This window comes from Ranitomeya variabilis, chromosome 3 (assembly GCF_051348905.1).
Source record: "Ranitomeya variabilis isolate aRanVar5 chromosome 3, aRanVar5.hap1, whole genome shotgun sequence".
Classification (NCBI taxonomy): domain Eukaryota; kingdom Metazoa; phylum Chordata; class Amphibia; order Anura; family Dendrobatidae; genus Ranitomeya; species Ranitomeya variabilis.
Genome location: NC_135234.1, coordinates 541,561,070 through 542,714,502, shown reverse-complemented (window position 1 = coordinate 542,714,502; position 1,153,433 = coordinate 541,561,070). Strand labels below are relative to the sequence as shown.

Below are 1,153,433 nucleotides of genomic sequence, written 5' to 3'. Positions count from 1 at the left end.
CTACTGCGCGGCTCTGCGCTGTGTACTGCTCGGCTCTGCGCTGTGTACTGCGCGGCTCTCCGCTTTATACTGCGCGGCTCTGCGCGGCTTTGCGCTGTGTACTGCATGGCTCTGCGCTGTGTACTGCGCGGCTCTGCGCTGTGTACTGCACGGCTCTGCGCTGTGTACTGCACGGCTCTGCGCTGTGTACTGCACGGCTCTGCGCTTTATACTGCGCGGCTCTGCGCTGTGTACTGCACGGCTCTGCGCTGTGTACTGCGCGGCTCTGCGCTGTGTACTGCACGGCTCTGCGCTTTATACTGCGCGGCTCTGCGCTGTGTACTGCACGGCTCTGCGCTGTGTACTGCGCGGCTCTGCGCTGTGTACTGCGCGGCTCTGCGCTTTATACTGCGTGGCTCTGCGCTTTATACTGCGCGGCTCTGCGCTGTGTACTGCGCGGCTCTGCGCTGTGTACTGCGCGGCTCTGCGCTGTGTACTGCACGGCTCTGCGCTTTATACTGCGCGGCTCTGCGCTGTGTACTGCACGGCTCTGCGCTGTGTACTGCACGGCTCTGCGCTTTAAACTGCGCGGCTCTGCGCTGTGTACTGCACGGCTCTGCGCTGTGTACTGCGCGGCTCTGCGCTGTGTACTGCGCGGCTCTGCGCTTTATACTGCGTGGCTCTGCGCTTTATACTGCGCGGCTCTGCGCTGTGTACTGCGCGGCTCTGCGCTGTGTACTGCGCGGCTCTGCGCTGTGTACTGCACGGCTCTGCGCTTTATACTGCGCGGCTCTGCGCTGTGTACTGCACGGCTCTGCGCTGTGTACTGCACGGCTCTGCGCTTTAAACTGCGCGGCTCTGCGCTGTGTACTGCACGGCTCTGCGCTGTGTACTGCGCGGCTCTGCGCTGTGTACTGCGCGGCTCTGCGCTTTATACTGCGCGGCTCTGCGCTGTGTACTGCGCGGCTCTGCGCTGTGTACTGCGCGGCTCTGCGCTGTGTACTGCACGGCTCTGCGCTTTGTACTGCGCGGCTCTGCGCTGTGTACTGCACGGCTCTGCGCTGTGTACTGCGCGGCTCTGCGCTGTGTACTGCGCGGCTCTGCGCTGTGTACTGCGCGGCTCTGCGCTGTGTACTGCACGGCTCTGCACTGTATACTGCGTGGCTGTGCAATATACTACGTGGACATACATATTCTAGAATACCCGATGAGTTAGAATCGGGCCACAGTCTAATAATCATAAGACTACGGATAGTGGTTTGGAATTGTGCTGTACTGTCACTTTAAGAGCTGATATTATCTGACAAAACTTGTGACCTGGTGAGCTGATGTAGACTTCATAGGCGTTGGCATAGTAACTGTGTCTGACTGCGCATATCAATGAGCTAATCAGCCAGGTGGCAGTTATTTTTAGAAATTGCCTCAGAAACCAGCCCATTATAAACGTATAGGAAAATTTCTCCATTGAAACGCATTGAAAGACTTTTTTCAAACACAAATTGCGCAAAAACTACAAATCCGATCGACACGAAAAATACTTAGCACACCTCTTGGGGACGCTGGCTTCGAAATGACACCTCACTGGAGTCTGTGAGTTTAGCGGTTCGGGCCGCATTACGTGCGGACTGAATAATAAGAATAAGAAGAAGTTTACCACGGTGGAATAACAGTATAGTGCTTTGTTCCAAAGCACTATAATAATAAGAAGAAGAAGTTATCCACGGTGGAATAACAGTATAGTGCTTTGTTCCAAAGCACTATAATAATAAGAAGAAGTTTACCACGATGGAATAACAATATAGTGCTTTGTGCCAAAGCACTATAATAAGAAGTTATCCACGATGGAATAACAGTATAGTGCTTTGTTCCAAAGCACTATAATTAATGAGCTGGTGGCAATCAAAATACACCACTCTGCCCACGCATGCGGTCCCTGAGAATCTGCTCGGGGGCCTCATAAAAGGTCATCGAGGGCCGTAAATGGCTGTGGGGCCTGAGGTTCCCCACCCCTGCCTTATATAGAGGACACTTAAGGGAAAGGGATACATTTATTATTCCTTGAACAGCAGATTTCTGTTTTTGCAATTTTTTTTCACTTCATCATTGACCCAGGACTTTTTTCTAAAAAGTTAGTAGAATTTAGCACAAAGGTTATGATCTATCACTGCACAAAAAAGTACTATAATGTACACCAAAAAGCTAGAGCTGGTGCAGATGTTGTGCAACCCAAGATAGAGGGAACATTTATTAAGAGACATACAGCACTCCGGCACTTTGCCTACAAGACTGGTGTGAGAAGTCAGTCGTGATGTATTCTGGCACCATAGTACACCGATAAATTATTGACTTGAGTATTGAAAGCATTGCCCGTAACCCTCTAATAACGCTACAACTACTAATAGTAATTCATGTGGATCTACCTGATTGGAAATCACGCAGTCAAGTACTGTACGAGAAGCTTCTAATTACCGGCTCGATTTTCAACTTCCATTTAGAAAACTGCGCATTTTATCCTGATTAGATTATCCCTCTGTGTTAACTACGTAATATGAGCAGAAAGCCACACAGTCTGATGTTCTGCGAGCGTGACATATATTACGTGAGACTGTCAGATTTCAGAGAGGAAACACTGGGAAAGGTGTGTGCAGTGAACCACTTCTGTCAGGGCATCCATACACATTGTGAATAAATGTCAAATTAGATCTGGGCAACCATTTTATAGATGCTTTCATACTATGTTGTTTGTACTTAAAAGTAGGTAAAAAAAATTATCTGAAGACACAATGCGATGCTGCTATTACAAAAGTAAAAGATATGATAAGAAATGCAAAAAAAAAGCTTAAGCGGACTCTACAGCGACTATGTAAAATTTACAAAATGGGAATAGAACTAAAACATATTTTAAAAAATGCCTATGATAAAGACAATAGTAGTATCTATGTGGTGACTGACAACTTAAAACAGACTTTTCAAGATGTCAGATACTAACTTTCAGAGAGGTCACCACTAGGTAGCACTGGCGAGACAACGGTTTTCAGTTTCTTGTTTACTGGGATACGACCTACTGAACAGAGGGGGCCTCCTTTATTGAGCTTGCAGGCACATTGCTTATCCTTATGTGCCAGTCTGCCTTGTATTGCAGATAAGCCCCATTCTTCTTAGACTGAATTCACAGATTTCGCGAAGGCGCAGTAAATCTGACCACCGCCATCTTTGTGCAGACAGATAGCGGCGGTCACATTAAAACTGCGCATGCGCTCCTCCTGTACAAAGATGGTGGCGGTCAGTGAATCATTCAGCTGGTCCCGGTGGCGGCGTGCTTGCGATGGTGTTCCGCTGGTGGTACCGTGCAAGAGGCTGCGTACGGCATATAAAATGGGTGTGTGTGTGGTGTGTTCGGCATATACAGTGTGTGTGTGTGTGTGTGTGTGTGTGTGTGTGTGTGTGTGTGTGTGTGTGTGTGGTGCGTATGGCGTATACAGTGTTTGTGTGTGTGTGTGGTGTGTACGGCGTATACAGTGTGTGTGTGTGAGTGTGTGTGGTGCGACGGTGTTCCGCTGGTGGTACCGCGCAAGAGGCTGGTACCATATTGAGTCCCATCACTTGGGTGTCCCTATATGGAGGTCGGTGAACTGCCGCTACTTGGAATTCTGGGATCTGGACACATCTGGACGGAACAGGATCTGAAGACATTACAAGGTAAGTATATATTAAGATAATGCACGTTACAGGGATTATCCAGCCATGTTTATTTTTCAAGCTACTTAAATATTATGTGGCGATTGCACTGTCTACATTAAATGAAATCTGAAATCTTTACCTTTATCTGTAGAGATCATTTTTCAGCAGTCATTAGATAATCCCATAGTGGTGGTCAGAAAATTGAAAAAATTTAATATCAGAACATAAAAACAAATTATAAAGAAGGAAATATAATGCTTCAATGTTTGGTTTTAATAAGAAATAAGCGAATGGCACAAAGATACATATTTTCCATTACTTGCATCAGATTATATCAAGAAGTGTCTTTTCACACTAATGAGTCCAGTGGTGTGGTCTTTCTGTTTTTTTCAATCAGGTTGGCTTTTGGAACAGAAGTCTGTATACATATTATAGAATAGACAACTCATCTGTTAAAGGGCATGACCAGGTTTTTTTTTAATAATACTTTAAATATTAGGTGACCATGGCATAAATATTACTATCTATTGAAAATGCAAATATTATTTAATTAATCTAAAGAAACTAATATCACAAAAACATATTTTCCAGACATGCACCAGATTTTATCAAGTAGCGTCTTTGCACACAAGACAAGTTAGTTCAACAGTTCTAGGTAAAGCATGGATTTCAGCAAGGGATTTAGAGATGGAAAAGAGAGTTTGGTATGCGAGAGGAGAGCAGAATTTTATATAACATACAAGGAGAATAGATAAAAGAGAGTGGCACCTGCACTTAATATATTCCTGGAAGAATTTTGCATTTGAGTCATTGTCAAAGTGAGTTAAGTACCATTATTATACAAGTACCAAGCAGAATGCAAGTGCAGTCCCTGATATATGGACTCTGTACAGTTCATTTACTTATTTATCATGCATTGCTTATACAACGCCATCATATTCCGCAGCGCTTTGCAGACATTATTGGCACTGTCCCCATTGGGGATCACAATCTAAATTCCCTATCAGTATGTCTTTGGAATGTGGGAGGAAACCGGAGAACCCGAAGGAAACCCACGCAAACACGGGAGAACATACAAATTCCTTGCAGATGTTGTCCTTCAATTCTTTTTATATGACAGTTTATTATAGCAGTTGCTGCACTGCCATGTTTTTACATTATAGGAAAGAAAGGAAACTATTGACATCAGATTTTGCAATTTTAAAATGACAAAATGTGTCAAAATGAAAATATTCCCTCAGGCATTTTACTCTTCGCAATTCCAATATACATGCATTCTTTTCGTTAACAAAAGTTAGGTTTTGTCGCCTATTTTTGCAGCTGTCTCTCCAAGCAAATGTCACAGCTCATTGGCCTTGTACATAGTGTACGACGTGGTCCAGGCCCTCAGCAGATAAGAGTGCATTATTCTACATTTCAGGTGGAAGGAAAAGCTAAGTCCATGTTTTTGGGATCCTGAAATGTCATATTTTGTGGTATGGTATAAGTCCAGCCTCTGGCTAAATTAATTTTCCTTTCAATCTAGTGAGTAAATGTCTTTGAGTCATTTCTTCAGAGCCTACTTGAAAATATTTGCTTTGAAAGAATTATGGGACAAGCTGTACAATCCTTTAGCTCCAAATTGAGTCATTTGTCCAATTAAAACCCTACAATTGGGCAAGTAACAACTGTTATTTTCTTAAGAAAGATTTATCTTCACCTTGAAGGGAAATAAAAGCATTTTAGTTGCAGGACTATTCGGACGCTTTCATATCATTGCAAATTTTAGCTTGGACAATGTCCCTGTTTCCAGAATCCACAACCAAGTCAGCCCTGCGTAAACACTATCCTAGTCCATCTTTTGGGGCAAGGTGGGTCATTTTGCTCTAATTTCACTGAAAGTTGTTGTAAGACAGTGAATATGCGGAGTGACCCTCCTTAGAACAAATCCACCTTGTCAGTCTCTGTTCCCTCCGAGACCAGCACTATGAATACATTAGTTACCGTTCCCATGCTATGAGCTGTTTTTGAACTCCCTGATAAAATAACGTTGCTTCCAAGTCTATCTGTCACTAGAATATGCTGTCATATAAAAGGGCAACATATTAGAGTTATAGATCTTCCCCATAATTAGCCCAAATGGTGCAAAAATAATCTGCTATTTGCTCAATATAGCCTAACCCAGGGGGGAACTTTTCTTCCGCCTTTCCGAGCCTCCTAATATCCCCTCACTATGACTAATGCTTGAATGTGCTCTGCTGTAGGCATCAAAAACAATTCTTCTTATAGACAGTTTTGATAAATGAGGCACCATAGGTTATTTCCGTTAGTAAATAGGGTCATTATCGCAATTATGTTGTCAGATTTCCGTGTATTCTGCCCCTTTGCTGTTTAACGTAAGTGTGATTTAGAGAACTATGGAATATATTATACATTTGTAGCACTCACACCTGATTTGCATTGGTATGATCATTTATTGCTTATTGCTCAAGGTAATTATACTAATTTACTAATTTAAGCCTAAGCACTTTCTATACAATACTTATACTGTATGTTAAAAAATTTAAAGCAATATTAATATTTAAATAACCTCTCTGACATTTTTTTTTCATTTCACCTCTAGAGTGGTGCCACTATTGTATATTCCCTGCCTGTAATACAATACTTACCAGCCACCATCTTCTGTTATTCTCGGCACTGCTATGGTCCTGTTCTGCTACTTGTGACCTAGAGGATCACTCCAGTATTTGCTGGCTGGACCGAAAGTCACTTCTCAATGTAAGTCTATGAGAGCCAGAACGAGGCCAGAACGAAGCACATAGACTTACATTGAGAGCTAATGACCATTAGCTCTAAATTGTGGTCAGTCAGGAACTGTGGTGAAAAGACGGCGGAATAGGACCAGAGCGGCATCAGGAAGAGCAGATGACAGTGGCTGGTAAGTATTTTAATAGGGGCAGGGAATAGACACTGGTGTTACCACTCCGATGAAAAAAGTGAAAAAATATGATGCTTTAAGTTTGCCACATCTGGATTCAAGGGTTTCAGTTTGTTAATAGATTTATTTATTCAGATATCTACCACTGATTTACATAGAGATTACAAATCTTGTTAACATAATAATTTGTTTTGTTTTCTGTGTTTGTTACATTCCAACATATTTTTCATTTTTTTTATTACTTTTTATTAGCAAAGGAAAAACAGCTGTTGTTACATTATTTTTTAGATTTTCATATGTCATTCACTGTGCTGGATATATAATTTGTTAATTTGATAGAATAGGTCATTATGTATGCAACAATACCAATTATGTTTATTTTTTATTCTGTGTCATACAAATGTAGTATTCCACAAAGAAGTTTATTTGTTTTCTTACTTTTCTAAACACTGTATTTGATTCTTTGTCTATTGCTTTTATTAATCACACTTTTGGATTTTATTGGTCCCCAGGCAGCATGTATCAGACATTGGCAGAATGATTTCACTCATATATGTTAACTAGTGTTGAGCATTCCGATACTGCAAGTATCGGGTATCGGCCGATACTTGCTGTATCGGAATTTCCGATACCGAGATCCGATACTTTTGTGGTATCGGGTATCGGGTATCGCAACAACATTAATGTAATAATGTGTAAAAAAGAGAATTAAAATAAAAAATATCGCTATACTCACCTGTCCGACGCAGCCGGGACCTCAGCGAGGGAACCGGCAGCGTTGTTTGTTTAAATTTCGCGCTTTTACTTGGTTACGTGAAGTCCCGGCTTGTGATTGGTCAGGGCGGCCATGTTGCCGGGACGCGGACCAATCACAGCAAGCCGTGACGAAATTACGTCACGGCTTGCTGTGATTGGTCCGCGTCCCGGCAACATGGCCGCCATTAACCAATCACAAGCCGTGACGTCACGGGAGGCTGGACATGCGCGTATTTTGAAAAGCGCGCGTGTCCAGCCTCCAGTGACGTCCCGGCAACATGGCCGCCATTAACCAATCACAAGCCGGGACGTCACGGGAGGCTGGACATGCGCGTATTTTGAAAAGCGCGCGTGTCCAGCCTCCAGTGACGTCCCGGCAACATGGCCGCCATTAACCAATCACAAGCCGGGACGTCACGGGAGGCTGGACATGCGCGTATTTTGAAAAGCGCGCGTGTCCAGCCTCCAGTGACGTCCCGGCAACATGGCCGCCATTAACCAATCACAAGCCGGGACGTCACGGGAGGCTGGACATGCGCGTATTTTGAAAAGCGCGCGTGTCCAGCCTCCAGTGACGTCCCGGCAACATGGCCGCCATTAACCAATCACAAGCCGGGACGTCACGGGAGGCTGGACATGCGCGTATTTTGAAAAGCGCGCGTGTCCAGCCTCCCGTGACGTCACGGCTTGTGATTGGTTAATGGCGGCCATGTTGCCGGGACGCGGACCAATCACAGCAAGCCGTGACGTAATTTCGTCACGGCTTGCTGTGATTGGTCCGCGTCCCGGCAACATGGCGCCGTGACCAATCATAAGCCGGGACGTCACTGGAGGCTGGACACGCGCGCTTTTCAAAATACGCGCATGTCCAGCCTCCCGTGACGTCACGGCTTGTGATTGGTTAATGGCGGCCATGTTGCCGGGACGCGGACCAATCACAGCAAGCCGTGACGTAATTTCGTCACGGCTTGCTGTGATTGGTCCGCGTCCCAGCAACATGGCCGCCCTGACCAATCACAAGCCGGGACCTCACGTAACCAAGTAAAAGCGCGAATTTTAAACAAACAACGCTGCCGGTTCCCTCGCTGAGGTCCCGGCTGCGTCGGACAGGTGAGTATAGCAATATTTTTTATTTTAATTCTTTCTTTTACACATTAATATGGTTCCCAGGGCCTGAAGGAGAGTTTCCTCTCCTTCAGACCCTGGGAACCATCAGGAATACCGTCCGATACCTGAGTCCCATTGACTTGTATTGGTATCGGGTATCGGTATCGGATTGGATCCGATACTTTGCCGGTATCGGCCGATACTTTCCGATACCGATACTTTCAAGTATCGGACGGTATCGCTCAACACTAATGTTAACACTAAAACGCTATGGCATTTCAGAATGAAATGCAGTTTACTAGCCACCGAAGACTGAGCCGCACAGGAAACTAGGCAGACAGGTTGGTCCCCGCCAGCTTCTCCCTGATCGCTCTCCATGAGTGATAGGTCTTTCCCTAAACATGCATGTATGGAAGGACCTGTCACTCCAGGGCAGTGGGTGGAGAGAAGCCAGCAAGAAACTGCCTGTCTGACTAGTCTTCCATGTGGCTTGGTTCCCAGTGGCTATTAAACTATGTTTTTCTCTGAAATGCTGCAGTGTTTCAGGATTAAACATATTTGGCTGAAATCATGCTGCAAGTGTCTGATACATGCTGCCTGTGGATCAGGCAGCATGTATCAGCTACCAGGTTCTCTTCAACCCCTTCACAACCTTGGACATATGGATACCTCATAGCAATTTTGCGAACACAGAAGCTGACACCAGGCACTCACTGCCAGGAATGGTGCCCACACTGCTCCCAGCGGTTTAATCCCCAAAATGCTGCAATTGATATTGATCACAGCATTTATAAGGCAGGCGGAGGGAGGGGGTCCTCTCCGCCCTTTGATTGGCGCCCCGTAATGTAATCGCAAGGGCACAATCGTTCCCATCTTGACCTGTTGTCATCATGATGACAGCCGGGTCACCACGCTCTAGCAAGTTAGTTAGATCATGTGCAGTGCATGATCTAACTTTTGCCAGTGCAGCACTGACAGTTGCAAAGCATAGCAATGCTCCTGCAAATGTGTGAAAAATTTAACATTTTGTGGTAAAATTGTATTTATTTTTTGCTCACAGCCCAATGGTATAAATTCTGTAACACACCCGTACAGTGATGTGTAAATTAATTGGGACAAAGCAAAAATAAAATGTTATAATGACACCCATAGACCATTCCATCAATGTCTGCATTTCAAATAATCACTCCTTCCTGCACAGCAGAGCTCAGAAACGGTAGTTTTGCCCTACATATGGAAGAACTCAATGTACCCAGGATAAATTGCACAACAAATCTTGTGTTCCATTTTCTCCTGTCACCCTTGTAAAAATAAAAAATTGGGGCTAAAATAACATTTTTGTGGGAAAAATTTGATTTTTTTATTTTCACGGCTCAACATTATAAACTTCTGTGAAGCACCTGGGGGTTTAAGGTGCTCTGCAGACATCTAGATACATTACTTAAGGGGTCTAGTTTCCAAAATGGTGTAGCTTGGGGTAGTTTCCACTGTTTAAGCATGTCAGGAGCTCTCCAAATGGGACATGGCATCCACTAATGATTCAAGCAAATTTTCATTTCAAAAAGTGAAATGGCGCACCTTCCCTTCCGAGCCCTGCCGTGTGCCAAAACAGTAGATTTTTGCCAAATCACTGATTTTTACAAATAAACACAATTCATATTGAACAAATTTTACCACTTTCATGAAGTACAATATGGCATGAAAAAGACAATCTCAGTATCAGTGGAATCCATTGACCTGTTACAATTATTTCCACATTAAGTGAAGCTGGTCAGAATTGTAAAATTTGGCCTGGTCATGAAGGTGAAAACAGGCTTGGGTGGTAAAGGGCTTGAAGAGTTAGAAAGTAATGGTCTTCCCGCTTCCTGTTTCTCACCAGAGTCTATGCCACCATTCCTGCCTAACTATATACCGTATAACTGCCGCGTTCTTATTTAACAGGATTTCCTCATGTGCATGTGTCACTAGACATTTGTGATACAATGTAAGAATCATTTAATATTTTAAAATAAATTTTAGAAATTGCATCCGCCGGACTGTGTTAACACTAAAAGTGCATTACTGTGATCGTTAATACAAAAGGAAGCTTTACAATTCTTTCTGGATAAAAGGATACACAAAGAGGTGTAAGGTATTTTTCAGACTAAATACATGGCTCAACACGAAAAGTACTATTTTGGATGTACTTTCTCATGCTTGAAAACATCTACCTCTGGCTAAGGCACAAAAAATGAGTTTAGGCTAGAAGCGATAAAGTAAAGGATTTTGCATGCCTTCCTAAAGTCTCTAGCCTTGCTTCCTGTGAAGTAGCAGTAATAAAGGGTACAGTCCTTAATAAATTATATTACAGCGCCTTTTGATGTCGGCATAAACTTCTTGATGGAGAATCCGAGAGTATATAAAGATTTAATTTCACAGTTGTTACTCGCTGCCAGAAGCATTGTAGCTAAACAGCACAAGGAGCCGCCATACTAATACATGGAACTCAAAAAATACAATCATCCTAATTAACTTTGCTTTTGTTGATCTGCATGTAGCCATTGGCCCATTGCAATTCTTTTTATATATATGATACATGAAAAGTGTTTTGTTTGATTATAACATTATTTTAAGTTAATTTTGCATTTTGATATGAGGATATGTCTGTGTTGGTTTATTATTGGGAGAGTTGTGTTACTGTCTATATGTCAGAATGGAATGTTATGTAGAACTTGTACGGAACTGTTCTAAATGTTTCATACTATTGATTATGCCCGACCTTCCAAAAATATTCCTTCGAATCAGAATAAAATGTGTCTTGTTTTTTATATGTATCATTTGAAGAATAAATTTATCATCATAATATATAATGATGAACATCAATACTTAAAACTAGCAGCAAAGCATGTTATCTGAAAGGACGTAAGCTAATTAAATTGCTCTAAGTATACCTATGAAAAACTGTGTCCTGAAGTTCTTCGTACTTTTATTGATTCAGAAACAGTGAGGACAAAGAGACACACTGACTTCTGCAAACATGTCCGTGTGTTAATTTAATGATGAAAGTAAACGGATCTGTTCATCTTCCTTTCAGATTCACCAACTGACTTAAAGGGAACCTGTCACCAGTTTTTTTGCCTATCAACTTAAAATATCATCTAATAGAGTGTGAGCTATACATTTCCCAACTACTTGTGAAACCCCCCGACTCCCCATGAATCCACCATAAGAACCTTTTATATTGCTCCCGCGCTGTATGGAAATATCCTCGGTCCAGTCCGATGGGCGTTGGTTCTGGCCCCTCTCCCCACCCCAAATCAGCGTGCTGTATGCATTCCGTTCTGTGAATAGCGTTGTTCGTATACACGTCCCGCACGTGCGCCTTCAAATTGCCTTCTGTGCATGCGCAGTATGCTGTGCCCAACTGCGGGCAAAGCCGAAAAGCATTAGTGCGCATGCTCCGGAAGTACTATGTCCCTGAAGTCTTTCGCTGTGTTCCGGGACGTAGTTTACCGGTGCATGCGCACTAATGCTTTTCGGCTTTGCCCGCAGTTGGGCAAAGCATACTGCGCACGTGCAGAAGGCAATTTGAAGGCGCCCGCACGGGACCTGTATGCGAACAATGCTATTCACAGAATGGAATGCGTACAGCACGCCGATTTGGGGTGGGGAGAGGGGCCAGAACCAACGCCCATCGGACCGGACCTAGGATATTTCCATACAGCGCGGGAGCAATATAAAAGGTTCTTATGGGGGATTCATGGGGAGTCGGGGGGTTTCACAAGTAGTTGGGGAATGTATAGCTCACACTCTATTAGATGATATTTTTAGTTGATAGGCAAAAAAACTGGTGACAGGATCCCTTTAAGAGCCAAATTTTACTCAAAGCTAAAGGCAAGGACTTTTCATCAATGATTGTTTTTCCCCATCTTTAATTACATCTCTAGGGATTACTATCTAGATTAACTATTGGTAATGTTCTGCAAAATCTGCGACTTTTTAACCCCTTCGTGCCAGAGCCCATTTTCGTTTTTGCGTTTCTGTTTTTCGCTCCCTTTCTTCCCAGAGACATAACTTTTTTATTTTTTGGTCAATATGGCCACGTGTGGGCTTGTTTTTTGCGGGCCACTTGTACTTTTGAATGACACTATTGGTCTTACTATATTGTGTATTCAAAAACAGGAAAAAAATTCCAACTGCGGTGAAATTGCAAAAAAAAGTACAATCCCACACGTTTTTTTTTTCACCATGTTCACTAAATACTAAAACTGACCTGCCATTGTGATTCTCCAGGTCATTATGAGTTCATAGACATCAAACATGTCTAGGTTCTTTTTTTGTCTAAGTGATAAAAAAAAAGCCAAACTTCGTTAAAAAAAATGATTTCGCCATTTTCTGATACCCGTAGCATCTCCATTTTTCATGATCTTGGGTTGGGTGAAGGCTTATTTTTTGCATTCCGAGCTGACATTTTTAATAATACCATTTTATGCAGATATGATCTTTTGATCACCAGTTATTGCATTTTAATGCAATGTCACGGTGACCAAAAAACGTAATTCTGGTGTTTTTACTTTTTTTCTCACTACGCCACTTACCGATCAGGTTAATCCTTTTTTTATTGATAGATTGAGCAATTCTGAATGCGGCGATGCCAAATATGTGTGTTTGATTTTTTTTATTGTTTTATTTTGAATGGGGCGAAAGGGGAGTGATTTGAACTTTTGAATTTTTTTAAGATTTTTAAAAACTTTTCTTTTTTTACTTTTGGCATGCATTATAGTATCCATGGGAGACTGGAAGCTGCCATCACCCATTTGCATCTGCTACATATAGGCGATGATCAGATCGCCTATATGTAGCTGAATTACTCACTTGCTATTAGCGCCGACCACTGGGTGGCGCTCACAGCAAGGTGGCAGTGACAACCATAGAGGTCTCCAGGAGACCTCCAGTTGTTATGCCAACCCACTGGTGACCCGCGATCACGTGATGGAGGTTACTGGCGGGTGGACTTCCGGCCCGATGGCCAGAAATGCACGGTAAATGCCGCTGTCAGAGTTTGACTGCAGCACTTAATGGGTTAATAACCGCGGGTGGATCGCGATTCCACTCTTGGCTATTCCGGGCACATGTCAGCTGTTCAAAACAACTGATATGTCCCGGGAAAGATGTGGGCTCACCGCCAGAGCCCACATTAAAGGGAGAGAAATGACATGCGCAATACTAGTACAGTGCAAAGTGGTTAAAAACTAGTTTAGGCGAATAACGCATGACAAACAAACCATGCTGACATATTCCTTTCCTTCTTCCCACTGAAAAATACATGTATTGTTAGGTTTTGTGATTTATGCTCTGAGCCTGGTTAACAAATGAGCAATAAAAATCTGCTCTAATAAATCTACTGGGACATATTTATCAAAATAAAAGGTACCAGTTTTCTGAAATGTGAATTATAATTACGGTACTACTATGGGCTCAAATAGACAAAAAAAACGATGACAACATTAGTGAATGCATTCACAGACCATTACTGCATCCTCCAATTTAGTAATCCATTTGTACTGTATCTAGGCAAAGTTGACTAATATTGATAATTGCAGCATTCGAAGACTTATACCTGAGATCTTGGAACACTAATTCATTTAAACGGTGGTTATATCTTGGCTTAAATTGGTGATACAATATAAGTTTATGTATTGTGATTTTTGTAATAGAATCTTGAACCCACAATATATACAGTATGGTCAGTATATTATAGATTAACACAGCTTAGTATCATTCTTGTAAAGTCTGTCTGAGGCCTTGCCTTCAAGAAGGCCACCTCAGATACACATAGTACTAGCCACTCCATCTAGCAGGTCCATGTGATCCCTAGCCTTCACCCTTTAACCCCTATGCAGAGAGCTGAACTTACAATGGGACCTCCTGGATTGAATCCACGAAGAGGGTTCTGGTTCAAAGAGGGAGTCTAGGTCAGTAACTGGAAGAACAGAACCGGAAACTGAACTGGGAAACAAAACTCTTGTCAGAAAAATAACAGGTATAAAAAATACTGGAAATCAGCACAGAAATAGGACCAGAGATGAATAGAACTATCAAATGATAATTGGCAACTCCAAGCAGACTACATAGAGTTTAAATAAGGAGTGGTGCTGCCTAATTGGTTCCATCAGGGAGCTGATTACACATGCTGAGCAGCTGTACAGCCATTTTACATATAGTGATTATGTTACTACTTATTATAATACTTGCATAAACCAGTGGCCCTTGTTGGCATCTTCACTCTCTTTTCTACCGTTCTATTCAAAACAATGTACCAAAAATAGCAAATACAATGTATATCAGTATAAATAAACAGCATTCCATACCTCAGATTTGTGAAGAAAGAACAAGTGCAGACAGTACAATTGAAAGCCCTGGCAGCAGAAATGGATCCTATCACCCATCTGGGCCACTGCACTGTTGCACAGTTGCTCATACTGCAGTCTAGTCCCCAACAAAGGTTGTAATAATCTTTTAAACTTGTTTCCAATTCAGATAAAACTAAACCTTGTAGTACAGAATCTTAATTTATCTGTTCAAAGCATGTGGGATTTGTGGCTCTGAAGTTCATCCCTAGTAGATATTTTCCTAAGATGAACAGATATTCATGGATCAATGACTTTCAAATCCACTTTTGCACAAATTAATTCTGTAGGGATTGCAATGCAATTTATGGTACTAAAATTAGATGTAAAACATGAAAATAAAATTATATTTACGGTAATTATGTTTTTTATGTGCATCAAAGGAGAAGCAATTCAATAAAAGAATGGTATGTGAGATTTGTACAACTTTCCAAAGGAATCTTTAACAATGAATGTGAAGTATAAAACCGTAATATTCATATAAACTTCAAAGGGGTTGTTAAGTGAAGAAAAAAACACACTAGAAAAAAAAAAGAAGAATCAATATTCTCATCGATCTCCCACAGCTCACATTCAGGGACTCACCATGTGTTTGCTAGTCTATTTTTTCTAGAAATGGTGAGAAGTGTCCTTTCAGCCAATCAATGGCTGTAGAAATGTCACGTTAGCCAATGGTTGGCTGAGCAGGCATCTCTTGCCATTTTTGGTGTGTGTCAGGAATGGAACCAGGAAGCACAGATGACCAGAGACCACGTGAGTGCCAAAATATGAGTTGAAGAAAAGAGCGAGTATTTATTCTTTGTTTCTTTTTCTAGGTATTGATATCAGACATTTCAGCAATAACTTATATAGGCCCCGATTCATCATCGCTTTTCCTCATGTTTTTTGTCTAGTTTTGTATGTTTTGCGCTTTTTTTTCACCCAAACCATTATTCTTTTTGAGTCTGTTTTAAAGTCTATTTTATATGTGCAGGCCAGTGTTTTTTAAAATTCCTTTGTGTACAGAGTCTAGCAATTCTAGCCATATTCAGTATTGCAAATACACCAAAATGCTGGCATAATTTTTGCAACTTTTGGTGCCAACATGGCACCTTTGGTATCAAAAGTGAAAAAGAAAAAAATAGCTCAAGACAAGAAGAAAGCCCATTTTTTAATTTGTGCAAATTCATGAATTGCATGAGTCATTATGATGAATTTGGCACTAAAAATGGCAACTAATACCACAACACAAAAAAAGAAGTGACCTAAAAAATCACACAAATTATGAATCGGGGCCATAGTGCCCACTATTTAAACAAACCCTTTAATAATCTAAAGAACTGCTAAACTTGCGTTCATAATATTTTTTCTTTTGATTGCAACATAGCATTAGACAGGGACTCAAGCAATGCAATACATTTGAAAGGCTGCATCAAGGATGAACTGGATCTTCTGGTGTTGATCTGATTAGAACCAGATCAGACAGTCCGGTTTACTAGGGACCGTTCATGTCAGACTAATTGGATCAGCTTCTATGAAGAGGTAAGTTCCGGACTGGACCAAGGGAACCCAGTGGATGTAGTGTATATGGACTTTTCAAAAGCTTTTGATACGGTGCCACATAAAAGGTTGATACATAAAATGAGAATAATGGGGATAGGGGAAAATATGTGCAAGTGGGTTGAGAGCTGGCTCAGGGATAGGAAACAAAGGGTGGTTATTAATGGAGCACACTCAGACTGGGTCACGGTTAGTAGTGGGGTACCACAGGGGTCAGTATTGGGTCCTCTTCTTTTTAACATATTTATTAATGACCTTGTAGGGGGCATTCAGAGTAGAATTTCAATATTTGCAGATGACACTAAACTCTGCAGGGTAATCAATACAGAGGAGGACAATTTTATATTACAGGATGATTTATGTAAACTAGAAGCTTGGGCTGATAAATGGCAAATGAGCTTTAATGGGGATAAATGTAAGGTCATGCACTTGGGTAGAAGTAATAAGATGTATAACTATGTGCTTAATTCTAAAACTCTGGGCAAAACCGTCAATTAAAAAGACCTGGGTGGATGGGTGGATGACAAACTCATATTCAGTGGCCAGTGTCAGGCAGCTGCTACAAAGGCAAATAAAATAATGGGATGCATTAAAAGAGGCATAGATGCTCATGAGGAGAACATAATTTTACCTCTATACAAGTCACTAGTGCGACCACACTTAGAATACTGTGCACAGTTCTGGTCTCCGGTGTATAAGAAAGACATAGCTGAACTGGAGCGGGTGCAGAGAAGAGCGACCAAGGTTATTAGAGGACTGGGGGGTCTGCAATACCAAGATAGGTTATTACACTTGGGGCTATTTAGTTTGGAAAAACGAAGGCTAAGGGGTGATCTTATGTTAATGTATAAATATATGAGGGGACAGTACAAAGACCTTTCTGATGATCTTTTTAATCATAGACCGGTGACAGGGACAAGGGGGCATCCTCTACGTCTGGAGGAAAAAAGGTTTAAGCATAATAATAGACGCGGATTCTTTACTGTAAGAGCAGTGAGACTATGGAACTCTCTGCCGTATAATGTTGTAATGAGTGATTCATTACTTAAATTTAAGAGGGGACTGGATACCTTTCTGGAAAAGTATAATGTTACAGGGTATATACACTAGATTCCTTGATAAGGTGTTGATCCAGGGAACTAGTCTGATTGCCGTATGTGGGGTCGGGAAGGAATTTTTTTCCCCATGGTGGAGCTTACTCTTACCACATGGGTTTTTTTTGCCTTCCCCTGGATCAACATGTTAGGGCATGTTAGGCTATGGGTTGAACTAGATGGACTTAAAGTCTTCCTTCAACCTTAATAACTATTAACAGAGGTTGCAATTCACTGTACAGACATTAAAGGGAACCCATCATGTAAAAAATGTTATTAACCTGCATCTACAGATTAATAGAATTCTGAAGCTGCTCTGCACCTGCACTGAGAGCACCACTGCTGAGAGAAAATGACCTTTATTCCACCTGGCAGCCTCAGGCTTTTAGTCATAGGTGTGGCACTGGCATGGGTTCAATCACCGTTCTGTGTATAGAGAGCAGCAGGTGTAACAATGCCCTGGCACTGACTGACAGCCAGCTCAGCATGGTTAACAGTTAGTGATGAGCGAATATACTCGTTACTCAAGATTTCCCGAGCATGCTCGGGGGTTCTCAGAGTATTTTTTTAGTGCTCGGAGATTTAGTTTTTCTTGCCGCAGCTGAATGATTTACATCTGTTAGCCAGCATAAGTACATGTGGGGATTCCCTAGCAACCAGGCAACCCCCACATGTACTAACTAAATGTGGCTAACAAATGTAAATCATTCAGCTGCGGCGCTAAAAACTAAATCTCCGAGCACTAAAAAATACTCGGAGGACCCCCGAGCATGCTGGAGAAATCTCGAGTAACGAGTATATTCGCTCATCACTATTAACAGTGGTTTTTTTACATGACAGGTTCTCTTTAAGAAAAGGTGAGAAATGTGTGCCCTGCACTAAACACTTTTCTAACTAATATGTGTAAAAGGGCTACAAGCTTGACTCTCAAATGACTATTTCTTGTTGTGCAAATTGCCTCTTCAGAGAGGATGAGGACTTGAATGCTATAGCGCCAGCTGTTGAAGCAAGCAATCGTACGAGTCACTATCGACCCTTTAACGAGTTTTGCAATATGACTTAGGATAAAAGCCAAATCAGAATCTCAATTTGCAGAAACGGTGTTTCGGGGTATTGGCCCTCATCAGTGCAAATTATGAGAACTGATTTGACTACTTGAGAGGCTCTGGACTGAGGTCTAAGGCATAACATTTCTCCTTGTGGAGAGTGACATACCGGCTCTGGCTTGCCAAGGTAGGGAGGCTTATTCACACACTGAATAAGCTTCTCTACCTTGCCATGCCAGAGCTGGTATGTCACTCTCCACAAGGAAAAACATTACCTCTTAGAACTCAGTCCAGAGCCTCTCACCTAGCCAAATCAGTTCTCATACTTTGCTCTAATGAGTACCAATAGCCTTAAATACAGTGTTTGCAAATTGAGATTGTGATTTGGCTCTTATCCTAAGTCATATTGCAAGACTCGTTAAAGGGTCAATAGTGACTTCTAGGATCGCTCCTTCCAACAAGTGGCACTATAGGGTTCAAATCCTCATCCTCTCTGAAGAGACAATTTGCATAATAAAATTACGAGGAGTATTGCACAGTGTATAAGCCTCCTTACCTTGGCATGCCAGAGCCAGTATGGCACTCTCCACAAGGAGAAACATTACCCCTTAGACCTATTTCTTGTTGGTTTTTATAGCAAAGAACATGAGTTAATTTAATCCATAGTACTATTTTTTAAAATGTTAAAATGCTCTTTACCATAAAAATCCGTTTAAGGACTTTATTGGATACATTTTATTTTAGTATTGTTTCTGCAAATATAACAGTAACAGAGTTGGGATTTTATGACTTAAGCCTATATTATCATATTATTATACGTAGTGCGGTATTCTACGTTATCCAACTGTTTCTGTTTTAGTGACAGAGTAGGCACAGTATCTGTCTATTATACCGGCAGCACTTGTGTGTTCTTTATCTCTAATCACAGCGCCAGTGTATTTTATTTATTTTATATTATCTATGTGTTGCAGACATTGTTCTAAATATATTTTATGTGATTACTTTAGCAGAAAATGAGAAAGCTGAATATTGACAGGTGAACGACCCATTAGATATTGGCTACCTAGCACATACTTCCTTTACACTAGTTTTCCGCATAGCATGTTATGCTCCCATAAATGTGTAATTTCCCTGATTTTCTCATTTGCACACCAAATTTGCAGATTACACAAAGGTGTACAGCTGCATGCAAATTTACTCCCTCGCTTACAGTGGATATCCACGTAAGCATTTTATGGGCTTTTAGGTATGCAAATTCATGTAAAAATGGCTTACCTGAGATTCATGAACAGCTCTCTCTGCTTGCTTCCTTAACCATCACTAATTTCCAATTCCAAAGCATGTTGAGGCATATTATCTAGTTCTATTCCCAATACAGCAGCCCTTTATTAAATATATTGCTTGTGTGTACATTTCTGCTGATGGTTCCTGGAGTTACTGCAGCTGTATGCATAGTGCTATTACAGTATATAGCATAGTATAACAATGAACTCAATGCTTTTCCCAGTTCATGTGTGACACTGTGTTTAGTTTTACAATTGTATCTATCATGTGCATTCCTCCCATCACAACATCCCTTCAGCAGTGCTAACAGTTTACCAGAGTATATTATGATTTTTTGTAATCACGGACTAACCTGGTTAGCTAGGTTCGTATTGTGTTAACAGCAGCCTGTTCAACACATGCGTTAACGGGCTGCTTATAACGCAAGTGCCGATATATCATATCGCTAGCACTGATAGAGCTAGCAGGTGCGCTATCTGCGCTAGCAGTGACGGACCCGGAAACGCTGCAGCCCGCATCCCAGGGTCCATCACTCAATGACGGCACATCGCTAGCGCATGCCCATTTTGGGCGTGCGCCCAAAATAGAGCTAAATGGCAGCGTTAACAGACTGCATTACACCGCATTATGCCGTGGTGTAATGCAGTCCGTCTAACGGACTGCTAAAACACAAGCTGAACCTAGCCTTACTTAACTATAGAAGGTTTTTCACCCTGTAGTATTTTAAAAAGTATCAGTCATCAGTGATGCGATTAGCATGCTTGAAGCCTATCAATCATTCTGTATACATTGAAAGGGTGGTCGACCTGTTTATACAGGCTATTAATTGATCAATGGTCACCAAAAACGTAGCCGATCAATGGTTCTTTAATGCCACAAGTCGGCTTGTGTAAACCCAGCCTTAGCACTTGTTTAAAAGGTTGATACTTGTTCAAGAGGTTGGGTAGATAATAGTTCTCTGGATGCATCTATTTGTGCCTAGAAATGTATTTAAGTCATAAATAAATAGAAGAAAACAATGGTGTGAGGTCCCCCGAAATTTCAATAATTTGGGGAAGCCGACAGCTGGGGGTTGATGTTTATAGCCAGGGAAGGGGGTAATAAACATGGAACTTCCCAGGCTATTAATATCAGCTTACAGCTGTATACTTAGCCTTTACTGGTTATGAAAATGGGGGAACCCCCTCAAATATGTGGGGCCCCCTTATAATTACTAACCAGCAAAGACTAGGCAGACAGCTGCGGGTTGATATTAATCGGCTAGGAATGGGCCATGGATGTTGGACCGCACCCAACAAACTAAAAATATCCATTTAGTTTTAAAAATTAAAAATAGAAAAACAAATTTGAACTCACATGTCCGACGAGAAGATAATCCATTTGTCCCTTGATGACCACTACTACATCTCGATGGTATTCTTGAACATTGGCATGATGTGAGCGTTCAGCTTGCCATTCAGCAGAGACACTGAGCTGCGTGTGATAGCACATTAGTGTGTTTCAAGGTGACTTGAATAAGGTGAGCGGAGTTCATAGCGATGAACTCCGTTCAGCTCACTGATGTCACCGCTACCGTGAAAAATTTCTTACGACCTAGCAGTGATGTCAATGTGGTGAACACACAAAAACACACTTATAGTTTTACCTTACTATGAAAGGCCACTAGCATGAATGTCTGAGATAGTGAAATTAGATTGAAAGTCTCAAGGTCCATTTACTTTGCAATATTATCATGAATGATTGTTCTTAGGAAGATCAGTATTCTTGGCAGCACATCGTCCTGTATTGTGTAAACAGGACTCCCTCTGCTGAAATCAATGGTTGCCTATGCACTGACCGATCTATTACAGAACACTCAATGTGCATCTGAAGAGGAGTTGTACACAGGGTATTAAACAACCGATGATTGGTAAATGCTTACAGATCATTGGTCGCTTAACACCGTGAACTGGAGTGATTTAAATGCACCCCCAGATCATTTACATTTCTGAACAGAGATTGACATTATACACACAAGTCTCTGCTGTGAAGCTGACCTCTTGTATGGAGTATTCAGAGGTTTTGTCCATATGCAGCCAGAGTGGGACATTGGAGTAAGATTGTGGGAGATAACACCACGTCCCATGCTGTGAAGGCCTCTAGGTGACATTACATATAAGCCTAGAGTTTAGACATCTCAAGGTACTAAATGAATCACCTGTTTATCCATACTTTATATCTGTATATGAACAGTAGGCACACAAGAGGAATATTTGGAATAACTGGCATTTTGGTAACGGCTTATGTAAGAAGCATAAAACCTAGTATTAGCTTTTCTACCTTCCTTTTTTTGGAAAGTATCTATTTCAGTAACACTAATTAGCCAACCGCATGTTTCCTGTTTACCAGTTTATCAGAGCGCCTCCATCTGTGTATTTTTCCAACTTTCCACTCACGGCTTCTTTAATTTAAGCCTTGTATAGCTGCACTTGCCAAGGTGTTTCTTTTTCTTAATTATATTGTCACCATTAGTGATGCATTCAGTTTTAACTGCGACAATTATAATGAAGCCAAAATGGAAACATTAACAGCGTAAATGAATAGAAGGAATAAAACTCTGTACCTCCTATAAATACCCTGTGCAGTAGGTATATTATCATCACAATGCACGACACGCTACAGCCAAATGTATCACCTTTACAGCTATGTGTTAGAAAATGGCCACAATTCCATCTTTCTAAATGAAATCAGCTGCAGGTATATCACAAAAATATAAAATATTTCACAATTTTTACATTCAATACTATCTTTTATTGTCAACCTCAACATTTTTTAACTCTTCAGCTAACAATGGACAATGTACCATGATGAGGGTTAGTCATGAGTGATGGAAATGTGAAGAGATAGGAGGAAGGATATAGTAGGTTTGACTTGGATGCACTTTTTAGGAACCAAACAAAACAGGTGAATGCCAGGTTGATCTTTTATTTTTGCACTTTGTTTTTTTCATCCCATATAGCCATACTAGGGCTTGTCTTTTGCAGGAAAAGTTGTAGTTTTGAATGACATTATTTACTTTACCAAATAATGTAAGAAAAAATAGAAAATAAATCAACGTTGGGTAAAATGAGGAAAAAAAATCATTGAATTAGTAATGAAGTGCCTCTAACAGCCACGAGTGGATCCGTGATACACTTTTGGCTGTTAACCAGTTAAATGCCGCTGTCAATCGCTGATAGCACCATTTAAAAAGCGCCGTCTAGAAACATGTCACCAATCTTGCCAATTGGTGACCTTGTCATGTGATCGCAGAGTGTGATGTATTGTCATGATGTCTGGGGGTTCTGCTGAAGACCCCGATGCTTGTTATCGATAATCCTCCTGTGAACGCCGGCCCATGGCCGTCGTTCAAAGTAGATCGAATTTTTGCTTTACATAGCAGTGCTGAAGCCCTGTACGGCACAAGCGATGAGACGAATGCAGCTTCAAGGGGACGATTAAAAAAGTAAAAAGTAAAAAAAAAATATTTTCAAAAATATTCAAAAAATAAAAAAACAAGTTCAAGTCACCCCCCTTTTGCCCAATTAAAAAAAAAATGATTAGAAGAAAGTAAAAAATACACATATTTGGTATCGTTGTGTTCAGAAATGTCCGATCTATCTATGAAAATATAAAATAAATTAATCAGATCGATAAATGGCGTCATGAGAAAAAAAAATTCCAGAATTACATTTTTTTGTTTGTCACAATATTGCAATAAAAGGCAATGAAAACATCATAATTTCCCCAAAATAGTACAAATAGAAACATCAGCTCAGGGAGCAAAATATAAGCCATCACCCAGCCCCAGATCCTGAAAAATAGAGATTCTACAGGTCTCAGAAAATGGTGACAAATGCAAAAACTTTTTTCATACAAATGTCTTCATTTTTTCACCCTTTAAATAAAAACTAAACTATACATATCTATGTACTCATACTGACCTGGACATTCATATTGCCAAGTTAGTTTTAATATGTAGTGAACATGGTAAATAAAAAAAACCCCAAAAACAATTGTGGAATTGCGCATTCAGAATTTCTTTCCCATTCTCCTGTACACTATATGGTAAAAATCAATGATGTAATTCAAAAGCACAACTTGTATCATGAAAAACAAGCCATCACACGGCCATATTGAGAGAAAAAAGTTATGACTCTTGGAAGAAGATGGGAGGGAATGAAAACAGAAAACTGTGCTGGGGTGAAGGGGTTAAAATGGTGTTCTGTAATGGTAACAGATATTATATTGAATGTATGTATGTAATATTGAATTTTTAAAAAATGTTTTCATCATTTGCATGTCATTAGCATGGCTATTGATGCCCTGATCTCTATAATTCGATGGCCTTTCCTTCTTGGTGTTGTAATTTCAATCTTGAGGAGTGTATGCTATAAACTAGCCATGTTAGCCAATCACAGGAAAGCTTTCATTTTGGGCCAGCACGGTGGATAAGTGGTTAGTACTGTAGCTGTGCAGCGCTGGGGTCCTGGGTCCAAATCCCACCAAGGACAACATCTGTAAGGAGTTTGTATGTTATAACCTATAGGGAATTTACAGTGTGAGCCCATAGGGGACAGTAATAATGATATTTGTAAAACGTTGCAGAATGTGATTACGCTATATAAGAGAGTAAAATAAATGCATATTGCCAGAAAAGGCTAACAAAATAAAGCTGGGCATTGACATATGGATAACATAGCCTAGCTTACTGGGTTTATTTAATACAGAGTTTATTGTATGTTAAAACATATATCTTCTAATATGACATACTATCAGGAAAGCTACCGTAACAGATCTTAAGACCAAGGAACGGCATCATAAATGCCGAAAATAAAGTTTTATCGCATAGAGTGGATCAGGTGCAGTAGCACAACCCTAAGACCCGTAGAAATGATAAGTACAGGAACAGCTGTATGTAGGAAATTGCTTTGAGCAAGGATGACACTACATTAGAAGACAAATATGAGCAGGATTGACACTGCATTATAAGGAACTCCCTCCAGCTATATGAAAAAACCCACTCTATTATGGGTCACTAACTGCATCGAAGATATTCCTCAGGGTGTCAAAGAGAAATTGGCTAAGAACATTTCCAGCTAATCCAGATGTGGTCTTATGTGCTATGACATTTACAATTACAGCTGCTGCAAGAAGATAGCAATATCCAGAATGACCAACAGGTGATATTAAAAAGATGATAAATACGGCGTGATAATAAAGGCAGCTGCAATTATCCTCCTGTGTTCGGTGTGCAACTGAGCTTGAAAAATCCTCCTTACTGAGTTCCACATCAACAGCATGGCCGGGCCGTCCATCGTTCACACTCATTCATTATTTGGCCACGTCTCTGTCAAAGATGGATGGGAGATGGATATCAAAGTCACAGGGGGACAATTTTTGCTCTTTAAAAAAAAAAGGAGTCATTATCAGTCCAACATCAATGTGTTATCCTCCTGCACTCCATTTTTCTACATTTTGATGTATCAGTTTTTTCTCCATGCAAAGTGTGAAGAAAATAAATAAAATAGATTTATCCCAGATGGTTACATGAGAAATCTCAGAAGTGTTTGAATGTTTCTATCATCCAATGACTACAGGTATTGTTCTTGCTTTCTTTCACTGATTGAAAAGACTGGGAGTCTATGTAAAATGGAACTTTTAGTTCCTTACAAAAAATATGAGAATCTCAGATTGCTAATTAAAATAAGAACTTGAAAATTAATTTCCTTTTGATGGTAGATTGAGGTGTTCCAAGTAATTATGAATACATCATATGATTAATTCTTTCTCATTTGATTAGACCAAACAATTCAAGTGTCTAAAAATATCTGTTCATCAATCAGAGATTTCAGGAACATAAAGGAAGCAGATTTAATACCGATAGTATGGTGTGAATTTAGCTTAATTTCTTGTCTACTTTATATAAGACAACTGTAAACTGTGCTTTAGCTGATTCTGTATAAGCTTGTGATATATTTAAAGGTTTATTCTTGACTTTGCCTTTCATAACAAAGATGGAAATAAATGCTTCTAGGTTCTGGCCACAAGAGGCAGTATTGTGAAAATTGAAGTAAGGGGGCTAACCTAAAAAGTAAAATGGGAAATGGGTAAGAGGGACCACTTGGTAAAGTGGCTATCTTAAAAACAGTTGACTAGTTTCTATTTTTAATGCGATCAAATACCCTCAACAGTAGTCGGTTAGAAATCTTTTTTCCAGTTGGGGTTGCCAACGTCACTTTTTATTTTTTTCAGGAAAGCTTATCAAAAAATCACAGACAGACAATGTTTTTATGGACACATTGGAAAACCATAATAATTATCATTATTTGATATTTTTTCAATGGCTTTTGGCTCGATTTCGAGCTATGACGAATTGATGGATGAACGATCTGTAGGAAGTTTGATCTTGTGCAATCCTAGATAGGTCCACCAGGGTCCTCTCCTCGGTTATCTTGATAGTATCAATCCATCGAGTTGCTGGTCTTCGCCTTGTTCCTTCAGTTCTTTTGATGGTGTCTTCCTCTAGTGATTGCTGTCTTCATATGATGTGTCCAATGTAGGCAAGTTGTAGCTTGATGATCCTTGCTATGAGTGACATGTCTTGCTTGATTTGCTCCAAAATTAATTTATTTGTAATTTGTAATTCATATTATGTCAGGGGAGAGGAAGAACTGGCCTTGAAATTTCCCTGACTGATCCTATTCTGCAGGGAGATGAGCTGTTGCCAGATGATTATCATTGTTTGGCATATAGGTATATAATGGTATGGGGGGCTTACCAATTAGTGATGCTTTTAGTTCATAAAATTAAGATGTAGACTTCAGTCTTGTTAAAAGTTATTTTAAAAAAAGCCAAGAAGTATGGTTTCTCCTTGCGGAGAGTGACATGTTAAGCATGTCGAGGTGAGGAGACTTAAAGCAGCAATGCTCCTCTGAAAAATATGCAAATTGTCTCTTCAGAGAGGAAGAGGACTAGAACTCTAGTGCCATCTATTGGAAGTAGCAATCCTAACAGTCAATTTCGACCCTTTAATGAGCCCTGTCACATGACTTAGGATAAAAGCCAAACCAGAATCTCAATTAATTGAGAATCTGGTTTGGCTTTTATCCTAAGTCATGTGACAGGGCTCATTAAAGGGTCGACATTGACTGTTAGGATTGCTACTTCCAATAGATGGCACTAGAGTTCTAGTCCTCTTCCTCTTTGAAGAGACAATTTGCAAAAAAAAAGCCAGTAATAAATAATTTTCTATACATTTAAATAATAATAATAATATAATAATAATAATAATGGCTTTCATATGAGTTTGCAAATAATGCAATAACCCTTACAGCTTACCTAATGATATATTGGTCTCTGTTGCATTTTCCTCTCAACATAAAAAGTAATGCTACTAAATTGTGGAGCATTTTTACCAACATAAAACTCATCAGTCATACTGCCCTCAGCATTGTCACCAGTAACATATTGTCAGTACAGCAGCAAGTAATAGCGTTTGACTTTGACAATCTATATTTTCCAGTGTATATTAGATTTGTGACATGATATATCATAAACACACAATCTCAGATAACATCTTTCTTACCTTTCTTACATCTGGTGTCATTTTAATAGCATATTTAGAAATCAGTACTTTGATGGATCAGGGATATATAAATAAACCTATACCAAACATGATTTGGAAAGGACATCATGACATCAATAGGGCACTATCTGCTCAGAAAGGTGCGCCATAATTGGCTTATTACTTTACCTCTTCTTTGTTGCTATTAGAATTTCACCACCATGAAGCTTGATTGCTTTTGCTATCTCCTGGATATTAAAAGCTACTTATTTATTTTTTGTATAGATGCAATGGACTGTGACATAGCATTGACAGACTAGCGTATTAAAGACTGTCTGAATAAGCTGTTGATACAGTAATACTGATGCACAGAAATATCCCACTGAGAGGAGAAATACAAGCTTAGATGAAATGAATGTAGTATAAGTAAGAATTTAACATGTTTTGGTTGATAGACTCTCATTCACCCAGAAGAAAAAATGTATCTAGATCCATCATATATTTTCTTTCCCATTAAAACATCAGACTGTGTATTTATCACATAACTGCAACACGTACGGACTGAAATAACCAATATTCTTCTTGATCAATATTAGCCATTTTAGGTGGCCAAATTGAAAAAAAAGAAGAATTGGTTCCCTTCTGGCTTCACTGCATTTAGTAATGACTGCTTACACACTCATATATCATATCACACATTTTTACAAAGCTATTTTTCACACTACATTAGACTTCATTTTTTATTATTATCTTAACCCATGTATGCAGATGAATTGACCCATACTAAATTACAAAATCATTTTTTTAGAAGTCCAGCTATTAAAAAAAGCTAAGTATTCCATTATCTGATACAGATATTTTGTAGCAAAATTTAATTTTCAGAAAAAAACAAAGACTAGCACTCTATACTTACACAATTACTCATGAACATTATAAATATATTGTATCTATGTTTACAGATAACAATAAGTCAATGTTTAATTACTTCTAGATCACCTGTAGACAATAAACCTGCGGACGGTCCTTGTTCTACTCTGCAGTGACGTTCTAAAACATCAAGCACCTCCTCTGATTGGCATCCATTCTGTCGCTACACCTAATTTATCTCTAAATCCTCAAGGCCAGTATGTGCTTATTCAGATACTAGATGGAGGCCACATGCTATCGCATTGGGAGGGCGCTAATGTCACGATGGGAGCAGGCTTTGCAGCATTGAGAATCCCCCCAATATGCTCACCCACCTATCCACGCTCTCTTTCCCCATGTGCTGACTTCTCCCGTCTGTGCTCTCTTCTTTGACCTGTCTACCCCATGTGCTATCCCCCCTTGTCTGCTGTCTCTATCAGACCACTGCTATCTTTGTGCAGACAGATAGCAGCGGTCACATTAAAACTGCACATGTGCTCCTCCTGTACAAAGATGGCGGTGGTCAGTGAATCATTCGGCTGATCCCGGCAGCAGTGTGTTCGTGATGGTGTTCTGCTGGTGGTACTGTGCAAGAGGCTGTGTACGGCGTATGCAGTGTGTGTGTGGTGCGTACTGCATATACCGTGTGTTTGTGTGTGGTGCATACGGCATATACAGTGTCTGTGTGGTGCGTCGGTGTTCCTTTGGTGATACCGCGCAAGCGGTTGGTACAACCAGCAGTTTCCATATTAAGACACCCATCACTTGGGTGTCCCAATACGGAGTTTGGTGAACTTCCACCGCTTGGAATTCTGGGATCTGGACACATCTGGACGGAACAGGATGTGAAGACATTACAAGGTAAGTATATATTAAGATTATCTTCTGTGTGAGGTTACTCACAAAAGTCACCATCTGGAGACCTGCTTTTCAAAGCCGTTTGCTAGACCTGGTGCTAATTCACCAAGATGGCAGTCACGAGCCACACATCATGTGGCTCCCAAAGCCACAGATTGGGGACACCTGATCCAAATCATAGTTACTACCCTGTCAAAAAAAATATATCTGATATATAAAGATAATTGTTACAGAAAAAAGAACACAGTGGTCCTAAATGGTTAATATAAATATATATTCATATTTGTGAAAAACAGACGTGTTTCTTTTATTTTCACACCAATATTGGCAAAAACATAACATAACAATAACATAAAAATTAAACCTCTTCTTGCATGTCCGAACAAGATAGAAAATGTATAGCTCTTTAAAATGCATGTATAAAGAAACAAAACAAATGAAAATTTGCCACGTCAGGTATGGGGTTAAATGTCCCAATTCTGAACTGTTTAACAAATGTTTTTTAAGGTTGTTTGAAAATAAATTATGTAAAATTAGAACTAAGTGTTATTATAATATCAGAATTCTGATATATTGTATGGGCAGACTTTTTTGTTCCTTTCTCTCTGAAAATTCACAATATACTTCTCCTCAGTTGGTCATGTGATCTCATGGCGTTCGTTGGGAATTGTATGACTGTATGATCTCTGATGATTGGCACCATCTAGACCAGAACAACTTCCAATGTGATGAAATTACGTTGACTTTCAAACTCAAGTTCTCTATATGGGTGAAATAGGGTGAGAATAAGGCCACGTTCACACTTTCATTATTTGGTCAGTGTTTTGCATCAGTATTTGTAAGCCAAAAACAGGAATGGGTGATAAATACAGAAGTGGTGACGTGTCTCTATTATTCTTTTCCTCTGATTGTTCCACTCCTGATTTTGGCTTACAAATACTGATGTAAAATGCAGACAAAATACTGAACGTGTGCCCAGGAGGAATAGAGGGAAGGAGTGGTGGTCCATTGTTTCCACTTTTTCATATATATACATGTACATTCTGAACTTGTTGGCATGTCCAGCTTTTGTCAAATAAGGTGGTCCCTGAAGAAGACTTATTTTTGAGAAAGGCTGGTTCCAACTTACAGATTGAATTTTCAACATGTCAGAAATATACAGTCCAATCATGACCCACTTTCTATTGCTAACCAGTAAAAAATCTTTATATAGGAGCTCATAGCAAAATGAGACATTTCTGAGCCTATGCATAAAGTTGTGTCCGTTAAATATGTAAGTCAGTCGGTTTCTTTAAATTAGCTTGATGTGCATTCTCATATTATTCTTGATGGCATCCAGCCAATGCACCCTTGGTTTTTCCGGTTTCCCTTTACTTATGCCACTAATCTTTCCAAAGAAAAACTCAAAATATTGTGCATTGATCCTTAATTACATCTGGAATCTCATAGCTTCTGTAGATACTTGCGAATTCAAGAGACTTCTTTCACAATGTCAATGGCTTGGTATAAAACTTCTCAATTTTTCAATTGTAACCAAGTGTGGTATAAAAATTGCCCACCTTCCATACAATTGTTTCAAGTAGATATAGTTTACAGCGTTGAAAAAATGGATGTCTGGGAGCTTGTGATCAGAACGAAATGCCTTCATATTTAGAAGCCTTGTCATGAATTTGTCGTCTTAAACAGCCTCAATAGCGTTAGAATGTGAGTAGAGCAAGAACATTCCGTAGTGTTAGGATTAGTTGAGGAGGATTTTCTTGTGTGTCACGGGGTAAATCACTTGGTATACAGCAGAGCACAACTTCAATCCTATTACATTGTTGTCATTGATTGATTAAAACTGTCTCATGTTTATAGCCCAAATAATATGCACCAATTTTAGAAGATAATGACTAGTTGCTGGATAATTAACTTCAGTACAATCTAACGGGCTACCTTTAATAAATATACAAGGATGTGGTGAATATTGAAGTCTGTCATGCTGGTTTAATATGCCCAGACTAATTTATATGATAAATATAATAAAATAATATATGCCAAGGTGACAAAAAATATTTTCTATTAGATGGCCATTAGACTTCAGATTATTCATAAATGAAAGTGAACATATCACTGATCCAACTGGTGTGCCACCATGGTTCTACTGAATATTACAGCCCCATAAAAAGGCAAAAGGGGAGAACGTCCACAAGAATGTACATCCTACTGTGTTTTTTCTATATCTTTTAGATTGCCACTTCATTTTTATGTATAGAGTAAAACATATTTAATGATATGTCTCTGAGACATTTATATTATAAATTCCACAATTGAGGTCTTAGAATTAAAGCAGTGGATACCAATGACCACTATATTGCATGTATCCTTTTAATCTGCATGCATTTCTCATCTTGCTAAATTAATTATTTTTACTTCCCATACAAATTACAATCATGTGACCTAATTAGGAACAACTAGTTTACTGAACTAGTTGCCATAACATTAAAATCCAACTGCTTCATTTGGCACAAAAGGGCAGGTAATAGAATATGCAAACTGCTATGTGCAGTATAAATACTTATTGAAATTGATGTAGCAGAGCTGAATTCAACATTTTTCATACTTGGTCATGATATTATATTATTATTTAAATTCTTAAAGGGGCTATCCTTACTATATTGATGACCTAGTCTTAGAATGATAGGTCATCAATGTAAGATTTGTGGGGGTCTGACACTTGGAACACCAAACAATTAGCTGTTGTGGTGGTGGCCAAATGTAAACAGTGAATTTATTGCTTAAAGTGGTTGTCTAGGACTTTAACATTGATGGCCTATCATTAGGATAGGTCATCAATGTCTGATCGGTGTTGTTGTGACACTCGACGCCCACCGATCAAATGTTCCTGGTGTTGGCGGTTCTCAGTTACAAAACTGCACAGCACAGCTCTGTGAACTGTATAGTGGCCGTGGCTGGGTACTACACATCCACTCCGTATTCAAAGAGGATGTGCAGTACTTGGCCGCGGCCACTATTCCGTTGACGGAACTGTGCTGTGCAGCTCCGTAACTGAGCAGTTCTGGCCACCACTGGGAACAGCTGATCCGTGGGGCTGACAGGTGTAACATCCTCACCGATCAGACATTGATGCCCTATCATAAAGATAGGTCTTTAATATTCAAATCCTGGACAAATCTTTTAAAACTAACATAAATGACAGATATAATATTATTATTATTATTATTATTATTAGTCTAATTTAGGTAAATGTTTGTAAGGAGAAATCCTCTATATATTTTCAGCTCCTGATCCTTCTTTTTCCACAAAAGTATTGAAAAATTGTAATCCTGTTGCTATCACTTTAGAAATATGAGCAATATGGCTGATATGTTTTACCTTTCTGCTTTCCTAGGAACTTTTTACATTGGAATGCAAGTTTAAAGAGTCTGTTTTTGAGAACTATTATGTCATCTACTCATCTATGATATACAGACAACAAGAATCTGGTAGGGCCTGGTTCTTAGGGCTTAACAAAGAAGGCCAAGTTATGAAAGGTAATAGAGTCAAGAAAACAAAGCCAGCAGCTCATTTTCTACCCAAGCCATTGGAAGGTAAGTGCATTATGTATACATTAATGTGCTACATAATGTGACATGTATGGTTACATGTAATTGATTTAGAGTGGGTGGATCATTTTCTTTCATCTTTGTTTCTTAAAGATCAAGGACTCATCTTAATCTCCACTAGCAATAATTACATGTGCAGCCATTTATTCACCCACATGACAACCTTCCCTATTTATAAAAAAGCAACAAAAAAGTAATGACAAAATAGAAGCAATGTGCGTGTTGCTGATGACATACAGGCCTTATGTATTTCATTAATCTATTATCTCTTGCTTCATGTCATGTTTTTTCCTAATATAATATACATATAAAAATAAGTACCTAAACTTGCACTTTCATCGAGTGGATGTGTGCCAACATTTTTGGGCAGCCTTACTTCTAAAAACTCTCTAGGACTGTACTGAAAAGAATGGCAGGCACTCTTTTACAAAAAAAAATTGAAAAAAAAGTATATATAGAAGAAGTTTTCTCTTTAGGGAATAGGACATTGTTAAGTTTTGTCACATATAGGGGGTCCTGAGTGGGAAACACTCTCTATAATCACTATTTGCCCTAGTAGGTAAGGTAGGTAAAAGGATGTTACAGATATATAGGAATTAGCTGTGTAGGGAGAATGGTAGAGAATTTTATAATAAAGCTAATTATAAAAGTGGTTATGGTGCAAAGGTAGATATTTACAAAGGACATTTTAGCTCTTGGACAACCCCTTTTAATGTCTTGATTTATTGTCAGCCAAAGTTTAGTTGTGTACCATACAGTTGCCAAATTTTAAAACTGGTATGAAAAAGTTAAAAATGTGTAATGTTTTCAAATTATAAATGTGCATTATGTATGCAATTCAAGACAGACTCAATGATGTTGATATCAGGGTGCTGTGGGGCCATATAGTCATTTCCTGGATTTCTTGTTCTTTTTGGCTGTTTAGGGTCATTAAATTTGGAGCAAATTAGTACCTTTTTTGTAAACACTTTTATCTCACTCCCCCAACAAAAACAAACAAACCAAGAATGCTACATTAGGCTACGTTCACATTTGCGGTCAGCGCCGCAGCGTCGGGCGCCGCAGCGGCGCCGCATGCGTCATGCGCCCCTATACTTAACATGGGGGCGCATGGACATGCGTTGTGCTGCGTTTTGCGCCGCATGGCCGCAAGCGTTGGACGCAAGAAACGCTTCAAGTTGCATTTTTTTTGCGTCCAACTTGCGGCCAAAAACGACGCATGCGGCGCAAAACACAGCGTTTTAGCGTGCGTTTTGCCGCGTTTTTGTTTGCGTTGTGCGCTGCGGCGCCGACGCTGCGGCGCACAACGCAAATGTGAACGTAGCCTTAGAGAAATACAGGCACATATGTCTCCATCATCCAATATCATGAGGGAGGCATCTAACTGGCTCCAAATGTAATGACTCCAAATATACAGCCAATAAGGACAAGAAATCCTAGAACTGATGCTGTTGCTCTATGAAGCCCTGATTTCAACATGAATTACATGAAGAGGCAGAAGAATTTGCATTTGCCTACATGTACCTAGATGCTTTCATGGTGTTTTGAAGGCAAAGGGTGGGTAAGACAAACTATTTATTTTATATTTCTTCTTTGTTCATTCAATTTCCATTTTGTTAATTGATAAAACATTAAATGTTAACGCTTCCTTTTTTTAAAGAATTCTTATCTGCTTATTTTTTTTTTAATGATAACAAAATCAGGCAACATATTAGATACACACGGAGGGGGGAGAGAGACTATAAGCACTAAATAGTGCAAGGAAGCCCCCCACCGAAAAAGGAAACCAACTCCATGATAGTCAATAATAAAAGGAGAAAAATAGGAGCATGCGGATATTTTTAATTAGAAAAGGCTTTATTAGTAGATGTGTAATTAACACGCTTAGTAGCAAAATACAAAAAGACACACAAAGCACACTTAAGTATATGATTTATGCAAGGATGTTTTTAAAAGAGAAGTGGATAAACCCCCGGTGTGCACATGCCAGTAAGCTTATTTATGCATGCCTATGCTACATACAGGCAGCTGCTGCGGACAGCTATATTGCTACAACAATAAGACACATGCCATGTGGCGTAAAATTAAGAGTCTGAAAAGGCAGCGCTTACCCGTGAGAGGCACCAGGCTGGGTACACCGGTTAGGGTCCACAGAACGCGACCCCCGACGCGCGTTTCGCCCGCCAACAAAGGGCTTTTTCAAGGGAAGGTGGCAGTGAAGACATCTGTAGTCCTTATATAGCACCAGTAACAGGGCATATGATTAAACATCTGGTACGTGTCAGCAGGTAATTGCGGGTTAATCGGCGCATGCGCGCGCGACAGGCCGGGCCCGGCGTCACAGACCGCGTCATGTCAGGCGCGCGCGCCCGGGGGAGCCAAACCCCAGAGCGCACGCGCCGGGCGTTAGAGACGCGCTGGGACAGCGGGCCAGGCGAATCGCGCAGCGCAGGCGCACCGCCGCATACCAGGTGAATGTCGGCCAGTGTCTGCAGGGTAAAAGGGCGCATGCGCGCACCACCAGCCGGGCCAAGTGTCACAGCCAGCGTCAGGCATCGCGGGGGCGCCCGGGAGGTGAGTCCAGGGCGCACGCGCGAAGCAAAGAAAAGACTTTCTTTTCCCTTGAAAAAGCCCTTTGTTGGCGGGCGAAATGCGCGTCGGGGGTCGCGTTCTGTGGACCCTAACCGGTGTACCCAGCCTGGTGCCTCTCACGGGTAAGCGCTGCCTTTTCAGACTCTTAATTTTACGCCACATGGCATGTGTCTTATTGTTGTAGCAATATAGCTGTCCGCAGCAGCTGCCTGTATGTAGCATAGGCATGCATAAATAAGCTTACTGGCATGTGCACACCGGGGGTTTATCCACTTCTCTTTTAAAAACATCCTTGCATAAATCATATACTTACGTGTGCTTTGTGTGTCTTTTTGTATTTTGCTACTAAGCGTGTTAATTACACATCTACTAATAAAGCCTTTTCTAATTAAAAATATCCGCATGCTCCTATTTTTCTCCTTTTATTATTATTTTTTTTTTAACCAGACCATAAGATGTGACCCAAATTTTTGTAAGGAAAATAGTAAACTTTTTTTTTTTTTAAATAAAATGGTGGTGCATCTCATAGTCAGATTTTATGGTAGCTTACTGGGCGTGGGCGGCTGCCGTGAACCAGAATCACAGGAGACAGGTCCTGGAAATTCCTAAAATGTCACCAGAGAGCGAGTCCCCTTCCCATTGATATCCCTGTGGTAGGTTTCAGGGAAGGGGCTGCCAGAGGTGGTGCATCTCAGTTGGTTCATGCGCTGCCTCCGGTGTTCATTTTCCCAAAGCCTACCACAGAGAATTCAATGGGAAGGGGACTCCGCTCACTGGTGACATTTTATTAAAGCCTAAAAGATGCAACCTCACACTTCCGCAACACCCCCTCCACCAAGCCTAGGGCCCGCAATATTGCCCCTCTCCTGTCACTGCTGGCCTCCTGCAGCAGCGATCCTGCCTCCTGTGACCCCGCTCCACAGCAGCCAGTGGTCGTGGTAGTGGTCAACTACTATAAAGGCTTTCTCCCGAATAAAAAACGGAATTATGAAGTGCCCTGGCATTACGGATATGTGTTCGCGTCACCACTCTATTTATTGTCTGTGGTACAACTGTTTTTCACTTGGAAGAGGCTGATGGAAAGTTTAGTCACGTGCCTCATCAGCAGCCATTTGGACAATAGTAGACCTGTGAGGAAACGGCTGCATTTTACAAAGCAGGAGAACATGTAATGCTTTTATAATGGTAAATGCCACAAAACCATGTTTCCAACATGTTTGTTAAAATAAAGGTAAACTTGCCAACCCCATTAAATTCTGTCATTATGCAAATGTATTTTTGATTCAATAATGATTAGAATACATTGAGTGAATTGACAGATTATGTAGGGAGTATGTACAGTATACGCTATATACTGTATATATACCTCTATAACCTGGTCTTCATTGGAGATTCCATCTTTAATAAAACATGCACTATATATTTTTTGGGATAAAGTGACAGACACCATGAAGTTAATGAGGTCCTTCAGGCGACAATTGTATCCATCATTAGACTGATTTGTCCCCTGAATGAATTTAGTTTTTCTATTCTTATAACAGAAAATGAAAAATACATTCTAAATTGCATGTAGACTCAACCTACATATAGGCGAACTGGATAGAATCTGGTAACCCTGAAAAGACACATAATGTCTGGGCTGACACTTTAGCTGTTTAGGGGGGAAAAATCCATTAAAATTGACAATCTACAGGGAACACTGATATTGACAATGGTCATTTGTCCAAATTACATGTAAAAGCCAGAGAGCAGAGTGTGCAACCTGGATTTTGAGCTTATCTGTCTAATCTGATAATTAAGACTGAAGTATTTCTTACTAAAGAATGATGTGCCAATGGGCACAACCAAACAATACTAGAAATTAAAAATGTAGTGGATATACACAAATAGTTTAATTCAAGGATATCATCATTCAACTCCATATCACCAAAGATAGGCAGTTCTGGAATAATGGTACATGACTAAGTGCATAATGTAAAAAGCTTTCCTCCCAAAAAGATAGAACTTAGGTTCTAGTAACACCTATAGGCCATCACTAGCTTTAAGTACTTCTTGCACTTGGCCAGTTTAGTGCACCTTCTCAACCACTTGTTATTCATCTATGAACCCCTTTCTTGATCCTTCTCTTCTATACCTCTTCTTTGATTGACAGCACAGGAGTTAAAGGAGGGTTTAAATAGATGGAAAACAAGTAGGTACATTGAAAAATTTGGCATGGTCAAGGGCCTATAAAGTGCCCGTGCTTGGTTTGAACGGACACTTTGCACTGATAGACTCCTTCCAAAATAGCGATAAAAATGAGACAATAACTGTGCAATGGCAAACTGAACAATGATTTATCAGCTATAGGAAATCACCCCATACATATGAACAATACATTCCTCAAAATTTTAATTGCAACACCAGGAAAGAAAAAGCATTGGCATTTTGGTAATCACAGAATTGATTGCTTAGCATTAGGCCACATTCACACATTCAGTATTTGGTCCACTCCTGACTGTTCCACTCCTGATTTTGGCTTGCAAATACTGATATAAAATTCTGACCAAATACTGAACGTGTCAACGTGGCCTAATAGCCGGCTGTCAGTAAGTGCCGGGACATGGTTACACTGACAAGTGACTGAAGCCTCTATGACCGAAAACTCGAGGTCGCCAGAGGAATAAAGGTAACTTCCCCCCCAGCAGCGGGGCCCTCAGTGCAGGCACAAGGCGGCTTGAGAACGCTATTAAACTGCAGACTAACCCTAAATCTGAAGGTTAACAGTATTTTTTTACGTAACCAATTCCCTTTAAAATACATCCTTTTGTCCCACAACCAATGAGGAAAAATATTCTAAAAAGTGTTGTAGCTTGGACGCCTGACCATACCCATTATGACTACATAATACAATACTGGTGATATGGTTACAGGGTTGTCTACAAATCTGGACATTATTTCCTATGTGTTTCTAATTATCACTACATGACTTGGGCATCACTCTGTTATGAAACGTAATTTAATTTTGTGAATTCAGAGGGGATAACGCTCTTTGCTATCTGTTACTAATATCTATATTCCAGAGCCTAATCTGAAAATGGTGTTTTGATTATTAGATTTTGGTATCTGATAATAAGATATCTTATTGCCTGAAGGAAACCCTGTTTAGTTTTCACTATAATGCAAATCAGATCTTAAAAATTGCATTCCATTTATTATGAAAGACAAAAGAGTAGTTATTTTTCAAAGAAATGTACACATATTGAATATCTATCAACAAAAAAGAAAAAAGCAGCATCAGCCCACTCTGTATTTCGGTGCCAAGCCTCCTAGACAGATGCCAAGCCTTCTAATTGCTAGAAAAAATGGAGGCTGCACTTCAATATAAAATGCAAAGGACTTTATTAACCCATGTGGCAATATTTTGGATCAAAACCTTCTTCATGCAGTACTACACTATATTAACATTGTATATATTGGACTATATTAACATTGTACTACTTTAGAAGGGTTCAGACAAGGGGAAAGCACAGGCAAAGGGGTTCCCTGTGGGGCAGTCACTCAATGGGCCCTTTCCAGTCCAATAGTTCACTGTAAACCACCTGTTTATGTGTCTGTGACATGCTGACGTAGAGGTGAAAATAAGCCCTCTTACCACCCAGGCCTAGATTGCACCAATGATATGTCTGCCCCTACTTTATAGTAGGAATCAAAATGTCACCACATGAGTAATAAAGTCCTATAACTTTACACTTTATTTTTGGAATGCTGCCCTCATTTTTCTTGTATGTATCTATCTAGGCATCCATTTGCGAGTCTATTTTAACCTTGGTTTCCTTTTTTTTGCAGTTGCCATGTATAGAGAACCGTCTTTGCATGATGTTGGAGAGACAGTGCCAAAGGCCCGTGTGACACCAAGTAAAAGCACAAGTGCATCTGCAATAATGAATGGGGGCAAACCAGTCACTAAGAGTAAGACATCATAGCCAGACCCGCCCAAGGTTGTTGTGACTTACTGAGCCCTTGGCACACTTGAGCATTTATCCACACCAGACTGTCCACTCTCCAGTGTTTGTAGGCAAAAAGTAAACTACGCACTGGCTCTTTTGCTTTTTCAGAACCAACGTGTTGCAGATGGATAAAACTCAGTGTGTATCTCCTCCCTCCACAAGAAGACACCTGGGGAACCAGCGAAACTTAGACCATGGAATGCCCTACCAGATATGGAATGCCTTTTTAATATCTTATCTGTGACTGTGACACTTCATGTGAATGACATACTTCACAAGTACACTTGATACCTTGCCTGCTGCCAATTACCCTTACCCTCTTTTGAGTCCAATTACAGCGAAATCCATGTTTTAAGTTCTATTTTGTAGCACACAAATATTAAGTAATTTCTAGTTAGACGCTGTAAAACTGCGCTATAATGGATTTCTCTAACCTTTTTTATGAGGCTGCTTGCAACAATGTCTGTGACCTTTTGCAGGGATTGCGTTCCTCTAGAACTTGAATGTTTCAGGTGGCTTAGTTCTGAAAGCAATCAGGGAATCAGGAAGCCTTCAAAAAGCTCTTCTAAACCACGTCTATAATGAGTAGGACATATTAACTGGTCAAGTGTGGCAACAGGTTTTGTGCTCCGCAGGTTGGCGTTATATACTAGAGGGAAATATGTCAAACACACTCAGTGGGAAGTAGGCTGCGACTAGTGTTTGACACTCCCTATACTTTCCTTTTTGTGTGTGTTTTATACATATCACAGGCTTGCTGGTAATGGTAACATTTGCCTTAGCCAGTAAGCAAGACCCACTTGTTTTTTAAGATGGTGGGTCCATAGAACTCTGTAGGCCTTGTAGGCCTGAATTAAGGCTCATTTTTCATCTATAGTTCCTCATGATAAAACAGATATATATATATATATATATATATATATATATATATATATATATATATCAATTCAATTAACAAATGTTCTGCTACCTACAGTAATTCTCTTTTGAAAAATGTAGCCCTTCCTGTTTTTAATAAGCTCAGATTAAATTGCACCTGTAGCCCACTCGCAATGGAGGCAGATATTTCATGGGCTAAGCCGATACCTGAGGTTTGAGCCTATTAATTCACTAGGTGCCTCAACTGCAAGTTGCTAGTGACTTTATAGGCTAAATACTGGTTCAGCTCACCAAATGACTGTCTCATGTTTAAGGTCATTCCCATCTCTGGCAGTTCCTGCAGTTTTATTTTGCTTAGCATGGGCACGTTGTTTGTTGTGTCCCTTTTTTGCAACAGCAATGCAAGTTCTGTACTAACTTATAATAATTTCATATTCCTGTTTGATAAGACTGGACACCAGTAAATTAAATATGTTAGGTAAGCATGCAAGGTCCAGTCATGTTAATTTCCATACCAAATCTGACATATTCCTAATACCTTCAGGAACCAGAATTTACACGATAAAGGTGCCTTGCTTAGGTTGTGGCATATTTTACACTAAACCACTTTATGTGGAACTAGAATTTTCAAACGAACCAGAAGTCATAAGGTGCCTAATGTATGTCTGTCATGTGAAGTGTTTTTCACAATGGCATTTGGTTCCTCACATATGACAGTTACTACACCTAGTAGACTGTCCATCTGATCTGAGATATCAGCAAGGTCATTCTGTAGCATAGGTAGGACATGCTTGTGTGAGAATTGTGTACAGGACCAAAATGGCCTTCACACCTGGATGTCTTCGGTGGAGCAAATTTACTAATCTGTTTTTCTTTCCTAATTGGCATAAACGGGTATACTTTGCTTTATTTCTCAAACCCCTTTGCACTGTGTCTGCAAGAAACGCTGTATTATAAATTCTTGCCATTTTTTTTCTTTGCTCATGATGTCCTCTACCTGTTTATGGAACCAACATATTTGGCTTATGAAAGATTTATCATGTCCTTTGTCGAATTCTTAAATATTCACAATGATTTAAAAGAGAGCTGCTCCGACTGTTCAGAAGAAATTTGCTGTGCTGCTAGTCACAATACACCAAGCCTAATTACCACTTTTACATCATTTCATGTCGTAAGAAATGCTTGTCCCCGTCATGATAGTAAAGCACATTAGCAGAAATCCTCTCCTATGTTCTTACTTAGCAACATGAGTAAAATTGCACAACATATTTCAATATAACCTGTGTGGGGCTGGTGTCCCGACGTCAGACACACATTCCTAGTTCATTGTCATTCAAAGAAAACTATACATGATGGGCCGTGCGCCCAGAAAACCAGTTGACTGGTTAAAATCAAGGCTGAATTTATTTTTGTAAATGACTAATATGTTATGTGTGTACTTCTGTTCTTTTCCTTGTTCATTATGTTTATACGAGTTGCGTAAGAGATTTTTTTTTCCTGAACGACTGTCCTATTTGTTGTCTGTGTGTTTATTTGTTACCTAATTTAATGTCTCATCTGTTGCATGGAAGAGGGTGATGATGAACTGCATGTAGTAAGCTATGTGTATTAAGAAACGTCGGTATGTATTACTAAATTTACATACATACAGTATATGCAAAGCGTTTGTCTGCATTGTACAGTTTGTGTTTATTATCATTTGTTGTATACACAATTGCAACATATTTAATAAAATGATTTATACAAAGATGGAACAAACCAATTCACCAATTTTCAGACAGTAGAATAGTCATAAAGGGCTTGCACCGGACACAATTAAAAGCTTATGACAGGCAAGTCATATATATATTATAAATACTGTTTCCCAAAGCATACCAAAGAGTGTAGTAAAACGATGTTTATCCCTCATGTTATGTGTCATTGAGAAGATGTCATTGCAGGTGAGAAGACTTTGACCACAATTGGAAATACAAAGAAACTGCAAAATGTATTGTGTATCAAGTGCTAAGTAGTAGAATTCTATTGTTCATTTTGTAATTACATATGGTACCTTACATCCTTCCAAACATGCATGTCAGTGCACACTCCTGAATGCACTTACTTTTTGTCATGTATGATTCTAACTGTATTGTTTTTAAAACCCTGACTCATTGCACCAGAAGCCTAAATTTCCCTGGCAAAGATGTTAGAATGTGATAACCGGGTATAGCTGAGGAATTGAAATGTTTAACAATGGAATGTTATCATTATACATCAATAATTATTTTCTTATTAAAGTTTTTTTTTTCTCATACATCCGTTCACATTTAGAATACTTTATTCAGTTATTGACCACATTGTTGCCTGATACCAGGAAACAACATGCTTTTTTTCACTTCTACAGCCTTCATTTGGTAATGTTGCTCAGCTATATTCATCTAAGTATGGCTGAGCTACAATACCTGGCACAGTCCAAGAGAAGAGTTGAGTGAATTTGTTCGGATTTGGTTTCGTTTATGATCGGTGGCAAATATTGTTTTGCAATATTCATCTGACACAGTCGAACGTCATTAGAGTCCATGGGAGTAGAAATTACCGAATATGTTTGGAACCGATCATCAAACATAAATTCAGCACGAATAGGGTTCGAATATGGCAAATTCAGATTCGGTGACCAAATCCAAACAAATTCGCTCAACTCTACCCAAGAGTAAGAATGATGTTTTTTCTCTGAAATCAATAAGAGCAGACCTTTTCCAATGTCAATCTACCATTTTATTTAGTCTTTTTTTTCGCAAAGGAAACTAGCATGTCCATTTAGTGTTTGCTCTGCTCATTTCTTTTTCCTACATTTAAAGCATTATCTGCCGCTGCCTATGCTCTGAGGAGGGCGCTAGTATTCATATCTTCCTTCTGCGGATGGGAAACATGTTTCCATCATACATTATTAACAGGTGTTCACCAGGTGGCTACCAGGATGGTTTTGTCATGCCCCCAAAATAAAGGGGTTGACTAGTCAGAAGACCTTTTTACAGTTCTCTATTAGGGAGTGAAAAATAAAGGGTCCCCATCCAGCACCTTCATATACGGAGGAAAAAAAACATAAAAAGCACCTAATGCTGTGGAAGGCATGGCATAGCTATAGCAGGTGCACTCTGGCCCTGGTACTTGAATGAGTTACAAAACCCCTCTACCATATTGGAAGAAACTAATATTATAAAGATGCATAAATGGGGCCCTCTTACATATTTTGCAGATCATGCCTTTAGCTATAGCCCATTGATGTCATTGTGAACTGTGTAATGCTTACTTTTTGCTGTGATGTCGCTGTAGGGTAAATGAACTTCTTCTGTAATCTATGGGTGAACCCAAGTACCAAACGCTGGGGGCCATACAAAAGAACACCCTATAATCCGCTTGACATAAAGGGGACCCTTTAAGAAAAAAAGGTTTATTTGATGTAGGCAACCCCTTTAATTAAAGGTCTAGGCATATCGGATCTAAATATACAGCTGAGACAGGTTTACACTAAATTTAGAGTGTACATAGAAAATAAATATATAAAAAATGGAAACAAGTACAAAAAAACATAAGAAAACAATATTGGTTACACAATTTTCATTTTTTAGTTATTTTACAATTTGTAGTCACATTAGTGGCCTTGTGTAAATTGTTGTCACATTGTAGAAGAAACTATTCAAGAAAATTCTTAGTTTGCAATAGAAGAAATACAAATATCAGTTTAATATATTTTTTAAAAAATATGTATTTGTTAAGAGCCCTATTTAAGAGACAGACAATATATATTGATTCATTAAATAATTATAAAAACTTACAAAATGAATAAATAAATTTAGCCATAATTTTCATTTTTTTTATAATGGATTAAAAAAATCCCCTTAATATCTAAGATTAGCCAATGGTAATTTATAAAGCTATATTATAAGCCCTTTTCTATATTATTACATTATTTAAAGGCAATGATATAACATATTTATGACTATAAATAAGTAAAATATAACACAATCAATAACGTAATCAACTCTGAAGTGAATTTGCTTCCACTTTGGTGAAATGATATTCACCTTCTCTTACCTTTCGGCATATTGTGACTGATGATTGGCATCAGGCATAGTTTTTATGTTTATCTACATTGCACGTAATTGACTTCACGTTCGTTTCCGGTTCCTCTGGCTATGTCATCTCTGGTGGGGCTAGCTTTCCTCACTGAATGATGAAACACTGCAGTGAAGTTAGCCCATCTCATCATTGATTTATTGTGAGGATCGCTCCCCTTTCTCACTGCCTATACACCAAAAAGTTAACTTAGGGTTTACGCTTACTTGAACAATAATGTCTATCTACATGAAATAAGTGATTCATCACTGCAGTTATCATATTTTCTGACATATGGGGGTCACACAGGCTATACTAAAACATTGAACGAGAAAGTATGTCTTTCTACAACCTACTATGAATCTGTATGTTGCCACCGGTAGAACGTAACCAAAAAAAAATAGATATAATTTACTGCCAGGCCAAGATAAGCAGCTGTCACACTGATAATCGTGGCACAGTAGAGGCAGTAGTAGAGACGTGTGAAGATGACTTGTGGTCAAGGGCTCCCTTACTCATTAGACTAAAGTCTGCCAAACTCACTAATATTGGCAGGATCGGCTGTCAGTCCGGGGGGGCGTTCTGATGGTTTCTCAATAAATGATGTCATGTAGAAAAGTATCTGGCCTGCTGAATTTCAGCTACAGATTTTTATTTTGTTCTCCAGGAGATAAACTACTGTTTGAAGAGTCTGTCATCGTCTCTCTTAGGCCGTGATCACACATACACGAGAAACGGCCGAGTCTCCCAGGTGAAAACCCAGCTCTGGCGCCGGCACTCCGGAGCGGAGCATGCAGCTCCATGTATTGCTGTGCGGCTGCACGCTCCGCTCCGGAGTGCCGGTGCCAGAGCTGGGTTTTCACCTGCGAGACTCGCACGTATCTTGCGTATGTGTGATCCTGGCCTTATACAGAGCACAGAAATGCTCAGTTGGGGAGATAGCTGTCTGATGATTGATCATTTGACTGACCGTTATATAATGTTTATGGGGACCTTAACTTACTGACCATCTCAACTACTACACTGTGTTAACTCTCCCATGATATAAACAACTATCTCATGCTACTACAGGAAATGTGTTACCAGTTTTTTGTAACCTAATTGGAGACTAGCATAATGTAGAGATAGAGATCCTGATTCCAGCGATGTGTCATTTACTAGGCTGCTTACTGTAGTTTTGATAAAATCATTATCACTAGAGCACATGAAAATTTGCTGCCAAGTAGTCAAGTAAATTCATGAGCTCTATACAACCCCACCCACACTTATGGTTGGCAACTTTCTGCCTATGCACAGTGTAAACAGGAAGCTTTCAGTAACTAGAGTGGGCGGAGTTTTATAGAGCTCAGCATTCAGAGAACTGCTAGGTCTGCAGCAGATAAAACAGTGATTTTTATCACAAAGACAGCATGCAAACCAGTAAGTGATACATTGCTGAGATCAGGGTCTCTGCCCCTAGATTATGCTGCTCTCTGATTAGATTGCAAAAACCTGTTGACAGATTCCCTTTAATGGTGAACAGTAAGCAATTGTATATGGAACTGCCTCTTAGAAATGTATAAACATAATACAAAATCAAAATTGACTCAATCATTGAATTAATTAAATACTACTCCAAGTACTACATTTTAAGAAAGGACAGTGTCTTTTTTTCTTTAAGGGTACGTTCACACAGGACTTTTTTGCTGCTTTTTTTTGCTGCTTTTTTTTATGCTAATTTAGGTGCGTTTTTTTGGTGCGTTTTTGGTGCGTTTTTTGGGTACGTTCACACAGGACTTTTTTGCTGCAGATTTTTGCTGCAGATTTTTGCTGCTTTTTTTATGCCAATTTTCAGCTGCTAGGACACCTGGCAATGGCTCTTCACACCTTACTACCAGGAACTCCCTCACAATAGATCACAATCAGGACACCTCACAATGGCTCTTCACACCTCACAATGGCTCACAATGGCTCTTCACACCTCACTTACAGGAACTCCCTCACAATAGATCACAATCAGGACACCTCACAATGGCTCACAATGGCTCTTCACACCTCACTACCAGGAACTCCCTCACAATAGATCACAAACAGGACACCTCACAATGGCTCTTCACACCTCACAATGGCTCACAATGGCTCTTCACACCTCACTAACCACACCCCTAAGCTCTTGGCTGTGAGATCCCTTCCTGCTGGCCATGATTTTCTGCACAAAAAACGCAGCAAATAATGCTACATGCGTTTTTTCAGCGTTTTTGCAGCGTTTTTTTCATCACCCATTCAAGTCAATGGGTGAAAAAACGCTGCAAAAACGCTGCAAAAACGCTGAAAGAAGTGACATGCCCTATGTCCAAAAAAAGCAGCAAAGCAGAAAAAACTGATCAAACAAAAAACCAACGTGTGTGCATGAGATTTCTGAAATCTCATAGGCTTTACTGGTACTGTAAAAAGCAGCTGAAAATTAGCATAAAAAAAAGCAGCAAAAAAAAGCAGCAAAAAAGTCCTGTGTGAACGTACCCTAAGATTCTACATTAAAAGTACGTTATTTCACTGAAGTTAAAAACAATGCAAATACTCACATACATTGCAAACTGCAAATACTGACATAGTAATAGACATTGGAAAATTACTTTATTTTCAAGTAAAATTCAATTACATTACACATTCATCTTTTCTCTGTTTGGGGCACCCATTACTAACAACAGGGACCCTTTAGTACTTTAGGTCACATGTGGTGGTGCTGCACAGAGATTTGTCTCCATGGTCTGCCAGCGAATTATTGCTGATCTCTGTGGATACCTTCCAACAGGAGAACGTCATGTGTTCTGCTTATTTTCTTTGTACACGTCTAAAAAAAACCATTGTCAACAATATGCACCTCCTCCTGCATTCATATTGTTAGTTTGCATGCATAATAAATAGTTCTGCCATCATAATTAGCTCATAGATTGTTTTTGTCAATATTTTTTATGCTTAGAAAGGCATCTAAAAGCAAATGTGGAACAGAGCTGAATGTCAGGAAACAATGCCTCTGGCTTCCTTGTATGTGACAGTGCCACTTATTTATCCAGACAATGGTATTTGCTATAGAACGCACACTTTACAAAATATAACTCAAGGAGAAAAACAGTAATGTCAAGGAAAACAAACACAGGAGAACCACACGAATGAAAAGATTTGTGTTATATTTTTGTGTTTCTGAAATATCCAACAAGAAATCCAACATGGAAGAGACTTACCTAGAGATCTCCAGTTTTATCCTCTACTTTTATTGATATATGAATTTTTGCCACCAGTTTGATCCTTTGGCCCAGGAGGCTGCATCAGTTAATCTTAATACAGGTGCAGCTCACAAAATTAGAATATCATCAAAAAGTTAATTTATTTCAGTTCTTCAGTACAAAAAATGAAACTCATATATTATATAGAGGCATTACAAACAGAGTGATCTATTTCAAGTGTTTATTTCTGTTAATGTTGACGATTATGACTTACAGCCAATGAAAACCCAAAAGTCATTATCTCCGTAAATTAGAATACTTTGTAACACCAGCTTGAAAAATGATTTTAAAATCTGTTGGCCTACTGAACTGTATGTTCAGTAAATGCATTCAATACTTAGTCGGGGCTCCTTTGCAGAGTGGCATGGAGGCAATCAGCCTGTGGCACTGCTGAGGTGTTATGGAAGCCTAGGTTACTTTGATAGCAGTTTTCAGATCGTCTGCATTGTTGGAACTGATGTCTCTCATCTTCCTCTTGACAATACCCCATAGATTCTCTATGGGGTTAATGTCAGGTGAGTTTGCTGGCCAATCAAGCACAGTGATACTGTTGTTTTTAAACCAGGTATTGGTACTTTTGGCAGTGTGGACAGGTGCCAAGTCCTGCTGGAGAATGAAATTTTCATCTCCAAAAAGCTTGTCTGCAGAGGGAAGTATGAAGTGAAATCAAAAACAATTGGTGTGGGGACGATTGAAAACCAGTTTTGCACATATAATCCCCTTTTAAAACTTAGCTTTTAATATTAGCAGAATAAACCCTGACCCAAAACAAACCTTGGTTAAATAACCAAAAAATATATATAAAATACCACCAATCGGTAACCTGTTGAGGTGCTACAATACAACCTACTGCTCACCCCTGCCTTGCTGTGGAGGTTGGCACCCTAAGAAACGATTTTCTGGCGCCCCCACTCAACGTAGGCTGTCCCTAAATTCCCTATATAGTCCCTATCAATGTAGGTGGGAAAACAATATAGTGGAGAGCAGTGGTGAAAAAAAGAAAACAATAAAACCCCAACAAATCTTAACAAACATCCCCACTTAGGATAATAATAATGATACTGCAGCACATCGCTCAATAGCGAACCGTGTCACAACAATATACTCGGTCAAAAGATAACCGTATCAGTCCCCTGTTTGTCATGGACATACATTGATTACATATACAGATCCAATAGGGACCGACATAACAGACCAGAGAATTGTGATAAGGAATGACAAGAGATCACTTAGCGTGTGCTGACATCACCCCGACGCGTTTCCCCGTTTATACGGTTCATCAGGAGGAGATAATGTGGTGACCGATGCTGCCGCATGCCATAAAGATGAATCTTTATGGCATGCGGCAGCATCGGTCACCACATTATCTCCTCCTGATGAACCGTATAAACGGGGAAACGCGTCGGGGTGATGTCAGCACACGCTAAGTGATCTCTTGTCATTCCTTATCACAATTCTCTGGTCTGTTATGTCGGTCCCTATTGGATCTGTATATGTAATCAATGTATGTCCATGACAAACAGGGGACTGATACGGTTATCTTTTGACCGAGTATATTGTTGTGACACGGTTCGCTATTGAGCGATGTGCTGCAGTATCATTATTATTATCCTAAGTGGGGATGTTTGTTAAGATTTGTTGGGGTTTTATTGTTTTCTTTTTTTCACCACTGCTCTCCACTATATTGTTTTCCCACCTACATTGATAGGGACTATATAGGGAATTTAGGGACAGCCTACGTTGAGTGGGGGCGCCAGAAAATCGTTTCTTAGGGTGCCAACCTCCACAGCAAGGCAGGGGTGAGCAGTAGGTTGTATTGTAGCACCTCAACAGGTTACCTATTGGTGGTATTTTATATATATTTTTTGGTTATTTAACCAAGGTTTGTTTTGGGTCAGGGTTTTATTCTGCTAATATTAAAAGCTAAGTTTTAAAAGGAAGTATGAAGTGCTCTAAAATTTCCTGGTAGATGGCTGCGCTGACTTTGGTCTTGATAAGACACAGTGGACCTACACCAGCAGCTGACATGGCTCCCCAAACCATCACTGATAGTGGAAACTTCACACTAGACCTCAAGCAGCTTGGATTCTGTGCCTCTGCACTCTTGCTCCAGATTCTGGGACTTTGATTTCCAAATGAAATGCAAAATTTATTTAATCTGAAAACACCATGGACCACTGAGCAACAGTCCAGTTCTTTTTCTCCTTGGCCCAGGTAAGACGCTTCTGGCATTGTCTATTGGTCATGAGTGGCTTGACACAAGGAATGCGACACTTGTAGCCCATGTCCTGGATACCTCTGTGTGTGGTGGCTCTTGAAGCAATGACTCCAGCAGCAGTCCACTCCTTGTGAATCTCCCTCAAATTTTTGAATGGCCTTTTCTTATCAATCCTTTAAAGGCTGTGGTTACCCTGGTGGCTTGTGCACCTTTTTCTACCACATTTTTTTCTTCCACTCAACTTTCCATTAATATGCTTGTATACAGCACTCTGTGAACAGCCAGCATCTGGAGAAGTAACCTTTTGTGGCTTACCTTCCTTGTGGAGTGTGTCAATGACTGCTTTCTGGACATCTGTCAAGTTAGCAGTCTTCCCCATGATTGTGGAACCTACGGAAACAGACTACGGGACCCTTTTAAACTCTTAGGAAGCCGTTGCAGGTTTTTTTGTTAATTATTCTAATTTACTGAGATAATGACTTTTGGGTTTTCATTGGCTGCCTGTAAGCCATAATAATCAAAATTAACAGAAATAAACACTTGAAATAGATCACTCTGTTTGTAATGACTCTATATAATAAATGAGTTTCACTTTAGGCATTGAAGAACTGAAATAAATTATATTTTTGATGATATTGTAATTTTGTGAGAAGCACCTGTATATTGTCCAATATTCTGAAATACATTGATCCCAGCATAATTTTAATGTCTGCATATCTGTAAATGTAGGCTGTCATCTGGAAACTATGCTGGTTGGCATTCAGAAATACTACAATACAGTTAAATAATTCTGGAGAATCAGGGCTTAAATTGAACAAAGTGATGTATTCTAATGGATGCTGTTCTATTTCCAAAATAGGCGTGTAATGTCGAAAAAGTAAAAAAAAATAAAAATAAATAGAAAGTATTAGTGTGTAGAGTGGAGCCACTGAGAACTGTTATTGTATCAGCACATGAGTATAGTTGTCCTGCAATATAGTCACATTGCATTATTCATCATTTAGTTTCCACTCTTACCTCCCCCATGAACATGCCTGCTCTGATCAGCCAATAGTCCATGTTTATTCAACAAACTGCCTCAGAATATGTTATGTGCTCTATTGGATCCCTCTGAAAATATGTTATTTGCATGGTTAGTTTTAACATGATATTAAAATATGTGAGGTAGAGGTGAAACATGGCGGGAGTTTCTTTTTTTCATTCCTTTTATGTTGACATTTGTACATTGCACTTCAGGCTGGTTTGTCAAAGACTCTGTGCACACTGCGTCTGCTCCTGGCTTTCCTACACAGCAGGTCAGTGTAAAAAGTACGGTATACCATATTTTAAAAAAATATATATAGCCTGTCGGCAACATATAGCACTGTACGGCTATTCCATGACAAATATCCCAGCCTTCCCTCTAAGGCATATTTTGGCATATTTTCCTCATGTGTGTACCTATGACAAAAAGCTAGGATGCAGTTGGTGCCAAATCACTATGAAGCTTGATGGAAGCTCGACCAAATGATCTTTATGAAGACCAACCCCCAAAATAGAAGGGATATTTATAATAAGATTCAGCTTACAGCTATGTTCTAACTTGCACTTTAACAAATGGCCTCTGTGATCTGCATATAATGCATATAATGTGCAAATAGTAACCCCCAAGATGTCAGTCAAATGTATGGAATTTACGTTCAGTAGGTTGTCTGTAATTGTAGAAAATTGAACGTGGAAATGGTTCTATACCAATCTAGAACACAGAAAAGAATTTCCAAAGGTTTGTCACTTATGTCCATTACCATATATATATAAAGCTGTATCTCAAGACACACTACTAGCAACTGCACATGATAATCCTCTGTGTCAAGTTTCATAGAAATGGTCGGAGGGCGGAATTTAGAGCTTTCTTCAAAATGGAAAATACTTTTCTTTACTGACATCTAACATGTTTTGTTCATGTACTGTCATTTGTTTGAAATGTTGTCATGTTTTAGAATTCAATAAACCTTCTTTTTTCTACTGAAGTCACTTTTCGAATGAATGGTGGTATATTGCATGCACACATCAAGAAGACATTCTAATAATGATAAGTTAAAAAAAAAGTAACAATCAGGTATTGGTCATATATTATGTAAAACATATGTTCAATTGTGCAAAATTTTCTGTATGAACTTGCATACAGATGGAGATGGGCCATGGAATTACAATATATGGATACGATTTAGGAAAATACGATAGATAAAGCTTAAAGAGGTTATCCACTACTTGGACAACCCTTTCTCCATTACTATGTTCCCAAATGTAAAATAAAAACAGCCCGTACTCACCTACGTTGAAGTTGTCATTCCAACGATGTCGGGGCAAGGTCTCCTGGGGCTTGAGTACTCCCCTCTGGTGATGTAGTCATTCCAACGATGTCGGATCAAATTCTCCTGGGGATTGAGTACTCCCCTCTGGTGATCTAGTTATTCCAACGATGTTGGGTCAAGGTCTCCTGGGGCTTGAGTACTCATCTCCATTGACATCACCGTTCCAACGATGTTGGGGCAAGGTCACCTGGGGCTTGCATAATGTTATGCCACGGCTCAAGGGACATAACATCACCCAAATACTGTGCGATCTGGTGTTGACTATGCTGAAACAGAACAGGGTGATTTATTTTACATGGGGGAATATAGTCCTTAATAAGATGTTGTCCAACTAGTGGACAACCCCTTTAAGGTATAGACTTAAACATCATGCACACAGCCATATTATGGCTCTTTACAAGTTGAGAGTTGCATGGAGTTGTGATATGGAAACTATAGAAGTCTATGGCCTAATGCAGTACGTCACGATTTCATACTAAGTAGTACAAGGATTTCCAACTTGCATAAGTATGGTTTCTAGTATATAATACCGCAGTGGTATAACTCTGTATGGAGGCACTAAATGAGGGCATCTGGTGTACATACAGCTTTGTGCTACAGAACTGTATGGACTTCATTTGAAGCCAATGGCTTATTTATTTCCAGTGTTAGAAGGTGAAATGAGTAAAAGAAAAGATGTGAAAATGTTTCCCTCATTCCTTTTTATTGAGAAACAGGCAAACAGTTCTGCCTAGTCTAACGCCATGTGCTCACATTGAGTATCGTATACGATCAGTATTTTACATCAGTATTTGTAAGTCAAAGGCAGGAGTGGGACAGTCAGAGGAAAAGTATAATAGAAACACGTCTGCATTTTTCAACCACTCCTGATTTTGGCTTACAAATACTGAGGTAAAAAAATGATCAAGTGCTGAAAGTGTGCACGTGGTCTTGACGTTTGGATATGGGATGGACCCCACTCCATCTTAAAACCACCATAACTACTGTAAACCTAGGCACTAAAATAATTACACAAAAAATGTTATTTTGGTTGTCAAAATGGCCACAGCTTTTATTTACAGGATTAAATAATCATAGTAGGAGTCAGGTGGAGTGCTAGTACATTGGAATTCACAAGTACTGTGATATCCCCAGCTGTCTGACATACAGCACCAGGACAGACAGCCATAAATGGGTGGCACGCAGTGGCTTGCCATTCAAGCAGAGCCAGTAAACTTTCAGGGCACCAATGACTATATCCTCACTCCTGTGCTTAACCACTGTGCCCGCCTGATTCATGGCCACCAAAGCCGAGCCTGCTCACCACCATGAGGTTTTACATCCTCTATTAGTTAAAATGAGTCCACCTTAACTTGTCTGCAACTTCCACTTGACTCCTAAACCACCACCAGCGAGGCCATTTGTCACCTTGAATGGACTCGACCCGCATCAACCATGCCTAATAAAGCCATCAACTAGTTCCACACGTTATGGAAAGACTGTACATAAGAGTAGGTATAACCAAACAGGACTGAAAAAAACCCTTTAAAATATAACTTTTAATATTCAGAGTAAAAATTACCCAAATTTATGGGTCAGGAGACAGTAACACCTTAATCTATACAATCTAATGAAAGGATAGAGACTAAAACGGTGGGGGGGGGCGTGATCTGATCCCTTACTCACCCTACCTCACAGCGGAGGTTGGCACCCTAAGTTCGACATGGCGCCCCCACTCGTCGACGGCTCTCCCTTATGACCCTATAGGATCTTAACAAACCCTGGTTACGGATGAGATCAAGAGAATTAAACCAAAATTTGGTGTATCTGAACCCAATCTAGAGAAGCATGAATGGGAGGCCCTTAGTTCCCTAGAAAAGGATCACGAGATAGTGGTCAAACCGTCTGATAAGGGGGGCAATGTGGTGATCCTAGATAGATCACAATATTTGATTATGTGTAAAAATATTCTATCTGACTTAACAACCTATGAGATTTTAAAAAAGGATCCCACATTGCCCTACCAAGCAGAACTGAGAGTAATGCTGACAGAAGCCTTGGAGGACGGTCTCCTGTCCAAGGGTGAATTTGATTTCATGTACCCAAAATATCCTACATTGGCGACCTTTTATGCCCTACCCAAGACCCACAAGGGACTTGACCCACTGAAGGGGCGTCCGATTGTGGCGGGTATAGATGCTTTATGTCAAAATTCGAGCGTTTATCTTGACCAGGTTTTACGTCCCTTTGTGTATTCTCTACCATCATTTATCAGAGATACCTCTGACTTACTGACTAAGTTGGATGGTATTTATCTCGACCCGGGCACTATTCTGGCATCAATAGATGTTGAAACCTTATACAGCAGTATACCACATGGCAGTGGTTTGGAGGCTGCCGAGTACTATCTTAGGGCAAGGGGAAACCATTGCCTCCGCCATAATGACTTTCTGCTGAGACTTCTTCATTATGTGTTAACACACAATTTTTTTTCTCTTTGATGGGAAATTCTACCACCAGCTCAGGGGCACAGCGATGGGGAGTCCATGTGCCCCAACTTACGCTAATCTGCTCCTGGGCTGGTGGGAGGAAACCGTAGTGTTCAGGGATGATGATGAGAAATGGTGCCCCCATATTGTTTTTTGGGGGCGCTTTATCGATGATATTCTGATCATCTGGTCTGGGGACGGCGGATCATTTAAGGAATTTGTTGAACATCTGAATATAAATGATTTGGGACTTAGGTTCACTTATGAAGTAGGGGGTGACAGCATCTCTTTTTTGGATGTACGGCTGTGGAGAGGAGAATCTGGGGTCATCAACAGTACCATCTACCGTAAAAAAACGGCAACTAATAGTCTCCTTCGATGGGAGAGTTACCATCCCACAAGCTTGAAGAGAGGGATCCCTAAGGGGCAGTTTTTTAGACTTCGCCGAAACTGTTCTTCATTACAGGATTTTGATCACCAAGCTCACATCCTAAAAAGACGGTTTAGGGACAGAGGATACCCTGAACATGTTATAGAGAAAGGATATGAGATTGCACGGAATTCAAACCGTATACAACTACTCACTCCTAAACCGAAGAAGGAAGGAGGAGATGTAACTAGATTGATTGGGACATATGATGACCAAAACTTCAAACTGATGGGTATTCTTAAACGATACTGGAATGTTTTGAGGGCAGATCCCGATATAGTGGATCACATACCAAAGACCCCGTCAGTGACTTATAGGAGGGGTAAGTCAATACGTGATCATGTGGTCCATAGTCACCTTTGCCCCCTTAAAAAGGGAGGAACATGGCTGGAACAAAGAGGTGTAGGCACCTTTAAATGTAGAGGATGTAATGTGTGTAAATTGGTGAAGCAGTCAACTACCTTTACTAGTGTGGCCACTGGACGGGTTTTTAAAAATAGGGATTTTGCCAGTTGTGGAACTTCAGGGGTAGTCTACTTGTGTACATGTAGTTGCCCCTTAAATTATGTCGGAAAAACTAAGAGGCAGCTAAAAACAAGGATAAGCGAACATGTAGGTGACATTAAACACAAGAGAGATACCCCTTTGGCACGGCATATGGTGGAGAATCACAAAGGTGACCTTGCATCCTTTTCCTTTCAAGTGATAGAGACCGTCCCCCAATCCGTTAGGCTAGGTGATTGGGACCGTAAAATACTGCAGCGTGAGACCCGGTGGATTTATCTTCTGGAGTCTATGTCCCCTTTAGGACTTAATGAGCAGCTTAGTTTTACTAGCTTTATCTAAATTGGTGTTCACTATGGTCTATATGACATTAACTGCTTTATGTATAGGTCTTTCAGATGACCACATATTTGTTTATCACTAAACAGTGTAAACAGCATTAATGGGTTCTTTGTAATGAAATTTCATTAACCTCACATGGCATTCTCATTTTATGTTGTGGCTGCACGGTCATTTACATTATTATTCTCTTTCCCTAAAAAACTCCCCCGCAGCTTATGCCTCTGGTGCCCTTTTAGCCTTTTTTATTATATGATTACTTTGGCATTAATCTGTGCACTTGGATGAGCGCTGTGCTTTTTTCAGCAAGTTAGTATGCTTATACTTGCTGGCACCGCCCCCAAATGTTAGGTTTCATTACGTGGAGCGCTGTGCATTCCATAAACCGGAAACTCTATGGCGCTATGCATTATGCGTTATTTCCGGTTATTTTCGGCACTCCATGATGGCGGCGGGAGAAATAAGAAGCGGTATGTGGTGAGACACGTGCAGCCCTTCATTGTGAGCGGTCATTCCGAGACGCAGCGCATTATAGCTGCCTCGGATCTTGTACAGTGGTCATTCCGAGACGCAGCTTATTATAGCTTCCTCGGACTGTGCAAAGCCCCACTTCCTCCCCTGATGAACCCTGGCGTATTGTCCTAGGGGGAAACGCGTCGGGATGGGCGGCATCATATGAATGAGTACATCCTATATATATTTTTTTTCTTGACCATTCTTTTGTGCCATTTATGTCTGTGATTTAATCTTCTGAGGTGCTAGTGTGTGGCAGGGGGTTGTCATTATGCTGATATATCTGACAAGTTCGACATGGCGCCCCCACTCGTCGACGGCTCTCCCTTATGACCCTATAGGATCTTAACAAGATGAAACTTCCACCACACCAAAACCTTATATAAAGTGCAATAGTGCTTTAAAAGGTGCAATAAAAGCTGTAGAAATCTTTTTTGTGGATAAGTTTCCACAAGAGAAGGGAGTATGATTTTGTTTCCCTTCTATTAATCTTATATATATGGAAGTGCAAGGTGTCTACAATACAAGATAAATCAAAGCATCTGCAATATATGGCAACAGTAGTCCTGCCTACAGTCACAGAACATGCCTGACACCTATGATATTATTAAATACCTGAGTTATATACACAAGATATGAAAAAAATGTATATACGTGTAGGCAGAGATATACAAAGTCACAATGCTATGTCAGATATATCAGCATAATGACAACCCCCTGCCACACACTAGCACCTCAGAAGATTAAATCACAGACATAAATGGCACAAAAGAATGGTCAAGAAAAAAAATATATATAGGATGTACTCATCCATATGATGCCGCCCATCCCGACGCGTTTCCCCCTAGGACAATACGCCAGGGTTCATCAGGGGAGGAAGTGGGGCTTTGCACAGTCCGAGGAAGCTATAATAAGCTGCGTCTCGGAATGACCACTGTACAAGATCCGAGGCAGCTATAATGCGCTGCGTCTCGGAATGACCGCTCACAATGAAGGGCTGCACGTGTCTCACCACATACCGCTTCTTATTTCTCCCGCCGCCATCATGGAGTGCCGAAAATAACCGGAAATAACGCATAATGCATAGCGCCATAGAGTTTCCGGTTTATGGAATGCACAGCGCTCCACGTAATGAAACCTAACATTTGGGGGCGGTGCCAGCAAGTATAAGCATACTAACTTGCTGAAAAAAGCACAGCGCTCATCCAAGTGCACAGATTAATGCCAAAGTAATCATATAATAAAAAAGGCTAAAAGGGCACCAGAGGCATAAGCTGCGGGGGAGTTTTTTAGGGAAAGAGAATAATAATGTAAATGACCGTGCAGCCACAACATAAAATGAGAATGCCATGTGAGGTTAATGAAATTTCATTACAAAGAACCCATTAATGCTGTTTACACTGTTTAGTGATAAACAAATATGTGGTCATCTGAAAGACCTATACATAAAGCAGTTAATGTCATATAGACCATAGTGAACACCAATTTAGATAAAGCTAGTAAAACTAAGCTGCTCATTAAGTCCTAAAGGGGACATAGACTCCAGAAGATAAATCCACCGGGTCTCACGCTGCAGTATTTTACGGTCCCAATCACCTAGCCTAACGGATTGGGGGACGGTCTCTATCACTTGAAAGGAAAAGGATGCAAGGTCACCTTTGTGATTCTCCACCATATGCCGTGCCAAAGGGGTATCTCTCTTGTGTTTAATGTCACCTACATGTTCGCTTATCCTTGTTTTTAGCTGCCTCTTAGTTTTTCCGACATAATTTAAGGGGCAACTACATGTACACAAGTAGACTACCCCTGAAGTTCCACAACTGGCAAAATCCCTATTTTTAAAAACCCGTCCAGTGGCCACACTAGTAAAGGTAGTTGACTGCTTCACCAATTTACACACATTACATCCTCTACATTTAAAGGTGCCTACACCTCTTTGTTCCAGCCATGTTCCTCCCTTTTTAAGGGGGCAAAGGTGACTATGGACCACATGATCACGTATTGACTTACCCCTCCTATAAGTCACTGACGGGGTCTTTGGTATGTGATCCACTATATCGGGATCTGCCCTCAAAACATTCCAGTATCGTTTAAGAATACCCATCAGTTTGAAGTTTTGGTCATCATATGTCCCAATCAATCTAGTTACATCTCCTCCTTCCTTCTTCGGTTTAGGAGTGAGTAGTTGTATACGGTTTGAATTCCGTGCAATCTCATATCCTTTCTCTATAACATGTTCAGGGTATCCTCTGTCCCTAAACCGTCTTTTTAGGATGTGAGCTTGGTGATCAAAATCCTGTAATGAAGAACAGTTTCGGCGAAGTCTAAAAAACTGCCCCTTAGGGATCCCTCTCTTCAAGCTTGTGGGATGGTAACTCTCCCATCGAAGGAGACTATTAGTTGCCGTTTTTTTACGGTAGATGGTACTGTTGATGACCCCAGATTCTCCTCTCCACAGCCGTACATCCAAAAAAGAGATGCTGTCACCCCCTACTTCATAAGTGAACCTAAGTCCCAAATCATTTATATTCAGATGTTCAACAAATTCCTTAAATGATCCGCCGTCCCCAGACCAGATGATCAGAATATCATCGATAAAGCGCCCCCAAAAAACAATATGGGGGCACCATTTCTCATCATCTTCCCTGAACACTACGGTTTCCTCCCACCAGCCCAGGAGCAGATTAGCGTAAGTTGGGGCACATGGACTCCCCATCGCTGTGCCCCTGAGCTGGTGGTAGAATTTCCCATCAAAGAGAAAAAAATTGTGTGTTAACACATAATGAAGAAGTCTCAGCAGAAAGTCATTATGGCGGAGGCAATGGTTTCCCCTTGCCCTAAGATAGTACTCGGCAGCCTCCAAACCACTGCCATGTGGTATACTGCTGTATAAGGTTTCAACATCTATTGATGCCAGAATAGTGCCCGGGTCGAGATAAATACCATCCAACTTAGTCAGTAAGTCAGAGGTATCTCTGATAAATGATGGTAGAGAATACACAAAGGGACGTAAAACCTGGTCAAGATAAACGCTCGAATTTTGACATAAAGCATCTATACCCGCCACAATCGGACGCCCCTTCAGTGGGTCAAGTCCCTTGTGGGTCTTGGGTAGGGCATAAAAGGTCGCCAATGTAGGATATTTTGGGTACATGAAATCAAATTCACCCTTGGACAGGAGACTGTCCTCCAAGGCTTCTGTCAGCATTACTCTCAGTTCTGCTTGGTAGGGCAATGTGGGATCCTTTTTTAAAATCTCATAGGTTGTTAAGTCAGATAGAATATTTTTACACATAATCAAATATTGTGATCTATCTAGGATCACCACATTGCCCCCCTTATCAGACGGTTTGACCACTATCTCGTGATCCTTTTCTAGGGAACTAAGGGCCTCCCATTCATGCTTCTCTAGATTGGGTTCAGATACACCAAATTTTGGTTTAATTCTCTTGATCTCATCCGTAACCAGAGTTAGAAACATATCAATATTCCCATAATTGCCAATAGGAGGTGCTTTTTTACTCTTTGGTTTGAGCTCCGAATATGGGCCCTCCCCAATCTGCCGTCCCCCTTCATCGGCCAAACCAGCCAGCAATCTGACATCATCCAATGAATCAGATGATATGCCTAATTGTTGGCATTGTATTCTGTCTTTTTGAGAAAAGAATTTTTTCCACTTTAATTTTCTAATAAATAGATTAATATCTTTGATCCATAGAAATGGATCAAACTTTGTCGTAGGGACAAATGATAAACCATGGCTCAGTACCTTTATTTCTGAAAGAGAAAGAGAATGAGAGGAAAGATTGATGACACGTTCAGCTCCTCCATCCTCACAGTTAGTAATTATCTTCTCTGACCCTGAGGGAACCGTGTGCGTAAAGCATAAGGAAGCATTTCTCTCTGCTCTAAAAAAGAGGAGGAGGAAGAGGAGGAAGAGGATGCTGAGCTGTTTGATGGACCAGCTCCAGGGGCCATCTGATGGCGCTGTCCTTGTTTCCCCTTTTGGCCACCCTTTGGCCATTTTCTATGTGTTCCTTTCTTGTTAAACTGCCCCCTTCCCCTCCCACTATCTTGGTAATATTGTTGTCTCGTCTCAGTGTCCGATAAATCGATATCTGATGACGAAATCTCCTCAATAGGGGCGGAGCTACCTCCTAAAAATGCATACGCTTGCTTATCTTTAAAATCTGCAAGGTCCCTTATAAACCGTTTGTGTTTCCTCTCTTTTAGAATGTTTTGATAACGTTCCACTGTTGTTTTTAAAGTAGATTCCTTATTAGAAAAATCGGGATCCGTTTTAAATTTAAGGGCTTCCCCTATTAATTCTTCAAGTCTCTTAGTAGTATGTTCCAATGTGACTTTTTCCTCCTCTAATAATAATTTCATAAATCGTATCGAGGAGGCAATGGACTCTTTTTCCCACTTAGTAAGTAATGCGGGTGTCTGACATCTTATCGCAGGGACTAATGGGATTCTAAGACCCCTAGGTACAATATTCTGCTTAATGTAATGTTCTATAGACTGCACTTCCCACCACGACTTAATGTTGTTTTTATATGCTAGCGATAGGTCAGAAAACACAGATTTAATTGTTGGTTTGTCCGTTATCAAATTAGCAGAGGGGACTTCAGAAAAAACCTCTTGAGCGTCACTTAGCCATTGGGTAGTGTTCACCGGTCCAGACAAAAAACTGGCCATATCAAATCAAGTAATCACCAGAAAAAAATATATATATTCAGGGTATAAATTAGGTATAACCAAACAGGACTGAAAAAAACCCTTTAAAATATAACTTTTAATATTCAGAGTAAAAATTACCCAAATTTATGGGTCAGGAGACAGTAACACCTTAATCTATACAATCTAATGAAAGGATAGAGACTAAAACGGTGGGGGGGGGCGTGATCTGATCCCTTACTCACCCTACCTCACAGCGGAGGTTGGCACCCTAAGTTCGACATGGCGCCCCCACTCGTCGACGGCTCTCCCTTATGACCCTATAGGATCTTAACAAAATGAAACTTCCACCACACCAAAACCTTATATAAAGTGCAATAGTGCTTTAAAAGGTGCAATAAAAGCTGTAGAAATCTTTTTTGTGGATAAGTTTCCACAAGAGAAGGGAGTATGATTTTGTTTCCCTTCTATTAATCTTATATATATGGAAGTGCAAGGTGTCTACAATACAAGATAAATCAAAGCATCTGCAATATATGGCAACAGTAGTCCTGCCTACAGTCACAGAACATGCCTGACACCTATGATATTATTAAATACCTGAGTTATATACACAAGATATGAAAAAAATGTATATACGTGTAGGCAGAGATATACAAAGTCACAATGCTATGTCAGATATATCAGCATAATGACAACCCCCTGCCACACACTAGCACCTCAGAAGATTAAATCACAGACATAAATGGCACAAAAGAATGGTCAAGAAAAAATATATATATAGGATGTACTCATCCATATGATGCCGCCCATCCCGACGCGTTTCCCCCTAGGACAATACGCCAGGGTTCATCAGGGGAGGAAGTGGGGCTTTGCACAGTCCGAGGAAGCTATAATAAGCTGCGTCTCGGAATGACCACTGTACAAGATCCGAGGCAGCTATAATGCGCTGCGTCTCGGAATGACCGCTCACAATGAAGGGCTGCACGTGTCTCACCACATACCGCTTCTTATTTCTCCCGCCGCCATCATGGAGTGCCGAAAATAACCGGAAATAACGCATAATGCATAGCGCCATAGAGTTTCCGGTTTATGGAATGCACAGCGCTCCACGTAATGAAACCTAACATTTGGGGGCGGTGCCAGCAAGTATAAGCATACTAACTTGCTGAAAAAAGCACAGCGCTCATCCAAGTGCACAGATTAATGCCAAAGTAATCATATAATAAAAAAGGCTAAAAGGGCACCAGAGGCATAAGCTGCGGGGGAGTTTTTTAGGGAAAGAGAATAATAATGTAAATGACCGTGCAGCCACAACATAAAATGAGAATGCCATGTGAGGTTAATGAAATTTCATTACAAAGAACCCATTAATGCTGTTTACACTGTTTAGTGATAAACAAATATGTGGTCATCTGAAAGACCTATACATAAAGCAGTTAATGTCATATAGACCATAGTGAACACCAATTTAGATAAAGCTAGTAAAACTAAGCTGCTCATTAAGTCCTAAAGGGGACATAGACTCCAGAAGATAAATCCACCGGGTCTCACGCTGCAGTATTTTACGGTCCCAATCACCTAGCCTAACGGATTGGGGGACGGTCTCTATCACTTGAAAGGAAAAGGATGCAAGGTCACCTTTGTGATTCTCCACCATATGCCGTGCCAAAGGGGTATCTCTCTTGTGTTTAATGTCACCTACATGTTCGCTTATCCTTGTTTTTAGCTGCCTCTTAGTTTTTCCGACATAATTTAAGGGGCAACTACATGTACACAAGTAGACTACCCCTGAAGTTCCACAACTGGCAAAATCCCTATTTTTAAAAACCCGTCCAGTGGCCACACTAGTAAAGGTAGTTGACTGCTTCACCAATTTACACACATTACATCCTCTACATTTAAAGGTGCCTACACCTCTTTGTTCCAGCCATGTTCCTCCCTTTTTAAGGGGGCAAAGGTGACTATGGACCACATGATCACGTATTGACTTACCCCTCCTATAAGTCACTGACGGGGTCTTTGGTATGTGATCCACTATATCGGGATCTGCCCTCAAAACATTCCAGTATCGTTTAAGAATACCCATCAGTTTGAAGTTTTGGTCATCATATGTCCCAATCAATCTAGTTACATCTCCTCCTTCCTTCTTCGGTTTAGGAGTGAGTAGTTGTATACGGTTTGAATTCCGTGCAATCTCATATCCTTTCTCTATAACATGTTCAGGGTATCCTCTGTCCCTAAACCGTCTTTTTAGGATGTGAGCTTGGTGATCAAAATCCTGTAATGAAGAACAGTTTCGGCGAAGTCTAAAAAACTGCCCCTTAGGGATCCCTCTCTTCAAGCTTGTGGGATGGTAACTCTCCCATCGAAGGAGACTATTAGTTGCCGTTTTTTTACGGTAGATGGTACTGTTGATGACCCCAGATTCTCCTCTCCACAGCCGTACATCCAAAAAAGAGATGCTGTCACCCCCTACTTCATAAGTGAACCTAAGTCCCAAATCATTTATATTCAGATGTTCAACAAATTCCTTAAATGATCCGCCGTCCCCAGACCAGATGATCAGAATATCATCGATAAAGCGCCCCCAAAAAACAATATGGGGGCACCATTTCTCATCATCTTCCCTGAACACTACGGTTTCCTCCCACCAGCCCAGGAGCAGATTAGCGTAAGTTGGGGCACATGGACTCCCCATCGCTGTGCCCCTGAGCTGGTGGTAGAATTTCCCATCAAAGAGAAAAAAATTGTGTGTTAACACATAATGAAGAAGTCTCAGCAGAAAGTCATTATGGCGGAGGCAATGGTTTCCCCTTGCCCTAAGATAGTACTCGGCAGCCTCCAAACCACTGCCATGTGGTATACTGCTGTATAAGGTTTCAACATCTATTGATGCCAGAATAGTGCCCGGGTCGAGATAAATACCATCCAACTTAGTCAGTAAGTCAGAGGTATCTCTGATAAATGATGGTAGAGAATACACAAAGGGACGTAAAACCTGGTCAAGATAAACGCTCGAATTTTGACATAAAGCATCTATACCCGCCACAATCGGACGCCCCTTCAGTGGGTCAAGTCCCTTGTGGGTCTTGGGTAGGGCATAAAAGGTCGCCAATGTAGGATATTTTGGGTACATGAAATCAAATTCACCCTTGGACAGGAGACTGTCCTCCAAGGCTTCTGTCAGCATTACTCTCAGTTCTGCTTGGTAGGGCAATGTGGGATCCTTTTTTAAAATCTCATAGGTTGTTAAGTCAGATAGAATATTTTTACACATAATCAAATATTGTGATCTATCTAGGATCACCACATTGCCCCCCTTATCAGACGGTTTGACCACTATCTCGTGATCCTTTTCTAGGGAACTAAGGGCCTCCCATTCATGCTTCTCTAGATTGGGTTCAGATACACCAAATTTTGGTTTAATTCTCTTGATCTCATCCGTAACCAGAGTTAGAAACATATCAATATTCCCATAATTGCCAATAGGAGGTGCTTTTTTACTCTTTGGTTTGAGCTCCGAATATGGGCCCTCCCCAATCTGCCGTCCCCCTTCATCGGCCAAACCAGCCAGCAATCTGACATCATCCAATGAATCAGATGATATGCCTAATGGTTGGCATTGTATTCTGTCTTTTTGAGAAAAGAATTTTTTCCACTTTAATTTTCTAATAAATAGATTAATATCTTTGATCCATAGAAATGGATCAAACTTTGTCGTAGGGACAAATGATAAACCATGGCTCAGTACCTTTATTTCTGAAAGAGAAAGAGAATGAGAGGAAAGATTGATGACACGTTCAGCTCCTCCATCCTCACAGTTAGTAATTATCTTCTCTGACCCTGAGGGAATCGTGTGCGTAAAGCATAAGGAAGCATTTCTCTCTGCTCTAAAAAAGAGGAGGAGGAAGAGGAGGAAGAGGATGCTGAGCTGTTTGATGGACCAGCTCCAGGGGCCATCTGATGGCGCTGTCCTTGTTTCCCCTTTTGGCCACCCTTTGGCCATTTTCTATGTGTTCCTTTCTTGTTAAACTGCCCCCTTCCCCTCCCACTATCTTGGTAATATTGTTGTCTCGTCTCAGTGTCCGATAAATCGATATCTGATGACGAAATCTCCTCAATAGGGGCGGAGCTACCTCCTAAAAATGCATACGCTTGCTTATCTTTAAAATCTGCAAGGTCCCTTATAAACCGTTTGTGTTTCCTCTCTTTTAGAATGTTTTGATAACGTTCCACTGTTGTTTTTAAAGTAGATTCCTTATTAGAAAAATCGGGATCCGTTTTAAATTTAAGGGCTTCCCCTATTAATTCTTCAAGTCTCTTAGTAGTATGTTCCAATGTGACTTTTTCCTCCTCTAATAATAATTTCATAAATCGTATCGAGGAGGCAATGGACTCTTTTTCCCACTTAGTAAGTAATGCGGGTGTCTGACATCTTATCGCAGGGACTAATGGGATTCTAAGACCCCTAGGTACAATATTCTGCTTAATGTAATGTTCTATAGACTGCACTTCCCACCACGACTTAATGTTGTTTTTATATGCTAGCGATAGGTCAGAAAACACAGATTTAATTGTTGGTTTGTCCGTTATCAAATTAGCAGAGGGGACTTCAGAAAAAACCTCTTGAGCGTCACTTAGCCATTGGGTAGTGTTCACCGGTCCAGACAAAAAACTGGCCATATCAAATCAAGTAATCACCAGAAAAAAATATATATATTCAGGGTATAAATTAGGTATAACCAAACAGGACTGAAAAAAACCCTTTAAAATATAACTTTTAATATTCAGAGTAAAAATTACCCAAATTTATGGGTCAGGAGACAGTAACACCTTAATCTATACAATCTAATGAAAGGATAGAGACTAAAACGGTGGGGGGGGGCGTGATCTGATCCCTTACTCACCCTACCTCACAGCGGAGGTTGGCACCCTAAGTTCGACATGGCGCCCCCACTCGTCGACGGCTCTCCCTTATGACCCTATAGGATCTTAACAAAATGAAACTTCCACCACACCAAAACCTTATATAAAGTGCAATAGTGCTTTAAAAGGTGCAATAAAAGCTGTAGAAATCTTTTTTGTGGATAAGTTTCCACAAGAGAAGGGAGTATGATTTTGTTTCCCTTCTATTAATCTTATATATATGGAAGTGCAAGGTGTCTACAATACAAGATAAATCAAAGCATCTGCAATATATGGCAACAGTAGTCCTGCCTACAGTCACAGAACATGCCTGACACCTATGATATTATTAAATACCTGAGTTATATACACAAGATATGAAAAAAATGTATATACGTGTAGGCAGAGATATACAAAGTCACAATGCTATGTCAGATATATCAGCATAATGACAACCCCCTGCCACACACTAGCACCTCAGAAGATTAAATCACAGACATAAATGGCACAAAAGAATGGTCAAGAAAAAAAATATATATAGGATGTACTCATTCATATGATGCCGCCCATCCCGACGCGTTTCCCCCTAGGACAATACGCCAGGGTTCATCAGGGGAGGAAGTGGGGCTTTGCACAGTCCGAGGAAGCTATAATAAGCTGCGTCTCGGAATGACCACTGTACAAGATCCGAGGCAGCTATAATGCGCTGCGTCTCGGAATGACCGCTCACAATGAAGGGCTGCACGTGTCTCACCACATACCGCTTCTTATTTCTCCCGCCGCCATCATGGAGTGCCGAAAATAACCGGAAATAACGCATAATGCATAGCGCCATAGAGTTTCCGGTTTATGGAATGCACAGCGCTCCACGTAATGAAACCTAACATTTGGGGGCGGTGCCAGCAAGTATAAGCATACTAACTTGCTGAAAAAAGCACAGCGCTCATCCAAGTGCACAGATTAATGCCAAAGTAATCATATAATAAAAAAGGCTAAAAGGGCACCAGAGGCATAAGCTGCGGGGGAGTTTTTTAGGGAAAGAGAATAATAATGTAAATGACCGTGCAGCCACAACATAAAATGAGAATGCCATGTGAGGTTAATGAAATTTCATTACAAAGAACCCATTAATGCTGTTTACACTGTTTAGTGATAAACAAATATGTGGTCATCTGAAAGACCTATACATAAAGCAGTTAATGTCATATAGACCATAGTGAACACCAATTTAGATAAAGCTAGTAAAACTAAGCTGCTCATTAAGTCCTAAAGGGGACATAGACTCCAGAAGATAAATCCACCGGGTCTCACGCTGCAGTATTTTACGGTCCCAATCACCTAGCCTAACGGATTGGGGGACGGTCTCTATCACTTGAAAGGAAAAGGATGCAAGGTCACCTTTGTGATTCTCCACCATATGCCGTGCCAAAGGGGTATCTCTCTTGTGTTTAATGTCACCTACATGTTCGCTTATCCTTGTTTTTAGCTGCCTCTTAGTTTTTCCGACATAATTTAAGGGGCAACTACATGTACACAAGTAGACTACCCCTGAAGTTCCACAACTGGCAAAATCCCTATTTTTAAAAACCCGTCCAGTGGCCACACTAGTAAAGGTAGTTGACTGCTTCACCAATTTACACACATTACATCCTCTACATTTAAAGGTGCCTACACCTCTTTGTTCCAGCCATGTTCCTCCCTTTTTAAGGGGGCAAAGGTGACTATGGACCACATGATCACGTATTGACTTACCCCTCCTATAAGTCACTGACGGGGTCTTTGGTATGTGATCCACTATATCGGGATCTGCCCTCAAAACATTCCAGTATCGTTTAAGAATACCCATCAGTTTGAAGTTTTGGTCATCATATGTCCCAATCAATCTAGTTACATCTCCTCCTTCCTTCTTCGGTTTAGGAGTGAGTAGTTGTATACGGTTTGAATTCCGTGCAATCTCATATCCTTTCTCTATAACATGTTCAGGGTATCCTCTGTCCCTAAACCGTCTTTTTAGGATGTGAGCTTGGTGATCAAAATCCTGTAATGAAGAACAGTTTCGGCGAAGTCTAAAAAACTGCCCCTTAGGGATCCCTCTCTTCAAGCTTGTGGGATGGTAACTCTCCCATCGAAGGAGACTATTAGTTGCCGTTTTTTTACGGTAGATGGTACTGTTGATGACCCCAGATTCTCCTCTCCACAGCCGTACATCCAAAAAAGAGATGCTGTCACCCCCTACTTCATAAGTGAACCTAAGTCCCAAATCATTTATATTCAGATGTTCAACAAATTCCTTAAATGATCCGCCGTCCCCAGACCAGATCATCAGAATATCATCGATAAAGCGCCCCCAAAAAACAATATGGGGGCACCATTTCTCATCATCATCCCTGAACACTACGGTTTCCTCCCACCAGCCCAGGAGCAGATTAGCGTAAGTTGGGGCACATGGACTCCCCATCGCTGTGCCCCTGAGCTGGTGGTAGAATTTCCCATCAAAGAGAAAAAAAATTGTGTGTTAACACATAATGAAGAAGTCTCAGCAGAAAGTCATTATGGCGGAGGCAATGGTTTCCCCTTGCCCTAAGATAGTACTCGGCAGCCTCCAAACCACTGCCATGTGGTATACTGCTGTATAAGGTTTCAACATCTATTGATGCCAGAATAGTGCCCGGGTCGAGATAAATACCATCCAACTTAGTCAGTAAGTCAGAGGTATCTCTGATAAATGATGGTAGAGAATACACAAAGGGACGTAAAACCTGGTCAAGATAAACGCTCGAATTTTGACATAAAGCATCTATACCCGCCACAATCGGACGCCCCTTCAGTGGGTCAAGTCCCTTGTGGGTCTTGGGTAGGGCATAAAAGGTCGCCAATGTAGGATATTTTGGGTACATGAAATCAAATTCACCCTTGGACAGGAGACCGTCCTCCAAGGCTTCTGTCAGCATTACTCTCAGTTCTGCTTGGTAGGGCAATGTGGGATCCTTTTTTAAAATCTCATAGGTTGTTAAGTCAGATAGAATATTTTTACACATAATCAAATATTGTGATCTATCTAGGATCACCACATTGCCCCCCTTATCAGACGGTTTGACCACTATCTCGTGATCCTTTTCTAGGGAACTAAGGGCCTCCCATTCATGCTTCTCTAGATTGGGTTCAGATACACCAAATTTTGGTTTAATTCTCTTGATCTCATCCGTAACCAGGGTTTGTTAAGATCCTATAGGGTCATAAGGGAGAGCCGTCGACGAGTGGGGGCGCCATGTCGAACTTAGGGTGCCAACCTCCGCTGTGAGGTAGGGTGAGTAAGGGATCAGATCACGCCCCCCCCCACCGTTTTAGTCTCTATCCTTTCATTAGATTGTATAGATTAAGGTGTTACTGTCTCCTGACCCATAAATTTGGGTAATTTTTACTCTGAATATTAAAAGTTATATTTTAAAGGGTTTTTTTCAGTCCTGTTTGGTTATACCTAATTTATACCCTGAATATATATATTTTTTTCTGGTGATTACTTGATTTGATATGGCCAGTTTTTTGTCTGGACCGGTGAACACTACCCAATGGCTAAGTGACGCTCAAGAGGTTTTTTCTGAAGTCCCCTCTGCTAATTTGATAACGGACAAACCAACAATTAAATCTGTGTTTTCTGACCTATCGCTAGCATATAAAAACAACATTAAGTCGTGGTGGGAAGTGCAGTCTATAGAACATTACATTAAGCAGAATATTGTACCTAGGGGTCTTAGAATCCCATTAGTCCCTGCGATAAGATGTCAGACACCCGCATTACTTACTAAGTGGGAAAAAGAGTCCATTGCCTCCTCGATACGATTTATGAAATTATTATTAGAGGAGGAAAAAGTCACATTGGAACATACTACTAAGAGACTTGAAGAATTAATAGGGGAAGCCCTTAAATTTAAAACGGATCCCGATTTTTCTAATAAGGAATCTACTTTAAAAACAACAGTGGAACGTTATCAAAACATTCTAAAAGAGAGGAAACACAAACGGTTTATAAGGGACCTTGCAGATTTTAAAGATAAGCAAGCGTATGCATTTTTAGGAGGTAGCTCCGCCCCTATTGAGGAGATTTCGTCATCAGATATCGATTTATCGGACACTGAGACGAGACAACAATATTACCAAGATAGTGGGAGGGGAAGGGGGCAGTTTAACAAGAAAGGAACACATAGAAAATGGCCAAAGGGTGGCCAAAAGGGGAAACAAGGACAGCGCCATCAGATGGCCCCTGGAGCTGGTCCATCAAACAGCTCAGCATCCTCTTCCTCCTCTTCCTCCTCCTCTTTTTTAGAGCAGAGAGAAATGCTTCCTTATGCTTTACGCACACGGTTCCCTCAGGGTCAGAGAAGATAATTACTAACTGTGAGGATGGAGGAGCTGAACGTGTCATCAATCTTTCCTCTCATTCTCTTTCTCTTTCAGAAATAAAGGTACTGAGCCATGGTTTATCATTTGTCCCTACGACAAAGTTTGATCCATTTCTATGGATCAAAGATATTAATCTATTTATTAGAAAATTAAAGTGGAAAAAATTATTTTCTCAAAAAGACAGAATACAATGCCAACAATTAGGCATATCATCTGATTCATTGGATGATGTCAGATTGCTGGCTGGTTTGGCCGATGAAGGGGGACGGCAGATTGGGGAGGGCCCATATTTGGAGCTCAAACCAAAGAGTAAAAAAGCACCTCCTATTGGCAATTATGGGAATATTGATATGTTTCTAACTCTGGTTACGGATGAGATCAAGAGAATTAAACCAAAATTTGGTGTATCTGAACCCAATCTAGAGAAGCATGAATGGGAGGCCCTTAGTTCCCTAGAAAAGGATCACGAGATAGTGGTCAAACCGTCTGATAAGGGGGGCAATGTGGTGATCCTAGATAGATCACAATATTTGATTATGTGTAAAAATATTCTATCTGACTTAACAACCTATGAGATTTTAAAAAAGGATCCCACATTGCCCTACCAAGCAGAACTGAGAGTAATGCTGACAGAAGCCTTGGAGGACAGTCTCCTGTCCAAGGGTGAATTTGATTTCATGTACCCAAAATATCCTACATTGGCGACCTTTTATGCCCTACCCAAGACCCACAAGGGACTTGACCCACTGAAGGGGCGTCCGATTGTGGCGGGTATAGATGCTTTATGTCAAAATTCGAGCGTTTATCTTGACCAGGTTTTACGTCCCTTTGTGTATTCTCTACCATCATTTATCAGAGATACCTCTGACTTACTGACTAAGTTGGATGGTATTTATCTCGACCCGGGCACTATTCTGGCATCAATAGATGTTGAAACCTTATACAGCAGTATACCACATGGCAGTGGTTTGGAGACTGCCGAGTACTATCTTAGGGCAAGGGGAAACCATTGCCTCCGCCATAATGACTTTCTGCTGAGACTTCTTCATTATGTGTTAACACACAATTTTTTTCTCTTTGATGGGAAATTCTACCACCAGCTCAGGGGCACAGCGATGGGGAGTCCATGTGCCCCAACTTACGCTAATCTGCTCCTGGGCTGGTGGGAGGAAACCGTAGTGTTCAGGGATGATGATGAGAAATGGTGCCCCCATATTGTTTTTTGGGGGCGCTTTATCGATGATATTCTGATCATCTGGTCTGGGGACGGCGGATCATTTAAGGAATTTGTTGAACATCTGAATATAAATGATTTGGGACTTAGGTTCACTTATGAAGTAGGGGGTGACAGCATCTCTTTTTTGGATGTACGGCTGTGGAGAGGAGAATCTGGGGTCATCAACAGTACCATCTACCGTAAAAAACGGCAACTAATAGTCTCCTTCGATGGGAGAGTTACCATCCCACAAGCTTGAAGAGAGGGATCCCTAAGGGGCAGTTTTTTAGACTTCGCCGAAACTGTTCTTCATTACAGGATTTTGATCACCAAGCTCACATCCTAAAAAGACGGTTTAGGGACAGAGGATACCCTGAACATGTTATAGAGAAAGGATATGAGATTGCACGGAATTCAAACCGTATACAACTACTCACTCCTAAACCGAAGAAGGAAGGAGGAGATGTAACTAGATTGATTGGGACATATGATGACCAAAACTTCAAACTGATGGGTATTCTTAAACGATACTGGAATGTTTTGAGGGCAGATCCCGATATAGTGGATCACATACCAAAGACCCCGTCAGTGACTTATAGGAGGGGTAAGTCAATACGTGATCATGTGGTCCATAGTCACCTTTGCCCCCTTAAAAAGGGAGGAACATGGCTGGAACAAAGAGGTGTAGGCACCTTTAAATGTAGAGGATGTAATGTGTGTAAATTGGTGAAGCAGTCAACTACCTTTACTAGTGTGGCCACTGGACGGGTTTTTAAAAATAGGGATTTTGCCAGTTGTGGAACTTCAGGGGTAGTCTACTTGTGTACATGTAGTTGCCCCTTAAATTATGTCGGAAAAACTAAGAGGCAGCTAAAAACAAGGATAAGCGAACATGTAGGTGACATTAAACACAAGAGAGATACCCCTTTGGCACGGCATATGGTGGAGAATCACAAAGGTGACCTTGCATCCTTTTCCTTTCAAGTGATAGAGACCGTCCCCCAATCCGTTAGGCTAGGTGATTGGGACCGTAAAATACTGCAGCGTGAGACCCGGTGGATTTATCTTCTGGAGTCTATGTCCCCTTTAGGACTTAATGAGCAGCTTAGTTTTACTAGCTTTATCTAAATTGGTGTTCACTATGGTCTATATGACATTAACTGCTTTATGTATAGGTCTTTCAGATGACCACATATTTGTTTATCACTAAACAGTGTAAACAGCATTAATGGGTTCTTTGTAATGAAATTTCATTAACCTCACATGGCATTCTCATTTTATGTTGTGGCTGCACGGTCATTTACATTATTATTCTCTTTCCCTAAAAAACTCCCCCGCAGCTTATGCCTCTGGTGCCCTTTTAGCCTTTTTTATTATATGATTACTTTGGCATTAATCTGTGCACTTGGATGAGCGCTGTGCTTTTTTCAGCAAGTTAGTATGCTTATACTTGCTGGCACCGCCCCCAAATGTTAGGTTTCATTACGTGGAGCGCTGTGCATTCCATAAACCGGAAACTCTATGGCGCTATGCATTATGCGTTATTTCCGGTTATTTTCGGCACTCCATGATGGCGGCGGGAGAAATAAGAAGCGGTATGTGGTGAGACACGTGCAGCCCTTCATTGTGAGCGGTCATTCCGAGACGCAGCGCATTATAGCTGCCTCGGATCTTGTACAGTGGTCATTCCGAGACGCAGCTTATTATAGCTTCCTCGGACTGTGCAAAGCCCCACTTCCTCCCCTGATGAACCCTGGCGTATTGTCCTAGGGGGAAACGCGTCGGGATGGGCGGCATCATATGGATGAGTACATCCTATATATATTTTTTTTCTTGACCATTCTTTTGTGCCATTTATGTCTGTGATTTAATCTTCTGAGGTGCTAGTGTGTGGCAGGGGGTTGTCATTATGCTGATATATCTGACATAGCATTGTGACTTTGTATATCTCTGCCTACACGTATATACATTTTTTTCATATCTTGTGTATATAACTCAGGTATTTAATAATATCATAGGTGTCAGGCATGTTCTGTGACTGTAGGCAGGACTACTGTTGCCATATATTGCAGATGCTTTGATTTATCTTGTATTGTAGACACCTTGCACTTCCATATATATAAGATTAATAGAAGGGAAACAAAATCATACTCCCTTCTCTTGTGGAAACTTATCCACAAAAAAGATTTCTACAGCTTTTATTGCACCTTTTAAAGCACTATTGCACTTTATATAAGGTTTTGGTGTGGTGGAAGTTTCATTTTGTTAAGATCCTATAGGGTCATAAGGGAGAGCCGTCGACGAGTGGGGGCGCCATGTCGAACTTAGGGTGCCAACCTCCGCTGTGAGGTAGGGTGAGTAAGGGATCAGATCACGCCCCCCCCCACCGTTTTAGTCTCTATCCTTTCATTAGATTGTATAGATTAAGGTGTTACTGTCTCCTGACCCATAAATTTGGGTAATTTTTACTCTGAATATTAAAAGTTATATTTTAAAGGGTTTTTTTCAGTCCTGTTTGGTTATACCTAATTTATACCCTGAATATATATTTTTTTTTCTGGTGATTACTTGTACATAAGAGTAACAAAATTCCAGGCCTACGACAGATTACCAACACTACCAAATTATGATCGATAATACAGTAACTGCAGCAAAATAACAGCCGCTAAACATCCTGCAATGAGGATCCTATAATGGGGAATGCGGAAAGTAAACCATAATAAAGGGGGTAGCCAGAGTCTGAATAACCTGTATAATGACATCTGCCATGCCCCAAAAAACTATTATACTGCATGTATTGTAGCCAGCCCTAATAATTCACCAACTCCCATATTTTAGTTCTAGAAACCACCACGTACAGTAGCTGGACTGTGCAGTACTAAATTCTTAAACCCACTTACTACTACTACCATAAAAATGATGAGTATATAGAAACAGAAAATGCTATAAGTAAGGAGTAATTAAAAGCCATACACAAATTAATATCGACATTATAATCGACCATTAAATAACTTCCGTAATATTTGGATATAGTAAATTAAATCAACCTATAGCAGAAAAGTCTACAAAGGCATTAATAATAACCCTGCCACACCATTGTTAATTGCTTTTCAGGCACTTCATAACATATACCATTAAAGCGCTCCAACTGGGACAAAGGCATTGGGAATAGGCATATTGCCCTTCATGTTAATGCGCTTGATTAGTTCACCCTTAGCCGCTCCCACTGGCTCAAGGGCATTGGGATGCACTTTATTACTTTTCCCTTAGTTGTTCTGACTCCAGGGCACCCTGATTAGGTACATTGCTCTCCAGGCTAATGCCCCAGATTACTGCATTGTCCAGACAACAACCTTGAATGAAACAGGAGTTGGTCAATACAGTCAAAATCCGTGCCTCAGCATTCTCAAGTCACATGAACAAGAGAGGGTCCCTGAAGCAACAGATTGCATTGAAAAGCATGCCTAACTTTTTTTTTTATTTTTTCCTCCGGCCACTGTTCCTGCCTCCTAAGACCCAATTTATTCTGTAGGCATGCAAAATCTGATTTCCATGACCCCAGGGACTTTACCCTAACAGGGTCTTGTAAGATATAAATGCTTCTGGAGACCAGGGGGCCATACCGTGATGGTCACTCCTCCACACAAGGGGGGCATACCTAAGATGTTTACCCCTCCATACCAGGGGATCATACTGTGATGTTCACCCCTCCATCCAGGGGGCCATTCCTGAGTTGTTTACCCCACCACACAAGGGGGCATACCAGGGATGTTATACCTCCAAACCAGGGGTCATACTGAACACCCCCGTAAACCAGGGGTCCATAACTGAGATAGTTAACCCTACTGATCAAATTATAAGAAGCTTCAAGGACCCACTACAAAGGAAATCAAATAACTGCTTTTTTTCTCTTTTCCTTGTTTGTTTTTTTAAATTCACGCCTTAATTAAAACAAACATTCAATAACCCAGAGGTGTCAAACTGCATTCCTGGAGGGCCGCCAACAGGTCATGTTTTCAGGATTTCCTTGTATTGCACAGGTGATAATTTAATCACCTGCACAGAATGATTCCAGCACCTTGTGGAATGCTAAGGAAATCCTGAAAACATGACCTGTTGGCAGCCCTCGAGGAATGCAGTTTGACACCTCTGCAATAACCTATCAAAGCATAAATAACATTAACTCGCTGGGACGAGTCCTTGAAGCTACTAAAATCTGGTGATTACCAAAGTTAACAGAAAACATACCAACAATTTACCCCCAGTGGTTACCCCACTGGCTCAGGAGCACCATAACCACAGAGTTCCAATGTTCACTTGAACTTCCTGAGGATCTGACAAACCATTGCCGAAACTCCCCTCCACAATTTACCAGATCCAGAACCATATTAAATACCAAAAGGAGGAATCCATATCCCAATGGATCCCCCAGACCAATTTATAACCAACTTCAAGGACCCCCCAACTGTCCGGCTCCAGGTAATCCACTCAGTCTGTGCTATCCACCATCTTAGGTAGTATTATTATTATTTATTATTATAGCGCCATTTATTCCATGGCGCTTTACATGTGAGGAGGGGTATACATAATAAAAACAGGTACAATAATTTTGAACAATACAAGTCACAACTGGTACAGGAGGAGAGAGGACCCTGCCCGCGAGGGCTCACAATCTACAACGGATGGGTGAGGATACAGTAGGTGAGGATAGAGCTGGTCGTGCAGTGGTTTGGTCGATCGGTGGTTACTGCAGGTTGTAGGCTTGCCGGAAGAGGTAGGTCTTCAGGTTCTTTTTGAAGGTTTCAATGGTAGGTGAGAGTCTGATATGTTGTGGTAGAGAGTTCCAGAGTGGGGGTGATGCGCTAGAGAAATCTTGTATGCGATTGTGGGAAGAGGAGATAAGAGGGGAGTAGAGAAGGAGATCTTGTGAGGATTGGAGGTTGCGTGCAGGAAAGTACCGGGAGATGCGGTCACAGATGTATGGAGGAGTGTTATGATCCGGTGACCTTGGAGCCGCATGAAAACTTTCTCTGGAGTCGGTGGAACCTGTACTGACCGCAAATCCTGAACTAACACCGCAACTAGAAGTAGCCGTGGGGTGTGCCTAACAAACCCTAGACACCTCGACACAGCCGGAGGACTAAATACCCCTATAGATGGAAATAGGAATGCTATCTTGCCTCAGAGCAGACCCCAAAGGATAGGCAGCCCCCCACAAATAATGACTGTGAGTAGAAGAAGAATAGACACATGCAGTTAGAAAACAGGATATAGCAAAAGAGGGCACTCTAGCTAAATAGGAAAGGATAGGACAGATTACTAGGCGGCCAGTATTAAAACCCTTCCAAAAATATCCACAACAGATAATACAAAAAGTTTCACAATCTAACTAAAGACATGGAATGTATATCTGCCACTCCAGAGAATCCAGCAAGACTGGGAAAATACTGACACAATCTAAGCTGGACAAGAAAACACAAAGAATAGCACTGAATTGTGAAGCACACAGCATGTGTGCCACAGGAAAAAAAAAACAGACACTTATCTTTGCTGATTTGGCAGAATGACAGGAGGAACCAGGCAGAGGTCCAACACCTCCCAACAACAATTGACAACTGGCAAGGACTAATGAATCCTGCACACCTAAATACCCCAGTCAGAACTGCAATCAGCAGACACACCTGACCAGGACTGCAACCCAGGGACAACTGCATTACCACCTACTACCACCGGAGGGAACCCAAAAGCAGAATTTACAACAGTACCCTCCCCTTGAGGAGGGGTCACCGAACCCTCCCCAGCGCCCCCAGGCCGATCAGGACGAGCCAGATGAAAGGCACGGACCAGATCAGCAGCATGGACATCAGAAGCAAAAACTCAAGAATTATCCTCCTGGCCATAACCCTTCCATTTGACAAGGTACTGAAGCCTCCGCCTCGAAAAACGAGAATCCAAAATCTTCTCAACCACATACTCCAACTCCCCATCAACCAACACAGGGGCCGGAGGATCAACAGAGGGAACAACGGGCACCACATATTTCCGCAATAAAGATCTATGGAAGACATTATGGATAGCAAAAGAGGCCGGAAGCGCCAATCGAAAAGACACCGGATTAATAATCTCAGAAATCCTATAAGGACCAATAAACCGAGGCTTAAACTTAGGGGAAGAGACCTTCATAGGAACATGACGGGAAGACAACCAAACCAAATCCCCAACCCGAAGCCGGGAACCAACACACCGACGACGGTTAGCAAAACGTTGAGCCTCCTCCTGAGACAACACCAAATTGTCCACCACATGAGCCCAAATCTGCTGCAACCTGTCAACCACAGAATCCACACCAGGACAGTCAGAAGGCTCAACCTGCCCAGAAGAAAAACGAGGATGAAAACCAAAATTACAAAAAAAAGGCGAAACCAAAGTAGCCGAACTAGCCCGATTATTAAGGGCAAACTCGGCCAATGGCAAAAAGGCCACCCAATCATCCTGATCGGCAGACACAAAGCATCTCAAATAAGTCTCCAAAGTCTGATTAGTTCGCTCGGTCTGGCCATTTGTCTGAGGATGAAATGCAGAAGAAAAAGACAAATCAATGCCCAGCCTAGCACAAAAGGCCCGCCAAAACCTAGAAACAAACTGGGAACCTCTGTTGGACACAATATTCTCCGGAATACCATGCAAACGAACCATATGCTGAAAAAACAACAGAACCAACTCTGAAGAGGAAGGCAATTTAGGCAATGGCACCAAATGAACCATCTTAGAAAACCGGTCACAAACAACCCAGATAACCGACATCCTCTGGGAAACCGGAAGATCAGAAATAAAATCCATAGAAATATGCGTCCAGGGCCTCTCAGGGACCGGCAATGGCAAAAGTAACCCACTAGCACGGGAACAACAAGGCTTGGCCCGCGCACAAGTCCCACAGGACTGCACAAAAGAACGCACATCACGTGACAACGAAGGCCACCAAAAGGACCTACCAACCAAATCTCTGGTACCAAAAATACCAGGATGACCAGCCAACACAGAACAGTGAACTTCAGAAATCACTCTACTAGTCCATCTGTCAGGAACAAACAATTTCCCCACAGGACAGCGGTCAGGTCTATCAGCCTGAAATTCCTGAAGAACCCACCGTAAATCAGGGGAAATGGCAGAAAGGACCACCCCTTCTTTCAGAATGCCGACCGGTTCAAGGACCTCAGGAGAATCAGGCAAAAAACTCCTAGAAAGGGCATCAGCCTTAATATTCTTAGAACCCGGAAGATACGAAACCACGAAATCAAAACGGGAAAAAAACAAGGACCATCGAGCCTGTCTAGGACTCAGCCGCTTGGCAGACTCGAGGTAAATCAAATTCTTATGATCGGTCAGGACCACAATACGGTGCTTAGCTCCCTCAAGCCAATGTCGCCACTCCTCAAATGCCCACTTCATAGCCAACAACTCCCGATTGCCGACATCATAATTGCGTTCAGCAGGCGAAAACTTGCGGGAGAAGAAGGCACACGGTTTCATCAAAGAACCAACAGAATCCCTCTGAGACAAAACGGCCCCTGCCCCAATCTCAGAAGCATCAATCTCAACCTGAAACGGAAGAGAAACATCTGGTTGGCGCAACACCGGAGCAGAAGTAAATCGGCGTTTAAGCTCCTGAAAGGCAGAGACAGCCGCAGAGGACCAATTCGCCACATCAGCGCCTTTTTCGTCAAATCAGTCAAGGGTTTAACCACGCTGGAGAAGTTATATAGAATTAAAGCAACATACAATAAAACATCAAAGCATAAAGAACATTAACACGATGGGAGGAGTCCTTGAAGCTCATAAAATCTGGTGATTTCCAAACATAAGTGAACATAAGTGAACATAAAATGTACCAACTATTACTCCCAGTCGTTACCCCACTGGCTCGAGAGCACCCCCATAACCACAGAGTTCCAAGGTCCACTTGAACTTCCTGAGGATTCGACGAACCCTTGCCGAAAATACCCTCTACATTTCACCAGATCAAGAACCATATTACATTCCAAAACGAGGAAGCAATATCCCAATGGTTCCCCCAGAACAATTTATAACCAACTTCAAGGACAGCCCCCCAACCGCACAAGATGTGGGATAAGTGAAGATGAAAACCCCATGTAAGTTTGCAACCAAGGTATACTACAGGCTGATACTGGAAAATTTCCCATCATAAGTTCAGATAAATTCAGTGATGGGCAATGCTGTGTTATATGCTGTAACAATAAGGCTACGTTCACATTTGCATTGTTGGGCGCAGAGTCGCCGACGGATACCGACCCATGCGTCATGCGCCCCTATCTTTAACCCCTTCATGACCCAGCCTATTTTGACCTTAATGACCTGGCCATTTTTTGCAATTCTGACCAGTGTCCCTTTATGAGGTAATAGCTCAGGAACGCTTCAACGGTTCCTAGCGGTTGTGAGATTGTTTTTTGTGACATATTGGGCTTCATGTTAGTGGTAAATTTAGGTCAATAATTTCTGCGTTTATTTGTGAAAAAAACGGAAATTTGGCGAAAATTTTGAAAATTTAGCAATTTTCACATTTTGAATTTTTATTCTGTTAAACCAGGGAGTTATGTGACACAAAATAGTTAATAAATAACATTTCCCACATGTCTACTTTACATCAGCACAATTTTGGAAACAAAATTTTTTTTTGCTAGGAAGTTATAAGGGTTAAAATTTGACCAGTGATTTCTCATTTTTACAACAAAATTAACAAAACCATTTTTTTTAGGGACCACCTCACATTTGAAGTCAGTTTGAGGGGTATATATGGCTGAAAATACCCAAAAGTGACACCATTCTAAAAACTGCACCCCTCAAGGTGCTCAAAACCACATTCAAGAAGTTTATTAACCCTTCAGGTGTCTCACAGCAGCAGAAGCAACATGGAAGGAAAAAATGAACATTTAACTTTTTAGTCACAAAAATGATCTTTTAGCAACCACGAACGTTGTTGTCCAATTTGTCCTGAGTACGCTGATACCTCATATGTGGGGCTAAACCACTGTTTGGGCGCACGGCAGGGCTTGGAAGGGAAGGAGCGCCATTTGACTTTTTGAATGAAAAATTGGCTCCAATCTTTAGCGGACACCATGTCGCGTTTGGAGAGCCCCCGTGTGCCTAAACATTGGAGCTCCCCACAAGTGACCCCATTTTGGAAACTAGATGCCCCAAGGAACTTATCTAGATGCATAGTGAGCACTTTAAACCCCCAGGTGCTTCACAAATCCGTAACAATGAAAAAGTACTTTTTTTTTACAAAAAAAATTCTTTTTGCCTCAATTTTTTCATTTTCACATGGGAAACAGGATAAAATGGATCCTGAAATTTGTTGGGCAATTTCTCCTGAGTATGCCGATACCTTACATGTGGGGGTAAACCACTGTTTGGGCGCACGGCAAGGCTCGGAAAGGAAGGCGCGCCATTTGACTTTTTGAATGGAAAATTAGCTCCAATCGTTAGCGGACACCATGTCGCATTTGGAGAGCCCCTGTGTGCCTAAACATTGGAGCTCCCCCACAAGTGACCCCATTTTGGAAACTAGACCGCCCAAGGAACTTATCTAGATGCATAGTGAGCACTTTAAACCGCCAGGTGCTTCACAGAAGTTTATAACGCAGAGACATGAAAATAAAAAATAATTTTTCTTTCCTCAAAAATGATTTTTTAGCCCGGAATTTTTTATTTTCCCAAGGGTAACAGGAGAAATTGGACCGCAAATGTTGTTTTCCAGTTTGTTCTGAGTGTGGGGATACTCCATATGTGGGGGTAAACCACTGTTTGGGCGCACGGCAGGGCTCGGAAGGGAAGGCACGCCATTTGGCTTTTTGCATGGAAAATTAGCTCCAATCATTAGCGGACACCATGTCGCCTTTGGAGAGCCCCTGTGTGCCTAAATATTAGAGCTCCCCCACAAGTGACCCCATTTTGGAAACTAGACCTCCCAATGAACTAATCTAGATGTGTAGTGAGCACTTTGAACCCCCAAGTGCTTCACAGAAGTTTATAACGCAGAGACATGAAAATAAAAAATAATTTTTCTTTCCTCAAAAATAATTTTTAGCCCGCAATTTTTTATTTTCCCAAGGGTTACAGGAGAAATTTGACCCCAATTGTTGTTGTCCAGTTTCTCCTGAGTACGCTGATACCCCATATGTGGGGGTAAACCACTGTTTGGGCACATGCTGGAGCTCGGAAGTGAAGTAGTGACGTTTTGAAATGCAGACTTTGATGGAATGCTCTACGGGCATCACGTTGCGTTTGCAGAGCCCCTGATGTGCCTAAACAGTAGAAACTCCCCACAAGTGACCCCATTTTGGAAACTAGACCCCCAAAGGAACTTATCTAGATGTGTGGTGAGCACTTTGAACCCCGAAGTGCTTCACAGAAGTTTATAACGCAGAGCCGTGAAAATAAAAAATAATTTTTCTTTCCTCAAAAAATTTTTTTAAGCCCGCAATTTTTTATTTTCCCAAGGGTTACAGGAGAAATTGGACCCCAAAAGTTGTTATCCAGTTTCTCCTGAGTATGCTGGTACCCCATATGTGGGGGTAAACCACTGTTTGGGCACACGTCGGGACTCGGAAGGGAGAGAGCACCATTTGACTTTTTCAACGCAAGATTGGCTGGAATTAATGGTGGCACCATGTCGCGTTTGGCGACCCCCTGATGTGCCTAAACAGTGGAAACCCCTCAATTCTAACTCCAACACTAACCCCAACACACCCCTAACCCTAATCCCAACCCTAACCACAACCCTAACCCCAACACACCCCTAACCCTAGTCTTAACCCTAATTCCAACCCTAACCCTAAGGCTATGTGGCCACGTTGCGAATTTGTGTGCGGGTTTTTCACACCGTTTTTGAAAAATCTGCAAGTAAAACGCACTGCGCTTTACCTGCGGATTTACCGTGGATTTCCAGTGTTTTTTGTGTGGATTTCACCTGCGGATTCCTATTATGGAGCAGGTGTAAAACGCTGCGGAATCCGCACAAAGAATTGACATGCTGCGGAAAATACAACGCAGCGTTTCCGTGCTGTTTTTCCGCACCATGGGCACAGCGGATTTGGTTTTCCATAGGTTTACGTGGTACTGTAAACGTGATGGAAAACTGCTACGTATCCGCAGCGACCAATCCGCTGTGGATCCGCAGCCAAATCCGCACCATGTGCACATAGCCTAATTCTAACCCTAACCCTAATTGCAACCCTAACCCTAATTCTAACCCTAATTCTAACCCTAGCCCTAAGTGCAACCCTAGCCCTAAGTGCATCCCTAGCACTAAGTGCAACCCTAGCCCTAAGTGCAACCCTATCCCTAAGTGCAACCCCAACCCTAAGTGCAACCCTAAGTGCAACCCTAACCCTAAGTGCAACCCAAACCCTGAGTGCAACCCTAACTCTAAGTGCAACCCTAAGTGCAACCCTAAGTGCAACCCTATCCCTAAGTGCAACCCTAAGTGCAACCCTATCCCTAAGTGCAACCCTAAGTGCAACCCTATCCCTAAGTGCAACCCTAAGTACAACCCTAACCCTAAGTGCAACCCTAACCCTAAGTGCAACCTAACCCTAAGTGCAACCCTAAGTGCAACCCTATCCCTAAGTGCAACCCTAAGTGCAACCCTAACCCTAAGTGCAACCCTATCCCTAAGTGCAACCCTAAGTGCAACCCTATCCCTAAGTGCAACCCTAAGTGCAACCCTATCCCTAAGTGCAACCCTAACCCTAAGTGCAACCCTAAGTGCAACCCTAGCCCTAAGTGCAACCCTAACCCTAAGTGCAACCCTAAGTGCAACCCTAACCCTAAGTGCAACCCTAAGTGCAACACTAACCCTAAGTGCAACCCTAACCCTAAATGCAACCCTAACCCTACCCCTAACCCTACCCCTAACCCTACCCCTACCCCTAACCCTACCCCTACCCCTAATGGAAAAACAAAAATAAATATAATTTCTGTATTTTATTATTGTCCCTACCAATGGGGGTGATAAAGGGGGGGTTTATTTACAATTTTTTAAATTTTGATCGCTGTGATAGAACCTGTCACAGCGATCAAAATGTTCCTGGAAAGAATCTGCCGGCCGGCAGATTCGGCGGGTGCACTGCGCATGCGCCCGCCATTTTGGAAGATGGCGGCGCCCATGGAGAAGACCGAGGACACCGGGTGGGACATCGGAGCTCGGTAAGTATGGGGGGGTGCGATCGGAGCACGGGGGGGGGATCGGAGCACAGGGGGAGCAGACAGGAGGACAGGGGAGCGGACAGGAGGACGGAGGGGAGCATGGGACATGACAGGACGGAGAGGAGCAGATCGGTGGCGGTGGGGGGGGGCAGATCGGGGTCTCCAGCCGTGGCAGATGCTATTGCAGCATCGGCCATGGCTGGATTGTAATATTTCACCAATTTTTATAGGTGAAATATTACAGATTGCTCTGATTGGCTGTTTCACTTTCAACAGCCAATCAGAGCGATCGTAGCCACGGGGGGGCGAAGCCACCCCCCCTGGGCTGAAGTACCACTCCCCCTGTCCGTGTAGGTCGGGTGAAATTGGAGTTAACCCTTTCACCCGGCCTGCAGGGACGCGATCATTCTGTGACACAGCATATGCGTCACAGGTCGGATTGGCACTGACTTTCATGACGCATACGCTGTGTCACAGGTCGGGAAGGGGTTATCATGGGGGGCGCATGGGCATGCGCCGGTATGCATTGTCTAGCGTTGTCTGACGCATGCGTCATTTGGGCGCAACAGTCCGGGCGCAGCCTACGCTACATGATGCAGTTTTTCTGCGGCCAAAATTCATGTAAACGTTGAACGCATGCGTCAAAAAACGCTGCGTTGTGTATGCGTTTTGCGTTGCGTCGGCGACGCTGCGCCCAACAACGCAAATATGAACGTTACCTAAAGGAGAAGAAGCCGCCTGCTCCTCTACAGCAGTTACAGACAGGCTCTCTAATCACCAACTGCACATACATCATAAGAAAATATAATATGTAGGTCTAGTATAAGATTCCTGCAGCCATAAGTGTATGTGCAGAAAACTGCAAGGTCTGTGTCCCCAGTCAGTCAGGCTACCTACATACAATAGACAAGAGACAGGGCTGAAAACTGGGCCCATGATGTGTTCTCCAGAGCAAGGTGCAGCATCACACTAGGAGTGCCCACTCACTGCCCTGCAATGTGCAGTTATTAGTACCCACTCACTGCCTGCCATGTGCTGAGTTATTAGTGCCCACTCACTGCCCTGCAATGTGCAGTTATTAGTGCCCACTCACTGCCCGCCATGTGCTGAATTATTAGTGCCCACTCACTGCCCGCCATGTGCTGAGTTATTAGTGCTCACTCACCGCCCTGCCATGAGTGGAGTTATTAGTGCCCACGCACTGCCCGCCATGTGCTGAGTTATTAGTACCCAATTATTGCCTGTCATATACTGCGTTAGTAGTGCCCCACTCACTGCCCCGCCATGTGCTGAATTACTCCCCGAATATTTAATCGACATCTGATAAAATATATATATAGTAAGGCTCCAGGTAACCCACTCACGCCTGTGCTATTCACCATCTTAGGTAATCTAAAATAAGCGCTCGGTGGGTATAACCCGATCCTGCAAACATATGTGGGGGACAATATAAAGAAACAGGATGGATATATCAGGCAGGACAGTTTGTAATATAAGAGGACTAAAGGCTGCCATAACTGCAGAACTAAAGCACTAAACTGGAAGCCATGCACAGATTATATGTGCAGCAAGGAAAATAACCTGTACACACAGGATCTTTATACACAGCATGATCTGCATATAGCAGAGTGAGGAGTGATAACATGTACCCCAGGTCTGTATCCATGGTAAGTATACTGCACAGGGATAGAGCCTTTACTGAGATACCACATATAGGGCTCATACCCATTTGCGAGAAAAAAAAACGGTCCGTAATCTGGACCGAAATGGACGAGTGCCATGCGAGTGTCATGCCAGTACAATGTGATTTTTCTCACATAGCATTTTTTTTCTCTGCTACTATTTTTACATTTACAGGACCATTTACAGTGTTCTATGCCACAGAATGGTAAGGTATCTTTAAAAAAACCGACGGTATACGGATGGTCGATTTTTTTCTCGCACCCATTGACTTGCATTGATGAGTCTCAACCGAGATATGCAGCAAATTGCAGCATGCTGCGATTTTTTCTCAGTCCGATTTCAGCTGAGAAAAAAATCGCAGATGAGATGTAACCCATTGAATAACATTGGTCAGAGTGCAATCTGATTTTTTATCGGATTGCACTCGTCCGTTTGAGTATCAGCCCTTATAGTGAGAGTAACCTGATTATGCTGGGTACACCCAGCATTATCAGTGTGTAGCAGAGATGAAGTCACAGACAGGTCACCAGACTCCATAAATGGGAAGGGAGGAACCAGCACACAGCAGCATACAATGCACAGACATGGAGTGCAGCCTCTTACCATCATATATATACCATCCCGTTACTGCTCCCCCTCACCAGTTTCTAATACCTGTAATGCTGCCCAGCTCCACGCTAGCAATAGCAGAAACTGTGTGTCAATGCTCTGACCTATCATACATACTGTAAACCCAGAATTCATGAAGACTCTGTATAATGCAGCAGAGCAGAAATGTGATCCAACAGCCACATGCCTCCCAACTTTTGAAGATGGGAAAGAGGGACAAAGTTTGCGGCGCCCAAAGCGCGCCGTGGCAAATTTTAGGCCACGCCTCTGACCACGCCCATTCATAATTAGTCACACCCATATCCACGTCCCAACCACACCCATTTAGCACTGCCGATCACACTGTTTCATATACAATAGTTATAAACAAAAAAATATGGCCACACAGTGCTCCATACTGTATAATGACCACACATGATGCCCCATACTGTATAATGGCCACACATGACGCTCCATACTGTATAATGAACACACATGATGCCCCATACTGTATAATGACCGCACATGATGCTCCATACTGTATAATGACCGCATGCATACTGTATAATGGCCACACATGATGCTCCATACTGTATAATGAATGCACATGATGCTCCATACTGTATAATGACCGCACATGATGCTCCATATTGTATAATGACCGCTCATGATGCTCCATACTGTATAATGACCGCACATGATGATCCATACTGTATACTGGCTGCACATGATGCTCCATATTGTATAATGACCGCACATGATGCTCCATACTGTATAATGACCGCACATGATGCTCCATACTGTATAATGGCCGCATATGATGCTCCATACTGTATAATGACCACACATGATGCCCCATACTGTATAATGGCCACACATGACGCTCCATACTGTATAATGAACACACATGACGCTCCATACTGTATAATGACCGCATGCATACCGTATAATGGCCGCACATGATGCTCCATACTGTATAATGACTGCACATGATGCTCCATACTGTATACTGGCCGCACATGATGCTCCATACTGTATAATGACCGCACATGATGCTCCATACTGTATAATGACCGCACATGATGCTCCATACTGTATAATGACCGCACATGATGCCCCATACTGTGTAATGGCCACACATGACGCTCCATACTGTATAATCAACACACATGATGTTCCATACTGTATAATGACCGCATGCATACTGTATAATGGCCGCACATGATGCTCCATACTGTATAATGAGCGCACATGATGCTCCATACTGTATACTGGCTGCACATGATGCTCCATATTGTATAATAACCGCACATGATGCCCCATACTGTATAATGGCCGCACATGACGCTCCATACTGTATAATGACCACATGACGCTCCATACTGTATAATGACCGCATGCATACCGTATAATGGCCGCACATGATGCTCCATACTGTATAATGACTGCACATGATGCTCCATACTGTATAATGGCCGCACATGATGCTCCATACTGTATAATGACTGCACATGATGCTCCATACTGTATACTGGCCGCTAGGGTTGAGCGAAACGGGTCGATCATTTTCAAAAGTCGCCGACTTTTGGCTAAGTCGGCGTCTCATGAAACCCGATCCGACCCCTGTGCTTGTCGGCCATGCGGTACGCGACTTTCGCGCCAAAGTCGCGTTTCAATGACGCGAAAAGCGCCATTTCTCAGCCAATGAAGGTGAACGCAGAGTGTGGGCAGCGTGATGACATAGATCCTGGTCCCCACCATCTTAGAGAAGGGCATTGCAGTGATTGGCTTGCTGTCTGCGGCGTCACAGGGGCTATAAAGGGGCGTTCCCGCCGACCGCCATCTTACTGCTGCTGATCTGAGCTTAGGGACAGGTTGCTGCCGCTTCGTCAGAAGCAGGGAGAGCGTTAGGCAGGGTCCACTAACCACCAAACCGCTTGTGCTGCAGCGATTTCCACTGTCCAACACCACCTTCGGTGTGCAGGGACTGTGGAAGCTATTTTTTTTTTTTTTTCCCCTCAGCGCTGTAGCTCATTGGGCTGCCCTAGAAGGCTCCGTGATAGCTGTATTGCTGTGTGTACGCCACTGTGGAAACCAACTGCTTTTTTCAAAGCACATATCCTCTTGTTCCTTCCTTTCTGCACAGCTATCTTTTTTGTTTGTCCACACTTTTTATTTAATTTGTGCATCAGTCCACTCCTATTGCTGCCTGCCATACCTGGCTTACATTACTGCAGGGAGATAGTAATTGTAGGACAGTCCCTGTTTTTTTTTTTTTTTTTTTGTGGGAGATTAAGATTGGCATTTCTGCTACAGTGCCATCCCTGTGTGTGCCATCTCTCACTGAGTGGGCCATAGAAAGCCTATTTATTTTTTCCGTGATTTGTGTTCTAAATTCTACCTCAACACAAAAACACTACATCAATCAGTGGGAGAAAAATATTGGCCTCAGTCAGGGCTTGTGTGCCACTGCTGTGTGTGCTATCTCTCATTCAGTGGGCTATAGCAAGCCTTTTTTTTTTTTTTTTTTTTTTTTTTTAATATTATTTGGTTTCTAAAGTCTCCCTGAAAAAAAAAAAAATACCTAAAAAAACAGTGGGAGAGTAATATTGCCCTTTCAGCTTGTGCCAGTCTTGACTCCTGGGTGTGCCACCTCTCTCCCTCTCATTCAGTGGGCCATAGAAAGCCTATTTATTTATTTTTTTTAAATATTATTGGGTTTCTAAAGTCTCCCTTAAAAAACAAAAAATACATAAAAAAACAGTGGGAGAGTAATATTGCCCTTTCAGCTTGTGTGCCAGGCTTGACTCCTGGGTGTGCCACCTCTCTCCCTCTCATTCAGTGGGCCATAGAAAGCCTATTTATTTATTTTTTAAAATATTATTGGGTTTCTAAAGTCTCCCTTAAAAAACAAAAAATACATAAAAAAACAGTGGGAGAGTAATATTGCCCTTTCAGCTTGTGTGCCAGTCTTGACTCCTGGGTGTGCCACCTCTCTCCCTCTCATTCAGTGGGCCATAGAAAGCCTATTTATTTTTTTAAAAAAATATTATTGGGTTTCTAAAGTCTCCCTTAAAAAACAAAAAATACATAAAAAAACAGTGGGAGAGTAATATTGCCCTTTCAGCTTGTGTGCCAGTCTTGACTCCTGGGTGTGCCACCTCTCTCCCTCTCATTCAGTGGGCCATAGAAAGCCTATTTATTTTTTTTTTTAAATATTATTGGGTTTCTAAAGTCTCCCTTAAAAAACAAAAAATACATAAAAAAACAGTGGGAGAGTAATATTGCCCTTTCAGCTTGTGTGCCAGTCTTGACTCCTGGGTGTGCCACCTCTCTCCCTCTCATTCAGTGGGCCATAGAAAGCCTATTTATTTTTTTTTTTAAATATTATTGGGTTTCTAAAGTCTCCCTTAAAAAAAAAAAAAAACATAAAAAAACAGTGGGAGAGTAATATTGCCCTTTCAGCTTGTGTGCCAGTCTTGACTCCTGGGTGTGCCACCTCTCTCTCATTCAGTGGGCCATAGAAAGCATTTTTTTTTTTTTTTCCTTGATTTGTGTTCTAAAATCTACCTCAACACAAAAACACTACATCAATCAGTGGGAGAAAAATATTGGCCTCAGTCAGGGCTTGTGTGCCACTGCTGTGTGTGCTATCTCTCATTCAGTGGGCTATAGAAAGCCTATTTATTTATTTATTTTTTTTCTTATTATTTGGTTTCTAAAGTCTCCCTGAAAAAAAAAAACAAAAACATAAAAAAACAGTGGGAGAGTAATATTGCCCTTTCAGCTTGTGTGCCAGTCTTGACTCCTGGGTGTGCCACCTCTCTCCCTCTCATTCAGTGGGCCATAGAAAGCCTATTTATTTTTTTTTAAAATATTATTGGGTTTCTAAAGTCTCCCTTAAAAAAAAAAAAATACCTAAAAAAACAGTGGGAGAGTAATATTGCCCTTTCAGCTTGTGTGCCAGTCTTGACTCCTGGGTGTGCCACCTCTCTCCCTCTCATTCAGTGGGCCATAGAAAGCCTATTTATTTTTTTTTAAAATATTATTGGGTTTCTAAAGTCTCCCTTAAAAAACAAAAAATACATAAAAAAACAGTGGGAGAGTAATATTGCCCTTTCAGCTTGTGTGCCAGGCTTGACTCCTGGGTGTGCCACCTCTCTCCCTCTCATTCAGTGGGCCATAGAAAGCCTATTTATTTTTTTTTTTAAATATTATTGGGTTTCTAAAGTCTCCCTTAAAAAACAAAAAATACATAAAAAAACAGTGGGAGAGTAATATTGCCCTTTCAGCTTGTGTGCCAGTCTTGACTCCTGGGTGTGCCACCTCTCTCCCTCTCATTCAGTGGGCCATAGAAAGCCTATTTATTTTTTTTTTTAAATATTATTGGGTTTCTAAAGTCTCCCTTAAAAAACAAAAAATACATAAAAAAACAGTGGGAGAGTAATATTGCCCTTTCAGCTTGTGTGCCAGGCTTGACTCCTGGGTGTGCCACCTCTCTCCCTCTCATTCAGTGGGCCATAGAAAGCCTATTTATTTATTTTTTTAAATATTATTGGGTTTCTAAAGTCTCCCTGAAAAAAAAAAAAAATACATAAAAAAACAGTGGGAGAGTAATATTGCCCTTTCAGCTTGTGTGCCAGTCTTGACTCCTGGGTGTGCCACCTCTCTCCCTCTCATTCAGTGGGCCATAGAAAGCCTATTTATTTTTTTTTTTAAATATTATTGGGTTTCTAAAGTCTCCCTTAAAAAACAAAAAATACATAAAAAAACAGTGGGAGAGTAATATTGCCCTTTCAGCTTGTGTGCCAGTCTTGACTCCTGGGTGTGCCACCTCTCTCCCTCTCATTCAGTGGGCCATAGAAAGCCTATTTATTTATTTTTTTAAATATTATTGGGTTTCTAAAGTCTCCCTGAAAAAAAAAAAAAACATAAAAAAACAGTGGGAGAGTAATATTGCCCTTTCAGCTTGTGTGCCAGTCTTGACTCCTGGGTGTGCCACCTCTCTCCCTCTCATTCAGTGGGCCATAGAAAGCCTATTTATTTTTTTTTTTAAATATTATTGGGTTTCTAAAGTCTCCCTTAAAAAACAAAAAATACATAAAAAAACAGTGGGAGAGTAATATTGCCCTTTCAGCTTGTGTGCCAGTCTTGACTCCTGGGTGTGCCACCTCTCTCTCTCATTCAGTGGGCTATAGAAAGCCTATTTTTTTTTTTTTTTTTTTTTTTTATATTATTTGGTTTCTAAAGTCTCCCTGAAATAAAAAAAAAACTTAAAAAAACAGTGGGAGAGTAATATTGCCCTTTCAGCTTGTGCGCCAGTCTTGACTCCTGGGTGTGCCACCTCTCTCTCTCTAATTGTGGGCCATAGAAAGCCTTTTTTTTTTTTTTTTTTTTAATATTATTTGGTTTCTAAAGTCTCCCTGAGAAAAAAAAATAAATAAATTAGGTGGGAGATTAATATTGACATTAGTGCTTGAGTGACAGTCCTGCGTGTGTGTCATCTCTGTGATTTTGTGCCACAGAAAACAGAGTGTGTAACATTGTGCCTGATTTTCCTTGTGGTCTCACCAACCTGTTAAGGGATATTGAAATCATACTGAAGTTATAGCTCACCGTGTAAGTTGTTTGACAGCAACAAATAAAGTTACTTTGGTTAAGATTTTAAAACAATGAGGAAGTCTGGTGCAAGAGGTCGTCGTGGGCGTTCATTGTCAGCTGGTAATGATGGTAGTGGTAGTGGAGCATCAGGTGGTCGTGGGGATAAAAATATTCCACCTAAGTCTGGAGCTGTGGAGCCAGTTTCGTCGTCAGGCTACACAAGGCCTCGAACGCTCTCTTTTCTGGGAGTAGGAAAACCGCTTTTAAAGGCGGAGCAGCAACAGCAAGTTTTGGCTTACATTGCAGACTCAGCCTCTAGCTCTTTTGCCTCCTCTTCCGAAACTGGTAAATGTAAAAGCAGCGCGTCGCTTGTGGATGTTCACGGTCAGGGACAAGTCGCTTCCTTGTCCTCCTCAGCAAAAACTACAACAAGAGAGAAGGATGCAGCAGGCGACACAACGGGTCACTCCATGGAGCTCTTTACACATACCGTCCCTGGCTTAGAAAGTGAAACATTTAACAGGCCATGCCCATTACAAGTATATTCTGACATGGAGTGCACTGATGCACAGCCACAGCCAGAGTACTATGCTGCTCCTTTGACTCAGACCACCACATTGCCCTCTCAGGGTACAGATCCACAATCAGACCCTGATGAGACTATGTTGCCCCGCCACGAACGCTATACCACCGACCGACACAGTGACACAGACGAAGTTGCACACGAGCTCGAAGAGGAGGTAATAGATGACCCAGTTATTGACCCCGATTGGCAGCCATTGGGGGAACAGGGTGCAGGCGGCAGTAGTTCAGAAGCGGAGGTGGAGGAGGGGCCGCAGCAGGCATCAACATCGCAACAGGTTCCATCTGCCGGGCCCGTATCTGGCCCAAAACGCGTGTCAAAGCCAAAACCTGTTGGAGCACAGCGTTGCCATCCGGTTAAAGCTCAGTCTGCAATCCCTGAAAAGGGATCCGAGTCTAGGAAGAGTGCAGTCTGGCATTTTTTTAAACAACATCCAACTGATCAGCGCAAAGTCATCTGTCAAAAATGTTCAACTAGCTTAAGCAGAGGTCAGAATCTGAAAAGTCTAAATACTAGTTGCATGCATAGACACTTAACCACCATGCATTTTCAAGCCTGGACTAACTACCAAACGTCCCTCAAGGTTGTAGCACCCTCGGCCAATGAAGCTAGTCAGCAACGCAACATCCCTTCCGTCACTGTAAGGCCACCATTTTCCGCACCACCGGCAGTATCTGTGCAGGTTTCTTTGCCAGCCAAAAGCAGTCAGGGTCAGGGAATCACCAGTTTTGTAGGAGGAAATATTGCATCTAGGGCACCGGCGGAAACAATACCGTCTCCAACCGTCTCTCAGTCTGCCATGTACACCGGCACACCCGAAAGTTCCACGATCTCCAGCTCTCCAGTCCAGCTCACCCTACATGAGACTCTGGTTAGAAAAAGGAAGTACTTATCCTCGCATCCGCGTACACAGTGTTTTAACGCCCACATAGCTAGACTAATCTCGTTAGAGATGATGCCCTACCGGTTAGTTGAAAGCGAAGCTTTCAAAGCCCTGATGGAGTACGCTGAACCACGATACGAGCTACCCAGTCGACACTTTTTTTCCAGAAAAGCCATCCCAGCCCTGCACCAGCATGTTAAACAGCGCATCGTCCATGCACTCAGGCAATCTGTGAGTACAAAGGTGCACCTGACTACAGATGCATGGACCAGTAGGCATGGCCAGGGACGTTATGTGTCCATCACGGCACACTGGGTGAATGTGGTGGATGCAGGGTCCACAGGCGACATCAATTTAGGGACAGTTGTGCCTAGCCCACGGTCTAGGAAACAGTTGGCTGTAGGCGTTTGCACCCCCTCCTCCTCCTCCTCCTCGTCCTCCTGCAGAAGCTACAGCTCTTCCACAGAACGCAGTCTGCCAACCACTCCATCGGCAGATGACACTGTTGCACACCAGTTGTCCCATTATGGGCCAGCTACTGCCAAGCGTCAGCAGGCTGTATTGGCTATGAAGTGCTTGGGCGACAACAGACACACCGCGGAAGTTCTGTCCGAGTTCTTGCAACAAGAAACACAGTCGTGGCTGGGCACAGTAGATCTTGAGGCAGGCAAGGTAGTGAGTGATAACGGAAGGAATTTCATGGCTGCCATCTCCCTTTCCCAACTGAAACACATTCCTTGCCTGGCTCACACCTTAAACCTGGTGGTGCAGTGCTTATTGAAAACTTATCCTGGGTTCTCCGACCTGCTCCTCAAAGTGCGTGCACTTTGCTCACATATCCGACGTTCGCCTGTACACGCCAGCCGTATGCAGACCTATCAGCGGTCTTTGAACCTTCCCCAGCATCGCCTAATCATAGACGTTGCAACAAGGTGGAACTCAACACTGCACATGCTTCAGAGACTGTGCGAACAGAGGCGTGCTGTTATTTATTTGTGGGAGGATACACGGGCAGGCAGTAGGATGGCAGACATGGAGTTGTCAGGTGTGCAGTGGTCTAAGATACAAGACATGTGTCAAGTCCTTCAGTGTTTTGAGGAATGCACACGGCTGGTTAGTGCAGACAACGCCGTAATAAGCATGAGCATCCCCCTAATGCGTCTGCTGATGCAAAGTTTGACGCACATAAAGGAGCAGGCGTCTGCACCAGAGGAAGAGGAAAGCCTTGATGACAGTCAGCCATTGTCTGGTCAGGGCAGTGTACAGGACGAGGTAGCGGGCGAAGAGGAGGTGGAGGACGAGGAGGATGATGGGGATGAGTATATTTTTAATGCCGAACCTTTCCCGGGGGCACAGGAAATTGGTTGCGTGTCACGGCCGGGTTCTGGTTTTTTGAGGGACACAAGTGACGTAGATTTGCCTGCAACTGCCCCTCAACCAATCACAACCGGAGATTTTACAACTGGAACTTTGGCCCACATGGCGGATTATGCCTTACGTATCCTAAAAAGGGACACACGCATTACGAAAATGATGAACGATGACGATTACTGGTTGGCCTGCCTCCTTGATCCACGCTATAAAGGCAAATTGCAAAATATTATGCCACATGAGAACTTGGAACTAATATTAGCAACCAAACAATCAACTCTTGTTGACCGTTTGCTTCAGGCATTCCCAGCACACAGCGCACGTGATCGTTCTCACACGAGCTCCAGGGGGCAGCAGACTAGGAGTGTTAGGGGTGCACACATCAGAAGTGGCGTTGGACAGAGGGGTTTTCTGACCAGGTTGTGGAGTGATTTTGCTATGACCGCAGACAGGACAGGTACTGCTGCATCAATTGAAAGTGACAGGAGACACATTTGTCCAGTATGGTTACTAACTATTTTTCATCCCTTATCGATGTTCTCCCTCAACCGTCATTCCCCTTTGATTACTGGGCCTCCAAATTAGACACCTGGCCAGAATTGGCAGAATATGCATTGCAGGAGCTTGCTTGCCCGGCAGCAAGTGTCCTATCAGAAAGAGTATTCAGTGCTGCAGGTTCAATATTAACCGAAAAAAGGACTCGTCTGGCTACCCAAAATGTTGACGATCTAACATTCATTAAAATGAACCACAACTGGATTTCGAAATCTTTTGCCCCACCTTGCCCGGCCGACACCTAGCTTTCCTATGAAAGGCTCTTGCCTGTGAATTACTTTTCTAATGTCTAATTTGCTGCAGCTGATTGTACAGCATACGACATGTTTACACCTCCCTAAATGGCCAAACTCCCCACACGGGGCCGTGGTATCGCGACTTGGCGCAAGCACCCGTGAGACTGCTGTTTGTCTGAAGAGGTGGGTGTTCTCGCTTTTGGTTGACGGCATTGCTACTGGGTCCCTCATAGTACAATGTAGTGTCTCTGGCGGTGGTGGTGCACACCCAACGTCAGACACACCGTTGTAACATGAGGGGCCCTGGGGCGGTCCCGCCGGCCTCTAGAGAGTTCCCCCCTACCCCAGCTCAAAATGTGCTCTACCACATGCAAAATTATGTCGCACAGCTCCACCAATCTTTAGTCTATTCGCTGACATCATTCAATGTCTGGCACTGACAATACAAATTTGTAGACATCTACGATGCAACTTAAAGTAGTCTGTGTCTGTGTCCTATATTGGCACCATTAAATAGTTACTGCCAAATTACTATGTCAGAAACTCAGCAGATGAGCCCACCCCTGTACCTAAGTATGCCACCTTTTTTTTTGTTTTGGTTGTTTTGCGAGACATTAACATCTATTTATATTTTGGGAGTACTGGGACAGACACTCCTTGCACTACTCCTCCACTCACCACCAAGCTGCCCGTGTATCCATGTAACCGCTGTAAAACTGCCATGAGCCTATTGTTTGTTATTTTAGGCCTTTGAAGCCTGTCTGCGGTCCCTCCTTCCACTAGTCCTCCACTGACCAGACCACTGCTGCCCGTGTACCCCTGGAACCAATTATAAAGTGCCTACAGCCAGCCCATTTTTTTATGTTAGGCCTTTGAAGCCTGTCTGCGGTCCCTCCTTCCACTAGTCCTCCACTGGCCAGACCACTGCTGCCCGTGTACCCCTGGAACCAATTATAAAGTGCCTACAGCCAGCCCATTTTTTTATGTTAGGCCTTTGAAGCCTGTCTGCGGTCCCTCCTTCCACTAGTCCTCCACTGACCAGACCACTGCTGCCCGTGTACCCCTGGAACCAATTATAAAGTGCCTACAGCCAGCCCATTTTCTTATGTTAGGCCTTTGAAGCCTGTCTGCGGTCCCTACTTTAAATACTCCTCCACTGACCACCAAGCTGCCTGCCCGTGTATCCATGTAACCGCTGTAAAACTGCCATGAGCCTATTGTTTGTTATTTTAGGCCTTTGAAGCCTGTCTGCGGTCCCTCCTTCCACTAGTCCTCCACTGACCAGACCACTGCTGCCCGTGTACCCCTGGAACCAATTATAAAGTGCCTACAGCCAGCCCATTTTTTTATGTTAGGCCTTTGAAGCCTGTCTGCGGTCCCTCCTTCCACTAGTCCTCCACTGGCCAGACCACTGCTGCCCGTGTACCCCTGGAACCAATTATAAAGTGCCTACAGCCAGCCCATTTTTTTATGTTAGGCCTTTGAAGCCTGTCTGCGGTCCCTCCTTCCACTAGTCCTCCACTGACCAGACCACTGCTGCCCGTGTACCCCTGGAACCAATTCTAAAGTGCCTACAGCCAGCCCATTTTCTTATGTTAGGCCTTTGAAGCCTGTCTGCGGTCCCTACTTTAAATACTCCTCCACTGACCACCAAGCTGCCTGCCCGTGTATCCATGTAACCGCTGTAAAACTGCCATGAGCCTATTGTTTGTTATTTTAGGCCTTTGAAGCCTGTCTGCGGTCCCTCCTTCCACTAGTCCTCCACTGACCAGACCACTGCTGCCCGTGTACCCCTGGAACCAATTATAAAGTGCCTACAGCCAGCCCATTTTTTTATGTTAGGCCTTTGAAGCCTGTCTGCGGTCCCTCCTTCCACTAGTCCTCCACTGGCCAGACCACTGCTGCCCGTGTACCCCTGGAACCAATTATAAAGTGCCTACAGCCAGCCCATTTTTTTATGTTAGGCCTTTGAAGCCTGTCTGCGGTCCCTCCTTCCACTAGTCCTCCACTGACCAGACCACTGCTGCCCGTGTACCCCTGGAACCAATTAAGTGCCTACAGCCAGCCCATTTTCTTATGTTAGGCCTTTGAAGCCTGTCTGCGGTCCCTACTTTAAATACTCCTCCACTGACCACCAAGCTGCCTGCCCGTGTATCCATGTAACCGCTGTAAAACTGCCATGAGCCTATTGTTTGTTATTTTAGGCCTTTGAAGCCTGTCTGCGGTCCCTCCTTCCACTAGTCCTCCACTGACCAGACCACTGCTGCCCGTGTACCCCTGGAACCAATTATAAAGTGCCTACAGCCAGCCCATTTTTTTATGTTAGGCCTTTGAAGCCTGTCTGCGGTCCCTCCTTCCACTAGTCCTCCACTGGCCAGACCACTGCTGCCCGTGTACCCCTGGAACCAATTATAAAGTGCCTACAGCCAGCCCATTTTCTTATGTTAGGCCTTTGAAGCCTGTCTGCGGTCCCTACTTTAAATACTCCTCCACTGACCACCAAGCTGCCTGCCCGTGTATCCATGTAACCACTATAAAACTGCCATGAGCCTATTGTTGTTATGTTAGGCCTTTGAAGCCTGTCTGCGGTCCCTACTTTAAATACTCCTCCACTGACCACCAAGCTGCCTGCCCGTGTATCCATGTAACCGCTGTAAAACTGCCATGAGCCTATTGTTTGTTATTTTAGGCCTTTGAAGCCTGTCTGCGGTCCCTCCTTCCACTAGTCCTCCACTGACCAGACCACTGCTGCCCGTGTACCCCTGGAACCAATTATAAAGTGCCTACAGCCAGCCCATTTTTTTATGTTAGGCCTTTGAAGCCTGTCTGCGGTCCCTCCTTCCACTAGTCCTCCACTGACCAGACCACTGCTGCCCGTGTACCCCTGGAACCAATTATAAAGTGCCTACAGCCAGCCCATTTTCTTATGTTAGGCCTTTGAAGCCTGTCTGCGGTCCCTACTTTAAATACTCCTCCACTGACCACCAAGCTGCCTGCCCGTGTATCCATGTAACCGCTGTAAAACTGCCATGAGCCTATTGTTTGTTATTTTAGGCCTTTGAAGCCTGTCTGCGGTCCCTCCTTCCACTAGTCCTCCACTGACCAGACCACTGCTGCCCGTGTACCCCTGGAACCAATTATAAAGTGCCTACAGCCAGCCCATTTTCTTATGTTAGGCCTTTGAAGCCTGTCTGCGGTCCCTACTTTAAATACTCCTCCACTGACCACCAAGCTGCCTGCCCGTGTATCCATGTAACCGCTGTAAAACTGCCATGAGCCTATTGTTTGTTATGTTAGGCCTTTGATAGCCTGTCTGCGGTCCCTACTTTAAATACTCCTCCACTCACCACCAAGCTGCCTGCCCGTCTATCCATGTAACCGCTGTAAAACTGCAATGAGCCTATTGTTTGTTATTTTAGGCCTTTGATAGCCTGTCTGCGGCCCCTACTTGCAATACTCCTCCACTGACCACAATGCTGCCTGGAGTGCCTGCCTGTGTATCCATGTAACCGATGTAAAACTGCCATGACTGCCTACTGTTTGTTATTTTAGGCCTTTGATAGCCTGTCTGCAGCCCCTACTTGCAATACTCCTCCACTGACCACACCAATGCTGCCCGTGTACCCCTGGAACCTATTTAAAAGTTCATAGAGCCTAGTTATATATTTTATTTACTATTAATAAGGCCATGATGGACTACGCTGTACCACGCTACAAGCTAACCAGTCGACACTTCTTTTGCGAGAAAAGCCATCCCAACCCTCCACCAGCATGTAGAAGACCGCATTGTCCATGCACTCTGGCAATCTGTGAGTACAAAGGTGCACCTGACAACAGACGCATGGACCTGTAGGCATGGCCACGGAAGATTACGTGTCCATTACGGCGCAATGGGTTAATGTGGTGGATGCATGGTCCACAGGGGACAGCCTACTAAGTCTGTCTGCAGTCCCTAATTCAAATTGTCCTCCACTGTCTAAATCGGAGCTTCCACCTTCTGGCTTTCGGCCTATAGTATCAGAAATTAAACTGCATTTGGCCTTCAACTTTGGTTAGGGCCTACTAACGGCTTCTGCCCCTCCCTGGTGTTGCCCTCAACTAAATAAAGCTGAGCTTCAACCTTCCGGCTCTCATTAAGTGGTTTTAAAAAAAAAAAATGGTGGTTAGGGCCTACTAACGGCTTCTGCCCCTCCCTGGTGTTGCCCTCAACCAAATAAAGCTGAGCTTCAACCTTCTGCTCCAAATTACCATTTTAAAAAATGCAATAGGCTTTTCCGGCCTACTAAAGGTGTCTGTCTGTGTGCCCCTGCCTGGTGTTGTCCTCAACTAAATAAAGCTGAGCTTCAACCTTCTGCTCCAAATTACCATTTTAAAAAATGCAATAGGCTTTTCCGGCCTACTAAAGGTGTCTGTCTGTGTGCCCCTGCCTGGTGTTGTCCTCAACTAAATAAAGCTGAGCTTCAACCTTCCGGCTCTCATTAAGTGGTTTTAAAAAAAAAAAATGGTGGTTAGGGCCTACTAACGGCTTCTGCCCCTCCCTGGTGTTGCCCTCAACTAAATAAAGCTGAGCTTCAACCTTCTGCTCCAAATTACCATTTTAAAAAATGCAATAGGCTTTTCCGGCCTACTAAAGGTGTCTGTCTGTGTGCCCCTGCCTGGTGTTGTCCTCAACTAAATAAAGCTGAGCTTCAACCTTCTGCTCCAAATTACCATTTTAAAAAATGCAATAGGCTTTTCCGGCCTACTAAAGGTGTCTGTCTGTGTGCCCCTGCCTGGTGTTGTCCTCAACTAAATAAAGCTGAGCTTCAACCTTCTGCTCCAAATTACCATTTTAAAAAATGCAATAGGCTTTTCCGGCCTACTAAAGGTGTCTGTCTGTGTGCCCCTGCCTGGTGTTGTCCTCAACTAAATAAAGCTGAGCTTCAACCTTCTGCTCCAAATTACCATTTTAAAAAATGCAATAGGCTTTTCCGGCCTACTAAAGGTGTCTGTCTGTGTGCCCCTGCCTGGTGTTGTCCTCAACTAAATAAAGCTGAGCTTCAACCTTCTGCTCCAAATTACCATTTTAAAAAATGCAATAGGCTTTTCCGGCCTACTAAAGGTGTCTGTCTGTGTGCCCCTGCCTGGTGTTGTCCTCAACTAAATAAAGCTGAGCTTCAACCTTCTGCTCCAAATTACCATTTTAAAAAATGCAATAGGCTTTTCCGGCCTACTAAAGGTGTCTGTCTGTGTGCCCCTGCCTGGTGTTGTCCTCAACTAAATAAAGCTGAGCTTCAACCTTCCGGCTCTCATTAAGTGGTTTTAAAAAAAAAAAATGGTGGTTAGGGCCTACTAACGGCTTCTGCCCCTCCCTGGTGTTGCCCTCAACTAAATAAAGCTGAGCTTCAACCTTCTGCTCCAAATTACCATTTTAAAAAATGCAATAGGCTTTTCCGGCCTACTAAAGGTGTCTGTCTGTGTGCCCCTGCCTGGTGTTGTCCTCAACTAAATAAAGCTGAGCTTCAACCTTCTGCTCCAAATTACCATTTAAAAAAATGCAATAGGCTTTTCCGGCCTACTAAAGGTGTCTGTCTGCGTGCCCCTGCCTGGTGTTGTCCTCAACTAAATAAAGCTGAGCTTCAACCTTCTGCTCCAAATTACCATTTTAAAAAATGCAATAGGCTTTTCCGGCCTACTAAAGGTGTCTGTCTGTGTGCCCCTGCCTGGTGTTGTCCTCAACTAAATAAAGCTGAGCTTCAACCTTCTGCTCCAAATTACCATTTTGAAAAATGCAATAGGCTTTTCCGGCCTACTAAAGGTGTCTGTCTGTGTGCCCCTGCCTGGTGTTGTCCTCAACTAAATAAAGCTGAGCTTCAACCTTCTGCTCCAAATTACCATTTTAAAAAATGCAATAGGCTTTTCCGGCCTACTAAAGGTGTCTGTCTGTGTGCCCCTGCCTGGTGTTGTCCTCAACTAAATAAAGCTGAGCTTCAACCTTCTGCTCCAAATTACCATTTTAAAAAATGCAATAGGCTTTTCCGGCCTACTAAAGGTGTCTGTCTGTGTGCCCCTGCCTGGTGTTGTCCTCAACTAAATAAAGCTGAGCTTCAACCTTCTGCTCCAAATTACCATTTTAAAAAATGCAATAGGCTTTTCCGGCCTACTAAAGGTGTCTGTCTGTGTGCCCCTGCCTGGTGTTGTCCTCAACTAAATAAAGCTGAGCTTCAACCTTCTGCTCCAAATTACCATTTTAAAAAATGCAATAGGCTTTTCCGGCCTACTAAAGGTGTCTGTCTGTGTGCCCCTGCCTGGTGTTGTCCTCAACTAAATAAAGCTGAGCTTCAACCTTCTGCTCCAAATTACCATTTTAAAAAATGCAATAGGCTTTTCCGGCCTACTAAAGGTGTCTGTCTGTGTGCCCCTGCCTGGTGTTGTCCTCAACTAAATAAAGCTGAGCTTCAACCTTCCGGCTCTCATTAAGTGGTTTTAAAAAAAAAAAATGGTGGTTAGGGCCTACTAACGGCTTCTGCCCCTCCCTGGTGTTGCCCTCAACTAAATAAAGCTGAGCTTCAACCTTCTGCTCCAAATTACCATTTTAAAAAATGCAATAGGCTTTTCCGGCCTACTAAAGGTGTCTGTCTGTGTGCCCCTGCCTGGTGTTGTCCTCAACTAAATAAAGCTGAGCTTCAACCTTCTGCTCCAAATTACCATTTTAAAAAATGCAATAGGCTTTTCCGGCCTACTAAAGGTGTCTGTCTGTGTGCCCCTGCCTGGTGTTGTCCTCAACTAAATAAAGCTGAGCTTCAACCTTCTGCTCCAAATTACCATTTTAAAAAATGCAATAGGCTTTTCCGGCCTACTAAAGGTGTCTGTCTGTGTGCCCCTGCCTGGTGTTGTCCTCAACTAAATAAAGCTGAGCTTCAACCTTCCGGCTCTCATTAAGTGGTTTTAAAAAAAAAAAATGGTGGTTAGGGCCTACTAACGGCTTCTGCCCCTCCCTGGTGTTGCCCTCAACTAAATAAAGCTGAGCTTCAACCTTTTGCTCCAAATTACCATTTTAAAAAATGCAATAGGCTTTTCCGGCCTACTAAAGGTGTCTGCCCCTCCCTGGTGTTGTCCTCAACTGAACAAAGCTGAGCTTCCACATTCTGGCTTTCGCCCTATACTATCAGATATTAAACTGCATTTGGCCTACTAGTGTGGTTAGGCCCTTGAAACAGTGTCTGCTGCTCTTGGGTTTGCTACTCCACTGAACAAAGCAATGCCGCCTGTTTAGTCCTGTTACCAATTTTGAACTGCATGTAGCCTACTTTATTCTTTGGCCCTATATCTGTTTCCTCCTCATCCTGCCCATTGCCCAGCCACTGCTAAATGAGTCTGCTGGTACATTGACCTAGAACACTACATTCCCCTTGTACTCTACACAGCCAGAATCTGACCCTGCTGAAAGTAAGGTTCCCCTTCCCGCATGTTATACCACCTTACACAGGGACAAAGAGGAAGGTGCAGATGAAAGTGCAGGTTCCTTCATCAGGTGGGGGGGCATACTCGTTGGCGACGTCACTGGCACAGGGCCCCTCAGAGTACGCAAAAGTGTCGCTGCTGGTGGGAGGCGCCCCCGCCATGCAAACACACCGCCGTACTTTGAGGGGCCCTGTGCCAGTGGCAATGCGAACGAGTGGGCCCCCCCCTGCTTGCTCAGGATCACAGCACTTGCAACTTTTAAATACTTACCTTTCCCTGCAACACCGCCGTGACGTAGTCCGCATTTCCTGGGCCCACGAAAAACTTGAGCCAGCCCTACTCCCCCCACAACTTTCCCCCAATTCCCTATGCCCAACTATTATTATACAGTTAATTAAGATTGGCAAGCTTCAGAAACAAGAATGGATGTTTTTGGCATTAAAATGGGCACTGTAGGTGTTTTCCTGGCCTCCACTCACTGCCGACTATGCTTCCCCATTGACTTGCATTGGGTTTCGTGTTTCGGTCGATCCCCGACTTTTAGCGATAATCGGCCGACTGCACTCGACTCGACTCTGGACAAAATCGGGTTTCCCAAAACCCTACTCGATCTTAAAAAAATGAAAGTCGCTCAACCCTACTGGCCGCACATGATGCTCCATACTGTATAATGACCGCACATGATGCTCCATACTGTATGCTGGCTGCACATGATGCTGCATACTGTATAATGACCGCACATGATGCTCCATACTGTATAATGACCGCACATGATGCTCCATACTGTATAATGGCCACAGTTCTCCATACTGTATAATGACATACAGGCACGCAGCTCACACACACGCTCACACACCCACACGCACACAGCTCACACACACGGCTCACACACACGCAGCACACACAGCTCACACACGCATGCAGCTCACACACATGCAGCATCACACACACAGTATCTCACATACACACGCAGCATCACAAATGCAGCTCACAAACACATGCAGCTTTGACACAAATGCATCACACACGCAGCCATCACACACACACACACACAGCCATCACACACACGCAGTCATCACACACACGCAGTCATCACACACACACACACACACACGCAGCCATCACACACATGCAGCCATCACACACACACGCAGCCATCACACACACACACGCAGCCATCACACACACACGCAGCCATCACACACACACAGCCATCACACACACACACACGCAGCCATCACACACACACACACGCAGCCATCACACACACACACGCAGCCATCACACACACACCCAGCCATCACACACACACAGCCATCACACACACACCCAGCCATCACACACACACACCCAGCCATCACACACACACCCAGCCATCACACACACACCCAGCCATCACACACACCAGATACCTCATACACACATGACACACACACAAATGCAGCATCACACACACACAATGACACACACATGCAGCATCAGACACACACACACATCTCACACACACACACACACACACACACATCACACACACACACACATCACACACACACATCACACACACATCACACACAAACACACATCTCACACACACACATCACACACACACATCTCACACACACACATCACACACACACAATCTCCTCTGTGGTGCAGGGGCGGCTGATCTGTCCATGTGCAGCTCTTCAGTTTCTCCGGCTGCTCACAGCTCTGCACTGTCCCGGCACCTACCCCCGTCTCTCCTTCTCATTCGGCCGTGATTCTTACTAGTTTTTTGATATCCTTTCTACATCTACATACCTCCATTCTTTTGAATATGTGAAAGAGGGACAAAGTTTGCAGCGTGCAGCGCGCACCGTGGCAAATTTTAGGCCACACCTTGGACCACACCCATTCATAACTAGTCACACCCATATCCACGTCCCAACCACACCCATTTAGCACTGCTGATCACACTGTTTCATAAAGAATAATTATAAACAAAAAAATATGGCCACACAGTGCTCCATACTGTATAATGGCCACACATGATGCTCAATACTGTATAATGGCCACCACACATGATGCTCCATACTGTATAATGGCCACGCATGATGCTCCATACTGTATAATGGCCACACATGATGCTCCATACTGTCTAATGGCCCCACATGATGCTCCGTACTGTATAATGACCGCACATGATGCTCCATACTGTATAATGGCCACACATAATGCTCCATACTGTATAATGACTGCACATGATGCTCCATACTGTATAATGACTGCGCATGATCCATACTGTATATTGGCTGCACATGATGCTCCATACTGTATAATGACCGCACATGATGCTCCATACTGTATAATGGCCACACATGATGATCCATACTGTATAATGGCCACACATGATGCTCCATACTGTATAATGACCGCACATGATGCTCCATACTGTATAATGACCACACATGATGCTCCATACTGTATATTGGCTGCACATGATGCTCTATACTGTATAATGGCCACACATAATGCTCCATACTGTATAATGACTGCACATGATGCTCCATACTGTATAATGACTGCGCATGATCCATACTGTATAATGGCCACACATGATGCTCCATACTGTATAATGACCGCACATGATGCTCCATACTGTATAATGACCACACATGATGCTCCATACTGTATATTGGCTGCACATGATGCTCTATACTGTATAATGACCGCACATGATGCTCTACACTGTATAATGACCACACATGATGCTCCATACTGTATATTGGCCGCACATGATACTTCGTACCGTATAATAGCCACACATAGCTACTCCTACACACGCGGCTCTGCTCCGTACACCTCGTACACATTCAGCTCCGCTCCATACACCTCGTACACGTTCAGCTCCGCTCCATACACCTCGAACACATTTAGCTCCGCTCCATACACCTCATACACACACGGCTCCACTCTGTACACCTCGTACACATTCAGCTCCACTCATATACCCCTCGTACACATTCAGCTCCGCTCCCTACACCTCGTACACATTTAGCTCTGCTCCATACACCTCATACACACACGGCTCCGCTCCATACATCTCATACACACACGGCTCCGCTCCGTACACCTCGTACATATTCAGCTCCGCTCCATACACCTCGTACACACACGGCTCCGCTCCATACACCTCATACACATTCAACTCCGCTCCATACACCTCATACACACACGGTTCTGCTCCATACACCTCGTACACACATGGCTCTGCTACATCCACACTGAAAACACCTCCTGACCCCACAAATAAAGCAGCTTACTTACCTCATCCAGCAGCACCATGGTAAGTTGACAACCAGCGCAGCCGAATCCTACAATCCACGGAGGTCCCGATCATGTGAGCCCTGACTCCTTCCCTCCTGTGACCTCATCACAGGTCCCGTGCGCACAGAGCAGCCAATATGTGGTGTAAGGCTCTGTGGGTACAGGGATGACCAGCTGATACATTGCACACCTCCCAAACAGTGCAGGACATACTTGTCCCGGCCGTGACAGCAGAGGAGACTGTCAAAATCATGACAGTCCCGCTGGATCCGGGACGGTTGGGAGGTATGCATCTATATACGGTAGTTTCCTGATCGTACCCTTTTTGTACTAGAGTGTAAATATACCCGATTTTTATATTTTACATTGTTTTAATTAATCTGTGATTTCCCGTGATTATACTCCTCCTATTGTTATAATTATGACATAATAAAAAGTGTTTTTATTGGACTTTCTGGTCGGTTAGTGGTGCTTTTCTTTTTGGTTTTATTGATTTTGTCCGACTGTCCATGGTAGAATACATTAGTTCTTCACGTGGTGGAAGCACTTACATGTTATAGTAACTCTTCCATACAGGCAAATATTTTTATTACCAAGTGTCTTGTCCTGCAAAAATCAGTTGGTGATACAGCTCCATCAGGGAAAAAATTTAAAAAGTTATAGCTCTCAGAATAAAGCGATGCAAAAATAATATTTTTTTTCTATAAAATAGTTTTTACTGTGCAAAAGCATCAAAACATAAAAAACTATATAAATGAGGTATTGCTGTAATCATACTGACCCAAAGAATAAAGCTGCCTTATCAATATTACAACATAACCCCCAGCCCCAAACCCCCACAAAAGAAATTCCTGAATTGTTGGTTTTTGTTCATTCTGCCTCCCAAAAATCGGAATAGAAAGCAATTAAAAAATGTCACGTGCCCCAAAATGGTACCAATAAAAATATCAACTCGTCCCACAAAAAACAAACCATCACATGACTCTGTGGGCCAAAATATGGAAAAATTGTAGCTCTCAAAATGTGGTGATGCAAAAACTATCTTTTGCAATAAAAAGTGTCTTTTAGTGTGTGAGAGCAGCCAAACAAAGAAACCTGATATAAATCTGGTATCACTGTAATCGCACCGACCAGAAGAATAAAGTCGCCTAGTCACTTCTGCCAGCGTAAAAAATAAATAAAACCAATTCATCACTTGCTCTTTATTTTTCATTCTGCCTCCCAAAGATCGTAGTAAGGCTCGGCACACATTTACCCTGAGCACTTGAACCAAGGTTTCCATGTAAATCTCTGAAATACGTGATTTAAATGGAACCTCTGGCGGAATATTCCCTATAATGAGGCAAATGTCGGTACTGTGGACACCGTCGGACCTGTGATCCGGCGGTGTCCGTCTTTTTAGGATTGCATAAAAGTGCTGTCGGCCACAGTTTTGTGCACTTCTGAAAAGAAGGACACCGCTGAATAGGGGCCAGAGAGAGTCCAGCTTAACTCTGCAGCCTCATTATAGTGAATGGATCCCTCGGGGGTGTCATCTGAATCACGTCACTCAGAGATTTAGATGGAAACCCCAAAGTAAGTAAGTGCTCAGCATAGAGCACCAGATAAATGTGATCCCAAACATTATGTAAATTGTTCCCAATAAGAGCTTCAACTCAATCCACAAAAAATGGAAAAGCAAAATGGCTCCTCACCCTCCAAAAGAAATTCAGCAAATTCTACACTCCCAAATCCAAATATCTCCCTTCTGAGCCCCACAGTATATCTAAACCACATATAGCTTCCACGTTTTCTGAAGCGATGAGAGCCCGCCTAACTTTCAGGTGCATGCCTCCAGAAGCACTGGCTGGGCATAACGTACTGGTGACTACATAGTTCTGGTCACTACAGCGTACTGATCACTACAACAGCAATTTGCAATTTTCACTCGGTAACATTCATTGCTGCTTGCTTCTGGATAATACCCATGGAGTCAAAATCGTCACTACACCTGTAAATAAATTCCCCAAGAGGTATAGTTTCCAAAATAGGGTCACTTGAGGGAGGATTCTGCTCTTCTAGCAATTAGGGGCTCTGTATATGGAGTCCCCAAACTGTTCTAGAACATCTGCGTTCCAGGAGGCAAATAGCTTTCTGTTCCTCCAGAGTCTCTCCGTGTGGCTAAGTAGTACAGCCACATATGGGGTATTGCCACGTACACTGGAAGTTATAGAAACAAATTTTGGTGCAATTTTTACCCACTTCTTGTGTGAAAATATAAAATCTAGGGCTAAAACTAAATTTTGGTTGGTAAAAATGTAGTAATTTTTTCTTCACTGCCCAATGGTATAAAATTTCGTGACACACACATGGTGTTAATATGATCACTGCACCTTAGGCCGGTTTCACACGTCAGTGGCTCCGGTACGTGAGGTGACAGTTTCCTCACGTACCGGAGACACTGACACACGTAGACCCATAAAAATCAATGCATCTGTTCAGATGTCATTGATTTTTTGCGGACCGTGTCTCCGTGTGCCAAACACGGAGACATGTCAGTGTTCGTGGGAGCGCACGTTTTACACGGACCCAATAGAGTCAATGGGTCCGCGTAAAACACGGACCTCACACGGACATTCTCCGTCTGGGGTCCGTGTGCGTGCAGGAGACAGCGCTACAGTAAGCGCTGTCCCCCCCACATGGTGCTGAACCCGCGATTCATATGTTCCCTGCAGCAGCGTTTGCTATAGAGAAAATATGAAGAATAGTGTTAAAAATAAAGATCCATGTGTCCGCCGCCCCCCCACCCCCTGTGCGCCCCCCCCCCGCTGTTCTGAAAATACTTACTCGCTCCTTCCTGGTCTGGCCGCGCCTCCTACTGTATGCGGTCACGTGGGGCCGATCATTTACAATCATGAATAGTCAGCTCCGCCCCTATGGGAGGTGGAGCCACATATTCATGACTGTAAATGATCGGGCCCACGTGACCGCATGCAGGAGAAGCCGCGGCCAGACCAGGAAGCAGCGAGGGAGGCGGGTAAGTATTTTCTGACCAGCGGGGGGGCGCACAGGGGGTGGGGGGGCGGCGGACACCTAAATCTTTATTTTTAACACTATTCTTCATATTTTCTCTGCAGCAAACGCTACTGCAGAGAGGATATGAATCGCAGCTTCAGCAGCTTCAGCACCATGCAGAGTGGGTACCACACGCTCCGTGTGGTACCCACTCGCCATACGGGCGGCACACGTGTGCCGCACGTATGGCCTCCGTGAGTTCCCAGGCACACGGACACGGATAACTCCGGTACCGATTTATTCCGGTACCGGAATTATCTGGACGTGTGGGACAGCCCTTAGAGGAATTCATTGAGAGGTGTAGTTTGTAATATGGTGTTACTTATGGTTTTTTTTTGCTGTTCTTGCACCTCAGGGACTCTGCCAATGTGATATGGCACCATCAAACTTTTTCAGCAAAATCTGAACTCCAATATGGCGCCTCTTCTCTTTTAAGCTTTGCACTGTGCCTCAAAAGTAGTATTCCCCCACGTATGAGATATCGGCGTACTCAGGAAAAATTGCACAACAAATTGCATGGTGTAATTTTTCCTGTTTCCCTTATGAAAATGCATTTTGGGGCTAAAATATAATTTTTGTTGGGAAAATTTTAGTTTTTTTCTTTTCGTGGCTCAACATTATAAACTTATCTATGCATACACCAACACCATTGCAATTTCCTGAAGCCCACCACAGCTAGATTAATGTGCGCAGTAGGGACACCACTCCAGCTTAACACTGCCGATACAGCCCTTCCTCTCAGCCGAGGGCTTGCAACACTGCCAGACTCCTGCTGCTGCCTGCTTCCTGAAGCAGAGACCCTGCGTCCTGTGACCCTGCTCCACCACCACCTATATAAGACGCACCACCCCACCCCAAATTTTTTTGGGAAAAAAGTGCACATTACAGTTCCAAAAATTTGGTACACAAATTATTTTGACAGTAATTATCGTTACAGCTACATGGGTTATTGGCATACTCAGGAGAAATTGCATAACAAATTTTGGAGTCCATTTTCTCCTGTTACCTTTGTTAAAATAAAACTGTAAAAATGTTATTTTTTGTTTTCACAACTCTACTTATAAACTTCTGTGAAGCACCTGGGGGATCAAGGTGCTCACCACACATCTAATTACACTCCTTAAGCTGTCTAGTTTCCAAAATGGGGTTATAACTGTTTATCGGCATCAGAGGTTCTCCAAATGCGACATGGCATCTGCCAATTGTTCCAGCAAATTTTGCATTCTTATGTCGCTCCTTCGCTTACGAGCTCTGCCGTGCACCCAAACAGTGGTTTTCTCCCTCATATGGGGTATTGGTGTACTCAGGAGAAATTGAACACCCAGAGAGGTGAATATTGATTTCTCTTAAGTAATGGCACACGTGACCGCCCTACAGCTGCAGGAAGGCTCCGGCTGACACTGAGCGCAGAGAGCAGTGAGTATTCATTGTTCTTCAGTAGCGCGCACAGTCCTGGCATGCAGAGTTGTGAGTATTCTGGCAGTTACCCTTCGGCTTGGAAACAGCGCATGATGTCTCTGCCATGCGCTGCTTACAAGCATAAAGCAGCTGCTGGCATCAGAACAAGGTGCTGCAAGGGAGCGCCTGGAAGATAAGTGTAATATTTTTTTTTTATGTTTTCTGATGGGGCAATGCATACCAGAATGGGGGTGGGGGCCAATTATACTAGGATAAGGATGGGACCATGCATACCAGGACCGGGATGGAGGCCAATCATACCAGATTATGGGATGGGGCCATGCATACTAGGACGAGATGGAGTCCCTGAATACTAGGATAAGGATGGGGCCATGCATACTAGGACGAGAGGGGGAGCTGCACACTAAGACGAGATGGGGGCCCTGCATACCAGGATAGGGATGGGCCATGCCCAGGGGCTGGCTGGCACTTTCCAGCCTGGGGGGCAATCACAAGGCAGTGGCCCTCTAGTTGCGGTGGCCCTCCTTTTCCCTGCTTACCTCTGGCCATTACATTAAAGCAGCAGAGATAACAGGCTTTAAAAACAGGCTGGTACATAGATATGCGAACAGAACAGAGCTTGCTGCATAGATATGGGAGCAGAACTGTTGTGAATTAGACTTTTTGGCTCCCTCTTGTGGTTACTAGTGATATGACTCTGGGATTGTCTTTCCTCAGTTTGGCACCCACCTGGCTCGTTAGTCCAGGGGTGTTGCTATATAAGCTTCCTGGATCCTTAGTCCAGTGCCTGGCATCGTTGTAATCAGATCCTTTCTGTTTGCTCCTGTCTGCTGGTCCGGGTTCGTGCAAAATTAAGCTAAGTTCTGCTTCTTTGTTTTTTTGGTTATTTGCTTGCTCTCATTTTTGTCCAGCTTGTACTAAATGTGATTCCTGACCTTGCTGGAAGCTCTAGGGGGCTGGTGTTCTCCCCCCGGGCCGTTAGACGGTTCGGGGGTTCTTGAATATCCAGCGTGGATATTTTGATAGGGTTTTTGCTGACCATATAAGTCATCTTACTATATTCTGCTATTAGCTAGTGGGCCTCTCTTTGCTAAATACCTAGATCATTCTTACGTTTGTCTTTTCCTCTTACCTCACCGTTATTATTTGTTGGGGGCTTGTATCCAACTTTTGGGGTCTTTTCTCTGGAGGCAAGAAAGGTCTTTCTTTTCCCTTCTAGGGTTAGTTAGTTCTCCGGCTGGCGCGAGACGTCTAGAACCAACGTAGGCACGTTCCCCGGCTGCTGCTATTTGTGGTGCTAGGATTAGATATATGGTCAGCTCAGTTACCACTGCCCTATGAGCTGGTTTTTTGTGTTTGCAGACTTAGTAATTATTTCTGAGACCCTCTGCCATTGGGGTCATAACAGTATGCCAGGCCAACATTGAATGTTTAATGTATTGCAGAAGTGGGATTACAGGTCCTTCTCAAAAAATTAGCATATAGTGTTAAATTTCATTATTTACCATAATGTAATGATTACAATTAAACTTTCATATATTATAGATTCATTATCCACCAACTGAAATTTGTCAGGTCTTTTATTGTTTTAATACTGATGATTTTGGCATACAACTCCTGATAACCCAAAAAACCTGTCTCAATAAATTAGCATATTTCACCGGTCCAATCAAATAAAAGTGTTTTTTAATAACAAACCAAAAAACCATCAAATAATAATGTTCAGTTATGCACTCAATACTTGGTCGGGAATCCTTTGGCAGAAATGACTGCTTCAATGCGGCGTGGCATGGAGGCAATCAGCCTGTGACACTGCTGAGATGTTATGGAGGCCCAGGATGCTTCAATAGCGGCCTTAAGCTCATCCAGAGTGTTGGGTCTTGCATCTCTCAACTTTCTCTTCACAATATCCCACAGATTCTCTATGGGGTTCAGGTCAGGAGAGTTGGCAGGCCAATTGAGCACAGTAATACCATGGTCAGTAAACCATTTACCAGTGGTTTTGGCACTGTGAGCAGGTGCCAGGTTGTGCTGAAAAATGAAATCTTCATCTCCATAAAGCATTTCAGCCGATGGAAGCATGAAGTGCTCCAAAATCTCCTGATAGCTAGCTGCATTGACCCTGCCCTTGATGAAACACAGTGGACCAACACCAGCAGCTGACATGGCACCCCACACCATCACTGACTGTGGGTACTTGACACTGGACTTCAGGCATTTTGGCATTTCCTTCTCCCCAGTCTTCCTCCAGACTCTGGCACCTTGATTTCCGAATGACATGCAAAATTTGCTTTCATCAGAAAAAAGTACTTGGGACCACTTAGCAACAGTCCAGTGCTGCTTCTCTGTAGCCCAGGTCAGGCGCTTCTGCCGCTGTTTATGGTTCAAAAGTGGCTTTACCTGGGGAATGCGGCACCTGTAGCCCATTTCCTGCACACGCCTGTGCACGGTGGCTCTGGATGTTTCCACACCAGACTCAGTCCACTGCTTCCTCAGGTTCCCCAAGGTCTGGAATCAGTCCTTCTCCACAATCTTCCTCAGGGTCCGGTCACCTCTTCTCGTTGTACAGCGTTTTCTGCCACATTTTTGCCTTCCAACAGACTTACCATTGAGGTGCCTTGATACAGCACTCTGGGAACAGCCTATTTGTTGAGAAATTTCTTTCTGGGTCTTACCCTCTTGCTTGAGGGTGTCAATGATGGCCTTCTTGACATCTGTCAGGTCGCTAGTCTTACCCATGATGGGGGTTTTGAGTAATGAACCAGGCAGGGAGTTTTTAAAAGCCTCAGGTATCTTTTGCATGTGTTTAGAGTTAATTAGTTGATTCAGAAGATTAGGGTAATAGGTAGTGTTGAGCGATACCGTCCGATACTTGAAAGTATCGGTATCGGAAAGTATCGGCCGATACCGGCAAAGTATCGGATCCAATCCGATACCGATACCCGATACCAATACAAGTCAATGGGACTCAAGTATCGGACGGTATTCCTGATGGTTCCCAGGGTCTGAAGGAGAGGAAACTCTCCTTCAGGCCCTGGGAACCATATTAATGTGTAAAAGAAAGAATTAAAATAAAAAATATTGCTATACTCACCTGTCCGACGCAGCCGGGACCTCAGTGAGGGAACCGGCAGCGTTGTTTGTTTAAAATTCGCGCTTTTACTTGGTTACGTGAGGTCCCGGCTTGTGATTGGTCAGGGCGGCCATGTTGCCGGGACGCGGACCAATCACAGCAAGCCGTGACGAAATTACGTCACGGCTTGCTGTGATTGGTCCGCGTCCCGGCAACATGGCCGCCATTAACCAATCACAAGCCGTGACGTCACGGGAGGCTGGACATGCGCGTATTTTGAAAAGCGCGCGTGTCCAGCCTCCAGTGACGTCCCGGCTTATGATTGGTCACGGCGCCATGTTGCCGGGACGCGGACCAATCACAGCAAGCCGTGACGAAATTACGTCACGGCTTGCTGTGATTGATCCGCGTCCCGGCAACATGGCCGCCATTAACCAATCACAAGCCGTGACGTCACGGGAGGCTGGACACGCGCATATTTTAAAAAGCGCGCGTGTCCAGCCTCCAGTGACGTCCCGGCTTGTGATTGGTTAATGGCGGCCATGTTGCCGGGACGTCACTGGAGGCTGGACACGCGCGCTTTTCAAAATACGCGCATGTCCAGCCTCCCGTGACATCCCGGCTTGTGATTGGTTAATGGCGGCCATGTTGCCGGGACGTCACTGGAGGCTGGACACGCGCGCTTTTCAAAATACGCGCATGTCCAGCCTCCCGTGACGTCCCGGCTTGTGATTGGTTAATGGCGGCCATGTTGCCGGGACGTCACTGGAGGCTGGACACGCGCGCTTTTCAAAATACGCGCATGTCCAGCCTCCCGTGACGTCACGGCTTGTGATTGGTTAATGGCGGCCATGTTGCCGGGACGCGGACCAATCACAGCAAGCCGTGACGTAATTTCGTCACGGCTTGCTGTGATTGGTCCGCGTCCCGGCAACATGGCCGCCCTGACCAATCACAAGCCGGGACTTCACGTAACCAAGTAAAAGCGCGAAATTTAAACAAACAACGCTGCCGGTTCCCTCGCTGAGGTCCCGGCTGCGTCGGACAGGTGAGTATAGCGATATTTTTTATTTTAATTCTCTTTTTTACACATTATTACATTAATGTTGTTGCGATACCCGATACCCGATACCACAAAAGTATCGGATCTCGGTATCGGAAATTCCGATACAGCAAGTATCGGCCGATACCCGATACTTGCAGTATCGGAATGCTCAACACTAGTAATAGGTCGTTTAGAGAACCTTTTCTTGATATGCTAATTTATTGAGACAGGTTTTTTGGGTTATCAGGAGTTGTATGCCAAAATCATCAGTATTAAAACAATAAAAGACCTGACAAATTTCAGTTGGTGGATAATGAATCTATAATATATGAAAGTTTAATTGTAATCATTACATTATGGTAAATAATGAAATTTAACACTATATGCTAATTTTTTGAGAAGGACCTGTATAAGAAAGGAAATTCTGAGTTTTTTGGTTTTTTTTTTTCCTCTCTTCCTCCCCTTTACCTCTGAGTGGCTTGTACTTGCTGCAGACATGAATGTCCAGACCTTGATTACAAGTGTAGACCAGCTTGCTGCTCGTGTGCAGGGCATACAAGATTTTGTTACCAGTAGTCCTATGTCTGAACCTAAAATACCTATTCCTGAACTGTTTTCTGGAGACCGATTTAAGTTTAGGAATTTCAGGAATAATTGTAAATTGTTTCTATCTCTGAGACCCCGTTCATCTGGAGATTCAGCTCAGCAAGTTAAAATTGTTATCTCTTTTTTACGGGGCGACCCTCAGGATTGGGCTTTCTAGCGCCAGGAGATCCGGCATTGGCAAATATTGATGCGTTTTTTCTGGCACTCGGATTGCTTTACGAGGAACCCAATCTTGAAGTTCAGGCAGAAAAAGCCTTGCTGGCTATTTCTCAGGGCCAGGATGAAGCTGAAGTGTATTGCCAAAAATTTCGGAAATGGTCCGTGCTTACTCAGTGGAATGAGTGTGCTCTGGCCGCAAATTTCAGAAATGGCCTTTCTGAAGCCATTAAGAATGTGATGGTGGGTTTCCCCATTCCTACAAGTCTGAACGATTCCATGGCGCTGGCTATTCAAATTGACCGGCGTGTGCGGGAGCGCAAAACCGCTAATCCTCTGGTGGTGTTGTCTGAACAAACACCTGATTTAATGCAATATGATAGAATTCAGACTAGAAATGAGCGGAAAAATCATAGACGTCAGAATGGGTTGTGTTTTTACTGTGGTGATTCTACACATGTTATATCAGCATGCTCTAAACGCCTAACAAGGGTTGTTAGTCCTGTCGCCATTGGTAATTTGCAACCTAAATTTATTTTGTCTGTGACTTTAATTTGCTCATTGTCCTCCTACCCTGTTATCGCGTTTGTGGATTCAGGTGCTGCCCTGAGTCTTATGGATCTGTCATTTGCCAGGCGCTGTGGTTTTGTTCTTGAGCCATTGGTAAATCCTATCCCTCTTAGAGGTATTGATGCTACGCCATTGGCGGAAAATAAACCGCAGTTTTGGACACAGGTAACCATGTGTATGACTCCTGAACATCGGGAGGTGATTCGTTTTCTTGTTCTGCATAAAATGCATGATTTGGTCATTTTGGGTCTGCCATGGTTACAGACCCATAATCCAGTCTTGGATTGGAAGGCAATGTCTGTGTCAAGTTGGGGCTGTCAGGGAGTTCATGCTGATTCTCCGCCGGTGTCTATTGCTTCCTCTACTCCTTCGGAAGTTCCTGAGTATTTGTCTGATTATCAGGATGTATTCAGCGAGTCCAGGTCCAGTGCTCTGCCTCCTCATAGGGACTGTGACTGCGCCATAGATTTGATTCCAGGTAGTAAATTTCCTAAGGGAAGACTATTTAATCTGTCTGTACCTGAGCATGCCGCAATGCGTTCGTATATCAAGGAGTCTCTGGAGAAGGGGCATATCCGTCCATCCTCTTCCCCTCTTGGTGCGGGATTCTTTTTTGTGGCCAAGAAGGACGGATCTTTGAGACCTTGTATTGACTATCGGCTTCTGAATAAAATCACTGTTAAATTTCAGTATCCTTTGCCTCTGTTGTCGGACTTGTTTGCCCGGATTAAAGGTGCCAAGTGGTTCACCAAGATAGATCTTCATGGTGCGTACAACCTTGTGCGCATTAAGCAAGGAGATGAATGGAAGACTGCATTTAATACGCCCGAAGGTCATTTTGAGTACTTGGTGATGCCTTTTGGGCTCTCTAATGCTCCCTCAGTGTTTCAGTCCTTTATGCATGATATTTTCCGGAAGTATCTGGATAAATTTATGATTGTTTATCTGGATGATATTCTGGTTTTCTCTGAAGATTGGGACTCACATGTGGAGCAGGTCAGGATGGTGTTTCAGGTTTTGCGTGAGAATGCTTTGTTTGTTAAGGGCTCAAAGTGTCTCTTTGGAGTACAGAAGGTTCCCTTTTTGGGGTTTATTTTTTCCCCTTCTGCTGTGGAGATGGACCCAGTCAAGGTCCGAGCTATTCATGATTGGACTCAACCCACGTCAGTTAAGAGTCTTCAGAAGTTCTTGGGTTTTGCTAACTTCTACCGTCGTTTTATCGCTAATTTTTCTAGCGTTGTTAAACCTTTGACGGATATGACCAAGAAAGGTTCTGATGTTGCTAACTGGGCTCCTGCAGCCGTGGAGGCGTTCCAAGAGTTGAAGCGCCGGTTTACTTCGGCGCCTGTTTTGTGCCAGCCTGATGTCTCACTTCCCTTTCAGGTCGAAATGGACGCTTCTGAGATTGGGGCAGGGGCCGTTTTGTCGCAGAGAGGCCCTGGTTGCTCGGTAATGAGACCATGTGCTTTCTTCTCTAGGAAGTTTTCGCCTGCTGAGTGGAATTATGATGTTGGCAATCGGGAGTTGCTGGCCATGAAGTGGGCATTTGAGGAGTGGCGTCATTGGCTCGAGGGTGCTAAGCATCATGTGGTGGTCTTGACTGATCACAAAAATTTGATGTATCTCGAGTCTGCTAAACGCCTGAATCCTAGACCGGCCCGCTGGTCATTGTTTTTCTCCCGTTTTGACTTTGTGGTCTCGTATTTACCAGGTTCAAAGAATGTGAAGGCTGATGCTCTTTCAAGGAGCTTTGTGCCTGACTCTCCTGGAGTCGCAGAACCAGTTGGTATTCTTAAAGAGGGAGTTATCTTGTCAGCCATTTCTCCTGATTTGCGACGTGTGTTGCAGAGATTTCAGGCTGGTAGACCTGACTCTTGTCCACCTGACAGACTGTTTGTTCCTGATAAGTGGACTAGCAGAGTCATTTCCGAGGTTCATTCCTCGGTGTTGGCAGGGCATCCGGGAATTTTTGGCACCAGAGATCTGGTGGCTAGGTCCTTTTGGTGGCCTTCCTTGTCACGGGATGTGCGGTCATTTGTGCAGTCCTGTGGGACTTGTGCTCGAGCTAAGCCTTGCTGTTCTCATGCCAGCGGGTTGCTCTTGCCCTTGCCTGTCCCGAAGAGGCCTTGGACACACATTTCCATGGATTTCATTTCAGATCTCCCGGTGTCTCAGGGCATGTCTGTCATCTGGGTGGTATGTGATCGCTTTTCTAAAATGGTCCATTTGGTGCCTTTGCCTAAGCTGCCTTCCTCTTCCGATCTGGTTCCTGTGTTCTTTCAGAATGTGGTTCGTTTACACGGCATTCCTGAGAATATTGTGTCTGACAGAGGATCCCAGTTTGTTTCCAGGTTCTGGCGATCCTTTTGTGCTAGGATGGGCATTGATTTGTCGTTTTCGTCTGCCTTTCATCCTCAGACTAATGGACAAACGGAGCGAACTAATCAGACTCTGGAGGCTTATTTGAGGTGTTTTGTTTTGGCAGATCAGGATGATTGGGTGACCTTCTTGCCGTTGGCTGAGTTTGCCCTTAATAATCGGGCTAGTTCCGCTACTTTGGTTTCGCCATTTATCTGCAACTCTGGTTTCCACCCTCGTTTTTCCTCGGGACATGTGGAGCCTTCTGACTGTCCTGGGGTAGATTCTGTGGTGGATAGGTTGCAGCAGATCTGGAATCATGTGGTGGACAACTTAAAGTTGTCACAGGAGAAGGCTCAGCGTTTTGCCAACCGCCGCCGCGGTGTGGGTCCCCGACTTCGTGTTGGGGATTTGGTATGGCTGTCTTCTCGATTTGTTCCGATGAAGGTCTCCTCTCCTAAATTTAAGCCTCACTTCATCGGTCCTTACAAGATATTGGAAATCCTTAATCCTGTGTCCTTTCGCTTGGATCTTCCGGTGTCGTTTGCCATTCACGTGTTCCATAGGTCTTTGTTGCGGCGGTACGTTGTACCTGTGGTTCCTTCTATTGAGCCTCCTGCTCCGGTGTTGGTTGAGGGCGAGTTGGAGTACGTGGTGGAGAAGATCTTGGATTCTCGTCTCTCCAGACGGAGGCTTCAGTATCTGGTCAAGTGGAAAGGCTATGGTCAGGAGGATAATTCCTGGGTGGTTGCCTCTGATGTGCATGCGGCCGATTTAGTTCGTGCCTTTCACGCTGCTCATCCTGATCGCCCTGGTGGTCTTGGTGAGGGTTCCGTGACCCCTCCTTAAGGGGGGGGTACTGTTGTGAATTAGACTTTTTGGCTCCCTCTTGTGGTTACTAGTGATATGACTCTGGGATTGTCTTTCCTCAGTTTGGCACCCACCTGGGTCGTTAGTCCAGGGGTGTTGCTATATAAGCTTCCTGGATCCTTAGTCCAGTGCCTGGCATCGTTGTAATCAGATCCTTTCTGTTTGCTCCTGTCTGCTGGTCCGGGTTCGTGCAAAATTAAGCTAAGTCCTGCTTCTTTGTTTTTTTTGGTTATTTGCTTGCTCTCATTTTTGTCCAGCTTGTACTAAATGTGATTCCTGACCTTGCTGGAAGCTCTAGGGGGCTGGTGTTCTCCCCCCGGGCCGTTAGACGGTTCGGGGGTTCTTGAATATCCAGCGTGGATATTTTGATAGGGTTTTTGCTGACCATATAAGTCATCTTACTATATTCTGCTATTAGCTAGTGGGCCTCTCTTTGCTAAATACCTAGCTCATTCTTACGTTTGTCTTTTCCTCTTACCTCACCGTTATTATTTGTTGGGGGCTTGTATCCAACTTTTGGGGTCTTTTCTCTGGAGGCAAGAAAGGTCTTTCTTTTCCCTTCTAGGGTTAGTTAGTTCTCCGGCTGGCGCGAGACGTCTAGAACCAACGTAGGCACGTTCCCCGGCTGCTGCTATTTGTGGTGCTAGGATTAGATATATGGTCAGCTCAGTTACCACTGCCCTATGAGCTGTTTTTTTGTGTTTGCAGACTTAGTAATTATTTCTGAGACCCTCTGCCATTGGGGTCATAACACAGAACCAAGCTTAGTCCAGAGATATGGGAGCAGAATCGAGCTTACTCCAGAGATGTGGGAGCAGAACCGAGCTTTCTACAGAGCAGTGGCGTAACTACAAAGTTATGGGCCCCGGTGAATTAGAAATGGCGACACGCGCAAACGTCATCTGCGTTAGTAATACATGCACCATTACAGAATTAGTTGTAGGCTGGGTTCATAAGAGTGAAGTTCACTCCTGTAAACCCAGCCTGACAGGGACAACCCCTTATAAATGGAAGTGTGCCCCTCTAAACCCTGCAATCACCTGGTGGGGAAAGTCACATCCTAACAATACTGCCAATTCTCCAACCATAAGTTGTGCATTTGTAGAGCTGGGAAATGGGAGTTCAATACTAGATCACGTCAACTATGGTTCCCGTCCCGCCTCAAGGAAGTATGGCAGACAGGTGTGATAAGACTATCAGAAAAACTACTGCCATACACAAGGCTGTACATACTGGTGGAAGTGTGAGGTCATTAGTGCCTGTGTATGGACATGTCAGAGGCTAGAGAGAAGAAAGTTTCGTCCCTCTTAGCTTCTGGCAATGTTTTACCTCAGCTCACATTTGGGCCATACCATTGTAAAACAGGTAGACACATTTATCCACTGACCTTACTATTCATAAGGAACTGCTGTCTACACTTGAGTTGCCCACTGTATATAGTCAGTGTGGGGATGTGGGCTACAGAACAACACAGGGCGATGACACTGCTACCTAAACCCTTCAGCTGCCCTACAATATGCAGGGAGTAAAACCAGTACAAAGTATGGCAGCCTCTCTGCAGAGCTGTCCAGGACCGGACTGAGACAAAAAGGCAGTCTACATACTATAGCACACCCAATCAGTGGATTTTTCTACACTGTGTTGTGGCCTTCAACAGTCCTCTTAAAGACGCTATTTGAAGAGCAATGTGTGAATGCCGCCGCAGTGCGCATGATCGACCAGTTCTTTAGAGCACTGGTTCTCGGGATCATGGGGGTCCCAGCGGTCGGACCCCAGCAACTACAAAGTTCTCGGGAAAGGGGATTACTTGGCATAATCCATTTAAATGGGTTTTCCAATATATACATATTTTATTTTCCCATAGTATTCCTGAAAATAATAAATCAATATTAACTCTCCCAAAGACCAATGTCGCCTCTCCGAGAACAGGACAGGAGAAGTGGTACTGTACAGTGTATATATACAGGACAGGAGGGGAGTGGTACTGTGCAGTGTATATATACAGGACAGGAGGAGTGGTACTGTGCAGTGTATATATACAGGAGGAGTGGTTCTGTGAAGCGTATATATTCAGGACATGAGAAGTGGTACTGTGCAGTGTATATATACAGGACATGAGGAGTGTTACTGTGAAGTGTATATATACAGGACAGGTGATACTGTGCAGTGTATATATAGAGGACAGAAGGAGTGGAACTGTGCAGTGTATATACAAAGGACAGGAGAAGTGGTACTGTGCAGTGTATATATATATATATATATATATATATATATATATATATATATATATATAGGACAGGAGGAGTGGTGCTGTGCAGTGTATATATACAGGACAGGAGAAGTGGTACTGTGCAGTTTATATATACAGGACAGGAAAAATGGTACTATGCAGTGTATATACAAAGGACAGGAGAAGTGGTACTGTGCAGTATATATATACAGGACAGGAGGAGTGGTGCTGTGCAGTGTATATATTCAGGACAGGAGGAGTGATACTGTGCTGTGTATGTATACAGATACTTAGATTTACACCACGCAGGCAATATATATACAGTACAGACCAAAAGTTTGGACACACCTTCTCATTTAAAGATTTTTCTGTATTTTCATGACTATGAAAATTGTAAATTCACACTGAAGGCATCAAAACTATGAATTAACACATGTGGAATTATATACTTAGCAAAAAAGTGTGAAACAACTGGAAATATGTCTTACATTCTAGGTTCCTCAAAGTAGCCACCTTTTGCTCCTTTTGCTTTGATGACTGCTTTGCACACTCTTGGCATTCTCTTGATGAGCTTCAAGAGGTAGTCACGGGAAATGGTTTTCACTTCACAGGTGTGCCCTGTCAGGTTTAATAAGTGGGAAATCTTGCCTTATAAATGGGGTTGGGACCATCAGTTGTGTTGTGCAGAAGTCTGGTGGATACACAGCTGATAGTCCTACTGAATAGACTGTTAGAATTTGTATTATGGCAAGAAAAAAGCAGCTAAGTAAAAAAAAAGGAGTGGCCATCATTACTTTATCAAATGAAGGTCAGTCAGTCTGAAAAATTGGGAAAACTTGTGTCCCCAAGTGCAGTGGCAAAAACCATCAAGCACTACAAAGAAACTGGCTCATATGAGGACCGCCCCAGGAAAGGAAGACCAAGAGTCACCTCTGCCTCTGAGGATAAGTTTATCTGAGTCACCAGACTCAGAAATCGCAGGTTAACAGCATCTCAGATTAGAGACCAAGTCAATGACACACAGAGTTCTACCAGCAGACACATCTCTACAACAACTGTTAAGAGGAGACTTTGTGCAGCAGGCCTTCATGGTAAAATAGCTGCTGGAAAACAACTGCTAAGGACAGGCAACAAGCAGAAGAGACTTGTTTGGGCTAAAGAACACAAGGAATGGACATTAGACCAGTGGAAATCTGTGCTTTGGTCTGATGAGTCCAAATTTGAGATCTTTGGTTCCAACCACCGTGTCTTTGTGTGACGCAGAAAAGGTGAACGGATGGACTCTACATGCCTGGTTCCCACCGTGAAGCATGGAGGAGGAGGTGTGATGGTGTGCTGGTGACACTGTTGGGGATTTATTCAAAATTGAAGGCATACTGAACCAGCATGGCTACCACAGCATCTTGCAGCGCCATGCTATTCCATCCGGTTTGCGTTTAGTTGGACCATCATTTATTTTTCAACAGGGCAATGACCCCAAACACACCTCCAGGCTGTGTAAGGGCTATTTGATTAAGAAGGAGAGTGATGGGGTGCTACGCTAGATGACCTGGCCTCCACAGTCACCAGACCTGAACCCAATCGAGATGGTTTGGGGTGAGCTGGACCGCAGAGTGAAGGCAAAAGTGCCAACAAGAGCTAAGCATCTCTGGGAACTCCTTCAAGATTGTTGGAAGTCCATTCCCGGTGACTACCTCTTGAAGCTCATCAAGAGAATGCCAAGAGTGTGCAAAGCAGTCATCAAAGCAAAAGGTGGCTACTTTGAAGAACCTAGAATATACGACATATTTTCAGTTGTTTCACACTTTTTTATTAAGTATATAAATCCACATGTGTTAATTCATAGTTTTGATGCCTTCAGTGTGAATGTACAATTTTCATAGTCATGAAAATACAGAAAAATCTTTAAATGAGAAGGTGTGTCCAAACGTTTGGTCTGTACTGTATATATCATAACTGAGCAGCACCAAATCTTTAGGGGTTGTCCACTACTAGGACAACCCTTAATTGTTCGGCCCCAATAAAATAATAAAGCCTATACTCATCTCCTGTCCAGTGCTGTTCCCACAGTGGCTGTGATGTGGTGTTGTGACACGTGATGCCCAGCATCAATCAGCGCTGGTGTCACTGTCTCAATCTTCGAACAAACTGAACATAAAGAGAAAGTCCAGGATCAAGCAGCTCATCCTGGACTTACTCTTCGTGTTGATAAAATCCCACATCCTAGATATCACTGAATGAAATATTCCAGTTGTAAATCTTTATTCATTACATATTGGAATGTGTTGAGAACAATAAAACCTAAAAATGATCACCGTAAATCACAACTAATATCCTACGGAGGTCTGGAGCTGGAATGATACTGAAAATCAAAATGGAAAATTAAGTTACAGGCTGATCCAACTTCAGTGGAAATGCCTCAAGACAAGGAAATGATGCTCAGTAGTGTGTGTGGCCTCCACGTGCCTGTATGACCTCCCTACAATGCCTGGGCATGCTCCTGATGAGGCTGCAGATGGTCTCCTGAGGGATCTCCTCCCAGACCTGGACTAAGGCATCCGCCAACTCCTGGACAGTCTATGGTGCAACGTGATGTTGGTGGATGGTGCGAGACATGATGTCCCAGATGTGTTCAATTGGATTCAGGTCTGGGGAATGGGCAGGCCAGTCTATAGCTTCAATGCCTTCATCTTGCAGGAACTGCTGACACACTCCAGCCACATGAGGTCTGGCATTGTCCTGCATTAGGAGGAACCCAGGGCCAACCGCACCACCATATGGTCTCACAAGGGGTCTGAGGCTCTCATCTCGTTACCTAATGGCAGTTAGGCTACCTCTGGCGAGCACACTGAGGGCTGTGCGGCCCTCCAAAAAAATGCCACCCCACATCATTACTGACCCACTGCCAAAGTGGTCAAGTGGAAGGATGTTGCAGGCAGTAGATCGCTCTCCATGGCGTCTCCAGACTCTGTCACGTCTGTCACATGTGCTCAGTGTGAACCTACTTTCATCTGTGAAGAGCACAGGGCGCCAGTGGCAAATTTGCCAATCCTGGTGTACTGTGGCAAATGTCAAGCATCCTGCACTGTGTTGGGCTGTGAGCACAACCCCCATCTGTGGACATCGGGCACTCAGACCATCCTTTTATAACCGTTTGTGCATACACATGCACATTTGTTGCCTGCTGGAGGTCATTTTGCATGGCTCTGGCAGTGCTCCTCCTGTTCCTCCTTGCACAAAGGCTGAGGTGGCGGTCCTGCTGCTGGGTTGTTGCCATCCTACGGCCTCCTCCACATCTCCTGATGTACTGGCCTGTCTCCTGGTAGTGCCTCCAGCCTCTGGACACTACGCTGACAGACAGCAAACCTTCTGTCACAGCTCACATTGATGTTCCATCCTGAATGAGCTGCACTACCTGAGCCACTTGTGTGGGTTGTAGAGTCCGTCTCATGCTACCACGAGTGTGAAAGCACAACCAACATTCAAAAGTGACCAAAACATTAGCCAGAAAGCATTGGTACTGAGATGTGGTCTGTGGTCCCCACCTGCAGAACCACTCCTTTATTGAGTGTGTCTTGATAATTGCCAATAATTTCCATCAGTTGTCTATTCCATTTGCACAACAGCATGTGAAATTGATTGTCAAACAGTGTTGCTTCCTAAGTGGACAGTTTGATTTCACAGAAGTTTGATTTACTTGGAGTTATATTCTATTGTTTAAGTGTTCGCTTTATTTTTTTGAGCAGTGTATATACACACACATATACACTGCGGCTGGCCTATATGGGCTATACACAGCGGTCGCAGTATATTAAACACAGTGGTATAACCTATATAAGGTGCATAGTCGCAGTTTCACCTATATAATGTACATAGACTGCTGTACATACATTATATAGGTGATACTGCTACTGCAGTATATACAGTGGGGCAAAAAAGTATTTAGTCAGTCAGCAATAGTGCAAGTTCCACCACTTAAAAAGATGAGAGGCGTCTGTAATTTACATCATAGGTAGACCTCAACTATGGGAGACAAACTGAGAAAAAAAAATCCAGAAAATCACATTTTCTGTTTTTTTATCATTTTATTTGCATATTATGGTGGAAAATAAGTATTTGGTAAGAAACAAAATTTCATCTCAATACTTTGTAATATATCCTTTGTTGGCAATGACAGAGGTCAAACGTTTTCTGTAAGTCTTCACAAGGTTGCCACACACTGTTGTTGGTATGTTGGCCCATTCCTCCATGCAGATCTCCTCTAGAGCAGTGATGTTTTTGGCTTTTCGCTTGGCAACACGGACTTTCAACTCCCTCCAAAGGTTTTCTATAGGGTTGAGATCTGGAGACTGGCTAGGCCACTCCAGGACCTTGAAATGCTTCTTACGAAGCCACTACTTCGTTGCCCTGGCGGTGTGCTTTGGATCATTGTCATGTTGAAAGACCCAGCCAAGTTTCATCTTCAATGCCCTTGCTGATGGAAGGAGGTTTGCACTCAAAATCTCACGATACATGGCCCCATTCATTCTTTCATGTACCCGGATCAGTCGTCCTGGCCCCTTTGCAGAGAAACAGCCCCAAAGCATGATGTTTCCACCACTATGCTTTACAGTAGGTATGGTGTTGGATGGATGCAACTCAGTATTCTTTTTCCTCCAAACACAACAAGTTGTGTTTCTACCAAACAGTTCCAGTTTGGTTTCATCAGACCATAGGACATTCTCCCAAAACTCCTCTGGATCATCCAAATGCTCTCTAGCAAACTTCAGACGGGCCCGGACATGTACTGGCTTAAGCAGTGGGACACGTCTGGCACTGCAGGATCTGAGTCCATGGTGGCGTAGTGTGTTACTTATGGTAGGCCTTGTTACATTGGTCCCAGCTCTCTGCAGTTCATTCACTAGGTCCCCCCGCGTGGTTCTGGGATTTTTGCTCACCGTTCTTGTGATCATTCTGACCCCACGGGGTGGGATTTTGCGTGGAGCCCCAGATCGAGGGAGATTATCAGTGGTCTTGAATGTCTTCCATTTTCTAATTATTGCTCCCACTGTTGATTTCTTCACTCCAAGCTGGTTGGCTATTGCAGATTCAGTCTTCCCAGCCTGGTGCAGGGCTACAATTTTGTTTCTGGTGTCCTTTGACAGCTCTTTGGTCTTCACCATAGTGGAGTTTGGAGTCAGACTGTTTGAGGGTGTGCACAGGTGTCTTTTTATACTGATAACAAGTTTAAACAGGTGCCATTACTACAGGTAATGAGTGGAGGAAAGAGGAGACTCTTAAAGAAGAAGCTACAGGTCTGTGAGAGCCAGAAATCTTGATTGTTTTTTTCTGACCAAATATTTATTTTCCACCATAATATGCAAATAAAATGATAAAAAAACAGACAATGTGATTTTCTGGATTTTTTTTCTCAGTTTGTCTCCCATAGTTGAGGTCTACCTATGATGTAAATTACAGACGCCTCTCATCTTTTTAAGTGGTGGAACTTGCACTATTGCTGACTGACTAAATACTTTTTTGCCCCACTGTAATTACAGTATCACTTATATATTGTATATATTGTATATACAACAGTCAATATACATTAGACAGGTCAAACTGCAAATGCTGCATATAGATAAAAAAGCTTTAATCTTGGTACTCACCTGAGATGGAGGAGGATGAGGTGGCTCCACTGTCCAGCCAGCATCGGAGGTGCTGAGGACTTGGAGCGGATGCCGGCCGTTGATTGGTGAAGAGAGTGCTGTTCTCTGACACTTGTTCTGGCCAGCGTCAGACAGAGTGAGGCTCAGGCGCACGGTGGTGGCCTTTTCAAACTTCTGCACAGGCCCTGGTGCGTGTGCTCTTCTGTTTGCCCTCACTAACAAAGGCCGCAGCCACGCACGCAGGCACGAACGAGGGCTGCGCTCACATGGGCTGCCACGGCCTTGCTCAGCGCGTGCACCGAGAGAGCGCGCACCAGGGCCTGTGGAGAGGATTTAAGGGGCCAATGGCCTATTTTATAGCTCAGACTGCTTAGGGGCCCGCCCAGTCTTTGCTAGACTGAGAGGGCCCCTAAGCACTCCGGGCCCCGTGGGAGCTGTGACCGCTGCGACCTCTGTAGTTATGCCCCTGATAGTAGTATACTATGGGCACAGATATACAATGTTATATACACTGGATGGATCAATCCTGCACCTGCCGCAGGGCATACATGCACAGTATATATACAGGGCCATGTATATAGCATGGCATGTCTAGTCACCAGGTTCAGGCTTGATCACTCCAGTGCTGGATTCTGTGTAGAGTCTCTGGTCACTGTCAGTATAGGGAGATTTATTGCAGCAGACTGAACTTTCCTGCAGTCTAGTGACCCTAGGGCAGGGCCGGCTTCAGGACCTGGTTCACCCAGGCAAGTGCCGGGGCCCTGGCGAGACGGGGGGCCCATTGACAGTACGGTACACTGAGGCTCTGGAGGGCCCCTGCAGGCAGGGCCAGGGTTAGGGGCAGGCAGCTGCATAGGGCCCCCACTCCATCAGGGGCCCTCAGCTAGCAGCACATCATGCAGCCACTTTGGGGCCCCTGTGAGGCAGGGGGGCCCGCCTGTTGCCAGCGCCGACTCCCCCACCGCATTGAACTATACCTGTACAGTTCAAAGTAATGATGGAGGAGAGAACGTCAGCTGACCCTCCCTCTCCCATCATTCCCCGCTCTGCCTCTGACACTGCGGGTGCGCGATGATGTCATTGCGCACTCACTGTGCTAGGCAATGCAGCTGCTGAGACAGGAGCAGGGAGCAGTGCGGCACGGGCACAAGGAGAGGTGAGGAGTGTATTTTTTTACTATAACAGTGAGTACTGGACCGTACTCGGGGGGAGATGCGGGCTGTGCTATATACTACATGGCTGTGCTATATACTACGTGGGCTGTGTTATATACTATGTGGCTGTGTTTTATACTGCGTGGCTGTGCTATATACTACATGGCTGTGTTATATACTACGTGGCTGTGCTATATACTACGTGGCTGTGCTAGACACTATGTGGCTGTGTTATATACTACGTGGGCTATGTTATATGCTACGTGGGCTGTGTTTCTATACTGTGGGGGCTGTGTTATGATCCTAGTGGTAGAGGATCTCTGGTATTCTGGCTAAGTCTGCAAAAACATAGGAACTGCTCTAGGGAGGTCGAAACTGGGCTAACCGCATAACTGATCCTAACACACAACTAGAAGTAGCCGGTGAACGTGCCTACGTTGTTTCTAGACGTCTCGAGCCAGCCGGAGAACTGACTACCCCTAGAGGGAAAATAAGACCTCACTTGCCTCCAGAGAAATTAACCCCAAAGATATAGAAAGCCCCCAACAAATAATAACGGTGAGGCAAGAGGAAAACACAAACGTAGAGATGAACTAGATTCAGCAAAGTGAGGCCCACTAATCTAGATAGGCAGAAAATAGAAAGTGAACTATGCGGTCAGCAAAAAACCCTGCAAAAACATCCACGCTGAATATTCAAGAACCCCCGCACCGACTGACGGTGTGAGGGGAGAATATCAGCACCCTAGAGCTTCCAGCGAGCTAGAAAATCACATTTTGAGCAAGCTGGACAAAAAACACTGATAATGCAAATGATCCAAAGTATGCAAACAGAACTTAGCTTTTCTTGCATGAGACAGAAGGCAAGGAATCAGGAGGAGACCAAATTGGACTGAATACATCGATACCAGGCAAGAGACTGAGTCCTAAGGAGGACTAAATAGGGAACACCCACAGCTTAATGAAACAGCTGAAGCCCAGGCCTGCAGAAGACATGACTCATACAATACCATTAGTGTTGTGATCCGCTTTTTGGGCTCCCCTAGTGGTGGCTGGTGGTACTGGAGACTTGTGTGTTCTTTTCTGCCTCAGCTCACCTGCTTCCATCAGTTTTGGGAGTTCCCTATTTAGCCTTGCTCTCCAGTCACTTCCTTGCCGGTCATCATTGTAACCTGAGTCTTTCAGTTGCATGTTCCTGCTACCTGTCTGCTGATCAGCTAAGTGGACTCTTGTCCTTTTTGTTTTGTATTTTTTGTCCAGTTTACAGTTTGTCATTTCCTGTTACTGGAAGCTCTTGTGGACTGAAATTGCCACTCCTGTGTCATGAGTTGACACAGGAGTCTTAAAGTAATTTCAGGATGGGTTTTTGAAAGGGTTTTTCAGCTGACCGTGAAGTCCTCTTTTGTATCCTTCCTCTATCTAGTAAGTGGACCTCGCTTTGCTAAATCTACCTTCATACTGTGTATGTCTTTTCCTCTGAACTCACCGTTAATATATGTGGGGGCTACTATCATCTTTGGGGAATTTCACTAGAGGTAAGCCAGGTCTGTTCCTTCCTCTTCCAGGCGTAGTTAGTTCTCCGGCTGGCGCATGGCATCTAGGCAGCCGTAGGAATGCTTCCTGGCTACTGTTAGTTGTGTGGTAGATTTAGGTCACGGTCAGCTTGAGTTTCCATCACCCGAGGGCTAGTCTGTTATTTTGTGTTTCTGATGTTCCCATGCCATTGGGGAATCATGACAGTATGACCGGCCACTGTTAAAGTAATTGGCAGAAGAAAGGAGAGTAATAGAAGTCTGTAGATTTTTTTTTTTTTTTTTTTCCTCACATGTTTGCTACTTAGTTGGCTCAGTTGTATTTCTGCTCTATTTACAGCCTTGCCTTTCTCTCCTTCTAATCCTTGAATGGCTCTGATCTCTCCGGTTTAAGGATGGACTCTCAGAGTTTGGCTGCAGGTTTAAATAATCTTGCTACGAAGGTTCAGAATTTACAAGATTATGTTATACGTACCCCTATTTCTGAACCTAAGATTCCTACACCAGAGGTATTTTCCGGAGATAGATCTCGGTTTCAGAATTTCAAATGTAATTGTAAATTATTCATTTCTCTCAGACCTCACTCCTCTGGAGATCCTGTTCAGCAGGTTAAGATTGTGATTTCTTTGCTGCGAGGTGACCCTCAAAATTGGGCATTTTCATTGACACCAGGGGATCCTGCGTTGCTCAATGTGGATGCGTTTTTTCTGGCTTTAGGGTTGCTGTATGAGGAACCTAATTTGGAGATTCAAGCTGAAAAAGATTTAATAGCCCTGTCTCAAGGGCAAGATGAAGCTGAGATATACTGCCAAAAATTTCGTAAATGGTCTGTGCTTACTCAGTGGAATGAGTGTGCCCTAGCGGCAATTTTCAGAGAAGGCCTTTCTGATGCCGTTAAGGATGTCATGGTGGGGTTTCCTACGCCCACAGGTCTGAATGAGTCCATTACAATGGCGATTCAGATTGATCGGCGTTTGCGGGAGCGCAAATCCGTGCACCATTTGGCGGTATCTTCTGAAGGGATGCCAGAGAAAATGCAATGTGACAGAATTCTGTCAAGAAGCGAGCGGCAGAATTATAGGCGCAAAAATGGCTTGTGCTTCTACTGTGGTGATTCCGCGCATGTTATATCAGCATGCTCAAAACGTACTAGGAAGGTTGACAAGTCTGTTTCTATTGGCACTTTACAGTCTAAATTTCTTCTGTCTGTAACTCTGATTTGTTCATTATCAGTTATTACCGTGGATGCCTATGTGGACTCTGGCGCCGCTCTGAGTCTCATGGATTGGTCCTTCGCCAGGCGCTGTGGGTTTGATTTGGAGCCTCTGGAAGTTCCTATACCTCTGAAGGGTATTGATTCTACACCTCTGGCTTGTAATAGACCACAGTTCTGGACGCAAGTGACTATGCGTATGACTCCAGACCATCAGGAGATGATTCGCTTCCTCGTGTTGCATAATTTACATGATGTGTTAGTGCTTGGATTACCATGGTTGCAATCTCATAACCCAGTACTGGACTGGAAAACTATATCTGTGTTAAGCTGGGGATGTCGGGGGGCTCATGGGGACATACCTTTGGTTTCTATCTCGTCATCTATTCCCTCTGAGGTTCCGGCATTTTTGTCGGATTTTGGGGATATTTTTGAAGAGCCTAAAATTGGTTCTCTCCCTCCCCACAGAGAGTGTGATTGCGCCATAGATCTGATTCCAGGCAGTAAATTTCCAAAGGGTCGTTTGTTTAACCTATCTGTACCTGAGCATGCTGCCATGCGAGAGTATGTTAAGGAGTCCCTGGAAAAGGGACATATTCGTCCTTCTTCATCACCTTTAGGAGCTGGGTTTTTCTTTGTCTCTAAAAAGGATGGCTCGCTGAGGCCTTGTATTGATTATCGACTCCTGAATAAAATTACTGTCAAATATCAGTATCCGTTGCCGCTGCTTACTGATTTGTTTGCTCGCATAAGGGGGGCTAAGTGGTTCTCCAAGATTGATCTCCGTGGGGCGTATAATTTGGTGCGAATTAAGCAAGGGGATGAGTGGAAAACTGCATTTAATACGCCTGAGGGCCACTTTGAGTATTTAGTAATGCCTTTCGGCCTTTCTAATGCACCTTCAGTTTTTCAGTCCTTTATGCATGATATTTTCCGTGAATATCTGGATAAATTTATCATTGTGTATTTGGACGATATTTTGATTTTTTCTGAGGACTGGGAGTCTCATGTTCAGCAGGTCAGGAGGGTTTTTCAGGTCTTGCGGGAGAATTCTCTGTGTGTAAAGGGTTCTAAGTGTGTTTTTGGGGTTCAAAAGATTTCCTTTTTAGGGTACATTTTTTCCCCTTCTTCTGTTGAGATGGACCCAGTCAAGGTTCGGGCTATTTGTGACTGGACGCAGCCTACTTCTCTAAAGGGTCTTCAGAAGTTCTTGGGCTTTGCTAATTTTTATCGTCGATTTATAACTGGTTTTTCTGGTGTTGCTAAGCCTCTTACGGATTTGACTAAGAAGGGTGCTGATGTTGCCAATTGGTCCTCTGCCGCTGTGGAGGCCTTTCGGGAACTTAAGCGCCGCTTTTCGTCTGCCCCGGTGTTGCGCCAGCCTGATGTCTCTCTCCCCTTTCAGGTTGAGGTCGATGCTTCCGAGATCGGAGCGGGGGCGGTTTTGTCGCAGAAAAGTTCCGATTGCTCAGTGATGAGACCTTGTGCGTTCTTTTCTCGAAAATTTTCTGCCGCCGAAAGAAATTATGATGTCGGTAATCGGGAGCTTTTGGCCATGAAGTGGGCATTTGAGGAGTGGCGTCATTGGCTTGAGGGTGCTAAACATCAGGTGGTGGTTTTGACTGATCACAAGAATCTGATTTATCTTGAGTCTGCCAGGCGCCTGAATCCTAGACAGGCGCGCTGGTCGTTGTTTTTCTCTCGGTTTAATTTTGTGGTCTCATATCTACCAGGTTCTAAGAATGTGAAGGCAGATGCCCTTTCTAGGAGTTTTGAGCCTGATTCCCCTGGTGATTTGGAACCTACAGGTATCCTTAAGGATGGGGTGATATTATCCGCTATTTCCCCAGATCTGCGACGTGCTTTGCAAGAGTTTCAGGCGGATAGACCTGATCGCTGCCCACCTGGTAGATTGTTTGTTCCTGATGATTGGACCAGTAGAGTCATCTCGGAGGTTCATTCTTCTACGCTGGCGGGTCATCCTGGAATTTTTGGTACCAGGGATTTGGTGGCTAGATCCTTCTGGTGGCCATCTCTGTCTTGAGATGTGCGTGTTTTTGTGCAGTCTTGTGATGTGTGTGCTCGGGCCAAGCCTTGTTGTTCTAGGGCTAGCGGGTTGTTGTTGCCCTTGCCTATTCCGAAGAGGCCTTGGACGCACATCTCGATGGACTTTATTTCTGATCTTCCTGTCTCTCAGAGGATGTCTGTTATCTGGGTGGTGTATGACCGTTTTTCTAAGATGGTTCATTTGGTGCCATTGCCGAAGTTGCCTTCCTCGTCTGAGTTGGTTCCTTTGTTTTTTCAAAATGTGGTTCGCTTGCATGGTATTCCTGAAAATATCATTTCTGATAGGGGTACCCAGTTCGTTTCTAGATTTTGGCGGGCATTCTGTGCCAGGTTGGGCATTGATTTGTCTTTTTCGTCTGCCTTCCATCCTCAGACTAATGGCCAGACGGAGCGAACTAATCAGACTTTGGAGACGTATTTGAAGTGTTTTGTTTCTGCGGATCAGGATGATTGGGTTGCCTTTTTGCCGTTGGCGGAGTTTGCTCTTAATAATCGGGCTAGTTCGGCCACTTTGGTTTCCCCTTTCTTTTGTAATTCGGGGTTTCATCCCCGTTTTTCTTCTGGTCAGGCGGAGTCTTCGGATTGTCCTGGAGTAGATGCTGTGGTGGATCGGTTGTATCGGATTTGGGAATAAGTGGTGGACAATTTGAATTTGTCCCAGGAGAGGACTCAGCGGTTTGCTAACCGCCAGCGTCGGGTTGGTCCTCGCCTTCGTGTTGGGGACTTGGTGTGGTTGTCTTCCCGTTTTGTCCCAATGAGAGTTTCTTCTCCTAAATTTAAGCCTCGGTTCATCGGTCCCTATAGGATTTTGGAGATTATTAACCCTGTTTCCTTTCGTTTGGACCTCCCGGCATCTTTCGCTATCCATAATGTGTTCCATCGGTCGTTGTTGCGGAGATACGAGGTGCCGGTGGTTCCTTCTGCTGAGCCTCCTGCTCCTGTGCTGGTTGAGGGTGAATTGGAGTACGTTATAGAGAAGATCTTGGACTCCCGTATTTCCAGGCGGAGACTCCAGTATCTGGTTAAATGGAAGGGCTATGGTCAGGAAGATAATTCTTGGGTAACTGCCTCTGATGTTCATGCCTCGGATTTGGTTCGTGCCTTTCATAGGGCTCATCCAGGTCACCCTGGCGGTTCTTGTGAGGGTTCGGTGCCCCCTCCTTAAGGGGGGGGTACTGTTGTGATCCGCTTTTTGGGCTCCCCTAGTGGTGGCTGGTGGTACTGGAGACTTGTGTGTTCTTTTCTGCCTCAGCTCACCTGCTTCCATCAGTTTTGGGAGTTCCCTATTTAGCCTTGCTCTCCAGTCACTTCCTTGCCGGTCATCATTGTAACCTGAGTCTTTCAGTTGCATGTTCCTGCTACCTGTCTGCTGATCAGCTAAGTGGACTCTTGTCCTTTTTGTTTTGTATTTTTTGTCCAGTTTACAGTTTGTCATTTCCTGTTACTGGAAGCTCTTGTGGACTGAAATTGCCACTCCTGTGTCATGAGTTGACACAGGAGTCTTAAAGTAATTTCAGGATGGGTTTTTGAAAGGGTTTTTCAGCTGACCGTGAAGTCCTCTTTTGTATCCTTCCTCTATCTAGTAAGTGGACCTCGCTTTGCTAAATCTAACCTCATACTGTGTATGTCTTTTCCTCTGAACTCACCGTTAATATATATGGGGGCTACTATCATCTTTGGGGAATTTCACTAGAGGTAAGCCAGGTCTGTTCCTTCCTCTTCCAGGCGTAGTTAGTTCTCCGGCTGGCGCATGGCATCTAGGCAGCCGTAGGAATGCTTCCAGGCTACTGTTAGTTGTGTGGTAGATTTAGGTCACGGTCAGCTTGAGTTTCCATCACCCGAGGGCTAGTCTGTTATTTTGTGTTTCTGATGTTCCCATGCCATTGGGGAATCATGACACATTAGTGACCACAAGAGGGAGCCCAGAAACACAGTTCACAACAGTACCCCCCCCCTTGAGGAGGGGTCACCGAACCCTCACCAAGACCCCCAGGACGATCAGGATGAGCAGCGTGAAAGGCATGAACCAAATCAGCCGCATGAACATCAGAGGCGACAACCCAGGAATTATCCTCCTGACCATAGCCCTTCCACTTAACCAAATACTGAAGTCTACGTCTAGAGATACGAGAATCCAAGATCTTCTCCACTACGTACTCCAACTCGCCCTCAACCAAAACTGGGGCAGGAGGCTCAACAGCAGGAACCACAGGCACCACGTACCGCCGCAACAAGGACCTATGGAACACATTATGAATAACAAATGACGCTGGAAGGTCCAAACGAAAAGACACCGGGTTAAGGATTTCCAAAATCTTATAAGGACCGATAAAGCGAGGCTTGAACTTAGGAGAGGAGACCTTCAAAGGAACATGCCGAGAAGACAACCAAACCAAATCCCCAACATGAAGTCGGGGACCCACACCGCGGCGGCGGTTGGCAAAACGCTGAGCCTTCTCCTGTGACAATTTCAAATTGTCCACCACATGGTTCCAAAACCGCTGCAACCTATCCACCACAGAATCAACCCCAGGACAGTCAGAAGGTTCAACCTGACCCGAGGAAAAACGAGGATGAAAACCAAAATTGCAGAAAAAGGGCGAAACCAAAGTGGCAGAACTAGCCCTATTATTAAGGGCAAACTCGGCCAGTGGCAAAAAGGTCACCCAATCATCCTGATCAGCAGAAACAAAACATCTTAAATAAGTTTCCAACATCTGATTAGTTTGCTCGGTTTGGCCATTAGTCTGAGGATGAAAAGCCGATGAGAACGACAAGTCAATACCCATCTTAGCACAAAAGGATCGCCAGAATCTGGACACAAACTGGGATCCTCTGTCAGACACAATATTCTCAGGGATGCCGTGCAAACGAACCACATTCTGAAAGAACAAAGGAACCAAATCGGAGGAGGAAGGCAACTTAGGTAAGGGCACCAAATGGACCATTTTAGAAAAACGATCACACACCACCCAGATGACAGACATCTTCTGAGATACTGGAAGATCCGAAATGAAATCCATGGAAATGTGCGTCCAAGGCCTCTTCGGGATAGGCAAGGGCAAAAGCAACCCGCTGGCACGAGAACAGCAAGGCTTAGCCCGAGCACAAATCCCACAGGACTGCACAAAGGAACGCACATCCCGCGACAAGGAAGGCCACCAAAAGGACCTAGCCACCAAATCTCTGGTACCAAAAATCCCAGGATGCCCCGCCAACACCGAAGAATGAACCTCAGAAAAAACTCTGCTGGTCCATCTATCAGGGACAAACAGTCTCTCTGGTGGGCAACGATCAGGTCTATCAGCCTGAAATTTCTGCAGCACTCGTCGCAAATCTGGGGAAATGGCAGACAAAATCACTCCCTCTCTGAGAATACCAGCCGGTTCTGAGACTCCCGGAGAGTCAGGCACAAAACTCCTAGAAAGCGCATCAGCCTTCACGTTCTTCGAACCAGGCAGGTATGAGACCACAAAGTCAAAACGGGAGAAAAACAATGACCAACGAGCCTGTCTAGGATTCAGACGCTTGGCAGACTCGAGATAAATCAGATTTTTATGATCAGTCAAGACCACCACACGATGCTTAGCTCCCTCGAGCCAATGTCGCCACTCCTCAAATGCCCACTTCATAGCCAACAACTCCCGATTACCAACATCATAGTTCCGCTCAGCAGGCGAAAATTTTCTGGAAAAGAAAGCACATGGCTTCATCACAGAGCCATCAGAGCTTCTCTGCGACAAAACGGCCCCCGCACCAATCTCAGAAGCATCAACTTCAACCTGGAAGGGAAGAGAGACATCCGGCTGGCACAAGACTGGCGCTGAAGTAAACCGGCGCTTCATGTCATGAATCCCCAATGGCTAGGGATAGCACAGGACAAGCAGAGTACAAATAAATAACGGACGAGCTCTAGGGTGATGGAACCTGGGCTGACCGCTGCCCTACGCCTGACAAACGCAACTAGAGATAGCCAGGGAGCGTGCCTACGTTGGTTCTAGACGCCACGCACCAGCCTAAGAGCTAACTAGTACTGCAGAGAAAATAAAGACCTCACTTGCCTCCAGAGGAATGAACCCCAAAAGATATAGTTGCCCCCTCACATGTATTGACGGTGAAATGAGAGGAAGGCACACACATAGAGATGATATATATAGTTTTAGCAAATTGAGGCCCGCTGTAAACTAGAAAGCAGAGCGATACAAAAGGGGACTGAGCGGTCAGCAAAAAACCCTAATCAAAAAACCATCCTGAGATTACAAGAACCCATGTGCCAACTCATGGCACATGGGGAGAACCTCAGTCCACTAGAGCTACCAGCTAGCATAGAGACATAATAAGCAAGCTGGACAAAAAACCAAACAACTGAAAATCAGCACTTAGCTTATCCTGAGAGATCTGGGAGCAGGTAGGCAGGAACCAAACAGAGCACATCTGAATACATTGATAGCCGGCAAGGGAATGACAGAAAGGCCAGGTAAAATAGGAAACACCCAGCCTCTGATGGACAGGTGGAAACCAAAGGCCGCAAACCACCAAAGTCACCCAGTACCAGCAGTAACCACCAGAGGGAGCCCACAAACAGAATCCACAACAGTACCCCCCCCTTGAGGAGGGGTCACCGAACCCTCACGAGAACCCCCAGGGCGATCAGGGTGAGCTCTATGGAAGGCGCGGACCAAATCAGTCGCATGAACATCAGAGGCGACCACCCAGGAATTATCCTCCTGACCATAACCCTTCCACTTAACCAAATACTGGAGTTTGCGTCTGGAAACACGAGAATCCAAGATCTTCTCAACAACATACTCCAATTCTCCCTCCACCAGCACCGGAGCAGGAGGCTCAACCGAAGGAACAACGGGCACCTCATACCTCCGCAACAACGACCGATGGAACACATTATGAATAGCAAACGATGCTGGGAGATCCAAACGAAAAGATACAGGGTTAAGAATCTCCGAGATCCTATAAGGACCGATGAACCGAGGCTTGAACTTAGGAGAAGAGACCTTCATAGGGACAAAACGAGAAGACAACCACACCAAATCCCCAACAAGAAGTCGGGGACCCACGCGGCGACGGCGATTAGCAAACTGCTGAGTCTTCTCCTGAGATAACTTCAAATTGTCCACCACCTGATTCCAAATCTGATGTAGCCTGTCCACCACCACGTCCACTCCAGGACAATCCGAAGACTCCACCTGACCAGAGGAAAAACGAGGATGAAACCCCGAATTACAAAAAAAAGGAGAGACCAACGTGGCAGAACTAGCCCGATTATTAAGAGCAAATTCGGCCAGTGGCAAAAAAGCAACCCAGTCATCTTGATCAGCAGAAACAAAACACCTCAAATAAGTTTCCAAGGTCTGATTAGTTCGCTCCGTCTGGCCATTCGTCTGAGGATGGAATGCAGACGAGAAAGACAAATCAATGCCCATCTTGGCACAAAACGTCCGCCAAAATCTAGACACAAACTGGGATCCCCTGTCAGAAACGATATTTTCCGGAATCCCATGCAAACGAACCACGTTCTGAAAAAATAAAGGGACCAACTCAGAGGAGGAGGGCAACTTAGGCAAGGGCACCAAATGAACCATCTTAGAAAAGCGGTCACACACAACCCAGATAACGGACATTTTCTGTGAAACCGGGAGATCAGAAATAAAATCCATGGAAATGTGCGTCCAAGGCCTCTTCGGGATGGGCAAGGATAACAACAACCCACTGGCCCGAGAACAGCAAGGTTTAGCTCGAGCACACACTTCACAAGACTGCACAAAGGTACGCACATCCCTAGACAAGGAAGGCCACCAAAAAGACCTGGCCACCAAGTCTCTAGTACCAAATATTCCAGGATGACCAGCCAACACAGAAGAATGGACCTCGGAGATGACTCTACTGGTCCAATCATCCGGGACAAACAGTCTTTCTGGTGGACAACGATCCGGTTTATCCACCTGAAACTCCTGCAATGCACGTCGCAAGTCTGAGGATACGGCGGACAATATTACCCCATCCCTAAGGATACCAGTAGGCCCAGAGTCTCCAGGAGAGTCAGGCACAAAACTCCTGGAAAGAGCATCTGCCTTCACATTCTTTGAACCTGGCAGGTATGAAACCACAAAATTGAAACGAGAAAAAAACAGCGACCAACGAGCCTGTCTAGGATTCAAACGCCTGGCAGACTCAAGGTAAATGAGATTCTTGTGATCAGTCAAGACCACCACACGATGTTTAGCACCCTCAAGCCAATGACGCCACTCCTCAAATGCCCACTTCATGGCCAAAAGCTCCCGATTACCCACATCATAATTACGCTCGGCGGGCGAGAATTTTCTAGAGAAGAATGCACATGGCTTCATCACCGAGCAATTAGAACTTCTCTGTGACAAAACCGCCCCCGCTCCAATCTCGGAAGCATCAACCTCAACCTGAAAAGGAAGTGAAACATCTGGTTGACACAACACAGGAGCAGAAGAAAACCGGCGCTTAAGTTCCTGAAAGGCCTCCACGGCCGCAGGAGACCAATCAGCAACATCAGCACCCTTTTTAGTCAAATCAGTCAAAGGTTTAACAATACTGGAAAAATTAGCAATGAACCGACGATAAAAATTAGCAAACCCCAAGAACTTCTGAAGGCTCTTAACAGATGTAGGTTGTGTCCAGTCACAAATAGCCTGAACCTTGACGGGATCCATCTCAATAGTAGAAGGAGAAAAAATGTACCCCAAAAAAGAAATCTTCGGGACTCCGAAGAGACACTTTGAGCCCTTCACAAACAGAGAATTGGCCCGCAGAACCTGAAACACCTTCCTGACCTGTAGAACATGAGACTCCCAGTCATCAGAAAACACCAAAATATCATCCAAATACACAATCATAAACTTATCCAGATATTCACGGAAAATATTGTGCATAAAGGACTGAAAGACTGACGGAGCATTGGAGAGTCCAAAAGGCATTACCAAATACTCAAAATGGCCCTCAGGCGTATTAAATGCGGTTTTCCACTCATCACCCTGTTTTATCCGCACCAGATTATACGCACCACGAAGATCTATTTTAGTGAACCACCTAGCCCCCTTAATGCGAGCAAACAAATCAGTTAATAATGGCAATGGATACTGATATTTGACTGTAATCTTATTCAGAAGGCGATAATCTATACAAGGCCTCAGGGAACCATCTTTTTTTGCCACGAAAAAAAAACCTGCTCCCAGAGGGGACGAAGATGGACGAATATGTCCCTTTTCCAAGGACTCCTTAATATAATTCCGCATAGCAGTATGCTCTGGCAGTGACAGATTAAATAAACGACCCTTAGGGAACTTACTGCCAGGAATCAATTCTATAGCACAGTCACACTCTCTATGAGGAGGGAGCGAATTGAGCTTAGGCTCCTCAAAAACATCCCTATAGTCAGACAAAAAACGCAGGAATCTCAGAAGGAGTAGATGAAGCGATTGAAATCGGAGGTGCATCATCATGAACCCCCTGACATCCCCAGCTTAACACAGACATTGTTTTCCAGTCCAGGACAGGATTATGAGTTTGTAACCATGGCAGACCAAGCACTAGTACATCATGTAAATTATACAGTACAAGGAAGCGAATCACCTCCTGATGAACGGGAGTCATGCGCATGGTCACTTGTGTCCAGTACTGCGGTTTATTCATAGCCAATGGTGTAGAGTCAATTCCCTTCAGAGGAATAGGAACTTCCAGAGGCTCCAGACTAAAACCGCAGCGTTTAGCAAATGACCAATCCATAAGACTCAGGGCAGCGCCCGAATCCACATAGGCATCGACGGAAATGGAAGACAGTGAAAAAATCAGAGTCACAGACAAAATGAACTTAGGCTGCAGAGTACCAATGGCAAAAGATTTATCAACCCTTTTTGTGCGTTTAGAGCATGCTGATATAACATGAGCTGAATCACCACAATAAAAACACAATCCATTTTTCCGCCTATAATTTTGCCGTTCACTTCTGGACTGAATTCTATCACATTGCATAGTCTCAGGTGCCTGTTCAGAAGACACCGCCAACTGGTGCACGGGTTTGCGCTCCCGTAAACGCCGATCAATCTGAATGGCCATAGCCATAGACTCATTCAGACCTGTAGGCGTAGGGAACCCCACCATAATATCCTTAATGGCCTCAGAAAGACCATTTCTGAAGTTTGCAGCCAGGGCGCACTCATTCCACTGAGTAAGCACCGACCATTTCCGAAATTTTTGACAATATATTTCTGCTTCATCATGCCCCTGAGAGAGGGCTAATAAAGCCTTTTCAGCCTGAATCTCCAGGTTAGGTTCCTCATAGAGCAATCCCAATGCCAGAAAAAACGCATCCACACTGAGCAATGCAGGATCCCCTGGTGCCAATGCAAATGCCCAATTCTGAGGGTCGCCCCGCAGGAAAGATATTACAATCTTGACCTGTTGAGCAGGGTCTCCAGAGGAGCGAGATTTTAAAGAAAGAAACAATTTACAATTGTTCCTGAAATTCAGGAAGGTAGATCTATCTCCAGAAAAGAACTCTGGAATAGGAATTCTAGGTTCAGACATGGGAGTGTGAACAACAAAATCCTGTATGTTTTGAACTTTTGCCGTGAGATTACTCAGGCTGGAAGCCAAACTCTGGACATCCATGTTAAACAGCTAAGATCAGAGCCATTCAAGGGTTAAGAGGAGGTAAGAAGCAGCTAGACAGCAATTAAGGGCTAGGCAGCAAAACTCTGAAGGGAAAAAAAAAAAAAAATTTCCCTTAAACACTTCTTTTTCTCCTGCTTCAGCCCAAACAATTAACACTTTGTGGGCCGGCTATACTGTCATGAATCCCCAATGGCTAGGGATAGCACAGGACAAGCAGAGTACAAATAAATAACGGACGAGCTCTAGGGTGATGGAACCTGGGCTGACCGCTGCCCTACGCCTGACAAACGCAACTAGAGATAGCCAGGGAGCGTGTCTACGTTGGTTCTAGACGCCACGCACCAGCCTAAGAGCTAACTAGTACTGCAGAGAAAATAAAGACCTCACTTGCCTCCAGAGGAATGAACCCCAAAAGATATAGTTGCCCCCTCACATGTATTGACGGTGAAATGAGAGGAAGGCACACACATAGAGATGATATATATAGTTTTAGCAAATTGAGGCCCGCTGTAAACTAGAAAGCAGAGCGATACAAAAGGGGACTGAGCGGTCAGCAAAAAACCCTAATCAAAAAAACCATCCTGAGATTACAAGAACCCATGTGCCAACTCATGGCACATGGGGAGAACCTCAGTCCACTAGAGCTACCAGCAAGCATAGAGACATAATAAGCAAGCTGGACAAAAAACCAAACAACTGAAAATCAGCACTTAGCTTATCCTGAAAGATCTGGGAGCAGGTAGGCAGGAACCAAACAGAGCACATCTGAATACATTGATAGCCGGCAAGGGAATGACAGAAAGGCCAGGTAAAATAGGAAACACCCAGCCTCTGATGGACAGGTGGAAACCAAAGGCCGCAACCCACCAAAGTCACCCAGTACCAGCAGTTACCACCAGAGGGAGCCCACAAACAGAATCCACAACAGCTTCAGCTCCCGAAAGGCCTCCACGGCCGCAGGAGACCAATTAGCAACATCAGAACCTTTCTTGGTCATATCCGTCAAAGGTTTAACAATGCTAGAAAAATTAGCGATAAAACGACGGTAAAAGTTAGCAAAGCCCAAGAACTTCTGAAGGCTCTTAACAGACGTGGGCTGAGTCCAGTCATGAATGGCACGGACCTTGACTGGGTCCATCTCCACAGTAGAAAGGGAAAAAATAAAACCCAAAAAAGAAACCTTCTGTACTCCAAAGAGACACTTTGAGCCCTTCACAAACAAAGCATTATCACGCAGAACCTGAAACACCATCCTGACCTGGTTCACATGGGACTCCCAATCATCAGAAAAAACCAAAATATCATCCAGATAAACAATCATAAATTTATCCAGATATTTCCGGAAGATATCATGCATGAAGGACTGAAACACAGAAGGAGCATTAGAGAGTCCAAAAGGAATCACCAAGTACTCAAAATGACCCTCGGGCGTATTAAATGCTGTTTTCCATTCATCTCCCTGCTTAATACGCACAAGGTTATACGCACCACGAAGATCTATCTTGGTGAACCAACTGGCACCCTTAATCCGAGCAAACAAATCAGACAACAATGGCAAAGGATACTGAAATTTGACCGTGATCTTATTCAGAAGACGATAATCTATACAAGGTCTCAAAGACCCGTCCTTCTTGGCCACAAAAAAGAATCCTGCACCAAGAGGAGAAGAGGATGGGTGAATATGTCCCTTCTCCAAAGACTCCTTTATATAACTCCGCATCATGGCATGCTCTGGTACAGATAAATTAAAGAGTCGACCCTTAGGAAATTTACTACCAGGAATCAAATTTATAGCACAATCACAGTCCCTATGAGGATGAGGAGGAAGGGCACTGGACCTGGGCTCACTAAATACATCCTGGTAATCTGACAAAAACTCAGGGGTCTCAGAAGGAGTGGAAGAAGCAATAGACACCAACGGAGTATTGCCATGAATCCCCCGACAACCCCAACTTGACACAGTCATAGCTTTCCAATCCAAAACTGGATTATGGGTCTGTAGCCATGGCAGACCCAAAACGACAACATCATGCAAATCATGCAGAACAAGGAAGCGAATCACCTCCTGATGTACAGGAGTCATGCACATGGTCACCTGCGTCCAATACTGAGGTTTATTCTCCGCCAATGGCGTAGCATCAATTCCTCTAAGAGGAATAGGAAATTCCAATGGCTCCAGGACAAAACCACAGCGCCTGGCAAACGACAAATCCATCAGACTCAGAGCAGCACCAGAATCCACAAAAGCCATGACCGAGTAAGAAGATAATGAACAAATTAAGGTCACAGACAAAATAAATTTAGGCTGTAAAGTACTAATGGCGACAGGATTAACAACTCTTTTCAAGCGCTTAGAGCATGCTGAGATAACATGCATTGAATCACCACAGTAAAAACACAACCCATTTTGACGTCTATGATTTTGCCGTTCGGCTCTGGTCAGAATTCTGTCACATTGCATAGGGTCAGGTGTCCGTTCAGACAGCACCGCCAAAGGATTAGCAGATTTGCGCTCCCGCAAACGCCGATCAATTTGAATGGCCAGAGCCATTGAATCATTCAGACTTGTAGGGATAGGAAACCCCACCATCACATTCTTAATGGCTTCAGAAAGACCATTTCTGAAATTTGCGGCCAGGGCACACTCATTCCATTGAGTAAGCACGGACCATTTCCGAAATTTTTGACAATACACCTCAGCTTCGTCCTGACCTTGAGAGATAGCTAGCAACGCCTTTTCGGCCTGATTTTCAAGATTAGGCTCCTCATAAAGCAAACCAAGCGCCAGAAAAAACGCATCAACATTCACCAATGCAGGATCTCCTGGCGCCAGAGAGAAGGCCCAATCTTGAGGGTCGCCACGCAAGAAGGAGATAACATTTTTAACTTGCTGAGTGGAATCCCCAGAGGAACGAGGTCTCAGAGACAGAAACAATTTACAATTATTCCTAAAATTCAGGAACTTAGATCTATCTCCAAAAAACAGCTCAGGGATAGGTATTTTTGGTTCAGACATAGGACTATGAGTGACAAAATCCTGAATGCTTTGCACCCTTGCAGCAAGCTGATCCACACTAGAAGTCAGAGTCTGAAAATTCATGTCTGCAGCAGAGCTCAAAGCCACTCAGAGAATAAGGGGATGAAAGAAGCTAGACAGACTGCAGCAAGAAAAAACAACACAAAAAAACAACAAAAAAAAACACTCAGAACTTCTTTTTAATCCCGCTTCTGCGATGCATTAAACATTTCCTGTGTGGCCTGGTATACTGTTATGATCCTAGTGGTAGAGGATCTCTGGTATTCTGGCTAAGTCTGCAAAAACATAGGAACTGCTCTAGGGAGGTGGAAACTGGGCTAACCGCATAACTGATCCTAACACACAACTAGAAGTAGCCGGTGAACGTGCCTACGTTGTTTCTAGACGTCTCGAGCCAGCCGGAGAACTGACTACCCCTAGAGGGAAAATAAGACCTCACTTGCCTCCAGAGAAATTAACCCCAAAGATATAGAAAGCCCCCAACAAATAATAACGGTGAGGCAAGAGGAAAACACAAACGTAGAGATGAACTAGATTCAGCAATGTGAGGCCCACTAATCTAGATAGGCAGAAAATAGAAAGTGAACTATGCGGTCAGCAAAAAACCCTGCAAAAACATCCACGCTGAATATTCAAGAACCCCCGCACCGACTGACGGTGTGAGGGGAGAATATCAGCACCCTAGAGCTTCCAGCGAGCTAGAAAATCACATTTTGAGCAAGCTGGACAAAAAACACTGATAATGCAAATGATCCAAAGTATGCAAACAGAACTTAGCTTTTCTTGCATGAGACAGATGGCAAGGAATCAGGAGGAGACCAAATTGGACTGAATACATCGATACCAGGCAAGAGACTGAGTCCTAAGGAGGACTAAATAGGGAACACCCACAGCTTAATGAAACAGCTGAAGCCCAGGCCTGCAGAAGACATGACTCATACAATACCATTAGTGACCACAAGAGGGAGCCCAGAAACAGTTCACAACAGGGCTGTGTTATATACTTGGTGGCTGTGCTATATACTACGTGGGCTGTGCTATATACTACGTGGCTGGGTTATATGCTATGTGGGCTGTATTATATGCTACATGGGCTTTGTCATATACTACATGGCTGTGCTATATACTATGTGGCTGTGCTATATACTACGTGGCTGTGTTATATACTACGTGGGCTATGTTATATGCTACGTGGCTGTGCTATATACTACGTGGCTGTGTTATATACACTACTTGGGCTGTGTTATATGCTATGTGGCTGTGCTATATACTATGTGGTTGTGCTATATACTATGCGTGCTGTGTTATATGCTACATGAGCTGTGCTATATACTAAGTGGGTGTACTATATGCTACGTGGGCTGTGTTATATGCTACATGGGCTGTGTTATATACTACGTGGGCTGTGTTATATACGATGTGGCTGTGTTATATACTATGTGGCTGTGCTATATACTATGTGGGCTGTGTTATATACTACATGGCTGTGTTTTATACTACGTGGCTGTGCTATATTCTACATGGCTGTGCTATATGCTATGTGGACTGTGTTATATACTACGTTGCTGTGCTATATACTATGTGGGCTGTGTTATATACTACGTAGCTGTGTTTTATACTGTGTGGCTGTGCTATATGCTACATGGCTGTGCTATATGCTACGTGGGCTGTGTTTCTATACTATGTGGGCTGTGTTATATGTTATATGGCTGTGCTATATACTATGTGGGCTGTGTTATATGCTACATGGGCTGTGTTATATACTATGTGGCTGTGCTATATACTACGTGGGCTGTGTTATATAGTACGTTGCTGTGTTTTATACTATGTGGCTGTGCTATATACTACATGGCTGTGCTATATGCTACGTAGGCTGTGTTATATACTACATGGCTGTGTTATATACTATGTGGCTGTGTTATATACTACGTGGCAGTGCTGTATACTACATGGCTGTGCTATATGCTACGTGGGCTGTGTTATATAATATGTGGGCTATGTTATATGCTATGTAGCTGTGCTATATACTACATAGGCTGTGCTATATGCTACGTGGGCTGTTTTATATACTATGTGGCTGTGCTATATACTACGTGGGCTGTGCTATATACTACGTGGCTGTGTTATATACTACGTGGCTGTGCTATATACTACATGGCTGTGTTATATACTATGTGGCTGTGTTATATACTATTTGTCCAAAGGCAAAAAAACAAGAGGATAATGCGCACTCTCGGGTCCAGTGCTAAATGTCCTTTATTAAAACATGGAGACAAGGATATGCGGGGAAGAACGTGCAAAGAAAAGGACAACAGCTGTTTCGCGCGGCTGCGCTTCTACAGGTCCCAATGGACCTGTAGAAGCGCAGCCGCGCGAAACAGCTGTTGTCCTCTTCTTTGCACGTTCTTCCCCGCATATCCTTGTCTCCATGTTTTAATAAAGGACATTTAGCACTGGACCTGAGAGTGCGCATTATCCTCTTGTTTTTTTGCCTTTGGACAATCACAATTTTTCCCGGATGCAGCACCTGAAGTGGCCAGAATACGAGGCAATGGAATAACAGCATGATGGCAATAACGCTAACACACGAGGGGTAAGTCAGCTGTAGCGGTGCTGAGTTTTCTTTTTTTTCTCTTATTTGATTGTGTTATATACTATGTGGGCTATGTTAAATGTTACGTGGCTGTGCTATATACACTACTCAGGCTGTGTTATATGCTATGTGGCTGTGTTATATACTACGTGTGCTGTGCTATATACTATTCGTGCTGTGTTATATGCTTCGTGGGCTGTGTTATATACTAAGTGGATGTGCTATATTCTATGTGGGCTGTGTTATATGCTATGTAGGCTGTGTTATATACTACGTGGCTGTGTTATATACTATGTGGCTGTGTTGTATGCTAAGTGGCTGTACTATATACTACATGGCCTGTGCTATATACTATGTGGGCTGTGTTATATACTATGTGGCTGTGCTATATACTATGTGGGCTGTGTTATATGCTACGTGGGCTGTGTTATATACTACGTGGGCTGTTATATACTACGTGGGCTGTGTTATATGCTACGTGTGCTGTGCTATATACTACGTGGCTGTGGTATATACTACGTGGGCTGTGTTATATACTATGTGGCTCTGCTATATACTACGTGGCTGTGCTATATACTACGTGGGATGTGTTATATACTACGTGGCTGTGCTATATACTACATGGGCTGTGTTATATACTACATGGCTGTGCTATATGCTACCCATTTTGCACTTTTACAAATGTTCTACGTTAATACTTATAATACTCCAAATGCGACATGGTGACCGCTAACGATTGGCGCTAATTTTTCCTTCAAAAAGTCAAATGGCGCTCCTTCACTTCCGAGCCTTGCCGTGTGCCGAAACAGTGGTTTACCCCCACATGTAAGGTATCGGTGTACTCAGGAGAAATTGCCCAACACATTTAATATCAATTTTATCCTGTAGCCCATGAGAAAATGAAAAAATTGACGCTAAAGGAATTTTTTTGTGAAAAAAAAGTACTTTTTTATTTTTATGGATCAATTTGTGAAGCACCTGGGGGTTCAAAGTGCTCACTATGCATCTAGATAAGTTCCTTGGGGGGTCTAGTTTCCAAAATGGGGTCACTTGTGGGGGAGCTCCAATGTTTAGGCACACAGGGGCTCTCCAAACACGGCATGGTGTCTGCTAACAACTGGAGCTAATTTTTCATTCAAAAATTCAAATGGTGCGCCTTCTCTTCCAAGCCTTGCCGTGTGCCCAAACAGTGGTTTACCCCCACATATGAGGTATCGGTGTACTCAGGAGAAATTGCCCAACAAATTTTAGGATCCATTTTATCCTGTTACCCATGTGAAAACAAAAGAATTGAGGCTAAAATAATTTTTTTCTGAAAAAAAAGTACTTTTTCATTTTTACCGATCAATTTGTGAAGCACCTGGGTGCTGAAAGTGCTCACTATGCATCTAGATAAGTTCCTTGGGGGGTCTAGTTTCCAAAATGGGATCACTTGTGGGGGAGCTCCAATCTTTAGGCACACAGGGGCTCTCCAAACGTGACATGGTGTCCGCTAAAGATTGGAGCCAATTTTTCATTCAAAAAGTAAAATGGCGCTCCTTCCCTTCCGAGCCCTGTTGTGCGCCCAAACAGTGATTCCCCCCCACATATGGGGTCTCAGCGTACTCAGGACAAATTGTACAACAACTTTCGGGGTCCAGTTTATCCTTTTACCTGTGGGAAAATAAAAAAATTGTTGCTAAAAGTTCATTTTTGTGACTAAAAAGTTAAATGTTAATTTTTTCCTTCCATGTTGCTTTTGCTGCTGTGAAACACCTGAAGGGTTAATAATCTTCTTGGATGTGGTTTTTGAGCACCTTTAGGGGTGCAGTTTTTAGAATGGTGTAACTTTTGGGTATTTTCAGCCATATAGACCCCTCAAAGTAATTTCAAATGTGAGGTGGTCCCTAAAAAAAATGGTTTTGTAAATTTTGTTGTAAAAATGAGAAATCGCTGGTCAAATTTTAACCCTTATACCTTCCTAGCAAAAAAAAAATTGTTTCCAAAATTATGCTGATGTAAAGTAGACATGTGGGAAATGTTATTTATTAACTAGTTTGTGTCACATAACTCTCTGGTTCAACAGAATAAAAATTCAAAATTTAAAAATTGCAAAATTTTCAAAATTTTCGCCAAATTTCTGTTTTTTTCACAAATAAACACAAAAATTATTGACCTAAATTTATCACTAACATGAAGCTTATTGTGTCACGAAAAAACAATCTCAGAATCGCTAGGACCCGTTGAAGCGTTCTTGAGTTATTGCCTCATAAAGGGACACTGGTCAGAATTGCAAAAAAATGGCCAGGTCATTAACCCCTTTACCCCCAAGGGTGGTTTGCACGTTAATGACCGGGCCAAATTTTTACAATTCTGACCACTGTCCCTTTATGAGGTTATAACTCTGGAACGCTTCAATGGATCTTGGCGATTCTGACACTGTTTTCTCGTGACATATTGTACTTCATGATAGTGGTAACATTTATTCGATATAACTTGCGTTTATTTGTTTATAAATTTCACAATTTTCCAACTTTGAATTTTTATGCCCTTAAATCACAGAGATATGTCACACAAAACACTTAATAGGTAACATTTCCCACATGTTTACTTTACATCAGAATGATTTAGGAACCAAAATTTTTTTTTGTTAGGGAGTTATAAGGGTTAAAAGTTGACCAGCAATTTCTCATTTTTACAACACCATTTTTTTTTAGGGACCACATCTCATTTGAAGTCATTTTGAGGAGTCTATATGATAGAAAATACCCAAGTGTGACACCATTCTAAAAACTGCACCCCTCAAGGTGCTCAAAACCACATTCAAGAAATGTATTAACCCTTCAGGTGTTTCACAGGAATTTATGGAATGTTTAAATAAAAATTAACATTTACATTTTTTTTACATAAAATTTATTTCAGCTCCAATTTGTTTTATTTTACCAAGGGTAACAGGACAAAATGGACCCCAAAAGTTGTTGTACAATTTGTGCTGAATATGCTGATACCCCATATGTGGGGGTAAACCACTGTTTGGGCGCATAGCAGAGCTCGGAAGGGAAGGAGCGCCATTTGACTTTTCAATGCAAAATTGACTGGAATTAAGATGGGACGCCATGTTGCGTTTGGAGAGCCCCTGATGTGCCTAAACATTGAAACCCCCCACAAGTGACACCATTTTGGAAAGTAGACCCCTTAAGGAACTTATCTAGATGTGTGGTGAGCACTTTGACCCAACAAGTGCTTCACAGAAGTTAATAATGCAGAGCCGTAAAAATAAAAAATCATATTTTTTCACAAAAATTATCTTTTTGCCCCCAATTTTTTATTTTCCCAACGGTAAGAGAAGAAATTAGACCACAAACATTGTTGTGCAATTTGTCCCGAGTACGCCGATACCCCATATGTGGGGGTAAACGACTGTTTGGGCACATGGCAGAGCTCGGAAGGGAAGGAGAGCCATTTGACTTTTCAATGCAAAATTGACTGGAATTAAGATGGGACGCCATGTCGCGTTTGGAGAGCCCCTGATGTGCCTAAACATTAAACCCCCCCCCACAAGTGACACCAGTTTGTAAAGTAGACCCCCCTAAGGAACTTATCTAGATGTGTTTTGAGAGCTTTGATCCCCGAAGTGTTTCACTACAGTTTATAACACAGAGCCGTGAAAATAAAAATTCTTTTTTTTTTCACAAAAATGATTTTTTAGCCCCCAGTTTTGTAATTTCACAAGGGTAACAGGATAAATTGGACCCCAAAAGTTGTTGTCCAATTTGTCCTGAGTACGCTGATACCCCATATGTGGGGGGAACCACTGTTTGGGCGCATGGCAGAGCTCGGGAGGGAAGGAGCGCCATTTGGAATGCAGACTTAGATGGATTAGTCTGCAGGCGTCACGTTGCATTTGCAGAGCCCCTGATGTACCCAAACAGTAGAAACCCCCAAAAGTGACCCCATATTGGAAACTAGACCTCCCAAGGAACTTATCTAGATGTGTTGTGAGAACTTTGAACCCCCAAGTGTTTCACTACAGTTTACAACGCAGAGCCGTGAAAATAAAAAATCCTTTTTTTTCCCACAAAAATGATTTTTAGCCCCCCAAATTTATATTTTCCCAAGGGTAACAAGAGAACTTGGACCCCTAAAGTTGTTGTCCAATTTGTCCTGAGTACGCTGATGCCTCATATGTTAGGGTAAACCCCTGTTTGGGCGCACGGGAAAGCTCGGAAGGGAAGGAGCACTTTTTTACTTTTTCAATGCAGAATTGGCTGGAATTGAGATCGGACGCCATGTCGTGTTTGGAGAGCCCCTGATGTGCCTAAACAGTGGAAACTCCCCAATTCTAACTGAAACCCTAATCCAAACACACCCCTAACCCTAATCCCAACAGTAACCCTAACCACACCCCTAACCCTGACACACCCCTAACTCTAATGCCAACCCTAATCCCAACCGTAAATGTAATCCAAACCCTATCCCTAACTTTAGCCCCAACCCTAACCCTAACTTTAGCCCCAACCCTAAGGCTAGGTTCCCATTGCGTTAGGGCAATCCGTTTAGCGCTAAGCACTAGCGGACTGTGCTAACGCAATGTCTTTTAAGGGGTCGCGTTAAACATCCCCGCTAGCGCAGATCCCCGATCTGCGAGAGCGGGGAATGGACCTCGGGTGCTCCACGGACGCTGCAAGCAGCGTCCGAGGCGCGCTACAAAAGAACGGCACATCGCTAGCGCATGCCGAAAATGACACGCGCTAGCAATGCGCTTTAACATTGCCGGCAATGGGAGCGCTAACGGACGCGTTGCACGGCGTTAATTTCGCCGTGCAACTCTGTCCGTTAGCGCTCACACTAAAACGCAATGGGAACCTAGCCTTACCCTAACTTTAGCTCCAACCCTAGCCCCAACCCTAACCCTAACCCTAATCCTAGCCCTAACCCTAACCCTAACCCTAGCCCTAACCCTAGCCCTAACCCTAACCCTAATGGGAAAATGGAAATAAATACATTTTTTTTATTTTATTATTTTTCCCTAACTAAAGGGGTGATGAAGGGGGGTTTGATTTACTTTTATAGTATTTTTTATAGCGAATTTTTATGATTGGCAGCCGTCACACACTAAAAGACGCTTTTTATAGCAAAAAAGTTTTTGCGTCTACACATTTTGAGAGCTATGATTTTTCCATATTTTGGTCCACAGAGTGATGTGAGGTCTTGTTTTTTGCGGATCGAGTTGACGTTTTTATTAGCAACATTTTCGGACACATGACAGTTTTTGATCGCTTTTTATTCCGATTTTTGTGAGGCAGAATGACAAAAAAAACAGCTATTCATGAATTTCTTTTGGCGGAGGCGTTTATACCGTTCCACGTTTGGTAAAATTGATAAAGCAGTTTTATTCTTCGGGTCAGTATGATTACAGAGATATCTCATTTATATCATTTTTTTATGCTTTGGCGCTTTTATACGATAAAAACTATTTTATAGAATAAATAATTATTTTGGCATCACTTTATTCTGAGGACTATAACTTTTTTATTTTTTCTTTGATGACGCTGTATGGTGGCTCGTTTTTTGCGGGACAAGATGATGTTTTCAGCGGTACCATGGTTATTTATATCCGTCTTTCTGATCGCGTGTTATTCCACTTTTTGTTCGGCGGTATGATAATAAAGCGTTGTTTTTTGCCTCGTGTTTTTTTTTTTCCTACGGTGTTCACTGAAGGGGTTAACTAGTGATATAGTTTTATAGGTGGGGTCGTTACGGACGTGGCGATACTAAATATGTGTACTTTTACTGTTTGTTTTTTTTAAATTTAGATAAAGAAATGTATTTATGGGAATAATATTTTTTTTTTCCTTTATTTAGGAATTTTTTTTTTTTTTTTACTCATGTGGAAATTTTTTTTTTAACTTTTTTACTTTGTTCCAGGGGGGGACATCACAGATCTCTGATCTGACAGTTTGCACAGCACTCTGTCAGATCACCGATCTGACTTACAGCACTGCAGGCTTACCAAGCGCCTGCTCTGAGCAGGCACTTGGTAAGCTACCTCCCTCCCTGCAGGACCCGGATGCCGCAGCCATCTTGGATCCGGGCACCTGCAGCAAGGAGGAGGTAAGAGACCCTCGCAGCAATGCGATCACATCGCGTTGCTCCGGGGGTCTCAGAGAAGCCCGCAGGGAGCCCCCTCCCTGCGCGATGCTTCCCTGTACCGCCGGCACACAGCGATCATGTTTGATCGCGGTGTGCCGGGGGTTAATGTGCCGGGGGCGGTCCGTGACCACTCCTGGCACATAGTGCCGGATGTCAGCTGCGATAGTCAGCTGACACCCGGCCGCGATCGGCCGCGCTCCCCCCGTGAGCGCCGCCGATCGCGCTGGACGTACTATCCCGTCGGTGGTCATTCGGGCCCACCCCACCTCGACGGGATAGTACGTCCAATGTCAGAAAGGGGTTAAGGTCAAAATAGGCTGGGTCATGAAGGGGTTAAGGGCATGAAAATTCAAAGTTGTAAAATTAAGAAATTGTCAAATATTTCAACAAATTTCAGTTTTTTTCACAAGTAAATACAAGTCATATCAAATAAATTTTACCACTATCATGAAGTGCAATACAGTATGTCACGAAAACAAAAAAAAAACTCAGAATCACCGGGATCTGTTGAAGCATTCCAGAGTTATTACCTCATAAAGTGACACTGGCCAGAATTGTAAAAATTGGCCTCGTCATTAATTTGCAAACCAACATCCGGGGTAAAGGAGTTAAATTTTATGGAGAGCCATGGGGAGTGCATTATATTCCATAAAGGACCATGGGAAGTGCATTATAATCTTTAGAGGACCATGGGGAGGGCATTATAATATATGGAGGACCATGGGTGGAGGACCATGGGGAGAGCATTACATTCTATGAAAGACCATGGGGAGAGCATTAGGTTTTATGGAGGACCATAAGGAGAGCATATTATTATCGGGAGGACCATGGGGAGTGCATATTATATTCTATGGAGTACCATGGGAAAAGCATTATATTTTAAGGAGGACCATGGAGAGTGCATTATACTCTATTAGGAACCATAGAGAGAGAAATTTATTCTATAGAGGACCATGGGGGGTGCATTATATTCAATGGAGGACAATGTGTATAGCATTATATTCTATAGAGGACCATAGGGAGTGCATTATATTATATGGAGGACCATGGGGAGTGCAATATATTCTAGGGAGAACCATAGAGAGAGCATTTTATTCTATAGAGGACCGGGGGTGTGCATTATATTCTTTGGAGGACAATGTGGAGAGTATTATATTCTATAGAGGACCATAGGGAGTGCATTATATTCTATGGAGGACCATGGAGATTGCATTACATTTTATTGGGGCAAAGGAGGAAAGCATTACATTATTTTGAGTACCATCGAGAGTGCATTATATTCTGTGGAGGACCATAAGGAGAGTATTATATTCTATGGAAGACCATGGGGAGTGCATTATATTATATAGAGGACCATGAGCAGTGCATTATATTTTATGGAGGACCATGGGAACACATTATGCTTTTTGGAGGACCATAGGGAGTGCATTATATTATATGGAGGACCATGGAAAGAGCATTGTATTCTTTAGAGGACCATGGTGAGTGCATTATATTCAATGGAGGACCATGGGGAGAGCATTACATTTTATAGAGGGCCATGGGCAGTGCATAATGTTATATGGAGGACGATGGGGAATGCATTATATTTTATGGAAGACCATGGGGAGATGATTATATTCTATGGAGGGCCATGGGTAGTGCATTATATTTTATGGAGAACCTTGGGGAGCACATTATATTCTATAAAGGACCATGGGAAGAGTATTATATTCTATGGAGGTCCATGGGGAGAGCAATATATTCTATGTAAGAACATGTGGAGTGCATTATATTATATAGAGTACCATGGGGCGTGCATTATATTTTAGGGAGGATCATGGGGGAGCATTGTATTCTATAAAAGACCATGGGGAGTGCATTATGTTATATAATAGGACCATGGAGAGAGCATTATATTTTATGGAGAACCATGGGGAGTGCATTATATTTAATAAAGGACCATGGGGAGTGCATTAAGCTCTATGGAGAGCCAAGGAGATAGTATTATATATGGAAGACCATGAAGAGAGCATTATATCATATAGATGATCATGGGCAAAGCATTATATTATTTGGAGGACCATGGGGATAGCATTATATTATAAGAAGGACTATGAGGAGTATGAGTAGTGCATTGTACTATGTGGAGTACCATGAGGAATGCTTTATACTATATGGAGGACCATGGGGAGTTAATCATACCATATGGAAGACCTTTGGGACTTCATTTTGCCATATGGAGGACTATAAGGTGTGCATTATACTATCTGGAAGACTATGGGGAGTGCATTATACCATATGAAGTACTATGGGGAGTGTATTATATTTTATGGAGGACCATGGGGAATGTATTATATTTTCTGGAGGACCATGAGGAGTGCTTTATATTCTATAGAAGACCATGGGAAGTGTATTATATTCTTTGGAGGATCATGGAGAGAGCATTGTATTATACGAGGAACCATGGGGAGTGCATTGTGTTCTATGGAGGATCATGAGGAAAGCATTATATTCTATGGATAACTATGGAGAGAGCATTATATTCTAGGAGTGTATTATATTATATGGAGGACAATCAGAGTTCATTTTATTTTATGGAGGACCATAGGGAGTGCATTATAGTTTATGGAGGGCCATGGGTAGTGCATTATATTTTATGGAGGACCATGAGGAGTGCATCATATTTTATGGAGGACCATGGGGAGTGCATTATATTCTATAGAGGACCATGATGAGTGTATTATATTATTTGGAGGACCATGGGGAGTACATTGTATTATGTTGAGAACCATGGCGAGAGCATTATATTATATGGAGGTCCATGGGGACCATGGGGAGCTCATTATGTTCTATGGAGGATCATGAGGAAAGCATTATGTTCTTTGGAGAACTATGGAGAGAGCATTATGTTCTATAGATGACCATGAGGAATGCATTATATTATATGGAAGACAATTGGGAGCTCATTATATTTTATAGAGGACCGGCTGGAAATCATCCCTGCCAGCCAGAGAGCCGCGGTTCCCACGCTGTCAAAAGACAGCGTGAGTGCTCAGCTGCAATCGGAGGTATACAGTTTACCTCCAATTACTGGTATCAGCTGATGGGAGCAGTGGTTCATCTGAAACCTGCTGCCACTAATAACAGGGAGAGCAGGAGCAGCGGATGAGAGTATTCATCTGCCGCTCCTGCGCTGAAAATAAATAATAAAAAAAAAAAAAACAGCGTGGGTTCCCCTGCATTTTTGTTAACCAGCCAGTCAAAACTCACAGCTGGGGGCTGCAATCCTCAGCTGTCAGCTTCAGCAAGGCTAGTTATCAAGAATAGAGGGGTCCCCACGCTGTATTTTTAAATTATTTAAATAAATAATTTTAAAAAATGGCATGAGGTCCCCCCCATTTTTGAAAACCAACCTTGCTAAAGCAGAAAGCTGGGGGCTGATATTCTCAGGCTGGCAAGGGACCATGGATATTGGTCCCCCAGCCTGAAAATAGCAGCTCGCAGCTGCCCAGAAAAGGCACATCTATTAGATGCGCCACTTCTGGTGCTTTGCCTGGCTCTTCCCACTTGCCCTGCAGTGGTGGCAAGTGGGGTTCATATTTGTGGGGTTGATGTCACCTTTGTATTGTCAGGTGATATCAAGCCCACAGCTTAGTAATGGAGAGACACCTATAAGACACCTATCCATTACTAATCCTATAGTTGTATTATAAATAAAGACACAGCCAGAATAAAGTCCTTTAACCCCTTAACCCCCGGAGCTTTTTTTTGTTTTGCGTTTTAGTTTTTCACTCCCCTCCTTCCCAGAGCCATAACTTTTTTATTTTTCCGTCAATATGGCCATTTGAGGGCTTATTTTTTGTTGAACAAGTTGTACTTTTGAACCACATCATTGGTTTTACCATGTCGTGTACTTGAAAACAGGAAAAAAAATTCCAAGTGCAGTGAAATTGCAAAAAAAGTGCAATCCCACACTTGTTTTTTGTTTGGTTTTTTTGCTAGGTTCACTAAATGCTAAAACTGACCTGCCATTATGATTCTCCGGGTCATTACGAGGTCACAGATACCAAACATGTCTAACATATTTTTTATCTAATTCCAAACTTTGCTAAAAAAAATTGTGCAATTTTCCGAGACCTATAGCACCTCCATTTTTCGTGATCTCGGGTTGGGTAAGGCTACTTTCACACTAGTCCGTCGGTACGGGCCGTCGCAAACCATCGGCCCAACGTACTGACGGACAGTTTGCTAATTAATCACAACATGGGACGCGGATGCAGTCTTACGACGCATCCGCTGCCCAGTGTGATGAGCGGGGAGGAGGGGGCGGAGTTTCAGCCGCAAATGCGCGGTCGAAAATGGTGGACTCGACGCACAAAAAAACATTACATGTAACTTTTTTTGTGCCGACGGATGCGACGTGTGGCCATACGTCGCAATGCGTCGCTAATGTAAGTCTATGGGGAAAAAACGCATCCTGCAGACAACTTTGCAGGATGCGTTTTTTCTCCTAAACGATGCATTGCGACGTATGCAAAACGACGCTAGTGTGAAAGTAACCTAAGGGATTATTTTTTGCGTGCCAAGCTGTCGTTTTTAATGACGCAATTTCAGTGCAGAATCATTCTTTTGATCGCCCGTTATTGCATTTTAATGCAATGTCGTGGGGATCAAACAAATGTAATCCTGGCATTTTTAATTTTTTCTCGCTACGCCGTTTAGCGTTCAGGTTAATTCTTTTTTTTTATTGATAGATCGGGTGAGTCTGAACGCGGTGATACCAAATATGCGTAGGTTTGACTTTTTTTTACTGTTTTATTTTGAATGGGGCGAAAGAGGGGTGAGTTAAACTTTTATATTTTTTTCATATTTTTAAAAACTTTTTACATTTGCCATGCTTAAATAGCTTCCATGGGAGGCTAGAAGCTGGCATAGCCTGATCGGCTCTGCTACATAGGGGTGATGCTCAGATCACCCCTATGTAGCTCAATTACAGCATTGCTATGAGCGCCGACCACAGGGTGGCGCTCACAGCAATCTGGCATCAACAACCATAGAGGTCTGCAGGAGACCTCTGATTGTGTTGTTATGCCCACCCACTACTGACCCCCAATCACGTGATGGGGTCAGCGGTGCTCACATTTCTGGCTGGAAGTGCTTGTTAAATGCCACTGTCAGAGTTTGACAACGGCATTTAACTAGTTAATAGACACGGGCGGATCGCGATTCTGCCTGCGTCTATTGTGGACACATGTCAGCTGTTCAAAACAACTGACATGTCCCGGTTTTGATGCGGATTCACTGCTGGAGCCCGCATCAAAGCAGAGGTTCTGCCTTCAGACGAACTATTCTGTCCGATGGCAAAAAGGGGTTAATTGAAGAAAATAACACAGACTTCTTTAATAATCTCAATTAAACCATACTTACGACCTCGCCTAATCCCACCAAAGCCCTCAATCTCCTGTAATAAACCAAAAATAATAAAACAACAATATACCATACCTGTCAGTCGTTCTGTCCTACACCGTATTCCATGTCTGGGGGAGAAATAGTTTTCAACCTGGACGGTGCCAATATGCGACCATCCAGGCTGAGAACCACTGGGGAATGAACTCCTGCGAGTGCAGCCTCAGTGACTGGAGGTGATGTCATCGAGGTTACCTCTGGTAAATGAGGCTCCGTTCCCAGCCAGGCTGAACTGCCGTGACCTCGGTGAGATCACAGATTTTTTTTCCACTGGTCTAAAAATTACAGAACCTGCAAAGTGTATCGGATTTATAGAAATCTGCAACATGTCAATCCCTCTTGCAGTAAATATTCATTTTAGTTGTGGATTATCCTCACAGACTTTCGTGTGATGAGAAAAATCCGTAGATAAATAAAGCATATGCACTAAAAGTGCATGTAATTCATACATGACTTTATCAAAAAAGTTTTTATCAAAGCAAAGTAACAGGAGGAATCCAAAAGAAAGTAGTTTTATTTAAAACATGACATACCAAAAAGAGTCAAAAACCTCAGCTTCAACAACACAATAAAAATTAATTAAAAACCGTAAGTAATCTAGTTTAGTTAATAGGTGCAGACATTTTTCAACATCAAAAACTTACCAAATACTCATGTTAGGAACTTAACTATATGGTACTTATTGTACACAAGTAAAGAACATCCAACATGATGGTTGTGTAGGAGCCTTATGTTGAAGTGGGTGATAATGATGTACACCTACACAGCGACAAGTAGCGTCCAAAGTGCACTTAGGGGAAAATGGAGATATGCCAATACTTAGTAAGTGGATAACATTGTTCTTCAACTGTGTGATTACTACTTGTCCAAAAAGCTTTAGAAAAAAAAAGTTAATTACTGATCTTAATTATAGACTTTTACAGTAACTAGTCCACCGACACAAAGCCATTGCCAGGCTTATTTTCCTTGTTGTGTACATTGCAGCATTGCATTGTTTGACTTTAATGCTGTAATGCTCATATTGTAAGTGAATGTTTGTTTCTAAATACTTGCACTTTAGAGTTTTAGCAAATTCAGTCATGATGAGCATGATTCATTGAAGCTTATGATTTTAGTAGAGAGCAGCTGACATCTCAGCTATAATGTTCTCCCTGAAGCAGATTTGCATTGTAAACAAAGCTCAATTATATCTATCATGCACGAAAAATATGAGTACAGTCTAAACCCTGACCTGGACCATACATAGTAAGTAATAAATATAACACTAGTTTGTGGCATAAACCCAAGATATATCACCAATAATGCCCCATTTTATAAACCATATAATACAATGGAACCTGCCATTGTAGTGTCCCAGTACCTCGTCCTATCTGTTGAAAAATATAATATGTCCTGTAATGTGGTTTATTCGATAAATTGGCCTATTAAAGCCAAAAGTCAGCTACCTGGGCCACGTAGCCAGTGCTGAATCTTTAAAACAGCCTGATGCTGAAAAGCTTGCTGCTGTGCAGAATTGGCCAACTCCAACAACTGTCAAAGAAGTCAGAAGTAGTGTTGAGCGATACCTTCCGATATCGGGAAATATCGGATCGGATTGGATCGGACCGATACCGCCAAAATATTGGATATCGCCGATTCCGATACCGGAAACCAATGCAAGTCAATGGGACTCAAATATTGGAATGAAAATAAACCCTTTCTTTCCTTGTCGGTTAATTCTACATGAAGGAAAACAACTAAGAATAATGTAGAATGTATTGGGGGAGGTGGAGGAGACATTAAAGGCATAGAGGTTTAGCCCAATCAAATGGAATAGCAGGAATTAATTTTTTTTAAGACGTTCGGAGTTACAAAGATATTGACTATGTTAAGTTGTTTTATATTTTGTCAGATATTTATGTTTCACTACTTCCATGCTCTTCACCTTCTTTTTTACTTCTCCCGCACTTTCTCCTTCATCATCCTCAGCAGCAGCATCTTTTTCATCAACTTCTTCTTCACCTTCTTCATCTTCTTCTTCTTCACCTTCTTCCTATTATTCTTTTTTTTTACATTCTTCATATTCTTCTTATTCAACTATTATTCTTCTTCATATTCTACTTCTTCATCTTCTTCATATTCTTCTTCTTCATCATATTCTTATTTGTGACAGGCATTCCTGTAGTTGTTATCTATAAAAGTTTGAAGATTACACCTTCCGTTCTGCCTGTTACAAAAGATTTACAGCAGGATTTGTCCGCGTTCAGTTTTGCCTGCAGCATCAGGTATTTTCCGGGGCACCACGAGGAGGAACGGACTCACCCCCATACACTGCTTAGTCTTCTTCTGCTTATAATTTAGATAATATCTTTTGCTCTGATTTTTAGTCTTATGCTTAACTAGATGGTAGCCCGATTCTAACGCATCGGGTATTCTAGAATATATATGTAGTTTATTTATGAAGATTTTAGAATAATATATTGAATACACAGGATTCGGCCGGGCGTGACCAGTTAGCGAAGCGTGGTTCAAATCCCGCGCCAATTCGTGGCCTGTCTCTGATTGTTCGTGACTGGCCACGTAGTATATAGCACAGCCACGTAGTAAATAACAGCCCACGTAGTAAATAGCACAGCCACGTAGTATATAGCACAGCCACGTAGTATATTGCACAGCCACGTAGTATATTGCCCAGCCCACGTAGTATATTGCACAGCCACATAGTATATTGCACAGCCACGTAGAATATTACCCAGCCCACGTAGTATATTGCCCAGCCCACGTAGTATATTGCCCAGCCACATAGTATATTACACAGCTACGTAGTATATTGCACAGCCACGTAGTATATTGCACAGCCATGTAGTATATTGGCCAGCCCACATAGTATATTGCACAGCCCACGTAGTATATTGCACAGCCCACGTAGTATATCGCACAGCCCACATAGTATATTGCACAGCCCACGTAGTATATTGCACAGCCCACGTAGTATATTGCACAGCCACGTAGGATATAGCACAGCCGCATAGTATATAGCACAGCCACGCAGTATATTGCGCAGCCACGTAGTATATTGCACAGCCACGTAGTATATTGCACAGCCATGCAGTATATTGCACAGCCACGTAGTATATTGCACAGCCACGCAGTATATTGCACAGCCACATAGTATATTGCACAGCCCACATAGTATATAGCACAGTCACGCAGTGTATAACAGCCCACGTAGTATATTGCACAGCCACCTAGTATATTGCACAGCCCACATAGTATGTTGCACAGCCACGTAGTATATTGCACAGCCCACGTAGTATATAGCACAGTCACACAGTATATTGCACAGCCCATGTAGTATATAGCACAGCCCACATAGTATATAGCAATGTGGGCATCATATACCTGTTAAAAAAAGAATTAAAATAAAAAAATAGTTCTACACTCACCCTCCGTTGGCCCCCGTATCCAAGTGAGGCCTTTACCGATGCTCCTCGCGCGCTCCGGTCCAAAGAGTACATTGCGGTCTTGCGAGATGATGACATAGCTGTCTCGCGAGACCGCTACGTCATCATCTCGCGAGATCGCAATGCATGGAGCGGTCACCGGAGAGTCGCGAGGAGTGGGAAAGGCCTGTTCCTGATCCGGGGGGCCGACGGACCGTGAGTATATAACTATTTTTTATTTTTTTAATTATTTTTAACATTAGATCTTTTTACTATTGATGCTGCATAGGCAGCATCAATAGTAAAAAGTTGGTCACACAGGGTTAATAGCAGCGTTAACGGACTGTGTTACACCGCGGCATAACGCGGTCCGTTAACTCTGCCATTAACCCTGTGTGAGCGCTGACTGGAGGGGAGTATGGAGTGGGCACTGACTTGCGGCCGTGACCAATCAGCGACGCAGGATTTCCGGGAAGGACAGACAGACAGACAGACGGAAATGACCCTTAGACAATTATATAGTAGATGTTCTTCTGCTTTTTTGTTCTGCAGCTTCTTGTTCTTCTGCTTCTAAGTCTTCTGTCTCTTGTTCTTCTGTATCTTGGTGGTTGTCTTCTTGTTCTTTGTCCTTTTGGTCATCTTCAGGGTCATTTTCTTGGTCTTCTTCAGGGTGGTCTTCAGGGTCGTCATCTTCGGAGTCGTCGTTTTCGGGGTCGTCGTCTTCTTCGGGGTGGTCTTCAGGGTAGTCATCTTTAGGGTTGTCGTCAGGGAGATCCAGAGTGATTACAAAAAAACATTTCAAAAAGCTTGAACTTGGAAATGTAGCAGAAGGTACAAGAAGGCTGAGGAACTGCCGAGAACCAGCTGATGGTACTGGAACCCGGATGGGTAGCAGAAGGTACAAGAGCCAATGGAACTACCGAGGACCAGCTGATGGTACTGGAACCTGGTTACTAAGCAGGAGGTACCCATGCCAGAAAGCACTTCCAAGGACCAGCAGACGGTGGAACTCGGATACCGAGAATGAGGCACCTAAGCCTGGAACCATCTGACGTTACTGGAACCCAGGGGGACATATTTAACATTGACTTCCAAAGAACCAGCTAATGGTACTGGAACTCAGATAGGCAGCAGAAGGTACACATGAAAAAAAAAGTTGCAAGGCCGTGAGCCGGCCGGAGTTACCGAAACCCACAGTCCTACAGGGGGAGCTTGTCCTATTGGCACTACGGAACCAGCCTTCATTGCCAGAGCCCGCAGCCCACATAGGAAGCACCTACACTGCAGGCACCATAGAGTCGGCTAACCCGACAGCAACCCAAGAGGACAACGTATTGGAGGCAAAGTGACATTGACACTACCCGGAAACAGTGGCGTGCTGGAACCAGGCAAGACAAGAGGAAGAACCTGTGCCAAAGACACTTCTGAGCAGCAACTGGCGGTGTTGGAGCCCAGGGTAAATACTAGAAACAGAGTGTAGCCAGAGGCCTATTTGGAGAAAGTTTAAAATCAGTAGTAGTGTGAATATGGACAGAGCAGGAGAGATTGCCGGACACACGGCTGGGGATCAGCTCACGTTACTGAACCCCAATAACAATGGAGCATGTGTTGACTGTGCAGACGGCACTTCTGAGCAGCAACTGGTGGTGTTGGAGCCCAGGGTAAATACTAGTAACAGAGTGGAGGCAGAGGCGTAATTGGAGCAAGTTTAAAATCTGTAGTACTGTGAATGTGGACAGTGCAGGAGAAATTGTCGGACACACAGCAGGGGATCACCTGACATTACTGAACCCCAATAACACAGGAGCAAGTGTTGACTGTGCAGACGGCACTTCTGAGCAGCAACTGGCGGTGTTGGAGCCCAGGGTAAATACTAGAAACAGAGTGGAGGCAGAGGCGTAATTGGAGCAAGTTTAAAATCTGTAGTAGTGTGAAAGTGGACAGAACAGGAGAAATTGCCGGACACAGCTGAGGATCAGCTGATGTTACTGAACCCCAATAACCAGAGGCGTAGCTAGGGTTTTGGTCCAGGGGGGGCGAAGCTTCTGAGTGGGCCCCTAACCAGGTAACCTTCATTACAATTCGGTGATGCGCCCTAATAGTGGAGGAGAACCTCAGCAGATGACCGCGCTGTTACTGAAAATAATCTCCATATAAAGACCAACACTGATATTACCGCCATATGGTCAGTGGTAGATACCAGTCCTACAGAACATATAACAGATCACTGCACAGTTACAGATAATGACTTACCTTTGACGTTCTTTCTGATAGAATTGTTCATTTTTCCCGTCTTTTCCATCTGGCCCAGACCGACATGACAACATCTTCCAGCTACAACTCATCTGCAGAGAATACAACAAAGACACATTTCACTTCTCATATTCCAGCCCCATCACATCACCATCTATTCCCAACCTGCACAAACTCCTCATTCTGCTGATACCCCAATACAGAGCCGCTGCTGCCGTATGTGTCCCTATTACTGCCCCTGATACCCCAATACTGAGCCGCTGCTGCCGTATGTGTCCCTATTACTGCACCTGATACCCCAATCCTGAGCCGCTGCTGCCGTATGTGTCCCTATTACTGCCCCTGAAACCCCAATACTGAGCCGCTGCTGGCGTATGTGTCCCTACTACTGCACCTGATACCCCAATACTGAGCCGCTGCTGCCGTATGTGTCCCTATTACTGCACCTGATACCCGAATACTGAGCCGCTGCTGCCGTATGTGTCCCTATTACTGACCCCGATACCCCAATACTGAGCCACTGCTGCCGTATGTGTCCCTATTACTGCACCTGCTGTGTGGTTCTCTGTGCCCTCTAAATTCTAAAGCACCCCTCTATAATATAGTAATGCCAGGTGCAAGTGCCCTAGAAAACAGTGCCCACATTTTGTCCCCTAGAAAGTAATAATGACCTCTGTGTGTGACCCTTTGATAGTCACAGTAACCTGAGTTCCCCTGTAAGAATAAGTGCCCACTTTACATTTAATAAAGTCCCGAGTCTCCCCCACTGTACAGCTCCCCTATACACAGTATGATGCCCCCTCACTGTATATACTGACCCGTTAATATCCCCCAAACTGGCTCCAACACTGTATGATGGCCCCGTCGCTGTAATCTCCACACTGAATGATGGCCCTCTAGATAGCCTCCATATAGCATAATACACCAGATAGTCCTCAATAAGGTATAATACATTCCCCATAGGCCTCCATATAGTATCATGCACTCCCCATAGGCAGACTCTATAGTATAATGCCCTTCACATAGGAAGACTATATAGTATAATGCAGCTCCCATAGGCAGCCTCTATAAGGAAGGCTGTAAATGTGTCCCCAATCCCCTCCGCAAGGCATAAAAATGACCTCTCATTATACTCACCAATGGCTCTCACCAAGGCATCGCTGGTCTTGACTTAAGATCGCCATCCTCCATTACTGCTTCATCTGTATGACACATTCTACGTCATCCACACCGTGTCACCCATCGCGCTCCTGTGCAGGCACACTTCTGTCTGCGCTGCTGAAAGCAGAGCCAAGTACTGTAGTGCGTATGTGCTGGGAAAGGCCAAAGGGCGCTGATAACCTGGAAATAAAGCTGGCGCATGCGCACTACAATACTGTGCTCTGACTTCAGCAGGGCAAAGAGAAGTCCACCTGCATGGGAGTGCGATAGAGGACACTGAATGCATGATGTAGGACGCATCTTCCACATGAAGAGGGACAGCGATCACAGGAAGAGGGTCGGCGCCGGATCAAGACTGTGACGCCGGGACTGCGCCATCCGTGATTATAATAAAAGCTCTTTTTTGTGCCTTGCATAGAGGATTGGGGACATAGAGAGCATTCTAGAACACTATGTGAGGGCGTACAGATGCTGGCCGGACCTTATATGGTGACAGGCTCCCACATGTAAAAGCCGTCCTGCAAGATTCCAGCCACTCGCAAACTTAAGAAAATAATCATTCTCCTTCTCATAAGCTAATCAGCAGTAAATACATTATGTGCAAGACACTTATCGATCACATGTCAGTGTTCAGTGTCTGTCCAGATTGCAGGATAAACAAGACGTACAAGTTTAAAGGGAACCTGTCACCCCGTTTTTTAAAGATGAGATAAAAATAGCGTTAAATAGGGGCAGAGCTGTGCTTTACATTAGTGTCTTTTTTGTGCCTTTATTCCCCAGCTATGCTGCCGAAATACCTTTGTAAAGTCACCATTTTGGGCTGTCACTCACGCTGGTCTGGACAAATGGGCGTGGTGACAGCACTGTTTCTTCCCCCAGATCTTGCTTATCTGTCCGTTGGTGGCGTAGTGGTGTGCGCATGTCCAGCTGCCGAATCCACTGCGCAGGTGAAGGAAAAGAGCGCGATCTGCGCTATTCCCCTGGTGATCGGTGGGGGTGGCCATCTTCCTGAGGCCGCACGTGCGCAGATGGAGTGCACGGCTTCCCGGGGCTTCAGGAAAATGGCCGCCGCGATCTCCATCTGCGCACGCGCGGCATCCCGCGGCCATTTTCCTGAAGCCCCGTGCAGCAAAGCACTCCATCTGCGCACGTGCGGCCTCAGGAAGATGGCCGCCCCCACCGATCACCAGGGTAACAGCGCAGATCGCGCTCTTTTCCTTCACCTGCGCAGTGGATTCGGCAGCTGGACATGCGCACACCACTACGCCACCAACGGACAGATAAGCAAGATCTGGGGGAAGAAACAGCGATGTCACCACGCCCATTTGACCAGACCAGCGTGAGTGACAGCCCAAAATGGTGACTTTACAAAGATATTTCGGCAGCATAGCTGGGGAATAAAGGCACAAAAAAGACACTAATGTAAAGCACAGCTCTGCCCCTATTTAACGCTATTTTTATCTCATCTTTAAAAAACGGGGTGACAGGTTCCCTTTAAGAACCTTCATTGCTTTATATACTGTGCCTGCATGTATGTATTCAAGGCAACAGATCAGACATATCAAATAGCAAATGACATGTGCCAAGATACTCATCATGCTGTGTGGAGAGTGTCCTCTGGTCCTGGGGGCTGCTCCTTCCAGTCAGATGCTGCAGACAACATGTGTAGGCAGTGAGCTCAGGTCACAGTCACAGGCAGAGACCCCCTGCGCCCCCGGCTGCTGCTGCTGCTGGAGCTGATCACTTCTCTGCAGCACAGGAGCTTTGAGCAGAGCGCGCTCAGCCGGGATTGGGTGAGCGGTGAGTGACCTCCCTTCCCCCTCTCCTCCACAGACTGCAGAAGAGCGATCACATGACTCACTCCCTGCACTCTGATTGGAGGCCTTCTCTTCTCTCTGCTGACTCCCTGTGAGTGTTTGTACCGTGCATGTTACTTTAGCTACATACACAGTACAAACGCAGGGGAAATGAAAGATAATCATTGACCGGACTAGGCAGGGGCCCGTAACGCCGGCCCTGACAGTAGCGTAGCTCCGGGTGGGCCCCCTCAGAGCACAGGGCCCGGGGCGACCGCCCCCTCTGCCCCCCTGGTAGCTACGCTACTGCCAATAACACAGGATCAAGTGTTGACTGTGCAGACGGCACTTCTGAGCAGCAATTGGCGGTGTTGGAGCCCAGGGTAAATACTAGAAACAGAGTGGAGGCAGAGGCATAATTGGAGCAAGTTTAAAATCTGTAGTAGTGTGAAAGTGGACAGTGCAGGAGAAATTGCCGGACACACAGCTTGGGATCAGCTGACGTTACTGAGCAGCAATTGGCGGTGTTGGAGCCCAGGGTAAATACTAGAAACAGAGTGGAGGCAGAGGCATAATTGGAGCAAGTTTAAAATCTGTAGTAGTGTGAAAGTGGACAGTGCAGGAGAAATTGCCGGACACACAGCTTGGGATCAGCTGACGTTACTGAACCCCAATAACACAGGAGCAAGTGTTGACTGTGCAAACGGCACTTCTGAGCAGCAACTGGTGGTGTTGGAGCCCAGGGTAAATACTAGAAACAGTGTGGAGGCAGAGGCGTAATTGGAGCAAGTTTAAAATCTGTAGTAATGTGAATGTGAGTAGAAGACACAGAGATGACACCTGTATAGAAATTATATATTACCAAGGTAAAAGTGATATCAGAAGATTATAGTCAATAGGTCACCCCGTGTGTCAAAATTATAGTGTAAGACCACTACCTAGAAGAGAAGAACTGCACCGAAGCAGAAAGTTGGACCAATAAGAAAGTGCAGGGAATAATTATCATATAATTAGTTTTTATTTGGTAACAATAGTGACAAACATCAAAAATTAATATTAAAAATATATATATTATATAATGATATAGTACAATGCAAAGTTGTACACAGATTGAGCCGCTTTATGATAAGGCAAGCCAATTTATATATAGATAGGGGGCAATCAATGGCATATTTTATCCAGAAATAATGTGCAGGACAACAGTCAAATTTAATACAAATACAAAAACAGTGTAAATAATCCGTAACAATAAATAAAAATAGTATAAAATGTGCTATGTGTAAAAACCAATATCCACCACTAGGTGGTGCAAGAGACCCAGTCCTAAAAAAGATGTGGTAGAAGTAAAAAAGTGCTATGTGCAATGACTGCTGACCGACACAAGGGGCCTCTTGGTTCAGAGACCAAGAGAAAGTGCTCCGTGCTATATAAATAAATGCCAGATTACTTACAAATTATCAGGGATGATTACAGGGCTGCCAGCGGCTCAATGTGCACCCCGACGCGCGTTTCGGACCTCCAGTCCTTCGTCAGGGGGTGGACAGAGCAGGAAAAATTGCCGGACACACAGCAGGGGATCAGCTGACGTTACTGAAACCCAATAACACTGGAGCATGTGTTGACTGTGCAGATGGCACTTCTGAGCAGCAACTGGCATTGTTGGAGCCCAGGGATTACAGGAGAAACAGAGTGTAGCCAGAGGCCTAATTGGAGCAAGTTTAATATCTGTAGTAATGTGAATGTGGACAGAGCAGGAGAAATTGCTGGACACACAGCAGGGGATCAGCTGACGTTACTGAAACCCAATAACACTGGAGCATGTGTTGACTATGCAGACGGCACTTCTGAGCAGCAACTGGCATTGTTGGAGCCCAGGGATTACAGGAGAAACAGAGTGTAGCCAGAGGCCTAATTGGAGCAAGTTTAATATCTGTAGTAGTGTGAATGTGGACAGAGCAGGAGAAATTGCTGGACACACAGCAGGGGATCAGCTGACGATACTGAAACCCAATAACACTGGAGCATGTGTTGACTGTGCAGATGGCACTTCTGAGCAGCAACTGGTGGTCTTGGAGCCCAGGGATTACAGTTCAGGTGGTAGAAACATGAACACAACAGGAGACCTGGATACTGTTGCCAACCAATTATTTAATCTGGAAGAGGACTGGCAAATTCCTGCAAGATCCAGGCCTTGTTCATTTTCAGAAAAGTAAGCCGGTCAACGTTATTGGAGGATAGTCGCATGCGACGGTCTGTTAGTACACCACCTGCGTCACTAAAGACGCGTTCCGATAATACACTAGCAGCAGGGCAAGCCAGCACCTCCAATGCATACTGGCTAAGCTCTGGCCATGTATCCAGCTTAGAGACCCAAAACGTGAAGGGGGAAGAGCTGTGTGGGAGAACACTGAGAGGGCAAGACATGTAGTCTGTCACCATCTGACTGAAACGTTGCCTCCTGCTGACTGCAGCATCTGTGATGGTGTAGACATTTGTGGTGGGGACACAAAACTTTGCCACATTTGGGCCATGCTGGTCTTGCCTTGTGCTGAGGCGCTGCTTCTGCTCCCTCTTTGTGCAGAGCTTCCTCCACTGCCTCGATGCACTGAGCTGCCTTGTAAAGCACTAGCAGCACTGCTCTCGGGTGGAATGGAGAACATGATGGAATGCACCAGTGTGTCTTGGTACTCCCGCATTTTACACTCCCGGTTCAATGGTGTTGTGAGGCTTTGTAAGTTGTCCCGGTAGCGAAGATCTAGGAGGGTGTACACCCAATAATCAGCCATGTTGAGAATGTGGGCGATGCGGCGGTCGTTTCTCAGGCACTGCAGCATGAAATCAACCATGTGCTGAAGACTGCCTACTGGCCAAGAAACGCTGTCCCCTGCTTGAGGCGTCATCTCTGCCTGCTCTGCATCACCCCACCCTCGCTCTACATACTGACTACTAAAGCATTGTGTACCTCCCTCCTCTGGACAGATGTCTTCCTCCTCCATTGACTCCTCATCCTCCTCAAAAAGTGCCCCCTGCCTAGGCCTTTGTGAGGAACCACGTTGTGCAGACTGTCCAGAAGCAGATGGCATTTGTGACTCCTCATCCTCCACCTCTTCCACCTCCTCCTCCCTTAGTGCTTGCAGTGTTTTTTCAAGCAGGCAGATAAGGGGGATAGTCATGCTGACTAGTGCATCATCTGCACTCGCCATCCGCGTGGAATCATCGAAGGCACACAAAAAGTGGCAGATGTCCTTCATAGAGGCCCACTGAGTGGTGGTGAAGTGTGAACGGCACGCAGTGTGACTTGTTTGCACCTGATGCAGCTGGTACTCTATTACTGCTGCCTGCTGCTCACACAACCTCTCCAACATATGTAACGTTGAATTCCACCTAGTGGGTAGGTCACATATGATGCGATGTTCTGGAAGGCGGAATCGGCGCTGAAGAGCTGCAATGCGCGATCTTGCAATGCTGGAACGCCGCAAGTGAGTGCACTCTATGCGGACCTTGTGCAGCTGTGCATCACGATCCAGATAGTCCCTCAAAAAACTCTGCACGACCAAGTTGAGCAAATGTGCCAGACATGGGATGTGAGTGAGGTTGCCTAGGTCCAGAGCTGCCACCAGATTTCGGCCATTGTCACACACTACCATGCCTGGCTGGAGATTCGCTGGCACAAACCACACGTCGCTCTCATGCTTGATGGCATTCCAGAGCTCCTGCGCTGTGTGGCTTCGATTCCCCAAAGAAATTAATTTCAATACGGCCTGTTGATGTTTGGCCACGGCTTTGCTCATATCGGTAGTAAGAGTTCACGGGTCCATGTGGAGGTAGACTGTGACGGCTCCTGCATCGCTGATTCAGAGGAACTGGAGTATGAGGAGGAGTCAATGTGTACAGATTGATTTCTTGCAATCCTTGGAGTTGGCAGAACACGTACAGCGCCACTCTCAAGATCTGTACCCGGCTCCACAACATTTACCCAATGGGCAGTGAGGGAAAGATATCGTCCCGGTCCATGCATCTGTGGTCAGGAGCACCTTGCTACTGATGGCGTTTAGTAGCACGTTTAATTTTTCCCTCCACAGGGCAGGAACGGCTTGCCTGCTGAAATAAAAGAGGCTGGGCACGTTGTATTGTGGGACTGCCAATGCCATGAAGTTACGGAAGGTGTCAGTCTCCACCAGCCTAAATGAGAGCATTTCAAGGGACAGTAGTTTTGCAATGCCATTCAGAGCCTGTGTGTGTTAGTATGGGCGCCTTTTCTCCCATGCCTGTGCTACCGATGGCTGTAGACTGGCCTGGGAGTGTGAGGATAACAGGGAATGTGGTGCTGTGGGTGGAATGACACTGTGTGTCTGTACAACAGTGCCAGAGGTTCTTCCATGGCAATCCTGTGAGGATGCCGAAGCAGCTGTGTGTGAGCTGGAGGAAGAGGCTATAACATGAGCTGAAGAGGCAGTAGGTGGCGATGTAGGTTGGCCTAGGTCTTCAGTGTGTTTTTGTAACTCCACCACGTGCTTGGTCCGCACATGTTTCCACATATTTGTGGTATTGAGGTTGCTGACACTTTTCCCTCTTTTCACTTTCTGATTACACAGCTTGCATTTGACAAAGCAAATGTCATCTGCCAACTGTGTTAAAAAAGGACCAGGCCCTGCAAGTCTTGGGAGCGCCCGTTTTGGGTTTTGGAAGAGGCATGCTCCTAATGGGTGCCGAAGTGGAGGCTACAAGCAACAGAGTCTGCCCCCTCCCTCTCCCTCCTTTTTTGGCTGTTCGGGGAATCTCTTCCTCAGAGCTGCTCCCACCACTTCCTGTACCTCACGCCATGATGGGTCAAGGACCTCATCATCTACATTACCCTCTTCAAATGACTGCTTTTCCTGGGTAGTCTCGACAGCACAGTATGCACCAGAAAATGGCACCTGAGTCTCATCATCAGATGCGTACTGAGGTGTGCCTCTTCAGATTCAGAGACAAAGCTGTTGCGCATCACTGCATACTACCTCTTCTTCAAATTCTCGAATGCTGCTTGGCTGGCCCCCTCTTTCCAAGCCAACAGATTCAGAGAACAGAAGTAGAGATGGCTCCTGTCCAAGGCTCTCTGACTGCCTGGGCAATTTGGCAGGTGGTGAAGAGACAGATGGGTGCTCTTCAGTGCTCTGGACCTGAGAGGATCTGGAACTAATTGAAGTCGATGCGTTAGCTGCCATCCATCCGACAACGGCTTCAATTTGTTCATCCCGCAGCAGTGGGGTACGGCGAGCTCCTCCAAAGCTGCGCATAAAGGACTGTTCCCTGGTAAAACTGGGAGATGCTGAGTCACTGGTGCCCACAGCAGGCACAGAATCCCCACGTCCTCTCCCTCCAGAAACTCCACGCCCACGACCATGTGCTTTACTCCCTGCCTTCTTCATCTTGGTAGACTGATAAAGATAGGCAGAAAAGTACTAAGGGCTTAGTGTGCTTATTCCTGAACAGCTGCTAACAGGTATAAGAAACACTAATTTTATAAAGTGTGGACTAGACTTTAATATGAGCTAATGTGGCCTACACAACTGTAAAGTGGAGTGTTTGGTGAACTCTATTAACTTTTTGTTTTTTTCACAAAAAGACACTGGATGTGCCCAAAGATGTAAAACCGATAGTATCACAAACTTTTTGTAGCTATTACAATGCAGGAAGATAACCTACAATGCAATAGATGAGGCTCCAAAAAATAGTCTAATACTAATCTGGCTGGGGCTGCAGGGCACAAGCCAGCAGAAAGGCTCCTCTATCTACTCCTATATAGTGTTTTCAAGCAATCTAGCTGGATACGGATGGAACTAATATGAGAAATCAGGAGAAACACTAATAGGAGAAATCAGGAAAAATGAGCTGCACTAATGCAAAAAAGGACAATGTATGAGGCAGTGACACACGCTGATCGGACTACAACCGAAGGTGACTGCAGAACACAACTACAGTGTAAGCTGCACTCACACACACAGACCACGCAGACAGCCATGAACAGCGCTGCAAGGCTGCAGAAAAGCTCTATCTACTCCTATATAGTGTTTTCAAGCAATCTAGCTGGATATGGATGGAACCACACTAATAGGAGAAATCAGGAATAATGAGCTGCACTAATGCAAAAAAAGGACAATGTATGAGGCAGTGACGCACGCTGAGTGGACTGCAACCGGAGGTGGCTGCAGAACACAACTACAGCGTGAGCTGCACTCACACACACAGACCTCGCAGACAGCCGTGAACAGCGCTGCAAGGCTGCAGAAAAGCTCCTCTATCTACTCCTATATAGTGTTTTCAAGCAATCTAGCTGGATACGGATGGAATCACACTAATAGGAGAAATCAGGAAAAATTAGCTGCACTAATGCAAAAAAGGTGACATAGCCTCCCGAGGAAGCGATCAACGGGAAACGTGCGTCGGGGCTTCATCTTTGTAGACACTCTGCATGGAAGATAGCACACATGGGTAAGCTCTGCTTATGGTTCATGGCTTAGCCATATTATATATTATTCTCTCCGGGCATTTTGCAATAGTTTCGGTGGTGTTGGTTACTAGGGCTTCCCCTCTATATGAGGTGGATTGGTCATTGTACCATATACTCCCCTGTTCCCTCTTTACATATCCCTGCACTCTGCACTTTATTGCCCGGCTACTAGGGTTAATATATATAGCAACTGTAGTGTTACTACTACACCCTTGGTATACTTTCATGTGCTTACTTCTATATGTCTATATACGTCTTATGAGTCATACACCTTGTCCTCAAATCACCAATGTTATTTTCTTTGTATTGTACCAATAAATTTACAATTTTTGCATAACTTTTTTATTATACTTTGTATTCTTTGCCTTAGAGCATTATGCTCTCTTGTATTTATTTAGTCCACTAATGCAAAAAAGGACAATGTATGAGGCAGTGACGCACTCGGAGCGGACTACAACCGGAGGTGGCTGCAGAACACAACTACAGCGTGAGCTGCACTCACACACACAGACCTCGCAGACCGCCATGAACAGTGCTGCAAGGCAAAAGAAAGCTTCTCAATTCTCACATAGCAGTTGCTAAAGTAGCCTGGGTAAAGCACAATAAAGCAAATCACTAGCTCAAACTGTCCCTCAGAGTCAGAACAGCAGCGTCCTGTCCCTAAGTAAATTCACAGCAGAGTGAACCCAAAATAGCAGCGGCTGCTTTTATAGTGCGTCAGGACATCATTTCAGCAGCCAATCACAGCCATGCCATTAGTTAACATGCCTAACATGCATAACAGGATGTGCCCACACTTCTTAGGATTCCTCATTGGCTGAATAAAATCAAACTGTCTCATTGCATTATGGGAACTTCCGATTCCGGTATTCGATATTGTAAAAGTATCGGAACTCAGTATCGGAACTCCGATACGGCGAATATCGGCCGATACCTGATATTGCAGTATCGGAATGCTCAACACTAGTCAGAAGTTTTCTTGGTTTTGCCAGCTATTATCACTGCTTCATTCCCACTTTGCACAAGTGGCTGAACCATTGACAGAACTCTTAGGATATGTTTCCACGGTCAGTAACCGCTGCGGGTTTGATGCTGCGTTCATCCGCAGCATCAAACCCGCAACGTCCAGATGTATAGCATAGTGGATGGGAATTCTATGCATTAAAAGACATCTGTGACTCCCTACATAAATGGACATGTGGCATGTCTTTCCAGACTGCAGCATGTCTATTTAGGTTGCGGAGACGCTCAGTTTCCGCAGCATAAATTTCCCATAGAATATCATTAGATGTGTTAAAACCGCATCATCTTTATAGTCACATGCATACTAAGTGCAGAAACGCAGCTTACTACACATGTGTATTAATTTAAATAATGTCTCACCTTGTTTCAGCTGGAAGTTCGCGTCCACTGCAGTTCTCGCGATGAGATCAGCTGACCGTGAGAACTGCCGTGCACGTGACCGCTGGGGTTATCTCCGGTCACTAGCAAAGTTCTCATGGTCAGCTGATCAGCTGATCATGATAACTGCAGTGCAGATGACCGCCAGAGACTGAGTTATCTCCAGTGGTCATCTTCAAGCTCTGCTATGTCAGGCTGGATGGTGGCATATTGCCACTGTTCAGCCAAAGGTATCCAGATGTAGCAGAGCTGGACTTGTCGTGGGACACTCGGTAATTGGACTACGTTGGACAGGGAGTATTTGTGTTGGTTTATTATTTTATTTTTTGCAGGAGATCGAGGGCGTCGGGGATTAAGCAATGCAGTAAGTATGGTTAATTAAGATTATTAAAGGATTTCATTCTGGCTGTCTTTATTGACCATATAACTGTAGGATTAGAAATGGATAGGTGTCTCATAGATGCTTCTCCATTACTAATCCAGAGGCTTGATGTCACCAGACAATACACAGGTGACATCAACCTCACAAATAGTGGGAAGAGCTGATTGTGGGGCAGCTGTGGGCTGCTATTTTTAGGCTGGTAAAGGACAAAATCCATGGGCCTCACCAGCCTGAGAATACAAGGCCGCAGCTGTCTGCTTTTTCCTTGGCTGGTTAACAAAAATAGGGGGACCCCACACCATTTTTTGGGGAGAGGATCCCACTATTGTTGCTACCCATTCAAGGTAAGCAGACTGCTGAGGCCTGGTATTATCAGGCTGCTAAGGTTCATTGATATTGGATCCTTACCAGCCTGAAATACCAGCCTCAGTAGTCTGCTTTACTCTGGCTGGTTAACAAATATAGGGGGACCCCACGCCATTTTTTTATTATTATTTATTTATTAAAGAGGGGGCCTCTGTGCTTTCCTCCACTTCCTTTGTCGTGTATGTCCGGCTGTGCCACAAGATTCACCATTATTTAAATTCATACACATGCATAGTAAGCTGCGTTCCCGCACTTAATATGCATGTGACTAGGAAGATAATTCAGTTTTACCGCATTTAATGAAAGTATGTTTCCACGGTTAGTAAACGCAGCGGGTTTGATGGGTTCATCCACAGTGTCCAACGTGCAGCGGCCAGATCTTACAGCATAGTGGATGGGATTTCAAGAAATACCATGCCCACTATGTGTGCATGGACGCCTCCAGCTTCCCTGAGGAGACCAACATGCGGCGAGACTGCAGCATGTCAATTTATCTTGCGGAGATGCTTCGTCTACGCAAGATAAATTTCCTGTCCAATGGATTGAGCGCCGTGTTTCCGTACGGTTCAGTGAACACATGTGGAATTACCTGCGTTCAAAGGCCGGCAGCTCTTTGGACGCAGCAGACATGTGCTGCTTCCAAAGCGCTGCCAGTTCCTGACTGAGCGTCTCCACTACATAAATAGACATGTTGCTGTCTGGAAAGACGTGCTGCATGTCTGTGTCTGTAGGTGATCTGCGGGCATCGGTGCATGCATAGTGGGCATGGCATTTCTTCAAATCCCATCCACTATGCTGTAACATCTGGCCGCTGCGGGATGGGCACTGCAGATGTACGCAGCGCCCAACCCGTAGCGTTTACTGACCATGGGAACATACCCTGAAAACAGGAAATCACATTTACCTTTTTTTTCCTTCCCAGAAGCCAACTTTCAATTAGCTTTATTTCAAGTGACAAAAAATGCAATGAAAAAATACGTGCGGAAAACACACATCAAAAATGCCCCAATGAGAACTGTCATCAAAGACTTCCTATTGACTGGTCCAAAAGACAAGCGACAGCATTCCAGAAGCTGAAGTAATTGCTGACTTAACCCCCAATTCTGTTCGTGATGCCAAGGGAGGTTGCAGTGCCCAGGGTTCAATCAAATCTTTCTGAAGCCTTCCTTCAGCCATTGGTTAAAGCAGCAAGAAGTATTGTTATAGTCTCCAATGGTAAGGTTCCAGTACATCTTGTAAACCTTAGTGATGCATCAGTAGAATTGCACAAGTTCCCCCCTGTTGCACAGCTATACCAAATAGGTGCCTTAGAACAAAGATGCATGTCCTATTCCATGCATCAAAGAGCCTCTTACAGCTCTCAGTTCTCAATTAGCAATGCGGGATTTCCGTTACGGAAGTAAGTTACAGACAGACAGACAAACGGATGGAAGTACCCCTTAGACAATGATCTATAGAGATAACACTATGTAGTAACTCTAGTTTCACCCACACCTTCAAGTGGCCACTTTTCAAGGTTGGATGAAACTGAGATATCATGGAGTCATCAGACGAGGGGCCATAAACCCCTAGAAAATAAAAGCCGCAAGGATTTAGATCAAATCACCACCAGCATAGTTTCAGTAAACCTTAATGTTTTACAATGACAAACAGCAATTATATAGAGGCTTAGAACTGTTTGTGAAGTGAATAAACAAACATTTATCAAAATTGTGTCACTATGAGCGTTCTCTGTCACATCTCTAAATGTTTTACAAGAAATGCAGCTATGTGATTGTCTGAATGCATTCGGTATACAGTATTTCAATCTTGTTTGCAAATCGCCATTTGAACTACTGAGGCAAAGTAATAGCATTGCTTTATCAAATTTATATGAAGTGTATTGTGTCCAATGTTAGCAACCAGGCAACACAAAAAGGAGCTTTTGCTTTTCAAGTGAGCTTTTTAAGGTACATAAATGTTATGACATAGTTTTCCAACAAGGATGTGGTTTCACCAATGGGTGGTACCTTTTGTAAAAATAGACTAGTGCCATCACAGCCCCCTTTGACCAAACTTCACCGGCCTATAACAGTACAAAGCACGTTCACCCTGGTGATCTAGTGGCAGTTAAACAAGAGACATTGCAGGAGACAGAGTTAAGAAGTAGGCCCAATGGAATGCCATGCCGAATTCCCCAATGTGGGGTCCTTTTTGAACTGATTAAAATAGTGTCATCACAGCCCCCTAGACCTAAATGCCCCATACAGACCACGTTCACCCTGGTGATCTAATGGCAGGAACTGGACAGATTGCAGGAGACAGAGTTAAAGGGAACCTGTCACCCCCTCAGGCAATTGTAACTAAAAGAGCCATCTTGTGCAGCACTAATACTGCATTCTGACAAGGTGTCCTTTTAGTTACAAACGCCTGCACACGCTGAAATAAACACTTATAAAATGTGCCCCCACATACCCTCAAATTGTCCTGGGGCGGGACTTTCCTTCCTAATTAGACGCAGCACAGCCGTCACTCCGGAGCTGTGCACGCCGGGCACCGCCTCCTCTTGCTGCATTATCGTCCCCTGCACTTGCGCTGTAAGTTTTTATTCCAGGCATGCGCAATTGCGCTGCCCTTTGTACTTACAGTGCAGGCGCTGGGACGATAATGCTGCAAGAGGAGGCAGTGCAACAAACTCTGACATCTGCTGCCAGCGTTCTCACATGGGCATTTTCTAAGTATTTCCGCTAAAAGGGCCCTGTGGTACTGCAACATTTTAGTACACCTCTCTGCCTCAGGCAGAAGAGATTGAAAGTTCTCCTTGTAGCGTGAGTCTAGAAGTGTAAACAAGCAGTAATGAGTGTCACCCAAAATTTTATAATCTGAGGGTCACGTGAAATACAGCGCAAAATAAAGTCAGCCATGCATGCCAGACTGCCAACAGGCAAGACTTCCGTGTCCTCACCAACAGGACGACTGACCATGCTGTCCTCCTCCTTCTCATCCTCACCCTCCTCCTCCCTGTCCTCAGGCCATCCCCACTGAACAGAAGCTAATACAGATGTGTTTGTAGTACCATCTGTTGTGTATCCGTTTTTTGGGCTCCCCTGGTGGTTGCTGGTGGTACTGGTGACTTGTTTGCACTTTGCTTCTTCTGTTCACCTGCTTCCATCAGTGTTTGGGAGTTTCCTATTTAGCCTTGCTCTCCAGTCATTTCCTTGCCGGTCATCATTGTAACCAGAGCCTTCGGTTGCATGTTCCTGCTACTAGTCTGCTGATCAGCTAAGTGGACTTTGTCCTTTTGTTTTGTATCTTTTGTCCAGTTTGCAGTTTTTGTTATTCTCTGTAGCTGGAAGCTCTTGCGGGCTGAAATTGCCACTCCTGTGTCATGAGTTGACACAGGAGTCTTAAAGTAATTTCAGGATGGTTTTTGAAAGGGTTTTCAGTTGACCGTGAAGTCCTCTTTTGTATCCTTCTGCTATCTAGTAAGTGGACCTCTCTTTGCTAAATCTACTTTCATACTGTGTATGTCTCTTCCTCTTAATTCACCGTTATTAGATGTGGGGGGCTGCTATCATCTTTTGGGGTATTTCCCTAGAGGTAAGCCAGGTCTGTTTCTTCCTCTACCAGGCGTAGTTAGTCCTCCGGCTGGCGCGTGGCATATAGGAAGCCGTAGGTATGTGTTATGGTTTCCAATGGCAAGGAAACATCAGAAGCATAGAATAAACGGACAAGCTCTCGGGTGATGGAAACTAGAGCTGACCGCGATGCTAAACCTACACACCACACTAGAAGTAGCCAGGGGGCATTCCTGCGTTGTCTCTAGATGCCGCGCGCCAGCCGGAGAACTAACTACCCCTGGTAGAAGAAAGCACAGTCCTGGCTTGCCTCCAGAGAATGTCCCCACAGGAGATAGCAGCCCCCCACATATAATAACGGTGAGAGCAGATGAAAAGACACACGTAGTATGAAAGCAGATTTAGCACAGAGAGGCCCGCTAACTAAATAGCAGAAAGATACAACAGAGGACTTCGCGGTCAGCTGCAAAACCCTTCAAAACACCATCCTGAAATTACCTTAACTCATGTGACAACTCATGCCACTGGAGTGGTAATTTCAGCCCAACAAGAGCTTCCAGCTGCAGAGATTCACATAAGTGCAAACTGGACAAAACATACAAAAATAGACTTAAGGACTAAAGTGTCCAACTTAGCTGAGCAGAAAACTGGGAGCAGGAACATGCAACAGAATCACTCTGGATACATTGATGGCCAGCATTAGAATGACTGAGGAGCAAGGTTAAATAGGATACTCCCACATCCTGATAGGAACAGGTGAACTGAGAAGGCAAAGCTTGCAGGACACCAGAAACCACAAGAGACCACCGGGGGAGCCCACGAACCGAATCACAACAGTACCCCCCCCTTAAGGAGGGGGCACCGAACCCTCACAAGAACCACCAGGGCGATCTGGATGAGCGCTATGAAAGGCACGGACCAAATCAGAAGCATGAACATCAGAAGCTGTAACCCAAGAATTATCCTCTTGACCGTAGCTCTTCCATTTCACCAGATATTGAAGTCTCCGTCTGGAAACACGGGAGTCCAAGATTTTCTCCACCACGTACTCCAATTCACACTCAACCAGCACAGGAGCAGGAGGCTCAACAGAAGGCACAAGTGGTACCTCATACCTCCGCAATAATGACCGATGGAAGACATTATGGATAGCAAAGGATGCTGGGAGGTCCAAACGAAAAGACACAGGGTTAAGAATTTCCAAAATCTTATAAGGACCGATGAACCGAGGCTTAAACTTAGAAGAAGAGACCCTCATAGGGACAAAACGGGACGACAACCACACCAAGTCCCCAACACGAAGACGAGGACCAACACAACGATGGCGATTAGCAAAACGTTGAGTCCTCTCCTGGGACAACTCCAAATTGTCCACCACCTGCCCCCAAATACGATGCAACCTATCCACCATGGTATCCACTCCAGGACAATCCGAAGACTCCACCTGACCAGATGAAAAACGAGGATGGAACCCTGAATTGCAAAAGAAAGGGGAGACCAAAGTGGCAGAACTGGCCCGATCACAAACATCACAAGACTGCACAAAAGTACGCACGTCCCGAGACAGGGAAGGCCACCAGAAGGACCTAGCCACCAAATCTCTGGTACCAAAAATTCCCGGATGACCTGCCAACGCAGAAGAATGAACCTCCGAGATGACTCTATTGGTCCACTCATCCGGCACAAACAATCTACCAGGCGGACAACGATCAGGCCGATCCGCCTGAAACTCTTGTAAAGCACGTCGCAGGTCTGGGAAGACAGCAGACAATATCACCCCATCCTTAAGTATACCCGTAGGTTTAGAATCACCAGGGGAATCAGGTTCAAAACTCCTAGAAAGGGCATCCGCCTTCACATTCTTAGTACCTGGCAGATACGAAACCACAAAATTAAACCGGGAGAAAAACAACGACCAGCGCGCCTGTCTAGGATTCAGACGTCTGGCCGACTCAAGATAAATCAAATTTTTGTGATCAGTCAAGACCACCACCTGATGTTTAGCACCCTCAAGCCAATGACGCCACTCCTCGAATGCCCACTTCATCGCCAAAAGCTCCCGATTACCGACGTCATAATTTCGCTCGGCGGGCGAAAATTTTCGAGAAAAGAACGCACAAGGTCTCATCACTGAACAATCTGAACTTTTCTGCGACAAAACCGCCCCCGCTCCGATCTCGGAAGCATCAACTTCCACCTGAAAAGGAAGAGAAACATCAGGCTGGCACAACACCGGAGCAGAAGAAAAACGGTGCTTAAGCTCCCGAAAGGCCTCCACAGCAGCAGGAGACCAATCTGCAACATCAGCACCCTTTTTAGTCAAATCAGTCAAAGGCCTGACAACGCTAGAAAAACCAGTTATGAATCGACGATAAAAGTTAGCAAAGCCCAAAAATTTCTGAAGGCCCTTAAGAGAAGTCGGTTGCGTCCAGTCACAAATAGCCCGAACCTTCACAGGATCCATCTCAATAGAAGAGGGGGAAAAATGTACCCCAAAAAAGAAATCTTCTGAACCCCAAAAACACACTTTGAACCTTTAACAAACAGAGAATTGGTCCGCAAAACCTGAAAAACCCTCCTAACTTGTTGAACATGAGATTCCCAGTCATCCGAAAAAATCAAGATATCGTCCAAATACACAATCATAAATTTATCCAGATATTCACGGAAAATATTGTGCATAAAAGACTGAAAGACCGAAGGGGCATTTGACAGACCAAAAGGCATCACCAAATACTCAAAATGGCCCTCGGGCGTATTAAATGCGGTTTTCCACTCATCCCCCTGCTTAATTCGCACCAAATTATACGCACCGCGAAGATCAATCTTAGAGAACCACTTCGCCCCCTCAATGCGAGCAAATAAATCTGTCAGCAATGGCAAAGGATACTGATACTTGACTGTGATCTTATTCAAGAGTCTATAATCAATACAAGGTCTCAAAGAACCATCGCTTTTAGCTACGAAAAAGAACCCCGCTCCAAGAGGAGACGAAGAAGGACGAATATGTCCCTTTTCCAAGGACTCCCTAATATACTCTCGCATGGCAGCATGTTCAGGTACAGACAGATTGAATAGACGACCCTTAGGAAATTTACTGCCAGGGATCAAATCTATGGCGCAATCGCAATCTCTGTGAGGAGGAAGAGAATTAAGAGTAGATTCCTCAAAAACCTCACGATAATCAGACAAAAACTCAGGAATTTCAGAGGGAATAGATGAAGCAATGGAGACCAAAGATGTGTCCCCATGATTTCCCTGACATCCCCAGCTTAGTACAGACATTGTTTTCCAGTCAAGGACTGGGTTATGAGTTTGCAACCATGGCAATCCCAGCACCAACACATCATGTAGATTATACAGTACAAGGAAGCGAATCACCTCTTGATGGTCTGGAGTCATACGCATAGTCACTTGTGTCCAGTATTGTGGTTTATTACTAGCCAATGGTGTAGAATCAATACCCTTTAAAGGTATAGGAACTTCCAGAGGCTCTAGATCAAACCCACAGCGCCTGGCAAAGGACCAATGCATAAGACTCAAAGCGGCGCCAGAATCCACATACGCATCCGCAACAATAGAAGATAACGAACAAATTAGAGTTACAGACAAAATAAACTTGGACTGCAAAGTGCCAATAGCAGAGGATTTATCAACTTTCTTTGTTCGTTTAGAGCATGCTGATATAACATGAGTAGAATTTCCACAATAGAAGCACAAATGATTTTTGCGCCTATAAATCTGTCGTTCGCTTCTGGACAGAAAGCTATCACATTGCATACTCTGTGGTGCCTCTTCAGAAGACACCGCCAACTGGTGCACAGGTTTGCGTTCCCGTAAACGCCGATCAATCTGAATTGCCATTGTCATGGACTCATTCAGACCAGTAGGCGCAGGAAACCCCACCATGACGTCTTTTACAGCATCAGAGAGACCTTCTCTGAAAATTGCCGCCAGAGCGCACTCATTCCACTGAGTAAGCACAGACCATTTTCGAAATTTTTGGCAATATATTTCGGCTTCATCTTGCCCCTGAGAGAGGGCTATTAGGGCTTTCTCAGCCTGAATCTCCAAATTTGGTTCCTCATAAAGCAACCCCAAAGCCAGAAAAAACGCATCCACATTGAGCAACGCAGGATCCCCTGGTGCCAATGAAAATGCCCAATTTTGGGGGTCACCCCGCAGTAAAGAAATAACAATTTTTACTTGCTGGGCAGGATCTCCAGCAGAATGAGATCTCAGCGAAAGAAACAATTTACAAATGTATTTAAAATTTAGAAAACAAGATCGATCTCCAGAAAAAAACTCCGGTATAGGAATTTTAGGTTCAGACCGAGGAGCATGTAACAAAAAATCTTGTATATTCTGAACTTTAGAGGCAAGATTATTCAAATTGGTAGCCAGACTCTGGGGATCCATATTTCAACAGATAAAGTCTGAGCCATTCAGGGGTTAAGAGGAGAGGAAAACAGGAGACTGCAATTAGAGCTGGAGTGCAACTTCAGAGGAAGGAAAAAAAAAAAAAGGTTTCACATAGTTCCTTTTCTCTCCTGCTTCAGCCTATAGATTAAACATTTGGGCTGGCCATACTGTTATGGTTTCCAATGGCAAGGAAACATCAGAAGCATAGAATAAACGGACAAGCTCTCGGGTGATGGAAACTAGAGCTGACCGCGATGCTAAACCTACACACCACACTAGAAGTAGCCAGGGGGCATTCCTGCGTTGTCTCTAGATGCCGCGCGCCAGCCGGAGAACTAACTACCCCTGGTAGAAGAAAACACAGTCCTGGCTTGCCTCCAGAGAATGTCCCCACAGGAGATAGCAGCCCCCCACATATAATAACGGTGAGAGCAGATGAAAAGACACACGTAGTATGAAAGCAGATTTAGCACAGAGAGGCCCGCTAACTAAATAGCAGAAAGATACAACAGAGGACTTCGCGGTCAGCTGCAAAACCCTTCAAAACACCATCCTGAAATTACCTTAACTCATGTGACAACTCATGCCACTGGAGTGGTAATTTCAGCCCAACAAGAGCTTCCAGCTGCAGAGATTCACATAAGTGCAAACTGGACAAAACATACAAAAATAGACTTAAGGACTAAAGTGTCCAACTTAGCTGAGCAGAAAACTGGGAGCAGGAACATGCAACAGAATCACTCTGGATACATTGATGGCCAGCATTAGAATGACTGAGGAGCAAGGTTAAATAGGATACTCCCACATCCTGATAGGAACAGGTGAACTGAGAAGGCAAAGCTTGCAGGACACCAGTACCACAAGAGACCACCGGGGGAGCCCACGAACCGAATCACAACAGGTATGCTCCCTGGCTACTGTTAGTTGTGTGGTAGATTTAGCTCACGGTCAACTCGAGTTTCCATCACCCGAGAGCTCGTTCGTTACTTATATGTTTCTTACGTTCCCTTGCCATTGGGAACCATGACAACCATCTATAGCGCATGAAAGTAGCTCCTGTTCTTCCTCCTCCTCCTCCTCATTGCCTACCAATCCACATTGAGAAGACATGAGACTGGGCTGAGTGTAATCCCCCTGTATGCTTCCTTGCTCCATGTCCTCGTGCTCCGACTGCAATGCATCCTCTTTGATTGTGAGCAGAAAGTTTTTCAGAATGCTGAGAAGCGGGATGGTGATGCTAATTTTTGGAGGATGTTACATATGTCTGACATCCATGTCCACTCCTGAGGTCTAATGTGTGGAGTCTGACCTCCTTCGACTGCCTTGTTGATGATGATAGTCAGCAACCGCCCTCTTCTGCTCACAAATCCTTTGCAACATATGCAGCGTAGAGTTCCAACGCGTGGGCACATCACACAACAGTCGGTGAGCTGGAAGCTGAAACCGCTGCTGAAGCACGGCAAGGGCAGCTGAAGATGTAGCTGACTTTCTAAAATGGGCAGACAGATGACGAGGTTAAGCACATGGGCCAAGCAAGGTACGTGTGTGAGCTCACCTTGTCTCAGAGCCGCCACCAGGTTACGGCCATTGTCACACATGACCATACCTGGCTGTAGGTTCAGCGGTGTCAACCAAACATCTGACTGCTCTTTCAGCACTGTCCACAACTCTTCTGCATTGTGCTGTTTGTCACCTATGCAGATTAGCTTCAACACAGCCTGTTGCCGCTTGGTTGAGGCAGTGCTGCAGTGCTTCCAGCTTCTGACTGATGTGTTGATTTCAGACATGGAGGATGAAGAGGAGAAGGAGGTACAGGAGCTGTAGACTGTGGGGGCAACCCTGATTGACGTAGGGCCAGCAATCCTCGGCGTGGGGAGCATGTGTTCCATCCCAAGGTGGAATATATAAAAATGCATATAAAAATCCCCCCTTTTTTATATGTATATGTATTTTTTATAGATTTTTTCTAATAAAGATGAAATTTTAAATGGCAGTAAATAATACCAGGTTTTATACAGATATAGGAAGGAATGGGAGAAAGGAATCTATATGGTTTTTAGACATATATATATATATATACACTCACTGGCCACTTTATTAGGTACACTTGTCCAACTTCTTGTTAACACTTAATTTCTAATCAGCCAATCACATGGCGGCAACTCAGTGCATTTAGGCATGTAGACATGGTCAAGACAATCTCCTGCAGTTCAAACCGAGCATCAGTATGGGGAAGAAAGGTGATTTGAGTGCCTTTGAACGTGGCATGGTTGTTGGTGCCAGAAGGGCTGGTCTGAGTATTTCAGAAACTGCTGATCTACTGGGATTTTCACGCACAACCATCTCTAGGGTTTACAGAGAATGGTCCGAAAAAGAAAAAAAATCCAGTGAGCGGCAGTTCTGTGGGCGGAAATGCCTTGTTGATGCCAGAGGTCAGAGGAGAATGGGCAGACTGGTTCGAGCTGATAGAAAGGCAACAGTGACTCAAATCGCCACCCGTTACAACCAAGGTAGGCCTAAGAGCATCTCTGAATGCACAGTGCGTCGAACTTTGAGGCAGATGGGCTACAGCAGCAGAAGACCACACCGGGTACCACTCCTTTCAGCTAAGAACAGGAAACTGAGGCTACAATTTGTACAAGCTCATCGAAATTGGACAGTAGAAGATTGGAAAAACGTTGCTTGGTCTGATGAGTCTCGATTTCTGCTGCGACATTCGGATGGTAGGGTCAGAATTTGGCGTAAACAACATGAAATCTTTGGGATGTGGTGGAACGGGAGATTCGCATCAGGGATGTGCAGCCGACAAATCTGCGGCAACTGTGTGATGCCATCATGTCAATATGGACCAAAATCTCTGAGGAATGCTTCCAGCACCTTGTTGAATCTATGCCACGAAGAATTGAGGCAGTTCTGAAGGCAAAAGGGGGTCCAACCCGTTACTAGCATGGTGTACCTAATAAAGTGGCCAGTGAGTGTATATATACAGTATATATTTATATATACGCTGAACAGTTAATACACCAAAGCTCCATCTAAATTATTCCCACAGATTGATCCTGTACTTGGGAGATAGGGAGGATTAAGGTAGGATAAGTGAGAGCTCATTGAGGAGTTTCTGGTGCAGTGTACCAACGTTAGTTAGGTGGAGCGAATAGGGAGGCGTGCACAGTAGAGTTGAGCGACTTTCACTTTTTTCAGATCGAGTCGGGTTTCGCGAAACCCGACTTTGTCAAAAGTCGGGTCGGGTGAAATCGGCTGATTATTGCGAAAAGTCAGGGACCGACTGAAACACGAAACCTAATGCAAGTCAATGGGGAATCAAAGTCGGCAGTGAGTGGAGGACAGGAAAACACCTACAGTGCCCATTTTAATGCCAAAAACATCAATTCTTATTACTGAAGCTTGTCAATCTTAATTTACTTTATAATAATAGTTAGGCATTGAAAACTGGGGGTCATTTGGCTAAAGTTGAGGGGGGGTAGGGCTGGCTCAAGATTTTCGTGGGCCCAGGAAACGCGGAATACGTCACGGCGGTGGAGCAGGGAGAGGTAAGTATTTCAACTTTGGAAGTGCTGTGATCCTGAGCAAGCAGTGGGGGCCCACTCGTTGGCATTGGCACTGGCACAGGGCCCCTCATAGTACGGCGGTGTGTTTGACGGCGGGTGACGCCTCCCACCGGCAGAGACACTTTTGCGTACTATGAGGGGCCCTGTGCCAGTGACGTCGCCAACGAGTATGCCTCCCACCTGATGAAGGAACCTGCACTTTCATCTGCACCTTCCTCTTTGTCCCCGTGTAATGTGGTATAGTATGCGGGAAGGGGAACCTGACTTTCAGCAGGGTCAGATTCTGGCTGTGTAGAGTGCAAGGGGAATGTAGTGGTCTTGGTCAATGTACCAGCAGACTCATCTAGCAGTGGCTGGGCAATGGGCAGGATGAGGAGGAAACACAGATATAGGCCCAAATAATAAAATGGGCTAAATGCAGTTCAAAATTGGTAACAGGAATAACCAGGCGGCATTGCTTGGTTCAGCGGAGGACAATTGTAAGGAGTGGCTGACACAGTGAGTAGGCCCAAATAAGTAAGTAGGCTAAATGCAGTTCAAAATTGGTAACAGGAATAACCAGGCGGCATTGCTTGGATCAGCGGAGGACAATTGTAAGGAGTAGCTGACACAGTGAGTAGGCCCAAATAAGTAAGTGGGCTAAATGCAGTTCAAAATTGGTAACAGGAATAACCAGGCGGCATTGCTTGGTTCAGCGGAGGACAATTGTAAGGAGTGGCTGACACAGTGAGTAGGCCCAAATAAGTAAGTAGGCTAAATGCAGTTCAAAATTGGTAACAGGAATAACGAGGCGGCATTGCTTGGTTCAGCGGAGGACAATTGTAAGGAGTGGCTGACACAGTGAGTAGGCCCAAATAAGAAAGTGGGCTAAATGCCGTTCAAAATTGGTAACAGGACTAAACTGGCGGCTTTGCTTTGTTCAGCGGAGGACAATTGTAAGGAGTGGCTGACACAGTGAGTAGGCCCAAATAAGTAAGTAGGCTAAATGTCTGCCAAAATTTTTTTCAGAAATAACCAGGTGGCATAGCTAGGTACAGGGGTGGGCTCCTCTGCTGAGTAGCAGACAGTGGTAGTAGGCGCAATGTATTAACTGGTCTAAATGGAGGCCAGGGCCCCTGTATATTTTAACTATCATCTATCATTTCAACAAATTTGTATTGGCAGTGCCATTGAAAGATTTAACAGCACAGACTACACAGTGGTGGAGCAGGGAGAAGTAAGTATTGCAAGTGGTAGAGCACTGTTCCAGCTGGGGGGAACACTCTCTCGTGGGCTGCGGTACTGGCACAGGGCCCCTCATATTACTACGGTGTGTCTGACGTTGGTTGTGCACTTCATTGTACTATGAAGGACCCTGTGCCAGTGCCGTCGCCCAAGAGTGGGCACACCCACCTGTCCAGGCAAATGGCACTCGCACGGGTGCTTGCGCCAGGTGGTGACCATGGCCCTGTGGGGGGACTCAGCCCATTTAGGGAGGTATAAAAATGGCCTATGGTGGACATTCAGCAGCTGCAAATGGAGGAATTGGAGAAGTCAGCAAGAGGAGGCCAAAAGCAAGACCTTTTTCAGGCAAGCTACGTGTCAGCAGGGGAAGGTGGGGCCAAATAATTTGAAATCCATGACTGGTTCATTTTAATGAAGGTTAGATCATCAACATTTCGGGTAGCCAGACGTGTCCTTTTTTCAGTCAGTATTGAACCAGCAGCACTGAATACTCTTTCTGATAGCACACTAGCAGCAGGGAATGCGAGCTCCTGCAATGCATATTCTGCCAATTCAGGCCAGGTGTCTATTTTAGATGCCCAGTAATCAAAGGGGAATGACCTGTGAGGGAGAACATCGATAAGGGCGGAAAAGTAGTTCGTAACCATACTGGAAAAATGCTGTCTCCTGTCACTTTGAATCTATGCAGCAGTACATGTCGTGTCAGCGGTCGTTGCGAAATCACTCCACAACCTGGTCATAAAACCCCTCTGTCCAATGCCACTTTGGATTTGTGCACCTCTAACACCTCTGCCATGTTGCCCACTACGGCTCGTGTGAGAACCATCATCGCCGCTGTGTGCTGGAAATGCCAGAACTAAATGGTCTACAAGAGTTGCTTGTTTGGTAGCCAATATTTGCTCAAGGTTCTCATGTGGCATGATATTTTGTAATTTTCCTTTATATCGTGGATCCAGGAGGCAGGCCAACCAGTAATCGTCATCCGTCATCATTTTGATAATGCGGGGGTCCCTTTTTAGGATACTCAAGGCATACTCAGCCATGTGGGCCAATGTTCCAGGTGTCAATTCACTGCTTGTGCTGGGTTGAGGAGCACTTTCTTGCAAATCAACATCACTTGTGTCCCGCAAAAACCCTGTACCTGACCTTGCAATGCCACCAGTTTCTATTGCCCCCTGAGAAGCATCCTCCTCCCATAAATATTCATCCCCATCATCCTCCTCCTCTTCGTCCGCCACCTTGTCCAGGAGAGTTCCCTGAGCAGACAATGTCTGACTGTCATCAAGGCTTCCGTCCTCCTCGGCTGCAGATGCCTGCTCCTTAATGTGCGTCAAACTTTGCATCAGCAGACGCATTAGTGGGATGCTCATGCTTATGATGGTGTCGTCTGCACTTACCAGCCGTGTGCATTCCTCAAAACACTGAAGGACTTGACAGAGGTCTTGTAGCTTCGTCCACTGCACACCAGTCAACTCCATGTCTGCCATCCAAATGCCTGCCCGTGTATGTGTATCCTCCCACAAATAAATTACAGCACGCCTCTGTTCGCACAGCCTCTGAAGCATGTGCAGTGTGGAGTTCCACCTTGTAGCAACGTCGATTATTAGGTGGTGCTGGGGAAGATTCAGTGATCGCTGATAGTTCAGCATACGGCTGGAGTGTACGGGCGACCGGTGGATGTGCGAGCAAAGTCTTCACACCTTCAGGAGCAGTGCTGGTAACCCCGGATAATTTTTCAGGAAGCACTGCACCACCAGGTTCAAGGTGTGAGCCAGGCAAGGTATGTGTTTCAGTTCTGAAAGGGCTATGGCAGCCATAAAATTCCTTCCGTTATCACTGACTACCTTGCCTGCCTCAAGATGTACACTGCCCAGCTATGACTGAGTTTCTTGCTGCAAGTACTCAGCCAGTACTTCCGCGGTGTGTCTGTTGTCGCCAAACATTTCATTTGTAACACAGCCTGCTGACGCTTACCACTAGCTGTTCGATAATGGGACACCTCATGTGCAACACTGGCAGCTGCGGATGGAGTGGTTGTGTGACTGCGCTCTGTGGACGAGCTTTTGCTTATGGAGGAGGAGGGGTGGCGAACGCCTACAGCCAATTGTTTCCTAGACCGTGGGCTAGGCAGAACTGTCCCACTATGGCTGTCCCCAGTGGACCCTGCATCCACCACATTAACCCAGTGTGCCGTGATGGACACGTAACATCCCTGGCCATGCCTACTGGTCCATGCATCTGTTGTGAGGTGCATTTTTCCACTGACTGATTGCCTCAGTGCATGGACAATGCAGTCTTTGACATGCTGGTGGAGGGCTGGGATGGCTTTTCTCGCAAAGAAGTATCGACTGGGTAGGTCATAGCGTGGTACTGCATAGGCCATCAGGGGTTTGAAAGCTTTGCTTTCAACCAACCGGTAGGGCATCATCTCTAACGAGATTAGTCTAGCAATGTGGGCGTTCAAACCCTGTGTATGCGGATGAGAGGATGAGTACTTTCTTTTCCTAACGAGAGTCTCTTGTAGGGTGAGCTGGACTGGAGAGCTGCATATGGTGGAACTAGCGGTGGTGGTGGTGGTGGACATGGCAGATTGAGAGAGGGTTGGTGATGGTATTCTTGATGTTGGCCTACATACAGTGTTTCCTACCAATAACCTTGTGATTCCCTGACTGCTTTGGCCTTGCGACGATACCTCCACATTTGCTTCTGGTGGTGTCCTAACCGGTGGGCTTACAGTGAGGGAAGCAATGTAGCGTTGCTGACTATGTTCATTCTGAGCAGGTGCACCAACGGTACGTGACGTTTGGTAGTTAGTCCAGGCTTGCAAGTGCATGCTGGTTAAATGTCTACGCATGCACGTTGTATTTAAATTTTGAAGATTCTTCCCTCTGCTAAAGGTCTTTGAGCATTTCTTACAGATAACTTTGCACTGATCATTTGGATCTTGGCTAAAAAATTGCCACACTGCGCTCTTTCTACTATCGAATACCTTTTCAGGCATTGCACGCTATGCTACTTTCACCAGATGGCCACGCTGTCCTAAAACTGTTTTTGTTTTTGACACACATTTTTGGCCTGATACGGGCCTGCCAAATGACAGCTGTAGCGATGTAGATGGCTGCTGCGGATCATTCTCCTCCGCTTCTGAGCTACTGGCAGCGGCACCCTCTTCCCCCAATGGCTGCCAATCTGGGTCAACAACTGGTCATCTATCACCTCCTCTTCAATGTCATGTGCACCTTCCTCTGTGTCACTGTGTAAGGTGCTTAGCGTTCGGGACGGGGCACCATAGTCTCCTCAGGGTCAGATTCTGGCTCAGTACACTGCGAGGGCAATGTAGTGATCTGAGTCAATGGAACAGCACAATAATCTAGCTGTGGCTGTGCATCAATGCACTCCATGTCCGATTCATCTTGTAATGGGCAGTTAACAATTTCCCTTTCTAACCCAGGCATGGTATGTGTAAAGAGCTCCATGGAGTAACCTGTAGTGTCGCCTGACGCATCCTTCACTTTTGGTTTGGGTGAAGGACACAAGGAAACGTCTTGTTCCTGACCGGGAGCATCCACTGACGACTCACTGCTTTTATATTTGGAACTTTCTGAAGACGAGGCGAAAGAGCTAGAGGCTGAGTCAGCAAGGAAAGCCAAAACTTTTTCCTGCTGCTCTGGCTTTAAAACTTGTTTTCCTACTGCCTGATAAGGGAGCCTTCGAGGCCTTGTGTAGCCAGACGATGACGCTGGCTCAACACCTCCAGCCTTAGGTGCTATTTTGCTTTTCCTATTACCACCAGATGCTCCACCACCACCACCATCAGTACCAGCTGGCAACGACCACCCACAGCCTCTTCCACCAGACTTCCTCATTTTTGGGAAAATGTAACCAAAATAGCAACCGTTATATGGTACTGTAAAACAAGGTAGAGGGTGTATATAAACTTGTTGAGAATTTAAATCTCCCTTTTTATTTTGGGGAGACTGAACCCAAACTCAGGCCCAGTGTATAAAACAACGCAATGTGAGTGGCAGCAAGTGGCTGGCTGATATACGACAAACCAAGAGGACTGAGGTATATCCACTTTGTGAGAATTTAAATCTCCCTTTTTATTTTGGGGAGACTGAACCCAAACTCAGGCCCAGTGTATAAAACAATGCAATGTGAGTGGCAGCAAGTGGCTGGCTGATAGACGACAAACTAACAGGACTGAAGTATATCCACTTTGTGAGAATTTAAATCTCTCTTTTTTTGGGGGAGACTGAACCAAAACTCAGGCCCTGTGCATAAAACAACACAATGTAAGTGGCAGAAAGTGGCTGGCTGATATACGACAAACTAAGAGGACTGAGGTATATCCACTTTGTGAGAATTTAAATCTCACTTTTTTTGGGGGGGAGACTGAACCCAAACTCAGGCACAGTGTATAAAACAACGCAATGTGAGTGGCAGCAAGTGGCTGGAAGATATGTGAAAAAATACAAGGACTGTAGTACAATTTCAATCGCCCTACAATGATCTCAGGACAAGTATGGCAGCAATAAAAAGGACTGCTGCACACAAAAGTGTGGACAAATAAACAAGATAACTGTGCAGAAAGGAGCAACAGGATTTTTGCTTTTAAAAATGCAGTTGGTTTGCAACAGCAATGCAGCTATCAGGGAGCCTTATAAGGCAGCCTAATAAGCTACAGAGCTGATGCACAAAGATATAGCCTCCATTGTCCCTGCAAAAAAAGGTGGTGTAGGACAGTGGAAATCGCTACAGCACAAGCGGTTTGGGGGTTAATCTTCCCTCCCTAACTATGTCCCTTCTTCTGATGAAGCTGCAGCAACCTCTCCCTATGCTAAGATCGGCAGAAGTAAGATGGTGGTCGGCGTGCACGCCCCTTTATAGCCCCTGTGACGCCGCAGAAAGCAAGCCAATCACTGTCATGTCCTTCTCTAAGATGGTGGGGACCGAGACCTATGTCATCACGCTGCCCACACTCTGCGTCCTCCTTCATTGGCTGAGAAATCGCGCTGAACGCGTCATACGAAACGCGACTTTTGCGCGAAGATCGCCGACCGCATGGCCGATCCCACACTAGGATCGGGTCGGGTTTCATGAAACCTGACTTTGCCGAAAGTCGACGATTTTTGATTTTGTCCGATCCATTTCGCTCAACCCTAGTGCACAGTTATAAAAGCACAACGGATTTGCAGGAAGCCATACCTTGAGAAAGAGGGACGATTCCCTCAAAACACGTCGGGATTGGCCCCTGCATGTGTCCATTACAAATGGACAGGTGACGTCACCATTTCAGCCACGCCCCCCGCTCACCACGCGTATTCACAGCGGCGCCATCGGCCGAGGCTTACCGCTGCATTTCTCAGCGCTACAACGCAGTGGGAGGACGCTCTCCAGCATCTGAAAATCAGCTGCAAGAGATCACCCGAGTCTCACCACTCCTCTTAGAACCATATCGCACACTTTCCAGCCAGCCAATAAGTAAGTGACCTAACCAGGAACCACTCAGAGTATGCATTTACCTGTGCACTATATTACTGCAAAGTGCCATTTAAGTAAGTACTAATGATGAGCGAACGTGCTCGCCACTACTCGTTACTCGCCTGAGTATCGCTATGCTCGGCGTACTCAGCGAGCAGTGAGCATTTCCGGGATTATTCGGCGGTAACTGCAGTCTCCACCCAGCAGTTTTGGCGGACTTTAGAGACCCAATCACGGTGCAGAGATTGTCTGCCAGGCCATGAAACACCGCAGCCATCTTTGTTGTGGTCGTGCAGTGACTGGCTGGGCCGCACAGCATCATCCCGAGTATAAGAGACATGGCGCCGTCCTGCTCGCCGCATTCTGTTCCTGTTTCAGCGAGAGTAGGGAGAGTTGCTGCCGAGATAGGGTCAGAATCGTGGTTTTAGAGTTAGTGTAGGTTTGCAACTCTTAGGCCGGCCTCACACTCAGCGTATGTAAATACGGTCCGTTTTTTACAGCCGTAATACGCAGAAAAGTCCCCAAAATAGTGATCCGTATGTCATCCGTAGGCAGGGTGTGTCAGCGTATTTTGCGCATGGCATCCTCCGTATGTAATCCGTATGGCATCCGTACTGCGATATTTTCTCGCAGGCTTGCAAAACCGACATCTAATGGATTTATGTGCTCAAATGTTCGTTAAAACATATGTACAGTATATATATATATATATATATATATATACAGTGGGGCAAAAAAGTATTTAGTCAGTCAGCAATAGTGCAAGTTCCACCACTTAAAAAGATGAGAGGCGTCTGTAATTTACATCATAGGTAGACCTCAACTATGGGAGACAAACTGAGAAAAAAAAATCCAGAAAATCACATTGTCTGTTTTTTTATCATTTTATTTGCATATTATGGTGGAAAATAAGTATTTGGTCAGAAACAAAATTTCATCTCAATACTTTGTAATATATCCTTTGTTGGCAATGACAGAGGTCAAACGTTTTCTGTAAGTCTTCACAAGGTTGCCACACACTGTTGTTGGTATGTTGGCCCATTCCTCCATGCAGATCTCCTCTAGAGCAGTGATGTTTTTGGCTTTTCGCTTGGCAACACGGACTTTCAACTCCCTCCAAAGGTTTTCTATAGGGTTGAGATCTGGAGACTGGCTAGGCCACTCCAGGACCTTGAAATGCTTCTTACGAAGCCACTCCTTCGTTGCCCTGGCGGTGTGCTTTGGATCATTGTCATGTTGAAAGACCCAGCCACGTTTCATCTTCAATGCCCTTGCTGATGGAAGGAGGTTTGCACTCAAAATCTCACGATACATGGCCCCATTCATTCTTTCATGTACCCGGATCAGTCGTCCTGGCCCCTTTGCAGAGAAACAGCCCCAAAGCATGATGTTTCCACCACCATGCTTTACAGTAGGTATGGTGTTTGATGGATGCAACTCAGTATTCTTTTTCCTCCAAACACGACAAGTTGTGTTTCTATCAAACAGTTCCAGTTTGGTTTCATCAGACCATAGGACATTCTCCCAAAACTCTTCTGGATCATCCAAATGCTCTCTAGCAAACTTCAGACGGGCCCGGACATGTACTGGCTTAAGCAGTGGGACACGTCTGGCACTGCAGGATCTGAGTCCATGGTGGCGTAGTGTGTTACTTATGGTAGGCCTTGTTACATTGGTCCCAGCTCTCTGCAGTTCATGCAATAGGTCCCCCCGCGTGGTTCTGGGATTTTTGCTCACCGTTCTTGTGATCATTCTGACCCCACGGGGTGGGATTTTGCGTGGAGCCCCAGATCAAGGGAGATTATCAGTGGTCTTGAATGTCTTCCATTTTCTAATTATTGCTCCCACTGTTGATTTCTTCACTCCAAGCTGGTTGGCTATTGCAGATTCAGTCTTCCCAGCCTGGTGCAGGGCTACAATTTTGTTTCTGGTGTCCTTTGACAGCTCTTTGGTCTTCACCATAGTGGAGTTTGAAGTCAGACTGTTTGAGGGTGTGCACAGGTGTCTTTTTATACTGATAACAAGTTTAAACAGGTGCCATTACTACAGGTAATGAGTGGAGGAAAGAGGAGACTCTTAAAGAAGAAGTTACAGGTCTGTGAGAGCCAGAAATCTTGATTGTTTGTTTCTGACCAAATACTTATTTTCCACCATAATATGCAAATAAAATGATAAAAAAACAGACAATGTGATTTTCTGGATTTTTTTTTCACAGTTTGTCTCCCATAGTTGAGGTCTACCTATGATGTAAATTACAGACGCCTCTCATCTTTTTAAGTGGTGGAACTTGCACTATTGCTGACTGACTAAATACTTTTTTGCCCCACTGTATATATATGTCATTGAGACACATATATATATATTCTGTATTTAGATTTAATTCAGCAATTCAGCGCGATATATGTGAAAAGCCGGTAATTCAATTGTCGGCTTTTCATTTCTCCTTCCCAAACCCGACAGGATATGAGACATGGTTTACATACAGTAAACCATCTCATATCCCCTTTTTTTTGCATATTCCACACTACTAATGTTAGTAGTGTGTATGTGCAAAATTTGGGCGCTGTAGCTGCTAAAATAAAGGGTTAAATGGCGGAAAAAATTGGCGTGGGCTCCCGCGCAATTTTCTCCACCAGAGTGGTAAAGCCAGTGACTGAGGGCACATATTAATAGCCTAGAGAGGGTCCATGGTTATTGTCCCCCCCCGGCTACAAACATCTGCCCCCAGCCACCCCAGAAAAGGCACATCTGGAAGATGCGCCTATTCTGGCACTTGGCCACTCTCTTCCCACTCCCGTGTAGCAGTGGGATGTGGGGTAATGAAGGGTTAATGTCACCTTGCTATTGTAAGGTGACATTAAGCCAGATTAATAATGGAGAGGTGTCAATTATGACACCTATACATTATTAATCCAATTGTATGAAAGGGTTAAAAAAACACACACACATTATTAAAAAGTATTTTAATGAAATAAACACACAGGTTGTTTTAATATTTTATTGCTCTCTCAATCCACCTGAAGACCCTCGCTCTGAAAAATAATAAACCAACAATATACATACCTTCAGATGATCTGTCACATCCCACGAAGTAAATCCATCTGAAGGGGTTAAATCATTTTACAGCCAGGAGCTGTGCTAAAGCACTCGCTCGTGCCTGTAAACCCCGGGTACTGAAAGGAAAGCAGGTTGATCTGTACTTACCTTGAGTTGCGGTGATGCGCCCTCTGCTGGATGTCCTCATGAACTGGAGCCTTGGAAAAGTTCCCACGCTCGAGTTCATATGAGGACATCCAGCAGAGGGCGCATCACCGCGACTCAAGGTAAGTACAGATCACCCAGCTTTCCTTTCAGTACCTGGGGGTTTACAGGCACGAGCGAGTGCATTAGCGCAGCTCCTGGCTGTAAAATGATTTAACCCCTTCAGATGGATTTACTTCGTGGGACGTGACAGATCATCTGAAGGTATGTATATTGTTGGTTTATTATTTTTCAGAGCGAGGGTCTTCAGGTGGATTGAGAGAGCAATAAAATATTAAAACAACCTGTGTGTTTATTTCATTAAAATACTTTTTAATAATGTGTGTGTGTTTTTTTAACCCTTTCATACAATTGGATTAATAATGGATAGGTGTCATAATTGACGCCTCTCCATTATTAATCTGGCTTAATGTCACCTTACAATAGCAAGGTGACATTAACCTTTCATTACCCCATATCCCACCGCTACACGGGAGTGGGAAGAGAGTGGCCAAGTGCCAGAATAGGCGCATCTTCCAGATGCGCCTTTTCTGGGGTGGCTGGGGGCAGATGTTTGTACCCAGGGTGTTGTGATTTTGCTTTTTGCTCCCTCTAGTGGTCATTAGTGATTTGACTCTGGAGCTTCTGTCTTTTCCTATATCCTCACCTGGGCCGTTAGTTCAGGGGCGTTGCTATATAAGCTCCCTGGACCTTCAGTTCAATGCCTGGCATCGTTGAAATCAGAGCTAATCTGTTGTGCTCTTGTCCTATGATCCTGGTTCCTGTATTTCAAGCTAAGTCTGCTTCCTTGCTTTTTGCTTTTGTTTTGTTTGGTATTTTTGTCCAGCTTGTTCCAATCTGTATCCTGACCTTTGCTGGAAGCTCTAGGGGGCTGGTGTTCTCCCCCTGGACCGTTAGACGGTTCGGGGGTTCTTGAATCTCCAGCGTGGATTTTTATAGGGTTTTTGTTGACCAGATAAGTTATCTTGCTATATTCTGCTATTAGTAAGCTGGCCTCTCTTTGCTGAACCTGGTTCATTTCTGTGTTTGTCATTTCCTCTTACCTCACCGTTATTATTTGTGGGGGGCTTGTATCTTGCTTTGGGGTCCCTTTCTCTGGAGGCAAGAGAGGTCTTAGTTTTCTTCTCCTAGGGGTAGTTAGATTCTCCGGCTGGCGCGAGTCATCTAGCGATCACCGTAGGCATGATCCCCGGCTACTTCTAGTGTTGGCGTTAGGAGTAGCTATTTGGTCAACCCAGTTACCACAGCCCTATGAGCTGGATTTTTGAATCTCGCAGACTTACACGTTCCTCTGAGACCCTGTCCACTGGGGTCATAACAGTATGCCAGGCCAATATTAAATGTTTAATGCATTGCAGAAGTGGGATTATAAGAAAGAAAATTTTGAGTTTTTTTTTTCCCTCTCTCATTTTTTTCTTTTCTTTTCCCCTTTACCTCAGAGTGGCTTAAGCTTGCTGCAGACATGAATGTCCAGACCTTGATTACAAGTGTGGACCAGCTTGCCGCTCGTGTGCAGGGTATACAAGATTATGTTACCAGAAATCCTAGGTCTGAACCCAAGATTCCGATTCCTGAACTGTTTTCAGGAGACCGATTTAAGTTTAGGAATTTCAGGAATAATTGTAAATTGTTTTTGTCCCTGAAACCTTGTTCGTCTGGAGACTCTGCTCAACAAGTAAAAATTGTTATTTCATTCTTACGGGGTGACCCTCAAGATTGGGCTTTTTCGTTGGCGCCAGGAGATCCGGCATTGGCTGATATTGATGCGTTTTTTCTGGCGCTCGGTTTACTTTATGAGGAACCCAATCTTGAGATTCAGGCAGAGAAAGCCTTGCTGGCTATGTCTCAGGGCCAGGACGAGGCTGAGGTGTATTGCCAAAAATTTCGGAAATGGTCCGTGCTGACACATTGGAACGAGTGTGCACTGGCCGCTAATTTTAGAAATGGCCTTTCTGAGGCCATTAAGAATGTTATGGTGGGTTTTCCCATTCCCACAGGTCTGAATGATACCATGTGCATGACTCCTGAACACCGCGAGGTGATACGTTTTCTCGTTCTACATAAAATGCATGATTTGGTTGTTTTGGGGCTGCCATGGTTACAGACCCATAATCCAGTCCTTGACTGGAAGGCTATGTCAGTGTCTAGTTGGGGCTGTCGTGGTATTCATGAGGATTCCCTGCCTGTGTCTATTGCTTCTTCTACGCCTTCGGAAGTTCCGGAGTATTTGTCTGATTATCAGGATGTCTTTAGCGAGTCCAGGTCCAGTGCATTGCCTCCTCATAGGGAATGTGACTGTGCAATAGATTTGATTCCAGGCAGCAAATTTCCTAAGGGAAGACTGTTTAATCTGTCGATACCTGAACATACCGCTATGCGTTCATATATCAAGGAGTCTCTGGAGAAAGGACACATCCGTCCGTCTTCTTCCCCTCTTGGTGCGGGATTCTTTTTTGTGGCTAAAAAGGACGGATCTTTGAGGCCTTGTATTGACTATCGGCTTTTAAATAAGATCACTGTCAAATTTCAGTATCCTTTGCCACTGTTGTCTGACTTGTTTGCCCGGATTAAAGGTGCCAAGTGGTTTACCAAGATAGACCTTCGTGGTGCGTACAACCTTGTGCGCATTAAGCAAGGGGATGAATGGAAAACCGCATTCAATACGCCCGAAGGTCATTTTGAGTACTTGGTGATGCCTTTTGGGCTCTCTAATGCCCCTTCAGTTTTTCAGTCCTTTATGCATGACATTTTCCGGAACTATCTGGATAAATTTTTGATCGTTTATCTGGATGATATTCTGGTTTTTTCTGATAATTGGGACTCGCATGTGGAGCAGGTCAGGATGGTCTTTAAAATTTTGCGTGAAAATTCTTTGTTTGTCAAGGGCTCAAACTGTCTTTTTGGTGTACAGAAGGTTCCCTTTTTGGGGTTCATTTTTTCCCCTTCTGCTGTGGAGATGGACCCAGTCAAGGTCCGAGCTATTCTTGATTGGACTCAGCCCTCGTCAGTTAAGAGTCTTCAGAAGTTCTTGGGTTTCGCTAACTTCTATCGTCGTTTTATCGCTAACTTTTCTAGCATTGTGAAACCTTTGACGGATATGACCAAGAAGGGCTCCGATGTGGTTAATTGGGCTCCTGCTGCCGTGGAGGCTTTCCAGGAGTTGAAACGTCGGTTTACTTTGGCGCCTGTTTTGTGCCAGCCTGATGTCTCGCTTCCCTTTCAGGTTGAGGTGGATGCTTCAGAGATTGGAGCAGGGGCCGTTTTGTCGCAGAGAGGCCCTGGTTGCTCTGTTATGAGACCTTGCGCCTTTTTCTCTAGGAAGTTTTCGCCTGCGGAGCGAAATTATGATGTGGGCAATCGGGAGTTGTTGGCCATGAAATGGGCATTTGAGGAGTGGCGTCATTGGCTCGAGGGTGCTAAGCATCGTGTGGTGGTCTTGACTGATCACAAAAATCTGATGTATCTCGAGTCTGCTAAACGCCTGAATCCTAGACAGGCCCGCTGGTCATTGTTTTTCTCCCGTTTTGACTTTGTTGTCTCGTATTTACCAGGTTCAAAAAATGTGAAGGCCGATGCTCTTTCCAGGAGCTTTGTGCCTGATGCTCCTGGAGTCGCTGAACCTGTTGGTATTCTTAAGGATGGTATTATCTTGTCAGCTATTTCTCCAGATCTGCGACGTGTGTTGCAGAGATTTCAGGCTGATAGGCCTGATTCTTGTCCACCTGACAGACTGTTTGTGCCTGATAAGTGGACCAGCAGAGTCATTTCCGAGGTTCATTCCTCGGTGTTGGCAGGTCACCCAGGAATTTTTGGCACCAGAGATCTGGTGGCCAGATCCTTTTGGTGGCCTTGCTTGTCTAGGGATGTGCGGTCATTTGTACAGTCCTGTGGGACTTGTGCTCGAGCTAAGCCTTGCTGTTCTCGTGCCAGCGGGTTGCTCTTGCCCTTGCCTGTCCCTAAGAGACCTTGGACACATATCTCCATGGATTTCATTTCTGATCTTCCGGTGTCTCAAGGCATGTCTGTTATCTGGGTGATATGTGATCGCTTCTCCAAGATGGTCCATTTGGTTCCTTTGCCTAAGCTGCCTTCCTCTTCCGATCTGGTTCCCGTGTTTTTCCAGAACGTGGTTCGTTTGCACGGCATCCCTGAGAATATTGTGTCAGACAGAGGATGCCAGTTCGTTTCCAGATTCTGGCGATCCTTTGGTAGTAGGATGGGCATTGACTTGTCGTTTTCGTCTGCTTTGCATCCTCAGACTAATGGACAGACGGAGCGAACTAATCAGACTTTGGAGGCTTATTTGAGGTGTTTTGTCTCTGCTGATCAGGACGATTGGGTGACCTTCTTGCCGTTGGCTGAGTTTGCCCTTAATAATCGGGCTAGTTCCGCCACCTTGGTTTCGCTGTTTTTCTGCAACTCTGGTTTCCACCCTCGTTTTTCTTCGGGTCATGTGGAACCTTCTGACTGCCCTGGGGTGGATTCTGTGGTGGATAGGTTGCAGCGGATCTGGAATCTTGTGGTGGACAACTTGAAGTTGTCACAGGAGAGGGCTCAGCGCTTTGCCAACCGCCGCCGCGGTGTGGGTCCCCGACTACGTGTTGGGGATTTGGTGTGGCTTTCTTCCCGCTTTGTTCCTATGAAGGTTTCCTCTCCCAAATTTAAACCTCGTTTTATTGGTCCTTACAAGATATTGGAAATCCTTAATCCTGTATCCTTTCGCCTGGATCTTCCTGTGTCGTTTGCTATCCACAACGTGTTTCATAGGTCCTTGTTGCGGCGGTACGTTGTGCCTGTGGTTCCTTCTGCTGAGCCTCCTGCTCCGGTGTTGGTTGAGGGCGAGTTGGAGTACGTGGTGGAGAAGATCTTGGATTCTCGTCTCTCCAGGCGGAGGCTTCAGTACCTGGTCAAGTGGAAGGGCTATGGTCAGGAAGATAATTCCTGGGTGGTCGCCTCTGATGTTCATGCGGCCGATTTAGTTCGTGCCTTTCACGCCGCTCGTCCTGATCGCCCTGGTGGTCGTGGTGAGGGTTCGGTGACCCCTCACTAAGGGGGGGGTACTGTTGTGATTTTGCTTTTTGCTCCCTCTAGTGGTCATTAGTGATTTGACTCTGGAGCTTCTGTCTTTTCCTATATCCTCACCTGGGCCGTTAGTTCAGGGGCGTTGCTATATAAGCTCCCTGGACCTTCAGTTCAATGCCTGGCATCGTTGAAATCAGAGCTAATCTGTTGTGCTCTTGTCCTATGATCCTGGTTCCTGTATTTCAAGCTAAGTCTGCTTCCTTGCTTTTTGCTTTTGTTTTGTTTGGTATTTTTGTCCAGCTTGTTCCAATCTGTATCCTGACCTTTGCTGGAAGCTCTAGGGGGCTGGTGTTCTCCCCCCGGACCGTTAGACGGTTCGGGGGTTCTTGAATCTCCAGCGTGGATTTTTATAGGGTTTTTGTTGACCAGATAAGTTATCTTGCTATATTCTGCTATTAGTAAGCTGGCCTCTCTTTGCTGAACCTGGTTCATTTCTGTGTTTGTCATTTCCTCTTACCTCACCGTTATTATTTGTGGGGGGCTTGTATCTTGCTTTGGGGTCCCTTTCTCTGGAGGCAAGAGAGGTCTTTGTTTTCTTCTCCTAGGGGTAGTTAGATTCTCCGGCTGGCGCGAGTCATCTAGCGATCACCGTAGGCATGATCCCCGGCTACTTCTAGTGTTGGCGTTAGGAGTAGCTATTTGGTCAACCCAGTTACCACAGCCCTATGAGCTGGATTTTTGAATCTCGCAGACTTACACGTTCCTCTGAGACCCTGTCCACTGGGGTCATAACAGTATGCCAGGCCAATATTAAATGTTTAATGCATTGCAGAAGTGGGATTATAAGAAAGAAAATTTTGAGTTTTTTTTTTCCCTCTCTCATTTTTTTCTTTTCTTTTCCCCTTTACCTCAGAGTGGCTTAAGCTTGCTGCAGACATGAATGTCCAGACCTTGATTACAAGTGTGGACCAGCTTGCCGCTCGTGTGCAGGGTATACAAGATTATGTTACCAGAAATCCTAGGTCTGAACCCAAGATTCCGATTCCTGAACTGTTTTCAGGAGACCGATTTAAGTTTAGGAATTTCAGGAATAATTGTAAATTGTTTTTGTCCCTGAAACCTTGTTCGTCTGGAGACTCTGCTCAACAAGTAAAAATTGTTATTTCATTCTTACGGGGTGACCCTCAAGATTGGGCTTTTTCGTTGGCGCCAGGAGATCCGGCATTGGCTGATATTGATGCGTTTTTTCTGGCGCTCGGTTTACTTTATGAGGAACCCAATCTTGAGATTCAGGCAGAGAAAGCCTTGCTGGCTATGTCTCAGGGCCAGGACGAGGCTGAGGTGTATTGCCAAAAATTTCGGAAATGGTCCGTGCTGACACATTGGAACGAGTGTGCACTGGCCGCTAATTTTAGAAATGGCCTTTCTGAGGCCATTAAGAATGTTATGGTGGGTTTTCCCATTCCCACAGGTCTGAATGATACCATGTGCATGACTCCTGAACACCGCGAGGTGATACGTTTTCTCGTTCTACATAAAATGCATGATTTGGTTGTTTTGGGGCTGCCATGGTTACAGACCCATAATCCAGTCCTTGACTGGAAGGCTATGTCAGTGTCTAGTTGGGGCTGTCGTGGTATTCATGAGGATTCCCTGCCTGTGTCTATTGCTTCTTCTACGCCTTCGGAAGTTCCGGAGTATTTGTCTGATTATCAGGATGTCTTTAGCGAGTCCAGGTCCAGTGCATTGCCTCCTCATAGGGAATGTGACTGTGCAATAGATTTGATTCCAGGCAGCAAATTTCCTAAGGGAAGACTGTTTAATCTGTCGATACCTGAACATACCGCTATGCGTTCATATATCAAGGAGTCTCTGGAGAAAGGACACATCCGTCCGTCTTCTTCCCCTCTTGGTGCGGGATTCTTTTTTGTGGCTAAAAAGGACGGATCTTTGAGGCCTTGTATTGACTATCGGCTTTTAAATAAGATCACTGTCAAATTTCAGTATCCTTTGCCACTGTTGTCTGACTTGTTTGCCCGGATTAAAGGTGCCAAGTGGTTTACCAAGATAGACCTTCGTGGTGCGTACAACCTTGTGCGCATTAAGCAAGGGGATGAATGGAAAACCGCATTCAATACGCCCGAAGGTCATTTTGAGTACTTGGTGATGCCTTTTGGGCTCTCTAATGCCCCTTCAGTTTTTCAGTCCTTTATGCATGACATTTTCCGGAACTATCTGGATAAATTTTTGATCGTTTATCTGGATGATATTCTGGTTTTTTCTGATAATTGGGACTCGCATGTGGAGCAGGTCAGGATGGTCTTTAAAATTTTGCGTGAAAATTCTTTGTTTGTCAAGGGCTCAAACTGTCTTTTTGGTGTACAGAAGGTTCCCTTTTTGGGGTTCATTTTTTCCCCTTCTGCTGTGGAGATGGACCCAGTCAAGGTCCGAGCTATTCTTGATTGGACTCAGCCCTCGTCAGTTAAGAGTCTTCAGAAGTTCTTGGGTTTCGCTAACTTCTACCGTCGTTTTATCGCTAACTTTTCTAGCATTGTGAAACCTTTGACGGATATGACCAAGAAGGGCTCCGATGTGGTTAATTGGGCTCCTGCTGCCGTGGAGGCTTTCCAGGAGTTGAAACGTCGGTTTACTTTGGCGCCTGTTTTGTGCCAGCCTGATGTCTCGCTTCCCTTTCAGGTTGAGGTGGATGCTTCAGAGATTGGAGCAGGGGCCGTTTTGTCGCAGAGAGGCCCTGGTTGCTCTGTTATGAGACCTTGCGCCTTTTTCTCTAGGAAGTTTTCGCCTGCGGAGCGAAATTATGATGTGGGCAATCGGGAGTTGTTGGCCATGAAATGGGCATTTGAGGAGTGGCGTCATTGGCTCGAGGGTGCTAAGCATCGTGTGGTGGTCTTGACTGATCACAAAAATCTGATGTATCTCGAGTCTGCTAAACGCAGACTTTTGGTGGCCTTGCTTGTCTAGGGATGTGCGGTCATTTGTACAGTCCTGTGGGACTTGTGCTCGAGCTAAGCCTTGCTGTTCTCGTGCCAGCGGGTTGCTCTTGCCCTTGCCTGTCCCTAAGAGACCTTGGACACATATCTCCATGGATTTCATTTCTGATCTTCCGGTGTCTCAAGGCATGTCTGTTATCTGGGTGATATGTGATCGCTTCTCCAAGATGGTCCATTTGGTTCCTTTGCCTAAGCTGCCTTCCTCTTCCGATCTGGTTCCCGTGTTTTTCCAGAACGTGGTTCGTTTGCACGGCATCCCTGAGAATATTGTGTCAGACAGAGGATGCCAGTTCGTTTCCAGATTCTGGCGATCCTTTGGTAGTAGGATGGGCATTGACTTGTCGTTTTCGTCTGCTTTGCATCCTCAGACTAATGGACAGACGGAGCGAACTAATCAGACTTTGGAGGCTTATTTGAGGTGTTTTGTCTCTGCTGATCAGGACGATTGGGTGACCTTCTTGCCGTTGGCTGAGTTTGCCCTTAATAATCGGGCTAGTTCCGCCACCTTGGTTTCGCTGTTTTTCTGCAACTCTGGTTTCCACCCTCGTTTTTCTTCGGGTCATGTGGAACCTTCTGACTGCCCTGGGGTGGATTCTGTGGTGGATAGGTTGCAGCGGATCTGGAATCTTGTGGTGGACAACTTGAAGTTGTCACAGGAGAGGGCTCAGCGCTTTGCCAACCGCCGCCGCGGTGTGGGTCCCCGACTACGTGTTGGGGATTTGGTGTGGCTTTCTTCCCGCTTTGTTCCTATGAAGGTTTCCTCTCCCAAATTTAAACCTCGTTTTATTGGTCCTTACAAGATATTGGAAATCCTTAATCCTGTATCCTTTCGCCTGGATCTTCCTGTGTCGTTTGCTATCCACAACGTGTTTCATAGGTCCTTGTTGCGGCGGTACGTTGTGCCTGTGGTTCCTTCTGCTGAGCCTCCTGCTCCGGTGTTGGTTGAGGGCGAGTTGGAGTACGTGGTGGAGAAGATCTTGGATTCTCGTCTCTCCAGGCGGAGGCTTCAGTACCTGGTCAAGTGGAAGGGCTATGGTCAGGAAGATAATTCCTGGGTGGTCGCCTCTGATGTTCATGCGGCCGATTTAGTTCGTGCCTTTCACGCCGCTCGTCCTGATCGCCCTGGTGGTCGTGGTGAGGGTTCGGTGACCCCTCACTAAGGGGGGGGTACTGTTGTGATTTTGCTTTTTGCTCCCTCTAGTGGTCATTAGTGATTTGACTCTGGAGCTTCTGTCTTTTCCTATATCCTCACCTGGGCCGTTAGTTCAGGGGCGTTGCTATATAAGCTCCCTGGACCTTCAGTTCAATGCCTGGCATCGTTGAAATCAGAGCTAATCTGTTGTGCTCTTGTCCTATGATCCTGGTTCCTGTATTTCAAGCTAAGTCTGCTTCCTTGCTTTTTGCTTTTGTTTTGTTTGGTATTTTTGTCCAGCTTGTTCCAATCTGTATCCTGACCTTTGCTGGAAGCTCTAGGGGGCTGGTGTTCTCCCCCTGGACCGTTAGACGGTTCGGGGGTTCTTGAATCTCCAGCGTGGATTTTTATAGGGTTTTTGTTGACCAGATAAGTTATCTTGCTATATTCTGCTATTAGTAAGCTGGCCTCTCTTTGCTGAACCTGGTTCATTTCTGTGTTTGTCATTTCCTCTTACCTCACCGTTATTATTTGTGGGGGGCTTGTATCTTGCTTTGGGGTCCCTTTCTCTGGAGGCAAGAGAGGTCTTTGTTTTCTTCTCCTAGGGGTAGTTAGATTCTCCGGCTGGCGCGAGTCATCTAGCGATCACCGTAGGCATGATCCCCGGCTACTTCTAGTGTTGGCGTTAGGAGTAGCTATTTGGTCAACCCAGTTACCACAGCCCTATGAGCTGGATTTTTGAATCTCGCAGACTTACACGTTCCTCTGAGACCCTGTCCACTGGGGTCATAACAGTATGCCAGGCCAATATTAAATGTTTAATGCATTGCAGAAGTGGGATTATAAGAAAGAAAATTTTGAGTTTTTTTTTTCCCTCTCTCATTTTTTTCTTTTCTTTTCCCCTTTACCTCAGAGTGGCTTAAGCTTGCTGCAGACATGAATGTCCAGACCTTGATTACAAGTGTGGACCAGCTTGCCGCTCGTGTGCAGGGTATACAAGATTATGTTACCAGAAATCCTAGGTCTGAACCCAAGATTCCGATTCCTGAACTGTTTTCAGGAGACCGATTTAAGTTTAGGAATTTCAGGAATAATTGTAAATTGTTTTTGTCCCTGAAACCTTGTTCGTCTGGAGACTCTGCTCAACAAGTAAAAATTGTTATTTCATTCTTACGGGGTGACCCTCAAGATTGGGCTTTTTCGTTGGCGCCAGGAGATCCGGCATTGGCTGATATTGATGCGTTTTTTCTGGCGCTCGGTTTACTTTATGAGGAACCCAATCTTGAGATTCAGGCAGAGAAAGCCTTGCTGGCTATGTCTCAGGGCCAGGACGAGGCTGAGGTGTATTGCCAAAAATTTCGGAAATGGTCCGTGCTGACACATTGGAACGAGTGTGCACTGGCCGCTAATTTTAGAAATGGCCTTTCTGAGGCCATTAAGAATGTTATGGTGGGTTTTCCCATTCCCACAGGTCTGAATGATACCATGTGCATGACTCCTGAACACCGCGAGGTGATACGTTTTCTCGTTCTACATAAAATGCATGATTTGGTTGTTTTGGGGCTGCCATGGTTACAGACCCATAATCCAGTCCTTGACTGGAAGGCTATGTCAGTGTCTAGTTGGGGCTGTCGTGGTATTCATGAGGATTCCCTGCCTGTGTCTATTGCTTCTTCTACGCCTTCGGAAGTTCCGGAGTATTTGTCTGATTATCAGGATGTCTTTAGCGAGTCCAGGTCCAGTGCATTGCCTCCTCATAGGGAATGTGACTGTGCAATAGATTTGATTCCAGGCAGCAAATTTCCTAAGGGAAGACTGTTTAATCTGTCGATACCTGAACATACCGCTATGCGTTCATATATCAAGGAGTCTCTGGAGAAAGGACACATCCGTCCGTCTTCTTCCCCTCTTGGTGCGGGATTCTTTTTTGTGGCTAAAAAGGACGGATCTTTGAGGCCTTGTATTGACTATCGGCTTTTAAATAAGATCACTGTCAAATTTCAGTATCCTTTGCCACTGTAGTCTGACTTGTTTGCCCAGATTAAAGGTGCCAAGTGGTTTACCAAGATAGACCTTCGTGGTGCGTACAACCTTGTGCGCATTAAGCAAGGGGATGAATGGAAAACCGCATTCAATACGCCCGAAGGTCATTTTGAGTACTTGGTGATGCCTTTTGGGCTCTCTAATGCCCCTTCAGTTTTTCAGTCCTTTATGCATGACATTTTCCGGAACTATCTGGATAAATTTTTGATCGTTTATCTGGATGATATTCTGGTTTTTTCTGATAATTGGGACTCGCATGTGGAGCAGGTCAGGATGGTCTTTAAAATTTTGCGTGAAAATTATTTGTTTGTCAAGGGCTCAAACTGTCTTTTTGGTGTACAGAAGGTTCCCTTTTTGGGGTTCATTTTTTCCCCTTCTGCTGTGGAGATGGACCCAGTCAAGGTCCGAGCTATTCTTGATTGGACTCAGCCCTCGTCAGTTAAGAGTCTTCAGAAGTTCTTGGGTTTCGCTAACTTCTACCGTCGTTTTATCGCTAACTTTTCTAGCATTGTGAAACCTTTGACGGATATGACCAAGAAGGGCTCCGATGTGGTTAATTGGGCTCCTGCTGCCGTGGAGGCTTTCCAGGAGTTGAAACGTCGGTTTACTTTGGCGCCTGTTTTGTGCCAGCCTGATGTCTCGCTTCCCTTTCAGGTTGAGGTGGATGCTTCAGAGATTGGAGCAGGGGCCGTTTTGTCGCAGAGAGGCCCTGGTTGCTCTGTTATGAGACCTTGCGCCTTTTTCTCTAGGAAGTTTTCGCCTGCGGAGCGAAATTATGATGTGGGCAATCGGGAGTTGTTGGCCATGAAATGGGCATTTGAGGAGTGGCGTCATTGGCTCGAGGGTGCTAAGCATCGTGTGGTGGTCTTGACTGATCACAAAAATCTGATGTATCTCGAGTCTGCTAAACGCCTGAATCCTAGACAGGCCCGCTGGTCATTGTTTTTCTCCCGTTTTGACTTTGTTGTCTCGTATTTACCAGGTTCAAAAAATGTGAAGGCCGATGCTCTTTCCAGGAGCTTTGTGCCTGATGCTCCTGGAGTCGCTGAACCTGTTGGTATTCTTAAGGATGGTATTATCTTGTCAGCTATTTCTCCAGATCTGCGACGTGTGTTGCAGAGATTTCAGGCTGATAGGCCTGATTCTTGTCCACCTGACAGACTGTTTGTGCCTGATAAGTGGACCAGCAGAGTCATTTCCGAGGTTCATTCCTCGGTGTTGGCAGGTCACCCAGGAATTTTTGGCACCAGAGATCTGGTGGCCAGATCCTTTTGGTGGCCTTGCTTGTCTAGGGATGTGCGGTCATTTGTACAGTCCTGTGGGACTTGTGCTCGAGCTAAGCCTTGCTGTTCTCGTGCCAGCGGGTTGCTCTTGCCCTTGCCTGTCCCTAAGAGACCTTGGACACATATCTCCATGGATTTCATTTCTGATCTTCCGGTGTCTCAAGGCATGTCTGTTATCTGGGTGATATGTGATCGCTTCTCCAAGATGGTCCATTTGGTTCCTTTGCCTAAGCTGCCTTCCTCTTCCGATCTGGTTCCCGTGTTTTTCCAGAACGTGGTTCGTTTGCACGGCATCCCTGAGAATATTGTGTCAGACAGAGGATGCCAGTTCGTTTCCAGATTCTGGCGATCCTTTGGTAGTAGGATGGGCATTGACTTGTCGTTTTCGTCTGCTTTGCATCCTCAGACTAATGGACAGACGGAGCGAACTAATCAGACTTTGGAGGCTTATTTGAGGTGTTTTGTCTCTGCTGATCAGGACGATTGGGTGACCTTCTTGCCGTTGGCTGAGTTTGCCCTTAATAATCGGGCTAGTTCCGCCACCTTGGTTTCGCTGTTTTTCTGCAACTCTGGTTTCCACCCTCGTTTTTCTTCGGGTCATGTGGAACCTTCTGACTGCCCTGGGGTGGATTCTGTGGTGGATAGGTTGCAGCGGATCTGGAATCTTGTGGTGGACAACTTGAAGTTGTCACAGGAGAGGGCTCAGCGCTTTGCCAACCGCCGCCGCGGTGTGGGTCCCCGACTACGTGTTGGGGATTTGGTGTGGCTTTCTTCCCGCTTTGTTCCTATGAAGGTTTCCTCTCCCAAATTTAAACCTCGTTTTATTGGTCCTTACAAGATATTGGAAATCCTTAATCCTGTATCCTTTCGCCTGGATCTTCCTGTGTCGTTTGCTATCCACAACGTGTTTCATAGGTCCTTGTTGCGGCGGTACGTTGTGCCTGTGGTTCCTTCTGCTGAGCCTCCTGCTCCGGTGTTGGTTGAGGGCGAGTTGGAGTACGTGGTGGAGAAGATCTTGGATTCTCGTCTCTCCAGGCGGAGGCTTCAGTACCTGGTCAAGTGGAAGGGCTATGGTCAGGAAGATAATTCCTGGGTGGTCGCCTCTGATGTTCATGCGGCCGATTTAGTTCGTGCCTTTCACGCCGCTCGTCCTGATCGCCCTGGTGGTCGTGGTGAGGGTTCGGTGACCCCTCACTAAGGGGGGGGGTACTGTTGTGATTTTGCTTTTTGCTCCCTCTAGTGGTCATTAGTGATTTGACTCTGGAGCTTCTGTCTTTTCCTATATCCTCACCTGGGCCGTTAGTTCAGGGGCGTTGCTATATAAGCTCCCTGGACCTTCAGTTCAATGCCTGGCATCGTTGAAATCAGAGCTAATCTGTTGTGCTCTTGTCCTATGATCCTGGTTCCTGTATTTCAAGCTAAGTCTGCTTCCTTGCTTTTTGCTTTTGTTTTGTTTGGTATTTTTGTCCAGCTTGTTCCAATCTGTATCCTGACCTTTGCTGGAAGCTCTAGGGGGCTGGTGTTCTCCCCCTGGACCGTTAGACGGTTCGGGGGTTCTTGAATCTCCAGCGTGGATTTTTATAGGGTTTTTGTTGACCAGATAAGTTATCTTGCTATATTCTGCTATTAGTAAGCTGGCCTCTCTTTGCTGAACCTGGTTCATTTCTGTGTTTGTCATTTCCTCTTACCTCACCGTTATTATTTGTGGGGGGCTTGTATCTTGCTTTGGGGTCCCTTTCTCTGGAGGCAAGAGAGGTCTTTGTTTTCTTCTCCTAGGGGTAGTTAGATTCTCCGGCTGGCGCGAGTCATCTAGCGATCACCGTAGGCATGATCCCCGGCTACTTCTAGTGTTGGCGTTAGGAGTAGCTATTTGGTCAACCCAGTTACCACAGCCCTATGAGCTGGATTTTTGAATCTCGCAGACTTACACGTTCCTCTGAGACCCTGTCCACTGGGGTCATAACAGTATGCCAGGCCAATATTAAATGTTTAATGCATTGCAGAAGTGGGATTATAAGAAAGAAAATTTTGAGTTTTTTTTTTCCCTCTCTCATTTTTTTCTTTTCTTTTCCCCTTTACCTCAGAGTGGCTTAAGCTTGCTGCAGACATGAATGTCCAGACCTTGATTACAAGTGTGGACCAGCTTGCCGCTCGTGTGCAGGGTATACAAGATTATGTTACCAGAAATCCTAGGTCTGAACCCAAGATTCCGATTCCTGAACTGTTTTCAGGAGACCGATTTAAGTTTAGGAATTTCAGGAATAATTGTAAATTGTTTTTGTCCCTGAAACCTTGTTCGTCTGGAGACTCTGCTCAACAAGTAAAAATTGTTATTTCATTCTTACGGGGTGACCCTCAAGATTGGGCTTTTTCGTTGGCGCCAGGAGATCCGGCATTGGCTGATATTGATGCGTTTTTTCTGGCGCTCGGTTTACTTTATGAGGAACCCAATCTTGAGATTCAGGCAGAGAAAGCCTTGCTGGCTATGTCTCAGGGCCAGGACGAGGCTGAGGTGTATTGCCAAAAATTTCGGAAATGGTCCGTGCTGACACATTGGAACGAGTGTGCACTGGCCGCTAATTTTAGAAATGGCCTTTCTGAGGCCATTAAGAATGTTATGGTGGGTTTTCCCATTCCCACAGGTCTGAATGATACCATGTGCATGACTCCTGAACACCGCGAGGTGATACGTTTTCTCGTTCTACATAAAATGCATGATTTGGTTGTTTTGGGGCTGCCATGGTTACAGACCCATAATCCAGTCCTTGACTGGAAGGCTATGTCAGTGTCTAGTTGGGGCTGTCGTGGTATTCATGAGGATTCCCTGCCTGTGTCTATTGCTTCTTCTACGCCTTCGGAAGTTCCGGAGTATTTGTCTGATTATCAGGATGTCTTTAGCGAGTCCAGGTCCAGTGCATTGCCTCCTCATAGGGAATGTGACTGTGCAATAGATTTGATTCCAGGCAGCAAATTTCCTAAGGGAAGACTGTTTAATCTGTCGATACCTGAACATACCGCTATGCGTTCATATATCAAGGAGTCTCTGGAGAAAGGACACATCCGTCCGTCTTCTTCCCCTCTTGGTGCGGGATTCTTTTTTGTGGCTAAAAAGGACGGATCTTTGAGGCCTTGTATTGACTATCGGCTTTTAAATAAGATCACTGTCAAATTTCAGTATCCTTTGCCACTGTTGTCTGACTTGTTTGCCCGGATTAAAGGTGCCAAGTGGTTTACCAAGATAGACCTTCGTGGTGCGTACAACCTTGTGCGCATTAAGCAAGGGGATGAATGGAAAACCGCATTCAATACGCCCGAAGGTCATTTTGAGTACTTGGTGATGCCTTTTGGGCTCTCTAATGCCCCTTCAGTTTTTCAGTCCTTTATGCATGACATTTTCCGGAACTATCTGGATAAATTTTTGATCGTTTATCTGGATGATATTCTGGTTTTTTCTGATAATTGGGACTCGCATGTGGAGCAGGTCAGGATGGTCTTTAAAATTTTGCGTGAAAATTCTTTGTTTGTCAAGGGCTCAAACTGTCTTTTTGGTGTACAGAAGGTTCCCTTTTTGGGGTTCATTTTTTCCCCTTCTGCTGTGGAGATGGACCCAGTCAAGGTCCGAGCTATTCTTGATTGGACTCAGCCCTCGTCAGTTAAGAGTCTTCAGAAGTTCTTGGGTTTCGCTAACTTCTACCGTCGTTTTATCGCTAACTTTTCTAGCATTGTGAAACCTTTGACGGATATGACCAAGAAGGGCTCCGATGTGGTTAATTGGGCTCCTGCTGCCGTGGAGGCTTTCCAGGAGTTGAAACGTCGGTTTACTTTGGCGCCTGTTTTGTGCCAGCCTGATGTCTCGCTTCCCTTTCAGGTTGAGGTGGATGCTTCAGAGATTGGAGCAGGGGCCGTTTTGTCGCAGAGAGGCCCTGGTTGCTCTGTTATGAGACCTTGCGCCTTTTTCTCTAGGAAGTTTTCGCCTGCGGAGCGAAATTATGATGTGGGCAATCGGGAGTTGTTGGCCATGAAATGGGCATTTGAGGAGTGGCGTCATTGGCTCGAGGGTGCTAAGCATCGTGTGGTGGTCTTGACTGATCACAAAAATCTGATGTATCTCGAGTCTGCTAAACGCCTGAATCCTAGACAGGCCCGCTGGTCATTGTTTTTCTCCCGTTTTGACTTTGTTGTCTCGTATTTACCAGGTTCAAAAAATGTGAAGGCCGATGCTCTTTCCAGGAGCTTTGTGCCTGATGCTCCTGGAGTCGCTGAACCTGTTGGTATTCTTAAGGATGGTATTATCTTGTCAGCTATTTCTCCAGATCTGCGACGTGTGTTGCAGAGATTTCAGGCTGATAGGCCTGATTCTTGTCCACCTGACAGACTGTTTGTGCCTGATAAGTGGACCAGCAGAGTCATTTCCGAGGTTCATTCCTCGGTGTTGGCAGGTCACCCAGGAATTTTTGGCACCAGAGATCTGGTGGCCAGATCCTTTTGGTGGCCTTGCTTGTCTAGGGATGTGCGGTCATTTGTACAGTCCTGTGGGACTTGTGCTCGAGCTAAGCCTTGCTGTTCTCGTGCCAGCGGGTTGCTCTTGCCCTTGCCTGTCCCTAAGAGACCTTGGACACATATCTCCATGGATTTCATTTCTGATCTTCCGGTGTCTCAAGGCATGTCTGTTATCTGGGTGATATGTGATCGCTTCTCCAAGATGGTCCATTTGGTTCCTTTGCCTAAGCTGCCTTCCTCTTCCGATCTGGTTCCCGTGTTTTTCCAGAACGTGGTTCGTTTGCACGGCATCCCTGAGAATATTGTGTCAGACAGAGGATGCCAGTTCGTTTCCAGATTCTGGCGATCCTTTGGTAGTAGGATGGGCATTGACTTGTCGTTTTCGTCTGCTTTGCATCCTCAGACTAATGGACAGACGGAGCGAACTAATCAGACTTTGGAGGCTTATTTGAGGTGTTTTGTCTCTGCTGATCAGGACGATTGGGTGACCTTCTTGCCGTTGGCTGAGTTTGCCCTTAATAATCGGGCTAGTTCCGCCACCTTGGTTTCGCTGTTTTTCTGCAACTCTGGTTTCCACCCTCGTTTTTCTTCGGGTCATGTGGAACCTTCTGACTGCCCTGGGGTGGATTCTGTGGTGGATAGGTTGCAGCGGATCTGGAATCTTGTGGTGGACAACTTGAAGTTGTCACAGGAGAGGGCTCAGCGCTTTGCCAACCGCCGCCGCGGTGTGGGTCCCCGACTACGTGTTGGGGATTTGGTGTGGCTTTCTTCCCGCTTTGTTCCTATGAAGGTTTCCTCTCCCAAATTTAAACCTCGTTTTATTGGTCCTTACAAGATATTGGAAATCCTTAATCCTGTATCCTTTCGCCTGGATCTTCCTGTGTCGTTTGCTATCCACAACGTGTTTCATAGGTCCTTGTTGCGGCGGTACGTTGTGCCTGTGGTTCCTTCTGCTGAGCCTCCTGCTCCGGTGTTGGTTGAGGGCGAGTTGGAGTACGTGGTGGAGAAGATCTTGGATTCTCGTCTCTCCAGGCGGAGGCTTCAGTACCTGGTCAAGTGGAAGGGCTATGGTCAGGAAGATAATTCCTGGGTGGTCGCCTCTGATGTTCATGCGGCCGATTTAGTTCGTGCCTTTCACGCCGCTCGTCCTGATCGCCCTGGTGGTCGTGGTGAGGGTTCGGTGACCCCTCACTAAGGGGGGGGTACTGTTGTGATTTTGCTTTTTGCTCCCTCTAGTGGTCATTAGTGATTTGACTCTGGAGCTTCTGTCTTTTCCTATATCCTCACCTGGGCCGTTAGTTCAGGGGCGTTGCTATATAAGCTCCCTGGACCTTCAGTTCAATGCCTGGCATCGTTGAAATCAGAGCTAATCTGTTGTGCTCTTGTCCTATGATCCTGGTTCCTGTATTTCAAGCTAAGTCTGCTTCCTTGCTTTTTGCTTTTGTTTTGTTTGGTATTTTTGTCCAGCTTGTTCCAATCTGTATCCTGACCTTTGCTGGAAGCTCTAGGGGGCTGGTGTTCTCCCCCCGGACCGTTAGACGGTTCGGGGGTTCTTGAATCTCCAGCGTGGATTTTTATAGGGTTTTTGTTGACCAGATAAGTTATCTTGCTATATTCTGCTATTAGTAAGCTGGCCTCTCTTTGCTGAACCTGGTTCATTTCTGTGTTTGTCATTTCCTCTTACCTCACCGTTATTATTTGTGGGGGGCTTGTATCTTGCTTTGGGGTCCCTTTCTCTGGAGGCAAGAGAGGTCTTTGTTTTCTTCTCCTAGGGGTAGTTAGATTCTCCGGCTGGCGCGAGTCATCTAGCGATCACCGTAGGCATGATCCCCGGCTACTTCTAGTGTTGGCGTTAGGAGTAGCTATTTGGTCAACCCAGTTACCACAGCCCTATGAGCTGGATTTTTGAATCTCGCAGACTTACACGTTCCTCTGAGACCCTGTCCACTGGGGTCATAACAGTATGCCAGGCCAATATTAAATGTTTAATGCATTGCAGAAGTGGGATTATAAGAAAGAAAATTTTGAGTTTTTTTTTTCCCTCTCTCATTTTTTTCTTTTCTTTTCCCCTTTACCTCAGAGTGGCTTAAGCTTGCTGCAGACATGAATGTCCAGACCTTGATTACAAGTGTGGACCAGCTTGCCGCTCGTGTGCAGGGTATACAAGATTATGTTACCAGAAATCCTAGGTCTGAACCCAAGATTCCGATTCCTGAACTGTTTTCAGGAGACCGATTTAAGTTTAGGAATTTCAGGAATAATTGTAAATTGTTTTTGTCCCTGAAACCTTGTTCGTCTGGAGACTCTGCTCAACAAGTAAAAATTGTTATTTCATTCTTACGGGGTGACCCTCAAGATTGGGCTTTTTCGTTGGCGCCAGGAGATCCGGCATTGGCTGATATTGATGCGTTTTTTCTGGCGCTCGGTTTACTTTATGAGGAACCCAATCTTGAGATTCAGGCAGAGAAAGCCTTGCTGGCTATGTCTCAGGGCCAGGACGAGGCTGAGGTGTATTGCCAAAAATTTCGGAAATGGTCCGTGCTGACACATTGGAACGAGTGTGCACTGGCCGCTAATTTTAGAAATGGCCTTTCTGAGGCCATTAAGAATGTTATGGTGGGTTTTCCCATTCCCACAGGTCTGAATGATACCATGTGCATGACTCCTGAACACCGCGAGGTGATACGTTTTCTCGTTCTACATAAAATGCATGATTTGGTTGTTTTGGGGCTGCCATGGTTACAGACCCATAATCCAGTCCTTGACTGGAAGGCTATGTCAGTGTCTAGTTGGGGCTGTCGTGGTATTCATGAGGATTCCCTGCCTGTGTCTATTGCTTCTTCTACGCCTTCGGAAGTTCCGGAGTATTTGTCTGATTATCAGGATGTCTTTAGCGAGTCCAGGTCCAGTGCATTGCCTCCTCATAGGGAATGTGACTGTGCAATAGATTTGATTCCAGGCAGTAAATTTCCTAAGGGAAGACTGTTTAATCTGTCGATACCTGAACATACCGCTATGCGTTCATATATCAAGGAGTCTCTGGAGAAAGGACACATCCGTCCGTCTTCTTCCCCTCTTGGTGCGGGATTCTTTTTTGTGGCTAAAAAGGACGGATCTTTGAGGCCTTGTATTGACTATCGGCTTTTAAATAAGATCACTGTCAAATTTCAGTATCCTTTGCCACTGTTGTCTGACTTGTTTGCCCGGACTAAAGGTGCCAAGTGGTTTACCAAGATAGACCTTCGTGGTGCGTACAACCTTGTGCGCATTAAGCAAGGGGATGAATGGAAAACCGCATTCAATACGCCCGAAGGTCATTTTGAGTACTTGGTGATGCCTTTTGGGCTCTCTAATGCCCCTTCAGTTTTTCAGTCCTTTATGCATGACATTTTCCGGAACTATCTGGATAAATTTTTGATCGTTTATCTGGATGATATTCTGGTTTTTTCTGATAATTGGGACTCGCATGTGGAGCAGGTCAGGATGGTCTTTAAAATTTTGCGTGAAAATTCTTTGTTTGTCAAGGGCTCAAAGTGTCTTTTTGGTGTACAGAAGGTTCCCTTTTTGGGGTTTATTTTTTCCCCTTCTGCTGTGGAGATGGACCCAGTCAAGGTCCGAGCTATTCTTGATTGGACTCAGCCCTCGTCAGTTAAGAGTCTTCAGAAGTTCTTGGGTTTCGCTAACTTCTACCGTCGTTTTATCGCTAACTTTTCTAGCATTGTGAAACCTTTGACGGATATGACCAAGAAGGGCTCCGATGTGGTTAATTGGGCTCCTGCTGCCGTGGAGGCTTTCCAGGAGTTGAAACGTCGGTTTACTTTGGCGCCTGTTTTGTGCCAGCCTGATGTCTCGCTTCCCTTTCAGGTTGAGGTGGATGCTTCAGAGATTGGAGCAGGGGCCGTTTTGTCGCAGAGAGGCCCTGGTTGCTCTGTTATGAGACCTTGCGCCTTTTTCTCTAGGAAGTTTTCGCCTGCGGAGCGAAATTATGATGTGGGCAATCGGGAGTTGTTGGCCATGAAATGGGCATTTGAGGAGTGGCGTCATTGGCTCGAGGGTGCTAAGCATCGTGTGGTGGTCTTGACTGATCACAAAAATCTGATGTATCTCGAGTCTGCTAAACGCCTGAATCCTAGACAGGCCCGCTGGTCATTGTTTTTCTCCCGTTTTGACTTTGTTGTCTCGTATTTACCAGGTTCAAAAAATGTGAAGGCCGATGCTCTTTCCAGGAGCTTTGTGCCTGATGCTCCTGGAGTCGCTGAACCTGTTGGTATTCTTAAGGATGGTATTATCTTGTCAGCTATTTCTCCAGATCTGCGACGTGTGTTGCAGAGATTTCAGGCTGATAGGCCTGATTCTTGTCCACCTGACAGACTGTTTGTGCCTGATAAGTGGACCAGCAGAGTCATTTCCGAGGTTCATTCCTCGGTGTTGGCAGGTCACCCAGGAATTTTTGGCACCAGAGATCTGGTGGCCAGATCCTTTTGGTGGCCTTCCTTGTCTAGGGATGTGCGGTCATTTGTACAGTCCTGTGGGACTTGTGCTCGAGCTAAGCCTTGCTGTTCTCGTGCCAGCGGGTTGCTCTTGCCCTTGCCTGTCCCTAAGAGACCTTGGACACATATCTCCATGGATTTCATTTCTGATCTTCCGGTGTCTCAAGGCATGTCTGTTATCTGGGTGATATGTGATCGCTTCTCCAAGATGGTCCATTTGGTTCCTTTGCCTAAGCTGCCTTCCTCTTCCGATCTGGTTCCTGTGTTTTTCCAGAACGTGGTTCGTTTGCACGGCATCCCTGAGAATATTGTGTCAGACAGAGGATGCCAGTTCGTTTCCAGATTCTGGCGATCCTTTGGTAGTAGGATGGGCATTGACTTGTCGTTTTCGTCTGCTTTGCATCCTCAGACTAATGGACAGACGGAGCGAACTAATCAGACTTTGGAGGCTTATTTGAGGTGTTTTGTCTCTGCTGATCAGGACGATTGGGTGACCTTCTTGCCGTTGGCTGAGTTTGCCCTTAATAATCGGGCTAGTTCCGCCACCTTGGTTTCGCTGTTTTTCTGCAACTCTGGTTTCCACCCTCGTTTTTCTTCGGGTCATGTGGAACCTTCTGACTGCCCTGGGGTGGATTCTGTGGTGGATAGGTTGCAGCGGATCTGGAATCTTGTGGTGGACAACTTGAAGTTGTCACAGGAGAGGGCTCAGCGCTTTGCCAACCGCCGCCGCGGTGTGGGTCCCCGACTACGTGTTGGGGATTTGGTGTGGCTTTCTTCCCGCTTTGTTCCTATGAAGGTTTCCTCTCCCAAATTTAAACCTCGTTTTATTGGTCCTTACAAGATATTGGAAATCCTTAATCCTGTATCCTTTCGCCTGGATCTTCCTGTGTCGTTTGCTATCCACAACGTGTTTCATAGGTCCTTGTTGCGGCGGTACGTTGTGCCTGTGGTTCCTTCTGCTGAGCCTCCTGCTCCGGTGTTGGTTGAGGGCGAGTTGGAGTACGTGGTGGAGAAGATCTTGGATTCTCGTCTCTCCAGGCGGAGGCTTCAGTACCTGGTCAAGTGGAAGGGCTATGGTCAGGAAGATAATTCCTGGGTGGTCGCCTCTGATGTTCATGCGGCCGATTTAGTTCGTGCCTTTCACGCCGCTCGTCCTGATCGCCCTGGTGGTCGTGGTGAGGGTTCGGTGACCCCTCACTAAGGGGGGGGTACTGTTGTGATTTTGCTTTTTGCTCCCTCTAGTGGTCATTAGTGATTTGACTCTGGAGCTTCTGTCTTTTCCTATATCCTCACCTGGGCCGTTAGTTCAGGGGCGTTGCTATATAAGCTCCCTGGACCTTCAGTTCAATGCCTGGCATCGTTGAAATCAGAGCTAATCTGTTGTGCTCTTGTCCTATGATCCTGGTTCCTGTATTTCAAGCTAAGTCTGCTTCCTTGCTTTTTGCTTTTGTTTTGTTTGGTATTTTTGTCCAGCTTGTTCCAATCTGTATCCTGACCTTTGCTGGAAGCTCTAGGGGGCTGGTGTTCTCCCCCCGGACCGTTAGACGGTTCGGGGGTTCTTGAATCTCCAGCGTGGATTTTTATAGGGTTTTTGTTGACCAGATAAGTTATCTTGCTATATTCTGCTATTAGTAAGCTGGCCTCTCTTTGCTGAACCTGGTTCATTTCTGTGTTTGTCATTTCCTCTTACCTCACCGTTATTATTTGTGGGGGGCTTGTATCTTGCTTTGGGGTCCCTTTCTCTGGAGGCAAGAGAGGTCTTTGTTTTCTTCTCCTAGGGGTAGTTAGATTCTCCGGCTGGCGCGAGTCATCTAGCGATCACCGTAGGCATGATCCCCGGCTACTTCTAGTGTTGGCGTTAGGAGTAGCTATTTGGTCAACCCAGTTACCACAGCCCTATGAGCTGGATTTTTGAATCTCGCAGACTTACACGTTCCTCTGAGACCCTGTCCACTGGGGTCATAACAGTATGCCAGGCCAATATTAAATGTTTAATGCATTGCAGAAGTGGGATTATAAGAAAGAAAATTTTGAGTTTTTTTTTTCCCTCTCTCATTTTTTTCTTTTCTTTTCCCCTTTACCTCAGAGTGGCTTAAGCTTGCTGCAGACATGAATGTCCAGACCTTGATTACAAGTGTGGACCAGCTTGCCGCTCGTGTGCAGGGTATACAAGATTATGTTACCAGAAATCCTAGGTCTGAACCCAAGATTCCGATTCCTGAACTGTTTTCAGGAGACCGATTTAAGTTTAGGAATTTCAGGAATAATTGTAAATTGTTTTTGTCCCTGAAACCTTGTTCGTCTGGAGACTCTGCTCAACAAGTAAAAATTGTTATTTCATTCTTACGGGGTGACCCTCAAGATTGGGCTTTTTCGTTGGCGCCAGGAGATCCGGCATTGGCTGATATTGATGCGTTTTTTCTGGCGCTCGGTTTACTTTATGAGGAACCCAATCTTGAGATTCAGGCAGAGAAAGCCTTGCTGGCTATGTCTCAGGGCCAGGACGAGGCTGAGGTGTATTGCCAAAAATTTCGGAAATGGTCCGTGCTGACACATTGGAACGAGTGTGCACTGGCCGCTAATTTTAGAAATGGCCTTTCTGAGGCCATTAAGAATGTTATGGTGGGTTTTCCCATTCCCACAGGTCTGAATGATACCATGTGCATGACTCCTGAACACCGCGAGGTGATACGTTTTCTCGTTCTACATAAAATGCATGATTTGGTTGTTTTGGGGCTGCCATGGTTACAGACCCATAATCCAGTCCTTGACTGGAAGGCTATGTCAGTGTCTAGTTGGGGCTGTCGTGGTATTCATGAGGATTCCCTGCCTGTGTCTATTGCTTCTTCTACGCCTTCGGAAGTTCCGGAGTATTTGTCTGATTATCAGGATGTCTTTAGCGAGTCCAGGTCCAGTGCATTGCCTCCTCATAGGGAATGTGACTGTGCAATAGATTTGATTCCAGGCAGCAAATTTCCTAAGGGAAGACTGTTTAATCTGTCGATACCTGAACATACCGCTATGCGTTCATATATCAAGGAGTCTCTGGAGAAAGGACACATCCGTCCGTCTTCTTCCCCTCTTGGTGCGGGATTCTTTTTTGTGGCTAAAAAGGACGGATCTTTGAGGCCTTGTATTGACTATCGGCTTTTAAATAAGATCACTGTCAAATTTCAGTATCCTTTGCCACTGTTGTCTGACTTGTTTGCCCGGATTAAAGGTGCCAAGTGGTTTACCAAGATAGACCTTCGTGGTGCGTACAACCTTGTGCGCATTAAGCAAGGGGATGAATGGAAAACCGCATTCAATACGCCCGAAGGTCATTTTGAGTACTTGGTGATGCCTTTTGGGCTCTCTAATGCCCCTTCAGTTTTTCAGTCCTTTATGCATGACATTTTCCGGAACTATCTGGATAAATTTTTGATCGTTTATCTGGATGATATTCTGGTTTTTTCTGATAATTGGGACTCGCATGTGGAGCAGGTCAGGATGGTCTTTAAAATTTTGCGTGAAAATTCTTTGTTTGTCAAGGGCTCAAACTGTCTTTTTGGTGTACAGAAGGTTCCCTTTTTGGGGTTCATTTTTTCCCCTTCTGCTGTGGAGATGGACCCAGTCAAGGTCCGAGCTATTCTTGATTGGACTCAGCCCTCGTCAGTTAAGAGTCTTCAGAAGTTCTTGGGTTTCGCTAACTTCTACCGTCGTTTTATCGCTAACTTTTCTAGCATTGTGAAACCTTTGACGGATATGACCAAGAAGGGCTCCGATGTGGTTAATTGGGCTCCTGCTGCCGTGGAGGCTTTCCAGGAGTTGAAACGTCGGTTTACTTTGGCGCCTGTTTTGTGCCAGCCTGATGTCTCGCTTCCCTTTCAGGTTGAGGTGGATGCTTCAGAGATTGGAGCAGGGGCCGTTTTGTCGCAGAGAGGCCCTGGTTGCTCTGTTATGAGACCTTGCGCCTTTTTCTCTAGGAAGTTTTCGCCTGCGGAGCGAAATTATGATGTGGGCAATCGGGAGTTGTTGGCCATGAAATGGGCATTTGAGGAGTGGCGTCATTGGCTCGAGGGTGCTAAGCATCGTGTGGTGGTCTTGACTGATCACAAAAATCTGATGTATCTCGAGTCTGCTAAACGCCTGAATCCTAGACAGGCCCGCTGGTCATTGTTTTTCTCCCGTTTTGACTTTGTTGTCTCGTATTTACCAGGTTCAAAAAATGTGAAGGCCGATGCTCTTTCCAGGAGCTTTGTGCCTGATGCTCCTGGAGTCGCTGAACCTGTTGGTATTCTTAAGGATGGTATTATCTTGTCAGCTATTTCTCCAGATCTGCGACGTGTGTTGCAGAGATTTCAGGCTGATAGGCCTGATTCTTGTCCACCTGACAGACTGTTTGTGCCTGATAAGTGGACCAGCAGAGTCATTTCCGAGGTTCATTCCTCGGTGTTGGCAGGTCACCCAGGAATTTTTGGCACCAGAGATCTGGTGGCCAGATCCTTTTGGTGGCCTTGCTTGTCTAGGGATGTGCGGTCATTTGTACAGTCCTGTGGGACTTGTGCTCGAGCTAAGCCTTGCTGTTCTCGTGCCAGCGGGTTGCTCTTGCCCTTGCCTGTCCCTAAGAGACCTTGGACACATATCTCCATGGATTTCATTTCTGATCTTCCGGTGTCTCAAGGCATGTCTGTTATCTGGGTGATATGTGATCGCTTCTCCAAGATGGTCCATTTGGTTCCTTTGCCTAAGCTGCCTTCCTCTTCCGATCTGGTTCCCGTGTTTTTCCAGAACGTGGTTCGTTTGCACGGCATCCCTGAGAATATTGTGTCAGACAGAGGATGCCAGTTCGTTTCCAGATTCTGGCGATCCTTTGGTAGTAGGATGGGCATTGACTTGTCGTTTTCGTCTGCTTTGCATCCTCAGACTAATGGACAGACGGAGCGAACTAATCAGACTTTGGAGGCTTATTTGAGGTGTTTTGTCTCTGCTGATCAGGACGATTGGGTGACCTTCTTGCCGTTGGCTGAGTTTGCCCTTAATAATCGGGCTAGTTCCGCCACCTTGGTTTCGCTGTTTTTCTGCAACTCTGGTTTCCACCCTCGTTTTTCTTCGGGTCATGTGGAACCTTCTGACTGCCCTGGGGTGGATTCTGTGGTGGATAGGTTGCAGCGGATCTGGAATCTTGTGGTGGACAACTTGAAGTTGTCACAGGAGAGGGCTCAGCGCTTTGCCAACCGCCGCCGCGGTGTGGGTCCCCGACTACGTGTTGGGGATTTGGTGTGGCTTTCTTCCCGCTTTGTTCCTATGAAGGTTTCCTCTCCCAAATTTAAACCTCGTTTTATTGGTCCTTACAAGATATTGGAAATCCTTAATCCTGTATCCTTTCGCCTGGATCTTCCTGTGTCGTTTGCTATCCACAACGTGTTTCATAGGTCCTTGTTGCGGCGGTACGTTGTGCCTGTGGTTCCTTCTGCTGAGCCTCCTGCTCCGGTGTTGGTTGAGGGCGAGTTGGAGTACGTGGTGGAGAAGATCTTGGATTCTCGTCTCTCCAGGCGGAGGCTTCAGTACCTGGTCAAGTGGAAGGGCTATGGTCAGGAAGATAATTCCTGGGTGGTCGCCTCTGATGTTCATGCGGCCGATTTAGTTCGTGCCTTTCACGCCGCTCGTCCTGATCGCCCTGGTGGTCGTGGTGAGGGTTCGGTGACCCCTCACTAAGGGGGGGGTACTGTTGTGATTTTGCTTTTTGCTCCCTCTAGTGGTCATTAGTGATTTGACTCTGGAGCTTCTGTCTTTTCCTATATCCTCACCTGGGCCGTTAGTTCAGGGGCGTTGCTATATAAGCTCCCTGGACCTTCAGTTCAATGCCTGGCATCGTTGAAATCAGAGCTAATCTGTTGTGCTCTTGTCCTATGATCCTGGTTCCTGTATTTCAAGCTAAGTCTGCTTCCTTGCTTTTTGCTTTTGTTTTGTTTGGTATTTTTGTCCAGCTTGTTCCAATCTGTATCCTGACCTTTGCTGGAAGCTCTAGGGGGCTGGTGTTCTCCCCCCGGACCGTTAGACGGTTCGGGGGTTCTTGAATCTCCAGCGTGGATTTTTATAGGGTTTTTGTTGACCAGATAAGTTATCTTGCTATATTCTGCTATTAGTAAGCTGGCCTCTCTTTGCTGAACCTGGTTCATTTCTGTGTTTGTCATTTCCTCTTACCTCACCGTTATTATTTGTGGGGGGCTTGTATCTTGCTTTGGGGTCCCTTTCTCTGGAGGCAAGAGAGGTCTTTGTTTTCTTCTCCTAGGGGTAGTTAGATTCTCCGGCTGGCGCGAGTCATCTAGCGATCACCGTAGGCATGATCCCCGGCTACTTCTAGTGTTGGCGTTAGGAGTAGCTATTTGGTCAACCCAGTTACCACAGCCCTATGAGCTGGATTTTTGAATCTCGCAGACTTACACGTTCCTCTGAGACCCTGTCCACTGGGGTCATAACAGTATGCCAGGCCAATATTAAATGTTTAATGCATTGCAGAAGTGGGATTATAAGAAAGAAAATTTTGAGTTTTTTTTTTCCCTCTCTCATTTTTTTCTTTTCTTTTCCCCTTTACCTCAGAGTGGCTTAAGCTTGCTGCAGACATGAATGTCCAGACCTTGATTACAAGTGTGGACCAGCTTGCCGCTCGTGTGCAGGGTATACAAGATTATGTTACCAGAAATCCTAGGTCTGAACCCAAGATTCCGATTCCTGAACTGTTTTCAGGAGACCGATTTAAGTTTAGGAATTTCAGGAATAATTGTAAATTGTTTTTGTCCCTGAAACCTTGTTCGTCTGGAGACTCTGCTCAACAAGTAAAAATTGTTATTTCATTCTTACGGGGTGACCCTCAAGATTGGGCTTTTTCGTTGGCGCCAGGAGATCCGGCATTGGCTGATATTGATGCGTTTTTTCTGGCGCTCGGTTTACTTTATGAGGAACCCAATCTTGAGATTCAGGCAGAGAAAGCCTTGCTGGCTATGTCTCAGGGCCAGGACGAGGCTGAGGTGTATTGCCAAAAATTTCGGAAATGGTCCGTGCTGACACATTGGAACGAGTGTGCACTGGCCGCTAATTTTAGAAATGGCCTTTCTGAGGCCATTAAGAATGTTATGGTGGGTTTTCCCATTCCCACAGGTCTGAATGATACCATGTGCATGACTCCTGAACACCGCGAGGTGATACGTTTTCTCGTTCTACATAAAATGCATGATTTGGTTGTTTTGGGGCTGCCATGGTTACAGACCCATAATCCAGTCCTTGACTGGAAGGCTATGTCAGTGTCTAGTTGGGGCTGTCGTGGTATTCATGAGGATTCCCTGCCTGTGTCTATTGCTTCTTCTACGCCTTCGGAAGTTCCGGAGTATTTGTCTGATTATCAGGATGTCTTTAGCGAGTCCAGGTCCAGTGCATTGCCTCCTCATAGGGAATGTGACTGTGCAATAGATTTGATTCCAGGCAGCAAATTTCCTAAGGGAAGACTGTTTAATCTGTCGATACCTGAACATACCGCTATGCGTTCATATATCAAGGAGTCTCTGGAGAAAGGACACATCCGTCCGTCTTCTTCCCCTCTTGGTGCGGGATTCTTTTTTGTGGCTAAAAAGGACGGATCTTTGAGGCCTTGTATTGACTATCGGCTTTTAAATAAGATCACTGTCAAATTTCAGTATCCTTTGCCACTGTTGTCTGACTTGTTTGCCCGGATTAAAGGTGCCAAGTGGTTTACCAAGATAGACCTTCGTGGTGCGTACAACCTTGTGCGCATTAAGCAAGGGGATGAATGGAAAACCGCATTCAATACGCCCGAAGGTCATTTTGAGTACTTGGTGATGCCTTTTGGGCTCTCTAATGCCCCTTCAGTTTTTCAGTCCTTTATGCATGACATTTTCCGGAACTATCTGGATAAATTTTTGATCGTTTATCTGGATGATATTCTGGTTTTTTCTGATAATTGGGACTCGCATGTGGAGCAGGTCAGGATGGTCTTTAAAATTTTGCGTGAAAATTCTTTGTTTGTCAAGGGCTCAAACTGTCTTTTTGGTGTACAGAAGGTTCCCTTTTTGGGGTTCATTTTTTCCCCTTCTGCTGTGGAGATGGACCCAGTCAAGGTCCGAGCTATTCTTGATTGGACTCAGCCCTCGTCAGTTAAGAGTCTTCAGAAGTTCTTGGGTTTCGCTAACTTCTACCGTCGTTTTATCGCTAACTTTTCTAGCATTGTGAAACCTTTGACGGATATGACCAAGAAGGGCTCCGATGTGGTTAATTGGGCTCCTGCTGCCGTGGAGGCTTTCCAGGAGTTGAAACGTCGGTTTACTTTGGCGCCTGTTTTGTGCCAGCCTGATGTCTCGCTTCCCTTTCAGGTTGAGGTGGATGCTTCAGAGATTGGAGCAGGGGCCGTTTTGTCGCAGAGAGGCCCTGGTTGCTCTGTTATGAGACCTTGCGCCTTTTTCTCTAGGAAGTTTTCGCCTGCGGAGCGAAATTATGATGTGGGCAATCGGGAGTTGTTGGCCATGAAATGGGCATTTGAGGAGTGGCGTCATTGGCTCGAGGGTGCTAAGCATCGTGTGGTGGTCTTGACTGATCACAAAAATCTGATGTATCTCGAGTCTGCTAAACGCCTGAATCCTAGACAGGCCCGCTGGTCATTGTTTTTCTCCCGTTTTGACTTTGTTGTCTCGTATTTACCAGGTTCAAAAAATGTGAAGGCCGATGCTCTTTCCAGGAGCTTTGTGCCTGATGCTCCTGGAGTCGCTGAACCTGTTGGTATTCTTAAGGATGGTATTATCTTGTCAGCTATTTCTCCAGATCTGCGACGTGTGTTGCAGAGATTTCAGGCTGATAGGCCTGATTCTTGTCCACCTGACAGACTGTTTGTGCCTGATAAGTGGACCAGCAGAGTCATTTCCGAGGTTCATTCCTCGGTGTTGGCAGGTCACCCAGGAATTTTTGGCACCAGAGATCTGGTGGCCAGATCCTTTTGGTGGCCTTGCTTGTCTAGGGATGTGCGGTCATTTGTACAGTCCTGTGGGACTTGTGCTCGAGCTAAGCCTTGCTGTTCTCGTGCCAGCGGGTTGCTCTTGCCCTTGCCTGTCCCTAAGAGACCTTGGACACATATCTCCATGGATTTCATTTCTGATCTTCCGGTGTCTCAAGGCATGTCTGTTATCTGGGTGATATGTGATCGCTTCTCCAAGATGGTCCATTTGGTTCCTTTGCCTAAGCTGCCTTCCTCTTCCGATCTGGTTCCCGTGTTTTTCCAGAACGTGGTTCGTTTGCACGGCATCCCTGAGAATATTGTGTCAGACAGAGGATGCCAGTTCGTTTCCAGATTCTGGCGATCCTTTGGTAGTAGGATGGGCATTGACTTGTCGTTTTCGTCTGCTTTGCATCCTCAGACTAATGGACAGACGGAGCGAACTAATCAGACTTTGGAGGCTTATTTGAGGTGTTTTGTCTCTGCTGATCAGGACGATTGGGTGACCTTCTTGCCGTTGGCTGAGTTTGCCCTTAATAATCGGGCTAGTTCCGCCACCTTGGTTTCGCTGTTTTTCTGCAACTCTGGTTTCCACCCTCGTTTTTCTTCGGGTCATGTGGAACCTTCTGACTGCCCTGGGGTGGATTCTGTGGTGGATAGGTTGCAGCGGATCTGGAATCTTGTGGTGGACAACTTGAAGTTGTCACAGGAGAGGGCTCAGCGCTTTGCCAACCGCCGCCGCGGTGTGGGTCCCCGACTACGTGTTGGGGATTTGGTGTGGCTTTCTTCCCGCTTTGTTCCTATGAAGGTTTCCTCTCCCAAATTTAAACCTCGTTTTATTGGTCCTTACAAGATATTGGAAATCCTTAATCCTGTATCCTTTCGCCTGGATCTTCCTGTGTCGTTTGCTATCCACAACGTGTTTCATAGGTCCTTGTTGCGGCGGTACGTTGTGCCTGTGGTTCCTTCTGCTGAGCCTCCTGCTCCGGTGTTGGTTGAGGGCGAGTTGGAGTACGTGGTGGAGAAGATCTTGGATTCTCGTCTCTCCAGGCGGAGGCTTCAGTACCTGGTCAAGTGGAAGGGCTATGGTCAGGAAGATAATTCCTGGGTGGTCGCCTCTGATGTTCATGCGGCCGATTTAGTTCGTGCCTTTCACGCCGCTCGTCCTGATCGCCCTGGTGGTCGTGGTGAGGGTTCGGTGACCCCTCACTAAGGGGGGGGTACTGTTGTGATTTTGCTTTTTGCTCCCTCTAGTGGTCATTAGTGATTTGACTCTGGAGCTTCTGTCTTTTCCTATATCCTCACCTGGGCCGTTAGTTCAGGGGCGTTGCTATATAAGCTCCCTGGACCTTCAGTTCAATGCCTGGCATCGTTGAAATCAGAGCTAATCTGTTGTGCTCTTGTCCTATGATCCTGGTTCCTGTATTTCAAGCTAAGTCTGCTTCCTTGCTTTTTGCTTTTGTTTTGTTTGGTATTTTTGTCCAGCTTGTTCCAATCTGTATCCTGACCTTTGCTGGAAGCTCTAGGGGGCTGGTGTTCTCCCCCCGGACCGTTAGACGGTTCGGGGGTTCTTGAATCTCCAGCGTGGATTTTTATAGGGTTTTTGTTGACCAGATAAGTTATCTTGCTATATTCTGCTATTAGTAAGCTGGCCTCTCTTTGCTGAACCTGGTTCATTTCTGTGTTTGTCATTTCCTCTTACCTCACCGTTATTATTTGTGGGGGGCTTGTATCTTGCTTTGGGGTCCCTTTCTCTGGAGGCAAGAGAGGTCTTTGTTTTCTTCTCCTAGGGGTAGTTAGATTCTCCGGCTGGCGCGAGTCATCTAGCGATCACCGTAGGCATGATCCCCGGCTACTTCTAGTGTTGGCGTTAGGAGTAGCTATTTGGTCAACCCAGTTACCACAGCCCTATGAGCTGGATTTTTGAATCTCGCAGACTTACACGTTCCTCTGAGACCCTGTCCACTGGGGTCATAACAGTATGCCAGGCCAATATTAAATGTTTAATGCATTGCAGAAGTGGGATTATAAGAAAGAAAATTTTGAGTTTTTTTTTTCCCTCTCTCATTTTTTTCTTTTCTTTTCCCCTTTACCTCAGAGTGGCTTAAGCTTGCTGCAGACATGAATGTCCAGACCTTGATTACAAGTGTGGACCAGCTTGCCGCTCGTGTGCAGGGTATACAAGATTATGTTACCAGAAATCCTAGGTCTGAACCCAAGATTCCGATTCCTGAACTGTTTTCAGGAGACCGATTTAAGTTTAGGAATTTCAGGAATAATTGTAAATTGTTTTTGTCCCTGAAACCTTGTTCGTCTGGAGACTCTGCTCAACAAGTAAAAATTGTTATTTCATTCTTACGGGGTGACCCTCAAGATTGGGCTTTTTCGTTGGCGCCAGGAGATCCGGCATTGGCTGATATTGATGCGTTTTTTCTGGCGCTCGGTTTACTTTATGAGGAACCCAATCTTGAGATTCAGGCAGAGAAAGCCTTGCTGGCTATGTCTCAGGGCCAGGACGAGGCTGAGGTGTATTGCCAAAAATTTCGGAAATGGTCCGTGCTGACACATTGGAACGAGTGTGCACTGGCCGCTAATTTTAGAAATGGCCTTTCTGAGGCCATTAAGAATGTTATGGTGGGTTTTCCCATTCCCACAGGTCTGAATGATACCATGTGCATGACTCCTGAACACCGCGAGGTGATACGTTTTCTCGTTCTACATAAAATGCATGATTTGGTTGTTTTGGGGCTGCCATGGTTACAGACCCATAATCCAGTCCTTGACTGGAAGGCTATGTCAGTGTCTAGTTGGGGCTGTCGTGGTATTCATGAGGATTCCCTGCCTGTGTCTATTGCTTCTTCTACGCCTTCGGAAGTTCCGGAGTATTTGTCTGATTATCAGGATGTCTTTAGCGAGTCCAGGTCCAGTGCATTGCCTCCTCATAGGGAATGTGACTGTGCAATAGATTTGATTCCAGGCAGTAAATTTCCTAAGGGAAGACTGTTTAATCTGTCGATACCTGAACATACCGCTATGCGTTCATATATCAAGGAGTCTCTGGAGAAAGGACACATCCGTCCGTCTTCTTCCCCTCTTGGTGCGGGATTCTTTTTTGTGGCTAAAAAGGACGGATCTTTGAGGCCTTGTATTGACTATCGGCTTTTAAATAAGATCACTGTCAAATTTCAGTATCCTTTGCCACTGTTGTCTGACTTGTTTGCCCGGACTAAAGGTGCCAAGTGGTTTACCAAGATAGACCTTCGTGGTGCGTACAACCTTGTGCGCATTAAGCAAGGGGATGAATGGAAAACCGCATTCAATACGCCCGAAGGTCATTTTGAGTACTTGGTGATGCCTTTTGGGCTCTCTAATGCCCCTTCAGTTTTTCAGTCCTTTATGCATGACATTTTCCGGAACTATCTGGATAAATTTTTGATCGTTTATCTGGATGATATTCTGGTTTTTTCTGATAATTGGGACTCGCATGTGGAGCAGGTCAGGATGGTCTTTAAAATTTTGCGTGAAAATTCTTTGTTTGTCAAGGGCTCAAAGTGTCTTTTTGGTGTACAGAAGGTTCCCTTTTTGGGGTTCATTTTTTCCCCTTCTGCTGTGGAGATGGACCCAGTCAAGGTCCGAGCTATTCTTGATTGGACTCAGCCCTCGTCAGTTAAGAGTCTTCAGAAGTTCTTGGGTTTCGCTAACTTCTACCGTCGTTTTATCGCTAACTTTTCTAGCATTGTGAAACCTTTGACGGATATGACCAAGAAGGGCTCCGATGTGGTTAATTGGGCTCCTGCTGCCGTGGAGGCTTTCCAGGAGTTGAAACGTCGGTTTACTTTGGCGCCTGTTTTGTGCCAGCCTGATGTCTCGCTTCCCTTTCAGGTTGAGGTGGATGCTTCAGAGATTGGAGCAGGGGCCGTTTTGTCGCAGAGAGGCCCTGGTTGCTCTGTTATGAGACCTTGCGCCTTTTTCTCTAGGAAGTTTTCGCCTGCGGAGCGAAATTATGATGTGGGCAATCGGGAGTTGTTGGCCATGAAATGGGCATTTGAGGAGTGGCGTCATTGGCTCGAGGGTGCTAAGCATCGTGTGGTGGTCTTGACTGATCACAAAAATCTGATGTATCTCGAGTCTGCTAAACGCCTGAATCCTAGACAGGCCCGCTGGTCATTGTTTTTCTCCCGTTTTGACTTTGTTGTCTCGTATTTACCAGGTTCAAAAAATGTGAAGGCCGATGCTCTTTCCAGGAGCTTTGTGCCTGATGCTCCTGGAGTCGCTGAACCTGTTGGTATTCTTAAGGATGGTATTATCTTGTCAGCTATTTCTCCAGATCTGCGACGTGTGTTGCAGAGATTTCAGGCTGATAGGCCTGATTCTTGTCCACCTGACAGACTGTTTGTGCCTGATAAGTGGACCAGCAGAGTCATTTCCGAGGTTCATTCCTCGGTGTTGGCAGGTCACCCAGGAATTTTTGGCACCAGAGATCTGGTGGCCAGATCCTTTTGGTGGCCTTCCTTGTCTAGGGATGTGCGGTCATTTGTACAGTCCTGTGGGACTTGTGCTCGAGCTAAGCCTTGCTGTTCTCGTGCCAGCGGGTTGCTCTTGCCCTTGCCTGTCCCTAAGAGACCTTGGACACATATCTCCATGGATTTCATTTCTGATCTTCCGGTGTCTCAAGGCATGTCTGTTATCTGGGTGATATGTGATCGCTTCTCCAAGATGGTCCATTTGGTTCCTTTGCCTAAGCTGCCTTCCTCTTCCGATCTGGTTCCTGTGTTTTTCCAGAACGTGGTTCGTTTGCACGGCATCCCTGAGAATATTGTGTCAGACAGAGGATGCCAGTTCGTTTCCAGATTCTGGCGATCCTTTGGTAGTAGGATGGGCATTGACTTGTCGTTTTCGTCTGCTTTGCATCCTCAGACTAATGGACAGACGGAGCGAACTAATCAGACTTTGGAGGCTTATTTGAGGTGTTTTGTCTCTGCTGATCAGGACGATTGGGTGACCTTCTTGCCGTTGGCTGAGTTTGCCCTTAATAATCGGGCTAGTTCCGCCACCTTGGTTTCGCTGTTTTTCTGCAACTCTGGTTTCCACCCTCGTTTTTCTTCGGGTCATGTGGAACCTTCTGACTGCCCTGGGGTGGATTCTGTGGTGGATAGGTTGCAGCGGATCTGGAATCTTGTGGTGGACAACTTGAAGTTGTCACAGGAGAGGGCTCAGCGCTTTGCCAACCGCCGCCGCGGTGTGGGTCCCCGACTACGTGTTGGGGATTTGGTGTGGCTTTCTTCCCGCTTTGTTCCTATGAAGGTTTCCTCTCCCAAATTTAAACCTCGTTTTATTGGTCCTTACAAGATATTGGAAATCCTTAATCCTGTATCCTTTCGCCTGGATCTTCCTGTGTCGTTTGCTATCCACAACGTGTTTCATAGGTCCTTGTTGCGGCGGTACGTTGTGCCTGTGGTTCCTTCTGCTGAGCCTCCTGCTCCGGTGTTGGTTGAGGGCGAGTTGGAGTACGTGGTGGAGAAGATCTTGGATTCTCGTCTCTCCAGGCGGAGGCTTCAGTACCTGGTCAAGTGGAAGGGCTATGGTCAGGAAGATAATTCCTGGGTGGTCGCCTCTGATGTTCATGCGGCCGATTTAGTTCGTGCCTTTCACGCCGCTCGTCCTGATCGCCCTGGTGGTCGTGGTGAGGGTTCGGTGACCCCTCACTAAGGGGGGGGTACTGTTGTGATTTTGCTTTTTGCTCCCTCTAGTGGTCATTAGTGATTTGACTCTGGAGCTTCTGTCTTTTCCTATATCCTCACCTGGGCCGTTAGTTCAGGGGCGTTGCTATATAAGCTCCCTGGACCTTCAGTTCAATGCCTGGCATCGTTGAAATCAGAGCTAATCTGTTGTGCTCTTGTCCTATGATCCTGGTTCCTGTATTTCAAGCTAAGTCTGCTTCCTTGCTTTTTGCTTTTGTTTTGTTTGGTATTTTTGTCCAGCTTGTTCCAATCTGTATCCTGACCTTTGCTGGAAGCTCTAGGGGGCTGGTGTTCTCCCCCCGGACCGTTAGACGGTTCGGGGGTTCTTGAATCTCCAGCGTGGATTTTTATAGGGTTTTTGTTGACCAGATAAGTTATCTTGCTATATTCTGCTATTAGTAAGCTGGCCTCTCTTTGCTGAACCTGGTTCATTTCTGTGTTTGTCATTTCCTCTTACCTCACCGTTATTATTTGTGGGGGGCTTGTATCTTGCTTTGGGGTCCCTTTCTCTGGAGGCAAGAGAGGTCTTTGTTTTCTTCTCCTAGGGGTAGTTAGATTCTCCGGCTGGCGCGAGTCATCTAGCGATCACCGTAGGCATGATCCCCGGCTACTTCTAGTGTTGGCGTTAGGAGTAGCTATTTGGTCAACCCAGTTACCACAGCCCTATGAGCTGGATTTTTGAATCTCGCAGACTTACACGTTCCTCTGAGACCCTGTCCACTGGGGTCATAACAGTATGCCAGGCCAATATTAAATGTTTAATGCATTGCAGAAGTGGGATTATAAGAAAGAAAATTTTGAGTTTTTTTTTTCCCTCTCTCATTTTTTTCTTTTCTTTTCCCCTTTACCTCAGAGTGGCTTAAGCTTGCTGCAGACATGAATGTCCAGACCTTGATTACAAGTGTGGACCAGCTTGCCGCTCGTGTGCAGGGTATACAAGATTATGTTACCAGAAATCCTAGGTCTGAACCCAAGATTCCGATTCCTGAACTGTTTTCAGGAGACCGATTTAAGTTTAGGAATTTCAGGAATAATTGTAAATTGTTTTTGTCCCTGAAACCTTGTTCGTCTGGAGACTCTGCTCAACAAGTAAAAATTGTTATTTCATTCTTACGGGGTGACCCTCAAGATTGGGCTTTTTCGTTGGCGCCAGGAGATCCGGCATTGGCTGATATTGATGCGTTTTTTCTGGCGCTCGGTTTACTTTATGAGGAACCCAATCTTGAGATTCAGGCAGAGAAAGCCTTGCTGGCTATGTCTCAGGGCCAGGACGAGGCTGAGGTGTATTGCCAAAAATTTCGGAAATGGTCCGTGCTGACACATTGGAACGAGTGTGCACTGGCCGCTAATTTTAGAAATGGCCTTTCTGAGGCCATTAAGAATGTTATGGTGGGTTTTCCCATTCCCACAGGTCTGAATGATACCATGTGCATGACTCCTGAACACCGCGAGGTGATACGTTTTCTCGTTCTACATAAAATGCATGATTTGGTTGTTTTGGGGCTGCCATGGTTACAGACCCATAATCCAGTCCTTGACTGGAAGGCTATGTCAGTGTCTAGTTGGGGCTGTCGTGGTATTCATGAGGATTCCCTGCCTGTGTCTATTGCTTCTTCTACGCCTTCGGAAGTTCCGGAGTATTTGTCTGATTATCAGGATGTCTTTAGCGAGTCCAGGTCCAGTGCATTGCCTCCTCATAGGGAATGTGACTGTGCAATAGATTTGATTCCAGGCAGCAAATTTCCTAAGGGAAGACTGTTTAATCTGTCGATACCTGAACATACCGCTATGCGTTCATATATCAAGGAGTCTCTGGAGAAAGGACACATCCGTCCGTCTTCTTCCCCTCTTGGTGCGGGATTCTTTTTTGTGGCTAAAAAGGACGGATCTTTGAGGCCTTGTATTGACTATCGGCTTTTAAATAAGATCACTGTCAAATTTCAGTATCCTTTGCCACTGTTGTCTGACTTGTTTGCCCGGATTAAAGGTGCCAAGTGGTTTACCAAGATAGACCTTCGTGGTGCGTACAACCTTGTGCGCATTAAGCAAGGGGATGAATGGAAAACCGCATTCAATACGCCCGAAGGTCATTTTGAGTACTTGGTGATGCCTTTTGGGCTCTCTAATGCCCCTTCAGTTTTTCAGTCCTTTATGCATGACATTTTCCGGAACTATCTGGATAAATTTTTGATCGTTTATCTGGATGATATTCTGGTTTTTTCTGATAATTGGGACTCGCATGTGGAGCAGGTCAGGATGGTCTTTAAAATTTTGCGTGAAAATTCTTTGTTTGTCAAGGGCTCAAACTGTCTTTTTGGTGTACAGAAGGTTCCCTTTTTGGGGTTCATTTTTTCCCCTTCTGCTGTGGAGATGGACCCAGTCAAGGTCCGAGCTATTCTTGATTGGACTCAGCCCTCGTCAGTTAAGAGTCTTCAGAAGTTCTTGGGTTTCGCTAACTTCTACCGTCGTTTTATCGCTAACTTTTCTAGCATTGTGAAACCTTTGACGGATATGACCAAGAAGGGCTCCGATGTGGTTAATTGGGCTCCTGCTGCCGTGGAGGCTTTCCAGGAGTTGAAACGTCGGTTTACTTTGGCGCCTGTTTTGTGCCAGCCTGATGTCTCGCTTCCCTTTCAGGTTGAGGTGGATGCTTCAGAGATTGGAGCAGGGGCCGTTTTGTCGCAGAGAGGCCCTGGTTGCTCTGTTATGAGACCTTGCGCCTTTTTCTCTAGGAAGTTTTCGCCTGCGGAGCGAAATTATGATGTGGGCAATCGGGAGTTGTTGGCCATGAAATGGGCATTTGAGGAGTGGCGTCATTGGCTCGAGGGTGCTAAGCATCGTGTGGTGGTCTTGACTGATCACAAAAATCTGATGTATCTCGAGTCTGCTAAACGCCTGAATCCTAGACAGGCCCGCTGGTCATTGTTTTTCTCCCGTTTTGACTTTGTTGTCTCGTATTTACCAGGTTCAAAAAATGTGAAGGCCGATGCTCTTTCCAGGAGCTTTGTGCCTGATGCTCCTGGAGTCGCTGAACCTGTTGGTATTCTTAAGGATGGTATTATCTTGTCAGCTATTTCTCCAGATCTGCGACGTGTGTTGCAGAGATTTCAGGCTGATAGGCCTGATTCTTGTCCACCTGACAGACTGTTTGTGCCTGATAAGTGGACCAGCAGAGTCATTTCCGAGGTTCATTCCTCGGTGTTGGCAGGTCACCCAGGAATTTTTGGCACCAGAGATCTGGTGGCCAGATCCTTTTGGTGGCCTTGCTTGTCTAGGGATGTGCGGTCATTTGTACAGTCCTGTGGGACTTGTGCTCGAGCTAAGCCTTGCTGTTCTCGTGCCAGCGGGTTGCTCTTGCCCTTGCCTGTCCCTAAGAGACCTTGGACACATATCTCCATGGATTTCATTTCTGATCTTCCGGTGTCTCAAGGCATGTCTGTTATCTGGGTGATATGTGATCGCTTCTCCAAGATGGTCCATTTGGTTCCTTTGCCTAAGCTGCCTTCCTCTTCCGATCTGGTTCCCGTGTTTTTCCAGAACGTGGTTCGTTTGCACGGCATCCCTGAGAATATTGTGTCAGACAGAGGATGCCAGTTCGTTTCCAGATTCTGGCGATCCTTTGGTAGTAGGATGGGCATTGACTTGTCGTTTTCGTCTGCTTTGCATCCTCAGACTAATGGACAGACGGAGCGAACTAATCAGACTTTGGAGGCTTATTTGAGGTGTTTTGTCTCTGCTGATCAGGACGATTGGGTGACCTTCTTGCCGTTGGCTGAGTTTGCCCTTAATAATCGGGCTAGTTCCGCCACCTTGGTTTCGCTGTTTTTCTGCAACTCTGGTTTCCACCCTCGTTTTTCTTCGGGTCATGTGGAACCTTCTGACTGCCCTGGGGTGGATTCTGTGGTGGATAGGTTGCAGCGGATCTGGAATCTTGTGGTGGACAACTTGAAGTTGTCACAGGAGAGGGCTCAGCGCTTTGCCAACCGCCGCCGCGGTGTGGGTCCCCGACTACGTGTTGGGGATTTGGTGTGGCTTTCTTCCCGCTTTGTTCCTATGAAGGTTTCCTCTCCCAAATTTAAACCTCGTTTTATTGGTCCTTACAAGATATTGGAAATCCTTAATCCTGTATCCTTTCGCCTGGATCTTCCTGTGTCGTTTGCTATCCACAACGTGTTTCATAGGTCCTTGTTGCGGCGGTACGTTGTGCCTGTGGTTCCTTCTGCTGAGCCTCCTGCTCCGGTGTTGGTTGAGGGCGAGTTGGAGTACGTGGTGGAGAAGATCTTGGATTCTCGTCTCTCCAGGCGGAGGCTTCAGTACCTGGTCAAGTGGAAGGGCTATGGTCAGGAAGATAATTCCTGGGTGGTCGCCTCTGATGTTCATGCGGCCGATTTAGTTCGTGCCTTTCACGCCGCTCGTCCTGATCGCCCTGGTGGTCGTGGTGAGGGTTCGGTGACCCCTCACTAAGGGGGGGGTACTGTTGTGATTTTGCTTTTTGCTCCCTCTAGTGGTCATTAGTGATTTGACTCTGGAGCTTCTGTCTTTTCCTATATCCTCACCTGGGCCGTTAGTTCAGGGGCGTTGCTATATAAGCTCCCTGGACCTTCAGTTCAATGCCTGGCATCGTTGAAATCAGAGCTAATCTGTTGTGCTCTTGTCCTATGATCCTGGTTCCTGTATTTCAAGCTAAGTCTGCTTCCTTGCTTTTTGCTTTTGTTTTGTTTGGTATTTTTGTCCAGCTTGTTCCAATCTGTATCCTGACCTTTGCTGGAAGCTCTAGGGGGCTGGTGTTCTCCCCCCGGACCGTTAGACGGTTCGGGGGTTCTTGAATCTCCAGCGTGGATTTTTATAGGGTTTTTGTTGACCAGATAAGTTATCTTGCTATATTCTGCTATTAGTAAGCTGGCCTCTCTTTGCTGAACCTGGTTCATTTCTGTGTTTGTCATTTCCTCTTACCTCACCGTTATTATTTGTGGGGGGCTTGTATCTTGCTTTGGGGTCCCTTTCTCTGGAGGCAAGAGAGGTCTTTGTTTTCTTCTCCTAGGGGTAGTTAGATTCTCCGGCTGGCGCGAGTCATCTAGCGATCACCGTAGGCATGATCCCCGGCTACTTCTAGTGTTGGCGTTAGGAGTAGCTATTTGGTCAACCCAGTTACCACAGCCCTATGAGCTGGATTTTTGAATCTCGCAGACTTACACGTTCCTCTGAGACCCTGTCCACTGGGGTCATAACAGTATGCCAGGCCAATATTAAATGTTTAATGCATTGCAGAAGTGGGATTATAAGAAAGAAAATTTTGAGTTTTTTTTTTCCCTCTCTCATTTTTTTCTTTTCTTTTCCCCTTTACCTCAGAGTGGCTTAAGCTTGCTGCAGACATGAATGTCCAGACCTTGATTACAAGTGTGGACCAGCTTGCCGCTCGTGTGCAGGGTATACAAGATTATGTTACCAGAAATCCTAGGTCTGAACCCAAGATTCCGATTCCTGAACTGTTTTCAGGAGACCGATTTAAGTTTAGGAATTTCAGGAATAATTGTAAATTGTTTTTGTCCCTGAAACCTTGTTCGTCTGGAGACTCTGCTCAACAAGTAAAAATTGTTATTTCATTCTTACGGGGTGACCCTCAAGATTGGGCTTTTTCGTTGGCGCCAGGAGATCCGGCATTGGCTGATATTGATGCGTTTTTTCTGGCGCTCGGTTTACTTTATGAGGAACCCAATCTTGAGATTCAGGCAGAGAAAGCCTTGCTGGCTATGTCTCAGGGCCAGGACGAGGCTGAGGTGTATTGCCAAAAATTTCGGAAATGGTCCGTGCTGACACATTGGAACGAGTGTGCACTGGCCGCTAATTTTAGAAATGGCCTTTCTGAGGCCATTAAGAATGTTATGGTGGGTTTTCCCATTCCCACAGGTCTGAATGATACCATGTGCATGACTCCTGAACACCGCGAGGTGATACGTTTTCTCGTTCTACATAAAATGCATGATTTGGTTGTTTTGGGGCTGCCATGGTTACAGACCCATAATCCAGTCCTTGACTGGAAGGCTATGTCAGTGTCTAGTTGGGGCTGTCGTGGTATTCATGAGGATTCCCTGCCTGTGTCTATTGCTTCTTCTACGCCTTCGGAAGTTCCGGAGTATTTGTCTGATTATCAGGATGTCTTTAGCGAGTCCAGGTCCAGTGCATTGCCTCCTCATAGGGAATGTGACTGTGCAATAGATTTGATTCCAGGCAGTAAATTTCCTAAGGGAAGACTGTTTAATCTGTCGATACCTGAACATACCGCTATGCGTTCATATATCAAGGAGTCTCTGGAGAAAGGACACATCCGTCCGTCTTCTTCCCCTCTTGGTGCGGGATTCTTTTTTGTGGCTAAAAAGGACGGATCTTTGAGGCCTTGTATTGACTATCGGCTTTTAAATAAGATCACTGTCAAATTTCAGTATCCTTTGCCACTGTTGTCTGACTTGTTTGCCCGGACTAAAGGTGCCAAGTGGTTTACCAAGATAGACCTTCGTGGTGCGTACAACCTTGTGCGCATTAAGCAAGGGGATGAATGGAAAACCGCATTCAATACGCCCGAAGGTCATTTTGAGTACTTGGTGATGCCTTTTGGGCTCTCTAATGCCCCTTCAGTTTTTCAGTCCTTTATGCATGACATTTTCCGGAACTATCTGGATAAATTTTTGATCGTTTATCTGGATGATATTCTGGTTTTTTCTGATAATTGGGACTCGCATGTGGAGCAGGTCAGGATGGTCTTTAAAATTTTGCGTGAAAATTCTTTGTTTGTCAAGGGCTCAAACTGTCTTTTTGGTGTACAGAAGGTTCCCTTTTTGGGGTTCATTTTTTCCCCTTCTGCTGTGGAGATGGACCCAGTCAAGGTCCGAGCTATTCTTGATTGGACTCAGCCCTCGTCAGTTAAGAGTCTTCAGAAGTTCTTGGGTTTCGCTAACTTCTACCGTCGTTTTATCGCTAACTTTTCTAGCATTGTGAAACCTTTGACGGATATGACCAAGAAGGGCTCCGATGTGGTTAATTGGGCTCCTGCTGCCGTGGAGGCTTTCCAGGAGTTGAAACGTCGGTTTACTTTGGCGCCTGTTTTGTGCCAGCCTGATGTCTCGCTTCCCTTTCAGGTTGAGGTGGATGCTTCAGAGATTGGAGCAGGGGCCGTTTTGTCGCAGAGAGGCCCTGGTTGCTCTGTTATGAGACCTTGCGCCTTTTTCTCTAGGAAGTTTTCGCCTGCGGAGCGAAATTATGATGTGGGCAATCGGGAGTTGTTGGCCATGAAATGGGCATTTGAGGAGTGGCGTCATTGGCTCGAGGGTGCTAAGCATCGTGTGGTGGTCTTGACTGATCACAAAAATCTGATGTATCTCGAGTCTGCTAAACGCCTGAATCCTAGACAGGCCCGCTGGTCATTGTTTTTCTCCCGTTTTGACTTTGTTGTCTCGTATTTACCAGGTTCAAAAAATGTGAAGGCCGATGCTCTTTCCAGGAGCTTTGTGCCTGATGCTCCTGGAGTCGCTGAACCTGTTGGTATTCTTAAGGATGGTATTATCTTGTCAGCTATTTCTCCAGATCTGCGACGTGTGTTGCAGAGATTTCAGGCTGATAGGCCTGATTCTTGTCCACCTGACAGACTGTTTGTGCCTGATAAGTGGACCAGCAGAGTCATTTCCGAGGTTCATTCCTCGGTGTTGGCAGGTCACCCAGGAATTTTTGGCACCAGAGATCTGGTGGCCAGATCCTTTTGGTGGCCTTCCTTGTCTAGGGATGTGCGGTCATTTGTACAGTCCTGTGGGACTTGTGCTCGAGCTAAGCCTTGCTGTTCTCGTGCCAGCGGGTTGCTCTTGCCCTTGCCTGTCCCTAAGAGACCTTGGACACATATCTCCATGGATTTCATTTCTGATCTTCCGGTGTCTCAAGGCATGTCTGTTATCTGGGTGATATGTGATCGCTTCTCCAAGATGGTCCATTTGGTTCCTTTGCCTAAGCTGCCTTCCTCTTCCGATCTGGTTCCTGTGTTTTTCCAGAACGTGGTTCGTTTGCACGGCATCCCTGAGAATATTGTGTCAGACAGAGGATGCCAGTTCGTTTCCAGATTCTGGCGATCCTTTGGTAGTAGGATGGGCATTGACTTGTCGTTTTCGTCTGCTTTGCATCCTCAGACTAATGGACAGACGGAGCGAACTAATCAGACTTTGGAGGCTTATTTGAGGTGTTTTGTCTCTGCTGATCAGGACGATTGGGTGACCTTCTTGCCGTTGGCTGAGTTTGCCCTTAATAATCGGGCTAGTTCCGCCACCTTGGTTTCGCTGTTTTTCTGCAACTCTGGTTTCCACCCTCGTTTTTCTTCGGGTCATGTGGAACCTTCTGACTGCCCTGGGGTGGATTCTGTGGTGGATAGGTTGCAGCGGATCTGGAATCTTGTGGTGGACAACTTGAAGTTGTCACAGGAGAGGGCTCAGCGCTTTGCCAACCGCCGCCGCGGTGTGGGTCCCCGACTACGTGTTGGGGATTTGGTGTGGCTTTCTTCCCGCTTTGTTCCTATGAAGGTTTCCTCTCCCAAATTTAAACCTCGTTTTATTGGTCCTTACAAGATATTGGAAATCCTTAATCCTGTATCCTTTCGCCTGGATCTTCCTGTGTCGTTTGCTATCCACAACGTGTTTCATAGGTCCTTGTTGCGGCGGTACGTTGTGCCTGTGGTTCCTTCTGCTGAGCCTCCTGCTCCGGTGTTGGTTGAGGGCGAGTTGGAGTACGTGGTGGAGAAGATCTTGGATTCTCGTCTCTCCAGGCGGAGGCTTCAGTACCTGGTCAAGTGGAAGGGCTATGGTCAGGAAGATAATTCCTGGGTGGTCGCCTCTGATGTTCATGCGGCCGATTTAGTTCGTGCCTTTCACGCCGCTCGTCCTGATCGCCCTGGTGGTCGTGGTGAGGGTTCGGTGACCCCTCACTAAGGGGGGGGTACTGTTGTGATTTTGCTTTTTGCTCCCTCTAGTGGTCATTAGTGATTTGACTCTGGAGCTTCTGTCTTTTCCTATATCCTCACCTGGGCCGTTAGTTCAGGGGCGTTGCTATATAAGCTCCCTGGACCTTCAGTTCAATGCCTGGCATCGTTGAAATCAGAGCTAATCTGTTGTGCTCTTGTCCTATGATCCTGGTTCCTGTATTTCAAGCTAAGTCTGCTTCCTTGCTTTTTGCTTTTGTTTTGTTTGGTATTTTTGTCCAGCTTGTTCCAATCTGTATCCTGACCTTTGCTGGAAGCTCTAGGGGGCTGGTGTTCTCCCCCCGGACCGTTAGACGGTTCGGGGGTTCTTGAATCTCCAGCGTGGATTTTTATAGGGTTTTTGTTGACCAGATAAGTTATCTTGCTATATTCTGCTATTAGTAAGCTGGCCTCTCTTTGCTGAACCTGGTTCATTTCTGTGTTTGTCATTTCCTCTTACCTCACCGTTATTATTTGTGGGGGGCTTGTATCTTGCTTTGGGGTCCCTTTCTCTGGAGGCAAGAGAGGTCTTTGTTTTCTTCTCCTAGGGGTAGTTAGATTCTCCGGCTGGCGCGAGTCATCTAGCGATCACCGTAGGCATGATCCCCGGCTACTTCTAGTGTTGGCGTTAGGAGTAGCTATTTGGTCAACCCAGTTACCACAGCCCTATGAGCTGGATTTTTGAATCTCGCAGACTTACACGTTCCTCTGAGACCCTGTCCACTGGGGTCATAACACCAGGGGGGGCCAATAATTATGGACCCTCTCTAGGCTATTAATATCTGCCCTCAGTCACTGGCTTTACCACTCTGGCGGAGAAAATTGCGCGGGAGCCCACGCCAATTTTTTCCGCCATTTAACCCTTTATTTTAGCAGCTACAGCGCCCAAATTTTGCACATACACACTACTAACATTAGTAGTGTGGAATATGCAAAAAAAAAAGGGATATGAGATGGTTTACTGTATGTAAACCATGTCTCATATCATGTCGGGTTTGGGAAGGAGAAATGAAATGCCGGCAATTGAATTACCGGCTTTTCACTAACACCGCTGCGTATTTCTCGCAAGTCACACTGCTGGTCCGTGTGGAATCCATATTTTTCTCGCCCCAATAGACTTTCATTGGCGATTTTTTTGCGCAATACGGTGACAAACGCAGCATGCTGCGATTTTCTACGGCCGTACAAGACCGTATATTACGGATGACTAATATACGGCAGATAGGAGCTGGGCCATAGAGAATCATTGGGCCGTGTGTAATGCGTATTTTACGGACGTAGTTTATGCACTCCACAATTGTTAATGCCATCCAGTGCACATCTTGCCACATGTATGCAGTCCTTGACCAGCTGGTCGAGGGTGCATACTGCTGTGCGAGATGTGAGCACATTGTGCATTTGGAAGCCCAGATTTTGGATCTAAATGTGCAGCTGGCAACACTGAGATCCATAGACAATATGGAGAGGAGTCTTCTGCTCCCAGAGCAGACGCTCAATGGGATAGATGAGGAGGGGGATGGTAGGATGGAGCTGCAGGACAGTGTGGCAGTTAGCTGGGTGACAGACAGAAGGCGGGGTAGAGGGAAGAGTGCCAGGGAGGCTAGTCCTGATCTGGCACACCCCAATAAGTTTGCTAAGTTGGCAGATGAGGGGGGTGCCAGTACAGGGGTAGCACTGCTGCAGCCAGGCATGTCCTCTGAAAGCCGGAGGAGTGACTGCTCCAGTAAGGAGGGAAATAGGAGAGCAGGGCAGGCCAGACAGGTGCTGGTAGTGGGGGACTCAATTATTAGGGGAACAGATAGGGCAATCTGTCACAAAGACAGGGATCGTCGGACGGTGTGCTGCCTACCTGGCGCTCGAGTCCGACACATCGCTGATCGGGTGGACAGATTACTGGGAGGGGCTGGTGAGGACCCAGCGGTCATGGTGCACATTGGCACAAATGACAAAGTTAGAGGTAGGTGGAAGGTCCTTAAAGATGATTTCAGGGAATTAGGCTGCAAGCTGAAAGCAAGGACCTCCAACGTGGTATTTTCCGAAATACTGCCTGTACCACGTGCCACGCCAGAGAGGCAACGGGAGATTAGGGAGGTTAATAAGTGGCTCAAGAATTGGTGTAGGAAGGAGGGGTTTGGGTTCCTGCAGAACTGGGCCGACTTCTCAGTGGGCTACAGGCTCTACGCTAGGGACGGGCTGCACCTCAATGGGGAAGGTGCAGCTGTGCTGGGGGAGAAAATGGTTAGAAGGTTGGAGGAGTGTTTAAACTAGGGATTGGGGGGGAGGGTATTCATTTTATAGGAGGGGAAGATAGTGCAGATAGAGAGCTGGGCACAAATAAGGAAGTTGGGGGTGGCGGTGGCATGGGGGGTGGGGTTAGAACAGTTAATAATTTAAGAAAGAATAGAGGTACAGAGAGTAACATCAAGTGCATGTATACTAATGCCAGAAGCCTCGCCAACAAAATGGATGAATTAGAACTAATGTTGTTGGAGCATAATTATGATATGGTGGGGATATCTGAGACGTGGCTGGATGAGAGCCATGACTGGGCTGTTAACTTGCAGGGCTATAGCCTGTTCAGAAATGACCGTACAGATAAGCGAGGGGGAGGGGTGTGTCTGTATGTAAAATCTTCCTTAAAACCCATCCTGCGTGATAATATAGGTGAATTTAATGAAAATGTGGAGTCCCTGTGGGTGGAGATAAGGGGAGGGGGAAAAAATAATAAATTACTGATAGGGGTTTGTTATAAATCTCCAAAAATAATGGAAGCAATGGAGAATATCCTCGTAAAGCAAATAGATGAAGCTGCGACTCAAGGAGAAGTCATTATTATGGGGGACTTCAACTACCCTGAAATAGATTGGGGAACAGAAACCTGCAGTTCCAGCAAAGGTAATCGGTTTTTGACAACTATGAGAGACAATTACCTTTCACAGCTGGTTCAGGACCCAACAAGGAGGGGGGCACTGCTAAACCTAATATTAACCAACAGGCCAGACCGCATATCAAATATAAGGGTTGGGGGTCACTTGGGGAATAGTGATCATAAAATAATAAGTTTTCATGTAACCTTTAATAAGATGGGTAGTAGGGGGGTGACAAGGACACTAAACTTCAGGAGGGCAAATTTCCAACAGATGAGAGAGGATCTTGGCGCAATTAACTGGGACGATATCCTGAGACACAAAAATACACAAAGAAAATGGGAGACGTTTATTAGCATCCTGGATAGGACCTGTGCACAGTATATACCGTATGGGAATAAACATACTAGAAATAGGAGGAAACCAATATGGCTAAATAGAGCTGTTAGGGGTGCAATAAGGGACAAAAAGAAAGCATTTAGAGAATTAAAGGAAGTAGGTAGTGATGAGGCATTAAATAAATACAGAAAATTAAATAAATTCTGTAAAAAGCAAATCAAGGCAGCAAAGATTGAGACAGAGAGACTCATTGCCAGAGAGAGTAAAAATAATCCCAAAATATTCTTTAACTATATAAATAGTAAGAAACAAAAAAATGACAGTGTTGGCCCCCTTAAAAATAGTCTGGGTGAAATGGTGGATGAGGATGAGGAAAAAGCCAATATGCTAAATGACTTTTTTTCATCAGTATTTACAAAAGAAAATCCCATGGCAGACAAAATGACTAGTGATAAAAATTCCCCATTAAATGTCACCTGCTTAACCCAGCAGGAAGTACAGCGGCGTCTAAAAATCACTAAAATTGACAAATCTCCGGGCCCGGATGGGATACACCCCCGAGTACTGCAGGAACTAAGTACAGTCATTGATAGACCATTATTTTTAATCTTTAAAAGACGGATCCGTGACGGTCCCCTGAAGAAGCTTACGCGAAATGCGCATTGGGGCTACGTCTGACCACATACACGGATCCGTCTGGGTGAGATATTTATATATATGTTTGGCACATAGTACATTTAGTCTGGGATATTTAGTTGTGGACCACAATTGTGGTGACCTATTTGGTTTTTTCTGGATCTTCCCCACTGACTAATGTTATATGTTGCTATTTGCACTACCAGATACATAGGGTCCTGTATACACTTTGTAGTGTGGTTGGTTGTGTCTGTGTCCTTCACAATTTTATATATTTGTCTATAAACACATATATTTTATATTATCGTGTATTATATTGCATGTTACATGATTTTAGATTCATTTATAATAAATATTACCTTTTAACTTTCATGGGTGGCTTGGTACTCCTTTCTTGTTTGTGTTAAATATCTCTGCCATATGATGTTGTAATGAGTGATTCATTAATTAAATTTAAGAGGGGACTGGATACCTTTCTGGAAAAGTATAATGTTACAGGGTATATACACTAGATTCCTTGATAAGGCGTTGATCCTGGGAACTAGTCTGATTGCCGTATGTGGAGTCGGGAAGGAATTTTTTTCCCCATGGTGGAGTTACTCTTTGCCACATGGGTTTTTTTTGCCTTCCTCTGGATTAACATGTTAGGGCATGTTAGGTTAGGCTATGGGTTGAACTAGATGGACTTAAAGTCTTCCTTCAACCTCAATAACTATGTAACTATGTAACTCATACATCCGTAAAACTCGCTAGTGTGAGGCCGGCCTTACATCCACAACTCCTCAGAAACCAAAAGTCCTTTTTAGGGCTAATTCATGAGTCCCGATATTGCAGTGCTAGGTAGGCAGGGCACAGCATATCCACATCAGTGCAAGGCCTGCAGGCACTGTATGTGCGTCCATTGGTCCCACTGCATCCTTCCCAAAGCTCCATAACTGCCTGCTACTGCAGCTTATTTACTGTCCATATACCTTTTTTCTTTCCAAAAAATTCCCCCCCCAAAAAAAAGAAAAAATACAGTCTGGTCTGTCAGACTGAGGCCTGTTGAAAAATTATAGTTTGTCAGGCATACATAGCATAGTTATGTGTGCTACCCTTGTGCCCCCCTTTTTTTTGGGTGTTTTAAATTCACTGAAAAAGGCCTCATATATCTCTGCTCCAAGTTTGGTCATTGGAGGCTGGTGTATTTTTTTTGGGCTGTCTGATAGTCAAATTCTATACAGCACTATTTCGCATAAAAAAAATTTGAAAGGCCACAGATTTTTCAGTGTGGTATATCTGTTACAGCAGTCATATATCTCTGTGCTCCATGTTTGGTCATTGGAGGCTGGTGTACTTATTTTTTGGCTGTGTGATACTTAAATTCTATAGAGCGCTATTTAGCCCCCCCAAAAAATTGAAAGGCCACAGATTTGCCAGTCTGATATTTCTGTTACAGCCGTCATATATCTCTACTCCAAGTTTTGGCATTGGAGGCCGGTGTACTTATTTTTTGGCTGTGTGATACTCAAATTCTATACAGCGCTATTCAGCCTAAAAAAAATGTGAAAGGCCACAGATTTGCCAGTGTGGTATTTCTGTTACAGCCGTCATATATCTCTGCTCCAAGTTTGGGCGTTGTTGGCCGTGTACCCCTTTTTTAGCTGTTTGATAATCTAGTTCTATACAGCACTATTTAGCTTCCAAAATAAAAAAGACACATATTTGCAGTGTGTTATCACTGTCAGACGTCTGATGTATTTGTGGCATACAAAATGTGGAAATTCAGGCCTACATTCAGCTGTATTTGATGTCTGTTACCCTAGTTCGGTACACTATTTTAGTTTACAAAATTAACAAATACAGGTCACATATCGAACAGTGTGGTATCTCATTAAAAATACTTCTCTTTCAAGTTGTTAGGGCTGCTTTGTGACTGTGTCAAATGCTCCAACTCCAACTACCATCATCATCATCTTCTGCCTAGAGGCAGTCACTGCGCACATAGAAAGTCTGAGGAGCAGAGTGTGAATGCTTTTGTGGTGTTGTACTGTCTCTGTATTACGAAGGCGTGTGCTCCCGCCAATAAAAGCGTTACTGCGAGGAGCCATGTTCACAGTGACCGCCAGAAAGCGAGGCACCGTGCTCTCCATGACCGTGAGTACAGCGCACGTTCGCAATAGAGAGACAGTTCATGCTCCATGTTCAGCTTTGCAAAACAATAATTAAAGGCCACAGAGGAATGGCAGAGGACGTTGGTACGGTCAGCAAGGTACTCCCTCAGCATTTTCCAAAACAAAGCACTCCTTGTGAGAGTCCTCCACGCCTCAGGGCCAGGGCGATAGGAGGGTGTGAGAAAACTCTCCCCGAACTTTGTCAGTGTTTCACTGCCTCTGCTGGATTGGAGTTGTGTTTCTCTCACCTGTACTACTTGCTTGGCCAACGAACTGTTTTAATAATTCAGCATCAAGAAGGGCCCTATGGTCCTCCAACATTTTACTACACCTGTCTGCCTCTGGAATAAGAGAAATTAAGTTCTCCTTGTAGCATGGGTCTGGAAGTGTCACCTATCAGTATTCCCTGTCACCCAAAATTTTGAGAACGCGAGGGTAACAGGAAAGGCAACGGAACATGAACTCAGGCATGCATGTGGATCGCCCCCACGTTAAGGGCAATGGGGTACTCGGTACCGGGTCCTTCGGTTCAGGGAATGTCACGGTGGCCTGACCCGGTCCGTGGCCCTTTGAGGAGCGTCCAATTAAAGGTGTAGCTTGTATAAGGTTCGTGACGCCACCTGTGGTATTCGGTCAGGATGACCGATGCTGCTTAGGGGTCCGCTGGGGTGATGTTATGGCAGGTGAAGTGTATCCCCAGGGCTTCCCACAAGTGTAGGTAGTGATAGTGGATGATGTAAGGCGCAGTGAATAACGAGGACACAAGGTTGCAGTCTCTTTACCTTTTACTGGAAGCTTCAGCATCCACAGTCCAGGGTACGGACCACAGGGTAGGCAGAGTCCAGCCGGTCTGAAGGCAAATCCAGAGTTCCCTTATCCAGGTGGAAATCAGTAGCTTTCCTACTAGCACCTGTGTGTTGTAGTACCTCCCTGCTGAGCAACTCGGTAAGGTCCTCACAACTTTCGTGGATGTTCTAGATGTTATTTCTTCCTCTGTCCCCCAGATGGTATGGAGAGGACAAACCTGTTTGACTGATGGCCTGAGGCTTGTTTATAGGGACCCTAGAGACGCCCCGACCCCCACAATTTGCCACTGTGTCTTCATAAGTATTTAGGTCGGGCAGCCAACTTGGAATTGACTGTCCTGCCGGTCTCTGAAGTAAAGCGTAGAGTCAATTACTCCCTCGGTGCTCTGGCCACTGGCTACGCGCCTCATAAGGATGCAGCATTTACAGGGCAGAAGTCCTCCCGGTGTTTTCTCCTTGTGCTGTGACTTCGTTTCTCACTCTCTACAATACACTTCTCTTCGTGTCCTTTCTTAGTGCGGAGCGCCCCCACACCGCCGCAGGGCCGAGGGGTACCCGGAGCCGGGCCTCTGGGATCTCAGTCCTGGGGTTGTCACGGTGGCTAGACCCGGTCCGTGGCCCTGTCTGTCAGTGGGGGACGTCCGTTGTAAATAGGTGCTGTTAACGGTGGTGTAGCGGTGCAGTTGTGGGGTGCAGGTCGCGGTAAATAACGAGGACACCAGGTTGCAGTCTCTTTACCTCTTTACTGGAGATCTCTCGGTCCTCAGTCCGGAATCCGGTCCACCAGGCTGCGCAAGTCCGGCCGGTCCAATGGCACCTCCAGAGTTCTCCTCACAGGTGGAAATCAGTGCCTTCCTTCTTAGCGCTTTGTGTTGTAGTCCTTCCCTGCTGTGCTTACGGAAAGTACCCCACAACTGTTGTGTCTGTTTCTTAAGTTCCCTCACAACTCGATTAACTGATCTTCTGCTAATCTTCTGTCCCTTCCTGATGTTACAGTAAGACCGGCACCCGTTTGTCAGGTAGGCCTGGAGTTCTTCCGGGACCCTAGAGACGCCCCTCTCCCGCAATTGCCCCCCAAGACTTCATAGGTGATATGTGGTAGACAGCCCGCCTGAGACTGACTGTCCTGCCGCTGTTTGGAGTATGGCTTAAAGCTGTATATTATTCCACTCCCTCGGCGTTCCGGCCACCGGTAATGCGCCTCAGCAAGGTGCTGCCTCTTTCAACAAAACCCCTGCTGGTATTCTCCTTCTGCTTGACTTCGTTTCTCACTCAGCACAATCTATCTTGCTTCGAATCCTTTCTTAGGGCACCGCCGCTATTCTGAGCAGGCACGGTCCCGTTACGTTCTTCCAATGCCAAGCCTCTGCCAGGATCCCACCCCTGGCAGAGACCCTACCGTCTCTTCCTCCACAACACCCTCTCTCACTAGGTGTTGCTTCGTTCGATCCAGTCAGCTTTCTCTACTAACTTCCTGCCTGACCCCCAGTTTACCCACTATGGTGGGAAGTGGCCTAATGAATAGCACCCTTAGCTCCCCCCGGAGGCCCAGCGGTGAAACATATTGGTGTCTGTGATACCTGATTGGAGGAACTCCTTCAGTGCCATCGAACGCACCATGGCTCCCCTTAGTGGCGGAGCCACAGTACTGCAACGACCAGGACTCTGGGGCGCTGCACTCCCCCCTGGTTAAACACAGTACTCCGGGACTGGGAAGAAAACAACAATACAGGTTAGCAAAAAGACATACAAATTTGTTGAGTGCAAAACAATAAGCATACTTGAACAGGCTTCCCTTTATGGGAGGTGAGGACACTTGAACGTTACAAAACATAATCAAATATCATAGCAACAGGCTACAATTAACTCTCATTACCCAACCGGGTATTCTACTAAGTGCAAATGCTGGAACAATAAATTAACATTGCCTTTAAGAAACATACACTCTTAGTTTATCAAAGGCCTTCCTATAATCACATTACAGGGCAAGGTAACTTCACATTCTCCTACTTTGAACCTGCAGGACCGCCTGTCCCTATGGCACCAGACCTACTGCCTCTCCTTTCTTTTACAGGACCGCCTTGTTCAGCCAGGGCCTACTGCCTTTCTCTACTATACATAGTATAGACATAACATTCCTTTCAATTTGAGAGCATGGAGCCCACTCTGCTTGGCTCCTATAAGGACTCACTCACTAACCCCTACGGGTCTACTTTCTGTCCTTAGTAACGAACTAACTTTCTATGGGGACGCAGGGTTTACCTTCTATCCTCACCTTCGTTATTACTTCTTTACTTTCAGTTAAACGGAACTCTACATCTACCCCTGCGGGCTTTCTACATCTTTCTCTTCAAAGAACATTATCTAGGTTTCACATTTTAAACAAATTAAACACACATAACTTTTCCATGAAAAACAGTTACATTTTCTTCAAAGCATTATCTCGACATTACTGTTCTAAAACAGTATCACTTTCAAGTTCAATTCTAACCTCCCCTTTAAGAGGAGATCAAGTCTTTCTGAGGTAGCTCTTCTTCTCAGCCTACCAGTCCATGCAAAGGCTCCGGAATGGTATCTTCGCAAAATGTCTTTAAACAAAACCAGTAGGAAGCACCTTTAAGAAGGTGCAAACTATTTACAAGAAAGTTCAAATCATGCACAGTCCATGATTTCGCAGTTTGTGTAACTTTGTGCAAAACTTCAAGAAAACAACAATAGTGACCCCGGGTCAACAAAGGGGTCACCTTTTTAAAGTTTACCCTGGACGGGTTTAGCAGCAACTTAAAGAACAAACAGTAACTATTTACATTTTCAGATTTCCGAGGTTTACTCTTGCTCAGGTGGCTTGGGCTCCTGCCCCCCGGCCACTGTGGTGCCAGTGTCACTGGTGGGTCTTCCCGGTGCAGTCAGACCGCTTGATGCCTGAACCTGAAGACGGATCCTAGCTGCCAGCTCAGTTGCTGCAATGACATGTGCAGTGGCAATGTTGGTAAGCTCTGCTACATTTGGTTCAATCACAGCTGAAGTAGTAGATGACACTCTCTCAGGTCCATGTCGGCGAACGTTACGGGCACACCCTTCCTGGGCACTCCGATGGCGGGTATCTCCTGACCGTACAGGCTTCAGACCCTGGTTCACGGCTGATGCGGCGGGGGTTTGTCCCATCTCTTTCCAGTCTTTCCATTGGGAAATCAGGCACTGCTTATATTGCTCCCAAGTGAGCACGGCAATGGCGTGACCTCTTCTCCAAACCCCATTCGGCTCAATCCGGGGGGCCTCCCACCGGAGAATCACTCCCTCCGAGCTCACATCTAGGAACTCTCCCATTGCGGTCGGTGGCGGGGATACCAGACCCTTCATTACTTCGAGGGATGATGCCACCATTCCCGCCATCAAGAGGCAGCTACTGTTGTGAAGGGGGTCGGTCGCGGGAGCGGGATCGAGCGGGGAGGCAGGGGTATCTTCCGTACCTACACCTGATGTGGTTCCACCGATGTCGATCTGATCCATTGACGAGAACGCTGGAGTTGGCCGCAGCCCGGACCGCAGCTCCTCCGATGCGGTCCTCGAACGCTGTTCCGCTCGCTGTGGTTCCTCCTCCGCTGACTCCGAGGCCAGGATTGGGGAACTCGGCCCCGCTATCTGTTCCAAGGGCTTCGGATCCGCCGGCTGTAGAGGACACGGGTCCACTTCCAGTGAACGAGGGTAAGCCGGGACTGTTCCTCCCTCGCTCAGGCACTTGCTGTTCATCATCGCTGCCTGATAGTCGGTGGCAGTGCATGCACCTGACTCCGCCATTTCTCCGAGGTCGGGCTTCTCCATCTCCTGCTTCCCGCCGTTGCAAATCAGGAGGTTCTCTTCTGCTTTGGGGCAGGTCATCTCCTTGCAGCCCGAAGCGCAGAGGGCGGTATCCATTTCTCGCGCCATTCTGGTAGTCTCCTCCCATAGCACGCCCTCCTTCTTTTCCTGCGCTCTCCTCAGCGCTGCAATGGCGGCGGATTTTGGCGGCAAATGGCACAACACAGTCTTTTCAATAAAGTTACAGTTCATGCACAACAAATCACAGTCTCTAGGCACACATGACCTGATTCTTCAGGCTTAAGTAGATCCTGTTCGTGACGCCAAGTTGCGGAGCGCCCCCACACCGCCGCAGGGCCGAGGGGTACCCGGAGCCGGGCCTCTGGGATCTCAGTCCTGGGGTTGTCACGGTGGCTAGACCCGGTCCGTGGCCCTGTCTGTCAGTGGGGGACGTCCGTTGTAAATAGGTGCTGTTAACGGTGGTGTAGCGGTGCAGTTGTGGGGTGCAGGTCGCGGTAAATAACGAGGACACCAGGTTGCAGTCTCTTTACCTCTTTACTGGAGATCTCTCGGTCCTCAGTCCGGAATCCGGTCCACCAGGCTGCGCAAGTCCGGCCGGTCCAATGGCACCTCCAGAGTTCTCCTCACAGGTGGAAATCAGTGCCTTCCTTCTTAGCGCTTTGTGTTGTAGTCCTTCCCTGCTGTGCTTACGGAAAGTACCCCACAACTGTTGTGTCTGTTTCTTAAGTTCCCTCACAACTCGATTAACTGATCTTCTGCTAATCTTCTGTCCCTTCCTGATGTTACAGTAAGACCGGCACCCGTTTGTCATGTAGGCCTGGAGTTCTTCCGGGACCCTAGAGACGCCCCTCTCCCGCAATTGCCCCCCAAGACTTCATAGGTGATATGTGGTAGACAGCCCGCCTGAGACTGACTGTCCTGCCGCTGTTTGGAGTATGGCTTAAAGCTGTATATTATTCCACTCCCTCGGCGTTCCGGCCACCGGTAATGCGCCTCAGCAAGGTGCTGCCTCTTTCAACAAAACCCCTGCTGGTATTCTCCTTCTGCTTGACTTCGTTTCTCACTCAGCACAATCTATCTCGCTTCGAATCCTTTCTTAGGGCACCGCCGCTATTCTGAGCAGGCACGGTCCCGTTACGTTCTTCCAATGCCAAGCCTCTGCCAGGATCCCACCCCTGGCAGAGACCCTACCGTCTCTTCCTCCACAACACCCTCTCTCACTAGGTGTTGCTTCGTTCGATCCAGTCAGCTTTCTCTACTAACTTCCTGCCTGACCCCCAGTTTACCCACTATGGTGGGGAGTGGCCTAATGAATAGCACCCTTAGCTCCCCCCGGAGGCCCAGCGGTGAAACATATTGGTGTCTGTGATACCTGATTGGAGGAACTCCTTCAGTGCCATCGAACGCACCATGGCTCCCCTTAGTGGCGGAGCCACAGTACTGCAACGACCAGGACTCTGGGGCGCTGCATTAGGATGCTGCCGCACGTGGGGCAGGCGCAGCTCTGTAGCTTTCTATCCCGCTAGGCCTCTGTCAGGATCCCACTCCTGACAGGGACCCTCTGTCTGCAGCTCCGATGTTCCTCCTTTCCCCCTGTCTGCCTGACAGGTGTTGTCTGGGCAAAGCCCAGCCAGCGTCTCCCTAACTTTCTATCCAAACCACCAGTTTTACCCTTCTGTGAGGAGTGCCCTACTAGATAGGAGCATAGCTCCCCCTGGTGGATTAGCGTGTGAAGTGTCGTGTATGTTTGGTGATACCTGGAAAGATGAACTCCTTTATTACCTTCAGACATAATATCATTTCCCCTGGTGGAAGAATAATATTACTGCAGCAACCAGGACTCTGGGGCGCTGCACTCCCCCCCGTTAAGTCCAGCACTCCCGGGCTGGGAAAAGAAAACAACAATACATCAGCAAAAAGACATACAAATTTTTGGAATGCTGTTAAACAGAATAATATAACAATGCTTCCCTTTATGGGAGGTGAGAACACTTGAACGTTGCAAAACAAGAACATATTTACATTGCCAGTTTACTTCTGTAGATTGACACACTTTCTAACTATGAAATACTATTACCCGTACAGGTATTCTATCTATTACGTGCAAGTATAAAACATGTGGTTTTTAATTGCATTTCATCACACTTGGTCCCGGCCAACTCATATGTAGGCTTTGCTGAACAGAGGTGTCCACATTCACCCAGGCATACAGACATTGGCCTTCGGTAAGTGTTCACATTTGGACAGGGAGGTCAGGGACCCATCAGTTTTATGAGACCACCTTGACGATGGTTGATGGGCTCACACTATTTGATTATATCAAATTCTGTGCAAAGCGTCTCTTAAATATTTTCCTAATGTTCAAAAGCCATTTTGCTATTCATATTTCATGTATTTCATATTAGACATGCTTTGGCACGATAGAGTGCAACCTTTTTTGTATATTTATATATGGAGGTAGCTGCCCCTGGTATGCACCTATTCACACTAGCTTGGATGTGCGAGTCTTTTTTCTGTCATTTCTATGTTAGATGACTGACTGAGCACTCCTCCCATCACCATGTGGTTTTTAATTGCATCTCATCACACTTGGTCCCGGCCAACTCATATGTAGGCTTTGCTGAACAGAGGTGTCCACATTCACCAAGGCATACAGACATTGGCCTTCGGTAAGTGTTCACAATTGGACAGGGAGGTCAGGGACCCATCAGTTTTATGAGACCACCTTGACGATGGTTGATGGGCTCACACTATTTGATTATATCAAATTCTGTGCAAAGCGTCTCTTAAATATTTTCCTAATGTTCAAAAGCCATTTTGCTATTCATATTTCATGTATTTCATATTAGACATGCTTTGGCACGATAGAGTGCAACCTTTTTTGTATATTTATATATGGAGGTAGCTGCTCCTGGTATGCACCTATTCACACTAGTTTGGATGTGCGAGTCTTTTTTCTGTCATTTCTATGTACAGGAACAGTTTGTGAATCATTCACCATCCATGATTCGGCAGTTCTTTTGAAACGTAGAAAACTTGTGCAAACTGGAAACAACAGGGATCCGGGGTAAACAAAGGGATCCCTTTAAGAGTTAACCCTAGACGGGTTTAAGCAGCAGGAAACAAACAGTTAACTATTTACAATTTCCGGTTTCCGAGGTTTATTCTGGCGGCCTCCACCAGGGCTTTACCTGACACGTAGCCCGCTGTGGCTTAGGATAGTTCGGGTCTAGGATCACTCCTGGCGCCAGGTACACACCATTGGTTCGTTTCTCATGCACAGTCAGGTCGTGCACGGCAATGAAAGTCTGCGTGGCTTGATGGAGGATGCAAGTTACAGCCGGTATTGCCGCAGCCACCTCAGCGGTCAATTTTTCCTCCAGGGTCCTGGATACCGCCAAGAGGGCTGTGCACCTCTGCACATCCCAGGCCCACCAGCCGTTTCCTTTCTGGTACCGGCGATAAGTCACAGCATCCCCGGGTTTCAAGGCTAGCTCCGCGTCATCTCTGCACAGGCAGGACTCCACCTCGTCCCGGGTAACATGGACTCTCACCGATGACCCGATCTCCTGAATGAAACCCTTTTCCATTCGAGGCTGGTATACCACCACGACACCCCACTTCGGTGGAGAGTCATCCAGCAATTCGCCTCAGGCCTCCCGCTCCACTTCCCGCTTATACTCTGCGATCAGATGCCGCCGGTATTCCCCCCAAGGTCATGCCCTCCCGGTGGTCTGGGGTCTGGTGACAGGGACGCCGGGGCTCCAGCAGTCGCGGTGGTGAACGGAGCAAGTGCGGAGGGAAGGCAGACTCCCGGGAAGCCATGGCACCGAGTACCTGCGTGTGAGGTGACTCGGCGCCACTCCACTCCTCCGGGGAAGGCGCCAGGGCTGGCGATGGTGCGGGCAGCGGAGCTTCCATAGACAGCTCCCAGGGGTCCATGCTCTCCAGCGGTGGCATGTTGGAGTAATCCTCCGGTGACGGGGGTCTGTGCAGGGCCATTCTTTTTTGAGGGTCCCCTCTGATCTCCAGCTCCATTCCTTCCCCTTTGGAGAATGTTTTTGTTTCTGTTGTCTCCGCCCGCCATGGAGAATCAGGAGGCGGACCCCAGCTGCTGACGGACACGTCCTCAGGATACAAAGATATTTAGACTGGGCGGCCATTATTTTTCGCACTTCTCAGTTCGTTCACGCCCACAACTCCACGCCCTTCTTCTTCTCTTGCGCTCCTCGTGGTGCTATAATGGCGGGAATTTTGGCGGGAATTTTGGCGGTCTTTTTGCAATACACAGTCTATAAGCAAATCACAGTTCCGATCCCAATTCTGACACAGTTCTTAGGCACACATGACCCAATTTTCAGGCTTAAGTAGATCCTTGTTATGATCCAGTGACCTTGGAGCCGCATGAGACTTTCTCAGGAGTAGGTGGAACCTGTACTGACCGCAAACCCTAATCTGTCACCGCAACTAGAAGTAGCCGTGGGGTGTACCTAACACATCTTAGACACCTCGACACAGCCGGAGGACTAAATACCCCTATAGATGGAAATGGGAATTCTATCTTGCCTCAGAGCAGAACCCCAAAGGATAGGCAGCCCCCCACAAATATTGACTGTGAGTATTAGATGAAAGACACACGCAGGCAGAAATCAGGATTTAGCAAAAGAGGCCACGCTAGCCAAATAGGAAAGGATAGGACAGAATACTAAGCGGTCAGTATTAAAACCCTAAAAATATCCACAGCAGATAATACAAAAATTCCACCATTTAACTAAAGACATGGAATGTATATCTGCATCTCCTGAGAATCCAACTAGACTGAAATATCCAAACACAGTCTAAGCTGGACAAGAAAAAACATTGAATAGTACTGAATTGTAAAGCACACAGCATGTGTGCTGTAGAAACAAAACCAGACACTTATCTTTGCTGATTTGGCAGCAGGGCTGGAGGAACCAGACAGAAATGAAAAACCTCCAAGAACAATGGACAACTGGCAAGGGCTAATGAATCCTGCACACCTAAATATCCCAGTCAGAGCTGCAATCAGCAGGGACACCTGCCCAGGATTGCAACCCAGGGACTACTGCATTACTACCAACAACCACCGGAGGGAACCCAAGAGCAGAATTCACAACAGATCCTGTTCGTGACGCCAAAGGTGGATCGCCCCCATGTTAAGGGCAATGGGGTACTCGGTACCAGGTCCTTCGGTTCGGGGAATGTCGCGGTGGCCTGACCCGGTCCGTGGCCCTTTGAGGGGTGTCCAATTAAAGGTGTAGTTTGTATAAGGTTCATGACACCACCTGTGGTATGCGGTCAGGATGACCGACGCTGCTTAGGGGTCTGCTGGGGTGATGTGGACGATGTAAGGCGCAGTGAATAACGAGGACGCAAGGTTGCAGTCTCTTTACCTTTTACTGGGAGCTTCAGCATCCACAGTCCAGGGTACGGACCACAGGGTAGGCAGAGTCCAGCCGGTCTGAAGGCAAATCCAGAGTTCCCTTATCCAGGTGGAAATCAGTAGCCTTCCTACTAGCGCCTGTGTGTTGTAGTACCTCCCTGCTGAGCAACTCGGTAAGGTCCTCACAACTTTCGTGGATGTTCTAGATGTTATTTCTTCCTCTGTCCCCCAGATGGTATGGAGAGGACAAACCTGTTTGACTGATGGCCTGAGGCTTGTTTATAGGGACCCTAGAGACACCCCGACACCCACAATTTGCCACTGTGTCTTCATAAGTATTTAGGTCGGGCAGCCAACTTGGAATTGACTGCCCTGCCGGTCTCTGAAGTAAAGCGTAGAGTCAATTACTCCCTCGGTGTTCCAGCCACCGGCTACGCGCCTCAGAAGGAGGCAGCCTTTACAGGGCAGAAGTCCTCCCGGTGTTTTCTCCTTGTGCTGTGACTTCGTTTCTCACTCTCTACAATACACTTCTCTTTGTGTCCTTTCTTAGGATGCTGCCGCACGTGGGGCAGGTGCAGCTCCGTAGCTTTCTATCCCGCTAGGCCTCTGTCAGGATCCCACCCCTGACAGGGACCCTCTGTCTGTAGCACCGATGTTCCTCCTTTCCCCCTGTCTGCCTGACAGGTGTTGTCTGGGCAAAGCCCAGCCAGCGTCTCCCTAACTTTCTATCCAAACCACCAGAAGAATAATATTACTGCAGCAACCAGGACTCTGGGGCGCTGCACATGCAAGATTGCTAACAGTCGATACTTCCATGTCAGCACCAACTGACCATGCTCTCCTCCTCCTCCTTGTCCTCCTGCCTCCACAACTGTTGACAAACCTCAGTAATATCATTGCAAATACATCCTTGTAAATACATTCCCCTGTAGTTTTCATCTCCCCCACCTCATTGTAGATAGTAAGTTGTCACGAGCAGGATGTTTTTTGGGGGGTTTAATTATTGTTCTTGTTGTTACTTTGTGTAGATTGTAAGCTGTCACAAGCAGGGTTGTTTTAGTTCTGTTTAATTATTGTATTATTGTTATCATTGTTACTTAGGACTCTTGTGTTTCAAACTGGAAATATGTTGATGCTATATAAATAAGTATAAATATTTATATTAGAACACAGAGAAGCAGGATGGAGATGTTAATTATGGTGTCATTGCCGCTCACCATCTTAATGAATTCCTCAAAGTTTTGGAGGATGGCACATATGTCTGACATCCATGTCCACTCTTGAGATCTTATGTGTGAAGTCAGAACTGAATACCAACAGCCTTGTTGATGTTGGAAGTCAACAACTGCCCTCTTCTGCTCACAAATCCTTTCCAAAATATGCAGTGTAGAGTTCCAATGCATGGGGAGGACATCACACACCAGTTGGTGAGCCAAAAGCTGCAAGCGCTGCAGAATCATGGCAAGGGCGGATGATTCTAAAATGGGTACGCAGAGCCTCATACTTTTCCTATCAGATCTGGCACCTTTGTGACGCTTTTCAGGAAACGTTGATCAATGAGGTTAATCACATGGCCAGGCATGGCACGTGTGTGAGCTTGCCTCGACACTGAGCAGCCACCAGGATCCAGCCATTGTCACACACGACCATGCCTGCCTGTAGGTTCAGTGGTGTCAGCCACAGATCTGCCTGCACTTTCAGAGCTGTCCACAACTCTTCATCATTGTGCGGTTTGTCACCTAATCATATTAGCTTCAGCACAGCCTGTTGCCGATTGCCTGAGGCAGTGCTGCAGTGCTTCCAGCTTGTGACTGATGTGTTACTTTTGGTGATGGAGGCTGAAGAGGATGTGAAGGAGAAGGAGGTGCAGGAGCTGTCGACTGTGGTGGCAACCCAGATTGATGTAGGGCCAGCAATACTCGGGGTTGGGAGGATGTGCACCATCCCAAGGTCAGACTGTGTCCTGGCTTCCACTATGTTAACCCAGTGTGCCTTTAGTGAGAAGTACCGTCCCTGACCACAAGCATTTGTTCAAGTGTCTGTGGTTAGGTGGACTTTCCCAATAACAGCATTGTGGAGGGCACGGGTAATGTTGTGGGACATGTGCCTGTGTAATGCCGGGACGGCACACCGGTACAAATAGTCCCACATGTTCGGGGCCTTGGGGTGATCCTCGACTCTGCCCTCTCTTTCAAGATACATATCCAAGCCCTTGGGCACTACAACTCAAAAACATTTCCAGGATCCGTACATTCCAAGAAACTGCAAAAATGTTTGCGCATGCCCTCATGATCTCCCGCCTACACTATTGCAACCTTCTACTCTCTGGCCTCCCCTCTAGCACTCTTGCACCACTCCAATCTATCCTAAGTTCTGATGCCCGAGTAAACCAACTGTCCCTCTGTTTTTCCCCAGCCTCTCCTCTCTGCCAGGCCCTTCACTGCCTTCCAATTGCCCAGAGGCTACAGTTCAAAACCCTAGCTATGACAGACAAAGCCTTCCACAACCTGTCTCCATACATCTGCAACATGGTCTCCCAATGTCTGACTGGTTCATGGCTTCCTCTACGCTAAGCAGTGTGCCGTCAGTGAGATGCACCATCCCTGCCCATATGCACTTGTCCAAGTGTCCGTGTTTAGGTGCACTTTCCCTGTAACAGCATTGTAGAGGGCCCAGGTAATGTTGTGGGATATGTGCTTGCCAGCAGACAGGGAAAAATTGTGGCAGCTGGGTAACGAGTACCTTGTGATGGTAACCACCATCAGGTTGCTGAAAGCTTAGGTCTCACACGGGCATAAAATGCAACATTTCGCACACAAGCAGACGTGAAATGTGTGAATTTAGCTGCTTATTTCCACTTGCGTTCCAAAGAATGGGGTGTGGACAACTGAACGCTGCGCTGGGACAAGGACGTGGATGTGCTTGGTGATGGTGCTAGTTGAGTTTGTGTGCAACTGCAGATGCAGGGCATGAGGCATCTTTGCATGCACCATGGACAGGGGATTTGCTTGCACGCACAACATTGGAAGAAGCAGTGGTATCACCCACAGACACTGTTCACGGTCATGGAGCCTTGTGTTCAACCAACAAAGTCGAGTGCTTTGCTGCCATGTGCCTGATCATGCTTGTGGTGGTTAAGATGGGAGTTTTGCTACCCCTGCTGATGCGGGCCTGGCTGTTGGTGCAAATGGCCTACTGGGGTTTATTGGCAGAGTCTTTAAAAAGCAACCTGGGTGTTACGGGGACATTCAGTGTCTTCCTCTCCCAAACCACCTCCTCACTTTGACCACGGTTTTTCATTGTTCCCCAAGGCTCAGTTCTAGGACCCCTACTCTTCTCCATCTACACCTTCAGCCTGGGACAGCTGATGTAATGGCAAGGTTTGCAATATCATCAGTACGCTGATTACATGCAGATCTACCTATCTGTACCTGACATTACCTCCTTACTGACCCAAATCACACGTCTTGCCGCTATTTGATCTTTCTTTTATGCTTGCTTTCAAAAAGTGGAGATGGAAAAAACAGAATACATCATCTTTCAACCATCTCACGCTAAATAGTCATGAGAGCTGTGTATGCATCATTTGGTACCACTTTAGTAAGAGGGAAAGTTTGCCCAAGAGAAAATGATTTTCCAGACATTCACGGCCTTTTTTTTCACATTTTTTGCAGCTGTGATCTTCATCTTCTTGGTGTGTATGTGGTAAATTAATTTCAAAGTCGTCATCAATACCATCATCGTCCATATCTTGTAAAGAGGAAATCTGGTGTTTCCCAGGGTCGTGTTTATCTACGCTTAGTGCCATTCCTTTAACAGTGTTTGTTACACTAAAACAAATAATTTGCAACTGTGACATTTGGATATTATTGGTAATAAGTATGGGTGTAGATGAAGAAGCTTGTGCCATGTGTGTGTTTATAGTTACAGACGGTGCACTCCTCTTCTTTTAAATATTATAATTTTGTATTAAAGCATATGACACACAGTAACACAGTCTGACACATTTTCCAGACAGGCACCACTAATACAAAATCGATTAATACATTTTCATTTTACGAAAACAGGACCCTTACCCCATAACCAACCCTCCCTCACCCCAGTCCCTTACCCATTATCCAAAACAACCAACTGACAACATCACCTCTTGAAAATTGTCCAACAGTACATGTAAAAGTCCCTTCCGAAGCAACTAAATGACCCCCATTCTACTCTGCAATAACTCATCAGATGCCACGCCTGGGTAATCCATCCATCTGCCCCACACATTTCAAAATTTTGTATTCTGACCTCTCTTGATGTAGATATTCCTTTACATAAGGAAAATAAAATAATGTTATTAATAAATTCCTTTTTTCCTGGTGGTTTTTCAGCCAACCAGTAAATCGCAATAAGCTTTCTCGCAGCATACAACAATCTCGCAATAATCAGCCTTCCACATTCATCCATAGCAATATCATCCATACAAATCCTTGTGACTTTTACTTTCGAGGGGTTTATGGCCCCTCGTCTGATGACCCCATGATATCTCAGTTTCATCCAACCTTGAAAAGAGGCCACTTGAAGGTCTGGGTGAAACTAGAGTTACTACATAGTGTAAATCACTATATAAAACCAGAGAAACATGACTAAGACAGATGCCAAAATTGGGGTACCTGTACATGTACAGTCTGCTGATACCTGCATAATTGAGGACGCCCATGCAATGTAGGTTATCTCCCAGGGGTTCTCTGTCTTGGTGTTGCTTCTCTGATATTCCAGACAGATGATGTTTAAAAGCCTCTTGGTGATGATCTAAGTATACTGTATGTAGTGAATTCTTCAGATATTCATATAATCACTATATTTATTTAATCCTTTTATGTACTTATTAACATGTGTATGTTAACATATACAAAATTTTATGCACTCACACTATTCAATCATACTATTCCTTGAATTTTGTTGTTAGCAATAACATTGCATTGTATTGCAAGTATTATCCTTTTTTAAAGCTGTATCTGAACCTTACTGTTAACAACATGGCAAATAAAATTGCCAAATTCTCCTGTAAATAATTGTGCAAAGAGGGAACCATCATACAATTACAAAATACGAGTGGATTTTCAAGGGCCCATCCAGTATGTTGGTTCCGAGGCCTAATGGGGTGCATATGAGTATACATCAGGGCTGGCCTTGCCGCCAATGTGTAAAACCAAGGAGTACGGGAGTACAAAATGCATATTGTGAAGTGGATTTTCATGGGCACATCCACTATGTGGGTTCCAAGGCCTAATGGGGTGCATATAACTGACTATGCAGCAGGGCTGGCCTTGCCACCAATGTGTAAAACCTAGGAGTACGGGAGTACAAAATGCATATTGTGAAGTGGATTTTCATGAGCACATCCACTCTGTGGGCTCCAAGGCCTAATGGGGTGCATATGACTGACTATGCAGCAGGGCTGGCCTTCTTGCCAATGTGTAAGACCAAGGAGTACGGGAGTACAAAATGCATATTGTGACGTGGATTTTCATGGGCACATCCACTATGTGGGTTCAAAGGCTTTTTGGGGTACATATGAATTGGTAGCAGGGCAGGCCTTGAATTCAATGCAACACTTTTTCAGGAGTCCCCCCTGGACATCTTATGACAGGAGTATTGTGGTGAGTCGCAATTCTTGGCAGCCCATCCACTCACAGCCTAGGCTACAACAGCTTAGGAGACCCACTGTTTCATAATGGCCCTTTAAGAAGATTAATGCCACCTGATGCACCAGTAAAAATAGGCTCTGTGACTTTAAGAATCCCTCCTTCGTAAATGAAACAAAATGGGTCTGCTTATGTGTCACACACCACATGGCCAGCTAGGGGTGTTAAATGTTACAATGACATTTCCTAGTGAATGCATTTGTAGTGGTTGAAAGCAATGTTAAAGTTGAAAAACGCTTAAAAAAAGATGCGTCTGAACTAAGCCTAAGTGGGGGAAGACATTTTCGGTCTGGGGTTAAATATTTGGCCTTAGAGGCAAGTCATTAACCTGCAAAGGATGTACCTTGACATATTTCCTAGCAAAATCCGTTTTGGTTTCGTTTTCATGTGTTTTTTGTGGCACCGGGAAAAATGGCATGAATCTCGGAAAAAAATGATTAAACTTGTGAACTAGGAGTCAGTAATGCTTCCAGGAGCGATCCCCATGATGTCCCTGTGTCATTTGAGCAGTGTTTCCATCATTTTCAGACGTTTTTAGACCTTAAAAGGACCCCTTGGGGGGATCACTGTAAAAATACTCGGGTCTCCCATAGACTTACATTGGGCTTGTTGCTCGGGTCGAGTACCCGAGTATTCCAATTTGCTCGACCCGGGCAAAGAGCACCCGAGCATTTTAGTGCTCGCCCATCACTGGTAAGTATTACTTTGGGCATATTATCCTCAAAGGGTCTCAAATTTAATAGACCTATTGTAGCGATTGCGCTGCAACTCACTCCAAGCGTGGCACTCTCCTTTTTTATGTGAATTGTTTACAGTCTTGGGCAGACCCGCACACTACATCTGCCAGATTGCCTGCAGCTTAATTTCTAGGTAGAAAAGGAGTAGCGCCATTGTGATTCATTGTTTTACTGTTTGCACATATTTATACATCTTATTTCTTCTGCCCAAGTGCATGACCTTACATTAATCCCCAATAAAGCTCATTTGCCATTTATCAGCCCAAGCTTCTAGTTTACATAAATCCTCCTGTAGTATAAAATTGTCCTCCTCTGTATGGATTACCCTTCAGAGTTTAGTGTCATCTGCATTGAAATTCTACTCTGTATACCCCCCTTCAAGGTCATTAATAAATATGTTAAAAAAGCGTGCCTAATACTGACCCCTGTGGTACCCCACTATTAACTGTCACCCAGTCTGAGTGTGCTCTATTAATAACCACCCTTTGTTTCCTATCCGTGAGCCAGTTCTTAGCCCACTTACACATATTTTCCCCTATTCCCATTATTCTCATTTTATGTATCAACCTTTTGTGTGGCACCGTATCAAAAGCTTTTGAAAAGTCCATATACACCACGTCCACTATATTTCCTTGGTCCAGTCTGGAACTTACCTCTTCATAGAAGCTTATCAAATTAGTTTAACAGGATGGCTCCCTAGTAAACCCATGTTGATATTGGGTCATGACTCATGAGGTTATTCTTCTTCAGATACTCCAGTATAGCATCTCTTAGAAAACCCTCCAGGATTTTACCCACAGTAGAGGTTAGGCTTACTGGCCTATGATTTCCTAGTTCAGTTTTTGTCTCCTTTTTGAATATTGGCACCACTTTAGCTATAAGCCAGTCCTGTGGTGCAGACCCTGTTATTATGGAGTCATTAACCCCTTTCTGACATTGGACGTACTATCCCGTCGAGGTGGGGTGGGCCCGTATGACCACCGACGGAATAGTACGTCCAGCGCGATCGGCGGCGCTCACGGGGGGAGCGCGGCCGATCGCGGCCGGGTGTCAGCTGACTATCACAGCTGACATCCGGCACTATGTCCAAGGAGCGGTCACGGACCGCCCCCGGCACATTAACCCCCGGCACACCGCGATCAAACATGATCGCGGTGTGCCGGCGGTACAGGGAAGCATCGCGCAGGGAGGGGGCTCCCTGCGAGCTTCCCTGAGACCCCCGGAGCAGGGTCTCTTACCTCCTCCTCGCTGCAGGTGCCCGGATCCAAGATGGCCACGGCATCCGGGTCCTGCAGGGAGGGAGGTGGCTTACCGAGTGCCTGCTCAGAGCAGGCGCTTGGTAAACCTGCAGTGCTGTAAGTCAGATCGGTGATCTGACAGAGTGCTGTGCAAACTGTCAGATCAGCGATCTGTGATGTCCCCCCCGGGACAAAGTAACAAAGTAAAAAAAAAAGTTTCCACATGTGTAAAAAAAATTAAAAAAAAATTCCTAAATAAAGAAAAAAATATATATATTATTCCCATAAATACATTTCTTTATCTAAATAAAAAACAACAATAAAAGTACACATATTTAGTATTGCCGTGTCCATAACGACCCCACCTATAAAACTATATCACTAGTTAACCCCTTCAGTGAACACCGTAGGGGGGAAAAAAAAAAAACGAGGCAAAAAACAACACTTTATTATCATACCGCCGAATAAAAAGTGGAATAACACGCGATCAAAAAGACGGATATAAATAACCATTGTACCACTGAAAACGTCATCTTGTCCCGCAAAAAACGAGCCACCATACATCGTCATCAAAGAAAAAATAAAAAAGTTATAGTCCTCAGAATAAAGCGATGCCAAAATAATTATTTATTCTATAAAATAGTTTTTATCGTATAAAAGCGCCAAAACATAAAAAATGATATAAATGAGGTATCGCTGTTATCGGACTGACCCGAAGAATAAAACTGCTTTATCAATTTTACCAAACGTGGAACGGTATAAACGCCTCCCCCAAAAGAAATTCATGAATAGCTGTTTTTTTGTCATTCTGCCTCACAAAAATCGGAATAAAAAGCGATCAAAAAGTGTCACGTGTCCGAAAATGTTACCATTAAAAACATCAACTCGTTTCGGAAAAAACAAGACCTCACATGACTCTGTGGACCAAAATATGGAAAAATTATAGGTCTCAAAATGTGGATACGCAAAAACTTTTTTGCTATAAAAAGCCTCTTTTAGTGTGTGACGGCTGCCAATCATAAAAATCCGCTATAAAAAATGCTATAAAAGTAAATCAAACCCCCCTTCATCACCCCCTTAGTTAGGGAAAAATAATAAAATTAAAAAAAGGTATTTATTTCCATTTTCCCATTAGGGTTAGGGTTAGGGCTAGGGTTAGGGTTAGGGTTAGGGTTAGGGTTAGGGTTAGGGCTAGGGTTAGGGCTAGGGTTAGGGTTGGGGCTAGGGTTGGAGCTAAAGTTAGGGTTAGGGTTTGGGCTAAAGTTAGGGTTAGGGTTTGGATTACATTTACGGTTGGGATTAGGGTTGGGATTAGAGTTAGGGGTGTGTCAGGGTTAGGGGTGTGGTTAGGGTTACCGTTGGGATTAGGGTTAGGGGTGTGTTTGGATTAGGGTTTCAGTTAGAATTGGGGAGTTTCCACTGTTTAGGCACATCAGGGGCTCTCCAAACGTGACATGGCGTCCGATCTCAATTCCAGCCAATTCTGCATTGAAAAAGTAAAAAATGCTCCTTCCCTTCCGAGCTTTCCCGTGCGCCCAAACAGGGGTTTACCCCAACATATGGGGGACAAATTGGACAACAACTTTTGGGGTCCAAGTTCTCTTGTTACCCTTGGGAAAATATAAATTTGGGGGGCTAAAAATCATTTTTGTGGGAAAAAAAGATTTTTTATTTTCACGGCTCAGCGTTGTAAACTGTAGTGAAAACTTGGGGGTTCAAAGTTCTCACAACACATCTAGTTAAGTTCCTTGGGAGGTGTAGTTTCCAATATGGGGTCACTTGTGGGGGGTTTCTACTGTTTGGGTACATCAGGGGCTCTGCAAATGCAACGTGACGCCTGCAAACCAATCCATCTAAGTCTGCATTCCAAATGGCGCTCCTTCCCTCCCGAGCTCTGCCATGCACCCAAACAGTGGTTCCCCCCACATGTGGGGTATCAGCGGGGTATCAGCGTACTCAGGACAAATTGGACAACAACTTTTGGGGTCCAATTTATCCTGTTACCTTTGTGAAAATACAAAACTGGGGGCTAAAAAATCATTTTTGTGAAAAAAAAAAGAATTTTTATTTTCACGGCTCTGCATTATAAACTGTAGTGAAACACTTAGGGCATTAAAGCTCTCAAAACACATCTAGATAAGTTCCTTAGGGGGTCTACTTTCCAAAATGGTGTCACTTGTGGGGGGGTTTAATGTTTAGGCACATCAGGGGCTCTCCAAAAGCGACATGGCGTTGCATCTTAATTCCAGTCAATTTTGATAAGTCAAATGGCGCTCCTTCCCTTCCTAGCTCTGCCATGCACCCAAACAGTGGTTTACCCTAATATATTGGGTATTGGCGTACTCAGGACAAATTGCACAACAACTTTTGGGGTCCATTTTCTCCTGTTACCCTTGGGAAAATAAAAAATTGGGGGCAAAAAGATAATTTTTTTGAAAAAATATGATTTTTTATTTTTACGGCTCTGCATTATAAACTTCTGTGAAGCACTTGTTGGGTCAAAGTGCTCACCACACATCTAGATAAGTTCCTTAAGGGGTCTACTTTCCAAAATGGTGTCACTTGTGGGGGGTTTCAATGTTTAGGCACATCAGGGGCTCTCCAAACGCAACATGGCGTTCCATCTCAATTCCAGTCAATTTTGCATTGAAAAGTCAAATGGCGCTCCTTCCCTTCCGAGCTCTGTGGTGCGCCCAAACAGTGGTTTACCCCCACATATGGGGTATCAGCGTACTCAGCACAAATTGTACAACAACTTTCGGGGTCCATTTTCTTCTGTTACCCTTGGTAAAATAAAACAAATTGGAGCTGAAATAAATTTTTATTTAAACATTCCAAAAATTCCTGTGAAACACCTGAAGGGTTAATACATTTCTGGAATGTGGTTTTGAGCACCTTGAGGGGTGTAGTTTTTAGAATGGTGTCACACTTGGGTATTTTCTGTCATATAGACCCCTCAAAATGACTTCAAATGAGTTGTGGTCCCTAAAAAAAATTGTGTTGTAAAAATGAGAAATTGCTGGTCAACTTTTAACCCTTATAACTCCCTAACAAAAAAAAATTTTGGTTCCTAAATTGTGCTGATGTAAAGTAGACATGTGGGAAATGTTACTTATTAAGTATTTTGTGTGACATATCTCTGTGATTTAAGGGCATAAAAATTCAAAGTTGGAAAATTGCACAATTTTCTAAATTTTCGCCAAATTTCCTTTTTTTTCACAAATAAACGCAAGTTATATCGAAGAAATTTTACCACTATCATGAAGTATAATATGTCACAAGAAAACAGTGTCAGAAATGCCAAGATTCATTGAAGCATTCCAGAGTTATAACCTCATAAAGGGACAGTGGTCAGAATTGTAAAAATTGGCCCGGTCATTAACGTGCAAACCACCCTTGGGGGTAAAGGGGTTAAAGATTGAAAATAATGGTCTATCAATGACTGTACTTAATTCCTGCAGTACTCGGGGGTGTATCCCATCCGGGCCCGGGGATTTGTCAACTTTAATGATTTTTAGATGCTGAGGTACCTCCTTCCGGGTTAAGCAGGTGACATTTAATGGGGAATATTTGTTGTCACTGATCATGTTGTCCGTCATGGGATTTTCTTGTGTAAATACTGTTGAAAAAAAGTCATTTAGCATATTGGCTTTTTCCTCATCCTCATCCACCATTTCACCCAGACTATTTTTAAGGGGGCCAACACTATCATTTTTTAGTTTCTTACTATTTATGTAGTTATAGAATATTTTGGGATTATTTTTACTCACTCTGGCAATGAGTCTCTCTGACTCTTTGCTGCCTTGATTTGCTTTTTACAGAATGTATGTAATTTTCTGTATTTATTTAATGCCTCATCACTATCTACTTGCTTTAATTCCCTAAATGCTTTCTTTGTGTCACTTATTGCGGTCCTTGGAACTCTATTTAGCCATAGTGGTTTCCTCCTATTTCTAGTATGGTTATTCCCATAGGGTATATATTGTGCACAGGTCCTATTCAGAATGCTAATAAACGTCTCCCATTTTAAAAAGAGAAAACACAGTAGTTGCCGCCTCACCAAACGACCCGAGCTGCTGCCTCGCCACCAGACCTGCCGCCTCACCACCACCAGTCCTGCAGCACCCCCAACCTCCTGTCTCTTCCCCATTATCCCGTAGAATGTAAGTCCCCAAGGACAGCGTCCTCTCCCCTCTGTACCAGTCTGTCATTGTAAATTTGTTTACTGTTGACGATATCTAGAACCCTTTATGTAACCCCTTTTCTCATGTACAGCACCATGGAATTAATGGTGCTATATAAATAAATAATAATAATAATAGTTTGACAATAAATGGCTTCACCCAACCACTAACCATGAGTGGAGAAAACGTTTTGTTTTGTATAAAAGACCCCACTTCATCTGAGATTTTTTTTAAACATGGAAACATTGAATTGGAATTTCAAAAGCATTATTATAATGTTTCATTGTACTGTATATAGCTATAGCTGTAATGGAGGTTTACAACACTTAGTGGACCTGACAAGTTCCCTTTAGTTAACTTTGACAGTCTATATAAAAACCTGTCATTTACATATAAACTATTGCAAGGCCTCCATCTCACAGGAGTTTTCCAGCATTACCAACCCTGCATCCAATCAGCGCCGGCCTCACTCTTCCCGCCTTCGGACATATTGAACATCAACAGGAAGTCAGGGCTGAAGCTGCTCTCTGACTTCCTCTTGCATAAGTCTGAAGGCGGGAACAGTGACACGAGCACTGATTGAGTGAAGGACTCACTTGACATATCAACCTCACATGAACCCCGGGAACGCAAGGGCCAATAACGCTCGAACAGCATCGGCACAGAAGTTGAGTATAAGTATTTTCATTGGGGCCAAACATGAGGAATGAGAAGGAGTTGTCAAAGTAGTGAACAACCCCTTTAATACTTTTGCCCATAGTCTATTTCTGTATATATGAGGCATCAGCAATTAGAGCAATAAATTGAGGCTACATGTCTCAGCCTAAGGAACCATATTCTCCATGCAATGTTGCTCACACTAGAGCCCATATTCAAATCCGGAATTTTTTTGCTTATAACTGTGGTTTAAGACAAGAAACAAGAACAAGGCACACATAATATAATATTTATAAGAAAAGCAATACATATAACCATCTCTTTATTACAGACAGTAGAGTTTATTGTACATGTTCTATTATAAGATTAGTGTGAAAACATCTATTACAGAAGACTACCTGAACCAAAGAAATGACCCATTGAAAGAACAGAAGTGTCATGGATGGGACTGGTCATTGTCATTACTCCTGGGCTGAATAACCTACACCTGGTATTTGTAATCGCGTATACCTATCATATTATGCCAGCTGGCTACTTATTTTTCATTTAGCATGGATTGATGATATGATATCCTGACAACCATGTAAATTATGCAATAAAGCAATCTCTTCTTTTCCCTGTGCACATGAAAATATCTCAAAGGTTGGCCAGACTTAGAACAGTCGGATTAAGCCGGTCAGATGATGGGATATATATAATCCACTATTGTGTATGTTCAATAGCAGGCTATAATAAAATAAAAGAACACTTTTTAAACAATTTTTACATCTTGCTTTAGGGGTTTTCATTTCCAAGCCATATCTCGCAGGCATTTCCATTCCATCCTTCCCAGCATTCACAGTTTCCACAGTTACATATCCCGTTGCCTAAAAACAAATTGAATAGGAGTTTAATTGTCACAATCAAAATGTACTACTTCCAATGCCTTATTAAAGAGTAGCAGGTCATAATCAAAACCCTATCACTGGTCCCTTAAATATTCCTTTTTTGTGTGAAGCACTTTGCATTTGATTTAGCAGCAACTGGAAATATAGACTTTCAGACAACTAATAGCATCTTTTCAGCAGTGCTCTTAGCAAAGTGCTATACACTATAATCATGCTGTCTTTTATTTCTCTCAGGCTTTATAGTGTGTTAGATGGATACCTAACTGTACTCATCTACACTGGCTGCACCTGAAGACCAAAAGTAACCCTTTCTGTTCCCTTACTATGTATCATTTATAGCACCTACTTTAAACATGTACATAATGTTCTCATGTATAGACTTGGTCTAACTGTGTGGGATCTAAACTGTGTACATTGCCATGCATAAGGTGCTGTAGATGTTGGAAAAGCATAAAATACATTTCAAACATCAAAAGGTTTTTTTACCATTTCAATGACACGTGAAATCATGGCATTTAATAAAATATACAGTTGTGCTCAAATGTTTACATATTCTGGCAGAATTTTCGCTTTCTTGGCTTTTTTTCAGAGAATATGAATAACACCAAAACTTTTTCTCCACTTATGGTTAGTGGTTGAGTGAAGCCATTTATTGCCAAACTACTGTGTTTTCTCATTTTAAATCATAATGACAACCCACAACATCCAAATGACCTTGATCAAAAGTTTACATACCCTGGTGATTTTGGCCTGATAACATGCACAGAAGTTGACACTTATTGGTTTGAATGGCTACTAAAGGGAACATCCTCACCTGTGACCTGTTTGCTTGTAATCAGAGTGTGTGCATAAAAGCTGAGTGAGTTTCTGGGATCCAGACAGACGCTTGCATCTTTCATCCAGCAAAAGCAAAACAATTGTCAACGAATCTACGGGATAATGTAGTTGAACTGTATAAAACAGGAAAGCGATACATAAAGATATCCAAGGAATTAATAATGCTAGTGAGCAGCGTTCAAACTGTGATTAACTGCCTGGAAAATTGTTCGGGATACAAAGAAAAACCCACAAATAACATCAGCTGAAATACAGGACTCCCTGAAAACTAGCGGTGAGGCTGTTTTAAGATGCACAATAAGGAGGCACTTGAAGAAAAATGGGCTGCATGGTCAAGTCGCCAGAAGAAAGCCAATACTGCACAAATGCCACAAAGTATCTTGCATAAAAAACGCAAAACAGCACAGAGACAAGCCTCCAATCTTCTGGAACAAGGTAATTTGGAGTGATGAGACCAAAATTGATCTTTTTTGGCCACAACCATAAATGTTACATTTGGAGAGAAGTCAACAAGGCCTATGATGAAAGGAACACCATTCCTACTGTAAAGCATGGAGGTGGATCGCTAATGTTTTGGGGATGTGTGCGCTACAAAGGCACAGGAAACATGGTCAAATATGAAGGAAAGATGAATGCAGCATGTTATCAGCAAATACTGGAGGCAAATTTGCACTCATCAGCCCGGAAGCTGCACATGGGATGTACTTGGACATTCCAACAAGACAACTATCCAAAACATAAGGCCAAGTCGACCTGTCATTGGCTGCAGCAGAACAAAGTGAAGGTTCTGGAGTGTCCATCTCAGTCTCCTGACCTCAATATCATTGAGCCACTCTGGGGAGATCTCAATCATGCAGTTCATGCCAGACAGCCCAAAAATTTACAGGAAATGGAGGCTTTTTGCCAAGAAGAGTGGGCAACTTTACCCTCTGGGAAAATAAAGAACCTCATCCACAACTACCATAAAAGACTTCAAGCTGTCATTGATGTTAGAGGGGGCAATACACGGTATTAAGAAATGGGGTATATAAACTTTTGATCAGGGTCATTTGGATGCTTTGGGTTGTCATTATGATTTAGAAAGAGAAAACACAGTAGTTTGCAATAAATGGCTTCACTCAACCACTAACCATTAGTGGAGAAACAGTTTTGGTGTTATCATTCATATTCTCTGAAAAAAGGCCAAGAAAGCAAAAATTCTGGCGGGATATGTAAACTTTTGAGCACAACGGTAAATACTGTCCATCTTTATGAATGCAGGTCTGGACCTTATAAAAAGGATCAGTTCAAGGAGGGGTGCTGTACTATATGTAGCTTCTTAAGGTGGACATACAGTTCGGAGAACATAGATGGAGAAAAATATTATTTTATATTCTCCATTAGATTCATACAGAAAATTATAGAAAAAAAATCTTCACATGTCTACAAATAAAAATTGATGGTTCTATGCACCATTTGATGATAAAGATCCTCCATCCAAATTACCTGTGACCTCACAATTTAAACACAGACTATGATCAGACCATGGCCTATTGATTGAAAATAGTTTTTATGTAAAATGTATTTTTCAAACTTTTTGGAAATATATTTTTCCCATATCACAATGTGTATTTAAATGGAAAAACAGGATTGTCACACTGGCCACTGGGGCTTTTTTAGACTCTTTTTTAAGATTCTAACTTTCCATTGTTTCAGGAAACAACACATGCACATAGTTATAATAGTCAGATCCTATCCTTTGTATTGAAATGTCGATTGACCTATTGTGAATGGTGGATCTCGTGTTATCAGCTGTCTATAGAGTTGTTACCTGCCATTGTAAACCTGTCTCTGATAATATAAAGCTTTGCTGAGATCTCATTCTGAAAGGACAGGAAATATGAGTCTAAAAAAAAGCCACAGTGGGCAATGTAAAAATTACAAGATTATGAATTTTCTTTATTTAATAAATATATGAAAAAAAATTGCCAGACATTTTTAAAAAACATAACACAAAACATATAACACAAAAACCTGATTTAAACAATAGTTTATTCTTTGATGATAGTTTCCCCTTAAGAGAAAGATAAGTGACAAATATTCACTTTATTGTTTTTTTTCTCCTAGAACTTAAATTTCAGAGATAGCTACTGTGATAAACCTTGTTAACCCCTTCATGACCCAGCCTATTTTGGCCTTAATGACCTTGCCGTTTTTTGCTATTCTGACCAGTGTCCCTTTATGATGTAATAACTCGGGAACGCTTCAACGGATCCTAGCGATTCTGAGACTGTTTTTTCGTGACATATTGGGCTTCATGTTAGTGGTAAATTTAGGTCGATAATTTCTGAGTTTATTTGTGAAAAAAATGGAAATTTGGCGAAAATTTTGAAAATTTTGCAATTTTCACATTTTGAATTTTTATTCTGTTAAACCAGAGAGTTATGTGACACAAAATAGTTAATAAATAACATTTCCCACATGTCTACTTTACATCAGCACAATTTTGGAAACAACATTTTTTTTTGCTAGGAAGTTATAAGGGTTAAAATTTGACCAGTGATTTCTCATTTTTACAACAAAATTTACAAAACCATTTTTTTTAGGGACCACCTCACATTTGAAGTCAATTTGAGGGTTCTATATGGCTGAAAATACCCAAAAGTGACACCATTCTAAAAACTGCACCCCTCAAGGTGCTCAAAACCACATTCAAGAAGTTTATTAACCCTTCAGGTGTTTCACAGCAGCAGAAGCAACATGGAAGGAAAAAATTAACATTTCACTTTTTAGTCACAAAAATGATCTTTTAGCAACAATTTTTTTATTTTCCCAAGGGTAAAAGGAGAAACTGGACCACGAACTTTGTTGTCCAATTTGTTTTGAGTACACTGATACCTCATATGTGGGGGTAAACCACTTTTTGGGCGCACGGCAGAACTCGGAAGGGAAGGAGCGCCATTTGACTTTTCGAATGAAAAATTGGCTCCAATCTTTAGAGTACACCATGTCGCATTTGGAGAGCCCCCGTGTGCCTAAACATTGGAGTTCCCCCACAAGTGACCCCATTTTGGAAACTAGACGCCCTAAGGAACTTATCTAGATGCATAGTGAGCACATTAAACCCCCAGGTGCTTCACAAATTGATCCGTAAAAATGAAAAAGTACTTTTTTTTCACAAAAAAATTATTTTAGCCTCAATTTTTTAATTTTCACATGAGCAACAGGATAAAATGGATCCTAAAATTTGTTGGGCAATTTCTCCTGAGTACACTGATACCTCACATGTGGGGATAAACCACTGTTTGGGCACATGGTAAGGCTCGGAAGGGAAGGAGCGCCATTTGACTTTTTGAATGAAAAATTATCTCCATCGTTAGCGGACACCATGTCGCGTTTGGAGAGCCCCTGTGTGCCTAAACATTGGAGCTTCCCCACAAGTGACCCCATTTTGGAAAGGAGACCCCCCAAGGAACTTATCTAGATGCATAGTGAGCACTTTAAACCCTCAGGTGCTTCACAAATTGATCCGTAAAAATGAAAAAGTACTTTTTTTTCACAAAAAAATTCTTTTAGCCTCAATTTTTTAATTTTCACATGGGCAACAGGATAAAATGGATCCTAAAATTTGTTGGGCAATTTCTCCTGAGTACGCCGATACCTCATATGTGGGGGTAAACCACTGTTTGGGCGCATGGCAAGGCTCGGAAGGGAAGGCGCGCCATTTGACTTTTTGAATGGAAAATGAGCTCCAATCGTTAGCGGACACCATGTCTCGTTTGGAGAGCCCCTGTGTGCCTAAACATTGGAGCTCCCCCACAAGTGACCCCATTTTGGAAACTAGACCCCCCAAGGAACTTATCTAGATGCATAGTGAGCACTTTAAACCAACAAGTGCTTCACAGAAGTTTATAACGCAGAGCCGTGAAAATAAAAAATAATTTTCTTTCCTCAAAAATGATTTTTAGCCCAGAATTTTTTATTTTCCCAAGGGTAACAGGAGAAATTGGCCCCCAAATGTTGTTGTCCAGTTTGTCCTGAGTACGATGATACCCCATATGTGGGGGTAAACCACTGTTTGGGTGCACGGCAGGGCTTGGAAGGGAAGGCACGCCATTTGGCTTTTTGAATGGAAAATTAGCTCCAATCATTAGCGGACACCATGTCGCGTTTGGAGAGCCCCTGTGTGCCTAAACATTGGAGCTTCCCCATAAGTGACCCCATTTTCGAAACTAGACCTCCCAAGGAACTAATCTAGATGTGTGGTGAGCACTTTGAACCCCCAAGTGCTTCACAGAAGTTTATAACGCAGAGCCATGAAAATAAAAAATAATTTTTCTTTTCTCAAAAATTTTTTCTTAGCCCTGAATATTTTATTTTCCAAAGGGTAACAGGGGAAATTTGACCCCAACAGTTGTTGTCCAGTTTCTCCTGAGTACGCTGATACCCCATATGTGGGGGTAAACCACTGTTTGGGCACACGTCGGGGTTCGGAAGGGAAGTAGTGACGTTTTGAAATGCAGACTTTGATGGAATGCTCTGCGGGCGTCACGTTGCGTTTGCAGAGCCCCTGATGTGCCTAAACAGTAGAAACCCCCCACAAGTGACCCCATTTTGGAAACTAGACCCCCAAAGGAACTTATCTAGATGTGTGGTGAGCACTTTGAACCCCCAAGTGCTTCACAGAAGTTTATAACGCAGAGCCGTGAAAATAATAAATACGTTTTCTTTCCTCAAAAAAATTTTTTTTAGCCCTGATTTTTTTATTTTCCCAAAGGTAACAGGAGAAATTTGACCCCAAGAGTTGTTGCCCAGTTTCTCCTGAGTATGCTGATACCCCATATGTGGGGGTAAACCACTGTTTGGGCACATGCCGGGGCTTGGAAGTGAAGTAGTGATGTTTTGAAATGCAGACTTTGATGGAATGCTCTGCGGGCGTCACGTTGCGTTTGCAGAGCCCCTGATGTGCCTAAACAGTAGAAACCCCCCATAAGTGACCCCATTTTGGAAACTAAACCCCCAAGGGAACTTATCTAGATGTGTGGTGAGCACTTTGAACCCCCAAGTGCTTCACAGAAGTTTATAACGCAGAGCCATGAAAATAAAAAATCATTTTTCTTTCCTCAAAAATAATTTTTAAGCCCGCAATTTTTTATTTTCCCAAGGGTTACAGGAGAAATTGGACCCCAAAAGTTGTTGATCAGTTTCTCCTGAGTACGCTGGTACCCCATATGTGGGGGTAAACCACTGTTTGGGCACACGTCGGGGCTCGGAAGGGAGAGAGCACCATTTTACTTTTTCAACGCAAGATTGGCTGGAATCAATGGTGGCGCCGTGTCGCGTTTGGAGACCCCCTGATGTGCCTAAAAAGTGGAAACCCCTCAATTTTAACTCCAACACTAACCCCAACACACCCCTAACTCTAATCCCAACCCTAACCACAACCCTAACCCCAACACACCCCTAACCCTAGTCTTACCCCTAATTCCAACTCTAACCCTAAGGCTATGTGCTCACTTTGCGGATTTGTGTGGATTTTTCCGCAGTTTTTGAAAAATCTGCAGGTAAAACGCACTGCGCTTTACCTGCGGATTTACCGCGGATTTCCAGTGTTTTTTGTGTGGATTTCACTTGCGGATTCCTATTATGGAGCAGGTGTAAAACTGTTGTGAATTTGGTTTTTGGGCTCCCCCGGTGGTCACTGGTGGTACTGGACTTGTGTGCTTCACTTTCTCTGTTCACCTGTTTCCATCAGGATATGGGAGTATCCTATTTAGCCTTGCTGCTCAGTTATTCTAGTGCCGGCCATCAATGTAACCAGAGCCTTTCTGTTGCATGTTCCTGCTTCTAGACTACTATCAGCTAAGTTGGACTCTTAGTCCTAAGTTTGTTTGCATTTTTGTTCCAGTTCACAGTTATGTTATGTTTCTGTAGCTGGAAGCTCTTGTGGGCCGAAATTACCACTCCGGTGTCATGAGTTGACACATGAGTCTTAAAGTAATTTCTGGATGGTATTTTAATAGGGTTTTCAGCTGACCGTGAAGTTCCCTATTGTATCTTCTTACTATCTAGTAAGCGGACCTCGCTTTGCTGAACCTACCTTCATACTGCGTATGTCTTTTCCTCTGAACTCACCGTCAATATATGTGGGGGGCTTCTGTCTCCTTTTTGGGGGAATTTCCCTAGAGGTAAGCCAGGTCTGTTTTTTCCTCTATTAGGGTTAGTTAGTTCTCCGGCTGGCGCTGGGCGTCTAGGGATAAAACGTAGGTACGTCACCCGGCCACTGTTAGTTGTGTGATAGGTTTAGCCCACGGTCAGCTCGAGATTCCATCACCCAAGAGCTAGTCTGTTATTTAAGTTCTCTGACATTCCCTTGCCATTGGGAACCATGACAGTATGGCCGGCCAAGGGTTAAAACCGTTGGCAGAAGAAAGGAGAGAAAAGGAAGTCTGCAGATTTATTTTTTTTTTTTCCTCTGAGCTTGCTCTATAGTTTACTCAGTTGCATTTCTGCTCTAATTGCAGCCTTTGCCTCTCTCTCTCCTTCTAATCCTTGAATGGCTCTGATCTCACCTGATTAAAATGGATCCTCAGAGTTTGGCTACAGGTTTGAATAATCTTGCTACGAAGGTTCAAAGTTTACAGGATTTTGTTATTCATGCTCCTATGTCTGAACCTAGAATTCCTATACCAGAATTTTTCTCCGGGGATAGATCTCGTTTCCTGAATTTCAAATATAATTGTAAATTATTTCTTTCCCTGAGATCTCGCTCCGCTGGAGATCCCGCACAGCAGGTTAGGATAGTAATTTCCTTGCTGCGGGGTGACCCTCAGGATTGGGCATTTGCGTTGGTACCCGGGGATCCTGCGTTGCTCAATGTGGATGCGTTTTTTCTGGCTTTGGGGTTGCTTTATGAGGAACCTAATTTAGAGATTCAGGCTGAAAAAACCTTGATGGCCCTATCTCAAGGGCAAGATGAAGCTGAAATATACTGCCAAAAATTTCGTAAATGGTCTGTGCTTACTCAGTGGAATGAGTGCGCCCTGGCGGCAAATTTCAGAGAGGGTCTCTCTGATGCCATTAAAGATGTTATGGTGGGGTTCCCTGCACCTACAGGTCTGAATGAGTCCATGACAATGGCTATTCAGATTGATCGGCGTTTGCGGGAGCGCAAACCTGTGCACCATTTGGCGGTGTCTTCTGAGAAGGCTCCAGAAAATATGCAATGTGATAGAATTCTGTCCAGAAGCGAACGGCAGAATTTTAGGCGAAAAAATGGGTTGTGCTTCTATTGTGGTGATTCAACTCATGTTATATCAGCATGCTCTAAACGTACAAAAAAGGTTGATAAGTCTATTTCAATTGGCACTTTACAGTCTAAGTTTATTTTGTCTGTGACCTTGATTTGTTCATTATCGTCAATTACCGCGGATGCCTATGTCGACTCTGGCGCCGCTTTGAGTCTCATGGATTGGTCCTTTGCCAGGCGCTGTGGGTTTGATCTAGAGCCTCTGGAAGTTCCTATACCTCTGAAGGGTAGGGTTGAGCGACTTTCATTTTTTTAAGATCGAGTAGGGTTTTGGGAAACCCGATTTTGTCCAGAGTCGAGTCGAGTGCAGTCGGCCGATTATCGCTAAAAGTCGGGGATCGACCGAAACACGAAACCCAATGCAAGTCAATGGGGAAGCATAGTCGGCAGTGAGTGGAGGCCAGGAAAACACCTACAGTGCCCATTTTAATGCCAAAAACATCCATTCTTGTTTCTGAAGCTTGCCAATCTTAATTAACTGTATAATAATAGTTGGGCATAGGGAATTGGGGGAAAGTTGTGGGGGGAGTAGGGCTGGCTCAAGTTTTTCGTGGGCCCAGGAAATGCGGACTACGTCACGGCGGTGTTGCAGGGAAAGGTAAGTATTTAAAAGTTGCAAGTGCTGTGATCCTGAGCAAGCAGGGGGGGGCCCACTCGTTCGCATTGCCACTGGCACAGGGCCCCTCAAAGTACGGCGGTGTGTTTGCATGGCGGGGGCGCCTCCCACCAGCAGCGACACTTTTGCGTACTCTGAGGGGCCCTGTGCCAGTGACGTCGCCAACGAGTATGCCCCCCCACCTGATGAAGGAACCTGCACTTTCATCTGCACCTTCCTCTTTGTCCCTGTGTAAGGTGGTATAACATGCGGGAAGGGGAACCTTACTTTCAGCAGGGACAGATTCTGGCTGTGTAGAGTACAAGGGGAATGTAGTGGTCTAGGTCAATGTACCAGCAGACTCATTTAGCAGTGGCTGGGCAATGGGCAGGATGAGGAGGAAACAGATATAGGGCCAAAGAATAAAGTAGGCTACATGCAGTTCAAAATTGGTAACAGGACTAAACAGGCGGCATTGCTTTGTTCAGTGGAGTAGCAAACCCAAGAGCAGCAGACACTGTTTCAAGGGCCTAACCACACTAGTAGGCCAAATGCAGTTTAATATCTGATAGTATAGGGCGAAAGCCAGAATGTGGAAGCTCAGCTTTGTTCAGTTGAGGACAACACCAGGGAGGGGCAGACACCTTTAGTAGGCCGGAAAAGCCTATTGCATTTTTTAAAATGGTAATTTGGAGCAGAAGGTTGAAGCTCAGCTTTATTTAGTTGAGGGCAACACCAGGGAGGGGCAGAAGCCGTTAGTAGGCCCTAACCACCATTTTTTTTTTTAAAACCACTTAATGAGAGCCGGAAGGTTGAAGCTCAGCTTTATTTAGTTGAGGACAACACCAGGGAGGGGCAGAAGCCGTTAGTAGGCCCTAACCACCATTTTTTTTTTTTAAAACCACTTAATGAGAGCCGGAAGGTTGAAGCTCAGCTTTATTTAGTTGAGGACAACACCAGGCAGGGGCACACAGACAGACACCTTTAGTAGGCCGGAAAAGCCTATTGCATTTTTCAAAATGGTAATTTGGAGCAGAAGGTTGAAGCTCAGCTTTATTTAGTTGAGGGCAACACCAGGCAGTGGCACACAGACAGACACCTTTAGTAGGCCGGAAAAGCCTATTGCATTTTTTAAAATGGTAATTTGGAGCAGAAGGTTGAAGCTCAGCTTTATTTAGTTGAGGACAACACCAGGCAGGGGCACACAGACAGACACCTTTAGTAGGCCGGAAAAGCCTATTGCATTTTTTAAAATGGTAATTTGGAGCAGAAGGTTGAAGCTCAGCTTTATTTAGTTGAGGACAACACCAGGCAGGGGCACACAGACAGACACCTTTAGTAGGCCGGAAAAGCCTATTGCATTTTTTAAAATGGTAATTTGGAGCAGAAGGTTGAAGCTCAGCTTTATTTAGTTGAGGACAACACCAGGCAGGGGCACACAGACAGACACCTTTAGTAGGCCGGAAAAGCCTATTGCATTTTTCAAAATGGTAATTTGGAGCAGAAGGTTGAAGCTCAGCTTTATTTAGTTGAGGGCAACACCAGGGAGGGGCAGAAGCCGTTAGTAGGCCCTAACCACCATTTTTTTTTTTTAAAACCACTTAATGAGAGCCGGAAGGTTGAAGCTCAGCTTTATTTAGTTGAGGACAACACCAGGCAGGGGCACACAGACAGACACCTTTAGTAGGCCGGAAAAGCCTATTGCATTTTTCAAAATGGTAATTTGGAGCAGAAGGTTGAAGCTCAGCTTTATTTAGTTGAGGGCAACACCAGGCAGTGGCACACAGACAGACACCTTTAGTAGGCCGGAAAAGCCTATTGCATTTTTTAAAATGGTAATTTGGAGCAGAAGGTTGAAGCTCAGCTTTATTTAGTTGAGGACAACACCAGGCAGGGGCACACAGACAGACACCTTTAGTAGGCCGGAAAAGCCTATTGCATTTTTTAAAATGGTAATTTGGAGCAGAAGGTTGAAGCTCAGCTTTATTTAGTTGAGGACAACACCAGGCAGGGGCACACAGACAGACACCTTTAGTAGGCCGGAAAAGCCTATTGCATTTTTTAAAATGGTAATTTGGAGCAGAAGGTTGAAGCTCAGCTTTATTTAGTTGAGGACAACACCAGGCAGGGGCACACAGACAGACACCTTTAGTAGGCCGGAAAAGCCTATTGCATTTTTCAAAATGGTAATTTGGAGCAGAAGGTTGAAGCTCAGCTTTATTTAGTTGAGGGCAACACCAGGGAGGGGCAGAAGCCGTTAGTAGGCCCTAACCACCATTTTTTTTTTTTTAAACCACTTAATGAGAGCCGGAAGGTTGAAGCTCAGCTTTATTTAGTTGAGGACAACACCAGGGAGGGGCAGAAGCCGTTAGTAGGCCCTAACCACCATTTTTTTTTTTAAAACCACTTAATGAGAGCCGGAAGGTTGAAGCTCAGCTTTATTTAGTTGAGGACAACACCAGGGAGGGGCAGAAGCCGTTAGTAGGCCCTAACCACCATTTTTTTTTTAAAAACCACTTAATGAGAGCCAGAAGGTTGAAGCTCAGCTTTATTTAGTTGAGGACAACACCAGGCAGGGGCACACAGACAGACACCTTTAGTAGGCCGGAAAAGCCTATTGCATTTTTCAAAATGGTAATTTGGAGCAGAAGGTTGAAGCTCAGCTTTATTTAGTTGAGGGCAACACCAGGCAGTGGCACACAGACAGACACCTTTAGTAGGCCGGAAAAGCCTATTGCATTTTTTAAAATGGTAATTTGGAGCAGAAGGTTGAAGCTCAGCTTTATTTAGTTGAGGACAACACCAGGCAGGGGCACACAGACAGACACCTTTAGTAGGCCGGAAAAGCCTATTGCATTTTTTAAAATGGTAATTTGGAGCAGAAGGTTGAAGCTCAGCTTTATTTAGTTGAGGACAACACCAGGCAGGGGCACACAGACAGACACCTTTAGTAGGCCGGAAAAGCCTATTGCATTTTTCAAAATGGTAATTTGGAGCAGAAGGTTGAAGCTCAGCTTTATTTAGTTGAGGGCAACACCAGGGAGGGGCAGAAGCCGTTAGTAGGCCCTAACCACCATTTTTTTTTTTTAAAACCACTTAATGAGAGCCGGAAGGTTGAAGCTCAGCTTTATTTAGTTGAGGACAACACCAGGGAGGGGCAGAAGCCGTTAGTAGGCCCTAACCACCATTTTTTTTTTTAAAACCACTTAATGAGAGCCGGAAGGTTGAAGCTCAGCTTTATTTAGTTGAGGACAACACCAGGGAGGGGCAGAAGCCGTTAGTAGGCCCTAACCACCATTTTTTTTTTTAAAACCACTTAATGAGAGCCGGAAGGTTGAAGCTCAGCTTTATTTAGTTGAGGACAACACCAGGGAGGGGCAGAAGCCGTTAGTAGGCCCTAACCAAAGTTGAAGGCCAAATGCAGTTTAATTTCTGATACTATAGGCCGAAAGCCAGAAGGTGGAAGCTCCGATTTAGACAGTGGAGGACAATTTGAATTAGGGACTGCAGACAGACTTAGTAGGCTGTCCCCTGTGGACCATGCATCCACCACATTAACCCATTGCGCCGTAATGGACACGTAATCTTCCGTGGCCATGCCTACAGGTCCATGCGTCTGTTGTCAGGTGCACCTTTGTACTCACAGATTGCCAGAGTGCATGGACAATGCGGTCTTCTACATGCTGGTGGAGGGTTGGGATGGCTTTTCTCGCAAAAGAAGTGTCGACTGGTTAGCTTGTAGCGTGGTACAGCGTAGTCCATCATGGCCTTATTAATAGTAAATAAAATATATAACTAGGCTCTATGAACTTTTAAATAGGTTCCAGGGGTACACGGGCAGCATTGGTGTGGTCAGTGGAGGAGTATTGCAAGTAGGGGCTGCAGACAGGCTATCAAAGGCCTAAAATAACAAACAGTAGGCAGTCATGGCAGTTTTACATCGGTTACATGGATACACAGGCAGGCACTCCAGGCAGCATTGTGGTCAGTGGAGGAGTATTGCAAGTAGGGGCCGCAGACAGGCTATCAAAGGCCTAAAATAACAAACAATAGGCTCATTGCAGTTTTACAGCGGTTACATGGATAGACGGGCAGGCAGCTTGGTGGTGAGTGGAGGAGTATTTAAAGTAGGGACCGCAGACAGGCTTCAAGGCCTAACATAAGAAAATGGGCTGGCTGTAGGCACTTTATAATTGGTTCCAGGGGTACACGGGCAGCAGTGGTCTGGTCAGTGGAGGAGTATTTAAAGTAGGGACCGCAGACAGGCTATCAAAGGCCTAAAATAACAAACAATAGGCTCATGGCAGTTTTACAGCGGTTACATGGATACACGGGCAGGCAGCTTGGTGGTCAGTGGAGGAGTATTTAAAGTAGGGACCGCAGACAGGCTTCAAAGGCCTAACATAAGAAAATGGGCTGGCTGTAGGCACTTTATAATTGGTTCCAGGGGTACACGGGCAGCAGTGGTCTGGTCAGTGGAGGAGTATTTAAAGTAGGGACCGCAGACAGGCTATCAAAGGCCTAAAATAACAAACAATAGGCTCATGGCAGCTTTACAGCGGTTACATGGATACACAGGCAGCTTGGTGGTGAGTGGAGGAGTATTTAACCCCTTCACCCCCAAGGGTGGTTTGCACGTTAATGACCGGGCCAATTTTTACAATTCTGACCACTGTCCCTTTATGAGGCTATAACTCTGGAACGCTTTGACGGATCTTGGCGATTCTGACATTGTTTTCTCGTGACATATTGTACTTCATGTTAAAGGTAAAATTTATTCGATATAACTTGCGTTTATTTGTGAAAAAAATGGAAATTTGGCGAAAATTTTGAAAATTTTGCAATTTTCCAACTTTGAATTTTTGTGCCCTTAAATCACAGACATATGTCACGCAAAATACTTAATAAGTAACATTTCCCACATGTCTACTTTACATCAGTACAATTTTGGAACCAAAATTTTTTTTTGTGACGGAGTTATAAGGGTTAAAAGTTGACCAGCAATTTCTCATTTTTACAACACCATTTTTTTTTAGGGACCACATCTCATTTGAAGTCATTTTGAGGGGTCTATATGATAGAAAATACTCAAGTGTGACACCATTCTAAAAACTGCACCCCTCAAGGTGCTCAAAACCACATTCAAGAAGTTTATTAACCCTTCAGGTGTTTCACAGGAATTTTTGGAATGTTTAAATAAAAATGAACATTTAACTTTTTTTCACACAAAATTTATTTCAGCTCCAATTTGTTTTATTTTACCAAGGGTAACAGGAGAAAATGGACCCCCAAAGTTGTTGTACAATTTGTCCTGAGTACGATGATACCCCATATGTGGGTGTAAACCATTGTTTAGGCGCATGGCAGAGCTTGGAAGGGAAGGAGCGCCATTTGACTTTTCAATGCAAAATTGACTGGAATTGAGATGGGACGCCATGTTGCGTTTGGAGAGCCCCTGATGTGCCTAAACATTGAAACTCCCTACAAGTGACACCATTTTGGAAAGTAGACCCCCTAAGGAACTTATCTAGATGTGTGGTGAGCACTTTGACCCACCAAGTGCTTCACAGAAGTTTATAATGCAGAGCCGTAAAAATAAAAAATCATATTTTTTCACAAAAATGATCTTTTCGCCCCCAATTTTTTATTTTCCCAAGGGTAAGAGAAGAAATTGGACCCCAAAAAATGCTGTGCAATTTGTCCTGAGTACGCTGATACCCCATATGTGGGTGTAAACCATTGTTTGGGCGCATGGCAGAGCTTGGAAGGGAAGGAGCGCCATTTGACTTTTCAATGCAAAATTGACTGGAATTGAGATGGGACGCCATGTTGCGTTTGGAGAGCCCCTGATGTGCCTAAACATTGAAACTCCCTACAAGTGACACCATTTTGGAAAGTAGACCCCCTAAGGAACTTATCTAGATGTGTGGTGAGCACTTTGACCCACCAAGTGCTTCACAGAAGTTTATAATGCAGAGCCGTAAAAATAAAAAATCATATTTTTTCACAAAAATGATCTTTTCGCCCCCAATTTTTTATTTTCCCAAGGGTAAGAGAAGAAATTGGACCCCAAAAAATGTTGTGCAATTTGTCCTGAGTACGCTGATACCCCATATGTGGGTGTAAACCATTGTTTGGGCGCATGGCAGAGCTTGGAAGGGAAGGAGCGCCATTTGACTTTTCAATGCAAAATTGACTGGAATTGAGATGGGACGCCATGTTGCGTTTGGAGAGCCCCTGATGTGCCTAAACATTGAAACTCCCTACAAGTGACACCATTTTGGAAAGTAGACCCCCTAAGGAACTTATCTAGATGTGTGGTGAGCACTTTGACCCACCAAGTGCTTCACAGAAGTTTATAATGCAGAGCCGTAAAAATAAAAAATCATATTTTTTTCACAAAAATGATCTTTTTGCCCCCAATTTTTTATTTTCCCAAGGGTAAGAGAAGAAATTGGACCCCAAAAAATGTTGTGCAATTTGTCCTGAGTACGCTGATACCCCATATGTGGGTGTAAACCATTGTTTGGGCGCATGGCAGAGCTTGGAAGGGAAGGAGCGCCATTTGACTTTTCAATGCAAAATTGACTGGAATTGAGATGGGACGCCATGTTGCGTTTGGAGAGCCCCTGATGTGCCTAAACATTGAAACTCCCTACAAGTGACACCATTTTGGAAAGTAGACCCCCTAAGGAACTTATCTAGATGTGTTTTGAGAGCTTTGAACCCCCAAGTGTTTCACTACAGATTATAACGCAGAGCCGTGAAAATAATTTTTTTTTTTTTCTCAAAAATGATTTTTTAGCCCCCAGCTTTGTATTTTTACAAGGGTAACAGAATAAATTTGACCCCAAAATTTGTTTTCCAATTTGTCCTGAGTACGCTGATACCCCATATGTGGGGGGGAACCACTGTTTGGGCGCATGACAGAGCTCGGAAGGGAAGGAGCGCCATTTGGAATGCAGACTTAAATGGATTGGTCAGCAGCCGTCACGTTGCATTTGCAGAGCCCCTGATGTACCCAAACAGTACAAACCCCCCACAAGTGACCCCATATTGGAAACTAGACCTCCCAAGGAACTTATCTAGATGTGTTTTGAGAACTTTGAACCCCCAAGTGTTTCACTAAAGTTTATAGCGCAAAGCCGTGAAAATAAAAATTCTTTTTTTTTTTCCACAAAAATGATTTTTTAGCCCCCAGTTTTGTATTTTCACAAGGGTAACAGGATAAATTAGACCCCAAAAGTTGTTGTCCAATTTGTCCTGAGTACGCTGATACCCCATATGTCGGGGGGAACCACTGTTTGGGCGCATGACAGAGCTCGGAAGGGAAGGAGCGCCATTTGGAATGCAGCCTTAAATGGATTGGTCTGCAGGCGTCACGTTGCATTTGCAGAGCCCCTGATGTACCCAAACAGTACAAACCCCCCACAAGTGACCCCATATTGGAAACTAGACCTCCCAAGGAACTTATCTAGATGTGTTTTGAGAACTTTGAACCCCCAAGTGTTTCACTAAAGTTTATAGCGCAAAGCCGTGAAAATAAAAATTCTTTTTTTTTTTCCACAAAAATGATTTTTTAGCCCCCAGTTTTGTATTTTCACAAGGGTAACAGGATAAATTAGACCCCAAAAGTTGTTGTCCAATTTGTCCTGAGTACGCTGATACCCCATATGTCGGGGGGAACCACTGTTTGGGCGCATGACAGAGCTCGGAAGGGAAGGAGCGCCATTTGGAATGCAGCCTTAAATGGATTGGTCTGCAGGCGTCACGTTGCATTTGCAGAGCCCCTGATGTACCCAAACAGTACAAACCCCCCACAAGTGACCCCATATTGGAAACTAGACCTCCCAAGGAACTTATCTAGATGTGTTGTGAGAACTTTGAACCCCCAAGTGTTTCACTACAGTTTATAATGCAGAGCCGTGAAAATAAAACATCTTTTTTTTCCCACAAAAATGATTTTTAGCCCCCCAAATTTTTATTTTCCTAAGGATAACAAGAGAACTTGGACCCCAGAAGTTGTTGTTCAATTTGTCCCGAGTACGCTGATAACACATATGTTGGGGTAAACCCCTTTTTGGGCGCACGGGAGAGCTCGGAAGGGAAGGAGCACTGTTTTACTTTTTCAACGCAGAATTGGCTGGAATTGAGATTGGACGCCATGTCGCGCTTGGAGAGCCCCTGATGTGCCTGGACAGTGGAAACCCCCCAATTCTACCTGAAACCCTAACCCAAACACACCCCTAACCCTAATCCCAACGGTAACCCTAACCACACCCCTAGCCCTGACACACCCATAATTCTAATCCCAACCCTAATCCAAACGTAAATGTAATCCAAACCCTAACCCTAACTTTAGCCCCAACCCTAACTTTAGCCCCAACCCTAACTTTACCTCCAACCCTAGCCCTAACCCTACCCCTAACCCTAACCCTAAACGTGACTGAAATACGTGGCACTGAAATACGTGGCACTGAAATACGTGGCACTGAAATACGTGGCACTGAAATACGTGGCACTGAAATACGTGGCACTGAAATACGTGGCACTGAAATATGTGATATGTGGCACTTAAATACGTGGCACTGAAATACGTGGCACTGAAATACGTGGCACTGAAATACGTGGCACTGAAATATGTGATACGTGGCACTTAAATACGTGGCACTGAAACACGTGGCACTGAAATACGTGATACGTGGCACTGAAATACGTGGCACTGAAATACGTGGCACTGAAATACGTGCAACTGAAATACGTGGTACTAAAATATGTGGCACTGAAATACGTGATACGTGGCACTGAAATACGTGGCACTGAAACACGTGCCACTGAAATACGTGATACGTGGCACTGAAATACATGGCACTGAAATACGTGGCACTGAAATACGTGGCACTGAAATACGTGGCACTGAAATACGTGGCACTATGACTGTCAGAAAATGTTCATTAAACGGTTAGGGGTGAGGTTAGGGGTAGAGTTAGGGTTAGGGTTTGGATCCCTTTATCACCTTGATGGTGGTGGGTGGCTTTTCAGTGTGTTTTCTGTTTTTTTCGATAAAAATGCATGCGTTTTTAACGCAAACAAACGCATGTGCTTAAAAACGCAAGAAAATACTGCAGGTTGTATTTCTGAAAATGAACGCATGCAGAAAAAAACCGCATGCGTTTGAAAACGCGACCAAACGCGTACAAAAAAACCGCATGCGTTTTCAATGTTAAATATAGGGAAAAAACGCATGCGTTTTTTTGTGCAAAAAACGCTGCAGACAAAAACGGAAGTGTGAAACCAGCGACGCTTTTTATAGCAAAAAAGTTTTTGCGTCTCCACATTTTGAGAGCTATAATTTTTCCACATTTGCTCCACAGAGTCATGTGAGGTCTTGTTTTTTGCGGGACGAGTTGACGTTTTTATTGGTAACATTTTCGGACACGTGACCGTTTTTGATCGCTTTTTATTCCGATTTTTGTGAGGCAGAATGACCAAAAACCTGCTATTCATGAATTTCTTTTGGGAGAGGCGTTTATACCGTTCCGGGTTTGGTAAAATTGATAAAGTAGTTTTATTCGTCGGGTCAGTACGATTACAGCGATATCTCATTTATATCATTTTTTTTATGTTTTGGCGCTTTTACACGATAAAAACTATTTTATAGAAAAAATAATTATTTTGGTATCGCTTTATTCTCAGGACTATAACTTTTTTATTTTTTTGCTGATGATGCTGTATGGCGGCTTGTTTTTTGCGGGACAAGATGACGTTTTCAGCGGTACCATGGATATTTATATCAGTCTTTTTGATCGCGTGTTATTCCACTTTTTGTTCGGCGGTATGGTAATAAAGCGTTGTTTTTTGCCTCGTTTTTTTTTTTTTTTTCTTACGGTGTTTACTGAAGGGGTTAACTAGTGTGGCAGTTTTATAGGTTGGGTCGTTACGGACGTGGCGATACTAAATATGTGTACTTTTATTGTTTTTTTTTTTTTATTTAGATAAAGAAATGTATTTATGGGAATAATATATTTTTTTTTTTTTTCATTATTTTGGAATATTTTTTTTTATTTTTTTTTACACATTTGGAAATTTTTTTTTTTACTTTTTTACTTTGCCCCAGGGGGGGACAATACAGATCGGTGATCTGTCAGTTTGCATAGCACTCTGACAGATCACCGATCTGATTGAAGTGCAGGCTGCTTCACAGTGCCTGCTCTGAGCAGGCTTCTGTGAAGCCACCTCCCTCCCTGCAGGACCCGGATCCGCGGCCATCTTGGATCCGGGTCTGGGAGCTGCAGGGAGGGAGGTAAGACCCTCGCAGCAACGCGATCACATCGCGTTGCTGCGGGGGGCTCAGGGAAGCCCGCAGGGAGCCCTCTCCCTGCGCGATGCTTCCCTGCATCGCCGGCACATCGCGATCATGTTTGATCGCGGTGTGCCGGGGGTTAATGTGCCGGGGGCGGTCCGTGACCGCTCCTGGCACATAGTGCCGGATGTCAGCTGCGATATGCAGCCGACACCCGGCCGCGATCGGCCGCGCTCCCCCCGTGAGCGCGGCCGATCGGCTATGACGTACTATCCCGTCGGCGGTCATACGGGCCCACCCCACCTCGACGGGATAGTACGTCAAATGTCGGGAAGGGGTTAAAGTAGGGACCGCAGACAGGCTATCAAAGGCCTAACATAACAAACAATAGGCTCATGGCAGTTTTACAGCGGTTACATGGATACACGGGCAGGCAACTTGGTGGTGGTGAGTGGAGGAGTATTTAAAGTAGGGACCGCAGACAGGCTATCAAAGGCCTAAAATAACAAACAGTAGGCAGTCATGGCAGTTTTACATCGGTTACATGGATACACAGGCAGGCACTCCAGGCAGCATTGTGGTCAGTGGAGGAGTATTGCAAGTAGGGGCCGCAGACAGGCTATCAAAGGCCTAAAATAACAAACAATAGGCTCATTGCAGTTTTACAGCGGTTACATGGATAGACGGGCAGGCAGCTTGGTGGTGAGTGGAGGAGTATTTAAAGTAGGGACCGCAGACAGGCTTCAAAGGCCTAACATAAGAAAATGGGCTGGCTGTAGGCACTTTATAATTGGTTCCAGGGGTACACGGGCAGCAGTGGTCTGGCCAGTGGAGGACTAGTGGAAGGAGGGACCGCAGACAGGCTTCAAAGGCCTAACATAAGAAAATGGGCTGGCTGTAGGCACTTTATAATTGGTTCCAGGGGTACACGGGCAGCAGTGGTCTGGTCAGTGGAGGACTAGTGGAAGGAGGGACCGCAGACAGGCTTCAAAGGCCTAACATAAAAAAATGGGCTGGCTGTAGGCACTTTATAATTGGTTCCAGGGGTACACGGGCAGCAGTGGTCTGGCCAGTGGAGGACTAGTGGAAGGAGGGACCGCAGACAGGCTTCAAAGGCCTAACATAAGAAAATGGGCTGGCTGTAGGCACTTTATAATTGGTTCCAGGGGTACACGGGCAGCAGTGGTCTGGTCAGTGGAGGACTAGTGGAAGGAGGGACCGCAGACAGGCTTCAAAGGCCTAACATAAAAAAATGGGCTGGCTGTAGGCACTTTATAATTGGTTCCAGGGGTACACGGGCAGCAGTGGTCTGGCCAGTGGAGGACTAGTGGAAGGAGGGACCGCAGACAGGCTTCAAAGGCCTAACATAAAAAAATGGACTGGCTGTAGGCACTTTATAATTGGTTCCAGGGGTACACGGGCAGCAGTGGTCTGGCCAGTGGAGGACTAGTGGAAGGAGGGACCGCAGACAGGCTTCAAAGGCCTAACATAAGAAAATGGGCTGGCTGTAGGCACTTTATAATTGGTTCCAGGGGTACACGGGCAGCAGTGGTCTGGTCAGTGGAGGACTAGTGGAAGGAGGGACCGCAGACAGGCTTCAAAGGCCTAACATAAAAAAATGGGCTGGCTGTAGGCACTTTATAATTGGTTCCAGGGGTACACGGGCAGCAGTGGTCTGGCCAGTGGAGGACTAGTGGAAGGAGGGACCGCAGACAGGCTTCAAAGGCCTAACATAAAAAAATGGGCTGGCTGTAGGCACTTTATAATTGGTTCCAGGGGTACACGGGCAGCAGTGGTCTGGCCAGTGGAGGACTAGTGGAAGGAGGGACCGCAGACAGGCTTCAAAGGCCTAACATAAGAAAATGGGCTGGCTGTAGGCACTTTATAATTGGTTCCAGGGGTACACGGGCAGCAGTGGTCTGGTCAGTGGAGGACTAGTGGAAGGAGGGACCGCAGACAGGCTTCAAAGGCCTAAAATAACAAACAATAGGCTCATGGCAGTTTTACAGCGGTTACATGGATACACGGGCAGCTTGGTGGTGAGTGGAGGAGTAGTGCAAGGAGTGTCTGTCCCAGTACTCCCAAAATATAAATAGATGTTAATGTCTCGCAAAACAACCAAAACAAAAAAAAAGGTGGCATACTTAGGTACAGGGGTGGGCTCATCTGCTGAGTTTCTGACATAGTAATTTGGCAGTAACTATTTAATGGTGCCAATATAGGACACAGACACAGACTACTTTAAGTTGCATCGTAGATGTCTACAAATTTGTATTGTCAGTGCCAGACATTGAATGATGTCAGCGAATAGACTAAAGATTGGTGGAGCTGTGCGACATAATTTTGCATGTGGTAGAGCACATTTTGAGCTGGGGTAGGGGGGAACTCTCTAGAGGCCGGCGGGACCGCCCCAGGGCCCCTCATGTTACAACGGTGTGTCTGACGTTGGGTGTGCACCACCACCGCCAGAGACACTACATTGTACTATGAGGGACCCAGTAGCAATGCCGTCAACCAAAAGCGAGCACACCCACCTCTTCAGACAAACAGCAGTCTCACGGGTGCTTGCGCCAAGTCGCGATACCACGGCCCCGTGTGGGGAGTTTGGCCATTTAGGGAGGTGTAAACATGTCGTATGCTGTACAATCAGCTGCAGCAAATTAGACATTAGAAAAGTAATTCACAGGCAAGAGCCTTTCATAGGAAAGCTATGTGTCGGCCGGGCAAGGTGGGGCAAAAGATTTCGAAATCCAGTTGTGGTTCATTTTAATGAATGTTAGATCGTCAACATTTTGGGTAGCCAGACGAGTCCTTTTTTCGGTTAATATTGAACCTGCAGCACTGAATACTCTTTCTGATAGGACACTTGCTGCCGGGCAAGCAAGCTCCTGCAATGCATATTCTGCCAATTCTGGCCAGGTGTCTAATTTGGAGGCCCAGTAATCAAATGGGAATGACGGTTGAGGGAGAACATCGATAAGGGATGAAAAATAGTTAGTAACCATACTGGACAAATGTTGTCTCCTGTCACTTTCAATTGATGCAGCAGTACCTGTCCTGTCTGCGGTCATAGCAAAATCACTCCACAACCTGGTCAGAAAACCCCTCTGTCCAACGCCACTTCTGATGTGTGCACCCCTAACACTCCTAGTCTGCTGCCCCCTGGAGCTCGTGTGAGAACGATCACGTGCGCTGTGTGCTGGGAATGCCTGAAGCAAACGGTCAACAAGAGTTGATTGTTTGGTTGCTAATATTAGTTCCAAGTTCTCATGTGGCATAATATTTTGCAATTTGCCTTTATAGCGTGGATCAAGGAGGCAGGCCAACCAGTAATCGTCATCGTTCATCATTTTCGTAATGCGTGTGTCCCTTTTTAGGATACGTAAGGCATAATCCGCCATGTGGGCCAAAGTTCCAGTTGTCAAATCTCCGGTTGTGATTGGTTGAGGGGCAGTTGCAGGCAAATCTACGTCGCTTGTGTCCCTCAAAAAACCAGAACCCGGCCGTGACACGCAACCAATTTCCTGTGCCCCCGGGAAAGGTTCGGCATTAAAAATATACTCATCCCCATCATCCTCCTCGTCCTCCACCTCCTCTTCGCCCGCTACCTCGTCCTGTACACTGCCCTGACCAGACAATGGCTGACTGTCATCAAGGCTTTCCTCTTCCTCTGGTGCAGACGCCTGCTCCTTTATGTGCGTCAAACTTTGCATCAGCAGACGCATTAGGGGGATGCTCATGCTTATTACGGCGTTGTCTGCACTAACCAGCCGTGTGCATTCCTCAAAACACTGAAGGACTTGACACATGTCTTGTATCTTAGACCACTGCACACCTGACAACTCCATGTCTGCCATCCTACTGCCTGCCCGTGTATCCTCCCACAAATAAATAACAGCACGCCTCTGTTCGCACAGTCTCTGAAGCATGTGCAGTGTTGAGTTCCACCTTGTTGCAACGTCTATGATTAGGCGATGCTGGGGAAGGTTCAAAGACCGCTGATAGGTCTGCATACGGCTGGCGTGTACAGGCGAACGTCGGATATGTGAGCAAAGTGCACGCACTTTGAGGAGCAGGTCGGAGAACCCAGGATAAGTTTTCAATAAGCACTGCACCACCAGGTTTAAGGTGTGAGCCAGGCAAGGAATGTGTTTCAGTTGGGAAAGGGAGATGGCAGCCATGAAATTCCTTCCGTTATCACTCACTACCTTGCCTGCCTCAAGATCTACTGTGCCCAGCCACGACTGTGTTTCTTGTTGCAAGAACTCGGACAGAACTTCCGCGGTGTGTCTGTTGTCGCCCAAGCACTTCATAGCCAATACAGCCTGCTGACGCTTGGCAGTAGCTGGCCCATAATGGGACAACTGGTGTGCAACAGTGTCATCTGCCGATGGAGTGGTTGGCAGACTGCGTTCTGTGGAAGAGCTGTAGCTTCTGCAGGAGGACGAGGAGGAGGAGGAGGAGGGGGTGCGAACGCCTACAGCCAACTGTTTCCTAGACCGTGGGCTAGGCACAACTGTCCCTAAATTGATGTCGCCTGTGGACCCTGCATCCACCACATTCACCCAGTGTGCCGTGATGGACACATAACGTCCCTGGCCATGCCTACTGGTCCATGCATCTGTAGTCAGGTGCACCTTTGTACTCACAGATTGCCTGAGTGCATGGACGATGCGCTGTTTAACATGCTGGTGCAGGGCTGGGATGGCTTTTCTGGAAAAAAAGTGTCGACTGGGTAGCTCGTATCGTGGTTCAGCGTACTCCATCAGGGCTTTGAAAGCTTCGCTTTCAACTAACCGGTAGGGCATCATCTCTAACGAGATTAGTCTAGCTATGTGGGCGTTAAAACCCTGTGTACGCGGATGCGAGGATAAGTACTTCCTTTTTCTAACCAGAGTCTCATGTAGGGTGAGCTGGACTGGAGAGCTGGAGATCGTGGAACTTTCGGGTGTGCCGGTGTACATGGCAGACTGAGAGACGGTTGGAGACGGTATTGTTTCCGCCGGTGCCCTAGATGCAATATTTCCTCCTACAAAACTGGTGATTCCCTGACCCTGACTGCTTTTGGCTGGCAAAGAAACCTGCACAGATACTGCCGGTGGTGCGGAAAATGGTGGCCTTACAGTGACGGAAGGGATGTTGCGTTGCTGACTAGCTTCATTGGCCGAGGGTGCTACAACCTTGAGGGACGTTTGGTAGTTAGTCCAGGCTTGAAAATGCATGGTGGTTAAGTGTCTATGCATGCAACTAGTATTTAGACTTTTCAGATTCTGACCTCTGCTTAAGCTAGTTGAACATTTTTGACAGATGACTTTGCGCTGATCAGTTGGATGTTGTTTAAAAAAATGCCAGACTGCACTCTTCCTAGACTCGGATCCCTTTTCAGGGATTGCAGACTGAGCTTTAACCGGATGGCAACGCTGTGCTCCAACAGGTTTTGGCTTTGACACGCGTTTTGGGCCAGATACGGGCCCGGCAGATGGAACCTGTTGCGATGTTGATGCCTGCTGCGGCCCCTCCTCCACCTCCGCTTCTGAACTACTGCCGCCTGCACCCTGTTCCCCCAATGGCTGCCAATCGGGGTCAATAACTGGGTCATCTATTACCTCCTCTTCGAGCTCGTGTGCAACTTCGTCTGTGTCACTGTGTCGGTCGGTGGTATAGCGTTCGTGGCGGGGCAACATAGTCTCATCAGGGTCTGATTGTGGATCTGTACCCTGAGAGGGCAATGTGGTGGTCTGAGTCAAAGGAGCAGCATAGTACTCTGGCTGTGGCTGTGCATCAGTGCACTCCATGTCAGAATATACTTGTAATGGGCATGGCCTGTTAAATGTTTCACTTTCTAAGCCAGGGACGGTATGTGTAAAGAGCTCCATGGAGTGACCCGTTGTGTCGCCTGCTGCATCCTTCTCTCTTGTTGTAGTTTTTGCTGAGGAGGACAAGGAAGCGACTTGTCCCTGACCGTGAACATCCACAAGCGACGCGCTGCTTTTACATTTACCAGTTTCGGAAGAGGAGGCAAAAGAGCTAGAGGCTGAGTCTGCAATGTAAGCCAAAACTTGCTGTTGCTGCTCCGCCTTTAAAAGCGGTTTTCCTACTCCCAGAAAAGAGAGCGTTCGAGGCCTTGTGTAGCCTGACGACGAAACTGGCTCCACAGCTCCAGACTTAGGTGGAATATTTTTATCCCCACGACCACCTGATGCTCCACTACCACTACCATCATTACCAGCTGACAATGAACGCCCACGACGACCTCTTGCACCAGACTTCCTCATTGTTTTAAAATCTTAACCAAAGTAACTTTATTTGTTGCTGTCAAACAACTTACACGGTGAGCTATAACTTCAGTATGATTTCAATATCCCTTAACAGGTTGGTGAGACCACAAGGAAAATCAGGCACAATGTTACACACTCTGTTTTCTGTGGCACAAAATCACAGAGATGACACACACGCAGGACTGTCACTCAAGCACTAATGTCAATATTAATCTCCCACCTAATTTATTTATTTTTTTTTCTCAGGGAGACTTTAGAAACCAAATAATATAAAAAAAAAAAAAAAAAAAAAGGCTTTCTATGGCCCACAATTAGAGAGAGAGAGGTGGCACACCCAGGAGTCAAGACTGGCGCACAAGCTGAAAGGGCAATATTACTCTCCCACTGTTTTTTTAAGTTTTTTTTTTATTTCAGGGAGACTTTAGAAACCAAATAAAATAAAAAAAAAAAAATATAGGCTTTCTATAGCCCACTGAATGAGAGAGAGAGGTGGCACACCCAGGAGTCAAGACTGGCACACAAGCTGAAAGGGCAATATTACTCTCCCACTGTTTTTTTATGTATTTTTTGTTTTTTAAGGGAGACTTTAGAAACCCAATAATATTTAAAAAAAAAAATAAATAGCCTTTCTATGGCCCACTGAATGAGAGAGAGAGGTGGCACACCCAGGAGTCAAGACTGGCACACAAGCTGAAAGGGCAATATTACTCTCCCACTGTTTTTTTATGTATTTTTTGTTTTTTAAGGGAGACTTTAGAAACCCAATAATAGTTAAAAAAAAAAATAAATAGGCTTTCTATGGCCCACTGAATGAGAGGGAGAGAGGTGGCACACCCAGGAGTCAAGACTGGCACACAAGCTGAAAGGGCAATATTACTCTCCCACTGTTTTTTTAGGTTTTTTTTTTTTTTTCAGGGAGACTTTAGAAACCAAATAATATTAAAAAAAATAAAATAAAAATAGGCTTGCTATAGCCCACTGAATGAGAGATAGCACACACAGCAGTGGCACACAAGCCCTGACTGAGGCCAATATTTTTCTCCCACTGATTGATGTAGTGTTTTTGTGTTGAGGTAGAATTTAGAACACAAATCACGGAAAAAATAAATAGGCTTTCTATGGCCCACTGAATGAGAGAGAGAGGTGGCACACCCAGGAGTCAAGACTGGCACACAAGCTGAAAGGGCAATATTACTCTCCCACTGTTTTTTTATGTATTTTTTGTTTTTTAAGGGAGACTTTAGAAACCCAATAATATTTAAAAAAAAAATACATAGGCTTTCTATGGCCCACTGAATGAAAGGGAGAGAGGTGGCACACCCAGGAGTCAAGACTGGCACACAAGCTGAAAGGGCAATATTACTCTCCCACTGTTTTTTGTATGTTTTTTTTTTTTTTTTCAGGGAGACTTTAGAAACCAAATAATATTAAAAAAACCAAAAAAAAAATAGCCTTTCTATGGCCCACTGAATGAGAGAGAGAGGTGGCACACCCAGGAGTCAAGACTGGCACACAAGCTGAAAGGGCAATATTACTCTCCCACTGTTTTTTTATGTATTTTTTGTTTTTTAAGGGAGACTTTAGAAACCCAATAATATTTAAAAAAAAAAAAAAATAGGCTTTCTATGGCCCACTGAATGAGAGGGAGAGAGGTGGCACACCCAGGAGTCAAGACTGGCACACAAGCTGAAAGGGCAATATTACTCTCCCACTGTTTTTTTAGGTTTTGTTTTTTTTTTCAGGGAGACTTTAGAAACCAAATAATATAAAAAAAAAAAAAAAAAAAATAGGCTTGCTATAGCCCACTGAATGAGAGATAGCACACACAGCAGTGGCACACAAGCCCTGACTGAGGCCAATATTTTTCTCCCACTGATTGATGTCGTGTTTTTGTGTTGAGGTAGAATTTAGAACACAAATCACGGAAAAAATAAATAGGCTTTCTATGGCCCACTGAATGAAAGGGAGAGAGGTGGCACACCCAGGAGTCAAGACTGGCACACAAGCTGAAAGGGCAATATTACTCTCCCACTGTTTTTTTATGTATTTTTTGTTTTTTAAGGGAGACTTTAGAAACCCAATAATATTTAAAAAAATAAATAAATAGGCTTTCTATGGCCCACTGAATGAGAGGGAGAGAGGTGGCACACCCAGGAGTCAAGACTGGCACACAAGCTGAAAGGGCAATATTACTCTCCCACTGTTTTTTTAGGTTTTTTTTTTTTTTTCAGGGAGACTTTAGAAACCAAATAATATTAAAAAAAAAAAAATAAAAATAGGCTTGCTATAGCCCACTGAATGAGAGATAGCACACACAGCAGTGGCACACAAGCCCTGACTGAGGCCAATATTTTTCTCCCACTGATTGATGTAGTGTTTTTGTGTTGAGGTAGATTTTAGAACACAAATCACGGAAAAAATAAATAGGCTTTCTATGGCCCACTCAGTGAGAGATGGCACACACAGGGATGGCACTGTAGCAGAAATGCCAATCTTAATCTCCCACAAAAAAAAACAAAACAAAAAAAAAAACTGTCCTACAATTACTATCTCCCTGCAGTAATGTAAGCCAGGTATGGCAGGCAGCAATAGGAGTGGACTGATGCACAAATTAAATAAAAAGTGTGGACAAACAAAAAAGATAGCTGTGCAGAAAGGAAGGAACAAGAGGATATGTGCTTTGAAAAAAGCAGTTGGTTTCCACAGTGGCGTACACACAGCAATACAGCTATCACGGAGCCTTCTAGGGCAGCCCAATGAGCTACAGCGCTGAGGGGAAAAAAAAAAAAAAATAGCTTCCACAGTCCCTGCACACCGAAGGTGGTGTTGGACAGTGGAAATCGCTGCAGCACAAGCGGTTTGGTGGTTAGTGGACCCTGCCTAACGCTCTCCCTGCTTCTGACGAAGCGGCAGCAACCTGTCCCTAAGCTCAGATCAGCAGCAGTAAGATGGCGGTCGGCGGGAACGCCCCTTTATAGCCCCTGTGACGCCACAGACAGCAAGCCAATCACTGCAATGCCCTTCTCTAAGATGGTGGGGACCAGGATCTATGTCATCACGCTGCCCACACTCTGCGTTCACCTTCATTGGCTGAGAAATGGCGCTTTTCGCGTCATTGAAACGCGACTTTGGCGCGAAAGTCGCGTACCGCATGGCCGACAAGCACAGGGGTCGGATCGGGTTTCATGAGACGCCGACTTAGCCAAAAGTCGGCGACTTTTGAAAATGATCGACCCGTTTCGCTCAACCCTACTGAAGGGTATTAACTCTACACCATTGGCTAGTAATAAACCACAATAGTGGACACAAGTGACTATGCGTATGAATCCAGACCATCAGGAGACGATTCGCTTCCTTGTGTTGTACAATCTACATGATGTTTTGGTGCTCGGATTGCCATGGTTACAATCTCATAACCCAGTTCTTGACTGGAAAGCAATGTCTGTGTTAAGCTGGGGATGTCAGGGGGCTCATGGGGACGTACCTTTGGTTTCCATTTCGTCATCTATTCCCTCTGAGATTCCGGAATTTTTATCTGATTATCGTGATGTTTTTGAGGAGCCTAAGCTTGGTTCACTACCTCCTCACAGAGATTGCGATTGTACCATAGATCTGATTCCGGGCAGTAAATTTCCAAGGGGTCGTTTATTTAATCTATCTGTACCTGAACATGCTGCTATGCGAGAATATATTAAGGAGTCCCTGGAAAAGGGACATATTCGTCCTTCTTCATCTCCCTTAGGAGCCGGTTTTTTCTTTGTATCTAAAAAAGATGGCTCTTTGAGGCCGTGTATTGATTATCGACTCTTGAATAAAATTACAGTCAGATATCAGTATCCTCTGCCACTGCTGACTGATTTGTTTGCTCGAATAAAAGGGGCTAAGTGGTTCTCTAAGATTGATCTCCGTGGGGCGTATAATTTGGTGCGAATTAAGCAGGGGGATGAGTGGAAAACCGCATTTAATACGCCCGAGGGCCATTTTGAGTATTTAGTAATGCCTTTTGGTCTTTCAAATGCCCCTTCAGTCTTTCAGTCCTTTATGCATGACATTTTCCGGGAATATTTGGATAAATTCATGATCGTGTATCTGGATGATATTTTGATTTTTTCGGATGACTGGGATTCTCATGTCCAACAGGTCAGGAGGGTTTTTCAGGTTTTGCGGGCTAATTCCTTGTGTGTGAAGGGTTCTAAGTGTATTTTTGGGGTTCAAAAGATTTCTTTTTTGGGGTACATTTTTTCCCCCTCTTCCATTGAGATGGATCCTGTCAAGCTTCGGGCTATTTGTGATTGGACGCAACCTTCTTCGCTTAAGAGCCTTCAGAAATTTTTGGGCTTTGCTAATTTTTATCGTCGATTTATAACTGGTTTTTCTGATGTTGCTAAACCTTTGACTGATTTGACCAAAAAGGGTGCTGATGTTGCTGATTGGTCCCCTGCTGCTGTGGAGGCCTTTCGGGAGCTTAAGCGCCGCTTTTCTTCCGCCCCTGTGTTGCGTCAGCCTGATGTTACTCTTCCTTTTCAGGTTGAGGTCGATGCTTCCGAGATCGGAGCTGGGGCGGTCTTGTCGCAGAAAAGTTCCGATTGCTCCGTGATGAGACCTTGTGCGTTCTTTTCTCGAAAATTTTCGCCCGCCGAGCGAAATTATGATATTGGTAATCGGGAGCTTTTGGCTATGAAGTGGGCTTTTGAGGAGTGGCGTCATTGGCTTGAGGGGGCTAGACATCAGGTGGTGGTATTGACCGATCACAAGAATTTGATTTATCTTGAGTCTGCCAGGCGCCTGAATCCTAGACAGGCGCGCTGGTCGTTGTTTTTCTCTCGGTTTAATTTTGTGGTCTCATACTTACCAGGTTCTAAAAATGTGAAGGCGGATGCCCTTTCTAGGAGTTTTGAGCCTGATTTCCCTGGTGATTCTGAACCTACAGGTATCCTTAAGGATGGGGTGATATTATCTGCTGTTTCCCCAGACCTGCGACGGGCTTTGCAGGAGTTTCAGGCGGATAGACCTGATCGTTGCCCGCCTGGTAGACTGTTTGTTCCTGATGATTGGACCAGTAGAGTCATCTCGGAGGTTCATTCTTCTGCGTTGGCAGGTCATCCCGGGATCTTTGGTACCAGGGATTTGGTGGCTAGGTCCTTCTGGTGGCCTTCTCTGTCTCGAGATGTACGAGTATTTGTGCAGTCTTGTGATGTTTGTGCTCGGGCCAAACCTTGTTGTTCTCGGGCTAGCGGATTGTTGTTATCTTTGCCTATTCCAAAGAGGCCTTGGACTCACATCTCTATGGATTTTATTTCTGATCTCCCTGTTTCTCAGAAAATGTCTGTCATCTGGGTGGTGTGTGACCGTTTTTCAAAGATGGTTCATTTGGTGCCCTTGCCTAAGTTGCCGTCCTCTTCCGAGTTGGTTCCTCTGTTTTTTCAAAATGTGGTTCGCTTGCATGGTATTCCGGAGAATATCGTTTCTGACAGGGGGACCCAGTTCGTGTCTAGATTTTGGCGGGCGTTCTGTGCTAGGATGGGCATTGACTTGTCTTTTTCGTCTGCGTTCCATCCTCAGACTAATGGCCAGACTGAGCGAACTAATCAGACCTTGGAGACTTATTTGAGGTGTTTTGTGTCTGCGGATCAGGATGACTGGGTTGCCTTTTTGCCGTTGGCGGAGTTTGCCCTCAATAATCGGGCTAGTTCTGCCACTTTGGTTTCTCCTTTCTTTTGCAATTCGGGGTTTCATCCTCGCTTTTCTTCTGGTCAGGTGGAGTCTTCGGATTGTCCTGGAGTGGATACTGTGGTGGATAGGTTGCATCGGATTTGGGGACAGGTGGTGGACAATTTGGAGTTGTCCCAGGAGAAGACTCGGCATTTTGCTAACCGCCGTCGTCGTGTTGGTCCTCGTCTTCGTGTTGGGGACTTGGTGTGGTTGTCTTCTCGTTTTGTCCCTATGAGGGTTTCTTCTCCTAAGTTTAAGCCTCGGTTCATCGGCCCGTATAAGATTTTGGAGATTCTTAACCCTGTGTCCTTTCGATTGGACCTCCCGGCATCTTTTTCTATCCATAATGTCTTCCATCGGTCATTATTGCGCAGGTATGAGGTACCGGTTGTGCCTTCCGTTGAGCCTCCCGCTCCGGTGTTGGTTGAGGGTGAATTGGAGTACATTGTGGAGAAGATCTTGGACTCCCGTGTTTCCAGACGGAAACTTCAGTATCTGGTCAAGTGGAAGGGCTACGGTCAGGAGGATAATTCTTGGGTGACAGCCTCTGATGTTCATGCCTCTGATTTGGTCCGTGCCTTTCATAGGGCTCATCCTGATCGCCCTGGTGGTTCTTGTGAGGGTTCGGTGCCCCCTCCTTGAGGGGGGGTACTGTTGTGAATTTGGTTTTTGGGCTCCCCCAGTGGTCACTGGTGGTACTGGACTTGTGTGCTTCACTTTCTCTGTTCACCTGTTTCCATCAGGATATGGGAGTATCCTATTTAGCCTTGCTGCTCAGTTATTCTAGTGCCGGCCATCAATGTAACCAGAGCCTTTCTGTTGCATGTTCCTGCTTCTAGACTACTATCAGCTAAGTTGGACTCTTAGTCCTAAGTTTGTTTGCATTTTTGTTCCAGTTCACAGTTATGTTATGTTTCTGTAGCTGGAAGCTCTTGTGGGCCGAAATTACCACTCCGGTGTCATGAGTTGACACATGAGTCTTAAAGTAATTTCTGGATGGTATTTTAATAGGGTTTTCAGCTGACCGTGAAGTTCCCTATTGTATCTTCTTACTATCTAGTAAGCGGACCTCGCTTTGCTGAACCTACCTTCATACTGCGTATGTCTTTTCCTCTGAACTCACCGTCAATATATGTGGGGGGCTTCTGTCTCCTTTTTGGGGGAATTTCCCTAGAGGTAAGCCAGGTCTGTTTTTTCCTCTATTAGGGTTAGTTAGTTCTCCGGCTGGCGCTGGGCGTCTAGGGATAAAACGTATGTACGTCACCCGGCCACTGTTAGTTGTGTGATAGGTTTAGCTCACGGTCAGCTCGAGATTCCATCACCCAAGAGCTAGTCTGTTATTTAAGTTCTCTGACGTTCCCTTGCCATTGGGAACCATGACATAAAACGCTGCGGAATTGTACAAAGAATTGACATGCTGCGGAAAATACAACGCAGCGTTTCCGCGCTGTATTTTCCGCACCATGGGCACAGCGGATTTGGTTTTCCATAGGATTACGTGGTACTGTAAACGTGATGGAAAACTGATACGAATCCGCAGCGACCAATCCGCTGCGGATCCGCAGCCAAATCCGCACCGTGTGCACATAGCCTAATTCTAACCCTAATTCCAACCCTAACCCTAATTCTAACCCTAATTCTAACCCTAATTCTAACCCTAGCCCTAAGTGCAACCCTAGCCCTAAGTGCAACCCTAACCCTAAGTGCAACCCTAGCCCTAAGTGCAACCCTAGCCCTAAGTGCAACCCTAGCCCTAAGTGCAACCCTAGCCCTAAGTGCAACCCTAACCCTAAGTGCAACCCTAAGTGCAACCCTAAGTGCAACCCTAGCCCTAAGTGCAACCCTAAGTGCAACCCTAGCCCTAAGTGCAACCCTAAGTGCAACCCTAAGTGCAACCCTAGCCCTAAGTGCAACCCTAGCCCTAAGTGCAACCCTAAGTGCAACCCTAAGTGCAACCCTAAGTGCAACCCTAGCCCTAAGTGCAACCCTAAGTGCAACCCTAAGTGCAACCCTAGCCCTAAGTGCAACCCTAAGTGCAACCCTACCCCTAACCCTAACCCTACCCCTAACCGTACCCCTAACCGTACCCCTAACCCTAACCCTAATGGAAAAACAAAAATAATTATATTTTCTATATTTTATTATGGGGGTGATAAAGGGGGGGATTTATTTACTATTTATTTTATTTTGATCGCTGTGATAGAACTTATCACAGCGACCAAAATGTGCAGGAACGAATCTGCCGGCTGGCAGATTCGGCGGGCGCACTGCGCATGCGCCCGCCATGGGCGGCGCCCATGAAGAAGACGGCCGGACACCGGGAGGGACATCGGAGCTAGGTAAGTATGGGGGGGTGGGATTGGAACACGGGGGGGGGGATTGGAGGACCTGGGGAGCGGACAGGAGGACCGGGGGAGCCGACAGGAGGGAGGAGGGGAGCGGAACGGAGATCGGGGCAAAAAGGACGACTGGGGAGGTGATCGGTGGGGTGGGGTGGGGGCAGATCGGGGTCTCCAGCCATGGCAGATGCTATTGCAGCATCGGCCATGGCTGGATTGTAATATTTCACCATTTTCATAGGTGAAATATTACAAATCGCTCTGATTGGCAGTTTCACTTTCAACAGCCAATCAGAGCGATCGTAGCCATGGGGGGGGTGAAGCCACCCCCCCTGGGCTGAAGTACCACTCCCCCTGTCTCTGCAGATCGGGTAAAATGGGAGTTAACCCCTTCACCCGATCTGCAGGGATGCGATCATTCTGTGACACAGCATATGCGTCACAGGTCGGATTGGCACCGACTTTCATGACGCATACGCTGTGTCACAGGTCGGGAAGGGGTTAAATTGGGATAAGCAAATTCCTTGAATAATACAATGTACATGAACACCTGTATTAATAAAGAATCTTGATTCATGATGTGTCTGTAGGGATCAGGAAAGATCTTTACGGCCTATGGTTTATGCCATTTAAAAATCTGACCTTTGCACAACTTATTGTATATAAGAGATACACTGTACCATAAGCCTAGTGAATTTTTGTCTTGTTTTGAGAATTTAACCTGCACATAAGTTGTACATTAAGTACCTAAAAGGGATAGTTCGATGGAGAATTGTGTTCAAAATACAACAGCATAAGTTGAAAGGATCAATATACAACTATTAATAATACTGAGTGGTTTTATATAAACATTACATTTTTATTTATAGTAATGTCAGCTATGTGGCTGGAATGTCGGCGCACCTTCAGTGGTGGACGTACATGCTCAGCAGCTTTTCTTCTCTGTCCCTGCTCATAGTCTATAGTAATTTAACAGAGAAGAGACCAATAATGTGAGTGTGAAATGGAGCATTTGCCGTAGTTATACCAAGTGGGGAAGAAAGAGAAGATAGAGAGCTATAGAGTCATGAGAAAACTAAGTTCACCCAATTTGAATTTTATGGCTTTGTGTATCAAAATAATAAAAACACATCTGGTCTTCAGAAGAACAACATATGACAAATTATAAATGGTCATTAGTAATTATTCATTACTTATTTAACAAAAGGTTGGAAAAAATACATAAACAATGTGTGAAATATTAAACATACTTCGCAATAAATTAAGAGGCTAAGCAGGATACAGATGCTGCTAACCAAATGCTCTTAATTAATTATTTGTCAGCAAGAGTGATCACTAGTAGTGTTGAGCATTCCGATACCACAAGTATCGGGTATCGGCCGATATTTGCGGTATCGGAATTCCGATACCGAGATCCGATACTTGCCGCATATCGGATACCGGAATCGGAAGTTCTCAATTCAAACAGCACGAATTCAGCCAATGAGGAATGATTACAAGTGTGGGCACATCCTGTTCAGCATGGTGGGCATGAAACTACTGGCAAGGCTGTGATTGGCTGTTGAAATGATGTCATGCTGCAGTTTAAAAGTCGCTGGCGCCATTTTGGGCTCACTGCTGTGAATTCAGTTAGGCATAGGATGCTGTGTTCTGACTGAGGGCCAGTTGAGATAGCGATTTGCTTCTTTGTGCTTTTCCCAGGCTAATTTAGCAACCGCTGTGTGTTCACCTTGCTTTTGCCTTGCAGCGCTGTTTTCACAGCGATCTGCAAGGTCTCTGTGTGTGTGTGTGTGTGTGAGTGCAGCCCACTCTGTAGTCTGTGTGCAGCCATAGCCAGTTGTATTCAGCTCAGGGTGGTTCACTGACTCATACAGTTCTATCCATTCCATTGTCCTTTTTTGCAAATAGTGCAGGCTGCTGCACATTTTTTCAAATAATTCCTATTAGTGGCTTTCCACCCGTATCCAGCTAAATTGTGGAAAAACACTACATAGGATAACATAGAGGAGGTTTTTGGGGCCTTGCAGCGCCGTTTACGGCTGTCTGCACGGTCTCCATGTGAGTGCAGCTCGCCCTGTTGTCAGTTCAGCCCAAAAAAAATAAATAAATAATAAAGTTCACCAAACACACCACTTTACAGTTGTGTAGGCCACATTAGCTCATATTAAAGTCTAGTCCACAATTTAGAAAATTAGTGTTTCTTATACCTGTTAGGATCTGTTCAGGAATAAGCACACTAAGCCGTTAGTACTTTTCTGCTTATCTTTATCAGTCAACCAAGATGAAGAAGGCAGGGAGTAAGGTGTTATGACCCCAATGGCAGAGGGTCTCAAAAGTAAATACCAAGTCTGCAAACACAAAAAACCAGCTCATAGGTCAGTGGTAACTGGGCTGACCATATATCTAATCCTAGCACCACAAATAGCAGCAGCCGGGGAACGTGCCTACGTTGGTTCTAGACGTCTCGCGCCAGCCGGAGAACTAACTAACCCTAGAAGGGAAAAGATAGACCTTTCTTGCCTCCAGAGAAAAGACCCCAAAAGTTGGATACAAGCCCCCAACAAATAATAACGGTGAGGTAAGAAGAAAAGACAAACATAAGAATGAACTAGATATTTAGCAAAGAGAGGCCCACTGACTAATAGCAGAATATAGTAAGATGACTTATACGGTCAGCAAAAACCCTATCAAAATTTCCACGCTGGATATTCAAGAACCCCCGAACCGTCTAACGGCCCGGGGGGAGAATACCAGCCCCCTAGAGCTTCCAGCAAAATCAGGAATCACATTTAGTACAAGCTGGACAAAAAATCAGAGCAATGCAAATAACCAAAAAACAAAGAAGCAGGACTTAGCTTAATTTTGCAAGATCCAGGACCAGCAGACAGGAGCAAACAGAAAGGAACTGATTACAACGATGCCAGGCACCAGACTGAGAATTCAGGAAGTTTATATAGCAACACCCCTGGACTAACGACCCAGGTGGGTGCCAAACTGAGGAAAGACAATCCCAGAGTCATATCACTAGTGACCACAAGAGGGAGCCAAAAAAGTCTAATTCACAACAGTACCCCCCCTTTAAGGAGGGGTCACCGAACCCTCACCAAGACCACCAGGGCGATCAGGATGAGCAGCGTGAAAGGCACGAACTAAATCGGCCGCATGCACATCAGAGGCAACCACCCAGGAATTATCCTCCTGACCATAGCCCTTCCACTTGACCAGATACTGAAGCCTCCGCCTGGAGAGGCGAGAATCCAAGATCTTCTCCACCACATACTCCAACTCGCCCTCAACCAACACCGGAGCAGGAGGCTCAACAGAAGGAACCACAGGTACAACGTACCGCCGCAACAAAGACCTATGGAACACGTTGTGAATGGCAAACGACACCGGAAGATCCAAGCGAAAGGACAAAGGATTAAGGATTTCCAATATCTTGAAAGGACCGATGAAGTGAGGCTTAAATTTAGGAGAGGAGACCTTCATAGGAACAAATCGAGAAGACAGCCACACCAAATCCCCAACACGAAGTCGGGGACCCACACCGCAGCGGCGGTTGGCAAAACGCTGAGCCTTCTCCTGTGACAACTTTAAGTTGTCCACCGCAGAAGGGGAAAAAATAAAACGCAAAAAGGGAACCTTCTGTACTCCAAAGAGACACTTTGAGCCCTTAACAAACAAAGCATTCTCACGCAAAACCTGAAACACCATCCTGACCTGCTCTACATGCGAGTCCCAATCATCAGAAAAAACCAGAATATCATCCAGATAAACAATCATAAATTTATCCAGATACTTCCGGAAAATATCATGCATAAAGGACTGAAACACTGAAGGAGCATTAGAGAGCCCAAAAGGCATCACCAAGTACTCAAAATGACCTTCGGGCGTATTAAATGCAGTTTTCCATTCATCTCCTTGCTTAATGCGCACCAGGTTGTACGCACCACGAAGATCTATCTTGGTGAACCACTTGGCACCTTTAATCCGGGCAAACAAGTCCGACAACAGAGGCAAAGGATACTGAAATTTAACAGTGATTTTATTCAGAAGCCGATAGTCAATACAAGGTCTCAAAGATCCGTCCTTCTTGGCCACAAAAAAGAATCCCGCACCAAGAGGGGAAGAGGATGGACGGATATGCCCCTTCTCCAGAGATTCCTTGATATACGAACGCATTGCGGTATGCTCAGGTAGAGACAGATTAAATAATCTTCCCTTAGGAAATTTACTACCTGGAATCAAATCTATAGCGCAGTCACAGTCCCTATGAGGAGGCAGAGCACTGGACCTGGACTCGCTGAATACATCCTGATAATCAGACAAATACTCAGGAACTTCCGAAGGAGTAGAGGAAGCAATAGACACCGGCGGGGAATCACCATGAATTCCCTGACAGCCCCAACTTGACACAGACATTGCCTTCCAATCCAAGACTGGATTATGGGTCTGTAACCATGGCAGACCCAAAACGACCAAATCATGCATTTTATGCAGAACAAGAAAACGAATCACCTCCCGATGTTCAGGAGTCATGCACATGGTTACCTGTGTCCAAAACTGCGGTTTATTTTCCGCCAATGGCGTAGCATCAATACCTCTAAGAGGGATAGGATTTACCAACGGCTCAATAACAAAACCACAGCGCTTGGCAAATGACAGATCCATAAGACTCAGGGCAGCACCTGAATCCACAAACGCCATAACAGGGTAGGAGGACAATGAGCAAATTAAAGTCACAGACAAAATAAATTTAGGTTGCAAATTACCAATGGCGACAGGACTAACAACCCTTGTTAGGCGTTTAGAGCATGCTGATATAACATGTGTAGAATCACCACAGTAAAAACACAACCCATTCTGACGTCTATGATTTTTCCGTTCATTTCTAGTCTGAATTCTACCACATTGCATTAAATCAGGTGTTTGTTCAGACAACACCACCAGAGGATTAGCGGCTTTGCGCTCCCGCAAACGCCGGTCAATTTGAATAGCCAGCGCCATGGAATCATTCAAACTTGTAGGAATGGAGAAACCCACCATCACATTCTTAATGGCTTCAGAAAGGCCATTTCTGAAATTTGCGGCCAGAGCACACTCATTCCACTGAGTAAGCACGGACCATTTCCGAAATTTTTGGCAATACACTTCAGCTTCATCCTGGCCCTGAGAAATAGCCAGCAAGGCTTTTTCTGCCTGAATTTCAAGATTGGGTTCCTTGTAAAGCAATCCGAGCGCCAGAAAAAACGCATCAATTTTTGCCAATGCCTGATCTCCTGGCGCTAGCGAGAAAGCCCAATCCTGAGGGTCGCCCCGTAAGAAAGAGATAACAATTTTAACTTGCTGAGCTGAGTCTCCAGATGAACGGGGTCTCAGAGATAGAAACAATTTACAATTATTCCTGAAATTCCTAAACTTAAATCGGTCTCCAGAGAACAGTTCAGGAATAGGTATTTTAGGTTCAGACATTGGACTACTGGTAACAAAATCTTGTATGCCCTGCACACGAGCAGCAAGCTGATCTACACTTGTAATCAAGGTCTGGACATTCATGTCTGCAGCAAGCTCAAGCCACTCAGAGGTAAAGGGGAGGAAGAAAGAGAGGAAAAAAAAAAAAAAAAACCCTCAGAATTTCCTTTCTTATAATCCCACTTCTGCAATGCATTAAACATTCAACTTTGGCCTGGCATACTGTTATGACCCCAATGGCAGAGGGTCTCAAAAGTAAATACCAAGTCTGCAAACACAAAAAACCAGCTCATAGGTCAGTGGTAACTGGGCTGACCGTATATCTAATCCTAGCACCACAAATAGCAGCAGCCGGGGAACGTGCCTATGTTGGTTCTAGATGTCTCGCGCCAGCCGGAGAACTAACTAACCCTAGAAGGGAAAAGATAGACCTTTCTTGCCTCCAGAGAAAAGACCCCAAAAGTTGGATACAAGCCCCCAACAAATAATAACGGTGAGGTAAGAAGAAAAGACAAACGTAAGAATGAACTAGATATTTAGCAAAGAGAGGCCCACTGACTAATAGCAGAATATAGTAAGATGACTTATACGGTCAGCAAAAACCCTATCAAAATTTCCACGCTGGATATTCAAGAACCCCCGAACCGTCTAACGGCCCGGGGGGAGAATACCAGCCCCCTAGAGCTTCCAGCAAAATCAGGAATCACATTTAGTACAAGCTGGACAAAAAATCAGAGCAATGCAAATAACCAAAAAACAAAGAAGCAGGACTTAGCTTAATTTTGCAAGATCCAGGACCAGCAGACAGGAGCAAACAGAAAGGAACTGATTACAACGATGCCAGGCACCAGACTGAGAATTCAGGAAGTTTATATAGCAACACCCCTGGACTAACGACCCAGGTGGGTGCCAAACTGAAGAAAGACAATCCCAGAGTCATATCACTAGTGACCACAAGAGGGAGCCAAAAAAGTCTAATTCACAACAGTAAGGCACGTGGGCGTGGGCGCGGAGCAGGGAGAGGACGTGGGGATTCTGTGCCTGCTGCGGGCACCGGTGACTCATCATCACCCAGTTTCAGCAGGGAACAGTCCTTCATGCACAGCTTTGTCGGAGAGCGCCGTACACCGCTGCTGCGTGAAGACCAAATTGAAGCCGTTGTCGGATGGATGGCAGCTAACGCATCGACTTCAATTAGTGCCACATCCTCTCAGACACAGAGCACTGGAGAGCACCCATCTGTCTCTTCACCACCTGCCAAATTGCCCAGGCAGACAGAGAGCCCAGGACAGGAGCCGTCTCTACTTCTGTTCTCTGAATCTCTTGGCTTGGAAACAGGGGGCCAGCCAAGCAGCATTGGAGAAATGGAAGAAGAGGCAGTGTGCAGTGATGCCCAACAGCTTTTTCTCTCTGAGTCTGAAGAGGCGGGTGGGCCAGTGCCTCCGGTCACCACAACGCATCCGCTGATGACACTCAGGTGCCACTTTCTGGTGCGTGCTGTGCTGCTGAGACTACCCAGGAGGAGCAGTTGGTGGCAGAGGGTAGTGTAGATGATGAGGTCCTTGACCCATCGTAGCGTGAGGGACAGGAAGGTGGTGGGAGCAGCTCTGAGGAAGAGATTCCCCGAACGGGCCAAAGAGGGAGAGGGAGGGGGAAGACTGCGGATCCTGTAGCCTCCACTTTGGCACCCGTTAGGAGCATGTCTCTTCCAAAAGCCAAAAAGGGCGCTCCCAAGACTTGCAGTGCCTGGTCCTTTTTTGACACAGTTGCAGATGACATTTGCTTTGTCAAATGCAAGGTGTGTCATCATAAAATCAAAAGAGGGAAAAATGTCAGCAACCTCAATACCTCCAATATGTGGAAACATGTGCGGACCAGGCACGCAGCGGAGTTACAAAAACACACTGAAGACCTAGGCTGTTGTGAACTATATTTCTTGGCTCCCTCTTGTGGTCACTAGCGGTATTACACTTGGATCATCTTTCTCCAGGTTGGTACCCACCTGGTTCGTTAGGCCTTGGGTGTTCCTATTTAGACTTCCTGGAAACTCAGTCTAGTGCCTGGAATCGATGTAGTCAGTCTATGTCTGTTTTCTCCTGACTCCTGGTCTCCTGTTCTTTGCAAGATAAGCTAAGTCCCGCTTTCTTATTTTTGTTTATTCGCTTTGCTTCTATTTTGTTCCAGCTTGTTCATAATGTGATTCCTGATTTTTGCTGGAAGCTCTAGGGGGCTGATATTCTCCCCCCACACCGTTAGTCGGTGCGGGGGTTCTTGGATATTCAGCGTGGATATTTTTGTAGGGTTGTTTGCTGACCGTATAAGTCCGCTTCCTATTTTCTGCTATTAATTAGTGGGCCTCTCTTTGCTAAATCTAGTTCATTCTTACGTTTGTCTTTTCTTCTTACCTCACCGTTATTATTTGTTGGGGGCTTGTATTATAACTTTGGGGTCCTTTCTCTTGAGGCAAGTGAGGTCTTATTTTCTCTGAAAGGGTTAGTTAGTTCTCCAGCTGGTGCGAGACGTCTAGAATCAACGTAGGTACGTTCCCCGGCTACTTCTAGTTGTTGTGCTAGGATTAGATATATGGTCAGCCAAGTTACCACCTCCCTATGAGCTGGTTTTTGTGTTTGCGGACTTAGCTGGAACTTCTGAGATCCTCTACCACTAGGATCATAACAGTATTCCAGGCCAAGAAGTGAATATTTATTGCATTGCAGAAGCGGGATTAAAAGAAAAGAAGTTCTGAGTTTTTTGTTTTTTTTTTCTTCTTCCCCTTTTTCCTCTGAGTGGCTTGAAGCTCTGCTGCAGACATGAATGTTCAGACTCTGATTACTAGTGTGGATCAGCTTGCTGCACGAGTGCAGGGCATTCAGGATTTTGTTATTAGTAGTCCTATGTCAGAGCCCAAGATACCTATTCCTGAGCTTTTCTCTGGTGATCGATTTAAATTTGGGAATTTTAGGAATAATTGTAAATTGTTTCTATCTTTGAGACCGCGTTCGTCTGGAGACTCAGCTCAGCAAGTTAAAATTGTTATCTCTTTCTTGCGTGGCGACCCTCAGGATTGGGCTTTTTCATTGGCGCCAGGAGATCCGGCATTGGCAAATATTGATGCGTTTTTTCTGGCGCTTGGATTGCTTTATGAGGAGCCCAATCTTGAAATTCAGGCAGAAAAAGCGTTGCTGGCTATCTCTCAGGGCCAGGATGAGGCTGAAGTGTATTGCCAAAAATTTCGGAAATGGTCCGTGCTTACTCAATGGAATGAGTGTGCTCTGGCCGCAAATTTCAGAAATGGCCTTTCTGAAGCCATTAAGAATGTGATGGTGGGTTTTCCCCATTCCTACAAGTCTGAGTGATTCTATGGCTCTGGCCATTCAGATAGATCGGCGTTTGCGGGAGCGCAAATCTGCTAATCCTCTGGCAGTGTTGTCTGAACGGACACCTGACTCAATGCTATGTGATAGAATTCAGACTAGAACTGAACGACAAAATCATAGACGTCAGAATGGGTTGTGTTTTTACTGTGGTGATTCTACACATGTTATCTCAGCATGCTCTAAACGCCTAACAAAGATGTTTAGTCCTGTCGCCATTGGTAATTTGCATCCTAAGTTTATTTTGTCTGTAACTCTAATTTGCTCATTGTCTTCCTACCCTGTTATGGCATTTGTGGATTCAGGTGCTGCCCTGAGTCTTATGGACTTGTCGTTTGCCAAGCGCTGTGGTTTTATCCTGGAGCCTTTAAAAAATCCTATTCCTCTTAGAGGAATTGATGCTACGCCATTGGCGGAGAATAAACCGCAGTATTGGACACAAGTGACCATGTGCATGACTCCTGAACATCGGGAGGTGATTCGTTTTCTTGTTCTGCATAAAATGCATGATTTGGTCGTTTTAGGTCTGCCATGGTTACAGACCCATAATCCAGTTTTGGATTGGAAGGCAATGTCTGTGTCAAGTTGGGGTTGTCAGGGAATTCATTGCGATTCCCCGTCGGTGTCTATTGCTTCTTCTACTCCTTCTGAAGTTCCGGAGTTTTTGTTGGACTATCAGGATGTATTCAGTGAGTCCAGGTCCAGTGCCCTTCCTCCTCATAGGGACTGTGACTGCGCTATAGATTTGATTCCTGGTAGTAAATTTCCTAAGGGACGATTATTTAATCTATCTGTACCTGAGCATACCGCAATGCGTTCTTATATAAAGGAGTCTTTGGAGAAGGGACATATTCGTCCATCCTCTTCCCCTCTTGGTGCGGGATTCTTTTTTGTAGCCAAGAAAGACGGGTCTTTGAGACCTTGTATAGACTATCGGCTTCTGAATAAAATCACGGTCAAATTTCAGTATCCTTTGCCACTATTGTCGGACTTGTTTGCTCGGATTAAGGGTGCCAAGTGGTTCACCAAGATAGATCTTCGTGGTGCGTACAACCTTGTGCGCATTAAGCAGGGAGATGAATGGAAAACTGCGTTTAATACGCCCGAAGGTCATTTTGAGTACTTGGTGATGCCTTTTGGGCTCTCTAATGCTCCTTCAGTGTTTCAGTCCTTTATGCATGACATCTTCCGGAAGTATCTAGATAAGTTTATGATTGTTTATCTGGATGATATTCTGTTTTTTTCTGATGATTGGGATTCTCATGTAAAGCAGGTCAGGATGGTGTTTCAGGTTTTGCGTGATAATGCTTTGTTTGTGAAGGGCTCAAAGTGTCTCTTTGGAGTGCAGAAGGTTTCCTTTCTGGGTTTCATTTTCTCCCCTTCTACAGTGGAGATGGACCCAGTTAAGGTCTGAGCTATTCATGATTGGACTCAACCCACGTCTGTTAAGAGTCTTCAGAAGTTCTTGGGTTTTGCTAATTTCTACCGTCGTTTTATTGCTAATTTCTCTAGCGTTGTTAAACCTTTGACGGATATGACCAAGAAAGGTTCTGATGTGGCTAATTGGGCTCCGGCAGCCGTGGAGGCTTTCCGGGAGCTGAAGCGCCGGTTTACTTCGGCGCCTGTTTTGTGCCAGCCTGATGTCTCACTTCCCTTTCAGGTTGAAGTGGACGCTTCTGAGATCGGTGCAGGGGCTGTTTTGTCGCAGAAAGGCTCTGGTTGCTCTGTGATGAGACCTTGTGCTTTTTTTTCTAGGAAATTTTTGCCTGCGGAGCGGAACTATGATGTTGGTAATCAGGAGTTGTTGGCCATGAAGTGGGCATTTGAGGAGTGGCATCATTGGCTCGAGGGAGCTAAGCATCGTGTGGTGGTCTTGACTGATCACAAAAATTTGATGTATCTCAAGTCTGCTAAGCGCCTGAATCCTAGACAGGCTCGTTGGTCGTTGTTTTTCTCCCGTTTTGACTTTGTGGTCTCATACCTGCCTGGTTCGAAGAATGTGAAGGCTGATGCTCTTTCTAGGAGCTTTGTGCCTGACTCTCCGGGAGTCTCAGAGCCAGCTGGTATTCTTAAAGAGGGAGTAATCTTGTTGTCCATTTCTCCTGATTTGCGACGTGTGTTGCAGAGATTTCAGGCTGGTAGACCTGACCCTTGCCCACCTGATAGACTGTTTGTTCCTGATAAATGGACCAGCAGAGTTATCTCCGAGGTTCATTCCTCAGTGTTGGCAGGGCATCCTGGGATTTTTGGTACCAGAGATTTGGTAGCTAGGTCCTTTTGGTGGCCTTCCTTGTCGCGGGATGTGCGTTCTTTTGTGCAGTCCTGTGGGATTTGTGCTCGGGCTAAGCCTTGCTGTTCTCGTGCCAGCGGGTTGCTTTTGCCCTTGCCCGTCCCGAAGAGGCCCTGGACACACATTTCCATGGATTTCATTTCAGATCTTCCGATCTTCAAGGAATGTCTGTCATCTGGGTGGTGTGTGATCGTTTTTCCAAGATGGTCCATTTGGTGCCCTTGCCTAAGTTGCCTTCCTCTTCCGATCTGGTTCCTTTGTTCTTTCAGAATGTGGTTCGTTTGCATGGCATTCCTGAGAATATCGTGTCTGACAGAGGATCCCAGTTTGTGTCCAGGTTCTGGCGATCTTTTTGTGCTAAGATGGGCATTGATTTGTCGTTTTCATCTGCCTTTCATCCTCAGACTAATGGCCAAACGGAGCGAACTAATCAGACGCTGGAAGCTTATTTGAGATGTTTTGTTTCTGCGGATCAGGATGATTGGGTGACCTTCTTGCCATTGGCTGAGTTTGCCCTCAATAATCGGGCTAGTTCCGCTACTTTGGTTTCGCCATTTTTCTGCAACTCTGGTTTTCATCCTCGTTTTTCCTTGGGTCATGTTGAATCTTCTGACTGTCCTGGGGTGGATTCCGTGGTGGATAGGTTGCAGCGGATTTGGAATCATGTGGTGGACAACTTGAAGTTGTCACAGGAGAAGGCTCAGCGTTTTGCCAACCGCCGCCGTGGTGTGGGTCCCCGACTTCGTGTTGGGGATTTGGTTTGGTTGTCTTCTCGGTATGTCCCTCTGAAGGTTTCCTCTCCTAAGTTTAAGCCTCGCTTTATTGGTCCTTATAAAATTTTGGAAGTCCTTAATCCGGTGTCTTTTCGTTTGGATCTTCCGGTGTCGTTTGCCATTCACAATGTGTTCCATAGGTCTTTGTTGCGGCGGTACGTTGTGTCTGTGGTTCCTGCTGTTGACCCTCCTGCTCCGGTCTTGGTTGAGGGCGAGTTGGAGTACGTGGTGGAGAAGATCTTGGATTCTCGTCTCTCTAGACGGAGGCTTCAGTATCTGGTCAAATGGAAGGGCTTTGGTCAGGAGGATAATTCCTGGGTGGTCACCTCTGATGTTCATGCGGCCGATTTGGTTCGTGCCTTTCACGCTGCTCATCCTGATCGCCCTGGTGGTCTTGGTGAGGGTTCGGTGACCCCTCCTTAAAGGGGGGGTACTGTTGTGAACTATATTTCTTGGCTCCCTCTTGTGGTCACTAGCGGTATTACACTTGGATCATCTTTCTCCAGGTTGGTACCCACCTGGTTCGTTAGGCCTTGGGTGTTCCTATTTAGACTTCCTGGAAACTCAGTCTAGTGCCTGGAATCGATGTAGTCAGTCTATGTCTGTTTTCTCCTGACTCCTGGTCTCCTGTTCTTTGCAAGATAAGCTAAGTCCCGCTTTCTTATTTTTGTTTATTCGCTTTGCTTCTATTTTGTTCCAGCTTGTTCATAATGTGATTCCTGATTTTTGCTGGAAGCTCTAGGGGGCTGATATTCTCCCCCCACACCGTTAGTCGGTGCGGGGGTTCTTGGATATTCAGCGTGGATATTTTTGTAGGGTTTTTTGCTGACCGTATAAGTCCGCTTCCTATTTTCTGCTATTAATTAGTGGGCCTCTCTTTGCTAAATCTAGTTCATTCTTACGTTTGTCTTTTCTTCTTACCTCACCGTTATTATTTGTTGGGGGCTTGTATTATAACTTTGGGGTCCTTTCTCTTGAGGCAAGTGAGGTCTTATTTTCTCTGAAAGGGTTAGTTAGTTCTCCGGCTGGTGCGAGACGTCTAGAATCAACGTAGGTACGTTCCCCGGCTACTTCTAGTTGTTGTGCTAGGATTAGATATACGGTCAGCCAAGTTACCACCTCCCTATGAGCTGGTTTTTGTGTTTGCGGACTTAGCTGGAACTTCTGAGATCCTCTACCACTAGGATCATAACACTAGGCCAACCAACAGCGGCAGCTACTACCTCTTCAGCTCGTGTTGCCTCTTCCTCCAGCTCACACAGAGCTGGTTCGGCTTCCTCCCAGGATCGCCATGGAAGAACCTCTGGCACTGTTGTCCAGAGACCCACTGTAATTCCACCCGCAGCACCACATTCCCAGTCATCCTCACACTCCCAGCCCAGTCTACAGCCATCGGTAGTACAGGCATGGGAGAAAAGGCGGCCTTTCTCGTCAAACCACCCACGAGCACAGGCTCTGACTGCAGGCATTGCCAAACTTCTGTCACTGGAAATGCTGTCATTCAGGCTGGTGGAGACTGACAGCTTCCATGACTTGATGTCATTGGCAGTCCCACAGTACAATGTGCCCAGCCGCTTTTATTTCAGCAGGCAAGCCGTCCCTGCCCTGCACAAGCATGTGGAGGGACACATAAAACACGCGCTGCTGAACGCCGTCAGTAGCAAGGTCCATCTCACCACCGATGCGTAGACCAGTCACCATGGACAGGGGCGATACCTTTCCCTCACTGCCCATTGGGTTAATGTTGTTGAGCCGGGTACAGATCGTGCGAGTGGCGCAGGACGTGTCCTGCCCACTCCAAGGATTGCAGGAATCCAGTCTGTACGCATTGACTCCTCCTCTTACACAAGTTCCTCAGAATCATCGCTGCAGGAGCCGTCACAGTCCACCTCCACATGGACCCGTGAACGTTTACCTGTTACGACCGACATGAGCACAGCCGTGGCCAAACGTCAACAGGCCGTCTTGAAATTAATTTCTTTGGGGAATCAAAGCCACACAGCGCAGGAGCTCTGGACTGCCATCAAGCAGGAGAGCGATGTGTGGTTTGTGGCAGCGAATCTCCAGCCAGGCATGGTAGTGTGTGATAATGGCCGAAATCTGGTGGCAGCTCTGGGCCTCGGCAACCTCACTCACATCCCATGTCTGGCACATGTGCTCAACTTGGTCTTACAGAGTTTTTTGAGGGACTATCCAGATCTTGATGCACTGCTGCACAAGGTCCGCCTAGAGTGTGCTCACTTGCGGCGTTCCAGCACAGCAAAATCGCGAATTGCAGCTCTGCAGCGCCGATTCCGCCTTCCGGAACATCGTATCATATGTGACCTACCTACCAGGTGGAATTCCACCTTACATATGTTGGAGCGGTTGTGTGAGCAGCAGCAAGCAGTAATGGAGTACCAGCTGCATCAGGTGCAAAGAAGTCGCACTCCGCGCCGTTCAGACTTCACAACCACAGAGTGGGCCACTATGAAGGACGTCTGCCAGGTTTTGCGTCCCTTCGATTATTCCACACGGATGGCGAGTGCAGATGATGCACTAGTCAGCATGACTGTCCCCCTTATCTGCCTGCTTGAAAAATCACTGCAAGCACTAAGGGATGATGTTGTGGAAGAGGTGGAGGATGAGGATTCACCATTTCCATCATCTTCTGGACAGTCAGCGCCACGTGGTTCCTCACAAACGCGTCGGCAGGGGACACTTTGTGAGGAGGATGAGGAGGAGTCAATGGAGGAGGAAGACATCGGTCCAGAGGAGGGAGTTACACAATTGTCCAGTAGTTAGTGTGTACAGCGAGGGTGGGGTGATGATGAGCGGGCAGAGATCACGCCTCAAGCAGGGGACAGCGTTTCTTGGCCAGTTGGCAGTCTGCAGCACATGGTTGATTACATGCTGCAGTGCCTGAGAAACGACCGCCGCATCGCCCACATTCTCAACATGTCTGATTATTGGGTGTTCACCCTCCTCGATCCTCGCTACCGGGACAACGTACAAAGCCTCATTACACCGTTGAACCGGGAGCGTAAAATGCGGGAGTACAAAGACACACTGGTGAATTCCATCATCTTCTCCAGTCCAACTGACAGAAGTGCTGCTAGTGCTTTACAAAGCAGCTCAGTGCATCCAGGCAGTGGAGGAGGCTCTGCACAAAGAGGGAGCAGAAGCAGTGCCTCTGCCCAAGGCAAGACCAGTATGGCCCAACTGTGGCACAGTTTTGTGTGTCCGCCACAAATGTCTACACCATCACAGATGGCTCCAGTCAACAGGAGGCAACGGTTCCGTCAGATGGTGACAGACTACATGTCTTGCCCTCTTGCTGTACTCCCAGACGGCTCTTCCCCTTTCAAGTTTTGGGTCTCTAAGCTGGATACATGGCCAGAGCTAAGCCAGTATGCATTGGAGGTGCTGGCTTGCCCTGCGGCTAGTGTATTATCGGAACGCGTCTTTAGTGCTGCAGGTGGTGTACTAACAGACCGTCGCATGCGACTATCCTCCGATAACATTGACCGGCTTACTTTCCTGAAAATGAACCAGGCCTGGATCTCGCAGGAATTTGCCACTCCTCTTCCTGATTAAATAATTGGGTGACTGTCTACAGTATCCAGGTCTCCTGTTGTGTTCATCTTTCTACCACCTGAACTGTAATTCCTGGGCTCCAACACCGCCAGTTGAGGCTCAGAAGTGCCATCTGCACAGTCAAAACATATGACCCAGTGTTATTGGGTGTCAGTAACGTCAGCTGATCCCCAGCTGTGTAGCCAGCAATGTGTCCTGCGACCGCCACGCTGACACAACAACTGAAATGTAAGGGAACCTGTCCCCCCCCAGGCGTTTGTTACTGAAATAGCCACCTTGTGCAGCAGTAATGCTGCAGAAGGAAAAGGTAACTATTTTTGTTTAGCTCCTTGCACACGCAGAACTTAACACTTTTAAAGTGTGTCCACTGATACCGTAAAACCATCCCGGAGGTGGGACTTTCCTTTGTAATGTGACGCAGCACACCCGTCATTCCTACCCCCTTGGCGCCGTGCGCCGCCTCCTCCGCGTTGTTTAATTCTGTCCCGAAGCCAGCGCTGTTATGTTATCCCTTGGCCAGGCACACTTTGCGGTGCCCGTCTTCTGACATCATTTGGTGTCAGGCTGGCTGCGCCTGTGCGGCTGTGCTGGCCGAGATCCCGCCTCGCAGTGTCTTCTGATTTAATCACACTGCGGGCCTGGGATCCATGGGCATGCGCAGTGCATATCTTAACCTCAGGCTGTCACTCATCTCCCTCCGCCTTCTTCAGACTGTGCGCCGTCAGCTGATCCCTAATAGCATGCCACGGCCGTGACACCGCACAGTCTGAAGAAGCCGGAGGGAGGGGAGTGAGAGGCGAGGATATGCACTGCGCATGGCCACGGATCCCAGGCCCGCGGTGGTATTACATTAGACAACACTGCGAGGCGGGATCTCGGCCAGCGCGGCCGCACAGGCGCAGCCAGCCTGACACCAAATGATGTCAGAAGACGGGCAGCGCTAAGTGCGCCTGGCCAAGGGATAACATAACAGCACAGGCTCTGGGACGGAATCAAACAACGCTGAGGAGGCGGCGCATGGCACCAAGGGGGTAGGAATGACGGCTGTGCTGCGTCACATTACAAAGGAAAGTCCCACCTCCGGGACGGTCTCACGGTATCAGGGGACACATTTTATAAGTGTTTAGTTCTGTGTTTGCAAGGAGCATAATGAAAAGAGTCACCTTTTCCTTTGGCATCCTTTGTGATGCAAAAGCTGGCTCTTTCAACTACAAACGCCTTTTGGGGGGTTAAAGGTTCCCTTTCGACTTGCTCCAATCAGGCTTCGGCCTAAACGGTGTTCCTCTGCTCCTCCTGCTGTCCCTGGGCTCTAACACCGCCAGTTGGTGCCTGGAAGTGCTGTCCGCACAGTCAACAGTCGCTCCTCTGTTATTGGGGTTCAGTAACATCAGCTGCTCCCCTGCTGTGTGTGCTGCAATACCTCCTATCTGCTCCTCCTGCTGTCCCTGGGCTTTAACACCACCAGTTGATGCCTGGAAGTGCTGTCCGCACAGTCAACAGTCACTCCTCTGTTATTGGGGTTCAGTAACGTCAGCTGCTCCCCTGCTGTGTGTGCTGCAATACCTCCTATCTGCTCCTCCTGCTGTCCCTGGGCTCTAACACCGCCAGTTGGTGCCTGGAAGTGCTGTCCTCACAGTCAACACTTGCTGCCGTGTTATTGGGGTTCAGTAACATCAGCTGCTCCCCTGCTGTGTGTGCTGCAATACCTCCTATCTGCTCCTCCTGCTGTCCCTGGGCTCTAACACCGCCAGTTGGTGCCTGGAAGTGCTGTCCGCACAGTCAACAGTCGCTCCTCTGTTATTGGGGTTCAGTAACGTCAGCTGCTCCCCTGCTGTGTGTGCTGCAATACCTCCTATCTGCTCCTCCTGCTGTCCCTGGGCTCTAACACCGCCAGTTGGTGCCTGGAAGTGCTGTCCTCACAGTCAACACTTGCTGCCGTGTTATTGGGGTTCAGTAACGTCAGCTGCTCCCCTGCTGTGTGTGCTGCAATACCTCCTATCTGCTCCTCCTGCTGTCCCTGGGCTCCAACACTGCTGTTTGCTGCCCGGAAGTGCTGTTTGCACAGAGCCAAACACCTCGCCAATGTGTTAGTGGGGTTCAGTAACGCCTGCTGCTCCCCTGCTGTGTATCCGGCAACGTGTCATGCGACCGTCACGCTGGCACAACTAAAATTTAAGGGAACCTGCCCAACCCCACCCCCCCCAGGCGTTTGTTACTGAAAGAGCCACCTTGTGCAGCAGTAATGCTGCAGAAGGAAAAGGTGGCTCTTTTAATTATGCTCCTTTCAAAGGCTGAACTACACACTTATGAAATGTGTCTCCTCACACCGTTTAACTGTCCCGGAGGTGGGAATTTCCTTTGTAATGTGACGCAGCACAGCCGTCATTCCTACCCCCTTGGCGCCGTGCGCCGCCTCCTCAGCATTGTTTGATTCTGTCCCGGAGCCTGCGCTGTTATGTTATCCCTTGGCCAGGCACACTTAGCGCTGCCCATCTTCTGACATCATTTGGTGTCAGGCTGGCTGCGCCTGTGCGGCCACGCTGGCCGAGATCCCGCCTCGCAGTGTCTTCTGATTTAATCACACTGCGGGCCTGGGATCCATGGGCATGCGCAGTGCATATCTTCACCTCAGGCTGTCACTCATCTGCCTCCGCCTTCTTCAGACTGTGCGCCGTCAGTTGATCCCTAATAGCATGCCACGGCCGTGACACCGCACAGTCTGAAGAAGCCGGAGGGAGGGGAGTGAGAGGCGAGGATATGCACTGCGCATGGCCACGGATCCCAGGCCCGCGGTGGTATTACATTAGATGACACTGCGAGGCGGGATCTCGGCCAGTGCGGCCGCACAGGCGCAGCCAGCCTGACACCAAATGATGTCAGAAGATGGGCAGCGCTAAGTGTGCCTGGCCAAGGGATAACATAACAGCGCAGGCTCCGGGACAGAATCAAACAACGCTGAGGAGGCGGCCCAAGGGGGTAGGAATGACGGGTGTGCTGCGTCACATTACAAAGGAAAGTCCCACCTCCGGGACGGTTTAACGGTGTGAGGAGACACATTTCATACGTGTCTAGTTCAGCCTTTGAAAGGAGCATAATTAAAAGAGCCACCTTTTCCTTTTGCATCATTAGTGCTGTACTAGATGGCTCTTTCAGCAACAAACGCCTGGGGTGGGGCTTAAAGGTTCCCTTTCAACTTGCTCCAGTGCAGGCTTCGGCCTACACTCTTCTCCTCCTGCTGACCCCGGGCTCTAACACCGCCAGTTGGAGCCTGGAAGTGCTGGCTGCACAGAGCCAAACACCTCGCCAATGTGTCAGTGGGGTTCAGCAACGCCAGCTGTTCCCCTGCTGTGTAGCCGGCAACGTGTCCTGCAAACGCCACGCAGACACAAAGCTGCTGCCAGTGCAGGCTTCGGCCTACACTCTGCTCCCTCTGCTCCTCCTGCTGACCCTGGGCTCTAACACCGCCAGTTGGCGCCCGGAAGTGCTAGCTAAACAGAGAAAAACACCAGCCAATGTGTCAGTGGGGTTCAGCAACACCAGCTGTTCCCCTGCTGTGTAGCCGGCAATGTGTCCTGCAAATGCCACGCAGACACAAAACTGCCTCCAGTGCAGGCTTCGGCCTACACTCTGCTCCCTCTGCTCCTCCTGCTGACCCTGGGCTCTAACACCGCCAGTTGGCGCCTGGAAGTGCTAGCTGCACAGAGAAAAACACCAGCCAATGTGTCAGTGGGGTTCAGCAACGCCAGCTGTTCCCCTGCTGTGTAGCCGGCAACGTGTCCTGCAAACGCCACGCAGACACAACAGACCTAAAACTGCCTCCAGTGCAGGCTTCGGCCTACACTCTGCTCCCTCTGCTCCTCCTGCTGTCCCTGGGCTCTAACACCGCCATTTGGCGCCCGGAAGTGCTAGCTGCACAGAGAAAAACACCAGCCAATGTGTCAGTGGGGTTCAGCAACGCCAGCTGTTCCCCTGCTGTGTAGCCAGCAACGTGTCCTGCAAACGCCATGCAGACACAAGAACTGAAATTGATGGGAACCTGTCCCCCCCCAGGCGTTTGTATGTATAACAGCCACCTTGTACAGCAGTAATGCTGCATTTGTACAAGGTGGCTCACTAAGTTATTCTCCTTGCACACGTCGAACTCAACATGTATAAAATGTGTCCCCCGAGACCATTAAAACGTCCCTGAGGTGTGACTTTCCTTTGTAATGACACGCAGCGACCCCCTTGGTAGCGCAGCCCTTCTTCTGACATCATTGCTTGGCTGGCTGCACCTCTGCGGCCGCCCTGCCCGACACAACGCCCCTCGGTGTCTTATTTATTTAGACTGCGAGGGTGTGATTTATGGGCATGAGCGGTGCATATCTTCGCCTGTCCCTCATCTCCTTCCGCCTTCTTCAGACTGTGCGGCTTCATGGCCGTGGCATGCGATAAGGGATCAGCTGACGCCACACAGTCTGAAGCAGGTGTAAGGACCCGAGCGAGAGGTGAACATATGTACTGCGCAAGGCCATGAATCCCAGCCCCGCAGTGTGAATAAATGAGAAGACACTGCGGGGCTGGGATTCATGGGCATCGCGAACCGCACCGGCCGACATTAAATGATGTCAGAAGATGGGCAGCGCTAACAACGCAAGGCCAAGGGATAACACGACAGCGCAGACTCCTGTACAGCAAATAACGACGCTCAGGAGGCTGCGCCCAGCACCAAGGTGGGATTTTTGACAGCTGTGCTGCGTCTCATTAAGACGGAAACTCCCGCCTCCAAGACAGTTTGACTGTATAAGGGGCTAAATGTTATACGTGTTTCTTTCAGCGTGTGCAAGGAGCAAAATTAAAAGAGCAACCTTTGACTTGTGCAGCATTACTGCTGCCCAAGCTGTGGCTCTTCTAGTTTGTTACACCTGAGGGGGGTTAAAGGTCACCTTTAAAATTGGTTCAATTAGGCTTCGGCCTACACTCTGCTCCTCCTGCAGAGCCTGGGCTCTAACACTGCCAGTTGGTGCCCGGAAGTGCTGGCTGCACAGAGAAAAACACCCGCCAATGTGTCAGTGGGGTTCAGCAATGCCAGCTGTTCCCCTGCTGTGTAGCCGGCAACGTGTCCTGCAAACGCCACGCAGACACAACAGACCTAAAACTGCCTCCAGTGCAGGCTTCGCCTACAGTCTGCTCCCTCTGCTCCTCCTGCTGACCCTGGGCTCTAACACCACCAGTTGGCACCCGGAAGTGCTGGCTGCACAGAGAAAAACACCCGCCAATGTGTCAGTGGAGTTCAGCAACGCCAGCTGTTCCCCTGCTGTGTAGCCAGCATCGTGTCCTGCAAATGCCACGCAGACACAACAGACCTCCAAATGCCTCCAGTGCAGGCTTCGGCCTACACTCTGCTCCCCCTGCTGACCCTTTGCTCCAACCCCACTAGTTGGGGCTCTAAGAAGACAAGCTTGAATAGGTCCCCATCCTGGTTCCAGTACCGTCAGCTGGTTTCGGGTAGAGCCTTTGGCTTAGGTGCCTCCTTCTGGGTGTCCGAGTTCCACCAACGTCAGGTGGTCCTTGGTAGTGCTTTCAGGCACGGGTACCTCCTGCTTAGTAACCGGGTTCCAGTAACGTCAGCTGGTCCTCGGTAGTTCCATTGGCTCTTGGACCTTCGGCTACCCATCCGGGTTCCAGTACCATCAGCTGGTTCTCGGCAGTGTCTTTTGCTCTTGTACCTTCTGCTCCCCATCCTGGTTCCAGTACCGTCAGCTGGTTCCGGGCAGAGCCTTTGGCTTAGGTGCCTCCCTCTGGGTATCCGAGTTCCTCCAACGTCAGGTGGTCCTTGGTAGTGCTTTCAGGCACGGGTACCTCCTGCTTAGTAACCGGGTTCCAGTAACGTCAGCTGGTCCTCGGTAGTTCCATTGGCTCTTGGACCTTCGGGACCCATCTGGGTTCCAGTACCGTCAGCTGGTTCTCGGCAGTGTCTTTTGCTCTTCTACCTTCTGCTCCCCATCCTGGTTTCAGTACCGTCAGCTGGTTCCGGGCAGAGCCTTTGGCTTAGGTGCCTCCCTCTGGGTATCTGAGTTCCACCAACCTCAGGTGGTCCTTGGTAGTGCTATCAGGCACGGGTACCTCCTGCTTAGTAACCGGATTCCAGTAACGTCAGCTGGTCCTCGGTAGTTCCATTGGCTCTTGGACCTTCGGGTAGCCATCCGAGTTCCAGTTCCATCAGCTGTTTCTCGGCATTTTCTCAGCCTTCTTGTACCTTCTGCTACATTTCCAAGTTCAAGACCCTAAAAACGATGACCCGGAAGACCACCCCTAAGATGACGATGACACCAGATATGACAACCACTGAGATGACGATGACCCTGGAGATGACGACGACCCTGGAGATGACGACGACATGGGAGACCGAGAAGCAGAAGAACAAGAGGCTGCAGAACAAAGAGCAGAAGAACATTAAGCATAACACTAAATATCAGAGCAAAAGATATTATCTAAATTATAAGCAGAAGAAGACTAAGCAGTGTATGGGGATGAGTCCGTTCCTCCTCGTGGTGCCCCTGGATAAAGCCTGATGCTGCAGGCCAAACTGAACGCGGACAAATCTAACTCTTTTGTGACAGGCAGAACGGAAGGTGTAATCTTCAAACTTTTATAGATAACAACTACGGGAATGCCTGTCACAAATAAGAATATGATGAAGAAGTTGAATATGAAGAAGAATAATAGTTAAATAAAAAGAATATGAACAATGTAACAAAAAAAAATTATAGGTAGAAGATGAAGAAGATGAATAAGGTGAAGAAGAACTTGATGTCAAAGATGCTGATGATGATGAAGAAGAAAGTGTGGGAGAAGTAAAAAAGAGGGTGAGGGGCGTGGAAGTAGTGAAACATCAATATCTGACAAAATAAAAAAAATCTTAACATAGTCAATATCTTTGTAACTCCGAACGTCTTAAAAAAAAATTAAAATTCCTGCTATTCTATTTGATTGGGCTAAACCTCTATGCCTTTAATGTCTCCGCCACCTCCCCCAATACATCCTACATTATTCTTAGTTGTTTTCCTTCATGTAGAATGAACCTACAAGGAAAGAAAGGGTTTATTTTAATTCCGATATTTTCGTCCCAATACTTTCCGATACCGATACTTTCCGATATCGGAAGGTATCGCTCAACACTAATCACTAGCGATGAGCAAATGCATTAGGCACTATTCGTTACTCACACGAATAGTACACTATTCGGGGTATTCGTTACTCGGCGAGTAGTTTGCTATTTGCCTCGGTATATTCGTGTGACCTGCCCAGCATGTTTGGTGCTTTATTTGCAGCCAATGAATATGTTGGGCTTGCTTGCCAATCACAGTAATGCTAGTGCCAGCTTTGCTGTGGCATTAATGTGATTTGCTGGCCTTACAGCGTCATAGGGGATATTTAATCCATGCCAGCACCATCATGAGCACATTACAGCCGGATAAATATAGTGTGAGCTTAGGGAGAGTGAAAGCAGCATATAGGGAGAGTTTGTGATTACAAAAAGCTCTTTTAACCCCTTTCTGTCATTGGACGTACTATTCCGTCCATGTGGGGTGGGCCCTACTTCCCAAGGACGGAATAGTACGTCCAGCGCGATCGGCCGTGCTGCCTATCGCAGCTGACATCCGGCGCTATGTGCCAGGAGCGGTCACGGACCACCCCCGGCACATTAACCCCCGGCACACCGCAATCAAACATGATCGCGGTGTTGCGGCGGTATAGGGAAGCATCGCGCAGGGAGGGGGCTCCCTGCGGGCTTCCCTGAGACCCCCGCAGCAACGCGATGTGATCGCGTTGCTCCAAGGGTCTCCTACCTCCTTCCTCGCTGCAGGTCCCGGATCCAAGATGGCCGCGGCATCCGGGTCCTGCAGGGAGGGAGGTGGCTTACCGAGTGCCTGCTCAGAGCAGGCGCTTGGTAAGCCTGCAGTGCTCTAAGTCAGATCGGTGATCTGACAGAGTGCTGTGCAAACTGTCAGATCACCGATCTGTGATGTCCCCCCTTGGGACAAAGTAAAAAAGTAAAAAAAAAAAATTCCACATGTGTAAAAAAAAAAATAAAAAAAAAATTCCTAAATAAAGAAAGAAATATATATATTATTCCCATAAATATATTTATTTATCTAAATAAAAAACAAACAAACAATAAAAGTACACATATTTAGTATCGCCGCGTCCGTAACTACCCAACCTATAAAACTGTCCCACTAGTTAACCCCTTCAGTAAACACCGTAAGGAAAAAAAAAAAAAAGAGGCAAAAAACAACGCTTTATTATCATACCGCCGAATAAGAAGTGGAATAAAACGCGATCAAAAAGACAGATATAAATAACCATGGTACCTCTGAAAGCCTCATTTTGTCCCGCAAAAAAAGAGCCGCCATACAGCATCATCAGAAAAAAAATAAAAAAGTTATAGTCCTCAGAATAAAGCGATGCCAAAATAATTATTTTTTCTATAAAATAGTTTTTATCGTATAAAAGCGCCAAAACATAAAAAAATGATATAAATGAGATATCGCTGTAATCGTACTAACCCGAAGAATAAAACTGCTTTATCAATTTTATCAAACGCAGAACGGTATAAACGCCTCCCCCAAAAGAAACTCATGAATAGCTGGTTTTTGGTCATTCTGCCTCACAAAAATCGGAATAAAAAGCGATCAAAAAATGTCACGTGCCCAAAAATGTTACCAATAAAAAAGTCAACTCGTCCCACAAAAAACAAGACCTCACATGACTCTGTGGTCTCAAATATTGAAAAATTATAGCTCTCAAAATGTGGTAACGCAAAAAATATTTTTTGCAATAAAAAGCGTCTTTCAGTGTGTGACGGCTGCCAATCATAAAAATCCGCTAAAAAACCCGCTATAAAAGTAAATCAAACCCCCCTTCATCACCCCCTTAGTTAGGGAAAAATTAAAAAATTAAAAAAACGTATTTATTTCCATTTTCCCATTAGGGCTAGGGTTAGGGTTAGGGCTAGGGTTAGGGCTAGGGTTAGGGCTAGGGTTAGGGTTAGGGTTAGGGCTAGGGTTAGGGTTGGGACTAGGGTTAGGATTAGGGTTAGGGTTAGGGCTAGGGTTAGGGCTAGGGTTAGGGTTAGGGCTAGGGTTAGGGCTAGGGTTAGGGTTAGGGCTAGGGTTAGGGTTAGGGCTAGGGTAAGGGTTGGGGCTAGGGTTAAGGTTACAGTTAGGATTGGGGCTAAAGTTAGGGTTGGGGCTAAATTTAGGGTTAGGGTTTGGATTAAATTTACGGTTGGGAATAGGGTTGGGATTAGGTATAGGGGTGTGTCTGAGTTAGAGATGTGGTTAGGGTTACCCTTGGGATTAGGGTTAGGGGTGTGTTTGCATTAGGGTTTCAGTCATAATTGGGGGGTTTCCACTGTTTAGGCACATCAGGGGCTCTCCAAACGCGACATGGCATCCGATCTCAATTCCAGCCAATTCTGTGTTGAAAAAGTAAAACAGTGCTCCTTCCCTTCCGAGCTCTCCCGTGTGCCCACACAGGGGTTTACCCCAACATATGGGGTATCACCATACTCAGGACAAATTGGACAACAACTTTTGGGGTCCAATTTCTCCTGTTACCCTTGGGAAAATACAAAACTGGGGGCTAAAAAATAATTTTTGTGGGAAAGAAAAGATTTTTTATTTTCACGGCTCTGCGTTATAAACTGTAGTGAAACACTTGGAGGCTCAAAGTTCTCACAACACATCTAGATAAGTTCCTTGGGGGTTCTAGTTTCCAATATGGGGTCACTTGTGGGGGGTTTCTACTGTTTAGGTACATTAGGGGCTCTGCAAACGCAATGTGACACCTGCATACCATTCAATCTAAGTCTGCATTCCAAATGGCGCTCCTTCTCTTCCGAGCCCTCCCATGCACCCAAACGGTGGTTCCCTGCCACATATGGGGTATCAGCACACTCAGGACAAATTGGACAACAACTTTGGGGGTACAATTTCTCCTGTTACCCTCGGAAAAATACAAAACTGGGGGCTAAAGAATAATTTTTGTGGGAAAAAATGTTTGTTTTATTTTTACGGCTCTGCATTATAAACTGCTGTGAAGCCCTTGGTGGGTCAAAGTGCTCACCAGTCACCACACATCTAGATAAGTTCCTTAGGGGGTCTACTTTCCAAAATGGTGTCACTTGTGGGGGGTTTCAATGTTTAGGCACATCAGTGGCTCTCCAAACGCAACATGGCTTCCCATCTCAATTCCTGTCAATTTTGCATTGAAAAGTCAAACAGCGCTCCTTCCCTTCCGAGCTCTCTCATGTGCCCAAACAGTGGTTTACCCCCACATTTGGGGTATCAGCGTATTCAGGACAAATTGAAAAACAACTTTTGGGGTCCAATTTCTTCTCTTACCCTTGGGAAAATAAAAAATTGGGGGCGAAAAGATAATTTTTGTGAAAAAAAAAGATTTTTTATTTTTACGGTTCTGCATTATAAACTTCTGTGAAGCACTTGGTGGGTCAAAGTGCTCACCACACCTCTAGATAAGTTCCTTAGGGGGTCTACTTTCCAAAATGGTGTCACTTGTGGGGGGTTTCAATGTTTAGGCACATCAGTGGCTCTCCAAACGCAACATGGCGTCCCATCTCAATTCCTGTCAATTTTGCATTGAAAAGTCAAACGGCGCTCCTTCCCTTCCGAGCTCTGCCATGCACCCAAACAGTGGTTTACCCCCACATATGGGGTATCGGCGTACTCAGGACAAATTGTACAACAACGTTTGGGGTCCATTTTCTCCTGTTACCCTTGGTAAAATAAAACAAATTGGAGCTGAAATAAATTTTTTGTGAAAAAAAGTTAAATGTTCATTTTTATTTAAACATTCCAAAAATTCCTGTGAAACACCTGAATGGTTAATAAACTTCTTGAATGTGGTTTTGAGCACCTTGAGGGGTGCAGTTTTTAGAATGATGTCACACTTGGGTATTTTCTATCATATGGATCCCTCAAAATGACTTCAAATGAGATGTGGTCCCTAAAAAAAAATGAGAAATTGCTGGTCAACTTTTAACCCTTATAACTCCCTAACAAAAAAAATTTTGGTTCCAAAATTGTGCTGATGTAAAGTAGACATGTGTGAAATGTTACTTATTAAGTATTTTGTGTGACATATCTCTGTGATTTAATTGCATAAAATTCAAAGTTGGAAAATTGCGAAATTTTCAACATTTTCACCAAATTTCCATTTTTTTGACAAATAAATGCAGGTAATATCAAAGAAATTTTACCACTATCATGAAGTACAATATGTCATGAGAAAACAGTGTCAGAATCACCGGGATCTGTTGAAGCGTTCCAGAGTTATAACCTCATAAAGGGACAGTGGTCAGAATTGTAAAAATTGGCCTGGTCCATAACGTGCAAACCACCCTTGGGGGTAAAGGGGTTAAGAGCTACTGAGAGTGAACATTAGTTTTCTGTTGGGTGGAGATAGCATAGGGAGAGATTTAATAAGAGGGAGAGCGAAATGCAGGCACCTAGCTGTTATCATTGCAAGTACATGCTGCAGATCTCTGCTAGTTTGCATTGTATAGTATAGGAACACACTGTGGAATTAGAGAGAGATAGACAGGGTTTCATCCAGTTCCATAATATACAAAATAGCTCTTTAGAGCCAAATAATATTACTCAGTACCAGCATGTATTAAACAATTTTTTTTAGCTATATAATATTCCTGTGTCACAGCATATACTAAACCGCTTTCTTTACAACTAAATAATATTCCTCAGTGCCAGCATGTACTAAACATCTTTTTTTAATGCTAATTGCTAAATAAAATTCCTCGCCTATTGCTGAAATAGATAATATTTATCTAGCAATTGTGCGACTGTCACAAAGCATGCAGAGATAAGCAAACGTCACTATTTAGCAGTAATTTCCCTGAGTCTGCTCTTGGCATGTGTCATAAAGGCGATATTTAAAAAAAAAATCTATTGCATAAATAAATAGCGTATCTTTATCTAGCAGTTGTGCGACGGGCGCAAAGCCTGCAGAGATACGCAAACATCATTTTTTTACCAATAATTTTTCTGGTTCTGCTGTTTGCATGTGTCATAAAGGTGATATAAAAATAATAATATTCTATTGGTTAAATAAATAGCTTGTATTTATCTAGCAGTTGTGCGACTGTCGCTAAGCATGCAGAGATAAGCAAACATCAGTATTTGCAAGTAATTTCCCTGAGTCTGCTGTTGGCGTGTGTCATAAAGGCAATATAAAAAAATCTGTTAGTCAAATAAATAACATATATTTATCTAGCAGTTGTGCGACTGGTGCAAAGCCTGCTGAGATATGCAAACGTCACTATTTACCAAAAAATTTCCTGGTTCCACTTTTGGCATGTGTCATAAAGGCTATATAAAAAGAAATTACTCAGCTATTGGTTAAATAAATAGCTCATATTTATCTAGTAGTTATGCAACTGGTGCAAAGCCTGCAGAGATATGCAAACGTAAATATTTACCAGTGCCAACAATTTTTCTGAGTCTGCTCTTGGCGTGTGCCATTAAGGCAATGTAGAAAAAAAATTATATTGGTTAAATAAATAGCGTATGTTTATCTAGCAGTTCTGCAACTGTTTTAAAGCATGCAGACATACGCAAATGTCCCTAATTACCAGTAATTTCAATGAGTCTGCTGTTGGCAAGTGTCATAAAGGTGATATTAAACAAAAAATTAACGTTTGACTCTTTGTAGTCTGCCACACCTGGCACAGTTTATGTCCAGATGCCTTTTCCAAGACCAATGTGAAAGACATTTTGTCCATCATGAAATACTGGCTGTGCACCTTTCTTGACCCACGGTACAAGGAGAAATTTCCTTCTCTCATGTCGGAGGAAGACGTGCCATTTTCAATGCATGCATGCCAAAGGACCATTATTGAAGAGTTGCTGAAAAGATTACCCTCAGGCAATGCTGCTGGCAGAGGTATTGGCTCTTTTCAACCACATGGATTACAGGGGAGGGTCATGCACACCAGGAGCAACTCAGGGGGGAATGTCCACCAATAGGTCCATTTTCATGAAACCGTCACATTAGCAAGGGCTATCTGTGGATGAAACTGACAAAGAGGGAGAAGTTGACCAAGATAGTAAAGGAGTACTTAACTGACCATACCAGCATCCTACCTGATTCTTCAGTGCCCTTTAACTATTTTTTGTCCAAGCAACAAACTTGACCCGACCTCTACTTGTACACCTTGGAGGTGCTGCTATGCCCTGCCACAAGTGTGCGGTCTGAGTGGGATTTTAGTTCAGCCGGTGCAATCATAACATATATGTGCACACGCCTGTCAACGGAAAATGCAGACAGGCTGACTCTTCTAAAATTGAACAAGGGCTGAATATCTTCTGCTTTTGCAAGCCCTACAGATGACAGAAACCCAATGTTATTGCAGCCCAAATGTTCTTTTTTGGAAGTTGTCTTAACGTCCATCCCTTACCATCCAAACACATTTTGTTCAGGAAATCACATCCTACTCCTCCTGTTTCTGCTACAGGTACTTAGTGGCCATATATGTATACCCTACATGGGTAATGTTTTTAAATTTGTAAATCTTTGTACATTAAGCAATGGTGAAATCTGTACCCCTTATGTCAAGCAATTACAATAACTGCAAAATGTATTGTGAGGCCCCACCATGGTCTCTTTCTATGTGTATGATACAGACCCCTTGGGTAATTTTTGAAAACCTTTGTACATTGTGCAATGGTGAAACTTGCACTCCCTATCGCTAGCAATTATAATAACTGCTTAATTTATTGTGAGGTCCCCATCACGGTCTCTTTCAGCGTGTATGATACAGACCCTTTGGGTAATTTTTTGAAACCTTTGTACATTGTGCAATGGTCAAATTTCTACTCTCAATCTCTATATATTCTATTATTATAACTTTTTTTATTGTGTTTCCCTTCTCAGTCTCTTTCAGGGTGTGTATGGGAGCCTGATGTTGATTTTTGGGTCTGCACTTGGATATTGTGGAAAATCAATGCATTAATATGCTCCACACACTTCTTCAGGTTTCAGCCTTTCACAGAATAATAATATGAGTAATGAAACATGCTCTATATATATGCTGCTAGTTCAAAATTCTTACCCACACATCCATTTATAAAGGGAAATCCTACATAATACCTCTGTTAGCATACGCCATATACTGCTAACATACACAGCACCCCGGTAGGTGGGCGGAATGCCTGGGTACAAAATCTGTGTCTGAGGGTGAAACCACTTGCCCTTCCCCTGTGTTATGTCCTTCCCACAACCTGCAATTGCACAGACACAACAGTCAGCAACCACGTCCAGTTCATTGTCCCAGCGCAGCGTTCAGTTGTCCCTTGTCAGCATATTTGTCTCTTCCCAAATTTTTAGTAATTAACATTGTCAGGTGCTGGACAAAGACCATTGCTGACTTTTCCAGGCTTCTAAATGAGACTTGGGTATCTTTATTAAACTATCGCTTACTTTAAATTTCATACATTTTGGTAATAAACAAATGGTGGTGGCCGGTGGGGTATTGGCCAGTTTCTGTACATTTTAAGCAGGTTGAAGAGCCTGGGTTAATACACTCCACATACCTATTCAGACTGCAGCCTTACACATACTGAAACATGGTCATTGCCACGCTAAGGCCTTTACCTGAACTCTGTAGCAGTGCCTTTCACCTGAGTTATACACTCCACAGACCTCATCACTGTCTTTGATATATCCTGTAATTATTCCATTGTTGCTCAAAACCATGCAAATAAAAAATTCTGGCAGGTTGGGTAGTTTCCAGAAGAAGTGCATAGGCTTGTGCAGATTGGTCAATGGCACTCCTGTCTCTTTCCCTTGAGGAGGCTGCTTCCAAGTAAAATGAGGTGTGTACATGATCCTGACATGGGTTTCAGGCCCTCGCTTGCATACACTGTATTCAGAATTTAGTTCTAATGCTTTTCGTGTCTGGTAGACTCAACTTTACTGACATTGATCTTACAGTTCCCCCAACTCCTGTTTTATATTCACCTTACAGCGGCTTCACCCGCTATGACAGTTGTTCCATTGGGATCCAGTGGCCAAAATGAACTGAGGTGAGGTGGTGTTCACAAAGCTCAGGTTTTACAGTACCTGCTGGCCCTCTGAAAATGTGAAGTGGGTCGGCATAACGACATGGACGAAGCCACAAATTCAAATGGGTATGTTTTAGCTGGCATTGTAAAGTAATGAGGAATATGTATTCCACTATCTTGCTAACAATTTTGAATGAGGGAGGGACCTCCTAAATGTAGAAGTGAGAGCCCTCACAAATGTAAAAGGAAAAACTAAAGACAAAATGCTCCGTGTGAACATATGCTAAAGGGGAGGTATAATTTTTTTAAACTTTTTTATTTAGCTTTATATACATGTAATTATGAAGGAAAAAATGTTTCTTAGCAATTTTACTTTTAAAATAAGATTTGGTTTAGTAGGTCTTCTTATAAAACCGTCAAAACAGGCGCAATAGTCTGACAACATTATTCCCAGATACCATATGTGTGTCAGAAAAGCATGCAGGCATCATCTCCATGCTTTTCCTATTTAGTTTTAGCACTTTCCCATCCAGTTCAGCTTTTTTCTCAGGTCCCAGACTTATTTGTTGGGTCCAGCAAAAAAATATTCGGCTTTCCGATTGAATATTTCACTATTCACTCATCACTAGTGATCACCTCTATAACAATCAAAATTTTGGAAGTTTATTGGTCTGAAGCATTCAGGCATGTGTTTCAAAGGTTGTTCACAGCCCTAACTCAGATACTGACTAGTTTTGCCAATATATACTGTGATGCAGTGACTCCTGTTACAGGTAGGGGACACTGCATGGTCTCCCAAAATATGCATGGAGGCGTATTGAGGCCATAGGAATGCATGGCAGTTGCAGGCATAACTATGGTGATGAGACATAGCCCGGCATTATTGTGAATGGCCGGTATGTGTGTCACAGAGGAAGATACTCTGCGCTGTAAGCCTGAAGTAAGGTTGTTCTGGGACCTGTAGTCCCGCAAGTAATTGTGTTGTTTTAGGGGGAGGCTGGCAGGGCTAGTTTGAGAGCTGGACAGGTCGAACTAGCCACACACACCACCTATCTATGTGAGTGGTTACAGCTTGATAATGTGACCAGGGTGTGGGTCACATGGTTTCTGTGTATGGACCTGAATGGGTATTAGCTGTAAAGTCCTGTGAGAGGAAAGGCCTGGGTGTTGGTAGGTCCAGAGTGAGGACCAAATCCCTGAAGAGCACCTGGTGAGGCCGTGATCCAGAGAGAGGCCTGGGTGTTGGGAGGTCCAGAGTTTGGACCGGATCCCTGAAGAGCACCTGGTGAGGCCGTGATCCTGAGTATTGGGAGGTCCAGCATGTGGACCGGATCCCTGAAGAGCACCTGGTGAGGCCATGATCCTGAGTGGCCTCTGTGTTGGGAGGTCCTGTGTGTGGACCGGATCCCTGAAGAGCACGAGGTGAGGCCATGGAGCTGCAGAGCCGGTGACGGCTACTGTATGGGGGAATCTATCATCCTTCGATGGGTATGGAACCGACTGGTGTATTTCTGTCAGGCAAGTTGTGATCCCCGTTAAGCAGCTTCTCCAGTGGATATAATGAACTGTTCGGCGTGTGGTCTGCGGAAACTGGGCAGAGACGTCTGGCGTATTTAGAGACTCCATATTAAAGCCGAATACTAAGAAGCGTTATCAACTGTGCGGTCACAAATGGTAACTGGATGGACTGAGGTCCAGCATGTTTAGTGACCACAACTTAATGAGATGAAGTTGTATATGAAGTGATATAATGAACGGTTCGTGGTTGCGGTTTATGAAACCTGAATAAACCGGATAGACTGTTTTGTGTTAAAAACCATGCCTGTGCGCATTTATCTCGTTGCCAAGTGAATATTCCCCTACCCGTTAGTAAGCGCTATCCCACAATACTTTTTCTGGTCACTTCCTCTTCAGAATCCTATGCTCCCTTGTGACTACATTTGCTATCAGCTTTGTGCTGGGCTGCAAGTCAGCAGTGAGCATGCCCCCTGTAACTCCACATAACCACCCTACATTTACTCATCCCCCAGCATCACACACAGATTCAGTATAACATCCTGTCCAGGACACAGCTACAGCCAAGTCATTGATATGGGGAATAGAAGTAACACAAAGCCCCAAGAACACCAGCACTAGAAATAAAGTTAGTCACCTACCCCGCCTTTATATAATTTATACAATGTGATTTTCTGGATTTTATTTTGGATATTCTATCTCACAATATTAAAGCTAACCTACCCTTAAAGTTATAGAATGTTCATGTCTTTGTCAGTGGGCAAACTTACTTACAAAATCAGCAAGGGATCAAATAATTATTTCCTTCACTGTATATTACATAGTGCATAGAGCAGTGTGTGTGTACAGGTACAAGGGAGAGCTCTGCAAGGAGAAATTTACATGGAGATGATAGAGCAGTGTCTGTAAGCCATATGCAAAGAAGCAGTGAGTGAGCTCTGCTAAATAGAGCCACGCACAAAAGCACAGCATGAAACTTACCAGACTGTTATTTCACATCATATTCCAGAGCTTGACATCCCAGTAAGGGCAGAGACAGACTGCTGTATTTCTCGTGCAAGAATCGCATCATAAAGTTCATACTGGCTGTCGGCTCTCCTGATCTGAGCTTGACAGCTGCATATAAATACATCATACTGTCTTGCTCAGGTAAGGAGAGGTGCCAGGCCAGTGAGTTCAGTGTGGCTCTCCTGACCTGAGCTTGACAGCTGCATATAAATACACCATACTGTCTTGCTCAGGTTAGGAGAGGTGCCAGGCCAGTGAGTTCAGTGTGATGCGATCATCGCACGAGTTATACAGCAGTCTGACTCAGCCCTAAGTCAGATAATTGTCAGCCTGATATCATGTGGCTAGGACAGGAGCTTAGTGTCATGATCCTATGGTAGTTTTTGGACTGATGTGTCAGGGGTTAATTATTTGTGGCCTCTTTCTGGTTCTGGGAGGGCTTTATAAAGCCTTGGTTAGCTCAAGTCCTTGTCAGTTATACTCCTGCCCTCGGCTGGGTTAAGTTGACCCTGGTGCTTTGTGTGTTTGTGCCTTGTGCCTACTCTGCGTGAATATTTCCTGTTGCTGATCCAGTCTGTGCCCCACTTTGCTATTGCCTGTTGATTCTGTACTTCGTTGTTTGGTTCTATGGTTAATTGACTCCGGCTTGAAACCTAACTACGTTTTTGTCTCACTCCTTTCGTCCTGCGCTGTCCTCCTGTTACTGACCTTGGCTTGTCTGACCCCGCTCCCGACTTTGCTAGCTCTTATTTTCAGCTTTGCACCCCCCAGTACGCTCTGGTGCTAGCTCTTGTCTTTAGAACCTTCCCGATCTGGTCACGTGACCCGCCATGTCCTTGTCTGTGTCTCTTCACACTGCCACTTCAGCCTGCTACTCTCTTCTTACTTCCCCCTCTGGAGTGTGTGCACGGTAAGCATAGTCTTCTTCGGTACATTCCTCTCCCTCTCTAGTGTGTATACACTGTGCACACTGTCTGTTTCCTGAGATTATAACTGACCAGTATCTTTCCCTCTCCTCCTGTAGTATGGACCCAATGCAGGCTCTGTCTGAGCAGGTGAAACACCTGACTCAGATGCTGCAGAAGCTAAACTTGGAGCAGCGTGCCCTAGCTCAGTCCCACCAGCAGGTTGCGGATACTGTTCAGGGGGCTCTGGCCTTGGGGATTCTAGGGGCGGGGGCTAGGGACGTCGTTTTCTGGTAATAAAAAAGAATTCAAAGTGTTTAAGGAGGGCTTTAAGCTCTTTTTCTTCCTGGGGATGAGAAGCAGAGGGTGGGAGTGGTTATGTCTCTGCTTAGGGGGGCTCCGCAAGCCTGGGCATTTTTCCTCCCCTTTACAGCCCTTGAGAGAGTGTCTGTGGATGCATTTTTTGAGGCTCTAGGGCACATTTATGATGAGCCTGATCGCGTGCGCTTGGCTGAGGACATGGTGATGAGTGTCTGTCAGGGGAAACACTCGGCTGAGTGGTTTTGTTCAGAATTCAGATGTTGGGCTGCTGAGGTTTCTTGGGATGATGCTGCCCTCCGGGGTTTGTTTCGTAGAGGCCTGTCTGAATGTCTGAAGGATGCCTTGGCACTTCATCCTCCACCTGACTCCCTGGAAGATGCCATGACCCAAGCGGTTCATATGGATCTCAGACTACGGGCGAGAGGCATTATGCAATTTGAAACACCATTGTTCTCCAGTGGAGGCGAGGTTAGGCCTACTCCTGAGGCTATGGAGGTGGGCGCCAAAACCTTTAAGGAAAAAGAGAGAAGACGACGCTGCGAGAAGCAGTTGTGCTTCTATTGTGGAGAATCAGGACACTGGAGGAAGGACTGTCCCTCCTGCCCCTCATCATCCAAGGCGACGGGAAACAACTAGGTCTGGGTAGTAGTCGAGGAAGCTATCCAGACTTTCAGGTACACTTGTCCTCATGTTTCAAAGTTTTGCTGCAGGTTGAACTTTTAGTGGATGGTTCTCCTTTTTCTACAGCTTTTGTGGATTGCTGTTCGTCCATCAACTTGGTTAGCCCTCATTTGATTTCCCAATGCAAGATAGGGACAGTGAGGCTTCAGACTCCTGTTAAAGTGATGGCCATTGACTCTTCTTCCCTCACCAAAGAAGGTATTCGTTACGTCTCGGAAGTCTTCTTGTTCAAAGTGGGCTCTGATCACACTGAGAAAATAAGTTGTTTTGTTTTGGAGAATTTCCTGGCTGGGTTGGTGTTGGGTATGCCCTGGTTACAGTGCCGCAACCCTATCATCAATTGGGAGATGGGGGAGATTGTCCAATGGGGTCCTAATTGTATTAACTATTGTTGTGAATCTGCATCATTATCTGAACCAGTCAAATCTGTCTCTGTGTCGTGTGTCGGTCTGGAAGGTATTCCGGAGTACCTGAAAGACTTCGAGAACGTGTTTTCTGAAAGTGAGGCAGAGGTTTTACTGCCTCATAGACCCTTTGATTGTGCCATTGAGTTAGTCCCGGGGGCTAAGTTACCAAAAGCCCATCTATTCAATTTGTCCGGTCCTGAGCGGTTAGCCGCATATATTGCGGATAGCCTCCATAAGGGGCTTATACGGCCATCTGTTTCTCCTGTGGCTGCCGGGTTATTTTTCGTTAAGAAAAATGATGGCGGTCTGCGTCCCTGCCTTGACTTTCAGGAACTCAACAAAATAACTGTAAGAAACACCTACCCTCTTCCCCTTATCCCAGATTTGTGTAACCAGTTATCAGGGGCCAAATGGTTCTCCAAATTAGATCTCCGGGGGCTAACAATCTGATAAGGGTTTGGGAGGGGGACGAGTGGAAAACGGTGTTCCTCACATCAGAGGGACTCTTTGAAAATCTGGTCATGCCGTTTGGACTCACTAATGCTCCAGCTATTTTTCAAAATTTCATTAAGGTGGTGTTCGTGGACCTCATAGGCTGCTTTGTTATTATTTATTTAAATAACATTTTAGTGACCCGAATCATGGTCTCTGGGGTCTCAGCCAGCCCCAGTAGCTGAGACCCTGGAGAAATTCTGACTCTGGGGGGAGCTATACACTTAAACCCCAGCGCCGTTAAAAAGTGGTGCTGTAGTTTAAGTTTCCTTAATTGCCGCCGTGAAAAGGCATATCGGTGGTCGTTAAGGGGTTAAACTTCACCTCTCCATTGTGGAGATATTAGCAATCAAAGTATTTGGCACCTAATAGGTTAATTTACATTAAGTCCAAGGGTGCGTTAGCATTTATTTTTCATTGACAGAATTTACGTTCACACCTGTATGACGTTTATCAAAAGCAGGTATAAACAGAGGAAAAAGATCAGGCCCCTACAATAGCATAGAGTGTGCCATGTAACTTATTAATCACAAATGAGTCTTGTAATTTATTTTATTCATTTATTTATTTATTTGAGATATGTAACTTATTTTATTTATCTATGTTACTCCACTCATGGTCACATGGAACAAGTTGCTGATCACCGACAGGGAAAAACAAGACCAGAGCTGCAAAGCAGTAGGTAAAAATGCTAAAAAGGTAAATAAGAATGACACTGGAAAGTGGTGTTTTTTGTATTAATATGGCTAAACTAATAGAGTGTACTACTTCAGAGGTTTTTTTTTTCAAATTGTGGGGTATACCCTTTCAAGGGAATCTGTCAACATGTTTTTGCAACCTCATCGGAGATACGCTTGAAGTAGGCAAAGAAAGGCTGAATCCAACAATGTATCCCTTTGTTTACTGGGTGCAGACATTCTGATTCCATCAGAGCTTTTTAGATTTAGAATGAAGCAGAGCTGAGAAAGCTATCCCCACCCCAGCAGGCTCTCTGTGTACAAAGTCTATAGACAGGAAGGTGCTTAGTTGCCGAACTAGTCCGTCAATGTTAATCTCTTAGTGATAAATCCTTCACAGTTAGTAAACAACAGCACACACTCTGACAAGTGACACATCCCTGAATTCTGTGTTTCAGCCTCTATCTCCTGCTATCTTCAGATTACATAGCAAAAACCTGCTGATAGATTCCCTTTTACACTGTGTCACACCTTTGCCAAAGTCTACTGTCTATATATATACTATAGGTCTCTTTCCCTTGAGGAAAAAAAAAGCTCTGCACCACATACATTGATACTAGGCTCATAAAATTAATATTATAAAAATGTATGTGTTTCTAAAGCTATAATTGAAAAATATTAACGGTAAGTACTCTAGGTCTAATGTCTTTGGAATATTGTAATCTCCCATCTTTTTTTTTCTCATTTTCTAGCACAAAGCATATGGTGACATATGTCTATAATAGCGGAGAGTGTTCTAATACACCTTTCTTAGTCTTGTCATGTCTCTGAATGTCTACACTGAACAATACTAAAATTACATACTGTCAAACTCAATGTTATATTTTCCGGTAAATCAAGAAAAGACAGTTTATCGTCTGACATAAAATAAAGAATCTCAAACTCCAAAAACCTAAATAAGGGAAAAGAGGAAGTTTATAGATTTAGCTATCAATCACACTGGGAGCAGATACATAGAAAATATGGAAATACTTATCCTATCATTAGGATAAGCAGTGTTTGCTCTATTACAAATAAAAAGTTAAGAAACACTGTATATAGTGATAGTAAATACCTATTACTATTTTGTGTATAGAGCCACCATGGGTATATGAGTATGTACAGTAGGTCATAGTAAGCTTAAGAAAATGATACATTGATATCTGTGATCTGATGTCTTATTCCAAAAAAATTCACATTTTTTCTTATATGTAAATGAGATGTTAAGATCTATGGGCCGGGCACTGATCTGCATTTTCATGTTTTCTGCCTCCAGAGCTTATTTTAAGTAATAGTTTGCATTACCAGGGTGATCCAAGTAATGAGTGACACTTTGCTTTCATAATGACACGCAGCTCTGCAGTGAGATCAGAACTAACACAATAAAGCAGAAGTGAACTTTGTCTCATAACAAACACATTTGCAGCAGCACTTGTCTTCTCATAGTGCTGTCAGCTCTGTTGCAGTGCTGTGCCTGATTATAACTAACACAGTACAGCAGAGTTGAACCTTGTCTCATTATAAGCACATTTGCAGTTGTCTTCTCGGAGCTCTGCTGTAATGTCCTTCCCCGACATTGGCTGCCTGTGAGATTCAAGCTGAAGCACTCAAAGAGGAGACCTGCAGCTACAAATATTTTTGTAATCAGACAAACTTCACTTCTGATGCACCGTGTTAGCTTTGCTGAACTGTGTTAATTCTGTTGTACTGTGTTAACTCTGCTGTGCTGTGCTTAGCTATGATCTCATGGAAAAGCTTTGTATGATTATTGGAAAAAGGTTTCAGTCATAACATATATCACACTGGTAACGCCCCCTTTCATATAAAATAAGCTCTGGAGACAGATTCTTGTGCAGATCTGTGTTAGGTCTATAGATCTTAGCTTATTTGCATATAAGAAAAATGTGGTCATCTTTGGAATAATACATCAGATCAGAGATATTATTCAGCTTCCTATGGTCTTCATATCCATATAGACGACTTAGCAGGATTGAGCCTACTGCTAGATCTCATTAATGGTTATAAACCACAAACAAGCCTTATGTATAGTCAATATGTGCTGTTTTAAAAGCAATTAATTAATAATTTGTTGGCTGAAGCAGTGTTCTGTCTTGCTCAGAATCTGTATAATCTAGCATCATAACAGTACATCACAGTGAGCAGGTAGTTTCCACCTTCCAGGATGGTTGCATTAAGTTCACATACTCAGAGACTGTGTAAGTGACTTCCATAGCATATGTTAGCTGTAAAATACACCCTGCTGCATCTCGCTGGGTGCTGGTAGATTGACTGACACATTGCTGAAACAAAATCAAAGTGTTGCTATAACAAGAAGGGGTCTAAAAAAGGCCCTCAGATCTCACCATGTATGACAACCTGGTGCCATAATAAGTCCTTCCAATGGCAGTGCCCAATAGGCTGCTTATTAGTTTTACATTGATACACATAACATTATGCAATTTTTTGCAATACTGATTTTAACTTATGACAAGCTAATATCATGGTTTGTTGCACCTGGTGGCATCAGTATTGCCATCAAAAGTCTACATGAGACAGAAAAGAATACTGCAAAACTTTGGATGCACAAAGGTACACAAATTTGTTATATCCAGCTCAGGTGTAAAACTTGCCAGGCACAATTGTTAAATGTAAACCAGCCCTAGGAGTGGAAAATCTCTACAACCATTGTCAACTTTATGCTGGTCATGCAGTCTATGGAATCATCTATATATATAATTGTCTAAGGGTCACTTCCATCTGTCTGTCCTTCTGTCTTTCTTTCTGTCATGGATATTCATTGGTCGCGGCCTCTGTCTGTCATGGAATCCAAGTTTCTGATTGGTCGAGGCAAAACGCCCACGACCATTGCCACGACCAATCAGCGACGCGCACAGTCCAGAAGAAAATGGCCGCTCCTTACTCCCCGCACTCAGTGCCCGGCGCCCGCATACTCCCCTCCGGTCACCGCTCACACAGGGTTAATGCCGGCGGTAATGGACCGCGTTATGCAGCGGGTAAAGCACTCCGTAACCGCTGCTATTAACCCTGTGTGCCCCCAATTTTTTACTATTGATGCTGCCTATGCGACATCAATAGTAAAAAAATGTAATGTTAAAAATAATAAAAAACCAAAAAACCTGCTATATATACCGTAGTCCGCCGAGCCGCTTGCGCCGGCCGTCATCTTCCGTTCCCGGCGATGCATTGCGAAATTACCCAGAACACTTAGCAGTCTCGCGAGACTGCTAAGTCTTCTGGGTAATTTCGCAATGCATCCTGGGAATGGAAGATGGCGGCCGGCGCGAGTGGCTCGGCGGAGCTTCGGTGGATCCCAAGCGTCGGTAACCGCTTCCTGGATCCGGGGGCCAACGGAAGGTGAGTATATAACTATTTTTTATTTTAATTATTTTTTTTTTAACAGGGATATCATGCCCACATTGCTATATACGTGGGCTGCGCAATATACAACGTGGGCTGCGCAATATACAATGTGGGCTGCGCAATATACAACATGGGCTGCGCAATATACTACATGGGCTGCGCAATATACTACGTGGGCTGCGCAATATACAACATGGGCTGCGCAATATACTACATGGGCTGCGCAATATACAACATGGGCTGCGTAATATACAACATGGGCTGCGCAATATACAACGTGGGCTGCACAATGTACAACGTGGGCTGCGCAATGTACTACGTGGGCTGCGCAATATAAAACGTGGCCTGTGCAATATGCAACGTGGGCTGCGCAATATACAATGTGGGCTGTTGTGAAATTGGATTTTGGGCTCCCCCGGTGGCCACTGGTGGAATTGAACTGGTGTGCATCATCCTCTCTGTTCACCTGTTTCCATCAGGATGTGGGAGTCGCTATTTAGCCTTGCTCCTCTGTCACTTCCATGCCGGTCAACATTGTAATCAGAAGCCTTTCTGTGCATGTTCCTGCTGCTAGACAACTCCCAGCTAAGTTGGACTTAGTCCTTGTTTGTTTTTGCATTTTGTTCCAGTTCACAGCTGTAGTTTCGTTTCTGTGTCTGGAAAGCTCTTGTGATCTGAAATTGCCACTCTGATGTTATGAGTTAATACTAGAGTCTTAAAGTAATTTCAGGATGGTATTTTGATAGGGTTTTCAGCTGACCATGAAAGTGCCCTTTCTGTCTTCCTGCTATCTAGTAAGCGGACCTCAATTTTGCTAAACCTATTTTCATACTACGTTTGTCATTTCATCTAAAATCACCGCCAATATTTGTGGGGGCCTCTGTCTGCCTTTCGGGGAAATTTCTCTAGAGGTGAGCCAGGACTATATTTTCCTCTGCCAGGATTAGTTAGTCCTCCGGCCGGCGCTGGGCGTCTAGGGATAAACGCAGGCTACGCTACCCGGCTACTGTTATTTGTGCGGCAGGTTTAGTTCATGGTCAGTTTAGTTTCCATCCTTCCAAGAGCTAGTTCGTATGTTTGCTGGGCTATGTTCTCTTGCCATTGAGAACCATAACAGTTTGACCGGCCTAAAGGGTTAAATTAATTGACAGAGAAAGGAGAGAAAAGAGAAGTCTGCTGAAGATTTTTTTTTTTTTTTTTTTCTCAGTTCTGAGTGTGCTTGTAATTGAATCTCTTGCAAGTCTGCCTATATTGCAGCCTTTCTCTCTCTCTCTCCTTCTAATCCTGGAATGGCTCTGTGTTCACCTGTTTAAAATGGATATTCAGAGTTTAGCTGCAGGTTTGAATAATCTCACCACGAAAGTTCAAAACTTACAAGATTTTGTTGTTCATGTTCCTATATCTGAACCTAGAATTCCTTTGCCTGAATTTTTCTCGGGGAATAGATCTTGCTTTCAAAATTTCAAAAATAATTGCAAGTTGTTTTTGTCCCTGAAATCTCGCTCTGCTGGAGATCCTGCTCAGCAGGTCAGGATTGTGATTTCTTTGCTCCGGGGCGACCCTCAGGATTGGGCTTTTGCATTGGCTCCAGGGGATCCTGCGTTGCTCAATGTGGATGCGTTTTTTCTGGCCTTGGGGTTGCTTTATGAGGAACCTCAGTTAGAACTTCAGGCGGAAAAGGCCTTGATGTCCCTATCTCAGGGGCAAGACGAAGCTGAAATATACTGCCAGAAATTCTGTAAATGGGCTGTGCTTACTCAGTGGAATGAGTGCGCCCTGGCGGCGAATTTCAGAGAGGGTCTCTCTGATGCCATTAAGGATGTTATGGTGGGGTTCCCTGTGCCTGCGGGTCTGAATGAGTCCATGACAATGGCTATCCAGATCGATAGGCGTCTGCGGGAGCGCAAACCTGTGCACCATTTGGCGGTGTCTACTGAGAAGACGCCAGAGAATATGCAATGTGATAGAATTCTGTCCAGAAGTGAACGGCAGAATTTTAGACGAAAAAATGGGTTGTGCTTCTATTGCGGTGATTCAACTCATGTTATATCAGCATGCTCTAAGCGTACTAAGAAGCTTGATAAGTCTGTTTCAATTGGCACTTTACAGTCTAAGTTTATTCTATCTGTGACCCTGATTTGTTCTTTATCATCTATTACCGCGGATGCCTATGTCGACTCTGGCGCCGCTTTGAGTCTTATGGATTGGTCCTTTGCCAAACGCTGTGGGTATGATTTGGAGCCTCTTGAAACTCCTATACCCCTGAAGGGGATTGACTCCACCCCATTGGTGTTATGACCCCAATGGCGAGGGTCTCAGAGGAACGTGGAAGTCTGCAGAATACAAAAATCCAGCTCATAGGGAAGTGGTAACTGGGTTGACCATATATCTACTCCTAACGCCAACACTAGAAGTAGCCGGGGATCATTCCTACGTTGATTCTAGATGACACGCGCCAGCCGGAGAATCTAGCTACCCCTAGTAGAGGAAAACAAAGACCTTTCTTGCCTCCAGAGAAGGGGACCCCAAAGCTGGATAGAAGCCCCCCACAAATAATGACGGTGAGGTAAGAGGAAATGACAAACACAGAAATGAACCAGGTTTAGCACAGAGAGGCCCGCTTACTGATAGCAGAATAAAGAAAGGTAACTTATATGGTCAACAAAAACCCTATCAAAATCCACACTGGAAATTCAAGAACCCCCGAACCGTCTAACGGTCCGGGGGGAGAACACCAGCCCCCTAGAGCTTCCAGCAAAGGTCAGGATATAGATTTGGAACAAGCTGGACAAAAATACAAAACCAAAACAAATAGCAAAAAGCAAAAGGCAGACTTAGCTGATAAAACTGGAACCAGGATCAGTAGACAAGAGCACAGCAGACTAGCTCTGATAACTACGTTGCCAGGCATTGAACTGAAGGTCCAGGGAGCTTATATAGCAACACCCCTAACTAACGACCCAGGTGCGGATAAAAGGAATGACAGAAAAACCAGAGTCAAAAAACTAGTAACCACTAGAGGGAGCAAAAAGCAAATTCACAACAGTACCCCCCCCTTAGTGAGGGGTCACCGAACCCTCACCACGACCACCAGGGCGATCAGGATGAGCGGCATGAAAGGCGCGAACTAAATCGGCCGCATGAACATCAGAGGCGACCACCCAGGAATTATCCTCCTGACCATAGCCCTTCCACTTGACCAGGTACTGAAGCCTCCGCCTGGAGAGGCGAGAATCCAAGATCTTCTCCACCACGTACTCCAACTCGCCCTCAACCAACACCGGAGCAGGAGGCTCAGCAGAAGGAACTACAGGCACAATGTACCGCCGCAACAAGGACCTATGAAATACATTGTGAATAGCAAACGACACAGGAAGATCCAGACGAAAAGATACAGGATTAAGGATTTCCAATATCTTGTAAGGCCCAATAAAACGAGGTTTAAATTTGGGAGAGGAGACCTTCATAGGAACAAAGCGGGAAGAAAGCCATACCAAATCCCCAACGCGTAGTCGGGGACCCACACCGCGGCGGCGGTTGGCAAAGCGCTGAGCCTTCTCCTGTGACAACTTCAAGTTGTCCACCACATGATTCCAGATCTGCTGCAACCTATCCACCACAGAATCCACCCCAGGACAGTCAGAAGGCTCCACATGACCCGAAGAAAAGCGAGGATGGAAACCAGAGTTGCAGAAAAAAGGCGAAACCAAGGTGGCGGAACTAGCCCGATTATTAAGGGCAAACTCAGCCAACGGCAAGAATGTCACCCAATCGTCCTGATCAGCAGAGACAAAACACCTCAAATAAGCCTCCAAAGTCTGATTGGTTCGCTCCGTCTGTCCATTAGTCTGAGGATGGAAAGCAGACGAAAACGACAAATCAATGCCCATCCTACTACAAAAGGATCGCCAGAACCTGGAAACGAACTGGGATCCTCTGTCTGACACAATATTCTCAGGGATGCCGTGCAAACGAACCACGTTCTGGAAAAACACAGGAACCAGATCGGAAGAGGAAGGCAGCTTAGGCAAAGGAACCAAATGGACCATCTTAGAGAAGCGATCACATATCACCCAGATAACGGACATGCCCTGAGATAGCGGAAGATCAGAAATGAAATCCATGGAGATATGTGTCCAAGGTCTCTTCGGGACAGGCAAGGGCAAGAGCAAACCGCTGGCACAAGAACAGCAAGGCTTAGCTCGAGCACAAGTCCCACAGGACTGCACAAATGACCGCACATCCCTTGACAAGGAAGGCCACCAAAAGGACCTGGCCACCAGATCTCTGGTGCCAAAAATACCCGGGTGACCTGCCAATACCGAGGAATGAACCTCGGAAATGACTCTGCTGGTCCACTTATCCGGGACAAACAGTCTGTCAGGTGGACAAGACTCAGGCCTATCAGCCTGAAATCTCTGCAACACACGTCGCAGATCCGGAGAAATAGCTGACAAGATAACTCCATCTTTAAGAATACCAACAGGATCCGCGACTCCAGGAGCATCAGGCACAAAGCTCCTAGAAAGAGCATCGGCCTTCACATTCTTTGAACCTGGTAAATACGAGACAACAAAATCAAAGCGGGAGAAAAACAATGACCAGCGGGCCTGTCTCGGATTAAGGCGTTTAGCAGACTCGAGATACATCAGATTTTTGTGATCAGTCAAGACCACCACACGATGCTTAGCACCCTCGAGCCAATGACGCCACTCCTCAAATGCCCATTTCATGGCCAACAACTCCCGATTGCCCACATCATAATTTCGCTCGGCAGGCGAAAACTTCCTAGAGAAAAAGGCACAAGGTTTCATAACAGAGCAACCAGGGCCTCTCTGCGACAAAACGGCCCCTGCCCCAATCTCCGAAGCATCCACCTCAACCTGAAAGGGAAGTGAGACGTCAGGCTGGCACAAAACAGGCGCCGAAGTAAACCGGCGTTTCAACTCCTGGAAAGCCTCCACGGCAGCAGGAGCCCAGTTAGCTACATCGGAGCCCTTCTTGGTCATATCTGTCAAAGGTTTCACAATGCTAGAAAAATTAGCGATAAAACGACGGTAGAAGTTAGCGAAGCCCAAGAACTTCTGAAGACTCTTAACTGACGAGGGCTGAGTCCAATCAAGAATAGCTCGGACCTTGACTGGGTCCATCTCCACAGCAGAAGGGGAAAAAATGAACCCCAAAAAGGGAACCTTCTGTACACCAAAGAGACACTTTGAGCCCTTGACAAACAAAGAATTTTCACGCAAAATTTTAAAGATCAACCTGACCTGCTCCACATGCGAATCCCAATTATCAGAAAAAACCAAAATATCATCCAGATAAACAATCAAAAATTTATCCAGATACTTCCGGAAAATGTCATGCATAAAGGACTGAAAAACTGAAGGCGCATTGGAGAGCCCAAAAGGCATCACCAAGTACTCAAAATGACCTTCGGGCGTATTGAATGCGGTTTTCCATTCATCACCTTGCTTAATGCGCACAAGGTTGTACGCACCACGAAGGTCTATCTTGGTGAACCACTTGGCACCCTTAATCCGGGCAAACAAGTCAGACAACAGCGGTAAAGGATACTGAAATTTGACAGTGATCTTATTTAAAAGCCGATAATCAATACAAGGTCTCAAAGATCCGTCCTTTTTTGCCACAAAAAAGAATCCCGCACCAAGAGGGGAAGAAGACGGACGAATATGTCCTTTCTCCAGAGACTCCTTGATATATGAACGCATAGCGGTATGTTCAGGTACCGACAGATTAAACAGTCTTCCCTTAGGAAATTTACTGCCTGGGATCAAATCTATCGCACAGTCACAGTCCCTATGAGGAGGCAGTGCACTGGACTCAGACTCACTGAAGACATCCTGATAATCAGACAAATACTCCGGAACTTCCGAAGGCGTAGAAGAAGCAATAGACACAGGCAGGGAATCCCCATGAATACCACGACAGCCCCAACTTGAGACTGACATAGCCTTCCAGTCCAGGACTGGATTATGGGTCTGTAACCATGGCAGCCCTAAAACAACCAAATCATGCATTTTATGTAAAACCAGGAAACGTATCACCTCGCGGTGTTCAGGAGTCATGCACATGGTAACCTGTGTCCAATACTGCGGTTTATTTGCTGCCAATGGTGTAGCATCAATACCCCTAAGAGGAATAGGATTTTCTAATGGTTCAAGAGTAAAACCACAGCGCTTAGCAAATGAGAGATCCATGAGACTCAGGGCAGCACCTGAATCTACAAATGCCATGACAGGATAAGATGACAGTGAGCAAATCAAAGTTACAGACAGAATAAATTTAGGTTGCAAATTACCAACGGTGACAGGACTAACAACCTTAGCTATACGTTTAGAGCATGCTGAGATAACATGTGTAGAATCACCACAGTAGTAGCACAAGCCATTCCGGCGTCTATGAATTTTCCGCTCATTTCTAGTCAGGATTCTATCACATTGCATTAAATCAGGTGTCTGTTCAGACAACACCATGAGGGAATTTGCGGTTTTTCTATCACATTGCACCGAATTAGGTGTCTGTTCAGACAACACCATGAGGGAATTTGCGGTTTTGCGCTCCCGCAACCGCCGGTCAATTTGAATAGCCAGTGCCATAGTATCATTAAGACCTGTGGGAATGGGAAAACCCACCATAACATTCTTAATGGCTTCAGAAAGGCCATTTCTAAAATTAGCGGCCAGTGCACACTCGTTCCAATGTGTCAGCACGGACCATTTCCGAAATTTTTGGCAATACACTTCAGCCTCGTCCTGCCCCTGAGACATAGCCAGCAAGGCCTTTTCTGCCTGAATCTCAAGATTGGGTTCCTCATAAAGTAAACCGAGCGCCAGAAAAAACGCATCAAGATCAGCCAATGCCGGATCTCCTGGCGCCAGCGAAAAAGCCCAATCCTGAGGGTCGCCCCGTAAGAACGAAATAACAATTTTTACTTGCTGAGCAGAATCTCCAGATGAACAGGGTCTCAGGGACAAAAACAATTTACAATTATTCACGAAATTCCTAAACTTAAACCTGTCTCCGGAAAACAGTTCAGGAATCGGTATTTTAGGTTCTGACCTAGGATTTCTGATAACATAGTCTTGTATGCCCTGCACACGAGTAGCCAGCTGGTCCACACTTGTAATCAAGGTCTGGACATTCATGTCTGCAGCAAGCATAGCCACTCTGAGGTAAAGGGGAAGAAGAAAAAAAAAAAAAAAAAAACTCAGAATCTTCTTTCTTATAATCCCTCTTCTGCAATGCATTAAACATTTAATACTGGCCTGGCAAACTGTTATGACCCCAATGGCGAGGGTCTCAGAGGAACGTGGAAGTCTGCAGAATACAAAAATCCAGCTCATAGGGAAGTGGTAACTGGGTTGACCATATATCTACTCCTAACGCCAACACTAGAAGTAGCCGGGGATCATTCCTACGTTGATTCTAGATGACACGCGCCAGCCGGAGAATCTAGCTACCCCTAGTAGAGGAAAACAAAGACCTTTCTTGCCTCCAGAGAAGGGGACCCCAAAGCTGGATAGAAGCCCCCCACAAATAATGACGGTGAGGTAAGAGGAAATGACAAACACAGAAATGAACCAGGTTTAGCACAGAGAGGCCCGCTTACTGATAGCAGAATAAAGAAAGGTAACTTATATGGTCAACAAAAACCCTATCAAAATCCACACTGGAAATTCAAGAACCCCCGAACCGTCTAACGGTCCGGAGGGAGAACACCAGCCCCCTAGAGCTTCCAGCAAAGGTCAGGATATAGATTTGGAACAAGCTGGACAAAAATACAAAACCAAAACAAATAGCAAAAAGCAAAAGGCAGACTTAGCTGATAAAACTGGAACCAGGATCAGTAGACAAGAGCACAGCAGACTAGCTCTGATAACTACGTTGCCAGGCATTGAACTGAAGGTCCAGGGAGCTTATATAGCAACACCCCTAACTAACGACCCAGGTGCGGATAAAAGGAATGACAGAAAAACCAGAGTCAAAAAACTAGTAACCACTAGAGGGAGCAAAAAGCAAATTCACAACACATTGGCTAGCAATAAACCACAATACTGGACACAAGTAACTATGCGGATTAATCCGGATCACCAGGAGATTATTCGCTTTCTTGTGCTGTATAACCTACATGATGTGTTGGTGCTTGGATTGCCATGGCTGCAATCTCATAACCCAGTCCTTGACTGGAAAGCTATGTCTGTGTTAAGCTGGGGATGTAAGGGGACGCATGGGGACGTACCTGTGGTTTCCATTTCATCATCTATTCCCTCTGAGATTCCTGAATTCTTGACTGAATATCGTGACGTTTTTGAAGAACCTAAGCTTGGTTCATTACCTCCGCACCGGGAGTGCGATTGTGCCATAGATTTGATTCCGGGTAGTAAATACCCTAAGGGTCGTTTATTTAATCTGTCTGTGCCTGAACATGCTGCTATGCGAGAATATATAAAGGAGTCCTTGGAAAAGGGACATATTCGTCCTTCGTCATCTCCCTTAGGAGCCGGTTTTTTCTTTGTGGCTAAGAAAGATGGCTCTTTGAGGCCGTGCATTGATTACACTGGTCAACAGCATTTTTGGTGCCAAAGATATTTCATCGAATTTAGGGTATTTTTGGGGTGCTGATTCTGAATATCTCATCAGTTTTGCCAGATTGGCTCAAGTTTTTGACATTTTTGGTATCTTATTTATAGCACTTGTTGGTAAATGCGACGCATCATCTCATTAATTTCTTTGGTTTAGTACTTGAACTGAGCAGTTCTCAATATAGTTTTGTGTTAATTAGTGTTCTAAAAGTTTGTTCATAGCTTGATTTTTGCACTAACTTTATGTTGTTGTCTGTTTTCCAGTGAAAAGCATGAACTCATCAAGAAGAAGTTGTCTTAACGATCCAGACTCATTCTGTTACATTTGTGGTGAATACACACTGCCAAAACATAGAAGAAACATAACAGACTTCGTAAAAAAAGTGTATTTTGCCTATTTTGGGGTTATGCTTGGGGACCAAGACAAGTTTTGGGCACCACACATAGTGTGCAAAGCATGTATCGAATTATTACGAAAATGGAGCAAAGGACAAAGAAAAAGCTTCAAATTTGGTGTTCCAATGGTGTGGAGAGAGCCAAAAAATCATCATGATGACTGTTATTTATGGTAAACACAGGTACAGGCACATCTTCACAATGAGGGACAGGCCTTCTTGCAGATTCCATGTTACTCCCATTTTCGTTTCTTATGCTTATTGAATCCTTGCACTTGTACTGCACAGAAATAACAGTCATCATGATGATTTTTTGGCTCTCTCCACACCATTGGAACACCAAATTTGAAGCTTTTTCTTTGTCCTTTGCTCCATTTTCGTAATAATTCGATACATGCTTTGCACACTATGTGTGGTGCCCAAAACTTGTCTTGGTCCCCAAGCATAACCCCAAAATAGGCAAAATACACTTTTTTTACGAAGTCTGTTATGTTTCTTCTATGTTTTGGCAGTGTGTATTCACCACAAATGTAACAGAATGAGTCTGGATCGTTAAGATAACTTCTTCTTGATGAGTTCATGCTTTTCACTGGAAAACAGACAACAACATAAAGTTAGTGCAAAAATCAAGCTATGAACAAACTTTTAGAACACTAATTAACACAAAACTATATTGAGAACTGCTCAGTTCAAGTACTAATCCAAAGAAATTAATGAGATGATGCGTCGCATTTACCAACAAGTGCTATAAATAAGATACCAAAAATGTCAAAAACTTGAGCCAATCTGGCAAAACTGATAGCATATTCAGAATCAGCACCCCAAAAATACCCCAAATTCATTAAAATATTTTGGACACCAGAAAAAAAATTTTTTTTTGTTGACCTGTGTTATCGGCTTTTGAATAAAATCACGGTTAAATATCAATATCCGTTGCCACTGCTGACTGATTTGTTTGCTCGCATAAAGGGGGCCAAGTGGTTCTCTAAGATAGATCTTCGTGGGGCGTATAATTTGGTGCGAATTAAGCAGGGGGATGAGTGGAAAACCGCATTTAATACGCCCGAGGGCCACTTTGAGTATTTGGTGATGCCTTTTGGTCTTTCAAATGCCCCTTCAGTCTTTCAGTCCTTTATGCATGACATTTTCCGTGATTATTTGGATAAATGTATGATTGTGTATCTGGATGATATTTTGATTTTTTCGGATGACTGGGACTCTCATGTCCAGCAGGTCAGGAGGGTTTTTCAGGTTTTGCGGTCTAATTCCTTGTGTGTGAAGGGTTCTAAGTGCGTTTTTGGGGTTCAAAAGATTTCCTTTTTGGGATATATTTTTTCCCCCTCTTCCATCGAGATGGATCCTGTCAAGGTTCAGGCTATTTGTGATTGGACGCAACCCTCTTCTCTTAAGAGTCTTCAGAAATTTTTGGGCTTTGCTAACTTTTATCGTCGATTTATTGCTGGTTTTTCTGATGTTGTTAAACCATTGACTGATTTGACTAAGAAGGGTGCTGATGTTGCTGATTGGTCCCCTGCTGCTGTGGAGGCCTTTCGGGAGCTTAAGCGCCGCTTTTCTTCCGCCCCTGTGTTGCGTCAGCCTGATGTTGCTCTTCCTTTTCAGGTTGAGGTCGACGCTTCTGAAATAAATCGGAGCTGGGGCGGTTTTGTCGCAGAGAAGTTCCGATTGCTCCGTGATGAGACCTTGTGCTTTTTTCTCGCGTAAATTTTCGCCCGCCGAGCGGAATTATGATGTTGGGAATCGGGAGCTTTTGGCCATGAAGTGGGCTTTTGAGGAGTGGCGTCATTGGCTTTAGGGGGCTAGACATCAGGTGGTGGTATTGACTGACCACAAAAATCTAATTTATCTTGAGTCCGCCAGACGCCTGAATCCTAGACAGGCGCGCTGGTCGTTGTTTTTCTCTCGGTTTAATTTTGTGGTGTCCTACCTGCCGGGTTCTAAGAATGTTAAGGCGGATGCCCTTTCTAGGAGTTTTGAGCCTGACTCCCCTGGTAATTCTGAACCTACAGGTATCCTTAAGGATGGAGTGATATTGTCTGCCGTTTCTCCAGACCTGCGGCGGGCCTTGCAGGAGTTTCAGGCGGATAGACCTGATCGTTGCCCACCTGGTAGACTGTTTGTTCCTGATGATTGGACCAGTAAAGTCATTTCTGAGGTTCATTCTTCTGCGTTGGCAGGTCATCCTGGAATCTTTGGTACCAGGGATTTGGTGGCAAGGTCCTTCTGGTGGCCTTCCCTGTCTCGAGATGTGCGAGGCTTCGTGCAGTCTTGTGACGTTTGTGCTCGGGCCAAGCCTTGTTGTTCTCGGGCTAGTGGATTGTTGTTGCCCTTGCCTATCCCGAAGAGGCCCTGGACGCACATCTCGATGGATTTTATTTCGGATCTTCCTGTTTCTCAGAAGATGTCTGTCATCTGGGTGGTGTGTGATCGTTTCTCTAAGATGGTCCATTTGGTTCCCCTGCCTAAGTTGCCTTCTTCTTCCGAGTTGGTTCCTCTGTTTTTTCAAAATGTGGTCCGTTTGCATGGTATTCCGGAGAATATCGTTTCTGACAGAGGTACCCAATTCGTGTCTAGATTTTGGCGAGCATTCTGTGCTAGGATGGACATAGATTTGTCTTTCTCGTCTGCTTTCCATCCTCAGACTAATGGCCAGACCGAGCGGACGAATCAGACCTTGGAGACATATTTGAGGTGTTTTGTGTCTGCAGATCAGGATGATTGGGTTGCTTTTTTGCCTTTAGCGGAGTTTGCCCTCAATAATCGGGCCAGTTCTGCCACCTTGGTGTCTCCCTTTTTCTGTAATTCGGGGTTTCATCCTCGATTTTCTTCTGGTCAGGTGCAATCTTCGGATTGTCCTGGAGTGGATGCTGTGGTGGAGAGGTTGCATCAGATTTGGGGGCAGGTAGTGGACAATTTGAAGTTGTCCCAGGAGAAGACTCAGCTTTTTGCCAACCGCCGGCGTCGGATTGGTCCTCGGCTTTGTGTTGGGGACTTGGTGTGGTTGTCTTCTCGTTTTGTCCCTATGAGGGTTTCTTCTCCCAAGTTTAAGCCTCGGTTCATCGGCCCGTACAAGATATTGGAGATTCTTAACCCTGTGTCCTTCCGTTTGGACCTCCCTGCATCTTTTTCTATTCATAATGTTTTTCATCGGTCATTATTGCGCAGGTATGAGGTACCGGTTGTGCCTTCCGTTGAGCCTCCTGCTCCGGTGTTGGTTGAGGGCGAGTTGGAGTACGTTGTGGAAAAAATCTTGGTCTCCCGTGTTTCCAGACGGAAACTCCAGTATCTGGTCAAATGGAAGGGATACGGTCAGGAGGATAATTCTTGGGTGACTGCCTCTGATGTTCATGCCTCCGATTTGGTCCGTGCCTTTCATAGGGCTCATCCTGATCGCCCTGGTGGTTCTGGTGAGGGTTCGGTGCCCCCTCCTTGAGGGGGGGGTACTGTTGTGAAATTGGATTTTGGGCTCCCCCGGTGGCCACTGGTGGAATTGAACTGGTGTGCATCATCCTCTCTGTTCACCTGTTTCCATCAGGATGTGGGAGTCGCTATTTAGCCTTGCTCCTCTGTCACTTCCATGCCGGTCAACATTGTAATCAGAAGCCTTTCTGTGCATGTTCCTGCTGCTAGACAACTCCCAGCTAAGTTGGACTTAGTCCTTGTTTGTTTTTGCATTTTGTTCCAGTTCACAGCTGTAGTTTCGTTTCTGTGTCTGGAAAGCTCTTGTGATCTGAAATTGCCACTCTGATGTTATGAGTTAATACTAGAGTCTTAAAGTAATTTCAGGATGGTATTTTGATAGGGTTTTCAGCTGACCATGAAAGTGCCCTTTCTGTCTTCCAGCTATCTAGTAAGCGGACCTCAATTTTGCTAAACCTATTTTCATACTACGTTTGTCATTTCATCTAAAATCACCGCCAATATTTGTGGGGGCCTCTGTATGCCTTTCGGGGAAATTTCTCTAGAGGTGAGCCAGGACTATATTTTCCTCTGCCAGGATTAGTTAGTCCTCCGGCCGGCGCTGGGCGTCTAGGGATAAACGCAGGCTACGCTACCCGGCTACTGTTAGTTGTGCGGCAGGTTTAGTTCATGGTCAGTTTAGTTTCCATCCTTCCAAGAGCTAGTTCGTATGTTTGCTTGGCTATGTTCTCTTGCCATTGAGAACCATAACAGTGGGCTGCGCAATATACTACGTGGGCTGCGCAATATACTACGTGGGCTGCGCAATGTACAACGTGGGCTGCGCAATGTACTACGTGGGCTGCGCAATGTACTACGTGGGCTGCACAATATACAACGTGGGCTGCGCAATATACTACGTAGGCTGCGCAATGTACTACGTGGCTGCGCAATATACTATGTGGGCTGCGCAATATACAACGTGGGCTGTGCAATGTACAACGTGGGCTGCGCAATGTACAACGTGGGCTGCGCAATGTACTATGTGGGCTGCGCAATGTACTACGTGGGCTGCACAATATACAACGTGGGCTGCGCAATGTACTGCGTTGGCTGCGCAATATACTGCATTGGCTGCGCAATGTACTGCGTGGGCTGCGCAATGTACTGCGTGGCTGTACAATATACTACGTGGGCTGTGCTATACACTACGCATACATATTCTAGAATATCCGATGCGTTAGAATCGGGCCACCATCTAGTACAATATAATATTGTAATTTTAGGACGTACTGGTCATAATATGATACATGAGAATATACAGTTGTACTCAAAAGTTTATATGCCCCGGCAGAATTTTTGCTTTCTTGGCCTTTTTTCAAAGAATATGAATGATAACTATTTTAGAATTTTGGATAACTAGAATTGTAGAAGGATCATATTTATTCTCATTTGCATAAGGAAAGACTAGAAGCAATGGGATGAAACTGAATGGGAGGAGACACAGATTAGATGTTAAAGAACTTTTTGACAGTTAGGGTGATCAATGAGTGGAACAGGCTGCCACGAGAGGTGGTGAGTTCTCCTTCAATGGAAGTCTTCAAACAGAGGCTGGACAGACATCTGTCTGGGATGATTTAGTGAATCCTGCTTTGAGCAGGGGGTTGGTCCAGATGACCCAGGAGGTCCCTCTCTAACATTCTATGATTCTATGATAACATCAAAACGTTTCCTCCACTCATGGTTAGTGGTTGGGAGAAGCCATATATTGTCAAACTACTGTATTTTCTCTTTTTACATCATAATCACAACCCAAAACATCCAAATAACCCTGATAAAAAGTTCACCCTGGTGATTTTGGCCTGATAAAATGCACAGAAGTTGACACAAATGGGTTTGAATGGCTACTAAAGGTAACATCCTCACCTGTGACCTGTTTGCTTGTAATTAGTGTGTGCGCATAAAACTGAGTGAGTTTCTGGGATCCAGACAGACTCTTGCATCTTTCATCCAGCCACTGAGGTTTTTGGATTGGTAGTCATGGTGAAATCAAAAGAATTATCAACGGATCTACGGGAAAAGGTAGTTAAACTGTATAAAACAGGAAAGGGACAGAAAAAGATATCCAAGGAATTGATAATGCTAGTCAGCAGCGTTCAAACTGTGATTAACAAATGGAAAATCAGGGGCTCCATAAAAACAAAACCACGGGCAGGTAGACCAACAAATATTTCGTCCACAACTGTCATGAAAATTGTTCGGGATGCAAAGAAAAACCCACAAATAACATAATCTGAAATACTGGACTCTCTGAAAACTAGCTGTTTCAAGATGCATCATACGGAGGCACTTGATGACAAATGGGCTGCATGGTCAAGTCGCCAGAAGAAAGCCATTACTGTGCAAATACCACAAAGTATCTTGCCTACAATACGTAAAACAGCACAGAGACACGCCTCAAAACTTCTGTAACAAGGTAATTTGGAGTGATGAGACCAAAATTTAACTTTTTGGCCACAACCATAGATGTTACATTTGGAGAGAGGTCAACAAGGCCTATGATGAAAGGAACACCATTCCTACTGTAAAGCACGGAGGTGGATCGCTGATGTTTTGGGATGTGTGAGCTACAAAGGCACAGGAAACTCGGTCAAAGTTGAAGGAAAGATTAATTCTGCACGTTATCAGCAAATACTGGAGGCAAATTTGCACTCATCAGTCCGGAAGCTGCACATGGGACGTACTTGGACATTCCAACATGACAACGATCCAAATTACAAGGTCAAGTCAACCTGTCATTGGCTACAGCAGAACAAAGTGAAGGTTCTGGAGTGTCCATCTCAGTCTCCTGACCTCAATATAATTGAGCCACTCTAGGGAGATCTCAAGCACGCAGTTCATGCTAGACAGCCCAGAAATTTACAGGAACTGGAGGCTTTTGCTAAGAAGAGTGGGCAGCTTTACCATCTGAGAAAATGAAGAACTTCATCCATAACTACCACAAAAGACTTCAATCTGTCATTGATGTTAGAGGGGGCAATACATGATATTAAGAAATGGGGTATGTAAACTTTTGATCAGGGTCATTTGGATATTTTGGGTTGTCATTATGATTTAAATAGAGAAAACACAGTAGTTTGACAATAAATGATTTCACCTAACCACTTACCATGAGTGGAGAAAAAGTTTTGGTGTTATCATTCATATTCTTTGAAAAAAGGCAAAGAAAGCAAAAATTCTGCTGGAGTATGTAAACTTTTGAACACAACTGTATATTGCTACGATTATGGCAAAAACAGCAAAGAGTTATTTGCATTGAAAGTCTTGGCCTCATTTTCTGTAAAGATGTTGTAACCTGATGAGAAGAAATGAAGAATATTCTACAAGTATTGTTTGGAAATGTCCCATCCAATGGGATATGTACTGAATAATCACTATGGCTTATAACCACCAATTGACTGCATTATTAGATTATTATTATTGCCACCTTAATCTTCATGCTACGAGTCAGAAAACAAGCCATAATTTTGTAGTCTTTGACGGCAATAGTCGCACTTTTCTGATGGATCTGTCTAAAAGTTCTGCACACTCATATTTTATTCCAGCAAAGTAGTAAAAAGAAAGCAGGGAAGGGTTTGGGTCTGGAGAAAAAAAGACTCATAAGCAGAATATTATGTCCTGGTAGGGTTACCAACTCAACAACGTGAGGATCAGTCATTCTTGACAAGAATTGTGATTGCATTCAGAATTGTGTTTACCTGTGCAAATAAGGCCATCGTGTTTGTCGCAGTCCCTGTCATCACATTCACAGAATTCTCCTGAAACATACCAGTCCTGTGGTGAACAGATGCACTTTCCACAGTGGCAGGAACCTGGAAATATAAATGGCCATTATTTGCAGCAACAGACATACTGGACAGAATAAGACAATATGTGTTAAGTGGTACAGGGTAGAATTTTCCATTACTGAGCGTAGTTTCAATATAATAAAGAAGATTATATTATTTTATTGCAAGTTTAATTGAAAATGACATACTACTTTTAAAATAAAACATGGTAGATTTTGCATTAAGAAATTAAGATATAGCTTGATATATTTCTTTTCCTAATCTAAGGCTAGGTTCACATTGCGTTAGGGCAATCCGTTTAGCGCTAGCGCTAGCGGATTGCGCTAACGCAATGTTTATTTAGGGGCCGTGTTAGGGGTCGCGTTAACGTCCCCACTCTCGCAGATCCCCGATCTGCGAGAGCGGGGAACGGACCTCGGGCGCGCCGCGGACGCTGCAAGCAGCGTCCGAGGCGCGTCACAGAAGAATGGCACATCACTAGCGCGAGCCGAAAAAGGCACGCGCTAGTGATGCGCTGCAGGAGAAATTGACATTGCTGTCAATGGGCACGCTAACGGCCCCGTTGCACGGCGTTAATTGTGACATTTTCGCCGTGCAACGCTGTCCGTTAGCGTGAACACATTAACGCAATGTGAACCCAGCCTTACTTTTGGTGTGGCAATGAAAAGATTTTTTTTAATGCTTGCTCTGGGGTTGCTATGGCAACCTTAGCAAGCCTACTCTACTCTGGCCAGGGTCACACAAGCGTATAAATCGCACAAGTGCTATCTGATTTTTTATCAGATACCACTGGGACCAATGTTATTCAATGGGGCCATGCTCATGACCGATTTTGTTCACTCACAAAATCTGTCCATGAAAAAAAAATTGCTGTATGTGTCCTTCCTTACCTGTTCTCCTGGCTCAATATATCCAAAGATAAATGGCGCAAGATTACCTTCTTTAAAAAATGTGATTTCATGATATTCTGCCGGGAGATGTCTATGCTATGTGTGGACATCTAGCAGACATGATGGGTAATGAAGCCTGTCAAGGGTTTTTCTAGAAAAATTGGTCAATATTGATTATACATTTACAGTACATCATCAGAATTTGGACTTACCAAAAATGTATTTAAAGGTAAAGCGGTTGTCCACTACTTGGACAACCCCTACTTGATCTAAATGTTTAGCCCTGATAAAATAAAAAAAACTATATTCACCTCCCGTGCTGGCGCCATGGCAGCCACATCACCACTCGCAGTCCCGGGGCTATCGTGCTGTTACTGTGATATGTGAAGAGCAAGTCCAGGCTGCAGCTGCACTCTCACTTCCTCCTTATGTTCAATTTGACCGGAGGTGACGCAAGTGCTGATTGGGCACCGGGGTCACGTGTCACAACAACAGAACAGCAGCCCTGGGGTGAGCAAGTTGCTGATACGGTTCCAGCATGGGAGGTGAATATAAGCTTTTTTTTCAGCCAAGCATGTGTAGGGATTGAGAAGAAGTTGTCCAAGTAGTGGACAACATCTTTAAGTATATGACTTCTTTCTGCTGGATTCTGTTCTGCCTTTAAAGTAGCTCAAAAACCTGCATCAAAGACTATGTTAGTTTCCAATGCTTATGTATAATTATAATAAAGTGTGCTTTTTAGTGTACTTTAGAAACCTAAAAGCAAATCTGGTGTTTTCTGCAAAACATTAAATATCTAGTATGATAGACATTGCAAACAAACAAGGTGGAGAATTAGCATCAGGAACATGAAAACGGTGATAAAAGGAATCTGTAAGTAGGTTTTTGCTACCTTATCTGAGCATCAAGATATAAGCAAAAATACTCTGAATCCAATGATGTATCACTGAATTTATTGGATGCACCAGTTCTGGCACAATCAGAGCTTTTAGATTTAGCAATCCAGCAGAGATGAGAAAGCTGGCCCTTCCCACACAATGTTCTCTGTGTACTCTGTCTATAGAGAGTGGGCTGCTTTTCAGAGGAAGGGGCGGAGTTGGACTTGCAAACGCATGCCTGCTAGAAACAGCAATGATAATCACCAGGTACAAAAACCTTTAGTCTAAGTAAACAACAGTACACATCTTATAGAATCATAGAATGTTAGAGTTGACTCTAGGGTCATTGTATCCAACCTACTGCTCAATGCAGAATTCAATAAACCATCAAAGACAGATTTCTGTCCAGCCTCTGTTTGAAGACTTCCATTGAAGGAGAACTCACCATCTGTCGTGCCAGCCTGTTCCACTCATTGATCACCCTCACTGTCATGATCCAGACTGGGTTTTAAGTCCTGTCTTCCCTTTTCCTGGTCTGATCATGTCAGGGGTTAACTTTTCTCAGCCTCAGTCTGGTCTCAGGTTTGCTATTTATCTCCGCTGCATCTTGCAGGTGGTGTCAGTGATAGCTTCTGCCTACAGCGTGATTAGCTGACTCTGGTTATTTCCTGATTTGTCCTGCTGCGATTCCTGACTGTTCCCGTGTCTGTTCATTCCCCTTCCCCCATTCCGACTCAGTGTTTTCTCTTCGTGTTTTGACTCTCTGGTATTTGACTCAGCTGTGTCTCTGACCTGTCTCTGTCTTTTGCTCCTGATACTTCTACTTCCATCTGGTATTGACCCTCTGGCACGTCTCTGACTCTGAGTTGATTTTCCCCTTTGTACTACGTTACTCTCCTGGTTTTGATGTGGCTTATTTGACTACCCTGTTGCCACCTGGTGATGGCCCGCTGCAACGCTGCAGGTCTGCTCTGGCAAGTGTTGCAGTCTTCCCTCCACTCTACTGCCATCTAGTGGAGCGTGCATCTACCTGCATAGCTGTGGAGTGACATTATAACCGACCACTGACAGTTTTTTGCGTGATCCCCTGCACACTCTTGCGGGTCAGATGTCAAATCTGACCCAAATGATGCAGGATTTGTCAGTGGAACATAAGGCTCTTGCTTCCTCTCACAACCAACTCCAGCTTGACCTTACTGAAACTGTAAAATTTTTCAGGGTTCCAAAATCAGCTGTTAAGCAATTTAACCCTATTGATATTTCCTTACACTCTCCTGAACCTACGGTCAGGCTCCCTGATACTTCCTCTGGAGAGAAGAAGAGGTTTCTTACATTCAGAGAGGGTTGTAAGCTTCTTTTTTCCTTCAGATCCGGATCTTCAGGAGATGAGAGTCAACGGGTGGGGATAATTATTTAGTTGCTCCCGGAGGGTCCTCTAACCTGGGCTTTTTCTTTACCTGCTACTGCCCCTGAACAAATGTCTGTGGATAGGTTCTTTGAGGCTTTAGGACTGATTTATGATGAACCAGACTGGGTCAGGGTGGCAGAGGACGTAATCATGGGTCTCTCCCAGAGTAAACTCACTGCTGAACGGTATTGTTCTGAGTTTAGATGGTGGTCCACTGAAGTGTCTTGGGATGACTCTCTTTTGAGATGCCAGTTCAGGAGAGGACTTTTGGATCATCTCAAGGATGCTCTGGCCCTCCATCCGCCACCCAATTCCCTGGAGGAGGTCATGACCAAGGCCATTCGTATGGACCGGAGAATACTGGAAAGAGGAATTATCCAGTGAGAGATATTGGCTGCTAAGTCTGAGGTTATGGCATTTACGGACACCATGGAGTTTGGTGCCACCAACTTCAAGGAGTAGGAAAGGAAGAGAAGACATAATGGGAAATTATGATTTTATTGTGGAGATCTGGGATCTTGGAAGAAAGACTGCCCCTCTTGTCCATCGATTAACAAGCTTCTGGTGATTGTCAAGGAGGTCACCCAGACTCTCAGGTGCTATTTTCATCAGTTCAAAAAGTTTTGTTTGAGGTGGAACTGTTTTATGGAGGTGGATACTCATCTACTTTTGTGGACTGTGGATCTTCCATGAACTTCATTGACACTAGTCAGGCATCCAAGTTAAAGTTAGGGACAGTTAGGCTAGAGACTCCCATTCATATCATTGCCATAGATAAGACACTGTTGGCTCAAAATGTTATTAAGTTTGTCTCTGAAGAGTTCCTCCTCAAGGTGGGTTCCTTGCACCAGGAACAAATTTCAGGTTATGTTATGAATATTCTTCCTTGAAGGACTAGTATTGGGGTTCCCCTGGTTACAGACGCTTAATCCTGTTATAGACTGGGGATCTCGTGATATTGTTAAATGGGGTCCTAATTGTCCCAATGGTTTTCTTTCTGCTGTTTTTGCCATTAATCTGGAGGGTATTCCAGGATACCTAAAGGATTTAAGGGACGTGTTCTCCGACAAAGTGGCTGAGGTCTTGCCACCACATCAACCTCATGATTGTACTATTAATCTTATTCCGGGTTCTAAATTGCCCAAGGCCCGTTTGTACAATCTTTCTGGCCCGGAACGTACCGCTATGAAATACTATATCTCTGATAGTCTATGCAAAGGTCCCATCTGTCCCTCTGTCTCTCCTGTGGCCGCTGGATTCTATTTAGCTAAGAAAAAAGATGGTGGCTTACAACCGTGCCTCGATTTCCAGGAAATAAAATAAAATTACAGTAAGAAATACCTACCTTCTCCCACTCATTCCAGATCTTTAAAACCAATTGTCTGGGGCTAAGTGGTTTTCCAAACTTGATCTCAGGGGAGCATATAACGTTTTCCGCATTCGGGAAAGGGATGAGTGGAAAACGGCATTTCTCACCTCCGAGGGTCTGTTTGAAAATATGGTCATGCCCTTCAGTCTCACGAACGCGTCTGGGTGTTTCAGAGCTTAATGAATGATGTTTTTTTCTGATTTTATCGGGCACTTTATGGTTGTATACCTGGACGATATCCTTGTTTTCTCTCCTGACAAGGAATCCCACATTGGCCATTTAAATGCTGTTCTTCATAGGTTATGGGGAAATTCTCTGTTTGCTAAACCCAAGAAATGTTCGTTTTGTGTCCAGGAGCTTTCCTTTCTGGGGTTCATCCTTTCTGCCAATGGGTTTCGGATGGATCCCGGAAAGGTACAGGCTATTGCTGATTGGGTGCAATCCAGAGACCTCAAGGGTCTGCAGTGATTTCTGGATTTCACCAATTATTATCGAAAAATTCATCAAGTGGTTCGCTCAGGTGGTCAAGTGTTGTGAATTCCGCTCTTGGGCTCCCTCCGGTGGTTGTAAGTAGCACTTTTGTGAATTCTGCTCTTGGGCTCCCTCCTGTGGTTTTGAGTGGTATAGCTGCTTCTTGGATTTAGCATCAGCAGCTGCTTCCACTGATCGTCTTTCTGGCTCGGCTATTTTAGTCTGGCCTTATCCCTCAATCAATGCCAGTTGTCAATTGTTCCTGCTTGGAGCCACTGCTCTTTTGGATTTCCCTGACACTCTGTCCAGTTCAGCAAAGATAAGTCCTTGCTTGTCCTTTGGCAGTCCACTTGTGGACTTTATTGTTCAGCACATTCTATGTTTTGCTCATTTGTCCAGCTTATCAGTATGGATCTATTCAGCTAAGCTGGAAGCTCTGGGCTGCAGATTTTGCCCTCCACACCTTTAGTCAGGTGTGGAGATTTTTGCATATCTCTGTGGTGGACTTTTTCTAGTTTTTATTACTGACCGCACAGTGTTCTTTCCTGTACTATCTATCTAGCTAGAAGTGGCCTCCTTTGCTAAATCTTGTTTCATACTACGTATGTCATTTCCTTCTCCTCTCACAGTCAATATTTGTGGGGGGCTGTCCTATCCTTTGGGGATCTTCTCTGAGGCAAGATAGCTTTCCTATTCCTACCTTTAGGGGTAGCTAGTTCTCCGGCTGTGACGAGGTGTCCAGGGAGTGACAGGAACATCCCACGGCTACTGCTAGTGTTGTGTTAAGATCAGGAACTGCGGTCTGTATAGTTACCACCTGCTCAGAGCTAGTCGCATGTCGCTCCTAAATTACCAGTCCATAACAGTACAACTGGCCAAAAATGAGTTGAATGCATCTCAAAAGAAGGAAAAGAAAAAGAGTTCTGAGCCATTTTTTTTTTTCTTTAGTCTGTTTTGTCTTTTTCCTTCCTCTTAATCTCTGGGTGGATTTGGGCGCGGACAGGGATGTTTTCTCGTGTGGATCAGCTTGCTGCAAGAGTTCAGAGTATCCAAGATTATGTTGTTCAGACTCCAGCTTTAGAGCCTAGAATTCCTACTCCAGATTTGTTTTACGGGGATAGATCTAAGTTTTTGAACTTTAAATATAACTGCAAATTGTTTTTTGCTCTGAAACCCCGTTCCTCTGGTGACCCCACTCAGCAAGTTAAAATAGTTATTTCTCTGCTGTGTGGTGACCCTCAGGACTGGGCATTCTCCCTTGATTCAGGGGATCCGGCATTGCTTAATGTAGATGCATTTTTTCAATCGCTCGGATTTTTGTATGACGAACCTAACTCTGTGGATCATGCGGAAAAAACCTTGTTGGCCCTGTGCCAGGGTCAGGAAGCGGCAGAATTATACTGCCAGAAATTTAGAAATTGGTCTGTGCTCACTAAATGGAATGAGGATTGTTGTGAATTGGGTTTCTGGGCTCCCCCGGTGGTCACTGGTGGTACTGAACTTGTGTGCTTCATCTCCTCTGTTCACCTGTTTCCATCAGGATGTGGGAGTTTTCTATTTAACCTTGCTCCTCAGTCATTTCTATGCCGGCCAACAATGTTACCAGAAGCCTTTCTGTTGCATGTTCCTGCTCCTAGACTACTATCAGCTAAGTTGGACTTGTAGTCCTAAGTTTGTTTTGCATTTTTGTTCCAGTTCTCTGTGTTTGAATATTTCTGAGGCTGGAAGCTCTTGTGAGCTGAAATTGCCACTCTAGTGTCATGAGTTGATATTAGAGTCTTAAAGTAATTTCAGGATGGTGTTTTGAAAAGGGTTTTCAGCTGACTGTGAAGTTCCCTTTTCTGTCTTCCTACTATCTAGTAAGCGGACCTCAATTTGCTAAACCTATCTTCATACTTCGTATGTCAATTTCCTCTAAAATCACCGACAATATATGTGGGGGCTACTGTCTGCCTGTTGGGGAAAATTTCTCTAGAGGTAAGCCAGGTCTGTATTTTCCTCTGCTAGGGTCAGGCAGTCCTCCGGCTGGCGCTGGGCGTCTAGGGATAAAACGTAGGCACGCTACCCGGCCACTGTTAGTTGTGCGGTAGGTTTAGCTCACAGTCAGCTCGAGTTCCCATCTTCCAAGAGCTAGTCCTTTTGCATGCTTTACTACGGTCTCTTGCCATTGAGAACCATGACAGTTTGGCCGGACCAAGGGTTAAAATAATTGGCAGAAGAAAGGAGAGAAAAGAAGTCTGCAGAGAATTTTTTTTTTTTTTTTTCCTGAGTTTGCTCATTAGTTGATTTCTTGCATCTCTGCTTACTGCAGCCTTCGTCTCTCTCTCCTTCTAATCCTTGAATGGTTCTGATTTCACCTGATAAAAATGGATCAGCAGAGTTTAGCTACAGGTTTGAATAATCTCGCTATGAAGGTTCAAAGTTTACAGGATTTTGTAATTCATGCTCCTATATCTGAACCTAGAATTCCTTTACCTGAATTTTTCTCCGGGGATAGATCTCGCTTCCAGAATTTCAAACATAATTGTAAATTATTTTTGTCTCTGAGATCTCGCTCCGCTGGAGATCCTGCACAGCAGGTCAGGATTGTAATTTCCTTGCTCCGGGGCGACCCTCAGGATTGGGCATTTGCTTTGGCACTAGGGGATCCTGCGTTGCTCAATGTGGATGCGTTTTTCCTGGCATTGGGGTTGCTTTATGAGGAACCTCATTTAGAGATTCAGGCTGAAAAAGCCTTGATGGCCCTGTCTCAGGGGCAAGATGAGGCTGAAATATACTGCCAAAAATTTCGTATGTGGTCTGTGCTTACTCAGTGGAATGAGTGCGCCCTGGCGGCGAATTTCAGAGAGGGTCTCTCTGATGCCATTAAAGATGTTATGGTGGGGTTCCCTGTGCCTACAGGTCTGAATGAGTCCATGACAATGGCCATTCAGATTGATCGGCGTTTGCGGGAGCGCAAACCTGTGCACCATTTGGCGGTGTCTACTGAGAAGGCGCCAGAGATTATGCAATGTGATAGAATTCTGTCCAGAAGCGAACGACAGAATTTTAGGCGAAAAAATGGGTTATGCTTCTATTGTGGTGATTCAACTCATGTTATATCAGCATGCTCTAAACGTACTAAGAAGGTTGATAAGTCTGTTTCAATTGGCACTTTACAGTCTAAGTTTATTCTGTCTGTGACCCTGATTTGCTCTTTATCGTCTATTACCGCGGATGCCTATGTCGACTCTGGCGCCGCTTTGAGTCTTATGGATTGGTCCTTTGCCAAACGCTGTGGGTTTAATTTAGAGTCTCTGGAAGTTCCTATACCTCTGAAGGGTATTGACTCCACGCCATTGGCTAGTAATAAACCACAATACTGGACACAAGTAACTATGCGTATTAATCCGGATCACCAGGAGATTATTCGCTTCCTTGTGTTGTATAATCTACATGATGTGTTGGTGCTTGGATTGCCATGGCTGCAATCTCATAACCCAGTCCTCGACTGGAAAGCAATGTCTGTGTTAAGCTGGGGATGTCAGGGGACTCATGGGGACGTACCTTTGGTTTCCATTTCGTCATCTATTCCCTCTGAGATTCCGGAATTTTTATCTGATTATCGTGACGTTTTTGAGGAGCCTAAACTTGGTTCACTACCTCCGCACAGAGATTGCGATTGTACTATAGATCTGATTCCGGGCAGTAAGTTTCCAAAGGGTCGTTTATTTAATCTGTCTGTGCCTGAACATGCTGCTATGCGGGAATATATTAAGGAGTCCTTGGAAAAGGGACATATTCGTCCTTCGTCATCTCCCTTAGGAGCCGGTTTTTTCTTTGTATCTAAAAAAGATGGCTCTTTGAGGCCGTGTATTGATTATCGGCTTTTGAATAAAATCACAGTTAAATATCAGTATCCTTTGCCACTGCTTACTGATTTGTTTGCTCGAATAAAGGGGGCCAAGTGGTTCTCTAAGATTGATCTTCGTGGGGCGTATAATTTAGTGCGAATTAAGCAGGGGGATGAGTGGAAAACCGCATTTAATACGCCTGAGGGCCATTTTGAGTATTTAGTAATGCCTTTTGGTCTTTCAAATGCCCCTTCAGTCTTTCAGTCTTTTATGCATGACATTTTCCGTGAATATTTGGATAAATTTATGATTGTGTATCTGGATGATATTTTGATTTTTTCGGATGACTGGGACTCTCATGTCCAACAGGTCAGGAGGGTTTTTCAGGTTTTGCGCTCTAATTCCTTGTGTGTAAAGGGTTCTAAGTGTGTTTTTGGGGTTCAAAAGATTTCGTTTTTGGGGTACATTTTTTCCCCCTCTTCCATTGAGATGGACCCTGTCAAGGTTCAGGCTATTTGTGATTGGACGCAACCCTCTTCTCTTAAGAGCCTTCAGAAGTTTTTGGGCTTTGCTAATTTTTATCGTCGATTTATAACTGGTTTTTCTGATGTTACTAAGCCGTTGACTGATTTGACTAAGAAGGGTGCTGATGTTGCTGATTGGTCCCCTGCTGCTGTGGAGGCCTTTCGGGAGCTTAAGCGCCGCTTTTCTTCCGCCCCTGTATTGCGTCAGCCTGATGTTACTCTTCCTTTTCAGGTTGAGGTCGACGCTTCAGAAATCGGAGCTGGGGCGGTTTTGTCGCAGAAAAGTTCCGACTGCTCCGTGATGAGACCTTGCGCGTTCTTTTCTCGTAAGTTTTCGCCCGCTGAGCGAAATTATGATATTGGTAATCGGGAGCTCTTGGCTATGAAGTGGGCTTTTGAGGAGTGGCGTCATTGGCTTGAGGGGGCTAGACATCAGGTGGTGGTATTGACCGACCACAAGAATTTGATTTATCTTGAGTCTGCCAGGCGCCTGAATCCTAGACAGGCGCGCTGGTCGTTATTTTTCTCTCGGTTTAATTTTGTGGTTTCTTACCTACCGGGTTCTAAAAATGTGAAGGCGGATGCCCTTTCTAGGAGTTTTGAGCCTGATTCCCCTGGTAATTCTGAACCTACAGGTATCCTTAAGGATGGGGTGATATTATCTGCTGTTTCCCCAGACTTGCGACGGGTCTTGCAGGAGTTTCAGGCGGATAGACCTGATCGTTGCCCGCCTGGTAGACTGTTTGTTCCGGATGATTGGACCAGTAGAGTCATCTCGGAGGTCCATTCTTCTGCGTTAGCTGGTCATCCTGGAATCTTTGGTACCAGGGATTTGGTGGCTAGGTCCTTCTGGTGGCCTTCCCTGTCGCGAGATGTGCGAGGTTTTGTGCAGTCTTGTGATGTTTGTGCTCGGGCCAAGCCTTGTTGTTCTCGGGCTAGTGGATTGTTGTTATCTTTGCCTATTCCGAAGAGGCCTTGGACTCACATCTCCATGGATTTTATTTCTGATCTCCCTGTTTCTCAGAAGATGTCTGTCATCTGGGTGGTGTGTGACCGTTTCTCTAAGATGGTCCATTTGGTCCCCTTGCCTAAATTGCCTTCCTCATCCGAGCTGGTTCCTCTGTTTTTTCAAAATGTGGTTCGCTTGCATGGTATTCCGGAGAATATCGTTTCTGACAGGGGAACTCAATTCGTGTCTAGATTTTGGCGAGCATTCTGTGCTAGGATGGGCATTGATTTGTCTTTTTCGTCTGCTTTCCATCCTCAGACTAATGGCCAGACCGAGCGAACTAATCAGACCTTGGAGACTTATTTGAGGTGTTTTGTGTCTGCGGATCAGGATGATTGGGTTGCCTTTTTGCCCTTGGCGGAGTTTGCCCTCAATAATCGGGCTAGTTCTGCCACCTTGGTTTCTCCTTTCTTCTGTAATTCGGGGTTTCATCCTCGTTTCTCTTCCGGTCAGGTGGAGTCTTCGGATTGTCCTGGAGTGGATGCTGTGGTGGAGAGGTTGCATCAGATTTGGGGGCATGTGGTGGACAATTTGAAGTTGTCCCAGGAGAAGACTCAGCAGTTTGCCAACCGCCGTCGTCGTGTTGGTCCTCGTCATTGTGTTGGGGACTTGGTGTGGTTGTCTTCTCGTTTTGTCCCTATGAAGGTTTCTTCTCCTAAGTTTAAGCCTCGGTTCATCGGCCCGTACAAGATATTGGAGATTCTTAACCCTGTGTCCTTTCGTTTGGACCTCCCTGCATCTTTTTCTATTCATAATGTCTTCCATCGGTCATTGTTGCGCAGGTATGAGGTTCCGGTTGTGCCTTCCGTTGAGCCTCCTGCTCCGGTGTTGGTTGAGGGTGAGTTGGAGTACGTTGTCGAGAAGATCTTGGACTCCCGTGTTTCCAGACGGAGACTTCAGTATCTGGTCAAGTGGAAGGGCTACGGTCAGGAGGATAATTCTTGGGTGACAGCCTCTGATGTTCATGCCTCCGATTTGGTCCGTGCCTTTCATAGGGCTCATCCTGATCGCCCTGGTGGTTCTGGTGAGGGTTCGGTGCCCCCTCCTTGAGGGGGGGGTACTGTTGTGAATTGGGTTTCTGGGCTCCCCCGGTGGTCACTGGTGGTACTGAACTTGTGTGCTTCATCTCCTCTGTTCACCTGTTTCCATCAGGATGTGGGAGTTTTCTATTTAACCTTGCTCCTCAGTCATTTCTATGCCGGCCAACAATGTTACCAGAAGCCTTTCTGTTGCATGTTCCTGCTCCTAGACTACTATCAGCTAAGTTGGACTTGTAGTCCTAAGTTTGTTTTGCATTTTTGTTCCAGTTCTCTGTGTTTGAATATTTCTGAGGCTGGAAGCTCTTGTGAGCTGAAATTGCCACTCTAGTGTCATGAGTTGATATTAGAGTCTTAAAGTAATTTCAGGATGGTGTTTTGAAAAGGGTTTTCAGCTGACTGTGAAGTTCCCTTTTCTGTCTTCCTACTATCTAGTAAGCGGACCTCAATTTGCTAAACCTATCTTCATACTTCGTATGTCAATTTCCTCTAAAATCACCGACAATATATGTGGGGGCTACTGTCTGCCTGTTGGGGAAAATTTCTCTAGAGGTAAGCCAGGTCTGTATTTTCCTCTGCTAGGGTCAGGCAGTCCTCCGGCTGGCGCTGGGCGTCTAGGGATAAAACGTAGGCACGCTACCCGGCCACTGTTAGTTGTGCGGTAGGTTTAGCTCACAGTCAGCTCGAGTTCCCATCTTCCAAGAGCTAGTCCTTTTGTATGCTTTACTACGGTCTCTTGCCATTGAGAACCATGACAGAGGATGCTCTGGCAGCAATTTTCAGAAAGGGTCTTTCTGAAGCCCTTAAAGATGTTATGGTGGGGTTCCCCACGCCTGTTGGTCTGAGCAAATCTATGTCTCTAGCCATTCAGATTGATCGGCGCCTGCGCGAGCGCAAAGTGGTGCACCATATGGCAGCATCCTCTGAACAGAGTCCTGAGCCTATGCAATGTGATAGGATTCTGACCAGAGCAGAACAGAGGGGATACAGACGTCAGAATGGGCTGTGTTTTTACTGTGGTGATTCAGCTCATACTATCTCTGATTGCCCTAAGCGTATTAAGAGGGTAGCTAGATCTGTTACCATTAGTACTGTACAGCCTAAGTTTCTCCTGTCTGTGACCCTGATTTGCTCATTGTCATCTTTCTCTGTCATGGCATTTGTGGATTCAGGCGCTGCCCTAAACTTAATGGACTTAGAATTCGCCAGGCGCTGTGTTTTTTCTTTGCAGCCTTTGCAGAGCTCTATTCCTTTGAGGGGTATTGATGCTACACCGTTGGCCAAGAATAAACCTCAGTATTGGACTCAGCTGACTATGTGCATGGCTCCAGCACATCAGGAAGATTGTCGTTTTCTGGTGTTGCATAATTTACATGATGTTGTTGAACTGGGTTTTCCATGGTTACAAGTGCACAATCCAGTGTTGGATTGGAAATCGATGTCTGTGACTAGTTGGGGTTGTCAAGGGGTACATAGTGACGTTCCTTTAATGTCAATTTCCTCTTCCCCCTCTTCTGATGCTCCTGAATTTTTGTCAGATTTCCAGGATGTATTCGATGAGCCCAAGTCCAGTTCCCTTCCTCCACATAGGGACTGTGATTGTGCTATTGACTTGATTCCAGGCTCTAAGTTCCCTAAGGGCCGACTTTTCAACCTGTCTGTGCCAAAACATACTGCTATGCGGAGCTATGTTAAGGAGTCCTTGGAGAAGGGGCATATTCGACCGTCTTCGTCACCATTGGGAGCGGGATTCTTTTTTGTTGCCAAGAAGGATGGCTCCTTGAGACCCTGTATTGATTATCGCCTTCTTAATAAGATCACGGTCAAATTCCAATACCCTTTACCTTTGCTCTCTGATTTGTTTGCTCGGATTAAGGGGGCTAGTTGGTTTACCAAGATTGACCTTCGAGGGGCATATAAACTTGTTCGTATTAAACAGGGTGACGAATGGAAAACTGCACTTAATACGCTCGAAGGCCATTTTGAATACCTGGTGATGCTTTCGGGCTTTCTAATGCTCCTTCTGTATTTCAGTCCTTCATGCATGACATTTTTCGCAATTATCTTGATAAATTCTTGATTGTGTATTTGGATGATATTTTGATTTTTTCCAATGATTGGGAGTCTCATGTGAAGCAGGTCAGGATGGTACTCCAGATCCTTCGTGATAATGCTCTATTTGTGAAGGGGTCTAAGTGCCTATTTGGAGTTCAGAAGGTCTCTTTTTTGGGGTTTATTTTTTCTCCTTCGTCTATAGAAATGGATCCTGTTAAGGTCCAAGCCATTCATGACTGGATTCAACCCACATCTGTGAAGAGCCTTCAGAAATTTTTGGGCTTTGCTAATTTTTATCGCCGTTTCATTGCCAAATTCTCTGGTGTGGTTAGGCCCCTGACCGATTTGGCGAAGAAAGGCGCTGATATGACAAATTGGTCCTCTGAGGCTGTTGAGGCCTTTCAGGAGCTTAAGCACCGATTTACTTCTGCCCCTGTCTTGCGTCTCTTCCTTTTCAGGTTGAGGTTGACGCTTCTGAGATTGGGGCAGGGGCCGTTTTGTCACAGAGGAATTCTGATGGTTCCTTGATGAAACCATGTGCCTTCTTTTCCCGAAAGTTTTCGCCTGCGGAACGCAATTATGATGTCGGCAATCGGGAGTTGTTGGCTATGAAGTGGGCATTTGAGGAGTGGTGACATTGGCTTGAGGGAGCCAAGCACCGCGTTGTGGTCTTGACCGATCATAAGAATTTGATTTACCTCGAGTCGGCCAAGCGGCTGAACCCTAGACAGGCTCGATGGTCCCTGTTTTTCTCCCGTTTCGATTTTGTGGTTTCATATCTTCTGGGATCTAAGAATGTTAAAGCGGATGCCCTCTCTAGGAGTTTTTTGCCTGATTCTCCTGGAGTTCTTGAGCCGGTTGGCATTCTTAGGGAAGGGGTGATTCTTTCTGCCATCTCCCCTGATTTACGGCGGGTGCTTCAGGAATTTCAGGCTGATAAACCTGACCGCTGTCCTGTGGGGAAGCTGTTTGTTCCTGATAGATGGACAAGTAAGGTAATTTCTGAGGTCCATTGTTCGGTGTTGGCCGGTCATCCTGGGATTTTTGGTACCAGAGATTTGGTGGCTAGGTCCTTTTGGTGGCCTTCCTTGTCGCGGGATGTGCGTTCTTTTGTGCAGTCCTGTGGGACTTGTGCCCGGGCTAAGCCTTGCTGTTCCCGCGCTAGTGGGTTGCTTTTGCCTTTGCCTGTCCCTGAGAGGCCCTGGACGCATATTTCCATGGATTTTATTTTGGATCTTCCTGTGTCCCAGAGGATGTCTGTTATCTGGGTAGTTTGTGACCGGTTCTCTAAAATGGTCCATTTGGTACCTTTGCCTAAATTGCCTTCCTCCTCTGATTTGGTTCCATTGTTTTTTCAGCATGTGGTTCGTTTGCATGGCATTCCGGAAAATATTGTGTCTGACAGAGGTTCCCAGTTTGTTTCCAGGTTTTGGCGGGCCTTTTGTCTTTTTCTTCGGCGTTCCATCCTCAGACAAATGGCCAAACTGAGCGAACTAATCAAACCTTGGAAACCTATTTGAGATGCTTTGTGTCTGCTAATCAGGATGATTGGGTGGCTTTCTTGCCATTGGCCGAGTTTGCCCTAATAATCGGGCAAGTTCGGCTACTTTGGTTTCGCCTTTTTTTTGTAATTTTGGTTTCCATCCTCGTTTTTCTTCAGGGCAGGTTGAGCCTTCTGATTGTCCTGGTGTAGATTCTGTGATGGACAGGTTACAGCAGATTCGGACTCATGTGGTAGACAATTTGACGTTGTCTCAGGAAAAGGCTCAACGTTTTGCTAACCGCCGTCGGTGTGTTGGTCCTCGGCTTCGTGTGGGGGATTTAGTCTGGTTATCTTCTCGTCATGTTCCTATGAAGGTTTCTTCCCCTAAGTTCAAGACTCGGTTTATTGGTCCTTATAAGATTTCTGAGATTATCAATCCAGTGTCTTTTCGTTTGGCCCTTCCAGCCTCTTTTGCCATCCACAATGTTTTCCATAGATCTTTGTTGCGGAGATATGTGGTACCCGTTGTTCCCTCTGTTGATCCTCTTGCCCCGGTGTTGGTTGAGGGGGTATTGGAATATGTGGTTGAGAAAATTTTGGATTCTCGTTTTTCGAGGCGGAGGCTTCAGTATCTTGTTAAGTGGAAGGGTTATGGCCAGGAGGATAATTCTTGGGTGGTTGCCTCCGATGTCCATGCTGCCAATTTGGTTCGTGCTTTTCACTTGGCTCGTCCTGATCGGCCTGGGGGCTCTGGTGAGGGTTCGGTGACCCCTCCTCAAGGGGGGGTACTGTTGTGAATTCCGCTCTTGGGCTCCCTCCGGTGGTTGTAAGTAGCACTTTTGTGAATTCTGCTCTTGGGCTCCCTCCTGTGGTTTTGAGTGGTATAGCTGCTTCTTGGATTTAGCATCAGCAGCAGCTTCCACTGATCGTCTTTCTGGCTCGGCTATTTTAGTCTGGCCTTATCCCTCAATCAATGCCAGTTGTCAATTGTCAATTGTTCCTGCTTGGAGCCACTGCTCTTTTGGATTTCCCTGACACTCTGTCCAGTTCAGCAAAGATAATTCCTTGCTTGTCCTTTGGCAGTCCACTTGTTGTGGACTTTATTGTTCAGCACATTCTATGTTTTGCTCATTTGTCCAGCTTATCAGTATGGATCTATTCAGCTAAGCTGGAAGCTCTGGGCTGCAGATTTTGCCCTCCACACCTTTAGTCAGGTGTGGAGATTTTTGCATATCTCTGCGGTGGACTTTTTCTAGTTTTTATTACTGACCGCACAGTGTTCTTTCCTGTACTATCTATCTAGCTAGAAGTGGCCTCCTTTGCTAAATCTTGTTTCATACTACGTATGTCATTTCCTTCTCCTCTCACAGTCAATATTTGTGGGGGGCTGTCCTATCCTTTGGGGATCTTCTCTGAGGCAAGATAGCTTTCCTATTCCTACCTTTAGGGGTAGCTAGTTCTCCGGCTGTGACGAGGTGTCCAGGGAGTGACAGGAACATCCCACGGCTACTGCTAGTGTTGTGTTAAGATCAGGAACTGCGGTCTGTATAGTTACCACCTGCTCAGAGCTAGTCGCATGTCATTCCTAAATTACCAGTCCATAACAGTCAAGCCAATCACCGATCTCACTCGCAAGGGTGCTGATATCAAAGTCTGGTCACCCCTGGCAGCTGAAGCATTTACTATATTAAAGAAGTGTTTTATTTCTCCTCCTGTATTGGCTTAGCCCGATCCGTCAGAACCATTCACTGTAGAGGTGGACGCATCGGAGGTGGGAGTGGGGGCGGTGTTGTCTCAGGGACCTGCTACTTTGACCAATTTAAGACCATGTGCCTTTTTCTCCAGGAAGTTTTCTTCTGCGGAGAGGAATTATAATGTTGGTAACCGGGAGTTATTGGCCATAAAATTAGCTTTAGAAGAATGGAGGCACTTTTTGGAGGGGACGATTCATTGGATCACGGTGATTACGGACCACAAGCACCTGTCCTACATTGAGTATGCCAAGCGGTTAACTCCTAGACAGGCGAGGTAGTTGCTTTTTTTTTTTTCTCGTCTTCATTTTTCTCTCTGCTTTTGGTCTGGTTCCAAGAATGTCAAGGCGGATGCCTTATCTAGCCATTTTGATCAGATATCACCCCCCGTACCTCCTTCCTCCATTCTTCAGCACAGGGTGGTTGTTGCTGGGGTATCCTCTGAATTGGAGCTTGAAATTCAGGAAACTCAGTCTCTTGCTCCTCCATCTTTACCTGACATTAAGCTCTTTGTCCCAGTTCAGTACAGGCTGAGGGTTCTCCGGGAATTGCATGATTCTGCTCTCAGTGGACACCCGGGGATCTCGGTCACCAGGAAAGCCATTGCTAGGCTGTTTTGGTGGTCCTCCATGACCTCTGATGATACTGTGTTTGTGTCTGCTTGTGATACCTGTGCCCATGCTAAGAGCTCCCATAACAGGCTGGCTGGAGAATTGGTCCCATTGCCAATTCCGCATAGACCTTGCACTCATTTGTGCATGGATTTTATCACTGATCTCCCTCCTTCCAATGGCAAAACTGTGATTTGGGTAGTAGTTGACAGATTCATTAAACAAGCACATTTTGTACCTTTGGCAGGACTGCCTAATGCAGAAACACTATCTAAGTTGTTAGTTGAGCATGTTGTGTGGTTGCATGGCGTGCCTTTGAGTGTGTTTTCTGAGAGAGGGGTACAATTTGTGTCCAAATTTTGGAGGGCACTTGGTTTTGGGATGGTAGGCCGAGGAGAAGGTCAAGCAAATACCCAATCTTTTACAAACGGTCAGACGGAGAGAACCAATCAGTCACTTGAACAGATTTTGCGGTGTCTTGCTATGTCTCAGCAGGATGATTGCTGTTCTTCGTTGCCCGTGGCTGAGTTTGATTTTTATCGGATTAATCAGTCCACTGGCACCTCTCCGTTCTTCTGTAACTACGGTTATCACCCCCATTTTATCAAATTTTCCAGGCTTGATTTTGGCTGTCTAGGGGCTGATTCAGCAAGTGAACAGTTGGGGGAGGTGTGGAGGGAGGTCCAGACAAACATTGGGGAGGCTCAGGTCAAACATAAACATTTTGCTGATAAGCGACGGTCTGTAGTACCTATATTCCTGGTAGGAGATAAAGTGTGGTTGTCTACCAAGAAAATACATCTGAAAGTTCCTTCTGCTAAGCTATTGTAGGTCCCAGGTTTATTGGTCCTTACGAGATCATTGAAGTTGTCAAGTTACCTTCCGCTTATGCCTACCTCCGTCACTTCGGATCCCCAATGTTTTCCATAAGTCCCTTCTTAAGTCATTTGTATGTTCTTCTGCTGTGTCTCCATTCCCTCCATGAAGTGGAACGGATTGTGGATTCTTGCATGGTCCGCAGTTCACTTCAGTATTAGGTCCATTGGAGGGGTTACGGTCCTGAGGATCGATCGTGGGTCCCAGTGCGATCTGTCCATGCTGATCGATTGGTTTGGGCATTTCATGCACGTTATCCTGGGAGACCTGGGGTCCGGTGGCCCCCCTTGAGAGGAGGGTACTGTCATGATGCAGACCTGGTTTTGAGTCCTGTCTTTTTGAGTCCTGTCTTCCATTTTCCCAGTTTGACCATGTCAGGGATTAACTTTTCTCAGCCTCAGTCTGGTCTCAGGTTTGCTATTTATCTCCGCTGCATCCTGCAGGCGGCGTCAGTTATAGTTTCTACCTACGGCGTGAGTAACTACGTCTGGTTATAGCCTGATTTGTCCTGCTGCGATTCCTGACCATTCCCATGTCTGTTCATTCCCCTTCCCCCGTTCCAATTCCATGTTTTCCCTTTGTGTTTTGACTCTCTGGTTCTTGACTCGGCTTTGTCTCTGACCTGTCACTGTCTTTTGCTCCTGGTACTTCTGCTTCCATCTGGTATTGACCCTCCCGCACATCTCTGACTCTGAGTTGATTTTCCCCTTTGTACTACATTACTCTCCTGGTTTTGATGCGGCTTGTTTGACTACCCTGTTGCCACCTGGTGGTGGCCTCGCTGCAGTGCTGCAGGTCTGCTCTGGCAAGTGTTGCAGTCTTCCCTCCACTCTACTGCCATCTAGTGGAGCGTGCATCTACCTGCGTAGCTGCGGCGTGACACTCACTGTCAAAAAGTTTTTTCTAATATTTAATTTGTATTTTCTCCATTTTAGCTTCATTCCATTGCTTCTCATATTTCCATGTGCAAATGAGAATAAGGATGATCCCACTACACTGTCACATCCCTTCAAATATTTATTGAACTCTATTAATTATTCTCTTGGCCTTCTTTTTTCCAAGCTAAACATTACCATATTCTTTAACCATTCCTCCTAGGACATAGTTTGCAGTCCGCTCACCATCCTGGTAGCTCTTCACTGAACTTGCTCCAGTTATTCAGTGTCTTATTTTAATGTGGTGCCCAGTAGTGGACACAGTATTCCAAATGAGGTCTCACCGAGCAGGAGTAGAGGGGGATAAATACTTTAGACTCTATGCTTCTCTTAATACATCCCAGAAAGGTGTTTGACTTTCTTGCTGCTGCACACTGTTGACTCATGTGCAGTTGGTGATCTATTAGTATACCCAAGTCTTTTTCACATGTGCTGGTGCTTAGTTCTATTCCTCCAATTATGCAAATGTATTTTTTGTTTTTTCCCTCAGATGTAGAATCTAACATTTCTCTCTCTTAAATACTATTATATTAGCTGCTGCCCATTGTTCAAGCTTATCTAGATCCTTCTGAATCTTTTCTCTGTCTTCTCTCATGTCAACTATTCGTCCTAGCTTTGCATCGTCTGCAAATTTGATTGGTTCACCTTCATTTCCCTAAACTAGATAATTTTTTAAATGGTGAACAACACTGGCGCCAGGACAGAGCCTTTTGGTACCACACTTAAAACACACTTCCAATTGAATGTACAACCATTTATTACCACTCTCTGAGTACAATGACTGAGCCAGTTATGAATCCACCTAATCGTATTCTTGTTAATCCCACACTAGATCATTTTTTCAATAAGGATAGTGTTATGACCTGGTGGTTAGGAGCACCCGAAGTGACCTGATGGTTAAAACTGAAAACCTGGGACAAGCTCTGAGGAAGTGGTAACTCTACTGACCGCAATCCCTAATCCTATCACACACACTAGAAATAGCCGTGGAGTGTACCTAACTCTCCCTAGACGCCTCTTCACAGCCTAAGAGCTAACTACCCCTAAAGATAGAAATATCAGCCTACCTTGCCTCAGAGAAATTCCCCAAAGTAAAGGCAGCCCCCACAAATATTAACTGTGAGTTAAGAGGGAAGTGACAAACACAGAAATGAAACAGATTTTAGCAAAGGAGGCCGAATCTTCTCTAGAAAGACAGAGGATAGGAAAGGGAACTATGCGGTCAGTATATAAAAGCTACAAAAACCACGCAGAGTGTGCAAAAAGACCTCCACACCGACTCACGGTGTGGAGGTGCAGCTCTGCACCCCCAGAGCTTCCAGCTAGCAAGGAAATATCATAATAGCAGGCTGGACTGAAACATAGCATGTACTGAAAAATATATTCAAAAAACCAATGAACAGCAAATGACTAGCAAGGACTTAGCTTCTGCTGGAGTAGTCAGATCATCTGAGAATTCCAAGAGAGATCTGAACCAGTACTGAAACATTGACAGCTGGCATGAACTAACGACCTGGGCAGAGTTAAATAGGGAAGCCAACAGCAGCAATAAACGAGGGCAGCTGAGAAAGCCAACCTCAAAGATCAGCAGTTCCACTCAAAGCCACCAGAGGGTGTCCAAGGACAGAACTCACCAAAGTACCATTCACAACCACAGGAGGGAGCCCGAGAACAGAATTCACAACAGGATAGTATGAGATACTTTATCAAATGCTTTGCTGAAGTCGAGAAAAAATATATCTACAGCATTTTCTTGATCCACCCAGTCAGTGATTCCACTATAGAAGGAAATTAGATTAGCCTGGCATGATTTGTTTGCTCCAAACCCATCCTGGCTCTGGTTAATTACAGTATTCTTATCCAAGTATTTACATACATGCTGTTTAATAACTTATTCAAAGATCTTTCTTGGTAAAGAAGTAAGGCTCACTGGCCTGTAATTTCCTGGCTCCATCTTCTTTCCTTATTTGAAGATAGTGACATTTGCCCTTCTCCAATCTTCTTGGACTTCTGTTCTCCAGGATTTTTCAAAGATTCTGGCTAGTGGTTCTGCAATTTCCTCTATTACTTCTTTCATTATCCTAGGATGTAATTCAACTGGACCAGGGGATTTAAATTCATTTAAAGTAGCAAAGTATTCCATCACCATCTCTCTGTTTATAGATAGTGTGGATTATTTTATTCCTTTGATAGCAAGATAAATCGATGTTACATTTGCTTTATCAGAGAACACAGATCTAAAACAGGAATTTAAACATTCGGCTTTCTGAACATCATTTTTGACCACTTCACATTTTCAGCCTGTAAATATCTCATAGCATCTTTGACTTTTCTTTTGCTTTTACATATGCCTCAAATGCTTTTTTATCGCTTCTGGTCTCTCTTGCAAGCCTCAATTCATTACTGGCTTTAGCTTTTCTAATGCTTGCCCTGCAATCCCTGCAGACAGAAATATATTTTTTTCTTTAGATATGCTGCCTCTTTCCATTTCATATACATTTCTTTTTACCTTTTTATCAACTGTTTAAGTTCTGTGTTCATCCATCCTGGTCTCTTTAAATGCTTCAGTATGTAAAGGTGGCCTATGGTAAACACCGTTAATAGTGTCCTTTCTGTTCTTCTCACCTTATATTCTTACCCAAACAGTTTCTAAAGAGCTACCATTTTGTGAAGCTTGGATCTCTGTGGAGAGATACGATTTACTAACATACAATGCAACACCTCCTACCCTCTTGTTAAGCTAATTTATTATAAATAAGTTGTAGCCTTTAAGGTTTGTATTCCAATCATGTGTATCATCCCAATATGTTTCAGCAATGCCTATGACATTATATCTCTCTTCCTGTGTTAGCAGCTCCAATTCTCCTTGTTTGTGTCTCATGCTTTGTACATTTGTATAGACACATTTTTAGCTTGTAGTCAGTTTCTCTTGCTCCTCTATTTTCATTCACAATTTGTTGTCTTTGTTCTTTATTTTCAATTCTAATACCAGAGTTCTGAACAGAATGAATTAGCTGCATAGATGAAAAATGGGGAAAGATTCCGGTACAACCATCCAGGGATAAAAGGGAGGAAATCTGGCTAATTTCCAGCTACACATTCTCAGCGTGGTAAGCTCCTTCTTCCTTTTTCCTCTCCCTGCATCTCACCAATTAGCTGCATACTTTTTCATGGTCATATACAGCTCTGGCAAAAATTAAGAGACCTCCACATCAAATCCCTGTCATGGGCAGCCCAATCTCCAGACCTGAACCCCATTGAAAACCTCTAGAATGTAATCAAGAAGATGATGGATAGTCACAAGCCATCAAACAAAGAAGAACTGCTTAAATTTTTGCTCCAGAAGCAGTGTGAAAGACTAGTGGAAAGCATGCCAAGACACATGAAAACTCTGATTTAAAATCATGGTTATTCCACAAAATATTGATTTCTGAACTCTTTCGGAGTGAAAACATTAGTATTGTTGTTTCTAAATGATTATGAACTTGTTTTATTTGCATTATTTGAGGTCTGAAAGCACTGTTTTTTTATTTTGACCATTTCTTCGTTTCAGAAAAAAATACCAAATTTATTGCTTAGAAATTCAGAGACATGTTGTCAGAAGTTTATAGACTAAAAGAACAATTTACATTTTACTCAAAAATATACTGTACCTATAAAGAGAAAAATCAGACAAACTGAACATTTTGTAGTGGTCTCTTAATTTTTGCAAGAACTGTTTATTATTCCTTCTCTGCACTTCCTTTTAGGCTATATAGGTGGATGTATACTTAGGGGTTCCAGCTCTTTATCTTAGGGGTTTACATTATGATTTCTATTATACTGTAAGTAGGATTATGTGATGTCCATTATACAGTTTGGAAGACTACATGGTGCCCATAATACTGTATGGAGGGCTATGTGGTGCCCATAATACTGTATGGAGGACTATGTAATGCCTATAATACTCTATGGAGGACTATGTGGTGCCCATATTACTGTATGGAGGACTTTACGGTCTAAAATGAAAAGTCTGACTGCAGACTTTTGAATTACCCCACGGTATGCACTGTGCACTGAAAGGATGTGCCTTTTTCTGAGCTATTGTAGAATTTACAATAGATATCACACAAGTAATGTAAGAAGTGAAATCTTTGGCATTGTACTATACATATATTTCTCTGACGTATCTGTGCATCATGGATCGTGTTATGTGTTAAAGGGGCCTGAGACTCTATCGCCTGGGCCCATGAAAACTTGGAGCCGGCCGGAGCTGCAGCAGTTATGTACGGAACATCTACTTGTCCACTGTAGCCAATCATTGACCTTAATGGTGATGCCTTATGCATCACATAAGCCAGTGATCAGCTGCAGTGATTGAGTGATAGTATGGATGTATGTGGCAACCTTTTTTGCAGCAAAGTAAAAAAAGAAAAACACACACACTGTAACTAAACATTCCGTTCACCTGTTTTCTTCCTCTACATTAACACTTTGTTTTTTCTAAGGCCTGAATCCCTTGAGCAAGAGTTCTGAGGAAGTGCTGCAGAGCTGTTGCTCCTGCAAGAAAAAAGCCATAACATGGAGCAGTCTTCAAGGGAGGTTATTATCACCTTTCTGTGACCTCCACAACTATCGATGTTATCAGCACACAAACAGCTTATGGATTGTTCTGAGATGTAGATCGCTGTTCTTTCTGTAATAAAAGGCAGCACCCTGTCAGAGCACCTGACCTACAAGCACAAGCAGCATCCACTCAGGCATCCTCCTGTGTGACAGATGTCTGCTACGACTTGGCCCCTTCTTTACCGCTGCTGACAGATATTCAAACACTTATCTAGCTGCAGTACTTGGAGAAAAAAGAAAAATGATTCAATTCTCTTTAAAGTCCCCCCTTCCTACTGCCTTCCTTTGTTTGGTACAAAATATTTTAGCAAGTTTCTAAAAAAAAGTTTCATGGGTATACAACCCCTTTAAGTAAATCAAAATATGTATAAAAAATCATAATATGTGCTGAAAAACACAACAGAATAGAAATTTCATTTAAAAAGGGTCAAATTTAGTTTAGAACTAAGCGGTCATCAAAGAGTTATTGAGTTTGCAATTCTGTTCTATTTTTGCTTCCCTTCTTTTATTTTGTGAATTATGAATCACCACCAGTGTTGATTTGTAGTATATTATAGCCTTGTGTCATTATGTGGGTTATTTCTATGGAAGCCTCTGCTGCTCTGTAAATGCTCATTGCTTTGTTTCAGATAAAATTATCCTCTCACAAGTTCCTATCCCTCCAGCCACTGTCAAATATACCAAATATAATCTAACCCCTTAGCATCACTCTTTGTTACTTTGAACTCATACTGTAGTTTCCGCAGCTTAGTCACAGAGCACTGTATTCCTTCAATAGAATAAATAGGATGGTGGATGTATAATTTAAAGTTGCATGACATGCAGGGCCGGGACGAGATGTAAGCAGGTTAGGCACCCATTATTTTGCCAATGAATGGGGGATATTACATGAGCGACTAGCTGTGGAAACATTGGAAGGGCTGACTGTGGGGGGCATAAGAGGGTTTGGCTGTGTGGGACATATGAGGGTCTGACTGTAGAGGACATATGAGGAGTTGACTGTGGGGGACATAAGAGGGTCTGCCTTTGGTGGACATAAGAAGGGCTGGCTGTTGGAACATAAGATGGGCTGTCTGTGTGGACATATGAGGGGCTGGCTGTGGGAGACGTATGAAGAGCTGTATGTGGGGGACATAAGATGGTCTGGATGTAGGGGACATATGTGGGGCTGGCTGTGGGGGACATAAGAGGGTCGGGCTGTGGAGGACATAGGAAGGACTGGAAGTGGGACACATAAAAAGGTCTGGCTGTGGGGGACATACGAGGGAGTGGCTGTGGGGGCTATCACTAGAGGGGCAGTAGGGGGCTTCATATTAATTGGGAGACTGTGGGAAACATAATACTGGGATCTGAAAGGGACATTATAATGTAAATTGTTCATTTATTCTATAAACTTCTGACAACATGTCTCCGAATTTCCAAGCAATAAATTTTGTATTTTTTTCTGAAAAGAAGAAGTGGTCAAAATAGCAAAAAAGCAGTGCTTTCAGAACTCAAATAATGCAAATAAAACAAGTTCATAATCATTTAGAAACAACAATACTAATGTTTTGACTCAGGAAGTGTTCAGAAATCAATATTTTGTGGAATAACCATGATTTTTAATCACAGCTTTCATGCTCTTGGCATGCTTTCCACCAGTCTTTCACACTGCTTCTGGCGCAAAAATGTAAGCAGTTTTTCTTTGTTTGATGGCTTGTGACTATCCATCATCCTCTTGATTACATTCCAGAGGTTTTCAATGGGGTTCAGGTCTGGAGATTGGGCTGCCCATGGCAGGGTTTTGATGTGGTGGTCTCTTAATTTTTGCCAGAGCTGTATATATAGCCTTCACTATATGTATTTCTGATTGAGATCTCGGCAACGATATCTTGTCCCAAGATCTCGGGAGACGAGATCTCGTCCCAAGATCTCGGGAGACAAGATCTGAGATCTCAATCTGAGCATGTCCCGCACCCGGTGGCCATTTTCCCGGAGGTCGCTGCATCGCAGAAATGGATGTGCGGGCTTTCACAAAATGACACTAAAGAGCACCACCACCGAACCTACTGCACCTGCTGCAACAGCCACACCAGCCTGGGAAGGGAGTGTGATCATTGCCCGGCAGCATCGGACCAGGACCGCCACAGAATAGCCCGACTCCTGCTGCCGCCAAGGAATTTCTAAGTATATTTGGACTATAAGACGCACTCCCATTTTCCTCAAAAAATTTTGGGGAAAAAAGTACATCTTATAGTCCGAAAAATACGGTAAATGTTTACTTGTTGTTACTGACTAGTCTAATCAGTACTGTGGTTCCTGTATTGTCCACAAGCTGATAAAGACTGATAACAACTCCCAGCCTCTCTTTGCCATTGTTAAGGACATACTGGGAGTTTTAGATTTATGAGATACAAATGTATGCTGGCAAGCAAAAGGGTAACAATGTTTTGAACTTTTGATTTTCAGGCTCCATATTTCACCATCCACTACAGCTTTTAACATGAGACTATTAACATTTTATAGACAATCATCTAGGCTTTTTCATACATAAATTTGACCTGCAAATATTTAGCATATGATTAGCTATGCAGATTAGTGTCATGTCACTATATTGGTACTGTTTGCTCCTGGTGGTGGAAAAATCTTTTTCTTCCTGTATACTGCAAATTTCAATCTGTTTCCACATTCCTTAATAGCTCATGTTTGAATTGATGAGCAGCCATGAAGAACATTTCTCAACAAAAGAGAAACAACATCAGTCAGCTCATTAATAGCGTTCTCTTGGCCAAAAAAATGACCAAACTGCATCATGTGAGTGCCATGACAGTTGGATGATAATTAAATGAAGTCCATCTATCCAGTCAAAAGTCAAGAGGTAGACATCCAGGCAAAATGTTGTAGTCAACAAGTCAGCTTATCACATCTCTCACAATCCATCTCTCTCCTCGCTACTCCTCCGCTTCCCCCCTCTGCAAATCTCTTCACTGGCTCTCATTCCCTCAGCGTATGCAGTTCAAATTACTAATACTGACCTACAAGGCCATCCATAACCTGTCTCCTCCATATATCTCTGAACTAATCTCCATATATCTTCCCCCACGTAATCTCCGGTCCTCCCAAGACCTCCTTCTCTCCTCCACACTTATTCGCTCCTCATCCAATCGCCTCCAAGACTTCTCCCGAATATCCCCCATCCTCTGGAATTCTCTGCCCCAACACGTCCGGTTATCCACCACATTCAGATCCTTCAGACGGAGCCTGAAAACACATCTCTTCAGGAAAGCCTACAGCCTGCACTGACCCTGCTGCCTCCTCATCACTACCGAAGCTACCGCCTCACCAACACCGGAGCTCCTGCAACCCCCAACCTACTGTCTCCTTCCCCATAATCCTGCAGAATGTAAGCCCGCAAGGGCAAGGTCATCGCCCCTCTGTATCAGTCTGTCATTGTAAGTTTGTCTACTGTAAGTGATATCTGTAACTTGTATGTAACCCCTTCTCATGTACAGCACCATGGAATCAATGGTGCTATATAAATAAATAATAATAATAATAATCACAAGATCTATCTGTTCTTGTGCTACAAACACAGCAGTGGGGGTGGCTCGTATGCCTCTTAATAGAGAGATCACAGACGTCCATGCAAGTACCAGTTGATGCTCATTATTCAAGTTTGGAATGGTGGCCTGAAAATAGGCGAAGAAGCTTCAACTCCAATATCGTTATAATAAGTGTTGGCTCGAGTTTGCAAAAAGTATGAAAAGTGTACAGTAAAAGCTTGAAAACGGGTGATTTGGAGTGGTGAGATGAAAGTCAATATACTAGGCTCTGATGGGTGCAAATTTGTCTGGAAGAAGCAAGGGAGAAAAGGGCTAATGGATGAAGAAATAAAGGAACTGACAAGTTCGGTGGAGGAAGGCTGATGATATGGGATTGTTTCACAGCCAAAGATGTTGGATACTTTACAAGGATTTATGGTGGTCTCAATGCTGAGCTCTATGTGAGTATCATACAAGGTGAGTTACTTCATAAACTCAAGTACTATGGGTATGAAAATGGAACCTGAAAGTCAAAAGTTCAAGACATTATTACTCTTTTGCTCAGCAGCATATATAGGCCTGACTTGACATTACAATTGATTGCTGTACTAAGCTTGGTGATGCATTCATGTACTGATGGTTGTTCTGGTGATGTATACATGTACTGATGTTGTATTTATTTACTGACGGTGGTTCTCCTGATGTATTCATGCACTGAATAAGGTTCTGGTGATGCATTAATTTACTGATGGTGGGTCTGTTGATGTATTCATATAGTAATGGTGGTTGTGGTGCCTTATTCATGTACTTATGGTGGTTCTAGTGACATGTATTAACTGATTATGGTTCAGGTGCTGTAATTATATAAGAAAATAAAAATCAAGGTCCACAAAAATCACAAAAGTCTTCTTTATTGAGGTGAATAGAGTAAACTTCAATAACCAAGTTAAAATGTCATGGTAATAGATAAAACAACAGGTAGTGGAACCCTTAATACATGAAATATGTTGTTTTATTCATTACCATGGCATTTTAACTTACCGACTGACTTGTACCCCATTCACACCAATAAAAAAAATAATTTTGTGATTTCCATAGAGCTGGGTTTTTCTTTCCTTGCATTTACTCATGTCATGTCAGACGCCTCCTTTGCTCTGGATCACCAATGAATGCATGCAGGTGAACTGGACTTTGTTCTTCACTGTATTTATGAAGGTCTATTAGTGGCTCTGGTGTTCTGTTTATGTATTGATACTGATTTTGGTTTCACATTCATGTACTAATGATGTGTCTGGTAATGAATACAGCACCAGAACCATCATCACTACATGAATACATCACCAAACCCATTAGTAGTACATGAATACAGCACCAGAACAAACATCACTACATGAATACATCACCAGAACCAACATCAGTACAGAAATATGACACATAAACCACCATCAGTACATGAATATGTTACCATAACCACCATCACTACAGGAATATGGCACCAAAACCACCAAGGCAGGTGGTTACAGGATATAATACAGGATATAGTACAGGATATAATACAGGATATAATATATATATGATGTATTATACACAGGATATGATACAGGATACTGGATGTAATTGTAACAACTCTGCTGGCATCACGGCATGGCCTCGCATCTCTCACACTATCTTACCCACTGCTCCAGGTCATGATGTGGTTTCTGTTTCATGCCAGCTCCATGTTCTGTGTCTCTGCTCTCTGCATGCTTCATGGCTGTGTGCATAGGGGGGGCGGCGCCTGATCTCTCTGGTTCTTATAGGAATCAGGTGCATCTGTCTAATCTGTTCCTGACCAATTGCCAGGAGGCCTCCAGTATTTAGTGCAGCTCCACCCAGTGGTCTGGTCCTGTGTTAGCTCAGTTAGTGTTTAGCTTCTGAATTTGCCAGGCCTTGCTCTGTGTTACTCCCTCTCTGGAGGCTTTTCTCTGTGCTATTGCCTTGGTCTTGTTGTCCGCCCTCCAGGAGGCAGTATATCCTGGTCGCTGTGTCTTTGTCGTTGTTTCTTGTCTTGTTCCATTTCCTTGTCTGAACTTAGTCTTATCTCGGTCTCCTTGTCTGAAGCTTCCTTCCCTGCGTGTCTTTCCTTGTGTTCTCAGCCTGCTTACACTCCGCACTCCTGCGGCTCTGCCTGCTCTGTACCTTTGTGGCTTTACCTCTGCTCTGCACTCCTGTGGTTCTGCTCCTTTCTACTCTGCTTATCTTCTGCTGCTGCAGTTATCTCTTGCTGCAGCTCCTCTCCACATTCCTTGTGACTCCGCTCTGCTTTGCTGCAGAGACCTCTCTATGCAGCTCCTCTCCGTATTCCTTGCGGTACTGCTCTGCTTAGCTTTTGTTGCTGCACTATCTCTTGCTGCTCTACCATTCCTATCCGCAGCCTTGCAGTTCTCTTCCTGCGTGAACAGGTCCCAACCTGTTCCTTCATACCTCATTCCTTTCTGCTTGTTAACTTTCCTGCACCTCCTGTGTGAACAGGTCCCTACCTGTTCCTTCATATTTTATATCCGTTCCTGCACCTCCTGTGTGAACAGGTCCCTACCTGTTCCTCCACACTACATATCAATACCTGCACTTCCAGTGTGAACAGGTCCCTACCTGTTCCTTCATAAACCACATCAACCAGTCCTGTGTTCTCTGCCGTGCCTTCCAATCCAGTGTTCCTGCCAGTCCTGCCGTTCCTGCCGTGCCTTCCAGTCCTGTGTTTTCTGCCATCCTAGCCAGTACTGTTTCCTGCCGTCCCTGCCAATCCTGTGTTCCTGCCAGCCCTGTGTTCTCTGCCGTGTCTCTGTCAGCCCTGTGTTCTCTGCCATGTCTCTGTCAGCCCTGTGTCTCAGCCGCGCCAGTCTACTCGTCTGAGTTTCAGCCATGCTCTTCTGCCAGTCCTGCCTGATGCCCGCACCAATCCTGGTGTTCCTGTCTCCCAAGTGGGATCAGCAGCCACAGCCAGACACCACCCTGGAGTAGCACCTGGCAGCTGCCTGCTGCACAAGCCTGACCTCACCATCAGAGGCTCCAGTGAAAACCCAGGCAGCTGTCATAGTCACACCCCTTCCAGGGTAGTCTGGTTTGTGGCACAGTGGGGCTACAAACCCCTCGAGCTCTCGCCCACCAGTCTGGGCATGAGCGTGACAGTAATGCAGGGATACAGCACCAGAACCACCTTCAGTTTTGTGGCATACTGTATTTGTCACATGATTGTCCTTAAAAATAATTTATATATATCTACAGTATATCCCTTTTTGAATGATGGGATCTGTATGGTTTCCATTACAGTATCTGCCAAATGATGGACACCTTAATTGAAACCAAATGTTCCCCCTTGTAGTTAAACTATATTAGTTTCCATGAACATTTAAAATCTGACATTTAAAATATAGGACGTCCAGGATGAATATCACTACTTGTCCCTTGCATTGTGTAAATGGTCCACAAACAATAAATGATTCTATTTTTAACTTTGAAAATGTACTGTTGTTGAGCCTCACCCCTAAAGTACATAACTTTTTTCACTTTTGTTGGGTTTTTTTGGTGAAAAAGGCAACAATTCTAGTGGAAGTGGTTGTCAGAACTTGTTAAGTGACCCATCAGATGGGGTGCAGGGGTCCATTAGAGTTCCTTTTACCTTACTCTCTCGCCCATTCCTTTACTTGGAGGCTGAGCGCTCATCAGAGGTTAGTACAGTCTCCATCAGCTTCATCTGCCAAGGCACCAAAATACCTTGATGTTTTTACATGAGTATACAGTGTGTGTCGTCACATGGCCTCTGTAATAATATAACCCTTAGGCTGGTTTCACACTTGCATTTTGATCTGCAGCGTTTTTTAAAAAAAACGCATGTGGTGAAAAAACGCATGTAAACGCATGCAAACGCTGCGTTATTTAGACGCATGCGTTTTTGCGCCAAAAAAACTCGGGAAAACGCGATAGGGATAGGGTTAGGATCCCTAGGGTTAGGGTTAGGGGTAGCTTTTTATTAGAATGTCCTGGTCACCAGGGCACTGATAAGCCGCCCCCCACCATCAAGGTGATAAAGGGATCCAAACCCTAAACCTACCCCTAACCCTAACCCTAGGGATCCAAACCCTAACCCTACCCCTAACCCTAACCCTAGGGATCCAAACCCTAACCCTAACCCTAGGGATCCAAACCCTAACCCTAACCCTACCCCTAACCCTAACCCTAACCCTAGGGATCCAAACCCTAACCCTAAACCTACCCCTAACCCTACCCCTAACCCTAACCATAACCCTTGGGATCCTAACCCTAACCCTAACCCTAGGGATCCTAACCCGGATCCTAACCCTAACCCTAAGGGTTAGGGTTAGGATCCCTAGGGTTAGGGTTAGGATCCCTAGGGTTACTAGGGATCCTAACCTTAGGGTTAGGGTTAGGTTTAGGGTTAGGATCCCTAGTAACCCTAGGGTTAGGTGTTGTGAATTCCGTTCTTGAACTCCCTCCTGTGGTCATGAATGATACTTCGGCGAGTTCTGTCCATGGACTCCCTCTGGTGGCTGTGAGTGGAACTGCTGGTTCTGAGGTTGCTTCCTCAGCTGCCCTTGTTTGCGGCTGGGTTGGCTTCTCTATTTAACTCCACTCAGATCGTTACTCCATGCCAGCTGTCAATGTATTAGCACTGGTTCAGATCTCTCTCTCGGATCTTTCTGATGACCTGTCTACTCCAGCAGAAGCTAAGTCCCTGCTAGTTCATTTGTTGTTCATTGTGTACTGTATATATTTCTTAGTACTTGCTAAGTTCTAGTCCAGCTTGCTAACATGATATTGCCTTGCTAGCTGGAAGCTCTGGGTTGCAGAGTGGCACCTCCGCACCGTGAGTCGGTGCGGGGGTCTTTTTGCACACTCTGAGTGGCTTTTTGTAGTTTTTTGTGCTGACCGCATAGATCCCTTTCCTATCCTCAGTCTATCTAGTAAGTCTGGCCTCCTTTGCTGAAACCTGTTTCATCCCTGTGTTTGTGACTTTCCTCTTAACTCACAGTTAATATATGTGGGGGGCTGCCTTTACCTTTGGGGAATTTTCTCTGAGGCAAGGTAAGGCTTATTTTCCTATCTTTAGGGGTAGTTAGCTCTTAGGCTGTGAAGAGGCATCTAGGGAGAGTTAGGTACGCTCCACAGCTATTTCTAGTGTGTGTGTTATAGGATTAGGATTTGCGGTCAGCAGAGTTCCCACTTCCCAGAGCTCGTCCTGTCTTCTAGTTTAACCATCAGGTCATTCCAGGTGCACCTAACCACCAGGTCCATAAGGCTATGTTCACACAGTGCAGATTATTTGCGTTTTTTTAGCGTTTTTGCGCTATAAAAACGCTATAAAACCGCAAATAATCTACATACATTAAGCATCCTATCATTTTTAATGAAATCCGCAATTTCTGTGCACATGATGTGCGTTTTTCCGCATGAAAAACGCATTGCGGTAAAAAACCGGACATGCTCATTAATTTTGCGTTTTTTTCGCGGTTTTCCCACTGTCTAATGCATTGGGAAACGTTTGGGAAAAACCGCGTAAAAACGCGTCAAAAACGCGTCAAAACCGCGCAAAAAACGCATGCGGTTTTCATGCGGAAATCCGGCAGAAATGTCAGGATTTTCACAGGAATTTTCTGCATCAATTCCTGAACGTGTGTATGGGGCCTAACAGTTAGGGTTAGGGTTTTCTTGTTTTTTCTTGTGTTTAGGGTTAGGGTTTTCTTGATTTTTCTTGTGTTTTCTTGTGTTTTTCGGTAAAAACGCATGCGTTTTTAACGCAAGCAAACGCATGTGCTTAAAAACGCATGCGTTTACATAGACAGCAATGCATTTTTTTGCCGCGAATAAATGCATGCATTTTTTGCGGCAAAAAAACGCCGCTAGAAATTACTACATGTTGCATTTCTGCAAATGAACGCACGCGTCAAAAAACGCATGCGTTGCCGAAAACGCGTCAAAACGCACGCTAAAAAATGCATGCGCTTTTTAATGTTAAGTATAGGAAAAAAAACGCATGCGTTTTTTAGCGCTAAAACGCTGCAGATCAAAACGCAAGTGTGAAACCAGCCTTACTTAGAGATCATGTGCACTAATAGCTAGTCTGTGAACAAAATTTTTTCTATAATTTCAGATTTAAATGGGCATAAAAGCTCTAGTACAATAATCATCTTTATTTTTATATAGCGCTAACATATTCCGCAGCGCTTTACAGTTTGCACACATTATCATCGCTGTCCCCGTTGGGGCTCACAATCTAAATTCCCTATCAGTATGTCTTTGGAATGTGGGAGGAAACCGGAGAACCCGGAGGAAACCCACGCAAACACGGAGAGAACTCTTTGCAGATGTTGTCCTTGGTGGGGTTTGAACCCAGGACTCCAGCGCTGCTGTGCGTAACCACTGAGCCACCGTGCTGCCCGACAATGTGTTATTTTAAACATAGATGTGTCAGAATTACAATTTCCAAATATCAAATTTTCTTTACTCTTGCGATTATTTTAATTGCCTCACTACATCTAAAATAAAAAAAATAACAGAATGAAGCAACTTTACAAATAGTTTTTTTTTTAGTATTATTATATTTAAAAAAAATCTGATTGTTATTTCTGAATGGTTACACATAGACAATATAAGGTTCAAAGCCTTGTGTTATCTGATCCTAGCAGACTCCCTTCCAAAAAGTAGAAATACTTAAGAATTGATGGAAAGAAATATGATGACAGTGTCTGACCATACCAAAGTCTTCAGTGGAGACACATATGTTTGCATAGGATAGGGTGTAGGAGCTATAGTCTTAAAACTGAATAGATTTTTGGCCAAAGCTATTTTAAAAGTTGTATATATTTTACTTTAGATGGAATGGAATAATAAAAACAATGTTGCAGGGACGAGCATGAACTATTCAAAATTACATGTCCACTTTAAGGTAGTTCACATTTGTTTTCACGATAGGGGCAAAAAATTACAAATAAATCTCTAGTTTTATTACCTATTTCACAATTTAAAGGAGATTTCTAAGAATGTAGTTTTTTTATTTCACACATTTTACTGGGTGAAAATAGCAGAGTTTTAATGACCCTCCACTATCCAGAGTCACTGATGCTTCTGCAGACAAACTATAGAGATGCTAAAATGTCAACAGCAATGCAGTCATTCCCTGGGTTCTGACATTTTAGATGGCAAGAGCCGCTGAGCCAGTGAGTTGACTTAAATTAAATTAAATTAAATATAACTTATAAAATTTCAATCATGATAAATTCCCACCTTTGTTTTGTGCATACGTCAGAAAGTGTTTAAACTAAGTGTCCATATATTACCATTAGTCAAATGTACTGTATACTGAAAGAGTGTTTATTTGGCATTCATTTTGACCTTATACATTGGTGTAATGTCATTTTAATTGTTTGCTACATGCAAATTCATGGAAAGTGGGATATTTTTGGTTACTGTCAAAGTCAATACCAGGTGAATGCAGCTGTCAACGGCAAACATACAGGCGAGAAAGTCCAGATTCCAGATTACAAAAATAAGGAGGACCAAAGATAATAACAAAAGAGAAAAAGTAGGCCTGACAAAACGGGAGTCACCACCAAATGAATACACAATCACAGCTTTATTTGATAAATATATGAGCAAAAAGGCAAACCACATTTAAAAACATTTAAAACAGGGAGATAATAAAAACTCCCACAATCACAAAAGCCCTGAATAAGGCAAAAGAACCCGCATAGAACCAAACAGGGTTAAATACACATGCCTAAATATGCGCAATAGCTAATACCACAATGAGGTGGCTACTAATGGCCAGCCCTGATGATCCCAAGAACTGGCTGAAATACACAGGCATATAATAAGCCAAACAATGTCCCGACTATCAAGCTATAATGATCCTAATGTGGTGATGCACCATAGTACCTGTAAATGCAAAAAATAATAATGATGATGATCCACACAGACATGGACATAAGTTCAAAGATACAAGCTGTGCAACAGGACTTATGATGAAAGGTGCTATACCCACCACATGATCTGTCTGTAGCCAAAGACGTGTAACAGCCAACCTCAAAGGTATGAATAGCCCATGAGCCCCAGGATGAAGCTGGCCCTGAGTGGCATGTGTACCCTGCGGAAAATATGCGGGCAGCAGGCACCCGACGCGTGTCGCCACACTAAAGTGGCTTCATCAGGGGTAGTGCCTGTGTGTCCAGCCCCCAGCTTATATAAGAAATAACTGGTGACATACCGTGAGCAGCTGTGAAGCGGCCAAGAGCGCCGTATGGAGTGGATGTAATGGCGATCGCCACTTTAGTGTGGCGACACGCGTCGGGTGCCTGCTGCCCGCATATTTTCCGCTATTCATACCTTTGAGGTTGGCTGTTACACGTCTTTGGCTACAGACAGATCATGTGGTGGGTATAGCACCTTTCATCATAAGTCCTGTTGCACAGCTTGTATCTTTGAACTTATGTCCATGTCTGTGTGGATCATCATCATTATTATTTTTTGCATTTACAGGTACTATGGTGCATCACCACATTAGGATCATTATAGCTTGATAGTCGGGACATTGTTTGGCTTATTATATGCCTGTGTATTTCAGCCAGTTCTTGGGATCATCAGGGCTGGCCATTAGTAGCCACCTCATTGTGGTATTAGCTATTGCGCATATTTAGGCATGTGTATTTAACCCTGTTTGGTTCTATGCGGGTTCTTTTGCCTTATTCAGGGCTTTTGTGATTGTGGGAGTTTTTATTATCTCCCTGTTTTAAATGTTTTTAAATGTGGTTTGCCTTTTTGCTCATATATTTATCAAATAAAGCTGTGATTGTGTATTCATTTGGTGGTGACTCCCGTTTTGTCAGGCCTACTTTTTCTCTTTTGTTATTATCTTTGGTACTTCTTTAGGCCTAGGTTGAGTCCCATTTACTGTGGTGCCCCCATATGTGCTTTTTGAAAAATAAGGAGGACTACATGGAATGAGACAACTAGTCCTCTAGTAATAATCTCCTGCTGTTAAAACTCTGATTTTATTGAATCTACAGCAAGCAGCCTAGTTAGTAAGTGACATATCAGTGGAATCAAGCTATCTGCCCCTATCTCAGATTACATAGCAAAAATCTGCTGACAGATTCACTCTTCCTATTAATTAACACAGTCTTGTGAAAAATAAGGCAAAAACGTCCATTCAAGAATTTTCTATACACATCCTCAAAAAAACAATATGAGGAAAGACGATAAATTGCAAATATAAAATTTAAAAATAAGTCTTTATTAAATTTTAAACAATAAAATGGAATGCATGAACCAAGCAATAGGAATTGAAAGGATGAAGACATGGAATCGCCAAAATGTAAAGCATAGAGCATACTAATATAATACTCAAATAGTGAAATAGCAACCTTCAATCAAGGATGGTATATATGTATCCAAACACCATAATAATATCAATCAGTAAGTGAATGAGCCATACAGTGCATAGTGGAAAACATAAATATTCACATTAAGTTGAAAAAGTCTAAAGTGGATACCATAGAACAAATGCAAGGAACAGAACACATGACCACAAAGGGCCCATATATACAGTATCTTGTAATGAAGGTTTTGCCACGATCATGTTGACATATGATGATTTAAATGATGAAGGTGAAAGATGATAAAATACCTCTAAAGTGCTAAGTGCAAGGGTTCCAAATGCCTCGTTCTCTCACCCCTACAGCGCCGTTTCGCAAAATGCTTCCTCAATGGGGGGAGGGGGGAGAGAACAAGGCATTTGGAACCCTTGCAGTTAGCACTTTACAGGTATTTTTTCATCTTTCACCTTCATCATTTAAATCATTATATGTCAACATGTTCGTGGCAAAACCTTCATTACAAGACATATATGGGCCCTTTGTGGTCATGTGTTCTGTTCCTTGCATTTGTTCTATGGTATCGACTTTAGATTTTTTCAACTTAATGTGAATATTTATGTTTTCCACTATGCACTTTATGGCTCATTCACTTACTGATTGATATTATTATGGTGTTTGGATACATATATACCATCCTTGATTGAAGGTTGCTATTTCACTATTTGAGTATTATATTAGCATGCTCTATGCCTAAATTTTGGCAGTTCCATGTCTTCATCCTCTTTCAATTCCTATTGCTTGGTTCATGCATTTCATTTTATTGTTTACAATTTAATAAAGACTTATTTTTAAATTTTTTATTTGCGATTTATCGTCTTCCCTCTACCTATTCTAGAACAAACAACCCTGAAACTAATTTACACTTTCCTTATTTAATTATTGGAGCCTAGAAACTGATGAATTCTTTCCTTACTTAAAAGGGTTGTCCGGTCTAAAATTAAAAGTCTGCAGTCACTCTGTGTGACTGCAGACTTGGGAATCTTCCCAGTGCACGCACTGTGCTCTGCTGGGATTCACCAGTATCTGCCTCAGGATTGTCAGTCAAGTATGCGATACACTTGTGTTGAGCAAGGCCACACCTACCGGATGGTTACTCCCACTAGATGAGGTTCGGCTTCGCTTCCTACACTTGTATAGAGCGGGGCCACGCCAAGTAGACAGGTTCAGCCTGAGAGTAGAACAACAAAATAGTGCATACACCCCTTTTTGGATTGAAAATTATTGCCACCTATCAGAATCATTCAAGCAGCTAAAAATCATTCATAATGTCCCCAAGTTTCGCCATGACAGGTTTCCTTAGGTAGCTGGGGCTACAATGAGTTACAATATGGTATGTTGGACCTTTTCAAACCTTTGTTCCACCCTCATTTGCCAGTAAAAAAGGACAATTAGACATCCTCAATATCTCAGCCGATAAGGTTCACATATGAATCCACCAAACACTCCCTCCATATATATTATTTGGTGGTTATCAGTCATTGGTTGGTTCTGAAAATGCTTACCTCTCCTAAGGGAGGCTATGAATGATTTTTAGCTGCTTGAATGAATCTGATAGGTGGCAATAATATCAATATTCATCTTATTCACTACATGGTCATAGACTGCAGCAGTGACAGAACAGTTTAGACTAAAAGACTTAAAATACTAGAGAGGAACTCTATTTTGATTCTTGAATACAATACACTTTATTGACCATTTTTAAATTGAAAATGAATAAAAGTCATGTTTTAAGATCCCTTGGTATTGGAGGTATTTACCCTTCAGGTAATTTGCCGCCTGGGAAATTGTCCCAGCACAGAGTGACTGACTTCAGACTTTTGATTTTAGAGTGGACAACTCCTTCAATAGTGTGAAGAGTGAGAACTGTGCAGGATCTATTCATGGAGAAGACAGCTGGGGCACTCTTATTTGGACTCCTCCATTCATGTACTCCATAGCTCATGCCTCTGAGATATGTATGCTTTTGCATAGAGTTGCATTCATCTGGTACCATGTGTTGGGCAGAAGATTCAAATTGTCCCTCTAAGTATGTAACTAAAAATGAAAAACAAAAAGCAGCACAAAATAATGATAGGATGCAAACGCCTTCCAGGCATGTACCAAACCTTTGCAATAAATCCAATGGTACCAGAAGCATCCCCCTGTTCCCAGCCAATGGGGGTGCTCCAGGTACCATTGGGTTTTTCTCTAAAACCTGATACCCCTGGTCTGGAACTATAAGTTCTTTTACTGAAGCACACTGATCCTGTTCACTTTTTGGTAATTGATTGTTGCCATTCAAAATGGGCAGTTACATATAGTTATCCTGCTTTTAAAATGGTGTCAGTAACACTTAAATGCTTTTGGAGCATGTGTGAACTCTTTGCATTATGCTCTGTTGTTTTTCCTCTTGGCACGTGCGCAATCACATAGACATCACTAAGATGTCGCCGGAGGATATGTTATCTGCGCATGAGCAGAAGTTTGGATGTGTCAGGTGGTTTGGACACTTCCTGACATGCGCATTAGTGTATCAAGGACCCGCGAGTTTTGCAATGTGAATGGGGTGAGTCATACTCAAAATTAACTTATACTTGATTTTATACAGCTGCCACTGATCACCAATTATGAAAATATTAGTCATATCTGTACATATATGTGTATGTTTATCTTATTGCACATTATAGCACCTTTTACACATAATGTATGATGGCATCATGTGGATGCTTCCTTCTTAGTATTTTGTTTTGATATGGAATTATGATAATTGTCACTAATGTTTGTACAAACTATTTCCTATGAAATGTCATGCATTTGCACTTTGAAATTGCTTGAGAAAGGTCCTCACTTGGGACCAAAACATTGCACATGGGCCAATTAACCGCACGTGAATTTTCAGCTGTTGGTGTGCTGCCTTCATTTTTTGTGATTTAAGTGTGTAACTAGATATGAACCTAGGCTTAGCCAAAGAGCACACAATGTATGATTCCTGAGGCGGGTATAGCAGAACTCAGTTTGTCATTTGATACAAATCACTTGTGGATTGCCATATAACAGCAGGTAAACTCCAGTTAGCTCAATGGCCATCTGTGCGTTGCGAGGCCTAAAATGTTTAAATTCACATTCAAAATAAGTGTCCGTGTTCTTGTAATGACAGATGTTGACAAACATGTAATAGCTGTAGATTATAATTGTTTCCCTTCCAAAGCAATTCCCAGAATCCTCTTATCTGTCTGGGTTGATGATACCTTATCTGGAACCTTTTGCGGAGAACTAATTACTGACTCATTAGCTAATGACTTATACTCTGTGAAGGCAGCTATCAAGCATAAAAACTTACAAACTTGGCATGTGACCTTAATTTTGTGGTTTGCTTAAACGAATTGCCCTTTAAACACCAGACATTATCTGATGAAAATGCCTACAAGTTTTTCATTGTAGCTCCTTAACCCCTTAAAGGGCACGTTTCATCAGAAAATATAAAAGAATCCAACAATAATTCGCACCCCATGGATGTGAATGTGGTTTCTGCAACTTATTTGACATGCAATGGAAAAATTGCCGCACAGGTCTTTGAAACAGCAGCAAAAAAAAAATAGAAAAATCAGCTATTGAAATATGAAGAATTCTAATTTCTGCAGATTCCAGATGTAGAAGCCAAGTTTTAACCTCATTAATTGCCTCAGGGCTAATCCTTAAAAGCACCTCAAACTACGCTACCCATCCTCGGGAAAAATGTAATGGTGGACCTATTGTTGGAACACCAGACATGGCAAGATAGGAAAAATATACATTATACACACACAAAAAGTAGTGAGTAGAGAAAAGGCAGTAACATTTATCACAAATGTACTCCAGTCTCCCCTGGTGTGATTTTATGTATGCCTGAAAATGTGATGCAAAAAAAATCACAAAAGATGTTAAAGACAAAAATAAAGAACATTTTTTATTTTGTTCAAAATATATGAACTATGTGTGGCATTTTAGAGGAGTTGCCCCCTAATCAGACAATCTCTTCTCAATCACCATATTTCCCTCCTTATAAAATAATAGCACCTATACGCACCTCAGGTAAGAAGGGAGTCACAGCATTTACTGCTAACATGGCTAAGCAGCGCACTTGACATTGATTTATATTGTTCCTGCTTATTGTTTGCCACATATTTATATCTGTCTGTGAGTTAGCACTTACTGATGCATAATTGTTTCTGTTATATATCTATGTATCTGTCATATATTCTTATCCCTTATTATCAAGGGCTTATACTGCACCTAACATTAGATATATACTCTAGAGCCTTGGTTTAAAAGGAACCAATTTTCCCCAATATATAGGACAGCCACCACCTTTAAAGGCAACCTGTCACCTGCAAAAAATTATTAACCTGCAGATATGGGCTTCATTTGCAGGTTTATAGCATTACTAACCTGCCTGGCGCCTACACGTAGCCGAATGCTGCAGTGAGAAAATAAACGTTATTCTCCCTTGCAGCATGCGGTTTCAGTCATGGGGCGGTGCCGGTGCTAGTTCAGTCATTGCTATGAGAATACTGAGCATGGGCTGTAACCACGCCCCCAGCCCTGACTGACAGCAGGACCAAATGCAGAGGGCCTTCAGCTCGATCTTGTTGGATGAACGATCTGTAGGAAGTTCAATCTTGTACAAGCCGAGGTAGTTCCACCAGAGCCTTCTCTGCCGTTATCTTGATAATATCAAGCAGTCAGGTTGCTAGTCTTCCTCTTCGCCTTGTTACTTCCATTCTGCTCACCATGACGTCTTTTTCCAGTGCTGTCTCCGTATAATGTGTCCAAATTAGTCAAGTCTCAGCTTGGTGATCCTTACTTCCAGTGACATGTCTGGTTTAATTTGTTTCAAAATTGATTTGTTTGGTCTTCTTGACATCCATGATATTAATAATACCCTTCTCCAGCACCATAGTTTGAAGGCTTTGATTCTTGTTCTGTTTATTGTCCAGGTTTTGAACCATATGTTACCACAGAAAAGCCCAAACGATGTATAAGCCATATAAAGACTTTATTCTGGCTGTCTGTTTATTTATAATCTGACTGTGAGGTTAGTAATGGATAGGCTTCTTATAGATGCCTCTCCTTTGCTAACTTGTGGGTTTGATGTCAGGGCCATAAAACAGATGACATCAATTCCACAAATATTAACTCCACTTGCCGTCACCACAGGGCAAGTGGGAAGAGCCGAGCAAAGCACCAAAATTGGCAAACCTAATAGATGCACCTTTTCTGGGGCAGCTGCGGGCTGCTATTTTTAGCCTGGGGTAGCCAATATCCATGGCCCCTTACCAGCCTGAGAATACCAGACCCAGCTGTCTGCTTTAGCTTGGCTGGCTGTCAAAAATAGAGGGGACCACACATCATTTTTAAAATTATTAATTTAAATAATTTAAAAAATGGTGTGGGGACCCCTCTATTCTTGATAACTGGCCATGATAAAGCTGACAGCTGAGGATTGCAGCCTACAGCTGTCAGTTTTGCCATGCTGGTTATCACAAATAGAACAGAACCAATGCTACACCTGGTCTCGCTGTTATAAGCAGCAGTAGATGTAGGCTGATGGGAGTAGTACTCTCTCATCAGCCACTGGTCACAGCTGCTGGCTATCAGATGAACTGTAGCTCTATGTCTGGTGGTAATAATCTTACCGCTGAGCAGAGCCACCGGTGTTTCTCGCACTGTCATGCAGATGGCAGCGTAGGAAACACCCAATATTCGGGATGCTGAACTCGAACAGTAAGGCTACATTCACATTTGCGTTGTGCGCCGCAGCGTCGGCGCCGCAACGCACAACGCAAACAAAAACTGAGCAAAACGCATGCACAACGCTGCGTTTTGCGCCGCATGCGTCCTTTTTTTGATTGATTTTGGACGCAGCAAAAATGCAACTTGCTGCGTCCTCTGCGCCCGGACGTGGGCGCCGCAGGGACGCATGCAGCGCAAAACGCAAGTGCGACGCATGTCCACGCGCCCCCATGTTAAATATAGGGGCGCATGACGCATGCGGCGATGCTGCGGCGCCCGACGCTGCGGCGCAGACCGCAAATGTGAACGTAGACTAACACAGACTTCCTGGAGAAATCCATGTTCGGGGTTCATGTCCGAACAGTAGGTGTCTAGTACAAACCCCGAACTTTACTGTTCAGGTTCGCCTATCTCTAGTGATTGGTTGGCTATCTCCAGATAATTGGGACTGAAAAAGGCATAGATTGCCTCTTTCCAAGGAACCACTGGGTAAGATGTGATACACATCTATTAAAAACGCACAGATTCTGACCTGCGTTTTCTGCCAAGAAATGCAGAATCTGTACAGAAAATTCCTCAGTCAAATCTGCAACGTGTGCATATAGCCTAATAGCATATGTGTGAAGACCAACTTGTGTCCTTATCTTCTATTCTGCAGCCAAAATATGTGTTGTAGGCTTTGCTTGCCATGGCAGTCAAGTTTTGCCTTTGTGATGCAAAAGTTACTTCTCCGCATATGTAACAAAAACTATCCACTTTGTTAATGCAAGAATGAGGCATATTTGAAAAAATATATAGAAACATGTCAATATGTTGTTAAATAGTTAATATTGAACCAGGGTAACCATTAATGTAGTAAATCATATAATACCCCATAAAACCACTTTTATTTATAAATTATTAAAATACCACCAACCCTGTGGTGATACCATGTCAACCAAACATACCGTGAACAAACTGGTATAGGGATAGGTGTTCCTACACTAATACCTAAACTGGTACCTGCCTGTCTGCGGGGGTTGGCGCCCTAGGGGGAACATTGTGGCGCCCCCACTGGGGGCCCACGGCTGGCCCTAGGGTCCCTGATGAACACTATTGGATGCCCGGGGTCCCTCTACCCAATTGTATAACTGAGGGTGCACCTGACCACTATACACAGAACAATCCTATGTCTAAAGAATCCTAATCTCCACACCGTGCCATAAAAACAATAGAGAACATGTAGAAAGATTTAGGACGGTAATTAGATAAATGCAGCACGCTGGCTCTCAGTATTCCACATTCTAATGGGTCTTTATGCCCTTCAGATTTGAGACCTCAATATGTACTCAGTTGTGTGGTTAATGCCCCTATATGATGTGCTGCACATATGCTGTCGTAAATATAGGTAAGTATACTGGTGAGTGTACATCCAGATACAAATCAATAAAGTACTCATCCAGCCAAAGCATGCCGTCCACCTTTCCAAAGTACCGTCTCAACACGTTTCGCCTCTCTGGCTCATCAGGAGGCCCGATTTAAGAACATGTGCCCCGATGGTGTCAGATAGCTATGAACTCTGATACACTACCTCTGATTTAAAAGGTCTGCACGGGCTCTATGTCTGTCTCATTTCCGGTTCAGCCAGAGGTCCGCCTCTACGACCTCGCGTAGATACAGTGTACTGCGCAGAATCACCATGGGACGCACTAATGATCTCGCGTTACCCAGCCGTGTATTGCGCATGCTCCTTCCAGAACACACCTACCCTTTCGATTCAGGTGTGTGAAGATGTCAATGGGCCTATTGTGCTTGCGTCTAGATGGGACGCATCGATTGCGTCCCACACGATAAACACCAACTAGATGCTTCTGCGCAGACTCCTGGTTATGCATCGCAAATGTTAGCCTTCCAGTGCCTGCCGGCAGCATAATGGTGAATGTAATTTGCCGCTGCTTATGATATAGATATGCACGTCTTCTTCTTTTAAAATGTACCATTCTAAATACCGCTTAATGTCAAAAAGATCATACCTATACTGTTATGACCCCAATGGCAGAGGGTCTCAGAAATAATTACCAAGTCTGCAAACACAAAAAACCAGCTCATAGGGCAGTGGTAACTGGGCTGACCGTATATCTAATCCTAGCACCACAAATAGCAGCAGCCGGGGAACGTGCCTACGTTGGTTCTAGACGTCTCACGCCAGCCGGAGAACTAACTAACCCTAGAAGGGAAAAGATAGACCTTTCTTGCCTCCAGAGAAAAGACCCCAAAAGTTGGATACAAGCCCCCAACAAATAATAACGGTGAGGTAAGAAGAAAAGACAAACGTAAGAATGAACTAGGTATTTAGCAAAGAGAGGCCCACTGACTAATAGCAGAATATAGTAAGATGACTTATACGGTCAGCAAAAACCCTATCAAAATTTCCACGCTGGATATTCAAGAACCCCCGAACCGTCTAACGGCCCGGGGGGAGAATACCAGCCCCCTAGAGCTTCCAGCAAAATCAGGAATCACATTTAGTACAAGCTGGACAAAAAATAAGAGCAATGCAAATAACCAAAAAACAAGGAAGCAAGACTTAGCTTAATTTTGCAAGAACCCGGACCAGCAGACAGGAGCAAACAGAAAGGACTGATTACAACGATGCCAAGCACCAGACTGAGAACTCAGGAAGTTCATATAGCAACACCCCTGGACTAACGACCCAGGTGGGTGCCAAACTGAGGAAAGACAATCCCAGAGTCATATCACTAGTGACTAGGGTTGAGCGAAACGGGTCGATCATTTTCAAAAGTCGCCGACTTTTGGCTAAGTCGGCGTCTCATGAAACCCGATCCGACCCCTGTGCTTGTCGGCCATGCGGTACGCGACTTTCGCGCCAAAGTCGCGTTTCAATGACGCGAAAAGCGCCATTTCTCAGCCAATGAAGGTGAACGCAGAGTGTGGGCAGCGTGATGACATAGATCCTGGTCCCCACCATCTTAGAGAAGGGCATTGCAGTGATTGGCTTGCTGTCTGCGGCGTCACAGGGGCTATAAAGGGGCGTTCCCGCCGACCGCCATCTTACTGCTGCTGATCTGAGCTTAGGGACAGGTTGCTGCCGCTTCGTCAGAAGCAGGGAGAGCGTTAGGCAGGGTCCACTAACCACCAAACCGCTTGTGCTGCAGCGATTTCCACTGTCCAACACCACCTTCGGTGTGCAGGGACTGTGGAAGCTATTTTTTTTTTTTTTTCCCCTCAGCGCTGTAGCTCATTGGGCTGCCCTAGAAGGCTCCGTGATAGCTGTATTGCTGTGTGTACGCCACTGTGGAAACCAACTGCTTTTTTCAAAGCACATATCCTCTTGTTCCTTCCTTTCTGCACAGCTATCTTTTTTGTTTGTCCACACTTTTTATTTAATTTGTGCATCAGTCCACTCCTATTGCTGCCTGCCATACCTGGCTTACATTACTGCAGGGAGATAGTAATTGTAGGACAGTCCCTGTTTTTTTTTTTTTTTTTTTGTGGGAGATTAAGATTGGCATTTCTGCTACAGTGCCATCCCTGTGTGTGCCATCTCTCACTGAGTGGGCCATAGAAAGCCTATTTATTTTTTCCGTGATTTGTGTTCTAAATTCTACCTCAACACAAAAACACTACATCAATCAGTGGTAGAAAAATATTGGCCTCAGTCAGGGCTTGTGTGCCACTGCTGTGTGTGCTATCTCTTATTCAGTGGGCTATAGAAAGCCTATTTATGTATTTATTTTTTTTCTTATTATTTGGTTTCTAAAGTCTCCCTGAAAAAAAAATAAATAAATAAAAAAACAGTGGGAGAGTAATATTGCCCTTTCAGCTTGTGTGCCAGTCTTGACTCCTGGGTGTGCCACCTCTCTCTCTCATTCAGTGGGCCATAGAAAGCCTTTTTTTTTTTTTTTTTTTTAAATATTATTGGGTTTCTAAAGTCTCCCTTAAAAAACAAAAAATACATAAAAAAACAGTGGGAGAGTAATATTGCCCTTTCAGCTTGTGTGCCAGTCTTGACTCCTGGGTGTGCCACCTCTCTCCCTCTCATTCAGTGGGCCATAGAAAGCCTATTTATTTTTTTTTTTTAAATATTATTGGGTTTCTAAAGTCTCCCTTAAAAAACAAAAAATACATAAAAAAACAGTGGGAGAGTAATATTGCCCTTTCAGCTTGTGTGCCAGTCTTGACTCCTGGGTGTGCCACCTCTCTCTCATTCAGTGGGCCATAGAAAGCATTTTTTTTTTTTTTCCTTGATTTGTGTTCTAAAATCTACCTCAACACAAAAACACTACATCAATCAGTGGGAGAAAAATATTGGCCTCAGTCAGGGCTTGTGTGCCACTGCTGTGTGTGCTATCTCTCATTCAGTGGGCTATAGCAAGCCTATTTTTTATTTTTTTTTTTTTAATATTATTTGGTTTCTAAAGTCTCCCTGAAAAAAAAAAAATACCTAAAAAAACAGTGGGAGAGTAATATTGCCCTTTCAGCTTGTGTGCCAGTCTTGACTCCTGGGTGTGCCACCTCTCTCCCTCTCATTCAGTGGGCCATAGAAAGCCTATTTATTTATTTTTTTAAATATTATTGGGTTTCTAAAGTCTCCCTTAAAAAACAAAAAATACATAAAAAAACAGTGGGAGAGTAATATTGCCCTTTCAGCTTGTGTGCCAGTCTTGACTCCTGGGTGTGCCACCTCTCTCCCTCTCATTCAGTGGGCCATAGAAAGCCTATTTATTTATTTTTTTAAATATTATTGGGTTTCTAAAGTCTCCCTGAAAAAAAAAAAAAAACATAAAAAAACAGTGGGAGAGTAATATTGCCCTTTCAGCTTGTGTGCCAGTCTTGACTCCTGGGTGTGCCACCTCTCTCCCTCTCATTCAGTGGGCCATAGAAAGCCTATTTATTTTTTTTTTAAAATATTATTGGGTTTCTAAAGTCTCCCTGAAAAAAAAAAAAATACATAAAAAAACAGTGGGAGAGTAATATTGCCCTTTCAGCTTGTGTGCCAGTCTTGACTCCTGGGTGTGCCACCTCTCTCCCTCTCATTCAGTGGGCCATAGAAAGCCTATTTATTTTTTTTTTTAAATATTATTGGGTTTCTAAAGTCTCCCTTAAAAAACAAAAAATACATAAAAAAACAGTGGGAGAGTAATATTGCCCTTTCAGCTTGTGTGCCAGGCTTGACTCCTGGGTGTGCCACCTCTCTCCCTCTCATTCAGTGGGCCATAGAAAGCCTATTTATTTATTTTTTTAAATATTATTGGGTTTCTAAAGTCTCCCTTAAAAAACAAAAAATACATAAAAAAACAGTGGGAGAGTAATATTGCCCTTTCAGCTTGTGTGCCAGTCTTGACTCCTGGGTGTGCCACCTCTCTCCCTCTCATTCAGTGGGCCATAGAAAGCCTATTTATTTTTTTTTTAAAATATTATTGGGTTTCTAAAGTCTCCCTGAAAAAAAAAAAAATACATAAAAAAACAGTGGGAGAGTAATATTGCCCTTTCAGCTTGTGTGCCAGTCTTGACTCCTGGGTGTGCCACCTCTCTCCCTCTCATTCAGTGGGCCATAGAAAGCCTATTTATTTTTTTTTTTAAATATTATTGGGTTTCTAAAGTCTCCCTTAAAAAACAAAAAATACATAAAAAAACAGTGGGAGAGTAATATTGCCCTTTCAGCTTGTGTGCCAGTCTTGACTCCTGGGTGTGCCACCTCTCTCTCATTCAGTGGGCCATAGAAAGCATTTTTTTTTTTTTTTCCTTGATTTGTGTTCTAAAATCTACCTCAACACAAAAACACTACATCAATCAGTGGGAGAAAAATATTGGCCTCAGTCAGGGCTTGTGTGCCACTGCTGTGTGTGCTATCTCTCATTCAGTGGGCTATAGAAAGCCTATTTATTTATTTATTTTTTTTCTTATTATTTGGTTTCTAAAGTCTCCCTGAAAAAAAAAAAAAAAACATAAAAAAACAGTGGGAGAGTAATATTGCCCTTTCAGCTTGTGTGCCAGTCTTGACTCCTGGGTGTGCCACCTCTCTCTCTCATTCAGTGGGCTATAGAAAGCCTATTTTTTTTTTTTTTTTTTTTTTTTTTTTATATTATTTGGTTTCTAAAGTCTCCCTGAAATAAAAAAAAAACTTAAAAAAACAGTGGGAGAGTAATATTGCCCTTTCAGCTTGTGCGCCAGTCTTGACTCCTGGGTGTGCCACCTCTCTCTCTCTAATTGTGGGCCATAGAAAGCCTTTTTTTTTTTTTTTTTTTTAATATTATTTGGTTTCTAAAGTCTCCCTGAGAAAAAAAAAAAAATAAATTAGGTGGGAGATTAATATTGACATTAGTGCTTGAGTGACAGTCCTGCGTGTGTGTCATCTCTGTGATTTTGTGCCACAGAAAACAGAGTGTGTAACATTGTGCCTGATTTTCCTTGTGGTCTCACCAACCTGTTAAGGGATATTGAAATCATACTGAAGTTATAGCTCACCGTGTAAGTTGTTTGACAGCAACAAATAAAGTTACTTTGGTTAAGATTTTAAAACAATGAGGAAGTCTGGTGCAAGAGGTCGTCGTGGGCGTTCATTGTCAGCTGGTAATGATGGTAGTGGTAGTGGAGCATCAGGTGGTCGTGGGGATAAAAATATTCCACCTAAGTCTGGAGCTGTGGAGCCAGTTTCGTCGTCAGGCTACACAAGGCCTCGAACGCTCTCTTTTCTGGGAGTAGGAAAACCGCTTTTAAAGGCGGAGCAGCAACAGCAAGTTTTGGCTTACATTGCAGACTCAGCCTCTAGCTCTTTTGCCTCCTCTTCCGAAACTGGTAAATGTAAAAGCAGCGCGTCGCTTGTGGATGTTCACGGTCAGGGACAAGTCGCTTCCTTGTCCTCCTCAGCAAAAACTACAACAAGAGAGAAGGATGCAGCAGGCGACACAACGGGTCACTCCATGGAGCTCTTTACACATACCGTCCCTGGCTTAGAAAGTGAAACATTTAACAGGCCATGCCCATTACAAGTATATTCTGACATGGAGTGCACTGATGCACAGCCACAGCCAGAGTACTATGCTGCTCCTTTGACTCAGACCACCACATTGCCCTCTCAGGGTACAGATCCACAATCAGACCCTGATGAGACTATGTTGCCCCGCCACGAACGCTATACCACCGACCGACACAGTGACACAGACGAAGTTGCACACGAGCTCGAAGAGGAGGTAATAGATGACCCAGTTATTGACCCCGATTGGCAGCCATTGGGGGAACAGGGTGCAGGCGGCAGTAGTTCAGAAGCGGAGGTGGAGGAGGGGCCGCAGCAGGCATCAACATCGCAACAGGTTCCATCTGCCGGGCCCGTATCTGGCCCAAAACGCGTGTCAAAGCCAAAACCTGTTGGAGCACAGCGTTGCCATCCGGTTAAAGCTCAGTCTGCAATCCCTGAAAAGGGATCCGAGTCTAGGAAGAGTGCAGTCTGGCATTTTTTTAAACAACATCCAACTGATCAGCGCAAAGTCATCTGTCAAAAATGTTCAACTAGCTTAAGCAGAGGTCAGAATCTGAAAAGTCTAAATACTAGTTGCATGCATAGACACTTAACCACCATGCATTTTCAAGCCTGGACTAACTACCAAACGTCCCTCAAGGTTGTAGCACCCTCGGCCAATGAAGCTAGTCAGCAACGCAACATCCCTTCCGTCACTGTAAGGCCACCATTTTCCGCACCACCGGCAGTATCTGTGCAGGTTTCTTTGCCAGCCAAAAGCAGTCAGGGTCAGGGAATCACCAGTTTTGTAGGAGGAAATATTGCATCTAGGGCACCGGCGGAAACAATACCGTCTCCAACCGTCTCTCAGTCTGCCATGTACACCGGCACACCCGAAAGTTCCACGATCTCCAGCTCTCCAGTCCAGCTCACCCTACATGAGACTCTGGTTAGAAAAAGGAAGTACTTATCCTCGCATCCGCGTACACAGTGTTTTAACGCCCACATAGCTAGACTAATCTCGTTAGAGATGATGCCCTACCGGTTAGTTGAAAGCGAAGCTTTCAAAGCCCTGATGGAGTACGCTGAACCACGATACGAGCTACCCAGTCGACACTTTTTTTCCAGAAAAGCCATCCCAGCCCTGCACCAGCATGTTAAACAGCGCATCGTCCATGCACTCAGGCAATCTGTGAGTACAAAGGTGCACCTGACTACAGATGCATGGACCAGTAGGCATGGCCAGGGACGTTATGTGTCCATCACGGCACACTGGGTGAATGTGGTGGATGCAGGGTCCACAGGCGACATCAATTTAGGGACAGTTGTGCCTAGCCCACGGTCTAGGAAACAGTTGGCTGTAGGCGTTCGCACCCCCTCCTCCTCCTCCTCCTCGTCCTCCTGCAGAAGCTACAGCTCTTCCACAGAACGCAGTCTGCCAACCACTCCATCGGCAGATGACACTGTTGCACACCAGTTGTCCCATTATGGGCCAGCTACTGCCAAGCGTCAGCAGGCTGTATTGGCTATGAAGTGCTTGGGCGACAACAGACACACCGCGGAAGTTCTGTCCGAGTTCTTGCAACAAGAAACACAGTCGTGGCTGGGCACAGTAGATCTTGAGGCAGGCAAGGTAGTGAGTGATAACGGAAGGAATTTCATGGCTGCCATCTCCCTTTCCCAACTGAAACACATTCCTTGCCTGGCTCACACCTTAAACCTGGTGGTGCAGTGCTTATTGAAAACTTATCCTGGGTTCTCCGACCTGCTCCTCAAAGTGCGTGCACTTTGCTCACATATCCGACGTTCGCCTGTACACGCCAGCCGTATGCAGACCTATCAGCGGTCTTTGAACCTTCCCCAGCATCGCCTAATCATAGACGTTGCAACAAGGTGGAACTCAACACTGCACATGCTTCAGAGACTGTGCGAACAGAGGCGTGCTGTTATTTATTTGTGGGAGGATACACGGGCAGGCAGTAGGATGGCAGACATGGAGTTGTCAGGTGTGCAGTGGTCTAAGATACAAGACATGTGTCAAGTCCTTCAGTGTTTTGAGGAATGCACACGGCTGGTTAGTGCAGACAACGCCGTAATAAGCATGAGCATCCCCCTAATGCGTCTGCTGATGCAAAGTTTGACGCACATAAAGGAGCAGGCGTCTGCACCAGAGGAAGAGGAAAGCCTTGATGACAGTCAGCCATTGTCTGGTCAGGGCAGTGTACAGGACGAGGTAGCGGGCGAAGAGGAGGTGGAGGACGAGGAGGATGATGGGGATGAGTATATTTTTAATGCCGAACCTTTCCCGGGGGCACAGGAAATTGGTTGCGTGTCACGGCCGGGTTCTGGTTTTTTGAGGGACACAAGTGACGTAGATTTGCCTGCAACTGCCCCTCAACCAATCACAACCGGAGATTTTACAACTGGAACTTTGGCCCACATGGCGGATTATGCCTTACGTATCCTAAAAAGGGACACACGCATTACGAAAATGATGAACGATGACGATTACTGGTTGGCCTGCCTCCTTGATCCACGCTATAAAGGCAAATTGCAAAATATTATGCCACATGAGAACTTGGAACTAATATTAGCAACCAAACAATCAACTCCTGTTGACCGTTTGCTTCAGGCATTCCCAGCACACAGCGCACGTGATCGTTCTCACACGAGCTCCAGGGGGCAGCAGACTAGGAGTGTTAGGGGTGCACACATCAGAAGTGGCGTTGGACAGAGGGGTTTTCTGACCAGGTTGTGGAGTGATTTTGCTATGACCGCAGACAGGACAGGTACTGCTGCATCAATTGAAAGTGACAGGAGACAACATTTGTCCAGTATGGTTACTAACTATTTTTCATCCCTTATCGATGTTCTCCCTCAACCGTCATTCCCATTTGATTACTGGGCCTCCAAATTAGACACCTGGCCAGAATTGGCAGAATATGCATTGCAGGAGCTTGCTTGCCCGGCAGCAAGTGTCCTATCAGAAAGAGTATTCAGTGCTGCAGGTTCAATATTAACCGAAAAAAGGACTCGTCTGGCTACCCAAAATGTTGACGATCTAACATTCATTAAAATGAACCACAACTGGATTTCGAAATCTTTTGCCCCACCTTGCCCGGCCGACACCTAGCTTTCCTATGAAAGGCTCTTGCCTGTGAATTACTTTTCTAATGTCTAATTTGCTGCAGCTGATTGTACAGCATACGACATGTTTACACCTCCCTAAATGGCCAAACTCCCCACACGGGGCCGTGGTATCGCGACTTGGCGCAAGCACCCGTGAGACTGCTGTTTGTCTGAAGAGGTGGGTGTGCTCGCTTTTGGTTGACGGCATTGCTACTGGGTCCCTCATAGTACAATGTAGTGTCTCTGGCGGTGGTGGTGCACACCCAACGTCAGACACACCGTTGTAACATGAGGGGCCCTGGGGCGGTCCCGCCGGCCTCTAGAGAGTTCCCCCCTACCCCAGCTCAAAATGTGCTCTACCACATGCAAAATTATGTCGCACAGCTCCACCAATCTTTAGTCTATTCGCTGACATCATTCAATGTCTGGCACTGACAATACAAATTTGTAGACATCTACGATGCAACTTAAAGTAGTCTGTGTCTGTGTCCTATATTGGCACCATTAAATAGTTACTGCCAAATTACTATGTCAAAAACTCAGCAGATGAGCCCACCCCTGTACCTAAGTATGCCACCTTTTTTTTTGTTTTGGTTGTTTTGCGAGACATTAACATCTATTTATATTTTGGGAGTACTGGGACAGACACTCCTTGCACTACTCCTCCACTCACCACCAAGCTGCCCGTGTATCCATGTAACCGCTGTAAAACTGCCATGAGCCTATTGTTTGTTATTTTAGGCCTTTGAAGCCTGTCTGCGGTCCCTCCTTCCACTAGTCCTCCACTGGCCAGACCACTGCTGCCCGTGTACCCCTGGAACCAATTATAAAGTGCCTACAGCCAGCCCATTTTCTTATGTTAGGCCTTTGAAGCCTGTCTGCGGTCCCTACTTTAAATACTCCTCCACTGACCACCAAGCTGCCTGCCCGTGTATCCATGTAAGGCTACTTTCACACTTGCGTTTTTATCTGCATGCGTTTTTTAAAAAAACGCATGTGTGAAAAAACGCATGTAAACGCGGTAAAACGCATGCGTTTTTTAGACGCATGCGTTTTTATAGAAAAACACAAGAAAACAAGAAAAAAACAAAAAACCCTAACCCTAACCCTACCCCTAACCCTACCCCTAACCCTAACCCTAACCCTAATCTGTGGCCACGCATTTAAGTGCCACGTATTTACGTGCCACGATATTTCAGTGCCATGTATAACCACGTAGTTATAGTAATTTTAATACGTGGCAATGAAATACGTGGCACTTAAATACGTGGCACGTGGCATAAGTGGCACTGAAATACGTGGCACGTGGCACTTAAATACGTGGCACGTGGCATAAGTGGCACTGAAATACGTGGCACGTGGCACTTAAATACGTGGCACGTGGCACTTAAATACGTGGCACGTGGCATAAGTGGCACTGAAATACGTGGCACGTGGCACTTAAATACGTGGCACGTGGCATAAGTGGCACTGAAATACGTGATACGTGGCACTTAAATACATGGCAATATGACTGTCAGAAAATGTTTATTAAATGGCTAGGGGTGAGGTTAGGGGTAGAGTTAGGGTTAGGGTTTGGATCCCGTTATCACCTTGATGGTGGTGGGTGGCTTTTTAGTGTGTTTTCTGTGTTTTTTCTATAAAAACGCATGCGTTTTTAGCGCAAACAAACGCATGTGCTTAAAAACGCATGCGTTTACATAGACAGCAATGCATTTTTTTGCCGCGAAAAAACGCATGCGTTTTTTCGCGGCAAAAAAACGCGCAAGAAAATACTACAGGTAGCATTTTTGAAAATGAACGCATGCAGACAAAAAACGCATGCGTTTGAAAACGCGAACAAACGCATGTGCAAAAAAACGCATGCGTTTTCAATGTTAAATATAGGAAAAAAAAACGCATGCGTTTTTTGTGCAAAAAACGCTGCAGACAAAAACGCAAGTGTGAAACCACCCTAACCGCTGTAAAACTGCCATGAGCCTATTGTTTGTTATGTTAGGCCTTTGAAGCCTGTCTGCGGTCCCTACTTTAAATACTCCTCCACTGACCACCAAGCTGCCTGCCCGTGTATCCATGTAACCGCTGTAAAACTGCCATGAGCCTATTGTTTGTTATTTTAGGCCTTTGAAGCCTGTCTGCGGTCCCTCCTTCCACTAGTCCTCCACTGACCAGACCACTGCTGCCCGTGTACCCCTGGAACCAATTATAAAGTGCCTACAGCCAGCCCATTTTTTTATGTTAGGCCTTTGAAGCCTGTCTGCGGTCCCTCCTTCCACTAGTCCTCCACTGACCAGACCACTGCTGCCCGTGTACCCCTGGAACCAATTATAAAGTGCCTACAGCCAGCCCATTTTCTTATGTTAGGCCTTTGAAGCCTGTCTGCGGTCCCTACTTTAAATACTCCTCCACTGACCACCAAGCTGCCTGCCCGTGTATCCATGTAACCGCTGTAAAACTGCCATGAGCCTATTGTTTGTTATTTTAGGCCTTTGAAGCCTGTCTGCGGTCCCTCCTTCCACTAGTCCTCCACTGGCCAGACCACTGCTGCCCGTGTACCCCTGGAACCAATTATAAAGTGCCTACAGCCAGCCCATTTTTTTATGTTAGGCCTTTGAAGCCTGTCTGCGGTCCCTCCTTCCACTAGTCCTCCACTGACCAGACCACTGCTGCCCGTGTACCCCTGGAACCAATTATAAAGTGCCTACAGCCAGCCCATTTTCTTATGTTAGGCCTTTGAAGCCTGTCTGCGGTCCCTACTTTAAATACTCCTCCACTGGCCAGACCACTGCTGCCCGTGTACCCCTGGAACCAATTATAAAGTGCCTACAGCCAGCCCATTTTTTTATGTTAGGCCTTTGAAGCCTGTCTGCGGTCCCTCCTTCCACTAGTCCTCCACTGGCCAGACCACTGCTGCCCGTGTACCCCTGGAACCAATTATAAAGTGCCTACAGCCAGCCCATTTTCTTATGTTAGGCCTTTGAAGCCTGTCTGCGGTCCCTACTTTAAATACTCCTCCACTGACCACCAAGCTGCCTGCCCGTGTATCCATGTAACCGCTGTAAAACTGCCATGAGCCTATTGTTTGTTATGTTAGGCCTTTGAAGCCTGTCTGCGGTCCCTACTTTAAATACTCCTCCACTGACCACCAAGCTGCCTGCCCGTGTATCCATGTAACCGCTGTAAAACTGCCATGAGCCTATTGTTTGTTATTTTAGGCCTTTGAAGCCTGTCTGCGGTCCCTACTTTAAATACTCCTCCACTGACCACCAAGCTGCCTGCCCGTGTATCCATGTAACCGCTGTAAAACTGCCATGAGCCTATTGTTTGTTATGTTAGGCCTTTGAAGCCTGTCTGCGGTCCCTACTTTAAATACTCCTCCACTGACCACCAAGCTGCCTGCCCGTGTATCCATGTAACCGCTGTAAAACTGCCATGAGCCTATTGTTTGTTATGTTAGGCCTTTGAAGCCTGTCTGCGGTCCCTACTTTAAATACTCCTCCACTGACCACCAAGCTGCCTGCCCGTGTATCCATGTAACCGCTGTAAAACTGCCATGAGCCTATTGTTTGTTATTTTAGGCCTTTGAAGCCTGTCTGCGGTCCCTCCTTCCACTAGTCCTCCACTGACCAGACCACTGCTGCCCGTGTACCCCTGGAACCAATTATAAAGTGCCTACAGCCAGCTCATTTTTTTATGTTAGGCCTTTGAAGCCTGTCTGCGGTCCCTCCTTCCACTAGTCCTCCACTGACCAGACCACTGCTGCCCGTGTACCCCTGGAACCAATTATAAAGTGCCTACAGCCAGCCCATTTTCTTATGTTAGGCCTTTGAAGCCTGTCTGCGGTCCCTACTTTAAATACTCCTCCACTGACCACCAAGCTGCCTGCCCGTGTATCCATGTAACCGCTGTAAAACTGCCATGAGCCTATTGTTTGTTATTTTAGGCCTTTGAAGCCTGTCTGCGGTCCCTCCTTCCACTAGTCCTCCACTGGCCAGACCACTGCTGCCCGTGTACCCCTGGAACCAATTATAAAGTGCCTACAGCCAGCCCATTTTTTTATGTTAGGCCTTTGAAGCCTGTCTGCGGTCCCTCCTTCCACTAGTCCTCCACTGACCAGACCACTGCTGCCCGTGTACCCCTGGAACCAATTATAAAGTGCCTACAGCCAGCCCATTTTCTTATGTTAGGCCTTTGAAGCCTGTCTGCGGTCCATCCTTCCACTAGTCCTCCACTGGCCAGACCACTGCTGCCCGTGTACCCCTGGAACCAATTATAAAGTGCCTACAGCCAGCCCATTTTCTTATGTTAGGCCTTTGAAGCCTGTCTGCGGTCCCTACTTTAAATACTCCTCCACTGACCACCAAGCTGCCTGCCCGTGTATCCATGTAACCGCTGTAAAACTGCCATGAGCCTATTGTTTGTTATGTTAGGCCTTTGATAGCCTGTCTGCGGTCCCTACTTTAAATACTCCTCCACTCACCACCAAGCTGCCTGCCCGTCTATCCATGTAACCGCTGTAAAACTGCAATGAGCCTATTGTTTGTTATTTTAGGCCTTTGATAGCCTGTCTGCGGCCCCTACTTGCAATACTCCTCCACTGACCACAATGCTGCCTGGAGTGCCTGCCTGTGTATCCATGTAACCGATGTAAAACTGCCATGACTGCCTACTGTTTGTTATTTTAGGCCTTTGATAGCCTGTCTGCAGCCCCTACTTGCAATACTCCTCCACTGACCACACCAATGCTGCCCGTGTACCCCTGGAACCTATTTAAAAGTTCATAGAGCCTAGTTATATATTTTATTTACTATTAATAAGGCCATGATGGACTACGCTGTACCACGCTACAAGCTAACCAGTCGACACTTCTTTTGCGAGAAAAGCCATCCCAACCCTCCACCAGCATGTAGAAGACCGCATTGTCCATGCACTCTGGCAATCTGTGAGTACAAAGGTGCACCTGACAACAGACGCATGGACCTGTAGGCATGGCCACGGAAGATTACGTGTCCATTACGGCGCAATGGGTTAATGTGGTGGATGCATGGTCCACAGGGGACAGCCTACTAAGTCTGTCTGCAGTCCCTAATTCAAATTGTCCTCCACTGTCTAAATCGGAGCTTCCACCTTCTGGCTTTCGGCCTATAGTATCAGAAATTAAACTGCATTTGGCCTTCAACTTTGGTTAGGGCCTACTAACGGCTTCTGCCCCTCCCTGGTGTTGCCCTCAACTAAATAAAGCTGAGCTTCAACCTTCCGGCTCTCATTAAGTGGTTTTAAAAAAAAAAAATGGTGGTTAGGGCCTACTAACGGCTTCTGCCCCTCCCTGGTGTTGCCCTCAACTAAATAAAGCTGAGCTTCAACCTTCTGCTCCAAATTACCATTTTAAAAAATGCAATAGGCTTTTCCGGCCTACTAAAGGTGTCTGTCTGTGTGCCCCTGCCTGGTGTTGCCCTCAACTAAATAAAGCTGAGCTTCAACCTTCTGCTCCAAATTACCATTTTAAAAAATGCAATAGGCTTTTCCGGCCTACTAAAGGTGTCTGTCTGTGTGCCCCTGCCTGGTGTTGTCCTCAACTAAATAAAGCTGAGCTTCAACCTTCTGCTCCAAATTACCATTTTAAAAAATACAATAGGCTTTTCCGGCCTACTAAAGGTGTCTGTCTGTGTGCCCCTGCCTGGTGTTGTCCTCAACTAAATAAAGCTGAGCTTCAACCTTCTGCTCCAAATTACCATTTTAAAAAATGCAATAGGCTTTTCCGGCCTACTAAAGGTGTCTGTCTGTGTGCCCCTGCCTGGTGTTGTCCTCAACTAAATAAAGCTGAGCTTCAACCTTCTGCTCCAAATTACCATTTTAAAAAATGCAATAGGCTTTTCCGGCCTACTAAAGGTGTCTGTCTGTGTGCCCCTGCCTGGTGTTGTCCTCAACTAAATAAAGCTGAGCTTCAACCTTCTGCTCCAAATTACCATTTTAAAAAATGCAATAGGCTTTTCCGGCCTACTAAAGGTGTCTGTCTGTGTGCCCCTGCCTGGTGTTGTCCTCAACTAAATAAAGCTGAGCTTCAACCTTCCGGCTCTCATTAAGTGGTTTTAAAAAAAAAAAATGGTGGTTAGGGCCTACTAACGGCTTCTGCCCCTCCCTGGTGTTGCCCTCAACTAAATAAAGCTGAGCTTCAACCTTCTGCTCCAAATTACCATGTTAAAAAATGCAATAGGCTTTTCCGGCCTACTAAAGGTGTCTGTCTGTGTGCCCCTGCCTGGTGTTGTCCTCAACTAAATAAAGCTGAGCTTCAACTTCCGGCTCTCATTAAGTGGTTTTAAAAAAAAAAAATGGTGGTTAGGGCCTACTAACGGCTTCTGCCCCTCCCTGGTGTTGCCCTCAACTAAATAAAGCTGAGCTTCAACCTTCTGCTCCAAATTACCATTTTAAAAAATGCAATAGGCTTTTCCGGCCTACTAAAGGTGTCTGTCTGTGTGCCCCTGCCTGGTGTTGTCCTCAACTAAATAAAGCTGAGCTTCAACCTTCCGGCTCTCATTAAGTGGTTTTAAAAAAAAAAAATGGTGGTTAGGGCCTACTAACGGCTTCTGCCCCTCCCTGGTGTTGCCCTCAACTAAATAAAGCTGAGCTTCAACCTTCTGCTCCAAATTACCATTTTAAAAAATGCAATAGGCTTTTCCGGCCTACTAAAGGTGTCTGTCTGTGTGCCCCTGCCTGGTGTTGTCCTCAACTAAATAAAGCTGAGCTTCAACCTTCTGCTCCAAATTACCATTTTAAAAAATGCAATAGGCTTTTCCGGCCTACTAAAGGTGTCTGTCTGTGTGCCCCTGCCTGGTGTTGTCCTCAACTAAATAAAGCTGAGCTTCAACCTTCCGGCTCTCATTAAGTGGTTTTAAAAAAAAAAAATGGTGGTTAGGGCCTACTAACGGCTTCTGCCCCTCCCTGGTGTTGCCCTCAACTAAATAAAGCTGAGCTTCAACCTTCTGCTCCAAATTACCATTTTAAAAAATGCAATAGGCTTTTCCGGCCTACTAAAGGTGTCTGTCTGTGTGCCCCTGCCTGGTGTTGTCCTCAACTAAATAAAGCTGAGCTTCAACCTTCTGCTCCAAATTACCATTTTAAAAAATGCAATAGGCTTTTCCGGCCTACTAAAGGTGTCTGTCTGTGTGCCCCTGCCTGGTGTTGTCCTCAACTAAATAAAGCTGAGCTTCAACCTTCTGCTCCAAATTACCATTTTAAAAAATGCAATAGGCTTTTCCGGCCTACTAAAGGTGTCTGTCTGTGTGCCCCTGCCTGGTGTTGTCCTCAACTAAATAAAGCTGAGCTTCAACCTTCCGGCTCTCATTAAGTGGTTTTAAAAAAAAAAAATGGTGGTTAGGGCCTACTAACGGCTTCTGCCCCTCCCTGGTGTTGCCCTCAACTAAATAAAGCTGAGCTTCAACCTTCTGCTCCAAATTACCATTTTAAAAAATGCAATAGGCTTTTCCGGCCTACTAAAGGTGTCTGTCTGTGTGCCCCTGCCTGGTGTTGTCCTCAACTAAATAAAGCTGAGCTTCAACCTTCTGCTCCAAATTACCATTTTAAAAAATGCAATAGGCTTTTCCGGCCTACTAAAGGTGTCTGTCTGTGTGCCCCTGCCTGGTGTTGTCCTCAACTAAATAAAGCTGAGCTTCAACCTTCCGGCTCTCATTAAGTGGTTTTAAAAAAAAAAAAATGGTGGTTAGGGCCTACTAACGGCTTCTGCCCCTCCCTGGTGTTGCCCTCAACTAAATAAAGCTGAGCTTCAACCTTCTGCTCCAAATTACCATTTTAAAAAATGCAATAGGCTTTTCCGGCCTACTAAAGGTGTCTGTCTGTGTGCCCCTGCCTGGTGTTGTCCTCAACTAAATAAAGCTGAGCTTCAACCTTCCGGCTCTCATTAAGTGGTTTTAAAAAAAAAAAATGGTGGTTAGGGCCTACTAACGGCTTCTGCCCCTCCCTGGTGTTGCCCTCAACTAAATAAAGCTGAGCTTCAACCTTCTGCTCCAAATTACCATTTTAAAAAATGCAATAGGCTTTTCCGGCCTACTAAAGGTGTCTGTCTGTGTGCCCCTGCCTGGTGTTGTCCTCAACTAAATAAAGCTGAGCTTCAACCTTCTGCTCCAAATTACCATTTTAAAAAATGCAATAGGCTTTTCCGGCCTACTAAAGGTGTCTGTCTGTGTGCCCCTGCCTGGTGTTGTCCTCAACTAAATAAAGCTGAGCTTCAACCTTCTGCTCCAAATTACCATTTTAAAAAATGCAATAGGCTTTTCCGGCCTACTAAAGGTGTCTGTCTGTGTGCCCCTGCCTGGTGTTGTCCTCAACTAAATAAAGCTGAGCTTCAACCTTCTGCTCCAAATTACCATTTTAAAAAATGCAATAGGCTTTTCCGGCCTACTAAAGGTGTCTGTCTGTGTGCCCCTGCCTGGTGTTGTCCTCAACTAAATAAAGCTGAGCTTCAACCTTCCGGCTCTCATTAAGTGGTTTTAAAAAAAAAAAATGGTGGTTAGGGCCTACTAACGGCTTCTGCCCCTCCCTGGTGTTGCCCTCAACTAAATAAAGCTGAGCTTCAACCTTCTGCTCCAAATTACCATTTTAAAAAATGCAATAGGCTTTTCCGGCCTACTAAAGGTGTCTGTCTGTGTGCCCCTGCCTGGTGTTGTCCTCAACTAAATAAAGCTGAGCTTCAACCTTCCGGCTCTCATTAAGTGGTTTTAAAAAAAAAAAAGGGTGGTTAGGGCCTACTAACGGCTTCTGCCCCTCCCTGGTGTTGCCCTCAACTAAATAAAGCTGAGCTTCAACCTTCTGCTCCAAATTACCATTTTAAAAAATGCAATAGGCTTTTCCGGCCTACTAAAGGTGTCTGTCTGTGTGCCCCTGCCTGGTGTTGTCCTCAACTAAATAAAGCTGAGCTTCAACCTTCTGCTCCAAATTACCATTTTAAAAAATGCAATAGGCTTTTCCGGCCTACTAAAGGTGTCTGTCTGTGTGCCCCTGCCTGGTGTTGTCCTCAACTAAATAAAGCTGAGCTTCAACCTTCCGGCTCTCATTAAGTGGTTTTAAAAAAAAAAAATGGTGGTTAGGGCCTACTAACGGCTTCTGCCCCTCCCTGGTGTTGCCCTCAACTAAATAAAGCTGAGCTTCAACCTTCTGCTCCAAATTACCATTTTAAAAAATGCAATAGGCTTTTCCGGCCTACTAAAGGTGTCTGTCTGTGTGCCCCTGCCTGGTGTTGTCCTCAACTAAATAAAGCTGAGCTTCAACCTTCTGCTCCAAATTACCATTTTAAAAAATGCAATAGGCTTTTCCGGCCTACTAAAGGTGTCTGTCTGTGTGCCCCTGCCTGGTGTTGTCCTCAACTAAATAAAGCTGAGCTTCAACCTTCTGCTCCAAATTACCATTTTAAAAAATGCAATAGGCTTTTCCGGCCTACTAAAGGTGTCTGTCTGTGTGCCCCTGCCTGGTGTTGTCCTCAACTAAATAAAGCTGAGCTTCAACCTTCTGCTCCAAATTACCATTTTAAAAAATGCAATAGGCTTTTCCGGCCTACTAAAGGTGTCTGTCTGTGTGCCCCTGCCTGGTGTTGTCCTCAACTAAATAAAGCTGAGCTTCAACCTTCCGGCTCTCATTAAGTGGTTTAAAAAAAAAAAAATGGTGGTTAGGGCCTACTAACGGCTTCTGCCCCTCCCTGGTGTTGCCCTCAACTAAATAAAGCTGAGCTTCAACCTTCTGCTCCAAATTACCATTTTAAAAAATGCAATAGGCTTTTCCGGCCTACTAAAGGTGTCTGTCTGTGTGCCCCTGCCTGGTGTTGTCCTCAACTAAATAAAGCTGAGCTTCAACCTTCTGCTCCAAATTACCATTTTAAAAAATGCAATAGGCTTTTCCGGCCTACTAAAGGTGTCTGTCTGTGTGCCCCTGCCTGGTGTTGTCCTCAACTAAATAAAGCTGAGCTTCAACCTTCCGGCTCTCATTAAGTGGTTTTAAAAAAAAAAAATGGTGGTTAGGGCCTACTAACGGCTTCTGCCCCTCCCTGGTGTTGCCCTCAACTAAATAAAGCTGAGCTTCAACCTTCTGCTCCAAATTACCATTTTAAAAAATGCAATAGGCTTTTCCGGCCTACTAAAGGTGTCTGTCTGTGTGCCCCTGCCTGGTGTTGTCCTCAACTAAATAAAGCTGAGCTTCAACCTTCCGGCTCTCATTAAGTGGTTTTAAAAAAAAAAAAATGGTGGTTAGGGCCTACTAACGGCTTCTGCCCCTCCCTGGTGTTGCCCTCAACTAAATAAAGCTGAGCTTCAACCTTCTGCTCCAAATTACCATTTTAAAAAATGCAATAGGCTTTTCCGGCCTACTAAAGGTGTCTGTCTGTGTGCCCCTGCCTGGTGTTGTCCTCAACTAAATAAAGCTGAGCTTCAACCTTCTGCTCCAAATTACCATTTTAAAAAATGCAATAGGCTTTTCCGGCCTACTAAAGGTGTCTGTCTGTGTGCCCCTGCCTGGTGTTGTCCTCAACTAAATAAAGCTGAGCTTCAACCTTCTGCTCCAAATTACCATTTTAAAAAATGCAATAGGCTTTTCCGGCCTACTAAAGGTGTCTGTCTGTGTGCCCCTGCCTGGTGTTGTCCTCAACTAAATAAAGCTGAGCTTCAACCTTCTGCTCCAAATTACCATTTTAAAAAATGCAATAGGCTTTTCCGGCCTACTAAAGGTGTCTGTCTGTGTGCCCCTGCCTGGTGTTGTCCTCAACTAAATAAAGCTGAGCTTCAACCTTCCGGCTCTCATTAAGTGGTTTAAAAAAAAAAAATGGTGGTTAGGGCCTACTAACGGCTTCTGCCCCTCCCTGGTGTTGCCCTCAACTAAATAAAGCTGAGCTTCAACCTTCTGCTCCAAATTACCATTTTAAAAAATGCAATAGGCTTTTCCGGCCTACTAAAGGTGTCTGTCTGTGTGCCCCTGCCTGGTGTTGTCCTCAACTAAATAAAGCTGAGCTTCAACCTTCCGGCTCTCATTAAGTGGTTTTAAAAAAAAAAAGGGTGGTTAGGGCCTACTAACGGCTTCTGCCCCTCCCTGGTGTTGCCCTCAACTAAATAAAGCTGAGCTTCAACCTTCTGCTCCAAATTACCATTTTAAAAAATGCAATAGGCTTTTCCGGCCTACTAAAGGTGTCTGCCCCTCCCTGGTGTTGTCCTCAACTGAACAAAGCTGAGCTTCCACATTCTGGCTTTCGCCCTATACTATCAGATATTAAACTGCATTTGGCCTACTAGTGTGGTTAGGCCCTTGAAACAGTGTCTGCTGCTCTTGGGTTTGCTACTCCACTGAACAAAGCAATGCCGCCTGTTTAGTCCTGTTACCAATTTTGAACTGCATGTAGCCTACTTTATTCTTTGGCCCTATATCTGTTTCCTCCTCATCCTGCCCATTGCCCAGCCACTGCTAAATGAGTCTGCTGGTACATTGACCTAGAACACTACATTCCCCTTGTACTCTACACAGCCAGAATCTGACCCTGCTGAAAGTAAGGTTCCCCTTCCCGCATGTTATACCACCTTACACAGGGACAAAGAGGAAGGTGCAGATGAAAGTGCAGGTTCCTTCATCAGGTGGGGGGGCATACTCGTTGGCGACGTCACTGGCACAGGGCCCCTCAGAGTACGCAAAAGTGTCGCTGCTGGTGGGAGGCGCCCCCGCCATGCAAACACACCGCCGTACTTTGAGGGGCCCTGTGCCAGTGGCAATGCGAACGAGTGGGCCCCCCCCTGCTTGCTCAGGATCACAGCACTTGCAACTTTTAAATACTTACCTTTCCCTGCAACACCGCCGTGACGTAGTCCGCATTTCCTGGGCCCACGAAAAACTTGAGCCAGCCCTACTCCCCCCACAACTTTCCCCCAATTCCCTATGCCCAACTATTATTATACAGTTAATTAAGATTGGCAAGCTTCAGAAACAAGAATGGATGTTTTTGGCATTAAAATGGGCACTGTAGGTGTTTTCCTGGCCTCCACTCACTGCCGACTATGCTTCCCCATTGACTTGCATTGGGTTTCGTGTTTCGGTCGATCCCCGACTTTTAGCGATAATCGGCCGACTGCACTCGACTCGACTCTGGACAAAATCGGGTTTCCCAAAACCCTACTCGATCTTAAAAAAATGAAAGTCGCTCAACCCTACTAGTGACCACAAGAGGGAACCAAAAAAGTCTAATTCACAACACTATACGTGGCCCTATCTCTTATCCATGATCTAAATGCAGGAGTACAACATATATAGGATTAGCCCGTTTCTTTAACATAGAAGACCCATAAGTCAGAGGATTTCTATTATATATTATATTTATCATACTGATCTATGTATCACCCTGACAAAGGGTGAATTTTAGATTAAAATCATAGCCAAAATTTCTTCATGGAGATATACATCAAGTCCCTCCCAACTAAAAGGAAAGGGGGAAAACTCTAATGACCAGAAAAAGCAATCACTTTACATAAAGCCCCCATGTTACAGGAAACAAGCAAAGGACAATTGTTCATTCAGCCCCTTAGGGGTCATTGCGTCCATTCTAAAGGTCCATTCACATTCTCTCTGTAAGATTCTTTTATCCATATTACCCCCTCTAGGGTTGGGTTTTACCACCTCAATGGCCATAAATCTGACATTCATCATATCACCCAGATGTTGAAGTCTCATGTGTCTCGCTAGAGTGGTGTCCCTGTTGTTTCTGATGTCCCCCATATGTTCACCTACCCTCTTGCGCAGCTCCCTCTTAGTTTTGCCAATATAGTCCTTTGGACAGGGACAGGTGGCCATATACACTCACCGGCCACTTTATTAGGTACACCATGCTAGTAACGGGTTGGACCCCCTTTTGCCTTCAGAACTGCCTCAATTCTTCGTGGCATAGATTCAACAAGGTGCTGGAAGCATTCCTCAGAGATTTTGGTCCATATTGACATGATGGCATCACACAGTTGCCGCAGATTTGTCGGCTGCACATCCCAAAGATGCTCCATACAAGGCAGGATGGATCCATGCTTTCATGTTGTTTACGCCAAATTCTGACCCTACCATCCGAATGTCGCAGCAGAAATCGAGACTCATCAGACCAAGCAACGTTTTTCCAATCTTCTACTGTCCAATTTCGATGAGCTTGTACAAATTGTAGCCTCAGTTTCCTGTTCTTAGCTGAAAGGAGTGGCACCCGGTGTGGTCTTCTGCTGCTGTAGCCCATCTGCCTCAAAGTTCGACGCACTGTGCGTTCAGAGATGCTCTTAGGCCTACCTTGGTTGTAACGGGTGGCGATTTGAGTCACTGTTGCCTTTCTATCAGCTCGAACCAGTCTGCCCATTCTCCTCTGACCTCTGGCATCAACAAGGCATTTCCGCCCACAGAACTGCCGCTCACTGGATTTTTTTTCTTTTTCGGATCATTCTCTGTAAACCCTAGAGATGGTTGTGCGTGAAAATCCCAGTAGATCAGCAGTTTCTGAAATACTCAGACCAGCCCTTCTGGCACCAACAACCATGCCACGTTCAAAGGCACTCAAATCACCTTTCTTCCCCATACTGATGCTCGGTTTGAACTGCAGGAGATTGTCTTGACCATGTCTACATGCCTAAATGCACTGAGTTGCCGCCATGTGATTGGCTGATTAGAAATTAAGTGTTAACAAGAAGTTGGACAGGTGTACCTAATAAAGTGGCCGGTGAGTGTATACCACCCCTGAGGATCTGCAGTTAGAGAAATCCCTCTGATAGAAGACCTTTCCTGTGGAGGAGCTCACAAAGGCCTTATTGGGTTTCATCCATTTACATATATGACAGTCCACACAACGAAAGAAGCGACAAGGTTTTCTATCAAGCCATGTGCCCCCACCTCTTGGTCTACTATAGTGGCTATGAACCAATACATCTTTTAGTGACTTGCCTCTTCTATAGGTGATATCTGGGTGAGGACCTAACAGATCCCTGAGGTCCGGATCCATTTTAAGGATGTCCCAGTGTCTATTTATGATTTCCCTCACTTTATGATGTTGATGATCATAGGTCCCTATGATCCTGATCACATCCTTTGTTTTTTCCCGTGAGATGTCACGCTTGTGTAGTAGCTGTTGTATACTTTTATTAGTTGCACCCTATAAGCTGTTTCCAAAACATGCCTAGGGTAGCCCTTTTCCCTAAATCTATTCAGCATATCACCAGCCTAGCTATGGAACATCCTCCCATCTGAGCAGTTTCTCCTCAGCCTCAAGAACTGCTGCCCCTTAGGGATCCCCCTTTTTAGAGGAACAGGATGAGGGCTGTTCCAATTCAAAAGACTATTTGTGCTAGTGGGTTTGCGGTATATGCTTGTTGTTAGGCCCCCATTTTGTTCCCTTTTGATTTTCACATCTAGGAACGCAAGTTCTTCCCTATGAATTTCTGATGTGAACCCCAAGCCAATCTCATTCATATTCAGTTCTTTGATGAATGTTTCAAACTGATGTTTCGTGCCTGTCCACACAACAAAAACATCATCTATAAACCTTAGCCACATGGCCACAAACTCATGCCACCACTTGGTTGTATCACCAAACACCAGAGTCTCCTCCCACCAGCCCAGGAACAAATTTGCATACGATGGGGCACGGGGACACCCCATCGCAGTGCCCCTGAGCTGGTGATAGTGTTTTCCGTCAAATTTAAACGTATTATGGGTGAGTATAAACCTCAAAAGGGACTCTATAAACTCATTATGTTCTCTTCAGACTACCGACCTTTGTTGTAGAAAAGTACTACTTACTGGTAGCGGCATTTTTCGGAGGCCCATGACAGCACTACGAGAGAGGGGATCCGCCCTTCAGGAACAGGAAACCTACAGATACAAAAGGGCGGCACCTCTCACATGCATCAGTTGTATTTCAGAGCCTGAGAGGACTACCGCGGTTAGTGGCACACAATTATACATTATATACAGTTTAAACTCAAGAAGAAACATTTTATTACAACATAGCTAGACACCACATATGAGATCTATATATCCCATAAAAAAAAAAAAAATATATATATATATATATATATATATATATATATATATATATATATATATACATATATACAGTCTTTAGGAAGTGCAAACCCCCATATAAATAGGGAGGGAACTAAGGGCGCTGTCATGGGCCTCCGAAAAATGACGCTACCAGTAAGTAGCTTAATACTTTATTCGGACTCCCATGACAGCACTACGAGAGATTTACAGAGATGTAAGCCACCCTAGGGAGGGACTATAGTTTGCAGCACCCTTAACCCGAAGGTGAGATCGGAAGAGTACCCCATATCCAACCGACAGTGCTTAAAAAAGGTGGAAGGGGATGACCATGTGGCCGCCTTACATATTTGTTCCACTGATACTCCAGATCTTTCCACCCAGGATGATGCCATGGCTCAGGTGGAAGGTGCCTTCAGATTCTGCGGAGCCGGCCCCCCACCTGCTGTGTAAGCCAGAGAGATAACCTCCCTAATCCATTTAGCTAGTGAATACTTGGATACTCTACATCCCTTTCTTGGACCTTGGAAGGAAAGAAGCAGTGCATTATCTTTCTTCCAACTATCGGTGACTGAGATATACTGCGAAAGAGATCTCCTAACTAGGGTTGAGCGAAATGGATCGTTCATTTTCATAAGTCGCCGACTTTTGGCAAAGTCGGCGTCTCATGAAACCGAGCCGATCCCTGTGTGGGGTCTCCCATGCGGTACGCGACTTTCACGCCAAAGTCGCGTTTCAATGACGCTAAAAGCGCCATTTCTCAGCCAATGAAGGTGGACGCAGAGTGTGGGCAGCGTGATGACATAGATCTCAGTCCCCACCATCTTAGAGAAGGGCATTGCAGTGATTGGCTTGCTTTCTGCGGCGTCACAGGGGCTATAAAGGGGCGTTCCCGCCGACCGCCATCTTACTGCTGCTGATCTGAGCGTAGGGAGAGGTTGCTGCAGCTTCTTCGGAAGCAGGGATAGTGATAGGCAGGGTACATAAAGCCACAAACCGCTTGTGCTGTAGCGATTTCCACTGTCCAATACCACCTTTTGTTTGCAGGACAGTGGAAGCTACATTTTTTTTTCCTCAGCGCTGTAGCTCATTGGGCTGTCCTAGAAGGCTCCCTGATAGCTGCGTTGCTTTGTGTGTACGCCGCTGTGTAAACCAACTGCTTTTTTCAAAGCACAAATCCTGTTTTTCCTTCCTTTCTCCACAGCTATCTTGTGTGTTTGTCCACACTTTTGTGTGCAGCAGTCCTTTTCAGCTGCCTGCCATACTTTTCTGAGATAACTGCAGGGAGATAAATATTGGCAAGTCTGCCTCCGTGCCATTGCTGTGTGTGGCATCTCTCTCTCATTCTGTGGCACCGAAAACACTGTGTAATACTTGTCCTTTTTTTTTTTTTTTTTCTAAATTCTCCCTTTTCCCCAAAAAAAATTAGTGGGAGATAAATATTGTCAAGTCTGCCTCCGTGCCATTGCTGTGTGTGGCATCTCTCTCTCATTGTGTGGCACTGAAAACACTGTGTAATACTTGTCCTTTTTTTTTTTTTTTTCTAAATTCTCCCTTTTCAAAAAAAAAAATTAGTGGGAGATAAATATTGTCAAGTCTGACTCCGTGCCATTGCTGTGTGTGGCATCTCTCTCTCATTGTGTGGCACCGAAAACAGTGTGTAATACTTGGCCTTTTTTTTTTTTTTCTAAATTCTCCCTTTTCCTAAGTAAAAATTAGTGGGAGATAAATATTGTCAAGTCTGCCTCCGTGCCATTGCTGTGTGTGGCATCTCTCTCTCATTGTGTGGCACCGAAAACACTGTGCAATACTTGGCCTTTTTTTTTTTTTTTTTTTCTAAATTCTCCCTTTTCCAAAAAAAAAATTAGTGGGAGATAAATATTGTCAAGTCTGCCTCCGTGCCATTGCTGTGTGTGGCATCTCTCTCTCATTGTGTGGCACTGAAAACACTGTGTAATACTTGTCCTTTTTTTTTTCCCTAAATTCTCCCTTTTCCCCAAAAAAAATTAGTGGGAGATAAATATTGTCAAGTCTGACTCCGTGCCATTGCTGTGTGTGGCATCTCTCTCTCATTGTGTGGCACCGAAAACACTGTGTAATTCTTGGCCTTTTTTTTTTTTTTTCTAAATTCTCCCTTTTCCCAAAAAAAAATTAGTGGGAGATAAATATTGTCAAGTCTGCCTCCGTGCCATTGCTGTGTGTGGCATCTCTCTCTCATTGTGTGGCACTGAAAACACTGTGTAATACTTGTCCTTTTTTTTTTTTTTTTTCTAAATTCTCCCTTTTCCCAAAAAAAAATTAGTGGGAGATAAATATTGTCAAGTCTGCCTCCGTGCCATTGCTGTGTGTGGCATCTCTCTCTCATTGTGTGGCACTGAAAACACTGTGTAATACTTGTCCTTTTTTTTTTTTCCTAAATTCTCCCTTTTCCAAAAAAAAAATTAGTGGGAGATAAATATTGTCAAGTCTGCCTCCGTACCATTGCTGTGTGTGGCATCTCTCTCTCATTGTGTGGCACTGAAAACACTGTGTAATACTTGTCCTTTTTTTTTTTTTTTTTCTAAATTCTCCCTTTTCCCAAAAAAAAATTAGTGGGAGATAAATATTGTCAAGTCTGACTCCGTGCCATTGCTGTGTGTGGCATCTCTCTCTCATTGTGTGGCACTGAAAACACTGTGTAATACTTGTCCTTTTTTTTTTTTTCTAAATTCTCCCTTTTCCAAAAAAAAAATTAGTGGGAGATAAATATTGTCAAGTCTGCCTCCGTGCCATTGCTGTGTGTGGCATCTCTCTCTCATTGTGTGGCACTGAAAACACTGTGTAATACTTGTCCTTTTTTTTTTTTTTCTAAATTCTCCCTTTTCCAAAAAAAAAATTAGTGGGAGATAAATATTGTCAAGTCTGCCTCCGTGCCATTGCTGTGTGTGGCATCTCTCTCTCATTGTGTGGCACTGAAAACACTGTGTAATACTTGTCCTTTTTTTTTTTTCCTAAATTCTCCCTTTTCCAAAAAAAAAATTAGTGGGAGATAAATATTGTCAAGTCTGACTCCGTGCCATTGCTGTGTGTGGCATCTCTCTCTCATTGTGTGCCACTGAAAACACTGTGTAATACTGGGCCTTTTTTTGGGGGGGGGTAAATTCTCCCAGAAAAAAAAAAAAAATAGTGGGAGATTAAGATTGGCATTTCTGCTTGAGTGCTGGGCCTGTGTGTGCAATCTGTCTCAAATTATTGGGCCACAGAAAACCTAGTGTGTAACATTGGGCCTGATTTTCCTTTCAGTGTCAGGCACCTATAAAGGTATATATAAATCCTACAGAAGTTTGAGTTCACCTTATAAGTTGTTTTACAGTAACAAATAGTGTTACTTTGGTTACGTTTTGCAAGCAATGAGGAAGTCTAGTGGAAGAGGTCGTGGCCATGGGCGGTCATTGTCAGCTGGTAATGATGGTAGTGGTGGTGGAGCATCAGGTGGTCGTGGTAAAAGCAGTACAGCACCTAAGTCTCGAGTTGTTGAGCCAGGATCCTTGTCTGGCTACACAAGGCCTCGAACGCTCTCTTTTCTGGGAGTAGGAAAACCACTTTTGAAGCCGGAGCAGCAGGAACAAGTATTGGCTTTCATTGCTGACTCTGCCTCTAGCTCTTTCGCCTCCTCCTCGGAAAGTGCCAAATGTCAGAGCAGTGCATCGTCAGTGGATGCTCCCGGTCAGGGACAAGTCGCTTCCTTGTCTTCTTCACCCAGAACAAGAGAGAAGGATGCGTCAGGAGACACAACGGGTTACTCCATGGAGCTCTTTACACATACCGTTCCTGGGTTAGACAGTGAAACAGTTAAAAGGCCATGTCCATTAGAAGTTGAATCGGACATGGAGTGCACAGATGCACACCCACAGCCAGATTACTATGCTGTTCCTTTGACTCAGACCAGAACATTGCCCTCGCAGTGTACTGAGGCAGAATCAAACCCAGCGGAGACTATAGTGCCCCGTCACGGACGCTATACCACCGGCTTACACGGTGACACAGACGAAATCGCACACGACATAGAAGAGGAGGTCATAGATGACCCAGTTGTGGACCCCGATTGGCAGCCATTGGGGGAACAGGGTGCAGGCGGCAGTAGTTCTGAAGCGGAGGAGGAGGAGGAGCCGCAGCAGGCATCAACATCACAACAGGTTCCATCTACCGGGCCCGTATCTGGCCAAAAATGCGTGGCAAAACCAAAACCAGTTGGAGGACAGCGTGGCCATCCAGTTAAAGAAGCTCAGTCTGCAATGCCTGAAAAGGTATCCGATAGTAGAAAGAGTGCAGTCTGGCATTTTTTTAAACAACATCTAAATGATCAGCGCAAAGTCATCTGTCAAAAATGTTCAACAACCTTAAGCAGAGGTCAGAATCTTAAAAGTCTAAATACAAGTTGCATGCATAGACATTTATCCACCATGCATTTGCAAGCCTGGACTAACTACCAAACGTCCCTAAAGGTTGCAGCACCCTCGCCCAATGAAGCTAGTCAGCAACGCTACATCCCTTCCCTCCCTGTAAGCCGACCATTTCCCACACCACCTGCAGTATCTGTGCAGCTTTCGTCGTCAGGCCAAAGCAGTCAGGGAATCACCAGGTTAGTAGTAGGAAACACTGCATGTAGGGCACCGGCAAGAATACCATCTCCAACCCTCTCTCAGTCACCCATGTCCACCGGCACCACCGCTAGTTCCACGATCTCCAGCTCTCCAGTCCAGCTCACCCTACATGAGACTCTTGTTAGGAAAAGGAAGTACTCATCCTCGCATCCGCGTACACAGGGTTTGAACGCCCACATTGCTAGACTAATCTCATTAGAGATGATGCCCTACTGGTTAGTTGAAAGCAAAGCTTTCAAAGCGCTGATGGACTACGCTGTACCACGCTACGAGCTACCCAGTCGGCACTTCTTTTCTAGAAAAGCCATCCCAGCCCTTCAACAGCATGTTAAAGACCGCATCGTCCATGCACTCAGGCAGTCTGTGACTACAAAGGTGCACCTGACAACAGATGCATGGACCAGTAGGCATGGCCAGGGATGTTACGTGTCCATCACGGCACACTGGGTGAATGTGGTGGATGCAGGGTCCACAGGGGACAGCAATATTGGGACAATTTTGCCTAGTCCACGGTCAAGGAAAGAGTTGGCTGTAGGCGTTCGCCCCCCCTCCTCCTCTTCCTCCTCCTCATGCAGAAGCGAGAGCTCGTCCACACACCCCAGTCGCACATCCACTCCATCCGCAGCTGCCACTGTTGCACACCAGGTGTGCCATTATGGGACAGCTAGTGGCAAGCGTCAGCAGGCTGTATTGGCAATGAAGTGTTTGGGCGACAACAGACACACCGCGGAAGTTCTGTCCGAGTTCTTGCAGAATGAAACTCAGTCATGGCTGGGCACTGTACATCTTGAGGCAGGCAAGGTTGTGAGTGATAACGGAAGGAATTTCATGGCTGCCATAGCCCTTTCCCAACTGAAACACATTCCTTGCCTGGCTCACACCTTAAACCTGGTGGTGCAGTGCTTCCTGAAAAGTTATCCGGGGTTACCCGACCTGCTCTTCAAAGTGCGCAGACTTTGCTCGCATATCCGCCGTTCGCCCGTACACTCCAGCCGTATGCAGAACTATCAGCGGTCTTTGAACCTTCCCCAGCATCGCCTAATCATCGACATTTCAACAAGGTGGAACTCCACACTGCACATGCTTCAGAGACTGTGCGAACAGAGGCGTGCTGTTATGTTTTTGTGGGAGGATACACATACACGGGCAGGCAGTTGGATGGCAGACATGGAGTTGTCAGGTGTGCAGTGGTCGAAGCTACAAGACCTGTGTCAAGTCCTTCAGTGTTTTGAGGAATGCACACGGCTGGTTAGTGCAGACAATGCCATAATAAGCATGAGCATCCCCCGTAATGCGTCTGCTGATGCAAAGTTTGACGCACATAAAGGAGCAGGCATCTGCAGCCGAGGAAGAGGAAAGCCTTGATGACAGTCAGCCATTGTCTGGCCAGGGCCGTGTAGAGGACGCGGTAGCGGGCGAAGAGGACGAGGAGGACGAGGAGGATGATGGGGATGAGTACTTTTTTAATGAGGAAGCTTCTCCTGGGCCAACAGAAATTAGTGGCGTTGCAAGGCCGGGTTCTGTTTTTTTAAGGGAGACAAGTGACGTAGATTTTCCTGTAACTGCCCCTCAAACCAGCACAACCGCAGATTTGCCAACAGGAACTTTGGCCCACATGGCGGATTATGCCTTACGTATCCTCAAAAAGGACCCACGCATTACTAAAATGATGAGCGATGACGATTACTGGTTGGCCTGCATCCTTGACCCTCGCTATAAAGGCAAATTGCAAAATATTATGCCACATGAGAACCTCGAACAAATCTTAGCAACCAAACAAGCTACTCTTGTAGACCGTTTGATTCAGGCATTTCCAGCACACAGCGCCGGTGATGGTTCTCACACGAGCTGCAGGGGGCTACATGGCAGAGGTGTTAGGGGTGCACAGATCAGAAGTGGCGTTGGACAGAGGGGTTTTCTGACCAGGTTGTGGAGTGATTTCGCAATGACCGCAGACAGGACAGGTACTGCAGCATCTATTCAAAGTGACAGGAGACAACATTTGTCCAGTATGGTTACTAACTATTTTTCTTCCCTTATCGATGTTCTCCCTCAACCGTCATTCCCATTTGATTACTGGGCATCAAAATTAGACACCTGGCCTGAATTGGCAGAATATGCGTTGCAGGAGCTTGCTTGCCCAGCAGCTAGTGTGCTATCAGAAAGAGTATTCAGTGCTGCTGGTTCAATATTAACCGAAAAAAGGACTCGTCTGGCTACCCAAAATGTGGATGATCTCACCTTCATTAAAATGAACCACTCCTGGATTTCAAATTATTTTGCCCCATCTTTCCCGGCTGACACCTAGCTTTCCTATAAAAAGGTCTTGCTTGTGGACTGGTCTTACTGAGTGTTCCAATCTGTTAATTTGCAGCAGCTGTTTGTCCAGCATACGACATGTTTACACCTCCCCCAATGGGAAAAATCCCCCCACAGGGCCGTTGTCTCGCCACTTGGCGCAAGCACCCGTTACAGTGCTGATTGTCTGAAGAGGCGGGTGTGCCCGCTTTTGGTCGACGGCATTGCCACTGGGTCCCTCATAGTACAATGTAGTGTCTCTGGCGGTGGTGGTGCGCACCCAACGTCAGACACGCCATTGTAACATGAGGGGCCCTGGGGCAGTACCGCCGGCCACAAGAGAGTTCCCCCCCCCAGCTCAAACTGTGCTGTACCACGTGCAAAATTATCTCGCACAGCTCCACCAATGTGTAGTCTATGCACTGACATCATTCAATGCCTGGCACTGACAAACAATACCAATTTGTTTGCATCTATGATGCTAGTTAAAGTAGTCTGGGTCAGTGTCCTATATTGACACCAGTAAATACTAATTTACTGCCAAATTACTTTGTCATAGACTCTGCAGATGAGCCCACCCCTGTACCTAAGCATGCCACCCTTTTTTTACTTATAGTTGTTTTGCGAGACATTAACATCTATTTGTTTTTTTGGAGTACTAACTGTGTCAGACACTCCTTGCAATACTCCTCCACTGACCACAATGCTGCCTGCCCGTGTATCCATGTAACCGATATAAAACTGCCATGAGCCTATTGTTTGTTATTTTAGGCCTTTGATAGCCTGTCTGCGGCCCCTACTTGCAATACTCCTCCACTGACCACAATGCTGCCTGGAGTGCCTGCCTGTGTATCCATGTAACCGATGTAAAACTGCCATGACTGCCTACTGTTTGTTATTTTAGGCCTTTGTGAGCCTGTCTGCGGCCCCTACTTGCAATACTCCTCCACTGACCACAATGCTGCCTGCCCGTGTATCCATGTAACCGATATAAAACTGCCATGAGCCTATTGTTTGTTATTTTAGGCCTTTGATAGCCTGTCTGCCGTCCCTACTTGCATTACTCCTCCACTGACCACAATGCTGACTGCCTGTGCATCCATGTAACTGATATAAAACTGCCATGACTGCCTACTGTTTGTTATTTTAGGCCTTTGTGAGCCTGTCTGCGGCCCCTACTTGCAATACTCCTCCACTGACCACAATGCTGCCTGCCCGTGTATCCATGTAACCGATATAAAACTGCCATGAGCCTACTGTTTGTTATTTTAGGCCTTTGATAGCCTGTCTGCCGTCCCTACTTGCATTACTCCTCCACTGACCACAATGCTGCCTGCCTGTGTATCCATGTAACCGATATAAAACTGCCATGACTGCCTACTGTTTGTTATTTTAGGCCTTTGTGAGCCTGTCTGCGGCCCCTACTTGCAATACTCCTCCACTGACCACAATGCTGCCTGCCCTTGTATCCATGTAACCGATATAAAACTGCCATGAGCCTATTGTTTGTTATTTTAGGCCTTTGATAGCCTGTCTGCCGTCCCTACTTGCATTAATCCTCCACTGACCACAATGCTGCCTGCCCGTGTATCCATGTAACCGATATAAAACTGCCATGAGCCTATTGTTTGTTATTTTAGGCCTTTGATAGCCTGTCTGCGGCCCCTACTTGCAATACTCCTCCACTGACCACAATGCTGCCTGCCCGTGTATCCATGTAACCGATATAAAACTGCCATGAGCCTATTGTTTGTTATTTTTTGCCTTTGATAGCCTGTCTGCCGTCCCTACTTGCATTACTCCTCCACTGACCACAATGCTGCCTGCCTGTGTATCCATGTAACCGATATAAAACTGCCATGACTGCCTACTGTTTGTTATTTTAGGCCTTTGTGAGCCTGTCTGCGGCCCCTACTTGCAATACTCCTCCACTGACCACAATGCTGCCTGCCCGTGTATCCATGTAACCGATATAAAACTGCCATGAGCCTATTGTTTGTTATTTTAGGCCTTTGATAGCCTGTCTGCGGCCCCTACTTGCAATACTCCTCCACTGAACACAATGCTGCCTGGAGTGCCTGCCTGTGTATCCATGTAACCGATGTAAAACTGCCATGACTGCCTACTGTTTGTTATTTTAGGCCTTTGTGAGCCTGTCTGCGGCCCCTACTTGCAATACTCCTCCACTGACCACACCAATGCTGCCCGTGTACCCCTGGAACCTATTTAAAAGTTCATAGAGCCTAGTTATATATTTTATTTACTATAAATAAGGCCATGATGGACTACGCTGTACCATGCTACAAGCTAACCAGTCGACACTTCTTTTGCGAGAAAAGCCATCCCAACCCTCCACCAGCATGTAGAAGACCGCATTGTCCATGCACTCTGGCAATCTGTGAGTACAAAGGTGCACCTGACAACAGACGAATGGACCTGTAGGCATGGCCACGGAAGATTACGTGTCCATTACGGCGCAATGGGTTAATGTGTTGGATGCATGGTCCACAGGGGACAGCCTACTAAGTCTGTCTGCAGTCCCTAATTCAAATTGTCCTCCACTGTCTAAATCGGAGCTTCCACCTTCTGGCTTTCGGTCTATAGTATCAGATATTAAACTGCATTTGGCCTTCAACTTTGGTTACGGCCTACTAACGGTGTCTGCCCCTGCCTGGTGTTTTTCCTCAACTGAATAAAGCTGAGCTTCAACCTTCTGGCTCTCATTAAGTGCTGTTATTTTAAAAATTGGTGGTTAGGGCCTACTAACGGTGTCTACCCCTCCCTGGTGTTTTTCCTCAACTGAATAAAGCTGAGCTTCAACCTTCTGGCTTTCGACCTATAGTATCAGATATTAAACTGCATTTGGCCTTCAACTTTGGTTACGGCCTACTAACGGTGTCTGCCCCTGCCTGGTGTTTTTCCTCAACTGAATAAAGCTGAGCTTCAACCTTCTGGCTCTCATTAAGTGCTGTTATTTTAAAAATTGGTGGTTAGGGCCTACTAACGGTGTCTGCCCCTCCCTGGTGTTTGCCCTCAACTGAATAAAGCTGAGCTTCAACCTTCTGGCTCTCATTAAGTGCTGTGTTTTTAAAAATTGGTGGTCAGGGCCTACTAACGGTGTCTGCCCCTCCCTGGTGTTTGTCCTCAACTGAATAAAGCTGAGCTTCATCCTTCTGGCTCTCATTAAGTGCTGTGTTTTTAAAAATTGGTGGTTAGGGCCTACTAACGGTGTCTGCCCCTCCCTGGTTTTTGCCCTCAACTGAATAAAGCTGAGCTTCAACCTTCTGGCTTTCGGCCTATAGTATCAGATATTAAACTGCATTTGGCCTACTAGTGTGGTTGGGCCCTTAAAACAGTGTCTGCTGCTCCTGGGTTTGCTACTCCACTGAACAAAGCAATGCCGCCTGTTTAGTCCTGTCCTGTTACCAATTTTGAACTGCATTTAGCCTACTTTATTCTTTGGCCCTATATCTGTTTCCTCCTCATCCTGCCCATTGCCCAGCCACTGCTAGATGAGTCTGCTGGTACATTGACCTAGACCACTGCATTCCCCTTGCACTCTACACAGCCAGAATCTGACCCTGCTGAAAGTAAGGTTCCCCTTCCCGCATGTTATACCACCTTACACAGGGACAAAGAGGAAGGTGCAGATGAAAGTGCAGGTTCCTTCATCAGGTGGGGGGGGCATACTCGTTGGCGACGTCACTGGCACAGGGCCCCTCAGAGTACGCAAAAGTGTCGCTGCTGGTGGGAGGAGCCCCCGCCGTGCAAACACACCGCTGTACTTTGAGGGGCCCTGTGCCAGTGCCAATGTGAACAAGTGTGCCCCCCTGCTTGCTCAGGATCACAGCACTTGCAACGTTGAAATACTTTCCTCTCCCTGCTCCACCGCCGTGACGTAGTCCACGATTCCTGGGCCCACTAAAACCTTGAACCAGCCCTACCCCCCACAAATTTGCCAAATGACCCCCAAGTTCCATTGAACAACTATTATTATAAAGTTAATTAAGATTGACAAGCTTCAGAAACAAGAATGGATGTTTTTGTAATTAAAATGGGCACTGTAGGTGTTTTCCTGGCCTCCACTCACTGCCGACTATGCTTCCCCATTGACTTGCATTGGGTTTCGTGTTTCGGTCGATCCCCGACTTTTAGCGATAATCGGCCGACTGCACTCGACTCGACTCTGGACAAAGTCGAGTTTCACAAAACCCGACTCGATCTTAAAAAAATGAAAGTCGCTCAACCCTACTCCTAACATCTAACGTATGGAGCTCATGTTCTTTAGGATTAGAAGGATTAGGAATAAAGGCTGGCAAGACTATCTCCTGTGACCTATGAAATCGTGTCGCTACTTTCAGTAGGTATGCTGGATCAGGATTAAGGACCACTCTGTCTGATAAAAATTCTGTGCATGGAGGAAGTCTAGAAAGCGCCTGGATATCCCCTATCCTGCGAGCAGAGGTTATGGCAACTAAAAAAGCTGTCTTAAGGGTCAGCATTTTAATTAACGCATCCTGAAGGGGTTCAAAGGGGGGTTTTGTTAAAGATGACAGAACTAAGTTTAGATCCCACGGAACCGTTCTGTCTTTATGTATAGGTCTAGATCTATTAACCGCTTTAATAAATCTGGCTATCCAATAGTTGTTAGCTATATTACAGGAAAATAGGGCACCTAGGGCTGAAACCTGCACTCTTAGGGTACTAGTAGAGAGTTTTAACTCAAACCCCTTCTGCAGGAACTCTAAAATTTGATGAATCGGTACCCCTTCTTGGATATCAAATTTTGAACAGGCTAAGAATTTTCTCCAGGTTCTAGAGTAGATTCTAGTAGTTATTTGCTTTCTACTATTTAGGAGTGTTTCTACCAATTTTGGAGAAAAACCTCTATCTACCAACAGTGACCGTTCAAATTCCAAGCCGTTAAATGGAGCGGTGTCACTTGTGGATGGAAGATCGGCCCTTGAGTAAGTAAGTTTGGGATCTCTGGTAGTACCCAGGGAGCTGATACTGACATCGTCCTGAGGGAACCAAACCATGTTCTTCTGGGCCAAAAGGGGGCAATTAGGATGATATTTGCTCGATCTTCCCTGATTTTCCTCACCACTAGAGGTAACAGGTTCAACGGTGGGAACGCATAGGCCAGTGGGAAATCCCATTTTATTAGGAAAGCATCCACTGCCAGAGGATTCTCCCTGGGATTTAAAGAGCAAAAATGTTTTACTTTTTTGTTGCTTTTGGTGGCAAACAGATCCACCACTGGCTGGCCCCATCTGTGTACAATACGATTGAAAATGTCCTCGTTGAGACACCATTCTCCTTGCTTTAGTATATTTCGGCTGAGGAAATCTGCTGTCACATTTTCCTTCCCTTTGATGTGAAGAGCCGTGAAAGATCGAAAATTTGACTCAGCTATCCGGAACAAGCGATCCGAGATCTGCATTAACGCTTTGGAACGTGTTCCCCCTTGGCGGTTTATATAAGCAACTGCGACTCTATTGTCCGATAAGATTCTACCAATAATTCTCTTTGGTTGGACGAGAATGTTTTGAAGGGTTCCCATTGACCCTGGACCACCATGTCTCCCATATAAGCTCCCCACCCCGAAGAGCTGGCATCCGTGGTTATTACTCGGGTAACATTTACTATCCAGGGTACCCCTGCTGATAAATTTTGTTTATCTAGCCACCATCTAAGGGACTCTAATGTTACTGACCCCAACGTTAATTTTTCATTTAAAGTGCCCCTTAAAACTCTGTCATAGAATAAGACTTCTTTTTGTAGGGTTCTGGTATGGAACTGAGCCCATTTAACTGCTGGTATGCATGATGTGAGCAAGCCTAGTAAGGACATTGCTTGTCGAAGGGTCATGGAGGGTGTATTAATTGTTCTTGACACTTGATTTTGAATCTGTTCTAATTTCTCTATAGGGAGAAGACACTGTTGAGTTTTTGAATTCATTAGTAACCCCAGGAATTTTTGAACATTAAGGGGTTGTAATTTAGACTTTTTGAAGTTTATGATGCAACCTAGGTGTTCTAATTTAGTTTTAGTAATTTCCCATTGTGATAGGCAATGATCTATCGAATTTCCTACAATGAGGTAATCATCTAAGTAGGGGATTATAAGGATGTTTGATTCCCTTAGGTATGCCATGACTTCAGCAATTATTTTCGTGAACACCCTAGGGGCAGAAGTTATCCCGAAGGGAAGTGCTCTAAATTGAAAGTGTCGAATCGTTCCACCCATTAATACTGCTACCCTTAGGTATTGCTGGTAACTTGCATGAATAGGTACATGATAGTAGGCATCTTTCAAATCCACTACTATCATGAAACAGTTATCAAAAAGCATTTTTACTGCCGAATTAATGGATTCCATTTTAAAGGTATGTTTTACCAAGAATTTATTGAGACCTTTAATATTTATAATAGTTCTATAAGTCTTATCAGGCTTTTGAATTAGGAATAGGGGAGGTTAAAAACCTTTCCCTTCCTGAGAATGCGGAACGTCTACTAGGACGTTTTTAGAGCACAGAGCCATTACTTCCTCTTCCAACGCAGATTGTTCAGCGGGAGATGAACGTAAGGGGGTTAATTTGAATTTATCTCGTGGAATATGAATAAACTCGAGTTTAAGTCCTTGAGATATAGTGTTTTTTATCCAAACACTGTTTGTGATCGTTGACCAATCTGCAGAAAAATGTAACAATCTCCCCCTACGGGGATTGCTAGTCATCGATCTTGTTTCTTCCTTTCTGCCGAAGAACGACAAAACATGAACCCTGTACCTCGTTTTCGTTTATCATCCCATCTGGATTTACCTCTCACTGGCGAGAAGGTACGTTTCCGAATAAATATTCACCCTTACAAGGGATGGTACAGAGCTTTGCTTTCGCTTGCATATCCCCAGGCCAGCATTTTAACCATAAGGCTCTTCTAGCGGCATTATAGAGCCCTGCTTCTCTGGCTGCCAACTTAACGGAATCAATGGAGGCATCTGACAAAAAAGCCGCCCCCTCCTGAATTACTGGTAATGCTGCGAGTATAGAGTCTCTAGAGGCTCCCTGTTTTAACTGCTCCTCCAATTGGTCCAACCAGACCATCATTGACCTTGCCGTACAGGTCGACGCTACCGCAGGTCTTAAGGAGCCGGCAGCCATCTCCCAAGTACCCTTTAGGAAGGTGTCCACCTTCCGATCTAGGGGGTCTTAAAGTGTTCCCATATCCTCGAATGGGAGAGAAGATCGCTTCGCCATCTTGGCAATTGCTGCATCCAACTTAGGGGCTTTTTCCCAACTGTTGACTGCTGGGTCATCAAAAGGATACCTACGCTTTTGCATCGGCGGTAAAGACCCCTTTTTTTCGGGTTTTTTCCATTCTTTATTAATAAGTTCTTGTATTTTCTCATTTAGAGGAAAAACTCTACGCCTCTTCTGCTCTAGACCACTGAACATCATTTGTTCTTTGGATAGCTGAGGCTTGGACTCCGTTATACCCATAGTGCTTCTGACCGCCTTTATTAATTTATCTACCCTCTCTATGGGTAAACAAAAACGAGCAGCGTCTTCTTCCGAAGAGGAGGATGATGCTGCTGAATCGTCTGAGGCTCCGCTCGCGTCCTTATCCTCAGATGAATCGGATATCCACTGAGCTTTTTGCTTAGAGCCTCCTGCTTGTGAAAGGTTTTTGATGGACTGTTTGACTTCCAAACGAACCATTTCTTTCAGACTGGCCGCAATAGAAGAGGATTCTTCTGCTACCTGAGGGGGTAAGTAAGGCAGACTAATCTATAAGATATAAATGCCTTATCCCCTCCCCCTTTCCAAGACCTCACCGTCTGTTGGATACAGGGGTCACATAGTTTTTTAGGGTGTGAGTCAGGCAAGGGAGCTCCGCAGATGGCACATTCCCTATGCTTCGTTTTACTGACGTTTTTTCTTCCCTGCCAAAAAACATATGAGGGAAGACTAGTCACTGAGTGAACTTTCTCGAAGATCACTTACCAGTGGTTGCCCACACCCAGAGAGATACCGAAGTACGAGGGGGATCTTTCTTGACCGATGCTCCAGACCCCTGTCTGGAGGAGCTTCTGCGGCCAGATCCATCGCTCCTTTTCATGTGTTCCTTCTCCGTAGGCTTCTGGGCTGCTTCATCCAGCAGCAAAACCTGCTGATCATGATCAGACTCCATCTTCAACGATTTGGAGACCAGAAGCAGGGAACACACAGCTGGACCTTCCTTATATAGCCCCTCCTTCTGTCAGCACGTCTTTGCACAGTGTCTGTTGGGATTTCCCACCTCCCCGCAGCTGTAGGGAATCACCGAGGCCCCGAGGGAGAGCGGCGTGCAATCTTTGGTGGGCGCCGCCATCTTGGTGCCCCCGCGCATGCGCAGGAACACCGCGACCCGGAAGTCGTCACCGGCTCCACCTCCCAACGTCACCACAGCTCACAGCACTTCCTGTCAGCGCTGCAAGCATCGTGGGACGCCGAGGCCAGCCAGCTGTACTCCGGTCGGTGCCACCTAGACGCCGCCGCCCCATCACAGCACTCGAGGGAGGGTGGATCGCTATACTCACCGCACGCTGGCTCCGGAGGCAGGACACCCCCTAGCGACCGCTCCATGCTGCTCCAGTCATCGCCATGCAGCCCCGCCGGGACCACCGTGACTGCTTCAGGTACCCCGCACCGGCCGAGATAGGAGACCCCCTCGCTACCTGAGTCGGCCGGCCGGCCTGGAATCCTTGTAGAAAAACTTCTGTAGGATCCAGTCCCCTTAGGAACAGGAAACCAACTGATGCATGGGAGAGGTGCCGCCCTTTTGTATCTGTAGGTTTCCTGTTCCTGAAGGGCGGATCCCCTCTCTCGTAGTGCTGTCATGGGAGTCCGAATAAATGATGTATTCCCTCAATCCCAGCATCATGTGGGATCAATAGATGCTAGCCAAGAGTTTTTTTTCAAGGTACAGCCCTTCCAGTTTTTTCAACAGGTCAGTTGTGTCCTTTAAATAAGAGGGAATTGATATCACAAATGGGCGGAGGATTTCGTCTATATAGAGGCCACAATTTTGTGTTAAAGACTCCACACAATGGGCCGTCCTTTTAAGGGGCTCAGCCCCTTGTGTACTTTCAGCAATGTGTAAAAAGTTGCCTGTAGGGGAAAATTAGGTAGCAAAAAATCAAATTCACTTTTAGAGATAAGTCTATTTTCAAGAGCTCCCCCCAAAAGCTCTTTAAGCAGCTCTCTGTAATTGTCCACCTGATCAGATCTTAAAACCTCATATGTATTTCTATCCTGGAGGATCCTATGGCACATGTCACGGTACACCTGATGGTCCATTATGACCAGATTACCACCTTTATCAGATGACTTGATTACTAGCTGGTCATCTTAGTGTCTCCACTGCTAGCCTTTCTCCTTCCATAAGGTTGTAATCTATATCCAGACCATGGCTCCTGATTTTCCTAAGATCTCTCTCAACTAATTGCAGAAAGATATCTATATTATTTGTATCAGTCTGTGGTGGCATCTTCACACTTCTATTTTTTAGAGTTGTAAAAGGGCCATTACCTGTGGCCGTCCCTTGTTCATTTTCTTCAAGGAGGCCGATTAAGTCCTGATAGCTTTCCCAATCTTCCTCCTGGAGGCCCTGTTGTACACATTCCTCCCTATTATTATGCATGAAAAATTTCCTCCACTTCAATTTTCTACAAAAGAGGTTCAAGTCCTTGAACCACCCGAAGCAATTATAGGAATTAGTCGTTAGAAAATTTAAACCTTTCTGTAGGATACTATATTCGTTTCTAGAGAGAGAATGTGTAGATAAATTAATTATTTGACCTCTATCTAGATAGGTTTTGTTCTCAGATAGTATCCTGAGCTCACCCCTTGTTCTAAAAAAGATGAGGAAGACGACGATGGAGGCAAAAAGGAGGCCGAAGCCGGTGTTTCCCTTGGGGTTGGGGCAGGTGTTCTTGATGTTCCCTCCCCATTCCTGTAGTGTCCCCTTCCCCTTCTTCCAGATTTCCTTCTTGGATGTTGCCATTTTTGTCTAAATGCTGGTCTCTCACTTAATTGTGCCCCTCTTAGGGAAGTCTCAGATCTCGCTGTATCTGAGGTCTCAATATCTGACGAAGAGACCTCCCCCAGTTTTACACTTTGAAAATTATACGCCTGATTATCCGAAAAGTTTCTTAGATCTTTCTGAAACTGTATCTGTTTCCTTTCTTTTAGCAGGGCCTGATATTTTTCTACGGACGTCTGCAAAAGACCCTCCCTTCTATTAAGGTCCGGGTCCAATTTACATTTCAAAATACGTTCAATCAGATTATTCAAATTATTCGTGAATTTTTCAAGTAATTTCTTTTCTTCAATTAACAACAATTGCATAAAGCGTATTGATGAATCAACAGACTCCTTTAACCATGCATTTAAAAGTTCAGGGGATGATGTTCTAGGGGAAGGGCTAATATTGATTCTCAAACCTCTAGAAATTATCCTATTTTTAATATAGTTTTCCAGAGTCCTGATTTCCCACCATGATTTCAAATATGCTTTGTTGCCCCCATAAACCTCATTGAACACATTTTTAAGGGTTAAAGTACCAGTATTTGAATCCTGTGTCCCCTCAACATTGAAGGCCTGGATTGCGTCCTCTAGCCACAGATCAAGATTAATTGGGCCCGATAAAATACTGGCCATGCTCTACCCAAATTACAAATATCTTGTTAAATAGTTAATATTGAACCAGGGTAACCATTAATGTACTAAATCATATAATACCCCATAAAACCACTTCTATTTATAAATTATACACCTATCCCTATACCAGTTTGTTCACGGTGTGTTTGGTTTACATGGTATTACCACAGGGTTGGTGGTATTTTAATAATTTGTAATAAAAGTGGTTTTATGGGGTATTAAATGATTTAAAACATGTCAATATGCTAAGAAATCCCAAAACTGTATACCTTACACAGAGAACATTTATAAAATTAGGTGACGCAACTGTACTTAGTATTATATAATAGGATCTGAGTTGGAGTTTTTTGATTGGTCACAGTAAGGTGATAGAATACTGAAGGCTCAAGAGACTTAAACAGATGATGTAATAGACTAGCTTCTAACAATGCAATAATGATGATGAAATAATAAAGACACAATTTTTCTATAAATCTGCATGAAAGTACGGTAATTACAACCTCCTGTGGATCTTGAAAATTAGAGCCAATTAGCAAATGTAAGCCTCATATTCGTTTTCAGCATGAAAAAATGAGTTTAGTTCAACTGTTTTTGTCTTGTAACAATTTGATTGTAGAACAGTGAATCGATCCTGTTCTGTCCCATGAGAGAATCTACGCTTGTGTGAGTGAGCCCTAAAGGTGGAAAAAGTTCTGAAATTATTTTTGCTGGTGTGATTTTTTTTTTACATGACAAAGACCTGGCATTTTAACAGCGGTGTGAAGATTTTTTATATACACTGGAGGCAGATCTAGTTCACCTTCACTATGTGTTACTGTAAGACCTCTGATCTATTTAGCAAGCACATTGTATAATTCATTGCACATTGAAGAATAATATGATGTTTATGAGAGATGCCCCAGTGTCAGAGTCTACTTTCTGAAGACAAGATAATGCAGACTTACTGTGATGCCATCCAATTTACTGTTCATTAGTGTTGAGCATTCCGATACCGCAAGTATCGGGTATCGGCCGATACTTGCGGGTATCGGAATTCCGATACCGAGATCCGATACTTTTGTGGTATCGGGTATCGGTATCGAAACAACATTAATGTGTAAAAGAAAGAATTAAAATAAAAAATATTGCTATACTCACCTCTCCGACGCAGCCTGCACCTTACCGAGGGAACCGGCAGCGTTCTTTGCTTAAAATGCGCGCTTTTCCTTCCTTCCGTGACGTCACGGCTTCTGATTGGTCGCGTGCCGCCCATGTGGCCGCGACGCAACCAATCACAGCAAGCCGTGACGTAATTTTAGGTCCTTCAGTATTTTAAAATTACGTTCCGGCGTTGTGATTGGTCGCGTCGCGGTCACATGGGCGACGCGACCAATCACAAGCCGTGACGTTACGGGAGGCAGGAGACGCGCGCATTTTAAAATGTGCGCGTGTCCAGCCTCCCGTGACGTCACGGCTTGTGATTGGTCGCGTCGCCAATGTGACCGCGACGCGACCAATCACAACGCCGGAACGTAATTTTAAAATCCTGAAGGACCTGAAATTACGTCACGGCTTGCTGTGATTGGTTGCGTCGCGGCCACATGGGCGACGCGACCAATCACAAGCCGTGACGTCACGGGAGGCTGGACACGCGCGCATTTTAAAATGCGCGCGTCTCCTGCCTCCCGTGACGTCACGGCTTGTGATTGGTCGCGTCGCCCATGTGACCGCGACGCGACCAATCACAACGCCGGAACGTAATTTTAAAATACTGAAGGACCTAAAATTACGTCACGGCTTGCTGTGATTGGTCGCGGTCGCGGCCACATGGGTGGCGCGCGACCAATCACAAGCCGGGACTTCACGTAAGGAAGTTAAAGCGCGAATTTTAAGCAAACAACGCTGCCGGTTCCCTCGGTAAGGTGCAGGCTGCGTCGGAGAGGTGAGTATAGCAATATTTTTTATTTTAATTCTTTATTTTACACATTAATATGGTTCCCAGGGCCTGAAGGAGAGTTTCCTCTCCTTCAGACCCTGGGAACCATCAGGAATACCGTCCGATACATGAGTCCCATTGACTTGTATTGGTATCGGGTATCGGTATCGGATTAGATCCGATACTTTGCCGGTATCGGCCGATACTTTCCGATACCGATACTTTCAAGTATCGGACGGTATCGCTCAACACTACTGTTCATACCAAGACTGAAGGACATGATGTGTTCACAGCTGTGATAAGTCAGTGACATAGAAGAACATTGTCTACAATCATTTCAACTGAATGTGCTCCACTGGCAATGTTCACAAAGAATTCTTGCTGCGATGATAACATCTAAATGAAATATATGTTATTGAAACCTTTGGTCACTTTGTACTACTTGTGAATCAGACCAAGCTCCCGTTTTTAGTGTCTGTACATGCATCTGCTATTGCCAGGCAGAGACACCAAATGCCGATGGAGTAAGAGTTCAGAAATAAAGTGGTCATTCAGATTATGCTTTGCAAAGAAACATTTGATTGACAGTCCAATTACTGATGGATTTGTGCTACATTGTAAGCACGTACCTTTCCCAGAGCACAGAATGCCATCTGATGATTCACACTGACTCTTGCTCTCTTCCTCTGTCATATTGCATTTTCTTGCATTCTGGCACAGTTTTCCAAACCAGCCGGCCTCACAAATACATCGACCACAGGAACAAGTACCATGTTCTATAAAAATGTGAATAACACACAGAGTTTAGAATTTTCTGCTTACTTTACCATGGAGTATGGCTATCCATCAATTAATGCAATCCATATATTACATATACTGTTTAAAGATGTTTGTATGTTTAGAACTAAAAATGTGATGCAGTTCGGTGGTAGCCTTAGTTCTGGGACCAGCACTAAATATGTAGAAGCAGTTCTCAAGGGTAGAAGGGTTCATAGACTTACTATAGAGCCAGGGGTATAGACTTATGCAGGAGTTGAGCAGAGGCAAAATAACTATAATAGGTGCAGGGGTTTCAATTGCACCCGTGTCCTGGAAACAAGAAGGGACCCCAAAGTCCCTATATCCTATATATCCTATAGGAAAAGACTATTACTATTAAAGACCAGTGATAGCTAGTGGTCCTGTTGGGGATTTTGCATTTGGGCCCACAAACTTCAAGTTACACCACTGGAGTTGAGCCTTCTGTATCCTGAAGTTCTGTTTCTGTTTGGCATTTTAGTAATCTGCAAGATGTGTAAATGTGTAAACTTCCACAACATATATTAGAACATTGAAAAGTGTAGGTATACTTTAAACACCATTTTACAGTAAATGAATAAAGGAGTTATCTGGGATAGGACATCAGTTTGATTTGCATGTGACACCCAGCACCCACATTAATCAGCTGCTCTCGGTGCCAGCAGCGGCAAGAAATGATCAGTTGCAGAGTGAAACTATATAGCTCCCACACCTGTATTGTGGCAGCAAGTTGTAAATGTGCATTTCCTGGCTGTACCCACAGTACAGTTGATGGAGCTGTGTAGTTCCACAAATGAGCACATCTGGCCACTTCCGGCATGAAGAATATCTGATTAGCTGGGCCACTGGGTGTCACACCCCCACCAATCTGATATTAATGACCTATCTTAAGGAAAGGCCATTGATATAAAGTCCCGGACAAACCTTTTTATACTTTACATTACTTTTTCTCATCTATATTATCAGAGGTGGATTAAGATTGGTGGAGGCCCCAATCTCAACAGAGGGACTCCTATACTGCAAAAAAGCCACATGTAAGTATGGATACCTCTTCATCTGATATCATCTGATTTGAGTAGCCAAACAATGCTCATTTTTCTAAAAGAAGTGAATTTCAAGAGGCAGAAGAACGCACTATTCTTGAATAGACTTCCAGGGGTGTAAGTACAAATTGTTTGACAGAGCATATTGGAAGCACCAACCAGTACAGGAAAATTAGTGGTGAATGTTCTCTTGATACACAGGATGGGAAAGGTATAGGGATCATATGTCCCTTCCCAAAATCTTCCCTGTGTACGTCAGTACAGAGCTGAATTCATAACTAAGCAAGACTTTAATGTTCTGCTGACTCAATGGCTTTCTGGGTGTAGAGTGGTGCAGGGTAGCAGACGTGGGTGAAGTACTCGTCTTCCATGCCCCACCATGATAAATGAAAATAGGGGTCCTGACTAGGCATGTGTGCTCTTTTTACCTGGGCAATACGCCTCTGCAGACCGCATGCCACTATTGTACTTGGTAGGCCAGGAACAGATGTTATGGAGAAGAGTAAGGGAGAACAGAGTCCAAAAATAAACTTCTTTTTACCAAACAGTAACATGTTAAGAATTATGTACATCAGATAATAGGTACAAGGCTTCACGTGTGCTTCACTTGCATGAAGCAGGCATGGGCACTTCTCGGTTAACTTTAATGACATTTCTGTTTCCCTTACAATTTCTCTTTTCTTGCACTTCACAATCTTTTGGGAAGCTCTGTCTTTCCCGTGAGGACCACACAGGTCGAAGTGTAAAGCTATGGCCGTTCACAGCTACTCTGTGGTAGGACTCCTCAATAGTACCATGAAAGTTCACTGCTCTCCATAGGAGAATTAATGTCCCAATATGGTGACTATAACTTCCTTTCAATGTAGACAATTGTTCACTAGTGTCCTACTGATACAGTTCCCTCTGCTTTCAATCCTCTTTTTATTGGTCTTCTGCTATCCCCTGGGCAAAGTTCCATAACATTTAAATGGCCTCCCTGGCCTGAGTTCCAATCTGTCAAATGTCTCTTCACATTTCCTTACTCCTTAGAACATATTATCTCATGTTCTCCCTCTTTGCACACAACACAGTTTAGCATGTAAGTTTGCAAGCTATTAAGTCTTAGATCTTTCAGTCCCAAATGAGCTACGTATGCACTTCTACTAGCACTGCTTACAGACTTCTGTTGCTGGTTTTGGACTTCTATTGAGGTAGGAACCTCAGCACCACAAAAGAAAATGAGACAGTAGGTCTTACTGCAGTGTAAATTCATTTTGATCAGTGTTGTGAATTCTGCTCTTGGGCTCCCTCCGGTGGTTGTAAGTGGTAGCGTTGCTGTCTCTGAATCACAGCAGTTATCAGGTGTGTTCACTTTCTGCAATTCGGACTGGGCTGTTTAGTCTTGCTTGACCCTTTAGTCAGTGCCAGTTGTCCATTGTTCCTGGAGGATTCACATCCTTGCCTGGTCTCTCCTGCTTTGCTGTTCTTTTCAACAAAGTTAAGTTCTGGCCTATTTTGCTGTCCACATGCTGTGGTCTATTGTTCAGTTCTTTTCCATGTTTTTGTCTTGTCCAGCTTGGTCTGTATATGGATTTGTTTAGCCAGCTGGTATCTCTGGAGATGCAGATATACCCTCCATATCTTTAGTTAGCTGTGGAGATTTTGTATTTTCTGTGGTGGATTTTCTAGTGTTTTTATACTGACCTGTTGTGATCCTTAGTGGTTGAGGATCACAAATTACTCCAGCTAAGTAACAAACATAGGACAAGCTCTAGGGAGGTGGCAAACTGGACTGACCGCAAATCTGAACCTATCCAAACACACTAGAAGTAGCCGGTGAATGTGTCTAAAAATCCTAGACGTCTCGAGCCAGCCTGAGGAACTAACTACCCCTAGAGAGAAAGAAAGACCTTTCTTGCCTCCAGAGAAATAATCCCCAAAGATATAGAAGCCCCCAACAAATAATAACGGTGAGGTAAGAGGAAGGCACATACACAGGGGTGAAAGCAGATTCAGCAAATGAGGCCCACTAATACTAGATAGCAGAAAACAGAAAAGGGAATCTATGCGGTCAGTAAAAAACCCTTACAAAATATCCACTCTGAGATTTCAAGAACCCCCGCACCAACTAACGGTGTGGGGGGAGAAACTCAGTCCCCTAGAGCAACCAGCAAGCGAGGAAATCACATTTTAGCAAGCTGGACAAGAAACATGATGAATGCTGATAATCAAAAAATGAACAAACAAAAACTTAGCTTGTCTTGGAGAGACTGGGAGCAAGGTAGTCACAAGGAATCTGAAGAGCACTGAATACATTGATAGCAGGCAAGGAACTGAGTATCCAGGTGAGCTAAATAGGAAACCAACCAAGGATAACGAACCAGCTGATGCAGCCAACCTGCAGAAAGACAACACTACACAGTATCGCTTGTGACCACTAGAGGGAGCCCAAAAATAGAGTACACAACAGTACCCCCCCCTTGAGGAGGGGTCACCGAACCCTCATCAAGACCCCCAGGGTGATCAGGATGAGCCGCGTGGAAGGCACGAACCAAATCGGCCGCATGAACATCAGAGGCGACAACCCAGGAATTATCCTCCTGACCATAGCCCTTCCACTTAACCAAATACTGAAGCCTCCGTCTAGAGATACGAGAATCCAAAATCTTCTCCACCACGTACTCCAATTCGCCCTCGACCAGCACCGGAGCAGGAGGCTCAACAGAAGGAACCACAGGTACCACATACCTCCGCAACAAAGACCTATGGAACACATTATGAATGGCAAACGATGCTGGGAGATCCAAACGAAAAGACACCGGGTTAAGGATTTCCAAGATCTTATAAGGACCAATGAAGCGAGGCTTGAATTTAGGAGAGGAGACCTTCATAGGAACATACCGAGAAGACAGCCACACCAAATCCCCAACACGAAGTCGGGGACCCACACCGCGGCGGCAGTTGGCAAAGCGCTGAGCCTTCTCCTGTGACAACCTCAAATTGTCCACCACATGGTTCCAAATCTGCTGCAACCTATCCACCACAGAATCCACCCCAGGACAGTCAGAAGGCTCAACCTGACCTGAGGAAAAACGAGGATGGAATTGCAGAAAAAAGGCGAAACCAAAGTAGCAGAACTAGCCCGATTATTAAGGGCAAACTCGGCCAATGGCAAAAAAGTCACCCAATCATCCTGATCAGCAGAAACAAAACATCTCAAATAAGTTTCCAACGTCTGATTAGTTCGCTCGGTTTGGCCATTAGTCTGAGGATGGAAGGCCAACGAAAAAGACAAATCAATGCCCATCTTAGCACAAAAAGTCCGCCAAAACCTGGACACAAACTGGGATCCTCTATCAGACACAATATTTTCAGGAATGCCGTGCAAGCGAACCACATTCTGAAAAAATAGAGGAACCAAATCGGAGGAGGAAGGCAACTTAGGCAAGGGCACCAAATGGACCATCTTGGAAAAACGATCACACACCACCCAGATGACAGACATTTTCTGAGATACTGGAAGATCCGAAATAAAATCCATGGAAATGTGCGTCCAAGGCCTTTTCGGGACAGGCAAAGGCAAAAGCAAACCGCTGGCACGAGAACAGCAAGGCTTAGCCCGAGCACAAATCCCACAAGACTGCACAAAGGAACGCACATCCCGCGACAAGGAAGGCCACCAGAAGGACCTAGCCAACAAACCTCTGGTACCAAAAATCCCAGGATGATCCGCCAACACCGAAGAATGAACCTCGGAAATAACTCTGCTGGTCCATTTATCCGGGACAAACAGTCTCTCTGGTGGACAACGGTCAGGTCTATCTGCCTGAAATTTCTGCAGCACTCGTCGCAAATCTGGGGATATGGCAGACAAAATCACTCCCTCTCTGAGAATACCAGCCGGCTCAGAAACTCCCGGAGAGTCAGGCACGAAACTCCTAGAAAGTGCATCAGCTTTCACGTTCTTTGAACCAGGCAGGTATGAGACCACGAAGTTGAAACGGGAGAAAAACAACGACCAACGAGCCTGTCTAGGATTCAGGCGCTTGGCAGATTTGAGGTAAATCAGATTTTTGTGATCTGTCAAGACCACCACATGATGTTTAGCTCCTTTGAGCCAATGTCGCCACTCCTCAAATGCCCACTTCATAGCCAACAACTCCTGATTACCAACATCATAATTCCGCTCGGCAGGCAAAAATTTTCTTGAAAAGAAAGCACATGGTTTCATCACAGAGCCATCAGAGCTTCTCTGCGACAAAACAGCCCCTGCTCCAATCTCAGAAGCATCAACCTCGACCTGGAAGGGGAGAGAGACATCTGGCTGACATAAGACTGGAGCTGAAGAAAACCGGTGCTTCAGCTCCCGAAAGGCCTCCACGGCCGCAGGAGACCAATTAGTCACATCAGAACCCTTCTTGGTCAAATCCGTCAAAGGTTTAACCACGCTAGAAAAATTAGCGATGAAACGACGGTAAAAATTAGCAAAACCCAAGAACTTCTGAAGACTCTTAACAGACGTGGGCTGAGTCCAGTCATGAATAGCCTGGACCTTGACTGGGTCCATCTCCACAGTAGAAGGAGAAAAAATAAAACCCAAAAAGGAGACCTTCTGTGTCATGGTTCCCAATGGCAGGGAATTTATCAACATAACACGGGCAAAAACAGGACGAGCTCTAGGGTGATGGAACCTGAGCTGACCGCGATCCTGAACCTCAACACTCAACTAACAGTAGCCGGGGGACGTTCCTGGGGGGCCCCTAGACGTCTCGCGCCAGCCGGAGATCTAGCTTCCCCTATCAGAAGAATAACAGACCTCACTTGCCTCCAGAGAAATATTCCCACAGTGATAGCAGCCTCCCACATATAATGACGGTGAAATGAGAGGAAGGCACAAACGTAGTTATGAAAACAGATTCAGCAAAATGAGGCCCGCTTAAGCTAGATAGCAGAGGATACAAAAGGTGAACTGCGCGGTCAGCTGAAAAACCCTTCAAAATACCATCCTGAAATTACTTGAACTCATGTGCCAACTCATGGTACATGAGTGGTAATTTCAGCCCACTAGAGCAACCAGCAGCAGAGAATTACATATCTGCAAGCTGGACTAAAAAAAACATGAAAGCAATCATGAAACAGGGAAATACAGACTTAGCTTGTCTTGAAGGCCTAGGAGCAGGTAACAGAGACACACACTGATACATTGATAGCCGGCAAGGGAATGACAGGAAAGCCAGGTTAAATAGGAAACACCCAGCCACTGATGGACAGGTGGAAACCAGAGACCGCAACCCACCAAAGTCACCCAGTACCAGTTGTAACCACCAGAGGGAGCCCAAAAACAGAATCCACAACAGTACCCCCCCTTGAGGAGGGGTCACCGAACCCTCACGAGAACCCCCAGGGCGATCAGGATGAGCTCTATGGAAGGCGCGGACCAAATCAGTCGCATGAACATCAGAGGCGACCACCCAGGAATTATCCTCCTGACCATAACCCTTCCACTTAACCAAATACTGGAGTTTACGTCTGGAAACACGAGAATCCAAGATCTTCTCAACAACATACTCCAATTCTCCCTCCACCAGCACCGGAGCAGGAGGCTCAACCGAAGGAACAACGGGCACCTCATACCTCCACAATAACGACCGATGGAACACATTATGAATAGCAAACGATGCTGGGAGATCCAAACGAAAAGATACAGGGTTAAGAATCTCCAAGATCTTATAAGGACCGATGAACCGAGGCTTAAACTTGGGAGAAGAGACCTTCATAGGGACAAAACGAGAAGACAACCACACCAAGTCCCCAACACGAAGTCGGGGACCCACGCGGCGACGACGATTAGCAAACTGCTGAGCCTTTTCCTGAGACAACTTCAAATTGTCCACCACCTGATTCCAAATCTGATGTAGCCTATCCACCACCACGTCCACTCCAGGACAATCCGAAGGCTCCACCTGACCAGAGGAAAAACGAGCATGAAACCCCGAATTACAAAAGAAAGGAGAAACCAAAGTAGCAGAACTAGCCCGATTATTAAGGGCAAATTCGGCCAGTGGCAAAAAGGCAACCCAGTCATCTTGATCAGCAGAAACAAAACACCTTAAATAAGTTTCCAAGGTCTGATTAGTTCGCTCCGTCTGGCCATTCGTCTGAGGATGGAATGCAGACGAGAAAGACAACTTAATGCCCATCTTAGCACAAAACGTCCGCCAAAATCTAGACACAAACTGGGATCCCCTGTCCGAAACGATATTCTCCGGAATCCCATGCAAACGAACCACGTTCTGAAAAAACAAAGGGACCAACTCAGAGGAGGAAGGCAACTTAGGCAAGGGTACCAAATGAACCATCTTAGAAAAGCGGTCACACACAACCCAGATAACGGACATTTTTTGTGAGACAGGGAGATCTGAAATAAAATCCATGGAAATGTGCGTCCAAGGCCTCTTCGGGATAGGCAAGGATAACAACAACCCACTGGCCCGAGAACAGCAAGGCTTAGCCCGAGCACACACTTCACAAGACTGCACAAAGGTGCGCACATCCCTTGACAAGGAAGGCCACCAAAAAGACCTGGCCACCAAGTCTCTAGTACCAAATATTCCAGGATGACCAGCCAACACAGAAGAATGGACCTCGGAGATGACTCTACTGGTCCAATCATCCGGAACAAACAGTCTTTCTGGTGGACACCGATCAGGTTTATCCGCCTGAAACTCCTGCAATGCACGTCGCAAGTCTGGGGAGACGGCGGACAATATTACCCCATCCCTAAGGATGCCAGTAGGCCCAGAGTCTCCAGGAGAGTCAGGCACAAAACTCCTGGAAAGAGCATCTGCCTTCACATTCTTTGAACCTGGCAGGTATGAAACCACAAAATTGAAACGAGAAAAAAACAACGACCAACGAGCCTGTCTAGGATTCAAACGCCTGGCAGACTCAAGGTAAATCAGATTTTTGTGATCAGTCAAGACCACCACACGATGTCTAGCACCCTCAAGCCAATGACGCCACTCCTCAAATGCCCACTTCATGGCCAAAAGCTCCCGATTACCCACATCATAATTGCGCTCGGCGGGCGAGAATTTTCTAGAAAAGAACGCACATGGCTTCATCACCGAGCCATTGGAACTTCTCTGTGACAAAACCGCCCCCGCTCCAATCTCGGAAGCATCAACCTCAACCTGAAAAGGAAGTGAAACATCTGGTTGACATAACACAGGAGCAGAAGAAAACCGGCGCTTAAGTTCCTGAAAGGCCTCCACAGCCGCAGGAGACCAATTAGCAACATCAGCACCCTTTTTAGTCAAATCAGTCAAAGGTTTAACAACACTGGAAAAATTAGAAATGAACCGACGATAAAAATTAGCAAAACCCAAGAACTTCTGAAGACTCTTAACAGATGTAGGTTGTGTCCAGTCACAAATCGCCTGAACCTTGACGGGATCCATCTCAATAGTAGAAGGAGAAAAAATGTACCCCAAAAAAGAAATCTTCTGGACTCCAAAGAGACATTTTGAGCCCTTCACAAACAGAGAATTGGCCCGCAGGACTTGAAACACCTTCCTGACCTGTAGAACATGAGACTCCCAGTCATCAGAAAACACCAAAATATCATCCAAATACACAATCATAAACTTATCCAGATATTCACGGAAAATATTGTGCATAAAGGACTGAAAGACTGAAGGAGCATTAGAAAGTCCAAAAGGCATTACCAAATACTCAAAATGGCCCTCAGGCGTATTAAATGCGGTTTTCCACTCATCACCCAGCTTTATCCGCACAAGATTATACGCACCGCGAAGATCTATCTTAGTGAACCACCTAGCCCCCTTAATGCGAGCAAACAAATCAGTCAATAATGGCAATGGATACTGATATTTGACTGTAATCTTATTCAGAAGGCGATAATCTATACAAGGCCTCAGGGAACCATCTTTTTTAGCCACGAAAAAAAAACCTGCTCCCAGAGGGGACGAAGATGGACGAATATGTCCCTTTTCCAAGGACTCCTTAATATAATTCTGCATAGCAGTATGCTCTGGCACTGACAGATTAAATAAACGACCCTTAGGGAACTTACTGCCAGGAATTAATTCTATAGCACAGTCACAATCCCTATGAGGAGGGAGCGAATTGAGCTTAGGCTCCTCAAAAACATCCCGATAGTCAGACAAAAACGCAGGGACCTCAGAAGGAGTAGATGAAGCAATTGAAATCAGAGGTGCATCATCATGAACCCCCTGACATCCCCAGCTTAACACAGACATTGTTTTCCAATCCAGGACTGGATTATGAGTTTGTAACCATGGCAGACCAAGCACTAGTACATCATGTAAATTATACAGTACAAGGAAGCGAATCACCTCCTGATGAACGGGAGTCATGCGCATGGTCACTTGTGTCCAGTACTGCGGTTTATTCATAGCCAATGGTGTAGAGTCAATTCCCTTCAAAGGAATAGGAACTTCCAGAGGCTCCAGACTAAAACCGCAGGGTTTGGCAAATGACCAATCCATAAGACTCAGGGCAGTGCCCGAATCCACATAGGCATCGACGGAAATGGATGACAGTGAACAAATCAGAGTTACAGACAAAATGAACTTAGACTGCAGAGTACTAATGGCAAAAGACTTATCAACCTTTTTTGTGCGTTTAGAGCATGCTGATATAACATGAGCTGAATCACCACAATAAAAACACAATCCATTTTTCCGCCTATAATTTTGCCGTTCACTTCTGGACTGAATTCTATCACATTGCATAGTCTCAGGTGCCTGTTCAGAAGACACCGCCAACTGGTGCACAGGTTTGCGCTCCCGTAAACGCCGATCAATCTGAATGGCCATAGTCATAGACTCATTCAGACCTGTAGGCGCAGGGAACCCCACCATAATATCCTTAATGGCCTCAGAAAGACCATCTCTGAAGTTTGCAGCCAGGGCGCACTCATTCCACTGAGTAAGCACCGACCATTTCCGAAATTTTTGACAATATACTTCCGCTTCATCATGCCCCTGAGAGAGGGCCAATAAAGCCTTTTCAGCCTGAATCTCCAGGTTAGGTTCCTCATAGAGCAATCCCAGTGCCAGAAAAAACGCATCCACACTGAGCAATGCAGGATCCCCTGGTGCCAATGCAAATGCCCAATTCTGAGGGTCGCCCCGCAGGAAAGATATCACAATCTTGACCTGCTGAGCAGGGTCTCCAGAGGAGCGAGATTTCAAAGAAAGAAACAATTTGCAATTGTTCCTGAAATTCAGGAAGGTAGATCTATCTCCAGAAAAAAACTCTGGAATAGGAATTCTAGGTTCAGACATAGGAGTGTGAACAACAAAATCCTGTATATTTTGAACTCTTGCAGCAAGACTATTCAGGCTGGAAGCCAAACTCTGGACATCCATGTTAAACAGCTAAGGTCAGAGCCATTCAAGGGTTAAGAGGAGGTAAGAAGCAGCTAGACAGCAATTAAGGGCTAGGCAGCAAAACTCTGAGGGAAAAAAAAAAAATTTCCCTTCAACACTTCTTTTTCTCCTGCTTCAGCCCAAACAATTAACACTTTGTGGGCCGGCTATACTGTCATGGTTCCCAATGGCAGGGAATTTATCAACATAACACGGGCAAAAACAGGACGAGCTCTAGGGTGATGGAACCTGAGCTGACCGCGATCCTGAACCTCAACACTCAACTAACAGTAGCCGGGGGACGTTCCTGGGGGGCCCCTAGACGTCTCGCGCCAGCCGGAGATCTAGCTTCCCCTATCAGAAGAATAACAGACCTCACTTGCCTCCAGAGAAATATTCCCACAGTGATAGCAGCCTCCCACATATAATGATGGTGAAATGAGAGGAAGGCACAAACGTAGTTATAAAAACAGATTCAGCAAAATGAGGCCCGCTTAAGCTAGATAGCAGAGGATACAAAAGGTGAACTGCGCGGTCAGCTGAAAAACCCTTCAAAATACCATCCTGAAATTACTTGAACTCATGTGCCAACTCATGGTACATGAGTGGTAATTTCAACCCACTAGAGCAACCAGCAGCAGAGAATTACATATCTGCAAGCTGGACTAAAAAAAACATGAAAGCAATCATGAAACAGGGAAATACAGACTTAGCTTGTCTTGAAGGCCTAGGAGCAGGTAACAGAGACACACACTGATACATTGATAGCCGGCAAGGGAATGACAGGAAAGCCAGGTTAAATAGGAAACACCCAGCCACTGATGGACAGGTGGAAACCAGAGACCGCAACCCACCAAAGTCACCCAGTACCAGTTGTAACCACCAGAGGGAGCCCAAAAACAGAATCCACAACACTTCTGTACTCCAAAGAGGCATTTTGAGCCCTTCACAAATAAAGCATTAGCACGCAGGACCTGAAACACCATCCTGACCTGCTTCACATGGGACTCCCAATCATCAGAAAAGACCAAAATGTCATCCAGATAAACAATCATAAATTTATCCAGATATTCTCGGAAGATGTCATGCATGAAGGACTGAAACACAGAAGGAGCATTAGAGAGTCCAAAAGGCATCACCAAGTACTCAAAATGGCCTTCGGGCGTATTAAATGCTGTTTTCCATTCATCTCCCTGCTTAATGCGCACAAGGTTATACACACCACGGAGATCTATCTTGGTGAACCAACTGGCACCCTTAATCCGAGCAAACAAATCAGACAATAGTGGCAAAGGATACTGAAATTTGACTGTGATTTTATTCAGAAGACGATAATCTATACAAGGTCTCAAAGAACCGTCCTTCTTGGCCCCAAAAAAGAATCCTGCACCAAGAGGGGAAGAGGATGGGCGAATATGTCCCTTCTCCAAAGACTCCTTTATATAACTCCGCATCGCGGCATGCTCTGGTATAGACAAATTAAAAAGTTGTCCCTTAGGGAATTTACTACCAGGAATTAAATTTATAGCACAGTCACAATCCCTATGAGGGGGCAGGGCACTGGACCTGGGCTCATCAAATACATCCTGGTAGTCAGACAAAAACTCAGGGACCTCAGAAGGATTGGAAGAAGCAATAGACACCAATGGAGTATCGCCATGAATTCCCTGACAACCCCAACTTGACACAGACATAGCTTTCCAATCTAAAACTGGATTATGAGCCTGCAGCCATGGCAGACCCAAAACGACAACATCATGCAAATTATGCAGAACAAGAAAGCGAATCACCTCCTGATGTACGGGAGTCATGCACATGGTCATTTGCGTCCAATACTGAGGCTTATTCTCAGCCAATGGCATAGCATCAATTCCCCTCAGAGGAATAGGAAATTCCAAAGGCTCCAGGACAAAACCACAGCGCCTGGCAAACGACAAATCCATCAGATTCAGGGCAGCACCCGAATCCACAAAAGCCATAACCGAGTAGGACGACAAAGAACAAATCAAAGTAACAGACAAAATAAATTTAGGCTGTATAGTACCAATGGTGACAGGTTTAGCGATTTTCTTTAAGCGTTTAGAGCATGCTGAGATAACATGAGTAGAATCACCACAGTAAAAGCACAACCCATTTTGACGTCTATGACTTTGTCGCTCAATTCTGGTCAGAGTTCGGTCACATTGCATAGACTCAGGTCTCTGTTCAGTAAATACCGCCAAAGGATGAGCAGATTTGCGCTCCCGCAAACGCCGATCAACCTGAATGGCTAAAGCCATAGAATCACTCAGACTTGTAGGGGTGGGAAACCCCACCATAACATTCTTAACGGCCTTAGAAAGACCTTCTCTGAAATTTGCAGCCAGGGCACACTCATTCCATTGAGTAAGCACCGACCATTTCAAAAATTTTTGACAATACACCTCTGCTTCATCCTGACCTTGAGAGATAGCCAGCAAAGCTTTTTCTGCCTGATTCTCAAGATTAGGCTCCTCATAAAGCAGTCCAAGAGCCAGAAAAAATGCATCTACATTAAGCAATGCAGGATCTCCTGGCGCCAGAGAGAAAGCCCAATCCCACGCAACAAGGAGATAACAATTTTAACTTGCTGAGCGGAATCACCAGAGGAACGAGGTCTCAGAGATAGAAATAACTTACAATTATTCTTAAAATTTAGAAACCTAGATCTATCTCCAGAAAACAACTCAGGAATGGGTATCTTTGGTTCTGACATAGGGCTATGAATAACAAAATCCTGAATACTTTGCACCCGTGCAGTAAGATGATCCACACTAGAAGTCAGAGTCTGAACATTCATGTCTGCAGCTGAGCTCAAAACCACCCAGAGTTCAAGGGGATGAAAGAAGCTAAACCGACTGCAGCAAAGGAAAAGCTGGAGGAAAAAAAAAAAAAAATAATAAAATGTACTCAGGTCTTCTTTTTATCCCACTTCTGCGATGCATTAAACACTTTCAGGCCTGCTATACTGTTGTGATCCTTAGTGGTTGAGGATCACAAATTACTCCAGCTAAGTAACAAACATAGGACAAGCTCTAGGGAGGTGGCAAACTGGACTGACCGCAAATCTGAACCTATCCAAACACACTAGAAGTAGCCGGTGAACGTGCCTAAAAATCCTAGACGTCTCGAGCCAGCCTGAGGAACTAACTACCCCTAGAGAGAAAGAAAGACCTCTCTTGCCTCCAGAGAAATAATCCCCAAAGATATAGAAGCCCCCAACAAATAATAACGGTGAGGTAAGAGGAAGGCACATACACAGGGGTGAAAGCAGATTCAGCAAATGAGGCCCACTAATACTAGATAGCAGAAAACAGAAAAGGGAATCTATGCGGTCAGTAAAAAACCCTTACAAAATATCCACTCTGAGATTTCAAGAACCCCCGCACCAACTAACAGTGTGGGGGGAGAAACTCAGTCCCCTAGAGCAACCAGCAAGCGAGGAAATCACATTTTAGCAAGCTGGATAAGAAACATGATGAATGCTGATAATCAAAAAATGAACAAACAAAAACTTAGCTTGTCTTGGAGAGACTGTGAGCAAGGTAGTCACAAGGAATCTGAAGAGCACTGAATACATTGATAGCAGGCAAGGAACTGAGTATCCAGGTGAGCTAAATAGGAAACCAACCAAGGATAACGAACCAGCTGATGCAGCCAACCTGCAGAAAGACAACACTACACAGTACCGCTTGTGACCACTAGAGGGAGCCCAAAAATAGAGTTCACAACACTGACCGCATAGTACTCTGTCCTATCCTTTCTATTTAGCTAGAAGTGGCCTCCTTTGCTAAAATCTGTTTTCAGTCTGCGCATGTTATTTCCCTCTCCTCTCACAGTCAATATTTGTGGGGGGCTGCCTATCCTTTGGGAATTTTCTCTGAGGCAAGATAGTTTTCCCTTTTCTATCTCTAGGGGTAATTAGTCCTCCGGCTGTGTCGAGATGTCTGAGGAGCGCTAGGTACATTCCACGGCTACTTCTAGTTGCGGTGTTAAGTTCAGGGTCTGCGGTCAGTACAGGTACCACCTTCTCCAGAGTATGTCCCATGCTGCTCCTAGGCCACCAGATCATAACAGTACAACTGGCCAACAATGACTTAACCGCATCTCAGAAGAAGGGAAGGAAAGTGCTGAGCCATTTTTTTTTCTGTAGTCTGTTGTGCTTTTTTTTTCCTTCCCTCTTTACCTCTGGGTGGCTCAGGAGTTCGGCGCTGGTATGGATGTTCAGAGATTAACTTCTCGTGTGGATCAACTTGCTGCTAGAGTACAGGGTATTTCCGATTATATCGTTCAGACACCAGTTTTATAGCCTAGAATTCCAACTCCTGATTTGTTTTTTGGGGATAGGTCCAAATTTTTGAGCTTTAAAAATAACTGTAAACTGTTTTTTGCTCTGAAACCCCGTTCCTCTGGTGATCCCATCCAGCAGGTTAAAATTGTTATATCTCTGCTGCGTGGTGACCCCCAGGATTGGGCATTTGCCCTGGAACCTGGGAATCCGGCGTTGCTTAATGTTGACACCTTTTTTCAGGCGCTTGGGTTATTGTATGACGAACCTAATTCAGTGGATCATGCTGAGAAGACCTTGTTGGCCCTGTGTCAAGGTCAAGAAGCGGCAGAATCATATTGCCAGAAATTTAGAAAATGGTCTGTACTGACTAAATGGAATGAGGATGCCTTGGCTGCAATTTTCAGAAAGGGTCTTTCTGAATCCGTTAAAGATGTTATGGTGGGGTTCCCCACGCCTGCTGGTCTGAGTGATTCTATGTCTCTGGCTATTCAGATTGATCGGCGCTTGCGCAAGCGCAGAGTTGTGCACACTATGGCATTGTCTTCCGAACGGAGTCCTGAGCCTATGCAGTGTGATAGGATTGTGTCTAGAGCTGAACGACAAGGATTTAGATGTCAGAATAGGTTGTGTTTTTACTGCGGCGATTCTGCTCATGTTATTTCTGATTGCCCTAAGCGTACCAAGAGAATCGCTAGTTCAGTTACTATCTGTACTGTACAACCTAAATTTCTGTTGTCTGTGACCCTGATCTGCTCATTATCGTCATTTTCTGTCATGGCATTTGTGGATTCAGGCGCTGCTCTAAACTTAATGGACTTAGAATTTGCCAGACGTTGTGGTTTCCCCTTGCAGCTTTTGCAGAGTCCTATTCCTTTGAGGGGCATTGATGCTACACCGTTGGCTAAAAATAAACCTCAGTTTTGGACACAGCTGACCATGTGCATGGCACCAGCCCATCAGGAAGATTGTCGTTTTCTGGTGTTGCATAATTTGCATGATGCTATTGTGCTGGGTTTCCCATGGTTACAGGTGCATAATCCGGTGTTGGATTGGAAATCTATGTCTGTGACTAGTTGGGGTTGTCAGGGGGTTCATGGTGACGTTCCCTTGATGTCAATTGCCTCCTCCCCCTCTTCTGAAATTCCTGAGTTTTTGTCAGATTTCCAGGATGTATTCAATGAGCCCAAGTCCAGTTCCCTTCCACCGCATAGGGACTGTGATTGTGCTATTGACTTGATTCCAGGCTGTAAGTTCCCTAAAGGCCGACTTTTCAACCTGTCTGTGCCAGAACATACCGCCATGCGGAGCTATGTTAAGGAGTCCTTCGAGAAGGGGCATATTCGGCCATCTTCTTCACCATTGGGAGCAGGTTTTTTTCTTTATTGCCAAAAAAGATGGCTCTTTGAGACCCTGTATTGATTATCGCCTCTTGAATAAGATCACGGTCAAATTCCAATACCCTTTGCCTTTGCTTTCTGATCTGTTTGCTAGGATTAAGGGGGCTAGTTGGTTTACTAAGATTGACCTTCGAGGGGCATATAATCTTGTTCGTATTAAGCAGGGTGACGAATGTAAAACTGCGTTTAATACGCCCGAAGGCCATTTTGAATACCTTGTGATGCCATTCGGACTCTCTAATGCTCCATCTGTGTTTCAGTCCTTCATGCATGATATATTTCGGAATTATCTTGATTAATTCATGATTGTATATTTGGATGATATTTTTATTTTTTCAGATGATTGGGAGTCTCATGTGAAACAAGTCAGGATGGTATTTCAGATCCTTCGTGATAATGCCTTGTTTGTGAAGGGGTCTAAGTGCCTCTTTGGAGTACAGAAGATTTCTTTTTTGGGCTCATGTTGTTGACAATTTGGTGTTGTCTTAGGAGGGGGCTCAGCGTTTTGCTAACCGTCGTCGGTGTGTTGGTTCCCGGCTTCGGGTTGGGGATTTGGTCTGGTTGTCTTCCCGTCATGTTCCTATGAAGGTTTCTTCCCCTAAGTTTAAGCCTTGGTTTATTGGCCCTTATAGGATTTCTGAGATTATCAATCCAGTGTAGTGTTGAGCATTCCGATACCGCAAGTATCGGGTATCGGCCGGTTCTTGCGGGTATCGGAATTCCAATACCGAGATCCGATACTTTTGTGGTATCGGGTATCGGTATCGAAACAACATTAATGTGTAAAATAAAGAATTAAAATTTAAAAAAATTGCTATACTCACCTCTCCGACGCAGCCTGGACCTCACCGAGGGAACCGGCAGCGTTCTTTGCTTAAAATGCGCGCGTTTACTTTCTTCCGTGACGTCACGGCTTGTGATTGGTCGCGTGCCGCCCATGTGGCCGCGACGCGACCAATCACAGCAAGCCGTGACGTAATTTTCAGGTCCTCAATGCCTAATTCTAGGCATTCAGGATTTTAAAATTACGATCCGGCTTGTGATTGGTCGCGTCGCGGTCACATGGGCGACGCGACCAATCACAAGCCGTGACGTCACGGGAGGCAGGAAACGCGCGCATTTTAAAATTACGTCACGGCTTGTGATTGGTTGCGTGCCGCCCATGTGACCGCGACGCGACCAATCACAGCAAGCCGTGACGTAATTTCAGGTCCTGAATGCAGAATTAGGCATACAGGACCTGAAATTACGTCACGGCTGGCTGTGATTGGTCGCGTCGCGGTCACATGGGTGGCACGCAACCAATCACAAGCCGTGGCGTAATTTTAAAATGCGCGCGTTTCCTGCCTCCCGTGACGTCACGGCTTGTGATTGGTCGCGTCGCCCATGTGACCGCGAAGCGACCAATCAAAATCCTGAATGCCTAGAATTAGGCATTGAGGACCTGAAAATTACGTCACGGCTTGCTGTGATTGGTCGCGTCGCGGCCACATGGGCGGCACGCGACCAATCACAAGCAGTGACATCACGGAAGGAAGTAAACGCGCGCATTTTAAGCAAAGAACGCTGCCGGTTCCCTCGGTGAGGTCCAGGCTGCGTCGGAGAGGTGAGTATAGCAATATTTTTTATTTTAATTCTTTATTTTACACATAAATATGGATCCCAGGGCCTGAAGGAGAGTTTCCTCTCCTTCAGACCCTGGGAACCATCAGGGATACCGTCCGATACTTGAGTCCCATTGACTTGTATTGGTATCGGGTATCGGTATCGGATTAGATCCGATACTTTGCCGGTATCGGCCGATACTTTCCGATACCGATACTTTCAAGTATCGGACGGTATCGCTCAACACTAATCCAGTGTCTTTTCATTTGGCCCTTCCGGCCTCTTTTTCCATCCATAATGTTTTTCATAGATCTTTGTTGCGGAAATATGTGGTGCCCGTTGTTCCCTCTGTTGATCCTCCTTCCCCGGTGTTGATTGATGGGGAGTTGGAGTATGTGGTTGAGAAGATTTTGGATTCTCGTTTTTCGAGACGGAAGCTTCGGTATCTTGTCAAATGGAAGAGATATGGCCAGGAGGATAATTCTTGGGTTGTTGCCTCCGATGTTCATGCTGAGGATTTGGTTCGTGCCTTTCATTTGGCTCGTCCGGATCGGCCTGGGGGCTCTGGTGAGGGTTCGGTGACCCCTCTTCAAGGGGGGTACTGTTGTGAATTCTGCTCTTGGGCTCCCTCCGGTGGTTGTAAGTGGTAGCGCTGCTGTCTCTGAATCACAGTAGTTATCAGGTGTGTTCACTTCCTGCAATTCGGACTGGGCTGTTTAGTCTTGCTTGACCCTTTAGTCAGTGCCAGTTGTCCATTGTTCCTGGAGGATTCACATCCTTGCCTGGTCTCTCCTGCTTTGCTGTTCTTTTCAACAAAGTTAAGTTCTGGCCTATTTTGCTGTCCACATGCTGTGGTCTATTGTTCAGTTCTTTTCCATGTTTTTGTCTTGTCCAGCTTGGTCTGTATATGGATTTGTTTAGCCAGCTGGTATCTCTGGAGATGCAGATATACCCTCCATATCTTTAGTTAGCTGTGGAGATTTTGTATTTTCTGTGATGGATTTTCTAGTGTTTTTATACTGACCGCATAGTACTCTGTCCTATCCTTTCTATTTAGCTAGAAGTGGCCTCCTTTGCTAAAATCTGTTTTCAGTCTGCATATGTTATTTCCCTCTCCTCTCACAGTCAATATTTGTGGGGGGCTGCCTATCCTTTGGGAATTTTCTCTGAGGCAAGATAGTTTTCCCTTTTCTATCTCTAGGGGTAATTAGTCCTCCGGCTGTGTCGAGATGTCTAGGGAGCGCTAGGTACATTCCACGGCTACTTCTAGTTGCGGTGTTAAGTTCAGGGTCTGCGGTCATTACAGGTACCACCTTCTCCAGAGTACGTCCCATGCTGCTCCTAGGCCACCAGATCATAACAGATCAGGCAAGGAGTCAAAAACAGGTATGGTCCATTGTTTCAACTAGAAGTGGTTTTTGTCAAAGACATCTGTTGTAATAGGCAGCACTTACATGGAGTCTGTCTGTGTGTGTGGCATCCCTGCCACCCCAACGCACGTTTCGCTTCTTCGTCACACGCCTCCTGACGTGCGTTGGGGGCAGCAGGGACACCACACACACAGACAGACTCCATGTAAGTGCTGCCTATTACTGCTCTTGTCACACTGCCATCATTAATTTTTTAGGGCGCTTTTGCCCCTACACTGAGTAGCTGATGTGCATCGTGTTTACTTGTTCTTATTGTTATAATATTTATGCAGGCACTGTGTTGGATCCTAATTGATGTATACACTTAGTGGGTGTCCCTGCTTCTTAGCAGTTACCTTGTATTAATTTTATCTTTATTAACTATTTAATAAAAGTTTTTTGATATTGGCACTTTATACTGGTTTTTCTCTGAGTTGATCTATTAAAATAAGTAACTGCAACATAGGTGTCACTTGACCTGGTGTCATCTTTTAAATTCTCCTCTGGGAAGATAGGTTCCCACTAATAGGTTCCTACTACTGTAATTCTTTCTTTACTTTCACTTTTGCATTTGGCCAGTAGATGGTGGTGTTTTCTTGCAGCTACTCAGGCATCAACTTCAACTGTATTCGTCTCTCTTGTCTACTTCCTTACATTCTTTTATGTTTTAAACTCACTAGTCCTCGGTCGAGAATAGTCTTTGTGCCACTCAACGTTCTTCTGAGATGGGTCACATTTCCACAGTTGTCACACCCATTCTTGCATTTCTAGCACTAAGCATTGCCAGAGGAAATCATCCTGTGCATATCTCATGGGCGGGGCACCAGAGTGGACATGCTGAGTTCTTCGAGTTCTTCGAGGCCCCTCTTGAGTTGTCTTGTCAGGAGTACTCAGAACTTCATGTACCCAATGCGGAAACTCAAGTTCTGGCTTTTCTCCATGGGACACGGTGACTTCCTCCACCAGACCACTTAATCACACTTCACCATAAAGAAGCATGCCTTAGGTCTTTCCAGCTCCACAGCAGTCCAGGGCATGGGGTGACACCCTCATATGCAGTACCTCCTTCCGCTGCATCAGCATCCCGTCTTCAACACCAGACTGTGCATTAGGTGTGAGTCCTACCTCCTCCTCTTTAATTGGATTGTCCTCATTTTCAACTTCAGTGGTGCATACTGGCTCCACCTGAGTCACTTTCAAATACCAGAATAATACAGACATCTTCCTGCAGGCAATTGACACCGTCTTCCTCATCCCTCGTTGTCCAGTGTCATGGCTGCATCTTGCATTGGGTGAAGTTCTTCTCAACTCACCATCCCATTTCCTCCAGGCCTCTGCCTATCCTCTATGGTCACTCTGTGATTGGAAGCCCTACTCTCTGCACTTTGCCCTAAGGGCAGGCATTCCTTACCACGGACCGACTCTTGCAGGTGTAGCACTCTTTCCAGTGGGTGTAACTTCGAGAAGACTGTGCGAATCTGTGCCCTTTCTCTTCTCCAATGTATGATGAGTGGAACTTTCCCTTTGTGCTGTGCTACTGTTCATCAGAAACTTTCTTACTTCATTCAGGATATTCATTCCTAATGTCATGGTGAGTCCACTTCTGCTGGGGCCTTTCACCAGTATGATCCCCTTCTTTCCTAAAATCTCTTCACAGACACACACCTCCATCCTTACCAGCCCCGCCACGCAGATAGGTAACTGGTTGGCAGCCGTCAGTCAGATAATTGGGCCTCATCTTTATCGGGTGACAATGAGGAGGTGATAATGCAAATATGCTTCTGGCACTGTGGTCACCTGGGAGCTAGTGTCCATTAAGCAGCAAATTCTCCATCCATTTAACTCAGCCCATGTAGTGGGATGCCCACGAGCGATGTAGTCGGAGATTTTAATCCAGTCCGGTTGGATATAACCCCATGGTGTGCTCCGTGACCATGGGACATATTAGTTTTATGGATGTCTCCACTGTTGGCTGCCTTGAGTGGGGCAGGCCTTCAATATGGCGCAGACCTCCACAAGTCCAACATTTAACTCTGTGCTCAACTGGTAGGCATCTACAGTAGATCTATACTGCTGTTCTATGGGTGGAGGATATCTCCACTCTGGTTGCTCTTCATACGGGGGTACAGAATCTGGTTCCGGGGTAGTTGTAGGGGTCTTTCTTATGCTCTATAGCTCCCCTTTAATTTGTTGCATCTCTTGTCGTGAGTCAAAGGCCCAGTCTGGTTCGGCATTGTGCACCCCCCCAAGGTGGTCTTTTTTTTTGCTCCCTAGCTTCTGCCCCAACTTCAAGGAAGCTCAAGTTAGGACTGTAGCATAACCTTTCTCTCAGAGCCTTTCTCAAATAAGTGTATCACAGACATGCAACCAGTTGGTCTCTTAGTACTTCATCCCCTATATTCACCTTCAGTTCTTTTAGCAATGTGAGCCATTACTTCCTGCAGAGCATTCACATATTGGGTTACCGTCTCTTCCTCTCTCTGGTTCCAACGGAAGAGACGAATATGCTGCTTACCTAGGTGTGATATGTAGCATAAGTGCAAACGTAATATACTTTTTAGGCATTAAACCCAGTCCTACATCATTAAATTGTGACCAGTAAACTTTGGTATGTTGCTAAGCATAGCTCGGAGGGGAAGGTTGGCTCCTGTGGACTCAGTAACCGATTGATCCACCATTTCTGCTCTTGAGTACTGCAACCTGACGACTACTCCAAATATAAGCAGGTTGTTTGGATGCAACAGCGCAGACAGAGAGGAGACAGTGGTACTAAACCAACACTATTTATTTAACTAGCACAAAAAGGAAAATCTACTTATAAGTATATATATGCACACGTGATCACTATTTACTTACAGTAATAGGGTCACTATTATGACACACCAATACTACTAAATACAATATGCAACTTTCTATTACGTACACCGTTCTTGTTATCTAGCAGTTAAATGACTCTTAATGCCTTAATGTCTCAACTTCATGGGCATCAATCTCAGTACTAGGCCCGTCCATGTCATAGCCTCTAAAACCACCACTGATCATTACACTGGTCCTAGTTGGGGTCACTGGTGTTTCCACTAGGCTGCAAGTCCTACATAAGCGAGTCTATGGGTATACAGTGTGCTTGTTGCACTGGCCATCCCAGTTACCTGAAGCATGGCCCCAGCCCACATCCTGTACCGTATGTCTATGCTGGAAATAACAGCTCACAGGAATGATCTTCTGTTACAGCTGGATCATCTTCTGAGCTTGGTTAGGATCTGGTTACGGACTTCTACTAGCGGTGCTTGAGTTCTTCTACTGGCGCTGCTTGTGGACTTCCCCTGGAGCTGCTTACGGACTTCTGCTGGCGCTTACTATGGACTTGTACTGATGCTGTTTACCAACTTCTACTGTGCTGGTCATAGACTTCTACTGGCACTGGTCACAGACTTCTACTGGCATGAGGAACGAATGTTCCTCACAGCTCAGGCTTTCTCCAGCATCTGACTGCTCTCAGACCCGTATGTGGCGATGGAGGCTGCAAGCCCACCAAGCAGCCACACCACCTGTCCTGATATAGTTTCTGGCGCAAACTGCCTCTTCTCGGCCCATCAGGCCTTTTATAGTAACTGCGAAACAGGTGTCACTAGAGATGGCGATGTTTGCTTGCAGTTACTCAGTTAGGCATCAACTTCAACTTTATTCTTCTCTCTTGTCCACTTCCGCACACAGGACCACTAATAGAAAGTTATGGTACAGGTGCAAGTTCACAGGCCAGAAGAGGCATTAGTCACTCTGCACATAATGTGATGAGGTTGCAATGAGTATAATTTTTATTATTTATTATTATCTACGGTAAAGCAAAAAAGTTTCATTCAGTGGAGCACACAAAGGGATAGTTATTGCTGAGGGCTAAAAAGGGGTTATTATTACTTTGTAATAATATGCAAAGGTAGATTTTGTAATTCACAAACAGGCATTTTTACAATTTTCTGAGAACAAGGGGACAATATTATAATTTTGTAGCTGTCTTATAGAGCACACAACTACTGTAATGAGGCAAAAATAGATCATTATTACTTTAAAGATCGGACAATGGTTGACATTATTACTGTTTCAAGGCACAAAGGAAGGCATACTTATGGAATAGCGGGCACAAAGCAAGGCATTAATATTGTGTGGTAGGACAGAGGAGGCAATTAGAGCAGCATCACAATGTGGTGCACTTAGAGTACCACAATTATTGTGTGATGGCCTAAAGGGGGCACTTCTACTGTTGGGATACACTGCAAAAAATCATTGCTGATACGTGGGGTACAAAACATGGCACTATTACCTTGTGAAGCACAAAAGAAGACACTTTTACTTTTTGTTTCACATTTGCAGTCTGTGGCACAATATGGGCACTATCCGTTTGATACTGTTACTTTGGGGGCAGTATTAATAACTAAACTCAAAATGATACCGCGCTTAGGTGATTCAGGGTATTCTATCTCTAATGACCGGAATGGCATCCAAGTACCTGTGATGATAAATGCGAATGTACAACTACAAATGGTGGTGGACTCAGTGCTAGACTACTGAGCCACCTGGTATCCTATAAGCATTTGCAAAATGCACTGAACACACAAAGAAGAAGCCAAAAAAGAAGCCAAAAAAATGCCCTGTTTACCATGAATGTCGGTACACAGCGGACCCCGCATGAACCATACACATAAGTACTGAAAAGCCCTTACCGTGTTCTGTGACTGGTTGATCATGCGGCTCTTCCTAGTAAATGTCCAGGAGGATGTGCGGTGTGCCGCAGGAGAATGTGACAGGTAAACGCACAAAGTGTGCCTGCGGGTAACGGGCGACGGGTGGGCACACAGATGGTGGTCCTGTGTGACCTGTGTGGGGTATCGCTGGTAAGTGCAGAGCCAGAGAACGTCCCGGCCGGAGGCGTTCCTGGTTGCACTTGGAAACAAAGATGGCCGGCGCTGCCAGGCAGCGTGTGACGTCACAGACCTACGGAGCCCTGCTGGGACCAAAAAGCTAACCAACGCGTTTCGAAGGGTAAATGCCCTTCTTCATCAGGGTTGAAGCCTGCAGGAGAGCTCCTCTTCAATATATGCCTTCGCTACCCCTATGTGCCCACCCCCTAAAACCACTTACCCGTCCCAGTCAGCTCAATTGACAGTGAGCTGTGAAAGCTGCCAATCACCATAGCATCCACCTCCCTATAATACACGGATTGCCCCTAGTTTGGGAACATAGATCAATGTACATACATGAAGATGGCAACCCTATGATGTATATAGAAAAAATTTTTAAAAGTACAGATGCCCAAAAAATAAATAAATAACAATACCTTTTATTAATAAAACATGCTAAAATATGCTGATAAAAATTAAAATACACAAATGGAATAGAATGCGGTGTGATTCTATGCCCTAAAAAGGCGTGTATATGCCTATTAAAATGATTATAAATGTGCACGCTCATGTGTCCACTAAATATGTGTATAAATGCATGGGGACTGTGCGATGGAACAGGGCAGAAATCATACTCACACCTCCGTCTGCCCGCAGTCGCTACGCTAAAAATCTAAGATAAAACCATATAGTATTACACTCATGCCATTAAAATGCGTATAATTCAAACTCGTGGTTCAGGCCTTTAGGGGTAAGGCAATCTAACCTGAATATCCATTCTGACTCGACTTTGGACATTTGTTTCAGGAAATTGCCCCCTCTCAAATTTTGGTGAACTTTCTGAATTCCGCAAAAATGCACATCCTTCACACTCCTATTGTGCACCTCTCTGAAGTGACGGGATAGAGGGTGGCCTAGGAACCCCTTCTGGATGTTTCTCAGATGTTCCTTTATATGTATCATTAGTTTTCTCTTGGTCCTGCCCACATACAATTTTCCACAGGGACATTGAATCAAATAGATGATACCTGTTGAAAAACATGTTATCTTGTCCCGGATATTGAATATCTCCGTACCGCTGGAATTCCTAAATATAGTTTGGATATTTAGGAATTCCAGCGGTGGCAGCTTTCACAGCTCACTGTCAATTGAGCTGACTGGGACGGGTAAGTGGTTTTAGGGGGTGGGCACATAGGGGTAGCGAAGGCATACATTGAAGAGGAGCTCTCCTGCAGGCTTCAACCCTGATGAAGAAGGGCGTTTACCCTTTGAAACGCGTTGGTTAGCTTTTTGGGTCCCAGCAGGGCTCCGTAGGCCTGTGACGTCACACGCTGCCTGGCAGCGCCGGCCATCTTTGTTTCCAAGTGCAACCAGGAACGCCTCCGGCCGGGACGTTCTCTGGCTCTGCACTTACCAGCGATACCCCACACAGGTCACACAGGACCACCATCTGTGTGCCCACCCGTCGCCCGTTACCCGCAGGCACACTTTGTGCGTTTACCTGTCACATTCTCCTGCGGCACACCGCACATCCTCCTGGACATTTACTAGGAAGAGCCGCATGATCAACCAGTCACAGCACATGGTAAGGGCTTTTCAGTACTTATGTGTATGGTTCATGCGGGGTCCGCTGTGTACCGACATTCATGGTAAACAGGGCATTTTTTTGGCTTCTTTTTTGGCTTCTCCTTTGTGTGTTCAGTGCATTTTGCAAATACTTATAGGCTACCAGGTGGCTCAGTAGTCTAGCACTGAGTCCACCACCATTTGTAGTTGTACATTCGCATTTATCATCACAGGTACTTGGATGCCATTCCGGTCATTAGAGATAGAATACCCTGAATCACCTAAGCGCGGTATCATTTTGAGTTTATCTATTTGGTCTTTTCAGAAGTGGCACATGTTCTGAGGTACCAGCAGCTGGGTGATTATACCGGTTAGTCCCACAGGTTTAGTGGGCAGCAGTGTTGAGCGCCAGTGGTACTGTTTTCAGTATTAATAACTACTATAGTTTGCCAGGTAGTTATTGTCACAAGTGTGTCATGTCAGCCTGGGAGTAGAAGATCACTGCATATTGTGAATGGCAGATCTTTCATTTTAGCCTGTATATTTGGGTTCCATATTAAATGAATTTGGAATCCTTTGGCGCTGAAAAGGTTAGTGACCCTTTCTATGCTTGTCAGAAACTTGCAGCTCCATTTTCAGCTGCTTCTGATTGGGTCATTATCTCTCCCTATAAAACCTGGCCAGATACTCTCTGTCTTGCCAGTGAAAGCTTTGCTTCCTAGCTCCTTGGAGATGCTGTGCTGTATTGGAGATTGTGATGCTACTGAAGATTGTTGTGTGCTGTTTTTGATATATGTCTTCCTCTTTATTCCTTTTCCCATTTGGTTAGTACCTGCCTATCCTTTCCTATATATCTCCCTACCCTTTGTGAATGTTTTTGTATGTAAGTTGCTTTTTGTTATCCCTGTTTGTTTTACCTGTTTATACACAAACATATGTGTCCCAGACCTCCTGGGGGAGGGGACAGCTCAGGGAATAACAGGAGCATAGTAAGGTCAAAGACTGGGGCCTCTCTACCATCGAGTACCCCCCGAGCAGGGATAAGTAGGGTCCCAGTTCCAATTACAGTTGGAGGACCCCTTTCCTTAACAAAGACCGTCACAGCGTGACAGTTATAACATAATTATTTCTGAAGTACAGTATTTGGGTGCAATGTAAGCAACATAGCAGTTTTAGAAGTTGGGTAAAAAATTGCAGCAACATAAAACATTGGGTTAGCAACAGGATGGGAAGTTTGGGTGGGTGGGGAAACAGCAGGAAGTGTGCTGGAAAGCAAAGAGCTGCAAAATCTGCATACACATGTCATGACTGAAATACATTTTCATAGTGCTCTGGGCCATACAGAAAAGTGAAAGAATAAAATTAGAGAAGACATAAGCTGTGAAATACTGTATTTAAAGGGAACCCATCATTAGATTCATGCTCTTCTCTAAAAGATGCTGCATTTTAGAGTAAACTTCCTGTCCCGCTCCAGGTGACTGACAGTTCTCTTCCTATGTGTGTCCATAGGAAGGTACCTGTCAGCCATGATGAGCCTGGCAGTGAGAAGCCAGCTGCATACCAGCCTAGAACTTGTCAGCCAAAGAAAATCGTTCCCAATCCCAACTGGCTTTTTAAAGTAGGTTTGATAATGAAATCTGCAGCATTTCAGAATAAAGAACCTTACTGTAACTGAGGTTTGGACAGCATGAATCTAATGGTTTAATTTAATTCTACTGTAATTACTTATACAATGTACATACTACCTGTGTAAAACTAGTCTCTATTGCTACACACTACATGCATGATTGTCATATAGGTCTTCACATAAAGAAAAAAAAAGTGGTGCAGGAAAAAGCAGGTACGAACATTTATAAAATGTAAAAATATTTCTTTATTCCGTATCGATTAAGAAGTTTCTGCATCAATACATCTGACACGTTTCTGGTGTTAAAATACACCCTTAAGTCATAGCAATATCACCAGAGTCGCATCAGAATCTATTTAAAATCTTTGCAAACCAATCAGAACGTAGATAACACAATTCTTGTTAAATACATCAAAAAACCTTATGGACAAGTATATATCATCACACTTATATTATCAATTCAAATACATTGTGCCATTACAAAAAATCAAGCCATTGGGCTTTTGACAGCGGCATTTAACTCATGCTTCCCGGAAGCGTCACTAATCCCGCCCATCAGTGACCACTTCACATTATCACGGTTCACTGATGGGTCGGCATGACAACCAGAGGTCTCCAGCAGACTTCTATGGTTGTCATTGCCTGATTGCTATGAGCGCCGCCCAGTGGTCAGCGCTTATAGCAAGTGAGCATTTCTGCTACACATAGGCGGTCTGACCTGTGTGTAGCAGAGCCGATCAGACAGCTGCAGCTTTTAGTCTCCCATGGAGACCATTGAAGCATGCAAAAAGTAAAAAAAAAGTTTTTACAAATATTTAAAAAATGTAAAAAATATAAAAGTTCAATTTGCCCCACTTTCACCCCATTCAAAATAAAACAATAATAAAAATCAAATATACACATATTTGGTATCGCCACATTTATCTATCAATATAAAAAAAATAACCCAATAGCTAAACGGCGTAATGAGAAAAAAATTAAAAACATCAGCATTACGTTTGTCAATAAAATGCAATAATGGCCGATCAAAAGATCGTATGGCTACCAAAATGGCATCAATAAAAACACATGCTCGGCACACAAAAAAATAAGCCCTCACACAGCCCAAGACTATGAAAAATAGAGACACTACGGATCTTGGAAAATGGCGTTTGTTTTTTTAACCAAACGTTGGATTTTTTTTCACTACTTAAATAAAAAAGAACCTAGGCATGTTTGGTGTCTATGAAGTCGTAATGACCAGGATAATCATAATGGCAGGTCAGTTTCAGCGTTTAATGAACCTAGTAAAAAAGCCAAACAAAAAACAAGTGTGGGATTGCACTTTTTTTGCAATTTCACCGCACTTGTATTTTTTTCCCCTTTTTACAGTACACGAAATGTTAAAACCAATGGTGTCGTTCAAAAGTACAAATTGTCCCGCAAGAAGCATGCCCTCACATGGCCATATGGACCAAAAAATAAAAAAGTTATAGCTCTGGGAAGAAAGGGAGTGAAAAACGAAAAAGCAAAGACGAAAATACCTCCGGCAATGAAGCGGTTAGGGGCGGAAACACATCAGAGATGTATTGACGCAGATCTATTAAGAAACTTCTTTTTTGTTAAATCAGATAATGTTTATTAAAACATAACAAAATACAACACAAGTATTACATGACAATACTCATTTTCTATAATTTATTATAACACCAAACCCCCCCCTCCCATGGAGACCCCCTCAAAAACAGACGCTACCTCCTTGACTATTCACAATATTCAACAATAATACAATTCACCATAAATATTACAATAGAATAAACAGGTGTTACTTTATCTAATACTATCCAACCATGCCTGCCATAATCTATGGAAATATTCCTGTTTATTCCTTTTAATATAAATATTTATTTCCAGTTGTATAATATAATTTGTTTGAGCAATAAATTCCCGTCCGGACGGGGGCTCTTCTCTAATCCAATATTTTGCTATAAATTTTCTGGTAATAAACAATAATCAGGCAATTACTATTTTGATCGTGCTGTCTGTTTCTATTTCCTCCACATACCCCAATATACCTGTCAATGGGTCCCTAGGGACAGTACACCCATATACCACTCCAATACTGTTCAACACCGCAATCCGAAAGGAAGATAATCTGGGACAATGCCAAAGCATATGCAATATATCTGCTCGAGACTGCGAACGCCTCGGGCAGTCAGAATTAGGTCGCAACACTACTTTGAATAACATATCAGGGGTTCTATGCACCCTGTGAATCACGTATAACTGTGACAATCTCCCAGGTTCACTCATAGATATCTTGGGTACATATTCCTGAATAGACTCCCACTTATCATTCATGATTTATCTCTCCCACATCTGTCTCCCACTTCTCTCGAGCTTTGATAGGGTGTCATTCCAAAAAAGCATGAAGCAGGTTACCATATACCTCAGATATTGCCCCTTTCGTTCCACTACTTTATGTATAAAATCTATCATGAGATCCATTTGAATTACTATAGGCCCTCTCCTACTTTGTGTCTGAAATGCGTGCTGAACCCGTCTATATTGAAAGAGGTTTGGCCTTGGGATCCGAAATTCTCCCTGCAACATCTCCCATGATTAAAGCTTCCCCTGGTATATCAGTTGATAAATCAAACTAATTCCCACCTCTTTCCACTCACCAAACCCCTCCATATTACTAAACTCCTGAAAATAGATATTCCCCAATATAGGCGAGAACCTAGTGAAGTGAGTCACCCCCCTAACCTGTTTAGTTTTCTTCCACACGTTATGAATTAACTTTATGGTAGGATCGTAAGGTCCCCCATCTTAAAATGTCCTGCCTGCAGACCCATACTCAATGGTAAAGTCTTTAGTAAGTGTCCCAAACTGGATAGTGTCCGTCCCCCTCCCAACGTATCTCCCCAGCCCCTAAGGTGCTGGCTTTGTGCAGAAAGGAAGTACAACCAGGGATTAGGGAGCGCCAGACATCCTTCCTTGTTTGGTCTTTGTAGTGTTTCTTGTTTAAGTCTCGGACTCTTCTTACCGCACACTAATTCTCCAAATAGTGAGTTTATTCTGGGGAACCTACTCATTGGGATCCAGATGGGGAAATTATGCAGCACATATAGTAACTCTACCTCTCTGGTACAATACCCTCCCCCATCTATTGGCAATACACATGATTTGTCCCAGTTAATTAGCAGTCGTGATATGTGTCCAAATCCCTCAATTAACTGAACTACATTGCTCAGGGCTTCCCCAGAATTCTCCAAAAATAGCAGAATATCATCCGCATAAAGAGAGCTACTCTCTCTTCTGCATCCCCATATATAAACCCCTTCACCTCCTGCGACCTCCTTATTTGGCTGCTAGTGGCTCCACAGCCAGGGCAAACAGCAACGGGGACAATGGACACCCCTGTCTTGTACCACGAAACAACAGAAAACTCTCCGACAATTTAATATTCACTTTAAATCTGGCCACTGGAGAGGAGTACAGATAAAGAAACTTCTTAGTGGATACTGAATAAAGAAATATTTTTCCATTTTATAAATGGTTCTACCTGCTTTTTGCAACATCACTTTTTTTTCTCTTGTTTTTGCTGGCCAGCAGAGCAAGCAGGTCCCACCTGAAAAGCGGAGTCTGATACATATGCAGATTGGTGAGTTCATTTCAACTATATATGTCGTAACATATAGGTTTTTATTCAGTAATGGTATCGCAATATTATTCACTACTAGCTGAAGAGCCCAGCGTTGCCTGGGCATAGTAAATATCTGTGGTTAGTTATAGCACCTCACGTCTCTTATTTTCCCATCACGCCTCTCATTTTCCCCTCACTCCTCTTATTTTCCCCTCACTCCTCTTATACCCCCCTCACTCCTCTCATTCCCCCCCCTAACACTTGTAATTTCGACCTCACATCTGTCATTTTCCGATCACTCCACTATTTTCCCTCACTCCTCTCATTTCACACTCACACCTTTTCATTTTCACCTCACACCCCTCATTTTCACCTCACACCTCTCATTTTCCCCAGTATATACATGTTTGTCATCTCCCTTATATAGTCTACACCTGTGTGTCATCTCCTGTATATAGTATATACCTGTATGTCATCTCCCCTGTAAATAGTATATACCTGCTGTATGTCATCTCCTCCTGTATATTGTATATACCTGTGTCATCTCCTACTGTATATAGTATATACCTGTATGTCATCTCTTCTGTATATACTATATACCTGTATGTCATCTCCTCCTATATATAGTATATACCTGTATGTCATCTCCTGTATATTGTATATACCTGTATGTCATCTCCCCTGTATATAGTATATATGTGTGTTATCTCCTCTTGTATATAGTATATAACTGTAAGTCATGTCCTCCTGTATATAGTATATACCTGTGTGTCATCTGCTCCTGTATATAGTATATACCTGTGTCATCTCCTCCTGTATATAGTATGTACCTGTATGTCATCTCCTCCTGTATATAGTATATACCTGTGTGTCATCTCCTCCTGTATATAGTATATACCTGTGTGTCATCTGCTCCTGTATATAATATATATCTGTGTGTCATCTCCTCCTGTATATAGTATATACGTGTGTCAACTCCCCTGTATATAGTATATGCCTGTGTGTCATCTCCTCCTGTATATAGTATATACCTGTGTGTCATCTCCTCCTGTATATAGTATATATCTGTGTGTCATCTCCCCTGTATATAGTATGTACCTGTATGTCATCTTCTCCTGTATATAGTATGTACCTGTATGTCATCTCCTCCTGTATATAGTATATACCTGTGTGTCATCTCCCCTGTATATAGTATATATCTGTATGTCATCTCCTCCTGTATTAGACCTCGTTCACACGTTATTTGGTCAGTATTTTTACCTCAGTATTTGTAAGCTAAATTGGCAGCCTGATAAATCTCCTGCCAACAGGAAGCCCTCCCCCTGGCAGTATATATTAGCTCACACATACACATAATAGACAGGTCATGTGACTGACAGCTGCCGTATTTCCTATATGGTACATTTGTTGCTCTTGTAGTTTGTCTGCTTATTAGTCAGATTTTTATTTTTGAAGGATAATACCAGACTTGTGTGTGTTTTAGGGCGAGTTTCATGTGTCAAGTTGTGTGTGTTGAGTTGCGTGTGGCGACATGCATGTAGCGACTTTTGTGAGATGAGTTTTGTGTGGCGACATGCGTGTAGCAACTTTTTGTGTGTCGAGATGCATGTGACAGGTTAGTGTAGCAAGTTGTGTGCAGCAAGTTTTGCGCATGGCGAGTTTTGCGCGTGGCGAGTTTTATGTGTGGTGCATTTTGAGTATGTGCAAGTTTTGTGTGAGGCAACTTTTGCATGTGTTGCAACTTTTGTGCATGTGGCAATTTGTCCGCGTGTGCAAGTTTTGCGTGTGGCGAGTTTTCCATGAGGTGAGTTTTGCACGTGTGGTGAGTTTTGCGTGAGCCTAGTTTTGCATGTGGCGAGTTTTGCGTGTGGCGAGTTTTGAGCGGCGACTTTTGTGTTTAAACTTTTATGTGGCGAGGTTGGTGTATGTGTGGTGAAATGTGTGCTGAGGGTTATATGTGTTCAAGCATGTGGTAGTGTGTGGCGCATTTTGTGTGTGTGTTCATATCCCCATGTGTGGTGAGTATCCCATATTGGGGCCCCACCTTAGCAACTGTACGGTATATACTCTTTGGCGCCATCGCTCTCACTCTTTAAGTCCCCCTTGTTCACATCTGGCAGCTGTCAATTTGCCTCCAACACTTTTCCTTTCACTTTTTCCCCATTATGTAGATAGGGGCAAAATTGTTTGGTGAATTGGAACGTGCGGGGTTAAAATTTCGCCTCACAACATAGCCTATGACGCTCTCAGGGTCCAGACTTGTGACTGTGCAAAATTTTGTGGCTGTAGCTGCGACGGTGCAGATGCCAATCCCAGACATACACACACACATACACACATACACACATACATTCAGCCTTATACTGTATATTAGATGTAGTAGTAATACGGTGGTCATAGTGTACAGGTAATATTGGTGCCTTGAACAATGGTATTATGGTAATTCTGCTATTTGTAATGTGTATTTTTCAGCCATAGTTTGAAGATAAAACTTCCCTACTGCAGTTGGTTCTGATATAGTGGGTTTTTGAATAACTATATATTTGTGCTGACAATGTATAGTGGGATTATCTTTGTATATCATATAGCTCCATTGATTTTTATTTACAGTATATGCAGGACCAGCATTAGGGCAGGGAAAAGTTGGCATTTGCCTAGGACCCCCACTTCCCCGGTGCCCCCAGCCAGTTATGTGCCACTAATAGTGGCAGACCATGCAGCCACTATGGGACCCCTGAATCAGGGGGGCCCATTGCCTGTGCCAGCTTCTGGATGCCACCTGCATCTGGCATCACACATTCAACTGTATCAGCATCATAGATACAGCAGTGATGGAGGAGGGAGCATGATGCTCTCTCCCATCATTCCCCCTCTGCGTCTGACGCATTATCCCATATGGGGGCTGCAATATACCATATGATGCTGCATTATACTATATGGGGGTTACGTTATACTATATGTTGGCTACATTATACAATATTGGGTCTGCATTATACTAGATGGGTCTACATTATACCATATTGGGACAGCATTATACCATATTGGGGCTGAAATATACCATATGAGGCTGCATTATACCATATGGGGCTGCATTATACTATATGGGGCTACATTATACAATATTGGGACTGCATTATACTAGATGGGGCTGCATTATACTGTATGGGGTGGCATTGTACTATATACTGTATGGGGCAGCATTGTAATATGGGAACTGCATTATACTTTTCTGGGGGCTGCATTATACTATATGGGGCTGCATTATACTACATGGGGCTACATTATACTACAGGGGGCTACCTTATACTGTATGGGGGCTATATTTTACATTATGGGGGTGCATTATAGCATATGGGGCTGCATTTTACCCATCAAGGACTATAGTCTGTGTATTATATTATATGTACTATATGTGGAGTGCATTATACTCTATCAAGAACTATGGGAAGTGCATTCTGCTATATGTACTACATGGGGGCAGCATTATACTTTATCAAGGACTGTGGGGTATGTTCATTATACTATGTGTACTATATGGGAGCTGCATTCTACTCTATCGGGGTGAGGACTATGAGATGTACATTATACTATGTGTATTATAGGGAGGCTGCATTATGCTCTATTGAGGACTAAGGAGTGCATTATACTATGTGTACTATTTGGGGGCTTCATTATACTCTATTGAGGACTATGGGGTGCGTTATACTGTATAGAGGACTATGAGGAATGCATTATACTATGGGGATTGCATTATACTATATAGAGGACTATGGGGTGTATTATACTATGTCGATGAGCATGGGGCGTATTATACTAAATGAGCAAAATGCTGCCTATTCATCAAATGATTGGATTGTTTATGCCGGAACTAAAATCATTGTTCTCAGCAGCACATCACCCAGTGAAAACTGCAGATATGATGCTGATGACATAATACTGTATGGGGATAAATTGATCTATTAGTGATCATTCTGTCCCCATCATTCTTTGTCATCCGGTGTAGAGTCCGGGAAACAAGCACAGAATGACTTCAATATTGTCGATTGCACTCGTTTAATTGTGGATATTACATAGTACTGAATACAGTTCTTTTGAAATATTCTATATTCTTAAACATTTACTATTAAAATTTCAGTATATAGAAGTACTCATTTTCTTCTGACCTTCACATATTACTGTTATGTACGTGACTACAACACATTCGGACATAATTCTATGACAGCCTTGTACAGTATGTGTGAAATTTACATGTCAATGCAAAGTAAAGTGTTTATTTTCACAAGCAGAGTATGAGAATTCTTACCTCCACAGACTTTGCCTTCTAGGTCTTCACACTGCCGATCGTCACATTCACAATGTTTTCCATACACCCTGATGTCTCCAGGTGGAAAGCAAGCGCACTGACCACATTCACATTTCCCTGAGGTACAAAATATCCACATTAGTCACATCATTTTTGTAGCAAAGAATAGTTACATTCTCCGATGAAAAAAGTATCCAATCTGCATCTTACTACCATTATCTTAAGAAGTATGGCAGAGGATAAAATCAATGTAAAATACAAAAGTGAGCAAGATGCGTCACAAGTAGGGATGAGGGAACATGCTCAGTAATACTCGGATATCATTCGAGTATCTGGGTGCTAAAATGTGCTCAGCACTCGGCGAGCATTAGCCACTACTTGGATTTGAAGCTTGAATCCCCGCCCCACATGATTGTCATCAGACAATAAACATGTGGGGATTGCCTGCGAGTCACTGTAATGCCAAAGCCTTCTTGGTAGTGGCATTAATGTGATTGGTTGGCTGTGTCACATCATCAGTAGTGTTGAGCGATACCGTCCGATACTTGAAAGTATCGGTATCGGATAGTATCGGCCGATACCGGCAAAGTATCGGATCTCGCCGATTCCGATACCCGATACCCATGCAAGTCAATGGGACACCAAGTATCGGACGGTATCCTGATGGTTCCCAGGGTCTGAAGGAGAGGAAACTCTCCTTCAGGCCCTGGGATCCATATGAATGTGTAAAATAAATAATTAAAATAAAAAATATTGATATACTCACCCGTCCGGAGGCCCCTGCACCTTACCGCTGTTAACCGGCAGCTTCCGTTGCTTAAAATGAGCACGTTCAGCACCTTCCATGACGTCAGGCGTCTGATTGGTCGCGTGCCGCTCATGTGACCGCCACGCGACCAATCACAAGCCGTGACATCATTCTCAGGTCCTAAATTCCAAATTCTAGGAATTTAGGACCTGAGAATGACGTCACGGCTTGTGATTGGTCGCATGGCGGTCACATGAGCGGCACGCGACCAATCAGAAGCCGTGACGTCTTGGAAGGTGCTGAACGCACTCATTTTAAGCAAAGCAGGCTGCTGGTTACTACCAGGGCGCATCAGAGGGTGAGTATATCCCTATTTTTTATTTTAATTCTTTATTTTTTACATGGATATGGATCCCAGGGCCTGAAGGAGAGTTTCCTCTCCTTCAGACAATGGGAACCATACACTGAGAACTTCCGATTCCGATTCCCGATACCACAAAAGTATGGGATCTCGGTATCGGAATTCCGATACCGCAAGTATCGGCCGATACCCGATACTTGCGGTATCGGAATGCTCAACACTAATCATCAGGTATTATAAAATAACAGGCGCCAACACGCTCGGCACAGTGACACCATTGCACAGCTCAGGGACAATTCTTATTGGAAGGAGAGAGCAGTTACCCAGGACTGTGCATGCAGTCCTATAGTGTTGACACTGGTAATGATGCTGGACCATCATAGTTTTAAGGGCTAATCTTGTGCCCTGCTGTTTGTCTCAGATATATTCAGCATTTTGCTTAGGGAGGGACAATTTCAGGAGCAGGGAGAGTGGCAGAATACAGTCGATAGGCAGGGATTAGGGCCTTGCATTCCTTTGCTACATATATATATCTGCTTCACTTGACCACATTCTTTTTTTTAGGAAGTAAGAAAATTTACTGTATTGTCATCCATAGAGTATTATGTAGTGATGAGTGAGCGCAAAAATGCTCTGGTGCTCGTTGCTCAGGTTGAGAAAATTGGAATGCTCGGGTGCTTGACCCAAGCAGCGAGCCCACTTTAAGTCTATGGGAAACTCGAGAATTTTTGCCGTGGCCCCCCCGGAGGTCTTTAGAGGGTCTAAAAACAGTGGAAATTGTTGGGAACATTGCTCAAATGACATAGGAACATCATGGGGAAGACCCCTGGAAGCATTTCTGACTCCCAGGTCACTGCTGTGAACAATGTTGTCCGAGTCTTACGCCACTTTTACAGGCTCCCCAAAAGACATACAAAAACAAAACCAAAATGGATTTTCCTGGGAAATACAGTGCCTTTCGAAAGTATTCGGCCCCCTGGAACTTTTCAACCTTTTACCATATATCATGCTTCAAACATAAAGATACCAAATGTAAATTTTTGGTGAAGAATCAACAAGTGGAACACAATTGTGAAGTTGAACGAAATTTATTGGGTATTTTAAATTTTTGTGGAAATTCAAAAACTGAAAAGTGGGGCGTGTAATATTATTTGGCCCCTTTAACTTAATACTTTGTTGCGCCACCTTTTGCTGCGATTACAACTGCAAGTTGCTTGGGTTATGTCCCTATCAGTTTTGTACATCGAGAGACAGAAATTCTTGCCCATTCTTCCTTGGAAAACAGCTGGAGCTCAGTGAGGTTTCATGGAGATCGTTTGTGAACAGCAGTTTTCAGCTCTTTCCACAGATTCTCGATTGGATTGAGGTCTGGACTTTGACTTGGCCATTCTAGCACCTAGATATGTTTATTTGTGAACCATTTCAATGTAGATTTTGCTTTATGTTTGAGATCATTGTCTTGTCTTAGCTGGCCATGTGGTGTGTGACATGTAGGAGATGTAAATGTATATATTGTACCTTCTTCTCCCCAACCCATTAAGTATGTTCAATGTGTATTATTAATGTGTTCATACACGGTGGCACTGCTACACATAAAGTGTATTGTCACTGTGTACAAGAGTATTGCTACACCTTATGCATACTACTCTACATATTTATATATTGTTTGCCATATATTGCACATATAGTGTTAGGGAAAGTTTGTCTCCGAGCCTAGTATATTGATAGGGGCATAATGTCCATAGTTGGCCATTAGAGGGGGGGCATTGTAGTGCATAGCTAGAATAGGAGGGGCACAGTGGCATAAGTTAGTGAGAGCTTCCTACTTTTTGTCAGTTGGAGTCAGGGCCTGTGCAGCTCGCAGGGCTGCCTTGCCAGAAGTCGCTGTGCCTTGCAACAGTAAAGAAGGGGCCCAGCATACAGCTGCCAGGAAAGGATTCCTCTAGGAGGAAAAGAGAATGGAAGCACTGCGGATGCAGCTGAAGGAAGTCTGTCCCTATAGAGCAAGAAGACAGGTCAGCACTGTCACTACACACAAGATGTGGCAGATCTTTGCCTGGGTGGCAGTACTTAGAACCGGGGCGACACAGTATAGGACTCTCCCCATGTGAGGCAAGAATTCCGGATGGAATAGATTCTGTGGAACCGAAAGAAGCGGTCCAACCCGGGGCTGAATATAGAAAAGGAAAGACAGAGCAGGGACAGAGAAGAATGTGTTGCATGCGTTACCCGAAGTGCCTGTAATTGATCAAGCTGTGCTGAGTAAAGTTGTCGTTGAAGTTAACCCGGAGTGTATCTCATTTATTCCAGAGCCATCTGTGAGGAAACCACCCCCATACTGGGCAAGTATAGATGGTGCAGAAAGCCAGCACAGAGGTAACGCAGCGGATAAATGTGAACATTTATGGGGAAGGGGCCAGGGAGCCATACAAGGTTTACTGTCGGTCATGGCTATCACTCTAGCACCCCCTGGCGCTTTCTTCAGAAACATCGTGTTTAATGAAGGAAGGACTCCAAGTAACAAAGCCTATTTTTATAAGGTAATCAGGCGGCCTTTACTATTCTTAAAGGGTCAGCAGTCGGCCTTCACTATTCTTAGAGAGCCATCAGCCGGCTATGCTTTGTTGCTCCCATTATTAAACAGTGGGTCTCCTATCACGTTATTGCGTATGCAGTTAGTGGCAGGGCTGCTCAAAATTTGGACGCACCCCAATACCCCTTAGACGAGACTTACAGGAAGGCCACCTGAAAGCAATGTTCCCATTATTATGAAGTTTGTACTCCCATACAGTTTGCCTGTACAGTGAATGCAAGGCCTGCCCAAATTTAGACACACCCCAATACCCCTTAGATCAGCCACCCCAATACCCCTTGGAACAGTCATCCCCAATACCCTTTGAAGAGCCATACATGATGGCCACCTGAAAGCATTGTTCCCATTATTAGAAATGTGGTACTCCCATACTGTTTGCCTATGCATTTAATGCAAGGCCTGCCCTGCCCCAAAGTTAAATGCACCCCAAAAATCCTTTGAACAGAGGTCCTGGATGGCCACATGAAAAAAAGTTCCCATTATTGTGAATTTTGTACTCCTATAGTGTTTGCCCATGAAGTGAATGCAAGGCCTGCTCCAAATTTGGGCGCACCCCAATAACCCTTTGAACAGATGTCCTGGATGGCCACCTGAAAGCATTGTTCCCATTATTAGAAATGTGGTACTCCCATACTATTTGCCTATGCATTTAATGCAAGGCCTGCCCTGCCCCAAAGTTAAACGCACCCCAAAAACCCTTTGAACAGACGTCCAGGATGGCCACATGAAACAAAAGTTCCCATGATTAGGAATTTTGTACTCCTATAGTGTTTGCCCATGAAGTGAATGCAAGGCCTGCTCCAAATTTGGGCGCACCCCAATAACCCTTTGAACAGATGTCCTGGATGGCCACCTGAAAGCATTGTTCCCATTATTAGAAATGTGGTACTCCCATACTGTTTGCCTATGCAGCGAATTGTTGAGCCAGAAGAACCAAACATAGTAACATAGTAACATAGTTAGTAAGGCCAAAAAAAGACATTTGTCTATCCAGTTCAGCCTATTTTCCGTCAGAATAAATCCCCAGATCTAAGTCCTTCTAAAGAACCTAATAACTGTATGATACAATATTTAGAATTGAGAGTCCTCAGTGGTTGATACCTTTTAATAGCTAACTGAAAAGATGGTAACAAATTGCAAGCTTTCGAGACTACACAGGTCTCTTTATCACGCAAAGACTAAAAGAAATTCTGAAGAATCACATATTTATATACAACATAGCACAGAAAGAAAAAAAAACATGGATAAAACAGGTGACATGAAGCAGAATTACCATGAGTGAAAACAGTTATGTCCATAAATATTGGGCCAGTTCTTAGATAAGGAATGTTTTATTGTCCTCTGATTGGGGTCCGGTTATGTTGTGATGACCCCACATGGTCTGAGGGGCAAGTTCCTTATTTCCTTAGTTGATATAAAAAGACATAAATCCATGCGACACATTCATTCCTGCAGTGAGGCTGTCAAAGGTCGTCATCAGTTTATATTCCCATATTCTTCTGTCTCTCTTAGATTTGAAACTACCTTTTAACACAAGTAATTTCATGTCCGTAATGTTATGATTTGGGAGACAAAAATGTATTGCCACAGGTAGATCCATACTTTTTTCTCTTATTGTGTGGCGGTGAGAATTCATTCTTGTTCTAAGCTTTTGCCCTGTCTCCCCCACATACAGACCCCCAGTTGGACATTTAGTACAAATAATTAGGTACACCACATTAGAAGTGTTGCAGCTGAAAGTACCTGGTATATTGTAGTCCTGATGTGATTTGGAGATCTTTATCTTGTCCGTGGTCATTATAAATGGACAGGTTTTACATTTTTTCTGATTGCAGGGAAAGGTATCTGCAGTTGTTGGAGAGGACAGGGAGCACTTGACAATGATGCTTCTTAGATTTGGGGGCTGCCTAAAACACAGTAGTGGGGGGTCTGGAAAAATGGATTGTAATCTGGCATCTTTTTCTAGTAAAGGTTGTAATTTCCGTGCAGCTCCCCTTAGCACCTCCAGATTTGGATTGTAGGTAACTACTAGAGGTACCCGGTTATTTTCTTCTTTAGCTTTGTAATGTAGCAGGTGATTCCTTGATATTCTGGTGGCTCTTGTAATCTGGTTTTCAATTGTTCTTGGATGGTAGCCCTGATTCAAAAAGGTCTTTCTGAGGCGACCAAGGTGTCCATTCCTGTCCATTGGGTTGGAACATATGCGATTGTATCTGATGGCAATTGCTGCGTGGGAAAATTTCTCACACAGCAATGCCAAAAGTGAGACTAGGGACTATTTTTTACAGCAGCGGAGGAATACAGTACGGAAGGATACCTTCCTCCTGTCATTGTGTTCCTGGAGCACCTGGAGAGCGGTCGCATCAGCTGATGCTGCCGTTCTCCATGGGAGATCGTTGTGGGACACTCGTGGATTTCTGTGGATCAGGGAGTATATTGGTTGTTTGTTATTTTAATCTTTTTTACAGATGACACTGGCTTCGGGAATCAAAGTGACAAGTAATGGTGAGTATGTAATCTATGTTTAATGTACTGTATGTCTATATGTATGTATTGTATGAATGTATTGTATGTAGTATGTATGTAGTATGTATGTATGTATGTATGTAGTATGTATGTAGTATGTTGCATGTATGTTGTATGTATGTAGTATGTATGTAGTATGTTGTATGTACGTATGTAGTATGTATGCAGTATATATGTGGTATGTATGTAGTATGTATGTAGTATGTTGCATGTATGTAGTATGTATGTAATATGTTGCATGTATGTTGTATGTATGTAGTATGTATGTAGTATGTTGTATGTATGTATGTATGCAGTATGTATGTAGTATGTATGTAGTATGTGGTATGTATGTAGTAGGTATGTTGTATGTATGTAGTATGTATGTAGTATATTGTATGTAGTATGTAGTATGTATGTATGTAGTATGTATGTATGCAGCATGTATGTATGTAGTATGTATGTATGTAGTATGTTGTATGTATGTAGTATGTATGTAATATGTATGTAGTATGTTGTATGTATGTAGCATGTATGTAGTATGTATGTAGTATTTTTTTTATCATTCAACACATTAGCCGGATGATGGGACTACTACTGTCCCATCATTGGCTAATGTGTCAATCATTGTCACTGTAGCAGGCGTCATCCGATGGGACTTGTAGTCCCATTGGACGATGCCTGCACATGCACAGACCCCCAGCAGTCCACACAGACCCCTGGCAGCCCGCACAGAGCCCCGGCAGGCCCGCACAGACCCCCGGCTGCCCGCACAGACCCCCGGCAGGCCCACACAGACCCCCGGCAGGCACGCACAGACCTAAGGCAGCCCGCACAGACTCCCGGCAGGCCTCACAGACCCCCGGCAGGCACGCACAGACCCCCGAGAGGCCTGTAGAGACCCCCAGCAGGCCCGCACAGACCCCCCATAGTCACGCACAGATCCCACCCACACACACGCAGTCTCTGCCCATGCACCGCCCACACTCCATTATAGTGCATAATTGCACTATAGGAACTTCTGATTCCGGTATCTGATATCGCAAAAGTATCAGAACTCAGTATCGGAATTCCGATACAGCGAATATCGGCCGATGCCTGATATTTGCAGTATCGGAATTCTCAACACTACTGATGATGTCAGACGGCTAGCCAAAAACAGTAATGCCACAATCATGATGGCTACTGCATTACAGTGACTCACAGGCAATCCCCGAATGCTTATTGGCTGTGTATCAGGTGCCAAAGATGTGGGGCGGGGATTCCAGTTTTTCACTGCTCATTACTCGCCGAGTAACAAGCACATCTGAGCACTGTGATACTCGAGTGATAACTGCGTATCACTGAGCACATTCTCTCATCTGTAATGGTAAATAACACTCCAAAAAAGCATTAAAAAATTGTTCTGGATTGAATTAGTAATCCATACAGTGTAATGTGCTTAGTGGGCAACAAGGTGACAAAGATGGTAAAATTCTGCAAGACTCCCAAGGGAGCGACTGGAGGAATATCAGAGTCAGACCAAGCTGGCACGACAGCTAAGATGACAGGAGCCTGTGGTCCGGAACCAGGAAAGTGGTCCGGAACCACCAAGGCTTGGACCCAGGATGCAGCCTTCACCGCTAGGGTTCTTACTGACTGAAGACGGGAGAGCCAGGATTCCACAACTAGTGAATGGACTGCAGGGCCTAGGCTGGTTGGAAGGGAGAAGGAGGTGAGCAAGGATCAGGGCTGGAGACATGCTAGTGGGCCCGCTAGCTGCAAGGTACTGAGATTTGCCATCCCGGGGGGGTTATTATGAGGAACCAGCAGCGGAGATTGGGGTCTGTAGAAAAGTTTGGGACCTGTCATTACATCTCGTTCAACCAGCGGGCAGTAGAGATGGAAGACAACATGAAAATCTGAGCAATAAGAAAAAAACGTGGCGCTGCACAGCCTCTGCAACGAGCACTGCTTTTTTGTATGCAGTCAATTGTGGGTGCCTGAAACTCAGTAACTGGAGGTGCTCGCATAAGGAAAAAAAGAGATAAATTCCAATGTATATGCAAAGAGAAAAAAATTGCGGCAGCACTCACCAGGTGGCGTGGTTCATTCCTTTATTGAAGATACGAATTCCATTAAAGTAAACGCACGGCTCGGGGGAGTGCGGACATGGTGGAAGTGAGCAGGGAAGGACAACAGCTGTTTCGCGCTATACCAGCGCTTCTACAGGTCTAGCAAACTGGGAAGTGATGCCGGCCTAAGAAGGTGAGTCACAAATGGATCCTCCCACTAACAGCCTGCATTCACAACACAGTGTTGCATGGTACACCTTGTGCAAAACATAAATAAATAAGTGACTACATATTCTAAGTGAATCATACATTAGATAAAAACAAATACAGAGACAATAATCATACCTAAATACCAACCCTAGAAACAGTAAGCGGACTAACCATAGGAAAAAACTTGTTGTTATCCTATTACTAATTCATGACTCAGTATTATAATGGACTCAATTTTTTATAATTCATAGTACGACAAAAAGAGACAAAAAATAATAATGATGACAATTTGACTACTTGCAAAAAAAAAAAAAAAAAACCTGATGCAAAAAGTCAAAAAAAGTCCTCCCTTACGGTGGATGAGTTCATTTGGCTATTATAAATAATACAACAACATGACATTAGATCATTCAGAGGCAGGCGTTCTTACCTAATCACTTAAAGAGTAACAAAGATTAACGGAACACAACAAATCGGAGGAAGGACAGGTGGGATGGAGCAAACCGCACTAATCATAAAAAAACAGACATATCAGTTCTTTCATTAAAACCGGCAGCCCCTGCCGCCTGTGACTGCAAGATCCACCACGCTTCTCGTCTCAGGAGAAGTCTATGGAGATCCCCTCCTTGTGCGGGTAATTTAACTCTCTCTATCCCTGCAAACATGAGAACGTCAGACCTCCCATCATGTGTGTCCCTGATGTGATTTATGAGGCGGGGTACCCCTTTGCCTGTACGGATGGACCTGAGGTGCTCCCTAAAGCGTACGAACATCTGGCGTTTAGTTTTTCCTATGTAATATCTCTTGCATGGACAGAACACGGCATACACCACATAATCCGTCCTGCAAGAGATAAATTGTTGGACCTTGTGTTTTATCGGTCCCACATTCAGAACTTGCCCAGTGAGGTGACAACTGCAAAAATTGCAATGGCCACAGCGGAAGTTGCCTTTAGGAGACAACTGTTCCAACCAATTAGACCTTGCATCTGACAGACGATTCTGGACCAGCACATCTCTAATCCGAGTGCTACGTCTATTTGAACGTAGAGGGCCCCCTTGAACCCTCCCTGAAAGATCCTTATCTCGTTCTAGAATATGCCAGTGTCTACGGAAGGAGGCACGTATTGCTGAGTCTAAAGGGCCATATCTGAAACAGAAATTAAACCGGGGTTCATTTATTTTTATTTATTTTTTTTTTTTTTTAGGTTGTGGAACATCACGTACCCGATTACGAGCATCCTCCAGGAGAGCATTAGGGTAGCCTCTATCTCGTAACCTTTGGCATAGCTCAGCTGACTGCCGTTCAAACCTTCTTGTGTATTATTAATTCTCCGTGTACGGAGAAGCTGGCTGTAGTGTAGAGCATGTTTAGTGTGGACAGGGTGATAACTATTATAGTGCAGTAGGGCATTGGAGGCAGTCGGTTTTCGGTAAATGGATGTACAGATCTCACCTTCATGAATTGTGACAGACACATCCAAAAATTCTAATTTTTCCCTCCCAAAAACGGAGGTAAAACGCATCCCCATGTTATTGGTGACATTCAGATAGTCTACAAATTCTCCAAAGGCTTCTTCAGTCCCGTCCCACACCAGGAAGACATCATCAACATAACGAGATGGAAGACTTGCCTGGAAGGCTGCAAAAGCTGATGGCTGTAACCAGGGTCGCATTCCTGAGAATGGAGGGGCAACATCGCTGGTATGCAGTGAGTGTAATCAGAGAAGGAAATAAGCAGGATGCACCCTTCTTGTAAAATGAACAGGTCTGGGAAAGGCTCCTCAAGAAGGCTTGAGATGAGCTACCACTCCAAGAGATTGGGCTGTCATTGGGGTTCCCTACCTCCTATGTGGAGCAGGCGATGGTGCAGGTGACACAGGGGGCTGTTGCCCATTTCTACATGTTGTGGACTCTGGCACTACCCAAAGCCAGGTCACTTACAGTCCAGGCACCTGGGAATCGGGTTCCAGGAAGCTGGTGGAGGCAGTCCTCCCAGTCTCCCAAGGAAGGAGAAGAAGTGGCCACCTGAAGAGGATTACTGTATTACCGGCCTTATATTTTTTCCTGGCTTTGCACTTTGTGAAAAGCCTTTATGAGTGTAGGAGTACATTAACTACACTTTCAAAATATTTCAGTTCAAACATTTTCTGGATTGAATTTGTCATCCAGAATATTACGTGCTTCGTGATACTTTACGGTGGTATCTAAAACTCTAAAAAGGTTCAAATTTTTTTTTCTGTATTGAATTAGTCATACATACAGTTTAATGTTCTTTATGTAAAATAACGGTGATTTAATATTGCTCGAAATCGCTTGCTCTTGTACAGTTCACAAACTATTTTTGTTTCAACAATTGATCATTGTCATACATACTGTATAACAGACTTTGTGTGAAATTTCGTTGGTTTGAAATAAAATGCAAAATTGGCCTAATACAGGGGTACAAATATGGTTGTTCAAAAATTGACTATTGTCATATATACTGTAGAATCGGGCCGAGTACCACCCTGGCACAGCACATGTGCTACCAACTCCAAGGATTGCTCGCCCTACTTCAATTAGAGTTTCCTCCACCTTCTACCCAAGTTTCTGTACCCCCTCCTGCTCCTCCTTATCCTCTGTCTCTGATGTGCTATCTCAGAACACACTGCGGCAGAGTTACTGAAAGGAATAACAAACCAGACAGATCTCTCTCTCTCACGGCTGAGCCTACATCCAGGCATGGTTGTGTGTGATAATGGGTGTAACCTGATGGCGGCTGTGAAGCTTTGCAAGCTCACGCATGTACCATGCTTGGCCCACATGCTCAACCTGGTAGTTCAGCGATTTCTGAGAACCTACTCAGATTGGCCAGAGCTTCTGGTCAAGGTACATCACATCAGTGCCCATTTGTGCAAGTCAGCTACATCTGCTGCCACTCTGGCAGTGGTGCAGCAGCACATGCAAGTGCCAGCTCACCAACTGATGTGCAATGTGACCTCATGCTGGAACTCCACACTGCAAGGGTGGCAAGGCTTTGTGAGCAGCAAAGGTCAGCTCCAACAAGTACATTAGTATTCAGGTCAGCCTCCGCACATACCAACTGAAGAGTGGGCATGAATGTCTGACATTTGTTTGGTTCTCCAAAACTTTGAGGACTCGACAAAGATGGTGAGCGGCGATTATGCCATAATCAGCGCAAAGATCCCATTTCTGTGCCTATTTAAACAGTCACTGCTGACAATTAAACATGAAACTTTGGATGTGGGCCAGGTGGAGAAGGAGTAAGACATGAGACAAGGAGATACTACCCAGCCCAGCCTCATCTCATCTGCTCAGCGCAGATTGGGCTAACAATGAGGAGGTGAAGGCTGAGCAAGAGAAGGAGGAACAGGAGCTGGATGATTCATCCAGTCCCTCTTATGTGGATGGGCTGAGAAGAGGAATGAGGAGGAAGAGATGGAGGAGGAGATGGAGAGTAGTCATTATGGTGGAGACAGGGAAGTGTTGGCTGTAGGGACATTGCCATATATGGCCGACTTTATGTACCGCTGACTTACCCCTCCTCGCGTTACATTCATTTTGACCAAAAAAAGAGTACTGGTTGAACACCCTGCTAGACCATGCTACAAGGAGAACCTTGCATCTACTCTCCATGAAGAGGAGAGGTCTACTAAAATAGTGCTATACCAAAAGGCCATTGTGGAAAATATACTGAAAAAAATCCCATCAGACAACGCTGGCGGCAGGGGACTTGTACAGACAATAAAAGACATTACAGAATACCAATAATCACAAAAATCAACAGATACCAAGAGAGGGCCCTGCTTGCAATGATACAATCTATGAGGAAACAGTGGAGACATGAAAGGTGAATAGTAATAATTGCTTGTTTTGTACAGTCCAGCCATCAATATAATAAGTTAGTTTAACAAAAAAAGGGAGTTTTTATACGAATATATATGTATAGAGAAAAAAGAAAAATTACCAATGAGTAAATATAAAAATATAAATTTTATTGTGACAATAATAAAAACACATAGCGTATTTTAGTACACAGATAAAAGGAAAAACCCTAGTAACAAACATCCAAGTCACAGGCAAAAGAAGAAAAGTAGAAAACACATCAGGGTATTCTCATAAGTCAGCATCAGTATCAGCGCAAAAAAACATGGTGTGACTATATTATATACTTTGAAGGTCCATGTGGACATACATCTACCGTGCTTAAAATCAGTTGCTGTGCCTACTTAATGCGAGACTGCTTACCCATGATGGAATAGTTAATCTGCCTGGGGCTCCGAATACCCCCATCAATATAATAAATAGGGTATTCACGTAACGCTGCATGAATCGGTCACCAACCAGTATGTGCACGGACACAGAGGGCTAATAAGTGCATGTACGGTGTGTGATCAGAGGATACATCCTGGTTTGAAGAAAATTTAGTATGGGCAAAACAGTGATAATTAGATAGGTATGTTGAGGCAATAGGCCAGTCTAATACAGGGTGAATCTGAGTCCCTCTGAGTCCCCAATTTTTGGCATAAATTACACTGAAATGTCAACTTTTTCATAAAAACTTAAATTTTTGTATACTTATATTATTATTTTTTTTTTAAATCCTTTTTAAATTTTGCCTTATATGCAAGTCATTATACAGGAAAACATGTTTCTTAACATTTTATTTCCTGTAAACTCCAAGTTCTCTTTGATTTTTAATGTTTTATTGTCAGTCCTTAAAGTGGAGTAAAAGTGTGACACCGCTGTTCCCAGCAGCAATTTTGGAGTCAGAGAGGCTTCCATGGGTATTCCACATGCTGTTCTCCTTCCATTCAACATTTTTTCCATTCACTCCAACATTTTCACTGCCCCCCATACCTTTTTGTAGGGTCTGCCGGAAAAATGATCAGATTTCCCATTGACTCACGTTATACTCGAAACAAGCATGCAAGCATTAGGAATTGCTCTGTTTGCGTAACGAACATACAAGTAATTTAGTGGTGTCTCATCCCTAGTCACAAAGCATTATGCACTATGTGACTTAATGTAAGTCGTATATATGTATATGTCCTATGTTATCCATGTATGGATAGATAGATGAATAAATAGATATTGAATAGATAAATAGGCGGTCCTACAATGTATTTCACAGCTGTCTACACATGCAGTAATACATGAAAGACTGTCAATTACTAAACTCACATACATATAAACTCCAGGGATTTCAATGAATAAACGGCAAGTTTTACAGAACATTATCCCACAAAAATGTATATGGGTCTAATCAGCTCCTCGTTCTCTAGAACATCCTGCCTCCAGCTCAGATACCACTTTCAGCATGAAAGGTTCTATTTAACAATGATGAAATCTATACTCTGGGAACACTGAAGATTTTATGATGATAAGTAAATGAACCCCAGAACTTGGATCCTAAAAAACTATTATGATTTCAGAAGAGCCACTGAGAACAACTGTTTGTACCAGTGGTCTAAAAAAGTAGAGGTGGAGTAGCCCTTCAGGTTCTACTGGTGCATGTTATGGGTTGTCACACCTACAGTAACTAATAGCTTGTCCCCAGGTATTTCAATCACTCCCCTGTTGTTCTATGAGTGTAACCCTTTAGGGCTCACTCACATGGCAGTCGATTCTCTCATGCGCTCGTGTGAGCAAGCCCATATACTGCACAACATTCATCGAATTGCTGCCATATTGCAGGCTCACATTGGCAGATCTTATCTTTCCAGTGGAAGAAAAACTCAGTGTAGCCATCTCCTTGGATTTGCCTGACTTATTTAGCACCATTGCTTTGTCTCTCTTCTGCTGACTGTGTTCTATGGTTACAGTGAAGTGCAAGGATAGAGAGAAGTATGTTTATTTAACACCTGGGAGAGTATATGTTGCACAGACAATGGAAGAGTGGGTATAAATGGTGGATTGTAGAATAATCTATTCAACTGTCTTCTACTTCTGACACATAGTTAGACTGTAAAAGGGTTTATTCCACACTATTTTTTTTTACAACAGGCCTAAAAACTAACAAGACAGGTAGTTGTTAACTACCTACATGTTTTCCCCAGCATGGACCACTCCTGCTGGTGATTATGCTGCTCCCGGTCAAAAGAGCATGTCTATTTCTTCTGGGCTGCTCTGTTGACGGAGCGCGACTGCCCACATTGTACTGATTGACAGTCGGCTCCCCTCTGTTATGTAGCGGGAGTCGGGAGTCAATTCGCACGAAGCTGGCAGTAACACCCCGTCAACAGAGCTGAGCGGAAGAGAAGCCCCTGCTTTGTTGACATGACATCAGTGGAAGCTGCTGAATCACCGGCAGGAGCATTCTATGCCCAGTCTCTACCAGCAGAGATTGGTGCTGGGCATAACAGACAAGTAAAAAGTAAATACCTGCCTGTTAGTTCTTAGATCAAAAGTAAAAAAAGATAACTAGTCCTGGATAAGTGCATTAATAGTCCCAGGCTTGTGCAGGCTTGCCAGGCAGGGACACTCTTACTGTCGTGTCTGCTAGGTGCACAGCAGAATGAGGAGGGTTACATAGAAATAATAACAAGCAGGTGGATGTAACAGAGTGTCTATGGGCCCCTTGGACTTTTGAATCCATTTGCAAAAGTTAATGTTATGGCCCTTTTAGCCAGACCACTGTGTGAGTATACCCGTAGTATGGTTATGTTACTCTGCATACCCTTCTACATTACTTTTTTTCTTTTGTTGTCAAGAAATGGATAAATAAAAGGGGATCCATCCAGTTAAAAACCTTTATCCATAAGCTTTTTTAGGCAAAGAGGGTGATACCTTACTTGGTACTCTCCTCGATATGCCAGGAGGGTAAAAAGCTATGCTCATGTGGACTCCAAGTGCACAAGTTTTTCATCCAGGGGTGGACATATTGAACTACTTCTGCAGCCTCACAGAGGCCCAAGAGGTAAGAGGATCTACTTACACCTCAAAAACAGTTCTGCCTCATGATGAGTTATTAAACTGAAAAGTTCCCATAATGTTGTTCTTATACAGGCCGTCTTATGTCTGTGTATTCTCCTGCTTCCATGAATAGATTTTATTTTGGTCACTGAAGGGAAAATATATGCCCAGACGAGGCTTCCCTTACCAATAACTGCTGATGGCATTGGTGTTAGGAAAATCAAATCTTTTAATTTTTTTTTATTATTTTTGTGAAACAAATTGTTTAAAATTCCTTCAATTCATAATCAGTGGGATTTGATCTGTGCCAAATGATCAAATATTCTGGTCATAGAAAAGTATAAAAAGAAAGAACAAAGATGTGTTTTATGTAAAGGACAAGATTTATAGTTCCTCACTAAGCGCTTGTTATCAACTTTTAATATTTTTTAAAAAGATTTACTTGCCATTTATTTTTATATTTAGTCTGTCTCACATGTCATAAATTTTAAATCTGTTATAGTTAATTGATCCAGCTTGTGTGGATTGTTTGTTTTTCATGTTGTTGTAAATTATCACAATATCATATGTCACCAGAATTTCATTTTAATATCATATTACTTTTAAGGTGCTAAAACCACAGTATGTCCTGAGTTGTGAGTCTAGTTACATAGACGGAGCACAATTAGTGTTATATTATTGTATCTTTACTGAAAACGTTACATTTATTTTTTTGAGGAAAGAGTCTGACCTTCCATTTTCATTGTGTTTGTGCTTTGATCAGAACAAACAGTAGTTCCCGCTTAATACAATATTATGCTTTACAATCCATAATTTTGAGTATTATGAAAGGCTATGCTATAGTCAATAAAATCATTATAGAATTTTTTGGAAAGCTTTTGGAGTGGTTCTGCGGGAATTTGTTCTCATTCAGCCAAAAGAGCATTTGTGGGGTCAGGCACTTATTTTGGATGAAAAGATTTGGATCTCAACTGGCGTTCCACTTCATCTGTAAGCTTTTTGATGGGGTTTCGGTACATCTCAGTGGAGGCTAGACTGCCAGAAAGTGAAAACTAATTCAGTACTATAAAGAACATGTTTCCATTGCTCTAGAGTCCAAATGACGCTTGAAATTGCACAGCTGCTCGGACATGAAAACCTCTACATACTTGACTGTGAGTTTGCTCTATTCTTCATAAACATTCATTAGCCAAATGGTATCATTTTGTGCTGCTTGGTCTGATAATAGTGTGATGGCAAATTTACTTTATTATAACCAAACTACACCTTAACATTATAACTGAAAATAACTGGTTTGAGATTTTCAGAGAATTTGACAGTTATTTCTACATTACCGTAGATCATTTTAGATAGGTTTATATGATTTTTAGGATAATTTCTTCTGTTGTTAAACAGACAAAAATGAGAGTGAAAATGTAGCCAAAATCAGTATATATGATTTTGGTTGCATTTCTTATTAAAAAGGAGTAGAGGACCTTTCATCAACTTTGTATCAACTTTTCCATCCCTTGTAGATTGTGAGCCCTCCCGAGCAGGGTCCTCCCTCTCTCATCCTGTACCAGTCGGTGACTGCTATTGTTTAAGATTATTATGTATACCCTTTTTCACATGTGAAGCGCCATGAAATAAATGGCATTATACTAATAAATAATAATTATAATAACTTTGTCCTGTTGAACTGAAAACAAAATGCAATAGTGCCTGCAGAGCAGAACAAAACATTTTTTTCTTTTTTTTGCATCTCCATTAAAAATATATTAGCTTTCAAAGTATTGGCACCTAATGAATTAACTTTTTTTAAGTACAAATGTGTGAGGCTGACCATTCCTAAGTAAGCAGCAACATAGCGGAAAAATAACACGCCCCTACAATAGCGAGGTAGTACAGCAGAGTTGACAGTGTTATGAAAGGAGGATAGTTGATAGAAGGGTTTATAAATAGAGATGATCGAACCTGAAGTTAAACGTTCGGGGGTTCGTACTGGAAAGTTACTGTCCGGTGCTAAACGTCAAACATGGACTTCTCCCGGAAGTCCATTGCAATGTCCAGAGTCCCAAGAGAAGTCCATTGGAAAGAGAGAGTTTTCTTCATAGTCAAAGTTTGGGTCTCCATTGTATTCAATGGGTCCGGGTTCTGGTTCAAGTTTGGATACAGTTCTGGTAACTGAACCAAACTTTGGACCAAAGTTTGGGTTGGGTACCAGAACCAGAACTTCCATGGGTCCGCTCATCCCTTTAGTCAAAAGCTAAAAAGTTATTTGTGCTCTAATCTCCCAGCACTATCTAATCATGCAGGAAGTTAGACCTTGAGATCAGAGCTGTATGATTGCAATCACCACTTTGAGAAACCTTAAGCCATAGTGAGGCATGTTCTTTCTCGAGTATATTGCTGCCTGCTTATGATTGGGCTGCTCATATAGGTAGAATAAGTGCACACCCCCAGTGAAAACTATCTGATAACACTAACTTGGACCTAAAAACGTTAGCACATTAGGTAGCGAATAGATGGATTGCAGAATTTCTCAACTGAGAGTCAAAAAAAAAAAGTTTTATTCTGCTCTGCAGCCACTATTGCATCAAGTGTTCAGTTCAGCGTAAAAACATTGGGGAAAGATTACCTTTAAGTTTATATAATTGTGTCATTGAGGAGTGCCTAGAGAAATTTATGACATTACAAGCTGACTTAGTATATCATTTTACTGCTATATATTAAAAGAAGCAGATGGTGTAAATTCTCATCACATATACAATATGAGTTCCTAAAAAAATACGTAGAACATGACAAATTATCATGCAGTCAACATATCTCTGCATATATAAATAAATGATGAATAAACCTACAGGGAAATTAACATTCAGTATTCATTGTGCTGGCATTATACCAAGGTTTGGTAAAGGGAATGTATTATGAGAAAAAAACTTCTACTATACTATATTACTATATTAAAAAAATACAAATTGTGCCATTTTCACACTTGATATAAGCAACAGTAGACTGGTTCAAAAGCTATTTTTCTGAACTCTAACTTGGGAAAAGGCCACTATAAATTGAGGTGGAAGAGATGAGCTGGAAAGTTCCTCGTTATCCATTGTATATAGAGATGTTAGCTGTCATTGTAATCCTGCCTATGATAAAAATGAAACTATGGAAAAGATTTCTGTAAGTATCAGTAAGAAAGGTAGAATTAGACCATGAGGCAAATGTGAAAATTGCAAGATTTCGTAGTAAACATTTAAAAAAATTATTTACAAAATACATTGACTAAAAAAATGACTTAAACTATAGATACATTCCTGATTGTACATTTTCTGCATGTTGTGACCCGATACTGACTTACCTTACATTATATATATATATATATATATATATATATATATATATATATATATATATACTGTATATACAGTACACATACTGTTTTCCGCTCCCCTGCTGTTGTCATCATTTCTAGAATTGCTACTGAGCACAAAAACCTTGAATACTATTTTCTGACCTCTGAATTTCTGTACAACCTCTGTATCAGCGCTAAAGGGATTAGTTTGTTAGCTCTATCTGATCTCAGCAGATGTATTCCCGATGCTTCACCTCACAGGCTGCTATGAAACTAAACGACATTTACAGTTGAGGCTGCTTTATGATGTTAATTTTGTAAGCAAAAGTACAGTATAGTAAGTCATCTTCAGACTACTGGACATAAGAATTATGTATCTATTACTTTAGTTATATTGTGGGTAAGAGTTTCTGTTAACTCTTCAAGGACAATGGAAGGTAGTCAAAAGATACAGTAATGGAGAACCTGTCACGGTTAATTTATTATGGTCTGTTTAAGGTCTAGCTGACACAATATGGTAACTGGGAAAAGTGCAAATATGTATAAAATAATACCAATTGTGTTGGCACTCTTGAGGGACAGTATAACAGCACATTTGTTAAAGCCACTGTAGTGTGGAATCCTCCACGCGTAAGAAAGGTCAAGACAAGGACAATGCCTACGTCTTCAATAGTGTGCACACTTACCTTACAATAATAGAATATGGATCAAGGAAAAGCTAATCTTATAAAAAAAGGTGGGGGAAGAAACCTCCAGTGATCAAATCAAGAAGGAAAGTTATCTTTTTTGTACAGTAGTACATTAAAAAAGACATGGATCCTGGTCACTACAACCTGGGATAAACAACCAACATGTTTCAGCTAGGTACAGTAGTACATTAAAAAGACATATATCCTGATCACCACAACCTGGGATGAACAACCAACATGTTTCAGCTAAGGCCTCTTTCACATTTCCGTCGGTACGGGGCTGTTTCAAACCGTCGGCCCGACGTAGCGACGGACGTTGTGCAAGATTGTGCACAACGTGGGCAGCGGATGCAGTTTTCCGACGCATCCGCTGCCCATTATGAAGTCGGGGGAGGAGGGGGTGAGAACTCTTCGCACTGCACTATGGTCTTCTGAGGGCCAACAGATGCCCATAATTTTTGCAACCACTCCTGCCCCTCTGGCTCCATCTTCAGCCAATAAGGCTGGTACGGGATTTCCTCTTCTGGGTCATCATATGGTGGGTCGGGAGATTCACCTCTTCATCATCCATAGCTGCCAGAGGCAATGTCTCAGGACCTTCTTCCTCTCCAGAGTCTGCTACTTCTGGCGGGGGTACCTTAGGGGCGTCTTGCATTTCTTCCGATGGATCAGGGTCCCTCGAGCTGGCGGGCGGCGAACTTTCCACTTCAGGAGATGAGATTAGAGGCTCTTTCTTCTCATAAATGCGAACTGTAGGAGCGGGCGTCTCAAGAACACTTGTCACTTTCTCTTCTCTATTAGGAACTTGTGGTGGGCAAGGTAGCGATTTACTCCGGTGGACCACTCAGGCAGACTTCTGTTCTTTTCCTTCTTCTCACAGATGGGACCTTCAGATCCAGTTTGGAGTTCCACCAGACTCGCCTCCACGCGCCTGGACAGCACAGACATCTCGCCGTGGACAGTCAACACTTTCTCCATCTCTTCTCGGCGTCCATCGTCGTAACTCTGTCTGACTCTAGGTGCGGCTCTTCTCCTCTCGCCATACCATTTTTCCCAGGAGCGGCATTCTCTCCAATTACTAGAACCTTTGGAGGGGTAAGCATATCTTATCTGTTGTTTGTCTTGGGTAAGGCAAATTCTGGACGGTGTCCCAGTCTTCCACATGTCCAACACGTTCTTCTACACGTGTCTGGAGGGCGCATTGGTCGGGATCGCTGTCCTCTATGGGAAGCATACTCCCTCTGCCTTCACTCTTCTCCCCATGATATGGGGTTGAATTTTGGACTGAAGTTATTTTCATGCTCCGATCCTCTCGTCTAACCTCTTTCATCTGTTGACGTGAGTTACCTCAGGGTATGGCGTTGGTCTCCAAGGTGGCAATAAAGACTTCCTTCAGGTTCTCGATTGCTGTCCATATTTTTCCATTCCTTGCCGTAATTTATGGGACCCTTTTGGTTCTTCCTCGTTGGGGGTGGATACCGGTCCATCCCTGTCAAGGCTGCAATCCCCTGCTCCTGTTCGCTAATGCGCACCTCTGCCCAAATGTCAGCAAAAGTCAAGTGTGGGTTAACTCGCAGGCGCTCATGCAAAGCCCGCCCAAGGAGCGCATCTCTCAGGCCCATCACTAAGAGGTCTCGCAGCACTATGTCGGGGGGTCCTATGCCTATGCCGTATTTCTTAAGAATTGCAGCGTGTAGCTCCTGTAGCATGTTCATGTACTGCATCACAGTCTCCCCCTATCTTTGAATATGCCCAAACAAACGCGTGCATAACTCTCCTACGTCTGTGCAGTCTCTATGGGCCTCTTCAAGTATTTGCAGTACTTTGTCAAAGATGTCTTGTGCCTGATGGGTTGTAGCATGACGGAATTCCTTGCCTCTCCATCCAGAGCCATCACGGCAACCACCGCCTCTGACGCAGGGGTCATGTGGTACATCCTCATCATACTCTGACGCGCTCAGTCCATCTCCATAATGGAACATTGCTCCCTGTGAGCTTGGGGAGATAATTCAATATTTTCCCCAATGGTATGGTGGCTTTTGGGGCACCACTGACCACTTGGTCTGCAACCCCCGCGTCCATAGACTGCATCCTGCCGACTATGCCGAGTGTAAGGTTCAAGCAGGGACATGTTATGCAGTAACAGATGGGAGGCAGAACAAGTGTTAAACAAATGTATTTACAGGGGAGTACTCCACGCAGGGAGAAAAAGTGTTAAACAGTAATTTGAACAAAATAAACGGCAGTTCGTTAACACGTGCGTCTAAAAGTTCTTAAACTGCAGCTAATGCTGTGAATTCAATAGTGCCAGCAACAGCAGGTGTAGTGCCTTTTCCAGGATGGTACTGTAGTCATTGGTCTGTCTTCTGGCGGCAGTGGTCAGTCTCCGTTACCTTCCACTGCCCCTTGTCAATATACTGATATGGCTAACAAAAGCACGGGCCACCGACTTGTGCGAGCCCAACGCGGCTCCTTAACTATCTCAACTGGGGTAGTCAGGTAATAGGGGTCAGGACAACTATTCTATGCCCACGTCAGGGCGCAAGTGTCAGTCCCGTGTGTGGTCTCTCTTGGGGCAAGGCATGTGCAGTTCTCACGGTCACGAAGTGTATGGCACCTGGTTCTCTCTGGCAGCCACTGGACACACATCGCACGTCCTGCTCTCCCTGGTCCCGGCTGTTGGAGGCAGGCGATGCTGATCTGCTTGGCGCTGGAGCACTACTCTCTGTGACTGCCGCAACACCCAACTCAGCTCTTCTCTGTGTACACGGTTTTACCTGGCTCTGCTTTGCATAGCTCTGCTCTGTGTACATGGCTCTACCCGGCTCTGCTCTGCATGCCTCTGCTCTGCACAGATCGGCAGTGCACGGCTCTACTCTGTGCAGCTTGGCTCTGCACGGCTCTCACTCTCTGGGTTGCTGCTGAGCACACTACCCCCTCAATACAGCAGTCCCCATCCTTCAGGCCTGCTGCAGTACTTTCTGGAGGGGGAAGCAGAGCACGCTCCTCACTGCTCTGCACTGGCCCCACACTGCCCTGCTTCATGCATTTTTCCTCTTTTCTTCCACCCCCCTCTCACAGCAGGAAGCCCCTCCCCTCTTGAGCTTCCCCCAGGCAACAGGGGGAAGAACGCCTCACTCAGTCTCCCCCCGGGAACAGAGGATGCAGCCTCTCTAGTTCTGGATCCAGCACACAGGTACCCGCTGTCTCGTCAATCCCCTTACACACTGATGAGTGGCAGCACTCCAAAACACTATTTCTGCAAATTGAGATTCTGATTTGGCTTTTATCCTAAGTCATAAGGCAAGGCTCGCTAAGAGTTGATTTTGACTTTTATAATTGCTAATTCCAATAGGTGGAGCCAGAGTTCATGCTCTCTTCATCTCTAAAGAGGTAATTTGCATGATTATTACTGACACATCTGCAGGTTCCTCTCTGTACTTCAGCTTCCATCTCACATGCAGTCAGTGCTGAAATACAGCAAAGCTGTGAGAGCTGCAGCAAAAGTGTTAGTAAGGAGACTAAGTTACTTGTTTCACACTGATAACACCCCCTTTTTTTAAAAAAAGCTCCGGAGGCAGATTCTCAGGGAGCCCTACGTGTGAACCATAGATATTAACAGCACATTTACATATAAGAAAAACATGGATATCTCTGGAATAAGACATCAGATTGCAGATATCAAGGTAACATTTTACTCAGCTTCCAAAGACATACTTGCCTATATAGACAGCTGAGGAGGTTTGATCTTACTGACAGATTCCCTTTAAGTTATTTTTTTGTCTTGTGCTTCTTTCTTCACTGGTAGGCTTTGTGCCAAAATTCATCAAAATGGGGCACGAACTTTGGTGAATTTAGTGCAATTTAAAAAAAATGTTGCGCCTTTTTAGAGTAAAATAATGCATAAACCAGTCATTAAACATTCCAATTTGCATATTAGTCTTAACCTGCACATTAAGACCACACTAACATTATGGCATAAACTTAAAAAAATTACAAGGATTGAAAAAACTAGACCATAAATGACACAAAAGCCATAATGAGTTTGGCATAAACATAGAAATGTCTAAAATCCAATGTTTTACTCCAAACAAAAAAGGCTAAAAATACTGATAAGTGGGCATAAAAGCATATTGAAATATATGATATTTAACATATATTTACATAAAGCCGTGAAACCCATGTTTACTGCATAAATAACATATCACTTTTGTGCCACTGCCTAGAGTTAGATAATTTTTGAATTTTGTAAGTCCAGTTTACAATTAGGTTATGAGTGGCTAATGTTCCATGTATGAAATATGATAGGAATTAATAGAATGTGAAACTGTTGTCCTATCTGGTTGAGAAGTGTCGCCTAATATTTTATAAAATGTTTGACGGCATTACACTATTTAACCAAATGTAGCATGCACAAAGTAAATTATATCTTTTAATTAAAACCATTTTTAACATGATCTTAAATTAAGTAAATTTAGTTGTATCTTATTCGAAGTGTATTTCAGTCATTAAATGGAAAAACAGCTTCAGAATGACTTCACGCTGCAGACATGTCGTAATAACACTTAACCCATTGTGCATCATGATATTATATACTCTGTACTTAGTGACTTCTGACCAGTGTCTATTATTTCATAAGTAATCATCATACAAAAAAATTGTCCAAGTTTATTTTTATCATGAGGCCTGCACATCCCTATTGTCCCAGAGTGACGTCAGAACATGTTCTCACAGTTCCAGTGCCAGTGGCATTACAAGGATCCCTCTGGTACGCGCTCATGCTCTGCTATCCCAGTGTGTCAAGGACATAACCTTGCTATTTACGTTAAACCAGAAGTGTCCGTACAGTGCCAGCGGCATTGGAGTAAGGGACAGCTTGTAATGCTAAAAACACTTTATGGCGAATTAAATGGAATTTATTACTATGATGAAACTTTACTGTATATGACAAAAAATAAATAAAATCAAAAAATAAATAATAGCAAATCAACTATTCTAAAATAAGATTACCATCATACAAATGCTACTGTAGTGCCCAGTGTCAGAACGTTGGGTTTGCGTCCTGGGTCTTGCGTCTTCCAGCAGGATAATGACCCCAAGCATCCTTCAAAAGGGATCCAGAAATGGATGAAAACAAAGCGTTGGAGAGTTCTAAAGTGGCCAGCAATGAGTCCAGATCTAAATCCCATTGAACGCCTGTGGAGAGATCTTAAAATTACTGTTGGGAGATGGCACCCTTCAAATATGAGAGACCTAGAGCAGCTTGCAAAAAAAGAGTGGTCCAAAATTCCTGTTGAGAGGTGTAAGAAGCTTGTTGGTAGTTATAGGAAGTGATTGATTGCAGTTATTTATTCCAAAGGGGGTGCAACCAAATATGAAGTTGAGTGTGCCATGCCAACAATTTTGTCAAGAACATAAGGTTTTGTGTGAAATGATGTCCAATTTGTACACACAAAGGAAATAAATATAAATAAATATGTATAAAAAATGTGTTATTGCAATAATTTTCTCAGAGAAATAATTCATTTTCAGGAACAATTTCAAGGGTGCCAACACTTTCAGCCATGATTGTATAATATACAAGTACAGTAAAATTAACAGACTTGTAAAGAGTACAGATGAGTGAACCTTTTAAGGTTTGGTTCTGCTAAGTTCGCCAAATTTCTTGATGTTCAGGGAACAAATAGCCAAACATTGAATTCAATGGGAGGCAAAGCCAAATGAATAGACAACACCTTCAGGGGTGCCCAAAAGCTGCCAAAACAGCTCAAATTAGGGGCAGACACCAGGAAAAGTGGCATCAATTCATCCATCAATTGCACTATAATAAATAATTAAAAAAACTATTGATATGGGTTCCCCTGTATTTTTTGATAACCAGACAAGCAAAACTGACTGCTTTGGGCTGCAACTCTCAACTGTCAGCGTCAGGGCCGGCGTCAGCACCCGGCGCACCCGGGCAAGTGCCGGGGCCCTGGCGAGACGGGGGGGCCCACTCACGCTGTCATAGAGATCCATCTGGCCGTTCAATTTGTGCTGGCACAAGCATCTTCTCACTGTCAGTGCTGGGCCAGGCACATAGGGGTTAAGAAGGCAGCCAGCGTGACACTGTTTGTGGGTGGAGAGAGCACGTTCTCCTGCTCTGCTCTCCCGCCCGCCCGCCCCTCGCTGGCTGCACTCACTGACTGCTGAACTTATCAGATTCAGGCAGCCAGATTCCGGAGGAGCTCCTAACCGCCCTGAGTGAGTGCGATGTATCGCTGTATTCTGACAGTCTGGGTGACCTGGGGCGGCCACAGCTGATATACTGTATATTATATACTTCAGCAGCCGCCCAGGCCCCTAGCACCTGTCCTGTATATGAATATACTGTATCTATACAGCCTGTATGACAGTATATATAATATATATACAGGACAGGTGCTGGGGGCCTGGGCTGCACGGCTGTTGAAATATATATACACTGCACAGTACCATCACTGTTTCTATATATACACTGCACAGTACCATCACTGCCCTGTATATATACACTGCACAGTACCCCTCCTCCTGTCCTGTATATATACACTGCACAGTACCATCACTGCCCTGTATATATACACTGCACAGTACCCCTCCTCGTGTCCTGTATATATACACTGCACAGTACCATCACTGCCCTGTATATATACACTGCACAGTACCCCTCCTCCTGTCCTGTATATATACACTGCACCCTACCGCTCCTCCTGTCCTGTATATATACACTGCACAGTACCACTCCTCCTGTATATATACACTGCACAGTACCATCACTGCCCTGTATATATACACTGCACAGTACCCCTCCTCCTGTCCTGTATATATACACTGCACAGTACCATCACTGCCCTGTATATATACACTGCACAGTACCCCTCCTCCTGTCCTGTATATATACACTGCACCCTACCGCTCCTCCTGTCCTGTATATATACACTGCACAGTACCACTCCTCCTGTATATATACACTGCACAGTACCACTCCTCCTGTATATATACACTGCACAGTACCACTCCTCCTGTCCTGTATATACACTGCACAGTACCGCTCCTCCTGTCCTGTATATATACACTGCACAGTACCATCACTCCCCTGTAATATATACACTGCACAGTACCATCACGCCTCTGTATATATACCGTGCACAGTACCATCACTCCCCTGTATATATACACTGCACAGTACCGCTCCTCGTGTCCTGTATATATACACTGCAGAATTTTCAATAGCTATCACTCATGTAAGAAGTGAAATCTGGCATTGTACTATAGCTATATTTCTCTATAGCAAAAAATCCGAATACATGGCAAACAAACCCGGGAAAAGGTACTAGTAAATATATAAGGTAATAACCCGGATTGTTAAATTCATCGCTCCAACCATAAATATCAAAAAAAGGAGAACCAGGAGCCAGAAGTACAAATATATGAAAAGAGAATCTTTATTAATACACAGTATTAAAATCAGGACATAGGTACTTGTGCCAAACATTCCACAGCACTACATGAAAGGGGGAGGAAAACAAAACCCTTACCCATTCCACCCCAATGCTATGAACAGTAGTGATACAAACAGTTATGTGCAATAAACACCATATAGTAACCCCAGTTGGGAATAGTCCTACACAGCAGTATAAACAAATGAGCACTACATAGCAAAGGGTAATAGTCGCATGGGAAGCAAGGAACACAGAAGTATGGTGACTGTGTTAGTGACCGACAAGGGAATCTAAGGCAAGTGCACTAGTACATCATAATGAATAGCCCAAGACACAGTAACAGCAAGTGTGAAAGCCATGCTTACCCATGCAGAGGGGGGAAGGGGAGAAGGGATCCCGCCGGTGGATACCCCCGACGCGCGTTTCGCAGCGTACACACGCCGCTTCCTCAAGGGGAGATGAGGAAGCGGCGTGTGTACGCTGCGAAACGCGCGTCGGGGGTATCCACCGGCGGGATCCCTTCTCCCCTCCCCCCTTTATCAATTTTGTTAAACAAAAAATGTGGGTACAGACATTATTTATACCACCAAATACAAAAATCAAGGATTTTTTTTAACCCCTTCCCGACCTGTGTCGCCACGTAGGCATCTTGAAAGTCGGTGCTAATCCGACCTGTGACGCCTATGTGGTGTCATGGAGGGATCGCGTCCCTGCAGATCGGGTGAAAGGGTTAACTCCAATTTCACCCGATCTGCAGGGACAGGGGGAGTGGTACTTTAGCCCTGGAGGGGTGGTTTTGCCCCCACGTGGCTACAATCGCTCTGATTGGCTGTTGAAAGTGCAACAGCCCATCAGAGCAATTTGTAATATTTCACCTACGAAAAGTGGTGAAATATTACAATCCAGTCATGGCCGATGCTGCAATATCATCAGACATGGCTGGAAACCCTGATCTGCCCCCCGCCACCGATCTCCTCCCCAGTCCTCCGTTCTGTGGTCCGCTCCCCTCCGTCCTCCTGTCTGCTCCCCATACTCCTGTCTGCTCCCCCCGTGCTCCGATCCACCCCACCATGCTCCGATCCACCCCTCCATGCTCCCCCCACCCCCTCATACTTACCGAGCCTCCCGGTGTCCGTCCGTCTTCTCCATGGGCGCCGCCATCTTCCAAAATGGTGGGCGCATGTGCAGTGCGCCCGCCAAATATGCCAGCCGGCAGATTCATTCCATGTACATTTTGATTACTGTGATAAAACTTATCACAGTGATCAAAATAAAAAAAATAGTAAATGAACCCCCCTTTATCACCCCATAGGTAGGGACAATAATAAAATAAAGAAAATATATTTACTTTTATTTTTCCACTAGGGTTAGGGTTAGAACGAGGGTTAGGGTTAGAACTAGGGTTAGGGTTAGAGCTAGGGTTAGAATTAGGGTTAGGGTAAGGCTATGTGCACACGTATTCTGGTCCTCTGCGGATATTTCCGCAGTGGATTTGATAAATCCGCAGTGCAAAACCGCTGCGGATTTATCGCGGTTTTTCTGCGGATTTCACTGCGGTTTTACAACTGCGGTTTTCTATTGGAGCAGTTGTAAAACCACTACGGAATCCGCAGAAAGAAGTGACATGCTGCATAATGTAAACCACTGCGTTTCCACACAGTTTTTTGCACAGCGTTTTTTGTTTCCCATAGGTTTACATTGAACTGTAAACTCATGGGAAACTGCTTTGGATCCGCAGCATTTTCCACAGCGTGTGCACATGCCCTTAGAATTAGGATATGTGCACATGGGGCGGATTTGGCTGCGGATCCGCAGCGGATTGGCCTCTGTGGATTTGTAGCAGTTTTCCATCAGGTTTACAGTACAATGTAAACCTATGGAAAACCAAATCCGCTGTGCCCATGGTGAGGAAAATACCGTGCGGATTTTTCAAAATTGGTGCGGAAAAATCTCACACGAATCCGCAACATGGGCACATAGCCTTAGGGTTAGGGTCGGAATTGGGGCTAGGGTTGGAAATAGGGTTAAGATTAGGCTTGTGGTTAGGGTTAGGGGTGTGTTGGGGTTAGGGTTGTGGTTAGGGTTGGGATTAGGGTTAGGATTAGGGTTAGGTTTGGGATTAGGGATAGGGGTGTGTTGGGGTTAGGGTTGTGGTTAGGGGTGTGTTGGGTTAGGGTTGTAATTAGGGTTATGGCTAGAGTTGGGATTAGGGTTAGGGGTGTGTTGAGGTTAGTGTGGGAGTTAGAATTGAGGGGTTTTCACTGTTTAGACGCATCAGGGGTCTCCAAACGCAACATGGCGCCACCATTGATTCCAGCCAATCTTGCGTTCAAAAAGTCAAATGGTGCTCCCTCCCTTCCGAGCCCCATCGTACACCCAAACAGTGGTTTACACCCACATATGGGGTACCAGCATACTCAGGACAAACTGGGCAACAACTTTTGGGGTCCAATTTCTCCTGTTACCCTTGTGAAAATAAAAAGTTGCTTGCTAAAAATCATTTTTGAGGAAAGAAAAATGATTTTTTATTTTCACGGCTCTGCGTTGTAAGCTTCTGTGAAACACTTGGGGGTTCAAAATGCTCACAACATATCTAGATAAGTTCCTTGGGGGGTCTAGGTTCCAAAATGGGGTCACTTGTGGGGGGTTTCTACTGTTTAGGCACATCAGGGGCTCTGCAAACGTAACATGATGCCCTCAGACCATTCCATCAAAGTCTGCATTCCAAAATGTCACTACTTCCCTTCCGAGCCCTGACGTGTGCCCAAACAGTGGTTTCCCCCCACATATGGGTTATCAGCGTACTCAGGACAAACTGGACAACAACTTTTGGGGTCCAATTTCTCCTGTTACTCTTGTGAAAATAAAAAATTGCGGGCTAAAAAACAATTTTTGAGGAAAGAAAAATGATTTTTTATTTTCACGGCTCTGCGTTATAAACTTCTGTGAAGCACTTGGGGGTTTAAAGTGGTCACCGCACATCTAGATTAGTTCCATGGGAGGTCTAGTTTCCAAAATGGGGTCACAGGTGGGGGAGCACCAATGTTTAGGCACACAGGTGCTCTCCAAACGCGACATGGTGTCCGCTAACGATTGGAGCTAATTTTTCATTCAAAAAGTCAAATGGCGCTCCTTCCCTTCCGAGCCCTGCCGTGTGCCCAAACAGTGGTTTAACCCCACATGTGAGGTATTAGTGTACTCAGGAGAAATTGCACAATAAATTTTAGGATCCATTTTATCCTGTTGCTCATGTGGAAATGAACAAATTGAGGCTAAAAGAATTTTTTTGTGAAAAAAAAAGACTTTTTCATTTTTACGGATCAATTTGTGAAGCACCTGGGGGTTCAAAGTGCTCACTAGGCATCTAGATAAGTTCCTTGGGGGGTTTAGTTTCCAAAATGGGGTCACATGTGGGGGAGCTCCAATTTTTAGGCACACAGGGGCTCTCCCAACGCGACATGTTGTCCGCTAATGACTGGAGCTAATTTTTCATTCAAAAGTCAAATGGCGCTCCTTCCCTTCCGAGCCTTTCAGTGTGCACAAACAGTGGTTTGTGACTACATATGAGGTATCGGTGTACTCAGGAGAAATTGCCCAACACATTTTAGGATCCATTTTATTCTGTTGCCCATGTGGAAATTAATAAATTGAGGCTAAAAGAAATTTTTTGTGAAAAAAAAATTTCATTGAAAAAGTTGCTCCTCCCTTCCAAGCCCTGTCGTGCGCCAAAACAGTGGTTCCCCCCCACATATGGGGTATCGACATACTCAGGACAAATTGTACAATACCTTTTGGGGTCCACTTTCTCTTTTTACCCTTGGGAAAATAAGAAAATTGTTGCTAAAAGATCATTTTTGTGACTAAAAAGTTAAATGTTCATTTTTTTCTTCCATGTTGCTTCTGCTTCTGTGAAGCACCTGAAGGGTTAATAAACGTTTTGAATGTGGTTTTCAGCACCTTGAGGGGTGTAGTTTTTAGAATGGTGTCACTTTTGGGTATTTTCAGCCATATAGACCCCTCAAACTGATTACAAATGTGAGGTGGTCCCTAAAAAAATGGTTTTGTAAATTTTGTTGTAAAAATGAGAAATCACTGGTCAAATTTTAACCCTTATAACTTCCTAGCAAAAAATTTGTTTCCAAAATTGTGCTGATGTAAAGTAGACATGTGGGTAATGTTATTTATTAACTATTTTGTGTTACATAACTCTCGTTTAACAGAATAAAAATTCAAAATTTGAATATTGGGAAATTTTCAAAATTTTAACCAAATTTTTTTTTCCACAAATAAATGCAAAAATTATCGACCTAAATTTACCACTAACGTGAAGCCCAATATGTCACGAAAAAAAATCTCAGAACCGCTAGGATCCGTTGAAGCGTTCCTGAGTTATTACCTCATAAAGGGACACTGGTCAGAATTGCAAAAAACGGCCAGGTCATTAAGGTCAAAATAGGCTGGGTCATGAAGGGGTTAATGTAAAGGGTATGTAATACAACCCTTTAAGGCATAGAACCAAGGTCTACGATATCAGAAACATGTATTGTATTTATATTAGTTTATTGATAACCAACTTTGATATTAGACAGCAGCTACTTTTATTTGCCTTTTCTTATTAGATCTTTGGAATTGTTTGCTTTCAGGTCAAAGTGACTTTTTATATCATTGATATATATATTAATTTTGTACACTTTCTGTCCCCCTGATCTTTGTGTACCATTTTCCTTACCTGATTTTTGTTACAAGGCAGCTGCTTCTTCTTAAGAGTGGCCGGAGCAATTTATATGATATTGTTCATTTGTGGTATTGCATATTATTAATATTTTTCTACATGTAATTTATTGGTGTATTTTTTGTCTGCAGAGCTGTACCCTATTCAAGAGTATGTTTTTCAAGAGTCTGTTTTAATTGTTTTTAGTCTTCTTTTTTGGCTTTTGTGTCCTGTTTGTACTCTAATAAATTTTGTAATTTTTATTGGTGGTTTCGGTTCGCTAGCATGTTTCTTTTCTTTCTAATTATGCCTATTGATTGTTGCCATGCTACAGGTTGATCCCTTCAAACTTCTCGATGGTGCCCTCCTATTTTCGTTTTTTCCACTTTAGTGTTAGTTAAGGGGCCACAACGGAAGATATTGCAGAAGTCGGGATCATGAGGGCATGATCTCAATCAGCTAAACCAGATCTCCACTTTGCACTGACGAGGGGCAGCACCCCAAAACACAGTGTCTGCAAATTGAGATCTGGTTTGGCTGTTATCCTAAGTCATGTGACAAGGCACATTAAAGGGTCGACTTTGACTGTTAGGATTGTTACTTCCAATAGGTGGCACCAGAGTTCTTGTCCTCTTCCTCTCTGAAGAGACAATTTGCATATTTCCAAGAGGAGCATTGTGGCTTTAAGTCTCCTCACCTCGACATGCTTAACATGATACTCTCCGCAAGGAGAAACAACACTTCTTGGATTACTGTGGTGTAGGCACCAGGCCACATTTCATAATATAAATCCTTTGAGCTAATACTGTGGTGTTGGCACCAGGCCACATTTCATAATCAAAATCGTTTGGCCTAATACTCTGGTGCAGGTACCAGGCCACATTTAATATTTAAAATCTTTTGGGCTAATACTGTGGTGCAGGCACCAACCCTCATGTTTGGACTCCAAGTTGGTTCTCCTTCATGTGAGTTGTCTGAATTTGGCAGGGTTCTCAGAGCACCAGGTCTACACCTGCCATTCATCCACCTGTTACTGATCAATGTTTAAGCCAGAAATGTTGGTCCAAGTCCAATTATTTGTACTATGAGTCACTTTATGCAACTTTTTCTGGTGCCTGCCCCTAATTTGAGCTGTTTTGGCAGATTTTTTGGCCCCCCAAAGGTGTTTTGTATACCTTTTGTTTTTGCCTCCCGATGAATTAAATGGGGTTTGCGTGTGTTTGGTGAACATCGGGCCATTCGCTGATCCGAATCAAACCTTGAAAGGTTCGCTTATCTCTATCAGAGAGGCAGGAGTTGGTAAGGGTGGAGTCAAGGTATAAAGATACAGTGTTAATGGGTGCTCTAGTCCGCTGTCCTTAGAAAGACTGCATGGAATAGGGTTTATACCACTGAATGCCTGCTCTCTATCCCTGTGGGCAGAATACTACTCAGAACTACTCAGACAACACAGGTTGATGGTAAAACAGTGTGGCAACCACCAACACACAATAACATATAGACCCACTGGGTCATTGGATGTTTTGGGTTGTCATTATGATTTAGGCTGCTGTCACACTAGCAGTATTTGGTCAGTATTTTACATCAGTATTTGTAAGCCAAAACCAGGAGTGGAACAAGTAGAGGAAAAGTATAATAGAAACATGTCACCACTTCTGTATTTATCACCCACTCCTGGTTTTGGCTTACAAATACTGATGTAAAATACTGACCAAATACTGCTAGTGTGATGGCAGCCTTAAAAAGAGAAAATACAGTAGCTTGACAATAAATGGCTTCACCCAACCACTAACCATGAGTGGAGAAAATGTTTTGGTGTTATCATTCATATTCTCTGAAAAAGGCCAAGAAGGCAAAAATTCTGCCGGGGGTATGTAAACTTTTGAGCACAACTGTAGATCTGGTAAGAGAGTTGAGTGAGGCTTTTAGGATGTTATTTTCAATAGATGGTGCTAGAGTTCCCGATGTCTTCCTCTCTTGCATAATTTAAATACCGTATATATTCGAGTATAAGCCGAGATTTTCAGCCCATTTTTGGGGGCTAAAAGTCCCCCTCTTGGCTTATACTTGAGTCATACCCAGGGATCGGCAAGGGAGGGAGAGCGGGGGCTGTGTAATAATACTCACCTGCTAGTGGCACCGTCCCTGCAGGTCCCTGGTTCCCGGGCGCCAGCAGCTTCTTCCTGTACTGAGCGGTCACATGGTACCGCTCATTACAGTAATGAATATGCTGCTCTACCTCCCTTAGGGGTGGAGCCGCATATTCATTACTGCAATGAGCGGTAACGGTGACCGCTCAGTACAGGAAGAAGCGGCAGCGCTGGGGAACCAGGGACTGCACAGCGCCAGGAGCAGGTGAGTATAATGGGGAGGAGGAGCGCAGTGCTGCACAATATTCACCTGCTCCCTGTTCCGGCGCCGCTCCGTCTTCAGCATCTTCTGCAGTGACGCTTAGGTCAGAGGGTGTGATGACGTGGTTAGTGCGCGCCCTCTGCCTGAACGTCAGTGCAGAAGATGCTGAAGACAGAGCGGTGCCGGAACGAAGTCAGGTGAATATTGGAAGTGCCGGGGGCCTGAGCGACGGAGAGGTATGTGATTTTTTTTATCACCGCAACAGCAAATGGAGCAAATGTCTGTATGGAGCATCTTATGGGGCCATAACATTTGTGCAGCACTATATGGGGCAAGTGTCTGTATGGGGCCATAATCAACGTTTGTGCAGCACTATATGGGGCAAGTTCCTGTATAGGGCCATAATCAATGTTTGTGCAGCACTGTATGGGGCAAGTGTCTGTATGGAGCATCTTATGGGGCCATAATCAATGTTTGTGCAGCACTGTATGGGGCAAGTGTCTGTATGGAGCATCTTATGGGGCCATAATCAATGTTTGTGCAGCACTATATGGGGCAAGAGTCTGTATGGAGCATCTTATGGGGCCATAATCCACATTTGTGCAGCACTATATGGGGCAAGTGTCTGTATGGAGCATCTTATAGGGCCATAATCAACGTTTGTGCAGCACTATATGGGCAAGTGTCTGTATGGGGCCATAATCAACGTTTGTGCAGTACTATATGGGGCAAGTGTCTGTATGGAGCATCTTATGGGGCCATAATCAACGATTGTGCAGCACTATATGGGGCAAATATCTTTATGAAGCATTGTATGGGGCCATAATTAACATTTGTGCAGCTTTGTATGGGGCAAATGTCTGTATGGAGTATCGTATGGGGCCATAATTAACGTTTGTGGAGCATTATATGGGGCAAGTGTATGTATGGAGCATCTTATGGGGCCATAATCAAGGTTTTTGCAGCACTATATGGGGCAAATATCTTTATGGAGCATCTGATGGGGCCATAATCAACATTTGTGCAGCATTACATTGGGCAAATGTGTCTATTGATCATCTTATGGGGCCATTATTAACCTTTATGCAGAATTATATGGGGCATATTTTAATATGGAGCATCTTATGGGGCCATCATAAACTTTATGGAGCATTATATGGGGCTCCTGATTCAATATGGATATTCAAAAACACTTAACCTACTGATGTCTCAATTAATTTTACTTTTATTGGTATCTATTTTTACTTTTGACATTTACCGGTAGCTGCTGCATTTCCCACCCTAGGCTTATACTCGAGTCATTAAGTTTTCCCAGTTTTTTTGTGGCAAAATTAGGGGGGTAGGCTTATACTCGGGTCGGCTTATACTCGAGTATATACGGTAATACGACTGTAAAGAAGAAAGTTGATAAAAACTTCATTTTAATCTAGTTCATAAAATAAGGACAACATAAACACTGAACTGCAGCACTGAATATTCTTACTTGGTTTGTGAAGGCATAGATTTATCTCTGCCTCACCACATAATGTCAATCAATAGACCATAATGACATACAAGGAATAATCACATCTTCAGAGTCATTATCATTATTCTTAATTGTAGCTGACATCGTTAGTGAACCCTCCTGACGTGTATTAAATTATTACTTCCATTATAAAGTAAAACAATGGACATCATTGTCTAAAACTAGCATAGACAACAGACCCCAAGTTTCCAGTCCAAGCAAAATTTATCCTTCTCACTCGCAGATCAGGATATTAAGCAAAAGAGAAATTGTTCTAATGAGATTTTTTTAACCCTTTAAGGATGCACCCAATTTTCTTCTTTGCATTTTCATTATTTTCCTCTTCTCCTAGCCATAGCCTTTTTTATTTTTCTGTTGACTGCGGTAGCACTACGAGGGCCTGCTTTTTGCAGGACCATTCATGTTATCATATAAGTTATTTTAAGATGGGAAACAAATTCCAAATGAGAGTAAATGCTTTCTGGATGTCATTTTTACATTGTTAATTGTGCAGCAAAAATGTACTTGAAACATGATTCTGCAGATCCGTACAATCACAGTGATATTAAATAGGTAGTTTTTTTTCTACACGTCTCAACATTGACATTGCAACGCCAAGCAGGAAAAGTCACAGGTTTGTTAAAAATCACTAGATTGATAGACTTGTTATGAATATGCAAATGAGGAAAAAATGTAAACAACATTTTTAAAACATCTTGATTTATTCAGAATGGAGTATGAACGCCACGTGCAGAAATACATGCAGTTAGACACCTTGGCATGCTCTCAATGCGGTTATATTTTGGTTGTATGGGAAATGTCCTACCATGCTGAATGTTGAAAAACAGGTCTTGAGACTCTTTGGAAAAATGGCTGTAACTCTGGTTCATGACCAAATTAATGAGCTGAGCTGTTGGTGTACACAAACCGTCATCCTCAGCACATTCACTGAGCTCAGTGAGTGGCTAAAGTGGTAACACGCACTGTTGACATGACATCACCTCAGCTGCCAAAACACCAGGACCAGAGTAGTGCCAGGGAGCCAGGGTTGGACCCAGGGAGGGTGAATAGCTGATGAGTTTGTTATTTTAGGTATTTTATACAGCTTGGGACCAATTTTCCTGAAAGTATACAACCTCTTTACATTCCAGAGGAGCATGGCTTTATGCCAACTTGGCACTCTGCATAACGTTACCCCTTAGATTCCTATTGGAGGTCTATCCCACTGCCAGATGAGACCTCCTCATTTACTCTAATGAGGGTCATACACCCCCAAAACTCATGTCTCCACATTAAAGGGACAATATTGATTTCTTAGGATTTCTACGTCCTATAGGTGGCAATAGAGTTCAAGTCTTCTTCCTCTCTGAAGAGGCTATTTGCATATTTAATTTACCAGTGAACAATTGCATGGCCTATAATAATTCTTACTGGCTTGATACTCTCCACAAGGAGAAGTATTACCCTTTCGAACATTTGTGCTTTTTTTTGTTTTTTTTTAAATTGTCAATTTTTTTTTTATATTGTGATCTTCATTAAAAAACAAAACTAAATTAGTATGCTAATTATTTCAAACTGGTCACTGTTGCTTGTTAGACTCATACTTCTTGTTTTCTCAGGGAGGTTTTAAAGGAGGATTCTTATCAATACAGGCCGGATTACAATAACAGGTAACTCTTCCATACACAGCTGACAACACAGGATCCACCAATAACAATAGTTGATGTTACACTTGACCTGCTCCTCCTTTCACAAAGATCTTTGTACATGCTCAATAGATTCTTCAATACAAAATTTAGGCTTGAGATCTCACTATTGAGGCTCTGTACATAGGCTGTTTCCTACAACAAAAGTATGAGTCTAAAAAAAAAAAGCCTCAATGACCAGTGTGAAAATTGCAAGATTTGTATTTTTTATTTTTAATAGTAAATTCTTATATGTGGAAATAAAACATTGCCTTTTTAAAATACATTTAACACAAAATCTTCATTTAACAAATAGGTGTTTTTCTGAGGATAGCTTCCCATTAAAAAGAAAAAAACCTCTGACTTAGCATTAATGATGAGCGAACTGTTTGTTAGGCAATCCCTGCATGTGTTGCGGCTGTCTAACAGTCGCGAGACGCTGTCTCGAACATAGTATTCAAGCACGCTGAAGACACTCAGTTAGCACCTGAGCATGCTCGGTTAAGACCTTATCTGAGCATGTTCGCTCTTCACTAATTACTGTTTCACCTTCTGCCATTGCAAGCATTACACATTAACTAATACAAAAGATACAAGACCAAGAACATAGTAAGGTATTACAGTGTACATGAAAAGATGGCTAGGAAAAATAACTGGCGGTGCCTGTGCCCATAATTACAGTGCCATTGTGTAGTGTATCTCTTGGTAGGAGAACAAATCAAGTGTTTCTAAGAAACTGAAGATAAAGAAGCTGCAACGACCACTCACATTTCTGCTAGTTCATCCTGTCAACTGTCAATAATACATTTCAGAGGGTCGATTATTTCTGAAAACTTGAACAGCACATCTTCTCAGAAAAACCACCAAACCCTGATGTGGTTACTTCCGTCAATCAAGGAAAGATCCATAATCTTTTTTGCCATAAAAATATAGAAATATTATTGGAACTCCTTACATATGTAATAATATGTATAATAAGGACAATTTCTCTGCTAAACCACACACTGTGCTTTCCTGACCACCTGATGGATTTTCTCTAAAGCGGCACATCAATTGATCCCCACCTAGCAACAGTAAATGGAAGCGATTTTTCTCAGCAGTTTGTAGTGCTCTGATTGTTCTGTGTGCCTGCAGTGCATTAACAGCGAATCCATCCTTTCCATTATTGACATCAATAAAAAAGAATGTATTGAGCTGTTCGGGTGAGAGTTAAATGTCCTCAACCTCAACTACTCTCTTGACGCAGAGAACATGTTGACTGCATACGATATTAGGTCCATAGGTTACTGTCAATTTCATAAATGTTTTTTTTCTCTAAGAATACTTATGTGTTCTATTTTTTTTCTTAACATTGTGCTGTAAGACGCAAAAACATTTATATTTGCTTCACTAGAAGATGTTAGCACTATCTGCGTGAAATTTCTTTACAATATTACCTTGGTCTTCTAATGCTTCTAATATTTTGGCTTTGTGAAACATAATGAAATTATTGATTTTTTTTTCAACTTAAATTTATTACGTTTTTCTTATGTAATCAAGTGGTATAGAAGAACCAATAAAGAAACACATTTTAAAATCTTTTTTGGTGGTCCATTGTGCTCGTAAAAAAAAAAAGTGAAAAATAGAAATGTATTTAGTTTTTTCTTTTTATTTACCCATTATGTCAGCAATAAAAAAGTATATAAAATTATGAAAACATATATTCTGAAAAAAGAGACAAAAATTATTTTAATATCCTAACAAGAACATTTTTTTATAACCTTTAAATAACCTTTAAATGTAGGATAAAATTAGAAAATGTGCCTTGCCAGGTCATAAACTAGTTAAAGATGGAATGTCAAGAGATGAAAAGTGGCTAGATTTTATTTTTATTTCATTACTGCTGCTCCCCTGAGAATGCTCTTATTCCTTAATTTTTTTTAATACACCAGTTTCAGAGATATGGGTCTTTTTATTTCATACTAATTTTTATGATCTTTAGAAGAGGATGTTGATTTGGGGTCATGTCTTTCGGCTGCTCTATATTATTACCCTGTGAGCAAGACCCCATTGGTAAAGATCATAAAAATAGTACTAAATGAAAAGGTCCGTATCTCTGGAGCCTTTAGGGTATGTTCACACAACATCTTTTCAGGTGGGCAAGCAAGCCAAATTCTTCAGGAAAAAATGCTGGCGTTTTGTTTCCTGAAGTTGTGTTTGAAGCCATTTTATTTCTTGATTCTTGGGTGCTTTTTCAATATTTGTGAATGCTGACTTTACTTTTAGAATTGTTCTAGTCTTTTTTGTGGCATTTTCTGGTTGTTTTTTTTAACTTGATTCAACAATAAGAAACCGCTATCAGATTTTTAAGCAAAAATGCTGGCAAAATGCTCAAAATGAAGCCCGGATGTCTTTTAAGCATTCCCATTCACTTGTATTGTAAAATTTAAAGTGTCTTCAGAACGGAAATTGCCTGAAGAATGATCAGCTCACTTCTTTTATTTGCTTGGCATCTTTTAAAACTTTAAGTAGTTAAAAGAGGCTCAAAAGATGAGCTTTTTCAGGTGGTTTTCAGAGCAGAATCCGCTTGAAAAAGATGTTGTTTGAACATACCCTCTGATGGAGAAAAAAAACCTCTTGCCCTGAGTAGCAGGAATACAGGAAGAAAAAAAACTGGCCACATTTGGTGATTCCATAATATTTTATCATGGGTTAAGCAACAGTTTGCAAAGTACAAAGTACTATGTGAATGCAATACTGTTTATAAATCAATATTTTATATAAACTCGAATAGAATGTCACAAAAATATTTTTTACAGCCATATAACCAAAGAAGGAAAAAGGTTTATTCTTTGACAAACTGTATCTGCCTTTTTGTGGCATTTCTTATCCCAGAGGATATAAACATGACATTGCTTTTTCATACTACAGATAAACAGCAGATTATACTGTCAACTCAACTGCATCTTTCTTCACCAAAAGGAAATTCTATTACTGCATGGATGAATCAATAACTATCCTCATTTCAAGAATTAATTTCAGCATCAGACTTCTACTCAGACCAGAGAAATCTGGATTTTATATGTGGTAATGCATAAAATATGTCAATAGCTATAACCAAACTTGAGTTTAGAAAGATAATGTTTTGCTCTTATATGTCTTTGTTTCTTGATTAGTTATATACAGTGAACTAAGATGGGCTCCACGTTCATATGAATGTTCAAATTTCTCATTATTTTTAAAAGTTTATCTTAAATTGTAAGATTTTGAATATTTGGATAGTATTTGCTAAAGCAAGCAACTTTGAATCTGTGGAAAAACCTTTTCTTGTGTTTTACCATATACATCTCATTGTCAAGCAACTGGACAATGCTCTTCTCTAGGGAGCAGTGGCAGAACATGCACAGTGCTTACAAGCTCTTTCCTGGTGAGCTTGCAAGCACTGCTTTGAGGAAAGCCAGAGTCGCTGGAGCACCACTGAAGTAGTAATCTTGGCCACTTCTTCAGCCCCACTTCACTTTTAATACTACAGAGGCATGGCTGCCTCATGTGAAAGCATCAAAGAGCACACAATTAAAGACAACCTGACAGGTACACTTTGCCCTCCAAACCATCAGCATTTGTATATTCCTTCAGAAACACCCTGCCTAACAAGCCATTTATTCTGAATGACACATTATAAGATGTTAAGAAAAAAGTATTTCCAGTACCAGAACAATACCAGAACCCAAATCCAGAGCCCAGAATGGGGGGCCCGAACATCTATGAGCAGTAAAAGCAAGCGTTGCTGATGGGAGTATTCATCAGCCAGCGCCTGTGCTATAGATAAAGAAATATTTTTAAAAAATGACATGGGGTCTCTTCTATTTTTAATGGCCAGAGCAGGCAAAACTGAGAACTGTGGGCTGCCACCCTCAGCTGTCTGCTTTATCATGGTTAGTTATCAAGAATAGAGGGGTCCTTCAAAGTTTTTTAAATTATTTAAATAAATAAGTTTTTTTATTATTTAAATAAATAATTTTAGAAAAGCATGGATTTCTCCTAATTTTTGACAACCAGCCAAGCTAAAGCAGACAGCTGGGGGTTAGTATTCTCAGACTGGTAAGGGACCATTGATAGTGGCCACCCCAGTCTAAAAATAGCAGCCCACAGCCACCCCCAGAAGAGGCGCATCTAATTGATGCACCAATTCTGGCGCTTTGCCCAGCTCTTTCCACTGGCCCTGGTGCAATGGCAAGTGGGGTAATAGTTATAGGGTTAATGTCAGCTGTTTCAGTGGACGCTGACATGAAGCAGACAGTTTAGCAATGGAGAGGCGTCTATAACACCCCCCAATTTCTAACCCCATATACTGATGAGATTAGTACTCTTTCATTAGCAGACACCTGTGACCAGAGGGAATCATTTTACCGCCGGTCGCATTTGTTAGCTCACACGCTGTCATCTGACTGCTCTCTGACCAGCGGTAACTAACTTACTGCCAATCAGATTTAAAACAAACATTAAAAATGTTTTTTTTGTACATACAGAGGGGTAAATAAGTATTTGATCCCTTGCTGATTTTGTATGTTTGCCCACTGACAAAGATATGAACAGGCTATAATTTTAAAAGTAGGTTAATTTTAACATTGAGAGATACAATATAAAAAATAAAATCCAGAAAATCACATTGTATAAATTAAGTAAATTTGCATTTTGCAGTGAGAAATAAATATTTGATCCCTCTGGCAAACAAGACTTAATACTTGGTGGCAAAACCCTTGTTGGCAAGCACAGCAGTCAGATTTTTTTGTAGTTGATGATGAGGCTTGTGCGCATGTCAGGAGGACTTTTGGTCCACTCTTCTTTGCAGATCGTCTCTAAATCATTAAGATTTTGAGGCTGACGCTTTGCAACTCGGAGCTTCAACTCCCTCCATAAGTTTTCTATGGGATTAAGGTCTGGAAACTGTTATGACCCCAATGGCGAGGGTCTCAGAGGAACATGGAAGTCTGCAGAATACAAAAATCCAGCTCATAGGGCAGTGGTAACTGGGTTGACCATATATCTACTCCTAACGCCAACACTAGAAGTAGCCGGGGATCATTCCTACGTTGATTCTAGATGACACGCGCCAGCCGGAGAATCTAGCTACCCCTAGTAGAGGAAAACAAAGACCTTTCTTGCCTCCAGAGAAGGGGACCCCAAAGCTGGATAGAAGCCCCCCACAAATAATGACGGTGAGGTAAGAAGAAATGACAAACACAGAAATGAACCAGGTTTAGCACAGAGAGGCCCGCTTACTGATAGCAGAATAAAGAAAGGTAACTTATATGGTCAACAAAAACCCTATCAAAATCCACACTGGAAATTCAAGAACCCCCGAACCGTCTAACGGTCCGGGGGGAGAACACCAGCCCCTAGAGCTTCCAGCAAAGGTCAGGATATAGATTTGGAACAAGCTGGACAAAAATACAAAACCAAAACAAATAGCAAAAAGCAAAAGGCAGACTTAGCTGATATAACTGGAACCAGGATCAGTAGACAAGAGCACAGCAGACTAGCTCTGATAACTACGTTGCCAGGCATTGAACTGAAGGTCTAGGGAGCTTATATAGCAACACCCCTAACTAACGACCCAGGTGCGGATAAAAGGAATGACAGAAAAACCAGAGTCAAAAAACTAGTAACCACTAGAGGGAGCAAAAAGCAAATTCACAACAGTACCCCCCCCTTAGTGAGGGGTCACCGAACCCTCACCACGACCACCAGGGCGATCAGGATGAGCGGCATGAAAGGCACGAACTAAATCGGCCGCATGAACATCAGAGGCGACCACCCAGGAATTATCCTCCTGACCATAGCCCTTCCACTTGACCAGGTACTGAAGCCTCCGCCTGGAGAGGCGAGAATCCAAGATCTTCTCCACCACGTACTCCAACTCGCCCTCAACCAACACCGGAGCAGGAGGCTCAGCAGAAGGAACTACAGGCACAATGTACCGCCGCAACAAGGACCTATGAAATACATTGTGAATAGCAAACGACACAGGAAGATCCAGACGAAAAGATACAGGATTAAGGATTTCCAATATCTTGTAAGGCCCAATAAAACGAGGTTTAAATTTGGGAGAGGAGACCTTCATAGGAACAAAGCGGGAAGAAAGCCACACCAAATCCCCAACGCGTAGTCGGGGACCCACACCGCGGCGGCGGTTGGCAAAGCGCTGAGCCTTCTCCTGTGACAACTTCAAGTTGTCCACCACATGATTCCAGATCCGCTGCAACCTATCCACCACAGAATCCACCCCAGGACAGTCAGAAGGCTCCACATGACCCGAAGAAAAGCGAGGATGGAAACCAGAGTTGCAGAAAAAAGGCGAAACCAAGGTGGCGGAACTAGCCCGATTATTAAGGGCAAACTCAGCCAACGGCAAGAATGTCACCCAATCGTCCTGATCAGCAGAGACAAAACACCTCAAATAAGCCTCCAAAGTCTGATTGGTTCGCTCCGTCTGTCCATTAGTCTGAGGATGGAAAGCAGACGAAAACGACAAATCAATGCCCATCCTACTACAAAAGGATCGCCAGAACCTGGAAACGAACTGGGATCCTCTGTCTGACACAATATTCTCAGGGATGCCGTGCAAACGAACCACGTTCTGGAAAAACACAGGAACCAGATCGGAAGAGGAAGGCAGCTTAGGCAAAGGAACCAAATGGACCATCTTGGAGAAGCGATCACATATCACCCAGATAACGGACATGCCCTGAGATAGCGGAAGATCAGAAATGAAATCCATGGAGATATGTGTCCAAGGTCTCTTCGGGACAGGCAAGGGCAAGAGCAAACCGCTGGCACGAGAACAGCAAGGCTTAGCTCGAGCACAAGTCCCACAGGACTGCACAAATGACCGCACATCCCTTGACAAGGAAGGCCACCAAAAGGACCTGGCCACCAGATCTCTGGTGCCAAAAATTCCCGGGTGACCTGCCAACACCGAGGAATGAACCTCGGAAATGACTCTGCTGGTCCACTTATCCGGGACAAACAGTCTGTCAGGTGGACAAGACTCAGGCCTATCAGCCTGAAATCTCTGCAACACACGTCGCAGATCCGGAGAAATAGCTGACAAGATAACTCCATCTTTAAGAATACCAACAGGATCAGCGACTCCAGGAGCATCAGGCACAAAGCTCCTAGAAAGAGCATCGGCCTTCACATTCTTTGAACCTGGTAAATACGAGACAACAAAATCAAAGCGGGAGAAAAACAATGACCAGCGGGCCTGTCTCGGATTAAGGCGTTTAGCAGACTCGAGATACATCAGATTTTTGTGATCAGTCAAGACCACCACACGATGCTTAGCACCCTCGAGCCAATGACGCCACTCCTCAAATGCCCATTTCATGGCCAACAACTCCCGATTGCCCACATCATAATTTCGCTCGGCAGGCGAAAACTTCCTAGAGAAAAAGGCACAAGGTTTCATAACAGAGCAACCAGGGCCTCTCTGCGACAAAACGGCCCCTGCCCCAATCTCCGAAGCATCCACCTCAACCTGAAAGGGAAGTGAGACGTCAGGCTGGCACAAAACAGGCGCCGAAGTAAACCGGCGTTTCAACTCCTGGAAAGCCTCCACGGCAGCAGGAGCCCAGTTAGCTACATCGGAGCCCTTCTTGGTCATATCCGTCAAAGGTTTCACAATGCTAGAAAAATTAGCGATAAAACGACGGTAGAAGTTAGCGAAGCCCAAGAACTTCTGAAGACTCTTAACTGACGAGGGCTGAGTCCAATCAAGAATAGCTCGGACCTTGACTGGGTCCATCTCCACAGCAGAAGGGGAAAAAATGAACCCCAAAAAGGGAACCTTCTGTACACCAAAGAGACACTTTGAGCCCTTGACAAACAAAGAATTTTCACGCAAAATTTCAAAGACCAACCTGACCTGCTCCACATGCGAATCCCAATCATCAGAAAAAACCAAAATATCATCCAGATAAACAATCAAAAATTTATCCAGATACTTCCGGAAAATGTCATGCATAAAGGACTGAAAAACTGAAGGCGCATTGGAGAGCCCAAAAGGCATCACCAAGTACTCAAAATGACCTTCGGGCGTATTGAATGCGGTTTTCCATTCATCACCTTGCTTAATGCGCACAAGGTTGTACGCACCACGAAGGTCTATCTTGGTGAACCACTTGGCACCCTTAATCCGGGCAAACAAGTCAGACAACAGCGGTAAAGGATACTGAAATTTGACAGTGATCTTATTTAAAAGCCGATAATCAATACAAGGTCTCAAAGATCCGTCCTTTTTTGCCACAAAAAAGAATCCCGCACCAAGAGGGGAAGAAGACGGACGAATATGTCCTTTTTCCAGAGACTCCTTGATATATGAACGCATAGCGGTATGTTCAGGTACCGACAGATTAAACAGTCTTCCCTTAGGAAATTTACTGCCTGGGATCAAATCTATAGCACAGTCACAGTCCCTATGAGGAGGCAGTGCACTGGACTCAGACTCACTGAAGACATCCTGATAATCAGACAAATACTCCGGAACTTCCGAAGGCGTAGAAGAAGCAATAGACACAGGCAGGGAATCCTCATGAATACCACGACAGCCCCAACTTGAGACTGACATAGCCTTCCAGTCCAGGACTGGATTATGGGTCTGTAACCATGGCAGCCCCAAAACAACCAAATCATGCATTTTATGTAAAACCAGGAAACGTATCACCTCGCGGTGTTCAGGAGTCATGCACATGCTAACCTGTGTCCAATACTGCGGTTTATTTGCTGCCAATGGTGTAGCATCAATACCCCTAAGAGGAATAGGATTTTCTAATGGTTCAAGAGTAAAACCACAGCGCTTAGCAAATGAGAGATCCATGAGACTCAGGGCAGCACCTGAATCTACAAACGCCATGACAGGATAAGATGACAGTGAGCAAATCAAAGTTACAGACAGAATAAATTTAGGCTGCAAATTACCAACGGTGACAGGACTAACAACCTTAGCTATACGTTTAGAGCATGCTGAGATAACATGTGTAGAATCACCACAGTAGTAGCACAAGCCATTCCGGCGTCTATGAATTTTCCGCTCATTTCTAGTCAGGATTCTATCACATTGCATTAAATCAGGTGTCTGTTCAGACAACACCATGAGGGAATTTGCGGTTTTTCTATCACATTGCACCGAATTAGGTGTCTGTTCAGACAACACCATGAGGGAATTTGCGGTTTTGCGCTCCCGCAACCGCCGGTCAATTTGAATAGCCAGTGCCATAGTATCATTCAGACCTGTGGGAATGGGAAAACCCACCATAACATTCTTAATGGCTTCAGAAAGGCCATTTCTAAAATTAGCGGCCAGTGCACACTCGTTCCAATGTGTCAGCACGGACCATTTCCGAAATTTTTGGCAATACACTTCAGCCTCGTCCTGCCCCTGAGACATAGACAGCAAGGCCTTTTCTGCCTGAATCTCAAGATTGGGTTCCTCATAAAGTAAACCGAGCGCCAGAAAAAACGCATTAATATCAGCCAATGCCGGATCTCCTGGCGCCAGCGAAAAAGCCCAATCCTGAGGGTCACCCCGTAAGAACGAAATAACAATTTTTACTTGCTGAGCAGAATCTCCTGATGAACAGGGTCTCAGGGACAAAAACAATTTACAATTATTCACGAAATTCCTAAACTTAAACCTGTCTCCGGAAAACAGTTCAGGAATCGGTATTTTAGGTTCTGACCTAGGATTTCTGATAACATAGTCTTGTATGCCCTGCACACGAGTAGCCAGCTGGTCCACACTTGTAATCAAGGTCTGGACATTCATGTCTGCAGCAAGCATAGCCACTCTGAGGTAAAGGGGAAGGAGAAAAAAAAAAAAACTCAGAATCTTCTTTCTTATAATCCCTCTTCTGCAATGCATTAAACATTTAATACTGGCCTGGCAAACTGTTATGACCCCAATGGCGAGGGTCTCAGAGGAACGTGGAAGTCTGCAGAATACAAAAATCCAGCTCATAGGGCAGTGGTAACTGGGTTGACCATATATCTACTCCTAACGCCAACACTAGAAGTAGCCGGGGATCATTCCTACGTTGATTCTAGATGACACGCGCCAGCCGGAGAATCTAGCTACCCCTAGTAGAGGAAAACAAAGACCTTTCTTGCCTCCAGAGAAGGGGACCCCAAAGCTGGATAGAAGCCCCCCACAAATAATGACGGTGAGGTAAGAAGAAATGACAAACACAGAAATGAACCAGGTTTAGCACAGAGAGGCCCGCTTACTGATAGCAGAATAAAGAAAGGTAACTTATATGGTCAACAAAAACCCTATCAAAATCCACACTGGAAATTCAAGAACCCCCGAACCGTCTAACGGTCCGGGGGGAGAACACCAGCCCCTAGAGCTTCCAGCAAAGGTCAGGATATAGATTTGGAACAAGCTGGACAAAAATACAAAACCAAAACAAATAGCAAAAAGCAAAAGGCAGACTTAGCTGATATAACTGGAACCAGGATCAGTAGACAAGAGCACAGCAGACTAGCTCTGATAACTACGTTGCCAGGCATTGAACTGAAGGTCTAGGGAGCTTATATAGCAACACCCCTAACTAACGACCCAGGTGCGGATAAAAGGAATGACAGAAAAACCAGAGTCAAAAAACTAGTAACCACTAGAGGGAGCAAAAAGCAAATTCACAACAGGAAACTGGCTCGACCACTCCATGATCTTAATGTGCTTCTTTTTGAGCCACTCCTTTGTTGCCTTGGCTGTATGTTTTGGTCATTGTCTTGCTGGAAGATCCAGCCACGACCCATTTTTACTGTCCTAGCGGAGGGAAGGAAGTTGTCACTCAGGATTTTACGGTACATGGCTCCATCCATTCTCCCATTGATGCATTGAAGTAGTCCTGTGCCCTTGGCAGAAGAATACCCCCAAAACAATGTTTCCACCTCCATGCTTGACAGTGGGGATGGTGTTTTTTGGGTCATAGGCCGCATTTCTCTACCTCCAAACACGGCGAGTTGCGTTAATGCCATAGGCCTTAATTTTAGTCTCATCTGACCACAGCACCCTCTCCCAATCACTCACAGAATCATCCAGGTGTTCATTGGCCAACCTAAGATGGGCCTGCACATGTGCCTTCTTGAGCAGGGGGACCTTGCGGGCACTGCAGGATTTTAAACCTTTATGACGTAATGTGTTAGCAATGGTTTTCTTGGTGACTGTGGTCCCAGCTACCTTGAGATCATAAACAAGTTCCCCCATGTAGTTTTAAGCTGATCTCTCACCTTCCTCGATTGACAGTCATTTTGAATTTCTTCCATTTTCGTACTATTGCACCAACAGTTGTCTCCTTCTCACCCAGCATCTTACTTATGGTTTTGTAACCCATGCCAGCTTTGTGCAGGTCTATGATCTTGTCCCTGACATCCTTATAAAGCTCTTTGATCTTACCTATGTTGTAGAAGTTACAGTCTGACTGAGTAATTGAGTCTGTGCACAGGAGTCTTTTATAAAGGTGACTATATAAGACAGCTGTCTTTAATGCAGGTAATGAGTTGATTAGGAGTATCTAACTGGTCTGCATGAGTCAGAACTCTTAATGGTTAGTAGGGGATCAAATATTTATTTCTCGCTGCAAAATACAAATAAATTTATATAATTTATACAATGTGATTTTCTGGATTTTATTTTTGATACTCTATCTCTCATTGTTAAAATTAACCTACCCATAAAATTATAGACTGTTCATGTCTTTGTCAGAGGGCAAACTTACAAAATCAGCAAGGGATCAAATACTTATTTCCCCACTGTACCTTTTAATGTGTCATCCAGTATACAGGGTTTGTTATGCAGGTTATTTATAAATGAACATACAAATGCTGGTGGTTTGGAGGGCATGGGGGACCTGTCATGTTCCCCTAAGGCCTATGGTGAAATGATGCTGATGGCCTGAACTATCACTCTAGCAGAAGCATCCGCCTCCTTTTACCTCGACAGATTGAAAGTGTGAAGCAGTGCTCTACAGTTTTAGGAGATGAAAAAACAAACCCTTTCATTTGTCGGCTCACAATTCTGTGCTAATTTCAGATTATATTTATATTTCAGTGGAATTCTACTATTTTTTTCTACAAGATCTCCACATCCGACACTTTTCCGTATATAGCTAAAGAGTTTGGCTGCTCGTAGTCACCACAAGAGAACATTGGTAGATTTTTGAAGCCTTATAAGAGAGTTCAATGGAATGAGTAAAAATCTGTATGCCCTAGTGATGGCTGCAAATAATAACAATTATGGAATACTTCATCAAATGCCATCTCAGAGAGGTATTGTCGCCCTAACACAACGAGCACTAGATTAATTACTGTTTTAGTTTTGGACACCATATCGGTTTAGTCCAATTATCACATAAGCATGTTAATTTTAGGACTCTGAACGATACTGCATCAAATGTAAGTTTATTGGGATGTATGATATCACATATCTGCAACAAAATCACATTAGACTTCACTACCACAGTAGTTCAAAAATTACGATTAATATATCACATGGGTTTTTGCACTGCAGCCTCACATCTTAATAAACTGCAAACCCTGGACAAAGAATGGTAAAAAAGCACATCATTTTCCTGAGCCTGTTCAATCCTTTTAATTACTTACAAAAATACAAAGATCCATCCATCACCTAGCTAATTGAATATGATGCTGGTAACTGCTAAATACAAAACCGGTACAATACTAAAAATATCTCTTTTGCATTAAAGAGATTTAGATTGTGCATGTGTTTTCCGGATGATCTCTTAGATGACCTTTACCTGATATATACTGGGATTATAAACTGCCAACATCAAAAATAATCTTTAATACGATTAGCTTTTTCCCCTAATTACCTGTACATATAATGAGCGATGTATGTACGGCACTATGTTTTGCAGGGTCTACAGTGCAGTGACTCATAATCCTTGGAACCATACAGATGTTTGCATATTAATTTAATGGGAAATGTCAACTATTTTGCACATGTTTAATCATTAGATTACTAACCTTGTGTGTTTTCTGCACTCGCGTAAATTTGATTAACCCTATAAAGGTCTTAGAATTGTAACACTATTCATGGATTCAATAAGGGTGAGCTATAAGAACAGTGAGTGCAGGACATTGCGTTTCCAGGTGCACACTGTGTCTATGCATTTAGCCTACATTTTACGTTAGGACCTTTTCCTAACATATACTGTGAAGTTGCCATGGGCGACCATTCACCAGCCCAGACAGAGGCTGGAAGTGTCTTCTTTCAGCTTCCATCTGGCCACTCTGAGACTGCATACTGTTTGTTAAGCTGTATAACAAAGCACAGTAGACTTCGCTGTCCTATACAGAGGGAAAGTGAAAAGTAACGTATACTCTTAGGCTCAGTGCACACTAGGTCTGTGCTTGCTGTCGAGAGGAATGCGCATGATAGTGGCACAGTTAGGATAGATGTCGAAGCATCCATCCCACATAATGACCCACTGTTACGGCTAGCAGAACGCACCGAATAAATAGAGATGTTTTTATTGATATTGGTGCGTTCGCAGCCCGGGGTCCACTGTGCAGGAGTACCTGCTGCTAGCAACGGCGGCACAATATGGTGGTATGGACTAACTCAGTTACTTCACCGAGTAGTCGTGAAAGAAAAGCACTGTGCCCTGTTAGGCTTCACAGAGGCACAGGCTAACTGCCCACACAGAGAGCAGTCAGTGGTCACGCATGCACACAAAACTCCTCGCCGGAGGTGCCAGCATTCTAGGGGCTTATTTCAGCCGGGTCCCTGAACACATACTCTCGTGACCACACTGGCCCAAAGCACTTAACAAAGAACAATACTAGCGCATGGCCGTGCGGTCATGCGAACCTTAAATAGCTGCAGCATGTACAGGACCTTCCTAGAAGGACCAATGAGAAGCTACACCAGAGCATGAGCACCTACAGGACCTTCCTGAAGGAGCCAATGACCTTAGCTGCAGTATCAGATCATGTGACCCTCGATCTCCACTGAGAGATCTTACTCTGGGCATGCTCAGAACGAGCAAAGCAGGACTTAGACCCAGAAGCGTCTGCTCACTACTGCCCAGCACCGACTTCAATGGCAGAAGCAGGAAAGGCAGCAGTCACTCTTAGCACAGAGTCAGACTGAGCGAGACGCTGGGACCGACGTCTCCGCTGAGCAGGCTCCACTGCGGCAGGAGAAGAATGGGAGACCGCAGCGGAGATGGACCGAGATTCTCCCTGTGCAGAGGAGGGAACTCGACCCCTAACATTACCCCCCCTCCAGGCCCCCCCTCCTTGGGCCTCACTATGTTCAAAGGCAGCAATGAGCTGCGGAGCCCGAATGCGCTCAGCAGGCTCCCAGGACCTATCCTCAGGACCGTAACCCTTCCAGTCCACCAAATAGAATTTTTTGCCACGAACCACCTTGTACCCCAAAATAGCGCTCACCTCGTAATCGTCCATAGACGAACCCGATGTCCCGGCAGATGACTCAGAAAACCAGGACATGTATACGGGCTTAAGGAGGGACACATGAAAGGTGTCGGTGATACCTAGGCGTGGAGGAAGAGCTAGACGGTAGAGCACAGGATTAACCTGTTCGAGGACCTTGAAGGGACCCAAGTAGCGAGGAGCAAACTTAGTGGACTCAACACGCAGCCTGATGTTACGGGCGGAGAGCCACACTAAATCGCCGGGAGCAAAGGTCGGAGCGGGGAGCCGATGTGCATCGGCGGAGGACCTCATTCTCTCCTTGGAGGCCCGAATGGCATCCTGAGTGTGGTCCCAAATGTCCCGTGCCTCCACAGCCCAGTCTGCCACCCTGGAGTCAGTGGAAGACACGGGCATGGGCACAGGTACCCGCGGATGCTGACCATAATTAAGGAGGAATGGCGTCTGTCCAGTGGAGTCGGCTACAGCATTGTTCAGTGCAAACTCTGCCCATGATAGCAAGGATACCCAGTCATCCTGCCTGGCTGAGACAAAATGTTGCAGATATGTGACCAAGGTCTGGTTGGCCCCCTCTACCAACCCATTCGTCTCGGGATGATAAGCAGAAGAGAGATTTAACTCAATACTGAGAAGATGACAAAGCTCTCTCCAGAACCGAGATGCAAACTGGGGACCCCGGTCACTGACAATTTTGTCTGGCATACCGTGTAGGCGGAAGATGTGTTTAATAAACAACGCTGCCAAGGCCCGTGCAGAAGGTAGCCATGGAGACGGCACCAAGTGCACCATTTTAGAAAAATGATCGGTGATAACCCAAATGACGGTACAGCCATGAGACTTAGGCAAACCCACCACAACCACCACAAAGTCCATCCCGACCATCTCCCAGGGAATATCTGCCACCAGCAGAGGATATAATAACCCAGCTGGCCGTTGTCGAGGAGACTTATTTTTGGTGCAGGAGATGCCCGAACATAGTCTGCGACATCACGAGCCATATGCGGCCACGAATATGTCCTCGCCAGTAACTCAGATGTCCTTTTGGAACCAAAATGTCCACCCACCCTGGACGAGTGTGCCCAAGAGAGAACCTCCGGTCGCAAACCGGATGGTACAAAAGTCTTGCCCGGAGGCACAGACTCTAGCGAAACCGGGGCCACAGTTCTCAGGCTCTCGGTGGGGACAATAAGCCGAGGCTGCTCTTCCTCCTCCACAAATGACACAATGGAGCGAGAGAGAGCATCGGCACGAATGTTCTTCTCCCCAGAAAGGAAATGGAGGGTGAAATGAAACCGGGAGAAGAACAAGGACCATCTGGTCTGGCGAGAATTTAACCGCTGGGCTGTCTGCAGGTACACCAAATTTTTGTGATCTGTGTAGACTTGGAAGGGAAAACGAGCTCCCTCCAAGAGATGTCTCCACTCCAAGAACGCCAACTTCATGGCTAGCAACTTCCTGTCCCCGATGGAATAATTCCTCTTTGCTGGTGAGAAGGTCTTAGAAAAGAAGCAAGGATGCTTCCGACCTTGAGCATCCTTTTGGAAGAGGACTGCCCCAGCACCAACAGATGAGGCATCCACCTCCATGATAAATGGCCTATCTACATCGGGGCGATGTAGGATGGGAGCGCTAGCGAAGTTAAACTTTATGGAGTTAAAGGCCTTGGAGACCTCCACAGACCACAATTTGGGGTTTGCTCCCTTCTTGGTGAGGGCAACCAAGGGAGCTACCAAAGTCGAGAAGTGCGGAATAAACTGACGATAATAATTTATGAACCACATAAAGCGCTGCACCGCTTTAAGAGAATGGGGTTCCTGCCAGTCCATCACAGCCTGTAGTTTGGCAGGATCCATGGCCAATCCCTGGGCGGAGATGATATAGCCCAGGAAAGGTAAGGACTCCTGCTCAAACACACACTTCTCCAACTTGGCATAGAGGAAGTTTGCCCGTAGGAGGTCGAAGACTTTGCAAACATCTCTCCGGTGGGAGTCAATATCTGGAGAGTAGATGAGAATATCATCCAGATAGACTACGACCGAGGTGGTGAGCATATCCCGGAAGATGTAGTTCAAAGTCTTGGAAAACGACTAGGGCATTACAGAGCCCGAAGGGCATCACCAGATATTCATAGTGCCATCCCTGGTGTTAAAAGCCATCTTCCATTCGTCCCCCTCACGGATGCGAATCAGGTTGTAAGCACCCCGCAGATCTAGTTTAGTAAACACCCTTGCTCCCTGAAGCCTATCGAAGAGCTCAGATATCAAGGGCAAAGGGTACTTATTCTTAACGGTGATGGCGTTAAGACCCCTGTAGTCTATGCATGGACGCAGTTCCCCATTCTTCTTCTGCACGAAGAAGAAACCAGCCCCAGCTGGTGACACTGACTTCCTGATGAACCCTCTTGCCAGATTCTCTTGAATGTACTGAGACATTGCCTCTGTCTCCGGGAGAGATAATGGATAAACTCGACCCCGAGGAGGCTCAGCACCAGGCAAGAGATCAATAGGACAGTCATAGGGGCGATGGGGCGGAAGGGTCTCCGCCGCCTTTTTGGAGAACACGTCCGCATAAGACCAATACTGCTTGGGGAGAGAGGATAGATCTGCGGGTACCTCTGTAGTAGCAACCTGAACGCACTCCCTCTGACACCTACCCCCACAAGATTCACCCCATCCCAAAATTCTGCCTGAGGACCACTCGATATGAGGAGAGTGGTAACGTAACCAAGGTATCCCCAACAGGACCTCATCAATTCCCTCAGGAATGACGAGCAGAGATATAATCTCCTGATGGGATGGTGACATGGACAGAGTAAAAGGGATGGTCTGGTGTGTTATCTGTGAGGGCAGTGTGGACCCATTCACCACTCGTACCGTCACTGGTTGAGCAAGCATAACCAGGGGTATTGCGTGACGTTGGGCGAAGGCAGAAGACATAAAATTGCCCTCCGCCCCAGAATCCACGCAGAGCTCTACCGAGTGGGAGGATGAGCCAATAATAATTGTCCCCTTAAAGGACAATTTGGAGGCAAACGTCACTGTGTCTAGTGTACCTCCACCTACTACCACTAGACGCTGACGTTTCCTCGACCGCTGAGAACATCTGGTGGCAAGATGTTCTGACTGCTGGCAAACATGACAAACCTGGAGTGCACGAGCAGTCCGGGACTTAGAACCCGCTCGTGACACTTCCATGGCCTCATGTGACTCAGGTACCATGACCGGAGATTCGAGAGGTTTGGCGAAGGTGGGAGCCAGCCGAAACCTCTGCCTACACTGGGCTCGCTTTAACCTCCTCTCGTTAAAACGGAGGTCAATTCAAGTAGAGACCGATATTAACTCCTCCAGTGTGGCAGGAATCTCCCTAGTGGCCAGAGCGTCCTTAACGTGATCAGCCAGGCCCCTCCAAAATATGGGGATAAGGGCTTTATCCGACCACTCCAGCTCAGAAGCCAGAGTCTGAAATCGGATGGCAAAATGGCTGACCATAGACTCACCCTGAGTTAATGCCATCAGTTGGAGCGCTGTGTCATGGGTGACTTGAGGTCCTAAAAAGACCTGTTTCAGAGTGCTCAGGAACCGCGGAGCACTCTGCACCACATGATCGCCACGCTCACACAGCGGCATAGCCCACTCCAATGCCCTGTCCGACAAGAGAGACAGAATAAATCCCACCTTAGCCCGCTCAGTAGGGAAATGTGCAGCCAGGAGCTCGAGATGAATAGAGCACTGACTCACGAAAACCTTACAAGATTTGCTGTCTCCAGAAAATTTTTCTGGCAGCGGGAGGCGAGATAATGTCAGAACAGGGGTGGCAGTGGACAAGGTAGCTGCAGCCACGCTAGCAGCCTGTACAGCAACTGCGGTAACATCCACAGCTGGGGGTGAGCTCTCGAGAGCAGCCAACCTACCTCCAGCTGCTGGATATACCGCAAAGTTTGCTGAAAGTCCGCCATTTACTAGCCAGACCCTGGCGCTAGTATTATGTTACGGCTAGCGGAACGCACCGAATAAATAGAGATGTTTTTATTGATATTGGTGCGTTCGCAGCCCGGGGTCCACTGTGCAGGAGTACCTGCTTCTAGCAACGGCGGCACAATATGGCGGTATAGACTAACTCAGTTACTTTACTGAGTAGTCGTGAAAGAAAAGCACTGTGCCATGTTAGGCTTCACAGAGGCACAGGCTAACTGCCCACACAGAGAGCAGTCAGTGGTCACGCATGCACACAAAACTCCTCGCCGGAGGTGCCAGCATTCTAGGGGCTTATTTCAGCCTGGTCCCTGAACACATACTCTCGTGACCACACTGGCGCAAAGCACTTAACAAAGAACAATACTAGCGCATGGCCGTGCGGTCATGCGAACCTTAAATAGCTGCAGCACGTACAGGACCTTCCTAGAAGGACCAATGAGAAGCTACACCAGAGTGTGAGCACCTACAGGACCTTCCTGAAGGAGCCAAGGACCTTAGCTGCAGTATCAGATCATGTGACCCTCGATCTCCACTGAGAGATCTTACTCTGGGCATGCTCAGAACGAGCAAAGCAGGACTTAGACCCAGAAGTGTCTGCTCGCCACTGCCCAGCACCGACTTCAATGGCAGAAGCAGGAAAGGCAGCAGTAACTCTTAGCACAGAGTCAGACTGAGCAAGACGCTGGGACCGACGTCTCCGCTGAGCAGGCTCCACTGCGGCAGGAGAAGAATGGGAGACCACAGCAGAGGTGGACCGAGATTCTCCCTGTGCAGAGGAGGGAACTCGATCCCTAACACCCACTATAAAGAAGCGTATTGTGCATGGCATCCCTGTGTACATTCTGTTGTGCTTTCCAATTCCATTAAACAAATAGTATGCAGTTGCATACCGCCCAGCTGAAGGCTGATCTAGCGAAGGGTAGTCTATGGGTATGGTACAGTATAGGTTGATAAAAGGTCCTGACATGTACTGTAGGACAGGTGCACAAAGTCCAGAAATGCTATTTACCTACAGATGTAGTGTGGGCTAATCTACAAGTAAATAGTGTTAACATCATGCCTGCCTACTTTATGAGTAGTGCACGTGCTCTCACCGTAACCGATCCCTGCACTGCCCTTAAGACAGGAAGGAGGATATCAGTTCATTTTCAGCCTGGAGTCACTGCTCCAGTAAGTCAGATGGGCAGGATTTTAACACCATTTAACCTGTACATTAATCCAATATCTGCAGGTAAATAGCGTTTCTGGACATGATAGGTTTCCGTTAAAACACTTGCCATTTTTAAACAGTGTGCTGAATCTACACTGCTTAAAAAAATAAAGGGAACACTAAAATTCCACATCCTAGATATCTCTGAATGAAATATTCCAGTTGCAAATGTTTATTAATTGCATAGTAGAATGTTTTCAGAACAATAAAACATAACAATTATTAATGTAAATCAAAATGAATATCCCATGGAGGTCTGGATTTGGAATGATATTCAAAATCAAAGTGGAAAATCAAATTACAGGCTGATCCAACTTCAGTGGAAATGCCTCATGACAAGGAAAAGATGCTCAGTATTGTGTGTGGCGTCCATGTGTCTGTATGACCTACCTACTGTACAATGCCTAGGCATGCTCCTGGTAAGGCGGTGGATGGTCTCCTGAGGGATCTCCTCCCAGACCTGGACAAAAGCATCTGCCAACTCCTGGACAGTCTGTGGTGCAACGTGACATTGGTCACATCTGAGACATGATGTCCCAGATGTGCTCAATCGGATTCAGGTCTGGGGAACGGGCGGGCCAGTCCATAGCTTCAAAGCCTTCGTATTACAGGAACTACTGACACACTCCAGCCACATGAGGTTTGGCATTGTCCTGCATTAGGAGGAACCCAGGGCCAACCGCACCAGCATATAGTCTCACAAGTGGTCTGAGGATCTCATCTTGGTACCTAATGGCAGACAAGGCTACCTCTGGCGAGCACATAGAGGGCTGTGCGGTCCTCCAAAGAAATGCCACCCCACACCATTGCTGACCCACTGCCAAACCGGTCATGCTCAAGGATGTTGAAGGCAGCAGATCGCTCTCCATGGCATCTCCAGACTCTGTCACATGTGCTCAGTGTGAACCTGCTTTCATCTGTGAAGAGCACAGGGTGCCAGTGGCGAATTTGCCAATCCTGGTGTTCTGTGGCAAATGCCAAGCATCCTGCATGGTGTTGGGCTGTGAGCACAACCCCCATCTGTGGACCTCAGGCACTCAGACCATCCTCATGGAGTCGATTTCTAACCGTTTGTGCAGACACTTGCACATTTGTGGCCTGCTGGTGGTCATTTTGCAGGGCTCTGGCAGTTCTCATCCTGTTCCTCCTTGCACAAAGGTGGATTTAGTGGTCCTGCTGCTGGGTTGTTGCCCTCCTATGGCCCCCTCCATGTCTCCTGGTGTACTGGCCTGTGTCCTGGTAATGCCTCCAGCCTCTGGACACTACGCTGACAGACACAGCAAACCTTGCCACAGCTCACATTAATGTGCCATCCTGGATGAGCTGCAGTACCTGAGCTACTTGTGTGGGTTGTAGAGTCTGTCTTATGCACACGAGTGTGAAAGCACATCCAACATTCAAAAGTGACCAAAACATCAGCCCGAAAGCATTGGTACTGAGATGTGGTCTGTGGTCCCCACCTGCAGAACCACTCCTTTATTGAGGGTGTCTTGATAATTGCCAATAATTTCCATCTATTGTCTATTCCATTTGCACAACAGCATGTGAAATTTATTGTCAATCAGTGTTGTTTCCTAAGTGGACAGTTTGATTTCACAGAAGTTTGATTTACTTGGAGTTATATTCTGTTTAAGTGTTCCCTGTATTTTTTTGAGCAATGTACTTTTCTTCCATTATTGGTTCATGTGTTTTACCATCTGTGTGTCATTTTCTCCTGTATGCATAGATGCCTCATATGGCATCTATGTGTTGTCCATTTTTTTTGCTCTTTTTTTTGCTGTTTTTACACAAACCATCATTTTTAGTGGCCAAATATTAAACAAGTTTTTTTCATACTTTATTTTAAATATTTTTTTATAAAAAGGTTTCCAGGGACGCACATTCAGTCGAAAAGGAACACTGACATTGGTGGCCCCTGGACCGGGCCACGATCATCTCATAATGGAGTCTCGGGGCCGCAAGTGTCCTACAGGACTCATGTTTGAGATCCCTGCTCTAGAGCATATAACCAAAGTAAGGTATGAAATGACAAAGGAAGCATAAACACAGAAAGTCATCACAAACTGAATCATAACAAACCATAAAAACAAAATTTGTAATATAATAATTTATAATTAATTCCCCATAACCAAACAGGTCCAGTTAGAATAATTAAGCACAAACATAACAATAAAAGAATGGTTTAAAACAAAAGTTATAAAGTCCTAGGTCCTAAATGGGGCCTGCCACATTTGTTTAAAGTTGACCAAACTCAGGATTATTTTAATTCATAAAACGATCATTTGAAGGGTGACTTCCCAATATGGACTAAAATGTGTATGAAAGCATCAGAAGGATGCACAAAATATATTAGCATGTGGGCATACATTTCTAAAAGCACATTCCAAATATTACCACTCCTGCTGTTGGTATAAAAACACTTTCTAAGTGGAGGGCACTACAGACCTTTATCATGGTTTAAGACTGTGTACAGACCTTTCACATTTATAAGTAATATGTGGAATAAACCCATTGTGACTAAGTCACTGGTAATGTAAAAGAGGGGAGATATGCGTTACTCCGCTTAATGGCGTCAATGATATGAAACCATAGTATTTTTCCTCCAACACACTATGTGTTGTGAGGGTTAAGTTAAAGTTGCATAATGGGCTGGTTTTATGTGGACATTATTTCAGATGGTGGGGAAATGTCCATTTTATCTCCACCTGCAGAGCTGACAGGACCTGCGTGATGTCATAATCATGTGGTCAGTCACATGAGGGAAAGAGTCACATGATCTTGGGTTTAGTCCACAAAATGAAGAAAAACACATCAGCACTGCTGCTGTGTGGGCGACACCCGAATGAAACAACCTCCGACCCGGCACCCAAGGGGTTTGTCACGGCTATATGTATCCTCCACACCTTGTCTGTAGGGGTGCTGCGTCCAAAAAGTGTAAGTGGTATCCAACGAAAAATAGAAACAAGTAGGAGTGCACTTACCCTGGTGGGATAATCATCACTTTATTTGGACATTATAAAAAGCAAACAGCAGGGAGGGATGGAGACAGCTACGGACACTGTCTCCATCCCTCCCTGCCGTTTGCTTTTTATGATGTCCAAATAAAGTGATGATTATCCCACTAGGGTAAGTGCGCTCCTACTTGTTTCTATTTTTCATTGATCTTGGGTTTAGATAACTGGGCTCTAGAGGCAGTCTTTGGTCAGCCAGACTGGAGAGAGGACTCTCCAGTGGTTTGTGTCTTGTGAAAGAAAGTCTGAACCCGTGTTGCCCCAGAGCGGGATGTTACCCGCAACGCATCAACTCTGTTACAGCATTTTGTTTTCATTGTTGTTTCCTGTTTTTGCCCATAGGGCAATGTTTACTTTCCACTTCTAGTTGTTTTTTGCTGCCATATAATAAAGCAACTGAAGACTTAAAAACACAGTGTTCCTGTTTTCCCTACCTCCATGTACAGCCAAGTGAGTTGACTTACCACAAGTGGTGTTTTGAATGCGGGAAACGTTCTGGGAACACGAGTAGCAGTGGTGGATAAACTGCATGTCCTGGGTAAAGGAGATGACAGACAAGATGGAGGACCTGATTAAGCATTTGGTGAACATGCAGCAGCAGCAACAGCAACAGCTGTTACATTAAAAGACAAGTAAGCTGCTCATCCAGTAGATGCAACAGCAACAGAAGCACCAACAGGACAAGTTTCGACAACAGCAGCAGCAGATCAAGTTGCTTGCTGAGGTGGTTTGTGGGAGACCAGAAGCCCCCTCCACAAGTCCAGGTGCAGGTGATGACACATACATCCGGAAGGCAGTAAGACGAGCAATGCAGAAAATTACCCCGGGTGATGATGTAGAGGCAGTTCTGTTTTTCAGTGGGTAGCAGAGTGGGAGAGCTTGTCACCAGACAAATGGGCAGAGGTGCGGGACCCATATCTAACTGGTGAGCCCCAGAAGGCTTATTGTGACCTGGCCTTACAAGATGCCTGGGAATATGCCAAATTAACAACTGAAATTCTGTCACACTGAAGGGTGACAATGTCTGAGCGCAAAGGGATTATCACTGGGCATATTGCATTGATAAACCTCCTCGCTCCCAAATGTTCAACATGCTGCATCAATGTCAGGACTCTGAACATTTTGATTACCTTTTGTGCATTACTGCCCTTTTCCAAGATGGCGTCTCATGTGCACTGTGTCTTCTTGCTATATAACTCCAACCCAGCCTTTAGTCTGTGCTAGAGTATTCTGTAATGTTTATAAGGGATAACTCAGGAGAATCTTTGCATGGAACAAGACAACTACAGGACACAGTTTTATAAGTGGTAAAGTCTATATTATCACACGGTGATTCAAACAGGTGCAGAGGGAAACTCAAGTCCACAACACTTGGAGTAAATATTAAACACAGCTTAGCAGTCTATAGGAAACATCAGAGGAAAATGCAATCACGCAGAAAGTCTATGAAGCACAATAATTCTTGAGGATACTTGACACGAATAAGTCCTTGGTAGTCCAAACACAGATAGATATGCTTATAAGGCAGTTCAAATAATATCTTAGCACAACCAGGGAGGCCTGGGTAAAAGTCTCAGGTTTAAGCAGAGCAGCAACAGCTTACATGTCCAGCAAATGCAGATGGAAACAAACACAAGCAGCCAGATGGAGGATTACTGGAAACTGATGTATGCAGCAGAAACTTAGAGCTGAGTAGCAGGATCTCCACAGAGGTTCACAGGAGCAGGTGCAGGTGCAAAGCAAGGGAGTCATCAGGAGCTGGATGCATGGCAGAATACTCTAGCATAGACTAAAGGCTGGGGTGGAGCTATATAGCAGGAAGACACAGTGCACATGAGACCAAAGATGCCATCTTGGAAAAGGGCAGTAATGCACAAAAGGTAATCAAAATGTTCAGAGTCCTGACAATCTGGTGCAGAAATAGTTGCAACCAGAGTCCTCTACCCCAGCCCAGATGGTGGAGCTGGTTGTAATGGAAAGGTTATAAGACTGGTACAGACTTGGGTTGCTGTTGTGAATTCTGTTGTGGGTTCTGCTCTTGGGCTCCCTCCGGTGGTTATAAGTGGTAGTGCTGCTGTTTGTCCTTCACAGCAGTCATCAGGTGCTTCCACTTTGGACGGGGCTATTTAGTCTGGCTTCACCCTTTAGTGAGTGCCAGTTGTCCATTGTTTTTCTGGAGGATTCACATCTCTGCTTGGTTTCTCCTGCTGGATTGTCCAAATCATCAAAGATAAGTCCTGGCTTTGTTTTTGCAGTCCACATGCGGTGGACTTTATAGTTCAGTGAATTGCTATGTTTTTTCTTGTCCAGCTTTGTCTGTGTAAGGATTTATTCAGCCAAGCTGGAATCTCTGGAGTCGCAGAGTTACCCTCCATGCCTTTAGTTAGGTGTGGAGATTTTTGTATTCTCTGTGGTGGATTTTTGTAGTATTTTAATACTGACCGCACAGTACTCTGTCCTGTCTTTTCTTTCTAGGTAGAGTGGCCTCATTTGCTAAATTCTGTTTTTAGTCTGCGTTTGTAATTTCCCTCTCCTCTCACAGTCAATATTTGTGGGGGTCTGTCTCTCCTTTGGGGATTTTCTCTGAGGCAAGATAGTTTTCCTGTTTCTTTCTTTAGGGGTAATTAGTCCTCCGGCTGTGACGAGGTGTCGAGGGAGTGACAGGAACATCCCATGGCTACTTATAGTTGCGGTGTTAAGTTCAGGGTCTGCGGTCAGTATAGAGGCCACCTACTCCAGAGCTCGTCCATGCTGCTCCTAGGCCACCAGACTATAACAGTACAACTGGCCAACAATGAGTTAACCGCATCTCGAAAGAAAGTGCTGAGCCATTTTTTTTTCTGTACTCTGTTGTGGTTTTTTTTCCCTCTTCACCTCTGGGTGGCTCAAGAGTTAGGCGCTGACATGGATGTTCAGGGACTTGCTTCTCGGGTGGATCAACTTGCTGCTAGAGTACAGGGTATTTCTGATTATATCGTGCAGACTCCTGTTTTAGAGCCTAAAATTCCTACCCCCGATCTGTTTTTTGGGGACAGGTCCAAATTTTTGAGCTTTAAAAATAACTGTAAACTGTTTTTTGCTCTGAAGCCCCGTTCCTCTGGTGATCCCATCCAGCAGGTAAAAATTGTCATTTCTCTGTTGCGTGGCGACCCGCAGGATTGGGCATTTTCCCTGGAATCTGGGAATCCGGCCTTGCTTAATGTAGACACCTTTTTTAAGGCGCTTGGGTTATTGTATGAGGAACCTAATTCTGTGGATCATGCTGAGAAAACCTTGTTGGCCCTGTGTCAGGGTCAAGAAGCGGCAGAAACATATTGCCAGAAATTTAGAAAATGGTCTGTGCTTACTAAGTGGAATGAGGATGCTTTGGCGGCAATTTTCAGAAAGGGTCTTTCTGAATCTGTTAAAGATTAGTGTTGAGCGATACCGTCCGATACTTGAAAGTATCGGTATCGGAAAGTATCGGCCGATACCGGCAAAGTATCGGATCTAATCCGATACCGATACCCGATACCAATACAAGTCAATGGGACTCAAGTATCGGACGGTATTCCTGATGGTTCCCAGGGTCTGAAGGAGAGGAAACTCTCCTTCAGGCCCTGGGATCCATATTACTGTGTAAAATAAAGAATTAAAATAAAAAATATTGCTATACTCACCTCTCCGACGCAGCCTGGACCTCACCGAGGGAACTGGCAGCATTGTTTGCTTAAAATGCGCGCTTTTACTTCCTTCCGTGACGTCACGGCTTGTGATTGGTCGCGTGCCGCCCATGTGGCCGCGACGCGACCAATCACAGCAAGCCGTGACGTAATTTTCAGGTCCTCAATGCCTAATTCTAGGCATTCATGATTTTAAAATTACGTTCCGGCTTGTGATTGGTCGCGTCGCGGTCACATGGGCGACGCGACCAATCACAACGCGTCACGGGAGGCAGGAGACGCGCGCATTTTTAAAATTACGTCACGGCTTGTGATTGGTTGCGTGCCGCCCATGTGACCGCGACGCGACCAATCACAGCAAGCCGTGACGTAATTTCAGGTCCTGAATGCAGAAATAGGCATCAGGACCTGAAATTACGTCACGGCTTGCTGTGATTGGTCGCATCGCGGTCACATGGGCGGCACGCAACCAATCACAAGCCGTGACGTAATTTTAAAAATGCGCGCTTCTCCTGCCTCCCGTGACGTCACGGCTTGTGATTGGTCGCGTCGCCCATGTGACCGCGACGCGACCAATCACAAGCCGGAACGTAATTTTAAAATGATGAATGCCTAGAATTAGGCATTGAGGACCTGAAAATTACGTCACGGCTTGCTGTGATTGGTCGCATCGCGGCCACATGGGCGGCACGTGACCAATCACAAGCCGTGACGTCACGGAAGGAAGTAAAAGCGCGCATTTTAAGCAAACAACGCTGCCGGTTCCCTCGGTGAGGTCCAGGCTGCGTCGGAGAGGTGAGTATAGCAATATTTTTTATTTTAATTCTTTATTTTACACATTAATGTTGTTTCGATACCGATACCCGATACCACAAAAGTATCGGATCTCGGTATCGGAATTCCGATACCCGCAAGTATCGGCCGATACCCGATACTTGCGGTATCGGAATGCTCAACACTATTAAAGATGTTATGGTGGGCTTCCCCACACCTACAGGTCTGAGTGATTCTATGTCTCTGGCCATTCAAATTGATCGGCGCTTGCGTGAGCGCAGAGTTGTGCACACTATGGCATTGTCTTCCGAGCGGAGTCCTGAGCCAATGTAGTGTGATAGGATTGTGTCTAGAGCTGAACGCCAAGGATTCAGACATCAGAATAGGTTGTGCTTTTACTGCGGCGATTCTGCTCATGTTATTTCTGATTGCCCTAAGCGTGCCAAGAGAATCGCTAATTCCGTTACCATCAGTACTGTACAACCTAAATTTCTGTTATCTGTGACCCTGATCTGCTCATTATCGTCATTCTCTGTCATGGCATTTGTGGATTCAGGCGCCGCTTTAAAGTTGATGGACTTAGAATTTGCCAGACATTGTGGTTTTCCCTTACAGCCTTTGCGGAGTCCTATCCCTTTGAGCGGTATTGATGCTACACCATTAACTAAAAATAAACCTCAGTTTTGGACACAGTTAACCATGTGCATGGCGCCAGCCCATCAGGAAGATTGTCGTTTCCTGGTGTTGCATAATTTGCATGATGCTATTGTGCTGGGGTTTCCATGGTTACAGGTACATAATCCGGTGTTGGATTGGAAATCTATGTCTGTGACTAGTTGGGGTTGTCAGGGGGTTCATGATGACGTTCCTCTGATGTCAATTTCCTCCTCCCCCTCTTCTGAAATTCCTGAGTTTCTGTCAGATTTCCAGGATGTTTTCGATGAGCCCAAGACCAGTTCCCTTCCACTGCATAGGGACTGTGATTGTGCTATTGACTTGATTCCAGGCTCTAAGTTTCCTAAGGGCCGACTTTTCAACCTCTCTGTGCCTGAACATGCCGCCATGTGGAGCTATGTAAAGGAGTCTTTGGAGAAGGGGCATATTTGGCCATCTTCTTCTCCATTGGGAGCAGGTTTTTTTGTTGCCAAGAAGGATGGCTCCTTGAGACCCTGTATTGATTATCGCCTCTTGAATAAGATCACGGTCAAATTCCAATACCCTTTGCCTTTGCTTTCTGATTTGTTTGCCAGGATTAAGGGGGCTAGTTGGTTTACTAAGATTGACCTTCGAGGGGCATATAATCTTGTTCGTATTAAGCAGGGTGACAAAGGGAAAACTACGTTTAATACGCCCGAGGGCCATTTTGAATATCTTGTGATGCCATTCGGACTCTCTAATGCCCCATCTGTGTTTCAGTCCTTCATGCATGATATTTTTCGGAATTATCTTGATAAATTCATGATTGTATATTTGGATGATATTTTGATTTTTTCAGATGATTGGGAGTCTCATGTGAAACAAGTCAGGATGGTATTTCAGGTCCTTCGTGATAATGCCTTGTTTGTGAAGGGGTCTAAGTGCCTCTTTGGAGTACAGAAGGTTTCTCTTTTTGGGCTTCATTTTTTCTCCATCATCTATAGAAATGGATCCGGTTAAGGTTCAGGCCATTCATGATTGGATCCAGCCCACATCCGTGAAGAGCCTTCAGAAATTTTTGGGCTTTGCTAATTTTTATCGCTGTTTCATTGCCAACTTCTCCAGTGTGGTTAAACCCCTGACCGATTTGATGAGGAAGGGCACTGATGTAGCTAATTGGTCCTCTGAGGCTGTTTCTGCCTTTCAGGAGCTTAAGCGCCGATTTACTTCTGCCCCTGTGTTGCGTCAGCCGGATGTTTCTCTTCCTTTTCAGGTTGAGGTTGACGCTTCTGAGATTGGGGCAGGGGCCGTTTTGTCTCAGAGGAATTCTGATGGTTCCTTGATGAAACCGTGTGCCTTTTCTCGAAAGTTTTCGCCTGCGGAACGCAATTATGATGTCGGCAATCGTGAGTTGTTGGCTATGAAGTGGGCATTTGAGGAGTGGCGACATTGGCTTGAGGGGGCCAAGCACCGTATTGTGGTCTTGACCGATCATAAGAATCTGATTTACCTCGAGTCTGCCAAACGGCTGAATCCTAGACAGGCCCGATGGTCCCTGTTTTTCTCCCGTTTTGATTTTGTTGTCTCGTATCTTCCGGGTTCTAAGAATGTTAAGGCTGATGCCCTCTCTAGGAGTTTTTTGCCTGATTCCCCTGGGATTCTTGAGCCGGTTGGTATTCTGAAGGAGGGGGTGATTCTTTCTGCCATCTCCCCTGATTTGCGACAGGTTCTTCAGGACTTTCAGGCTGATAAACCTGATCGCTGTCCAGCGGGGAAACTGTTTGTTCCTGACAGATGGACTAGTAAAGTGATTTCTGAGGTTCACTGTTCTGTGTTGGCTGGCCATCCTGGGATTTTTGGTACCAGAGATTTGGTTAGTAGGTCCTTTTGGTGGCCTTCTTTGTCACAGGATGTGCGTTCTTTTATGCAGTCCTGTGGGACTTGTGCGCGGGCCAAACCTTGCTGCTCCCGCGCCAGTGGGTTGCTTTTGCCTTTGCCGGTCCCTGAGAGGCCTTGGACGCATATTTCTATGGATTTTATTTCGGATCTTCCTGTTTCCCAGAGGATGTCTGTTATCTGGGTGGTCTGTGACCGGTTTTCTAAGATGGTTCATTTGGTACCTTTGTCTAAATTGCCTTCCTCTTCTGAGTTGGTTCCGTTGTTTTTTCAGCATGTGGTTCATTTGCATGGCATTCCGGAGAATATTGTGTCCGATAGAGGTTCCCAGTTTGTTTCTAGGTTTTGGCGGTCCTTTTGTGCTAAACTGGGCATTGATTTGTCTTTTTCTTCCGCATTTCATCCTCAGACAAATGGCCAAACCGAGCGAACTAACCAGACATTGGAAACTTATTTGAGATGCTTTGTGTCTGCCGATCAGGATGATTGGGTGGCTTTCTTGCCATTGGCCGAGTTTGCCCTTAATAATCGGGCTAGTTCGGCTACCTTGGTTTCACCATTCTTTTGTAATTCTGGGTTTCATCCTCGTTTTTCTTCAGGGCAGGTTGAGTCTTCTGATTGTCCTGGGGTGTACTCTGTGGTTGACAGATTTGGGCTCACGTTGTGGACAATTTGGTGTTGTCTCAGGAGGAGGCTCAGCGTTTTGCCAACCGTCGTCGGCGTGTGGGTTCCCGGCTTCGGGTTGGGGATTTGGTCTGGTTGTCTTCTCATCATGTTCCTATGAAGGTTTCTTCCCCGAAGTTCAAGCCTCGGTTTATTGGTCCTTATAGGATTTCTGAGATTATCAATTAAGTGTCTTTTCGTTTGGCCCTTCCAGCCTCTTTTTCCATCCATAATGTTTTTCATAGATCTTTGTTGCGGAAATATGTGGTGCCCGTGGTTCTTTCTGTTGATCCTCCTGCCCCGGTATTGATTGATGGGGAGTTGGAGTATGTTGTGGAGAAGATCTTGGATTCTCGTTTTTCAAGACGGAGGCTTCAGTATCTTGTCAAGTGGAAGGGTTATGGCCAGGAGGATAATTCTTTGGTTGTTGCCTCCGATGTTCATGCTGACGATTTGGTTCGTGCCTTCCATTTGGCTTGTCCGGATCGGCCTGGGGGCTCTGGTGAGGGTTCGGTGACCCCTCCTCAAGAGGGGGGGTACTGTTGTGAATTCTGTTGTGGGTTCTGCTCTTGGGCTCCCTCCGGTGGTTATAAGTGGTAGTGCTGCTGTTTGTCCTTCACAGCAGTCATCAGGTGCTTCCACTTTGGATGGGGCTATTTAGTCTGGCTTCACCCTTTAGTGAGTGCCAGTTGTCCATTGTTTTTCTGGAGGATTCACATCTCTGCTTGGTTTCTCCTGCTGGATTGTCCAAATCATCAAAGATAAGTCCTGGCTTTGTTTTTGCAGTCCACATGCGGTGGACTTTATAGTTCAGTGAATTGCTATGTTTTTTCTTGTCCAGCTTTGTCTGTGTAAGGATTTATTCAGCCAAGCTGGAATCTCTGGAGTCGCAGAGTTACCCTCCATGCCTTTAGTTAGGTGTGGAGATTTTTGTATTCTCTGTGGTGGATTTTTGTAGTATTTTAATACTGACCGCACAGTACTCTGTACTGTCTTTTCTTTCTAGGTAGCGTGGCCTCCTTTGCTAAATTCTGTTTTTAGTCTGCGTTTGTAATTTCCCTCTCCTCTCACAGTCAATATTTGTGGGGGGCTGTCTTTCCTTTGGGGATTTTCTCTGAGGCAAGATAGTTTTCCTGTTTCTTTCTTTAGGGGTAATTAGTCCTCCGGCTGTGACGAGGTGTCGAGGGAGTGACAGGAACATCCCACGGCTACTTATAGTTGCGGTGTTAAGTTCAGGGTCTGCGGTCAGTATAGAGGCCACCTACTCCAGAGCTCGTCCATGCTGCTCCTAGGCCACCAGACTATAATAGGTTGCCCTGGGGCATCCCCAGCATGTGGATGACCTGGCTGGTCTAGTAGAAAGGTACCAGGTGATCGAGAGGTCTCTAAAGAAGCCAGGAGTGGTGCATCTCCAAACTGGAGTACCCAGTGGGAGCCTGAGACCCAAAAGAGGGGTAGCAGAGTCACCACTGGGGGAAGTCCAAGGTCCCAAGGAGCCATTGAGCAGTTGCATAAGACTGGTGGCAAAGACCTGATTTGCTGGCAGTGTCACGCTCATAGACATATAGCGGCCCATTGTCCTTTGTCTTCTGAGCAGATGGATTGCAGCCTAGGCAGGTGCTGCTCGTATTATGATTATCTCACTTGCAGTGTGGACCATAATCCCATAGAGGGACTGCAATAATGTCACGTGTCCAAAATGGGGTGCTGCTGTCAGGACTATTGGATTCAGGGAGTTTGGTGACCCTGATAAGGGTTACACTCCCCCACCAGTTGATCCCAGGAAAATATGTGGGCATTTGCTGTATCTACGGTGATGCCAAAGACTATCTCATTGGCAGAGTGTATATAAAAACAAACTGTGGTACTGAGTCCCATTAGGTCAGGGTAGTGAGAGACTTACTTCACCCTGTGATAATCGTGCGGAACTTCAGCCTGTTTTGGGAGTTATGGGGGAAGGCAGGGCTGCTAATTGACTAAGACAGAAGCCAACGTAACCCTATCCCAGCCAAAGGTGGAGGAATTCCCCTTGTGTGTCCTGGCGGGTGGCGAGGACAAGAGGGTGGTTAGTGATGCCAGGGTTCCTGATCTGGGGGTTTCTGGGAGAAAATTGTGACTCTGCTCAAATGTGGGATCTTACCCTAAAAGGTGCATTTGAAAAGGTGTCTGTGATAGATGGGGTTGCTCGAGAGGCGGGGGTTGACACAGGGGTCACACTTTGACATTAATGGTGAGTTACTATGGCTGACCACACTAAGGGGATGGGAGATATTCCAACAGCTCTTGGTTCCAGGTCAATATCAGTGGAAGGTTTTAGACATGGCCCATTCACATGTTTTGGGGGACATCTGGGGGTAGAGAAAATGCAGGAGAAAATAATGTAGATGTACTATTGGCCGGGTATTAGCGAGAGATCCTGCTCCCTCTACTCACTTCCAAAGTCCCCTAGTTCCGTTACCTGTGATAGAGATCCTATTTGAGAGGATTGCCATGGATCTAGTGGGTCCTCTAGTTAAATCTGCACGTGGGTATCAATATATCTTAGCGGTCATGCAGTAAGCAACCCGGTACCCTGATGCAGAGCCACTAAGAAATTCCTCAGCCAATAGTATCGCTCGGGAACTTGTTCATATTTTTGCATGGACAGGTCTGCTGAAGGAGATTTTGGCAGACCAGGGAATCCATTTCATGAGCAAGGTAATGAGGAAGTTGTGTAAGGTCATTCAGATTGTCCAGCTGCGAACCTCAGTCTACCATCTGCAGACAGATGGCCTAGTAGAGTGCTTCAATAAGACCTTGAAGGCAATCCTCAAGAAAGTCATTCAGAAGGATGGTCAAGACTGGAACTATCTGCTTCCGTTTCTGCTGTTCTCAGGAAATCCACAAGCCTCTACTGGCTTCTCACTGTTCAAGCTCCTGTGTGGTCGACATCCATGAGGTCTCCTGGATATCACCAAGGAAACCTGGGAAGCCGAGGTAACATCACACCGGACCATCATAGAGCATGTCGCCCAGTTACAGGATAGCAAAAGTGGTGGCCATCGTGAAGGAGCATCTTCTCCAGGCACAGGAGGGACAGGCAAGGGTGCGTAAAAATTAAACAAGAGTGACGCAGCTCCAACCCTGGGACCGCATACTAGTGCTTATCCCCACTTTGGAGAGCAAGCTCCTAGCCAAGTGGCAAGGCCCATACGAGGTGGTGGACAAACTAATTGAGGTGAATTACAAGGTACACCTACCTGGCGGATGGAGTGCATCACCAAATATACCATGTGAACTTACTCAAGCCATGGTCAGATCAGTAATCACTGGAAACCCCTTGCTTGGGAGCCAGTCCCAAAGCCACAGTGGATGATGTCAGAATTGCAGATCCTCTAACACCAGCCCATAGACAACAGTGTCAGGAACTGTTGCAGCAGGACCGTGACTTATTCTCGTAGTTGCCAGGGCATACGCAGCTGGTTGGGCATGACGTGTTGACAGAGCCACATCTAAGGGTGAACCTCATGCCCTATAGAATTACCGAAGCACATCGAGAGGTAATAGCAAATGAGGTGAAGTGGATGTTAGACTTTGGAGTGATTGAGGAGTTGAAAAGTGGATGGTCGAGTCACATTGTTCTCATGCTGAAGCCCAACGGTGAGTGGCGGTTTTGTAATGATTACTGCAAGCTGAATGAGGTCTCCAAATATGATGCATATCAGATGCACCGGGTTGGCTGAACTGAGTGAGAGACTGGGAACCATGAGGGACATTACAACCTTCAACCTAAGGAAGGGCTAATGGCAGATCCCCATGTCCCAGAGTGCCAAGGAGAATACAACCTTTTCATTGCCTGATGGCGGTTACCAATACACCAGAAAGCAACCTTCCAGTGGGGTATGGTTTGGGTCCTGGCTCCGCATAAGTATGCCCCCGCCTATCTAGAAGACATTGTGGTCTTCAGCCCTGACTGGGTTAGTCATCTACGAAGGTTACAGGCATGTCATGGTTCTCAATGGTAAGAGACCGTAGTAAAGCATACAAAAGGACTAGCTCTTGGAAGATGGGAACTCGAGCTGACTGTGAGCTAAACCTACCGTACAACTAACAGTGGCCAGGTAGCGTGCCTACGTTTTATCCCTAGACGCCCAGCGCCAGCCGGAGGACTGACTGACCCTAGCAGAGGAAAATACAGACCTGGCTTACCTCTAGAGAAATTTTCCCCAAAAGGCAGACAGTAGCTCCCACATATATTGTCGGTGATTTTAGAGGAAAATGACATACGAAGTATGAAGATAGGTTTAGCAAATTGAGGTCCGCTTACTAGATAGTAGGAAGACAGAAAAGGGAACTTCACAGTCAGCTGAAAACCCTTTCAAAACACCATCCTGAAATTACTTTAAGACTCTAATATCAACTCATGACACCAGAGTGGCAATTTCAGCTCACAAGTAGTGTTGAGCGATACCGTCCGATACTTGAAAGTATCGGTATCGGAAAGTATCGGCCGATACCGGCAAAGTATCGGATCCAATCCGATACCGATACCCGATACCAATACAAGTCAATGGGACTCAGGTATCGGACGGTATTCCTGATGGTTCCCAGGGTCTGAAGGAGAGGAAACTCTCCTTCAGGCCCTGGGAACCATATAAATGTGTAAAAGAAAGAATTAAAATAAAAAATATTGCTATACTCACCTGTCCGACGCAGCCGGGACCTCAGCGAGGGAACCGGCAGCGTTGTTTGTTTAAAATTCGCGCTTTTACTTGGTTACGTGAGGTCCCGGCTTGTGATTGGTCAGGGCGGCCATGTTGCTGGGACGCGGACCAATCACAGCAAGCCGTGACGAAATTACGTCACGGCTTGCTGTGATTGGTCCGCGTCCCGGCAACATGGCCGCCATTAACCAATCACAAGCCGTGACGTCACGGGAGGCTGGACATGCGCGTATTTTGAAAAGCGCGCGTGTCCAGCCTCCAGTGACGTCCCGGCTTATGATTGGTCACGGCGCCATGTTGCCGGGACGCGGACCAATCACAGCAAGCCGTGACGAAATTACGTCACGGCTTGCTGTGATTGGTCCGCGTCCCGGCAACATGGCCGCCATTAACCAATCACAAGCCGTGACGTCACGGGAGGCTGGACACGCGCGCTTTTCAAAATACGCGCATGTCCAGCCTCCCGTGACGTCCCGGCTTGTGATTGGTTAATGGCGGCCATGTTGCCGGGACGTCACTGGAGGCTGGACACGCGCGCTTTTCAAAATACGCGCATGTCCAGCCTCCCGTGACGTCACGGCTTGTGATTGGTTAATGGCGGCCATGTTGCCGGGACGCGGACCAATCACAGCAAGCCGTGACGTAATTTTGTCACGGCTTGCTGTGATTGGTCCGCGTCCCGGCAACATGGCCGCCCTGACCAATCACAAGCCGGGACTTCACGTAACCAAGTAAAAGCGCGAAATTTAAACAAACAACGCTGCCGGTTCCCTCGCTGAGATCCCGGCTGCGTCGGAGGGTGAGTATAGCGATATTTTTTATTTTAATTCTCTTTTTTACACATTATTACATTAATGTTGTTGCGATACCCGATACCACAAAAGTATCGGATCTCGGTATCGGAAATTCCGATACAGCAAGTATCGGCCGATACCCGATACTTGCAGTATCGGAATGCTCAACACTACTCACAAGAGCTTCCAGCCTCAGAAATATTCAAAAACAGAGAACTGGAACAAAAATGCAAAACAATCTTAGGACTACAAGTCCAACTTAGCTGATAGTAGTCTAGGAGCAGGAACATGCAACAGAAAGGCTTCTGGTAACATTGTTGGCCGGCATAGAAATGACTGAGGAGCAAGGCTAAATAGAAACTCCCACATCCTGATGGAAACAGGTGAACAGAGGAGATGAAGCACACAAGTTCAGTACCACCAGTAACCACCGGGGGAGCCCAGAAACCAAATTCACAACAGTACCCCCCCCTCAAGGAAGGGGCACCGAACCCTCACCAGAACCACCAGGGCGATCAGGATGAGCCCTATGAAAGGCACGGACCAAATCGGAGGCATGAACATCAGAGGCTGTCACCCAAGAATTATCCTCCTGACCGTAGCCCTTCCACTTGACCAAATACTGAAGTCTCCGTCTGGAAACACGGGAGTCCAAGATCTTCTCGACAACGTACTCCAACTCACCCTCAACCAACACCGGAGCAGGAGGCTCAACGGAAGGCACAACCGGTACCTCATACCTGCGCAACAATGACCGATGGAAGACATTATGAATAGAAAAAGATGCAGGGAGGTCCAAACGAAAGGACACAGGGTTAAGAATCTCCAATATCTTGTACGGGCCGATGAACCGAGGCTTAAACTTAGGAGAAGAAACCTTCATAGGGACAAAATGAGAAGACAACCACACCAAGTCCCCAACACAAAGACGAGGACCAGCACGACGACGGCGGTTGGCAAACTGCTGAGTCTTCTCCTGGGACAACTTCAAATTGTCCACCACATGCCCCCAAATCTGATGCAACCTCTCCACCACAGCATCCACTCCAGGACAATCCGAAGACTCCACCTGACCGGAAGAGAAACGAGGATGAAACCCCGAATTACAGAAGAAAGGAGAAACCAAGGTGGCAGAACTAGCCCGGTTATTGAGGGCAAACTCCGCCAAGGGCAAAAAGGCAACCCAATCATCCTGATCCGCAGACACAAAACACCTCAAATAAGTCTCCAAGGTCTGATTAGTTCGCTCGGTCTGGCCATTAGTCTGAGGATGGAAAGCAGACGAAAAAGACAAATCAATGCCCATCCTAGCACAGAACGCTCGCCAAAATCTAGACACGAATTGGGTTCCCCTGTCAGAAACGATATTCTCCGGAATACCATGCAAGCGAACCACATTTTGAAAAAACAGAGGAACCAGCTCGGATGAGGAAGGCAATTTAGGCAAGGGGACCAAATGGACCATCTTAGAGAAACGGTCACACACCACCCAGATGACAGACATCTTCTGAGAAACGGGGAGATCAGAAATAAAATCCATGGAGATGTGAGTCCAAGGCCTCTTCGGAATAGGCAAAGATAACAACAATCCACTAGCCCGAGAACAACAAGGCTTGGCCCGAGCACAAACATCACAAGACTGCACAAAACCTCGCACATCTCGCGACAGGGAAGGCCACCAGAAGGACCTAGCCACCAAATCCCTGGTACCAAAGATTCCAGGATGACCAGCCAACACAGAAGAATGGACCTCCGAGATGACTCTACTGGTCCAATCATCCGGAACAAACAGTCTACCAGGCGGGCAACGATCAGGTCTATCCGCCTGAAACTCCTGCAAGACCCGTCGCAAGTCTGGGGAAACAGCAGATAATATCACTCCATCCTTAAGGATACCTGTAGGTTCAGAATTACCAGGGGAATCAGGCTCAAAACTCCTAGAAAGGGCACCCGCCTTCACATTTTTAGAACCCGGTAGGTAAGAAACCACAAAATTAAACCGAGAGAAAAATAACGACCAGCACGCCTGTCTAGGATTCAGGCGCCTGGCAGACTCAAGATAAATCAAATTCTTGTGGTCGGTCAATACCACCACCTGATGTCTAGCCCCCTCAAGCCAATGACGCCACTCCTCAAAAGCCCACTTCATAGCCAAGAGCTCCCGATTACCAATATCATAATTTCGCTCAGCGGGCGAAAATTTACGAGAAAAGAACGCGCAAGGTCTCATCACGGAGCAGTCGGAACTTTTCTGCGACAAAACCGCCCCAGCTCCGATTTCTGAAGCGTCGACCTCAACCTGAAAAGGAAGAGTAACATCAGGCTGACGCAATACAGGGGCGGAAGAAAAGCGGCGCTTAAGCTCCCGAAAGGCCTCCACAGCAGCAGGGGACCAATCAGCAACATCAGCACCCTTCTTAGTCAAATCAGTCAACGGCTTAGCAACATCAGAAAAACCAGTTATAAATCGACGATAAAAATTAGCAAAGCCCAAAAACTTCTGAAGGCTCTTAAGAGAAGAGGGTTGCGTCCAATCACAAATAGCCTGAACCTTGACAGGGTCCATCTCAATGGAAGAGGGGGAAAAAATGTACCCCAAAAACGAAATCTTTTGAACCCCAAAAACACACTTAGAACCCTTTACACACAAGGAATTAGAGCGCAAAACCTGAAAAACCCTCCTGACCTGTTGGACATGAGAGTCCCAGTCATCCGAAAAAATCAAAATATCATCCAGATACACAATCATAAATTTATCCAAATATTCACGGAAAATGTCATGCATAAAAGACTGAAAGACTGAAGGGGCATTTGAAAGACCAAAAGGCATTACTAAATACTCAAAATGGCCCTCAGGCGTATTAAATGCGGTTTTCCACTCATCCCCCTGCTTAATTCGCACTAAATTATACGCCCCACGAAGATCAATCTTAGAGAACCACTTGGCCCCCTTTATTCGAGCAAACAAATCAGTAAGCAGTGGCAAAGGATACTGATATTTAACCGTGATTTTATTCAAAAGCCGATAATCAATACACGGCCTCAAAGAGCCATCTTTTTTAGATACAAAGAAAAAACCGGCTCCTAAGGGAGATGACGAAGGACGAATATGTCCCTTTTCCAAGGACTCCTTAATATATTCCCGCATAGCAGCATGTTCAGGCACAGATAGATTAAATAAACGACCCTTTGGAAACTTACTGCCCGGAATCAAATCTATAGTACAATCGCAATCTCTGTGCGGAGGTAGTGAACCAAATTTAGGCTCCTCAAAAACGTCACGATAATCAGATAAAAATTCCGGAATCTCAGAGGGAATAGATGACGAAATGGAAACCAAAGGTACGTCCCCATGAGTCCCCTGACATCCCCAGCTTAACACAGACATTGCTTTCCAGTCGAGGACTGGGTTATGAGATTGCAGCCATGGCAATCCAAGCACCAACACATCATGTAGATTATACAACACAAGGAAGCGAATAATCTCCTGGTGATCCGGCTTAATACGCATAGTTACTTGTGTCCAGTATTGTGGTTTATTACTAGCCAATGGCGTAGAGTCAATACCCTTCAGAGGTATAGGAACTTCCAGAGGCTCTAAATTAAACCCACAGCGTTTGGCAAAGGACCAATCCATAAGACTCAAAGCGGCGCCAGAGTCGACATAGGCGTCCGCGGTAATAGACGATAAAGAGCAAATCAGGGTCACAGACAGAATAAACTTAGACTGTAAAGTGCCAATTGAAACAGACTTATCAACCTTCTTAGTACATTTAGAGCATGCTGATATAACATGAGTTGAATCACCACAATAGAAGCATAACCCATTTTTTCGCCTAAAATTCTGTCGTTCGCTTCTGGACAGAATTCTATCACATTGCATAATCTCTGGCGACTTCTCAGTAGACACCGCCAAATGGTGCACAGGTTTGCGCTCCCGCAAACGCCGATCAATCTGAATAGCCATTGTCATGGACTCATTCAGACCTGTAGGCACAGGGAACCCCACCATAACATCTTTAATGGCATCAGAGAGACCCTCTCTGAAATTCGCCGCCAGGGCGCACTCATTCCACTGAGTAAGCACAGACCACTTACGAAATTTTTGGCAGTATATTTCAACCTCATCTTGCCCTTGAGACAGGGCCATCAAGGCTTTTTCAGCCTGAATCTCTAAATGAGGTTCCTCATAAAGCAACCCCAAAGCCAGGAAAAACGCATCCACATTGCGCAACGCAGGATCCCCTGGTGCCAAAGCAAATGCCCAATCCTGAGGGTCGCCCCGGAGCAAGGAAATTACAATCCTGACCTGCTGTGCAGGATCTCCAGCGGAGCGAGATCTCAGAGACAAAAATAATTTACAATTATGTTTGAAATTCTGGAAGCGAGATCTATCCCCGGAGAAAAATTCAGGTAAAGGAATTCTAGGTTCAGATATAGGAGCATGAATTACAAAATCCTGTAAACTTTGAACCTTCATAGCGAGATTATCCAAACCAATAACTAAACTCTGAGGATCCATTTTAATCAGGTGAAATCAGAACCATTCAAGGATTAGAAGGAGAGAGAGACGAAGGCTGCAGTAAGCAGAGATGCAAGTGAATCAACTAATGAGCAAACTCAGAAAAAAAAAAAAATAAAATTCTCTGCAGACTTCTTTTCTCTCCTTTCTTCTGCCAATTATTTTAACTCTTGGCCGGCCAAACTGTCATGGTTCTCAATGGCAAGAGACCGTAGTAAAGCATACAAAAGGACTAGCTCTTGGAAGATGGGAACTCGAGCTGACTGTGAGCTAAACCTACCGCACAACTAACAGTGGCCGGGTAGCGTGCCTACATTTTATCCCTAGACGCCCAGCGCCAGCCGGAGGATTGACTGACCCTAGCAGAGGAAAATACAGACCTGGCTTACCTCTAGAGAAATTTTCCCCAAAAGGCAGACAGTAGCCCCCACATATATTGTCGGTGATTTTAGAGGAAAATGACATACGAAGTATGAAGATAGGTTTAGCAAATTGAGGTCCGCTTACTAGATAGTAGGAAGACAGAAAAGGGAACTTCACAGTCAGCTGAAAACCCTTTCAAAACACCATCCTGAAATTACTTTAAGACTCTAATATCAACTCATGACACCAGAGTGGCAATTTCAGCTCACAAGAGCTTCCAGCCTCAGAAATATTCAAAAACAGAGAACTGGAACAAAAATGCAAAACAATCTTAGGACTACAAGTCCAACTTAGCTGATAGTAGTCTAGGAGCAGGAACATGCAACAGAAAGGCTTCTGGTAACATTGTTGGCCGGCATAGAAATGACTGAGGAGCAAGGCTAAATAGAAACTCCCACATCCTGATGGAAACAGGTGAACAGAGGAGATGAAGCACACAAGTTCAGTACCACCAGTAACCACCGGGGGAGCCCAGAAACCAAATTCACAACACAGGCAGTCCTGAATGCGTTGAGGAATGTGGAGTTCACCATAAGCCTCAAAAAATATACCAAAGGGAAGGAAGAGGCCAAATACCTAGGCTATGTCATTGGGAGGGTTGAAATCAATCCCCAGGTAAACAAGATTAAGGCAATCCAGAAATGACCACAACCACTTTTCAAGAAGCAAGTGAGGGCGTTTCTTGTAACTGTGGATTACTACTGGCATTTTATCCCAAGGATCATGTTGATTGCCGCACTGCTGATGGACCTCAATCATGGCACAAGATCATCATTGATTAAATGGTCTGCTGAGTCTGATGGCCCCGTCTCACACAGCGACGCTGCAGCGATACAGACAACGATGCTGATCGCTGCAGCGTCGCTGTTTTGTCGCTGTGTGGTCGCTGGGGAGCTGTCACACAGACAGCTCTCTCCAGTGACCAACGATCAGGGGAACGACTTCGGCATCGTTGAAACTGTCTTCAACGATGCCGAAGTCCCCCTGCAGCACCCGGGTAACCAGGGTAAACATCGGGTTACTAAGCGCAGGGCCACGCTTAGTAACCCGATGTTTACCCTGGTTACCAAAAAAAACAAACACTACATACTCACCATCTGTTGCCCGTCAGGTCCCTTGGCGTCTGCTTCCCGCTCTGTGTGCAGCCGTACAGTGAGAGCAGAGCGCAGCGGTGACGTCACTGCTGTGCTCTCACTTTACGGCGGCTCAGTCAGAGCAGGAAGCAGACGCCAAGGGACTTGACGGGCAACAGATGGTGAGTATGTACTGTTTGTTTTTTTGGTAACCAGGGTAAACATCGGGTTACTAAGCGCGGCCCTGCGCTTAGTAACCCGATGTTTACCCTGGTTACCAGTGAAGACATCGCTGGATCGGTGTCACACACACCGATTCAGCGATGTCAGCGGGACCTCAACGACCAAAAAAAGGTCCAGGCCATTCCGACACGACCAGCGATCTCGCAGCAGGGGCCTGATCGCTGGTACGTGTCACACATAGCGAGATCGCTACTGAGGTCGCTGTTGCGTCACAAAACTTGTGACTCAGCAGCGATCTCGCTAGCAATCTCGCTATGTGAGACGGGGCCTTGAGATGGTTTTCCAGGAGATCATGCAGGCTTTATGTAAACATCCAGTTCTGGTCGCACCAGACTTCAGCAAAGAGTTTGTGGTCCAGACAGATGCATAAGAAGTTGGCTTGGGAGCCATGCTATCTCAGAAAGTGAATGGGGAGGAACATCCTATCCTGTATCTGATCCGTAAGCTCTCTTCATGCGAGAGAAACTATGCCATCTTTCAGAAAGAGTGCTTAGCCATAAAATGGACCGTAGATACCCTGAGGTACTACCTGCTAGGCTGTAAGTTTAAGCTGGTATCTGACCATGCCTCTCTGAGGTGGTTGAGGGAAAAGAAGGGTAAAAATGCTCAGGTAACTAGGTGGTTCTTAGGCCTCCAAGATTTCACGTTTCACATCATGCATAGGTGAGGAAAGTTGCACGGGAACACAGATGCCCTGTCCAGACTCCTCTGCTTAGTGAATGAAGGTGCCAAAACCCCCGACTTTGGGCTGAGGGAATGATATGTGACAAAGTCAGTGGTGATGTAATAGAGGGTATATATTTGTCACTGCGCTTAATGGCATCAGTGTTATGAAGCTAGAGTATTTTTCCTCCAGCACACTATGTGTTGTGAGCGTTAAGTTAAAGTTGCTTAATGGGCTGGTTTTATGTGGACATTCATAGAGCAGGTGGGAGAATGTCCACTTCATCTCCACCTGCAGAGCTGACTGGACCTGTGTGATGTCATAATCATGTGGATAGTCACATGATGGAAAGAGACACATGATCTTTGGTTTAGATAACTGGGCTCTAGTAACAGTCTTTGGTCAGTAAGACTTGAGAGAGGACTCTCCAGTGGTTTGTGTCCTGTGGAGGAAAGACTGAATCTGTGTTGCTCCAGAGCGGGATGTCACCCACAATGCATGGACTGTGTTACAGCATTTTGTTTTCTTGTTTTTTTCTTGAAGGGCTGTGTTTACTTTCCACTTCTAGTTGGTTTATACTGCTTTATAATAAACCAACTGAAGACTTGAAGAGACAGTGTTCCTGTTTTCCCTACCTCTGTGTAACACTAAGTGAGTTGACTTACTACATCATATAGCAAGACACCCTGCCACTTTTTCACTACACCGTTTTACATTACATAGTCAATCAAAAGACGTCAAAATTACACTACTTTATCCACATCTCCATATTTATAGAAAATATTTCTCCTACATTACCAAAGTAAAGTGGTTGTACCAAGTTTGGAAGTTATCCTCCATCTACCTACCTATATATTTCTAGTAATTGTCATATAAAAAATTCCTTTCTGATGGCCAGTGTGGTCTACAATATTTTGTTGTTTGTGCAAATACAAAAGATATATTATATCTTATAAAAATGTATTGTATTTTGCATTCTTTAGATGCTTTTGAAGAACTGATATATAGGTTGCAAATTGCAGTTTGTAATGTCAAATATTTTCCTAACAAAGATTAGAAAAATTGGCTACACTAAGGTATGTTCACATGTAGTTTTCTTTATACAATATTTCTTTTTTTTGTTGATGCTATGCCATTTTAACCTCAATGGTGAAAAGCTGCAAAAAAAAAACGGTGAAAGAATGAAATGTAGCATTTATAATCACACAAAAATCACTCTTAAAAACTGTCGCATGGCTAGACTTCACACTCAGTCGCATTGTGATTGCGACCACAACAAGTCAGACAAGTTTGGACATTTGCTACTTACTTGTCACCTTTCCTTTATCTTTCTCCAATCCAGGACTAGCTCAAATTCTCCTGCGCATACACCAAGAGACTGCTTTAAATCTATAGCAGTTCATATTAAGGCCCACTCGCCCATGATGTAATAGTACATTATGGGGAGGAAAGGGGTTAAACAAACATGAAAAAAATATAGGTCCAACAAAGTCTTGGCCCTTGATATCCACTGTTAGCCTTCCTTCACCTATCGGCAACCATGTAAAAAATGTTTTTTTACTGGATGACACAAGATTACATTGAATTGGTATCGCTATATTGTATAACTTACAGGGTATGTGTCAGTAGGATCAACCATTCTAAGCCATCTACTGTATATAGGCATGCAAAGTATAAAATTATATCTTGATATCTGCGATCCAATGATTTATTCCTGAGAAATAGACATTTGTCTTAATGTAAAATCTATGTGCCAGACCCAGATCTCACTGAACATCTTCCTCTAGAGCCCATTTTAAATAAAAGATGTCATTAGCAGTGTGAGAAATGTAGATCAGGAGAGAAGACATGTCTCACATGTCATTACACGTCTCACACTGGCAATATCCTCTTTACTTAAAATAAGCTCTGGAGGCAGATTGTCTGAGAGATCATTGTCCCATCCATAGATCTTAACAGCTCATTTACATATTAAGAAAAACATGGATTTTTCTTGTATAAGAGCTGTGTATTATCCACTCAGGGATATTGCTCTGCACATGGCAAGGCTTGGAAAGCAAAGATTACTGTATGATTTTTGGAAATTTGGCTGGAATAGATTGTGGGTATTACTGTTTACCCTTATCTATGTCACTCAATAGTTTTGCTATGATATGCAGTCCTAAGTCCTATATGTTCCATTTTGACTACGTACGTATTTTTTGTACATTTCCTGTTGATTTTTTTGCTGGATTGATGGGGTATGTATGTACCATTTATCCCTTTTTCACCTTTTTTATTATGGTGGACTAATGTCTAATAAAGATTATCATTAGTTATTTATTTTGCTGCATCTGCTTCCATTGTTTTGGGATTCCTCTTGGTATTTCTGTTCACTATTTAGCTATACAAAATGTGTTGAAAGTAAATTAAACACCTTAGTGAGACAATGACAAAGCCAATTTTGAGCTTAATGACAAAGCCTTGGTTTACAAATCTGATATGTTTCACTTTATATGTTAATAAATCTTGAACGCATCAATATATTCCAGTGATTCTGAAATCCCTTTTTTTGTGGCACATTGTACCTTATGTTAGCAGTAAATTAAGATCAATTTGTTTTTCATTTTTTGTAAAAATGTCTGAAATGTATTGAGAATTAAGAAAAATTTGCAATTTTCAAACTTGGAATGCATTTATCCTTAAATCAAATAGCCATATAGCATAAATTAATTAATAAATAACATTTACAGTAAGTCTAATTTATGTCCCCATCATTCTTCAAACAAGCTAATACAGTTGAAACCAGAAGTTTACATACACTATATAAAAAGACACGTATGCTTGGTTTTCTCAATATCTGACATGAAATCAGAATAAACCTTTCTCGTTTAAGGTCAATTAGAATTGCCATAATTATTAATATTTGCCAATTGACAGAATAATGAGAGAGAGAGTGTGTTAAGGTATTTGTATTATTTACTGCAAAGTCAAAAGTTTATATACACTAAGATGCCTTTAAACAATTCTGGACTGCTCATATGATGATGTCATGTGTTTGGAAGCTTCTGATAGTTTTTTTTGCAACAACATTGAGTTTATTAGAGACACACCTGTGGATGTATTTTAATGCACACCTGAAACACACTTCTCTGTGTAGCATCATGGGAAAGTCTCAAGGAATCAGCCAAGATATCAGGAAAATAATTGTGGACTTGCACAAGTCATCCTTGGGTACAATTTCAAGATACCTGAAGGTGCCTCGTTCATCTGTACAAACAATTATACGAAAGTAAAAACAAGATGGGAATGTCCAGCCATCATACCGCTGAGGAAGGAGAAGAGTTCTGTCTCCTAGAAATGAATGTGCTTTGGTCCAACATGTGCATATCAACCCAAAAAACAAAAGCAAAAGACCTAGTGAACATTATGCCGGAAGCTGGTAAGATTGTGTCAATATCCACAGTGAAATGAGTACTGCTTCAACATTGGCTGAAAGGCCACTCTGCCAGGAAGAAGGCATTGTGAAGGAAAGAATGGCTAATGAAATCAATTATTAAACCTTAGATAAGCCAGCTCAGATGTAATGTAGCAAGATGGCGATTGTGTCCTGGAACAACGCCTTGGAAGGAATTCTTTGAATGTGAAAGTGGAGACTGTTGTGAATTAGACTTTTTTGGCTCCCTCTTGTGGTCACTAGTGATATGACTCTGGGATTGTCTTTCCTCAGTTTGGCACCCACCTGGGTCGTTAGTCCAGGGGTGTTGCTATATAAACTTCCTGGATCCTCAGTCCAGTGCCTGGCATCGTTGTAATCAGATCCTTTCTGTTTGCTCCTGTCTGCTGGTCTTGGTTCTTGCAAATTTCAGCTAAGTCCTGCTTCCTTGTTTTTTGGTTATCTGTATTGCTCTTATTTTCTGTCCAGCTTGTATAGAATGTGATTCCTGATTTTGCTGGAAGCTCTAGGGGGCTGGTATTCTCCCCCCGGGCCGTTAGACGGTTCGGGGGTTCTTGAATATCCAGCGTGGAAATTTTGATAGGGTTTTTGCTGACCGTATAAGTCATCTTACTATATTCTGCTATTAGTCAGTGGGCCTCTCTTTGCTAAATATCTAGTTCATTCTTACGTTTGTCTTTTCTCCTTACCTCACCGTTATTATTTGTGGGGGGCTTGTATCCAACTTTTGGGGTCTTTTCTCTGGAGGCAAGAAAGGTCTATCTTTTCCCTTCTAGGGTTAGTTAGTTCTCCGGCTGGCGCGAGACGTCTAGAACCAACGTAGGCACGTTCCCCGGCTGCTGCTATTTGTGGTGCTAGGATTAGATATACGGTTAGCCCAGTTACCACTGCCCTATGAGCTGGTTTTTTATGTTTGCATACTTGGTATGTACTTTTGAGACCCTCTGCCATTGGGGTCATAACAGTATGCCAGGCCTAAGTTGAATGTTAATGCATTGCAGAAGTGGGATAATAAGAAAGGAAATTCTGAGTTGTTGTTTTTTTTTTTTTCTCTCTTTGTTCCTCCCCGTTACCTCTGAGTGGCTTGTGCTTGCTGCAGACATGAATGTCCAGACCTTGATTACAAGTGTGGATCAGCTTGCTGCTCGTGTGCAGGGCAAACAAGATTTTATTACCAGTAGTCCAATGTCTGAACCTAAAATACCTATTCCTGAACTGTTCTCTGGAGACCGATTCAAGTTTAGGAATTTCAGGAATAATTGTAAATTGTTTCTATCTCTGAGACCCCGTTCATCTGGAGACTCAGCTCAGCAAGTTAAAATTGTTATCTCTTGCTTACGGGGCGACCCTCAGGATTGGGCCTTCTCGCTAGCGCCAGGAGATCCGGCATTGGCAAATATTGATGCGTTTTTTCTGGCGCTCGGATTGCTTTACGAGGAACCCAATCTTGAAATTCAGGCAGAAAAAGCCTTGCTGGCTATTTCTCAGGGCCAGGATGAAGCTGAAGTGTATTGCCAAAAATTTCGGAAATGGTCCGTGCTTACTCAGTGGAATGAGTGTGCTCTGGCCGCAAATTTCAGAAATGGCCTTTCTGAAGCCATTAAGAATGTGATGGTGGGTTTCTCCATTCCTACAAGTCTGAATGATTCCATGGCGCTGGCTATTCAAATTGACCGGCGTTTGCGGGAGCGCAAAACTGCTAATCCTCTGGTGGTGTTGTCTGAACAAACACCTGATTTAATGCAATGTGATAGAATTCAGACTAGAAATGAACGGAAAAATCATAGACGTCAGAATGGGTTGTGTTTTTACTGTGGTGATTCTACACATGTTATATCAGCATGCTCTAAACGCCTAACAAGGGTTGTTAGCCCTGTCGCCATTGGTAATTTGCAACCTAAATTTATTTTGTCTGTGACTTTAATTTGCTCATTGTCTTCCTACCCTGTTATGGCGTTTGTGGATTCAGGTGCTGCCCTGAGTCTTATGGATCTGTCATTTGCCAAGCGCTGTGGTTTTGTTCTTGAGCCTTTGGTAAATCCTATCCCTCTTAGAGGTATTGATGCTACGCCATTGGCGGAAAATAAACCGCAGTTTTGGACACAGGTAACCATGTGCATGACTCCTGAACATCGGGAGGTGATTCGTTTTCTTGTTCTGCATAAAATGCATGATTTGGTCGTTTTGGGTCTGCCATGGTTACAGACCCATAATCCAGTCTTGGATTGGAAGGCAATGTCTGTGTCAAGTTGGGGCTGTCGGGGAATTCATGGTGATTCCCCGCCGGTGTCTATTGCTTCCTCTACTCCTTCGGAAGTTCCTGAGTATTTGTCTGATTATCAGGATGTATTCAGCGAGTCCAGGTCCAGTGCTCTGCCTCCTCATAGGGACTGTGACTGCGCCATAGATTTGATTCCAGGTAGTAAATTTCCTAAGGGAAGACTATTTAATCTGTCTGTACCTGAGCATACCGCAATGCGTTCGTATATCAAGGAGTCTCTGGAGAAGGGGCATATCCGTCCATCCTCTTCCCCTCTTGGTGCGGGATTCTTTTTTGTGGCCAAGAAGGACGGATCTTTGAGACCTTGTATTGACTATCGGCTTCTGAATAAAATCACTGTTAAATTTCAGTATCCTTTGCCTCTGTTGTCGGACTTGTTTGCCCGGATTAAAGGTGCCAAGTGGTTCACCAAGATAGATCTTCGTGGTGCGTACAACCTTGTGCGCATTAAGCAAGGAGATGAATGGAAAACTGCATTTAATACCCCCGAAGGTCATTTTGAGTACTTGGTGATGCCTTTTGGGCTCTCTAATGCTCCTTCAGTGTTTCAGTCCTTTATGCATGATATTTTCCGGAAGTATCTGGATAAATTTATGATTGTTTATCTGGATGATATTCTGTTTTTTTCTGATGATTGGGATTCTCATGTAAAGCAGGTCAGGATGGTGTTTCAGGTTTTGCGTGAGCATGCTTTGTTTGTTAAGGGCTCAAAGTGTCTCTTTGGAGTACAGAAGGTTCCCTTTTTGGGTTTTATTTTTTCCCCTTCTGCGGTGGAGATGGACCCAGTCAAGGTCCGAGCTATTCATGATTGGACTCAGCCCACGTCAGTTAAAAGTCTTCAGAAGTTCTTGGGTTTTGCTAACTTCTACCGTCGTTTTATCGCTAATTTTTCTAGCGTTGTTAAACCTTTGACGGATATGACCAAGAAAGGTTCTGATGTTGCTAACTGGGCTCCTGCAGCCGTGGAAGCTTTCCAAGAGTTGAAGCGCCGGTTTACTTCGGCGCCTGTTTTGTGCCAGCCTGATGTCTCACTGCCCTTTCAGGTTGAAGTGGATGCTTCTGAGATTGGGGCAGGGGCCGTTTTGTCGCAGAGAGGCCCTGGTTGCTCTGTAATGAGACCATGTGCCTTTTTCTCTAGGAAGTTTTCGCCTGCTGAGCGGAATTATGATGTTGGCAATCGGGAGTTGTTGGCCATGAAGTGGGCATTTGAGGAGTGGCGTCATTGGCTCGAGGGTGCTAAGCATCGTGTGGTGGTCTTGACTGATCACAAAAATCTGATGTATCTCGAGTCTGCTAAACGCCTGAATCCTAGACAGGCCCGCTGGTCATTGTTTTTCTCCCGTTTTGACTTTGTGGTCTCATATTTACCAGGTTCAAAGAATGTGAAGGCTGATGCTCTTTCAAGGAGCTTTGTGCCTGACTCTCCTGGAGTCGTAGAACCAGTTGGTATTCTTAAAGAGGGAGTTATCTTGTCAGCCATTTCTCCGGATTTGCGATGTGTGTTGCAGAGATTTCAGGCTGGTAGACCTGACTCTTGTCCACCTGACAGACTGTTTGTTCCTGATAAGTGGACCAGCAGAGTCATTTCCGAGGTTCATTCCTCGGTGTTGGCAGGGCATCCGGGAATTTTTGGCACCAGAGATCTGGTGGCTAGGTCCTTTTGGTGGCCTTCCTTGTCACGGGATGTGCGGTCATTTGTGCAGTCCTGTGGGACTTGTGCTCGAGCTAAGCCTTGCTGTTCTCGTGCCAGCGGGTTGCACTTCCCCTTGCCTGTCCCGAAGAGGCCTTGGACACACATTTCCATGGATTTCATTTCAGATCTTCCGGTGTCTCAGGGCATGTCTGTCATCTGGGTGGTATGTGATCGCTTTTCCAAGATGGTCCATTTGGTATCTTTGCCTAAGCTGCCTTCCTCTTCCGATCTGGTTCCTTTGTTCTTTCAGAATGTGGTTCGTTTACACGGCATTCCTGAGAATATTGTGTCTGACAGAGGATCCCAGTTTGTTTCCAGGTTCTGGCGATCCTTTTGTGCTAAGATGGGCATTGATTTGTCGTTTTCGTCTGCCTTTCACGCTGCTCATCCTGATCGCCCTGGTGGTCCTGGTGAGGGTTCGGTGACCCCTCCTTAAAGGGGGGGTACTGTTGTGAATTAGACTTTTTTGGCTCCCTCTTGTGGTCACTAGTGATATGACTCTGGGATTGTCTTTCCTCAGTTTGGCACCCACCTGGGTCATTAGTCCAGGGGTGTTGCTATATAAACTTCATGGATCCTCAGTCCAGTGCCTGGCATCGTTGTAATCAGATCCTTTCTGTTTGCTCCTGTCTGCTGGTCTTGGTTCTTGCAAATTTAAGCTAAGTCCTGCTTCCTTGTTTTTTGGTTATCTGTATTGCTCTTATTTTCTGTCCAGCTTGTACTGAATGTGATTCCTGATTTTGCTGGAAGCTCTAGGGGGCTGGTATTCTCCCCCCGGGCCGTTAGACGGTTCGGGGGTTCTTGAATATCCAGCGTGGAAATTTTGATAGGGTTTTTGCTGACCGTATAAGTCATCTTACTATATTCTGCTATTAGTTAGTGGGCCTCTCTTTGCTAAATATCTAGTTCATTCTTACGTTTGTCTTTTCTCCTTACCTCACTGTTATTATTTGTGGGGGGCTTGTATCCAACTTTTGGGGTCTTTTCTCTGGAGGCAAGAAAGGTCTATCTTTTCCCTTCTAGGGTTAGTTAGTTCTCCGGCTGACGCGAGACGTCTAGAACCAACGTAGGCACGTTCCCCGGCTGCTGCTATTTGTGGTGCTAGGATTAGATGTACGGTTAGCCCAGTTACCACTGCCCTATGAGCTGTTTTTTTATGTTTGCAGACTTGGTATGTACTTTTGAGACCCTCTGCCATTGGGGTCATAACAGGAGACACACTGAAGACCATATATGGAGTGGAGTTGGCAAGGACCTATCATAGACTGATACTGGCTCTTCAGAAGTTGTGCAACACCCACTTCTTGCCTGTTGCATGATCTCTTTGTGCTACTAATAACGTTCAGTTGTGTGCAAGCTCTGGCTGAGAGAGGAGTATATATATCTAACTCCTTTGTCCGATATGACTCTAAAGGCCCCGTCTCACTAAGCGATTTACCAACGATCACGACCAGCGATATGACCTGGCCGTGATCGTTGGTAAGTCGTTGTGTGGTCGCTGGGGAGCTGTCACACAGACAGCTCTCCAGCGACCAACGATCAGGGGAACGACTTCGGCATCGTTGAAACTGTCTTCAACGAAGCCGAAGTCCCCCTGCAGCACCCGGGTAACCAGGGTAAACATCGGGTTACTAAGCGCAGGGCCGCGCTTAGTAACCCGATGTTTACCCTGGTTACCAAAAAAAACAAACACTACATACTCGCCTTTCGGTGTCCGTCAGGTCCCTTGCCGTCTGCTTCCTGCTCTGACTGAGCCGCCGTACAGTGAGAGCAGAGCGCAGCGGTGACGTCACTGCTGTGCTCTCACTTCTCACTGTACGGCCGGCAGTCAGTGTGAGCAGGAAGCAGACGGCAAGGGACCTGACGGACATCAGAAGGCGAGTATGTACTGTTTTTTTTTTTTTACATTTACGCTGGTAACCAGGGTAAACATCGGGTTACTAAGCGCGGCCCTGCACTTAGTAACCCGATGTTTACCCTGGTTACCAGTGAAGACATCGCTGGATCGGTGTCACACACACCGATTCAGCGATGTCAGCGGGGCCTCAACGACCAAAAAAAGGTCCAGGCCATTCCGACACGACCAGCGATCTCGCAGCAGGGGCCTGATCGCTGGTACGTGTCACACATAGCGAGATCGCTACTGAGGTCGCTGTTGCGTCACAAAACTTGTGACTCAGCAGCGATCTCGCTAGCGATCTCGCTATGTGAGACGGGGCCTTTAGCATGCACTTGGCTCTTATTTAGGTCAGGAACAGGCAATCACTAAAGGTCTCACCTTAAGAGATCACCCCACAGCATTACTCCAAAAGAAACATAAAAAAGCCAGATTAATGTTTGCAAATGCACACAGGAGTAAAAACCTTAATTTTTGAAGACATGTCCTATGGTCTGCTGAAATTAAAATTGAACTTTTTTGGCATAATGACCATTGTTACGTTTGGAAGAAAAAGGGAGAAGCTTGGAAGCCTAAGAACACCATCCTAACTGTGAAACGCAGAGGTTGCAGCATCATGTTGTGGGGTTGTTTTGCTGCAGGAGGGACCGATGCACTTCACAAAATAGATGGCATCATGAGAAAACAAGATTATGTGGCAATACTGAAGCAACATCTCAAGACATCAGCATGAAGTTAAAGCTTGGGCCGAAATGGGTCTTCAAAATGGACAGTGACCCAAAGCATATTGACAAAATGGTAACAAAGTGGCTTAAAAATAACAAAGTCAATGTTTTGGACTGGCCATCACAAAGCCCTGATCTCAATCATATTGAAAATATATGGGCAAAGCTGAAAAGGTAGGTGCGAGCAAGGCCACCTACAAATTTGGATCAGTTACACCAGTTTTGTTAGGAGGTGTGAAAAAATTGTGGAAGGATATCCCAAACGTTTAACCAGAGTTATTCAGTTTAAGGGCAATGGTACCAAATACTAATCTACTTTGACTTTGCAGTAAGTAATAAAAATGCCTTAAAACATTTGATCTCTCTCATTATTCTGGCATTTGGCAAATATTAATAATTATGGTAATCCTAACTGACCTAAAACAGGAAAGATTTATTCTGATTTCATGTTAGATTTTGAGAAAAACATGCATATGTGTCTTTTTATAGTGTATGTAATCTTCTGGTTTCAACTGTATATTATCAGGATGTTAGAAGGGTTCAAATTTATCAGCAACCGTTCATTTTTTTCAAGGAGATTTACAAATTCCAATATTTTACCAATCTATGCAGTTTTAAAATGACTTTCAGATTCCTATAGTGGGGAAAATAAGCATTTAATGCACTACGATTTTGCAAGTTTTCCCACCTATAAAGAATGAAGAGATCTGTAATTTTTATCGTAGTTACACTTCAAATGTGAGAGACAGAATCTAAAAATAAAAACCAAAAAATCACATTGTATGATTTTTAAATAATTAAATTGCATTGTATTGCATGAAGTATTTGATCACCTACAAACCAGCAAGAATTCTGGCTTTCACAGACCTGTTAGTTTTTTGTTAAGAAACCACCTACTCTGCATTCATTACCTGTATTAATTGCACATGATTGAACTTATTAGTTGTATAAAGGACACCAGTCCACACACTCAGTCAAGCAATGACCAATGGCCAAGACCAAACAGCTGTATAAGAATAAAAGGGACAAAATTATAGACCTGCAGAAGGCTGGGATGGGCTATAGAACAATAGGCAAGCAGCTTGGTGAGAAGGCAATGACTGTTGGCACAGTTATTAGAAAATGAAAGAAACACAAGATTACTGTCAATTTTCTTCGATCTGTGACTCCATGCAACATCTCACAAGGTGAAGTAAGGACAATATTGAGAATGCTCAGGAATCCGCCCAGAACTACACTGGAGGACCTTTTCAATGACCTGAGAAGACTTGGGACCAGAGTCTCAAACATTACCGTTACTAACATACTATGCTGTCATGGATTAAAATCCTGAAGGGTATGCAATGTCTCCCTGATCATGCCAGCACATGTCCAGGCCCATTTGAAATTCACCAATAACCATCTGGATGATCCATAGGAGGCATGGAAAAATGTTATGTGGTCAGATGAGACCAAAATAGAACTTTTTGGTATCAACTCCACTCGCCGTGTTTGGAGGAAAAAGAAAGATGAGTACAACCCCAAAAACCCCGTCCCAACCGTGAAGCATGGTGAGGGAAACATCAAACTCCTGGGGGTGCTTTTCTGCACATGTGATAGGACGACTGCATCGTATTGAAGGGAGGATGAATGGGGTCATGTATCATGAGATTTTGGACAACAATCTCCCTCCCTCAATAAGAGCATTGAAGATTGGCCATGGCTGTATCTTCCAGCATGACAATGACTCAAAAAACAGCCAGGACAATTAAGGAGTGTCTCCATAAAAAGCATTTCAAGGTCCTGGAGTGGCCTAACCAATCTCCAAATCTAAACCCAATAGAAAATCTTTGGAAGGAGCTGAAACTCAATGATGCCTAGCAACAGTCCACAATTCTGAAATTACATGCCAAGCATCATGTGTAATTTCACCACATCACAGCCTCGGTACCGCGGGTGCTGACACTGCTGGAATGGCGCTTGGCACAGGAGGTGAGTATAGGCTTATTTATTTCATTTAGTTTAACCCCTTAGTGACAGAGCCAATTTGGTACTTAATGACCGAGCCAATTTTTACAATTCTGACCACTGTCACTTTATGAGGTTATAACTCTGGAACGCTTTAACGGATCCTGCTGATTCTGAGATTGTTTTTTCGTGACATGTTGTACTTCATGCTAGTGGTAACATTTCTTCAATATTACTTGCGATTATTTATGAAAAAAATGGAAATATGGTGAAATTTTTTAAAATGTAGCAATTTTTAAATTTTGTATTTTTATGCCCTTAAATCAGAGAGATATGTCACACAAAATAGTTAATAAATAACATTTCCGACATGTCTACTTTACATCAGCACAATTTTGGAAACAAAATTTTTTTTTGTTAGGGAGTTATAAGGGTTAAAATTTGACCAGCAATTTCTCATTTTTACAACACCATTTTTTTTTAGGGACCACATCACATTTGAAGTCATTTTGAGGGGTCTATATGATAGAAAATACCCAAGTGTGACACCATTCTAAAAACTGCACCCCTCAAGGTACTTAAAACCACATTCAAGAAGTTTATTAACCCTTTACGTGCTTCACAGGAACTCAAACAATGTGGAAGGAAAAAATGAACATTTAACTTTTTTTGCAAACACTTTAATTCAGAACCATATTTTTTTATTTTTACAAGTGTAAAAACAGAAATTTAACCATACATTTTGTTGTGCAATTTCTCCTGAATATGCTGATACCCCATATGTGGGGGTAAACCACTGTTTGGGCGCACCGCAGAGCTTGGAAGAGAAGGAGCGCCGTTTGACTTTTTCAATGCAGAATTGGCTGGAATTGAGATCGGATGCCATGTCGCGTTTGGAGAGCCCCTGATGTGCCTAAACAGTGGAAACGCTCCACAAGTGACACCATTTTGGAAACTAGACCCCTTAAGGAACTTAACTAGATGTGTGGTGAGCACTTTGAGCCCCCAAGTGCTTCACGGAAGTTTATAACGCAGAGCCGTGAAAATAAAAAATCACATTTTTTCTACAAAAATGATATTTTGCCCCAAAATTTTTATTTTCCCAAGGGTAACAGGAGAAATTGGACCACAAAAGTTGTTGTGCAATTTCTCCTGAGTATGTTGATACCCCATATGTGGGAGTAAACCACTGTTTGGGCTCACTGCAGAGCTTGGAAGAGAAGGAGCGCCGTTTTACTTTTTCAATGTAGAATTAGCTGGAATTGAGATCGGATGCCATGTCGCGTTTGGAGAGTTACTGATGTGCCTAAACAGTTTAAACCCCCCACAAATGACACCATTTTGGAAACTAGACCCCTTAAGGAACTTATCTAGATGTGTGGTGAGCACTTTAAACCCCCAGGTGCTTCCCGGAAGTTTATAACGTAGAGCCGTGAAAATAAAAAAGTCGCATTTTTTCTACAAAAATGATATTTTTGCCCCCAAATTTTTATTTTCACAAGGGTAACAGGAGAAATTAGACAACAAATGTTGTTGTGCAACCTCTCCTGAGTACGTCGATACCCCATATGTGGGGGTAAACCACTGTTTGGGCGCACTGCAGAGCTTGGAAGAGAAGGAGTGCCGTTTTACTTTTTCAATGTAGAATTGGCTGGAATTGAGATTGGATGCCATGTCGCGTTTGGAGAGCCCCTGATGTGCCTACACAGTGGAAACCCCCCACAAATGACACCATTTTGGAAACTAGACCCCTTAAGGAACTTATCTAGATGTGTGGTGAGCACTTTAAACCCCCAGGTGCTTCACGGAAGTTTATAACGTAGAGCCGTGAAAATAAAAAATCCTTTTTTTTCACTCAAAAATGATTTTTTAGCCTGCAATTTTTTATTTTATCAAGGGTAACAGGAGACATTGGACCACAAAATCTGTTGACCAGTTTGTCCTGAGTACGCTGATACCCCATATGTGGGGGGAGGGCACTGTTTGGGCACCCATCAGGGCTCGGAAGGGAAGGAGCGCCGCTTGGAATGCAGACTTTGATGGGATGGTCTGCAGGTGTCATGTTGCATTTGCAGAGATCCTGATGTACCTAAACAGTAGAAACCCCCCACAAGTGACTCCATTTTGGAAACTAGACCCCCCAAAGAGCTTATCTAGATGTGTGGTGAGCACTAGGAACCCCCAACTGCTTCACAGAAGTTTATAATGTAGAGCCATGAAAATAAAAAAAATCATATTTTTTCCACAAAAATGATCTTTTCACCCCCAAATTTTTACTTTCACAAGGGTAACAGGAGAAATTGGACCCCAAAATTTATTGTGCAATTTATGCTGAGTAGGCTGATACCCCATATGTGGGGGATAAACCACTGTTTGGGCACATGGCAGAGCTTGGAAGGGAAGGAGCGCCGTTTTGGAATGCAGACTTTGATAGAATGGTCTGCAGGCATTATGTTGCGTTTGCAGAGCCCCCGATGTACCTAAACAGTAGAAACCCCCCACAAGTGACCTCCTTTTGGAAACTAGACCCCCCAAGGAACTTATCTAGATGTGTTGTGAGAACTTTGAATGCCCAAGTGCTTCACAGAAGTTTATAATGCAGAGTCATGAAAACAAAAAAAAAGATTTTTTTAGCCCCTCAATTTTTATTTTCACAATGGTAACAAGAGAAATTGGACCCCAAAAGTTGTTGTCCAATTTGTCCTGAGTACACTGATACCCCATATGTGGGGGGGACCACTGTTTAGGTGCATGGCTGAGCTCGGAAGGGAAGGAGTGCCGTTTTGGAATGCAGACTTTGATAGAATGGTCTGCCGGCGTTATGTTGCATTTGCAGAGCCCCAGATATACCTAAACAGTAGAGACCCCCCTGAAGTGACCCCATTTTGGAAACTAGACCCCCCAAGGAACTTATCTAGATGTGTGGTGAGAACTTTGAATGCCCAAGGGCTTCACAGAAGTTTATAATGCAGAGTCGTGAAAATAAAAAATATTTTTTTTTTCCACAAAAAAAGATTTTTTAGCCCCCAAGTTTTTATTTTCACAAGGGTATCAGGAGAATTGGACCCCAAAAGTTGTCCAATTTATCCCGAGTACGCTGATGCCCCATATGTGGGGGTAAACCACTGTTTGGGCGCACGGCAGAGCTCAGAAGGTAGGGAGCACCATTTTACTTTTTGAGTACAAAATTGGCTGTGGCGTTTAGAGACCCCCTGATGTACCTAAACAGTGGAAACCCCCCAATTCTAACTCCAACCCTAACCCCAACACACCCCTAACCCTAATCCCAACCCGATCCATAATCCTAATCACAACCCTAACCCCCAAAACACCCCTAACCCTAATCCCAAAGCTAACCATAACCCTAATCAAAACCCTAAACCCAACACCCCCCTAATCCTAATCTCAACCCTAACCTCAAAACCTAACCCTAATCCCAATACACCCCTATCCTTAATCCCAACCCTAGCCTTAACCCTAATCCCACACCTAACCCTAATCCCAAATGTAACCCTAATGCCAACCCTAATCCAAATCCCAATCCCAACTCTAACCCTAACTTTAGCCCCAACCCTAGCCCTAACCCTAACTTTAGCCCAAACCCTAACTTTAGCCCTAAACCTAGCCCCAACCCTAACCCTAACTTTAGCCCCAACCCTAGCCCTAACCCTAGCTCTAACCCTAATCCTAGCTCTAACCCTAACCCAAGCCCTAACCCTAACCCTAAGGCTATGTGCACATGTTGCGGATTTTGCTGCGGATCCGCAGCGTTTCCGCAGCTGTGGGTCCACAGCAGTTTCCCATGAGTTTACAGTACAATGTAAACCTATGGAAAACATAAAACGCTGTGCCCATGCTGCGGAAAAAAACACACGGAAACGCAGCGGTTTACATTCCGCAGCATGTCAATTCTTTCTGCTGATTCCGCAGCGGTTTTACACCTGCTCCATAATAGAAAACCGCAGGTGTAAAACCGCAGTGGAATCCGCACAAAAACCGCGGTACATCCGCGATAAATCCGCAGGAAAAACGCAGCGTTTTGGTCCTGCGGATTTATCAAATCCGCTGTGGAAAAATCCGCAGAGAACCATTCTATGTGTGCACATATCCTAACCCTACCCCTAACCCTACCCCTACCCCTAACCCTACCCCTAACCCTAACCCTAACCCTACCCCTACCCCTAACCCTAACCCTAACCCTATTTGGAAAATAGAAATTCATACATTTTTTTTATTTTATTATTTTTTTCTTACTAAGGGGGTGATAAAAGGGGGGGTTATTTACTATTTTTTTTATTTTGATCACTGTGATAGGATCTCACAGTGACCAAAATAAAAAAAGAGGAAGAATTTTCTTTTGCCGGCCGGCAGATCATGGCGGGCGCACTGCGCATGCGCCCGCCATTTTCTTACCGGAGCAAGAAACCGGCGGCCAGCAGAAGAAGCAGGAGGACCCAGGGACACCGGTAAGTATAACAGGGTCCCCGAATCCCCCTATTTCTATTTTAAAATGCGCGCGTGTCCAGCCTCCCGTGACGTCACGGCTTGTGATTGGTCGCGTCGCCCATGTGACCGCGACGCGACCAATCACAAGCCAGAACGTAATTTTAAAATCCTGAAGGACCTAAAATTACGTCACGGCTTGCTGTGATTGGTCGCGTCGCGGCCACATGGGCGGCACGCGACCAATCACAAGCCGGGACTTCACGTAAGGGAGGAAAAGCGCAAATTTTAAGCAAACAACGCTGCCGGATCCCTCGGTAAGCTCCAGGCTGCGTCGGAGAGGTGAGTATAGCAATATTTTTTATTTTAATTCTTTCTTTTACACATTAATGTTGTTTCGATACCGATACCCGATACCACAAAAATATCGGATCTCGGTATCGGAATTCCGATACAGCAAATATCGGCCGATACCCGATACTTGCGGTATCGGAATGCTCAACACTAGTTATTAACATACTAAACAACATATTACAAATTCCTCTTGCTGAAAAAAGCCATTTCCAAAGAATGTTTCTTTCAAATATGTTTAAATTCACATCAACTTTTATCACTGCAGTTCTGCCGCTGCCTGTAGCAAAACATTCTGCAGACACCAATGTAATAGGCAAGAGCACAACCAGCTGTGAGATAATTTAGGCTATGTGACCACGCTGCGGATTACTCTGCAGATTTTTCCAGACTGATTTTGGTAAATCCGCAGGTAATCCGCACTGCGGATTTACTGCGTAATTACCGCAAATTTACCGCTGTTTTTTTGTGGTTTTTGTGCGGATTTCACCTGCGGTTTTACACCTGCGGATTCCTATTATGGAGCAAGTGTAAACTGCTGCGGAATCCGCACAAAGAATTGACATGCTGCGGAATAAACAACGCATCATTTCCGTGCTTTTTTTTTCCGCAGCATGTGCACTGCGGATTTTGTTTTCCATAGGTTTACATGGTACTCTAAACGCATGGAAAACTGCTGCGAATCTGCAACGGCCAATCCGCTGCGGATCCGCAGCCAAATCCGCAACGTGTGCACATACCCTCAGTATGAAGCTTTGATTTGGAACTACTTTCAAAATCTATTAGAGAATTTATTAAAAGTACATGGAAATAATAGAATTTTTTTTTTTTAGGAGTTGTTAAAATTATGTATTAGCTACTGGAATGTGGGGTAATAATTTTCTAACTCCATTCCGCACAACAATGTATCTACAGTATAAGTCACACTCGCAGGCTGAAGTTACTACCCACATTTGCTGAAGTGGTGGACACCATATTGGAGTTCAGATATTGTTGGAATGGATTGAGGGTGCCATGTCACATTGGCAGAGGTGCCAGAACAACAGAAACAACAGAACAACAGAAACAACAGAAACCCCCATATGTGATCTCATTTTACAAACTACACTCCCAAATGAATTCATCTAGGGGTACAGTGATCATATTGACACCACATGTGCCTCACATAATTTTATACCACTGAACGGTGAAGAAAGAATAATTTACATTTTTACAACTAAAATGTTGTTTTAGCCTCAAGTTTTTAATTTTTCTAAGGGCTAATAGGATTTTTTTTACAAGAAATGAAGGTTGATTTTTTCCTGAGTGCGCCAATATCATACATGTATACAGGAAATAATTTTCAGGCATAGTGCAAAACTTAGAAGGCAAGGAGCGCCAGATTTTAGGCCGGCCTCACACTAGCGAGTTTTACGGACGTATGCGTGCAGAAAATACACCCGTAAAATACGCATAACACACGGCCCAATGATTCCCTATGTCCCAGCTCCTATCTGCCGTATTTTACTGATCCGTATTATACGGTCTTGTACGGCCGTAGAAAATCGCGGCATGCTGCGTTTGTCACCGTACTGCGCAAAAAAATTGCCAATGAAAGTCTATGGGGGCGAGAAAAATACAGATTACACATGGACCAGCAGTGTGACCTGCAAGAAATACGCACCGGTGTTAGAGAGAAAAGCCGGTAATTCAATTGCCGGCTTTTCATTTCTCCTTCCCAAACCCGACATGATATGAGACATGGTTTACATACAGTAAACCATCTCATATTTGCATATCATTATCATGTTCATTCATAGAATCATAAAATGTTAGTTGGAAAGGACCTCCAGGGTCATTGCGTCCAACCCCTGCTCAATGCAGGATTCACGAACCCATCTCAGAGAGATGTCTGTCCAGCCTCTATTTGAAGACTTCAAATGAAGGAGAACTCACCACCTCTCATTGAAGCCTATTCCACTCATTGATCCTGTAATTTCCATAATTCCATGTTTTTACTGTTTTGCTGTTGCAATTTCAATCATGAGGACTATAGCTTTGCAATGTTAGAGCGGTATTGGGTTTAGTTGGTCTGGAAATCAGTAACACAGCTATTGTGGATGCTTAGCGGATACAGTCATTTCACTTCTCTATCGCTCAGACAGCTGGCTTAAAGCGAATCTGTCAGCAGGACTTTGCTCAGTATACTACAATGTCAGGATGGCGCTGTTATACTGATTAAAATGATACATTGCTGGATGTACATTTTTTTTCAAAGCCAACAATATTATATGCATTATGTAAAACAGGGGGCAGGTCACTGATGGATAAGCCCATATGGATGCACATGTAAGCAGAGCATCACATAAAGCATCGCCTACATTCCTCCCTGAAGCACGAGAATCCAATTAACTGAATACTACAAATACAACTTAAACAACAACCACAAGACAAACTTCATCAACCGAGGTATCATTTTAATCAATATAAGGCTATGTGCACACGTTGTGGATTAGGGTGCAGAATTTTCTGCACAAAATCCACATCTCCTGGCAGAAAACACATGTGCAGATTTGAGGCATTTTGTATGCAGATTTTGTGTGTTTTTTATGCAGATTTTGTGCGGATTTCATGCGTTTTTTACCCCTGCGGATTTCTATCATGGCAGGCTGCAGAAACTCTGCAGATCCGCACAAAAGAAGTGACATGCTACTTCTTTTGTTCCGCAGCGTTTTTCATGCGGAATTTTCCGCACCATTAGCACAGCATTTTTTTCCTATTGATTTACATTGTACTGTAAATCACTTTGCGAAACTGCAGCGTTTCTGCGCAGAAAAAAACGCTGCGATCCGCACTAAATCCGCATCGTGTCCACACAGCCTAACAGCGCCAACCTGACAATGCCTGTAGTTTACTTAGCAAAATCCTGCTGACAGGTTCACTTTAAACCTGCAGTATAAATATATCGCATTGTTATGATGACTTGAATAGAAGCCAAAAATAGTTTAAAAACAAAGGTTTGGAGCATAATGCACCAAGACGGAGCACGCAAAGTTATTTGATAATTATTGCAACATTTTATGAGATTAAAACTGTCTCAAATCAATTGATATTTTCTTCCATTGTGTGTTGAGGATTACAAATTCTCTTATTGCTGTCAACAAAAATATATATGGGCTACAAAAATCAAATCTAAATCAACATGTGCCCTAAGACAAGGATAAACCTCCTATGTCCTTAAAATGTCTTTTTACAGTGCATTATATCATACTTACTGTATATTCTGCATAATTCAATTGAATGGGTATGTTTTAAGGTGAGCTGAGAAAATAGGTCTACGTGCATACCACATTCACCTGTTAGGTTCAGATGGATCCCTAAAAATAGGTCTAATAAACTCATGACCAAGCATATGAAACTGTTACAATTTTTCACATTGACTGGGACACACAACGGAATAGCAACTGCAGAGCGGAATAAAATGTGCTTGTTTTTTAAATTTCTCCTCTCCATTCTGGAAATATTAGCAATTAAAGTATTTGGCATTTAATGAGTTAACTTTTAAGCTCATGTAGGTGTTATCAGATAGCAACTCATACAAGGACACCCCCCCCCCCAATGAAAACTGTTTAATAACACCCATTTGGACTTGATAAAAAGTTGGCTCATTAGGTGACAAACATTTTAAATGCTAATAGTTCCACAACGGAGAGGCAAAAAGGAAAAACAAAACAATTTTTAATCCGCTTAGCAGCCACTACTAGATTTTGTGTCCAGTTTAACATGATCAAATTAGTGCAAGGTTAAACACCATACATACATTTCTATATGTGATGGCCTGAGGTGAACACTGACAGCTTTGCAAGACAGTAAATGAATCCCTTGTTATTCAGCATCTCATCTTATTGCACCCTTTATGTCTCTTTGTGACGACAGTGGTATGGACGCAATATGCCACTGGCCGAACTTATCCAGGAGGGACATAGTAAGTGGCTCCCTGGTCTTGACTAAAATATTCTCTGCTGTCAGGGGATAGGCCTGGGAAGGAACACACTGCAGGACACAGCACGGTAAATTACTGTAAAGTCTGGCCACTCCTCCCTATTTTTAGGTGGAGACAGCAGGAAAATGCTATAGTGATGGGAGTGCTTCAAGAGGCAACTCAGCAAGACGGCCTGGCAGTGGATGGAGCAGAGCGGTTAACACAGTAAGTAGGAAGGTGCTGAGAAGGAGTGTGAGTTACCAGCATGACTCTCTCTAGCAGTTGATAAATAATTGTTAACCATAAAATTAATTAGCCATATATCTGCAGTATAACAGTCTGCTACTTGTAAGGTACAAAGGCCCCTTTATGTATTGAGCCCCAGGGCTGCCTTATGGGTTGCACCAATGGTGTGTCCACCCCAGGTAATGCGAGACATGTCATACACCAATCCTGCACCACACAATAGAAAATTACCAGTTTGGAGATTTATTTCTGTAAATATTCTAGATAATTCAAATAAAAAAGGTTGTGCACAGAATGTTTTCTCTAGATGTGAACGCTGACATTTTCCTGTTGTTTCAGTCAGTAGAACTTCTTATTAAACTCTTCACAGTCAAATATTTTCTTTGCAAGTTAATTCTAGTAATCTTAATTAACGCTGAATACAAAACGAGATCCCTGTTTACAGAATACACAACAGAGTCATTGGGAAGAAACTACCTACCACAGAGGAGCTAAGCAGTCTTGGTACAGATGAGCAGCTCGGCTCTATAATAGGTAGAATACCGGTAAGCTAATCTGCTTTTGCTTTCATGTCTTAGCAATAAATAGATTCATTTCATGCATAACTGGAGGCGATACTTAAGAGATGTGATGCATAGCAACAACCCTGAGACTCTTAGATAAGTCTTTAGTGGGATCCATGGGAACAGCTGATGTCATTGTGATGTCTTTACATTTACCTATTGATTTCAACCTCAGGAAGAGTGCAAACCTGGAGACGTTGGCTTATTTAGCTTTTCATGTAATTTTATAATTGTCAATATAAATCTAAATAATACAAAATGTTATGTCCTAAGTTGTATGCTTTATAGAAAGGTTTACAAGATAGCATTTTACATTATCCTCTGACACCTTGCATTGAAGCATGATGAATCACCTGGAAAATAACAGCAGCTACATTTAACAATCGCCAATGCCCAACTAATCCTGAAAAACAACTGCTCACACGGTTCCTCTGAACCTCAACCCGATGTCGTCTGCTAATCCTTCTATCTGGTCTAGCAGGTTTCATTAAGATTCTACACCACCTCCTTTAGACAGAGCACAGGATTAGAAACTTTCATATAATCCTGGTTATCAACGTAAACTCCACAAGGATCGACCTCCTGAAATACACAATCATCTTTAAATATAAATACTCTATCGTCAAGCTTGCTTGGTGTTAACTTCAGGAAACTGAGTTACTGAATAAATATGCCATGTATTGTCTATTATGTGCAGCTTTTGCATATTTAGTGAAGCACACTATGGTTTCTCAATATAAATAGTTCTGTTATAATGGCCATATATTTATTATGGCATGGCATATTTATTATTAAACGCTTAGGAAGCCTTTGCAGGTGTTTTTTGTCATTTATTCTTCTAATTTACTGAGATAATTACTTTTGGGTTTTCATTGGCTGTAAGCCATAATCATCAACATTAACAGAAATGAACCCTTGAAATAGATCGCTCTGTTTGTAATGAGTCTATATAATATATGAGTTTCACTTTTTGTATTGATGAACTGAAATAAATTAACTTTTTGATGATATTCTGATTTTGTGAGAAGCACCTATATTTATTTATTTACCTATATATATATATATATATATATATATATATATATTTATTTATTGTGGGGCAGTGACTCGCGTCACAGGTAGGGGTTGCTATGTGTTCTCCCCAGGTTGTGCATGGAGACGGATGAAGTCCATAGGTGTACATGGCAGTCATGGATTTCTGGTCTGGCTTTTCCGTGTGGTTGGAAGCCACAGATTTGTCTGTTCAAAACCCTGCAGTAAAGGGTATGGGTGAGTCAGGTGTCAGGTGCAATGTCAGTGTCAGTCTGGTGTGTGCTGTTGTGCAGAGCAGAGGCCTGCAGAGCTCTGGCTGTGTATGTGAAGCAGCACAGGCCAGCGGAGCCAGCAGCTATTGCAGCTGAATAGCCTGGCACCCGCAGCGTATACAGCGATGCAAGTCGTCCATGGTAACTGGTCTCAGATGTGGACAGTCCTGTGCGCGGAGGTGAACAGGAGGTGGATGTCCTGTGCCCGAAAGAGGACTGGCATGTGTAACGATTGCAAACAGGTGGATATGGTGCCCAGCTGCTATCTGGAGGATATCCTGGGCTGTGTACGGCTGTGTGAGTAAAGAGTCTGTGATACAGTGGTGCAGGACACCCACAGGAACTAGTCAGAGGAGGACTGGTTTGTGTAGTGTCTGCAATATGAGAAGCTGTGTTTGGAGAATGTAATATGGTGTGCGGTCGCCCTATGGATACTGGACAAGGAGAGTTTTGGTGTGTTTAGGGACTGCAATCTAAAAGCCATATGATGTGTAGTGCTATGAAATGGGCACTGAGACGAGATTCAACCGTGTGTATTGAACTTTGATGACGTGTACTATAAAATTCTATGCATCTTTATGTGTGAAGTAACACATTAAAGAGACTTTTGTGTTTCAACTTTGTGGGTCACTGCCTCTTCACTGCGTACGGTGCTACCACAGCATTACAATATATATATATACTGTATATATATATATAGAGAGAGAGAGAGAGATAGATATATATAGATATATACTGTATATACTTGAGTATGAACCGACCCGAGTATAGGCCGAGGCACCTATGTTTGCCACGGAAAACTGGGTAATCTTATTGGCTCGAGTATAAGGTGGGTATGCATTGTCCCCTCATCCCTGTCCTGCTATGTGTGGCTCCCCCCATCGCTGTCCTGGTATGTGGCTCACCCATCCTGTCCTAGTATGTGGCTCCCCTGTTTTGTCCTGTCCTGCTATGTGTGGCTTCCCCATCCTGTCCCGCTATGTGTGGTTCCCCCCATCCTGTCCTGGTATGTGTGGCTCCACCTGTTGTATGCATGGCTCCCCCGGTCCCGCATGGCTCACTCACCCCCCATCCCATTGTTGTATGCATGTCTCACCCCCCCGTCCTACTCGCCCTCCTCACACCGTCGCTGCATCTCCGTTGTCCCAGCGCGGCTACTCTTCCTGTGCTGAGCGGTCACATGGCACCACTCATTAAGGTAATGAATATGCGCTCCATGCCTATGGGAGTGGAGACGCGCGCATATACATTACCTTAATGAGCCGTATCTTGTGACCTCTCAGAACAGGAGCTGCCTGCGCCGGGATGGAGATGCACCGACGGCGCAAAGAGTGTGAGTATTGTTATGAACTGGTGGCCTAGGAGCAGCATGGACGAGCTCTGGAGTAGGTGGCCTCTATACTGACCGCAGACCCTGAACTTAACACATCAACTAGAAGTAGCCGTGGGATGTTCCTGTCACTCCCTAGACACCTCGTCACGGCCGGAGGACTAATTACACCTAAAGGAAGAAACAGGAATACTATCTTGCCTCAGAGAAAATTCCCAAAGGAAAGGCAGCCCCCCACAAATATTGACTGTGAGAGGAGAGGGAAATTACAAACGCAGACTGAAAACAGAATTTAGCAAAGGAGGCCACGCTACCTAGAAAGAAAAGACAGGAAAGAGTACTGTGCGGTCAGTATAAAAAATACTACAAAATCCACCACAGAGAATACAAAAATCTCCACACCTAACTAAAGGCATGGAGGGTAACTCTGTGACTCCAGAGCTTCCAACTTGGCTGAGTAAATCTTAACACAGACAAAGCTGGACAAGAAAAAACATAGCAATTCACAGAACTATTAAGTCCACCGCATGTGGACTGCAAAAACAGAGCCAGGACTTATCTTTGATGATTTGGACAATCCAGAAGGAGAAACCAAGCAGAGATGTGGATCCCTAGAAAACAATGGACAACTGGCCCTCAATAAAGGAAGGAGCCAGACTAAATAGCCCCGTCCAAAGTGGAAGCAGCTGATGACTGTTGTGAAGGACAAACAGCAGCACTACCACTTATAACCACCGGAGGGAGCCTAAGAGCAGAACCCACAACAGAATTCACAACAGTACCCCCCCCTTGAGGAGGGGTCACCGAACCCTCACCAGAGCCCCAGGCCGATCCAGACGAGCCAAATGGAAGGCACGAACCAAATCGTCAGCATGAACATCGGAGGCAACAACCCAAGAATTATCCTCCTGGCCATAGCCCTTCCACTTGACAAGATACTGAAGCCTCCATCTAGAAAAACGAGAATCCAAGATCTTCTCCACAACATACTCCAACTCCCCATCAATCAACACCGGGGCAGGAGGATCAACAGAGGGAACCACGTGCACCACATATTTCCGCAACAAAGATCTATGAAAAACATTATGGATGGAAAAAGAGGCTGGAAGGGCCAAACGAAAAGACACTTAATTGATAATCTCAGAAATCCTATAAGGACCAATAAACCGAGGCTTGAACTTCAGGGAAGAAACCTTCATAGGAACATGACGAGAAGACAACCAGACCAAATCCCCAACCCGAAGCCGGGAACCCACACGCCGACGACGGTTGGCAAAACGCTGAGCCTCCTCCTGAGACAACACCAAATTGTCCACAACATGAGCCCAAATCTGCTGCAACCTGTCAACCACAGAGTCCACCCCAGGACAATCAGAAGACTCAACCTGCCCTGAAGAAAAACGAGGATGAAACCCAGAATTATAAAAGAATGGTGACACCAAGGTAGCAGAACTAGCCCGATTATTAAGGGCAAACTCGGCCAATGGCAAGAAAGCCACCCAATCATCCTGATCGGACACAAAGCATCTCAAATAAGTTTCCAATGTCTGGTTAGTTCGCTCGGTTTGGCCGTTTGTCTGAGGATGAAATGCGGAAGAAAAAGACAAATCAATGCCCAGCTTAGCACAAAAGGACGGCCAAAACCTAGAAAGAAACTGGGAACCTCTATCGGACACAATATTCTCCGGAATGCCATGCAAACGAACCACATGCTGAAAAAACAACGGAACCAACTCAGAAGAGGAAGGCAACTTAGGCAAAGGTACTAAATGAACCATCTTAGAAAACCGGTCACAGACCACCCAGATAACAGACATCCTCTGGGAAACAGGAAGATCCGAAATAAAATCCATAGAAATATGCGTCCAAGGCCTCTCAGGGACCGGCAAAGGCAAAAGCAACCCACTGGCGCGGGAGCAGCAAGGTTTGGCCCGCGCACAAGTCCCACAGGACTGCACAAAAGAACGCACATCCCGTGACAAAGAAGGCAACCAAAAGGACCTACTAACCAAATCTCTGGTACCAAAAATCCCAGGATGGCCAGCCAACACAGAACAATGAACCTCAGAAATCACTTTACTAGTCCATCTGTCAGGAACAAACAGTTTCCCCGCTGGACAGCGATCAGGTTTATCAGCCTGAAACTCCTGAAGAGCCCGTCGCAAATCAGGGGAGATGGCAGAAACAATCACCCCCTCCTTAAGAATACCAACCGGCTCAAGAATCCCAGGGGAATCAGGCAAGAAACTCCTAGAGAGGGCATCAGCCTTAACATTCTTAGAACCTGGAAGATACGAGACAACAAAATCAAAACGGGAGAAAAACAGGGACCTTCGGGCCTGTCTAGGATTCAGCCATTTGGCAGACTCGAGGTAAATCAGATTCTTATGATCGGTCAAGACCACAATACGGTGCTTGGCCCCCTCAAGCCAATGTCGCCACTCCTCAAATGCCCACTTCATAGCCAACAACTCACGATTAGTGTTGAGCATTCCGATGCTGCAAGTATCGGGTATCGGCCGATACTTGCTGTATCGGAATTCCGATACCGGGATTCCGATACTCTTGTGGTATCGGGTATCGGGTATCGGGTATCGGGTATCGGAACAACATTAATGTTAAAATGTGTAAAATAGAGAATTAAAATAAAAAATATCGCTATACTCACCTGTCCGACGCAGCCGGGACCTCAGCGCAGGAACCGGCAGCGTTGTTTGTTTAAAATTCCCGCTTTTACATGGTTACGCGAAGTCCCGGCTTGTGATTGGTCAGGGCGGCCATGTTGCCGGGCCGCGGACCAATCACAGCAAGCCGTGACGAAAATACGTCACGGCTTGCTGTGATTGGTCCGCGTCCCGGCAACATGGCCGCCATTAACCAATCACAAGCCGTGACGTCACGGGAGGCTGGAAACGCGCTCATTTTAAAAAGGGCGCGTGTCCAGCCTCCCGTGACGTCACGGCTTGTGATTGGTTGCGTCGCGGTCAACCAATCACAAGCCGGGAGGCTGGACACGCGCCCATTTCAAAATGAGCGCGTCCAGCCTCCCGGCTTGTGATTGGTTGATCGCGGCGCAACCAATCACAAGCCGTGACGTCACGGGAGGCTGGACACGCGCCCATTTCAAAATGAGCGCGTCCAGCCTCCCGGCTTGTGATTGGTTGATCGCGGCGCAACCAATCACAAGCCGTGACGTCACGGGAGGCTGGACACGCGCCCATTTTAAAATGAGCGCGTGTCCAGCCTCCCGTGACGTCCCGGCTTGTGATTGGTCAGGGCGGCCATATTGCCGGGACGCGGACCAATCACAGCAAGCCGTGACGTAATTTCGTCACGGCTTGCTGTGATTGGTCCGCGTCCCGGCAACATGGCCGACCTGACCAATCACAAGCCGGGAATTCACGTAACCAAGTAATAGCGCGATTTTTAAACAAACAACGCTGCCGGTTCCCTCGCTGAAGTCCCGGCTGCGTCGGACAGGTGAGTATAGCGATATTTTTTATTTTAATTCTTTCTTTTACACATTTATATGGTTCCCAGGGCCTGAAGGAGAGTTTCCTCTCCTTCAGACCCTGGGAACCATCAGGGATACCGTCCGATACATGAGTCCCATTGACTTGTATTGGTATCGGGTATCGGTATCGGATTGGATTCCGATACTGTGACGGTATCGGCCGATACTTTCCGATACCGATACTTTCAAGTATCGGACGGTATCGCTCAACACTACTCACGATTGCCGACATCATAATTGCGTTCCGCAGGCGAAAACTTTCGAGAAAAGAAGGCACACGGTTTCATCAAGGAACCATCAGAATTCCTCTGAGACAAAACGGCCCCTGCCCCAATCTCAGAAGCGTCAACCTCAACCTGAAAAGGAAGAGAAACATCCGGCTGACGCAACACAGGGGCAGAAGTGTCATGTTCTCAATGGCAAGAGAACATAGCATAAGCATATATAGGAACTAGCTCTTGGAAGATGGGAACTAAGCTGACCATGAACTAAACCTAACGCACAACTAGCAGTGGCCGGGTAGCATGCCTACGTTGATTCTAGATGCCCAGCACCAGCCGGAGGACTAACTAATGCTAGCAGAGGAAAATATTAGTCCTAGCTCACCTCTAGAGAAATACCCCAAAAGGAGACAGAGGCCCCCCACATGTATTGGCGGTGAATTAAGATGAAATAACAAACGTAGTATGAAAATAGGTTTAGCAAATTTGAGGTCCACTTACTACATAGCAGAAGACAGAAAGGACACTTTCATGGTCAGCTGAAAACCCTATCAAAACACCATCCAGAAATTACTTTAAAACTCTGGCATTAACTCATAACACCAGAGTGGCAATTCCTGTTCACAAGAGCTTTCCAGACACAGTAACGGAACTTCAGCTGTGAACTGGAACAAAAATGCAAAAACAAACATGGACAAGAGTCCAACTTATCTAGTAGTTGTCTAGGAGCAGGAACAAGCACAGAGAGGCTTCTGATAACATTGTTGACCGGCAAGCAACTAACAGAGCAGCAAGGTTATATAGCGACTCCCATATCTTGATGGGAACAGGTGAACAGAGAAGATGACAACACCAGTTCAATTCCACCAGTAGCCACCGGGGGAGCCCAGAATCCAAATTCACAACAGTACCCCCCCCTCAAGGAGGGGGCACCGAACCCTCACCAGAACCACCAGGGCGATCAGGATGGGCCCTATGAAAGGCACGAACCAGATCAGAGGCATGAACATCAGATGCATTCACCCAAGAATTATCCTCCTGGCCGTATCCCTTCCACTTGACCAGATACTGGAGTCTCCGTCTGGAAACACGAGAGTCTAAGATTTTCTCCACAACGTACTCCAACTCACCCTCAACCAACACCGGAGCAGGAGGCTCAACGGAAGGCACAACCGGTACCTCATACCTGCGCAATAATGACCGATGAAAAACGTTATGAATAGAAAAGGATGCAGGGAGGTCCAAACGGAAGGAAACAGGGTTAAGAATCTCCAATATCTTATACGGGCCGATGAACCGAGGCTTAAACTTAGGAGAAGAGACCCTCATAGGGACAAAACGAGAAGACAACCACACCAAATCCCCAACACAAAGCCGAGGACCAACACGACGGTGGCGGTTGGCAAAAAGCTGAGTCTTCTCCTGGGACAACCTCAAATTGTCCACCACCTGCCCCCAGATCTGATGCAATCTCTCCACCACAGCATCCACTCCAGGACAATCCGAAGTTTCCACCTGACCAGAGGAAAATCGAGGATGAAACCCCGAATTACAAAAAAACGGGGACACCAAAGTGGCAGAGCTGGCCCGATTATTGAGAGCGAACTCCGCCAATGGCAAAAAAGCAACCCAATCATCCTGGTCAGCAGACACAAAACACCTCAGATATGTCTCCAGGGTCTGATTAGTCCGCTCGGTCTGGCCATTCGTCTGAGGATGGAAAGCGGACGAAAAAGATAAATCTATGCCCATCCTAGCACAGAATGCCCGCCAAAATCTAGACACGAATTGGGTCCCTCTGTCAGAAATGATATTCTCAGGAATACCATGCAAACGAACAACATTTTGAAAAAACAGAGGAACCAACTCGGAAGAAGAAGGCAACTTGGGCAGAGGAACCAAATGGACCATCTTAGAGAAACGGTCACACACCACCCAGATGACAGACATCTTCTGAGAAACAGGCAGATCTGAAATAAAATCCATCGAGATGTGCGTCCAAGGCCTCTTAGGAATAGGCAAGGGCAACAATAATCCACTAGCCCGAGAGCAACAAGGCTTGGCCCGAGCACAAACGTCACAAGACTGCACAAAGCCTCGCACATCTCGTGACAGGGAAGGCCACCAGAAGGACCTTGCCACCAAATCCCTGGTACCAAAAATGCCAGGATGACCTGCCAACGCAGAAGAATGAACCTCAGAGATGACTCTACTGGTCCAATCATCAGGAACAAACAGTTTATCAGGTGGGCAACGATCCGGTCTATCCGCCTGAAACTCCTGCAAGGCCCGCCGCAGGTCTGGAGAAACGGCTGACAATACCACTCCATCCTTAAGGATACCTGTGGGCTCAGAGTTACCAGGCGAGTCAGGCTCAAAACTCCTAGAAAGGGCATCCGCCTTAACATTCTTAGAACCCGGTAGGTATGACACCACAAAATTAAACCGAGAGAAAAATAATGACCAGCGCGCCTGTCTAGGATTCAGGCGCCTGGCGGTCTCAAGATAAATCAAGTTTTTGTGGTCAGTCAATACCACCACCCGATGTCTGGCCCCCTCAAGCCAATGGCGCCACTCCTCAAAAGCCCACTTCATGGCCAAAAGCTCCCGATTCCCAACATCATAATTCCGCTCAGCGGGCGAAAATTTACGGGAAAAGAAGGCACAAGGCCTCATCACGGAGCAGTCAGAACTTTTCTGCGACAACACTGCCCCAGCTCCGATCTCAGAAGCGTCGACCTCAACCTGAAAAGGTAGAGCAACATCAGGCTGACGCAACACAGGGGCAGAGGAAAAACGGCGCTTAAGCTCCCGAAAGGCCTCCACAGCGTCAGGGGACCAATCAGCAACATCAGCACCCTTCTTAGTCAAATCGGTCAATGGCTTAGCAATATCCGAAAAACCAGCAATAAATCGACGATAAAAGTTAGCAAAGCCCAAAAATTTCTGAAGACTCTTAAGAGAAGAGGGCTGCGTCCAATCACAAATAGCTTGAACCTTGACAGGATCCATTTCAATGGAAGAGGGAGAAAAAATATATCCCAAAAAGGAAATCCTCTGTACCCCAAAAACACACTTAGAACCCTTCACACACAAAGAATTAGACCGCAAAACCTGGAAAACCCTCCTAACTTGCTGGACATGAGAGTCCCAGTCATCCGAAAAAATCAGAATATCATCCAGATACACAATCATAAATTTATCCAAATAATCGCGAAAAATATCATGCATAAAGGACTGGAAAACTGACGGAGCATTCGAAAGACCAAAAGGCATCACTAAATACTCAAAGTGGCCCTCGGGCGTATTAAATGCGGTTTTCCACTCACCCCCCTGCCTGATTCGCACCAAATTATACGCCCCACGAAGGTCAATCTTAGAGAACCACTTGGCCCCCTTTATGCGAGCAAACAAATCAGTCAGCAACGGCAATGGGTATTGATATTTTACAGTGATTTTATTCAAAAGCCGATAATCAATACATGGTCTCAAAGAGCCGTCTTTTTTTGACACAAAGAAAAAACCGGCTCCTAAGGGAGATGACGATGGACGAATATGTCCCTCTTCCAAGGACTCCTTTATATATTCTCGCATAGCAGCATGTTCAGGCACAGACAGATTAAATAAACGACCCTTTGGGTATTTACTACCCGGGATTAAATCTATGGCACAATCGCACTCTCGGTGCGGAGGTAATGAACCAAGCTTGGATTCTTCAAAGACGTCACGATAGTCAGACAGGAACTCAGGAATTTCTGAGGGAATAGATGATGAAATGGAAATCACAGGTACATCCCCATGAGCCCCCTTACATCCCCAGCTCAACACAGACATAGCTTTCCAGTCGAGGACTGGGTTGTGAGATTGCAGCCAAGGCAATCCTAGCACCAAATCATCATGTAGATTATGCAGCACCAGAAAGCGAATAATCTCCTGGTGATCCGGATTAATACGCATAGTTACTTGTGTCCAGTATTGTGGTTTATTATTAGCCAATGGGGTGGAGTCAATCCCCTTCAGAGGAATAAGAGTCTCCAAAGGCTCTAAATCATACCCACAGCGTTTGGCAAAGGACCAATCCATAAGACTCAAAGCGGCGCCAGAGTCGACATAGGCGTCCGTGGTAATAGATGACAAAGAGCAAATCAGGGTCACAGATAGAATAAACTTAGACGGTAAGGTGCAAATGGAAACAGATTTATCAAGCTTTTTAGTGCGCTTAGAGCATGCTGATATAACATGAGTAGAATCACCACAATAGAAACACAACCCATTTTTCCGTCTAAAATTCTGCCGCTCGCTTCGGGACAGAATTCTATCACACTGCATACTCTCTGGCGACTTCTCAGTGGACACCGCCAGATGGTGCACTGGTTTGCGCTCCCGCAAACGCCTATCGATCTGAATAGCCATTGTCATGGACTCATTCAGACCCGCAGGCACAGGGAACCCCACCATAACATCCTTAATGGCATCAGAGAGACCCTCTCTGAAAGTCGCCGCCAGGGCGCACTCATTCCACTGAGTAAGCACAGACCATTTACGGAATCTTTGACAGTAAATTTCCGCTCCATCTTGCCCCTGAGATAGGGACATCAAAGTTTTTTCTGCCTGAAGCTCCAAATGAGGTTCGTCATAAAGCAACCCCAAGGCCAGAAAAAACGCATCCACATTGAGCAACGCAGGATCCCCTGGTGTCAATGAAAAAGCCCAGTCTTGAGGTTCGCCCCGGAGCAAGGAAATCACAATCCTGACCTGCTGTGCAGGGTCTCCGGCAGAGCGAAATTTCAGGGACAAAAATAATTTGCAATTATTTCGAAAATTCTGAAACCCAGATCTATTCCCCGAGAAAAATTCCGGCAAAGGAATTCTCGGCTCAGATACAGGTGCATGACAAACAAAGTCTTGCAAATTTTGTACCTTCGTGGCGAGATTATTCAAACCTGCAGTTACACTCTGAAGATCCATTACAAACAGGTGGACACAGAGCCATTCAAAGATTAGAAGGAGAGAAAAAAAAAAAAAAAAATTCTCAGCAGACTTCTTATTTCTCTCCTTTCTCAGCCAAGGATTTTAACCCTTTAGTGGGCCGGTCAAACTGTCATGTTCTCAATGGCAAGAGAACATAGCATAAGCATATATAGGAACTAGCTCTTGGAAGATGGGAACTAAGCTGACCATGAACTAAACCTAACGCACAACTAGCAGTGGCCGGGTAGCATGCCTACGTTGATTCTAGATGCCCAGCACCAGCCGGAGGACTAACTAATGCTAGCAGAGGAAAATATTAGTCCTAGCTCACCTCTAGAGAAATACCCCAAAAGGAGACAGAGGCCCCCCACATGTATTGGCGGTGAATTAAGATGAAATAACAAACGTAGTATGAAAATAGGTTTAGCAAATTTGAGGTCCACTTACTACATAGCAGAAGACAGAAAGGACACTTTCATGGTCAGCTGAAAACCCTATCAAAACACCATCCAGAAATTACTTTAAAACTCTGGCATTAACTCATAACACCAGAGTGGCAATTCCTGTTCACAAGAGCTTTCCAGACACAGTAACGGAACTTCAGCTGTGAACTGGAACAAAAATGCAAAAACAAACATGGACAAGAGTCCAACTTATCTAGTAGTTGTCTAAAAGCAGGAACAAGCACAGAGAGGCTTCTGATAACATTGTTGACCGGCAAGCAACTAACAGAGCTGCAAGGTTATATAGCGACTCCCATATCTTGATGGGAACAGGTGAACAGAGAAGATGACAACACCAGTTCAATTCCACCAGTAGCCACCGGGGGAGCCCAGAATCCAAATTCACAACACAGAAGTAAGTCGGCGCTTAAGCTCCTGAAAGGCAGAAACGGCCTCAGAGGACCAATTAGCTACATCAGCGCCCTTCCTCGTCAAATCGGTCAGGGGTTTAACCACACTGGAGAAGTTGGCAATGAAACGGCGATAAAAATTAGCAAAGCCCAAAAATTTCTGAAGGCTCTTCACGGATGTGGGCTGGATCCAATCATGAATGGCCTGAACCTTAGCCGGATCCATTTCTATAGATGATGGAGAAAAAATTAAGCCCAAAAAAGAAACCTTCTGTACACCAAAGAGGCACTTAGACCCCTTCACAAACAAGGCATTGTCACGAAGGACCTGAAATACCATCCTCACTTGTTTCACATGAAACTCCCAATCATCTGAAAAAATCAAAATATCATCCAAATATACAATCATGAATTTATCAAGATAATTCCGAAAAATATCATGCATGAAGGACTGAAACACAGATGGGGCATTAGAGAGTCCGAATGGCATCACAAGATACTCAAAATGGCCCTCGGGCGTATTAAACGCAGTTTTCCATTCGTCACCCTGCTTAATACGAACCAGATTATATGCCCCTCGAAGGTCAATCTTAGTAAACCAACTAGCCCCCTTAATTCTGACAAACAAATCAGAAAGCAAAGGCAAAGGGTATTGGAATTTGACCGTGATCTTATTCAAGAGGCGATAATCAATACAGGTATATACCAAAAGAGGGCGCCTCATATACCAATTTCAAAAACCAAAATGAGGGGAGGAACTAAAATGCCTCCACATCATAATATACACCAATAGAGAGACTAATTGGAGGAGTAGTTTCCAATATACATTTATTTATTAGTTAAAAATAACCGCAATACAGAAATTCATTAGATCAATACTATACACAGAAGAGTACAACTCAGATGGAATAAACCATCTGTGGATAAATGTCAGCAGAAACAGAGAATAACGGGAGCAGAACCCCAGATCTACCAGACCTGGGTGCAGCGTTCAATAGGCTGTATCTTGAACCGGTTACAAAATATCAATACCTCAGATACTCTATACATATGATTAACTGGATAATGGGGTAGTCTATAGTATAATGTGCCATGAATACTGCACCTATATTGCACCAGCCCTAAAGCCTAAAAGGCCCACTGGGCCTTTAGTCTAACCTTATCACCAATATGGACAAAAGGGCGATAGTGCATGTGAAATACCTGTGGTCATGTTGGTCCGAGAATCTGCCCCGCACTGTTACACCTCGACGCGCGTTTCTCCACGCCTGTGGCTTCGTCAGGAGGTGGATAGGCTATAAGTGTGGTTCATTATATACACGGTGGATTTGATTTTAATTCCCCTCAGCTATGTGTGGCGCGCCGCCGCCATGTTGCATCGCTGCTGAGGAGTGCGGCGCTCATGATGCGCGTCACCACGTCTCACGACGCCGGTCAGCTGACCCGCACCGCGACCATGGCAACGCGTCACCATCTAGAGCGTCCCCCACCCCAGTGCGAAGCAGCGCATGCGTGGTGCGCGCTCAAGCTGAGTAAGGAAGGTGAAGTGAATGTTCTAATAGTTTTCCTGGAATTTACTTTTGACTGGAAAGAGACCTATCCGTTAGTCTGGTACCGGACTAATAATACATAAATGCTGTTCTGGGAACATTCTAATTATACCAACTATAACATTCGGGTATAAGATATTCACCCAGCCATAATTGCTAAGGCCCCATACCTGAACACACAATATAGTGATCTCTCCATATTATGTATGTCATGACTATTATTGCCACCCCATTTCCATAATGGTGACAGCATATATATACCTACTCCATATGCAATAGTCATTGAATGGAACTATATTTGCCAATTATGCAATCCTATAACGAGCTAAATGTCCCTATACATTCATAAAAAATACAGCATTATACTTTTTGTCCAGACAACACAAATAGTAGTAGTCGATATTACAGTAAGGTAATAGATACGCTGGTCAATCATAAAAAGTTGTAACAGTCCATCCAATCATCCAGAGTTTCTTCATTCACCTTTTCCAAAATGTCCACCAAAGGGTTTGTTCCAAAGTTATGTATGTTGCGGAAATATGGGTCTAAACTACAATACTAAAAATTAGAGAAGAATGATTAAAACCAGACAACCATATTAAATATTAAACTACAGAAACATTTTTAAACATTTTAAAATTCGCGCCTATCCCTTATAGAAAGGACTTGAAACTTAATGCCTCATTAAGGCCATTTGGGGCAACCGTGTCTAGGCAGACCATCCACTTCGTCTCCTTTTTAAGTAGTTCCTTTTTGTAGTCACCTCCACGGATTCCGAACTGTACCCTATCAATGCCCTTGACCTTTAGTGCTTTTGGATTGCTATTATGATGGCTCCGGAAATGTTTGGGGATCGGTTTTAAAATTGAAAGATCGTGAGCTGTGGCTGCATTTTTAATGTCCTTGGCATGTTCCAGGGTCCTGACCCTAAGTTGTCTCGTTGTCATGCCAATGTAAATTAATCTACATGGACAGTAGGCATAATAGATTACCATATCCGTCGTACAAGAAATATGGTGTGTAATTTTGTAAGTCCTGGTTTCATCACTATTGTTAAATGTGAATGACCTTTCTATATATTGACATGCAGAATAATTACCACAGCTAAAGGACCCCCAAACAGGCCCTGCCCTTGTGGAAAAATACGACCTCTGTGGTGCCACGTAGTGGCTTCGAGTCAACAGATCCTTGAGATTTTTGGAGCGTCTCCAAGTGACCGAGGGATTTACAGGTAAGGACTTACTCAAATCTTCATCTATTCTCAAGATAGACCAATACCTTCTCAAAACATCCAAGACATCGGTCCATCTTGAATTAAACGTTGTGATTAGTCTAATTTGTTCATCATATTGATGTTGTACTTTCCTTTTTGCTAATAGTTGTCCTCTTTGTGTACCTATAGCTCTCCTATAACCCTTACGTATATATTTGTGGTTATACCCACGCTGTTGTAACTGCCTAGTAAGGATTCCTGCCTGTTTTTGAAATTTGCTCTCATCAGAGCAAATACGTTTCATACGAAGAAACTGACCCACCGGGATCGCCCTGGTCGTCTGGGGATGATGTGCCGAAGAGGCATGAAGGAGGGCATTTACCGCCGTGCTCTTCCGATACACATCCGTTGTCAGATATCCATTACTATCCGTTTGGATAAGGACATCAAGAAACTCCACCTCCTTTTTACTATATTTATAGGTGAGTTTAATATTAAACGGATTGTCGTTCAATTCTGTCATGAAAGTCACCAACGATGTCTCGGAGCCCTGCCATATGAATAATATATCATCGATATATCTAGACCATGAGACCACGGCAGAGAAGTCCCCCTTCTCATAGACCACCTCTTTCTCCCACAGCCCCAGGAACAAATTGGCGTACGAGGGCGCGCAAGTCGCCCCCATCGCTGTTCCCTGGAGCTGTAGGAAAAATCGGTCTTTAAATGTAAAGAAATTATGAGTCAAAATAAATTTGAGAAGGTCCAGAATAAAATGAATCAAAGAATTGTCCAAATTTGTCATCTCTAAAAAGGACCTCGATGCCGCGATCCCATGGTCATGAAATATCGATGTATATAAGGACTCAACGTCACATACCACAAGAAACATATCCTGCTCCAATTGTACATTGTTAAGACGTGTGAGAATATCTGTGGTGTCCTGTATGAATGAAGGCAGGGTCTCTACACAACATTGGAGATAGAAGTCAACGAAGCGGCAAATGGTCTCGTTGATGCCTCCGATCCCCGAGACTATAGGGCGACCCGGTGGGTCAGTCATATCTTTATGTATTTTAGGTATTAGGTAGAATGTTGGAATGACTGGTGCCGATGTGGTCAGCCCCTCCAACATTCTACCCGTAATAATACCATCATGGTGCGCATTCTGTAGAAGCTCATCAAGCTCCCTTTTATATCGATCAAGTGGATTGCTGTCCAGTCTCCTGTAACACTGCTTGTTGTGAAGTTGTTTGAACGCTTCACGTTCATACATCACACAAGGCCAGATCACAACATTTCCCCCCTTATCAGCAGGCTTGATAACTATTTGTTTTAGATTACGTAATTCCTGAATAGCCTTATTCTGTTGGGAGGTAAGATTATAAGACCCTCTATTTTCAGGAATTTGAGCAAGATCCTTCTTAACCAATTTTAAAAAAATATCCACATTAGAACAAATACCTGGGGGGGGGAAATGTTGTGATCGGGGGTGTAGATGTATCGGTGTCCTTGTGTCCTCAGTCGCAGACTGTTCAGCAAGCAGTGTTTCCAAGTCCGCCAAGGCCTGTTCCTCTACATCAATAGAAGTGACATTTTTTGATTGGTTAGCAAAATATTTTTTAAAAACTAATTTTCTGGAAAATAGCTCCAGATCCTTCACCATAGTAAAATAGTTGAAACCTGCCGATGGTGCAAAAGTAAGACCTTTTTCCAACACCTGAATTTGTGCATGAGATAATTGGATACTAGATAAATTAATTACCTGCATGTTTACCGCCCTCGCCTGTGTTGTCTCTTGGGATACGTGCGGGTGCGCATTGGAGGGAGTGGGGTTGCGGGTGTATGCGGGGCTGGATCCACCCTGTGTGCCTCTGTAGCCCCACCCCTTCTTCCTAAAAAATGATCTCCACATTGTTCCTCCGATATAGATGACGTAATTGATGAGGAACGTGAAATGGGTTTAGGATGTGTCTTTTGGTATTGCCACCTGTATACTCGATTAGATGAGTAGTCCTGTAGGTCCCGTTGAAATTTTCGGACTTTGGTCGCCTGTTTTTCCTTTTCCCATTTAATGAGGTCCCCCTCTAAATCTTTATCAAATTTAGCACACTCATCAACCGATAGGGTGGCTTGTATTTTATTTTTCAAAGTATCTATCTCACTTTCCACGCTTTCTAGTGCTTTACGATCGGAACCAATCAATAATTCCAACAGTGTACGTGAACACCTGGTTAGGGTCTCCTCCCATTTGTTGGTAAAGGTGGGGTCACTGTCATCTAGTGTTGGATCTGGGGTTCTGCTCCCGTTATTCTCTGTTTCAGCTGACATTTATCCACAGATGGTTTATTCCATCTGAGTTGTACTCTTCTGTGTATAGTATTGATCTAATGAATTTCTGTATTGCGGTTATTTTTAACTAATAAATAAATGTATATTGGAAACTACTCCTCCAATTAGTCTCTCTATTGGTGTAGATAATCAATACAGGGTCTCAAGGAGCCATCCTTCTTGGCAACAAAAAAACCCCCTGCTCCTAATGGAGAAGAAGATGGCCGAATATGCCCCTTCTCCAAAGACTCCCTTACATAGCTCCGCATGGCGGCATGTTCAGGCACAGACAGGTTGAAAAGTCGGCCCTTAGGAAACTTACAGCCTGGAATCAAATCAATAGCACAATCACAGTCCCTATGCGGTGGAAGGGAACTGGACTTGGGCTCATCGAAAACATCCTGGAAATCTGACAGAAACTCAGGAATTTCAGAAGAGGGGGAGGAGGAAATTGACATCAGAGGAACGTCATCGTGAACCCCCTGACAACCCCAACTAGTCACAGACATAGATTTCAAATCCAACACCGGATTATGTACCTGTAACCATGGAAACCCCAGCACAACAGCATCATGCAAATTATGTAACACCAGGAAGCAACAATCTTCCTGATGGGCTGGCACCATGCACATGGTAACTGTGTCCAAAACTGAGGTTTATTTTTAGCCAATGGTGTAGCATCAATCCCCCTCAAAGGGATAGGACTCCGCAAAGGCTGTAAGGAAAAACCACAACGTCTGGCAAATTCTAAGTCCATTAAATTTAAAGCGGCGCCTGAATCCACAAATGCCATGACAGAGAATGACGATAATGAGCAGATCAGGGTCACAGATAACAGAAATTTAGGTTGTACAGTACTGATAGTAACGGAATAACGATTCTCTTGGCACGCTTAGGGCAATCAGAAATAACATGAGCAGAATCGCCACAGTAAAAGCACAACCTATTCTGACGTCTGAATCCTTGGCGTTCCGCTCTAGACACAATCCTATCACACTGCATAGGCTCAGGACTCCGCTCGGAAGACAACGCCATAGTGTGCACAACTCTGCGCTCACGCAAGCGCCGATCAATTTGAATGGCCAGAGACATAGAATCACTCAGACCTGCAGGCGTGGGGAACCCCACCATAACATCTTTAACAGATTCAGAAAGACCCTTTCTGAAAATTGCCGCCAAAGCATCCTCATTCCACTTAGTAAGCACAGACCATTTTCTGAATTTCTGGCAATATGACTCTGCCGCTTCTTGACCCTGACACAGGGCCAAAAGTGTTTTCTCAGCATGCTCTACAGAGTTAGGTTCATCATACAATAACCCAAGCGCCTGAAAAAAGGTGTCTACATTAAGCAAGGCCGGATTCCCAGATTCCAGGGAAAATGCCCAATCCTGCGGGTCACCACGCAACAGAGAAATGACAATTTTTACCTGCTGGATGGGATCACCAGAGGAACGGGGCTTAAGAGCAAAAAACAGTTTACAGTTATTTTTAAAGCTCAAAAATTTGGACCTGTCCCCGAAGAACAGATCGGGGGTAGGAATTCTAGGCTCTAAAACAGGAGTCTGCACGATATAATCAGAAATACCCTGTACTCTAGCAGCAAGTTGATCCACCCGAGAAGCAAGTCCCTGAACATCCATGTCAACGCCTAACTCCTGAGCCACCCAGAAGTGAAGAGGGAAAAAAAAAACACAACAGAGCACAGAAAAAAAAATGGCTCAGCACTTTCTTTCCCTTCTTTTGAGATGCGGTTAACTCATTGTAGGCCAGTTGTACTGTTATGAACTGGTGGCCTAGGAGCAGCATGGACGAGCTCTGGAGTAGGTGGCCTCTATACTGACCGCAGACCCTGAACTTAACACATCAACTAGAAGTAGCCGTGGGATGTTCCTGTCACTCCCTAGACACCTCGTCACGGCCGGAGGATTAATTACACCTAAAGGAAGAAACAGGAATACTATCTTGCCTCAGAGAAAATTCCCAAAGGAAAGGCAGCCCCCCACAAATATTGACTGTGAGAGGAGAGGGAAATTACAAACGCAGACTGAAAACAGAATTTAGCAAAGGAGGCCACGCTACCTAGAAAGAAAAGACAGGAAAGAGTACTGTGCGGTCAGTATAAAAAATACTACAAAATCCACCACAGAGAATACAAAAATCTCCACACCTAACTAAAGGCATGGAGGGTAACTCTGTGACTCCAGAGCTTCCAACTTGGCTGAGTAAATCTTAACACAGACAAAGCTGGACAAGAAAAAACATAGCAATTCACAGAACTATTAAGTCCACCGCATGTGGACTGCAAAAACAGAGCCAGGACTTATCTTTGATGATTTGGACAATCCAGAAGGAGAAACCAAGCAGAGATGTGGATCCCTAGAAAACAATGGACAACTGGCACTCAATAAAGGAAGGAGCCAGACTAAATAGCCCTGTCCAAAGTGGAAGCAGCTGATGACTGTTGTGAAGGACAAACAGCAGCACTACCACTTATAACCACCGGAGGGAGCCTAAGAGCAGAACCCACAACAGAATTCACAACAGAGTATGATGTCTTCTGTCAGCTGGCTCCTGCTGCTGCACCACCGATCCCCCACTCCTTCATTGCTTATGGCTTGATAAAAAAAATAATTCAATATCATCAATGAATTGCTAATATGTTCTATTGCCGGCCATATGGCAGTTTTGCAGAAGTCGTGGGGAAACTTACAAAATCAGCAAGGGATCAAATACTTATTTCCCCCACTGTAAACCTCACCTTGCACTCATATTACCAGCAACTTTCAGAACATTGACTTAAAGGATGCAATGCAAAACACCTGCCTTTGCCTGCAGCATTTCAGACTACTAACATTGCTATGCAGTGAAAACCTGAGTTTTTTGAGTTGGGGAGCATCTCAAATACATTCACTAGCTTCAAAACTCCATCTCTCATGTAGCATTTCACACAAACTTGTTGCACATTTTTCGTAGGTTCATTGCATTACACACATAATAAATGGGCTATAACATGCATTGGTATGGTGTACAAAACAGACAGTCAGGGTTGAAAGTGTTGGCACCCTTGAAATTGTTCTAGAAAATGAAGTATTTCTCCCAGAAATTGTTTTCAATTACATGTTTTGTTATACACATGCTTATTTCCTTTCTGTGTATTTGAACAACACAAACATCAGAAAAAAATATAAAATTGGAAATAATTTGACACAAAACCCCCAAAATGGGCTAGACAAAATTGTTGGCATCTTTCCAAAATTGCGGGTAAACAATTTTGTTTCAAGCATGTGAGGCTCATTCAAACTCACCTTTGACAAGTAACAGGTGTGGGCAATTTTAAAATCACACTTGAAACCAGATAAAAAAAGGAAGAAGTTAACTCAATCTTTGCATTGTGCATTTGTCACAACTCTGTTGTTGGGTATTCCAGAAGCAGGGGCTCCTTCCCTGTTCCTACCGCTAGGAGCACCCTTGCTTGCCCTGTTCCCTGGATTACTTCTGATGATAAAGACACCGGGGCCACTTACCTTAGCTCCTGAATCTGCCCTCAGTCTTTACCCCTCCCCCACCCAGGGAAGAGGGGAGTAGCGGTGTACTGTAATACACCAACCGGACTAGCAAGGTATTATAAACAGGGATAAAGGAAAAAATACCACTCATACAAATATACTCAAACAAATAACATAGGTAAACACTGGGGAATGGAGGATGGGGAAAAACAAATTAGGAGAAGGGGAATTTAGCACAGAACCAAAATCTAGCAACAGTCTCATATAAATCCAACAAACACCTTCTCAAACAACAACAAACCAGCATCACCTAACCACCATTTCCTAACAATGAGTACTTGCCAGGGCCCAGAATACATAGGGAGTGGCTAACAGTGAACAGCTAAAAGCCTTAATCAGTTAGGGGTCAAGTTCCCGCCTCTGCACAGGGGGAATCTTGGGCCATCTCCGCTGCAGTCTCCCATTCTTCTCCTGCCGCAGTGGAGCCTGCTCAGCGGAGACATCGGTCCCAGCGTCTTGCTCAGTCCCACTCTGTACAAAGAGTTACTGCTGCTTTTCCTGCTTCTGCCATTGAAGTCAGTGCTGGGCAGCGGCGAGCAGACGCTTCTGGGAATAAGTCCTGCTTTTCTCGTTCTGAGCATGCCCTGCGTAAGATCTCTCAGTGGGGATCGAGGGTCACATGGTCAGATACTGCAGCTAAGTCCATTGGTCCTTTCAGGAAGGTCCTGTAGGTGCAGGACTAAGTCCTGCTCTGCACACACTGAGCATGCCCAGAGCAAGATCTCTCAGTGGAGATCTAGGGTCACATGCTCAGGTATGGCAGTCTCTCATTGGTCCTTCTAGGAAGGTCTTTTACTTGCTGCAGCTATATAAGGCTCGCATGGCCGCACGGCCATGCGCTAGTATCAAATCTGTTATGTGCATGCGCCAGTGTGGTCACATTTATGTGTGTTCAGGGACTTGGCTGAAATAAGCCCCTAGAATGCCGGCACCTCCGGTGAAGAGATTGTGTGCATGGATTTAGGGCCCCGGCTGAAATAAGCCCCTAGAATACCGGCTCCTCCGGTGAGGAGATTGTATGTTTGCGTGACCACAGACTGCCTTCAGCTCGGCAGTTAGCTGTGAACTCCTGTGGGGTTAACAGGGCACAGCGTCTTGTTTCCGTGCGACTCTGTGAAGTAACAGAGTTCGCTTAAACTGCCATATAGTGCCGTCATTTGCTAGCAGCAGGTTCCTCCTGCACGGTGGACCCCAGGCTGCGAACGCACCAATAAAAACATCTATATTTAATCAGTGCGTTCCGCTAGCCCTAACAGAAGGAAAGCTTCCAAGAGCTCTTAAATGAGCAGATTAACCCCTGTACTGCTAAAAGAAACCTGCTTTGTTTAACATGAAGATGAAGTAATTCTAAACAGGGCAGGAGTAGAAGAAATCAGACACTGCGGTCTTCTGGCTCCTCTCTGTCATGGAAAACCTATGACAGTGCCCCCTTTTTACAAGGGACCTCCAGAACCTCAGATCCAGGTTTACCAGGGTGTGCCACATGAAAGGACTGGATTAACCTGGCCACATGGAAATCAGATGCTCATACCCACATCCTCTCTTCAGGACCGAACTAAGCAAGAATCAATGATTTTAGCTATTTGAAATTCCAAATTTCCATCCACAATGACCAGAGATGGCAGTAGCGGTGATGGTACAGAGGACGCAATGTATTTTTTGAGTAGAGATCAATGAAACACTTTTTGAATCCTATATGTGGACAGCAAAGCAAGGCAGAATGCTACGGGATTGACAATGGTCACAATCTTATAAGGGCCAATGAACCTGGGACCCAGTTTCCAAGAGGGATCCTTCTGCTTAAAGTTCCTCAAAGACAACCACACCAAGTCACCAACAGACAGGTCCGGACTCATAGAAATGTTTCCAATCAGCCACACTCTTATATTTGGACTCCATCTTCCTCAAATTATCAAGAACCCATTGTCACACACACGTAATTGATGATGAAAATCATTCTTCTTCAGGTCTTCAGAACGATTCCTAATGAATGCGCTAAACAAGGGCTGAAACCCATATGCCCCAAAGAACTGGGCTTACCAGTAAACTAATGACAACAATTATTTACCACAAATTCAGCTAGAGGTAAGTAGGTAACCCAATCTTCCTGATTCTCAGACACAAAACACCTAAGATAAGTCTCAAGATTCTGATTAACACGTTCAGTTTGCCCATTAGACTGTGAGTAAAATGCTGAAGAGAATGACAGATGGATCCCAAAATGAGTGCAAAATGCCCTCCAAAATTTGGAAATAAACTGCACTGTTTTTTTAAATTCTTTAAATAAATAATATAAAATACAGTACAGGGGTCCCACCCATTTTTGACAACCAGCTTTGCTAAAGCAGACATAGGGGCTGGTATTCTCAGGCTGGTAAGGGGCCATGAATATTGATACCCCAGCCTTAAAATAGCAACCAGCAGCCACCCAGAAAAGGCATATCAATTAGATGAGCCAATTCTGGTGCTTTGCAAGGCTCTTCCCACTTGCCATGTGGTGGGGGGACCCATCCATTCTTGATAACCAGCCCTGATGATGCTGACAACTGAGGGTTGTAGACCGCAGCTGTCTGTTTTGCCTGGCTGGTTATCAAAAATACAGGGGAACCCATGCCATTTAATTTATTTATTTATAGCATAGGCGGCGGCTAATAACTGCTCCCATCAGCCGATGCCTAGTCTCACTGTTATTAGCGACAGCAGGTGTAGACTGATTGGAGATGTAGTCTGGCGCTGGTACGTGTCACACTGATAACAAACATATATCCATGTGTCATCCATGTGCACATGTGAGGGATGTTTTGCAGCCCGCGCTGCTGTAAAAAAAATGGACACGGTCTGTGGAAACACACTGACATGTTCACAGACCCATTCACATGAATGGGTCTATGTGTGTAAGTGCCTTTGATACGTGTGAAAACTTTCACCACACGTTCTGGACACACTGACATCTGAAATAGCCCTAATAAGGTATTTAAAAATTGGTATTCTAAGCTGAAAATAACATTTTAAATGCTCCAGCTGCCTGGTTTATTAACAAATGCACCAATCAGCCATAACATGAAAACCACTGAGAGGTGAAATTAATAATACCAGGGATATATTATTGAGCACGAAAATTTCTTGAAGATAATGTTTTGGACATAGAGAAAATTGGCAAGTTTATGGTATTAAGGAACTTTGGCAATGGCCAAACTGTGATGCAGGAAATGTGGGGTGGTCCTCATAGACAATGGTTAATATTTAAGACTGCCATCAGCGCAGCACAACCATTACAATCATCTAACTATCTAATTAAAGAATGGGGTTTATATAATCCTTCCACCTCTTGGCTGCAGCTATCCAGTAACACTAAAAATCAACCAATCTATACACTCCAGACTGCAACTATTCAGCACTTTCTTTAACCATTATTATTGTGCCCACATCTAATGCCTAATCCTTTCTGCACTAATAGATGTAAATGATAACTCTGCCATAGGACTGACTCAATTCACGTTTTGTTATAAAAATCCAGAAAGGAGTCAGCACTCATAATTTAAAATGAAAAAAAAAAAAAAAAGGATTTTTATTACCTAATGTGCAGTAGACCCTTAGACCCTTTCTAAGCTATCTTGTTAGGAATATGTATTCTGACAAAGGATACACACTATTATAAAGTGTGGTGATATTGGCAGTTTCGCACAAATAGTACATCAAGCATGGAGAGACACATGAAGCACAATGAACACGATAATCTGTCCAAAGTGAAGTTAGCATTCTATGTTTTGCAGGAGAATGTAATTACAGTGACATCTTAGGCAATATCACACCAAGAAATGCCAATTGACCAAACTCATCCTTAAAATTACATATTTCAATATACTGGATAAAGCAGTGTTTTTCAATTCTAGTCCTGAAATTCAACAACAAGACATGATTTGAGAATATTTTATAGAGAGAATACCTGTGGCAATTTTTGAGCCACATGTATTTTGAGCCAAATCACCTGTTCAATGCAAAGGAAATCCTGAAAAATGACCTGTTGGGGGAACCTGAGGACCAGAGTTGAGAAATACTGAAAATTAGCAACAAATCACACATGATTTCCAATTACCGTATTGCAGAAAATCTATGGCAATCACAATTGGCATACTTTCTATACTTAGGTCTTGTTCACACTTCACAGTTTGAATTGTTCAAAGAATGGAAATTTACAAAAATTCAAATGAATGAAAGCGAGGCAGAAACATATTCTTTAAATCTGTCAAGTGTGAATATACCCATAAGGCATATTAACAGCTTTTTCTGCTGCCTCCTTGAAAGAAATATAAAAAAAGTCACAAAAATCATGAAACTTTCTCATGTATCTCAAATGTGGTTCTTGATGCAGAGTTTTAAGCCAGAGCCAGAAGTGAATGAAATAAAGGTACTATACATTATACATACAGGCCTATATATAGGATGTGATTGTAATCACCTGAACAATGCAAGTATATATTACTTAAACCACGCAGTTAATGCTGCAAAGAAAACTAGCAGCAGTGAAATGCTGTTAAAAAACTCTATTAAGTATATGTACACTAAAATGGTTACCTCATATGACCTGGAGCGTGGGAAAAAGTTCCCAGGCTACAGTTCATGAGAACATCCACCAGAGGGCGCCTCACCGCAACTGAAGGAAATGTAGGTCAATGACCTACATTTCATTCATTCGCCGGGGAATTACAGCCACGAGCACCGCTGCATTTAGCAGGGCTCCTGCCTGTAATATTAGTTAACCCCTTCAGATGGATTACTTCGTGGGACGAGACGGTTCACCAGAAGGTATGTATCTTGTGCGTTTATTATTTTTCCAAGCGAGGGTGTTCCTGATGGATTGAGAGAACAATAAATTATTACAACAACCGCTGTGTTTATTTCATTAAACTACTTTTAAATCATGTGTGTGTGTGTTTTTTAACCCTTTCCAACAATTGGATTAATAATGGATAGGTGACATAATTGACGCCTCTCCATTATTAATCTGGCTTAATGTCACCTTCCAATAGCAAGGTGGCATTAACCCTTCATTACCCCATATCCCACCGCTACAGGGAGTGGGAAGAGAGTGGCCAAGTGCCAGAATAGGCGCATCTTCCAGATGTGCCTTTTCTGGGGTGGCTGGGGGCAGATGTTTTTAGCCACGGGGGGGCCAATAACCATGGACCCTCTCCTGGCTATTAATATCTGCCCTCAGTCACTGGCTTTACCATTCTGGCGGAGAAAATTGCGCGGGAGCCCACGCCAATTTTTTCCGCCATTTAACCCTTTATTTCAGCAGCTATAGCGCTGAAATTTTGCACATACACACTACTAACATTAGTAGTGTGGAATATGCAAAAAAAAAGGGGATATGAGATGGTTTACTGTATGTAAACTATGTCTCATATCCTGTCGGGTTTGTGCAGGAGAAATGAAAAGCCGGCAATTGAATTACCGACTTTTCACTAACACCGCTGCGTATTTCTCGCAAGTCACACTGCAGGTCCGTGTGTAATCCGTATTTTTCTCGCCCCATAGACTTTCATTAGCGATTTTTTTGCGCAATACGCTGACAAACGCAGCATGCTGCGATTTTGTACGGCCGTAGAAAGCCGTATAATACTGAACCGTAATATACGGCTAATAGGAGCAGCCCCATTGAGAATAATTGTGCCGTTTATTTTGCGAGTTTTACGGACGTAATTTCTGCGCTCTTACGTCCGTAAAACTCGCTAGTGTGAGGCCGGCCTAAGGGTAAAAAGAAATTGTTAATACATGTAGGAGTGTAATGAATAGATTTACATGTGATAGCTTTATGTTAAAAGGTTATTACCAACATTTCCAGTAGTTACATACAGTGGGTACGGAAAGTATTCAGACCGCTTTACATTTTTCACTCTTTGTTTGATTGCAGCCATTTGGTAAATTCAAAAAAAGTTTACAGTTTTTTCACATTCATGTACACTCCCCATCTTGACTAGAATAACAGAAATTTAGACATTTTTGTAAATGTATTTAAAAAGAAAAACTGAAATATCACATCCTCATAAGTATTCAGACCCTTTGCTCAGGCACTCATATTTAAGTCACATGAGGTCCATTTCCTTGTGATCTTCCATGAGATGGTTCTACTCCTCCATTGGAGTCCAGCTGTGCTTAATTAAACTGATAAGACTTGATTTGGAAGGGCACATACCTGTCTATATAAGACCTCACAGCTCACAGTGCATGTCAGACCAAATGAGAATCATGAGGTCAAAGGAACTGGCCAAGGAGCTCAGAGACAGAATTGTGGCAAGGCACAGATCTGGCCAAAGTTACAACAGAATTTCTGCAGTACTCAACGGTCCTAAGAGCACAGTGGCCTCCATAATCCTTAAATGGAAGAAGTTTGGGACCACCAGAAGTCTTCCTAGACCTGGCCGTCCAGCCAAACTGAGCAATCATGGGAGAAGAGCCTTGGTGAGAAAGGTAAAGAAGAACCCCAAGATCCCTGTGGCTGAGCTCCAGAGATTGAGTAGGGAGATGGGAGAAAGTTCCAAAAAGTCAACTATCACTGCAGCCCTCCACCAGTTGGACATTTATGGCAGAGTGGTCCGACGGAAGCCTCTCCTCTGTGCAAAACATATGAAAGCTCGCATAGAGTTTGCTAAAAAACACATGAACCACTCCCAGACTATGAGAAATAAGATTCTCTTGTCTGATGACACGAAGATAGACCTTTTTGGTGATAATTCTAAGCGGTATGTGTGGAGAAAACCAGACACTGCTCATCACCTGCCCAATACAATCCCAACAGTGAAACGTGATGGCAGATCATGCTATGGGGGTGTTTTTCAGCTGCAGGGACAGGATGACTGGATGTCATTGAAGGAAACATGAATGCGACCAAGTACAGAGATATCCTGGATGAAAACCTCTTCCAGAGTGCTTTGGACCTCAGACTTGGTCAAAGATTCAACTTCCAACAAGACAATTACCCTAAGCACACAGCTAAAATAACAAAGGAGTGGCTTCAGTACAACTCTCTGTGACCATTCTTGACTGGCCCAGCCAGATCCCTGACCTAAACCCAATTGAGCATTTCTGGAGAGACCTGAAAATGGCTGTCCACCAAGGTTCACCATCCAACCTGACAGAACTGGAGAGGATCTGCAAGGAAGAATGGCAAAGGATCCCCAAATCCAGGTGTGAAAAACTTGTTGCATCATTCCCAAGAAGACTCGTGGCTGTAGTAGCTCAAAAGGGTGCTTCTACTCAATACTGAGCAAAGGGTCTGAATACTTTTAAATTTGCTAAAATTTCTACATTTCTGTTTTTTTTTTTTAAATCAAGATGGGGTGAAATCAAGATGGGGTGCAGAGTGTACATTAATGAGAAAAAAAATAAACTTTTTTGAATTTACCAAATGGCTGCAATGAAGCAAAGAGTAAAAAATTTAAAGGGGTCTGAATACTTTCTGTACGCACTGTATCCACAGAATAGGTGATAAATTGCTGTTAGGGTAAGTTGTTGGGTTCAACTGCCTTTCAGAATGTAGAAGTGGCATTCATTATGTATGGGAAATGCAGAGTGTTTTTGTCCTATAGACAAAGAATGGAGTGTGCTCCATTTTAATGGAAAATTTTCAAGCAAATTTTCAGGATTAGCAGGGTCTCAGTTGTCGAACACCTACTGTTCAGCAAGTTATCACCAATCCAGGGGATAGGTGATAACGTACAATGTTAGGATTAACATTTTAAGATTTCATTGTAAAAAAAACTCTTTTAATATTTAACATTTTGTATTATTTAATACAACCCTATCAACCAAACCGATGTCTTCAGTGTGATATTGCACATCCCCAATTCCCTTTTTTACCTATTTGTGCTCTGGAGGTCTGCCCTGCTGCTTACCTTGCATGCATTATTGTGATTTAATATTATATTTCTGCACTTTGGCTATTTGCCTAAGGGAAATCTCTACTATAGCATATTGCTCATCCTTCATACAATGTAGGTGATTGCAAGCAACAGTCCAGTACTATGTAGGTAGACAATATACTTCTAGTTATACAGAAGTCATTATTTGGTACTGACAGAGCCAATATGAAGTGCTCTGACTGAGCAGACACTATGTTTGTCCTGTATCCCAGAGAGATTCAATAAAGGCATCAGAGCAAACAGACGTAAGTACAAGCATATGGAAAGAAAATATTTCTTAGGCTACTTTCACACTAGCGTTAACTGCATTACGTCGCAAATCCGTTTTTTGCCGAAAAAACGGATGCGTCAAAAAAGTGAAAAATGTATACAGCATTTCGACGGATCCGTCGCAAATCCGCTAAACGTTTCCGTCGAAATACTGGATGCGTTGCATACGTTGCATCCGTTTTTACCATCCGTTGCATCCGTTTTTACGACGGATCCGTTTTTAAAATGGGAGGCTCCCAAATTTGATTGGCTACTGGAAAATATGGAAAACTATATAGTTACTGTTTTTACAGCCTATCTTTGAGGGTTTTAGTTTTGTGGCAGCGATGGAAGGTGTTCTTGTGAGGATTGCTAGTTTGGTTACTGACGTTATCTTTGAGACGAATCGCCTGGATATCATAGTGCGGGAGAAGGAGGCGGCAGCGGAAAAACGTAGGATGCTTCTGCAGCAACGGAGACGGAGGCGACTCTGGATACATCCGATTAATGGACTACGGATGACCCGGGGTGTCCAGTCCACTCTGTACCTGGAGTTGCGGCACAATCCACACAAATTCTACAATTACGTGCGGATGAGGATGGAACATTTTGACTTTTTGCTTCAAAAACTGGAGGATGTAATCCGAAGGCAGGACACAAGGATGAGGCTTGCCATCACACCGGCGGAGCGGCTGATGGTGACCCTGCGGTAAGCCTCTTTTTTTAATTTAATTGCTGATATTGAATGTTATATTACATGCTACAGACAATACTGCGCTGACATATTGCGCACAATTTTCTGCAGCATGTAATTTTTGTTTTGTTTGCGGCCATTCCACTGCTTTTTTTTTTAATGTCATTGCTCATATTGAATGTCCTATAACAGACTGCAGAAAATACTGCGCTGAAATATTGCGTTGCATTTTCTGCAGTTTTTTGTTTGTGGGGTTTGTTGACATGCAACTGCTTTTTTTTCTGTCATTGGTCATTTTTAATGTTAGATTACATGCTGCAGACAATACTGCGCTGACATATTGCGCACTATTTTCTGCAACATGTAATTTTTGTTTTGTTTGCGGCCATTCCACTGCTTTTTTACACCGGTTTCATGCAGGTTTTTTTGTGTGTCCCGTCCTAAAAAAAATTTTCACAGTGCCATTTATTGAAACTTTTTGGTCTGTGCAATTTTTTGTAAAAATTTTATTTTATTTTTTCAGCTTCCTAGCTACTGGTGAATCGATGACTTCGCTCCATTACCAATTCCGGCTGGGCATTTCCACTATTTCAGGAATAGTGAAGGAGACATGTCGGGCTATTTGGACCACTTTACAGCCAGAGTATATCCCCCAACCATCCATGGAAATCTGGTTGAGAAGTGCAGAACAGTTTCAGCAATTTTGCAATTTCCCAAATTGTGTGGGTGCAGTTGACGGGAAACATATAAGGATTGCGAAACCGGCAGGAACAGGATCGGAGTACTATAATTACAAGAAGTATTTCTCCATCGTTCTTATGGCTATTGCAGACGCCAACTGCAAGTTCCTTGCCGTGGACATAGGAGCGTATGGACGGTCCAACAATTCGCAAGTTTTTAAAAACTCTCCAATGGGTCGTTGCCTTTATGGAGAGACTTACGATTTCCCGTCAGCCAGACCACTGCCAAGAACAAGTGAACCAGCCCTGGAATATGTTTGTGTAGGTGATGAAGCCTTTCAACTGTCGCCGCACCTACTGAAACCGTATAGTAGTCGGAACTTAACCCGTACCAAGCGGGTATTTAATTACCGGCTTACTAGAGCACGAAGAGTAGTAGAGTGTTCTTTTTTGGTATATTGACGGCGAAGTGGCGAGTTCTGCTGATGGCAATCAAACTGAAAACCACAACTATAGACGAGGTTGTTAAAGCCTGTGTGGTGCTCCACAACATTGTCCTTTCAAAGGAGCCCGTTTCCTTGGATGACGAAGAGTTGGAGACAACCTTGTGGGACTACTGCAGCAGCTCGGTTCGCTCTACAGGTTCTGTTACAAGGATGAGGGACCAGTTTGCAGATTATTTTGTGTCACCTGTCGGGCGGATCCCATGGCAAGACATGATTGTGTAACCTGTTTTACATGTGTTTTGTTTATGTAAAAACTGCGTTTCTCCCCCCAAAAAAACCCAAAAGCGTGGTTTTCTTGCTAGTAAAACCAATATGTTATACCTTTCACACGTCTGGTGTTTATTTTTATTTTACCTTTTTTATTAGTTGCCATATTACCTTAATAAATCCACACACACAAAGAGTAGAATTTAAATCAGACCGAATTTTATTTGTACTCTTTTCTTTTTAAAAAAAAATTTCTTTGCAAAAAACATATAGAGCTATATTTGTTATTTTCCAATTTTTTTTTCTTAACTTTTCAAATTTTTTTTAATAAAATTTACAAACTTTAACATTTGTACATAACATGTTACAAATCTTCAAAGTGTGGGGTGGAGATACGAGGGGAGGAGGGGCAGGAAGGTTGGACCACGTCGATAGGTGGGGAAACCCTACTTGTTTGGGGTGCAGTGGAAGGGGGGGGTAAAACGAGGAGGCTGACCAGAGGGGGGTGGTGTTGGGGTAGGGGGAATACTTACTGGGGAAGATAAGCTGGGCAAGGAAGAAAACATTGGGGAAGGAATTTGGTTTGGGGGCCGGGATGGGTATGGGGACTGGGTTGGGTATTGGGACTGGGTTGGGTATTGGGACTGGTGTGGGTATTGGGACTGGGTTGGGTAATGGGGCTGGCGTGGGGTTTGTGGCTGGGTTTGGTAATGGTGCTGGTGTGGGGATTAGGGCTGGGTTTGGTAATGGGGCTGGTGCGGGGATTGGGGCTGGGTTTGGTAATGGGGCTGGTGTGGGTATTGGGGCTGGGTTTGGTAATGGGGGGTATGGTGTGGAAATGGGGCCTGGGGTGGGGCATGGTGTGGAGGTGGGGCCTGGGGTGGAATTGTAGTGGATGTGTGGGTAGATTCAGGTTCGTTAAGGGCCTTCATTAGAGCGTTATGGCAGGTATTCATTACCCGCATCTGTTGCTGAAGAGAAAGCTTCTCCATGCTCCTGAGCATGGATTGAAAAAAAAGATTGGCAGGAGACTGACTTACATCTGAATGCATCCTTCCAAAGCTCTTTCAAAATTTTGGGAGAGCAAATGACTGCTGGTTTCAACATGGTGCAATCACGCATCAGTGAAACAAGTCATGAAACCAGCAGTCACTTGCTCTCCCAAAATTTTGAAAGAGCTTTGGAAGGATGCATTCAGATGTAAGAACTCAGGAGCATAGCTCTTTTCCTGACCCCTCTGTCGCTGCCACCACGAACCTAATGGTGGTCTCGAGGTGGCAGGATCAGAGGGGTGGGGTAAAGGAAACGCTATCTGATCAGCATCAGATGCGAGCAATGAAGGCTGCAATAATGCTCCACTGCTTGGGGCAGATGAGGTGGAGGGGACAGAGGGGTCAGAGGAGGGGTCAGTGGTGTGGGGCCTACCGACGTGGCCCTCAGTGGCAGACTCAGGAGGGATCGCTCCAGAGGGTGCAGAGGAAGATGCAGGTGCCCGGTGGCTGGAGAAGGTGCTGTGAAAGAAAAAACAAAAGAAATATATTGATAAGAAAAAGCCCTGACTGAAACCAAACTAAGTTAGACAGGTTAACATGGTTATTAGTGGGCTGTAGAATACTTACACTCTGCTCAGCATGGTTCGCCTCAGGAAGGAGAGGGCCGTGCCATATTTATATCTGCTCCCCTTCCTTCCTGCTGAGCCACTCGGGGCCTGCATCTCCGCGTTGAATTCCCTCTTAAAGCGATCCCTCAGTGACCGCCACCGCTTCCTAACCTTTCCGCCTGTGAAGACAAGAATAAAAAGAAAAAAAAAATTAGTAAATGCAATACATTACAGTCAGCTCAAAACATCACTGAAAAGTGAACACTTACATAGTTTGCTCTGCTGCTGTGGATGAAGGTCCTCCCACCTTGGAAAGATGTTATGACACACTTCGTCCCAGAGCCGACAGGTGACACCGGTATCGGCATGGCTGCAGTCAGCCATGTTCCACAGCGGCTCCCGCTCGCGAACCTCCTCGATGAGACTGTCAATGTCTATATTGTCATCGAACTCCTCTGCGGGAGCACGCTGTGAAGCTTGTGCAAAAAAAGAAGAAGAAAAACAAACAAATTAGTACACTGAAACACTAAAGTACCAATAGAATCCCCCTCCAAAAAAAAAACTCACTGATGGCCGACCGCGGCGACGATTACGCCGACTCTGGGAGCGGCTGGGAGGACCTTCACGATTTGCTGACTGGTCAGCAGCAGCAGCAGGAGACTGAAATAAAGGAAACAAATTCTCTGTAATGTAGGCATGTTTTCGGTGTTTAGTTATGTATGAAAATCTGTTTTGTGTATGGTGCACTGTGATGTGTGAAGTAACTGTTTCACCACTACTTACACTTGGTTCCTCCTCCACTTGCATCTCTCCACCCGTCTCGCCCCCTTCTGACAGCTCCTCATCTGATTCAGCTTCCTGTTGAAACATAATTTATGCATGTAGTGATCCATAAAAATGTAATTTAAAAAAACTAAAAAAAAAAACATTTTTTGTGCTATCTTACCGATACACGCTGTTGCTGTGGAGGAGGGCTGTCAGAAGAGGACATTGTTGCTCAAGCTTGCTGCGGCCCTGGTGTATCTGTAAGTTAAAAGACAATTGCAATCTGCTCTACACATTGAAGTAGCAGATTTGGGGTCTTCAAAACTTACTTGAAAAGATTGGTGGCTGTGGTCCTGGTACGGAATAGAGGCGGCTTGCTGCGGCTGTGGTCCTGGTTGGGACTAGAGGCGGCTTGCTGCGGCTGTGGTCCTGGTTTATCTGTAAGTTAAAAAGACACTTGCAATCTGCTCTACACATTGAAGTAGCAGATTTGGGGTCTTCAAAACTTACTTGAAAAGATTGGTGGCTGTGGTCCTGGTTGGGACTAGAGGCGGCTTGCTGCGGCTGTGGTCCTGGTTGGGACTAGAGGCGGCTTGCTGCGGCTGTGGTCCTGGTTTATCTGTAAGTTAAAAAGACACTTGCAATCTGCTCTACACATTTAAGTAGCAGATTTGGGGTCTTCAAAACTTACTTTGAAATATTTAAAGATGTGGGTATGGCTGTGGTCCTGTGGGATGACCGGTGGCTGTGGTCCTGGTTGGGACTAGAGGCGGCGGATATGTTCCTGGTCCCTGGTGTATCTGTAATATGTATAATGGATTTATAGTTAGACCACCCCCTGAACTAGGTAATGTTTAAGATAAACATCCTGCTGAATTGATGTGAGAAATGTTCATTAAAGGTGAACACCAAAACCCAAAAACAGGTGCACGTTAGACCATTCATTTCCATGTCCCAAAAAAAATATTTTTAAAATGTGAACCCACCATGTAAAAAAATATTTACCACATTTTATTTTCAAAAATCACCTCCCCCAAAAAACCTTTAAAGTATAACCTCTATAAAAAAATGAGATGTCAACCAACTCTTTATTGCATGTGTAACCTTTGGTACATAAACCAGTTTTAAATTTACCTTTCTGAAATGATACTACGGACATTTTTATTAACAAACATTTTATTATCCTTTTTTTTTTTTTTTTCTTCACATCACAATTGGGAGCTGAAATGCTCTTTATTTTAAATACAAGTACGGTACATCAACTGCAAATGGTTTCAACAGAAAATCAACACTTTGAAATAGAAAAAAAAAAAAAACACTCACACATTCAAACCACAAGCTGCAGACTAGACTTTGCAAAAATACATCAGATTTTAAAAAAAATAAATTAATAAATAAAATAAGAAAAAAAAAATACACACATTTAGGGCTCATTTCCACATGCGAGTCACACGTCCGTGTCTCGCATGTGGAAGCCAAGCTGTGGCGCCGGCACTTTGGAGCGGAGCTGTGCAGCTCCATGTGTTCCTATGCGGCCGCACGCTCCGCTCCTGAGTGTCGGCTCCACAGCTTGGTTTCCACATGCGAGATACGGACGTGTGACTCGCATGTGGAAATGAGCCCTAAAACCACAGGCTGCACAGACCACTATACTTAGTAAATCCATGAGAAAAAGGCAATTAACCAATTAGGCATGGACAAATGCACATGCAATCAACATGATGCGCACAAACATGCCTGGTAAGTGTCCACGTTCAGGATTGCATCAGGATTTGGTCAGGATTTTCCATCAGTATTTGTAATCCAAAACCAGGAGTGTAACAATTAGAGGAAAAGTATAATAGAAACATATGCACCACTTCTGCATTTATCACCCACACAAATACTGATGAAAAATCCTGACCAAATGCTGATGAAATCCTGAACGTGGACACATACCCTCCCACATGAACAGGCATAAGATTGGCGAAGGCATAATAAGGTGCAGGCACATGAAGACATACTTACAAAAGCACACAGCGGTACAAAAATACACACACACACACACACACACACACACACACAAGCACATAAGCTTTATGAAAATGAAGCGATGGCCCGGGGACCACCACGGTGCAGGAGACTACTGTACACAAGACGAGGTGCAATCAACAAAGGATAGATTTATTGGGAGACAGGGAATGGAGGGGACATGGAAGATGCAAAAGCGGATTTACAATAGCAAAAGATAATGCACATGAGTCAACTTGTCTATATAACCGCACAGTGCTTCAACAAGCATAAACTCAGAATCTATCTCACCAGCAACTTTACACAATAAAACATATATATCTCAATGCTACTCTGCATATAGCCTCCCTGGCCTCTACTACGCAGGCCACACGGCTACCGTGCTCTAGCTACTGTAGCCTTCACTATGCCCTAACTGGTGCACCAGGCAGGAACAGACTCACGGTGATGTTGGGGACACAGGTCCAGTCCCAGGGGGCCCCCAGAAGTCCAAAACGGTGGTGCGCACGGATTCCTATCGGCTCTGCAAAGCGAGGTCTTCTTGCTCCTGGAAACTGTAAGTCCCCTTTCAAGTATCTTCGTGGCTTCACCAACCAGCGCAGAACAGCCACTCTTTGCTGTAAACGGGAAAGTCTATCTGACAAACACAGTTCGTCTCAAGCTGTGTAATCTTTCTTGCAGCCAAAGTCTCTTCCTTGCAAAACAGGACAGAACACAACACACAGTATTTCTATCTTCCCTCTGGAGACTTCTTCCTGCACGCTGCTACAGCTCCACCTCTTCCCTCAGCCTTGAGCAGTCCATAGCAAAACAAGAGCAGGGGAGAACAGCAGAACATACCATCACATAGACAAAGGGGGGTGCAGCCTCTTAAAGTGACAGCGGGTTTCTTATTATGCATAACAGCACCACCCTCTTACATGCCTCCCTTCTTAATGATGGTCGTCCTCGGCCATCACAGCTTCATGGTAAAAGTATAATGAAGGAGACAACAAAGGTATACAAACAGACAGAGCACACTGTTCTACATATCGGACTGGTGGAACCCCTGCATTAGACCTCTGGGATCTCCGAAGCTCTTGGCTGTCAGGCAAGGCTTGACTATCTTCCAGAGGAACACTTGTTGCAGGGGACACTGTGAGCTCTTGTCTGGTTTCATCCTCACATGGCGGTACTGGTACATCCATGGGATTACCGTTTCTGGGCGGCTGAGGACCCCCTACTGTGTCAGGGACGGTCCACCACTCCTCATCGATTTGGCCATCAGGCATGACAGATTCAGGAGGTGGAGTGGCGCCTTCAGGCGACAATGGCGTAGAACAGACCTCAGACCGGCAAGGCCGCAGCATATTTCTGTGAAGTACTCTAGGGGCGGATGCCCCATTCTCAATCTGTACCTTGTAGACAGGGCCGTTAGCATACACTCTCTCGATAACCTTGTACGGCTGTACTTCCCATCTCTCACTAAGTTTTCCCTTGGGGCGCTTCTCTCTGACCAACACTCGGTCTCCAGGTTGGAGCGGTAACTCTTGAGTCGGTTTGCGGGCCGTATGTTCTTTTTCTTGCAGTTGCTGACCCGCCAACCGCCGTATCGTTTGCAAACGTTGTCGATGCTCTTTCACCCATGAGGTGACATTTCGCTCCATCAGCTCCTCTGGCTGTTCCAGATTCAGCTCAATGATCTCTCGTCCAGCTCTTCCAAACAACAGTAGATAGGGGGTGTAACCCGTGGTGGAGTGGACCCGATTGTTGTAGGTCCAGACCAATTCCGGCAGATAGTCTGGCCAACACACCTTCTTATCCTCTTCCAATGTTCTCAGCATCTGAAGCAAGGTTCTGTTAAAGCGTTCGCAAGCTCCATTGCCTTGAGGATGATAAGGGGTGGTCCGGGACCGCTCGATGCCATACATGCGATACAATTCTTCCATCACCTTGCCTTGGAAACACGCGCCTTGGTCGGAGTGGATGCGCTTTGGGCACCCATACACCCGGATGAAGTCTTGGCAGATGGCTCGCGCCGCCGATTCCGCAGTCTGGTCTCTAGTCGGGGTTACTACTGCGAACTTAGAAAAATGATCGGTCATCACCAAACAATATTGCAGCCCCCGGGCCGAGTGTCCCACGAGGAGATAGTCGATCATCAAGACTTCCAATGGCTCCTTAGTTTGTATGGTCTGGACGGGTGCCCTCTGTTCAGTACTCTTAATGAGGTCACATACTCGACACTGCCGGCAAACCTCTTCCACCACAAGCTCCAACCGAGGACAATAGACATGCCGCTGCAACCATTGGTAGGTCTTTGTGGAGCCAAAGTGCGCTCCGAATTCATGGGCTTCTTTAGCTATTTCTTGAGCCATTCTTCCTGGGATGACCACTTGCCACCTTACTTCCATATCTTTTGGCTGTTGCTTCTTACGATATAGTACTGACTCTCTCACTTCCAGTCTATCCCACTGGTGCAACACACTCCTCATTTCAGAGTCCAGATCATCTCTTTCTTGTTTGCCAGGCTTCCGCTTTTGCGTTACCCACCATTTCATCTGTCTCAGCCCTTCGTCTTCATCCTGAACATGTCCCCATTCTTCATTGGTTCTTCCCAGGGACCGAGGTAAGGCGCAGGCCTCCCTTCTTGACTGGGCCACAACCATCGGGGGCTTGAACTTATTAAAGTCTGGGGTTTCCTCCTCTTCAAGTTGTTCATCAAGATCCCCCACTGGAGTCTCCACAGGCACTCTGGACAGCCCATCCGCATTTGCGTTTTCGGTAGCAGAGCGATAGCGGATAGTAAAGTCGAACTTGGCCAGGCGAGCCATCCACCGTTGTTCTAAGGCCCCCAGTTTAGCATTCTCAAGGTGGGCCAGGGGATTATTGTCTGTTCGAACTTGAATTTTTGTACCTGTCAGGAAGCCTGCAAACTTTTCTGTCATGGCCCACACCAGAGCCAGGAGCTCTAACCGGAAGGAGCTGTAATTGTGAGGGTTTCTTTCGCTGTCTCGCAGGGACCTGCTAGCATACCCGATGACTCTCTCATGTCCATCCTGTATCTGAGAAAGTACGGCACCGAGTCCATGTAGGCTACCATCGGTGTACAACAGGAACGGTTGATCGAAGTCTGCGTAGGCCAAAATCGGGGCCGAAGTAAGGGCACTCTTTATAGCCTGGAAGGCCTCGTGTTGTCCCTGTGCCCAGGGGATGTGCTGGGTCTTCGGCACTCCAGCGGTCCCCCTCAGCAACTCATTGAGAGGACCGGCCATCTTCGCGAAGTCTTTAACAAACCGACGGTAGTAACCCGCGAGTCCCAGGAAGGCCTGGAGTTCTCTCACTGTTTGAGGGACTGGCCACTTCTGGATAGCAGCCACTTTTTCTGGCGAGGGTAGAACTCCATCTTGTGACACAATGTGACCCAGGTACTCGATCTCCCTCTTGAAGAGGTGGCATTTCTTTGGCTTCAACTTCAGGTTATGAGCACGCAATCGTCCGAGTACCTGTCCAAGCCGGGCAAGGTGGTCTTCGAAAGAGGACGAAAACACAATGATGTCATCCAGATAGATCAGGGTAGCCTCGAAATTTAAATCTCCCAAGCACTTTTCCATCAGCCGTTGAAAGGTGCCTGGAGCATTGGAGAGCCCGAAGGGCATCCGGTTAAACTCGAACAGTCCCATAGGGAGAATGAAGGCAGTTTTCTCTCTGTCTTTCTCTGCCACGGCTACTTGCCAATATCCGCTTGCTAGGTCCAGGGTGGAGAAGTACTTGGCTTTCCCCAACGCTGTCAAGGATTCCTCGATGCGGGGCAATGGATACGAGTCTCGAACAGTGCAGGCATTGAGTTTTCTGTAATCTACACAGAACCGGATGGTCCCGTCCTTTTTCTTGACGAGCACCACCGGGGCTGCCCAAGGGCTCTGACTACTCTGCACCACTCCTGAATCCAGCATCTGCCTCAGTAACGTTTTCACCTCTTGGTACATTTTAGGCGGGATCTGCCGGTATCGTTCTCGAATTGGACGAGCTTCCCCAGTCGGGATCTCATGCGTGATGGCTTCAGTACAGCCGAAATCTTCGGCATGACGGGCGAATGCGGCCTGATTCTTCCACAGCATAGTTTCTATCGCTTGCACACGCTCAGGGCCCATAGCCTTCACATCCACTTCCATTTGCTCAAGGATGACCCGTCCACTCCACTCCGGGGATGGTGTCTCTTCGTCTTCCGCAGCAACTGCCAGGGCCCACCCCACGCCTTCTTTCGGTGATAAAGACATCTCCTTCTGACTCACCACTTCACCCTTATGCAGGTACACCAGGGCCAGATCTGTCCCTCGTGGCAAGGCGACCTCCCTGGGGCTCACATTCAAAGCTCTTATGGGGACATGTCCTCGCTGGACCACAGCTATCGTACGAGCTATCATGACTTCTTGATCCACTCCTCCGCCTACCACAGGCTGAACAACCACTTCCAACCCATCAAGGTTGCGGTGAGTCCCCACTGGGAGGTACACTATAGTTTCTTGCTCGGGAGGTAGGATTACAGGTTCTTTCCCAGGAGCCCGGATGACCCCTACCGTCTGATAAGATGGCACACTCTTCTGCGTCCCACAGACGCGGATCAGTCGTTGAAGGGCTTCTTGAGTAGGCTTATGTGGGGTAGCCTTCTTCCAATATCCAGGTCCCCGCTTGGTAAACATAATCTGATCGAGTTCACGTAGGATATTCATTCCCAGTACTACAGGCACATCTTTCTTGATAGGCTCAGGGACTAGCAGGATCCCTTTTCTCCCAACTTCTTGGCCACAGATTCGAATATTCATCCACACGACCCCTGTGACCGGGATCGGTTGTTGGTTGGCAGCAAACAACCGGATCAATGTCTCTTTCTCTGGCTTGGCCAGGTCCTGGAAATGCTGCTTGAAGTATGCTTCTGGCATCGTTGTCACTTGTGACCCGGTATCTACCAGGCAATCCACCAGAATTCCTTCAAATTCAGCACGTAGGATGGGGCTCCCAGCGATCAAGTGTTCGTTATGATATGGAGCGGCCTCTCTTCTCGCCTCCCCCGCAGAGTGCCGCACTACTGCGGGGGTTGGTAGTTTAACGGCGGCTTCCACTGGCCTTGAGTATAGTTCCGACAGTCTCTGGCAAGGTGCCCCCGTCCTCTACACTCCCAGCATTGAACGCCTCCCCCTCGCCGAGGGGTACTTCCAGCCTGTCCTCGGGCCGCCGATGTCTGATGGGAGGGGGCTTGTTCCCACTGATTCCTTGTCGATCGGGCTGAAGAATGGTTATATGAGTATGGTGGGTCAGTTTCTTGTAGTTCCCCCACTCTCCGCTCCATCTGGGTCAGTTTCTCATGTACGTTCACAAGGGACCGCTGCAAATCTTGCACTACCTGGACCAGCACTTCTTGATGGTTTGGGTCCCCTCTGGCATCGGTGCTCTGGACACGCATCACTCCAGACGCATAGCTTTCTTCTTTACTTCGGGCCACTGTTTCCGCCAGGACTTGACGAAACGTAAGGGCCGGGTCTGCCCGGATCCGTTCTGACAGTGCTCTCCTCAAGGATGTACTGTGTAGTCCCAGAATGAATTGCTCCCGGAGTATCCGGTCTTTAGAGCCCATGCCGCCAAGTCCATCTGCCTCCTTTCTCTGCACCTCTTCGAACACTTCTTGCAGTACTGTTGCATACTGAGAAATTCCTTCTTCTTCCCGCTGCAGCCTAGAGAAAAATTTGGCGCGAAGATGTCCCGCGCTAGCGGTCTCACCGTAGATCTCTTCCAGGAACTTCACTAGCTCCTTCAGGGTACTGCGGGTGAGTTCTGGTTGTAGGCAGATGTTTCTGCGGGCTTCCCCCTCTAGGGCAGTTAAAGCAATATCCACTTCAAGGACTGGGCTTATGTTATAAATCTTCAGGGTGCATTGCAGCCGAGACACCCAGTCGGACAGTGGCATATTCTTGCCGTCAAATTTTGGGAGCACACTAAATATGGTGCCCATAGGGAGTGTCCTTGCAGGGGTTCCACCAATGCCCACAGCATCCCCATTAATGTTAGCATTCCCGCCATTGCTGTCTGCTGCCTCCATCTTAGTGACAGTACCCTGCTCGCAGCGCCACTTGAAGCGATGGCCCGGGGACCACCACGGTGCAGGAGACTACTGTACACAAGACGAGGTGCAATCAACAAAGGATAGATTTATTGGGAGACAGGGAATGGAGGGGACATGGAAGATGCAAAAGCGGATTTACAATAGCAAAAGATAATGCACATGAGTCAACTTGTCTATATAACCGCACAGTGCTTCAACAAGCATAAACTCAGAATCTATCTCACCAGCAACTTTACACAATAAAACATATATATCTCAATGCTACTCTGCATATAGCCTCCCTGGCCTCTACTACGCAGGCCACACGGCTACCGTGCTCTAGCTACTGTAGCCTTCACTATGCCCTAACTGGTGCACCAGGCAGGAACAGACTCACGGTGATGTTGGGGACACAGGTCCAGTCCCAGGGGGCCCCCAGAAGTCCAAAACGGTGGTGCGCACGGATTCCTATCGGCTCTGCAAAGCGAGGTCTTCTTGCTCCTGGAAACTGTAAGTCCCCTTTCAAGTATCTTCGTGGCTTCACCAACCAGCGCAGAACAGCCACTCTTTGCTGTAAACGGGAAAGTCTATCTGACAAACACAGTTCGTCTCAAGCTGTGTAATCTTTCTTGCAGCCAAAGTCTCTTCCTTGCAAAACAGGACAGAACACAACACACAGTATTTCTATCTTCCCTCTGGAGACTTCTTCCTGCACGCTGCTACAGCTCCACCTCTTCCCTCAGCCTTGAGCAGTCCATAGCAAAACAAGAGCAGGGGAGAACAGCAGAACATACCATCACATAGACAAAGGGGGGTGCAGCCTCTTAAAGTGACAGCGGGTTTCTTATTATGCATAACAGCACCACCCTCTTACAAAAATACACATATGTACAACAAAGGCAGAAAGGTGAACCCAATCAGAAGACGCATACGCACACACATACACACACACATACACATACAAAAAAGGCTGACAATCCTCTGGCTGGAGCTGCAGGTCTTCACAGTGGCTGGCATCAGGGTGGATCTGGACTCTAGCATGGCACTGGCTGTTGCAGGACGATGGCAGGCCTCTGGTTCTCTTCAGGTTTTAAGCTCTTGCTGTAGTCAGTACCTCATACACACACAAATGCACAGGCACACAGATGCACACAAAAATTGCAATACTCACACTGGCTCTATGGTGGCTGGAGTCTTGCTGGCAGCCTGGAGTCTTGCTGGCAGTCTGGAGTCTTGGTGGCAGGCTTCTTCTCTGTAGGCTTCTTGCTGGCATATGTGGGGTTGAAGGCCCAGGCCAGGTTTATATACATTTGGGGGTGTCTGGCCAATTGGCAACAAAATCCAGCTTCTGAGCATGCTCAGTGGAAAAAAACGTATTGCAGCGCTGCATTGCGTCGTACGACGTGTCCCGACGCATCCGTCGCTCATAGGCTTCCATTGCAGCCAACGACGTATGCCGCAGGATGCGTCGCGACACGTTTTTTAGGCGGAGACAAAAAACGTTACAATCAACGTTTTTTGCCGCCGACGTGTCGCCAAATTTCGACGCATACGTCGTACAATGGACACGACGTATGCCAATCCGTTGCAAAACGTCGCCAATACAAGTCTATGGGGAAAAAATGCATCCTGCAAAAACTTTTGCAGGATGCGTTTTTTCTGAAAAAAGACGATTTGCGAAGTAATGCAGTTAATGCTAGTGTGAAAGTAGCCTTAGTCACACTTTTATGTGTTATTTACATCAGTAATGCAGAAGGAATTCCCATAAACAACAATGTTTATCAAAAAAGAGGTCACAAGAAATGCAGTTGAACCTTACAGCTGTGAATGCAGTAAGCACAGCACTTGATTTCAGATCAAGTTATAAGAGCAAACCTATAAACAATATTCCTGCATCATTACTCATTTGTAACTTGCTGTATATGCATCAAAATCTGCCAATGAAGAAATCCCCAAAGGGATATTATTGGATGGTTAAGACAAAGGTGATTTCTTAGAAGTTGAAAATACAGGCAAAAATAAGCATCTGAGCAACTTTGACAATGGAAAAATTCTGATGGTTTTTGTTGAACAAATACAGCTCTGGCAAAAATGTTAGCTTGTCTGATTTTTCTCTTTATAGGTATATTTTTGAGTAAAATGTAAATAGTTTTTTTATTCTATAAACTTCTGACAACATGTCTCAGAAGTTCCAAGCAATAAGTTTTCTATTTTTTTTTTTCTGAAAAAGAGAAATGGTCAAAATTAACAAAAAAACAGTGCTGTCAGACCTCCAATAATGCAAAGAAAACAAAGTTCATAATCATTTAGAAACAACAATACTAATGTTTTAACTCGGGAAGAGTTCAGAAATCAATATTTTGTGGAATAACCATGATTTTTATTCACAGCTTTCATGCATCTTGGAATGCTTTCCACCAGTCTTTCACATTGCTTCTGGTGCAAAAATGTAAGCAGTTCTTCTTTGTTTGATGGCTTGATTACATTCCAGAGGTTTTCAATGGAGTTCAGGTCTGGAGATTGGGCTGCCGATAGCATGGTTTTGATGTGGTGGTCTCTTAATTTTTGCCAGAGCTGCATATTATAATTTAAATAGTCACTGTAATTTCCACAATAATTACATAAATGAAGAGTACAAGCAAATGTATGAAAATTTGCAATACATACAGTATATCTTCATCCTAAACTCATTTACTCAGAAAACCTGCTAATATACCCAGATAAAGCAGACTGAAAATTCACTGATGGGTCAGATTACAGCAGCCAATTGAAAAGGAGGGGAAAGAGCAAAACAGGAATTGAGCAAGAGAGAGGCAAAGAGACACAAACGGATAGTGATGCATGTTTCTAGTATGTGTTTTATTAAATCCCATGGTTGGATTCACAGCTAGACATCTGAATAATGTCTTCCATCATGCTGCTGTTTATGAACATGTAATAATAAAGCATAGAGACTGATGAGCAAAAATCCCTCAAATGATTCACTCATCTCTAGTGGATACTACACACACACACACACACACACACACACACACATACATGATACAAACACTACATCAGTATATAATAAATAATGTATGTTAGACATACAGAGACACTGCATGTTAGAATCATCAGTATAAACATACATCACATCAGTATAAAACACACGCCACATGCTCACACATACAGTGGTCAGCATAAATGAGTACCTACTCCTTTGAAAAGTAAGATTTTAATCAATGTCTTATTGAATACAAGAACAATTTCACAAATTTTAACAAGAGTTTCACAGAACATTTTGTAACTCATATTATGAAAGGTAAATAATAATAACTTTAATTACAAAATCTTCAGGTTTACCTAAATTAGTTAATTCAAAAATGAATACCCCACACCGAAAACTACTGCATCTAGTATTTTGTATGACCTCCATGATTTTTAATCATAATAGCTATTTAAATAATTGATCCAGTGGGTCATGAAAGACATGCACTGTCCCTGGCCATCATTGCTGCCCCACTTGTTGATAGTGTAGTGCACCTGGTTGTACAATGACAATTCTAAGGAGTGGCCCAAATACAAAGTAAGAATAGCATTCTTAAAAAAAATAAATAAATAATGCCGGCTAGGTATCCACCATTGATGCTGAGATTATTTAGCAAAAGCCAGAAGAATCCACATGATATAGCAGCAACCGTGGTGAACTTGGATATGCGGGACATGAGTTTTAACACAAACGGATGATTGAAGCTTCCTAGTCACATATATTGATAACTGAAGATCCAATGGGGAAAAAGGAAAAGAGTAGAGATGGAAGTAGACAATTATGGTGGAAATGACACTGACCAAGTAATACCTAATTTAGCCTGATGATCGCAAGGAGCAGGCGGATAGATGAACCTTGCTTATATTGCTTGCCTGTTTGCCACGTAAGCAGTTGATGCTGTTCCATGTGCTGTTGGATAGCTGCAGATCCTAACCTATTTGTGTCAGTATATCAATAGCTTCTTTGGTGTCTGCTGAACCTGCACACTGCAAAAGATTGGTCCTCCAGTATCATAAAAAATAATTCCCACATCAAAGATTCCTGCAAACATTCACAAATACCAACACAGAGCATTCAAGTGCTTTTGAGCCTACTCAATCAATAGCAGTTATGGCATAACCAGATCACCTTCTCCCGAGCTCACGGCAATAGGAGCAGATCTGTCTCTAGAAGATAGTTTGGACAAATGTCAGCTCCACTTTTTTCATTAATGCCATGAATCTTATCTAATAACATCATCTCATTATGATGATGTGCCGTGTAGTCCACAATGTTATGTGCTTCCTCCCAACTAATAAGCTTGCCAGAGTCAAAGGGGAACAACTGTGTTTGTAGTACTACTGCTCAGGTGGTTAGTGTCAGTGGTGGTGATGGTGCTGCTGCTACTTGCTGCTCCCAAATGCTGATATTTTCTTTTCTTTTATATCATCTCATTCATTGGTATTGACACTTTTTTCTTTTACCAATAACAGATACCATTTACCCGATCCCCTTGGCAGACATGTCTCTTTCTATGTTCACACATAGGGAGAAACCTGCCAGTCAATTACAGTGAGGTGGGGAGATTGGCCCCAGACAAGTCAGAAAAGACACATAGTCTCCATTTGGCTATTCAAAGTACTGTATATACTCGAGTATAAGCCGAGATTTTCAGCCCAAATTTTTGGGCTGAAATTGCCCCTCTCGGCTTATACTCGAGTCATGATCGGCGGTGGGGTTGGCGGGTGAGGGGGAGAGAGGACTGTCGCATACTCACCTAGTCCCGGCGCTCCTGGCGCTCCCCCTGCCCATCCCACGGTCTTCGGTGCCGCAGCTCTTCCCCTGTTCAGCGGTCACATGGGACCGCTCATTAAAGTTATGAATATGGCCTCCACTCCCATAGGGGTGGAGCCGCATATTCATTCCTCTAATCAGCGGTAATGGTGACCGCTGACAGAGGAAGAGGCTGTGGCACCCGGAGACCATCTGTCCGGGATAAGGAGCCAGGGACGCCGGAAGCAGGTAAGTATTACATAGTTACCTGTCCCCGTTCCAGACGCCGGGCGCCGCTCTGTCTTCCCGTCCTCCTCTTGCAGTGACTGTTCAGGTCAGAGGGCGCGATGACGTACTAGTGTGCGCGCCGCCCTCTGCCTGAACAGTCAGTGCGGAGAGACGCCGAGACGGGATGCTGAGGAGCTGCGGGCAGCAAGAGAGGTGAGTATGTGATTTTTTTTTTTATTGCAGCAGCATTATATATTGCACAGATTTCTATGGAGCATCTATGGGGCCATAATGAATGGTGCATAGCATTATATATGGCACAGCTTTCTATGGAGCATCTATGGGGCCAAACTGAATGGTGCAGAGCATTATATATGGCACAGCTTTCTGTGGAGCATCTATGGGGCCATAATGAACAGTGCAGAGCATTATATATTGCACAGATTTCTATGGAGCATCTATGGGGCAATACTGAACGGTGCAGAGCATTATATATGGCACAGCTTTCTATGGAGCATCTATGGGGCCATACTGAATGGTGGAGAGCATTATATATGGCACAGCTTTATGTGGAGCATCTATGGGGCCATAATGAACGGTGCAGAGCATTATATATGGGACAGCTTTATGTGGAGCATCTATGGGACCATAATGAACGGTGCAGAGCATTATATATGGCACAGCTTTATGTGGAGCATCTATGGGACCATAATGACCGGTGCAGAGCATTATATATGGCACAGCTTTATATGGAGCATCTATGGGGCAATAATGACTGGTGCAGAGCATTATATATGGCACAGCTTTCTGTGGAGCATCTATGGGGCCATAATGAACGGTGCAGAGCATTATATATGGCACAGCTTTATGTGGAGCATCTATGGGACCATACTGAACGGTGCAGAGCATTATATATGGCACAGCTTTATGTGGAGCATCTATGGGACCATAATGACCGGTGCAGAGCATTATATATGGCACAGCTTTATGTGGAGCATCTATGGGACCATAATGAACGGTGCAGAGCATTATATATGGCAAAGCTTTATGTGGAGCATTTATGGGGCCATAATGACCGGTGCAGAGCATTATATATGGCACAGCTTTATGTGGAGCATCTATGGGATCATAATGAATGGTGCAGAGCATTATATATGGCACAGCTTTATGTGGAGCATCTATGGGACCATAATGACCGGTGCAGAGCATTATATATAGCACAGCTTTATGTGGAGCATCTATGGGGCCATAATGAACGGTGCAGAGCATTATATATGTGGCACAGCTTTGTATGGAGCATCTATGGGGCCATAATGAACGGTATGGAGCATCTATTTTTATTTTTGAAATTCACCGGTAGCTGCTGCATTTTCCACCCTAGGCTTATAGTCAATAAGTTTTCCCAGTTTTTTGTGGCAAAATTAGGGGGGTCGGCTTATACTCGGGTCGGCTTATACTCGAGTATATACGGTATGTTTACTCTAAATTTCAGAGTAAAACATTCCAGGCTGCAATCTCACGCCAATATCTGATTTATAATGCCTTTGGTTTGGTCAGCATTAATCTGATAACAGTTTCACTTTAAAAAACTATAAGTTTTTATTTCTCTTTTGTATTTTTTTTAACACAATTTCCGCCTTCTCAAAAGGAGTGAGAAAAAAAACACTAGGTAAACTGTAAAAAAATATAACAAAGGCAACAGGCAGCAGTATTGGTGTTGCATGTGATATTTCAAGAGTACAATCAGTAATACTATTTGTGACAAATATTTTGTTGGGCAGTCACAGAGTGAAATGTCTATTTTTTTAATTGTCTTTTGGTATTTTTTATATACAATTACCCATTTTCCAAAAAAGAGCAACCAATAAAGGCTTGGCCAGCATGATATACTGTATATAACAGCAGCAAAAGGCAGTAGTATTGATGCTGTCTGTAAATATGTCAAATTAGACAGATGAAAATATAACAGGTTATACAAAAAAATCAGAACTGTTTGTGACACATTTTGAGGCAGTAACAGAGATCTTTTTTTTCAGCAATATTAGTGGCTTGCTTCTGCAAAAAAAAGTGAATAAATTGCTATTTTTTGCAATAAAAAGCGTCTTTTAGTGCGTGACAGCTGCCAAACATAAAAACATGCTATAAATAGTAAATCAAACCCCCCTTTATCACCGCCTTAGTTAGGGAAAAATAATAAAATAAAAAAATGTATTTATTTCCATTTTCTCATTAGAGTTAGGGCTAAAGTTAGGGTTAGAGTTGGGGCTAAAGTTAGTGTGGGGGCTAAATTCAGGGTTAGGGTTGGGGCTAAAGTTAGGGTTAGGGTTGGGGCTAAAGTTAGGGTTGGGGCTAGAGTTGGGGTTAAGGTTTGGATTACGTTTATGATTGGGTTAAGGGTGTGTCAGGATTAGGGGTATGGTTAGGGTTGGGATTAGGGTTAGGGGTGTGTTTTGGTTAGCAGTGTGTTGGGGTTGGGATTAGAATTAGGGGTGTGTTTGGGTTAGGGGTGTGGTTAGCATTGGGATTAGGGTTAGGGGTGTATTGGGGTGTGTTGGGGTTAGGAGTGTGGATAGGGTTGGGATTAGGGTTAGGGGTGTGTTGGGGTTAGGGTTGGAGTTAGAATTGGGGGGTTTCCACTGTTTAGGCACACCAGGGGCTCTGAAAATGCAACATGACGTTCGATCTCAATTCCATTCAATTCTGCGCTGAAAAAGTAAAACGGTGCTCCTTCCCTTCCGAGCTCTGCTGTGCGCCCAAACAGTGGTTTAACCCCACATTTGGGGTATCAGCGTACTCAGGAGAAATTGGACAACAACTTTTGGTGTCCAATTTTTCCTACTACCCTTGGGAAAATACAAAACTGGGAGCTAAAAATCATTTTTGTGGAAAAAAAAATATTTTTTATTTTCACGGCTCTGCGTTATAAACTTTAGTGAAACACTTGGGGGTTCAAAGTTCTCACAACACATCTAGATAAGTTCCTTGGGGGGCCTAGTTTCCAATATGGGGTCACTTGTGGGGGGTTTCTACTCTTTAGGTACATCAGGGGCTCTGCAAACGCAATGTGATGCCCGCAGACCATTCCATCAAAGTGTGCATTCCAAAACGCCACTTCTTCCCTTCCGAGTTCTGTTATGCGCCCAAACAGTAGTTTTCTTCCACATATGGGGTATCAGCGTTCTTAGGACAAATTTCACAACAATGTTTGGGGTCCAATTTCTCCAGATACCCTTGGGAAATTACAAAATTGGGGGCTAAAAGATAATTTTTGTGGAAAAAAATGATTTTTTAATTTTCACGGCTCTACATTGTAAACTTCTGTGAAGGACTTGGGGTTCAAAGTGCTCACCACACATCTAGATAAGTTCCTTAGGGGGTCTACTTTCATGGCATCCTATCTCAATTGCAGCCAATTTGCTAATTTTGCATTGAAAAGTCAAATGTCACTCGTTCCCTTCTGAGCTCTGCTATGCGCCCAAACAGTGGTTTACCCCCACATATGGGGTATCAGCGTACTCAGGAAAAATTGCACAACAACTTTTGGCATCCAATTTCTCCTGTTACCCTTGGGAAAATAAAAAATTGATGGTGAAAAATCATTTTTTGTGAAAAAAATAAGATTTTTTTAATTTTTACGGCTCTACATTATAACCTTCTGTGAAGCACTTGGGGGTTCAAAGTGCTTACCACACATCTAGATAAGTTTCTTAGGGGGTCTACTTTTGAAAATGGTGTCACTTTTGGAGGGTTTCCACTGTTTAGGCACATCAGGGGCTCTCCAAACACGACATGGCGTCCTATCTCAATTCCAGTCAATTTTGCATTGAAAAGTCAAATGGCGCTCCTTCCCTTCCGAGCTCTGCCATGCACCCAAACAGTGGTTTACCCCCATATATGGGGTATCGGCGTACTTGGGACAAATTGTACAACAACTTTTGGGGTCCAATTTCTCCTGTTAGCCTTGGTAAAATAAAACAAATTGGATCTGAAGTAAATTTTTTGTGAAAAAAAGTTAAATGTTCTTTTTTTCTTCAACATTCCAAACATTCCTGTGAAAAACCTGAAGGGTTAATAAACTTTTTGAATGTGGTTTTGAGCACCTTGAGGGGTGCAGTTTTTAGAATGGAGTAACTTTTTGGTATTTTCTATCATATAGACCCTCAAAGTGATTTCAAATGTGATGTGGTCCCTAAAAAAAAATTGTGTTGTAAAAATGAGAAATTGCTGGTCAACTTTTAACCCTTATAACTCCCTAACAAAAAAATTGTTGGTTCCAAAATTGTGCTGATGTAAAGTTGACATGTGGGAAATGTTACTTATTAAGTATTTTGTGTGACATATCTCTGTGATTTAAGGCATGAAAAGTTGGAAAATTGCAAAATGTTCAATATTTTTGCCAAATTTCAGTTTTTTTCACAAATAAACACAAGTAATATCAAATAAATTTTACCACTAACATGAAGTACAATATGTCACGAGAAAACATTGTCAGAATCACTGTTGAAGCGTTCCAGAGTTATAACCTCATAAAGGGACAGTGGTCAGAATTGTAAAAATTGGCCCGTCATTAACATGCAAACTATCCTTTTGGGTTAAGGGGTTAATGCAGGGAAGCTTCCAAGAGCTCTCAACTTAGCAGACTAACCCCTGCACTGCTAAAAGAATCCTGCACCATTTAATATGAAGGTGAAGTGCTTCTAAACAGTGCAGGAGTAGGAGAAATCAGACGCTGTGGTCTTCTGGCTCCTCCCTGTCACAGTAAGCCTGACAGTAGCATTACATTCCAGCCACTTAAAAATATTGTCATCAACTATGTAATATATAATTGGGCCAAGTGTGCCAGTGGCTCCCTGCCCAGCTCATATATGGATATTTTAAAGCAGGAAATTCCTCTCAGCATCCTATTAAATCCCTACGTTTTTTAGATAAACGCTTATCAAATCTTTGAAATCACTACATTACACAGGTCTGCAAAAAAAATTTTTCAAGAGCTGTTTTGGTTATTCCAAGTAATCTTTAGGTTTTTAAGTGCGCTGAATCAGAAAATGACCTCCGTTTTGTCATAGGACATCACGTTTTCTGACAATTTAAGTAACTATATTAAATAAGACAATACCATTTTTTAACTGCAATGAGCTCACTAACACACACTAAAATCGATTTTTCTTCCCTGTGAGGCTTCTCTTGGTACATTTACACTTGTGAGTAGCATCTGGAATGCCTCTCTGAAGCGTCCAACAGTAGTATGCCATCATTGTAATGCTTCATCTTCCCTGGTATCTTCTTTTCATCTCTTTAATGTCCTGGTGGAATTGTTCACCTTGCTCTTCACTCACAGCTCCAAAATTTTCAGGAAAGTTGTCAAGGTGGGAATGGAGGAAATGCACTTTCAAACTCATCATCAGACAACCTAAAGCTTGAAATGTTTTCAGCATTCGTCCGACGATTTTTTTGCAGTCAGGGTCTTTGTTATTGCCTAAAAATTTCTCTACAACCTCTTTAAATGCAAACCACCCTTCTTTTTGAGGATATTCCCCACAAATGTAACAGAAACTGTCAGGCGAATTAATACACTTCCGCTGAGCCATAATGCTAATTTTGGGAAACACGGTTGAATATGACGAGCTAACACGAACTGAGATGAAAAAGTGTGAACAGGCGAGAACCAAGATAAAACAATTGAATCAAGCCTGAGCATGTCAGAGCCTGCTCGTTCAGCTTGCAACATGTTGATGCTGGTTTCATTAGCTCACTCTGAAAGTTCTTTTCTTTGAAAGTTATATTTTTTTTGGCATTGTATATCTTCAGTGCATTGATGTGAATTAATTAATAGTAATTTTGACTTTCAAAACCCTAAAAAAAATTAAAAAATACCAAAAATTGAGAAAAATATACTAAATTTGAAGAGAATTTTGCATTTTGTGGCAAATCCTGGCGTCCAGGATTTTTTTCAATATTTTTTTCGTTTTCAGCACACCAAAATACATGGAAATTAGATGAAAATAATCAAACAGCTTTTTAGTCGCAGACCTTTGACAACTATCTTTAAAATGAGTGTGACACAATTAAATAGACAAGAGTGTTAATTTATACTTATTGAATAAAGAACCAGCACAACATTCACCTCACAAGTACAATTACCATGTTATTTGTCCTAACTACATGGGCCATATTTAGAACTTTTATATATTATAGCAAATTAATCTTTGTTATTTTTATGCATTATAGCACTTACAATGGTTGTCACTGTTGTAACCTCAAGAGTCATTACCCATGGGAAACTGCATTGGAGACGAGATCTGAATCTGAGCATGCGCCGCCCCCAGCGGCCATTTTCCCAGAGGCCACCGCATCGCAGCAATGGAGCTGCCGGGGCCTCCAGGCTTTTAGGAAATGCCTGAGGAGCCCCAACTGACTCTGCACAAAGATACGCCGCCGCCACCCCACAGCACAGAGCCCCGACGCTGCCCGAAGAGGAGCCGCCGCCCCACAGCACAGCACCCACGTGGCACAAAGAGGAGCAGCCGCCGCCGCTCCCCAGCACCCCACGCTGCAGCTACAATGAGGTAATGGGGGATACTCCACTCACACTTTCCTGTGCGATGCCCCCTCTTTATCATCAGGACCACTCCCCCCCAAAAGGCACATTAGTCACCGGCCCTATAAGACGACATACGGCGTATAAGAAGACCCCCGACTTTTAAGAAGATTTTATATTTTAACTGGAAAAGTTGAGGGGTCGTCTTATACGCCCAGTCGTCTTATACGCCGGAAAATACGGTAGTTTCTTTTTTATTTCCAAATGTGCAACAATATAAAAAAAGCTATAAAATCATCTGTGTCTGCTTGCAGCACTGCATTTTGAACAGAGGTTCTAAATTAAGACCAGCGGTGTAACAACGGGTCAGGGGCTCACCGATGCCAGCAGAATCTTCAACTGGATGTGCGCCCTCAGACTGAGTACTGAGGTGCTAACATTTGGAATAATAATAATAACAATAAAATAAAAAATAAATAAATAATGGAGCAATTTTTTTAAACAAGAGATGGATGTGAAGAAGGTATATCTAGAATTGCCTGGAAATGATGGTTTAGCTGTAGACAAACTCTAGCTGTCATTTTGGTTACCCATGTCCTGAAGCTCTCTGTTATGATAACCTTTGGGAGGCAACCTGTTATGGTCATAGTTTCACTCTAGATGCCCAAGTGTAAGCTGTTTACTGGACGATACAGTGACGTCAGGAACGAGGAAAAGGTCTTTCAACACCAATTCATTCACCGAAAGTATGTTACTTTAGTGGCTGGATGAATGTAACCAAAAAGAGGGGGAACACTCAAAGAAATTCATAGACACTCAGCTGAGAGGCCGAGACCCTTGTGCTGTACAGTTTGGCACCCTTTAATATGTACCAACTATATTCGCTATATCTTTGCCTACAGGCGGGCCTATATAAAACAACTGATGATTACCTAGTAATAGCCTAAAATCTGGAATAAATTGAGTGTGTGTGTAGTCTGGGCTCACCTGTGGTATAGCACAATAGCTGACAATCTTACAATGAATTAACTCTATTCCCCAACCAAGTAGTCTCCTTCCCCAATAGGACTACAGTAAACACTGAAGAATTGTTCTTGCCCAACTATATTGAAGATTACCGTACAAATACCCAAATGTATTATATACTAGCAAAAAGAGGGAGCATAGACACTAAAATAAAAATCACAAAATTTTATTAATGAAGTACAGAAAAAACCATACAAGAAAATATAAATAAATGAATTCTAAATACATGACAGAATATATAAAAGATTCCAACATGTAAACAAAAGGAGAACCAACCAGTACACTAAGGGGTAGGACACATATCCAGTGTGTGACCTGGGTAAGTATTATTAGTCCACAAAAGTAATGTGTACTCCCATCATGGGAGAAAGATCTATACAGGACCAACACCTTATGTCACCTAGTACATCATTATATCCCAGTGTGTATATACCGCCAAGGCGATAAGGACTTACCCATAATGGATCAGGATACGTGTGTAGCCTACCCGCTACCCCTGACGCGCGTTTCGCTTGATCGCTTCTTCAAAGGGGAAGTGTTTTGATATTGGGTGAGCAATACCTGATTTCTGAATATGCTCTCGGCCATTTACAATACATGCTTATTGATTTTTGTGTGCACAAAATACCCAAATGTAGCAGCTGCTTAACCAGAAATGAAGTTCGAAGACTCTGCAACTATAATGATCCTCAGAAGCTCCCTCCTGGGCAAATTCAAGCATGATTTGAAGTCTGTTGCATGTCTTATCAGCACATAGCTGTGAATTGGAACTTTATGGCAAACACGGATTCCTTAATTACGAAGAAACAGGTGACACATCTTGGCACCATCCAGGTTGAAAACTGTTTATCACAAGACATGGATTATTTCATGGGACAGAATGATGAATAGGTGAGGGACATTTTTGTTTTTTATTTTTGTTTAATTACAGAAAACGAGGGCTTCAATGGAATGGGCGTTAGGTGAGAATAACTGCATTTGTTAGTTTTAAATAAAAAAGGAAAAATGTGGGTTCTTTATTTCAAATAAACGACTTTATTTTTGCTGTGTGTTTATTTACAATACAACTATAGAATTAGTAATGGATAGGTGTCTTATAGACTCTTCTCCATTACTAAGCCGTGGGCTTGATGTCACCGGACAATACAAAGGTGAAAAGGTGACATCAATCCCACAAATATGAACCCTACTTGCCACCGCTACATGGCAAGTGGGAAGAGACGGCTAAGGTGGGTGGCTGTGGGCTGCTATTTTTAGGCTGGGGAGGGCCAATGTCCATGACCCCTTACCAGCATGAGAATACCAGCACCCAGCTGTCTGCTTTAGCTTGGCTAGTTGTCAAAAATGATTAAAAAATACTCTTGATAACCAGCCTTGCTAAAGCTCACAGGTGAGGGTTGCAGCTCACAGCTTTGAGTCTTGCCTGGCTGGCTATCAAAAATACAGGAAACCCATGACAGTTTTTTTTAAATTATTTATTAAGAGCGCATGCATCGGCTGATGAATACTTCCATGAGACGCCACCTGCTCTCACTGTTATTAGCAGCAAGAGACGTAGGCTGATGGGAGCAGTAGTCCCATCAGCTGATGCCAGTGACCAGAGGTAAACTTTGGAGAAGTCCGTGTCTGGTGTCCATGCCTGAACAGTAGGTGTGCCGTACAGACTCCGTACTTTACTCTTGGGGTTCATCCATCTCTAGTCTCAATTATTTTGGCACCAAAATGTGATGAGGTGCATGAACGGTTACCCACTGCAGTGAGCCTTGGATATCTTACCAACCCTGGTATGCTCCAGGTAAACAATTGATGCTTGAGTACAGATGGGAACTCCCTATGGCAGATGATCGGTACCACTGTAGAATGAGACTTGACTCCCCTTCGATTTCCAACACTGCTCACGCTTGGACTTTTCTTGTATTTCCACAAAATTCCTGGAAGCAAGCTTCTCCCATCTGATTAGGATCTGGTCATAGGCTGGATCAGTTCTGACCCCGGTGGGATGCTTCGATGCATGTATGTCACTGGAACCCTCTCTGGCACATGTTCCCTTTGGTCTCAGTAGCTCCAGACAGTACCTAAAATGGCCACCTCCCCTCCTTCCTGTGATGCACATTCATCCCAACTTGTGCATCTTTTGGCAGAGTCACAGCATTTCAGTCCAAGTAAAGCAGTACCACATCATTACTGTCCGCAAGCATTTTATTAAGCTTATATACACAACAGATACAATGTTTATACTTATGAGGACACAGATAGGTACATCTATTCTACACTGGTGAGCTGGTACATATTTCTGGTCATTGGCAATGGGGCTGTTTCACCATCTCTCACAACGCTGAAGTTATACACAAACAATTTCTTAGTGTCCAGTACAGTGGGATAAACCTGCTATGATGTTTTCATGAAACTACTAAGAGAGATGAGTACTGTTGCCTCTAAGCCTTTGGACCTCGCCGGTTAAATCAAGGTAATCAAGGATCTGACCAGACAAACCGAGTTAATGCCTCACCAATACTATCTGAGGTGGAAGTCCATGTCTAAATTAAAAATATTGTTCAATTACAACTTTCTTTTGTCGATTTTGTTGATAAATTGCAGCTAAAGGAAGAACTGTGCAGGTTAGCACTTCTGTGAACCCCACCTCCGGAGATGAATCTCACCAACAACTGGGGAGGGGCTAACATTTTGAGAAGCTTTGCATTAAGCTATGTAATCTGGAAATGAAAAATGAGGTAGTAAACAATCCCACACCCTATAAAAAGTTATTACGTCTGTTGATCTCATTACAAATTTGCTTTAGAATGAAAAGCAAAAGGCAAAAGAGTGAACATTGTTTCACGCAACTGGATCTCTAAAGCTATTCTTTGATGTTTTTGTTAAAAAAAATCTGCTGAAATTTTTGGAGCATAAAAAACTACTTGAGTAAAACAATTTACTAGCTCTTAAGGCAAACTTCACAGAAATGCAATAGGGCCACATTCCTGCTTTCCACCATAGGTGTAATCAATCAAACTATCATAGGTCGTTATGAAGCTGTTAGTTTAGAAGATCAGAGTCATGGCTAAAGTGGGATTTACATCTGTGATACAGAAAAATGTGATTCATGCTGTCCAACTGCATGAATCGCAGTCTTGTTGCATAACTGAAGTCCGGTTATTAATTCTCTAAAACATTCCAGCTTTTCAGAAATAATACACTTTGAAGATCCAGCTGAGGAACAGGAGCAAGACTTGTCTGCTCCACCCCAGCCGACTCTTCCCAGCATTGCTATAGGTGACTGATGGGTCTCTCCCTATGAGCTCAATCACCTGGTGAGGTGTTGGAAAGGGCCGGCTGGGGGCCAAGCTGAACTTTTCTTGTATCCAGCTATGGTCCACTGCATGATTCATGCTACGATTTGGCTGCGATTCATGCTGTGGTTTGTGCAGCATGAATACCTGGACAGGTTTTCTTAAGTTCATGTGAAATCAGCCTAATGCTGTATGTAAAGATGGATTATAATATTTTACATATTTTATATGATTTTATTCCTAAGAAAAGCAATGGTTGTCAGCAATGTATACCAGATACCATATAGTTTATTTTCAGGTGTAACACTTAATAATTAATGTATACTGTTACAACTTGCATGCCTGATTTTTATCTCTTGTTATGTAGAAGAGGAGAGATTATAAACTGTCAAAAAAATCTTGCCATGATAGAACAATTTATCCCCAAAACTTGATTTAAAATACAGCTGAAAAGATGAAAATAGTATTTTAGTTTCAGAGTCATTAGAAAACATGGCAATTTATTGAACCTTCAATCAGAACTTGTGAATACTGGATGACTCATATCCTTTACTTCTGTTTTTATTCTGGTCCTTTTAGTAACTGGCAGTCTAATAGCTCTATGAAATGCAATTAATACACATAAATCACATTTCAACACAATTCAGGAAGGGTGGGCAATTTCCCCTGCATGCATAGTGGTCCTAGAAATGAAAAGTCACAGCTCACAGCCCCCTGATTGACATTAACACAAAATACTCTGTTTTATACAAATTTGGGTGATAATATTTTGTTATTTGTGGGTAGACCTGGAGGTTTTATGAAAATCCAAATAAATGAATCAAATATTTTTGCTCACATTCATTTGCACAGCTGGGGACTGGGCCAGTTTCTCAAAAATAGACAGCTATCTTCATAAAGCTTTGCCTTCACATTCTGCCAGGCATGAGCTTTTCCAGCAATAATCATGAAGAAAGAGTGGCAGATACAGCACTATGAAAAAACTGTTACTAGGTCTCAATATTTCCTAATCAAGCTGATCCCCTTTCTTGACTTGATTAGAGACATTTTCCACCATGAGAACAGTTGGCATATCATTAGGATATGTCATGATCGCTGCCCAAAACCCCACTGAACCTCCAAATTAATTCTTGGAATGTTTTTTCCTTGTTTAGCTAATCTCCTGATCACATGCTTTGCAAGGAACTGCAACACAGCCCGTTCACTTAAATGGAACTGTGTTTTAATTGTCTGGATAACTGGTGGACTGGGCACTGATTTGTAGGAACACAATGGAGGATAACTGATGACTTTCACTTGCAGTATCAGTAAATTGTCAAGTAGTAAGACCAGCACGGGTCATACTGTTATGAGAAATTCTATAGTGCTAATGTAACATTCCAAAATTGCAATGTTATTGGAAAATTAATTTACCAAATATGTTTGCATTTATGGGAAACACCAAGGTTACTTACCAGTAGCCGATTTTTCCGGAACCCATGACAGCACACCTGAGAGAGAGAGATCCGCTAGCCAGGACAGGAAACCTACTAAAAATAAAAGGGCGGTACCTCTCCCTCGCTTCAGTTGGTTTACAGAGCATGAGAGGTCCCCCTGGTTAGTTCACATGGCAAACTATTACCACATTGTATTAACAAAAAAGCACCCAACTATAGTGCACACCAAAAGAGTGAGAAGAAGGGAATACACAGGCGCTGTCAAGGGTACTGGAAAAAATGGCTATGGTAAGTAACCTTGGCGTTTTCCCTTCACCCAAGACAGCACACCTGAGAGATTTTTGGAGAGTGAAAACACCTTAGGCTACTTTCACACTAGCGTCCTGCACTGCACGTCGCAATGCGACGTTGCAGCGCACCGACTCATACTGTGCAAGCATTCGCTGCCCCATTGTGAGGTGCGGGGAGGAGGGAGCGGAGTTCCGGCCGCGCATGCGCGGTCGGAAAAGACTGGAACGACGCACAAAAAAACGTTACAAGCAATGTTTTTTGGTGGCGACGGTCCGACGCAACACAACGCAACCGTCGCACGACGGTTGCGACATGTGGCAAAGCGTCGCACTGCGTCGCTAATGCAAGTCAATGGAGAAAAAACATCCTGCAAGCACTTTTGTAGGATGCGTTTTTTCTCCAAAACAACGCATAGCGATGTGCAGTGCACGACGCTAGTGTGAAAGTAGGCTTAGGGAGTTTTCACCGCTTGCCGCACCCTTCTACCAAAGGTTAGATCAATTGAGGCGGACAGATTCAGTCTGCAGTGTTTAAAGAAGGTAGATGGTGAGGACTAGGTAGCGGCCTTACAAATCTGATCAATCGATACCTCTGCCTTTTCTGTCCAGGAAGTAGCCACGGCTCTGATGGAGTGAGCCTTGATGCCTTCATGAACCGGAGTGCCACATGCAGCATAGGACAAACTAATTGCCTCCCTGATCCATCTGGCAATGCTACTCTTGAATACCCCGTACCCTTTTCTGCTACCCTGGAAGGCTACAAATAGGGACTGATCTTTCCTCCATTGACTAGTCATGGACATTAGTTAACCAAAAACACAACTAGAATCAGCATGATAGAGGTGAATCGCCTTCTAAGTTTAAATGAATGAAAACAAATAAATACTACTATGCTGAAGAAGGAAAAGGACTAGATAACCGTACTTGTCGCTAAGACAACTATAGCAAAGGATGGGTCACAAGGGCCCAGAAAAAACGACCTTCAAGTCCATATGAAACAGTGTATAAATAACCTTTATTAATCATTAAAATTGCAACAAACAGGTGAAGTATAGTGTACACAGACACCGTACAGACTTGTAAATATACCAGGGGCACACGGAGGCGGGGACGAGAAACACCCGCTACCATCAATTAATCACCAAAGGACTCACACTCCCTATGTATGGGGGAGATGCATATAGATAGCAAAAAATATACATGCTTTCTACAATAGGGACATAAGGTGCACAATGTTAAATCTAGTATGGAATCATAGTCCAACGTATAGTATAACAAAACGGCATAGTCCCAAAATTTTTGAGGAAAGTAAAAGGTGCTAATTACCTCTTAGTAGAGTGCAGGGTGCAAGGCTCCCAGGGTCCGTGTGCCCACCCCGACATGCTTTTCGGTCACACACCTTCTTCAGGGGGCATGTATTGTAATATGGACCTCCTCACGTCAAGTATGAAATTTTTCCTCCCCTGGATTTCTAGGGTATTCACAGAATGACAGCAATGTGATCTCCTGGCTCCTATGGAACTTAAGAACTACCTTGGGGAGATAGGCCGGATCTGGTCTTAGAACCACCCTGTCCTCAAATACGTGTGTGTAGGGAGGGCATATAGACAGGGCTTGTATGTCACTCACCCTACGGGCTGATGTTCATGCCACTAGTAACACCGCTTTAAGCGTGAGGAATTTTGCTCACAACTCCTGTAAGGGCTCGAAAGGATTCCTAGTTAGTGCATCTAAAACTAGGTTTAGGTCTCATGGAGGAATTTTCGGAATTATGACCGTTCTAGATCTACTACAGGACTTAATAAAACAGGACACCCACCTATTGGAAGCTAGGTTGCAATTATACAAGGCCCCCAATGCCGACACCTGTACCTTGAGAGTATTGGTTGCTAACCCTAGTTGCAAACCCGCCTGTAGAAATTCTAGAATAGATCCTACCGGAGCATCATCCCCCACAGGTTGCCTTAGAACCTCCAGGAACTTCTTCAATGTTCTACCATAGATTTTTGATGTAATTGGTTTTCTACTCTTCAACAGGGTGGAGACTAGCACTGGTGAGAATCCCTGATAACTCAGTAACGCCCTCTCAGATTCCATGCTGCCAGATAGAAGCCCTTCACTTGAGAGTGGCATACTGGTCCCTGGGTAAGTAGGTCCAGAATCTCTGGTAGAATCCATGGATCGGAAACTGACATCCACCTTAGAAGGGAGAACCATGATCTTTCGGGTCAAAATGGAGCAATGAGAATTACCCTCGCCTGATCCTCTCTGATCTTTCTCACTACCACTGAAATCATTGCTATTGGGGAAAATACATAGGCCAAGCTGAACTTCCAAGGTATCTGAAGGGCATCTACCTCATCCGGATTTTCCCTTGGATCTAATGAGCAGAAGAAGTTTTTCACTTTCCTGTTGTGAAGAGTGGCAAACAGGTCTATCTCTAACCTGCCCCAAGCCTGCACTATTTGTTGGAATACTCGAGGGTTTAGAGAGCACCTCCCACTGTAGTTGCCTTTGGTGAAATTGTGCCCAACCTACAGCCGGTATACAGGATGTTAGAGATCCTAGCAGAGACATCGCCTTCCTCATTGTCATTATGGGCTGCTGTATTGCTGACAGTACCCCATCCATTATTTTGACTATTTTGTTTCCTGGTAGGAGGCAGAGCTGGCACTCGGAGTCCAGAACCAACCCAAGGAAGGATTGTACTTTTATCCGGTGATAGCCTTGACTTGAGGGTATTTACTATCCAGCCTAGTTCCTTTAAGGTCAAAGTCACTTCTTACACTTGATTTATACAGTGATCTACCGACCTCCCAACTATAAGGAAATCATCCATGCACGGAATGATAACTAAGAACGAATGCAGGACATCACCCTGACATTACCTTGGTAAATACCCTTGGAGCTACAGACCGACCGAATGGGAGGGCTGCATACTGGTAGTGCCTGACCTATCCCTGGACAAGCAGAGCTACCCTTAAGAACTTTTAATGGTCTCGATGGATTAGGATGTGGTAATAGGCATCTTTTAAGTCTACGATCGGCATGAAGCAGTCCTGGAACAACATCTTTATCGTTGTGCTAACGGACTCCATCTTGAAGGAGTAATTCACGACCCACTGGTTGAGCTTTCTCAGGCTGACAATAGTTGTCAGTGAACCGTCCTTTTTTTGTATCAAAAAGAGGAGGGAATAAAATCCCCTTCATTCCTCTTCCTTCGGGACTTCTTGTAGAACCTGCTTTTGCGCCAGTCCCAACACCTCCGCCTCCAGGGCTAGTTGTTCTCCTGGAGACTTCCTGCGGGGTGTTAATACAAAAGTCTGTCGGAGTGGAGGAATTAAATCTATCCTTAGGCTGTCTCTGATGACATTCAGTACCCAATGACTGAGGGAGATGTTCACCCAGGCAGGGAGAAAGAGAGAGAGCCTCCCCCTACCTCTGACCTGATGTCATTTTTTGATGATGTAGAAGGTCCTCTAAACATGTAACCAGACCCCTTTCTGTCTTTGAAGTCCCAGTACTTCCTTTCCCCAGGGGGGGCGGCCTCTATTAAATTTCTTCCTTCAAAAAGAAGGTTTCCTGGTCTTTCCGAGAAAACAAGGAAACCCCTTCTTTTTATCCCTTGCCTTCTCTAAGATGTCCTCCAGCTTCTGACCAAAGAGAAATTGACCATCACATGGGATGGAACAGAGTCTATTTTTTGAAGGCAGGTCAACCAGACATCATTTTAGTCATAAGGCGTGTCCAGACACATTAGATAGGCCTGCCGCCCTAGCTGCCAATCTCACAGAATCTGCTTAGGAGTCTGCTAGGAAGGCTGCTACCCCTTGCACCAGAGTCATATTGGCCAGGATCTCGTCCCTTGGAACCTTACTTCTCAGCTGTTCCTCCATCTGTTGCAGCCAGACCATAAGAGATCTGGCAGTACATGTTCCAGCTGTCGCTGGTTTCAGGACCCCTGCAGCTGCCTCCCAGGTGTGCCTCAGGAACCCATCTGCTTTCTTGTCTAATGGGTCTCTTAGCATTCCAGAGTCCTCTAAAGGCAGGGACAATTTCTTAGAGGACCTAGCCACTGCCCCATCAATCTTAGGGACTTTATCCCACCCCCCTGAGTCCTTTTCCTCAAAGGGGTATCTTCATTTAGGGCCATTGTAGACCTGACTGCCTTAACCAGTCTATCCATGTCCTCAGCTGAAAAGCACGGTTGGCCACCTAAATCACTGTCCAAGGAGGAGTCAGAAGATGGGGGGAGGAGGACGGAGACGGGGATACTCCATGATATTCCCCGTCGGATTGTGAGGCCTCAGAATCTGTGATAAGCCCACGGCTTCTTCTGCTTCCCTTTTTTAAGGCTGATTTTAGGGAATCTTTTACTTTTGCCCTGATTATGACCCTAAGGCTTGTGGCGAAGTCAGGGGTCCCTTCCTGAATAGTCTTTTGTATACAGTCAGTGCAGAGATTCTTCTGCCACTGAACTGCTAGCGGGACTTTGCAAAGGACACATTCTTTGCTCTTTGATTTGGCAGTAGCCTTCCTTGGCCCCTGGTGATTAAGCAAAAAATGGACACCATTACCATAAAGGTGACATTTTCGAAGATCACTCACCACCCGCCAATCAAGGGTACCAGAATTAGAGGCTGATCAGGGGTATGAACCACGTCCCTCCTGGATACTGAGGAGTCCTGCAACCTCTAGTCAGGATGGCTGCCACTCCTGCCACTTGAGTGGCTACTACTCTTAGTGCACTGATGATCAAGTATAGAGCCTGGTGAGAGCTCCTGCTGCTGCTGCTGTAAGGGCTGCTGAAGCTGCTGCTGTTGTCCAGTGTGATCCTCCATAATGAGGAGCTTCGGACACAAGAATTTCTTCTTTGGTCATCCCTCCATATAAGGAGGGATCCACTGCGCTCTCTGCCTCCTCCGGTGTGCATTCTATGCCCCTCCCCCCTCTGCCACCCTGCCGGGATGCATCCACGCACCCCGCTTGCCATTTTCGCCCTGGGCACCGCCATCTTGTTCTGGTGCACAGCAACTGAAGTCACACGGGTGTGCCTATTCCCAGTGTGCCTCATGCACGACGCCAGTGGCACCCTCACCGGAAGCTTAGCTCTATGGAGCAGCAGACCACCGGCAGGGATACTGGCACGGCAAATGCAGAAGAGCCCCAGGACCCCTGACTGTGCTGCCCGCAGATGGCGCTTCCACCACCTGAAGGCTGGCATACGGGCACTCTGACTGTTCTTCCAGTGCCGGGACAGGCATGGGTGAGTGGAAAAAAGACAATCTTCTAACCGCCATTTCCAGCACGAGGGTCCCCATCAGTACAGGAAACCCAACTGAAGTGAGGGAGAGGTACCGCCCTTTTATTTTCAGTAGGTTTCTTGTCCTGACTGGGTCGATTCCTCTCTTTCAGGTGTGCTGTCATGGGTGAAGGGAAAATTACGGTATATTTATGCCAATTATTTGCTAAACAACATGGAAACTTTGAGACTAAATTCTCACTGTATGCAAAGATTCAAATTTTATTTGGTGCAACTTTTTGTGCACATATTCATACTGTGAAGAATGTATAGATCTATGGCATCAGCTAAAAGATTGTGTTAGCCTTCCGATGATGTCATATTAGAAAAAATGCATTTACAGCTGCTACTATATTTAGATCTAAAATTGCAATCCAATCTGTGTGATTCCTCGTGGTGACTATCAAACTCTGTAACTAACCTTAAGGAGAGCAAGAGAGTATGAAAACATTAGATACAACTTTCTGTAATATTATAAACTAATTAGAGTATATATAAAAACATTTGAACATAATAGTTTGCTTGATTATCCAACAATTTTAGCTTCTTTTTTCTGTGATAAACAGGGCTTTATTTTTGTATAATTTGTCTTGGCTGGGTAACAATGATGCTTGTTTCCTCCGTCCCCTCATGCCAACCATTAACACCAGAGAGCTGAGGATTATCCTTTTCATCTGACAATGGCTCGCCCATCACCTCTTCCTCCTCCATTTGCTCCATGGATCTTGCACCTTCGATAACAGTTTGTCTGTTATTATCAGCCCCCCTCGATCACAATAATCCACCCTCCCTTGGCAACAGCCTGTGGGACTATAGTCTGAAACTTAGAAACAATGTTATCCTTTCCACATCCTCCTCTGCCTCCTCATCTTTTTCTGGGACCACCATCTCCTCCTGCAGGCTATTCAAAGTCTGCTCCAGCATATAGATTACCGCAATAGTGATGCTGATTACGGGGGCGTCAGTGCTAACCATCTTAGCAGCCATTTCGAAAGAGTGCAGAGGGTGTTAAGAAGGGTGTAGAGATCCTTAATCTGTGCCCACTTTGTAAACATATGTGTCATGTTCGTATTGCGTTGGCCAAGGCTATACGACATGACATACTGCGCCAGTTCTCATTGCTGCTGCCACAGTCGATGCAACATGTGCAGAGTGGAATTCCACCATGTTGGCACAATGCATATCTACCTATTAACTGGCATGGACCTCTGTATCAATGCAAGTCGTTGACCTGAGGGGTGCGAATGGCAGAAATTAGCACACAGCTTAAGTGCTTTCTGGAGCAGTTCACTCAGTCCAGGATAGTGGCTAAGAAACTGCTGTACCACCAGGTTGAGGACTCGAGCCATGCAAGGCCAGTGTGTGAGCTTGCCTCACCGTAGGACCGCCACCAGGTTCGCACCATTATCAGACATGACCTTCCCTGGATGCAGGTTCAGCGGAGACAGCCATTGATCAAACTCAGCCTAGAGAGCTGTCCACAACTCTTCAGCTGTACGCCTGCGATCTCCAAAGCATATCAATTTTAAGACTGTTTGATTGCGGAGAGCCCTGGCTGCACAGTACAGAGGTGGTGGGGATTCGCTCTGCACTGCTGGAACGCGTATCACATTAAGGCAGAGATTTAGGGCACAGGTGGAGGCCCTAGAGGAGATAGAGGAGGAGGCAGAAGCAGTGGAGGAAGTGTTAAATGTAGATGTTTGTCCTGCAAGCCTTGGGGATTTCAAGACTTGTGGAACAGCGCCTGGCCGCACAGCCACCAGAGTCACCCAGTGCCCAGTCAGCAAGATGTAATGTCCTTGGCCATGCTTACTCGTCCAAGTGTCTGTGGTGAAATGCACCCTGGCAGACAGGGATTTAGTCAAGGAACGGGTGATGTCTGCAATAAGATGGTGTAGCACAGGCACAGCTTTCTTAGAAAAGTAATGGCGACTGGGCAATTGGTACTGGGGGAAAGGCAGCATTTTCATGGCCAACAGATTGGAGATGGTGGAGTTCAACCTTTTAGCTTTGTCTTGCATAGGAGGAAACAATCCTTTATGTGACCACAACTGCAGTACCGTGGGCTGGCTGCAGTGGTGAGAGAGGGTGGAGTATGGTGAACCAGACAAATTGTTGGACCATGAGAGAGGTGCTGGAGGAGATGTTACATTGGATTGCAAAATTGTGGTGCGCTTGTTCTCTGAGATGGGTCCAAAACAGCAGGTATGTCTGCATCAGTTACAGCTGATGACAGGCTCTCAGTCAGCGTGACAGGAGTGGTTAAAGAACCCGAGGATCTGCGGTTGAAGACCTGCGTCTCAATAGTTGGCACGATTACAGAGGAGGAGCAAGAGGCAGCAGATGCCATTTATGGGGCAGTTGATGGTTGTTGAGGTCCGCTGGTCTGCATTTTAGCAAAATGAATTTCCCCGAATAACGCATGTTGATTGTGCATGTGAAGGTGTATACAGGTAGTAGTCAAATTATTGCAATGTTTACCTCTACTCGTTTTTTTTTTTGCAAAATTGGCAGACTACATGAGTTGGCTCATCCTTTGCTGTGTCAAAAAAGGCCCAGGCTAGGCAACCCTTGCCACCCTTGTGAGCTGCAGACCTGCGGATGTTGCTGGTCACAGTCACAGTTGTGGCAGAGGATGTATTGTTCATCGTGGCTGCATTGGTATGTGTCTGCGATGTAAGGCGCAACGTAACCTCCTCGTCTTCCTCCTCAGATGGACTACTCAGCTGTGTGCCTCTATGTTCGCTCCAACTAGGATCTAACACCTCGTCATCATCATCCTCTGTGTTATCACATTCCTCGCCCTTGGAGTCACTTTCCTCCTCTTAGGGTACCGTTACACTAAACGACTTACCAACTATCACGACCAGCGATACGACCTGGCCGTGATCGTTGGTAAGTCATTGTGTGGTCGCTGGGGAGCTGTCACACAGACAGCTCTATTCAGCGACCATCAATCAGGGGAACGATTTTGGCATCGTTGAAACTGTCTTCAACGATGCCGAAGTCCCCCTGCAGCACCCAGGTAACCAGGGTAAACATCGGGTTACTAAGTGCAGGGCCGCGCTTAGTAACCCGATATTTACCCTGGTTACCATTGTAAAAGTTAAAAAAAAAGAGTACATACTCACATTCTGATGTCTGTCACGTCCCCCGGCGTCCACAGGGTTAAAACTGTTTTTGGCAGGAGCGCTGGTAATGCACGAGCTGCTGCCGAGAGCCTCCCTGCACTGAATGTGTCAACGCCGGCCGTAAAGCAGAGCACAGCGGTGACGTCACCGCTGTGCTCTGCTTTACGGCCGGCGCTGACACAGTCAACCCTGTGGACGCCGGGGGACGTGACAGACATCAGAATGTGAGTATGTAGTGTTTTTTTTTTTTACTTTTACAATGGTAACCAGGGTAAATATCGGGTTACTAAGCGCGGCCCTGCACTTAGTAACCCGATATTTACCCTGGTTACAAGTGAACACATCGCTGGATCGGCGTCACACACGCCGATCCAGCGATGACAGCGGGTGATCAGCGACTAAAAAAAGGTCCTGATCATTCCCATCGACCAACGATCTCCCAGCAGAGGGCTGATCGTTGGTCGCTGTCACACATAACGAGATCGTTAGCGGGATCGTTGCTTACGTCACCAAAGTGTGACTTTGCAACGATATCGCTAACGATATCGTTATGTGTGACTCAGCCTTTACTGTCCTGACAGCACAGTAGAGTTCACATAAACCTCAGATATCTGAGGCTCATCAGGATCACCTCCCCCAGAGGTTATCATCTGATGATGAGGGTCAGTATGCTGCTTTGACCCTACTTCGTCCTGTCCTGGATCCAAGCTAAAAAAATTTGTGCATCTGTGCAGATTTCCTCTGCTTGACTCTGTGAAGCTTTTGAGTACACTTCTGATGACCATGACATAGAATGTGTGAACAACTCTTCAGACTCACCCATTTGTGGTTCCGTGCAGTCAGTTGTAGGGTTAGAGAGTTGGGACGAGGGGGGAAGCAAGTAATTTGTATGCCACCTCTGTGGACTGTACTGGGTGTGATGTTGAGGTGGAGGAAGAGGAGAAGAGGCTACTTGAAGCTGTGCTTGACATCAACTTGAGCACATGCTCTTTCTGGGCCTCATCAACAAGGCATATCACTGTTCATCTGTCAAAGAAAGGTAGTGGAGTAGCCTGTCCAGTAACAGAAGTTGTCAGATGTATTTGCATAGGACGTGACATTGATGATTCACTAGTGTTTTCACTGACCTTACCACCTACCCCACGTACACCTTGAACATCAAGTCTAATTTCCCTTCCACCATGGTCTCGCTTTTTCCCAGTCATGTAGCTCAGATAGTGTGGTAGGAGCACAGTATTAGCAACAAAAAATTAGATTTTAAACTTTGCACCACAGCTGAATTTCAGCGGCAGTAAATTCCAAGGTGAAATATGGTGTGCTGTATCACGTTAGTCACAGAAGAAAGAATGGTTTGTGTATGGATGAGGCCTATATGAGAAGCAAGATATTCTACAAACAATTTGAAAGTCAGATGTCCCCTTCTATACGACGTTAGGAATACAATAATTCTTTGGTGGCCTCTGGATCAGGCCTCTATAACACACTAGATGCTACAAACTATTTGAAAGTCAGGTGCCCTATTGTATGACACTAGGAACAGAGCAAGTTTTTGTTGGCCTCTGTATTAGGCCTCTATAACACACTAGATGCTACAAACTATTTGAATGTGAGATGTCCCCTACTGTATGACACTAGAAACAGAATAATTTTTCGGTGGCCTCTGTATCAGGCCTCTATAACACACTAGATGCTACAGACTATTTAAAAGTCAGGTCCCCTACTGTATGCCGTTTGGCAACAGAAAAAATGTTTTTGGTTATGTGCGTGAGATCTGCAGACAGCTTAAGTTCAACCCAACAAAATGACAAAGTGTGATACGGCGGGCTGTTTAACCTTTTGCAACTGAAAAATTATAATTTTATTTTTAATGTGCGTTAGGTCTGCAGACAGTTTCATATCACCACAACACAAAATGACAAGGTGAGACACAGCAGGGTGTTTCACATTTAGCTAGTGAAAAAATATTATTTAGCATGCCATACTCGTGCATGGAGCACAATAGAAGCAGTGTACAACACACTTGTAGGACATGTGCCCTGCTGACTTAGTCTGTGGCCAAAAAAAAATGCTGGAAGGTAAATTTAGCAGCCACACTGTTCACTAGCAAGCTACACTATCTGACTGATACAGAAAAAAGGCTAAACAGCCATGAAGTCCCATAAAATGTAAATTTTGGAACAGTGCCAGTGTGCGTATAAACAGGCTGGACTGGGGTCGGGTCCAGCCGCCAGTCCAGCCTGTTTATACGCACACTGGGTAGGTACATGTATGTTTGGTACCCTATGCTTTGGCACTGTTCCATCATATGTTTTCGCAGTAATGGGCATTTATTCTCATATAACCCGGTGGTATAGCTAGGCAGGGTGGATGTGGGTGGCTTGGGCCCGTTTCTTGCCATGGCCATTTGTACTGTGCATTATTTCTTTTTGTTTGTACCGAATATGTCCTGTTAAATGATTTTAATGCTATTTAATAAAATTTACATTTTATGGGACTTCATGGCTGTTTAGCCTTTTTTCTGTATTCATATTTTACAGCTGGCCCCTTTTCTACATGTCCTTTATGTATATTGGTTACCTAGTTACTTCTTTATACTTTTAAAACTACATCTAATAAGCTTGCTTCAATAATATTATTATACTGATATAAAACCACCTACCTAACTAGCTAAAATCTTGCTGTTAACAGTGCGTCAGGTGTAGCCTCTCTGCATTGTTACAGTATCAAAATGGCACTAAAACAAGATGTCCGCTCTTTATATGGAGAGGGACATGTGATTTCAGCAGATGTGGCATCAGGACATTGTGGATATTTCCTGCACCCTGATTGGCTAGCCGCAATGTGCACACATAAAGTTAGGGAAAAAAATTACTGTTCACAAGAACGCCGCGCCTATGAGCTCTGGAAACCCCCTCCCCTCATCAAACACGTGCCAAACGCTCATGATACACCACCATTATCGTTGCTAAAGTGCTGAAAATACTTTTGTAGGAACGTAAATATTTTCCTGCACTTTTTTCCGAATGTCACCGATTTTTCCCGATTGTTATAAAATTTTGCTCGTGTTTCGGATTACGAATCCGAATATGCCATATTCGTGCCAAATTTATGTTTGGGAATTGTTTCCGAACAAATCCGTTCATCACTACTTATAAATACTGAAGTAAAATACTGACCAAATACTGAATGTGTGCCAGTGGTCTTATTCAGTAAATCAAAAGGTTATATATTACAAATGCATCAGGGTAAGCATAGCAGAATTATAAGTATTTGCCCACATATCCTACAAAGCAAATTTTACATTTAAAAAGTAAAGTTTACAGATTTACAAATGCGCCAAAAATTTGCTGCCTATTTTCATAGAAAACCACAAATAGATTTGTAGTGGATTTTTTTTTAAATGATCTAGATTGTAAAGTGGAATTGCTGCATACAGCGGGTGAAATAAGTATTGAACATGTCATCATTTTCCAACTAAATATAAAGGTGCTATTGACATGAAATTCTCACCAGATGTCGATAACAACTTAACCAATCCACACAGGCAAAGAAATCAAACCATAGCTGTCCATATATGGTATGTAATTGATGAAAAATTAGAAGCAACATTTTCAATACATTTAGATTCATTCAATATTGAGTATGAGCACCACAACAATAAATACATGCACTTACACACCGTGTCATGCTAGCAATGAGGTTATTAATGCATGTCTTAGGACAGCTCTACTACTCTGAATGCACTAGGGGATGCAAATGATCAAAATCCACTGCTCACAGCTCTCTTTGCTATTGCTGACCAATGATATCCAAGATATACTTGATTACAAACAAGACAAGAGATGCTGCAGGCCATGGTTCTATGGTTATGCCATGCAGGCTGCTCACAGTATCACAAAGAACATGTGACCTGGCATGGAGTGGATTCTAAGACCAAATAATGCAGTAGCAGTGAGCAAAGTTTGTACTTGGAATGAAGACTAGAAAGGTTTGGCTACAGTACATTATGACACCCCCTCTATAATCCCAGGAGTATGACCAGTGTAACATTCCTTCATGGCATCTTCATGGCATTGAATCTTCATGGCATTGTCCACACTAGATTGAAGAATGGTGTTTGTTTAGTGATCCATTTTGTACTTGAATTAGATGTCACATACCTAAGATACAAAACATCAGAAAGCTTTTGCACGATGTTGGGTTACAAGTAGTGTTGAGCGATACCGTCCGATACTTGAAAGTATCGGTATCGGAAAGTATCGGCCGATACCGGCAAAGTATCGGATCCAATCCGATACCGATACCCGATACCAATACAAGTCAATGGGACTCATGTATCGGACGGTATTCCTGATGGTTCCCAGGGTCTGAGGGAGAGGAAACTCTCCTTCAGGCCCTGGGAACCATATTAATGTGTAAAATAAAGAATTAAAATAAAAAATATTGCTATACTCACCTCTCCGACGCAGCCTGGACTTCAGCGAGGGAACCGTCAGCGTTGTTTGCTTAAAATTCGCGCTTTAACTTCCTTACTTGAAGTCCCGGCTTGTGATTGGTCGCGCGCCGCCCATGTGACCGCGACGCGACCAATCACAGCAAGCCGTGACGTAATTTAAGCTCCTTCAGGATTTTAAAATTACGTTCCGGCGTTGTGATTGGTTGCGTCGCGGTCACATGGGCGACGCGACCAATCACAAGCCGTGACGTCACGGGAGGCAGGAGACGCGCGCATTTTAAAATGCGCGCGTGTCCTGCCTCCCGTAACGTCACGGCTTGTGATTGGTCGCGTCGCCCATGTGACCGCGACGCAACCAATCACAACGCCGGAACGTAATTTTAAAATCCTGAAGGACCTTAAATTACGTCACAGCTTGCTGTGATTGGTCGCGTCGCGGTCACATGGGCGGCGCGCGACCAATCACAAGCCGGGACTTCAAGTAAGGAAGTTAAAGCGCGAATTTTAAGCAAACAACGCTGCCGGTTCCCTCGGTAAGGTGCAGGCTGCGTCGGAGAGGTGAGTATAGCAATATTTTTTATTTTAATTCTTTATTTTACACATTAATGTTGTTTCGATACCGATACCCGATACCACAAAAGTATCGGATCTCGGTATCGGAATTCCGATACAGCAAATATCGGCCGATACCCGATACTTGCGGTATCGGAATGCTCAACACTAGTTACAACCATGATGTCCAGCTTAAGCTGTTGTATTGAGTTCGCAAAGGTATTCTCAAAAGCAAATATGGTGCATAGTGAGATGTCAATGGAGGCCAGAATGGAGGTCTATCCCTTCAGCTATAAGTCCAGCTTTTTTCTTTGATGTTATCATAGCCAAAAATTGGTGTGGACACCATGTGGGCAACGAAGAGGCCTTCATTAATGAACATGGAAGTGTCCCAAGAGGAGTCCTTCAACACATGAGCACAAGGCAGAAAATTGTTTGTGCTACTGTGAGCAGCCTGTGTGGCCTAAATATGCCATAATGTCCTGCAGCATCCCTGGACTTGTCTCCCATTGAGTACATCTGGGATGTCATTGATTGGCAACTGTAGTAGGACCTGCCATGAGCAGATCTTGATGATTTGGATGTCCAAGTGCGTTCAGCGTGGCAGAATATTCCTTAGACAGCTTCACTTATAGCATGCCAAGGCATGCATTTCTGCATGTGGTGCCCATACTTATTAAATCATGGTGTTTAGAAAATTTTCCATATCATTACCTTCTAAATAATATGTACAAATATAGTAACAGAAGTATCAAGCTGTTTGGAGATGGTCATATATCTCTTCACTTCTTAACTTTCTTTGGACTATGTTCAGTGTGGTACACAAAATGACACCAAACAGCACAGTGACTGTTTATCTCCCTTCAGATTGACTGATTACAAGATTGCAGACAACTGTCATGCTAATTACAGGCCACATCTTAGGGTACTGTCACACTCTGCAACTTTCCAACGATCACGACCAGCGATACGACCTGGCCGTGATCGTTGGAAAGTCGTTGTGTGGTCGCTGGAGAGCTGTCACGCAGACTGCTCTCAGCGACCAACGATGCCGAAGGCCCCGGGTAACCAGGGTAAACATCGGGTTGCTAAGCGCAGGGCCGCGCTTAGTAACCCGATGTTTACCCTGGTTACCATCGTAAAAGTTAAAAAAAAAAAACAGTACATACTCACATTCCGGTGTCTGTCAGGTCCCTCACAGTCTGCTTCCCGCTCTGACTGAGTGCCGCCGTAAAGTGAAAGGAGAGCACAGCGGTGACGTCACCGCTTATTGTTACATGTACTATATCTAATGCTAATATACATGTACTATGTTTATATCATTATGCTACCATTGTTATTATTGTGTGTTGTCAAACATCTGTTATATCTCTAAGAATTTAAGATCAAAGTAAGGTAAAAAGAGAAACAACCTGCATTGTAAATATTGTGTCCTGACTCCTTGCCAATAGACATGTCTAATGCTACAGACATTTACAGCTATTAGCAAGTTGTAAATCTGAATCATAATTATATCTAAAGGGTTTATTTAGCTAAAACAAGTTATCACCTCTCCCAGTAAAGTTGATAACTTGTTTAACGGTGGGGGTCTGACTGCTGGGACAGCACTGATTGACAGAATGGTAAAACATTATGCCTGTAAGGGTGGTTTCACATTTGGTTCTGTGTCCCCGTCTGAGCTTATGTCCAAAATCCCTCGCAAAAAGGGGTCCAGACGCATGTGCCCATGGGGCTATAGCCTGCAATGGTGTGAATGTGCTCTCTTCCGTGCATCATTTTTGACTACAGGAGGTGGACATTCAGACGTAGTAGACTGCATCTGAGTGTCCGCCTCCTGCAGGAGTACACGCCCGGAAAAAAGTGCATAGCAGAGCTCACGTTCGCTTTGCCATCACCATTACAGTCTATGGCCCTGTCCGCGCATGTGTCCAGATCCTGTTTTGTGGGGGATTACGGACGTATGCCCGGATGGGGACACAGAATGCAAAACGAAAACACCCCTAGAGTTGTGCAGCAGTGTCCGACCTGTCGCTACATTTTGTAATGGTGATTAAAGTTCCCCAATCTGTCAATCGGTACAGGTCCTAGCATTGAGGCACCCACCGATTAGCAAGTTAATGACAGCTTGTTTCAGCTGGACAGCCCTGTTAACCTTGTTTTCTATAATACCTAATGAAATTTAATGAAGATTACATCACTCTTTTACATTGTCATAAAGAAAACCGCTATTGAAATAACATAACATTAGGCTGATCAAACTAAATATAACATGATAATTTAGCAAAGTTTGCTGCAAAATAGGTTGTTGAGCTAATAATAAAATGTTCAATGCAAATACTAATAGCTAGCACAAATACACGGTAATTATTTTATTTCTATAGTGCCAACATATTCCGCAGCACTTTAAAATTCAGAGGGGACTTGTACAAACAATAGCAGACATTTATTCTTCAGAATTAGCTGATCACCACTGGTTTGGCTAATAGTAGTATTCTTGTGTAATGAAATGGTCCTCTGATAGCGTCCCTGTTATTCTTAAGATACCAATAAATTACCATCTTTATGTTAACCAAAGGGAATTAGATATGAGTAAAGAAAATCAATGGTGCTATGGTAGAGGGTTATTATTACTCATTAAAAGCAGCAGTCATTGATGCTTAGTTAAGAACTTGGGGACTCCCATTATTTAGAAACAGTCTGTTCAGCTGAAAACATACCAAGAAACATTAAGAATTATACATTGGTCAGTGCTTCTCCTCCATATATGTGCAGTAGTTTATGTGATTTAAATGAAGATAAAGTGTTGTGAAACAGTATCACAAATATTATTCTGCATTTATAAATTAGAAACAATTTTACTTACACTTTCACTACAAGCCTATATGTAGGTTTCTCCTGAACTTTCTGTTACTTTTAATGCAAAGGACAGCACAGCATGCAGCACTATTTTTAAGAGCCAGAGTGGTATCACTGATGTCTGTTCCCTCCCCATAGTAAAATACACTGCTCAAGAAAAATAAAGGGAACACTTAAACAACAGAATATAACTCCAAGTTTATCAAACTTCTGTGAAATCAAGCTGTCCACTTAGGAAGCAATACTGTTTGACAATCCTGGGCCCTGTATTGTTCAACATCTTTATCAATGATTTAGATGAAGGAATTGAGGGTAAACTGATTAAATTTGCTGATGACACAAAGCTAGGAGGGATAGCTAATACTAGAGAAGCGAGAGAGGATTCAGAAAGATATAAATAAACTGGAGCAGTGGGCAGCAACTAACAGAATGATTTTTAACAGGGAAAAATGCAAAGTACTACATCTGGGCAATAAAAATGAAAAAAGCATATACAGAATGTGAGGAATAGGGCTAAGCAACAGCACATGTGAAAAAGACTTGGGTATACTAAAAGATCACAGACTGAACATGAGTCAACAGTGTGATGTAGCAGCAAAAAGGGCAAATACAATTCTGGGATGTATTAACAGAAGCATACAGTCTAGATCACGTGAAGTCATTATTGCCAACTACTCCTCTTTGGACAGACCTCATCTGGAACACTGTGTCCAGCTTTGGGCACCACATTTTAAAAAAGACAAACTGGAGCAAGTTCAGAGAAGAGCGACCAGAATGGTGACTGGTCTGCAAACCATGTCCTATGAGGAATGTTTACAGGATTTGGGAATGTTTAGCTTGCAAAAAAGAAGACTGAGAGGAGACTTAATAGCTGTCTACAAATATCTCAAGGGCTGTCACATTGTAGAAAGATCATCTTTATTCTCATTTGCACAAGGAAAGACTAGAAGCAATAAGAAGAAACTGAATGGCAGGAGACACAGATTAGATATTAGAAAAAACATTTTGACAGTTAGGGTGATCGATGAGTGGAACAGGATGCCACGAGAGGTGGTGAGTTCTCCTTCAATGGAAGTCTTCAAACAGAGGCTGGACAGAAAACTTGTCTGGGATGATTTAGTGAATCCTGCTTTGAGCAAGGGGTTGGACCAGATGACCCAGGAGGTCCCTTCCAACTCTAACATTCTATGATTCTATGATTTTATGAATCAATTTCACATGCTGTTGAGCAAATGGAATAGACAACAGATGGAAATTATTGCCATTTATCAAGACACACTCAGTAAAGGAGTGGTTCTGCAGGTGGGGACCACACACCACATCTCCGTACCAATGCTTTCTGGCTGATGTTTTGGTCACTTTTGAATGTTGGTTATGCTTTCACACACGTGGTAGCATGAGACGGACTCTACAACCCACACAAGTGCAGCTCATCCAGGATGGCACATCAATGCGAGCTGTTGCAAGAAGGTTCGCTGTGTCTGTCAGCATAGTGTCCAGAGGCTGGAGGCACTATCAGGAGACAGGCCAGTACACCAAGAGATGTGGAGGGGGCCGTAGGAGAGCAACAACCCAGCAGCAGGACTACTACCTCTGCCTTTGTGCAAGGAGGAACAGGAGGAGCACTGCCAGAGCCCTGCAAAATGACCTCCAGCAGGCCACACATGTGCATGTGTCTGCACAAATGGTTACAAACCGACTCCATGAGGATGGTCTGAGTGCCCAACGTCCACAGATGGGGGTTGTGCTCATAGCCCAACACGGTGCAGGACGTTTGGCATTTGCAACAGAACACCAGGATTGGCAAATTCTCACTGGCACCATGTGCTCTTCACAGATAAAAGCAGGTTCACACTGAGTACATGTGACAGACATGACAGAGTCTGGAGACACCGTGGAGAGCGATCTGCTGCCTGCAACATCCTTCATAACCGGATTGGCAGTGGGTCAGTAATGGTTTGGGATGGAATTTCTTTGCAGGGCCACACAGCCCTCCATGTGCTCTCCAGAGGTAGCCTGACTCCCAATAGGTACCGAGATGAGATCCTCAGACCCTTTGTGAGACCATATGCTGGTGTGGTTGTTCCTGGGTTCCTCCTAATGCAGGACATTGCCAGACCTCATGTGGCTGGAGTGTGTCAGCAGTTCCTTCAAGATGAAGGCTTTGAAGCTATGGACTGGCCCACCCATTCCCCAGATCTGAATCCGATTGAGCACATCTGGAGCATCATGTCTTGCAACATCCGCCAACGTCACATTGCACCACAGACTGTACAGGAGTTGGTGGATGCTTTAGTCCAGGTCTGAGAGGAGATCCCTCAGGAGACCATCTGAAGCCTCATCAGGAGCATGCCCAGGCATTGTAGGGAGGTCATACAGGCACATGGAGGCCACACACACTGCTGAGCATCATTTCTTTGTCTTGAGGCATTTCCACTGAAGTTGGATCAGCCTGTAACTTCATTTTCCACTTTGATTTTGAGCATCATTCCAACTCCAGACTTCCGTGGGATATTAGTTGTGATTTACGTTGATAATTTTTAGGTTTTATTGTTCTCAACACATTCCACTATGTAATGAATAAAGATTTACAACTGGAATATTTCATTCAGTTGCAAAAAGGAAAGTGGGTCAATGTACAAGTTTGGGAACTCTTGGAGATTTGTGTGCTCTGAAACTTTCAGACCTTAATTAGCCTGTGAGGAATATGGTTTGTTTACTAGCATTGTTAGGAAAGGCCAGGTGATGAATATTTCCCAGCTTTATAAAAAACAAGCTTCCTCTAATCTTGTGCCAAAAAGAGCCAAAAAACCCTCAGACATGAATTGAAAAAATCTTGTCCTGCTACAAAAGGCGTTTACAAGCTGTGATACTTTCAAAAGGGGGTGCTAATAGGTACTAACCATGCATAGTAACATACTAACTCAACGTACCCAAACTTTTTGCATCTGCCCATTTACCTTTGTCTAATTTTTAAAATGTAAAAGATGAAAATATATTTATATACTTTAGGGGAGTTGCCTAAAACACAAAGGAAATATGTAATTTTCAACTTTAGGCCTTTTAGAGATCATTTCGTCTTCAACTTGCTTAACTGTTCATAATAACAGTAATTTTGACCAGAGGTGACCAAACTTTTACATGTCACTATACATTGAGTTCTGAAGTACTCCCTTAACAAAACTCCCTGTGCCACCTTAAAGGGGTTGACTGGTCCAAATCAATAAGTCTGTTGTCACTCTGTGTGACTGCAGACTTATGAATCCCCACAGAGTGTGCACTGTGCGCTTTGGGGATTCACCAGTTTCTGAGCCGGGACCAGCAGGTGTGCATTATACATACTCCAGGCCAGACCCCAACTAGTGGGAGTGGCCTTGCTCCATACACTTGTATTGAGCAAGGCCGTGCCCCAACTAGTGATAAGGCTGTTTAGTGGGCACCCACTGGACAGCCATTCCCACTGAACGGCCTCGTCACTAGATGGGGTGCAGCCTTGCACTATACAAGTGTATGGAGTGAGGCTGCACCCAGTAGTCGGGTTCAGACCAGGTAGTATGCATAACGCACACATACCTGCCGGTTGAGGCTTAGAAACAGGGGAAACCCTGCAGCGCAAAGTGTGCACCCTGAAGGGGTCACACAGAGATTGCAGACTTATTGATTTGGACCAGACAACCCCTATAACACCTCTTCCCATTCCCCTCACACACAAACTTCTGTCAGTTGTAAAGTAATGTTTTCTGTGTTCATATTTATGTGGTATGTGTTTATTGTGTACACTATGTGTGCTTACTTATACCCATGTACAGGGTGGACCATTTATATGGACACACCTAAATAAAATGGAAATGGTTGGTGAAATCAACTTCCTGCTTGTGGCACATTAGTATAAGGGAGGGGGGAAAACTTTTCAAGATGGGTGGTGACCATGGTGGCCATTTTGAAGACAGCCATTTTGGATCCAACTTTATTTTTTCCAATGGGAAGAGAGTCATGTAACACATCAAACTTATTGAGAATTTCACAAGAAAAACAATGGTGTGCTTGGTTTTAACATAACTTTATTCTTTCTTGAGTTATTTACAAGTTTGTGACCACTTATAAAATGTGTTCAAAGTGCTGCCCTTTGTGTTGGATTGTCAATGCAACCCTCTTCTCCCACTCTTGACACTCTGATAGCAACACTGCAGAAAAAATGCTAGCACAGGCTTCCAGTATCCATTGTTTCAGAAGCTGCACATCTCGTATCTTCATAGAATGGACAATTGCCTTCAGATGACCCCAAAGAAAAAAGTCTAAGGGGGTCAGATTGGGAGACCTTAGTGGCCATTCAACTGACCCATGATGACCAATCCACTTTCCAGGAAACTGTTCATGTATGAATGCTCGGACCTGACACTCATAATGTGGTGGGGCTGTTCCAATATTTTCATATATATATATATATATATATATATATATATATATATATATATATAATATATATAGAGATATATATATACACACATCATATGTATATATATACATATATACAGTATATATATATATATATATATATACACTCACCGGCCACTTTATTAGGTACACCATGCTAGTAACGGGTTGGACCCCCTTTTGCCTTCAGAACTGCCTCAATTCTTCGTGGCATAGATTCAACAAGGTGCTGGAAGCATTCCTCAGAGATTTTGGTCCATATTGACATGATGGCATCACACAGTTGCTGCAGATTTGTCGGCTGCACATCCCAAAGATGCTCCATACAAGGCAGGATGGATCCATGCTTTCATGTTGTTTACGCCAAATTCTGACCCTACCATCCGAATGTCGCAGCAGAAATCGAGACTCATCAGACCAAGCAACGTTTTTCCAATCTTCTACTGTCCAATTTCGATGAGCTTGTACAAATTGTAGCCTCAGTTTCCTGTTCTTAGCTGAAAGGAGTGGTACCCGGTGTGGTCTTCTGCTGCTGTAGCCCATCTGCCTCAAAGTTCGACGCACTGTGCGTTCAGAGATGCTCTTAGGCCTACCTTGGTTGTAACGGGTGGCGATTTGAGTCACTGTTGCCTTTCTATCAGCTCGAACCAGTCTGCCCATTCTCCTCTGACCTCTGGCATCAACAAGGCATTTCCGCCCACAGAACTGCCGCTCACTGGATTTTTTTTCTTTTTCGGACCATTCTCTGTAAACCCTAGAGATGGTTGTGCGTGAAAATCCCAGTAGATCAGCAGTTTCTGAAATACTCAGACCAGCCCTTCTGGCACCAACAACCATGCCACGTTCAAAGGCACTCAAATCACCTTTCTTCCCCATACTGATGCTCGGTTTGAACTGCAGGAGATTGTCTTGACCATGTCTACATGCCTAAATGCACTGAGTTGCCGCCATGTGATTGGCTGATTAGAAATTAAGTGTTAACAAGAAGTTGGACAGGTGTACCTAATAAAGTGGCCGGTGAGTGTATATATATATATATATATATATACACTGCTCAAACAAATAAAGGGAGCACTAAAATCCCACATCCTAGATATCACTGAATGAAATATTCCGGTTGTAAATCTTTATTCATAGTGGAATGTGTTGAGAACAATAAAACCTAAAAATTATCAACGTAAATCACAACTAATATCCCACGGAGGTCTGAAGTTGGAATGAAGCTCAAAATCAAAGTGGAAAATTAAGTTACAGGCTAATCCAACTTCAGTGGAAATGCCTCAAGACAAGGAAATGATACTCAGAAGTGTGTGTGGCCTCCATGTGCCTGTATGACCTCTGTACAGTGCCTGGGCATGCTTCTTATGAGGCGGCAGATGGTCTCCTGAGGGATCTCCTCCCAGACATGGACTAAAGCATCCGGCAACTCCTGGACAGTCTGTGGTGCAACGTGACATTGGTGGATGGTGCGAGACATGATGTCCCAGATGTGTTCAATCGGATTCAGGTCTGGGGAATGGGCAGTCTACTGCTGACACACTCCAGCCACATGAGGTCTGGCATTTTCCTGTATTACGAGGAACCCAGGGCCAACTGCACCAGCATATGGTCTCACAAGCGGTCTGAGGATCTCATCTCGGTACCTAATGGCAGTCAGGCTACCTCTGGCAAGCACATGGAGGGCTGTGCGGCCCTCCAAAGAAATTCCACCCCACACCATTACTGACCTACTGCCAATCCGGTTATGAAGGATGTTGCAGGCAGCAGATCGCTCTCCACGGCGTCTCCAGACTCTGTCACATCTGTCACATGTGCTAAGTGTGAACCTGCTTTCATTTGTGAAGAGAACAGGGCGCCAGTGGTGAATTTGCCAATCCTGGTGTTCTGTGGCAAATGCCAAACGTCCTGCACCGTGTTGGGCTGTGAGCACAACCCCCTTCTGTGGACGTCGGGCACTCAGACCATCCTCATGGAGTCAGTTTCTAACCGTTTATGCAGACACATACACATGTGTGGCCTGCTGGAGGTCATTTTGCTGGGCTCTGGCAGTGCTCCTCCTGTTCCTCCTTGCACAAAGGCTGAGGTAGTGGTCCTGCTGCTGGGTTGTTGCTCTCCTACGGCCCCCTTCACACCTCCTGGTGTACTGGCCTGTCTCCTGGTAGTGCCTCCAGCCTCTGGACACTACGCTGACAGACACAGCAAACCTTCTTGCCACAGCTCACATTGATGTGCCATCCTGCATGAGCTGCACTACCTGAGCCACTTGTGTGGGTTGTAGAGTCTGTCTCTTGCTACTACGAGTGTGAAAGCACAACCAACATTCAAAAGTGACCAAAACATCAGCCATAAAGCATTGGTACTGAGATGTGGTGTGTGGTCCCCACTTGCAGAACCACTCCTTTATTGAGTGTGCCTTAATAATTGCCAATAATTTCCATCTGTTGTCTCGTCCATTTGCACAACAGCTTGTGAAATTGATTGTCAAACAGTGTTGCTTCCTAAGTGGACAGTTTGATTTCACAGAAGTTTGATTAACTTGGAGTTATATTCTGTTGTTGTGTTCCCTCTATTTTTTTGAGCAGTATATATATATATATATATATATATATATATATATACACACACAATCACACACAGTATGTATATATTTCTCCAAATGTTGAAATTTTAAACATTGAAACAATATCTTTATCAAACCTGTATGATTCAACAAACCATTTTAAAATGCTAACACAATGTCACGGCCAGCTCAATTTGAATTACCGTATATACTCGAGTATAAGCCGAGATTTTCAGCCCAAATTTGGCTTATACTCGAGTCATGATCGGTGGTGGGGTCGGCGGGTGAGCACTGTCATATACTCACCTAGTCCCGGCGTTCCTGGCGCTCCCCCTGCCTGTCACACTGTCTTCGGTGCAGCAGCCTCTTCCCCTGAGCGGTCACGTGGGACCGCTCATTAGAGAAATGAATAGGCTGCTCCACCTCCCATTTCTCTAATGAAGCGGTGCCGGTGACCGCTGATAGAGAAAGAGGCTGCGGCACCGAAGACAGGCAGGGGGAAGGAGCAGGACACCGGGAGCAGGTAAGTATCGCATATTCACCTGTCCTCGTTCCACACGCCGGGCGTCGTGCCATCTTCCCGGCGTCTCTCCGCTCTGACTGTTCAGGCAGAGGGCGCGATGACGCATATAGTGTGCGCGCCGCCCTCTGCCTGATCAGTCAGTGCGGAGAGACGCCGGGAAGATGGCGCCGAGGAGCTGCAAGCAAGACAGGTGAGTATGTGTTTGTTTTTTTTTATTGCAGCAGCAGCAACAGCTATGGGGCAATAATGGACGGTGCAGAGCACTATATGGCACAGCTATGGGGCAACGGTGCAGAGCACTATATGGCACAGCTATGGGGCAACAATGCAGAGCACTATATGGCACAGCTATGGGGCAATGGTGCAGAGCACTATATGGCACAACTATGGGGCAATGGTGCAGAGCACTATATGGCACAGCTATGGGGCAATGGTGCAGAGCACTATATGGCACAGCTATGGGGCAATGGTGCAGAGCACTATATGGCACAGCTATGGGGCAACGGTGCAGAGCACTATATATATGGCACAGCTATGGGGCAACGGTGCAGAGCACTATATGGCACAGCTATGGGGCAATGGTGCAGAGCACTATATGGCACAGCTATGGGGCAATGGTGCAGAGCACTATATGGCACAGCTATGGGGCAATGGTGCAGAGCACTATATGGCACAGCTATGGGGCAATGGTGCAGAGCACTATATGGCACAGCTACGGGGCAACGGTGCAGAGCACTATATGGCACAGCTATGGGGCAATGGTGCAGAGCATTATATATATGGCACAGCTATGGGGCAACGGTGCAGAGCATTATATATATGGCACAGCTATGGGGCAACGGTGCAGAGCATTATATATATGGCACAGCTATGGGGCAACGGTGCAGAGCACTATATGGCACAGCTATGGGGCAACGGTGCAGAGCACTATATGGCACAGCTATGGGGCAACGGTGCAGAGCACTATATGGCACAGCTATGGGGCAATGGTGCAGAGCATTATATATATGGCACAGCTATGGGGCAACGGTGCAGAGCATTGTATATATGGCACAGCTTTATGTGGAGTATCTATGGGGCAATGGTGCAGAGCATTGTATATATGGCACAGCTTTATGTGGAGCATCTATGGGGCCATAATGAACGGTGCAGAGCATTATATGTGGCACAGCTTTATGTGGAGCATCTATGGGGCCATAATGAATGGTATGGAGTATCTATTTTTAATTTTGAAATTCACCGGTACCTGCTGCATTTTCCACCCTAGGCTTATACTCGAGTCAATAAGTTTTCCCAGTTTTTTGTGGCAAAATTAGGGGGGTCGGCTTATACTCGGGTCGGCTTATACTCGAGTATATACGGTATGTGGCCTTACACATTAATCCTATTTTCATCTGACTTTTCTATAGCAAGTGCAAAAAAAATAATATAAACTGTACTACGGTTAAATAGGTTTTACTGTATTGTACATTTACCATTGTGTTGCATTATATAAAGGAGAGCTGAAAATGCAGACTGAATAAAGATTTTACCAAGTTACCAAACTAGACTATATTAATTAAAATAATTTTCTACAAGTTTCTAACATACCGTATATCTTTGGATTGTGAAACAAAATTGTCAGGACTTTTTACCCAACTAAACGGCCACTAGTAGTTTATAGTGCAAGGAATAATGTTTCTAAATATTTCTCTATTCAAATTTTATGTTAATGGAGATATGGCTGGATGACCACAATGACTGAGCTGTTAATTTACAGAGCTACAGTCTGTTCAGGTATGACCGTATAAAAAGCATGGGGGACAAGTTTGCTTACATATAAAATCTTCTTCAAAATGCATCATGTGGATAAGAAATTTGAGGCAAATGAAAACATACCGTTCCTATTATTATGGGTGAAAATTAGGGGAGGGAGAAAGAACAGTAAATACTGAAAGGCGTGAAGTAATTATTGTTTGTGGATTTCAACTGCCCTGATATTAATTGGGGAGATAAAACACGCAGAACCAGCAAAAGAAATAGGTTTTTGACATTAATAATGGACAATTCTAAGATGTTACCCTGGACTATCTCACTAAAATTAACTTTGCAACCCAGAATCAACATGAGTTCACGAAGGATTAGTCCTGTAAGACTTCTATGAGGAGGTAGGTTCCCGACTGGACCAGGGTATAATTGATGTTGCCTACCTTGATTTCTCCAAGATGCCTAATCCAGAACCTCATAAATGGCTGGTACATAAAATAAAAAACAATGGGACTAGGGGAAAATATGTACAATGGGGCTAACAACTGTCTACAAAATAGGCATCAAAGAGTGGTTATAAATGGAACACATTCTCATTTGGTCACAGATAACAGTATAGGACTTCATGGGTCAGAGTTGGGCCCTCTTATTTTAAATATATTTATTAAATAATGACTTTGTAGAGGGAATACAGAGTAGAATTTCAATATATGCAGGTGATACTAAACTCTACAAGGTAATTAACACAGAGGAAGATAATTTATTATTACTGAGTACTTTATGTAAGCAGGAAGCTTGGATGGCAATGGATTTAAATGCAAGGTCATGCACTTGTACAACTATGTACCAAATGGTAAATCACTGGGTAAAGCTGTAACTGAGAAAGACTTGCATATTTGGGTAAACAGCAATGAACTGTAGCTACTAAGGCAAATAATATCAGGGGATGTATTAAAAAAGTACATTCTAAAAAATGCACTTGCACTCCCACTCAAGTGCCAATGTTACAAGCTGCATACACTTGTGCACCTGTTTGCCTTTGTGCGTAATATGCTGAATAAACTGGGGAAAAAATGGATGATGTGTGCTAAAAACATCTTAAAACATAAATGCATGCACGTGGCTAAATGCCTACCTGCTTATTAATGACAGTTCTATGATACATGCGTATGTGATTTTCCGTGCTGGATAATGATACAGTCAATGAATATGCGTGGAAATTAATCCTTTGGATTGTGCTGTGCCTGATCTGTAGTGTCGGCAGTGTTCCTGATGTCACATTTGCCCTGACCCTTCCTTACAAAGGATAAAAAAAGCTATCACTCTGTGTCTATGTGACCACTCCCTTCTGTGACAAAAAAGGGAGAGTGTCCTGGTTTATTTTTAGGCTAAACCAGGACTCTCTCTTTTTTGCCACAGAAGAGAGCCCATAGATGAGTGATGTCACGTAAACACAGGGTGGTAGTTTTTTATCCTTTTTTATCCTTTCTAAGGAAATGTCAGGACAAGTGTGACCATCCAGAATGCTGCCAACACTACAGATCAGGTACAGCATGAGCCAAAGGATTAATTTCCATGCACCTTCATCGACTATCCTATCAACGCACCTATCATCCATCACAGAAAATCAAATACGCCTACATTATAGAACCGGCATTACAAAACAGGTAGGCATTTAGCCATGTGCATGCATTTATGCTTTTAAGGAGTTTTTAGCATATATCATCCATGTTTATGACAAGAACATAGTTTAGACTCTATTCAAGTCAAAAAACACACCACACTTAAAATGCAGCATACAACTTTGGACTAGAATGTACACAGAAGAGTGACCAATGTTATTAAATTAATAGATGCACTGCAGTATCAAGACAGCTAGGGGTTATTCAGTTTGTGATAAGATCACCCTAAGTCTTCATTTTTCCAGTGCAAAAATATATGAATGGATAGTAGAGATTTTTCAAATGATCTTTTTACATCAAGGCCTACAACAATGACAAGGGGGCATCCTCTACATCTAGACAGGGATGGGGAACCTTATTTCTGCCAGGGGCCAGTTGAATATTTACACCATCATTCGGAGACCGCACAATTTGCAAGCCATCTTTGCCCTCAAAGTGCTTCCTGATGCTGGCACTGGTGTCAGGATGTAATATTTCATTGCACACGCCTCAGCATTCAGTAGAGTACACTGTGTGCACATGCTCAGAGGCTGCCGGCCTAAGCTCTGTGGTCCCTGGGATTCTGCCTGGGGGCCTGATGAAAGGTCATTGAGGGCCATAAACGGCCCGAGTGGCCTGAGGTTCCCCATCTCTGATCCACAAGAATGATCAGTTAATCATCACAATGTGCCAACAGTAATGCCTATGGAACTATCTGCCTCGTGAAAAAAAAAAAAAAGTTAAAAGAGGGCCTGGATGCCTTCCTTGAAAAATATTATATTACAGAATATAGATGATATACAGTGATCTAGACTGATTGGAATTTACACAGCTAACAAAAAAAATGTTTTCCTATTATGGGGCAAATAGCATCTGCCTTATTGGGAAATTTAAATTCATATAAAAACAAATGACAGCATTCATTTTTGTTCTGTTTTTAACAGATTTATCTTTATAAAAAGGATTCTCCGAACACTTCTACTGTTCTGAGCATTCACAGATAAAGTATATGGTATAATTTTCACCATTTTCTATATTGATCTCCCTAAAAATCCCTTGGAAGCCTGCCTACATTATAACCCCTTTCTGACATGGAAAAATTTCCATTCTTTTATTTTCATTTTTTCCTCTCCCCTTCTAAAAGTCATAACGTTTTTATTTTTCTGTCCACATAGACATATAAGGCTGGGTTCACACTGCTTTTACAGCAGCCCATTCAACACATACGGTAACAGGCTGCTGTAAATGCAAGTGCCGGTATGGCAGCATGCTAGCGCAGATGGAGCATCTGCAAGCTCTATCTGCGCTAGCGGTGATGGACCCAGAAACGCTGCAGCCCGCGTCCCAGGGTCCGTCATTCAATGACGGCACATGGCTAGCGCATGCCCATTGTGGGCATGCGCTAGCAATGCATCCGACATTGGAGTCAATGGCGGCGCTAGCGGACTACGTTACACCGCGTTATGCCGCGTTATGCCGTCCATTTAACAGACGGGTTCAACGCAGTGTGAACCCAGCCTAAGGGATTCTTTTTTGCAAGGTCAGTTTTAGTTTTGAATGTCAACATTAATTTTATCACATAGTGTACAGGAAAATGGGAAAAGAATTCTGAGTGGTGACTGAAGCTGTGCCTGCCACGCCTCTATGACTGAAAGACTGAGGCTGCCTGGAGGAATAAAATTAATTTCCTCCTGATAACCATGCTTTCAGTGCAGCAGCCGCACTGTGTCTGAATGCTACTAACCTTCAGATTAACCATATTTCTGCAGATTAATAATGTTTTTTCACATGAAAGATTCCCTTTATGCTAGGGTCACATGGCCATATTTTCATTCATCCGAGAAAAACAGACCGATTAAGTTAATCACACTCTGATCATGCTCTAATCAGAGTTTAATCAGAGTTCAAAGTGCAATCTGGTATTCTAGGTTGTGGAGAAGATGAAAAAAATGTATTTCTCTATCTTCTCCATTCTGTGTGTCGATAACATTTGGACCGCACTTCGATGTGATCCAAGTGCAGTCCAAGTTTTTTGATGGATCCATTGACGTTCATGTCTGAGTGGGAGACTGGTTGAGCAGGTGGGTCCCCAGCGGCTTCTCTCGTCCCGCTGCCCTGGTGTGTCAAGTCTCTTCGTAAATGCACTCATAGGGAGGGAACTTTTAAAGTATGTTTTCTCTGAGATGCTGAGGCATACCTGGCAGAGATCATACAGTCAGTTCCTGGTACAAACTGCTGTGGATCATCCAAAATGTATCAGCTGTTAGCTTAACTTTAATTCATTACATGTAAGGGTGCATTCACAATGTTTTTGTATACATAGAGGTTTGTATCAAAGTCTTGCAATATGTCCCTTTTCTTGCCTGCATGTGCTATTACAGCCAAAACTAAATGAATTTTTAATAACAGATCAGAAATTTTCAGTTACAGATAAGTAAAGCAAGTGGTTCAATATGATAAGGAGAGACTACAAAGAGACAATGACAGTGATGGTCCGTGAGATCTAATCCTTAGAAGGATTTAGATTACTGAGAACAGTTGTGGAAAAGTAATAATAACCCAATTAGTTCTATGTAATAAAGTCTCAGGTGATTTGTTTCTCTAGTAATCATGGTGACACTATTTTAAAGATTTATAGCTTAGATAAATCAATGCTGAGGGGCTAAAGTAGGTTTTACACAATTTATATGTCCTATTTTGCGAAATTCATCTCTGTTAATACCTATTAACATTATGTAACATGATAATATTTTCTTCTGTCAAATACTTATTCATAATCTATATAATATTTTATCTTTTGGAATCCATCCAATATTATCATCTAACATTTTCTGAAATATATGGTGGTTTCATTGTAAGTTATAGAAACTTTGAAAGTTTTCACCTTGCTCTGACCTTAATATTGTTAACAACTTTGCTGACCCTAGTTGGATTTTAGCTAGCACAGTAAGGTACCTTCAGTTACTATCGTAGGACAGACAGATCATGCAAGATACAAATCATTTTTAATCAGAAAAGAGTTGAGAATCCAGAAGCATACTGCTTATAAACTCTCCTCTAAAAGAGAAAGTTAGGCAATATATGAAAGTAAAATCATGCTTCAATGGAGTTTACTTAATGTGTACAAATAAAAATCAGTTCACAATTAAATGTTATTAAAATGTCTAATATAATTTATGCTTTAATTTCCCTCTGCTGTCCTTAAAATGTTTGTTCCACAAACAAAGCACACTATAATTAACCCCTTCACCACCTTCTGAGTTTCCACTTTTTGCTCCTCTTTTTCCCAGTCATACATTTTCTATTTTCCTGTCAATATGGCCATGTGAGGGCTTGTTTTTTGCAGGACAAGTTGTACTTTTGAATGACGCCATTGGTTTTACCATATAGTGTACTGGAAAATGGGGAAAAAAAATTAAGCGCAGTGAAATTGCTAAAAAAAAGTGAAATTCCACAATTCTTTTGGGGGTTTGTTTTTACCATGTTCACTAAATGCTAAAACTGACCTGCCATTATGATTATGCAAGTCATTATATGTGGTAAAAAAATCTAAAAATTGTAAAAAAAAACAAAACACGTAGTGTCTTAATTTTTCATGATGTTGGACTGGTTGAAGGCCTATTTTTTTGCATGCCAAGATGACATTTTTATTGATACCATATTGGTGGTGATACGATCTTTTAATCACCCATTATTGCATTTTAATGCAATGTTGCGGAGACCAAAAAAACATAATTTTGGTGTTTTGATATTTTTTTCACTACACCGTTTACCTATCAGATTAATTCGTTTTATGTACTGATAGATCTGGCAATTCTGAACGTGGTGATACCAAATATATGTTTTTTTTTTTAATTGTTTTATTTTGAATGGGGTGAATGAGGGGTGAATTAAACTTTTACATTTTTTTATTTTCTTTGATATTTTTGAAAACATTTTTTTTTTACCTTTAACTGGCTTCAATAGTCTCCATGGGAGACTAGAAGCTGCAATCTTCTGATCATTTGTGCTACACACAGCCCTGCTGTGTGTAGCAGAAATACTCCTCTTTCTAGACAGCGGTGTCCATCTTTTGAGGATTGCATAAAAGTGCGGTCTGCCACAGTTTTGTGCACTTCTGAAAAAAGGACAACACTGAACAGAGGCCAGTCGGAACCCAAAGTAGCTCTGCTGCCTCATTATAGTGAGAGACTCCCTCAGGGGTTTCATCTGGATCACATCACTCAGAGATTTAGATGGAAACCCTGATATAAGTGCTCAACGTAGAGCACACCATAAATGGGATCCCAAACATTATATAAAATGTTCCTACCAAAAGCTTAAAATTAATCCACAAAAAAGCAAGTCCCCATAAATTTTGTTAATTTTTTCCTGCTACACTTGTGAAAATAAAAACATTTGAGCCTAAAGTACAATTTTTGTGAAAAAAGTTAAATGCTAATTTTTTCCCTCCAATTCTAAAAATTCCTGTGAAGCAGCGAAGCACCTGAAGCACCTAAAGTATTAGTAAACTTCTTGAATGTGGTTTTGAGCACCTTGAGGGGTGCAGTTTTTAGAATGGGATAACTTTTGAGTATTTTCTGTCATATAGACCCCTCAAAGTCACTTCAAATGTAATGTGGTTCCTAAAAACAATGGTTTTGTAAATTTTGTAAAAAAAAAAAAAAAGAGAAATTGCTGGTCAACTTTTAACCCTTATAGCTTCCTACCAAAAAAAAATTATGTTTAACAAATTGTACTGATGTAAAGTAGACATGTGGAAGTGTTATCCATTAGCTATTTTGTGTGACATAACTATGATTTAAGGGCATAAAAATTAAAACTTTGAAAATTGTAAAATGTTAAAATTTTTTGCTAAATTTACATTTTTTTCACAAATAAATGCAAGTTATAGCGAAGAAATTTTGCCTCTATAGTGAAGCACAATATGTCATAAAAAACAATTTCAGAATCAGTGGGATCTGTTGAGGTGTTCCAGAGTTATTACCATATAAATTGACACTGTTCAAAATTGCAAGCTTTGTCATGGTCACAAAGGCGCAAACAGCCTGGGTGGGGTTAAAGGGGGTTAAAGGTGGCCATTGAGCTTAGAGTGCCACAGAGTGTCATCAGCACACTGCAACAGACATGCAGAGAGACTGAAAGAGTCACCAAAAGGCTGAGAAGGGGGCATTCTTTGGCCACATCCCACACTGAAGATTGCTTCATTGTAAGCAATGCCCTTTGGAACCAGATGATTAATCCCACACAACTCCAGGCACATTCAAGGCAGGTGAGAGGCACCCAAGTGACATATCAGAAGATTTGAAACCATTTACATCAGCTTGGTCTGTGTACTAGATGACTTGCAAGGGTACCTTACCACCAAACCCACTCCTGGTTTTGGCTTACAAATTCTAATGTCAAATGCTGACCAAACACTGAACGTGTGAACGTGGCCTAATAATGAAAACTGGCATAGGGAAAAGTATTGAACATGTTTACTGAAATTTAGTTAACACTTTTTACACCTCCTGTAGAGAGAAACTAGTCGCATGCATTGTTCAGGTATGATTTGGGCCTGTTTTTCCACACACTTTTCAAGTCCTGAACATTCTGTGAGCTCCTTCTTTGAACTCTGAACTTTATGAATTCTACAAATTGCTCTTCAACCTCTTTTGCATATCAATTCAAACTGTGATTACTCAGTAATGGAAAAATGGACTAGCTATGTAAAGTTATTGGTGGACTAAGGCCGGTGTCACACTAGCGTATTGCATCCGATGCGAGAGCATCGGATGCGATATGCTAATGACCCTCGGCTCCTGCTCTGCTGCGAGCAGGAGCTGAGTGTCATGCGTCTGTGCTCCGAGCCTTTCGCACAGGATCGGAGCACAGCTGTGGATGAGGCGGAGAAACTAATTTCTCCATCTCCTCCATTGCCGGGGTTCGCGTTTAGCGCACAGCACTCGGATGATATCCGAGTGATGTGCGCTGTCTCACTCGCAACCATAGGCTTATATGGGTGCGAGTGAGCAGAGAGTCGGCAGAGTGTTCGTGACAATCGCAGCATGCTGCGAATGTCTCGGACCGAGGAAAATGGCTGACAAAACGTCAGCTGCTGGAAGCTGCCCCATATGTTAACATTGGTCCGAGTGCAATGCGATTTTTTTATCGCATTGCACTCGGCCGTTTAAAATGCCAGTGTGACGCCGGCCTAATCTTTGAAAGAGCTACATGCACATATGAATTTGTTTGGGGTGTAAAATCCTGCTCACAGATTCTCTTTAACCCCTTAGTGACAGAGCCAAATTGGTACTTAATGACCGAGCCAATTTTTACAATTCTGACCACTGTCACTTTATGAGGTTATAACTCTGGAACGCTTTAACGGATCCTGCTGATTCTGATACTGTTTTTTCATGACATATTGTACTTCATGATAGTGGTAACACTTCTTCGATATTACTTGCGATTATTTATGAAAAAAATGGAAATATGGCGAAAAATTTTAAAATTTTGCAATTTTAAAATTTTGAATTTTTATGCCCTTAAATCAGAGAGATATGTCACACAAAATAGTTAATAAATAACATTTCCCACATTTCTACTTTACATCAGCACAATTTTGGAAACAAAATTTTCTTTTGTTAGGAAGTTATAAGGGTTAAAAGCTGACCAGCAATTTCTAATTTTTACAACAAAATTAATAAAACCATTTTTTTAGAGACCATCTCACATTTAAAGTCACTTTGAGGGGTGTACATGACAGAAAATACCCAAACTTGACACCATTCTCAAAACTACACCCCTCAAGGTGCTCAAAACCACATTCAAGAAGTTTATTAACCCTTGACGTGCTTCACAGCAACTGAAACAATGTTGAAGGAAAAAATTAACATTTAACTTTTTTTCGCAAGCATTTTACTTCAGAACCAATTTTTTTTATTTTCACAAGTGTAAAAAGAGAAAATGAACCACAAAATTTGTTGTGCAATTCCTCCTGAATACGCTGATACCCCATACGTGGAGGTAAACCACTGTTTGGGCGCACCGCAGAGCTTGGAAGAGGAGCGCCGTTTGACTTTTTCAATGCAGAATTGGCTGGAATTGAGATCGAACGCCATGTCGCGTTTGGAGAACCCCTGATGTGCCTAAACAGTGGAAACCCCCCACAGGTGACACCATTTTGGAACCTAGACCCCTTAAGTAACTTATCTAGATGTGTGGTAAGCACTTTAAACCCCCAGGTGCTTCACAGAAATTTATAATGTAGAGTCGTGAAAATAAAAAATCACATTTTTTTCTATAAAAATGATTTTTTGCCCCAAAATTTTTATTTTCACAAGGGTAACAGGAGAAATTAGACCCCAAAAGTTGTTGTGCAATGATTCCCAAGTATGGCAATACCCCATATGCAGGGGTAAACCACAGTTTGGGCACACGACAGAGCTTGGAAGAGAAGGAGTTCCGTTTGACTTTTTCAATGCAGAATTGGCTGGAATTGAGATCGGACGCCATGTCGCGTTTGGAGAGCCCCTGATGTGCCTAAACAGTGGAAACCCCCCACAAGTGATCCCATTTTGGAAACTAAACCCATTAAGGAACTTATCTAGATGTGTGGTGAGCACTTTGAACGCCCAAGTTCTTCACAGAAATTTATAACGTAGAGCCGTGAAAATAAAAAATCCTTTTTTTCCCTCAAAAATGATTTTTTTAGCTCGCAATTTTTTATTTTCTCAAGGATAACAGGAGAAATTGGACCCCAAAATTTGTTGTCCAGTTTTTCCTGAGTACGCTGATACCCCATATGTGGGAGGACCACTGTTTGGGCGCATGGCAGAGCTCGGAAGGGAAGGCGCGCTGTTTTGGAATGCAGACTTTGATAGAATGGTCTGCGGGCGTTATGTTGCGTTTGCAGAGCCCCTGATGTACCGAAACAGTAGAAACCCCCCACAAGTAACCCCATTTTGGAAATTAGACCCCCCAAGGAACTCATCTAGATGTGTGGTGATCACTTTGAACCCCCAAGTGCTTCACAGTAGTTTATAATGCAGAGTCGTGAAAATATTTTTTTTTCCACAAAAATGATTTTTTTAGCCCCCAATTTTTTATTTTCCCAAGGGTAACAGGAGATATTGGACCCCAAAATGTGTTGTCCAATTTGTTCTGAGTACGCTGATACCCCATATGTGTGGGGACCACTGTTTCGGCACACATCAGGGCTCGGAAGGGAAGTAGTGACGTTTTAAAATGCAGACTTTGATGGAATGGTCTGCGGGTGTCATGTTGCATTTTCAGAGCCCCTGATGTACCTAAACAGTAGAAACCCCCCACAAGTGACCCTATTTTGGAAACTAGACCCCCCACAAGGAACTTATCTAGATATGTGGTGAGCATCTTGAACGCCCAAGTGCTTCACAGAAGTTTGACGCAGAGCCATGAAAATAAAAAAAACATTTCTTTCCCACAAAAACATTTTTTAGCCCCCAATTTTTTTTATTTTTGCAAGGGTAACAGGAGAAACTGGACCTCAAAAGTTGTTGTCCAATCAGTCCTAAGTACACTAATACCCCATATGTGGGGGTAAACCACTGTTTGGGCGCACGGCAGAGCTCAGAAGGGAGGGAGTACCATTTGACTTTTTGAATGCAAAATTGGCTATCGCGTTTGGAGACCCCCTAATGTACCTAAACAGCCCCAACCCTAACCCTAACTTTAGCCCCAACCCTAACCCTAGCCCTTACCCTAACTTTAGCCCCAACCCTAACCTTAGCCCCAACCCTAACCCTAACTTTAGCTCCATCCCTAACCCTAACTTTAGCACCAAACCTAACTCTAGTTCTAACCCTAACTTTAGCCCCAACCATAACCCTAACCCTAACCCTAGTCCTAACCCTAATTCTAGCCCTAACCCTAGCCCTAACCCTAGCCCTAACCCTAACTGGAAAATAGAAATACATAAATTTTTTTATTTTATCATTTTTTGCTAATTAAGGGGGTGATAAAGGGGGGGTTATTTACAATTTTTTTATTTTGATCACTGTGATAGGATTTCACAGTGACCAAAATAAAACAAAAGGAAGAATCTTCCTCTGCCAGCCTGCACATCACAGCAGGCGCACTGCACATGCGCCTGTCATTTTCTTCCCAGAGGAAAAAGCTGGTGGCCAGGAGGGGACGCAGGAGGACACCGGTAAGTATAACAGGGTCCCCGATCCCCCTATTTCTCTGTCCTCTGATGTGCGATCACATCAGAGGACAGAGAATGACACGCCGCTTTTTTTTTTTTTGCAGTCTCCGGTAAAAGGTTAATTACTTACTAAAAGATTAATCAATGACCCCGATCATGTTCTTTGGGGTCTCGGCTGCCCCCGGCAGCCGAGACTCCAAAGATCTGCCTGGTGCCAGCACTGGTTCCCGGAAAAAGATGGCGGCACCTATCGGGAGCCACGAGGAGCATCGGGGGAGATGGGTGAGTATCAGGGGCTATCGGGGTCCTCTGATGTGTGATCACATCGGAGGACAGAGAATTTAAATTGGAAATCACGTTTTGCTTTTCTTGCGGCTGCCGGTAAACGGTTATTTACCGGCGATTTCAACCTGGGGGTCAGTAAAATCCGACCCGAATTATGTTCTCTGGGGTCTCGGCTACCCCCAGCAACCGAGACCCCAGAGAAAATCTGACTCTGGGGGGCGCTATACACTTTTTCCACAGCGCCGTTAATTAACGGCGCTGTGGTTTAAGTACCCTTAACTGCCACTGTTAAAAGGTGTATTGGCGGTCGTTAAGGGGTTAAGTAGCAGAGGTAGCAGTTTTCTTACCAGTTGCCAAACTTGGCTAGGTTCCAACATTTCCTACGTTTTGCATTTGACAACTATTTACTCAACAGTTTGGTGTGTGTTTTATGTATCACAGTTTTTTACATGACTTCCTTTCCTTTTCAAAGCATTCATAAAGATTAAAAACACATTAGGAAATTGAAAGCAAAAGGAAAACTCTTTTATGTTAGTGACTAGCAGCTGAGACCATTCATATTATTTGTATTGTGGATAGCAAGTGATTGTTACATAATTAATATAAATTACCTTGGCTTGACTATACAGGGACTAGAAGCTGTGAGTGGCTACAAATTAAATTGGGCAAAATGAAATAATAAATACAAATTGGAACAACAACTGAGTCTACCAACAAAATATTGAAATTGGAAATACCTATATCAATAAGTTTAATAGCTAAATTTATTGGCAGTTTATAATGAGTTTGTATACTGCATATTAAAGGATTATTGTGTGAAAATAAATGACTACCGGGCGTATAAAATGTGGTCTTCCTGCTGCACAGCAAAATGTTATTTGTTTACCAGCATGTTTGATAGATAAAGAGTAGTGCTGAGCCACCCCCCTAGTGTTTGAGTTCGGTTCATCGAATTGGGGCGTGTTCGACGAATGTTCTTCGAACATTCGACGAACACTGTCAAACCCCATTGAAACCAGTGGCAGACAAACACATACAAACACAGAGAAAACACATAGAAAACACCTTAAAAAGTGTCCAAAAGCTGACAAACTGCTCAGAAGACACAACAAACACATGGAGAAGTCACACGTACATATAGTCATGCGAAGAGAAAAGAGGTGGAGGAGTAAAAGGAGGAGGAGACACATATATAGGCATGTCATGCCTTTCTAAAATCAAGAAAGGCTGGAGTAAAAATCTAAAATCACCCTACCAACACCCAGACGTCGTGACAAAAAAATTTAAAAAAGAAATATCTTCAGGTAGAATGGCGGGTCCATTCAGAACACTTTCCGTCGTGCCAAAAAAGGAACCCAATACATTCAGACTAATCCACCATTTGTCATATCCAAGGTGCAGGTCAGTAAAAAACAACATCGACGCGGAACCAAGTACAGTACTATATACCGTACATCCTTTGACGAGGCAATCAGGCGGGTCAAGAAGTTGGGAAGGGGCACCCTATTGGCCAAAACAGACATTGAGGGGGCGTTCCGGTTACTACCTGTGCCTCCGAATAGTGTCCGCCTATTGGGCTGCTTCTGTGAAGGAGCATGTTAGGAGTCGAGTTCCCGCCGCTGCACAGGGGGAATCTCGAACCATGTCTGCTGCGGTCTCCCATTCTTCTCCAGCCTCAGTGGAGTCTGCTCAGTGGAGATGTCGGTCCCAGCGTCTTGCTCAGTCTCACTCTGTGCATAGGGTTACTGCTGCTTTTCCAGCTTCTGCCATTGAAGCCAGTGCTGGGCAGCGGCGAGCAGACGCTTTTGGGACTAAGTCCTGTTTTTCCCCTTCTGAGCATGCCCAGGGCAAGATCTCCCGTTGGAGATCGAGGGTCACATGCTCAGATACTGCAGCAGATCCCACTGGTCCTCCAGGAAGGTCCTGAAGGTGCTCAACTTCTGTGGCAGCCTCCCATTGGTCCTTCTGGGAAGGTCCTGTACATGCTGCAGCTATAAAATGTTCGCATGACCGCACGGCCATGCGCTAGTGTAAACTTGTAAACGTGTGTGTGTTGATGTGTGAAAGTCGTTCATTGATTATCCCCTCCCTTGTGTATGACTACTTGCGTAAGGTGGATGATTGCTATCTAGCGCCCAACTTAGCCATCAGCATGTAACACACAAAACAGCGTCTAATTGCTGTGACTGCCAGTGTGGCGCCGTGCGCTTTCACAGCGCTTTCCTGACCCAAGCCTGGGTGGTTAGTGGCATCCGCCAGTGCGGCACCGCATGCACTCTCGTGCATCTTTATTAATTATTTCTTTCACTCTGACACCCCAGTTGCGGTGTCGAGCGCAAGAGGTCTATATGAACTCAAATCCTGTGTCTTGGGATTGAGTTCTGAGACTCCTTGCTTGCGCTCTTCGTGCGGTACCGCGGCCCTGTGACGCAACAGGGTTCTCTTCCTTCACACGGGGTGAAGTTAACCCGTGTGTGCATCCACATTGTACCGCCATATAGTCCGTCATTACTTGGCAGCAGGTTCCATCTCTGCACGGTGGACCCCAGGCTGTGAATGCACCTTACTCTATCTTTCTTATTATTTGGTGCGTTCCACTAGCCCTAACAGAGCATACTACATAGATCGCTGTTTGCCCGTGGGGTGCTCCATATCCTGCTCACTATTTGAGGCGTTTAGTTGCTTCCTCAAATGGGTCGTCATGGACGTTTCTAAGGAGGCACATATTATCCTTTACCCCAACAACTTCTTATGCCTGGGCCCAAAAGATTCGCCACAGTGTGAATACACGTGGTAGTCCACCTGTGAGAAGGAGAGAGCTGGAGGGAGAGCGGACACCCCAGAGCCGAGGGGTTAGATTGAGAAAGGAAAAAGGCGGTGTACCTTGCTTCATGGGTGGGGTACTCTGCTGAGTAGCAGAAACTGCTACTAGGCCCAAAAGCATTTCCTGGGCTACATGCAGTTAAAAATTAGTAATTAGATAAACAGGCGGTGTAGCTTGCTTCATGGGTGGGCTACTCTGCTGAGTAGCAGAAACTGGAGATCGGCATTATTTCAGCACAGCTCTATCCCCTGCCCCCCCCCCCCCCCCCCGCACACTATACACTGAAACAGTCTATCAACATTGATAAACAGCAAACACCACTCATCTCTTATAGAGAGGCAAATTTGACTGACTTACCGTAAATTAAAATTTAAAGAGGCCGTCCCCTATTTTAAATGGCTACTTTAATGGGCTCAGGGTGGTGTAACAAATAAAAAGCAAACCTATTCTCACCTCCTAGACTAGTGCCGCTCCTCTACACTTCATATTGTGTCCCTCACTCGTCTGTCGGCATCAACATCTGGTGGGGGAGGGCGTCACATGATGCTGCAACCAGTCTGTTGCTTCTGATGACTGCAGCATTCACATTCTGTCTGACAGGAAGAAATATCTCAATAAAAATTGGATACCTGTACTACTGTACTATAGTGTTTATCGAGAATTTGTACATTACAATACAGTAATACAGATATTGTGGTAATATGATCCGAGGAAGCCCAAGGTGGCAGAAGGCCCATGTGGAGAGACACTCAAGTTACTAATGTACAAAGAGTAAGGTACATTTGAAATTCCTTGGTTTCAGAAGAGCTTAAGGATATGTTTCCACATCATGGAAATCCATTCAATGTACAGTGCCTTGCTAAAGTATTCGGCCCCCTGGAACTTTTCAACCTTTTCCCACATATCATGCTTCAAACATAAAGATACCAAATGTAATTTTTTGGTGAAGAATCAACAACAAGTGGAACATAATTGTGAAGTTGAACGAAATTTATTGGTTATTTTAAATTTTTGTGGAAATTCAAAAACTGAAAAGTGGGGAGTGCAATATTATTCGGCCCCTTTAACTTAATACTTTGTTGCGCCACCTTTTGCTGCAATTACAGCTGCAAGTTGCTTGGGGTATGTCTCTATCAGTTTTGTACATCGAGAGACTGAAATTCTTGCCCATTCTTCCTTGGCAAACAGCTCAAGCTCAGTGAGGTTTGATGGAGATCGTTTGTGAACAGCAGTTTTCAGCTCTCACCACAGATTCTCGATTGGATTGAGGTCTGGACTTTGACTTGGCTATTCTATCACCTGGATACGTTTATTTGTGAACCATTCCACTGTAGATTTGACTTTATGTTTGGGATCATTGTCTTGTTGGAAGACAAATCTTCATCCCAGTCTCAGGTCTTTTGCAGACTCCAACAGGTTTTCTTCAAGAATGGTCCTGTGTTTGGCTCCATACATCTTCCCATCAATTTTAACCATCTTCCCTGTCCCTGCTGAAGGAAATCAGGCCCAAACCATGATACTCCCACCACAATGTTTGACAGTGGGGATGTGTGTTCAGGGTGATGAGCTGTGTTGCCTTTACGCCAAACATATCGTTTGGCATTGTTGCCAAAAATTTCGATTTTGGTTTCATCTGACCAGAGCACCTTCTTCCACATGTTTGCTGTGTCTCCCAGGTGGTTTGTTGCAAACTTTAAACAACACTTTTTATGGATATCTTTGAGAAATGGCCTTCTTCTTGCCACTCTTCCATAAAGGCCAGATTTGTGCAGTGTACGAATGATTGTTGTCCCATGGACAGACTGTTCCACCTCAGCTGTAGATCTCTGCAGTTTATCCAGAGTGATCATTCGCCCCTCTTGGCTGCATCTCTGATCAGTCTTCTCCTTGTTTGAGATGAAAGTTTAGAGGGACGGCCGGATCTTGGTAGATTTGCAGTGGTATGATACTTCTTCCATTTCAATATGATCGTTTACACAGTGCTCCTTGAGATGTTTAAAGTTTTGGAAATCATTTTGTATCCAAATCCAGCTTTAAACTTTTCCACAACAGTTTCACGGACCTGCCTGTTGTGTTCCTTGGTCTTCATGATGCTCTCTGTACTTCAAACAGCACCCTGAGACTATCACAGAGCAGCTGCATTTATACGGAGTCTTGATTACACACAGGTGGATTATATTTATCATCATTAGGCATTTAGGACAACATTGGGTCATTCAGAGATCCGCAATGAACTTCTGGAGTGAGTTTGCTGCACTGAAGGTAAAGGGGCCGAATAATACTGCACGCCCCACTTTTCAGTTTTTGAATTTCCACAAAAATTTAAAATAACCAATAAATTTCATTCAACTTCACAATTGTGTTCCACTTGTTGTTGATTCTTCACCAAAAATTTACAATTGGTATGTTTATGTTTGAAGCATGATATTTGGGAAAAGATTGAAAAGTTCCAGGGGGCAAAATACTTTCGCAAGGCACTGTATATTTAATACAGAGATCCACAATGTTTTTGACTTCCAGGAGGCCAACTGTGATCTGCATTTGGTAGTTCTACTGCCCGGATGGGTGGTTACTAGTGTTGAGCGATACCTTCCGATACTTGAAAGTATCGGTATCGGATAGTATCGGCCGATACCCGAAAAATATCGGATATCGCCGATACCCGATACCAATCCAAGTCAATGGGACACAAGTATCGGAAGCTATCCTGGATGGTTCCCAGGGTCTGAAGGAGAGGAAACTCATTGAGGAGTTTAGGACCTGCGATGATGTTGCGGCTTGTGATTGGTCGCGTGAGCGGTCACATGAGCGGCACACGACCAATCACAAGCCGCGACGTCATCGAGGGTCCTAAACTCCTCATTCTTAGGAACGGAGGCTGCCAGTTACAATCGGTAAGGTCCAGGGGCCGCCGGAGGGGTGAGTATATCCATATTTTTTATTTTAATTCTTTATTTTTTACATGAATATGGATCCCAGGGCCTGAAGGAGAGTCTCCTCTCCTCCAGACCCTGGGAACCATACACTGGGAACTTCAGATTCCGATTTCCGATACCACAAAAATATCGGAACTCGGTATCGGAATTCCGATACCGCAAGTATCGGCCGATACCTGATACTTGCGGTATCGGAATGCTCAACACTAGTGGTTACACTGGTGGTGATGCTCATGCAGTTGCTATTTTTTTTTCCACTACTCTGTCCTTTGCTGTTGCCACTTTTTCTTTTACTATATATTTTGCACAACGCTATGATTAACTTTTAACAATCTTTTTACCTCACATTATTTAACTATTCTAAAAAGGATGCAACAATAAATGCTAGGTAGGTACACACATAGAAAACAAAATGTGGCAGCAGGCCGAGCTATAGGTGTAGAGTTAATTGTTGTCAAATTGAACTAGCAAAACAGGTTTGCAAAAACAGTCATGCACAGTTACTTGTCTAGTATTTTTTTCTATTTAACAAAATTCAACCCACTTATGAAAAATTATTTAATTAGAAATTCTAGATATGTACGTGTCCAAAATTCAACACCTGCAACAGTGCACTGTATTTGTGTGATGTGTAGAGATGTAAAATTTGACTAGTAATTAGATACAATAAAACCATTTCTTGTGATTTAACACTAGGACTACCAGACTGGTCACCCTCCCTAGAACTACCAAATGGAGTTATTTTGACTCCTGGCTTGTTTCCGTTTATTTTTAAAGCTTCTTGCTCCTGATATTGTTGTAACTTTCATTTATAGAATGTATAGAATGTATATAGAATATATAGAATGCAAAATAGCAAGGATATCGTCAGGCTTTAGCGTACTTCTTCTAGCCATATTAGCAATTCGCAAAACTGCAGGCCGTATTCTACAGAAATTATGTAGTCCACTCGAGAGTTCACTGGTTCACTGACGGATGTCCTGTATATGTCCTCTGTATGTCAAGTATATTTGCAAAAATGCAAATTTTTCTAAGTCTAAGCCAACATTGATTCTAAACATACAAGAAAATGAAAACTAAAAGAAATAATAACATTTAGCGACAAAGACTAGCAAGATATAGTAGGGAGTCAAAATAACTCTCTTTGGTAATTATAGGTAAATTTTGAAAAAAAGATACTCTTTATTTCAAAAATTATTTATTGTCACAATAACTTTTTTTGCATCCTAAATGAGTAAAAGTCACCTTGTCTCAAGCTGGAATTTGGAAAAATGTAGTCACAGAAGAGAAATAAAAATTGCGTGGAGTTGAAATGACTCCATCGGTAGTTCTAGTGTCAAACAGTTGCATTTAAATAATCTTTGGAATTTAATGAGTTTTCTTCACAGAAAGGATTGCCCCAAAAATTCAGAAAATGCCATCACTTGCGGCACATCATCCCTGATGTATGATTTCAGATTTTCTTCTGTAAAAAAATATTGTGCTGCTTGGTTGTTGCTTTTTAGTGCATTAATAATGAAGAATAATGTTTAATTGTAATTCAAATGCAGCAGGACTGATGCCAGCTACATACTATATCAGTAATCAAATCACAATGGCATGGCTGCTGGCGCCTATCCTCTCTCTCCCTATCAACTGTATCCCTGCTGCAAATACAGACTACTTCATCTTCTTCAGTGCTGCAGTTGTGCACCACATTATAGGCTTAAGTATTTATTAAATATTTGGAGGCTTTTTCTTCCTATCTCTGTTGTTGAGCTGTGAGCTCTAACTTTCCCTTTCATAAATCATTCTAAATTGGACACTGTATTCCTTACCTAGGCTTTTATACAGGCTATGCCAGTCTTTCCTGATTTAATGCGATTCACCACAGCTGGAAGGTTACAGATTAACAATGTGCAATGTGTAAAATAAAAGAGGGCAGTTTTTTGTCAATTTGTATCAGTCAAAACGCAAATTATTTGAATCCGCTGGGACCTCATTCATCTATACTAGAAAATGGAAAGAATAGTATGGACTGAGTTCTTACTTTTATTGATGGCGGGTTCCCTTGACTACACATCACCTGTAAGCATGCTGCATATAGATGGTTTTATGCAACTTAATGCCTTAGTATAATATTCAAACTTAGGTGCCAACAGCTAAAAACACACATGTTTAACAGGTATCGGTCAGTAAGATCAACCCTCCTAATTAGTCAGCATGGGCACGCAAGACATAGGAAGCTGAATAAAAATATATGTAATGGCCACTTTCCGCTCTCCTGATCTCACTGCAGAACTGTATGTGATTATAAGTGACACAAAGGCAGGTTCCTCAGCTTCAGCTTCCATTTCACAGGCAGGCAGGGTTATAATATTGTTGCAACACAGCAGAGCTCAAAGAGCTGCAAAAATGTGTTTAAAAGGAGACAACATTCAATTCTACTATTCTGTGTTAGGTACATATCTCACATTGATAATGACGCTTTTTATTTAAAATAAGCTCTAGAGCCAGATTCCCATGCAGGTTAGAGTCCAGGACATAGCCCTGAATAGACAATTTACATATGAAAAAATGGATATCTCTGGAATAATACTTTGGATCACAGACATAAAGGTATCATTTTATTCAGGTTCCTATGACCTACATGTCCACACAGATGACTTAGGAGCGTTGATCCTACAGACATTTCCTTTAAAAGCTATAAAGAGTCTTTATGAGAAATGAGTCATTACGGATATATTTTGAATTTAGAAACATTTTAATTTAATGAAAACTGATTCTGTGAATCATACATGATAATTAGTTTAAAAATGTAACAAACCTTGAGATGTTTTGTATTTGCCATAGTTTGTACAGCTGTTGTTTAGTAAAGGATACTTCCCTCAAAATAATACATATTGACTCATGAAGTAACACTAGGGAGTACACCTCCTCACTGCATAATCTGTAACAACAAATTATCCTTCCATGTTGACAACAGTGGAAGATAGCAGAACAATGAACATCGTGCTTCCTGTAGTTGCTGGCCACACACGGTTGGAGTCAGTCTTAATGTCTTATAGACAATTAGGGTACCGTCACACATTGAAATTTCCATCGCTACAACGTTACGATTCGTGACGTTCTAGCGATATCGTTACGATATCGCTGTGTCTGACACGCTACTGCGATCAGACACCCTGCTGAGAATCGTACGTCGTAGCAGATCGTTTGGAACTTTCTTTCGTCGCTTGATCACCCGCTGACATCGCTGGATCGTTGTGTGTGACAGCGATCCAGCGATGTCTTCGCTTGTAACCAGGGTAAACATCGGGTAACTAAGCGCAGGGCCGCGCTTAGTAACCCGATGTTTACCCTGGTTACAAGCGTAAACGTAAAAAAACAAACCGTACATACTCACCCGTCGGTGTCCTTCAGGTCCCTTGCCGTCTGCTTCCTGCTCTGAGTGCCGGCCGGAAAGTGAGAGCAGAGCGCAGCGGTGCTGCGATCTGCTCTCACTGTACGGCTGCACTCAGAGCAGGAAGCAGACGGCAAGGGACCTGAAGGACACCGATGGGTGAGTATGTACTGTTTGTTTTTTTACGTTTACGCTGGTAACCAGGGTAAACATCGGGTTACTAAGCGCGGCCCTGCGCTTAGTTACCCGATGTTTACCCTGGTTACCCGGGGACTTCGGCATCGCTCCAGCGCCGTGATTGCAACGTGTGACCGCAGTCTACGATGCTGGAGCGATGATCATACGACGCTGCGACGTCACGAATCGTGCCGTCGCAGCGATGAAAATTTAAATGTGTGACGGTACCCTTAGAAAGCATATTTCATAAATCTCAAAAGCAAGGTTTTCTGCTGCTTGGTAGTAGCCCAACTATCTTTCACATCTCATACAATGAAATTCCAAAATTTGGGGGAAATATGCCGTGGTATAAACCCTCTTCGTAGTTGTAGTAAGTATAGAAAATCAAAGATAGAAAATAAAAGTACTTTGCCCTATTGACAGGCAATAATGAGGTATACATACAGCATTAGCTTGGAAATGTTACATTTTTACAGGTTGAAGAGGCTGTCCACTACATTGGATAATGCTGTAACCGATTTAAACCTTGTAAAGAAGTATTTTTGCAAATACCACTTGTTGCCATCAGTACTTGTGAGCGGCGCTATCGCTGACACCTCACTCGGCATCACGTGACTCCGCGTGCAGATGCCACTGACATCCGCTGATGTTACGTCAAGTTCTGGATCTCCTGCATTCCCCCGGATGTGACCTAGACTTATGCACCCCTCCAGATTGACTTGGCTGTGGGCGGAGTTTCACCACATGTCACAGCCCTGCATCCAGCACGCGCTTGCGGCTAATGAAAGCAGAGGAGAGAGAGAAAGCGCACGCTGGATACTGGGCTGTGACTTGTGCTGAAACTTCTCCCACAGCCCAGTCAATCAGGAGGGGTGCACGCTTCTGAGTCACACCCGGGGGAATGCAGGAGATGCGGAACCTGACATCAGGGGATATCAACGGCAGCTGTACTCAGGGTCACGTGATTCCGAGTGAGCAGTCAGCGATAGTGATGTTCACAGACACAGATGGTAACGAAAAGTATTTACAAAAATATTTCTTTACAAGGTTTAAATTGGTGGGGGCATTATCCAATGTAGTGGAGAACCTCTTTAAGTAACATACACTATTTAGATAATGGTACAATAAACTAGATTAACATCAGTAATAGACTTTTAAGTAGAAACAAAACACAGATAATAAATGGTAAACTCATCTGTTCAAAAAAACGAACATATTATGCGCTATGATAAGTCTGTAACACAGGATTAAATCCTGCACCATGGTAAGCCACATGCAGAAATAGCTTCAGCAGGCTAAATCAGAACTCCAGTACACTTAAAGCAATTCAGACAAGTGCAAAGAGTGTAAAATTGTTCTTAAAAGTCTAAAAATGTAATCCATTTTCTTCTTAACAAAAGCTGACAGCATGGGGGAAAGACTGTCTCAAGTAGGCTGGTGCTCCAAAATGATAAGGTCATGATATTTTTAGAAATGAGGTTCACTAATAGAGAAAGTGATATTATACAAGAAAAACTTTGTAGTACTTCTAATTGGGCAGCACCAGTAAACAAGGCATTTACTACAATTTTGCACTAAAACCAACAATATAATTTTTGTTGTGGTGTTTCTGATATTATTTATTGACTGTGCGTTACCCTTTTCTATTTATTAGTTTGTAGACCCCTGCATTCTGTGTTGAACTTTAGTTTATCACATACAGCATACCACAGGGATATTTATCTGGGAACCTGACCTGGTGTATCATTTCAAACTATATTTTGTGGTTCCGATTTCTTCCAATGTAGAAGATCTACTTTATTTATCTTTTGGTCTTTGAGCCTAATATATTCAAGTACGTTAGCTACACTTGCTAACTAGTTGATCTAAACCTGCACATTACCATGTTATAGCTCTATGATGCTTGGATACATGATACAAAACCAATATGGGCGCACACTGTACCTCTCTGTGCCTCTGACTTCATACAGAGGCACAAAAACAACTGTGGGATGTTCCATTGAAGTGTCTTATTATGACGCTCAAGACATTAGCAGAAAGGGCAGGACCTCGTGTTTCAGGTTAATTTAAAATATACATGTATACAGTGTTAGGAGTCGAGTTCCCGCCGCTGCACAGGGGGAATCTTGAACCATGTCTGCTGCGGACTCCCATTCTTCTCCAGCCGCAGTGGATTCTGCTCAGCGGAGACGTCGGTCCCAGCGTCTTGCTCAGTCTCACTCTGTGCATAGGGTTACTGCTGCTTTTCCAGCATCTTCCATTGAAGCCAGTGCTGGGCAGCGGCGAGCAGATGCTTTTGGGACTAAGTCCTGCTTTTCCCCTTCTGAGCATGCCCAGGGCAAGATCTCCCATTGGAGATCGAGGGTCACATGCTCAGATACTGCAGCAGATCCCATTGGTCCTCCAGGAAGGTCCTGAAGGTGCTAAACTTCTGTGGCAGCCTCCCATTGGTCCTTCTGGGAAGGTCCTGTACATGCTGCAGCTATAAAATGTTCGCATGACCGCACGGCCATGCGCTAGTGTAAACTTGTAAACGTGTGTGTGTTGATGAGTGAAAGTCATTCGTTAATTATGTGTATGACTGCTCGCGTAAGGTGGATGATTGCTATCTAGCGCCCAACTTAGCCATCAGCACATAACACACAAAACATCATCTAATTGCTGTGACTGCCAGTGCGGCGCCGTGCGCTTTCACAGCGCTTTCCTGACCCAAGCCTGGGTGGTTAGTGGTGTCCGCCAGTGCGGCACCACACGCTCTCTCTTGCATCTTTATTAATATTTCTTTCACTCTGACACCCCAGTTGCGGTGTCGAGCGCAAGAGGTCTATATGAACTCAAATCCTAGATAGATAGAGCAACTCGACACAGACGGCGACAACCGTGGCACACGCTGCAAACACGCTTCCTGCAGCGATGCTCCAGGTGCGCCGAACGTCTGTGGAGAAAATCTAATCTACCCGAAGATTTCATCCATTATAAGTTCATGCTAAAAACATACATCTCTGCCCTTCACCTCTCCAAACAAACCTATTTCAACACCCTCATCACCTCACTGTCCAATAACCCTAAACGTCTCTTCGACACTTTCCAGTCCCTACTCAACCCAAGAGAGCAGGCCCCAACCACAGATCTCCGCGCTGACGATCTGGCCAATTACTTCAAAGAAAAAATTGACCACATTCGACAGGAAATCATCTCCCAATCTCTTCATACCAGGCACTGTCCTCCCTCCCCCACTGCATCTAGTTCACTCTCTGACTTTGAACCAGTTACTGAAGAAGAAGTAAGCAGGCTCCTTGCATCTTCTCACCCGACCACTTGCACCAGTGACCCCATTCCGTCACATGTCCTCCAGTCCCTTTCCCCAGCTGTCACCTCTCACATAACAAAAATATTCAACCTTTCCCTCACTTCCGGTATTTTTCACTCCTCATTTAAGCATGCCATCATACATCCATTACTTAAAAAACCCTCCCTCGACCAAAACTGTGCCACTAATTATAGACCTGTCTCTAATCTTCCCTTCATCTCTAAACTCCTGGAACGCCTGGTCCACTCCCGTCTTACCCGCTATCTCTCAGATAACTCTCTTCTCGACCCTCTTCAATCTGGCTTCCGCTCTTTACACTCTACTGAAACTGCCCTCACTAAAGTCTCTAATGACCTACTAACAGCTAAATCTAATGGTCACTACTCCATGCTAATTCTATTGGATCTTTCCGCAGCATTCGACACTGTGGATCATCAGCTCCTCCTCACTATGCTCCGCTCCATCGGCATCAAGGACACCGTTCTCTCTTGGTTCTCCTCCTATCTCTCTGACCGATCCTTCACTGTATGTTTTGCTGGTTCCTCCTCCTCTCACCTTCCCCTTACTGTTGGGGTTCCTCAAGGATCAGTCCTAGGCCCCCTCCTCTTCTCTTTGTATACTGCCCCTATTGGACAAACAATCAGTAGATTTGGGTTCCAGTACCATCTCTATGCTGATGACACCCAATTATACACCTCTTCTCCTGCTTTCACTCCGACCTTCTTAGAAAACACCAGTGATTGTCTTACCGCTGTCTCTAACATCATGTCCTCCCTCTATCTGAAACTGAACCTGTCAAAAACTGAACTCCTCGTGTTCTCTCCCTCTACTAACCTACCTTTGCCTGACATTGCCATCTCCGTGTGCAGTTCAATCATTACTCCAAAGCAACATGCCCGCTGCCTTGGGGTCATCCTTGATTCCGAACTTTCATTCACCCCCCACATCCAATCAATGGCTCGCTCTTCTTATCTGCATCTCAAAAACATTTCTAGAATTCGCCCTTTTCTTACTTTCGAATCTGCAAAAACTCTTACTGTTTCTCTTATTCATTCCCGTCTGGACTATTGTAACTCTCTACTAATTGGCCTCCCTCTTACCAAACTCTCCCCGCTCCAATCTGTCCTGAATGCTGCTGCCAGGATCATATTCCTCACCAACCGTTACACCGATGCCTCTATCTTGTGCCAGTCATTACACTGGCTACCCATCCACTCCAGAATCCAGTACAAAACTACTACCCTCATCCACAAAGCACTCCATGGCTCAGCACCACCCTACATCTCCTCTCTGGTCTCAGTCTACCACCCTCCCCGTGCCCTCCGCTCTGCTAATGACCTCAGGTTAGCATCCTCAATAATCAGAACCTCCCACTCCCGTCTCCAAGACTTTACACGTGCTGCGCCGATTCTTTGGAATGCACTACCTAGGTTAATACGATTAATCCCCAATCCCCACAGTTTTAAGCGTGCCCTAAAAACACATTTGTTCAGACTGGCCTACCGCCTCAACGCATTAACCTAACTATCCCTGTGTGGCCTATTAAAAATAGAAAAAAAAAACAAAACACATAATCAGGTTCCTTGCATCGTGTTCTCATACACTTTATGCAGTTAATAGCCCTCTGTGTCTGTACTGCTACATACTTAGGCTGTTAACTGGTTCATGCAGCTTTACATGAACACCCGAGCCTTACACTATGGCTGGTCCAAATAACTAAAGCAATTGTTACCATCCACCTCTCGTGTCTCCCATTTTCCTCATAGTTTGTAAGCTTGCGAGCAGGGCCCTCATTCCTCCTGGTATCTATTTTGAACTGTGATTTCTGTTATGCTGTAATGTCTATTGTCTGTACAAGTCCCCTCTATAAGTTGTAAAGCGCTGCGGAATATGTTGGCGCTATATAAATAAAAATTATTATTATTATTATTATTATTATTATCCTGTGTCTTGGGATTGAGTTCTGAGACTCCTTGCTTGCGCTCTTGGTGCGGTACCGCGGCCCTGTGACGCAACAGGGTTCGCTTCCTTCACACAGGGTGAAGTTAACCCGTGTGTGTATCCACATTGTACCGCCATATAGTCCGTCATTACTTGGCAGCAGGTTCCATCTCTGCACGGTGGACCCCGGGCTGCGAACGCACCTTACTCTATCTTTCTTATTATTTGGTGCATTCCGCTAGCCCTAACATGCAGCAGATGTATTTTAGGATTACCCCAATTTACCTGCTTTGTAAGCCCAGTCATCTGACATTAAATGGTCCCCTCACTACCATTAACCACTACTTGCACAACCCTTTCTTAAATACCCAAGCCTCCAGAATAAAATAAGAAAGCCTAATACTCACCTCCTGCAGCAGCGCCATTTCAGCACGGTTAGCATCGCTTCAGGAGGAGATTGGCTGCAGCCTTTAGTATTTCGGCAGAGCCGATATCCATTCTGATGGAATATTAATGAGCTGCAGCCGATTAGCAACTACTGATTGGTTGCCCTAGCCACATGACACATAAATGTCACCCCACCAACAAGGAACATCAGCACAGACATCACTGGAATGAAGCGGCTGCTGGGGGTGACTATATACATTGTTTTGATTTTCTATTGGGTACTGAATAGCAGTGGATAACCTTTTTAAACTCAATACTTGCAGATGGTTCTTCTTCTTCTGGATCCAACACATACTGTATAACCAATTTAATCCATTTTAAAATAAATCAATTTCCAAATGCTAAAATGGCACACAAATGCCAGAAGAAATTAAGAAATCTACAAAAGTGTTAAGGTGCAATATTCTCTATTTAATATTCTCTATTTTAGGGAATTGTCAAACACAAACCATGTTGTTTTAAGAGCCAGTAGAATTCTGCAGCATTTTTGATAATGGTGGCATGGCTAATGAGTTGCCAACTTGGGCAAATACTGATTGACTGAAGGGATCACATGTTGTCACAGACAGAAAAGTAAATAAAGAAATTGGCAGGTGACTCGGGCAGCGTTATGGAAGAACCGCAGAGAATCAGTGACCCTATATTTTTTCATTTGTAGACCACATAAGGCCGAGATCTAAAAAATCCACACGACAACCATTTTAACAATAAAAGGCAGGGCTAGTGATATTGCCAAAAAATTGTATGATATATCCTTTTGCTTTGCCTCCTTCATTGGCACCTTTCTGTGACATGCTGTTTAAAACACACTATTCGTCCTAAAAATATACTAAGGTAACCAGTAGGTTAAAAATCATTATACTGTACGTGTATGCTGTAAGACATATTTGACATAGTGTCTGGTAAAATTATTATATAGAAGAAATTGTTATTCTGTAAACTTACCTCTTCCAGAACATTGCAAAGGGGAGCTTCCCTGACACCTTTTTCTGCTCTCTTCAACTGACAGGTGGCAGGACCGTGGATGTTCACACTTCCGTCCAGTCCATCCTTCTTTACAATCACATAGTCCACAGTTACACTGCCCATGACCTGTACCAAAAATCACCATTAGCAATAAACTTAGTGTATGCAAACATAGTAATGTACAAAATGACACATTAATATATGATATTACATCGATTTATGAAAATGTGTAGAACTACAAAAAATATATTTACACGAGAAGTATAAATGTGTCTATCTACCATTACACAAACTTCATTTAGGACTCCCTGGGCTGGTTGCAGTGAGGCTGGGGGTGGCATGGTGGAGCTGTTTGCTGTTGAAAAATTTAAAACGGGTTCCTACTGAGAGAGGTCTCAGCGGGACATTTTTGGTATAGGCAACAGTCAGCTGAGTCCCCCTGGGCCAGCTGCGATGTGGCTGGGGGTGGCATGGTGGAGCTGTTTTGTTGCAGCTTTTCAAACTGGTTGAACCTTCAATTCCCCCCCCCTCCTTTTTTCAGATTCAAGTTCATGTTGCTTAATGTTATTCAGTGGAGGGGAAACCATCTTATGTGGGGCAGGAATGGGTCTGTGGAGAACCAGGTGATGGTAGCAGGGGGGAGTAGGAGGCCTGTTTAGTGGAGCGGTTACCTACCCCTCCCCTCTGTTGCTTCAATTGGTGGTCAGAGTATAATTTAAATAAAAGGGGTCCCTACTGGGCTGAGGTATCAGTGGGACAATTTAATTGGTGGCGCCATTCAGTAGGGTCCTCGAACTTGTGTTTAGCGGTTGAGGGCATAAGCAGGAGGGTCCTCGAACCAATGTGGTGCAGTTGAGGGCCTATGGTGTGGCTGATGGTGCAAAAAAGCTGGTGCACGGCTTCCATAGACCCCGTTCCTTATTTGTCAATGTTATATTGATATGTTCATTTTTGTAATGTAAATATGTTAATAAATAGGGCTGCTTTGGCCTAGTTATCCAGGGTGACAGTCACGGTAGGGCCCCCTGGTCTCCAGAAGTATTTATAGCCTATAAGACTCTGTTAGTGTAAAGTCCCTGGGGTCATGGCAATCATATTTTGCATGCCTAACAGGTCTGTGGAGAGCCAGGTGATGGTAGCAGAGGGGAGGGGAGTGGGGGTCCATTGTGGTGGGGCAGTTGCCTATCCCTCCCCTCTTTTTGTAAGGGGTTTCTACTGGGCTGAGGTCTCAGCGGGACAATTTAATTGGTGGCGCCATTCAGTAGGGTCCTCGAACCAGTGTGGTGCGGTTGTGGGCATAAGCATGAGGGTCTTCAAACTGGTGTGGTGCGGTTGAGGGCCTAAGGTGCGGCTGATAGCGCAATAAACATTGGTGTATGGCTTCCACAGACTCCGTTCCTTATTTTTAATATGTTCAAATTACTTTTGTAATGTAAATATGTTAATAAACAGAGCTGCTATGGCCTATTTCATCCAATTTGCTCCTCCAAGCTAGGAACAGTGACTGGAGGGGACGAAGAAAAAAAAGCAATGCCATTCAATACAATCTGACGCTTCAAGGACCCTCTCTTTTGTTCATGTGACTTGAGAATGCTAAGGGTACCGTCTCACTATACGATTTACCATCGATCACGACCTGCGATACGACCTGGCCGTGATCGTTGGTAAGTCGTTGTGTGGTCGCTGGGGAGCTGTCACACAGACCGCTCTCCAGCGACCAACGATGCCGAGGTTTGCTGGTAACCAGGGTAAACATCGGGTTACTAAGCGCAGGGCCGCGCTTAGTAACCCGATGTTTACCCTGGTTACCAGCGTAAAAGTAAAAAAAAAAAAAACGTACATACTCACCATCTGATGTCCGTCAGGTCCCTTGCCGTCTGCTTCCCGCTCTGACTGAGTGCCGCCGTACAGTGAGAGCAGAGTGCAGAGGTGACGTCACCGCTGTGATCTGCTCTCACTTTCCGGCCGGCAGACAGTCAGAGCGGTAACCACGGTAAACATCGGGTTACTAAGCGCGGCCCTGCGCTTAGTAACCCGATGTTTACCCTGGTTACAAGCGAACGCATCGCTGGATCGCTGTCACACACAACGATCCAGCGATGACAGCGGGAGATCCAGCGACGAAAGAAAGTTTCAAACGATCTGCTATGACGTACGATTCTCAGCAGGGTCCCTGATCGCTGCTGCGTGTCAGACACTGCGAGATCGTAACTATATCGCTAGAACGTCACGAATCGTGCCGTCGTAGCGATGAAAATGCCACTGTGTGACGGAACCCTAAGGCTCGGATTTTGACTGTTTATATTGACCAACTCTTGTTTCTTTTAAGGATGTCTTCTGGACAAAGCAGTACATTAAACTGAAAAACAATATACCTAATCTGTGTGTCCTTGAGTCAGTGGGGAGTGACTAAGGGTGAAGTAATAAAGTGCAATAACACGAAGGGCAATATGCCTATTGACAATGCCCTTGAACTAGGGGGGGAGCAGCTAAGGGTAAATTAATTAAGTGCATCAACATGGAGGGCAAGATAGTTTCCCCGATGATTTTGACCCAGTTGAGATTGTCATCAAGTGCATTAAAAACAATCAACAATGGTGTGGCAGGGTTATTCATAATGCATTCGCACATTTTCTGCTATAGGTTTATTTCAATTACTATGTCCAAATATTATGAAAGTTATTCAAGGGTTGGTTTTAATGTTGATTTTATGTTGTGTATAGCTTTTAATTACTCCTTATTAATAGTATCTTTCTCTTTATATATACTCATCACTTTTCTGGTAGTAGTAGTAAGTGGGTTTAAGAAATGATTACAGCACAGCTACTCTATATAGTGGTGATTTCTAGAACCAAAAACTGTGAATTGGTGAATTATTAGAGTTGGCTATGATACATGCAGCATAATAGTTTTTGAGGCATGACAGATGTCATTATACAGGTATTCAGACTGCGGCTACCACCTTTATTATGGTGTACTTTTCACATTCCCCATGATGGGAGTCTCATTTCAGAATGTTTACAGACTGTTATTTTGCTTAGTTACAGTATTATAGATCATAATTTGGTAGAGTTGCATTGATAAAATTATTCTGTTGGAACTCTGGAATTGTGTTACTTGTAGGCACAGTCTTTCCATAGAATGTAGAAATGGTTGATGGCTTTATTAGGCATGGTTGATGGTGGTTGAGTCCATTTAAGGTGTCAAATAGTCTCTTGGTGACGGTTTAGGAGTTAGGTGGAAGTTGCGGACAAGTTATGGTGGACTAACTAATAGAGGAGGTAAAAACTTCATGGTGGTGAACAGGCTAGACTTTGGTGGCAAGCCTCAAAGACGTTGTAATGGTAACGTCAATCGGGTGGGCACAGTGGTTAGCAGGAGTGGTTAGGAGGCTGGTCTCTCTCTGTGAGGGGGGTGAGGGTTTATATAGAGTAGGTAAATTTGTCTTTCTACCTCTTTCTTTCACCAGATGAAATGGAGAAGACATCACCCGCCCTCCCGCCCTGTTATAATCACGCACGGTCCTAAAACATTTTAATTATTACTTGTATAATGATGAATGCTTTATTGTATTTTTTGTTTTGAATTTGCTATTGTATATCTTTTACTAGGTCCAATTTTATCATGATTATAAAGAGTTAACATTGGCATTAACCTTCTATGCCCAAGGGAAGGGCAATCCTTCAGCCATGGTTCTCTAGCGGTTTCCTCCACAGAGGGTTTTTTCTCTCCTGAGCGCTGCAGGATGACTCTTTCTGAGTCAGAGGTTTGCCAAGTTTACCTCCCTTAATGCTTTTGCAGGGACTTTTAGTTTATACATTTACAAAATTGATTTATAAAAAAGTGTAAAAGAATGTGACTTGGAATTTATAACCCGTCAAAGCTTTGCTGTTTAGGAGTCAGGTGGAAGTTGCGGACAAGTTAAGGTGGACTCATTTTAACTAATAGAGGAGGTAAAAACCTGATGGTGGTGAACAGGCTAGGCTTTGGTGGCCAGCCTCAAGGACTTTGTAATGGTAACGTCAATCAGGGGCGGGCACAGTGGTTAAGCACAGGAGTGAGGCTAATAGGGTCATTGGTGCCCTGAAAGTTTACTGGCTATGCTTGAATAGCAAGCCAGGGCAGTGCCGCCCCTTTTATGGCTGTCTGTCCTGGTGCTGTATGTCAGACAGATGGGGGGGTATCACAGTACTTGTGAATCCCAATGTACAATCACTTCACCTGACTCCTACTGTGGTTGTTTTAATCTTTTAATTTAAATAAAGCTGTGGCCAGTTTGACAACCAAAATAGTGTGTTTTGTGTATTTATTCTAGTGCTTAGGTTTACTGTGGTTATGGTTGTTTTAAGATGGAGTGGGGATCCGTCCCATATCCAAAAGTCAAGGTACTGTGATTTGTCATCAATTGAACTCAGACTGTTAAGTAAAGTTGTACTGGTTGATAAGAAGTGGATGTTCCCGATTTATGTGCAGCCATTAACGGATTGGGAAACCTGGAGACTGAGAAGGCCTACAGCTGTTCTACTAAGTGCAAAATTGTTGAACAATAATTTAACATTGCCTTTAAGGACATACACTCTGAATCCACTAAAGACCTTCCTATAATCACATTATAAGGTAATTTAACTTTTTCATTCTCCTTCTTTAGATCTGCAGGACCGCCTGTCCTATCGGCACCAGATCTACTGCCTCTCCTTTCTATGCAGGACCGCCCCGTTCAGCCAGGGCCTACTGCCTTTTCAACTACTATACACAGTATAGAACATAACATTACTTTCAGTTTAAGAGCACTGAGCCATCTCTACATGACTCCTATGAGGACTCAGGGTTTACCTTCTATCCTAACTATCTATCAACATTATCAAAACATTTTCTATTGAACATTAAGCCTTCTCATTATCTTTCTTTCTATCATGCATGCTGGACACCACGTCTATCCCTACGGGCCCACTGCATCCTTCTTCTATCTTTCACCTTTTTCTTCTCAGAGAACATCATCAGTATTTCTTCACAATTAACTAATTAAATACATATAACTTTCTCATGTAAACATTATCATCTCTTTCTTTGGTCAAGACATTATTGCTTCCTATCTTAAGCAATATCACGGGTTAAGCGCAACAAATGAACATCCCCTTTAAGAGGGGACCAAGTCTCTATGAGGTAGCACGCCTTCTCAAGCTACCAGTCCATACTCAGCAAAGGTTCCAGTGTGGTATCTTCACAAAGAGTCCTTCTTTAAGTAAAACCAGTAGGGAGCGCCTTTAATAAGGTGCAAACTATGTACAAGTAGTTCGGATCATGCACTGTTCATGATTTCAGCAGTTCTTTTTAACTAGAAACTTGTGCAAAACTTTAGAAAAACAAACAAAAACAAACAATAGGGATCCCAGGTCCACAGAAGGATCCCCTTAAGAGTTAACCCTGGACGGGTTCAGCAGCAAAAAATCAGGAAACAATAACTATTTACATACAATGCAGTGTCTTTCTTACTGGAACCACGCAGGCGGCAGCACCGGTGGAGGCAACCCCGCAGGATACTGCGCACCACCTGGTACTGCATAAGGGGGAGTGTTGTCCCATCTGGGGGTCTGCGTACCCACCGTCTTCCGCTCTGGCACAGCAGGAACACTGGTCACCTGGGGAAGCGCCTCCTTAGCCACTACAGCGGTGGTGGTAGTAATACTGCAGGTCGTGGTCTTCACAAGTGTACAAGTGGGAGTGACCATGGTGGTCTGGGTGGTGGTCGTGGGCCAACCACAAGGCAGCACCTTAGCCACAGGGGACGGTTTTGCTGGCACCTTGGTCAGGGATTCCGTCGGCTTCCTCTTGTAAACGTTTAAAGCAAACCACCCCTTCTCACCAAGGTGCCTGGTGTAGGTAACGCTGTCCCCCGGGTAGAGGTCCCGGTCAGGGTGGCCCTCTCTAAGATGAGACTCGACATCCCGGCGGTTGACAAAGATCTCTGCATATAATCCCGGCTCTTTAATGAAGCCCCAGCCTCCACGGAGCTTAAAGTCAACTACAATGCCCTGCCTGCGCGGGGCCTGGTGAGTGGTGGGGTCCTTGCGGGCCCGGTCCTTGACCGCCAAGTCTTTTTGATGGTGGGCCTCCCGCCCGGCCTGGTGTGTTTTCTCCTCCTCTTTCCACTGTTGTTCTAGCTGGGCCCGGTATTCCTCCCAGCTTAAGGCCTGTACCATCTCCCCCTCTTGGGTCTCCACCCCGGGGAACCCCATAAGGTTGGATCCGGGGTTCACCCAGCGGCACACTGTGCGCTCCGCGTGGACCTCACACAGCAAGGGAGTAGGGGTGATTGGGGCTCGCATACAGTGTTCCATGCCCGTGGCTTCCTCCCATGGTAACAGGCACTGGAGTCTATGGGTTCCCGGGAGAGGTGGTGCTGCTACGGGACCCACCAGCAAACCCTCGGCCAGCGGGACGGGGTCGGCGGACTCACCAGCCGATGCAGGTTCCTCCTCCGCGGCGGGTTCTTCCGGCGGTGTCGGCGAGGATCCCAGCGGTTGCTCCGGTAACGGTGCAGGATCCGACGCCTGAGGACCTTCTTCCGGCGCTGCCTGTTGCGGAGCCTGGGCCTTCATGTTCAGTTGGAGGAGTTGGTCGATCAGGCTCTCCATCTCGACCCGCAGAAGTTCAGTGCTGTCCACGGAGAACGGGCTGCTGGGCTCATCCGGGTAGTTGGGGGAGACTTCCACTTCAACCCCACTGTCGGGTTCGGAGCTGCTGGCCATAGCGTCCTCCACGTGGGTCACTTCCTGGTCTTTTTCCCACTCTCTCTTTCGTGGGCGGTGTCGTTTTCTCGGTCTCCGCCCTCCATTGAGGATTAGGAGGCGGATCTCTGCTGCTGACGGACACGTCCTCACGGTGCAGAAATATTTAGACTGGGCGGCCATTATCCTTCGCGCACACCAGCTTGTCCACGCCCACTCCACGCCCCTCTTCTCTTCCTGCGCTCTCCTCAGCGCTGTAATGGCGGCGGATTTTGGCGGCAAATGGCGCAGCACAGTCCTTGCAATAAAGTACAGTCCAAGCACAGTAAATCACAGTTCCAAGGCACACATGACCTGATTCTTCAGGCTTAAGTAGATCCTGTTCGTGACGCCAAGTTGTGGCGCCCCAAGACTGCTGCAGGGCTGAGGGGTACCCGGTACCGGGCCTCCGAGTCTCTGCTCTGGGGTTGTCACGGCGGCTAGGCCCCGGTCCGTGACCCTGCCGTGGGGCGCTCAGTGAATAACAGGTGTGGATGATGGTGGTGACGATGTAGTGGTGCAGTGCAGTAAATAACGAGGACACCAGGTTGCAGTCTCTTTACCTCTTTACTGAAGATCTCTGGGTCCTCAGTCCGGAATACGGTTCACCAGGCTGCGCAAGTCCGACCGGTCCAATGGCACCTCCAGAGTTCTCTTCACAGGTGGAAATCGGTGCCTTCCTACTAGCGCTATGTGTTGTGGTCCTTCCCTGCTGTGCTTACGGAAAGTCCCCCACAACTCTTGTGTCTGTTTCTTAAGTTCCCTCACAACTCGATTAGATGATGTTCTGCTAATCCTCCGTCCCTCCCTGGTGTTCTGGTCGGGACGGCACCCGTTTGACGGGTAGGCTCGGAGCTCTTCCGGGACCCTAGAGTCGCCCCTCTCCACAAGTTGCCCCCCAAGACTGCATAGGTGATATGTGTTAGACAGCCCGCCTTAGACTGACTGTCCTGCCGCTGTTTGGAGTATTACTTGAAGCTGAATGTTATTCTACTCCCTCGGCGTTCCGGCCGCCGGTAGTGCGCCTCAGTAGGATGTTGCTTCGGTCTTACAGCACGACTCCTACTGGTATTTCTCCTTTGCGTGATCTCGTTTCTCACTCAGCACAATCTATCTCTCTTCTAATCCTTTCTTGGGCACCGCCGCTACTCGGAGCAGGCACGGTCCCGTTACGTTCGTTCTTGTTGCCAAGCCCCTGTCAGGATCCCACCCCTGACAGAGACCCTACTGTATCTTCCCCTACAACACCCTCTGCCACAAGGTGTTGCCTGGTTCCAACCCAGTCAGCTTTCTGATCTAACTTCCTGCCTGACCCCCAGTTTACCCACTATGGTGGGGAGTGGCCTAATGAATAGCACCCTTAGCTCCCCCCGGAGGCCCAGCTGTGAAATGTATTGGTGTCTGTGATACCTGATCAGATGAACCCCTTCAGTGCCATCAGACGCACCATAGCTCCCCATAGTGGCGGAGCCACAGTACTGCAACGACCAGGACTCTGGGGCGCTGCATATGTATTTTATTTACTTACATAATAATTTAGCAAACTAAAGACCAACAATTCTGCACATGCACATACAGTAGATTTTCTCCTAAGAAAGAGAAAACCTCACTTTTCCTTTCCTAAAGGGAACCTGTCAAGTCAAAAATGCTATTAACCTGCAGATGGGGGGAAGTTGCAGCCTCTGCTCAGTACATAGGGATGATTGAAGCCGTGGCAGCTGCATCTTTATGACTCAAAGCCAGAGGCTGCAAGGAGGAATAAAGTTAATTTCCTCCCGGGAGCCAGGCTTTCAGTAAAGCAGCCGCAGAGCTTTCGATCGCTATAAACCCAATATCTGCAGCTTAGTAGAGTTTGGGAACATCATAGGTTCCCTTTAGATATTCAGGTTTATTAACCTTTTATATGCTACAAATAAATCTACCAAAGGTTTTTTAATTATACATAAGTCATATACCGAAAAAGTTAGTTATAGTTCTAACTAGGGTTGAGCGAAACGGATCGGTCATTTTCAGAAATCGCCGACTTTTAGGCAAAGTCGGGTTTCATGAAACCCGAACCGATCCTAGTGTGGGATCGGCCATGCGGTACACGATCAGAGCGCCAAAGTCGCGTTTCGTATGACGCTGTTACCGCCGTTTTTCATCCAATGAAGGAGGACGCAGAGTGTGGGCAGCATGATGACATAGGTCTCTGTCCCCACCATCTTAGACATGGGCATGGCAGTGATTGGCTTTCTGTCTGCGGCGTCACAGGGGCTATAAAGGGGCGTGCACGCCGACTGCCATCTTACTTCTGCCGATCTGAGCATAGGGAGAGTTTGCTGGAGTTAGTCAGAAGCAGGGACAGAGTTAGGGAGGAAATATAAACCCCCAAACTGCTTGTGCTGGAGCGATTTTCACTGTCCCACACCACCTTTTTGTGCAGGGACAGTGGAGGTCGTATTTTAGTGCAGCAGCTGCATAGCTGTGTGCACGGTGCTGTGCAAACCAACTGCTTTTTTCAAAGCAAAAATCCTGTTGCTCCTTTCTGCACAGTTACCTGTCTTGTTTATTTGTCCACACTTTTTTGTTCTGAAGTCCTTTTTATTGCTGCCATACTTGTCCTGAGATCATTGTAGGGACTAGGGAGCGTGTTATGGCAGTAATTTTTTTTTTTTATAATAATAATTACAGCCACTTTCTGCCACGTTCATAGTGTTGTGTTATACCACTGGGCCAGAGTTGTGGTTCAGTGTCTCCCCCCAAAAGTGAGATAGTAATTCTCACACAGTTTATATTCTGCAGTACTGCTAGTGTGTCATATATCAGGCAGCACTTCCTGCCACGTTCATAGTGTTGTGTTATACCACTGGGCCAGAGCTGTGGTTCAGTGTCTCCCCACAAAAGTGAGACAGTATTTCTCACACAGTTTATATTCTGCTGTACTGCTAGTGTGTCATATATCATGCAGCCACTTTCTGCCACGTTCATAGTGTTGTGTTATACCACTGGGCCAGAGTTGTGGTTCAGTGTCTCCCCACAAAAGTGAGACAGTATTTCTCACACAGTTTATATTCTGCTGTACTGCTAGTGTGTCGTACATCAGGCAGCCACTTTCTGCCACGTTCATAGTGTTGTGTTATACCACTGGGCCAGAGTTGTGGTTCAGTGTCTCCCCACAAAAGTGAGATAGTATTTCTCACACAGTTTATATTCTGCTGTACTGCTAGTGTGTCGTATATCAGGCAGCCACTTTCTGCCACGTTCATAGTGTTGTGTTATACCACTGTGCCAGAGTTGTGGTTCAGTTTCTCCCCCCAAAAGTGAGATAGTAATTCTCACACAGTTTATATTCTGCTGTACTGCTAGTGTGTCGTATATCAGGCAGCCACTTTCTGCCACGTTCATAGTGTTGTGTTATACCACTGGGCCAGAGTTGTGGTTCAGTGTCTCCCCCCAAAAAATGAGGAAGTCTGGTTGAAGAGGCCGTGGGCGGGGGTTTCCAGCTAGTACTGATGGTGGTGGTGGTGCTGCATCTGGTGGTAGTGGCAAAAGCACAGTAGCACCTAAGGCTGGAGGTGTTGAGCCTGCGTCATCATCTGGCTATACAAGGCCTCGAAGGCTCCCTTACCTGGGAGTAGGAAAACAGCTTTTAAAGCCGGAGCAGCAGGAAAAAGTTTTGTCTTTCCTTGCTGACTCAGGCTCTAGCTCTTTTGCCTCCTCTTCCCAAAGTTCAAAATCTAAGAGCAGCCAGTCGTCAGTGGATGCTTCCGGTCCGGAAAAAGATGTTTCCTTGTGTCCTTCTCCCAAACCAAAAGTGAAGGATGCGTCAGGCGACACTACAGGTTGCTACATGGAGCTTTTTACCCATACTGTGCCAGGGTTATAAAGGGAAATTGTACACTGCCCATTACAAGAAGAATCGGACATGGAGTGCACTGATGCACAGCCACAGCTAGATTATGATGCTGTTCCATTGACTCAGGTCACTACATTGACCTCGCAGTTTCCTGAGCCAGAATCTGACCCTGATGAGACTATGGTGCCCTGTCCCGAACGCTATAGCACCGGCTTACACGGTGACACTGAGGAAGGTGCACATGACATTGTGGAGGAGGTGATAGATCACCCAGTTCTTGACCCAGATTGGCAGCCATTGGGGGAAGAGGGTGCCACTGGCACTTGCTCACAAGCGGAGGAGGGTTATCCGCAGCAACACCAATCTACAGCTGGCATCAGCCAGGCCCGTATCAGGCCCAAAACGTGTGACAAAAACAGTTTTAGGACAGCGTGGCCAACCGCTGAAAGTTGCACAGCGTGCAATGCATGAAAAGGAATTCCATAGTAGGAAGAGTGCAATGTGGCTTTTTTTTGACCAAGATCCCAATGATCAGTCTAAAGTGATCTGTAAGAAATGCTCAAAGACCTTTAGCAGAGGGAAGATTCTTCAAAATTTAAATACAACGTGCATGCGTAGACATTTAACCAGCATGCACTTGCAAGCCTGGACTAATTACCAAACGTCCTGTACCCTTGGTGCACCTGTTCAGAATGAAGGTAGTCAGCAACACTACATTGCTTCCCTCACTATAAGCCCACCGGTTCGGACACCACCAGCAGCAAATGTGGAGGGATCGTCGCAAGGCCAAAGCAGGCAGGGAATCAGAAGGTTATTGGTAGGAAGCACTGTATGTAGGCCAACATCACCAACTGTCTCTCAATCCGCCATGTCCACCATCACCACCACCGCTAGTTCCACCATCTGCAGATCTCCTGTCCAGCTCACCCTAGAAGAGACTCTCGTGAGGAAAAGAAATTACTCATCATCTCATCCGCGTACACAGGGTTTGAACGCCCACATTGCCAGATTAATCTTGTTAGAGATGATGCCCTACCGGTTGGTCGAAAGCAAAGCTTTCAAAGACCTGATGGCCGATGCAGTACCACGCTATGACCTACCCAGTCGCCACTTCTTTGCGAGAAAAGCCATCCCAGCCCTCCACCAGCATGTCAAAGACCGCATTGTCCATGCACTGAGGCAGTCTGTCAGTGGAAAGGAGCACCTCACCACAGACGCATGGACCAGTAGGCATGGCCAGGGACGTTTCGTGTCCATCACGGCTCACTGGGTTAATGTGGTGGATGCAGGGTCCACAGGGGACAGCCATAGTGGGACAGTTCTGCCTAGCCCACGGTCTAGGAAACAGTTGGCAGTAGGCGTTCGACACCCCTCCTCTTCCTCCTCCTCCTCCTCCAGAAGCGACAGCTCGTCCACAGCGCAGTCGCCTGGCAACTCCATCCGCAGCTGCCAGTGTTGCACACGAGGTGTCTCATTATGGAACAGCTAGTGGTAAGCGTCAGCAGGCTGTGTTGGAAATGAAGTGTTTGGGCGACAACAGACACACCGCGGAAGTACTGGCCGAGTTCTTGCAGCAAGAAACTCAGTCATGGCTGGACAGTGTACATCTTGAGGCAGGCAAGGTAGTCAGTGATAACGGAAGGAATTGTATGGCTGCCATAGCCCTTTCACAACTTAAACACATACCTTGCTTGGCTCACACTTTGAACCTGGTGGTGCAGTGCTTCCTGAAAAATTATCCGGTTACCAGCCCTCCTCCTGATGGTGCGACAACTTTGTTCGCACATCCGCCGGTCGCCCGTACACTCCAGCCGTATGCTGAACCATCAGCGATCTCTAAATCTTCCACAGCAATGCCTAATTATAGATGTTGCAGCAAGGTGGAACTCCACACTGCACATGGTTCAGAGGCTGTGTAAACAGAGGCGTGCTGTCATTTATTTGTGTGAGGATACGCATACACGGGCAGGCAGTTTGATGGCAGACATGGAGTTGTCTGGTGTGCAGTGCTCGAAGCTACAAGACCTCTGTCAAGTCCTTCAGTGTTTTGAGGAATGCACACAGCTGGTAAGTGCAGACGACGCCATCATAAGCATGAGCATCCCACTTATGCGTCTGCTGATGCAAAGTTTGATGCACATTAAGGAGCAGGCGTCTGCAGCCGAGGAGGAGGGAAGCCTTGATGACAGTCAGCCATTGTCTGGTCAGGGAACTGTCCAGGACGAGGTGGCAGACGAAGAGTATGAGGAGCAGGATGATGGGGCTGAATATGTATGGGAGGAGGGAGCTTCCCAGGGGGCAATAGAAACTGGTGCCGTTGCAAGGTCTGGTACAGGTTTCTTGCGGGACACTTGTGATGTAGATTTGCAAGAAAGTGCTCCTCAATCCAGCAGAAGCAGTGAATTGACACCTGGAACATTGGCCCACATGGCTATACCTTGCGTATCCTAAAAAGGGACCCCCGCATTGTCAAAATGATGACCGATGACGATTACTGGTTGGCCTGCCTACTGGATCCACGCTACAAAGGGAAATTGCAAAATATCATGCCACATGAGAACATAGAGCAAATATTGGCTACCAAACAAGCAACTCTTGTAGACCGTTTGGTTCTGGCATTCCCAGCACTCAGCGGCGGAGATGGTTCTCACACGAGCCGTAGGGGGCAACATGGCAGAGGTGCTAGCAGTGCAGAAATCCGAAGTGGCGTTGGACAGAGGGGTTTTATAACAAGGTTGTGGAGTGATTTTTCAATGACCGCTGACACGACAGGGACAGCTGCATCGATTCAAAGTGACAGGAGACAGCATTTTTCCAGTATGGTTACAAACTACTTTTCCTCCCTTATCGATGTTCTCCCTCACAGGTCATTCCCCTTTGATTACTGGGCATCTAAACTAGACACCTGGCCTGAATTGGCAGAATATGCATTACAGGAGCTCGCTTGCCCTGCTGCCAGTGTGCTATCAGAAAGAGTCTTCAGTGCTGCTGGTTCAATACTGACCGAAAAAAGAACACGTCTGGCTACCCAAAATGTTTATGATCTAACCTTCATTAAAATGAACCAATCATGGATTTCAAATTCTTTTGCCCCACCTTCCCCTGCTGACACGTAGCTTTCCTTTAAAAAGGTCTTGCTTTTGGACTCCTCTTACTGACTGCTCCAATTCCTCCATTTGCTGCTGCTGAATGTCCACCATAGGCCATTTTTAACACCTCCCTAAATGGGCTGACTCCCCCCACGGGCCCGTGGTCATCACTTGGCGCAAGCACCCGTGCGAGTGCCGTTTGCCTGGACAGGTGGGTGTGCCCACTTTTGGCCGACGGCACTGGCACAGGGTCCCTCATCGTACAATTAAGTGTCTCTGGCGGTGGGGGTGCACACCCAACGTCAGACACACCGTCGTAATATGAGGGGCCCTGGGCCAGTACCGCCGCCCAAGAGAGAGTGTTCCCCCCCCAGCTCAAACAGTGCTCCACCGCTGTTTAGTCGGTGCTGTTAAATCCTTCAATGGCACTGCCAATATAAATTGAGAGATGATAGTAAATATATACAGGAACCATGCCCTCCATTTTGACCTGTGAATACTGTGCGCGAACTACCACTATCTGGTACTCAGCAGAGGAACCCACCCCTGTACGTTGCTTTGCCACCTGTTTATTTACGAACTTTTTTTGCAGACATTTAGCCCGCTTTACTATTTAGGCCAACGTACTGTGTCAGCCACTTATTCCAGTTGTCCTCCACCGAACAAAGCAGTGCCACCAGTTTACTCCTGCTACCAGTTTAGAACTGCATTGAGCCAACTTTTTTATTTTAGGCCTAGTAAGTCTGTCTGCGCCACTCCTACTAATCGTCCTCCGCTGACCAAAACAATGCTGCCTGTGTACCCCTGTTACCCATTTTAAACTGCATTGAGCCAACTTTTTTATTTTAGGCCTAGTAAGTCTGTCTGAGCCACTCCTACTAATCGTCCTCCACTGACCAAAACAATGCTGCCTGTGTACCCGTTAACCATTTTGAGCTGCATTGAGCCTACTTTTTTATTTTAGGCCTAGTAAGTCTGTCTGCGCCACTCCTAGCAATCGTCCTCCGCTGACCAAACCAGTGCTGCCTGTGTACCCCTGTTACCCATTTTAAACTGCATTGAGCCAACTTTTTTATTTTAGGCCTAGTAAGTCTGTCTGCGCCACTCTTAGCAATCGTCCTCCGCTGACCAAACCAGTGCTGCCTGTGTACCCCTGTTACCCATTTTAAACTGCATTGAGCCAACTTTTTTATTTTAGGCCTAGTAAGTCTGTCTGTGCCAGTCCTACTAATCGTCCTCCGCTGACCAAAACAATGCTGCCTGTGTACCAGTTACCCATTTTGAACTGCATTGAGCCTACTTTTTTATTTTAGGCCTAGTATGTCTATCTGCGCCACACCTAGCAATCATCCTCCGCTGACCAAACCAGTGCTGCCTGTGTACCCCTGTTACCCATTTTGAACTGCATTGAGCCTACTTTATTCTTTGGGCCTATATCTGTGTTTCCTCCTCATCCTGCCGATTGCCCAGCCACTGCTAGATGAGTCTGCCGGTACATTGACCCAGACCACTACATTCCCCTTGCACTCTACATAGCCAGTATCTGACCCTGCAGAAAGTCTGGTTCCTCTTCCCGCATATTATACCACCTTACACGGGGACAAAGAGGAAGGTGCAGATGAAAGTGCAGGTTCCTTCAACAGGTGGGGGGGGCATACTCGTTGGCGACGTCACTGGCACAGGGCCCCTCATAGTACGCAAAAGTGTCTCTGCCGGCCCCCGCCGTCAATCACAACGCCGTACTTTGAGGGCCCTGTGCCAGTGGCAATGTGAACGAGTGTGCCCCCCCCTGCTTGCTCAGGATCACAGCACTTGCAAAGTTGAAATACTTACCTCTCCCTGCTCCACCGCCGTGACGTAGTCCGCATTTCCTGGGCCCACGAAAAACTTGAGTCAGCCCTACTCCCCTCACAACTGTTGCCAAATGACCCCCAAATTTTCAATGGCTAACTATTATTATAAGGTAAATAAAGATTGACAAGCTTAAGTAACAAGAATTGATGTTTTTGGCATTAAAGTGTGCTCTGTTGGTGTTTTCCTGTCCTCCACTCACTGCCGACTTTGATTCTCCATTGACTTGCATTGGGTTTTGTGTTTCGGTCGGATCCCCGACTTTTCGCATTAATAGGCCGATTTCACCCGACCCGACTTTTGACAAAGTCGGGTTTCGCGAAACCCGACTCGATCCTGAAAAAGTAAAAGTCGCTCAACCCTAGTTCTAACTATTCTACTCTGGACATGTAAATATTTCGGTCTGAGATTCTCACAAAGGTCAGTATGAACATGCCAACAGAAATATAAACAATGCAATCTATATCAGTGGAGTTTTGAAGATACAATATAAATTCCTGACTTTTAAACCAGAGTAAAAGGTCCACCAGCAGGAAGAGGGTACAACCCCTTTCAGAACTTTACCCTCACAAGAGGGGCTACATTGCTGGCAAACAAGTAGACGACAATTGTCCCAAAGGTTATTGAAAGAGTGTGGATATAAAAACACCAGGCTTTTCTGACCTGGGTGGCGAAATTAGGAATCACAAAGTAGGTCCAATTTGATCTTTAGAAGCCCATTCTCAGCCATGTACAAATGTACCCAAGCTACCAAAGAGACACCAACCAAATAGAGTGCCACAGACTTTTAATTATCACTACATTCTGACACATCTCAACATGACAATATAGTTTACACTGCAAAAACAAAAAAGCAAGATTATCTTTTTCAGGTACTTCCAATTTTAGCATTATATTAAGAAACACAATAATGGCAGCATATTTTAAATATAGAAATTGGGAAGCACGACGATATGATGCATGCATAACAAAAAGCTTTGCCATCCAGGGTTAAGATTGATTGATTATGTACAGGTCTATATCGGCGGAATGAAAAAATTAATTAATCAGGTGCATAAAGCATTTACTCAATATTAATGACATATTACCAGAACTGAAATTATTAAGATATTAAAAGAATTACTTAACATGTTATTTCCCGTTCACAAGATTAAATTATATCTGGAGGGCTACTGAACACCTATTAATAGATATAGTAAATGACATTCCTTTAATAATGGGCTCCTGTAATTGCATGGCTCTACTTATGTGATGTAACTGCATAAATCCTGGTGCGGGTGACCAATGACATCAGCAGTATAACACAAAGAGCTGCCACTCTGTTATCAGTGCCTTCTGACATATATTTTCATTAATGTTAGCTTCTGCTCTCCAATGCTTTACCATGTGTGTAGAGGGGAAAAACTCTTCTCGGACAAGACAAATGCAAGACATTTCTCTCAGAGTAGTGCACTAGTACATTCATTCTCTCAAGTACCACTATAGCACTAATGCTGGTTTGAAAGTGAATTGTCAAAGACAGTTCTTACCTGAGCAGAAGTCATCAGAATATCGGTCATAGACTGCCTTACAGTTCCTTTCATCACATTCACAGGTCTCACCATGAATATCTCCCCAGTCACCTGTTGGGTCAACATCATGACATGTACATTCACCGCAAATGCATGTTCCTTAGAAAAAGGAGATAAATGAAAAGTTTTAGTACTCATAAGTTTTATAGTGAATATTTAAACTATTAATGAACTCTTTGGTTGCATTTATTCTTTGCTAGTAAGTACAAAACCTGTTGTGCTAAACACGATTTTATGTCTCATTTTTTTTTGCTCAGATAACACAGATAGGCAAGAAGCAGCGTAACTAAGAATTAAGATCAGTGGAGGAGATAGGAGAGAGCTATGCTACATAGTATACATTTATAAATTAATTGATACTTGAGCTCTTCTTTATCAATTACCAACCTCTAACTATATATTTTTTCATAAAGAACTTGCCCCAACTGGACAAACTTTTCTAAGTTTTCTTAAAAGTGTGAAGGAGAAATGTGATATTACTATAGGATTGAATTGAAGGGTACCTTCTTCTCTGTGATGTGCACATTAACTGATTGGGTTCATGCACAGAGTTGTTCTGTCGGGAAAACCAGTGTTGTGCATGACTATCCAATTGATAACCTATCCTTATGACCAGAAAACACCAGACATTCATATTAATGTCAGGACCAATAGAAGCATTGGCATGATTGATGCTTCTACTCACTACTTAGTGCTCCTTAAAGGGAACCCGTCAGCAGGATTGTGCACAGTAACCTACATACAGTGTCAGGTCAGCGCCGTTACACTGAATAAAATGATACCTTGGTTGATTAAATCCGTCTTGTGGTTGTTTTTTAATCTTTATTTTCAGTTTTGTTTTAATGAGATTCTCGTGCCCTAAGGCGGGGTTGATGTATGTGGTGCTCTGATTAGATATTCATAATGTAGACTGCTGACAGGTCACTTAACCCTCACTGACCTGGCCCCTAGTTAGCATAATGAATACGTAACATACTGAAGAAAGAGACAAAAAAAGCTTCTGCAGCCAAGTGATGTTCTTAAGTCAAGTCAGGAGTCCCAGAGTGGGGAAGTGAAAGATAGGGTGGTGAACGATGAAGTCACTAACCTAACCTGGAAAGGTTTCATGCAGAGCAAGGCCAGCAAAGCAGAGGGGGAGGGATCTGCAGCACCTCAACAGGCAAGAAGAGGCAGAGAGGTGGCCAGAGGGAGAAGGCTGTCAACTATTCCACAGAGCACCCACACTTGTCAAGTTCTCAGGCCAAGATTTAGGTTTTCCCCAGTCTGGCACTTTTTAAAGAAAGTGTGGACAACAAAAAAAAAGGTCATTTGCAACCTGTGCCATACCAAGATCTACTTTTAACATCGGCATAATGCTACTCAGACAACACAGAGTGAGGGTAAAACAGAGTGGCAATGCTTTGTTGTACCACAATACAGGCAGATAACACAGAGAACAGTCCCAGCAAAATACCCCAACAGGGTGCACAGTACAGAGTCTCACCCTTCCACTGACTCACCAGGATAAGAACAGCTGTTACTTCAAATCTTCCAGGGCCGACTACCCCACCTGTGGCAAGCACAGAGAGGAGTTAACGACAAGCTTAGGAAGATATCAGTTAATTCAGGTACAAAGCCAGTTGACGGGAGGGTCAAAACCTGGCTTCAGCTTCCAGGGTGGACTACCCCATCTGTGGCACAGACAAAGAGGAGGTAACCACAAGCTTAGGAAAATGACAATCCATTGAGGAACAAGGCCAGTTGACCAGAGGCTGACAAACTGGCTTCTTCGAACATCTCCTTGGAGCTAGGTGACCGGCAGGTCCCAATCCTTGCTATGTCCAAACATATCCATGAATTTGCGACAGTCAATGGAGAAGATCTATATTCTTCCAGCCGGGGCCAAGGTCCCCTAAGCTGGCATCCTGTAGAATGATAAATCTGTGTCCCTCGTGATGGAGCCATGATGTTCTGGCTGCTGTCCTGTAGAGGGTCTCGTTCTTTGGATGTTGGGATGTCTTGGCTGAATATCTGATTCATTTTATAGAAGCATATAACCTCTTTTTATAGTAAGTATGTCTTCATCCAGTATTCACAGATAAAGGGGAAGAATGGTGATAACACCAACTCGCCTTGTTTGATTATGTAATTTATTTGCATACTTTTTCCTCCTCTATTTTGAAAGTCAGCAAAATAGCTGGCTTGGACAAATATCATTGTTCAGTGACCATGCATGAAAGAAGAGTCAACATTTCAGACTCTTGACCAACTGAAGAAAAAAATGCATAAATTCAAAAGTCAACATATAGATAACAGTCTATTCTTCCTGGCTTGCTGAAAATAGATGTCTGGTTAACTAAGATATAATGCTGTGTCCTCACACACAAATTCTATGTTTGGTTAACATGCTCAACTTAGTCATTCAGCGGTTTCTAACAACCTTCCCAGATTTTCCTGAGCTACTTGTGAAGGTACGCTGCTTGTGCACCCATTTCCACAAGTTAGCTGCAGCTGCCGCCGGTTTGGCAGTGCTGTGGCAGCGTTTGCTAGTGCTGGCTCCCTGACTTCTGTGTGGCGTGACCAAGCTCTGGAACTCCAGTTTACATATGTTGGCAAGGTTTTGTGAGCAGCAGAGGGCATTAGTTGAATACCAGATACAACATGCCCGTCGGTATTCAGGTCAGCCTTCGAAATTAACAACCAATGAGTGGGCTTGGATGTCTGACATCTGTTAGGTTCTACAAAACTAACCATGTGTTATGATCCCAATGGCAGGGGACCTCAAAGATTACAGCAAAGTCTGCAAAACATAAATACCAGCTCATAGGGAAGTGGTAACTAGGCTGACCATATACCTGATCCTAGCGCAAACACTAACAGCAGCCGGGGAATGTGCCTACGTTGGTCCTAGACGTCTCGCGCCAGCCGGAGAACTAACTACCCCTATCAGGGAAAATAAGACCTCTCTTGCCTCCAGAGAAAAGACCCCAAAGTAATACAAGCCCCCAACAAATAATAACGGTGAGGTAAGAAGAAAAGACAAACGTAAGAATGAACTAGATTTAGCAAAGAGAGGCCCACTGACTAATAGCAGAATATAGTAAGAAGACTTATATGATCAGCAAAAAACCCTGCAAAATATCCACGCTGAATATCCAAGAACCCCCAAACCGACTGACGGTGTGGGGGGAGAATATCAGCCCCCCTAGAGCTTCCAGCAATAACAGGAATCACATATTGTACAAGCTGGACAAAAAATATGAACAATGCAAAAGATCAAGAGTACGAAAGCAGAACTTAGCTTATCTTGCAAAGAACCAGGACCTGAAGACAGGAGCAAACAGAAGTGAACTGATTACAACGATGCCAGGCACTGGACTGAGAATCCAGGAAGTTTAAATAGCAACACCCATGGCCTAACGAAGCAGATGAGTACAAACCTGGTAAAAGACAATCCAAGTGCCAAATCACTAGTGACCACAAGAGGGAGCCAAAAAGTATAGTTCACAACAGTACCCCCCCTTTAAGGAGGGGTCACCGAACCCTCACCAAGACCACCAGGGCGACCAGGATGAGCAGCGTGGAAGGCACGAACCAAATCGGCCACATGAACATCATAGGCGGCCACCCAGGAATTATCCTCCTGACCATAGCCCTTCCATTTGACCAAATACTGGAGCCTCCGTCTAGAGAGACGAGAATCCAAGATCTTCTTCACCACGTACTCCAACTCGCCCTCAACCAACACCGGAGCAGGAGGCTCAACAGCAGGAACCACAGGCACAACGTACCGCCGTAACAAAGACCTATGGAACACGTTGTGAATGGCAAACGACACCGGAAGATCCAAACGAAAAGAAACCGGGTTAAGAACTTCCAAAATTTTATAAGGACCAATAAAGCGAGGCTTAAACTTAGGAGAGGAAACCTTCAAAGGGACATACCGAGAAGACAACCAAACCAAATCCCCAACACGAAGTCGGGGGCCCACACCGCGGCGGCGGTTGGCAAAACGCTGAGCCTTCTCCTGTGACAACTTCAAGTTGTCCACCACATGATTCCAAATCCGCTGCAACCTATCCACCACGGAATCCACCCCAGGACAGTCAGAAGACTCAACATGACCCGAGGAGAAACGAGGATGAAAACCAGAGTTGCAGAAGAATGGCGAAACCAAAGTAGCGGAACTAGCCCGATTATTAAGGGCAAACTCCGCCAATGGCAAGAAGGTCACCCAATCATCCTGGTCCGCAGAAACAAAACATCTCAAATAAGCCTCCAGTGTCTGATTAGTTTGCTCCGTTTGACCATTAGTCTGAGGATGGAAGGCAGATGAAAACGACAAATCAATGCCCATCTTAGCACAAAAAGATCGCCAGAATCTGGACACAAACTGGGATCCTCTGTCGGACACGATATTCTCCGGAATGCCATGTAAACGAACCACATTCTGAAAAAACAAAGGAACCAGATCGGAAGAGGAAGGCAACTTAGGCAAGGGTACCAAATGAACCATCTTGGAAAAATGATCACACACCACCCAGATGACAGACATTCCCCGAGACACCGGAAGATCAGAAATGAAATCCATGGAAATGTGCGTCCAAGGCCTCTTCGGGACGGGCAAGGGCAAAAGCAACCCGCTAGCACGAGAACAACAAGGCTTAGCCCGAGCACAAGTCCCACAGGACTGCACAAATGACCGCACATCCCGTGACAAGGAAGGCCACCAAAAGGACCTAGCCACCAAATCTCGGGTACCAAAAATTCCCGGATGCCCTGCCAACACCGAGGAATGAACCTCGGAAATGACTCTGCTGGTCCATTTATCAGGAACAAACAGTCTGTCGGGTGGACACGAGTCAGGTCTACCAGCCTGAAATCTCTGCAACACATGTCGCAAATCCGGAGATATGGCCGACACGATCACTCCCTCTTTAAGAATACCAGCTGGCTCCGAGACTCCAGGAGAGTCAGGCACAAAGCTCCTAGAGAGAGCATCAGCCTTAACATTCTTCGAACCAGGCAGGTATGAGACCACAAAGTCAAAACGAGAGAAAAACAATGACCAACGAGCCTGTTTAGGATTCAGGCGCTTAGCAGACTCGAGATACATCAGATTTTTGTGATCAGTCAAGACCACCACACGATGCTTAGCACCCTCGAGCCAATGACGCCACTCCTCAAATGCCCACTTCATGGCCAACAACTCCCGATTACCAACATCATAGTTCCGCTCAGCAGGCGAAAACTTCCTAGAGAAAAAGGCACATGGTCTCATCACAGAACAACCAGAGCCTCTCTGCGACAAAACAGCCCCAGCACCGATCTCAGAAGCATCCACTTCAACCTGAAAGGGAAGTGAGACATCAGGCTGGCACAAAACAGGCGCCGAAGTAAACCGGCGCTTCAGCTCCTGGAAGGCTTCCACGGCTGCAGGAGCCCAATTAGCCACATCAGAACCTTTCTTGGTCATATCCGTCAAAGGTTTAACAACGCTAGAAAAATTAGCGATAAAGCGACGGTAGAAATTAGCGAACCCCAAGAACTTCTGAAGACTCTTAACAGACGTGGGCTGAGTCCAATCATGAATAGCTCGGACCTTGACTGGGTCCATCTCCACGGCAGAAGGGGAGAAAATAAAACCCAAAAAGGAAACCTTCTGCACTCCAAAGAGACACTTTGAGCCCTTTACAAACAAAGCGTTATCACGCAAAACCTGAAACACCATCCTGACCTGCTTTACATGAGAATCCCAATCATCCGAGAAAACTAGAATATCATCAAGATACACAATCAAAAATTTATCCAGATACTTCCAGAAGATATCATGCATAAAGGACTGAAACACTGAAGGGGCATTAGAGAGCCCAAAGGGCATCACCAAGTATTCAAAATGACCTTCGGGCGTATTGAATGCAGTTTTCCATTCATCTCCCTGCCTAATGCGCACAAGGTTGTACGCACCACGAAGATCTATCTTGGTGAACCACTTGGCGCCCTTAATCCGAGCAAACAAGTCTGACAATAGCGGCAACGGATACTGAAACTTAACAGTGATTTTACTAAGAAGCCGATAGTCTATACAAGGTCTCAAAGACCCGTCTTTCTTGGCCACAAAAAAGAATCCCGCACCGAGAGGGGAAGAGGATGGACGAATATGCCCCTTCTCCAAAGACTCCTTGACATAAGAACGCATCACGGCATGCTCGGGTACAGACAAATTAAATAATCGTCCCTTAGGAAATTTACTGCCAGGAATCAAATCTATAGCGCAGTCACAGTCCCTATGAGGAGGAAGAGCACTGGACCTGGACTCACTGAATACATCCTGATAGTCACACAAATACTCAGGAACTTCTGAAGGAGTAGAAGTAGCAATAGACACCGGCGGAGAATCGCAATGAATTCCCTGACAACCCCAACTTGAGACAGACATAGCCTTCCAATCCAAAACAGGATTATGGGCCTGTAACCATGGCAGACCCAAAACGACCAAATCATTCATTTTATGCAGAACAAGAAAACGAATCACCTTCCGATGTTCAGGAGTCATGCACATGGTCACTTGTGTCCAATACTGCGGTTTATTTTCCGCCAGTGGCGTAGCATCAATTCCTCTGAGAGGAATCGGAACCTTTAAAGGCTCCAGGATAAAACCGCAGCGCTTGGCAAACGACAAGTCCATAAGACTCAGGGCAGCACCTGAATCCACAAATGCCATAACAGGGTAGGAAGACAATGAACAAATTAAAGTCACAGACAAAATAAATTTAGGCTGCAAATTACCAATGGTGACAGGACTGACAACCTTGGTTAGGTGTTTAGAGCATGCTGATATAACATGTGTAGAGTCACCACAGTAAAAACACAGCCCATTCTGACGTCTATGATTTTGTCGTTCGGTTCTAGTCAGGATTCTATCGCATTGCATTGAGACAGGTGTCTGTTCAGACAACACCGCCAGAGGTTTAGCGGATTTGCGCTCCCGCAAACGCCGATCAATCTGAATAGCCAGCGCCATAGAATCATTCAGACTTGTAGGAATTGTAAAACCCACCATCACATTCTTAATGGCTTCAGAAAGGCCATTTCTGAAATTTGCGGCCAGAGCACATTCATTCCATCGAGTAAGCACGGACCATTTCCGAAATTTTTGGCAGTACACCTCAGCTTCATCCTGGCCCTGAGAGATGGCCAGTAGAGCTTTTTCTGCCTGAATTTCAAGATTAGGCTCCTCATAAAGCAATCCGAGCGCCAGAAAAAAACGCATCAACATCCGCCAATGCAGGATCTCCTGGCGGCTAACGAGAAAGCCCAATCCTGAGGGTCGCCACGCAAGAAGGAGATAATAATTTTGACTTGCTGAGCTGAATCTCCAGACGAACGAGGTTTCAAAGATAGAAACAATTTACAATTATTCCTAAAATTCCTAAATTTAAATCGATCTCCAGAGAACAGCTCAGGAATAGGTATCTTAGGCTCTGACATAGGACTGCTAACAACAAAATCCTGAATGCCCTGCACGCGTGCAGCAAGCTGATCCACACTAGTAATCAAGGTCTGAACATTCATGTCTGCAGCAAAGCTTCAAGCCACTCAGAGATAAAGGGGAGGAAGAAAAAGAAAAAAAAAACTCAGAACTTCTTTTCTTTTAATCCCACTTCAGCAATGCATTAACTATTTATACGCCTGGCATACTGTTATGATCCCAATGGCAGGGGACCTCAAAGATTACAGCAAAGTCTGCAAAACATAAATACCAGCTCATAGGGAAGTGGTAACTAGGCTGACCATATACCTGATCCTAGCGCAAACACTAACAGCAGCCGGGGAACGTGCCTACGTTGGTCCTAGACGTCTCACGCCAGCCGGAAAACTAACTACCCCTATCAGGGAAAATAAGACCTCTCTTGCCTCCAGAGAAAAGACCCCAAAGTAATACAAGCCCCCAACAAATAATAACGGTGAGGTAAGAAGAAAAGACAAACGTAAGAATGAACTAGATTTAGCAAAGAGAGGCCCACTGACTAATAGCAGAATATAGTAAGAAGACTTATATGGTCAGCAAAAAACCCTGCAAAATATCCACGCTGAATATCCAAGAACCCCCAAACCGACTGACGGTGTGGGGGGAGAATATCAGCCCCCCTAGAGCTTCCAGCAATAACAGGAATCACATATTGTACAAGCTGGACAAAAAATATGAACAATGCAAAAGATCAAGAGTACGAAAGCAGAACTTAGCTTATCTTGCAAAGAACCAGGACCTGAAGACAGGAGCAAACAGAAGTGAACTGATTACAACGATGCCAGGCACTGGACTGAGAATCCAGGAAGTTTAAATAGCAACACCCATGGTCTAACGAAGCAGATGAGTACAAACCTGGTAAAAGACAATCCAAGTGCCAAATCACTAGTGACCACAAGAGGGAGCCAAAAAGTATAGTTCACAACACCATGATGGTCAACAGCGATGATGACATAATCTTTGTAACCATCTTGTTTCTCTGTCTACTCAAAAGCTCTTCTACTCACAATTAAAGAGGAAGCTTTGCGTATGGACCAGGTGGAGATGGAGGAAGAAAGTAACCAAGGTGATGCTACCCAGCCCAGCCTCATCTCATCTTGTCAGCACAGATTGGGTGATAATGAGGAGGAAGCGGCTGAGGAGGAGGAACTGGAGATTGATGCCTGCGCTACAGAGGGTACTATCCACACCAGCTTCATCCTGACTGTTCAACGTGGATGGGCTGAAGAGGAGGTGGAGGAGAGGGAGGAGGAGTTGGAGAATCATCCTCCTTATGCAGACAGGGAAGTCTTGCCTGTTGCGAGTCTGGCACACATGGCTGACTTTATGTCCCTTTGCCTTTCCTGTGACCCTCACATTATACACATATTGTCCAACACTGATTACTGGTTGTTAACCCTTCTCAACCCAAGCTACAAGGAAGATGGTGAAGGAGTACCATACCAGTGCCATGATTTCTCTGTGCTGTACAACTATTGGTTATCCAAGCTGGACACTATGCATGTCCCTCTATGCCTTGAGATGCTGGCCTGCCCTGCCATTAGCATTTTGTCAGAGCAGGTTTTTTGTGCTGCTGGGGGAATAATAACCAAAAGGCGCATCTGCCTGTCAACTGAAAATGCTGACAGGCTGACTCTTATCAAAATGAAGAAGGCATGGATTGGGCCAGACTTCTCAACACTACCGAATTACAGCATCTGAACATAAAGCCAATTCAAATGTAGCGGCCTACATTCAAAATCTTTATAGGGTCATCATAAGACCCTCACTCTTAATTTTTCCAGGGTGTGTATGATGACCGCCATAATTTTTACAGGATGTGTATGAGGCCTACCTCTACAATTCATTTACATATATATGTATACCCCCAGGGGTAAATGTTTTTCACATCTGGCACTTAGTGCATAGGCTTCACCAGTCTAGAATTCTCACTCCTTAAAAACGGGAAAAAGATGTTTTCTGAGGCTCTCCTCTATGTGTGTTCCAGGGTGTATTGCAATCCCTGCTTCTAATTTTTGACAGATAAAGCTCATATTAATAGGCTAAGAACCTTTTGTGGATATTGGCCCCTTCCCATTTTCTTCATTTATTTATTTATAAATGAGGACAGTAAAATACACACCCAAGGTAACCTTAGCTAACAGCCTTCAGGTGTCCCAGTAGTCGGAAACTCCAGTAACCTTAAAGTTTCCCTCAAAGGTTCCCATGAGGTTTCCTGGCCTCATAGCTGCCAGGAGACCCAGTGGCTGTGAACTCTGGTAGCCTTTAAGGTTACCTGAATTCACAGCCATGGGGTCTCACGGTAGCTTGACTGCCGGACTGTTGAGTGTCGAGCGCTGAACTCGCAGTCACTCATCAGTCCGGCACTCATGCTGAACTCGTGATAACTGATGCCTGAACTCAGTAAAGTTGCCACAGTACATCAGTTATGAACTGTGATAACCTTAATGAAGTTACCACAAATTGCAGAAGTTGGATTCACACACTACTGTCAGTGTAATTCAGTTGCACAAGCTGAGCAGTCACATTACTGATGTCACCACTCAGCACTGCATTTGGATACAGCAGAGTCGGGGATCATAGTGGGACCTCATTGTTATGGATTAATGGTGGACAGGTGAGGATTACTTTGATTTTTTACCTTTAATTTTATCTTAATAAATGGGTAAAAGAGGGAATTTGTTGGGAAGTGTTTTGTTCAATTGAAGGACTTTTCTCTGTGTGTGTCTTTTTTAATTTTAACTACGGGGCTAGTAATGGGGTGTCTTATAGACACCTCTTTATTACTAACCCCTGGGCATGATGTCAGTGGACATGAAACAGCTGACATCAACTTCAAAACCATTACCCCGCTTGCCAACAAAACACTAGGACAAGTGGGAAGAGCCAAGGCTAAGCACCAGAAATGGCTCATCTAATGGATGCACAATTTCTGGGGCAGCTGAGGGCTGGTGTTATTAGTCTTGGAGGGAGACAATATCCATGGCCCCTACCCAGCATATTAATATCAGCACACAGCTGTCTGCATAGTCTTTGCTGGTTATTAAATATAGAGAGGATCTCACGTAATTTTTTTGGGGGTCCCCCTTTTAATAATCAGTAAAGGTTACACAGGCAGTTGTGAGCTGACATTAATAGGCTAGGGTAAAAATTAAACCTTGCACTCAACTTCAAAATAGTGATGATTTATTGTAGTACGCTTTACAAATGTTTCGGTCACATTTGACCTTCATCAGCGTCTGATACTCACATGCTCCAACATCACAAGCAAAAGATCCACTTCACAATTCCTAAATCTACCAAAAATACAGACCTACCAGGAACTATCCCTACGGATATCCTCAAATATACCATTGAATATAGTACGTCACTGGTGAAGGTCAAACGTGACCGAAACGTTTGTAAAGTGTACTACAATAAATCATCACTATTTTGAAGGTGAGTGCAAGGTTTAATTTATACCATTGTGCGGTTTGGGTACCTACCTTAGCACCACCCATAGTAGTGCTCACGGTGTTTATTAATATTAATAGGCTAGGAACCTTTATAGACATGGACCCTTTCCAGAATAATAAAACCAGCCCCCAGCTGTCTACTTTCCCTCAGCTGCTTATTAAAAATAGGGGAACCACACATAATTTTTTGAACCACCATTTTTAATAACCATTAAAGGCTATCTGTGAGCTGATATTAATAGGTTGGATATGGATATTGGACCTCCCCCAGCATAATAACACAAGCTCACAGCTGTTTGCTTTTCTTACTAATGTGATTTAACTTTTGGTGGGATTCAAGGAATGGATGGTATTTACACATGACATTCATAAGAGTAGACTACATTGACTAACATTGATTTTGGACTGTGTTTTGTCTAACCTCACACCATTCTATTGATTCTATCCTGTCTGTTGGGTAAACTAATTAATGTTCACTGATTAAATAAAGGGTCATTTACCTATCCACATTTATTTTCAGGGCAATTGTCCTGTTTTTACCCTCAATTTCCTCTTACAGCCCCTAGCCCTTATTATGACCATTTTACAGCACCAAAGTTTGGGTCCATAGTGACTTGAATTGGGTTCAAGGTCAAGTTATGGGTCAAGTTTGGACCCAAACAAAACTTTTAACCCTTCGAACCTGCCGAATCCTAACATCCTCGGTCCGCTCATCACTACTTGTAATCTTAACTTTTAAATTCTAATAGATTTAGCTACCATTTACAGATAAATGGTGATGAATATGTTGGCATTTTATAGACAGCAGAAAATAAGTAAACAATACACTCTACATAGAAACTAGTAGCAAAAAATCTCATGATCATTTGTGCAACTAGTTTTGTGGCTCATAGTTCCTGTATTTTTAAATTGTCTAGACTAAACTAAACTCCTTAACGACCAATCACGTACAGTACTTCACAGAATTTTTAGGCATGTGTTACAAAATACTGCAAAGTAAGAACACTCAGAGATATTAACCCCTGACCAGAGGTATTTTTGGTTTTGCATTTTCATTTTTTGCTCCCCTTCTTCTGAGAGCCTTAACTTTTTTATTTTTTGGTCAAAATGGCCATGTGCGGGATGAGTTGTACTTTTGAATGACATCATTGGTTAAAACATATCGTGTACTGGAAAATGTAAAGAAAACTCAAAGTGCGGTGAAATTTCAAAAAAGTGCAATCCCACAGTTGTTCTTTGTTTTGCTTTTTTACTATGTTCCCTAAATGCTAAAACTGACCTGTCATAATGATTCTCTAGGTCATTAGAGTTCAGAGACACCAAACATGTCTAGGTCCATTTTTATTTAAGTGGTGTGACAAAACACTCCGGGATCGCCTTTGCTGGGGTCAAAGGTCACGTGGTTTGTGCATTGAACTCTGAGGCGACAGCAGGTTTCCAAGTTAACTGACCTCAGGTCAGGTTTATTAAAGTGAAAGCAAATACAGAAAACAAAACATAAAAATAAATCCTAGCCTGTCCGGCGCTAACTAAACAAATACGTTGCTATCTAACAACTGGGGGGGGCTTCTCCCTCCCAGCTAACATTACACAGATCATGAGCAGAGCTCTCACTCACGTTTGTCTCACACAGACAGGCATTCTGTGTGCCCCAGGCTGACACCTGAAACCTCCAGCTGGTCAGCCTTTATTCCTGCACTTATTAACCCCTCGGTATCCTGAAGATACTGAGCGGCCTAATTCACATAGGACAAATACCTGGGCGAGATATACCTGCCCCCGACTACCAGACCGACATGACTCTTACATATCCTCCCCCCCTGCTCAGACCACTCAGGTCGAGCAAGAATACTCTCCAAACAGTGTACTCGGGACAGGGCATCAGCGTTCCCCATCTGCACCCCGGGGCGGTGCTCCACCGTGAAAGAGTAAGCCTGCAGGGCAAGGAACCACCGGGTTACCCGACTATTACGGTCCTTGTGGAGATGCATCCACTTGAGAGGGGCATGGTCCGTGACCAGCCTAAACTTCCTACCTGCCAGGTAATATTTGAGGGAGTCGAGAGCCCATTTGATGGCTAGGCACTCTTTTTCAATCACGGCATACCTCTGCTCATGTACATTCAGTTTCCGACTGAGGTAGAGGACCGGGTGTTCGACTCCGTCCCTTACCTGGGAAAGTACAGCTCCGACACCAGTATCAGAAGCATCAGTTTGCACCACAAACTCGCTGCTGAAATCAGGAGTCACTAGTACGGGCTGAGAGCACAAAGCCCGTTTCAGACTGTGGAAGGCCTCTTCAGCCGCTGAGGACCATTTTACCATGACGGAATCCCTTCCTTTGGTAAGATCCGTCAAGGGGGTAGCCATGGCCGCAAAGTTGGGTATGAACCGGCGATAATAGCCGGCAATGCCCAGGAAAGCTTGAACTTGTTTCTTGTTCACTGGTTGCGGCCAGCCCTGAATTGCCTGTATTTTGTCGATCTGGGGTTTAACCACTCCTCTGCCAATCACGTAGCCCAAGTATCGGGCTTCTTCAAGGCCAATGTGACATTTCTTGGGATTCGCCGTTAAGCCTGCGTCTCTCAGGTCATCAATCACCGCCTGTACCTTCCGGAGGTGAGCTTCCCAGTCCACGCTGTAAATTATGATGTCATCTAGGTAGGCAGAAGCGTACTGCCTGTGGGGCCTCAAGACTCGATCCATCAATCTCTGGAACGTTGCTGGGGCTCCGTGAAGTCCAAACGGCATGTAGATATACTGGAACAGCCCTTCCGGTGTAGCAAATGCCGTCTTCTCTCTGGCCACCTCGGCCAGAGGGATCTGCCAGTACCTCTTTGTTAGGTCCAGGGTCGTAATGTATCGGGCTTTACCCAGCCGATCGATCAACTCATCGACCCGGGGCATAGGGTAGGCATCAAATTTAGAAACCGCATTCAGTTTGCTAAAGTCATTGCAAAACCATATAGAGCCATCCGGCTTAGGTATCAACACAATTGGACTGGACCAGGCGCTGTGCGACTCTTCAATGACTCCTAAGTCCAACATTGCCTTCACCTCCCGGGAGACGGCTTCACGGCGTGCTTCCGGAATCCAGTATGGCTTCACATGAACTGTGACACCAGGCTCTGTGACAATCTCATGTTTCACTAGCCTAGTCTGACCAGGTTTTTCCGAGAAAAACTGTTGGTTCTGTAACAAAAACTGCTTAACCTCAGATTTTTGTCGTTCAGAGAGAGTCTCGGCAATCTGCACCTCCGGTACGGTAGGTGAGCAAACCGGACGGGGCAGATCCGCTGTTAGGGCAGCGCGGTCTTTCCAGGGTTTTATCAGATTCACGTGATAAATCTGTTCTGGCTTTCTCTTACCAGGCTGGTGCACTTTATAGTTCACTTCTCCAACTCGTTCCATGACCTCAAAGGGGCCCTGCCATTTCGCCAGAAATTTACTATCCACCGTAGGGATTAGGATCAACACCCTATCCCCGGGTGCAAACGTACGGACCTTGGCGCCTCTATCATAACTTAGCCTCTGGGCTCCCTGGGCCTGTAACATATGTTCCCTAACAATGGGCATGACAGCAGCAATACGGTCCTGCATTTGCGTTACATGGTCTATCACCGTTTTAAAGGGAGTGACTTGACCTTCCCAGGTTTCTTTTGCGACATCCAACAGTCCACGGGGACGACGGGCGTATAATAGCTCGAAAGGCGAGAACCCTGTGGAAGACTGGGGAACTTCCCTAATGGCAAACAGCAAATAGGGTAACAAGTAATCCCAGTTCTTCCCATCTTTGTCTATCGCCTTCCGGAGCATCTGTTTTAAGGTTTTATTGAACCGCTCAACCAACCCATCTGTTTGAGGGTGATAGACAGACGTACGCAACTGGTCTATTTGTAAGAGCCTGCAGAGCTCCTTCATCACCCTTGACATAAAGGGAGTCCCCTGGTCGGTGAGTATCTGTTTTGGAATTCCCACCCGACTAAACACTTGTACCAACTCTTTGGCGATCGTTTTGGTAGCAGTGTTACGCAAAGGGATGGCTTCTGGGTAACGAGTGGCATAGTCCATGATGACGAGGATATGTTGGTGCCCACGTGCGGACTGGGGAAGGGGCCCAACCAGATCCATCCCAATTCTCTCAAAAGGGACCCCAATGATAGGGAGGGGTACCAAAGGACTACAGAACCGAGTTTAAGGCGCAGAGACTTGGCACTCTGGACAGGACTCACAATAATTACGCACATCATTATGTATTCCGGGCCACTAGGGTTGAGCGACTTTCATTTTTTTACGGTCGAGTCGGGTTTTGTGAAACCCGACTTTGTCCAGAGTCGAGTCGAGTGCAGTCGGCCGATTATCGCTAAAAGTCGGGGATCGACCGAAACACGAAACCCAATGCAAGTCAATGGGGAAGCATAGTCGGCAGTGAGTGGAGGCCAGGAAAACACCTACAGTGCCCATTTTAATGCCAAAAACATCCATTCTTGTTTCTGAAGCTTGTCAATCTTAATTAACTTTATAATAATAGTTGGGCATTGGAAATTGGGGGTCATTTGGCAAAAGTTGTGGGGGGTAGGGCTGGTTCAAGGTTTTAGTGGGCACAGGAAACGTGGACTACGTCACGGCGGTGGAGCAGTGAGAGGTAAGTATGTTAAGTTTGCAAGTGCTGTGATCCTAAGCAAGCAGGGGGGCCCACTCGTTGGCATTGGCACTGGCACAGGGCCCCTCAAAGTACAGCGGTGTGTTTGCACGGCGGGGGCGCCTCCCACCAGCAGCGACACTTTTGCATACTCTGAGGGGCCCTGTGCCAGTGACGTCGCCAACGAGTATGCCCCCCCACCTGATGAAGGAACCTGCACTTTCATCTGCACCTTCCTCTTTGTCCCTGTGTAAGGTGGTATAACATGCGGGAAGGGGAACCTTACTTTCAGCAGGGTCAGATTCTGGCTGTGTAGAGTGCAAGGGGAATGTAGTGGTCTGGGTCAATGTACCAGCAGACTCATCTAGCAGTGGCTGGGCAATGGGCAGGATGAGGGAGGAAACAGATATAGGGCCAAAGAATAAAGTAGGCTAAATGCAGTTCAAAATTGGTAACAGGACTAAACAGGCGGCACTGCTTTGTTCAGTGGAGTAGCAAACCCAAGAGCAGCAGACACTGTTTTAAGGGCCCAACCACACTAGTAGGCCAAATGCAGTTTAATATCTGATACTATAGGCCGAAAGCCAGAAGGTAGAAGCTCAGCTGTATTCAGTTGAGGGCAACACCAGGGAGGGGCAGACACCGTTAGTAGGCCCTAACCACCAATTTTTAAAAACACAGCACTTAATGAGAGCCAGAAGGTTGAAGCACAGCTTTATTCAGTTGAGGACAACACCAGGCAGGGGCAGACACCGTTAGTAGGCCGGAACCACCAATCTTTTAAAAAACAGCACTTAATGAGAGCCAGAAGGTAGAAGCTCAGCTTTATTCAGTTGAGGACAAACACCAGGGGGCAGCAAACAGAGGTATTAGGCCCCATCCAGCAATTAAAAAAAAAAAATAAATAAATAAATAAAAAGCTTAATCAGAGCCAGAAGGTAGAAGCTCAGCTTTATTCAGTTGAGGACAACACCAGGCAGGGGCAGACACCGTTAGTAGGCCGGAACCACCAATTTTTTTAAAAACAGCAGTTAATCAGAGCCAGAAGGTAGAAGCTCAGCTTTATTCAGTTGAGGACAACACCAGGCAGGGGCAGACACCGTTAGTAGGCCGGAACCACCAATTTTTTAAAAAACAGCAGTTAATCAGAGCCAGAAGGTAGAAGCTCAGCTTTATTCAGTTGAGGACAACACCAGGCAGGGACAGACACCGTTAGTAGGCCGGAACCACCAATTTTTTTAAAAACAGCAGTTAATCAGAGCCAGAAGGTAGAAGCTCAGCTTTATTCAGTTGAGGACAACACCAGGCAGGGGCAGACACCGTTAGTAGGCCGGAACCACCAATTTTTTTAAAAACAGCAGTTAATCAGAGCCAGAAGGTAGAAGCTCAGCTTTATTCAGTTGAGGACAACACCAGGCAGGGGCAGACACCGTTAGTAGGCCGGAACCACCAATTTTTTTAAAAACAGCAGTTAATCAGAGCCAGAAGGTAGAAGCTCAGCTTTATTCAGTTGAGGACAACACCAGGCAGGGGCAGACACCGTTAGTAGGCCGGAACCACCAATTTTTTAAAAAACAGCAGTTAATCAGAGCCAGAAGGTAGAAGCTCAGCTTTATTCAGTTGAGGACAACACCAGGCAGGGGCAGACACCGTTAGTAGGCCGGAACCACCAATTTTTTTAAAAACAGCAGATAATCAGAGCCAGAAGGTAGAAGCTCAGCTTTATTCAGTTGAGGACAACACCAGGCAGGGGCAGACACCGTTAGTAGGCCGGAACCACCAATTTTTTTAAAAACAGCAGTTAATCAGAGCCAGAAGGTAGAAGCTCAGCTTTATTCAGTTGAGGACAACACCAGGCAGGGGCAGACACCGTTAGTAGGCCGGAACCACCAATTTTTTTAAAAACAGCAGTTAATCAGAGCCAGAAGGTAGAAGCTCAGCTTTAATCAGTTGAGGACAACACCAGGCAGGGGCAGACACCGTTAGTAGGCCGGAACCACCAAAGTTTTAAAAACAGCAGTTAATCAGAGCCAGAAGGTAGAAGCTCAGCTTTATTCAGTTGAGGACAACACCAGGCAGGGGCAGACACCGTGAGTAGGCCGGAACCACCAATTTTTTTAAAAACAGCAGTTAATCAGAGCCAGAAGGTAGAAGCTCAGCTTTATTCAGTTGAGGACAACACCAGGCAGGGGCAGACACCGTTAGTAGGCCGGAACCACCAATTTTTTTAAAAACAGCAGTTAATCAGAGCCAGAAGGTAGAAGCTCAGCTTTATTCAGTTGAGGACAAACACCAGGGAGCAGCAAACAGAGGTATTAGGCCCCATCCAGCAATTAAAAAAAAAAAAGCTTAATCAGAGCCAGAAGGTAGAAGCTCAGCTTTATTCAGTTGAGGACAACACCAGGCAGGGGCAGACAACGTTAGTAGGCCGGAACCACCAATTTTTTTAAAAACAGCAGTTAATCAGAGCGAGAAGGTAGAAGCTCAGCTTTATTCAGTTGAGGACAACACCAGGCAGGGGCAGACACCGTTAGTAGGCCGGAACCACCAATTTTTTTAAAAACAGCAGTTAATCAGAGCCAGAAGGTAGAAGCTCAGCTTTATTCAGTTGAGGACAACACCAGGCAGGGGCAGACACCGTGAGTAGGCCGGAACCACCAATTTTTTTAAAAACAGCAGTTAATCAGAGCCAGAAGGTAGAAGCTCAGCTTTATTCAGTTGAGGACAACACCAGGCAGGGGCAGACACCGTTAGTAGGCCGGAACCACCAATTTTTTTAAAAACAGCAGTTAATCAGAGCCAGAAGGTAGAAGCTCAGCTTTATTCAGTTGAGGACAACACCAGGCAGGGGCAGACACCGTTAGTAGGCCGGAACCACCAATTTTTTTTAAAAACAGCAGTTCATCAGAGCGAGAAGGTAGAAGCTCAGCTTTATTCAGTTGAGGACAACACCAGGCAGGGGCAGACACCGTTAGTAGGCCGGAACCACCAATTTTTTTAAAAACAGCAGTTAATCAGAGCCAGAAGGTAGAAGCTCAGCTTTATTCAGTTGAGGACAACACCAGGCAGGGGCATACACCGTTAGTAGGCCGGAACCATCAATTTTTTTAAAAACAGTAGTTAATCAGAGCGAGAAGGTAGAAGCTCAGCTTTATTCAGTTGAGGACAACACCAGGCAGGGGCAGACACCGTTAGTAGGCCGGAACCACCAATTTTTTTAAAAACAGCAGTTAATCAGAGCCAGAAGGTAGAAGCTCAGCTTTATTCAGTTGAGGACAACACCAGGCAGGGGCAGACACCGTTAGTAGGCCGGAACCACCAATTTTTTTAAAAACAGCAGTTAATCAGAGCCAGAAGGTAGAAGCTCAGCTTTATTCAGTTGAGGACAATACCAGGCAGGGGCAGACACCGTTAGTAGGCCGGAACCAACAATTTTTTTAAAAACAGCAGTTAATCAGAGCCAGAAGGTAGAAGCTCAGCTTTATTCAGTTGAGGACAACACCAGGCAGGGGCAGACACCGTTAGTAGGCCGGAACCACCAATTTTTTTAAAAACAGCAGTTAATCAGAGCCAGAAGGTAGAAGCTCAGCTTTATTCAGTTGAGGACAAACACCAGGGAGCAGCAAACAGAGGTATTAGGCCCCATCCAGCAATTTAAAAAAAAAAAAAGCTTAATCAGAGCCAGAAGGTAGAAGCTCAGCTTTATTCAGTTGAGGACAACACCAGGCAGGGGCAGACACCGTTAGTAGGCCGGAACCAACAATTTTTTTAAAAACAGCAGTTAATCAGAGCCAGAAGGTAGAAGCTCAGATTTATTCATTTGAGGACAACTTGAATTAGGGACTGCAGACAGACTTACCAGGCTGTCCCCTGTGTGGACCATGCATCCAATACATTAACCCATTGCGCCACAAAGGACACGTAACCTTCCGTGGCCATGCCTTCCGCTCCATGTGTCTGTTGTCAGGTGTACCTTTGGACTCACAGATTGACAGAATGAAAGGACAATGTGGTCTTTAACATGCTGGTGGAGGGGTGGGATGGCTTTTCTCGCAAAAGAATTGTCAACTGGGTAGCTCATAGCGTGGGACAGCGTAGTCCATCATGGCTTTATTAATATTAAATAAAATAAAAAAATAGGCTCTATGCACTGTAAAATAGGTTCCAGGGGTACACGGGCAGCAGTGGTCAGGTGAGTGGAGGCCTAGTGGAAGGAGGGACCGCAGACAGGCTTCCAAGGCCTAACATACTAAAATGGGCTGGCTGTAGGCACTTTACAATTGGTTCCAGGGGTACACGGGCAGCAGTGGTCAGGTGAGTGGAGGCCTAGTGGAAGGAGGGACCGCAGACAGGCTTCCAAGGCCTAACATACTAAAATGGGCTGGCTGTAGGCACTTTACAATTGGTTCCAGGGGTACACGGGCAGCAGTGCTCAGTTGAGTGGAGGCCTAGTGGAAGGAGGGACCGCAGACAGGCTTCCAAGGCCTAACATACTAAAATGGGCGGGCTGTAGGCACTTTATAATTGGTTCCAGGGGTACACGGGCAGCAGTGGTCTGGTCAACGGAGGCCGATTGTAATGAGTGTCTGCCAGTTAGTAGTCCAAAACAACAAATAAATGTGAATGTCTCGCATTAAAACAAAACAAAAACACTAAAGGGTGCAATCATTAGGTTCAGGGGTGGTATCCTCTGCGTTGTTTCAGACCTCCTAATTTAGCGCAAAGTATTTACTGTGGTAAATAGAGGACACTGCCCCTGACTATGTTAAGTACCATCATACATGTCAACACAATGGTATTGTCAGTGGCAGGTATGGAAGGATGTCAGCGCATAGACTAAACATTGGTGGAAGTGTGAGAGATAACTGTGGAAGTGGTAGACCAATGTTTGACCTGGGGGTGGGTGAACTCTCTTGTGGCCGGCGGTACAGGCCCAGGGCCCCTCATGTTACAACAGTGTGTCTGACGTTGGGTGTGCACCACCACCGCCAGAGACACTTTATTGTACTATGAGGGACCCAGTAGCAATGCCATCGACCAAAAGCGAGCACACCCACCTCTTCAGACAAACAGCAGTCTCACGGGTGCTTGCGCCAAGTCGCGATACCACGGCCCCGTGTGGGGAGTTTGGCCATTTAGGGAGGTGTAAACATGTCGTATGCTGGACAATCAGCTGCAGCAAATTAGACATTAGAAAAGTAATTCACAGTAGTCCACAGGCAAGAGCTTTTCATAGGAAAGCTAGGTGTCGGCCGGGCAAGGTGGGGCAAAAGATTTCGAAATCCAGTTGTGGTTCATTTTAATGAATGTTAGATCATCAACATTTTGGGTAGCCAGACGAGTCCTTTTTTCGGTTAATATTGAACCTGCAGCACTGAATACTCTTTCTGATAGGACACTTGCTGCCGGGCAAGCAAGCTCCTGCAATGTATATTCTGCCAATTCTGGCCAGGTGTCTAATTTAGATGCCCAGTAATCAAATGGGAATGACGGTTGAGGGAGAACATCGATAAGGGATGAAAAATAGTTAGTAACCATACTGGACAAATGTTGTCTCATGTCACTTTCAATTGATGCAGCAGTACCTGTCCTGTCTGCGGTCATAGCAAAATCACTCCACAACCTGGTCAGAAAACCCCTCTGTCCAACGCCACTTCTGATCTGTGCACCCCTAACACTCCTAGTCTGCTGCCCCCTGGAGCTCGTGTGAGAACGATCACGTGCGCTGTGTGCTGGGAATGCCTGAAGCAAACGGTCAACAAGAGTTGATTGTTTGGTTGCTAATATTAGTTCCAAGTTCTCATGTGGCATAATATTTTGCAATTTGCCTTTAAAGCGTGGATCAAGGAGGCAGGCCAACCAGTAATCGTCATCGTTCGTCATTTTCGTAATGCGTGTGTCCCTTTTTAGGATACGTAAGGCATAATCCGCCATGTGGGCCAAAGTTCCAGTTGTCAAATCTACGGTTGTGATTGGTTGAGGGGCAGTTTCAGGCAAATCTACGTCACTTGTGTCCCTCAAAAAACCAGAACCCGTCCTTGCCACGCAACCAATTTCCAGTGCCCCCGGGAAAGCTTCCGCATTAAAAATATACTCATCCCCATCATCCTCCTCGTCCTCCACCTCCTCTTCGCCCGCTACCTCGTCCTGTACACTGCCCTGACCAGACAATGGCTGACTGTCATCAAGGCTTTCCTCTTCCTCTGGTGCAGACGCCTGATCCTTTATGTGCGTCAAACTTTGCATCAGCAGACACATTAGGGGGATGCTCATGCTTATTATGGCGTTGTCTGCACTAACCAGCCGTGACACATGTCTTGTATCTTCGACCACTGCACACCTGACAACTCCATGTCTGCCATTCTACTGCCTGCCCGTGTATGTGTATCCTCCCACAAAAACATAACAGCCCGCCTCTGTTGGCACAGTCTCTGAAGCATGTGCAGTGTTGAGTTCCAACTTGTTGCAACGTCTATGATTAGGCGATGCTGGGGAAGGTTCAAAGACCGCTGATAGGTCTGCATACGGCTGCAGTGTACAGGCGAACGTCGGATATGTGAGCAAAGTCCACGCACTTTGAGGAGCAGGTTGGAGAACCCAGGATAAGTTTTCAATAAGCACTGCACCACCAGGTTTAAGGTGTGAGCCAGGCAAGGAATGTGTTTCAGTTGGGAAAGGGAGATGGCAGCCATGAAATTCCTTCCATTATCACTCACTACCTTGCCTGCCTCAAGATCTACTGTGCCCAGCCACGACTGCATTTCTTGATGCAAGAACTCGGACAGAACTTCCGCGGTGTGTCTGTTGTCGCAAACACTTCATAGCCAATACAGCCTGCTGACGCTTGCCAGTAGCTGGCCCATAATGGGACAACTGGTGTGCAACAGTGTCATCTGCCGATGGAGTGGTTGGCCGACTGCGGTCTGTGGAAGAGCTGTAGCTTCTGCAGGAGGACGAGGAGGAGGAGGAGGGGGTGCGAACGCCTACAGCCAACTGTTTCCTAGACCGTGGGCTAGGCACAACTGTCCCGAAATTGATGTCCCCTGTGGACCCTGCATCCACCACATTCACCCAGTGTGCCGTGATGGACACATAACGTCCCTGGCCATGCCTACTGGTCCATGCATCTGTAGTCAGGTGCACCTTTGTACTCACAGATTGCCTGAGTGCATGGATGATGCGCTGTTTAACATGCTGGTGCAGGGCTGGGATGGCTGTCATGAATCCCAATGGCTAGGGATAGCAAGGGACAAGCAAAGTAATACAAAATATCGGACGAGCTCTAGGGTGATGGAACCTGGGCTGACCGCTGCCCTACGCCTGACAAACGCAACTAGAGATAGCCAGGGAGCGTGCCTACGTTGGTTCTAGACGCCACGCACCAGCCTAAGAGCTAACTAGTACTGCAGAGAAAATAAAGACCTCACTTGCCTCCAGAGGAATGAACCCCAAAAGGTATAGTTGCCCCCCACATGTATTGACGGTGAAATGAGAGGAAGGCACACACATAGAGATGATATATATAGGTTCAGCAAATTGAGGCCCGCTGTAAACTAGAAAGCAGAACGATACAAAAGAGGTCTGAGCGGTCAGCAAAAAACCCTAATCAAAAAACCATCCTGAGATTACAAGAACCCATGTGCCAACTCATGGCACATGGGGAGAACCTCAGTCCACTAGAGCTACCAGCTAGCATAGAGACATAATAAGCAAGCTGGACAAAAAAAAACAACAACTGAAAATCAGCACTTAGCTTATCCTGAAAGATCTGGGAGCAGGTAGGCAGGAACCAAACAGAGCACATCTGAATACATTGATAGCCGGCAAGGGAATGACAGAAAGGCCAGGTAAAATAGGAAACACCCAGCCTCTGATGGACAGGTGGAAACCAAAGGCCGCAACCCACCAAAGTCACCCAGTACCAGCAGTAACCACCAGAGGGAGCCCACAAACAGAATCCACAACAGATGGCTGTTCTGGAAAAAAAGTGTCGACTGGGTAGCTCGTATCGTGGTTCAGCGTACTCCATCAGGGCTTTGAAAGCTTCGCTTTCAACTAACCGGTAGGGCATCATCTCTAACGAGATTAGTCTAGCTATGTGGGCGTTAAAACCCTGTGTACGTGGATGCGAGGATAAGTACTTCCTTTTTCTAACCAGAGTCTCATGTAGGGTGAGCTGGACTGGAGAGATGGAGATCGTGGAACTTTCGGGTGTGCCGGTGGACATGGCAGACTGAGAGACGGTTGGAGACGGTATTGTTTCCGCCAGTGCCCTAGATGCAATATTTCCTCCTACAAAACTGGTGATTCCCTGACCCTGACTGCTTTTGGCTGGCAAAGAAACCTGCACAGATACTGCCGGTGGTGCGGAAAATGGTGGCCTTACAGTGACGGAAGGGATGTTGCGTTGCTGACTAGCTTCATTGGCCGAGGGTGCTACAACCTTAAGGGACGTTTGGTAGTTACTCCAGGCTTGAAAATGCATGGTGGTTAAGTGTCTATGCATGCAACTAGTATTGAGACTTTTCAGATTCTGACCTCTGCTTAAGCTAGTTGAACATTTTTGACAGATGACTTTGCGCTGATCAATTGGATGTTGTTTAAGAAAATGCCAGACTGCACTCTTCCTAGCATCGGATCCCTTTTCAGGGATTGCAGACTGAGCTTTAACCGGATGGCCACGCTGTCCTCCAACAGGTTTTGGCTTTGACACGCGTTTTGGCCCAGATACGGGACCGGCAGATGGAACCTGTTGCGATGTTGATGCCTGCTGCGGCCCCTCCTCCACCTCCACTTCTGAACTACTGCCGCCTGCACCCTGTTCCCCCAATGGCTGCCAATCGGGGTCAACAACTGGGTCATCTATTACCTCCTCTTCGAGCTCGTGTGCAACTTCGTCTGTGTCACCGTGTCGGTCAGTGGTATAGCGTTCGTGGCGGGGCAACATAGTCTCATCAGGGTCTGATTGTGGATCAGTACCCTGAGAGGGCAATGTTGTGGTCTGAGTCAAAGGAGCAGCATAGTACTCTGGCTGTGGCTGTGCATCAGTGCACTCCATGTCAGAATCTACTTGTAATGGGCATGGCCTGTTAAGTGTTTCACTTTCTAAGCCAGGGACGGTATGTGTAAAGAGCTCCATGGAGTAACCCGTTGTGTCGCCTGCTGCATCTTTCTCTCTTGTTGTAGTTTTTGCTGAAGAGGGCAAGGAAGCGACTTGTCCCTGACCGTGAACATCCACAAGCGACGCGCTGCTTTTACATTTACCAGTTTCAGAAGAGGAGGCAAAAGAGCTAGAGGCTGAGTCTGCAATGTAAGCCAAAACTTGCTGTTGCTGCTCCGGCTTTAAAAGCGGTTTTCCTACTCCCAGAAAAGAGAGCGTTCAAGGCCTTGTGTCGCCAGACGACGAAACTGGCTCCACAGCTCCAGACTTAGGTGGAATATTTTTATCCCCACGACCACCTGATGCTCCACTACCACTACTATCATTACCAGCTGACAATGAACGCCCACGGCCACGACATCTTGCACCAGACTTCCTCATTGTTTTAAAAACTTAACCAAAGTAACTTTATTTGTTGCTGTCAAACAACTTACACGGTGAGCTATAACTTCAGAATGATTTCAATATCCCTTAACAGGTTGGTGAGACCACAAGGAAAATCAGGCACAATGTTACACACTCTGTTTTCTGTGGCACCAAATCACAGAGATGCCACACACGCAGGACTGTCACTCAAGCACAAATGTCAATATTAATCTCCCACCAATTTTTTTTTTTTTTTTTTTTCAGGGAGACTTTAGAAACCAAATAATAAAAAAAAAGGCTTTCTATGGCCCACTGAGTGAGAGATGGCACACACAGGAGTCAGGAGTGGCACACAAGCCCTGACTGAGGCCAATATTTTTCTCCCACTGATTGATGTAGTGATTTTTTTTCAGGTAGATTTTAGAACCCAAATCAAGCAAAAAAATTAATAGGCTTTCTATGGCCCACTGAGTGAGAGATGGCACACACAGGAGTCAGGAGTGGCACACAAGCAGAAAGGGCAATATTTTTCTCCCACTGATTGATGTGGTGATTTTTTTTCAGGTAGATTTTAGAACCCAAATCAAGCAAAAAAATAAATAGGCTTTCTATGGCCCACTGAGTGAGAGATGGCACACACAGGAGTCAGGAGTGGCACACAAGCAGAAAGGGCAATATTAATCTCCCACTGTTTGAATTTTTTTTTTTTCAGGGAGACTTTAGAAACCAAATAATAATAAAAAAAGGCTTTCTATGGCCCACTGAGTGAGAGATGGCACACACAGGAGTCAGGAGTGGCACACAAGCAGAAAGGGCAATATTTTTCTCCCACTGATTGATGTGGTGATTTTTTTTCAGGTAGATTTTAGAACCCAAATCAAGCAAAAAAATAAATAGGCTTTCTATGGCCCACTGAGTGAGAGATGGCACACACAGGAGTCAGAAGTGGCACACAAGCCCTGAGGCCAATATTTTTCTCCCACTGATTGATGTAGTGATTTTTTTTCAGGTAGATTTTAGAACCCAAATCAAGCAAAAAAATAAATAGGCTTTCTATGGCCCACTGAGTGAGAGATGGCACACACAGGAGTCAGGAGTGGCACACAAGCAGAAAGGGCAATATTAATCTCCCACTGTTTGAATTTTTTTTTTTTTTCAGGGAGACTTTAGAAACCAAATAATAATAAAAAAAAAGGCTTTCTATGGCCCACTGAGTGAGAGATGGCACACACAGGAGTCAGGAGTGGCACACAAGCAGAAAGGGCAATATTAATCTCCCACTGTTTGAATTTTTTTTTTTTTTTCAGGGAGACTTTAGAAACCAAATAATAATAAAAAAAAGGCTTTCTATGGCCCACTGAGTGAGAGATGGCACACACAGGAGTCAGGAGTGGCACACAAGCAGAAAGGGCAATATTTTTCTCCCACTGATTGATTTAGTGATTTTTTTTTCAGGTAGATTTTAGAACCCAAATCAAGCAAAAAAATAAATAGGCTTTCTATGGCCCACTGAGTGAGAGATGGCACACACAGGAGTCAGGAGTGGCACACAAGCCCTGAGGCCAATATTTTTCTCCCACTGATTGATGTAGTGATTTTTTTTCAGGTAGATTTTAGAACCCAAATCAAGCAAAAAAATAAATAGGCTTTCTATGGCCCACTGAGTGAGAGATGGCACACACAGGAGTCAGGAGTGGCACACAAGCAGAAAGGGCAATATTAATCTCCCACTGTTTGAATTTTTTTTTTTTTCAGGGAGACTTTAGAAACCAAATAATAAAAAAAAAAGGCTTTCTATGGCCCACTGAGTGAGAGATGGCACACACAGGAGTCAGGAGTGGCACACAAGCAGAAAGGGCAATATTTTTCTCCCACTGATTGATGTAGTGATTTTTTTTCAGGTAGATTTTAGAACCCAAATCAAGCAAAAAAATAAATAGGCTTTCTATGGCCCACTGAGTGAGAGATGGCACACACAGGAGTCAGGAGTGGCACACAAGCCCTGAGGCCAATATTTTTCTCCCACTGATTGATGTAGTGATTTTTTTTCAGGTAGATTTTAGAACCCAAATCAAGCAAAAAAATAAATAGGCTTTCTATGGCCCACTGAGTGAGAGATGGCACACACAGGAGTCAGGAGTGGCACACAAGCCCTGAGGCCAATATTTTTCTCCCACTGATTGATGTAGTGTTTTTTTTTCAGGTAGATTTTAGAACCCAAATCAAGCAAAAAAATAAATAGGCTTTCTATGGCCCACTGAGTGAGAGATGGCACACACAGGAGTCAGGAGTGGCACACAAGCAGAAAGGGCAATATTAATCTCCCACTGTTTGAATTTTTTTTTTTTTTTTCAGGGAGACTTTAGAAACCAAATAATAAAAAAAAAGTCTTTCTATGGCCCACTGAGTGAGAGATGGCACACACAGGAGTCAGGAGTGGCACACAAGCCCTGAGGCCAATATTTTTCTCCCACTGATTGATGTAGTGATTTTTTTTCAGGTAGATTTTAGAACCCAAATCAAGCAAAAAAATAAATAGGCTTTCTATGGCCCACTGAGTGAGAGATGGCACACACAGGGATGGCACTCTAGCAGAAATGCCAATCTTTATCTCCCACAAAAAAAAAAAAAAAACAGGGACTGTCCTACAATTACTATCTCCCTGCAGTAATCTCAGCCAGGTATGGCAGGCAGCAATAAGGAGTGGACTGATGCACAAATTAAATAAAAAGTGTGGACAAACAAAAAAGATAGCTGTGCAGAAAGGAAGGAACAAGAGGATTTGTGCTTTGAAAAAAGCAGTTGGTTTGCACAGCGTCGTACACACACAGGCACAGCAACGCAGCTATCAGGGTCAGGGAGCCTTCTAGGGCAGCCCAATGAGCGACAGCGCTGAGGAAAAAAAAACGTAGCTTCCACTGTCCCTGCAAACAAAAGGTGGTGTTGGACAGTGGAAATCGCTACAGCACAAGCGGTTTGCAGCTTTATGTACCCTGCCTATAACTATCCCTGCTTCTGAAGAAGCGGCAGCAACCTCTCCCTACACTCAGATCAGCAGCAGTAAGATGGCGGTCGGCGGGAACGCCCCTTTATAGCCCCTGTGACGCCGCAGAAAGCAAGCCAATCACTGCAATGCCCTTCTCTAAGATGGTGGGGACTGAGATCTATGTCATCACGCTGCCCACACTCTGCGTTCACCTTCATTGGCTGAGAAATGGCGCTTTTCGCATCATTGAAACGCGACTTTGGCGCGAAAGTCGCGTACCGCATGGCCGACCCCGCACAGGGGTCGGATCGGGTTTCATGAAACCCGACTTTGCCAAAAGTCGGCGACTTTTGAAAATGAACGACCCGTTTCGCTCAACCCTACGGGCCACACAAAACAATGCGATATCCTTTCTGTGGTTTTCTGTACCCCCAGATGTCCCCCCATTATATGTCCGTGGGCCAGGTCCAGTACCTTCCGCCGATAAGGTTTGGGTACCACTAACTGTTGCACAATATCTTCCCCTTTTTTCTCTACCTGGTAGAGTAAATCATTTTCAAGAACCATGTACGGGTACGCTAGCCTAGTGTCAGGTTCTACGGGTACCCCATCTATCATTTTTACATTTTTCCTAGCCGGAGTCAGGGTAGGATCTCTCATTTGCTCGCTGTGGAAGTCATCCAACTGGACTCCCAAATCGGGTAGGCAGGGTGCTGGTTGGCTGTCTGCCTTCGCCTCTCGCTGAGTTTCCTCAGTTTCCTCAGTTTCCCCCGCCATAACTGAGAAGGGGAACTGAAGGTTAGATTCAATAACCTCCCCAGCAACATCTTCCTGTGGGGTCTCGTCTAGGAACTCGGGACGTCCAGATGGCATGGGGGAAGGTTCACAGCTACCGTGAAGGAGCAACTGATTCTCCCATAACTGCCAGAAATGGGGAAAATCCCTACCCAGGATTATATCATGTAACAATGCGGGAACGAGTCCCACTTTGTGTTGCACAGACCCATAGGGAGTGGAAATCGGTATGACCGCTGTTAGGTACGAGCAGGTGTCACCATGCACACACGTTACAGAGAATTTGTCAGACGAACCAGACGGAAGTGCCACCAGACTAGCTTTCACCAGAGTCACCACACTTCCAGAGTCTAGTAACGCCACAACATTTTTCCCATCAACAGATAATTCACACAGGTGTTTTGCTATATCATTTTGGCCCGCATTCACATTCACCAGCCGTGTAACCAAAGACATGCGTTTCTTAGAGTCTGTAACATCGCACTGCATGGGTTCAGTGGTAACTGGACAGTTCGCAGAAACATGGCCCTTCTCACGGCAGCGGAAACACCTAACAGGCCCCCTACTGAGACCACCGTCCCATACTCTCGGTCTCGGAGTGCGAGCAGTCCCGGGTTCCTCCCCCACAGTTTTTGGCGATTTTCCTTCACCCGCAGTCGCTGGAACAGTCTTACCGGTTCCATGAGGAGAAGGCACAGACCGGGTGCTAGCGGTTTCGTCGGGAAGTCCTTCTGCCATGGAATAACGCTCGACCAACTCCACAAGTTGATCCGCTGTCGTGGGATTTCCTTGGCTTACCCACCTTTTCAGCGCTGGAGGTAGCACTCTCAGGTACTTGTCCAGGACAACCCGCTGGATTATTTCTGGGGTTGTCAGTACCTCGGGTTGCAGCCATTTCTTTGTCAAGTAGATCAGGTCGAACATCTGAGACCGCGGTGGTTTATCAGGCTGGTATGTCCACTGGTGTACCCTCTGCGCACGGACAGCCGTTGTCACACCTAGCCAGGCCAGGATCTCAACTTTCAGTTTCTCAAACTCCTGAGCGACTTCCCGGTCCAAGTCATGGTATGCTTTTTGGGCCTCGCCGGAGAGAAACGAGCAATCAAATCGGCCCATCATGCCTTCGGCCACTTCTCCCTCAGCGCGGTCTGCTCAAACGTTGTCAGGTATGCTTCGACGTCATCTTCTGCAGTCAACTTTTGCCAGTACCGACTCACATGGATCCTTCTGGACTCTGCTTCCGGGTCTACCTCAGGCATGCTCACCAGGCGCTGCGCCACCTGTTGGAGAAGCTGGCAGTCTGCAACCGTCATGTCCAATAACTCCTTCAGCTGTGCGGCCATCAAGCGATTAGCTTCATGCTGTGCGGCAGTGGCCTGCTGCTGTACGGCAGTGGACTGTACTAGGGCTTTCACCACGTCTTCCATACTGTCACCTGTGCCACGCGATGCCCGCGTTCTCCACCACAATGTGACAAAACACTCCGGGATCGCCTTTGCTGGGGTCAAAGGTCACGTGGTTTGTGCATTGAACTCTGAGGCGACAGCAGGTTTCCAAGTTAACTGACCTCAGGTCAGGTTTATTAAAGTGAAAGCAAATACAGAAAACAAAACATAAAAATAAATCCTAGCCTGTCCGGCGCTAACTAAACAAATACGTTGCTATCTAACAACTGGGGGGGCTTCTCCCTCCCAGCTAACATTACACAGATCATGAGCAGAGCTCTCACTCACGTTTGTCTCACACAGACAGGCATTCTGTGTGCCCCAGGCTGACACCTGAAACCTCCAGCTGGTCAGCCTTTATTCCTGCACTTATTAACCCCTCGGTATCCTGAAGATACTGAGCGGCCTAATTCACATAGGACAAATACCTGGGCGAGATATACCTGCCCCCGACTACCAGACCGACATGACTCTTACAGTGGTGAAAAAAAATTCAAAACTTTGGTAAAAAAAAAAAATTGTGCCATTTTCCGATACCCATAGCGTCTCCACTTTTTGTTATCTCGGGTTGGGTGAGGGCTTATTTTTTGTGTGCTGAGCTGATGTTTTTAATTATACCATTTTGGTGCAGATACAATCTTTTGATCGCCCATTATTGCATTTTAATGCAATGTTGCGGTGACCAAAAAAAGTAATTCTGGCGTTTTGACTTTTTTTCTCACTATGCCTTTTAGCGATTGGGTTCATCCTTTTTTTTATTGATAGATCGGACAATTCTTAAAGCGGTGATACCAAATATGTGTATGTTTGATTGTTTTTTTGTTTTATTTTGAATGAGGCAAAAGGGGGGGTGATTTGAACTTTCATATTGTTTTATATGTTTAAAAACTTTTTTTTTACTTTTTGCATGCTTCAATAGTCTCCCAGATATACCCTTTAAGACACATTCAGTATTGGGCCAGTATTTTACATTAGTACTTATAAGCCAAAATCAGGAGAGGAACAATCAGAGGATTATATAATAGAAACACGTGCACCTATTCTGCATTTTTCACCCATACATTTTTGGCTTTCAAATATTGATGTAAAATCCTGAATGTATGAACATGGCCATTTATCAATAATGAGGTCTGCTTACTTTCCATTAGGACATCTGCCAATTGATGGAAGCCAAACAGCTCCCATTATAGTTAAGCCTTATTAGTTTCATTGACCGTCCGTGTCTGACATTTAAAATATAGGACGTCAGGGATGAATATCGCTATTTATCCCTTGTATTGTGTAAATGGTTCACAAACAATAACTGATTCAATATCTAACATTGAAAACATACCCTCTTTTGAGCGTTACCACTAAAGTAAATCACTCTTTTTTGCTTTTCCCAATATTTTTTGGTAAGCGGGAGGGATACTGGTACCTCAGGTGTCCTTTTACCTTAGTCTTGACCTTAGCAGGCTAGAAGATATGTAGAACAGTGATGACTTGGACAACTTGAACAACAGGTTATGCTGAATGGCAGACAAATTGAGCGGGACGCACCGAAAGCCACTGAACCAGGAGGGCAGTTGCATTGAAAAATGGCTGGTATGAATCAGCACACAGTTATAAGTAGCAAGTTCACAACAGGGAACAATTTAAAGTGAAGTGACGCTAATAAAGGTTTGTGATGCTTACAACAAACAATGGGTTAACCAAAAGCAAAAGTTATAGAATGCACAGCAGATTGTAACGTAGTGAAAACAATCTTTAATTATAGTTCATGATGATATGAGGAAATGACGGGGTAACCAGCAGCAGATAGTGAATCATTGCATCTCAGGAAGATCTGTAACAAAGTCCATGGGAATTTCAGCCAGGGCTCTTTTACTTAAAGTGGCCACTTGCAAGTTGTTCTCCTGTTTGAATCTCCTCTGAAGAGTGGCATCATAGGCTCCTCAAAACACCTGTCAAATGATCTGAAAACTAAGATTATTCAACATAGTTGTTCAGGGGAAGGATACAAAAAGCTGTCTCAGAGATTTAACCTGTCAATTTCCACTGTGAGGAACATAGTAAAGAAATGGAAGAACACAGTTACAGTTCTTGTTAAGGCCAGAAGTGGCAGGCCAAGAAAAACATCAGAAAGGCAGAGAAGAAGAATGGTGAGATCAGTCAAGGACAATCCTCAGACCACCTCCAGAGAGCTGCAGCATCAACTTGCTGCAGATGGTGTCACTGTGCATCAGTCAACTATAAAACGCACTTTACACAAGGAGAAGCTGTATGGGAGAGTGATGCAAAAGTAGCCGTTTCTGCAAGCACGCCACAAACAGAGTCGGCTGAGGTATGCAAAAGCACATTTGGAGAAGCCAATTTCTTTTTGGAAGAAGGTCCTGTGGACTGATGAAACCAAGATTGAGTTGTTTGGTCATACAAAAAGGCGTTATGCATGGTGGCAAAAAAACACAGCATTCCAAGAAAAACACTTGCTACCCACAGTAAAATTTGGTGGAGGTTCCATCATGCTTTGGGGCTGTGTGGCCAATGCCGGCACCGGGAATCTTGTTAAAGTTGAGGGACGCATGGATTCCTCTCAGTATCAGCAGATTCTTGACAATAATGTTCATGAATCAGTGACAAAGTTGAAGTTACGCAGGGGATGGATCTTTCAGCAAGACAATGATCCAAAACACCGCTCCAAATCTACTCAGGCATTCATGCAGAGGAACAATTACACTGTTCTGGAATGGCCATCCCAGTCCCCAGACCTGAATATCATTGAACATCTGTGGGATCATTTGAAGAGGGCTGTCCATGCTCAGCGACTATCAAACTTAACTGAACTGGAATTGTTTTGTAAAGAGGAATGGTCAAAAATACCTTCATCCAGGATCCAGGAACTCATTAAAAGCTACAGGAAGCGACTAGAGGCTGTTATTTTTGCAAAAGGAGGATCTACTAAATATTAATGTCACTTTTATGGTTAGGTGCCCATACTTATGCACCTGTCAAATTTTGTTTGAATGCAGATTGCACATTTTCTGTTAGTACAATAAACCTCATTTCAAGGCAGAAACATTACTGTGTCCAACAGTTATTAGATATATGAAACTGAAATAGCTGTTGCAAAAAAAACAATTTTTATAAAACATTAAGCTTAAGATTAATAGGGGTGCCCAAACTTTTTCATATAACTGTATCTGAATTCAGATTTTGTTTTGCATTCTATTTTTCAGCTATGTAAAAAAAAAAGTTATAGCTCTTGCAAGAAGTGGAGGAAAAATAAAAGTACAAAAATGAAAAATTCCTGTGTCGTTAAGGGGTTACATCTGTTAAAACTCAAGGTTGTATAGCATATGCTGTTTTTAGTTGTGCATAAATCTTCACTCCCTGTCCTCAGATGTGATAAAGCACTTAAACTACCCTGTTATGCAGATTATTAATAATTTCAAAAGAAGAACAGCTGTGAGAAGGAGGCTAAAGTATGACCCATGATTGATATTAGCAATCTACTGTAGACTTTTATTATGGTTGATTAGGCACAGTAGTCAATTTGTTCCTAGTTTGTTTGTGATATTACCGTAGTTCACTGTATCCCTCTTCTGACATTACCCCTTGTTTTACTTGAGCTTTAAAGGGGTATTCCTACTATTCATATTATTTTTTATTTAATTGTATACCAAAATATTTCATATATGTAATTTATATCAATTACTTAAAGGGAATTTGTTGCTAGGTTTTTGCTTCACTATCTGAGAGCTGCACGATGTAGAGGAAGAAACCCTGATTCCAGAGATTCCACTTACTTCATCAGTTGCTGCAGTTTTGATCAAATCTTTGTCTGCAGCAAATCTACCAGTTCTCTGAATTCTGAGCTCTATTCAACAACCACCCTACTACTGATTGACAGCTTTTCGTGTCCACTGTGCCGAAGTAGAAAGCTGCCAATCAGTGGTGGGGCAGGGTATTACAGAGCTCATGGATTTAAAGGACTACATGACAGCAGGTTTGCTAGTATTCTAGTTATAACGACCTGCTGAAAAAATAGTGATAGTGATTTTATCAAAACCGCAGCAAGCAGCTTTATAAGTGATACTTTGGTAGAATCAGGGTCTCTGTCCCTACATAGTGCTTCTGTCAGATTCGGTGGCAAAACACTGATGACAGATTCCCTTTAAATTGTAGCTTTAAAGATAAAACTTAAAAAGAAAGCCTTTAAATCAGTTTTCCCATAACCTATTACTTAAAAAACTCCCTTCACTCTAATAACCTTTTAAAGTGACGCAACCAATCTTTTAGATGCTCACTGATCAAATTCTTATATCTTCAGACTCCAGATCCTCCATAATTGTGTCTGTCGTTTCAATGTGAAGTGAGCAGTCCTTCCCTGCTTCCCACGTGAACACAGTAAACTACATTTCCCACAAACACCTGCTTTTTCTCTCGGCCCCATGCTCTCTCCATGCACAGAAAACTCCTCCATGTGCTCTATGGTCGGCTGGTGGCCACATAGTAGAGCTAACGAGAGGACAACATGCTGATGTGTATAGCTTGCTGTAATCTGCTAATAGATTGCATTCTTGGCTGTTTTTAACACCTTGTGTAAAGGTTTCAGATGTATTTCACCTGCCTTTGCCAATAGCGACCAGTTATAGTACAGTTTTCATCTGACTAGCGTTGTTTAAAAAATGAAAGCTGAGCTCTGATCGGTTGCTGTATGCAACTAAGTTTCTCTTTCAAACTTTGTAGATGAAGGCCTAGCTGCATTTACATTGTAATTATAGGTAGGACGTGTCCATTGTAACAAATATGGACAGAAATATTTATTCTTTTACTGAGAAAAAACTAATGGTGGTTTTGTGGCTGCTCTGCTATATTTATCCAGCGCAGTTGGAGAGGAAAGATATCTGCACCTCTTTTGAAAGTAAAGGGCCCCTAGTGTCTAAGGCTGAGTACACACAGGGCGTTTATTGCAGCGTTTTTAATGCTTTTTTTATGCCGCATTTTACAGCACCAACAAATCTATGAGATTTCAGAAATCTTATGCACACACATTGGTTTTTTGTCATCAGGATTTTGTGCTTTGCGTGTTTTTTTTTTGCACAATGGAGCATGTCACTTCTTTCAGCGTTTTTTCAGCGTTTTTCACCCATTGAAATGAATGGGTGGTGAAAAAATGCTGAAAAAAATGCAACAAAAATGCAGGTATCAGGTTTGCTGCGATTTTTGTCCCAAAACTGGATTCTATAGAATAGGATTTTTTTTTCCAACACTAAATTTTATCAGCATGCACTAGAGACAAATATAGCAAAAAATGCAGCAAAAAACGCAAGAGAAACTTTTGCTGCAGAAAAAAAATGCTAAAAAAATGCCGAGTGTGAACTTACCGTTAGTCCAGTCTGAGCATTGAGGATGGTGCAATTTTGCATGCGCCATATCATACAATGTTACGCGCACCCAGCCCATTTACGCAATAGCATACCTAAGGGCCAATTTTTGCGAGCACGGAGAAACTGTTCAACATATGAGGATTTTCGGGCCGAATCCAGAAGGCTAACGGATAGATTCCAAGATAGGGGATACCCACGTGGGGTTATATCACAGGCATTCCAATACTCCCGGCAATGCAAGCGGGAAGACATCTTAAAACCCAGGGTAAAGAGTTCTGTACGGACGGTGGACTTGATCACTATGTACCATAACCAGTGGGGGGATGTGCATAACATTCTTAAGAAAAACTGGGACATCCTTTTAACAGAACCCAAACTTCGGCCTTGGTTGTCAGTTACCCCTCGGATGATAGCTAGGAGATCACGCAATCTTAAGGATGTATTGGTCTCCAGCCATTTCAAGCGTGCAACTACCAATAGTAATACCTGTGGTCGCATTGTTGGCACCTACCCTTGTGGTGGATGTAATGTTTGTGGTTACATGCTTTCGGAACAAGGATGTTCTCTTCCACAGTTACCAAGAAGGATCCTGCCAACTGCATACTTCAATTGTCGCACAAAGAACCTGGTGTATGCTTTGATCTGTAGCTGCCCGAAACTGTACGTAGGATACACCACACAAGAATTAAGACGCCGAATACAGCAGCACCTTTCTAACATCAGGACGGCACAAAAAGATTGGGAAAAGGGTAAGAAATTGTCATCAGTAGCTGCACATTTTCTGCAAACACATGGTGGTTCCATGGAGGGCATTAAAGTTATGGGTCTAGAAGGGGTGAAACCTGATATTAGGGGTGGCAATATCACCTTATATCTGTTAAGGAGGGAATCAAAGTGGATCTATAACTTGAATAGTCGAGCTCCTGTGGGTATCAACGAGGAACTCCTTTTTACAGGGTTCTATAAACAGATATGGTGGTTGTCCTTGTTATGTAATAATGGCATTTACAGTACTTGTTTTTATAGATGTTCCGGATTTGATGGGTTAATCGTATAATCACAGTTGGATGGATATAAGGACGTTGTGGACTTATGGATGGACATGAAGCATCTCTTCGTTTGCGCTGAATTTCAACTAGCTGCCAGTTGCACCTAGCCCTGCCCTATAATGAGCCTAATTTTGACTGTTAAGGGTTGCCCTTGTTGTGTAATAATGTCATCTTCAGTATTTGTCTTTACAGGTGCTCTGGACCTTATGGGACAATTTTTCATCTTGTATAACCATAGTTGGATAGACACAAGGCGCCGAACTCCACCTTGCTGCCAGCTGTACCCAGCCCTACAATGAGCACAATTCCGACTGTTCTTGTTTATATTCTCTTTTGTTATTAGAATTATCTTCAAGGGGGATGATTTGGGGATTACATCAGTTTGGCAACTATACCTGCCTTTCCAACTTGTGTTTATAACTCTCCTTAAGTGCCCGACCCGTTGCTCCGTCATTTAAAAACTTAGGCGCTTTTTTAGGATCTTTAATGGTAATATGTCCCACAGAGAATTGGACTTTCTATTTGGCTGTTCATATAGAATTTTCTGACTATCATATTCCTAATAAAACATATTAGGTATTGCAATCTTTCTCTATGTGATTTGTAGTAAGCGGCATTTGATCATGGTGGAGAGGCCTATTTATTCTTTCTGTACAGTTCCTAAATATGATAAAAAGCACGATAGCTTGGGATTTCTAGCAAATTGAATGACTTCGCCTTTGCTACACTAATAGTGATACTCATTCTATTCAATATTTACAACTGCTATAATCCATATTTTGCGCCGTTACGTCTCAGTATTTCTCTCCTGGATTGAGGGACATAATATTTCACCTTCCACATCGGTACCACATTCTATAATATATAGGGCAATTAGGCTCCTATTATATATTTTTCTCTTTTTGGGCACTAATTCCTTTTGGATCCGTGTAGTGCCTTTGGGTGTTCCGTACTTTGAGGCGTTTATGCCTTTATGGTATATTTTGCGCAACTATTTATTCTGGATTGTTTGATACTTAAACCGTAATAGCAAATTGGCACGCACGCGTATTTGGTACACATTAAACCATCTGGAGCTCATTTCTTCATGGTAACTATGTCATGTTTGTGCTTTACAAATATTGTCATTTGCTCTAAATTAGCATTTTTTGTTCTGAGCTGTTTTGTATCTTTGCTCTCTGTTGCTGGAGTAATGGTATTACTTTGGCTTAGGGTTAGTACAACTGCCTTCCTGCTTTATGCAAGGTGACCGATATATTTGTACCGCCCCCTTAGTTATATGAGTGATCATTTACTAAACGTCTAAATAAGTGGGCGTACTTTGCCCTCTGACAAACCTCCACGCAGGCGCATTAATTTGTTGTGGATTTATTTGGTGCCTTCATACGCCTTAAAACATCGGGCGTTTACGTCTCCATGGTAACACTCGCGCAGTGCATTGTGGTATGTTTTCCGCCGGATACCTATTAGCGCGCATGCGGCATGACACAAACCATTAAGCATTTATGCTCTGGTGGCGATCTCTGCGCTTGCGCACTTCTTCATCGCTGCCCTGCTAAGTAACATTGTGCGCGGCTGCGCACTGTGCAATGATCTTAGACCCGGAAGTTCACATAACTTGACTCATGGTGGACTGACCATACACGCCGCTGCCTTCTCACAGGTGATTTATATTTGTCTTTTATATGTGTATATAAGGGGTGACTTCGGACATATTTTTCACAACCTTCCCCTGATGAAGATGCTCTAGCAGCGTCGATACGCGTGGGGCCTTGGTTCCCCCCCCCTCTATGGACTTCTCTTTGGTAACCTTATATGCACCTTAGCCTTGCTATTTGCACAGTTGGGACATTTTCGTGGCCATGCCTATCCGCACTAGGCTTAGGGTAATCAGTACAAGTCTTTGTCCGCACTAGGATTGGGGTGGACATCTCATGCATTATTTGCTTATTTATTCTCTAATATGTTACTGATAAAAATGTTGGTTATTTAATACCCTCCATCTAGACTGGTAGCTCAAGGCTGAGGTTGGCTGGCAGTATAGGCTGTTAATTATTTGGTGTTTTTGTATTGTATGTATACATCTGTATTTATTCTGTATATACCTATATTGGTCTGGAGTTTTGTTATTTAGGATTTATTGGGGGGGACCTGGGTTGGTCTTGGCTTTTAAATGTTTTTATACTATGTGTTCCTGTTGTTGTCCTTTGTAAATTAATGTTAAATAAAGGTTAATATGGATGGTTGATCCCACTTTTGTGCATATCTTTGTCTTTTGCTCAGTTTTCATACGTTGTTATATGCACGTGGTTGATCCCTGACCTATCATTATTGCGTGGTGCCCGCCATCTCTCTTCTTTGTTCATCATACAATGTTAGAAGAAGGGACTTACTATAGAAGAATAGCAGTTATCGACTGATCATGTGCAACCTGTCAAGAAAGCACTACAGGACATATCTACAGGCAAAGAGATAAGCAAAAAGCCTTCAAAATACAGCAGACGGACTAAGCACTGTGGTCCATGGAAATTCCCGAGGGCTGGATAAAAGGTCATGGAGAGCCAGAAACTGCCCACGGAACTGGTGTTCCCCACCCTTGGCCTGGAGTAAGGATGAAATTTTGTATTTGCTGTGTTCAGAAAATTGCACAAACACTAAGTTTATACATACATAGATTCCTATTTTCTGCAAGTCTCTATAGTACTGTTGAAAGTATATATCCCAAAATGTCAAAAACACTATAAATGCCAATTTTCATTTTTAATTTATAAATTAATAATAAACTTGACAATACGCAGCTCTGCAATATATTATCTTATCAGAGTAATGTGCTGCTTTCTCCACCAGGAATGTTCGTTTTCAAAATTCTCAAATTTTTACATTACCGAGATAGGAGATAGCAGTTAACGCTGATAAGATTCTACACGTACATGGATGGGAGGGAGGAGAAGTAAGGAGTTCTACCTCTAACTCCTCCTTCCCATTCCCACCAATACAAAATCTCAGTAATATAAAAATCTGTCTTCACGGTCTAAAGATTTTTCCTGTGAATTGAGAATTATGAAAAAGAATAATCAGTTTTGGCAGCGAAAGAAGCCGATTTCTCTGACAAAACATATTACAAAGTTGCTTATTTTCCAATGCACTATTGACTTATCAAAAAAAAATTAAAACAACTGTTACTTTTAAACTTAGGTTTTGAGGTTATGCTGTATATATTTTTATTTTTAATTTGACAAGTGTATTTTCTTTCAAATGTTTATTAAAAAAGAAAACTAATAAACTTGCAATTTTCACAGTGCCCACTGAACTTTTTTAGACTCTAATTTCCTTTCAGGAAAAGTATTTAGTAGGTTCAGAATCTGCTAATTGTGACAACAGAAAGTTAGTCTAAATAAAAAACCCAACAGCGTCCATAAAAATTGCAAATTTCTATTTTTTATGTTTAAAACAAATTGTAATATGAAGAAAACATTGCCAAAGTGAAAAGAAAAACAAATCACAAAATCAGGATTTATCACAAAACCTGATTCTAAACAATACGTCATTTTCTGATGATCGCTTCCCTTCACTGGCCAATCACTTTATATTTAGCTTCCAGTATTTTAGAAAATCTCAAATATTAAATATAGTTCTACTAAATCTGAGTAGAAGCCAAGCTTTTCCGTAATTAAGATGGGAGAGAGCTTTTAACTGCTCCTTGCATAATTAGATGCTCATTCTATAGCAGTTATTGTCAGTGAAGATGTATTTAAAAGAGGGTTCTTTAGGGCTTTCATTTTCACTATACAGTAATGTGAGTTTGGATGGCTGCCAAGAAAAAAGACATTTATAACTTAACTGTTTGTTTTGCGGAAACAAGGCTGTCATCTCCACAACTGGGGGGGAATAGGGTTGCTGGCGCGCTTGAACTGGCCCATTTGATAAGGCTGTTGGAAGCGCCACAACAGAGCACTCTAGAAAAGACATACCGTATATATATATATTATGCATGTACATATATTTACTGTATGCAGGTGTAATGTCAGTTATTGATGTGTGGAAAGAAAAAAATGTGTAGGCAAGAGTAAAGTTCAGTGCAACAAGGACCAGATTGTAATGGCTAGATAACTTGGTCAGAGCATTTCCAAAACACAAGGTCTTATGCAGTGTTCCTCATACTGTATGCAGTTGTAATACCCACTAAATGTGACCAGAGAAAGAATACCTGGTGAAATGGTTACACAGATATAGGTTCCGAAAAATCACTGGAGAGCATAGGGAGTGAAAGTTAACCCATGTGGTCGGAAGTGACAGAAAAGCAACTGTAGCACAAATAGCTGAAAAAGTGAATACTGACTATGATAGAATATGTGCATATGGTTGTGTAGCATATGCTGACCCATGGCAATCATGGAATTGAACCCTTGGAGTAATGAAGAAGATAGATTGGGGTCTGATTAATGAATTTTTTTACATCATGTGGATGACCTTGTGCATTTGTAACCTGATAAAGAGATGTCGCAAGAAGGCAAACAGGTAGTGTCAGGTTCTGCTCTAGGCAATGTTATGCTGGAAAACCTTGGGTCCCGGTATTCATGTGGATGTTATTTAGACATGTACCACCTACCGGAACATTGTTGCAGACCCCTTCTTAGAAATGGTGTATCATACTGGCAATTACCGTATTTTTCGGACTATAGGACGCACCGGACTATAAGGCGCACCCAGGTTTTAGAGGTGCAAAATCGGGAAAAAAATATTTGAAGCAAAAAAAATGTGGTAAAATATTTAATAACATAAATAACATACTATTATATGTGGTGTTATTATATATAATAGTACGTTATTATGTTGGAAGCTGCGGGACCAGTGTGGTGTCTGTAAAGTACTATATGAAGACACTGGAGGGTGAGTATAAGAATGGGGGCACAGGGCTTATAGTGAAAGCACCACTCCAGCACTGCAAAATAACACTGGAGTGCTGCTTTAAAATCCCATGGGAGAACTATAACTCCCAGCATGTCCTGCAGATCCTATGACATGCTGGGAGTTATAGTTCACCAAAGGAGTGGCAGAGTGCTTTATTGTGTTTTGTAAAGACTAACCTCTTAATTGTGGGAGCCAGCCTGTGGTGAGGTAAAAGCTGGAGCATCCCATGGCTGCACACACAGAGCCCTCTCTCTTGTTGCCTTTCCACAGCGCACGCGCAGGACATAAGAGGAAGCAGCAGATTCTAGGTGGGAGTCTGAAGGACCTATGATGATGTCAGAAGAGGGAGGGCTCTGAGCTGCCATGTGATGCTCCAGCCCGCCCACTCCTGACATCACACAGGTCCTCCTTGTGCACCACAGACAGCTCAGCGTCCAGCACAGGCAGGTATGCAGCGATCTCCTGGCCCCTGCTGCTGCTGCCTCCTCCCCCGGACACACAGATTCTCCCCAGAATCAGTGCTGGGGAAACTGTGTGTCGCTGCTTAAGTGCAGTGAATATTCATTTGCTGCTCCCCGCTCACCGCTCAGCTGATCGGTGGGCGGGGAGCCGCTAATGAATATTCACTGCACTTAATCAGCGGGGCCATGTGCTTTCCCCAGCAGCTGATTCCGGGCAGCGGGGACATCCTGAAGTGGGATATCATTGCGATCCCACTCGCTGCTGCCCCCCTCCCCACATGCTATATCCGTACTATAAGACGCACCCACACTTTCCTCCCAAATTTGGAGGAAAAAAAGTGCGTCTTATAGTCGGAAAAATACGGTACCTCTTTCAGCAGGATAATGTGCCCAACAGTGTCCAAAAAAGTTCAGACATTTTCAAGGAAAATGATAAAAATCAAGCGGTTGGCCTCTACTTGAGAAACTGTAAAATGCTAGAAAAAGAAGTCTGATCCATCTCATAAATACCAGGACTCCAAGTCTACCATAAGTCTTGTTGAGTCAATTCTTCAATGGATAAATGTTGCTTTGGCAGCTCAAAGGTGATCTTCACAACATTAGGCAGGTGGTTTAAATGCTAGAATATTTCCCGTTACAATCTTCGTGTGACGCTAGTCACTTCTCATGGCCAAGCCATGAGTCAGAGTGGTCAAGGAGTACAAGGTCAGAAGCCAGGAGGGTACCTCATAAACTGTTGGAAGGGACAAAAGCGTAGTCAGGTAACGTTCCGAGGTGAGAGTACCAGGAGGATCAGATCTAATGGGGTTAAACAGAACCAATGTCAGGCAACAGATCAACCATACAGAACTCAAGGCAAAGGAGAACAAACCTCACAAGCTGAATGCATGTCTGGCAGAGTTCTGGGAGACATAGCTTGGTTAAGAAACCTGGCAATTAACTGGAATACTGAACACATGGAGACAGCTGATGCCTCACAGTCTCCGATTGGATAGTCGACCTGTCAATCAACATATTGACAGCTCAGCAAGCCCCTGTACCAGATTAGATGGCCAAGCTGTCAATCAAAAGTACTGACAGCTGCAGCACACCCCTATACTAGACTGGGCGGGCGAGCTGTCAGTAACTGCATCCTAGACACCCTGAGGGGTGGAACCATGACACTTAGTAGCAGATCCATTAAAGAGTCTATCACCAGTATATGGTTGAACTTTTTATACAAATAAAAAGGGGCAGCCACAGACTGATGATTTTCTAAATACTTATTTCTAGCAAAAGTCAGGTCTAAACTTCTGGTTTGAAGGCAAAAGATCTTGCATCTTATAGAGAGACCTCATGCTTTGAAGTAAATCCGCACTGTCACATCCTTCACTAAACAGTTACTGGATTGTAACATCATTAGTACACACTACTGATTTAGATTACAAGAGTTAACATTTTTATCAATAGGTTTTGGAATAAAAATAAGTTTCACAATTGGACAATTGGATGTGTTAAATAAAAATGTTCATGTGCGGAGATCTAATCTTGTACTTGTGCCCCTGCTGTGTACTGTGTAAGGGCTCACTCACACTGATCATTTATCGCATAGCTCTTGGACCAATGTTATTCTTTGGGGCAGTTCAGATCTGAGATTATTCGTAATGAGAAAGCAATTGCAGGATGCTGCGAGTGGCTGAGAGTCTTGGCTCACACACACCCATACAAGTCTATGGCTGCTAGTGAAACATTGGATGATGTAATCCCACAGAGTCAATGGAGAAAATGAAGAAATTAAGTTCTCAGTCTTCACTGAACCTGTGCTGCGATTCTCTCATTCGAGAGAATCAGAGCACACTCAGATGACACTTGGCTCTAACTCTGACATAATGACAACCAAAAACATCCAAATGACCCCAATCAAAAGTTCACATAGCCTGGTGATTTTGGCCTGATAACATGCACAGAAGTTGACACAAATGGGTTTGAATGGCTACTAAAGGTAACATACTCACCTGTGACCTGTTTGCTTGTAATCAGTGTTTGTGCATAAAAGCTGAGTGAGTTTCTGGGATCCAGACAGACACTTGCATCTTTCATCCAGCCACTGACGTTTATGGATTGTAAGTCATGGGGAAAGCAAACGAATGGTCAATGGATCTACGGGAAAAGGTAGTTGAACTGTACAAAACTGGAAAGGGATACAAAAAATATCCAAAGAATTGATAAAGCAAGTCAGCAGTATTCAAACTGTGATTAACAAATGTAAAATCAGGGGCTCTGTAAAAACAAAACCATGGTCAGGTAGACCAACAAAAATGTCATCCATAACTGCCAGGAAAATTGTTTGGGATGCAAAGAAAAACCCACAAATAACATCAGCTGAAAGAGAACTCTCTGAAAACTAGTGGTGTGGCTGTTTCATTCAAGATGCACAATAAGGAGTCATTTGAAGAAAAATGGGCTGATTGGTCGAGTCGCCAGAAGAAAGCCATTACTGCACAAATGGCACAAAGTATCTCACCTACAATATGCAAAACAGCACAGAGACAAGCCTCAAAACTTCTGCAACAAGGTAATTTGGAGTGATAAGACCAAAATTTAACTTTTTGGCCACAACCATAAACATTAGATTTGGAGAGAGGTCAACAAGGCCTATGATGAAAGGAACACCATTCCTACTATAAAGCACGGAGGTGGATCGCTGATGTTTTGGGGTTGTATGAGCTACAAATGCACAGGAAACTTGGTCAAAGTAGAAGGAAACATGAATGCAGCACGTTATCAGCAAATAATGGAGGCAAATTTGGACTCATCATCCCGGAAGCTGCGCATGGGACGTACTTGGACGTTCCAACATGACAATGATCCAAAACACAAGGCCAAGTTGACCTATCATTGGCTACAGCAGAACAAAGTGAAGGTTCTGGAGTGGCCATCTCAGTTTCCTGACCTCAATATCATTGAGTCACTCTGGGGAGATCTCAAGCACACAGTTTATGCTACACAGGACAGGAATTTACAGGAGCTGGAGGCTTTTTGCCAAGAAGAGTGGGCAGCTTTACAATCTGAAAAAATAACCTCATCCAAAATTACCACAAAAGACTTCAAGCTGTCATTGATGTTAGAGAGGTCAATACACGGTATTAAGAAATGGGGTATGTGAACTTTTGATGAGGGTCATTTGGATGTTTTGGGTTGTCATTATGATTTAAAAAGAAAAACCACAGTAGTTTGACAATAAATGGCTTCACCCAACCACTAAACATGAGCGGAGAAAAAGTTTTGGTGTTATCATTAGTGTTGAGCGATACCGTCCGATACTTGAAAGTATCGGTATCGGAAAGTATCGGCCGATACCGGCAAAGTATCGGATCCAATCCGATACCGATACCCGATACCAATACAAGTCAATGGGACTCAAGTATCGGACGGTATTCCTGATGGTTCCCAGGGTCTGAAGGAGAGGAAACTCTCCTTCAGGCCCTGGGAACCATATTACTGTGTAAAATAAAGAATTAAAATAAAAAATATCGCTATACTCACCTGTCCGACGCAGCCGGGACCTCAGCGAGGGAACCGGCAGCGTTGTTTGTTTAAAATTCGCGCTTTTACTTGGTTACGTGAAGTCCCGGCTTGTGATTGGTCAGGGCGGCCATGTTGCCGGGACGCGGACCAATCACAGCAAGCCGTGACGAAATTACGTCACGGCTTGCTGTGATTGGTCCGCGTCCCGGCAACATGGCCGCCATTAACCAATCACAAGCCGTGACGTCACGGGAGGCTGGACATGCGCGTATTTTGAAAAGCGCGCGTGTCCAGCCTCCAGTGACGTCCCGGCTTGTGATTGGTTAATGGCGGCCATGTTGCCGGGACGTCACTGGAGGCTGGACACGCGAGCTTTTCAAAATACGCGCATGTCCAGCCTCCCGTGACGTCCCGGCTTGTGATTGGTTAATGGCGGCCATGTTGCCGGGACGTCACTGGAGGCTGGACACGCGCGCTTTTCAAAATACGCGCATGTCCAGCCTCCCGTGACGTCCCGGCTTGTGATTGGTTAATGGCGGCCATGTTGCCGGGACGTCACTGGAGGCTGGACACGCGCGCTTTTCAAAATACGCGCATGTCCAGCCTCCCGTGACGTCCCGGCTTGTGATTGGTTAATGGCGGCCATGTTGCCGGGACGTCACTGGAGGCTGGACACGCGCGCTTTTCAAAATACGCGCATGTCCAGCCTCCCGTGACGTCCCGGCTTGTGATTGGTTAATGGCGGCCATGTTGCCGGGACGTCACTGGAGGCTGGACACGCGCGCTTTTCAAAATACGCGCATGTCCAGCCTCCCGTGATGTCACGGCTTGTGATTGGTTAATGGCGGCCATGTTGCCGGGACGCGGACCAATCACAGCAAGCCGTGACGTAATTTCGTCACGGCTTGCTGTGATTGGTCCGCGTCCCGGCAACATGGCCGCCCTGACCAATCACAAGCCGGGACTTCACGTAACCAAGTAAAAGCGCGAAATTTAAACAAACAACGCTGCCGGTTCCCTCGCTGAGGTCCCGGCTGCGTCGGACAGGTGAGTATAGCGATATTTTTTATTTTAATTCTCTTTTTTACACATTATTACATTAATGTTGTTGCGATACCCGATACCCGATACCACAAAAGTATCGGATCTCGGTATCGGAAATTCCGATACAGCAAGTATCGGCCGATACCCGATACTTGCAGTATCGGAATGCTCAACACTAGTTATCATTCATATTCTCTGAAAAAAGGCCAAGAAAGCAAAAATTCTGCCTGGGTATGTAAACTTTTGAGCACAACATAGCATAGCATAGGCTGTGTATATACAGTGAATTGAAAAGGTATTTATATCCCATGAACTTTTCTACATTTTTTCACGTTATACCAACAAACTTAAATGTATCTTATTTGAAGAGCAATTTTCAAGGCTTGCCACAAATTCTCAATGGGTCTTACAGTGTGGGAAATAAGTATTTGATCCCTTTCTGATTTTGTAGGTTTGTCCACTGATAAGGACATGAACAGTCTATAATTTTAAGGGTAGGTTAGTTTTAACATTGAGAGATAGAATTTTAGAAATAAAATCCAGAAAATCACATTGCATAAATTATATAAATTTATTTGTATTTAGCAGTGAGAAATAAGTATTTGATCCCTAACCAACCATTAAGAGTTCTGGCTCCTACAGACCAGTTAGATGCTCCTAATCAACTCGTTACCTGCATTAAAGACAGCTGTCTTACGTTGTCACCCTTATAAAAGACTCCTGTCCACAGACTGAATTAATCAGTCAGACTCTAACCTCTACAACATGGTAAAGACCAAAGGGCTTTTATAAGGATGTCAGGGACAAGATCATAGACCTGCACAAAGCTGGAATGGGCTTGAAAATCATACATAAGACACTGGGTGAGAAGGAGACAACTTTTGGGGCAATAGTAAGAAAATGGAAGAAATACAAAATGACTGTCAATCGATATCGATCTGGAGCACCATGAAAAATCTCACTTCGTGGGGTATCCTTGATCATGAGGAAGGTGAGAGATCAGCCTAAAACTACATGGGGGAACTTGTTAATGATCTCAAAGTGTTCAATTAAACTGATAGGACTTGATTTGGAAAGGCACATACCTGTCTATATAAGACCTCACAGCTCACAGTGCATGTCAGAACAAATGAGAATCATGAGGTCAAAAGAACTGGCCAAGGAGCTCAGAGGCAGAATTGTTGCAAGGCACATAACTGACCATGGTTACAAAAGCATTTCTGCAGTACTCAAGGTTCCTAAGAGCACAGTGGCCTCCATAATCCTTAAATGTAAGAAGTTTGGAACCACCAGAAGCCTTCCTAGACCTGTCCGTCCAGCCAAACTGAGCAACGTGGGAGAAGAGCCTTGGTGAGAGAGGTAAAGAAGAACTCCAAGAACACACTGTGGTTAAGCTTCAGAGATGCAGTAGGGAGATGGGAGAAAGTTCCATAAAGTCAACTATCACTGCAGCCCTCCACCAGTCGGGCCTTTATGGCAAAGTGGCTCGACGGAAGCAAGACATATGAACACCCGCATAGAGTTTGATAAAAAACACATGAAGGACTCCCAGACTATAAGAAATAAAATTTTTTGGTCTCATGAGATGAAGATAGACCTTTTTGGGGATAATTCTAAGCGGTATGTGTGGACAAAAACCAGGCACTGCTCATCACCTGCCCAATAAAATCCCAACAGTGAAAAATGGTGGTGGCAGCATCACGCTATGGGGGTGTTTTTCAGTTGCAGGAACAGAATGACTGGTTGCCATTGAAGGAAACATGAATGCGGCCAAGTACAGAGATATCCTGGATGAAAACCTCTTCCAGAGTGCTCTGGACCTCAGACTTGGCCGAAGGTTCACCTTCCAACAAGACAATGACCCTAAACACACAGCTAAAATAACAAAGGTGTGGCTTCAGAACAACCACATTAGGTGAGCAGTACCGTTTTATTTTACACATTGTTACTTGAATAAAATCCTATTGCACTAGGATTGTCCCCAAAGTCTTTTTAAAAATTACAATTTCAATTTAGGTTTTTTATAATAAAGACTGTGATATGAATAAAAATGACAACATTTTAAAAAAACACATGCAACACAAAAACTTGATTTAAACAATAGATCATTTTCGGATGTTAACTTCCCTTTAACCAATTACTCTCATAATTTAGCTTATTACATCATATTGTATTAAATTAGTAAGATAAGGCAAAGTTTTTTTTACAAAATTACTTAAAGGAGTTTGCTTCTTTGTTCTTGTTAGTGCAGCTTTCCTCACAAACTCACCAGAACTTCTGTCCATACAATGGCTGCTGGTGGTGTAGCCAGTGACCAGTCCATCAGTCTCTTCCAATCGTAAAACACCTCACATGGGAAAGCTGCTTTTCTACTGAAGGATAGATACAATCCTTCAATCAGAAAACATGTTTTCAATCCATGATACCCTCAATACACCAATAAGGGGGGCTATAGTAGCCGAGGACACTCTCAAATAATATAACCACACCAAAGAGAGAAAAAGAGAGCACATAAAGTCCCAAAATAAAATTTTATTCAAGAATAATACAATACAGATAAAAATAGTAATAATCAGTGGAAGATAAAGCACGATAGTACATGTCCTAGGTGTAAAGTACTGGGTCCAACAGAATTCTAGTGAGGGGGCAAGGAATAGAAAATAGCAGAAATTCAAAATAATATATAAATATAAATAGCAAGTGCTACCCAACATTGGGTGTTCCCATATAGTTATAAATAAAAAAAGCACACACCATCTAAAGTTCAGCTTCTTAACACGTGCAAAAAAACAAAATTTGATATGTGTACAAAGCCAAAAGAATAGGAAGTCATGGAAGACCACCTCAAAAAAGTGTGTATGTCATGTTAAAGGAACAAAGATCAATTTGAAAAACGCCGAGTACCATCCTTACCCATATTCGCCACCTGAGGACCAAGTAAGGCAGGCCCGGGCTTGTGCACATATCAATTTTTGTTTTTTGCATGTGTTAAGAAGCTGGATTTTAGATGGTGTGTTCTTTTTTGATTTATAGCTATATGGGAACACCCAATGTTGGGTAGCACTTGCACTTTATGTTTATATATTATTTTGAATTGCTGCTATTTTCTGTTCCTTGTCCCCCCCACTAGAATTCTGTTGGACCCAGTACTTTACACTTAGGACATGTACTATCTTGCTTTATCTTCCACTGATTTTTATCTGTATTGTATTATTCTAGAATAAATTGGATTTTATTTTATTTTGGGACTTTTTTTGCTCTCTTTTTCTCTCTTTGGTGTGGTTATTTTCTATTGAAGGAGGCTGATGGGACAGGTCTTGTCACATGCTCCTCCATCAGCAACCAAATTATGGACAGACGTACTGATTACTGTGCGGTAAAAGCTGTTTTTCTACTGAAGGAGGCTGATGGAACAGTTTCTGGTCACATGCTGCTCCATCATCAGCCAATTTATGTACAGGCATACTGGTTACTTTTGGGGGAAAGCTATTTTTCTACTGAAGGAGGCTGATGGGACAGGTCTTGTTACATGCGCCTCCATCAGCAACCAATTTATTTCCAGACATACTAGTTACTTTGTGAGGAAAGCTGTTTTTCTACTGAAGGAGGCTAATGGGACAGGTCTTGTCACATTCTTCTCGATCAGCAACCAATTTATGGACAGACATACTGATTTCTTTGGGGGGAAAGCTGTTTTTCTACTGAAGGAGGCTGATGGGACAGGTCTGGTTACATGCTCCTCTATCAGCAACCAATTTATGGACATACGTACTGATTACTGTGTGGTAAAAGCTGTTTTTCTACTGATGGAACAGTTTCTGGTCACATACTGCTCCTTCAGCAGCCAATTTATGTACAGGGATACTGGTTACCTTTGGGGGAAAGCTATTTTTCTACTGAAGGAGGCTGATGGGACAGGTCTGGTTACATGCTCCTCCATCAGCAACCAATTTATGTCCTGACATACTGGTTACTTTGTGAGGAAACCTGTTTTTCTATTGAAGAAGGCTGATGGGACAGGTCTTGTCATATGCTCCTCGATTAGCAACCAATTTATGGACAAACATACTGATTTCTTTGGAGGGAAAGCTGTTTTTCTACTGAAGGAGGCTGATGGGACAGGTCTGGTTACATGCTCCTCTATCAGCAACCAATTTATGGACAGACGTAGTAATTACTGTGCGGTGAAAGCTGTTTTTCTACTGAAGAAGGCTGATGGAACAGTTTCTGGTCACATGCTGCTCCATCACCAGCCAATTTATGTACAGGCATACTGGTTACTTTTGGGGGGGAAAGCTATTTTTCTACTGAAGGAGGCTGATGGGACAGGTCTGGTTACATGTGCCTCCATCAGCAACCGATTTATGTCTAGAGATTTGTGAGGAAAGCTGTTTTTCTACTGAAGGAGGCTGATGGGACAAGTCTAACCACATGCTCCTCCATCAGCAGCCAATTCATGGACACATATACTGGTTACTTTGAGAGGAAAGCTGTTTTTCTACTGAAGGAGGCTAATAAGACAGATCTTGCCACTTGCTCCTCCATCAGCAGCCAATTTATTGATAGACCTACTGGGTAACTTGTGAGGAAAGCTGCGCTAACAAGAGAAAGTGACTGACCTCTTTAACTGTTTAAGTGATTAATATGAAATGCTGTGAATTAAAAGCTTCTAATAATTGAAACTGTAAAACCTTTAACCTTAAGTAAGAATAGAAATACTTCCAGACATAATAAATGGTAAATAAGCCATGTGTTTATCAACAATCTGAATCATAGAATTAACAGAATGATACATTAGCAGCACTTATAGTCTTCTCATGTACAAGAGCTGTTCAAATTGTTCCGGGGCTTATTTATAGACTAGGAAAAAAGCAGATGTGATTATTGTGTAAGACTAATTGAAAGACATACAGATGTGAAGTTCATTAATAATGACACACCTCTGTTGCTGCAGATTTTGCCATCTGGAGATGTGCATCTCTTCTTAATCTCCCATGGGCTGATGTCACACTGGAATTCACATTTATCTCCATGCCAACCAGCCTCACAGTAACAGTTTCCACAGTAACACTTCCCGTGGCCTGCACCCAAAACAAATTTTATACAGTGAGAAATAAAGGAGTATATTTTTAATGGCAGATGCTGGCACAACACATATGATATTATCAATAGAGACTGCATCGCTGCAGATTTAGGCAGCTTATGTAAATTGGAGACTTTGTGTTGGGTTTCTATAGGGTAAGTATTTCACAAAACAATATGACGGAGATTAAGAAAGTAGCATCCAGTATCAGGTATCTACATACCAGAAACCGTGAATGGGGTACATTAGGAGAAGAAAGGAGACCTTGGATAATAGACCTGCACCCCAGTTTGATTCCAATCATGTCCGCTCTCCAACCCATGTATCATTTTTATCTTTTAGTCGATTTTCTCTTGTGAAATTGTATTTCAACTTAATGTGGCATGATCTCTCAGCCAGCAGTGTAGCCGAAGTTATATAAAGTCTGTGATCCTGACTTCTAATCCTGAATCTTTTAAATGAGTTGCCTGAAGCTGACAGGCTGCCAACAGTGGCTGAGCAAGCGGCATCATTGTTCAAAATAACTGTACAACCGGATAGACCGCCGTTTGATAGCCTGCACCTCTTGCTCACTAGTTAGACTCCTTCTCTTGGGCTGAAGTGATCTAGAAATGACAACATTGATCAAACTTGTGTTTATCGCATCTAACGTTGTGTTCTGTCCAGTGCTATAGAAGTGGTTGTGGGAAAGAAACTTAATTATGAAATGGCTAGTCATAGGAAGTGAAAAATACTTTCAACGCCAAAACTGTCTTTAGGTGTTAGAGGCTTTAAAGGACACATTAAAGACACCTTTTTTTTTAACATTAAAAGAAAAAAGATTTAATGGAATAATTCATCTTCTTAAAATCTGATTTGTATCTACACTTTTCTAGCTGTAGGTATTTTTGACTGCGAAATCTAAGCTCTACTACACCTATAACTTTTGTAGTAAGACTTTTTACAATAATCCAACACTTATTAAGCACATTACGTGATTTTCATGCAATTTTCGTTAGTCTTTGGAATAAAAAAAGGAGTTTCTACAGTTTAAAATCAGTTAGCAATCCCAGCATCTAGACATTGAAAAATAAATCGGAATAGGACTTACTTAACTGCAATGTTTTTGAGAGATGTTTTTTAAACTGCTGAATGCATTTAAACAGTTTAATCTTTGTCTAAGGGTATATTTCAACATTGCAGACTTGTTGAGAATTAGTTCATGGAATCCACACCAAAATGGTAAATAATTACAGTAACAAATCACATTCACTTACCATTTTCAAAAATCCAGTGCAGACTGTAGGCATGCTGCAAATGTTTAAGTCTACTGCATGCCCTGCTGCAGAAATGGCATGACTTTCACAAGTTATTTTAATTACTGCAATGCAGTGAGTGAAATCCATGGCTGAATTCTGCATCAGAATCAATAATGAAATCTTCATGTAACACATCTGGATTTTAGTACAATTTTGGAGTCCAAGTTCCAAAGTATAATTGTAATACATCATATTGTTTAATCATTTGAGGTTTACTGGAATTACTAGACTAAGGCTGGTTTCACGCTAGCGTTAGGCAGGGCTGCTGAGGACTGCAGACTTCCTCCGTGAAGCCCCGCCCACTGATGCGCCTCTTCCTTCAGCTCCGCCTATGGCTGCATGCATCCTGCATACCCTATCTTTAACATTGGGTACGCAGGCCATGCGGATGTATGCGGATGCCTCCGCATGCGTCGTTTTCATGCTGCGCCGACCTGCACCGAATGCAACATGTTGGATTTTGTTGCAGTCGGCGCAGCGAGAAAACGACGCATGCGGAGGCATCTACATACAGCCACATGGCCTGTGTACCCAATGTTAAAGATAGGGTACGCAGGATGCATGCAGCCATAGGCGGAGCTGAAGGAAGAGGCGTGGCAGTGGGTGGGGCTTCACGGAGGAAGTCCGCAGCCCTGCTGAACACTAGTGTGAAACTAGCCTTAGGGGCACCTTGTGGTGAGATTTTTTTATGCTTTATTGATAAAATATCATCTAAGCACCCTATATTTTTTACATGTGTTACTACTATCAGGGTATCTATTCATTGTTTTATTCTAGGATATATTTGTATGTTAAAAACCACAATGTGACTGTGCACATTACTCTTATACCAACAGGAGTGGTGAACTCACTGACTGAGGAGGACTAACAATATTAAAAATATACTTTATTTTAATTTAATAAAACTATTACTTCCTATCCACCATGCTTTTGGCAGTCTATCTGCTATAATCTTTCCAAATCATGTTGTGGATACTGATGTAATGAACTTAAAAACAACACTGTGTATTCTTGTATTTTGTATCTGTTGTGAAATATCGTATTTATCACTCTTCAGGTAGCACTAAATACCTTAGACATCCCTATAATACACGCTCTCTAATACATTCAAGATAATTAGTGATGGGCGAGCACTAAAATGCTCGGGTGCAAATTGGAAAACTCGGGTACTCGACCCGAGCAACGAGCCCACTGTAAGTCTATGGGAAACTAAAGCATTTTTACGGTGCCCCTCCCAGCGGTCTGCAGAGGGATTAGAAATTGTGGAAATTGATGGGAACAGTGCTCAAATGACATGAGAACAGCATGGAGAAGACCCCTGGAAGCATTTCTGACTCCCAGGTCACTGCTGTGACCAATGTTGCCAGAGTCTTACGTCACTTTTACAGACTCACAATAAAACATACAAAAACAAAAACAAAATGAATTTTCCTGGGAAATATCTTAAGGAACATCCTTTCCAGGGTAATGTCTTATATATAAGGCAAAATAAATAACCAAAAACAAAAATGCTCCAACACACCTTGGGCTATATTCACACGTAGCGTTTTTTATGTGTTTTTGAACTTTAGCATTGCTTTTAACCAAGACAAATGCATTCACTGGGAAATGTAATTTTAACATTTTACAACCTTATCTGATGTGTGTGAAACATCATCAGACACATCCTGTTTCATTTATGAAGGAGGAACTCTGAATGTCACAAAGCCTATTTTTATAGGGTCATCAGGCGGCCTTTACTGTTCTTAAATGGCCAGCAGTCGAACTTCACTATTCTTAGAGAGCCATAAGCCGGCTATGCTTTGTTGTTCCCATTATAAAACAATGGGTCTCCTATACTGTTATTACATATGGAGTGAGTGGCAGGGCTGCCCAAAATTTGGACACACCCCAATACCCCTTTGAAGAGACGTATAGGAGGGCCTTATGAAAACAATGTTCCCATTATTAGGAATTGTGTCTCCCATACTGTTTGCCTATGCAGTGAATGCAAGGGCTGCAAAAAATTTGGAGGCACTCCAATGCCCCTTTGAAGAGACATAGAGGAGGGCCTCATGAAAAAATTATCCCATTATTAGGAAGTGGGTCTCCCATAGTGTTTGCTTATGCAGTGAAGCAACAGCTGCCAAAAATTTGGAGGAACTCCAATGCCCCTTGGAAGAGACGTAGAGATCAGAGGGCCTCCTGAAAACAATGTTCCCATTATTAGGAAGTGGGACTCCCATAGTGATTTCCTATGCAACAAAATTTAAATGGAGGCCAGAAATGGCAGAATTTGGAGCACAAATATATGTGGTCCATGTGACGGACAAACCCACAGTTTTGAATAGCTGGCCTGTAGGTAACTATTCTTACCAGCAACCTGGAGTCAATATCTTCGCTAACACACTGCAACAAAATTTAAATGGAGGCCAGAAATGGCAGAATTTTGAGCACAATTATATGTTATCCGTGTGATGGACAAACCACAGTTTTAAATAGCTGGCCTGTAGGTAACTATTCTTACCAGAAAACTGGAGTCAATATCTTCACTAACACACTGCAACAAAATTTAAATGGAGGCCAGAAATGGCAGAATTTTGAGCGCAATTATATGTGATCCGTGTGACGGACAAACCACAGTTTTGAATAGCTGGCCTGTAGGTAACTATTTTTACCAGCAAACTGGTGTCAATAACTTCGCTAACACACTGCAACAAAATTTAAATGGAGGCCAGAAATGGTAGAATTTTGAGCGCAATTATATGTGATCTGTGTGACTGACAAACCACAGTTTTAAATAGATGGATTTTTAGTGCTGTAATATGGAATGGATCTGTCTGTATTCTGCAGTGCCAACAAGCAAATGGAGCAGAAAAATGGTGTTCTCTGGATTGATTTTTAAGCAAATAATCAGGATTAAGATAAAAAAAATTATTCCTTGCCCCTGATACCTGGGGCTATGTCTAGAATTATCTGCCAAAGCAGCAGCAGACAGAACTGGAATGGACCCTCTTGCTATACGCACTGCAGTCTGCCACATACACTGCTTGCCTAGCACTGATAGGTATGCAGCTGGATTAGTCCTCAGAAGGACTGTTAGTTGAGATGGATATGTGTATATTATATGGCATACCTACACTACTGTTGAGGAGAGCCATAAGATCAAATACTTAATTAACCTCAACACATAAGGTAATTGAGAGAAGCAACCCATAACATGTATTGTTTAACCTTACATAAGTTTTCCTCAGACAAAGTGAAACACTGAAGATGGCCGCCATCTCCTGTACCAGAGCCGTGTGCTCTGGTATCCAAGATGAACAATGAAGACACTAAAGATGGCCGCCATTTCCTGTATCAGCATGCCGTGTGCTCTGGTATCCAAGATGACGCCCACCCTGATGACCTCATGGATCCACCCACAGTGACGCCCACCCTGATGACCTCACGGACCAACCCACCCTGATGACCTCATGGATCCGCCCATGGACTTGCTCATGCCCAACCCACTAACCAATGGAATACATCTGATCACTCCCATTTTAGAGCTAACCAAGCCCCCTTACATGAGATATATAACATTGTGTTTGACTAATAAACTTCCCTTCTTGGAGCTGAGCCACACATTGATCAAGGAGAGTTACAGCTGACTGTGTCTGGTGTATTTCTTTAGTGCACATGATCAATATCCATTAGGCCAGGAGTAGGCAACTAGAGAATTGAACATTATATTAACTGTTCAACCCTAATATTTGGCCGCCCAACCTGGGGCCAGCAGAGGAGAGCCCTGAACCCTGAGGACCGGCGAGTGGAACGGCTGGAAGCACTGAGTACCCCGAACCTGGAGACTGATCACCTCCTTAACAGAACACGGTAAGTCTGCTGATTTTTATAATCTGTAGTCTTTACCTTGTGTCCTTCGGGGTATCCTGTGCAGATTGCCTGACCGTGTCCGGTTTTCTTGGTATCTGTAAGACGGCAGAAGGGTATCTCCGCTGCTGGTCATTTAATTGCAAGAACCGTCACATGTTTTTAGTTGCCTGCTGCCTGTTACATGTTGTGAAGAGGGGAGATGACTAGTAGTTAAGAGAAGCAAGTTTTTTTTTTCTACAGAGGGAGAGGCAAGTGATAAAACAGGAAAAACAGGTTTTTACAGAAGGAGATGACTGGTAGTTAGGAAAAGCATTGTGTTTGGAACTAGGAAAGAAAAGAAGCAAGTGTTTACAGAAGGAAAAGCGTGTGGTAGAACGGGATGAACAGGTTTTTTTGAGAACCAAGCAAGTGTAGAAAAAAAAAAATAATAATAATTTTTGTCTGTGGTATACGGTTGTCGCCTGTGATAAGATTTTCAGTTCTGTATAAGAGAGACTAGGACCTGGAGTGAATTGACTCGGCCTAGGGGGGCCCGGTAAAGCTTGGAGCGAATTGGCTCAGTTCGGGCATAATAAATTGTGTAGCGGCTCATTGAAACTTGGAGCGAAATGGCTCAGTTCGAGCCAATTAAATTTATAGTTTTTCTTTTTTTTGCCCCGTGACATCGAGTGAGTTGACTCTGCACGGGGACCGGTAAGTTAGGGAGCAATTTGACAAAGTAGGGAATAATTGGTTTGTAAAGTACGGAGCACGGAAGTCAGACAGGGACCACGTGACAAGAAGCAATAGGAACTGAGTACTGCAGACTCAGTTCCCTTTAGAATCTCAGGTTTGAGTCATCTCCCCCGTCTTATTGTTTGTTTGGTGTTTGTTATCTTGATAGATAGATATATATACTGTATATCTATAGAAAGATGGAGAAATTAATGCAGTTCTGCCGTATGGGCACTAAGCCAAATTCAGATGGCAAGTTAGACTCATGCACATTAGTGGAAATTGTGTGGAATGCCAGAAGGGGGGATGGTTACAGCCCCTGGAGTAGAAGCTTGTCTTGAAAGAAAGAAAAGGTATCCTAGAAGATAATGGATTGTTGTCTATTGCTAGGGCATGGGAAAGAGTCTCTGAAAGTCTGTATAGAGAAAATTGAATAGAGGTGGAATAGAAAGAATAGAGTTTTGAGTTGTGTATTACAAAAATATATCCTGTGAGCGGCCACCACCGTATAATGGTGGCCCAGAGCCATGTGTTAAATGTAATAGCAGCCAAAATGGTGGCCCAGAGCCATGTGCTAAATGTAATTCTGATGGCGGCCATTTTGCTGGTGCTAAATGTAATTCTGATGGCGGCCATTTTGCTGGTGCTAAATGTAATTCTGATGGCGGCCATTTTGTTGGTGGTAAATGTAGTTCTGATGGCGGCCATTTTGTTGGTGGTAAATGTAATTCTGACGGCGGCCATTTTGTTGGTGGTAAATGTAATTCTGACGGCGGCCATTTTGTTGGTGGTAAATGTAATTCTGACGGTGGCCATTTTGTTGGTGGCAAATGTAATTCTGATGGCGGCCATTTTGTTGGTGGCAAATGTAATTCTGACGGCGGCCATTTTGTTGGTGGTAAATGTAATTCTGATGGCGGCCATTTTGTTGATGGCAAATATGCTAATTCTAACGGCGGCCATTTTGTGGATGGCAAATATAATTCTGACGGCGGCCATGTTGTGGATGGCAAATATAATTCTGACGGCGGCCATGTTGTGGATGGCAAATGTAATTCTGACGGCAGCCATGTTGTGGATGGCGAATGTGCTGCTCCTGGTGGTGAACATCTCAGATTAAGGCTACACACCACATCACCAAATCCTTGTTACCCAGTAATGACCACTAACGGCCAATACTATATTCCTTCGGGAAGTGAACAGGTTTTACCCATGTTTCCTATCTCAGTTGTTTCCAGTGGGGCACCAACCCTTTCCCCTATCACTCCTGTTGTGAATCCAGCAGTCCTCCCACCTGGATCGTCCCCAGCACCTACCCTTTCTACTGTCACTTCCAATGCCAATTTAGCCGCACACCCACATGAGATGCTCCAAGCAGCGGCCTCTCCTCCCAATGCTTCCACAACAGCACTCTCACGCAGCCTACATAACCTTATGCCCAGTACCTCACAGGCTGTCTCGCAGCCAAGCGCACACCTGTATGGGACAGTGGCAACTGTAACAAGGGGGGCTCAATCTGAGAGGGGGATACCAATAGCAGAGGAAGCACAAAGGGGAGGGAATATTGGCAACCTATTTTTGAAAAAGAACTTCCTGAGGGACACTTGTTAGTAGTGGGAAAGGGTGACATAACAACAATGGAGACAGACGCTATTGTTAATGCTGCCAATTCTCGGTTAGAGCACAATGGAGGTGTAGCTAGAGCTATAGTGGAAGCAGGAGGGGAGACTATTCAAGCTGACAGTCGAATCATTGTCGAATCACATGGTCAGATAGCTGTTGGGGACATAGCGGTGACTAAAGCTGGCAATCTTCCATGTAGAATGATCATACACGCTGTGACCCCTACTTATGACCCTATTCATCCAGACGTTAGTGCTCAACAACTTCGTGCAGCAATAACTCGCATTTTAGAGTATGCAAATATTAGTGAGCACATTGAGACCTTGACAATTCCCGCCATTGGTGTTGGCATTTTCGGTTTCCCTGTTCATGCATGTACAAGGGAAATCGTTGAAATTATAATAAACAAGTGTAGCCCCCCAAGTATTTGCTGCCTTTCTGAAATCAGGTTAATTAGTAATGAGAACAGGACTGTTAAAGCTTTTAAGACTGCCTGCATCACCTGGACCCCACACCATGATACTGGAGCTGCCCAAATAGAGCCCCTCATTTCAGGACTGTTACCTCCTCCTGCTCCTCATAAACAAGGGATTACATCTGTACTCGCGGTGCCATCTCTACTCCCGCCTCAGGTGCCACCACCAACAGTGACGATGCTCATGTCTGAAGAGCCCACCCTCTATGTCAAGTTTACACCCCAGCAAGCTGCTACTCTGTTGAACCAGCTTCCAGATCCAGAAAAACAGCCGATGCCTTTCTACAGGAGCATGCTTCAAATACAAAGGAATTACTCAGCCACGTGGCGAGATCTCATTTCCCTGGCAAATCTTAAAGCGGGCGATGCATATTGGCCTGTTATGGAGGCCGCATTCAATGATGCCTCACTTGCCAGTGACACCACATGGGACTCTGGTATTTTGTTTTGCCAACAACTTAAGACATGGGCCTCGGATAAGTTGGCGGATCAGTCAACATCTTTCAAGGATGTCACGCAGGAACCAGGGGAATCAGTGGAGAGATATCATGCTCGTTTAGCCCAAATGTTTAATGACCTCGGCTTCAGTAACCAAATAAAAGTTCAACGGACACTGCTCGTCTCCTCTTTTGTTGAAGGCCTACGAGAAGCACTGAGGAAGCAATTTCAAGCAATCAGACCTGAATATGCTACATTGGATCCTAAGGATGTTTTACCCATATTCTATGGACTGATGTGCAATAATAAAAACCAGCAACTTACCTGGACGGTCTTACCACAAGGAGCACAGAACTCACCAAGTCATTTCTCTCAGGCCCTTGCCACTTGTCTACAGCCATGGAGAGAGATTAACCATCAAGTTGTCCTCCTTCAACATGTGGATGATCTCCTACTATGCTGTCCTAATCAGGCGACCGCTGAAGAGTCAAGTCTCAGTCTTCTTCTTCATCTTGCACAACAAAACTGTAAGGTTTCCCTCAACAAAGTCCAGTGGTGTCAGCCTAAAGTCGTGTTTTTAGGCCACTGTCTCTCTCCGAAATTGAAACACCTAACGGATGAAAGGAAGCTTGCTATTAAAACCGTTCCTCTACCAAAAGGACCTAAGCAGTTACAAGCTTTTTTAGGACTTATCACATATTGTCGCCAAAGTTTTCCAGATGCCTCAAAGCTGATGCAGCCATTGTACGATGACCTCAAGACGTCAGCGTTTCCACTATGTACTAAATCCGTGGAAGATTTCTACGCACTTAAACAGGCCATACAGTCTGCACCAGCTCTTTGAATCACAAATCCTGATATCATCTGAGGACATCCAGTTCTCTTAATGGCTCCACACGACATAATTGCTATTGTTGGAACCTAAACATCTGTTGGTACAGCATCATATGAGACTCCAACGTTGGCTCTTGGTTCCGGATAATGTCACTCTTGTCCGCTGCAGCATCTTCAAACTGTCCACGCTGCTTCCTCTTTCCAGGGGGGATGTGGATGATACTGATGCTCTCGGAGAAGATGCCTCTACACACTCAGAGGATTATGACTGTCTTGAACAAATGCATGAAGAAGTAGCCTCCCAGAAAAACGTGTCTGAAGACCCACTCCCACATGCTGACGTGACGTTCTTCACTGATGGTTCCAGATTTGCAGATAAAACAGGAAGGTTCCATACGGGATATGCCGTGGTTACACATGACCTGATCATCTCAGCTGGATCGCTACCACCGCACGTCTGCACAAGAAGCGGAACTTAAAGCTTTGACGCTGGCTTGTCAGGAAGCGACGGAGAAGGTGGTCAACATCTACACGGATTCAAGATACGCTTTTGGAGTGGCTCATGACTTCGGCAGTATCTGGGCAGCCAGAGGATACCTAACGTCCAGTGGAACTCCTGTAAAACATGCTGCTACCATGCAAGAACTTGTGGTCGCTCTGAATCTACCTTCAAGAGGTTGCAGTGATCGAGATCAAAGCTCACGGGAGATTGGATTTTCCAGAAGCAAGGGGGAACTTCTTTGCTGACAAAACAGCAAAAACCTATGCTGTGGATCCATTTGGGAAAGAAAAAGCAGCGGTGTACGTGTCACAAGACACTGAAGAAGGGACTAAAGGCTCTCTTATGAGGATCATCCATCTACATCAAGACAAGACATCAGATGATGAAAAGAAGTCATGGCAAGAAGGAGGAGCTAAAAAGGATGAAGATGGAGTCTGGAGGGTGAACACAAAGGTCTACCCCGTAATCTGTACCCCTCAGTGACAGAATGGGCACACGGTATCACCCACAGAGGCAAGAATCGGATGAATGACCTGATTTGGAAGATTTATATGGCACCTGGGATCTCTACTGTCACCCAAAATTATTTCAAGTCCTGCCTTGTGTGTGCAGCATGCAATCCAGCACCACCTCAGAAAGTTACTCAGAAACATTTGGCTAAACCACTTTATCCCTTTCAGAGAATTCAGATTGACCACATTCGAATGCCAAAAGTAGGGAAGTATGAGTATGTACTGGTAGTGACTGACATGTTCTCAGGATGGCCCGAAGCCTATCCAGTAACCAACATGACAGCCAGAGTGACTGTTAAGAGACTGGTGACTGAAGTAGTATGCAGATATGGAGTCCCAGAGGTAATTGAGAATGACCAAGTACCCGCATTCATTGCAGGACTGTCTAAGGAACTATGAACATTGGTTATTTGGGTTTACATACTCCATATCAACCCCAGAACAGTGGGAAAGTAGGAAGACTGAATGGCACCTTCAAAAATAAAATACTGAAAGCCAGTTAGGAGGTCAGACTTGGACAGACATTTTGCCCGTTGCCTTATACTCAGTCATAAACACTCCAAGGGGTCCCACCAAACTCACACCATACGAGATTCTTTTTGGGGGGCCTCCAAGATTGGGTCAATATTTTCCACAACAGCTAGCCTTAGGAAGTGATACTCTTGTAAATTATGCAATTGTTGTTACTAAAGAACTGTCAATAACACATGTACAAGTTTTATCATCCATTCCAGGTCCAGATTCCAGTGACGGTACCCATACTTTCTAACCTGGTGACTACATGCTGGTAAAGAAGTTCATCAGAAAAGACATTCCTGGAGTCGAGATTTAAGGGTCCCTACTAAGTGCTCCTGACTACTCCTACTTCAGCCAGGATTGCTGAGCGCCTCCTGGATCCATCTCTCACATTATAAACTTGTTAGACAGTTAGGGACAGAGTAGGATCTGACCTGCTTGTCAAAGTCCAGCTACAAAGGGAGGTTTTCCACAAGGGAAAACTTGTCTCAAACTGGTGAAAACTCCAATTTCCTCCCCCGGGCAAAACGGTCAGATCTAGGATGTGTACATCAGGGTTAGTCACATGTGTATTTTACTGTATGTAACCATGGAGATGGGAGATTGGAGAGTAATAGATCCAGGAAGTAGGAAAGTCCCGAGGACATGGGTAACGCGCTCCGATATACCTCCTCGGTATACCCATAATTAGTCACACATTCTCTGGTGTCTATAGCATCCATATTGTCATGAATCCTCTGATGTCATAATAACACTTAACATCGGTGGGTTAGGAAACCAAGGAGGGATCAAGATAAGAAAAAAAAGGTTAATAAAGTATTTAGGGGGGACTGTTGAGGAGAGCCATAAGATCAAATACTTAATTAACCTCAACACATAAGGTAATTGAGAGAAGCAACCCATAACATGTATTGTTTAACCTTACATAAATTTTCCTCAGACAAAGTGAGACACTGAAGATGGCCGCCATCTCCTGTACCAGAGCCGTGTGCTCTGGTATCCAAGATGAACAATGAAGACACTAAAGATGGCCGCCATTTCCTGTATCAGCATGCCGTGTGCTCTGGTATCCAAGATGACGCCCACCCTGATGACCTCATGGATCCACCCACAGTGACGCCCACCCTGATGACCTCACGGACCAACCCACCCTGATGACCTCATGGATCCGCCCATGGACTTGCTCATGCCCAACCCACTAACCAATGGAATACATCCGATCACTCCCATTTTAGAGCTAACCGAGCCCCCTTACAGGAGATATATAACATTGTGTTTGACTAATAAACTTCCCTTCTTGGAGCTGAGCCACACATTGATCAAGGAGAGTTACAGCTGACTGTGTCTGGTGTATTTCTTTAGTGCACATGATCAATATCCATTAGGCCAGGAGTAGGCAACTAGAGAATTGAACATTATATTAATTGTTCAACCCTAATACTACCTAAGACACAAGCAAATCTCTCCCTAGCTCAGCAGCAACTCTCCCTACACTGTCTGATTCTGGAGTAGACTGTGATGAGTAGTGTTGCCAGGTCTGATATAGACCTGATGACGCTGTGCGGCCAGCCAATCACTGTAATGCCAGAACCAACATGGCTGCGGCATTACAGTGTGTGGCATTCAATCCCTGCATGTTCATTGGCTCTCTAAAGAGCGCCAAACATGCAGGGCGCGGACCCGAGCTCCCCCTAAGCAACCCCGGAAATACTCGGCGAGCTCTGAGATACAGTGAGATGCTGGGGCAAGTACCGAGTAGTGGCGAACATGCTCGCTCATCACTAAAGATCATCATAATATGTGCGATCTCATGACACTCATATGCTCATTCCCACTGTATTATCATAGGGAGATTTTTTTAAATCACCTATAGCTATACACCATGTTCCAAATTATCATGCAAATTATATTTTTCTCGGATTTTCCTAAATGGTCGGTGCAAATGACAGTCAGTGTAATAAATGTCATCACCCGTTAGATTATACATCAAATTTTATTGAAGAAACCTCCCAATGATAACAGTATAATCTCCAAAATGAATAAAAACTGAAAATGCACTGTTCCAAATTATTAGGCACAGTAGAATTTCTAAACATTTGATATGTTTTAAAGAACTGAAAATGCTCATTTGTGGAATTTGCAGCATTAGGAGGTCACATTCACTGAACAAAAAAGCTATTTAACTCCAAAACATCCTAACAGGCCAAGTTACATGTTAACATAGGAACCTTTCTTTGATATCACCTTCACAATTCTTGCATCCATTGAACTTGTGAGTTTTTGGAGAGTTTCTGCTTGTATTTCTTTGCATGAAGTCAGAATAGCCTCCCATAGCTGCAGTTTTGATGTGAACTGCCTCCCACCCTCATAGATCTTTTGCTTGATGATACTCCAAAGGTTCTCTATAGGGTTGAGGTCAGGGGAAGATGGTGGCCACACCATGAGTTTATCTCCTTTTATGCCCATAGCAGCCAATGACTCAGAGGTATTCTTTGAAGCATGAGATGGTGCATTGACAGCATGAAGATGATTTTGCTCCTGAAGGCACAATTCTGCTTTTTATACCATGGAAGAAAGTTGTGAGTCAGAAACTCTATATACTTTGCAGAGGCCATTTTCACACCTTCAGGAACCTTAAAGGGCACTACCAGCTGGTTCCCCATGATTCCGGCCCAAAACATGACTCATCCACCTCCTTGCTGACGTCGCGGCCTTGTTGGGACATGGTGGCCATCCACCAACCATGCACTACTCCATCCATCTGGACCATCCAGGGTTGCTCGACACTCATCAGTTAACAAGACTGTTTGAAAATTAGTCTTCATGTATGTCTGGGCCCACTGCAACTGTTTCTGCTTGTGAACACTGCTTAGGGGTGGCCGAATAGTAGGTTTATGCACCACAGCAAGCCTTTGAAGGATCCTACATCTTGAGGTTCGAGGGACTCCAGAGGCACCAGCAGCTTCAAATAACTTACTGCTGCTTTGTAATGGTATTTTGGCAGCTGCTCTCTTAATCCAATGAATTTGTCTGGCAGAAACCTTCCTCATTATGCCTTTATCTGCATGAAATCTGTCTGTGCTCTGTTTCAGTCATAAATCTCTTCACGGTATGATGATCACTCTTAAGTTTTCGTGAAATATCTAATGTTTTCATACCTTGGCCAAGGCATTGCACTATTTAACGTTTTTCAGCAGCAGAGAGATCCTTTTTATTTCCCATATTGCTTGAAACCTGTGGCCTGCTTAATAATGTGGAACATCATTTTTAACTAGTTTTCCTTTAATTAGAATCACCTGGAAAACTAATTATCACATGTGTTTAAAATTGATTCCAGTGATCCATTGAGCCCTGAGGCACAATACCATCCACGTGTTTATTTGAAAAACAAAACAATTAAATCTTTATGACACTTAAATCAAATTTGCATAATAATTTGGAACATAGTGTAGTTCACTTTATATTGAAGTATTTGCATCCACCCATATACCGTAATCCATTTTCTACCCAGGAAGCATATTCAGATTTATTTCACATACTTCTAATATGTGAAACATATTAGTCCACACAGACTTCTTACCTCTGCTCCTAGTATTCACATAGTACATCACTCAGCTTTCCACACAGACTTCTTATCTCTGCTCCTAGTATTCACATGGTATGTCTATCAACTAACCCCAGCTTTACCCCAGCAATATTTATGACCTTGTTTACTTTGGCTTTATCATATGCATCTGGTCCACTCTTAAGTTTCTGACCAAGAGGAGCACAGGCCACTCCTTTCTCCTTCACACCCGAATGCATGAATGCACTTTATAGCGTATATATTGCATAGCACAAGTCTGCCAAGACTTTAGTCTGCAGTGTTTATCCTATAAGTGTGTATCATACAAGTGTGAAGATCAGAATTAATTCCAGAATTGAACCAGAAGGGAACTGAAGGCAACTGGACACAGTCACTGTACACAATGTTTCTGTTTGTTTTCACTCTCACTCCTATAGTCCTCCACTTTCTATTAACCCCCTAATCCCTACACCAAGTAAGGAACTGTTCATCTCTTCTTCAATCCTCCCCATCCATCTCACCTCCTCCTCAGAACTGTTCCTCAGCATTCAATCCTCTGTCTCCAAACACAGACAGCCCCCTCATGCCCTCTCCTGCTCCCACTTGCTAACACTTTCTCTGCTCCTCACACTGCCAGTGATATTGCTTCAAATCATGGTCCTCCTCACCCCATTCCCACAGTCATTTCTACCTCCCATCCATGCTCTATCACAACTTTCTGTAACCTCTCTAACCTTATACCCATTGTCTCAGCCCCCACTTCCCCAGTCCCACTAGCAGGAGCTCTGTGGAACACTCGTTCTATCTGCAACAAACTTTCCTACATCATGATCTTTTCATTACTCACAAACTTTCCTTCCTCGCCATCACCAAAACCTGGCTCACCCCCTCTGACACAGCCTCTCCTGATGCACTCTTGTATGGTGGATTCCACCTTTCCCACACCCCCTGCCCCAGCAGCAAGCATGGTGGAGGAGTTGGTTTTCTCCTGTCAGATAACATCTCCTTCAACCCAATCCCACTGTCACCCTCTGTTACCCTCCCTTCCTTTGATGTGCACTCTGTGCACATGTACTCCCCCACAAACCTCCAACTAGCTGTCATTTACCACCCGCCAGGGCCAGCCACCACCTTCTTCGACCACTTCACCACCTGGCTGCTTCATTTCCTCTCCGCTGACATCCCCACTATCATCTTGGGCGACTCAACATCCCCATTGACACTTCCCTCTCAGCTGCCACTAAGCTTCTAGCTCTCACTTCCTCCTTTGGCCTCACTCAATGGTCTTCTGCAGCCACTCACAAAGATGGCCACACACTGGACCTCACCTTCACCCGCCTCTGCTCCCTATCCAATCTCTCTAACTCACCTCTTCCTCTTTCTGACCACAACCTACTTACATTCTCTTCCCTCTCCTCTCCAGGTCCACAATCCCCACTCCACAAACTCGCACACCCACGCAGAAATCTTAAAAACCTCGATCTACACTCACTGTCTGAATCCCGTCTCCCTCTTACAGACATAGGTTCCTTACACAATGTGGATGCTGCTGCCACTCTATATAACACCACAATAGCTGCATCTCTGGAATCCATTGCCCCTCTCACACATACCAAAGCTCACAAAATCAGTAGACATCCCTGGCACACCAGCCTGACCAAAGAACTGAGAAGAGCTTCCAGGGTTGCTGAGCGGTGATGGAAAAGATCCCAATCCAACGAGGACTTCATCACATTCAAACAGTCCCTCACTACTTTCGAGGCCACACTCGCCACAGCTAAACAAACCTATTTTTCATCTCTCATATCATCCCTGTCTCACAACCCTAAACAGCTATTCAACACCTTCAATTCTCTCCTCCGTTCCCCCAGCACCTCCTCCCTCTCCACTCATCTCCGCTGAAGACTTTGCCTCATTTTTCAAGCAGCACATTGATAACATCAGAGACAGTTTTGGTCAACAACCCCCAGAGCCCTTCCTCCTAACTGCACAGTCTTCCACCTCCAAAACCAACTTCTCCACCATTACAGAATATCAACTCTCCACTTTACTCTCAAGATCACATCTCACCACCTGTGCACTTGACCCAATCCCATCCCACTTCATCCCAAACCTCACCACAGTCTTCATCTCAACCCTAACCCATCTCTTCAACCTATCTCTAACAACTGGTGTTTTCCCCTCAAGCTTTAAACATGCCTCAATCACACCTATCCTCAAAAAGCCCTCCCTTGACCCATCCTCTGCATCTAGCTATCACCACATATCACTTCTTCTCTATGCTGCAAAACAACTGGAACAACATGCCATCTTGAACTGTCCACCCACCTCTCTTCTTGCTCCCTCTTCGACCGCTTACAATCTGGCTTCCGGCCACACCACTCCACTGAAACTGCCCTAACTAAGGTCACCAATGACCTATTAACCGCCAAGGCCAAGCGACACTACTCTGTCCTCCTCCTCCTGGACCTGTCATCTGCCTTTGACACAGTGCACCATTCCCTATTACTACAGACCCTCTCATCTCTTAGCATCAAAGACTTGGCCCTATTTTGGATCATGTCATACCTAATAGACCGGGCATTCAGCGTCTCTCACTCACACACCACCTCCTCACCACGCCCCCTATCTGTCAGAGTCCCGCAAGGTTCAGTCCTAGGGCCCCTCCTCTTGTCCATCTATACCTTCGGCTTGAGACAGCTCATAGACTCTCACGGCTTTCAGTATCACCTCTATGCTGATGACACACAGATCTACATCTCTGGACCATATATCACCACCCTACTAACCAGAATCCCACAATGTCTATCCGCTATTTCATCCTTCTTCTCTGCTAGATTTCTAAAACATAATATGGATAAAACAAAACTCATCATCTTTCCCCCATCTCACTCAATTCCCCCAACGAACCTATCCATTAAAGTAAATGGCTGCCCACTCTCCCCAGTCCCAGAAGCTCGCTGCCTCGGGGTTATCTTTGACACTGATCTCTCTTTCAAAGCACATATACAAGCCCTTTCCACTTTCGGCTGACTTCAACTCAAAAATATTTCAACAATCCGTACATTCCTCAACCAAGAATCTGCAAAAACCCTAGTCCGTGCCTTCATCATCTCCCTCCTTGACTACTGCAACCTCCTGCTCTGTGGCCTCCCCTCTAACACTCTCTCACCCCTCCAATCTATTCTAAACTCTGCTGCCTGACTAATCCACCTGTCCCCCCGCTATTCCCCGGCCTCTCCCCTCTGTCAATCCCTGCACTGGCTCCCCATTACCCAAAGACTCTAGTTTAAAACCCTAACCATGACATACAAAGCCATCCACAGCCTGTCTCCATCATACATCTGTGACCTCGTCTCCCAGTACTTGCCTGCACGCAACCTCCGATCCTCACAAGATCTCCTTCTCTAGTCCCCTCTTATCTCCTCTTCCCACAATCACATACAAGATTTCTCCCGCGCTCCCCCCCCCCTACTCTGGAACTCTCCACCACAACATATTAGACTATCGCCTACCCTCAAAACCTTCAAAAAGAACCTGAAGACCCACATCTTCTGACAAGCTTACAACCTGCAGTAACCACCGCTCGACCAAGCCACTGCATGAGCAGCTCTACCCTCCTCTATTGTATCCTCATCCAACCCTTGTAGATTGTGAGCCCTCGCGGGCAGGATCCTTCTGTACCATCGTGACTTGTATTGTACTGTACTTGTTTTTATTATGTATACCCCTCCTCACTTGTAAAGCGCCATGCAATAAATGGCGCTATAATAATAATAAATAATAATATATGGCTAAATGTAAAACAGACTAGTATTCCTGTCAATTATCAAATTTTTTCTCCCTCAAATAAACGAATAGTAATCACAGGTGATTATTTGTACTGCACTTTAACTGCTCTTATTTTGTGAAGAGACTGTTTTCTTCATCATTGCATCTGTAAACCATATCCTTAAACTGAGTTACTGATGATCCTATTGGTTTAGGGATCTTTGTTTCTGAATTCCCTGCACTGTACTCATTCACACCAACACATTTCACCCTTCCCTATATCTTTCAAGGGCACATCAGGAGGCTTCTATTTCTTGTACTATAAAGATAAATTGTGCTCTATAGTCAATAGTTTAGCACAGGTTAACATACGCCTGGCCACGATGCAAGCCGAGAAATTCATCTGAATTGGCTTCCTGAGTAGAAAACGAATTATAGGGGTTGATGCAAACACTTCAATATAAAATGAACTATAGCTATAGTATAAAAGTGTTGAATAATATCATTAGTAGAACATCAAGAATTTTCGTACTTGCTGTATTGTTTAACTGAGGGCAAAGTGCAATATGAAACTGTAGGAGATATTAAAAATTCTCCCAATGATGATACAGTGGCAATCAGCATATAAGTATCATAAATCAGGGGCAGATTAAGAGTAGCCAGGACCCCGGGCAGTTTAGAACCTTGTGCTCTAGAAGAGGCGCAAGCGTTTTCATATATGCTAATTGGCGTTCTTAGTAACCGTTACCGCTGTAACTGTGGCTATGGCCATGCTCTGTGACATGCCCCCTAGTCTGTGAGCGCTGCAGTCTAGACTTCCGGGGAATGCAGTAAAAAACTCGGCACTCTAACTTAACTTTTGTTAGTGGTTTAAATGTGTCCACGTTAAACAACAGAAACGTTTCGGTCCTAATATTCGGACCTTCCTCAGTCACTATGGTACAAAATTAAATACATAAATTAAAAATACATAGTAAAACAGTGAACATCGTGTAAAAAAAAAAAAAAAAAACCTTATTTGCATATTGTATATACTTTGGTTCTGTTATTAGATTATCATTATTATATATATATTTTTTTTTTTTTGACACGATGTTCACTGTTTTACTATGTATTTTTTATTTATGTATTTAATTTTGTACCATAGTGACTGAGGAAGGTCCGAATCTTAGGACCGAAACGTTTCTGTTGTTTAATGTGGACACAATTAAACCACTAACAAAAGTTAAGTTAGAGTGCCGAGTTTTTTACTGCATTTTATGATATTGGAACCTACTCAGGCACCTCACTATTAGGCTGTGCACACGCTTATCTTTCTAGACTTCCGGGGAAGCAGTTCCACGGCATCCTGTGACATAGAGACACCCCCCCCAGATTGTGCAAGCACAGTCATCTAGACTTCCAGGGTCACATCTCTCCTCGGCATCCTGGGTTATGAAGGGCTTGTAACAAAGGAAGGATTTTCAGGAGCACATGCACTGGCATCCATCATGACTCCCAGCTCCTATGCTGTCTATTCTATCTCTACACCTACTGATCATCAGCCTCCTCCTCTCAACTATTGTGATCAACACCGGTAACCTATTAACCTTGATTGGACTATATATATATATACTCACTCTGTACCATGTACCCTTGGCACTTTCCCTGCTGAAGCTGTGTTCCACAGCAATACGCGTGGGATGTTTGGGATGGCCTGTACCTTGGTCTCTTATGGGTGATTCTTTTTTATCCTAACAGGGTTCCCTCTATGTTAGGGCTAGCGGAACGCACCAAATAATTAGAGAAAAGGAATAAGGTGCGTTCGCAGCCCGGGGTCCACCGTGCAGAGATAGAACCTGCTGCTAAGCAATGACGGACTATATGGTGGTACAATGAGGATACACACGGGTTAGCTTCACCCTGTGTGAAATAGGCGAACCCTGTTGCGTCACAGGGCCGCAGTACCGCACGTAACAAAACTAATAATTAAATAGCACGAGAGTGCATGCGATGCCGCACTGGCAGATGCCACTAACCACCCAGACTTGGGTTTCGAAAGCACGTTGATAGCGCACGGCGCCGCACTGGCGCGGTCACAGCAATAGACGCTGTTTGTGTACCAGTGTTGGTTACAAGTCGGGCGCTAGATTACAATCATCCTCCTTACGCGAGCATTCAAACACAAGGGAGGGGATGAATAATGAGGGACTTTCACTCACAACACACACACATAAACAAGTGTATACTAGCGCATGGCCATGCGGCCATGCAAACCTTTTATAGCTGCAGCATGTACAGGACCTTCCCAGGAGGACCAATGGGAGGCTGACACAGAAGTTGAGCACCTTCAGGACCTTCCTGGAGGACCAATGGGATCTGCTGCAGTATCTGAGCATGTGACCCTCGATCTCCAATGGGAGATCTTGCCCTGGGCATGCTCATAAGGGGAAAAGTGGGACTTAGTCCCAAAAGCGTCTGCTCGCCGCTGCCCAGCACTGGCTTCAATGGCAGAAGCTGGAAAAGCAGCAGTAACCCTTTGCACAGAGTGAGACTGAGCAAGACGCTGGGACCGACATCTCCGCTGAGCAGGCTCCACTGTGGCTGATGCAGAATGAGAGACTGCAGCAGACATGGTTCGAGATTCCCCCTGTGCAGCAGCGGGAACTCGACTCCTAACACTCTATGCCCTTGATTAGTGTGATTTCTAACATTATGACACACCACTGCAGACGCCAGATGCAGCACACAAGCAGCCCGTAACAGGACTCCAGTACTTCACTTGGGAACATGTCCTCTACCTGTTTCTTTATTATGAGTAAAGTTTGATAAAGACCCAGCGGGTCGAAACGTTACCTTATACCACTGCGGTGAATTGTTTAATTTTGGTGTTTTGAAAATAAAAAACTACTTGCTTGGCAAAATTTTGAAGGAACTTTGAGTGCAACTGTTTATGCTTGGGACTACTTTTTGTATACTGTTAGGATGCATACTGTATGTGTTTAACCCCTTCATGACCCAGCCTATTTTGACCTTAATGACCTGGCCGTTTTTTGCAATTCTGACCAGTGTCCCTTTATGAGGTAATAACTCAGGAACGCTTCAACGGATCCTAGCGATTCTGAGACTGTTTTTTCGTGACATATTGGGCTTCATGTTAGTGGTAAATTTAGGTCGATAATTACTGAGTTTATTTGTGAAAAAAATGGAAATTTGGCAAAAATTTTGAAAAGTTTGCAATTTTCACATTTTTAATTTTTATTCTGTTAAACCAGAGAGTTATGTGACACAAAATAGTTAATAAATAACATTTCCCACATGTCTACTATACATCAGCACAATTTTGGAAACAAAATTTTTTTTTCTAGGAAGTTACAAGGGTTAAAATTTGACCAGTGATTTCTCATTTTTACAACAAAATTTACAAAACCACTTTTTTTAGGGACCACCTCACATTTGAAGTCAGTTTCAGGGTTCTATATGGCTGAAAATACCCAAAAGTGACACTATTCTAAAAACTGCACCCCTCAAGGTGCTCAAAACCACATTCAAGAAGTTTATTAACCCTTCAGGTGTTTCCCAGCAGCAGAGGCAACATGGAAGGAAAAAATGAACATTTAACTTTTTAGTCACAAAAATGATTTTTAGCAACAATTTCTTTATTTTTCCAAAGGTAAAAGGAGAAACTGGACCATGAACGCTGTTGTCCAATTTGTCCTGAGTACGCTGATACCTCATATGTTGGGATAAACCACTGTTTGGGCGCACGGCAGGGCTTGGAAGGGAAGGAGCGCCATTTGACTTTTTGAATGAAAAATTGGCTCCAATCTTTAGCGGACACCATGTCGGGTTTGGAGAGCCCCTGTGTGCCTAAACATTGGAGCTCCCCCACAAGTGACCCCATTTTGGAAACTAGACCCCCCAAGGAACTTATCTAGAAGCATAGTGAGCACTTTAAACCCTCAGGTGCTTCACAAATTAATCCATAAAAATAAAAAAGTACTTTTTTTTCACACAAAAATTCTTTTAGCCTCAATTTTTCCATTTTCACATGGGCAACAGGATAAAATGGATCCTAAAATTTTTTGGGCAATTTCTCCTGAGTACGCCGATACCTTATATGTGGGGGTAAACCACTGTTTGGGTGCACGGCAAGGCTCGGAAGGGAAGGCGCGCCATTTGACTTTTTGAATGGAAAATTAGCTCCAATCGTTAGCGGACACCATGTCGCGTTTGGAGAGCCCCTGTGTGCCTAAACATTGGAGCTCTCCTACAAGTGACCCCATTTTGGAAACTAGACCCCCCAAGGAACTTACATAGATGCACAGTGAGCACTTTAAACCCCCAGGTGCTTCACAGAAGTTTATAACGCAGAGCCGTGAAAATAAAAAATAATTTTTCTTTCCTCAAAAATGATTTTTAGCCTGGAATTTTTTATTTTCCCAATGGTAACAGGAAAAATTGGACCCCAAATGTTGTTTCCCAGTTTGTCCTGAGTACAGTGATACCCCACATGTGGGGGTAAACCACTGCTTGGGCACACGTCGGGGCTCGGAAAGGAAGTAGTGAAGTTTTTAAATGCAGACTTTGATGGAATGGTCTGCGGGCGCCACGTTGCATTTGCGGATCCCCTGATGTGGCTAAACAGTAGAAACCCCCCAAAAGTGACCCAATTTTGGAAACTAGACCCCCCAAGGAACTTATCTAGATGTGTGGTGAGCACTTTAAACCCCCAAGTGCTTCACAGAAGTTTATAAAGCAGAGCCATGAAAATAAAAAATAATTTTTCTTTCCTCAAAAATTATGTATTAGCAAGCAATTTTTTATTTTCGCAAGGGTAACAGGAGAAATTGGACCCCAATAGTTGTTGCCCAGTTTGTCCTGAGTATGCTGGTACCCCATATGTGGGGGTAAACCACTGTTTGGGAGCACGTAATGGCTCGGAAGGGAGGGAGCACCATTTGACTTTTTGAACGCAAGATTGGCTGGAATCAATGGTGGCGCCATGTTGCGTTTGGAGACCCCTGATGTGCCTAAACAGTGGAAACCCCTCAATTCTATCTCCAACACTAACCCCAACACACCCCTAACCTTAATCCCAACTCTAGCCATAACTAGTGTTGAGCATTCCGATACCGCAAGTATCGGGTATCGGCCGATACTTGCGGTATCGGAATTCCGATACCGGGATTCCGATACTTGCCGCGTATCGGATACCGGAATCGGAAGTTCCCAGATTCAAAATGCACAAATTCAGCCAATGAGAATGATTTCAAGTGTGGGCACATCCTGTTCAGCATGGAGGGCATGAAACTACTGGCATGGCTGTGATTGGCTGCTGAAATGATGTCATGATGCAGTTTAAAAGTCGCTGGCGCCATTTTGCGATCACTCTGCTGTGAATTCAGTTAGTGACAGGACGCTGTTTGCTGACTGAGGGCCAGTTTAGAGATAGCGATTTGCTTCTTTGTGCTTTCCAAAGGCTAATTTAGCAACCGCTGTGTTCACCTACTATTCACCTTGCTTTTGCCTTGTAGCGCTGTTTTCACAGCGATCTGCAAGGTCTGTGTGTGTGTGTGTGTGTGTGTGTGTGTGTGAGTGCAGCCCACTCTCTAGTCTGAGTGCAGCCACATAGGCCATCCATAGCTGGTTGTATTCAGTTCAGGGAGGGTGGTTCATTGCCTCATACTGTTCTTTTTTTTTTTTTTTCCAAGTAGTGTAGTCTGCTGCTAATTTTTAACAAAAAATCCTATTAGTGTCTTTCCACCCGTCTCCAGCTAATTTGTGGAAAAACACTACATAAGATAACGTAGAGGAGGGTTTTTGGGCCTTGCAGCGCCGTTTACGGCTGTCTGCACGGTCTCCGTGTGACTGCAGCTCGCCCTGTAGTCTGTGAGCAGCCATAGCCTGGTTGTCTCCAGCTCAGGGTTGTTCACTGCGTCATACCGCAAAATCAATTTTCATTTTGTTTTAAGTAGTGCAGGCTGCTGCACATTTTTTCAAAAAATTCCTATTAGTGTCTTTCCACCCGTCTCCAGCTAATTTGTGGAAAAACACTACATAGGATAACGTAGAGGAGGGTTTTTGGGCCTTGCAGCGCCGTTTACGGCTGTCTGCACGGTCTCCGTGTGACTGCAGCTCTATCTGTTGTCAGTTCAGCCCAAAAAAAATAAATAAATAATAAAGTTCACCAAACACACCAGTGACACCACTTTACATTTGTGTAGGCCACATTAGCTCATATTAAAGTCTAGTCCACACTTTAGAAAATTAGTGTTTCTTATACCTGTTAGGAGGAGTTGTTCAGGAATAAGCACACAAAGCCGTTAGTACTTTTCTGCTTATCTTTATCAGTCAACCAAGATGAAGAAGGCAGTGAGTAAGGCACGTGGGCGTGGGCGCAGAGCAGGGAGGGGACGTGGGGATTCTGTGCCTGCTGCGGGCACCGGTGACTCATCAGCACCCACTTTCACCAGGGAACAGTCATTCATGCGCAGCTTTGTGGCAGAGCGCCGTACACCGCTGCTGCGTGAACAACAAATTGAAGCCGTTGTCGGATGGATGGCAGCTAATGCATCAACTTCAATTAGTGCCACATCCTCTCAGACACAGAGCACTGGAGAGCAGCCATCTGTCTCTTCACCACCTGCCAAATTGCCCAGGCAGACAGAGAGCCCAGGACAGGAGCCGTCTCTACTTCTGTTCTCTGAATCTCTTGGCTTGGAAACAGGGGGCCAGCCAAGCAGCATTGGAGAAATGGAAGAAGAGGCAGGGTGCAGTGATGCCCAACAGCTTTTTCTCTCTTCCTCTGAAGAGGCGGGTGGGCCAGTGGCTCCGGTCACCACATCGCAGGCCGCATCAGCTGATGATGACACTCAGGTGCCACTTACTGGTGCGTGCTCTGCTGCTGAGACTACCCAGGAGGAGCAGTTGGGGGCAGAGGGTAGTGTAGATGATGAGGTCCTTGACCCATCTTGGCGTGAGGGACAGGAAGGTGGTGGGAGCAGCTCTGAGGAAGAGATTCCCCGTACGGCCCAAAGAGGGAGAAGGAGGGGGAAGACTGCGGATCCTGCAGCCTCCGCTTTGGCACCCGTTAGGAGCATGTCTCTTCCAAAAGCCAAAAAGGGCGCTCCCAAGACTTGCAGTGCCTGGTCCTTTTTTGACACAGTTGCAGATGACATTTGCTATGTCAAATGCAAGGTGTGTCATCACAAAGTCAAAAGAGGGAAAAATGTCAGCAACCTCAATACCTCCAACATGTGGAAACATGTGCGCACCAGGCACCCGGCGGAGTTAGAAAAACACACTGAAGAGCTAGGCCAACCAACAGCGGCAGCTACCACCTTTTCAGCTCGTGTTGCCTCTTCCTCCAGCTCACACGCAGCTGGTTCGGCTTCCTCCCAGGATTGCCGTGGAAGAACCTCTGGCCCTGTTGTCCAGAGACCCGCTGTAATTCCACCCGCAGCACCACTTTCCCAGTCATCCACACACTCCCAGCCCAGTCTACAGCCATCTGTAGTACAGGCATGGGAGAAAAGGCGGCCTTTCTCGTCAAACCACCCACGAGCACAGGCTCTGACTGCAGGCATTGCCAAACTTCTGTCACTGGAAATGCTGTCATTCAGGCTGGTGGAGACTGACAGCTTCCGTGACTTGATGTCATTGGCAGTCCCACAGTACAATGTGCCCAGCCGCTTTTACTTCAGCAGGCAAGCCGTCCCTGCCCTGCACAAGCATGTGGAGGGACACATAAAACATGCGCTACTGAACGCCGTCAGTAGCAAGGTCCACCTCACCACCGATGCATGGACCAGTCAACATGGACAGGGGCGATACCTTTCCCTCACTGCCCATTGGGTTAATGTCGTTGAGCCGGGTACAGACCGTGCGAGTGGCGCAGGACGTGTCCTGCCCACTCCAAGGATTGCAGGAATCCATTCTGTATGCATTGACTCCTCCTCATACACAAGTTCCTCAGAATCATCGCTGCAGGAGCCGTCACAGTCCACCTCCACATGGACCCGTGATGAACGTGTACCTGTTACGACCGACATGAGCACAGCCGTGGCCAAACGTCAACAGGCCGTCTTGAAATTAATTTATTTGGGGAATCGAAGCCACACAGCGCAGGAGCTCTGGAATGCCATCAAGCAGGAGAGCGATGTGTGGTTTGTGCCAGCGAATCTCCAGCCAGGCATGGTAGTGTGTGATAATGGCCGAAATCTGGTGGCAGCTCTGGGCCTCGGCAACCTCACTCACATCCCATGTCTGGCACATGTGCTCAATTTGGTCGTGCAGAGTTTTCTGAGGGACTATCCGGATCTTGATGCACTGCTGCACAAGGTCCGCCTAGAGTGTGCTCACTTGCGGCGTTCCAGCACGGCAAAAGCGCGCATTGCGGCTCTGCAGCGCCGACACCGCCTGCCGGAACATCGCATCATATGTGACCTACCTACCAGGTGGAATTCCACGTTACATATGTTGGAGCGGTTGTGTGAGCAGCAGCAAGCTGTAATGGAGTACCAGCTGCTTCAGGCGCAAAGAAGTCGCACTCAGCGCCGTACAGACTTCACAACCACAGAGTGGGCCACTATGAATGACGTCTGCCAGGTTTTGCGTCCCTTCGATTATTCCACGCGGATGGCGAGTGCAGATGATGCACTAATCAGCATGACTGTCCCCCTTATCTGCCTGCTTGAAAAATCACTGCAAGCGCTAAGGGATGATGTTGTGGAAGAGGTGGAGGATGAGGATTCAGCATTTCCATCATCTTCTGGACAGTCAGCGCCACGTGGTTCCTCACAAACGCGTAGGCAGGGGACAGTTTGTGAGGAGGATGAGGAGGAGTCAATGGAGGAGGAAGACATCCGTCCAGAGGAGGGAGTTACGCAATTGTCCAGTACTCAGTGTGTACAGCGAGGGTGGGGTGATGACGAGCGGGCAGAGATCACGCCTCCAGCAGGGGACAGCGTTTCTTGGGCAGTTGGCAGTCTGCAGCACATGGTGGATTACATGCTGCAGTGCCTGAGAAACGACCGCCGCATCGCCCACATTCTCAACATGTCTGATTATTGGGTGTCGTTCACCCTCCTCGATCCTCGCTACCGGGACAACGTAGAAAGCCTCATCACACCGTTGAACCGGGAGCGAAAGATGCGGGAGTACCAAGACACACTGGTGAATTCCATCATCTTCTCCATTCCAACTGAGAGAAGTGCTGCTAGTGCATTCCAAAGCAGCTCAGTGCGTCCAGGCAGTGGTGGAGGCTCTGCACAAAGAGGGAGCAGAAGCAGTGCCTCTGCCCAAGGCAAGACCAGTATGGCCCAACTGTGGCACAGTTTTCTGTGCCCGCCACAAAAGTCTACACCATCACAGACGGCTCCAGTCAGCAGGAGGCAACGGTTCCGTCAGATGGTGACAGACTACATGTCTTGCCTTCTTGCTGTACTCCCAGACGGCTCTTCCCCTTTCAAGTTTTGGGTCTCAAAGCTGGATACATGGCCAGAGCTAAGCCAATATGCATTGGAGGTGCTGTCTTGCCCTGCGGCCAGTGTATTATCGGAACGTGTCTTTAGTGCTGCAGGTGGTGTACTAACTGACCGTCGCATGCGACTATCCTCCGATAACGTTGACCGGCTTACTTTCCTGAAAATGAACAAGGCCTGGATCTCGCAGGAATTTGCCACTCCTCTTCCTGATTAAATAATTAGGTGACTGTCTACAGTATCCAGGTCTCCTGTTGTGTTCATCTTTCTACCACCTGAACTTAAATTCCTGGGCTCCAACACCGCCAGTTGAGGCTCAGAAGTGCCGTCTGCACAGTCAAAACATACGACCCAGTGTTATTGGGTTTCAGTAACGTCAGCTGATCCCCAGCTGTGTAGCCGGCAATGTGTCCTGCGACCGCCACGCTGACACAACAACTGAAATGTAAGGGAACCTGTCCCCCCCCCAAGGCGTTTGTTACTGAAAGAGCCACCTTGTACAGCAGTAATGCTGCACAAGGAAAAGGTAGCTATTTTTGTTTAGCTCCTTGCACACGCAGAACTTAACACTTATAAAATGTGTCCACTGATACCGTAAAACCGTCCTGGAGGTGGGACTTTCCTTCGTAATATGACGCAGCACAGCCGTCATTCCTACCCCCTTGGTGCCGTGCCCCGGCTCCTCAGCGTTGTTTGATTCCGTCCCGGAGCCTGCACTGTTATGTTATCCCTTGGCCAGGCACACTTAGCGCTGCCCGTCTTCTGACATCATTTGGTGTCAGGATGGCTGCGCCTGTGCGGCCGCGCTGGCCGAGAGCCCGCCTCGCAGTGTCTTCTGATTTAATCCCACTGGGGGCCTGAGATCCATGGACATGCACAGTGCATATCTGAACCTCCACCTCTCACTCATCTCCCTACGGCTTCTTCAGACTGTGCGGTGTCAGCTGGTCCCTAATAGCATGCCACGGCCGTGACACCGCACAGTCTTAAGAAGCCGTAGGGAGGGGAGTGAGAGGCGAGGATATGCACTGCGCATGGCCACGGATCCCAGGCCCGCGGTGGGATTTCATTAGACGACACTGCGAGGCGGGCTCTCGGCCAGCGCGGCCGCACAGGCGCAGCCAGCCTGACACCAAATGATGTCAGAAGATGGGCAGCGCTAAGTGTGCCTGGCCAAGGGATAACATAACAGTGCAGGCTCCGGGACGGAATCAAACAACGCTGAGGAGCCGGGGAACGGCGCCAAGGAGGTAGGAATGACGGCTGTGCTGCGTCATATTACGAAGGAAAGTCCCACCTCCGGGACGGTTTCACGGTATCAGGGGACATATTTTATAAGTGTTTAGTTCTGTGTTTGCAAGGAGCATCATGAAAAGAGCCACCTTTTCCTTTTGCATCTTTTTTGCTGCACAAGCTGGCTCTTTCAGCTACAAATGCCTTGGGGGGGGGGGGTTAAAGGTTCCCTTTCGACTTTCTCCAATCAGGCTTCGGCCTACATTGTGTTCCTCTGCTTCTCCTCCTGTCCCTGGGCTCCAACACCGCTAGTTGTTGCCTGGTAGTGCTGTACGCACAGTCCCAACAGTCCCTCCTCTGTTATTGGGGTTCAGTAACGTCAGCTGTTCCCCTGCTGTGTGTGTGGCAATCCCTCCTATCTCCTCCACCTCCACCTCCCCCTCCTTTCCCTGGGCTCCAACACCGCTAGTTGTTGCCTGGTAGTGCTGTACGCACAGTCCCAACAGTCCCTCCTCTGTTATTGGGGTTCAGTAACGTCAGCTGTTCCCCTGCTGTGTGTGTGGCAATCCCTCCTATCTCCTCCACCTCCACCTCCCCCTCCTTTCCCTGGGCTCCAACACCGCTAGTTGCCGTCCAGTAGTGCTGTACGCACAGTCCCAACAGTCCCTCCTCTGTTATTGGGGTTCAGTAACGTCAGCTGTTCCCCTGCTGTGTGTGTGGCAATCCCTCCTATCTCCTCCACCTCCACCTCCCCCTCCTTTCCCTGGGCTCCAACACCGCTAGTTGCCGTCCAGTAGTGCTGTACGCACAGTCCCAACAGTCCCTCCTCTGTTATTGGGGTTCAGTAACGTCAGCTGTTCCCCTGCTGTGTGTGTGGCAATCCCTCCTACCTCCTCCACCTCCACCTCCCCCTCCTTTCCCTGGGCTCCAACACCGCTAGTTGCCGTCCAGTAGTGCTGTACGCACAGTCCCAACAGTCCCTCCTCTGTTATTGGGGTTCAGTAACGTCAGCCACGGATCTCAGGCCCCCAGTGGGATTAAATCAGAAGACAGTACGAGGCGGGATCTCGGCCAGCGCGGCCAGCCTGACACCAACTGATGTCAGAAGACGGGCAGCGCAAAATGTGTGCATGGCCAAGGGCTAACCTAACAGCGCAGGCTCCGGGACTGATTCAAACAACGCTGAGGAGGCGGCGCACGGCGCCAAGGGGGTAAGAATGACGGCTGTGCTGCGTCACATCACAAAGGAAAGTTCCACCTACCGGACGGTATCACGGTAGGAGGGGACACTTTTCATAAGTGTTAGGTTCAGCATGTGCAAGGACCATAATTAAAAGAGCTAAGTTTACCTTTTCCAGCATTAGTGCTGTACACGATGGCTCTTTCAGCTACAAACGCCTGGGGGGGGTTAAAGTTTCCCTTTCAACTTGCTCCAGTGCAGGCTTCGGCCTACACTCTGCTCCCTCTCCTCCTCCTGCTGACCCTGGGCTCTAACACCGCCAGTTGGGGCCCAGATGTGCTAGCTGCACAGAGCCAAACACCAGCCAATGTGTCAGTGGGGTTCAGCACCGCCAGCTGGTCCCCTGCTGTGTAGCCGGCAACGTGTCCTGCAACAGCCACGCAGACACAAGAACTGAAATTGAAGGAAACCTGTCCCCCCTCCCCCAGGCGTTTTTACGTTTTACAGCCACCTTGTACGACAGTAATGCTGCATGTGTGCAAGGTGGCTCAGAAACTTATTCTCCTTGCCCATGTTGAAGTGAACACGTCTAAAAATGAGTCCTCTGCGACCATTAAAACGTCCCTCAGGTGTGATTTTCCTTTGTATTGACACGCAACAAGCTCCTTGGTAGCGCTGCCCGTCTTCTGGCATCATTGTTTGGCTGCCTGCGCCTCTGCGGCCGCCTTGCCCCACACAATGCCCCTCGGTGTCTTATTTATTGGGACTGCGAGGGTGTGATTGATGGGCATGAGCAGTGCATCAGTTCGCCTGTCCCTCATCTCCTTCTGCCTTCTTCAGACTGTGCGGCTTCATGGCCGTGGCATGCGATAAGGGATCAGCTGACGCTGCACAGTCTGAAGCGGGTGTAAGGACCCGAGTGTGAGAGGCGAACATATGTGCTGCGCCAGGCCATGAATCCCAGCCCCGCAGTGTTTTAACAATGTTAAGACACTGCGGGGCTGGGATTCATGGTCATCGCGAACCGCACCGGCCGACATTAAATGATGTCAGAAGATGGGCAGCGCTAACAGCGCTAGGCCAGGGGATAACACGACAGCGCAGACTCCTGTACAGCAAATAACAACGCTCAGGAGGCTGCACCCAGCACCAAGGTGGGATTCTTGACATCTGTGCTGCGTCTCATTACGAAGGGAACTCGCGCCTCCAACACAGTTTGACTGTATAAAGGGCTAAATGTTATACGTGTTTCATTCAGCGTGTGCAAGGAGAAAAATTAAAAGAGCAACCTTTGACTTGTGCAGCACTACTGCTGCATAAGCTGTGGCTCTTCTACTTTGTAACACCTGAGGGGGGGTTAAAGGTTACCTTTGAAATTGGTTCAATTAGGCTTCGGCCTACACTCTGCTCCCCCTGCAGAGCCCGGGCTCCAACACCGCCAGTTGGGGCCCGGTACTACTAGCTGCACAGAGCCAAACACCAGCCAATGTGTCAGTGGGGTTCAGCACCGCCAGCTGTTCCCCTGCTGTGCAGCCGGCAACGTGTCCTGCAACTGCCACGCAGGCACAACAGACCCAAAGCTGCCGCCAGTGCAGGCTTCGGCCTACACTCTGCTCCATCTCCTCCTCCTGCTGACCCTGGGCTCTAACACCGCCAGTTGGGGCCCGGTATTGCTAGCTGCACAGAGAAAAACACCAGCCAATGTGTCAGTGGGGTTCAGCACCGCCAGCTGTTCCCCTGCTGTGTAGCCGGCATCGTGTCCTGCAAAAGCCACGCAGACACAAGAACTGAAATTGAAGGGAACCTGTCCCCCCTCCCCCAGGCGTTTGTAAGTTTTACAGCCACCTTGTACAGCGGTAATGCTGCATGTGTGCAAGGTGGCTCATAAACGTATTCTCCTCGCACATGTGGAACTGAAAACACGTCTAAAATGTGTCCTCTGTGTGACCATTTAACCGTCCCGGAGGTGTGACTTTCCTTTGTAATGACACGCTGCAACCCCCTTGGTAGCGCTGCCCGTCTTCTGGCATCATTGTTTGGCTGCCTGCGCCTCTGCGGCCGCCCTGACCCACACAACGCCCCTCGGTGTCTTATTTATTGGGACTGCGAGGGTGTGATTGATGGGCATGAGCAGTGCATCAGTTCGCCTGTCCCTCATCTCCTTCCGCCTTCTTCAGACTGTGCGGCTTCATGGCCGTGGCATGCGATAAGGGATCAGCTGACGCCGCACAGTCTGAAGCGGGTGTAAGGACCCGAGTGTGAGAGGCGAACATATGTGCTGTGCCAGGCCATGAATCCCAGCCCCGCAGTGTTTTAACAATGTTAAGACACTGCGGGGCTGGGATTCATGGTCATCGCGAACCGCACCGGCCGACATTAAATGATGTCAGAAGATGGGCAGCGCTAACAGCGCTAGGCCAGGGGATAACACGACAGCGCAGACTCCTGTACAGCAAATAACAACGCTCAGGAGGCTGCACCCAGCACCAAGGTGGGATTCTTGACATCTGTGCTGCGTCTCATTACGAAGGGAACTCGCGCCTCCAACACAGTTTGACTGTATAAAGGGCTAAATGTTATACGTGTTTCATTCAGCGTGTGCAAGGAGAAAAATTAAAAGAGCAACCTTTGACTTGTGCAGCACTACTGCTGCATAAGCTGTGGCTCTTCTACTTTGTAACACCTGAGGGGGGGTTAAAGGTTACCTTTGAAATTGGTTCAATTAGGCTTCGGCCTACACTCTGCTCCCCCTGCAGAGCCCGGGCTCCAACACCGCCAGTTGGGGCCCGGTACTGCTAGCTGCACAGAGCCAAACACCAGCTAATGTGTCAGTGGGGTTCAGCACCGCCAGCTGTTCCCCTGCTGTGCAGCCGGCAACGTGTCCTGCAACTGCCACGCAGGCACAACAGACCCAAAGCTGCCGCCAGTGCAGGCTTCGGCCTACACTCTGCTCCATCTCCTCCTCCTGCTGACCCTGGGCTCTAACACCGCCAGTTGGGGCCCGGTATTGCTAGCTGCACAGAGAAAAACACCAGCCAATGTGTCAGTGGGGTTCAGCACCGCCAGCTGTTCCCCTGCTGTGTAGCCGGCATCGTGTCCTGCAAAAGCCACGCAGACACAAGAACTGAAATTGAAGGGAACCTGTCCCCCCTCCCCCAGGCGTTTGTACGTTTTACAGCCACCTTGTACAGCGGTAATGCTGCATGTGTGCAAGGTGGCTCATAAACGTATTCTCCTCGCACATGTGGAACTGAAAACACGTCTAAAATGTGTCCTCTGTGTGACCATTTAACCGTCCCGGAGGTGTGACTTTCCTTTGTAATGACACGCTGCAACCCCCTTGGTAGCGCTGCCCGTCTTCTGGCATCATTGTTTGGCTGCCTGCGCCTCTGCGGCCGCCCTGACCCACACAACACCCCTTGGTGTCTTATTTATTGGGACTGCGAGGGTGTGATTGATGGGCATGAGCAGTGCATCAGTTCGCCTGTCCCTCATCTCCTTCCGCCTTCTTCAGACTGTGCGGCTTCATGGCCGTGGCATGCGATAAGGGATCAGCTGACGCCGCACAGTCTGAAGCGGGTGTAAGGACCCGAGTGTGAGAGGCGAACATATGTGCTGCGCCAGGCCATGAATCCCAGCCCCACAGTGTTTTAACAATGTTAAGACACTGCGGGGCTGGGATTCATGGTCATCGCGAACCGCACCGGCCGACATTAAATGATGTCAGAAGATGGGCAGCGCTAACAGCGCTAGGCCAGGGGATAACACGACAGCGCAGACTCCTGTACAGCAAATAACAACGCTCAGGAGGCTGCACCCAGCACCAAGGTGGGATTCTTGACATCTGTGCTGCGTCTCATTACGAAGGGAACTCGCGCCTCCAACACAGTTTGACTGTATAAAGGGCTAAATGTTATACGTGTTTCATTCAGCGTGTGCAAGGAGAAAAATTAAAAGAGCAACCTTTGACTTGTGCAGCACTACTGCTGCATAAGCTGTGGCTCTTCTACTTTGTAACACCTGAGGGGGGGTTAAAGGTTACCTTTGAAATTGGTTCAATTAGGCTTCGGCCTACACTCTGCTCCCCCTGCAGAGCCCGGGCTCCAACACCGCCAGTTGGGGCCCGGTACTGCTAGCTGCACAGAGCCAAACACCAGCTAATGTGTCAGTGGGGTTCAGCACCGCCAGCTGTTCCCCTGCTGTGCAGCCGGCAACGTGTCCTGCAACTGCCACGCAGGCACAACAGACCCAAAGCTGCCGCCAGTGCAGGCTTCGGCCTACACTCTGCTCCATCTCCTCCTCCTGCTGACCCTGGGCTCTAACACCGCCAGTTGGGGCCCGGTACTGCTAGCTGCACAGAGAAAAACACCAGCCAATGTGTCAGTGGGGTTCAGCACCGCCAGCTGTTCCCCTGCTGTGTAGCCGGCATCGTGTCCTGCAAAAGCCACGCAGACACAAAAACTGAAATTGAAGGGAACCTGTCCCCCCTCCCCCAGGCGTTTGTACGTTTTACAGCCACCTTGTACAGCGGTAATGCTGCATGTGTGCAAGGTGTCTCATAAACGTATTCTCCTCGCACATGTGGAACTGAAAACACGTCTAAAATGTGTCCTCTGTGTGACCATTTAACCGTCCCGGAGGTGTGACTTTCCTTTGTAATGACACGCTGCAACCCCCTTGGTAGCGCTGCCTGTCTTCTGGCATCATTGTTTGGCTGCCTGCGCCTCTGCGGCCGCCCTGACCCACACAACGCCCCTCGGTGTCTTATTTATTGGGACTGCGAGGGTGTGATTGATGGGCATGAGCAGTGCATCAGTTCGCCTGTCCCTCATCTCCTTCCGCCTTCTTCAGACTGTGCGGCTTCATGGCCGTGGCATGCGATAAGGGATCAGCTGACGCCGCACAGTCTGAAGCGGGTGTAAGGACCCGAGTGTGAGAGGCGAACATATGTGCTGCGCCAGGCCATGAATCCCAGCCCCGCAGTGTTTTAACAATGTTAAGACACTGCGGGGCTGGGATTCATGGTCATCGCGAACCGCACCGGCCGACATTAAATGATGTCAGAAGATGGGCAGCGCTAACAGCGCTAGGCCAGGGGATAACACGACAGCGCAGACTCCTGTACAGCAAATAACAACGCTCAGGAGGCTGCACCCAGCACCAAGGTGGGATTCTTGACATCTGTGCTGCGTCTCATTACGAAGGGAACTCGCGCCTCCAACACAGTTTGACTGTATAAAGGGCTAAATGTTATACGTGTTTCATTCAGTGTGTGCAAGGAGAAAAATTAAAAGAGCAACCTTTGACTTGTGCAGCACTTCTGCTGCATAAGCTGTGGCTCTTCTACTTTGTAACACCTGAGGGGGGGTTAAAGGTTACCTTTGAAATTAGTTCAATTAGGCTTCGGCCTACACTCTGCTCCCCCTGCAGAGCCCGGGCTCCAACACCGCCAGTTGGGGCCCGGTACTGCTAGCTGCACAGAGCCAAACACCAGCCAATGTGTCAGTGGGGTTCAGCACCGCCAGCTGTTCCCCTGCTGTGCAGCCGGCAACGTGTCCTGCAACTGCCACGCAGGCACAACAGACCCAAAGCTGCCGCCAGTGCAGGCTTCGGCCTACACTCTGCTCCATCTCCTCCTCCTGCTGACCCTGGGCTCCAACACTGCTAGTTGGGGCTCTAGGAAGACAAGCTTAAATAGGTCCCCATCCTGGTTCCAGCACCGTCAGCTGGTTCCGGGCAGAGCCTTTGGCTTAGGTGCCTCCCTCTGGGTATCCGAGTTCCACCAACGTCAGGTGGTCCTTGGTAGTGCTTTCAGGCACGGGTACCTCCTGCTTAGTAACCGGGTTCCATTAACGTCAGCTGGTCCTCGGTTGTTCCATTGGCTCTTGGACCTTCGGCTACCCATCCGGGTTCCAGCACCGTCAGCTGGTTCTCGGCAGTGTCTTTTGCTCTTGTACCTTCTGCTCCCCATCCTGGTTCCAGTACCGTCAGCTGGTTCCGGGCAGAGCCTTTGGCTTAGGTGCCTCCCTCTGGGTATCCGAGTTCCACCAACGTCAGGTGGTCCTTGGTAGTGCTTTCAGGCACGGGTACCTCCAGCTTAGTAACCGGGTTCCAGTAACGTCAGCTGGTCCTCGGTAGTTCCATTGGCTCTTGGACCTTCAGCTACCCATCCGGGTTCCAGCACCGTCAGCTGGTTCTCGGCAGTGTCTTTTGCTCTTGTACCTTCTGCTCCCCATCCTGGTTCCAGTACCGTCAGCTGGTTCCGGGCAGAGCCTTTGGCTTAGGTGCCTCCCTCTGGGTATCCGAGTTCCACCAACGTCAGGTGGTCCTTGGTAGTGCTTTCAGGCACGGGTACCTCCTGCTTAGTAACCGGGTTCCAGTAACGTCAGCTGGTCCTCGGTAGTTCCATTGGCTCTTGGACCTTCGGGTAGCCATCCGAGTTCCAGTTCCATCAGCTGTTTCTCGGCATTTTCTCAGCCTTCTTGTACCTTCTGCTACATTTCCAAGTTCAAGAGACTAAACACGATGACCCGGAAGACCACCCCTAAGATGACGACGACACCAGAGACCAGAGACGACAACCACCGTGATGACGACGACCCTGGAGACGATGACCCTGAAGACCACCCCGATGACGACGACCCCGGAGACGACAACCACCGTGATGACGACGACCCTGGAGACGATGACCCTGAAGACCACCCCGATGACGACGACCCCGGAGACGACGACCCTGGAGACGACGACCCTGGAGACGACGACGACCTGGAAGACCGAGAAGCAGGAGAACAAGAGGCTGCAGAACAAAGAGCAGAAGAACATTAAGCATAACACTAAATATCAGAGCAAAAGATATTATCTAAATTATAAGCAGAAGAAGACTAAGCAGTGTATGGGGGTGAGTCCGTTCCTCCTCGTGGTGCCCCTGGATAAAGCCTGATGCTGCAGGCCAAATTGAATGCGGACAAATGTAACTGTTTTGTGACAGGCAGAACGGAAGGTGTAATCTTCAAACTTTTATAGATAACAACTATGGGAATGCCTGTCACAAATAAGAATATGATGAAGAAGTAGAATATAAAGAAGATAATAGTAAAATAAAAAGAATATGAACAATGTAACAAAAAAAATAATAGGTAGAAGATGAAGAAGAAGATGAATAAGGTGAAGAAGTTGATGTCAAAGAAGCTGATGATGAGGATAATGAAGAAGAAAGTGTGGGAGAAGTAAAAAAGAAGGTGAAGGGCGTGAAAGTAGTGAAACATCAATATCTGACAAAATGAAATAAAAAAAAATAACAGTCAAAATCTTTCTAATGCCGAACGTCATAAAAAAAAATAAAAATCCTGCTATTCTATTTGATTGGGCTAAACCTCTGTGCCTTTAATGTCTCCGCCACCTCCCCCAATACATCCTACATTATTCTTAGTTGTTTTCCTTCATGTAGAATGAACCTACAAGTTTATAAAGGGTTTATTTTAATTCCGATATTTTCGTCCCATTGACTTGCATTGGGATCGGGTATCGGTATCGGATTAGATCCGATACTTTGACGGTATCAGCCGATACTTTCCGATACCGATACTTTCCGATATTGGAAGGTATCGCTCAACACTAGCCATAACCCTAATCACAACCCTAACCCCAACACACTCCTAACCACAACCCTAACCCTAATCCCAACCCTAACCCTAATCCTAACCCTAATCCCAACCCTAACCCTAACCCCAACCCTAACCACAACTTTAACCCCAACACACCCCTAACCATAACCCTAACGACAAGCCTATTCTTAACCCTATTTCCAACCCTAGCCCTAATTCCAACCCTAACTCTAATTCCAACCCTAAGACTATGTGCCCACGTTGCGGATTCGTGTGAGATTTTTCCGCACCATTTTTGAAAAATCCGCAGGTAAAAGGCACTGCGTTTTACCTGCTGATTTACCATGGATTTCCAATGTTTTTTATGCAGATTTCACCTGCGGATTCCGATTGAGGAACAGGTGTAAAACGCTGCGGAATCCGCACAAAGAATTAACATGCTGCGGAAAATACAACGCAGCATTTCCACGCGGTATTTTCCGCACCATGGACACAGTGGATGGTACTGTAAACCTGATGGAACACTGCTACGAATCCGCAGCGGCCAATCCGCTGCGGATCCACAGCCAAATCCGCACCGTGTGCACATAGCCTAATTCTAACACTAACCCTAGTTCTAACCCTAACCCTACCTCTACCCCTAACCCTAACCCTACCCCTAACCCTAACCCTACCCCTAACCCTAGTTCTAACCCTAGTTTTAACCCTAGTGGAAAAAAAAATATTTTCTTTATTTTATTATTGTCCCTACGTATGGGGGTGATAAGGGGGATGGGGTCATTTACTATTTTTTTATTTTGATCACTGTGATAGGTTTTATCACAGTGATCAAAATGTAGCTGGAATGAATCTGCCGGCCGGCAGATTCGGCGGGCGCACTGCGCATGCGCCCGCCATTTTGGAAGATGGCGGCGCCTGTGGAGAAGACGGACGGACACCGGGAAGCTCGGTAAGTATTAGGGGGGGGATCGGAGCACGGGGGGTGATCGGAGCAGGGGAGGGTGGGATCGGAGCACGGGGGGAGCAGACAGGAGGACGGGGGAGCGGACAGGACGACGGAGGGGACTACGGGACAGATCGGAGGACTGGGGAGGCGATCGGTGGCGGTGGGGGGTTGCAGACCAGTGTTTCCAGCCATGGCCGATGATATTGCAGCATCGGCCATGGCTGGATTGTAATATTTCACCAGTTTTCATAGTGAAATATTACAAATCGCTCTGATTGGCTGTTTCACTTTCAACAGCCAATCAGAGTGATCGTAGCCATGGGGGGTGAAGCCACCCCCCCTGGGCTGAAGTACCACTCCCCCTGTCCCTGCAGATTGGGTGAAATTGGAGTTAACCCTTTCACCCGATCTGCAGGGACGCGATCATTCCATGACGCTACATAGGCGTCACAGGTCGGATTGGCACCGACTTTCATGACGCCTACGTGGCGTCAAAGGTCGGGAAGGGGTTAACCATGATACGACCATATCAATATTCACATTTTTATAGGGTCAGGATGTGTACTTGATTTTAGCATTTTATGCCTTGTTATTAGTGTTGAGCATTCCGATACCGCAAGTATCGGGTATCGGCCGATATTTGCGGTATCGGAATTCCGATACCGAGTTCCGATATTTTTGTGATATCGGAAATCGGAATCGGAAGTTCCCAGTGTATGGTTCCCAGGGTCTGGAGGAGAGGAGACTCTCCTTCAGGCCCTGGGATCCATATTCATGTAAAAAATAAAGAATAAAAATAAAAAATATGGATATACTCACCCCTCCGGCGGAGCCTGGACCTTAGCGGTGTAACGGGCAGCCTCCGTTCCTAAGAATGCAGTGAGTTTAGGACCTGCGATGACGTCGCGTGTTGTGAACTAAACTTATTGGCTCCCTCTTGTGGTCACTAGTGATTTGGCACTTGGATTGTCTTTTACCAGGTTGGTACTCACCTGCTTCGTTAGGCCTGGGGTGTTGCTATTTAAACTTCCTGGATTCTCAGTCCAGTGCCTGGCATCGTTGTAATCAGTTCATTTCTGTTTGCTCCTGTCTTCAGGTCCTGGTTCTTTGCAAGATAAGCTAAGTCCTGCTTTCTTATTTTTGATCATTTGCATTGTTTATATTTTTGTCCAGCTTGTACAAAATGTTATTCCTGATATCGCTGGTAGCTCTAGGGGGCTGATATTCTCCCCCCACACCGTTAGTCGGTTTGGGGGTTCTTGGATATTCAGCGTGGATATTTTGCAGGGTTTTTGCTGACCATATAAGTCATCTTACTATATTCTGCTATTAGTCAGTGGGTCTCTCTTTGCTAAAATCTAGTTCATTCTTACGTTTGTCTTTTCTTCTTACCTCACCGTTATTATTTGTTGGGGGCTTGTATTACTTTGGGGTCTTTTCTCTGGAGGCAAGAGAGGTCTTATTTTCCCTTATAGGGTTAGTTAGTTCTCCGGCTGGCGCGAGACGTCTAGGATCAACGTAGGCACGTTCCCCGGCTACTGTTAGTGTTTGTGCTAGGATCAGGTATATGGTCAGCCTAGTTACCACGTCCCTATGAGCTGGTATTTATGTTTGCAGACTTTGCTGTAATCTCTGAGATCCTTTGCCATTGGGATCATAAAAGTATGCCAGGCCATGAATAGTTAATGCATTGCAGAAGTGGGATTAAAAGAAAAGGAGTTCTGAGTTTTTGTTTTTTTTTCCTCCTCTTTCTTCCTTCCCCTTTTTCTCAGAGTGGCTGTAAGCTTTGCTGCAGACATGAATGTTCAGACCTTGATTACTAGTGTGGATCAGCTTGCTGCACGAGTGCAGAGCATTCAGGATTTTGTTGTTAGCAGTCCTATGTCTGAGCCTAAGATACCTATTCCTGAGCTGTTCTCTGGAGATCGATTTAAATTTAGGAATTTTAGGAATAATTGTAAATTGTTTCTATCTTTGAAACCTCGTTCGTCTGGAGATTCAGCTCAGCAAGTTAAAATTGTTATCTCCTTTTTGCGTGGCGACCCTCAGGATTGGGCTTTCTCGTTAGCGCCAGGAGATCCGGCATTGGCGGATGTTGATGCGTTTTTTCTGGCGCTCGGATTGCTTTATGAGGAGCCTAATCTTGAAATTCAGGCAGAAAAAGCTCTACTGGCTATCTCTCAGGGCCAGGATGAAGCCGAAGTGTATTGCCAAAAATTTCGGAAATGGTCCGTGCTTACTCAATGGAATGAATGTGCTCTGGCCGCAAATTTCAGAAATGGTCTTTCTGAAGCCATTAAGAATGTGATGGTGGGTTTCACAATTCCTACAAGTCTGAATGATTCTATGGCGCTGGCTATTCAGATTGATCGGCGTTTGCGGGAGTGCAAATCCGCTAATCCTCTGGCGGTGTTGTCCGAACAGACACCTGTTTCAATGCAATGTGATAGAAACCCCGATCCAGCAATGCAATGTGATAGAATCCTGACTAGAACTGAACGACAAAATCATAGACGACAGAATGGGCTGTGTTTTTACTGTGGTGATTCTACACATGTTATATCAGCATGCTCTAAACGCCTAACCAAGGTTGTCAGTCCTGTCTCCGTTGGTAATTTGCAGCCTAAATTTATTTTGTCTGTGACTTTAATTTGTTCATTGTCTTCCTACCCTGTTATGGCGTTTGTGGATTCAGGTGCTGCCCTGAGTCTTATGGACTTGTCGTTTGCCAAGCGCTGTGGTTTTGTCCTGGAGCCTTTAAAAGTTCCTATTCCTCTCAGAGGAATTGATGCTACGCCACTGGCGGAAAATAAACCGCAGTATTGGACACAAGTGACCATGTGCATGACTCCTGAACATCGGGAGGTGATTCGTTTTCTTGTTCTGCATAAAATGAATGATTTGGTCGTGTTGGGTCTGCCATGGTTACAGACCCATAATCCTGTTTTGGATTGGAAGGCTATGTCGGTGTCGAGTTGGGATTGTCAGGGAATTCATTGCGATTCTCCGCCGGTGTCTATTGCTACTTCTACTCCTTCAGAGGTTCCTGAGTATTTGTGTGACTATCAGGATGTATTCAGTGAGTCCAGGTCCAGTGCTCTTCCTCCTCATAGGGACTGTGACTGCGCAATAGATTTGATTCCTGGCAGTAAATTTCCTAAGGGACGATTATTTAATTTGTCTGTGCCCGAGCATGCCGCAATGCGTTCTTATGTCAAGGAGTCTTTGGAGAAGGGGCATATTCGTCCATCCTCTTCCCCTCTTGGTGCGGGATTCTTTTTTGTGGCCAAGAAGGACGGGTCTTTGAGACCTTGTATAGACTATCGGCTTCTGAATAAAATCACTGTTAAGTTTCAGTATCCTTTGCCACTATTGTCGGACTTGTTTGCTCGGATTAAAGGTGCCAAGTGGTTCACCAAGATAGATCTTCGTGGTGCGTACAACCTTGTGCGCATTAGGCAGGGAGATAAATGGAAAACTGCATTCAATACACCCGAAGGTCATTTTGAATACTTGGTGATGCCCTTTGGGCTCTCTAATGCTCCTTCAGTGTTTCAGTCCTTTATGCATGATATCTTCCGGAAGTATCTGGATAAATTTATGATTGTTTATCTGGATGATATTCCGGTTTTCTCGGATGATTGGGATTCTCATGTAAAGCAGGTCAGGATGGTGTTTCAGGTTTTGCGTGATAATGCTTTGTTTGTGAAGGGCTCAAAGTGTCTCTTTGGAGTGCAGAAGGTTTCCTTTTTGGGTTTTATTTTCTCCCCTTCTGCTGTGGAGATGGACCCAGTCAAGGTCCGAGCTATTCATGATTGGACTCAGCCCACGTCTGTTAAGAGTCTTCAGAAGTTCTTGGGGTTTGCTAATTTCTACCGTCGCTTTATCGCTAACTTTTCTAGCGTTGTTAAACCTTTGACGGATATGACCAAGAAAGGTTCTGATGTGACTAGTTGGGCCCCTGCAGCCGTGGAGGCCTTCCAGGAGCTGAAGCGCCGGTTTACTTCGGCGCCTGTTTTGTGCCAGCCTGATGTCTCACTTCCCTTTCAGGTTGAAGTGCATGCTTCTGAGATCGGTGCTGGGGCTGTTTTGTCGCAGAGAGGCTCTGGTTGCTCTGTGATGAGACCATGTGCTATTTTCTCTAGGAAGTTTTCGCCTGCTGAGCGGAACTATGATGTTGGTAATCGGGAGTTGTTGGCCATGAAGTGGGCATTTGAGGAGTGGCGTCATTGGCTCGAGGGTGCTAAGCATCGTGTGGTGGTCTTGACTGATCACAAAAATCTGATGTATCTCGAGTCTGCTAAGCGCCTGAATCCTAGACAGGCTCGTTGGTCATTGTTTTTCTCTCGTTTTGACTTTGTGGTCTCGTACCTGCCTGGTTCGAAGAATGTTAAGGCTGATGCTCTTTCTAGGAGCTTTGTGCCTGACTCTCCTGGAGTCTCGGAGCCAGCTGGTATTCTTAAAGAGGGAGTAATCGTGTCGGCCATATCTCCTGATTTGCGACGTGTGTTGCAGAGATTTCAGGCTGGTAGACCTGACTCTTGTCCACCCGACAGACTGTTTGTTCCTGATAAATGGACCAGCAAAGTCATTTCCGAGGTTCATTCCTCGGTGTTGGCAGGGCATCCAGGAATTTTTGGTACCCGAGATTTGGTGGCTAGGTCCTTTTGGTGGCCTTCCTTGTCACGGGATGTGCGGTCATTTGTGCAGTCCAGTGGGACTTGTGCTCGGGCTAAGCCTTGTTGTTCTCATGCTAGCGGGTTGCTTCTGCCCTTGCCTGTCCCGAAGAGGCCTTGGACACACATTTCCATGGATTTAATTTCTGATCTTCCGGTGTCTCAAGGAATGTCTGTCATCTGGGTGGTGTGTGATCATTTTTCCAAGATGGTCCATTTGGTACCCTTGCCTAAGTTGCCTTCCTCTTCCGATCTGGTTCCTTTGTTTTTTCAGAATGTGGTTCGTTTACACGGCATTCCGGAGAATATCGTGTCCGACAGAGGATCCCAGTTTGTGTCCAGATTCTGGCGATCTTTTTGTGCTAAAATGGGCATTGATTTGTCGTTTTCATCTGCCTTCCATCCTCAGACTAATGGTCAAACGGAGCGAACTAATCAGACACTGGAGGCTTATTTGAGATGTTTTGTTTCTGCGGACCAGGATGATTGGGTGACCTTCTTGCCATTGGCGGAGTTTGCCCTTAATAATCGGGCTAGTTCCGCTACTTTGGTTTCGCCATTCTTCTGCAACTCTGGTTTTCATCCTCGTTTCTCCTCGGGTCATGTTGAGTCTTCTGACTGTCCTGGGGTGGATTCCGTGGTGGATAGGTTGCAGCGGATTTGGAATCTTGTGGTGGACAACTTGAAGTTGTCACAGGAGAAGGCTCAGCGTTTTGCCAACCGCCGCCGCGGTGTGGGCCCCCGACTTCGTGTTGGGGATTTGGTTTGGTTGTCTTCTCGGTATGTCCCTCTGAAGGTTTCCTCTCCTAAGTTTAAGCCTCGCTTTATTGGTCCATATAAAATTTTGGAAGTTCTTAACCCGGTTTCTTTTCGTTTGGATCTTCCGGTGTCGTTTGCCATTCACAACGTGTTCCATAGGTCTTTGTTGCGGCGGTACGTTGTGCCTGTGGTTCCTGCTGTTGAGCCTCCTGCTCCGGTGTTGGTTGAGGGCGAGTTGGAGTACGTGGTAGAGAAGATCTTGGATTCTCGTCTCTCTAGACGGAGGCTTCAGTATTTGGTCAAATGGAAGGGCTATGGTCAGGAGGATAATTCCTGGGTGGCCGCCTCTGATGTTCATGCGGCCGATTTGGTTCGTGCCTTCCACGCTGCTCATCCTGGTCGCCCTGGTGGTCTTGGTGAGGGTTCGGTGACCCCTCCTTAAAGGGGGGGTACTGTTGTGAACTATACTTATTGGCTCCCTCTTGTGGTAACTAGTGATTTGGCACTTGGATTGTCTTTTACCAGGTTGGTACTCACCTGCTTCGTTAGGCCTGGGGTGTTGCTATTTAAACTTCCTGGATTCTCAGTCCAGTGCCTGGCATCGTTGTAATCAGTTCATTTCTGTTTGCTCCTGTCTTCAGGTCCTGGTTCTTTGCAAGATAAACTAAGTCTTGCTTTCTTATTTTTGATCATTTGCATTGTTTATATTTTTGTCCAGCTTGTGCAAAATGTTATTCCTGATATCGCTGGTAGCTCTAGGGGGCTGATATTCTCCCCCCACACCGTTAGTCGGTTTGGGGGTTCTTGGATATTCAGCGTGGATATTTTGCAGGGTTTTTGCTGACCATATAAGTCATCTTACTATATTCTGCTATTAGTCAGTGGGCCTCTCTTTGCTAAAATCTAGTTCATTCTTACGTTTGTCTTTTCTTCTTACCTCACCGTTATTATTTGTTGGGGGCTTGTATTACTTTGGGGTCTTTTCTCTGGAGGCAAGAGAGGTCTTATTTTCCCTTATAGGGTTAGTTAGTTCTCCGGCTGGCGCGAGACGTCTAGGATCAACGTAGGCACGTTCCCCGGCTACTGTTAGTGTTTGTGCTAGGATCAGGTATATGGTCAGCCTAGTTACCACGTCCCTATGAGCTGGTATTTATGTTTGCAGACTTTGCTGTAATCTCTGAGATCCTTTGCCATTGGGATCATAACAGTCGCGGCTTGTGATTGTGTTGTGAATTTGCTTTTTGCTCCCTCTAGTGGTTACTAGTTTTTTGACTCTGGTTTTTCTGTCATTCCTTTTATCCGCACCTGGGTCGTTAGTTAGGGGTGTTGCTATATTAGCTCCCTGGACCTTCAGTTCAATGCCTGGCAACGTAGTTATCAGAGCTAGTCTGCTGTGCTCTTGTCTACTGATCCTGGTTCCAGTTATATCAGCTAAGTCTGCCTTTTGCTTTTTGCTATTTGTTTTGGTTTTGTATTTTTGTCCAGCTTGTTCCAAATCTATATCCTGACCTTTGCTGGAAGCTCTAGGGGGCTGGTGTTCTCCCCCCGGACCGTTAGACGGTTCGGGGGTTCTTGAATTTCCAGTGTGGATTTTGATAGGGTTTTTGTTGACCATATAAGTTACCTTTCTTTATTCTGCTATCAGTAAGCGGGCCTCTCTGTGCTAAACCTGGTTCATTTCTGTGTTTGTCATTTCCTCTTACCTCACCGTCATTATTTGTGGGGGGCTTCTATCCAGCTTTGGGGTCCCCTTCTCTGGAGGCAAGAAAGGTCTTTGTTTTCCTCTACTAGGGGTAGCTAGATTCTCCGGCTGGCGCGTGTCATCTAGAATCAACGTAGGAATGATCCCCGGCTACTTCTAGTGTTGGCGGTAGGAGTAGATATATGGTCAGCCCAGTTACCACTGCCCTATGAGCTGGATTTTTGTATTCTGCAGACTTCCATGTTCCTCTGAGACCCTCGCCATTGGGGTCATAACAGTTTGCCAGGCCAGTATTAAATGTTTAATGCATTGCAGAAGAGGGATTATAAGAAAGAAGATTCTGAGTTTTTTTTTTTTTCTTCTTCCCCTTTACCTCAGAGTGGCTATGCTTGCTGCAGACATGAATGTCCAGACCTTGATTACAAGTGTGGACCAGCTGGCTACTCGTGTGCAGGGCATACAAGACTATGTTATCAGAAATCCTAGGTCAGAACCTAAAATACCGATTCCTGAACTGTTTTCCGGAGACAGGTTTAAGTTTAGGAATTTCGTGAATAATTGTAAATTGTTTTTGTCCCTGAGACCCTGTTCATCTGGAGATTCTGCTCAGCAAGTAAAAATTGTTATTTCGTTCTTACGGGGCGACCCTCAGGATTGGGCTTTTTCGCTGGCGCCAGGAGATCCGGCATTGGCTGATCTTGATGCGTTTTTTCTGGCGCTCGGTTTACTTTATGAGGAACCCAATCTTGAGATTCAGGCAGAAAAGGCCTTGCTGGCTATGTCTCAGGGGCAGGACGAGGCTGAAGTGTATTGCCAAAAATTTCGGAAATGGTCCGTACTGACACATTGGAACGAGTGTGCACTGGCCGCTAATTTTAGAAATGGCCTTTCTGAAGCCATTAAGAATGTTATGGTGGGTTTTCCCATTCCCACAGGTCTGAATGATACTATGGTACTGGCTATTCAAATTGACCGGCGGTTGCGGGAGCGCAAAACCGCAAATTCCCTCATGGTGTTGTCTGAACAGACACCTAATTCGGTGCAATGTGATAGAAAAACCGCAAATTCCCTCATGGTGTTGTCTGAACAGACACCTGATTTAATGCAATGTGATAGAATCCTGACTAGAAATGAGCGGAAAATTCATAGACGCCGGAATGGCTTGTGCTACTACTGTGGTGATTCTACACATGTTATCTCAGCATGCTCTAAACGTATAGCTAAGGTTGTTAGTCCTGTCACCGTTGGTAATTTGCAACCTAAATTTATTCTGTCTGTAACTTTGATTTGCTCACTGTCATCTTATCCTGTCATGGCGTTTGTAGATTCAGGTGCTGCCCTGAGTCTCATGGATCTCTCATTTGCTAAGCGCTGTGGTTTTACTCTTGATGAACCATTAGAAAATCCTATTCCTCTTAGGGGTATTGATGCTACACCATTGGCAGCAAATAAACCGCAGTATTGGACACAGGTTACCATGTGCATGACTCCTGAACACCGCGAGGTGATACGTTTCCTGGTTTTACATAAAATGCATGATTTGGTTGTTTTAGGGCTGCCATGGTTACAGACCCATAATCCAGTCCTGGACTGGAAGGCTATGTCAGTCTCAAGTTGGGGCTGTCGTGGTATTCATGGGGATTCCCTGCCTGTGTCTATTGCTTCCTCTACGCCTTCGGAAGTTCCGGAGTATTTGTCTGATTATCAGGATGTCTTCAGTGAGTCTGAGTCCAGTGCACTGCCTCCTCATAGGGACTGTGACTGTGCTATAGATTTGATCCCAGGCAGTAAATTTCCTAAGGGAAGACTGTTTAATCTGTCGGTACCTGAACATACCGCTATGCGTTCATATATCAAGGAGTCTCTGGAGAAAGGACATATTCGTCCGTCTTCTTCCCCTCTTGGTGCGGGATTCTTTTTTGTGGCAAAAAAGGACGGATCTTTGAGACCTTGTATTGATTATCGGCTTTTAAATAAGATCACTGTCAAATTTCAGTATCCTTTACCGCTGTTGTCTGACTTGTTTGCCCGGATTAAGGGTGCCAAGTGGTTCACCAAGATAGACCTTCGTGGTGCGTACAACCTTGTGCGCATTAAGCAAGGTGATGAATGGAAAACCGCATTCAATACGCCCGAAGGTCATTTTGAGTACTTGGTGATGCCTTTTGGGCTCTCCAATGCGCCTTCAGTTTTTCAGTCCTTTATGCATGACATTTTCCGGAAGTATCTGGATAAATTTTTGATTGTTTATCTGGATGATATTTTGGTTTTTTCTGATAATTGGGATTCGCATGTGGAGCAGGTCAGGTTGGTCTTTAAAATTTTGCGTGAAAATTCTTTGTTTGTCAAGGGCTCAAAGTGTCTCTTTGGTGTACAGAAGGTTCCCTTTTTGGGGTTCATTTTTTCCCCTTCTGCTGTGGAGATGGACCCAGTCAAGGTCCGAGCTATTCTTGATTGGACTCAGCCCTCGTCAGTTAAGAGTCTTCAGAAGTTCTTGGGCTTCGCTAACTTCTACCGTCGTTTTATCGCTAATTTTTCCAGCATTGTGAAACCTTTGACGGATATGACCAAGAAGGGCTCCGATGTAGCTAACTGGGCTCCTGCTGCCGTGGAGGCTTTCCAGGAGTTGAAACGCCGGTTTACTTCGGCGCCTGTTTTGTGCCAGCCTGACGTCTCACTTCCCTTTCAGGTTGAGGTGGATGCTTCGGAGATTGGGGCAGGGGCCGTTTTGTCGCAGAGAGGCCCTGGTTGCTCTGTTATGAAACCTTGTGCCTTTTTCTCTAGGAAGTTTTCGCCTGCCGAGCGAAATTATGATGTGGGCAATCGGGAGTTGTTGGCCATGAAATGGGCATTTGAGGAGTGGCGTCATTGGCTCGAGGGTGCTAAGCATCGTGTGGTGGTCTTGACTGATCACAAAAATCTGATGTATCTCGAGTCTGCTAAACGCCTTAATCCGAGACAGGCCCGCTGGTCATTGTTTTTCTCCCGCTTTGATTTTGTTGTCTCGTATTTACCAGGTTCAAAGAATGTGAAGGCCGATGCTCTTTCTAGGAGCTTTGTGCCTGATGCTCCTGGAGTCGCTGATCCTGTTGGTATTCTTAAAGATGGAGTTGTCTTGTCAGCTATTTCTCCGTATCTGCGACGTGTGTTGCAGAGATTTCAGGCTGATAGGCCTGAGTCTTGTCCACCTGACAGACTGTTTGTCCCGGATAAGTGGACCAGCAGAGTCATTTCCGAGGTTCATTCCTCGGTGTTGGCAGGTCACCCGGGAATTTTTGGCACCAGAGATCTGGTGGCCAGGTCCTTTTGGTGGCCTTCCTTGTCAAGGGATGTGCGGTCATTTGTGCAGTCCTGTGGGACTTGTGCTCGAGCTAAGCCTTGCTGTTCTCGTGCCAGCGGTTTGCTCTTGCCCTTGCCTGTCCCGAAGAGACCTTGGACACATATCTCCATGGATTTCATTTCTGATCTTCCGCTATCTCAGGGCATGTCCGTTATCTGGGTGATATGTGATCGCTTCTCCAAGATGGTCCATTTGGTTCCTTTGCCTAAGCTGCCTTCCTCTTCCGATCTGGTTCCGGTGTTTTTCCAGAACGTGGTTCGTTTGCACGGCATCCCTGAGAATATCGTGTCAGACAGAGGATCCCAGTTCGTTTCCAGGTTCTGGCGATCCTTTTGTAGTAGGATGGGCATTGATTTGTCGTTTTCGTCTGCTTTCCATCCTCAGACTAATGGACAGACGGAGCGAACCAATCAGACTTTGGAGGCTTATTTGAGGTGTTTTGTCTCTGCTGATCAGGACGATTGGGTGACATTCTTGCCGTTGGCTGAGTTTGCCCTTAATAATCGGGCTAGTTCCGCCACCTTGGTTTCGCCTTTTTTCTGCAACTCTGGTTTCCATCCTCGCTTTTCTTCGGGTCATGTGGAGCCTTCTGACTGTCCTGGGGTGGATTCTGTGGTGGATAGGTTGCAGCAGATCTGGAATCATGTGGTGGACAACTTGAAGTTGTCACAGGAGAAGGCTCAGCGCTTTGCCAACCGCCGCCGCGGTGTGGGTCCCCGACTACGCGTTGGGGATTTGGTATGGCTTTCTTCCCGCTTTGTTCCTATGAAGGTCTCCTCTCCCAAATTTAAACCTCGTTTTATTGGGCCTTACAAGATATTGGAAATCCTTAATCCTGTATCTTTTCGTCTGGATCTTCCTGTGTCGTTTGCTATTCACAATGTATTTCATAGGTCCTTGTTGCGGCGGTACATTGTGCCTGTAGTTCCTTCTGCTGAGCCTCCTGCTCCGGTGTTGGTTGAGGGCGAGTTGGAGTACGTGGTGGAGAAGATCTTGGATTCTCGCCTCTCCAGGCGGAGGCTTCAGTACCTGGTCAAGTGGAAGGGCTATGGTCAGGAGGATAATTCCTGGGTGGTCGCCTCTGATGTTCATGCGGCCGATTTAGTTCGTGCTTTTCATGCCGCTCATCCTGATCGCCCTGGTGGTCGTGGTGAGGGTTCGGTGACCCCTCACTAAGGGGGGGGTACTGTTGTGAATTTGCTTTTTGCTCCCTCTAGTGGTTACTAGTTTTTTGACTCTGGTTTTTCTGTCATTCCTTTTATCCGCACCTGGGTCGTTAGTTAGGGGTGTTGCTATATTAGCTCCCTGGACCTTCAGTTCAATGCCTGGCAACGTAGTTATCAGAGCTAGTCTGCTGTGCTCTTGTCTACTGATCCTGGTTCCAGTTATATCAGCTAAGTCTGCCTTTTGCTTTTTGCTATTTGTTTTGGTTTTGTATTTTTGTCCAGCTTGTTCCAAATCTATATCCTGACCTTTGCTGGAAGCTCTAGGGGGCTGGTGTTCTCCCCCCGGACCGTTAGACGGTTCGGGGGTTCTTGAATTTCCAGTGTGGATTTTGATAGGGTTTTTGTTGACCATATAAGTTACCTTTCTTTATTCTGCTATCAGTAAGCGGGCCTCTCTGTGCTAAACCTGGTTCATTTCTGTGTTTGTCATTTCCTCTTACCTCACCGTCATTATTTGTGGGGGGCTTCTATCCAGCTTTGGGGTCCCCTTCTCTGGAGGCAAGAAAGGTCTTTGTTTTCCTCTACTAGGGGTAGCTAGATTCTCCGGCTGGCGCGTGTCATCTAGAATCAACGTAGGAATGATCCCCGGCTACTTCTAGTGTTGGCGGTAGGAGTAGATATATGGTCAGCCCAGTTACCACTGCCCTATGAGCTGGATTTTTGTATTCTGCAGACTTCCACGTTCCTCTGAGACCCTCGCCATTGGGGTCATAACAGATTGGTCGCGTGAGCGGTCACATGAGCGGTCACGCGACCAATCACAAGCCGCGACGTCATCGAAGGTCCTTTACTCAGCATTCTTAGGAACGGAGGCTGCCGCTTGGACCGGTGAGAGCCAGGGGCCGTCCGAGGGGTGAGTATATCAATATTTTTTATTTTTATTCTTTATTTTATACATGAATATGGATCCCAGGGCCTGAAGAAGAGTTTCCTCTCCTTCAGACCCTGGGAACCATTCCGATATTTTGTGTCCCATTGATATGCATTGGTATCGGGTATCGGTATCGGCGATATCCGATACTTTTTGGGTATCGGCCGATCCAATCCGATACCGATACCTTTGCATATCGGAAGGTATCGCTCAACACTACTTGTTATATAATAAAAATTTCTACTTTTACATATATAATTGTTTATACTGAGGTGTGCACATTTTTATTATATCTGTTGTTCCCTTGCCAGAGGGGGATAATGACTTCACATGATCTAGACTCTATGCTTTTCTTAATACATTCTAGAACTGTGTTTGTCTTTTTGCTGCTGCGTCACACTTTTGACTCATGTGCAGTCTGTGATCTATTAGTATACCCAAGTCTTTTTCACATGTGCTGTTGCTTAGTTCTATTCCTCCCATTCTGTAGATGTTATTTTCATTTTTCTTGCCCAGATGTAGAATCTTGCATGTCTCCCTGATAACCCCTTAACCCCCAGAGCTTTTTTCGGTTTTGTGTTTTCATTTTTTGCTCTCCTTCTTCTCAGAGCCATAAATGTTTTATTTTTCCATCAATATGGCCATTTGAAGGCTTGTTTCTTGTGGGACGAGTTGCACTTTTGAATAACACCATTGGTTTTACCATGTCGTGTACTGGAAAACGGGAAAACAATTCCAAGTGCGGTGAAATTGCAAAGAAAATGCAATCAAACAATTGTTTTTTGCTTGGCTTTTTTACTAGGTTCACTAAATGCTAAAATTGACCTGCTATTATGATTCTCCATGTCATTACAAGTTCATAGACACCAAACATGTCTAGTTTCTTTTTTATCTAAGTGGTGAAAACAAATTCCAAACTTTGTTAAAAAAATGCACCATTTTCCGATACCCATAGGTAGGGTTGAGCGACTTTTATTTTTATAGGATCGGGTCGGGTTTCATGAAACCCGACTTTCTCAAAAGTCGGGTCGAGTGAAATCGGCCGATCCTATAAAAAAGTCGGGGTCGGCCGAAACACGAAACCCAATGCAGTGCAATGGGATACTATGGTTCCCAGGGTCTGAAGGAGAGGAAACTCTCCTTCAGGCCCTGGGATCCATATTTAAGTGTAAAATAAAGAATAAAAATAAAAAATATTGATATACTCACCTCTCCGACGCAGCCCGATGTAATCGGCAGCTTCGGTACCTCAGAATGAGCGCTTGAAAGACCTTAGATGACGTCGCGGCTTCTGATTGGTCGCGTGGCGGTCACATGACCGCAACGCGACCAATCACAGGCCGCGACGTCATCTAAGGTATTTCAAGCGCTCATTCTGAGGTACCGAAGCTGCCGGTTACATCGGGCTGCGTCGGAGAGGTGAGTATATCAATATTTTTTTTTTTTTATTCTTTATTTTACACTTAAATATGGATTCCGATACCGATTCCCGATATCGCAAACATATCGGAACTCGGTATCGGAATTCCGATACCAGATTCAGAAGATCGCCGACATCATGGCCGACCCCACACAGGGGTCGGGTCGGGTTTCATGAAATCCAACTTTTCCAAAAGTCGGCAAATTCTGAAAATGGCCGACCCGTTTCGCTCAACCCTACCCATAGGGTCTCCATTTTTCATGATCTCGAGTTGGGTGAGGGCTTATTTTTTGCGTGCCGAGCTGATGTTTTTAATGATACCATTTTGGCACAGATACGATCTTTTTATCGCCCATTACTGCATTGTATTGCAATGTCACGGCGAGAAAAAAACGTTATTTGGGCTTTTTGACTTTTTTTCTCTCTATGCCGTTTAGCGATCAGGTTAATCCTTTTTTTTATTGATAGATCAGGAGATTCTGAATGCAACTATACCAAATATTTTATTTTGGTATTTTATTTTGGTATTATTTTTTTAAATGTTTTATTTTGAATGCGGCGAAAGGGGGGTGACTTGAACTTTTATTTTATTTTTTTAATATATTTTTAAAAACTTTTTTTTACTTTTGGCATGCTTCAATAGTCTGACATGTCCAGGCAAAGATGTGGGCTCAGCGCCATAGCCCATATCAAAGGGAGGGAGTCCAACATCGTCCTACTATTATGCCGATGTCGAAAAGGGGTTAAATACCATTCTATTATTCACTGCCCATTGTTCAAGCTTATCTAGATAATTCCGAATTATTTCCTCTATAGTGTTATCTATCCCTCCTAGCTTTGCTTCGTCTGCAAATTTGATTAGTTTACCTTCAATTCGATTATCTAGATCATTTATAAAAATGTTGAAAAACACTGGGGCCAGGGCAGAGCCTTGTGATACCCCACTTGAAACCATTCTATTAGTTGCTACCCATTGTTCAAGCTTATCTGGATTCTTCTGAATCCTTCCTCTGTTTTCTCTAGTGTGTTAGCAATCCCTCCTAGCTGGGGCCAGGACAAAGTCTTGTAGTACCCCATTTGAAACACTCTACCAATTGGATGTTCAACCATGTATTACCAAACTTTAAGTATGATCACTAATCCAGTTATGAATCCACCTAACTGTAGCCTTATAAATCTCATCCTTGGTAATTTTTTCAATAAGGATAGTATGAGATACTTTATCAAATGTTTTGCTGAGGTTGAGATATTCTATATCTACGGCATTTCCCTGATCTACCCAGTCAGTGATTCTATCATAGAAAGAAATTGGATTAGTCTGGCATGACTTGTTTGCCACAAATCCTTACTGGTTCTGGTTACTTACTGACTTACTGTATTCTCATCCAAGTACTTACATAGATGCTGTTTAATAATTTGTTCAAAGATCTTTTTTTGTATAGAAGAAAGGCTCACTATGGCTCCATCTTGTTTGCTTTTTTGAAGATAGGGACAACATATGCCTATCTCCAATCTTCTGGGACTTCTCCTGTTCTCCAGGATTTTTCAAAGATTGTGGCTAGTGGTTCTGCAATTTCTTCTGCTATCTCTTTCAGTACCCTAGGATACCTTTTAATGGCTAACTGAAAAGATGGTAACAAATTGCAAGCTTTCGAGACTACACAGGTCTCTTCATCAGGCATAGACTAAAGAAAATTCTGAAGAATCACATATTTATACACAGCACAGCACAGAACTGTCATTATGGGAGAGTGATAAGTGATAAACAGTTGTGTCCATAAATATTGGAAAGTTCCTAGATTAGGAGTGAATGTTTTGTTGTCCTCTGATTGGGGTCTGGTTCTGTTATGATGACCCCACATGGTCTGAAGTGCAAATTCCTTCATTGATGTAAAAAGACATAAATCCATGCGACACATTCATTCCTGCACTAAGTGTGTCAAAGTTCGTCATAAGTTTATACTCCCAGATTCTCCTGTCTCTCTGAGATTTGAAGCTACCTTTCAATACAAGTAATTTCAGGTCCATGGTGCTATGATTATAACATAAATATTTTTCTATCTACTGGCTAACACGGTACAAAGATATTTATCTTTCCAATAGCCTAGGATGTAATTCATCTGGACCAGGAGTTTTAATTTAATTTAAATTAGCTAAATGTTACGTCATCATCTCTCTGATTATGGATAGTGTGTATTCTTTTATTCCTTTGATGGCATCATGAAGATCATGAAGATCAGTTGATGTCACAATTGCTTTCATAGAGGAGAACACAGACAACTTCACCCTTTTCATCCTGTAAAACTACTATAGCATCTTTAACTTTTCTTTTGCTGTACCCCCAAAATCATTTTTTACTGATCTCCCTTACAAGCCTTATTTCATTACTGTCTTTAGTTCTTCTAATGCTTGGCCTGCATTCCATGAAAACAGCATTATATTCTTATTTAGCTATGCCCCCTCTTTCCATTTAATATACATTTCTTTTGACCTTTTCAACAAGTGATTAAGTTCTTTGTTCATCCATCCTGGTCTCTTTAAATGCTTCCAATTCTATGTAGCACTACCACTACTCTCAGAGTCAGACTGGAGCACCTTGGGCCCATCAGAGAAAATCATTCTTGGCGCCCACTATGTAGCTACATAGAAATAAATACAAGACCACCAATTTTGGGGTAAAACACGCTAATATCAGGATATAATATAAGGTAGTACACGTTTAAATTATGTAGCAGGGGTTGGGGTAGCTCCCTCATAGAATATAATGCAGTCCTCATATAGTGTAATGCAGCCCCCTCATAGAATATAATGTAGCCCCATCATAGAATATAATGTAGCCCTCCATAGAGTATAATGCAGCCCCTCAACAGAATACAATGTAGCTCCCTCATAGAATATAATGTAGCCCCCTCAGAGTATTATGCAACCCCCTCATAAGGTATAATGCAGCTCCCCCACAACTATTACTCCACTTGCCACCACACCAGGGCAAATGAGAAGAGCTGGGCAAAGCGCCAGAAATGGCATATCTAATGGATGCGCTTGATATTTAACTCACTTCTGCTTGTCCTCATGCAGAGAGATCACATAACTGTTTCAAAGCGGTTTATGATCCATGTAGACCTGGACATTTGTTTATCTGATCACTACATTTATTGTGTCCTGCTATCTTAACTGAGTTAGATTGATTGGCAACGAGAGGGGAAAAAAAAAGAGAGATCTAAGAGCTAGCCTACTATAAATGTAGACATACTTTGGGGATGCATTCGTGCAGGGGAGCATTCGTGCACTATTATTCGTGTACATTTTTTCAAAGTACTTTTTTTCTAAGTACTCGGCAGTTATAACATGGCAGTTAGACAGGGCAGGAGACAGGTAAGACAATCTAAATCTATTCACTATTCATTTGGAACAGAACAAATACTCACCATATGTATTTGTATAATCTATATCCTGGCTGCTGCATTCACTCACATTCACCGCCCTTACATAAACTCTTTACACTCCATCCATATCAGCCCCTCTGTTCTTGCCTCTCCTATGTATAGCACTCATGCTCTGTTCACATTGCTTAACAGTACAGATCCATTCAGTCCCACCATCCAACACAAGAGACGCTCGCACAAATCACTTAACCATCTGCTCACTCTTTCTATCCTCCTTCTCCTAGTTGCTGGAGACATCTCTCCAAACCCCGGCCCCCCATGTTATAACCAGTCAAACCTCCCAATTGCTACACCCAGAAACCCCTCTAACCTTATTAATATTCCATGCATGCCTTCTGTCTCTTTCAATTGTGCCCTTTGGAATTCTCGCTCTGTGTGTAATAAACTCTCCTTCAGTCATGACTTTTTCATTTCAAACTCTCTCAATCTCCTGGCTCTTACTGAAACCTGGATCCAGCAGTCAGACACCACCGCTGCTGCTGCTGCTCTTTCATATGGTAGACTACACTTTTCCCATACCCCAAGATCAGACAACAGAGCAGGTGGAGGCGTTGGTCTGCTCCTTTCACCCAAATGTACCTTCCAAGTTATCCCCCAAGTACCCTCACTTGTATTCCCTTCCTTTGAGGTCCATGTTGTCAGACTCTACATCCCATTCTCCATGTGAGTAGCGGTGGTGTATCGTCCTCCCGGCCCCTCTCATCAGTTCCTGGATCACTTTGCCACCTGGCTTCCACACTTTCTCTCCTGTGACACCCCCACCCTTATCATGGGTGATTTCAACATCCCGATTGCTTCTCCCCTCTCCCCATCTGCTTCTCACCTTTTATCTCTAACCTCCTCTTTCAGCCTCTCACAGCATATTAACTCTCCAACGTATGAATATGGAAACTCCCTTGACTTGGTCTTCTCCCGGCTTTGCTCAGTGGACGATTTCACAAACTCCCCTCTCCCGCTCTCTGACCACAACCTTCTTTCATTCTCTATCAAGAACTGCCATCCCGCTCAGGTCACCCCCACTTTCCACACTTATAGAAACATACAGGCCATTAACACCCAGAAACTTATGAAGAACTTGCAGTCCTCATTGGCCCCAATCTCCTCCATCTCATGTCCTGATTCTGCTCTGAAGCATTACAATGAAACCCTGCAAAGTGCCCTGGATGAAGCTGCACCTCCTATACATAGAACAACTCAGCACAGATGGCGACAACCGTGGCACACGCTGCAAACACGTTTCCTGCAGCGGTACTCCAGGTGCGCCGAACATCTGTGGAGAAAATCTAATCTACCCAAAGATTTCATCCATTATAAGTTCATTCTTAAAACATACAACTCTGCCCTTCACCTCTCCAAACAAACCTATTTCAAGACCCTCATCACCTCACTGTCAAATAACCCTAAACATCTCTTTGACACTTTCCAGTCCCTACTCAACCCAAGAGAGCAGGCCCCAACCACGGATCTCCGCGCTGACGATCTGGCCAATTACTTCAAAGAAAAAATTGACCACATTCGACAGGAAATCATCTCCCAATCTCTTCATACCATGCACTGTCCTCCCTCCCCCACTGCATCTAGATCACTCTCTGCCTTTGAACCAGTTACAGAAGAAGAAGTAATCAGGCTCCTCGCATCTTCTCGCCCGACCACTTGCACCAGTGACCCCATTCCGTCACACCTTCTCCAGTCCCTTTCCCCGGCTGTCACCTCTCACCTAACAAAAATATTCAACCTTTCTCTCACTTCCGGTATTTTTCCCTCCTCATTTAAGCATGCATCATACATCCATTACTTAAAAAACCCTCCCTCGACCAAAACTGTGCCGCTAATTATAGACCTGTCTCTAACCTTCCCTTCATCTCCAAACTCCTGGAACTCCTGGTCCACTCCCGTCTTACCCGCTATCTCTCAGATAACTCTCTTCTCGACCCTCTTCAATCTGGCTTCCGCTCTTTACACTCTACTGAAACTGCCCTCACTAAAGTCTCTAATGACCTACTAACAGCTAAATCTAATGGTCATTACTCCATGCTAATTCTCTTGGATCTCTCCGCAGCATTCGATACTGTGGATCATCAGCTCCTCCTCACTATGCTCCGCTCCATCGGCCTCAAGGACACCATTCTCTCCTGGTTCTCCTCCTATCTCTCTGACCGATCCTTCACTGTATGTTTTGCTGGTTCCTCCTCCTCTCACCTTCCCCTTACTGTTGGGGTTCCTCAAGGATCAGTCCTAGGCCCCCTACTCTTCTCTTTGTATATTGCCCCTATTGGACAAACAATCAGTAGATTTGGTTTCCAGTACCATCTCTATGCTGACGACACCCAATTATACACCTCTTCTCCTGTTATCACACCGATCTTTTTAGAAAACACCAGTGATTGTCTTACTGCTGTCTCTAACATCATGTCCTCCCTCTATCTGAAACTGAACCTGTCAAAAACTGAACTCCTCATGTTCTCTCCCTCTACTAACCTACCTTTGCCTGACATTGCCATCTCCGTGTGCGGTTCCACCATTACTCCAAAGCAACATGCCCGCTGCCTTGGGGTCATCCTTGATTCCGAGCTTTCATTCACCCCCCACATCCGATCACTGGCTCGCTCTTCTTATCTGCATCTCAAAAACATTTCTAGAATTCGCCCTTCTCTTACTTTCGACTCTGCAAAAACTCTTACTGTTTCACTTATTCATTCTCGTCTGGACTATTGTAACTCTCTACTAATCAGCCTCCCTCTTACCAAACTCTCCCCGCTCCAATCTGTCCTGAATGCTGCAGCCAGGATCATATTCCTCACCAACCGTTAGACCGATGCCTCTACCTTGTGCCAGTCATTACACTGGCTACCCATCCACTCCAGAATCCAGTACAAAACTACTACCCTCATCCACAAAGCACTCCATGGCTCAGCACCACCCTACATCTCCTCTCTGGTCTCAGTCTACCACCCTACCCGTGCCCTCCGCTCCGCTAATGACCTCAGGTTAGCATCCTCAATAATCAGAACCTCCCCCTCCCGTCTCCAAGACTTTACATGTGCTGCGCCGATTCTTTGGAATGCACTACCCAGGTTAATACGATTAATCCCCAATCCCCACAGTTTTAAGCGTGCCCTAAAAACTCATTTGTTCAGATTGGCCTACCGCCTCAACGCATTAACCTAACTATCCCTGTGTGGCCTATTAAAAAAAAAAATAAAAAAAAATAAACATAATCAGGTTCCTCGCATCATGTTCTCATACACTTTATGCAGTTAATAGCACTCTGTGTCTGTACTGCTACACACTTAGGCAGTTAACTGGTTCATGCAGCTTTACATGAACACCCGAGCCTTACACTATGGCTGGTCCAAATAATGAAAGCAATTGTTACCATCCACCTCTCGTGTCTCCCCTTTTCCTCATAGTTTGTAAGCTTGCGAGCAGGGCCCTCATTCCTCCTGGTATCTATTTTGAACTGTGATTTCTGTTATGCTGTAATGTCTATTGTCTGTACAAGTCCCCTCTATAATTTGTAAAGCGCTGCGGAATATGTTGGCGCTATATAAATAAAAATTATTATTATTATTTCTCTGTGGTGACTGCGGGTTGCTATTTTTAGGAAGGGGAGGAACAATATCCATGGCCCATCCGTAGACTGAGAATACCAGCCCCCAGCTGTGTGCTTTAGCTTGGCTGGTTATAAAAAAGGGAGTGACCCCATACTGTTTTTTTTTAATTATTTGTTTAAGATAAGGCTCACAGCTGGGGGCTGCAGACAGCAGCTGTCGTTTTCACCTCCGCGGTTATCAAAAATAGACTAGACCTCACCTCTTTCTTTTTTTTTTTACACACTGTGAGCCGGCCAATCGCAGCCATGCCAATACTTGACATGGCTGTGATTGAACCGCAAGTGCCCACAAAGTGAAGGTTGTTGATTCACTGCAGCTTTTTAGCAAGCTATGTTTGGGCTGCTAAACCTGCACAGTAGAATAGACTACCTGGAGAAGTCCATGTTCAGGGTCTGTGCATGTATAATAGGTGTTCGGTGCAGACCCTGGACTTTACCATTCGGGTTTGCCCATCCCTACTCTTAATGCCTAGCAAAATCAACATAAAACACATAAACGAAAATTGAAGTGTTACCTTATTTTGGCTTTAAAAAATTACAAATAAGATAAATACTAGAAAACACCTCCTATTTTAAAGAATAAAAAGATATGATATTGACAGTTACAACAACCAACAAAGAGGTTCTAGAAGAGTAGGTTCTAAATAAAAAGCATATATATTATAAATTGTTATTTGTGATTCATTACCTTTTCATTTTATTATAGAAAGCAAATTATTTGAGTTGTGCAAAATTGAACTTTGTTAATTGGAAGAGGGATGCAGATAAAATAGAATTCATATATCATAATACATATTTGTTCTTCATTTGAAAATATTTGTTCAGCAAAGTCTGTTTACCTCTGTTAAGTCCATAAATGTTTGTTTTCTTTGTTGTAAGTAGTATGGATTATTCACAAAAAAATTAATTACATTCTTTTCAACATAAACAATATAATGAAGGCACCAGGTATTTCCCATCGGTTCAATAGCTCAACATTTATTTCAACAAAGTACACTGGGCAGATTTATCAATGTATTTATGCAAAATGTCTGTTGTAATTGTATAGAAATAAATGTGCCATTTAAACAAAATGCTATTTTATGAAGTCCTTCTGCCACTTTAACCACACATACAGTATGAATAAATGTGTTTAAGAAAATGAGCAAAGCTTTGAAGTTGTGGTGAGTACAACTAATTTCTGAGCCACTTTTTGCCTGATTCTAGCAAATCTATATGGAAAGAAATACTATGTTTTTTCATTAATAGGTCTTCCTCATTGTGTTATTTCACTTTTCAAAAGTGTTTTAATTCTAATTTACCAAAACCAAATTGATATAGGAATACAATTTCAATTTCTATCATTTAAAGGGTCCTGTCAGCAGAAAACAAAGCGCAAATGCAAATAGCATTTTAAATATACGGTATGTGTCTTTCTAACTAGAGACGCAGCTGCAGGAAAAATATGAAGATATATTCTCCCCGAAGCTGCACTCTTCCAGTCATCAAGGTGACACCAAGGAGTGATCATTCACCCCACTCCTTAAAGGGAATCTACTAATGGTATCCTGAAATAGGGCTTGGGCAGCCCTTTCAGAATATCTAACATTTATTGCTGTAGCTTCTCCGGTTTTGTTGCTGTAAGCACAGTAGAATTTACAGCTATATGCCTGCTGGTTAAGCATACGTAAATCCAAAATGAATATGCAATGCTCCTCACACCCATAATTCTGTCTACTCCTCAGAGCTGGTATCAGTGATATTCATTTTGGATTTACAATGCAATGCTCCCCACGCCAATAATCCTGTCCAACTCATGGCACCAACGTCAGCGATAGTAAAAATCTGTTCATCCACACCAAATCATCCACCAGATGAAAGATACAACTGCTCTGACCAGGCACTTATGCAGCGATCCCCTGCACAGTGCTGTCCCCTCTGTGTACACAATGGTACTGTCCATGTGTGTCCCCCATACACTGCGTGGCACCTGCAGCCAGGGTCAGAAACTGCAAGAGTCTATATGGCTCCAGGTACCACATAGTGTATAGGGGGATACATGGTCGGTACCATTGTGAAAACACAAAGTGAAAACACAAAGGACATCAATATGCAGGGGATCTGTGGGCAGCAGATTAATATCTGTACTGTCTGCTGTTCAACAGTGAATAATATGTATTATGAAAAAAAGATATTACAGCTTACAACTGGTATATCTTATAGCTTAGGATTTTAGTATCTTGTCTGTCGGCTTGCAAAGTGAAAGTAAACAAAATGTACTTCAGGCACACTCACAGTGAACAGGAATTTCAATGCATTATTGGCAATATAACACTATTGTTGGAGACAAAAACTCATGCACTATTAAACATTAGTTGTGTAATGTCTGCTTGAGGTCTGAGGCTCAAAAGGCAGCCTCGGACATACTTGGCACAAGTCACTCCGTCTGGCAGGCTCCAGAGAAATGCCAATACCTTATAACCCCTTGTCAGGCAGTGACAGGTGTTAAATGCGAGGGTTGCTCAGTGTCCCCTAGGATGCACACAGAAGAGTATTAAACCCGCTGGAGTGCATTGTAGTCACAGGCATAGCCGTGGCTGCAGTGCAAAATAAAACAAAGGCAATATTTAGGAAACCCGTTAAGGGCTTTTATTTTTGGAGCAAACTACAGGATGGTAGTGGGTCAGTTTGTTCCCTCCAGGCCGGGTTGTACAAGAGGCCCATGGCCACAGATTCCATTCAAAAACCCTGCAGCAAAGGCTTAGTTGTGTCAGTCTTGGTTAGCAAACTTGCAGAGCAGGTGGCTCTGCAAAGTTTAGCCTGTGTGAGGTAATACGGAGCCAAGCAAAGCCAAAAGGCCTAGCACCCCATAGTGTAGCACGGTGGTGCAGTTGCCCACGGTAACAGGTCTCGAATACAGACTCTTGATTCCTGGCTGTGATCCGGAGGATACTGTTTGCTGTTTACTTTGTGAGTTCTGGAAATTAAAGCATGTTTGTTTTGACCTTTCCTGGGTCACTGCATGTCTGTCACACTGCACCAACGCCGCTGCACTACACCCTGTACAGAGATCTGGTTTTAAAATAAGACCCAGAGGAATGCTACCTTAGAAGGGCTGTCATCCAGAGGTAGGAATGGTTGCCAAGCAGGGTCAGAGACGAGAGGTCACGTCAAGGACAAAATCAGGATTCATAAGAATAGTGAAAAATAAGCCTGTGTCAAAACAGGGATACACTAACCCAAACAGGAGCAGAAGACACACAAACCTAGCTAAGGAAACACAAAGCTATATCTAGCAGCTTCCAGCAGCAAGGTGGAAGCTTTAGTAGAGTGTGGTGCTTTCCAACTGGCTGGAGCAGGGAGCTGATAACTTGAGCTGGACATACTGCCAGACTGGACGGCACTACAGGTCCCAACCACTCTAACCTTAGTGGCTGGACAGGGCCTGCCATCCAGAGCTTCTGGTTATGACATTTCTATCACCAGCGCTGCCAACAAAGTGAATACAGTGGTGCCTGGCAATAGAAGCAGAAGTTGCGGGATCAGATTCTGGTGGAGATGTGACATATATACAATAATAAGGATTATTACAACCCGACACCTCCAATCAACAACTACTTATAGTGCTAGTCCCATAGTGGTTCTGAATTCTTCAAGTTTGCTTCTTGGAAGTAGCTTTGTGATAACATCAGTTACAGTGTCATGTAAAAGTTTGAGCACCCCTGGTCATAATTACTATTAATGTGAACAATTAAGCAAATTGAAGATGAAATATTAAAAAAAGGCCTAAAGTTAAAGATGACACATTTCCTTTATATGTTAGGCAAATATATATATTTTCATCTTTTACATTTAGAAAATTACATTGTGTTATAATACAATAACAGTAATTTTGACCAAGGGTGCCCAAACTTTTGCATGCCATTGTTTCATTTGGTCAGTCTCAATTATGCCACGTTCTATCAAATCACTCAGGTGATGATGTCTAAAGCAAATGTGTTTGGTTCTCCCATTGATCTTCTCACTACATGCAAATTTAATGCATCCTTGATTGTCTTAATCAATCAATCACCATTGGTTGAGTTGCTGGCTTACTATGGTCGCCTAAAGATTGGTTTAACCAAATGACCTCTTGACTTGCTTCGATTGCATACAGCATTAAAGTTACATATTCTGAAATGGCTGACCAAGTCCTATTTCAGAATATCATTAACCCCTTACTGACCTCGGACGGGATAGTATGTCTGAGGTCAGATCCCCTGCTTTGATGCAGGGCTCCGCGGTAAACCCGCATCAAAGCCGGAACATGTCAGCTGTTTTGAACAGATGACATGTGCCCGCAATAGCGGCGAGTGAAATCGCGATTCACCCGCCGCTATCAACTAGTTAAATGCCACTGTCAAATGCAGACAGCGGCATTTAACTTCCGCATCCGGCAGGGCGGCCGGATATGAGCGCATCGCCGACCCCCGTCACATGATCGGAGGTCGGCGATGCTTCTCCATTGTAACCATAGAGGTCCTTGAGACCTCTATGGTTACTGATCCCCGGCAGCTGTGAAAGCCACCCTGTGGTCGGCGCTCACAGCACACTTGATTTTCTACTACATAGCACCCCCCTTTTGCCCCAATCAAAATAAATCAATAAAAAAAATCAAACCTACACATATTTGGTATCGCTGCGTTCAGAATTTTTTTTTTTTTTTTTTTTTTTTTAGCAAAGTTTGGAATTTTTTTTCACCACTTAGGTAAAAAGTAACTTAGTCATGTTAGGTGTCTATGAACTCGTACTGACCTGGAGAATCATAATGGCAGGTCAGTTTTAGCATTTAGTGAACCTAGCAAAAAAGCCAAACAAAAAACAAGTGTGGGACTGCACTTTTTTTGCAATTTCACTGCACTTGGAATTTTTTTCCCGTTTTCTAGTACATGACATGGTAAAACCAATGATGTCGTTCAAAAGTACAACTCGTCCCGCAAAAAATAAGCCCTCACATGGCCAAATTGACGGAAAAATAAAAAAGTTATGGCTCTGGGAAGGAGGGGAGCGAAAAACGAACACGGAAAAATGGAAAATTCCAAGGTCATGAAGGGGTTAATATCATACTAAAAAAAAATCACCTGACAGATTCCCTTTAATTAACATCCTGCGCAGTACTGATGCTGTAGAGCAATATATCAGCCAAGAAACTGTGTGAGTAATTACATTATGCTCACTCTGTACTGAATGTTGACTGTTCACAGTCCCTGCACTGCTCAGAAGACTAAAAACAAGTAGCTGCAGAGAGAAAATAGTTATATTTTCTCACAGTGAATTAGAATTAATAATGAAAGAATACTCATATAGTACATCATTTATAGAGAGTTTAATGTCCTCCCATAGTAAATACTGCAAAATCAAGCAAAACACTAAAAATTGAAGTAGCCATAAACGAGCAATAATGTTAAAACAACCATTTATTGAAAAAAATCATAAAAGCAATTACCATTAATTGCAAAATATGTCAACTAAGAAATATTGTTAATGGTCTGTCTACATCTACTGCCTAATAGATCAATTGTCGTCAAGAATACCAAAATTCCATCCTCAATAATAATACAATATGACCCTTTTAAAATATTTTTTAAATTCACAATGTGTCATTATGAAATCAAATTGGATACACACATTCGACCAATTAGTATCCCAATTGTGAATGACTATTATTCTATTATTTATAGAGATACTGTATATACCAGTCATCAAATTATAACTACATACCTCCGCAAATCTCTCCAGTTTCATCATCAATGCATTCCCTGTCATCACATTCACAAAATTTTCCATATATTAATTCGTTATTATCGGAGTTTTCACATTTACATCTTCCACACTGACAGGTGCCTGAAAAGAAAGGAAAGACAAAATATGAATTATCCATTTTTATAACATTTTACAAACACAGTAATTAGGTCATGTGTTATAAGGGTTTCCAACTACCTCGATACTGATGACCTACCCTAAGCATAGAATATTGATATCACTAGTAGTGATGAGCGAGCACTAAAATACTTGCATGCTCATTACTCGAGTCCAGCAAATTGTAATGCTCGGGTGCTCAACCATAGTAACAAGTATAATGGAAGTCAATGGGAAGCTTGAGCATTTTTCCAGCATCCCCCACTCCCAGGGCCAGACTGGCCATCTGGCAAATGCCATAGGGGCGGGCCAGCCATGGGCCGCATTGTCAGCTATGTTATTAACAGTGTTGTTGGGATGCCCACGCTGTGATAAAAGCCTTTTCATATTCTTTTGCCCCACTTCTGTCTTATCTACATCTGCCTCTTCTCAGTGTGTGCTCTTTTAGTGTCTCACTTCTGCTCCTCTCGCCCTGGCCTACTTCTGTCCTGCACTGGGTACTCTCTATGCCACACATCTGATCTAATGCAATCACAGCATTACTTCATCTCCAGCACAAGCGGTTTATTCAAACCAGGCTTACTGACACCTCCTGCATCTTCAGCAGCAACAGAAGGGCATCTGTCTCCCCTGCCTGGTGAGTGCTTGTGACGCCTCCTCCCCCTGCTCATTTATCAGTTATCTGTCATGTAGACACCTTTTTCAGAGTATTTCTATACAGTATCATCAATATTGCAGTCCTCGTTTCTCCTCACTCCATTCCCCTAGCTCCCTCCTATTTGCCTTCCTTTTCCATCATAATCGTTTACATAGTAACATAGTAACATAGTTATTAAGGTTGAAGGAAGACTTTAAGTCCATCTAGTTCAACCCATAGCCTAACCTAATATGCCCTAACATGTTGATCCAGAGGAAGGCAAAAAAAACATGTGGCAAAGAGTAAGCTCCACATTGGGGAAAAAAATTCCTTCCCGACCCCACATACGGCAATCAGACTAGTTACCTGGATCAACGCCCTATCAAGGAATCTAGTGTATATACCCTGTAACATTATACTTTTCAAGAAAGGCATCCATATTTTAGCCTGTGCTCCCCTTTTTATTGCTGGCTTTTTATTCTTCTCTTTTTTGTTAATAATAATAATCTTTATTTTTATATAGCGATAACATATTCCGCAGTGCACAGTTTGCACATATTATCATCACTGTCCTCGATGGGGCTCACAATCTAAATTCCCTATCAGTATGTCTTTAGAATGTGGGAGGAAACCGGAGTACCCGGAGGAAACCCACACAAACACGGGAAGAACATACAAACTCCTTTTTTTCATCCTTACCTTTATTTGCCCCTCCTGTTATATAATTATTTATTTCATCACCCCTTTTTTTTCTTTTTTTCCTCACTTTCTATACCTAGTCCCTTCCCTTGACTTTCTCATCTACTTTAATCCTTATGTGCCTTATAAATTACTCTTCTCTTCACCTTTATTGCTATTCCATGTTCATTTTAGTTCCTATTTGTTTGCACCTCAAGGTCATTTTCCCGTTTTGTTTGTTTTTTTTTCTTTTTCTTTTCCCTCTCTTCTATTTTTTTCTGCATTTTTTACTTATTCTTTTTCTATATGGCTTGTTTCCATGTATTTACTGATATATAACTATTATTCATTTGAATTCTTATTGATACCCCTCATGCGTTTATAAACTTTTGCATACGCAGTATGTATTATTTACGTTTTTATTTTTAATGTTTTTTCTTCTAGAATTTTTTCACAATCTGCATGTATCCTGTTTTTTCGTGTGTGTGTGTAAGTGTATTTTGTAGTCTGTGAGCAATGTCTGAGGACCAAAACATTGGCCAAAAATCTTGTACAGACACTTTTTTCTGGAATCCTTAAAATTATGTCTTTTTCATTGGAATATATCTGTGCCATGATATTTTATTCCATATCAAGTTTATTCCACCACTGAGCAAGAAATCTATTGATCATCTGAGTGCCCACCATATCATTCTCTACTCTCTCCATACTGGTAACCATGGCCGGGCTTCCTATGTGCGATCACAAAGGGTGCCGATTGGCAGACTGCAGTGGGGGCTACTTCCCCTTCCTCTGGGCTCCTGCACACTCTCCTTTCAGATCAGATTACAACCAGAGAGAGAGGCCTGCATGGCACTGAAGAGGTGGAATGGTGCCTTGTCCTCCACCTCTCTCCCATCTCGTCATCTGGCTGTTCAGCAGTAACCCTGCAGCCAGCGCTGATTGGCCAAACATTGACCAATAAGGGCCAGATTTCCTTTCTTCTCTAGACGAGGAGCTCAGCTGTTTATCGTACTCACAAGAGGAGGAGCCTCAGTCAGGAACTTATGCTGCACCTGATAATACCGGTGGGGGGAGAGGAGTAACTTAGCATCAGGTACTTTTATCTGAGTGTCTTTATATCTAAAGTAAACCCTGTATCTAATGTATTAGTGACATCAATGTACAGTGTATGTGTGCCAGGTATGGTATTTGTCCAGTGTGTGAGTGTCATCTGTTCATTGTAAGGGTTCCATACGGCATACAGTATGTCCAATACCTGTGTGCGGTATACAGCCAGTGTGTGGTGGGGATGTGGGAGGGACGATCATACTGTATACAGGACTGTTGGTAGGACCATCATACTATATTATCATACTGTATAGGGGGCTGTTTGGGGGCTCATCATACTGTATAGGGGACTTTGGGTGGACTATCATACTACATGGAGGCTGGGGTATCATGAAAGTGTGTGTAGGGGGGTTGTGGGGACCATCATACTGTGTGGGGTTTCGGTGGAGGACTATCATACTGTGCTTGTTGTGGACATTATGCTGTGTGGGGTAACTGTGGGAGGACCATCATAAATAATTACAGCTGGATCTTGCCTACTCATAAAACTGAAAGCTTTTAGCCCAGTAGAGACATTTTATGTTAGGGTCCCATCAAAGAGGTATGCTTAGTCGAGGCTGGTGGACTTTCATGAATTGACCAATTTGTCCTCCAAGTACCTTCATTTTTAGACATATTTTCTATATCAGTAATGCAGTTCCAATTTCATTTATTAAATGTTTGCATAATATAGCATTTCAAAGTGTAGCTGTATTTTCTTATTTTTTTATTATAAGGAGGTACAGAATAACTATTATAAGTACAGCGCCCCAGAGTCCTGGTCGTTGCAGTACTGATGCTCCGCCGGTAAGGGGAGTGTTGGTACGTCTGATGGCACTGAAGGAGTTCACCTGACCAGGTATCACAGACACCAATACACTTCACAGTCTGGCCTCCAGGGGGAGCTAAGGGTGCTATGTATTAGGCCACTCCTCACAATCTGGTAAAACTGGGGGTTAGATAGGAAGTTAGACAGAAAGCTGACTGGGTTGGAACCAGGCAACATCCTGTGGCAGAGGGTGTTGCAGGGGAAGATTCAGGGGGGTCCCTGTCAGGGGTGGGATCCTGACAGAGGCCTAGCGAACAGAAAGAACGTTATGGGACCACGCCTGCACTTCATTGCGGCGGTACCCCAAGAAAGGACAAGAAGCAAGGTTTATTGTGAAGAGTAAGAAACGAGATCAACGCAACAAGGAGATAACACCAGTAGGAGTCGTGCTGTAAGATCGAGGCAACATCCTACTGAGGCGCGTAGCCGGTGGCCGAAAACGCCGAGGAAGTATTGAGCTCCAGACCTTACTTCAAACCAACGGCAGGACAGTCAGTTATAGGCGGGCTGTCTCACCTAAATCACCTAAGCCGACATAGGGGGCAACAGTAGGAGAGGGGCGACTCTAGGGTCCTGGAAGAACTCCAGGCCTACTCGTCATACGGGTGCGTCCTAGCCATATCATCTGTGGGGACGGAGAAGAACATCAGAATCAGTTGTGAGGGAACTTCAGAAACAGACACAACAGTTGTGAGGACTATCCCGTGGTGCTCAGCAGGGAAGGACTACAACACACAAGCGCTAGAAGGAAGGCACAGATTTCCACCTGCAAAGGGAACTCTGGAGGTGCCATTGGACCAGCCGGTCTCAGACAGCCCTGTTAACCGTACTCGGGATTGAGGATCCTGAAGCCTTCAGTAAAGAGGTAAAGAGACTGCAACCCTGTGTCCTCGTTATTCATCGCACCCCGCACCACACACTTCCACTCTCAACTTTCACTGGACGCCCCTCAGCAGGGTCACGGACCGGGTCTAGCCACCGTGACAATCCCAGAACCGAGACAGAGAGGCCCGGTACCGGGTACCCCTCGGCCCTGCGACTGTGGGGGCACTCCATAAGGGGTCAAGGGTGATTATTATTATTAAAAGAGGCACAAAGGGAATTAATATTATTACTTTATGGTGCTGTATAGCTGTAAGGAGGCACAGCGATGAATTATCATAAGGAGGCACAGGGGGATATTATTTTTATAGGGTACTTTATAACTGTAAGGAGACATGGGGGAGCATTATTCCTATGAGGAATTGCAGAGGAAACATAACTGTGTAGGGGCACTCAGAGGGCTCTGTTATTGTGTAGGGTACAATAGTGTTATATAGGGAAAACAAGGGGAATTATTACTCACTGGGGCAGTGTTAATAGCATTGTATGGTTTATGTAGAGGTGGTAGAATGTGAGGAGGGTCCTGGAAAGGCAGTAAAGATGTCTGTGTGTTGCATTTTACAGGGACGAGCTATGGATGGAAGAAGATGTCATGGTGGTCTGGGCCGAATGGAAAGGAAAAGGGAAAATGAATGATAGCAATCAGCGAGAACATCAATGGTGAGAACCTGTACATTATAGACATATGTGGTCTGAGAGCACTGGTGTAGAAATGATATTACTATTATATGGTCATTTTATGGTGGGGGTATCAGTCCTAGTACATTGGTTTTGCTAAAGAGGTGATCCAGGCTTGAAGTTACTCTGCAGTCACTCTGTGTGACTGCAAACTTCTGAATCCTCACATTGTGTGCATTGCATGCTGTGAGGATTCTCCGGTGACTGCGCTGGGAGTGGGCAATCATGTAATTTGCATTCATGCAGTCTTGTGCTGAATAGATGTGTCTAGTCTTGCTCAATACAAGTGAATTTAGCAAAGCCAAATACAGGTAGTCCTCGACTTACGACGTTGATCCGTTCTTACACGGCGTCGTAAACCGAATTTCGATGTAAGTCGGACCATACATTCATACAGCACTGTACCATAATAACAGTACAGTACTGCAAACACTTAGCCTATCCAAACACCTATCCTAACACAGTACCCTACATAATTAGGGTGTTATGGCGTGCAGGAGACTCGTTTTCCTCGTGTAACCGGGTACAGTGTACAGTACTGGACTCTATTCTTCTGCCACTGCACGTAGTTGCATGTAGTTCGACTTACGACGCAAACCGTGTAAGTCGGAACGAGGCCTCGTATAAAGCGTTGTAACCACGAAACGATGTAACTCGAGACCGTTGTAACCCGAGGACTAACTGTATGTTGGAATGTGGCTGGAGGTGTGGAAATCGCATACTTGCAGTCACATGATGGCTACTCTGAATGAGAAGAATTGTGACAGTGAGCACTGTGAGGATTCAGAAATCAGATAGACTTTAACCTCAAGCCTGAACAACCCCTTTGATGTTCAGTATAGTGGTATTAGCACTAATAATGTAATATGCTGGTAATATTTGGTTATGGTTTGTTGGCATTTGTCTGTTATATAGCAATATTATTATTGTGGTATTATTATTATTATTCAATCTTATATAGCTGTATAATGTATGATGATTTCCTCCAGGCAAGGTAATATTAGTAATAGATATCCCCATCTGGTGCTCTGGGGTGATGACAGTATGGGTCTGTGTACTTTCAAATCCCAGAGCTGAATTTGAGTCCCAGTCTGTCCCTGCCCACTCTCCCCGGAGGTCTGGAAAGGTCTAAAAATTGCTGAAATCGATGGAAACAGCTCTGAAATTTAATGGGAACAGCATGGGGAAGACCCCTGGAAACAACTCTGGTCGCTGCTGGGAACAAAGTTTTTTTTTAGTACCTTGTCTGGCCATGTGGTGTATGCAACACTATCACACACACTCTTTTTATTTATGAAGGACGGACTCTGAAAGTCGCAACATTTTTTTTCAGGGCCATCAGGCGGCCTTCACGATTTGTAGGGGGCCATCAAGGGACCCTCACTATTGTTAGAGGGCCAGCTGTCAGCCCTCACTATTGTTAGAGATCCATCAGGCGGCCCCTCAAGCTTATTGTAGAGGACTAGCAGCCGACCCTCACAATTTATAGAGGTCCTGCAGGCGGCCCCCACTATTTTTAAAGGGACATCAGGTATCTCGTGGACAGATGAGACCAAGATAGAATTTTTGGTAAAGCACGTCATTCTACTGTTTACTGTAAATGGAATGAGTAGTAACAGTAGTTACAGTCAAATATGGTGGAAGTTCAAAGATATTTTTATGTAGTTTTGCTACCTCTTGCACTGGGTGCCTTGACTGTGTCCAAGGCATCATGAAATGTGAAGATTCACAAAGGATTTTGGGTCACAATATAGTGTGATTTATATATATAGCTGGGTTTGCATCCTAGGTCATGGGTCTTCCAGCAGGCCAATGACTCTAAACATACTTCAAGAAGCACCCAGAAATGGATAGAAACAAAGCACTGGAGAGTTCAGAAGTGATAATTCCAGCTCCAATAGCTTAAAGTCTCCCACCACTATCTCTTAGGCTATGTGCACACAATGTGGATTTAGTGCGGATCCGCAGCGGATTTTTCTGCTCAGAAACGCTGCACATCCGCACTGTGATTTACAGTACAATGTAAATCAATGGGGGAAAAAAAAGCTGTGCAGATGGTGCGGAAAAATCAGCGCGAAAACGCTGTGGATTTAAAAGAAGTGCATGTTACTTCTTTTGTGCGGATCTGCAGCGTTTGTGCATCCTTCCATTATAGAAATCCGCAGTGGTAAAAACCGCACAAAATCCGCACAAAATCCGCATAAAAACCGCACAAAATCCACATAAAATCGGCGGCAAATCTGCACCTGCGGTTTCTGCCAGGAGATGCGGATTTTGTGCAGAAAATTCTGCACCCCATTCCACAATGTGTGCACATAGCCTTACAGTACATACAGCTGCTTCAGTGAAACTGCAAATTTTTACATTAAATCAAATAATTTTGCTTGCTTTGATGAATTTCTGAGTACAGATCACACAGTACAGAGTAAAAAACACAAATCTGTCAATGAGTGTATTGAAAAAAGCAATCAAGTTATGGACTGTGGAAGAGATGTACTTCACCAGAATGAACACTCATTTCCAGCAAATGATGCCTACATCTATCCTTACACTAAATGCAGCTAACACCTGTATTATTAGGGAATAGAATAGATGTTACCTTGATATATTTTTTTAGGTTGCAGCAGCAATGATTATCATTTATAAGGCAATAATCCCTGACTAGATGCCTGTAATACGTTATCCTAACTGCAACAGCTTACCCTAGACAAATTGCATATAACAGCGGTATTATAGGAGAATATAGAAGGGACTTGAATCTGCCCTGAAAAGATTTTTTCTTGTAGGTGGCAGCAACAAACTCTGGAGGAAAGCACGCAACACTGCCAGCTTTGATGAATTTCTGAGTAAAAGTCACCGTAAAAAACACAAATCTGTCAATGAGTGTATGGAAAAAAGCAATAGCAAAGATTATACTTTATAAGGCAATAATGCCTGAGTAGATGTTTGTAATACGCTATGTAGAAAAGCGGAAATGCCAGCTTACCACTTCAGTGTGTAACAGCATGGACCCTACGTGGACCACTTGAGTAATAAATGAAAAAAGCAGGATAGTCCACCTGATAAAAAAGGCTTGTCTTTATTCCAAATTCATAAAAATGGTTACATGGCACCCAAATGCGCTGCGCATTTGGGTGCCATGTAACCATTTTTATGAATTTGGAATAAAGACAAGCCTTTTTTATCAGCTGGACTCATCCTGCTTTTTTGTAATATGCTATACCTACTGCGACAGCTCACCCTACACAAATTGCAGATAAGAGCGGTAATGTTAGAGAATAGAATCTATTTGAATTAGCCCTGAAAAAAAGCTATTAGTTTAACGTACAAGCATCAAGCACTGTTATTTCATCAACCCTGCTGGAGAATATAGTGGAGCATTTCGCATCTACTCACCCTGATATGGAGGAGACCATACTTCTGTACTTACTGTGCTAAGTCTCCTGTCCCGGCTCTGAAATTTTGTATGCAGTGTGAGAACTCCCTATCTGACAGTCACCTGACAGCCCACAACAAGGCACTGGATCATATACTAATAGAACCCACCAGCTCTTTTGGTTTCCAAAAATGTTCCCTCAACTAGAAGTTGGAGACTCAAAAGAGCATTTCTTCCATTACTAAAGAGTGGGTCTCCTAGACTGGCAAAGCATATGCACTAAGTTCAAGGGATGACAAAAATATGAAGGAGGCACTGCAATATTCCTTTGAAGAGATATAGTGGAGGGCCTCAGAAAACACTTTTTTTCCCATTATTAAGGAGTGGGTATTCTAGACTGGTACTGTGCATGCACTAAAGTGCATGGGCTGAAATATATTTACTCGGGGGTATACATATATATCACAGAATGTTAGAGGTAGGCCTCTCAAAATTCCTAATGTGGGCATCATAAACACCCTTAAAAAATTTATAGCGAGGGTAGCATTATCACCCTGTTAATATGGCGGTAGAGGAGAAGGAGAAGAAGGTGGACGACACAAAAAAGACAAAATTCTGAAGTGTATTCCCATGTTTGGGTAGAAGGAGTGCACAGGAATAGACCAGAAAAAACCCCACTAGATTAGAGTTTATTTTTCTCTGCTGTCATCCAGTGGTGTTGAGAAGTCTGGGCCAATGCAGCCCTTGTTCATTTTGATAAGAGTCAGCCTGTCAGCATTTTCAGTTGCCAGGCAGATGCGCCTATCAGTTATAATACCCCTGGCAGCACTAAAAACCACTCTGACAAAACACTAGGCGCCTGGCTGGCCAGGGCCTCCAATGCATAGAGAGACAGTTTGTGCCATATATCTAGCGTGGATGACCAATAGTTGTAAGGTACAGAGGAATCACAAAGGATGCTGGTACTCCTTCAGCATCTTCCAAAACTTTCCTCTCCTTGTCAGAGTACCCAGAGGATCTGAGAAACCTGTCCCAGACCTTTGAGAGTGTTCCCATTCCTCTGCTGCATCTGGTGTGTGTCTTCCTTGTCTCTACTCCTTGGTTGTCCAAGGAACTGTGACCTCTGCCGCCAACATTGTCAGATGGGAATTTTTTTAACAATTCTTCAACTAGGGCCTTCTGGTACTACAACATTTTATTAGACCTGACCGCGACAGGAAGGAGAGTTGGAAAGTTCTACTTGTAGCGTGGGTCTACAAGGGTGACCAATCAGTAATTAGTATTGGCCAAAATGTGTACAACACGAGGCTTAATGGAAAGGCAGCGGAACATAAACTCAGCCATGTGTGCCAGATTGCCAACAGCCAAGACGTTCCTGTCCCCACCTCCTCGTCCTCCTTCTCGTCCTCCCTTTCCTCCTCGGTTTCAGGCTATCCACGCTGAACATACAAGATAAAGGTGGTGTGGGTAGTACTGACTGTAGCGCAGGCAACCAGCTCTTGATCCTCATCTTCCTCCTCATTACCACCCAATCGGCGTTGTGAAGATGCGATGAGGCTGGGCTGTGTAGCATCAACCTTTATAGTTTCTTGCTCCATCTCAACTTGCCCCATCTGCAAAGCTCTTTAATTGTGAGCAGAAAGCATTTCAGTAGACAGAGAAGCAGCATGGTTACGCTGATTATGGTGTCATCGCCCTCACCATCTTGGTCGAGTACTCAAAGTTTGGAGAACAGCACAGATATCAGACATCCATGCCCACTCATCAGCTCTTATTTGTGGAAGCTGACCAGAATACCAAAGGGTATGTTGCAGCGTATAGTCAACTACTGCCCTCTGCTGTTCACAAAGCCTCGCCAACCATTGTGACATTAAGTTCCAACGTGTGGTGACATCGCACAACAGTCTGTGAGCTGGAAGTTGGAAACACTGCTGCAGTACTGCCAGGGAGTTGGCAGCTGTAGCTGACTTGCAGAAATGGGCACATGGCGTACTTTCACAAGTAGATCAAGCAGACCTGAGTAGGCTTTGAGAAACCACTAAGTTGAGCACGTGAGCCGCCACCAGGTTACGGCCATTGTCACACATGACCACGTCTGGTTGTATGTTCAGGGGCGAGAGCTACAGATCAGTCTAGTCTGTTAAACCTTTCAACAACTCTGCGTCAGTGTGCGGTTTGTCAGTAAAATAAATTAGCTTCAGTAGAGCCTGTTGCCGCTTGCAACGCTGTAGTGCTTCCAGCTTGTGACTGATGTTGATGTTTCTGAGTTGGAGGGTGAGGAGGAGATGCAGGAACTTCTGTAGAAGGTGGGTGAAACCCTGATTGAACCAGGGCCCACAATCCTTGCTGTCTGTAGCACATGCTCCATCCCAGGGTCCGACTGGGTCCCAGCTTCCACAATGTTCACCCAGTATGTCGTCAGGGAAATGTAGTGTCCCTGGCCTCAAGCACTTGTCCACATGTCCATGGTTAAGTGGTCCTTTCCAGTAACCACCTTGGTCAGGGCATGGCTGATGTTAAGGGACACGTAATTGTGTAAGGCGGCGACGGCACACCGGAAGAAATAGTGGCGGCTCAGGACTGAGTACCGAGGGATGGCCGCCACCATGAGGTTGCGTAAAGCTTCCATCTCCACAAGACAAATTGGTAACATTTCAAGGACAAGCAGTCTGGAAATGTTGCTGTTTAGTATTGTGGCTTTTGGGTGCATGGCTTCGTATTTAGGCTTGCATTCAAAGGACTGGGGTAGGGAAGCTGAATGCTGTGCTGGGATAAGCACGTGGACGTGGTTGTTGATGGTGGTTACAAGTGTGCAAACAACAGGTGCAGGGTGGGAAGCATCTCCACCTGTGTCATGGACAGGGGATTGGTGTGCACATAGAACAGGGGAAGAGGCAGTGTTTTCACCAGCAGACACTGTTTCTGGACCCTGGCGTTTGGCCCAAGTAGTCAGGTGCTTTGCTGTCATGTGCCTGAGCATGATGATGGTGGTCAGGCTGGTAGTCGTGCTGCCCCTGCTGATGCTGGCATTGCAGATTTTGCAAATGGCCTTTTTGAGTTAACTGGACTGTCTTTAAAAAAGCACCAGACTCAGGAACACCTAACCCTTGGCCTGACTACTTCTGTGTTTGTGCTCTGGGGAACAGTTGCCCGCCTAGTGTCTCTTGCCACCCCAATGCCTCTTCCTGCCTGTTGTGGTGCTGTGGATTCCCCCCTCTGCACATCTGTCCTCACTCTGCATGTAACCTTTCCAGGTTAGGTCGGTGACTTCATTGTCCATGACCTTGTCTTCCACTTCCGCACCTTGGTCCTCATGACTTGCTGACTTAGTAAAATGAGTTGCTGGCAATTGTGTCTCATTATCATCCACCTCTTGTAACAGCAATTGCATTTTCCCACCGTCGCCTTCTTATGAGTATGGCTGCTCAAATATTTGGGCTTCACTACATGGAAACTCCTCATGTCCCAGTTGGAACGGGCAGGGCAAGAGACCATAATCTTGTGCATACCCTCATCATCTCCCGCCTCGACTACTGCAACATTCTTTTCTGTGGCCTCCCTGCTAACACTCTTGCACCTCTACAGTCCATCCTTAAGTCTGCTGCCCGACTAAGTCATCTCTCTCCTCGCTAATCCTCTGCTTCTCCCCTCTGCAGCTCTCTTCACTGGCTCCCATTCCCTCAGCGTATCCAGTTTAATTTCTAATACTGACCTACAAAACCATCTATAACCTGTTTCCTCCATATATCTCTGAACTAATCTCCTGATATCTTCCCTCATGTAATATCCGGTCCTCCCAAGACCTCCTTCTCTCCTCCACACTTATTCTCTCCTCACCTAATCACCTCCACGACTCCTCCCGAATATCCCCCATCCTCTGGAATTCTGTGCCCCAACACGTCCGACTATCAACCACATTCGGATCCTTCATACGGAACCTGAAAACCCAACTCTTCAAGAAAGCCTACAGCCTGCAATGACCCCGCTGCCTCTTCACCACTACCGGAGCTACTGCCTCACCAACACCGGAGCTGACTCAACCCCCCAACCTACTGTCTCCTTCCCCACCATCCTGTAGAATGTAAGTCCGCGGGGCAGGGTCCTCTCCCCTCGGTATCAGTCTGTTATTGCTACTGTAGTTTGTTTACTGTAATTTGTATGTAACCTCTTCTCATGTACAGCACCATGGAATCAATGGTGCTATATAAATAAATAATAATAATAATCTAGAAATGGAAATCTGAACAGCTCTTTGGAGTGTCCAAGTGTGGGATCATTTGTCTACGGGGATTCAGCATGTGACAGTAAAGAGGATCAGGATATGTGGTCCAGAATCACGAATACTGAGACTGGACCTTGTGGAAGACAGGGTGGTGCTGGCAAAGTGACTGGAAACCAAAAAGAAAGTAGACCCCTAAAAAGTACCGTATTTTCCGGCGTATAAGACGACTTTTTAACCCCCGAAAATCTTCTTAAAAGTCGGGGGTCGTCTTATACGCCGGGAATCGACTTGTACGCCGGTGTATATGGTGGGTGGGGAGGGGGAGTGATCCTGATGACGAGGGGGCGTCTCACAGGAAAGTGAGTAATCCCCATTACCTTATCCTAGCGGTGCAGCGTGGGGGTGTCAGTGCTGGGAGCGGCGGCGGCTGCTGTGTTCTGGTGCGGCGGCTCCTCTTCTGTGTGGGGCCTCTGTGCTGTGAGGTGGCGGCGGCAGCGGCGTATCTTTATCCAGTTGGGGCTCCTCCGGCATCTCCTTAGCCCTGGAGGCCCCGCCGCAACTCCATCGGTGCAATGTGGTGGCCTCCGGGAAAATGGCCGCTGCTCAGATTCAGATCTCGTGTCCCGAGATTTCGGGACGAGATCTGAATCTGAGCAGCTGCCATTTTCCCGGAGGCCACCGCATCGCACCTATTGAGCTGCCTCCGGGAAAATGGCCGCTGCATTGCACTCATGGAGTTGCGGCGGGGCCTCCAGGGCTAAGGAGATGCCGGAGGAGCCCCAACTGGATAAAGATATGCCGCCGCCACCGCCACCGCCACCGCCACCGCACAGCACAGAGGCCCCACACAGAAGAGGAGCCGCCGCACCAGAGCACAGCAGCCGCCGCACCAGAGCACAGCAGCCGCCGCACCAGAGCACAGCAGCCGCCGCCGCCACTCCCAGCACTGAGACCCCCACGCTGCACCGCTACGATAAGGTAATGGGGGATACTCACTTTCCTGTGAGACGCCCCCTCGTCATCAGGATCACTCCCCCCCCCCCCCCCCAAAAGGCACATATTCACCGGCCCTATAAGACGACATAGGGTGTATAAGAAGACCCCCGACTTTTAAGAAGATTTTATATTTTAACTGGTAAAGTTGGGGGGTCGTCTTATACGCCCAGTCGTCTTATACGCCGGAAAATACGGTAACTTTTATTCTTATATTTAAAAGTACAACACGCATAAAAATCTTTCTAAGAATATAGGTACAATCAATTAGATCGCGTTGAGATTCTTACCCATATGTTTCGTGCTGAAGTCTGTATCCTCTATGTTTAAAGTTTGTGAATAAAGAAAACTCTTTTTTACGGATTCGGTGAAGCTGGACATTCTCTTCTTTTTTGGACGTTATACGCCTGGACACAGCGGGTCCGTGCTCCTGAGGTTTGGTTTATGCATCACAGGTGAGCTGGCTTATATTTCTACAATCAATTAGGGCCAACACAGGGTTACACATCAATAAAGAATTAAATGTATATACACAATAGTGGGGACTATCAATCACCTAAAGATCCCTGTCTGTCACCCTACCTGACAGCAAAGATTGACACTCTAATAGTCACGATTAGTGTTGAGCGATACCGTCCGATACTTGAAAGTATCGGTATCGGAAAGTATCGGCCGATACCGGCAAAATATCGGATCCAATCCGATACCGATACCCGATACCAATACAAGTCAATGGGACTCAGGTATCGGACGGTATCCCTGATGGTTCTCAGGGTCTGAAGGAGAGGAAACTCTCCTTCAGGCCCTGGGAACCATATAAATGTGTAAAATAAAGAATTAAAATAAAAAATATCGCTATACTCACCTGTCCGACGCAGCCGGGACCTCGGCGATTGTAAGCGGCAGCGTTGTTTCTTTAAAATTCGCGCTTTTACTTGCTTACGTGAATTCCCGGCTTCTGATTGGTCAGGGCGGCCATGTTGCCGGGACTCGGACCAATCACAGCAAGCCGTGACGAAATTACGTCACGGCTTGCTGTGATTGGTCCGCGTCCCGGCAATATGGCGCCGTGACCAATCACAAGCCGTGACGTCACGGGAGGCTGGACACGCGCGCTTTTCAAAATAAGCGCGTGTCCAGCCTCCCGTGACGTCACGGCTTGTGATTGGTTAATGGCGGCCATGTTCCTGGGACGCGGACCAATCACAGCAAGCCGTGACGTAATTTCGTCACGGCTTGCTGTGATTGGTCCGCATCCCGGCAATATGGCGCCGTGACCAATCACAAGCCGTGACGTCACGGGAGGCTGGACACGCGCGCTTTTCAAAATAAGCGCGTGTCCAGCCTCCCGTGACGTCACGGCTTGTGATTGGTTAATGGCGGCCATGTTGCCGTGACGCGGACCAATCACAGCAAGCCGTGACGTAATTTCGTCACGGCTTGCTGTGATTGGTCCGCGTCCCGGCAACATGGCCGCCCTGACCAATCAGAAGCCGGGAATTCACGTAAGCAAGTAAAAGCGCAAATTTTAAACAAACAACGCTGCCGGTTCCTTCGCTGAGGTCCCGGCTGCGTCGGACAGGTGAGTATAGCGATTTTTTTTATTTTAATTCTTTCTTTTACACCTTTTTACATTAATGTTGTTTCGATACCGATATCCGATATTACAAAAATATCGGATCTCGGTATCGGAAATTCCGATACAGCAAGTATCGGCCGATACCCGATACTTGCAGCATCGGAATGCTCAACACTAGTCACGATATGATGCCTCCACTCCACGTCAGCATCCCTGAATGCCCTACTAAACCCTTTAATACAAAGAGTTGACAGCACAATTAAGAAAAAATAAAAACAAAAAAGGTTTGTATATACACAAAAAGGCCTTGATTTGAATTATCAATATATTGCCTTAAAAATACTTATAAAACAGTATATCGGATTACAACTATTATGCAGAAGTCAGAGATATATAGGTTCATTAATCTAATAAAGGAATGACTTTACCAGGTATACTTACACCTGTCATTAATTAAGGACCCAGCATGCAGGTACTCAGAGTAAAGAGGAAATGGCTCTATCATCAAGTATGTAATTAAGCAAATATAATAAAGTGCAAAAATCTTGATACTTATCCCTGTTGCCTTCTGTGAAGAAAATTTTTACCCAATTAGTCCCTTGATGAACCCTGAGATAAACCAGGGGAAACGCCTTGGGATGAGAGAATAGTACTAACCATCATAGTTGATAAGTATAAATATTTTTTATTCTCATGTTGATGGCTTTCTCCTGATATATGTTCGTGATTGCAGGACAGGATGAATTATTTTTCGGGTCATTAGCATATGAAGTGTGTATATACAGTAGGGAAAATAAGTGTTTAGTCAGCCACCAATTGTGCAACTTCTCCAACTTAAAAAGATGAGAGAGGGCTGTAATTGACATGATAGGTAGACCACCACTATGAGAGTCAAAATTGAGAAAGCAAATCCAGAAAATCACCTTGTCTGATTTGGCAAGATTTATTTTTCAAATTATGGTGGAAATTAAGTATTTGGTCATTAACAAAAATTAATCTCAATATTGTGTTATATATCCTTTGTTGGCAATGACAGAGGTCAAACGTTTTCTGTAAGTCCTCACAAGGTTGGCACAAACTGTTTTAGTATGTTGGCCCACTCCTCCATGCAGATCTCCTCTAGAGCAGTGATGTTTTGGGCCTGTTGCTGGGCAACACGGACTTTCAATTCCCTCCAAAGGTTTTCTATGGGGTTGAGATCTGGACACTGGCTAAGTCACTCCAGGACCTTCATATGTTTCTTACAGAGCTACTCCTTTGTTGCCCTGATGGTGTGCTTGGGATCATTATCATGCTGAAAGACCCATGCACATTTCATCTTCAATGCCCTTGCTGATGGAAGGAGGTTTGCACTCAAAATCTCAAGATACATGGCCCCATTCATTCTTTCATGTACATGGATCAGTCGTCCTGGTCCCTTTGCAGAGAAACATCCCCAAAGCATGATGTTGCCACCCCCCATACGTCACAGGAGGTATGGTGTTCTTTGGATGCAACTCAGCATTCTGTCTCCTCCAAACACGACGAATTTTGTTTCTACCAAACAGTTCTACTTTGGTTTCAGACCATATGACATTCTCCCAATACTGTTGCTTGTTACGGTGGTCCCAGCTCTATGCAAGTCATTCACTAGGTTCCCACAGTGTGGTTCTTCAATTTTTGCTCACCGTTCTTGTGATCATTTTGACCCCACGGGGTGAGATCCTGCGTGGAGCCCCAGATCGAGGGAGATTATCAGTGGTGTTGTGTGTCTTCCATTTTCTTATTATTGCTCCCACAGTTGATTTCATCACACCAAGCTGCTTGCCTATTGCAGATTTAGTCTTCCCAGCCTGGCGCTGGGTTATAATTATGTTTCTGGTGTCCTTCGACAGCTCTTTGGTCTTCACCATAGTGGAGTTTGGAGTGTGACTGTTTGAGGTTGTGGACAGGCATCTTTTATACTGATAACAAGTTCAAACAGGTGCCATTGCTACAGGTAATGAGTGGAAGAGAGAGGAGCCTCTTAAAGAAGAAGTTACAGGTCTGTGAGAGCCAGAAATCTTATTTTTAGGTGACCAAATACTTATTTTCCACCATAATTTGAAAAATAAATCTTGCCAAATCAGACAAGGTGATTTTCTGGATTTGTTTTCTCAATTTTGACCCTCATAGTTGTGGTCTACCTATGATGTCAATTACAGGCCTGTCTCACCTTTTTAAGTGGGAGAACTTGCACAATTGGTGGCTAACTAAATACTTTTTTCCCCACTGTAGGTGCCCTCAGTATATTTGAATTGGGTGCACTTTGCTATATTGATAATTCAAACTGTGGTCTATTTTGTGTATATACACACACGTTTTTGTGTTTTGGTTTTTTATTTGTTCTGACACCTTTTTGTATTATACTGGTTTAATAGGGCGTTCACGGATACCGACATGGAGTGAGGGCGCCTTATCGTGACGTGACTATTAGGCTGCTGTCACACTAGCAGTATTTGGTCAGTATTTTACATCAGTATTTGTAAGCCAAAACCAGGAGTGGAACAAACAGAGGAAAAGTATAATAGAAACATATGCACCACTTCTGCATTTATCACCCACTCCTGGTTTTGGCTTACATATACTGATGTAAAATACTGACCAAATACTGCTAGTGTGACGGCAGCCTTAGGGTGTCAACCTCAGCTGTCAGGTAGGGTGACTGACAGGGATCTTTAGGGAATTGATAGTCCCTGCTATTGAGTATATTCATTTATGTCTATATTAATGTGTAAACCCTGTATTGGCCCTAATAGATTGTACCTCTATTCTTAGAAAGATATTTATGAGTGTTTTAAATCTAAAAGTAAAAGTTTTTCGCTATTAATAACCAACCAAGTCTGGCTGTATGCTTTCGACACACAACTGGCACAGTATAAATGCCATATAATATTTCCCTGGTGAAAAAACTTTGCAGGATGACTATCACAGAAAAATTTGCCCACCTCAGATGGACTTGTTACACTGTGTGCGCTATATAGCGATGCTATTGTTTATCAACCAAGTCTGTCTTTATGCTTTTGATTTTTTAGTTTGAGTTGCAGCAGAAAGGATGTGCAATTAACCCTATCCTGTCCTACACTATCCTTTTGGCACAATCTCTCCCTAAGTGCTGCTAAAAGCAGTATGAATATTGATTATAATTAGTGCTAATAAGGGCTGTTGTTGCAGTTGAAAGAAATATTAATGGTGTCTAATCCCTGCCTATACACAGCTAAAACTCTGTCCCTAGCTCAGCAGTGCAGCACCTCTCCCTGCACTGACAGTGTCCGTTGGTACAGTGTGCCAAGCATGGTGTCACAAGTCTTATATGGTCTATATGGTCAATGATGCTATACGGCCAGCCAATCACAGTTATGCCACAACCAAGATGGCTATGACTTTACAATGACTGGCAGGCAATCCCCATATGTTTATTGGCTGTCTAACAAGCAACAAACATGCGGGGCGGGGACTCGAGCATTCAAAATATTCACCAAGTAACGAGCACCACACTGAAGCTCAAGTGAGTCATGAGCAGTGATGAGCACGCTGGCTCATCACTAATCAGTAGCAGCTTGACACCTGACACCTCTACTAATCAACTGTTACCAATTCTGGCGGCAGCTGGTATAAATATCCAGCTGCTGCGGGCCACTAAACAGTGTGATAGAGCTATGGTGTTCTGCTCCATAAACTATTTATAACCCGCAGCTGCCAGAGGCGGTAACAGCTGATGGGTTAATCTTAATATTAACCTATTCAAAGGATTTCTGGTAGCTGTGTTGATGTCAAGGCAGGGAGTTTTTGAGTCAACACTAGAGATGAGCAAACCAATTCACACAGGATAAACTTGGAGTCAAATTTCCTGACATTCACAGATCCCGGCGATCTCGAACACTCTTCAATTCAATAAGCAAGGATCACAAAAAAATTCCTGGTGCCATTTCACACACTGCTGAACACTGCTGAAGAGTAGGCTAATGGCATCAGATGCAGCCATCCACCTACAATTAAGGAGAGCTAATGTTGCTCTCCACAGTGCAAAATTTTGATATTAAACCAAAATACTGAAACCCAGGCTTTTGTGTTAGAGAAGGTATGCTTCTTGCATTGTGAATTGGTCAAGCCAATTTTTTTTTTATTACATCCTAAAGAAAAATCTTTATGTTCTAGAAATTGAGATACAACTGTCTAGCTCACAAAGTTTGCAACTTTTTGCAGCTTCCATAGTGGCTGAATGTACAAGGCTTAATAAAAGCTAAGCAGCAGAAATTAGAGATGGTCTGTATACAATTTACAGAGCTGTCCTATTACTGCTCATTGTGTACACCTGGCCACTGCAGCGGATGCAGAAATTTGATATGGGGGGGGGGGGGGGGCTAGTTGATTTGATATGGATGACTAAGGAAAGGAAAAACACTAAATTAGTAATTGTACAAGCTAAGGTATAAGAAAATGTCCATTGATTGAAATCAATTAAGGTAAAGAAAAGTTAGTTTCACAGTAAGTTGGAAATATATCTGTGTGTTTCTGCACATTCTTTCTATGTAAGAAGACTGTTAAGTATCATTATATTTGAAGGACAGAATCTACAAGCGTTTTATTCTCTTTCAGTTAAGTATGTACTATAAACAATTAATATAAAACTTTGTCAATTACTACACACAATTGCCACACACAAATATACAGAAATGTATATTGTTAATTTTAAAAATAAAGTGTATTGCAAATTACTATTTTTTCAGATATTCTTCTAAAACCAGGGTATATCAACTCTGATTATTTGAATAATGCATTCAGAAAAAAAATTTCTTGCTGCATCTTTTGAATGAAAAAAATAAAATTATGCACAGCTGGAGTTTATGTCAGTTCCAGAATGCTCAGCACGGTTACTTTCCTTATTAAATTACAACATCTGAATTTCCTCTGCACCGAAATAACCTATGTAGTAGCTTGGCATTTTTTGAAAAGTACATTGTGCACTAGCCTTGAAAAATCTTTTAATGATAATAACACATAAAAGTTTGCATTGACCTAGAAGTTACATTTCAGAGAACTTTGTGTTTTATGTATAAATGGCATGCAAACCTGCGTTTGAACAAATGACTCCTTGAGAATTCTTGCACATCTCGTTGCTTTGCTTTCGTGTCAGGTCACAAGTAGCTGGGTATTGACAGGCTTCTCCAGACCAGCCAGAATCACACTGGCACTTTCCACAGTCACAAGTTCCGTGTCCTAAACAAATAAAAATATTTTTAAAGCAAACACAAATTTCTGTTTTTATGTTTTTTTTTCCTTCTGTGTATGGAAAGTGCTTTATAGTCAATAGTTACATTCAATGTTACACTTTTCATAAATATTTAAAGGGCTTTTCCGTTTACAATTTTTTTTAAAGTAAATGTACTTGCTCTTGTTTACTATGAAAATGGAGCTGTACTTTCCAATCCCAGCTCTAGGTCCAGCTCTCCAATGCCACTGTTCACAAGCTGCAGCAATTTGTCCACTGCTACAGTGCACATGACAGCTGCAGTCAATTTTGGGGTTCAGTGACTGATACTGTTTTTTGGCAGAGTCTGGGAGCAGTGGAAAGACACAGCTAGAGCAGGAAAAAGTGAGTAAAGTCAGCGAAATCAGCCGATTTTGGTGCGATTGGCTGACAATCGGATGTGTATGGGGGCATCATGACAGATTATGTCTGAGGACATACTGGTTGGAATTCTATTATCCGATCCCGAAGTGTAGCAGGACCTCCCTCTTAGAGTATGCAGAAATGTTCAGCCAAACCAAGAGTCCCCGTGCATGGGAGAGTCAAGAGGTCGGCATAAAGATCTGCATGTCATTTTAAAGAAGAGCAAGCTAATAGAGTTTTAAAAATTATAAATGGAAAATCACTTTAACCCCTTAATGACAGCCAATATGTCTTTTAACTGACCTGAGATATAAGAGAATAGCCTCCCCATACAGGTGACAATCCAGCAGCTGTTGGCTGTACACTATAGCTGACATCTTGCTGCATCAGCCACGATCAGTGTTTGCACCGTCCAAATCTGTTTAACCCCTTAGATGCTGCTGTCAATAGTGACTACATCATTATAAATGGTTAACAGAGTGTGTGGGCTTCTTCTTTATCCCAACTGATGCCCTCAGATCATGATTTTGTGGTCCTGATGTTTGCCATGGCAATTCACGACTAAATAGCGACCTTAGAGTCCGACGGCTGTAGTAATCTGTTCAGAAGTTAGCGGCATTTAGGTAGTAAAAATACACATTTTCATTTCTGTCATACCACTTTTCATTAATTCCTGAAAAGTACCTGAAGGGTTAATAAACTACCTGACAGCAGTTTTCAATATCTCAGGGGGTGCTGTTTTTAAAATGGTATAACTTTTGGGGGTTTCCCAATATATAGGACCCCTAAAGGCACTTCATACATGTATAAGTCCCTAAAAAAATAAATTTTGTAAATTTCCTTGAAAAAATGAAAAATTGATGCTACATGTGTAAACGTCCTAAAATGCTTACAAAATAAAATAATATTTTATAAATGGTGCTGATGTAAAGCAGACATGAGGGAAATGTTAATTATTAATGGTTTGCTGTGGTATGACTATCTGGATTAAAGGGATAATCATTAAAAGTTTGAAAATTGCTAATTTTTTAACATTTTTCTCAAATTTCTGATATTTTTTATAAATAAACACGAAACATACCAACCTAAATTTACCATTATCATACAGTATAATGTGTCACGAAAAAACAATCTCAAAATCACTGGGATTTGCTGAAGCGATCCAGAGTTATTACCACATAAAGTGACACTGGTCAGATTTCAAAAATTTGGCTTCGTCACTAAGCAGTTGTGGATCCAAATTATTATTTTTATTCTGTTACTTTCTGCCACTCATAAGTCTCCATTTCACACCAATTTTAGATACAGTAATAATTAACAATGATGGTGGAAAATATATCCATTTTAACATCAACTGTGTCATCAAAAAACTTTTAGGGATCAATGTAAGATTGTAATAAAACAATTTAAAATGGATATGATGCCAAGGTTTTGTTATCTAATCTGAGAGCAGAATAATGTAAAGGCAGAGACCATGATTCCAGAGATGTGTCACGTACTGGGCTGCTTGAAGTATTTTTTGAAAAAAAATCTCTGTTTTATCAGGACGAGATTATCAACACAAGACTAGTAAATCTTATGCCAGGTAGTCATCCATATTCATGAGCACTGTAAAACCCTGCCCCCACCACAGATTGCCAGTGTTCTGCTTTTGCACATTAAATTTACGCAGAAAGCTGTACATCCGTGGTTTGGGCGGGGTTATACAGAACTCGTCATTATGGCAGAAAAGCAACAGATAAAACTATGAGTTTATCAAAATGGTAGCATGCAGCTCAGTAAGTTATGCATCAATACAATTATGGTCTTTGCCCCTACTTCATGCTGTTCTCAGATGGTGAAGCAATAATCAAGCCCTCACATGGTCATATTGACGGAAAAATAAAAAAACTTATGGCTCTGGGAATGATGGGAGCAAAAACAGAACACAAAAATGGAAAACCCCAAGGTAGTTTTTCTAGCGATATCGGTGCCACTGTTTCTGGATAGTGAAGTGTTTTATGTTAAGTACAAACTGCAGCCAATGTGCGACTGCTTGTCTGCTGAAATTCATCAATATTTCAACCAAGCGGACATTTGCTTCGATGCAATAGTAAAGTGTAAATGCTGCAGCAGTTGAGCTCAGTGGCTGCAGCCTTCACATAATACAGCAGGTCACATCACTCTCTGGGAAGCTACTTTCCATTTTAATGGTTAGCATCTCTAGTAAACTAGTAAGTGAAGTGTAGTAAACATTATATGGGTAGATCATCATTTGAAACAAAGCAGCTGAAAGGTAACTGCTGATTTATACCCTATGCCAAGACCATCACAACACCATTTTTCTGAAAAAAAAAAAGTCTTTTGAGAAAAGCTGGTCTGAAGAAGCTAAGTACCTCATTTTATACATATCTCAACGTGAACACAAACAACCCATCTTTCCATATGATTTCTTAAGAACTCACACTACGCTTTTTGACTTTGTTTTGCAATTCACAAGTCTTTCATCAGAAACCTTGTTTCAAAGACAACACTACCTAGAAAATTTACGGCTATTTATGTAATACTAAACCTTGCATTTAGCACATAAGTTGCGCTTCTAGGGTCTATGTAGTTTCTTAGATTGGGACTAGGAGTGATATATTCTTTTCAGTATGTATTTTTACAGGGATGTTGATTGCATCATCATTTGAGGAAATTCTCTTAATATTTAATACAAATCTGTATTTAACATCTGGCTCAGTTACAGGTGAAACAAAATCCCTTGAGGATAAAACTACTACATCAAATGGTCCAGTGAGCAGTAAAGTATTATAATATTGTCGATTGTCCAGCATATTCTAGCCTTATTGTGAGGTACTCACAATACAATGAAAATATGCATTGAAAATATTTCAGCACAACTAAACTGCGTGTGACACTTACAAAATTACTGAATTTGGTTTCTTCATACTGCACATATAAAAAGGATTACATTATATTTTCCCTACCCAGACATTCTATTATATTTAGGGGATATTAGGAAGAAGTCTTGGAGGTGATTGAGTGAGGAACGAATAAGTGTGGTCTTGGGTGGACCAGAGACTACGTGAGGGAAGATATTGTTTAATTAGTTTAGAGATGTACAAAGGAGACAGGTTATAGATGGTTTTGTACGTCAGTGTTAGTAGTTTGAACTAGATTTGATGGGGAATTGGGAGCCAATGAAGGGATTTTCAAAGGGGAGAAGTGGAGGAGTAACGAGGAGCGAGATGAACTAGTTGGGCAGCAGAGTTATGGATGGACTTTAGAGGAGCGATAGTGTTAGCAGGTAGGCCACTTTTTAGGATGTTGCAGTAGTCAAGGTGGGAGATGATGAGGGCATGCACAAGCATTTTAGTAGATTGAGGGTTAAGGAATGGATGGATTCTGGAAATATTTTTGAGTTGGAGGTGACAGCAGGCGGCAAGAGCTTGGATGAGCGGTTTGAAGGAGAGGGCAGAGTCAAGGATTACTCTGAGGCAGGGGATTTCCGATACAGGGGAACGTGTGATGTCATTTATTGTGAAGGAAAGATCAGGTAGGGCACATAAGTGAGGTGAAGGAAAGATAATGAGTTCAGCATTTGTCCACATTGAGCTTAAGGAAATGAGAGGAGAAGAAAGAGGATATGACTAATAGACACTCTGGAATTCTGAACAGCAGCAAGGTAACGATTGGACCAGACAGTTAGATCTGAGTATCATCAGTGTTTAGGTGGTACTGGAAACAATGGGACTTTATGAGTTGTCCCAGGCAAAGGGTATAGATGGAGAAGAGAAGGTGTCCTAGGACAGAGTCTTCAGGGACTTCAATATAGAGAGGGCAGGATGAGGAGTTAGTGTTGGAGTGGAAGACGCTAAATGTGCGGTTGGAAAGGTATGATGAAATCCAGGATAGGGCAAGTTCTTTGATGCCAAAGAAAGAGAAGATTTGTAGTAGGAGGCTGTGGTCAACTGTGTCAAAGGCACAGTACAGGTCTAGAAGAAAGAATATAGAGAAGTGTCTATTAGCCTTGGTTGTAAATAAGTTGTTTGTAATTTTGGTCAGGGCAGTTTCAGTGAATTGGTGGGGACAGAAGCCAAATTGGAATACCATGTAACTTCACTATTTCTTTGATAAAAATTTTCAACAAGGTCTTCTCATTAGGTAATGAGGGTAGCGCAATGAAATGAGACATCTTGCAGAATCTGTCCACCACCATCAATATAACAGTATTACCTGCCAACACGTATAGATCAGTGATGAAATCTACTAACAAATGAATCCAAGGTTTACAGGAAATCAGCAAAGGTTGAAAAGTCCCAGATGGGCGAGTATGTGGGGTCTTAGAAATCGCACAAATACTGCAGGCAGCTACATACTCCCGAACATCCTGGTGCACCCCAGACCACCAAAAATTACGAGTAGGGAGATCTGTGGTGGCTTTACTATCAGGATGTCTGGCGAAGATCGAATCATAATGTTCACTTAAAATTTTAAGATGGAGATTCACAGGAGCAGTCTATCTGAAGAACAGGCAACAGGGGCGTCTCCCTAAGCCTCTACGACCTCTGTCTCCAGATCAGAACATATAGTTACAATAACTACCCCCAGGAAATCAAGTAGATAAGGCATCTGCCTTAATGTTCTTATTCCTCGGCCTATATGTCACAAAACATTATGTTCAAGACCTACTTTATTGCAAAGAGTTCCCTATTACCAATGTCATAGTTTTTCTCGGAGGATGACAGTTTCTTTGAAAATTATGCACACAGATGCCAATTATTTGGAGATGCGCTGATACATACGAAACCCCCACTGGCCGAACTGGACAATTTGGAAAAGTCCATCCCTTTCCTGGTCATATTCATCAGAGGTTTGGCCATTACCGAAGAGTTCTTGATGAACTTATGGTAGTAATTGGCAAAATCTAAAAACCTTTGTAAGGATTTTGAGTCTTCAGGACAATTCTAATCCAGTACCGCCCAGACTTTCGCCGGATCCATGCGAAAACCAGTGGATGATATGTAATAACCCTGAAAAAAGATCTCCTGAAGCGAGAACATACATTTCTCTGTTTTGACAGAGAATTTATTGTCTCTGAGTATCTGAAAACCCGTCTGACATGTACCTGATGTGACTCACGGTCAGGCGAATAAATCAATATGCCATTAAGATAGACCACCATAAATCTGCTCGAGAGGTGACAAAAAATGTAGTTTACAAAGTGTTGAATAACAGAGGGAGCACTAATCAACCCAAATAGCATCACAATATTTTCATAGTGTCCCTCAAGTGTATTAAATATTGTCTTCCACTCATCTCGGAATCAAATTGTATGCGCCCTTGGGGTCCAGTTTAGAAAACCATTTTACCCTGATGATCTGGTTAAAGAGGTCAGAATGAGAGAGAAATGATATGGATCCTGGACTGTGATCCGAGTAACAAAGAAAAAAAATGCTGCAGCAAGAGATGAGGAAGGTCTGATATGACCCTTTGCAAGACTTTCTGCGATATAGTATTTCATGGCTTGCCTCTCTGGATGAGAGATATTAATTAACATGCTCTTAGGCAGCTTAACTCCCTCAATAAGATTAACGGCACAATCAAAAGGACAATGAGGAGGGACTTCTTGACATCCCTGTTCCGAAAACACATCCTGTGTGAACTTGCCACATACAGACTATTTTTTTGCATGGGTGCTTGTTATGGTTCTCAATGGCAAGAGAACATAGCCCAGCATACATAGGAACTAGCTCTTGGAAGGATGGAAACTTAAACTGACCATGAACTAAACCTGCTGCACAACTAACAGTAGCCGGGTAGCGTAGCCTGCGTTTTATCCCTAGACGCCCAGCGCCGGCCGGAGGACTAACTAATCCTGGCAGAGGAAAATATAGTCCTGGCTCACCTCTAGAGAAATTTCCCCGAAAGGCAGGCAGAGGCCCCCACATATATTGGCGGTGATTTAAGATGAAAATGACAAACGTAGTATGAAAATAGGTTTAGCAAAATCGAGGTCCGCTTACTAGATAGCAGGAAGACAGAAAGGGTACTTTCATGGTCAGCTGAAAACCCTATCAATACACCATCCTGAAATTACTTTAAGACTCTAGTATTAACTCATAACATCAGAGTGGCAATTTCAGATCACAAGAGCTTTCCAGACACAGAAACGAAACTGCAGCTGTGAACTGGAACAAAATGCAAAAAAACAAACAAGGACAAAAGTCCGACTTAGCTGGAAGTTGTCTGGTAGCAGGAACATGCACAGAAAGGCTTCTGATTACAATGTTGACCGGCATGGAAGTGACAGAGGAGCAAGGTTAAATAGCGACTCCCACATCCTGATGGGAACAGGTGAACAGAGGGGATGATGCACACAAGTTCAATTCCACCAGTGGCCACCGGGGGAGCCCAAAATCCAATTTCACAACAGTACCCCCCCCTCAAGGAGGGGGCACCGAACCCTCACCAGAACCACCAGGGCGATCAGGATGAGCCCTATGAAAGGCACGGACCAGATCGGAGGCATGAACATCAGAGGCAGTCACCCAAGAATTATCCTCCTGACCGTATCCCTTCCATTTGACCAGATACTGGAGTTTCCGTCTGGAAACACGGGAGTCCAAGATTTTTTCCACAACGTACTCCAACTCGCCCTCAACCAACACCGGAGCAGGAGGCTCAACGGAAGGCACAACCGGTACCTCATACCTGCGCAACAATGACCGATGAAAAACACTATGAATAGAAAAAGATGCAGGGAGGTCCAAACGGAAGGACACAGGGTTAAGAATCTCCAATATCTTGTACGGACCGATGAACCGAGGCTTAAACTTAGGAGAAGAAACTCTCATAGGGACAAAACGAGAAGACAACCACACCAAGTCCCCGACACAAAGCCGAGGACCAACCCGACGCCGGCGGTTGGCAAAAAGCTGAGTCTTCTCCTGGGACAACTTCAAATTGTCCACCACCTGCCCCCAAATCTGATGCAACCTCTCCACCACAGCATCCACTCCAGGACAATCCGAAGATTCCACCTGACCGGAGGAAAATCGAGGATGAAACCCCGAATTACAGAAAAAAGGAGACACCAAGGTGGCAGAGCTGGCCCGATTATTGAGGGCAAACTCCGCTAAAGGCAAAAAAGCAACCCAATCATCCTGATCTGCAGACACAAAACACCTCAAATATGTCTCCAAAGTCTGATTCGTCCGCTCGGTCTGGCCATTAGTCTGAGGATGGAAAGCAGACGAGAAAGACAAATCTATGCCCATCCTAGCACAGAATGCCCGCCAAAATCTAGACACGAATTGGGTTCCTCTGTCAGAAACGATATTCTCCGGAATACCATGCAAACGAACCACATTTTGAAAAAACAGAGGAACCAACTCGGAAGAAGAAGGCAACTTAGGCAGGGGAACCAAATGGACCATCTTAGAGAAACGGTCACACACCACCCAGATGACAGACATCTTCTGAGAAACAGGAAGATCCGAAATAAAATCCATCGAGATGTGCGTCCAAGGCCTCTTCGGGATAGGCAAGGGCAACAACAATCCACTAGCCCGAGAACAACAAGGCTTGGCCCGAGCACAAACGTCACAAGACTGCACAAAGCCTCGTACATCTCGTGACAGGGAAGGCCACCAGAAGGACCTTGCCACCAAATCCCTGGTACCAAAGATTCCAGGATGACCTGCCAACGCAGAAGAATGAACCTCAGAAATGACTTTACTGGTCCAATCATCAGGAACAAACAGTCTACCAGGTGGGCAACGATCAGGTCTATCCGCCTGAAAATCCTGCAAGGCCCGCCGCAGGTCTGGAGAAACGGCAGACAATATCACTCCATCCTTAAGGATACCTGTAGGTTCAGAATTACCAGGGGAGTCAGGCTCAAAACTCCTAGAAAGGGCATCCGCCTTAACATTCTTAGAACCCGGTAGGTATGACACCACAAAATTAAACCGAGAGAAAAACAACGACCAGCGCGCCTGTCTAGGATTCAGGCGTCTGGCGGACTCAAGATAAATTAAATTTTTGTGGTCGGTCAATACCACCACCTGATGTCTAGCCCCCTCAAGCCAATGACGCCACTCCTCAAAAGCCCACTTCATGGCCAAAAGCTCCCGATTCCCAATATCATAATTCCGCTCGGCGGGCGAAAATTTACGAGAAAAAAAAGCACAAGGTTTCATTACGGAGCAGTCGGAACTTCTTTGCGACAAAACCGCCCCAGCTCCGATTTCAGAAGCGTCGACCTCAACCTGAAAAGGAAGAGCAACATCAGGCTGACGCAACACAGGGGCGGAAGAAAAGCGGCGCTTAAGCTCCCGAAAGGCCTCCACAGCAGCAGGGGACCAATCAGCAACATCAGCACCCTTCTTAGTCAAATCAGTCAATGGTTTAACAACATCAGAAAAACCAGCAATAAATCGACGATAAAAGTTAGCAAAGCCCAAAAATTTCTGAAGACTCTTAAGAGAAGAGGGTTGCGTCCAATCACAAATAGCCCGAACCTTGACAGGATCCATCTCGATGGAAGAGGGGGAAAAAATGTATCCCAAGAAGGAAATCTTTTGAACCCCAAAAACGCACTTAGAACCCTTCACACACAAGGAATTAGACCGCAAAACCTGAAAAACCCTCCTGACCTGCTGGACATGAGAGTCCCAGTCATCCGAAAAAATCAGAATATCATCCAGATACACGATCATAAATTTATCCAAATAATCACGGAAAATGTCATGCATAAAGGACTGAAAGACTGAAGGGGCATTTGAAAGGCCAAAAGGCATCACCAAATACTCAAAGTGGCCCTCGGGCGTATTAAATGCGGTTTTCCACTCATCCCCCTGCTTAATTCGCACCAAATTATACGCCCCACGGAGATCTATCTTAGAGAACCACTTGGCCCCCTTTATGCGAGCAAACAAATCAGTCAGCAGTGGCAATGGATATTGATATTTAACCGTGATTTTATTCAAAAGCCGATAATCAATACACGGCCTCAAAGAGCCATCTTTCTTAGACACAAAGAAAAAACCGGCTCCTAAGGGAGATGACGAAGGACGAATATGTCCCTTTTCCAAGGACTCCTTTATATATTCTCGCATAGCAGCATGTTCAGGCACAGACAGATTAAATAAACGACCCTTAGGGTATTTACTACCCGGAATCAAATCTATGGCACAATCGCACTCCCGGTGCGGAGGTAATGAACCAAACTTAGGTTCTTCAAAAACGTCACGATAGTCAGACAAGAATTCAGGAATCTCAGAGGGAATAGATGACGAAATGGAAACCAAAGGTACGTCCCCATGCATCCCCTTACATCCCCAGCTTAACACAGACATAGCGTTCCAGTCGAGGACTGGGTTATGAGATTGCAGCCATGGCAATCCAAGCACCAACACATCATGTAGATTATACAGCACAAGAAAGCGAATAATCTCCTGATGATCCGGATTAATTCGCATAGTTACTTGTGTCCAGTATTGTGGTTTATTACTAGCCAATGGGGTGGAGTCAATCCCCTTCAGAGGTATAGGAGTTTCAAGAGGCTCTAAATCATACCCACAGCGTTTGGCAAAGGACCAATCCATAAGACTCAAAGCGGCGCCAGAGTCGACATAGGCATCCGCGGTAATAGATGATAAAGAACAAATCAGGGTCACAGATAGAATAAACTTAGACTGAAAAGTGCCAATTGAAACTGACTTATCAAGCTTCTTAGTACGCTTAGAGCATGCTGATATAACATGAGTTGAATCACCACAACAAAAGCACAACCCATTTTTTCGTCTAAAATTCTGCCGTTCGCTTCTGGACAGAATTCTATCACATTGCATATTCTCTGGCGTCTTCTCAGTAGACACTGCCAAATGGTGCACAGGTTTGCGCTCCCGCAGACGTCTATCGATCTGGATAGCCATTGTCATGGACTCATTCAGACCCGCAGGCACAGGGAACCCCACCATAACATCCTTAACGGCATTAGAGAGACCCTCTCTGAAATTCGCCGCCAGGGCGCACTCATTCCACTCAGTAAGCACAGACCATTTACGGAATTTTTGGCAGTATATTTCAACTTCATCTTGCCCCTGAGATAGGGACATCAAGGCTTTTTCCGCCTGAAGCTCTAAATGAGGTTCCTCATAAAGCAACCCCAAGGCCAGAAAAAACGCATCCACATTGAGCAACGCAGGATCCCCTGGAGCCAATGCAAAAGCCCAATCTTGAGGGTCGCCCCGGAGCAAGGAAATCACAATCCTGACCTGCTGAGCAGGATCTCCAGCAGAGCGAGATTTCAGGGACAAAAACAACTTGCAATTATTTTTGAAATTTTGAAAGCAAGATTTATTCCCCGAGAAAAATTCAGGCAAAGGAATTCTAGGTTCAGATATAGGAACATGAACAACAAAATCTTGTAAATTTTGAACTTTCGTGGTGAGATTATTCAAACCTGCAGCTAAACTCTGAATATCCATTTTAAACAGGTGAACACAGAGCCATTCCAGGATTAGAAGGAGAGAGAGAGAGGAAGGCTGCAATATAGGCAGACTTGCAAGTGATTCAATTGAAAGCACACTCAGAACTGAAGGAAAAAAAAAAAAAAAAATTTTTCAGCAGACTTCTTTTCTCTCTCCTTTCTCTGCCAATTAATTTAACCCTTTGTTGGCCGGTCAAACTGTTATAGTTCTCAATGGCAAGAGAACATAGCCCAGCATACATAGGAACTAGCTCTTGGAAGGATGGAAACTTAAACTGACCATGAACTAAACCTGCCGCACAACTAACAGTAGCCGGGTAGCGTAGCCTGCGTTTTATCCCTAGACGCCCAGCGCCGGCCGGAGGACTAACTAATCCTGGCAGAGGAAAATATAGTCCTGGCTCACCTCTAGAGAAATTTCCCCGAATGGCAGACAGAGGCCCCCACATATATTGGCGGTGATTTAAGATGAAAATGACAAACGTAGTATGAAAATAGGTTTAGCAAAATCGAGGTCCGCTTACTAGATAGCAGGAAGACAGAAAGGGTACTTTCATGGTCAGCTGAAAACCCTATCAATACACCATCCTGAAATTACTTTAAGACTCTAGTATTAACTCATAACATCAGAGTGGCAATTTCAGATCACAAGAGCTTTCCAGACACAGAAACGAAACTGCAGCTGTGAACTGGAACAAAATGCAAAAAAACAAACAAGGACAAAAGTCCGACTTAGCTGGAAGTTGTCTGGTAGCAGGAACATGCACAGAAAGGCTTCTGATTACAATGTTGACCGGCATGGAAGTGACAGAGGAGCAAGGTTAAATAGCGACTCCCACATCCTGATGGGAACAGGTGAACAGAGGGGATGATGCACACAAGTTCAATTCCACCAGTGGCCACCGGGGGAGCCCAAAATCCAATTTCACAACAGGTGCTCCAAGCAGCCAATTCCTGATTGTAGGTTGGCTGCATCGGTATTATTTGCACCTGTGTTGTTTGCTATCTTTACTTGGGCCTGGTGCACCCTGGGTAGTGCAATTGTTGGAGGCCTTGAACAGGTAAGCATGCCTGTGTTCTGGTGTTTTTTTTTCCGAAAACACATCCCCTAGGTTAGACAGGTATTCCGGCAGAGACAGAATGTGAAGATCTGAGGTTGTAGGTTGTAATAGTAACCTAGGCAGGTCAACAATGTAATTATTTTTATTCCTTACATCCACGGTCTTACAACAATTTTGGGTAAATGATCACAATGCAATGTTCCCAGTCCGCAAGATCCCATACTGGGGCCAATAGTTCCACTGTCCCCATTCCAGGAGATACCCACTGTCTCCACAATAGATGCTGCAAACAATTTGAAAGTAAGATGACTAGTGTTGAGCATTCCGATACCGCAAGTATCGGGTATCGGCCGATACTTGCGGGTATCGGAATTCCGATACCGAGATCCGATACTTTTGTGGTATCGGTATCGAAACAACATTAATGTAAAAATGTGTAAAAGAGAGAATTAAAATAAAAAATATTGCTATACTCACCTCTCCGACGCAGCCTGCACCTTACCGAGGGAAGCGGCAGCGTTCTTTGTTTAAAATTCGCGCTTTTCTTTCCTTTACGTGAGTCCCGGCTTGTGATTGGTTGCGTGCCGCCCATGTGACCGGGACGCAACCAATCACAGCAAGCCGTGACGTAATTTCAGGTCCTTAAGGATTTTAAAATTACGTCCCGGCTTTGTGATTGGTTGCGTCGCAGTCACATGGGCGACGCAACCAATCACAGCAAGCCGTGACGTAATTTCAGGCCCTTAAGGATTTTAAAATTACGTCCCGGCTTTGTGATTGGTTGCGTCGCAGTCACATGGGCGACGCAACCAATCACAAGCCGTGACGTCACGGGAGGCTGGACACGCGCGCATTTTAAAATGCGCGCTTTTCCAGCCTCCCGTGACGTCCCGGCTTGTGATTGGTTGCGTCGCGGTCAACCAATCACAAGCCGGGAGGCTGGACACGCGCGCATTTTAAAATGCGCGCGTGTCCAGCCTCCCGGCTTGTGATTGGTTGACCGCGACGCAACAAATCACAAGCCGGGACGTCACGGGAGGCTGGACAAGCGCGCATTTTAAAATGCGCGCGTGTCCAGCCTCCCGGCTTGTGATTGGTTGACCGTGACGCAACCAATCACAAGCCGGGACGTCACAGGAGGCTGGACAAGCGCGCATTTTAAAATGCGCGCGTGTCCAGCCTCCCGTGACGTCACGGCTTGTGATTGGTTGCGTCGCCCATGTGACTGCGACGCAACCAATCACAAAGCCGGGACGTAATTTTAAAATCCTTAAGGGCCTGAAATTACGTCACGGCTTGCTGTGATTGGTTGCGTCGCCCATGTGACTGCGACGCAACCAATCACAAAGCCGGGACGTAATTTTAAAATCCTTAAGGACCTGAAATTACGTCACGGCTTGCTGTGATTGGTTGCGTCGCCCATGTGACTGCGACGCAACCAATCACAAAGCCGGGACGTAATTTTAAAATCCTTAAGGACCTGAAATTACGTCACGGCTTGCTGTGATTGGTTGCGTCGCCCATGTGACTGCGACGCAACCAATCACAAGCCGGGACTTCACGTAAAGGAAAGAAAAGCGCGAATTTTAAACAAACAACGCTGCCGGTTCCCTCGGAGAGGTGCAGGCTGCGTCGGAGAGGTGAGTATAGCAATATTTTTTATTTTAATTCTTTCTTTTACACATTAATATGGTTCCCAGGGCCTGAAGGAGAGTTTCCTCTCCTTCAGACCCTGGGAACCATCAGGAATACCGTCCGATACTTGAGTCCCATTGACTTGTATTGGTATCGGGTATCGGTATTGGATTGGATCCGATACTTTGCCGGTATCGGCCGATACTTTCCGATACCGATACTTTCAAGTATCGGACGGTATCGCTCAACACTAAAGATGACCCTTACTGTATGATGTTAGTAACAGAAGAATTTTTCTGTGGCCTCTGGATCAGGCCTCTATTACACACTAGATGCTACAAACAATTTGAAAATGAAATGTCACCTACTGTATGATGTTAGTAACAGAAGAATTTTTGGTGGCCTCTGGATTAGGCCTCTATAACACACTAGATGCTACAAATAATTTGAAAGTCAGGTCCCCCTGAGGAAGACTCTTGGGAACCTGTGGAAAACATCAATGCCCAACAGAAGATCTCTCATTTTCATCAAAGATTCCCTGAGAAACCAGGTCCAGGATTGTCCTGATGCCACTTCTAAGGAGGCAGTAATGTCAGGACTCTGAACATTTTGATTGCCTTTTGTGCATTACTGCCCTTTTCCAAGATGGCATCTTTGGTCTCATGTGCACTGTGTCTTCCTGCTATATAACTCCACCCCAGCCTTTAGTCTGTGCTAGAATATTCTGCCTTGCATCCAGCTCCTGATGAATCCCTGGCTTTGCACCTGCACCTGCACCTGCTCCTGTGAACCTGTGTGGAGATCCTGCTACTCAGCTCTGAGTTTCTGCTGCATACATCGGTTTCCAGTAATCCTCCATCTGGCTGCTTGTGTTTGTTTCCATCTGCATTTGCTGGACATGTAAGCTGTTGCTGCTCTGCTTAAACCTGAGACTTTTACCCAGGCCTCCCTGGTTGTGCTAAGATATTATTTGAACTGCCTTATAAGCATATCTATCTGTGTTTGGACTACCAAGGACTTATTCGTGTCAAGTATCCTCAAGAATTATTGTGCTTCATAGACTTTCTGCGTGATTGCATTTTCCTCTGAAGTTTCCTATAGACTGTTAAGCTGCGTTTAATATTTATACCAAGTGTTGTGGATTTGAGTTTCTCTCTGCACCTGTTTGAATCACCGTGTGATAATATAGACTTTACCACTTATAAAACTGTGTCCTGTAGTTGTCTTGTTCCATGAAAAGAGTCTCCTGAGTTATCCCTTATAATCATTACAGGATAATCTAGCCTCAAAAGAGGAGACTGCTGGAACAATGACTGCAGAAAGCAGACTAGAGCAGGTGTTCTCCATAATTAGATCACTGCAGAAAGATGTGGAAGGTCTGCAAAAGAAGTTTGGAAGCTTTGAACACAATCAACAAGTGTTTGGACAAACTTTGCAGGACTTAAGCACCCGCATGGCAGCCCAGGAAAACAAACTTGCTGGCATAGAGTCCCAGTTTGGACGGGCTTTTCAGGACATAAGCACGCAAATGGCTGCACAAGTGATTTTACCATCTAGGCAACCGCCACCAGCTAGCCCAACTAAGTTGCCCCCATTCAGATTTAAAGGTGATCGCGACAAATTTCGTGGCTTTGTGAATCAATGTATGCTATATTTTGATGTGCATGCTGACCGTTTTCCTAATGATAGATCCAAAGTATTGTGTGTAATAATGCTGCTGACCGCACGAGTGCTCGCCTGGGCGAATCCAATGATTGAGTCTCGTGACCCACGGTTAAATAATTTGGATGATTTTTTGGCCGCTATGGCATTAATGTTTGATGACCCTAATCGCCGTGCAACCGCTGAATCTGCTTTATTGTCTTTACGCCAGGCTAAACGTACTGTTATTGAGTATGCTACTGAATTCAGGAGATTAGCGGTAGATACTAATTGGGACAGTTATGCACAATTACCTATTTTTAAACGGGGTCTGTCTAGCATTGTAAAGGATGAATTAGCTCGCTCTGAATCACCACAAGAGCTAGTAACATTTATACAGCATTTTGTGCGCATTGACATTCGCCTTACTGAGCGTAAGCAGGAGAAGTTTGCTGCATATAACCGTATTTCTAACTTTTCCCTTCCTTCCAAAGAGCCTGCAGGTAAAACATCTCGAGAGGTAGAGGAGGTTCCCATGCAAATTGATTCTGTTCAGAGGCGCGAGAGTAATGAGCGCCGGGAGCATCGCCTTCAAGAAAGTCTATTTTTCTACTGCGGCCAGTCTGACCACTTTCTAATCAACTGTCTCAAGTGTCCCAAGCGGCCTAAACAAGGTGCTAGCAGCAGTAGAGGAGTATGACAACTATGATGATGAATCTAACATCTCTGAATGTAGCCTGCCTTTAAACGCTGTATTCCATTCACTTTCTATGACTTCACCAGCCAAGGAGCTAGATGAAAAGAACTCTCACTGTTCTCTCCCAATTAAGATCCTGTGTACAGGACAGTGGATTTCCAGTGCAGCTATGATTGACTCTGGTGCAGGTGGCAATTTTATGGATATCGCATTTGCCAAGGAACATGGTATTGAAATTCAGCAAAGAGCCTCTCCAATTACCATGGAAACAGTGGATGGGTCACCTTTAATCTCCGGGCCTGTGGATCAGGAGGCCGCACCCCATGAGATTTTGTTGGAGCCTAATCATCAAGAGCAACTCTCTTTCTTGTTAATTTCTTCTCCTCATTTTCCTGTGATTTTAGGCATCCCTTGGCTGCGTTCTCAGAATCCAACTATCAACTGGGAGACCAAGGAGATTATCTTTCCAACAAGGAGCAACTCAGCATTAACTGAAGCTGTCCCCGAGTCCACAGCTACGGAACCACCGGTGTTGTGAATTCTGCTTTTGGGCTCCCTCCGGTGGTTATAAGTGGTAGCGCTGCTGTCTTTGGATCGCAGCATTCATCAGGTGTGTCCACTTATTGCAATTCTGACTGGGCTATTTAGTCTTGCTTAACTCTTATGGTTTCCAATGGCAAGGAAACATCAGAAGCATAGAATAAATGGACAAGCTCTCGGGTGATGGAAACTAGAGCTGACCGCGATGCTAAACCTACACACCACACTAGAAGTAGCCAGGGGGCATTCCTGCGTTGTCTCTAGATGCCGCGCGCCAGCCGGAGAACTAACTACCCCTGGTAGAAGAAAACACAGTCCTGGCTTGCCTCCAGAGAATGTCCCCACAGGAGATAGCAGCCCCCCACATATAATAACGGTGAGAGCAGATGAAAAGACACACGTAGTATGAAAGCAGATTTAGCACAGAGAGGCCCGCTAACTAAATAGCAGAAAGATACAACAGAGGACTTCGCGGTCAGCTGCAAAACCCTTCAAAACACCATCCTGAAATTACCTTAACTCATGTGACAACTCATGCCACTGGAGTGGTAATTTCAGCCCAACAAGAGCTTCCAGCTGCAGAGATTCACATAAGTGCAAACTGGACAAAACATACAAAAATAGACTTAAGGACTAAAGTGTCCAACTTAGCTGAGCAGAAAACTGGGAGCAGGAACATGCAACAGAATCACTCTGGATACATTGATGGCCAGCATTAGAATGACTGAGGAGCAAGGTTAAATAGGATACTCCCACATCCTGATAGGAACAGGTGAACTGAGAAGGCAAAGCTTGCAGGACACCAGTACCACAAGAGACCACCGGGGGAGCCCACGAACCGAATCACAACAGTACCCCCCCCCCTTAAGGAGGGGGCACCGAACCCTCACAAGAACCACCAGGGCGATCTGGATGAGCCCTATGAAAGGCACGGACCAAATCAGAAGCATGAACATCAGAAGCTGTAACCCAAGAATTATCCTCTTGACCGTAGCCCTTCCATTTCACCAGATATTGAAGTCTCTGTCTGGAAACACGGGAGTCCAAGATTTTCTCCACCACGTACTCCAATTCACCCTCAACCAGCACAGGAGCAGGAGGCTCAACAGAAGGCACAAGTGGTACCTCATACCTCCGCAATAATGACCGATGGAAGACATTATGGATAGCAAAGGATGCTGGGAGGTCCAAACGAAAAGACACAGGGTTAAGAATTTCCAAAATCTTATAAGGACCGATGAACCGAGGCTTAAACTTAGGAGAAGAGACCCTCATAGGGACAAAACGGGAGGACAACCACACTAAGTCCCCAACACGAAGACGAGGACCAACACGACGATGGCGATTAGCAAAACGTTGAGTCTTCTCCTGGGACAACTCCAGATTGTCCACCACCTGCCCCCAAATACGATGCAACCTATCCACCATGGTATCCACTCCAGGACAATCCGAAGACTCCACCTGACCAGATGAAAAACGAGGATGGAACCCTGAATTGCAAAAGAAAGGGGAGACCAAAGTGGCAGAACTGGCCCGATTATTAAGGGCAAACTCAGCCAACGGCAAAAAGGAGACCCAGTCATCCTGATCAGCAGACACGAAACACCTCAAATAAGTTTCCAAGGTCTGATTAGTACGTTCCGTCTGGCCATTTGTCTGGGGATGAAATGCAGACGAAAAAGACAAATCAATGCCCATCCTGGCACAAAACGCCCGCCAAAATCTGGACACAAACTGGGATCCCCTGTCGGAAACGATATTCTCCGGAATACCATGCAGCCGAACCACATTCTGAAAAAACAGGGGCACCAACTCAGATGAGGAAGGCAGCTTGGGCAAGGGCACCAAATGAACCATCTTAGAAAAGCGGTCACACACCACCCAAATGACGGACATCTTCTGAGAAACAGGGAGATCAGAAATAAAATCCATAGAGATGTGTGTCCAAGGCCTCTTAGGAACAGGCAAGGGCAACAACAACCCACTAGCCCGAGAACAACAAGGCTTGGCCCGAGCACAAACATCGCAAGACTGCACAAAAGTACGCACGTCCCGAGACAGGGAAGGCCACCAGAAGGACCTAGCCACCAAATCTCTGGTACCAAAAATTCCCGGATGACCTGCCAACGCAGAAGAATGAACCTCCGAGATGACTCTATTGGTCCACTCATCCGGCACAAACAATCTACCAGGCGGACAATGATAAGGCCGATCCGCCTGAAACTCTTGTAAAGCACGTCGCAGGTCTGGGAAGACAGCAGACAATATCACCCCATCCTTAAGTATACCCGTAGGTTTAGAATCACCAGGGGAATCAGGTTCAAAACTCCTAGAAAGGGCATCCGCCTTCACATTCTTAGTACCCGGCAGATACGAAACCACAAAATTAAACCGGGAGAAAAACAACGACCAGCGTGCCTGTCTAGGATTCAGACGTCTGGCCGACTCAAGATAAATCAAATTTTTGTGATCAGTCAAGACCACCACCTGATGTTTAGCACCCTCAAGCCAATGACGCCACTCCTCGAATGCCCACTTCATCGCCAAAAGCTCCCGATTACCGACGTCATAATTTCGCTCGGCGGGCGAAAATTTTCGAGAAAAGAACGCACAAGGTCTCATCACTGAACAATCTGAACTTTTCTGCGACAAAACCGCCCCCGCTCCGATCTCGGAAGCATCAACTTCCACCTGAAAAGGAAGAGAAACATCAGGCTGGCACAACACCGGAGCAGAAGAAAAACGGCGCTTAAGCTCCCGAAAGGCCTCCACAGCAGCAGGAGACCAATCTGCAACATCAGCACCCTTTTTAGTCAAATCAGTCAAAGGCCTGACAACGCTAGAAAAACCAGTTATGAATCGACGATAAAAGTTAGCAAAGCCCAAAAATTTCTGAAGGCCCTTAAGAGAAGTCGGTTGCGTCCAGTCACAAATAGCCCGAACCTTCACAGGATCCATCTCAATAGAAGAGGGGGAAAAAATGTACCCCAAAAAAGAAATCTTCTGAACCCCAAAAACACACTTTGAACCTTTAACAAACAGAGAATTGGTCCGCAAAACCTGAAAAACCCTCCTAACTTGTTGAACATGAGATTCCCAGTCATCCGAAAAAATCAAGATATCGTCCAAATACACAATCATAAATTTATCCAGATATTCACGGAAAATATTGTGCATAAAAGACTGAAAGACCGAAGGGGCATTTGACAGACCAAAAGGCATCACCAAATACTCAAAATGGCCCTCGGGCGTATTAAATGCGGTTTTCCACTCATCCCCCTGCTTAATTCGCACCAAATTATACGCACCGCGAAGATCAATCTTAGAGAACCACTTCGCCCCCTCAATGCGAGCAAATAAATCTGTCAGCAATGGCAAAGGATACTGATACTTGACTGTGATCTTATTCAAGAGTCTATAATCAATACAAGGTCTCAAAGAACCATCGCTTTTAGCTACGAAAAAGAACCCCGCTCCAAGAGGAGACGAAGAAGGACGAATATGTCCCTTTTCCAAGGACTCCCTAATATACTCTCGCATGGCAGCATGTTCAGGTACAGACAGATTGAATAGACGACCCTTAGGAAATTTACTGCCAGGGATCAAATCTATGGCGCAATCGCAATCTCTGTGAGGAGGAAGAGAATTAAGAGTAGATTCCTCAAAAACCTCACGATAATCAGACAAAAACTCAGGAATTTCAGAGGGAATAGATGAAGCAATGGAGACCAAAGATGTGTCCCCATGATTTCCCTGACATCCCCAGCTTAGTACAGACATTGTTTTCCTGTCAAGGACTGGGTTATGAGTTTGCAACCATGGCAATCCCAGCACTAATACATCATGTAGATTATACAGTACAAGGAAGCGAATCACCTCTTGATGGTCTGGAGTCATACGCATAGTCACTTGTGTCCAGTATTGTGGTTTATTACTAGCCAATGGTGTAGAATCAATACCCTTTAAAGGTATAGGAACTTCCAGAGGCTCTAGATCAAACCCACAGCGCCTGGCAAAGGACCAATCCATAAGACTCAAAGCGGCGCCAGAATCCACATACGCATCCGCAACAATAGAAGATAACGAACAAATTAGAGTTACAGACAAAATAAACTTGGACTGCAAAGTGCCAATAGCAGAGGATTTATCAACTTTCTTTGTTCGTTTAGAGCATGCTGATATAACATGAGTAGAATTTCCACAATAGAAGCACAAATGATTTTTGCGCCTATAAATCTGTCGTTCGCTTCTGGACAGAAAGCTATCACATTGCATACTCTGTGGTGCCTCTTCAGAAGACACCGCCAACTGGTGCACAGGTTTGCGTTCCCGTAAACGCCGATCAATCTGAATTGCCATTGTCATGGACTCATTCAGACCAGTAGGCGCAGGAAACCCCACCATGACGTCTTTTACAGCATCAGAGAGACCTTCTCTGAAAATTGCCGCCAGAGCGCACTCATTCCACTGAGTAAGCACAGACCATTTTCGAAATTTTTGGCAATATATTTCGGCTTCATCTTGCCCCTGAGAGAGGGCTATTAGGGCTTTCTCAGCCTGAATCTCCAAATTTGGTTCCTCATAAAGCAACCCCAAAGCCAGAAAAAACGCATCCACATTGAGCAACGCAGGATCCCCTGGTGCCAATGAAAATGCCCAATTTTGGGGGTCACCCCGCAGTAAAGAAATAACAATTTTTACTTGCTGGGCAGGATCTCCAGCAGAATGAGATCTCAGCGAAAGAAACAATTTACAATTGTATTTAAAATTTAGAAAACAAGATCGATCTCCAGATAAAAACTCCGGTATAGGAATTTTAGGTTCAGACCGAGGAGCATGTAACAAAAAATCTTGTATATTCTGAACTTTAGAGGCAAGATTATTCAAATTGGTAGCCAGACTCTGGGGATCCATATTTCAACAGATAAAGTCTGAGCCATTCAGGGGTTAAGAGGAGAGGAAAACAGGAGACTGCAATTAGAGCTGGAGTGCAACTTCAGAGGAAGGAAAAAAAAAAAAAAAAAAAGGTTTCACACAGTTCCTTTTCTCTCCTGCTTCAGCCTATAGATTAAACATTCGGGCTGGCCATACTGTTATGGTTTCCAATGGCAAGGAAACATCAGAAGCATAGAATAAACGGACAAGCTCTCGGGTGATGGAAACTAGAGCTGACCGCGATGCTAAACCTACACACCACACTAGAAGTAGCCAGGGGGCATTCCTGCGTTGTCTCTAGATGCCGCGCGCCAGCCGGAGAACTAACTACCCCTGGTAGAAGAAAACACAGTCCTGGCTTGCCTCCAGAGAATGTCCCCACAGGAGATAGCAGCCCCCCACATATAATAACGGTGAGAGCAGATGAAAAGACACACGTAGTATGAAAGCAGATTTAGCACAGAGAGGCCCGCTAACTAAATAGCAGAAAGATACAACAGAGGACTTCGCGGTCAGCTGCAAAACCCTTCAAAACACCATCCTGAAATTACCTTAACTCATGTGACAACTCATGCCACTGGAGTGGTAATTTCAGCCCAACAAGAGCTTCCAGCTGCAGAGATTCACATAAGTGCAAACTGGACAAAACATACAAAAATAGACTTAAGGACTAAAGTGTCCAACTTAGCTGAGCAGAAAACTGGGAGCAGGAACATGCAACAGAATCACTCTGGATACATTGATGGCCAGCATTAGAATGACTGAGGAGCAAGGTTAAATAGGATACTCCCACATCCTGATAGGAACAGGTGAACTGAGAAAGCAAAGCTTGCAGGACACCAGTACCACAAGAGACCACCGGGGGAGCCCACGAACCGAATCACAACACTTAACCCTTTAGTTAGTGCCAGTTGTCCATTGTTTCCTGGAGGATTCTCTTCCCTGCCTGGTCTCTCTTGCTTGCTGTTCATTTCAACAAAGTTAAGTTCTGGCTTTGTTTTTTGCAGTCCACATGCTGTGGGCCTGATCATTCAAGTTATTTTCCATGTTTTGTTTTGTCCAGCTTGGTCTGTATAAGGATTTGTTCAGCCAAGCTGGTATCTCTGGAGATGCAGATATACCCTCCACGTCTTTAGTTAGATGTGGAGATTTTGTATTTTCTGTGGTGGATATTTTCTAGTGTTTTAATACTGACCGCATAGTGCTCTGTCCTATCCTTTCTATTTAGCTAGAAGTGGCCTCCTTTGCTAAATTCTGATTTCAGTCTGCGTATGTTATTTCCCTCTCCTCTCACAGTCAATATTTGTGGGGGGCTGTCTATCCTTTGGGGATTTTCTCTGAGGCAAGATAGTTTTCCCTTTTCTATCTCTAGGGGTAATTAGTCCTCCGGCTGTGTCGAGATGTCCAGGGAGTGTTAGGTACATTCCACGGCTACTTCTAGTTGCGGTGTTAAGTTCAGAGTCTGCGGTCAGTACAGGTACCTCCTTCTCCAGAGTACGTCCCATGCTGCTCCTAGGCCACCAGATCATAACACACCGGTACAGGTATTTAATTTACCTTCAGCATATAAAGAGTTCTCTGACATCTGTGACAAGAAGAATGCAGATCAGCTTCCTCCACACAGGCATTATGACTGTCCCATTGAGTTGCTTCCTGGGGCAGCTATTCCTTTTGGTAACGTATATCCTTTGGCGGCACCTGAGCTTCAAGCCTTAAAGGAGTACATTGATGAAAATATGGCCAAAGGCTTCATACGTCCTTCTTCTTCACCAACAGGGACACCTATATTTTTTGTAAAGAAGAAGGATGGGTCCCTAAGACCCTGTGTGGACTATCGAGAGCTCAATAAGGTAACCGTACGGAATCGTTACCCTTTGACTCTGATTCCCGAATTACTGGAAAGAGTCCGCCATGCTAAGGTGTTCTCTAAACTGGATCTTCATGGGGCTTATCATTTGGTGCGTATTCGTCCAGGGGATGAGTGGAAGGCAGCATTCAGATGCCGGTATGGACACTTTGAATATCTCATGATGCCCTTCGGACTTTGTAATGCCCCTGCAACATTTCAACACCTTGCTAATGACATTTTCAGAGATTTGTTGGACCAGTTTGTGGTGATCTATTTGGACGATATTCTAATCTTTTCTGACTCTCTACAGGAACATGAAGAACATGTCAAAGCTGTTTTAAGACATCTGAAAGAGAACCATCTGTATATCAAGCAGGAGAAATGCGAGTTCCATCGTTCTGAGATACAGTTCTTAGGTTATGTCATCTCTCCCCAGGGGCTGGACATGGAATCTGGTAAGATTCAGGCTATCCTTGACTGGCCGGTACCCAAGAACATTAGGAGGTCCAACGTTCTATTGGTTTTGCAAATTTCTACAGACGCTTCATTCGAAATTTTTCTGACATTGTCCGTCCCATTACTTCCTTGACAAAGAAGGAAAAGCCCTTTAAGTGGTCATCACCGGCTCAAGAAGCTTTTGATTGGCTTAAGATCTGTTTCACCTCAGCACCGCTGTTGATACACCCAGATCCAACACTTTCTTTCATTGTGGAGGTGGACGCTTCTGATAATGCCTTGGGGTCTATTCTCTCCCAAAGAACTGGAGAGAAGGGTCTGCTACATCCTTGTGCTTTCTTTTCCCATAGACTAACCTCAGCAGAGAAGAATTACGATGTGGGAGACAAGGAATTGCTGGCTATTATTGCGGCTTTTAAGAAATGGAGGTATCATCTGCAAGGAGCTGCACAACAGATCGTAGTGCTTACTGACCATTGCAATTTAGAGTTCCTCAGATCCGCTAGATGTCTTTCTCCTCATCAGGCTCGTTGGAATTTATTTTTAAATCAATTTAACTTTGTTATCTCATATCGTCCAGGTTCTCGTAATGGGTAGGCTGATGCTTTATCCCGAATCCATGCTGCGGATTCCGTACCTGGAGCCCCATCCAAGACCATTCTATCTGATGCCAATTTCATCGGAGTTATCCACGATCAGGACTTGTGGAAGAAATGCAGGGAGGCTTATGAAGGTGATGTATTTCTGGCCAACCCACCTGTTGATATTAATCTTGTCTTTAAGGGTGGCATGTGGTTCAGAGATCGACATATCTACGTCCCTGAGGTCGTCCGTCTGCAGATCCTAAAGTTGGTACATGACTCCAAGTTGGCTGGTCACAGGGGGTACAGAAGACACAAGAGTTCCTAAGCCGATTTTTCTGGTGGCCAACTTGCCTGAAGGATACTAAGGACTATGTTCTCTCTTGCGAGGTATGTGCTCATTACAAGACTCCTTGTGTGGCACCTACGGGTCTCCTGCAACCATTACCTGTTCCGTCCCAACCTTGGGGGTCTATATCAATGTACTTTATTTTGGAGCTGCCTACATCGGGGGGCATGAAACGATCATGGTAGTAGTTGATCACCTGACTAAAGCCGCTCATTTTGTTCCATGCACCGGCCTCCTTTCAGCTAAGGATACAGTGAACTTGGTTATTCAGAATGTCTTCCGGCTGCGTGGGGTCCCGGATGAGATCATCTCTGACCGTGGCGTACAGTTCACTTCAAGATTCTGGAAGGGGTTTTGCTCTGCGCTCAATATTAATGTCTGTCTCTCTTCTGCTTACCATCCCCAGACAAATGGTCAGACTGAGCGTACCAACCAGACGTTGGAACAATATCTAAGATGCTATGTTAGCCATCTCCAAGATGATTGGTTGGAATTACTGCCGTTAGCCGAATTTTCATACAACAATTCTCAGAGCGCCTCCACTAAGTTCACTCCTTTCTTTGCCAATCTGGGTTATCATCCATGTATCTTACCTAGGTCTCCGATTAATTCTCCGGTTCCAGCAGTTGAGGAAAGGCTGACTGAGATGAGGCAAAATCTGGAGGTTCTGAAGGAATCCCTGACCACGGCTCAAGAACGTTAGCGATCGGCTGATAGATTCCGTAAAACTGCACCCATGTTCAAGGTAGGAGATTCCGTGTGGTTATCAACTAAGAATCTGAAGTTAAACGTTCCTTCACAAAAACTTGGACAGAAATTCATTGGCCCTTTCAAGATCAACGGTATTGTGAGCTCTGTGGCCTGCCGTCTGAAGCTGCCTAGGACTATGAAGGTACACCCAGTTTTTCATGTATCGTTACTAAAGCCTGTATCTCCTAATACCTTCCAGGGATGTGTTGTGCCACCTCCGCAGCCTGTGGTGGTTGATGGGCAAGAACAATTTGTGGGGGAGGAAATTATTGATTCCAGGATTCGCAGGTATCGGCCCCAATATCTTATAAGATGGCAGGGATATCCCCCTGAGGAAGACTCTTGGGAACCTGTGGAAAACATCAATGCCCAACAGAAGATCTCTTGTTTTCATCAAAGATTCCCTGAGAAACCAGGTCCAGGATCGTCCTGACGCCGCTTCTAAGGAGGGAGTAATGTCAGGACTCTGAACATTTTGATTACCTTTTGTGCATTACTGCCCTTTTACAAGATGGCATCTTTGGTCTCATGTGCACTGTGTCTTCCTGTTATATAACTCCACCCTAGCCTTTAGTCTGTGCTAGAGTATTCTGCCTTGCATCCAGCTCCTGATGACTCCTTGGCTTTGCACCTGCACCTGCACCTGCTCCTGTGAACCTGTGTGGAGATCCTGCTACTCAGCTCTGAGTTTCTGCTGCATACATTGGTTTCCAGTAATCCTCCATCTGGCTGCTTGTGTTTGTTTCCATCTGCATTTGCTGGACATGTAAGCTGTTGCTGCTCTGCTTAAACCTGAGATTTTTACCCAGGCCTCCATGGTTGTGCTAAGATATTATTTAAACTGCCTTATAAGCATATCTATCTGTGTTGGGACTACCAAGGACTTATTCGTGTCAAGTATCCTCAAGAATAATTGTGCTTCATAGACTTTCTGCGTGATTGCATTTTCCTCTGAAGTTTCCTATAGACTGTTAAGCTGCGTTTAATATTTATACCAAGTGTTGAGGACTTGAGTTTCTCTCTGCACCTGTTTGAATCACCGTGTGATAATATAGACTTTACCACTTATAAAACTGTGTCCTGTAGTTGTCTTGTTCCATGCAAAGAGTCTCCTGAGTTATTCCTTATAATCATTACAGGCTGTTTCACATTTAGCTAGTAAAAAAAAAAAAATTAGAAAGCTATACTCATGCATGGAGCACAATAGAAGTAGTACACAACACACTTTTATGGCATGTGCACTGATGGCTTTTTCTGTGGACCTCAGTAATGGCAAAAAAAAATACTTGAAGGTCAATTTCAGAGCCACAGTGGACAGTAGCTAGCTAAACTATCTGACTGATATCTGACCGCCTAGCTAACTAGCTATAATCTTGCTGCTAACAGCCTCTTTGCGCTGTTACAGTGTCAAAATGGCGCTAAAACAAGATATTCGCTCTTTATATGGAGAGGGACATGTGATTTCCACAGCCAATGACACAAGCCATTGTGTTAGGGCATTGTGGATGTTTCCTGTGCTCTGATTGGCTAGCCGCAATGTGCACACATAAAGTTAGGGGGAAAAATGACATTTTACAAGAACGCTGAGCCTCTGAGCTCTGGAAACTTACTCCCCTCATCAAACACGTGCCAAACGCTCATGATTCACCATCATTATCATTGCTAAAGTGCTGAAAATACTTTTGTGGCAACACAAATATTTTCCCACACTTTTTACAGAATGTTACGGATTTGTTCTGATTTTATAAAATTTTACTCATGTTTCCAATCACAAATCTGAATGTGCCATATTCGTACTGAATTTATGTTTGGTGATCAGTTTCCAAACAAATTTGCTCATCACTAGTTATCAGTGACTGTTGCTTGGTTTGTACAGTATGTGTGGTAATTCTCTATTCTTCTCTATTTTGGTTTATTCCTTTACCTCCATGCCTCGGTGCATTCCTGTTATATGTGAGTGAATATTTTGTATGCCTGGTATTTTCTGTTAACCTTTGTGTTGCCTTGTTTGTCGGTTTGATGTACTACGGTGCACAGTAGCGCTCCTGTTCCCAGGATGGGGGAAGAGAACAGATGGAAGGCTAAATCAAGAGATAAGGCAAGGGTGGACGCCCCGGCATCTTCACCTTCAGAAGCATCCCGGGGAGTAGGGCAAGCTAGGGCACCCCCTAGTGTTAGGGACAGAGAAAGAGTCCCTGGTCCCTGTGGTTACCCAACAGCTGTGTCTTGACATTGCTTTTCTCTTTGTGAGCTGATGGGTAAATGAAAAAATGTGTCATGACATTAGCTCTGACCATAACCACTTTTTCTGATCCATGATGGATCCAATCACTGCTCTGATGGGGCAACTGCAGCAGTTCAGTCTGGAGGTGGTGGATTTACGCACGGTTGTTATGCAGCACCCTAATACATCTGGTGTCAGCCGTCTACCAGGAAATTTGAGAACACTTCATGCTTCCCTCTGCCAACAAGTTTTTTGGAGATGGAAATTTCATTCTCCGACAGGACATGGCACCTGTCCACACTGCCAAAAGTACCAATACCTGGTTTAAAAACAACAGTATCACTGTGCTTGATATGCCAGCAAACTTGTCTGACCTTAACCCCATAGAGAATCTATGGGGTATTGTCAAGAGGAAGAAGAGAGACACCAGACCCCACAATGCAGGTGAGCTGTAGGCTGGTATCAAAGCAACCTGGGCTTCCATAACATCTCAGCAATGCCACAGGCTGATCGCTTCCATGCCACGCAGCATTGATGCAGTAATTGAGGCAAAAGGAGCCCCAACCAAGCATTGAGTGCATTTACTGAACATACATTTCAGTAGGCCAACATTTCAGATCTTAAAATAATTTTTTCAAGCTGGTGTTATAAAGTATTCTAATTTACTGAGATAATGGTTTTCGGGTCTCCATTGGCTGTAAGCTATAGTCATCAACATTAACAGAAATAAACACTTGAAATACATCACTCTGTAATGATATATGAGTTTCACTTTTTGTATTGAAGAACTGAAATAAATTAACTTTTTGATGATATTGTAATTTTGTGAGATGCACCTGTATGTGCTAGAGGGTCTGCCTTCACCTGTGGTACTGGGACTTCCTTGGCTCGCTCTGCACAAACCTGTAGTAGATTGGCAGACTCAGGAAGTAGTAAAATGGAGTGTGTATTGTCAAGGACACTGCTTGGGTGCCCAGTTTGCTAGAGTGGATACCCCAGTGCCTAGCTACTTGTCTGATTTTGGGGATGTGTTCTTGGAGCAGGGGTCCCAAGAACTCTCTCCCCATCATCCTTATGATTGCGCCATTAACTTTGTTCCTGGTGCCAAGCTGCCCAAGAGCAGCCTTTATAATATCTCTAGTCCAGAAAGACAGGCCATGAATGACCACATTGCGGGATGCCTGGCTAAAGGTCATATCAGACCATCCTCATCTACTGTTGCCGTAGGGTTCTTTTTTTGTAAAGAAAAAATAAGGGGGTTATGTTCCTGCCTAGATTTCCACGAGCTCAATCTGATCACGGTCCGTGATCCTTATCGCTCCCTCTCTTTTCAGACCTCTTCAGATTGTAGGGGCAAAATGGTTCTCTAAGATGGACCTTATGGATGCGTATAATCTCATCTGCATTAAAGAGGGAAATATTAAGCTGAAGGTTCCGTCTTGGAAACTGGGTCCCAGGTTTATCGATCCTTATAAGATTGTAGCCATCGTCAATCCCATAGCATTTTGCCTTGCTTTACCGCCTACTTTTAGGATCCATAATGTATTTCATCAATCTTTCCTCAAAAAATACATTGCATCTTCAGTACCATCACCACTACCACCAACTCCTGTTGTTGTCGATGGAAACTTAGAGTTTCAGATTGCAAAGATCTTGGATTCTTATCTTGTTCATCAATCGCTTCAGCATCTTGTACATTGGAAGGGGTACGTTCCTGAGGAGAGGATATGGGTGGTAGCATCTGATGTTCATGCGACCAGACTGGTCTGGGCTGTTCTTGTGGCACACCCGATAAGCCTGCTCCTGAGGTTCCGGAAGTCCCTTATTGAAGGGGTGGTATGGCATGGAATTACCACGACAGTGTGGAGCCAGAAGATGGCAGCTCCTACTCTGGCACTGAGAAGAAGCACTTCTTCATTTTAATGATGTTTATTCCTTCTGGCAGAGCATGGGTTAATTGTCCACATTGGAAATCCCTGTGCTAACAGCTGAGCTCAATTAGCCAGTCCTTTCCTCATTATTATCTGGGCTCTGATACAAATCCATGTCAGTGCTAGAATTTGAGTATGGCTAACAGAGGGAGAGGAGATGGAGAGTTGGAGGAGTTATCAGTGATTGTTGCTTGGATTGTATGTGTGGTAATTCTCTATCCTTCTCTATTTTAGTTTACTCCACTACTTCCATGCCCCGATGCATTCCTCTGTTATAAGTGAGTTAAATCTTTGCATGCCTGGAGTTTTCTGTTAGCCCTTGTTTGTGTTCCCTTGTTTGTCAGTAGCGCCCCTCTTCCCTGGGTGGGGGAAGAACAGATTGAGGGCTAACTCAGGAGATAAGGCAAGGGTGGATGCTCTGGTATCTTCACCTTCAGAAGTATCCCGGGGAGTAGGGTGAGCTAGGGCGCCCTCTAGTGTTAGGGACAGGGAAGGAGCCCCTGGACCCTAGTCACCCGACAGCTGTGTCTGACAGTGTTATTCTCAAGCTGCCATAGTATCTTTATGAGCTGATGGGTAAATGAAAAAATGAAAAATGCAATAAATGGTAAACATGTTAAAAGGTAGTAAGAGTTTACACCACAAAGCTGTGACCTTTAAACTATCCAGCTTTTCTCATATACATCAACGGTAAGGGTGTGCTTTCTATGGTTGATATTGTGTTTTTTTGTACATAATAAGGTCAGTTATCATGTTGATAAAATAATTATATTTTGTGGAAGAAATCTCATTACATAAATCTTGAATAGCTATGTTATATCCTTAAGCCACATTGTAATGTAAAAGTATTTGCCTGAGGTCACAGTGAAGAACATAAAAAGGGCAAGAATATTGGATATATCAGTAAAACACTTCCTTTATGATATGGAAGGAAGCTTAAATAAAACATTCTTTGTAAAAGCTGTTCTTTACAAAGCAATATCTATAGAAGAAATAGACTCTACAATGATTAGCCCAAGGCCAGTGGCATGTACTACATAGTGCTTGGTTTCTCTTTCTAACAGGAAATAAACATCAATCTGTGCATTACTTTATGTTTTTTGGTTTATTTTACAGCAGAACCTGGACTAAACTGAAAAAGGCCCAGTTGTAGTTATCAGTCCAAACCATTTTCATCCTGTTCTTCTTCAGAAATGCTATGTGTATTTTGGATCATTGTCATGCTGTAGACGTTCATGTCTACCAAGGGCCCGGTGTGATGGTAGCATCTTCTCTTTCACTATGGGGAAGTACAGCTGTGAATTCATGATACCATCAATTAAATGTGGCTCCTCATTGCCAGGAGCACTCATGCAGCTTCATATAAGGACATTGCCACAGCCATATTTCACTGGAGGCACCAGGCACTCATCTGCATACACCTCATCTTTGCAATGCCACACAGTTTTGAAGCCATCAGTTCCAAAAACATTTATCTACATTTATCTTGAAATGAAATTTCTTTTCTTTGTTAACTAGAGCCCTTTTTTAGTCAACTGTCTGCTCAAGACCTGTTTAATGAATAACTAGACTTAACTGAGGTTAAATTCTTATTAATTAGAATTTTGTAATCTAAACTTTAGCTTTGCTCCTAAGACTTTGATTTGAGTGTTCTTTTCGAAAAAAAAAGTTAAAAAAAGATTAAAAAGTATAAAAATATTTGCAAAAAATCTTTACATAAAGAACAAAAAAAATCACATATTTTCCAATAAACACATTTATTTATGTAAAAAAAACCCTGAAAAAGTACATATTTTTGTTAATTCTGCGTCCGTAACGATCGGCTCTATAAAACTGTCCCACTAGTTAACCCCTTCAGTGAACACCATAAAAAAAGGCAAAAAACAATGCTTTATCATCATACCTCTGAACAAAAAGAGCAATAAAATCCAACCAAAAAGACGAATGTAAATAAAAATGGTACCGCTGAAAAAATCATCTTGTCCCACAAAAAACAAGCTACAATAAATCTTTGAGCAGAAAAATAAAAAAGTTATAGCTCTCAGAATAAAGTAATGCAAAAATAATTATATTTTCTATAAAATAGTTTTCATTGTGTAAAAGCGCCAAAAGATAAAAAAAATATAAATGCGGTATTGCTGTAGTCGTACTGACCTGAAGAATAAAGCTGCTTTAGCAATTTTACCACATGCGGAGCAACATAAAAAAAAAACAATTCCTGATTTGCTGTTTTTTGTTCATTCTGCCCCCCAAAAATCAGAATAGAAAGCGATCAAGAAAGTCAAATGCCCAAAAATGATACCAATAAAAACATCAACTCGTCCCTCAATAAACAAGCCAGCCATAACATGACTCTGTCAGACTAAATATGGAAAAATTATAGCTCTCAAAATATGGGATGCAAAAACTAGTTTTTTACAATAAAAGACGTTTTTTATTGTGTGACAGCATCCAAACTGTTGTGAATTCGGTTTGTGGGCTCCCCCGGTGGTCTGTTATGGTAGTGTCTCTTATGTGCCTTCCTCCATCTCTGATTACCTGTCGCCACCCTCTAGGGGAGTTTCCTATTTAAGGCTGCTTGGCTGTTAGTCACATGCCGGCCAACAATGTGCTAGTAGCATTCTGTTGCATTCACCTGCCTCAAGTCCCAGTTCAGCTAAGTTGAATTTTGTTTCTTGTTTTGCTATTTTTGTCCAGCTATCTGCAATGTGACTCTTCAGTGCTGGAAGCTCTTGTGGACAGAAAATTACTACTCCAGTGGCATGAGTTGTCACTGGAGTTTAAAGTAATTTCTGGATGGTGTTTTTGAATAGTGATTTTTAGGTCGACCGTGAAGTAACTCTTTCCTGTCCTTCTGCTATCTAGTAAGCGGACCTCACTGTGCTAAATCTGCTGTTCATCCTACGTATGTCATTTCCTCTGAACTCACCGTCAATATCTGTGGGGGCCTACTATCATCTTTTGGGGTTCCTCACTGGAGGTAAGGCAGGCCTGTATATTCCTCTTATAGGGGTAGTTAGATCTCCGGCTGGCGCGTGGTGTCTAGGGCATCGTAGGTACATCCCCCGGCTACTGTAAGTGTTGGGTCAGGTTCAGGTCACGGTCGACCTTAGTTTCCATCACCCGAGAGCTAGTCCGTTTTGTATTTTTTTCCCATGGTCATTGGGGTAACCATAACAGTTTGGCCGGCCCATAAAAAATCTATGTGTTAAAATATGCACTAAAGTAGGAAGGAGAAGAAAAGTTTTTTTTTTCTGTGTTTGAAAGTGCACCTTAGTTTGATCATTTGTATTCCTTGCTGAAACTGCAGTCTTCAGCCTTTTTTTTTTTTTCTCCTCTCCTCTTAACCTCTGAATGCTTGGGTTACACCCATTTGAAACATGGATCCACAGAGTTTAGTTGCAGGTTTGAATAACCTTGCGACAAAAGTACAGAACCTACAAGATTTTGTTATACGTGCTCCAATGTCTGAACCTAAGATTCCTCTGCCTGAATACTTTACCGGAGACAGATCCCGGTTTTTGAGTTTCAGAGAAAATTGCAAATTGTTTTTGTCTCTGAGATCTCACTCTGCTGGTGATCAGACTCAACAAGTTAAAATTGTTATCTCTCTACTGCGCGGCGACCCACAAAGTTGGGCATTTGCATTATCGCCAGGGGATCCTGCGTTGTTAAATGTAGATGCGTTTTTTCAGGCTTTGGGGTTGCTTTATGAAGAACCTAATTTGGAGATTTTGGCTGAGAAAGCCTTGATAGCTCTTTCCCAAGGGCAAGATGAAGCTGAGATATACTGCCAGAAATTCCGTAAATGGTCGGTGCTTACTAAATGGAATGAGTGCGCTTTAGCAGCTAATTTCAGAGAAGGTCTCTCTGATGCCGTGAAGGATGTCATGGTGGGGTTCCCTGTGCCTACAGGTCTGAATGATGCCATGAAATTGGCTATCCAGATTGATCGGCGTTTGCGGGAGCGCAAATCTGTGCACCATATGGCGGGGTCTTCTGAGGAAAAATCTGTGCACCATATGGCGGTATCTTCTGAGCAAAAACCTGTGCACCATATGGCGGTGACCTCTGAAAAGGCATTAGAGCATATGCAATGCGATCGTGTTTTGTCTAGAGGCGAACGTCAAAATTACAGGCGCAAAAATGGATTGTGCTTCTACTGTGGAGATCCAGCTCATGTTATATCAGCATGCTCTAAACGTATAAATAAGGTTGATAAAAAGGTTGATAAATCTTTTTCTACAGGTACCTTGCAGTCAAAATTTCTTTTGTCCGTGACATTGATTTGTACCTTATCATCTGTGACTGTGAATGCTTATGTGGATTCTGGCGCCGCTCTGAGTCTCATGGATTGGTCCTTTGCCAAGCGTTGTGGGTTTGATTTGGAGCCGTTGGAAGTTTCTATTCCCCTGAAGGGTATTGATTCTACACCTTTGGCTAGCAATAAACCACAATATTGGACACAAGTGACTATGCGTCTTACCCCAGACCATCAGGAGATTATTCGTTTCCTTGTATTATATAACCTACATGATGTCTTAGTGCTTGGATTGCCATGGTTACAGATTCATAATCCCGTCTTGGACTGGAAATCTATGTCTGTGTTGAGCTGGGGATGTCGGGGCATTCATGGGGATGCACCTTTGGTTCCTATTTCTTCATCTACTCCCTCTGAGATCCCAGCATTTCTGTCAGATTTTTATGATGTCTTTCAAGAGCCTAAAGTTGATTCTCTCCCTCCTCACAGAGAGTGTGACTGCGCTATTGAATTGATCCCCGGTAGTAAGTTTCCTAAGGGTCGCTTGTTTAATTTGTCTGTACCTGAACATACTGCTATGCGGGAGTATATCAGAGAATCCTTGGAAAAGGGTCATATTCGCCCCTCGTTGTCTCCACTAGGGGCAGGATTTTTCTTTGTAGGTAAAAAGGATGGTTCATTGAGACCTTGTATCGACTATCGACTTTTGAATAAGATTACAGTTAAATACCAGTACCCGTTACCTTTACTGACTGATCTGTTTGCTCGCATAAAAGGGGCTAAGTGGTTCACTAAGATCGATCTACGTGGTGCGTATAATTTGGTGCGGATTAAGCAGGGGGATGAGTGGAAGACCGCATTTAATACGCCTGAAGGCCATTTTGAGTATTTGGTAATGCCTTTCGGTCTCGCAAATGCCCCTTCCGTTTTTCAGTCCTTTATGCACGATATTTTCCGTGAATATCTGGATAAGTTTATGATTGTGTATTTGGATGATATTCTTGTTTTTTCGGAGGACTGGGAATCTCACGTTCAACAGGTCAGGAGAGTTTTTCAGGTCTTGCGAGCTAATTCTCTTTTTGTAAAGGGCTCAAAGTGTAGTTTTGGAGTTCAGAGAATTTCCTTTTTGGGATATATTTTTTCCCCTTCATCTATGGAGATGGACCCTGTCAAGGTCCAGGCTATTTGTGATTGGATGCAACCTACTTCTTTGAAGAGTCTGCAAAAGTTCTTGGGTTTTGCTAATTTCTATCGCCGATTTATAGCGGGTTTTTCTGCCATTGCTAAACCTTTGACTGATTTGACCAAAAAGGGTGCTGATGTTGCTAATTGGTCCTCTGCGGCTGTGGAGGCCTTTCAAGAGCTTAAGCGCCGCTTTTCTTCCGCTCCTGTGTTGCGCCAACCTGATGTGTTACTTCCGTTCCAGGTTGAGGTGGATGCTTCGGAGATCGGAGCAGGTGCAGTTTTGTCGCAGAAAGATCCTGACTGCTCAGTAATGAGACCATGTGCGTTTTTCTCCCGAAAGTTTTCGCCCGCTGAGCGAAATTATGATGTGGGAAATCGGGAACTTCTGGCCATGAAGTGGGCGTTTGAGGAGTGGCGTCATTGGCTTGAGGGTGCTAGACACCAGGTGGTGGTCCTCACTGACCACAAGAATCTAATTTATCTTGAGTCGGCCAGGCGTCTGAATCCTAGACAGGCGCGCTGGTCGTTGTTTTTCTCCCGATTTAACTTTGTGGTGTCATATCTGCCTGGGTCCAAGAATGTGAAGGCGGATGCCCTCTCTAGGAGTTTTGAGCCTGACTCGCCTGGTGATTCCGAACCTACCGGCATCCTGAAGGATGGGGTGATATTGTCAGCTGTCTCCCCAGACCTGCGGCGTTCTTTGCAGGAGTTTCAGGTGGATAGGCCTGATCGCTGTCCGCCTGGTAGACTGTTTGTCCCTGATGATTGGACCAGTAGAGTTATCTCGGAGGTTCATTCTTCCGCGTTGACAGGTCATCCTGGAATTTTTGGCACCAGGGATTTGGTGTCTAGGTCCTTCTGGTGGCCTTCTTTGTCTCGAGATGTGCGCATGTTTGTGCAGTCTTGTGATGTTTGTGCTCGGGCCAAGCCCTGCTGTTCTAGGGCCAGTGGGTTGTTGTTGCCCTTGCCTATTCCTAAGAGGCCTTGGACGCACATCTCTATGGACTTTATTTCTGACCTTCCGGTTTCTCGTAGGATGTCTGTCATCTGGGTGATTTGTGACCGTTTTTCCAAGATGGTTCATTTGGTACCTTTACCCAAATTGCCCTCCTCCTCTGAGTTGGTTCCTCTATTTTTTCAGAATGTGGTGCGTTTGCATGGTATTCCTGAGAATATAGTGTCTGACAGGGGTACTCAGTTTGTGTCTAGATTTTGGCGGACGTTCTGTGCCAGGATGGGTATCGATTTGTCTTTTTCGTCTGCATTCCATCCTCAGACTAATGGCCAGACTGAGCGTACTAATCAGACCTTGGAGACTTACTTGAGGTGTTTTGTGTCCGCTGATCAGGATGATTGGCTTGACTTTTTGCCATTGGCAGAGTTTGCCCTTAACAATCGGGCTAGTTCTGCCACTTTGGTTTCTCCATTTTTTTGTAATTCAGGGTTTCACCCTCGGTTTTCGTCCGGTCAATTGGAGTCTTCGGATTGTCCTGGAGTGGATGCTGTGGTTGATAGGATGCATCGGATTTGGGGACAGGTTGTGGACAATCTGAAGTTGTCCCAGGAGAAGACTCAACAGTTCACTAATCGTCATCGGCGTATTGGTCCTCGTCTTTGTGTTGGGGACCTGGTGTGGCTGTCTTCTCGATTTGTTCCTATGAAGGTCTCGTCTCCTAAGTTTAAGCCTCGGTTTATCGGCCCTTATAGGATTCTGGAGGTTCTTAATCCTGTGTCCTTTCGTTTGGACCTCCCAGCATCTTTTAATATCCATAATGTTTTCCATCGGTCATTATTGCGGAGGTATGAGGTACCGGTTGTTCCTTCTGCTGATCCACCTGCTCCTGTGTTGGTTGAGGGTGAATTGGAGTATGTGGTGGAAAAGATCTTGGACTCCCGTGTTTCCAGATGGAAACTTCAGTATCTGGTTAAGTGGAAAGGTTATGGCCAGGAGGATAATTCTTGGGTGACAGCATCCGATGTTCATGCTCCCGATTTGGTTCGTGCATTTCATAGTGCTCATCCAGGTCGCCCTGGTGGTTCTGGTGAGGGTTCGGTGCCCCCTCCTTAAGGGGGGGGTACTGTTGTGAATTCGGTTTGTGGGCTCCCCCGGTGGTCTGTTATGGTAGTGTCTCTTATGTGCCTTCCTCCATCTCTGATTACCTGTCGCCACCCTCTAGGGGAGTTTCCTATTTAAGGCTGCTTGGCTGTTAGTCACATGCCGGCCAACAATGTGCTAGTAGCATTCTGTTGCATTCACCTGCCTCAAGTCCCAGTTCAGCTAAGTTGAATTTTGTTTCTTGTTTTGCTATTTTTGTCCAGCTATCTGCAATGTGACTCTTCAGTGCTGGAAGCTCTTGTGGACAGAAAATTACTACTCCAGTGGCATGAGTTGTCACTGGAGTTTAAAGTAATTTCTGGATGGTGTTTTTGAATAGTGATTTTTAGGTCGACCGTGAAGTAACTCTTTCCTGTCCTTCTGCTATCTAGTAAGCGGACCTCACTGTGCTAAATCTGCTGTTCATCCTACGTATGTCATTTCCTCTGAACTCACCGTCAATATCTGTGGGGGCCTACTATCATCTTTTGGGGTTCCTCACTGGAGGTAAGGCAGGCCTGTATATTCCTCTTATAGGGGTAGTTAGATCTCCGGCTGGCGCGTGGTGTCTAGGGCATCGTAGGTACATCCCCCGGCTACTGTAAGTGTTGGGTCAGGTTCAGGTCACGGTCGACCTTAGTTTCCATCACCCGAGAGCTAGTCCGTTTTGTATTTTTTTCCCATGGTCATTGGGGTAACCATAACACCAAACATAAAAATACAATATAAATCTGACATGGCTGTAATCGCACTAACCCGAAGAATAAATTCGCCTAATCACAATACTGGATGAGTAACGGCATAAAAATAAATACAACCAATTTCTCACCTGCTGTTGATTTATTCATTCTCTGTCCCAAAGATCGCAGTAAGGCTCAGCACACATTTATCCTGCACTGTGCTGAGCGCTTACACCGAGGTTTCTGTATAAATCTCTGAAATAAGTGATTCAGACGGAACCCCTATAGATTCCCTATAATGAGGCAGCTGGAGATACTGTGGACACCATAGTACTTGTGATCCGGCGGTGTCCGTCTTTTTAGGATTGCATAAAAGTGCCGTCTGCCACAATTTTGTGCACTTCTGAAAAGAAGGACAACGAAGAACAGAGGCCATACTGAGCATCTACACTTGTAAGAAGTCTGTTTTTTCCATCTGAGCTACCTAGGTCCCGCAGTTGTTGACCTGTGATGGCAGCCATTTTGAAATTTGGTCAAAGTTTATGTCTAAATTGACAAATCAAGCTACTGAGATTGGAAAGAGGTGTTCCCTTGCAGATTCAAAACATTAGTGACAGTCACATTTATTCACACTGTTTAGGCCTTTTTGAACACATTTCATACAAAATGGTCTGCGTTTATTACAGTTATTATTACATTAAGACCACAGCACACATCATTTATCCATTTCAAGTAAATTTATTTAGCAGTTAAATTAAGATAGTAATTCATTATTATATTGTTATATTATATTGTAATTACAATTATTAAGCATAACATGAAAGCATGCATAACTATATGCGTTCATTCTTCAAGTTAATACTCACTTGAGGCATCTTTCAAACAAGTAATAATTGTATAATTACAATATAATATAACAAAATAATAATGAATTACTATCTGAGTCTAATTACTAAATAAATCTACTTGAAATAGATAAATGCTGTGAAGTGGCGTGGTCTTAATGTAATAATAACTGTAATAAAAGCAGACCATTTTGTATGAAATATGTTCAAAAAGGCCTAAACAGTGTGAATAAATGTGACTGTAATTGATATTTTGAAGTTTTGAATCTGCAAGGGAACACCTATTACCAATTGGTTTGCCAATTTAGACACAAACTTTGACCACATCTTAAAATGACCTATAAACGCTATAATAGCTGCCATCACAGGTCAACACCTGTGGGACCTAGGTAGCTCAGATGGAAAAAACAGACTTCTTACATAAAAATACTTAAATTTACTAAAGTACTTTTATTTTTCTATGTTAGAGGTGCCTGTACGTACAGGGTCCTTGACACACAGTATATATAGTATATATGGTATAAGGCCATGTTCAGTATTTTACCTCAGTATCTGTAAGCCAAAACCAGGAGTGGGTGATAAATGCAGAAGTGGTGATGTATTTCCATTATACTTTTCCTCTTATTGTTCCACTCCTGACTTTGGCTTACAAATATACACTGTCCAAATACTGAAAGTGTGACTCTGCCCTAATACAGAATATATAAGTAGACGGAAAGCACGAGTTTAAAACAAAAACTGATTTCATTTTAGTCTGTTACCAGCAATGCAGCAATTTTCCACAAATGTGCCTCATGCTGTTAAAACAGAACACAGGCGGACCAAAAGAAGACAATGACAAATTAACTTAATCCATTAACACAGCTGAGATAGGAATATCCATATTAATGAAATACTGTTTTTGCAAAAATTAGAAAATCTAATTTTCTGATAATTTACTAGCACAATTCTTCCCTAGCTAAATAGCCAAAAATATAAATTGCACCACCTCATTGTAATCTGAACACAATGGTTACTTAGCCATTTAAAAACCAGTGGTTTAAAAAAATTATTAAAGGCCCCCATACACATTAGACTGATATGTATGGGGGGTTCTGGACTCTCTCCTGGCAGATGATGTGGAAAGAGATAAGGATCCAGCTAGTCTGATTTCAGACTGTCAATCACCTTGTTCTTGATGTGATAAGCCACCATCAGGTGAGTTGAGCAGCACCTGTCACATAGCGTACACAGAAGCTCTCGGCAGAATGAGAACTCCTGTGTAATAAAGAGACAGAAGAGATTTAATGACTTTAAAAAATATTCATACCCCATTAACTTTTCCACTTTTTTTTGACGTTTTACCCACAAACTTAAATGTGTTTTATCAGGATTCTATGTGATACACAAAATCAAAGTATCAAGTATTTGTGAAATAATGAAATGATACATGGTTTTATGAAATATTTTATAAATCTGAAAACTGACGTGCATTTGTATCCAGCCCCCCTGAGTCAATACTTTGAAGGACCACCTTTTGCTGCAATTATTGCTGCAAGTCTTTTTGGGTGTCTGTACTAGACTTAAGGTACCTTCACACGAAACGATATCGCTAGCGATCCGTGACGTTGCAGCGTCCTGGCTAGCGATATCGTTTCGTTTGACACGCAGCAGCGATCAGGATCCTGCTGTGATGTCGCTGGTCGCTGAATAAAGTCCAGAACTTTATTTGGTCGTCCGATCGCCGTGTATCGTTGTGTTTGAAAGCAAAAGCAACGATACCAGCGATATTTTACACTGGTAACCAGGGTAAACATCGGGTTGCTAAGCGCAGGGCCGCGCTTAGTAACCCGATGTTTACCCTGGTTACCAGCGTAAAAGTAAAAAAAACAAACAGTACATGCTCACCTGCGGGTCCCCCAGCGTCTGCTTCCCGACACTTACTGAGCACCGGCCCTAAAGTGAAAGTGAAAGCACAGCGGTGACGTCACCGCTGTGCTGTTAGGGCCGGAGCTCAATCAGTGTCAGGAAGCAGACGCTGGGGGACGCGCAGGTGAGTATGTACTGTTTGTTTTTTTTACTTTTACGCTGGTAACCAGGGTAAACATCGGGTTACTAAGCGCGGCCCTGCGCTTAGCAACCCGATGTTTACCCTGGTTACCCGGGGACCTCGGCATGGTTGGTCGCTGGAGAGCGGTCTGTGTGACAGCTCTCCAGCGATCAAACAGCGACGCTGCAGCGATCAGCATCGTTGTCGCTATCGCTGCAGCGTCGCTTCGTGTGAAGGTACCTTTACACATCTAGAGGCTGAATTTTTTACCCATTCTTCTTTGCAAACCAGCTCAGTAAGATTGGATGGAGAATATCTGTGAACTACAATTATCAAGTCTTGACACACACAGATTGTCAAGGAGATTTAGGATTTAGGTCTTTACAGTGATTAGGCCATTCGAACACATGAATATGCCTTGATCTAAACCATCCCTGTAACGTCTGCCTTAGGTCTCTGGCTCAAAAGGTTGCCTCGGACAGACTTGGCACAAACCACTCTGTCTGGCAGACTCCGGAGAATTCCAAATACCCTTTTACCTCTTGACAAGGATCTGGTTTTACAACAGGACCCAGAGGAATGCTACCTTAGAAGGATTGCCATCCAAGGGTAGGAATAGTTGCCAAGCGCAGGGTCAGAGCTGAGAAGTGACATCAAGGACAAAATCAGGATCAGGAAGAATAGCCAGAAAGCTGCCAGGGTCAAAACAGGAATGTATTAAGCCAAACAGGAGCAGAAGATACACATACCTAGCTAGGTAAACAGAAAGCTATATATAGCAGCTTCCAGCAGTAAGGTAGAAACTTGAGTAGAGTGCGGTGTTCTCCAATTGGTTGGAGAGCGTAGCTGATAACTTCAGCTGAACAGCACACACCCATACTGCCAGACTGGATGGCACTACAGGCCAAAGTCACTGTAACCTTTGTGGCTGGACAGGACCTGCCGTGCAAAGCATCTGGTTCTGACAATTTTATCACCAATGATGATCGCAGAATGAGTACAGTGGCGCCTGGCAACAGAAGCAGAAGTTGCAGGTTCTGGTGGAGATGTGACATGACAATCCCAATGTAGCTCTGGGATTTTGTTAAGGGTCATTTTCCTGCTGGAAGGTAAAAATATGGCTGAGTCTCAAATCTTTTGCAGTTTTCTTCCATAATTGCCCTATATTTAGCTCCATCCATCTTCCCATGAACTCTGACTAGCTTCCCCATCACTGCTACAGAAAAGCAGAAAATAGCGTGTGCACTACTGGTCGGATGGTGCTAAGGTAGGCTCCCACACCTTAATCCAAATGAAGTAAAAAACCTAGCACTCAACTGATGCTTATGTGCAATTTTTATTGTAGTACCCAACAATCGTTTCGGTCCATCATACGGACCTTCATCAGTTACGTACTAAACTGAAGATCGGGCATAAGAGACAATAGTGTCTCAGGGCACTTATGTTTGCAGCGTCTTGTCAGAACGCTGGACCGGGTTAAATGCTGTGGAGGATCAGGCGTGATGTGCCGCTGTCAGAAAAATTGCACATAAGCATCAGTTGAGTGCTAGGTTTTTTACTTCATTTGCTAGAGAAAAGCATCCCCACAGCATGATGCTGCAACCACCATGTTTGACTGTGGGGATGGTGTTTCCAGGGTTAAGTGCACTGTTAGTTTTCCACTAAATAGTAGTGAAGCTACCGGCAGGCAGAGGGGGCAGTTGCCCAGGACCCCGCACTCTGAGGGGGCCCACCTGGAGCTACGCTACTGTAACTGCATCGGCACGTGCAGCGTGCCAATACAGTTACATTCTGCGGCAGAGTAGGGAGAATCAATCTCCCTGCTTTGCTGCTATGGGGCCCCTGAGCAGGCGGGGGCCCAGTGCCAGCAGTGGGCCCCCGCCTGTTATCGCATGGTGAGCTGTATCAGCATCTAGCCGATACAGCTCACCACATTGATGAGGGAAGGAGCGCTGTGTTGCACTCCTTCTCCCATCATTCCCCTGTCAGCATCTGATGTCACAGACGCCGACACTGACAGAGGGTGCGATGACGTCACCACCTGGTGCCCGCTGTCAGGACAAGAGCGGGAGCAGGGAGCACCACTGAAACAAGGAGGAAGAGAGGTGAGTATTTATTGTGTTTTTTTATGGGGACTGCCTTATACACTACAGGATCTGCCTATGGGGGTGCTGCCTTATACTACAGGATCTGCCTATGGAGTGGGTGCTGCCTTATACACTACAGAATCTGCCTATGGGGGGTGCTGCCTCATACACTACAGGATCTGCTTATGGGGGGTGCTGCCTTATACTGCAGGATCTGCCTATGGGGGTGCTGTCTTATACTACAGGATCTGCCTATGGGGGGTGCTGCCTTATACACTACAGGATCTGCCTATGGGGGGTGCTGCTTTATACTACAGGATCTGCCTATGAGGTGGCGCTGTCTTATACTACTGGATCTGCTTATGGGGGGTGTTGCCTTATACTAGAGGATCTGCCTATGGAGGGTGCTGCCTTATACTACAGGATCTGCCTATGGGGGGTGCTGCCTTATACACTACAGGATCTGCCTATGGGGGGTGCTGCCTTATAGTACAGTGTCTGCCTATGGGGGGTGCTGCTTAACCCCTTTCTGACATTGGACGTACTATCCCGTCGAGGTGGGGTGGGCCCGTATGACCACCGACGGGATAGTACGTCCAGCGCGATCAGCCACGCTCACCGGGGGAGCGCGGCCGATTGTGGCCGGGTGTCAGCTGACTGTAAGTCAGATCGCTGATCTGACAGAGTGCTCAGCGATCTGTGACGTCCCCCCAGGGACAAAGTAAAAAAGTTAAAAAAAAAAAAAATTCCACATGTGTAAAAAAAAAAAAAATTCCTAAATAAAGAAAAAATATATATTATTCCCATAAATACATTTCTTTATCTAAATAAAAAAAAAACAATAAAAGTACACATTTTTAGTATCGCCACGTCCGTAATGACCCAACCTATAAAACTGTCCCACTAGTTAACCCCTTCAGTGAACACGTAAGAAAATTTAAAAAACGAGGCAAAAAACAACGCTTTATTATCATACCACCGAACAAAAAGTGGAATAACAAGCGATCAAAAAGACGGATATAAATAACCATGGTACCGCTGAAAACGTCATCTTGTACCACAAAAAACGAGCTGCCAAACAGCATCATAAGAAAGAAAATAAAAATGTTATAGTCCTCAGAATAAGGCGATGCCAAAATAATTATTTTTTCTATAAAATAGCTTTTATCGTATAAAAGCGGCAAAACATAAAAAAATGATATAAATGAGATATCGCTGTAATCGTACTGACCCGAAGAATAAAACTGCTTTATCAATTTTACCAAACGTGGAACAGTATAAACGCCTCCCCCAAAAGAAATTCATGAATAGCTGGTTTTTGGTCATTCTGCCTCACAAAAATCAGAATAAAAAGCGATCAAATACTGTCACGTGTCCGAGAATGTTACCAATAAAAAGGTCAACTCGTCCCGCAAAAAACAAGACCTCACATGACTCTGTGGACCAAAATATGGAAAAATTGTAGCTCTGAAAATGTGGAGACGCAAAAACTTTTTTGCTATAAAAAGCGTCTTTTAGTGTGTGACAGCTGCCAACCATAAAAATCCACTATAAGAAACGCTATAAAAGTAAATCAAACCCCCCTTCATCACCCCCTTAGTTAGGGAAAAATAATAAAATTTAAAAAATGTATTTATTTCCATTTTCCCATTAGGGTTAGGGCTAGGGTTAAGGCTAGGTTTAGGGCTAGGGTTAGGGCTAGGGTTAGGGTTAGGGCTAGGGTTAGGGCTAGGGTTAGGGTTAGGGCTAGGGTTAGGGCTAGGGTTAGGGTTGGGGCTAGGGTTGGAGCTAAAGTTAGGGTTAGGGTTGGGGCTAAAATTAGGGTTAGGGTTGGTGCTAAAGTTAGGGTTAGGGCTACAGTTAGGGTTGGGGCTAAAGTTAGGGTTAGGGTTGGGGCTAAAGTTAGGGTTAGGGTTTGGATTAGATTTACGGATGGGATTAGGGTTGGGATTAGAGTTAGGGGTGTGTCAGGGTTAGGGGTGTGGTTAGGATTACCGTTGGGATTAGGGTTAGGGGTGTGTTTGGATTAGGGTTTCAGGTAGAATTGGGGAGTTTCCACTGTTCAGGCACATCAGGGGCTCTCCAAACGCGACATGGCGTCCGATCTCAATTCCAGCCAATTCTGCGTTGAAAAAGTAAAACAGTGCTCCTTCCCTTCCGAGCTCTCCCGTGCGCCCAAACAGGGGTTTACCCCAAGATATGGGGTATCAGATTACTCGGGACAAATTGGACAACAACTATTGGAGTCCAAGTTCTCTTGTTATCCTTGGGAAAATAAAAATTTTGGGGGCTAAAAATCATTTTTGTGGGAAAAAAAGGATTTTTTATTTTCACGGCTCTGCGTTGTAAACTGTAGTGAAACACTTGGGGGTTCAAAGTTCTCACAACACATCTAGATAAGTTCCTTGGGAGGTCTAGTTTCCAATATGGGGTCACTTGTGGGGGTTTCTTCTGTTTAGGTACATCAGGGGCTCTGCAAATGCAACGTGACGCCTGCAGACCAATCCATCTACTGTAAGTCTGCATTCCAAATGGCGCTCCTTCCCTTCCGAGCTCTGCCATGCGCCCAAACAGTGGTTGCCCCCCACATACGGGGTATCAGCGTACTCAGGACAAATTGGACAACAACCTTTGGGGTCCAATTTCTCCTGGTACCCTTTGGAAAATACAAAACTGGGGGCTAAAAAATCTTTTTTGTGAAAAAAAAATTATTTTTATTTTCACGGCTCTACTTTATAAACTGTAGTGAAACACTTGGGGGTTCAAAGCTCTCAAAACACATCTAGATAAGTTCCTTAGGGGGTCTACTTTCCAAAATGGTGTCACTTGTGGGGGGTTTCAATGTTTAGGCACATCAGGGACTCTCCAAACGCGACATGGTGTCCCATCTCAATTCCAGTCAATTTTGCATTGAAACGTCAAACGGCGCTCCTTCCCTTCCGAGCTCTGCCATGCGCCCAAACAGTCGTTTACCCCACATATGGGGTATCAGCGTACTCAGGACAAATTGCACAACAACTTTTGGGGTCCAATTTCTTCTCTTACCCTTGGGAAAATAAAAAATTGGGGGCGAAAAATCATTTTTGTGAAAAATATGATTTTTTATTTTTACGGCTCTGCATTATAAACTTCTGTGAAGCACTTGGTGGTTCAAAGTGCTCACCACACATCTAGATAAGTTCCTTAGGGGGTCTACTTTCCAAAATGGTGTCACTTGTGGGGGGTTTCAATGTTTAGGCACATCAGGGGCTCTCCAAACGCAACATGGTGTCCCATCTCAATTCCAGTCAATTTTGCATTGAAAAGTAAAATAGCGCTCCTTTCCTTCCGAGCTCTGCCATGCGCCCAAACCATGGTTTACCCCCACATATGTGGTATCAGCGTACTCAGGACAAATTGTACAATAACTTTTGGGGTCCATTTTCTCCTGTTACCCTTGGTAAAATAAAGCAAATTGGAGCTGAAATAAATTTTGTGTGAAAAAAGTTAAATGTTCATTTTTATTTAAACATTCCAAAAGTTCCTGTGAAACACCTGAAGGGTTAATAAACTTCTTGAATGTGGTTTTGAGCACCTTGAGGGGTGCAGTTTTTAGAATGGTGTCACACTTGGGTATTTTCTATCATATAGACCCCTCAAAATGACTTCAAATGAGATGTGGTCCCTAAAAAAAATGGTGTTGTAAAAATGAGAAATTTCTGGTCAACTTTTAACCCTTATAACTCCCTAACAAAAAAAAATGTTGGTTCCAAAATTGTGCTGATGTAAAGTAGACATGTGGGAAATGTTACTTATTAAGTATTTTGCGTGACATATCTCTGTGATTTAAGGGCATAAAAATTCAAAGTTGGAAAATTGCAAAATTTTCAAAATTTTCGCCAAATTTCTATTTTTTTCACAAATAATCGCAGGTAATATAAAAAATGTTTTACCACTATCATGAAGTACAATATGTCACGAGAAAACAATGTCAGAATCACTGAAATCCATTGAAGAGTTCTAAAGTTATAACCTCATAAAGGGACAGTGGTCAGAATTGTAAAAATTGGCCTGGTCATTAACGTGCAACCCACCCTTGGGGGTAAAGGGGTTAATACTACAGGATCTGCCTATAGGGGTACTGTCTTATACTACAGGGTCTGCCTATAGAGCTACTGTCTTGTACTATATTGAGGACTATCTGGCCCATTATACTATATGGAGGTTATCTATGGGGCCATCGTACAGTGTGGGGATTACAGTGAAGAGGCCATCATACTGTGTTTGAGCAATCAAACAGTTTGGAGTCTACTAAGGGGACAGTATACTGTGTGGGTGGTACTATACAGTGAGGGGCAATCATACTGTGTATAGAGGAGCTGCACAGGGGGAATTGGGACATTATTAAATGTAAAGTGGGCACTTATTGTTATAGGGGAACTCGGGTTACTGTGACAATCAAAAGGGCACACAGGGCAATATTACTTTCTAGGGGGCAAAATATGGGCACTGTTTTCTAGGGCACTTGCACCCGGCATTACTATATTATAGAGGGGTGCTTTAGAATTTACACAGCAGGTGCAGTAATAGTGACACATGCGGCAGCAGCGGCTCAGTATCGGGGTATCAGGTGCAGTAATAAGGACACATATGGTAGCAGTGGCTCAGTATTGGGGTATCAGGGGCAGTAATAGGGACACATATGGCAGCAGTGACTCAGTATTGGGGTATCAGGGGCAGTAATAGGGACACATACGGCAGCAGCGGCTCAGTATTGGGGTATCAGGGGCAGTAATAGGGACACATACGGCAGCAGCTCAGTATTGGGGTATCAGTAGGATGAGGAGTTTGTGCAGGTTGGGAATAGATGGTGATGGGGCTGGAATGTGAGAAGTGAAACGTGTCTTTGTTGTATTCTCTGCAGCCGAGTCCTGGCTGGAAGAAGTTGTCATGTCGGTCTGTGCTAGATGGAAAAGGCGGGAAAAGTGAATGATTCCATCAGAGAACATCAGCGGTAAGACATTATCTGTAACTGTGCTGTGATCTCTTGTATGTTCTGTAGGGCTGGTATCTACCACTGACCATATGGCAGTAATATTAATTTTGGTCTTTATATAGAGATTATCTTCAGTAATAGCGCGGTCATCTGCTGAGGTTCTCCTCCACTATTAGGGCGCGTCACAGAATTGTAATCAAGGTTACCTGGTTAGGGGCCCACTCAGAAGCTTCACACCCCCTGAACCAAAACCCTAGCTACGCCTCTGCCACTAGATATAGCTTTTTACACTTAACCCAAAACGTAATACTTTTGTCTCATTTGACCAGAATACTTTTTTCCACATGCTTTTTGCAAACTTCAAATGGGACTTATTGCTTGCTTTAAAAAACGACTTTCCTCTTCCTACTATTCCATAAGGGCCAGATTTGTGGAATGTATGACTAATTGTTGCCATATGGACAGTTTCTCCCACCTGAGCTGTGGATCTCCTCAGCTCATCCAATGGGCCTCTTGGCTGCTTGTCTAATTAGTGCTCTCCTTGCTTTGGTTTACATTTTAGGTGGATGGCCATATTTTAGTAGGTTTATAGTTGTCAATTGATAATGACTGAAGCAAGTTTTTCTGATAAGATATATTACAAAGTTGCTTATTTTCATGTGTACTATTGATTTACGAATTAAAAAAGTAAAACTTTAATAGTAAATGTTTTATGCAGTTTCATTCATCTATTAATGCAACAAATGGTCCAAAATACAAATCATAACAATATTAATACAATAAAATGTAGTATGATCAACGTACTGAGGATTTACTGAATTTAGGCTGTAATAAATTAAAGATATAAAATAAATGATCCATTAATAAACATACAAGTAGCCGATCGCCATTACACAATAGATTGCTTGCACATATTACCTGTTTTACTGTTGTAATGGGTAGTAGACTAATCACGAATGCAAATAAGTACCAATTTTCTATGCATTTTATGGTATGAGGGTCAAAAGTAAAATAATATTTTTTGTCATAGAAAGCTTTTTAGTTTTTAGAGTATGTTTCACAAAAAGCACATTTTATACTAAAAGTTTCCTATGTGATGCAAATTTTGAGACCAGCAACTTTTTTATTTTTCCTTCTATATGAAAATGTGTTGGAAGTTTTTGTTGATACCATCTTGGATGCATACAATATTTTGAATGCTTTTTATTGTATTTTTGTGGGGGGGAATTATTGAGATGAAAAAAATATAATTCAGGCGTTATGATTATTTTTTAATTTCAGAGTATGACACCAAATGTTTTTTTAATCTCTCTGTTTTTAACATGTAAAAAGAGGACAGATTGACATTTTTATATTTTTAATATTTTGTATACTTTTTAAAACTTTTTTTTATTTTTACTTTATTTTTTAGTAGTTTTAGGAGACTTGAACCTGTGATCCTTCAATCGCTTATACTATACTAGATGGTGGCCCGATTCTAACGCATCGGGTATTCTAGAATATGTATGTAGTTTATTTATGAAGTTTTCAGAATAATGCAATTTATTCACAGGATTCAGGATTCGTGGAAGCGTGGTTCAAATTCCGTGCCAATTCGCGGGCGGAATGCGACTGTCGCTGATTGTTCACGGCTGGGCGTGACCAATCAGTGAAGCCAGGGCTGGCTCCAGCTTTTTGAGGGCCCCGGGCGAAAGAGTCTCAGTGGGCCCCCCTCTTTAACACATACCACGATTCATGATGCACAGATACAGCAGAGAAATATACCACAGCCAAGTAGCATATAACACAGCCCGCGTAGTATATAACACAGCGCACATAGTATATAACACAGCCCACATAGTATATAACACAACCACATAGTATATTGCCCAGCCACATAGTATATAGCACAGCCCATGTAGTAAATAGCACAGACACGTAGTATATTGCCCAGCCACGTAGTATATTGCCCAGCCACGTAGTATATTGCTCAGACATGTAGTATATTACCCAGCCACGTAGTATATTGCTCAGCCACGTAGTATATTGCCCAGCCATGTAGTATATTGCCCAGCCACATAGTATATTGCCCAGTCATGTAGTATATTGCCCAGTCATGTAGTATATTGCCCAGTCACGTAGTATATTGCCCAGCCACGTAGTATATTGCTCAGCCATGTAGTATATAGCACAGCCATGTAGTGTATTGCCCAGCCATGTAGTATATTGCTCAGCCACGTAGTATATTGCTCAGCCACGTAGTATATTAGTATATTACTCAGCCACGTAGTATATTGCCCAGCCACATAGTATATTGCCCAGCCACATAGTATATTGCTCAGCCACATAGTATATTGCCCAGCCACGTAGTATATTGCTCAGCCACATAGTATATTGCCCAGCCATGTAGTATATTGCCCAGCCACGTAGTATATTGCCCAGCCACGTAGTATATTGCTCAGCCACTTAGTATATTGCCCATCCACGTAGTATATAGCACAGACATGTAGTATATAGCACAGACACATAGTATACAGCACAGTAACGTAATATATTGCACAGCCACATAATATATAGCACAGCCACGTAGTATATAGCACACAGATGTAGTATATGACACAGAAACGTAGTATATAGCACAGGCCACGTAATATAGAGCACAGCGATGTAGTATATTGCCCAGCCACGTAATATATACCACAGCCACGTAGTATATAGCACAGCCCATATAGTATATAGCACAGCCCACATAGTATATAGCACAGAGATGTAGTATATAACCCAGCCCACACAGTATATAGCACAGCTCACGTAGTATATAAAACAGCCCACGTAGTATATAGCAATGTGGGCACCATATCCCTGTTAAAAAGAATTAAAATAAAAAATAGTTATATACTCACCCTCCGTCGCCCCCCGGATCCAGCCCAGGCATTTACCTATGCTTCTCGCAATGCTCCGGTCCCAAGAGTGCATTGCGGTTTCGCAAGATGATGACGTAGCGGTTTCGCGAGACCACTACGTTATCATCTCGCTAGACCGCAATGCATGGACCGGTCACCGGAGCGTCGCGTGGAGCGGGAAAGGCCTCGGCTGGATCCAGGGGGCTGACGGAGGGTGAGTATATAATGATTTTTTATTTTTTTATTATTTTTAACATTAGATCTTTTTAGTATCGATGCTGCATAGGCAGCATCAATAGTTAAAAGTTGGTCACACAGGGTTAATAGCAGCATTAACGGAGTGCGTTACACCACGGAATAACGCGGTCTGTTAACCCTGCCATTAACCCTGTGTGAGCGCTGACAGGAGGGGAGTATGGAGCGGCCATTTTGCCGCCGGACTGTGCCTGTCGCTGATTGGTCATTGCTGTGGGATTTAAATCCCGCGGCAATGTCACTGATTGGTCGCGCCGGCTGGCCACGACCAATCAGCGAAGCGCGATTTAAATCCCACGCCAATGTCACTGATTTATCGTGCCGGTTGGGCGTGAGCAATCAGTGAAGCGTGATTTAAATCCCGTGGCAATGTCGCTGATTGGTCGTGCTGGCTGGCCACGACCAATCAGCGAAGTGCGATTTAAATCCCGCGCCAATGTCGCTGATTTTTTGTAATATAGTATATTGCCAACATTGATAATACACAATTAAAAACACATCAAATCCTCAGAAAACTCTAAATTACTTTTTGATTAGACATTTGCTGTGTTGGCATGAAATACAACATGACTGATGAGAAACAACTGTAAAATTCCGTGTCATCTACAAATAGGAAAACAACATTGTAATTCTCTACTTAAGGAAAATCCCCAAATAAAGTGAAACATATTGTGTTAGTTTGTTCTGGTGCACGGTACATTTTTTCACAACCTTAAAAAACGAGAAAATGAGAAAGTGTGGGTGGCATAATTGAATTAATCAGCCCCTTCATGCTGTTATTCTCACAAACATACATTTAAGTGGCACCGTAACACAACTACATAATGAATTTCGGCCTAACAGTCATGTAAATTAGGTTTTTCTTTAAAGGCCTAGGACCATTAAAACTTGATGTTCTGGGAATGCATATATCTCTACTTGACAGCACGCAAACACCCACTCGAAAATCTCTGCTACAGCTGGAAAAATTTTTTGGCATATTTATAATGTGGTTCTACAAAGCTGATAATATATAGAAAGGCTATATCTGTGGCCCTTTACAGTAAACTACCAATATAAAGAGGGTACAGAAGAGTCCTATCTTTATGTTGAAAAATGTTTAACTTTTTAAATATTTACATTTGAAAGTATTCAATCCCCATTACAAATTAAGTGTCACGCCACAGCAGTCGGAGTGAGGTTAGTGAATCCACTAGACCACAGAGGGCACTGTGGAAGCTGAACCCTAGGAACCAGCCAGACAAGGATGTCAGATGAATTGCAAGGCTTTATTTAGACTTTTAAACAGGAGAACCCCCTGGACCGAAACACTGAATTCCCCCAAGGGAGCTCCAGCGAGCGAACTCCTTAACAGGGATTGACCTGGAACAACCAAGGAGAATCAAGTGCCACAGCTCCAAGACCAGAGGGTCAGACCCGAGAGGAATGGTGCAACTGAGAGGAGAAGAGCTAGAGATCCAGGGAACCAGAGAAGGTGAACCGGAAGGTCCAAATGGTACCGTCAGAGTCCGCAGGTAGATGGAAGGTAGGCAAGACACTGGCACTAGAGGAAAAACACTAGGTATTAGTACAAGGCAAGACAAGACAGAGCAAGCAAGTGCTGGACTGGGACCTGAGAACAGCAACTAGAACAAATGCACAAAGTTGCCCAGGCACCTCCCAAAGGAAGTAAGGACCTTAAGTATACACAACCCTCACAACGATTGGCTGATTACAGAAAAATGGTGCACTGGCCCTTTAAATCTTTTGACAATGGCACGTGTCCTATGCTTGCTCCCCCGCAACCCGTAAGTGAGGAGGCAGAGGAGACACGTCGGGAGGATGCCGCAGCCCGAGGGAACATCATAGGAGCGGGGACAGGGTAAGTAAGGTTGCGGGGAACAGGAGGAACCCCATTTTGGAAACTAGACCCCTCAGGGAACTTGAAAAACTTATACAGAAAAGAAACACCAAAAATAAGGGATAATATATAAAAAATCCTGAATACTAAGTATGTATAATATACATACCCAAAAGAAATTGTATTCCAAGAAAAATGTATATAGCAAATTTTATTAGATAATTAATCACAAAAAAATAGTTAAAACACATGATTGCACAACACATGATTAAAAAATAAAATCTAAAAACATATATGAATAAAATCAAACATATATGTGTGAGGGGAACAGAGTGTGCTGAATGAAAAATCATGAATACTTGGGAAAATAAAAAATTGGGGGCGAAAATTCATTTTTGTGAAAAAATATTATTTTTTATTTTTACGGCTCTGCACTATAAACTTCTGTGAAGCACTTGATGGGTCAAAGTGCTCACCACACATCTTGATAAGTTCCTTAGGGGGTCTACTTTCCAAAATGGTGTCACTTGTGGGGGGTTTCAATGTTTAGGCACATCAGTGGCTCTCCAAACACAACATGGCATCCCATCTCAATTCCAGTCAATTTTGCATTGAAAAGTCAAATGGCGCTCCTTCCCTTCCAAGCTCTGCCATGCGCCCAAAGAGTGGTTTACCCCCACATATGAGGTATCAGCGTACGCAGGACAAATTGCAAATCAACTTTTGGGGTACAATTTCTTCTCTTACCCTTGGAAAAATAAAAAAATTGGGGGCGAAAAAATCATTTTTGTGAAAAAATATGATTTTACATTTTTACGTCTCTGCATTATAAACTTCTGTGAAGCACTTGGTGGGTCAAAGGGCTCACTACTAGGGTTGAGCGAAACGGGTCGTTCATTTTCAAAACTCGCCGATTTTTGGCAAAGTCGGCGTCTCATGAAACCAAGCCGATCCCAGCGTTGCATCGGCCATGCGGTACGCGACTTTTGCGCCAAAGTCGCATTTCAATGACGCGAAAAGCGCCATTTCTCAGCCAATGAAGGTGAACGCAGAGTGTGGGCAGCGTGATGACATAGGTCCTGGTCCCCACCATCTTAGAGAAGGGCATTGCAGTGATTGGCTTGCTGTCTGCGGCGTCACAGGGGCTATAAAGGGGCGTTCCCGCCGACCGCCATCTCACTGCTGCTGATCTGAGCTTAGTGAGAGGTTGCTGCCGCTTCATTAGAAGCAGGAAGAGCGTTAGGCAGGGTCCATTAACCACCAAACCGCTTGTGCTGTAGCGATTTCCACTGTCTAACACCACCTTCGGTGTGCAGGGACAGTGGAAGCTACATTTTTTTTTTCTCTCAGCGCTGTAGCTCATTGGGCTGCCCTAGAAGGCTCCCTGATAGCTGTATTGCTGTGTGTACGCCACTGTGCAAACCAACTGCTTTTTTCAAAGCACATATCCTCTTGTTCCTTCCTTTCTGCACAGCTATCTTTTTTGTTTGTCCACACTTTTTATTTAATTTGTGCATCAGTCCACTCCTTATTGCTGCCTGCCATACCTGGCTGAGATTACTGCAGGGAGATAGTAATTGTAGGACAGTCCCTGTTTTTTTGTTTTTTTTTTTGTGGGAGATTAAGATTGGCATTTCTGCTAGAGTGCCATCCCTGTGTGTGCCATCTCTCACTCAGTGGGCCATAGAAAGCCTATTTATTTTTTCGCTTGATTTGGGTTCTAAAATCTACCTGAAAAAAAATCACTACATCAATCAGTGGGAGATTAATATTGCCCTTTCTGCTTGTGTGCCACTCCTGACTCCTGTGTGTGCCATCTCTCACTCAGTGGGCCATAGAAAGCCTATTAATTTTTTTGCTTGATTTGGGTTCTAAAATCTACCTGAAAAAAAAAACACTACATCAATCAGTGGGAGAAAAATATTGGCCTCAGGGCTTGTGTGCCACTCCTGACTCCTGTGTGTGCCATCTCTCACTCAGTGGGCCATAGAAAGCCTATTTATTTTTTTGCTTGATTTGGGTTCTAAAATCTACCTGAAAAAAAATCACTACATCAATCAGTGGGAGATTAATATTGCCCTTTCTGCTTGGGGGCCACTCCTGACTCCTGTGTGTGCCATCTCTCACTCAGTGGGCCATAGAAAGCCTATTTATTTTTTATTATTTGGTTTCTAAAGTCTCCCTGAAAAAAAAAAAAAAAGAAAACAGTGGGAGATTAATATTGCCCTTTCTGCTTGTGTGCCACTCCTGACTCCTGTGTGTGCCATCTCTCACTCATTGGGCCATAGAAAGCCTATTTATTTTTTATTATTTGGTTTATAAAGTCTCCCTGAAAAAGAAAAAAAAAATTAAAACAGTGGGAGATTAATATTGCCCTTTCTGCTTGTGTGCCACTCCTGACTCCTGTGTGTGCCATCTCTCACTCAGTGGGCCATAGAAAGCCTATTTATTTTTTATTATTTGGTTTCTAAAGTCTCCCTGAAAAAGAAAAAAAAAAGAAAACAGTGGGAGATTAATATTGCCCTTTCTGCTTGTGTGCCACTCCTGACTCCTGTGTGTGCCATCTCTCACTCAGTGGGCCATAGAAAGCCTATTTATTTTTTATTATTTGGTTTCTAAAGTCTCCCTGAAAAAGAAAAAAAAAATTAAAACAGTGGGAGATTAATATTGCCCTTTCTGCTTGTGTGCCACTCCTGACTCCTGTGTGTGCCATCTCTCACTCAGTGGGCCATAGAAAGCCTATTTATTTTTTATTATTTGGTTTCTAAAGTCTCCCTGAAAAAGAAAAAAAAATAAAACAGTGGGAGATTAATATTGCCCTTTCTGCTTGTGTGCCACTCCTGACTCCTGTGTGTGCCATCTCTCACTCAGTGGGCCATAGAAAGCCTATTTATTTTTTATTATTTGGTTTCTAAAGTCTCCCTGAAAAAGAAAAAAAAATAAAACAGTGGGAGATTAATATTGCCCTTTCTGCTTGTGTGCCACTCCTGACTCCTGTGTGTGCCATCTCTCACTCAGTGGGCCATAGAAAGCCTATTTATTTTTTATTATTTGGTTTCTAAAGTCTCCCTGAAAAAGAAAAAAAAAATTAAAACAGTGGAAGATTAATATTGCCCTTTCTGCTTGTGTGCCACTCCTGACTCCTGTGTGTGCCATCTCTCACTCAGTGGGCCATAGAAAGCCTATTTATTTTTTATTATTTGGTTTCTAAAGTCTCCCTGAAAAAGAAAAAAAAAAGAAAACTGTGGGAGATTAATATTGCTTTTTCTGCTTGTGTGCCACTCCTGACTCCTGTGTGTGCCATCTCTCACTCAGTGGGCCATAGAAAGCCTATTAATTTTTTGGCTTGATTTGGGTTCTAAAATCTACCTGAAAAAAAAACACTACATCAATCAGTGGGAGAAAAATATTGGCCTCAGGGCTTGTGTGCCACTCCTGACTCCTGTGTGTGCCATCTCTCACTCAGTGGGCCATAGAAAGCCTATTTATTTTTTTGCTTGATTTCGGTTCTAAAATCTACCTGAAAAAAAATCACTACATCAATCAGTGGGAGATTAATATTGCCCTTTCTGCTTGTGTGCCACTCCTGACTCCTGTGTGTGCCATCTCTCACTCAGTGGGCCATAGAAAGCCTATTTATTTTTTATTATTTGGTTTCTAAAGTCTCCCTGAAAAAAAAAAATAAATAAAACAGTGGGAGATTAATATTGTCCTTTCTGCTTGTGTGCCACTCCTGACTCCTGTGTGTGCCATCTCTCACTCAGTGGGCCATAGAAAGCCTTTGTTTTTTTTTTATTATTTGGTTTCTAAAGTCTCCCTGAAAAAGAAAAAAAAAAGTTAAAACAGTGGGAGATTAATATTGCCCTTTCTGCTTGTGTGCCACTCCTGACTCCTGTGTGTGCCATCTCTCACTCAGTGGGCCATAGAAAGCCTTTGTTTTTTTTATTATTTGGTTTCTAAAGTCTCCCTGAAAAAGAAAAAAAAAAGTTAAAACAGTGGGAGATTAATATTGCCCTTTCTGCTTGTGTGCCACTCCTGACTCCTGTGTGTGCCATCTCTCACTCAGTGGGCCATAGAAAGCCTTTGTTTTTTTTTTATTATTTGGTTTCTAAAGTCTCCCTGAAAAAGAAAAAAAAAGTTAAAACAGTGGGAGATTAATATTGTCCTTTCTGCTTGTGTGCCACTCCTGACTCCTGTGTGTGCCATCTCTCACTCAGTGGGCCATAGAAAGCCTTTGTTTTTTTTTTATTATTTGGTTTCTAAAGTCTCCCTGAAAAAGAAAAAAAAAAGTTAAAACAGTGGGAGATTAATATTGCCCTTTCTGCTTGTGTGCCACTCCTGACTCCTGTGTGTGCCATCTCTCACTCAGTGGGCCATAGAAAGCCTATTTATGTTTTATTATTTGGTTTCTAAAGTCTCCCTGAAAAAGAAAAAAAAAATAAAACAGTGGGAGATTAATATTGACATTTGTGCTTGAGTGACAGTCCTGCGTGTGTGGCATCTCTGTGATTTGGTGCCACAGAAAACAGAGTGTGTAACATTGTGCCTGATTTTCCTTGTGGTCTCACCAACCTGTTAAGGGATATTGAAATCATACTGAAGTTATAGCTCACCATGTAAGTTGTTTGACAGCAACAAATAAAGTTACTTTGGTTAAGTTTTTAAAACAATGAGGAAGTCTGGTGCAAGAGGTCGTCGTGGCCGTGGGCGTTCATTGTCAGCTGGTAATGATGGTAGTGGTAGTGGAGCATCAGGTGGTCGTGGGGATAAAAATATTCCACCTAAGTCTGGAGCTGTGGAGCCAGTTTCGTCGTCTGGCTACACAAGGCCTCGAACGCTCTCTTTTCTGGGAGTAGGAAAACCGCTTTTAAAGGCGGAGCAGCAACAGCAAGTTTTGGCTTACATTGCAGACTCAGCCTCTAGCTCTTTTGCCTCCTCTTCTGAAACTGGTAAATGTAAAAGCAGCGCGTCGCTTGTGGATGTTCACGGTCAGGGACAAGTCGCTTCCTTGTCCTCTTCAGCAAAAACTACAACAAGAGAGAAGGATGCAGCAGGCGACACAACGGGTTACTCCATGGAGCTCTTTACACATACCGTCCCTGGCTTAGAAAGTGAAACACTTAACAGGCCATGCCCATTACAAGTAGATTCTGACATGGAGTGCACTGATGCACAGCCACAGCCATAGTACTATGCTGCTCCTTTGACTCAGACCACCACATTGCCCTCTCAGGGTACTGATCCACAATCAGACCCTGATGAGACTATGTTGCCCCGCCACGAACGCTATACCACCGACCGACACAGTGACACAGACGAAGTTGCACACGAGCTCGAAGAGGAGGTAATAGATGACCCAGTTGTTGACCCCGATTGGCAGCCATTGGGGGAACAGGGTGCAGGCGGCAGTAGTTCAGAAGCGGAGGTGGAGGAGGGGCCGCAGCAGGCATCAACATCGCAACAGGTTCCATCTGCCGGGCCCGTATCTGGCCCAAAACGCGTGTCAAAGCCAAAACCTGTTGGAGGACAGCGTGGCCATCCGGTTAAAGCTCAGTCTGCAATCCCTGAAAAGGGATCCGATGCTAGGAAGAGTGCAGTCTGGCATTTTTTTAAACAACATCCAATTGATCAGCGCAAAGTCATCTGTCAAAAATGTTCAACTAGCTTAAGCAGAGGTCAGAATCTGAAAAGTCTCAATACTAGTTGCATGCATAGACACTTAACCACCATGCATTTTCAAGCCTGGACTAACTACCAAACGTCCCTTAAGGTTGTAGCACCCTCGGCCAATGAAGCTAGTCAGCAACACAACATCCCTTCCGTCACTGTAAGGCCACCATTTTCCGCACCACCGGCAGTATCTGTGCAGGTTTCTTTGCCAGCCAAAAGCAGTCAGAGTCAGGGAATCACCAGTTTTGTAGGAGGAAATATTGCATATAGGGCACCGGCGGAAACAATACCGTCTCCAACCGTCTCTCAGTCTGCCATGTACACCGGCACACCCGAAAGTTCCACAATCTCCAGCTCTCCAGTCCAGCTCACCCTACATGAGACTCTGGTTAGAAAAAGGAAGTACTTATCCTCGCATCCGCGTACACAGGGTTTTAACGCCCACATAGCTAGACTAATCTCGTTAGAGATGATGCCCTACCGGTTAGTTGAAAGCGAAGCTTTCAAAGCCCTGATGGAGTACGCTGAACCACGATACGAGCTACCCAGTCGACACTTTTTTTCCAGAAAAGCCATCCCAGCCCTGCACCAGCATGTTAAACAGCGCATCGTCCATGCACTCAGGCAATCTGTGAGTACAAAGGTGCACCTGACTACAGATGCATGGACCAGTAGGCATGGCCAGGGACGTTATGTGTCCATCACGGCACACTGGGTGAATGTGGTGGATGCAGGGTCCACAGGGGACATCAATTTCGGGACAGTTGTGCCTAGCCCACGGTCTAGGAAACAGTTGGCTGTAGGCGTTCACACCCCCTCCTCCTCCTCCTCCTCGTCCTCCTGCAGAAGCTACAGCTCTTCCACAGACCGCAGTCGGCCAACCACTCCATCGGCAGATGACACTGTTGCACACCAGTTGTCCCATTATGGGCCAGCTACTGGCAAGCGTCAGCAGGCTGTATTGGCTATGAAGTGTTTGGGCGACAACAGATACACCGCGGAAGTTCTGTCCGAGTTCTTGCAACAAGAAACGCAGTCGTGGCTGGGCACAGTAGATCTTGAGGCAGGCAAGGTAGTGAGTGATAACGGAAGGAATTTCATGGCTGCCATCTCCCTTTCCCAACTGAAACACATTCCTTGCCTGGCTCACACCTTAAACCTGGTTGTGCAGTGCTTATTGAAAACTTATCCTGGGTTCTCCGACCTGCTCCTCAAAGTGCGTGGACTTTGCTCACATATCCGACGTTCGCCTGTACACTCCAGCCGTATGCAGACCTATCAGCGGTCTTTGAACCTTCCCCAGCATTGCCTAATCATAGACGTTGCAACAAGGTGGAACTCAACACTGCACATGCTTCAGAGACTGTGCCAACAGAGGCGGGCTGTTATGTTTTTGTGGGAGGATACACATACACGGGCAGGCAGTAGGATGGCAGACATGGAGTTGTCAGGTGTGCAGTGGTCGAAGATACAAGACATGTGTCAAGTCCTTCAGTGTTTTGAGGAATGCACACGGCTGGTTAGTGCAGACAACGCCATAATAAGCATGAGCATCCCCCTAATGCGTCTGCTGATGCAAAGTTTGACGCACATAAAGGATCAGGCGTCTGCACCAGAGGAAGAGGAAAGCCTTGATGACAGTCAGCCATTGTCTGGTCAGGGCAGTGTACAGGACGAGGTAGCGGGCGAAGAGGAGGTGGAGGACGAGGAGGATGATGGGGATGAGTATATTTTTAATGCGGAAGCTTTCCCGGGGGCACTGGAAATTGGTTGCATGGCAAGGCCGGGTTCTGGTTTTTTGAGGGACACAAGTGACGTAGATTTGCCTGAAACTGCCCCTCAACCAATCACAACCGGAGATTTGACAACTGGAACTTTGGCCCACATGGCAGATTATGCCTTACGTATCCTAAAAAGGGACACACGCATTACGAAAATGATGAACGATGACGATTACTGGTTGGCCTGCCTCCTTGATCCACGTTATAAAGGCAAATTGCAAAATATTATGCCACATGAGAACTTGGAACTAATATTAGCAACCAAACAATCAACTCTTGTTGACCGTTTGCTTCAGGCATTCCCAGCACACAGCGCACGTGATCGTTCTCACACGAGCTCCAGGGGGCAGCAGACTAGGAGTGTTAGGGGTGCACACATCAGAAGTGGCGTTGGACAGAGGGGTTTTCTGACCAAGTTGTGGAGTGATTTTGCTATGACCGCAGACAGGACAGGTACTGCTGCATCAATTGAAAGTGACAGGCGACAACATTTGTCCAGTATGGTTACTAACTATTTTTCATCCCTTATCGATGTTATCCCTCAACCGTCATTCCCATTTGATTACTGGGCATCAAAATTAGACACCTGGCCAGAATTGGCTGAATATGCATTGCAGGAGCTTGCTTGTCCGGCAGCAAGTGTCCTATCAGAAAGAGTATTCAGTGCTGCAGGTTCAATATTAACCGAAAAAAGGACTCGTCTGGCTACCCAAAATGTTGACGATCTAACATTCATTAAAATGAACCACAACTGGATTTCGAAATCTTTTGCCCCACCTTGCCCGGCCGACACCTAGCTTTCTCATGAAAAGCTCTTGCCTGTGGACTACTGTGAATTACTTTTCTAATGTCTAATTTTCTGCAGCTGATTGTCCAGCATACGACATGTTTACACCTCCCTAAATGGCCAAACTCCCCACACGGGGCCGTGGTATCGCGACTTGGCGCAAGCACCCGTGAGACTGCTGTTTGTCTGAAGATGTGGGTGTGCTTGCTTTTGGTCGACGGCATTGCTACTGGGTCCCTCATAGTACAATCAAGTGTCTCTGGCGGTGGTGGTGTGCACCCAACGTCAGACACACACATGAGGGGCCCTGGGCCTGTACCGCCGGCCACAAGAGAGTTCACCCACCCCCAGGTCAAACATTGCTCTACCACTTCCACAGTTATCTCTCACACTTCCACCAATGTTTAGTCTATGCGCTGACATCCTTCCATACTTGCAACTGACAATACCATTGTGTTGACATGTATGATGGTACTTAACATAGTCAGGGGCAGTGTCCTCTATTTACCACAGTAAATACTTTGCGCTAAATTAGTAGGTCTGAAACAATGCAGAGGATCCCACCCCTGAACCTAATGATTGCACCCTTTAGTGTTTTTGTTTTGTTTTAATGCGAAACATTCACATTTAATTGTTGTTTTTGACTACTAACTGGCAGACACTCATTACAATCGGCCTCCGTTGACCAGACCACTGCTGCCCGTGTACCCCTGGAACCAATTATAAAGTGCCTACAGCCAGCCCATTTTATTGTGTTAGGCCTTCGAAGCCTGTCTGCGGTCCCTCCTTCCACTAGGCCTCCACTGACCAGACCACTGCTGCCCGTGTACCCCTGGAACCAATTATAAAGTGCCTACAGCCAGCCCATTTTATTGTGTTAGGCCTTCGAAGCCTGTCTGCGGTCCCTCCTTCCACTAGGCCTCCACTGACCAGACCACTGCTGCCCGTGTACCCCTGGAACCAATTATAAAGTGCCTACAGCCAGCCCATTTTATTGTGTTAGGCCTTCGAAGCCTGTCTGCGGTCCATCCTTCCACTAGGCCTCCACTGACCAGACCACTGCTGCCCGTGTACCCCTGGAACCAATTATAAAGTGCCTACAGCCAGCCCATTTTATTGTGTTAGGCCTTCGAAGCCTGTCTGCGGTCCCTCCTTCCACTAGGCCTCCACTGACCAGACCACTGCTGCCCGTGTACCCCTGGAACCAATTATAAAGTGCCTACAGCCAGCCCATTTTATTGTGTTAGGCCTTCGAAGCCTGTCTGCGGTCCCTCCTTCCACTAGGCCTCCACTGACCAGACCACTGCTGCCCGTGTACCCCTGGAACCAATTATAAAGTGCCTACAGCCAGCCTGTTTTATTGTGTTAGGCCTTCGAAGCCTGTCTGCGGTCCCTCCTTCCACTAGGCCTCCACTGACCAGACCACTGCTGCCCGTGTACCCCTGGAACCAATTATAAAGTGCCTACAGCCAGCCCATTTTATTGTGTTAGGCCTTCGAAGCCTGTCTGCGGTCCCTCCTTCCACTAGGCCTCCACTGACCAGACCACTGCTGCCCGTGTACCCCTGGAACTAATTATAAAGTGCCTACAGCCAGCCCATTTTATTGTGTTAGGCCTTCGAAGCCTGTCTGCGGTCCCTCCTTCCACTAGGCCTCCACTGACCAGACCACTGCTGCCCGTGTACCCCTGGAACCAATTATAAAGTGCCTACAGCCAGCCCATTTTATTGTGTTAGGCCTTCGAAGCCTGTCTGCGGTCCCTCCTTCCACTAGGCCTCCACTGACCAGACCACTGCTGCCCGTGTACCCCTGGAACCAATTATAAAGTGCCTACAGCCAGCCCATTTTATTGTGTTAGGCCTTCGAAGCATGTCTGCGGTCCCTCCTTCCACTAGGCCTCCACTGACCAGACCACTGCTGCCCGTGTACCCCTGGAACCAATTATAAAGTGCCTACAGCCAGCCCATTTTATTGTGTTAGGCCTTCGAAGCCTGTCTGCGGTCCCTCCTTCCACTAGGCCTCCACTGACCAGACCACTGCTGCCCGTGTACCCCTGGAACCAATTATAAAGTGCCTACAGCCAGCCCATTTTATTGTGTTAGGCCTTCGAAGCCTGTCTGCGGTCCCTCCTTCCACTAGGCCTCCACTGACCAGACCACTGCTGCCCGTGTACCCCTGGAACCAATTATAAAGTGCCTACAGCCAGCCCATTTTATTGTGTTAGGCCTTCGAAGCCTGTCTGCGGTCCCTCCTTCCACTAGGCCTCCACTGACCAGACCACTGCTGCCCGTGTACCCCTGGAACCAATTATAAAGTGCCTACAGCCAGCCCATTTTATTGTGTTAGGCCTTCGAAGCCTGTCTGCGGTCCCTCCTTCCACTAGGCCTCCACTGACCAGACCACTGCTGCCCGTGTACCCCTGGAACCAATTATAAAGTGCCTACAGCCAGCCCATTTTATTGTGTTAGGCCTTCGAAGCCTGTCTGCGGTCCCTCCTTCCACTAGGCCTCCACTGACCAGACCACTGCTGCCCGTGTACCCCTGGAACCAATTATAAAGTGCCTACAGCCAGCCCATTTTATTGTGTTAGGCCTTCGAAGCCTGTCTGCGGTCCCTCCTTCCACTAGGCCTCCACTGACCAGACCACTGCTGCCCGTGTACCCCTGGAACCAATTATAAAGTGCCTACAGCCAGCCCATTTTATTGTGTTAGGCCTTCGAAGCCTGTCTGCGGTCCCTCCTTCCACTAGGCCTCCACTGACCAGACCACTGCTGCCCGTGTACCCCTGGAACCTATTTTACAGTGCATAGAGCCTATTTTTTTATTTTATTTAATATTAATAAAGCCAGGATGGACTACGATGTACCACGCTATGAGCTACCCAGTTGACAATTCTTTTGCGAGAAAAGCCATCCCACCCCTCCACCAGCATGTTAAAGACCGCATTGTCCTTGCATTCTGTCAATCTGTGAGTCCAAAGGTACACCTGACAACAGACACATGGACCTGTAGGCATGGCCACGGAAGGTTACGTGTCCTTTGTGGCTCAATGGGTTAATGTATTGGATGCATGGTCCACACAGGGGACAGCCTGCTAAGTCTGTCTGCAGTCCCTAATTCAAGTTGTCCTCAACTGAATAAAGCTGAGCTTCTACCTTCTGGCTCTGATTAACTGCTGTTTTTAAACAAATTGGTGGTTCCGGCCTACTAACGGTGTCTGCCCCTCCCTGGTGTTGTCCTCAACTGAATAAAGCTGAGCTTCTACCTTCTGGCTCTGATTAACTGCTGTTTTTAAACAAATTGGTGGTTCCGGCCTACTAACGGTGTCTGTTGTGAATTTACTTTTTGCTCCCTCTAGTGGTTACTAGTTTTTTGACTCTGGTTTTTCTGTCATTCCTTTTATCCGCACCTGGGTCGTTAGTTAAGGGTGTTGCTATTTAAGCTCCCTGGACCTTCAGTTCAATGCCTGGCAACGTAGTTATCAGAGCTAGTCTGCTGTGCTCTTGTCTACTGATCCTGGTTCCAGTTATATCAGCTAAGTCCGCTTTTTGCTTTTTGCTATTTTGTTTTGGTTTTGTATTTTTGTCCAGCTTGTTCCAAATATATATCCTGACCTTTGCTGGAAGCTCTAGGGGGCTGGTGTTCTCCCCCCGGACCGTTAGACGGTTCGGGGGTTCTTGAATTTCCAGTGTGGATTTTGATAGGGTTTTTGTTGACCATATAAGTTACCTTTCTTTATTCTGCTATCAGTTAGCGGGCCTCTCTGTGCTAAACCTGGTTCATTTCTGTGTTTGTCATTTCCTCTTACCTCACCGTTATTATTTGTGGGGGGCTTCTATCCAGCTTTGGGGTCCCCTTCTCTGGAGGCAAGAAAGGTCTTTTGTTTTCCTCTACTAGGGGTAGCTAGATTCTCCGGCTGGAGCGTGTCATCTAGAATCAACGTAGGAATGATCCCCGGCTACTTCTAGTGTTGGCGTTAGGAGTAGATATATGGTCAACCCAGCTACCACTGCCCTATGAGCTGGATTTTTGTATTCTGCAGACTTCCACGTTCCTCTGAGACCCTCGCCATTGGGGTCATAACAGTTTGCCAGGCCAGTATTAAATGTTTAATGCATTGCAGAAGAGGGATTATAAGAAAGAAGATTCTGAGTTTTTGTTTTTTTTTCTTCTTCCCCTTTACCTCAGAGTGGCTATGCTTGCTGCAGACATGAATGTCCAGACCTTGATTACAAGTGTGGACCAGCTGGCTACTCGTGTGCAGGGCATACAAGACTATGTTATCAGTAATCCTAGGTCAGAACCTAAAATACCGATTCCTGAACTGTTTTCCGGAGACAGGTTTAAGTTTAGGAATTTTGTGAATAATTGTAAATTGTTTTTGTCCCTGAGACCCTGTTCATCTGGAGACTCTGCTCAGCAAGTAAAAATTGTTATTTCGTTCTTACGGGGCGACCCTCAGGATTGGGCTTTTTCGCTGGCGCCAGGAGATCCGGCATTGGCTGATATTAATGCGTTTTTTCTGGCGCTCGGTTTACTTTATGAGGAACCCAATCTTGAGATTCAGGCAGAAAAGGCCTTGCTGGCTATGTCTCAGGGGCAGGACGAGGCTGAAGTGTACTGCCAAAAATTTCGGAAATGGTCCGTGCTGACACATTGGAACGAGTGTGCACTGGCCGCTAATTTTAGAAATGGCCTTTCTGAAGCCATTAAGAATGTTATGGTGGGTTTTCCTATTCCCACAGGTCTGAATGATACTATGGCACTGGCTATTCAAATTGACCGGCGGTTGCGGGAGCGCAAAACCGCAAATTCCCTCATGGTGTTGTCTGAACAGACACCTAATTCGGTGCAATGTGATAGAAAAATCGCAAATTCCCTCATGGTGTTGTCTGAACAGACACCTGATTTAATGCAATGTGATAGAATCCTGACTAGAAATGAGCGGAAAATTCATAGACGCCGGAATGGCTTGTGCTACTACTGTGGTGATTCTACACATATTATCTCAGCATGCTCTAAACGTATAGCTAAGGTTGTTAGTCCTGTCACCGTTGGTAATTTGCAACCTAAATTTATTCTGTCTGTAACTTTGATTTGCTCACTGTCGTCTTTTCCTGTCATGGCGTTTGTAGATTCAGGTGCTGCCCTGAGTCTTATGGATCTGTCATTTGCTAAGCACTGTGGTTTTACTCTTGAACCATTAGAAAATCCTATTCCTCTTAGGGGTATTGATGCTACGCCATTGGCAGCAAATAAACCGCAGTATTGGACACAGGTTACCATGTGCATGACTCCTGAACACCGCGAGGTGATACGTTTCCTGGTTTTACATAAAATGCATGATTTGGTTGTTTTAGGGCTGCCATGGTTACAGACCCATAATCCAGTCCTGGACTGGAAGGCTATGTCAGTCTCAAGTTGGGGCTGTCGTGGTATTCATGGGGATTCCCTGCCTGTGTCTATTGCTTCTTCTACGCCTTCGGAAGTTCCGGAGTATTTGTCTGATTATCAGGATGTCTTCAGTGAGTCTGAGTCCAGTGCACTGCCTCCTCATAGGGACTGTGACTGTGCTATAGATTTGATCCCAGGCAGTAAATTTCCTAAGGGAAGACTGTTTAATCTGTCGGTACCTGAACATACCGCTATGCGTTCATATATCAAGGAGTCTCTAGAGAAAGGACATATTCGTCCGTCTTCTTCCCCTCTTGGTGCGGGATTCTTTTTTGTGGCAAAAAAGGACGGATCTTTGAGACCTTGTATTGATTATCGGCTTTTAAATAAGATCACTGTCAAATTTCAGTATCCTTTACCGCTGTTGTCTGACTTGTTTGCCCGGATTAAAGGTGCCAAGTGGTTCACCAAGATAGATCTTCGTGGTGCGTACAACCTTGTGCGCATTAAGCAAGGTGATGAATGGAAAACCGCATTCAATACGCCCGAAGGTCATTTTGAGTACTTGGTGATGCCTTTTGGGCTCTCCAATGCGCCTTCAGTTTTTCAGTCCTTTATGCATGACATTTTCCGGAAGTATCTGGATAAATTTTTGATTGTTTATCTGGATGATATTTTGGTTTTTTCTGATAATTGGGATTCGCATGTGGAGCAGGTCAGGCTGGTCTTTAAAATTTTGCGTGAAAATTCTTTGTTTGTCAAGGGCTCAAAGTGTCTCTTTGGTGTACAGAAGGTTCCCTTTTTGGGGTTCATTTTTTCCCCTTCTGCTGTGGAGATGGACCCAGTCAAGGTCCGAGCTATTCTTGATTGGACTCAGCCCTCGTCAGTTAAGAGTCTACAGAAGTTCTTGGGTTTCGCTAACTTCTACCGTCGTTTTATCGCTAATTTTTCTAGCACTGTGAAACCTTTGACGGATATGACCAAGAAGGGCTCCGATGTAGCTAACTGGGCTCCTGCTGCCGTGGAGGCTTTCCAGGAGTTGAAACGCCGGTTTACTTCGGCGCCTGTTTTGTGCCAGCCCGATGTCTCACTTCCCTTTCAGGTTGAGGTGGATGCTTCAGAGATTGGAGCAGGGGCCGTTTTGTCGCAGAGAGGCCCTGGTTGCTCTGTTATGAAACCTTGTGCCTTTTTCTCTAGGAAGTTTTCGCCTGCCGAGCGAAATTATGATGTGGGCAATCGGGAGTTGTTGGCCATGAAATGGGCATTTGAGGAGTGGCGTCATTGGCTCGAGGGTGCTAAGCATCATGTGGTGGTCTTGACTGATCACAAAAATCTGATGTATCTCGAGTCTGCTAAACGCCTTAATCCGAGACAGGCCCGCTGGTCATTGTTTTTCTCCCGCTTTGATTTTGTTGTCTCGTATTTACCAGGTTCAAAGAATGTGAAGGCCGATGCTCTTTCTAGGAGCTTTGTGCCTGATGCTCCTGGAGTCGCTGATCCTGTTGGTATTCTTAAAGATGGAGTTATCTTGTCAGCTATTTCTCCGGATCTGCGACGTGTGTTGCAGAGATTTCAGGCTGATAGGCCTGAGTCTTGTCCACCTGACAGACTGTTTGTCCCGGATAAGTGGACCAGCAGAGTCATTTCCGAGGTTCATTCCTCGGTGTTGGCAGGTCACCCGGGAATTTTTGGCACCAGAGATCTGGTGGCCAGGTCCTTTTGGTGGCCTTCCTTGTCAAGGGATGTGCGGTCATTTGTGCAGTCCTGTGGGACTTGTGCTCGAGCTAAGCCTTGATGTTCTCGTGCCAGCGGTTTGCTCTTGCCCTTGCCTGTCCCAAAGAGACCTTGGACACATATCTCCATGGATTTCATTTCTGATCTTCCGCTATCCCAGGGCATGTCCGTTATCTGGGTGATATGTGATCGCTTCTCAAAGATGGTCCATTTGGTTCCTTTGCCTAAGCTGCCTTCCTCTTCCGATCTGGTTCCTGTGTTTTTCCAGAACGTGGTTCGTTTGCACGGCATCCCTGAGAATATTGTGTCAGACAGAGGATCCCAGTTCGTTTCCAGATTCTGGCGATCCTTTTGTAGTAGGATGGGCATTGATTTGTCGTTTTCGTCTGCTTTCCATCCTCAGACTAATGGACAGACGGAGCGAACCAATCAGACTTTGGAGGCTTATTTGAGGTGTTTTGTCTCTGCTGATCAGGACGATTGGGTGACATTCTTGCCGTTGGCTGAGTTTGCCCTTAATAATCGGGCTAGTTCCGCCACCTTGGTTTCGCCTTTTTTCTGCAACTCTGGTTTCCATCCTCGCTTTTCTTCGGGTCATGTGGAGCCTTCTGACTGTCCTGGGGTGGATTCTGTGGTGGATAGGTTGCAGCGGATCTGGAATCATGTGGTGGACAACTTGAAGTTGTCACAGGAGAGGGCTCAGCGCTTTGCCAACCGCCGCCGCGGTGTGGGTCCCCGACTACGCGTTGGGGATTTGGTATGGCTTTCTTCCCGCTTTGTTCCTATGAAGGTCTCCTCTCCCAAATTTAAACCTCGTTTTATTGGGCCTTACAAGATATTGGAAATCCTTAATCCTGTATCTTTTCGTCTGGATCTTCCTGTGTCGTTTGCTATTCACAATGTATTTCATAGGTCCTTGTTGCGGCGGTACATTGTGCCTATAGTTCCTTCTGCTGAGCCTCCTGCTCCGGTGTTGGTTGAGGGCGAGTTGGAGTACGTGGTGGAGAAGATCTTGGATTCTCGCCTCTCCAGGCGGAGGCTTCAGTACCTGGTCAAGTGGAAGGGCTATGGTCAGGAGGATAATTCCTGGGTGGTCGCCTCTGATGTTCATGCGGCCGATTTAGTTCGTGCCTTTCATGCCGCTCATCCTGATCGCCCTGGTGGTCGTGGTGAGGGTTCGGTGACCCCTCACTAAGGGGGGGGGTACTGTTGTGAATTTACTTTTTGCTCCCTCTAGTGGTTACTAGTTTTTTGACTCTGGTTTTTCTGTCATTCCTTTTATCCGCACCTGGGTCGTTAGTTAAGGGTGTTGCTATTTAAGCTCCCTGGACCTTCAGTTCAATGCCTGGCAACGTAGTTATCAGAGCTAGTCTGCTGTGCTCTTGTCTACTGATCCTGGTTCCAGTTATATCAGCTAAGTCCGCTTTTTGCTTTTTGCTATTTTGTTTTGGTTTTGTATTTTTGTCCAGCTTGTTCCAAATATATATCCTGACCTTTGCTGGAAGCTCTAGGGGGCTGGTGTTCTCCCCCCGGACCGTTAGACGGTTCGGGGGTTCTTGAATTTCCAGTGTGGATTTTGATAGGGTTTTTGTTGACCATATAAGTTACCTTTCTTTATTCTGCTATCAGTTAGCGGGCCTCTCTGTGCTAAACCTGGTTCATTTCTGTGTTTGTCATTTCCTCTTACCTCACCGTTATTATTTGTGGGGGGCTTCTATCCAGCTTTGGGGTCCCCTTCTCTGGAGGCAAGAAAGGTCTTTTGTTTTCCTCTACTAGGGGTAGCTAGATTCTCCGGCTGGAGCGTGTCATCTAGAATCAACGTAGGAATGATCCCCGGCTACTTCTAGTGTTGGCGTTAGGAGTAGATATATGGTCAACCCAGCTACCACTGCCCTATGAGCTGGATTTTTGTATTCTGCAGACTTCCACGTTCCTCTGAGACCCTCGCCATTGGGGTCATAACAGTTTGCCAGGCCAGTATTAAATGTTTAATGCATTGCAGAAGAGGGATTATAAGAAAGAAGATTCTGAGTTTTTTTTTTTTTTTTCTTCTTCCCCTTTACCTCAGAGTGGCTATGCTTGCTGCAGACATGAATGTCCAGACCTTGATTACAAGTGTGGACCAGCTGGCTACTCGTGTGCAGGGCATACAAGACTATGTTATCAGTAATCCTAGGTCAGAACCTAAAATACCGATTCCTGAACTGTTTTCCGGAGACAGGTTTAAGTTTAGGAATTTTGTGAATAATTGTAAATTGTTTTTGTCCCTGAGACCCTGTTCATCTGGAGACTCTGCTCAGCAAGTAAAAATTGTTATTTCGTTCTTACGGGGCGACCCTCAGGATTGGGCTTTTTCGCTGGCGCCAGGAGATCCGGCATTGGCTGATATTAATGCGTTTTTTCTGGCGCTCGGTTTACTTTATGAGGAACCCAATCTTGAGATTCAGGCAGAAAAGGCCTTGCTGGCTATGTCTCAGGGGCAGGACGAGGCTGAAGTGTACTGCCAAAAATTTCGGAAATGGTCCGTGCTGACACATTGGAACGAGTGTGCACTGGCCGCTAATTTTAGAAATGGCCTTTCTGAAGCCATTAAGAATGTTATGGTGGGTTTTCCTATTCCCACAGGTCTGAATGATACTATGGCACTGGCTATTCAAATTGACCGGCGGTTGCGGGAGCGCAAAACCGCAAATTCCCTCATGGTGTTGTCTGAACAGACACCTAATTCGGTGCAATGTGATAGAAAAATCGCAAATTCCCTCATGGTGTTGTCTGAACAGACACCTGATTTAATGCAATGTGATAGAATCCTGACTAGAAATGAGCGGAAAATTCATAGACGCCGGAATGGCTTGTGCTACTACTGTGGTGATTCTACACATATTATCTCAGCATGCTCTAAACATATAGCTAAGGTTGTTAGTCCTGTCACCGTTGGTAATTTGCAACCTAAATTTATTCTGTCTGTAACTTTGATTTGCTCACTGTCGTCTTTTCCTGTCATGGCGTTTGTAGATTCAGGTGCTGCCCTGAGTCTTATGGATCTGTCATTTGCTAAGCACTGTGGTTTTACTCTTGAACCATTAGAAAATCCTATTCCTCTTAGGGGTATTGATGCTACGCCATTGGCAGCAAATAAACCGCAGTATTGGACACAGGTTACCATGTGCATGACTCCTGAACACCGCGAGGTGATACGTTTCCTGGTTTTACATAAAATGCATGATTTGGTTGTTTTAGGGCTGCCATGGTTACAGACCCATAATCCAGTCCTGGACTGGAAGGCTATGTCAGTCTCAAGTTGGGGCTGTCGTGGTATTCATGGGGATTCCCTGCCTGTGTCTATTGCTTCTTCTACGCCTTCGGAAGTTCCGGAGTATTTGTCTGATTATCAGGATGTCTTCAGTGAGTCTGAGTCCAGTGCACTGCCTCCTCATAGGGACTGTGACTGTGCTATAGATTTGATCCCAGGCAGTAAATTTCCTAAGGGAAGACTGTTTAATCTGTCGGTACCTGAACATACCGCTATGCGTTCATATATCAAGGAGTCTCTAGAGAAAGGACATATTCGTCCGTCTTCTTCCCCTCTTGGTGCGGGATTCTTTTTTGTGGCAAAAAAGGACGGATCTTTGAGACCTTGTATTGATTATCGGCTTTTAAATAAGATCACTGTCAAATTTCAGTATCCTTTACCGCTGTTGTCTGACTTGTTTGCCCGGATTAAAGGTGCCAAGTGGTTCACCAAGATAGATCTTCGTGGTGCGTACAACCTTGTGCGCATTAAGCAAGGTGATGAATGGAAAACCGCATTCAATACGCCCGAAGGTCATTTTGAGTACTTGGTGATGCCTTTTGGGCTCTCCAATGCGCCTTCAGTTTTTCAGTCCTTTATGCATGACATTTTCCGGAAGTATCTGGATAAATTTTTGATTGTTTATCTGGATGATATTTTGGTTTTTTCTGATAATTGGGATTCGCATGTGGAGCAGGTCAGGCTGGTCTTTAAAATTTTGCGTGAAAATTCTTTGTTTGTCAAGGGCTCAAAGTGTCTCTTTGGTGTACAGAAGGTTCCCTTTTTGGGGTTCATTTTTTCCCCTTCTGCTGTGGAGATGGACCCAGTCAAGGTCCGAGCTATTCTTGATTGGACTCAGCCCTCGTCAGTTAAGAGTCTACAGAAGTTCTTGGGTTTCGCTAACTTCTACCGTCGTTTTATCGCTAATTTTTCTAGCATTGTGAAACCTTTGACGGATATGACCAAGAAGGGCTCCGATGTAGCTAACTGGGCTCCTGCTGCCGTGGAGGCTTTCCAGGAGTTGAAACGCCGGTTTACTTCGGCGCCTGTTTTGTGCCAGCCCGATGTCTCACTTCCCTTTCAGGTTGAGGTGGATGCTTCAGAGATTGGAGCAGGGGCCGTTTTGTCGCAGAGAGGCCCTGGTTGCTCTGTTATGAAACCTTGTGCCTTTTTCTCTAGGAAGTTTTCGCCTGCCGAGCGAAATTATGATGTGGGCAATCGGGAGTTGTTGGCCATGAAATGGGCATTTGAGGAGTGGCGTCATTGGCTCGAGGGTGCTAAGCATCGTGTGGTGGTCTTGACTGATCACAAAAATCTGATGTATCTCGAGTCTGCTAAACGCCTTAATCCGAGACAGGCCCGCTGGTCATTGTTTTTCTCCCGCTTTGATTTTGTTGTCTCGTATTTACCAGGTTCAAAGAATGTGAAGGCCGATGCTCTTTCTAGGAGCTTTGTGCCTGATGCTCCTGGAGTCGCTGATCCTGTTGGTATTCTTAAAGATGGAGTTATCTTGTCAGCTATTTCTCCGGATCTGCGACGTGTGTTGCAGAGATTTCAGGCTGATAGGCCTGAGTCTTGTCCACCTGACAGACTGTTTGTCCCGGATAAGTGGACCAGCAGAGTCATTTCCGAGGTTCATTCCTCGGTGTTGGCAGGTCACCCGGGAATTTTTGGCACCAGAGATCTGGTGGCCAGGTCCTTTTGGTGGCCTTCCTTGTCAAGGGATGTGCGGTCATTTGTGCAGTCCTGTGGGACTTGTGCTCGAGCTAAGCCTTGCTGTTCTCGTGCCAGCGGTTTGCTCTTGCCCTTGCCTGTCCCGAAGAGACCTTGGACACATATCTCCATGGATTTCATTTCTGATCTTCCGCTATCCCAGGGCATGTCCGTTATCTGGGTGATATGTGATCGCTTCTCAAAGATGGTCCATTTGGTTCCTTTGCCTAAGCTGCCTTCCTCTTCCGATCTGGTTCCTGTGTTTTTCCAGAACGTGGTTCGTTTGCACGGCATCCCTGAGAATATTGTGTCAGACAGAGGATCCCAGTTCGTTTCCAGATTCTGGCGATCCTTTTGTAGTAGGATGGGCATTGATTTGTCGTTTTCGTCTGCTTTCCATCCTCAGACTAATGGACAGACGGAGCGAACCAATCAGACTTTGGAGGCTTATTTGAGGTGTTTTGTCTCTGCTGATCAGGACGATTGGGTGACATTCTTGCCGTTGGCTGAGTTTGCCCTTAATAATCGGGGTAGTTCCGCCACCTTGGTTTCGCCTTTTTTCTGCAACTCTGGTTTCCATCCTCGCTTTTCTTCGGGTCATGTGGAGCCTTCTGACTGTCCTGGGGTGGATTCTGTGGTGGATAGGTTGCAGCGGATCTGGAATCATGTGGTGGACAACTTGAAGTTGTCACAGGAGAGGGCTCAGCGCTTTGCCAACCGCCGCCGCGGTGTGGGTCCCCGACTACGCGTTGGGGATTTGGTATGGCTTTCTTCCCGCTTTGTTCCTATGAAGGTCTCCTCTCCCAAATTTAAACCTCGTTTTATTGGGCCTTACAAGATATTGGAAATCCTTAATCCTGTATCTTTTCGTCTGGATCTTCCTGTGTCGTTTGCTATTCACAATGTATTTCATAGGTCCTTGTTGCGGCGGTACATTGTGCCTATAGTTCCTTCTGCTGAGCCTCCTGCTCCGGTGTTGGTTGAGGGCGAGTTGGAGTACGTGGTGGAGAAGATCTTGGATTCTCGCCTCTCCAGGCGGAGGCTTCAGTACCTGGTCAAGTGGAAGGGCTATGGTCAGGAGGATAATTCCTGGGTGGTCGCCTCTGATGTTCATGCGGCCGATTTAGTTCGTGCCTTTCATGCCGCTCATCCTGATCGCCCTGGTGGTCGTGGTGAGGGTTCGGTGACCCCTCACTAAGGGGGGGGGTACTGTTGTGAATTTACTTTTTGCTCCCTCTAGTGGTTACTAGTTTTTTGACTCTGGTTTTTCTGTCATTCCTTTTATCCGCACCTGGGTCGTTAGTTAAGGGTGTTGCTATTTAAGCTCCCTGGACCTTCAGTTCAATGCCTGGCAACGTAGTTATCAGAGCTAGTCTGCTGTGCTCTTGTCTACTGATCCTGGTTCCAGTTATATCAGCTAAGTCCGCTTTTTTCTTTTTGCTATTTTGTTTTGGTTTTGTATTTTTGTCCAGCTTGTTCCAAATATATATATATCCTGACCTTTGCTGGAAGCTCTAGGGGGCTGGTGTTCTCCCCCCGGACCGTTAGACGGTTCAGGGGTTCTTGAATTTCCAGTGTGGATTTTGATAGGGTTTTTGTTGACCATATAAGTTACCTTTCTTTATTCTGCTATCAGTTAGCGGGCCTCTCTGTGCTAAACCTGGTTCATTTCTGTGTTTGTCATTTCCTCTTACCTCACCGTTATTATTTGTGGGGGGCTTCTATCCAGCTTTGGGGTCCCCTTCTCTGGAGGCAAGAAAGGTCTTTTGTTTTCCTCTACTAGGGGTAGCTAGATTCTCCGGCTGGAGCGTGTCATCTAGAATCAACGTAGGAATGATCCCCGGCTACTTCTAGTGTTGGCGTTAGGAGTAGATATATGGTCAACCCAGCTACCACTGCCCTATGAGCTGGATTTTTGTATTCTGCAGACTTCCACGTTCCTCTGAGACCCTCGCCATTGGGGTCATAACAGGTGTCTGCCCCTGCCTGGTGTTGTCCTCAACTGAATAAAGCTGAGCTTCAACCTTTTGGCTATCATTAAGTGCTGTGTTTTTAAAAATTGGTGGTTAGGGCCTACTAACGGTGTCTGCCCCTCCCTGGTGTTGTCCTCAACTGAATAAAGCTGAGCTTCTACCTTCTGGCTCTGATTAACTGCTGTTTTTAAACAAATTGGTGGTTCCAGCCTACTAACGGTGTCTGCCCCTGCCTGGTGTTGTCCTCAACTGAATAAAGCTGAGCTTCTACCTTCTGGCTCTGATTAACTGCTGTTTTTAAACAAATTGGTGGTTCCGGCCTACTAACGGTGTCTGCCCCTGCCTGGTGTTGTCCTCAACTGAATAAAGCTGAGCTTCAACCTTTTGGCTATCATTAAGTGCTGTGTTTTTAAAAATTGGTGGTTAGGGCCTACTAACGGTGTCTGCCCCTCCCTGGTGTTGTCCTCAACTGAATAAAGCTGAGCTTCTACCTTCTGGCTCTGATTAACTGCTGTTTTTAAACAAATTGGTGGTTCCAGCCTACTAACGGTGTCTGCCCCTGCCTGGTGTTGTCCTCAACTGAATAAAGCTGAGCTTCTACCTTCTGGCTCTGATTAACTGCTGTTTTTAAACAAATTGGTGGTTCCGGCCTACTAACGGTGTCTGCCCCTGCCTGGTGTTGTCCTCAACTGAATAAAGCTGAGCTTCTACCTTCTGGCTCTGATTAACTGCTGTTTTTAAACAAATTGGTGGTTCCGGCCTACTAACGGTGTCTGCCCCTGCCTGGTGTTGTCCTCAACTGAATAAAGCTGAGCTTCAACCTTTTGGCTATCATTAAGTGCTGTGTTTTTAAAAATTGGTGGTTAGGGCCTACTAACGGTGTCTGCCCCTCCCTGGTGTTGTCCTCAACTGAATAAAGCTGAGCTTCTACCTTCTGGCTCTGATTAACTGCTGTTTTTAAACAAATTGGTGGTTCCGGCCTACTAACGGTGTCTGCCCCTGCCTGGTGTTGTCCTCAACTGAATAAAGCTGAGCTTCTACCTTCTGGCTCTGATTAACTGCTGTTTTTAAACAAATTGGTGGTTCCAGCCTACTAACGGTGTCTGCCCCTGCCTGGTGTTGTCCTCAACTGAATAAAGCTGAGCTTCTACCTTCTGGCTCTGATTAACTGCTGTTTTTAAACAAATTGGTGGTTCCGGCCTACTAACGGTGTCTGCCCCTGCCTGGTGTTGTCCTCAACTGAATAAAGCTGAGCTTCAACCTTTTGGCTATCATTAAGTGCTGTGTTTTTAAAAATTGGTGGTTAGGGCCTACTAACGGTGTCTGCCCCTCCCTGGTGTTGTCCTCAACTGAATAAAGCTGAGCTTCTACCTTCTGGCTCTGATTAACTGCTGTTTTTAAACAAATTGGTGGTTCCAGCCTACTAACGGTGTCTGCCCCTGCCTGGTGTTGTCCTCAACTGAATAAAGCTGAGCTTCTACCTTCTGGCTCTGATTAACTGCTGTTTTTAAACAAATTGGTGGTTCCGGCCTACTAACGGTGTCTGCCCCTGCTTGGTGTTGTCCTCAACTGAATAAAGCTGAGCTTCTACCTTCTGGCTCTGATTAACTGCTGTTTTTAAACAAATTGGTGGTTCCGGCCTACTAACGGTGTCTGCCCCTGCCTGGTGTTGTCCTCAACTGAATAAAGCTGAGCTTCAACCTTTTGGCTATCATTAAGTGCTGTGTTTTTAAAAATTGGTGGTTAGGGCCTACTAACGGTGTCTGCCCCTCCCTGGTGTTGTCCTCAACTGAATAAAGCTGAGCTTCTACCTTCTGGCTCTGATTAACTGCTGTTTTTAAACAAAGTGGTGGTTCCGGCCTACTAACGGTGTCTGCCCCTGCCTGGTGTTGTCCTCAACTGAATAAAGCTGAGCTTCTACCTTCTGGCTCTGATTAACTGCTGTTTTTAAACAAATTGTTGGTTCCGGCCTACTAACGGTGTCTGCCCCTGCCTGGTGTTGTCCTCAACTGAATAAAGCTGTGCTTCAACCTTTTGGCTATCATTAAGTGCTGTGTTTTTAAAAATTGGTGGTTAGGGCCTACTAACGGTGTCTGCCCCTCCCTGGTGTTGTCCTCAACTGAATAAAGCTGAGCTTCTACCTTCTGGCTCTGATTAACTGCTGTTTTTAAACAAATTGGTGGTTCCGGCCTACTAACGGTGTCTGCCCCTGCCTGGTGTTGTCCTCAACTGAATACAGCTGAGCTTCTACCTTCTGGCTCTCATTAAGTGCTGTGTTTTTAAAAAATGGTGTTTAGGGCCTACTAACGGTATCTGCCCCTGCCTGGTGTTTGTCCTCAACTGAATACAGCTGAGCTTCAACCTTCTGGCTTTCATTAAGTGCTGTTTATTTAAAAAAAAAAATGGTGTTTAGGGCCTACTAACGGTGTCTGCCCCTGCCTGGTGTTTGTCCTCAACTGAATACAGCTGAGCTTCAACCTTCTGGCTCTCATTAAGTGCTGTTTATTTAAAAAAAAAAATGGTGTTTAGGGCCTACTAACGGTGTCTGCCCCTGCCTGGTGTTTGTCCTCAACTGAATACAGCTGAGCTTCTACCTTCTGGCTTTTGGCCTATAGTATCAGATATTAAACTGCATTTGGCCTACTGGTGTGGTTGGGCCCTTGAAAAAGTGTTTGCTGCTCTTGGGTTTGCTACTCCACTGAACAAAGCAATGCCGCCTGTTTAGTCCTGTTACCAATTTTGAACTGCATTTAGCCTAATTTATTCTTTGGCCCTATATCTGTTTCCTCCTCATCCTGCCCATTGCCCAGCCACTGCTAGATGAGTCTGCTGGTACATTGACCTAGACCACTACATTCCCCTTGCACTCTACACAGCCAGAATCTGACCCTGCTGAAAGTAAGGTTCCCCTTCCCGCATGTTATACCACCTTACACAGGGACAAAGAGGAAGGTGCAGATGAAAGTGCAGGTTCCTTCATCAGGTGGGGGGGGCATACTCGTTGGTGACGTCACTGGCACAGGGCCCCTCAGAGTACGCAAAAGTGTCGCTGCTGGTGGGAGGCGCCCCCGCCATGCAAACACACCGCCATACTTTGAGGGGCCCTGTGCCAGTGCCAATGCGAATGAGTGGGCCCCCCCTGCTTGCTCAGGATCACAGCACTTGCAACGTTGAAATACTTACCTCTCCCTGCTTCACCGCCGTGACGTAGTCCACGTTTCCTGGGCCCATTAAAACCTTGAACCAGCCCTACCCCCAACAACTTTTGCCAAATGACCCCCAAGTTCCAATGCCCAACTATTATTATAAAGTTAATTAAGATTGACAAGCTTCAGAAACAAGAATGGATGTTTTTGCCATTAAAATGGGCACTGTAGGTGTTTTCCTGGCCTCCACTCACTGCCGACTATGCTTCCCCATTGACTTGCATTGGGTTTCGTGTTTCGGTCGATCCCCGACTTTTAGCAACAATCGGCCGACTGCACTTGACTCGACTCTGGACAAAATCGGGTTTCCCAAAACCCAACTCGATCTTAAAAAAATGAAAGTCGCTCAACCCTACTCACTGCACATCTACATAAGTTCCTTAGGGGGTCTACTTTCCAAAATGGTGTCACTTGTGGGGGGTTTCAAGGTTTAGGCACATCAGGGGCTCTCCAAACGCAACATGGCGTCCCATCTCAATTCCAGTTAATTTTGCATTGAAAAGTCAAATGGTGCTCCTTCCCTTCCGAGCTCTGCCATGCGCCCAAACAGTGGTTTACCAGCACATATGGGGTATCAGCGTACTCAGGACAAATTGTACAACTTTGGGGGGTCCATTTTCTCCTGTTACCTTTGGTAGAATTAAAAAGATTGGAGCTGAAGTAAATTTTATGTGAAAAAAAGTTAAATGTTCATTTTTATTTAAACATTCCAAAAATTCCTGTGAAACACCTGAAGGGTTAATAAACTTATTTAATGTGGTTTTGAGCACCTTGTGGGCTGCAGTTTTTAGAATGGTGTCACACTTGGTTATTTTCTATCATATAGACCCCTCAAAATGACTTCAAATGTGATGTGGTCCCTAAAAAAAATGGTGTTGTAAAAATGAGAAATTGCTGGTCAAATTTTAACCCTTATAACTCCCTAACAAAAAAAAATTTTGGTTCCAAAATTGTGCTGATGTAAAGTAGACATGTGGGTGTTACTTATTAAGTATTTTGTGTGACATATCTCTGTGATTTAAGGGCATAAAAATTCAAAGTTGGAAAATTTCTGTTTTTTTCACAAATAAATGCAGGTAATATCAAAGAAATGTTACCACTATCATGAAGTACAATATGTCACGAGAAAACATTGTCAGAATCATCAGGATTCGTTGAAGCGTTCCAGAGTTATAACCTCATAAATGGACAGTGGTCAGAATTGTAAAAATTGGCCCGGTCATTAACGTGCACACCACCCTTGGGGGTAAAGGGGTTAATACCTTATCTGGCCAAGTGTTGTGTGAGACACAATCAGACGCATCCTTTTTAATTTATGAATGAGGGACTTTGAAAGTCACATTTTTTTTCAGGGCCATTAGGCGACCTTCTGTATTTGTAGAGAGCCATCGGGTGGTCTATACTATTATTAGAGGGCCAGCAGGTGGGCCTTAGTATTTCCAGAGGGCCATCAGGTGGCCCTCACTCTAATTTATAGGGCCAGCAGCCAGCCCTCATTAAGCATTTTTTAAGGGTCAGCAGACGGCTACTGCAATTATTATTATTATTATTATTATTATTAATAATAATAATTTATATAGCAACATTAATTCCATGGTGCTGTACATGAGAAGGGGTTACATCAAAATACAAATATCACTTACAGTAAACAAAACTAACAATGGCAGACTGGTACAGAGTACAAATCCTACTAGTATAAAATCCAATTACACTTATATATAGCATCAAACCTTTTATCCCAGCCTCAGAAACTTGATTTGGGGTGTGGACCAAGTTCAGGAACACACCCACTGATTGATACAGCCTTGTCAACATTGATGCAAGAAAGAGAGAAAAGATTGTGCGGCTTCCTCCTCTGTCCCCTTCCATATGATAATTAGATCATCTGGCAGACCAATTATATCAGGAATAGGGTCTTTAACTTGTCATCTTTCTCATTATATTGACTTGTTTCTACAAGATCTAGTAAAGTCTTTTCCTTCATATTTGAGAGATTCCACACAATTAATCGAGGAACTAAGGGATATTGAATGGGAAGATAACTATTCCTTTATCTCATTGGATGTAAATTCTTTATATTCCAACATAGATCACGAAATGGGGGTAAATGCAGTGGGTTTTTATTTAGCAAACACAGAGATGCTCCCGAAACAAAGAGATTTTCTGTTAAAGGGTCTGAAATTCATTCCTGAACACAATGTGTTCATTTTTAAAGGCGTACTGTACTTACAGTTGCTCAGCACCGCGATGGGGACTCGGGTCGCGCCAAGTTTCGCAAACTTATTCATGGGGCGATTCGAGTCCTCATCGTCACTTTCTAAGCCTGTTTTCTATGTCAAAATAAGGTTTTATAAGTGCTTCATAGACGATCTGATTAATTATTATATGGAAGGGGACAGAGGAGGAAGCGGCACAATTAATAAAAGAGCTCAATAATAACACCTGGAGGATTACCTTTACATCACAAATTAATAAAGAAAAAATGGTATTTCTTGATTTAGAGATCAGCCATAGTGAGAAAAAAATCATTATGAAATCCCACTTCAAAAAAGTGGATTCAAATGGCTTTTTAGATTTCAATAGTGCACATTACAAGAAGTGGAAGGTTAATATACCCCACAGCCAATTTTTTCGCATCAGAAAGAGTTGTACGAGAGAATCGGATTATGTAGCTCAGTCTAAAATTCTAAAAAGAAAATTTAAGGAAAAAAGATACCCGAAAAATTTGATAAATGGTGCATATAGGGACAACAAAATAAAAACACAGGAGGAATGTTTAAAAGGAAAAACCAGGAAGGGGGATAATTTGACTATTGGTAAAGAAAAAAGTGATGATCGCTGGAAATTGAATTTTGTGACAACATTCAATAGGGGAAATAAAGTCATAAGATCTGTGCTTTCTAAATATTGGTATATCTTGAAGCGTGACCCTGTCTTGGGAAAACTTCTCCCTGATAAACCAGGGATTACATATAGAAGGGGGAAAACTTTGAAAAATTTGGTGGCCTCCAGTAAATTTAAAAAAAAAGTTGGATTCAAAAAGAAAAAACATTTATAAAAATAAGGATCAAACTTTATGTGGAGTTCTTCAAGGCACCGGAGTTTTTAAATGTAACTCCAAAAAATGTTGTACCTGTGGGATCCTAGATCATGGGGCTAAAACTATCAAATGCAATAATACTGGTGATGTCTTTGAAATCCCACAAAGACTCACCTGTAGTAGTGATCATGTTGTATATGTCATCACATGCAGTTATGGTTTGCAATATGTGGGACGCACTGTACAGACACTGCGGTCCCGCATTAATGGCCACAGAAATAGAGCAAAAAATGGCTTTTTAAAACATAGTCTCTCAAGGCATCTGCTAATTAAACATAATAAAATTTTTAACATAAAAGTAACTCTAGTGGAGCAGATACCCTCTGGAGCTGCAAACAGGAATGCTCTTTTAAACAGGAAAGAAACGTTTTGGATATATCGTTTGGGAACATTTCCAAATGGATTGAATGATATCATAGAGAGAGTTTAAAAGTTGTTTGTTGTTTTTTTTTCCTCTCTTTCTTGCATCAATGTTGACAAGGCTGTATCAATCAGTGGGTGTGTTCCTGAACTTGGTCCACACCCCAAATGAAGTTTCTGAGGCTGGGATAAAAGGTTTGATACTATATATAAGTGTAATTGAATTTTATACTAGTAGGATTTGTACTGTGTTTTTTTATACCTGAAGAAGGATATATACTGTATTCGAAACGAGTTGTATCTCTTCTATTTTAAGTTATGAAATAAAAAAATATAAACTATCATCTTTGGATGTGAGTCCTGGGAAGCGCTGCCATTCATGGGCTGGATGTGCTTTTCTTGAATTACTCATCCTGTGTGAGCCTTACTCTGACTCTTTGGGCTTGTTTCCATTTGCGAGAAACACGTCCGTATCTCGCATGTGGAAACCAAGCTGTGGCGCCGCCACTCCAGAGCGGAGCGTGCGGCCGCATAGGAACACATGGAGCTGCATGCTCCGCTCCAAAGTGCCGGCGCCACAGCTTGGTTTCCACATGCGAGATACGGACGTGTTTCTCGCAAATGGAAACAAGCCCTTTCACTTGGATCCATCCGAGGCAAGCTGCAAGCCCTGTATATTGAAAAGTATCTCAGAGGGAATTTTGAGGATACACAATCTAAAGCCATTTTAGTCTTTTATCAGGTGAGTGCATAAAATTGTGCACCCTTTAAAGACTATAATATTGTGTTTACGCTGGGCGCCACGATTTGTCTGTTCTTCTCTCCCAAACAGGGTTTTTTTGTAGACTGGTACAGAGGGAAGAGGACCCTGCCCTTGCGGGCTTACATTCTACAGGATTATGGGGAAGGAGACAATAGGTCGAGGGTTGCAGTAGCTCCAATGGTGTTGAGGTGGCCGTGTGGTCTTTACAGGCTGTAAGCTTCCTTGAAGAGGTGGGTTTTCAGGTTTCTTTTGAAGGATCCAAAAGTAGTGGATAACCGGATGTGTTGGGACACTGAATTCCAGAGGATGGGTGATATTCGGGAGAAGTCTTGGAGGCGATTGAGTGAGGAGCGAATAAGCGTGGAGGAGAGGAGGAGGTCTTGGGAGGACCGGAGATTACGTGAGGGAAGATATTGAAAGATTAGTGTGGAAATATACGGAGGAGAAAGGTTATGGATGGCTTTGTAGGTCAGTGTTAGTAATTTAAACTGGATACGCTGGGAAATTGGGAGCCAGTGAAGGGATTTGTAAAGAGGTGAAGCAGGAGTGTAGCGAGGAGAGAGATTAATTAGTCGGGCAGCAGAGTTAAGGATGGACTGGAGGGGTGCTAGAGTGTTAGAAGGTAGGCCACAGAGGAGTATGTTGCAGTAGTCGAGGTGGGAGATGATTAGGGCATGCACGAGCATTTTGGTAGAGTGTGGGTTGAGGAAAGGATGGATTCTGGAAATATTTTTGAGCTGGAGGCGACAGGAGGTGGCGAGAGCTTCGATGTGCGGTTTGAAGGACAGGGCAGATTCAAGGGTTACTCCGAGGCAGCAGATTTTGGGGACAGGGGAAAGTGTGATTTCATTTATTTTGATAGATAGATCAGGTAGGCAAGATATGCGTGATGGAGGAAAGATAATAAGTTCAGATTTGTCCACATTGAGCTTGAGGAAGCGAGAGGAGAAGAAGGAGGATATGGCTGATAGACACTCTGGGATTCTGGAGATCAGAGAGGTGACATCTGGGCCAGAGAGGTAGATCTGAGTGTCATCAGAATATAGATGGTCCTGGAAGCCATAGGACCTTATGAGTTGTCCCAGGCCGAGTGTATAGATTGAGAAGATAATATAATTTATCCATCTGAGGTGAGAACATTTTCTTTTTCGTATTAATTCTGTAAAGTTTGAAAATTGGAGGTCCATCAGGCGGCCTTTATAGAGGGCTAGCTGGTGGCCCTCACAATTTTTAGAGGGCCAGGAGGTGCTTTGTGGACAGATGAGACCAAGATAGATTTTTTTGGTAAAGCACATTATTCTACTGTTTACTGTAAATGAAATGAGGCCTACAAAAAAAGAACACAGTAGTTACAGTCAAATATGGTTGAGATTCAAAAATATTTCGGGGTTGTTTTGCTGCCTCTGGCCCTGGGAGCCTTGACTGTGTGCAAGGCATCATAAAATGTGAAACTTCCCAAAAAATATTGAGTCACATTGTAGTGCCTGGTGTCAGAAAGCTGGGTTTGCATTTTAGGCCGTGGGTCTTCCAGCAGGATAATGACCCCAACATACTTGAAGAAACACCCAGGAATAGATGGAAACAAAGCACTCGAGAGTTGAGAAGTGGAAATTCCAGCTCCAGTAGCATAAAGTCTTACATACAGATTCTAGAGAAAAATTGTGAATGAACACAGTAAATCAGTTAATTTTGCCTGCTTTGATGAATTTGATGAGTACAGATCACCGTAAAATACATGAATTGGTCAATGAGTCCATGTAAAAAAGCAGCAAGGCTTAGAATTTATAAGGCAATAATCTATGACTAGATGCCTGTCATACGCCATGCCTACTTCAATACTTCATCATGGATGAATTGCAGATAAGAGAAGCATTATTGTAGAACACAGACGGTATTTGCACTGGCCCTGAAAAGATTTTTTGTTGGGTGTGGCAGCAACAAACTCTGGAGGAACACAAGTATCACTGCCAGCTTTGATACATTTTTGAGTACTGATCACTGTAAAAAAACATGAATCTGTCAATGAGTGAATGGAAAAAAGCAGCAGCAAGGATTATAATTTATAAGGCATTAATCCCTGACTAGATAACTGTAATACGCTCTCCCTACTGCCACACCTTGCTGTAGATGAAGTGCAGATAAGAGCGGTATTATTATAACACAACTAGCTGAAGAGCTCGGCATTGCCCGGGCATAGTAACTAACTGTGGTTAGTTATAACAAATTATAATGATTATCCTCCATCCCATAGTCCCATGCCCAAATACCTATCATACATATCATCCATCCCATAGTCCTATGCCCATATACCCATCACACGTCCTCCATCTCATGATCCCGTGCCCATATTTTCATCATACATATCCTCCATCCCATAGTCCCGTGCCCATATTCCCATCATATATATCCTCCATCCCATGGTCCTGTACCCATATACCCATCACACATCCTCCATCCCATTGTTCCATGCCCATTATGACATCATCTTCGCTATGGCAACCATTATGACCTCATCATCACCATGGCAACCATTATGACATACCGTTACCATTACACCCTATTATGACAGCATCGTCGCCATGGCAACCATTATGACATAACTGTCACCATTGCAACCTATTATGACATCATCGTCACCATGGCAACCATTATGACATTATCTTCGCCATGGCAACCTTTATGATATCATCGTCGCCATGGCAACCATTATGACATGTCATCATTGCCATGGCACCATTATGACATCATCTTCACCATGGCAACCTTTATGATATCATCATCACCATGGCAACCATTATGACATCATCGTCGATACACACACACAGATACACTTATTTTTATATATATAGATAGAATCAATTTGAAATAGCCTTGAAAAAAGTGATTAGTTTAATGTAGCAGAATCAAGGATTGTTATTTCATCAACCCTGCTGGGGAATATAGTGGAGCATTTCACATAAACTCAGCCTGATATGGAGTAGACCAGGATCTTCTGTACTTACTATACAATCTCTCCTGTCTCGACAGTAAAAATGTTTCCCTCCTTGTCAAATTACCCTGTGCATCAGGACCTGGGTGATAGGAGAGTCTTAGAAAACTGTCACAGACCTTTGAGAGTGTTCCTCTGCATCTGGTGTTTGTCTCCCTCATCTCCACTGGTTATCCAAGGTAGTGTGACCTCTGACACCAGAGATGTCAGATGGGATTTTTTTTTAATAATTCTTCAACTAGGGCCTTTTGGTACTGTAATACTTTATTAGACCTCTCTGTCACGGGAAGAAGAGATGTAAACTTCTCCTTACAGCATGGGTCTAGAAGGGTGACCAACCAGTAATTTGTGTTGGCTAAACTGAATGCAACACGAGGGTCACAGAAAAGGTAGCGGAACATAAACTCAGCCATGTGTGACAAACTGCCAACAGTCAAGTCTTCCCTTTCCCCACCAAGAGGACAACTGTCCATGTTGTCCTCCTCGTCCTTCCTCTACTCCTTGTCTTCAGGCCATTCACACTGTACAGACAGGATGAAGGTGATGTGGGTACTACTGTCACGGGGGTACTGGGTAGACTACAGCTGATTACCCGGGCCCCTGCAATATCCCTCAAACTAGGGAAACCCTGTCTGTCCCTCTCCCAGAGTTTACACTGAAGGCGTGCATGTCTGGGCCGCCAGGCCTGACCCTGAGTCCTGTTTCAGTACTAAGCTGAAACCTCCACCCGCCCAGGGCCGCCATCAGGGCATTACAGCCGTGACTGGCGTATGGGGCCCGGTGGGCAGAGGGGGCCCTCATCGGGCCCCGTCTCATCTGCCCACCGGGCCCCTACTGGCAGCTGCAGGCTGAACCGGGCCCTTAGCTGCGGCCGGCGCTGCAGCGCTATTGAAGTGCGGGCCCGCGCCCGCACGTCAATAGTTAACAGCCGCCAGCCAATCTGAGGCTGGCAGCTGACATCAGCCGCAGTGTGCATGTCGCCGGCGTCTGACGTCATTGTCAGTTGCCGGCGAGTGCACGCTGCAGCTGCGTGCAGAGAGCAGGAGCGCGGGAGGTAAGTAGAACTTTTTTTTTTTTTTTTAATTGAGAGCGGCGATCCGGGGGGCCAGGGCAGAGCGCTGGACACAGGGCGGCAGAGCGCTGGACACAGGGGGGCAGAAAGCTGGACACCGGGGGGGCAGAGCGCTGGACACGGGGGGCAGAGCGCTGGACACGGGGGGGCAGAGCGCTGGACACAGGGGGGCAGAGCGCTGGACTTGGGGGGGCAGATCGCTGGACACGGGGGGGCAGAGCGCTGGACACAGGGGGGCAGAGCGCTGGACACGGGGGGGCAGATCGCTGGACACGGGGGGGCAGAGCGCTGGACACGGGGGGCAGAGCGCTGGACACAGGGGGGCAGAGCGCTGGACACGGGAGCAGAAAGTTGGACACGGGCAGAAAGCTGGACACGGGCAGAAAGCTGGACACAGGGGCAGAAAGCTGGACACAGGGGCAGAACGCTGGACATGGGCAGAACGCTGGACACAGGCAGAACGCTGAACACAGGGGCAGAATGCTGGACACGGGCAGAACGCTGGACATTGGGGCAGAAAGCTGCGCACAGGGGCAGAAAGATGGGCACAGGGGCAGAAAGCTGGGCACAGGGGCAGGAAGCTGGGCACAGGGGCAGGAAGCTGGGCACGGGCAGAACGCTGGACACAGGGGCAGAAAGCTGGACACAGGGGCAGAAAGCTGGACACAGGGGCAGAAAGCTGGACACAGGGGCAGAAAGCTGGACACGGGCAGAAAGCTGGACACAGGGGCAGAAAGCTGGACACAGGGGCAGAAAGCTGGACACGGGCAGAAAGCTGGACACAGGGACAGAAAGCTGGACACAGGGGCAGAAAGAAGAAACAGGGCATGATTGGAGACACGGGGCAGGATGACAGACATGGCGGCATGACTGGAGACACTGGGGCATGACTGGAGACAGATGGGGCAGGAATGGAAACAGATGGGGCAGAATTGAGACACAGGGGGCATGACTGCAGAAATGGGGGCATGATTGGAGACGGGGCAGAATGGTGATACGGGCATGATTGGAGACACTGGAGGCAGGATTGGAAACAGATGGGGCAGGATCATGGGGCAGGATGGATACGATGGAGACAGATGGGGCAGGATGGGGAGATCATATGGGGCAGGATGGATACTCATTAGGGCAGGATGGGAGAACATATGGCTGACGCCAGGAATGAGACACACGGGGCCAGGATGGCGAATATTATTACCATAGGGGCTAATTAAGGGATATTATTACTGCAGTGATGTATTTATTTTATTTTTTGAGTACACTGTTTTAAATGGAGGGGCGGTCCTATTACTGTGTAGAGTGACACTATGTCGCCTTCTTCATGTGGTGTAATGTAGAAGTTGGGAAAATTAAGTAATGTGTTCTGCAAGTGGAACTCGAGATAACGGTGTTATTTCCTGCAGAAACGAGTCCTGGCTGCATGAAGTGATGGTGGTCTGTGCGGGATGAAAGATGAAGGACTTCACCTAGAGACGTCACTGGTGAGTCAGTGTGTTACCTATACACTGACACTATACACTGTATACTATATACAGAGGTCCTGCGTATAATATCACCAGTGATCACTGGATTACCTATAGACTATATACAGAGCTCCTGTGTATAGTGTCACTGGTGATCACTGTATTACCTGTACACAGACACTGCATACTAAGTACAGATCTCCTGTGTATAATGGCACTTATGGTGATAGTATTGTGTTTTTTTTATTATTGATCAGTATTGTAGTATTCAGTCACTATGTGTTGGTAATATGTGGTCTGGTCATGATGTTGTGGTATTTGTTCCTTGTATTTGATATTATTCGATCACTGTGGTGGTAATATGTCATCTGGTCATGGTGTGGCGGTATTTGTGCCTTGTAGACAGTATTATAGGTCACTGTGGTGATATGGTGTCTGGTCATGGTGCTGTGGTATTTGTTCCTTGTATGTGGTATTATAGGTCATTTTAAAAATTGAAAAATAAAAATATACCTAAATTGTACTGCATATTTTAACAAATATTTAATAGGTTACAGTAGAGTAGGGCCTGGCCAAAAGTGTCTACCTTGTCATTTTGGTGGCTTAAAAAATCTTTTGGCCAAAACAAAAGCTGCCGGCTACATGTGTGATCTGGTGATGGGAACTGTCAATGTGTGATAGGTGAGAAGTGGAGTTTTTCCAAGAGAGAGCGGTGGGACTGTGGACAGTTTGAAGGGTGGAGCGTGGAGGCGGGGCTGGGGTGGAGCCTGGGCGGAGTCTCAAGGGGGCCCCGGAAATTTTGCCAGTATGGGGCCCCAAAATTGCTAGTGGCAGCCCTGCACCCGCCACCCAGTGATAAGACCTCACACCAACCCCTACAGAAAGCACAGACAGGGAAAACTAATAAACGCACCACGCCGCTGACACACGGGAAAACACTATAATGTGCACAGGGCAAAACAATACAAATATAGGAAATACAGACAAGGAAAAGGTAAACAACACTTAGCTTAATGCTGCACAGCACAGAACAGCAGGAAGTAACACCAGATTCACTGGACACAGCAGTAGAACAACCGTTCCCAGCAAGCTCCTTCTCCCAGCTTGGTCGCTTTAGAATGAACTAACACCGACAGTCAGCTGATGAACCAGGTGACCTCTTAAAGGATGGAGGGAGTGGTTACCACAAACATCAGCTGACCCAGCAGCAATGCAATAACACCAGCGGCCACCGGGAGGTGAAAATTGCATTAACCCCCGATGACCAGAAAGGAAAAAAGGTCTTAAACTGAGGTAAACCAGATCTGCCACAAATCCAAAATTGGATCGTGACAACTGCCATCTGTAGCGCAGGCAACCAGCTTATGTTCCTCCTTCTCATTATCACCAAATCTGTGTTGAGAAGATGAGATGAGGCTGGGCTAAGTAACATCACCCAATATAGTTTCTTGCTCCATCTCAACTTGCTTCACCTGCAAAGCCTCCACTTTAATTGTGAGCAGCAAGCATTTTAGTAGACAGAGAGGCAGGATGGTGAGACTGATTATGATGTAATCGCAGCTCAACATTTAGGTTCCTCAAAGTTTTGAAGAACCGCATAGATGTCAGACATCCTTGCCCGCTCATCATCTCTTACTGTATATGCGGAAGCTGCCTGAAATACCGACAGGTATGGTTCAGTTGGTATTCAACTACTGCCCATTGCTGCTCACTTAGCCTTGCCAACATATGTAATGTTGAGTTCCAATGTGTGGTGACATCGCATACCAGTCAGTGAGCTGGAAGTTGCAAATGGTGCTGCAACACTGCCAGGGTGGTGGCAGCTGCAGCTGATTTGTGGAAATGGGCACACATGCGGTATACTTTCACAAGTAGGATCAGGCACATCTGGGTAGGTTTTGAGAAACTGCTGAACTACTAAGTTGATCACATGGGCCAGGCATTGTACATGTGCGAGGTTGTCAAGCTTCAGAGCTGCCACCAGGTTACCCCCATTGTCACACATGACCATGCCTGGTTGTAGGTTCAGAGGCGAGAATCACAGATCAGTCTGGTCTGTTAGACCTTTCAGCAACTCTACGGCAGTATGCGGTTTGTCACCAAAGCAGATTAGCTTCAGCACAGCTTATTGCCGATTGGCCAAGACAGTGCTGTAGTGCTTTCAGCTTGCGACCGATGTTGACGGAGGAGGAGGTGGAGGAGGTGCAGGAACTGGTATAGAAGGTGAGGAAACCCTAATTGAACCCGGGCCTGCAATTTTCAGTATCAGTAGCACGTGCTACATCCCAGGGTCAGACTGGGTCCTGGCTTCCACAATGTTCATCCAGTGTGCTGTCAGGGAAATGTAGCATTCCTGGCCATAAGCACTTGTCCAGGTGCCCTTTTTTAAGTTGACCTTCCCAGTATCAGCATTGGACAGGGCATGGCTGATGTTATGGGATGCATACTTGCATAAGGCGGGGACAGCACACTGGGAAAAATAGTGGTGACTAGTGGGAACGAGTACCGAGAGAAGGCCACCGCCATTTGGTTGCGGAAAGCTTCTGTCTCAACAAGCCTAAATGGCAACATTTCCAGGTGGGTCTGTAGGTGGGTGGCCGCGTATTTACACTTATTTTCCAAGGACTGGGGTAGAGACAACTGAATGCTTCCCTGGGACAAGGACGTGAACGTGATTGCTGATGGTGCTTGCAAGTGTGCAATGACAGCTGCAGGGTGGATGTCATCTTCGCCTGCATCATGGACAGGGGATTGGCGTGCACATAGAATAGGGGAAAAGCCACTGGTGTCACCCACAGATACTGTTTCTGGACCCTGGCATTTGGCCCAAGTAGTCAAGTGATTTGCTTGCATGTGCCTGAGCATACTGATGGTGGTCAGGCTGGTAGTTCACCTTGCCAGCATCCTTGGTGTCTGCGATCACCATAAGCATCACGTCCACTCCCCCATCCTTTACCATGCACCTTGCTCATTTTAAATTACATTTGCTATATCCATGTTGAGAAAACGTTGCAGTATAACTATTGCAGGAAAATTTGCCCACTTCAGATGGACTTATTACACTGCAGTATCAATTTAGCGATTCTATTTCTAACCAACCAAATTTTTTTGTTTTAAGTCACAACTGGAGCACAATAAATGCCGTACGAAATTACATCACGGCTTGCTGTGATTGGTCCGCGTCCCGGCAACATGGCCGCCATTAACCAATCACAGCAAGCCGTGACGTATTTTCGTCACGGCTTGCTGTGATTGGTCCGCGGCCCGGCAACATGGCCGCCCTGACCAATCACAAGCCGGGACTTCGCGTAACCATGTAAAAGCGGGAATTTTAAACAAACAACGCTGCCGGTTCCTGCGCTGAGGTCCCGGCTGCGTCGGAGAGGTGAGTATAGCGATATTTTTTATTTTAATTCTCTCTTTTACACATTTTAACAATGTTAAAATGTGTAAAAGAGAGAATTAAAATAAAATGTTGTTCCGATACCCGATACCCGATACCACAAGAGTATCGGCCGATACCCGATACTTGCAGCATCGGAATGCTCAACACTAGTGATGATGCTATGCGGCCACCCAAACACACTAAGCCACAACAAAGATGGACATGGCATTACAGTGACTGGCAGCCAATCCCAACATGTTTATTGGCTGTCTAAAAAGCACCCAACATAAGGCGCAAGGACTCGAGCTCCCAACTGAGCATTTAATAAATACTCACCAAGTAACAAGTATGTCGAGCACACAGTTTAAAGAGTACATAAGCTAAATTTGCCACATCATGATAAAATGGCTGAAGACTTGCATAAAACCAAATTTAAATTTTTTTCCTGTTGTGCAGATATTATCTTATAAACACTATATTCTAATATCCACTATAACCAAAGGGGCATTAACATAGATTCTTCATGGGGGTGTTTACTATTTCCCCTATATGACATTGCTCAATCAAAAGCAGGAGGCATCTCGCATGAGATAATGGGAGCACAGATGCGGAAAAATTGCAGAGGTTAATTTCTTCATCTTCTCTATTGTCTCTGTGTGCGCACATCAAACTGCATTTGGATGACATCTGAGGGCAGTCCGACAATGTTTCACACGCACCTATAGACTTATATGGGTGCAAGTCATCTGATTATCAGATGCACTCAGAGAATTCTGTGATTGTTTTCTCATGCTAAATCGGCATGAGAAAAAAATGGCAGAACTGCACTGCCCCATAGTATACGTAATGGAGAAACAAATGGGTTAATTCTGCGCTGCCCTGTAGGAAGGATAAAGAATACCAATCTGAGTATAAGTGGTTTATTTGTAAATGCATTTTGAAGCACATAAACTTCTTCAGGAAAACCAAGATGTAGATGTTTATATACTTCAAAACACATTTACAAATAGACCACTTATAGGGTATGTTTCCACGGGGTATAATCTCTGCGCTTTGGATACATCGGATACCCAGCTCTGCCCCAAACCCTGCCCCCTGTTGTACACGCGGTGATTCCGCATGTGTTCATTTAACACATGCGGAATCACTGCATCGTATTCATAGACTGTGTTATTTATCTTGCAGAGTCGGAGTGTCTCCGCAAGATAAATAGACATGCTGCGGTCTATAAAGATGCGCTGAATGTCCGGTTACGCAGGTTCGCTAGATGCGGCCCTGCATGCATAGTGGAGATGGGATTTCGCTATGCTGTAACATCTGGACGCTGTGAATTGGGTGCGGCGGATGGACGCAGCATCCAATCCGCAGCAAAAACTGAAGGAATCCGGACAGTGGAAACATACCCATACTCGTATTGGCATTCTTCATCCTTCCTACACGACAGTGCAGAATTAACCCATTTGTTTTTCCATTACCTATACTATGGGGCAGTGCAGTTATGCAATTTCTGACTGAAGGAAATTACTTTGCAGGGGAGAGGAGTAAAGATTTGCTCCATTACAAACACTTCTTTTAATTTATACCAGGTTTTGTGGAATAATGCTTCTTTACCTAGAAATTATCAGACTGGTATATGTGACAAGAGCTGATTGCAAACAACAGCTTTCATTTCACAGTATGACATTGTTGTGAGATGAGAGCTTTACAGTGTATCTCCAAAAATAAGTCAGGGTTTTCCATTATTTTTTGATCAGAATGATGGACCGCGGCTTATTTTCAGGGATGTCTTATTTTTTTCATGAACAACAATCCATATTTAGAGCACAGTATAACATAAACGAGGATAGCAACACAATGCTTGGACAGGCTGAAGACTCTCCTGACCAGAGCATGACAGCTAAATAGAAATACAGTACATGCTGTCACACTTGGGTCAGGAGAGCCACCAGTTTGAGTATTGTGATGCGATCATTGTACATGTTATACAACCGTCTGACTGCACCCTTATTCTTCAGCAAAAAAAATCAACATTTATTAAAATATAGAACTAACAAAAAACAAAATAAGGAAAAACCCTAAATAAGTAAAAAGTAAAAGTGCATCTAAATAACACAGGGTTCTTAGTAGTTTCAGCAGGGTTTTTGCTAATTTTTTAATAGGTTTTATATACTTTATGGCCAATGTGAACATGAGTTTATGTGCTGCATGTATACCAACTTAAGTCAAGCTCAATCTTTGTGTTTTTTCTTTATATTTTTACATTCTGTGCAAGCCGGGGTGTGGCCTCCCTCTCCTGAGCTGGAAACTACATTTCCATTACTGATGTCCATAGATCGGGACCTAGTCCTTTTGTCTGCCCTTATTCACACACTGAGGTCAACTCTGACACATGGTAAGGTTTTTAATATTGGACAGTGTAGGACCCGTCCTGATCAGGGGCACCTTGTCGACGGTGGGATGGCTTTTATGCTATTTTTGATCAAATACAGTATTACTAAAAACTCTGTGTTATTTAGATGTACTTTTACTTTTTACTTATTTAGTTACAGCAGGGTTTTTGCTCATTTTGTTTTTTGTAAGTTTTATATGCTTTATGGCAAATGTGAACATGCGTTTATGTGTTGCATTAATACCAACTTAAATCAAGCTCAATCTTTGTGTTTTTTTAATTTATTAAAATATAGTCATGTCATCACATTCTGGAACATCAACATAACTCTCCAAAACCTGAGTTCGATCATGAATTTCTTGAGATCTTACTTCGTTTTCCTATGTACCACAATTTACTCTTTATACAGGCTGACAAATGATGGGGTTACTGTGGAAAGATCACTAATACATCATTCTGTCACCAGATATATTATATTTATATTATCGGCAGCACAAATCCTGAATAAAGACCCTGATTCATTAAGACTGGCTTTGTCCAGACAAGTCTTAACGAATGGAGCAGGTGGAGTAAGGTGCACTTAATTCATTAAAAGGCATAATCACTTAATAAATTAAAAACATTACAAGTGCAATGTACAAACACATGTATATACACACACTCTGCACATAAATATGAGCCCGTCTCCTCTTCAGATCGAGATTCCTGCAGTTAAGAGACCTTTGGTGACATTGTGGTCACATGACCGTGAAGTCACCAAAGGTCCTTAAGCAGTCTTAAGCTCAGAATAGAAACAATTGAGGCCTTTAAGAGAGTAGGGTCCCTGAGAAATTGCCCAGTTTGACTCCCCCTTATGCTGGCTCTGACTAACTAGGGTTTATTTTTGGAGCGGGGCTTACATTTCAAGCATACTCAAAAAATACTGTAAAATCATGCTTGGGCTTATTTTCGGGACAAGTCTTATTTTCGAGGAAAGATGATAGTACTTGAAGAGCACTTCTCACATACACACTTTCAATCAATTCCAGGTAAAAGTGCATTCATTCATAATACCTGGAATAGATGCAGAGTGGTGTTTGTAATGATGCACAGCTCTGCTCTCCTCTCTCTGCACAACAATCGCTGGCAGATACTGTAGATCTGTGTGATTTGGTTAGACATGAGTCTTACCAGATCACACAGAAAAAACTAATTATGACATTCTATTCGGGCATTTTCTTTTTACCCCAAACATGACACATCCTGTTATGATCCGGTGACCTTGGAGCCGCATGAGAGACTTTCTCAGAAGTAGGTGGTACCTGTACTGACCGCAAACCCTAAACTAACACCGCAACTAGAATTAGCCGTGGGATGTACCTAACACGTCCTAGACACCTCGACACAGCCGGAGGACTAAATACTAGGGTTGAGCGAAACGGGTCGTTCATTTTCAAAAGTCGCCGACTTTTGGCTAAGTCGGCGTCTCATAAAACCCGATCCGACCCCTGTGCTTGTCGGCCATGCGGTACGCGACTTTCGCGCCAAAGTCGCGTTTCAATGACGTGAAAAGCACCATTTCTCGGCCAATGAAGGTGAACGCAGAGTGTGGGCAGCGTGATGACATAGGTCCTGGTCCCCACCATCTTAGAGAAGGGCATTGCAGTGATTGGCTTGCTGTCTGCGGCGTCACAGGGGCTATAAAGGGGCGTTCCCGCCGACCGCCATCTCACTGCTGCTGATCTGAGCTTAGGGAGAGGTTGCTGCCGCTTCGTCAGAAGCAGGGAGAGCGTTAGGCAGGGTCCATAAACCACCAAACCGCTTGTGCTGTAGCGATTTCCACTGTCCAACACCACCTTCGGTGTGCAGGGACAGTGGAAGCTAAATTTTTTTTTTTTTCTCTCAGCGCTGTAGCTCATTGGGCTGCCCTAGAAGGCTCCGTGATAGCTGTATTGCTGTGTGTACGCCACTGTGGAAACCAACTGCTTTTTTCAAAGCACATATCCTCTTGTTCCTTCCTTTCTGCACAGCTATCTTTTTTGTTTGTCCACACTTTTTATTTAATTTGTGCATCAGTCCACTCCTATTGCTGCCTGCCATACCTGGCTGAGATTACTGCAGGGAGATAGTAATTGTAGGACAGTCCCTGGTTTTTTTTTTTTTTTTTTGTGGGAGATTAAGATTGGCATTTCTGCTAGAGTGCCATCCCTGTGTGTGCCATCTCTCACTCAGTGGGCCATAGAAAGCCTATTTATTTTTTTCCTTGATTTGGGTTTTAAAATCTACCTTAACAAAAAAACACTACATCAATCAGTGGGAGAAAAATATTGGCCTCAGGGCTTGTGTGCCACTCCTGTGTGTGCCATCTCTCATTCAGTGGGCCATAGAAAGCCTTTTTTTTTATTTTATTTTATTATTTGGTTTCTAAAGTCTCCCTGAAAAAATAAAAATAAAAAAAAAAACAGTGGGAGATTAATAATGCCCTTTCAGCTTGTGTGCCAGTCTTGACTCCTGGGTGTGCCACCTCTCTCTCTCAAATTGTGGGCCATAGAAAGCCTATTTATTTTTTTCCTTGATTTGGGTTCGAAAATCTACCTTTAAAAAAATCACTACATCAATCAGTGGGAGAAAAATATTGGCCTCAGTCAGGGCTTGTGTGCCACTCCTGTGTGTGCCATCTCTCACTCAGTGGGCCATAGAAAGCCTATTTATTTTTTTGCTTGATTTGGGTTCTAAAATCTACCTTAAAAAAAAACACTACATCAATCAGTGGGAGAAACATATTGGCCTCAGTCAGGGCTTGTGTGCCACTCCTGTGTGTGCCATCTCTCACTCAGTGGGCCATAGAAAGCCTATTTATTTTTTTCCTTGATTTGGGTTCGAAAATCTACCTTAACAAAAAAACACTACATCAATCAGTGGGAGAAAAATATTGGCCTCAGTCAGGGCTTGTGTGCCACTCCTGTGTGTGCCATCTCTCATTCAGTGGGCCATAGAAAGCCTTTTTTTTATTATTATTATTATTTGGTTCCTAAAGTCTCCCTGAAAAAAACAAAAAACAAAAAAAAAAAAACTGGGAGATTAATATTGCCCTTTCAGCTTGTGTGCCAGTCTTGACTCCTGGGTGTGCCACCTCTCTCTCTCAAATTGTGGGCCATAGAAAGCCTATTTATTTTTTTCCTTGATTTGGGTTCGAAAATCTACCTTTAAAAAAATCACTACATCAATCAGTGGGAGAAAAATATTGGCCTCAGTCAGGGCTTGTGTGCCACTCCTGTGTGTGCCATCTCTCACTCAGTGGGCCATAGAAAGCATATTTATTTTTTGCTTGATTTGGGTTCTAAAATCTACCTTTAAAAAAATCACTACATCAATCAGTGGGAGAAAAATATTGGCCTCAGTCAGGGCTTGTGTGCCACTCCTGACTCCTGTGTGTGCCATCTCTCACTCAGTGGGCCATAGAAAGCCTATTTATTTTTTGCTTGATTTGGGTTCTAAAATCTACCTTTAAAAAAAACACTACATCAATCAGTGGGAGAAAAATATTGGCCTCAGTCAGGGCTTGTGTGCCACTCCTGTGTGTGCCATCTCTCACTCAGTGGGCCATAGAAAGCCTATTTATTTTTTGCTTGATTTGGGTTCTAAAATCTACCTTTAAAAAAATCACTACATCAATCAGTGGGAGAAAAATATTGGCCTCAGTCAGGGCTTGTGTGCCACTCCTGACTCCTGTGTGTGCCATCTCTCACTCAGTGGGCCATAGAAAGCCTTTTTTTTTTATTATTATTATTTGGTTTCTAAAGTCTCCCTGAAAAAAAAAAAAAAAAAAAAAAACAAAAACAGTGGGAGATTAATATTGCCCTTTCAGCTTGTGTGCCAGTCTTGACTCCTGGGTGTGCCACCTCTCTCTCTCAAATTGTGGGCCATAGAAAGCCTATTTATTTTTTTCCTTGATTTGGGTTCGAAAATCTACCTTAAAAAAAAAAAACTCCATCAATCAGTGGGAGAAAAATATTGGCCTCAGTCAGGGCTTGTGTGTCACTCCTGTGTGTGCCATCTCTCACTCAGTGGGCCATAGAAAGCCTATTTATTTTTTTCCTTGATTTGGGTTTTAAAATCTACCTTAACAAAAAAACACTACATCAATCAGTGGGAGAAAAATATTGGCCTCAGTCAGGGCTTGTGTGCCACTCCTGTGTGTGCCATCTCTCATTCAGTGGGCCATAGAAAGCCTTTTTTTTATTTTATTTTATTATTTGGTTTCTAAAGTCTCCCTGAAAAAAAAAAAAAAAACAGTGGGAGATTAATATTGCCCTTTCAGCTTGTGTGCCAGTCTTGACTCCTGGGTGTGCCACCTCTCTCTCTCAAACTGTGGGCCATAGAAAGCCTATTTATTTTTTTCCTTGATTTGGGTTCGAAAATCTACCTTAAAAAAAAAAAACTCCATCAATCAGTGGGAGAAAAATATTGGCCTCAGTCAGGGCTTGTGTGTCACTCCTGTGTGTGCCATCTCTCACTCAGTGGGCCATAGAAAGCCTATTTATTGTTTTCCTTGATTTGGGTTCGAAAATCTACCTTAACAAAAAAACACTACATCAATCAGTGGGAGAAAAATATTGGCCTCAGTCAGGGCTTGTGTGCCACTCCTGTGTGTGCCATCTCTCACTCAGTGGGCCATAGAAAGCCTATTTATTTTTTTCCTTGATTTGGGTTCGAAAATCTACCTTAACAAAAAAACACTACATCAATCAGTGGTAGAAAAATATTGGCCTCAGTCAGGGCTTGTGTTATGATTTTCCCAATGGCAGGGAAAACAAAATAACAACGGACTAGCTCTCGGGTGATGGGAACTAAAGTGACCGTGACCTGAACCTGACACAACACTGGAAGTAGCCGGGGAGTGTTTCCTACGATGCCCTAGACACCACGCGCCAGCCGGAGATCTAACTACCCCTATCAGAGGAATATACAGGCCTGCCTTACCTCCAGAGATGGACCCCAAAAGGAGATAGCAGCCCCCCACAGATATTGACGGTGAGTCAAGAGGGAAAGACATACGTAGGATGAACAGCAGATTTAGCACAGTGAGGTCCGCTTACTAGATAGCAGAAGTACAGGAAAGAGTCACTTCACGGTCAACTTCAAAACACTACTCAAAAACACCATCCTGAAATTACTTTAAAACTCCAGTGACAACTAGGGTTGAGCGACTTTCATTTTTTTAAGATCGAGTAGGGTTTTGGGAAACCCGATTTTGTCCAGAGTCGAGTCGAGTGCAGTCGGCCGATTATCGCTAAAAGTCGGGGATCGACCGAAACACGAAACCCAATGCAAGTCAATGGGGAAGCATAGTCGGCAGTGAGTGGAGGCCAGGAAAACACCTACAGTGCCCATTTTAATGCCAAAAACATCCATTCTTGTTTCTGAAGCTTGCCAATCTTAATTAACTGTATAATAATAGTTGGGCATAGGGAATTGGGGGAAAGTTGTGGGGGGAGTAGGGCTGGCTCAAGTTTTTCGTGGGCCCAGGAAATGCGGACTACGTCACGGCGGTGTTGCAGGGAAAGGTAAGTATTTAAAAGTTGCAAGTGCTGTGATCCTGAGCAAGCAGGGGGGGGCCCACTCGTTCGCATTGCCACTGGCACAGGGCCCCTCAAAGTACGGCGGTGTGTTTGCATGGCGGGGGCGCCTCCCACCAGCAGCGACACTTTTGCGTACTCTGAGGGGCCCTGTGCCAGTGACGTCGCCAACGAGTATGCCCCCCCACCTGATGAAGGAACCTGCACTTTCATCTGCACCTTCCTCTTTGTCCCTGTGTAAGGTGGTATAACATGCGGGAAGGGGAACCTTACTTTCAGCAGGGACAGATTCTGGCTGTGTAGAGTACAAGGGGAATGTAGTGGTCTAGGTCAATGTACCAGCAGACTCATTTAGCAGTGGCTGGGCAATGGGCAGGATGAGGAGGAAACAGATATAGGGCCAAAGAATAAAGTAGGCTACATGCAGTTCAAAATTGGTAACAGGACTAAACAGGCGGCATTGCTTTGTTCAGTGGAGTAGCAAACCCAAGAGCAGCAGACACTGTTTCAAGGGCCTAACCACACTAGTAGGCCAAATGCAGTTTAATATCTGATAGTATAGGGCGAAAGCCAGAATGTGGAAGCTCAGCTTTGTTCAGTTGAGGACAACACCAGGGAGGGGCAGACACCTTTAGTAGGCCGGAAAAGCCTATTGCATTTTTTAAAATGGTAATTTGGAGCAGAAGGTTGAAGCTCAGCTTTATTTAGTTGAGGGCAACACCAGGCAGGGGCACACAGACAGACACCTTTAGTAGGCCGGAAAAGCCTATTGCATTTTTCAAAATGGTAATTTGGAGCAGAAGGTTGAAGCTCAGCTTTATTTAGTTGAGGGCAACACCAGGGAGGGGCAGAAGCCGTTAGTAGGCCCTAACCACCATTTTTTTTTTAAAACCACTTAATGAGAGCCGGAAGGTTGAAGCTCAGCTTTATTTAGTTGAGGACAACACCAGGGAGGGGCAGAAGCCGTTAGTAGGCCCTAACCACCATTTTTTTTTTTTAAAACCACTTAATGAGAGCCGGAAGGTTGAAGCTCAGCTTTATTTAGTTGAGGACAACACCAGGGAGGGGCAGAAGCCGTTAGTAGGCCCTAACCACCATTTTTTTTTTTAAAACCACATAATGAGAGCCGGAAGGTTGAAGCTCAGCTTTATTTAGTTGAGGACAACACCAGGGAGGGGCACACAGACAGACACCTTTAGTAGGCCGGAAAAGCCTATTGCATTTTTCAAAATGGTAATTTGGAGCAGAAGGTTGAAGCTCAGCTTTATTTAGTTGAGGGCAACACCAGGGAGGGGCAGAAGCCGTTAGTAGGCCCTAACCACCATTTTTTTTTTTTAAAACCACTTAATGAGAGCCGGAAGGTTGAAGCTCAGCTTTATTTAGTTGAGGACAACACCAGGCAGGGGCACACAGACAGACACCTTTAGTAGGCCTGAAAAGCCTATTGCATTTTTCAAAATGGTAATTTGGAGCAGAAGGTTGAAGCTCAGCTTTATTTAGTTGAGGGCAACACCAGGGAGGGGCAGAAGCCGTTAGTAGGCCCTAACCACCATTTTTTTTTTTAAAACCACATAATGAGAGCCGGAAGGTTGAAGCTCAGCTTTATTTAGTTGAGGACAACACCAGGGAGGGGCACACAGACAGACACCTTTAGTAGGCCTGAAAAGCCTATTGCATTTTTCAAAATGGTAATTTGGAGCAGAAGGTTGAAGCTCAGCTTTATTTAGTTGAGGGCAACACCAGGGAGGGGCAGAAGCCGTTAGTAGGCCCTAACCACCATTTTTTTTTTTAAAACCACATAATGAGAGCCGGAAGGTTGAAGCTCAGCTTTATTTAGTTGAGGACAACACCAGGGAGGGGCACACAGACAGACACCTTTTGTAGGCCTGAAAAGCCTATTGCATTTTTCAAAATGGTAATTTGGAGCAGAAGGTTGAAGCTCAGCTTTATTTAGTTGAGGGCAACACCAGGGAGGGGCAGAAGCCGTTAGTAGGCCCTAACCACCATTTTTTTTTTTAAAACCACATAATGAGAGCCGGAAGGTTGAAGCTCAGCTTTATTTAGTTGAGGACAACACCAGGGAGGGGCAGAAGCCGTTAGTAGGCCCTAACCACCATTTTTTTTTTTAAAACCACATAATGAGAGCCGGAAGGTTGAAGCTCAGCTTTATTTAGTTGAGGACAACACCAGGGAGGGGCAGAAGCCGTTAGTAGGCCCTAACCACCATTTTTTTTTTAAAACCACATAATGAGAGCCGGAAGGTTGAAGCTCAGCTTTATTTAGTTGAGGACAACACCAGGGAGGGGCACACAGACAGACACCTTTTGTAGGCCTGAAAAGCCTATTGCATTTTTCAAAATGGTAATTTGGAGCAGAAGGTTGAAGCTCAGCTTTATTTAGTTGAGGGCAACACCAGGGAGGGGCAGAAGCCGTTAGTAGGCCCTAACCACCATTTTTTTTTTTAAAACCACATAATGAGAGCCGGAAGGTTGAAGCTCAGCTTTATTTAGTTGAGGACAACACCAGGGAGGGGCAGAAGCCGTTAGTAGGCCCTAACCACCATTTTTTTTTTTAAAACCACATAATGAGAGCCGGAAGGTTGAAGCTCAGCTTTATTTAGTTGAGGACAACACCAGGGAGGGGCACACAGACAGACACCTTTAGTAGGCCGGAAAAGCCTATTGCATTTTTCAAAATGGTAATTTGGAGCAGAAGGTTGAAGCTCAGCTTTATTTAGTTGAGGGCAACACCAGGGAGGGGCAGAAGCCGTTAGTAGGCCCTAACCACCATTTTTTTTTTTTAAAACCACTTAATGAGAGCCGGAAGGTTGAAGCTCAGCTTTATTTAGTTGAGGACAACACCAGGCAGGGGCACACAGACAGACACCTTTAGTAGGCCTGAAAAGCCTATTGCATTTTTCAAAATGGTAATTTGGAGCAGAAGGTTGAAGCTCAGCTTTATTTAGTTGAGGGCAACACCAGGGAGGGGCAGAAGCCGTTAGTAGGCCCTAACCAAAGTTGAAGGCCAAATGCAGTTTAATTTCTGATACTATAGGCCGAAAGCCAGAAGGTGGAAGTTCCGATTTAGACAGTGGAGGACAATTTGAATTAGGGACTGCAGACAGACTTAGTAGGCTGTCCCCTGTGGACCATGCATCCACCACATTAACCCATTGCGCCGTAATGGACACGTAATCTTCCGTGGCCATGCCTACAGGTCCATGCGTCTGTTGTCAGGTGCACCTTTGTACTCACAGATTGCCAGAGTGCATGGACAATGCGGTCTTCTACATGCTGGTGGAGGGTTGGGATGGCTTTTCTCGCAAAAGAAGTGTCGACTGGTTAGCTTGTAGCGTGGTACAGCGTAGTCCATCATGGCCTTATTAATAGTAAATAAAATATATAACTAGGCTCTATGAACTTTTAAATAGGTTCCAGGGGTACACGGGCAGCATTGGTGTGGTCAGTGGAGGAGTATTGCAAGTAGGGGCTGCAGACAGGCTATCAAAGGCCTAAAATAACAAACAGTAGGCAGTCATGGCAGTTTTACATCGGTTACATGGATACACAGGCAGGCACTCCAGGCAGCATTGTGGTCAGTGGAGGAGTATTGCAAGTAGGGGCCGCAGACAGGCTATCAAAGGCCTAAAATAACAAACAATAGGCTCATGGCAGTTTTACAGCGGTTACATGGATACACGGGCAGGCAGCTTGGTGGTCAGTGGAGGAGTATTTAAAGTAGGGACCGCAGACAGGCTATCAAAGGCCTAAAATAACAAACAATAGGCTCATGGCAGTTTTACAGCGGTTACATGGATACACGGGCAGGCAGCTTGGTGGTCAGTGGAGGAGTATTTAAAGTAGGGACCGCAGACAGGCTTCAAAGGCCTAACATAAGAAAATGGGCTGGCTGTAGGCACTTTATAATTGGTTCCAGGGGTACACGGGCAGCAGTGGTCTGGTCAGTGGAGGAGTATTTAAAGTAGGGACCGCAGACAGGCTATCAAAGGCCTAACATAACAAACAATAGGCTCATGGCAGTTTCACAGCGGTTACATGGATACACGGGCAGGCAGCTTGGTGGTCAGTGGAGGAGTATTTAAAGTAGGGACCGCAGACAGGCTATCAAAGGCCTAAAATAACAAACAATAGGCTCATGGCAGTTTTACAGCGGTTACATGGATACACGGGCAGGCAGCTTGGTGGTCAGTGGAGGAGTATTGCAAGTAGGGGCCGCAGACAGGCTATCAAAGGCCTAAAATAACAAACAATAGGCTCATGGCAGTTTTACAGCGGTTACATGGATACACGGGCAGGCAGCTTGGTGGTCAGTGGAGGAGTATTTAAAGTAGGGACCGCAGACAGGCTATCAAAGGCCTAAAATAACAAACAATAGGCTCATGGCAGTTTTACAGCGGTTACATGGATACACGGGCAGGCAGCTTGGTGGTCAGTGGAGGAGTATTTAAAGTAGGGACCGCAGACAGGCTTCAAAGGCCTAACATAAGAAAATGGGCTGGCTGTAGGCACTTTATAATTGGTTCCAGGGGTACACGGGCAGCAGTGGTCTGGTCAGTGGAGGAGTATTTAAAGTAGGGACCGCAGACAGGCTATCAAAGGCCTAACATAACAAACAATAGGCTCATGGCAGTTTCACAGCGGTTACATGGATACACGGGCAGGCAGCTTGGTGGTGGTGAGTGGAGGAGTATTTAAAGTAGGGACCGCAGACAGGCTTCAAAGGCCTAACATAAGAAAATGGGCTGGCTGTAGGCACTTTATAATTGGTTCCAGGGGTACACGGGCAGCAGTGGTCTGGTCAGTGGAGGAGTATTTAAAGTAGGGACCGCAGACAGGCTTCAAAGGCCTAACATAAGAAAATGGGCTGGCTGTAGGCACTTTATAATTGGTTCCAGGGGTACACGGGCAGCAGTGGTCTGGTCAGTGGAGGAGTATTGCAAGTAGGGGCCGCAGACAGGCTATCAAAGGCCTAAAATAACAAACAATAGGCTCATGGCAGTTTTACAGCGGTTACATGGATACACAGGCAGCTTGGTGGTGAGTGGAGGAGTAGTGCAAGGAGTGTCTGTCCCAGTACTCCCAAAATATAAATAGATGTTAATGTCTCGCAAAACAACCAAAACAAAAAAAAAAGGTGGCATACTTAGGTACAGGGGTGGGCTCATCTACTGAGTTTCTGACATAGTAATTTGGCAGTAACTATTTAATGGTGCCAATATAGGACACAGACACAGACTACTTTAAGTTGCATCATAGATGTCTACAAATTTGTATTGTCAGTGCCAGACATTGAATGATGTCAGCGAATAGACTAAAGATTGGTGGAGCTGTGCGACATAATTTTGCACGTGGTAGAGCACATTTTGAGCTGGGGTAGGGGGGAACTCTCTTGAGGCCGGCGGGACCGCCCCAGGGCCCCTCATGTTACAACGGTGTGTCTGACGTTGGGTGCGCACCACCACCGCCAGAGACACTACATTGTACTATGAGGGACCCAGTAGCAATGCCGTCAACCAAAAGCGAGCACACCCACCTCTTCAGACAAACAGCAGTCTCACGGGTGCTTGCGCCAAGTCGCGATACCACGGCCCCGTGTGGGGAGTTTTGCCATTTAGGGAGGTGTAAACATGTCGTATGCTGTACAATCAGCTGCAGCAAATTAGACATTAGAAAAGTAATTCACAGGCAAGAGCTTTTCATAGGAAAGCTAGGTGTCGGCCGGGCAAGGTGGGGCAAAAGATTTCGAAATCCAGTTGTGGTTCATTTTAATGAATGTTAGATCGTCAACATTTTGGGTAGCCAGACGAGTCCTTTTTTCGGTTAATATTGAACCTGCAGCACTGAATACTCTTTCTGATAGGACACTTGCTGCCGGGCAAGCAAGCTCCTGCAATGCATATTCTGCCAATTCTGGCCAGGTGTCTAATTTGGAGGCCCAGTAATCAAATGGGAATGACGGTTGAGGGAGAACATCGATAAGGGATGAAAAATAGTTAGTAACCATACTGGACAAATGTTGTCTCCTGTCACTTTCAATTGATGCAGCAGTACCTGTCCTGTCTGCGGTCATAGCAAAATCACTCCACAACCTGGTCAGAAAACCCCTCTGTCCAACGCCACTTCTGATGTGTGCACCCCTAACACTCCTAGTCTGCTGCCCCCTGGAGCTCGTGTGAGAACGATCACGTGCGCTGTGTGCTGGGAATGCCTGAAGCAAACGGTCAACAAGAGTTGATTGTTTGGTTGCTAATATTAGTTCCAAGTTCTCATGTGGCATAATATTTTGCAATTTGCCTTTATAGCGTGGATCAAGGAGGCAGGCCAACCAGTAATCGTCATCGTTCATCATTTTCGTAATGCGTGTGTCCCTTTTTAGGATACGTAAGGCATAATCCGCCATGTGGGCCAAAGTTCCAGTTGTCAAATCTCCGGTTGTGATTGGTTGAGGGGCAGTTGCAGGCAAATCTACGTCACTTGTGTCCCTCAAAAAACCAGAACCCGGCCGTGACACGCAACCAAATTCCTGTGCCCCCGGGAAAGGTTCGGCATTAAAAATATACTCATCCCCATCATCCTCCTCGTCCTCCACCTCCTCTTCGCCCGCTACCTCGTCCTGTACACTGCCCTGACCAGACAATGGCTGACTGTCATCAAGGCTTTCCTCTTCCTCTGGTGCAGACGCCTGCTCCTTTATGTGCGTCAAACTTTGCATCAGCAGACGCATTAGGGGGATGCTCATGCTTATTACGGCGTTGTCTGCACTAACCAGCCGTGTGCATTCCTCAAAGCACTGAAGGACTTGACACATGTCTTGTATCTTAGACCACTGCACACCTGACAACTCCATGTCTGCCATCCTACTGCCTGCCCGTGTATCCTCCCACAAATAAATAACAGCACGCCTCTGTTCGCACAGTCTCTGAAGCATGTGCAGTGTTGAGTTCCACCTTGTTGCAACGTCTATGATTAGGCGATGCTGGGGAAGGTTCAAAGACCGCTGATAGGTCTGCATACGGCTGGCGTGTACAGGCGAACGTCGGATATGTGAGCAAAGTGCACGCACTTTGAGGAGCAGGTCGGAGAACCCAGGATAAGTTTTCAATAAGCACTGCACCACCAGGTTTAAGGTGTGAGCCAGGCAAGGAATGTGTTTCAGTTGGGAAAGGGAGATGGCAGCCATGAAATTCCTTCCGTTATCACTCACTACCTTGCCTGCCTCAAGATCTACTGTGCCCAGCCACGACTGCGTTTCTTGTTGCAAGAACTCGGACAGAACTTCCGCGGTGTGTCTATTGTCGCCCAAGCACTTCATAGCCAATACAGCCTGCTGACGCTTGGCAGTAGCTGGCCCATAATGGGACAACTGGTGTGCAACAGTGTCATCTGCCGATGGAGTGGTTGGCAGACTGCGTTCTGTGGAAGAGCTGTAGCTTCTGCAGGAGGACGAGGAGGAGGAGGAGGAGGGGGTGCGAACGCCTACAGCCAACTGTTTCCTAGACCGTGGGCTAGGCACAACTGTCCCTAAATTGATGTCGCCTGTGGACCCTGCATCCACCACATTCACCCAGTGTGCCGTGATGGACACATAACGTCCCTGGCCATGCCTACTGGTCCATGCATCTGTAGTCAGGTGCACCTTTGTACTCACAGATTGCCTGAGTGCATGGACGATGCGCTGTTTAACATGCTGGTGCAGGGCTGGGATGGCTTTTCTGGAAAATAAGTGTCGACTGGGTAGCTCGTATCGTGGTTCAGCGTACTCCATCAGGGCTTTGAAAGCTTCGCTTTCAACTAACCGGTAGGGCATCATCTCTAACGAGATTAGTCTAGCTATGTGGGCGTTAAAACCCTGTGTACGCGGATGCGAGGATAAGTACTTCCTTTTTCTAACCAGAGTCTCATGTAGGGTGAGCTGGACTGGAGAGCTGGAGATCGTGGAACTTTCGGGTGTGCCGGTGTACATGGCAGACTGAGAGACGGTTGGAGACGGTATTGTTTCCGCCGGTGCCCTAGATGCAATATTTCCTCCTACAAAACTGGTGATTCCCTGACCCTGACTGCTTTTGGCTGGCAAAGAAACCTGCACAGATACTGCCGGTGGTCCGGAAAATGGTGGCCTTACAGTGACGGAAGGGATGTTGCGTTGCTGACTAGCTTCATTGGCCGAGGGTGCTACAACCTTGAGGGACGTTTGGTAGTTAGTCCAGGCTTGAAAATGCATGGTGGTTAAGTGTCTATGCATGCAACTAGTATTTAGACTTTTCAGATTCTGACCTCTGCTTAAGCTAGTTGAACATTTTTGACAGATGACTTTGCGCTGATCAGTTGGATGTTGTTTAAAAAAATGCCAGACTGCACTCTTCCTAGACTCGGATCCCTTTTCAGGGATTGCAGACTGAGCTTTAACCGGATGGCAACGCTGTGCTCCAACAGGTTTTGGCTTTGACACGCGTTTTGGTCCAGATACGGGCCCGGCAGATGGAACCTGTTGCGATGTTGATGCCTGCTGCGGCCCCTCCTCCACCTCCGCTTCTGAACTACTGCCGCCTGCACCCTGTTCCCCCAATGGCTGCCAATCGGGGTCAATAACTGGGTCATCTATTACCTCCTCTTCGAGCTCGTGTGCAACTTCGTCTGTGTCACTGTGTCGGTCGGTGGTATAGCGTTCGTGGCGGGGCAACATAGTCTCATCAGGGTCTGATTGTGGATCTGTACCCTGAGAGGGCAATGTGGTGGTCTGAGTCAAAGGAGCAGCATAGTACTCTGGCTGTGGCTGTGCATCAGTGCACTCCATGTCAGAATATACTTGTAATGGGCATGGCCTGTTAAATGTTTCACTTTCTAAGCCAGGGACGGTATGTGTAAAGAGCTCCATGGAGTGACCGGTTGTGTCGCCTGCTGCATCCTTCTCTCTTGTTGTAGTTTTTGCTGAGGAGGACAAGGAAGCGACTTGTCCCTGACCGTGAACATCCACAAGCGACGCGCTGCTTTTACATTTACCAGTTTCGGAAGAGGAGGCAAAAGAGCTAGAGGCTGAGTCTGCAATGTAAGCCAAAACTTGCTGTTGCTGCTCCGCCTTTAAAAGCGGTTTTCCTACTCCCAGAAAAGAGAGCGTTCGAGGCCTTGTGTAGCCTGACGACGAAACTGGCTCCACAGCTCCAGACTTAGGTGGAATATTTTTATCCCCACGACCACCTGATGCTCCACTACCACTACCATCATTACCAGCTGACAATGAACGCCCACGACGACCTCTTGCACCAGACTTCCTCATTGTTTTAAAATCTTAACCAAAGTAACTTTATTTGTTGCTGTCAAACAACTTACACGGTGAGCTATAACTTCAGTATGATTTCAATATCCCTTAACAGGTTGGTGAGACCACAAGGAAAATCAGGCACAATGTTACACACTCTGTTTTCTGTGGCACAAAATCACAGAGATGACACACACGCAGGACTGTCACTCAAGCACTAATGTCAATATTAATCTCCCACCTAATTTATTTATTTTTTTTTCTCAGGGAGACTTTAGAAACCAAATAATATTAAAAAAAAAAAAAAAAAAAGGCTTTCTATGGCCCACAATTAGAGAGAGAGAGGTGGCACAACCAGGAGTCAAGACTGGCGCACAAGCTGAAAGGGCAATATTACTCTCCCACTGTTTTTTATGTTTTTTTTGTTTTTTTCAGGGAGACTTTAGAAACCAAATAATATTAAAAAAACCAAAAAAAAAAAAGGCTTTCTATGGCCCACTGAATGAGAGGGAGAGAGGTGGCACACCCAGGAGTCAAGACTGGCACACAAGCTGAAAGGGCAATATTACTCTCCCACTGTTTTTTTAGGTTTTTTTTTTTTTTTCAGGGAGACTTTAGAAACCAAATAATATTAAAAAAAAAAAAAAAAAAAAAAAATAGGCTTGCTATAGCCCACTGAATGAGAGATAGCACACACAGCAGTGGCACACAAGCCCTGACTGAGGCCAATATTTTTCTCCCACTGATTGATGTAGTGTTTTTGTGTTGAGGTAGAATTTAGAACACAAATCACGGAAAAAATAAATAGGCTTTCTATGGCCCACTGAATGAAAGGGAGAGAGGTGGCACACCCAGGAGTCAAGACTGGCACACAAGCTGAAAGGGCAATATTACTCTCCCACTGTTTTTTTATGTATTTTTTGTTTTTTCAGGGAGACTTTAGAAACCCAATAATATTTAAAAAAAAAAATAAATAGGCTTTCTATGGCCCACTGAATGAGAGGGAGAGAGGTGGCACACCCAGGAGTCAAGACTGGCACACAAGCTGAAAGGGCAATATTATTCTCCCACTGTTTTTTTAGGTTTTTTTTTTTTTTTTCAGGGAGAATTAGAAACCAAATAATATTAAAAAAAAAAAATAAATAGGCTTTCTATGGCCCACTGAATGAGAGGGAGAGAGGTGGCACACCCAGGAGTCAAGACTGGCACACAAGCTGAAAGGGCAATATTACTCTCCCACTGTTTTTTTAGGTTTTTTTTTTTTTTTCAGGGAGACTTTAGAAACCAAATAATATTAAAAAAAAAAAAAAAAAAAAAAAATAGGCTTGCTATAGCCCACTGAATGAGAGATAGCACACACAGCAGTGGCACACAAGCCCTGACTGAGGCCAATATTTTTCTCCCACTGATTGATGTAGTGTTTTTGTGTTGAGGTAGAATTTAGAACACAAATCACGGAAAAAATAAATAGGCTTTCTATGGCCCACTGAATGAAAGGGAGAGAGGTGGCACACCCAGGAGTCAAGACTGGCACACAAGCTGAAAGGGCAATATTACTCTCCCACTGTTTTTTTATGTATTTTTTGTTTTTTCAGGGAGACTTTAGAAACCCAATAATATTTAAAAAAAAAAATAAATAGGCTTTCTATGGCCCACTGAATGAGAGGGAGAGAGGTGGCACACCCAGGAGTCAAGACTGGCACACAAGCTGAAAGGGCAATATTATTCTCCCACTGTTTTTTTAGGTTTTTTTTTTTTTTTCAGGGAGAATTAGAAACCAAATAATATTAAAAAAAAAAAATAAATAGGCTTTCTATGGCCCACTGAATGAGAGGGAGAGAGGTGGCACACCCAGGAGTCAAGACTGGCACACAAGCTGAAAGGGCAATATTACTCTCCCACTGTTTTTTTAGGTTTTTTTTTTTTTTTCAGGGAGACTTTAGAAACCAAATAATATTAAAAAAAAAAAAAAAAAAAAAAAATAGGCTTGCTATAGCCCACTGAATGAGAGATAGCACACACAGCAGTGGCACACAAGCCCTGACTGAGGCCAATATTTTTCTCCCACTGATTGATGTAGTGTTTTTGTGTTGAGGTAGAATTTAGAACACAAATCACGGAAAAAATAAATAGGCTTTCTATGGCCCACTGAATGAAAGGGAGAGAGGTGGCACACCCAGGAGTCAAGACTGGCACACAAGCTGAAAGGGCAATATTACTCTCCCACTGTTTTTTTATGTATTTTTTGTTTTTTCAGGGAGACTTTAGAAACCCAATAATATTTAAAAAAAAAAATAAATAGGCTTTCTATGGCCCACTGAATGAGAGGGAGAGAGGTGGCACACCCAGGAGTCAAGACTGGCACACAAGCTGAAAGGGCAATATTACTCTCCCACTGTTTTTTTAGGTTTTTTTTTTTTTTCAGGGAGACTTTAGAAACCAAATAATATTAAAAAAAAAAAAAAAAAATAGGCTTGCTATAGCCCACTGAATGAGAGATAGCACACACAGCAGTGGCACACAAGCCCTGACTGAGGCCAATATTTTTCTCCCACTGATTGATGTAGTGTTTTTGTGTTGAGGTAGATTTTAGAACACAAATCACGGAAAAAATAAATAGGCTTTCTATGGCCCACTCAGTGAGAGATGGCACACACAGGGATGGCACTGTAGCAGAAATGCCAATCTTAATCTCCCACAAAAAAAAAACAAAAAAAAAAAAAAAACTGTCCTACAATTACTATCTCCCTGCAGTAATGTAAGCCAGGTATGGCAGGCAGCAATAGGAGTGGACTGATGCACAAATTAAATAAAAAGTGTGGACAAACAAAAAAGATAGCTGTGCAGAAAGGAAGGAACAAGAGGATATGTGCTTTGAAAAAAGCAGTTGGTTTCCACAGTGGCGTACACACAGCAATACAGCTATCACGGAGCCTTCTAGGGCAGCCCAATGAGCTACAGCGCTGAGGGGAAAAAAAAAAAAAAATAGCTTCCACAGTCCCTGCACACCGAAGGTGGTGTTGGACAGTGGAAATCGCTGCAGCACAAGCGGTTTGGTGGTTAGTGGACCCTGCCTAACGCTCTCCCTGCTTCTGACGAAGCGGCAGCAACCTGTCCCTAAGCTCAGATCAGCAGCAGTAAGATGGCGGTCGGCGGGAACGCCCCTTTATAGCCCCTGTGACGCCGCAGACAGCAAGCCAATCACTGCAATGCCCTTCTCTAAGATGGTGGGGACCAGGATCTATGTCATCACGCTGCCCACACTCTGCGTTCACCTTCATTGGCTGAGAAATGGCGCTTTTCGCGTCATTGAAACGCGACTTTGGCGCGAAAGTCGCGTACCGCATGGCCGACAAGCACAGGGGTCGGATCGGGTTTCATGAGACGCCGACTTAGCCAAAAGTCGGCGACTTTTGAAAATGATCGACCCGTTTCGCTCAACCCTAGTGACAACTCATGCCACTGGAGTGGCAATTTCAGTCCACGAGAGCTTCCAGCTACAGAGAGTCACATTGCAAATAGCTGGACAAAAATAGCATTAACTAGAAACAAAATTCAACTTAGCTGAACAGGATCTTGAGGCAGGAGAATGCAACAGAATGCTACTGATACATTGTTGGCCGGCATCGCACCAGCAGCCAAGCAGCCTTAAATAGGAAACTCCCCTAATGGGTGTAAACAGGTGATCAAGGATAGAAGAAGGCAAATAAGTGGCACTACCATAAAACACCACCGGGGGAGCCCACAAACAGAATTCACAACAGTACCCCCCCCTTAAGGAGGGGGCACCGAACCCTCATCAGAACCACCAGGGCGATCTGGATGAGCACTATGAAATGCACGAACCAAATCAGGAGCATGAACATCAGATGCTGTCACCCAAGAATTATCCTCCTGACCATAGCCTTTCCACTTAACCAGATACTGAAGTTTCCGTCTGGAAACACGGGAGTCCAAGATCTTTTCCACCACATACTCCAACTCACCCTCAACCAGCACAGGAGCAGGAGGATCAGCAGACGGAAAAACCGGCACCTCATACCTCCGCAACAATGACCGATGAAAAACATTATGAATAGTAAAAGATGCTGGGAGGTCCAAACGAAAGGACACAGGATTGAGAACCTCCAGAATCCTATAAGGGCCGATAAACCGAGGCTTAAACTTAGGAGACGAGACCTTCATAGGAACAAATCGAGAAGACAACCAAACCAGGTCCCCAACACAAAGACGAGGACCGACACGCCGATGACGATTAGTGAACTGTTGAGTCTTCTCCTGGGACAACTTCAGATTGTCCACAACCTGTCCCCAAATCTGATGCATTCTATCAACCACAGCATCTACTCCAGGACAATCCGAAGACTCCAATTGACCGGACGAAAAGCGAGGGTGAAACCCTGAATTACAAAAAAATGGAGAAACCAAAGTAGCAGAACTGGCCCGATTGTTAAGGGCAAACTCTGCCAATGGCAAAAAATCAAGCCAGTCGTCCTGATCAGCGGACACAAAACACCTCAAGTAAGTCTCCAAGGTCTGATTAGTACGCTCAGTCTGGCCATTAGTCTGAGGATGGAATGCAGACGAAAAAGACAAGTCGATGCCCATCCTGGCACAGAACGCCCGCCAAAATCTAGACACAAACTGAGTACCCCTGTCAGACACTATATTCTCAGGAATACCATGCAAACGCACAACATTCTGAAAAAATAGAGGGACCAGCTCAGAGGAGGAGGGCAATTTGGGCAAAGGTACCAAGTGAACCATCTTGGAAAAACGGTCACACACCACCCAGATGACGGACATCCTACGAGAAACAGGAAGGTCAGAAATAAAGTCCATAGAGATGTGCGTCCAAGGCCTCTTAGGAATAGGCAAGGGCAACAACAACCCGCTGGCCCGGGAACAGCAGGGCTTAGCCCGAGCACAAACATCACAAGACTGCACAAAAATACGTACATCTTGAGACAAGGAAGGCCACCAGAAGGACCTAGACACCAGATCCCTGGTGCCAAAAATTCCAGGATGACCTGCCAACGCGGAAGAGTGAACCTCCGAAATAACTCTACTGGTCCAGTCATCAGGGACAAACAGTCTACCAGGCGGACAGCGATCAGGCCTATCCACCTGAAACTCCTGCAAAGAGCGCCGCAGGTCTGGGGAGACAGCTGACAATATCACCCCATCCTTCAGGATGCCAGTAGGTTCGGAATCACCAGGCGAGTCAGGCTCAAAACTCCTAGAGAGGGCATCCGCCCTCACATTCTTAGACCCAGGCAGATATGAAACCACAAAGTTAAATCGAGAGAAAAACAACGACCAGCACGCCTGTCTAGGATTCAGACACCTTGGTGACTCAAGATAAATTAGATTTTTGTGGTCAGTCAAGACCACCACCTGGTGTCTAGCACCCTCAAGCCAATGACGCCACTCCTCAAATGCCCACTTCATGGCCAAGAGCTCCCGATTTCCAACATCATAATTTCACTCAGCGGGCGAAAACTTTCGAGAGAAAAACGCACATGGTCTCATCACTGAGCAGTCAGGACCTTTCTGCGACAAAACTGCACCTGCTCCGATCTCGGAAGCATCTACTTCAACCTGGAACGGGAGCGAAACATCAGGCTGGCGCAACACAGGAGCAGAAGAAAAGCGGCGCTTAAGCTCCCGAAAGGCCTCCACAGCCGCAGAGGACCAATTAGCAACATCAGCACCCTTCTTGGTCAAATCAGTCAAAGGTTTAGCAATGGCAGAAAAACCCGCTATGAATCGGCGATAGAAATTAGCAAATCCCAAGAATTTCTGAAGACTCTTTAGAGAAGTAGGTTGTATCCAATCACAAATAGCCTGAACCTTAACAGGGTCCATCTCCATAGATGAAGGGGAAAAAATATATCCCAAAAAGGAAATTCTCTGAACCCCAAAAATACACTTTGAGCCCTTCACAAATAGAGAAGTAGCTCGTAAAACCTGAAAAACTCTCCTGACCTGTTGAACATGAGATTCCCAGTCCTCCGAAAAAATCAAAATATCATCCAAATACACAATCATAAATTTATCCAGATATTCACGGAAAATATCGTGCATAAAGGACTGAAAAATGGAAGGGGCATTCGCGAGACCGAAAGGCATTACCAAATACTCAAAATGGCCTTCAGGCGTATTAAATGCGGTCTTCCACTCATCCCCCTGCTTAATCCGCACCAAATTATACGCACCACGTAGATCGATCTTAGTGAACCACTTCGCCCCCTTTATGCGAGCAAAAAGATCAGTCAGTAAAGGTAACGGGTACTGGTATTTAACTGTAATCTTATTCAGAAGTCGATAGTCGATACAAGGTCTCAATGAACCATCCTTTTTACCCACAAAGAAAAACCCTGCCCCCAGTGGAGACAAAGAGGGGCGAATATGACCCTTTTCCAAAGATTCTCTGATATACTCCCGCATAGCAGTATGTTCAGGTACAGACAAATTAAACAAGCGACCCTTAGGAAATTTACTACCGGGAATCAACTCAATAGCGCAGTCACACTCTCTGTGAGGGGGGAGAGAATCAGTTTTAGGCTCCTGAAAGACATCATAAAAATCTGACAGAAATGCTGGGATCTCAGAGGGAGTAGATGAAGAAATGGGAACCAAAGGTGCATCCCCATGAATCCCCCGACATCCCCAGCTCAGCACAGACATTGATCTCCAGTCCAAGACTGGATTATGAATTTGTAACCATGGTAATCCAAGTACTAATACGTCATGTAGATTATATAACACAAGGAAACGAATAATCTCCTGATGGTCTGGGGAAAGATGCATAGTCACTTGTGTCCAATATTGTGGTTTATTGCTAGCCAAAGGTGTAGAATCAATACCCTTTAAGGGAATAGAAACCTCCAGAGGCTCTAAATCAAACCCACAACGCTTGGCAAAGGACCAATCCATGAGACTCAGAGCGGCGCCAGAATCCACATAAGCATCCACAGTAACAGATGATAAAGTACAAATCAATGTCACGGACAAAAGAAATTTAGACTGCAAGGTACCCATAGAAAAAGATTTATCAACCTTTTTATCAACCTTCTTTATGCGTTTAGAGCATGCTGATATAACATGAGCTGGATCTCCACAATAGAAGCACAACCCATTTTTGCGCCTGTAATTCTGTCGTTCGCCTCTAGACAATACACTATCGCATTGCATATGCTCTGGTGCCTTTTCAGAGGTCACCGCCAAATGATGCACAGGTTTTTGCTCAGAAGATACCGCCATATGGTGCACAGGTTTTTGCTCAGAAGATACCGCCATATGGTGCACAGGTTTTTGCTCAAAAGATACCGCCATATGGTGCACAGATTTTTGCTCAGAAGATACCACCATATGGTGCACAGATTTGCGCTCCCGTAAACGCCGATCAATCTGGATAGCCAATTTCATGGCATCATTCAGACCTGTAGGCACAGGGAACCCCACCATGACATCCTTCACGGCATCAGAGAGACCTTCTCTGAAATTAGCTGCTAGAGCGCACTCATTCCATTTAGTAAGCACCGACCATTTACGAAATTTTTGGCAGTATATCTCAACTTCATCTTGCCCTTGGGAAAGAGCTATCAAGGCTTTCTCAGCCAAAATCTCTAAATTAGGTTCTTCATAAAGCAACCCCAAAGCCAGAAAAAACGCATCTACATTTAATAACGCAGGATCCCCTGGCGACAATGCAAATGCCCAACTTTGTGGGTCACCCTGCAATAGAGAAATAACAATTTTAACCTGTTGCGCAGGATCACCAGCAGAGTGAGATTTCAGAGACAAAAACAATTTACAATTCTCTCTGAAATTCAAAAAACGGGATCTGTCTCCGGTAAAAAATTCAGGCATAGGGATCTTAGGTTCAGACATTGGAGCACGTATAACAAAATCTTGTAAGTTCTGGACCTTTGTAGCCAGGTTATTCAGACCTGCAACCAAACTCTGTGGATCCATGATTCAAACAGGTGTAACCAAAGCCATTCAGAGATTAAGAGGAGAGGAAAAAAAAAAGGCTGAAGACTGCAGTTTAAGCAAGGAGTACAAATAAGCACTAAGGTGCACTTTCCAAACACAGAAGGAAAAAAAAACCTTTTCATATCCTTTCCTGCTTTAGTGCATAGTTTTAACACATGCTGACCGGCCAAACTGTTATGATTTTCCCAATGGCAGGGAAAACAAAATAACAACGGACTAGCTCTCGGGTGATGGGAACTAAAGTGACCGTGACCTGAACCTGACACAACACTGGAAGTAGCCGGGGAGTGTTTCCTACGATGCCCTAGACACCACGCGCCAGCCGGAGATCTAACTACCCCTATCAGAGGAATATACAGGCCTGCCTTACCTCCAGAGATGGACCCCAAAAGGAGATAGCAGCCCCCCACAGATATTGACGGTGAGTCAAGAGGAAAAGACATACGTAGGATGAACAGCAGATTTAGCACAGTGAGGTCCGCTTACTAGATAGCAGAAGTACAGGAAAGAGTCACTTCACGGTCAACTTCAAAACACTACTCAAAAACACCATCTGTTGTGAATTTGCTTTTTGCTCCCTCTAGTGGTTACTAGTTTTTTGACTCTGGTTTTTCTGTCATTCCTTTTATCCGCACCTGGGTCGTTAGTTAGGGGTGTTGCTATATAAGCTCCCTGGACCTTCAGTTCTATGCCTGGCAACGTAGTTATCAGAGCTAGTCTGCTGTGCTCTTGTCTACTGATCCTGGTTCCAGTTATATCAGCTAAGTCTGCCTTTTGCTTTTTGCTATTTGTTTTGGTTTTGTATTTTTGTCCAGCTTGTTCCAAATCTATATCCTGACCTTTGCTGGAAGCTCTAGGGGGGCTGGTGTTCTCCCCCCGGACCGTTAGACGGTTCGGGGGTTCTTGAATTTCCAGTGTGGATTTTGATAGGGTTTTTGTTGACCATATAAGTTACCTTTCTTTATTCTGCTATTAGTAAGCGGGCCTCTCTGTGCTAAACCTGGTTCATTTCTGTGTTTGTCATTTCCTCTTACCTCACCGTCATTATTTGTGGGGGGCTTCTATCCAGCTTTGGGGTCCCCTTCTCTGGAGGCAAGAAAGGTCTTTGTTTTCCTCTACTAGGGGTAGCTAGATTCTCCGGCTGGCGCGTGTCATCTAGAATCAACGTAGGAATGATCCCCGGCTACTTCTAGTGTTGGCGTTAGGAGTAGATATATGGTCAACCCAGTTACCACTGCCCTATGAGCTGGATTTTTGTATTCTGCAGACTTCCACGTTCCTCTGAGACCCTCGCCATTGGGGTCATAACAGTTTGCCAGGCCAGTATTAAATGTTTAATGCATTGCAGAAGAGGGATTATAAGAAAGAAGATTCTGAGTTTTTTTTTTTCTTTTCCCCTTTACCTCTGAGTGGCTATGCTTGCTGCAGACATGAATGTCCAGACCTTGATTACAAGTGTGGACCAGCTGGCTACTCGTGTGCAGGGCATACAAGATTATGTTATCAGAAATCCTAGGTCAGAACCTAAAATACCGATTCCTGAACTGTTTTCCGGAGACAGGTTTAAGTTTAGGAATTTCGTGAATAATTGTAAATTGTTTTTGTCCCTGAGACCCTGTTCATCTGGAGATTCTGCTCAGCAAGTAAAAATTGTTATTTCGTTCTTACGGGGCGACCCTCAGGATTGGGCTTTTTCGCTGGCGCCAGGAGATCCGGCATTGGCTGATCTTGATGCGTTTTTTCTGGCGCTCGGTTTACTTTATGAGGAACCCAATCTTGAGATTCAGGCAGAAAAGGCCTTGCTGGCTATGTCTCAGGGGCAGGACGAGGCTGAAGTGTATTGCCAAAAATTTCGGAAATGGTCCGTGCTGACACATTGGAACGAGTGTGCACTGGCCGCTAATTTTAGAAATGGCCTTTCTGAAGCCATTAAGAATGTTATGGTGGGTTTTCCCATTCCCACAGGTCTGAATGATACTATGGCACTGGCTATTCAAATTGACCGGCGGTTGCGGGAGCGCAAAACCGCAAATTCCCTCATGGTGTTGTCTGAACAGACACCTAATTCGGTGCAATGTGATAGAAAAACCGCAAATTCCCTCATGGTGTTGTCTGAACAGACACCTGATTTAATGCAATGTGATAGAATCCTGACTAGAAATGAGCGGAAAATTCATAGACGCCGGAATGGCTTGTGCTACTACTGTGGTGATTCTACACATGTTATCTCAGCATGCTCTAAACGTATAGCTAAGGTTGTTAGTCCTGTCACCGTTGGTAATTTGCAACCTAAATTTATTCTGTCTGTAACTTTGATTTGCTCACTGTCATCTTATCCTGTCATGGCGTTTGTAGATTCAGGTGCTGCCCTGAGTCTCATGGATCTCTCATTTGCTAAGCGCTGTGGTTTTACTCTTGAACCATTAGAAAATCCTATTCCTCTTAGGGGTATTGATGCTACACCATTGGCAGCAAATAAACCGCAGTATTGGACACAGGTTACCATGTGCATGACTCCTGAACACCGCGAGGTGATACGTTTCCTGGTTTTACATAAAATGCATGATTTGGTTGTTTTAGGGCTGCCATGGTTACAGACCCATAATCCAGTCCTGGACTGGAAGGCTATGTCAGTCTCAAGTTGGGGCTGTCGTGGTATTCATGGGGATTCCCTGCCTGTGTCTATTGCTTCCTCTACGCCTTCGGAAGTTCCGGAGTATTTGTCTGATTATCAGGATGTCTTCAGTGAGTCTGAGTCCAGTGCACTGCCTCCTCATAGGGACTGTGACTGTGCTATAGATTTGATCCCAGGCAGTAAATTTCCTAAGGGAAGACTGTTTAATCTGTCGGTACCTGAACATACCGCTATGCGTTCATATATCAAGGAGTCTCTGGAGAAAGGACATATTCGTCCGTCTTCTTCCCCTCTTGGTGCGGGATTCTTTTTTGTGGCAAAAAAGGACGGATCTTTGAGACCTTGTATTGATTATCGGCTTTTAAATAAGATCACTGTCAAGTTTCAGTATCCTTTACCGCTGTTGTCTGACTTGTTTGCCCGGATTAAGGGTGCCAAGTGGTTCACCAAGATAGACCTTCGTGGTGCGTACAACCTTGTGCGCATTAAGCAAGGTGATGAATGGAAAACCGCATTCAATACGCCCGAAGGTCATTTTGAGTACTTGGTGATGCCTTTTGGGCTCTCCAATGCGCCTTCAGTTTTTCAGTCCTTTATGCATGACATTTTCCGGAAGTATCTGGATAAATTTTTGATTGTTTATCTGGATGATATTTTGGTTTTTTCTGATAATTGGGATTCGCATGTGGAGCAGGTCAGGTTGGTCTTTAAAATTTTGCGTGAAAATTCTTTGTTTGTCAAGGGCTCAAAGTGTCTCTTTGGTGTACAGAAGGTTCCCTTTTTGGGGTTCATTTTTTCCCCTTCTGCTGTGGAGATGGACCCAGTCAAGGTCCGAGCTATTCTTGATTGGACTCAGCCCTCATCAGTTAAGAGTCTTCAGAAGTTCTTGGGCTTCGCTAACTTCTACCGTCGTTTTATCGCTAATTTTTCTAGCATTGTGAAACCTTTGACGGATATGACCAAGAAGGGCTCCGATGTAGCTAACTGGGCTCCTGCTGCCGTGGAGGCTTTCCAGGAGTTGAAACGCCGGTTTACTTCGGCGCCTGTTTTGTGCCAGCCTGACGTCTCACTTCCCTTTCAGGTTGAGGTGGATGCTTCGGAGATTGGGGCAGGGGCCGTTTTGTCGCAGAGAGGCCCTGGTTGCTCTGTTATGAAACCTTGTGCCTTTTTCTCTAGGAAGTTTTCGCCTGCCGAGCGAAATTATGATGTGGGCAATCGGGAGTTGTTGGCCATGAAATGGGCATTTGAGGAGTGGCGTCATTGGCTCGAGGGTGCTAAGCATCGTGTGGTGGTCTTGACTGATCATAAAAATCTGATGTATCTCGAGTCTGCTAAACGCCTTAATCCGAGACAGGCCCGCTGGTCATTGTTTTTCTCCCGCTTTGATTTTGTTGTCTCGTATTTACCAGGTTCAAAGAATGTGAAGGCCGATGCTCTTTCTAGGAGCTTTGTGCCTGATGCTCCTGGAGTCGCTGATCCTGTTGGTATTCTTAAAGATGGAGTTATCTTGTCAGCTATTTCTCCGGATCTGCGACGTGTGTTGCAGAGATTTCAGGCTGATAGGCCTGAGTCTTGTCCACCTGACAGACTGTTTGTCCCGGATAAGTGGACCAGCAGAGTCATTTCCGAGGTTCATTCCTCGGTGTTGGCAGGTCACCCGGGAATTTTTGGCACCAGAGATCTGGTGGCCAGGTCCTTTTGGTGGCCTTCCTTGTCAAGGGATGTGCGGTCATTTGTGCAGTCCTGTGGGACTTGTGCTCGAGCTAAGCCTTGCTGTTCTCGTGCCAGCGGTTTGCTCTTGCCCTTGCCTGTCCCGAAGAGACCTTGGACACATATCTCCATGGATTTCATTTCTGATCTTCCGCTATCTCAGGGCATGTCCGTTATCTGGGTGATATGTGATCGCTTTTCCAAGATGGTCCATTTGGTTCCTTTGCCTAAGCTGCCTTCCTCTTCCGATCTGGTTCCTGTGTTTTTTCAGAACGTGGTTCGTTTGCACGGCATCCCTGAGAATATTGTGTCAGACAGAGGATCCCAGTTCGTTTCCAGGTTCTGGCGATCCTTTTGTAGTAGGATGGGCATTGATTTGTCGTTTTCGTCTGCTTTCCATCCTCAGACTAATGGACAGACGGAGCGAACTAATCAGACTTTGGAGGCTTATTTGAGGTGTTTTGTCTCTGCTGATCAGGACGATTGGGTGACATTCTTGCCGTTGGCTGAGTTTGCCCTTAATAATCGGGCTAGTTCCGCCACCTTGGTTTCGCCTTTTTTCTGCAACTCTGGTTTCCATCCTCGTTTTTCTTCGGGTCATGTGGAGCCTTCTGACTGTCCTGGGGTGGATTCTGTGGTGGATAGGTTGCAGCAGATCTGGAATCATGTGGTGGACAACTTGAAGTTGTCACAGGAGAAGGCTCAGCGCTTTGCCAACCGCCGCCGCGGTGTGGGTCCCCGACTACGCGTTGGGGATTTGGTATGGCTTTCTTCCCGCTTTGTTCCTATGAAGGTCTCCTCTCCCAAATTTAAACCTCGTTTTATTGGGCCTTACAAGATATTGGAAATCCTTAATCCTGTATCTTTTCGTCTGGATCTTCCTGTGTCGTTTGCTATTCACAATGTATTTCATAGGTCCTTGTTGCGGCGGTACATTGTGCCTGTAGTTCCTTCTGCTGAGCCTCCTGCTCCGGTGTTGGTTGAGGGCGAGTTGGAGTACGTGGTGGAGAAGATCTTGGATTCTCGCCTCTCCAGGCGGAGGCTTCAGTACCTGGTCAAGTGGAAGGGCTATGGTCAGGAGGATAATTCCTGGGTGGTCGCCTCTGATGTTCATGCGGCCGATTTAGTTCGTGCCTTTCATGCCGCTCATCCTGATCGCCCTGGTGGTCGTGGTGAGGGTTCGGTGACCCCTCACTAAGGGGGGGGTACTGTTGTGAATTTGCTTTTTGCTCCCTCTAGTGGTTACTAGTTTTTTGACTCTGGTTTTTCTGTCATTCCTTTTATCCGCACCTGGGTCGTTAGTTAGGGGTGTTGCTATATAAGCTCCCTGGACCTTCAGTTCTATGCCTGGCAACGTAGTTATCAGAGCTAGTCTGCTGTGCTCTTGTCTACTGATCCTGGTTCCAGTTATATCAGCTAAGTCTGCCTTTTGCTTTTTGCTATTTGTTTTGGTTTTGTATTTTTGTCCAGCTTGTTCCAAATCTATATCCTGACCTTTGCTGGAAGCTCTAGGGGGGCTGGTGTTCTCCCCCCGGACCGTTAGACGGTTCGGGGGTTCTTGAATTTCCAGTGTGGATTTTGATAGGGTTTTTGTTGACCATATAAGTTACCTTTCTTTATTCTGCTATTAGTAAGCGGGCCTCTCTGTGCTAAACCTGGTTCATTTCTGTGTTTGTCATTTCCTCTTACCTCACCGTCATTATTCGTGGGGGGCTTCTATCCAGCTTTGGGGTCCCCTTCTCTGGAGGCAAGAAAGGTCTTTGTTTTCCTCTACTAGGGGTAGCTAGATTCTCCGGCTGGCGCGTGTCATCTAGAATCAACGTAGGAATGATCCCCGGCTACTTCTAGTGTTGGCGTTAGGAGTAGATATATGGTCAACCCAGTTACCACTGCCCTATGAGCTGGATTTTTGTATTCTGCAGACTTCCACGTTCCTCTGAGACCCTCGCCATTGGGGTCATAACAACCATCCTGAAATTACTTTAAAACTCCAGTGACAACTCATGCCACTGGAGTGGCAATTTCAGTCCACGAGAGCTTCCAGCTACAGAGAGTCACATTGCAAATAGCTGGACAAAAATAGAATTAACTAGAAACAAAATTCAACTTAGCTGAACAGGATCTTGAGGCAGGAGAATGCAACAGAATGCTACTGATACATTGTTGGCCGGCATCGGACCAGCAGCCAAGCAGCCTTAAATAGGAAACTCCCCTAATGGGTGTAAACAGGTGATCAAGGATAGAAGAAGGCAAATAAGTGGCACTACCATAAAACACCACCGGGGGAGCCCACAAACAGAATTCACAACAGGCTTGTGTGCCACTCCTGTGTGTGCCATCTCTCACTCAGTGGGCCATAGAAAGCCTATTTATTTTTTTCCCTGATTTGGGTTCTAAAATCCACCTTTAAAAAAATCACTACATCAATCAGTGGGAGAAAAATATTGGCCTCAGTCAGGGCTTGTCTGCCACTCCTGACTCCTGTGTGTGCCATCTCTCACTCAGTGGGCCATAGAAAGCCTATTTATTTTTTTCCATGATTTGGGTTCCAAAATCTACCTGAAAAAAAAACACTACATCAATCAGTGGTAGAAAAATATTGGCCTCAGTCAGGGCTTGTGTGCCACTCCTGACTCCTGTGTGTGCCATCTCTCAGTCAGTGGGCCATAGAAAGCCTATTTATTTTTTGCTTGATTTGGGTTCTAAAATCTACCTTTAAAAAAAACACTACATCAATCAGTGGGAGAAAAATATTGGCCTCAGTCAGGGCTTGTGTGCCACTCCTGTGTGTGCCATCTCTCATTCAGTGGGCCATAGAAAGCCTTTTTTTTTTTTTTTTTTATTATTTAGTTTCTAAAGTCTCCCTGAAAAAAACATTTTATCTTATTTGGTTTCTAAAGTCTCCCTGAGAAAAAAAAAAAAAATAGGTGGGAGATTAATATTGACATTTGTGCTTGAGTGACAGTCCTGCGTGTGTGTCATCTCTGTGATTTGGTGCCACAGAAAACAGAGTGTGTAACATTGTGCCTGATTTTCCTTGTGGTCTCACCAACCTGTTAAGGGATATTGAAATCATACTGAAGTTATAGCTCAACGTGTAAGTTGTTTGACAGCAACAAATAAAGTTAATTTGGTTAAGTTTTTCAAACAATGAGGAAGTCTGGTGCAAGAGGTCGTGGCCGTGGGCGTTCATTGTCAGCTGGTAATGATGGTAGTGGTAGTGGAGCATCAGGTGGTCGTGGGGATAAAAATATTCCACCTAAGTCTGGAGCTGTGGAGGCTGTTTCGTCATCTGGCAACACAAGGCCTCGAAAGCTTTCTTTTCTGGGAGTAGGAAAACCGCTTTTAAAGCCGGAGCAGCAACAGCAAGTTTTGGCTTACATTGCATTCTCAGCCTCTAGCTCTTTTGCCTCCTCTTCTGAAACTGGTAAATGTAAAAGCAGCGCGTCGCTTGTGGATGTTCACGGTCAGGGACAAGTCGCTTCCTTGTCCTCCTCAGCAAAAACAACAACAAGAGAGAAGGATGCAGCAGGCGACACAACGGGTTACTCCATGGAGCTCTTTACACATACCGTCCCTGGCTTAGAAAGTGAAACACTTAACAGGCCATGCCCATTACAAGTAGATTCTGACATGGAGTGCACTGATGCACAGCCAGAGTACTATGCTGCTCTTTTGACTGAGACCACAACATTGCCCTCTCAGGGTACTGATCCGCAATCAGACCCTGATGAGACTATGTTGCCCCGCCACGAACGCTATACCACCGACCGACACAGTGACACAGACAAAGTTGCACACGAGCTCGAAGAGGAGGTAATAGATGACCCAGTTGTTGACCCCGATTGGCAGCCATTGGGGGAACAGGGTGCAGGCGGCAGTAGTTCAGAAGCGGAGGTGGAGGAGGGGCCGCAGCAGGCATCAACATCGCAACAGGTTCCATCTGCCGGGCCCATATCTGGCCCAAAACACGTGTCAAAGCCAAAACCTGTTGGAGGACAGTGTGGCCATCCGGTTAAAGCTCAGTCTGCAATCCCTGAAAAGGGATCCGATGCTAGGAAGAGTGCAGTCTGGCATTTTTTTAAACAACATCCAATTGATCAGCGCAAAGTCATCTGTCAAAAATGTTCAACTAGCTTAAGCAGAGGTCAGAATCTGAAAAGTCTCAATACTAGTTGCATGCATAGACACTTAACCACCATGCATTTTCAAGCCTGGACTAACTACCAAACGTCCCTTAAGGTTGTAGCACCCTCGGCCAATGAAGCTAGTCAGCAACGCAACATCCCTTCCATCACTGTAAGGCCACCATTTTCCGCACCACCGGCAGTATCTGTGCAGGTTTCTTTGACAGCCAAAAGCAGTCAGGGTCAGGGAATCTCCAGTTTTGTAGGAGGAAATATTGCATCTAGGGCACCGGCGGAAACAATACCGTCTCCAACCGTCTCTCAGTCTGCCAGGTCCACCGGCACACCCGCAAGTTCCACGATCTCCATCTCTCCAGTTCAGCTCACACTACATGAGACTCTGGTTAGAAAAATTAAGTACTTATCCTCGCATCCGCGTACACAGGGTTTTAACGCCCACATAGCTAGACTAATCTCGTTAGAGATGATGCCCTACCGGTTAGTTGAAAGCGAAGCTTTCAAAGCCCTGATGGAGTACGCTGAACCACGATACGAGCTACCCAGTTGACACTTTTTTTCAAGAAAAGCCATCCCAGCCCTGCACCAGCATGTTAAACAGCGCATCGTCCATGCACTCAGGCAATCTGTGAGTACAAAGGTGCACCTGACTACAGATGCATGGACCAGTAGGCATGGCCAGGGACGTTATGTGTCCATCATGGCACACTGGGTGAATGTGGTGGATGCAGGGTCCACAGGGGACATCAATTTCGGGACAGTTGTGCCTAGCCCATGGTCTAGGAAACAGTTGGCTGTAGGCGTTCGCACCCCCTCCTCCTCCTCCTCCTCGTCCTCCTGCAGAAGCTACAGCTCTTCCACAGACCGCAGTCGGCCAACCACTCCATCGGCAGATGACACTGTTGCACACCAGTTGTCCCATTATGGGCCAGCTACTGGCAAGCGTCAGCAGGCTGTATTGGCTATGAAGTGTTTGGGCGACAACAGACACACCACGGAAGTTCTGTCCGAGTTCTTGCAACAAGAAACGCAGTCGTGGCTGGGCACAGTAGATCTTGAGGCAGGCAAGGTAGTGAGTGATAACGGAAGGAATTTCATGGCTGCCATCTCCCTTTCCCAACTGAAACACATTCCTTGCCTGGCTCACACCTTAAACCTGGTGGTGCAGTGCTTATTGAAAACTTATCCTGGGTTCTCCGACCTGCTCCTCAAAGTGCGTGGACTTTGCTCACATATCCGACGTTCGCCTGTACACGCCAGCCGTATGCAGACCTATCAGCGGTCTTTGAACCTTCCCCAGCATCGCCTAATCATAGACGTTGCAACAAGGTGGAACTCAACACTGCACATGCTTCAGAGACTGTGCCAACAGAGGCGGGCTGTTATGTTTTTGTGGGAGGATACACATACACGGGTTGCCTGCCCGTAGGATGGCAGACATGGAGTTGTCAGGTGTGCAGTGGTCCAAGATACAAGACATGTGTCAAGTCCTTCAGTGTTTTGAGGAATGCACACGGCTGGTTAGTGCAGACAACGCCGTAATAAACATGAGCATCCCCCTAATGCGTCTGCTGATGCAAAGTTTGATGCACATAAAGGAGCAGGCGTCTGCACCAGAGGAAGAGGAAAGCCTTGATGACAGTCAGCCATTGTCTGGTCAGGGCAGTGTACAGGACGAGGTAGCGGGCGAAGAGGAGGTGGAGGACGAGGAGGATGATGGGGATGAGTATATTTTTAATGCGGAAGCTTTCCCGGGGCACTGGAAATTGGTTGCGTGGCAAGGCCGGGTTCTGGTTTTTTGAGGGACACAAGTGACGTAGATTTGCCTGAAACTGCCCCTCAACCAATCACAACCGGAGATTTGACAACTGGAACTTTGGCCCACATGGCGGATTATGCCTTACGTATCCTAAAAAGGGACACACGCATTACGAAAATGATGAACGATGACGATTACTGGTTGGCCTGCCTCCTTGATCCACGCTATAAAGGCAAATTGCAAAATATTATGCCACATGAGAACTTGGAACTAATATTAGCAACCAAACAATCAACTCTTGTTGACCGTTTGCTTCAGGCATTCCCAGCACACAGCGCACGTGATCGTTCTCACACGAGCTCCAGGGGGCAGCAGACTAGGAGTGTTAGGGGTGCACACATCAGAAGTGGCGTTGGACAGAGGGGTTTTCTGACCAAGTTGTGGAGTGATTTTGCTATGACCGCAGACAGGACAGGTACTGCTGCATCAATTGAAAGTGACAGGCGACAACATTTGTCCAGTATGGTTACTAACTATTTTTCATCTCTTATCGATGTTATCCCTCAACCGTCATTCCCATTTGATTACTGGGCATCAAAATTAGACACCTGGCCAGAATTGGCTGAATATGCATTGCAGGAGCTTGCTTGCCCGGCAGCAAGTGTCCTATCAGAAAGAGTATTCAGTGCTGCAGGTTCAATATTAACCGAAAAAAGGACTCGTCTGGCTACCCAAAATGTTGACGATCTAACATTCATTAAAATGAACCACAACTGGATTTCGAAATCTTTTGCCCCACCTTGCCCGGCCGACACCTAGCTTTCCTATGAAAAGCTCTTGCCTGTGGACTACTGTGAATTACTTTTCTAATGTCTAATTTTCTGCAGCTGATTGTCCAGCATACGACATGTTTACACCTCCCTAAATGGCCAAACTCCCCACACGGGGCCGTGGTATCGCGACTTGGCGCAAGCACCCGTGAGACTGCTGTTTGTCTGAAGAGGTGGGTGTGCTCGCTTTTGGTCGACGGCATTGCTACTGGGTCCCTCATAGTACAGTGTCATAATAAAGTGTCTCTGGCGGTGGTGGTGCGCACCCAACGTCAGACACACTGTTGTAACATGAGGGGCCCTGGGCCTGTACCGCCGGCCACAAGAGAGTTCACCCACCCCCAGGTCAAACATTGCTCTACCACTTCCACAGTTATCTCTCACACTTCCACCAATGTTTAGTCTATGCGCTGACATCCTTCCATACCTGCCACTGACAATACCATTGTGTTGACATGTATGATGGTACTTAACATAGTCAGGGGCAGTGTCCTCTATTTACCACAGTAAATACTTTGCGCTAAATTAGTAGGTCTGAAACAACGCAGAGGATCCCACCCCTGAACCTAATGATTGCACCCTTTAGTGTTTTTGTTTTGTTTTAATGCGAGACATTCCCATTTAATTGTTGTTTTTGACTACTAACTGGCAGACACTCATTACAATCGGCCTCCGTTGACCAGACCACTGCTGCCCGTGTACCCCTGGAACCAATTATAAAGTGCCTACAGCCAGCCCATTTTATTGTGTTAGGCCTTCGAAGCCTGTCTGCGGTCCCTCCTTCCACTAGGCCTCCACTGACCAGACCACTGCTGCCCGTGTACCCCTGGAACCAATTATAAAGTGCCTACAGCCAGCCCATTTTATTGTGTTAGGCCTTCGAAGCCTGTCTGCGGTCCCTCCTTCCACCTCCCTAAATGGCCAAACTCCCCACACGGAGCCGTGGTATCGCGACTTGGCGCAAGCACCCGTGAGACTGCTGTTTGTCTGAAGAGGTGGGTGTGCTCGCTTTTGGTTGACGGCATTGCTACTGGGTCCCTCATAGTACAAGCCTCAAGAGAGTTCCCCCCTCCCCCAGCTCAAACTGTGCTCTACCACGTGCAAAATTATGTCGCACAGCTCCACCAATCTGTAGTCTATTCGCTGACATCATTCAATGTCTGGCACTGACAATACAAATTTGTAGACATCTATGATGCAACTTAAAGTAGTCTGTGTCTGTGTCCTATATTGGCACCATTAAATAGTTACTGCCAAATTACTATGTCAGAAACTCAGCAGATGAGCCCACCCCTGTACCTAAGTATGCCACCTTTTTTTTTTTTGGTTGTTTTGCGAGACATTAACATCTATTTATATTTTGGGAGTACTGGGACAGACACTCCTTGCAATACTCCTCCACTGACCACAATGCTGCCTGTGTATCCATGTAACCGATGTAAAACTGCCATGAGCCTATTGTTTGTTATTTTAGGCCTTTGATAGCCTGTCTGCGGTCCCTACTTTAAATACTCCTCCACTGACCACCAAGCTGCCTGCCCGTGTATCCATGTAACCGATGTAAAACAGCCATGAGCCTATTGTTTGTTATTTTAGGCCTTTGATAGCCTGTCTGCGGTCCCTACTTTAAATACTCCTCCACTGACCACCAAGCTGCCTGCCTGTGTATCCATGTAACCGATGTAAAACAGCCATGAGCCTATTGTTTGTTATTTTAGGGCTTTGATAGCCTGTCTGCGGTCCCTACTTTAAATACTCCTCCACTGACCACCAAGCTGCCTGCCCGTGTATCCATGTAACCGATGTAAAACTGCCATGAGCCTATTGTTTGTTATTTTAGGCCTTTGATAGCCTGTCTGCGGTCCCTACTTTAAATTCTCCTCCACTGACCACCAAGCTGCCTGTGTATCCATGTAACCGATGTAAAACTGCCATGAGCCTATTGTTTGTTATTTTAGGCCTTTGATAGCCTGTCTGCGGTCCCTACTTTAAATACTCCTCCACTGACCACCAAGCTGCCTGTGTATCCATGTAACCGATGTAAAACTGCCATGAGCCTATTGTTTGTTATTTTAGGCCTTTGATAGCCTGTCTGCGGTCCCTACTTTAAATACTCCTCCACTGACCACCAAGCTGCCTGCCCGTGTATCCATGTAACCGATGTAAAACAGCCATGAGCCTATTGTTTGTTATTTTAGGCCTTTGATAGCCTGTCTGCGGTCCCTACTTTAAATACTCCTCCACTGACCACCAAGCTGCCTGCCCGTGTATCCATGTAACCGATGTAAAACTGCCATGAGCCTATTGTTTGTTATTTTAGGCCTTTGATAGCCTGTCTGCGGTCCCTACTTTAAATACTCCTCCACTGACCACCAAGCTGCCTGCCCGTGTATCCATGTAACCGATGTAAAACTGCAGTATTTTGCTTATAAAAAAGAAAATACTGGAGAGATATCAAATGCAGACATTTTAACATTAAAAACAAAAACACATACAACAAAAAACTGGTACAGTACAAAAATTGGCCACCAGCTACAAAAACTTTCTCCTGCAAGTAGTTAACTGAAAGGTTTTTTTCCATTGAAAACACAGATATGGCATCCACCGAGTGTTGTCCTGTCGCGTCTTCTTTATATTATTGCCAAGAAGCTGCAACTGAATAAAGCTGAGCTTCTACCTTCTGCCTCTTATTAACTGCTTTTTTTAAAAAAAAATGGCCACCAGCTACAAAAACTTTCTCCTGCAAGTAGTTAACTGAAAGGTTTTTTTCCATTGAAAACACAGATATGGCATCCACCGAGTGTTGTCCTGTCGCGTCTTCTTTATATTATTGCCAAGAAGCTGCAACTGAATAAAGCTGAGCTTCTATCTTCTGCCTCTTATTAACTGCTTTTTTTAAAAAAAATTGGCCACCAGCTACAAAAACTTTCTCCTGCAAGTAGTTAACTGAAAGGTTTTTTTCCATTGAAAACACAGATATGGCATCCATCGAGTGTTGTCCTGTCGCGTCTTCTTTATATTATTGCCAAGAAGCTGCAACTGAATAAAGCTGAGCTTCTACCTTCTGCCTCTTAGTAACTGCTTTTTTTAAAAAAAATTGGCCACCAGCTACAAAAACTTTCTCCTGCAAGTAGTTAACTGAAAGGTTTTTTTCCATTGAAAACACAGATATGGCATCCACCGAGTGTTGTCCTGTCGCGTCTTCTTTATATTATTGCCAAGAAGCTGCAACTGAATAAAGCTGAGCTTCTACCTTCTGCCTCTTATTAACTGCTGTTTTTTTTTTTAAATTGGCTGTTCCGGCCTACTAAAGGTGTCTGCCCCTGCCTGGTGTTGTCCTCAACTGAATAAAGCTGAGCTTCTACTTTCGGCCTCTTATTAACTGCTGTTTTTTTTTAAATTGGCTGTTCCGGCCTACTAAAGGTGTCTGCCCCTGCCTGGTGTTGTCCTCAACTGATTAAAGCTGAGCTTCTACCTTCTGCCTCTTATTAACTGCTTTTTTTAAAAAAAATTGGCCACCAGCTACAAAAACTTTCTCCTGCAAGTAGTTAACTGAAAGGTTTTTTTCCATTGAAAACACAGATATGGCATCCACCGAGTGTTGTCCTGTCCCATCTTCTTTATATTATTGCCAAGAAGCTGCAACTGAATAAAGCTGAGCTTCTACCTTCTGCCTCTTATTAACTGCTTTTTTTAAAAAAAATTGGCCACCAGCTACAAAAACTTTCTCCTGCAAGTAGTTAACTGAAAGGTTTTTTTCCATTGAAAACACAGATATGGCATCCACCGAGTGTTGTCCTGTCGCGTCTTCTTTATATTATTGCCAAGAAGCTGCAACTGAATAAAGCTGAGCTTCTATCTTCTGCCTCTTATTAACTGCTTTTTTTAAAAAAAATTGGCCACCAGCTACAAAAACTTTCTCCTGCAAGTAGTTAACTGAAAGGTTTTTTTCCATTGAAAACACAGATATGGCATCCATCGAGTGTTGTCCTGTCGCGTCTTCTTTATATTATTGCCAAGAAGCTGCAACTGAATAAAGCTGAGCTTCTACCTTCTGCCTCTTAGTAACTGCTTTTTTTAAAAAAAATTGGCCACCAGCTACAAAAACTTTCTCCTGCAAGTAGTTAACTGAAAGGTTTTTTTCCATTGAAAACACAGATATGGCATCCACCGAGTGTTGTCCTGTCGCGTCTTCTTTATATTATTGCCAAGAAGCTGCAACTGAATAAAGCTGAGCTTCTACCTTCTGCCTCTTATTAACTGCTGTTTTTTTTTTTTAAATTGGCTGTTCCGGCCTACTAAAGGTGTCTGACCCTGCCTGGTGTTGTCCTCAACTGAATAAAGCTGAGCTTCTACTTTCGGCCTCTTATTAACTGCTGTTTTTTTTTTTAAATTGGCTGTTCCGGCCTACTAAAGGTGTCAGCCCCTGCCTGGTGTTGTCCTCAACTGATTAAAGCTGAGCTTCTATCTTCTGCCTCTTATTAACTGCTTTTTTTAAAAAAAATTGGCCACCAGCTACAAAAACTTTCTCCTGCAAGTAGTTAACTGAAAGGTTTTTTTCCATTGAAAACACAGATATGGCATCCACCGAGTGTTGTCCTGTCGCGTCTTCTTTATATCATTGCCAAGAAGCTGCAACTGAATAAAGCTGAGCTTCTACCTTCTGCCTCTTATTAACTGCTTTTTTTAAAAAAAATTGGCCACCAGCTACAAAAACTTTCTCCTGCAAGTAGTTAACTGAAAGGTTTTTTTCCATTGAAAACACAGATATGGCATCCACCGAGTGTTGTCCTGTCGCGTCTTCTTTATATTATTGCCAAGAAGCTGCAACTGAATAAAGCTGAGCTTCTACCTTCTGCCTCTTATTAACTGCTTTTTTTAAAAAAAATTGGCCACCAGCTACAAAAACTTTCTCCTGCAAGTAGTTAACTGAAAGGTTTTTTTCCATTGAAAACACAGATATGGCATCCACCGAGTGTTGTCCTGTCGCGTCTTCTTTATATTATTGCCAAGAAGCTGCAACTGAATAAAGCTGAGCTTCTACCTTCTGCCTCTTATTAACTGCTTTTTTTAAAAAAAATTGGCCACCAGCTACAAAAACTTTCTCCTGCAAGTAGTTAACTGAAAGGTTTTTTTCCATTGAAAACACAGATATGGCATCCACCGAGTGTTGTCCTGTCGCGTCTTCTTTATATTATTGCCAAGAAGCTGCAACTGAATAAAGCTGAGCTTCTATCTTCTGCCTCTTATTAACTGCTTTTTTTAAAAAAAATTGGCCACCAGCTACAAAAACTTTCTCCTGCAAGTAGTTAACTGAAAGGTTTTTTTCCATTGAAAACACAGATATGGCATCCACCGAGTGTTGTCCTGTCGCGTCTTCTTTATATTATTGCCAAGAAGCTGCAACTGAATAAAGCTGAGCTTCTACCTTCTGCCTCTTATTAACTGCTTTTTTAAAAAAAAATTGGCCACCAGCTACAAAAACTTTCTCCTGCAAGTAGTTAACTGAAAGGTTTTTTTCCATTTAAAACACAGATATGGCATCCATCGAGTGTTGTCCTGTCGCGTCTTCTTTATATTATTGCCAAGAAGCTGCAAACTGAATAAAGCTGAGCTTCTACCTTCTGCCTCTTATTAACTGCTTTTTTAAAAAAAAATTGGCCACCAGCTACAAAAACTTTCTCCTGCAAGTAGTTAACTGAAAGGTTTTTTTCCATTGAAAACACAGATATGGCATCCACCGAGTGTTGTCCTGTCGCGTCTTCTTTATATTATTGCCAAGAAGCTGCAACTGAATAAAGCTGAGCTTCTACCTTCTGCCTCTTATTAACTGCTGTTTTTTTTTTAAATTGGCTGTTCCGGCCTACTAAAGGTGTCTGCCCCTGCCTGGTGTTGTCCTCAACTGAATAAAGCTGAGCTTCTACTTTCGGCCTCTTATTAACTGCTGGTTTTTTTTTAAATTGGCTGTTCCGGCCTACTAAAGGTGTCTGCCCCTGCCTGGTGTTGTCCTCAACTGATTAAAGCTGAGCTTCTACCTTCTGCCTCTTATTAACTGCTTTTTTAAAAAAAAATTGGCCACCAGCTACAAAAACTTTCTCCTGCAAGTAGTTAACTGAAAGGTTTTTTTCCATTGAAAACACAGATATGGCATCCACCGAGTGTTGTCCTGTCGCGTCTTCTTTATATTATTGCCAAGAAGCTGCAACTGAATAAAGCTGAGCTTCTACCTTCTGCCTCTTATTAACTGCTTTTTTTAAAAAAAATTGGCCACCAGCTACAAAAACTTTCTCCTGCAAGTAGTTAACTGAAAGGTTTTTTTCCATTGAAAACACAGATATGGCATCCACCGAGTGTTGTCCTGTCGCGTCTTCTTTATATTATTGCCAAGAAGCTGCAACTGAATAAAGCTGAGCTTCTATCTTCTGCCTCTTATTAACTGCTTTTTTTAAAAAAAATTGGCCACCAGCTACAAAAACTTTCTCCTGCAAGTAGTTAACTGAAAGGTTTTTTTCCATTGAAAACACAGATATGGCATCCACCGAGTGTTGTCCTGTCGCGTCTTCTTTATATTATTGCCAAGAAGCTGCAACTGAATAAAGCTGAGCTTCTACCTTCTGCCTCTTATTAACTGCTTTTTTTAAAAAAAATTGGCCACCAGCTACAACAACTTTCTCCTGCAAGTAGTTAACTGAAAGGTTTTTTTCCATTGAAAACACAGATATGGCATCCACCGAGTGTTGTCCTGTCGCGTCTTCTTTATGTTATTGCCAAGAAGCTGCAACTGAATAAAGCTGAGCTTCTACCTTCTGCCTCTTATTAACTGCTGTTTTTTTAAAAAAATTGGCTGTTCCGGCCTACTAAAGGTGTCTGCCCCTGCCTGGTGTTGTCCTCAACTGAATAAAGCTGAGCTTCTACCTTCGGCCTCTTATTAACTGCTGTTTTTTTAAAAAATTGGCTGTTCCGGCCTACTAAAGGTGTCTGCCCCTGCCTGGTGTTGTCCTCAACTGAATAAAGCTGTGCTTCAACCTTCTGTTCCAAATTACGATTTTTAAAAATGAAATTGGCTGTTCCGGCCTACTAAAGGTGTCTGCCCCTGCCTGGTGTTGTCCTCAACTGAATAAAGCTGTGCTTCAACCTTCTGTTCCAAATTACGATTGTTAAAAATGAAATTGGCTGTTCCGGCCTACTAAAGGTGTCTGCCCCTACCTGGTGTTGTCCTCAACTGAATAAAGCTGTGCTTCAACCTTCTGTTCCAAATTACGATTTTTAAAAATGAAATTGGCTGTTCCGGCCTACTAAAGGTGTCTGCCCCTGCCTGGTGTTGTCCTCAACTGAATAAAGCTGTGCTTCAACCTTCTGTTCCAAATTACGATTTTTAAAAATGAAATTGGCTGTTCCGGCCTACTAAAGGTGTCTGCCCCTGCCTGGTGTTGTCCTCAACTGAATAAAGCTGAGCTTCTACCTTCTGCCTCTTATTAACTGCTGGGTTTTTTTTAAATTGGCTGTTCCGGCCTACTAAAGGTGTCTGCCCCTGCCTGGTGTTGTCCTCAACTGAATAAAGCTGAGCTTCTACTTTCGGCCTCTTATTAACTGCTGTTTTTTTTAAATTGGCTGTTCCGGCCTACTAAAGGTTTCTGCCCCTGCCTAGTGTTGTCCTCAACTGATTAAAGCTGAGCTTCTACCTTCTGCCTCTTATTAACTGCTTTTTTAAAAAAAAATTGGCCACCAGCTACAAAAACTTTCTCCTGCAAGTAGTTAACTGAAAGGTTTTTTTCCATTGAAAACACAGATATGGCATCCACCGAGTGTTGTCCTGTCGCGTCTTCTTTATATTATTGCCAAGAAGCTGCAACTGAATAAAGCTGAGCTTCTACCTTCTGCCTCTTATTAACTGCTTTTTTTAAAAAAAAATGGCCACCAGCTACAAAAACTTTCTCCTGCAAGTAGTTAACTGAAAGGTTTTTTTCCATTGAAAACACAGATATGGCATCCACCGAGTGTTGTCCTGTCGCGTCTTCTTTATATTATTGCCAAGAAGCTGCAACTGAATAAAGCTGAGCTTCTATCTTCTGCCTCTTATTAACTGCTTTTTTTAAAAAAAATTGGCCACCAGCTACAAAAACTTTCTCCTGCAAGTAGTTAACTGAAAGGTTTTTTTCCATTGAAAACACAGATATGGCATCCATCGAGTGTTGTCCTGTCGCGTCTTCTTTATATTATTGCCAAGAAGCTGCAACTGAATAAAGCTGAGCTTCTACCTTCTGCCTCTTAGTAACTGCTTTTTTTAAAAAAAATTGGCCACCAGCTACAAAAACTTTCTCCTGCAAGTAGTTAACTGAAAGGTTTTTTTCCATTGAAAACACAGATATGGCATCCACCGAGTGTTGTCCTGTCGCGTCTTCTTTATATTATTGCCAAGAAGCTGCAACTGAATAAAGCTGAGCTTCTACCTTCTGCCTCTTATTAACTGCTGTTTTTTTTTTAAATTGGCTGTTCCGGCCTACTAAAGGTGTCTGCCCCTGCCTGGTGTTGTCCTCAACTGAATAAAGCTGAGCTTCTACTTTCGGCCTCTTATTAACTGCTGTTTTTTTTTAAATTGGCTGTTCCGGCCTACTAAAGGTGTCTGCCCCTGCCTGGTGTTGTCCTCAACTGATTAAAGCTGAGCTTCTACCTTCTGCCTCTTATTAACTGCTTTTTTTAAAAAAAATTGGCCACCAGCTACAAAAACTTTCTCCTGCAAGTAGTTAACTGAAAGGTTTTTTTCCATTGAAAACACAGATATGGCATCCACCGAGTGTTGTCCTGTCGCGTCTTCTTTATATTATTGCCAAGAAGCTGCAACTGAATAAAGCTGAGCTTCTACCTTCTGCCTCTTATTAACTGCTTTTTTTAAAAAAAATTGGCCACCAGCTACAAAAACTTTCTCCTGCAAGTAGTTAACTGAAAGGTTTTTTTCCATTGAAAACACAGATATGGCATCCACCGAGTGTTGTCCTGTCGCGTCTTCTTTATATTATTGCCAAGAAGCTGCAACTGAATAAAGCTGAGCTTCTATCTTCTGCCTCTTATTAACTGCTTTTTTTAAAAAAAATTGGCCACCAGCTACAAAAACTTTCTCCTGCAAGTAGTTAACTGAAAGGTTTTTTTCCATTGAAAACACAGATATGGCATCCACCGAGTGTTGTCCTGTCGCGTCTTCTTTATATTATTGCCAAGAAGCTGCAACTGAATAAAGCTGAGCTTCTACCTTCTGCCTCTTATTAACTGCTTTTTTTAAAAAAAATTGGCCACCAGCTACAAAAACTTTCTCCTGCAAGTAGTTAACTGAAAGGTTTTTTTCCATTGAAAACACAGATATGGCATCCACCGAGTGTTGTCCTGTCGCGTCTTCTTTATATTATTGCCAAGAAGCTGCAACTGAATAAAGCTGAGCTTCTACCTTCTGCCTCTTATTAACTGCTGTTTTTTTAAAAAAATTGGCTGTTCCGGCCTACTAAAGGTGTCTGCCCCTGCCTGGTGTTGTCCTCAACTGAATAAAGCTGTGCTTCAACCTTCTGTTCCAAATTACGATTTTTAAAAATGAAATTGGCTGTTCCGGCCTACTAAAGGTGTCTGCCCCTGCCTGGTGTTGTCCTCAACTGAATAAAGCTGTGCTTCAACCTTCTGTTCCAAATTACGATTGTTAAAAATGAAATTGGCTGTTCCGGCCTACTAAAGGTGTCTGCCCCTGCCTGGTGTTGTCCTCAACTGAATAAAGCTGTGCTTCAACCTTCTGTTCCAAATTACGATTTTTAAAAATGAAATTGGCTGTTCCGGCCTACTAAAGGTGTCTGCCCCTGCCTGGTGTTGTCCTCAACTGAATAAAGCTGTGCTTCAACCTTCTGTTCCAAATTACGATTTTTAAAAATGAAATTGGCTGTTCCGGCCTACTAAAGGTGTCTGCCCCTGCCTGGTGTTGTCCTCAACTGAATAAAGCTGAGCTTCTACCTTCGGCCTCTTATTAACTGCTGTTTTTTTAAAAAATTGGCTGTTCCGGCCAACTAAAGGTGTCTGCCCCTGCCTGGTGTTGTCCTCAACTGAATAAAGCTGTGCTTCAACCTTCTGTTCCAAATTACGATTTTTAAAAATGAAATTGGCTGTTCCGGCCTACTAAAGGTGTCTGCCCCTGCCTGGTGTTGTCCTCAACTGAATAAAGCTGAGCTTCTACCTTCTGCCTCTTATTAACTGCTGTTTTTTTTAAAAAATTGGCTGTTCCGGCCTACTAAAGGTGTCTGCCCCTGCCTGGTGTTGTCCTCAACTGAATAAAGCTGAGCTTCTACCTTCGGCCTCTTATTAACTGCTGTTTTTTTTAAAAATTGGCTGTTCCGGCCTACTAAAGGTGTCTGCCCCTGCCTGGTGTTGTCCTCAACTGAATAAAGCTGTGCTTCAACCTTCTGTTCCAAATTACGATTTTTAAAAATGAAATTGGCTGTTCCGGCCTACTAAAGGTGTCTGCCCCTGCCTGGTGTTGTCCTCAACTGAATAAAGCTGAGCTTCTACCTTCTGCCTCTTATTAACTGCTGTTTTTTAAAAAAAAATGGCTGTTCCGGCCTACTAAAGGTGTCTGCCCCTGCCTGGTGTTGCCCTCAACTGAACAAAGCTGAGCTTCCACATTCTGGCTTTCGGCCTATACTATCAGATATTAAACTGCATTTGGCCTACTAGTGTGGTTAGGCCCTTGAAACAGTGTCTGCTGCTCTTGGGTTTGCTACTCCACTGAACAAAGCAATGCCGCCTGTTTAGTTCTGTTACCAATTTTGAACTGCATTTAGCCTACTTTATTCTTTGGCCCTATATCTGTTTCCTCATCATCCTGCCCATTGCCCAGCCACTGCTAGATGAGTCTGCTGGTACATTGACCTAGACCACTACATTCCCCTTGTACTCTACACAGCCAGAATCTGACCCTGCTGAAAGTAAGGTTCCCCTTCCCGCATGTTATACCACCTTACACAGGGACAAAGAGGAAGGTGCAGATGAAAGTGCAGGTTCCTTCATCAGGTGGGGGGGCATACTCGTTGGCGACGTCACTGGCACAGGGCCCCTCAGAGTATGCAAAAGTGTCACTGCTGGTGGGAGGCGCCCCCGCCATGCAAACACACCGCCGTACTTTGAGGGGCCCTGTGCCAGTGCCAATGCGAACGAGTGGGCCCCCCCTGCTTGCTCAGGATCACAGCACTTGCAACGTTGAAATACTTACCTCTCCCTGCAACACCGCCGTGACGTAGTCCGCATTTCCTGGGCCCACGAAAAACTTGAGCCAGCCCTACTCCCCCCACAACTTTTGCCAAATGACCCCCAATTTCCTATGCCCAACTATTATTATAAAGTTAATTAAGATTGACAAGCTTCAGAAACAAGAATGGATGTTTTTGGCATTAAAATGGGCACTGTAGGTGTTTTCCTGGCCTCCACTCACTGCCGACTATGCTTCCCCATTGACTTGCATTGGGTTTCGCGTTTCGGTCGATCCCCGACTTTTAGCGATAATCGGCCGACTGCACTCGACTCGACTCTGGACAAAGTCGGGTTTCACAAAACCCGACTCGATCTTAAAAAAATGAAAGTCGCTCAACCCTACTAAATACCCTTATAGATGGAAATGGGAATTCTATCTTGCCTCAGAGCAGAACCCCAGAGGATAGGCAGAAAGGACCACCCCTTCCTTCAGAATGCCGACCGGCTCCAATACCTCAGGAGAATTAGGCAAAAAACTCCTAGAGAGGGCATCAGCCTTAACATTCTTAGAACCCGGAAGATACGAGACCACGAAATCAAAACAGGAGAAAAACAGGGACCATCGAGCCTGTCTAGGATTCAGCCGTTTGGCAGATTCGAGGTAAATCAGATTTTTATGATCGGTCAAGACCACAATACGGTGCTTGGCTCCCTCAAGCCAATGTCGCCATTCCTCAAACGCCCACTTCATAGCCAACAACTCCCGATTGCCGACATCATAATTGTGTTCAGCAGGCGAAAACTTACGGGAAAAGAAGGCACACGGTTTCATCAAGGAACCATCAGAATTCCACTGAGACAAAACGGCCCCTGCCCCAATCTCAGAAGCATCAACCTCAACCTGAAAAGGAAGAGAAACATCTGGCTGATGCAACACCGGGGCAGAAGTAAATCGGCGTTTAAGCTCCTGAAAGGCACAGACAGCCACAGGGGACCAATTCGTTACATCAGCGCCTTTCTTCGTCAAATCGGTCAGGGGTTTAACCACACTGGAGAAGTTAGCAATGAAACGGCGATAAAAATTAGCAAAGCCCAAAAATTTCTGAAGGCTCTTCACAGATGTGGGCTGAATCCAATCATGAATGGCCTGAACCTTAACCGGATCCATCTCTATAGATGAGGGAGAAAAAAAGAAGCCCAAAAAAGAAACCTTCTGCACTCCAAAGAGACACTTAGACCCCTTCACAAACAAAGCATTATCACAAAGGATCTGAAATACCATCCTGACCTGCTTCACATGAGACTCCCAATCATCGGAAAAAATTAAGATGTCATCCAAATATACAATCATGAATTTATCAAGATAATTCCGGAAGATATCATGCATGAAGGACTGAAAAACAGATGGAGCATTAGAGAGCCCGAATGGCATCACAAGGTATTCAAAATGGCCTTCGGGAGTATTAAATGCAGTTTTCCATTCGTCACCCTGCTTAATACGAACAAGATTATATGCCCCCCGAAGGTCAATTTTAGTAAACCAACTAGCCCCTTTAATCCTGGCAAACAAATCGGAAAGCAAAGGTAAAGGGTATTGAAACTTGACCGTGATCTTATTCAAGAGGCAATAATCAATACAGGGTCTCAAGGAGCCATCCTTCTTAGCAACAAAAAAAAATCCCGCTCCCAACGGTGAAGAAGATGGCCGAATATGCCCTTTCTCCAAAGACTCCTTAACATAACTCCGCATGGCGGTATGTTCCGGCACAGACAGATTGAAAAGTCGGCCCTTAGGAAACTTACAGCCTGGAATCAAGTCAATAGCACAATCACAGTCCCTATGCGGTGGAAGGGAACTGGACTTGGGCTCATCGAATACATCCTGAAAATCAGACAAAAACTCTGGAACTTCAGAAGAGGAGGAAGAGGAGATTGACATCACAGGAACGTCATTATGAACCCCCTGACAACCCCAAGTAGTCACAGACATAGACTTCCAATCCAACACAGGATTATATATCTGCAACCATGGAAAACCCAGCACAATAGCATCATGCAAATTATGCAACACCAGAAAACGACAATCTTCCTGATGGGCTGGCGCCATGCACATGGTCACCTGTGTCCAAAACTGGGGTTTATTTTTAGCCAAAGGTGTAGCATCAATGCCCCTTAAAGGAATAGGGTTCTGCAAAGACTGCAAGGGGAAACCAAAACGCCTGGCAAATTCAAAGTCCATTAAATTCAAAGCGGCGCCCAAGTCCACAAACACCATGACAGAAAATGACGACAATGAGCAGATCAAGGTCACAGATAACAGAAATTTAGGTTGTACAGTTCCGATGGTAACAGAACTAGCGATTCTCTTTGCACGCTTTGGGCAGACTGAAATGACATGAGAAGCATCGCCACAATAAAAACACAACATATTCTGACGTCTGAATCCTTGTTGTCCCGTTCTAGACAGAATCCTATCACACTGCATAGGCTCAGGCATCTGCTCTGAGGACAACGCCACAGCGCGCACAGTTCTGCGCTCCCGCCAGCGCCGATCAATCTGAATGGCCAGAGACATAGAATCACTCAGACCAACAGGCGTGGGAAACCCCACCATAACATCTTTAACAGATTCAGAAAGACCCTTTCTGAAAATTGCCGCCAAAGCATCCTCATTCCATTTAGTCAGCACAGACCATTTTCTAAATTTCTGACAATACAATTCTGCCGCTTCTTGACCCTGAGACAGGGCCAACAAGGTCTTCTCCGCTTGATCCACAGAATTTGGTTCATCATATAATAATCCTAGAGCCTGAAAAAAGGCATCTACATTATGCAAGGCCGGATTCCCAGATTCCAGGGAAAATGCCCAATCCTGAGGGTCGCCACGCAGCAGGGAGATGACAATTTTAACCTGCTGAATGGGATCACCAGAGGAACGAGGCTTCAGAGCAAAAAACAGTTTACAATTGTTTTTAAAACTCAAAAATTTGGACCTGTCCCCAAAAAACAAATCAGGAGTAGGAATCCTAGGCTCTAAAAGCGGAGTCTGAACAATATAATCAGAAATACCCTGTACCCTAGCAGCAAGCTGGTCTATACGAGAAACTAATCCCTGAACATCCATGCTAGCACAAGACTCCTCAGTCACCCAGAGGAAAAGAGGGAAGAAAAGACAAAGCAGGCTACAGAAAAAAAAATGGCTCTTTCTTCCCTTCTTCTGAGATGCATTTAACTCATTGTTGGCCAGTTGTACTGTTATGATCCGGTGACCTTGGAGCTGCATGAGAGACTTTCTCAGGAGTAGGTGGTACCTGTACTGACCGCAAACCCTAAACTAACACCGCAACGAGAAGTAGCCGTGGGATGTACCTAACACGTCCTAGACACCTCGACACAGTCGGAGGACTAAATACCCCTATAGATGGAAATGGGAATTCTATCTTGCCTCAGAGCAGAACCCCAGAGGATAGGCAGCCCCCCCACAAATATTGACTGTGAGTATAAGAGGAAAAACACACGCAGGCAGAAAAACAGGATTTAGCAAAAGAGGCACTTCTAGCTAAACAGAAAAGGATAGGACAGAATTCTAAGCAGTCAGTATTAAAATACTAAAAATATCCACAGCAGATAATACAAATATACTACATCTAACTAAAGACATAGAAAGTATAGCTGCATCTCCTGAGAATCCAGCATGACTGAAAAATCCAAACAAAGTCTAACCTGGACAAAAACACAATGAATTGGACTGAAGTGCAAAGCACACTGCATGTGTGCACAGAGACAAAAAAACAGACACTTATCTTAGCTGAATTGGCAGCAGGGCATGAGGAGCCAGAGACAGATGCAATCCCTCCAAGTACAATGGACAACTGGCGAGGACTCATGGATCCTGCACACCTAAATACCTAATAAAGCTGAAATCAGCAGAAAAACCTGCCCAGGATTACAACCCCAAGACAACTGCACTACCACCAACAACCACCGGAGGGAGCCCAAGAGCAGAATTCACAACAACATCCTACTTATGATTTGGAAACATACAAAGTTAATAGTAAACTGGGCCAGAGAAGAATCTATGCCAATGTTCCCTTGGTTAGTATGGAAATTAGCATATAACATTTAAAAGCTAATATCTCTTCAATATAGCGAAAAAATAATTTAAAAAAATATGTTTTATTTATGTCTTTAGCCACTTCACCATGATGTGGACAGCTTAGAGCAGAAAATGTGGTGATAGGTCCCCTTTAAGAAAAACTAATGAGGTTGATCGTATCTTTTTCAGGCACTAAAAAGTTACTATTTGCAATAATATTTTTACATGACAAAAACCTGACAAATATGGGTGTGTAGACATTTTATTTCTATTGTATTATAGTATAATGCCTTGGAAAGAAAGGGAAATATTATAATTGGTGACAAGTCAATGAACGGTTCAACAAAGCTTAACCGGTTTACCTTACTTGGGGGGGTGGCTGCGGTGGAGCTGGGTCATAGGAACCATTATCGCTGCTTCGGGGGTCTAGCGGTGGCGGTAGCAGTACGATGATGTGGTCCTTGGGATCTCAGAAGATGACAGCGACGGTGAGCAGAGTCCATGTTCCCAATGATATTCCTGTGATGGGCTTTGGCGAAATGGCCACAGGAGGAGGCGCATGCACAGATTGAAATCTCATGAGACAGCATCCTGAAGCAGTGACTGTGCTTCATGTGACCCATGCTCCACAGCAGCCGGCCCCCCGGTAAGCTCACTTCGTATTATAAGAAGCACCCCCATTTTCCTCTAAAATTTTGAGAAAAAAAATGCATGTTATAATCTGAAAAATACGGTACATGCTGGATCATCTTAAAATTTATTATACTATCATAAAGTGAATATTTTAGAAATATAATAAGCAGGTATTTACGCTTGTTTCTGTAAGGCCTGCGTCACACTAGCGTGTTTTACGGATGTATGAGAGGTGCAGAAAATACGGATTGCATACGGTACAATGATTCTCTATGGCCCAGCTCCTATCTGCCATATTTTACTGATCCGTATTATACGGTCTTGTACGGCCATAGAAAATCGCAGCATGCTGCGTTTGTAACCGTATTGCGCAAAAAAATCGCCAATCAAAGTCTATGGGGGTGAGAAAAATACGGATTACACACGGACCATGCGTGTGACTTGCGAGAAATACGCACCGGTGCTATAGAGAAAAGCCAGCAATTCAGTGCGGTGTACAGTAAAATCACACTGACAGAATAGAATGGGTAGAATAAATGTCTACATATAGAATAGGTATATATATATATATATATATATATATATATATATATGTCAGTGAGACACACATATATATATATATATATATATATATATATATATATATATATATATATATATATATATATATATATATATATATATATATATATATATATATATATATATATATATTTCATACAGCGCTAGATATCATAAAAGCCGGTAATTCAATTGCCGGCTTTTGCTATCTCCTTCCCAAACCCGACATGATATGAGACATGGTTTACATACAGTAAACCATCTCAAATCCCTTTTTTTGCATATTCCACACTACTAATGTTAGTAGTGTGTATGTGCAAAATTTGGGCGATCTAGCTATTAAATTAAATCGCCGAAAAAATTGGCGTGGGCTCCCGTGCAATTTTCTCCGCCAGAGTGGTAAAGCCAGTGACTGAGGGCAGATATTAATAGCCTAGAGAGGGTCCCTGGTTATTGGCCCCCCTGGCTACAAACATCTGCCCCCAGCCACCCCAGAAAAGGCACATCTGGAAGATGCGCCTATTCTGGCACTTGGCCACTCTCTTCCCACTCCCGTGTAGCGGTGGGATATGGGGTAATGAAGGGTTAATGTCACCTTGCTATTGTAAGGTGACATTAAGCCAGGTTAATAATGGAGAGGCGTCAATTATGACACCTATCCATTATTATCATTAGAGTCATTATACACGTCGATTCGACATAGTGATGGGTTGGAGGCGGCACGCTTCTTCCTCGAGACGGCCAACTGGGATGGACATTTTTCGGAATTTATTTTGGAATTATTGGAATTTATTTTGAAACACAATTTTTTTGTTTTTAAGGATAAATTTTTTTTGCAATTACAAGGGACTGCAATGGGCGCGGCCTGCGCCCCGTCTTATGCTAACCTATTTTTGGGGTACTGGGAAAGAACCATCTTCCAGGGAGATGGGGCGCATGCCGCGGACCAGGTGGTGGGCTGGTTTCGTTACATCGATGATGTGCTCATGATTTGGAGCGGTGACGAGACCAGCCTGACCCAATTCATGCAGGACCTTAACCAAAACCGTTTTAATTTAAAATTCACGTACTGTTGGGATAAATCTCAGATTAGTTTTTTGGATATTATTCTTTGTGTCGCCGAGGATGGCTCCATTGAGACAGATCTTTATCGAAAGGAGACGGCTGTCAACTCTCTACTTCATGCCTCCTCGGCGCACAACTATTCAACCATTAAGGCCATCCCGGTTGGCCAGTTCTTGAGGAACAGGCATGTCTGCTCTACCGAGGCCCGCTTTGAGGGACAGTCCGCGACACTTGCGGACAGGTTCAAGGCCAGGGGGTACAGTCGTCGGTGCATCAAGGCAGGTTACAAACGGGCTAAACAAACCCGGAGACAGGATTTACTGGTGTCATCCGGTAGGAATAGGAAACCAAGGGACCCCGAGATACGATTCATCTTCACAGCCAATTGCCAGTGGGATCGGATCCGTGATACTTTGACCAAACATTGGTCGGTTTTATTAACGGATAATGTCTTGGCTAAACATCTGTCTCCAGCCCCATGTATGGTGCAATGCAGGGGAAGAAACCTGAAAGACAGTCTGGTGAAAAGTCATTATGTAGCAAAACATGATACCTTTCTATCAAGACTTAATCCCAGACTGGGTTGCTTCCCTTGCGGGTCATGTGTCGCATGTCCTAACATCCTGAGATGTGGGACCTTTAAATCATCTGATGGGAGCAGGGAATACACAATACGCCAATACATTTCTTGTAATACCACCTACGTAGTGTATTATGCTACGTGTCCCTGCTCCCTTATTTATATTGGTCTCACATCTAGGGAATTAAAAGTTAGGACACGTGAACATGTCCGCGATATTTTGGCTGCAAAAGAGACAAAGGACATAGCAACATTGAAAACGTTGCCAAGACATTTCCGTGTGTATCATGGGTCCGATCCTACTGGCCTAAAAGTTAGGGGAATTGATAGGATCCGTGGGGGTGTCAGGGGTGGCAATCTTAAACAAACACTTGCACAACGTGAATGCAGGTGGATTGTCACCCTTGACACCATGTCCCCCAAGGGACTTAATGAACAACTAAGCTTTGTTCCATTCCTGTGAGGTTTGAATTTATTGGTTTGGTGGGGGCCGTGCTCTGCCGCTGCTTCGTCTTCATTGGAGTGCCCCCCTTCCTTTCCTTTTAGTGTGTGGGGAGGGGGGGGGACGACTCCTTCTTTATTATTGTATATTATCTAGTGAGTATCCTCTCTCCAGATGATTCCCCTCTATATGTTTTTAATTTTCCATTCTAATATGTTCCTTTTTCTTGTTCTTAGTTATTTTATGCATGGGACGCTGCCGCAATACAATTTGTCATATGACCATCCATTGGAGACCTGTTGCCAAGCAAGAATTAAATTGGATAGCCGCTTTTCCGCCCTTGTATGGTGTAATACTATTTGTGTAACACATTATCGGTGTCTATATATATATATATATATATATGTCATTTTATACTCTCTATTGTGCTAAGTGCAATGTACTTTGACTCTGTCCTGGTTTTCTTTAATGTACTCCACTGCACATAATGGGACAGGGATGGGGATGTATTTTGTTATGGTTGTGGGTCATAGCGACGTTTATCGCTGCACTTTAGTATTATTGTAATTGGGTATCTCCCATGGTTCTCTATGGGGGGACGTGACTCTTTTTATATGTGGTATATTTTTACCAAACAACAGTGGTTTGCGTCGGGTCCTTTGGTGTCCTCGATATGGGACCATCGGGACCTAAGCGGTGTATTCCGTATTATACTTTATATAACATCTTTAATATTAACATTAGCTGTTGCTGAATAAAATGAGCTATTCATGGCTTCCGGTAGCTGTGAGCCGTGGACTTATGTATATGGTAAATACCGACAACAGATCACCTGGAAAATGGCTGCCTCCATGGTCTCCGGTGGGTGGGTCTTCGGCTGTGCGCGTGTGCACCCTGGATTCTGTGATCCGGAATTCCTGGGCGGTTAATCATTGGATGCCGCGCACACACAATGTGACGTCACTGAGCGGATTTCCGCCCTCTGTGTGCGCGGCTCTGACGACCGCCGGGAACGAGGGAGCTGGATCCTGGGTCCGCATGCGCCGATACGCCGGGTGACACTTCCGGTATGCGCCCTATTTTAACTCGTGGGAGAGCGAGCTACTATCAAACCCCTTTTGAAAAAGCAAATTGCGAAAGGTGCGTCAAGGGGCGGTGAGTGGAGCAGGGTGAGACATCTGGATTTTGATGGGTAAGCTGCTATTGTTAGTATGAGCTATTCAGCCTAAAGGTGCACTGTGACACTTTAACTCTAGATATAGGTCGGCACTATTGCACTTTCTCTTATGCAATTTACGATGTTTTGAATAACTGCTATGCAAGTGCCCGTTTACTACGGACTCTATGTCAGCAATCCCCGTGATGTTATATGTTCTCTACCTGCTCCACCATTGTCATCTGGTTCCTCCTTTCACCTATCTTGTAACAGATGTATTTATATTATTGTCTCATTTGAGTGTTACCACTTTGATAAATAAAAATTACATATTTTAAAGTAAAATGTGTTTTGGGATCTATACACTCCGTTCTCCGGTTTTCTATACCTATCCATTATTAATCCAATAGTACGAAATGGTTGATAAAACACACACACATTATTACAAAGTACTTTAATGAAATAAAGACACAGGGTGTTGTAATATTTTATTAGACTCTTAATCCACCTGAAGACCCTCGTTCTGTAAAAAAGGAGAAAAAAAATCAACAATATCCCATACCTTCCGTCGTTCTGGTCACGTCCCACGATGTAAATCCATCAGAAGGGGTTAAATCATTTTACACCCAGGAGCTCTGCTAAAGCAGCTGTGCTCCTGGTTGTAAAAATACGGGGAATGAATGGAGTGCAGGAGAATGTCCTGTAGTTACCTTGAGTCATGGTGATGCGCCCTCTGCTGGATGTCCTCATATGAACTCGAGCGTGGGAAAAATTCCCAGGCTCGAGTTCATATGAGGACATCCAGCAGAGGGCGCATCACCGCGACTCAAGGTAACTACAGGACATTCCCCTGCTTTCCATTCATTCCCCGGGGTTTTACAGCCACGAGCACTGCATTAGCAGAGCTCTTGGGTGTAAAATGATTTAACCCCTTCAGATGGATTTACATCGTGGGACGTGACCTGAACAACGGAAGGTATGGGATATTGTTGTTTTTTTATTTTTATTTTTCTACAGAACGAAGGGATATGAGATGGTTTACTGTATGTAAACCATGTCTCATATCATGTCGGGTTTGGGAAGGAGATAGCAAAAGCCGGTAATTGAATTACCGGCTTTTAAGCTATCTTGCGCTGAATTAAATATAAATACAGTATATATATAAATATATATACATATGTCTCAATGACATATATATATATATATATATATATATATATATATATACTGTATGTATGCTTTAACGAACATTTGAGCCCATAAATCCATTAGATGTCGGTTTTGCAAGCCTGCGAGAAAATCTCGCAGTACGGATGCCATATGGATTACATACGGAGGATGCCATGCGCAAAATACGCTTCCACACCCTGCCTACGGATGACATACGGATCACTATTTTGGGAACATTTCTGCGTATTACGGCCGTAAAAAACGGACCGTATTTTCATACGCTGAGTGTGACGCCGGCCTTAGAGTGACAATTCATAAATAAAGTTTATTATCCTTTTTGTTTGTAAATCACTACTTTACATACAAGCTATACTGTAAATATACTTATTTGAAGCATTAGGAAATCCTAAAACTTTTAAGACACTTTTGATAGCTAGTTAGCTTCTGAGCAAGATAATTTCTGCCTAAATATAGACTCACTCAGCTTTCCTTCCACTTGCAATTTTCACTAAATGTTGTACTGACTACACAGGCACTTTTGAAAAATTCAATTAAGCAACATACTCAAAATAATTATATAGGAACTTCCTCCTTTTCTTCAATAAAGTTAATGTGCATACAAAGTGCCATGTATTAACTTTGCTTGTGTTTGAAAATTTAGCTTCAAAAATGCTTTACCGCTAACAATGCTATTTTTTTCCTTTAATGCAAAAACACATTCGGAATACAGTCGAAAAATTCAAGCCATCAAGGTCTTCTCTGAAAATTAATTTACACAGCTCTTCTAAAGAAATTTCCAACAAGCAGGAACAGTGAAAGCCTTTTATCATTAGGAGATAATTAAGAAATAGATGATTGTCAAGTCTGACCCTCTGTATACTGCCTGTCCATGGGTGCAGATAAATAGTGTAATTATCATAGTTGATTCTAAAAGCTAGAGATAGAGATATAGCAGATGAGTGCCCAGTCATTTTGATAATTGTGGATAATAAATAAGGATAAATTATATTTTTGCCTGTAACTTACAGATATTTCATTATAATGGGCCTAATAACAATATACAGCAACTTTCAAAAGTATTCACCCCATTGGCTTTTTACCTATTTTTTTACATTACAACCTGTGTTTAAATATTTTTGTAATCAGATTTGTGTATGATGAATCAGCCCTAAATAGTCTAACTTGCTGAAATGAAGTGAGAAAAATATAGGCATAAATTAAATTTATGGGATCAAACAACTAAAGATCGGCAAATGCATATGTATTCACCCCTTTTGCTATGAAGCCTCTAAAAAATTTTGTTACAAGTAATTACCTTCATAAGTATGGTTTCCTTAAAAATAGGGACACAACAAGTACTTTAAAAAGCATTTTAAAATGCGCGCGTGTCCAGCCTCCCGTGACGTCACGGCTTGTGATTGGTCGCGTCGCCCATGTGACCGCGACGCAACCAATCACAACGCCGGAACGTAATTTTAAAATCCTGAAGGACCTGAAATTACGTCACGGTTTGCTGTGATTGGTTGCGTCCCGGCCACATGGGCGGCGCGCGACCAATCACAAGCCGGGACTTCGCGTAAGGAAGTTAAAGCGCGAATTTTAAGCAAACAACGCTGCCGGTTCCCTCGGTAAGGTGCAGGCTGCGTCGGAGAGGTGAGTATAGCAATATTTTTTATTTTAATTCTTTATTTTACACATTAATGTTGTTTCGATACCGATACCCGATACCACAAAAGTATCGGATCTCGGTATCGGAATTCCGATACAGCAAATATCGGCCGATACCCGATACTTGCGGTATCGGAATGCTCAACACTAAGTAAGACATCTGATTTTGATTGACAGGTTGTTTTCCTATATGTCATTATCAACAGTATATTCACATATTGATGCAATATTTTTGTATGACATCTTTGGATTTAATTATAACTATAGTTAGCATACTACCTTAAGAAAATTTTATGTTCAGTAAATGTTTTGCTCTTGCTCCAATCATTGCGACTGTTACACCATTATCTGTAGTCCACACCCATCCAGTGGCACACAGTTCAGGCCTGGACCACCCAATACCGTAAAGATTATTATCATCTCCTTCAGGTCTAATCAATTTGGGGTCCTCAGGACAAAGGAATTTGTTTTCATTGTCGCAATCAAAGAGCTGTAACATTTTTATTGCTCATTCAATGTCATTGTATGAAAGCTTCATTTTTGCAGGATTAGAATCATAGAATTATGGAATCATAAAATGCTAGAGTTGGAAGGGACCTCCAGGGTCATCTTGTCCAACCCCCTGCTCAATACATGATTCACTAAACCATCTCAGACAAATGTCTGTGCAGCCTTTGTTTGAAGACTTCAATTGAAGGAGAGATCACCACCTCTCGTGGCAGCCTATTCCACTCATTGATCACCCTCACTGTCAAAAAGTTTTTTTCTAATATCTAATCTTTATCTCCTCCCTTTCAGTTTCATTCTTTTGCTTCTCGTGTTTCCATGTGCAAATGAGAATATAGATGATCTCTCTACACTGTGACAACCCTTGAGATATTTGTAGACAGCTATTAAGTCTCCTGTTAGCCTTCTTTTTTGGAAGCTAAACATTCCCAGATCCTTTAACAGTTCGCTCACCATCCTGGTAGCTCTTCTCTGAACTTTCAATAGGTTTTTTTTTTTTTTTTTAAATGTGGTGCCCAGAACAGGACAAAGTATTCCAGATGAAGTCTGACAGAGTAAAGGGGGATAATTACTTCACTTGAGCTAGACTCTATGTTTCTCTTAATACATCGTAAAACTGTGTTTGCCTTTCTTCCTGCTGCATCACACTGTTGACTTATTTGCAGTCTGTGATCTATTAGTGTTTCAAAGTATTTTTCACACCTCCTGTTGCTTAGTTCTATTCCTCCCATTCAGTAGATGTAATTTTCATTTTTTCTTGGCCAGATGCAGAATCATGCATTTCTCCCTGTTAAACACCATTCCATAAGTCGCTACTCGCTACCCATTGTTCAAGCTTATCTAGATTTTCTGGACTCCTTTCTCTGTCTTTTCTAGTGTTAGCTATCCCTCATAGCTTTGCAACGTCTGTAAACTTGGTCAGTTTACCTTCAGTTCCCTTATCTAGATCATTTATAAAAAAAAGTCTTGTGGTACCCCACTTAAAATACTCTTCCAATTGGATGTTCAACAATTTATTACCACTATTTTCATTCAGAATGTGTTGTTTTTGTTCTTTATTTCCACTTCTAATAGCAGGGTTCTCAAAAGAATTCTTCAGCTGCAGATTTTTCCTGGCTGTATATTTCTCATGCCATATTGCGCTCTTGATGAGTGTAGAAAAGTGTCTACCAAATATGTCTTTTCCTGTATTCAGAAGATGCAACCCATCACTAACAAGGAGTCACATTAGTTGTATTTACAGTACAGACCAAAAGTTTGGACACACCTTCTCATTTAAAAGATTTTTCTGTATTTTCATGACTATGAAAATTGTACATTCACACTGAAGGCATCAAAACTATGAATTAACACACGTGGAATTATGTACTTAACAAAAAAGTGTGAAACAACTGAAATTATGTCTTATATTCTAGGTACTTCAAAGTAGCCACCTTTTGCTTTGATGACTGATTTGCACACTCTTGGCATTCTCTTGATGAGCTTCAAGAGGTAGACACCGGGAATAGTGTTCACTTCACAGGTGTGCCCTGTCAGGTTTAATAAGTGGGATTTCTTGCCTTATAAATGGGGTTGGGACCATCTGTTGTGTTGTGCAAAAGTCTGGTGGAAATGCAGAAGAGACTTGTTTGGGCTGAAGAACACAAGGAATGGACATTAGACCAGTGGAAATCTGTGCTTTGGTCTGATGAGTCCAAATTTGAGATCTTTGGTTCCAACCACCGTGTGTTTGTGCGACGCAGAAAAGGTGAACGGATGGACTCTACATGCCTGGTTCCCACCATGAAGCATGGAGGAGGTGGTGTGATGGTGTGGGGGTGCTTTGCTGGTGACACTGTTGGGGATTTATTCAAAATTTAAGGCATACTGAACCAGCATGGCTACCACAGCATTTTGCAGCGGCATGCTATTCCATCCAGTTTGTGTTTAGTTGGACAATGACAATGTTTCAACAGGACAATGACCCCAAACACACCTCCAGGCTGTGTAAGGGCTATTTGACCAAGAAGGAGAGTGATGGGGTGCTATGCCAGATGACCTGGTCTCCACAGTCACCACACCTGAACCCAATCGAGATGTTTTGGGGTGAGCTGGACCGCAGAGTGAAGGCAAAAGGGCCAACAAGTGCTAAGCATCTCTGGCAACTCCTTCAAGATTGTTGGAAGACCATTCCCGGTGGCTACCTCTTGAAGCTCATTAAGAAAATGCCAAGAGTGTGCAAAGAAGTCATCAAAGCAAAAGATGGCTACTTTGAAGAACCTAGAATATAAGACATATTTTCAGTTGTTTCACACTTTTTTGTTAAGTATATAATTCCACATGTGTTAATTCTTAGTTTTGATGCCTTCAGTGTGAATGTACAATTTTCATAGTCATGAAAATACAGAAAAATCTTTAAATGAGAAGGTGTGTCCAAACTTTTGGTTTGTACTGTATGTAATAGTGGCACCATTTTGGGGTACATATAACTTATTAACCAACAGTTGATAACTTTTTATGGTTAAATGGAAAAAAAAATAACAATTTCACAATGGTTTTTTTAATTCTTTTTATTTTGCAACATATATTATGCTAATCAGATAAAGTGTTATCTTCATTCCTTTTCAGCAGAAAATCTGTTTTTACAACAAATCTTTTTTGGGAGGGTCTTCATTTTATTAGAGCTACAATTTTTTAAATTTTTAATTTGCAAGGCTATATGAGGACTTGTTTTTTATGTATTGAGATGTGAGTTTTATTGATACCATTGTGGTTTTTGCTGTGACTTATTTTATATATTTTTTGCAAGGTGTGATAAATATAAAAAGCAACTCTGGCAAAGTTTAACTTTCTCTTTTTTAGGGTTCACCATCCCAAAAAAATATGAAACAGCATTATATTATGCATCATAATGCATGTAATGATACCAAAATATGTGTGATTTTTAGGTTATTTTTTCCAAAATAAACAGGTTTAATTGAATTGTGATCTAGGGGTTGGTTTGCATATTTTTTCACAGTTTGTGGATGAGATCTTGGTATATGGTATTCACAATGCTCGTACTGTAATATGCAGAAAATTGTATGCATACAATTCCATGGGGAGAAATCCACTATATGGGCAACTCGTCGGAATACAGCCAGTGCTACCCTTAAACTATATACATATACCCTGTTTCTTAGCAGTGGGAATGTATTCTTAGCCCATGCCCACCTTCTTTCTATTACCTCTACATTAAAGTGGGCTAATGTGGAAACAAAAGAAATAGCAAGCAAATGTACTCAACTCCCCAAGGAGGATACTCAGCTTTATGACATTAAACTCTAGCTACCATGTCTTTGCCATTAGTAATTTAAACAGCTAAACATTTAATTAACAATTATCACTACAACAAAAGGAGGTAGTTTCACAAAGTATTCTCAAAGGTTTGCTTTAATTAGCTTTAAGCATATATTAAACAGCACTTACATTAACATATTCCTATAGTAGGGTAAAATGATCTTTCTTAGTATTAATTACATTTCAAGCTATTCTCACCTGAGACTTATTACTGTTCTGCAATTTATATTGCTATTGGTATATATTCTGTTATTGCATGAATATGGCTTTTATGTATCACTGCTCCTCCTTCAGGGGCAGATTATCAGAGGGTCAATATGGGCGGTAGCCCGGGCCCAGTGGTGTGGGGGGGCCCTGGGCTACCGCACAGATTGACCGGCCCTCTGATAATCCGTCCGAGTGTGACTGTCACTGTGAATGCATTTATGTGCCCCCGCCCCCCGGACCCGGTGGGCAGAGAGAGGGGGCCCGCATCGGGTCCCTTCTCATCTGCTCACCGGGCCCCTACTGGCGCTGCGGCGGTTTCCTATTGACGTGCGGGCGCGCGCCCGCATGTCAATAGTTAACAACAGCTGCCAGCCAATTGGAGTCTGGCAGCTGAAGTCGGCCGCAGCGCACACGTCGCCGGCGTCTGACGTCATTGTCAGTCGCCGGCGAGTGTGCGCTGCTGGAGGGAGCTCGCCGCCTGGACCGCTGGTCAGGTGAGGAGACTCTGTTTGTTTGTTTTTTGTTTTGTTTTGTTTTTTTGATAACCTAACGGTGGACACACTGGGGGCAATGCTGGTGGACACACTGGGGGCAATGCTGGAGGACACACTGGGGCAATGCTGGAGACACTGGGGCAGATTTCTGGACACACTGGGGGCAATGCTGGAGACACTGGGGCAGATTGCTGGACACACTGGGGGCAATGCTGGAGACACTGGGGCAGATTGCTGGACACACTGGGGGGCAATGCTGGAGACACTGGGGCAGATTGCTGGACACGCTGGGGGCAATGCTGGAGACACTGGGGCAGATTGCTGGACACACTGGGGGCAATGCTGGAGACACTGGGGCAGATTGCTGGACACACTGGGGGCAATGCTGGAGACACTGGGGCAGATTGCTGGACACACTGGGGGCAATGCTGGAGACACTGGGGCAGATTGCTGGACACACTGGGGGCAATGCTGGAGACACTGGGGCAGATTGCTGGACACACTGGGGGGCAATGCTGGAGACACTGGGGCAGATTGCTGGACACGCTGGGGGCAATGCTGGAGACACTGGGGCAGATTGCTGGACACACTGGGGGCAATGCTGGAGACACTGGGGCAGATTGCTGGACACACTGGGGGCAATGCTGGAGACACTGGGGCAGATTGCTTGACACACTTGGGGCAATGCTGGAGACACTGGGGCAGATTGCTGGACACACGGGGGGCAATGCTGGAGACACTGGGGCAGATTGCTGGACACACTGGGGGCAATGCTGGAGACACTGGGGCAGATTGCTGGACACACTGGGGGCAATGCTGGAGACACTGGGGCAGATTGCTGGACACACTGGGGGCAATGCTGGAGACACTGGGGCAGATTGCTGGACACACTGGGGGGCAATGCTGGAGACACTGGGGCAGATTGCTGGACACGCTGGGGGCAATGCTGGAGACACTGGGGCAGATTGCTGGACACACTGGGGGCAATGCTGGAGACACTGGGGCAGATTGCTGGACACACTGGGGGCAATGCTGGAGACACTGGGGCAGATTGCTTGACACACTGGGGGCAATGCTGGAGACACTGGGGCAGATTGCTGGACACACGGGGGGCAATGCTGGAGACACTGGGGCAGATTGCTGGAGACACTGGGGCAATGCTGGAGACACTGGGGCAATGCTGGACACACTGGGCAATGCTGGACAATTGGACATACTGGGGCAGATTGCTGGACACACTGGTGGTAATATGCTGGACACACTGGGGCAATGCTGGACATACTGGGGCAGATTGCTGGACACACTGGTGGTAATATGCTGGACACACTGGGGCAGATTGCTGGACACACTGGGGCACATTGCTGGACACAGTGTCTGGGGGCAATGCTGGACACACTGGGGGCAATATGCTGGAGTCAGACACTGGGGCAGATTGCTGGAGACACTGTCTGGGGGCAACGCTGGACACACTGGGGCAGATTGCTGGACACTGGGGCAATATGCTGGACATACTGGGGCAGATTGCTGGACACACTGGGGGTAATATGCTGGACACACTGGGGGTAATATGCTGGACACACTGGGGCAGATTGCTGGACACACTGGGGGCAGGACTGGAGGCATGGGCAGAATGTAGACATGGGGCATGATTGGAGACACGGGGCAGAATGAAAGACATGGGGCAGGATTGGATCATGGTGCAGGATGGATACGATGGAGACAGATGGGGCAGGATGGGGAGATCATATGGGGTAGAATGGATACTCATGAGGGAAGGATGGGAGAACATATGGCTAGAGCCAGGAATGAGACACACGGGGCCAGGGTGGGGAATATTATTACTATAGGGGCTAATTAAGGGATATTATTACTGCAGTGATGTATTTATTTTATTTTTTGAGTATACTGTTTTAAATGGGGGGGCGGTCCTGTTACCGTTCAGAGTGACACTATGCTGCCTCTTTTTCTTCATGTGGTGTAATGTAGAAATTGTGAAAAATTAAGTAATGTGTCCTGCAAGCAGAGCTTGAGATAACTGTGTTATTTCCTGCAGAGAGGAGTCTTGGCTGGAAGAAATTATGGTGGTCTGTGCTGGATAAAAGATGAAGGACTTCACCTAGAGACGTCACTGGTGAGTCAGTGTTACCTATACACTGACACTATACACTGTATACTATATACAGAGTTCCTGTGTACAATGTCACCAGTGATCACTGTATTACCTATACATTATATACAGAGCTCCTGTGTATAATGTCACCAGTGATCTCTGTATTACCTCTACACTATATACAGAGCTCCTGTGTATAATGTCACCAGTGATCTCTGTATTACCTCTACACAGACACTGCATACTAAGTACAGATCTCCTGTGAATACTGGCACTTATGGTGATAGTATTGTGTTTTTTTTTTTTTTTTTTATTACTGATCAGTATTGTAGTATTCAGTCACTATGTGGTGGTAATATGTGGTCTGGAAATGGTGTTGTGGTATTTGTCCCTTGAATGTGCTATTTGGTCACCAAGTGGTGGTAATATGTGGTCTTGACATGGTGTAGTGGTATTTGTTCCTTGTATGTGATATTATTCGATCACTGTGGTTGTAATATGTGGTCTTGACATGGTGCAGTGGTATTTGTTCCTTGTATGTGATATTATTCGATCACTGTGGTTGTAATTTGTGGTCTGGTCATGGCGCGGTGGTATTTGTTCCTTGTATGTGATATTATTGGTCAAAATATACCTAAATTGTATTGCAGATTTTAACAAATATTTAATAGGTTACAGTAGAGTAGGGCCCGGCCATTTTTCTGGAATAATCTGGTTCGGGTATCACATGACCCCCGTCACATGACCCCCGTCACATGACCCCCGTCACATGACCCCCATCACATGACCGGGGGGGGGCCCACAATGTCTGAACAGCCCGGGGCCCTGGCTACCCTTAATCCACCCCTGTCCTCCTTTGACTAGCATTGATTATGCATTCTAGAAAGTAAAATTAATATTTTTATAATATATCTACTTATTTTCTGTTTTACTTTTTCCATGGCTTATTATCGATTCCTTACTGCTAACTGGAAAACGTCAACAGGTAAGCTTAAGCTGGCTATACACATTAGGGCTCTTTCACACGTCCTGGTGATTCCGGTACTGGAAAAAACAGTACTGGTGAGATCCATGGTTAGTGTCCATGTGTACGTATGTGACATCCGCGTGTCTGTGTGCTGTCCGTGTCTGTGTGTCTGTGTGCTGTCAGTGTGCTGTGAGTATGGCATGCATGGAATAAAATGCAGCATAGAATTTAAAGAGTTTTATGCATTAAATGTGTTCAAAAACAGAGAAAACTTGTGATGAGGAACATAGATAAACAGATAGATTTTTTAAGCCATAGCTGTTCAAAGACTGTTCACAGCCGATACGTTGCCACACCAGATAGGCTAATAAAGTTCACTGTTTTCATTAAAAAGATTTTTGTGAGTGCTGCCTGCTATTCTTATATAATAGACTAGCTGAAGAGCCTGATGTTGCCTGGGCATAGTAAATATCTGTGGTTAGTTATAGCACCTCACGTCTCTCATTTTCCCATCACGCCTCTCATTTTTCCCCCTCACTCCTCTTATTTTCCCCCTCACTCCTCTCATCCCCCCTAACACTTGTCATTTCGCCCTCACATCTGTCATTTTCTGATCACTCCACTATTTTCCCTCACTCCTCTCATTTTGCACTCACACTTTATCATTTTCACCTCACACCTCTTATTTTCACCTCACACCTCTCATTTTCCCCTCAGTATATACATGTTTGTCATCTCCCTTATATATAGTATACACCTGTATGTCATCTCCTGTATATAGTATATACCTGTATGTCATCTCACCTGTATATAGTATATACCTGCTGTATGTCATCTCCTTCTGTATATTGTATATACCTATGTGTCATCTCCTCCTGTATATAGTATGCACCTGTATGTCATCTCTTCTGTCTATAGTATATACCTGCATGTCATCTCCTCCTATATATAGTATATACCTATATGCCATCTCCCCTGTATATAGTATAAACCTGCTGTATGTCATCTCCTCCTGTATATACCTATGTCTCATCTCCTCTTTTATATAGTATATACATGAATGTCATTTCCTCCTGTATATAGTATATACCTGTATGTCATCTCCTCCTGTATATAATATATACCTGTATGTCATCTCCTCCTGTATATAGTATATACCTGTATGTCATCTCCTCCTCTATATAGTATATACCTGTATGTCATCTCCTCCTATATATAGTATATCCCTGTATGTCATTTGCTCCTGTATATAGTATATACGTGTGTCATCTCCCCTGTATATAGTATATACCTGTATGTCATCTCCTCCTGTATATAGTACCTACTGTCTCCTTCCCCATAACCCTGTAGAATGTAAGCCCGCAAGGGCAGGGTCCTCGCCCCTCTGTATCAGTCTGTCATTGTTAGTCTGTCTACTGTAAGTGATATCTGTAATCTGTATGTAACCCCTTCTCATGTACAGCACCATGGAATCAATGGTGCTATATAAATAAATAATAATAATAATAATAATATCTGTGTGTCATCTGCTCCTGTATATAATATATACCTGTGTGTCATCTCCCCTGTATATAGTATGTACCTGTATGCCATCTCCTCTGGTATATAGTATATATTGTGTGCCATCTCCTCCTGTATATAGTATATACCTGTGTGTCATCTCCTCCTGTATATAGTATATATCTGTGTGTCATCTCCTCCTGTATATAATATATACCTGTATGTCATCTCCTCCTGTATATAGTATATATATGTGTGTCATCTGCTCCTGTATATAATATACACCTGTGTGTCATCTGCCCTGTATATAGTATGTACCTGTATGTCATATCCTCCTGTATATAGTATATATCTGTGTGCCATCTCCTCCTGTATATAGTATATACCTGTGTGTCATCTCCTCCTGTATGTAGTATATATCTGTGTGTCATCTCCTCCTGTATATAATATATACATGTATGTCATCTCCTCCTGTATATAGTATATATCTGTGTGTCATCTGCTCCTGTATATAGTATATACCTGTGTGTCATCTCCCCTGTATATAGTATGTACCTGTATGTCATATCCTCCTGTATATAGTATATATCTGTGTGTCATCTCCTCCAGTATATAGTATATACCTGTATGTCATCTCCTCCTATATATACAGTAGTATATTCCTATATGTCATCTCCTCCTGTATATAGTATATACCTGTACGTCATCTCCTCCTGTATATAGTATGTACCTTTATATCATCTCCTCCTGTATAAAGTATATATCTGTGTGTCATCTCCTCCTGTATATAGTATATATCTGTGTGTCATCTCCTCCTGTATTACACCTTGTTTACACATTATTTGGTCAGTATTTTTTACCTCAGTATTTGTAAGCTAAATTGGCAGACTGATAAATCCACTGCCAACAGGAAGCCCTCCCCCCTGGCAGTATATATTAGCTCACACATACACATAATAGACAGGTCATGTGACTGACAGCTGCCGTTTTTCCTATATGGTACATTTGTTGCTCTTGTAGTTTGTCTGCTTATTAATCAGATTTTTATTTTTGAAGGATAATACCAGACTTGTGTGTGTTTTAGGGCGAGTTTCATGTGTCAAGTTGTGTGTGTTGAGTTGCGTGTGGCGACATGCATGTAGCGACTTTTGTGAGATGAGTTTTGTGTGGCAACATGCATGTAGCAACTTTTTGTGTGTCGAGTTGCATGTGACAGGTTAGTGTTGCATGTCGTGTGCAGCAAGTTTTGCGCGTGCCGAGTTTTATGTGTGGTGCGTTTTGAGTATGTGCAAGTTTTGTGTGAGGCAACTTTTGTGCATGTGGCAATTTTTACACGTGTGCAAGTTTTGCGTCTGGCGAGTTTTCCATGAGGTGAGTTTTGCACGTGTGGCTAGTTTTGCGTGAGCCTAGTTTTGCATGTGGCGAGTTTTGCATGTGGCGAATTTTGCGTGTGGCGAGTTTTGAGTGGCGACTTTTGAGTTTCGACTTTTTTGTAGCGAGGTTGGTGTATGTGTGGTGAAATGTGTGCTGAGTGTGGTATATGTGTTCAAGCACGTGGTAGTGGGTGGCGCATTTTGTGTGTGTGTGTTCATATCCCCGTGTGGTGAGTACAGGGCTGCCACTAGAAATTTCGGGGCCCCATACTGGCAAAATTTTCAGGGCCCCCTTGAGACTCCGCCCAGGCTCCACCCCAGCCCCGCCTCCACGCTCCACCCCTCAAACTGTCCACAGTTCCACCGCTCTCTCTTGGAAAAACTCCACTTTTCACCTATCACATATTAACAGTTCCCATCACCAGATCACACATATAGCCAGCAGATTTTGTTTTGGCCAAAAGATTTTTTAAGCCGCCACCATAACACGGTAGACACTTTTGGCCGGGCCCTACTCTGCTGTAACCTATTAAATATTTGTTAAAATATGCAATACAATTTAGGTATATTTTTATTTATGATGATGTGTTCAAAACTGTAAAGCGCTGCTGAATATGTTAGCGCTATATAAAAATAAAGATTTATTTATTTTTCAATTTTTAAAATGACCAATAATATCACATACAAGGAACAAATACCGCAACACCATGTCCAGACACCATATTACCACCAGTGACCGAATAATATCACATACAAGGAACAAATACCACCGCACCATGTCCAGACCACATATTACCACCACATAGTGACTGAATACTACAATTCTGATCAGTAATAAAAAATAAAAAAAGCACCATACTATCACCATAAGTGCCAGTATTCACAGGAGATCTGTACTTCGTATGCAGTGTCTGTGTAGAGGTAATACAGTGATCACTGGTGACATTATACACAGGAGCTCTGTATATAGTATACTGTGTATAGTGTCAGTGTATAGGTAACACACTGACTCACCAGTGACGTCTCTAGGTGAAATCCTTCATCTTTCATCCAGCATATACCGCCATCACTTCATCCAGCCAGGACTCATCTCTGCAGGAAATAACACAGTTATCTCAAGCTCCGCTTGTAGAGCACATTACTTAATTTTTCCCAACTTTTACATTACGCCACATGAAGAAAAAGAGGCGACATAGTGTCACTCTACACAGTAACAGGACCGCCCCCTAATTTAAAACAGTATTCTCAAAAAATAAAATAAATACATCACTTCAGTAATAATATCCATAAATTAGTCCCTATGGTAATAATATTCCCCATCCTGGCCAACGTGTGTCTTATTCCTGGCGTCAGCCATATGTTCTCCCATCCTGCCCTCATGAGTATCCATTCTGCCCCATATGATCTCCCCATCCTGCCCCATTTGTCTCCATCATATCCATCCTGCCCCATGATCCTGCACGATCTGTCTCCAATTCTGCCCCCATGTCTGCAATCCTGCCACTTGTCTCCAATCATGCCTCCTGTGTCTCCATTCTGCCCCATCTGTCTCCAATCATTCCCCATCTGTCTCCAGTCATGCCCCGGTGTCTCCAGTCATGCCCCCATGTCTTTCATCATACCCCCTATCTCCATTCTGCCCATGTCCAGCATTCTGCCCCTTTGTCCAGCATTCTGCCCGTGTCCAGCATACTTCTCCTGTGTCCAACATTCTGCCCCTGTGTCCAGCATCTCTGCCCCTGTGTCCAGCATTCTGCCCCTGTGTCCAGCATCTCTGCCCCTGTGTCCAGCATTCTGCCCCTGTATCCAGCATTCTGCCCCTGTGTCCACCATACTGCCCCTGTGTCCACCATACTGCCCCTGTGTCCACCATACTGCCCCTGTGTCCAGCATTCTGCCCCTGTGCCCAGCATACTGCCCCTGTGTCCAGCATACTGCCCCTGTGTCCAGCATAATGCCCCTGTGTCCAGCATAATGCCCCTGTGTCCAGCTTTCTGCCCCTGTGTCCAGCATTCTGCCCCTGTGTCCACCATACTGCCCGTGTCCACCATACTGCCCCTGTGTCCATCATACTGCCCCTGTGTCCAGCATAATGCCCCTGTGTCCAGCATAATGCCCCTGTGTCCAGCATAGTGCCCCTGTGTCCAGCATAATGCCCCTATGTACAGCATACTGCCCCTGTGTCCACCATACTGCCCCTGTGTCCAGCATACTGCCCCTATGTCCACCATACTGCCCCTGTGTCCAGCATAATGCCCCTGTGTCCAGCATACTGCCCCTGTCCAGCATTCTGCCCCTGTGTCCAGCATAATGCCCATGTCCAGCATTCTGCCCGTGTCCAGCATCTCTACCCCTGTGTCCAGCATCTCTGCCCCTGTGTCCAGCGTCTCTGCCCCTGTGTCCAGCATCTCTGCCCCTGTGTCCAGCATACTGCCCCTGTGTCCAGCATACTGCCCCGGTGTCAAGCATAATGCCCCTGTGTCCAGCATAATGCCCCTGTCCAGCTTTCTGCCCCTGTGCCCAGTGTTGTGAATTCCGCTCTTGGGCTCCCTCCGGTGGTTGTAAGTGGCACTTTTGTGAGTTCTGCTCTTGGGCTCCCTCCGGTGGTTTTGAGTGGAACTGCTGCTCCTTGGATTTAGCAGTCAGCAGCTGCTTCCACTGATCGTCTTTCTGGCTCGGCTATTTATCCTGGCTCTATCCTTCAGCCTGGGCCAGTTGTCAATGGTTCCTGGTTGGATTCACATCTCTGCTTGGATTTCCCTGATATTCGGACCAGTTCAGCAAAGATAAGTCCTTGCTTGTTCTTTTGCTGTCCACATATTGTGGACTTAATCGTTCAGCTCTTTCTATGTTCTTTCTTGTCCAGCTTGTCAATATGGATTTATTCAGTTAAGCTGGAAGCCCTGGGAAGCAGATTTACCCTCCACATCTTTAGTCAGGTGTGGAGATTTTTGTAAACTCTGTGGTGGATTTTTCTAGTTTTTTTATACTGACCACACAGTATTCTGTCCTGTTCTATCTATCTAGCTAGACTGGCCTCCTTTGCTACATTCTGATTTCATTCTGCGTAAGTCATTTCCCTCTCCACTCACAGTCAATATTTGTGGGGGGCTGCCTTTCCTTTGGGGATTTTCTCTGAGGCAAGATAGCTTTCCTGTTTCCATCTTTAGGGGTAGTTAGTCCTCTGGCTGTGACGAGGTGTCTAGGGAGTGACAGGAACATCCCACGGCTACTTCTAGTGTTGTGATAAGCTCAGGAACTGCGGTTAGTACAGGTACCACCTCCTCCAGAACTCGTCCAATGTTGCTCCTAAACCACCAGTTCATAACAGTACAACTGGCCAAAAATGAATTAAATGCATCTCAAAAGAAGGAAAAAAAAGTTCTGAGCCATTTTTTTTTTTTGCAGTCTGTTTTGTCTTTTTTTTCCTCTTAATCTCTGGGTGGTTCAGGATTTTGGCGCTGGCATGGATGTTCAGGGTTTGTTTTCTCGTGTGGATCAACTTGCTGCAAAAGTACAGAGTATCCAAGATTATGTTGTCCAGACTCCGGCTTTAGAGCCTAAAATTCCTACTCCTGATTTGTTTTTTGGGGACAGATCTAAGTTTTTGAACTTTAAAAATAACTGCAAATTGTTTTTTGCTTTGAAACCCCGTTCCTCTGGTGATCTCATTCAGCAGGTTAACATTGTCATCTCTCTGCTGCGTGGTGACCTGTTATGGTTCTGATGGTAAGAACACATGAACTGACCTGATAGGTAAACCAACAAATAGGACAAGCTCTGGGGATGTGGGAACTTTACTGTCCGCAATCCTGATCCTATCAACACACACTATAGGCAGCCGTGGAGCGTTCCTAACTCGGCCTAGACGCCTCTGCACAGCCTGAGAAACTAGCTACCCCTAGAGAGAAACAAAGCCTCACTTGCCTCAGAGAAATTTTCCCCAAAGTGAGAGCAGCCCCCACAAATAATGATGGTGAGTTAAGAGGAAAACACAAACATAGAAATGAAAATAGGTTTTAGCAAATGAGGCCCGCTAATAACTAAATAGTCAGAGGATAGCAAGGAATCTGTGCGGTCAGTATAAAATACTACAACTCCGCAACTCCGCACCCCAGAGCTTCCAGCTAGCAATCAAATAGCATATAAGCAAGCTGGACTGAACTCATCATATACTGAGAATGATTTTCAAATAGCAATGAGCAAAAATAGACTAGAATAAACTTAGCTTCTCCACGAGGAGACAAGTCACAAGGGAAGTCCCAGAGAGATCTGAACCAGTACTGAATACAACGACAGCAGGCAACAAGTAAAGGTCCAGGTGGAGTTAAATAGGCTGCAAGCCTAGCAGGAAAAGAGGCAGCTGGAGTCCAGCTACAGACAGCCGTAACACTCAAAGCCACCAGAGGGAGCCCAAGAACAGAACTCACAAAGTACCACTCATGACCACAAGAGGGAGCCCGAGAACGGAATTCACAACAGTACCCCCCCTTGAGGAGGGGTCACCGAACCCTCACCAGAGCCCCCAGGCCGATCAGGACGAGCCAAATGAAAGGCACGAACCAAATCGGCAGCATGGACATCAGAGGCAACAACCCAGGAATTATCCTCCTGACCATAGCCCTTCCATTTAACCAAGTACTGAAGCTTCCGTCTTGAAATACGAGAATCCAAGATCTTCTCCACCACATACTCCAATTCTCCCTCGACCAACACCGGAGCAGGAGGATCAACAGAAGGAACCACAGGCACCACATACCTCCGCAACAATGACCTATGGAACACATTATGAATGGCAAAAGATGCTGGGAGGTCCAAACGGAATGACACAGGATTGAGGATTTCTGAAATTTTATAAGGACCGATGAAATGAGGTTTAAACTTAGGAGAGGAAACCTTCATAGGAACGTAACGAGATGACAACCATACCAAATCCCCCACACGAAGTCGGGGACCCACACAGCGACGGCGATTAGCAAAGCGCTGAGCCTTCTCCTGTGACAACGTCAAATTGTCCACTACGTGGTTCCAAATCTGCTGTAACCTATCCACCACAGAATCCACCCCAGGACAGTCAGAAGGCTCAACCTGCCCTGAGGAAAAACGAGGATGAAAACCAGAATTACAAAAAAAAAGGCGAAACCAAGGTAGCAGAACTAGCCCGATTATTGAGGGCGAACTCAGCCAATGGCAAAAAAGTCACCCAATCATCCTGATCAGCAGAAACAACACATCTCAGATAAGCTTCCAAGGTCTGATTAGTTCGTTCAGTTTGGCCATTTGTCTGAGGATGGAAGGCCGAAGAAAAAGACAAATCAATGCCCATCTTAGCACAAAAGGACCGCCAAAATCTGGACACAAACTGGGATCCTCTGTCAGACACAATGTTCTCCGGAATACCATGCAAACGAACCACATTCTGAAAAACAGCGGAACCAAATCAGAGGAGGAGGGCAACTTAGGCAAGGGCACCAAATGGACCATTTTAGAAAAATGATCACAAACCACCCAGATGACAGACATCCTCTGAGAGACTGGAAGATCCGAAATAAAATCCATGGAAATATGCGTCCAAGGCCTCTTCGGGACAGGCAAGGGCAAAAGCAATCCACTGGCACGAGAACAGCAAGGCTTGGCCCGAGCACAAATCCCACAGGACTGCACAAAGGAACGCACATCCCGCGACAAGGATGGCCACCAAAAGGATCTGGCCACCAGATCCCTGGTACCAAAAATCCCAGGATGACCCGCCAACACCGAAGAATGAACCTCGGAAATAACTTTACTGGTCCATCTATCCGGGACAAACAGTCTCTCCGGTGGACAACGGTCAGGTCTATCAGCCTGAAATTCCTGCAGCACCCGCCGCAAATCAGGGGAGATGGCAGACAAAATCACCCCCTCTTTGAGGATACCAGCCGGCTCAGAAACTCCCGGAGAGTCAGGCACAAAACTCCTAGAAAGGGCATCAGCCTTCACATTCTTTGAGCCCGGAAGGTACGAAACCACGAAATCGAAACGGGAGAAAAACAGCGACCAACGAGCCTGTCTAGGATTTAACCGCTTGGCAGACTCGAGATAAATCAAATTCTTGTGATCCCTCAAGACCACCACGCGATGCTTGGCTCCCTCAAGCCAATGTCGCCACTCCTCGGATGCCCACTTCATTGCCAACAACTCCCGATTACCAACATCATAATTCCGCTCGGCAGGCGAAAACTTTCTAGAAAAGAAAGCACATGGTCTCATCACCGAGCCATCAGAGCTTCTCTGTGACAAGACAGCCCCTGCTCCAATCTCAGAAGCATCAACCTCGACCTGAAAGGGAAGAGAAACATCAGGCTGACGCAAGACAGGAGCCGAAGAAAACCGATGTTTCAGCTCCTGAAAGGCCTCAACGGCCGCAGAAGACCAATTCGTCACATCAGCACCCTTTCTAGTCAAATCCGTCAAAGGTTTAACCACACTAGAAAAATTAGTGATGAAGCGACGGTAAAAATTAGCAAAGCCCAAGAACTTCTGAAGACTCTTCACTGATGTAGGTTGAGTCCAGTCATAGATGGCCTGGACTTTAACTGGATCCATCTCGATAGTAGAAGGGGAAAAAATGAAGCCCAAAAAGGAAACCTTCTGGACTCCAAAGAGACATTTAGAACCCTTCACAAACAAGGCATTGGCACGCAGGACCTGAAACACCATCCTGACCTGCTTCACATGAGACTCCCAATCATCAGAAAAGACCAAAATATCATCCAGGTACACAATCATAAATCTATCCAGATACTCTTGGAAGATGTCGTGCATGAAGGACTGAAACACGGAAGGGGCATTAGAAAGCCCAAAAGGCATCACCAAGTACTCAAAATGACCTTCGGGCGTATTAAATGCGGTTTTCCATTCATCGCCCTGCTTTATACGCACAAGATTATAAGCTCCTCGAAGATCTATCTTGGTGAACCAACTAGCCCCCCTAATCCGAGCAAACAGATCAGACAGCAGAGGCAAAGGGTACTGAAATTTGACCGTGATTTTATTTAGAAGGCGATAATCTATACAGGGTCTCAGAGAACCATCCTTCTTGGCCACAAAAAAGAACCCTGCACCCAAAGGTGACGAGGACGGACGAATATGCCCTTTCTCCAAAGACTCCTTTATATAGCTCCGCATAGCGGTATGTTCTGGTACAGATAAATTAAAAAGTCGACCCTTAGGGAACTTACTACCAGGAATCAAATTAATAGCACAATCACAATCCCTATGAGGAGGTAGGGCACTGGATTTGGGCTCATCAAATACATCCTGGTAATCCGACAAAAATTCAGGGACTTCAGAAGGAGTAGAAGAAGCAATTGACACCAAAGGAACATCGCCATGTACCCCTTGACAACCCCAACTTGACACAGACATTGCTTTCCAATCCAGGACTGGATTATGAACCTGCAACCATGGCAGACCCAACACGATAACATCATGCAAATTATGTAACACCAGAAAGCGAATAACCTCCTGATGTGCAGGAGTCATGCACATAGTCACTTGAGTCCAGTACTGAGGCTTAATCTTGGCCAATGTCGTAGCATCAATTCCCTTTAGTGGAATAGGGAATTGAAATGGCTCCAAGATAAAACCACAGCGCCTGGCAAATGACAAATCCATCAAATTCAGGGCAACGCCTGAATCCACAAAAGCCATAACAGAGTAGGATGACAGAGAGCAAATCAAGGTAACAGACAAAATGAATTTAGGCTGTACAGTACCAATGGTGACAGACTTAGCGAACCTTTTTGTGCGCTTAGAACAGTCAGAGATAACATGAGTGGAGTCACCACAGTAAAAGCACAACCCATTCTGACGTCTGTGATTTTGCCGTTCAATTCTGGTCAGAATCCTGTCACATTGCATAGACTCAGGCTTCTGTTCAGAAAACACCGCCAGATGGTGCACAGGTTTGCGCTCCCGTAAACGCCGATCAATCTGAATGGCCAAAGACATTGACTCATTCAGACCCGCAGGCGTGGGGAACCCCACCATAACATCCCTAAGGGCTTCAGAAAGACCCTTTCTGAAAATCGCTGCCAGGGCACACTCATTCCACTGAGTGAGCACAGACCACTTCCTAAACTTCTGACAGTAAACCTCTGCTTCATCCTGACCCTGAGAGAGAGCCAGCAAAACCTTTTCTGCCTGGTCCACTAGATTAGGTTCCTCATAAAGCAATCCAAGCGCCAGAAAAAATGCATCCACATTTAGCAATGCAGGATCTCCTGGCGCCAGGGAGAATGCCCAATCTTGAGGGTCACCACGTAACAAAGAAATAATAATTTTAACTTGCTGAGCAGGGTCACCAGGGGAACGAGGTCTCAGAGAAAGAAACAATTTGCAATTGTTTTTGAAATTCAAAAACCTAGACCTATCTCCAGAGAACGGCTCAGGAATTGGTATTTTAGGTTCTGACATAGGACTGTGAATTACATAATCCTGAATGCTTTGTATCCTTGTAGCGAGCTGATCCACACAAGAGGACAGACCTTGAATGTCCATATCTGCAGCTGAGTCCTGAACCACCCAGAGATTAAGGGGAGGAGAGAGGCTAAACACACTGCAGAGGAAAAAAAAACCCCTCAGAGCTTCTCTTATCCCTCTTTTGCGATGCATTAACACTTTACTGGCCTGCTGTACTGTTATGGTTCTGGTGGTAAGAACACATGAACTGACCTGATAGGTAAACCAACAAATAGGACAAGCTCTGGGGATGTGGGAACTTTACTGACCGCAATCCTGATCCTATCAACACACACTATAGGCAGCCGTGGAGCGTTCCTAACTCGGCCTAGACGCCTCTGCACAGCCTGAGAAACTAGCTACCCCTAGAGAGAAACAAAGCCTCACTTGCCTCAGAGAAATTTTCCCCAAAGTGAGAGCAGCCCCCACAAATAATGATGGTGAGTTAAGAGGAAAACACAAACATAGAAATGAAAATAGGTTTTAGCAAATGAGGCCCGCTATTAACTAAATAGTCAGAGGATAGCAAGGAATCTGTGCGGTCAGTATAAAATACTACAAAAATTATCCACGCAGAGAATACAAAAAGACCCCCACACCGACTCACGATGTGAGGGGCGCAACTCCGCACCCCAGAGCTTCCAGCTAGCAATCAAATAGCATATAAGCAAGCTGGACTGAACTCATCATATACTGAGAATCATTTTCAAATAGCAATGAGCAAAAATAGACTAGAATAAACTTAGCTTCTCCACGAGGAGACAGGTCACAAGGGAAGTCCCAGAGAGATCTGAACCAGTACTGAATACAACGACAGCAGGCAACAAGTAAAGGTCCCTGTGGAGTTAAATAGGCAGCAAGCCTAGCAGGAAATGAGGCAGCTGGAGTCCAGCTACAGACAGCCGTAACACTCAAAGCCACCAGAGGGAGCCCAAGAACAGAACTCACAAAGTACCACTCATGACCACAGGAGGGAGCCTGAGAACGGAATTCACAACAGTGACCCTCAGGACTGGGCATTCTCCCTTGAATCAGGGAATCCGGCATTGCTTAATGTAGACGCATTTTTTGAAGCGCTCGGATTATTTTATGACGAACCTAATTCTGTGGATCATGCAGAAAAAACCTTGTTGGCCCTATGTCAGGGTCAGGAAGCGGCAGAATTATACTGCCAGAAATTTAGAAAATGGTCTGTGCTCACTAAATGGAATGAGGAGGCTCTGGCAGCAATTTTCAGAAAGGGTCTTTCTGAAGCCCTTAAAGATGTTATGGTGGGGTTCCCCACACCCGCTGGTTTGAGCGAATCTATGTCTCTAGCCATTCAGATTGATCGGCGCCTGCGAGAGCGCAAAGTTGTGCACCATATGGCAGTGTCCTCTGAGCGGAGTCCTGAGCCTATGCAATGTGATAGGATTTTGACTAGAGCAGAACGGCAGGGATTCAGACGTCAGAATAAGCTGTGTTTTTACTGTGGTGATTCTGCTCATGTTATTTCTGATTGCCCTAAGCGTACTAAGAGGGTCGCTTGGTCTGTTACCATCAGTACTGTACAGCCTAAATTTCTCTTATCTGTGACCCTGATTTGCTCATTATCGTCCTTTTCTGTCATGGCATTTGTGGATTCAGGCGCTGCCCTGAACTTAATGGACTTGGAATTCGCCAGGTGCTGTGGTTTTTCCTTCCAGCCTTTGCAGAGCCCTATTCCTTTGAGGGGCATTGATGCTACACCGTTGGCCAAGAATAAACCTCAGTATTGGACTCAGCTGACCATGTGCATGGCTCCAGCACATCAGGAAGATTGCCCTTTTCTGGTGTTGCATAACTTGCATGATGTTGTTGTACTGGGTTTTCCATGGTTACAGGAACATAATCCGGTGCTGGATTGGAAATCTATGTCTGTGACTAGTTGGGGTTGTCAAGGGGTACATTGTGACGTTCCTTTGATGTCAATTTCCTCTTCCCCCTCTTCTGAAGTTAATGAGTTTTTGTCGGATTTCCAGGATGTATTTGATGAGCCCAAGTCCAGTTCCCTTCCTCCACATAGGGACTGTGATTGTGCTATTAATTTGATTCCTGGCTGTAAGTTCCCTAAGGGCCGACTTTTCAATCTGTCTGTGCCAGAGCATGCCGCCATGCGGAGTTATGTCAAGGAGTCTTTGGAAAAGGGGCATATTTGGCCGTCTTTGTCACCATTGAGAGCGGGATTCTTTTTTGTTGCCAAGAAGGATGGCTCCTTGAGACCCTGTATTGATTATCGCCTTCTTAATAAGATCACGGTCAAATTCCAATACCCTTTACCTTTGCTTTCTGATTTGTTTGCTCGGATTAAGGGGGCTAGTTGGTTTACTAAGATTGACCTTCGAGGGGCATATAATCTTGTTCGTATTAAACAGGGTGACGAATGGAAAACTGCATTTAATATGCCCGAAGGCCATTTTGAATACCTTGTGATGCCTTTCGGGCTTTCTAATGCTCCTTCTGTATTTCAGTCCTTCATGCATGATATTTTCCGCAATTATCTTGATAAATTCATGATTGTGTATTTGGATGATATTTTGATTTTTTCCGATGATTGGGAGTCTCATGTGAAGCAGGTCAGGATGGTATTCCAGATCCTTCGTGATAATGCTTTATTTGTGAAGGGGTCTAAGTGCCTATTTGGAGTTCAGAAGGTCTCTTTTTTGGGTTTTATTTTTTCTCCCTCGTCTATAGAAATGGATCCTGTTAAGGTCCAAGCCATTCATGACTGGATTCAACCCACATCGGTGAAGAGCCTTCAGAAATTTTTGGGCTTTGCTAATTTTTATCGCCGTTTCATTGCCAACTTTTCCAGTGTGGTTAAGCCCCTGACCGATTTGACGAAGAAAGGCGCTGATGTGACGAATTGGTCCTCTGCGGCAGTTGAGGCCTTTCAGGAGCTTAAACGCCGATTTACTTCTGCCCCTGTGTTGCGTCAGCTGGATGTTTCTCTTCCTTTTCAGGTTGAGGTTGACGCTTCTGAGATTGGGGTAGGGGCCGTTTTGTCTCAGAGGAATTCTGATGGTTCTTTGATGAAACCGTGTGCCTTTTTTTCCAGATAGTTTTCGCCTGCGGAGCGCAATTATGACGTTGGCAATCGGGAGTTGTTGGCTATGAAGTGGGCATTTGAGGAGTGGCGACATTGGCTTGAGGGAGCCAAGCACCGCGTTGTGGTCTTGACCGATCATAAGAATCTGATTTACCTCGAGTCGGCCAAGCGGCTGAACCCTAGACAGGCTCGATGGTCCCTGTTTTTCTCCCTTTTTGATTTTGTGGTCTCGTATCTTCCGGGATCTAAGAATGTTAAGGCTGATGCCCTCTCTAGGAGTTTTTTGCCTGATTCTCCTGGAGTCCTTGAGCCGGTTGGCATTCTTAAGGAAGGGGTGATTCTTTCTGCCATCTCCCCTGATTTGCGGTGGGTGCTTCAGGAATTTCAGGCTGATAAACCTGACCGCTGTCCAGTGGGGAAGCTGTTTGTTCCTGATAGATGGACTAGTAAGGTAATTTCTGAGGTTCATTCTTCAGTGTTGGCTGGTCATCCTGGGATTTTTGGTACCAGAGATTTGGTTGCTAGGTCCTTTTGGTGGCCTTCCTTGTCGCGGGATGTGGGTTCTTTTGTGCAGTCCTGTGGGACTTGTGCCCGGGCCAAGCCTTGCTGTTCCCGCGCTAGTGGGTTGCTTTTGCCTTTGCCGGTCCCTGAGAGGCCCTGGACGCATATTTCCATGGATTTTATTTCGGATCTTCCTGTTTCCCAGAAGATGTCTGTTATCTGGGTGGTTTGTGACCGGTTCTCTAAAATGGTCCATTTGGTACCTTTGCCTAAATTGCCTTCCTCCTCTGATTTGGTTCCATTGTTTTTTCAGCATGTGGTTCATTTGCATGGCATTCCGGAGAATATTGTGTCTGACAGAGGTTCCCAGTTTGTTTCTAGGTTTTGGCGGGCCGTTTGTGCTAGGATGGGCATTGATTCGTCTTTTTCTTCGGTGTTCCATCCTCAGACAAATGGCCAAACTGAGCAAACTAATCAGACCTTGGAAACCTATTTGAGATGCTTTGTGTCTGCTGATCAGGATGATTGGGTGGCTTTCTTGCCGTTGGCCGAGTTTGCCCTTAAAGGGAACCTGTCACCACGTTTTTGGAAGATGGGATAAAAATAGCGTTAAATAGGGGCAGAGGTGGGCGTTACATTAGTGTGTTTGTTATGCGTTTATTACCCACCTAAGTTGCCGAAATACCTTTGCAAAGTCTCCGTTTTCGCCTGTCAATCAGGCTGGTCTGGTCAAAAGGGCGTTGTCTTCCCCCAGATTTTGCGTAGTTTTCCGTTGGTGGCGTAGTGGTGTGCGCATGCCCAAGGTCCCGAATCCTCTGCCAGGGGATTTAAAAGAGCGCGCTGTTCGTTTTCATTGGTGATCGGTGGGCGCGGCCATCTTCCTTTGGCCGCGCGTGCGCAGAAGCGGCGCTCTGCTGGCCGCGGCTTCAGGAAAATGGCCGCGGGATGCCGCGCGTGCGCAGATGGATATCGCGGCGGCCATTTCCTTGATTCCCTATCTCAAGGGCAAGATGAAGCTGAAATATACTGCCAAAAATTTCGTAAATGGTCTGTGCTTACTCAGTGGAATGAGTGCGCCCTGGCGGCGAATTTCAGAGAGGGTCTCTCTGATGCCATTAAAGATGTTATGGTGGGGTTCCCTGCACCTACAGGTCTGAATGAGTCCATGACAATGGCTATTCAGATTGATCGGCGTTTGCGGGAGCGCAAACCTGTGCACCATTTGGCGGTGTCTTCTGAGAAGGCTCCAGAAAATATGCAATGTGATAGAATTCTGTCCAGAAGCGAACGGCAGAATTTTAGGCGAAAAAATGGGTTGTGCTTCTATTGTGGTGATTCAACTCATGTTATATCAGCATGCTCTAAACGTACAAAAAAGGTTGATAAGTCTATTTCAATTGGCACTTTACAGTCTAAGTTTATTCTGTCTGTGACCTTGATTTGTTCATTATCATCAATTACCGCGGATGCCTATGTCGACTCTGGCGCCGCTTTGAGTCTGATGGATTGGTCCTTTGCCAGGCGCTGTGGGTTTGATCTAGAGCCTCTGGAAGTTCCTATACCTCTGAAGGGTATTGACTCTACACCATTGGCTAGTAATAAACCACAATACTGGACACAAGTGACTATGCGTATGAATCCAGACCATCAGGAGACGATTCGCTTCCTTGTGTTGTACAATCTACATGACGTTTTGGTGCTCGGATTACCATGGTTACAATCTCATAACCCAGTCCTTGACTGGAAAGCTATGTCTGTGTTAAGCTGGGGATGTCAGGGGGCTCATGGGGACGTACCTTTGGTTTCCATTTCGTCATCTATTCCCTCTGAGATTCCGGAATTTTTGTCTGATTATCGTGATGTTTTTGAGGAGCCTAAGCTTGGTTCACTACCTCCTCACAGAGATTGCGATTGTACCATAGATCTGATTCCGGGCAGTAAATTTCCAAAGGGTCGTTTATTTAATCTATCTGTACCTGAACATGCTGCTATGCGAGAATATATTAAGGAGTCCCTGGAAAAGGGACATATTCGTCCTTCTTCATCTCCATTAGGAGCCGTTTTTTTCTTTGTATCTAAAAAAGATGGCTCTTTGAGGCCGTGTATTGATTATCGACTCTTGAATAAAATTACAGTCAAATATCAGTATCCTCTGCCACTGCTGACTGATTTGTTTGCTCGAATAAAGGGGGCTAAGTGGTTCTCTAAGATTGATCTCCGTGGGGCGTATAATTTGGTGCGAATTAAGCAGGGGGATGAGTGGAAAACCGCATTTAATACGCCCGAGGGCCATTTTGAGTATTTAGTAATGCCTTTTGGTCTTTCAAATGCCCCTTCAGTCTTTCAGTCCTTTATGCATGACATTTTCCGTGAATATTTGGATAAATTTATGATCGTGTATCTGGATGATATTTTGATTTTTTCGGATGACTGGGATTCTCATGTCCAACAGGTCAGGAGGGTTTTTCAGGTTTTGTGGGCTAATTCCTTGTGTGTGAAGGGTTCTAAGTGTATTTTTGGGGTTCAAAAGATTTCTTTTTTGGGGTACATTTTTTCCCCCTCTTCCATTGAGATGGATCCTGTCAAGGTTCGGGCTATTTGTGATTGGACGCAACGTTCTTCTCTTAAGAGCCTTCAGAAATTTTTGGGCTTTGCTAATTTTTATCGTCGATTTATAACTGTTTTTTCTGATGTTGCTAAACCTTTGACTGATTTGACCAAAAAGGGTGCTGATGTTGCTGATTGGTCCCCTGCTGCTGTGGAGGCCTTTCGGGAGCTTAAGCGCCGCTTTTCTTCCGCCCCTGTGTTGCGTCAGCCTGATGTTACTCTTCCTTTTCAGCTTGAGGTCGATGCTTCCGAGATCGGAGCTGGGGCGGTCTTGTCGCAGAAAAGTTCCGACTGCTCCGTGATGAGACCTTGTGCGTTCTTTTCACGAAAATTTTCGCCCGCCGAGCGAAATTATGATATTGGTAATCGGGAGCTTTTGGCTATGAAGTGGGCTTTTGAGGAGTGGCGTCATTGGCTTGAGGGGGCTAGACATCAGGTGGTGGTATTGACTGATCACAAGAATTTGATTTATCTTGAGTCTGCCAGGCGCCTGAATCCTAGACAGGCGCGCTGGTCGTTGTTTTTCTCTCGGTTTAATTTTGTGGTCTCATACTTACCAGGTTCTAAAAATGTGAAGGCGGATGCCCTTTCTAGGAGTTTTGAGCCTGATTCCCCTGGTGATTCTGAACCTACAGGTATCCTTAAGAATGGGGTGATATTATCTGCTGTTTCCCCAGACCTGCGACGGGCTTTGCAGGAGTTTCAGGCGGATAGACCTGATCGTTGCCCGCCTGGTAGACTGTTTGTTCCTGATGATTGGACCAGTAGAGTCATCTCGGAGGTTCATTCTTCTGTGTTGGCAGGTCATCCCGGGATCTTTGGTACCAGGGATTTGGTGGCTAGGTCCTTCTGGTGGCCTTCCCTGTCTCGAGATGTACGAGTTTTTGTGCAGTCTTGTGATGTTTGTGCTCGGGCCAAACCTTGTTGTTCTCGGGCCAGCGGATTGTTGTTATCTTTGCCTATTCCGAAGAGGCCTTGGACTCACATCTCTATGGATTTTATTTCTGATCTCCCTGTTTCTCAGAAAATGTCTGTCATCTGGGTGGTGTGTGACCGTTTTTCAAAGATGGTCCATTTGGTGCCCTTGCCTAAGTTGCCTTCCTCATCCGAGTTGGTTCCTCTGTTTTTTCAAAATGTGGTTCGCTTGCATGGTATTCCGGAGAATATCGTTTCTGACAGGGGGACCCAGTTCGTGTCTAGATTTTGGCGGGCGTTCTGTGCTAGGATGGGCATTGATTTGTCTTTTTCGTCTGCGTTCCATCCTCAGACTAATGGCCAGACTGAGCGAACTAATCAGACCTTGGAGACTTATTTGAGGTGTTTTGTGTCTGCGGATCAGGATGACTGGGTTGCCTTTTTGCCGTTGGTGGAGTTTGCCCTCAATAATCGGGCTAGTTCTGCCACTTTGGTTTCTCCTTTCTTTTGCAATTCGGGGTTTCATCCTCGTTTTTCTTCCGGTCAGGTGGAGTCTTCGGATTGTCCTGGAGTGGATACTGTGGTGGATAGGTTGCATCGGATTTGGGGACAGGTGGTGGACAATTTGGAGTTGTCCCAGGAGAAGACTCGGCATTTTGCTAACCGCCGTCGTCGTGTTGGTCCTCGTCTTCGTGTTGGGGACTTGGTGTGGTTGTCTTCTCGTTTTGTCCCTATGAGGGTTTCTTCTCCTAAGTTTAAGCCTCGGTTCATCGGCCCTGTGATGAGGGAACAGCCGCCATCTTGGACGGGCCTACTAACACAGATTGGCGTGACTCCATTTTGTCTCCTGGTCACAGGTCTGCAGAGAGGAGTGCTCCTGGCCCCCACCTTTTCTAATGAACATAGTGCCTATTAGTATGGTAATCGGCTGAGCTCAGAGGAGATTGCAGAAGGTACTTCAAAGCTCAGTTAGGAAGCCACACCAGCAGGGGGCTTGGAAATGCTCAAGGGCTTAATTAAAGCACGCATGTCAAGGGGCCACTGGATACACATCTAGTATGGTCGTCCAGCCGAACCGTCTCTGACATGGAATCGTGAATTATGGACGCATCGTTCGAGGTAGCGGCTCATAAAAAATATTCCCCTCGTCCTAAAGAAATGGTGCATCTAATGGTGCGACTCCTGTATCCGTGGGAGGTCTGAAACCCGAGATATAGAGATCAGCCTCCCACAGGGACCGAATGGGTCCAGGTTTGATCCCAGTACGACCGGCAGAACAAACCACAGGCGCTGGTACTGCCCGTGTGCTGATCCGATCATCCTGAGAGCAGTTATCCCATTTATTAGATATTGGGACAAATATCGCAGGGAGGCAGAGGGGTGGAGATTGCTAAGCCCACCCAGCTACAGGGGGAGGGACACGGCAGGGTTAAGAGCTGGAACATGTGGAGAGTGACAGACACAGAAGATGACCAGCTAAGAAACAGGGCATGCCAGCCAGACGGGGGCAAGCACACGCTTTCTGGGGGCTGCCCGGCAACTAAAGTTTTGGACCTGCGGAACACTGCGCCCCCCGGCTTCCACAAGCGACCTCTAACCTGGTAAAGTGACCTCCAGCTTTATACCTTAAGCCTTGTATCATTGTTGTTATATTGTACTCTGACTGTAACTCTTGATATATTGTGATTGTATATTTCTTGTAATTACCTAGTGCGCCCTTAAGGCAATTAAATCATAAATTAATTTTGGGCTGATCCTTTTACTCTGATTGCGAATCTTAGAATACCCAGTGTGGGTAACAGGGCAGTCCTTCCGGCGGCCATTTGCTCTAGGCGCAGTTCCCTTACTGACCTGAGAGACAAAGGGGGCGCCGGAGAGCTGTGCCTGTGTAGTGACGTCACGGATTGGTGACGTGGAAGGAAGGGGCTTCCTTCACAGTGGTGGCAGCGTACGTGGGATCAGAGTAATAGTGTGCGTGGGACCCCTACTCCCAGACACTAAAGGCTACCAGTGGTAACTTTCACTGCTGGGGTCTTAAGGTCAGCCCAGCACTAGACGGTCAGAGTGTAAATATAATAAGTTGTGTGCAAGGTCAGGGTTACAGCTGTGTCAGTAACCAGAGGTTCCAAAGATGGCAGAGGGCACCAGGAGTGCAGTGAGGGCGCAGGCCAGTGCTATGGTCGAGGGGGAGGTGGTGGTGGATGGTACTGTTCAAGGCGAGGGGGAGCTCAGCCCAGACTCCCCAAGGAGCCAGCCACCTGTGCTTAGTCCGGCAAGGGACTACCCACCACCTACCCGCCCCAGCCTGTCCACATCAGCGACCCTTGTTGCAGCGGCAGTGGCACGTCTCGAGGCGGGTAATGAAGACGCCTATATGAGACTCATGGCAGCTGCAGAGAAAGCAGCGGAGGCCGAGCGTGCAGAACGCCGTGAGGCAGCGGAGCGGGCAGAGAAAGCTGCAGAGCGGGCAGCGGAGCAAGCGGAGGCCGAGCGTGCAGAACGCCGTGAGGCAGAGGAGCGAGAGCGGGCAGAACGCCGTGAGGCAGCGGAGCGGGCAGAGAAAGCTGCAGAGCGGGCAGCGGAGCAAGCGGCGGCAGAGAGAGCAGCGGAGCGCCAGCACCGACTGGAGATGGCTCAACACGGGCTCCCGCTGGACGCCCCAGCACCACCAGAGTCCAGGGTTTCCAAAGTCCGGGCCGAGGACTTCCCTCTGCTTGAGAAGGATGGAGACCTGGATTCCTTCTTGCTGGCCTTTGAAAGGACCTGCCTTCAACACCATCTGGCCCCGGATCAGTGGGCAAGATACCTGACCCCCCGTTTGAGGGGTAAGTCCCTGGAAGTTTTGGGGGACTTACCTGCCGGGGCGGAGCAGGACTACAGCAGCATCAAGCGGGCCCTGATCCAGCACTACAACCTCACCCCGGAGTCCTACCGCAAGAAGTTCCGGAGCCTGCAGCGGGGCCCAAAGGACACCTGGACCGACCACATGCGGGCGTTGCTGAGAGCTGCAGAGCACTGGACCTCGGGTCTAGCGCTCACCACCCGCCAGGAGGTCCAGGAACTGTTCGTCACGGAGCAGTTCTTGTGGAACTGCCCAGAGGACCTCCAGCAGTTCCTCCGTGACCGGAAACCAAAGGGGGCTTCTGCTACAGCCGCCCTGGCAGATGAGTATGCCAATAACAGGGCGCCTGAGCCGAAGAAGCCTGCCAGCAGCACCTGGAGAGGGGGTAAGCCCAATCCTGCCCCTGTTTCCCCAGCCCCCAGAGTGCAAGGGGTGTACCCCCCTGCTGCCCTCTCCAGGCCAGGCGCAGAACCCAGACGTTGTCATCACTGCAACCAGCTGGGACACTTCAAGTCTGCATGTCCCCAGCGTCTTAAGGCCCCATCCCTGTCCCCGAAACCGTCCACTGTTTTATGTGTGGGAGGGGGTGGTGGGAGGTCCCTGGACAATTACCAACCCGTCACTATCGGCCGCACAGCGGTCATGGGACTGCGGGACACAGGCGCTGAACGAACCCTGGTACGTCCTGAGGTGGTGTCCCCTCAAGACTTGGTACCGGGAAAAACCCTTTCCGTCTCCGGAATTGGAGGCGTGGAACCGGCGCTGCCTGTCGCCAAGGTGTTTTTGGACTGGGGCGCCGGGAGGGGAGTGCGGGAGGTGGGAGTAACGTCAAATATTCCTGCCAATGTATTACTTGGGACCGATTTGGGGCGGATAGTGTCTCAGTATGTGGCCACTGAACCCCCAAGTTCGGCTCCCCAAGAATGTCATGACTCTACTGTGAATGTTGATGTGTTGAATGTGCCTCCAACAGTGGAGGAGGGATTGAAACCTGAGGGTAATCCATACACTGACACCACACACACAGGGCTCACAGGGAGGACAGGTGAGGAGACTGTAGGGGAGAGCTCAGAGGTGGAGGGAGGGGCTGCTATGGGCAGTGTAGGGCCCCTAAGTGAATCCAGCCTGCTGAGCCTAGGGCCCCTGCAGGAAGAGGAACAGGCCATGGGGGGAGGAGGCGTCCCAGGAGAGGAGCCACCAGGTAAGACCCCAGGGCAGGAGTTCCCCACACCCGGGATGTCAGGAGGGCAGGGAAGTCTGCCTGACCCGGCGACTTGGTCAGGAGCCGGGGGGAAGCAGGCGCTACCCATGGGCACAGCGGTCGTGGCCGCTGTCACCAGGAGTGGGAGCGCCGGAGCCCAAGGAGCCTTGCAGAGGTCCGAAGGCTTCCCCCTCTCTGACCAGGTGGCGGCCGAGTCAGACAGCGGCCAGGAGACAGATCCCAGGGAGCTGACAGCGGATGTGGCAGTGTCGTCCATTCTCGCCACATCGAGTCAGGGATTTCAGGCAGCGTTGGAAGCTGACGCTAGCCTGAAAGCTCTCAAGGAGCAGGCGGCACAGCCTCCTGGTGAGTCAGACCGCGAGCGGTTGGTCTGGGACCAGGGACGGCTGTACCGGGTATCGGTCCAGCAGGGTTCACCGGAGGCGTGGCCCAGGGACCGACAGTTAGTGGTACCCTATCCGTTCAGGGCGGAATTGTTGCGGATAGCACACGAGATTCCCATGGCCGGACACCTAGGGATCGCTAAAACCAGGGCCAGGCTAGCGCAGCATTTCTACTGGCCTGGAATGAGGACCGAGGTAATTGCCTACTGCCGTTCGTGTGACACCTGTCAGAGGGTGGGGAAGGCGGGGCGGCGCCCCAAAGCCCCACTGGTAACTCTGCCCATCATTGAAGAGCCTTTCTCGAGGGTGGCTGTGGATCTCATTGGACCTCTGTCCACTCCCAGTCGCTCCGGGAAATGCTTCATATTAACGGTAGTGGACTATGCCACTCGGTACCCGGAGGCGGTCGCTTTGTCATCCATTCGGGCTGACAAAGTGGCCACTGCCTTACTGGAGATCTTCTCCAGAGTGGGGTTCCCCCAGGAAATGCTCACCGACCGAGGGACCCAGTTCATGTCACAGCTGATGGAGTCTCTCTGTAAGCAGATCCAGGTGCAACATCTGGTAGCCAGCCCGTATCACCCACAGACCAATGGCCTGTGTGAGCGGTTCAACGGCACCTTAAAGCAGATGCTTAAGATGTTGGTCGACTCCCACGGGAGAGATTGGGAGCGGTATCTCCCACACCTTCTATTTGCCTACCGGGAGGTTCCACAGGCCTCAACGGGGTTCTCCCCCTTTGAGCTCCTGTACGGGCGACGTGTACGGGGGCCCCTTGCTCTGGTGAAGGAAGCGTGGGAAGGAGATTTGGCCACCCCTGGAGTGTCGGCCATTGAGTATGTTGTGCGCTTCCGGGACAGAATGACGGCCTTGACACGGCTGGTGCATGACAATATGGCCCAGGCCCAAGCTGACCAGAAGCGGTGGTACGACCAGAATGCTTGTGAGAGGACCTACCAGGTGGGTCAAAAGGTGTGGGTACTGGTCCCCGTCCCACAAAACAAGCTTCAGGCAGCCTGGGAAGGTCCATACCTCGTGCACCAGCAGCTCAACGCCGTCACCTATCTGGTCACCCTGGACCACGCCCGTGGAAGGAGGAAGGCCTTCCACGTGAACATGATGAAGGCACATCATGAGCGGGAGGCTTGTGCCCACCCAGTGTGTAACCTCCCGGAGGAAGGGGAGGTAGAAACCCTCCTGGATCTGCTCACCCAAGCCAAGGCGGGTGGATCCATCGAGGATGTGGGGGTTGGCCACCAGCTCTCGGAGGACCAACGTTCCCAGCTGGGGGTCACCCTACACCCCTTTCGGGAGCTGTTCAGCAGCCTGCCCGGAAGGACTGAGGCAGCCGTCCATGATGTGGACACCGGCAATCACCCCCCGATCCGGCGTTCCGCATATCGGGTCTCTCTCGAGGTGCAGCAGCACATGCGCCAAGAGATAGACGAGATGCTGAAGCTGGGGGTGATCCAAGCATCTAACAGCGCGTGGGCTTCGCCGGTAGTCCTTGTCCCAAAAAAGGACCGAACTACGCGGTTCTGCGTGGACTACCGGGGGCTTAACGCTGTGACGGTCACCGATGCGTACCCAATGCCGCGCATCGATGACCTGCTCGATCAACTGGCCGGGGCCAAGTACCTGACCATCATGGATCTGAGCCGGGGATATTGGCAGATTCCCCTGACCCCTAAGGCACGGGAACGCTCTGCCTTTATCACCCCATTTGGACTGTACGAGTCCACGGTGATGCCCTTCGGCATGAAGAATGCCCCTGCCACTTTTCAGCGGATGGTCAACACGCTGCTCAAGGGACTGGAAGGGTATGCGACCGCGTACCTGGATGACATTGCCATCTTCAGTCCCACCTGGGAGGATCACCTACAGCACCTGGCGCAGGTGTTGGGGAGGATCCAGAGGGCAGGGTTGACCATTAAGCCGGAAAAGTGCCAGGTGGGTATGAGTGAGGTCCAGTACCTGGGACATCGGGTAGGTGGGGGAGCTCTGAAGCCAGAGCCCGGGAAGGTGGATGCCATCACCTCCTGGCCCTCCCCCAGGACCAAGAAGCAGGTGATGTCCTTCTTGGGGACTGCCGGGTACTATAGGAGGTTTGTTCCACACTATAGCACCCTGGCCAAGCCCCTGACGGACCTCACCAAGAAGAAGCTGCCCGTCGCAGTCGACTGGACAGTCGCCTGTGAGACAGCTTTCCAGGCGCTCAAAACCGCCTTGTCTAGCTCTCCTGTACTACAGGCAGCCGACTTCACGCGGCCGTTCGTAGTACAGACCGACGCCAGTGACTTTGGCCTCGGTGCTGTGCTCAGCCAGGTCGACACTACGGGACATGAACACCCCGTTTTGTACCTGAGCCGGAAGCTCCTGCCGAGGGAAGTGGCCTATTCCACGATGGAGAAGGAATGTCTGGCAATTGTATGGGCCCTGCAGCGTCTGCAGCCGTACTTGTACGGACGCCACTTCACCGTGGAAACAGACCACAACCCCCTCAGCTGGTTACACTCGGTCTCTGGGACGAATGGGAGGTTGCTACGCTGGAGCCTGGCTCTCCAGCAGTACCACTTCAGCATTCGCCACAGAAGCGGCAGAGACCATGGTAACGCTGATGGGTTGTCCCGGCAAGGAGAAGGTGCGGAAGGGCGCATGGGGGAACACAGGAATGTGATGCCCCCTAGCGCCCTCTAAAGCAGGGAGGTGTGATGAGGGAACAGCCGCCATCTTGGACGGGCCTACTAACACAGATTGGCGTGACTCCATTTTGTCTCCTGGTCACAGGTCTGCAGAGAGGAGTGCTCCTGGCCCCCACCTTTTCTAATGAACATAGTGCCTATTAGTATGGTAATCGGCTGAGCTCAGAGGAGATTGCAGAAGGTACTTCAAAGCTCAGTTAGGAAGCCACACCAGCAGGGGGCTTGGAAATGCTCAAGGGCTTAATTAAAGCACGCATGTCAAGGGGCCACTGGATACACATCTAGTATGGTCGTCCAGCCGAACCGTCTCTGACATGGAATCGTGAATTATGGACGCATCGTTCGAGGTAGCGGCTCATAAAAAATATTCCCCTCGTCCTAAAGAAATGGTGCATCTAATGGTGCGACTCCTGTATCCGTGGGAGGTCTGAAACCCGAGATATAGAGATCAGCCTCCCACAGGGACCGAATGGGTCCAGGTTTGATCCCAGTACGACCGGCAGAACAAACCACAGGCGCTGGTACTGCCCGTGTGCTGATCCGATCATCCTGAGAGCAGTTATCCCATTTATTAGATATTGGGACAAATATCGCAGGGAGGCAGAGGGGTGGAGATTGCTAAGCCCACCCAGCTACAGGGGGAGGGACACGGCAGGGTTAAGAGCTGGAACATGTGGAGAGTGACAGACACAGAAGATGACCAGCTAAGAAACAGGGCATGCCAGCCAGACGGGGGCAAGCACACGCTTTCTGGGGGCTGCCCGGCAACTAAAGTTTTGGACCTGCGGAACGCTGCGCCCCCCGGCTTCCACAAGCGACCTCTAACCTGGTAAAGTGACCTCCAGCTTTATACCTTAAGCCTTGTATCATTGTTGTTATATTGTACTCTGACTGTAACTCTTGATATATTGTGATTGTATATTTCTTGTAATTACCTAGTGCGCCCTTAAGGCAATTAAATCATAAATTAATTTTGGGCTGATCCTTTTACTCTGATTGCGAATCTTAGAATACCCAGTGTGGGTAACAGGGCAGTCCTTCCGGCGGCCATTTGCTCTAGGCGCAGTTCCCTTACTGACCTGAGAGACAAAGGGGGCGCCGGAGAGCTGTGCCTGTGTAGTGACGTCACGGATTGGTGACGTGGAAGGAAGGGGCTTCCTTCACAGGCCCGTATAAGATTTTGGAGATTCTTAACCCCGTGTCCTTTCGATTGGACCTCCCAGCATCTTTTTCTATCCATAATGTCTTCCATCGGTCATTATTGCGCAGGTATGAGGTACCGGTTGTGCCTTCCGTTGAGCCTCCCGCTCCGGTGTTGGTTGAGGGTGAATTGGAGTACGTTGTGGAGAAGATCTTGGACTCCCGTGTTTCCAGACGGAAACTTCAGTATCTGGTCAAGTGGAAGGGCTACGGTCAAGAGGATAATTCTTGGGTGACAGCCTCTGATGTTCATGCCTCTGATTTGGTCCGTGCCTTTCATAGGGCTCATCCTGATCGCCCTGGTGGTTCTTGTGAGGGTTCGGTGCCCCCTCCTTGAGGGGGGGGTACTGTTGTGAATTTGGTTTTTGGGCTCCCCCGGTGGTCACTGGTGGCACTGGACTTGTGTGCTTCACTTTCTCTGTTCACCTGTTTCCATCAGGATATGGGTGTATCCTATTTAGCCTTGCTGCTCAGTTATTCTAGTGCCGGCCATCAATGTAACCAGAGCCTTTCTGTTGCATGTTCCTGCTTCTAGACTACTATCAGCTAAGTTGGACTCTTAGTCCTAAGTTTGTTTTGCATTTTTGTTCCAGTTCACAGTTATGTTATTTTTCTGTAGCTGGAAGCTCTTGTGGGCCGAAATTGCCACTCCGGTGTCATGAGTTGACACATGAGTCTTAAAGTAATTTCGGGATGGTATTTTAATAGGGTTTTCAGCTGACCGTGAAGTTCCCTATTGTATCTTCTTGCTATCTAGTAAGCGGACCTCGCTTTGCTGAACCTACCTTCATTCTGCGTATGTCTTTTCCTCTGAACTCACCGTCAATATATGTGGGGGGCTTCTGTCTCCTTTTTGGGGGAATTTCCCTAGAGGTAAGCCAGGTCTGTCTTTTCCTCTATTAGGGTTAGTTAGTCCTCCGGCTGGCGCTAGGCGTCTAGGGATAAAACGTAGGTACGCCACCCGGCCACTGTTAGTTGTGTGGTAGGTTTAGCTAACGGCTCGAGATTCCATCACCCAAGAGCTAGTCTGTTGTTTAAGTTCTCTGACGTTCCCTTGCCATTGGGAACCATGACAGTGGACTTAATCGTTCAGCTCTTTCTATGTTTTTTCTTGTCCAGCTTGTCAATATGGATTTATTCAGTTAGGCTGGAAGCTCTGGGAAGCAGATTTACCCTCCACATCTTTAGTCAGGTGTGGAGATTTTTGTAAACTCTGTGGTGGATTTTTCTAGTTTTTTTATACTGACCGCACAGTATTCTGTCCTGTTCTATCTATCTAGCTAGACTGGCCTCCTTTGCTACATTCTGATTTCATTCTGCGTATGTCATTTCCCTCTCCACTCACAGTCAATATTTGTGGGGGGCTGCCTTTCCTTTGGGGATTTTCTCTGAGGCAAGATAGCTTTCCTGTTTCCATCTTTAGGGGTAGTTAGTCCTCCGGCTGTGACGAGGTGTCTAGGGAGTGACAGGAACATCCCACGGCTACTTCTAGTGTTGTGATAAGCTCAGGAACTGCGGTTAGTACAGGTACCACCTCCTCCAGAGCTCGTCCCATGTTGCTCCTAAACCACCAGTTCATAACAGTCCAGAATCTCTGCCCCGGGGCCCCCTGGATCGCCGCTCTCAAAAAAAAAAAAGGTCTTACCTTGCCATGCTCCTGCAGCGGGCGAAGGACACTTCCTCCATGCAGGTGAAGGATGCACTCGCCGGCGGCTGACAATGACGTCAGACGCCGACGAAGTGCGACTGCGCACTGCGGCAGCTCAAGTCAGCTGCCAGCCTCTGACTGGCTGGCGGCGGCTGTTAACTATTGATGTGCGGGCACGGGCCCGCACGTCAATAGTGTACCGCAGCGCGTGCAGGGGGGGCCCGGTGAGCAGATGAGACGGAGCCCGATGCAGGCCCCCTCTGCCCGCCCCCTCTGCCCACTGGGCCCTATACGCCAGTCATGGCTGTCATGCCCTGATGGCGGCCCTGGGTGAGTATCCCATGTCAGGGCCCGACCTTAGCAACTGTATGGTATATACTCTTTGGCACCATCGCTCTCATTCTTTAAGTCACCTTTGTTCACATCTGGCAGCTGTCAATTTGCCTCCAACACTTTTCTTTTCACTTTTTCCCCATTATGTAGATAGGGGCAAAATTGTTTGGTGAATTGGAACGCGCGGGGTTAAAATTTTGCCTCACAACATAGCCTATGATGCTCTCGAGGTCCAGACGTGTGACTGTGCAAAATTTTGTGGCTGTAGCTGCGACGGTGCAGATGCCAATCCCGGACATACACACATACACACATACACACACACACACACACACACACATACATTCAGCTTTATATATTAGATAGATAGATAGATAGATAGATAGATAGATAGATAGATAGATAGATAGATAGATAGATAGATAGATAGATAAGAAATAGAAAAATAGAGCAGCACATTCAGCATGGAAAGTATCTGGGCGTAAAAGAGCTTACACAGGCATATACCAAACCTTGCATGTAGTAGTCCAAAAAAGGAAGCAGCACACCACCGTCTGTGAATAAGGAGCTATTTTATTTAGCCCATGATGGCGACTAGGGTTGAGCGACTTTTACTTTTTTGGGGTCGAGTCGGGTTTTGCGAAACCCGACTATCTCAAAAGTCGAGTCGAGTGCAGTCGGCCGATTATCGCGAAAAGTCGGGGATCGACCGAAACACGAAACCCAATGCAAGTCAATGGGGAAGCATAGTCGGCAGTGAGTGGGGCCAGGAAAACACCTACAGTGCCCATTTTAATGGCAAAAACATCCATTCTTGTTTCTGAAGCTTGTCAATCTTAATTAACTTTATAATAATAGTTGTGCATTGGAAATTGGGGGTCATGTGGCTAAAGTTGTGGGTGGTAGGGCTGGTTCAAGTTTTTAGTGGGCCCAGGAAACGTGGACTACATCACGGCGGTGGAGCAGTGAGAGGTAAGTATTTCAACTTTGCAAGTGCTGTGATCCTGAGCAAGCAGGGGGGGCCCACTCGTTTGTATTGGCGCTGGCTCAGGGCCCCTCAAAGTACGGCGGTGTGTTTGCACGGCGGGGGCGCCTCCCACCGGCAGCGACACTTCTGCATACTCTGAGGGGCCCTGTGACGTCGCCAACGAGTATGCCCCCCCACCTGATGAAGGAACCTGCACTTTCATCTGCACCTTCCTCTTTGTCCCTGTGTAAGTTGGTATAGTATGCGGGAAAGGGAACCTGACTTTCAGCAAGGTCAGATTGTGGCTGTGTAGCGTGCAAGGGGAATGTAGTGGTCTGGGTCAATGTACCACAAGACTCATCTAGCACTGGCTGGGCAATGGGCAGGATGAGGATGAAACACAGATATAGGCCCAAATAATAAAGTGGGCTAAATGCAGTTCAAAATTGGTAAGAGGACTAACCAGGCGGCATTGCTTTGTTCAGTGGAGTAGAAAACCCAGGAGCGGCAGACACCGTTTTAAGGGCCCAACCACGGTAGTAGGCACAATGCAGTTTAATATTACAAATAAAGGCCGAAAGCCTGAAGATGGAAGCTCGGGAAAACAAAACAGGAGAAAACCCAGGAGCGGCAGACACCGTTTTAAGGGCCCAACCACACTAGTAGGCCCAATGCAGTTTAATATTACAAATCTAGCCCGAAAGCCTGAAGATTGAAGCTCTGGAAAATAACACAGGACAACACTAAGGTGCGGCAGACACCGTTACTAGGCCCAACCAAAATAGTAGGCCAACTGCAGTGTTATATAAACAACAACTTAATGAGAGCCTGAAGATTGAAGCTCAGCTCTATACAGTGGAGAACAGAAAGCAGCGGCAGACACCATTAGTAGGCCCCAACCACACTAGTAGGCCAACAGCAGTGTTATATTAACAACAACTACTTAATGAGAGCCTGAAGATTGAAGCTCAGGCAAGTAAACCTGGAGAACACCTTTGAGGGCCAGACACCGTTAGTAGGCCCCAACCACACTAGTAGGCCAACTGCAGTGTTATATTAACAACAACTACTTAATGAGAGCCTGTAGATTGAAGCTCAAGAAAACAAAACAGGAGAAAACCCAGGAGCGGCAGACACCGTTAGTAGGGCCCAACCAGACAAGTGGGCCAAATGCAGTTAAATATCTGATACTATAGGCCGAAAGCCTGAAGACTGAAGCTCAGCTTTGTACAGTGAAGGACAACACCAGGGAGCGGCAGACACCGTTAGTAGGCCCCAACCACACATATTAACAACAACTACTTAATGAGAGCCTGAAGATTGAAGCTCAGGCAAGTAAACCTGAAGAACACCTTTGAGGGCCAGACACCGTTAGTAGGCCCCAACCACACATATTAACAACAACTACTTAATGAGAGCCTGAAGATTGAAGCTCAGCTTTGTACAGTGGAGGACAACACCAGGGAGCGGCAGACACCTTTAGTAGGCCCCAACCACACATATTAACAACAACTACTTAATGAGAGCCTGAAGATTGAAGCTCAGCTTTGTACAGTGGAGGACAACACCAGGGAGCGGCAGACACCGTTAGTAGGCCCCAACCACACATATTAACAACAACTACTTAATGAGAGCCTGAAGATTGAAGCTCAGCTTTGTGCAGTGGAGGACAACTGTAATGGGAGACAGACACAATAAGTAGGCCTAAATAAGTAATTAGGCAAAATGCTGTTCAAAATTGGTAAGTGGAGTACACTTGCAGCATAGCGTGGTTCAGCGGAGGAGGGCATGTGTAATTAGTGGCTCTGACACACGAAGTAGGCCTAAAACAAAAATGAAGGCTATATTAAGTTCAAAATTGGTGAAAGGAGTACACATGTGGCATAGCTGGGTTCTGTGGTGGAGGACAACTGTTATGACAGGCTTACACAGTTACTAGGCACAAATAAGTAAGTAGGATAAATGCAGTTCACTATTGGTAACAGGAGTACACAGGCGGCATAGCTTTGTTCAGTGGAGGACAACTGCAAGGAGTGGACTGGCCGAGACAGACACACGTAGTAGGCCTACAATGGAAAGTAGGCTCTATGCAGTTTAAAGTAGGTTACAGGGGTACACAGGCAGCATTGCTGTGCTCAGCGGAGGACAATTCGAAGGAAGGACCGCAGACAGACGTAGAAGGCCTAAAATAACAAAATAGGCTCTATGCAGCTTCCAATATGTGGCAGGGGTACACAGGCAGCATTGCTGTGCTCTCAGGAGGACAATTCGAATGAGGGACTGCAGACAGACTTTGAAGGCCTAAAATAACAAAATAGGCTCTATGCAGCTTCCATTATGTGGCAGGGGTACACAGGCAGCATTGCTGTGCTCAGCGGAGGACAATTCGAAGGAGGGACCGCAGACAGACTTAGAAGGCCTAAAATAACAAAATAGGCTCTATGCAGCTTCCATTATGTGGCAGGGGTACACAGGCAGCATTGGTGTGCTCAGCGGAGGACAATTCGAAGGAGGGACCGCAGACAGACGTAGAAGGCCTAAAATAACAAAATAGGCTCTATGCAGCTTCCATTATGTGGCAGGGGTACACAGGCAGCATTGCTGTGCTCTCAGGAGGACAATTCGAAGGAGGGACTGCAGACAGACTTAGAAGGCCTAAAATAACAAAATAGGCTCTATGCAGCTTCCATTATGTGGCAGGGGTACACAGGCAGCATTGCTGTGCTCAGCGGAGGACAATTCGAAGGAGGGACCGCAGACAGACTTAGAAGGCCTAAAATAACAAAATAGGCTCTATGCAGCTTCCATTATGTGGCAGGGGTACACAGGCAGCATTGCTGTGCTCTCAGGAGGACAATTCGAAGGAGGGACCGCAGACAGACTTAGAAGGCCTAAAATAACAAAATAGGCTCTATGCAGCTTCCATTATGTGGCAGGGGTACACAGGCAGCATTGCTGTGCTCAGCGGAGGACAATTCGAAGAAGGGACCGCAGACAGACTTAGAAGGCCTAAAATAACAAAATAGGCTCTATGCAGCTTCCATTATGTGGCAGGGGTACACAGGCAGCATTGCTGTGCTCAGCGGAGGATAATTCGAAGGAGGGACCGCAGACAGACGTAGAAGGCCTAAAATAACAAAATAGGCTCTATGCAGCTTCCATTATGTGGCAGGGGTACACAGGCAGCATTGCTGTGCTCAGCGGAGGACAATTCGAAGGAGGGACCGCAGACAGACGTAGAAGGCCTAAAATAACAAAATAGGCTCTATGCAGCTTCCATTATGTGGCAGGGGTACACAGGCAGCATTGGTGTGCTCTCAGGAGGAAAATTCGAAGGAGGGACCGCAGACAGACTTGGAAGGCCTAAAATAACAAAATAGGCTCTATGCAGCTTCCATTATGTGGCAGGGGTACACAGGCAGCATTGCTGTGCTCAGCGGAGGACAATTCGAAGGAGGGACCGCAGACAGACGTAGAAGGCCAAAAATAACAAAATAGGCTCTATGCAGCTTCCATTATGTGGCAGGGGTACACAGGCAGCATTGCTGTGCTCAGCGGAGGACAATTCGAAGGAGGGACCGCAGACAGACTTAGAAGGCCTAAAATAACAAAATAGGCTCTATGCAGCTTCCATTATGTGGCAGGGGTACACAGGCAGCATTGGTGTGCTCTCAGGAGGACAATTCGAAGGAGGGACCGCAGACAGACTTAGAAGGCCTAAAATAACAAAATAGGCTCTATGCAGCTTCCATTATGTGGCAGGGGTACACAGGCAGCATTGCTGTGCTCAGCGGAGGACAATTCGAAGGAGAGACCGCAGACAGATGTAGAAGGCCTAAAATAACAAAATAGGCTCTATGCAGCTTCCATTATGTGGCAGGGGTACACAGGCAGCATTGCTGTGCTCTCAGGGGGACAATTCGAAGGAGGGACCGCAGACAGACTTAGAAGGCCTAAAATAACAAAATAGGCTCTATGCAGCTACCATTATGTGGCAGGGGTACACAGGCAGCATTGGTGTGCTCTCAGGAGGACAATTCGAAGGAGGGACTGCAGACAGACTTAGAAGGCCTAAAATAACAAAATAGGCTCTATGCAGCTTCCATTATGTGGCAGGGGTACACAGGCAGCATTGCTGTGCTCTCAGGAGGACAATTCGAAGGAGGGACCGCAGACAGACGTAGAAGGCCTAAAATAACAAAATAGGCTCTATGCAGCTTCCATTATGTGGCAGGGGTACACAGGCAGCATTGCTGTGCTCTCAGGAGGACAATTCGAAGGAGGGACCGCAGACAGTCTTAGAAGGCCTAAAATAACAAAATAGGCTCTATGCAGCTTCAATTGTGTGGCAGGGGTACACAGGCAGCATTGCTGTGCTCAGCGGAGGACAATTCGAAGGAGGGACCGCAGACAGACTTAGAAGGCCTAAAATAACAAAAAAGTCTCTATGCAGCTTCCATTATGTGGCAGGGGTACACAGGCAGCATTGCTGTGCCCTCAGGAGGACAATTCGAAGGAGGGACCGCAGACAGACGTAGCAGGCCTAAAATAACAAAATAGGCTCTATGCAGCTTCCATTATGTGGTAGGGCTACACAGGCAGCATTGCTGTGCTCAGCGGAGGACAATTCGAAGGAGGGACCGCAGACAGACGTAGAAGGCCTAAATTAACAAAATAGGCTCTATGCAGCTTCCATTATGTGGCAGGGGTACACAGGCAGCATTGCTGTGCTCTCAGGAGGACAATTCGAAGGAGGGACTGCAGACAGACGTAGAAGGCCTAAAATAACAAAATAGGCTCTATGCAGCTTCCATTATGTGGCAGGGGTACACAGGCAGCATTGCTGTGCTCTCAGGAGGAAAATTCGAAGGAGGGACCGCAGACAGACTTGGAAGGCCTAAAATAACAAAATAGGCTCTATGCAGCTTCCATTATGTGGCAGGGGTACACAGGCAGCATTGCTTTGCTCAGCGGAGGACAATTCGAAGGAGGGACCGCAGACAGACTTAGAAGGCCTAAAATAACAAAATAGGCTCTATGCAGCTTCCATTATGTGGCAGGGGTACACAGGCAGCATTGCTGTGCTCTCAGGAGGACAATTCGAAGGAGACCGCAGACAGATGTAGAAGGCCTAAAATAACAAAATAGGCTCTATGCAGCTTCCATTATGTGGCAGGGGTACACAGGCAGCATTGCTGTGCTCTCAGGGGGACAATTCAAAGGAGGGACCGCAGACAGACTTAGAAGGCCTAAAATAACAAAATAGGCTCTATGCAGCTTTCATTATGTGGCAGGGGTACACAGGCAGCATTGGTGTGCTCTCAGGAGGACAATTCAAAGGAGGGACTGCAGACAGACTTAGAAGGCCTAAAATAACAAAATAGGCTCTATGCAACTTCCATTATGTGGCCGGGGTACACAGGCAGCATTGCTGTGCTCAGCGGAGGACAATTCGAAGGAGGGACCGCAGACAGACGTAGAAGGCCTAAAATAACAAAATAGGCTCTATGCAGCTTCCATTATGTGGCAGGGGTACACAGGCAGCATTGCTGTGCTCTCAGGAGGACAATTCGAAGGAGGGACCGCAGACAGACGTAGAAGGCCTAAAATAACAAAATAGGCTCTATGCAGCTTCCATTATGTGGCAGGGGTACACAGGCAGCATTGCTGTGCTCAGCGGAGGACAATTGGAAGGAGGGACCGCAGACAGACGTAGAAGGCCTAAAATAACAAAATAGGCTCTATGCAGCTTCCATTATGTGGCAGGGGTACACAGGCAGCATTGGTGTGCTCTCAGGAGGAAAATTCGAAGGAGGGACCGCAGACAGACTTGAAAGGCCTAAAATAACAAAATAGGCTCTATGCAGCTTCCATTATGTGGCAGGGGTACACAGGCAGCATTGCTGTGCTCAGCGGAGGACAATTCGAAGGAGGGACCGCAGACAGACGTAGAAGGCCTAAAATAACAAAATAGGCTCTATGCAGCTTCCATTATGTGGCAGGGGTACACAGGCAGCATTGCTGTGCTCAGCGGAGGACAATTCGAAGGAGGGACCGCAGACAGACTTAGAAGGCCTAAAATAACAAAATAGGCTCTATGCAGCTTCCATTATGTGGCAGGGGTACACAGGCAGCATTGGTGTGCTCAGCGGAGGACAATTCGAAGGAGACCGCAGACAGATGTAGAAGGCCTAAAATAACAAAATAGGCTCTATGCAGCTTCCATTATGTGGCAGGGGTACACAGGCAGCATTGCTGTGCTCTCAGGGGGACAATTCAAAGGAGGGACCGCAGACAGACTTAGAAGGCCTAAAATAACAAAATAGGCTCTATGCAGCTTTCATTATGTGGCAGGGGTACACAGGCAGCATTGGTGTGCTCTCAGGAGGACAATTCGAAGGAGGGACTGCAGACAGACTTAGAAGGCCTAAAATAACAAAATAGGCTCTATGCAGCTTCCATTATGTGGCAGGGGTACACAGGCAGCATTGCTGTGCTCTCAGGAGGACAATTCGAAGGAGGGACTGCAGACAGACTTAGAAGGCCTAAAATAACAAAATAGGCTCTATGCAGCTTCCATTATGTGGCAGGGGTACACAGGCAGCATTGCTGTGCTCAGCGGAGGACAATTCGAAGGAGGGACCGCAGACAGACTTAGAAGGCCTAAAATAACAAAATAGGCTCTATGCAGCTTCCATTATGTGGCAGGGGTACACAGGCAGCATTGCTGTGCTCTCAGGAGGACAATTCGAAGGAGGGACCGCAGACAGACTTAGAAGGCCTAAAATAACAAAATAGGCTCTATGCAGCTTCCATTATGTGGCAGGGGTACACAGGCAGCATTGCTGTGCTCAGCGGAGGACAATTCGAAGAAGGGACCGCAGACAGACTTAGAAGGCCTAAAATAACAAAATAGGCTCTATGCAGCTTCCATTATGTGGCAGGGGTACACAGGCAGCATTGCTGTGCTCAGCGGAGGATAATTCGAAGGAGGGACCGCAGACAGACGTAGAAGGCCTAAAATAACAAAATAGGCTCTATGCAGCTTCCATTATGTGGCAGGGGTACACAGGCAGCATTGCTGTGCTCAGCGGAGGACAATTCGAAGGAGGGACCGCAGACAGACGTAGAAGGCCTAAAATAACAAAATAGGCTCTATGCAGCTTCCATTATGTGGCAGGGGTACACAGGCAGCATTGGTGTGCTCTCAGGAGGAAAATTCAAAGGAGGGACCGCAGACAGACTTGGAAGGCCTAAAATAACAAAATAGGCTCTATGCAGCTTCCATTATGTGGCAGGGGTACACAGGCAGCATTGCTGTGCTCAGCGGAGGACAATTCGAAGGAGGGACCGCAGACAGACGTAGAAGGCCTAAAATAACAAAATAGGCTCTATGCAGCTTCCATTATGTGGCAGGGGTACACAGGCAGCATTGCTGTGCTCAGCGGAGGACAATTCGAAGGAGGGACCGCAGACAGACTTAGAAGGCCTAAAATAACAAAATAGGCTCTATGCAGCTTCCATTATGTGGCAGGGGTACACAGGCAGCATTGGTGTGCTCTCAGGAGGACAATTCGAAGGAGGGACCGCAGACAGACTTAGAAGGCCTAAAATAACAAAATAGGCTCTATGCAGCTTCCATTATGTGGCAGGGGTACACAGGCAGCATTGGTGTGCTCAGCGGAGGACAATTCGAAGGAGAGACCGCAGACAGATGTAGAAGGCCTAAAATAACAATATAGGCTCTATGCAGCTTCCATTATGTGGCAGGGGTACAGAGGCAGCATTGCTGTGCTCTCAGGGGGACAATTCGAAGGAGGGACCGCAGACAGACTTAGAAGGCCTAAAATAACAAAATAGGCTCTATGCAGCTACCATTATGTGGCAGGGGTACACAGGCAGCATTGGTGTGCTCTCAGGAGGACAATTCGAAGGAGGGACTGCAGACAGACTTAGAAGGCCTAAAATAACAAAATAGGCTCTATGCAGCTTCCATTATGTGGCAGGGGTACACAGGCAGCATTGCTGTGCTCAGCGGAGGACAATTCGAAGGAGGGACCGCAGACAGACGTAGAAGGCCTAAAATAACAAAATAGGCTCTATGCAGCTTCCATTATGTGGCAGGGGTACACAGGCAGCATTGCTGTGCTCTCAGGAGGACAATTCGAAGGAGGGACCGCAGACAGACTTAGAAGGCCTAAAATAACAAAATAGGCTCTATGCAGCTTCCATTGTGTGGCAGGGGTACACAGGCAGCATTGCTGTGCTCAGCGGAGGACAATTCGAAGGAGGGACCGCAGACAGACTTAGAAGGCCTAAAATAACAAAAAAGTCTCTATGCAGCTTCCATTATGTGGCAGGGGTACACAGGCAGCATTGCTGTGCCCTCAGGAGGACAATTCGAAGGAGGGACCGCAGACAGACGTAGCAGGCCTAAAATAACAAAATAGGCTCTATGCAGCTTCCATTATGTGGTAGGGGTACAGAGGCAGCATTGGTGTGCTCTCAGGAGGAAAATTCGAAGGAGGGACCGCAGACAGACTTGGAAGGCCTAAAATAACAAAATAGGCTCTATGCAGCTTCCATTATGTGGCAGGGGTACACAGGCAGCATTGCTTTGCTCAGCGGAGGACAATTCGAAGGAGGGACCGCAGGCAGACTTAGAAGGCCTAAAATAACAAAATAGGCTCTATGCAGCTTCCATTATGTGGCAGGGGTACACAGGCAGCATTGGTGTGCTCAGCGGAGGACAATTCGAAGGAGACCGCAGACAGATGTAGAAGGCCTAAAATAACAAAATAGGCTCTATGCAGCTTCCATTATGTGGCAGGGGTACACAGGCAGCATTGCTGTGCTCTCAGGGGGACAATTCAAAGGAGGGACCGCAGACAGACTTAGAAGGCCTAAAATAACAAAATAGGCTCTATGCAGCTTTCATTATGTGGCAGGGGTACACAGGCAGCATTGGTGTGCTCTCAGGAGGACAATTCAAAGGAGGGACTGCAGACAGACTTAGAAGGCCTAAAATAACAAAATAGGCTCTATGCAACTTCCATTATGTGGCCGGGGTACACAGGCAGCATTGCTGTGCTCAGCGGAGGACAATTCGAAGGAGGGACCGCAGACAGACGTAGAAGGCCTAAAATAACAAAATAGGCTCTATGCAGCTTCCATTATGTGGCAGGGGTACACAGGCAGCATTGCTGTGCTCTCAGGAGGACAATTCGAAGGAGGGACCGCAGACAGACTTAGAAGGCCTAAAATAACAAAATAGGCTCTATGCAGCTTCCATTATGTGTCAGGGGTACACAGGCAGCATTGCTGTGCTCAGCGGAGGACAATTCGAAGGAGGGACCGCAGACAGACTTAGAAGGCCTAAAATAACAAAATAGTCTCTATGCAGCTTCCATTATGTGGCAGGGGTACACAGGCAGCATTGCTGTGCTCAGCGGAGGACAATTCGAAGGAGGGACCGCAGACAGAGGTAGCAGGCCTAAAATAACAAAATAGGCTCTATGCAGCTTCCATTATGTGGCAGGGCTACACAGGCAGCATTGCTGTGCTCAGCGGAGGACAATTCGAAGGAGGGACCGCAGACTGACGTAGAAGGCCTAAAATAACAAAATAGGCTCTATGCAGCTTCCAATATGTGGCAGGGGTACACAGGCAGCATTGGTTGGGTGCGCGCCACCACCGTCAGAGACACTTTATGACGGACCCAGTGGCAGTGCCGTCGACCAAAAGTGGGCACACCCACCTCTTCAGACAAACGGCACTCTGACGGGTGCTTGCGCCAAGTGGCAAGACCACGGCCCCGTGGGGGGAGTTAGGCCATTTAGGAAGGTGTAAACATGTCGTAGGCTGTACAAACAGCAGCTGCAAATTTAGAGATTGGAACAGTCAGTAACACCAGTCCCAAAGCAAGACCTTTTTTCAGGAAAGCTAGGTGTCAGCCGGGAAAGGTGGGGCAAAATAATTAGAAATCCATGAGTGGTTCATTTTAATGAAGGTTAGATCATCAACATTTTGGGTCACCAGACGAGTCCTTTTTTCGGTCAGTATTGAACCAGCAGCACTGAATACTCTTTCTGATAGCACACTAGCTGCTGGGCAAACAAGCTCCTGCAATGCATATTCGGCCAATTCAGGCCAGGTGTCTATTTTGGATGCCCAGTAATCAAAGGGGAATGACGGTTGAGGGAGAACATCGATAATGGAGGAAAAATAGTTAGTAACCATACTGGACAAATGTTGTCTCCTGTCACTTTGAATTGAGGCTGCAGTACCTGTTGTGTCTGCGATCATTGCGAAATCACTCCACAACCTGGTCAGAAAACCCCTCTGTCCAACGCCACTTCTGATTTGTGAACCTCTAACACCTCTGCCCTGTTGCCCCCTGCAGCTCGTGTGAGAACCATCACCGGCGCTCTGTGCTGGGAATGCCTGAATCAAACGGTCTACAAGAGTAGCTTGTTTGGTTGCCAATATTTGTTCGAGGTTCTCATGTGGCATGATATTTTGCAATTTGCCTTTATAGCGAGGATCAAGGAGGCAGGCCAACCAGTAATCGTCATCGGTCATCATTTTTATAATGCGTGGGTCCCTTTTGAGGATACGCAAGGCATAATCCGCCATGTGTGACAATGTGCCAGTTGTCAAATCTGTGCATGTGCTGGGTTGAGAAGCACTTTCGGGCAAATCAACGTCACTTGTCTCCCTCAAAAAAACAGATCCCGGCCTTGCAACGCCAGCAGTTTCTGTTGCCCCCTGAGAAGCTTCCTCATCCAAAAAATACTCATCCCCATCATCCTCCTCGTCCTCCTCCTCTTCGCCCGCCACCTCGTCCTGTTGACTTCCCTGAGAAGACAATGGCTGACTGTCATCTAGGCTTCCCTTGTCCTCGGCTGCAGACGCCTCCTCCTTTATGTGCATCAAACTTTGCATCAGCAGATGCATTAGGGGGATGCTCATGCTTATTATGGTGTTGTCTGCACTAACCAGCCGTGTGCATTCCTCAAAACACTGAAGGACTTGACACAGGTCTTGTAGCATCGACCACTGCACACCTGACAACTCCATGTCTGCCATCCAACTGCCTACCCGTGTATGTGTATCCTCCCACAAATACATAACAGCACGCCTCTGTTCGCACAGTCTCTGAAGCATGTGCAGTGTGGAGTTCCACCTTGTTGCAACGTCGATGATTAGGCGATGCTAGGGAAGTTGCAAAGACCGCTGATGGTTCTGCATACGGCTGGAGTGTACGGGCGAACGGCGGATGTGCAAGCAAAGTCTGCGCACTTTCAGGAGCAGGTCGGGTAACCCCAGATAACTTTTCAGAAAGCACTGCACCACCAGGTTTAAGGTGCGAGCCAGGCAAGGAATGTGTTTCAGTTGTGAAAGGGCTATAGCAGCCATAAAGTTCCTTCCGTTATCACTCACTACCTTGCCTGCCTCAAGATGTACAGTGCCCAGCCATGACTGAGTTTCTTGCTGCAAGAACTCTGACAGAACTTCTGCGGTGTGTCTGTTGTCGCCCAAACACTTCATTGCCAATACTGCCTGCTGGCGCTTGCCACTAGCTGTTCCATAATGGGACACCTCATGTGCAACAGTGGCAGCTGCGGATGGAGTGGTCGTGCAACTGCGGTCTGTGGACGAGCTCTCGCTTCTGCTGGAGGATGAGGAGGAGGAGGGGGGACGAACGCCTACAGCCAACTGTTTCCTAGACCGTGGGCTAGGAAGGACTGTCCCAATATTGCTGTCCCCTGTGGACCCTGCATCCACCACATTAACCCGTGTGCCGTGATGGAGACGTAACGCCCCTGGCCATGCCTACTGGTCCATGCATCTGTTGTCAGGTGCACCTTTCTACTCACAGATTGCCTGAGTGCATGGACTATGCGGTCTTTTACATGCTGGTGGAGGGCTGGGATGGCTTTTCTCGAAAAGAAGTGTCGACTGGGTAGCTCGTAGCGTGGTACAGCGTAGTCCATCAGGGCTTTGAAAGCTTCAGTTTCAACTAAACGGTAGGGCATCATCTCTAACGAGATTAGTCTAGCAATCTGGGCGTTCAAACCCTGTGTACGCGGATGCGAGGATGAGTACTTCCTTTTCCTAATGAGAGTCTCATGTAGGGTGAGCTGGACTGGAGAGCTGCATAGGGTGGAACTAGCGGGGGTGCCGGTGGACATGGCAGACTGAGAGAGTGTTGGTGATGGTATTCTTGCTGTTGCCCTACATATAGTGTTTCCTCCCACGAATCTGGTGATTCCCTGATGGCTTTGGCCTTGCGACGAAACCTCCACATTTACTGCAGGTGGTGTGGTAAACGGTGGGCTTACAGTGAGGGAAGGGATGTAGCATTGCTGACTAGCTTCATTGTGAGAGGGTGCTACAATGTTAAGGGATGTTTGGTAGTTAGTCCAGGCTTGCACGTGCATGGTGGTTAAATGTCTACGCATGCAGCTTGTATTTAGATTTTTAACATTCTGACCTCTGCTGAAGGTCCTTGAGCATTTCTTACAGATGACTTTGCACTGATCATTTGGATCTTGGTTAAAAAAATACCAGACTGCACTCTTCCTACTATCGGATACCTTTTTAGGCATTGCACACTGAGCTGGTTTTGGTTTTGCCACACGTTTTTGACCAGATACGGGCCTGCCAGATGGAACCTGTTGCGATGTTGATGCCTGCTGCGGCTCCTCCTCCTCCGCTTCAGAGCTACTGCCGCCTGCACCCTGTTCCCCCAATGGCTACCTATCGGGGTCAACAACTGTGTCATCTATGACCTCCTCTTCTATGTCCTGGGCACCTTCCTCTGGGTCACCGTGTAAGCCGGTGCTATAGCGTTCGTGACGGGGCTTAATAGTGTCATCAGGGTCAGATTCTGGATCAGTACACTGCGAGGGCAATGTTCTGATCTGAGTCAAAGGAACAGCATAATAATCTGGCTGTGGCTGTGCATCTGTGCACTCCATGTCCGATTCATCTTGTAATGGGCATGGCCTGTTAACAATTTCCCTTTCTAACCCAGGAACGGTATGTGTAAATAGCTCCATGGAGTAACCTGTTGTGTCGCCTGACGCATCCTTCTCTGTTGTTCTGGGTGAAGAACACAAGGAAGCGACTTGTCCCTGACCGGGAACATCCACTGACGACGCACTGCTCTTACATTTGGCACTTTCCGAGGAGGAGGTGAAAGAGCTAGAGGCAGAGTCAGCAATGAAAGCCAAAACTTGTTCCTGCTGCTCCGGCTTTAAAAGCGGTTTTCCTACTCCCAGAAAAGGGAGCCTTCGAGGCCTTGTGTAGCCAGACGATGACGCTGGCTCAACAACTTGAGACTTAGGTGCTATTTTTCTTTTCCCACTACCATCAGATGCTCCACCACCACCACCATCATTACCATCTGGCAATGACCGCCCATGGCCATGACCTCTTCCACCAGACTTCCTCATTCTTGGAAAAATTAAACCAAACTAACAACCGTTATGTGGTCCTGTACAAGCAGGTAGAAGGTGTACGTAAACTTGTTGTGAATTAAAATCTCCCTTTTTTATGTGTGGGAGAATGCAGGGAACAATCAGGCCCACTGGATTACACTACACAGTTTGATTGGCAGAAAGAGGCTGGCAGATATGCCACGAACAGGACTGACGCATGCAGATGCACACACTGGCAATAGAAATCTCACTCTTTATGTGTGGGAGAATGCAGGGAACAATCAGGCCCACTGGATTACACTACACAGTTTGATTGGCAGAAAGAGGCTGGCAGATATGCCACGAACAGGACTGACGCACGCAGATGCACACACTGGCAATAGAAATCTCACTCTTTATGTGTGGGAGAATGCAGGATTTAATCAGGCCCACTATATCACAGTATATTTTCTGTGGCACAAAATGACTGACAGATACCACAGACAGCACTGGCACAGATGCACAGATTTGGCAAGATTATTCTCCCTTTATTTAATTTTTTTTTTTTTTGGTATGGGAGACAAGTGAATAAATCAGGCCCACCATCTAACAGTATATTTTCTGTGGCACAAAATGAATGACAGATACCACAGACAGCACTGGCACAGATGCACAGATTTGCCAAGATTATTCTCCCTTTTTTTTTTTTATATGGGAGACAAGTGAATAAATCAGGCCCACTATATCACAGTATATTTCCTGTGGCACAAAATGAATGACAGATACCACAGACAGCACTGGCACAGATGCACAGATTTGGCAAGATTATTCTCCCTTTATTTAATTTTTTTTTTTTTTGGGCTATGGGAGACAAGTGAATAAATCAGGCCCACTATATGACAGTATATTTTCTGTGGCAAAAAATGAATGACAGATACCACAGACAGCACTGGCACAGATTTGCCAAGATTATTCTCCCTTTATTTAATTTTTTTTTTTTTTGATAGGGGAGACAAGTCAATAAATCAGGCCCACTATATGACAGTATATTTTCTGTGGCAAAAAATGAATGACAGATACCACAGACAGCACTGGCACAGATGCACAGATTTGGCAATATTATTCTCCCTTTATTTATTTAATTTTTTTTTTTTTTTGGCTATGGGAGACAAGTGAATAAATCAGGCCCACTATATGACAGTATATTTTCTGTGGCAAAAAATGAATGACAGATACCACAGACAGCACTGGCACAGATTTGCCAAGATTATTCTCCCTTTATTTATTTATTTATTTTTTTTATAGGGGAGACAAGTCAATAAATCAGGCCCACTATATGACAGTATATTTTCTGTGGCAAAAAATGAATGACATACCACAGACAGCATTGGCACAGATGCACAGATTTGCCAAGATTATTCTCCCTTTATTTAAATTTATTTCTTTTTTGGTATGGGAGACAAGTGAATAAATCAGGCCCACTATCTAACAGTATATTTTCTGTGGCAAAAAATGAATGACAGATACCACAGACAGCACTGGCACAGATTTGCCAATATTATTCTCCCTTTATTTAATTTTTTTTTTTTATATGGGAGACAAGTGAATAAATCAGGCCCACTATATCACAGTATATTTCCTGTTGCACAAAATGAATGACAGATACCACAGACAGCACTGGCACAGATGCACTGATTGGCAATATAAATCTCCCTTCTTAGGTGTGGGACAGTGCAGAAAAATACAGGCCCACTGTTTTACACTACACAATTTCAGGGGCTGAAAGTGGCTGGAAGATATTAAAAAAAAAAAAAAAAAGGGACCGTACTACAATTACTATCTCCCTACAATAATCTCTGAAAAGTATGGCAGGCAGCAATAAAAAGGACTGCTGCACACAAAAAATGAGGACAAACAAACAAGATAGCTGTGCAGAAAGGAAGGAGCAACAGGATTTGTGCTTTTAAAAAAGCAGTTGGTTTGCACAGCGGCGTACACACAGCAACGCAGCGATCAGGGAGCCTTATAAGCTACAGAGCTATTGCACAGAAATCTTGCCTCCACTGTCCCTGCAAAGAAAAGGTGGTGTTGGACAGTGGAAATCGCTACAGCACAAGCGGTTTGGGGGTTAATTTACCCTGCCTAACGCTATCCCTGCTTCTGACGAAGCGGCAGCATCCTCTCCCTATGCTCAGATTAGCAGCAGTAACATGGCGGTCGGCGTGCACGCCCCTTTATAGCCCCTGTGACGCCGCAGAAAGCAAGCCAATCACTGCCATGCCCTTCTCTAAGATGGTGGGGACCAGGACCTATGTCATCACGCTGCCCACACTCTGCGTGCACCTTCATTGGCTGAGAAATGACGCTTTAAGCATCATATGAAACGCGACTTTGGCGCGAAGATCGTGTACCGCATGGCCGATCCCACGCTGGGATCGGGTCGGGTTTCATGAAACCCGACTTTGCCAAAAGTCGGCGACTTATGAAAATGACCGATCCATTTCGCTCAACCCTAATGGCGACGTTTCGGTTCAGTGTAGCAAGCCGCTTGAAAAAGGTTCGCTACTCTGAACCGAAAAGTCGTCATCATAGGCTAAATAAAATAGCTCCTTATTCACAGACAGTGGTGTGCTGCTTTCTTTTTTGGACTACTAGATAGATAGATAGATAGATAGATAGATAGATAGATAGATAGATAGATAGATAGATAGGCAAAGCCGACAGCTGGGGGCTGATGTTAATATTCTAGTAAGGGACCACTAGCCATAAAGGCTTCCAGGCTATTGGTATCAGCTCACAATTGTTTGCTTAGTTTTTACTGATCATTATAGTTGGTACCCCAAAAAGAAAAAAAATGAGGCCTCCCCATATTTACTAACCAGCAAAGGCTAAACAGACAGTTATAGGCTGATATGAATAGCATAGAAAGGAACTATGGATATTGGCCCTCTCCCAGATTAAGAACATCAGCCCTCTGCTGCACCAGAAATGGTACATCTGTATAATTTGGTGAGCGGTTACATCAGTGATGCAACCTCTCACCATGCCAACCGGAACACATGGAGCTGAGCGTGAGAACATTGCTGTGTGTGACCGGCAGTGACGTCATGAGGGCTGTCCCACACGTCCAGATAATTCCGGTACCGGAATAAATCGGTACCGGAGTTATCCGTGTCCGTGTGCCTGGGAACTCACGGAGGCCATACGTGCGGCACACGTGTGCCGCCCGTATGGCGAGTGGGTACCACACGGAGCGTGTGGTACCCACTCTGCATGGTGCTGAAGCTGCGATTCATATCATCCCTGCAGCAACGTTTGCTGTAGAGAAAATATGAAGAATAGTGTTTAAAATAAAGATCCATGTGTCCGGCGCCCCCCCACCCCCTGTGCGCCCCCCCCCCCGCTGGTCAGAAAATACTTACCCGCCTCCCTCGCTGCTTCCTGGTCTGGCCGCGGCTTCTCCTGCATGCGGTCACGTGGGCCCGATCATTTACAGTCATGAATATGTGGCTCCACCTCCCATAGGGGCGGAGCCGACTATTCATGATTGTAAATGATTGGCCCCACGTGACCGCATACAGTAGGAGGCGCGGCCAGACCAGGAAGGAGCGAGGGAGCGGGTAAGTATTTTCTGACCAGCGGGGGGGCGCACAGGGGGTGGGGGGGCGGCGGACACATGGATCTTTATTTTTAACACTATTCTTCATATTTTCTCTATAGCAAACGCTGCTACAGGGAAGATATGAATACCGGCTTCAGCACCATGTGGGGGGGACAGCGCTTACTGTAGCGCTGTCTCCTGCACGCACACGGACCCCAGACGGAGAATGTCCGTGTGAGGTCCGTGTTTTACGCGGACCCATTGACTCTATTGGGTCCGTGTAAAACGTGCGCTCCCACGAACACTGACATGTCTCCGTGTTTGGCACACGGAGACACGGTCCGCAAAAAATCAATGACATCTGCACAGATGCATTGATTTTTATGGGTCTACGTGTGTCAGTGTCTCCGGTACGTGAGGAAACTGTCACCTCACGTACCGGAGCCACTGACGTGTGAAACCGGCCTTAAGGTTACTGCTAGTCACAAGAGGCAGTTCAGCTTAAAGTTTTCCGGCTTGCGTGATGAGAAGTGGGGCAGCACGGTGGCTCAGTGGATAGCATTGCAGCGCTGGAGTCCTGGGTTAAAATCCCACCAAGGACAACATCTGCAAGGAGTTTGTATGTTCTCCCCGTGTTTGTGTGGGTTTCCTCCAGGTTCTTCGGTTTCCTCCCACATTCCAAAAAAACACCATACTGATAGGGATTCTAGATTGTGAGCCCCATCAGGGACAGCAATGATAATGTGTGCAAACTGTAAAGCGCTGCGGAATATGTTAGCACTATATAAAAATAAAGATTAATATTATTTATTATTAGCAGTTGCATCACTGATGTGACCGCTCACCAAATCATTCAGATGTGCCAATTCTGGTGCGGCTTAGGGCTGATGCTCTTTGTCTCACCAAACCATCCGGATCGTCATGGGAAATGGCTATTAATGGATTATCATCGAAAAGGTGAGTATAACTTTGCTTTTTTATTTTTATTTTCTTTTGAATAAATGGGTAAAAAAGAGTTGGGGACTTTTTATTTCAGTTGAAGGACTTTGTGTGTTTATTCCAATTAAAGGACTTTACTCTGTATCTTTATTAAATTTGACTATAGGGTTAGTAATCCCTCCATTACTAACCACAGGGCTTGATTTCAGCTGACATTACAAATATGACATCAACCCCACAACTATTACCCCACTTGCAATTGCACCAGGGCAAGTAGTGAGAGCAGAGGCTAAGTACCAGATTTGGTGCATCTAATGGATATGCTATTTCGGGAGAGGCTGAGGGCTGATGTTCATAGTGTGGGAGGGGGTCAATATCCATGGCCCCTTCCTAGGCTAATTATTATCAACCCGCAGATGTCTGTTTAGCCTTTGCTGGTTAGTTAATATAAGGGGGATCCCATGTCATTTTTTGTGGGGGTCTCCACTATAAAAAATAATAAAGGCTAAGCAAACAGCTGTGACCTGATATTAATGGCCTGGAAACCTTTATGGCTATTGGCTCATTCACAGAATATTAACATCAGCCCCCAGCTGTCGTCTTTGCCTCAGCTGGTAAGGAAAATGGAGGGGATTTTTTTTTTAATTATTTAATTATTACATGATATACATGAACAGCAGGTGCAGACTCCAAATCCTATCAGTGACAATGATGAGAGCTGCATTCAGCACCCTGCGCCTGGAGACAGTGCTAATTGTACTGGTTTTCCTAGGTGCCGGTACATGTCACACTGATGAAAAGTGAAAATGTTTGTTTTTTTCACGTGTCTGTGTGAAAAACCTGACATGCACACCACTATTGAATACAATGGGTGTGCATGTGTCCCTATTTGCGGATCTTAAAAAACAGACCACATAAGGACATAAAAACGGACTTGTGAAACAGGTCTAAGATAGCTTTCAGTTGAATAGCTGTCTCTTTCCACTCCAGCATACACATGAATGCTTTGCTCGGCCAAATGCTCCTGCACTGCACTAGACTGCACTGGTATTGGCTTATCGCCCCAGTAAAAAAAGTTCAGCTATTGAAAGGACATTCTCTCTTCTGAAATTATTTGTAGGGAGAGAGTTAATAGCCCCCCATACAGATTAGATGAGTATATGGTTCCAACAAAATCAGTACATTCTTTTATCTGATACGTATTGGTGCCTCAACTCAAATGGGTCTTCTTATGCTTTTATTACTTTTCCAATCTTGACAAATGTCATAATTTGCTTTAAAATGTACAAAATGGTACAAAAGTACTCCTTCCTTGGGCAGTTGTAGCTTTGCTGTGGTCATCTGTATGAGTCATTGAAATATATCACTACTTTTGCATGCTATCTTACAGAGAGAGAAACTGCACCTGTATTATAGTGACCAAATCAACCAGAAGATTGTATAGAAGTCTTTCTGAGTGAACCCGGCACATTGCAAACAAGGGGTTATCAGTGGGAATTCTGATCAGAAAACACTGTTTCCTAAGGTGATTTGTTTTTAAACAGGAATTATTCAGTCACATGACATCCCACGTAGCTTAATTGGCATCATTGTCTTGAAAGGCTGTGAAGAACAATGCAAATGTAGAATGCAAACAAAGGGCTTTAATTATCATATACTATGTGTGAGCTGATTGCAAGATGCAGTAACGGGTCAGAGGCAGAGCAAGGGTTAACTTTAACAGGTATAGTCCTCGCAGGTAGAAAATGAGTAAAACAGTACAATTGATCAAGGGGCTTTGAACCCAGGGAAAATAGGTGCAGGGGATAAGGTAGAAAGTTCAGGAATAGCTTTCGGGATATGAGCTTTGGCGCCAAAGCCATAGTGCGTAAGAGTTCCGGTGTAGTCCTGGAGAAGAGGGCATTCTGGATCCTGGCGGCGGCGGTGATTCCTCAAGGTCCGGTCGACAATCAGTGAGTTGAGAAATGAGGAACAGTAAAAAGCACAGTTCTGTACCTTGTCAATGTCAGGCTGCTGCAGTGCAGTACAGCGCAACCTCCACCAGGTGGAGCTTGAGAGGAAAGTGAGACTGCACAAACAGGACAGCAGAACAGACGCCACCAAGTGGCGAGAGAGTGGTCAGACAGGCCGAGTCAAAAGCATGAGAAAGCACGACAGTATAATAGGATTAGACAGACGGATAGTCAGGACGTAGCCAGAGATCAGTAAACCTGAACGGGCAATATACGGTACAATAGGGACAAACAGCAACAAACTAAATAACCAAGCCAGTAGATCAGAACCGGAGAATCAAGCAGACAAACAGACAGAGAAATACTGGGAAAAGGGCAGACAGAGGGAGTTAACAGACACAGGACAAGTCAGGGTTCACAGCAGGGCAAATCAAGAGCTACCAGCAGGGTCAGGTTAACACAGAACTATAGCTGACACTGCCAGCAAGATTCATGGGAGCTAAATAGCAAACCTGAACCCAGAATGAGGCAGAGCAAAGTGAACCCTTGACATGATCCGTCCAGAAAAAAGGGCAGACACTAATAAACCCTGGAATGGATCATGACAGTCAGAGTGCAGAGACAACAAATGGTTGGGCCTGTTCTGTCTAAACGCTCTGCAGTAGGAGCCCTGACACAGCCCTCCTGCGCGCTTCACGTACCCGCCAAGACTGATTTCCCGTGCGCTGCAGCTCTCTTATCTTAGCTGTGCCCCCTGCCCCTGAGTGTAAAGGTCGGTCCAGGGTCTTATGCTTTCCCCCGTGCAACCTGGGTGATAGCCCCGACAGTTCCAGATCCGTCACGGAGTAGGCACGCCTGATACAGGTCTTCTCCTTAAATTCCCCCTCTCTTTGTGCTTGCTATTCCACGGGCGAGAATTATTGCAGTATGCGTTGACATTCTCCCATCCCTTGAACGATTTGTTGCCAAACAAAATGAACCTGATCAAACCAGTTAGGAGGTTTTCCTGCTGTCAAAGTTCAGAACGTCGTAAACTAGAGGTTTCCATTGAATCCATTTGAGTAGTTCAATCAGGTTGGACTGACAGGGGCTGGGACGCGCCCAGTTTTGGTGAAGCAGCCATTTCAGGAGTCTCAGGAGTCCCATGTGTCTCAGGTATTTGCTCTCCTTCCGGCCCTACTTGTGGTAGCCTCGAACATTCTTCTTCACAATCGTTATTGACTAAGGGACAGTTCTCAGCAATGCTGGGTTCTTCCTCTTTCTCTAAGTCAGGGTCTCTGGATACACAGGGGCGAAGCATGTTTCAGTGGACTGTGCGAGTAGTGGCATCTTCTTCTACCTCAGGCTGGACTTCATAGAGGTGCCATTCAGGATTGACTCGCTGCTTCACCCGGTATGGTATTTTCTTCCATCGATAGTCAGGTTATCTCACGGGTTTTTCTCGTACTAACACCCAGGCTCTAGCCTGTAGAGCTGTCCCTCGTTGAGGAGTCATTTCAGAATGTTTCAACTCTTGAAACTGGGTCCGCACCAGGCGATGTAGCGTATGCAGCCGATGGCGGTGTTCTCGTACCCAGGTGGACACCCCTGTCCATGGGTAGTCATCCTCTGGGTCCAGCTCCAGCTCTGTGATCTCTTTGCCGGATCTGACGAAGAGCAGGGTGTAAGGTGTGTATCCTGTGGTATGGTGGACGCAGTTGTTGTATACCCACACCAGTTCTGCTACGGATTCAGGCCAGCACACCTTTCGATCTTCCTCCAAAGTTCTCAACATTTGAATGAGAGTGCAGTAGAACCGTTCACACGCTCCATTACCCTGAGGATGATAGGGCGTTGTCCAGGACTTCCCAATTTGGTACATACAATGCAGCTCCTCCATTACTCATCCCAGAAAACAGGCCCCCTGGTCTGAGTGTATCCTCTTTGGACAGCCATACACCTGGATAAAGTTCTTACAAATAGTATGGGCCGCAGATTCTTCAGTTTGATCCTGAGTTGGAGTCACAATGGCAAATTTGGTGAAAAGATCCATCATTACCAAACAGTGTTCGTATGCTTGATGGGCTGGACCAATTGTCAAATAGTCAATCATCAAAATCTCCAGTGGGGCTTAGGTTAAAATAGTTTGCAGCTCCTACGTTGTCGACACACTTCTTCGACCTCCGCCCTCAGTGAGGGGTGGTAAACTAATTTCTGTAGCCACTGAAAGGTCTTTTATTGGACAAAATGAGCTCCTTTTTGTGTGCCTCTACAGCCACTTTGTGCAATAGCGTTTCAGGAATCACCACCTGCCAAGTGATGGATAGGGCTCGCTGTAGCTGAATTTTCCGATACAACAGTTCATTCTTTAGGTGTAATCTCTCCCATTGCTGAAGAATTTGTAGGGCCCCAGGGGACAGGGCTTCTCTCTCATTCCTGCTAGGCAGATGTTTGCAGGCCACCCATTGTCGAATTTGTGCAAGCTCTCCATCCTTCTGTTGAATCCGCACCCACTCGTCATGAGGCTGTCTGAATTTTTTTTTCCTGGGGCTCAGATCATACCTGTTCCAGCGTGGCTGCCAACATCCTGTCAGGACTCCGGAACTTGGGAACTTTTTAAGCTTCAAGTTCTTCATCTCGGTTGGAGCCAGGCTTCTCGCGCCACTCTGGATAATGCATCTGCGTGGATGTTTTCGGCTCCCCTTCTGTAGGCAATCTTATACCAGTATGTAGCCATTCTAGCCACCCAGCGTTGTTCCAGGGCCCCTAACTTTGCATTCTCCAGGTGGGGTAGTGGGTTGTTGTCGTTGCACACCAGAACTTCGGACCCCGACAGGTATTCCGCAACCTTCTCCATCATAGCCCACACCAATGTCAGCAGCTCTAACTTGAATGAACTGTAGTTTTCCGCATTCCGTTCTGAGTCATGGAGAGAACAACTCCTGGAAGCAATCACCTGCTCTCTCCCATCCTGAATCTGCGACAACACAGCTCTGAGTCTATGCAAGCTGCGGTCAGTATGTAAGATGAAGGGTTAAGAAAAGTCAGCATAGGCCAGAACCGGTGCTTCTGTCAAAGCCATTTTTAAGGCTCGAAATGCTTTCTCCTGGTGCTCTGCCCACTGAATTTCCCGTTTTTTTGGCTCCAGATGGACTCCTCTCAGCAGCTCTAATAATGGGTTCATGGTGAAATCTTTCACGAATTGCCGATAGTACCTGGTTAGTCCCAGAAAGGCCCGGACATCCTTCACAGTCTTCGGGGTGGGTAAATCTTGCACTGCTGCAATCTTTTCTCGGGATGGCCGTACTCCTGCAGAGACCACATGTCCTAGGTATTCTATCTGGGTGCAGAACAGATGGCACTTGGACGGTTTTACCTTCAGCCCATGTCTCTGGAGCCGGCTTAGTACTTGTTCTAAACATTGCAGATGTCTTCGAACGTGGCGGCATACACAATTATATCATCTAGGTAGATTAAAGTAGATTCAAAGTTCAGATCTACCAAACACTTTTCCATGAGTCGCTGAAAAGTTCCAGGAGCAAACTGCATTCTGTTAAAATTGAACAAGCCCATGGGTAGTATAACGGCTGTCTTTGCTCGGTCATGTTCAGACATCGGCACTTGCCAATAGCCACTGGCCAGATCTAGTGTAGAGAAGTATCTCGCGTGCCAGGGTGGGTAAGGACTCTTCAATAGGGGGTAACGGGTATGAATCTCTCACAGTGCAGGCATTTAATTTGCGATAGTCCACGTAGAATCTCAGAGTGCAGTCTTTGTTGCGTACTAAGACTATGGGAGCAGCTCACGGGCTTTGGCTTTCTCGGATGACACCGTTCTGTAACATCTGTTTGAGCATCCCTTTTACCTCCTGGAACAGCTGTGGAGGAATTTGATGTTAGCATTCTCTTACGGGCACAGCATTGCCTGTTGGGATCTCGTGAGCGATTGCAGTGGTACAGCCAAAGTCATCCTCATGACGAGGAAATACATCTTGATAACGCCCGAGTACGTCTTCCACCTGCTGTATCTGTCGCGGTGTGAGCTCTGTTAGTTCAGCCCGCATTTGTTATAGGATTCTTTGCCCTTTCTTTTTTTTGTTGTAGGGGTTCTACAGAAATGGGCCTTTACAGCTACGGTCCAAGGGTCCCTTTTTTGCTGTCAGCTGGACGGTCTGTGGTGGTATCAGCTCCTCTGGCATGCCAACAATTTGTGCTATCTCACTCCTGGGGGTAAGTGTCAGTGTGTCCTCTCTTAGATTTACACACTGCACAGGCATCTTTCCATCATGAACTGTAGCTAAGGTCCAAGCGACTAGGATTCCGGGTGGTAGGTTTTCCATAGCAGCTGGCTCTAGTTGCACTTCAACTCCTTCCAGAGGGGGTGCAGGCCCCAACAGGGACAGAAAGCACGGTCTGCCCCGAAGATATTTCCAGATTGTTCACAGCTGGAGTGATCACTTTTCCCAGCATTTTTCCATCACAGGCGACCTCTTGCGCTTGAGCCGTCCGAATCAACTGTTGAAATATTTTCCCTTGAGGCCTTTATGGGCTCCACTGTCTCAGAAACATCACAAAAGGAGGAAAAAATAGGAAAAAAAACTCCACTGTTCTAGTGAAAACACCAAAAAAACAGGCAAAGACGCTTACCTGTCTAGGCCTCAAATCAAATGCACTATCATGGTGCAGCAGCTCCAAGTAAAGATGACGACTACAAAGGTGCGGTAATACCAAATTAGACAGCCAACCTACAATCAGGGATTGGCCTTTTGGCACACCAGTGAAAACAGATAGTCTGCATGCGGCAGTGTTCACACAGAGAATGCAAAGCATCTGGATCACAGCCTATTAATAATCGCCCTGTGGTGGGCTGCCCAGTGCTAACTGTACTACGTTCTGTGCAAACAGAGGCCACAACTTACAAAGCCTTCTGGGCCCAACTGCATCTCAAAAAGTAAAAATAAATAAAGTGCACAAGAACAGATCAAAATATGTAAGGTATTAGTTATTATTATGGCCACAATAAGTAATCTGGCAACCCATGTCAAGGGTTTTCACACTTGCCAGTCCTACTCTAACTGCAAAAACCACAAAAGGATGAAAAAATCTCCAGTATTCTAGAGAAAACACCAAAAAAACAGGCAAAGATGCTTACCTGTCCTCAAATCAAATGCACTATCATGGTGCAGCAGGCCCAAGTAAAGATGGCGAAAACACAGGTGCGGTAATACCAAATGAGACAGCCAGCCTACAATTAGGGATTGGCCGTTTGGCACACCAGTGCAAACAGATAATCTGCATGCGGCAGTGTTCACACAGAGAATGCAAAGCATCTGAATCATTAAGTGCACAAGAACAGATCAAAATATGTAAGGTATTAGTTAATATTATGGCCACTTTTTGAGGTGCAGTTGGGCCCAGATGGCTTTGTAAGTTGTGGCCTCAATTCGCACAGGACGCAGTACAGTTAGCACTGGGCAGCCCACCACAGGGCGATTATTAATAGGCTGTGATCCAGATGCTTTGCATTCTTTGTGTAAACACTGCCGCATGCAGATTATCTTTACTTGGGCCCACTGCATCATGATAGGGCATTTGATTTGAGGCGTAGACAGGTAATCTTTGCCTTTTTTTGGTGTTGTCTCAGAAACATGTCCTGGGACTCATTGATAAGCAAATTTCCGAACTCCTTTAGCACATTCATCACCAGGGTAACAGTATATCCATGCTCGGTGTCACCCGAAGTCAGTAAAACGCCTTTGCAGCCCAAGTCTTTGCCACCCTAATTTACATCCATGCCACCCCTGCGACCGGGATGGGGAGCTGATTGGCAGCCGTCAACTTTATCACCTGCCCCCACTCAGGCCTCATTGCTTCAGGGAAATGATTTCTGAACTACTTCTCAGGCATCGTAGTTACTTGGGAGCCTGTATCCACCAGGCAGCGTACGGCCCGTCCATCCATCTGGGCCCAAACTAGAGAACACACTGAAACTAAATTGGTGGGACTTCTGATTCTTCTTTCTGGCTGTACTGGCTCTGGGCAGCGTCCCCCAGCCACAGAGCCTCCTAGTTTAACGGACGACGCTGGAGAGGCTGGCCCCGTTGAGGACACACCCAGGCCACATGCCCCAGCTCTCCACAGAGGAAGCAGGTAGGAAGTTCCTCCCATCTAGATGTTCTGGCGCCCCGTCATGGTTCTGAGAAAGCTCTACCCCCAGAGTTGCTGAGCGATGTCACCTTCTTTTTGGTTACTGTCAAGTCTTCCTTCGTCACTTGGATTTCTTTCCACAAATCTTCCACCCATCTAAGTGCAGCAACTACATTCATGGCTACCTCTCTGCTCCGGACCTTCCCCCCCCCACTGTCACCCCCTGTTCTTGCTCACGCGCACGCCTCACCTACAACTTCTGAAAAAGTCATGTGTGGGTTCACAAACAAGCGCTCCCGCAGGGCCTGTTTCAGCAGCGCATCTCTCAACCTTGTCACTAACTGGTCATGCAGCACTACGTCAATCGACTCTATCCCCACACCGTCTTTTCTGGATATGGTCGTGTGAATCTCCTGTAATACGTTCATGTACTGCGTTACCGTCTCCCCCTCTCTTTGAACCCGGCTAAACAGCCGCATGCACAGCTCTCCTACGTCTGTGGGGTCCCCATGTGTTTCCTTCAGTATACGTAACACTTTGTCAAACATATCCCATTGTCTGGGGGGTTATAGCATCACTGAGTCCCTTGCCTCTCCCTCCAGGGCCATCATGGCGACTTCCGCCAGTAAGGCAGGTATCATAGGATGCATCTTCATCATCCCTCTAATACGCTCAGTCCAGCTCCACAACATGGTATTATTCCCATCAAACTTTGGTAGGTTGTTCAACATTGCCCCCAAAGAAATACTGGACCTAAGGCCTTCCCCAGACGCTTGGTCTGCCCCCTCCATGTGGGTACACAGCATCCTGCCGACTACGCCAAGCGTGGGCAGGTTACAAGATGCAGTAATGGGTCAGAGGCAGAGCAAGGGTTAACGTGGGGTTTACTTTAACAGGTATACTCTTCGCAGGGAGAAAATCAGTAAAACAGTACAATTGAACAAGGGGCTTGGAACTCAGGGAAAATAGGTGCAGGGGATAAGGTAGAAAGTTCAGGAATAGCAAAATTATCAGTCTGACGACGTCAGGATGCGGCTTTCGGGATGTGAACGTTGGTGCCAAAGCAGTAGTGCGTAAGGCGCCCGGTGTAGTCCTGGAGAAGATGGCATCCTGGATCCTGGCGGCGGCGGTGGTGATTCCTCAAGGTCCGGTCGACGATCGGTGATTTGAGAAATGACGATTAGTAAAGAGCACAGTCCTGTACCTTGTCAGAGTGCAGACAACAAGTGGTTGTCAGAAGATAGAACGGGAGACCACTCACAGCAGGTGACCTGGCTTCCCTGTGGATGGGCGCGCACGTCTGTGTCCTGTCTGCGGGGTTTGTCACTCATGGTCAGGGGGAACAGCGGGGACCAAATGAGTCTTTGTCGGCAGTCTCTGGTCACGGATCTCAGACCCTTCTGTCTTGGACCTCTTCTGTTTGAACGCTCTGCAGTAAGAGCCCTGACACAGCCCTCCTGCACGCTGCACGTACCTGCCAAGACTGACTGACTTCCCATGTGCTGCAGCTCTTTTATCTTAGCCATGCCCCCTGCCCCTGAGTTTAAAGGTCGGTCCGGGGTCTTATGCTTTCCCCCGTGCAACCTGGGTGACAGCCCCGATATTTCCAGACCCGTCACAGAGTCGGCACGCCTGATCCGTGTCTTATCCTTACATATATGTATATGATAGTGCAGCGCCCCCACTGCCGCAGGGCCGAGGGGTACCCGGTACCGGGCCTCTGAGTCTCTGCTCTGGGGTTGTCACGGTGGCTAGGCCCGGTCCGTGACCCTGCTGAGGGGCGTACAGTGATAGATATGATGGATGTGGATGGTGGTGGTGGTGCAGTGCAGTAAATAACGAGGACACCAGGTTACAGTCTCTTTACCTCTTTACTGAAGATCTCCGGGTCCTCAGTCCGGAATACGGTTCACCAGGCTACGCAAGTCCGGCCGGCCCAATGGCACCTCCAGAGTTCTCCTTGCAGGTGGAAATCTGTGCCTTCCTGCTAGCGCTATGTGTTGTGGTCCTCCCCTGCTGTGCTTACGGGATAGTACCCCACAACTGTTGTGTCTGTTTCTGATGTTCCCTCACAACTCGTTCGGATGATGTTCTTCTCCTCCGTCCCTCCCTGATGTTCTGGTTAGGACGGCACCCGTATGACAAGTAGGCTCGGAGCTCTTCTGGGACCCTAGAGTCGCCCCTCTCCTAGTGCGCCCCCGATGTCTTCATAGGTGATGTATGTGAGACAGCCCACCTGAGACTGACTGTCCTGCCGTTGGTTTGAAGTATTGCTTGGAGCTAGATATATAAATACTTCCTCGGCGTTCCGGCCGCCGGTTGTGCGCCTCAGTAGGATGTTGCCTCGGTCTTACAGCACGACTCCTACTGGTATTTCTCCTCTTGCTTTGATCTCGTTTCTCACTCAGCACAATATATCTCGCTTCTGATCCTTTCTTAGGGCACCGCCGCTATGCTGAGCAGGCACGGTCCCGTGACGTTCCTTCCTGTAGCCAGGCCTCTGTCAGGGTCCCAAACCTGACAGGGACCCTACCGAATCTTCCCCCACAACACCCTCTGCCACCAGGTGTTGTCTGGTCCAACCCAGTCAGCTTTCTGACTAACTTCCTGCCTGACCCCCAGTTTACCCACACGGTGAGGAGTGGCCTAATAAATAGCACCCTTAGCTCCCCCTGGAGGCCCGACTGTGAAATGTATTGGTGTATGTGATACCTGGTCAGATGAACTCCTTCAGTGCCATCAGACGTACCATAGCCCCCCTTAGCGGCGGAGCCACAGTACTGCAACGACCAGGACTCTGGGGCGCTGCACTAGTGTAACAAAGGGCCAGAGCAGTAGTCATGGCCGAGGAAACTGGGGCTTCTGTGCCCCGGCCTCCCTTCACATGAAAACACTGTCCATTACTTTGTATACCTGTGGCTCCACTTTCTGTGCCGCCGGGGTCCCCTCTGCTCTGCTGTAGGCTCCCATCAGAAGGTGTAATAAAGATTGAGACACAGTCCATTCCAACTTTCAAATAAACAACTATACTATTTTCCTTACGCAGCACATCCAGGTTCTTCATAGCATTTACCACAGAATTCACATTACACATCTCTTCTTCTTTCCCTGCACTTCCCTTCCTGTCACACAGCACAAACCCAGGTCGGACCGTGCCACACGGTTCCTCAGCGTCCTCCCAATTCATCTCTACTATGGTTAGTCCTTCTTTAGTCTGTTTCGCCCCAGACCAGAGAATTTCCATCCCCGAAGACAATTGCCACTTGGCGGGCGACCTGCCCTCCTGTACTGTACTTCGTGGTGACCCAGTGTACTCCTGTTCCAAGCTCACTGCTTCTGAGGGTTCCCTTAGCCATTTCGCACTGCTATTGAGGGCATCTGCACAACCTATAAGCTGCCACATCATGGAGCTACCTGTGTCCCAGTCCTGTCACTGCCTCTGTCTTGATTCACCTTTCCTTATATCCTAATGATATTACAGATAAAATTATTGTTTTATTTATACCTAGGCAGCATCCACATATCTGAGCCTCCTAATGATACTAATAGGTGAAAGGCATTGAGGCATGTTTGGACATCATATGCGATGAGTATCTTTCCTCACTTACTGGCATCATTATGACATAATATGTAATACCAGTCCGTAATCAGTGCTGTGTGTTATTTGGCTTTAAACCTGCTTTGTTTGTATTATACGGCCACCCGTCTGGAGCTCATCATATGATATGCTTTCAATGACATCAGCCGATCTCTAGGGTCTCCGAGGGTGAGCCGTTGTGGAGTGGGGACGCCATATCCGCTAAACAGTAGAATGCCAACCCCCGCAGTCAGGCAGGACTTTGTATCAGCAGGGAACAGTATAGTGAGGAATTATATACTGTATGTTTACAAGCACTTTTGCACTTTGTCTTTTTCACCGTCACATCTATTTAGTATTGTCATCTGCCATCTAACATCCTCCATTGGCAATCCCTATCTCTTTCCTGTGATGTATAAATGGTAGCCCAATTGAGACACCAGTCCAGGGTGCACCTAGGAGATTTAAGGACAGCCGCCGATGAGCGTGGGCGCCAGTCTCGTATTGTATGTTAGGGTGCCAACCTCTGCTGGTAGGCAGTGTGTATTAGGCTACAGTGGTAGGGTTATCTAGTCAGCACGGTTGTTTGTTATGTTGATTGTGGCTGTTTCATGGCTTTAAAGGTATAAATAAAAGGATAACTTTATCTGTCATATTAGGATATAAGGTCATTTTTGTAGATTTTCTTGATTTTTCTGACTTTATTTGAAACTATTTTCTTTAGTTTTTTTGATTCGCCTTTCCCACTACAGTACTGTCCACTGCTGTTCAGGCCTGATGCTGTGGATGGCTGGGCTTCCGTCTTAGCGAACATTGCATAGTCGCTGCTGTTGCCCTGGGCACTTAAGCCCGTGTGGACTGTCTGGGCACCCAGGCTTTCTGACCTAAATCAGGAAGTCTTCCCTATCTTAACTGCAGCCGACCCCTCCTACAATAAACTATGTATACTATTGTGCCCCCATCTGGTGGCCAGAAACGAGTACTACATTCTCCCTATGTAACAAGTGCACAACATGTCAAATTATATACATTACATTAAGTACACAGCAGTATTATCAAATATCACATTAATTATAACCATATTGCCACAAGAGGAAGGAGTGGGGTATTGCACGATCCTGGTACACCCCTTACAATAGTGTCGGGTCAAAGGTACACAATACAGTTCCAATCTGTTTATAACCAGTAACACTATCCCAACAATTAACATTCCCAATGTTGTGCTACCACACTGAAAGAATTCTATAGATTTCAGAATTTTGTTTTTCTTTCTAGAGAAGGACATTAGCAACAGGTTGAAGACCGTTTGGGACCAGTTATTTAAGTTAAGTCTTCTTCCTCATATCACCCAAGGTGCCTTTACTACAACCAACTGCTATTCCTCTTCTGTTACAAGAACCTCTGTTGTACAAAGGAACGTAAGCTATTGGCTCTATTTTTATCTGTAATCTATTTTTAGCTTAAAGGTGTTTCCACAGGAACAAAAGTTGATTTCATTCAACAGATCTTGGAATAATAATAACTTCTACAATTGGATGTGTTTAACCCCTTAACGACCGCCGATACGCCTTTTAACGGCGGCAGTTAAGGGTACTTAACCCCTTAGTGACGGAGCCAAATTTTTTAAATCTGACCAGTGTCACTTTATGTGGCAATAACTCTGCAACGCTTCAACAAATCCCAGTGATTTTGAGATTGTTTTTTCGTGACACATTATACTTTATGATCATGTTAAATTTAGGTCAACATGTTTTGTGTTTATTTATAAAAAATATCAAAAATTTGAGAAAAATGTTACAAAATTAGCACTTTTCAAAATTTGAATGATTATCCCTTTAATCCAGATGGTCATACCACAGAAAACCATTAATAAATAACATTTCCCACATGTCTGCTTTACATCAGCACCATTTGTAAAACGTTATTTTATTTTATTAGCATGTTAGGAGGTTTAAAAATGTAGCAGCAATTTTTCATTTTTTCAAGGAAATTTACAACATTTATTTTTTTTAGGGACCTATCCAGGTTTGAAGTGCCTTTAGTGGTCCGATATATTGGGAAACCCCCAAATGTGATACCATTTTAAAAACAGCACCCCTGACATATTAAAAACTGCTGTCAAGTAGTTTATTATCCCTCCAGGTGCTTTACAGGAATTAATGCAAAGTGGTATGACAGGAATGAAAATGTGTATTTTTACCACCTGAAAAGGTTACAACAGCCGTCAGACTCTGAGGCAGCTATTTGCTCGTGAATTGCCATGGCAAACATCAGGGCCACACAATCATGATCTGAGGGCACAAACTGGGATAAGGTGGGAGCCCCCACACTCTGTTAACCATTTATAATGATGTAGTCACTATTGACAGCAGCATCTAAGGGGTAAACAGATTTGGACGGTGCAAACACTGATCGTGGCTGATGCAGCAAGTTGTCAGCTATAGTGTACAGCCGACAGCTGCTGGATTGTCACTGGTATGGGGAGGATATTCTCTTATATCTCAGGTCAGTTAAAAGATGTATTGACGCCGGTCATTGAGGGGTTAAACCACAGCGCCGTTAATTAACGGCGCTGTGGAAAAAGTGAATAGCGCCCCCCAGAGTCCGATTTTCTCTGGGGTCTCAGTTACTGGGGGTAGCTGGGACCCCAGAGAACATGATTCGGGGTTTTTTTACCGACCCCCAGGTTGCGATCGCCGGTAATTAACCGTTTACCGGCGGTCGCAAAAAAAATGCAATTTCCCATTTAATTTCTCTGTCCTCCGATGTGATCGCACATCAAAGGACAGAAAAATGGGGTCCATGATCGCCCCCCGATACTCACCTGTCTCCCCCGGTGTTGCTTGTGGCTCCAGATGGGCGCCGCCATCTTGTTCCGGCCAAAAAAATGGCGGGCGCATGCGCAGTGCGCCCGCCGGCCGGCACCCAGAAGATCTTTGGGGTCTCGGCTGCCGGGGGTAGCCGAGACCCCAAAGAACATGATCGGGGTCGGTTTTTACCGACCCCTGTTTTGCGATCGCCGGTAATTAACTGTTTACCGGCGACCGCAAAAAAAAACCGGTGTGTAATTCTCTGTCTTCTGATTTGATCGCACATCAGAGGACAGAGAAATAGGGGGATTCGGGGACCCTGTTATACTTACCGGTGTCCCTGGGTCCTCCTGCGTCCCCTCCTGCCCTTCGGCTTCTTCATCCGGTAAAAAAAATGGCGGGCGCATGCGCAGTGCGCTCGCCATGATCTGCCGGCTGGTAGCTAGAGGAGTTGGGGCTAAATTTAGGGTTAGGGTTAGGGTTGGGGCTAAATTTAGGGTTAGGGTTAGGGTTGGGGCTAAATTTAGGGTTAGGGTTGGGGCTAAATTTAGGGTTAGGGTTGGGGCTAAATTTTGGGTTAGGGCTACGGTTAGGGTTGGGGCTAAATTTTGGGTTAGGGCTAGGGTTAGGGTTGGGGCTAAATTTTGGGTTAGGGCTAGGGTTAGGGTTGGGTCTTAAGTTAGGGTTAGGGTTGGGGCTAAAGTTAGGGTTAGAGTTGGGATTAGGGTTTGGATTAGGGTTGGCATTAGGGTTACGTTTGGGATTAGGGTTAGGTTTGGGATTAGGGTTAAGGTTAGGGTTGGGATTAGGGTCAGGGGTGTATTGGGATTAGGGTTAGGTTTGAGGTTAGGGTTGAGATTAGGATTAGGGGTGTGTTGGATTTAGGGTTTTGATTAGGATTATGGTTAGTGTTGAGATTAGGGTTGTTTTGGGGTTAGGGTTGTGATTATCGTTAGGGTTGCGATTAGTATTATGGATCGGGTTGGGATTAGGGTTAGGGGTGTGTTGGAGTTAGGGTTGGAGTTAGAATTGGAGGTTTCCACTGTTTAGGTACATCAGGGGGTCTCTAAACACGACAGCCAATTTTGCGCTCAAAAAGTCAAATGGTGCTCCCTCCCTTCTGAGCTCTGCCGTGCGCCCAAACAGTGGTTTACCCCCACATATGGGGCATCAGCGTACTCGGGATAAATTGGACAACAACTCTTGGGGTCCAATTTCTCCTGTTACCTTTGTGAAAATAAAAATTTGGGGGCTAAAGTATCTTTTTTGTGGAAAAAAAATATTTTTTATTTTCACGACTCTGCATTATAAACTTCTGTGAAGCACTTGGGCATTCAAAGTTCTCACCACACATCTAAATAAGTTCCTTGGGGGGTCTAGTTTCCAATATGGGGCCACTTGTGGGGGGTTTCTACTGTTTAGGAACATCAGGGGCTCTGCAAACGCAACATAATGCCCGCAGACCATTCTATCAAAGTCTGCATTCCAAAACGGCGCTCCTTCCCTTCGGAGCTCTGCCATGCGCCCAAACAGTGGTTTACCCCCACATATGGGGTATCAGCCTACTCAGCATAAATTGCACAATAAATTTTGCGGTCCAATTTCTCCTGTTACCCTTGTGAAAGTAAAAATTTGTGGGTGAAAAGATCATTTTTGTGGAAAAAATATGATTTTTTTATTTCCATGGCTCTACATTATAAACTTCTGTGAAGCAGTTGGGGGTTCATAGTGCTCACCACACATCTAGATAAGCTCTTTGGGGGGTCTAGTTTCCAAAATGGGGTCATTTGTGGGGGGTTTCTACTGTTTAGGTACATCAGGAGCTCTGCAAATGCAACATGACGCCCGCAGACCAGCCCATCAAAGTCTGCATTCCAAGCGGCGCTCCTTCCCTTCCGAGCCCCGGTGGGTTCCAAACAGTGCCCCCCCACATATGGGGTATCAGCGTACTCAGAACAAACTGGTCAACAGATTTTGGGGTCCAATGTCTCCTGTTACCCTTGAGAAAATAAAAGATTGCAGGCTAAAAAATCATTTTTGAGGGAAAAAAAAGGATTTTTTATTTTCATGGCTCTACTTTATAAATTTCTGTGAAGCACTTGGGGGTTTAAAGCGCTAGTTTCCAAAATGGGGTCACTTGTGGGGGGTTTCAACTGTTTAGGCACATCAGGGGCTCTCCAAACGCGACATGGTGTCCGATCTCAATTTCAGCCAATTCTACATTGAAAAAGTAAAATGGCACTCCTTCTCTTCCAAGCTCTGCGGTGCGCCCAAACAGTGGTTTACCCCCACATATGAGGTATCGATGTTCTCAGGAGAAATTGCACAACAACTCTTGTGGTCTAATTTCTCCTGTTACCCTAGTGAAAATAAGAATTTGTGGGCGAAAAAGTCATTTTTGTGTAAACAAATGCGATTTTTTATTTTCACGGCTCTACGTTATAAACTTCTGTGAAGCACTTGGGGGCTCAAAGTGCTCACCACACATCTAGATAAGTTCCTTAAGGGGTCTAGTTTCCAAAATGGTGTCACTTGTGGAGTGTTTCCACTGTTTAGGTACATCAGGGGCTCTCTAAACGTGACATGGCATCCGATCTCAATTCCAGCCAATTCTGCATTGAAAAAGTCAAACGGCGCTCCTTCTCTTCCAAGCTCTGCGGTGTGCCCAAACAGTGGTTTACCCCCACATATTGGGTATCAGCATATTCAGGAGAAATTGCACAACAAAATTTATGGTTAAATTTCTGTGAAAATAAAAAAAATGGTTCTGAAGTAAAATGTTTGCAAAAAAAGTTAAATGTTCATTTTTTCCTTCCACATTGTTTCAGTTCCTGTGAAGCACGTAAATGGTTAATAAACTTCTTGAATGCGGTTTTGAGCACCTTGAGGGGTGTAGTTTTTAGAATGGTGGCACACTTGGTTATTTTCTATCATATAGACCCCTCAAAATTACTTCAAATGTGATGTGGTCCCTAAAAAAAATGGTGCAAAAATGAGAAATTGCTGGTCAACTTTTAACCCTTATAACTCCCTAACAAAAAAAAAATTGTTTCCAAAATTGTGCTGATGTAAAGTAGACATGTGGGAAATGTTATTTATTAACTATTTTTTGTGACATATCTCTCTGATTTAAGGGCATAAAAATACAAATTTTGAAAATTGCAAAATTTTAAAAATTTTCACCATATTTCCGTTTTTTTCATAAATAATCGCAAGTAATATCGAAGAAATGTTACCTCTACAATATGTCACGAAAAAACTGTCTCAGAATCAGCAGGATCTGTTAAAGCGTTCCAGAGTTATAGCCTCATAAAGTGACAGTGGTCAGAATTGTAAAAATTGGCTCGGTCATTAAGTACCAAATTGGCTCTGTCACTAAGGGGTAAAATAAAATGTTCCCATGCTGAGATAATGTTATAAATGTGCCCCTGCTGTGTCCTGTGTAATGGCCGTATCTGAACATGCTGGGACATGGTCTGATCATACCACAGCTCCTGGGCAGGGGAGGAAGCCAATAGAGTATACAGACAGGACAGAAGGGGGTCATAGCTGTTTTTTTTGTGAGATAAAGCATTTCACTGCCTGTTTTTAAGCAATGTTTTACTTCAAAGAAAGAATCAGCTGTGATCCCATGCTGTAATGTCTGTATACTCTCTTTTGCATCCTATCCTGCCCAGGAGCATGTTCCTGCACGGTCCGACACAGCCATTACACAGTACACAGCAGGGGCACATTTATAAGTTTATCTCAGCACAGGAACATTTTATTTAAACACTTTCAATTGCGGAACTTATTACTATTCAGAGATCTACTGATTAAAAATAACTTTTGTTCCTGGGAAAACCCCTTTAACTGCCATTATATTTGCTTTCTACAGATCTGACCAAAATTATCATGAAAGAAAATGTATGGAGGAGACTTCTTTAGAGCAAGCAGAGCATCAGCAGAAAGGAAGGAAGAAAATTCATCCACCAACAGCAAAGATCTCTGAAATAGAAGGGTACCAAGAAATACTGAAATACTACCCAGGTGAGAGAGTCTAGGAAGCCAGTTATGTTAGCCCCAATAGCTGTGCAAGATAGAGTAAGAGTCGAAGGAGAATAGAGGGAAGTAGAACCATCATTGAGTGCAGATCAACCCAGAGAGAGCCTTGACAGAGAAACTGAGAAGCTTGGCAATGTGGTCCAGAGGAGGCAACTATGAAGTGAATTCTGGTGAGAGTGTATGATCACCAGAGAAGTATCTTGGAAAGCATGTTATATGGAGCATTGGAGCAGAGAAAGTGCTATGCTCTCAGAATTGAAGATGCTTGGAGGGCCTGTACTGATGAGATAGAGATTTGTCATTTGTGTGTAAAAGGAACTGTCTGTGCCTCTTTGTGACTGCGTCTGTTTTTGTTAACACTGTACACTGTTCTGTCCTCCCATTGTCAATTGGGGTGCAATTCATCACCCATTCAGACCCATTCTTTACATTTCAAAGTAATTGAAAGGATTAAACCCAAGTATGATATGTGTGTATGACCAGAAATAGAACTAGAGCGATGAGCGCAAATTTGAGGAGCACGAGTTAATGTACATACATGAACATGTCTCTAAGAACCCCCCCAAAGAGAGGCAAGGCTGCCTGCCTGCAGGAGCCTGGAAGTTCAGAGAGCTGTAAGAAGAGCACTGTAATGGAGAGTGACATCCAGAAGGCCATACACGGTCCACTAGGCGAACTGCAGCTGGGAAAATGAGAAACTCATGTATCATTGTGGTGTCATCACCAACCATGGCATGGTTTTATCTGCTTGGATGACTGGAAAGCAAATCTATAGCCATATCTCACTAAAAACTAGAGGTGCTGTACGTGGGGGTAGACTTTACCCAATTAATGAGACTGAGAGGGACCTGGGCTGCCTGCACCTGTAATTTCACTGAGCGGATTTATATTGGGGTTTTTTATGTTTGGATTAAACATAAACTAAACTAAAAGACACTTTTTTTACAAAAATCAAGTTTTTCATCAACATATTTTGATAGCTATAATTTTCTATGTTTCTGCTGAGCCATATTAGGGCTTGATTTTTTGGGGGACGAGTCAACATTTTTATTGGTACTATTTTCTTGCACATAATTTTTTTTATCGATTTCTATTCCGATTTTTGGGAGGCAGAATTAACAAAAACCACAACTCAGTTTGTTTTTGGTTTGTTTTTTATGCCAGTCACCTTGTCTTAAAAGTGATAATAAAACAACTTTATTCTTTGAGTCAGTACGATTACAGTGATACCAGATTTGTATAATTTTTAATGTTTTGGCGCTTCACATTAAAAACAATTTTATTGAAAAAATATTGTTTTTGCATAGCTACAATATATTATGAGAGATGTAACCTTTTTATTTTTCCACTGATAGAGCTTTATAGCAGCTTGTCTTTGTGGGACAAGATAACGTTTTCATCTATACCATTTTTATTTACATTTGTCTTCTTGATCACTTTTTATTCCACTTTTTTCCAGTATGATGAAAAAAAATGTTTTATACCATGGGTATATTTTTTTATTATTATTATTTAGGTGTTTGATTTTTTTAATCTGTTTACATTTTTTTTACTTTGTTTTTATTTTTTTCTTTGTCCCTCAATGGGACTTTCACTTTTTTCACTTTCATCGCTGGTATAAAGCACTGCAATGTAACAGCATTGCAATGCTTTATACCTGTCAGTGCTGCACTCACAGAAGCTTCTTAGACCATGCCCTGAGCATGGTCTAAGAGGTTTTCTATAGCTCAGTGACTCGGGGGTCGTCATGATGACCTCGGGTCCCCACAGCAACCATAAGGCCAACCTGATGACGTAGTAGGAGCTCCGATCTGAAGAGAAAGAGAGTCCTCTCCCTCTCTAAGCCTCCCAAATGTTGCTATCGCTCTCGATCGCAGCATTTAGGGGGCTAAACAGCCAGGGACAGTGCTGGTGTGAGAGGAAGAACCAGGGCGGTAGTCGTGGCTGAGTTTCCATACTTTAACATGCCCTGGTCTCCCTTCATATGAAAATAGTGTCCCCTCTGAAGCATACCTTCCGCTTCACCTTCTGTACCGTCAGGGTCCCATCAGGCTGGCTGAAGATCCACTGCTGTCATTGCTGCACACAAAGACACAGAGTCTGTTTCAAACTTCAAATGCAAAACTTTACTCTCTTGATTTTGCAGCACATCCATATTCGTTACAGCTTCAACAACAGATTCCCCAATGCGCATATCTCTCTCTTTCCCTGTACTTCTCTCCTTGTCACACAGCACATGTCTGGGACGGACCGTATCATATGGTTTCTCAGCGTCCTCCCTGTTCAGACTCTCAGCGCTTGAAGGTTCCCTCAGCCGTTTCGCAAAGGATCTGAGGGCATCAGCCCATGCGATGACCTGCCACATGGTGAGCGACCTGCCCTTTGTTACTGCTGTAACTTCTCCTGCAGCTCCAATTCTTACTAACGCTGTCACTGCTGCTGTTCTGCTGCTGATCTGGCCAGCTGACGCTGGATGGCTGGGCTTCCCCCTTAACATTACGTAGTCACTGTGTGGTCTTGGGCATTAAGTCCATCGGGACTGACTGGGCACCCAGGCCCCTCCTGAGCTTTTCAGCTCCCAAGCTTCTCTCTTCTCCAACCAGGAAATCCTCCTATATTATCACACAGTGGCCCCTCCTAAATTAACTATTAACAGGGTACTGGCTGCTAAACTATAAGGTGCCTCTAGTGGACCTGTTAGTTAACTACACTTTCCCTAGTCAGATAACATACAAATATACAGTATATACATCACATTACACCTAGCAGCATACAGGAAAATGACAATATTTATATTATATTAACCAGTAAAAGGGAAGGGGTGCAAGACGGTCCTGGTACACCCCTTACACTGGCACCATCCCTGGCTGTTACTATAGAAGTTCAGCCATTAGCTTCACCGAGCTTATGCGGTGATTATGCGGGAGATGCTGATATTTCAGCACCTCCTGCACAATCATGCTGTGATCGGTCAGTCAGATTGACTGACTGATCACAGCTCTCTGAGTGCAGGGACAGATGAAATGGGTCCCCTCACCTCTTCCTTTGCCGCTCAGCTGTCGGTGACAGTTGTTGGCACAGAACTGTCACTGCATGCTTACATGCAGTGACAGTTTTAAATCATGACAGACATAGTACTGACATGGGGAGGCTATGGGGGTGTCATGCTACACATGGGGAGGCTATGGGGGTGTCATGCTCCACATGGGGAGGCTATGGGAATAGCTGACACCCGCTCATGAAGTGCTATATCCGTCATTTGTCATAAAGGGAGTTAACCCCTTCACGACATGATCCATACTAGTAATGGGCATCTTGTGTCTCCCCTTTGATGTGAGCTTCGGCGCTGAGCCCACATCTTTCCCAGCACGTCAGCTACATTGAACAGCTGACATGTGCCTCTAACAGCTGTGGGTGGAATCACAATCCACCTAGGTCTGTTAACCCATCAAACTCTGACAGCAGCATTTAATGGGTTCTTCTGGCAAGTGTGCCAGAAATCCTGCCCATTGGTGACCCCACCATGTGATCACGGGTCACCGATGGGTTGACATGAAAACCAGAGGACTCCAGCAGACCTCTATGGTTGTCACTGCCGGATTGCTATGAGCGCTACCCGGTGGTCGGCCCCCATAGCAAGTCAGCAATTCTGCTACAAACAGGCAATCTGATCATCGCCTGTATGTAGCAGAGCCGACCTGGTTATGGCAGCTTCTAGTTTCCCATGGAGACTATTAAAGCATGCCAATAGTAAAAAAAAAATGTTTTTAATAAAAAATTTAAAAATTATAAAAGATCAAATCACCCCCCTTTCGCCCCATTCAAAATAAAACAATAATAAAAAACAAACATACACATATTTGGTATTTCCGCATTCAAAATCGACCTATCTATGAAGCTATAAAAATAATTAATCCTATCGGTAAACTGCGTAGCGAAAAAAAAAGTAAAAACCCAAAAGTACGTTTTTTTGGTCGCTGCAACATTACATTAAAATGCAATAACGGGCGATAAAAAGATTGTATCCACACCAAAATGCTATCATTAAAAACGTCAGCTCTGCACGCAAAAAATAAGCCCTCACCAGTGCCGGACTGGCCATCTGGCAATTCTGGCAAATACCAGAAGGGCCTGTCTGGCTGCTTTGTCTGCTACATTATTACCAGAATTGATGTTCTCAAGACATCCACACTGTTAAGAGTTGTAACGGAGCACAAAGTCGCTGACTCCGTCACTTACCCCAGCAGGCCACGGGTATCATTAGAAATATTGGTCTTGTGGTAAATCTTCCTTTCCTCCATCCAGGGTAATATTTGTAATATATCCCACCTGGTTCATGAGGACAGGGACAACATGGGCCTGTGTGATTTCAAATGCCAGGGCTGAATTTCATCCCCAGTTCGTACCTGGCCCTCACTCAACCCGAGATCATGAAAAATGGAGACGCTACGGGTCTCGGAAAATGACGGCTATATTTGGTTGGGGGATAGAGATAATTGATTGTAAAATTATAAACTGTTGTGCTGTACTGCAGGCAAGCCTGTATATTAGGCCGGCATCACACTTACTGTATGAAAAATTAATCCGATTCTCTCGGCCGAGAGTCGCACAAGTGTTCTCTGTATGGTCATCCGTGTGTAATCCATTTGCAATGCAATGATGCAATTTTCTCGCATCTAAGTATCTGTATGACATCCCTATGACACGCGTATGGCTTTACATTTCTCATTGCTTTTCCTCATTGAATTTAATGGCTCAATGGGCTGAAAAGAGAAAAATGTGCGTGTATTTCTAGCAAGTCACACGGATGGTCTGTGTGTTGTCCATTTTTTTTCTCGCACCCATAGACTTGCATTGGCGAGACTTGGCATGCTGCGATTTCACTCGCACGTAGAATATGCTCGAGAAAAAAAACAGTGATGTGAGCTTCCCCATAGATTATCAATGGTCCAAGTGCAATGCGATGTTATACGCTAGTGTGACTCCGGCCTTACGCTCATAATTATACCAGTTCTCAGGGTATTAACAGGTTGAACATGTGGCCAGTTTAGACAGGCACATCAGTAGGTAGATTTATAGAAAGTATAGTAGGTACAGATTATTTGGGTACCGCGTTGTACAGCGCAAGGGTCTCAACCCTCCAGCTGAATGTCTTTGTAATGTTTTGAATGTTTTCTATTTTCACAGTGAGTGAATTGTGTAGGAGTCGGTTTTCTCACCTGAAACGTCGCTGTATCCTGAGGAACACATCACGGTACACGACTTACACTAGTAACAACAGCCATATTTCTTTCATAATCCCCTCAAGCCAGATTTATTGAAACAGCTATCATTTTGGTAAGGTAAGGGAGTGGGACAGAGCTCCATACCATGTGCTGCAATGCAGACAGGGAGTATGCAATGTGTAGTAAACTCTGCTACTGATTGATGAAGCAGAGGAAGCTTTTGTCTGTAGGAGACAGTTACACTACTGTAGCTTGACTGTACTGCTGTTTACAGATTGAAATTTTGCTTATTAATCATTGCCTATGAGGCTAAAGTGCCAGGAACAGATAAATATAGATATGACTGGGGAACAGGACACAGGTCTCTGGAATTTCTGTCTCCAAACTCCATGTTTTGGATGTACTATGAAAACATACAACAGCCAGAGCTTTTTACCACTGTTGCATCTTAAGCAGAAACTCTATTGGGAGAGATATCAGTGGGAGTGGGAGTGCTGGGCACAACTCTATCTCCACATATGCTTTATAGGGAATTAGTTATTGGTGCATGAATGGAAAAGTCTATATTTATACAAAATGCTTGTGTGTAAAGGAGATTATGTGCATAGTAAGGCCTTTTTGCTAGGCTACATTTACATCTGTGTTTAATAATTCAGTTAGAAAATTAGAAACAAAGTTCAAGTCCAAAACCTTTCTATTGTACAATGGAAGAAGAGGGGCCCTTTGATTTTTTCGGTTCTCCATCTGGGTTCCATTATGTGTCAGTTTATAGAACATAAGAAGAAGTGTGTCATGCTGAACTTTTCTTCCCATTCTAAAAACAGACACATAACAGGACCCAGGCAGAGCCCATGATAATCAACGGAACCTTTCTGCTTCTGTTTGCATCAGTTACGCAACAGATTAGTTTTGAACATTAGTTCCGTGTGTACTTGGAAGCAGAAGAGACAAACAAAGTCAAAATGGAGGGGTGATCCCAGCCTACCAGATATTCATCACCAAATATCAATAACGGTTGAACCTGAAAGACATTATTTTTTTTCCAACCTTGTTAATTGCTTAGCAATGCAACATATTATTTATAGGTCATATATTGTCATGTTTACAAGCTTACAATAGCAATTATTTTCATAACAGCCCAATAGATGAAGATCAACAATAAAATAATAATTTATTTTTTATTGATAATTTTCTTTTTTGCTAACACTGCCAAATTATCGCCTTTAGCAATCAAAAATTAGTGAATAAATAAGTTAATTTAATGAGTCTTTAATAGGGGTCTATTCAGGTTTTGCAACTCTCTTGCATACCACAATGCATTTTCTTGTTGTAAATCACTAATCATATAGCGAGGTTGGTGCACTAAAAGACAATTCCCACTAATTTAGAAAAACATTCTGTAAAGCAACCGTAAGAAGTCCAGTTACTATGCAAGCTAATAAAAATGTTTTAAAGACATCTTTACTTAAAAGGAACCTGTCATTAGATTCATGCAGTGCGAGCTACCAGCTACATGAATCAGACCTCAGCTGTACAAATGCAGCCAGGTATGTTTTTCTATGAAATGCTTTGACCAGTGACTGTAGGAAAAGACCTGACAAGTCGGATGTTGTCCAAGGCTGGCTTCTCTCCACCCATTTACAGTTAATTGACAGGTCTCTCCCAGGTGTGGACATATAAAAAGAGCTGCACAACCACTGAAGCAAATAGAGAAAAAGACCAGCACATCCAAGCTAGTGTGAACAGTTGCCAACTCAAAAAAGCATATAACTTGAAAAATGATAAAGGTTGCACCATGATTTACTAAGAATGATTACTCTAGATTCTAGATTCTACTCTAGATTTCACAAGAGGCCACATGAGAGACCGTGACCGTTGTGGAGGACCAAACCAATAAGCTGAAATTAATTCTACTCAATATTAATAATGACATATTATAATTATTATATTATTGATAATTATATTAATATTAATTGTATCACTTAATATTGAGCAGAATTAAGTATGCTGACACCCCTAAATATCATTTGAACCCACGTACAGTCCCTTCTGTGTACCGTATGAGCTCCCCCACAGCCCCTTACATACTGTAAGAGCCCTACACAGCCTCCCTCATATGCGGCATGAGCCCCACACAGCCTCCCCATAAGAGGCAAGAGCCCCACACAGCCTCCCCATATACTGCATGAGACCCACACAGCCTCCCTCTATGCTGCATAAGGCCCCGCACAGCCTCCCCATATACTGCATGAGGCCCCCACAGTCTCCTTATATACTGCATGAGCCCCATACAGCCTCCCTAAATACTGCATGAGCCCCACAGTCTCCCCATATTCAGCATGAGCCCCCCATATCCTTCCAATATACAGCAGGATCCCACACAGCCTCCCTATATACTGAATGAAGCCCACACAGCCAACTCATATACAGCATGAGCCCCACACAGCCTCCCTATTTACTGCATGAGCCCCACACAGCCTCTCTATATACTGAATGAGGCCCTCACAGCCTCTCCATATACTTCATGAGGCCCCCACAGCCTCCCCATATACTGCATGAGGAATTCATAGCCTCCCCATGTGCAGCATGACACCCCCACAGCCTCCCCATGTGCAGCATAACAGCCCCATAGCCTCCTCATGTGCAGCATGCCACCCCCATAGCCCCCCATGTGTGGCATGTCACCCCCCATAGCCTCCCCATGTGCAGCATGTCACCCCCATAGCATCCCCATGTGCAGCATGACACCCCATAGCATCCTCATGTGCAGTATGGCACCCCCATAGCATACCCACGTGCAGCATGACACTCTCATAGCCTCCTCATGAGCAGCAAGACATCCTCATAGCCTCCCCATGTGCTGCATGACACCCCCATAGCCTTCTATGGGCTGCATGACATCCCCCTAGGCCTCCCCATGTGCTGCATGTCACCCCCATAGCATGCTCATGTGCAGCATGACACCCCCACAGCCTCCCGATATGCAGCATGACACCCCCATAGCATCCCTATGTGCAGGATGACACCTTCATAGCCTCCCCATGTGCAGCATGACACCCCCATAGCCTCCTCATGCACAGCATGACACCCCAATGGCCTCCTCATGCACAGTATGACACCCCCCATAGCCTCCTCATCTTCAGCATGACACTCCCAGAGCCTCCCTATGTGCAGCATGTCACCCCATAACATCCCCATGTGCAGCATGTCACCCCCATAGCATCCCTATGTGCAGCATGACGCCCCCATAGCCTCACCATGGTTAGCATGACATCCCAATGGCCTCCTCATGTACAGTATGACACCCCCATAGCCTCCCTATGCACAGCATGACACTCCCATAGCATCCCCATGCTCACCCAAACATCCCATACATATGAAAAAAAAGAACACCACATACTTACCTCGGTCCCATTCTCTGACGCTCTGCTTCTGTTCCAGTGTCTCCGGCGAGCTGACTCTCTGCAGTACACATATGATGCGATGAAATCACATCATCACATCAGCTGTTTTACATGCTGATTGGTGGAGGAAGTGGTCGGAGGCCCATCCTCCACCAATGCAGTCAGCGCAGATGGAGATAGCCGGACTGAGACAGGCAGAGGGACGGATGTGGCCCGTGGGCCACACTTTGCCCAGGTCTGCTCTATAACATTGAAACTGCATTAATGCCATAGAAAATGGGGGGAAAAAGCATTGAAATATTCATCTGCAAAATTGCTATGAAAAATACAGTAAAAAATAAGGTACTTAAAGCATAGATTGGCCAATATATGTGAGCCCTACTGCCACTCCTATCAGCTACATGTGTTTTTAAGTAGTTAGCAAGTCCATTCCTGCCCCATAAATTGTAGTCTTTTTTGCCTCAGGACAGGGACACAACTTTTAAAAGACGCCTTGACATGGCAGTTGGGTTCACATATAATGGCCAATCTATGCTCTAAGAGCCGTCTTTTTTACTGCATTTTCCATAGCAATTTTTCAGATGAATATTTCATATATACATTAAATAATGCTTTTTTCCTTTTTCCTCATTTTCTATGGCAGTAAAGCAGTTTCAATGTTCCAGAACAGTGTTCCCCAAACTCCAGTCCTCCCGAACCCCAACAGGTCATGTTTTCAGGATTTCCTTAGTAGTGCACAGGTGATGGAAGTATCAGGAGTTCTCTCACTTGTGCAGCACCATGGCAATCCTGAAAACATGACCTGTTGGGGTCCGTGAGGATTGGAGTTTGGGAAATACTGTTCTAGAGTAATTATTCTTGATAAATCATGGTGCAACCTTTATCATTTTTTTCAAATCAACTGAAGCAGGCAAGGAGAAGCCAGCTGGAGACAACATCAGACAAGTCAAGTCTTTTCAAAGTATGGATACTCTGAAACACCAGTGTGGTTCTGATTCTTGTTGCCATTGGTTCAGGCTGCATGAATATGATGTCAGATTCCTTTTAAAGTATGATACCATTTAGCAATTGTTGCTAGCTGAACTAGTCTCAATTCATTGTGTTAGCAAATATAAGGATTTAAAAAATAATATCAAAATGAACCATTCATAAACCATAATAGAAAAAATTGACAGGACTCAAGGAGTTAAAATAGGACATACTGAACAAGTGGCTGTGGCTTTTGTAGATTATCTATGGTATATACCGTATGGGAATAAACATACTAGAAATAGGAGGAAACCAATATGGCTAAATAGAGCTGTAAGGGGTGCAATAAGTGACAAAAAGAAAGCATTTAGAGAATTAAAGGAAGTAGGTAGTGAGGAGGCATTAAATAAATACAGAAAATTAAATAAATTCTGTAAAAAGCAAATCAAGGCAGCAAAAATTGAGAGACTCATTGCCAGAGAGAGTAAAAATAATCCCAAAATATTCTTTAACTACGTAAATAGTAAGAAACTAAAAAATGATAGTGTTGGCCCCCGTTAAAAATAGTCTGGGTGAAATGGTGGATGAGGATGAGGAAAAAGCCAATATGCTAAATGAGTTTTCTCAGTATTTACACAAGAAAATTCCATGGCAGACAATATGATCAGTGATAACAAAAATTCCCCATTAAATGTCACCTGATTAACCCAGCAGGAAGTACGGCGGCGTCTAAAAATCACTAAAATTGACAAATCTCCGGGCCCGGATGGGATACACCCCCAAGTACTGCAGGAATCAGGTACAGTTGATAGACCATTATTTTTAATCTTTAAAGACTCCATAATAACAGGGTCTGTACCACAGGACTGGCGTATAGCAAATGTGGTGCCAATATTCAAAAAGGGGACAAAAACTGCTCGGAAATTATAGGCCAGTAAGCTTAACCTCTACTGTGGGTAAAATCCTGGAGGCTATTCTAAGAGATGCTATGCTGGAGTATCTGAAGAGGAATAACCTCATGAACCAATATCAACATGGGTTTACTAGGGAGTGTTCCTGTCAGACTAATCTGATCAATTTCTATGAAGAGGTAAGTTCTGGACTGGACCAAAGGAACCCAGTGGATGTAGTGTATATGGACTTTTCAAAAGCTTTTCATACGGTGCCACACAAAAAAGGTTGATACATAAAATGAGAATAATGGGAATAGGAGAAAATATGTGTAAGAGGGTTAAGAGCTGGCTCAGGGATAGAAAACAAAGGGTTGTTATTAATGGAGCACACTCGGACTGGGTCGCGGTTAGAAGTGGGTTACCACAGGGGTCAGTATTGGGCCCTCTTCTTTTTAACATATTTATTAATGATCTTGTAGGGGGCATACAGAGTGGAATTTCAATATTTGCAGATGACACTAAACTCTGCAGGGTAATCAATACAGAGGAGGACAATTTTATAATACTGGATGATTTATGTAAACTAGAAGCTTGGGCTGATAAATGGCAAATGAGCTTTAATGGGGATAAATGTAAGGTCATGCACTTGGGTAGAAGTAATACGATGTATAACTATGTGCTTAATTCTAAAACTCTGGGCAAAACCGTCAATGAACAAGACCTGGGTGTATGGGTGGATGACAAACTCACATTTAGTGGCCAGTGTCAGGCAGCTGCTACAAAGGCAAATAAAATAATGGGATGCATTAAAAGAAGCATAGATGCTCATGAGGAGAACATAATTTTACCTCTATACAAGTCACTAGTTCGACCACACTTAGAATATTGTGTACAGTTCTGGTCTCCGGTGTTTAAGAAAAACATAGCTGAACTAGAGTGGGTACAGAGAAGAGTGACCGAGGTTATTAGAGGACTGGGGGGTCTGCAATACCAAGATAGGTTATTACACTTGGGGCTATTTAGTTTGTAAAAATGAAGACTAAGGGGTGATCTTATTTTAATGTATAAATATATGAGGGGACAGTACAAAGACCTTTCTGCTGATCTTTTTAATCATAGACCTGAGACAGGGACAGGGGGCATCCTCTACGTCTGGAGGAAATAAGGTTTAAGCATAATAACAGACGCGGATACTTTACTGTAAGAGCAGTGAGACTATGGAACTCTCTGCCGTATGATGTTGTAATGAGTGATTCGTTACTTAAATTTAAGAGGGGACTGGATACCTTTCTGGAAAAGTATAATGTTACAGGGTATATACACTAGATTCCTTGATAAGGCGTTGATCCAGGGAACTAGTCTGATTGCCGTATGTGGAGTCGGGAAGGAATATTTTTCCCCAATGTGGAGCTTACTCTTTGCCACATGGGGTTTTTTTGCCTTCCCCTGGATCAACATGTTAGGGCATGTTAGGTTAGGCTATGGGTTGAACTAGATGGACTTAAAGTCTTCCTTGAACCTTAATAACTATGTTACTATGTATCTTCTACTATCAAATCCTATGAAAGCTTTCACCTAACTTATGAAAAGATTTGAACAGTTTGGTATGCTAAGAAAGCAAATAGAAGCGCAATATGGTTTTATCTAGTTTAAATTAAATTAAATTAAAAAAGGTTACGCAAACCTGATTATGTTGTGATCATACAACATTGTAATCCCAGCTACAGCAGGTCCACGGGTCCAGAGACCAAGTAAGATTATGTAAAAAGGAAAATAAGTGGAGAATCAGTAGAAAAACTCATACCTGAATACAAACCATCGGTGTAGTGATTGGTACTCCTGTCGCATGTATATTTGCCAACCTAATTGTGGCCGAATTAGAAAAAGTACATATACAGTACTAATATGTTTATCAGATATAACAAAGCCTACCATTGCTATGTAGATGACTTTTTATCATATTGGATGGAACTGAACAGCAATTTCAACAATTTGTAATGCATCTAAATGATAACAATACATTTAATATGAAATTTACTTCAGTGTTTGGAAAAAAACTAGCTGGAATCTTTAGATGTGAAAATTTACATACTAGAAGGGACCATTAATACAAAAACATTCAGTAAAACAAAAGTCACAAATATGTCATTGGTTTATAATAGTGCCCACCAGCAACATACTAAAAAAATACTATGTCGTCAATATCTCAGATTAAGAAAGATCAACGACAAAAATGAAAACTTTCTGAAACAAGCAGAGGAACTAACTGAGATTATTAAAAAGAGGTTATCCCCTATCTCTGTGGAATTGTTTTTTACCGCTTAGATAAAAGAGAACCTAGACATGTTTGGTGTCTATGAACTCGTAATGACCTGGAGAATCATAGTGGAAGGTCAGTTTTAGCATTTAGTGAACCTAGCAAAAAAGCCAAACAAAAAACTAGTGTGGAATTGCACTTTTTTTGCAATTTCATCGCACTTGGATTTTTTTCACGTTTTCTGCTACAGGACATGGTAAAACCAATGGTATCATTCAAAAGTACAACTCGTCCCACAAAAAATAAGCCCTCACATGGCCATATGAGCGAAAACGAAAAAAGCTTCGGGGGTTAAGGGGTTAATAAAATAAAAAAAATTATATAAAAAATTAACCATTCCTTATGTTAAATCATTGCTTATTTGCCCCTTTTAATGCATTTGGTTTAGAAGCTATTAAAAACTTACTTTTCCTATGTAACTATGCCAAGCTCTTGGCTAGAATTCCTAGTATTTATTCCTTTCCTAACGGAATTCCTTTTACATTGAAGCAGATCTAAATGTGGGTTTTTGGCTTTTGAAAATGACACGTTAGTGTGAAAGTACTTAGAAGTTTCTGTCTACATGCTTAAGGCCCCTTCCCCCTTAGTTTGAGGAAGTGATGAATTCTTTCCACACAGTATATAGATCCACCCTTTGGGATTGCTGAAATAGTTGCCACCTTAAAGACTAAAAATATTTTCCTTTCACATCTCTTAAGGTGAACTTTTTTTTTCATTTGTTTTCAATATCAGTACAAGTACATGAAATGTTAAATCCTGAACACAAGGATACAAATATACCATTTTTATACATTTTAGATCTGGATCTGCTTCTTGTTTCAACTTCTGTGGCATATTCCTGATACAGCAACACTTCCAATCAAATGCTGAATTAGAATTTTAATTTCTTAATCACAATGGAGCCAACTAATGGCTCAATCTGACTTGTTACAATCTTTAGTGCCCTGTACTTGTCCATTATAATTACAAGATCGCCAACACAATTATTTTTTTGCTACTAAAAGAAACAAACTAGAATTTGAAAGTTTTGTATCTTTGACTGACTAATTAAGTGCAAATAAATTGCAAAAGATCGTTTGCCTAATGAAGATTTTAGTTAACTTACCTCCACAAACTTGTCCATCATAGCTATGACATACCCAGTCATGACACTCGCATAAAGGTCCGTAGTATTTACCAGGTTCTTTTACTTCACACACGCAAACCCCGCAGTCACATTTGCCTCTGCCACTACATATTAATCCATCTGAAGTCTTGCAACGATTTTCTGAAGCAGCTGGTGATAGTCTGCAGCTTGATGAAGATCTGCAATATTAAAACATCAGGTGTGACTAATACAATAGAGGGATACATTTAGTAACATTTGATAGAGAAATTATGCTTTTTCCCCCATACACCAGCAAAGAGTATATAGAAAATGAACAGCACTGAGTTTCAAATTAACTACTGGTTCCCACTTTGTCGTACTTGATACATGGACCTAAATATAAATACAAATTGGAGATACGGAAACCAGGTCAAGTGAAAACAGAGTTTATAAATGTAGTATGTTGGGTGTGCGCAGACCCTACATGACAGGTCACTATGACTTGTGACTTCCTAGTGACTTGGTAAGTACTATATAAAATGACTCAAGTGGAGAACACATTGGTACAGAGTCTTATTTCAAATTCACATAGAATCTACCACCACATCAGAATATCCCACCAAATAAAGTACAGCCCCTATTGGTGCCCTTTTAGGATGCCTTACAAAAAAAGAACAAAAATACAAAAAAATGTAAACCTTTTTGTAAGTACTAGTGATGAGCGAGTATACTCGTTGCTCGGGTTTTCCAGAGCACGCTCGGTTGTCTCCGAGTATTTGTTAGTGCTTGGAGATTTAGTTTTCATTGCTGCAGCTGCATTATTTGCGGCTACTAGACAGCTTGATTACATGTGGGGATTCCCCAGCAACCAGGCAACCCCCACATGTACTCAGGCTGTCTAGTTGCTGTACTTCATGCAGCTGCGTCAACAAAAACTAAATCTCCGAGCAGTCGCAAATACTCAGAGACCACCCAAGCGTGCCCGGGAAAACCCGAGCATAAAGCCTTTGAAAAATCTGTCATCAGGTATTTCTTGGCCCAGTCTTGATGCTTTAAATTATATGCCTTGTTCAGTGGTGATCAGGTTTCAGTCATCCTTACCTCGGCCTTGTCTCTGAGCACTGAAAACCTTGTACTTCTGGGCACTTCAGGTATGTTGCAGTTCTGGAAAATTACACCACTGGAGGATAATGGGTTCCTGGTCGCTTCATGTTTGATTCTTCTCAAATCTTTGGCAGTTAAAATAATTTCTTTCTTGAGTAATTTTTGTTTCACAGGTCTTGTGACATTTCTTTTCCTTTGCTGACAGCATAAAATTGGAAGGTATTTTCTTTATTAAAAAAAACCCTTTACCATTTTTTTTATTTTACTGCTGGAATGGTAGCACTAATTTCTGTTTTCTGCCATAGTAATATGGTCACCAGCCGCTGTATCCTTATGTTCCTTCATGGGGCGAATCCAGTCCTCTTCTGCAGTGTTTGGTGGAATTCACTATTCAATATAAGTCTATTAGGCCACAATGAGGCTCTTATAGACTTACATTTAGAGCTTGTGACTGTTCCCTTTGACTTCTGGTCAGTCCGAAGTTTGCAAATTGGGAATGGAGCGACACCGAGGAGAACTGCAGACAGCAGCTAATAAATATATTATTGAGAACAGGGAACTCATGTTAGTGGCATCACTTCAGCACTGAAATGTAAAAAAAAAATGCTGGAGTAGTGCGTTAAGTAATGGCCTTTTATATTCAAACTAGATGGTGGCCCGATTCTAACGCATCGGGTATTCTAGAATATGTATAGTAGTATATAGCACGGCCCACATAGTATATAGCAGAGCCCACGCAGTATATAACACAGCTCACGTAGTATATAACACAGCCCACACAGTATATAACACAGCCCACGTAGAGACGTATATAACACAGCCCACACAGTATATAACACAGCCACATATTATATAGCAATGTGGGCACCATATCCCCGTTAAAAAATGAGTGAAAATAAAAAATAGTTATATACTCACCTTCCGGCGGCCCCCGGATCCAGGCCAGGCATTTAGCGATGCTCCTCGCAATGCTCCGGTCCCAAGAATGCATTGCGGCAATAACACGTGATGATGTAGCGGCCTCGCAAGACCGCTACGTCATCTCCGGTCATTGCCGCAAAGGATTTTTGGGACCGGAGCATCGCGAGGAGCGGGACAGGTGCGGGAAGGTGAGAATATAATGATTTTTTTAATTATTTTTAACATTACATGTTTTTACTATTGATGCTGCATAGGCAGCATCAATGGTAAAAAGTTGGTCACACAGGATAATAGCAGCGCTAACGGACTGCTAAACCCTATGTGGCCGCTGACTGGAGGGGAGTATGGAGGGGGGCGGAGGCGGTGGCAGTAGCTTTCTGGAGACTGTCCCCGGCCCGTCCATCCATGAGAGGAGCAGATGTACGGGCGGTGGTGAGAGCGAAGGAGGCGCCATGTCCGGCAGTGCAAGAGCAGCACATGGCCCGCGCATATGAATAACAGGACATGTGTGTAGATTACGGAGAAGCCGAGGGCCCGGCCAGGAGTGTGGCTCACACGGGGCACCCTGCAGGACTCCACAGTGCCGGCACATGGGCTGGCTCCAAAGAGCTGTTCACGTGCGGGGTGATAGTCTGCCCTTCCTGTAGTTTGGCACAGAGGCCGCAGCTGGCGGAGGACGTTGTGGCTGCTCCCGGGAGTGTGTGGAGCCCCGTGCACAGGTCAGATGATGGCGGCCGCTGTGATCTCCCCATTGTATTTCTGTGTCCCGCATTGTGAGCGCTCACTGCTTCCTCCCCATTATAACCTCGTGCACCATATGCGGGTCATGTGTCAGCAGTGACGCACGCAGGGGGCACTGACTGGACGGGAATAGGGAGGGACTAATTCTCGGCCGGACTGTGCCTGTCGCTAATCAGCGACGCGGGATTTCTGTTGCAAACAGAAAGACAGACAAACAAAAGTACCCCTTAGACGATTATATATATAGATGTCTGCTGGACTGTTTAATAAATAATTAGACTTACCTGTGGTCAAATTCTTATTAATTAGAATTTTGTAGTGTACTTTAGCTTTGCTCCAAAGACTTTCATTGGCATGTACTCATTTTTTGCAACATGTGCTTCAATAAATTTGGAAAATTATTTTTTGGTGGTGCAAAATAGCAAATCTTGTTTGCAATCAATGGCCCAAATTTGTTGGAGTATTTTGTAGTATAGTATCCAATAGAAAGTGCTATTTCTGAGATGAAACTAAAGGTTTTCTGACAAATCTGTTGGGATGTACTCATTTAGATGTACGTGTTGTATCAGTTTTTTCATGGATACAACATGTACCCATTATAATCTGTAGTATCATTCACATGTCTTTTTTTTCCCGGCAGCATGGATGACAAGTGCCAATATAAGTCTATGGGTCTGTGAAAACATGCGTAGCATATGAATGGCTTACATGAGTCATCTGTCTGCAGTCCGTTTTTAACATTGTAAAGTACAGCAGAAGCTATGAAATGTATTTCTTTCTTTATTCATCCACGAAAAACACTGGTGACACACTGATGGTAAAAACGGACACAAGAATGACACAATACAATACAAAGGTGACATTAACCCCCAAACTATTACCCCACTTGCCACCGCTACAGGGCAAGGTGGAAGAGCGAGGCTAAGTGCCAGAATTGGAGCTTCTTGCAGATGCGCCTTTTCTGGGGCGGCTGAGTGCTGATGTTTTTAGCTGGGGGGGCAATATCCATGGTCCCTTCCTAGGCTATTAATATCAACCTGCAGCTGTCTGCATAGCCTTTGCTGGTTATTATAAGGGAACCCTAAGTCATTTTTGGGGGGTCCCCTATTTTAATAGCCAGTAAAGGCTAAGCATACAGTTGTGAGCTGATATTAGAAGCCTGGGAAGCTCCATAGGTATTACCCCTTTCCCAGGCTATAAACATCTGCCCCCAGTTACTGGCTTTCGCTCTGCTGGTTTTGAAAATTGTGCGGGAGCCCACACCATTTTTTCCGTAAAATAATCTTTTATTAATTAAATACATGTCCAGTAATTTGCACACAGACTGTACTAATTGTATTTGTCACTGACATCTATATATCTACCTATTCTATATGTATTTACTATATGTAATCCATCTCTTCTATCCTGTCGGCTCCTGCAGTAATTTTACAGAAGCCGGCAGATGAATTACCGGCTTTTATTCTATCTATCTTTCTGTGCAATATGAATATCTATATATATAATTGTCTAAGGGTTTTTCCGTCTGTCTGTCTGTCTGTCTGTCTGTCTTTCTGTCTGTCTGTCTGTCTGTCTGTCTGTCCTGGAAATCACTCCATATAAGGTATGGTCTACAAACAGGATACCTTATATGGAGTGGTCGGCGGTTTGTAGACCATACCTTATATGGAGTGGTCGGCGGTTTGTAGACCATACCTTATATGGAGTGGTCGGCGGTTTGTAGACCATACCTTATATGGAGTGGTTGGCGGTTTGTAGACCATACCTTATATGGAGTGGTCGACGGTTTGTCGGGCGGCCTCGACCAATCAGAGATGGGCACAGCATGGCGACGATGATGTCATAATGGTTGCCATGGCGACGATGATGTCATAAAGGTTGCCTCGACCAATCAGCGACGGGCACAGTCTGCCGCGAATCACATACTACGGGGACATGCATATTCTAGAATACCCGATGCATTAGAATCGGGCCACAGTCTAGTATATATATATATATATATATATATATATATATATATATATATACATTTAGGTCCATATATATTTGGACAGAGACAACATTTTTCTCATTTTGGTTATAGACATTACCACAATTTAATTTTAAACAAAACAATTCAGATGCAGTTGAAGTTCAGACTTTTAGCTTTCATTTGGGGGTATCCATATTAAAATTGGATGAAGAGTTTAGGAGTTTCAGCTCCTTAACCTGTGCCACCCTGTTTTTTAAAGGGACCAAAAGTAATTGGACAATTGACTCCAAGGCTATTTCATGGACAGGTGTGGGCAATCCCTTCATTATGTCATTCTCAACTAAGCAGATAAAAGGCCTGGAGTTGATTTGAGGTGTGGTGCTTGCATTTGGAAGGTTTTCCTATGAAGTAAACATGCGGTCAAAAGTGCTCTCCATGAAGGTGAAACAAGCCATTCTTAAGCTGTGAAAACAGAGAAAAAACCCATCCGAGAAATTGCTACAATATTAGGAGTGGCAAAATGTACAGTTTGGTACATCCTGAGAAGGAAAGAAAGCACTGGTGATCTCATCAATGCAAAAAGACCTGGGCGCCCACGGAAGACAACAGTGGTGGGTGATCGCAGAATAATCTCCATGGTGAAGAGAAACCCCTTCACAACAGCCAACCAAGTGACCAACACTCTCCCGGAGGTCGGCGTATCAATATCCAAATCTATCATAAAGAGAAGACTGCATGAAAGTAAATACAGAGGGTTCACTGCACGGTGCAAGCCACTCATAAGTGTCAAGAATAAAAAGGCTAGACTGGACTTTGCTAAAAAACATCTAAAAAAGCCAGCACAGTTCAGGAAGAACATTCTTCACAGATGAAACCAAGATCAACCTCTACCAGAATGATGGAAAGAGAAAAGTATGGCGAAGGCTTGGTACAGCTCATGATCCAAAGCATACCACATCATCTGTAAAACACGGCGGAGGCAGTGTGATGGCTTGGGCATGCATGGCTGCCAGTGGCACTGGGTCACTAGTGTTTATTGATGATGTGATAGGACAGAAGCAGCCAAATGAATTCTGAGGTATTCAGAGCCATACTGTGTGCTCAGATCCAGCCAAATGCAGCAAAACTGATTGGTCGTCGTTTCATACTACAGATGGACAATGACCCAAAACATGAAGCCAAAGCAACCCAGGAGTCTATTAAAGCAAAGAAGTGGAATATTCTTGAATGGCCAAGTCAGTCACCTGATCTCAACCCAATTGAGCATGCATTTCACTTGTTAAAGACTAAACTTCAGACAGAAAGGCCCACAAACAAACAGCAACTGAAAACCACCGCAGTGAAGGCCTGGCAGAGCATCAAAAAGGAGGAAACACAGCGTCTGGTGATGTCCATGAGTTCAAGACTTCAGGCAGTCATTGCCAACAAAGGGTTTTCAACCAAGTACTAGAAATAAACATTTTATTTAAAATTATTGAATCTGTCCAATTACTTTTGGTCCCTTTAAAAACAGGGTGGCACATGTTAAGGAGCTGAAACTCCTAAACCCTTCATCCAATTTTAATGTGGATACCCTCAAATGAAAGCTGAAAGTCTGAACTTCAACTGCATCTGAATTGTTTTGTTTAAAATTCATTGTGGTAATGTCTATAACCAAAATGAGAAAAATGTTGTCTCTGTCCAAATATATATGGACCTAACTGTATGTGTGTGTGTGTTACTGATATATATATATATATATATACATCTATTCTATGTGTATATATCTATCTAATATTTATATATACTGTATATATATATATATATATATATATATATATATGTTTTGAAGAATATTTTGTTTTAAAACAATGTGACAATGACAGAGAACTGCTGTATGTAAAACCTCATGTTAAAATCGCATTGCATACGGATTGCATACGGCTGTCATACGGATGCTAGATGTGAGGGAATCGCATCATCGCGTTGCAAACGGATTGCACATGGATTACCATACAGAGAACATTGGTGTGATTCTCAGCCGTCAAAATCGGACCGATTTTTTTTTTTTTAAACGTTGAGTGTGACTTCGGCCTTAGTCACAGTCTTTTTTGAGAGGCTATAAGACACTATTCAATATATGTAATTGTAAAGTGCCATGGAATATGTTGGCAACATATAAATACAAATTATTTTTATAAAAAATTATTATTTTTCTGACAGATACATTCAAATTAACACAACCCACTGTCCTACATAATAACATGGAGAACCATGTAAATTGCTTAAATGTACTCACAGAATTTGATGAACTACTACAAGTTCTGAAATATTCTTGTCCACTATATATTATTCAAAAGATCAATTTATAGAACCCTGTCAGAAGAAGCCTGACATGCCAAAGTGAGAAGACTTTTAAGTCTTGTAATGCACCTCTAGGAAATATGCAAATTGTCTCTTAAGAGAGGAAGAGGACTAGAACTCTAAGGGTATGTGCACACGTTGCGGATTCTCTGCGGATCCGCAGCGTTTTTTGAGGTGCAGAAACACTGCAGATCCGCAATTGATTTACAGTACAATGTAAATCAATGAGAAAAAAAAAATGCTGTGCACACTTTGCGGAAAATCCGCTGCGGAAACGCTGCGGTTTAAAAGAAGTAGCATGTCACTTCTTTTTTGTGAATCTGCAGCGTTTTTGTACCCACTCTATTATAGAAAACCGCAGGGGTAAAAACCGCAGCAAATCCGCAAGAAAACCGCAGCAAAAACGCACAAAAAAACGCTGCGGAACCGCACAAAAAACGCGACAAATCCGCAGGTGCGTTTTCTGCCAGGAGAGGCAGAATCCGCACCAGAAATTCCTAAGCCTAATCCGCAACGTGTGCACATAGCCTTAGAAGGGCAGCACGGTGGCGCAGTGGTTAGCACAGCAGCGGTGGGTTCAAATCCCACCAAGGACAACATCTGCAAAGAGTTTGTATGTTCTCTCTGTGTTTGCGTGGGTTTCCTCTGGGTACTCCAGTTTCCTCCCACATTCCAAAAACATACTGATAGGGAGTTTAGATTGTGAGCCCCAACGGGGACAGCGATGATAATGTGTGCAACCTGTAAAGCGCTGTGGAATATGTTAGCGCTATATAAAAATAAAGATTATTATTATTAGAAGTAGCAATCCTAAAAGTCAATACTGACCCTCTAACAAGCCTTGCCACTTGACTTAGGATAAAAGCCGAAACCAAAATCTCAATTTGAAGACACTGTATTTCGGGGTACTGCCCCTCATTAGTGCAAAGTGTGAGATCTGGTTTAGCTGGGTGAGAGGCGTCTGGCCAGAATCCAAGGGGTAACATTTCTCCTTGTGGAGCATGACATGTTAAGTCTAACATGCCAAGGGGAGGAAATGTTTAAGACTTGCAATGCTCCTGTGGGAAATATGCAAATTGTATCTTTAGAGTGGAAGAGGACTAGAACTCTAGTGTCACTTATTGGAAGTAGCAGTCCTAAAAGTCAATATCAACCCTCTAACGAGCCTTGCCATATGACTTAGAATAAAAGTCAAAAACAACATTTCAATTTGCAGACACTGTGTTTCGGGGTACTGCCCCTCATCAGTGCAAAGTGTGAGATCTGGTTTGGCTGGGTGAGATGCATCTGGCCACGATCCAAGGGGGTAACGTTTCTCCTTGTGGAGAAAAACAGAGTCTGCAAATTGAGATTTTGATTTGGGTCTGGGATGCACCAGGATGCAGCTGCCTGTAGTATTTGTGCATTTTCAAAGACCCAAATATTCTTCCATCTGGGACTCTTCAACCTTTGGCGATTCTCTGTAGACCATGGACTCATATGTCTGTAGATTTAATCATTGGTCTACCCATGTCGGCAGTTAACACAGTAATATTGGTGGTGGTGGATAGATTCAGCAAGATGGCTCATTTCATTGGGCTACTTGCATTACTTAAGATTGTGAAATTGCATGGGATTCCCTCTGATATTGCTTCTGACCAAAGGGGTTCAATTTAATTGTCGAAAGCATTTTGTGCTCATTTAGGAATTCATATTTCGCTTTCACCTGCTGTTCATCCACAATCTAATGATAATCCAGATATAAGTGTATAGCTGATCGGATACGTTTGTTTGGCCCGGACCTGTGTGTGGGTGATTTGGTGTGGTTATCCTCGAAGAATATTAAATTAAAGGTTCCTTCTTGAAAACTGGGACCCAGGTTTATTGGTCCCTATAAGATTGTTGCCGTTGTCAATCCAGTGGTGTTTCATCTTGTCCTACCGTCTACTTTTAAGATCCATAATGTATTCTACTGTTTTTTTCACACAAAAAAATGTGGACTCCTCAGTACCATCCCTACCACCATCGTTTCCTGCATGGTTAATGGAAGTTAAGAATTCCAGATAGGTAAAATTGTTGATTCTTGCTTTGTTCACTGGTCTCTTCAATATATCGTACACTGGAAGGGTTACCGTCCAGAGGAAAGAATGTGGGTACCAGCGTCCGATGTTCATGCAGCCAGTTTGGTTCGGGCCTTTTGCATCTCTCATCTTGATAACCTGGGTTCTGAAGGTCTGGAGTCCCTTCTTAGAAGTAGGGGTACTGTCACTGGGATACCGCAACAGAGTAGGATCAGATGATATCAGCGTCTAGTGACACATACACCTGCGGTAGTTAGAATGGCTTCATTGTCCTATTAGCATTTCTGGCTTTCTTTGCTCTGGGACTGCAAGGGCTAACCTTCCTAATTGAACTCCTGGAGTTCTCTGACTTGGGTTATATAGCTTTTCTGAATTTGTTACTCCCAGCAGGTATAAAAACCCTCCTCCTTGCTTCTGATCTTGCCAGTGATAGTTTGGTGTTGTAGGGACAGTTCTTGTTTGGAGTAGGCGTTCGGAGAGTTGTTTTGCAGATTGCTGCGTGGAGTTGGTTTGAATGCTTATCTTTATCCTCACCTATTTGGTTTCTACTACCTATTCCTCTCCTGTTTTCCACTCTGTTGTTTTTTGAGTGTACTTGTGCGATTGTAGATTTCTTTTATCCTCGTCAGTCTCATTAGTGTAATCCAACACACTTCAGCCTCACACCTTCTTGGGTGGAGGAAGGAACAGATAGCTAAGATAGGAGCATAGCAAGGTACATGACCCTGGCGTCTCCACCTTCCAGGGTAATTCGGGAAGCAGGGATAAACTAGGGCACCCCTAGTTTGAGGGATCAGTTAAGCGCCCACAGTCCCTAGGCACTGCGTGACATTTACTATCTCTTCTCCGCTAGATCACTTGAACATTAAAAAGACTGTATTGAATAGACACCAAGAGGAATTCAGAGCGTCATATATGTATTTTCCAGACAATTAGAGACTTTAAATTTATATTAATCAAATGTCATTGGAAAATTTTGCAAAGCCAGTGAATTCGAATTTCAAACAATCCACTTATCTCTACTTCGTACTCCTCCACCCATGGCAATAAACATATGAAATTAACGTTTCAAGCATGTATGTTTATAGAAAGTCAGAAGATATATAAGCTATATAAAGTGTACAAGCAGTTTTAGATATATTTAATTCTTTAAGGATGCAGACTAGCCTGGCATGGGTCTTTAGGTCATTTTTTTTCTTTCTGAAAACCATAACATTTTTATATCAGCATAGGTAAAAACTTGATTTGTCTATGATGAGTTGTAGTTTTTCAATGACATCATTTTGGGGTAAATATAACATATTAAGTAACTTATATTTATTCTTTTTGGGGGGTTAGATAAAAGAAAATAAATGAAAAAATATCAGAATTTGGCCTTATTTGCAAGAACAAATATCCCATACCACTTATCATGCAGCATCTTTTTTACTGTTGTTACACAGCAAAAGCATGTCTTTTATAAACACTATTTATTTTAGTGTAACAATTTTCTTAAAGCTATAACGTTTTTCTCTAGTCATCCTCCACGACTGCACCATAGGGAAAGGAAACACAAAGAGGTCAAATAGCCCACCCCACTTCCTCTCTCCAGTGTTTTTTTTCCAGACCTTATTGGGCATGAGGAGGTCATCCTGTGGTGCTCTATGGCCGGCGACAGACACTGCCTCACATACCTTCAGGCCAGGCAGCTGAGGACGATCACTCTGGCCTTCCCCTCTGATAGCTGTTCCTGTCTCCCGGTAACGACCACCCACACAGACGGACATACATTAGACCTGGTCTTCACCCATTTCTGCTCTCTATCTAACTTCACCACCTCCCCTCTCCCTCTATCCGACCACCGTCTGCTCACTTTCTTATCCCTGTCCTCCACACCGGTCACCCATGTCCAGCAACATGCGCACCCCCGCAGAAACCTTGCACACCTAGACACCAAAACACTCTCTGACTTTACCTACCACTGGCATCCATATCCTCACTCCTCGACACAGACAGTGCCACTGCTTTCTACAATGCCACTCTCACATTAGCTATTGACATGGTTGCCCCTCTCGTTCATGGCAGAGTGCGCCGTATCAACAGACAACCCTGGCACAATAACATCACTAAAAAGCTCGGGAAGCCCTATCTTAGTGACATGTTATGGTTCTCAATGGCAAGAGAACATAGCCCAGCAAACATAAGAACTAGCTCTTGGAAGGATGGAAACTAAACTGACCATGAACTAAACCTGCCGCACAACTAACAGTAGCCGGGTAGCGTAGCCTGCGTTTTATCCCTAGACGCCCAGCGCCGGCCGGAGGACTAACTAATCCTGGCAGAGGAAAATATAGTCCTGGCTCACCTCTAGAGAAATTTCCCCGAAAGGCAGACAGAGGCCCCCACAAATATTGGCGGTGATTTTAGATGAAATGACAAACGTAGTATGAAAATAGGTTTAGCAAAATTGAGGTCCGCTTACTAGATAGCAGGAAGACAGAAAGGGCACTTTCATGGTCAGCTGAAAACCCTATCAAAACACCATCCTGAAATTACTTTAAGACTCTAGTATTAACTCATAACATCAGAGTGGCAATTTCAGATCACAAGAGCTTTCCAGACACAGAAACGAAACTACAGCTGTGAACTGGAACAAAATGCAAAAACAAACAAGGACTAAAGTCCAACTTAGCTGGGAGTTGTCTAGCAGCAGGAACATGCACAGAAAGGCTTCTGATTACAATGTTGACCGGCATGGAAGTGACAGAGGAGCAAGGCTAAATAGCGACTCCCACATCCTGATGGAAACAGGTGAACAGAGAGGATGATGCACACCAGTTCAATTCCACCAGTGGCCACCGGGGGAGCCCAAAATCCAATTTCACAACAGTACCCCCCTCTCAAGGAGGGGGCACCGAACCCTCACCAGAACCACCAGGGCGATCAGGATGAGCCCTATGAAAGGCACGGACCAAATCGGAGGCATGAACATCAGAGGCAGTCACCCAAGAATTATCCTCCTGACCGTATCCCTTCCATTTGACCAGATACTGGAGTTTCCGTCTGGAAACACGGGAGTCCAAGATTTTTTCCACAACGTACTCCAACTCGCCCTCAACCAACACCGGAGCAGGAGGCTCAACGGAAGGCACAACCGGTACCTCATACCTGCGCAATAATGACCGATGAAAAACATTATGAATAGAAAAAGATGCAGGGAGGTCCAAACGGAAGGACACAGGGTTAAGAATCTCCAATATCTTGTACGGGCCGATGAACCGAGGCTTAAACTTGGGAGAAGAAACCCTCATAGGGACAAAACGAGAAGACAACCACACCAAGTCCCCAACAAAGCCGAGGACCAACCCGACGCCGGCGGTTGGCAAAAAGCTGAGTCTTCTCCTGGGACAACTTCAAATTGTCCACTACCTGCCCCCAAATCTGATGCAACCTCTCCACCACAGCATCCACTCCAGGACAATCCGAAGATTCCACCTGACCAGAAGGAAATCGAGGATGAAACCCCGAATTACAGAAAAAGGGAGACACCAAGGTGGCAGAGCTGGCCCGATTATTGAGGGCAAACTCCGCTAAAGGCAAAAAAGCAACCCAATCATCCTGATCTGCAGACACAAAACACCTCAAATATGTCTCCAAGGTCTGATTCGTCCGCTCGGTCTGGCCATTAGTCTGAGGATGGAAAGCAGACGAGAAAGACAAATCTATGCCCATCCTAGCACAGAATGCTCGCCAAAATCTAGACACGAATTGGGTACCTCTGTCAGAAACGATATTCTCCGGAATACCATGCAAACGGACCACATTTTGAAAAAACAGAGGAACCAACTCGGAAGAAGAAGGCAATTTAGGCAGGGGAACCAAATGGACCATCTTAGAGAAACGATCACACACCACCCAGATGACAGACATCTTCTGAGAAACAGGAAGATCCGAAATAAAATCCATCGAGATGTGCGTCCAGGGCCTCTTCGGGATAGGCAAGGGCAACAACAATCCACTAGCCCGAGAACAACAAGGCTTGGCCCGAGCACAAACGTCACAAGACTGCACAAAGCCTCGCACATCTCGAGACAGGGAAGGCCACCAGAAGGACCTTGCCACCAAATCCCTGGTACCAAAGATTCCAGGATGACCTGCCAACGCAGAAGAATGAACCTCAGAAATGACTTTACTGGTCCAATCATCAGGAACAAACAGTCTACCAGGTGGGCAACGATCAGGTCTATCCGCCTGAAACTCCTGCAAGGCCCGCCGCAGGTCTGGAGAAACGGCAGACAATATCACTCCATCCTTAAGGATACCTGTAGGTTCAGAATTACCAGGGGAGTCAGGCTCAAAACTCCTAGAAAGGGCATCCGCCTTAACATTCTTAGAACCCGGCAGGTAGGACACCACAAAATTAAACCGAGAGAAAAACAACGACCAGCGCGCCTGTCTAGGATTCAGGCGTCTGGCGGACTCAAGATAAATTAGATTTTTGTGGTCAGTCAATACCACCACCTGATGTCTAGCCCCCTCAAGCCAATGACGCCACTCCTCAAAAGCCCACTTCATGGCCAAAAGCTCCCGATTCCCAACATCATAATTTCGCTCGGCGGGCGAAAATTTACGCGAGAAAAAAGCACAAGGTCTCATCACGGAGCAATCGGAACTTCTCTGCGACAAAACCGCCCCAGCTCCGATTTCAGAAGCGTCGACCTCAACCTGAAAAGGAAGAGCAACATCAGGCTGACGCAACACAGGGGTGGAAGAAAAGCGGCGCTTAAGCTCCCGAAAGGCCTCCACAGCAGCAGGGGACCAATCAGCAACATCAGCACCCTTCTTAGTCAAATCAGTCAATGGTTTAACAACATCAGAAAAACCAGCAATAAATCGACGATAAAAGTTAGCAAAGCCCAAAAATTTCTGAAGACTCTTAAGAGAAGAGGGTTGCGTCCAATCACAAATAGCCTGAACCTTGACAGGATCCATCTCGATGGAAGAGGGGGAAAAAATATATCCCAAAAAGGAAATCTTTTGAACCCCAAAAACGCACTTAGAACCCTTCACACACAAGGAATTAGACCGCAAAACCTGAAAAACCCTCCTGACCTGCTGGACATGAGAGTCCCAGTCATCCGAAAAAATCAAAATATCATCCAGATACACAATCATAAATTTATCCAAATAATCACGGAAAATGTCATGCATAAAGGACTGAAAGACTGAAGGGGCATTTGAAAGACCAAAAGGCATCACCAAATACTCAAAGTGGCCCTCGGGCGTATTAAATGCGGTTTTCCACTCATCCCCCTGCTTAATTCGCACCAAATTATACGCCCCACGGAGATCTATCTTAGAGAACCACTTGGCCCCCTTTATGCGAGCAAACAAATCAGTCAGCAGTGGCAACGGATATTGATATTTAACCGTGATTTTATTCAAAAGCCGATAATCAATGCACGGCCTCAAAGAGCCATCTTTCTTAGCCACAAAGAAAAAACCGGCTCCTAAGGGAGATGACGAAGGACGAATATGTCCCTTTTCCAAGGACTCCTTTATATATTCTCGCATAGCAGCATGTTCAGGCACAGACAGATTAAATAAACGACCCTTAGGGTATTTACTACCCGGAATCAAATCTATGGCACAATCGCACTCCCGGTGCGGAGGTAATGAACCAAGCTTAGGTTCTTCAAAAACGTCACGATATTCAGTCAAGAATTCAGGAATCTCAGAGGGAATAGATGATGAAATGGAAACCACAGGTACGTCCCCATGCGTCCCCTTACATCCCCAGCTTAACACAGACATAGCTTTCCAGTCAAGGACTGGGTTATGAGATTGCAGCCATGGCAATCCAAGCACCAACACATCATGTAGGTTATACAGCACAAGAAAGCGAATAATCTCCTGGTGATCCGGATTAATCCGCATAGTTACTTGTGTCCAGTATTGTGGTTTATTGCTAGCCAATGGGGTGGAGTCAATCCCCTTCAGGGGTATAGGAGTTTCAAGAGGCTCCAAATCATACCCACAGCGTTTGGCAAAGGACCAATCCATAAGACTCAAAGCGGCGCCAGAGTCGACATAGGCATCCGCGGTAATAGATGATAAAGAACAAATCAGGGTCACAGATAGAATAAACTTAGACTGCAAAGTGCCAATTGAAACAGACTTATCAAGCTTCTTAGTACGCTTAGAGCATGCTGATATAACATGAGTTGAATCACCGCAATAGAAGCACAACCCATTTTTTCGTCTAAAATTCTGCCGTTCACTTCTGGACAGAATTCTATCACATTGCATATTCTCTGGCGTCTTCTCAGTAGACACCGCCAAATGGTGCACAGGTTTGCGCTCCCGCAGACGCCTATCGATCTGGATAGCCATTGTCATGGACTCATTCAGACCCGCAGGCACAGGGAACCCCACCATAACATCCTTAATGGCATCAGAGAGACCCTCTCTGAAATTCGCCGCCAGGGCGCACTCATTCCACTGAGTAAGCACAGCCCATTTACGGAATTTCTGGCAGTATATTTCAGCTTCGTCTTGCCCCTGAGATAGGGACATCAAGGCCTTTTCCGCCTGAAGTTCTAACTGAGGTTCCTCATAAAGCAACCCCAAGGCCAGAAAAAACGCATCCACATTGAGCAACGCAGGATCCCCTGGAGCCAATGCAAAAGCCCAATCCTGAGGGTCGCCCCGGAGCAAGGAAATCACAATCCTGACCTGCTGAGCAGGATCTCCAGCAGAGCGAGATTTCAGGGACAAAAACAACTTGCAATTATTTTTGAAATTTTGAAAGCAAGATCTATTCCCCGAGAAAAATTCAGGCAAAGGAATTCTAGGTTCAGATATAGGAACATGAACAACAAAATCTTGTAAATTTTGAACTTTCGTGGTGAGATTATTCAAACCTGCAGCTAAACTCTGAATATCCATTTTAAACAGGTGAACACAGAGCCATTCCAGGATTAGAAGGAGAGAGAGAGAGAAAGGCTGCAATATAGGCAGACTTGCAAGGATTCAATTACAAGCACACTCAGAACTGAAGGAAAAAAAAAAAAAATCTTCAGCAGACTTCTCTTTTCTCTCCTTTCTCTGTCAATTAATTTAACCCTTTGGGGCCGGTCAAACTGTTATGGTTCTCAATGGCAAGAGAACATAGCCCAGCAAACATAAGAACTAGCTCTTGGAAGGATGGAAACTAAACTGACCATGAACTAAACCTGCCGCACAACTAACAGTAGCCGGGTAGCGTAGCCTGCGTTTTATCCCTAGACGCCCAGCGCCGGCCGGAGGACTAACTAATCCTGGCAGAGGAAAATATAGTCCTGGCTCACCTCTAGAGAAATTTCCCCGAAAGGCAGACAGAGGCCCCCACAAATATTGGCGGTGATTTTAGATGAAATGACAAACGTAGTATGAAAATAGGTTTAGCAAAATTGAGGTCCGCTTACTAGATAGCAGGAAGACAGAAAGGGCACTTTCATGGTCAGCTGAAAACCCTATCAAAACACCATCCTGAAATTACTTTAAGACTCTAGTATTAACTCATAACATCAGAGTGGCAATTTCAGATCACAAGAGCTTTCCAGACACAGAAACGAAACTACAGCTGTGAACTGGAACAAAATGCAAAAACAAACAAGGACTAAAGTCCAACTTAGCTGGGAGTTGTCTAGCAGCAGGAACATGCACAGAAAGGCTTCTGATTACAATGTTGACCGGCATGGAAGTGACAGAGGAGCAAGGCTAAATAGCGACTCCCACATCCTGATGGAAACAGGTGAACAGAGAGGATGATGCACACCAGTTCAATTCCACCAGTGGCCACCGGGGGAGCCCAAAATCCAATTTCACAACAGTGACACTTTTCTTGCAGGTATCATTTTACATGTGCTGTTTCATGAGCCACATCGCATTGGCCTCTAGGGGACCTTTTCACTCTAGTGGTCCGTTGGTTTTTGTATTGCGTGTGTTATTTTCTTTCTTACCATTTTTCAACCCTTGCATTACATGTTCATTACTTGCGATCCTGCATCCTTATTAGGTATGGACTCCTTGGGCAATTTTTCAGCCCCATAATTGTGATACTTACCTTCAGTAGGCATTTCTGTGTGTGTATTTTCACATTGTCTCATGAGTCACATCTTATCGGGGTCTATAGGATTGCTTCATTGTGCTGGTCCCTAGAGCTCTTGCATTAATTTTGCAATTCATTTTTTTCACATTATTTGTGTACATTCCGGGATCCTGCATCTTCTCATAGGTATAGATTGATTTTAATTAGACACACCACTTCCATTTAAGGATTGGTTTTGGGGCTCTTGACTTATTTATGATATATTGTTGATATGGTATATCATTAATACATCTGCATGGCTCCCTTCCTTTCCACATATATCTTTTTTTTTGTGTGGTGTGCTGTTTGTACCTCTTCTTATCAGACCTTCATTGGTCCTTGTTACAAGTGTCACTTAGGTGTGGGCTATAGCCCTATTATGGGCATGACTTGTATGTTTTAAGCCACATCTGTGTGGATCGCCCCCAGGCGCAGGGCGGTAGGGTACTCGGTATCGGGTCCCTCTGTCTCGGTTCTGGGGATGTCACGGTAGCCCGACCCGGTCCGTGGCCCTGCTAAGGGGCGCCCAAATAAAGGTGTAGTTTGTCAAGTGTTTGTGACGCCACCTGTGGTATTCAGTCAGGGTGACCGACGCTGCTAGGGGGTCTGCTGGAGTGATGGAATGGCAGCTGGATGGTATACCTTCCCACAGGTGAAGTATGTCCCCAGGGCTTCCCTTGATGAGTAGGTGGTAATGGTGGATGTTGTAAGGTGCAATGAATAACGAGGACACAAAGGTTGCAGTCTCTTTACCTTTTACTGAAGACTTCAGCGTCCACAGTCCAGAGTACCGTTCACAGGGCTGGCTGAGTCTGGCCGGTCAGAAGGCACATCCAGAGTTCCCTTTGCAGGTGGAAATCAGTAGCCTTCCTACTAGCGCCTGTGTGTTGTAGTACCTCCCCGCTGAGCACCACGGGATAGTCCTCACAACTGTCGTGTATATTTCTGATGTTCTTTCTCTCCGTCCCCCAGATGGTATGGATAGGATGACCCGTATGACGGGGTAGGCCTGGAGCTATTTTATAGAGACCATAGTGACACCCCTCTCCCACAATTTGCCTCCGTTGTCTTCATTAGGTTAAAGGTTGGGCAGCCAACTTGGAATTAACTGTCCTGCCATTGTTTGAAGTAATGCGTGGAGCCTATTACTCCCTCGGTGTTCCGGCCACCGGCTACGCGCCTCAGAAGGATGTTGCCGATCTTAAGGCAGGACTCCTCCTGGTATTATCTCCTTGTGCTGTGATCTCGTTTCTCACTTCTCCACAATATACTTCGCTTCTTGCCCTTCCTTAGGATGCTGCCACAATGAGGTGCAGGCGCAGCTCCGTAACGTTCTATCTCTTGCTATGTCTCTGTCAGGATCCCACCCCTGACAGTGACCTCTGTCTACAGCTCAGATGTTCCTCCTTCTCCCCCTGTCTGCCTGAGAGGTCTTCTCTGGGTCGAACGCAGGTAGCTTCTCTCTAACTTCCTATCCAACCCACAGTTTTACCCGAGTGTGAGGAGTGGCCTAATAGATAGAACCTTTTGCTCCCCCTGGTGGCCGGAGTGTGAAGTGTAGTGTGTGACTGTGATACCTGGTCAGGTGAACTCCTTAGTACCATCAGACGTACCATCACTCCCCCTAGTGGAAGAGCGACAATACTGCAACAACCAGGACTCTGGGGCGCTGCATGTGACTTTTTTAATGTTTTTAACATGTGTTGCTCTTGCCTTTTTTGTACTCAATAAAGTTATTCATTTATGATTTATTGGTGATCAACTTTTCTGTGGCCCCAGTCTTTTCTTCATGTTGATTCTGGGGGGAAGATCATTCAATAGGATTCTGTGCTGGAGTTCTGGATTAAAGGAGCCCGGACTGAAGACACCATTAAGTACAACCTTTCTATGATGGAAGGTGGTCGTTTTTTCTGCTCCGCATCTGCAGAACCCAGGACTAACCCAAACCCAGGAAGTACCTGGCTTTAGTAGGTCTCTTTATCTTTGGAGCAGGATTTTTTAAAGAATTTTATACTTATTGGCTTCCTTCTCTCCTGATTCAGGGAGTCAAATATCCTGCTACAAAAAGCAAAGACAAGATGTCCTGTAAAAGTGCCATCGGTTAAAAAAAACCTGCCATCTTCCCAAAACACACACCTGTGTCTAAGTTGCACAGACAAAATCATTAAAGAAGATCAACCCTCCTTAATAGAAGAGCTAAGAGGAATGGTCTGCCAGGACGTCCAATTGTCCGTAGCTTCATTTTCTCAGTCTCTTTCAGTGACCCTATCAGGGCCAAAATGGGGAAAATGTGTATGGAGGAGCAATCTTATTCAGACTTGCTGTTGAGTGGCGGGAAGAAGATGAGTCAGCCATAACTACTGATGAGACCCAGAGTTATAAAAAATATTACACCTTGTGAGAGGGCATGGAGGAACTTCTCACAGTAGTGAGAACCACCAAGAATGTGGAGGAGGAAACTACGCACACGGTCCAAGACGAGATGTTTGTGTGTCTCAGGACACAAAAGAAATGTATGATCCCTGTACACCAGAACATACAACTCTGATATTGGACAAGAGGGAACTTCCAAAGAAGTGCTTAGGGATACCAGCAGAACTGAAGGAGAGGTTCCCGCTAGAGCTAGGAATATCCAAATTTTGGTCAAAAATACTGAATGTGGATATTCAAGTAGTCAAAGTGATAAAAAAGACAACTTTGCCATTTGAAGACTCCTCACAACTAAGAGACTCAATGAATTGCAAAATGGAAAGCCTGCTAATGAAATCCTGGGAGAATTCTGCAGCGCTGTTGAATACAAATGTAGAATCTACTTGTATAGCAAGATCCATGTTCCGCTGGTTGAACCAGCTGAAATAACATATCAGCATAGGAACCTCAAGAGAAAGCTACTGGAATCCATACCTATTCTTCAAAAGGCCATAGGATTCTTAGCTGACATTTCCACAGAATCAGTAAGAACAGCCACCAGATCTTTAGTCTTGTCAAACTCAACAAGAGGTGCACTGTTGCCAAAATTATGGAGCAGGGATATAGCCTCCAAAATTAAGCTCTGCTCTATTCCCTTCAAAGGGGAGTACATGTTTGAGCCATTACTAGATGAATTACTGGAGAAAGCATTGGATAAGAAGAATATGCTGCCAGAATCCCAGATGGCCAAAAAGCGGTCTTTTTATCCCTCCCAGAGTGAGCTACTATCAAATAGGTTAAAACAGCGCTGGAGTTATCCCAAGGGAGGTAGAGGCAGAAACATCTTCCTCTCCCAGGGTCCTTGTCAGGAAAGACAAAGATGCCAAAATGGTTGGGAGTTCTACAGTCTGTCCAAAATGGAATGAAAATCAAATTTTCCTCTGAACCTCCACAGATTCTGAGGATAACTTTCCCATCATCACCGGAATTATGGAACCCCTTAACATCAGGGCTCTGGAAATTACCAACAACAGGAGTAGTTTCTCCGGTGACAGAAGCTGATTGCGGAAGGATTATTATTCCAGTGTGTTACTTAAGAAAACGTCAAATCGGACTCAAAGAATAATAATAAATAGTGATGAGCGAGTGTACTCGTTGCTCGGGTGGTCTCCGAGTATTTATGAGTGCTCGGAGATTAAGTTTTCATCGCCTCAGCAGCATGATTTACAGCTATTAGCCAGCTTGATTACATGTGGGGATTACCAAGCAACCAGGCAACCCACACATGTACTCAGCCTGGCTCATAGCTGTAAATCATTCAGCTGCCGTGATGAAAACTAAATCTCCGAACACTAACAAACACTCGGAGGTCACCCGAGCGTGCTCGGGAAAATCTGAGCAATGAGTACACTCGCTCATCACTAATAATAAACCTAAAGCCACTGAGCATACATATAAGGTACAGAAGGTTCAAGATTTAATTGTTAAAATACACCACTCCATTAATAGGACAACATTTTGTGATGGCAATCATCGATCAAGATGCTTATTATCACATTCCCATTCATGCAGCACATCGGAAATAACTAAGGTTGGCAGTTGCCCAAATACGTCAGATACTTCACTATCATTTCAAAGTCCTTTCCATCAGCACCCCGGGTATTTACCAAGATCATTGCAGCAATGGTAGTGTCCATGAGGAACCAGAACATCTGTATCATTCCTTACCTTGACAACTTTCTGGTGATAGGCCCATCAGTATCAATTCTCGAAGAGCACATATGGCAAATCTTATTAAAACCAACAAAATTGTGAGCATGAGTAAAGACCACATAGAGACGCACTATATAGATAAACAAAATCGACAAAACGCAACAAAGTATGTACTAATAACAAAAAAGAATACAGAGCAGGCATACAGTGGGTACGGAAAGTATTCCGATGCCTTTACATTTTTCACTCTTTGTCTCATTGCAGCCATATGGTAAATTTAAAAAAAGTACATTTTTTTCACTTTAATGTATACTCTGCACCGCATCTTGACTGAAAAAAACACAGAAATGGAGAAATTTTGGCAAATTTATAAAAAAAAAACCCTGAAATATCACATGGTCATAAGTATTCAGACCCTTTGCTCAGACACTCATATTTAAGTCACATGCTGTTCATTTCCTTGTGATCCTCTTGAGATGGTTCTACTCCTTCATTGGAGTCCAGCTGCGTTTAATTAAACTGATAGGACTTAATTTGGAAAGGCACACACCTGTCTATATAAGACCTCACATCTCACAGTGCATGTCAGACCAACTGAGAATAATGAGGTCCAAGGAACTGGGAAAGGAGTTCAGAGACAGAATTGTGGGAAGGCACAGATCTGGCCAAGGTTACAACAGAATTTCTGCAGTACTCAAGGTTCCTACGAGCGTAGTAGCCTCCATAATCCTTAAATGGAAAAAGTTTGGGACCACCAGAAGTCTCCCTAGACCTAGCAATCCAGCCAAACTGAGCAATCATGGGAGAAGAGCCTTGGTAAGAGCGGTAAAGAAGAACCCCAAGATCACAGTGGCTGAGCTCCAGAGATGCAGTAGGAGATGGGAGAAAGTTCCACAAAGTCAACTATCACTGCAGCCCTCCACCAGTCGGGCCTTTCTGATAGAGTTGCCCGAAAAAAGCCTCTCCTAAGTACAAGACATATGAAAACCCGCATAGAGTTTGCTAAAAAACACATGAAGGACTTCCAGACTATGAGAAATAAGATTCTCTGGTCTGATGAGATGAAGATAGACCTTTTTGGTAATAATTCTAAGCGGTATGCGTGAAGAAAAACAGGCATTGCTCATCACCTGCCCAATATAATCCCAACAGTGAAACATGGTGGTGGCAGCATCATGCTATGGGGGTGTTTTTCAGCTGCAGGGACAGGACAACTGGTTGTCATTGAAGGAAACATGAATGCAGCCAAGTACAGAGATATCCTGGATGAAAACCTCTTCCAGAGTGCTCTGGACCTCAGACTTGGCCGAAGGTTCACCTTCCAACAAGACAATAACCCTAAGCACACAGCTAAAATAACAAAGGAGTGGCTTCAGAACAACTCTGTCACCATTCTTGATTGGCCCAGCCAGAGCCCTGACCTAAACCCAATTGAGCATCTCTAGAGAGACCTGAAAATGGCTGTCCACTAACATTCACCATCCAACCTGACAAAACTGGAGAAGATCTGAAAGGAAGAATGGCACAGAATCCCCAAATCCAGGTGTGAAAAACTTGTTGCATCATTCCCAAGAAGACTCATGGTTGTACTAGCTCAACAGGGTGCTTCTACTCAATACTGAGCAAAGGGTCTGAATACTTTTGACAGTGTAATATGTCAGCTTTGCTTTTTTTAATACAATTGCAAAAATTACTACATTTCTGTTTTTTTTCAGTTAAGATGGGGTGCAGAGTGTGCATTAACCCCTTAAGCACCAAGGTGGTTTTCACGTTAATGACCAGGCCAATTTTTACAATTCTGACCACTGTCCCTTTATGAGGTTATAACTCTGGAACGCTTCAACGGATCCTGATGATTCTGACAATGTTTTCTCGAGACATATTGTACTTCATGACAGTGGTAAAATTTATTTGATATTACCTGTGTTTATTCGTGAAAAAAATGAAATTTGGCGAAAATTTTGAAAATTTCGCAATTTTCCAACTTTGAATATTTATGCCCTTAAATCACAGAGATATGTCACACAAAATACTTAATAAGTAACATTTCCCACATGTCTACTTTACATCAGCACAATTTTGAAACCAAAAATTGTTAGTTTTTTGTATGTTTTTTTTTATTTTCCCAAGGGTAAGAGAAGAAATTGGACCACAAAAGTTGTTGTACAATTTGTCCTGAGTACGCCTATACCCCATATGTGGGGGTAAACCACTGTTTGGGTGCATGGCAGAGCTCGGAAGGGAAGGAGCGCGATTTGACTTTTCAATGCAAAATTGACTGGAATTGAGATGGGACGCCATGTTGCGTTTGGAGAGCCACTGATGTGCCTAAACATTGAAACCCCCCACAAGTGACACCATTTTGGAAAGTAGACCCCCTAAGGAACTTATCTAGATGTGTTGTGAGAGTTTTGAACCCCCAAGTGTTTCACTACAGTTTATAACGCAGAGCCGTGAAAATAAAAAAAAAAATTTCCATAAAAATTATTTTTTAGCCCCCAGTTTTGTATTTTCCCAAGGGTAACAGGAGAAATTGGACCCCAAAAGTTGTTGTCCAATTTGTTCTGAGTATGCTGATACCCCATATGTGGGGGAGAACCACCGTTTGGGCACATGGCAGAGCTCGGAAAGGAAGGAGCGCCGTTTGGAATGCAGACTTAGATGGAATGGTCTGCTGGCGTCACATTGCGTTTGCAGAGCCCCTTATGTACCTAAACAGTAGAAACCCCCCACAAGTGACCCCATATTGGAAACTAGACCCCCCAAAGAACTTATCTAGATGTGTTGTGAGAACTTTGAACCCCCAAGGGTTTCACTACAGTTTATAAGGCAGAGCCGTGAAAATAAAAAATCATTTTTTTCATACAAAAATGTTTTTTTAGCCCCTCAAATTTTTATTTTCCCAAGGGTAACAAGAGAAATTGGACCCAAAAAGTTGTCCAAATTGTCCTAAGTACGCTGATACCCCATATGTTGGGGTAAACCCCTGTTTGGGCACACGGGAGAGCTCGGAAGGGAAGGAGCACTGTTTTACTTTTTCAATGCAGAATTGGCTGAAATTGAGATCAGACGCCATTTGGAGAGCCCCAATGTGCCTAAACAATGGAAACCCCCAATTCTACCTGATACCTAACCCAAAGACACCCCTAATCCAAACCACACCCCTAACCCAACACACCCCTAACCCTAATCCCAACCCTAACCACACCCCTAACTCCAACACACCCCTAACCCTAATCCCAACCATAACCCTAACCACACCCCTAACCCTGACACATTCCTAACCCTAATCCCAACTGTAAATGCAATCCAAACCCTAACTTTAGCCCCAACCCTAACTGTAGCCCCAACCCTAACCCTAACTTTAGCCCCAACCCTAACTGTAGCCCTAACCCTAACTTTAGCCCCAACCCTAACCTTAACTTTAGCCCCAGCCCTAACCCTAACTTCAGCCTCAACCCTAACTGTAGACCTAACCCTAGCCCCAACCCTAGCCGCAACCCTAACCCTAGCCCTAACCCTGACCCTAGCCCTAACCGTAGCCCTAACCCTAGCCCTAACCCTAGCCCTAGCCCTAACCCTAATGGGAAAATGGAAATAAATACATTTTTTTTATTTTATTATTTTTCCCTAACTAAGGGGTGATGAAGGGGGATTTGATTTACTATTTATAGCGGGTATTTTAGCGGATTTTATGATTGGCAGCTGTCACACACTAAAAGACGCTGTTTATTGCAAAAAAATAGTTTTGGGGTCTCCACATTTTGAGAGCTATAATTTTTCCATACTTTGGTCCACAGAGTCATATGACATCTTGTTTTTTGCAGGACGAGTTGCCGTTTTTATTGGTATCATTTTCGGGCACGTGACATTTTTTTATCACTTTTTATTCTGATTTTTATGAGGCAGAATGACCAAAAACCAGCTATTCATGAATTTCTTTTTGGGGGGAGGGGCGTTTATACTGTTCCCGTTTGGTAAAATTGATAAAGCAGTTTTATTCTTCGGGTCAGAACGATTACAGCGATACCTCATTTACTGTATATCATTTTTTTTATATTTTGGCGCTTTTATATGATAAAAACCATTTTATAGAAAAAATAATTATTTTTGCATCGCTTTATTCTGAGGACTGTAACTTTTTTATTTTTTCGCTGATGATGCTGTATAGTGGCTCGTTTTTTGCGGGACATGATGACATTTTCAGCGGTACCATGGTTATTTATATCCGTCTTTTTGATCGCGTGTTATTCCACTTTTTGTTTGGCTGTATGATAATAAAGCGTTGTTTTTTTCCTCGTTTTTCTTTCTTTTTTACGGCGTTTACTGAAGGGGTTAACTAGTGGGACAGTTTTATAGTTGAGGTCATTACAGACGCGGCGATAGTAAATATGTGTACTTTTATTTTTTTATTATTTAGATAAAGAAATGTATTTATGGGAACAATATATATATTTTTTATTTAGGAATTTTTTATTTTCTACACATCTAAATATATATATTTTTTACTTTATAACGTTGTCCCGGGGAAGGGGACATCACACTATAAGGTCAGATCGCTGATCTGACACTTTGCACAGCACTGTGTCAGATCAGCGATCTGACAAGCAGGGCTGCAGGCTTACCAGCGCCTGCTCTGAGCAGGCGCTTGTAAGCCACCTCCCTGCAGGACCCGGAAGTAGCCCTGCGGCCATTTTGGATCCGGGGCCTGCAGGGAGGAGACGATCGGTACAAGGTCAGCACATCGCCTTGTACCAAGGGTCTCAGGGCAGCCCGCAGGGAGCCCCCTCCCTGCGCGATGCTTCCCTATGCCCCCGGAATGCTACGATCATGTCTGATCGCAGTGTTTCGGGGGTTAATGTGCCAGGAGCGGTCCGTGACGTGCAGAGCAAGAAGCTCTCAAGGCTGCAGTGAACTTAGTAAAAAGAATTCATGTAAAAATATACTTGGCCAATATGACCAGAGTGGCTCGTCTACACCACCAAGAAAGCACGGAGGTTGGAAAGTCTAAAAACTATTTCAGGCAGGATGTTTGCTTGGATAGAATGACATGTACTCTCCCTATCAGCATTTATCCAACGTCCAGGCAGACTTTCCCAGCAGAGAAACTACCGTATATACTCGTGTACAAGCCGAGGCACCTAATTTTGCCTCGAAAAACTGTGAAAACTTATTGACTCAAGTATAAGCCAGGTATGCATTGTCCCCTAATCCCAATTCTGGTATGCATGGTTCCTCATCCCCGTCCTGGTATGCATGGTTCATCATCCCCATCCTTGTATGCATGGCTACTTATCCCCATCCTTGTATGCATGGCTCCTTATCCCCATCCTTGTATGCATGGCTCCTTATTCCAATCCTTGTATGCATGGCTCCTTATTCCCATCCTTGTATGCATGGCTACTTATCCCCATCCTTGTATGCATGGCTTCTTATCCCCATCCTTGTATGCATGGCTCCTTATTCCCATCCTTGTATGCATGGCTCCTTATTCCCATCCTTGTCGGCATGGCTCCTTATTCCCATCCTTGTCTGCATGGCTCCTTATTCCCATCCTTCTATGCATGGGTCCTTATTTCCATCCTTGTCTGCATGGCTCCTTATTCCCATCCTTGTATGCATGGCTCCTTATTCCCATCCTTGTATGCATGGCTACTTATCCCCATCCTTGTATGCATGGCTTCTTATCCCCATCCTTGTATGCATGGCTCCTTATTCCCATCCTTGTATGCATGGCTCCTTATTCCCATCCTTGTCTGCATGGCTCCTTATTCCCATCCTTGTCTGCATGGCTCCTTATTCCCATCCTTCTATGCATGGGTCCTTATTCCCATCCTTGTCTGCATGGCTCCTTATTCCCATCCTTGTCTGCATGGCTCCTTATTCCCATCCTTGTCTGCATGGCTCCTTATTCCCATCCTTGTCTGCATGGCTCCTTATTCTCACCCTTGTATGCATGGCTCCTTATTCCCATCCTTGTATGTATGGCTACTTATCCCCATCCTTGTATGCATGGCTCCTTATCCCTATCCTTGTATGCATGGCTCCTTATTCCCATCCTTGTATGCATGGCTCCTTATTCCCATCCTTTTCTGCATGGCTCCTTATTCCCATCCTTGTCTGCATGGTTCCTTATTCCCATCCTTTTATGCATGGCTCCGTATTCCCGACCTTGGCTGCATGGCTCCTTATTCCCATCCTTGTTTGCATGGCTCCTTAATCCATTCCTTGTCTGCATGGCTCCTTATCCCCATCCTTGTATGCATGACTCCTTATTCCCATCCTTGTCTGCATGGCTCCTTATTCCCATGGTTCCTCATCCACATCCTTGTATGTATGGCCCCCCCATGAGAAAAGTATAAAAAAAATCTTACTTACCTTCCCTGCGCGCCCTCACAGCATCTCGTACCAGTGTCAGCAGCTCCTGTGGCCGAGCGATCACATGTCATCACTCATTAAGGTAATGAATATTCACCTCTCTCCACACCTATGGGAGTGGAGAGAGGTGAATATTCTTTACCTTAATGAGCGGGAACCCGTGATAGCCCGGCAGCTGCTTTGAAACCAGTGACTGCTGCTGACACTGTGCGCACGCTATAAGAGAAATGAATGTTCAATGCAAGTGCTGTTAATATTCATTTCTTTTTAGCAGCAGACACAGGCCTTAACCACAGCAGCCGGCTTCTGCCTCCTGTCACCTGCTGCTCCGCCGCTCCCCTGCTGTCTTCTGGGACAATGACTCCTGTATAAGACAAGGGGGCATTTTCAGCTGAAAAACTTGGCTTATACACAAGTATATACACTCACCGGCCACTTTATTAGGTACACCATGCTAGTAACGGGTTGGACCCCCTTTTGCCTTCAGAACTGCCTCAATTCTTCGTGGCATAGATTCAACAAGGTGCTGGAAGCATTCCTCAGAGATTTTGGTCCATATTGACATGATGGCATCACACAGTTGCCGCAGATTTGTCGGCTGCACATCCCAAAGATGCTCCATACAAGGCAGGATGGATCCATGCTTTCATGTTGTTTACGCCAAATTCTGACCCTACCATCCGAATGTCGCAGCAGAAATTGAGACTCATCAGACCAAGCAACGTTTTTCCAATCTTCTACTGTCCAATTTCGATGAGCTTGTACAAATTGTAGCCTCAGTTTCCTGTTCTTAGCTGAAAGGAGTGGTACCCGGTGTGGTCTTCTGCTGCTGTAGCCCATCTGCCTCAAAGTTCGACGCACTGTGCGTTCAGAGATGCTCTTAGGCCTACCTTGGTTGTAACTGGTGGCGATTTGAGTCACTGTTGCCTTTCTATCAGCTCGAACCAGTCTACCCATTCTCCTCTGACCTCTGGCATCAACAAGGCATTTCCGCCCACAGAACTGCCGCTCACTGGATTTTTTTTCTTTTTCGGACCATTCTCTGTAAACCCTAGAGATGGTTGTGCGTGAAAATCCCAGTAGATCAGCAGTTTCTGAAATACTCAGACCAGCCCTTCTGGCACCAACAACCATGCCACGTTCAAAGGCACTCAAATCACCTTTCTTCCCCATACTGATGCTCGGTTTGAACTGCAGGAGATTGTCTTGACCATGTCTACATGCCTAAATGCACTGAGTTGCCGCCATGTGATTGGCTGATTAGAAATTAAGTGTTAACAAGAAGTTGGACAGGTGTACCTAATAAAGTGGCCAGTGAGTGTATGTTATACACTCAGGAGAGTGGAGCCTAAATCTGGAAATAATTCAGATGCTAGCAGAAAAATGGGGTCTCCCAGAGGTAGACCTTTTTGCAACCCGCCAGAATACAAAAGCAGATATTTCTCACTTCATCCAAAGGACACCTGTTTAGCAGTACATGCTTTTGCTCATCGCTGAGATATCAAACTGGCATATGCCTTCCCTACGATCCCTGTCCTGCCAAGAACATTGTAGAAAATCAGGAAAGACAAGACAAAGATAATCATAGTGACACCTCTCTGGTCGAGAAGAAGCTGGTACAGAGCACTGAACAATCTGAAAATAGAGGGTCTTCTGGTTCTTCCCTCAATTAGCAACCATCTCCACCAAGGGACGATTTACCACCCAGATCCTCAAGCCTTACAGCTTGCAGCCTAGCTTCTGAGTCTGTCATTCTAAGGGATAAGGGTGAATAATGTGTTAATACACTTTAGAAAAGCAGAAAGCCAATTACAAATTCAATTTATAGCAAGATAGGGAAAACTTCCTGGTGGCAATCATGACAAAAGTATGTGTACTGCAGGCCCTCTCAACCAGAGAACCCTATCTAAGAACTCTAGATAACAGGATCATTTTTCACTTGGACCATTCTTACCCAAGGTAACCTCAGAGTTTCATATGTCCCAAGAAACTATTCTGCCTTACTTTTGACAAAACCCATCCAATAGTATAGAAATGGAATTCTATACACTGGGCGTACGTAGAACAGTCCTTCACTATCTCCAACTATCAAAGTCCTGGAGGAAGTATCAGAATATCTTCATACAGTACTACGGACACAATCAAGGCAAAAATGCTTCAAAAGCATGATTGTGAATTGGATAAAAAAGGCAATATGTGGAGCTGACGAAAATCCAAAATTGTTACATCCAGAAAAGTTAATGGCACACTCCACCAGAGCTGTATCTGTCTCGTGGGATGAAAGGGCAAGTACCTCCATCAGGTAGAAATGTAGAACTGCTACCTGGTCTTCATTCCATTCTTTCTCAAACCATTGTAGGCCAGATCTAATGTCTAATACTGATTTGGCCTTTGGAAGAAAAGTTCTCCAGACCATTGTCCTTCTCTAAAAATTATTTTTGGGCATTTTTCCTGTGGTGCTGTCGTGGAGGGTGAAGAGAGAAACTAGAATTAGACTTATCGGTAATTTGATTTTAAATATCTTTCAACGCAGAAAATCTAGCTCCATCCTTGCCAATGTATATTTTACAGGAATTAGAACTACAATAATGAAATATGTAACTTTGGTATGCATTCTTGGATATATATTACTTTTAGGAAATGTCATTATTGTGAGCAAAGTCAGTGACATAATAATAATACAAGCTCAAGGCAAAATTGATGTGGTTAAGTCTCATAAGGAACTGTAAAATGTATCCGTTGCTTGATACATACATGTACACATTAAGCACATTAATTTAAGTGTTTTCTGTCCACCTGTCACAATGAACACTTTGAATAAATATGCCCCTTTTTGGGACATACATTGTAGCATACAGCGAAAAATGAAAAACCAGGTAGGATGAAATAATTTTTGTATGTTTTCCTGAGAAAAGTCTTTCTAACAGACTAGTGACAGCATCAAATGTAATCTAGCTTCTATGACCTTTTTTTTTTTTCTGTAATGCTTTTTTTCATGTAAAATTACTAGTACTTATTCATCTTTTGGGATACATCAAAACTTAACGGAAAGCTGATTTAATGGTAGTTTTACTACTTTATCTGCCAGAATTATTTCCAATCATGTCATATTTCCTTCAGTTATTTTATTTTCATGAAGGTCACTAATTGCAAGCACATAAACCGCAGGCCTTCATGTTGCAGAGCGATGCTATACTAATATACACAAACTCAAGTTCAAAGCAAACTCTGCTCTGAGTTTCAGATTCTACATTCCGACTGTAAACCATATGAATATATGTTTAAAATGTAACTAATAAACTTCAAGGAAAATAAGAAACACTTACCTTAGACTCAGTGAGGGAATTTGTGGCACGCCGGCAATAACAGTGAAGACGAAAGAAGCCCACACAAAGTTTAGCAGAGCTCCAGCATGCATACTTGATCCAGTAAGAAAGGCTATCTGCAGACTGTACAGACCTTGAATTCCTCCTTTTCTACAGCACAACTCACGCTACAGCTACAGTGCTCCAAGCTGGCCAAAACCGGCTCACAAGCTATCCTGTACAATTCCTTTCATTAGCTGCCTGCAAGGATTTGGGCAGCTCTCTAGGAGGGACTGTAGTGCCAAATCCGAGAAAGTTTGCAGTCTAGTCAGTCAAGTAATTAGAAACAGTTGTAAATCCAGATGTTTTATTTTGACAAAGTACTGTGTTCAGACTTTTTCCCCTTGAACAGACAACTTCATTCTTGAAATACCTGCAGACGGAATATCATAGTGTATCCCACATGTTATATTGTAGCACTGCAATGTTAACCAGCAGCATTAACTGAGGAATGACTCCCAGAACCATAGGAAGAAAACGTTAAAATGATTTTCAAGAAAGAGAAGACACAAGAAACTCCTTAAAGGGTCCATGTGTTCTCAGAAGAAGCAATCATCTGGTGACCAGTGCTAGCAGGAACGTTATCTATCAGTTGGAGAGAAGCGTAATATTATTGCTAGTGGCCAACTGCTTTTACATTCATTATAACTGTGTTGTGAATTTGCTTTTTGCTCCCTCTAGTGGTTACTAGTTTTTTGACTCTGGTTTTTCTGTCATTCCTTTTATCCGCACCTGGGTCGTTAGTTAGGGGTGTTGCTATATAAGCTCCATGGACCTTCAGTTCTATGCCTGGCAACGTAGTTATCAGAGCTAGTCTGCTGTGCTCTTGTCTACTGATCCTGGTTCCAGTTATATCAGCTAAGTCTGCCTTTTGCTTTTTGCTATTTGTTTTGGTTTTGTATTTTTGTCCAGCTTGTTCCTAATCTATATCCTGACCTTTGCTGGAAGCTCTAGGGGGGCTGGTGTTCTCCCCCCGGACCGTTAGACGGTTCGGGGGTTCTTGAATTTCCAGTGTGGATTTTGATAGGGTTTTTGTTGACCATATAAGTTACCTTTCTTTATTCTGCTATCAGTAAGCGGGCCTCTCTGTGCTAAACCTGGTTCATTTCTGTGTTTGTCATTTCCTCTTACCTCACCGTCATTATTTGTGGGGGGCTTCTATCCAGCTTTGGGGTCCCCTTCTCTGGAGGCAAGAAAGGTCTTTGTTTTCCTCTACTAGGGGTAGCTAGATTCTCCGGCTGGCGCGTGTCATCTAGAATCAACGTAGGAATGATCCCCGGCTACTTCTAGTGTTGGCGTTAGGAGTAGATATATGGTCAACCAGTTACCACTACCCTATGAGCTGGATTTTTGTATTCTGCAGACTTCCACGTTCCTCTGAGACCCTCGCCATTGGGGTTGTAACAGTTTGCCAGGCCAATATTAAATGTTTAATGCATTGCAGAAGAGGGATTATAAGAAAGAAGATTCTGAGTTTTTTTTTTTCTTTTTCCCCTTTACCTCAGAGTGGCTATGCTTGCTGCAGACATGAATGTCCAGACCTTGATTACAAGTGTGGACCAGCTGGCTACTCGTGTGCAGGGCATACAAGACTATGTTATCAGAAATCCTAGGTCAGAACCTAAAATACCGATTCCTGAACTGTTTTCCGGAGACAGGTTTAAGTTTAGGAATTTCGTGAATAATTGTAAATTGTTTTTGTCCCTGAGACCCTGTTCATCTGGAGATTCTGCTCAGCAAGTAAAAATTGTTATTTCGTTCTTACGGGGCGACCCTCAGGATTGGGCTTTTTCGCTGGCGCCAGGAGATCCGGCATTGGCTGATCTTGATGCGTTTTTTCTGGCGCTCGGTTTACTTTATGAGGAACCCAATCTTGAGATTCAGGCAGAAAAGGCCTTGCTGGCTATGTCTCAGGGGCAGGACGAGGCTGAAGTGTATTGCCAAAAATTTCGGAAATGGTCCGTGCTGACACATTGGAACGAGTGTGCACTGGCCGCTAATTTTAGAAATGGCCTTTCTGAAGCCATTAAGAATGTTATGGTGGGTTTTCCCATTCCCACAGGTCTGAATGATACTATGGCACTGGCTATTCAAATTGACCGGCGGTTGCGGGAGCGCAAAACCGCAAATTCCCTCATGGTGTTGTCTGAACAGACACCTAATTCGGTGCAATGTGATAGAAAAACCGCAAATTCCCTCATGGTGTTGTCTGAACAGACACCTGATTTAATGCAATGTGATAGAATCCTGACTAGAAATGAGCGGAAAATTCATAGACGCCGGAATGGCTTGTGCTACTACTGTGGTGATTCTACACATGTTATCTCAGCATGCTCTAAACGTATAGCTAAGGTTGTTAGTCCTGTCACCGTTGGTAATTTGCAACCTAAATTTATTCTGTCTGTAACTTTGATTTGCTCACTGTCATCTTATCCTGTCATGGCGTTTGTAGATTCAGGTGCTGCCCTGAGTCTCATGGATCTCTCATTTGCTAAGCGCTGTGGTTTTACTCTTGAACCATTAGAAAATCCTATACCTCTTAGGGGTATTGATGCTACACCATTGGCAGCTAATAAACCGCAGTATTGGACACAGGTTACCATGTGCATGACTCCTGAACACCGCGAGGTGATACGTTTCCTGGTTTTACATAAAATGCATGATTTGGTTGTTTTAGGGCTGCCATGGTTACAGACCCATAATCCAGTCCTGGACTGGAAGGCTATGTCAGTCTCAAGTTGGGGCTGTCGTGGTATTCATGGGGATTCCCTGCCTGTGTCTATTGCTTCTTCTACGCCTTCGGAAGTTCCGGAGTATTTGTCTGATTATCAGGATGTCTTCAGTGAGTCTGAGTCCAGTGCACTGCCTCCTCATAGGGACTGTGACTGTGCTATAGATTTGATCCCAGGCAGTAAATTTCCTAAGGGAAGACTGTTTAATCTGTCGGTACCTGAACATACCGCTATGCGTTCATATATCAAGGAGTCTCTGGAGAAAGGACATATTCGTCCGTCTTCTTCCCCTCTTGGTGCGGGATTCTTTTTTGTGGCAAAAAAGGACGGATCTTTGAGACCTTGTATTGATTATCGGCTTTTAAATAAGATCACTGTCAAATTTCAGTATCCTTTACCGCTGTTGTCTGACTTGTTTGCCCGGATTAAGGGTGCCAAGTGGTTCACCAAGATAGACCTTCGTGGTGCGTACAACCTTGTGCGCATTAAGCAGGGTGATGAATGGAAAACCGCATTCAATACGCCCGAAGGTCATTTTGAGTACTTGGTGATGCCTTTTGGGCTCTCCAATGCGCCTTCAGTTTTTCAGTCCTTTATGCATGACATTTTCCGGAAGTATCTGGATAAATTTTTGATTGTTTATCTGGATGATATTTTGGTTTTTTCTGATAATTGGGATTCGCATGTGGAGCAGGTCAGGTTGGTCTTTAAAATTTTGCGTGAAAATTCTTTGTTTGTCAAGGGCTCAAAGTGTCTCTTTGGTGTACAGAAGGTTCCCTTTTTGGGATTCATTTTTTCCCCTTCTGCTGTGGAGATGGACCCAGTCAAGGTCCGAGCTATTCTTGATTGGACTCAGCCCTCGTCAGTTAAGAGTCTTCAGAAGTTCTTGGGCTTCGCTAACTTCTACCGTCGTTTTATCGCTAACTTTTCTAGCATTGTGAAACCTTTGACGGATATGACCAAGAAGGGCTCCGATGTAGCTAACTGGGCTCCTGCTGCCGTGGAGGCTTTCCAGGAGTTGAAACGCCGGTTTACTTCGGCGCCTGTTTTGTGCCAGCCTGACGTCTCACTTCCCTTTCAGGTTGAGGTGGATGCTTCGGAGATTGGGGCAGGGGCCGTTTTGTCGCAGAGAGGCCCTGGTTGCTCTGTTATGAAGCCTTGTGCCTTTTTCTCTAGGAAGTTTTCGCCTGCCGAGCGAAATTATGATGTGGGCAATCGGGAGTTGTTGGCCATGAAATGGGCATTTGAGGAGTGGCGTCATTGGCTCGAGGGTGCTAAGCATCGTGTGGTGGTCTTGACTGATCACAAAAATCTGATGTATCTCGAGTCTGCTAAACGCCTTAATCCGAGACAGGCCCGCTGGTCATTGTTTTTCTCCCGCTTTGATTTTGTTGTCTCGTATTTACCAGGTTCAAAGAATGTGAAGGCCGATGCTCTTTCTAGGAGCTTTGTGCCTGATGCTCCTGGAGTCGCTGATCCTGTTGGTATTCTTAAAGATGGAGTTATCTTGTCAGCTATTTCTCCGGATTTGCGACGTGTGTTGCAGAGATTTCAGGCTGATAGGCCTGAGTCTTGTCCACCTGACAGACTGTTTGTCCCGGATAAGTGGACCAGCAGAGTCATTTCCGAGGTTCATTCCTCGGTGTTGGCAGGTCACCCGGGAATTTTTGGCACCAGAGATCTGGTGGCCAGGTCCTTTTGGTGGCCTTCCTTGTCAAGGGATGTGCGGTCATTTGTGCAGTCCTGTGGGACTTGTGCTCGAGCTAAGCCTTGCTGTTCTCGTGCCAGCGGTTTGCTCTTGCCCTTGCCTGTCCCGAAGAGACCTTGGACACATATCTCCATGGATTTCATTTCTGATCTTCCGCTATCTCAGGGCATGTCCGTTATCTGGGTGATATGTGATCGCTTCTCCAAGATGGTCCATTTGGTTCCTTTGCCTAAGCTGCCTTCCTCTTCCGATCTGGTTCCTGTGTTTTTCCAGAACGTGGTTCGTTTGCACGGCATCCCTGAGAATATTGTGTCAGACAGAGGATCCCAGTTCGTTTCCAGGTTCTGGCGATCCTTTTGTAGTAGGATGGGCATTGATTTGTCGTTTTCGTCTGCTTTCCATCCTCAGACTAATGGACAGACGGAGCGAACCAATCAGACTTTGGAGGCTTATTTGAGGTGTTTTGTCTCTGCTGATCAGGACGATTGGGTGACATTCTTGCCGTTGGCTGAGTTTGCCCTTAATAATCGGGCTAGTTCCGCCACCTTGGTTTCGCCTTTTTTCTGCAACTCTGGTTTCCATCCTCGCTTTTCTTCGGGTCATGTGGAGCCTTCTGACTGTCCTGGGGTGGATTCTGTGGTGGATAGGTTGCAGCAGATCTGGAATCATGTGGTGGACAACTTGAAGTTGTCACAGGAGAAGGCTCAGCGCTTTGCCAACCGCCGCCGCGGTGTGGGTCCCCGACTACGCGTTGGGGATTTGGTATGGCTTTCTTCCCGCTTTGTTCCTATGAAGGTCTCCTCTCCCAAATTTAAACCTCGTTTTATTGGGCCTTACAAGATATTGGAAATCCTTAATCCTGTATCTTTTCGTCTGGATCTTCCTGTGTCGTTTGCTATTCACAATGTATTTCATAGGTCCTTGTTGCGGCGGTACATTGTGCCTGTAGTTCCTTCTGCTGAGCCTCCTGCTCCGGTGTTGGTTGAGGGCGAGTTGGAGTACGTGGTGGAGAAGATCTTGGATTCTCGCCTCTCCAGGCGGAGGCTTCAGTACCTGGTCAAGTGGAAGGGCTATGGTCAGGAGGATAATTCCTGGGTGGTCGCCTCTGATGTTCATGCGGCCGATTTAGTTCGTGCCTTTCATGCCGCTCATCCTGATCGCCCTGGTGGTCGTGGTGAGGGTTCGGTGACCCCTCACTAAGGGGGGGGTACTGTTGTGAATTTGCTTTTTGCTCCCTCTAGTGGTTACTAGTTTTTTGACTCTGGTTTTTCTGTCATTCCTTTTATCCGCACCTGGGTCGTTAGTTAGGGGTGTTGCTATATAAGCTCCCTGGACCTTCAGTTCTATGCCTGGCAACGTAGTTATCAGAGCTAGTCTGCTGTGCTCTTGTCTACTGATCCTGGTTCCAGTTATATCAGCTAAGTCTGCCTTTTGCTTTTTGCTATTTGTTTTGGTTTTGTATTTTTGTCCAGCTTGTTCCTAATCTATATCCTGACCTTTGCTGGAAGCTCTAGGGGGGCTGGTGTTCTCCCCCCGGACCGTTAGACGGTTCGGGGGTTCTTGAATTTCCAGTGTGGATTTTGATAGGGTTTTTGTTGACCATATAAGTTACCTTTCTTTATTCTGCTATCAGTAAGCGGGCCTCTCTGTGCTAAACCTGGTTCATTTCTGTGTTTGTCATTTCCTCTTACCTCACCGTCATTATTTGTGGGGGGCTTCTATCCAGCTTTGGGGTCCCCTTCTCTGGAGGCAAGAAAGGTCTTTGTTTTCCTCTACTAGGGGTAGCTAGATTCTCCGGCTGGCGCGTGTCATCTAGAATCAACGTAGGAATGATCCCCGGCTACTTCTAGTGTTGGCGTTAGGAGTAGATATATGGTCAACCAGTTACCACTACCCTATGAGCTGGATTTTTGTATTCTGCAGACTTCCACGTTCCTCTGAGACCCTCGCCATTGGGGTTGTAACAAACTGCTAATGAAAAATGTGATTTAAAGGTAATCTGTCACCTCATTTTTCGCATATAAGCTGCGGCCACTGCCATTAGGGGCTTATCTAGAGCATTCTATAATGCTGTAGATAAGCCCCCGATGTAACCTGAAAGATAAGAAAAACAAGTTAGATTTTTCTCACCCAGGGGCAGTCCAGTGCAGTCCGGGTCCGATGGGCGTCACAGGTCCGGGTCCGGCACCTCCCATCTTGATGCGATGAGGTCTTCTTCCTTGCTTCTGTCGCGGCTCTTGTGCAGGCGTAATTCTCTGCCCTTTTGAGGGCAGAGCAAAAATCAGAGAGGAAGAGGACGTCATCGCATGAAGATCGGAGGCACTAGACCCGGACCCGCGTCGTCCATCGGACCCAAACCAAACCGGGACAGTCCCTGGGTGAGTATAATCTAACTTGTTTTTCTTATCTTTCAGGTTACATCGGGGACTTATCTACAGCATTACAGAATTCTGTAGATAAGCCCCTAATGGCGGTGGCCGCAGCTTATATGCGAAAAATTAGGTGACAGATTCCTTTAATGTTGCACCAGCAACAGCAATTCTGGCATTTCACTTTTTTTTACTGATCAGGTTAATTAACTTCTTAGTGACAGAGCCAATTTTGGGCTTAATGACCAAGCCAATTTTTACAATTCTGACCACTGTCATTTTATGTGGTTATAACTCTGGAACGCTTCAACGTATCACACTGATTCTGAGAATGTATTTTCGTGACATTGTACTTCATGTTAGTGGTAAAATTTCTTCGATATGACTTGCGTTTATACACCGTGTTCCAAATTATTATGCAAATTGGATTTAAGTGTCATAAAGATTTGTTTTGTTTTTCAAATAAACTCGTGGATGGTATTGTGTCTCAGGGCTCAATGGATCACTGAAATCAATCTTAACCACATGTGATAATTAGTTTTCCAGGTGATTCTAATTAAAGGAAAATGACTTAAAAATTATGTTCCACATTAGTAAGCAGGCCACAGGTTTCAAGCAATATGGGAAATAAAAAGGATCTCTCTGCTGCTGAAAAGCGTTAAATAGTGCAATACCTTGGACAAGGTATGAAAACATTAGATATTTCACTAAAACTTAAGAGTGATCATCATACTATGAAGAGATTTGTGACTGAAACAGAGCACAGACAGAGTTGATGCAGATAAAGGCATAATGAGGAAGATTTCTGCCAGACAAATTCATTGGATTAAGAGAGCAACTGCCAAAATACCATTACAAAGCAGCAAACAGTTATTTGAAGTTGCTGGTGCCTCTGGAGTTCCTCGAACCTCAAGGTGTAGGATCCTTCAAAGGCTTGCTGTGGTGCATAAACCTACTATTTGGCCACCTCTAAACAGTGTTCACAAGCAGAAACGGTTGCAGTGAGCCCAGACATACATGAAGACTAATTTTCAAACAGTCTTATTTACTGATGAGTGTCAAAGCCACCATGTCCCAACAAGGCTGCAACATCATCAAGGAGGTGAAGGAGTCATGCTTTGGGCCGGAATCATGAGGAAACAACTGGTAAGGCCCTATAAGGTTCCTAATGGTGTGAAAATGACCTCTGCAAAGTATATAGAGTTTCTGGCTGACAACTTTCTTCCATGGTGTAAAAAGCAGAAACATGCCTTCTGGAGCAAAATCATCTTCATGCATGACAATGCACCATGTCATGCTGCAAAGAATACCTCCGAGTCATTGGCTGTTATGGGCATTAAAGGAGATAAACTCATGGTGTGGCCACCATCTTCCCCTGATCTCAGCCCTATAGAGAACCTTTGGAGTATCATCAAGCAAAAGATCTATGAGGGTGGGAGGCAGTTCACATCAAAACAGCAGCTCTGGAAGGCTATTCTGACTTCATGCAAACAAATGCAAGCAGAAACTCTCCAAAAACTCACAAGTTCAATGGATGCAAGAATTGTGAAGGTGATATCAAAGAAGGGTTCTTATGTTAACATGTAACTTGGCCTGTTAGGATGTTTTGGAGTTAAATAGCTTTTTTGTTCAGTGAATATGACCTCCTAATGCTGCAAATTCCACAAATGAGCATTTTCAGTTCTTTAAAACATATCAAATGTTTAGAAATTCTACTGTACCTAATAATTTGGAACAGTGCATTTTGAGTTTTTGTTCATTTTGGAGATTATACTGTTATCATTGGGTGGTTTCTTCAATAACATTTGATGCATACTCTAAAGGGTGATGACTTTTATTAGACCGATTGATAAATTGATGATAAAAATGGAAATATGTCAAAAATGTAGAAAATTTTGCAATTATCAAACTTTGAATTTTTATGCCCTTAAATCAGAGAGAGGTGTCAAACAAAATGGAACCAAAAATTTGTTTGTTAGGAAGTTACAAGGGGTAAAAGTTCTCATTTTTCAAACAAAATTTACAAAACATTTTTTTAGGGACCACCTCGCATTTGAAGTGACTTTGGGGGGTCAATATAACAGAAAATACACAAAAGTGACACCATTCTAAAAACTGCACTCCTCAAGGTACACAAAACCACGTTCAAGAAGTTTATTAACCCTTCAGGTGCTTCACGAGAACTAAAACAATGTGGAAGGAAAACATGAACATTTTTCTTTTCTCACATAAAATTTACTTTGGAACCATTTTTTTTATTTTCACAAGGGTATCAGGAGAAAATGTACAACACAATTTGTTGTACGCTAATACCCCATATGTGGGGAAAAGCCACTATTTGGGTGCATGGCAGGGTTCAGAAAGTAGGGAGCACCGTTAGACTTTTTGAACGCAAAATTGGCTAGAATCAATGGTGGCGCCATGTCGCGTCTGGAGACCCCCTGATGTATCTAAACAGTGGAAATCCCCAATTCTAACTCTAACCCTAACCCCAACACACCCCTAACCCTAATCCCAACCCTAACCATAACCCTAACCCCAAATCTAACTCCAACACACCCCTAACCCTATTCCCAACCCTAACCATAACCCTAACCACAAACTTAACCCCAACACACCCCTAACCCTAATCTCAACCCTAACCATAGCCCTAACCACAAACCTAACTCCAACACACCCCTAACGCTATTCCCAACGCTAACCATAACCCTTACCAAACTTAACCCCAACACACCCCTAACTCTAATCCCAACCCTAACCATAATCCTAACCCTAGCCCTAACCCTAACCGTAGCCCTAACCCTAAACCCAGCCCTAACCATAGCCCTAACCCTAACTTTAGCCCAACTCACTTTAGCCCAACTCATTTTAGCCCAAATCTAACCTAATGAAAAAATGGAACTATTTTTTTATTTTATTATTTTTCCCTAACTAAGGGGGTGATAAAGGCGGGTTTTATTTACTATTTTTTTATATTTTGATCACTGTGATAGGGTCTATCACAGTGATTAAAATTAACCTATAGGAAAAATATCCTATTGTAATTTTCTCCCGGAAGAAGATGCCGGCAGCCCGGGGGACTTCATGGGGGGATGCCTGGACACCAGAGGTATTGGGAAGGGGGGGTGATTGGGGGACTGGGAGACCCTATTTCACATCAGAGGAGAGAGAAATTAAATGGAAAATCTGACTTTTTTTTACGGTCGCCGGAGGGGTCGCTAAAAACTGACCCGAATCATGTTCTCTGGGGTCCCGGCTACCCCCAGAAGCCAAGACCCCGGAGAAATTCCGACGCTGTGGGGTGCTATATACTTAAACATCAGCGCTGTTAAAAAGCAGCGCTGTGGTTTAAGAACCCTTAACTGCCGCCGCTAAAAGGCGTATCGGCAGTCGTTAAGGGGTTAATGTAATATCTGTAATATAGGCAGACTCTATAGTATATTGCACACACCCCCTCCCCATAGGCATACTCGATAGTATACTGTACACACACATCCTCCCCATAGGCACACACACCCTCCCCGTAGGCAGACTCTAGAGTATACTGCACACACCCCCTCCCCATAGGCAGACTCGATAGTATATTGCACACACACCCTCCTCATAGGCAAACTCTATAGCATATTGCATACATCCCATCCTATAGTATACTGCACACACACCCTCACCCTAGGCAGACTCTATAGTATATTGCACACACCCCTCCCCATAGGCATACTCGATAGTATACTGTACACACACATCCTCCCCATAGGCACATACACACCCTCCCCATAGGCAGACTCTAGTATACTGCACACACCCCCTTCCCATAGGCAGACTCGATAGTATATTGCACACACACCCTCCCCATAGGCAGACTCTATAGTATACTGCACACACCCCCTCGACACAGGCAGACTCTATAGTATACTGCACACACCCCCTCCCCTTAGGCAGACTCTACAGTATACTGCACACATCCCCTCCCCATAGGCAGACTCTATAGCATAATGCACACACCCCCTCCCCATAGGCAGTCACACTCTATATAATATAAAGCACCCCATAAAAACAATCCAATACTCACCTCTCTTCCTCCTGGTTCCTCCGCAGCTCTGAGCGCTCGCACACCTCCGGACAGCGGGCGCCGAGCAGTCATGTAATCACGCCCGCTGTCAGTGTAGGCGATGTCGGACACTGACAGGAGGAATGATGGGAGGGGAAACGTAACATTCCTTCTCTCATCAATGAAGTCATGAACTTGGGATGACGGGCGGGGACATACTGCTGGCACAGCCCCTTTCCCCCTCGCCTGCTCAGGGGCCCCATAGTGGCCGGGTGGCAGGGCAGGGAGATCGATTCTCTGCGCTGAACTCTGGAGTGTGGGAAAATGCCAGTTCAATTTCCCACGCTCCAGAGTTAAGCGCAGTTCAAGCTGTGAGGGAGCCCAGCTTCAGTGACGTCACCACTAGTCACTGAAGCTCAGGTCCCAGCATCTCCTCATTCACCAGTAGTTTTCAGCCGGGGCAGCCGCATCTTGGCACCGTCCTGATTGAAAACTGTATATTCCCCAGATATGGATTACTGCGTGGGACACAACGATGGACAGGTATGGGTATATTATTGGTTTGTTATTTTTATTTTTATTACAGGAGATCGGGGGCGTTGCATGGATTAGGAGTAAGCAGAGGCATAGCTAGTGTTTTAGTTCAGGGGGGGAAGCTTCTGTGTGGGCCCCTAACCAGGTAACCTTGATTACAGATGGGTGATGCGCCCTAATAGTGGAGGAGAGCCTCAGCAGATGACCGCGCTATTACTGAAGATAATCTCTATACAAAGACCAACATGGATATTACCGCCATATGGTCAGTGGTAGATACCAACCCTACAGAACATATGAGATCACAGCACAGTTACAGATAATGTCTTACTGCTGACGTTCTTTATGATGGAATCGTTCACTTTTCCCATCTGGCCCAGAATGACATGACAGCTTCTCCAGCCAGGACTCAGCTGCAGCGAAAACAACAAAGACACATTTCACTTCTCATAATCCAGCCCCATCACCATCTATTCCCAACCTGCACAAACTCCTCATCCTACTGATACCCCAATACTGATCCGCTGCTGCCGTATGTGTCCCTATTACTGCATCTGATACCCTAATACTGAGCCGCTGCCATATGTGTCCCTATTACTACCCCTGATACCCCAATACTGAGCCACTGCTGCCATATGTGTCCCTATTACTGCCCCTGATACCCCAATACAGAGCCGCTGCTGCCGCATGTGTCACTATTACTGCACCTGCTGTCTAAATTCTAAAGCACCCCTCTATAATATAGTAATGCCGGGTGCAAGTGCCCTAGAAAACAGTGCCCATATTTTGTCCCCTAGAAAGTAATATTGCCATGTGTGCTCCTTTGACAGTCACAGTAACCTGAGTTCCCCTATAACAATAAGTGCCCACTTTACATTTAATAATGTCCCGAGTCTTCGCCCTGTACAGCTCCCCTATACACAGTATGATGCTCTCTTATAAACAGTATAATGCCCCCTCACTGTATAGTACCACCCACACAGTATACTGACCCCTTAGTAGCCTCCAAACTGTTTGATGGCTCCATCACTGTAATCCCCACACTGTATGCCCCTCTACATAGCCTCTTTATAGTATAATGCACCAGATAGTCCTCAATATAGTATAATGCACCAGATAGTCCTTAATATAGTATAATGTACCAGATAGCCCTCAATACAGTATAATGCACCAGATAGTCCTCAATATAGTATAATGTACCAGATAGTCCTCAATATAGTATAGTGCACTCCCCATAGGCCTACTGTATATTGTATAATGCACTCCCCATAGGCAGACTCTGTAGTATAAGGCAGCACCCCATAGGCAGACCCTTAAGTATAAGGTAGCAACCCAAAGGCAGACCCTGTAGTATAAAGCAGCACCCCTATAGGCAGACCCTGCACTATAAGGCAGCACCCCCATAGGCAGACCCTGTACTATAAGGCAGCCCCCCTGTAGGCAGACCCTGTACTATAAGGCAGCACCCCTATAAGCAGACCCTGTAGTATAAGACACTACCCCCATAGGCAGATCCTGTAGTATAAGACAGCACCCCCATAGGCAGACCCTGTAGTATAAGGCAGACCCGCCATAGGCAGACACTGTAGTATAAGGCAGACCCCCCATAGGCAGATCCCCCCATAGGCAAAACCTGTAGTATTAGGCAGACCCTGTAGTATTAGGCAGACCGCCCCATAGGCAGACCCCCCATAGGCAGAACCTGTAGTATTAGGCAGACCCTGTAGCATTAGGCAGACCCCCCCATAGGCAGACCCTGTAGTATTAGGCAGACCCCCCATAGGCAGAACCTGTAGTATTAGGCAGACCCTGTGTCATGCAGCTGCAGTGCAGTACAGCGCAACCTCCACCAGGGGGAGCTTGGTAGGGAAGCCAGACTGCACACACAGAGCAACTGGACAGACGCCACCTAGTGGTGAGAGCTAGGTCAGGAAAGCCAAGTCAGAGCACAAGACAGCACAACAGTACAAAAGGATTTAGACAGAATGGATAGTCAGGACGTAGCAAGGGATCAGTAAACCAGGACGGGCAAAATACGGTACAATAGGGACAAACTGAAACAGAGTCAAAAAGCCAAGCCAGGAGGTCAGAACCAGAGAGTCAAGCAGATCTACAGACAAACTAAGAGACACTGGGATAGGGCAGGCAGGGGGAGATAACAGAGACAGGACAAGTCAGGGTTCACAGTAGGACAAATCAAGGGCTTCCAGAGTCAGGTTCACACGCCAAAGACAGCTATAGCTGACACCACCCTCAGGATACCTGGGAGCTAAATAGCAAACCCGAGCCCAGAATGAGGCAGAGCAAAGTTAACCCTTGACATGATCCACCCAGAGAAAGAGCAGACAGGACTAAATTTCAGAACGGATCATGACATCCTGTAGTATTAGGCAGACCCCCCTATAGACAGACCCCCTCATAGGCAGAACCTGTAGTATTAGGCAGACCCTGTAGCATTAGGCAGCCCCCCATACGCAGACCCTGTAGTATTAGGCAGACCCCCATAGGCAGATCTCCCCATAGGCAGAACTTGTAGTATTAGGCAGACCCTGTAGTATTAGGCAGACCGCCCCATAGGCAGACCCCTCATAGGCAGAACCTGTAGTATTAGGCAGACCCTGTAGCATTAGGCAGACCCCCCATAGGCAGACCTTGTAGTATTAGGCAGACCCCCCATAGGCAGAACCTGTAGTATTAGGCAGACCCTGTAGTATTAGGCAGACCCCCCATAGACAGACCCCCTCATAGGCAGAACCTGTAGTATTAGGCAGACCCTGTAGCATTAGGCAGACCCTGTAGTATAAGGCAGACCCCCCATAGACAGACCCCCCCCATAGGCAGAACCTGTAGTATTAGGCAGACCCTGTAGTATTAGGCAGACCAGGTAGTATTAGGCAGACCCCCCATAAGCAGATCCTGTAGCATTAGGCAGACCTCCCCCATAGGCAGATCCTGTATTATAAGGCAGCGCCCCTTAAAAAAAAAAAACAAATACTCACCTCTCTTCTTCCTCGTTCCTGCGCTGCTCTGAGCTCCCGCTCGTCTCCTGACAGCAGGCGCCGGGCAGTGATGTCTTCGTGCCCCCTGTCAGCGTCGCCGACGTCAGACGCTGACAGGGGGATGATGGGGGAAGGAGCACAGCGCAGCGCTCCTTTCCTCATCATTGCTGTCAGCTGTATAGGCTAAATGCCGGTACAGCTGATCCTGCGATGACAGGCGGGGGGCCCACTGCTGGCACCGTGCGCCCCTGCCTGCTCAGGGGCACCACAGTGGCCGGTGGCAGAGCAGGGAGATCAATTCTCCCTGCTCTGCCGCAGAAGGAAACTGCGCGCGCCGATACAGTTACCATAGCGTAGCTCTGGGTGGGCCCCCTCAGAGCACTGGGCCCGGGGCAATGGCCCCCTCTGCCCCCCCCCGGTAGCTACGCTACTGGGAGTAAGAATAAAATGGGAAAAACTGTGTTGTGTTTTATTTCATTAAAATACTTTATTCTGGCTGTGAATTTAACATGTAACAACTATAGGATTAATAATGGATAGGTGTCCTATTGACACCTCGCCATTACTAAGCCGTGGGCTTGATGTCACCTTACAATAGAAAGGTGACTTCAACCCCACAAGTATTACCCCACTTACCACCACTACAGGGCAAGTGGGAAAAGCAAGGTTAAGTACCAGAATTGGCGCATCTTAGAGATGCGCCTTTTCTGGGGCGGCTGAGTGCTGATGTTTTTAGCTAGAGAGGGGAAAATATCCATGGCCCCTTCCTAGGCTATTAATATCAGCCCACAGCTATCTGGATAGCCTTTGCTGGTTATTAATTCTAGGGGGACTCCATGTCATATTTTTTGGAGCTCCCCTATTTTAATAGCCAATAAAGGCTAATTATACAGTTGTGAGGTGATACAATTTTCATAGTCATGAAAATACAGAAAAATCTTTAAATGAGAAGGTGTGTCCAAACTTTTGGTCTTTACTGTATATATAAATAAATATATATATATATATATATATATATATATATATATATATACACATGTATTTTATGTGTATATTTCTATTCTATCTATTCCATTCTAACCTGTCAGTGTGATTTTACCGATTTCACTCGCACGCAGAATACGCCTGAGAAAAAAAAATGATGATGTGAGCTTCCCCATAGAGTAACATTGGTCCGAGTGCTATGCGATGTTTTCTCGCATAGCACTCTTCCGTATTATATGCTAGTGTGACGCCGGCCTAAGCCTGATGTCTGCTGAAGTATATAGGCTACAGGTAGGTAGCCACTAATTCAAGAGATGGAACAGAATATCATGAATGAATCACCAATTCACTGAAAACATTCTATGGTGTCTATGTGTAATTTGTGTGCTGTACGTGTTTAACATTGCAAAATATAGGATAAGATTAGGAACTGATTATTCTTAGGCCATACCGGAAAAAACAGATGGCACACTGATGACTCACTGATCCGAAATACTGATGACACCTGTAATTTTTTTCCGGTACCGGTATTGTACAGACATGTGAAAAGGGCCTTGGATAGGATAGATAGATAGATAGATAGATAGATAGATAGATAGATAGATAGATAGATAGATAGATAGATAGATAGATAGATAGATAGATAGATGTTGAGATAGATAGACTGACAGACAGATAGATAGGTATATAGATAAATTTTTTGAGTGCTGCCTGTTTTTTCTGATTTTCTACTTTGGAGGTTTGACATCACCTTAACAGGTTTTATTGCACCTGTTTTTTTTGGTAGTGCTGCCAAAAATTTTCTTTAATTATTAGATAGCTAGCTAGTTAGATTGATATCTACTATATAATTGTCTAAGGGGTACTTCCGTCTGTCTGTCTTTCCCGAAAATCCCGCATTGCTGACTGACGGCCGCGACCAATCAGCGACGGGCACAGTCCAGCCGATAATTAGTCCCTCCCTACTAACCTGCCGTCAGTGCCCGCTCCATACTCCCCTCCAGTCAGCGCTCACACAGGGTTAATGGCATTAGCGGACCGCGTTATGCCGCGGTGTAACACACTCCGTTAACGCTACTATTAACCCCTTCCCGACCTGTGACGCCACGTAGGCGTCATGAAAACCTGTGCCAATCCGACCCATGACGCCTATGTGGCGTCATGGAATGATCGCGTCCCTGCAGATCGGGTGAAAGGGTTAACTCCAATTTCACCCGATCTGCAGGGACAGGTGGAGTGGTGCTTCAGCCCAGGGGGGGGGTGGCTTCACCCCCCCCCGTGGCTACGATCGCTCTGATTGGCTGTTGAAAGTGAAACAGCCAATCAGAGCGATTTGTAATATTTCACTATGAAAACTGGTGAAATATTACAATCCAGCCATGGCCGATGCTGCAATATCATCGGCCATGGCTGGAAAACCTAATCTGTCCCCCCCCACACCCACCGATCACCTCCCCAGTCCTCGGTTCTGTCCCGTGCTCCCCTCCGTCCTCCTGTCCGCTCCACCGTCCTCCTGCCCGCTCCCCCCGTGCTCCGATCCCACCCCCCCGTGCTCCGATCACCCCCCTGTGCTCCGATCAACCCCCCTCATACTTACCGAGCCTCCCGGTGTCCGTCCGTCTTCTCCACGGGTGCCGCCATCTTCCAAAATGGCGGGCGCATGCGCAGTGCGCCCGCCAAATCTGCCGGCCGGCAGATTCGTTCCAGCTACATTTTGATCACTGTGATAAAACCTATCACAGTTAGTGTTGAGCGATACTGTCCGATACTTGAAAGTATCAGTATCGGATAGTATCGGCCGATACCCGAAAAGTATCGGATATCGCCGATACCGATACCCGATACCAATACAAGTCAATGGGACACCAAGTATCGGAAGGTATCCTGTATGGTTCCCAGGGTCTGAAGGAGAGGAAACTCTCCTTCAGGCCCTGGGATCCATATTAATGTGTAAAATAAAGAATAAAAAATATTGATATACTCACCTCTCCGACGCAGCCTGGACCTTACCGATGTAACCGGCAGCTTCCGTTCCTAAGAATGAGCGCTTGAAAGACCTTAGATGACGTCGCGGCCTGTGATTGGTCGCGTGAGCGGTCACGTGACCGCCACGCGACCAATCACAAGCTGCGACATCATCTAAGGTCTTTCAAGCGCTTGAAAGACCTTAGATGACGTCGCGGCTTGTGATTGGTCGCGTGGCGGTCACGTGACTGCTCACGCGACCAATCACAGGCCGCGACATCATCTAAGGTCTTTCAAGCGCTCATTCTTAGGAACGGAAGCTGCCGGTTACATCGGTAAGGTCCAGGCTGCGTCGGAGAGGTGAGTATATCAATATTTTTTATTTTTATTCTTTATTGTACACATTAATATCGATCCCGATACCGATTCCCGATATCACAAAAGTATCGGCTCTCGGTATCGGAATTCCGATACAGCAAATATCGTCCGATACCCGATACTTGCGGTATCGGAATGCTCAACACTAATCACAGTGATCAAAATAAAAAAATAGTAAATGAATCCCCCCCTTTATCACCCCCATAGGTAGGGACAATAATAAAATAAAGAAAATATTTTTTTTTTCCACTAGGGTTAGAACTAGGGTTAGGGTTAGGGGTAGGGTTAGGGGTAGGGTTAGAACTAGGGTTAGCGTTAGAATTAGGATATGTGCACACGGTGCCGATTTGGCTGCGGATCCGCAGCGGATTGGCCGCTGCGGATTCGTAGCAGTGTTCCATCAGGTTTACAGTACCATGTAAACCTATGGAAAAACAAATCCGCTGTGACCATGGTGCGGAAAATACAGCGCGGAAACGCTGCATTGTATTTTCCGCAGCATGTCAATTCTTTGTGCGGATTCCACAGCGTTTTACACCTGCTCCATAATAGGAATCCGCAGGTGAAATCCACACAAAAAACACTGGAAATCCACGGTAAATCCGCAGGTAAAACTCAGTGCCTTTTACCTGCGGATTTTTCAAAAATGGTGCGGAAAAATCTCACACGAATCCGTAACGTGGGCACATAGCCTTAGGGTTGAAATTAGAGTTAGGGTTGGAATTAGGGCTAGGGTTGGAAATAGGGTTAAGAATAGGCTTGTGGTTAGGGTTATGGTTAGGGGTGTGTTGGGGTTAAAGTTGTGGTTAGGGTTGGGGTTAGAGTTAGGGTTGGGATTAGAGTTAGGGTTGGGATTAGGGTTGGGATTAGGGTTAGGGTTGTGGTTAGGGGTGTGTTGGGATTAGGGTTGTGATTAGGGTCATGGTTAGAGTTGGGATTAGGGTTAGGGGTGTGTTGGGGTTAGTGTTGGAGTTAGAATTGAGGGGTTTCCACTGTTTAGGCACATCAGGGGTCTCCAAACGCAACATGGCGCCACCATTGATTCCAGCCAATCTTGCGTTCAAAAAGTCAAATGGTGCTCCCTCCCTTCCGAGCCCCGGCGTGCGCCCAAACAGTGGTTTACCCCCACATATGGGGTACCAGCATACCCAGGACAAACTGAGCAACAATTATTGGGGTCCAATTTCTCCTGTTACCCTTGCGAAAATAAAAAATTGCTTGCTAAAACATAATATTAGAGGAATGAAAAATTATTTTTTATTTTCACAGCTCTGCGTTATAAACTTCTGGGAAGCACTTGGGGGTTCAAAGTGCTCACCACACATCTAGATAATTTCCTTGGGGGGTCTAGTTTCCAAAATGGTGTCACTTGTGGGGGATTTCTACTGTTTAGGCACATCAGGGGCTCTGCAAATGCAACGTGACACCCGCAGACCATTCCATCAAAATCTGCATTTCAAAAAGTCACTGCTTCCCTTCCGAGCCCCGACATGTGCCCAAACAGTGGTTTACCCCCACATATGGGGTACCAGCGTACTCAGGACAAACTGGAAAACAACTATTGTGGTCCAATTTCTCCTGTTACTCTTGAGAAAATAAAAAATTGCTTGCTAAAACATAATTTTTGAGGAATGAAAAATTATTTTTTATTTTCACGGCTGTGCGTTGTAAACTTCTATGAAGCACTTGGGGGTTCTAAGTGCTCACTACACATCTAGACAAGTTCCTTGGGGGGTCTAGTTTCCAAAATGGGGTCACTTGTGGGGAGTTTCCACTGTTTAGGCACATCAGGGGCTCTGCAAATGTAACATGATGCCCGCAGACCATTCCATCAAAGTCTGCATTCCAAAATGTGACTACTTCACTTCCGAGCCCCAGAATGTGCCCAAACAGTGGTTTACCCCCACATATGGGGTACCAGCGTACTCAGGACAAACTGGACAACAACTATTGGCGTCCAATTTCTCCTGTTACTCTTGAGAAAATAAAAAATTGCTTGCTAAAACATAATTTTTGAGGAATGAAAAATTATTTTTTATTTTCACGGCTGTGCGTTGTAAACTTCTATGAAGCACTTGGGGGTTCTAAGTGCTCACTACACATCTAGACAAGTTCCTTGGGGGGTCTAGTTTCCAAAATGGGGTCACTTGTGGGGAGTTTCTACTGTTTAGGCACATCAGGGGCTCTGCAAACGCAACGTGACGCCCGCAGAGCATTTCATCAAAGTCTGCATTTCAAAACGTCACTACTTCCCTTCCGAACCCCGACGTGTGCCCAAACAGTGGTTTACCCCCACATGTGGGGTATCAGCGTACTCAGGAGGAACTGGACAACAACTTTTGGGGTCCAATTTCTCCAGTTACCCTTGGGAAAATAAAAAATTGTGGGCTAAATATCATTTTTGAGAAAAGAAAAATTATTTTTTATTTTCATGGCTCTGCGTTATAAACTTCTGTGAAGCACTTGGGGGTTCAAAGTGCTAACCACACATCTAGATTAGTTCCTTGGGAGGTCTAGTTTCCAAAATGGGGTCACTTGTGGGGGAGATCCAATGTTTAGGCACACAGGGCCTCTCCAAACGCGACATGGTGTCCGCTAATGATTGGAGCTAATTTTCCATTCAAAAAGCGTGCCTTTCCTTCCGAGCCCTGCCGTGCTCCCAAACAGTGGTTTACCCCCACATATGGGGTATCATCGTACTCAGGACAAACTGGACAACAACATTTGTGGTCCAATTTCTCCTGTTACCCTTGGGAAAATAAAAAATTCCAGGCTAAAAATAATTTTTGAGGAAAGAAAAATTATTTTTTATATTCACGGCTCTGCGTTATAAACTTCTGTGAAGCACCTGGGGGTTTAAAGTGCTCACTATGCATCTAGATAAGTTCCTTGAGGGGTCTAGTTTCCAAAATGGGGTCACTTGTAGGGGAGCTCCAATATTTAGGCACACAGGGGCTCCCAAAGGTGACATGGTGTCCGCTAACGATTGGAGCTAATTTTTCATTCAAAAAGTCAAATGGCGCGCCTTCCCTTCCGAGCCTTGCCGTGCACCCAAACAGTGGTTTACCCCCACATATGAGGTATCGGCGTACTCAGGAGAAATTGCCCAACAAATTTCAGGATCCATTTTATCCTGTTGCCCATGTGAAAATGAAAAAATTGAGGCTAAAAGAAATTTTGTGTGAAAAAAAAGTACTTTTTCATTTTTACGGATCAATTTGTGAAGCACCTGAGGGTTTAAAGTGCTCACTATGCTTCTAGATAAGTTCCTTGGGGGGTCTAGTTTCCAAAATGGGGTCACTTGTGGGGGAGCTCCAATGTTTAGGCACACAGGGGCTTTCCAAATGTGACATGGTGTCCGCTAACGATGGAGATAATTTTTCATTCAAAAAGTCAAATGGCGCTCCTTCCCTTCTGAGCCTTACCATGTGCCCAAACAGTGGTTTACCCCCACATGTGAGTTATCGGTGTACTCAGGAGAAATTGCCCAACAAATTTTAGGATCCATTTTATCCTGTTGCCCATGTGAAAATGAAAAAATTGAGGCTAAATTAATTTTTTGGTGAAAAAAAAGTACTTTTTCATCTTTACGGATCAATTTGTGAAGCACCTGGGGGTTTAAAGTGCTCACTATGCTTCTAGATAAGTTCCGTGGGGGGTCTAGTTTCCAAAATGGGGTCACTTGTGGGGGAGCTCCAATGTTTAGGCACACGGGGGCTCTCCAAACGCAACATGGTGTCCGCTAAAGATTGGAGCCAATTTTTCATTCAAAAAGTCAAATGGCGCTCCTTCCCTTCAGAGCCCTGCCGTGCACCCAAACAGTGGTTTACCCCCACATGTGAGGTATCTGCGTACTCAGGACAAATTGGACAACAACGGTCGTGGTCCAGTTTCTCCATTTACCCTTGGGAAAGTAAAAAAAATTGTTGCTAAAAGATAATTTTTGTGACTAAAAAGTTAAATGTTCATTTTTTACTTCCATGTTGCTTCTGCTGCTGTGAAACACCTGAAGGGTTAATAAACTTCTTGAATGTGGTTTTGAGCACCTTGAGGGGTGCAGTTTTTAGAATGGTGTCACTTTTGGGTATTTTCAGCCATATAGAACCCTCAAACTGACTTCAAATGTGAGGTGGTCCCTAAAAAAAATGGTTTTGTAAATTTTGTTGTAAAAATGAGAAATCACTGGTCAAATTTTTACCCTTATAACTTCCTAGCAAAAAAAAAATGGCGACGGAGGGTGAGTATATAACTATTTTTTATTTTAATTCTTTTTTTAACAGGGATATGGTGCCCACATTGCTATATACTACTGTATGTGGGTTGTGTTAGATACTGCGTGAGCTGTGTTATATACTACATCTCTGTGCTATATACTATATGGCTGTGCTATATACTACGTGGCTGTGGTATATATTACGTGGCTGGGCAATATACTACATCGCTGTGCTCTAAACTACGTGACCTGTGTTATATACTGCATGGGCAGTGTTATATACTACATCTCTGTGCTATATACTACGTGGCTGTGCTATATACTAAGTGGCTGTGCAATATATTACGTGGCTGTGCAATATATTACGTGGCTGTGCAATATACTGTGCAATATACTATGTGGCTGGGCAATATACTACGTGTCTGTGCTATATACTACGTGTCTGTGCTATATACTACATGGCTGGGCAATATACTACGTGTCTGTGCTATATACTACGTGTCTGTGCTATATACTATGTGGCTGGGCAATATACTATGTGTCTGTTCTAAATACTACGTGTCTGTGCTATATACTACGTGTCTGTGCAATATACTACATGGCTGGGCAATATACTACGTGGCTGGGCTATATACTACTGGCTGGGCAATATACTACGTGTCTGTGCCTCACTACTTTCAAGACCACACTCGCCACAGCTAAACAAACATACTTCTCATCTCTCATATCCTCCCTGTCTCACAACCCTAAACAGTTATTCAACACATTCAATTCTCTCCTCCGTCCCCCAGCACCTCCTCCCTCCCCACTTATCTCAGCTGAAGACTTTGCCTCATTTTTCAAGCAGAAGATTGATAACATCAGAGACAGTTTTGGTCAACAACTCCCAGAGCCCTTCCTCCCGACTTCCCAGCCCTCCACCTCCAAAACCAACCTCTCCACCATTACAGAAGATCAACTCTCCACTCTACTCTCAAGATCGCATCTCACCACCTGTGCACTTGACCCGCTCCCATCCCACTTCATCCCAAACCTCACCACAGTCTTCATCCCAACCCTAACCCATCTCTTCAACCTATCACTAACAACTGGTGTTTTCCCAAGCTTTAAACATGCCTCCATCACACCTATCCTCAAAAAGCCTTCTCTTGACCCATCCTGTATCTAGCTATCGCCCTATATCACTTCTCCCCTATGCCTCCAAACTACTGGAACAACATGTCTACCTTGAACTGTCCTCCCATCTCTCTTCTTGCTCCCTGTTTAACCGCTTACAATCTGGCTTCCGGTTACACCATTCCACTGAAACTGCCCTAACTAAGGTCACCAATGACCTCTTAACCGCCAATAGCAAGCGACACTACTCTGTCCTCCTCGACCTGTCGGCTGCCTTTGACACAGTGGACCATTCCCTATTATTACAGACCCTCTCAACCCTTGGCATCACAGACTTGGCCCTATCCTGGATCTTATCATACCTAACAGACCGGACATTCAGCGTCTCCCACTCACACACCACCTCCTCACCTCACCCCCTATCTGTCGGAGTCCCACAAGGTTCAGTCCTGGGGCCCCTGCTCTTCTCCATTTACACCTTTGGCCTGGGACAGCTCATAGAATCTCATGGCTTCCAGTATCACCTCTATGCTGATGACACACAGATCTACATTTCTGGACCAAATATCACCTCCCTACTAACCAGAATCCCTCAATGTCTGTCCACTATTTCATCCTTATTCTCCGCTAGATTTCTGAAACTTAACATGGACAAAACAGAATTCATCAACTTTCCCCATCTCAAGCGACCCCCCCAACGAACCTATCCATTACAGTAAATGGCTGGCCACTCTCCCCAGTCCCACAAGCTCGCTGCCTCGGGTTAATCCTTAACGCTGATCTCTCCTTCAAACCACATATCCAAGCCCTTTCCACTTCCTGCCGACTTCAACTCAAAAATATTTCACGAATCCGTACATTCCTCAACCAAGAATCTGCAAAAACCCTAGTCCATGCCCTCATCATCTCTCGCCTTGACTACTGCAACCTCCTGCTCTGTGGCCTCCCCTCTAACACTCTCGCACCCCTCCAATCTATTCTAAATTCTGCTGCCCGACTAATCCACCTGTCCCCCCACTATTCCTCGGCCTCTCCCCTCTGTCAATCCCTTCACTGGCTCCCCATTGCCCAGAGACTCCAGTACAAAACCCTAACCATCTCCTCCATACATCTGTGACCTCGTCTCCCGGTACTTACCTACAGGCAACCTCCGATCCTCACAAGATCTCCTTCTCTACTCCCCTCTTATCTCCTCTTCCCACAATCGTATACAAGATTCATCTCGCGTATCACCCCTACTCTGGAACCCTCTACCACAAAACATCAGACTCTCGCCTACCATCGAAACCTTCAAAAAGAGCCTGAAGACCCACCTCTTCCGACAAGCCTACAACCTGTAGTAACCACCGATCGACCAAACCGCTGCATGACCAGCTCTATCCTCACCTAGTGTATTTTCACCCATCCCTTGTAGATTGTGAGCCTTCGCGGGCAGGGTCCTCTCTCCTCCTGTACCAGTTATGACTTGTATTGTTTAAGATTACTGTACTTGTTTTTATTATGTATACCCCTCCTCACATGTAAAGCGCATGGAATAAATGGCACTATAACAATAAATAATAATAATAATATACTACGTGTCTATGCTATATACTACGTGGCTGGGCAATATACTACGTGTCTGTGCTATATACTACTTGTCTGTGCAATATACTACATGGCTCGGCAATATACTACGTGGCTGGGCAATATACTACTTGGCTGGCCAATATACTACGTGGCTGGGCAATATACTACGTGGCTGTTATATACTACGTGACTGTGTTATATACTACATGGCTGTGTTATATACTACGTGGCTGTGCTACATACAACGTGGCTGTGTTATATACTACGTGGCTAGGCAATATACTACGTGGCTGGGCAATATACTACGTGGGCTGTGCTATATGCTATGTGTGCTGTGCTATATACTAGGTGGGCTGTGTTATATGCTACTTGGCTGTGCTATATTTCTCTGCTGTAACTGTGCATCATGAATCGTGGTATGTGTTAAAGAGGGGGACCCACTGAGACTCTTTCGCCCGGGGCCCTCAAAAAACATGGAGCTTGCCCTGGCTTCACTGATTGGTCACGCCCGGCCTCGAACAATAAGCGACAGATGCAGTCCGCCCGCGAATTGGCGTGGAATTTGAACCATGCTTCGCCAATTGGTCACGGCCGGCCGGCTGAATCCTGTGTATAAATTGCATTATTCTGAAAACTTCATGAATAAACTACATACATATTCTAGAATACCCGATGCGTTAGAATCGGGCCACCATCTAGTAGAGTTATAATACAACATGACTCACTCCATTCATATTAGCGCCGATATCGGCATTCTATTATATCAAATGCGCATGTCAGGAAGAAAGAAAAATTAATAAATAGAGGAAAAAGCGGCATATCGCACATGCCCGTTCGTGCTCTGAAGCATCCAGTGCCATCCTGGCACAGGAAGAGATGTCATGAGCGCACACGCTGCAATGTGACGACAGAATCATGTGATACATGTCTCTTTACGCATGCGCCATAACTATCTAAAGATTTAAAGGAAACAAAATTTGTAAAGCGCTGCGGAATATGTTGGCGCTATATAAATAAAATTATTATTATTTATTATTATTAACCGAGGTCTGGTAAGGAGTGCTGAGTTGAAAATGGTGGAAACAACAACAACAAAAAATTAAAAGGTGCAGACCTTTAATGATAGATAATCCACACGCGTTTCAACAGCGTTCTGCCGTCTTCAATATTTAGACACCATCTTGGTTAGGTGCAATAATCTAAAGCGCAATACTCGTGTTAGATAAAAGAAAAAAAGGACAGAAAAATATTTAAAGGCAAATATCTTGATATATGCCAATATGGCGCACACTTATGCAAATTTAACAATGACGACCATGGAGGAGGACCTTATCTATTCCAGTGTGGCTAATGGTCGCATAGTCGATGGGGGGTATGTGTCGTAGAGATGGCTTGTCTCTGTGATGTAACCCGGTGTATTTTTTCTAGTGCATGAAAGCACTTAGAGGTTCTCTTGTTGCACCTGGGACCAGGTTGTGGGTAGCTATGAGAGATGGGTGGGTCTGGCTACCCACATACCTCACCTCTGGGTATGGTTAACAGGCTATACGCATAATGGAGGCTGTTGTTTGGCATATGGTCCGTGTTGGGAAGGAGAATGTCTCCTGTGTGTGTTTGGCTCCTGTCCGAGCCTGAATACTGGACGCTACCCCAGCCTGTGTGCCCACGGGCCTGGCGGAGCAGAACCCTACTATGGACATTTGTATTTTGTCTGCCTGATCTAAAGGCTGTTTCTTTTCTGCTTGGCTTCTGGGGTTTATGAAGCAATAAACCCACATGAACTTTTAAAGGAACAAGCCTCCTTTTTTCACCCGTCGCACCCAAGTGAGTAAAACCCCTACACTATGTATCCCAAGGTTTTGCAGTGGTGGAGGTGCATATATTATGTCTTCCTCCTATGGATGGGTTCTGTTGACGAACTTAAAGAATTTCATATATTTCTATATTTCGAGACAGCAAATTTACGTTAATATACTCTGAGCTGGAAATCCAATTTTTGGATGTCTTGATTAGCAATGGAACTAATAAGCATTACTAATACCATTGCTAATTTCTACTTCTTAAATACACATGCACACATGCACTTGTATACTGCTTGAGGAAGACTTCTCGGGAGCTGCGCCAATTCTTTGGAATGCACTACCCAGGACAATTCGATTGATCCCCAATACCCACAGTTTTAAGCGTGACCTAAAAACACATTTCTTCAGACTGGCCTATTGCCTCAACATAATAGAAAAAATTGGAGTCTGGCTCAACAGGACTGGATTTTCCTTTTCTTTTTCTTTTTCAAAAGAAAATATACAAAAGTAAAATTTACATGGTCGACATGACCCAGTCGACACGTTTCGACTGCATTAAGCAGTCTTACCACTTAAATAAAAAACAGCCTATACATGTTTGGTGTCTTTGAACTCGAAATGACCTGGAGAATCATAATGGCAGGTCAGTTTTAGCATTTAGTGAACATGGTAAAAAATAAAACGCAAAAAAATGTTTTGGTTGTACTTTTTTGCAATTTCATAGTACTTGGAATTTTTTGCCCATTTTCCAGTACACAATATGTAGAAATCGTAGGAACGTGAGATGTCATCATGGACAGGAGGCAGATCAAGAGTTAACGGGTTTACTAACAACACGTAAACTCCGCGCAGAGTGGCAGGGCATGGGAGGTGTGTTAGGGAGAAGGGCAGAACTGGGAGCTAGAACCGGGTAGAGCAGGAACGAACGATAGTTCAATAGGAAGGAACAAAGGCAATAAAACTTATTAGTCTGTAGTCTTCTTGATTGCAGCGTCTCGGTTATTCAATGGTGGCACCGACAACTGCGGCATGTGACGTCTCGGAGGTGTCTGTAGAGGACGAGGCTCCAATCCACGTAGCGGGTGAAGAGTCTTTGAAGGGTGCGGGGAGTTCCCGCATGCACGTACGCCAAACACTGTGCTCAGTCCAGTACGAGGTACCGCCGGAATAAGGCTTTGCTCCTCGGTGTATACAGGTACTTGGCTAAGAGGCTCTGGCCTAGTCACCTGCTTCTCACTGTCCTGTGCGCACGTTACAGTCTCAGTTTTCAATTGTGAGTCACCTCCTGGCACGGAGGATAGCGGGGAACGGGCAGTCTGTCGTCCACCTACAGTGTACCTGTACGCAGGGGATCTGTCAAGTCGGCCTGCGCTCAAGGGATGCTCTGCTCTCACAGCCCACACTGCACCTGACCGTCTGCTTAGCTTTCCTGCCTGGACTCTTGGGGCAGAGCAGGTACGGTACTCATGGTCACATAGTGTACGACACCTGGTTCTCTCTGGCGGTCACTGGACACACACCACACGTCCCTCTCTCCTTGGTCCCCGCTGTTGGCAGCGAGCAACGCTGATCTGCTTAGCGCACTACTCTCTGTGGCTGCTGCAACACCCGGCTCAGCTCTGCTCTGTATACACGGCTCTACCTGGCTCTGCTTTGCCCGGCTTTGCTCTGCCCGAGTTTGCTCTGCCCAATTCTGCTCTGCCCAGCTCTGCTCTGCCCGGCTCTGCTCTGCACGGCTTTCACTCTCCAGGTTGCGGCTGAGCACACTACACCCCTCAATGCAGCACTCCCCGTCCTTCAGGCCTGCTGCAGCATTCTCTGGAGGGGGAAGCAGAGCACGCTCCTCACTGCTCTGTGCTGGCCCCACACTGCCCTGCTTCAAGCGCTTTTTTCCTCTTTTCTTCCACCCCCTTCTCACAGCAGGATGTCCCTCCTCTCTAGAGCTTCCTCCAGGCAACAGGGGGAAGTCTGCCTCACTCAGGCTTCCCCCCGGGAACAGTGGATGCAGCCTCTCTAGTTCCGGACCCAGCATGCAGGTACCCGCTGCCTCATCGACTCCCTTACAGGTATGTTAAAACCAGTGATGTCATATGGTCCGTGTTGGGAAGGAGAATGTCTCCTGTGTGTGTTTGGCTCCTGTCCGAGCCTGAATACTGGACGCTACCCCAGCCTGTGTGCCCACGGGCCTGGCGGAGCAGAACCCTACTATGGACATTTGTATTTTGTCTGCCTGATCTAAAGGCTGTTTCTTTTCTGCTTGGCTTCTGGGGTTTATGAAGCAATAAACCCACATGAACTTTTAAAGGAACAAGCCTCCTTTTTTCACCCGTCGCACCCAAGTGAGTAAAACCCCTACACTATGTATCCCAAGGTTTTGCAGTGGTGGAGGTGCATATATTATGTCTTCCTCCTATGGATGGGTTCTGTTGACGAACTTAAAGAATTTCATATATTTCTATATTTCGAGACAGCAAATTTACGTTAATATACTCTGAGCTGGAAATCCAATTTTTGGATGTCTTGATTAGCAATGGAACTAATAAGCATTACTAATACCATTGCTAATTTCTACTTCTTAAATACACATGCACACATGCACTTGTATACTGCTTGAGGAAGACTTCTCGGGAGCTGCGCCAATTCTTTGGAATGCACTACCCAGGACAATTCGATTGATCCCCAATACCCACAGTTTTAAGCGTGACCTAAAAACACATTTCTTCAGACTGGCCTATTGCCTCAACATAATAGAAAAAATTGGAGTCTGGCTCAACAGGACTGGATTTTCCTTTTCTTTTTCTTTTTCAAAAGAAAATATACAAAAGTAAAATTTACATGGTCGACATGACCCAGTCGACACGTTTCGACTGCATTAAGCAGTCTTACCACTTAAATAAAAAACAGCCTATACATGTTTGGTGTCTTTGAACTCGAAATGACCTGGAGAATCATAATGGCAGGTCAGTTTTAGCATTTAGTGAACATGGTAAAAAATAAAACGCAAAAAAATGTTTTGGTTGTACTTTTTTGCAATTTCATAGTACTTGGAATTTTTTGCCCATTTTCCAGTACACAATATGTAGAAATCGTAGGAACGTGAGATGTCATCATGGACAGGAGGCAGATCAAGAGTTAACGGGTTTACTAACAACACGTAAACTCCGCGCAGAGTGGCAGGGCATGGGAGGTGTGTTAGGGAGAAGGGCAGAACTGGGAGCTAGAACCGGGTAGAGCAGGAACGAACGATAGTTCAATAGGAAGGAACAAAGGCAATAAAACTTATTAGTCTGTAGTCTTCTTGATTGCAGCGTCTCGGTTATTCAATGGTGGCACCGACAACTGCGGCATGTGACGTCTCGGAGGTGTCTGTAGAGGACGAGGCTCCAATCCACGTAGCGGGTGAAGAGTCTTTGAAGGGTGCGGGGAGTTCCCGCATGCACGTACGCCAAACACTGTGCTCAGTCCAGTACGAGGTACCGCCGGAATAAGGCTTTGCTCCTCGGTGTATACAGGTACTTGGCTAAGAGGCTCTGGCCTAGTCACCTGCTTCTCACTGTCCTGTGCGCACGTTACAGTCTCAGTTTTCAATTGTGAGTCACCTCCTGGCACGGAGGATAGCGGGGAACGGGCAGTCTGTCGTCCACCTACAGTGTACCTGTACGCAGGGGATCTGTCAAGTCGGCCTGCGCTCAAGGGATGCTCTGCTCTCACAGCCCACACTGCACCTGACCGTCTGCTTAGCTTTCCTGCCTGGACTCTTGGGGCAGAGCAGGTACGGTACTCATGGTCACATAGTGTACGACACCTGGTTCTCTCTGGCGGTCACTGGACACACACCACACGTCCCTCTCTCCTTGGTCCCCGCTGTTGGCAGCGAGCAACGCTGATCTGCTTAGCGCACTACTCTCTGTGGCTGCTGCAACACCCGGCTCAGCTCTGCTCTGTATACACGGCTCTACCTGGCTCTGCTTTGCCCGGCTTTGCTCTGCCCGAGTTTGCTCTGCCCAATTCTGCTCTGCCCAGCTCTGCTCTGCCCGGCTCTGCTCTGCACGGCTTTCACTCTCCAGGTTGCGGCTGAGCACACTACACCCCTCAATGCAGCACTCCCCGTCCTTCAGGCCTGCTGCAGCATTCTCTGGAGGGGGAAGCAGAGCACGCTCCTCACTGCTCTGTGCTGGCCCCACACTGCCCTGCTTCAAGCGCTTTTTTCCTCTTTTCTTCCACCCCCTTCTCACAGCAGGATGTCCCTCCTCTCTAGAGCTTCCTCCAGGCAACAGGGGGAAGTCTGCCTCACTCAGGCTTCCCCCCGGGAACAGTGGATGCAGCCTCTCTAGTTCCGGACCCAGCATGCAGGTACCCGCTGCCTCATCGACTCCCTTACAGGTATGTTAAAACCAGTGATGTCGTTCAAAAGTTCAACTCGTCTTGCAAAAAAAAGCCCTCACACGGCCATTTTGACCAAAAAATAAAAAAGTTATGGCTCTGGGAAGAAGGGGAGCAAAAAATAAAAATGAAAAAACAAAAATGCCTTTGGTCGTTAAGTGGTTAATGTCTTTTATTGTCTCTACAAGTTCCCTCTAAAATGTAAAGCGCTGCAGAATATGTTGGCGGTATAGAAAGAAAATTATTATTAGGCCGGGATCACACGTGCAAGAAACTCGCACGAGTCTCGTGTCTCAATGTCCGCCACAGCCTCTGGCACTCGGAGCAGAGCGTTCAGCTGCAGAGAAATACATACAGCCGCACACTCCGATCCCGAGTGCCAGCGGCTGTGGCGGGTATTGATGCCAGAGACTCGTGCGAGTTTCTCGCACGTGTGATCCTGGCCTTATAGGAAGGCTCACATTTGGAGCTGAAATGTCGCCACATGGGCTATTAGATTAGCATTTTTTCATGGATTATGTTGCGCTGCTTCCATACTTTTTTGTTTTAATTGTGGAGTGGTATGACCCTGGGGGCTTGATAGATAGATATGTGATTGACAGATAGATAGCAAAAATGGAAGCATCACACCATCATAGTGCAAAAAAATTTAGTTTTAATCGCCCATCATGCAGGTTTTGGTTCTGTATGTGAGCCTTTTACAAGCCTTCAGAAAGGCTCACGTACAGAACCGAAAAGAAGACGCATAATGGACCATTAAACCTAC

The 1,153,433-nt window shown here is 44.7% G+C and overlaps 2 protein-coding genes and 1 long non-coding RNA gene across 4 annotated transcripts in view; 2 read left to right on the top strand and 1 right to left on the bottom strand.

Annotated features, from left to right (window-relative positions):
* FGF14 (fibroblast growth factor 14) overlaps positions 1-42,508 on the top strand; it is a 799,281-nt gene extending 756,773 nt beyond the window's left edge. For both annotated transcript variants that reach the window (XM_077297111.1, XM_077297112.1), the window contains exons 4-5: positions 32,533-32,731; positions 39,167-42,508. In XM_077297111.1, the coding sequence (XP_077153226.1) occupies positions 32,533-32,731; positions 39,167-39,303 (336 nt within the window). In that variant the 3' untranslated portion in view covers positions 39,304-42,508. The remainder of the gene's footprint in view (positions 1-32,532; positions 32,732-39,166) is intronic.
* Positions 42,509-45,233: 2,725 nt separating this feature from the next.
* On the top strand, positions 45,234-51,791 carry LOC143816568 (uncharacterized). The gene is made up of 3 exons (XR_013223959.1): positions 45,234-45,962; positions 46,807-48,224; positions 49,513-51,791. It is a non-coding gene; the product is annotated as an uncharacterized LOC143816568 (long non-coding RNA).
* A 219,929-nt stretch (positions 51,792-271,720) lies between these two features.
* Positions 271,721-1,122,167, bottom strand: ITGBL1 (integrin subunit beta like 1). The gene is made up of 11 exons (XM_077297085.1): positions 1,121,829-1,122,167; positions 1,090,770-1,090,969; positions 852,644-852,790; positions 832,452-832,574; positions 766,987-767,127; positions 715,306-715,446; positions 698,211-698,357; positions 485,043-485,159; positions 449,697-449,843; positions 361,856-361,969; positions 271,721-272,309 (listed from the first exon to the last, which is right to left on the bottom strand). Exons 1-11 carry the CDS (start codon positions 1,121,918-1,121,920, stop codon positions 272,218-272,220), a joined length of 1,461 nt encoding a protein of 486 aa, XP_077153200.1. The 5' UTR covers positions 1,121,921-1,122,167; the 3' UTR covers positions 271,721-272,217.
* Positions 1,122,168-1,153,433: the final 31,266 nt, after the last annotated feature.

Excerpts from the sequence above, each read along its gene's own strand:
- ITGBL1 (XM_077297085.1), bottom strand. The coding sequence starts at position 1,121,920 with ATGCATGCTGGAGCTCTGCTAAACTTTGTGTGGGCTTCTTTCGTCTTC. Across the intron at positions 698,358-715,305 it reads TTCTGATGACTTCTGCTCAG|GTCATGGGCAGTGTAACTGT; the intron begins GTAAGAACTGTC and ends TTTTTGGTACAG. Across the intron at positions 272,310-361,855 it reads CGATGGCCTTATTTGCACAG|GCAACGGGATATGTAACTGT; the intron begins GTAAACACAATT and ends ATTTGTTTTTAG.